The sequence below is a fragment of the Mustela erminea genome, chromosome 14 (assembly GCF_009829155.1).
Source record: "Mustela erminea isolate mMusErm1 chromosome 14, mMusErm1.Pri, whole genome shotgun sequence".
In the NCBI taxonomy this organism is placed as follows: domain Eukaryota; kingdom Metazoa; phylum Chordata; class Mammalia; order Carnivora; family Mustelidae; genus Mustela; species Mustela erminea.
Genome location: NC_045627.1, coordinates 86,810,555 through 87,963,987, shown reverse-complemented (window position 1 = coordinate 87,963,987; position 1,153,433 = coordinate 86,810,555). Strand labels below are relative to the sequence as shown.

Below are 1,153,433 nucleotides of genomic sequence, written 5' to 3'. Positions count from 1 at the left end.
CCACCTACCATTCCTGAAATCTTATACAAGTTGGCCCCTCTTGTTAAGACATGAAAGGGTCTAACTAATATGAAAAGGAGGAAAAGTTATCCAGGAGAGGAAACAAGCCAACAATCGCCATGCATTAGCGCCTAATCACCAATTAGCGCGCGCGCCTTCAGTGCGGCCGCGTGGAGGAGCGGGGAGCAGCCGGAGCCGGGGTTCCCAGGGTGCGCGGGAAGAAGAAAGAAGAGCCAAGGATAAAAGGCAGAGAGGCGGGACCAGAATCCCACCCTGCTCCAAGTTTGCCCAAGGCCCACCCTGTGCTTCCAAACACACTGGCCGGCTTTACAACCAACTTGCACGCTGAACATTTTCAACATCAAAATATTCATAACGAGGCCCCTTCTCAAAGTTCTCCTGGGAGATGTGCCTTTGGTTAAGGAATTCCTAGCCCAGGAAAGCAGTGGGAAATCCTGCAGTAAGTGGGCTTGTTAAGATCAGTTGGCAGCGTCCCAGCAGGCTCCTCGACAGTCGATGAGAATTACTAAACATCCTTGCAAAGAGTGCGGAGTAATTCCACGAGCCCAGAAGAAAAGGCAGAGGAAGTTAATTGGTGCCGTAAAAGTGAAGACGGACCCCTGGACCTCCCGCGGAGCTCTCGCTGACCAGAGGGCTTGGCAGGAATCGCAGGGACACTGAGGGGTGGCAATTAGCAGTTCAGCTCAGCGTGGCCCCCAGAGCCCCCGTGCTACCTTGGTGATCGCAGCAAGGGGGGCCTCCCTGGGGTGGCACATTCCCAGCCCCACTCTGTGGGCATCTGGGAGGCCTTCAGAGGCCAGATCAAATGCATTATTGGAGAGGCCAGGAGGTGCGTGAGTGAGACGGGCCACTTACAGCTGTACTCTACATGCTTTGCGGGTGGAACTAGGCACCCCTGGAAAATCAGGCAGGCTTCCCGGCAGCTACCCCTGCACAGAGCGGGGTATGCTGAGGCAGTGCGGGAAGAAACTCCGGAGAACCAGGGGTGAAGCCCCGGCTATAAGGGAAGGGCAAGCAGTAAGCCTCATTCCTCTCTGCACACCTGTGCCCTGCATCTCGTCCCCTCACTGGAGGTCGGACGTCCCCATGTCCACTCCCTTCATGCTGTGGTTGTCTGGACCCCAGGTCCTGAGGCATGGCTGCGTACCTGTCACACCCAGCCAAGGATGGGGCCTTCCCCGGGGGGCGCACGAGTCCCTTGGAGGCACACAGTTCCCCCCTCTGGTTCAGGCAGCACTTCCTGAAGAATAGTTTGGATTGGGACCGAACGCGCCTTTTGCCACTCACTGTAGCCCCTGGAACTGAAGACAGGCCCGTGCAGTTACCGGCTGCCTTCACGCAGCTGACAGAAGGCAGCCTTTGGCTTGGCCCCACACCAAAAACACCTCTTCTAAGCACAGGTGTGATCCAAGGCTGACAACGCAACGAGACACCAACTGCAAGTGTCCTCAGGGAATCTCCAGTGGGCCCAAAAGAAATCATCTTAATGTCTTAGGGCCACTTATTATACAAGCAGCGCTGGCTTAGAAGCAGCTATCTGATTCACCTCGTGCTCCCTAAGGCAGCCAGAAAGGACGTTCCCTTTCTGTTCCGTGGACTCAGTGATAGAAAAAATCACCCTGAGAAGCACTGACCTGCGTACCTTGCAGGGCACAGTGGCCACTGCCCAACGACAGGGCCCAGGACCTGTCCGTCCTTGACATCTTTCCCAAATATCGGGCCAGAGAGAGTTAAGTGGGCTCTGTCATGCCAATGTGATTTGCCTTTATATCTCCACCAAGGTAACACGTCTCCATGAAGTGCAACCAGGCCGTGGGCTGGAGTAGCCACAGGCTGTCCTTGCCCGCTGACTGCAGAAACCGCTGATAGCTTGCTGCTTCTCCCCACTGATCAGCTGGCCCCCAAGGCCACGGCTTAACAAGCCCCAGCAGAAGTAGAGGGGAGGGGCTTCCCTCTGCCCTCTGCGAAGAACACGAAACTGATAGAGACAGCTTTGGGAAATCAATCACCCCACCCCGTATCCATCATCGCACAGGAATGGGATGGCAAAGGGTCACAGATAGCCCAGGTAAAGGATTATGATCAGACCTCCACCCCCGAGCGCCACCCAGTGGGAAGTACCATCTTTACCCTCACCCTTGAAGCTCTAAGCCCCTAAAATTGTAATCACCAAAGCCTACTGGCAGGCTCTGAGTATTCAGAATTGTATCATAGAGGAAGACAAACTGAAATTGTTTTCTAAAATAAAAATGACCGAGGAAGAGAATTCATGTTGTATCTTCTAGACTTTAGGGTTAACGCTAGAGTTAGTTTGGGTTAAATTTCAGGGCAATCCACAAAAAGCCAGGGTTTTTAAAAATCTTGAATCTCGGATGAATGGATAAATAAAAGATTTTTAGAGGTGAGGGCTATTTTCTTTATTCTAAGGGGAATGGCACGACCACGAAGTGGCGTAAGCAAGAGTCTGACTCCCTGGGTCTGAATTTTACAAAGTCAGGGACGGTAGGAAGCCTAGGTGTGGGCAGAGCGGGGCTCCAGGGACCAGGCTCCCTGCACATCATTCAACCCATGACCCTGAGTGCCCGGAATGTCCCAAGCTTCCAGGCACCAGAAATGTAGAAAGGACACCCATGGGGCCCCCAGTCCCACAAGCCTTCCGGCTATCCCTAGGGGAAACAGAGAACAAGCAGGTAAATAAGGAAAACATGTGCGTTGGCTTGGAGGAGCACCAGGGAAACCAAAGCAGTAGCTGGCGGTGGAGGGGGCGAGGTGTGACAGGGATACCTGGGGGCAGTTGCAGGATAAATCAGGCAACGGTCCACAGTATCTTGGGTCCTTTCCGCATAGTTTGAGACTTCTATCATGTGGGTAACCACAAGCTGGGGACACCATCCAGGGATGGAGGAGGGCACCAGAAGGACAGAGCAGCAGGAGCCCTGGGTCTCACGGGCCCCCCTGCTCAGGACGGAACTTCAGTAAAACAATGACAGGGACATTCAGATTGGCAACACATTCCAGAATGAGTCCCTGAATCTGGAACCCATCTCTCCCTTTGTCCCATCTCACCCAACCCACACACCCAACACCCTGGAAATCGAAGACCCTTAAGGATACCCATGACATGAGGTCATGGTACTTGAGCAGATAGTGAGCTATTTGTTCTAAAAGTGTTCATGAAACACCATAGGTGTTGATCAATTTATAGGGCTGGGGAAAGCAAGTCCACACTCTACTGGGTGTTCTGGGGACACAAACTAAAATATAGTGTGACAGTCGGTGAGAGAGCAGTGTGCCACGCAAAGTCCAAATCTTTGCCCTCAAGGGAGTCCATGGAAGATTTCAAAAAGAGGTGCTATTGAACCTGGGGTTTTGAAGAATGAATAAGGGTTTTTCAGGCTGAAAAGAGATGTAAGAACATTCCAGAGAAGAACAGCAGATGCAAAGTCACAGAGGCAGGACAAACCCAGAAGGGCTAAGAACGGCCAAGTCATTCAACATGGCCAGAACATAGGTGTATGAACGGGAGAGACAAAATAAAGCTTGAGGAGCGTGTTGGAACAAGATTATGAGATCCCTGCAGCCCAAGGTGAGATCCAGGTTGTACCACAAGGGGTCTGTGAGGGCAAGGCTTGGTTTGCACAAGGATCTGTCCACATCAGAATGAAGTGGGAGGGGAGAGGCAGGTTGGGAAGGGTCCACAGGCAGGGAGATCGGTGGGAGCCCGTTGCAATAATCCTGGGCAAGATGAGAGACCGAAAGTGAGGCAGGGAAGGGGCACCTAGATGACTCAGTGGGTTAAGGGCCTGACTTTTGACTCTGGCTCAGGTCGTGATCTCAGGGTCGTGGGACTGAGTCCTGCACTCTGCCCTCAGCGTGGAGTCTGTTTGAGACACTCTCTCTCTCTGTTCCTCCTCTCTCTGTCTCTCTAAGTAAATAAATAAAATCTTAAAAAATAAATAAAAATAAAGTGAGAAAGGGCAGAAGGGTTGAAGTCGACCATGGGGCAGGCATGTGGGCTGGGAGACGGCCACCTCATGTGGAGGATGAGTATTTTTCTATGGCTGTGTAACATCAACTCAAGTTTGCCGCTTAAAATACACACATGCATCATCTAATAGTTCCAAAGCCCAGCTGGGTCCTTTGCTTGGGCCTTTAAAGACTGCCAGGAAGGTGCTGACCAGAGCAGGGTTCTCATCTGGTGGTTTGACTGGGGAAGGATCCACTTTCCTGCTCACACAGTTGTTGGGTGAATCCTGTTCCTTGCAGGTATAAAACTGGGAGCTTTGGGTCTGGGGCGCTGCCTGGGGGTGACCTTCAGTTTCCAGAGCACGTTTAGCTCCTCGCCATGTGAGGCTTCCCAGCAGGAGGACTTGCTACGATCTTAGGTCACAGGATCACCTGCTTTTGCAGTGGGCTAAGGCCAGAAGTGGGTCACAGGCCCCACCCACAAGCTACCTCAAAGTCTGTCCACCAGGGGAAGGACACGCTTCTTACTAGCAGCATGGTCCCTGCTGGGTGGGGAGGAAAGATGAGCACTGACATAAGCACGTTGAATGTAGGCTCTGTGCGTCACCACACAGAAGCAGGGATCTGGATCTTAGGGATGAGCAAAAGAACGGAGAGTGGATGGCCCACAGAAAGCAGATGGGAAGGGGACTGCATCAGACCACGGGGTGCCGGACACGAGGCACAGGTTTGTGGTTACAGCCAGTGTGGACAAGGGCAGCTATCTCCCTGACCCCCAGGTACTTTCCAACCACAAACACAAACTGTCTCCTGCCGGGAACCAGGAGGAAGAGGAGCCAGTATTGATGCTGGCAAAGACCACATACTCCATGATTCCACGATACGAAGCGTCCAGAAAAGGCAAATCTATGTAGACAGAAAGTGGGTGCGTGCCTGTCTGAGGCTGGGGTGGGGGTGGGGAGTGGCTGCAAAGGGACAATAGGGATCTCTTCAGGTCAGTGGAAAAGTCCTAAATTTGGATTATAGTGTGGATTGCACAACTCGGTAAATTTACTAAACATCATTGGCATTTACATTGAAATGGGTGCATTTATGCTATATAAACTGTAAGCTCAATAAGGCTGTTTAAGAAACACAGCGGGTCCCTAACACTGCCTGTGGCAGGGGTCTGGGTAGGTCACACAGAAGCCTGTACACACAGGTGGTGACAGTTTTCACAGCATCACAGGTCCCCATTTCCTCCCAGGAGACTCTAAGACATCAGGACTGGCACCGCCGCATGGGAAGGGCATGGGGCAAGACCCGATGGGCCCCCACTTTCAGGAGATTTGGATGCAGTGTTTCCCCAAATGGGGCTGTACTGCTCACTCACTCAACAAACAGCAATTGAGAATCCGCAGGGACCAACACACCAGGACGCAGGTGGCAAAGCAAAGTCAGTGATGGCCTTGGCCACCCAGTCAGCCTGGAAGGTGCTCTGACTCCTGGTGCTCTGGGGGCTCATGAAACGCCTACGTTAAACCCACGCTGGCCTGGACACCAACCAAAAGATGAGCCCAGTGCGCCCTCGGGTCAAACGCCCAGGAAGCAAAGGCGCACCTACTTCTTTGCCTATGCAGACTCTGCCCACCCTGGGCCAGCGTTCTGTCTCCATGCTGAAGTCACCCAGGACAGCCAGATCACCAGGGCTATGAAACCAGAGGCTCCATCTTCTTCCCAGTCCGTGGAAAAGCTCATAACTGGAGGGAGTCAGCGGAGGAAAACCGGCACTCGTAACAGCTGAGGCTCAGATCGCGCGGAGCGAAGCCCCTTTCTGAGGGCCGTGTGCGTGTTCACCACGTTCATGACTGCCTTGGGCGTTCTTCAGGCATCTGGAAGGGCACCGGCATCCCCATCTCGCAGATGAGAATATCGAGGCTCAGGGTCAAAGCCTCTCCTGACAAGCCACGCTGGCCCACAAAGCAGCCACTACCCCAGGGCCTCCAGGGCCCTGCCCGGCCAAGTGCAAGGCACACACTCGCAGCGCACCCCCGTGCAGAACTCCCCCCACCCCGGCATCCCTGGGTCCTGACCTGCTCCAGTGGTCACCACCATCAGCGCGGAAAGCGTTTAGACTTTCCTACCTGGTGACTACTTTTAACGCGCTCTCCGCCCCTGTTTCTATGATCAGAAACGAGCCCGAGCGCGTTGCAAAGCAAAGCGGAGATGATTCCGCGGCCCCACCAGCGGCCGAGGGCGTGAAGCGCCGCCCAGCCCTGCGCCCCGCTGCAGCGGACCGGGCTGCCGGGGACGGAGGCGGCGGGCGGGATTCCACACTCGCGGGCCTGCGAGCGGCGCGGCCAAGCTCTTGCAAGCCCCTCATTAGTGAGATGAGAAAGCTGCAGCCCCGGGAAACGCCGTGACCTGCCCAAGGTGAGTCAGGGAGGCGTCGGGAGGCCGCCGAGGGCCCGGTGGCCGCGCTCCTCGCGCGCGGCTCTGTCTGATTAACTCGTAGCTGAAGGCGGAGCTGCTTCCCAGACACCTGACAAGAGTCATTTCCAACTAAGGGTTCTATTTAGTCCTTACACATGACCTGTGTATTTTCTCTCCCGGAATTTGATATCTCGGGAAACCTGCCAAGGACTATTCACCAGGGAAACTGAGTATGTAAAACGGGAAAAGGAAATCAGAGCAGGAAGGTACTGGATGCCCCTTGCAGGCCCTGGGAATTTCTCAGCCCCCCCAGGGGACACGGCCCCGTGGTGTCCCCAGGATGGCAGGGCACCCCTGAGAGGCTGCACCCCACAGTGATCCCGGGGTCCCGGCCGGCTCGGGGGGCAGCGTGCCCTGACCCTGCTTCCCACTAGCTTTGCCAGGGACCTCCTGCCCAGCCCCCGAGATGCCATTTCTTGTCCTGCAGACGCCAACCCACCAGCCCAACCTTGGGCTGTTTCTCACGTTAGTTTGTGTGTTTCGGAAGCAAATTTTCTAAACTCATCCATCAGCAAACCTATGTCCAGAGTGATATTAACAGCAATTATCATTGTCAAGGCTCTTTAATTTTTCTCTCAAGGATGGCTTTATCTATACCCCCAAGCGGATCACGAAAGAGGTCACTCCGTGTCTCTGAAAACTACATGACACGTGCAAAGTGACAATAAAATGCAAGATGAGGCATTCGCCCTGAGTCTAAGACCAGAAGCTTCCAGGGGTCCCTTCGCTCATTCCACAGACACCCGCTGGGTGCCTCGTGCGGGCTGGACACCAGAAAGAGGGGCCTAATGGGATCGTGGGAGATCGTCCCCGGAGATACGGGCTCAGGAGGAGGTACTGTGCCACACAGGCTCTACTCCAAGAAACCGCTTGCACACTGCCCATGGAACTCTCCAGATTCAGACCCTGGCAAGGAGAGAGCACCCCCTCTGCCTGCAGCAAAGGGAGGGGGCGGGGGCTCCAAGGGGGTGGCAGCCGGGGACCCAGGGGGAGGACAACGGAGAGTCTGCTGAACCCAGGAGAACGGTAAGGACACAGAAGACAAAGGGAACCCCTGACAGGCAGCAGGGGAGGAAAAGCCAAGAGGGAGGTGCGAAGATACTCCAGCATCTATACCCAGGGCCCTGAAGTCCAGACAAGGAGGGAGAAACACCCTGTGAGCCAGGGCTGGCCACGACCAAACAGGGCCTCCCGGAGGAGTCGGAGGAGAGCCGCCCATGTGTCCCCATCTGCCATCTGCAGGTCAGAGAGGACGGGTGACCTCGGAGGGCCTGCACAGGGTACGAGGGAAAACAGGGCAACGTTTTGTTCAAAATGGCCTCTCCACGTGCTGCCTGCCTGGCTCCTTCATTTCCTCTCCGTCTCTCCGTCTCTGGCTTTCTTAAGTAAATACTCCCGTCAGAAAATAGAACCGTCATGAAGTCATCTCTACCACGGAGTTTATTTAACATGGTCCAACCCGAATTCCAAACCCAAGGAGAGCATTCGCTGCGCCCGAGCACAGATCCAGAGCGTGGGCAGGAGCACAGGCCCCTGGGTCCTCCCCGGCTCCCCCCAGTAATTTACTGCACATACAATCTTCTCCCGGTCTGGAGGGAATCGGTTTCAGGGAGGTCCTCTTAGCAGAGGATTTATCAAACCGGAGTATATGCACGGTATGAACATCAGATCCATTATCTAAGCTGTTGGTTTTAGTCGAAATGTCAAGAAATGATTTAGTGTAAAATCCGTCACAAAAGCATTTATTAAAAAATCTTTTTCTGCTCTTCATCTACAAACATTTACTGCCCTGCATACAAATGTCAGCCGTTTAACCTAATATACTTCTTCATTTATTTACTGTTCCTTCCTGCTGGATAAAAGCCAAAACCGATGTCCCCCGGCGGCCTGCGGCGCGGGCAAGAGAGCGCTCCTCGTGTCCACGCATCCGTTTTTTTGGGGCGCCGTGGGAGAGCACTCGCCTCGCCGAGGACGTGCCTTCTTCGGGGAGCGCAGAACTCTCCACGCAGAGCCGTATTTAGAGATGGAAGCATATCAAAGTATGACCAGCTCTTTCGAGGGGAAGGACGTGAATTAAGTGCGCACTTGACGGCCAAGGGGCTGAAGTACATTGGGTGTGCTTTTGTGCAAATACACAAAAGAAAAAGAAAAAAAATACAAAATACAGAAGATCAGCCCCCTGGTTCATTGCCTGAGTTCGCAGACCCTGGAGGGCCTCCCCTGATCTCATTCTCCCGCGGTCTCCTTCTCCAAATGAAGGGAGTTCCCGCGGCATCCACTCCCTCCCCTGAGGACCTGGAGACCCCGAGTGCTCCAGAGGGCTAGCCGGCTGCCCGGGTCACACAGCTGGCGACAGCAGTGGCCCCAGACCCTTGGATTCACGGTTTTCGACTGAATGCGTGTCATCTGGCCCCACGGTGGAGGAGGGAGAGGGGGATTCCAACGGCAGAGAGCAGCCAAAATAAGCAAACAAATACCGGCCATTGAAACTCAGGGGAAGCTTGGATTTCAGAGCCTCCATTGTGAGCGTCAAAAACCACAGCTCACCTCCAAGTAACCCTCATCTGCTTTCTATCTGCCGCATCCACGCCGGCCACGTCATCCTTACAACGGGTTATCGATGCCTTCGGTCCCGGGCCCGTGTCATTGAAATTCGCACGGCAGACATCCAGCTGCGGAAAACCCTCCGAGGAGAGATGGGTCACTAACAAGGAGACCCAAAGAGCTGTCCAGATGTCTGGGCCATGGGGCTTCAGCTTCAATGCACCCCAAGGGCCAGCTTTTAAACTGATAAGAACAGATACTACACTTGATCTTAGCCAAAAGGCCGAGAAGGGATCAAGGGCCAGCTTTTAAATCCAATGAGAAGCACGCACATCAGGGCTCCCTGCATGGTGGGGTGGGGGGGCGCCTCCAGCTCTGAGCCCGAGTGGCCCGTGCCCCCTGCTCCTCCCCCAGCAGGGACCAGCTCTAGCCAGAGGCTGCCCCCCCTTGGAAATGCTCCCCAGGTAAGGCATGGAGATGGGGGTGCAACGAGGGCCAGGAGGGGACCCCCGAGACCCATCTCTGACCCCAGAGGACTTCCTTGGAACCTCGCTGGATGAGCTGGGGTGGGAGGGGTGAGGCGGGATTGAGGGCGGGCGGAGACGGGGAGGAAAGCCGGCCTCACGGGCCTGATGGGGGAGATGGGAAGGCCAAGCCCCCCCACAGCCCTGTGTCTCCCCTTCACCCCTTTCTCCCAGTGTCTTACTTTCCTCTCTCTTTCCTCCCTCTGACCTACATGATGAAGGCAACGCTGACAGTGATGGCGAACGAGTAACCGTCGTGATCTGAGCCCGGAGAGGTGAGATCACGCGTTCTCCGAGCAGCCTGCGTGCTCTGCGGCATGACCTGACTCTGCCCCTCCAAGGGCTCTCGGAAGCCCCGGGTCTGTTAAGTGTATTCTTCCTTCCCGCAGTTTCCCCAACGCAAGGCTTCTGCAAGCCTGTGGGGTCTGTGCCGCTTGCCGCCGCCAGCAGACTCACAAGCTCCTAGGGGCACGCGATCTGCCGTGTGGGCCGCCGTACCCCAGGGCCCGGGACGGTCGAGAAACGCAGCTGAAGGGATGCATCGAGTCTCATTTCCCTGAAGCAAAACAGAAGCTCTGAGACGCTCTGGATTGCAAGTCAACCAGCAGGAAACGAAGTCAGGCCCGTGCCGTGCTGGGGTCAGGAGCGGTGACCTTCTTTTGCTTCGGCTCCTCTGCAGGGCCAGCACATCCCCAGGTTGTCTTCCCCGGCCTCTCAACTGCTACAGGCCCATGGGAGTCCCTTATTCCCTTGATAGCGGTGCAGGCCATTCCCAGAGGACGCAGCTCTGTCCACGAGCTTATCCCGGAGAGCTCATTCTCGATGGGAAAATGCCCGGGACTCCGCGTCACCTGGCGCTGCCCGTCAGGACAGGTGTGATCTCGGCCAGTGGCCCCCTGCCTCCCTGGGACGCAGGCGCCTGGGACACCCCTGACGCTACCCCACTCATCTGAGTTTCTTGTAGCGTGAAATACATTTGTATCACTTAAAGAGAGCAAGCTCAATTATTTAACTCTACCTAGATTTAGTTCAAATATAAGAGTTCCAGTGTACATCTGAGACTTCTGGGAAATTGATTTTTCTGCTTAAGATCATTTCATAGGGTTTAGCATTTAAACCAAATCGGGCGCAAACTGATCTCTTAGCAGATACGGGGCTTGTTCCCTTTCTCCCTAGACCGGCCCAAACGAGAGTCCTCCTCTCGGCCCTGCACTAGCTGCATGACCTCCCTGATTGTGACAGCCAGGGCGGCCCACCGGAAGTCATCTTAGAAGCAATCGTCTTGTCTTTTCAGTGGGAAAGAGCGCTTAGACCTCTCGTCCACCTCTGCAGAACCCTCCTGGAGCCAAGAGGGTTTCGTTGGTTGTGGGATTTTTGTTTGTTTTTGTTGTTGTTGTTGTTCTGTTTTGTTTTGTTTTTGTTTTTTCCCCCACTGTTCAGCCTTTTCCAAGTGATTTCTTTAATTTCCTCCTGAGAGCAAAGCTCTGACCGATCCGGGATTTTAAACTGAAACCCCTGCCACCATGGGTCATGAACAGTTACAGCGACGGAAAACCATGCTCAGAGCTCACCTTCCCACTTACACCTGAACTTTATGGCTGCGGTAAAGACGCTCTAATATTTAGTGTAGATGGTTTGTTGTCGAGTTCTTCAGAGGAGAAAAGAGCTTGTCTGATCGTCCAAGGACCGTTGGTCTTAAATAACTTTCCAAACGATGACAGCTTATAAAGCAGAAAGGGAAGGTTGGAAACTCAGAGGATCTGCTGACCCACAAAGAGAACCAAGGACAAAGGGCAGGGGTCATAGAAGTGTCTGCAAAATTATCTCCGGGTCATCTTAAATGCAAAATGGAGTCTATGGATGAAGGCGCAGGCTGAAACCTTAAAATTATTCCAATAAAAGAAGGAACGTGGGGCTGAGGGGCTCTTGAAATGGGCTTCAGCGTCAGAATTCCTCCCGGGTGGAGGCCATGGTCACAAGGCGACAGGCTGGGGTGGGCGCAGCCCACCCCTGGCAGCAGATAAGAATGAGCAGGGACAGGCACGGTGTGGAGCACATATGAGCTTAAACCCTCAACACATTCAACACCCAAAGAATAATCTTATTCTCTCCTGTGCTTATTAGTAACCTATGCAAAATGTGAGGGCCGTGACCAGCATATTTGAAAGAAAAGAGCCACAAAGATGCTTCCCTGTGCTCCTCCTGTCTTCTTCGGTAACTCAGACAAAACCTAGCAGTCTAGCCTTGCCTAAAACGGCCTCTGCTGCGTGTTGAAAGCCTTCTCTCACCTGGTGGATAGCAGTAGAGATGGAGGCCAAGAACAAAGCCAGTGGGTCCCCGAAGAGTCGACAGCCATCCCTCATCTGACCCAGGCCATGGGGACCTATGGAGACCTGCTCTGTGTCCAGGGGAACCTTCTGGCTGTACAAACACACTCTTCCTGTGTCACTGGACTAGGTAGCCACAAGTCACACGTGACAGTTGAGCACTTGAGATGAAGGAAGTGCCACTGAGAAACTCAATGTTTAAACTCCATTTTAATTAATTAGCTTGATAATTCATAAATCAATTTATTTTAAATACAAGAGGCTCACGGATACTCAAACGAGCCCGGACAGCTGCTGGGCTCGGCTGGCCAGCCCGAGGCCCAGGGCGGGTCAGAAGATGCACCACGAGTCCCAGGAAGCACACTGCCTCCTTCCGGCACCCTCGCACCTTCCCAGCTTAGGGAACATCTCCTCCGGCCTAAACTCTCCACGTTGCTGCCCAGGACCTGGACCCCCAGCCCCTCCCACAAGCAGACCCGGAGGTAGCCAAACCTGGATGCCTCCCACCAAGGGCCCGGCCGGCTCGGGCCAGCCTGGGGAGACCGCAGGGTGGTGGCCACATACGCGAGGCGGGCAGACAAAGCCAGAGCCAAACCACCTCCCCACCTGGGGACTGGCCTGCCCTCCCTTCCCCGACAGGCCAGCTGTGCTCTCAGAAAAGACACACCCCACAGTGTCCTGGGCCTCCATGGGGACACTGCGGGTGGGGACAGACCAGAGCAGCCACAGAGCCAGCTCCTCGAGGCCTTACACACCTCTCACCCCCGCACGTGCTTACGTACAGGCACACGTGCACGCACACATGCACGCGCACACACGCACGCACATATTCACACTCACACACACAGGCATAGGTGTCCGCGCAGACACGCCCGCATGCAGATGCACACACATACACACACGTACAGATTCACAACGGTGCACACCCCGGCACACATGAACATGCATATGTGTGTGCACAGGCACACTTGCACACATGCACGCACACATGTACACACGCATGTGCCCACACACGTGTCAGCAAACCCCTAGAGCGGGAGCAAAGGGAGCCCAGTACTGATCCCAGCTAAGCCTCAGTTTGTTCATCTGAAAGCTGGGCACAAACAGATTTAGTTGCAGGGGTGCGGGGGTGCCGGGGTCCAGGGTGCCGGGGTGCCGTGAGCATTACACGAGTCACAGGCGGCCTCACCCACTGGGCATGGCACTTTGCTACTGCTGTCGGGCGAGAGGACGGCACGGGCCACTCCTAGCTGAGCCCTCGGGAGCCCCGCCTCGGGTTCTCTCAGCTTCGTCCCTGGGCCTGCTTGCCCGCTGCGTGTTTCCGGCAACGAGACTCTCACATGATCTGCTTCAGGGCAGGTGCAGGAACGAGCAAGATCTACCCTTGGAGAAGGCAGGAGAAGGTGGGAGAAGGTCCAGTCGTGGGGAGCCCAGAGACCTGGATTCATCGTCCCTGAGGGCAGAAACAGTCCCAGTGACCCGGACCCGACCCAGAGTCGGCCACACCCTCTGCTATCTGCCCTGCGCTCGCACCCGGAGAGCAGTGGAGGGCAGGATGCGCCCTTGACCATCCAAAGGAGCAGGAATCAAAGCTGTGTTCTGAAAAGGAAGAAGTGGGGACCAACGCAGCGGGCTGGTGGGTGTAGGTCCCCCAAGACCTGTGTGAGCTGTTAAGTCCCAGCCCCATTATGCACCACCTTCTTCCCTTTCTAGGTAAATGGACTTCGGGAACATTCATTTCCCACCTCCACGCCTCTATTCTTCTGCCACACAGAGAGCTCTACACCCATTCCCAGCATCAGAAGACAGACCGCAGAAGCCATGGCCCCAGCCGCAGGGACCCAGGACATGGCAAGGGCCACCCCAGGGCCCGTCCTCCACCTCGGCTCTGCCAGCTGTATGGCTGGGCACCACTCCAGCCCTGGGAGAACTTCCAGCTCCTACTGTCTTGCCTGGCCTCCCGTTCTGCAGCCAACCAGCAATGCCCTCGCAGGAGAGCATGGTTATCTACCACCTCGTGGAGATGCAGCCCCCGTCACTGCTCAGACAAAGCCAGAGACAAGAGCTAAGGCTGAGCTCCAGTCTGTGTCTCAGACTGGTCCCACCCCAAAGACCATCCACTCTCGGTCCCTCGGTTCCTCCTCACTGGCCAGCGGGGGCTGGGCTCCAGCCTGCACCTGCTCAGTGCTGGGATGGTGGGGGCTGGCGTGGCGGGGACCTGACCCTGGCTTCATGGAGCCTCTCAAAAGGCTACACTGAGAAAGCAGGTCCTTCCTGGAGGCCCCCTTGGGCTGAGATGCCTGGAAACCACCACATTGGCTGGGACATCCTCACCACCCTACACTATGGGGGCCCAAATTCTGAGCCTGAGGGTCAAAGCTTAAATTAAGTGGAATTCCAAAGGACCACAAACCTAGGGCGACTGAGGGTCAGGGACGCAGAGAAAAACATGGTGGTGGAGGTGGATTTGGAAATGCCCGTGGAAATGGCATCACCGCCAACCGGCAGTTGGCTGGATTTCCCTCACCAGAGCCACGACATCCTCCCTGAATTGTATTTGGAAATTTGCTAAAAGTGCAGATTTTGAAAGTTCTCATCCCAAGAGAAAGCATTGTGTAACCATGTGAAGTGACACGGACTTCAAGTGAACTTACTGGGACCGGTACCACACAACATATCAGTACCGGTACCGCTCATATCGCCACGTTGCGCACCTTGAACTCAGAAAACCTTTCTATGCCCACCGCATCTCAATAAAAACAACGGTATATTAATATTTTGAAAGCGGATAAGAATTTATTACCAAAAAACGGAGGGGCACTCTCCACTCTCTCCTTCAAGAGCAGCAAAGGACTCGAAGCAGCTGGGAAGGTCTACCTCAAACTCTGAATGAAGCGGTGAGGCAAGCTACCACCGATGGGCCCAATCCTGGTGTCGTCTGTTTTTGTATGGCCCACAAACTGAGAATGGTTATTACATTTTGTAAATGGCTGAAAAAAATGAAAAGAAGAATAATATTTCATAACACCTGAAAATTACAGAAAATTCAAATTTCAGTGCCCATAACTAAAGTTTTATTGAAACACATCCACACTCATTCATGTCCAGGTTGTCCACAGCTGTTTTCAAGTGAGTAACTGTGACCCAGATAGGAGGGTTTGCAGACCCCGAATACTTATTATCTGGCCCTTTAGAGGAACGGTTTGCTGACCCCTGATCTGGGTTCCTTGAAGGTTTTTTCAAAGTAACATTGAGAACCCAGACAGTACCCTCCACCAATGCAAAACAGAGATACTGTCTGGACGACTGAGAAAGGCACAACGAACACTTCGGGAGAATTCTAGCATCTTGTACCACATACTGTTAAGATAATTGAATAATTCACACATACACACAATAATCTTCCGCAGAAAATAAAAATTGCTTTTATGGCTTCCAAAATATAAATGAACAATTTTCAGATTAGAAATTATTTTAGAAAAAATAAAAATAACACCCAATACTTGCCACTTTACAGAGACTCATCTCCGTGACGGGGAAATCACACTCCTTTCAGACTCTGCTGTCGTCAACGTCTTTGTTGTGGTTGTTGTTTTCATCCTCTGATAAATCCCAAAAGTCACTTACACAAAAGGCCCAGCAAACAGACTGGGAAAACCCAATGGCCAGCAGGGTCTCCCCTGAGCCCTGAACGGCCCCAGCACCTCCACATTGGGGACAACCATGGATTCCCACGAAAGAGGCATCTTGGCAGAAATGAGCATTTTAAAAACAAGATGAGTCTCATCGGAAAGCACAGACTTCAGGAAGTCCAGTCCAGGCTAAGCCTCTGTATTTTGAGCTCTGCAATTTGATTATTAATACAGGAATGTCAAAATAGAATACCCAGGAGTCAAATCAGGCAGAGAGTGAGATCAGGTATAATTTTCTTTTGCAATCTGAACAAAAGACATTTTCTAACCAAGCCAAATAAGGGGTGGGGGTGGGGGGTTATATAGATAGATCTAGAAATGCACACGTAAATGTGCTTCATGCAAAATTTCAAATGGCTTAGTGACAGCTCTGAGAACCTGTCTGGGGATAATTTTATGGAATAGCAGTCAGAATGAAATCAATGAGAAAAGCAAGAAGGATGTATGTTCTGTCATTTTTAGTGGGAAAATGGCTGCTTGATTTTCCTTGGCATGCTCCCTCCTAACCACTCTGAAGACCTCTCAACTGAGAAGGGAAATCCACATCCTGACAGGTTCCCATGTGTTCCTCCCATCAATTACAAATTCATATTTTATACGTCTAAGTGAAGCACTTAGAACACGTGTCATCGATGGGGGTGGAGGGGTGCCAAGGCTGACAGCCCTGACCCCACTCTATCTCCCAGGGTACCTTGGAGCAAGCCCCTGCTTCTACTTCCTTGAGTCTCCGCTTCCTCGTCTGTCCAGTGGGAACGAAGCCCGGCTCTACCTTCTCCATCCACTGTTGCCAAGAGTGGCCACTGTGGCTGAAGACCTAGGATGGCTCAGAGGCGGAGAGATTCTTACACTAGCCCCTGTCACACATGGAAGACCAGAGCATCTCCAAAAGCATCTCGCTGTGTGTTTACACACAATAGCTTACGCTCTTTCTCCTTAATCTAAATGGAGCCTGCATCTGTCACATCAGAACAAGGGGATGGACCACTACACACAAAGGTGGAGTGTACTTTCCAGCCAGCCCCCTGCCCTCCAAGAAAGCGCAAAGGGTCTAGAAACTGTCAGATTCTGTTTTGCTGCTGCCTCGAACCATAAAATGTTCACAAAACAACAAGAAAACTATATTGACCCAATCCCCAAGACAGATCAGAACAGGAGAGAGATTTTGATGGGGAGACAAGAACCAAGAGCTGAACCTTCTTCATGGGGAAGATTTATATCAGCCTAGAGTATCTTAAACATATCAGCTCTAAAAAACGTCAGATGAAAAAAGGGCCGAGGCCTCCGCTTTGTAGGGATCTGGAAGGGCTTGGCCCAGGCCAAGTTCAGCAGAAAGAGCAATGCAGAAGTCTCACTGGCGAGGGCTAGTGTGGGCTTCTAGAGCTAATATCCTATGAATAGAGATGTTTTAAATGTATTAAACATTGCCCCCCCCCTTTTTTTTAGAAATTACTCTGACAGAGACTTCCTTAAACATTATTTGAATAAAGCCTCATTACTCACAGTCCAAAGAAGTTCATTAGGAGGAGATCGCTTTGGAAAGGAATCAAGGAGCTTGCCTTTCTTCTCAGCAGTGAATTACATTAGCTACTTCCTAGTTATTTAAATCTTGAAATAAAAGATGTAAACGCTACAGTGACATCTTAAGATCATTGCGTAGGCAGGTCTTGCATGCACAAAAATGCCCAGCTGGTCTGCAGATAAAACAGATTGATAATTAGTTGCAAAATGTAACATTTCATCAAGAATATTTTGAATAATCCAATTTATCTTTGTCAGATATGCAGCACATATTTTTCCGGGGAGCAGCTTTGTTCTTTAACATAATATTATAATTTCAGGCTGCTAATGAAGGCGCCCGCCGGCCGGCCGGGCCTTGATGTGCGGCGTGGCGGGGAGCGCGCCGCGCCCCGCTGCCGCCACCTGCCCGCCGAGGCGCGGGCTGCGGGGCCGCGGGCCGCGGGCGATCAAAGGCCGGCGGGCGGCGGGGAGGGCGCCCCCGGCGGGCGGAGCGCGGGCCGCGGGCGGGGCTCAGCGACTCCGGCTTCTAATTAACCCGGGGAACCGCGCGCTCCCAGCCCGCCACGGGGGCCCGCGGGGAAAGGGGGCGCGCGGGCAGGCCTGGGGTGTGGCCGCTCTCCCGGGGTGCGGCCTCCGCGGCACAGGCAGAGGGACCGGCCACGGCGCGGGGGGACCCCCGGGCGGCACACTTCAGGGGCCCCGTGGACCCGGGCGCTGGCTGCCAGGGCCCCTGTGCTGGTGGATCCAGCCTTTCTGGGGGCAGGCTAGCACTTTACCTAGTGCCTGTTGGAAACGCCCATTTACACGGATGACTGGGAGCTACTTTGCGTTCCTAGGGAGAGCCCCAGCGCAGGCCCGGAGGGAGCCTCCTCTCAAGGCCAAGCAGGAACTCAGGGCAACTTCATTCCCTCCAGTACCCTGGGCCTGTGTGCCCGGGATCAGCGGCTACCCTCAGGACTGGCGGGGTTGGGGGCCAGGGTGTGGGCGCGAGGAGGGGAAGTGTTGGCAGAGTTTGGAAAACTGGCTTGCTCTTCCTAAAAGAGGCATGACGTTTGTCAAAGCACAGAAACTCCAAACTAAAGAATGTCCTTCTGTGCTGACTGTGCCGAGAGGCCCCCGTGCGCGCAGCAGGCCCGCGGAGCGCTTGTGGAGCAGCCGCGAAGTCCAGGCCTGGCTGAAGCCTCCCCGCTCTGCACCCGCGCCCGCACCCGCCCTGGAGCTATTCAGCAATATTTGGTATCTTCAAAACACAATTGCAATTCTTGCACCAAGATTAAAGTTCTGCATCCCTTAGTTCAGGAATCAGGATTAATGAGAGGTGGATGGCACTCTCCTAATCGTCCATATTGGAAAGGGCCATGCTGTGTCCTCGAATCCTGGGGAACAGTTCTGAGGAGCCCGGAGTGTCCAGGACGCAGACACCGGTGACCACACTACCGGTGAACTTGGGTGCACTCAGAAGAGCCAGATTGCTCCGAAAAATCAACCTGCTCTGAAGACAGAACCACCGGACTGCTCCCGCAGAAGATTGCTGCATAAGGTCGTCTCTTTGTTGGGTCGTTCCTGCTCCTGTAGCCGGAGACTGGGCTCCACATTTTCAATACTTAGTCTCACGGACCACGGCCAGCACTGCAGGCGTCCGCTGACTGAACCTGTCCTGACACACACAGCTCTTAAAATACCATGAGTGCATTTCAGTCTGAAGGGGCGCACCCTTTACAGGGACCAGACCAAGCGGCCTGCTCCCCCTGCTTTTATTTCTGGCGGGGGTGGGGGGGGGCCGCAAGTATCCATCTTGCTCAGACTCGAATGTCAGTCCGACATCATGTCCATTCCAGGCCGCCTTTCCCTGGGTCCCACTCCCGCGACCTTCCTCCGTCCAGCGCCTGCACACAGCGGATGCTCAGGGGACGTTTATTAATGTCTCCTTTCCTCCATCCTACCTGTTTATCAGCTAAATGGGAAGAGGCCTAACCTAGGAATTCTCTGGAATGGCCATGGCCAGGACCACAGAACCCCGAATAAAGTGTGGACTGGGACGGCTCTGTTGATGAATTGACTGAGCCCAACCAGAGGCTGGAAATTACTCAGACTTGAGCTTGACTCAAGGTAGCCGGGGAGACCTTCACCTGTGGTCTGCAGTCACCGCCCCAGCTGTGAGAGAAAGTCAAAGAGAGCCAGTGGCTTTCTGCAAGCCTGGGGGCCCCCAGGTCACAGATCCTGGTTTCCTGAAATGTGTCCCCTTGCTCCTGGAGGTCATGTGGCCGCCACCGCTGCCTTCAAGTGGAAGGGTCTACGGCTCTCCGCCGTGTCCAGATCATACATTGAAGAGTAAATGGGCCAACAGAAGGCCCAGGAGGAACTCGGGTTTTTGCGTGAACAGGACACCGTCCCGCAGCCCCAAACGTCAGCCCAAAGGCAGACAGCTACTGTCAGGGTGAGGCACCTGGGAGAAAGAGGCCGTGTGGCTGTGTAAAACAGATTAGAAACTGGATAAGGGCCCACGTAAACACCACTCTGCCATCGTCCAGAGCCAACAGCCAGAGGTGCTCCTCGGGGCGGCCGTGGACCTGTGTCTCTGCACACTCTCCGCACACAGTGGGCACCTGTGACCAGCCAGTGATGGGGCAGGTGGAAGGCTGGGGGCCGCCTGCCTGCAGCGTAGGCACCAGGAAACGAAGAGCAGAGCTGCGAACCCTGTGGGTCCCGGCTTGAAAACTAGCTCGCGGACCTCGCCCCTCTCCGAATGCTGGCTGTACACAGACATACTCCGGGGCCCATTTTGTTGCTTTTCTTTTTTACCCCGCTGGGTACCCAAATCAACAATCTCTCCTGAAACCCTCTCTTTGGAGCCCTAATGGCTCGCTGTTACTTATTTCCTACTTTTTCCTCAGGTCCTGAGGATAAATCCAGGCGGGGGTTCAGAAGGAAGACCTGATCACCCAGCACGGCACGAGAACCCTCCCAGGGTGGACACAGCTTACCTGAGGGTGGGCCTCCCAGGCCAGTCTTGGCCAAGCCTGGTTCAATCCTGCCCGGCCCCTCTCCTTGACTCGCCCAGAGCTCTTCTGTGCACAGTACCTTTTCCCTCCTCTCTCTGCCTCCAGAGGTCCCGTACATCCTGCCAGCATCCCTCTGGGAAGGCATCCGAGGTCCCGCAACAGGAGAGATCTCCCCACGCTTAACCCTTAGGTGGCATTTTAGGACCATGTTCTCTCTTATCTCTCATTGTGGTTACGTGTGGGATCTTCTCACTTCCCACCAGACTGTGCAGTCCCTGGAGGCAGGATCGGGTCCCCTGCTTACTTAGCACACCCTCGACCTCAGTGAAAAGTTCCTGGATAAAGAAATGAATGCATCCAACAAGTAAAAATCTCCGATGGGGGCCCCACTGAAAGGTACCCATTACATATTAGGTTTGCATTGAGGGATGAGTCTCTGTGCATTAACTAAGAGAGAAGAATGAAAAGCATTTCAATTCATCACAGAAAGAGTAATTCCCATGAGTTTGGATGTAAAGGTGAACTAAGACGAAAACCATTTTTCTTGGATGTCAAGCAAGTTCTCCCACAGATATCCTGGAAAAGCCCAATATAAATGCACCAAATAATAAAAAGCAGTGCAAACATTAGTGAAGGGTTCAGTGTTTTCTCTTCTAGGCACAAATCTGCTCAGAACAACAGGCAGTCCCACAGACCGTTTTGGGGTGAAGCACGGGTCTCCACACCAAGGACCTGCCTTGACACAGGCACACTCGGTCGAGGGACCCCCCCACTCCTATCTGGTGCTCCAAGACTTCCGCCCTTCACCTAGGGTCATGGTCATTTTGCGGCCAGGACCCCGAAGACCCCCCAGGTGCCCTGGCACTCATTCACAGCGCCGTCAGTCACACAGCCAACAGCACAGGCAGGCCCCGTGGGATGGTACACAGTGCTGCCAAGTGTTCAAGGTTGTGGGAAGGTTCCAGAAAGGTTCAGCAGGAAGGGATGCTCCATAAATCACCCCAGGAGACCAGGGCAGATGGTCTACCTGTCCCCCTTGCTCCCAGCACTTCCTCTCTGCTGCCTTCATTCATAGTGTTGCCTTTGTCCGCAGTGTCTTCCTCCCCAGGGCTCCTCCTAGTAAAATCTCACTCACCCTTCAAGGCCTAAACCACGTACCAGTGTTGCTGGAAAGGCTTCCCAAGCGATTCCAGTCACTCGTTCCTCTGCACTCCCACAGACGGTTGAACCCGACGCTCACCTGTGCAAGGCGCGTGTTGATCCGGCTTCTGCCAAAGGCCACTGCACACAGAGCCATCCCCTGAACCAGGTGACTGTGCCGCACGAAGGTGGAGAAACAAGATCACCCTCATCCGCGCCTCACCAGGCCCAGCAGCATCTTGCTGAGAGCCGAGAGGCTGTGGACAAGTGGGAGGGCCTGAGGGATAGAGATCTAAGATACCTGTTTCATAGTCTAGGCTCAGTAAACACTCCTGGAGTAAGAGAAAACACATTAGCCGTCACGATTCCTTTCTTCTTATTCTCCATGACTCGCCATTCGTCCTTGTCTGTATTTGTTCGTGAGTTTTTATTGTATCTTTTTATTTAATTTTATTAGAAGCAACAAAAAACTTTCATAGAATTGGGAGGCTTTTAGGTTTTCTTAATGGAGATATAATTAACATAAAACATTATATTCATTTCCGAGGTGCAGCTTAATGATCGGCATTTGCATATTTCGCAAAATGGTCACGCCCACAAGCGCAACTGACATCCATGATGCCCCAGGGTACAAAGTCTTTCCGTTATTTTTATGTAGTTATCTTTTGAAATGAATAAATATACAGTGAATATTTTGTCTAGGAAAAAACTGCGTAAAAGGTAAAAACGTTTTCGACCTGCATGCCCCTGCTCTCAACTCCCCACAGAAAAAAAAAAAAAAAAAAGATCACACCCAAACACCTAGGTTTAAAGTTACACAAAAGTGAAAAAAATCAGTCTTGTCATCAGGCAGCCGGAGTCCTGGGCAGTCATTCAACTAGACCAGGAGCTGGGGCAGCCGGTCTGTGCTCAGGCAAGTGTGCAAAGACTGAGGAAGAGGGGAGTCCTGACCTCAAGTGTGAACCCCAGGGAAGATGAACACTGTGTGTGGTGCTGCTGGGGGGCCCCGGGGGGGAGGGACAGCTCAGCGTGAAGTCGAGGGGCCCCTAAGCACCGTGTACCTGAGATGACAGAAGAAAGCCCCCCCACCCCCCTGCCCCGCAGTAGCCCGGGACCTGAAATGCACTTCACGGGGTGGCGGGCTGGCCCTGCTGAGCCTGGCCCCATGACTAGCCTTGGGTTCATACCCATCAAGAGTGCCTCCCCAAGGGTCCTTCTGTTGGAGAGAGGCAGGAGAGGTCCCTGAGAGGTGAGACACAGGGTTGGGGACTGAATGTCTCCGTCTTCTTGCCACCCCCTTGGAGGCGCCCCTCCCCCGCTCTATAGCAGCTGATCCTGTATTCCTTCTTATAATTCCTTGTATTTTTAAGAAAATGTATTTATGAGAGAAAGAGAGACAGCATGAGCGAGACAGAGCAAGAGAGAGAGAGCACAAGCAGAGGGAAAGGGAGAAGCAGAAGCAGGCTCCCCACTCAGTAGAGAGCCCCATGCTGGACTCCATCCCAGGACCCCAAGATCATGACCTGAGCCGAAGTCAGGCGCTTAACCAACTGAGCCACCCGGGCACCCCAACTCCTTGTATTTTTACTTTCAACGTGCCTACTAAAACTGGTAACTATTCCTGCAATCGCTTGCCTTATGTGCTCTCTCTGAATCGACTGCGAATCCCAAGAGGACAGGAGTGGTGTCGGTTCAGGTCAGCTCCAGGGCCTTCACACACTGTGCTGCCCAGAGTACGCGCTCAGGAAATATCTAACGGAGGAAGAACCCAGGAAGTGGTGTCTAGCTCTGCTCCCTCTGGAGCGATGGACGGGGAAGCCCCAGAGAAGCCAAGACAGGCTCAGGGTTGGGGCGACACAGCTGTCATTCCCAGAAAGGAGCTGAAACCACACAAGCGCCTTAGTCTCACGGTGTAAATGGTTTCGACCCCTCCTCAAGATGTAATTTTCAAAACCCAAATTGGTATCACCATAGACATGAATGCCATAATCTCTCACATAGATCACTTGACTCTTGGAAGAATTTCTCAAATGTCAAAGAAGGAGTTGATGTGGGCCCTACGTCCCCCTGGAGGGGGTCTGGGTGGGGGGTACTATGTGCAGGGATTATCAACAGGGCAGGTCCTCTGGGCTACAGGGAAATTACCCCAATCGCCCAGAAAAGTGAGTCCACCGCAAATCTCTGCTCACAGACACAATGGGAATATGCATAAAAAATATAGACAGCCCCAAACCCCGAAATTAAAGAACTGTTTCTTTCCAACAATTTGGTCTGCAGCTCCAACTATTATCTGGGGATAAATCAATTTGCAGCAGCTGTAGACAGCCATTTCCGTGTGAGTCCCGAGAAGCTTAACTGGAGAAGCGTGTTAAAAGTTAAAGGACCTTCATCACATTAAGAACATGAATTTTTCTAACCATAAATTTATTTCACTGAATTCCTGAGCTATAAAGTCACCCTGCACTCTTCCTTGTAAATCAGAGGGGGTGTACCCACTTCCTGATGTTTGCCAATTTGCTATTTTTCCTGTAATTAGGAAAAAATGCAATTCACTAGAGTTACAAGCCCAGAGGAGATCACTAGATTGAGCTGAGTTGTTTAATATCTGCCCAGGCTCAGTGCTTTGTAAAGAATGATTCGATTGGGGGGTAAAAGGGCGAAAATAAATTATTATGGAAACACAGGATAAAATCTAACGCCGGACGTGGTGGCGGCTTCCTCCGAGTGCCTTTGACCACACCGCAGAAGCAGCTACCGCCTTCGATTTGTGGCATCTCGTGGTGGAAGGATGCAGAGTTGAGGAGTCAAAGCCAACAGAAAATAAAACTTACCAACACTGGGAAGCTCTGCCAGCCTTCAGGTGCGTGGGAAGAGTCCCGAGCAGGATGCAAGTCAAGGCAGGCACAGCGCCGGGCATCAGACTGGCCCCTCACAGAAAGGCAGTTTCTGAAACCCTCACACCCTGGATTTGCAGGAAACGAGCAGAGTGAACCACGGGCCCCTGGAAGCAGTTTCCTAAATCTCTCAGGGCAACTAGAAAAAGGAAATCACGTTGCTGTTGGTGTTGGTCTTTCAAAGGAAAGTGGTTTTCACACACAGCTTTTCTTTCTTGCCTTTCAGTAAACGTCCCAAGTTCCATTCTGCGGTGGATGTTGGTGCCATTCTTGGAAGATGCGTTTTCCACCAGGGTCAGCTGTCCACATCGGGCATCATTCCAGGCTGTGTGTGCCTGAGCACACTTCTCCTTACTTGGGTCATCGATAGATGCTGTTTCATAGGAAGAACATTTCTGGCTTCTGAAAAACACATGGATGTCCATAATTAAAGTAAATAATAATGAAAAGGAGAGAAACAGTAAGCACTTTGTGGCCAAAAGAACCCTTTCACAAGATCTGGTACCTGACAAGTATTTTGCACATATTTGAAGAATTAACTTTAAATGAATTGGCTCTCGGACTTTTCTTCCAAAGGGGATGTCATTTGATTCCTACAAATGGAAAACACCCCTATTCCGTATCCCTGAAAACAAAAACAAAAAAAACTCAATAATCCTCCTCCTAAATTTTAACCAGGAGAGAGAGAGAAGGGGGAAAAAAAAAAAAAAAAGGCAAATACACACACACACACACACACACACACACACACACAAAGAACCGTTTTGTGGAAATATGAAGTACAGGAAAGGAATCATTCCCTGGGATGAGACTGGGTTTCTTTGCTTTTCTCTCCCCATTCTGTTTCCTGTCACCCAATAATTCTAGAGGTGAACAAAACGGACCCTTGTATCTAATCATCCTAATGACCCTGGCCTTCATATTTAAAACGTCATTCAGAGAGAGTTCTGGGTTGGCAGCTGCTGATGGAGAACAGCAACGAATACCACTATTTCCGTTTGCACACCAGCCCTGCGTGCGGAAGCCACTCGAAACGCATTTCCAGAGGAACACCTTGGGACCCACTACTGGAATGCCACCCCGTTCGATGCCAGGCGCCCCGCACATCAGCTTCTGGGGGGTAGTGAAGAAGAGCAGCTTGCCCCGTTGAAGTTACAAGGGAATTTAGGAAGACAGAATGTAATTACCTGAACTGGAATCCAGCCAAGGTGCTGGGCTGTTAAAAAAAAAAAAAAAAAAAAAAAAAAGAGTCAAGGAAAAAAAATAACCTTAATTCTCTTCGCTGATAACAAAAGCCAAACGCGGGCTTCTTTCTGTGTATGATTTGGCATCGAGGGGTATTTAAATCATCAGCAAACAATAAATAAAAATAAAACTTTGCAATTTCTAGCAGGCCACTCTGACACACACACACACACACACACACAAACACGCACACACAACTGCTTGCGAAGATGCCTTTGTCCGTGGAGGAGGTGGGGGCATGGGCCCACTCCCTGGCACTTTCGGGCTGGTCGCTGTTTCCACCGGAGACGGACACAGGCTGTGCCCACAGGCTGGCCGTGTCACACTCTCCGAAATCAGGACCCGGGGGCGGGGGGAGGTGCGGAGCGGGGGGAGCGGGGGGGCCAGATACGGTTTTCCCTGTTTGCAGAGCTGATTTTCTCCTTTAAATCTGGGCTTAGTTCTGATGAAATGAAGTGAGTAAAATAATAATCTCACACCAGGGATGTGAAATTTTATAAAGACCTTTAGCTGAGAACCCTCTCTCTCCCTCTCTTTCTTTTCTTTTCTTTTATTTCTTTTTTTTTTTTTTTCCAAGAGAGAAAGGCATGGAGGAGAGAGATGGAGAGAGAGATTCGTCTGAGAAGGTCCAGAGGTCGCCTCCAGGCTGGAAACATCCATCAGTCGGGGCCAGAGCCCGCTTCCGACCACGGGGTAGCAGGAAGGGCCACAGGGCCCGAGGATGCACCGCTCAGAGGGGAGCCCCACTCCCAACTCCGGACAAAGCAGAGGCGTCCCCGTCACCGCCTCACCAGACTCGCAAGGCTCCCGCTTCCCTTCCTGCCAGAACGCGGGCGACGGCACACGATCGGCTCCGATCATAATTGCAGGAAGTTGTCAACATGAAAATTCCAGTTACGCTTACGGCTTGTGGTTTTCCCTGGAGGGTTCAACAAAGGAGTTCAGTGTGACACCTCAAACTTTGGGGGGACCGGGGGGGGCACACATTTGTAAGGCAGACCAGAGTTATCCTTATAAAACCCACTGAACAAAGAAGTCCAGTTGACTCGTTCCTTTTTAAACTAGAAAAAGCCGTTTCTTTTATACCCTGAAAACAGCGCACACTGATAAAATTAGAGTGGAAAATTTACCATTTCATCCAGATGTCTACAGTTCCGAAACGTCCAAAGTCTCCATCACTACCGACCTCGTTTTTGAGATTTTTTTTGCTTTCAGCCAAGCTCAGACATCTGCCCGTGTTTTGTGAAGAGCAGAGATCGGGAGTGTGAGGGCAGAGCTTGAACCCAGAGGGCCGGGGAGGGCCGAGGCACAAACACGGACCGTCCCGGGCGTTCCTGAGGCAAGGACCGTGCCAGGCACGCCCGCGAACGCAGGCGTTGGCAAGGTTCCAAGGTGAGCAATGCTCCGAATAACTCAACCCACGCCCTGATCCACACTTTTCCACTTCACAGAATTCTAAGGGTTTCTATCATCCTCCGTCGAATCAGTTTAAAAGTTTAAAGCAAAATTCCCTTACTGATGTGCTTATGTGTCTACAGACCTGTGCCTCTTCAAACAGGCAAAAGCAGGCTTCCCTCTCAGCTTGGGATCCGACCGCTGCCCTGCGCAGGGGTGCTGCGTTTTGGTAAGCTGCGGCGAGCTCTCACCCCCGCTCAGGAAACACGGCCGCGATCGCTCGGGAGGCAGCGGTGGTTTCTCCCACGGGTGACAGCAAGCCATGTGGGGATCTCCACAGACAGAAGGCTCCGATTTTTTTTTCGATCTGTATGAAAAGCTGCTGCTCCCTGAGCCTTTTGCTCCTTCTGTCTTGGATCCTTTAGAAACCTAGACTCACACCCAAAAGCCATATCCATGTGGTTTCCGGTTGGAATATGAAGTACCAAACCCAATACAGCCTCTTATGACACTGCCTTTCTCCCCCCTTGGCTGTCCTCAGTGTTTGGGGGACATCTTCCTTCCTAGAGGTCCCCAAACTTGGATAACCCCAATCTCTCTCCCCAGTTGCATGAAATGAGTAGCAAGTGTATCTCACAGACACCCAACCTACACCCACTCCCAGAAAATCAGGGTGGGAAGTACAGGGCAGAGAGGGATTCTTATTAATAATTCATCCCAAGCAACCCCCTGGAGCAATTTCACTGTGATATGCTATGCAGAATGCTTCAACACACTAATTAATATTTTCAAAGTGTTCCATGGGCCCCTTTTTAAAGCACTTTTGCCATCCATTCAATGTTCTGCATTATAAGTAAAAGATCAATCCTGTCCCCCAATCAATTGATGAGCTGTCTAACCAACGTCAGATATGAGGAGTCAACAGATTTTTTTTTTAATATTATTCCCCAGGTATTGGGCTGGAAACTGGCCAAGTTACAGAAGGGCTCAGGTGGACGAGAGGGTCACTGATGTGCTCTGAGCACGGCATTCTGTCCCTGCCTCACCCCAGCCAGGCTAATACCCAAAAGAGACACCCGAAGGAGAGGGTCACCCGCCTGTCCAAGGTGAGCACGCCAGGCGCGGTGGCAGGAAACTCCCTCTGAAACGGGTCTCAGCAGTAACTCCACCAGGCGTCAGCCGCACTGCTCAGAGGAGCTTCTGACGGAGGAAGCTGAGCGGGAGATCTGAGCCAGCCTGTGTGCTCCTGGGGGGCTGGTCGTTGCCCAGGGGCTCCTGCCCAGCCCTGGACCATGACGGGCAGAGGGCAGAATCACCATCGCCCAGCATGATTTTAGGGCACAATCCTGCGAGTGACCTCACTCGACCAGAAGCAGCCAGGGTCTGTCCAAAGGACCACCCCGAGGCCAGACGTCCATTCTCTCCCACTCTGACCACTGCGCCAGCTCCAGGGCCAGGACCCTGAAGGCAACACCCTCGGAGGGCAGCAGGGGGTCACTCTCTGCACGCCAGACTCAATGATTCTTCCTAAACGTTACCTGGAGACTATTTCTCAATTCAAATCAATTACACCTATTGATTCTGGCAATTAAAAGAATAGAAAAGGAATAATTTTTGCCCTTTACTATCTTGCGTTCAAGAAAGTGATTTACAGAGTCAGAAGGGTCAACTTGGAAATAACCACCCTACGTGGTCAAGAGTCCTTTCTTCCCCAGCGGGCGGGGTGGGGAGGAAGGTTTGCGGGACAGTGTCTGACGCAAGAATGGGGACGGGGCCACTTGGACTCCAGGACACCCGCTGCCCACTGGAAGTTTGGGGCCGTGCTGCTTTCTGTTGAGGTCACAGGCAGTGCTCACCAAAGCATGGTGTCAATGGGGGTGGGTTTTTTTATTACTGTACAATTCTCATAGCACAAAATTAAGTATTCACAGTTCAATAGCATTGATAAGATTTACAACCTCGGGCAACCATCACCTCTCGTCTAGTTTCAAAGCATTTCCATCACCCCAAAACAAAACCCTATAGCCATTAGCCATCAACCCCAGCCCCCGGCCCCCAGCCCCTGCCAACCAGGGATCTGCTCTATGTCTCTGCCGATTTGCCCATTCAAGAACCTTCCATAGAAATGGGATCGTACGATCTCCAGCCTCTTGTTGGCTGGCTTCTCCCACTCAGCATGATCATCTTCGAGGCTCAGCCACATTGTAGCTGAGGTGTTTGCTCTTCAGTTCTGTTTATGGCCAAGTAATATTCTAGCACGTGGGCATGCCACCCTTTACTTATTTAACTGCATCTGCTGACGGACATTGGGCTTGTTGCCACCTTGTGGCTCTTGTGAAAGTCGCTGCTGTAAACATGTGCGTAAAAATATTTGTCCCTGTTTTCAGCTCCCTGGGCCACATACCCACGAGTGGTATTACCCAGAGTAATTCTATGTTTGACTTTTGGGGAGTTAGTAGGAGTCTTGGAAAAGCTCTGCTCAGTGAAGCAGTGCCACTATGGATGGGGGGAGCCGGCAGGGGGCGGCGAGGATAGTAGGGCACGCGTGCTGCTCTGTGCCACGGACAAGCTTGAAAGTATCTCGCAGAAAGAACCGTAATTTGCTCCAGGCTTCTGCCCCAGATAGACATGCCGCCTCCCACTGCCTAACCCCATGAGACTCGGTTTGAGTAAAGGTGGGGAGAAGAGGAGACAGATTCAGGGGACCCCTGTCACTTAGCATATGTGTTTTGGGGCCCTTGGGTGGCTCAGTTGGTTAAGGTTCGACTCTTGATCTCAGCTCAGGTCTTGGTCTCAGGGTCTTGAGTTTAAGCCGAGCGTTGGGCTCCAGGCTGGATGTGGAGCCTATTTAAAAAAAAAAAAAAAAAAGTGAAAAAATGTAACATATCTATAAGGTATTAACAACTTGCAAGACACGGAGCTCCCCTGACATGGAAGAAGCTTTACAATAGGCCTATTCAGCCCTCAGCTTCTTCCCTTCTACACCATTCCAAGAATCCCACCTAGCATCAGACAGACCCTAATCCCCTTTTCTCTGACCTGTAGCCTTTCCACACGTCCATCAGTCCCTGCTCCAAAAATGGTTTTCCCTTCCATGCCCCAGGTTCATATCTTAAGAACTCCTACTCATCCTTCAAGACCCAACTCAGATATCCCCTTGTCCACGAAGCCCTCCCTGGCTCTCCAGGCAGAGTCACCGTCTCCTCTGTGTCCAGAACCTTCACTCCCGTGTGGATCAGAACTCTGAGGCTCAAAGGAGAACAGACACCATAGACTCACAGGGAGGACGTCCCCACCCTGCTCCGTTGGTTCGTTTCTGCTGCTGTGCAATGCATCAGCGCGTAAGCCTCGGACTAACGATACGAGCTTGGAAAGCACTGTTATGAGCATTTAATGAAAAAGAAAATAAGGAATATACAGCCTCTGGCACAGTGCCTGGAGGGTGGGCGCAGCGAATGGGGACCAAGTCCAATGCGTCACGTGTCTCGGGGTATTTTAGTCTATTTGGGGGTTGTGGTCATCTCTCTTAGCCGACCGTGAGCCTCCGGAACAAAGACTCTGCCTTAGCTTTGCCCACCGTGTCACAAGTGCACAGCACGCGGAAGGGGCTCAAATAAATGCATTAGCGGGACGAATTAAGAGTGAACTAACTTTTAAAATCACTTAATGGGACTTTACCCGTCCCAGATACTTCCTCCGTACTGCCATGGCTCAGTTCTTGCAGGCATGACAGAAAAGTGTCACTCTTGACTTCAGTCCCCAAAGCCACACACCAGCCTGTATCACACCTGCATCTCAGAACGAAGCCAAGGAGAAGGCAGGACCAATGCACCCCACCCCCTGCAGTCTCCATCTTCCAAATACCTTCTTATGATTCCCATCTAAGGTCCAACTTCATCCATTAAACCTCTATCACGGGCCCAGACCACTGTTCTTCTCTCTGTACTTCTCACCAATCCCATAGAGTCCCATAGGTGACCTGAGTCACCAGGAAACTCTTGGCAGGCCCTGTCTTCCCAAGAGTGTAACCTCTCAGAGGGCAGATGCCATGTCTCACACGTCCAGCCCTTCCACAGTAGATGAATTAGTATCTCATATATCGTAAACACCCCCAACATCCTCTTAATTGATAAGGAAGAAGAGATGAGGAACCCAAATTACAGAACAGAAGGTTACGGAGCAGAACTTGACCAGGACCTCAAAGAGAGTCTGCTCCTGACTGTGGACTCACAACATCCCAGCAGGGAAGAGGAGGCGTCCCACGCTCTGAGCCCCAACCCATGCCCCATGCTCCTTGCGTAGATAAAGCTCTGGAAATGGTCCACACTAACGAAATCAGTTCAAATGTATTGAACTTGTGCCTCCCAAATAGATTGCATTACGGTACACTCCTCTACTTCCTGGCAAAATGCCCTCTAATATCTTGTAGAAATAATGTTCTGCAAACACAATTAAGGCAATGCTACTTAAATGTTATCTATAATAACATAGAACAAAGTCGGAGAACCATCAGGTAAAATTATGCAGTTTGACAAGAATGCATTTGGGCTGAATATTAATTCTTAGTTGGTCAAGTGAAGTTGGTTATAAAGCCACTAGGAAACTCCAGGGCAACGGTTGCACAACATCCTTGAAGGGTAAAAAGTTTTCATTGGATCAGAAACAGGGGTAAGGGAGTCCAAGCCAGGATCCCAGTCATCAGACCAAAGCTTTTGTGAATTAAACTGAGGAGCTCTGGTCTCATTCAAAGTAAAGCTGTGAACCACAAAACTGGGATCGGGGGGAGACATGAAGATCCACGTCCACATGGTGGGAAAGCAGGTGAATAAAGCCCACCCCGGCCAGCCTCAGAGGCAATGGCTTTCAGAGCCACGAAGGGCCTATGCAGGGTTCCACATGACCTCTTTGTTATTTAGAGGAGGAAACTGAGAGGTAGAGCACAGACGTGTCCAAGGTGTCCCAGGGACCTAGACCAGGGCTGGAGCCTAGACCTCCAGAAGCTCAGCGTTCCTCTATTCCTGTGACCACAGCAGGGCCATGTGCTGGCAATCTCAGAAGACTGGCCAGAGTTCAGGGATGCAGGAGCCCGGGGGTCGGAGCGGGCAGCTCAGCACACAGAGAGAGGCTCCGCAGCACAGCCATGCCGGAGCCTGAGAGGTGGGTTACCAGGAAGGAAGTGCCACCTTCTTCCGGGACTCTGCCTTCTTCCCAGTCTGGTCCTGGGACACCGGATTATGAAAAGCAAAGACAACATCGACATTTCTGTCCAAACCAGTAATACAGACCTTCGCAAAAGCCGATCAGCCACTGATGACAGGAGTCGGTTGCACCTCTCAGAGCAGGTGCCCTTGACCTTCAGCGCAGAGAGGAGCGCTGACCTGGTCGGCCCCGACATCCTCTGCTGCTGCTCCCCTTCCCCCAGCCTTTGGTCTAACATAGCCTCGGAGTCCTCACCCTACATCCACAAAGCCCTCCCGACCCACCACTCCCAGGACCCGCCAGCACGCATTCGGTCCAGGTAAACTTGCCCAGCCCCAGGAAACAATGTGCGGGTGATGTGGCTTGCAGGACCCCATGAAAAGGAGGGTGCCCATAGCTGCAGAGGACGGGGAGGTTATGCTCTTGACATAAGTGTTGGTCGTGGCACGGTTCACACAGCAAGAGCCCCACCAGCCGGTCCACAAAGGTCCTCAGTTTCCACTAATTCACGCTACCTGGGCTACCACACCTTGGGATGGGGACCTGGACGCAAGTGTCTCCTGACAGGAGCGGTGCGATCAGACACCACAGCAGCGAGCGGGGAGCGGTTTGTAGAGTATGAGCAAACATCAGGGTTGGAAGAAAGCAAAGTGTTACCAGTCAGTCTCCTTTACAACCTGCCCAGTGGCACCTCAAAGCAGCCACGAGCAGCCCACCTGCCAGCAAGGCTCCGAGCGGTCAGCCAAGATGCGAGGCGCGTGCAGGGTCCCCGGCTAACCAGTGGCCAAGCCGCGAGGGGTCCTGGAGATGCGGAGCTCAAGCCCAGCTCCTGCTGACACCTGCAGCCTTCCAGGCGCGTGGCTGACGCCTTATGCCGCTCCACTCCCGAGGTCTGACGTTCGCACATAGATGTGTATGCAAGCGCGTGCTCCCGTGCTTCTGTGTGTGTGCACGCACCCGCCCGTGGGCATGTGTACAGATAAGCCGCACCAGAAGTTTCAAGTGGCAGAGCTTATTATGCCCACCCCACGCCTGATTCCGGCACTTCCTCATCTGTTCAAGTTCACATGCATTGTACGACCCACAATTCGGAACGTGATCTGAAACTCATGTTCCTTCTATGGAGGGTTGAGCTGAGATGCGGAGACACCCCCCACCCCCCGCATCACCCACCGCCGCGGCTGGCTGGTGTGAAGCCTCAGGCATCCTGACCTGTCACCCTTGCCTTGGGGACAGCTTTCCACCCCCAGGCCAGCCCCAGCCCCTGTGGCCCCGGACCTGGAGTCTCCTCCCTGCTCCTCCTGGGCATCCACAATCCCTCTGCTTTGGTTCCTGAGTCACACAGTTATCACAAGGGCCCCACGGGACCCCACTGTCTCCCCAGTGCACGGAGCTCTGGCCCAGCATCTTCCCTAATCCTGACCTCAGGAGCCACCGCAGGCACCAAGCCACCCTCTCCCCGCCCTGGGAGGTGCACCGGACTACGTCAAGGTCTGGGAGAGAAGGGCTCTAGTGTGCTGGGGGTCCTCACTGTCACCCCCCAGCGGGGACCCAGGGCTTTCCAGACACCCAGAGGCCACCCTCACAACTCCGAACCAGCGGGTGAGCAAACCCGGGGCCTCCCATCAGACTGCGCCCGAGGACAGGAGGCTGCCCGTTTGCGGCCGCCAGCCTGACGGGGTTCTGCGGGTTCAGGGCCGGCTCTGCCGGTTGCTGCTTCCTGCCTGTTCGGGAAACAAAGCCTGAGATCCCCCAGCAGGGCCTTCGCTGAGGACCACACGGGCCAATTCCCGCGTTTGAGAGGAGCTGCTCCGTGGGTCTCTGGGAGCTCCGACCGCCCAGGGGGACAGCGGGGCCCCACGCTGTGGGCGCCAGGAAACGTCCAGGAGGCTTCCAGCTCTCCTCCCCCTTCCTGCCTCCCCGGGAGCCTCTCCAGAGGCTGCGGCTGGGGAAGGGTGGAATGTCACTTGTGTGCGCCGCGCACCCAACTCCTTGTACAGCTCAAGAGTGCCATCTGGTGGCCACGGGCCCCAACCGCAAGGCGCCGCGCGCTCTGCCGCGGGGCAGGAGCACATCTCCATCCTTCCCTTTCTTCTTTCTTTCTCTGGCCCGGCCGCCTCCCGGCCTCAACAGGACCCGCCACAACCCGAAGGCTCTCTGGCCGGATGCGGGAACCACAGCGACGCCCCTGCTACACCTGCACCCCTCGCACCCCACCTCTGACCCTGCACCCGCAGGAGGGCACCCCCACGGACCCCTCCCGTGGGGCCCAGCTTCCTGTCCAGCCCAGCGGCAGGCACCTGGGGCTTTGAACGCTCCATGGCAGTGAACCGCAAATCAGAAGTTCAGCTTAAGGGAAAGCCAGCCAGGAGCCTGCCCGGAAGAGAAAGGCAGGGAAGAAGGAAGGGGAGGGGGAGGGGGCTGGGAGGGCCAGGGTGAGAACAAAGCCAGGGGAGGGGGCAACATAGTCTTCACTTGGCTTTCAGCTGAGTTCCGCCATAACTTCTGACCCCAGAAATTCTGTTCCATATTCAGAGTGTACAAATTATGGGTACCGAGAATGTGGTCACTTTACAGATTGGCCCCAATAACGAAGCACGCTGAAAAAATGCCCAGGCTCCCCATCTGGCTTACCTTGGGCGCACACCTGTCCTTGGGAGAAACTGAGGTTTCTCCATCTGCAACGTGAGGAACTTGCAGGCTCTTCAAAATCTAGCTCAGTGACCTCCTGACACGGCTTTCCACCTCCTGCACACCACGCCTGAGGCTTAGCCCACCGCCAGGCAGAAATGCCTGCTTTGAATTTCTGCTCTTTCCCTCTTTGAGTTTTAGATGCAAATGCTTTCAGGTAACAAAACAAAAAAACACAAACTGGCAGAAAGGAAGAAACGAAAGGAGAAGAAGTGAGGGTCCACACGGTCACTTCCTGGACAGCCAGACTGGGACTGACACGGCTTGTTTTGAAATAAGCATACTGGGGTGGGGGGCAGAGTAGAGCACCAGGGACTCAAAACCATGGAGCGGGGACTGTCCACACTCGGCTTGCGCTGTCACTTGAATGACAGGGAGCTGCTATCCAGTGCTATCCCGGTGCCTGGAGCCCAGCCACCCAGCCGGTGGGGGGGCGGGGGGGGGGGGCAGTGTGTGTGTAGGTGGAAGACAACATCTTGCTCCATTGTCCTAATGTCAGGGGCAGTCGACACCCACCCAAAGCCCATGGATGTCCCATTGCCAACAGTGGCTCAGACTACCCACGCCTACGGACTCCGAAGGCCTTGCAGAGTCGCCAGACGAAGGCATTTGTTACTACCTTCCCTGCTCTGATGTAAAACAACCCAGAGACAGGAAGAGAAGGGATTTTGTCCAGGGTTCTGCAAAGGAGAGAGCAGAGCTGGAATCCTGCCTCTGACCTTTGCCCTCGCCTTTTAAAGTTGCTGCGGGTAGAAAGGACCAATCAGGAGAAATGAGCCCATTTTGCCATGAAATACAATCCCCCTAACAGGGAGCAGGGAGTCCCACGCCGGGCCCCAGCCTAGGCAGGGATGTGCGAATACAATGTCCTCTGCTCCTTCCCTCATTTAACCTAAATTTCTATTCGGAGAGAAAAGAAAAAAAAAAAAAAAAAGAATCCTGAGGTCTTACAAAACAGTATATGCGAAGTCGCCCTTTTCAGCAGATTGGTTAAATGGGTGTTTTTAATGCAAATTAGTTCAAATTGCTATCAAGAGTAATTATTGTAAAAGACAGGCAGCATTTCCATCATCCTTCCCTCATTTCGTTCTTCCAGAGTCTCTTTTAAATAACTTAGCCATAAAATTTCAATTGACCACCAGAAAAAAGCAGAGCCGTCAGCGGTGGGGAGAGAGGCAGGAGGAGGGCGCCAGGAGGCTGCCGAGGGTCCCCGCCGGCCCCACCGGAGCCTCCCGAGCCCAGCTGCGCGCGCCCCCGCGCCCCGGGACGCGCGAGCCGGCTGCCGGCGGAGGGGGCGTGAGAGGGGGCGGGGCCTCCCAGCGCGGGGGCGGGATGCTGCCTGGGGTGGGGGGCGGGGGGCCAAGCGCCGGACCCTCCGGGCGCCCCCACCTGCCGCCCAGGCGCGCGCCCCAGGTCCTGGCGGCACGGGTCCGCCGTTGGAGCCAATACATTATAATAATATTAGGTAAAACCGGGCGAGCATATGAGGTAGAAAATTGCATCTCATTTGTTCTAAATTTGCCAAAGTCTAAATCTTCCGGGAGATATTTTGACTTTACATATTTGTTAATGGGGTCTGTTTCTTATTGCCCCAAAATGCTTAATATACAAAAGGAATCAGATTCTCCTTCTGGCCTTAATTCATCATAACAAACTGAAATAGAAACTTGATTTCCAGTCTCGCTCTGCCTCGCCTCTCCAATTCATATCCGCGGCATCTCGGTCATTAATAGCTTCTGGAGGAGCCCTTTTATTTACCTATTATGGCGTCATTTGTAACATAAAACTGTTGTGTTCTCTTTTCATTAACAGATTCAGTTGCAAATGCTGGGGAAAAAATTACAAAGAGCCCCTTTTTAAAATGTGCACATTTATTGGGATTATTAAATCACAGCAGCTAATAGTGGTTGTCACCAACTTAATTTAAAAAGCTGATTATTACTCAAGCCCTATGTATTCCGGGCCTGATACTGTATAATTAGCAGTTGTGATTATTTAGTTAATTTGCAGATTAGGAACAAGTGCCTGTTCTGAAAAATGTGGCCACTCGACCTTCAGCTGCCGAAAGGAATGAGCCAGCCCCTCTTACAGAGAACAAAAGTATCCTGTCAAATAAATGCATTTTGATGCAGGTCAACAGGAGAAAGGGGACGCTTTTCAGATCATCCGCCTGGATCCTTCCAGCCAAAAGTCCAGCGTGAAAGCCACTCCAGACGCGTTTAAATTAGCTCCTTCCCTAGTGGAACCAAATCAAATCGAGTAACACACTTGGAGCCTAAACAAGTTAAAAGATGGTCCTTGTGGGTACCAGCCACTACAGCAATCTAACTAGACAAAAAAGATGCTGGTGACCCCAAGCTCAATAAAGCCTGAGCCGCCAGGAGGGTCTGGAGCCGAGAGCCGCGTGGAGGTGGGAACAGACCCCCGACTCGTGGGCATGATTTCCATTTCTGCCTTTGCCATCAGTCGTAGGATGGTAATAAAATTTGTAACTGTTTCCCTTATACTCTGGTGCGATTTACCTCGTCTAATAGACAATGCAAATGCTAAAAGGCACAAATACATCTTCATTATATAAGCTGGTGCCTGAGCCTTTCTCCTCCAGAGACAGTTTTATTCATTTTTATACAATTTGCCTACTGTACGGTACAGATGGTTTCTATTAAGTAAAATATCTGTTTTCTTCCAAATTTTTAGTTTTCGTGATTAAATTACTTTAAAATGATGGTACATCGTATTATCTTCTTTCATGACTTAATTTAGCTCAGATACTCGCAGCATCTACTAGAAGCCCAGTTTCATCGGCTCGGAAAACCGGCCACATACTGTGATTTTCTCGGGGTCGTTCCTGCCTGGCTGGGCGCCTTCGCCTTTATCAATTACCTTCCCCGAGTCTTAACAGTATGGATTATTTTCTAGGGATAAATTTGAATATGAATACAAATGGAAACTTTGGACTGATGTTTAAACAGGATTTCTCTCCTAAACTGTTTCATATTTGAGATGTCTTCTGTTCATAGGCAAGGTTTTTTGTTTTGTTTTGTTTTTTCTGGGTTTTTTTGTTTTTTCTGCTGGGGCCTCTGCTGCAGAGCGCTGGAGGTTGGAAACATTTAGAGCTGCTGCCCCCACGTGGCGGGCCTGGGAGCGCGGCGGGCTCTCCCGCCCTCCTCCCGGTGCACTCTCCGGGCTCCTGGAAGACTGGCTTTGTGCAGTTTTCCCCCAGCCGCAGGGAGGGCGGGCAGTGGTGCTGGGCGGCCCACCTCCCTCGGCTGCGGTAGCCCGCTGAGTCTCCCCCAGATGCCAGAGACTCATTTCTGATGCTCGGCGCCCACCATCCTGTCTCACCTTATTAACGTGACACTAGGCAAAGGCGGCCCCGGGATCCCTCCTCCTCCGTGTCTCGCGTGCATTTTTCATTTCTGCTTCGTGCTCCCCACTCTCCCCACTGGAATACCCGCCACCCAGGACCTGGACCCCTGCCAGCTCCGCGGCCCCCCGACCCTGACCGCAGACCTTCCTCCAGCCAGAGCAGAAACAGGGACAAGGAGACCCTGGGCCCTTTCCCAGGGGTCTTTCCCTTTCCCAGAGGGAAGCAGCATGGGCTCCCAAGAGCGGAGCAGGTGAGAGGCAGGAAGGCAACGAGGCAGAGGAGGGGACACAGGCCTTGGCTCACAGCCCGAGCCTCCAGGACCCACCCATGAAGCACCTGCCGCTCCCCGCAGAAATGTCCCCAGGCAGCCGAGGCTGAGACCTGTGACCCTCCAGAAATGAGGAGCCCGCTGTGGGCCCTTGCTGTGGAGCAACTTGGGAACACTGGGGTGTCTTGCCACCCTCCCGTACTGCAGGCTCCCGGAAAGTGTCTTGGCGAGTCCCCAGACTGCACGGCAGGGAGGCAGGGCTCCAGTCCTTCCAGAGGTGGGGGCAGGGCAATCAGTGGGGAGGCCCCATTCTGCTCTGCTCCGTCTTGTGACCTCAGGAAGGTCAATTAACCTCTCCCGGACTTGATGTCTGGGGGATGTTAGGAAGATCAAATAAAATAATAGGCCTAAAATGCCTTTGAAACAGTTCACAGTGCTTGACAGACATAAGGGATGATTTTTACTCCGGTGGTCGCTTTGGCCACATCACCAGAGCAAAACCAAGACGAGCATGGCCGGCCTCGGCCAAGGAGCAGCGAGCAACAAAAGGCAGTTCCATTGGGAGGTAGATCCCTAGACAGGAGCGCGCAGTTGGCTAAGGTGAGGTGAAATATCAGACGACATGGGCAGCAGCTTCTTTCGAAAGGGGAGGGCCCTCTGGGGGGCCCCCTTCTGTGCCCCGGCAGGCGCAGGCTGTGGGAGGGGCCCCACTTTCAGTCCACGTCAGGCTCAGCTAAGAGGGCATGAATCGAGGAAAGGGGAGGAGACGGGGGAGGGGAGGGGGGGACAAACTATAAATTTCCTTCTGTCCCCCAGGAAACGGGACACAGGAGAAATCACTCACACAGGCTACCCCAGAGTCCGGCCTGCCTGATGTTCACAGTCAGACAAGCCACCTTCCAGAATGACCTTCAGGACCCACCAGGCACCTCCGTGTCAAGGGGGGAGAAGGTCCAGTTAATTCTACTACCAAGACATATCAGGCTCTGATCGGGGCACAGCAGAAGGCTAAGATGACCTTAATTAATTTTCTACCACCTTATGCCTCCCTGAGATGCAGCCAGTACCCAACTCATGCTTCCAAGTTCATCTGAGCCTTTCCCATCAGGTACAGGGAAGTCAAACCCCACTGAGGGTCACCCAGCAATCCACAACATCAGACATGGCTTGGTCCAAATGAAGAGAGACCCAAGAACGGTCAAGTCTGAAGGACAGAGGCTCAGCCTGACCCCCCCGAGAGCCCCTCCCCCATGAGAATCAGAGACTGGAGGAAGAGCCAAGGCAATGGCCCTTCCTCCTTTGGCCCCTTGCCTCCAGAAATGTCCACAGGGAAAATCCTGCCTCCCCACACCACAAGCAGATAGACGCAGCCACCCGCCTCTAGGGAAATCCAAATATTCAAAGGCAGCTTCAGGAACCCTGAAGGGACCACAACCCAGGGAGAGGGGTCAGGAAGGGTGGAGGTCCAAGCCCCCCCCCCGCCCATGTCACTAACGAAAATGATCAGGAAACTTCCAAGAGCTTGGAGAGTTTCCTCTTTGCCTGTGCTTGATGGAGAGATCTTGGCAACACTAGAACATCATATTATTCTGTTCCAAGGAAAGACTTAATGGCTCCAAAATCAATTTCAGAATGTAAGAATGACAGTAGGTAATACAATAAAGTCACTCAAAGATCAGGGGGCAGTTAAACAATATACTGGAGACTGCATTATGCAGCCATAATGTGCTTTAGAGGAGTGAATTCTTCCTTGCTTAAAAAAGGGCATGAGACCAATAAAGGTAAAAGTATGTATCATAGGCTCAGTGGGTGCTGGGCACAGCTCTGCTCCTGGGAAACAAGTTTACTTCCAGTTCGAGTCCTAACATAAGCAGGTCCAGATCTGGCTTTCTGACCAGCCACCTGGCCCAGAGCAACCACTTCAGCTCTTGGTTTGTTCTCAGGCAAAATGCAGGGAATTGTAGAAGCCGTCTTACAGGGTTATGAGAAGATTCGTGAGATCCCTGTGGTGTGGGTGATGTCTGCTGCCCAGAAAATGCTCCAGAAATGATGTCCTTCACCGGCTACAGGCCACGTGCAAAACGTCCCTCAGCTTCTGTTAGTCTTACAAGCTAGGAGGCCGGAGGAGTGGGTCAGGGACGGAAGCAGAACCATCTGCGGCTGAAGGAAAATGGAAACCCACCAAGAAGTTTGTGGTTCATGAGAAATAAGCAAGTCTGATTCTGGGTCGACAGGGATTTGAAGAGGGAGAGGTTTTATCCAAAGAGGTAGTTGAGAAAACTCAAAGAAGGAAGTGCTTTTAAAGATCAAGGTCTCTGAAGGCATGAAGAGGAAACTCATCTAACCCAGAGTCGAATACCCAGCCCGTGAAGACTATGTCTACATCTTACGGAGAATGTAAGTTGAGGGGAAATTGAACGCCAGGGAAAAGAGTGCAGGAGCGCTCAAATATGGGGGCTGGTGCCGTGTGATTCAGAGCTCTCAGGATGGGACGGACCCAGATCCCCACAGAGAGGGGTGCCCAGGGACAGCTCCATCTCGATGCTGAAGTAACAACTGTACGTCCATGACTCTAAGAAAGCACAGGCAATTCAGCGGGAAAAGGATCTCACAGTTCAGAACTGGTGTCAGAAAGACAAAATAATTGATTATGGACCTCTTGTTCACTTTGTAATTTTGCTTCACAGTTTTACGAAGCCAAATGTAGACACAGTGTAAATGCAGATGTAGGGTATCAAAAGGCAAGGTCGGCCTTCCCCCATTGTACACGATATCACAGCTGGTGCCTATGGACCCGGAAATCAATTCCGAGAGTGAGTCTATCTCAAGATACCATCAAACAGAATTACATTCTGATATCCCTTCCACGTCTTATACTCAGAAACTCACAAGATCAAGCAATTAATTTCCCAATTGGATTACTTAGACAATCATATATGAAAGTCTATGGATATTAAAAACTATTAAGATCATTTTAAGGCAGCGTATGCTAATCTTTTCACAGAAAGGACAAAGATATGAAGCCATCTGCCTCATAACCCTTCTGCCCATAAACAAGGAGGAAAATGGAAATTTCCAAATTTGCATGTGAAGAAAAAATATTTTAACTCATGAGGGTTTATGTGGACTCCGTTCCACACTGCTCTCTGGGGAATACTTTTGTCCAGATCATATTTTGAAGCTGCACTCATGGTCTGGCTCATGGGCAAGTCTGTCCTTAGATTCTGCCAAAGTTTTACAAGCTTCACAGATACTGTGCAGAAGTTGGGAACTTTATTAAATAGATCTTATCTGGCATGACTTATCTATTCAATGACAGGAATGGCATTTGGTGGCCATGAGAGGAACATGACAGGAGACTGAAAGCCATGTATTACAGGGTAGGAAAAAAGAAACAACTATCTCAAAAACAGAATTAACTATGACTTAGTGCCAAAGCAACATGGGATCCTGGATTGGATCCTAGAACAGAAAAAGGACACTTGCAGGGGGAAAAAACATGGGAAACCTGGATAACGTCTGTAGGTTGGCCAACAGTCATGTGACAATGTCATCTCTGTAGTGGCAACAAACACGCCCTGGGCCATATGTGATAGGAACATGAGGGGACCTAAGGGAAGGGTAGACAGAATCGTCTGTGCTATCTTGGCAATTTCTCTGTAAATCTAAAATTATTCCACAATAAAAAAGTTTAAAAAATGTGATTCAGGAAAAGAAACCCAGTTGCAGTGCTGGAATTTTCATCAAGAAAAAACTCAGTCATTTGGGGGAAAAAAAACTATGCCACGAACTCTAGTAAATGTATTAAGAGAAAGACATTAAAGAGTAAGGGGAGTCTACCAATTGATATTCTATTCCCAGTGCTCACCCGTCAGGAGATACCAGAGAGTAACATCTTAAAATGCTGAAATAGCGCACTCAGAATAGGACTTCTAAAGAATGGTATCCTCCTAGAAAAAGGAAGACCAGAAAGGCATTGTCCTTGGTGCTCTAACGAGAAGGAAGTCCCCAGTGCCCTGTGACTTCGGCAATCCCCAATGGCGGTGGTATCAGAAGCAGGGCAATGGTTGGCCAACCGTCACAAAACACGGGGTGGCGACTCGGACCCTAGCTTGTCTTTGGCCGGTGCTCTTCAGCATCGTCCCCATTCAAGTATGCTCTGGAGAATTCAGCAAGACATACAATATGGTAAGGCAAGAATAGATCTTCCTCCACAGGCTCAGGATTTCCTCATAATTAAATTAAATACAACGCCAAACATCCCTCCTACTGGGCTGGCAGGAATTCTATCACAGCCATTACCCGGGAGCTTCTGTCCTTCCTTCAGTTCACTTAGGGGTTCTAGGGCTTCTGGGGTGTCCAGAAAATGGGCAGAGGTCTTGCATCCCCAGCCCATCCCTGGCCAATCACGGGCTTCACAGATCATCATTTGATCCCAAGGATTCCCACGGAGGCAGACATGGGACAGGAAACCCAGTGTGGCTGGCAGACCCAGTCCTGGGGACTAATCTTCCTGAGTCCACCATGGAGAGTTCTACCTCTGAGGAACCGGAACCTTTGTTGAACTATAACCTCTCTCCTCTTTCCAGGTATAAATTCTTTAGGAGCTCAGATTTTGGAAAGCAAAAGCCAGAATAAGTAGAGTCTGTAGCCAACTTTTCCTTTGGTCAAAACAGAATCACTTCTAGGGCACATGAGAATAAATGTGACTGTGAGTCATTTAGGGCAACTTCAGAAAAAATATATATATTGATGCAAGTAATAAAAGCATTAATTATCTCATCTCACAAGACCTCCAGAGGAACCCTAATGCTTCTATGGCGACTCAATAGTGTATGAAGACTTAGGTTCCTTTAATACCTTCTCATTTAAGGAGCTGTCCATGTATCACCTCACGGTGCCAAAATGGCGGCCACGGTGTCAAATATCACACCTTATACCACAGTGTCCCAAGTGGGAGGAACTTCTCCTCCTTCTTCTTTATCTTATTAACAAATAAAACTTTCCCAGAAGTCCCTGGAAGGCTTACCGTAGGATGTACTGGCCAGAACTAGATCACATGGTAGTCCAGGTACCAGTCACTAGCAAAGGTGGACAAAACTGCCAGGAATGCTCACACAGATCATATCCGTCTTGTAGAATTGGGACCCCAAAATTCAAGGTTCTGTACTCAAGAAAGAAGTCTAGCTGTTAGGTCCCCAACAGGGGACCTGGAACACCCTGGCTTACTCAGTGGGCAGGGGTTGAAAGGGAAAAACATAAACCAAGCACAAATGAACATCTCCATAGGCTGTCCTTCCATCATGGGTAGGATGCACGGCGCTCAGTGGCCGGAGAAACCAGGACAGTGGTGTCCGGTAGGGCTGTGTGACAGCACAGTGAGCGAAGAGGAGGAAATCCAGACCAACTGCTTGTCCCTGGCGCTCACTCTCCGAGCACACTGTGCTGGGAACGCTGTCAGTGTGCGTGCCGAGCAGCCCCTGAGCCTGTGAGAACGCCAGTGTGAGTCCTCTAATGGGTCCGCCTCACTGGGCTCCAGGCAACTCCTCTCACTCAGAAAACAACGGCAAGGACGGCCCCTGGGGTTCTACGAGGCAGCTGGCTCCCTTCATCTCCTCGAGAGCACCAGAGGCCCTCCTTGGAGTTCAGCTCATTAGAAGCCAGCCCATTGCTCCCTCCCAGAGCCCGCTTCCCTTCCCTGGTCGCTCAGGGGGCTGGTTGCAGGGTCCCCCTGCGGCCAGCCCTCCGCCAGCCTTACAGGTGACGTGAGTCCACTCACCATCCTTATTCACTAGATCTTTCCCGCTCTGTTGGCTTTTTTAAACAATGGTCTATTTTAGCCTCACCTGGGAAATCCTGGATGTGATAGGCTAGTTTTCCTTATAAAATAGAAAACAAATTTCTTTTTTTTTTTTAAGATTTTATTTATTTATTTGACAGAAAGAGAGAGATCACCAGTAGGCAGAGAGGCAGGCAGAAAGAGAGAGAAGCAGTCTCCCCACTGAGCAAAGAGCCCAACGCAGGGCTCAATCCCAGGACCCTGAGATCATGACCTGAGCCGAAGGCAGCGGCTTAATCCACTGAGCCACCCAGGCGCCCCAGAAAACAAATTTCTAAATATATTAATTTTTTAAATGGACATCTCTGTATGGTCGGAAAGCTTACTGTGGGCGCCAGGGGAAGGCCTGCCACACGCGGAGAACGGGCTCCTAAGGCTCAGCTTGAGGGCCTGGGTAGGCGTGAAGGAAGACCCCAGGTCGATTTTCTGCGATCATGGGACCGTGCTGAGCCCAGGAAATAAACCCTTCCACAGCTTCCATCCGCTAAGGAGAGCGGAGGTCAGTGTAGCAAAGAGGTGCCTGGAAAACACACGACAGGGCTCAAGGGGACCCCCGGAGAAGCTGGAGCCCCAGGACACGAGAACGGGGCCGAGGCAGAGAAGACGGGCCTGGAGGAGAACCGTCGGGCCCGCGGGTGGGGGAGCCAGCCCCGCCTCGGGAGAAGCCCGCAGGCGGGAAGGCAGGAGGGGTGCTGCCTCCACGGCCCGGGGAAACTGAGATTTGAGCCCTGGGGGAGGAGAGAATCACCAGAAGAGCTTCAGGTTATGAGATTTAAAAAGGAAAGAATGCTTGAAACCACGTTCCCGAAAAGTACGGCAAACGGGGTGAGGCGAGCAGCCAGTGAAGCACTGAGAAGCCCACGACGGTTGCTGAGGTCTCTCTGGCTGTGACGCTCCTCAACGGGCCACTGAGACCTTTACGAACCCCGTCGTCTCCATCACAGTGAACAGAAAACACCCGCACGATGGACCGTTTCGTGAATCAGACGGTTAAGGGCAAACAGATGCAATCCTGAAGGGGCACCATCATCCTCGGCCGCAGAAGGATATGCGCAGCAGGAGAAAAAGCAGGACAGGAGAGAAAATTCTGTGCCCTTCCCGCACAGGACATCTCTAGAGTTTTTCCAGAAGCGGTAAATTCCTCCCAATCCAACCACAGTTAAGATACACCCACAAAGGCCTGGCTGGATGTCAGGAAATCTATTCCAGAAGGTTCCCGACCTCCCTGCCCTGCCTGGTGTTTCGCTCAAACCAAATCTCAAGGAGGGTCCACTGGGCCACGTCCACACGAGGCCAGCTCTGCCTTTTCTTGTCACTTGAAGGGGCGAGCAAACAGCAGAGTGAAGAAGGTGACCTGGAGGTCACAGCCCCCCGTGGCTAACATTTATTCAGTGCCCCATAGCCCCCTGGTCAGAGGTCAGGATGAGCCCCCACTGCTCTGGGGTGTGGCCAACTTGTCAACCTCTGCCCTGACCTATTTGCCTGAGTGTCCCAAAGTAGGGACAATGATAAATATCAGAGATGCAGAGACCATAGAAAGCAAAAATCTGGAAGAGGCATATTCTTAATGCTGCGTGTTAATGCACATCGTAGGCAGTCCTTTGAGGGGTCAAACTGCTCCAGATTAAAAGTAAGGAAAGATGACGAGAAGTACCATCCGATGATCCAGCCCAGACTGGAGCCACATGGAACAGTCCGGACGAAGACCCGTTCTTCTGCAATCCCGGATCCCCCGGATCCAGCCTCAATCCTAAAACAGAGTTTTGAATAACAGACTCCACAGGGTTGTGGCCTTTCTGAGACCGCACAAGGCAGAGACTGTGGAAGTCGCAGGAGCTCTGTCTTCATCCCCTACAAGCTGGAAGTCATGCTCTTGATTTGGAAACAGTTTTCCTCCAGCAAAGGACTGTCGTCCTGATCTTAGTTGTGAATGAAGGGACAATAGGAACAGGACTGAAAACATGACAAGACTGAAGCCTGTAGAGGAGCCCAAACCGCGCTTCCTAGAAGCTTAACCCCATGTCCAACCCCGGTGACCAGCCAGATCAATGGCACAGGAGCGAGTCATTGATCTCATTTTGATCAGGAGTCGAATCAATCCTGTTTCATTCATAAGACAGTGGCAATCCTATTAATTCTCAACCAGCAAAAATTAAAGTCTCATTTGGTAATTATTTAGGTTAGGAAAACAGCCACCAACTGGGAGGGACAGAACTGTCTGAGGCATGACTCCAAAACCAGGAGATTTTGTGGGTTGGTTTGTTTTTTCGTTAATATTTACTAAAGCTTACACATCTGAATAAGGGTTTTCCCTTTTGAAAGCTGCCACCTTGCCAGGCTTTGCTTTGCTCCAAAGGGGCCCCCTCTGCTCAAAGCCGGCTTCAGACTCTTCCTCTGGGGTCGGCTTAGAATCCATTTACAAGTCCCAAGACATCCGGGTCACACCTCATTTTTTAATCCATATACAATATTATTCAAGTCAGCACCCGGAGTGAGTTGGGCGGCAGTTTGGCTGTTTAACAAAATGACGTGCCTCCCTGGCCCCAAGTTTGTTAGAAGGAAGGGTGATCGTGCCAGCCCTTCGAAAAGGTAACGTAGTTTATGAGCACCCGCAGCCCTTCCCACAGTGCACCTGAAAATACACAAGCGACTTTCTTAAATTCCCACGCACAGCACACACAGCCTTAAAGCTTCAGTTCAAATGCTGGCTCTGGAGTTTTCCAGGTCAAAAGCCTTACACCAGCAGTCAAAGCATATCCCCGACTCCAGAGCCTTCTGATAAAAACGCTTTGAGTTCAGTCCCCTTGGGTTTAAGTGGGAGATTTTTAGCAGGAAACCTCCTGACCTCAAATAATGATCTCAAGTGTCTTAGTTTCTCTGCGGTTCCAATATTCATCCCCTCCATTTGGGGGATGCGAGGTTGTTTGAAATCTTCGCCGCACGCCCGCGCAGGGCCGGGCTTTGTGCTGCCTGTCTCCGGGCGCAGGGCTCCGACACGGCTCAGGAACATGAAAGTGAGGCCTCTAGTGTGGCCCCGAAACAGCCCCGGAACGATCGCTGCCCCCTGACGCCCACTTAATAGGGAAATGCTCCCTTAGTGACGGCTCCCCTGACTTTTATTCCGGAAGGGAGTTCGCTTTGAAAAGGAACCACCAGACCCATCCGCAGCCACCCCACGGCCTCTCTCTCTCACCTTCCGGCCCCCCCAACTCTGACACACACACGCACACACACACACACACACACACACTCACACACACTCACACTCACAGTGGTTATTTATGCTGCTGTTCCCAGCTGCTGAACATTTCCTCCCCAAAATGTAGTGCAATGTAAAAACTTTTCTACTAAACGTGAAGGAAATAGAGTTCTTTAAAAAAAAATAAAAAATAAAAATAAAAAATAAAAAAAGCTAGGTATTGAATGATCTGCTGACTTTGCTAAAATTTAAAAAAAAAAAACTTTGAAAATGGGGCTTTTCAAGGGACAAACTCTTCTTTGGTTTTTAGCAAAAAGAAGGTTTTTTGTCATGACTAGAGAAAACACTGGGGAGGAGGGTCTCATGAGTCAACATCCCACGGTCCCGAAACCTGAAGCGTCAACAGAGCGCATTTGTGGCGACCTGTCCGCTGCTTAGGATGACCGCGCGGACCAACGACGTATTCTGAAACGCTGGAGGGGAGGAAGGGCTCCAACGAAAGGAAGGGGGTCGGGGGCGCCCCGTGCTGCCGAGGGTCCAGCCCGTGCTTCCTTCCTCTGCGGGGCCGCTTACCTCGACTTGTCGCCCTTGGAAGCGAGGCCATGTTTTAACCTCGATTTTCTCCCGGCCCTTATTTCATTGCAAATAAAGGTGCTAATATAGAACTGTGTAATAAAGGTCTCCATAACACCAAGAGAGAAAATTAAAACAATTATGAAAGTAGTTTTTCATAGTGGTCAATGATGTACAGTTCCAATTTAACTGCTGTCCTATTAAGAGGTGGCATTTATAACTTACCCTTTATTTTCATTTTGTTGTATAAAAAAAAAAAACTTTTACAGTTTATATAAGTAGCAAAAACAAACAAACAAACAAAAAAACACACACACAAAGTTCTGCCTTAGACTGGTCTTTCCTTCTGGGCAATCATGAGGGGAGCACGGTAAACCGTGGCTCGGGGACTCCCGCCACGGCCCACGTGCTAGCTCGACACCGTCATTCTCCGGGTCGGAGCTCAGGTCTCACGTGCAAGGGGACATCAGAGTCGCGATTGGACATCTCCAGCACAGCAAGACATGGGCCCCAGTGGAGGCGTCTATGTGCTCGGGCCGCGCATGAGACCAGAAAGGAGGCCTTTTTACCAAGGTGCGGACATTTCCACTGAGGCTGAAGGAAGCGTGGGAGCTGGTGGGAAGAACCAGAGGGTGAAGGACAAGCCACCAGAGAGAGAGAGGCTCCCGGTAAAGAGAGTGTGTGCCGGTGACTGGAAGCCTGGATGGACCTGGGCAGGGCTGGCCTTGACCCAGAGACCTACCTTCTAGGGAGTCCCTGCTCTGAATCTCTCGCCAGGCCACAAGGCTTGGAGCCCTGTCGGCCACCTGGGCCCAAAGGCATTTAAATCCCACCCTCCTCTGAGCTCTGCTCCTTCCTCTGCCGGCAACAAGACTCCGAGAACATTGGCCTCGTGGATCCACTGTGAAAGGCTGAACATTAACAAGAAAGCAGGGCTGTGTCCACAAATCCTTGCCCCGGGGTCCACATAGAGCCCGCACTTGAGTTTTCCAGTGAAGCCCTGACTGCAGGACGTCTGAACAAGGAGGCCGTCTCAGTCCTGATCCAAGGGTATCAGGTAGGGGCCCCTGTATGCCCTCACCTAGATAAAGGGACATTTTAAGAAATATATTCCCTTCTTTCCAATATTCCTCGGGCTCAGCTCCGGCTAGTTCCAGCCGACTGGGAGGCAACCATGAAAACAAAACAAAACAAAACCAGATGTCTGTGTTCGTGGAGCTTAAGTGTAAAGAGCTCATCTCTCAACTCTGTGAAGGTCTGAGTGTGTTTGTCGGTGGGTGAGCCGGCTGGATGTGCACTGTGGCCCCTGGTTTCTGTGAGCCGGGCGGCCTCATCCCCGACGGAGACTGGCGGTGCAGACGCTGCGGCGATCGGTGCTAAAAATATGAGGAATGTTTGTGTCTGCGTTTCCTAACTCAGCGGTTCCATTTCTGTTCTCCACTCCCAAAGAATATCTATCCCCACATGCAGAGTTTTCCACAAGAAGATGTCCAGGATAGTGATGCTTAGATTAGGAAAACATGGAAAACACATTGTATCCAACAAGGAGGAGGGGGCAGAGATGAGTCCGTGATGATCACTTCCCATCCCCAAACCCTTGTGATGAGTGGGATACAGTGTTTACGATATTACATAAATAAAATAGTGGGACATAAGATTGTGGACACAGCGTATGCTCGTAGGTGTTTAAAAGGAACATCATTTGGGAAAAGATTGGAAAACCAAATAAACACCAAAATAGTAATCAGAGTTATTGCTCCATGGAGAGGCTATAAGCAACTTTTTCCTTTTTTCTATTTTCCCCTAGTTTTAAATTTCTCTGACATGAGCACGCACTTTTAAATGGGGAAACACAGCAAACAAGGGGAAGACAGACACAGGCGGGGGAAAGGAGTCGGAGACCAAGGGTGAGCGTGTGAATACGCGACGGGTTGCTCGGGTTGATCCGTGAAGCTGCGACTCAGACCAGGCTCTAGGGGGACATCGGCCCAGGACCTTCCTGAGGAGCCCCCTCTCTTCCAGCTGCTTAAACACCACTAGGTGGGAGCGGCAGGACGGGTCCCGTAGGACCAGCCACGACATTTCCTGACAGAGAAAAGTCTTCTCACCCAAAGAGAGAATCTCTTTAAACATTTCCGTATTTTCAGGACGAAAGAGTAGGACTGTGGTGACCACCAAGGTTTTAAACAGCTTCTTTTTCTTTCTTTCTTTTTTTTTAAAGATTTTATTTATTTATTTGACAGACAGAGATCGCAAGCAGGCAGAGAGGCAGGCAGAGATGGGGGGGGGGAGCAGAGCCCCCCACTGAGCAGAGAGCCCGATGCGGGACTCGATCCCAGGACCCTGAGATCATGACCTGAGCCACTCAGGCGCCCCCTTCTTTCTCTTTCTTAGCCACCAGGCTCAAGGATGATCTCACACACAATCTTCCCCTCATGACTCCCAAGCTGTCTCCCCAGTCCGGGTCAGTCTGCACCTTCCCGACACCCCCTCCCACCGGCTCTGCAGGACCCCTCACTCCCCGCCCTGTCCCCTGGAACCTCGCAGGGCCCTTGGCTAGCACACCCTGTTGTAAGCACTGTTCCAGGGGTGTGTATCCATCAGGCTGTGAGCGTTTGGAGGACACGGACGGAGCAGGGACCTCATCTCATTCATCAAAGACAAGTTGCTGAAGACACGAATGGGTACATGGAAAAAAAAAAATCAATCCATGATTCTCTTTTCTGAGCTACAAATCTTGATTACTAGCTGCCTCTGGTCCTTCTTGACTATTTAAATTCACAAATGGTGAACAAACCAATGAATGAGACCTGTAACTGAATAAAGAAAAGCTTTTCAAGATGATAGCAATGTCCTTCCCCTATTAAACAAATGAAGCATCAAATGAAACGTCCTCTAAGAATTTTTCACCGAGACTCACGAAGAGCAGATCTATAGAAGAGGCCGTTTCCAGTCCTATTATTTCTGCAGATTCCCATCTTGAGAGAGTCCGTGTAAACATAGGTGTGGAAACACAGACCATGTCCTCAGGCACACCCGTCACTGGACCCCCATGCCTGGACGGGGGCGGGGAGAAACCACAGTGCAGGGTTCGTCTTCATTCAAAAAATGCAAAATGTGGCCAGAGTGCGGATAGCAGCCTTCCTGACCGTCTTGGTTTACTCAGTGTCACAGTCACTGGCCTGGTCCACTTTACCGTAATTAAATCCTTAACGTATCCATGAGACAAAAACCATGGCCTCTTCTTAACATTCATCTTTGCTTTGGAAATAGCTTGAGCAGGTCACCAGACCAAATTGTGAAACATCTCAACGTGCAATGAATCACGTCCTTGATAGTGTGGTTACAAGGGGGCTGTCTTGAATAAATTTCTAGTGCATTTAACTAAACTTTGCAAAAACATTTCTTCTTTTCTCAGAATTCAAGGTGTATAAAATTTATCCCTATTTTTCCATCACTTTCCTCAAAGCCATTTATTATCTGGTAGGACACAAAGGGCAGTTATATTTTCTTTCTTTTTTTTTTTTTAAGATCTATTTATTTGATTGATTTGAGAGTGAGAGAGAGAGCAAGAGTCAGGGATGAGGGGCAGAGGGAGAGGGAGAAGCAGGCTCCCCGCTGAGCAGGGAACCCCACTCGGAGCTCCATCCCAGGTCCCTGAGATCTTGACCTGAACTGAGGGCAGACGCTTCACCCCAGAGCACCAAGGCGCCCCAGGGCCTTTTCTAGGAGGGTTTATTTAAATAAACGGCCTTAAGGAATAAAACACCATTTGTATTTCCATGTTTTCTTGGAAATGCCCGTTGTAGGAGCCCACATCCTGCTCTCAGATCCAGCTCAGAGAGCCTTGCCCTGGACACCAAGGGCGTGTGAGCCAGGCGGATCGAAGGGACACTGCAGCAGCACTCCCTTCCTGAACGCGAGCCCCTACAGCACCTCCCACGGTCCCGACCCGGTGCTCACGGGCCTCTGAGATTGGTGGATCTCTTGCTCTGTCCAAGAGACAGGAGAACCAAAGCCTAAGGGCTTCACGTAGCCAGCCCAGGGTCACCTCTGACTCGGAGCCCACCTGTACCCCGCCTGCACACGGGAAGTCCAGGAGCATGGCAAAGCCCCACATTTCAGAGTGCAGACACTTCCCTCACAGGAAAGTGAGGGCCAGAGGTAGCCCTCCGCTGTCAGCAACAAGGAAGTCACTACAACTCCCTTCCTCCAAGAAGTCAGCAATCACCCTTGAGATGCTCCGGATAATCACGCATTCCCTTCTCCTCACTGCCATGCGCCAGCCCCCTAAATGTCACCAGCCTCCCCCTTCATAAGGGAGCCAACTTGCCAAACTTCTGGTACCCGATCGATGCGCACACGCCCCCGTGTTTATTTGTCCCAAGGCAGTCCACGGAGCGCTGCCGTGTCCCTTAACATCTGGGACTCATCTCATCTCTGCTAATGACTCCGTGGTCTGCAGAAAGGCGTGCTGAGTGCGGATGTGCCTGTCACGGGGCTTAATGGGACCCGAGGAGCCGAATCGAAGGTGTGAGCCCCCACCCAGGAGCTGCTGGGGGCCGGAGGAGCCTTCCCAGGTCAAGGGGGAGGTGATGGGGGCCGCACTTCTGGACTCTAAGCCCTGGAGAAAGAGCCAGGCTTGGCTCCCTGGCAGGGGGCAGTGAGGAGGGCCCAATCCACAGACACTGGCTTCAAAAGGCCCCGCCCCAGGGCTGCAGCTGGCCCTCCCAGTGGTGGGGGAGGGGACAGAGGCGGAGATATGGTGCGGCAGCCCAACTCCGAGTGGGCAGCAGGGACAGCCCAGCAAGAAGGAGCTTCCAGTATCCCAGACTCCTTTCCTCCTGAGGGAACTCTCCGTACCCCAGAGCCAAAACACACACTTTTCTCCCCAGTTCCTATCCTCCCTTCCCCCATCCTTGGCAGGACCCGCCATCCCCAAGGCAAGTGATTGCAAAGTCAGCTTTTTCCAGCTCCCCAGGCTCCCACTTTACCCCAGACATAAAATCTTATTATCATCTACAACATTATTTATATCATTTACAAGATTCATTAAAGTATTTATACATACACATTTATTAGTATTCTTTAATATGATCATTCTGTAATGCAGATTAAAATAAATAGTGTCATCGCTCCCAGGCCGTAGAAAGGGGAAAGGGGCACTTGAAAAACACAAACAGGCATTCAGGCTGCTAAAATGGGATTCATTCCTGACGGAGGGCACGCAGCCCACCAGCCCCAAAAGGCCGTGGGCGGATGGCTCAGCAGCTCCCGGGGAACTCAGATCGGCCACTAGACGACGACCCTGAGCGTGAGGCCGGGGAACGCCTGCGTCACCGCCTCCCGGGAAGCTGATTCAAGTGCAGGTTTCTGGCTGCACCACAGGCCTCCTAGACCAGAAACTCCAGGGGTGCATTTAGGGGCCGGGGACAGGACTTTGCAATTTAAGCAAGCCCCCGGGCAAGCCTAAGTACTCGGGTCCGCAAGCCCCTCGCCCTAGACCCTTACCCAGGACTGCCCCCACGTACAGGCCGGGGGCCTCGGGAGTACTCACCGCCAGGGAACCACAGATGGGTCAGGGGGGCTGGATCTCACCATTAATACCCGGGCCTTGCCGGGGATGGTCAGTCAACACGCCCACACCCACCTGCCCACAGCCCCCGAGCCCCTCCCTCCACAGAGTCCTGCCCGACCAGCCACCTCCCGTCCTGAGCTGCCCATCTGCCTTCCCCGGCCCAGTGGGCGCCTTGAAACCCAGAGCAGCCTCCCTGTCCCTGCCCGTGATGCAGGGCTTGCTCCACAAGCAGCTGGACTCGACAGAAAGGACTCATCCTCTCAGAAACCAGCCTTGAGCATGAACCCCGAGAGATATGGGGGAGAGACATGTCTGGTCAAGGCCGCAGTATGAGAGTGGTCCCACCGGGACGAGACCATCAGCCCCGCTACCTGCCCCCGTGCAGAGTTTCCTCATCAGAGATACGGGACCAAAAGCTACTTCTCGGGGTGGTTGTGAGGTTTCACTGAGCACATCTCGGCATCTGCTGTGCTCGGGCCACGGGCCGCGGTGCTTAGACGAGGAGGAGGAAGAGGGCTAATGATGGTCAAACACTTCTCTTCAGACACAGGTATCTTCTTTTAGGGGCCTGCCAGTCGATAGGGTGCTGCCCGGAGCTTGGGAAAGACCATCCTTTGTGGGGTCAGGAACCAAGGTCGGGATCTCTGATCATGAATGAAAGAAAATGAACCCAAATGCACAAGGAAGATACTAAATCGCCTTATTTCACATTTTTTTTTCCTCTAAGGAAGAATGTCCATTTTTAAAGTTGCTTTCACAAAGCTTTGACTTTATCACGGACAATTTTTATCATGTGAAAACTACGATTTCCAAGAAAAAGGCAGCAGGGATGACATGTGGCAGGTAACTTCAGAGGCATTTGGGTGGGAACGAATTCCGACAGGAATCAGGCTTATTGGTTCAAACCTGTCCTGAGCCAAGCTCTGACCGTGCCTGGGCTCCAACGGTTGCCGTGGTGGCTGGTGGGGTCAGGGGTCCTGGGGCACTGGTGGAAGCATGGCCAGTCCACTCTAGGAGGACCCCAGAAAGCTGATCTGGGGACACGAAGCCGATCTGAGACCTTTAGGGTGCCCTCGCCGGGCGGAGCTGAGGAGGAGGCCCGAAGTCCCCAGAGAAGAGTCTGACTGGTGTCTGCAGGTGGGGAGACAGGGGGCTGGAGGGCCAGCGAGGGGACGGCTGGCCAGGCACTCTGCCACTTGTTGGCGTCGGGGCTTCCACAATCTGAGGAAGAGGCCACAGTGGCACAGCCTGGGCTGGGGGCGGCGGAGGAGAAAGTAGAGGGAACCGATGAGAAGCCAGTGAAGAATCCCGGACAGCCGGGCTCATGGCGGCATTTCCTGGGAGAGCCAAGAGCCGGCCGAGCGGGTGTTTCGATGTTGCCCTTGCCGACATCACGGGCATCATTCCAAGCTTCTCTGGGTCTGAGTGTGACCGACAGAATGTTTATGTCACCCCAGAAGTCATATGCTGAATTCCCGAAAGGTCCCCCAATAATGGGTCCGTGATTAAAGGAGCGAGACTGATACAAAGCAAAGATCAAGCAAAGCTTTACTTCGCGCCAAGCAAAGAGAATCAAACCGACCAGCCGGCGTCACCCCTTGCAAAGAGGTGACCTTCTCTGCCTTACTGACTAGCTTTTAAGGGCAAAGGCCCTGTGGTTGGGCCTGGCCACACACAGGTGGCCAATGGGATTGTAACACACAGAGAAAGCTGCACAGTCATGCTAGGTCACACATACATGACCAATTGAATTACAATTTACCCTAATAGATATTTGAACTAGCTTATCAACTTGGCCAGAATTGGCACCCAAAAGGCGGGACCCACACTCCTTGGTAGCTAGGGAGACAGTATGCGCCCCACTGAATGGATGTCTCCACCTGGCCTGCCCCGCCATTGTATTTGGACTTTGCTACCTGGGACTGGTTCCCTGGACTTGCTTTTAAGTAAGTCGCCTGGGTCAGTTTAAGATTTACTGCATAAACAGCAAAATGACTGTTTAATCCAAGATGGAATCACTCTAGCTAAATGGGCCCTCACAGTCCTAAGCCCCCATGTCACGGTATTAAGAGGTGGGTCATTTGGGAGGTGATTAGATCATAAAGTGGAGCCCTTCTGACTAGGATCCTTCCTTCAGGAGAGAGACCCAGGCTGTCTGCTGGCCCTTCTGCCACGTGAACGCAGCAAGAAGACAGTCTGTGACCCAGGAGGCAGGCCTCATCAAACACCAGATCTGCCAGAGGGTTGACCTTGGACTTGAAGCCTCCATCGCTGTGGAAGGTCGATGTCACCCAAGCTGACACAGGGAGAGGGGATGAGCCTTGGACATGCAGAGAGGCCGTGTCCAGCAGCTCTCCCATGGCTGGGTGGTCTGTGGGTCTGTCGGCGCTGCCCCCTGTGGCTGGGAAGGAAGGTCATGAGACCCACGAGGGAGGGACTTTGCCAGGGAGAGTGTGTCCAGTGACAGGAGAGGGACCCAGGACTGACCCCAGGAGTCCCACTCAGAGAGACAGGAGGGAGGCAGGTGGGCCAGGACCTGAGTAGGAGCAGCAGAGGGAGAGGGATGGCAAGAGGGCAGGGGGGAGGTTAAGGAAGAGTGGGGAGCCAGCAGCCAGGGGAGCCACCAGCCAGAGATCTGGGACAGCCTGGACAGCGGGAGCGGAAGCCAAGCCAGAGTGGGCGGACGCAGCCTGGGCGGAGGGGTGCGGCGGACACCCGAGACCGCTGAGCGGAAAGGAAGAGAGGGGCGGCGGGAGGACAGCGGCAGGAGGGAGTGTGTGCGAGTGTGCACACGCGTGTGCGTCTGGGTGCAGGAGCACGTCCAGGAAGGGAACCGCAGGCGTGTGCGGAAGCAACGGTGGGGAACAGCGGGTCCCAGAGGGTCTGAGCTGCGGGGGGAACGAGGGTCTGGGGCCAAGGTGGGGGGCGGCCTGGGGCAGTAACAGAAGCCACCGTCCCCTCGCACACGGGGCCAAGCAGGAAACAAGCTCTTCCGGTGCACAGAAGGGAAGGATTCTCCACGAGACCTTCAAAGCAGCCCGTAAGACATGGGGGAGCCTGAAAGTGAGGCAGGACGTGCTTGTGTTTCTGGCAGAGGCACTTAGCGTCCCCAGCACTGGGCCACCTGAGACGAAGGCTTGACCCTGCCGTCCCACCCCCCCAAGGGGCTCCTGCGCCGTTTTCTCGGAAAAGCAGACACAGCCCATCCCTGGGAGCTGAGGCGTGCTGAAAGCCCACGAAAGAGAAACAGACCGTACTAGGAGGGTTGAAATCCCCTAAGTCCAACCTCATTGTTCCAGAAGGATGACCTCTCCCTGTATCAGGATCTGTGTGACACCTCCAGGTGACAGTGACCAACAGCTGGGGGGGGGGGGGTGAGGCTGTACCTCTCTCTGCAGGTGTGCCAGCCACTTAGGTGGAGACGATCTGGGACGACACTGCCTGCCCCCCGCTCCTCCGGAAGACGGCCACTCTGAAATTCCTGCTCCGAAATACCAAGAAGCCCCAGGACCAGGCGCCGGCAGACGCTTGTGCTCCCTGAACCCTCCTGGAGGACTTGCAGGCATCAGCTGCCCTCAGACTTCCCTGAGGCACCTCTCTGGCCCCGCCCATGGGGATCTGTCTGGGTCTAGACACAGGGGCACCCGTGCCCTTCCCCAGAGCAGGCTCGAGCCCAGAGTTCCCAGGCAGGGGGGCTCTGCTGCCCGGACCCTGATTTTCCAAGCCGCCCTCTCCCCTCTCCGGGACTGACCTCCCCGCACTTCTCTAACCCTTCTGGTCCAAACATCAAAGACTTTCTGTTAAACTGCAAGTAGAATAACGGGGAAGTTGCTGTCACGGAGAGTTTGGAGTAAGTCTCCCAGCACTGGGTACCAAGCAGAGACGGAGGGGCAGGGCCAGGACCAAGAAGAGGCCCAGGAGGGGCTGGAGCCCACGGTGCGGGGGTGGGGGGGGCTGGTGCCCCTCGCTGGGAAGGACCCGGGGCGGCTCTTGCCCAGCAAGAAGAGAAAGGGGTGCGGGGCACCTCCTCTGACTGGACCCAGACAGGCCCGCTGGGGGCACAGGGCGCTCAGGCCGGGTGCTCCTGGCCCACCCCCCACAGCCTCCATCGCCCCCCACCCCGGTGCTGTTTCTTCCTTTCTCCCCCGTGAGCAGCACAAACCAGGCAGTCACTTTCTGAAACCTTCCTCAGCACCTCTTTATGTGGAAACGGTGACTCGCTTTCTCTTTCTTTTCTTTTTTTCTTTCTAAATCCTGAGCTAACCTTTTGGCCTAAGCAGGGAGATTAAATAATTTAGGCCTAACAATTTGGAGGGTTTTCTGGCTTAAAAAGTGGAAAATACATCCGTAAGCCTGATTTTAAACATCATAATCTTCTTACTGCAGGGTATCGACGGCATATAAAATATATAGAGCCAGATAACCAAGCTATTTAGCCCGGGTTAACTTTTTTTTTTCTTTTCTTTCAGATTGCCAAAAAGATTAAATCCTAAAATGTGGGCATACAGAGTTTTTCTATTTGAATTTCAATTATTCATGCAAAAGCTACCAGGAACCCTGCCCATAAAAAGCAGACTTTTCTCGGGCCACGTTTGCATAGCAATTAGACAACCCGAGCATCGCCACTGAAATTTACAGTTTCAGCCTCTCATCCCAACGCGGGCGCGGCACGGGTGTGTACGTGATACTAAGCACCAGCATGTCTGTAGGTCCAAAAATACTCTACACCCAGGATTGTACGACAAAAGTACACACGTAACACACACTAGGGGTGTGACATAGGTGCAGATACACACGGAGACACTCACACTGTTTTAGCCCAGTGGTGAGTTAATTGCCAGGTGCTCGGGTATGACCTGTTCGGAGGCATAATTGTCGTCTTATTCCAGACTCTCTTACCCGTTTTAATGCACACATTTGCAGAGCCACGCAAATAAGCCTATCCATCTTTTATTATCCGTCACCACAAATTCTTAATTCCTAATTCCCTCTTAAACGCCCCTGGTGACTAGGCACTGACAGCAATTTGTTTAAGATAGATATTTACTGCTGGGTCCTGTGGCTAGGCCCGCATGTCAGGAAGCAGAGAGCAAAGAATCATCCTCCTTTAGATTGTTTGTGAAGGAGGGCGGGCGTGATGAATGATGCATACGTGTGCGCGAGGCACCGGCCACAGCCCAGACCAAGGCCGGTGATGAATGGCAGACCCGGGGTCCAGCCGCCTGTCTCTGCGGTGCTCCGGACGACTGGTGTGGGGGCACGGGCCACTGGCCACGTGTGGCCGAGAGGCGCACCCCCCGCCCCGCCGGTCAGCACAGGAAGGATGACTCCAACATTCTCTCTCTAAGCGTAAATGGTCATTATTGATTCCAGCAGGCCATCCAGGGGAGGCAGGGGTCCCCTGGGAGTCACAGCCTAGCCTAGTCAATCGTAGTGGGTTTCTTGAAAAATCTGATTTAACAGTTCCTCGTTGGGAGGCAGGGAAGGGGGTTTTGCCAACGTGCATTTGGCTGCAAAGCTTCTTTGGTGACTCCTGAATTCTCCAGAGTGGACAGAAGAGCCAGGTGCTTTGTCCTCTGGAAGGCAGAGACAACGCGGTTTTCAGATCTCTGATTCCCCTGGGCCACCCCAGGCCCCACTGTGCCCACGACTGTGCCAGCCACCAGCCCGGCCAACTGTCCTCAAGTCAGCTGAAGGCTTCTCACAAAATAAAGATGCTAAACTGAAGCTTCTTCTAGAAACCCAAAGCTGTCATAGTCCAGGGATGCTCTCAGGATTTCCAACCAGATCCTCCTAGATCAGCTTCGTGGAGGATGTATCTTCTGAGGGTTTGTTTTTTGTTGTTGTTGTTGTTTTTTTTTTTAAGTAGAACAGTGCATTTTATGAGCAGAACATGAGGCAGAAATTCCTTGACAAAGACGCATTTAAAAGGGTTACTGTCTATCACCACAATTTTGCTGCTTCTTCATAAAACTGCAGACCACCCTCGACACACACAGAATAAGACGGGAGAAAAGTCGTATAAATACCACGGGATTAGGGAATTTTTGACATGTTAGTAATTTTTAATAAAGCGCCCTGCACCGATAGGAATGAATCCATGATAAATGAGACTGTGGAGAAACCAGAGGCGGATTCCGGAGTTCGCCCGGCCCCTTACAAACGGGCGTCCCTCGCCTCGAAGGCTCTGCCTCACGAGCCGCTTCACTCCTCAACGAAAGGTGGTCGGCTCCCGAAGGCTGTGCTTCCCCCGGCCTCCCCAGGCTCCGAGGCCCCTCCGAGGCCACACATCAGCGGCCCCTCCCGCCCCCTCCTGTCTTCCATTCTTCATTACCCAACAGATGACCTATCTGATAGGCGTCCCCCCCCGCAAGTTCCTGCTGCCAGCCTTCAGTGAGGATAAAGCCGGCGATCCTTTTTATCTTCATTCCGCTGCCGCTCCCATTCTCTGTTTTTTTTCTAAAGATCGTTTGCCAGCATTGCTTGCTCGGCTGTACCCAGTGGAACAGGCAGTGTCTTCTGAACTGACAATTCTGACTTTTTGCTGCTTGTGATTTTTCTAAAGCATGACAACCACTTGCACGGAGACATGGTAAACCTTTTCAGGTAAAGAAGTCAGTAAAAAGAAAGGCCTTTCAAGAAACAGAAGTAGTTACTGCAGGAGCTGAACAAAACAAGTCTCTTATGTATTAATTTAATTTGGCCATAACTTTCGGGTGGCAAGAGAAATTAGAATCATGTCATCCAGGAGTGTGTGTGTGTGTGTGTGCGCGCACACGGTGTGTAGGTGTTTTAAAAAAGAGCATCTCACTTGGACAGATGTCAAGAAAAGTCATCGCATTAGCAACTAAAAGCCCAAAGGTTTTATCTAGTCCATGTTTACACACATGCTATATTGTAATTTTTTTAGTACTCATTGGAAATTGGCCTGATTTCAAAGTCCAACGAGTTCCTGATAAAGTGTATCCTTCTCCAAAATAGGTCAAATGTTCCTTCCAGGAAAGTACCAAGAGAAACTTGATCTGTTGAGTCTGGGATGTAGCGTGGTGCTCATGGAAATTGCACCAGATTTTCAATGGGGACATTCTCTTCAGTAAGTACAGTCTTATTCCAGACAAAGAGCAGAACGCACAGTCATTTCAGAGTAAAAGCAGTACAGCAGCATTTCAGAGTAAAATGAGAATATTCCTGATATTAGGGGACTAGCCCATTACCTATAAGGTCAGCCACAGACTCAATATTTTCCAAAATTTACAACCAAACTGAGAAGTGGACACCAGATGTATGTTTTCTCTTTATCCCAGAAAATAGTTCCAAGCGTTACTTGGACTTATTGCAAACATATTCTGGAAGCCACTGAAAGCACTTACTTTTTTTTTAGATTCCTAATTTCTTAAAAGCACCTGTATTTTCTGCCCATTTTACCTCAGATTCAGATATGAATATTTATCTTATCAAATACAGATAATAATGCCATTTATTGAGCATTTAGGACACGCCAGGTGTTGCGGGGATATCCACACAATACAACGTATTTAGGTGTCAGTAATTTTATCTAAATCTCACAACTACCTCATGAAGTCTGTAGTTATCCACATCTGGAAGAGAAGAAATCGGGGCTCAGAGAGCTTATTAATCTTCCCAAAGTCACACAGCCAGAACATGACAAAGGGTAACCTGGCATCCAGCCACACATCTGCTTCAAGGTCAGGGCTCTTTGCTCCCTGCCTGCTGGCTCCCACAATAGAAAATGCAAATGTTTACCTAGTGAGGCAAAAAGGACACCTCTGCTGGGAAGGCCTCCAGATATTTCCCAACAATAGGTTTGTATCCAATCGTGGGGTGCTGGGCCATGTAATGTTGTGTGTCTCTCTTATCTCCCCTAACTCTCCGAGAGGATGGGAAATACATCTGAGTATTCCTCATACCATAGGATCTAAGTTAAATTGTGTTCAGCTGATTTAGTTCAACCTGTCTGTATGTACCTGACAATTTCCCCCTTAATCTCTAGTCTTCCCCGATGACCTGTGTTCGTTTAAAAAAGAAAAAAAAAAAAAAAGGGCAAAACAAAACAAATCAACACTGAAAGATGTTTGCGGTTTACGGTTAAACAAAAACAGGTTACAAGATACTATATATGGTAGCAAAATCCCATTTTATTCTGTGTACACACACACACACTCACACACGCACACAGTCTAGAACAACGTATGCCAAAACAGTTGTAAGGGTCACAGTAGGATTAGAGTTGGTTTTAATTTGTTATCATTTTTTACATGATCTGTATTTTCCAATTTCTACAATGAACATGGATTTCCTACAGCATTTAAAAGAAAAGTGTGGAGAATTTATATAGTCCGGTGTGTTTCCTAGAACCCAAGGACATTCCCAATGGAAGGGCCTGAGCCACGGGTTTGAATCCTCAGGTGGGAAACGGAGGGTCTGCAGGGACAGACCTCGCGGCCAGCCCCGCCTTCCTTCTGCACACGCCCGTGTGTGCCGAGCGGACACCAGCTGGAAAGGTGCACCGTGCTCTGTTCACGCCACCTGCCCTTCCGGCCAGAGAGACCCTGGAACTGAGGGCAGATGGAAGAACAGGCCCAGGACCCTCCCCTTACCCAAGAAGCATCCCAGAGGGTCCTGATCCTGCCCGGCCTCTCTGGAACCAGGAAATGTTTCCCTCAGTTCCAGGAGCTGGGTCTGGGGTTAGCCCAGGGCCCAGTGTGGGGTCAGGGGGAGCTTTGGGGAAGGTACTGGCTGAGGAGGAGAACAGGGAGCACCAGAGGGCCTCGCTGCACACAGCAGAGAGAGACAGCAGGCCAAGGTGCAGCTAGAGACCACCGAGCCCATTCCTGAGGCTGGACATCCAGGTGAACCCGAGTCAGCATGGAAAGGGGTCAAGTTACTGTCCGGAAGTGCTGCAAGTGATGCTCCGAGGCTGTGATTCCAGAACGTCTTAAACCGTGGGAGCCTGTTTTGCAGTCCGTTTGTATCCTCGAGCAGAGCTAAGTGTGTGTCCAGGGTGTGTGGGCCTGTCCTTCGGCCGCTGGACTCCACTAGCCAAAGCAAACCAACAGCACTTTCAGCCGGGCTGGAAGAACAGCAGGGCGACCGGGAGAGAATCTTTCTGAAGAAGACCTTGGGCTTTATTCTGATTCCCCGGTTCGATGGGCGCTTCCTCCTCGCTTCCATGCGGGAAGTGGACCTGAACTCTCTGTGCTTCCTCATCCCACCTGTCACCTGCCTGGTCAGGGTACGCGACGGGTCAGCGAGCTCTGGGGGTGAGGTTCTCGGGAAAGTCCCCGCCGGTAAGCACTCAGGAAGCATCAGCCATCCAAGTTTTCCATCACTTCATGTTGCCACATTGCGGCATTAACGGGCTTAACCGTAAGTTTTAGAATGATAAACCAGATTTTCCAAAGCATAGACAATGTCCCTCGGATCATAGCAACTCGGCTCTGGAACGATAAGATCAAACGACAAGTTGGTGTTTCCAGCAAATTGATTAGGACGGGCTGAGGCCTCGGTTTGCTGGGCGAGAAGGGGCAGCTCATTCCAGAAAGGCCTGGCGGGGCCAGGGGGGCAGGCCCGCCGCATTGCTCCCTCCCTGGGAGGCTGTCCTCCTCCGGAGCCCTCCTGACGGACTCCCTTGCGTCCAATTCAACCTCAGCTCTATTTGAACGTGGTCAGAAATGTCTTTACCCGAAGTCCATCTTCCAAGCCTCTAAACCGACCTTCACCCCCGTAGGCAGGAAGGCCCGGGTCGCTCTGCGCCAGGAGACCTCTTCCCGGCCTCTGCGCGAACGTGGCAAAGAACCAACAGCTCCATGAACAATGACACAACTTCACAGCCAGTGTGTGAGCTCAGCTGGCCGTCAGGGGCGACAGGCAGGTTTTCTGTCCCTTTCCCAAGACCTCTCCGAGTGGCTGGAGGAATGAAAGTAATCTGAGCCCTGGCCCCCCGACCTCTGCTGAGCCAGGCAGTCCTGCCTTCGTGGCAGGCAGAACAAAGGGTGAAACCAGAGTCTCCCTAGGGCCCAGGTCTGAAACCAGAGGCTCTCCCCAGCCTCATCAATGAGCATGGTGATAGCCAAAAGGAAGACACCAAATCTGTCAGCCTTTGTCTCCAGCTGGGCCCTCCCCGCAGCTCTGGAGGCGGAGCCCCACAGCCCCAGCCACACCCCCTGGCCCCAGGAGCCCTCCCAGGCAGCCCCGTACACATCAACTTGAACAACCCCGAGGCTGCTCCTGCGGCTCCCCTACCAGGAGAAGTCAGGGCGAGGCTGGTCTCCATCACCCCAGATGACGCCTGATGGTCCCCAGGGACTGGACGTGTAGAACGCTGGGTGGGCTGCTGTTAACAATTTTCAGTTTGGTCTCTTCCAACTTCCAGATCAGTTTCAAAATTCTTAGTAAATCTTCTCACCAAACCCTCATATTTTTATTATCTACAAATTATTTTCTCACTTTCACATCTACATTACATCATACCCAAGCCTTCTGATTAAAATACTGTTGTCTAATAAGAAAGAAAAAAAGAAAAACAAAACAAACAAACAAACAAAAAAAAAAAAAAACAAGGTGCCCCGGTGGCTCGGTCGGTGAAGCATGGGACTCTTGATTTCAGCTCATGTCATGATCTCAGGGGTGTAGGATTGAGCCCCATGTTGGGCGCTGCACTTAGTACAACCTCTGCTTCTCCCTCTCCCTGTGTTGCTCCCTGGCTCCTGCGGGGCTCCTGCCCTCTCTCTAAAACAAATAAATAAAATCTTAAAAAGGAAAGGAAAGCAACTTATCAAAATTATCAGGGCGTACGGCCACCTGTCGAGCAGACGTGTCGTGTCCCAAGCCCCGGACCGCGGTCGCACGCACTGCAAGTGGTCACTCTCCTCCCCGCGCCCCTGCAGCCCATCAGCTCTGTGCCCCGTATGTGCCCTGTATGTCCTCTCTCCAGCTTTCCCCCGCACCATCCACCCCCTCCCACTGACATAACTTCCCTACCCTGGGTATTTGTCGTTTCTCTCCAGGATCATTTTTTTGTCAGATCATCTCACTGGCCCCCAGAAAACGCCCCCCCACCCACGGCCCCCTGAGCTAACATGTACCACATGCCTGGGTTACACGTCTCTGCCTGGAGACCTCTGCTGCTTCCCAGACCTAACCGTGTGGGATAACAACAAAGCTCTTCGGCGCGGTACCAAAAGGCGATCTCGGTCTTGTTACAACCCCCTTCCCGCCTCATCTATAGCCTCCCTCCCTGTCTGTTCACCCTCAGCTAGAGCTGCACCGTGTGATGCCATCCCCCTCACTGCCTGCAAAGGCCGGCCTCCCCTGCCCCTGGTGGACGGTTACATCGGTGGTTCCCAGGGAACGATGCCTACAGTATTTCTGCCATTTTATAGCTTCCTCTCCCATGGACTCTGGGCTTGGCCATGTGAGTGGCTTTGGCCAATAGGACATCCGCAAGAGCCACGTGAGCAGGGGCTTGATAAACACTTGGACAATGGGGTCCTCCTGCAGCCCTCTTGGAGCCCTGAGCTGCCATGTGAAGACACCCAGCTAGCTATTCTGTGGTTGAGACCACAGAGAGAGAGCGCACAAAGGGCCACACGGACAGAGGACATTCAAACCTCCAGGAAGAGCAAGGAAGGTCCAGCCAAGCCCACGTCCCACTTGGGACCTGCAGGAGAGATCCAGAGTGAGACCAGCAGGAGAACCATCCAAGGCAAGAGAACATGAGAGAAAATGAAGCAGTTGTTGTAAGTCACTAAGTTATGAAGGGGTGTGCTGTGTAAGAACAGACAGCTAAAATAGAACACTCAAGTCCGCTCAGAATGCAAGGAACATCGAAAGCCTGGCATGTGAATTCTGTGCTTCCTGGTATGATTAAAAAAAAAAAAATTAGACAAAAGAGAGCACAGACCATTTCTTGGATGTGACTGCAGCCTAGATGGACAGTGTGGTTCACACGTCCTCCCCACAAACAGTATTTTTTTTTAAGATTTTATTTATTTATTTGACAGACAGAGATCACAAGTAGGCAGAGAGACAGGCAGAGAGAGGAGGAAGCAGGCTCCCCGCCGAGCAGAGAGCCCGATGCGGGGTTCGATCCCAGGACCCTGAGATCATGCCCTGAGCCAAAGGCAGAGGCTTAACCCACTGAGCCACCCAGGTGCCCCTACACAAATAGTATTTTTAAGCACCTACTATGTATGAGATCTTCCAAAGTTGTTTCCATTCACGCTTCACCTCCAGGGCTGGAGTCAGCTGCTCCTCTCAGCACGAGGGTGCCCAAGCTCTCCCAGAAGGGTCCGAGCTGGAAACTCTCGGGGAAGACGGTGGGAGCTTGGGAACATCACTGTATCGGGGGAAACGATCCCATTGACGGGAGAGCGGCTGCCGGTGGTGGTGACTCGTCTCCTGTAAGCTTCTGGGTCAGAAGAGGAAGGCATTTCTGCTGGATGTTCAGGAACACATGGAAGCTTTTGAGATGTGGAGTCCAGAAAGATGATCCCACCCAAGAGGCCAAGCAGCGACGCAGGCCACCGGCAGGGTGGGGCATGAAGTATGAGCTCACGCTTTCCAGAAATCCTTTCAGTGTCTGCACGACACAGCTAACTGGCTCCCTTATGTCTGCAAAATGGATAGGATCTTTCCCAGGCTGTTCTCTACGTCCAGGGAGGATCTGATTTCCCAAAGCCAGCAAATGTCACTAACCTGACTGAGAAGAAGACTCTCCCACCCCATGAGCACAGCCTCCGAAACCACGTCACCCTTGACGGCATCCACACGCTTAACTACTAAATCAAAGGGTCATACGCGATCAACCGTGAGGGTCCCACATTTCTTACCTTTGGGTGCCATCAGTGAGGAAGACTGACACCAGCAGTGGCATGGCCTTATGATGGTGTTACAACAATCAGGGGTTGATTTCTAGGCACAAATGAGCAGTGGCCTGGGATTCAGGATACATGGGTTCTAGTCCTGGTCTTGCTCTGGCGAGGTGCATGAAATCCGACAAGCCTGGTGATATCAGTAGCCTTGTCAGTAAAACAGGGTCCACAGTTCTCAAAGCGGTTCCACAGAGCACAGAGCTGGAGAATGGGAAGGAAGAGAAGGAAAGGTCTTTCCCAAGGAAGGAAGCTTCCGGGCACCCATCTCACGCCAACCAGCAAGGTCTCTATGGCTTCATTGTACAAACTGCTCCAAGACTTGGGAGAAAAAAAACAAAAACAAAAACAAAAACCTGGCCGTGTCTCGCTATCTTTCCTCTTACTAACCTAGACACAGACTTCATACCTAACACAAAAATTAACTCGAAAGGATTATATACCTAAGTACAAGCCTTCTTGGAAAAGAATTAAAGTATACAGTCCGTTCCAGTAGAAAGCACACAAGCATCTTTCTTTAATTCCTTAAAGAGCTGAGCAGCTACTCTTTGCAAACACAGCACCAAGAACTATGAGAGAGGCAGACTTGGAGGTAGCAAAACATCTGCCCAAAGAAACTGGCAGGGGAGACACAAAGGGTCAGACACAGCATCCAAAAAATGCACAAAAAAGAGCTGCAAAGGGCTATGGAAAGTCAGAGAACCTAGCGCCTTTGGCCGGAGGATCAGGAAGACTGCTCAGAGGAGGCGGTGTGTCAGTGAGAAGGTGTCTTGTCAGATGTCACAGAAAACCAGGTCAACAAGCCTTCGGTGATAGAGATACCTGCTGGAGGCCGAGCACAGCTAGATGCTGAGGGGTAAGGTAGGACCTTGGCTTGACTTGCTCCCGGGCCTCCGACATCCTCTCTCAAGTTCTAGTTTCTGCCCTCCTTATCTTCTGATGGCAAAGTGACTTACCTCCACGTGCAAAAGCCAAAGCAAGCATGCCAATTCATGTTGGAAACTCTTAAATTAAGAATAGACAGGAACTTCCTCAAACTGATAAAGAACATTTTAAAAAAAAAAACCTACAGCAAACATCACCCTTAATGATGCGAGATGGGCTGCTTTCCTCCTTAAATCTGTGAAAAAATCAAGGCTGTACCTCTCACCACTTCTACTCAGTGTTGTCCTAGACTTCTAGCCAGTACAGTCAAGCAAGAAAAAGACATAGAAATTGTCCAGACTGAAAAGGAAGAAGTAAAACTGTCTTCCTTCACAGATAGCCTAATCTGTAGATAGAAAATCCTAAAGAACCCATGGGGAAAACTATAAAACCAATGAACAAATACAGAAATCAATGGGACTTCTTCATACCAACAAAAAAATTCCAAAAGGTAAATTAATAAAGTGACTCTATTCACAAAGGCATCAAAAAGAATACAAAACCGAACCATAAATTTAACCAAAGTAATGGAAGACCTACATGCTAAGAACTATAAAACACTGCTGGAAGAAAGACTGTCTAAATAAATGGAGAGAAAGAAAGAAAGACTACCTAAATAAATGGAGAGAAATGTCACTGCCCTTTGACTGAAAGTCTCGGCGTGGTTATGATTGCCATATTCCCCAAACAGATCTATAGATTTAGTGCAAACCATTCAATGATGACAAACTAAATGCTTTCCCCCAAGATCAGGGAATGAAGCAAGCAGGTCCTCTCTCAGCATTCCCTTCCAACATTGTGTGGGAAGTTTTAACTAATGAAGTTATTTCCATTGGGAAGGAAGAGACACAACTGTCTTTGTTCAAAGATGACACAATTGTCTGTGTAGAAAATCCTAAAGGACTGACCAAAAAAACCCTCCTAGAACTAAGATGTTTACATACATGTAAGGTGGTATGATATATGATTAATATATGAAAGTCAGTTATGTTCCTATATACCAGCAATGAACAATTAGAATTTGAAATTAAAGGGATACCTGGGTGGCTCAGTTGGTGAAATGGCCAACTCTTGATTTTGACCCAGGTCATGATCTCATGATCTTGGGGTCCTGGGATCGAACCCCGACTTGGGCTCCAAGCTCAGGGGGAGTCTGCCTCAGGATTCTCTCTCTCCCTCTGTCCCACCCTCCTCTGATCTCTTTCTGTCTTCAAATTATTTACAAAAAAAAAAAATTAAAAATTAAAAGTACAACACCATTTATGTAAGCAGCAAAACAGAATTAAATACTTAGATATAACAAAAATGTACAAGATCTATATGATGAAAACCACAATATTATAATGAGAGAAATCAAAGAAGATCTAAATACATGGAGAGATATTCTCTGTGCTGGATAAGAAGCATCAGTATTGTGAGGATGTCAGTCTACCCAATTCGACCTATAGTTTCAGTGCAAATCCCTTCAAAACACCCGCAAGTTATTCTGTTGATATGAACAAAGTACTTCCGGAGTTTACATGAGAAAACAGAAGACCCAGAATTAAAGAAGAATAGTCAGAGGACTGATACTACCCAATTCGAGACTTAGTATAAAGCTACAGTAATCAAAACAGTGTGGTATTCAATTATATGGTCAATTAATCTTTGACAAAGAATATCCAATGGGATAAAGGCAGTCTCTTTCACCAATGGTGCTGGGACATCTAGAGAGCAACATGCAAAAGAATGAAACTGGACGACTTATATACATCATACACAAAAATAAATGCAAAATGGATTAAAGACCTAAATGTGAAACTTGAACCCATGAAAATCCTGGAAGAGAACACAGACAGTAACTTCTTTGGCATTAGCCACAGCAACTTTTTTTCTGGATATGTCTCTGAGGTAAAGGAAACAAAAACAAAAATAAGCTACTGAGACTACATTAAAATGAAAAGCTTCTGCAAAGCAGAGAGACCAGCCAATAAAACTGAAAAGCAACCTACAGAATAGAAGAAGATATTTGCAAATGATGATAAAAGGCTAGTATCCAAAATATATAAAAATAACTTACAATACAGAACCCCCAAACAACAAATAACCCAGTTAGGGTGCCTGGGTGGCTCAGTGGGTTAAGCCGCTGCCTTCGGCTCAGGTCATGATCTCGGGGTCCTGGGATCGAGTCCTGCATCGGGCTTTCTGCTAGCAGGGAGCCTGCTTCCCTCTCTCTCTCTCTCTGCCTGCCTCTCCATCTACTTGTGATTTCTGTCAAATAAATAAATAAAATCTTTAAAAAAAAAATAACCCAGTTAAAATGCACAGAAGACATGAACAGACATTTCTCCAAAGACATGCAGATGGCCAACAGACACATGAAAAGATGCTCATCTTCACTTACCATCAGGGAAATGTAAATTGAAACTACAGTGAGATGTCACCTTACACTGGTCAGAAGGGCTAAAATCAAAAACACAAGAAACAAAAGGTGTTGGCGAGGATGAGGAGAGAAAGGACCCTGGTGCACTGTTGGTGGGAATGCAGACTGGGGCAGCCTCTATGGAAGACAGGGTGGAGCCTCCTCAAAAAGTTAAAAATAGAATTACCCTATGATCCAATAATTTCATAACTGGGTATTCCATCACTTGGGTATTTACCTAAAGAATATAAAAACACGAATTCAGAGAGATACATGCACCCCTGTGTTTATAACAGCATCACTTACAATCATGTACAATGGAAGCCACGCAAGTCCCCATCAGTTGATGAATGGATAAAGATGTGAAGTGTATGTACAGAAAGTATGATATACACACAATGCAATATTACTCAGCCATAAAAAGAATGAAATCCTGCCATTTGCGATGACATCAGTGGAGCTAGAGGGTATTTTTCAAGTGAAATAAGTCAGAGAAAGATAAATACTGTATGATTTCACTCATATAGGGAATCTGAGAAACAAACAGGCAAAGGGAAAAATGAGAGAGACAGAGAGAGAGAGAGAATCAAAGCAAGAAGCAGACTCTCAACTACAGAGAGCACACTGATGGTGACCACAGGGAAGGGGGTAGATGGGTGATAGCATTGATGGGGATTAAGGAGTGCACTTGAGATGAGCACTGGGCGATGTATGGAAATGTTGAATTAATATTCTGTACACTGAAACCAAGACAACACTGTATGTTAACTAACATGAATTAAAATAAAAACTTCTAAAAATCAAATTAAAACTACAAAACCAGTGTGGTAGTGGTGAAAGAACAGATAAATAGACCAGTGGAACAGAATACAGAGCCCAGAAAGAGACCCACCCTACAAATATATGCGACTGGTCTTCCTTCCACGCAGAAGCAAAGGAAATTCAACAGAGGAAAGACAGTCTTTTCAAGAAACAGTGCTGGAACTGCTGGGCATCCGCATATAATAAAAATACTAATCTTGACACAGGCCTCATATCTTTTACAAAAATTAATTCAAAAGGGAGCATACACCTAAACGTAAAACACGAATCTGTAAGACTTCTAGAAATAACCTCAGAGAAAATCTAGGTGACCTTGGATCCATAATGACCTTTCAAGACAACAGCAAAGGTGCAGCCTTTATAAGAAAAAAATGGATAAGTTAGTCTTCATTAAAATCAACATTTCTGCAAAAGACACTATTAAGAGAATGAAAAGCTGAGCCATCAACCTGGAGAAAATATTGGCAGAACACATATATATTATAAGGATTTATATCTATAAAATACAAAGAATCTCAAAAGTCAACAATTAAGAAAACAGACAACCCAATTAAAAAAGGAGCAAGAGATCTGACCATAGACCTCACCAAAGAAGACATACAGATGGCAAATAAGTATATTAAAATATGCCCGACATCATATACCACTGAGAATTGTATGTTAAGCCAACAATGAGGTATCACTATAAACCTATTAGATAAAACCCAAAATGCTGACACCACCAAATGCTGGCAAAGATAATGGAGCAACAGGAACTCTCGTTCATGGTTGGTGAGAACACAAAATGGTGCAGCCAATTCGAAAGAAGTTTTGGCAAGTTACTACGAAGCTAAACACAGGTTTACCATACAATCCAACCATCGTGCTCATTGGTATTTACCCAAGTGAAAATCTAAGTCCACACAAAAATCTGTGCAGGAATGTTTATGCCGCTTTATCCATAATTGCCAAAAATTAGAAGCAACCATGATGCCCTTCCATAGGTAAAAGGACAAACGGTGGCCCATCCAGACAGTGAATTTTATTGTGATCAGATGGAAGGAGCTGTGAAGCCATGAAAAGAAGTGATGAAGTCTTACAAACATGACGGTAAGCGGAAGAAGCCCATCTGAGAAGCCTACATACCATATGATCGTATGATTCCAACTACTTGATATTCCGGAAAAGGCAAAATTACAGAGACAGTAAAAAGATGAGTGGCTACCAGGGGCTGGGGGAAGGGAGAGATGCAGGGAGAGCCCCGGGGGGTTTCCAGGGTGTGAAATCATTCTGTACATATTGTACCGGTGGACACATGATGTTACACGTTTGTCAAAACCCACAGAACGCACAACACAAAGGTTAACTCCTAATGCAGTTTCTAGACTTCAATTAATAAAAATGTCTTGATCCTGGCTCATCGACTCTTAACAAATCTATCACAGGAATGCAAGGGGTTAAAGCTGGGAGAAGCCCTGCAGAGCCGGTAGGGCTGCCCGATGGCCACTCTGAGCTTCCGACACCATTGTCCTGTAAACCTAACCCTGGGCAGGCCTATTAATTTTAAAAGTATAGCAAATATTTCTAAAAGTCATTTTTTAAAGATCTAAATACATGAGGAGCGATGCCATGTTCATAGGCTGGGCGACGATATTGTCGGGTCTCAGTTACCAAAACTTGCAGGAAGTGGTGAAATCCCCAAGTGTGGGTCCTCAAGTTCGTTGCTTTGGTTTTCTCAACTCTTCCCCTAAGCACAGGAATCTGAGGAAGGCCCTCTCCTTTTCTTTTTCTTTTCCTTTTTTAAGAAAGCAGCTGATCTGTGCCCATTTGGGGTGAAATCCATACATCAGCTTTCAGAGCATGCGCATATATCCAAAACCCGTGTTCTTATCCTTCGACAGGGAACGGGTCCTTCCTTTTCATCATTCCTTGAAAATAGGGTTATTGGATTAGGAAACATCTGAGAACATGCTGCGAGTCTATTTGTGAACTTATCAAATGTTCTTTCGTGTGCTTTTCCCCGAAGGAGCGTTCCAGCCCCGCCAAGCCGGCTGCCCCGCGGGGACGGCCCGGCCCCCTCTGCGCTCCCGCGCACAGACTCCGCGGGGCAGAAAGGAGGAGACCGCCTTCCCGGATGGTTCCTCCATCTTTCCCTGAATCACCACTGTCACCACGGCACTTCATTGCTGTCTTTAATAGCTCACAAGTGGCTCCTTCTGGAACCGATGGCAGAGCAGCCCATGGATCAGCCAGTGGGATGCTGAGGCCGCGGCGCTGGCACGCGCTGCTGGAAAGCGGTCGGCGCGCTGTGCTTCCGAGACGCGCTAAGTGCCCACTGGCCTGGGATCCGAGATCGGCGCTTGGGCTGCCTTTGATCCCGGCTGTCTGCTGCCAAGTCTCAATTAGACAGCCTGTAATACAGTTGGTTCTGGCACGAGTGCTGAGAAAAATAAATCAAAGGATTGTCTCAAACAGGAGTGAGTCCCTGACCAGGGTATTTGGAGAGGCCACGAGTAACCACTGCCCTTCGCCTAGGGCCGTTAGCACAAGAGCCTGTGGTCACGCCATGCCCTCCGATGATGTCTCCCAAGTGGGTGTGGGCTTTGGATGTGGTGCACTTAGACACTATCTAAAAAATGCAAATTGCCCCCAACAAAAAGGAGGCGCAGGGCTTTCCAAGGGCATCATCTGCACAAGTACTTCCCACTCACGCCTGTTCCAGGGGAGGCAGGGAGGCTTGGCTGCAGGCGCAGTGGGCAGAGCTCTCCCCACAGCGCAGGTTCATGCCAGCTCCTGCTCTCAGTGCTATTCATTCAGAGAATTCGCGGGATTACATTTATTAGGAATGTGATTCATTTTTAATTCCGCGGTCAGACAGAGGCTTGGGGCAGCGCAGGCTGCTTTCCCGCCTGTAGCTCCGACATCCATGCCAGCTTAACCTCCGGGCACCATTTTAAAGCCTTTCATTCAAGTAGTTTGTCACAAAGAGGAAGGGATCTGAGACCCTCCAGGGCAGAGGTGACTGCAAAGATTCCATTGCTTTTGTTTAAAAAACAAAAAACAAACAAATTCGAGCCACTGAAACCTACTTAGCCTGTTTTAAACAGTGCTGGTCTAGCTACATCTTCACTGTTCCGGGGGCTGCGTGATAACCATTTTGCAGGCATTTCTAAGAAACACAAGGAAAACGAGCGACGGGGCACAGGGTCCCGAGGCTGGATGCAGAGGAAACAGGACACGAGAGGTCAGCGCTGGGGACATTTAGGAAGGATCGATTCACGCTCAGGTGATACAATCAATACCATTAATGCGACAGACCAGACTAGCACAAACGCCAGCTAGAATTCGGTAAGATCTCATATTCCTGGCTAATTAGTAAAACCTTTTTTTTTTTTTTTTAAACGATTCAGTGCGGGCCTGTGATTGGCTAGACTTCTCATAAAGTACTAATGAAATTATAAATGGCTATGATTTTTCTGAAAATAAAACAACAATAAACGTTTGGACTGGAATATGCTACAGCTATTAACATCACATTCAACAATAAATGTGATTGACAAAGGGAAATTTTCCCAATATAATGTTGGATTAATCAAACACGTGTACTATCTTACATACGGAAGCATCTCCATCAAGGGTGTGCGAACCGCAGGCTGCAGGCCAAATCCATTCTGGTGTGTGTCTTTGTAAAGCTTTATTGGAACACAACCAGGTACATTTCCTTCAGTAGTGTCTGCTTGCAGCAGCCCCACTGGGCCGTGATCACAGACACCTGCAAAACCTAAAGAACGCACTCCCTGCCCACCAGAAAAATAAGTCTTCAGACCCCTGCTCTACACAAATAAAGGAAACAAGCCTGGAAACTACCCCTGAGTGCTGGTGATGGTTTGAGCATGTGGTGTCCTTGGAACCCGTCTCTCTGAAACTGCGTGGGAGTGGTGTGGGGCACGGAGGGGACCAAACGGGGTCTCAGGAACTTGAAACTCTTGCCACCCGGGCAGGGACAGGCAGACGGAGGGTATCAAGAGGGAGGCAGACACCCTGCAGGATGCCTGGGATAAGGTCACCGCTGGGAACTGGTCCTTGGAGACTGCCGCGAAGGCAGTTGATTTGATCAATGCTGGCACGGGAAGGTGAGGAGAAACGGGAGCCGTGACTACGGGCCTCTGGGTACAGAAAGCTTGTGGAAAATAAAAACTTGAATCACAAGAAAATAGATGTGGCAGGTGGATGTTTGTGTTGAGAGACAGGAATCCAGGCAGCGTTTGAAGGCAGAACAGCAAAAGGTGCAGGTGAAAAGCCCTGGGGGGTTCGTGCTACGCACACCCGCCGGACGGAACCTACGGGAACCACCGAAAGGGGTGAGATCCCTTTCCAAATTAAAAAGCGGTTTTCCACGTAATTCTGCTGTGTTCCCTCATATCCCAGATTTACTTCTGGCAAGATCTTCGGCTCCTTTCATCCCCTTAAAAACAAAACAAAAACAAAAACAAAACCCCTGTTTATCTTAGTAAATTAAACAAATATCACTTATTTTGTTTGCCAAAATGGAGTCCTTCTCAGACGCTAAGGAGGCAACAGCCCCAGACAACTAGCCTGCTCAGAAAAGAAAGCTTTTATGTGAGGGCATGGTGCAAATTTCTTCAGGGTGTGAAAATATACACTTTAATTTCACAAGTTAGTAATTAGTATAGTAGGATAAAGTCATAATCCAAAACAATAATCTTTATTACCAAAGTAGAGATTAAACACAATTAAAATGAACAATATTACCAGCCATAATTGCTAATCAATTAGCTGGGAAGCTCTATTACTGCAATCTTCCTAGTTCCCAATTTGCCCTTCCTGTAGTTTTTCACTTTCTATACGATGGATACCAGTAAAGGATCCTTCTGCAAAGTCCATTTTAATTATAGGTGTGGTATCCCTCCATCTTGTCCTCTGCTGTGAGTGTTTCCACCCACTCACTACGTGCACGGGAACATGTCCCCTAATTGTGAAGGTCAATGCCAGTTCTATCTTGCCTTTACCAGCTGCATTTGGTCAATCCTGCTTATTAGCAAACCCACCGGGTAGCATCCATTTCCCCAGCTGCCCTGGTATTTTCCTGCTCAAAACAATCACAATGTGAAAGAAAACCCATGCCCAATAACATATGCTCGGCCCCACGTTCATAAAAACCAGACCACGTGATGGGATAGGGCTTGAAAATAATGATTGACCTTCGTCACGGAGGAAAAATTCCTGGGAAGGTCAGCCCCGATGTCCAAGTCACCAAGAATCCAAAATTACATGTGCAGTTTGTTTTGAGCATGTCTGAATTATAAAACAATTTCAGCCACACAGAGGAAAAATGTTTTGCAAATCAAATTTCATTGCTTTCCTGATTTTTTTTTTTTCTTAGAGTATGGCTAAATATTTCTCCAGCTGTACCCCATCTTTGCACATAGGAGAGATAGAGCCCTGAGCAGTTAGACGCGGCTTCTGAATCACCCACCTGGCCATGAAGTCAGGCCAGGGCCAGGGCCCCCTTGGGGAGGACAGGTTCCTGCTGTAGGAGGACTCTATGTGGGAGGAGGAGGCACAGATGCAGACGGCTTCGGAGAGTCCCTCCTAATGAATGCCCGTCTGCAGGTCTTTGAAAATCCCCCTGCAGGCTGCACAGAAGCCCACACTGAGCCCGCTGGTCCCCCAACACGTCCTCTGCTCACGCACCTCCAGCTCTGATGGAAAATGCATTCAAGCACGGGGTGCATTTCTCCCCTAGGCCGGCCAGTTGGAGGCTGCTGCAGGGAGTCCCCCATCGCTGGCAGTGGAAGGAAGTTCCTCCCTGCTCCTGAGACCTGCAGAGGTACCAGTTCTGAGGCTCACACCTGGGCCCTGGCCAGGGCATGGATATCACAGGCATTGGCCGCCCCGGGTCAGGCTGGTGATCGCCCTCTCCCTTCCATCTTTGCCGGCTTGCTGCTCACATCTGCAAACAGGGTTTGGACTTCCAAAGGAAGCTGTACCATAGCTTTTCATTGCCTTTGCCAACTCCTACCCCAGAAAAGCACCAGGAGGGCAAGCCCGTTGCCACAGAAGCCCCCAAGCCCCCGCAATCATCATCTCGGCGAATCTGAGGCCAACCAGGGCTTTGAGAAGCCCTGTGACTTGCAAAGGAGAAACTGAGGCTTGGAAAGAGGGTTTCCATGAGTCCACAGGGCAGGTTTGTGGAAAGACAAGGCCCTCGCTTCTTCCCTCCTGACCCTGAGTCCCCCACCATCTCCTTCTCCTTCTGACCCCCTCACCCCCCGCACCTCTACTGAGCGTACTTAGAATCATAGACTATTTCTTCTCGGCTGCCCTAGGGACAGGTCCTGCCCACTCACCTGCGACCTCCTGTCCTGCCCGTTTGGGTCCCACCATCAGCCAGGCCTGGCCTGGGACACTCACCCTGCCCCACCATAGCAGCTAAGCGCCCCCAGGCAAAGCGTGCCAGAAGAGCCCGACCCAGCCCCACGCAGAAAGAAAAGGGAAGAAGTGTGTAAGTCGGCAGAGGGAAAGGCCGGGCAGGCTGAATACAGTCACACAGACCCAATCCGGACTCCCGGTAAGCCCCTTGCTTGCAACTGGTATTTCGGATCTAAATCAAACAGAAAATTCCCTCTCAATATCCCAGCGTCGTCCTTGCTCGGAGGCTGGCGTAACCAACACTATACCAAGTACCGGCTGACCCCCTAGGATACTGCCCAGGAATACAGAGAATCAGACATAAAATCAATGCTGTGCTCTCATCAGCTGTGCGTGCAGATGGCTTTGGGAAAGCCGCTAATTTGAAGCTGTGACCTTTGTTTTTGTCGGGGACATTTGCAGCCGGGTTTAGATGCTCCACGCTGGGTGCTCACCACGCCCCTGAAGGAGAAGGAAGCAGAATGATTCTTCTGAGAGTGACTAAATTCCCGAGGACGCTGCCGGCTGGGGAGGCTGGCGAGACCACGTGGGACCAAACGCAGAAGGACTGAACCACACCTTGGGAATTCCACCCTCCGCTAGGTCTCCTGGGGCTCTCAGTATCTGAGACTGGACTCCCAGTTTTCTGCTGGACTTGAAGAAAGAAGCAAAAGGGAGCAGAGTGGAGCCCCCGGGGAGGAAAGGCATGACCTTGACCTCAGACCGTCCTCGCTCAACCTCGGTGACCTCAAGACAGTGACCTGGCTTTCCCGGGCTCCTGAAGCCCGAGACTCCCGCGCCCCGCAAATGTCCGTCTTGCAGAACCAGGTGCAAGGTACAAGCAAGGAGAGGGGGCGGACGAGGGTTTCAAACTTTGCTCATAGATATTCTTGCAGGGCTGTTTAATACAACTCCCTTTGTTTGTCTCGACAATGGATCTTATCTCGCGGTGAGGGCTGTGTTCAGGTCTATTATCATCCCATAGAAAAGGCTCGCAGGCTTTCTTCCCAGTTGCTCGCCAGCACCGGAGTGGCACAGCGAATTTAATCGAAGAACCAGCTCCGGGGAGAGCCTTCCGAGACTCCCTCCTTTCTCCTAATGCTGTTATCTCCCCTTCCTTGTGTTGGGGAGGCATAAAAAATCACAAAAAAAGTCATTCTGAGTATATTCTTCCTGATAATTATTGTCAGACGTGGAGATAAGCCCGCTACGTGATGTAATGTGTACTTCACATGGCGGGCCCCTGCATGCAAATTTGGCCGCGTTCCCCCTCCAGACAATGGCCGCCCACATCGCTGGGGCCTCCGCGTTTTGCCACAGACAAGAGAGTCCTTTGATTTTTTTGTGTTTTGATAAGGCCCAATCTGGGGGCCTTTATCTTGACTGTTATATTTAAAGATGACATTCTAGCCTTGCCGGCTTGCCTATTGTTTTGACCCTGATTATCACCAAATGTTGTTGTTTTAGTCTAACCCACTAGCTTAATGAAAGGCCTGCTCCCAATTTAAGGAAAATTATTTAAATGCAGAGTACCCTACACATTGTGGTTTCCGAAAGAACTAGGTGGTTAATCAAAAGTTAATTGTATAATTCTCATGCAGATTAGGGCCTCTTGCAAATGAATCCCAGGTTGTGATTATTTAAAAAAGGAGAGTGGGGAGCAATGCACAGGGGCCCCCAGTCGGGTAAACAATCAGCCCCGGTTTAATTTGTGGTAAACAAAGTGATGATACACCAGGGGTCTCCAAAGGAGAAAAAAAGGTGAAAATAAATTAAAGCACAACATACAGATATGATCTTTTTGTTTGAGGCCATCTTTCAAAAACATAAGCTAAATGAATAAAAAGCAACCCATTAATATTTACCGGAAACTGAGAACGAGAAGCATACCAAGCCCTAGCGAGTCCGTAATTACACTGCCATTTTGGGAGGGGCCGGGGCAGCAGATGGCCACTCTCCTTGGCCACGGTGACTCCTATGTGCCTCCTTGCTGCACGCGACACGATGCCTGACACACACACCCCAAGCCCTCCTCGCCGAGGTCTGGAGTCAGAGCACCTGACTACCTGGCTTTGTCTTCCGAGTGCACGTCAGCCCATGCCCGGCCTGGGGGGTGGGGAACTGTGAGTCATCTTCAGTCCATCAGAAATCAGCAGCAGGGACCCAGGCCAGGCTCCCAGGAGAGGCGTGGAGTGTCTGTAAGCAGGTTCAAATCCCACCAGAATGGGGTTTCTGATCAAGAAAAAGAATGGAAGGGAGGTGGTCCCCTTTCCTTTGTCTTCAACAGCCAGCGGCTCCCCGTGCTCGGGGCTGACCTTGCCAGAATGACCACCAGCCTCGTCTCCCCTCTTGCCCAAGAGAACACGGTCCAGGGAGAAGCCAGGGGCTCCCATCCCAGGAGAACCCTCTCGAAGATTCCCATGTCTGGGAAGGGCGAGGCTCCCGTGATCTTCCTTCGTGGGTGCCACCTGCCTGCGGTCTTGAGGGGGTCAGGTGGGAGCACCACACTCGGGGTGCCCCGTCTTTCTCTTCCCACGCTCTCGGACAGCAGGATCTGATGGCAGGACCCCAGGGCAGGCTGGAGGCACCCTCTGCCAAACCAAGTTGCGGAAAGCAGCTGCGCACCTGTACGTCCTGGCAGCTCCCCCCACATGGTGCGCTCATTCACAAGTTTCCTGCTCCCACACTCCAGGCAGAACTTTGAGGGACAGAAATATGCCTGTCTGCGCTCCCTGCCTGGGGACACAACTCTGGCAAACCGGAAGAGAGAGCAGGCCCAGCAAGGAGGCCACCACTCCAGGGGGCTCCGGCGTCAGCCTTGGGAAGCAGCCCCAGCCACCCTCCGCCCGCCGCCCTCTGCCAGTCCTCCCAACAGGCCAGTCACGGCCCCATCGCTTCCACATCCACACCGGGCTGGGGAAGGAGGCGAGGCCTGCCCGGTTACTGAGAAATCTTGAGTGTCAGAAGCAAAACATGAATTTTTCTCAGCGGCAGGCTCTCGTTGGCACTCGTTGTGTTCTTGGCACCTGGATGAGTGTCCTGGGCCCCCTGGAACAGAGACCACACGCCGGGTGGCCACTAGCAGCCACCACGTGGTCTCCCACAGTTCTGGAGGCTACAAACCTGAGATCAAGGCGTGGGCAGGGCCACAGTCTCTCCGAAGGCTCTAGAGGAGGACCCTTCCTCCCCTCTTCTGGGGGCTCCAGACCACGTCCCCCAGTCCCCGCCAAGCCCTGTGTCTCTGTGTCTACCCGGCTACAGAGTTATGAAGACACCAGGCACTGGGTGAGGGAGGGACCCCCCCATCCTCCAGGATGACCTCCTCATAACTAATTAAATCTGCAGTGGCCCTATTTCCAAATAAGTCACATTCTGAGGTCACTGAGGTTTAGGATTTTGACATAGGGTTTAGGGGACCAGAGACACAGTTTAACCCGTAGCCAAGCTGCGGCCTGCACACAGAGGCTTTCATTCCTTGCTTACCAGAGTCCCACACCCTGTACGGTGATGGGCTGTGTCTTCATCTGCAGAGGACAGCCCCCAATAAAGTCCTTCGGGGGGCCAGCCAGAACTCCACCCAGAGAGACAGCCCTGGCCGTGCTGCGGTGCACCGGCTGGATGGGGTTGCGGAGGGGATGAAGACGATGTCTCCAAGAGTCATCTTCTGAGGGGCAGCCCCAACTCCCTCTGTGAAATTACTTCCAGACCAAACCAGGCCACCACACCTGCCGCATGCGGTGGCTGAAGTCCCAGCCTCACTGCGGGGCCGCGACCCCCGGCCCGGCACCTCCCGGCTCCCGGCAGCCTGCGGTGCGCCATCTAGTGACCCTTTCTAGAACCGCAGCTCATCATTCCCGCCTCCGCTGAGTTAACCCGGGTTCAAGGGGGCCAGGGAAGGACGCGGCCACCGCCAGAAGAATGGGAAAACGTAACCCGCGAGCTGACTTTTCCAACGAGCCGCCCTGCTCCTCCCAGGCAATATTCGCTGCTGTTAATTCATGCAGAGCAAATCACTGCATCTTAATAACAAACAGAGAAGACTCCTGGCTCGCAGATGGGATTCTAAGAGGCGAAATCACTGGGCAGTGCCTGAATGTGATTCTTGGGGACTTTCACCTACACTCAATCACGCCGCGGCAGCTACCTCATAAATCTTAATAAATCTTACATTAGAGAGAAACCTTTGAAACGAAATTGTCCAGTAATACACATTTTCCAATCAAAACACACGGGAGTTTTTAAATATTTACCACACATAAATAAAATATGGTATCTATCTGATGCTTTTTATCACCTACACATGCCACATGTCTATTGACGCCGAGTGTCGATATTGATGTATAAATAATAATATCAAACACAGTAATATAAAGCTTCTAGTGAGGTCTAATCATGCTGGCTTCGGATCCTTGAAAAGGAACATTCTCAGGGCCATTCTTGAAGATGCCTTCCTCCTCCCCAGGCCACGAGTTACCTGCCTCCCTGGCCATGAGGGAATGGGTCTGGAGAACTCTCCAGAGCAGGAGCGGGGAGCAATGTGCACCCAGAGGGGCCCATGACCATCGTTGGCCTGGGAGATGGGGAGGCAGAGGCAGTGGGGGTAGAGGGATCCCCAGGTAGGGACAGCAGCCAAGCCCGGGCCACCCATGGGCTCCCTTCCCAAGGGAGCCACATCAAGCCAGCCAGTAGCCATCAGGGTGAGCAGAATGAGGGGAAAGAAGGCGAGACTAATCTAGGTTCCCTAAGGTCACTTGCCACGGGGAGCTGGTGGCTGGTTCCTCACGTCTGCTCACATGGCTCCCACGCCAGTGCTCTGCTTCCAGAGTCATTCCGGAGGGGAAGGCGAGGCTGTGTGTGATCCAGCGGAGCAGGTGGGACGCCCCTGGGGTGTCTGTCTCACGAGGCAGCGGCCTGCTGGGTGGTGGGGTCAGTGAAGGGCACCCCATCAGACCAGAAGGGCGCCCCGCAGGCCACAGGTAACACGGGCTGGGGCTGGTCAGTGGGAGAGAATTCAGCCAGAGCAGGAAACAGTGGGCGGCTTCCCTACTTCCTTAAAACTGAAGCAGGAACCCAGGCACAGGGGGACACATGTTTGATTTTAGGGAATCTCAAGGACAGTTAGTGTGACTCTTTTAGTGTAGAAACTAGCCATGAAAGAGTTTTAAGGAAGTAGGGAAGCCACCCACTGTGGTCCCAGGTTCGCTTGCTCCCCTCCCCCGGGAGGTGGCTGGACCCAGGCTCACACCTAGAGCTCCCGCCCGGCCGCCCCACAGTCGCCCCCAGCGCTGTGCGGTCTCTGGAACGGCCACGTGCGGGGCCCTGCACGGCCTGCGTGGGAAGTGACCTCGGAGGAAGTGATATGATCCTGAAGAGGAAGAGCAGAGACTGAGCCTGCCTTGCCCCCGGCTCCCTGCCCAGCGGCCCGCACACCCGGTCCAGGCCGCGCGGACCCCGGCCTGGCCGCGCACCTGCCCGGCCCGGCCCGGCCGCGGCGCGCCCTCTGGTGGCCAGCTCTGGAGCCGCAGGGCTCCGCCGCCGGGACCAGGCCACATCCATGCATCACCAGGAACAGGGTCAGACGGAATATATTTTTAAATGCCGCTTATAGGTTACCATGGCAACGAAACAACATCGTTCCACTCAAAGTACAATAGAGCTGCACGTTGTTCCATATTAATTTGGGAAGAAAAACAACTTCCTTTCCCCTCTTCCACACGGCGCTTCCCGGTATGCCTCTTTGTAGGGTTTCCAAAGGCCTTCGGTTCCCTCCGCGGGGAGCCCCAGCAGGTTTCTGGGGGAGCGCGGGGACCAGAGCTGCCCGGTTCCAGGGCAGCTTCGGATGTGACAAACTGTCGTGAAGAAACAAACCTGCCTCCTCACGGCTCGTTCCCCCGAATATTTCTGGAACGATTGCTCTGGAGCGAAGTTTCTGAGAGCCGACTGCCCTGCTCCTTCCCGGTCGGTCATCTGCTCGCCTTGGGACCTCAGGCGAAACGCGTCAGCTCTCTCCGCTGCGTCCCTCCTTCTGTCGGTGGGTGACACCCCACAGGATTCTTGGGAGAGTTAAAAGAGGGAATGCAGAAATGACACCTTTGAAAATGAATTTCTACTTTAGAATTTTTAACTCAGAAGAACTTTAGTTTTGTGGCGAAGTCACGCAGGAGAACAGAGCATCCCTCCCACCCGGTTTCGCCTGCTGGGTGAGGTCTGCATCCTCGCCGTGCCTGGGGCCCAAATGAGGACCCAATATCGACACGACGTTATTAACTGAAATGCATACCATATTCAATCCTCCCTGTATCCCCTTGGGTTTTCCCTAATGTCCTTTTCTATCCCAGGATCCCATCCATGACACCCCATTACATCACGTCATCCTATCTCCTTGGGATCCGCTAGACTGTGACAGTATCTCAGACGGACTGTCCTTGTTTTGGTGACAGTTTTGAGAAGGATCAGTCAGGAATTATGTGGAATGTCTCTCAATTTGGCTCTCTCTGATGTTTTTCTAATGATTATATTGCAGCTATGTATTTTGGGGGAAATCGCAAAGGCCAAATATTCTCATCACATGGCAGCAAGGGTGCCTGACTTACAAACGTTAAGGTTGACCTTGACCACCTGGCCCAGGTCATGTTTGATGGTTTCTCCCCTGAAAGGTTACTTTCCGCCCTGCACTTTCCATCCCCTTCCAGCCTGCACTCAGGGAAGGAGTTGCTGTTTGCTGCAAATAGCGGGGCGGGGCGGGGGGTGGTGCACGGGGGGAGGGGGGGGTTCTCCTCCACCTCTTTAACAGCAGACTATCTACATAAACTTCCTAGGATTTTTTCTGCATGAGATTTGTCTCTTCTCCTACACTTGATTATTTATTTGGTCACTTATTTATATCAGCCTAGACTTATGATATTTTATATTTGAGTTATAATCCAATATATTATTTTTTAGTGTAATTATTATAGCTTCGGTCACCGGGAGCTCTTTCAGTTGATTTCCATGTCTCTGTAACATGTCTTAATCACGCTGATTTTGGACACTCCCTCCTTCCTTCACTCCCAGATGCTCCGGGCTCACCCTGCCTGGTTCCCGCCCACCCTGGAATCCGCCCTTGCTCCAAGCCTTGATTCCTCTTGCTGGACAATGACATTAGAAACCAAGTCTGGCTAATGCACAGTGTAGGCACCATAACTAACCAATGCCACAGTGTGCACGTGAAGTTCTTAAGAGAGTGGATCTTACGTGTTCTTGCTACACAACCACACAAAATGTCAGCAATTGCATGAGGGGACGGAGGTGTCAACTAACCTTGTTGTGACAACCTTTTTGCAACACGCACGTGTATGTTGTGGATCACTAGGTTGTACACCTTAAACGTACACGTTATATGTCAGTAGTATCTCAATAAGGCTAGAAAAAAAATAAAATTTGTAAATGAAATAATTTTTTAAAAAGAAATCAAAATCTGGGCACAAGGTATGCTCATTTGTTATTGGGGTGTCATGCTTCCAGAGGCTCTGCTAAAAACCCAGCATAGAGTGGGATGCCTGAGGGGCTCAGTTGGTGAAGTGTCTGGCTTTGATTCAGGTCGTGATCTCAGGGTCCTGGGATCAAGTCCCACATTGGGCTCCCTACTCAGTGGGGAGCCTGGTTCTCCCTCTGCCTCTCTCCCACTGCTTGTGTGCTCTCTCTTTCTCTCTCACTGTCTCAAATAAATAAAAATAAGATGAAATTTAAAAAAACAAAATCTTTAAAAAAGCCTGGCATACAGTAAGTGCTCAATAATTATTGGCTGTTAATATCATTATTACATAGCAGACATTGTGCTAAGAGTCAGGGGTAAACAGGATGGACTCACAGTTTGTGGCAAAGATGCATTTGTGAAAAATTATGTTGCACTCTGAGAAGAGCTCTGACAGGTACCCCAGGTGTCAAGGAGCACAATAAAGTAGCACTAAAAAGAACACCACGGAGACCATGTAATGTCACTGTGTCTGCTGTATTGTTAAGTGTAAAAGCCAAGCCAAACAGCAGCGGGGATTGTATGACCCCACTTTTGCTACGTGAGTGTGTGCACGTGTGTGTGTACACATTACAGCAGACAGCTTATATGTAGTGTATTTTGTGAAATTAACTTGTATTGCGACAATGACACCTGCCATGCCAGTCCCTGTTGAGATCACTGGGTGCTGGCACTACACGTTATTTATATTCTTAACTGTGCTTAGGTACCGCTCCTAAAATAAATTCTCCGCTAGGCATAACGCTTTTAAAAGAATATTTGGGAACTAAGAGAAAAAAATGAGCTGATTCGTGTAAGGATGGGTGGGGGTCCCCTGGGGTCCTTGGGAAATGGCAGAGGGCAGGCGGGGCCGCGGTCGGGCAGCTCTCACTGCTCCTCCAACCAGGCTGCTGCAAACCCCTGCTGCCCAGGGGAGGGGTGGGGCCAGCAGTCTTGGGGGTGACGGACACAGCATGGGGGTCCTGGCACGGCACTCCTGGAGGGACACTGCTGTTCTGTTCACTGCTCTCTGCAGGGCACAGGGGAGGTGCACAATACCCTATAGAGGATTCGAGAACCATGACTGCGCCGGCACTTACAATGTCATGATCAGAGGCATACATTCTGCTTTGTGCCCCAGAGGTACAAGCATCTTTCATTTACCCTCAGCAGAATGGACTTCTCGGGCTCCTGCTGCTTCCCAGAACCCTCCCACCAGTTCCATTCTGGAGTTCTAGGAATTCTCAGGTTTCCTTTAAACTCAGAGCCAATGTCCTGTGACACCAAGGGGCTGTGGCCTGTGCCTGCTCCCTCCCCTTTCACAGCCTTGCCTTGCTCTGGGTGTTGAGCCCAGCCCAACCCCACACCCAGGGAAAGAAGGCGTGTGAGCTCCCCATCCGCACAGACCCCCTGCTGGCCTGCCCTGGGAGACAGTGTGAAGGACCCGGTATACTCATGGAACACTGCTGGGCATTCAAATAAATATCATCTTTCAGAGGAATTTGAAATATTTTTTTCAGATTTTACTTAAATTCTAGTTGGCTAACCTACAGTGCAATATTGGTTTCTAGCGTACAGTTCAGGGCTTCATCACTTACATACATCACAGCAAGTGTCCTCCTCAGTGCCCATCCCCCATCTGGCCCATGCCCCACCCCTCTTCCTCCAGCAACCCCCAATCTGTTCTCTGTCTTTAAGAGTCTCTTTCTCTTTAAGATTCCCTCTCTCCGTTTCTTCCTTTTCCCCCTTCCTATACGTTCATCTGCGTTTGTTTCTTAAATTCCACACACGAGTGAGATCATATGGCATTTGTCTTTCTCTAAATGACTTATTTCTTTTAGCATAATACCCTCTGTCTCCATCCATGTCGGCTGCAAAAGGCAAAATGTCGTTCTTTTTGATGGCTGCGTAGTATTCCACTGCATACATACGTCACGTCTTCTTTATCCTTTCATCAGTCAACGGACATTTGGGCCCTCCCCATAGTTTGGCTATTGTTGCTAATGCTGCTATAAACATTGGGGAGCATGTGCCCCTTTGAATCTGTGTCTTTATATCCTTTGAGTAAATACCCAGTAGCACAATTTCTGGTTTGTAGGGTGGTTCTATTTTTAACTTTTTGAGGAACCTCCATACTGTTTCCTAGAGTGGCTGCACCAGTTTGCATCCCCACCAACAGCATGAAAGGGTTCCCCTTTCTCCACATCCTCAGTGACATCTCTTGTTTCCTGTGTTGTTAATTTCAGCCATTCTGACAGGTGTGAGATGGTATCTCATCATGGTTTGGATTGGTATTTCCCTGAAAATGAGTGATGTTGAGCATCTTTTCAAGTGTCTGTTAGCCATCTGTTTGTCTTCTTTGGAAAAATGCCTATTCCTGTTTTCTGCCCATTTCTTAAATGGGTTACTTGTTTTTTGGGTGTTGACTTTGATAAATTCTTTCTATATTTTGGATACTAATCCTTCACAGCTATGTCATTTGCAAATATCTTCTCCTATTCTGTATCTGCCTTTTAGTTTTGTTGATTGTTCCCTTCACTGGGCAGAACCTTTTTTATCTTGATGAAGTCCCAATATTTCATTTTTGCTTTTGTTTCCCTTGCCTCTGGAGATGTGTCTATTAAGAAACTGCTATGGCCAAGATTGAGGAGGTTGCTGCCTGTGTTCTCCTCTAGGATTTTGATGGATTTGTGTTTCATATTTATATCTTTCTTCCATTTTGAGTTTATTTCTTGTCCAGTATAAGAAAGTGGTCCATTTTCTTTCCTCTGCATGTTACAGTCCAGTTCTCCCAACATCATGTGTTGAAGAGACTGTCTTTTTCCCATTGGATATTCTTTCCTGCTTTGTCAAAGATTAGTTGGCCATATAGTTGTGGGTCCATTTCTGGGTTTTCTATACATTCCGTTAATCTATGTGTCTTTTTTTGTGCCGTACCATACTGTTTTGATGACCACCACTTTGCAATCTAACTTGAATTTTGGAATTATGATGCCCCCAGCTCTGCTTTTTACATTTTCACGATTGCTTTGGCTATTCAAGCTTTTTCTGGATCCAGACATATTTTAGGATTGCTTGTTCTAGCTCTGTAAAAAATGTTGGTGATATTTTGAAAAGAATTGTTTGAATGTGTAGATTGTGTTGGGTAGTATAAACATTTTAACAACGTTTGTTCTTCCAATCCATGAGCATGGAATGTTTTTTCCATTTCTTTGTGTCTTCAATATCGTTCATGGGTGTTCTATAGTTTTCTGAGTACAGATCCTTTACGTCTTTGGTCAACTTTATACCTAGGTATCTTGTTGTTCTTAGTACAATTGCAAATGGGGTTGAATCCTTGATTTCTTTTTCTGCTGCTTCACTATTGGTGTCATTAATATTTTCAGTGCACATATCCTTTGACCCAGCAATTACACAGCTAGAAATTTACCTTATTAAAAAACTTGCATATTGAGCAAAAATATTTAACAAATCAACTAATGCAACACTACTTGTAATTAAAAAACATAGAAAGAACCTAAGTATGCATTATTAGAGACAGAGGTACAAATAATCTACAATGCTATATGGTAATCTATATAAATACTGTATAAAACTACTACTACTATATAAATTATCTATAATACTATGATATACAGACAATTCTCCACTAACAGATGAAATAAAGGATATCATATGTCCTTAAAAGGAAAGGTATTCACAATGAGTTGCAAGTTACAAGGGAAAAGTAAGTTGTAGAATAATATATATGCTCATGTTAGACCTTTTCAAAATTACCTCCTATTTGTACCTTATTCTTTCTTTTTAGTTAATAAAAGTTGTGAGGGTGTGAATTTTCCTCTGCTTTCTACTTTGATAGAAACCAAGATTTTTTTTCTATCTTAACTGAAACATATTTGACATAAACATTGTATAAGTTTAAGATACTGATTTGATACACCTGCATATTATAAAATGTTAGTGTTACTTGACATCCCCATCAAGTCACAGAATTACCATTTCTTTTTTGGAGCTAGAACACTAGGATCTACTGTCTTAGGAACTTTCAAGTCTATAATACAGTATCATTAACTGTAATCACCAAGCTGTACATTTATTAGGTTCCCAAATCTTCCTAATAACTGAAATTTGTACCTTTTAATTCATTTCTTGATTCACCTCACTTCATTTCTTGCCTACTCATTCTATTAGAGATCAGCAAAGTAATGTTCAATTCCCCCACAAATATTGTGCTCTGTTCACTTCTCACTTGCTACTATTCCCACTTAGAATGCCCCAAGCCTGCTTCCCAGATATCATAATCATTCACAATTTTCTGTGGATGCTAAACATTGGATTTCTTCTTTTCCATTTATGGGTTTTTTTTTTTTTTTTCTGTTTGCTTCTTAAGAGAAATACTCACAGGAGGAAGGCTTTTCCTATAAGTTTCTGGAACCACATGCTGCAGCATAGTCCAAATGGTCTCAGAATTTTCCAGGGATGGGGACACAGGTGGCTAGCTAGGGGACTGCCCATCCCTGGTGCACAAGCCCACCCCACCTCGCCCCATCCTGCAGCCATCTGTCTCTCTGGCTGCAGTGCTGTGCGCCCATGTCTAAGAGCAAGGGCAGGTGGCTGACCATAAACCAGCTCAGTTCCCAAGGCCCCACTGACTGGCAGGCTTGGACCACTCTGTTGAACTCCCAGGGGAAGCCTGTGGACTGTCTGTGGGACTTCCAAGCAGGCTGAGATACATGTAGTTTGCCTTCCTCCTCACACCACGGAGAACCTGGTTCGAGTCTCCCCATGCATGGGCACTTCCAGCTCTCTGCCCAGCTCTGTTGCTGTGGACAAAGGTTTTCCATGGACCAAGGAGCCTCCCTTCCCCACCGGCGTGTGCCCAGAGGAACTGATGACTGTAAGGAAGGACCCAACAGCGACAAAGAAGCTTCCAAATCAGAAGCTCTCTGGGCACTACTGGGGAGGGGTTTCTGTGCCCTGAAGTTAGGGGCTGACAACACAAGGTGAAGAGGACTTTCTTAGCTTCTCTGGGAAGCACATGATCCTAAAGACGTCCAGGAACAAACGTAGGTCATCCCTATTGCCTGCTGGACCATGCAGCTGGAGAAATACTCATCTGTCCAAGAGGTAAGGATTTAAAAGTATGATGGTACGTCTTGTTGGTGCAATGGTAGGAAAACAGGCCCCCTTGTCCTTGTCCGTGGCTGATGGGGATGCAGGCTGGTGGAGCCCTGGGGAGGGGGTATAGGAGTAGCAAAGCCTCCATGTGGGCTGTCCTTCCTCTCTAGCAATCCAGCTTCTGAAATGTCCCCTGAAGATTCACCTCCAGCTATATGAAAAGAGCGATGCACAAAGCTGTTGGTGGCAGCCCTGCACTGCAAGATATTGGAAGCAACTTAAGGGCCACACACAAGACAGCAAGTCACACAAAAGAGTGCCAGGTAAGTGTGAAAGGGAGCTGTAAGCGCTGCTCAGGAAATGTCAAGTGGGAAAAGAAAAGTGCAAAAAAAAGTACATATACTTGTGGTAGGGAAAGGAGGGAAATAATGTATCACTGTATTTCCTCATTTGGGCAGACAGAAACACAGGAGGGATAAATCGGAAACTGATGAGATCAGTACCCACAGTGGCTAGAAGGAAAGGACAGAAGGAACACAGACGGGGACAGGGAGGGAGGGAGGCAAAAGGGACACTTCTATCAGGCAGTACTGAGACTGCTCTGCTTTTAGAGCCTTGTTAGTTCAAATACTCAAAAAAGTTTTTAACAAAACCCCCAACTGAAAAATAAACAAAAACAGATAACCTCACATGTTTTTAGGACAAATTACATAAGCATACCAAAGAAGAGGGGGAAAAAGAGAACTAATTCAAGTAACTCTTGAACACTCTACTATGTTCACCCTTTAGTACTTAAGGGTAAAAAACCAACAAACAAAAAAGTCTTTTTTAAAAGATGTAACTTCAGTTAGTCAATTTGTTTTTTCAAATTCTCAAACAATTTTATGTGTATCGCAGGGTTGAGCAAATAGTAAATACACTGTGAAAATATGAGCTAGGCTTTTCACTGTTAGAAGAGGGAATCACAAACGTGGATGTGGGGAAATGCAGAATGAATGCCTTGGTGTTGGATTAACAGTGTAAGTGTCCGTGTGGATGGACGGACGGACGGACGGATGATGAGAGAGGAGCGGAGAGAGACAGACAATAGATCATAGAACAGACAGGAAGACAGACAGATGGCATGTGTGTGTACACACACGCACACACATTTCCTACCTCTGTCTGCTCATGGGAGGGTCTATAACGAGTCCATTGCAATGGGCACGCACAGAGCTCCCATCTTAGTTTCTTTTTTTTTTAAATTTTATTTATTGATTTGACAGAGATCACAAGTAGGCAGAGAGGCAGGCAGGTGGGGGAGGGTGCGGCAGTGGGAAGCAGGCTCCCTGCCGAGCAGAGCCCGATGTGAGGCTCCATCCCAGGACCCTGGGATCATGACCTGAGCCGAAGGCCGAGACTTTAACCCACTGAGCCACCCAGGTGCCCTGCCATCTTAGTTTCTAAATATGATTCCTCAGTAAAAGGAACCAGGGTTTCTTGAAAAAATCACTGGCTTTCAGGCTGGAGCAGAGAAAGGGTGTTGTGTAGAAGCCAAGGGCGTGTTTGAAGAACAGAGTGTTGTGTGTCGAAAGAACACAGGAGCAGCCCCCAGTGGCCAGATCTAGAACAATCTGAGCATCAAACTAAATAATGACAGTGCTGGGGTTACAGCCCATAGAATAAAATAAGAATCCATGAGTCCATGCAGATACAAATTGTGTACAAAAGAGAGAGAAGGAAAAGCTCTTCCCTACAGTGGAATTCTGACAAGAGAAGGAGGGATGGATTTCTAAGAAAAACCATCACGATAACAACTGTTTCAGGCAAGAAGCATCAGCAGATGAGATACTAGTGACAATTTCATATGAAAAAGAGAACTAGGAAGTTTCAAAGAATCTCCCTCGGGGTATTTAATGATGACAGAGGTGAAGATAGCAACTTCAGGGAAACCTGGCAGACACCGCCCTAACCTGGGGGAAGTTCACATCGCCAGCAATGGGACAGACAGACACCGCGTCCCTCTTGAAAGCAGCAGAGAGGCTGCCCCGCCCCACAGCTCTGGAATGCCTGTTAAACATGCATAACCTGCATTTAGCCACAGGGAAACATCGGACTAACCCAGACCGAGGGACATTCTATCAAATAACTGTCCCGTCCGCCTCGGAATTGTCAAGGTCATAGAGCACAAGGAAAACCAAGAAACTGTTGCCGGTAACTGAGTCTAAGAAGACAAGCTGGTTGGGACAAAGGGAGAAACAGAATTTGCTATAAAGGACATTAATATGAAAATCGGTAAGAAAAGAACGCCAACTCTAGATGAGATAATAGTGTTGTATCAGCATTAATTTCCTTATTTTGACCATTGTCCCGTGGTTACCTAAGAGAATGTTCTTGCTTTTATAAAACACATGCTCAAGTGTTCAGGGATAAAGGGACATTGTGGCTGCTGTGTATTTTCACATGGTAAAAACAGCGATATGTCCATACACAGAGGGACAAATTAATAAGGCAAATGTGGTAAAATGTGAACTCTGGTGATTTTGGTAAAGAGAACTTTTTTCTATTATTTTTGCAACTTTCCTATGCATCCAAGATTATTCCCAAAAGAAAGCTTTTTTTTATTGTTATGTTAGTCACTAGACTGTACATCTTTAGTTTCTGATGTCGTGTTCCATGATTCATTGTTTGCGTTAACGCCCAGAGCGCGTTCTAGCACGTGTCCTCCTTAATCCCCGTCACCAGGCTCTCCCATCTCCTTCTTCCCTCCCCTCGGAAACCCTCAGTCGGTTTCCCGGAGTCCATAGTCTCTCATGGTTTATCTCCCCCTCTGAACTCCCCCCTTTGGTTTTTCCCTTCCTTCCCCCAATGTCCTCCATGTTATTCCTTATGCGCCACAGATGAGTGAAAGCATAGGAGAATTGTCTTTCTCTGCTTGACTTATTTCACTCAGCATCATCCCCTCCATTTCCATCCATATCGAAGCAAATGGTGGATATTCATCCTTTCTGATGGCTGAGCAATATTCCATTAGATATATGAACCACAATATCTTTATCCAAAAGCAAGCTTTTTAAAATGCAAGTATCTCTCCAGATGGCAGTAGTAAGTCCCTTGGAACTCTCCTCATAGAGGCACCAGACTAAACCCCTGAAAATCAAGGGGCATAGGGGGGTCAGAAGAGCTTCAGCTCACCAAAGAGGCTCTTGCCTAATCTCCTCAGTAGAATCTTCTAGAACATCCAAAGCATGCCCAGCTTTCTCCTATTCTGTAGTATCCACAGACACCACTCACAATGATGCTGACTGGGTATTAATCTTACAAAGTGAGTGAGCTTCCCAGAGTAGCATCTGAAGAGAAAGCGAGTACAATGTAAGTCGAGCTATCTAAATATTTAAGAGACAATATGATCCCCTATTTTCCTGCCCTTCAACCCCCAGAGCAGTTTCTTACCCTCGGCACTGTTGACATTTGGGGTCAGATGGTTCTGTGTTGTGAAGGTCATTCTGTGCACTGCGGGATATTGAGTGACACCCCCATCCCCCACCCACCAGCTGTCAGTGGTACCCCCTCCCCAGTGAGGACAATCCACATGCCTCCGAGGATTGCCGAACAGCCCTGGGCGGCGGGCAGATCTGCGCTCCCAGAACTACTACTGTAGAGACATCAACTCAGCAATTTGATAATAAAGTCCACGTTCATTTCCCCTTTGAAAATATCTCCTAAGCACACAAACTCCACTCTGACGTCTCACTATGAGTGGCAGCCAGGGCCGCTGCCCGCGAGCACCCTTCCACCCTCAGACCAGGCTCGGCCCTTTCTGGAAGACCGCACCGTGGCTCAGGGAGACGGAGAGCTGAGGCTGCGAAGTGGCCCTCCGCCTGCTGTTGAAACCTGGGCTCTCCTCAACCGCTGAGACCCAGCCATGCCCTCTGCCCGCAAATAACTGAAGAGGGTCATGTTTAGCCATTTGGCACAGGGTAAAGTCAACCTCGAAGGGTACAGAACATCCTTCAACATCCTCTCAAGATCACGTGCCCATGGGGTGACTAGCTTGCCCCACTTTGTATGGGATTTTCCCAGCTTGAGTCCCGAAAGCCCCTTGTCTGGGACAAACCAAAGGACTAGTCCCTCCACATACATGGGACCCAGCGAGTGACACAACCCCCAACAAGGCAGCCGGGGATGAGAGCCAGAGACGGACACAGAGACCGGTGGGTGTTCCTGCAGGGACAAGCAAACATGCCCCTGTTGCTGTCATGTGTTTAAAGGTCCGGGACATTAAGGACAGAGTCAGCCTCACAGAGTGAATCTCTTTTCCGGTCCCTGTCATCCAGAGGGCGAAGGACTGTTACAACTCACGGTTCTGGAACGGCGGGTCTTCAGCCGGGAGAGGATGACGCGGCGGCCTCTGGGGCAGGGCGCTGCATGCCAGTCCCCGGGGCACGGCTGAGGGGCAGCACGCGTGGCCGGGCTCAGAGCAAGGTGCCCGCTGCTGGGGGTTGGTGCAGAGGGAACCCGGGCTAGCTTCCCTTTTGCCTCTGGACACAAGCAGGAGCAGCCCTGGGCTGGTCCCCTGTGGAGCTGAGCCAGTCTGCGTCCTTCCTGCAGCGGCAGCCCCCAGCGCCCTGCCCTTGTCGTCGCGTCCACCCTAGAGATGAACAGGCTGGGTCGTTGGAGTTTCCAAATCCTGCAGGCAGCTCTCTGGCTTCTGTGAGGCCATCTACCCACTCGGGCCAGCTTCACAGGGGACGGCCCGACCACTTCCCAACCCTCCCGGCAGCTTTCGGTCTCGCCAAACCGCAAACACACACAAGCTTGCCAGAAACCACACAGCGACTGACCACTACCTGCGTGCAAGCCGGTCTGTGCGATACACCTAGGGGCGCGGCGGGCCCTGACACACACAGATCACGCCAGGGCCACAGGGGTGAAGCCTACTGCACGGCTTCTGAGAACACCCCCAGATCCACCAAGAAGACAACCAGCACACCGAGGCCGCGCACATGCCGTGTACATGCATGTGAAACAACCAGGGGCGCATTAACCCTGCTCCCGGTGTAGACGCCAGGGACAGAGAATGAGGCAGATCTCATCAGCCAGGTTCCCACGTGGTCACACGCCCGTTCTGAAGTCCTTTCAGAGACAAAAGCAGAAAGCCGGGTAGCGACTGCCATCAGCAGCCCGCCCCCCGCCCATGGCTATGCAGCAGCTGGGCTCCGCTCCGCCAGACACCGTGTTTCCGTGTCAACCTCTGCCCGTGGCCGCCACAGCGTGACTGAAGTCGTGCATGAGGTGGGGACGGATGTCGCTCCAGTGGGTATCACGGCTCAAAAAAGAGAAATCCCTAGACTTTTTCCCCAACAATTTAAAAAACTACCCCTTGCTCATCGTTCCCATAGAAACAAGAGTCAGGCTGGATTTGGCCCAGGGGCCAGGGGTGGCTGAACCCTGGCTTAAAGGAAGGGGTCGCAATCCTGACAGATCTGGGGTGGTGTCAGGCCTGGGCTCTGGTCAAGGAGGAAGCAGCAGAGGTTGACGCCCAGAAGGACAGAAGCGAATCCAGTGATTCCCATCACAACGCAGGCTCCGAAACAAAACCCTTCACGCATCCGGAGGGCACAAAGCAGAAACCACTGGCAGTCCTGTCCCCTTACCGTGGCCCCGGAGCTCCCGTCCAAGCAAAGGACTTGCCCTGGGCTGAGGCCGCTGTGAAGAAGCCACACTCCCCATCTCCGAGTGCCTTCGTCACTACAGCTGCTCTCTGAGCACGGCTCTCGGAACGTTTTTGCCCACAGAAGCTGGCGAGCACTTTCCCGTGCAAGCGCTGACCTGGCTTGCCCAGAGCTCATCTCATGGCCAGCCCCCGCCTACCTGGGGTGAGGGGGTCACAGCTCACAGCGGATGAGGCTCAGGGACGCAACACACACAGCCACAAATAACCATGTATCAACTCTTCATTCATTCATGGGGCAACATTAATTCAACCCCATTTCTGGTGGTTCAGAAGCAGAAAATTGGGCATGGATCCGTGAGCCTACCCCACCTGCAAGAGGAGAAGATGGGAAAATTCTCACTCAGCATGTTCCCGTGCAGCATAAAGGGAGAAAAGGCATCAAAAAGAAAAGTTAATGCAGTCCAAGAAAAGCAAAGATGAGGGTAGGGTTGTAACCAAAGGCGTGGAGGCCGGGACACAATAATCCAGGGAAGGAGAAACAAAGAACCGAAGGAAGGCTACTCGGTCAGGGAGGAAAAAAAATGAACACATCCAAGAAATCATGCTGAGAATTTAACTGCTAGAAAAACACACATATCCTGAGTAGAACCTACATGTATCCTGTCTGACAAACAAAAAGACTGATGTTTGCGTCATATGAGCTTCACGGCCCTACCCTTGGTCCCATCTAGAAAACCAGTCCTGCCTGCAGACCTAGAAGGGGCTGATGGAACCAAGGGCAGATGTGTGACATCAGGACAGTCCAGCCATTGGCTGGCCCCTCTTGTGGCCTGGCTCGGTGGGGGAGGAGGGGCTGCCCTCCTCAGTCTGCCTTGAGAAACACAGACGCTGAAAGGTTATGGGAGGGGGACTTGGGCTGGTCACCATGCTGGGTCACCTACAAGATAAGCAGGATGGAAAGACTATTTGGGGCAGGAGGATGAGGCAGCAACAGGAGAAGAACACAGGGGTGAGGCCATGTGACCTTCAGGAGTGAAGGCAAGGGCGAGTCGCTGGGTTCTGGAAGCTTAGATGCCCGGCTTCCACTGATATGAAGCCAAGTGTCCATTCCTTGTCGCCCTTCTGCTGGCAGACTCCCGTCCTTCCCTGTCCGGGCTCAAGCCTGTTTCCATCTCTTCCATCCCAAAGTCTTAATTAAAACAAATCCTTTAAAAAACTGTCAAAAAAGGAAAACACCTCAGTACCAAAAAACGGACAAAAGACATGAACAAGGAATTCACAAAAGAATACAACCAGCCAATTAACATATGAACAAACATTCATCCTCACTTATAGTCTGTGAAAGGAAATTTGGCAAAGATTTGGAAATTTGTAATAACTGGGAAAATGTCATTCATTCGTGGTAGAAATGCAATTCAGCGACCCTTGCTAAAGAGCAATTTGGCAACAACTAAGAATGAGCACCCTACATGTCCTCCTGCCTTTTGACTCACCAAATCCACTTCTGAGAATTTATCCTAAGGAAATAACAATCACTTCCAAATTGATTGCATTTATGAGCCAAACCTGAGCCCAGAGAATACAAAGATTTTAATATTGAATAAGGATGTTCACTGCAGGAACGCTGATGGGAGCTAACATTCAGACACAATGGAAATGCTTGGCAATAAAGAATTGGTAAAATTAATTATGGGATGGTTAGCTAGAAGGAGAGAACGCCACTATGCAGTCATTAAAATAACAAGGAGAAAAACTAAAGAAACTAGACATTGATGTTACTTTTTAGGCTAAAGATATATATGTATATGTATCTACGTAAACTATGTACATACACATATTTGTATATGTATATATGTAAATTGTGACCCTATTCTTATATAATAAAACTCAGCTATACATATGTACTTGACATATTTCTACATGTCACACGCACGTCGCACATACCATGTACATACATGAACACCTCTGGAGGCGGGTCTATCTTCACAAAAAAGAGTATATGGATGTGTACATAGTGTATATGGTGTTTGCATATATATAAAAACACATACCAAACACTAATATATGTTAATATTAATTTGTGCTTGGCATATATCAAAATATCAAGTGATTGTCACTAAATGGTGGAATTCAACATACACTCTTTTTCTACATTCAGTAGTCGCTAATGAACACGTAGAGGGCACATGGGTGCTCAGTTGGTTGAGAATCTGACTCTTGATTTCGGCGCAGGTCATGATCTCGGGGTCGTGGAACTGAGCTCCTGTGTCAGGCTCCCTGTGAGTCTGCTTGAGATTCTCTCTCTCCCTCTCCTTCTGCAATCCCACCACCCAGCACACATGTCCTCTCTCTCTTTCTCTAGAATAAATCAACAATGTATTTTTAAAAAACACATAGGAATTTTACAATCAGGAACTGTTTTTCTAAGAGGTTGAACAATGTATAATCAAAGAGAGCTCGCAGACAACTGAACACAGGAAAGCCCGCCTTCCTCCCTACGCCCTGCGTCCCCCTCGCCACTGTGCTCACCGGCTCCCGTGTCCCTTGCCAGTGCTACTGCCATATGTTATTGGCTTCGTGCTTGCTTGCCCGTCTTGCCACCCTCCTGTCCCAATCCATCCCCCACCTGCAGCTAGAATAAAAACCATCAATGCTTCCCTGTCTTTCCTACTCCATTTAAAGTCCTTTCATGGTTTCCCTCTGCTAAGGAATACGATGCAATTTCTGTGGCGTGGCCTGAAGGGTCCTCCGTGATCTGAGCCCAGTGCATGTCTGGGACCTCGTCTCACGGTGCTGGTGAAAGGTGCACGCGTCCGTCTCAGCCTTTTCGCCTCCCAGCCCGGCTGCTTACTCAGCGTCTCGTGCCTCTATCTCTCCACCCGTACCGACCTCGTGTCCACCCGTTCGACCGAGCCCGGCACCAGGTAAACACTCCACAGATGTTTGCTGCCATGACTAGCTTGCCAGTACCTTGCACACTGATGCTTATTGGTCAAGGAAAAGAACAACCTAGAGGATTCCCAGGTTTCTGACTTTGCCATTAGCTGGAGAACAGAGCCGTTCACCAAACACAAAATCAGCCGGTGGGGAACAGGCCCCCTGAGCTCTGTCTCCGCTCAGCTGAGGCAGTGGGTGGATGGCACCGGAGTGAGGACAAACCTACAGCTCAGAGGCAGACCTCTGGAGCCCTCATGGGGGTGGCGTGGGCCCCGACCCCCAGACAGCACCCCTGCGCCGTCGCCGGGACGAAGGAACAGCCCCTAGGAGTAGATTTCATCCAGCTCACAGACCCCGAAATGTGGGCGCAGAATAGCCATCCTCATAGCCCCCTTGGAACCCCCATTATCTCTCAAGATTGGAAACAGTTCTCTGACTTTTTTTTTTTTACATGGGACACAAAACCTGTTCTTTATCAAGACATGGCAGGGCGGACATGTGCTTTTTATAAAAGCGATTACAGAGCCCAGATGAAAGAAGGTGAGGAGGTCAAAATGCATTTCAGATTCCCTCTGTTTTTCTCGGAGGGAGAAATGTTTTCTATTACCTTCGTTAAAAGTTCACTACCACCTGATAAAAATCTTGAGAAGGGCCATGTGTGTCGCTAAAGTAGCTCTAACAGAAGATAACGTGAAGGAGAATAAATCTGGGCTGACCACGAGCTCGGGTTACCCAGCCTTCCAGAAAGGGGCTCCTCCGGGGAGCAGAAACAGTGCCCAAGGACAGCATCAGAGTGCGTCTGGAGAACTTTCCACGTGGCAGTTACAGTAATTGTCATCGCACATCCGCTCTTGCATTACCATTTTAAACCTGTAGAGACCCACACCTTGTCCTCTAATTGTAAACCGTCTCAGAGATTTTTTTTCTAAGATTTTATTTATTTATTTCACCGAGAGAAAAAGAGATCACAAGTAGGCAGAGAGACAGGCAGAGAGAGGGGGAAGCAGACTCCCTGCTGAGCAGAGAGCCCGATGCAGGGCTCGATCCCAGGACCCTGAAGCTATAACCTGAGCTGAAGGCAGAGGCTTAACCCACTGAGCCACCCAGGCGCCTCCCCCCACCTCAGAGATTTTCAAACCAGATTTTAAGGAAACTCATTTTTTTTCACCTTTACTATATGAGTCACTCATTAATTCATTCAACAAATGCCCATGAAGGACTGCCTCTGCTCCCACTAGAAGATAAAACAAAAGACACAGTTTCTGCTCCAGAGAAGCAGTCTCCCGTGGAAGGGGCAGGGGGCCAAGGGTGATTTAGAAAAACCTCAAAAAAGAAAATACAGTCATCCAAAACTTGCCTCAGTGTCTGCAAATATTAACATCTTGGTAAAGAGTCTTTCCAATATTTTCTGTACCTTAATACAGAAGGTGAATGGGTGGTCTGCATCGTGTGACACAGTCTATTTTTCTGTGGCATACTGTTGGTTAGCTTGCATCAAATATTCCTCTGCAAGTTCGCCTTCAGTGGTTGTGTGTCTCAAATTCTTCTCCAGGATTCTCATTCTTTGGTCAGGAATTGTGTCTTCTCAGGCTCTGGTGGGGCCAGATCCTCCCACCGGAAGAGGCATGAGGACTCACAGGCTTTTCAGGAAGGACGGGAGTACCCCCGTTCTCGCTCAGTGGAAAGAGCGGAAGAGATGACTTGCTATGTAAAGGGGGGGGGGGCATCTAGAGGGGTGGTAAAGGGTTGGAGCCATCGGGGAGGACTCGGGCCTACAGCCAAGCCCGGGGTCCTGGGGGTTGGAGGGATAGACAATCAAGCCAAAAGAAAGAAAGAAGGAAAGAAAGAAAGGAAGGAAGGAAGGAAGGAAGGAAGGAAGGAAGGAAGGAAGAAAGAAAGAAAGAAAGAAAGAAAGAAAGAAAGAAAGAAAGAAAGAAAGAGAAATTCTAGAAGATGGAGTATTTTTTCTCATCTTCAGCTTCTTTCTCTTTGGAACCCTAAACAGCTCTATACTCCCATATCCCGGCAGCTTTGTTGATTCTGTCCCACAAACTGAAACGCTCACCACCCGATCAGTAGCTGTCAGAATCCTGCTTTTCCCGCCCCTGCAATGACAAGCGATAACTCTGGCCTTTTTCCCCAGACGCCGGATCACCATTTCGAATAACTCACACCACTTCCACTCTGAAGAGACAGATGAATCCAGCCAGAACCACATGAGGAAAAGTTTGCAGAGTGCACTAAAAATAAAGTATTGAGAAAAGTAATGAAGCCTCAGGGAGTAAACACAGACATTTGAAGAATGACAAGCTTGGATATTTCCAGCCAAGATAAATACTCACGCATCATAATTCCAAGTATTAATGCAAGGAACTAATTGCAGAATGTTTCTGAGTCTACAGTCATGGCTCTCAAAAAAACTTCCACCCAATACACGTAAGAGTGATGACCCACTCCCAACAGTAAGGCAACCTGGAAGGAAAAGGAAGAAGTAGCCTTTGGGCAAGTCTGCAGGAAATTCCGACATGGCCCCTACCATCCCCTCTAGGGAATCCCAACTCTGTACCATAGATATAAGGCCCTAGAGGCATGATTAACGCTCCTGTGAGTCAGATCCAAGATTTTCTAACAACTTCAAGGCTACAGAAGCACTTTCCTGCTATATACCCATATGCTGAAAGGAAACTCAGAATGTTTTGCTGCCAAGTGAACTAGAAGGGAAACAACCCAAGCATCCCTCAACAGATGAATGAATAAACAAAACACAGCATGGCAAGCGATGGTGTACTACTTGGTCATCAAAAAGGAAGGGAATTCTGACACATGGCAACACATGGGATGAACCTGGAAAACATGATGCTAAGTGAAATAAGCCAACACGAATGAACAGACTATGATTTTACTCAGATGAAGTACTTAGAGTCGTCAGATTCACAGAGACAGAAGGTAGAACCGTGGGTACCAGTGATGGCAGGGAGAGGGTTAAGAAGTTACTATTTAATGAATAGAGAGCTTCCGTCGAGGAAGATGGGGAAGTTCTGGAGGTGAATGGTGGCGAGGGTTGCACAGCAGTGTGACTATGCTTCGTGTCGCCTAGGCCACTTAAAAATGGTTACAATGGTAATATTTATGTTACATGCGCTTTACCATAATAAAAAATTCACCCCCTACAATAAATGAACCAAAACTCCAGAACTGTTGTTGACTACTGGGGAATCACCGGAAGACAAAGGAATTCAGTGTCTGAAGAAGCCAAGGTGGTCTAAGGCCACACCCCCTGGAGGTGCCCTGTCATGTCTCAAGTAGCAAGTGTGGATGTGGCTCGCGGCGGGGGTGGGGCTCAGGGGGAGCCTTCCTTCATCCCAGGAGGCCCCAAAACAAACCATTCGGGGGAGCGGAAGGTAAGAGCCCCAGGGACTAATGACTGTGCCTGTTCTTCTTAAAATCATTACTGAAATTTTATTTTATATATAATTTGGATTTCTCTTAGAAAAAAATCTTCTAAACATTGAACTCCCTTGGCAGTTCCAATGGATCTGAAGTCTTTTCTTACCGAACGAGGATCACACACAAACCACCTGACAATGAGGAATTTGGATAACGCGGTCAGCAAGTTACACTGGTGGCACTTTACGGAAATCTTTCTGAATAATAGTGTGCATGTGTCTCACGACATAGCAAACACACACTATAGAATATTATTTAATTTTTTCTTCAAGACTCAATGTCACAGTAATGTCATGGAAATAGAAATACATAGTAAAGGAAATCTGATAGACTCTGATCCAGCCCCTCGACCTGCAGGCTCACAATACGGATTTTTTTAATATTTAACTGGCTGGGAGGTGTAGGGACAGCCTAGAATTTTCTTTCTTGAAAATAAATTGACTTCATAGCTCTTACCTGCTTCTCTTGAAATTGAGAGAGTGGCTCAGAAGGAAATGTATAGCATTAAATACTTACATTAGATCATGTAAAAGCCTCAGATCAAATCTTCTACTTTAAGAAACTAGAAAAAAGAAGAGCAAAATAAACCCAAAGTAAGCAAAAGGGAGGAAATTATAATAAAATAAGAATAAAAATAAGTGAAATTATAAGAAGGAAAATAACAGGAAAAAAAATAATGAAAAATAAAAAAGTCAGTCCTTCAAAAAGATCAATAAAAATGATCTATTTCAAGTCCAACTGACAAAAAAAAAAGACTCGAATTGTCCATACCAGGAATGAAATAGGGGGGTATTGCTATAGATAAGCTTTGCAGATAGATATCAAAAGAAAATAAAAGGATACTAAGAACCATTCTACTCACATAAAGTCATCACTTTAGATAAAATGAATCAATTCTCAAAAACCACAAACTACCAACACTCATTCAAGAAGAAATAGAAAAACTTAATAATCCTACATTACATAATTTGAATTTGTAGTTTAAAACCCTCACAGAGGAAACACTCTGATCCCAATGGTTTCACAGGTGATCTCTGCCAACCATTTAAAAGGAAATAACACCAGCTCTACGCAACTCTTTTCAGGAATGGAAGGCAAGAGACTGCTTCTCTCCATCGTTTTTATGAGATCCTTGTAACTAAACTAGACAAACACGATGAGAAAATACAAATACAAACTAATGTCCCTCATGAACATGGATGCAAAAATCCTCCACAAAGGGTTATCAAATCCAATCAGCAGATGTAAAGTAAATACGAGACTGTAACCAAATGCCGTTGGTCCTCTGCAAGGCGACTGTGCCCTGTGGAATACAAGTCCGCTCCGGTATTTGAAGTCGATGAGTTCAGAGTATGTTAAGAGTCGAAAGAAGAAGGGCACCTGGGTGGCTCAGTCAGTTTAGTGTCCAGCTCCTGGTTTAGGTCATGATCTCAGGGCTGTGGGATCCAGCCCCACAACGGGCAGAGGGGAGCCTGCTTGAGATTTTTTCTGTCCCTCTTCTTCTGCCCTTCCGCCCACTCCTGCTCTAGAAAGAAAGAAAGACTGACTTTTAAAAAGAGAATATAAAGAAGAAAAGCCACATGATCATATCTACTGTTGCAAAAAATGACAAAATTCAATGTCCATTCATGATTTAAAAAAAAAAAAAAGAGCCTCGGGCACCTGGGTGGCTCAGTGGGTTAAGCCTCTGCCTTTAGCTCAGGTCATGATCTCAGGGTCCTGGGTTTGAGCCCCACATCAGGCTTTCTGCTTAGTGGGGAGTGGCTCCCCCCCACACACACACGCCTGCCTTTCTGCCTACTTGTGATCTCTCTCTCCCTGTCAAATAAGTAAATTAAAATCTTTTTAAAAATTATAAAAATTTAAAAAAGAACCTCTCAGAGAACTAGAAATAAAAAGGATTTCCCGAACCCAATGGATGGCACATACAGAAATACCTTCTGTAGATAGTGCTTAATGGTGAGAGACGTCGTATTTCCCCTAAGGTCGTGGACGAGGAAGCCGTCCACTCTCCGCCCTGCTCTTCAGCATCTTACTAGAAGTCCTGGTCGAGGCAGTAAGGTAAAATGGTGGAGTCTCCAAGGAAGTAATTAGGCTAAATGAAGTCATAAAGGTAGAATCCTAATCCGATAGGATTCATGTCTTTATAAAAAGAGACACCAGAGAGTTGGGAGGAGTATTTACAAAGCAGATAATATGCAACAAAGGTTTGGATCCAGAATGTGTAAAAAAAGTCTTGAGGAAGACTCAAGAGTAAGGGAACACAACCCAATCTGACGGTGGATGGAAGACTTAAATAGACACTTTACTAAGAGCATATGTGAATAACAAATAAGACATTCAATACCATGAGCTATTAAGCAAATGTAAATTAAAACCCAGTCTACTATCACTACCCACCTCTCTAGATGGCTAAAATGGAAACCCCTCATAATGCCGAGTGCTGGGAAAGGTACAGAGCAACTAGAGCTCTCCTGCTTTGCTGCTGGGAATGCAAAATAATCCACAGGAAAACAGTCTAGAAATTTCTTATGGACTTAAGCATACCCTCAATTCACATCTGGTTCTTTCAAAAGGCAAAGGGAGGGACGGGAAGGGAGAGAGAGAGAGAGAGAAAACAGAAGATTCATGCGCACACAGAAATCTCTGTACAAATGTCCACAGCAGCTCTATTCATAATTACCAAAGTCCTTCTAATGAACGGATGACAAGCCGTGGTACATTCACAACCACATGGTTGGCCATAAAAGGAAAGGAACAAGTTGCTGGTGTTTGCAGCATCTCGGATAAATCTCAAAAGCACTCCAGGCGCTATGCAGAGTGACGGAAGCCAGTGTCAGACATTACGCACTTCTCCATTCCTTCTGCATAAGACGAGAACAGACCAGCGGCTACCAGGGCCCCGGACGAGAACACAGCATGATGGCAAAGGAGCGGCAGGCAGCAGGTTTGGGGGGTGGAGGAGCCGTGGCGAATCCTGACTGTGGCGGTGGTTCCCTGATCCTCTACCGTGTCTAACATTCATCGGATTACGCTGGCAAACGTCAATTTCATTTACTTTCATTTGAAAAACATATTCTTTCAAGAAATGCAAATATAACAAGGATTCCTTGTACAAAATGAACGAGAGACTCAACTATTGAAACTGTTGCTAGCTCGCCGCCTCCTTGTCCGACACCTTCAACCTCTGCAGCATCGGGTTCCGTCCCCTCTGATATTTATCAGAATCCAAACTGTTCTTTCATATTTGCACCCATAACTACCCAATACGACACCGTTTATTAGACTAAGTACCGCATTAATCTCATTAATTCGTTTGATATCTTCCGTCAAAATCTGCATATCCATCAGCTTTCTAAATGAACTCTTTGTAGGTTACCCAGACAAATGATTGCCATTGGCTCGTTGCTGCAGAGACTTGCCACTACGCCCAGGAAGTCTGTCTGGGGCACCTACAGGTACAGATGCGGTTCCCGTAGCTGACTGTTCGCCTCTCTGACTTGTGTTGCTCTGGATGCTGGATGATTTCAAAACCCAGCCTGCTGCGTCACCAAGGTCTTGCTGCGTGGGCGGACGTTAAATCCCAGACCTCCTGGGACGCCTGGGTGGCTCAGTCGGTTAAGCAACTGCCTTCGGCTCAGGTCATGATCCCAGTGTCCTGGGATCGAGTCCCACATCGGGCTCCTTGCTCAGCAGGAAGCCTGCTTCTCCCTCTGCCTCTGCCTGCCATTCTGTCTGCCTGTGCTCGCTCTCTCCCCCTCTCTCTCTCTGATAAATAAATAAAATCTTAAAAAAAAAAAAATCCCAGACCTCCTTCTCAGGACTTCAAAAGTCCCATCTAGGAGATCTGCTTTCTTTTTGAAACCGCTGCTCTTGGATGCATACTGTAAAGGTCTTTCTTACCTCTGTTACTCATAAAGCCGGAACACGTGGACCATGATACTTGGCCTGCCTGTTTACCCAGAGGCTAGATGTTAATTAACTTTTAACCCAGAGCAAGAATCTGGGAGCCTAAAACAGTGTCAAACAGTTGTTAAAACTCCTGCTGAAACTTCCATTAATGGCCACATCTCCTTTCCTTCCTCCTTTAAAACTTCAATACAGATGTAACCCAAGGGGACATTTTTTCTAATTTCACTGTCTGCTGGCAATCCTCTCCACGAACGCGCTGCACAAGTGTGCCTTGTATATTCAAGGGCAATTAAGTTGCTAATAGTCAGCTATTTCCAAAGTCGTCGGCGGGCAGATGATGATATATTATGGAACATCTGATGCCAGAAATGTAAGTGGGGAAAGAAGGCTATTTTTTCTTTAGCTCTGGTTAATAAAAGAAGCCAGCATATCTGCAATGAAGAGCTGAAATTTTGTACTTAGTGCTTCGTGCCGAACTCCCTTGTAGGGAGGCGCTGCCACGCGGACTGGCTTATGACGCACACGGGAGAAGAGAAGAGGCCAACCTGTCTTCTCCCCTTTTAGTCATAGCAAATATTCCGCATCTTTCCTCACAAATTCTTTCCCAAACACTTAAGCAAGATAAGATGCTCTCCCTACCCCAGATAGAAATGTTTGAGCTCATTAAGCCCTTTCTTCCAGAATACTAATTCTGTGCTCGACTGGTACTTTATTACAGATAAGAGAATAATTCAAAATTAAAAGACCTGAAATGGAGCTCTTCTAAAGTCATCCCTTAGACCATTTGAGGGGGAAAATGCTCTTATCAAATGCAATTTCATTGCACTACCATGGACACAAACATTTGTTCCAAGTTCAGAGAGCCCAGCGTAACCTCGTGCCCTGAACAGCATTGAACTTGTATGATAAATAGCCGTGCAGATTCCTAGAGCTGCCTCTAGGATGTGGTTCTGGGATGTGGTTTTCCCAGCCCCCTTTCTCTGTTCTTTGCGGAAAGCTGGCCAAGGGCCGGGCTGGACGGTCAGCACACAGCCCGGCTCTCTGACCAAAGACTAGAGTTGGCCCAGAGCAGGTAGATCCCCTGTGGGATTTCACTTCCCTGCTTGAAATCAACACTGTATAAGTGGAACTTCTCATCCCATTCGCTTTTGATAGTTGATCCTTGGGACAAACGTGCTGTGGGACGTTTGTCCTTGGATGCTTACAGGCATTCCCGAGAGGGCAGTTGAGGGACCAATGTGAGAAGCAAATGTCCCCAAAGACCGGTGAGGATGTGCAGAAGGCAGCCTGCTCCCAGCGACGCCCTCCATCTCCACCACCTTCTCCTACCAGGTTTTCCCCTAAAGCTTCTGACCTCACTTTCCATTTTTCCTGCAGGCACAGTAGAGGGAAAAGGAGTCCACTTTCAGAGAATCTGGCATTTAAACCAGCAGCTGAGATGTGGGACAAAATCCTTTTTTCCAACAAAAGCATTTCCAGAATCTTCCCACTCACAGAGCAGCGACCCCGCCTCCTGCCCAGGGCAGCGGAACAGCAGTGTAGGAGTGAGCCCTGTCTCCCCCAAGGCCAGCCCCGATTATGGGGCAGATCACAGGGGGCCAGTCCTTGGCCTGCAGCAGAAAAGGGGGCTGGGGAGCAGGTTTCTTTTGTCCTCTAATATTATGCAAATAAGCAAATCAAATTAAGTACCTGAGCTTTTTTTTTAATTAAGGGTTTTGATTAGATGCAGATCTGTTGTAGGCAGAAGAAGAAGAAATTTTATTCCAAAACCCCAGATACCCCTGCTTTTCTACAAGTCTTCAATCAAGGCAGATCTGCCAGAATTACAGGGAGCTCATCTTTTGATTTTCAGGTGTGTGGGCGCCCGGGACAAAGGCGGGGGGGCGGGCCCTGAGCCTGGGGAGAGCAGGAGAAAGAGAAGTAGTAGAACTTATTTAAAAGTCAAACTCGGCTGCTTGGCTCCTCTAGAATTTCCATGTTTAATGCCAAAGAAAGCAAGCTGTAGCACATACTTATCCAAGAGGGATTCGCCAGAATTGTAAACCACAACTTGAATATTGGACCGACTTAGACCAGAGATCAGATTTTATAGGATTAGAAAATGTTCGGGCTGGAGGGTCTTGGAGACCACGGCTTTCATCAGGAAACACTTGATGTGTCTTCCACCCAACACTGCCCGGCACATGGTAGGTGTGCAGTAAATATTTGTTGAGTGATTAAGCGAATGAATGAAATGTGGAGAGGTGAAGCTAGGAACACAGACGTTGAGATAATGAGAGGCAGTGAAAATGGGTCATTCCAAGGTAAGACGCCAGGACATAGGAGGAAAAGAATGAAAACATGTGCTTTGGACAGTTTTGGCTAGAACATGGCATTCTGGATTTTGTCCAAACAAGTCATGGGGAGCCACTCCCTGATGGCCAGATACAGCTAACTAAGCTAATGTTACTAAAAATAGCATCTCCAGGAAGCTCCGAATCAGAGCCAAGAAAACAATCCAGAGTCAAGTCACCATTTAGAAGAAGACTCAGCTGACCAGCCACAAAGCCCAGTTAAACTGGTGATCTAAGGAGTCAAGGAATGGATTCACCAGCTTATCTCCCTAACCTTCCTAAAAATCAGTTAAAGACAGATTAAAATAATGAGATACCATTTTTAACTACCAACCTGACAGAGATCAAAGTGACTAATAAAGCCCAGTACTGACTAGGGTATAGGAAAAATGAGATGCTTCTATATTTCTGGTGAAAATACAAAATGGTACAGTCTCTTGAGATAGTAATTTGGCAACTGACCATACAAGCCATTAAAATAGTCACAGCTCCTCCCAAACAGCTGCAAACACATGGTAAACATACTCCACCAGAATGTTTGCTGCAGTACCATTCCTAATAGCAAAAGGTAGAAACAGACTCAATATTCAACAGTAAAAGTATAGATCAATAAATAGAATAGAATGTATCATTTTTAAGGGTGGCGAAATGGCTTAATTTATTCGCATGGAAAGATATCTGGGATGTTTATCAAACAAACAAAGAAACATTCCCAAAGAGCATGATTAGAAAGAATCACCTGTGTAGCCACCCGGACAGTCTATGAACTACACACCAGCTGCTGACAGTCCTTCCTAGGTGATACTCTGATACCACAATCTCACCTTTTGTGTTCTGAGATATTTTCTGATAGTTTTGTAGTCATTTATATCTATCTATATCTATATCTATAGATATAGATATAAATAAATTATAAATGACTATAAAACTAATCTATAGATATAGATATAGATATATGTGTAGTAAGAGTGGCAACTAACTGCCCAGAAAATGAATATACATAGTTTTAAATTACCTGAATAATCTTTTTAATTAACAAAGGAAATATAATCATGATAGCACAGAAATAAAAATAGGAAAAGAAAAAATAAGACAAAAATCTATATTAAAAGAAACATCAAAACATAATACAGAGAGAGGTGAATGTAAGCTACCCATAAGCTGGAAATAAGATCAAATAAAAAAATAAGATCAAAGAAATACTACTTTTAAGCCTCCCCAACCTTGGCCCTGGCCTTACTGTATACTGAAGGATCTTATTAAATGGCAATACTAAAGCTATGTGTCCTGGTGCAAGGAAAGACAGAGCAGAACAGATTGCCATACACAGAATACAGATAAGGATCCAAGAACTAACGGGAAGTTAGAAAAGGAAAAGGAAAAGTTAGATTCCTAGTTATGACTCTAAATGAAAAATAAATCACACAAGTTAAAATTTTAAATGTAAAAAAAAAATCTTTAAGTAGTCAGAAGAAAATGTAAATAAATATTTTTATAATCTTGGAGTGGAAAATGTCTTTTTTTTTAAGATTTTATTTATTTATTTATTTATTTGACAGACAGAGATCATAAGTAGGCAGAGAGGCAGGCAGAGAGAGAGGAAGGGAAGCAGGCTCCCTGCTGAGCAGAGAGCCCGATGCGGGGCTCGATCCCAGGACCCCGGGACCATGACCTGGGCCGAAGGCAGAGGCTGAACCCACTGAGCCACCCAGGTGCCCCGGAAAATGTCTTTTTAAAGCATCACATCACAACAAAAACCACAAAGGGAAGAGCAGATGGATTCTACAAAAATGAAGAAACAAACAAAAACTTTGGTACAGAAAACCACACTTAAAACAAAGATAAGAAGCAAAAATAGAAAGACACATGCTCATAACATGCCTGACAGACCATGGTTTTATCCTCAAAATATAAAAAGTTCCAACAAACCAATAAGAACAGGTACGAGTAGAAAATGGTCCAAATGGCCAGTGAACATACAAAGAAACAGAATACAAGGAACGCAAGCCTGAGTGACCAGATGACATTTTCTAACCTCTCAGGCCAACAGCGGGGCACAGAGTAGACTATTTGATAACAGATTTCAGAAAAACACAGCTGAGTCCCAGCACAGCTTTGTCTCCTTGTGGTGTGCTGCAAATCCCAAAAAATCTCATTATCTTAATCTAGGTCCCTTACTTAACTGCACTAAACAAACCTCAGTTACCTCTATAAAATAGGGTTTGACACAGAATTTTCACCACATGCGAATGTATCAGTTTCCTATGGCCGCTGTAACAAGTTACCACAGACTTAGCAACTTACAATGACACAGATTTATTATCTTACTGTTCTAGAGGTTAGAAGTCCAAAATCAGCCTCACTGGGTTCAAGGCAAGACATAAACAGGGCTGTGTTCCTCCTGGAGGCTCCAGGGGAAACTCTGTTCCCTTCTCCTTTCCAGCTTCCAGACGCACCTGACCTCCCCGGCCCTTCCTCCGTTGTCAAAAACAGCAGCATAGCACCTACCAGTCTCTCTTCGGCTCTGACTTTCTGATTCCTTCTTCCATCTTTTAAGGACCGTTGTGATGACTCTGAGTCCAACCAGATGACCCAGGATAATCTTTCCTTTTCAAAATCATTGACTTAATCACATCTACAAAGTCCCTTTTACTATTTAAGCTAACGCATTCACCATTTTCCAGGATTAGGATGTGGACAGCTCTGGAGGGCATTCTTCTGCCTGCTCAACCCAGGAACTAAATGAATCAAAGCAAAAAAAAAAAAAAAAAAAAAATCAACCTCAGAGCTTGGCAAACAATACTCAAAGCACTCAAAAAACATTAGCTATTATCACGAATTATTAATAATCAAGAAATTGTATGATATCTGGGACCGGTCATGATGGGGAAAGGAGTGTTCAAACACACGTGGTGAAGCAGCAGCAGCGAGGAAACCAGTCAATGAGGACGCAGCTCTTGAGCCGGCTCGGAATCTACGAAGACCCCCGGGGCACTCTTGGACACGGGCCCAACCCAACCTTCATGGATATTTACCGCAGCCCTGTTGATCATAGCAAAAAATATTGACATAAAAACCCCCCAGGATGTCTATGGAACAGCACACTCATCCAGAATTATTTTGCAGATGTCTCATTATCGACATAGACATCGTTTCAGATCATGCTAGCCAGAAGGTAGATTCCAGAAGAATAACATCGCATTGAATTCCGTTTTTGTAAAACATATATATGCGTTGCCCCATGTGTCTGTATGTGCACAGGGGCCTGCCTGGGTAGAGAAAGCCCAGAAGACTTCCCACAAGTATTACCAGCATGGGACAGGATCCCAGACGACTTTGACTCTTGTACACTTCGGAGCATTCTGAAAGATTCTGCACAGTGTCCAGGCATCCCTGGTTTTGCAGGTTTTGCAGAAGGTGTTCCCTTGCTGGGCATCAGCAAGCCTCCTGCTCTACAGAGGGGGGAGCACCAGGCAGCTGACAGCCAAGGGGCCCAGGAGCTTCATGTATATTCAATTTTTCTGCAACTCCCTTTCTACATGTATAGAATACTTGTCCTCTCCACCCTCAGGGGTGGAGGAAACTGGAAGATAATATGAGAATTAAAAGATCTAGACACCTTCTAGACAGTCTTCCTCTAGGACTCAGACCACCACGGACCTCACTCCAGGGACATAAGCATCCCCCTCATCTGGTGCAGGACTTGAGCTTGGAGAACGGTCAGACACTCCAGCTCCTCTCCATGTCCTAGGGTCTTCCCACACTCACACGCGCGTGTGCACACACACACACACACACACCCTGGCTCCCTCCTTGCCTGGCCAGTTCCCACTTCCTCCACCAACATGTGGCTTTGATATCACTTCCTGACCCAACAGACGAATGACAAGCTGCCACAGCTGTCACACATCACATGCCAGCATGTCTGTTGTCCAGTCAGGGACCAGCGAAGGTGCTGAGAGATGACTTGCTTGGGGGAAGCTCCAGGAAATGGTGTAAAACAGGAACAGAGACCTCTGTGTGTTCCTACTCAAGGAGCCAGGGAGCTGGATCTGTATACATCAGATCCTAAAGTCTGGGGTCCAGGTGGGATAGTGCATTAGTCCCTGAACACTTTAGCTCAGGGACTAATTCTCCAGTTCTGCCAGAAGAATGTCCCACAGGCAGGGGAGCAGACAGGGAGACAGATACTCCACTCATAGCTGGAAGTTGGGGCAGAGGTGAGGCGTCAAAACCACAACAGAAAATCCTAGTGACGCAGGCATCTATGCACATCTCTGTTAAATGTCTGTCCCGATAGGCAGCAAACTCCCCAAGAAAGGAAGGGGTTTGTCCAGCCTTACAGCTGTGCCTCCAAGGGCCTGGTGGGGTGTCAGCTACACAATGAGACCTTGGACTAATGATTGTTCAGTGAACGAATCCAAGAGTCAATGAATGAAAGTCTTCACATGAGCTCTAGTCTGAGTGGCACATAGTCCCAATCAGTTAACACGTCAGGATGTAGGGAGAGACTTGAATTATTAGGCAACTTGAATTATCACCTGTGACCATGAAGACCTCTCAATGCTTGCCTTCTTGTGAATGCTGCGGTTTTGTCCAGATAATACACTGTGTGCAATTTCTAGTTTTTAAAATAGATGACACCGACCAAGCAGTGTGTTTGCCAGGGAAAATTCTGAACTATTCCCACACATTAGGCACTGGCAAACCGCAGTCTTTAGGCCAAATCCAGGCCATGGGCTAAGAACGAATTTTACATCTTCCAATCACAGGGAGAAGATAATAAGATACTTCATTACACGTAAAAAGTGTATGAAATTCAAACTTCGGTGTCCATAAATCAAGCTGGGCGGGAAGAGCCGTGCCTGTTTGTGTATGAGCTGTGTATGGCTGCTTGTGAGTCCCCAGGTCGGAGCCGGGTGTTGTGAGAGCAGGTATAACAGCAGGTATGACCCGCAAAGGCTGACGTCAGTCGCTCTCTGATACTTTGCAGAAGTTGCCCCAGGCCGCTGGGGTGCTCGGTCCACACCGGCCGGAGAAACATCCCCCTAACACAGAGCAGAGGCCTTCCAGGGACAGGTCCTCACACAACTCAACCATCCCCCACGAGACCCCAACCAGATCCCCAGCAGAAGCTCCCCCAGTTCCCAGTCCCAGATTCCACCAGTCGACCCCTCACACTGGTCATAGGAATATCAAAGCTGTCAGACTCGTTCTCCTTCTCCCCAAACCACTCCCATGTCTCCAAGTGTTTCACTGACCGAGGGTTTGGCTGACACCCTCCTTTCTCTCCGCTCACGCCCCCTCTTTCTCTGGAGTTCTGTGCCTCCTGTCCTACTGACAGATCCTAACATCGAACACAGCACCAAACACGCATGACCACACACAGAGTTCTTAGGAGAGACATTTCCCATGAATATTGCTTAATCTAATAATTGTCCCTGTTTTAATACCATCAATTTCCCTCCTGATCAGCGCTACCCATCAGGAAGTATCTTCAGGTAATTAACATTTTTACATTTTTAATTATGAAATCTTTCCTGAGCTAGCAGGGTGTCAGAGATTAGAAGCATCAGGCATCCACGGTGCTGAGATCTGAAGGTTCCCTGCAACCAGAAAATCAGCTCGGACATGGGTCAGGACCCCAGGCAGCACCGATGCCCGTCGCTAAAATAGAGGTGGACATCGGCACAGAGGAGCTCAGTGCAGGACTTTGTGCTGGGTGGTCAGCCTTGCTCTAGAAGTTTGATGCCAAAGGCAAATGTGACTTTTGCAAGGGTGCTCCTGCAGTCAGCCCATCACGGACCCTTGCCTCCGTGCAGAGCCAGGACACCGTGCGGGCAGACTTGTTCCCGACCGCCGGGTCAGCGTTCATGTCCAAACCCGCAGCTCGCCTCTGAAATCACACTTCAGACGTTTTCCTCCCTCGGCTCTGCTCTCTGCTTCATCATGGCCCTCTCTATCCCGCATCTTGTCTAACAGTTCTCTTTAATACCTTAACACCTACCAATCAGGAAGTTTGGGCTATTCTCCAATTCATAGACTTCTGTAGACACGTACCCCCATGGAAATGTCACAGAAAGCCAGGAAATCAGGACCCGAATGGAGAGGAGAGCCCCGAAGCCGTCTGCATGTGCAGCTGTGCTCTGCAGACCTGCGAGGACTCAGGACGAACCCTGTGCCCCACAGGCTCATCTCCACCTGAAGGCCTCCTTGGCTTGGACCCCCGAGGTTTTCTCCATGTTCTCTGGCCGGTCATCACCACTCTGTGCGGGAGGGCTGGAGGACGAGGATGCTCTGAGCTCAGATGGGCTTGTCCAAGACCAGGTCTGATGGAGGGAAAGCCAGAGTCTCCCCACACTGTGTACTCTCCCTCCTAAGGGACATAGCCCACCCCACAACAGAAGACCCTCCATCAACCCCCCTGCCACATCTCCTGTCCTCCATCAGCCAAGTCTCTGCCCAGGACATGGCCCCCTGATTTTCTCCCCTACACTCCCACTCTTGCTTTCAGCCCCCCTCCCCTGCCCCGGAACAGTGGCGATGTCCCCTGTCTCTGACCCCACCTGTCAGGGCTCCTGAGGCCACAAGGGGCAGCCAAGAGTGACCAGCACATGACAACGCCTGTTTAGGGGGAATGAAAATGAAGTGAGAAACACAGGCCAGTTGAAGGGGAGAAAAAGAGCTTTTTCTTAAGTTCTCATGAAACGGGGTGCTGCCCACTTATTCCTCGAGTATTCAGATCGGGCTGCTAGTCAGGCGCGGGCGAGTCAGGCCAAGAGGCTGATGTACTGACTTCCTAATCTGAGGAGAAAACATGTAACTTGCCTTTTGCCTGGTCTATATAATCTCCTGTCCCCCAGAGTCACTCAGCTACCCCACGTGCACAGACAACCACAGGTGCTTTTAGGTAGAGTTCACCTCTCTGCAGTTAGGACTGCTCAGCCACTTTCTGGGAGTAGCCGGGGTCGTCTGGGACAGAGAAAGGCAGGAGACTCTGCTCCCAGCAGAAGGGCCAACTGTCTTTCCAAACACACCTTTGCAAGCAAGCAGCAATGCTGCCCACTCAGGTAAGCCACCGGAATTTCAATCACCCACCTTATTAAAGTTTGAAAATCACCCACGACTAATTAAAGCCCCATAACTACCTTCCCTCCTCAAAATGTGCTCAGCCTCACCTTTGAGGCCCTCTGGTTGGAGGTGAAAAGCAAGTCATCGTGGGCCACCTTACTCAGAACACGGGCTGCCCGTGTGTTTTTAACTGTGATTCCATGGGGAGACACCTGGGAGCATGGGTCCCAGGGAAAGCCCGGAGCCCCAGATCGTGGTCACCGTGTTTCGTCCTGGGGAGATCACAAGCCTAACAGCACCAGGTCCAGGTTAGAGCCGTCCCCGGGTCTAGACAGCGAGCCTCCCCACCCCTTGGCACACAGAACCCGCCTTTTCTGAAGACCAGCAGCATGTCCCGGAAGATAGCTGCACGTTCGTCGGAGACCTTGGGATTCCTGTTGTGGGCAGGCTGATGCCTTTGCCCTAGTTCGCAGGGGACGGACGGTATCTGCTTTACAGCAATGCCTACCTACAGGGCTCCCAAAGAACAAGAGCCAAGCCTGAGTCCGTCCGCTTGCTGCTGGCCCTCACGAAGCCTGTGTGTGCAAGGCCTGAACGTCAAGGCGAGAAAAACACGTGCATTTAAAGTAAACAAAGCTATTTGAACAATACCTTCCTTCCTAAGAAGTAACATTTAATCTGGTGTTTTAAAAGATGACACTTGCAAATACGGCTAAGCCGTGTATTCAATTCTGTTCAACTACTGGTGTGAAATTTTAATCAAAAAACTAGAGAGCTCATTCAAAAAAGAAATTAGTGAAAAAACTTTGGTCGTCTCTCATCAGTGAAAACTGATTTAGTTATGCAAATTACTGCTATGAATATTAAACCACTGATGAAAGGTTTTTAATGAAGGGATCTTTTGTTTTGGAAATGCAAGGGTATATGCTTTAATTTCTTGCTAATTTACTGTTCTTTGATAATGTTCACATTTTCCCCAAAGTGGCTTTGCTGATGGGTTTAATACTGTGAATAGAACTACAGACCAACAATACTGGTTTTGACAAGCCTTCCCCTGTGTAACCATACACCGTGATTTGCGGCCCCTTATGCACAATTCTATTAGGGTGAATTTTGTCTACAGGGCTTTCCCTGAAATGAATTCTCATTTTAATGTTAGCCTCCTGCAGTTTTTAATTTTTAATCTGTAATATGAAATTGCAAATTTTACAAACATCATTTGAAAAAGCCACCAGGACAGAACCGAATGCCAAAGTTTACATACTGCCTAATTAGACCGTTATGAGAGGCAGCTTATCAATGTCACGCCAAAGATCATCAAAAAATCCAATTACTAATTTGAAAAACACATATATTTATAGGTTCATTTTGTTTAATTTGCATCCGGTTAGCTCAATAATTGTTTTAAAATTGTATTCAGGCTAATAATTTGGGTTTCGCTCATCACATACCTGGACCGCAAAGGTGGTGCCTTGTTGCCCACCGTGAGAGGCCGTGGCCGCCGTGGCTGCCAAGGCAAGGGACTTTCCGTCACAGAAAGCTCCAGTCCCCGGGTGCTCGAGAGATAAATCTTTTGGAAATGAAAAGCCCTCGCAGCACCTTGCCAAGAAGGCCAACTTCCTGTGGGTCTTGCCCTGGGCATTCTCCAGATAATTAGGAGTAAATGGAGAACGGGAAGGGGTAGGGGCTAGGGCGTCCCGGGGGAGATGGCCAGAGATGTCTCCTCCCGGTGCTCGCCCGAGTCACTCCAGAGAACCAAGAGCAGCTTCCTCAAACTTCTCTTTCACAGGAAATAGCAACACGTGCAGAAGTACAGCGGACAATGCCATGATCCCTGGGCCTCTCCTGCTAGGCTCCCTGCTCAAGTCACCGCTGACCCCGCTTCCTTGGGCCCCGCCGCCTCCCTCCCACCGCCCTTCCCACCCATCTGGGCAGCGCGTCATGCCCACTGTAGACAGCTAGGATATACCTCGAAAAAGTAAAATATTTTATTTTAACCTGTAAAATATCATTATTATACCTAAAGAACACTAACAAGAATTCCTTAACAACAACATTGCACAGCCAGGTCAAGCTCTACTTTCCGATTGTCCCACAAATGTCCTGGACAACTTTTGGGTATATATATATTATATATTTATTTTATATATATATATATATATATGTATATATATATATATATTTCAAGTCAAAATGCAAACAAGTTTCCGTGTTCTAATTGGCTGGTATTTAATTTCTACATTTTGACTCCTCTCTCGATCTCTCTTTTCTTCCTGTCACTATCTGCATCATTCTACCATTTGTGCATCTATTGAAGAAGCCAGGTCACTTGTCCAAACAGTTTCCCTCCGTCTGGATTTTGCTGATCCTGGGGGCACCCTCCCACTCTCGTTAGGCAAACCTGCATCCAAGGTTTGTCTTGGAAATCAGTTGTTGAATCTTCCACACGTACCAACACTCGGGTTGAACTGTTCTGGCCGGACGATTTCACAGGAGCTTGTGCCTCTCCCAAGAGTTACACGAAAGGAGGATTTTTTAATTTACTTGTTTCCTCTTACCAAATGTATATTCAATAAACTGCTAAAAAATAATCCAAAAGAAGAAACACACAAAAATATATCCTTCCATGTGTCTTACTCTAGATACAACATTTGTCTTTCTCGTATGTTTTCATAAAGTAGAATTACACTGCACAGTCTGGCTTTAGAAACTGTTTTCTCCACTTAACCAAAGACCTTATACATGGCCGGTTAGATCACTGAACGGTTAGGAACGATCTTTCCAATTCTTCATTTTATGAGCGCAGTTTCTCAAAAGAATCTGGAGTTTTAGGGAGACTTTCTAAGCCAGATTTAAAAAATGTTGAGGAACTCCCTGTTTTGCTTGTTTCACATCCCAGCTTTTAAATTAATAAAAGCAGTCATTCCTTTTGAGTCTGAATAATGCTTTCTTATAAATTATGAGAAAACAGTGATCTAAGGTTGGCGGTTTTCCCTCACATAACGCTGCCTCAAATGCTGGCAAGGACAAGTTTCCTGGAACCTCATGCCGCAGGGGGTGACCGCACATCCTCCTTGAGGTCGCCGCGAGCCAAGAGACACAGTGAGACACTGCTGAGCGTTAATGCCTGTTCTTACCCACCGCTCTTTCTGGAACCACCAGTCTCCCTCCATGACGCCAGCCGTCCGCACCCCAGCTTCAAGTTTGGGCATCTGTGGGGTCCCAGAGAACATCAGGGGGACGCTGTGGGCAGAAAGCCAGAAGACACTTTGGTTTAAGGGAAGTGGGGAGTAGAAATCACTGTGGCCTCACCTAGGTCAACTTATTTCATGTCAGAGATGCCCTGAGAAGCTGATTGCTCTTTCCACAGAGGAGAAAATGAGGCTCCAGGAAGCTAAGAAACTCTCAACAGACAAACACAGCTCCGTCCTAAACCCATCCTTCCAGCAAGCCTCCAGACCAAGTTCTTGGATATCGAAATCTTCTGCCAGACACGCTGCGGATCCCAAACCTGTCCAAGACGCCATCAGCAGGCCCGCTGGTGGGTAAGGACCAGCCCCTCCAAGTTAGAACAACAGACACCCACACTAAGCGAGGGCCGGTTCGCGTAGGAGTTGAAAACACCTGAGCAGAACTGACAGCTGGCCTGGGAGCCCCTCCAGGAAACCATCCAGTCCACTGAGGCTCTGCCAACCCTGCAGACTCTGTGCCGTCCCATTTTAGGGATAGAAAAATTGAGGTCGAACAGCTGCCAAAGGTAGGGGAGCTGGCATCCACTCAGCCTGAACCCCTTGTTCTCCACCAGCTGCCGCACCCAAGAACACGCTCCGGCACGAGTGCCCGCTCGGATCACCAGCCGGCAGGTGCGAAGCTCTCGGCCTCACACCGCCCACTCCACCTACAAACCCCAGTCACCTCCCAGCCCCCGTGGGGGTTGTTCTCCCTGTGAAGCTGGGGTTACAGGCCAATAGCCTCGTAGTGAGGCCCCAGAGGGTAGCACCTCTCTGTGCTGTTCAACGTCGTACTCCCCCGGGTCCCGGCGTGGCACTGGGGAGTAAAAGGCGGACGAGAAACGCCTGCCTGAGATGCCTGTTCTCAGAAGACGTGACAAGACTGCCAACCTCGCTGACTTAGTGGGCGCTGGGGGACATGTGTCCAGCTTGCTGGGTGAGCAAGGGTATGTATTCGCATCTGTTCTGGCACATTCCAGGTTACATAGAACGCACCAAGAAACATGGAGAAATACTTTGAAAGTTTGAATAAATTATGATTAAGTCCCAGTCCGCTCATTTGGTCCCGACCATCACTCTTCTCTGCTGGCTTGTCTTCCCCCATTCTTCCTTTCTTCTTCTTTCCTCTCTCTTTCTTTCTCTCTTTCTTTCTCTCTTTCTCTCTTCCTTCCTTCCTTTCTTTCTTTCTTTCTTCCTTTTTCTCTCTCTTTCTTTCTTTCCATGAAATTCTGAACCCCAGGGGCCCCACCATCAGTGGAAGGAGGTGTAGGTCGGCAGGCTCCGTCCAGCAGGCAGGTCGGATCCTGGGAGGCCCCTCCAAAGAGGAGGGAGCCGGCATGAGAAGCGGGGGGCCGCCGTTCTCCTGGTTTTCCACTGTTCCTTCCTTTTCTCTGCTTTTCCTTCTACTCATCGCATTCTCCTCCGTGCGTGGAAGGCGGCCAGCAGCCAGCCTGTGATGACCGCCCACCTGATACACAAATTTGCAAGGACAAGTAGAAACTCGAAGGAGCTCAGCCCTGAGGGCTGTGCCCCCACAATGGGGGACTTAGTTTCATGCGTCCCAGGGGGCATTTAGGTTTCTGAGGAGGGACGTGACACTCAAAAGTTCTGTTGGCCAAGGTCTACTCTGGTAGCTGCATTCATGACTCACGACACGGAGGGCAGGCAAGGGGCTGGAAGGGGAAAGAGCCTGTAAGGAGGCACTGGCCTTGCCCGGTCTTTGACCACGAGGCCGGGAGCTGGCAGGGGACAGTGGCAAGGAGGAGGAAGACGCTGGGGACGGACAAATGGCCAGACCTGGCTGCCAGCAGACAGAACAGCTGCATGCCCCTCCCATGGGGACCCTTCCGGATGAAGGTGGCCCCGTAGAGTCACAGAGGGCCTGACCTGGAAGACACGGCACCTCGGAACAGCCGCAGCTGGTCCAAGGAAGCGACTGACCTGAGGTGACATTGATGCATTAGGTCGTGGGTGTGAACTCACAAGCCCAGGGAGTGCAAAGCTACAAAAGGCCCTTGGGAAACATCGGGATTTCTGCCCTTTTGCACACATTCCACCCCCATCCCCAAGACCTCAGAGGTGGGACGGGGTACAAGGGAAAGGCCAAGACAGCAGGGTCTGCTTCCTGTGCCTCATTCATGCCACCCAACTCCAAACAAACCCTGCTTTTATTTGTCGGAGTAGAGGTGTTGATGAAAACATGGGAAAAATGGAAATCCACTTCCAGCCTTAAAGATGGAAGCTGGGATCCAGAGAGAACACGACTGCCTCCCCGCCACCGCAGCTGGTTTGGAATCGTTCTAGAACCCCCCAGTGTGCATGGCCTGTGGTCATTTGGAGATCTGGGGTCCAATGCACTTGCTCGTTTCTTTACTAACGACCGTGTGGGCCTGCCGGGCGCCCCTCGTGGCTCAGAGCTGACAGGACCATGGACTCCTATAACAGCTTTTTTTTTTTTTTAACCCCCAGTTTGCTGGTGTTTTCTCAAAACCCACTCTCAACCTTATTGGCAATCACCAGCATGTCTGCCTCTGCCCTGCAGGGTCCCAGCTGGACCCCACAAGGTCTCCACCCTCAGCAGCCCCAGCGGCTCTTCTCTACCTCCCCCTGCCCCCAGGGCCTCCATAAGGACATAGACTCTGTTACGGACTGAACATATGTTGACGCATATGAAGCAGCCCCCAAGTGTGACTCTACTCGGGGGCCTTTGAAAAGGTGATTGAGGTAGACCGAAGTCCTTGGGGGGCCCCAGTGCCGCAGGATGAACGCTCCTGTAAGAAGAGGAAACGTGCACCCTCAGAGACTCCAGGGGTGCATTGGCGGGGGACAGACCACGAGAGCACACAGCAGCAAGGCAGCCATCCACAAGCCGAGGAGGGCCCTCAGGAGAACCCGACCCTCCTGACACCTCGTCCCTGGATGCCCAGCCTCCGGACTGTGAGAAAACACATTTCTGTGGTTTCAGCTGTCAAAAGCCTTCGTAGATTGTTCTGGCAGCCGGAGCAAACCCACAGATTCCGACTCCTCCCCAGCCGCTGCCTTCCTACCCTCCCCACCAACGCCCTACACTCAACTTCCCACCTGTCCCTGCTCCCCAGCAGCCTCCTCCTCCCCAAAGCCTATCTACTCCCCATGGAACTTTCCAGAACACGGTAAAGGGGCTTCTCACTTTACCACTGAACTACAAAAAGCCTCTGCAGTCCCTGGCTTCTGATTCTTGCCTCCAAGACCAAATGTTAAATTCCTTACGTCCTAGAACCATGGGCTCTATTTCCCCCGCAGCTGGCATAGAGGTCAGACGCGTCAGTAACTGGGAGGGTCTAGTCAGCACGGAGACAACTGACCAGTCGAAACTGGCATAGTTATATCAAGTATATCAACAGTGATAGCAATATATTGTCAAGTATACCAATACAGTACAATACTAGAACAATACTATTACTACCAGCATCACACTAGTAATACTCTTAATGGAATATTACTCTTGCTTGTGAGGGTCTCTCTGCCAAGTGCTTTGTATGTATTAACCCATTCAAGCCTCACAAGGAGTCCCTGAGACACCCACCACTATGACTCCTGCTCACAGACAAGGGGCCTAACGAGTCATCAGTGGTCCGGACAGGACACGAAGGAATGACAAAGAAAGAACCTTTTTCTTCCGGGGTCACAAAGACCCAACATGGAGGCACCCCCAACGTGAGCTGTCCCAAGCCCGCCAACCATCAAGCAGGTGAATTCCCAACTATCTGGAGTAGGGCACAGTGATGGGTTCCCTGATGGTTTACCAACCAGAGACACAGAGGCGTCTCACGGCCACAGCTGCACTGGGAGTCGGCGCCAACAGGAGCGTGACTTGCCTCTAAAGAGAACGTAAGGCTAGAGGTTGAGGTGGCCGCTGGCTGGCCTTAATGATGAAAAATACTATTCTTAGAAAAAATCAGATTAATTAAAACTTACACAATGTAATTAGCACAAATCTTTAAGCTCGGCATACAGCAACATAAATTTGGAAGCATCGTTTTCTGGAAGTGATAGCTGGACGGATCTATGCGGGTTTAGAAGGGGCATTGTAATGAAGCCGTGCCGGGTTCCAAACCCAGTGAGACAGCGCTGGACCATGACACATAATGAATAACAATGGACACAAAACATTCCTGGAGTTCTGAAGTCAACAGGGTCCTGAACCCCACCTGTCGGATTTCTCCACCCTGAAAAAAGAGGAATCTCCCACAAAACCCACCGAACCAAACAACGGGTTATGTTCTTCCCTTTTTTTTTTTTAATATCTTTTTATTTTAAGATTTTATTTATTTGCAAGGGAGAGCGATAGTGCGAGTGCCAGCCGGAACAGGGCGGGAGAGAATGGGAAGCAGACTCCCATCTGAGTGCAGAGCTCTACAAGGGTCCAGACCTCACGACCTTGAGATCGTGACCTGAGCCAAACCAAGAGTCAGAGTCTTAACTGACTGAGCCACCGAGGCCTCCCTGGATTACGTTCTTGTAAGAACATTTCACCACGGCAGCATGTGAATCTCGTGATATTTTATGAAGCGCATATATGTGATGCAATCTGGGGCCGAAGCCATGACATCGCCTCCGTAAGAGATTTGAAAGAAAAACGGGGGACGCCTATATGGCCCAGATTGACAATAAGGTTGAGAGTGGGTTTTGAGAAAACACCAGCAAACCGGGGATTTAAAAAAAAAAAAAAAAGCTGTTGAAGGAGTCCATGGTCAAGTTCCACCAGCAGCAGTGAATTTTGCGGTTCCTGAGATGCCCGTAATCATTGTTTTAAACAGAGGAAGCTCTTGGGTCTCGCATGCACATGTGACTGCCAAGTGTCCCTCTGGTCCCCAAAGGCTGCCCTTGGGAGTGAGGGGTCCCAAGACCGACAGGGAATAACCCCGCTCTCACCATGGCTACGGCCAGGACTCCTCCCTACCACATCCCGGGTCCCACCCAAGGACAGACTTGGAGCATGCAGACAAACACACGCTGACCAAACCCGATCAGTGTTTCCTCCTTCGGAAACCCAGCACCTTCCTCAGGAAGACGAAAGCCGAACATGACTTTGGGAAACAGATTTCCTAACAAACAGCGGAGCTGATTTTGGGTGAACCAGGAGGCTTCGGGACTGAACCAGTCGGGGCCATCAGCTTCCACGGCAGGCCCAGGCCCTCTCCTGACTGCTGACTGAAACTCCCAGAGTGACCCTCCTCTGCCCTTGGCCTTGAGCTGCTGGAAGGGGGCAGGGAGGGGGAGGGGGAGGGGGAGGTAGACAAGGAGCTGAGGAGAGAGAAGAGTGAGCCCTTTCCCGTCCTGTGGGAGCTATCGCCTTGAGAATGTCTGTTAAAGACCTTCGCTGGGAGTCTCAAGTCCCTGTTGAATCTGAAACAGTTCTATTATCCAAGTCTCATTGAGGAAGCTGCATCTCCTCCAATAAATAAAACGAGAACTCAGCTTCATTTGTGTGGTTTTCTGTTTTTTGTTTTTTTTTTCAGTTAGAGGTGTTTTATTGGACTATCAAACACTTATGGGAAGGTGCACAAATCACAAGAACTCAGCTCAGTAAATTCCAACAAACGAAATACGGCCTTGCCCCCAGCACCCAGAATAAGAGAAGGGCTTGTCAAACCCCCAAGGCCCCTCCTGCCCTTTCCCAGCGTCCCCTCCAACCCAGGGTGACCGCAGACCCATAGACTGGCCTCGGGTGGTTTTGAATTTCACAAACAAGGAAGCCCCAGCATGTGTTCTTTCCTATCTGTCTCCTTCTGCTCAGGGTCCCGTTTGCAAGACTCCCGCGTGCTGTCCGGTGTACGTGTCCTTCCTCATCCTCACCGCGAGTGGCATTTCATTGCCCACGGTTGGCAGATTTTAGAAAGTTTCTTTGCTGGCTCTTCCCAGCATCCTGCCTTCATTTGTCTTTGGTCAAAATAATAGTGACTAGTTTTAAACTGGAACAGAAAATGGTCAGCCTGAAGTTAAGAGAAAAATGGATCAAAACTGTGATGCAAAACTTGAACTACACATACACGTCTTAATCAACTAGCCCCTGCTTACATACATTCTTTACATACAGAGCGTGGGAAGAGAGAGGGGCGTGGGCCATGGGGAAGAATCAGTGACATAAAATTAGGGGAAGGGAGCGAGAGGGTTGGGCGCACAGACACTACCTCTGTTTTCATTAAAAAGGGGCCTAATTAAAAACATCCATTCAAAACTCTGGGCTAATCTCTGGGCACAGTCTGGGGGTCAAGGGGAGGCACAAGAAGAAAGCACAGAGCTTAGGTGTCAAGAGTAAGGGTGTTGGGGCACCTGGGTGGCTCAGTGGGTTAAAGCCTCTGCCTTTGGCTCAGGTCGTGATCTCGGGGTCCTGGGATCGAGCCCCACATCGGGCTCTCTGCTCAGCAGGGAGCCTGCTTCTCTTCCTCTCTCTCTGCCTACTTGTGATTTCTGTCTGTCAAATAAATAAATAAAATCTTTAAAAAAAAAAAAAAAAAAAAAAAAGGAAGGGTGCCAAAGTCAAAGAAAGCCATACAATTCCCAACTCAGAAAGAGCCAGGCTGTGTCATCACAGAAGTGAAATTAAGCTCTCGGTGCTCTGGTTTCCTCCTCTGTAAAATGGCCGCCAGGGCCAGACGAGCGAGGGACATGAGGAGGTTGGGGAGGGTGGGGGGTGCAAACTTTAAGAAGGAGCTCACTCTCAGGCTGGCGTAAGTGGAGGGTCAGCAGCCCCCGAGAGGGGCACTTCCTAAAATTTTCACACCAGGTGCCCTCGCCCTAGTCCTGGCCTCTCTAGGGCTAGCGGGCCTGACACAGGTAGGGCCCTCAATAAAATCGTAACTATGTCAGCTCTGTAAGCTCGTGAAAGGACACTGTTACGTCCCACAAATCTGTCTCAGTTCAATCTTTCTGCAAAGTTTACCTGGAGAATATTTCCAGCAGCATAGAAGTAGAGCTTAGCCAAAGTGGGATCCGTTCATGTCCGTACCCCAGGGTTATGTCTTCCTGGTGGCTTCGGGGAAGCCTGATTACTGAGCTCTTCCCCTAGATGCAGACTCCTCTGTCACTCTGAATAGCGCTCAGGAGCGGCCGGCCCGCGCCGCGCTGTCTTAGTAAGCCTCTTGGGTATTCTCCCCTGCACCATGTACGCTTCCTGACGATACGGTCTGTCTTACTCATCTTTTTCACATGCTGCTCAACACTTAATAAATGCTGTAACACAGAATGGCTAATCGGGCAGATAGGTCCAAAGTTTTCAAATTAGTGAGTTTACAATAAAAGGTTCAAGTTTCCAAATAATAAATTATTACGACGACGACGACTACTACTACTAAAGCAGCAGCAAATGAATTAAGGCAGTTAGTTCCACGGTGAAATGTTGATTCCAAGGTTTCAGGTATCAAAGAGAAGACTTTTCTCCCAAGATAGTTTGGAACAGACTAGGGCTTAACGTCACTGAGAGACTTTCAGATGATATTGGTTTGTATCCCCATCATTCCTATTCCAAAAGCCCTGGGTTTAAGGAGGATCCATGACTTCAGCAATGGCGCAGACAGGACCGTCGGGGCCTCTGGGACCCTCCCCGGGCACCCTACCACCTGCCAGGGAGCCCACGGCAGCCGGCGCCTTCACCGAGGCTGTCCTGTTCCATCCCCCTGGGTCTGCCCGTCTGGCACAAAGGCGAGGTGCAAACCCGGAGCTGTCCAGTTTCTAAGGTCGCGTGACCGCAGCTCTAGCTGGTCCCACGCAGGCCTTTGGCCCCAGCCCCAGGGCGCAGGCTCGGCTCCGGCTCCGAGGCTGCCCCCGCCGCACCTCCGGCTCCCGCGCCCGGAGAGCGGGCATTTCCCCACGAAGGAAGCGGTGGCCCGACCTGGTCGCCAGGTGGCGCTGCGGCCCCGCCATCGCGCTCGGGGGCTGCGTGGGGCTCACCGAGGGGGCGGCGGGGACGATGCAGGGCACACGCTGGACTTGGGAGGGGGTGTCACTGGGCTCCCGCAGATGGTGGGGCCGACCTGATGGAGGTGGCCGATGTTTTGCTCCTTTAAAAGAAGCGGGGGAAAAGCTGAATTTTTGTTTGAAATGTTGGCAATTCATGCCCTTTAATTTTTTAAATAGAAATCCTTTCTCTGAGGCGGGAGGGACGTGGCTCGGCACAGGGTCTGGCTGCGCAGGCGTGTGTGACTGCGGGCGCTCGCGGCGGCACTGAGGCTGCCAGGGTGCAGGGAAGCACCGGGACCCACATCCTGCCAGAGCCCAGAGCCCACATTCAGCAGGAGGACCCAGGAATTCCCTGTCCCGGAAGGGGGTGGTCTCCACGGGCCTCTCAAGACTTCACCCCTCCTGCCAAAGAACCGCCTCTGCTCCCCGGACCCTGCCCAGAGGCTTCCTGATGTTCTGCCTGTTGGAAATCCTTGATTTTAAAAACCTTCCCTTGTGGGACAGTGTAAACACACACAGAGGTAGTAATAGGAAGGTAAAGCATCCCCAAGCACCTATCAGCAAGCTTCACCACGGATCTTCATGGCCATCGGGTGTCCTCTATACCCCCAGGACACCCCCAGGCACCTCTGACTCCTACTGGTTTATTTCGGAACAAATCCCAGATATCATATTTCTTCCTCCATAAATATTCCAGCGTGGCTCTCAAATCGATAAGGACTCAGAGCATAACACCGTGGCCGCCATAATACTACTATTATCACAGCAAAAATAGTTCCTTAGTATCTTCCAATATTCGGTCTTCTCTGATTCCTCCCACGGCCTCCTAAGAAGTGTTGTTAACAGTTTATCTTTCTAAATCAGGCCTAAAAGAGAACCAAAAATTGCATTTGATTTTAAAAAATGCTTTTTTTAAATTGGGATAAGCACTTCCACATACTGAAATGTACAGATCTTAAGGCCATGCATGGCTTTACAAGTTCTGAGAGATAAAACCACCTGTGTGATCGACACATGAATCAATACACAAAAGTGTATATATTGGCCATATATATATATATATATATATATATGGGTTCCGGCACCCCCGAAAGTTCCTTGCTTCCCCGACCAGTCGCCCCACCACCCCAGCCCACAGGAAGCCGCTGATCTGACTTCTATCACCGCAGAGATAATGATGTCCCAGAAAGTCCCATCCAGGGATATACAGTATGTCCTCTGTGTCTGTGCAGAGCATGGAAGGTGACAGTGTTGTTGAGACTGGGTGGGAACGGCTCCCACGCCCGCACCTCCTCCTTTTTCATTCCTTTCTAGTATTTCGCACGTGGATACAGCACAGCTCGTACTGTGATACATGCTGCCAGGAAATACCCTGTTGATGAGTGCAGGATTGCTCCCGGGTTCTGGCTATAATGAAAAAGCTGCTTAGACACGTCCTTTTGTGGCAGTCTGCTTTCATTTTTCTTTGGCTGATGGCGAGTTGTGGGATTGCCGGGTTGTGGGAAAGACGTCGGTTTGGCTTTGTAAGAACCCATGCGGGAGCCTTCAGCATGGTTGTGCCTCTTAGTTCCCACGAGCAGCGATGAGCGCTCCACTGGCCCCCCACACACCCCCACCCCGCCCCCAGCATTTGCCATGCCCGGTCTTTTTAATTTTAGCTGTCGGTGGGCGTGTGACGGTGTGTCAGCGCGGTTTTACACCGCATTTGCCTGCTGTGCTGGCAGTGAGCTCCGGCTCTCTCCGTTTCTATTTCTCTGCCAGTGTCTCCTGCGCCCTTATTGTCACCGGATGTGTTCCTTGGATACAGATGCCCACGGTGGCTGCTTCCCGCCCCGCCCCGCAGAGTGCCCTGCATTTGTGCAGTGCGGCCCTTGGCTGAGGGCCCAGGGCAGCCCGGTGCCCCACAGATCCACCTTCCTTGGCCTCCCCAAACCCCAGTTGCTGCTGGCCCGGCACTGTGAGGTCACTACTTTCAGCTGTGGCGCACCTCCCCGCACCCCTGCAGGAACCGGGGCTGGACCCACGGAGCTCACATCATGGGCTTCCTTCTCTCTCAAAGACAGCAGCCCGTGCCGCCTGGAATGAGCAAAGAGCTGCCTTACGCAGTTTGTTCCTTTTTTCAGTTAAGTTGGCAGTGAGAGATCTGAAACCAGTTGACGCCGCCCTGGCTGAAGCCCAGGACCTTCTGACCCATCCTTTCTTTGAGTCTGTAGATCGCCTCTACTCTTCGTCTGCGTCCTTGCCCTACCCTGAAGAAGCCACGTTCATTGCCCCGCAGAGTGTCCTATAGCTGGGTTTTGCTACTGCACCCCCTGGTGCTGCTTCAGGGCTCCCCTGTCCTGCGTGTCTCTGGTACATGGGGTAGCTCCGTCTGGGAACCGAATCCCACTCCAGCATATTTTTCCCAAACCCTCCGTGCAGAGGTCCACGTGGCAGGGGAGCCTCTGTGTCTCTTTGGGATGACCTGCCGTCGATGATCATTGCCCAGATTTAATGTCTTCATCACAGATTTGCACAGTTGTGATCTTCTACTAGAGTTATCTTTTTTTATTCATTTACTGTTTGCATCTCTAAAGAGAGACTTTCCATAATCAGCTGTGTGCACACAAGAAAGGCAGAGAGAAGTGTCATTTCCTCCCTTTCCTTGCCAGAATGGGCATTTCCCTCCAGCCTCTGAAGGAGTCCAACCACGTCCTTTTCTTTCTTTTGGTTACTTGGTCCTTGTGAACTGGAGGAATTTCAATGTATTTTAGGTCTTTCAATCCACTGTGGTTATCTATCTATCTATCTATCTATCTCTCTATCTATCTATCTATCTATCTATCTACTGAAGATCAAAGTTTACCATCTGTGGAGCGAGTGGGACCCGTCCCAGTGACCCCGGGGACCTTTAGATATGATCTCAGTAGTCGTCAAGGAGTATCCCCCCTCTTCCGTGTGATGAAATGTCCCAACATTATCCTGCCCAGTCCCTGCTGCTCATGGGGGAGGCTAGCATTTGTATAAGAACTTGGGTTCCTTTTAGTGGGAAATGGGGTTAAGCAGCCACAGTCTGGGTGGTAAGGACATTCTTAACTATTAGGTAAGTTCAAGGTCTTCTCAGGGACTATATCAGGAAATATTACTTTTCTTTCATATTTGTTTTTATTTTCTTAAAGATTTTATTCTTAACTAATCTCAACACCCAACATGGAGCTCAAACTCAAAAGCCCAAGATCCAGGGTCGCATGCTCTATCAACTGAGCCAGCCGGGTACCCCTTTTTCTTCTAAATTTTAATTTTTTTTATTGTATTATGTTAGTCACCATACAGTACCTCATTAGTTTTTGATGTAGTGTTCCATGATTCATCATTTGCATATTAACACCCAATAATACACCATGAATTCATACTGACATATTGCACTCAAAATTTACTTACCAGGGGCACCCGGGTGACTCAGTGAACATCCGACTCTTGATTTTGGCCCAGGTCATAATCTCAGGGTTGCGAGATGGAACCCCATGCCAAGCTCCACTCTGGCCATAGACCTGGCTTAAGATTCTCTCCCTCTCCCTCTGTCCCTCCCCCCTTCTCTAAAACAAAACAAAACAAAAAAAGTTTAATGTCATAAGGAATCAGGCTCAATTTTTGGATGTTTGGACATCCATGTTCTAACAGCCATGGAGCCTCACACCTGGCTCCTGATTGGCCCCCCATCGCGGGGGAGCTGGTGAGAAAACCCAAGCCCCTCTCCCCTCCTTCAAAGCAGCCAGGCCCTGCCAGCAGCCCGCTCCTGATGATGGTAAAAACCTAGACAGCCCCTCTCGGTGCTCTCTGGAGCCACCTCAGATCTGCCCTGTCCCTACAGAGACCTCGAGTATGTGCATCACTAAGTTTTCACGCCCTCTGAAGGGCGGACATAGCATCTTCAGTCTCTACATACAAACCAAATTGGGGTGAGAGCCCTTCTGCTTTGGTGGGGTAGACACGGAAGACTCCACTCGGGTTTTACATTCATGTCCTTTTATTCTTAGACTGAAAAACCTTCTTCCGAGTGATCTTCACAAAATTACTTCTTAGCTTTATCCTCCTACAAGATGTAAGCTCAGAATAATGGTTCAGTATTACCACCAGTGCAAGTGTTGAAAACCACTTGCTGTTATTATCGGCTCATTTTATTCTTAGGGAATGACTATCAAGGGTTGTACCATTAAATTATTAGTTAAATGACTTTAAATTATTGTTTTCTGTGTGGCTGTGTTGTTGCCTGATAATGCAGTTAGTTTCATTTTAATGTTTACTTTTAGGGTTTTCTGTTTCTTTGACCTAATTGGGTTTATATTTATGTAAATACTAGTGTGATTCAAAAGTCAAATTTATCAAAGCAGACGGGTTCAAAGAAATTAGCTTCTTTTCCTGTCCTCTCTCCTTCATTTTTACATTATATGGTTCATCTCCCAGTTGTTTCCTTTTATGTATTTTTTTTTTAAGATTTTATTTATTTATTTGTCAGAGAGAAGAGAGAGAGCACAAGCAGGGGTAAGCGGCAGGCAGGGGGAGAAGCAGACTCCCCACTGAGCAGGGAGCCCCATGTGGGGCTTGATCCCAGGACCCCAGGATCACAACCCTGGTGGAAGGCAGATGCTTAACCTATTGAGCCTCCCAGGCTCCCCTAATATGGGCAGTCTTGACACTCAGCTAAAGCCTTCTCTGTCACAGTATTTAATTTGAAATAGCATTCTCTTACTCCACATTTAGACTGAAAAGGCAACCAGGGCACTGACTTTACTCTCCATGTATCTCTTCCTCTTCCCCACTTGTGCTATGCCTCCACCGTCAGCAAATCCCCACTACATAATAGTCTCTTCCTTCAAACTATCGTCTGGTCTTAGTTCTGCATTTAAGTCTACATTGAATACTCAACACTGAAACTTATGACATGCGTCTCAGTCTTTTGTTGTTTGAAGAGTATCCCCAGCAGTTTCTCCAAGTCCAGCGAAGACACCAAGGCCATGAGTCCTTCCAGACCCACGGCAAGTCTCTGCACCTGTCCCCTGCGGGGCTGCCTACTCGAGGAACCTGACTTCCCCGTGTGTTTCCACTGCTCTCTAGGGGAGTCATTCTCTCTTTCGTTGTGATGCGTGTACATTCCTCTGCAATTCCTCTCTCTGCTACTTCAGTGAGAGGGCTTCCCCGACAGTACTGGGGTTCACGGTGAGCTTTGGAGTCTCATCTGACAATGGCTGTTTCATTGAATCCCGACTCCCCGCGCCCCACCATGTGTGTCAGCCACACACAGAACTTTCTCAGACAGCTGGAGAGTTTTATTCTTCACACACATTTATCTAAGGAATACAATGCATGGCTTTAAATATTCTTGGGCTAAATGACTGACTCTAAAAATTTCACTAACTTGGCTGAGCAAGGATGTGTAGATTTGTGAAATAAATAAATAAGGAAAACTTTAGAACATGACCAGAAAATTAGGCAAAGGGCACAGAAGACTCTTAGCCCAAAGCCAAAAAGAGGAAAAGTTTAAATAGGTAAGGAAAAGTGTTCAACCTAACTAGTAATTTTAAAATTGAAATTGAATGCCTTCAGCTTATCAAGTTAGCAGAGAAATTAACCAAAAATGTAAATGCAAAGAGCCCATGGTAAGACAGGCGTTCTCAAGCATTGATCTGGGTAGATAAATTGTTACAACCTTTTTGAAAAGCAAGCGGTTAGATAATGTGAAGCAAGTATCATTTGATCTGGCAAATAGGCCTCAGGAGCTAGAAACTAAGAACATAATCTGTTACATCAAAACAAGGTTTCTGATGTTAATCACAGCATTATTTGTAATAAGCAAATGTTAAGGAAAAAAACTAAATGTTGAAACATAGCTGAAATAGGGTCCTTAAGGTGACTGACATTCACCAGGAATGAAAGAGAAAATGTTTAATGATAAATGAAAGCATAAGAAATAAAATGGAATGTGTATACACAAATATGTTTATTAAGCAAAAGAAACATTACACAGACAAAAACGTGATTTTCTTCTGTTCATCTTGGGGTAAATTTTTCTTCCTTCCACAATCGCATATTTTCCAAATACTCTATAATGACAGCATATAGTATTAGCTTCTCAAATTAAAAGAAAAAAAGTTTTTCAAAATTTCTTTCATGGTTTTCGATGCCATGTTCTGTCCCAGTTTTGTTTTGTTTTCTTTTTTCCTAACTCAGAGAGTAGAGATCACAGTTCTGATTCCCCTTTTCACCAGGTTAATCCAGGATGAGTACACACGGTTGACGTGGAAACCCACCTTGGCCGGAGCAGGTGTTCATAGGTCTGGGTACAACCAGGATGCTTCCTCTCCAGGCAGAGTCTTTAACTACCTGTTCTGGGAGGGGCTCGGTCACTCTGCAAAGCTCACCTCCTCTTCTTGACCCAGTGAGTGTCCAGGAGAGAGAAGAGAAGAATCAGCAGCCCTCAGGCTGGAGGGAGCTGAGCATCTTTGAGGAAGGAAGAGCTCAATGGTTAGGGCACTGAAGTGATTGGGATCAAGGAAATCAAGGAGGCAGGAGGTCCAGGGTCTCTTGTGACCTCTTAAGTCCTGGCAGGAGTTTGGAGTCTTTCCCGAAAGCAGTTAACAGCCTCTGAAGGGTGTTAGCCAGCAAGTCATGTGATCTGGGGGTAACGTGCACAGCCGCTCACTCCCTGTCCGTGGTGATGGCTCCAGAGCTGGTGATGGTTCAGATCTGAGGTCCCAGAGATCAGCAGGATTATGGCACCCCCCTTTCAGATTTGCAGAGAATGGGTAAATGCAGACAGAATTTGAAGGTGGGAAGACCTGTGGTCCCATATATGCTTGAATTTAGGTGGACCTGAGCTCCCAGACAAGCCAGGAAGAAAGGCCCAGGGCATCCAGTGCGGGGAACAGCTGGGAACCCTTGGGACCCACAACCTCAAGACCACCGGGCTGCCCTCCCACGGAATACTGGCTAAAGGGCTGGGTGAGAGGCAATTGGGATCTTGCTCAAGGAAGATGGTCCACCTGATTAGGGGCCCCAGGGGAAAGAGTGCTGACTAGGGCTGGCCCCCTGCTCTGTCCCGCACCCCCCACTTTGAGGCCCTCCTCTGCCCCGGAGACTGGAAGGCTGGCCTGAGGAGGGGTGACTAAGAGATCTGGAATGGAAGGGAAGTTGGGAAGCAAGGGGCTCCGGGGATGCCTGGCACCACGACCCCTTCCTGCAGCCTTGGGGGCCACACATGGGCTTGGAGCATCTACCGAGGGTGTTTCCTAGAGTGCCAGGGTGGGACTCAACCCAGACTGACCGCACTTGTCGGGGCAGAGCCTGCCCAGGACGGGAGCCTGGATGTCCCTGCCCCTCGCCTTCCTCCCTTCACCTTCTCTATCGGACGACATGTCAGGGGTTACAGGATGTATTTACTGGAACTCAAATGTGCAAAACAATGTACATGTTTCAAAGTTGATAAATATTTTTTAACATATGTTCCATTTGTTGGAAATACGCTCTTCAATCAGGGGACGGGCACAGAGTTGAAGGGGATTTTTGAACGGCCCCTTCTTGGGTGCCTGGGACAATTACCCAAGCAAATTTCAGGCAAGTGAAAGTGACAAGGGGGATGTGCAGGGCCAGGGAGAGGGGGCACAGGGGCAGGGAACCTCCTAGAGACACTTTCCTGGCCTGAATGGTTTGGACAGAAGTGTGTGAGGGCTCTAAAGACTTGGAAATTGATTCCCTGAGAACTCTTCGGGCCAAAGCCCTTTCCCGCCCGTCTTGGTGACTGTTGCTCTAACAGGGTCCCCATTCTAAATTCTATTTGAGACTCCGATGGTGTTGGAGTGAAGCCTGGGGTCCAGGTGCCAACCCTGCCAATGGAGCATGGGATTCTTCTTGCAGCACCGAGATCTGTGTTTTCAATGAAGTCTTAGGTGGTGGGCCAAGCTTCGAAGCCAGCAGAAAGCTCCCCTGCTAATGTTTGCCATCCAACAGTCTAAAGAGGGCAGTGCGGCCTGCCAAGACCCACCACTTTGCCAACAACCCCCTGAGTCTTCCCGCAACTCCTGCCCTGTCTAGAGAACCAGCTCTGTGTACTGGGGCGTGTTTGTAAGATTATTTGACAGGAAGTCTAGCACCTCCCAGTTCTAATTAGGCTGCCCCAGGAAGGTCACAGAGCCCTCCCTGATAACAAGCAGTAATTAGAGTGACAAAAGTAGCATTTTATGGGGTTGTTCAGAGATGCGCTTTCCGCAGTGGTGGAAAGGGGGGGGATGGAAATTAATCCTCTGAAGAAGGTTAATAGCATCCACGCATTTAAATTACCTACATCAGCCTTGTCACAGACAATTAGGAGTTGGAGGTCCTGTGCGTGCACACTTCACTCCGAGGAGCTTTTCCATATTCCTGAAGGCGCTCTGTCTCTGAGTTTCCACTCAGGAGCAGAAAGGTTCAAACGGCATTCGTCCCTTCATTTCAAAGCAATGATGGAATGTCTTGTATGAACATAAAATCATATTTTTATGAGATACATCTACTTTTCTTAAGATACCGATACGAACAGGAGTATTTTCTGTTTTTGCAAAAATCTATAATACCTCAGAGTAAGACAGCTGGTTTTTTACATCGGCTTCTGCATTCAGGAAACTCCACCCCACTGAAAAAAGGAGCCTAAAAAGGACAAAGAAGCTCTGGTGTTCTTATGAACATGGTTTTGATCCCAAGGACCCCGCCCCCGCCCCCCGCCAGGATCTCAGATTTCCTCAGGGGTCCCCAGTCCACGCTATGAGAAAGGCAGTTGCTGACCAAGGAAAACCAAGCTCTGTGGGTTGTAGGGTGAGCTGGTGGGGGGGGGGGGTAGTAGTGACAAGGAGGATGGGCATCAGCAAAGCATGTTCTGGCTCCATTCAGTTCACACCACCTTTTTCCACAGGACCCTCCCCTTCCCCCCCAACCAGGCAAGTGGCTCTAGAAAGGAATCCTGCGGTTATTTCAGAAGCCATCCGTTTTGTATCACAGGGGCTCTTTTAGTTGGAGATGTTTTGTTTTTTGGTGGTTTTTTTTTTTTTTCTAATAGGAAAATACCGCAAAGCTAAATGCACAGTAACAGTGATTACAGAAATCATGGCTTCTGGAGCCCAGTGCTCTGCAGCCATCCAGAAGAAAGTAAAGAGGAGAGACGTCCCCAGTGGTGATATCCCACAGGATTACTTAAGCAGAGAACACCAAGTATAGAACAATGTGCATATTATGATCTCTTTAGTGTGTTTTCGAAGGGGACTGATAACATGTATAACTGGGAAAAGACACTAGATATTGCTTATAATTGGTTATCTTTGATGAGATATGGGAAGTTCTCATCATTTTTTAAAAGATTTTATTTATTTATTTGACAGACAGAGATCACAAGTAGGCAGAGAGGCAGGCAGAGAGAGAGGAGGAAGCAGGCTCCCCAGGAGCCTGGGATCATGACCTGAGCAGAAGGCAGAGGCTCAACCCACTGAGCCACCCAGGCGCCCCCGTTCTCAGAGTTTTTAAGCCTTCCGGCCGTGAGTGGCATACTGTGTACCACTGTGTTTGTCCGTCCAGAAGAGGAGGCGGGAGGCTTTCCCCGGCAGTAAGACCAAGGTCCGTTTGCGCCTTTTTCACGGCGTCCCTGGTGGGAGCCCCGGGTCTTCCGCAGGTGCACAGGGAGCCCGCCCGCCGCGCTCCTGCCCCGCGGGGCCCGCGCCCTCCCCTCTGGCCCCGCCCCCGCCCCGCCCTCTCGCCTGCCCATTGGTCTGCTGTCGCGCCGCCCCGTCCAATCGCAGCGCTTAGCGCCAAATTCGAATGGTTGTTTTCGTTTGAATCCGGAGGGCGCGGCGGGCGCTTCACGCGCGGAGCTGCTAACGCCGGGCGCCTGCCGGACGCGGCTGGGCCGGGCTCCCTGGTGGCCGGGAGGCGACGGCGCGGGGCGCTGAGGACCGCGGCGGACGTGGCCGCGGGCAGTCCCGGTCCTTGCGGCCCGGGGCGGGCGGCGGACGCGGGCGGGCGAACCTCCGGCTGTTCCTGGTGAGGACTCGGGCTGCGTCCGGCGGAGCGGTGGGCCGGCTGCTGGCGGGGCGGGCGTCGGGTCCTGGGTGAGCCGGCGTCGGGGCGCCTCGGCGGGCGGGGGCGGCCGGGGGCGGGCGGCGTGCGGGGCGCGGGCCGCGGGGACCCCCTGCTCTGCGGGAACCGCGCCTGCGACGCGGCCGGGGCTCTAGCGAGGCGGTCCCGGGAGCCTCGACCCTGATGGTCGGCGTCCTGGCCGCGGGTCTTTGGGGGCCACTGGGTGTTGGGGGGCGCGCTGGGGTGCAACGCGCGGCCTGGCTGGGGTCCCCCAGGGGGCCAAGTAGCGCGTCGGTCCGGGCGGCAGGAGCCTGGCGAATTGCACAGGCTAGCCCACTTGGGCACCTACCAGTGAGCGGCTCTTTGTTTTTAGAGTAGCCCCCCCCCCCACCCATGCCTCGCGTTTTGTTTTTGTTTTACTCAGGGGCATGTTCCTGCAGTGAGTTTGCTTCAGCAAACCTTTTGATGCCTGACCTTCCTATCCGGATTATATAAAGTCTTGTTTAGAAAATGGGTCCTACAGGACGCCTTGTGACCATCAAAAGGAGTGGGGTGGACGGTCCCCACTTCCCACTGAGCCTCAGCACCTGCTTGTTTGGAAGGTGAGCCCTGGGCAGGGGTGGACAATTCAGTTTCAGAGACATTAACATCCCCGCCATAGAGTAACACACCAGAAATGCCGGCCCCGAATTTGCTGGGACTTTCCGACTTATTGTCAATGTAACGTGGCTGTTTATTAGGAAATAGAATTTTGAAAACAACGTTTATATAGTTAAGTATTGTTTTTAACCAAACGTGTTTTAAAATTGACTTGATAAAATCCTTAAATGGAGGAAAACGTAGATTATTCTCAAATCCTGATTCCCTGCAGGCCTTTAGACGACCAGCATGTTCAGCTGAAACCCTCCCAAACCTGGTGTGCCTTGGCTGGGGGGGGACACTACTGAGCAAAGGAGGGAGGAGGCTCTGTATTTGACGCGTTGGTTGTTGGTTTTTTGGAAAAAAGAAAACAAGTCCTGGTAGTGTTTTAAGAACTTTCTTCTTCTTGCTGGCCTGTGTTGGTGGTAAATAATACGGTCCCTATATGACAGGCACACTCCTCCGGGTTTGTGACGAGGGATTTCTTATAAAATGATACGTCACCCTCTCTGTGGAGCCCTGTGAGGTGGGGCCCGACCATCGTCTACCCACACCCCGCCCCGTCCCCACCGTGTTCTGCCTCACCTCAGACCTTCCGAGCTCATGCTCATCGAGGTGCTTTTGGCCACTTTAAACTCTTATGACTGGAGTGTTCTCTCTGTCTCCCTATGTAAGTGACTCCTTTCCAGCTTTCAGATATCCTTCTAAGTGTTCCCCAAAGAGAACCCTTCAGTGAACACAGCTCTGGTCTTTCCTAACACCACGCAGCGTGATCAGTCTTCGGCTGTGACTCCCACTACTAAGCTGGGCAAGCACAGGGTCTGTGTCGTTCATAATTACGCACACTGCCTGGTGGGGGTCTGGCGAGAGAGAGGTGACCAGTGGCACTTTCTGCCTAGCAGATGCGTGGGCTGAATGTGGAAACATGAATGGCCCGTGGTTCTCAGCCTAAGGCTCATTTGCCCTGCAAGGAGACATCTGGCAAGGTCTGGAGACAATTTTCTATGTCACGGTGTGGGAGGTTCAAGCCAGCAGCATCAGTGAACAGAGGTCAGGGGGGCTGCTAAGGACCCTACAATGTACAGGACCACCCCTACTGGAAAGAATGTCATTGGTGCTGAGGTTAACGGCCACTGACCCATAGGGATTCTAGCTGGCAGTTTGCAGCCACCCAAGTTCTCAGTTCTAATGAGATAGTCTCTCTCTCTCTCTCTCTCTCTCTCTCTCGCCGCAGTATTCTGTTATCTAAAAATCAAATTCTCTTTAGTTTAAAGTGGCTGTTCACTTTCCATAGCTTCTTTTCTCTTCGAAGGAAAAAGAATAAACATTTGGTGTCAAATGTCAGTAATTCTGGTGATTCTACAGTAGTGATTAAATATATTTTTATGTGGGATTTTATCATTTAAAACCCATTCAAAAGTGGTCATATGACATAGGTAGAAAGAGATATTCTTCTTTTTTTTTTTTTAATTGCTGTGTTTGAGAAAAGTACTTCTTAAAAAAGGATGCTGGCAGAATACAGAGACCTCTGCACCAATTACTTGTTTTTTCCTATAGTGAAAGACCGTGTGGGATCTCAGGAGTTAGAGTGGTCCCTGGACAAATGAGCAGCATCTCTACGTGATTCTAGGAACTAGAGCAACAAAACCTAAAGCCTAAATTTCCAATCGAGAAATTCTTCAAACAACTTAACTTTAGCTCGTCTCGTGGATTCCCACCCCTGTCCCCCTTTAGAGAAAAAGCATGACTTGTTCCTGCCAGCCAATGGCCCCACTACCAGAAACACCTTAGAACTTAAGTACTGCGACACATCTGTCTGCCTGCAAAGTTCACGGATGGAAATGAGGCAAATACCCACAAAAATAAACACAGAAACCCGAGAACAAAACCTCAAACAAGAACAAAGTTTTGTCCAAAAGTGCCCAGACTGGCAGGGTTAGGAGACCGTGAGACATAAAACAACCGTGTATCCGAACCCCGGTTAGTGCTACTCTGTGGGACAACCGGACAGTTTAGACAGACCTCTGTGGCTGACCCACTTCTCTGTAGGGACAGACAGAGCTAACACTGCTCTCTCCACGGCTACTGACAAACCATGCTGTCCTCTACAACCTATTTGCCACACGACCAAAACCACTAAACCACGTTTTCCCACGAAGGCTAAGAACACCGTGCAGCTAGGCAGGGACAAGAAACTCAGCACTCACACTCACACAAACCAAGTCGGTCAGCCCTCGGGAGTCGACTTCCAGCTCTGCAATTATTTTATACCCTTGTAACTTTTAGACACATTCTAGAAAGAGATAGTCCCAGCTGCAGGGCAGTGTATGGAGAACAGAGCGGAGAGTGTGTGACTCTTCAGACTTGCAATAAAGGGAACCCGGAGACCCAAGGAGACTTCACTAAGGACCCTTTGGATTAGTTGGCATGTGGGTTTGGATATTCCCCCTCTGGTGCTTTCGGCTGATGCTCTTTGTGTGGAAAGTGAAGTTGAATCTAATAATGCGTATTTGTTGTTTGCATGCGTATTTTTAATAGTAGTCTTGTGAATCTGCCCGTTCATACAGTGCTGTTCTAAAGCAATGAAAAGTTCATGAGTCAATGGTATTGACAGTTTGCCGGGCAAAGGGCAGAAATGTATAATTCATTCATCGTTTGAACAACCCCGTGATGTAGGTGCTGATATGATTATCTGTTTGTATGTGAAGAGACAGGTGTGTTAGCATAAAATACAGCACCCGTAGCGATGATGAAGACTTTGAACATACATAACATTCCAACGGAACACACAGAAACCTTTCTTTATGGAAAAAAAGCACAGAGGATCAGAAATCGTTACAGTCCTCCAAACTGATGGGAAGTCCTCCCTTATGTTTATTTATAAACATAGCCATTTCAGTAAAAGCAACCCAGTTTTGTATTCTAATATTTTCCATTATAATTGTTTTCAAGTACCCAAAGTCTTAGAGATTTAAAACAGTCGCTTACACAATACTTGTCAAAATTATTTGCCAAAGGCACAAGTCGTCACATCGCCTGACTGATTACCCCCTTCTGCCGTTTCATTTTTGGATCAAACATATGGTCAGATGCTGTTTTATTTTGAAGCATTCATGGGATTTCTAAAACAAAAAAAGAAAAAAGTTGCGTCAGCCTCAAACTCTCAATTTCTTCCCTCAAAGGGGTATTGAATGTGACATTCGAATCCAGCTCCCTGTGGTGTCAAAGCAGCACTGCAAAATTGAAGTCAGTGGGCAGGAGGTAAGTGGGTGTTTGAAGTCTGTTTTGTTTTGTTTTGTTTCCCTTTTCATGGCACTTTTTACCCAGTCATCAATTACTGAGTTTCCCCTTTCTTCTACTCTGTAGGCGACACTGTTTAATTTCAGTTCCACCTGTCCGACCCAAGTGAACGGGGCTGTCGTTGCGGAGCCCGTACAGCTTAAGCACGGCGATGTGATCACGATTGTCGATCGATCTTTCAGGTGGGTGAAGGTGAACCTAGTCGCTGATGCTTGGCAGATGTCTGTGACTTTCCTGTGCCACAGATGACGTCAGAGCGTGTGGCGTGGCCGCTCTCCACTGGTTCTGTCTGCAGTCACGTGGGCATAGCGGGGATCACACGTGGGGCTCCTGTGACCCCCCTTTCAGGGTCTGAGCACGCGCAGCTGGGCCAAAGACGGGTGACCAAGGCCTTCCTGGGGTTTTATTTTTGGTGCAGGCGGGGTGAAGGCACATGCATTTTTCAGTTTCTGTTTCATTTTCAAGTTAAAAAACGGTCCTGGGGAAAAGACACAAGACAAGCTGTCCGGCTCAGCTTATCATGACATGAGCGCCTGGGTGACTGTCACCTGTTAAGGGCTGAACTGTGCTCCATCAGTATGCTTATGTCGAAGTGTTCACCCCCGGCCAGCCAGGATATGACTGTATCTGAGACAGGGTCTCGAAAGAGGTGGTTGAGTTAAAAAGAGGCCATTAGCGTGGGTCCTAATCAATTTGACTGGTGTCCTTGTAAGAAGACGAGCCGAGGACACAGAAGAAGGGCAGCAGGTGCTCAGAGGGACGGCAGCGAGAAGGCCACAGGGACGGCCCTGGCCAGCCCGGGACAGAGGCCTCAGGGAGAGAACAGTCCCGCCGACACCTTGGTCTCGGACTTCCAGCCTCCAGAACTGTGAGAGAGTACGTTTCTGTGTCGAGGCCACCTGTGTGTGGCATTTTGGACGGCAGTCCTAGCAAACTAACACACCACTCAAGCTGTAGACAGAATATTTCCAGAACCTTCTTCTGGAAAGGTCTTCTAATCACCGCTTCTTTCCCTCACCAAGTAAACCACCCTAGTGGCTTTTCTGATAACAAAGTCTTTGGAGTTGTGCTACGAAAGCCTGTGTCTCTAACCGTCTGGTTTCGTCTGTCTTTATTAAACTCTAAATTTGAAACAATGATGTATGTCCTTGCCGCTGACTTCTGCTCCGTGCTTGGGAGAGCCAAGCGCGGACGTCCTGTTTGTTCTTCTTGCTGTCAGACTATTTCACTGAAATAAATCCTGGGTATATACATAATTTGTTCATTCTGGACAGAAGATTGGGAAATTTCCAGGTTTTGAAGTGAGTCGAGGGCTTGCTTTATGACGAGATGTGGTTAATATTTTACTAATCTCTCCTTCATGTTTGAAAAGAATATGTGTCCTGTGGCTCCCTTACGTTGAAATCACACATTGAGGATTTTTCTTTCTTTCTGTTTTTTTAGTTCTTCTGTTTCTGCGGTCTTTCCGTTGAGAGTGTTGAAACTTAGAATCCTGTCCTAGTGGGTGAAGCTCTGCGGCTTATCTTTCTGAGATACTCTGTACCTTCCCTCCTGCGTTTTTATCAGTAATTGCGCACTATCCTATTTTCTGGCACTTGGCTTTCAACTTGTCATAATCCCTAAGGCTCAGGTTGTCTCTTACAACCAGCTCGGAGGTGCGCTTTTCTTTACAATCGGTTTATCTTCCGGAAAGAGGGATCCTTTTATCATTATAAAGTGTCCTTCATCCCCAGGAGCAATTTTTATCTTGAAGTCTCTCTTGTTGACGTTGGCGAATGCCCCCTCCAGGTGGCCCCGGGCTGCTGGTGGCTCCGCCTGTCCCTCATCCTCCACGCTCATCCCGCCGGTGCCTTTGATTGGGCCTCAGGTCCCTGGGAGGCAGCGCACACTGGGTCCCGTTGCCATCACGCCGCCAGATGGCACGCTCACCTCCTTACTGCCTCCATGCGTCTTGAGCGGATATTTCCCATGTGTTCTGTTGGTCATCTCCTTCCCGGGGCTTCTTGTGAACTTGACTTCCAGGAAACAGACTTCTAGGTAGGAAGCATTTGATGTGGAATGGAAACGAGGACTTCTTCCCCCAAATGAGATACCGTTCAGTTTGAGGTTAACTGAGATAATTAAATACCTCCAACACAAGAATGGGGAAGGGGGCTTAGGAAGAGGGATGTGACCATGAACTCTGAGGCCATGAGAAGTAAGTCCAGACACCTGCCTGTTTCGGATCAAGCCACCTTACAGAGGCCAAGTTCAGAATGCCCACCGTTCTGTGAATTATGTCCGGGGTCTGGTCGAAGGACAGTGGATATTGTTAAATCTGTCTCCATCTTCAAAAATGTGCCAGTCTTTGTTCAGATGCAGACACGGTAGTCAGGAAACAGAAGGTCACAGCGTTCCTATACAGGGTGGCTCTGTGGTGACCTTGCAGTAGGGGTGACATCACCAAGTGCCTCAGGCCTCGGCTTCCCTGGTGACCTTCCAAGCCCTCAGATGACTGTGGGTATAAACCCGTGGGAATCCGATCGGCTCCCCTGTGCAGGTTTTCACAGAGGAGGTGCTCGGATATTGTTGAAATCATACAGCTTGTCCGCGTTGAGAAGTTAATCTGGGTCCTCACCTCTGACAACACTGGTCCAAAAGAAATTTGAGGTGACCTGTCCAAGTCTTTAGTGTGAAATCTTTTCTGACTCCACCTCTATTTCCTCGGATACAGTGAATCTCTTGAATAAAACCTCAAGTTTGTTCCTCGCTCCTTGGACGTGAATGAGATGAGGAGGTTGTCCATCAGTCACAGAGCTGGAGTCTGAATGTGTGTCTGTCCTTGTGTGCATTTCAGGTATGAAAATGAAAGTCATCGGAATGGAAGCGAGTCAACAGAATCCCCGGGACAAAAACGCAAACAGGTGATGGGGGGGTAGAAATGATCCAGTTGGGGGCTCTGGTCCTTCTGCACGGTACTATGAGATCATTTGTAAGCAGACCGATGAGTGACATCTCACAAGGGAGGGTGACTCGCCAGTTATGAGAGGGACAGACACCTGAGATCTTAAACATACTGAAAAAACTTACAACTATGATTTTTTTTTTCCTTCACAATGAGAGGACTGAGTCAGTCCTGCACTTTGGCCTGAAGGCTCCTGGACTATCTCATGATGTGCGCTTGCAAACCTTTGGCGAGGACAGCCCATCACATAGAGTTAAAATCTCGGACCTAGATCAGTGGCTCGTGTTGTCTCCCAGTTACTTGTTCTTCCATCCTTCTGCATCTGAAATGATCACATCGGAGCTGTGAGTCCCAGAGATGCCTCCTGACTTTGATGGAGAGACAACCCTGCCACCCGAGAGCGCCACTGTGCTGCGTCAGTGCCAGAGAATCTGTGTCCATCCAAAGACTGCAGCTCTGTCAGGATGCCGTCCTGGACCCATCTGCTAAGATTTAGGAAGCTTGCTGAAGCTGGCCTAGCTGGTCTTCTGTGACCAGGCTGTAATTCACTGGCTTAAAAAATCCTATCATCCTATGCCTGAAATTAGCAGGAAACCTTCAACCAAAGATCTCCGCCCTGGCTACATGCTGCTTCCTTCCTAGACTAGAAAGGACCCTCATGGTGATCTTGCCCCTCATTGGCTTTGGGGGAAAGCTCGCTTTCGAGATTCTCTAACTACTTTGTTGGTAGGTGTTAAGGAACCAAGCAAAAAGCTGGACTTTGAGTTAGAAGTGGTCTCAAAGGCCTACCAGCTGCTTGTTGTCTGGACGGTGATAAAGTCAGTGTTGAAACTGAATACTGAGAATGTGTTACAGCCGTTTGATGGTGACTTTTATGTCTGGGATATAATGGTACAAAAATGGGCTTATACGCTTATATTTTGTACATATATTTTAATTCATTTTTATTGTTTGGTCCTAAGATCCGTGGCCAACTTCAAGTTGGAAATAAGAAACTGATCCCCCACTTGGCAAGTTAGAGAAGCAATGTTTCAGACACCAAGAAATCTGAAATTGATTAGGGAGAAGTTAAATTATTTGCCTTTGGATATACTTTGTGACTTTTTTCCCCCATCCTAATTCAGATGAGATACTTTCCTCCTCTGAAGCAACATTGAACTTTGTGTACCTTACATCCTTGTTATTCTGTGGTTGTTCCTCGCCCCCTAAAAATCTTCTGACAGATTGTGAAGGCAGCCGTGGGGGCCAGGTAGGAGTGTTGGATCTGATTGCTGGGCTCAGAGGGCACGATGCCTGTGATGTGCTGGATTCACTTTGTCCTAAACATCCAGGCCCGGGTGCACCTGCCGACCTGAGCCCCCAGGCCGAGCGGGGCCCCAGCTCACTGCAGGTCCTGCAGCCTCTTTCTGACAAATCTAAGTATTAGGTCGGAAATTCTGTGCCCTTGGTAGGTTCACAGACGCTGAACATAGGTGATGTTTAATTTTAGCCTCGGTTCTTTCATAGGGTGATGAGAAAGAAGTTTGAGGGAGTTAGCAAAACTCAACTGAGGTTCCATTGAAACAGTTTTGAGCTTCAAGTTTGTTTCTTGTTCTATCATTATATGTTTTTTACAATCCGCTAAGAAATACGTGTATTATGAGCACTTACCCCTCAGAGTCTTTGGCTCCTTTCTCAAAGTCTCTAAAATTCCTACCAGAAGAGTTTGGTAAGAAAGAGCATCCAGAGCCAGAACATTTTCATAAACATGACTGTGGGGATTTGAACAAGCACCTAACTCACTGTTTCTATTTTTCCAATTCACAGGATTCTCTGCATCGGGTCTCAAGGTCTAGCTTCTCTTCTGACCCTGGTTAGTAGTTTTTGATTTTATTCTGGGATCCTGCACGATCAGCTGTCTGTGCAGGGTTAGGGCAAGGAAGAGGTAATGAGAACCCCGGCGTTCTACATCTAGGTTCACACAAGTTAGGAGGTTGGTTTACGTAACACAACAAGCAGGCACCTGAGTTAATTTATCCTCCAGAGATGCATGGGGCACAATACTTATTAGAGCGTCCACGTGTAAACTGAACACGGGTGTCAGTTTCATCGAGTAGATAATAGCTGGTGACCCCTCATATTGACCCCTCGTACTGGTTACAGAAGGCCGATGTGATTTATTTGTCTGCATCGTAATTCGAGGATCAGAATACTTCTTTGATGCATTGGCATTAAGTAGTTTGTGAGCTAGGTGAAAAACTAGATTGTAAGCCTAGATTGAAAAGGTTGTAAAATTTGAATACTGCACAGTGTTAATCACTGAGAAAATCTTGAACTTTCTGTTTCTTATTTCTTAACTCATTGCCAAGATGGGAAAGTTCAAGATTCCAATGCCCATTCCAAACTCTGTGAAGAAAATGTTTCCGGAAGTCCTCTGGTACACGTCAAGAATGGCAAACCAGCCGCCCCGGATGGTCCCAAAGATCACGCTGCTAGAAAATCCCTTAATGCTGTCCGTTCCTCAGAACTTCCTGGAGAAAACTTCAGAAATGCAATGGATCCTACAGCCAGGGATTTTAAGGAAGATTCCAGTGTTGTCTTAGTGAGCTGTCATGGAGAACTGAAGACTTTCCCCTCTACATGGTGTCCTGAGAATAGTGAAAACCAGGAGTCTCCCTTTAGGGAGCTTTACGAGTCAATGAAGGAAGAGTTTGACATGAAATCAGGAAAAGGAAATGTTCCACAGAGTGGGAAAAAGTCGGGGCCGCAGAGTCCTCGTGCATCAGAGAACGAATGTTCCGGTGAGCTACAAGACAGGACACAAGTCCTGGTCTCACGTAAATCCAGACCGAGGTCGGGTCGATTCACCCCAGTGAAGGCAGACCCTGCTTTGGGAGAACAAGGAATTAGCCAGACAGAAGACAGGAGAAAGGATGAGGAGGCCCTCCAGACTCCCAAGGAGACCACGGGTCCCAGCGTCCCTCCTAAGGAGATGACAAGAACCGAGACCCCGGTCCATCCTTCTTCTCACCATTCCTCACGAAAACGCCGGAGTGAAGACCTGCGTGTTCCCAGGGGAAGTGAGCCCGTGAATCCAGCTCAAAGGGACAGCTTCGGGACAGATAACAAGACACTCACTCCTTGGAAGTTCTTAGCCAGAAATCCAACACCCACTAAAGTTGAAAATGCTGATAATTTTGGAGCAACACCAGAAAAACGCTTGTCCAAGAAGAGGGCGCGTGTTCCCTCCAGTGTGGACGTGCTTGCCTCAGAACCAGAAACTCAGACTCACACTGTTTTAGCTCCACTGCCCGTTCAAGTTGAAAGGAAGATTCAGAGCATTTCCGTGCACCAGCCTGAGAGAGGGGGCGCCACCACCGGGCCTTCGAGCTCTGGGTTCCCGGGCCGTAGTTCAGTTGATAGCAGCAGCTCTGGTGACTCCATTAGTAAGTTTACTTACCTGTGCATTCATTTTCCCCCACAGGCTCACACCTTCTTTGTACCTAGATAGGAAGTCACAAGACTTTCCTTCCCTCAGTAGCGATGGCTCCGGTGTAGGGGGAGGGTCCCGGAGGCAGGGCTGTCTACTCTTGCGACAGCCACATGCACCGTCCGCCCTGACAGACGCGTCCTCACGTCTTGGAGCTTCGTAACCAGGGGCTCTGGGCGGAGTGCAGGTTGCCAGGGAGGAACACCACCGGGGGCCTTAAGGGGGTCCAACACCATGTTGGGAGTCTCCTGGTGCACCTATGAGAAAATAGGAAGGAAGATAAACCCAATAAGTGTAATGGCTTTTTTTTTTTCTTTTAAGATTTATTTTATTTTATTTATTTGAGAGAAAGCATGGGAGGGGAGAGGTCAGAGGGAGAAGCAGGATCCCCACCGAGCAGGGAGCCCGATGCGGGACTCGATCCCGGGACTCCGGGATCATGGCCTGAGCCGAAGGCAGAAGCTTAACCCATGGAGCCATGCAGGCGCCCAGGTGTAATGGCTTTTCACAGAAGTTGTAATTCTGAACTGTAAGCTGTTGTATCCTATGAGTTTGCTTCCGTAAGTGAGGTCCAGGAAAGTCAGTCCTTTGGAAATGTTTAAATATGGGGCGTCTCTCCGGTAATCATACTCTTCTCAGGGTCTCTTACGAGCAGTTTTTCTGTTTTGGGTTTTAGGTTTTGTTTTTTATACAACTGGGGACTTCGCCCAGGAGTTTATGCATCAGGTGCTGTTGTAGGTGTTTTCGGACATTCACCCTGTTACTCCTTTGAGCAGGCAGCAGGAGTGCCCCCGGGACGGGGGTTCCTGTGATTTCCTTCTTGCAAATAGGGACACTGATAGCCTCATGTCACATAGCGAGTGGCAGAGCTGTGACCTCTGAAGGAGGCTTGGCATCTCCCCTGGGCACCCTCCCACACTTCCTGGGTCTCTGAGCATGTCCTGAAGTAGTGAGCTTACTGTCAGGCTCCATCTTCAGAGGGTCCCTTGGATGAGGTGCGCGGCTCTCAGAAATGAGACCCGTATGCATCCGTCACGATGTCCCCAGGGGTCTCCAAAGAGGCATCACCCAGACAAGGGATTTCTGTCACGTGCTGGTTCACCAGGATGTGCAGTGGGGTTGGGACTCATGATCTGCCGATTCGAATCACCTGAGAAGTTGTCAAGTTCATGACTTCTCACTAGGTCGGTCTGGGTGAGCCCCGAGTCCATACGTGGCTTTCGAAAAAGACTTGTCAGGTCACTGTAGAAACGTCCATCTCTGTCTTTGCCCAGCTCCAGCGTGGACGCCACCGGTCCGGATCCCTTTATCAATACACAGGATTTCTCACCCTTTTTATAAAGTCTTTGTCCTGTCCAGTTGGGACTTGACATCTTGTTGGTTTGTCCCTGGATCTTTCCTCCGCTCTTGAAGCACTCTAGGCCCTCAGCGTGACCGAAGGACGGCGTGAGGGGGTGTTGGGTGTCCGTGAACCTCACCAGAGGCTTGTCTTTAACAGGAGCCTGAAGCGAGTCTGCGTAAGTGTGCGCCATTCATCCCTCTCTGCATTCCTGTTTCCTTCAGATAAGATTGAGGGAACGCCCCTGAAAAGAAGGCGGGTCTCCTTCGGTGGTCGTCTGAAGCCGGAGTTATTTGATGAGAACTTACCTCCTAATACACCTCTCAAGAGAGGAGAGACCCCGAGGAGGTCTCTCATCAGCCACACTCCAGCTGTCCTGAAGAAAATCATCAAGGTACGTTGGGTGGACAGTCTTCTCACTCATGCCCGTGGCGCATCCTTTCCAGACTCGCCACCACCAGTACAGTTACGATGAAGGCCTTTTTCTTTCTAATCAAAAACTGAAAATAAAAACATCAAAAGTTGAGCTCCTTCCCGGGGCTTCGACGTACGATTCTAAGGAGGTTGAACAGGGGCGAGTCTTCGCCCCTTCTGCTTGCCTTTTGCCAGCAGTTGCCTTCTGCTGGGCCGTCCTGCCAGCCAGGCCTACGGGGTATCACACGGGGGGTTCAGGGAAACTAGCAATTACAGGGGCACCCCGGTGGCTCCATGGGTTGAATGTCTGCCTTCGACTCAGGCCATGAGCTCAAGGTGGTGAGATCGAGCCCCGCGCCCAGCTCCACGCTCAGCTGGGGAGTCTGCTGAAGAGTCTGTCTCTCCCTCTGAGAGAGACACTCCAACACTCTCTCTCTCTCAAAATAAATAAATAGCATCTTCAAAAAAAAACAAAACCACTAAAATTACAAAGAATCTGGAGACATCATGACACATAACCATAAGGCATTTTTGCTTTTCTTTTAGAATTATAAGGTGAAAAGGGAAATCTCAGAGCTCAACCATCTATGATTTTGACCATCAGCTGTGTAGAACTTTGAGTCAGCTACCCTAGGCTGTGTTGTCCTCCTGATTTTAGCCCTCTAGAAAGGTAGGGCCTCACGGCTCATCCCTGTCAGAGGGCCTGGTCTGTCTTTAATTTCTTTCATACCAAAAGGATGGTAAGGTATGCCTGGCTCCTTTTCCATTTAATACTGGCTCCCAGAAATGAGCAGCCTTCCTTCCGTGTAGACCGAAGGGCATTAGACACTTCCAGATGGTGCTTTTCTCCAGTTCAGAGCAGGGCACACTCACTCGTCACTCCCTGGGAGGTTCCTTTTCTCCTTTCTACCCGTAATACTCCAACCAAGACTTATCTGTTGTTTTATTCCCCTTTTATTTTTTCTAAAATGCGGGGGACAGACTCCCATTTCTACCGGCCCCTGATAGACAGTAGATGAAACGCTTTGGTGTTTCAAGATTTAAACAACTACAATTCTTATTTGAGTAGGGTTCTCACGTTCCCTACAGAGATGTTACATCTGTGGTAAGGTTTCTTATGAACATTTAAATCTCCTCAGGAATACCCTCAACCATCAAGAAAAGAAGATTCTTCAGAAATCCATTTGGAAGTTTGCGCACAAGACCAGCGCAAGGGATCTCCAGCTCGGAATCTGACGAGAACTTCTCCAGTGGCAAATGACACCCGCCGTAGGTCGTCCAAGGTGCCCTCCCTCTCCAGGGGCAGCGCATCTCCTCATCCCACAGACACTCCCAAGAGGGGAGGCAGGAAGAGCGGCACCTTGCCTTCGAAGAGAGCTTCCATCGATCGGAGCCAACACGAGATCTTGCAGAGGATCTATTCCAGAAGAAGGAGCGGCGCTTCTGAAGCCAATTTAATCGGTGAGTGCTGGGTTGGCAGAGAAGGTCCTCAGGGTCGTTTCCTCAGGAATACGAGTTTGGAAATGTTTCAACACTTTCTCCTTTGGACAGTGGCAAAATCATGGGCAGACGTCGTAAAACTCGGAGCCAAACAAACACAAGCTAAAGTGGTTAAACATGGCCCCCAGAGGCAGCCCAGCAAAAGGCCCAAGAGAACGACCACTCCAAAGGTAGGGGGCGCCCTTTCCCCTCACGCTCTTAGGCGCGGTTCCTCGGTGTGTGCCTTGACGCTTTGACCTTTTGCTTCTCTTGTTATCTTTTTTTCCAGAAGCCTGTTAGCAACGTTCACAGTCAGTTCAGCACAGGCCATGCCAACTCTCCTTGTACCATAATAATAGGGAAAGCTCACATCGAGAAGGTACACGTGCCCGCTCGGCCCTACAGAATGCTCAACAACCTTGTGTTCAACAAGAAAATAGACTTTAATGAAGATCTTTCAGGTAAATGCCCCCTCGGTGGGAGGATACGGATAGGGGTGCGACAGTTGCATTTACTGTGAATGGGTGTGGGGAGGATAAACATTCTAGTTGACCTCCGGGGTGGTGATGGGCACAAGAGAAGGCTGGATTTGGAGAACAAGAAGGGGTCTCCAGTAATAAAGAGGCTCATGAGTCCTGCGGGGAGCAGGTGGGCATGGGAAACACACACCGTTGCCTTGGCTTGCAGCACGGGTGTGGAGAACCGGAAGCTGCTTTGTGCTGAAGAGAGCAGGCTTGCCCTTAAAATTGCCCCTTCTTTGCATCTCTACTAATCGATCGCCCCAAAGTTAGAGCCACTGGTTTGGACCACGTTTCTCTGCTTCATACTTTCCTTCCCTTGCATGAAGCTTAACTGTGTCTTGAAACAAAGTCCTGCGAAGAGGTTTCCCTTAAGCAGCAGAAGTGCGATGGGACCTCCCTGTGGTTGTCCTAGGCTAGAACTAAGGCAAGAGCCCAGGGGTTGGGATTTCATGCCACACGGTTTGACCACTGGTTTCTGCCTTGCACATTTTTGGAGGGAGGTGACGCTTGACGCCACCGCCCATTACAGGGTTCTCGTTTATCTTTCCGGGCATATTTTAAGATGGAATCAGTGTACTCCTCTGTAGAACCCAAATAAGGACGCTGTGATTGCGGTCATAGTTGGATCAATGCATTTAGCTTTAAAAAAACAAAACACAATAATGCAGAACAGTTGCCAGTTTTGATACCATGCTCCATGAGAAAGAGTTGCGCGTATATGCCCCTATATGCAGACATATGCACACACGTGTTTCCTTATAAATTACGTACGAGTGTAACTAACATCTGTGTCATGGAGCCTTGAAGACCAATTCTAAAAATATTTTTAAGATCTAATTAATAGAAGTTTGTATACTCAGTACCCAGGACGGCGGATTTCCCAACCTTCCTTCCATCCACCGTCCTAGAAAGCAAACAACTTCTACCCCTTGATGTGAATGACTTTCGTGACAAAACACCAATCTGTGCACAAGCCTGGCTCTGGGGTATTTTACGGAAGGCCAGAACTGGGGCAGAGGGCTGAGATTTTTAAGTGAACTGTCTGATCTGGGGGCCCTCAGAACAGGCTCCCCAAACACAATTTGCAAACATACCAGACAGAGCATTTCGACCCATCGATGGCAGAGTGAGAAAAGAGGAAATTCGAGTGAGTGTTTCAGAAAGATAAATCTTCCATCCGAAGAACTGTATGGTTCTTTTCTTCTGTTATGTCAATGCTACGTTTTGGTGTTAAAATGAAAACATAGTGATTTTCTCACTTGACAGTACTATTCGTGGACAGCCCAATGGATGTCATTTTTTTTAAATTGGGGATGTTTTATTTGTATGTAAAACCCAGGTCTACATAAGTTGGGATTTTTTAAGGCAGCATGAGAACGCTAGGTTTCCAGATGTTGGGACAGGAGGCTCGGGGAGCCGGGCTCTGTCTCCAGCCGGTGCTTGGGATCAGGGCAGCGGTCGAAGACTGAGCTGTCGATTGCCTTCGTTAGATTTTCTCACCAAGAGGAAGACAAAGAAGAGATACGATTCCAACATCTCATCGCTCTTCCTCAACAAAATGAGTTCATTATTAATGCATGACCCCGTCTCCCGAGAGAATTCTGGGGAGGGATTCCCTGTTTGCACTCTGCCACTTCCTCTGGTGGGTGTGAGGGCCGGCGTGGCTGATGGCACGGGGAACGATACGCTAATCGCTTTTCCAATATTCTCACATCACAGGGTTAACTGAAATGTTCAAGACTCCAGCCAAAAAGAAGCCACAAACAATGAGCCCATGCCCCAAGGCTTTTTCAAATTCAGAGGACTTCATCGGAAAGGAGTTTGAAGTACCCAATTCGGGAGAAAAACCTCCGCTGTGCACTTCAGTAAATTTTGGTTGGTTTACTGCTTTTTTTTTTTTTTCTTGCATTTTGATGTTTTCAGTAGGAATTAAAGTTTTTTTTTGGGGGGGGGAGGGTTTCAACAGATGCCGTATTACTTTTCTACAATAGATACTTCCGAAAAAATACCATTTGTAGCTTCTCAGTTCTGTTATGTTCGGGGAAATTCCTATTAGCAATTGAACTAATGTTGGTATTTAGTGAGTGGCATAGAAAGGAATAATTTTAATAATAATTTTTTAATAATTGTAATTGGTAATTGTATTAATAATTTTAATACAGTAATATAACAATTATAAACGACCTATGTACACTTCTGCCTTTTTTTTTTAATATTTTTACTTATTTATTTATGTGACAGAGGGAGAGACAGCAAGAGAGGGAACACAAGCCAGGGGAATGGGAGAGGAAGAAGCAGGCTCCCTGCCGAGCAGGGAGCCCGATGCGGGGCTGCATCCCAGGACCCTGGGATCATAACCTGAACTGAAGGCAGACGCTTGACTGAGCCCCCCAGGCACCCTAGCTTCTGCCTTCTTTTAATTTAAAGAGGTTGAGCAGCACAGAAGTAGAATGATGTCTCATCACAGTTACGTCAATTTCTCAAACTCAAAATAAGTGTAAATAACGAAAGAGAAGGAGAATGTGCTCACTGTGGTTATCGCTGCTGCTGTTCTTGGTGGCCCGTGTGGAGCTGTGAGCCCCTGCTGGGAGAAATGAGCCCATCTGGCGCTCTTGCCTGAGTACGGGGTATACTGGGCACCCACCGCCTGTGGGAGAGGGAACAGAAGCGGGTTTTCCTGTGCCGTGTGGACCCCAAGCCCACGAACGGAAGCCATGTTATGGAATCAGGTGACACAGCTGTTTGCTTCTCATGTTTGAGGAAAAGAATGACCGTGCTCCGGTGCCCAAGATGCGGTGCAGTGCCCTACGGGAGACCTTTCTTAAGGATTTTTTTCCTTATGTCTGATCCCTGTAGAATTATCACCTCAGTACGACCCCACTGTTGGTCACCAGATAACATTGTTATGATAAACATAAAATACCAGATCGGCACAACGTGGGGAAGAGAATCCATTTCTCATGTGTGTTTTTGTTTCCTGTAGGAGAAAATGTATTGCACATGACTCAGAGTAAACCTCAAGAGCCATCCGATCACAGTCCTGCCAGCCCTCCCCTCAGAAGACCGGCTATTCGAGTAAATGCAAACATCGAGAAGACTCCAGGGTCGGAGGCAGAGCCTCTGAAGGCGGCGTCAAGCGCAAACAGGTTTCGAAGGTCCACGGAGCTTAGAAACACACAGATGCCAGGTCCAAGTCACAGCGACGAAGAAGCAAACACAGACACTGCTGAGAACACGTCAGGGCGACGTCTGAGGAAAACTCCACAGCGAGGACAGAAACCAGAGGGAGCGACTGAGGAACGAGAGAGCTGTTTTGACACATGTGAGAAAGCTATCAAATCAGAAGGTAGTTCTGAAAAGATGGTGGCTGTGAGGAGATCAAGAAGATATTCAGAGCAAAGATGGGATCCAATAGCCAACCTGACCACCCTCAAGAGACAGCAGGACACAGAACCCAAGGAAGACCTGGGGGGCATCCAAAATCTCCCCCAAACCCCTACTCACGCCCAGGAACCAATGGACGTGGGAAACAAAACCACAGAAAAGTGTCAGAAATCTTCAAAACCAGAACTAGTTGGCATGCCAGCCAGGATGAACGTAGAGCTGAAGACCCCTCCCCAGAAAGTGGACCTAGAGGAAGAGCCCTCAGCTCTCAGGAAGTCCATGCAAAGGCCAGGGGAAAACATCCCTGTGCCTGGAGAACCAGAAGATGGTGATGAAGACATCAAATTGTTTAATAGAACTCCGAAGCAGAAAGTGCACTCTACAGAAAATGTCACTGGAAGCAAGAGGCGGTCAAGAACACCCAAAAGAAATGCCCCGTCCTTAGAAGACCTGGTTGGCCTCAGAGAGCTCTTCCAAACGCCAAACCACACAGAAAGACCAAGGACTGACAGCAAAACCACCAAAGTCCCCTGCAAATCTCCACTAGCAGATCCAGTCAACATGCCAACAAGTAGAAAGAGGCAGTTCGAGACCCCTCCCCAGAAAGCAGACCTAGAGAAGGAGCCCTCAGCTCTCAGGAAGCCTACCCGAGCGCCAGGGGAAAGCATTCCTTCACATGGAGAACCAGGAGGTAGTGATGAAGACATCAAATTGCTAAACAGAACCCCAAAGCAGGAAGTGCACTCTGCAGAAAATGTCACTGGAAGCAAGAGGCGGTCAAGAACACCCAAAAGAAATGCCCCGTCCTTAGAAGACCTGGTTGGCCTCAGAGAGCTCTTCCAAACGCCAAACCACACAGAAAGACCAAGGACTGACAGCAAAACCACCAAAGTCCCATGCAAATCTCCACTAGCAGATCCAGTCAACACGCCAACAAGTAGAAAGAGGCAGCTCGAGACCCCTCTCCAGAAAGTGGACCTAGAGGAAGAGTCCTCAGCTCTCAGGAAACCCACCCGAACACCAAGGAAAGCCATACCCTCACACAGAGAACCAGGAAGTGGTGATGAAGACATCCGCTTGTTCAAGGAAACTCTGAAGCAGAAAATGACCCCTGCAGAAAATGTCACTGGAAGCAAGAGGCGGTCAAGAACGCCCAAGAAAATGGTCCAGTCCTTAGAAGAACTGGAGGGCCTCAAAGAGCTCTTCCAAACCCCAGAGCACACCCAGGACCCAGTGACTGATGACAGAACCACCACACTCCCCTGCAAATCTCCACTAGCAGATCGAGTCAACACACCAACAAGTAGAAGAAGGCAGCTCAAGACCCCTCCCCAGAAAGTGGACATAGAGGAAAAGCCCTCAGCTCTCAGGAAGTCCACCCAAATGTCAGGAGAAAGTGTGCCCTTATACAAAGAACCAGGAGATGGTGATGAAGACATCAGATTGTTTAACAGAAGTCCGAAACAGAAAGTGCACTCCTCAGAAAATGTCACTGGAAGCAAGAGGCGGTCAAGAACACTCAAGAAAATGGTCCTGTCCTTAGAAGACCTGGCTGGCCTCAGAGAGCTCTTCCAAACACCAAACCACACAGATAAACCAATGACTAACGACAAAACCACCAAAGTCGCCTGCAAATCTCCACTAGCAGATCCAGTCAACACACCAACAAGTAAAAGGAGGCAGCTCAAGACTCCTCCCCTGAAAGGAGACCTAGAGAAAGATCTCAGGAAGCCCACCCAAACACCTGGGGAAAGTACACACTCACACGGAGAACCAGGAAGTGGTGATGAAGACATCAAATTGTTCAAGGAAACCCCAAAGCAGAAGATGACCCCTGCAGAAAATGTCACTGGAAGCAAGAGGCGGTCAAGAACATCCAAGAGAAATGCCCTGTCCTTAGAAGACCTGGCTGGCCTCAGGGAGCTCTTCCAAACACCAAACCACACAGATAAACCAATGGCTGATGGCAAAACCACCACAGTCTCCGGCAAATCTCCACTAGCAGAACCAGTCAGCACACCAACAAGTAGGAGGCGTCAGTTCGAGACCCCTCTCCAGAAAGTGGACCTAGAGGAAGAGCCCTCAGCTCTCAGGAAGCCCACCCGAGCGCCAGGGGAAAACATTCCTTCACACGGAGAACCAGGAGGTGATGATAAAGACATCAAATTGCTAAACAGAACCCCAAAGCAGGAAGTGCACTCTGCAGAAAATGTCACTGGAAGCAAGAGGCGGTCAAGAACACCCAAGAGAAATGCCCCGTCCTTAGAAGACCTGGCTGGCCTCAGGGAGCTCTTCCAAACTCCAGAGCACACCCAGGACCCCGTGACTGACAACAAAACCACCGAAGTCCCCTGCAAATCTCCATTAGCCGATCCAGTCCACAAGCCAACAAGTAGGAGGCAGCTCAAGACCCCTCCCCAGAAAGTGGACCTAGAGGAAGAGCCCTCAGCTCTCAGGAAGTCCATGCAAAGGCGAGGGGAAAACATCCCTGTGCCTGGAGAACCAGAAGATGGTGATGAAGACACCATATTGTTTAACAGAACCCCGAAGCAGGAAGTGCGCTCTGCAGAAAATGTCACTAGAAGCAAGAGGCGGTCAAGAACACCCAAAAGAAATGCCCCGTCCTTAGAAGACCTGGTTGGCCTCAGAGAGCTCTTCCAAACGCCAAACCACACAGAAAGACCAAGGACTGACAGCAAAACCACCAAAGTCCCCTGCAAATCTCCACTAGCAGATCCAGTCAACACGCCAACATGTAGAAAGAGGCAGTTCGAGACCCTTCCCCAGAAAGCAGACCTAGAGAAGGAGCCCTCAGCTCTCAGGAAGCCTACCCGAGCGCCAGGGGAAAGCATTCCTTCACATGGAGAACCAGGAGGTAGTGATGAAGACATCAAATTGCTAAACAGAACCCCAAAGCAGGAAGTGCACTCTGCAGAAAATGTCACTGGAAGCAAGAGGCGGTCAAGAACACCCAAGAGAAATGCCCCGTCCTTAGAAGACCTGGCTGGCCTCAGAGAGCTCTTCCAAACTCCAAACCACACAGAAAAACTAATGGCTGATGACAAAACCACCACAGTCCCCGGCAAATCTCCACTAGCAGATCCAGTCAGCACACCAATGAGCAAAAGGAGGCGGCTCAGGTCCCCTCCCCAGAAAGTGGATCTAGAGGAAGAGCCCTCAGCTCTCAGGAAGTCCACCCGAACCCTAGGGGAAAGTGCGCCCTCACACAGAGAGCCAGGAGGTGGTGGTGAAGACATCAGGTTGTCTAAGGAAACTCCAAGGAAGAAGCCAGACCACGTAGAAAACGTGAGCAGAAGCAAGAAGGGGATAAGAACGGGTAAGGAAAAGGCCCAGTTCCTAGAAGACCTGGTCGGTTTTAAAGAGCTCTTCCAAAGCCCAGAGCATACCCGGGAACCAGCAGCTCTTGTCAAAAGCACAGTAACGCTGGGCAGATCTCCGCTGGCAGAGACAGTCAACACAGCACCCCAGAGGAAGACGCATCGGAAGATGCCTCAGGGGACGGCGGACTCCGAGAGAAAGCACGCACCTCTCGGGGAGCCCATCCAAATGCCAGCGGAAGCCACACGCACACACAGAGAGCCGGGAGGTGCTGAAGCAGGCATCCGCTTCTTCAAGGAAACCCCAAAGCAGAAGATGGACCCTGCCGAAAATGTCACTGGAAGCAAGAGGCGGTCAAGAACCCCCAAGAGAAATGCCCCGTCCTTAGAAGACCTGGCTGGCCTCAGGGAGCTCTTCCAAAGCCCAGAGCGCCCCCAGCACCCAGTGACGGACGACAAAACCGCAGTCCCCGGCAAATCGCCACTAGCAGACCCAGTCCACAAGCCGATGAGTAGAAGGAGGCGACTCAAGACCTCTCCCCAGAAAGTGGACCTAAAGCAAGAGCCGTCAGCTCCCAGGAAGTCCACCCGAACGCGGGGGGCAAAGGCACAGTCGGGCAGAGAAGCGGGAGGCCCTGAGGAAGACCTCGAACTGTTGGGTAAGCCTGTGGAGCAGGAAGGGCCTTCTGCGGAGAATGGAGCTGGCAGCAAGAGGGGGTCAAGAACATCCAAGAGAAATGCCCCGTCCTTAGCCCTGGCCGGCCTCCGGGAGCACTCCCAAACCCCAGAGCACGCCCAGGACCCAGTGACTGACGACAAAACCACCCCAGTCCCCGGCAAATCGCCACTAGCAGATGCAGTCCACAAGCCAACAAGTAGAAGGAGGCAAGTCAAGACCCTTCCCCAGCAGGCGGACGTGGGGCGAGGGCCATCAGCTCTGCGGACGTCCACCCGACGGCGCGGGCCAAGTGTGGTCTCCAGCCAAGAACCCGCCGGTAGCGACAGAGACCTCAGGTGCGTGAATGACGCCGCAAAGCAGACCCTGAGCCCTGCAGAGAACGGAATGCTCCGGAAAAGTCGGCGAAGAGCACCTAAGGAAAAGGCCACGCCCCTGGAAGACCTGGCCGGTTCCCCGGAGCCGGAGCCGTCCCCCGGGCCCGATCCCAGCGAGGATGCCGGAGAGGACGAGGGTGGCGTCAGGGCGGCTCCCATGCACCCTCCGGGCCAGAGGCAAGCTGTGAGCGTCCCGCAGAGGAGCCTAAGGACCCGTCGGGCAACAGCCCAGGAAGACCGGGGGCTCCGCAGAGAGCCGGTCAGGTCTGGGAGGGAAGGCGGCGCTTCCCCACCCTCCAAGAGGGAAGGAGGAACCGAGGAAGGTTCCACGGGAGCAAAGAGGCTGCGCTCCGCGACCCCTGCCCAGGACGCGGAGGAGGAGAAGCCGCCCCAGAAGAGGAGGAGGGCAGCTCCCCAGGAGGGCTGTGACCCACCGGAGCCCCTGACAGTGAAGAAGAGGCTGAGGGTCGCAGCAGAGCCGATGTGTCTCCCTGGAGACCCACCCAGGAGCAGCAGGGAGGCTACGCCGCAGGCAAGAGAAGCGGCCAGTTCACCCCCGAGCCATCAGGTGATGCTGGGGCCCCTGTCATCCTGGGCGGGTGCTCTTGGGGCGAATGTCTGGTGTCATCTGTCCCCGGCTTGAGGGTGCGGATGAGTGTCTTTTCCCAAAGGGTCTGCATTCCACACTGAGTATCTGCAGACTGAGGCAAAGGATCCTTTGGAGACATACAGAGAGAATAGACGACTTGGGGAGAAAAACTGGTCAAAATTGTCACAGCGAATTTTGACAAGTTTCTCGGAACCTGGCTGAGTTCCGCTCCTCACAGGTGGGAAAGATGCCAGGAGAAGGTGGCAGCTCAGTCCCGTGTTGTCGCTCCAGACCCCACAGGCAGGAGCCCTGGGTCGGGGTGGTATCTGCCCATTCTTTACTCGGGTAGATGATCTGTGTGGGGATTTGCGCCCTGAGAACAGCCTACCTGTCGGGTTGGTGAGGCTGGTGAGGGGGACACTCCCGCACAGAGCAAAGCTCGTAAATTCGGTTCCAGAAATTGCGATTCCCCCGTCCTGCTCCAGCAACGGTTAGTGAAGGACGGGGAAATCGTTTACAGCTCGAAAAGGGGGCACTTTTCTAGAATGCGCTGTCAGTGCTTGTTTTGATCCAATTTGACATATACGACACTATCACCATATCTATGGTGATAGAAACGGAGGCCGACTTCCTTACTCCGTTTACCAGTGGAGAGGATTTCTCGCTGGGACGAAGTGCCTCCTGGCATCTTCTAAGACAACCGTTAACGTTGCAGGCAGATTCTTAGCTCACTTTGAGTGTCTCTCGCCATGCTGAATTGTGAGAATTGCGTTACTCATGAGTGACACGTTGCGGATGTCTTGACATTTTTAGGGAAGGTCCCTGCGCTCTAGACGTCCAAATAAGACCGAGGCAGAAGAGCAAAGACCCGAGCCTGTTGTAACAGCGACAGAAAAGCCGAAAACCAAAAGAAGTGACAAGAAGCCCTTGAAGACGTCCCAAGAGACAGCGTTACAAAGCCCGGAAGACGGGGCCAAGCAAGCGGCATCTGGGGGCAAAGCCCGGGAAAGCAGAATGTGTCTGAGGTCTGCGAGACCCACTAGGATGCCCTCGCCGGACGTCGCCGAGGAGAAGCAAAGGGAGAAAAGAGTGGGTGTCCAGGAGAAGAAGCAGGAGGAAGAAGTACGGCAACCTTCAGACCCCATGCGTTTGAGATCTAGAAAAATCACAGTCCCTCCCGGAGGAAAGGCTTTGGAGAGTGAACCCCAGCAGAGGGTAACTCGGAATGCCAAGAGATGCGCTGAAAATATAAAAAAGGCAAGTAATTTCCTGTTTCCCTTTTTTTTTTTTTTTAATGAGCAACGAGTATCGCAATCTAATTTTTGCCCCATGTGCAAAAGCAAGGAAATAGAACACATTGTCGGCTCCTAGTTATACCACTGTAGGAAGCGTAAGTCTAAACCGTGTATTTTGTCGGAGCTGTATTCAGCTGTCTCTGTCTCGGGAATTCGACTACAGGTAGAAACTTGACCTTGTGAAGTCACCATCCAGGAAGAGCAAGGAATGTAGGTAGACAGTACTTTCTGGCTGTGTACAACATACTAAGAAAATTCTAGATATCAGTCTTCAGTCTCCCCGGTAGTTCAGCGAAACTTCCTAAAGCAGAAAGGTGGTCCTGTCCGGCTTCCCCAGGAGTTCCTGTGGAAAAAGCTAGAAGAAGCCCAGTGTCTTCACGGCAATTGCTACGCCAGGCCTGCTCATGTCCTGTCACCTTGAGCAGCACGTAAGCCGTCTGCCACTGGAATAAATCCAGTGCGCTGGATTAAATCCAGTCTGCCCTGGAATAAATCCACAGCAAGATTAAGTCCAGTTGGTGTTCTTCTGGGGAATACTCAATTTCTTAGCTTAAAAGAAGGGGGGTTGGCAGCTCCCTAGTGCTATACTTTTCTCAGCATGCATTTTGAGTCTAGAGGCCAGTGCTGTGGGCCACGGCTCTGTTCCAACATCTGGTTTAGTGTCGGCTGTGAAAGCAGGAGGATCTGTTTCCTGCGCGCCGGCATGGGGGTGATGGCCCTGTCCGGGGTGTCTTTGGGCCTTCCTGCCCCCTTTTAAGCTGTGAGGGAGCAGGGACAGGGCAGGTGTTCAAGATCACTTGGTGCGGTCACTGTTGGGGTCTGCCTCTGGCGGGCTGTTGGGTTGGGGGAGGGGCAGAAGCAGAAGCAGACGCCCTCCTGGTTCTGAGAAAGCAGATGGTCTCCTGCGTTACCGGACTGTCCAGAGGGATGAGCCTCCTCGGGGCTCTTGGAACAGGCCCAGCAGGTGGCCATACCCACTGAGTATGGACAGATTGTCCACTTCACACACAGATTCTTTTAGAAGAACCAAAACGTCCTGTCCTGTTTATACATTTGAATTCACTTTTTTGAGTGGTATTTTTTTTTTTTAAAGATTTATTTATTTATTTGACAGAGAGAGATCACAAGTAGTCAGAGAGGCAGGCAGAGAGAGAGAGGAGGAAGCAGGCTCCCTGCTGAGCCGAGAGCCCGATGCGGGACTCGATCCCAGGACCCTGAGATCATGACCTGAGCCGAAGGCAGCGGCTTAACCCACTGAGCCACCCAGGCGCCCGAGTGGTATTTTTTAATTAGTGAAAAAAAGCATATATTTATGTAGAAGTTTTCTTTCTTTTTTTATTATGTATTAACTTAAAAGTAAGTTACAAAGCTTCCTATTTAAATTTTAAAAAACAAAGAGTAACATTTTAAAAAACCAAAGCACTTTTCACATGACACATCTCAAAACTCATTTCCAACCTTAAAATTAATTTCTTCAAACTAAAAGCCTGCATCACACCTATTAAGGATTTGGGTTTTTGCAGAGTTGGTTATGAGAAATTGTTCTTTTCAATTACTTAAGAGCTCTATTTTCTTCCCAAACAGGATGATGACAATGTGTGTATCAAGAAATTAAGAACCAGAAGTCGTCGGGACAATGAAGATATTTAGCTGAGAAGTTGAAAAGGGAAAAAATAATAAGTGCAGTCTAGTGATATATTCTAGTATGATATTTGGGTAAATTTGAAAGGGAATTTTGTAAATAATGCTATTCAGGTGTTTAAGGAAAGAAAGCGTCGAATTTTCTGTCTCTGAGTGGTCTATTCATAAAGGCCACATGGAGGTCACGAAGAAGACTGCTGGTCTCATAAAGTGACAAAAATATCAAACTTGGCTTGGGGACGGGTGGGGGGCAGGGGTTGGGATCCAGAATATGCAGTGAAATGAAGCCGTGACATTTGTCACCCCCGTCCGTCCTTGACGGCCTCACACGCCAGTACTTGCCGCGCTGCTCTGTAAATGCTTTCTGGTGGCCCATGTCCTGCGTCAGAATGTGAAAACAGGGGCTTCTGTCCCTAGTCCCCAGCCCTGGGCAGGCACTCAGGAAACGCAAATGAACAGGCCGATGAACAAACTCCTCGGCTGTTTTTTCACCGGGGCGGGGAGGGGGTTTACACACTGGGTCCACTCATAAGGGCTGTTGGTCCCCCTGTATGGGACAGTCCCATTCTCAGGGTTCCCACCGTGGAAGGGAACATGCGTGGGGCCTGGAGGAGGCTGGTGGCCCCAGCTGCGGGGTGTAGGGGTCACTGGTGTCTTACCTTTTCCGCTTCAAGCATCTCTCCCTGACCTGGGACTGCTCACATCTGAGAAGGCACCCGGCGCTGAGTCCCGGGGCCGTGGGCCAGGGTGTCCCCCAGCTCCGAATGGCTGTAGCTCTCCTAGTTTCTTGCATTTTCCTCTTATGTTTTCTGAGCTCTCCCGAATCTGCGCCCACTAGCGCTTTCTCTGACTGCCCCTGCTGGCCGCCTTCTTCCCAGCATGTCCCCTTGTTCAGGAAATAACCAAAACCATCTTCCAAAAGAAAGACCGTGACTCCCGCGCCGTCCACGCGAGCCATGGCCCCTTCGGTCTCAGACCCAGACAGCCGCGTGCCGGGCGTCACACCTCCATGTTCCACTGTCCTGTGCCTCTCGTGTTCCCTCAATGAGAAGACAGCACACCGTCCCTCCGGTGCCCTGTCCGACCAGGTCGAAGTGGGGTTGGAAGACCAGGCAGGGGAGCTGTCCCCTCTGTCCCTATCTGTCCACTCTGACACCATTGTGTCTGCGTGGAGCCAGGTGCTCGTAATAAATGTCTGCTGAATGAATGCCTCAGTCTAGGTGCTTCTCTGGGTCCGCAGATGTTGCCCTTGCCCTCCCGGCTGCCATGATCACGTTCTGAAGAGCGTTGTTTGGGGTCACGCGGGGGGGGGGGGGCTGGGGGGGAGGGCGCTTCCGCAGGGGCAGGTGGTGGCTGAGCCAGGCTGGAGGGTGGGGGATCTTGGGCAGCAGCAGAAGGGGCAGGGGAGTTGAGGAAGCGCAGCCCTGAGGAGAGGCTCTTTATTTGAAGGTGAGAGTCACGAGTGTGTCCTTGTGGCAGCAAAATACAAGAAAACGTAAAATAATGGGATTTTTCTATGATTAAGCTGTTCTGCCAGTACTCCAGATTCCGTAGTAATTATGAACCTTGCATAGAGAAAAATTTCAATTAGCCACATGCCTGGGGAATGGGACGTACTGGTTAATTAAAAAACCCTTTAGGGTTCAGTTCTAACCAAAACCTCACTGCGGTGCACCGGCTCCTCCTCGCCTCTGTGACGGTGCCGTGTTTCGAGAGCACAGGGCGGCTCTCGTCTGGGAGGCCTGTAGACGCTGGCTTAGGAAAGCTCCTTGGAGCCAGTGCTTGACAACACCCGTCCGAGGACACACGTTTCACTTGGCCTTTTGGGGGACGGCATCAGACAGCTGGTAACCAACCAGGCCAACTTCCTGCCTGAGAACAGGGTGGGAGACCTACTTGCCGGGTGGTTGGTGACGTCTCCAGGCCCGAGATTCCAAGTGAACAACATCCCATCTGATAGAAAGTTCTCGGGGAACAGAAACTATTCTTACTTAAAAATTAAAAAAATATATTTATTTATTTATTTGACAGACAGAGATCACAAGTAGGCAGCGAAGCAAGCAGAGAGAGAGAAGGGGAAGCAGGCTCCCTGCGGAGCAGAGAGCCTGATGCCGGGCCCGATCCCAAGACCCAGAGATCACAACCTGAGCCAAAGGCAGAAGCTTTAACCCATTGAGCCACCAGGTGCCCCTATTCTTACTTTTTTTTTTGTAGGTATACTTTTTTTTAATTAATTTTATTTTTTTATAAACATATAATGTATTTTTATCCCCAGCAGTACAGGTCTGTGAGTCACCAGGTTTACACGCTTCACAGCACTCACCATAGCACACACCCTCCCCAATGTCCATCACCCCACCAACCCTCTCCCGACCCCCCTCCCCCAGCAACCCTCAGTTTGTTTTGTGTGATTAAGAGTCACTTATGGTTTATCTCCCTCCCAATCCCATCTTGTCTCATTTACTCTTCTCCTATCCCACAGGCCCCCCATGTTGTGCTCTGACTGTGCCAGCTGCCGACTTCCTTTAGGCCAGACGCCCCCCATACACACACGTACACACCTAGTAACACACGTACACACTCATACGAGCACATAACTCCCACACAGTCCTACACGCCTACTCCTATTCACGCTACATTCCTAGTGACACACACTCCCATCCACATACTCGTACAAACACTCCTACATACAAACCACACAAGCACACGCGTGTGCGCGCTGCACTTGTCTCTGTCTAGGACTCTCCCCACCCTTCCACCCCCCCCCCCCCATTTCACAGAAGGTTCCCTCCAGTCCTGAGCTCAGCCCTGGTGAGACTTCTCGAGGAACTGGGCCACCCGTTCCCGGGCTGGCTTGGCTGCCCATGCCTTGCCCGGAGGCCGCCTGTGGTGTGCGGCTCTGGGAACGGGAGCCGCCGCCTCTGCCGGACGAAGCTCCGTCCTTCCGTGAGGGGCGCGCCAAGTACTCCCCAGCCGCGTGTTCCACTGGCCCGGCCACACGACGTGCCCAGCCAGGTGTGTGTGACATGAAATTTTAAAACCCACAGACTTGGGCTTTTTATTAAAGGAAGGGTGAGGGGAAATGGAGGCACAAACACGAGCCAAGAGCAGGGGGCAGCACACCGGGGCAGTCAGAGGGTCTGCTTTGCCAGCGTGTCCACGTCTCCACGAGTCTGCCGTGGTGGGACCGTGACTTTTTCTCCTGGCCAGTGAGCCCTCCCATTAGCCTGGGGGGAGCGGCCCTGACCGCGGGCCCCTGGTCACATGGGATCAGTCTGGGCAGAAGGGGTGGGTCCAGGGACGAGGGTTTGAGCCACGGCCGTCAGACTCAGTCTCTTCTGGCCTCTGAGCCCGATCCAGAGCCTGAGAGAGAATGTGGGGCTCCCTAGGGGTGGGAGCAGCGGGGAGCGCATGGGTCCCGGGGAAGAGTGGTCTGCCGGGAGGTCGAGGAAGGGGGCAGGCATCTGTGTGTGTCTGGAACGATCCCTACCAGGAGGGGCTGAGGAAAAACAGAAGGGAGGGCCTCCCTCGATCCCAATACAAGTCAGGACGGGGAGCTGGGACTCCGTTGCCCGGCACTCACGGACCGGGTCATGGCCTCCGGGTTGTCACAGAGGGACATCACAGATGTCAACTCCATGAAGCAAAGGCTGCCTCTTTACTGAAAACGAGTCAAGATACGTGGCTGGGATCCTGCCATTTGCTGGGCCTTCTAGGCGCTTCCCCTAGATGAGCTGCTGGAATCATCTTCCCTGACACCGTATTCCAGCCACAGTTCCAGAACCCCCGCCCCCGAGTCCAGGGCTGTGTAGACGGCCCAGGCTCCCGAGGGCTGGTCACAGTCCTCCCTGTCTTGGCGCCTCCGGCCTTGGGCCATGAACATCCGGTATCTGTAAATCGGGAGTTCCTGACTGTTGGTCTTTACAAAGGAATGGAATGCCCGTGACTTGTTCGCACAAAGCCCTCCTCGTGTCTCCATGATGATTTCATGGGAATGACAGTTCTATCTGGTATGCTTACTGGGCCCCACAGAGGGTCCTGCTGTTGGGCAGAATCGGGCCGTGCTCACCGACCCAGTCTGTCAGCTGGTGAGTCCCAGAGCTTCCTGGGCGAGGGGTTTAAGCAGCCGTCAACGATAGTCTTCTACAATGTATTGAAGGGAAATATTTCTGATTTGAATAAAAAAGCGTTGATGTCTATGTGATAAAAAGAATCACAATAAATCGATGAGAAAAAGTCAAGTGACTTTTTGGAAATGGATTAAAAAATGTGCAAAACGGATAAAATATGAATTGGTGATTCACAGATAAACTACAAGTAATGAAAGTGTGAAAAGATGCTCCACCCACTGGAAGTTAGGGAAATGCAAGTGGAAATGAAGTATGACTTTTCTGCCTTGCAGTTTTGCAAAAACTAGGAGGTTTGCTCATACCCAGGGGTAGTGATGCAAAGGGAAACAGGCACCAGCTGCGCCACAGGTGGCAAAGGAGTTGGGACATCTTCTGGCAATTTGGCAGTTACTATTTATATTTAAGGTGATACATATTAAAATGCATATAACCCAGAAATTTCACCCCTAGGAAGTTCTCCACGAGAAGTACTTTGTACCCTAGAGCAAATGCACGTCTGTGCAAGTGTTTCCATCACGCCACTGCAGCATACAAGCCAATGTCCTTCATGGAGGGATGACCATCAGAGTTTGTGAGGTTTGGAGAATTCCAAGTAGCCCTTTAAAGGGGGCTGAGGAAGCTGCATATGTGTGGACGTGGCCAGATGTTAAGGCAGAACACTGAGCAAAAAGGCGATTCACACAACTGCCCAGAGGGGACAGGTTTTGTCACTTCTAAGATGCAAAGTTTTCACATAGGAGTTCTCTAAGTTTTGGATGTATCTCATCCTTGAGTCCTTCAGTGCTCCGAAATGCCACGTAGCCTGGTAGAAGGCACGTCCCTAATCTACACCATTCAGTCCCAGCCAGGTGTTAAGCTCCTTCAGCCCCTGGCTAACTGGCTCCCTAACCTGCCAGTCTGTTCGAGGTCATTAGCATGTGAACTCATGTTTGAATGTTTCCATTTGCTGGGATGGGAAGGAGGGGAGCCCCAGCAGCCTAACTTTTCTTCCTTTTCTGAGGCTGTGGGCTCGGTCAGACTGGTTGAGTCACCTGGTCCCTTGCTGTGTGGTTGATGACCATTCCTGCCCCCACCGTCCCTCTCCCAAACCTCTCCTGTCTGCACCTACACTTTTTTCTGGTCCCTTTATCCCAGGTCCTGCTGTACGTAGAGCTGAGAAGGGACAGGCAGACAGACCCAGGCAGGAACACCCAGTAATTAAATGGCCCATAGGAGCAAATGGTATCTCACAGCAGGTGATTTTGGGGGCAGGAGGAAGGGGAGAGGGAAAGAAAAGGTTATAAAATCGTCCATTTTAACAAATATAACAAGTCTTATAACATTTATGAAATAAATACAACAAATATTAAGAAGCATAAGGGAGCACCTGGGTGGCTCAGTCAGTGAACCCTGCTCAGGTCATGGTCCCCGGGTCTTGGGATCGAGCCCCGCATTGGGCTCCCTGCTCAGCAGGGAGCTTGCTTCTCCCTCTCCCTCTGCTGCTTCCCCTGCTTGTGCTCTCTCTCTCTCTCTCTGTGTCAAATAAAATCTTTAAAAAACTAAGAAGCATATGCTTAAATTCCACAGTAGTCCCAGAATATCTGAAAGAGGATGTTGGTGTGTGGGTCCGGGAGGAAGGTGGAGGTGGAGGGGTGCAGAGACAGACGTGGGGATGACCAGAGACATACGGATGTGCAAAGGGAGGTCGGGCAAGGTTTCAGATTTTAGGAGGAAAAGCAGCAGCGTAGGAAGGACGTTCAGATTCCCCCTGGCCGTGGACTTCCAGCATTCTGTCCTCTTCCCCGGGGACTCGGAGAACCCACTGCTCAGAGCACAGATCCCTGTTTGGACTCCAAGAGGAGCACAGGCTCCCAGAAGGGCGAGTTTTCACTCCGTGCTGCACACACAGATCACGCCTTCTGAAGAGCGGCTGGAAACTTGGGCCAACCCCCTGGCCACCATGCCCAGTGTCCGGGCTGTCCTCATGCCAGAGCTGAGCTAGATTTTAAAAGTCCTAAATTAATTGTCTACATAAATCAGTGTCTACCTCCTAATGAATGTCTTGTCCGAAAGGAAGTAAGGCACCGTTTGAATGCAATGAAGAGATTTCATAGACGAAAGAGACACAGGCTGGAAGTCAAAGTAAAGATTTATCCTTGCATCAGAATGTTTTAGATCTTGCAATTTGCATATACAAAGAATTCAGCAACATTCACTGGCATTATAATCAGAGCAAGATCAAATTATAGATGTAATAAAAGAAAATATGATCGTTGAAATGGGAATACATACATACATTATAAAGATTGCACATAAATTAAACACAACTGAGTTAAACAAAAGTATCAGTAATCATACATTTTAAAAATAACATGGGCATGTCTCGGAATGCTGAAACAGACATGTCAGGCTCATTTTAAAAAGTTTTTAAAAACACATAAAAATACCTTTTAAAACACTGGTATGCATTCTTCATTCGTCTAGCACATGGAGAGAAACAGTAAAGTGAGTCACACAGTGACCGTACAGCTTGTCGATCAGAACGGTAGGCTCCTAATCGCTATTTGGCATATGAATGCAACCGCATGCAACATACAAAAACATGAAGGGAAGGACCCGGTGGCGGTGGCGCTGTGGGGCTGGGGCCGTTTGTTATGTACAATGGACCGACTTTGACCGAGGGGGAGGCAGAGGTCAGTTTCCTGGCTGACGCAGAGAGCATGGCCAGTCCTCAAGTGCCCAAAGAGACTGGGGGGCCTTGGACTGGGGGCAGGAGCTGGGCAGAGGCCATGAGGCTGCAATTCCCAAGCCCCCAGAAAGGCAAGTCCCTCCAAGGGACCGCAGCTTCTGCTTCGTCTCCAGAACTGGAAGGGCCACAGTGGGTGCCAGGATGCCAGCAGTGGGTGAGGGAAAGAGAAGAACACACACGGGGCACTGTCCCGAGGGCACCCTGGGTAAGGCTGACCTTAACCTTCATCCAAGAGATGGCAGGCAGGCCTCTGAAAGGCCTGTCAGATTCTAATGAGGGTTCCTAAATTAGACCCAAATCCATTCCCTCGGCTGACTTTAAACCCTCACATGCGATATTAGTCACCTTCGTCACAACTGGCCCACTCCGTTTCTAGGGTTTGGTGCCAAATGAAAGCTTGGTTCCCTTTCTTCTCCATCAGTCAAAGAAAGGCTTTGGACTCGGGATTTTAACAATGAAAACACATGGGACCAGCTGGTGTGTCTCGTGAAGTTCCCTCCGTTTCCCTCCTTGACCCCAGTGCATCCTAGCTGTACCAGGAAGGAGAGAGGGGGTTGCATTCAGCAGTGCGTGCGTGGCCCAGGCATGTGGCTGGCGGCGGTGGTGGCCGTGGTCGCCACGTTGGGCTCATGGCCTTCCAGCGGGTCCCTCCTCTTGCCCAGGGGCAGGGCTCAGAGGAGCAGCGGAGGCTTGATTACGACAAGGCTGCTGTTAGCAGGTAACCAGCCCTGGAGCTGCGGGGTGCACACCAGGGAGGGACACAGGATGAACAGTGCAATGGGAGGGGGCAATCACTTCTCAGCGGAAATGTCACATAAGGCCTTTATATTTCTTTTAAAAAGCAAAAAAAAAAAAAAAAAAAACCAAAAAACAAAGAAAAAGAAAAAGAAAAAAAAAGTACCCCAAATGTACATGTTAAATGCTTTTAGTAAGTTAGAGCAGCTGTCATTCATAAATAAATATATATATAATACATATACATTATATATATTATATATATTGTGCTCATCTGCTCCCGAGTGGCATAGAAAGATCACTGGCATTGAGTTAAACTTTTCTACATTCATTTCCCTCCCCCTTTTTTTTGCCCCACAAGCCGATCTTGTCCGGCAGTGAGATCATTACTACCCAGTGTCAAAGGGCTCAGTAGTATTTCCATCCAAAAATAAGTTAGCTTTTAGATTTAAGGATTTCTCTCTCTTTTTCTTTTATTTAAATATTGGGGAGTGGGACTTCTAAAAAAAAAAAAAACCCTGTATAAATCTAGATTATAAGATTTATTTTCTTACAAACAATCTTAGCTTTTACAAGATTTTTTTTTTCTAATACCAAAATGTTCCTCAGAAAGTTGAAAGCGTAATTGCTTGTGGTTTTCTCCCCAAGCGTGTGCTCCTTGCGGCTGTGCAAGTCGCCCGTCCAGCTTTATCTGAACGTGAGGACTGGGAAGTGGCTGGTGCTGGGCCTCTGGGAGAGCTCAGACCAGCTGAGGGGCGGGGACAGAGTGGGAGGCGAGGCTGAGAAAGGCAGTCGGTGGGACGCTCAGGGGGTCGTCTGAGTCAGACGCCCAGACAGACCGATGGCAAGTGGCTACGTGGGAGCACAGCCTGAGAGCTGGTTTCGCTGGACCCAGAGCCGTGGGGGAACCTTTCCACCCATGCTTACATCTCCCCTCTTCAGGCCAAGACGGCAGGGACCCGGCCTTGAGTAAACGCATGTCTACGTGTCACCCCGCAGCCACCAGCGACGCTAACGTGTTCTATACCTGAGATCAGGCTGTAGTCTTTGATCTTTAAAATGTGAAAACCAAGCACACGCGTTCCAACAGAGGATTTCACCCTGTTTACAGTGTATCTATCCTCATGAACATTCCACCTTCCCCGCAAATGCCACTGCCCAGGACTGTAAAAACAATGTCAGGAAAGAGAATTTTCCTGGTTCTTGAGTCTCGACTGCTTTCTTAACAGCACAGGCTTTGTGTTTTCTCTCCTGCGGAAGCACACGTTGCATATTCAGATTTTTAACATTTAGAAGTGCTGCACGTGTGAAATTCAACAATGGGCTGCATCTGATGCAAAATTAACATATTTACTGGTATTAGCAGAAATATATTTTATGGGATATTACTTGACCTTAATACATGGTTCCAGTTTTTACAGCAAGTGGCCTTCAAAGCATAACAAAATATACACAGAGAAATTAGGACGGGCATTAATGTCAACTATGAAATAAATTAACATGATTTTTATAAAATATACTGACCATTAAATTAAAAAATATTTTAAGGCAGGAATTTTCATTTGAAATTAGCATAATCAGAAAATATATCAATAAAATCTTGTACCACTTTGTAGCAGAATTCATACTGTTCCTGAAAAAAAAAAAACAAGAATACATTAAAATGATACATTTTTTTAAAAGTCCATTAATTTAATTGGGTGAAACATTTATAAAGAAGACATAAAAGAGTGTGACCGGTTACAAAATTTACTTTTTGGGCACTTCAAAATGAAGCTGGATTTTTGTTGTTGTTGTTATTTTTAAGATTTTATTTATTTAGAGAGTGAGCGGGGTGGGGGAAGGGCAGAAGGAGAGAGAGTCCCAAGCAGGACCCTGCTGAGCACAGAGCCAGGACCCTGAGATCATGACCTGAGCCGAAACCACGAGCTGGACACTTAACCGACTGAACCATCCAGGCAGCCCTAAAGTTATTGTTTTATATGGAACATGTCGATGTTTAGCTTCAACTTGTCGTATTTTAGGGCAGTCTGAGTAAAAGGTCTTCAGTTTTCATATTTAAACTGGAAAACAGGTATTTTTGAAATGACAATGAGAGAAGTCGGGATACTGAACTTCACTGCATCACAAAGAAGCAATCTATGAAAGTTAAAAAGGATGAAAATCTAGGCTACTTTTTAGCCTAAGCTTACTCTAAAGAGGGGACACTGTTTTACATAAATTTTGCTAGATTTCAGGAGAATGTTGCCTCTCTCCGTCTAAGGCCTCATGAGAACACGGCCGTGCACCTCTTGTCGTCTCCCGGCTCTTGGAGGGGTGAGGCAGGGAGCCAGGGCGTGCGCGGATGGAGGGGAGGATGGGGGTGGTGACGCAGGACCTGTGGCGGCCGCCAGGACCGGGCACTCCATGGGAAGCCCGGGAACAGGAGCCCAGGGCAGCTGCCGGAGAGTCTGGAGCTCCGCGTGCATGACAGTCAGCCGGCAGAGCGAAGAGGACCCCAGAGGTTTGAGGAGCAACAGGCAGCTAACCTGCCTCTCAGGCAACAGGGCTGGTTCCTTCCGGACCAGGTACTTGCTGGCCTCGGCAATTGGTCCTCGAGGGAGGGGCCCGGGAAGCAGGAGAGAGGGAGTGTGGCTCCCCAGCCCCGCCCATCTTCTCTCCCAAACTTGGAAGTTACTTCAGCCTCACATCAAAGCTGCCTCCCGTCCTGGAGGAAGTGGAAACACCATTAACCCCTTTCTGTTTTAGCAGCAAACACAAGAGCTCCCTGTGACCCATCCACACTGAGTCCAAGCCACTGGTGCCCAGTGATCAATGGTGTGTATTTTGGCAATTTGTTGAGATGACACAGGCCACATCTCAGGTCACAGACATTTCCCATCAAAGCATAAAGCTCCCAGGAAAAAAATAAAAACAAAAACACTTTTTGCCTTGGAATGCGTGCTGCCCTAAAGCCTGTCTCAAGAGTCTTGCCGAGTGGCCAGCAATTGGCTGACTTTCCAAGTCAGGTTACAAACACTCTGTTAAACTGTGTCACCAGACCAGAGGGTACAGACCCAAGCCCAACGACAGCCATGGGCAGCTTCCCAGGGAGGGGTGCGGGGAGAGGTAGCAGTGGAAAGCACAGAGCTGAGTCAGGGTGTTCAGAAGGACGGGCGCCTGGAGATAGGAAACGTGAGCCAGACCCAAAGATTCTGTGGGAGCTGAGGTCCCTTCGAAACCGAGGGAGAGTTTGCATGCTGAGCCACAATAGAGATGTTCTTTGCTACGGTCGCCAGGGGCCTGCCCCGGTCAGGCCCTAATGGGCCCCCACGCACACACACCAAGCAAACGTGCACGTCAACTGGAGGCAGGTGCCATCCCCCGCTTCCCACAGATAAAGAACTAAAGTCCAGAAAGTGGAAGGAGCTTGTTCGAGGCCGCAGAGGCACGAGGGGGCCAGCCCTGCGTTTGCGATGACAGCCTGAAGTCCGAGCATCGAAGGGAGACCCTGGCTTAGCTTTCCTGTTTTCTGGGGGCCATGCAGGACGAAAGCTACCACCTCTGCCTGGGGAAGCCCGCAGTGGACTTAAAAGCAGTCAGGAAAGAAGATGAAAGACTGTGGCTCAGAATTTACAACAGAATGTTTTTGGAGGATGTTCCCATTCATTATTATTTTGATCTGGAAAGCCCTCCATGGAAGGGTCTGCCTCGGGTTTTTCCACGCCCAAAGTCGTTCATGTTTGTGATGCTGCCAGGCGGTATTAGCTAGCAGCAGGCTGACATGGCTTTTAGAAGGACCCCTCTAGCATCTTCCAGAGCTCTACTCTAGCAAGGAGGACTGTCTGCCCTGGGATCAGGGCTCTAAGGAGAGCGGAGGGGCCCCCAGCACCATCTCCTTCCTGCTCTCAGTCATGGCCTGGCCTCAAGAGGGGCACGTGAGGCAGGGGTGTGGGGACCCGGCAGGCACCCCGTTTCCTTCAGTCATAGTGGTTCAAACCTGTCTGTGCTTTGGGACCACCAGGGAGAGCCTTAACTATCCTGATGCCTGCCTGGGTCTGAGCCCCAGAAAGCGTGAGGGCAGCCTGGCCGTGGGGGAGTGTGAACTCTCTCCAGGCCTCCCTGGGATGCCCTCAGGGTGAGAACCATGCTCTGCCCAGCCTGGGGGTGGGAGGGCAACCCCGCTCGCTCGGTGATTCTAGCAGCTTCCCCCGCAATGGGAAGGTTCTGGAAGCCTCTCCTGCCACATTCTAAGCCTACTGGAGTCGGAATCCTGTTAGCCATGCCGAGTAAGTGCACAGGGAGTATAAAAACAGGAAGAAGAAAAAAATGACGGGTTCTAACAGTTTCTGAAATTGTGCTTATTGGGGTAGAACCATCACCAAGCTTGGCGAGGAGGCACGTCTTCTGCAAACCAGGAAGTGTGTGGATTTGTCACAGGACGCAAGACATCGGCGCCAGAAAACGGTGGAGGAGCCGCGGAGACCCAGCGAGCTGTCGTCATCGGTGCATGGGTCCAACGGGTCTCAGAGTCTAAGCCATGAGTTCACCCCTCCTCCTACGTCCTGCCCCGGGGACAGTCCCCAGCAGACGAGGAAGGAAGGGGGTCCGTCAGGCTTCCCTGCGCAGAGGACCGTGAGCTCTCTCCCGTGGGAACTCACCCTCCTCCCTCCCCACACACTCGAGCTCCTTCAATGGAACAGACGTCAAATCCAATGTAAGACAACTCTCGACCCTTCCAGAAACATCCCCACGGCTCCGTCTCTTACCAGGGTTTGCACCATATGCGGTCTCTGAAGTCGCAAACTCTTCACAGCTTGGAACACGTCTAAAAGGCCCTCGGCTTTTACTCGTTCCAGAATGTTGCTGAGCGCTATGAAGGTGCCTGTTCGCCCGGCTCCAGCACTGGGGAGGGAAAGCGCTTAATGCAGACAAGCACACTCACGCTTGGGGATGGCAAAGGGACAGCCCACAGCCCATCCGTACACATCCACGCAGAGTCCATCATCACTGAAAGCGATCAAAGTCTGTGTTTCTAAGGTTCATCTACACGGAGCAAGAGTAGGAAACATGAAATTCCTAAAACTTGCCCTGTTGCAGCAGAAAGGTGTCCCTCGAGCTGGACTGAGACCGATTACAAGCTTTCAAGCCAGGGCGACAACGTCCCTCCTCCCTCGTGGAGACCGGTGGTTCTCAGGGTGCGGTCCCCAGGACCAGCAGCGTCAGCACCACTTGTCAGAATTGCAGACTGAAAGACCCCTGCCCTGGAGAGTCCCCTACCTTAAGAGATAAATAGGGTGGCTTTAGATGTCCTGACAGCAGCCCAGGGTGGCACATGTGCAATTATCAAGACAGAATGTTGTGTGTACATCCCAGACTATCACAGGACTAATAAAGGAGATGAATACCCAGATTAAGGCCCTACAAGATCCTTCTCTCTCTCTCAGTGAATGGTTAAGTTCCTGGTTTGAAGGAGGACTATGGCCGAATCTCCTTTTCGGGCTTCTCATTCTTATCGCCTTATTAACCTTAAATATGTTGCTTTGTTCCATGTTTCTCTACTTGGTGCCGAGACTCCATTGCTGCAATGACTTCACCACGACAGACGATCCTTGTCGCGCGCGAGGACGCCTCTTCACTGTCAGCGCTGGATTCAGCTGCCTCCACCTTTCGTAACTCCCTTATACATTCCTACCCTGATCAATATTGACCCCAGTAGGTAGGGACAGCTCTACGCCCCTATTCAGCACGAAGAAGTTACAGAAGATGAGACCTTCCACCTTCAACCACCTTAAAGATTTAAAGGCTCAAAAATTGCTCAGGGGGAATGATGAGGGAGCAGGAGGATGGCTGAGGACAAAGCAAAAGCTGGCGCCTTGCACCCCCCCCCTTTCATCCGCTCCCCTCCATATGTGTAGCATTCCACAGGCACTCCTGACTGCCATAAAACGATAAATAGTTAACTTGGTTTGCAAATGTCCTTGAGATTTATGGCAGGAGTGTGACATTCCACCAGGAGACTCCCAATTGTCTTTACTTGATAAGTAACCAGGCCTTCAATATCCTGGTTGTGCTTTTTTTCGCATGCGTGGGCTAACCGGCCAGTTCTGCTTCTGTAAGATTGCTTTGTCTGCTTTCGCGCGGGTCCCCTGACCCAATCCACTGACGCCAAGTATGCCTGTTCAAAGGATCAATCAATCAGCGCCGTCCCCCCCAAAACTTGTGTGTACCTGTCTATATAAACCCCGCTTTCCCCTCGGTCGGTGTGCTCGGTTAGCTGGAGCTGCCGACCACCCGCCGGTACCTGCGCCCCAATAAACCTCTTGCTGTTTGCATCCAGTGGCAGTGTTGGATTCTTGGGTAAGGGGATCTGCGGGTCTTTCACAGACCAGCCTGGGTCAGGACTAGGGAGAGGTCCTCTCTGGCTAGACTCCCCTGTGCTAACGGCCGCCTTCAGAAAGGTGCTGCTTCACAAAGGGTGAGGCCAGACAGAGGACGGCCCCTGCCAGGAAGGGTTAGACAAGGAACGCTTCCCAGCAGTGGAAATCTGGGTCTCCGTTCAAGATGATCGTCTTCTTACTGTGCTGGATGAGCCTACAGGAGCAGAGCCCGGGCACCCCCTGGAGAGCCAAGAGAGCAGGCCTAAAGTGGGCAGGTCCTGCTGACTTCCTCCAGAGTCCTCCAGGCCCCCAGTCCCGCACGTGGGCTGACTCTGAGGCTCCCGACCTGTTTCGATGACCTGTCCCCGCCTCTGCCCTGTGCGACCTTGTTCACCTTTGCCTCCCTGGTGCCCTCCATGTGCTAAACTGTCTGGGTCCCTGGAGGCAGAATGCAAAGGAACGGATTTCTAGTTTATTCCAAAGGATGCCTACAAAGCCCCCCAAGAACCAAAAACCGCGTTCTGTGCTCCCCGTGCTGGCCAGGCCAGAAGTGCACCCAGGCTGGTCCCAGGTGAAGAGTTCGGAACCCTCCAAGTTCAGCCCAGGCTCTGGGGCCCCCAAGGAGCAAGGGGGCAAGGGCGGGCGGGACAACCAGCGGAAGCCGCAAGCGGAAGAAGATTTAGAAGAACAGCTTTAGAAGCAAATCAGCACCCCCGAGAATGAAAATGCCCCAAACTCCTGCTGGGGAGAACTCTGGAGTTGCGGCCAAGGCCTCCTGCTGGCATGGGGGAGGGGCTGGCCTGACCAGGACCTGGAGCCGGCACGTCTTTGGATTTGGATTTCGCCAGATTCGCCTTCCACGCTCGCCACATGTCCCTCCTCGGGCCTCCCTGGCATCTGGCTTGGGAGCTCCAGAAAAATCTGCCCTCCATGAGGATGTGCTGTAGCCCTGCCTTGGTTCCCAGAGCTCTGGGGGGAGGACAGGGTGGGGTGGGCACATCAGCCAGAGCCAGCACATCTTTCAAAGTGAACACAAGCAGCTGAATTTTGGGAATGGGTCAGTTTGAGCTATGTTTGGCTGGTCTGGGGAGGACTTCAGAAGCTCATGGAAACGTGTGTTTGAGTCATTTCCCAGCTCCTCCTCCCACGAGGTCTCCTGTGTGTAGCTAAGATGACATTTAGGCACCTAAAGCTCTCTGTGTAGGGAAAGTCTCTCGGGACCAATGCCATGTGGCTGGGAGCCGAAGGCTGGGTGTGGGGTCTGCATCCCACCACTCACCAGGAGGGGGCGCCCCGGCCCCGGCGGCTCACCTGCAGTGCACGGTGATGGGGTGGTTGCCCGTCTGCTGCTGCTGCTTCTGCACAGCCGCGATGAGGTCGATCATGCCTTTGCCCTCGGCCGGAATCCCGATCTCGGGCCAGCCGTGGAAGTGGAACTGGCGGACCATGCGGGTCTGCTCCTCCTGGTGGGCCAGGGGCTGTGGGCAGGGGAGGGCGTTTCTGCTCATGCAGCCCTGACCATCCAGGAACAGACCTACCCTCCCAGGGAGCAGGGCCCAGGCTTGGGGTCCTCCTGGGTCCTCCGACGGCTGGCACAGTCCCCCTCCGGCCAGGCTGTTTGTACGCCGAGTGCACCCCAGAGCAGAAGGCCGCAGAATGGGGAGCAGGACATGCAGAGGATGTCCCCAAAGCCCCCGCTAGGGCCCGCCGGATACCAGACGGATCCTGGCAGCTTCCCTTGAGAAAACAGGATTGTCTCTTTCCTAAGAAGCCAGGACCCCTCCTGTACCAGAGGCTCTGGAAAAGCCTGGAGAGGCCTCTGTGGCTTCATCCACACCCTCTCGTCGCCCTGTCCCCGCCGCTGCCATTTCTCCTGAGCGGGTGTTTGTGGCTGTGGAACGCCTCTTAGAGTTGGTCACTCTGCTCCCCCATCCTCTCTCGTGCTCCAGCAAGGACGCACACGACCACGGAGGTCCAAATGTTAGAGGCGATCTGCCCCTTGATGACACGGCTCCCTATTCACACGCTGACCACTGATCCGAATGCACCAGTTAGAAAAGCCTAGAGGAGCGGGATGTGCTGGGACCGTGGTAAGGACCGGGGTAAGGAGCCCCCGATGGCCGCTTCGGGGCCGTCTGTCTACGAGACCCCACAGCACCGGCGACAATACCTGATTGAAGGTGACCAGGAAGTCCCGTATGCTGATGGCTTCCGAAAGCGTATCACTTTTTATTTCGATTGTTATTTCGCCATGAGTCACAGAGCCCTCTGTCGGCCAATACTGGTAGCATTTATCCTTGGGGGATAAAATGAAATTTTAAGTCTCACACGAAATAATGCCCTGTTAGCGGTTTAATATTATGCTGCAGGATGGCTCTCAGACCGTTTAGCGCATCTCATCTGACGCAGTAAATCAATAACAAACACGGCTAACACCTGTTGACCAAGGGAATCCAGAAACAGGTGTGTATTCAGAACTTGGATACAGGAAGAGATTATCCAATCAACGGAGCTGAGAAAACCCGTTTTCCATATAGGAAAAGGGGTGTGTCCTTGACCCACACTCTACCAGGACTGATAGGAACAGTCCAGCCCTCTTGGAGTTGGGCAGTGCACAACATGCCCTACCATATCTGGTAGCTTTGAACCTTCATGAAAGTAAACCCAGACAGGTTAAAACTTAAAAGTCAAAAACAAAACTGTGAGAGCCCTAGATGAAAATGTCTTTTCTTTTGGGGGTACAGAAGGACTTACTAAAAAACAAGACTTCAAAAGAGTAAACAACCCACAACTCGAAGATTATGACATCAGATTAGAACACAATGAGGGCACCTGGGTGGGTCAGTGGGTTAAAGCCTCTGCCTTCAGCTCAGGTCATGATCCCAGCGTCCTGGAATCCAGCCCTGCATTGGGCTCTCTGATCAGTAGCGAGTTTGTTTCCCCCACCCCCGCCTGCTTCTCTGCCTACTTGTGATTTCTGTCTGTCAAATAAATAAATATATTTTTTTTAAAAAAAAGGAGCACAACAAACTTCCCTTCATCAACCAACATGGCCAAGAGAGTGAAAAGACACGCCATCAATGGTGACAAGATATTTGTAGTTCACACAACTGACAAAGGATTAGAATCAAGAATATGTAAAGAATTCTTACAAGTCAACACAAGAACAAACAACTCACTAGCAAAACGGGGGAAAGGCCTGGCCAGGCATCTTGCAGGGAGGGAACATGCCGTCTGTAAATGTTTGAAGTACGCTTGACCTCAGAGCAATCAGAGGGATGCCAGCCAGGGCCTAGGAGGGGTGACACATACGCACGCCTAGTCGGTCAGCAAACACGAGGAGCCCTAACAACACTAGGGAAGTCAATGAAGGATCTCTCTCCTCCAGTGACAGTGTCCACTGTAGGAACTATCCTGTCAATTCAAACTGTCACTCTCCAATGTAGCATTCTGTCCCTGGAACAGGCTATTCCTTGTGCGGCATGAGAACTGTAGGAAAATGTACTAGTAGCACCATTTGTAAAAAAAAAAAAAAACAAAAAACAAAAAAACACCACAATTGACCCAAATGCCCGTGACAGGAGAAGGGACAGATAAATGGATGCAGGGTGCACTTTGTGCGGTGAGACACAAGGACATACTGAGGAATGAGCCACGGCCACAGGCATCAACGCAGGAGTACATCAGAAGCATCCTTCTGAGTGTGGAAAGCAAGTCCCGGAAGAATACGCACTGTAATGACCCCCTTATAGAAATTTCGATAGCAAGCAAAACTGAACAGTAGCTTTAAGACATACACATATAGGATTTCTGAAAAGCCAAGACCACACCCACAAGGATGGCTTTAAAAAGATCAGTAGTGGGGCTCCTGGGTGGCTCAGTTCATTAAGCGGTTGACTTCGGCTCAGATCATGATCTCAGGGTCCTAGGATCAAGTCCTGCATCAGGCTTCCAGCTCAGGGAGCTCCCCTGCTTCTCCCTCTCCCTCTGGCACTCCCCCTGTTCTCTCTCTATCTCAAATAAATTTTTAAAAATCTTTAAAATAATAAAAAGACCAGCAGTAATAAGTATTGGTGGAGAAACTGGAAACCCTGTATACTCTGGTGGGAGTATGAAATGGGGCAGCTGCTGTGGACATTCTTCCAAACGTCCAGCCAGATGAGTTCGAGAGACAGAGTTACAATATGGCCCAGCAATTCCACCCCAAGGTGTCTACCCAAGAGAAGTGAAAACAAATCCATGTAAGAACTCCAACATGGACGTTTCCAACACGATTCACAATAGCCCCCGAGTGGAAACAACCCACACGTCCATCAACGGACAAATGGGAAATAGTGTGGTATGCCCAAACAAGGCGGCCCATACAACGGAAGGCGAGTTGTCAAGAGAAAAAGAACCTATTTTGGATACAACATGGTTAAAACTAGAAAACATACTAAATACAAGAATTCAATCACAAAAGACAGGTCGTATGATCTCATTTACAGGAAATGTCCAGAACAGGCGAATCACAGAGACGGAAAGTGGAGGAGAGGTTGCGGAGGAGGAAGGAACGGGCCCTGGCTGTGCACGGTAGGGCGTTTGTTCTGAGACCGACCCAGCCCCATTTGATTTAAAAGAAGGAAAAGGGCTCATGGAAATGATCTGGAATTAAATAATGATGATGTTTCACAACTCTGTAAATATGCTAAAAATTGCTGACTTGTACCCTTTAGAAATATGGATGGAATTGTATGTGTATTATAACTCAATGCACTGTTTTTAAAAGAAGCAAAGAAATAAAAACACGGGTTCAGGGTAGTGGTTCTGTCTTGAAAGAGCCCCCAGATAGGTGACCATCACTGATCAGTTTGTTTTTTCGTTTGGAGAGTGGGTTCATGAGCACTTACTGTGTTGCTAACTGAACTCAGTAAACAGGGCCCGGATGGAGCTCTGAGGACAGGGAATCACTGACTCATCCCGTTCAACCAGGACACCGTCCGTAAGGTGCCCATGTCAATGTCTATGTCCTTACGGCTTGAAGAAAACGAGTAAATGTTGTTTTGTTCAACAGGTTTTGATCAAATTTGTATTTGCGGAGAAACAAAATGACAGACTTGCGAGGCTGGCTAAGTAAAACGTTGGGTAAGACCAAAAGCCAGTGTAGGTGGCCATGGCTAAGCAAACGGGATCTTTTTTCCATGTCCTGCCTGTCTCCCGCCTGGGCCGTGGCCTGGCCTCCGCAGCGGATCACCGGTGGGCCCATCGTAGCGGACCGCCAGCGGGCTGGGCTGCTGGAGGTGCACACTGCCCCCCCCAAAGGCCCGGGCCGGCCATGAACGCTGCTGACCTGCTCTCTCTCCTGGACCTCCGTCAGCATCACGACCGTGTGGCACTTCCACTCCCACACCATCCTCCAGAAGTCCTCCACGGTGTGCGCCAGCGGCCCCTGGGTGGCGATGAAGTAGTCCTTTTGTCGGTAGCCCTTGGAACAGGGACAGAGATTAGAGGCTGCCCTCCTCTCATGCCGGTTCCTGTGCAGATGCAGGCGTTGGCTTAGGAGAGCCCAGGGGCCGAGGATGGAGAGCATCCTCTGGCTTCCCCAGCTGCGCCGAGCCCCCGCAGGCACGCATGCACACGTGCACCGTGCGACGGGTCAGGGCGCCCGCTCTCTCCCCTGCAGCACCCGGGGTCCCCTCTGAGCAGGTATGGCGAGCCACACACACACGCACACAGACCCCGGTCCCCTGCGACAGCACCCGTGGCTCTGCTCTCCCATCTTTCTGTGTTTCGGCTCAGTTCGCCTCGTGGGGGTGGACTGGGTGTGGACTTCGAGGAAATGAATTCAAACCCAGTTCCTCCACGCAGCCCAAGCGACCTCCGGCACAGTTTTCTCATCCACAAAGGGGAGCTCTGACGCAGACTCGGCCTCTGTGTCCGTCCCCACCCGCTCCTCGGCGAACGCCACCGTGCATGGAGACAGCTGGTGACCATGCCTTGAACACACAAGCACGTTGTCCCCGTGGAACGGGTCGCACACAGTGCAGGACAGAGAGCCACACAGTGCTGGTGGGTGACCCGAGAGTATTAGGGATAGAATGGAAAAATCGCTGTGTCTTAAAAACACAACGGAAACTAGCAAATTACTTAGCAGGGTGCCTACACTCTCTATTCCCAAAACTCATTATCCCTTCTTTTCTTTTCTTTCTTTTTTTTTTTTTTTCATGCAAGTCATTCTGCTAACAAAATCTTTTGGATTTCAGGATTCCTTCCTGATTGTCGAAAGCAGTTAATCAGGAGTCTCTGTGATCACAGACGAAGGAAACATGCATCTTCCCAAAGCACGTCCGGGGCGCCCTATACTTACATCTATAAAGGAGGCGTTGATGTAGTCTGTGTATTCCTGACCCCTTTTCATGGAGAGGATCACCCGGTTGAAGTCATCTACGAAACAGGATGTGCCTTCAGTGAGCACACACGCCAGCCCTGCCTTGCGAACTTCAGTGTGCTGCTACCAGCTTCCAAAATACAAAACTTATGAATAAAATTGCTATATCAAGACAAGTCCCTGGAAGGTTTACCTTATAAAATAGCTTAATTAAATTGGCCCAGAAAATTATGTTTTGGTAGGAAAGAAAGCTCTGAAAATATTGCAGTTAACATTTTCATCTGTCATGAATTGAAGTAATTCATACCACAATAGGAGCATTAAGAATATTGCATTTCAGGGACGCCTGGGTGGCTCAGTGGGTTAAAGCCTCTGCCTTCGGCTCAGGTCATGATCCCAGGCTCCTGGGATGGAGCCCCGCATCGGGCTCTCTGCTCGGCGGGGAGCCTGCTTCCTCCTCTCTCTCTGCCTGCCTCTCTGCCTAACTGTGATCCCTGTCTGTCAAATAAATAAATAAAATCTTTCAAAAAATTGCATTTCAGGAGGGAAAGGACTATGGACAGGCAGGCAGCCCGGAGTGGCGGCCACAGCCACCAACAAGCCGGGGTCTGAGGCTGCGGCAGGCTTCATCCAGCTCCAGTCCCCTTTTGATGCTCGGTGACCCCGAGGGCATGTCCAGGGCCTGGGGTCCGCCTGCCACGAGGCGCTCCCTCTCCTCAAAGCAGACCCTCTCTCTTCCTTTCCTGCAGTTCCTCTGATCCCTGTGAAGTTCTCTGCTTCCCCCCTCAACAAACGTAGGCATCTTTCCTCCCGCTTACCCGGAACCTCAGTAGGCTAGGGTCCTGACAGCACGCCTGCCCGTTTCCCGCCTCCCCTAGGCTTGGAGCAGGACCCCTTCCCCCATGTACAGGCTTAGGGGGTGACTGGCTGACATAGGAATCGGGTGGCCCCAGAGTCATGGTCAGAGCAAATCTCTCCACTTCTAGGACCTGCTGCCTCTCCCATCATCTGCGTCCCCTCTCACGAGCCGCCCATCTGACGCCGAGGACTGTCTGGGTCACCTGTCCTTGCTTCTCTTCCCAGCTCTCGCCATCACCCCCAGGAGCCCTTAGCCACAGGCCCAGACGGTGTCTCGCCCTGGGCCCTGGCTCGCAGAAGTGGGTGGTCAAAGACTTCCACAGGGTGCCGACCCCAATCCCGCCTGCCCTGAGGGCCGGAATCCCCCAGGGCTGCCTTACATGGGATGATCTGGATGACCCTGGCCTTTTTCATGTTCGCAGGCAGGTTGCCCGTCCTCATGTTCTCCTTCATGATCCGGACATTGGTCAGTTTCTGCAGCCAAGAATCCCGCAGTCACGACACGGACACCCGCGAGCGAACCCCTCAGCCCCGCACCAGCACCTCTCTCGAGGTCATCTGTTCATCTTTCTCCACCCCCAGCTGTTTCCGTGGGCACGACACCCTCCCCCATGCAGGTTGCTCTCCTGTCTCAAAGCCCCTGATTGTTCTCCGCCCTACGTTACAGCCGGGGCAGCCACCCTGCTTTTTCTGGGGTCCAACAGGAGGGCAGTGATTGAGAGCGGTTCCTCCGACCCGTCAGGCGTCTTCCCCCTGGGGTCGTTCCCACGTACCCGGAACTCCTCCTCCAGCCCGATCTTGTCGAAGTGGGCGGCGGTGCTGTGCAACGTCTGCAGGTGCTTTTCCAGGGAGGACACGTCCAGCTCGGTGTCCCCGTAGAGGTAGTACTCCAGTAAGGCTTGGTAAATGAACGTGTACTGCATCTGCAGGGACACCCGAGCACCCAGGACCCTCGCGTGCGCCCTGCTGCCCTGGGGGCTTCCCCTTCTGCACGCGTTGCCTGGGGAAGGAGGTCTGGGGACAGTCAGGCTGACAGCCATTTATAATGACCATTTATGGCGTCGAGGAAGGGGATTAGGTCAGCTGGCGCTGTTGACCGTAATGTCCTCAGCAGGCTCTATTATTATACATGCGCCACATCTGGGACAGTCGTGTGGTTTGGGGGTGGCCCAGGGCTCCGGGTTCGCTCTGTACCGCTCACACCAGGACGGATGCGGGGCCGGGGAAAGGCGCTACTTACGTCTGTTTGCACCATCTGAGGGCGCTGGTTGCGAATTCTGGACACGAATTCAAAGACATCGACCTTCTGCTCACTGTGCATCATGTCCATCATGGCATCGATCACGATGAAGGTGCCCGTCCGGCCCACGCCAGCGCTTTCAGGAAAAGGGGAGATACCCCACCGTGAGGCACAGAGCACCCCACCCCACCCACAGCAAAGGACGGGACCACAGAGCTGACCTACCTGTGCGCCAGGACAGGAGGACTGCCCCGCCCACCCCTGGGGGACTCCCACCGCAGCCCGCCACACCCCCTTTCCTCCATCCATAAAGAGCAAATCTTGGGCGCAGCCACCAGAGGGCACCATAGTCTCAGTGAAATTATCCCAAATCCTCCTCTAAGAACTACAGAAACTGTTAAAAGGAGCGTCGGAATGATCTGTTGTAGCTGCTGCCCGTGACGTTGTGCGAATCGTCTTCTTCCGTTGCCAAATGCTATCTCGTTGTCACGTGTGTAAGGGGATATTTTTGAAATGTCACACTTGAAATGGCTTTCCCAGGTTCTTTACAAAAAGAGGGTTCCCAGGCTAGGTCGACGGGCTCTTGAGCCATGGTCAGCCAGAAGGGGAGGCACCAGCTCGTGCTTTCTGGCACGAGAAGGAGGGTCTCTGCAGAGCCGTCTCCTGGCTAGGAAGCGGCCCGACTAGATTCTTGGGTTTGAGTTTCCTGCCCTCCCAACGCACGCCCCACAGCGCCTCCAGGACCTCGGGTCGGCCCTCCCCCACCTGCTGTCCTGGGTGGGTCTTCCCCAGACGGTGGGGCCATGCATGTTTGTTCCCCAGCTCCCAGGACAGAGCGGGCACTCAGTGGTGCTCAGCCAACACTCGCTGAACGAGTAAACCCTCGTGAGGCGGCCTGGTGTGTGCAGCGTCTGTCGTGAGAGCGGGCCTGCCCCCTCCGGCCCCTGCAGCGTTAACCTCTGTCGTAAAAGGAAAGTCACCTCTCTAACAAAGACTCACAACTTCAAGAGAGACGTCCCCCCCCCCTTTCCCCTTTGGGAGGGTCAGGGGGAGATACTGCTCTTCCTAGTTAGTCTCCGAATCTGGCCGAGAACAGCAGCGAAGACCCTCTTCCGGGCCAGACTCCCTCATCTCGGGAGGGAAAGCAGGTCAAACACAGGCGCCCTTTGGGGAGTCTTAGCTCTTACAGGTGCAGAGCCCCGTGAGACACCGTACCCAATACGTATGTGACGGAGGCCACAAAATCACCTAGTGCAAGGCAGTCAGGGTCCCCGGGCCGCTTGCAGGACCCCTCGCCTGGCCCAGGGTGCAGGCAGGAGAGGCCACCTCTCCACTGGGACAGGGGCCGCACTGGCACCCCAGGAAAAGGCTGAGGCCAGGTGGTACTTCGGCCAGCCTCCACGGGGATGCGGTTCCTAAGAGGACTCCGGCAGAGAATGTCGTTTTGGACGAGTGTGTCCGCGGGGATGGAAACCAGGAAGAGGCAGAGCCCCGGGCCCGACACCGCTTAGAACTGAGGAGCTCCGGTGTGAGGACGAAGTTGGAGGCGGGGCGTGAAGTCACCTCCACCCTGAGTCTCTGGGAAGGGGAGGGCGGTCCAGCCAGCACGAGCCCTCTCCCCCACCCTGCCAGCTTCTGGCGGGCCGTACCCTTTGGCAGGAATCCCTGTCATCACATGACTGCAGTCAGACAGGCGTCCAGAACCGCCCATCTGCCCACACCATCCGGGGTGGCTCACAGGGGCCTGGGCTTGGGAGGGGAAGGACCCACCAGGGAGGAGAGGGACCTGGAGAAACCAGAGACGGAGGGTGCCCCTCCTCCCACTTCCCAGATACTAAAACCCCGGTGGCCAAACAGAACATTAAAGAAGGCCAGAGCACCCAGGAGGCGCGGGATCTGGGCGGAAGTAAAACATTGCCACAGGGAGACAACCGCATGTTCGACAGCAAAGGCAGAGACTTGAGGCCATGCACAGGGACCCGGCATGAAAATAAGATAAATGGCAAGTGCAGGTGTCCTGGGGCCCTGATGTGGGAAGGAAGAAGGCAGAAGAAGGAGACTGGTCATTCCCTAAGTTCTCCCATGCACCACAGACCTGGACACATCGGGGACACAGCAGGACTGAGCCTGCTCCCTGCAGCCGGCCCTGACCCCAACCCGGAGGCCTTTTCTTTATCCTCCCCCCACGCCCACCATCTGGAGCGGAGCGGCCAGCCACCACCAGAAGCCTGAGCCAGGGAGAGGCAGCAGTGGGAATGGTCTTGTAGGGCCCCTCCTGCCAGGACTTCTCCGGCTCGGATTCTGGATCCTGAAGACAGGCTACCGAAGTCCCCACGGTCTCTGCCGCAGCAGGGCCCGGATCTCCGATGGGGTCTTGGAAGTCCCTGGGCAGGGACTCAGGCCCTTCGGTCCAGGCCTGCCACCTCCTGGAGGAGGGAGGGCCCTGCTCACCAGGCTGTCACCCTGATTACACCTCTTTTGGCCATTACAGACAAGGCCGTGGGGAGGATCTTGGCACTGCCAAAGGACAAAGGGGACAAAGGACAGAAGGCACCTGCACACGTGATTCAGATGCTCTGACTCCATCACACAAGTGTTTGGAAGAAGCCACATGGAGACTCTGGCTTCCGTGAAGTCTGGGCAAGAACAGGAGTGGCCGACAAGGACCCCAGGCTGGGGCCAAGCAGGACTGGCCCGCAGATCCCCACCCCGTACAGCTCCTGGGCAGGGCTAGCAGGGCCGGCCCCCGCGATCCTAGACACCACCTTGCTAAATGCACGGTTGCCCCAGGGTCCCTCATCTACCAAGGGGCAGGTCCAGGACTCCCTCCCCAGCCAGGATGACCAGGCTTTCCCCTTTGATCTCCAAACTGTCTGCAGGCTCTAACCAAGCACCAACTGGGAGGATGGGGCATCTGGCGAGGGAGCACTCTTCGTCTTTCTGCTTTTGCCTCCAAAGCCAGCATGGGCATAGGCCAGTCTACCAACTCCAAGTCCAAGGCCTTTTCTTGGACATGACCTTCTGCACCAGAAGCCAAACTGGGCATGGAGATGTAAGACACAGAGGGGATAACTTGTGCCCTGCTGCTATGGCTCCACGAGTTCCAGAAGAAATGAAAGCTCAGTATGAAAACCACCAGGGACACCAAGGTATGCAAAGACAGAGGACAACTTGCTCAGGAAAATGGGCTCACTTTCAGAAGCTGCTTTTCCACAACCCAAGCAATAATCACAGTGTTGACAGCTTATGCCGATCTTAGCTTTGTGCAAAGTTCACCCCCGGGGCAAGTCCAGGGCCCTCCAGGATGGTCCCTCCCACTGCAGAGGAGGAGAAGCAGCTGGCAGGAGAAGGGGCAGCCCAGACCACAGAGCCAGGTCTTCAGGACTTCCGGCCCTGGACAGCTGCTCGGGGCTGCTATTTGCTGGGCCTGGATTGTGGCCCCCAGCCCCCTCTTGTCTCAAGACAGGGGTCTCCCCATAGAAGTGTGGTTTCCAGCTCTATCTTCAGAGGTGACTTGAGGGTCTCTGGGGGCAGGGGAGGGGAGGCCTAGTGAACCTGCCCAGAGCCCCACTAGCTCCCTCTACCTGGCCTCTTGGCTTTTGTCTGTGCTGGGTATTGGGGTTCCCCCTCAGATGCCGCTAAGCAAAGGGTTCTGCTCTCACGGAGTGGGCCACACGACTCCCCAACTCTCACCCCAAGGGGGTCTCTGAGGTGTCACTTCTGTCCCCAGTGAGTAGACACTGCTTCATTCCACCCGGCCTGCCCTCCTGCCCACGCCGGCAGCGGCCCACGGGGCATGACCCACGACGGCCCCACGCGGACATACCTGCAGTGGACCACGATGGGCCCGGCATGGGCGGGGTTGAGGGCCTTCACTTTCTTCAGGAACTTCAGCATCCCGATGGGGGTGAAAGGCACTCCGAAGTCGGGCCAGCTCGTGAAGTGCAGCTGGGAGACGAGCCGTGGGGCTTTGCAGCCATCGGGGAGCTGCTGCGGCGGATGGGGAGGTGTGAGTGGGGGCAAGCGCCCCTCCCCCAACACCACTCTCGAAGGATGCTCCCTCCCGCCCCTACCCCGCCCCACCGCCTAGACCCTGGGCGGCAAGGAGGACATGGGTGGCGCGCTACCTGCGGCAGGACTGGCAGAGTGGGACCTGCAGCCTGTCCAGGCCCACGGCAGGCTGGCCCTGGGCAGCCAGACACATCCAGAAGCTGGCCCTCGGCTCCCAGCCCCCACTGCGAGCAGGGCGGCCACGTCCCCGCCGGCCTGGCAGCCCCACTTCCTTCCCGCAGCAGCGCGCCCTTTCACTCCTCACGGTGCCTTAATTTGGAGGGAGATGATGATGTGGCCGACCAGCCCACCCACAGCCTGTGAGCGCGGCTCTCTGCCCCAGACCGCGGAGGGCTAGCTGGTGTCCACACAGGTGCACGTGCGCGTGGGAGTGTGACCGTGAGGCACACAAGCAGGGACAGTAAACACGATAAAGCGCGCCCTCTTCCCTTCTTTGCTGCGGCTTCTAGAAACCTCATCGTGCGGCTCACGATGCCACCCCCTTCCTCTGACTCCTGACACCGTGGCCTTCTGTTTTCCCTTTTAGAGATATATCTGTCTGAGATCTCTGCTCACTGTTTTGGACACAGATGGAAGAATGCCTTGCATTCTTTTAGGCAGGGATGGGGCAGGGATGAGCAGGAAATAAGTATGACAAACACTGAGGACGTTACAGAAATACTTTGGAGACTGTTAAAAAAAAATCCCACCTTACCACTTCGGCGTGTGAAATGACATCATGCTACTAGGCGCGAACCGCCAGTCCTGGGGCCCCTCCCCCAGGTGACAACCTCCTCCACTCAAGATGGCGAGGGGGGCCCGGGGCTGCCTGCAGACCCCTGAGAACCTGTCTCCTCCTGCGTAGACCCACATCCTCAGTCCGCTAAGCCCGACCCTGTCCCCTCCCTGCACGTGGCCCTCCCCAGCCCCGACTCAGCGAGAGCTCCTACAGCACTGGCCGAGGGTGGGGCAAGTCTTCCTCTTAAAAAAGTAGACGCATATTTGCTCCTGACACTGCTCTCCGCAGGACGGCCTTTCCAGAAAGCCAGTAACTGAAAGTGCTTACGGACTGTATGCAGAACTTCCGGACGGTGTAATCTACCAGAACCACGCAGTCCTCCACGCACACGCGGATGTTCCCGTAGGTCCAGCATCCCTGGTCCGGCCAGTACTGCGAGCACTTCTCCTACACGGGATGGTTGCACAGAGATAACCAGGTCTGGGGGCGCCCCCGGCCCCGCCATCGGCACACACCAGCTTCCCTCAGGCGGTTCCCGGAGCTGGGAAAGGGCTAAGAATGCGAGGCCGTGCAGCTGCTGGGGGGCAGTCCCGAGTCTGCTCTGGCTGAAGCAGGGGCCCACAGAGGACAGGTGCCCTGCACACAGAGGCCTGTCTCGGTACCAGCCCTCTCTCTGGGCTTCCGGTGGCTACACGTGGGAGACTGTGAACCTGCAGCCTGAGGCAGAAGAGGCCGCTGTGAGCACAGGACACAGGAGAGCGTGAGGACGCCGTCCTAAAAGGACAATATCCCCTACCTCCACCAGGACATCTCTGAAGCATCCCAAGGAGAATCGGAAGCTCAAAGGTGCTGGTTTGGGCCATTCCTGGCCCCCTGGGGGACCCTCCAGGACCCCCTGAGATGCTTCCCTTGAAAGGCCCTCACTTGGGCCTGAGGGTTGAGTCTAGGGCCACCCACAGGACTGTGCGTGTGGAAGCTTCTCTGCCCTCGGCCTCGGCCTCCGGGTCCTGCTGCAGCCACAGTCCCCTCCCTCTGGTCAGATCATGAGATGCTGGAGCAACTGTATTTCACAACCTTTCGCCAGAATGTTGAAGCCAGGGAGAGGACAAAGAAGTGTAACCAAGTAAGAAAAGGGAACTCTATTGAGAAATGATCTCATCTGAAATGGTGAAAATCAAGATACAGAAACCGGCCAGCTCTGAGTCACAGAAATGGAAAAATCCAGTAGGAGGCTTCGGAGACAGATCAGAGAGAAAATGTCCAGTGACATGGCCACAGGATGCCTGCTGCGGGGAACGGAGGCGTGCTCTGAGACCCGCCGCTCCTGTGCTGGTCTCACTGGGTCTCCTGTTTGTAAACAAGCCCTCCCCCTCACCACCCCCATCCCCGCACTGCTCAAGTGGCAGCGGAGGGCTGCTGGCTCCAGGGAACCGCGGGGCTCCCAGGGCAGGGTCCTTCTCTTTGGGGGCCGGGTCCTGGCCAGGCATCTGCCCAGAGCGTGGGAAGGGTTCAGCACGCCTGCTTCAAACCCCCTGACTCCTGTCCCTCTTTCCATTCACGGGGCAGGATTCACTCTGGGGCAAGGGGGTGGCCTCTCCAGCCCAGTCCCAACCCCCTTGGAAACAAAACAAAAACCCCATCCTACCCGACAGGAAATGGTAACTGGAGGCTTTTTCCTGTGCCACTTGGCACGTACGAAACAAATTAGTGAAGGTGTCACTGGGAGGGGCTCTTCCCTGCCTGTCCTGCTGTGGACCAGTGTCCACCTTGAGCCCCAGCTGAGCTCCCCGGGCCCGGCCCACGACTTCTGTCTCAAAGGACACAGCCCGAGCCTAGCTGCCTGGGTCCCAGGCCTGTGAGTGACGGCAGGGCTGGGGTGGGGACCAGCAGGGACCAGCAGAACAGAGGTCTCCCAGCACGCTGGCCTTTCCTCTCCACCTGCTTGCCACCACTTTGCTCTGGCCCGCACACTGGAACATGCTAGAACAGTCTCCCCATGCCTAGCGAGTCTCCTTCTAGCCTCCAATTCTTCTCATCTGGAGAGCAAGCTCACTTTCTAGAACTCAGGCCCTGCTTTCTGCTGAGAAGCCTGCCATGGGCCCCCGCCTCGGCCTCCCCTCGGAGGCCCGAGCCCGGTTCCCTGACGCATTTCTCCTCCCGGCATGGCTGCGGGCCCAGCAGATCCCTCCTGGCCTCGGGGTCCCATCACCCTGCCGGGGGCCGCCTCTCCTGGGCTTCGTCTGGTCAAGTTCCCTCCAGCCTCGGAGATACGGTGCCACTCCGGGCCCTGCCTTGACCCATACCCAAGGAAGGGAGGTGCTACTCCCTGTGGGGGTCTCCCTCCTTCCTGCCCCCGAAGCCACAATCACGCCGTGCTCTGCCCTATTCCTGGGGGGACGAGGGGAAGGGCTGGACGGCACAAAGAAGGCCTGGCGCGCCCCCCGCCCTCACCCTCGGAGCCCTCTGTCCGCCGGGCTTGCTCCGCCCTCCCTGCCCACCACGGGCCCTGGGCCCCCTGCTATTTCTACGTCGCCTCCTGACACAGTTTACCTTGATCTGCTTTCTGTTTGGCGTCTGCTCTGCCCAGGGGGACAGAGATCGTGGGGGCCAGGGTCTGTGAGCTGGTTCACAGCACGCACCCCCCAACCCCGCGCGCATTGTCTGTCCAGGAGAGCGGACGCGAAGGAACATCTGTCACGTTTAGGAAGTGAATCCATTTATCCTTCTTCTTTCTAGAGGTTTCAAGTTCTTATAAAGTACAAACACCCGTTTTGCTTTAGAAAAGCTCACACAGGCGTGAGAGTGACGTGCCTTTGACGCCCCTCGTTTTCCAAATTCCTTTCTCTCGTCTGGGTAAGAAGCAGGAAATCCATCTTTAATTCTAGTCTGAGGCCCACCGTGTTACCAGCCTGAAAACTCTGAGGCTCTCATTTCTGAGGTCTGTGGCTCCCACCAGGGCGTGAGAGCAGTCGGCTGACCAGGGACCCTTGGCTGAGGAAAGGATGAGCAGCGTGACATTTCTGTGTCATGGTCTAGGGCAGGGAGATGCGGGGAACACAGCACATTTATTTCAAGATAAAATTGCTGTGAACCACTGGTGGGTTTTTTGCTTTTTGTTTTTTTCTCTTCTTCTTCTGCGGTGAAAAGGGAGAGGAATAGGAAAAGGATGTGGTGAGCTCGCCCCCCAGCGAAGCCCCAGGAGCTACAGGAGCGTCCTCTGTGAGTCAGAAGGCCAAGCTCACCTCTTTCCTTTCCTTCAGGTTCGTCAACATGACGATGGTGGCAGACTTCTGCTCCCAGATCATTCTCCAGAAGTCGTTAACTGTCTCCTGTTTGGGGCCTGTAGATAGGGGATGATCCCAAAGTCAGGCCTGGAGCGGGTCCCTGGGGGTCCCCGCCCCCGTCACCCTGGCTGTGGGGCCCCAGGGAGGCCACCGCTGCCCGGCTGCTCTGAGGCACGAAAACCCTGCTCAGGCGACCCGGAGATCAGCCGCTTCCCCGCCGGGTCCCGCCGCAGCACCACACCCGCTACCCTGCTGGGGCTGGGGAGTCCTGGGGGGCTGCGCATCTGCACCTGGGGCGTGACCCCGATCACAAGCAGTAAAGGGTGTTCAGATGAGGCTCGGGTCAGCCTGCGTGTCACAGCAGCCTGTGCCCACTGGGGCTCGTCAAGCCTGCGGAGACCAGAGCCCACTCCAGAACGGTACAGGTGTCCGTGAGTCACACACACACACATACACACACACACACTGCAGACTGGCGGACCCGCCCTCCGTGTGACCCCCTGCCCGCGTGTCCCAGAGCCCCGCAGCAGGCCGTACTCAGGGCCGTCCAGGGAGACGCCGCCGGAACAAAAGATAAAGCATCCCCAGAGGGAAGTCCTCTGCCCTTTGCCCTACTTCCTGCCTGAATACGGACACAGAGCCCAGAGACGCAGCAGCCATTTTGTGACCCGGAGGAAGACAGTGACACGTCACGGAGGGCGGAGCAGGAAGACACAGGCAGCTGCTTGTAGCTGCCGCCTCAGCCCCGGGCTGCCTCCCCTGCTTACAAGGACAAAGAGAGAGAGACAGAGAGAGAGGGAGAGAGGGAGAGAGAGGAGCCTCTATCTGTGTCAGCTAACGTCTGTCAGGTTTTCCAACATTGTTGTCCTCTGGGTGTACGTGCATGTGCCCTGCCCTGTTTCTTGGGGAATGTGCATCTTTGGTAAGTTCTCAAGTGACGCTGATGGACGCTGACTTCTGGGACCTGCTCTCTGAACGACTCTTGCTGAAGACACCTGCGTTGGCCTGCCCCGGCTCCTGGGGCGATGGATAGTAGCCCAGATCAGAAACACACACATGTACACACACACACACACATGAAGGGGCCTGTGTGCAAGGCTGAGGGCCTGCTGCCGGGGCTGAAGCATCCTCGTGGGTATAATCTGAAAAGCTACTCATGCCCCCCACCCCCGCCCCCAAAATCAACCACCACGTGGGAGCCACACAGAGCTCAGCCAGCTGAAAGAGATCCAAGTCTGTCTGAATTAACAAGCAGCCCTCTGAGACGGTCACCGCTGGGCTTCTGCGTGCCCTGGCTTTGACTCAGGCAGATGTGGAAAAGAGGTGTGTCTGTCTGTCTACACCTACACACTGTGTGGACGAGCACCCAACATGCCTGTTACACCCACACTTAGAAATGACCTCGCCCGTCACGCTCCTTATTGGTCGGCCCTGACCACAGAGGGGGACAAAGCGCCCAGAGGCCCCAACGTGTCTGCGTTCTCGAAGCTCTGTACACAGAATGAGCTTTACGGACTTCGCACACAGATACACAGAATGACCTCAGGACGCTCTCAAAGACGCAGACTCTAGCCCAGCATTTCTGCCCAGCTCCCAGGACACTCGGGGTCAGCAGAGCACTGCCTTGCGTCGCGAGGCTCCGCGAGATTAGAGACGCCCCCGCATGCCTTGCACGCAGGGACAGGTGGGACAGACGGCATTCAGGCCACAGAGACGCAGCACGGCACACGGACAAGAAGCCGAAACGGAGCCCCCGCATTCCGGCCGTCAGAGGAGGACCCGGGCGCCGTCCTCGGCATTTTACCCGAATCATCTTCTGCAAGTCACAGTGAGCAGCTTACCTTGAGCGGCGATGAATTTATTCTTCTCTTTATAACCCTAGAACAATAAAATCGGGTCGGTAGGTTTTCGTAATTGCCTCTGCTGAAGGATTTCATTGTTGTTTGGAAGGTAACATAGTAATCACGAAAATCTTGGAAAACACAGAAATAGGAAGAAAACTCACTAGCAACTTCAGAAATTGTGCTACTTTTGATCGTCCCTCTGTCGAGTTTCCATTAATACTTGCCCAGACACACACACACACACACACGCACACACACACACACGCACACACACACACATGCACACACACTTAAATATTCTTAACTGGTCAATAGATACAAATTCTCCTCCACTGTGTTTTCATGATAATTTTATAATTACTAGTAAATGATTTTTTAACTTTTAGTTAAAGGGGGTTCTTAATCCAGTGGATATCGTTTGACCATAAACCTGCCTTACTGGTCCCTCCTAACCTGTTTTATCAGTAACATAAAGAACTCTGTAACAAATGTCCCATGTGCTTCTAGGCTTCTTAAAAATGAATCCCCAGAGATGCTAATTCAAAAGGCCTGGTAGCAACCACGCCACCCGTGCTATGGCCAAATGGCCCACGAAAGTTGTGATAATTTAATTCCTGGCCCCCAGAGATAAGTCATGATTCACACTGAGCCCCCAAATGGTCCAGATGTGTGCGTCATGCTGGGCAGGGGGACAGGAAAATGGCAGACTTACATCTATGTAGGAAGCATTAATGTAATCTGAACACGGGGTTCCATCCACCTGGCTCAAAATCACCCTGGAATGATCATCTGTTTAAAAAAGAAACAACAAAACATGACACGAGGAAAAGGAACAACAAAACATAGCACGTACATATCTTCCATCTATGGCATTAAACGCTGCAAAGGACGCGACCGGGTTTCCCACGGTGATCACAGGGACCGAGGGGGTGTCAGGAGACCCCGCGTGGCATGACAGTGGGAACGCATCTGTTTCACTGAATCCTGGGCCTCAGCATGGAGGACAGTGCCAGACCCTAGCCAGCTGCTCAGTAAAACCCGCAGGATGACAGCGGAGGTAAAGATTCAAGTGGGAGCCCCTGGATCTTCCCTAGACCCGGAGCAGCAGCACGTGCTGGGACCCTACAGTGAGATCCCAATAGGCTTCTCTGAAACCCCAGCTGGGCACCGGTTGGTGTACTCAGGATAACCCTGGATGGAAGGACAGGGCCCCCTCTCCCAGGCTTTCCAGGGAAAGGACAAGCAGACGCCACACTCCAACCATCAGCCTTCAGATCTCTAGGGATGGAAAGTGGGCAGAACGCACACACACCTGGGCTGAGCACAGGGGGCCACCTGCCGGGAAGATTCTGGCTTGCTGGACAAGCAGTGCCCAGAGTAGGAGGGCCGACCACGGAGAGGTCTGTGTGGGGTGTGTTTTCTCTGTGTGTGAGGGTGTGATATGTGGGTGTGTGGTGTAAGTGTGTTTTCTCTGTTTCTTTCTGAGTGTGTGTTTGTGGGGGGGCGGGTGTGCACACACCCCTCAGGGAGGTTTCAGCCAGGGTCCCCTTGTGATTTCGGTGGACCCTTGTCACTTCTACCTTCATAGGCCATGCCCTCCATTAAAAAAAAAAAAGATGAAACATTTTATTTTATGACTGCGTTATGAGTTAATATGAAGCTTAATGTAACCCAGACTGGATTACATACATACTATTTTCTGATTTTAAAGGAAATTAGATAGTTTCATGGGACCTTAAAAGTGGTTGCAGGCCCGGGCCTGGGTCTCCTTGCTGGCATATTCCTATTCCTCTGAGAGGAACGAGAGTGGGGTTGCCCAGACTCAGCCCAGGGCCCGGGTCAAGGGTCACAGGTGCTTCTGGGGTTAGTCACGCTGTGCCGGGCACAGAGATTGGTAGAGGATGTGGGCTTCACAGGCATTTACTGCATGGATTCTGGAGAAATTCTGTATCCTCATCCTGCTTTATCTTCCCTAGTCCCCACAGGACTGACACTAACTGAGAAGGCTGTGTTTGTGGTGTGGCTCTGGGGCAAGAACCCCAAATCCTAGCTGTGGTTTCCCGCGAGCCTGGAAGGCAGGCCGGCTTCAGACAACCACTGTCTGGACATCGCACTGCTGGGCCAGATCCATCCTGTCCTAGCATGACGGGCCAATGAGGCGCCCAGGGAAAGTCATGACCTATATGGGGTATCAAACTCCAAAGGCCCAGCTCAGGCAGACATTTCTGAGACCCTCCCACTCCCAGGGGCCGACAGCCCTGACGCAGAAATAGCTCTTCCTGAACATGCGTAAAGCTGGCTGAAAATCATCTGGTACAGTTTACGCTTTGAGAGCAACTATAGAAAGCAGAGGGCAAAAAATAGCCTCCTGGTTCGATTTAGAATCTCACAGTTTCTAAGAGCTTCCTGTCTTTTTATTCTGAAAGTCACACTTCACTTTCAAAACATTATTTCTTGAAATGATCATCTGTTGCTGTTTTGCCGGAGAAGAGGATGCTGTCTCCTGACGAGCCACCGAGGCTTTCCACAGCCCGGCCTCGCGGACCCGAGACACCCTGAACCACCTCCAGCGAACCAGCCCATTCCTGTCCTGGGCCCCCAGCTGGCCCTGGGGGTATCTCTGGCCAAATCCTCAGTTTAAGGAGACGCCCCCTCCCTCAGCCTGTGCCTTGCTGATGCCGGATCCCCCCACTGGTGATCTTCAGGGCACATGCCAAGTGTCTCCCTGAAAGCATCCCAGAGACCCAGTGTCCCATCCACGCGAAACACCTTACATCCGGGCAGAACGTCCTGGCCCCTGATGACTGCCAGCACCCCGCCTCCTTGGCACGGGGCGCCTGGGCAGGAGAGGGCGGGGGCTGGACCTCTCCCAGCGTGGAGGACCCAGGATCTGCCCCGTCCCATGTTTATACTAGCAGGGAAGGCCCACTTCCCTCCACAGCATGAGCTGGACAACACGGCTTGGAGCCAACGTGCAGGAGGTGGGCTCTGCTGCTGGGGGAGGCAGTCCCCCACCCTGGGCCATCACCTCTGCGCAGTGGGGCGGGTGCAGCTAATTCCCACACCTGGCCATTACTCCCACCCCCACTGAGGTCTCACCAAAAATACTGTTAATTTTCAGTGTAAATGTCACCTTTTAAAAACTAGAGGTGTGGGACACCTCAGTGGCTCAGTCAGTTAAGCATCTGCCTTCGGCTCAGGTCATGATCCCAGGGTCCTGGGGTTGAGTCCCCCATAGGGCTCCATGCTCAGCAGGGAGCCTGCTTCTCCCTCTGCCTGCTGCTCCCCCTGCTTGTGCTCTCTCTCAATCTCCCCCTTTCTCTGACAAATAAGTAAATAAAAAAGCAAAAGATAATATAAAGTAAAAACTATGGGGGTTTAGTAAGCAAGAGACAACTGGGGGACAGGAACCCGGGGAAGCGCTTGGTTCGGACAAAGTCCGCAACCTACACATTCAGCAGCTCAACGAATAAAGTAAACGAATTAAGGAAGCTAATTAGTTAAGCCAATAATAGATAATAATATTACTTTCCAAATATCCCAGTTTTTATTGGACACAAAATATCCCACAGAACCCAAGCCTCCCCCCACAACTCTCCCCTCACTGGAGCTGGTCAAGCCTAGTGGCTGGCCTCCTTCCTTTCCGACACCCCACGCCCGATCCTCCCAAACCGTCCCCCTGCATGTCCAGAGTCCAGTGTGGGCCCAAGTCCCCTCCCCCGCCCAGCAGCAGGGCCACACAGCTTCCTGACCCATCTCTTGCTGCTCCCTTGGCGGCTTATACAAATGCAATTTAGCCCAAAGGCTATTTGGTTATTTTTCATTTTATCTGGATCACAGCCTCACAGGGGCCTTCGCAAACAACACATGTAAATCCTCTGTGAGGTTCAGAAGAATTATTTCTATCGAGCACTGAGAGCTCAGAGGCCACACAAACTGGGCAGACCATGGCTTCTCTGGCCAGAAAAGACACGGACTTCACTCTGATCCTGAGCATGCAACCAAGAGTCCACGGCCTGAAGCCCACTGCACAGGCTGGCTTCCTCGCTCCCACGGAGGCTCTGTCGGAGAAGGGAGGCTCTCTGGGCATGCCTGGGGGGCCTGGGGTTCAGGATTTCAACGCTTCCTGGCTACCGTTTTGTCAGCCCAATGGGCAAAGCGCACAGTGGGGGTCCAGCTGCACGGAGAGTATGGAAACCCTCCTCGACCAGCTTGTATAAGGGCAACTGGGAACTTTCAGGTGTGTCCTGGCACCAAGGGAGGCTGTGAGAGCTGCCCCCAGGGCGTGGCCCAGCCAGCCACTTCCCTGGACAGACTGGTCAGCCGCCCTGGCCCCAAAAGCCTCCCCTGGCTTCCTGCAGTGGTTGGGGTTTCTCAGCCTTCCTACAACGTTGCCAACCCCCCAGGCATTTCTTTCTTTTTTTTTTTTTTAAGATTTTATTTATTTATTTGACAGACAGAGATCACAAGCAGGCAGAGGGGCAGGCAGAGAGAGAGGGGAGGAAGCAGGCTCCCTGCGGAGCAGAGAGCCCGATGCGGGGCTCGATCCCAGGACCCTGGGATCATGACCTGAGCTGAAGGCAGAGGCTTTAACCCACTGAGCCACCCAGGCGCCCCCCCCCCCCAGGCATTTCTTATTGTTTTGTTTCTGTCCCTCGTCCAGGGGACCTGCTGCTGGTACCAGGAGCACAGAGTCTGAGACAAGGAGAGGGCCAGGGCCACCAGCACAAGACGGGCTCAGGACTGGATCCCGTCGGAGGTCCTGCCAGGCCATGCAGGTGGCACTCCCTTTGGCCACTGGGCAGCGCGGGTCTCAACACCAAGCACAGGCTTGGTGGCCAGACCCACCACGACAGAGGTGGCTCAGGCCACCCATGGGAGATGGGCATCTATACTCCCAGTGCAAACACCGGTTTGTAGCAGTGCAGGTGCGGGCCCCCATCTCCGAGCACTCGACCACCATGCTGCCCTGACAGGCACAGTCCCAGGAGCCACGAGGGAAGGTCGAACATACTCCCGATGGGACCCATCGTGCAAGAAAGGTAAAATCTTACTGGGAAGGATGTTGGGGTATCTGTTTTTTTCTCTGTTTTCTTCCTTATTGGCCTGTTCGAAAGTTCCTTGTATGTGTCCAGACGGCAACGACTAGAAAAGAAAACACAGTTAGCATGAAAAGGGATGCATCCAGACACCGCGTGCGCGTCAGCCACTCTAAGGAACGTGGGCAGGAGGAAGACTCCATCTGGACAGCCCCCTGCCCCCGCCCCCAGTCTGCGGCCCTCTCTGCCTGTGGGCTGTGCTGGGCGCTGGGCAGAGCCGTGATGAAAGGCACTCTGGCTAGCAGGCCAAGGGAGCTGTGGGCATAGTGATGACCCCACGGTTGGACCCAAAGACACATGAAGTCAGGGACTTGCCCGGGCATTGTCAGTCCCTGGAGTGGTGTGTCCGGGCCCAAAGCAGGCCCACTACAAATACGGCCAATCACAGGACAGCCTGGGGTAGAGAGCAAGGGTGTCTGTGCAGAGGGGCTGGGAAGGTACACTCTGCCTCTGGGGCTGGGCTGAGGGACAAGCACAGTGATGCACCAGGAACTCAGCCTTGGGGCCCCTGCTTGCAACGCCGTGTGCTCAGGGTCCAGCAGTGAGTGCTCAGAGGGGGCCCCGTGGCGACTGCCGACCCCAGCCCCACCCGGGACCAGCACGAAGATCCCCAGGGGTCCTGTGTGCACCCTTGGCTTCCTAATCCCCCGGCCTCAGGTGAGGACATGAAGGGGCCACCCGGACCCTGTAACCGATGTGCTGCTCAGTGGACGCGAACCCGGGCTCCCTGACTTCCATTCCTCCACCACTTGGGGCCCCTCCCATCCGGCCAGCTCGGGCCATGCTCCTGCATGTGGGGGCTGCTGGGTCATCCTCTGCACTCAGATGAGCCGCAGAGCACAGAGGGAAAGAGCCTTTTGAACCCCCACACCATGCCTTTCAACATCAACCTAAACACTGACCGGACCGGGAACCCCAGGAATTCAAGCACTAAGTGAGTCTTTGCAGCATCTTCGGTGTGCTAGGCCCCGCAGGAAGAGCTGCATCAGGGGCCCCGGCCGTCACAAGCGATCCTGAGATGACCTCTATTTTACAGATGAGGAAACCGCCCCCCACGGCTGCTGCAGATGTGGCCGGAATGCCCTGGCTTGCAAGGGGCAGACATGGGGTCAGGGCCTGCCGTCTGGCCTGGCGCGGCCACGAGGCCACGAGGCAGGTGCTTCCTTCTTCAAGTATAAAGTCCCAGGGGCGTGGGGGCAGGGCTCAGAGTGCAGCCCAGACTCTAGGCCTGCTCAGCCCATGAGTCAGGAGGGAAGAACTTGCCACGCACAAGTGCCTAGCGCGTCCCTCTCCCGGATTACAGGGCTTTTCCACCCCTGACGCAGCCCCTGCCAGCCAGTGTCGTCTTTTCCCCATTTTGGGGTCACCACACTGGCTGGCCATGGTCAGAGAACCTGCCAGGGCCGGTGTGGAGGCCAGCCTGGGTGGGGGCAGGTGGTGGGGGGTGCTTGGGACCAGCACCTTCTCTGCTGGAGTTTCTGATTCTTATCAAAGCTGTCTTGACACTGACTTCCTGGACCCGCCCTGGACAGGCAATTGGTGATAACATTCTACGACTCCTCATTGTCTACACCTGAAACCTGTTTTTGACCTCAGCCCTGAAAATAAAAACAAGGTGTATTACTAAGATGTCACGTGTTCGTCAAAACCCGCCCGATGGATGACGCAGGAACCCCAGCTCTGGACTTGAGAGCATGACAACCCGTCAGCAGGAGTCACCGTTTGGAACGCGCGGAGTGCACGGAGGCAAGAACAGCCGGGGAACCCGTGTGCAGGGAGGGGCGGGCACGTGGGAACCCTTACCCTCTGCACGAGTTTTCTGTAAGCCTAAAACTGCTCTACAAATCAAAGTCTATACAAATAATAAATTAAAAAGACAAAGAAAAAGAGGGCCCGGGATGCCTCCCTCTTCCTTGGAAGGTAAATGGCTACAGCGTGGTGGGTAGAGAGGCCGGAGGGGTCTTGGTGGCGAGCGTGGACCCAGCCCTGCCACCCCTCCCCACCACAGGGACCTGAGACCCGGAATACGGAGCTGGGGTGGAACACTGGCTTCGTGGGCGGTGCAGAGGGGCACCTGGCGTGAGAGGCCCAGCGCTCTGCGTCGGGAACACGTCTCCGTAGCCCAGCACACAGAGTAACAGCCGCGAGGGGCTGGCCCATCCCTTTCTCCTGCTGTCCGTGTGCCCATGGACCCTCGACTCCGAGCTGCTCATATGGCACAGGGGAAGCGGGACAGCACCCGGGGGAGGGCTCCGCCGTAACTGGGTCACCCCTGTGGTGCCGGGCGTGAGCCCCGCGCGTGGTAATTGGTCACCAAATACCATGACTGATCGTCCAGTTACATACAGTGGCCGAAGGAGGTTTGTTTGTTTGCTCCCTCGAGGTGAGATTTCATGTCCATGAACACACGGGAGGAGCCCCAGGTCCCGCCCCTTCCCCTTCCTCCATGCTTGGCATTTGGGCAGGTGGGGAGAAGGGCAGAGAGGTGCGCAGTGGGAGCTGTTCCAGCAAGCTCTGGGGGACATGCCTGGCTTGCATGCCCTGTCGGGCCCTCTCCTAGCGGCCCCGCCCCTGTGCCTTTCCACAACGCTAATGACAGGCTGCATCCGGCCTTGGCTTGGGCTAGCCTGATGGTCTGAGACTGAGAAGATTCTGTCCGGGGAAGTGGGCTGTTCTGGGTCTGAATGGCGCTCCCTTGATGGGGTTTAATTGGGAGCCTGGAACAGATTTCCGGGGGAGAGTTCTTGCGCGTGGAGGGGTAGAGACTGAGGTTGGGGGTTCCCAGGAGGGGTCTCAGAAGCATGGCAGCCGCAGCCCCCTCTTGTGCAGACACGCAGCTAAGCAAGGCCCACAACTGCTTCTCTCACGTGTCAGGATACTCCAGGGGATGTCCTGTGGCAGCAGCATCCTTATTTTATAGGTGAGTAAACTGAGGCAGGCAGAGGTTAAGTAATGGCCCAAAGCCCTCTGGGCTGGTAAGAGACGAGCTGGGCCAGGAATCCGGGCAGGCCAGAGCCCGCGTCCCCTCGTCCCCTCCCCGACGGCTCCACCGAGCTGACCCCTGTGCCAAACGCTTTCAGGCCACTGAAGCCCTGGGTCGGCGAATAAGCACATCCCAACTCGTCTGCTTGGACGACTCTGAGACTCGTCTGTCCCTTGCACAGTGTCTGGGACTGGAACTCAGGACAGCGGGCGCCAAGGAGTGAGATGAGATGCCGTCGTCCAGCTCAAGCGTGGAGCCAGGCCTGGGCTGGTCCTGGCAGGCTTTGGGGCCCTGACAAGGGGCAAGCCACATAAACGTGGCTGAGGGCCCGGCCGGCTCCCACTCGTGAGAGGAGCAAACGGGTCCAGAGAGTACCGGCAGCTCGCCCCGGGTCCCCCAGCGCCAGGCCCAGGCCCTCCTCCCCTCTGCTTATCTGCCCGCCCCGCCCTGCACAGAGGCCTCCAGGGGGCCACAGGGAAGCCACTCAGCGGGAGGGGTGGGGCAGGGCGAGAAGGATAAAGCACCCAATTTAAAGTGGTGCCCCCAAAACTGCCCCAAAAATCAAGCAAAATAATATTCCAATGCCTTTGAATATTTAATTTCTTTCTAAAGACAAAATCAAAGCCAAAAAGAAAAAAATTGTTGAGGACCCATTCATGAAACCTTTCTATACAGTCAGGATGGGTAACTGCAGAGACAGGCCGCGTCGGAGAAACCCGACGGCATGGCCTCGTCTTTATTCGCAATTGCACTATTTCGCTCAGCTTGGATCGTTCACTCTGATTTTGATATATTTGCTTGTTGCCTTAAATATTATTTCTCCTGAAGAATGGAGGTTTCTTTGTACCTGGGGTAACAGCCTCACCTGCCTGACCCTATTTCTGGCCCTGCTCCATCGGAGTGGCCCTCACTCCTCCCTGAGACAGCAGCAAAGCCCGCTGCTTCTGACCACGGCTTCCTGCTGGCCCGGCCACCCGCCCCCCCCACCACATGCAGAAACCCCAGCGCGAGGGCAACTGGGACCAGGCAGGAGGGGCAAAGTCTGCTGCAAACCTGGGGAGGTTGGACGTGGGGAGTTCACTTCGCTCATGTGGCTGACAGATTGCAAAACAATATGGCTTAGAGCTGTCTTTCAATATGACCTAATTTCTCAAAAAAAAGTGTGTGGGGGGATACATTTAGAAACAATTAAAAGGAAGCAGGATAAAGGCGGACAAGGCATGGGTTAGAAAACAAGCCAAGTGCAGGTGAAATGCTCTGTCACCTCCCATGCCCTCACCGGACGTTTCCTTATGAAACGTCCCCTGGGCTGAAGCAGTCTCATCTTTGGGTAAAGCGACTGCACAATGCTTTGCTCTTTACAAAGCCTGCTGTCGGAGCCTCACAGGGAGCCGTGAGGTCCCTAAGACAGGCCCCTCTGCTGCCAAGGCGCACCCCCGTGGTGGAGGCCAGCGGAGCAGGTGCAGCGGACCCATGGCCCACAGCCGGTCCGCTTGGCCCCTCCTCCTGCAACCTCCACGCTCGGCACATGGCTGTGCACGAAACCAGGAAAATGCAAAAAACGAAACTCAAAACACAGTCAGGGATTAACTCTGAGCAGCTAAACCCAAGGAGACTTCCCAGTGTCTGTTTTACCCACCCCCCAGCCCCCGTCTCTCCAACACATTCAGGAGTCCCAGGACATTGACTGTAACACAAGCAACACAAAGGAGCATGGTGAACGCACGTCCGTAGTCTTGTTGAGTCAGGAGACTCGGTTTGCTACCATGGGGACTGCCCCGGCGGGCATCACTGAGGTCACAGAGAAGGTCACAGTAGCCGAATGAAGGCAAGGATTTGGAGCAGACCTCAAACTGAAGGGCTCTCACAGGCAGAGTTCATGCACCACCCCCCCAGGGAGCCCCACAACTGCTTAATTCATGCTCTGAGCGGGGGTCAGAAGGGGCATATTTCCTTTGCCAGCGAGATGCGTAAGCTCTTCGAAGCCCGTGAAAGGTGGGGTGGGGCTCCCCGCTTTCAACACGGAACTGTCCCACCGCCGCCTGCTCAGGCCCTGGTTCTCCATGTTCACAAGATTCCCAAGTCTCCGTCATGCTGGATTTTAGGATACGGCAGCCAGAGTGTTAGCGCTGAAAGGAGCCTTTGGGAACATCTCCCTCAAGAGTCCCATCTTAGGAAGGAGCAACAAGGGTGGGAAGGCGTCCTGCAGCAGAAATCAGGTCTCCAGAAACCCGCTTCGGGAACAGGGTCATGACTGACGCAAGAGTTCCCGTCTTCAGGCAACGGATCCTGAAATATGGTACCACCTGCCTGCAGGCAACGGATCCTGAAATATGGTACCACCTGCCCGCGTATTCGACCCCAGGACAAGAAGACAGAGGACCCCCCCACCCCACTCACATTGAACTCCTCCCGAAAGCGTTTGCAGTCATCTGCGGAGCGGACTCGGATCTCCTCCTCCAGGTGCGCCACGGGGATGGGAAAGTACTTCTTGGGCCCGGAGGGGGACCTGCTGAGAAGCATCACTCTTTGTTGCTCTGTGGGACCAAAAGAAACATGGGGGCCACTGAGCCACATTTCGGGACAGCTGGCTCCGTAACCAGATGGACTGACAGCATTCCTGGAAGAAAGACAAAGCTGTGTGTGTGAGGGGTGGGCAGCTTACTGCTCTTAGATCAGGTACCCCGGGCTGCCGGGGAGGGGGTCTGAGCACCTGAGTGAGTGTGGAGATCTGTCGCCTGTGATACACCCACGCCATTTACAAATAGAGGTGTTCCTCGGGGTGGGGGGTGGGGGGTGGGGACCAGCTCCCACCCACCACAGATGCCTTATTTCAGACCCCTCGCCTCAGCTCCTTCTGCAAAGGATTTGGGCAGTTTGCCCGTCAGCTCAATTTTTCAGGATTGAAATAAGGAGGAAGACTATGTTAATAAACTAGCAAGAATCCTTTTGGTTTGAGTTGGGAAGAGACCGGGAATCGGTTAGGATGTGAGTCTCCCTCAGCCTTATCTTCTTCGTGACACACACGGCCCTGGATGCGGACAGCCCGTGAGCTGCAGGAGAAACAAGGCAAACACTGCGCTTGCTCGGCAGCGAGCGCGCAGGGAGGCCCCGGGAAGGGCTGGCTGCAGGGCAGTTCCTGGCCAAATTCCTTCCATCAACTCCGAGCGAGACAAACGGAGAAATCCCTGGCATGTGCGTCCCTCCCCGGAAAATGCGCCGATATTCTCGACAGGGTTAACGTGGAACCTTTGCCGTCATGCGGCAGAGGGCCTGTCCCCACCTGCAGCGCCGTTCCGCGGCCCAGCCAAGAGCTCCTCCCCGGGCTCGTTCCTCGGAGAGAAGATGTGTCAGAAGGAGTCTGGCGGGGGCCTCCGGGGCTCACCAGCCACACCTTCCTCCCTCCCATTCAGGCTGCTCAATGGTGCTGGGCAGGGAATCTGGGCAGGAAGGGGGCCTCGGAGGCCACGTTAGCACCTAACAAGGTACGCCCGGCCCCAAGCCTGAGAAACTGCCCTGGAGCCCCCCCGAGTCCGTCCCTGCTGCCTGTCCTGCCAGCGCGTCTCAAGTCTGATAGCGTGTTTGTTCCCTCCTGGCGTGGAACGAGCCGGCAGCAGGCGACCAGAGGAAGCAACAGCCACTGGTGTGAACCAATACTTTTGAAAGCTTTTGCCTCACACAACTTTCCCGGCCATCTGGCTGGGGGGGTGGGGGGAGGGCAAAGAAACAATGTGCCTTGTCAGTTGCATTGACGCTTTCTGAACTGGACTCAGAGCGGAGGGAGAAAGGTCTGGAAGGCCCTCCACCGACAGCAACCATGCCCGCTGCACATACACACATATCGGCTCCCTTTTTGCATCGGGATCCGAACCAGTGCAAATTTCAGGGAAACCCGTCAGAGTGCTTTAGAGTAAGAACCAGGCCATCTCGTTCTAGAAGGGCTGTGAGGGCTTACTGAAAAACGTTACATGTCAAAACCCCGTAAAAAACGACAGGATGTGAACGTTTCCAACAAAGCCACAAACTGAAAGCAAGTGTCTGTTTCCCACCAGAGAGAAATGGAGGAAAGTCTTGAAATGGTAAAATTCTACCATCGTAAAGGCTAGCGTCAAACCAGGGAGAGCGAGATGGGAGTCTCGAAGCTGAGGGAGTTTAACATGTAAAAGAAAAGGCAGACCACGGCCCCCGGTGAGGTCAGAAAGAGCGCAACGCCCACTGCACCCCCCGCCCCCGGCCCCTGGTACCTTGTTCCTCCAGAATCCCGTTGGGCATCTTCTTGTCATTGGCGCTGACCACGGCTTTCCTCTGCTTCCTGAACCTTGGAGACACAGAGCAGTTAGCTCCGGGCCCGGGGGCATTTCCCAGACCACAGGGACCTTGCGTGGCGATACCCACCAGGTGAGCCGGGAGAAGCTCTTCCTGCTGCTCATGGCTGGGCCGAGCCACCCTGGCCTCCGGTCCCCAGCCCCGCGGGTCCCCAGCCCCTCCCGTCACCAGCCCCGCCACCCTCTGTCTGGGCCCACACCCGCCCTGCAGCCTCAAGCAGCTCATTTCCTCTTCAGAGCTGGTCGGGGCAAGTCCGCCCGCGCCCCGGGGACACTCCTACCTGAAGAAGTAGGCGGCGAGGAGCAGGAGGAGGACGAGCAGCATCAGAGGTAGCAGAAGCCAGGCCAGCAGCGGCTGCGGCGCGCCTGGGGCGGGAGGGCCTGCGGGCAGAGCCGGGCCCCATCGCAATGGGAGACCCCAGGCAAGGACTCAGATAACAGGGAAAGTGGGGTTTGGGCAACACTAGGCTGCACCTTACAGTTTGCAAATTTGTTGCCCTCCGTCCCATTCAAACTTCTTCCCTGAGAACAGAACCTTCTTCAGCTCTTCTTGGACCCCAGCACCACACTTGAGAGTCTGCAAAGCCCGCCATGGGCCCCATCCGCCGTGCTCCCCATCGAAGAGATGAGTGGTTTTGATCCACGCAAGGGAGCTTGACCTGAGGGCCTGGTGGCTTCTTCCCAGACTCCCAGACTCCCAGAGGGGCAGTGAAGCCACAGTGGGGAGCCCCGGACCCTCAAGTAACCTGTGACCCCGCGTTCCTGAGGCACCTGCCTCTCCCCATCGTGGGAAAGTAGAGGAGGTTTTGGGATGAGCTGCCCGCTGTTCTGTTCTGAGGACAGCGTGCGGAGCTCCCAGGACCTCAGGCAGGAGCTCAGGGCACGGGGTGTAGCCTGTAGCCTGGCCCTTGGGTCAGGCTGTGGCCAGGCCACAATCAGGTCTTCTAGAGCTTCGAGCTCCCAGTCCTACTGGTCCTGGCTGAATTTTCTCATTCAGAAGGTCGCATGTCCTTGGATCAAGAGCAGCTGCCGTGTGGCTCCCTGGGACCGGCCCAGTGAAACCCAATTCCGAGGGGCTCTGGTGGCCTTGCTCCCACCCCTCCCCCTGAAGTTCTGCCTGAGCCCCTGCCACCCCAGACTGCCGTGCTGCCCTCTCTTCATCAAAATGGACCTGCTCCCAAGGAGCATATCAAATGCCTCCTCCTCCAGGAAGCCTACTTGATTTCCCTCCTGTGGATCCTAGAGACTCTCTATAAGCACAGACCCCACTCTGCTGGAGTGAACTGGCCGTGTGGGGTGACTGCCTTCCCTCAGATTCAGTGGATGCCCCTCAAAGGCAACAGCTCAGCTTCCTTGGCTCTGAGTTCCCAGAAGCACCAAGCACAGCCTTGAGCCCAGTGGGAGCATCGCAGGCCTGCAGCCTCCTTCCCCCACATCCCAGTGCTGGTGTGTTCTAAAGGGCCTACTGTGCATCTCATGCCCCACGTGTTAAGCAACCTCCCCCCAGGCAGGGCCTCATGCTGACTCCCGTCCCTGTAAGCGGCTAACGCAGGTATTTCTAATAAATGACAGCACGGCAATGACTCGAGTGACCAGCTGATGCAGAGGTGCCCTGGGGGCAGCGGGTCTGTGAGGACAAGGACTCTGGGGGCAGCGGGCTGTGAGGACAAGGAGGCCAACCGAAGACACCCTCCCTCCAGGCTGAGCCAACGCCTCTCCCCTCTGACTAGCAACCTCATGAGCCAAGCGAGAGGGCAAAGCCAGCGTGACCCAGGCTGAGCCGCTAAGAGCCCCGGGTCCTCTCCTCTTCCCCGCCCCCTCCACGGCAGAGCTGCCCGGGGAGCAGATCCGGCCTGAGGCTCCCACACTTCCGCATCCAGTGAGTCCCCTCCCTGCTCTGCCGGGGCGCTGGCGCCTACTCAAGTACAGTCTGATGGGGGAGATGCCTGACACCAAGGGGCAGAGCTGGGCCCAGCCCCACACCGCAGACAGGGCTCTATCCCTGCCCTGCCAAATGCAACCTCAGAGTGTGGGCGGGTGCCTTCTCCTCCCCCAACTTCTGCATTTGCCCAGAGGTCAGGCTGCCCCAGCTCAGCTCCAATCTTGGCAGTGACTGCCTGGCTAGCTCGCCCGTCTGAGGACTAGGGGGACCTGGCCTGACTTGGGGGTCTGGAGGGCACCTGGACCACAGACAGACCATCCCTAGGGTCAGGAGCCTCCAGGGTCTGGCCTCCAGGCTCAGGCTGCCTCCAGTAAAGGCCAAGGTTACAGAGGTGGATGTCTCCACAGCACACCCTTGAGGACCCAGGGAGAACGACCCACAGATCCGGCGTTGTGCTGTGTGCAAGGCAGAATCTGCAGATCACAAGGACCAATGTCAGCAGCTGCCTCTTTCTGGAAGGCAGAGATCGGCAGGAACACTCAAGAGCTGGCGGGCCAGACGGGGGGGCCTGACGGCGGGCCTGACGGGGGGCCTGACGGGGGGCCTGACGGGGGGCCTGGAGAACTGAGAGTGCCCCCCCCCACTATCCAGTTCCTCCAGCTTGCCAAAAGAAGAAATTCATATTTTCATGTAAAAAATGATCTGATTTTTAAATATAGATAAGTAATGCAACTTAAATGCAATTTTTGAAAAATACTACGGTCTAGAAAAAAAGCCTCTACAGGCCGTGTCCCCTCTGCCAAGTGAAATGTGCAAAACAACAACAACAACAAAAAAACAGATGACATTGGCTATCGGCCAGCTCTGTGACTCGCCTTCCTCGTTGGGCCGTCTGCCCTGGGAAGCTTCTGTGCCAGCAAACACACACCTGCTTGGACGTCCACTTTCTGAAAAACCTGAAATTTCAACGGACATTTAGGTTGTTTCCAACTCTTTGGCTCTTACAACTTTCCATCTCGTATCTTTATCTTGGTGTATCTTGAAAGTGCTTCTGTAGAAGGTTCCGGAAGGGGACCCTATACCTCTGTGTGCGCACACAGTGCATTGTAGTAGAAACGGCTCGAAAGACCCCTGCAGCATTTCCAGCTTCCGTGCTTGCCTCGACTGGGTGATGGAGTAATTTCTTCCAGCTATGAGCAATCCTCTTAATTTTTGTCAGTCTGATAAGTAAAATAATCTGCATTTCCCTACCTTCTATAGAGTTAAACATCATCTCATGATCAATAAAGCATCATCAATTCGATATTTGCATTTGGCTTGGTCACAACCTCCACCGTTTTCCTGTGTTATCTATTTCTTATGAATTTTTTAGGAACCCTTCCTGTAGCGAGGACAGCAACATTTCATTACACTGTAAATCTTTACCCTCAACTCCTGTGTAAAGGATTGTCTCCTGATGATTATTTAAAACATTCTGTTCAAGGAACAAATGAGATGATTTCTGGTTAATTGATACACCGGGGCTGTATGCTGGGATTAACCCAAATAATCCTTCTTTTGGGGAACAAAGTTGCAAAGGACACCTTCACACAGTCAGGCTCCCCCCACCCCCCCCGCCCTGGGATTCTAGGTCAGGGGAGCCTGTCCACGTGGTAACACCGAGACCTTGAAGTGGGGCCACTGCCGATTTCCCTCCTGGTTGTGTGACCAGCAGCCACCGCCCCGCCCAGAAGGCCCCCAGCAGAAGCAGCACAGAGCCGAGTGTCACATCCGTTCTGATGGGCATGAGATCTCACCACAGTCCCCCTCCCTGAAAGGAGCCCCCAACGCCCACAGCCATCTCATGAGCCAATCATTTCACTTTCAAGTGAACTGAGGAGGCGGAGGGGTGAGGCTGAGTCACCCCGCCTGACAGATGTCCTCTCTGGAGCGCCCACACAGCCCCACGTCGCTTCTCTGCTTTGGGCCAACGACGTTCTGCCTGGTAGATCTGTTGCTGTTGTTGTAAGCGCTGCTGCAGGTGGTGTCCGGCCTCGGGCCAGCAGCAGCCGGCTCCTCTCTGTGGGCTGCAGGGACACACTGTCCTCGGGGCGGGTCTGGATGGTCCAGGCTGGGGGACAGTGCCAGCACCCCCCGCCCCGGCTCCCGGAGACCAGCTGGCTGTGATGTGGGATGACAAATGCAGTTCCATGTGCTGGGAGCATCTGTCTTTCCTTCATGTGGCTCTAGATTTCTCTGGCTTTCCAAGCAAGGCCCATGCTATGCTTGCCACCCCCTGCTGGGGGCAGGCATCAGAGACTGAGCCCCACTGCTCCCTCCTCTTGGGGCCTAAGGGTGCATTTGTAGGACATGTGTGGGGTTAGAAAATCATGCAAAGCTCCTGAGCTGGATGGGTGTTGAACCCTTGACAACAGCCCAAAAGGAAGCACTTAGAGTCACCCCGCCCAGGCTTTCTCTTCCAGAGGGATGTTGATCATTTTTGTTTTCCCAAGGCCTTGCGATAAGCATTTTTTTGGTGTGTGTCAACTTAGCTGGACCACGAGCTGCCAGATACTTGGTCAAACATTGTCCTGGGTGTTTCTAGGGGGGTGCTGCTTTTCAGATGACAGTCAGCATTTAAATTGGTGTCTCAGGAAAAAAAAAAAAAAAAGATCGCAGCCCCTCCCCCCATTGTAGGTGGGCCTCATCCAATCAGTTGAAGGCCCACATAGAATAAAAGTGCCAGGCGTTCTGTGAGTAACAGGGAATTCTTTCTGCCTGATTGCCTTCCAACTGGGACATCACTCTCTCTGGTTCTGTAGCCACTTGCCAGCCTTCAGACTCAAATTAGGACACTGGCTCTGTGTATTTTGGACTTGACAACATCCACAATTGTGTGACCCAATTCCTTATAATAAATATAACTACAGATACAGACACAGGTGCAGATATAAATGAAAATATAAATATTTATCTGTGGATTCTGTGTCTCTGGAGAACACTAACCAATTCACCAAGTAATATCGTATCAGAGAAGTCCTTGAGTTTTATGTCTGGGAGTCTCAGGAATGGAGAGGGAAGGGGGCACGGAGAAGGCATATGGGGACTGGAAAGAGGCTCCGAGGCACCCTCGGGGGAATAGGTCTTACTGGTTACAGATTCCTACTACCCTGGCCACGGGCCGGAGCTGGCAGCCAGATGGGCCTCCGTCTACCAGGGAGGTGTGGCCCAGGGACCCCGTGTCCAGTCCGTGGGGACCCTGAAAACACCAGTTGGACCTCTGTGTTGGGCAAACATCCAAGGAGGAGAGATCAAGGGACACTGAAGAGCCAATGTCTGGGCCGTGAGAGATTGGCCGGGGGACAGACAGGCCTCCTCTGACAGGGTGTCCTGCCAAGCACAGCAGCGGCCCCGTGGACGAGCTCCTGAACCCCGGCCTGTTGTCTCCTTAATCTGCACTGCGGAGTAGCAGGCACTATTACCACCTCCGTCTCACAGACGGGGACACTGAGGCACAAAGAGGTTGAGGGTCTTACTCCGGATCACTTGGCCAATGAGCGGCCGGCAGAGCTAGAACTGAACTCGGGCCACGTGTCTCGAGAGCCTTCGCTCTCGCTGCCACTCCTCCTCCCGCCGCCGCCTCCTCTAACCCTTGCACGGCACGTATCTCATTTCCTTGATGTAAAATTGACATACTACACACTCACCCGTTTTAAGCCTACGATTCAGTGATTTTCAGCTAATTCACAGAATTTTTCTCAGCATTCCCGAACACTCCCATCCACCTCTCGGCCACCTGGGGTCACTTGGCGTTTGACCCCCAAGCCCAGCCCAGCACTCCTGTCCCTTCTCTGGGATCAGCTTCTCTATTCTGGGCATCTCCCTTCAATGCAGCCACACAACACGGGGTCTCGTGTCTGGCTTCGTCCACTGAGCGCGTTTCTGGGGTTCATCCATGTCTGTTCACTCTTTCCTACCCCTAACTTTCAAAATATGGAAAAGGCAGGAGAACAGAGCCATGAACCCCCGCGTGTCCGCCACCCACCTTTCTGATCAGGACGGGATGGCTCTGTCGGCCCAGCCCCCCCACCCCGCTCCTGCTCCCCATCTGCTCTTTCTCGAATCACTCCTGGACCTCGCAAGGACGTCAACATGCCTCTCTAAAATGTAAGGGCTCTTCTTCCAAAAGTATAATCTAACCACTATACCAGTACCTTGCCCAAGAATATTAATGTTAACTTCTCAACTGCAGCAACGGTCATGTCAGTGGGTCAGTATCCCCTGCGGACTCATCACTGTTCCTTCAGGCTTGTTTCAATCAGATCCCCAGGAGTGGGGGGCGGGAAACGTCACTTCTGCTCTCCCGCCTCCCACTGAAGCTGACACCAACCATCAGCACAGGGTCGTGTTCGCGGCCCCCGGACCGCAATTTGTTCTGCTCCAATTCCGCACAACTGGCCTGTCTGGCCAGCTGGTGTGGACAGGAGTGACGCGAGAGATGCTCTGCTCGCTGAGGAAGTCAGCCGCACCCTGCGTCTCCTCCCTCAGCCGTGTCATCCCAGTCCGAGAGCCTACCTGGAGGGGCAGGGGAGGGTCAGGGAGGGGCATGCGGCCGGGGTCTCACCTGAGGTCGTCGAGGTCCAGTTGCTGACCGCCGCGGTGGTCTCGTTGCCCTTGAGAGCCCTGGCGAGCGGCAAGCTAACACCGGCCAGCAGGAGCGGACAGAAGGGCTCCATGGCGAATCTGTAAGAAGCAGGGACAGCCTCAGAGGGGCCCCCCACCCGTCTTGGGTGGCCGGGCCCCCCGCTGAGAAGGGCCACTCATGGAGGACAAGGCTGACTGGGGACAGAATGCCGGTGGGCGTGCTCTGGAGCACTGGGTTGGGAGGCGGGTCTGGGGACACTCCTGGCGCGGTTTACTGGTGCACTAGGGAAGTGATCTCACCTTGGGATGAGAAGAGTTAGTAACTCTAAGAGTTGTTCCCACATTAGAAAAGCACTTGCTGTTCAGGTTAATTTCCTTTCTTTTTATTTTTTTAAAGATTTTATCTATCCGTTTGTTTATATCCAGACCGAGAGATAGAGAGGCAGCGGGAGCAGCAGAGGGAGAGGGAGAAGCAGGCTCCCCGCTGAGCAGGGAGCCCGATGCAGGACTCGATCCTAGGACCCTGGGATTATCATCTGAGCTGAAGGCAGACACTTAACAACTGAGCCACCCAGGTGCCCCAATTCCCTTTCCTGTGTGTTTGTCTGGTTTTGCAAGGAGAAGGGAGGTGAACCAGGATGCGGAGGTGTCCAGGGAGGGTAAAGTCTGAAAATACCAGATCAGTGATTCTGAAAGGCCGCTTCACAGAGCCTCAGCGAGGCCCTTTACCCACAGCTTCTGGATTGCCACATGAAATGATCTGTTCAATATTTCGGGTACATTCTATGGTGTCTGCTGTGACATGAGTGTAGCATTTCTATTTTGCATCATGACAGCCAAGAGAAGAGCACCCCCTTGGGAAGAACTGCAGGGTCGGGAGTCAGGTTCACTGGCAGGTGGTCATAGGGGTGGGGGTGCTGGGAAGCGAGGAGGCCGGACCCCTGCACAGAGCCCACCTCTGCTGTCCCCCTAGTCACAAACACAACGTGTGCCCCCGGCCCTTATTCTGAGTGCAGGCCTTTCCCACACTCTGGAGCCTGATGGAGCCTCCAAAGGCCAGCCCGTCCCCCCGGGCCTGAGATGTGACCAGTGAGAATGGGAATGGGCCGGCCCGCCTGGTCAGTGTTCCTTCCAGCCCTGTACTTCCTACTGCTCTCCTGAACTTCACGCGGCCTCCGGGAACACGGCCTTGCCTCCCGTCTGAGCCCCCAGGTGAGGCAGAGGAAAGACCCCTCGTCCCCCAGGAGGGGCCACCATCAGTTCCTTTCTGACGGAGTCACGTGGGCCCACTGGGGACGGAGGTCAGTCTTTATTGGGTGGGTGGCTAATGCGATGAGGTTCAACACAGGAAGATGTTCTTTTACCCAGACCTGTAAGGCCCACCTCAGATCCCCACTTGGTGCCCCATTTTCCCAAAATAGCCTTGGATCCTGAGGAAATGTGGCATCGACCTCCTGGTGGTGGAGAGGGGGACTGGCCCCCAGAGAAGGGGCCTGGCCATCGGAGCCGAGGGAGACCTGGCGGTGGTGATGGTGATGCGATGGGCTGTGGGGTGGGCTCCCTCCCGCGGTGGGCTGAGGGGTGGGCTCCCTCCCGCGGTGGGCTGTGGGGTGGGGTCCCTCCCGCGGTGGGCTGAGGGGTGGGCTCCCTCCCACGGTGGGCTGAGGGGTGGGCTCCCTCCCGCGGTGGGCTGAGGGGTGGGCTCCCTCCCTCCCGCACTCCCCACTCCACTCTGTGGTCAGCCTGGGTGCCCATCTGCTCACCCAGGACTTTCCTGCAAAAAGCCTCGCTGACCCAGACAAATGGACCGAGGCCCAGAAACACCGTCCCTTGTAATCAGAGGAGACGTCTGAATGAGCGCAAACAATCGTCATCATGTTTCAGCTGAAATGGAACCATTTTGAGCTGCAGTTATCCCGGGACAGTGACGGCCACAATCAATCTTTTTACCTCCTTCTTCTTGTTCCTTTACCAAATACATTTTAGACTTTTAAAGTGAGCCACACACACACACACACACACACACACATGCGCGCACACACACGCGCGCGCACACACACACACACACACGCACATTGCTTGTGACTGGGGAGCACCTACCACCACCAGGCCCTTCTTCTAGGCACTGTCCTCACAGTAACCCTCCAGGACTGAGAAACTGACCCCACACTGGGTCAGAGGAGATGGAGGAGTCATGATTCGAACCCAGGACGGCCAGAGACAAAAGCCCTCTAGCCCTGACGGGCAGCTGTGCAAGGGCCGCATTGAACAGAGTCTGCTCTTGAACACCGCTTTTACGTAACTGAATAAGCTGCAGAGTAATTGACTAGGAAGTACCCACTGGTTTAATCCAACTCGGAGACGCAGACTTCCTAGTGGAAGCGTATTTTCTTGTTACATGCATTCATTCAAAACCTTCCTCTCCAAATGTCCCACTACCTAAGAGAAGGCTGACATTTGTGAGCCAGACAAAGCCCCATCAGACCCCCCCCCCGCCCCCCGCCGTTGGCCGCATCTCCTGGGTCCGCAGGTGATTTGGCCACTACGGCCAGCAGAGGGCACTAAACCGTGCTGAATTCAAGCCCCAGGAGTCCCCTAATTGCGGCATTGTATTTCCAGACGGATGACAACTTTCCTGTCCCTGGCTCTTCACCCTCAAAGGGTTTGTGCAAGCTAGCAATAAGCACAGACACGAGTCCGCGCAAAAGGAATCCTGGAAACAGTAGTTAAATCCATAGTGAATTTTAAGGATTTGTATTGAATCTACCATACGTGAAGTATTCTGGGCATTTACATGCTGGGTCTCAGAACTGAGATTATCACAGTAGTTTGCAACAAAGCAGCTTTACTTTGACTCCTATGGAAAGCCAGCCAGCTATCGGCTTGATTAGAATCGCCTTTATACTCCGTCTGGCGCCTTTCTAACACTCGTTCTTGGGCAAGCCCACAGCAGCTTTGGGGAGCTGGAAGGGTGCGCGGCAAAGCAGCCACCCAGCAGCCGCACTGCTCTGGAGACGAGTGTCCACGGTGCCGAGCTAGAAGGGGACGAGGCGATGATTCAGTTCGCCCAGGACTGAGTCCAGAAGGCCTTTTAGTGTCATGTTCGAGAGTTTAATTTGGTGGCATGGTCTCCCTTTCCATCAACAACCTGTCTTATGAGAACCGTTTCAGTGTATGACAAAACGACGCTGACTCCTGGGCCCAACTCCAGATGCAAAGCATCCAAACGTAGGGCAAGCGACGGGTTTTGTATGGACCACGGCTGACAACCTCGGCTGTGAGCTGCCCCTGGAGTTTCCAGAGGTGGTGCTGGGAGCCGGTCAGGAGCCACCAGAGACCCAGCATTGGGCTTTGCTGCCCCAGAACGGCTGGGGGCATGGGCATCCCCTGGGACCTTGCTAGGGAGGCAGCCTCTCAGGAACCACCGGACCCCCCACATTTTCACCAGACCCCTGCGTGCTTCCCATGAACATACAATCTGACACACGCCGGCCTCTGCAGCAGAGAAAGGTCTGGACTAAGCCAGGACAATGGGAATGAGAAGAGGGAGGAATCTGAAAGGGCTTCAAAGGCAGAATCTGTAGGAATGGCGATCACCTGGACGTGGTGATGAGTAAGGGCATCAGAGGTACTGGGATTTCCATCTTGGGGAATCCCGGGGGATCACTCATGAGCTGACATCAGGGGAATGGGGTCCCCGGTCTAGGAACAGAGATGATCTGGGCTCGGTATAAAACAATAATAGAAGCTCCCATTTACTGAGCTCCTATAAAGTGTGACAAGCCGTCTGAGGCTCGGCGGTAAGTTACCTCCCCAGTCCTCATGGCCATCCTATGACGAACGTCCTGCTGTCCTCAGAGATGGCCTGTTGCATCTCGGGGTTCTGGTGCATTCTAGTGGAAAGTGCCAACAGGAATCACACCAGGGCCTAGGGCTCGGCTGGAGCTGGTGCTGAAGGCTCAGGGTGTGGATGAGTTCACTCTGGGGGTGTGTGGAGGGGCAGACATGAGCTGCTGGTGCAACACCAAAGGAGAAGGAGGCCAGTACACTTGGGGACCGGGGAAGAGGACCCAGGCTGAGAGTCTGCAAAATGACAGCCAGGAGACAGGAGGACAGGAGGCTGGGGCAGGCAGAGACCCCAAGGCAAGGCAGGGACTCTCCTCACCCCTGCCCACTCCCCCTAGCCCTTGCTCACATGCTTCTGCCCAGTGAGGCGCCCTTTCATCCCGGGATACACCGATTTGTTTGAACCCATCTCCCACTGAGACCTTGAGCCTCCCAAGGACAGGGGCCATCTCCCGCCACACCCAAGCTGGCCTTCCCAGCTGATTGGGAGCTGCCGGGTTTTGAGGGTGTGGAGCAGACCCTGAGCCGGTGTCTTTGGGGAGGGGCCACCCGGCTGACCCCTCCTGTCCCAGGGATGAAAAGGCGCGCTGGGTTTCCTGGAGCAGATTGTGCCAGACTGTCCCCTGCAACTCAAACCCACCAGGTGTGGTTGAAACGCCGGGTCCTTCCGATCTCACTCACAAAAGAGACTCAGCTCCTCCGCAGAGGAACAGACAAAAGAGCCCCCGGGACGGGCCACGTGCAATCTCTCATCCAAAACAGGACTCTTGAGTGTGAACAAGAGGCTGAAATAGTTCAAGTCATGTGCTTCCCCACAAGACTTCATTATTGGTCAGCAGTTGGTTTTACTAAAATGGGAACCCACTAAGTAGCTTTATTCGAAAACTATTTTTAAAAAATTATAAAAGAAAAAACAACCTTCCTAGAAAATAAACTACCAGGGCACATTAAAGCAGTATTTTTTTCAATAAGACAACCCCTTTTTAAATTGGCTATATGAAAATAAAATGAGGACATGAACAGAATACCTATTCCCAGTCCATATTCATCTGCTTCGATCAGTATCTTAGCCTTCTCTATTCTTAATATGTTTCACTTCTAATATATTTTACAATATCCTTCCTATTTAAACATTTTCACAAAATCGTCTCAGAGTTTTCCAAATGAGTATCTCGTGAGCTCTCGCTTCATTTGCTTTATCCCTTTTTGGCTTTTACAGGAAAAGATGATAATGTTTTCCTTTCACAACCTATGTTTTCAGTAGTCGTCGTTCTACCGAAGTTTAAATCGTTGAGAGTTTTTTTGTTTCTTCCTTTTTTTTTTTTTTTTTTTTTGGTGGTTGTATTTTTTGCTGCTCTGTTGAATACTTTTATTCAACTAATTAAGAAGAAAATGCAACCAACACGTCAGGCCTTGTTTACAGAAAAGTTCACCATCTCTGTAGAACACTTGGGTTGGTTGACAGAGCAAGTTTTTGGAAGGCCCCAACACTCCATAATCTGACGAGCAGAGAAGAGAACATATACGCTCCCAAGTTGAAGTATTTTTAAAAAACTCAACATCAGCTTCATTATGTAAATGTGTGGTTCCGTTACTCAGTATGCGGAACTGTTGGTAAAATCTGACATCCATGGCTTCTATTTTAACTGACGGAATATTTAGTTGGTGTGTGGGCACAATTAAAAATGATCTGTGTGTCCCCATCCGCTCTAGGTGTGATGCGTTCACCACAAACACTGAGCTCCGCGAACATGTCTGCATTTACGTTATGCCAGAAAACAGACAGCCACAGCGTCGGGGCGGAATTCTTCCATTGCGTTTCCGGGGACATCAGCAATCATGCCAAGGGCTCACCTTTCACAGAAGGAACCTCCCAGTTACGGCTGGATTCCGTGAAATGGATGAAAAACAGCAGAACCAGTCTTGGAATCATCTCATTTTCCGTTGGAAACATCACGGCTTGAAAAGGACACAGACCTACAGCATCATTGGGCCGTGTGTGAAATTCACCTGCTCTCGGGAGCATGAGCCGCTGTGAACCTCACCTTCTGTAAATGCGCAAGGAGAGCTCGACTGGACGCTGAGCAGGGACCACTACAGACAGTCATTTGATCTAAATGAACAGTCACACTTCGCAGAGCTCCTGGAGAGCTCGATCCCAGAACCCTGAGATCATGACCTGAGCCGAAATCCAGAGCTGGCTGAGCCACCCAGGCGTCTCCGCATGCGTTCTCGCTTTCTTTTCTAACCACGGCGCATCTTTGAAACGGAAGTGTTGGCCCCACCGTGCTCAGGAAGGGTGGCGAAACAGTGCAGAGCACAGGGTTCCTCTTTCAGAAGTAATTGCCCCTAAACAGAGGCAATCTTTGCCCGTGGCTCTCTTGCCCTAGTACGAGACCTTGGGGAAGCTGGGGAGCCCCGGGGACGGGCCACCAGGCCCTTCCTGGACTCGTTCACTGCAACTTTTCACAACTCAAATTCTCATTTTTAATTACAGTGAGATGAAAACCATGGAAGAAATCTGAAAATGGATAGGATGCAGGGACAAGAAGCAAGAAACCCGGGCGGGTCACAGAGAGAGAGGGAATGACGACCCCCGGAGGGAGCCGGGAAGGCGCGCGGACAGAACACAGTGGGGTGTCGGGAGTGGAGCGTGAGCTCTCTGGGCCTGCCGCTGTTCGAGGCCAACGTCAGCAGCACGAGCTTCTGGTCTTCCTTCTCTCACCAAAATACACCTCAGGGGTCACTCTAGCTGACCTCCTCCAAAGGACAGCTGAGCCAGGTAGAGAGCACAGTCACGCTCACATCTGACCAATGGCTCGCCACCCCTCCCTCATCTGACTCACACCCACGGGTCCTCCATGTTCCCCAAAGGCCTGTTCACCCAACACTCAGAAGAGATGCATTTTATCAGAGGACCACCAGACGGATCCCTCAGGCAAGTCCATACGGAGACAGAAGCCCTTGCCCAAAGACCCTGAGCAGGAAAACAAGACAAAACCCCATCCGTGCACCCTTGGGACCCAGCAATAGTCGGGTAAAAGGTAATGATAAATGTTGGAACCGCACAGCCCCTTCCCCACCTGTCCCCAGGAACAGGCACCCAGCACAGAGGGTCACCGCCTCCACTGACCCTCCCCTTGGCAGTATGGATGATGGCAGAGACGTTGGCCAACTCCGGGGGTGGGCAGCCCCCCTCCCTGGGTGAGCCCTGGGCCATGACTCTGCCACCCACCTTGGGTGATGCGGGGGGACTAGACTTTCGTGGCTGGGTATACTGTAGATTTTTGATTTTGAAGAAACAAGTGGAACTGTAGACTTCAAGTATCTGCGGATTTATTTGCTCATTCATTCATCGGGCGATATTTAGGAGACCTGACTGTTTGCCAAGAGACACGTGAACAAGACAGGTACCACCCTTGTTCCCCCAGAGCTTGCTTTCTGCCCGGAGAGATGCAAGAATCGATCACCGTACACCCGACCCACCACCTGCTCGAGCTGGAGGCAGGACAAGCCAGTCCAGAGGGACCGCAAGGCTGCCTAGGGTGAAGAGGCCTCTTCTCAAGGCCGCGGCCGACCGGTCCAGGGGAGAGGAAGAGGGAGAGGGAGGAGCAGCTTGAGCTGGGGGGGGCTCTGGGGGGGACCCGGCGGCTCCAGGAAGCCCCAGAGCCTGCACCTGGGTCCAGAGACATCTAGTGTCTCCTGGCAGGACTGATGGTGGCAGAGTTTAAGGATGGGGGCCGGGAGAGAAGCTTCCCAGCAGGACTGCTCTGAAGCAGAAGCTAATGACACTGGGCAGAATTTTCCAGGCCCTAGGGCTTCTGGGGGCAGGAGCAGCTCTCAGGCCCATCCATCTGGCACCGCGGAGACGCCTGATGAACATTCTTGAAGGAAATAGGTCATCAGGGGCTTTCACTGCAGATTTCTCTCCATCTCATCAGCCCATGTCAGGTTTCCAAGAGCCCGAGCCTCTGAGGCTGGTGGCCCGGCTGGGCTCAGTGTCTCTCTGTCTCCGTCTCCGGCTGGGCTCAGTGTCTCTCTGTCTCCGTCTCAGGCTGGGCTCAGTGTCTCTCTGTCTCCGTCTCCGGCTGGGCTCAGTGTCTCTCTGTCTCCGTCTACGGCTGGGCTCGGTGTCTCTCTGTCTCCGTCTCCGGCTGGGCTCGGTGTCTCTCTGTCTCCGTCTCTGTCACCCTTGCTTCCCTCCTCCTCTCCCTCCTCTCCTTAAGCCAACGAGAGCCTTTGCCAGAACACGTCCCCTCTCTGACCTTGCTTTCCGATGAGCAAAACAGGAGGACCCAGGGACAGTCAACCCGAGTCACCAGACCGAGCTGTTACAACCAATCGGCCCCACAGGCGTCGCTGTGCCTCCGGGGAGCTCTGAACTCAGCACGCAGACGGCGGCCTCTCACTCCCTTCTGGGAGCAGCCAGAGCTGTGGGTGAGCCCGTGGTCTCCACCACAGAGCCCACGCTGCGGCCCCGCGGAGAATGTCTGCACCCACGTCTGCTCTGTCCCCTTCTGGGGAGGTTGGGTCTTCAGACGGTGGGTGTTGGGAGAGAGAAGAGCCCTCTCCCCTCGAGGAAGGACAGTTTCAGAAATAATGGACACAGACCTTGGGGCTGGGCAGAGGCCCCGGGGCCACCTAGGAATGCAGGAGGCTGGAGGCCAGCAGCCCAGAAACCTCCAGCCCCAGCCTGGTAGGGACCTCCGAGGCACCCAAGCTCAGAATGCCAGCTCAGCCCCAACTGGACACACGCTGTCTCTTCCCCGTCCTCTGTTGAGAAGGCTCGTGACTCTCCTGGAGCATGTGTGTGATTCAACACATTTTTCGGTATTCAGAAATAGACTAGAGCTTCTGTTGGGATCTGGCATTATCCAGAAAGGAGACGCACAGGCCTTACGTAGCACAACCCCCAGAAAAGTGGCCCCGGAGGCTCTGGGCATCTCCCCTGGGGGGCCCCGTCCTTGTCCATCTCATCTGCAGGGACAGTGGTCAGGGACAGTGACCTTGGGCGCTCAGCACTCATGCTGGGCGGGACAGAGGTGCCGCCCGTTTCCAGATGCCCCGTGAGCCCGGCGGCGTCTTGACTTTGGCGTGGGTGCCCACGCTGGGCTTGGCTCACAGCAGGTGCTCAGTCTGTGCTGGCGGACAGTGATGTCCCGTGGGCCGTGGCCCCACCGTGTACTAGGAAAACGTAGTGTTTGGGGAACCACCCGGCTCTGCCCCAGAGTAAGTCTCCAAGAGCCAGTGCTAAAGTGGGTCCCAAGTGTCCTCGGGGCTGCTCCCTCCGGCTCAGACACCAAGTCACTTGGCGGCTCCAGCCCCAGTGTCCCGTGACCCTTTGAATCGGCCGTCACACAGCCACCTGGCCCGGCTCAGCGTGAGCCCAAGGGTCACGGATGGAAAAGGCCAGGGTCTTCTTTCTGCCTCGAGAATTTACCATCAACAGGGCTGTAGAGTAAGTAATCACAGGATGGCGGGGCTTTTAGATCAGAAGGGAAAAAGGAGCAGAAGCCACTGTGATGAGGGCAGGAGGGAACCCTGCGGGGCGCTGGCGAGACCCAAGGAGAAATGGAGCAGGAGGGCATTCGGGGAGCGCAGGCAGGTGATCCACACGTGGGCAGGCTGTCCGGGCCTCCCGGGAAGGGCTTCTTCCTGGAGCAGATCCCCACTCCTGGCCTGGGTTTGCTGCTCTGTGAAGGTGCCAGAAGCCGACAGCCAGGAACCCTGCCTTTCTGGCCCTGGTGTTCCAGCAGGCCACTTCGCCATGGTGGGAGACAGGGTCCCAGGAGCAGAACGGGCACCCCGTCCCACTGGGCACTGGGGGTGGGCTTTGTCCAGCTGGACAGTGGCCGGCAGCCCACAGAACCCCTTCCACATGTGGCAGCAGATGCAGAGCTGAGCCCACTGTGCACCCTGCACCGCCCCCCCCACCCGATCTTTCCTGGGAATGTGGGTCACAGTGACCTTCCGAGGCAGCCGGAGAAAGAAGACAGCGGACTGCTCCCAGTCTGGGCAAGCAGTGTTCAAATCCCCAGGCACGGCTGCCTGTGTGCCTCCCACAAGAGCGGTCACTTTATGTCATGGAAACAGGAGGCAGGCACGGGGACACGAGATCCATTATCTACCTGCAGATGGGGACAGCTCCTCACTCCACGCCTGAGCCTGAAACGGTGGCCAAGAATGCTCACCACTCCTTTCTGGAAGGTTCTGAGGATAATGGACATGACTGCTCGGTGAAGTTCGGCATTCCTTGAGTCCAAGGATTCACATGGTCGCTGCCTCTGGTCTCCAGAGCAGAAGGAGCAGAAGCAGAAGCTCCCAGGTTCCCCGCTGAACCCCAAGCCACTCCAAGGCTGCTGACTGTTCTGACACGTCCCTGCAAGCCAGGCCTCGCGGCCTCCGTGTTTCTGCCCAAACACAGCCCCTTAGCAGCCAGGTCTGCCTAACCGGCAGGGGTGGTGTCTGGTCCCCACTGGGGTCTCCTTCTGTTCCAGCCTTTCCAGGCTTTTTCAGTGAAAGGTGAGCCGAACGAGAGACCAGCGATGGTCCCTCTTAGGTGGTCCGCTGCTTTATAGACCCTGCAAGGCGCTCTGTGCACCAAGAAATCCTGTGAGTGCAGACACGGGAAGGGCACCATACCTTCCCCAATGTCCCCACTGCCCACTTCATGGGGCGACCACAGTCAAGCCAGGCGCTACCCATACCTTCTGGGTTAGGCAGCAAAGCAAAAGCCAGAAGACCGAGCCAAATCCTTTGGCTTACTGACACATCTCAAGAGTGGGAAGTCAGTTGACTTCAACGGGGCGATGACAAACGGGACCCCAATGTTCCCAGAAGACGGACAAGCCCTTCTTTGCACCCACAGGTCAGATATCTCCTCAACATCTTTGCGGGTTCAGGTGTGCACGGGGTGAATTCTGGGCCCCGCGGATCCCTCCACCCAGCCGGTAGCCGAGAACAGACCATGCTTGGGAGATGGTCCCGGCAGGCCCTCGTGGGTGGACAAGCCCCATCAGTCCGCTGACTCCAGAAACAGACTGGGAAGGACAGCGCCAGTTTTCTCAAATCGCAGCTAAAACCACAAATCAAACACGTCCTGCCCCCAAGTGCCGAGCTAAGCCCCCCACCCCCCTCCTATCCCGTTGGCTCCCGGCAAGTCTTCGAGGGACCAGGGACCTCCGTGAGACTCGGGGGCCTTACCTACGGACCCCATACCTGTTTCCCATAAAAGCAAGACACCATCACTCACAGGGTAAGACTCTCATTTTGTTATACGCTGGGGAAGAACAGAACCTCAAAGAACAAAGACGTGTTTTCACAGTAAAGGAGGGACAAATCTAGAATTTGCCCGAGCTTCGGGTGTGAACACACTTACATGAACGGAAGGTCCAGATAATAATAGTAAAAGCCCTCAAGCCGGCCGATGTGCAGCCCCGGCGTGTTCCAGATGCATCCGTCGTGATCCTGCCTTTCCAGAGAAGGTTTTGCTTGTTGGAAAAGATACTAAGGGCGTGCTTTTTATCCGAATTGGGGAAGGCTGGAACTTAATTGCTTTTGAACAAAGGTAATTGCAAACCTCTAAATGTGGAACCACTGAAACATCATTAAGAGGAGACGGGCAGAGAAGTCCACCTATCAAGAGAGAACATGAAAGAGAAAAACAAAAAACCTGCACGCAGAAGTGACAAGGGGAGGAGGAGTTGCTGGCTCGTGTCCCTGCCCTGGTCTGGCTGATGGTCGCCCGGCAGAGGTCTACACCCCTGTGCCCTCCGGAGGCCCTTGTGTGGCTCCTCCCCTGAGAGGCAGCTACTCAGAGAGGCAGGGGCCACCTTGGCCTTGACAGACGAGGACAGGGAAGCCAGGGACAGTGGGGGACCTGCCCACCATGCCCAGACTCCCAGGACAGAGAGCACTGGCTCTTTTTGTAGACTGAAGCGCATCCCGGGTTCTGCAGGGGTGAGGCCACACAGCTCCCCACTAGTCACACACACAGAGTCTGGTTGGGGACCCCTGCGACACACAGAACCCTCAGGGTTCAGGAGCCTGAACTGTGAGCACATAGAATTGTACGGCTGTACCCGAAGTACTGGGCTAGGGGTGACCAGTGGAAAGGAGTCAGGGACATATTTTGCTTCCTTCCCCAAACACCCTCGTCCCCTAGACCCCCAGAGACACAGGTCAGGTGTGTCCAGAGATGGCTGAGGTCCCTGGGGAATACACAGCACGCCCTGGGCAAGGGGGCTGCCCAGGAGGCCAGGCGAGCTGGGGAGGCATGGGGCCCCCAGATTCCCTGCAGCGGGTCCTGGGGGAACGGTCATCCAGGTCCCTGGGGACGGCGCTGCTCTCGGCCCACAGCGCCCGAGGAGCCCTGGGAGGCAGGCGTTCGTAGGAGAAGGTGGCTGGGAAGGTGGCTGGGAGGTGCCATGAGGCCCCTGGGGCGGCTGCCAGTCCAGCCCAGGGAAAGGGTCTCAGCCCGAGCACGGCAGCAGCAGCCGAGATGCTGGGAGCTTAGTGGTGTGTCTTTGCCCCAAGAATATCTCCACTTCCTCACGCACGCTGTGTCCCCCACTGGACCGCAGCGAGTCAGCCCCAGGCCCTGCGACCACCGGGTACTGGGCACGACACACCAACTCAGGGACCATTCTGAGAACGCCCGGCCAGAGTTCCCTCCTCAGTTAGGAAACCAGGCACAGGGAATGAACCGACTTCCCAGAAAACTGCATTTTTATTTCTTGTTTTGCATTTTCTCTTACTACGCAAGCACCAAGGGGCAGTGCTTCTTAAAAGAGAGATGAAGAGATGGAAATTATTTTCACAAGTTGGTGCTGATCGCTTTATACTGAAATCACTGGGCGCGACGCAGCCGTGAGATAAACTAAGCACAGACAGTCCACGAGGAGGTCTCGATGCGCCTTCCAAGCAGAGTGCTGGATTCAGTCGTTTCCAAACAAGCCGCCCTCCCTGGCTGCCCTTGCCTGGCCGCAACCTTACCATGAGCCCCGCACAGGAGAGCTCCTTCTCCTCGGGTCACCGGGGGCTCGGGCCTCCAGCCTAGGTGGAATGCCCGCGCCCAAGAGAGCAGTTGGCCAAGGAGACCAAGAAGAGGAGATTCAAGAGGGCTCTTTGGGTTCTTGATTTTGCTTTTCCTCCATGGGGGCAGGATGAAAAGATGGTTCTGGAAGTGGAACTACTAGGCCGCCTTCTCCACGTTCGTGAAGGACCTCCTGGGGCCTTGCCTGCTTCTCGGCGCATCCCAGAGACAGGGCGCATCCCCGAGACAAGCCACAGAGAACCAGAGCTCCCGGAGGAGCCACAGGTGGTTCCACGTGAGTAGGCCACTCTGGGAGAGGGATGGCCCTCTTGGGGGAGGCAAGGGGACCTCACTGCCGACACTGGGCCAGGTTAGACGGTCCGCAGTAAAGGATGGGCTCATATTTTTAGGCCCTTAGTTCTCAACTCATTAGGAGAAAAAAAGAAAGAAAGAAAGAAAGAAAGAAAGAAAGAAAGAAAGAAAGAAAGAAAGAAAGAAAGAAAGAAAGAAAGAAGGAAAGAAAGAAAAAGTCTCTTCAGCAAAGCTCATTACTTTTCCTGGGAATTGGGGGAAATAAAACCAGCTCATGAAATAGCATCTGAAAATGCACTTTGCCAGGTAAATGACAAAGAGCTATTTCTAGAAGACAACAGGACCGCCTGTTTTTAGGTGCAAAAGGGTTTAAGGGCTCCCTACATCTGGTTTCAGATTACCAAGATCAAAGGCCTCGCAAGCAGAAGCAGCTCCTGGGGAGTGTGGATGTTTTCACAGCAGAATGGGAGTTCTCACACACCTCAGGCTGGGTTTGAGGACTGCTTGAGCTGGAATTAAAAGTCTCCGGAGAGATCTTGTTTAGCAAGCTCAGTAGCACTGGACGTCGTGATTGGACATGGATCTTTATCCACTCAATTTTCTGGTTTTTTTTTTTCCCTGAACAAATGGGCAACTTGTTCTTCAAGACAGGACAGAGAGCACGTGACTCATGGTTGCAACGTTCTCTCTTGTCCCTGTGGTGTGTCACTCAAGTCTTGTGTCCCGAAGCTTCGGGGACTCTGAGCTTCGGGGAGCAGTATGCAGAACCCGCGGGGTCTGCAGGGAAGCAGGGGCTTGGGGGAGGGGAGGGGGGCAGCGGGGAGGAAGGTCTGTATTCACTCCCAGGTCCGCCCGACTCCTCAGCTGACCCCTGTAATTTAGTCTCCATTCCAGAACAAGAATGGCGTGTTAAATGAGCAGCTACTTCTAGAAGAGAGAGCATAAAAGGTAGGAGATCTGGGGCACCTGGGTGGCTCAGTGGGTTAGGCTTCTGCCTTCGGCTTAGGTCGTGATCTCAGGGTCTTGTGATCGAGCCCTTCATTGGACTTGGGTCTTGTGATCGAGCCCCGCATTGGACTTTCTGCTCAGCGGTGAGCCTGCTTCCCCCTCCCCGTCTGCCTGACTCTCTGCCTACTTGTGATCTCTCTCTCTGTGTCAAATAAATAAATAAAATATTAAAAAAAAATGTAGGAGAACTGACTCTAAGTTCCACCTTTGCCCCGGTTCGACTGGTCTCCTGGAAACCCAAGTTACTAGATTAGAAAACAGAAAAACAGAGGAAGCGGACGGCTGAAGGTATGAGGTCTCAGTTTACTCTTCCACAGAGCAGGCCAGTAAGTATCTTTTGTAATGCCATTTCCAGCTGGCCAGGGGCAGAACCTCCCTCCTTTATGGGAGGCTCAGAATCTGCAGAAGGTGTTTCCCTGAGCCAAGGAGGAGCTCCATCAAAGGAAGGGACAGAGAAGGCCAAGCAAAGCTTCCTCGCTGGGAGTCCGCTGACCCTCCCCTCTGATGCTGACAGAGTAACACCATGGCAACTCGTCTTCAAAGAATCTAGAAAATCCTCTATGTTAAGGAGGAAAAGGTCCTTTATCGTTCATTTCTGTGCTTTATTACATCACACACTGCTAAAGACCCATGGGCACATTTCTGGATTACATGCTGAAACTGATTTCATCAAAGAATTAAAAAAAAAAACAAAACCCATACATATGCAAGAAAAATGTAAAGCCCCAGCATATCACCAGCTCTTCTGTACTCCTGGCCCCCATGGGCTTCCTGCCGGTCCCTCCTGAGCAGGGCCCTGGACCATCCTGAGGACAGGAGAGCCCTCTGCCTAGGCTACCAGCAAGGGCTCTTTTTTTTTTTTTTTTTTAAGATTTTATTTATTTATTGACAGACAGAGATCACAGGTAGGCAGAGAGGCAGGCAGAGAGAGTGGGGGTAGCAGGCTCCCCGCTGAGCAGAGACAACCCCCCCCCACCCGCCAGTGCAGAGCTGGATCCCAGGACCCTGAGATCATGACCTGAGCCGGAGGCAGAGGCTTAACCCACTGAGCCCCCAGATGCCCCACCAGCAAAGACTCTTAAGAATGCTGGCATGTGAGTAAGTCTGTTAAGGGACCATTTCAATTTCAATCTCCTATGGACCACACGCTAATTTGCATATTTCCAATTATGCGACTTGCCCTCTCGAAGATGAGTACAAAGAGAAGAGCTTATTCGGTGGGAATGAAGTCCTCCACTGCAGTAAAGACAAGAGAACCACAGATGCAAGGAAGCTTCTCAAGGGCACACTTTCACGGATTCCAATGCCACACTTGCCTTTAGTTCATCATCAAGGAGCCCACTGACCACTCACCCGCCGTGAACGAAGAGGAAACTTCCCAAGTTTCCCCTGATGGGAACAGATCAGACAAGAATGCTCTACAGCTAGAAACTTTACGGAGACATTTTTTTCCATTGAAGAAAACCATCGCTCTTATTTTGAAACAAACCAATGAAGGAACCCTGGAAACCTGTACCTGGCAACTCTTCATTCCTGAAAACATTCCCATAAAGCCGCTGCCGACGAAGGCTTCGCCGTCTCTTCTGAGACATTGTGGACCACATCAACGTGTTACTGTGGTTCCTGAACATCACAAACAAGCAGTGATTCATTTCTCTACACCTGTACAGGCCTGTAGACTGTCGTTTCCTATACGATATAACATCACTGAATTCCGTATTCACTAAAAATTACCACCTCAGCAGTGACAAGACAGCTGTGTTCCGGAGAGTCTGCTTTTACCCACACCAAATTATTAGAGAGTAGATGATAATTCAGAGGAGGAGGGGGAAGGCTCAGAGGACAGGAAGTTGACCTGAACAGGTAAAGTAAACAACAATTAACAGAAACCAAGGACGCCTCCCCTGATACATTATCAGTTCTTGTCACTTTTTCGATCAGAAATGGCCTTGGCCCTGGCAGAGGTGCTCCCGATTTTTCTGCAGCAAATCTGAACGGCGACCTCTCCTCCCGGGAAAGGGCTCAGAGGATTCCTCATTCTCTTCATGTTATATTTTAATTTTAACAGAGTTACTCAGAGGCAACAGCCTGCCAAAGCACTGTGCCTGGAGGGGGGCCCTGGGGCGATGGTGGCTTCTTTCCATCCAGCTGTCATCTCCTGACCCTTGCTCACGTGGCTGTACCAGGCAGATGCCAGCCTCGCCCACGCTGCTTCCCCGCTAGCCCACGTCCAGGGCCCGGCACCTGCCACTGCTCAGGGAAGCCCTGCTTTCTCCATGACAGTCCCCCGACCTGGAGGTCTGGGCTGGGACCCACAGCTGGAGATCTCTGCTCCATGAATCTTCTGTCTCCTCTTCCTTCTGAACTTGAATGTGGGCTCCCAGTGAGCTGAGATCAGCTCATGGCCTTGTACATCTTGGAGGGGTCCTGCGGGCGGGGGGCAGAGTCTGTAGCAGCACCTGGTAAGACTGCAGAGACGTATCAGAACAAGACTTGGTGGAAGGCCACACCTGTGCCTGGGAAGGCAGGAGAGCGGCAGGAGAGCCTGGGGAGGAACAGGAGAGGTCCCGCGTACCTTCTTCAGGCAGGCCATCCACTGTCAAACTGTTAGACACCTCCTTTTCTGGACCTGCATTTTACTGAAACCCCAAAGAATGCACAGTAAAAAGGTGGTCCCAGGCACAGAGGTCTAGAGCAGTCAGGGCCACCCCACATTCTCACTCGGGCCTTGTGCAGGGAGCAGGTGTGCTGGGTGCCCCCGGGGAGGGCAGGCCCTGCGGCCGGAGGGAGCTAGGCTGTAAGCATGGTGGGTTGAGACCTCCAGGGCTTCAGAATACGATCCGGACACCTTCAAGGTGGTAATCAGGTAAATATTATCAGATTTCCATTTGACGTTCATCTGGGCTGTGTCAGTAAATCGATTTTTGCCATCCTTCACAGGATCCATAAATGAACCGACACTTTCACCCCTGCCTCCAGGGCTGATGCCGAGGTGGGACGATAAACCAACGTCCTCCACCAACGTTGTGAGATCGTCTCGCTGCAACCCTGGGTTAATTTGTCTCAGCAAATATGTCAATTGCTGGGGCACAACGTTCTGTCAGAGATCAATACCTAAATGCATATTCTAGAATCGTTCCTGAAAACCGCAGCTGACGATACTGAAGTCAAGTCCTGGAGAGGAACGCGCAGTCGCCGTTAAAGCCGAATAAAGACGCTGAACCTCCACCTAAAAGTGACCTCATGGGAATGGAGCACTAAAAGACCCAGGAGGACGCTGGGAACTCCAATATTCTTCTTTTCTCTTTTTTTTCTCCCCCAACAGCATTTTTAAAGGAGCCCGTGGAGCCCTGTCCTCTCCCTTGTGTCAGGCACCTATCTCGGGCTGCGGCGAGGCTCTTGGGCACGACGCAGCAAGAAGAGAGCTCCGAGTGCCTGGGTCCTGACAGGAGAGGGCGAAGGAGCACGGAATGAAAGCACGAACTCGGCTTGGCAGGGCACCACACCCTCGGGAAGGCTGACAGCAGTAGCCTGGCCCTTTTCACCAGTCCTCTGACTGTGCTACAATTCTGGAAACAGCCTACGCACCTGAGCACCCACTCCCCAGGGGGGAGGATGGAGGGGCCTGAGGACAGGGACGTCCTGGGACCGCACGTAGCTACAGGACAAGGTGCCAGCCAACCGCAGCGCTTCCACTTCTGTCAACTCCCGCCCGCCTCGGTTCGGTGCTTCTCTTTCCATCACGCAGGGTGTGCTCACACACCGCAGAGGCTCAGGGATGTCCGGAACCCCACGCCTTGCCCAATGAGGTCACAGCCTCCTCAGTGGCCAGCACAGGACGTGGGGAACGGACGGACGAACGGACGGACGCCCTCTGCCACTAGAGAGGCGAGGTCAGCCGGCGGGCGCAAGGCTCTCGCTGCGTTCACTAAAACTCCACGTGAAGAAAGACGGCACGCTTGCAGGGCTGAAAGTCGGCTAACGCACTCCTAGCGAAACCCAGGGTCCCCACTAAACTCCATCACTCCCCGGGGAGCCCATACTGAAACCTTCAGGACGGAGAACAGCCGCAACTGTGATCTTCCTCCGTCCTGACCACGTGCAGCTGGAAACGGAGCGCCCCGGCTGGGCAGACCCGGGGAGAGCTGGTGCGTCCCAGCGCAGCCAGCCCACGAGACTACTGGCCATTTTGTTATTACAAAGCCAAATAGATTGCTTTGGGCTATTTTATTTGGATACACACACACACATTTTTTAATAGAAATGGAGAAGAGGATATATCCAGATTTATCTTTTGATGTATCCTCTAAAACCTGAATACTGGGACACCTGGGTGGCTCATTCAGTTCAGCCACTGCCTTCGGCTCAGGTCATGCTCCCAGGGTCTGGGATCAAGTCCCGCATCGGGCTCCTTGCTCAGCGGGGAGCCTGCTTCCCTCTCCGCCTCTGCCTGCTTGGGCACTCTCTCTCTCTCTCTCTCTGACAAATAAATAAATAAAATCTTAAAACCCAAATACTGAGCCGAGGTGACACTAGTCAGGTTGGTTTTTTTTGTTGTTTGTTTGTTTGTTTTATGCTAAAAGGCCCTTAAGTAAATTTCTGGTTATGATCAGCCAAACAGCAGAAATTTAGTGAAAAAACTGCTTCTATTTGTGGTCTGCTTACATATCTGAAACTGGGATCAAGAGATCCATCAGCAAAACCCAATCCGTGTGGGTTACATTCATCAGTCAGAAATGGATTTACATTCCTGCCAGGCGCAGCAGTCACACGCTTCACGGTGTCTGAAGTTACGTCCCGACAGGGCTCAAGTCCTGACCCCTCAGTGAGAAGGTCCGCCAGCAGCCAGCAGTTACTCCTGCCTTGAGCACAATCTCTCTGTCTCTCAGCCACACAACTGCACCACCCTCAGCTCTTAGCAAAGCCTTTGGGGAACCCCAGGGAAGGATCCGGATCCCCCGGGGAGGACGCTCGCCTTCGGACTTAACAAAGGTTCCCCCAGGGCGCATCACAAAGGGTTGGAGACGCAGACTGTCCCTCTCTGACCTTCCATCCTCCCGGCACAGGTACAGGGCCTAGGGTCCTCCCAGGAGGCACACTGTGTGCTCTGCACCCCCGACAGGACCCCAGCCTGGCACCCCTTCCAATCCCCACTTCAACTCACCAATCTGGCTTTGGTCTGAGACCCCCGGGGGCACCTCGGGGACAACCCCAGAGCACATGGTGGATACTCAGGAATGTTTGGGGGACAAATTACTAGATGAATGAATGAACGAGTGCCCTGGGCTTCAGCAGGACACACAATCAAAGAGCCACAGAATGGCAAACCCAAGCCCAGGTTAATACTCTTGGTGTCACATCTGCCTCCTGGAGGCAAATCCCATACCTGGGCATTATGGTATCTTGGAGAAACAAGAAAAACCTGGACCGGGTCTGGCCCTGACCACTCCCTCCCCAGAGCTTCAGGCCCAGGAAGCCCAGGACAACATCTCTTTAACGGCACGGGCGTAGAGGCCGTCTAAACTCCAGTAAGTAGCAGAGCTGGGACTCGGCTACTGGCCAGATCTGGTCAGATCTCCCAGATTCCGAAGGCCCTGTTTGAACCACTGCACAGTCCTGCCTGGGAGGTGGAGCCCAGGGACTGGGGAGATCCCTAGAGGCTGAACTGAAATGCCTTATCTCGGCACCTGTGAGAACCCTGGTTTTTAAGGTGGTGTCTTCCCAGTGCAGCGCACACATCACAGCATCGTTCTCTAGAAACTCACTAAAAATGCTGTGTGTCTGTGCGTCTGTGTGAGACAGAGACAGAGGGAAAGGGACAAGGGGGGAATCCAGGGGGCCTGGAGGTCGGGACAGCCTGCGGGTCGCACTCCCCCAAGGCCAAGAGGCCTCCACTTCCCGGCTGTCTTGTTTTCTGATTTTAGTCATCTCCAGGGGGGAGCACATGCCAGGAGGGCTGGTCAGGGGGCACTGAGCAGGGGCAGCTGGAGACTTAACCCCGGGGTGTTGAGGGTCCCAATCACAGAGGAACAGGAGGCTGTGGGGAGACTCCTCTCCTCCCGTCTGCCTTCAAGGAGCTCACCTACTTGGCCTCCAGTCCTACTCCACTTCTGGGAACAGCAGAGACGCGCGCATCGTGGAGACCACCCGAGTGCGGATGCTGGCTGGGTCCCTGAGACCTGCTCTGATTGGACCTCGAGATGGAAAGTCCAAGAGTAAGAATGGCATGAGCTGGGAGACCCCGGTGACTCCAGTGTGGCTTGGAGCTGGGAACCGCTGTGCACACCGCTGTGTCCTCCTATGTGATGCCTGGAAGCCCCCGGGAGCAGCGTCAGGTGGGCGGGATCGGAGCCTGCCCTCCAGCTGGGGAGGCCGGCAGCGCCGGATCTGGGTTCACAGATGGGGCAGGATGGATCCCAGACGTCACTCACACGTTCCCTACCCCAAAGCTCCGGTTACCTCTGGAATACACGCCTGTCATTTGCTCTCGGGAATCTCTGGACCCTCTCAACCTGGCCGGGGGAGCGTGGAAGGCAGACGCCAGGGGTCTCAAACGGCCGCGTGGCGGGCATGAGGAGCCCACGAAGTTTTGTGCCGAATCTGCATGTGGGACTCTGTGGCCCTGCCTGCTGTAGGGACCTTTAAGTGTCCCAGGGGAAGCGAAGAGCAGACCTCATTGCGCCTCGGACCCCAGAGTGCCCCCCCGGACAGCTCCTGCAGCTTTTAGAGTGATTTCCAACAAGGCTGAATTTTACCCCGTCTTCCTCTTCCGCAGCTTCTGCTGCCTGGAGGGTCGAGCCCAGACTCCTCGTTGGCCAGCTGGGGTGGCGGCCCCCACCCCCACCCTGTGCTTGGTGCCCCCTGCCCCCAGCAAACGCATACCAGGCTTCTCACCTTCTGTATTCCGCTGTGCCCAGCTCTCAGTGTTTGCAACGCCCCTCCCGCGGGCCCTGTCGGGCAAAGCCCCCTCCAGCCTTCGTCTCTGGGGCCCCAGCCACACTCTCCAGGAGCCTGTGTCCCCAGGTGATCTGGGCGCTTGGTACCCAGGCCACTTCCTCACTTGTCTGTCCCCCCAGCATCTGAGCTCCCTCGGCTCAGGCGTTTGGTGGGCAAACAGGAGGCGCTCAACCCGTACACACAAATGTGTCTACCTTCCATTCTTCAGGTGTACGCCATGCTCTGCCCACATCTCCTAACCACTTCCGGAGTAAAGAAGGAAAAGGAAGGACCTCAGGAAATGCCTGGATGTCCCAGTCCCACTGAGACCCCAGCTGGCACAGGCACCTTCTAGCAACAGGTCTACCCAACGGAAGCTTCCAGCTGGCCCTGGACCAGTGGAGCACATTCCTCTGGAAGACCAAGCCACAGCCGTGAATGCAAACTAGTGCCACTGCAGGGACCACTGGCTGGGCCACGACTTGGTGGGATGGAGGCCTGACTGCACACCTGCTCCGAGCCACACCACACAGACACCCGTTCCGGAGGAATGTGGTTCTCCGCCTGCAAGCAGAGGGTCCCAGGGGCTCTCAGTGTGAAAGTTCATTGCAGCCCAGAGGTGGCACATCAGAGCCTGCAGACCCAAGGCGACCCACAGACAGCCTGCGTTCAGCCCGGGATGTGTTTCAGAAACTTTTCCTTTTTTGAAAGGTCTGATCCCATACAGTCCGCGCACACACTTGAAGCCGATGGTTGGGGCTTCTGACAAATGTCTGCCCCTCGTAACCCAGGCTATAATGTCAGCCTACTCTCCCCCGACCCTGAGAGGCTGACACTGTTCTGATCCCCATCGGCAGAGATGATTAGCTCTGTCTGCTCTTGAACGTCGTATCAATGGATCTGTACGGCGTGCGCTCTTCTGTGTCTGGCTTCTTTGATTCAGCAGGTGTTGGAGGTTCACGCTCGTGCCTGTGTCTGTTCCTTTCTACTGGGAAGAATCGTCCACGTGTGCCTGCCACAGTGGGCTTACCCGGTCTCCCCTGGACACCTGTTTGGGTCATTCCCCGTGTTTTGCTGTTATGAACCAAGCTGCTCGGAGCTTGATTATAAGTCTTTTTGTGGATGCACAGTTCTCATTTATTTGGGGCTTAATGTCTGTAAGTGGAACTGCCAAGTTCAAGGATCGGGTGCACGCTTATCGTTTAAACACTTTCTAAATTAGTTTGACATATTTAAAAAGAGGGGGACATCCGTATAAAGGCTGGAGAACTGGTTTTCCCAGGTCCAGTCTGCACCAGTGTGTGGCCGCAGGGCCCTCGGTATGAGCCTGGATGTGCAGAGCTGCATGTCCCCACTCGGCCCCAGTCCCGACTGGGTCACCCCCACCCCCCGCTCCTGCATCACACAGCCTGTGGCTGCCACCCCACACAGGGGCACCCAGCCCCGGTCCTCGGATTCCAAGTGGTTCCCCATCACCGCCTCCCTCACTCAGGACTCCAACGGAGGGTGCTGACGGGGGCTGGGGGAAGGGTAGGGGGAAGCCAGGGGGACCCCTGAGTGTCCTCTGGTCTCAAAGCAAGACGTTTTCCTAATTCCAAGTGAAATCTCCCTTCTCAGGTCACCACTGTCCATAGTTGTGGGAAGACTTTAATTTGGTTCACTTTTCCTTAACAGGCCGTGTGTACATGGTTTTGATCTTCTTTTATTAAAAGTAAATCCACCGTCATCACTCCAGTCTCTGTGTCCACATCTAATTAGGGCAGAAGCTTGGCCCAGCCCAGCAGGGTGTGTCGCCGTCCCTCAAGAAGAACCCACTTCGAAGACCAGCCCCCATCTTCGGAGGAATGTTAACTGGGCCAAACAATGAGCATGGATTCTTTACAACCACATCTCTGGGAGATGTGCGGGAGAAAATTCTGCCCACAAATTGCAACTAAGAAACAAACTCTCTATGTTTTATACCTCAACGAAACTGCTTCAGCATCTCCTTAAACACCCCAGCAACGAAATGGACACACAGTCCCATTTGTGTCTGGAGGGGACCTGAGGACCAGGGTCACGTTTCCTGGCTCCACGTGAGGGGCACAATTCCCGACAACCTCAGGCTGAACGCCCACGGGATAATGTTGCAAACGTGCACCCCAGGGCCTTCCGAGTGCCCTGTAGGTGACGCGGTGGGCAATTTCCCAGCCCCTTATCCTATGCTGTGCCAATCTGGAGACGAGAAATTAAGATCCTTCCCTAGAGCTGAGATGACCACAACCATCGAGTAAAATCGATTTGGCCCAAGTCACGCAGCTAGAGGATGAATGAAACAGTTCCCGGGGTGGGGCCCAGTGAATGAAGCCACCGTAACTGGATTCATTCGTTCAGTGATTTGCCCCCGCCTGCTGGACGACGGCCAAGGAGACAAACGTAACCCAGCTCTCGGCAACCGCGCTGCACACACCGCCTCGGAAGGCTGCGGGGCTCTTCACGGGACGGCCTTTCCCAACAGGTCGCTTCCCAGAGTGTTGACGTCCATCCAAATCCTTCTACCACCAGCCGCCAGGGCACTCGGAAATAGCACTAGATCATTCCAACCCCTTTCCCATCGGAGCCCCTACCTGCTGTGTATCTTGACCCCACAAACCCAGACCTGCAGAGCACTCCTCATTCCCTCTGCTGACAGCTCTGGGGGAGAATGTTCTCTTTGCCACGTCTGAGCCGGCTCATTGATCAGTTCCCATCTGGTAAGGCTAAACACTCAAGTGATCTAGTTCCAGGGGTTACATTTTTCTTTATTGATGCTCTGTCAGTAAACTACAATCAACAGCATATAATTACGGAAAATTATAACAGTAACACAGCAGTAAGCCAAAAAAGCTACCCTTGGGGAATATTAATAAATAGATACTCTTCTCTTTAATAGAAAATTCATGCCTATTTCATAAAATGCTCTGCTCTCACACTGGGAAGCATTATGACACTCATGCATTTTTAAAGAAACTCAGATTTTAGTACGACCAGGAGCCAGTAATAGAGATTTGTTTGTTTATTCATTCAACAAATATTTACTGAGTATCTATTGGACACAGAGCATGGAAGGAGGCCTTGTTTAATCAACAAGATTAGACAGAGATGCTGCCTTCAAAGGATTTCGATTCTGACCAGGGAGACCAGTTATCCCTGCACAAGGACATCAGTGGGGTCAAGTTGGGGGTGTGGAGACTGGCTGCACCCAAACCACTCGAAGGCTGCCTCCACCCTTGTGTCCTATACAGACACACAAGGTGCTAGAGATGCCTCAGGGACTAAAACCCCATTCTTGCCTTTGGGAAGCTTCCAGCGGCAGGAAATGATATCGCTCCCATGCACTAAGTGTGCACAGTGACCACCAAACTGAGCAGAAATCCAGACGGTCAGTGGCATGGCTTCGGGAGGAAGGTCAGGCTCTCTTGCTGCTCCTGCCCTCGTGAAAAGCTTTACTGGTTTTCAGCAAAGCCTGGAGAAGCTATCCATGGATATTTTGAGTGTCTGGGCTCCTGGGGTGGCTAGGTCTGCTCTCACAGACAGGGCGAGGAGAAGCTGGGCTTATGGGTCAGGGACCTGCTGGGCTGTTCAGTGACCGTGACCTCAGAGCTATCCTTGAGGTATCTCACTGGCCCACAACAGCCCTTGCAACTCACTGGGAGACCCAATAAGGCAGTCAGCCCAGTGCAGAGCCCCAACCCAGGAGACGGTAGGGGGAACCCTTGGTTCATACTCGGGCTCCTCTGTCTGTCACCTGGGCCAAGTTGCTCTCTTCTCTGAGACTCTCCTCCTCTGTGGCCTGGGGGCCCTGTGCCTCCCTGTCAGGGTTCGTGGGGACACATATGGGGTCTCAGAGCTGGTGGGAGGGGCAACAGCAGCCACATCCTTGTGCTCAGGAAAGGAGCACAAGGGGCCCGGAAAGTAGGCGGCACCCACAGCCGCTGAGCTTCTCCTCTTGCAGGCAGCAGCTGAGGCGCCCCCAGGGATAGCTGCTGTGCCCCCAAGAGCCACACAGCCTCCTGGGGCAGATGGACTCCTAATTACAAGCACGGCGTGAGAAAGAGGAAGCCTAGTGACAGGGGTTCCGAGAAGGGGGTTTCACGTGATGAAAGTTTCACAATTCACATTTTGTTTTATGGGCTCAACTTGCTCCCGAATTTGAAAGCATCCGTCAGGGATGCAGGCAAGGCGGGGCGGGCAGGCGGGGCGAGACAGACCCAGGCTCCGCGCATGCGCCGTCGCTGGACACGGGTGCCATGGCAGAGACGACCAGCAGGTGGCGCCGGCGGGAAGCCAGAGAAAGGTCCACGGGCCCCTGCAGGGTGCTCCCGACCCCACCTCCTGCAAGGTCAGGCTCTCACGCACCCAGCGTCCTTCCTGCATCACTCCTGGAACCAGGTTTCTGGTCCCTGCACGCCCCCAAGTAACGGCATCCCAGATGCCCGGGCAAACATTTGTTCTTCAGCAATTTCTCTTTCCATTTGTGATGCTGATTAACTAGCATCTTATAATTCTCCTGGCTGGGCGCTCTCACGCCGTTTCCCAGCCTGGAACTTATTTTATAATCCGTGGATCCGTTCTCTCTACCGCAGTCAAGAAGCTCAACACTGGGAGCGACTGTCCTTGCCCCAAGCGAGAGGAAAGCTGACGAATCAGATGGCACGTCACCTCCGGGGAGCCGACGGGGTGCCCACTGCAGCGACCCTGCGGTGCACACGAAATTATTTGCACTGGCAACCGGGACTCGAAGTATATACAGACAAAGTGCTGCACAGGACAGAAGTGGCCATGAACACAGATGACGTCGGGACACGCTTGTCTCTTGCCTGCCCTCCGCTTAATGGACCAGTTATCAGTTATGTAACAACCCGCTGATGTCATCCACTAGGGGCATTTGGGGAGCCTCAGGGGCAAAAAGGCTGGAGAGAGAAAAGCAGGAACGCAGGAGGGAGTCCGTGTGTGACGAGGGGAACCCAGGAGCCAGACTGGGGGGAACGGCATGGCCCTTCCCTAAGGGCGTGTGCCCCAGGGAAGGAAGCAGTTATCTTGTTCCTTGGTCATAGGAATAAGTGTCAGTCCCCCAGGCCAGGTCTCTCTTGCCTCCAGGGCATGTGGCCAGACCCTGCTCTGGGAGCCCCCTACCCCCTGGCTTTGCCATCTGCTGTGTGCAGGAGCTCAGGCAAGTCACTTCCGCAGTAGAATGCAGAGGGATCTCCAGTTCAAGGATCCAAGGAAGTCATGAGTAAGACCACGTGTGCAGAGGATACAGACCCACTGCATGATCGAGGCGGGGAGGGGTGGGCCTGGTTCTGGCCAGCAGAGGGCCGCCCTGAGGGTGGGAGCAGTCCCCGACCTCCGGGGAGAAGGCTTCAGGACCAGGTGGGAGCTGCCCCGAGAGCCTGCGGAATGAAGGACGGAGGAATACACAGAAAGCCCCCACTGCTCTGGAGGGTCCTTGAACGGAGTGGCCATGTGCCCGCTTGTCCCGGACAGTCTGGCTTCCTGCCCGCAGCTGGCATAATTACCAGCAGTGTCCCCTTTCTCTCCGAAGGTGTTCAGGCTTGGATGCTCCACTGTATGTGCGTGGATGTGAGATCACCATGCCCAACAGAGAGAGACATTTTGTGTCTCGGTATGAAACCTCACCAGACAAAAATGTGCTGAACAAATCCCCCTTGATAGAATCAATCTATTTAAGCATTATGAATTGGAGAATCCCAAGTCTGAAACCCCAAATTACCGTATTCTTCGTAGCATCTTTTAAAAGTCACTGCAGCTCTCCCGGCAGCACGGAGCCTTCACACGTTCAGGGGGACCTGGGCTCGGGGCCACGGGCCGTGTGACCTTGGGTCAGGGCTTTCCCTCTCTGAGTCTATAAAATGAGCACAACCGTGACTTCATGGAGCCTCGGGGGAAAGTCTGCAAGATAAGGAGAAAGCCCTGCACACCCTTTCTGGAATGTGAATAAACACTTTACAATATGCTCAGCTCAAAGGCAGCCAAACCAGAAGCCACAGAATCACTCTTCTTTCTCTTAGAATAGACTCTGGGGTTCCGAGTCCGGGAAGGAGACCTAAGGCAGTTTTCAGTCCCAGAGACATAAGTCTTCAGCAGAACCAGGCAGTTCCGGAGCAGCAAGAAGTCTCGGGGCCATACTTCCGGCTGCACTAATGGGGCCGTGGCCGGGGACGTGTCTCCTGCTGGACTCCCGAGACCCTGCTGGGATACTGCGCCTCCTGGACACGAGGAGAAGGGCTGCTCTGATGGCCTGGCCAGGAAGACACCCCAGAGGAGGTGCCGACAGTGGCTTCCTAAGCCATCCTGGATGGAGAGGCTTATCCTGGTAAGACCTGCAGAGGACACATGAAGCGTCCCAGTGCCAGCCAGACCAAGCCCTCCCCTCCTGTCTCTCTGTAAGCACTGGGCCTGGCGCTCGTGTAAGACCTGGTGACTGGGGTGCTGGCTGGCCACACGGCCACAGAAGGAGGAGAGAAACGTGGCAGGATGAGAATGTGGCTTGGCTGCCTTGTGCCTTTGGAAGCATCATACCTAACTCAGTTGGGAAAGGGCCAGAACCTTCCAGCCTCTGCTCCCGAGTCTCCCCTGCTCCATCTCCTTCTTGCACCCCTGGCCAGCGGCCGTGGTCAGGACAGAAAGGCCAGAGAAGATGTGAGCTCAGCCTGCAAGAGCTGAGACACACCAGACAGCTGGGCCTTGCCACGCCGGGAGCATGGAAGGGTGCTCACTTCCCACTAGCCCAGGTCGGCTGCTGCCTCCATTCTAGAGCCCCGCAGCCTACAGGGAGAAAGGATGCCGATCGGCTAGATTGAGAGACAACAGGACTGGGTTTTAAGGCCTTATTCCTGGTCCCTGAAAGTTGCTAAGACTCTCTAGGATTTCTCCCTCCTGAATGGAGGCTATTTCGGGCAGAGGGAGCCCTGCTTCCTCCCCTGGCGGTGCACAGGCCAGGGAACTCCGCAGGCAGCCCTGACACAGAGCTCGCCTCATTTCCCAAGAGGGGGAAGGATGCCTTCTTCCCCGGGAAGCGGGGGAGCCTGCTCCCACCCCCTAGGGCTAGCCCACCTCTGGGAACGGCAGGAAGATGGCAAGCCAGCACTGGGACTCTGCAAGTTCACCTACGGAGGAACTGGGTACCCGGGACAGAACATGCACCCTTATTCCAGAGATGACCGTTTCTAGGAGCGAGACAGATGAGGGCGAGTGACGGTCCTGGCCACAACAGTGACATTCCCAGGGTGCGGCTCTGGTGTGGACGCTGCTCCAAGCACGTCACACACGCGCGCCCCTGACCCTCACAGCAGCTCTCAGAAACATATAAGGCTCTCCTCATACCTTTCCGTGAAGGGCTCTGAGGATCAGTGAAGTTAAGAAACCTGCCTCAGGCTTTCCAGCTGTCAACTGACAAAGCCAGAACTCAAACTCAGGCAGTCTGAACACAACCAGGTTTCAGAAAACCAGGTCTCCACCGTCACAGTGAGCTCATCAGAGCCAGGAATTATTCTGAAAGGCTGTAAGATTTTAGCAGGACAAGCAGGGGGGGCATGGGCCTCTGTCTAAACTGAGAAACATTTCCTCCCAGGACAAATAGAACACATTCTGTAAATTCCGGAAACTCACTGAAAATATTTACTTTCACTTCTGCCCCACCCCCCAAAATGTATGAATTGTTTTGGCACTAACCGATGTTAGCGTTTTACGGGTTTGAGATTCCAAATATCTCCACTCAGAACTTCATTTTAATTCTGCAATACCTGGGAAACGCCCTTGCCTCCTAAAACGGGTAGTTAATAAATATTTGTTCAGTGAATGAATGAAATGGCCAAAAGGTTTACAAAAAAAAAAAAAGCCCAAGCTGAGCCTTGTTTCTTCCCAACCAATGTCTCCATAAACACCAGCTGCATCTTCTCAAATATTTATCAATATAGGATCACAGAATTTTATGTCCTTTGAGAATTCCTTGTTCTGTTACCAGGAGAAAAAAAAAAGGCAAGGAAAGAGACCTCAAGAAAATGTATGTCAGAATCTGCTAGAAAGTCAGGTAAAAGGGAAATAGGAAATAGGAAAATAGGAAACAGGCCATGCGAAATGGAGTTTATTCGATTGTGTTTAGAAAAGTTCAGGTCAAATAAAGGTTGACCTCTTTAAGAACAGTCAGACTGGACATCAGCCGTATCAGACCCGTTCCAGCAAAGAACGTCCTTTTTATTTGAAATCCAAGGACAACAGGGAGGGACGACGGGCAGAGCCCCCCCAGGAAATGCTTTTTTTGGTGGAAGATTCTTTCTTGGCACCTGACACCATCTCTGGGGTTCAGAAAGGCCCCTTTCGAGTGTCCTGGAGTAGGCTTTCTTCATTCTTTTATCCGCCCAAGTGTTTCTTGACCTCCCCTTTGGTGCAGCCCAGAGCCGGCAAAGTCAGGCAGTCAGAAGTGGGGGAATCGCAGCCCTGCGTCAAGGAGCCTCCCCGAGCCCCGCGGGGGAGTTTTCAATGAAGATGCTACCCGGGACTAACACGGCACAAACCCTGCTCCTCTCTTATCTGCATCTGGAAACTATGTAAACATAATTTAACAAGCTTGAAAGACTGTAAACCTCTTAATTTCCATCTGACTCAGACAGGAGGAAAGAGACGTAGATTAAGCGGTGATTTTCCTGTCGAAGTTATCGAAGCGCCTAAGAAGCACCTCGGGGTTGATTGTTGTGTTCTGATTTAACCTTGCCGGTGGAAGTCCACTTTCCCCTCGGTCTGTGAAACTGCACCCAGGGGTGTTGGTGGTGTGGGCCCCAGCTGAGGCCAGGACTCCAGAGAGAAGGTGGACGCACTAGGCTCGGTCTCAGGAAACCCAGTGGTGCCATCACCACCCCCAAGACCTTCAGCGGAAGAGGAGAAACCACCAACCAGCAATGGGTGTCATATGCGTTCAATTGCGTCCTCCTGCTCCCCAAATTCATGTCTACCTGGAACCTCAAAATATGACCTATTTGGAAATAAGGTCTCTGCAGATGTAATTAGTTCAATAAAAATGAGGTCATGACGGGTTAGGATAGGTCCTAAAATGAATGCCTAGTGGCCTTGGAAGAAAGGAGAGCACACAGACATGCCCCCAAGAGAAGGTCATGTGAAGACAAGGCAGAGATGGGGCAATTCGGCCACGAGCTGAGGAACCCAGGGCTGGCCAGGAGCTGTCGAAGCTGGAAGAAGCTCGGAAGGAGGCCTTCACGGAGCCTTGGAAGGCGACGCGGCCCTGCTGACACCCAGTGTCACACCTCCAGCCTCTAGAACTATGAAGGAACATATTTCTGTTGTTTTAAGCCTTGAAGTTTGCGTTAATGTCTTACAACAGCCCCACAAAACTAAGAACAGTTTCTAAAAATGCATCCGGTTTCCTGTCTGCCCGTGTCTCTCCCTTCACTGGCTGTAGGATCCTTCCGGATCCTTCCAGATCCTTCCGGACTCTCCTCCTTCCTCTTGTCCCATACCCATCAGTCCCCACGTCCCACCATGTTCTTCTCTCAGGCAAACCTCACACCGTCCTGTGCTCTGAAGGACGAGACCTCTTCCTCTACCCGACAGCAGTGAGGCGTCAGGGGGGAACACGGAAGTACAGAGCCTGGTACGAGTCCCGGAACACGGCAAGGACGAGTCGGAAGCGGCGGGCCTGCCCTGCACCGTCTGTCCGCTCTGGGCCCCATCCCCAGACTGCTGGACCTTACGCGCCCTCACCTGCCGCCTGCTCGGGGCTCCCCTGGGGCCTGCAGCCGCGGCCGAGTTCTCTGACCACCTTCACAAGCTTGCCACAGTCACAGCATTCACTCATTTCTCTCTTCCTTCCTTTTCCTTTTTTTTTGTTTTAAGTTTTATTTTCTTAAGTAATAAAGCCTATGAGGGGCTCGAACTCACAACCCCAAGATCAAGAGTTGCATGTTCCTCTGACTGAGCCAGCCAAGCGCCCCTTACTCATTTTTTTCCAAACAACAACAACAACAACAACAAATACGTGTATTTAAAAAAGAACTCTTTTCATTAGTGTAAGTGGGAAAAGCATTGTTACTAGCCATATCCAGAGAGGACCTTAACTAATCAGTTCAGGGATGAGGAGGAAGGCGGGCGGTGAAACAGAGGCTCTTGAGTCAAAGGCTGCTGTCCTTTTGTTAAAGCGGTGGACTAGCAGGTTTCAGAGATGTTCAAGACACACTGAACCCAAAGCGAGCCTCTCTTTGAGTCCGACGAAGGCAGGAGGAGACTAAAGGAGAGAAAGACTTTCTTCCTTTGTGATTCAAAGTTTTTCACAGGTTCGCTTAGTTTCCAAAGAAAACCATCAAGGACTTTGTGTATCAAAGGATACTATCAAGAAAGGGGAAAGACAACCTATAGAACAGGAAAAATATTTGCAAATGATATATATGAGGTAAAGATCTGGCTTCCAGGATGCATAAAGACACCCACAGCTCAACAGCAGCAAGACAATAACTAAGTCAAAACAACGAACGGAGACCTCAAGTGGATGCGTGTCCAGAGAAAACCAAAGAATGGCCAGCAAGCCCAAGAAAGGACACTCAGTGCACACTGATCAGTACGGAAATGCACAGCAAACCCTCAATCACACCCACCACGTCACACCCACTAGGGTGACTATAATTTTTAAAAAAGGAAGAAAGAAAGAAGAAACAAGTGTTGGTGAGGATATGAACGAACTTGAACCCTCATTCGTGGCTGACGGGAATGCAGAATGGCGCAACCACGGGGTCAACTTTGACAACCCCTTAGAAAGGTAAACAGAATCTCAGTGGCACCCATTAACCCCAGCCCTGGGTGTATCCCTGAAAGAACTCACAACAGGTGCTCAAACAAAACTTGTAGCCAAAAATTCCTAGCAGCACTATCCACGATAGACAAAAGGCAGAAAACAGCATTCATCAGTGGATGAATGGATAAACCAAGCGTGTGGTCTGTCATACGATGGGATATTATTCAGCCATGAAAAGGAAGAAAGTATGGACACATGCCAGGGCATGGATAATCCTCAAAATATATTGTTAAGGGAGAGAAGTCAAACAGAAAGGTCACAGATCATATGGTTTCATTTATATAAAATAGCCACAAGAGGTAAATCAATAGAGACCGAACGCAGATTCGTGGTTGCCGGGGACTAGGGGGAGGAGGAGCAAGTACAAAAGGCACAAGTGGGGACGCCTGGGTGGCTCAGTTGGTTAAGCAGCTGCCTTCGGCTCAGGTCATGATCCCAGTGTCCTGGGATCGAGTCCCACATCGGGCTCCTTGCTCCGCAGGGAGCCTGCTTCTCCCTCTGACTCTGCCTTCCACTCTGTCTGCCTGTGCTCGCTCTCACTCGCTCTCTGTCTGACAAATAAATAAATAAAAAATCTTTAAAAAAAAAAAAAAAGGCACAAGTGGTTCCTTCCAGGGCGAAGACGACATCTTGGAACTAGGTAGAGTTGGCAGTTACACAGCAACGTGTTGGAACTAGGTAGAGTTGGTAGTTACACAGCAACGTGTTGGAACTAGGTAGAGTTGGTAGTTACACAGCAACGTGTTGGAACTAGGTAGAGTTGGCAGTTACACAGCAACGTGTTGGAACTAGGTAGAGTTGGTAGTTACACAGTAATGTGTTGGAACTAGGTAGAGATGGTAGTTACACAGCGTTATGGGTGTACTAATCCTGAATCGTTCTCTCTAAGATGGCCAATATTCTGTTGCATGAATCTTATCTCAGTAAGGACAGATCACCCGAGGACCCCCGCATCCTGTGGTTTGGGATAAAAGGCACCATCTCCACTTCGGCTTCTAAGATGCTAATGGACAAGAACACCTGCAGAAGTGGGAGTAAGAAGCATCCGTTGAGTGCTGTGTACTCAGTGCATCATTCACTGATTTCCATCATTCACCCCTTTAATCCCCGACTGCAAGAATAAGAGAGTGGGACGATCCGTGTCCTCCCTTTCCAGGCGAGGAAACAGCAGAAGCAGCCAGTGACGTGGGGCAGTCTCGCAGTTCCTCAGGGGGGAGGGGGGCGGACACTCTGGGGTGGGCTGCGTGGGGCCTTGGAACCGCTGCTGAAGATGCGGGGGGTCCCGGCGGGTGCACGGAGCCCCTGCAGGCTTCCGAGCTGCAAACTTTCCCTCTTCCGTATTAATCATTTCTCTTGATTAAATACTAGTCCTACATTCTGCGGGTCCCATTGTGCAAAATTACATGGAGAGCCTGCATTGCAAATTACACTCATCAGTAGAAGTTACACAGCAACATTTATACTAATTAAATTAGGTCGCATTTCTTTAGCTCTAATTTTAAAACACTGGCAGAATGCCAGGTGCCTTATGTCCGTTCACAAGCTGCCACACACGGATGGGGTAAAATGTCCTTTTAAGTTTCTAGATATTCAAGATTATTTTACACTTAAAAACTGCTTATTGACCTTATTATGCCACTTTCTTCTCTCCCCAGCAGCCCCCCCCCTTTTTTTTTGCGCCGTAATCAGGAGGGATATAACAAGGTAGAGTTTTAAAACACAAATCTTACAGCATGCTTTGGAATCAACAGGGCTTGTATTCTTTAATGCATTAGAAAACATTTTTGGTGAAAGTTTGTTTTCCCAGAGCATGGCTGGTTTTTAAAATTTGTTTCCCAAAGAAATACAAATCAGTGCCCTCCAGTATCATCGGGACGACAGGAGGGCAGATAGGACAAGCACGGTAGTCAGAGCGATGCTGCCTGGGGTCTGCTCCCAGGCAGGCGGTGGGTCAAGCACATCAGAACAGCCTCATCTTGGCCCCCTGGTCACTGCTTTAAATGAAGCCTCAGCGAGGAAGTGATAAGCCAGGATTTGAACCCAGCGTCTGGAGAAGCCCATATCTATGTGGGTACATGTGCGTGGCGTATGTAAAGGGACAGAACACGTCATACATAAGACACAGGACCCCCAGATCTTGCAAGAATGAGTTGATGTTGCCTGTCCTTTAGTTCATTCCCATGTTTTCAGAATGCCCGGTGCCCGGTGCTGGGAAGACGACCATGAGCAAAAGCAAGCGTCGTCCTTCGGCACTCCCGGCTCTGATACTACCACGTTTTCCCGCCGGCCCCATCACTGCCTCCTTCCCCGCCAGACCCTTTTCTATCGCGGGAGGCCCTGGAGTCAGGCAGTGAGGTCCACTCTCAACTTCCTCCCTCAGAGCATTCTCTTCCCTATGCTTTTCCCTTTGGAGCTCTCCTGCAGGGGCCACCCATATACAAACTTCCTGACCGCCGTCACCACACCAGCTCACCTGGGGTAAAATACTCCACACAGAAAGCTCGGGCTTCACCCACTGTGGGCCCTTCTCCAGCACACCAGCACCCACGCCACCCAAGGGGAAAGCAAGCAAACGCAAAACCGAACGCTTCTTAAGAATTCCCTTCCCCCATCCACGCCGCGCTGGGCCCCTTTTTTCTACATGCTGATCCCTGCCCAGCACACACGCAGGCACGGGCACCCAATCAGATTTCTCTTTAGCAAAGAACAGTTGGGGCGGCTCATAGTTGCCGGGAAGGTGACCGAAGCCCGCTCCCACCGTAGACAAAGCCCAGGCAGTCTTCCCTCTAGACTTTTCCAACAGAAGATAGTCTAAGCTTCCCTCTAATGCAAACAAGATAAAGCCAATGTTATATTTACAGTGAACTTGGTTCCCATTTGTCCTGCTCTGTGTGGAGGCCCAGATGGGCAGGGAGCCCCTTCTACCTGGGCTGCGAGGGCAGCTGGCAGAGAAATGTCCGTCACTGGGCACAGTCCCCTCCTGGGGCGTGCTGTGGTTCCGCACGGCTGAGCGCTCGGGGGCAGGGAGCCAGGTCAGTGCTGGTGGCTTTCTGAGGGTAATATGGGGATGACTGGTGTCCTTTGAGAGGAGAACAGAACTTTTAGGGACACCAAGGAAAGACGGGCGTTCCGGAATAAACCGGCTGAAACAAAGCAGCACACAGAATGCCACGTGTCAAGCCCCAGCAGGAAAGCTCTTCCCGTCGTAGGTCTCCAGAATAATTCCTCGGTGAGTCGTATCTGGGTTTATCCAGGGAGGAGACAACTGGCAAGTAATTTTTGATAAATCACTCGAAATTGATAAACCGTGTTTATCACGCACGGTCTCTGTGAGAGCGCGTACCTTCGCTGTGGCGCAGCCTTCGACCGCAGCCTGCTTAAAAGTCAGAGAGGAAAGGAATGTGGGCAGAGAAAACTCTTGCTCCAGCTTTCTGGGGTAATGTTCTGAATTACTGGTTAGTCTGCTTTCAGGTCAAATATTTCCTAAAATGCCTTAATTTTCACGTTAGTTGGAAGACGCACATCCAGAACTTGCAGCCTGTTCTCCCTGCTTCCGGTACCTCTGGTTTCTCGATTTCAAGGGAAGGAGAAAGCGCTTGCACGTTCAACAGCCGTGTTTGAAGCAGGAAGGCACACGGCTGGCATGAATCACTTGGACAAAACTGCAGAGCGACCGTCTCCGCAGAGCTGCATCTTACGAACCGGCGAGACGGTTTTACGCTCCCACACAGCCGGGGCCGCGAACACAGCTGCCGCGACATTCCTGAACTACTAAACTTTAAAAGCTTAAAGGGGACGCCTGAGTGGCTCAGTAGGTTAAAGCTTGGGTCATGATCCCAGGGTCCCAGGATCAAGCCCCGCATCGGACTTTCTGCTCCACAAGGAGCCTGCTTCCTCCTCTCTCTCTGCCTGCCTCTCTGCCTACTTGTGATCTCTGTCTGTCAAATAAATAAATAAAATCTTAAAAAAAAAAAAAAAAGCTGTTGGAAGGGGATGCTTGGGTGGCTCAGTCAGTTAAGCCTCTGCCTTCGGATCAGGTCGTGATCTCAGGGTCCTGGGAACAAGTTCCACATCAGGCTCCTTGCCCGGCGGGGAGCCTACTTCTCTCTCTGCCTCTGCCTGCTGTGCTGCCTGCTTGTGATCTCTCTCTATCTCTCTGACAAATAAATAAATAAATAAATAAAGTCGTAAAAAAAAAGAAAAAAGCTGTTGGAGAATAACGCACAGCCCCAGCGAGAGATGGAGGAACCTTCCAGAAATCCCCTTTCCCGTCCGTATTCCGCATCCATGGGTACTCACAGAGCAGCCAGTCTCTGAGCAGCCCCTAAGGGTTCACCGTGTTCAAACCCACGTCCACCGCTGTGACGTCTCCCTGGCTGACAAGGTGAGCATCTCCACACGGGCTGCGGAGGCCAGAGGGGACGCACTCTTCACCCCGTAGTCCCTTTGGAATCCTCCTTCGGAGGCTGGCGGCTGCTGGCACGCAGGCGAAGTTGTCAGAAACCAGAGCCCAACATCCAGCAGGGGAGAGGGACAGGAGAGCTCGCTCATCTCTCGTTGAAATAAACACTTAAAAATAAATTTATAATTGCGGCGGCATAGTGACTTTTTTTTGGTTTGTTTTTTCCAGCTTACAGTAAATCAGTAAGAAAAGCGACATACAACCCGGGCTGGCTTCCAGGAGTGTGGAGCCGTGGAGGGCAGCAGTGCGGGCCAGGGAAGCAGAGCCCGCAGGGGTGCGCTGAGCTCGCAGGGCGGAGGCCGGGGGAGCATCCACGGCCCGCAGGCCCCCGGGAGGAGCGGACCGCGCAGCCCCAGTCCCCAGCCCCCACGCTGCACGTTTCCTTCTCCCAAGTTACTGCTGATGCTACACTTTCAAACGGGCTCCTCCAAGGCAGAACGAGAACTCAAAGCTCTTTCGGATGCACTTCACAACTCAACCGGCGTGCACACACGGAAGCGAGACGCCCGTGGGCACACGTGCTACGAGTGCTTTTCTCCCAAAGAGGGTGGGAAGGTAACGTTCCTTCATCCTGGAGTTCTCGCTCGGCCCGAAGAGCAAGTCTATTTCAGGCAATGGTGCAGCTTTGCAGAGTCAACTTCTCATACCAAAAATATCTCTGCTTTCCTCCACGGCACTTCCTAAAATAAAAAGGGAAACGTACCCACAACACGACTCTCTCGTGTGTTAGCCGAAAAACCGAAACGCCTGCCGCTGGCCTGTTCTGACCGAGTTCTCCTTCCCCTGTGACACTGTGGAAGTTGCTTGATTTCACGGTCTGCAGGTTGAGCCACATCCCTGGGAAAGCGGCGGCTTCCTAAAGAGAGTGCCCTTCCCGGTGGGGTGTGTGTGTGTGTGTGTGTGTGTGTGTCGTGTCAGCATCACACGGGCACAGACAGGTGTAACGCTTAGTCTAATCTTGCAGACGGATGCTCACACGGGTGCATCGAAGCAGCCCACGACGTGGGACAGGGGTCTGCTGCAATGTCTGACTTTATTTTATTCATACAACGACAATTCCTCTGCCCATCCCCAGGCACAGATGTTCACTCGGTCCCAGGAATTTGATTTCCAGCACTGTTTACTGAGTATTGCTGTGGGCAAGGACTGTGCTAGGGAGTTATATACTCTGCTCCAATTAATGCCCAATTGTGTCTGCCTCCAATAAGGAAAAAATCGGCAACAGTCCTGGAGATGTGTTCTGTGTGGCAGGGACGGTGACCAGGCCTTGAGCAGCTACCGGGACAGTGTTGGGCCCAGAATCATCGGCTTCTCAGATCTCTGCCTCGCTGTCCTTGGTGACTTCGAGGATCACGTTAGTTGTCGGTAAATCCATTGATTTTCTGAAAACGCCGCTTCTCATTCATTTTCTGTTGATAAGGAATTTCTGCGACAATCACTGCAAACCATCTCTCCTGCAGACAGTCAGTGCAACGCGCCTGCAACACGATTGAGATCTCTCCTATTCCCGAAGGGGGCCATTATTTCCACCCGTTGCCATGGAGATGCTGCAGCATCGCGGCTCTGCGCTCAACTGCTTCCCACCGCAGTCATACCACACACTTAAATCAAATCATTTGTTTCACACGGCACAGGTTTTTCTGGAAAACAAACACCTGGCTACGTAAAACTTAGCGGAGCACCTCGCTTCATCTCGCGGTGGGATGAATGGGGACAGCCAAACAGTGTCCTTGCACACCACCCAGCCTCGACCGGGGCAGCGAGATGAAAAAGAAGCAGCAGAAACCCCTCACGCTACCTTGATGATCAGTCCCTTTGATTAACTGCTGGAGGAATTCCTTACTGTTTCCAATGACCCCAGAAGAGCTTCTAAGAAATCAAAAGTAATATAACTCGGAATCACCAAAAATAAATGTTTCCTGGTTGGGAGGTCACGTTTACTGGACCTCTGCCATGTTCATTTTTGAAGCAAGGGTTGAGTTCAGCGATGCGTGCAGCTCCCACATGGGTTTTCCTTGTAACTAGCACACACACGTATATGCACACAAACATATAACCCTGTGTTGGAGTGAATTCCCGAGGTTTCTAACTGTGAGGTCTGGTTTCCACAAAACAAGGGAGGTTCTATTGACATGCTGAACTCCCCCTGAACTCGCGGGTGCTGGTGCCCTGAGGCTCTAACCTGGAGCTCAGGCTGGGAGAAGGGATTGATCCCTTGACAGCCCCACAGCAGAGTAGGGACGGGAGGCACGGCCCTGAAGGTGGCAGGTGGACACCTCCCTTTGGAGCCTGTGGATTTCAGGGCTTTACCCTCTGCGACACTGGGCCAGCAGTTGGCCGTCCTCAGCTTTTACAACAAATGGTCTTAAGAGTTGGCTTGGATATTAATCAAAAGGGAGAAATAATTTGGATTGGACTTCAGAGGCTGCTGTTTGGAAAAGCCAGTAATTAACTAAAGCCAAACTTCAAGGAAAATGTCAAATCTAAATTTGGCCCCAAATCACAAGGTTAACCCGAATTTGAGTCAGGTTATTTGGGCGTTTAGGTATCTTCTCCCCATGACATTCCCCCTCCCCACCAATGCCCTTGATTTGTTTGGTTGGTTTTTGCTTTGCTTTACCTTTTCTCTTATTTTCTTTCTTTCTCTCTCTCTCTCTCTCTCTTTTTTTTTTTTTTTTTTTTTGGCCATGACTCTATTAAGATTGGCCAGGCTTGAAGCTGAGAAGGTTTGTTGTTTTAGGAACAGAAAGAAAACTCTCCCCACATAGGAAAGAATGTCATGGGGCCTTAAGCCTAGGCTACAACAATGAATAGACGCGCTTCTCGCAACACCCACTCCGTGAAGAAAGAGGGTCGTTCCTTTTACAGTAACCCCTGCCCCTCCCCAGCCAGGACACCGCAGACGGTTTGTGTGAGTTCAGAGCCTGGGGGGCTGTGGGCCGAGCTGTCCCAGCGGCTCTCCGCATCCTCCTTCCCAAGGGAAGCAGAGACGTCGTGAGCTGAGCCGCTCACGCGCAGTGAGGCATGGAGTGGAAGCTGGGATCTCGGGGGGAGGGGGCGGGGGGACTGGACGGACGGGAATGCACGGGCCGGGGTTCCACACTGTGGGGCCACACCTAAAAAAACAGGGATGGCCTCAGGAGGAAAGCTTCTAAAGGAAATTCCTTTTTTTTTTTTAAGATTATACTTATTTATTTTGAGATAGAGAGAGAGCACAAGCAAGGGAGCAGCAGGCAGAGGGAGAAGCAGGCTCCCTGCTGAGCCAGAAGCCCAACGTGGGGCTCGATCTCTGGACCCCAGGATCATAACCTGAGCAGATGTTTAACCCACTGAGCCACCCAGGAACCCCATGAAGGAGATTGTGAAGCTGGAGCTCGTACAGTTAGAATCCTGAGCAATCTGCTATGCTTTGCTCCTCAGTCAGTGTGGTGCAGGAGGAAGGGTCGCCACCGAGCCCTCTGCCCTCACTTGGTGCGCACCGGTGTGCAGCCCTCAGCCCGCTGGCCTGTCCAGATCCGCTCTGCCCCGGTGCCTTTCTGCGGCAGAAGCCCTGATTCAAACAGGGCAATTTTCCCTTTATATACTACCAATATCAAATGGGCTTTGGTCCGTTTACCTGCCTTTGGGGACACGAAGGTAAAATGACACGTTGCTGAGCAACGGAAGCTTCTGGAATGTCATGTCCTTCTTGGACAGGCTCTCTCCCTTCGAAATAATTAGACATCATTCATGGTTCCACGTCTGCACCGGGAATAACACACAAGAATTTACATCATCTTGAAATGAGAAGCTGGTTGCACTGATTCCTGGCAACAAGAAGTCCATGACATGAATCTTCCCAGAGAAACGAGACCTTTTTAATGCCAGGGCTGTCAGCTAAGGCAGGTGCAGGGGGAGAAGACCGCTCGCTGAACTCTCCAAGAAAGCCCCCGACTTCATGCTAACACACATTTGAGAAATAGAGGTCAAGGCCATTTAGTTCAAGGTGGTCTGGGTTTTTTTTTCTTCCAGTGTGAGTGTGTGTGTAGCACAAACACAAACATGGGGAGAAATGCTCCATGGGGCTCGTAGGAAGGACGAGTCTCCTGACATGACAGTTCTTTCCAGCAATCAGCAGCCTCGAGATAGCCCCAAGCAATGCCTCCTTTAGTCGTCCTATTACAACATCCAGAAGGACCGGCCAAACCCTACAGCATCCCAGGAGAACCAGGCTTTCACGTAGGTGTTTGTGACAATCTACTGCACGACGTTATTTATGGAGCCCCAGAAACCCTTGGGGCTGCCCAGCTCCAAACCCACCTGCAGGATCCAGACCGTCCACGGGGCCCTGGCTGGGTAACTGGGTGCCGCTGTTCCAATCCACCGGCCCCAAGAACTCAGGGGTTCGGGCACCCACTGAAGCCCTTCCCATGGAGGCCAGAAAAGGCACTTGACTGTTTTGCTGTCAGGCAGTCCGCTAAGGACAAGCTGGTGTTTGAACGCCGTCCCCCGGCTGCCACAGCCACGTCATGGCAACCCCTGCTCTGTGCTCTATGCTGGGGGTGGGGGCCACCTGCTCCAGAAAGTGGCATAAGTATTATTAATGCTTATTACGCGCTCCCTTCCGTGCCTACTTTCCAGCAGGGGCCCGAGTGCATCAGTGCCCCCTTCCGAGGAGTAGGAGGTGCTTGATGACAACGTCAAGAGGGTGGCAGGAAGCTGTGAAGTGGGACTGGGAGTCAGAGAGGAGGGTTGGCCCCCGGTGGGCAGGACACACCTTCCCAGAATCGAAGGACGGATCAGAGAATTGAAGCGCTAGTTGGGAACAGAAGCCCCTTATTACAAAATCCATGCGTGAACGTTCCAGTGCTCTGACCATCATTTCTGTGGCTGGCCTGCTTCAGGGGTGTGACACCAGAGCCGTCCCCAAGAGCCCGCTACTCAGAAGGGCGCGGAGCATGGGGTTTCACACCTACTTTGCACTAACTTTCTCTCTGAGCTTCTACTTAGTGCAGTCTGATGGGACAATGGTGCCCCAGCCAAGGGCTTGGAGCCTTTGTCACACCTGGCCCAGCCTCTGCCACCCCTCCAGGACAGGCTCCTGACTGTCTGCTTCCTAGCCCCGAAGTAGCCACCAAGGGGCAGGGGCACAGTCTCAGGCTTCAGGGAGGGTCCATACGGCCTAAAGTATGTCTGTGCCCCACTGAGCATGACATTAAATAGAAGATTAAAAAAAAAAAAAGAAGAAGAAAGAAAGAAACAACAGCGTGACAAGTCCAGAGAGAGACCACGGAAGAAAGGAAAAAGCTTTTTGTCCTGCTTTTTGAACAAGCAAACGAGCACCTTATGCGGCTGGCCGCGTGCACGCTAAGTGCCCCCCAGGCGCTGTGCAGGGTGCAAAGCTGGCATTTTCTTTCCCGCTGACTGCCTGCTGCCCCCCACGTCCTCTGCCCGACCACTCGCTCATCCTCTCCTTCACCAGCATCCGTGGAGTCAGGGGTTTGCTGGGTGCTGGGCAACGCCTGGGGAGCCACGTTAGGACGCCGCGGTCCCCGAGCTGCTGGGCCCCACCCACAGGTCACCGGCGGCACGCAGCCAAATCCACTGCTCTCTCTCCCTTTGCAAAGGATCCAACCAGGCACTAGTGACATCAGACCTCGTCTGCAAATTACAGAGTTGAAAACAGGAGCCGGAGGAACTGTGCGTTTTCCACGGGCGAGCTGGGGGCGTCGTCACGCAGTTCTCTTGACTTGACTTTTCGTTTCGCAAGATGAGGATTTAATTCTCTTTTAATCATATCCTCCGAGAGAACCCTTTCCCGTGGGTTTAGGAAACTTCCCACTGGGATTGCTGAGCCTCCACTGACACCAGTTCTCTGTCTTTCCCGGAACTGGGATCAGAAACGTCAAGGAACAGTTTCCTCCAGCGTCCGCTGAGACCCCTGCCGGGCCTGCGACACGCTGTGACTGGGGCCAGTTCCAAACTGGTTCAGGTTTCCCAGGGACACTGACTTACACAACCGAGAAATTTCCATAAAATGCACGATAGACCAGTCGAAATAAAAGTTACTTTTTTTCTTTTTACCTTTCAAATGAATTTCAGAAAGGGGTCAACACATTCTAGTGACAAATGAAGACTCTCCGTGTCCCAGATATGACAGATGTCCAGACAAGCTCCTCGGGCTTCCGACCAGGCATTTGGGATTCTGGTTGAATACGTAGCTTTCTGACATGATGCCCGGATTTCTAGAAGACGTCCTTGGATAACTGGCTGGTGCTTGGATTCTTGAAGTGGTATTTGTAGTTCGGATGCAGTATTAAGGTTTCTGGTGAGGCCCTTGAATATCGGAGCGGTATTTGGACTTCTGACTTCGCACACGAAACCCATGCTGGGGCCCTGGGGGCTGGGTGTGGGGCACTCGCTTGTCCAGACGGCCGCATGCGTCATCCACCTGCAGGCACAGGGCTGAGCTGCTGAGGCCAGGAGCGACCCTGAGGGAGGAGCTCCACAGCCCTGGCCGCCAAGACGACCCCCGGCGCTATTTTCCATTAAGGTTATGGAGCAAAAGGGTACGTGAGCCCAGCTGGGTGGACAGAGCCACTTGGAGTAAACAGGCGGACAGGGAGGAAGCTTGACTGAGTGGAAACTGATTATGTTCCTGGGCTCTCTGGGAGGGAGACCGACCACGTGGCTTTCCAAGTGGAATGGATTTGTAGCAACATGAAAAAAAAATGTTCAAAACAGCTGCACAGCGTTTAAAAACATTTTTATAGAAAGGAGGGTTTGGAGATGTTTTGTGAGGTCTGACGTCCTCTAACCGAGAACCCCTTCCGGCATCGGATGACCTCATCACTTTATTCCATCAGAGCCCCGGGGGGAGGCGAAATGCCTTCCCTGCGGCACAGCGCCGTGTCCCCTTGTCTCAGACATGCTGAGTACCACCTTACCTAGATTACAGCAAAGTAATTTTTAAAAGAAATAGGTCTTCATTCTCAGCAGGAGGAAAACACACAGCCATGGGCTGTGAATCACTCATTAAAAATTAAATAAATCCACCCACAACAGGAAACAGCACAACAGAATGTCGGTGTTGACTTCAGGTTGGAAGGAAGCCAGAAACAGGACTTGGAAACAGTGATGGCTCTGAGTGGGATCTCGTGCACACTGCTACATGCAGCACCCTGACTCCGTCTCTGCGACCGGCACTTTCCAGCCTGCCTTCTGCGGATGACTCGCAGGAGAAGGAAGCAACCTGGCATCGGGGGTTTCCATGGTTTCCTCCAAGATCCAGCAATCCACCCTCCCGGTGAGTCCCTTCTCCAGGTGGAGCAGAGCATCAACAGCCCCAGAACCACTTGCCAGAATGCATCTCAGAACAGTGGGGAGAAGGTGCCTTTATGTTACCACTTACTGCTTCTGCAGAGGTTTTAAAATCGAAGCCCAGGAATGCCCAGTTTTTACTTCCTGCCTGTCAGCAACACCACAGAAAGAAGACTGCTTTTCAAAAATGTTTTCCCCATTCATAAAACCCTCCTTTCTAGGTTCCTTGTTCCTCTGGCGGCAGGAGGAGTGGAGCGATCCTTTGCTGCTTTCTTTTCTGGTGAAGATTATAAAACATTTACACCATGAGGTGCAGACTTCCTCCCAGCAGGAAAGGCGATGGATGTATCTGGCGCAGGCTTGGCTGATTCACAGCAGTGGCGACGTTAGGGCGATTTCCGTATTAACTCAGAATCCAGACAGACATCCCCCAAGAACATCAACTTTATGTCTACAAGGGGCCTTTAAAAAATTCTCACCCAGCCCTTTATTTTTGAGACAAAGAAGGTATGACTCAGGGCACAAAGGGACGCATCAAAGTCATTCAGCTTTCTGGAACTATACTCCGTGTGCATCTAATCTTTTCCTAGCCTCCCGTGCAAAATGCACAATTACACTTGCTACCGAAAGGACTCAAGCACAGGTCCTACAGGCGATATTTCCTGGAGTCAGAACTAGGACTTACCACTTCATTTTTCAAGACTTTGCACAATTATGAGCCCACAGGGGACACCCGGTAAATGCTGGCAGAGGGAATGGACCAACCCCGCGCTGTGCCGAAAGGAAGCCTGGCCAGTGTGTGAAGAGAGATTAGAAAACTCGATTTGGTCAGCAGATAACGTGCGGAAACATTTGGAACTCTGGCCAAGATCAACTCAACTGATCATAAAGTTGTTCCAAAATATAATTATCTACCAGCAACCTGTTTGCAGAATCCACGGGCTACGTCCTTATTTATAACTGTTCTCTAATACTTGCATAACCGCAAAATGATAGTATTCATAATGGAAAACGTTTTCTTTTCGGCAGGTCGGCTTCCTCGTTGTGGGTCGTGCTAGTGAGAGGGGCCTGGCTTTTAGCTTTGAGGGGGACCCGTGCACAGCTGAGGCTCCCCTGGAGGCTGATGAGCCCCGTGCCACGGTGTTCCCACCTCCCTTCTCCCAGCCCGCCTGGGTCTCTGTCTTCTCAGCTTCAAAGTGGAGTTGAGGACGAACACCCAGCTGCCCCCGGGAATCTCGGAGGTCTGAGCGAAACAGTGCCCTTGGGCACGACTTGTAAACTGCTCTACACGCATGTGTGCGGGATTATAAACGCAATTTATGTTTTCAGCATAAGGCATTTAAGTTATCCGGCAAAACAGGAAATAGATCAAGTCCTGTTTTTGTGAATAATAATTTCCACCAACATGACGTTTTTGAGAAAATCCCTTTCTCAGCAGCAACGTGGTACCATGGAGGTTTTAAGCACATTTTTATAGACAGCACTCAAACACAAAATCTGTGTCATTTCAGATAGCACACCAATCTTGCTAGTGTTATTTGAAATCAGTTAAACACCATCAACATATTTTTTCCAAGTTGTTAGAATCCAGTCAGCCCCCTCCCTAAAATAACTCAAATCCAATTTGTTTGGCTTGTCACTTATGCTCATTTCCATTCTAAACAAGAAGAAAAGCTACTCAGAAACATAGTTTTGTTCAGCAACTCCATAGAGATCATCTATCTTCCAACATTTTAAATATTTTATGCCAAACTCTATCATACTAAGCTGTTCAAAAAAGTCACCTCGGGGGACCCTGAGTGGCTCAGTCAGTTAAGTTTCTGCCTTCAGCTCAGATCATGATCCCAGGGTCCTAGGATTGAGCCCCATGCCGGGCTCCCTGCTCAGCAGGGAGTCTGCTTCTCCCCCTCCTCCCTACTTGTGCTCTCTCTAGCTGTCTCTTTCTCTCTCAAATAAATAAATAAAATCTTAAAAAAAGGTCACGTCAAATGGGCAATCTTTTTTTTTTTTAAGATTTTTCTTTATTTATTTGACAGACAGAGATCACAAGTAGGCAGAGAGGCAGGCAGAGAGAGAGAGGGAAGGAGTCTCCCCACTGAGCAGAGAGCCCAATGTGGGGTTTGATCCCAGGACCCTGGGATCAGGACCTGAGCCAAAGGCAAAGTCTTAACCCACTGAGCCACCCAGGTGCCCCATGAATGGGCAATCTTTGAACAGGAGGATTTCTCCTCCTGTGGCTCACTGTCCTGATTCACATGGGGACATCCCCCCATCAACAGGACTGTAGGCGGTGGGGTGGGGGGTGGTTCCCGCATCAAATGGGGCTGGGTCTATGTTTCTTCCAGTGGGTAGCAGCCCTCATTCCTGACTCCAGTGCCCTGGGGGTCTGAGAAATCTCTCTGTAAGTCATACACCTAAAGGGATTTCTACATTTCTCGTCTTCCTCCCTCTCCTCCAACCCTGTCTGAACGATGCCACTGGTCAGGCAGGGGGCACGGACACTGTCTGTTCCTGCAACAGAAACCACATACAGAACGTCGGTCCCCACCATGAACCTGAACCACACAGCTCCTAGACCAGTTCACGGTCCTGCAGACCAGGTATTGCCAGATTCTTACCGCGTCCCTTTTAACTGAAATGCCGCTTCCCAAATCCAGCTGATAAGGAAAGTGAAGAGGGTGGGTTTGATTATAAAAATAGGAAATGTCCAACTTTCAATGGGTGGGATCGTGGTGTGTCATCCAGTCAACAATAACTGTTTTTCCTAAAAGATGGACCTCACCTTGGATTCCTGGCAATCAGACAACCCTGCGGCCCCGAGGCGGCTTCTGTCCACCGTCCCCGGCCACCGCCTGGCCAGGCTGCCGTGCATTAAACAGTTTCCTGAAGCCTAAATCCCAGATTTCCTGCCGAGGGCTGGACAGAGTTCACTGAGGCGCTGGCCAAATGCTCATTTAATGACTGCTTCCTTGAACTGAATTTTTAAGTGCCTTAGAAATTATATTACAAACAACCACGACCTAAATACAAAGTGAGGAGTTTCCCCTTCGAGCTTCCCTTACCTCTTCTCCTGCTGGGACGACCCCGGGAAGCCATCGTGGCCCGAGAGAACCCATGTTTTCCTGTAGCTGGAAAAGGATTTCTCGAAGAATTCCAGCTCCGAGCTGGGTCTGCAGTTCCGGGGCGAGCCGGGAGCTTATATAGAAAAGCTGTGTTCCTATTTCCTCTAAGTGGAAACTGTGACCGCTTAATATCCATGGCTTTGCTATATGACAAACGATTACCTAGTAGACTCTTGGAGGAGGTCCTTCTTGGAAGAATGTGGAAACTTTCCTGGGGGGAAAATGGAAGTGGAAATAAAGGAGGGATTAATCCGTTTGTCACCAGCAGGTCCAGAGGCGTTCTTCCAACTTACGATCACCTTCCAAAGTCAGTTACAGGAGAAGAACTCCTTCGCTGTCGGGAGAAACACATTTTGCTCGAATGGGAAACCCAGAGGATCCACCGATGCTAATTAAAACCCAAGAACAGGGCAAAAGCAAGAAAGAGGGATCAAATATTTGAGAATGTTTTCAAGTCTTCCGTGCTTTGCACATCATTCGTGAAGCTTCTCGTTTTCTTTCTGCAGACTTGGAAACCAGCACAAGAATGCTCTATTTCACCTGCAGAAATTCAGCCCTAGCTAAGGCGGCCAGAAAGCACATTCCGAGCGCTTTGCTCTTTGCCTTGTCAAACATTTAAAAACCCTTTAGATTGTTCTCTTTTCGTGCCATGGTGGCCACTGGAATCAACAGCCAGGAAGAGAAATGACTTCGAAGAGAAAAATCACACATGTTGAAACTGACAAAGGAGGAAAGACGGATCATTAAGGAGGAGACAGCTAGTGACGGAATGTTCTAAGCTAATTTTAAAATTAAATTCACTGTTAACATCAGCACTTTAATTTCGTTGCCTTTTATTCCTTTGGTATTTCCATGAGCCAAAGTGAAATAGTCAAGTTACAGTATCATTTAATTTTACTTACTGGTGGATACCCTTTGGTATAACAATATAAGACCTCAAAGAGCCTGGAAAAGATATTTAAACCTTAATTGCGTGTCTTGCATGAATTCTTAATTCTGACATCCCATCGCTTTATTTAAATGCTACGCAACTGAGACCCGCAGAGTTGCAAGCGTCCACTAGTTGAGGGAACTTTGGTCATGTTTGATGGTTGATAGAAATCATGGTGTCCCCTCCCAAGTCCATATTTACATATTACAAAAAAGGAGAAACGAGAAACAACAGAAAACCATGAGAATGGTGGTTGTTCGTGCCAAAAAGGTCCCACTTAATCCAGTGAAAGAGCAAAAAGTTGACTCTCTCTTTGTTTAAGTTCAGATATTAACATAGAATGGCTTTTTTCTTAATGTTTTACTTATTTATTTATCTGAGAGAGAGCACACATGCGCACGAGTGGGGGGAGGGGCGGGGGCGACAGGAAAAGAGACTCCCCAGCGGACTCCATGCTGAGCGAGAAGCCCAACATAGGGCTCGGTCTCATGTCTCATGAGATCATGCCCTGAGCCAAGAGTCAGACACCCAACTACCACCCAGGTGTCCCCGGGGTGCCTTTTTTTAAAATGAAGAATCACTGGGGCGCCTGGGTGGCTCAGTGGGTTAAGCCGCTGCCTTCAGCTCAGGTCATGATCTCAGGGTCCTGGGATCGAGCCCCGCATCGGGTTCTCTGCTCAGCAGGGAGCCTGCTTCCTCCTCTCTCTGTGCCTGCCTCTCTGCCTGCTTGTCAACTCTCTCTGTCAAATATATAAAAAAAAAAAAAAAAAATGAAGAATCAGAGATTGTTGCTAGAGGAGAGAACACCTTTGGATCCCCATTTCAGTAATGGCACATACATTGCTATACAGTTGAACGACCTCTTTAAACGAAAACAACTGCCTTAATTATGTGACAGTGTTAGTTACAATGATCTTATTAACCGCTGACTCGGCGCGAGCTCACTGACACATCACAGTGAACCTAAGAAGGGACTGCAGGCTGAGGGCGGCGGGGCTTCCCCACGTCCCCGTGTTCAGCCAGCAGGCATCTCCTGGGCTCCTGCCCCACGGCAAGCCCACCACCTGCGGACGGCAGCTTGGGACAGTGGCTAGGTTCAGGTTCTCCCCTGCCCTGCCCAAAGGGAGCTATTTATTTCATTCCAATGGACTCAAAAGCTGGTTTCTAACCCCACAAATTAGAAATAAATTCCTTTCTATTAGTTGAAATCTTGAAGCTCTTGGAACAAAGCTCAAATGTTTAGCAATGAAATTGCCACGGGCCCTGAGATCACCGTGGTGGTCAACCCCTTCCTCCCAGCAGCAGGTTCCAAACAAAAGCATCAAATAAGGTAGCCACCACAAGGGGGGTCATGCTTGGGACAGCCTTTGCTCACATGGAAGAGAAAATTCCTGAAATAGAAGCACTTTCTACCTAAGAACTCACAGCTTCCCAAAGCAATCTTTACCGTCCTATTGAAACGGAGGCGAAGGATGGCCCTCGGTTGAGCGACAGGCCAGGCTACGGGCCCACATACCAAGAGGACAGGAAACCTTCCAACAGGCAAAGGGCAGGACTGGGTGTGGGGGCCAGTGCTGAGCGGAGAGCCAAGCAAGGCAAGAGGCAGATGCTTTTAACAGGTCATAATCGAGATCTTCTATCTGGGAGAAGAGGCGACTGTGGGGCAAGACCTTCCAGTGTTTCATCCCAGCAGGAAAGGGAACCACTGCTCTTGAAAAGCAGCGTGTGTGGTATCTCTCCAAGCCAGTGAGGATGAGGCAACACCTCTCGCTTGGGATTCCGAGGCAATAAGGGATCGCAGACTTCTTGTGCTTAAGTCTCATCCGGTAATATTATCCCAGTAACATTCCTCCTCTTGGAGCCCGTTGTGGACATACGCCCAAGGAGATCACGCCATCCAAGATCGCCAACATCCAACAATGACGTGATAGAGAATGGGGACAGCACAATCAGCTCAGTAGGTGACCCACGGAGCCTTTCCCGTTCTCTCTCTGTTGATAAATCGCTGACTGTGTGTGCATTCCTTGGAGATAGGGCGCAACAGTCCATACACCCCAAATGCATCTGCTCACACCAGGGAGACTACAAGCATTCATGCCCACAGGGAACAGCGTCACGACAGCAACTGAGGGGGCCAGCCAAAGCCAGACAGCAACCCACTGACCTTAAAATAATTCAGGAGAGAGTCAAAGCATGCCAAACAAGGGGATGCATGTAGGAAACCCAACTTCCTGGCTGCGTACGAGCTGGTACACTCACGGGGGGAACACACACCACGCACCCAGGCGCCGCTCGCCCACATGCTGGAACCCCTTCCAAAGCTCTGTGGTTTTCCTCCTGCGACCTCTTTGGGGCACTTCATACCAGGAAGCTGATGGAGTAAGACACAAAGAGGCGGCGGTGTTTGTTTTTCTGAGAGCTGGGAGTCAAGGCCGTGGAATCGTGCCCGATCTCAAAAGGCATAAAAGTATGTGACGATGACACGGTTGTTTTTGTTTCTGTTTTAACCCAAAGTGCAATCCAGAAAAGCTCCTTTTCAGCAGGTTTTACCCACAGCAGATCAATTTAAGAGGCAATTACCATCGACGCGATTATGCGCCTCTGTGTTTCCCAGCAGGCATCCCATGGGTGCAGCGAGAAAAAGCAAGGCCCTTTCGAGGGTACGGACACATCCGTGACGGGAGAGCGCGCGGAAACTGCGTTCTCACCGGCCCCGTTCGGGAGCCTGAACCACTGAGCCAGATTTTAGACACGCGGCACGCACGCACAAAACGATGCAGCAAATCTGGCGTGATACAGTCCGGTTCAAGCAAGTTCAGGCATACAATCCTACCACAATACGTGGACCATACTGGTCTTCTCTCTCTAGAAATAATGTTTCTCTAACAATTAAATCCCACACACTTATTTGTTGTTGTTGTTAGTTAACAACACATCAGTTAAAAAATAAATTTGAAAAGGTTCTGTACTCACCAAGGGAAAGCGAAGGTTATCGTCTGCAAAAGAAAAGGCGGGGGAGGGGAGGAAAAAAGGAAGGGTTAGTTTTCTGGGTACCGGGAGCCAGCCGCTCACTCCAGCCCCGTTCGCTATAGCACTAGTTGAATGTTCTCAGTTTCGCTCCATCTTGGGATCTTCTTGAGGTCTTTGTATGTGATAACTTTTTTGCTGTGGACATCAGCTTTCAAAAGCGTCCTGTCCCCAAACTCCCCTGTGAATTCTGGTGTCAGTGATGGGGCAGCGTGGTGTCTAGCCCCAGGCCTAGATGCCCCTCCCCCAAGCCAGCACCCTGGGTCCCTCTTCCTAGACACCGCCTCTTAAAACCCTCGCAGGTTGGCCCCTCCTCCCGGTTTCCAGCTGCATCATTTTCCAGCCCGCTCATTCCCCAACACTTCAGCTTTTATGTCCTTTTTGTGTTTAACATCTCATTATGATAAAATTTGCACACCCTGACGTCCACCTGTGTGCGATTCAGGGCTTTGTAGCATAACCACAGACTCTACAACCATCGCCGTCACCTAAATTTAGAGCATGTTCATCATCTTAACAGAAAGGCCATGCCCATGATTTCATTAGCTCCCCAGCCCATCTGCTCCCCACCCCGTCCTCCGGCAGCCACGAGTCTACTTTCTGTCCACGGATCAGCTTATTCTGGACATTTCACTCATGTGAGATCTATAATACATGGCCATTTGTAACCTGCTTGCTTTTACTTGGGATTTTTGAGGTTTAGCCACATTATCACACAGACTGGTTCTTCATTCCCTTCTGTGGATGAATACTAGTCCATTTTCCACACGCCACGCACCATGTCCTGTCTATCCATGCCTCGGCGGGTAGACACGAACCTCTGGTTCATGCACAAGTGGCCAGTAGGGCAGCGTCACGCTGGAGACCGTGCTCCGTTGTCACTGTGCACCTGTACTGCTACACGTTTCGGGCACCCTACCCTTAAATAGCTAACGCACTCCACTGTGTTTTCCACTGAAATAGAATACTTCTCATCTTAGCGACGGCCAGGCTGGATATTTGAAAACCAAAGACAATCCTCCGTAGCACATAGTTACAGCAGGTTGTGGCACTCATTAAAAAGCTGACCCGTGAAGTCGGTTAGGGGCCAAAAGAGCAGAAGAAATGGTTCTTGTAATACCAGGGAATTTTAAATCTACTTGGGCAAATCTACAGCTAATGTCATCTCTGGTGGCAGCGTCCCTGCTAATTCTGGGAACGAGGCAAGGATGCCCACTCTCACCACTCACATTTAACGTCGTACTGGACGCCGGGTCAATGTAATAAGGCAAGAAAGAGATAGCAAAGACCCAGAGATTGGAAAGAAAGTAAGACTTCTTCGTTCTCAGAAAATTCCAGAGAATGCACAAAAAATCAACTAGGGATCAGTCTATTGGGTAACGAATGAAGTCACAGAGTTCCCAGAGTACGGCAGAGCCTCGAGTAGCGAAGAAGGTGGGGGAGGCACTGACGGCGGGGTAAGAGGTCAGGTCGTCGGCGGTAAGAGGTCAGGTCGTCGGCGGTAAGAGGTCAGGTCATCGGCGGTAAGAGGTAAGGTCATCGGTGGTAAGGGGAACTGCTTCTCGTATGGATAACTTATACACGAGCCCACTCCTTCCAATCCCCTCAAAGAACCTGGGAAAGTGCGGGGAAGAGTTCCTTGGAAGTGTGTTTGCTGGGGCCGCACACGGGGAGACGGCAGCAGCAGAAGATACCCCTAATACATCAGGATTGGGAGAAATGCTCAAAACTATCTTCCAAAGTAAAGTTGAGTCATTTTAGTGCACAATGGAGACCAGTGAGGTGCAGAAGGCTATCACAGGCAGAAGCAAAACTGCAGGGCTGAGTCAAACCGAACTAAAAACTAAACAGGGAAAAACCAGTGGGCCGCAGAAGCAGGTGGGCACTCCGTCAACAAACGGAGTGGGGTCAACAAATGAATACGCAGAATTCACTAGGTAACCAAACGCAAGCAGTAATTTTGAATTCAACTTTGAACTGCTGTTGTTTTCTTTTTTTAAACTAAACAAGAACGCCAGGAACCGTGGCCGTGCAGAGAGATCGCGGACTGTATGGGTCAGGGCGCCCACGTGTTAGCATGAAACCACAACTATCAGTTTCTCAAAGTACAGAATTAGAACAAAAACCGAGCAACCAGAATACACTCAGAAGTCAGCCCTCATCTCAGGAGCCCTTCCTGTAGCCTCAGGCCCCGAGGCAGACTGCTGCTTCAATACTGAGCACGTCTGAAAAGATGAAATAAGCACATTTAAAATTGGGGGTGGGGGAGGTCCGTTCCCGTGGACAGATCTGCTCGTGTCCGGAGGGACCGTCCCCCAGCACAGCGACATTCCACAACCGGAAAGCTTCCTGGTCTTGCCAGGAACGGCATCATCTTCCAAAAGAGGGAAGGGGAGAGAAGCTATTGGGTTCGGGATCCTATCCAGCGCCGCTTACGATGTCTCTCCCGCAGACTACAGCCAGTCCTGTGAAATAGGCAAGACGTGTCCCATTTTAAAGAAGTGAACACCGAGGCCTGGGCAGCCCCTTGACTTTGGCCAGTGGCACACAGAACAAGGAGGCAGGGCAGCAGGGATGCTAACCCAAGGCTGCGGAGACCACTGTGGGCTGGGCTGCACAGGCAAATCCGGTTGGCCTTGTGGCTTACTTTTGTTTGCTTGTTTTTCTTCCTGGGTCTCCATCCCCGAAGTGAAGCTGTAATTCCTTCAAGGCAGGGACAGTCAGCCTTTTCTTTACATTCCCAGTGTGTACCAGTGGCTGCCCCAGGAGGACCCATGAAAGGCGTGCGTTGAGGGCGACACTGACAAAGCAAGTCCCTAAAAGCTCTTCTCACCCCAGAGAAAGCTCCACTGTGGTCCTGGAAAGGCTCCGGCTGGCCACACACCTCCTGGGAGGGCCGGAGGGGGAAGGGGGTCTGTGGGGGGGCCTGGCTCCCGGAAGCCCGAGCCAGCCTGACCACAGAAGCCTGGAGCTCTGTCCCTGGGGCATCCAGATGCAGCTGCTGTTTCCGAGGGGCAGAGGTGGCGTGGGGGGAGGACGCCTGCCAAGCTAGACCCTGGGAACGAGGTGGTGTGAGGACATGGAACAGGGGAACTCCACTGAGGAGGCAGGGAGCCGGGCAGGCGAGGTCAGGCGGGCGGGCACTCCAGCAGGAAGTGGCTCCGGGCGGCAGGGCTTGGTCCTGATGCCTCACAAGATATGGAAAGACCACACCACGTTACTGTGCATCCAGACCTCCCAAAGAAGAAAATAAAACTGCAGCATTTAGAATCAATCGATCAGAACTGCTTCATGTAGGGAAGAAATTAAAATTATTCTGACGTGTCAAGCTCTGAGACGGACCGAACCAGGCAATCTTTCCAAACTCAGACAAAAGTAAACTGTTTTCTACACACACCCTTGGCCAGGAGTGCACCAAACATTCAGATGGGCGGAAGGTGCGCTGCCAAGGGGGAATCTGCAAGCCATTCTTTTAAACAGGCAGCAGCATTTAAGAAACTGAGAGATGCACATTTTTCGTTTAATTTAAAAACGACCCCATGTATATTTCCACATGTATAGTGTATCTAAAATGCGAACTTTGTTGATAGGTTAAAATTTTATAAAGCGAGGGCGCACAGAGGAAAATCAAAATCATACAATCAGACTCCAGGAATCGGGGCTTGCCGCGGTCTTATCTGGATGGGCAGGCCCCAGAGAGGAGCTCCTCCGTCTGGGCTGCCTTCCCTCTGATCCCGGTGTTTCTGGGGACACTGAGGTGGGCCCCATCTACTGTCAGAGCCGTTCCCCCTCAGGCACAGGGACTCTGGAGCGCGTTGAGGGGTGCAGTTAATTTAGATGGGCTGCCCAAAGGGCAGAAAACCACTACAAAGGAGAGAATACGAGACAGCATCATGCACGCCGCCCGCGGTGGGAAAGCAAGAGGCCCCAGCCACGGAGCACCGGCCGCCCCGGCATCAGTCGAGGAGCAAGTTCACTCTGCCTCCACGCGGTAACTCACTCGGTGGGCGGGGGACCCTGCACAAAGCTTCTGAATCCTCTCGGCTTCAGATTCTCACGGATATCATATGCTGCCAAGTCTCACAGTTTCCTTGTTTACCTTCTAGGCATCCGCAAAGCTGTTAATTTCTGCATTTCCTAACGTATGAGAGGCTGAAAGGGGCTGCTGATCTCACTGGGGGAGGGAAACCTCCCCAAAGGACTAGTCTGGGAGAACCATATTCGGGCCACCCCACAGCAAGCCACCTTGAAAAGGCAGGGGCGGGGGTCCTGGAAGACCACACGTTGCTAAGGCTGGAGGACAGATCCGCCTTCTTGACCCATTTTGTCAACCTACGACCATCAAGCTGGGCTTCTAAATATCTGGCAAATTTTTAAAGCATTATCCATGGACAGCTGCTCAGCAAGACCCACGCACACCCCTTCCTGCTTCTTGAGAGTATTTCTGAAGCACAAACTCCAGCCTCCGAACATAATGGCACATGATGGCACCTCCCTAATTACCCCACAGTCGGGGGCAGCCTCTTTGGATTAGGAAATTCTCCATTAGCAAGCCAAGAACTCTATTACTACTTTGCACGTTCAAACGGCTGCTGGCTTCCATACGTCCGCGTCCATCTCTGCCATGATCATCGACATGGAATTTGGGAACAGACGACTCTGATTCTCTGTGTTCCCTTCGGAGGCACAGGGTACTCTCCCAACCCCAGACCGGAGGGTGGCCTCTCCTGTGCAGGCCTCCCAAGGCCCAGATGCTCAGGTTTAGAACAGACCCATGCCCCTCCCACTGCCCAGAGCCAGTGTAGACCTGGCTGTGAAAGGTACAAGGGGAGACCTTGTCCTTCTGCCCCCTCCTCACCTGCACGCCTCCTCACCTGCCCCCCTCCTCACCTGCACGCCTCCTCACCTGCCCCCCTCCTCACCTGCCCCCCTCCTCACCTGCCCCCTCCTCACCTGCCCCCTCCTCACCTGCCCCCCTCCTCACCTGCCCCCTCCTCACCTCCCCCCTCCTCACCTGCCCCCTCCTCACCTGCCCCCTCCTCACCTCCCCCCTCCTCACCTGCCCGCCTCCTCACCTCCCCCCTCCTCACCTGCCCGCCTCCTCACCTCCCCCCTCCTCACCTGCCCGCCTCCTCACCTCCCCCCTCCTCACCTGCCCCCTCCTCACCTGCCCCCTCCTCACCTGCCCCCTCTTCACCTCCCCCCTCCTCACCTGCCCCCTCCTCACCTGCCCCCTCCTCACCTGCCCCCCTCCTCACCTGCCCCCTCCTCACCTGCCCCCTCCTCACCTGCCCCCTCCTCACCTGCCCCCTCCTCACCTGCCCCCTCCTCACCTGCCCGCCTCCTCACCTGCCCCCTCCTCACCTGCCCCCTCCTCACCTGCCGCCTCCTCACCTGCCCCCTCCTCACCTGCCCCCTCCTCACCTGCCCCCTCCTCACCTGCCCCCTCCTCACCTACCCCCCTCCTCACCTGCCCCCTCCTCACCTGCCCCCTCCTCACCTGCCCCCCTCCTCACCTGCCGCCTCCTCACCTGCCCCCTCCTCACCTGCCCCCTCCTCACCTGCCCCCTCCTCACCTGCCCCCCTCCTCACCTGCCCCCTCCTCACCTGCCCCCTCCTCACCTGCCCCCCTCCTCACCTGCCGCCTCCTCACCTGCCCCCTCCTCACCTGCCCCCTCCTCACCTGCCCCCCTCCTCACCTGCCCCCTCCTCACCTGCCCCCCTCCTCACCTGCCGCCTCCTCACCTGCCCCCTCCTCACCTGCCCCCTCCTCACCTGCCCCCCTCCTCACCTGCCGCCTCCTCACCTGCCCCCTCCTCACCTGCCCCCTCCTCACCTGCCGCCTCCTCACCTGCCCCCTCCTCACCTGCCCCCTCCTCACCTGCCCCCCTCCTCACCTGCCGCCTCCTCACCTGCCCCCTCCTCACCTGCCCCCTCCTCACCTGCCGCCTCCTCACCTGCCCCCTCCTCACCTGCCCCCTCCTCACCTGCCCCCTCCTCACCTGCATGCCTCCTCACCTGCACGCCTCTTGGCGCTCAGCGTAAACACTTCTCAGATAGTGACTGTCAGCCAGTCATGTTTTTGCCTCATGAGTAGCTACTTTGGGGGTGTTCTTGTGCTCAAGGGCAGGGGCAGTACGAAAACATCCTTGGAGAATCAACGCCGTAAGGACAGGAATTCCCTGCCAGATACCCCATTCAGTGCACACGGGGACTGCTGAATCCTCTCAATACTCCCAAAGAGAGTCTGGTTTCGACCTGCTTTGCAGATAGGAAGACTGATGTCCAGAGAGGTTAAGTAACTTTGCCACTGGGCGTCCCTCCACCGGGCATTGCACTGGGACTCCAGAGCAGGGGCACCGGCTTCTTTGCCTCCCGGAGCTCCAAGAGAGTGCAACTGCCTCCACTAAGTACTTATAGGCAAAAGGGCCTTCTGCTTGGATTGTGGATTTGATCTGGGGTTTGTGAGTGTCCCAGGTCAACCCACAGCTGTGTGGCCCTGCCGGGGCTCCGAGCAGGGCCCGACGCCCACAGCACACTCAGCGAAACGTGGCCCTGAAAGCAGGAGGAAGAGGCTCACCCTTGAACTCTCCGTCCGCCTCGCTGGCTAGACCTGGGCGGTAGGTTGGCTGTCTTCTTGCATGAGCCTCTTTCTCTCTAACTGTGCAGAGCTGAGCTCAGAGCCCTGGGGCTAGGCGGGGGGGCTGCATTCTGAGCCCTGGAGCAGAAGTGGGGAGCTACAACTCCCCAGAGGCACCTGTTCCCACATGCCCTCCCCTTCCTCGGCCAGCGAGAGGAATCTGAAGAACCAAAGTGGGCCTGGGCCCCCCGAGACACAGCCTCTGCGCCCTCCATTCCCTCTGGATGCTCGATCCCACCGGCGTGTAGAATCCAGTCCCGATGTCAGGAATCAGCTTCCCTCTTGGGACACCACCCAGAGCTCCCGACTGCCCAGATGTGGGAGGTGAGGATTTCACGTCTTCCCACAAAAACTTGTATAAAGCAGCTATTGTTGGAAATGTACTGAGCTATCAAACCCACAGAATCCTTTCTGTATAAATGATGGTTCTCTCTATTCTGCAGTCATGTACAAACGAAAATTTCTCATAGGTCCGGAAAACCCAGAAACCTTCAGCTTGCCAGCAGGTGCTGGTTCTTCAATAGTGCCCCCTACTTGGAGGTCTGCCACTTCATAACGGGGTCATCCGCGAGCCCGGCCCTCCCTCGCCTCTGATTGTAGTCACACACCCGTGACCAAGCCTGACTCGACTTCGCCACGCTCTTCTCACGAAACAGGGTCCCACCCTGAACCTTGGCCCCAGAGACCCCCTGCTTCCTGGATGGTGGTTCCTGTCCCCCCACGCTATCCCATCCGACTGTAGTAAGCCAAGTCGTGCTCAGCCACGTTCCAGACAAACCTGACCAATCCCCTTCCCACCCTTTTGGACCCCAGAGTCCTGGCCTCTGCGCCCAGGGAGACCAGGAACCTCGTGATGGGTCAAGACTTGCTGCCCAGGAACCTCGTGATGGGTCAAACAAGTCTTGACCCAGGAACATCAAGCATCAGTCTCTTTCTCCAGTTTGCAGAAAAATGAAATTGGCGGATTAATTCAATCACATTCCTGTTTATCCACTACCGCTTGCTTGCTGGCAAGTAGTGGAACTAAAGGAGTGAAAATCAATTCACCCTTAATGGGCAAATGGGGACCAGCCGTCCCCGGTTGTTTCTCAGCCTGTTTTTGCGGACTCACGCGCTTAGAGATACGACTTACTAATACACACGCAAGGCCATGCCTTTCCTGGCAATAGTGGAGAGACTCACGTGTTTAGAAGAATGACTGGCTCAGGGGAGGCATCCACATCCGTTTGCTTGAAGACCAGTCTCGTCGTCCGGGGGATGCCCTAAGTCGAGCTCCCCTAAGGTGAACGCCAGGGGCCAGGTGAAACACGCTGCCAGGAGAGTATGAAGGTGTCCCAGGGGCCACCGCTGAACACACTGAAATGTCTCCACCAGTTGGGTGAGGCAGGGAGGAAGATGACACTGAGAACCAGCTCAGAGACAGAGCAAGAACTCATCTGCACGCCTTGTGCTTCTTCCCTCGACTTTGTCAGAGCCTTGATCACATTTTACCTGACACTGTTTCTCCTACCTCAGGGGTCAACAAGGGAGCATTCCTTGAGAGCAACGCCTGTCTCCCTCCTCCCACTGCACTCAGGCTATGAAACGTACTCAGGATGGGCTCGCTGGGTATGGGATGCCAAAGGTAGCCAAACACTGAATCTGATTCAAAAGATGGTTTTCTTGGCCTAAGGTTAAGTGAACTTCAAAGAAAATGATCCATCTCTAATACCCGGATAGTCAACGGATGTTTGTGTGTCAATTTGGAAGGCTGCTACCTTTCACCAAGTGGCCCTGGGCCTGTGACCAGCCCACGAACCTGTGTGGGAAGGTCTGGTTCATGGTCCTGATACTCGGCCTTGGACAGCGGCACACTGCGGACGCCCAGGGCCAAGCTCCGTGCCCCAAGACCGCGTAATGGATGAGTCTTGCCATTAAATAATGATTTAGAGGATCATTATTCCCTGGGCCCAGAATGAAAGACAACTTATAGCGTGTTCCTTAATTTAAAAATTATCTATTGTTGCTGTTAATTAAAAGGCCAGCTACTACCAACCCTACACAAATGACATAGGACTGAGTAAAATGTGCCGCTTCCCCAGGACTAACAAATGCTGTGTCATTATCCTGTGAGAATAACTATTGTTGACCAGCGAAGGAAATGGCACTTCTTTTGATCAGATAGGCATGAATAAGAGGAGAGGAATGTGTCGGTAAACAACCCTCTGGAGGCTTCACAGAGCTCTGCAGTTCCCAGGGCTGACCCCGGGGTGGTGAAGAGGCAGCAAGCCAGTCACGCAGGGTTCACGGACACCCTCCGTCTCAGGAGTCCCCTCCCCACTTCTAAGATCAAGCTCTGCTTTCAGCAGCGCCGCCAAAAGCCACAGCGTGCCTCCTCTCAATGGTGACCAGGGTAGGACATTTCTAGAGGCGCTTCACCCACAAGGAACAGTTTCTACCATCCTCCGACACACCATGGTCTTCCTATTGGTTGTTTTCCTGGCAGTGCTCCCTGACCCAGAAAGCTTTCTTTCTCACCCAAAACATTCAGGAGCTTCTCATGTCCAACCCCATCATGGATCCCTGGTCCGAGTCCTCCCGACTACCCTGAGTTTGTCCCTTTTGGTGGTCCTGAAGCACAAAGCTGTTCTCTGCTGCTCCCTCCAGCTGCCTGTGAAGCTTTCCCAACCACAGCTTCACACCAATATAATATAGGAGGACAGCGGATTAAGACAAGTGGGCCGCTCTCACTGCCCTGTGCTGTGGCCAGGCACAATCCACCATATTTTACCGATGACAAAGCAAGGTCAGAGGCTCACCCCAAAGATATATATAATCTGTAACTAGTTTGGTGCTTTCTTTTTTTCTCTTTTCTTTTTTTTAAGTTAAATTTTATTTTATTTTTTCAGTGTTCTAAGATTCACTGTTTATGCACCACACCCAGTGCTCCATGCAATATGTGCCCCTCTTAATACCCACCACCAGGCTCACCCAACCCCCAACTTCCCTCCCCTCCAAAACCCTCAGTTTGTTTCTCAGAGTCCACAGTCTCTCACGGTTCGTCTCCCCCGCCAACACCCGATTTCCCCAACTCCCTTCTCTGCTCCATCCCCCATGTCCTCCGTGTTAGTCCTTTTGCTCCACAAGTAAATCTGGTGCTTTCTGATGAGAAATCCTGTCCTCTCTAACTGGAACTTCTTACATAAACCGTCCTGTCATGCACCTATTAACAACTCAGGAAATACTCGTCGAGTGAGTGAAGAAATAGATGAGGCCAGTGGCGGCCCGTTCCTGAGTAGCTACTATGGATTCACGTCGTGCCGAATGTGGATCGAGAGATCAAAGAAGCAAAAAATAATACACGGATGAGAACTTGAGATCTTCAACCTAAAGGAATTCCAAAAGATAGGCTTGCGATCAGATTGTTGAAATGCAGAGGGGCTCTCCTACAGTCATCCTGGGGGCTTTGGACGGCGGAAACAGTGGCATCTAACCCACGTTTGGCCAAAGTCAGGGCATCTTTCTCAAGAGTAAGATTCCTAAGCAAACAACGAAACAAAGGCAGGGCAGCCAGCGAGTACATAGGACTTCACAGAAATGGCAAATCACTTGAATCCTGGCTTTGAACTTGGAACAAGTCACTTCACCTTTTTGAGCCTTAGCCTTCTCCCCTGGGAAACAAGAATAATAATAATCCTGACTGTGCTGGGTTAACGAATTCGGTCATCCACGCAAGCGACCCGGCGCTGAGCTCCGTAATCACAGGATTCCCAGTAAATCACAGGTATGGATTTGGAATGTGAGGTGGGCTAGGCCTGGGATGCTGCAAAGGCATTTGGATCTGGGTGGAAGCTGCGAGGGAAAAGCAGAAGGTTACAAGCCTACAACGCTCCGTACAAGGAAGGCCACTGTGGTGACTGTAGAGGGGAGAAGGCCCAGGAGTGACACAGCATGCACAATGGACCCACGAGCACTATGGAGGCCATTCTGTGGTCCAGATGGGGGATGGGGAGGTGTTGCTGAAGGCTGTGTCAGGAGGGAGGGAGCTGGGGGTAGGTGGCTATTGAAAGATCAAGGGGGTCAAGCCCTGCAGCCGCATGGAATGGAGGGGGAGGAGGAAATCAAGGGAGACCTTGGGCTTGACTTGAGGGCCCAGGTAAAAGGTGGGCCATTCCTCGAGATGGGGTCCCAGTCTCAGAGTTCCCTGGAAGTCACTGGCATGGGCGCCTCTCACCGACACCAGAGGATTTCTCTGAGAGACTCAAAAAAATACATCAGCATCATAAGACAAGGGAGAAAACCACTCTGAAAATAGCACAGATCTTTTCCAGGAACCTGTTGTCCAGGCCAGAAGTCTGTTAGCTCTTCCTAAGAGAGACTTTGAAAACTAGTAAACCAAGTAAGTGAAAGATCTGCCAGTTATTCTGCCAAAAAAAGAAAAAAAAAAAAAGGAAGAAAGAAAGAAAGAAAACACTCAAATATTTTAATTTAATAACTTCCCCCAACCCAACTGTCTGATCTGACCCATTAAAACTAGGTCATCACTAAGAATCCAGGGAAGGTGCCTGTGCCCAGAGAAGAGGCTAGCTTTCAAACAATACTGGGTGGCAGAGGATACCTTGTAGCATCTTAAAGGGAGAAACTAAGTATCTCTATTTAACATCAGGTTAGTAAGGAAGGGTGAGCTTTCGGAGAATTCATCCATCACTGAGCTATGAACAAAGCTGTCTCCAGGCCTGGTATACTCTGCTGAGGACAGGCACCTATTTTTCCCCCCGTCACACTGAAAAAGTTCTGTGAACTTGTAATGAATCCCTCCTCCACATGAAGGAACACTGCGGCATTCACTTGAAAACAAAAACAGCATTATGACACAAATATGCGGCACCCCATTCTGGAACAATAAACCGCCACAGAAGTGTAATGTTGGACCAGCATTCTGCTTTGTCTACCTAGAAAGGTCAGCCCTCCTCTTCCACTGCAAGGCACTGCACCCATCCTTCTCCTTCTCAGGAAGAAGTATATATATTTTTTCCCTACAGCTCAAGCATCGTCTTAAAATATACGGGTTTGAGTTGCTTCAACAATCTGTGTAGTGTAGGGCATCTGGGTAAATGTGGAGATGAGAAAGCCTGGGGGTAGAGCCAGATTAGGGAGTCTACACCCGCAGCAGGGACCCCACGCGCCCCCACCTACCGCGTGCATGGCTAGTGGTCTCTCCTGTAGCCTACATCTGAGGGAAGAAGACCCAGACTGTGTGCTCCCTAGGCCAGAGCCCTGCACCCTGCCACAATGGAAGGGTGGGTGACCTTCGAGCTGGGTGACCTTGGGCAGAACCCACATCTTCTCCACACCAGTGGCCTCCATACATGAGGTCACAGTCAGTTTCAGATGATGATTCAAGGACACGGCGCTGTATGACGGAGCCTGTAGTCCATGGAAGTGAGAGAGTGAGGTCCAGAGAAGGGGCAGTTGTGTTGGGACAGCAAGTCCAGTGCCTGCCCCCTGGGGCAGAGAGGTGGGGCCACAGGCGCAAGGGTCAGAATGGCACTGATGATCTCTCAGGCACAACATGGGACACTTGACATGCAGGAATCCCCCAACTAATCCTCATAAGGACCTCAAAGCAAGTTGTAGGAGGTCACGTGGTCAGTTAAGAGGCAGAGTCTGCAACACAATCCCGCTGGAGGCATGCCGTCCACCCCTGGGCACTAATGCCCCCGCGTTAGGGAAGCCCCATGATCTTGCCACCTGGTCCTGAAGCCACTTCCCAGGAGACAAGCTGCACGAAGAGCAGCAGGCCCCGGAGCCACCGTGGAGGAAGTCATCGTGACCCAGTGACCAGAGGAAGGACACTTGTAGCAAAGCTTCCCTCCTGGTCAAGAAGCACCACGTCGTTAAAAGGCCAACAGATTTCCTGTCGCGTCCTGGCTGAGGACACAGAGCTACTATTTTCCACCCAGCCCTAAACTCAGATCTAGCGTTCACGAACAAATGCAAAGAAAGTTTAAAAAAAGAAAAGAAAGAGAAAAGTTTGTCTCATTGAAAGCAGGACTTGGTTTCTGCCAAGGTCAAAGCTCTGGGAGTTGAATGTGGGAAAACTGGTTGGAGCTCAATGTCTGAACTTGGCAGGAGCCTCAGTGAGCACGGATGGAAGCCCCTGTGGTCTGGCCGTCCCCGCGGGGGTCCCGGCCTTCTTGAGTCAGCCACATCTCTGGCCCGTGGAGAGCGGGAAGTCCCACACAGGGCAGAGCCACCACACTGCTAACAAGTGTCCCTCTGCTTAAACTAAACTGGAAAGGACAGGCTCTCGAGAGCTCCCCCAAGAACCACCTTGCACTCATCCCAGGACTCGATGGGAAACTCCTTACCTCGGTGCTCATTCTACCAGAGGACTGAAACGCACCATAACCATGACAACAGCAAGGCCAGGGCTCCCGCGCGCGGGCTCTCCTGACCCACGGCCACGACATGCGTCACACTCCAGGCAGGCACCACGTCTCCAAACCTACGCCGCAGAGCAGAGATCTGGGAATCACCCTCCCCACCTTACAGGGGAGGAAACAGAAGCTCCAAGAACATAGATGACATCTATGAATTTCATGTCGGACTTTATCTGCAACCCAAGCCTGTTATCGACAGACCCGTACTCCAACTGTTCCCTGATCCCTCGTCGTGGCTGGACTGTCTGTGCCCAACAGCGCCCTCCGTGCCACACGCTTGGGTGGGCTGTGAACATCTGCACACATGCCAGCAATGTGGCGAGGGCCACACGAGCACGGTACACATACGTGGGGAATGAAACTCACAACTCACGTCGGACTGGTACTCATGTGACAGTCCAGTTCTGCATGTCATGGTGGCCGGCCCTCGGCACGTACCAAAGGACACAGAGATCCTTGCTGCTGTGTGTTAGACAGCCAGCTCTCCGTGGTTCTGTCACAGATACAGGACAGGATAATGATTCTGGTTGCTTTTGCTACAGCAATTAATTTTAATGCCACAGAAGCCTAACTATCCCACCACCAGCCCCAGATAAATGTCACCTGGAGGGATGGTTTATTTTTAAAATGACTAAGTCTTTGAAATATTCATAATTAAAGTGAAACCACCTTTCTCCAAGAAATGAGTCCTGTGACGTGAATAGGAATGTCACCCATCTAAAATCTTCAACAAGGAAGGGAGACTACCAAGTTATCTCGTTCATGAAGGCAGCTATCAGGAGAACTTCAGCCTCCACTGGCAAAAACAGCGCACTGGAGGATTAATGAAAGAATAGTGAGCGTAACCAAGCTTCTGAGCTGAGAATAAAGAAAGAGTTGGTGGAAGGCTGGTAGGTATCATTCCACATGGCTGTTATAGGTCATCGGGTGACCAGCAGATTTTGATCTATTTATGGAATATCTACTACTTTGATGCATTTAATTAGGTGCTTTGGGCAACACAACAAAGTAAAACAGGTGACTTATCAATGGTGTCTGAGGGGAAGTTGCCCAGCTCCTGCCCACCGCAGGAATGAGACCCAAGAGATCAGCTCCCTTAAAGGATGAAATCTGGCTCTGGGTGGTTAGCGACCAAGGGCAGGGCTTGCTCTGATTCCAAGGAATTCTGCAAATGCAGACTTCTTCTACGCAAAGCTCTGGTTAGCTGACAGGGCCCCTCATGGCCCTTCCATTGTAAAGGCCGGCTCTGAGATCTAGGATGTTCCTGGTGCCACGTTGCAGCTCAGTTCCTTAAGGCCCTTGGAGGACAGGGGCCCAAGATCCCGGGTGTGAAGTGGACTCCTGCCTCCCACGGCTCCCTGGGCTCAGCCTCTCCCAGTCCAGAGTCTGTGTGTGGTGGATTCCCAGCCACGGAGGGCTGGGGAAACACCTTGGTTTCACGCTCTTCTCTGTCTCTGAGTGTGTGTGTGTGTGTGTGTGTGTGTGTGTGTGTGTGTGTGTGTGTGTTTTAAGTTCCTCTGTGAAAAAAGCCAATAACTCAATTGAAATGTTTTGAACATTCAGGCTGAAGTTGTTGCAAAGTAATCCACATTCTGGAGTCTCTGGGCAGGTGAAGAGAAGAGGTATCTGCGCCTCCCTAACCCTGGCAGCCCCACCAGGGTCCTGGCTCTGGATCCCACGGGCCCTCGGAGCGCACACACACACACGAACGAAGCAGCCCGTCTTCGCAAAGCACTCGCGACACATGTCACAGATTCCTCAGTTTTCGACTAGCGAGTTTGCACTCTGATCCTCCAGACACGTAATTCTAGAGCAGAAAAGCCCCCCGGTCTGTTTCTGTCTTTAAGAGACACTGATGCCAAGAGGGAACACAACGCTGCAAAGTACGTCTCTCCTCCGTCCTGGCAGAGACATGCAAACGTGCCAGAGGCGGCGAGTGCGAGTGCGAGGAGTCCCTCCCATCACCGTTTAGCGTCACGTTATTATTAGAAGAAGTCCAGTGAAAGAGACAGTAAAAGAAAGGCAGAAACAGAACTCACTGAATCCTAACAGCAACACATGAGCTCTATATACTTTATTTACAGCCTCAGACCAGTATTTTTTTTCATTGAAGAATTAATGCATGCTATGGAGATAAAAAGCTGATTTCTCCATCTTCTGGTAGAAAACAATGGTGGCAAACCCTATTAACTGAATTACTCAGGCTTTCAAAATAAAGTTGTCTTCGAATCTAGCACCAGGAAAGTGTTTATATTTCCTGAAAAACTGGGAACATTCTTTTCATCAGACTAGAACAATACAAGCCACTGTGTTTTCATTTTTGCCTCGTCAGCCAGGAAGCTTAGGGCCGAATTTAAAGCCCAACTGCAATCACATCTTATCTCCAGGGAAAGGCGCTGGCAGGGGCCGAATGCTTACTTGTGCAAGGTGCTGGCAAAAAACAGTTTTAATTGAATGCTTGCAACTGCCCAGTCCTTACTATGGCAAGTGCATAGAGTAGAACACTGGCATTGACAAGCGAAAAGGTCAGAGCCCAGCCACTCAGCTGGCACGTGGTAATGCTGGCATCAGACCCAAACCCCCTACCTTACAGAACCCGTCCTGACATAGCAGCCTCCCCTCCCCACATTTCCCAAGCCCTTCTTGGGGATAAAAAGCACAGATTACCAAGACAGAACAATGACTGGAAATGGTGGAAGGAAGCTTGCAGCCTCGGGCACTGGCTGAGGGATCCCAGGACGTTAGAGGCAGGACTCGTGGATGGGCAAGCATGTGAGCAGACCCCGGGGCTGGAAGGTGACTGTTGAGACAGCTGCGCCTTCCCACCACAACCTCTCTGGCGACTGCCAGGTACGATGACTCTGGAACGCTACCTCCCCTCCAACCTGACCCCAGCTTCCCCTCATTGTCCTGACTTGTTTGCTGGAGCCCAGAGTGCAGAGGGCTTCAGCAGCCAGAAAACTTCCCAACACAGAAGCCACTCTGTTGAACTCAGTTACATGGTTGATTTACGTAGTGGCGACGCCATCCCAAGCGCCCACAGCACGCGAGCTGGTCATCGTCAGGGGAGAATAGCCTTTGAGGACTGGCTACTAAGACAAGTCTGTGACCCATATAGGGACACCCAGGCTCACATAAGAGCAGACTGGGATGCACTCAAAGTCAAAGCACAAAGATTAATGGAAAAATCATAGCTCCTTGGATATCGTCGGTATTCAAGAAACCTTAAAAAAAAAACAGACTTTACACACTGTGAGTCCATTTACTTGAAGTTCAAAAGCAGAGAAATTAAATGTATGGTGTTAGAAGTGGGGAGAGCAGTCACCCCGGGAAGGACTGGGAGAGGCACTAGGATCAGCACCAGCACCAGCACCAGCTGGCATGGGGGCCTGGCTGGTCAGGCTGCCTTCATCCGGGCGCTGGTGACACAGCTGCCCCACTTTGGGAAAATCCATGTTCTGTGCATTTAGAACATATACGTACTTTCTGGAAGTATGTGTTAACTTGCTCTACTATTTTGGATCGTCACTGGAATTATTTTTTTATCCCGTATAAAGAGACAAACAAATGAACGAATTTATCTTTAAAAAGTCAGTTTACAAATACAGTCAACTGAGAAATGTGTGTTCCTCACACAATAGGAGCGACGTGTGACCTTCAGCATCGACAGGCTTAAGGGATGGAAGGGAACAGAACCACTGGCCCCACTTTGCCCTTGGAATGTTTGTGTCTTTACCACCAAAAACCTGATTTCTAACAGAATGACCTTGGTTTAAAAATAATTTTCTGATTTTTATCATTTCCATTTGCACTTCAATCTTTTTAAAGTGTTGGGCATAAGGAGGATCCTGAGCCTTCCGCTGTGGAAGGATCGCCTCCCGTGGCCGCGATCTGGGTGCTGTGGTCAGAGTGTGAGGATTCGGGGTCTGGCCTGCGTGGGTCCTCCCGAAGCTAGACGGGGAGCCTCGGCTGGTTACCTCCCCTTTCTGAGCCATAGGCTTTCCGTTTACAAAAGGAGAGAAGTCCACCTTGACCCCGGGGGACTGGGCGGGGTGACCAATTGGACATGCTTTGCCCGGGACGTTCTGGTTTCACCCTGGAAACCCCGCATGCCAGTAAACCTCTCGATTCCTGGCAAAGCAAGTGCCCGGTACCCCCCGGACGACGCAGGATGTGCAAGGTAATGTCCATCACGCACCTGTTGTGGTCTCTGCCGCAGGTCACGTGTTTGGTACATACCGGCTTCTCAGCATTACCATGACCACAGCCTTCTCTAGAACGTTGGCGTGTGGGTGTCCTTGCCTGTGACATCTGTCATTACACCCATGCAAGCTCCTGCTGTCCCAAGTTCCCTTCAGTTTCCTGACCCACTTCAAAACAGAAGTGATTAGTAACCTTCGAGCAAGTCTTTCCAGGACATGAGTGTCCCAGGGCTCCACACACCTGTTGAGGGGAGCATAGAGCAGTCAGAGGCCGCAAACCCTACCAGCCCAAGACGTGGTGTATCTGGGCTCCTGAGAGTCCACTGCCCGTGATAAACAAGGATGAAATGTCCCTCCACTTCCCGGCATTGCTGGAGGGGGAGTGAAGAACCAGCACTTACTCTAGTCCCCTGCTCAGAGAGTGTGGAAGTTGGCACTGCGCCCAGCCAGGGAGGCCTGCAGACCCCCCTGGGGAGGGATGACCACAGAGAAGCATCTGGAATCCCAGGGTCCTCGGCATGAAGGTCAGGAGGAGAGCAGAGCAGGCAAAGGGGCCGGTGTGAGACAACAGTGTGGTTGTATGGCCGGCCCACTGTCATCAAGTTCGGTGTCTGGGGTCCTGGATGGGAGGAAAAAGCAAGAGACCACCTCCCCCCTAAGCCAGCCAGGGCCTGAAGAGTGGGTTTCTGGCTCAGCCCCTCACTGCACCTGAGGAGGGATCCCCAAACGTAGCTCAAATTAAGCCAGTTCTATTTCTCATGTCGGGGCACCATTACATTCAGATTTATGCTTTAACGTAAGCTGTAAGAGGAATGCAAAATAACATCATTTCTATATTTATGTTCTAATATAAATTACAAAAGGTATACAAAAGGGAATCACGAGTTCTTCCTGCTTTAAGGGAAGGCAAGCACTTCCGATTGGGACCTGGCCTTTGCCTTCTGCAAACACCCGACGAGGACTGGAGGGAAGAACACAGTGTGTAACAGAAAAAAACCCAAATCCTGGCAGACTGGATGTACTCAATTCACGCTTTTTTCACATTTCCATAGGGATGTAAATCAATTTAAGTACTTAAAATAGCCAGAGAAAAGGGGAAAAAACTGGAGCTCTATTAGTTACCATGGGAATTATTAATTGAAGCCCATCTTTTGTCTTCTAAAGATCCTTGCCGCTCCTGTGACGTTTGGAAAGATAACATTCAGGGGGCCGGCAACCATTTCCTGCCACTGGATGAGCATAAAAATATCACATGGAAGTTCCAATTAAAGAAAGTTCTGAAGAAGTGAAACCCACCCACTGTAGTAGTGACATATTTATTAAGGAAATCCATCGGAGGCTAAATTTTACAAGTGGAAGTTCAGAGCTTCAGAGGGTTCTGAGAAATTGGGAAAAGAGACCGTGAGAGCCCAGATGTGTTCACGGCACTTCAGTGTGAGAAGACGGGACAGGCTGGGCGTGTCGCTCATCGAGAGCACAGTTTCAGAGCATGAGCCGGAGAACCCTCCAAGCTTCCAGCAACACGCCGGCGTGCTGGAGACGGCGCGCAAGCCGGTGACCCCAAGACTGAACAACCGACCGTGAGTGCTTAGTGAAAATGAAACGCTTCACGGCATTTCCTAGCACAGAGATGGTTTCTAAAAATCACGACTCGCACAGAGTTTGCATTCCCCACAGCGATACTCGGGGCTAGCAAACTGCACCTTCACCAGAAGGATTAGTTGCCGCCTAATGCAACCCGCCCCCTCCACCCCCAGAATCTGAAAGAATTGCCAAAGCACTCACACTTATTAATAAGGAAGTAAATCTTTCCCTGAAAATTGAGAATTGTCCACAGTTAGCCAAAGGCTGAAAAAATGGAATTAAGGACTTCATTAATTCTTAGAGACAGCTGGAAGCATCATCTACCAAAATATATTTCTAGAAGTTTAAATTTAATAAAAGAAAAGGATCCCCTGCAGCCAGAGCGGGTAATAGGCTGCCGTTACACAGGTTCAACTTCAAAGAATTAATTTCACAAGGAGGGGTCTTGGCAAGAAAGAGACCAATGACACCAGGAGGAAGATTTTAAGACCTAGGGACCAGGACCTTGCTTTAACGAAGGAACACAGAACGCTTTCACCAAGGGATGTCAAGTAAGAGAGATTCAAGCAGGAGGCCTGGCTTCTTTTAGAGGCAGAAGTCGTCCTTCTGTCTGAGGCCCAGAAGGGCAAGGCAGCTCTGGAGATGGGTCCCAGGGCTGGAGACGGCTGCCTCAGCCCGGAGCACACCCTGCTTCCTTCCTGGCTCTCCCAGGAAGCGAGCGTGTGCTGTGCTCGGCACGAGGGCTGGTGGCCGTACACAGCTGAAGACCATCTCTGCCCCCGGGACTTCACACCTGCCCACGTGCACATGTGCAGGCACACACCTGCTGCTCCCGTGCAAGGCAGGAGGAGACTCACCCGCACCCACTCTACACCGTTCCGGGACGGAAATCCTTCCCTAGCCCACTCTGCATCTGTCAAGTTGGTTTTGCCATACAAGCAGTGCGAAGACTCCTGCTTTGGCATCATGGACAAAGTGTACTAACGTACAAAACAGTTTCCAACCGCTGGCTCTGTGTGGGGCTCTGAAGATGCCCTGATGGGCCAGCTCAGAAGCTCCTCTGTCTCTTGGGCAGTTTCTAGTGGAGTGGGGGAGACAGAGGTTCATCGCACGTTCACATGAACAAACGTGGTTCTTTGACAGAAAGCAACCTGAGCTGGACTTGCAGTCAGGGAGGGCTTTCTGTAGGAAGCAGCCTTGGCAGGGAGCTGAAGACTGGGAGTTGATTAGAGGCAAGGACGATGGGGGAATGTTCCAGACATTTTGGCTGGCCAGTGTGTGTGTGTGTGCAGTATGGAGACTAGGCCTAGATGAGGTAGACTCATCTACCCTGCACCGACCTTCAACAGAAACGAACTGCTGCTTTTTCACAAGTGCACCTCATCTTGCCTTTGTGATTAGTGCCTGTGATCCCAGAGAGAGGCCCGGCAGTGGCCTGGCCCATATTTATGGAGGGGACGGATGGGGGGAGGGGAGGGAGCTTCAGGACTCTCTAGAGGAAAGCTGTGTTGGCCATGAAGATGATAGCTCCAGCCATCCTAACTAACCAGAAAAAGGAAACACTGGCCAAGAGCACTTTTACTGCCTGGACCTATGAAGGGGTTCACTAGAGACTCTCCGGTAGGCTTGACCCCAGAGTCAGAGTGCAGGAAAAAATTCAGTCCTTTGATAAGCAGCATCATTAATCTGCAGTGGATAGAGATGTGAGCAGTCGGAGGACTTCCTGTGGTCAGGGCTTTGTTTTTCCTTCTCTTACAAAACATGCAGAGTTCTGAGCCTGGGCGCAGCTCCGTACCTTGTGGGGCATTGGAGAAGGTGGGGGTCCTAGAGATGGAGCCTGCTTGGTCTTCCCCAGGGAAGCTGTGCCTTGCATATGGCTCGTGTCCTACAAATACTGAAAGATGTTAGGACCGCAGCCCATTATGCGCGCACAGCTCCCTTTCCGACAGCCAGCTGACAGGGGGCACGCGGCCGGGCGGGGCAAACGGGAAGGGCTGGTGCAGAGTGCAGCGGGAGGCCCACAGGCTCCCCAGTCCCCAGCAGACCGTGCGCCCCAGGGAATGCTCCTGCAGTCCATCCCTCCAGAGGAAGGTGGTCTCTGTCTCCCAGAGGGCGAGTCTGTGCCTGTGTGCCCGGCACAGCAGGATGGCTGTGGGCAGTGCAGGCTCCCCTGACCCTGATCTTTCCTTTCCAGGAAAGGCCATGGGAGACAGGCATGGGGGCCGCAGTCCAGGGGTGCCGGCCTCTGGGCAGCTGCAGGGAGCTGTAGCAGGGGCTGCCTCCCCTGAGAGGGGCTGGCCCCACAGGCCTGGATGGCCAGACTGGCCAGAACCCCTGCAGCCCAGCAAAGAGGAGGGGCTGAATGCTTACTGTGTTTTCCTGAGGTTCCCAGAACATAGAAAATACAAAGATAGTAAATGCTTGGGTCAATGAAATTAAAACAACCCAGTATTTCCTGCGGAAAAATGGAGAATCTCCCACCCCCAAGAATGAGTGTCTCCCGAGTGGTTGTGCACTAGGTAGCCCTCAAGGTGCGCGCCACGCCTTCTTTCCCTACTCATTCATTCATTCACTCCCACGCATTCATTCATCCCGCAGCAACCTGCGGTGTGGAGCACAGTGCGGGCGAGGCCGTCTGGGTCCTGCTCGGCGTCACTTACCACCACGTGGGGAGCAGGGCTCAGAGCTACAGGAACACACAGAGAGATTCATGACGACCAAGGGCAGTGAAGCCCGGAGGGGACACACAGTTGTGGGGAGGGAGAGTCACAGGGCCTGGTGGAAGGATGCCAGTCCAGGGGCGGCGCTCCCTCCCCCGCGCCTGGGGCGCTCGAAGGCAAGGGGACCACAGAGCAGACCAAGGAGCACCCTGCCTCGGTTAGGACGTGTCCACACGGTGTGCGCTAGCCTCTGGTCATTGTCAGGTCCCAGGCCATTCTGTGACCTCCTGGCAGAGCCCCACACTCCCTCCCTGCCATGCTGCCCCGCCGCCCCCCTGCACGTTGGCCTTTACCAGGCGGTCCCTCCCTTCAGTACAGCCCCCTCCACACAGAAAGGCCTTTAAGGAAGTGTTCCCAAGCCCCCAGGCCGGGTGCGGCGCACACAGCCCTTCCACAAGCCCAGCACTGTCCTCCTCAAACCTCCCGCCTGCCCGGCTCCAAAAAGGGGAGGCTGTCACCGATAATGCCATGGGAGAGCTACGCTACAGCTGCGGTGCTCTGCTGAATGTCGCATCGTTCTCCTTTGTGTGAGCTGAAAAAAGCACTTATACGCCCCGGAGAAGGCCACACACACACCGGACATGAGCACGCTGAGCAGAGACCCCCTCCCGACCCACAGCTCTGCCTGGAGAAGTCAATCTGTTGGCACAGTCTGAATGCACATGCACGGCGAGGAGCAGGGGTGACAGGAGGGGAAAGAAAAAGTCTCACAGCTGGGGGCCACTGGAGCCCAATGCTCACACACTCAAGTAAGATGTAGGGACAGCAAAGTCACACACTCACAAGGTAGAGGTCCAGGGATACAAAAGCTGAAGTTGTGAAAAGGTGTGCATGCGTGTGTGTGTATCCCTAGAAGCTCAGGGTCAGAGACCACCGAGTAAAGTCAGAGCTGAGACCAGACCCCAAGGAGACAGGACTGCTGGGCCTGGATGAAACAGAGCAGAAAGAATCCCATGAGGCCCGAGTAGGGAAGGCAAAGAAGTTACACAAGGGCCCAAGGGCAGCAGAAGCTGATAAAGGATCTTTCAAATGAGCAGATAAGAAATCATGACTCTTAGCAAATAGTGGAGGCTTTCCTCATAGTCCATTTTCTTGAACTGTTCCTCGCCCTGGAATTCAACCCAGCATGGCTTAGGAGGTGTTTGCTCCAAGGGCGTGATAGTGTAGACACTGGGGACCGCAGAGGGGAAGGCCTGCACTCCCATGGGCATCCCCGTCCACCTTCAATGTCCACTTCAGATGCCACCCTCCGACCCTGGAGGGGCAGGCACCCAAATCCCCAGGTGCCAGCACATACCATCAGAGGACCCAATGTCATTAAGACAACAATTCTTCCCAACTTGGTCTATAAATCCAACGCAATCATAATAAAAATCCCAGCAAGTTATTTTGTGGCTATTGGCAAATTCATGCTACATTTACATAAACAGGCAAAGACCCAGAGTAGCCAATGCGATGCTAGAGGAGAACAAGGTTGAGATTGCCACCACCCAGCTTCAAGTCGTCCTATGAAGCTACGGTCATCAAGATGGTGTGGGGTGAGCACAAAAGCTAACAATCAGGGCAAAGGAACAGAACAGAGTCCAAAAATAGACCCACGTAAATACAGTCAACCGATCTTTGACAAAGAACAAGGCCAGTGCCATGAAGAAAAGAAACTCTTTTCAACAGATGGTGCTTGAGCAACCGGACATCCATTTGCAAACAGAAAAACAAAACAACAACAACAACAAAACAACAAAAAAAACTTTCTGCAGACTCAGATCTCATGCACATCCTAGTAATTAACTCAAAACTGATCACAGAACTAAATGTTAACACTGAAAACCAGAAACCCCCTGAAAGATCACACAGGAGAAAACGGAGATGCCCTTGGGTGTGGTGATGCCTTTTTTAGACACCATCAAAGGCACAATCCACAAAACAAAGAATGGATAAGCTGAACTTTGTTAAAAGTAAAGTATTTCTACTGCCCAATGCAAAATTAAGAGAATGAGAAGACAAGTCACAGACTGGGAGAAAAACATTTGCAAAAGGTGTATCTGATAAAAGATATCTGCTATCGGTAATACACAAAGAACTCGCAAAACTCAATGACAGGAGAATAAACAACCTGATTGAAAAATCGGGAAGGAGCCAGGCAGCTATCTCACTGAGGGAGGACAGATGGACGCCGGATGGGCCCAGGAGAGCAAGGTCCACACAAACGCCACCAGGAAACGGAAACCCAAACAGGAGACACCACTGTGCACGTGCTACAACAGCCCAAATCCAGAACACGGACAACACCGAGTGCTGACAAGGATACGGATCAACAGACACTCTCGGGCATTGCTGGGAATGCAAAATGCTACAACCACTTTGCAAGACACTTCAATGTTCTCTGAAAACAACAAAACAAAACAAACCTTCATCGTACAATCCAGCAATCACACTCCTTGGTATTGAGCACAAGGACCTGAAAACTTACATGGACACAAAAACCTACCTATGAATGTTTAGTCATAATTGCCAAAACCTAGGAGAAACTGACAGGCCGCTTGGTGGGTGAACAGATAAGTAAACTGCGGAACATCCAGGTAACGAAATACTGCTCAGCACTAAAAACAGGTGAGGTGCCAAGCCAAGAACAGACACGGGGGACCCTGAAGTGCCCACTGCTCAGTGAAGGGGCCAGTCTGAAGAGTCCACATGTAGTATGGGTCCAGCCGTCTGAGCTTCTGGAAAAGGCAGTACTATGAAAAGAGTCAAAAAGAAGAGCAGTTGCCGGAGGTCAGCAGAGAAGGAGGGGTGAGTCATCTCATGATTCAGGAAAACGAGAGCTACATGCCCTGGGCCTTTGTCAGAAACCCATAGAAACCCACCATCGAGCACGAACCCTAAAGCACAGCACGGACTTTGAGAGTCCAAGTCCGGGTTAAGGTCACGGATGCTGACCGGTGCACCGCTCTGATTCCGGGCGCTGACTGACGGGCTGCGTGGGCGCAGGGGCAGGGGCTATAGGAGAAATCTCTTTACTTTCCACTCCATTTTGCTGTGGAAGTGAAACCTCCCTTAGAAAGAACATCTATTAAAGAAGTCGGGGTGCACGTCCTCACGCTCCCTGCCGGCCTCCTGCTGCCACACTCGTCCTTCCCACCTCTCTCCGCCACACTCGAAAGGCGCGCGCGCCCCACGCCTCCGCAGGACGAAGCCCAGAGCCGTGCGCGGGGCCGGATCGGGCCGTCCTCGCACGCTCGCCCCCAGCACAGCCCCTTGCACACCCACAGCCCATTCCCCTGAGCCCCAGGGACACTGAATTTGAGCGAGCCGCTGTCAACCATGTTTCTGCCAAGCCCAGGTCTGGGGCAACGCCGCTTTGATTTGCACACTCGGTGCTCAGCGCAGGAGCGCCCCGTGCGCCGCTGCAAACGTGCCCACCCGCCGCGCATCGACGCACCCCGCGCTCTCCAGCACATAACTGCGTGTTCTGAATAATCTGCGTGACAACTCGCGACGCATCGTCGCACACCTTTCCCCGTGCACAGGATCGACGGCTAAGCGCTCCCAGACGTAGGCTGCGGGGACGACCACGGGCTCGCGCCTCCTGTTCGCCTCCTTCTTGATGCCTCGCGGGAACCCGACCTGTCGCCTTCTGGGTCTGAAGTTGGCCTCCACGGGCTGCCGCTGCTCCTTGACTTGTCAGTGGCGCCCAAAGTTTTCCTAACTCTCCCCGTGGATGGGCCTTCGCATTTCTCACTTGATTTTTTTTTTTTCTTTTGCCACAATAAACATCCCTGTGCATATGTCTTTACTTATTGTCCCTGGAATAAGGGCAGAGTCTGACTTGTCATCTCTTTCTTCCCAGCGGTTAAGCAGCATCAGACACCGAGGAAGTGACCGGTGTCGGCAGAGCGGTATACACACGAACGGACCTTGTCCTGTGTGTTTTAATGCATGTTTTGTCTTTTTGCTTTGGCCCTGGTGCGGTCTCCAATTAAATTATTTTATTTAAAAACTAAATTAAGTGGGGCACCTGGGTGGCTCAGTGGGTTAAGCCTCTGCCTTTGGCTCAGGTCATGATCCCAGGGTCTGGGGATTGAGCCCCGCATCGGGCTCTCTGCTCAGCGGGGAGCCTGCTTCCTCCTCTCTCTCTGCCTGCTTGTGGTCTCTGTCCATCAAATAAATAAATAAAATCTTAAGAAAAAAACTGAATTAAGTGAATACACATATTTATTTCAGTCACTTGAGGACTTCAATGCATTTTTTGTATTTATTCTTTAACATAAATTTGGAATGGTTTAGAGGGAAAATTATCATTTCCTTTATACCACTATAGTTTGTCCCAGGGATGCTTTTCCCAACAGAGAGCACCCACAACGTGACGTCTTGGGAACAGTATATCAAGAAAGTGGAAATTTCTTTGAGGCAACATATGGAAAGTGCAAGAACCAAAGTTTATTGTTGTGGGTTTGTTCCAAACGGTCCGGGCTCTGGAATCTTCCTGACTGGAGTCCGACAGCAGAAGCCCACCACGAGCACACACACCTCCTTCATTCTGAGGGTGAGTCGGTGACCCCAGAAGTTGTCTGTGTCTTAGAAGTGCAAAGGAAGCAAACATACTTGTAGAACAATGGCAAAGAAGGGTCCCCGTTTCTTCCCATCGCCACGCTGAACTATCAGCTTGAGTCCCCTTCACACGCCAGTTGTTGAACAACCACCCACCTTCCTGACCCTAAAGGGCCAAGCCAGCAGGAGGAAGCCATCTTCCTGTGCCCCCCGCCCAGCCTCTGTCCGACCTCAGCTCCACAGACATTTCTCGAACTGACCCACAGCATCTGAAGTTGGTCCTCTGACCACCTCCCTGGGTCCGCTGCGTTCCTCCGGGGTCCATCTCAGGCCACCCCCATCGCAAGGGGATGACTCACCCCGCCCCCCACGAGACCTCTCTCAGAAACATGTGGACGTTCCCCAGTGGACACTCCACGGAGTCACACTACATAACAGCAAATGTCCCGCAGAGGTGATCGACCAGGTGGGACCAGGGGAGCACCCACCACGGCAGGGCCAGCCAGGGCTACGGGTGAGACAGAGAGAGATTTTCTGTGTTCATTTATCTCACAGCAAGCAGGTGCGGACAGGGTTGACCAATCTCGGGGACGAAAACACACCACTGACAGGAAAACAAAATGGCTCCTATCCCCCACCCCCTATGGAGCTTTGAGAGAAAGAAAGCCCCGCTCAGCCCAAGGCTCTCCCTCTCGGTGGCCTCTGACTCTCCTGGGGACACATGACCTACTTCCCCGAGGACATGTTGTAATAGTGAGTCTTTGGTTTATTGCCAAACCCTGTTCCTGTCGGGGGAAGGCGACACAGAGTCCATCCACATCAGCTTCCTTCGCAACAAGGGTGACATTCAGTGTCTGTGACGTTTGTCAGGAGAGCGAAGCTTCCTCAACAAGATAGAGAGAAACACCGGTGCCCGCGGGCGACGAGCAGGAAGTCTGGCTGGCACTTGGCCTCAGGCTTGAGACACAGCCCAGACACGGACCATTTCCCCACTGCCAGCTTGCTCTGGAATCTTCTCCACGTTGACCTGCCAGTTCCTCAAGCCCCTCGCCCCCCGTCAAGCCCTGTGCACGTGTCACGGGAGGGACACAGCAAGAGGGGAAGGCTTTTCGAGACTGCCCAATCCCGGTTCCACGTTCACCAATCAGTCCAGCCACCCGAACACCAGCCACGCGCAGCCCTGTGCTGAGCTCCGGGGATGCAGGGGAGGGGTGGGGGTGCCGGGGGGCCTGCCCGCAGCGCCAGCAGAGGAAACGGCTTGCAGACACACCAGTGCCACCGGGCGCCACAGGCACTGTGACTGCCAGGACAATCCCTCCCTCTTCCCAAACCTGACCCTCCCTGTCCCCCACCCCTGACGGAAGGTGCTGCCGTCCTCCAGCTGCCTCATCCCGGGGTCATCCTGGGCCCCCCCGTACCCTGAATACCTAAGTCACTGCTTCCTGAGAATGGTGTCTTTTTAAAATTTGTGGAATTCGCTCACTTTTCTTTATCCTGTTGTCAATCACCTGATTTCAAGGCGCTCTTATCTTTCCGCGGCCCCGAAGGTCCATCGCGGCTCTCACTTGTAGCCCCGCAGCCTGCACCACCCTGTTACCCACATGAAATCAGAGGGAGCTGTCATCCCCACGGCTCCGCGTGTCACTCTCCGGCTTAAACTCTTTAAGTGGCTTTCCACGTCATACCAGCTCCTCATAAGGCCTTCACGGTCTCATCTTTGTCTACTTTAGTAACTTCATCGCCCTAGGCGTCCACGCCCACCAACCCACCCATCCACCAACCCATCCACCCACCAACCCATCCACCCACCAGCCCACCCACCCCCTTACCCACCAGCCCCTCTCCCCATCCACCCACTCATCCACCATCCACAGTCCTTACGGCACACCTCCCAGCCCCGCTCCTCCAGCCTGACCACCACACTGTCACTATGTCACCACCACCACACTGTCACTATGTCATCACAGCTGTGGTCTTACTCTTCATTCCCAGCCCTGCTTTATCCCTCAGTCTGTTCCTGGATCTTCATCCTGCCCCTACACAGGCACCCACCCTGGAACTTGGCCCTTCCAGCAGCCGGGCTCCTGTCGGCTGCTGCCTCCAACCTACCCCCAGGGCTGACCTGTTTCCCTGAAGGGAACACCTTCTTCGCTCAGGGGTTCCATAGTGTGGAGACTCCCAATTTGTTGGAACAAGCCCATGACTTCTTATTAGATTCCCCTGCCCAGTACCAATGGAAGCCACTTCCTCCTCCTTCTTCAAAGTCTACAGCCAGGTCAGACCAGACGCCCTCTCCGTATGCCTCAACCAACACCACACGCCCCAGTGGGGAGGCTCAGCTCTGGGCATGGCCATGCCCAGCCCACGTGTTGAAGCTGGGGCTGGCGAGTGTGAAGCCTTCTGCGGCAGGCGGGAGGCCACGGGCTGCTCCCAACCATCCTTCCATGGGCCAAGAAAATTCAGGAATCAAGGAGCTTCAGAAGAATCCCCAAGGCCTTACATGCTAGGAAAGGACTAGCAAAGTCTTTTTCCTTAGACTCAGAGGCCACAGAGGGGCAGAGACAGGCCAGGGAAAAAATGTTAAATCATCCTGATGTAGTCGAGATGTAGATCCTGATGTAGAGTTCGAGAGATGAATGTGGACCGCCGGAGTACTCAGAAAAATACACACTGACAGTACTTGATATAGACACCATGAATATATGTGAACTACACGCCCAGGGACGGTTTCCTTAAATAACCCCTCAAGTTTAAAGTACCCCATTATTTTCATTAGGACAGACTATGCCGATGCCTGGCAGGGTTAATGACAGACAAAATTATGAAAAATTTGTTAGGGTTTCTGTTAGACCCAAGAGATAAAGTGGTAAGTCACTCAGGTATCCTGGCCCGTGTGATAAAAATTACTTCCTAGTTTCAAGCAGTCTTGGCCTGTAAGCACAGAGGCAGTCCTCGGGTCCCTGCTCTTGTAGGATTTTTTTTTTAATTGTGGTAAAATCTGTATAACATAAAATTTACCATTTTCGTGCTTTTCCGAGGGTACCATTCAATGACCTCAAGTACACTCACAGGGTGACTACCGCCACCATCATCTGCACGTTTCCAATCCCCCAAACTGAGATCCTGCGGCAAGTTGAAATCAAACAGCAACCACCACACCGGCTCCCGGGCAACCTCTACCTGCTGCCTGTCTCTGTGAATCTGCCTGCTTCTAGGTACCTCGTGTAAGCAGAATCCCACAATATTTGTGTCTCCGAGACAGGCTTACTTGACTCAGCGTAACGACCTCAAGGTTCGTCCACACTGAGTATCTGGCAGCTTCTCCTTCTTTTTTAAGACTGAATAATGTTCCATTGTTTGGATGGACCACATTTTGCTTATCCCTTCATCCGCTCATGGGCCCTTCCTATGATGTAGTTTTCAGATCTGAACTGAGTTTGATCAAGCTGGCCTGTCAAACGCATAGGCTTGTTAGCTGATGCACTTTTCTAAATCAAGTGCACTTGTACAATGTAAAGAAAAATTTTCATTTCCTAAAATCTCATTTTAGATAGGTAGGCACACAGTACCCTAACCCCTGACTTCTTCGTTTCCTCAGGATTCTTTCATTGCTAATGATTTTTATAGCCTCGGACTGCTAGCAGATGGAGCAGGGTTCCTTGGTCCTTTTCGCTTAAAATATCTCCCTGGGATTCAAGGCTCCCTTTCCATTCCCACCCATCCTCATTACTTCTGACATGGTGATCTCAAGCTTTCTGGCACGTCAAGCAGCATATCTCCACGCTCTTGATTGGGCCGCAGGAAAATTGGCCTGCGTTTGGGGCGATGCTGACCTATTTTTTTCTCTGTGAGATATTATAAAAAGACACTCAGCTTTGGAAAGAAGCACTGACATTTTGCCCGTTTTCTTTGCATTCTTCCCCACTGGTGACACAATCTGGGGTGCACTGATGAGATCCTCATGTACCCACACTTTTGCCATGGCTCTGCCCATGGCCCGGAGGGAAGATGAGCTGTCTCACTGCCTTATCTCTTCCCTGCTCTGCAAATCACCTGGCCATAGGTGAGGGCTCCAGGGCTGGTGTCCGTGAACCAAGGAGCCTGGACATAAAGACAGAGCCCTCAGGTGTGCCGAAGGGGACTTGGCTCACGTAGTTCTGGGGAGGTGGACGAAATGGAAATAGGTATCTTCTGGAAGTAAAGAAATGAACCAAGAACGCATCAGCTGGAGTGGAGATTTAACTGCCCAGAGACCAATGCAGCAGGAAACATACCCTCTTTAGCTCATCTGGTGTCAGAAAAATTTTATTTAGTTGCCCACGTTTTTAAATTGTAGCATTTCCCAAACACATCTAGGTGCACAACATCACGTGAACCACCAGATGGAATCCCGGGGGCTGCGGTCTGTGCACCTGGCCGGGGGCGGGGAGAACCTGAGCAGCAGCGCCCCCTGTGGCCACGGCAGGTGCTGCTCCTCCCAGCTCAGGCCTGCCTGGCTCTCCTGGGCCACAGACCACACCTGCTTGCCAGGCAACTATTTGTGACCCCGCCGGAGCTACTGTGCCAGTGCCGGGAACTGGATGGCCACTCCATTAATATGTGTTGTTCCCACAATCGCTGAATGGTGGCTGCCTAAGAATCCTGGGATGGAGACAGAGGAGGCTGAGTTCCGGTTGGAAGGAAAGTTGAATCTGAAGTTATGTTTAACCTTCGGAACCACTCAAATCCAGAGCACCGTCCACAGCCTAGTGCAAGCCCTGCCTTTTCAGTGGCACTGACCCTGACCTCTCAAACAGTGTGGGGCCTCTTTCCATCAACCCTGCTCTTCTTTTTGATTCTACCCTGACTTTGCCAGCTCAGGGCCTCCTCCTGGCTCCACGTTCTGTTCTGCACAGGATCAGGGGGGAAGCCCTTCATGAGTTCATGTCCAAGCATAACACTGCGGCCCTTCTGAGTGCCAGGGGCTGCCAGGCCCAGGAGTACAGGGCAGAGGGCACAGTCTCCAGGGGGCACAGAGAAGCACACTGGGGGGTCATACGATGCAGAACAGGAACGATGACAGAGAGCAGATCTGTACACTTCTTCATTGTCTTCCAGCACTAGACGAGTCCTTCTGGCACCAGTTCCTGGTACCATGCCTGGCTCACAGCAGGAGCTACAGCAAGACTCGGTGAAGGAGGGACTGTCCTGGGGGTACGGGCAGCAGGAGAAGCCCTGTTCCATGGGTGAGGGAAGAAGTCCCTGAGGGCTTCTTGGAGGAAGGAACAAGGTGCTATGTGAGCCAAGGCTTGGATAAGGGCTGCACGGCATGGGGCCTTCTCAGGCTGCATGGACAGCACAGTGAGCCAGTTCAGTTCATTAGGAGGGGTGTGAACCAGAGCACGGCTGGGGGACAGCGGGACGGGAGGTGTGAGGCTGGCTAGGATCTGGAACAGCCTCTTCTCTAGGCTGAGCGAATGGATGAAGACACCAAGGAGCTTCTAGGGCACTGAATCAAGGAGGCATCCAAGTCAGGGCAGGGTCGATAGAAAGATGTCCTGGGGATGGGGGTATAGAATAGACCGGAACCCCAGATGCACTGGACTGTCAGCCACTCCACATGGCCCACCTCCAACAGCTTCTCCTTGGGGGCCCATCTCTTCCCTCCACTCATCTGGGCCCTGGCCCCAGCCCTGGCATATGCAATACGTCTCCTTGGGTTGCTCTTCCCCTTCCTGTGTATCTGAAGGGCCCCTCCATCTGTCCTGGGATCCCAGGGAGGACCGGGCCATATTTCCTCTCTCCCCGTATCCCCCTGCCACCACCCCACATGGACCTACAGTGGTCTGCACCCAGCTGACCTTTCCAAAATGTGTGCTACAACTGCTCCTGATAACAAAGAATCCTATGTTTGGGCCTCTGGCTTGCTTTTCTTTCTGGAATCACTAGACCTAAAATGTGAGAATCCTGTTTAGAGACTGCAAAACGCACTCATCTTCCAAAGATAAAACTTAACATGCGTTGGATGTTTGCTCTAGGAAAGTATGAAGTTGAAAAATAAAGAACAGTGAAGGAATCCAGAAAGGGTCGTCCCAGGAACTCTGTAACTGACGGAGGGATTGCGAGCGCGAGGGAAAGGTTCTCAAGTCACACGTCACTGAAAAAGCTACAATGTGAACCACAAACAAATGATTTCACTAGCTGAAACATCTGGAAAAGCATTTCACTGGAATGTTGGGCTATTTAAAGATCATGAATGATGGGGATTAGTTCATAGCCTGTGTTCAGAAAGGCATTCATGAACTTGGGTCCGCAGAGAGGGAGGCAATTCTCAGCATCAGGCAGCTAGTGCGCACCCGGCTCCTCCAGCTCTGCAGAAGATCTGAAACACAGTGTCTTAATTCACCCCAGTGGGGAGCACCCTGGGATCTTTAGGTTCGGACAGGGCCAGGGAGGAGAGATCTGGGGGCCTGAGGATGGAGATCACTGCCTTCTGGCTCTGTTCCTGTTCTTCCAATTCCAAGTAGTTACAGTAGTAACTGTACTAACTCACACACTTTCCTCCAGTAGCAAAAAAAGAATATAAAGAGGTAACATCATGTGACTCTATCTTAAAACTTAAAAAAATAAAAAAGTTAAAAAGAAGTACTATTGATCCAAAAATCCCACTTTGGGGTATATGGCCAAAGGAAATGAAATTGCTATCTAGAAGAGACAGCTGTACCCCCAACGTCATTGCTGTTCACCGCAGCTTTATTCATGATAGCTAAGATGCGGGAAAAACCCAAGCGTCTGTTGATGGATGAACAGATAGACACAATGTGAGACAGACAGACAGACAAATGACATTATATATTATACACATACGTGTCTCTGTTATATGTACATTATATATAATACACTACATACATGTAATATATTACACATATCTTATATACCCATATGCATTATATGTGCATAATGCAGTACACATATATACATTATATATAACGGAATATTATTTAGTCTTTCAAAGGAAGGAAACCCTACTACTTCTGAACGGGCCGGGAGGACACTGTGCTGAGTGAAATAAGCCTGACGCAGAAAGACAAATACTGCATGATCTGACTTACATGTGGAGTTTCTAAAAAGTCAACCTCACAGAAGCAAAGGGTAGAGTGGTGGCTGCTGGGGGCTCGAGTGGAGGGAGCAGAAGGTGCTGTTCAGAGGGGACAGACCTCCAGCCACAAGACAAACGGGTTCTGGGGGCGACTGCACAGCACGGCCACTACAGTCGGTACTACTGAACCATGTTCTCGAAAGCTGCTAAGGGAGCAGATGTAAGTATTCTCACCACACGCCCATCCAGGTAAGGATGGGAGGCGATGGCCCTGCTTATCAGCTTGACTGTGATCATTTCATTATATGTGTATCAAACCCTCAAGTTGTACTCCTCAAACAGATACAATAAAAAGTAACATTCATTCTAGAAATATCATGGGCTGAAGAAAATACAAAATTACACTTTACAAAATGTCTATTTAAGCAACAAATGACGAAGCGGGACCCCCTCAGAGCCGAAGCTGTGCAGCTCACCCGCACAGGCCTCTAATGAAGGGGCTGCTGTGCTGGCTCGTGCACAGCAATGATCTCATACGGTCAATTTCCTTAACACTAAAGAAACTGAGTTCCCAACAGGAGAGTGATTTTGCACACGAGTGATGGCGGACATGGGGAGAGGGCTGGTCTCCTGACTTGAAGCCAGCATCCAACAAGGATGCTTTTTGGACACCCAGGGGAATGAAAGCTTAAATATATATATATATATATATGGTCATATTACATACTTGAATATGATTCATACACCTTTATTAATACATCCAGGGAAGAATCATAGGGTTAACTCACAAGCACACGCACACTTCTAAGTAGTTTATTCAAAACAAAAACAAAAACAAAAACAAACAAAAACAAAACAAAACATAACGTAACATAACATAAAGCACAAGTCGGGAGTTCTTCCCTTTCTCCCTCCTGAGAGATTGATTCTACCCGGATGAAAAACAGCCCCAGGACCTCTGCTTCCCCGTCTGCAAAATGCCATTCCTGGTTTGGGCAATTGCTTTCAGTTCACAGAGTCCAGGATTCTAATGATCAATCACACTCCTGGTTTCACTGGGCAAGTGTAGAGTTGCAAATCACCCGATTTTCAACGATTCCACGATGAGTGAGCAGTACGGGTGCTGCAGAGGAATTTTAATCAAATGATTCACAAGGAGGTGTCTTTTATTTCTTCCTGAGGTGGGGGAAAATGCAGATTTTTAAAAAGACATCGTCATGTGAAATACAGCTTAAGTCAAGTATTTCAAACCTTAATTCCCATTAGTAAAAATGTTGGAGCCCGGTCACTGGAATCAATACCTTCACGTGATTCTGCATTTTGTTTGTTTTTCAAGTATTTTCAGGAATAAAAACATCAGCATTCTGCTTGCTGGAGAATGCAATTGTCTCTGGAGGGAAGGGCACGGGCATGCAGGCGTTTGGAGTCCAGATCTCCTCCTATGTCTATTGGTTCTTAGAGAACTAAGCCTGCCTGCACTGCACCAAGAATCATTATTACATCTTTTAAAAGGACAGCAACAACAAACACGTGGTCATCTTTAAACTGAACTGGGGGCTCCTGGGTGGCACGGTCAGTTAAGAATCCATCTCTTGACTTCAGCACAGGTCCTGATCTCAGGGTCGATGAGACCAACCCCTGCATCAGGCTCAGCGCTCAGCATGGTGTCTGCTTGGAGTTCTCTCTTTCCCTCTACCCCTCCCCCACCATGCTCGCGTTCTCTCTCTCTCTCAAATAAATAAATAAATCTTTAAACAGAATTGGAATTAAAAACACTTAGCTAATTAGCCGTGAGAATACCAGCAGGGGGAACAGTGCAAATATTCCATGAGCTGGGGAACTGCAACACCCATTGGGCTGGGTTTCAGAATCAGTGCTTCCATAAGGTGACGGCTCCAGGAAAGCCCAGACGTAGATACATATATATAAACTAGCCACCATTAATTAAATACCATAGCACTGAATAAACAGTTCAAATAATGTCAAGTTTCAAGTAATGTCAAGTTACAAAACAGTCTTGATACAAACTTGACCATGGGATTGCCTCTGCTGGGCCACGATCAGTGAGGTTGGTACACTTATGTTTATTTTTTTTAAATTGTAATTGTAGTTGGCACCCAATGGGACATCAGGTTCAGGGGTATAAGACAGTGATTCAACTTCTCTCTATGTGTCGCTATGCTCTCAAGCGTAGCTGACACTTGGACAGTACCACGGACTCTCTTCCCTGGCTGTGCTTTTTAACCCCATGGCTCCTTCATTCCGTAACTGAAAGCCTGTAGCTCCCATTTTTGCTTTTAAGTATAAGGTAGACATCAGCCCCCTGGGAGGTTTTATAAATAGAGAGTAATTTTCAAATTTAAGTAAAAACTGGAAGGCGTATTGTGTTCAGCAGAGTGCGTGGGGCTAGGCTGTGGGGGCGGGGGCTGCAGAGAAAGGGTTGTTCGCCCCGCGAGTAAACTTCTGGTCATGTGAGGGGAATGGGTCCTAGAAGCGACAATGCTGGGACTCAGAGGTCATGTGCATGTCACGGAGGAAGATGAGGAAGGGCAGAGGGAAGAAGGCCACAACATTAAGCAGCAAAATCTCTATGTATTTGCCTCACGGTCTCAGAAAGGAATCACACGGTTTTGAGGCTTAGTCTAAATGACTGACACCGGGAGATTTTTCCAGAGGTTCCTACCTTGGTGAGGACCCTAGGGAAGGGGCTATGACTGCCTGGGTTCTTAGCAGACCCTCTCTTGGGCACTGGTGGGAGACTGTAGCCCTCAGTATCTCCAGCATGACCCTGTGGGGTGCGGGGAGCAGCTCCAAGCCCAGAGTGTTTTGCAAAATTGTCAGAGAAGGTGCCCTTGGGTGGAGATGGCCTTGACCAAAGAAGGGAGCCCCCACCTTGGGCCAAACTAGGCCACACGGATGAAGGAGAAGGCCCAGACGCGGCTCCGTGCTGAAGGGCGCGCAGACCTGCCAGTTGCGTCTGGACACGGTGAGCATCGGTCATCAGGAGGACGAGGAGGGCAGAGCTGCCCCGGCCCGGGGGTGTGAGCCTCAGAAGTGAGCAGGCCTGAGGTGATCTCACACCCAAAGCCTGAGAAGCCCCGGGGTGAATCTTCATCACAAAATCTCTGCCTCACTCATGGCCAAACAGCAACACCTCTGCGGCCAGGGCCACCTTTGAACCACGCGGGCAGGAAAGCTCAGCCTCCTGGGCAGAGAAGGAGGAGGGGAGCCCCTACCGCCGGCAGCAGCCGGAAGGGCAGCTGGTGGGCCAGGAGATGACACTGCCAGTCCTACGTCCCCGCTGCCAGCCTCTCCATGGAAACTGGAGGAGAGAAGGACAGACACAGATGGCGCCCCTGCTAACAGGAGGGTTCGCAAGCACTGCCACGGCCCGTGGAGGCAGTGATAGTGAGGGGGGCAGAACCAGTGGGACCCGGGGTCAGCAGGAAATCCCGGGGTGGGGCACAGACAGCCCCATGCTCAGCACGGCCAGTGACACAGTGGTTCTATTCCTAAAGAAGGAGGCCTCCCAGGGGGTGCTGCCCCCATGCCTTGGACACACCTGGCTGCCTCCTGGAGCTTTGTCTTACGGACGGGCCACCACCCCCAGCCGTGGCAGCCACTGTGTCACCATGCTGCCAAATCTCGCTGGACCGTGGGGTGGTGACCAGCTTCTCCTCCTTCCCCATGCAAAAGGACAGGGCACACTGCCCATGTCCCATGTAAGCTGGGCAGAGTCAGGGTAAGCTGGGGAAGTGACCAAGTCCAGCATCTGTCACATCCTAAAAACATGCTTCTGCTTGGGGAGGAATGCAGCATCCCAGGAAACTCGAACCACCACCGAGTCTGCCATGATTAGGTTTTCCCGTTGGACGACATGGCCAAGTTACGCGGACAGAGAGCATCTTACCCCTTGTGGGTGGATTTGACAGACATGTCCCAAAGGGCCAATGTGTGTGACCTTGTCTCCAAAGCAAATTAATATTCCAACACCTTGAAGGACAGGACCATCATGTTAACACAGCAGTGTTCACACTTGGGCTGGCGATGGGGAAGCGATATGACGGGTCCTGTGAGCTACGTCCCCATCTGCAGACTGGGCGGGCGCCTGGCGGCTCCAGGAAGCTGCTAATAGCGCCAGAAAAAGGGGAAGGCGAGCCTTTTTTTTTTTTTTTGCTTTCAATTACAAGATTATCCCCTGCAAAGAACCTTTATTGCAAAAAACTCATTTCTCTAGAGTGGTTCCCAAATTTCTCAGAACAAGTGTGAGAAAACTAAGTGGCAATCACTAGTCTCCCCCTCACCCCTCCATGCGCATGTGCGCGTGCACACTGGGTTGTCCAAACAGCAAGTACCGAGCTGCCCCCAAGGTAAAGATTATGTTCTTTTTTTTAAAAAAATTATTTATTTATCTGACAGAGAGATGGTGAGAGGGGGAACACAAGCAGGGGGAGTGGGAGAGGGAGAAGCAGTCTTCTCACCGAGCAAGGAGCCTGACACGGGGCTCTATTCCAGGACCCCGGAATCATGACCAAGCTGAAGGCAGGTGCCTAACACCTGAGCCACCCAGGCGCTCTACAGATTACATTCGTAGACATCACTTCATTAAATCCTAGGCAAGATTACCATCCCCATAGCAGGAACAGTGACACCTGAAACCACAGAACTTGCCCCAAATGGCCCAGCTTGGAGGAGTGGGGAGCAGGGAGAGAAGACAGAGCCTGAGCTCTAAGCCTGAGCCCCTGTACTCCACACGTGGGGCAGACCCATTTTCCCAGGTGGCAGAGGGTGTCCTGGGCAGCCCTGTGGAGAAAAACAATGATGTGTGTTTAAAATTACTTTCTCTGATAAACGCCAGGGAACCTCAGACATAGTCTTGATGTTATAATCAAATCACCTCTTAATATTAATTTGTGCTGATGCTTGCAAAGAAATCCCTAGGAAACCTAAATTATGCCGTACATTTGAGCAGTTTCTTCTCTTGTGCATCAGATTCCTCTCTGAGTTTAATTTGGCTCATGGTGTAAACAATTCCTCATTTTCATCCAGAATGTGAAGCATGTTGCCATGTTTTCAGGAAGGAGAAAAATCATCTTAATTTATGTAAAGAGAATTCCTAAAGATATGTATAATGGAGTCCATGAGGCGTAAACACCAAATGTGTAAATATCACAGAATTATCTCAGCACATATTGTCTCAGAAATGGAAACAAATCCCTCGGCTGCAAACAGTCACTCAGGAGAACCTTGAGTTTTGTGATTTTGCTATTAATGTGCAGGGGTGGGGCGCTGGGATGCAGAATTCTGAGAGCATCCCCGAAGATCCCCAGCCCTCGGCTTTCTTCATCCAACACTAACGTCGGTGCAGCTGGGAAAGGACCGTGCAGATGGAATTAGGGTTCCCGATCAGCTGACCTTAACCCAGGAGAGCATCCTGGATTATGGAGTGGACCCTGTGTGGTCCCACGAGCCCTCAAGGGCACCAGTGAGAGAGACGTGGCAGCGGTGAGCGCACGGATACCAAAGCAGGAAGGGGACTCCCCGACGTGCTGGCCCGACGCTGGAGGACGGGGACCAGGAGCCACAGAGATGGGATTCCTAGACCGGAGGGTCACCCAGACAACAGTCTGCATGAGAACGCGGACCCCACCAACTGACCTTGGAAATGATTCATCCCCGAGCCTCCCGTAAGAAGCAGGGCCCTGCCAGCAGCCCCAAATTCATCCTGTGAGCCTCTGAGCAGTGAGCCAGCAAGATGCAGACAGACGCTGGGCTGGACTCTGACCTCCGGAACCAGCCACTGGTATCACTGCGAGCTACTGCCCTTGTGCAAAGTTGTCACAGCAGCAACAGGAACCTCAGACGGCTGAGTGGGAGAGTGGCCAGGAGCCCACGCCTGTGCAAAGGAGCCAGATGCCTTCTCCAGCCTCCTGTCTCTGCAGGCTACAGAAAAACCATAGAAGTGACACCAAAACGGAAAGCGCCTACTGAGTTCAGAGGACTTGCAATGGACTCCCGGGGCGCCTCCTTCCTTAGAACTGTCCCGGGCTTTGTGCCCACGGAGAGCTTCACTGGCACGAGAGACCGCACACAGGCGGAAGGTGAGAAGCGTTTTGCTATCTCTTACTCCCCAAATCGTAAGCACTTAACATGCGTTTGCATAGGCTGAGTGTGCCAGATATAAAATTCAGATTGTCAATTGATCACGAGTGCTCCTCCTAAAGCAATAATTAACACATGGCAGAGTTCCCCACCGCGGCATATTTTTACGTCTATGCCAAACATGAATTCTCAACATACACACTACATTTAATTTTCTCATTCAATTTCTTTTTTTCTTTCTGATGGGGGAAGAAGAGACTCCTCCATCAGGCCTTTCGTTAAATTAAAATAAAATAATAGAACACAACATTTCTGGACCTTATGCTCCTTCACAGAAGAAGCACAAAACAAAACAAATGTGTTGTTGTTAAATAAGCTTATTGTTCCTACACGTATTAGCCATGGAGGACGATATTGAAATTGAGTCACAGATTCAGTAATGACGAAGTCACACTTCGGCTGTCCACTTAAGAGTCCACAAGAGACTTTTAAAAAATATCTCAAGCAGATACAAAGCATTTTGCTGGGACCTGAGGTCTGCTGAGGAGCTGTGACAGAAACACAGGGATGAGGCAGCAAATTGTCCGTGACCGGGGTTGCAGAGACAAGCACAGACTCACGCTCGGGTCCTCCATGAAGAGCTCCTAATCCAAACGCTGGAATAAAACCATTTTCCTGGAATATATTGGTTCACATTTTTCCTGCAAATTAAGATTCTTTCCATTGGAGAAAAGAATCCAAGAGGGCCAAAGAACTTCATAAATAAAAACAGAAGAAATGCGTCCCGGCTCACTGAAGAGGAGGGGGCGTAAGGAAACCCGCCCCCACGTGAGGATGATGTTTTGAAATCCCACTTCATGTACACAGAGCAGAGAGACGATGGGGAAAGAAGGTAGTCTATTCCAGGCAGGCTGCTACCCTGGAGATGGCGCGCGACAGACTCGGAACAAGAACATGGGCCAAGTCAAAAATGTAAAGAATGAAGATATTTTAAGGGTAGTGTGTCTTTCAAGGGCTCTTAACCTTTTTGGGGACATGGATCCCTTGGGCCGGCTAGTGAAGCTCCTTCTCAGAATACTCCTTGTAATGACCTAAAATAAAATACAGAGGAGTAACAACACAATTTTCAAAATGGGCAAAAGATTTGAACAGACACGACCAAAGACAGGCACTGAAGGAATAAGCACGGGAAAGGATGTTCAACACGGGCAGTCGTTAGGGGTATGCAAATGATATGCAAATTACAGCTGCCTCGAGACCCCCCTCACTACTCACCCGTACCAAAGGCAGAAACTAAAAAAGAGAAAAACAAAAACAAAAACAAACCAAAAAAAAAAAAAGGAAAAACTGACAATATCAAATGCTGGCAAGGGTGCAAAGCAATGGGAACATTCCCGCCTCTGCTGGTGGGAAAGCAAAGAGTACACCAGCTACAGAAAACAGTTCGGAAGTTTCCTACTAAACTAAACACGCATGACACTCAATCCAGCAAACCCATCCTACTGACTTACCCAAATGAACTGAAAACCTAGGTTCACACAGAAACTTTCATGCACACTTCTAGACATTTTTACTCATACGTGCCCCAAACGGGAACCTACCCACATGACCTCCAGCTGGCGGGGAAGATGAATGGCGCGGCGGTCCTTCCGTACAACAGAACCCTACTCAGGAAAAGAAATGGATGAACTATCCATACTCATCACGGCACGAACGTTCTGAGATCCATACACCGTGGGAAGGAAGCCAGACTCAATAGGCTTTGTACAGTGTGAGTGCAAGAACATGACATTCTTGACAAGGCAAAATTAGAGGGAGAGAGAACAGACCAGTGGTCACCACGGGTTAGGGCTGGGCTTGGGTCCAAGGGATATAAGATGGCAAAGAATCTAATTATATGGAAAGGAAGGGGTAAATTTTTTCACCATCTAAATTTACAGTCCTGCTGAATTTGATTCACAAACTCTCAAGAGACCCCAGGTTTAGAATTCCAGAGCCCAGACCAACAAATGGGGACTCGAGACCTGAGGCCAAAACGGCTGGTGTTGCCTGTACCTTCAGGGGTTCCCCACTTCAGGCCACAGCTCTCACCCCAGCTGACCATGCCCGGCAGAAAGCCTTAGGGCAGGCTTGTCCCAGGAAACAGTTAGAAAAGGTCATGCTACATTAGCAGGTTCTTGGGGGCAGTGGCCATATGACCTTTGCCTCCCTAGCGCCTGGCCTAGAGACTTGATAAATCCCCGTATTTGTTAGAGAAATAAAATACCAATCTTCACTGACTTCTAAAAACACATAATTTTACTTATTTGCCATACAACCCATACTTCCAAGAAATTTGCTTTAAAAACTTTATTGCATGAATACTAAGGATTTATATAATAATTTAAATGTATAAAGGGATTTATGGCTTTATTATTATACAGCATACATTGTGGAAGAAATTAACCTGAAAATTTATAGTTGACAGAACCTAATTACACCAGCCACCGCGGATGCAAAGGACCTCCTGATTTCATTCTACAAAGAGTATTAAACTCCATCCCCCAAATAGAATGGCTTAGTGTTGTAACCTGAAATGTATACCAATCCAAGGTTTAATTTTGCTTTCAAGATTAAGCAGTACATGTGTAATTTAAAACTGATTTGAAACAGCAAACAATGTCATCAGGCTTACAATTAATGAGGTTTTGACAACTGCAAACAAATTGAACGCATAAATCTACTCACAACAATCGCTGTATTTAATAAACATGCCACTTTGCAAGGCTATTCAGCTCATTTTCGTTTCCCAGGGTGAAAGCTGATTTGTGCTGACCTTGACCTCTCCCACAGCGCTCAGTGTTTTGTTCAGCTATGAAAGTCGGGCTGAAAGCAGGATGATATGGAACTAAATGCTACAATTGTTCTCTGATGGGACATGATGAGTGCGGCCCTTATCTACCAAACACTGTGCTTTCCAAAATGTTATTTCGAAGGGAGACGCGCATTCCCAGCACACACCTCCAAGTCTGTATCCAGGACAGGATGTTTACTATTTTTCCCTTTTCATCAGGCAGTCAGTGCAGATGGACTCGGGATCAGACAAGCATGCTAATCTAACCCAGCGCAGCAAATCTGTCACACGCCCAGAAGAAATGGTTCTCAGTGCACTGCGAAAGACCATTAAAAACATGAAAAAAGGAAACGGATCGGCACAGGGAAAACCTCCGCCAGAAGGACGGATGGAATCGATTGGAAGCAATGATAATGTGTGCATTTCCAAACAGCTCAAGAGCTGCCCTATCTGCACCAAGTTTTTGACTATTTCCTTCCTGCTCACAAAGTCCAAGCTCTAAGGAAGTACCCAGCGTCCTGTCGATAGTAACAGACGCAATTTGCCGAAATAGGAGCAGGCCGGGAAGACGGCGCTGGCAAGACACCCAGACCCACAAAACAAGAGCCAACACGCGGTTTCTTCATTCGGTTAAGGGAAGTTTAAACTTTGTACAGGTGCTTTTGTAACAGGTTGAAAATAAGTGAAAGCCAGCAAATCTCCCAAATAAATCTTCACTGAAGTTCTGTTTTACTCATAAATCTGAAGGTTACCACTAATGCAATAATATGAATCTTGAGGAAAAAAAGCAATTCTGGATTACCGTATGTAGGAAATCAATATTCTCTCTAATAGTTTCCGTGGAGTGCATCAATTTTCTTAGCTAAAAAATGATGGTGCTTTCTGTATTTTATGGCTAAATACCATCTAAAATATGGGAAAAGCCACCTAAAGGGAAAAAAGCCATAATGCTTCGAATAATAATGGTAATACAATAATAATACATAGTACATTGCTTCTCGGCCTTTCCGCCAAGATCCAGTGTAATAATACAGAGTACATTAGAATGCACCAGGTACATAGGAATTACCTTCTCCTTTAATAATAAAATTAAGTCAGGAAAGTGATTCACTTTATGCCCCACCACGGAATCAGAATCATCTGTGTTCTGATACAAATGACTAAAACACCTCACTCAAAAACGTTACTTGTATTTTCTTTAACTATAGATGTTAGGCCGAGACATGACCATTTCAGAAGCGTGGTCTGGAAGGACAGAAGGAGGCGCACACATGTTGCTCGACTCCCAGGCAGCATCCCCTCCAAGTTGTTTCTCCTCGGGGAGACCCAGCATCCAGGTCTGGCCACATGCCCCGCTTAGCAAGCAGACGACCCCAGGCTGGAGTCCCAGCCCTGCTGCCTTCGAGTTCTGTGGCCTCAAACAACTCATTTCACTCATCCAAGTCTCAGTTTACGAACTTTAAAATGGGCTGATACCTCACACTCATGTAACCCTTTGACTGAAGACAACTCAGTCCCACTGAGTGAACCCACAATCTCCTCCTGCACCCTCTCATAGGGGGACATCTCACCACAATGAGTATGATTCTAGCAGCTAAAGGTCCGTGTACTTTAGTAAGACAACCCCTGAAAATAGAAGCCAGCACTTCATTTCTATCAACCACTAACCCCTGTAGGTTCTAAGGCTGGAGAAAAAAGGAGTCGAATTAGTCTCATGTGTGAGAACCTACCAGAGGGGAGGCCAGTCCACTCCACCTGCCTGTTACTGGGCAAAAAGCGAAAAGAACTCTGAATGCACCTGACCCACGGAGGCACCTGAATGGCGGCCATTATCAGACGCTCTCTCTCATGTCTTTATTACATTCTGAGAGCAGCTGCCCCACTGGTCTCCCTGCCTGCTTCTAGTTCCTCATCTGCTGGTTCTCTGTGCTCCCAGGGCCATCAGGACCGTTCTGGACTTGCAGAACCTGTCACCTGCTTGGATCGGAGCGTCTAGTTCCAGCCTGGTTTGCCACGCCCACCCCATCCAGGCTCCTGCCCCGCTGTCACCTGGGGGTCCCTCTCTGTTTTCCAGGAAGCAGCTCGAGGAAATGGAAAAATGGAAAATGGAAAAAATATTTCTGTTGTAATGTGAAAGCCTCTTACAGAAGAAAAAAAAAATGGGCAAGGTGACGTTTCCAAATGTGACTTCCCAGGTATAACAATGCCTTCACCTTTACCCATGCAAATGCTCCGAGGTCTTACTTCTTAAATTGGCTCTTTAAACAGCCTTGCCGGTAAGATAAAATAAATAGAAGCTCTTCGAAAATTGTGATAGCCTGTACTTCCTTCCAGATAAGAATCAATTATAGTGGAGAAGGGAAAAAACAAAAACAAAAAAACCCTCCGTGTGTGTGTGTGTGTGTGTGTGTGTGTGTGTGTGTGTGTGTGTTTCACACAGCATGCGAGATCGCAAGCAGTTATCTGGAAACCTGAAACACTTCCTCAATGCAAGCAGAAGAGGAAGGTTAAGTGTTGGCTACTCTGCCTTGAGAAAACCCAACATAGAGAGTCTTGATCTTCAAAAATAAAAGGGTTAAGAAGTGATTATTTGCTCTCTAAAAGGATTAACTGCTTTACAAAAGGATTATCTGCAGACTTCTAAAAGGTATTAAGCTTAGCCAGTGTCTATAAGCCACAAATCAAATCAATGTAACTTTTCAAGAATATATTAATGTCGTAATACGCGAACGGTATTGAGATGAAAAATAACCCTTGAGCTCAGTACAAAGCAGGCAGAGTGAATGTCCGCCGTTTGGGGGCCGCCCTCGCTGTCGACACTCTCTTCCTACTTCCTGGAGTCCCTTACACCTGCCGGGGCAGGGTCCCACCTGCCGGCCCCACCCTCCACGTACCTGGAGCCAGACTGTGGCAGGGACGTGCGAGGGGGTCCGACCATCAGTCCTACCCAAGGCTTCGGCTCTTCAGGGTGAGTCACAGATCCAAGGATGTTTCAGAAGCGTTCACGGAAGCCACAGCCCCGAGAGTCTGCCGCCGGCCATGCCCAGCAGCATCAGTGCCACAGACCACAGGCCACATCCTTACCGAAAGCTTCTGGTGGCCGCGCCTTAATTGTGGTCCAGAGCCTCCCCGGCTCCTGTCCCTTTCCTGCGCCGTGTTCTCCAGACTTCCGCTTGATGCTGAACTGCCCCGTCACCTTCTGTCCAGTTCCTACTCTCATCAAGTTAACCGGAGTCAGATTCAGTGCTGTCCAGCTAAAAGCCACAACTCACAGACCCTTACAGAGGGCTCCTTACCACCACGTGCTCTCTGGGAAGGGCCACTCATTCTTCCCTGCGTGAACACGACCTACCTGCGTGACTAGTAGAACACTGCAGGAAAGACACCAGGACTCCTGACATGAGGTCCTAAAAGATGTCCTGGCTTCTGCCTGGCTTCCCCTGGGATGTCTCTCTCTGGGGGAAGCCGGTGGCCGGGTCACGAGGAGGCTCAGACAGTTCTATGGGTGGATCCACGGGAAGCAGGGGCAGAAACGGAGTCCTCTGCCCACAGCCAACCTCAGCTTGCCGGTCACGGAAGTGGGCCCTCAGGTGTGAAAGGCTTTGACGGGTGGGTTGGGGCAAGACGACCAGCTCCATTCTAGAGGCCGGAAAACCTCATTAGCCTCGTTCAGAGGAACAGCCTCCTCCACGCCTGGGAATGTGCATTTCCCCAAATCCCAGGGACCCCTCCGAAGCCTCTGTGGAACACGGAGACGGTGCTGTCAGGTGGGGTTTTCTGGCTGTTGATTCTTCACAACAGCTCCTCTGTAGCAAGCTCGGCTACGGTTGCAACAATGACCCCTAACTTCTCGATTTAAAAGGTATCTATTAACCAAGAGTTTTTTTAGGAACAATGAAAGCACCAAGTTAAGAGGATTGTGCCTTGTCTTCCATGGTCTGTTACCCAGTGGGACCCTATGAACACTCGCCCAGGCTGCCCTGGTTAAGCCCGCAGTTCTCGTGGCTCGGGTTATTAAGCGCCGTGAGTACGGCCAGGGGAAGTGGGCAGAGGGAAACATAAGGACTGCGGGCCGATGGCGAAGTCCGGCTGACCTGTCCCCCGGCTATGTGACCTTGTGTCTTAAAACTATGTGGCCCACCTTCCCTTGGCCTTTCTGACAAGAGAAGCCCTGTCTGTGCCCCCAGAATTCACCCCCTTTGAAGGCACCAACCCTTTCTCAATAAAAACCCTTCATAGTTCGTTCTCACATTTGTTCCGACACCCAGGTTCCCAGAGACTTTTCTGCCTGGTGCACGGTGCTTAATGTGATTTTCAGGCATCTCGATGAAGTGTTTAAACTTCCCCCCAAAATGCGCTGAAGCCCTCCCGCGGGGAACTCACCCCCTGCGGCCAGACAAGGCAGTGTTCCCACAGAGTTCCGGGGACCTGCTCTGCAACCTCAAGGCCCTCGGCGTCCACCCACCAGAAATCAGGCGGGGGGAAGGAGCGCCTGGACGTAGGCAGAACTGCCGGAGGGTCAGTCCCCTCCCCCCCAGATCCATCCGGCTCCTGCCAGAGATCAGGGGAGACGAACCACGTGAGACCGTGAACTCCGGGGAAACACACTGAGGGTTTCAGAGGGGAGGGGCGTGGGGGGATGCATGAGCCCGGTGATGGGTATTACGGACGGCACAGATCGCTTGGAGCACTGGGTATTATACGCAAACCCTCAATAATCGATAAAATAAAGAAAATGGATCAATAAAAAAAAAATTTTAAAAAGGAGATACCCAGGAGTAAAATGCATGTGGCTTGGACACGATCTGGAAGAAAGACTGTTACTCCCCTAGAGTCGGTGGGGTCCTGGGAGAACTTTTCTCAAACAGAAACTCTCTACAGAGCCCTTCAAAAGGATTCAAAATGATTTTCAATCAGAAACAAAAGGGCAAATCATCCCATTGTGCTATTCCTCACAGACCTGCAGCACTGGCCCCGGGCACGAGGGAGGGGGACGCGGACTCCCCGTCCCCTGGACTCGTCACGCGATGAGGCAACTGGGTTATCTCCTTGAGACTGGGCAACAGCAGGGAGAAAACACTGGCTATTTCTCGGACTAGCTTTCCTATTACTCATTTCCAAAGAATGGCACGCCGGCGGCTCTGATGGGTGAGCGACCCGCTCTCGAAAGCTGCCAGAGGCCCAAGGTGGCCGAGCCACTGGCAGAGCCACGGCCGGAGCTACGGGAGCCACTGCCACGGCCGGAGCCACTGCAATCACCCCATCAATTCTAGTGTCCCGTGTGCAGGAGCGGGAGCCCGGCAGGCTCTGGGGTTCTGGAAGAAGACGCCCTAGATGTGAGGCTGTGAATGGGGAAAACCAGACGGCGGGGGGATGGGAAGGAGGAAGGGGAGCCAGGGAGAAGCCAGGCCCCGACCACGGCCCCAAGCCACCCGGTCTCTGTGATGCTGCCGCCCCCTTCCACGCTGGCCTCGGTCTTCCTTGTACGCTAAGGTCAGGAGCAGAGTCACAGGAGCGCGCTGACCGCAAGACCGCCGATGGCGGGCTTTAAGAGAAAGGCTGGTCAGAGGGCCCCGCACTCAGGTTTCAGCTGTGGGGCTGGCTCCGAGGGCGGCCACTCGGTCGTGAACACCTCAGTGGCAAGAGGGCCCCCAGGGAGCACACACTGGTCAGGGTCTGCACAGCAGGGGACAGGGACGGGGTCCCAGCACCAAAGCCATTCTTGGTTCCCTCCCCCATGACCCAAGGGCCTCAGGGCCGCCACGATGAGTGCCCCGGGCCCACTCGCCACACACCATGTCCACGACCAGCCTTCCGGGGAAATCCCAGGGGCAGATGCTTGGACAGACACGAAGGCCAGGCCCCAGGGGAAGGAGGCTGAGCAGGTCTTGGGGATTTTGTTTCCCACACCCGGCAGGTCTCCCACTGGATCTGCTGAGCGACGGAACGCATGGATGGCGTCACGTCAGTGACCACACTGGCCGCCCCTGAGGCCAGGAGCCTGCCGGGAGCAAGCGGCGCAGAACCCCCGCCTCAGCTCTCTGCTTCTTTGGTTCAGGCCTCGTCTGCCGCAAGCTGTCCTCCTTCTAAAAGCCACCTTTCGGGGTCGCCTGGGGGGGCTCAGTCAGTTTAGCATCTGCCTTTGGCTCAGGTCATGATCCTGGGGTCCTAGGATGGAGCTCTGACGCCCTGCTCACTGGGGAAGGGGGGGGTCTGCTTCTCCCCCTTGCCCCACCCCCACAACTTGCACATGCACGCGCGCTCTCTCTCTCTCTAATCAATCAATCAATAAAATCTTTATATTAAAATGAAAGCAACCCTTTGAACGGGCCCTGGTGAAGTCACTAACATCACATGGCATGTAATCCGTCGCAGCTTTCTGCCGGGACAGAAGGGGCCAGAGGAAGGTTATGGGAGAGCAGAGAGCATCAGGAGACTCGCCAGGACGGAAGCCTCTTTCGATTGAGACCCTCAGCTGGTCCCTTCCTGGTGGCCCCACTTGGGTCCCGAGAATGGTTGGCACCATCCAGCCTGTCGGTCAGTCCTGCGAGGCGTCCATGCCTCCCTCCTGCCCACCGCCGTGGCGGAAAGTCCTGACCTCATTCCTGGGCCCCTGTGAAAGCCCCACTGTTCTCCCTGGTGTTGGGATTCCCAAGGGGTGCTTTGGAAGAACGCAACTCCCCAACCTCACTGCACACACACACTGGGACCTCCCAGCAGAGGAGAGCCCCAGAGAGCCTGTCGTGGCCCCGCTCTTCCCTCCCAGCCCATCCCCATCCATCCTGCGTGACAGCCCCTCCCTCCTCAGAGCGCTCCATGGCTTCCCCCAGCCCCAGGATGGGGCCTGGGCCCTCCTCAGGAGGAGACCTTTCCCAGGCAGGCTGGGTGTCCCCCCATCCCTGTGCTCCCTGAGCAAAGCTGGGGTCCACCTCCCTGCAGGCCCCAGTGGCCCCCACACCCTTCCTCTACCTTGGGGACCACTGGGTGCCTCGGTGGATTTAGTCCCCACCCTGCCCCACCCCCTCTGGGTCTGCATTTCCTCTTTTCCAAAGCAAGCCTAGTGCTCCTCTGGCCTTGCATGGTGCAGTGTGCGCAGCAAGTTCACGTACGAAAAGACTCAGCATAGGACCGTCCAGAGCAAGTGCTAAAATAGCAGCTACTAGTATCGTCACATCTGCTGCTTTATTTACGGCCATGACCACTCCCCACCCTTCTCACTGAATATCAGACCTGGAAAAGGGGGGTGCTGCCGGCTCCACTCTGGGCTTTGTGTCTCCAGACTTGGTGGTTCTCAGGTCTGAATTTTTAAAACGATGTTAGGTCCCAGCAAAGGGGTGAGGGACGCTCATGCTGTCTGCCCAGTGCCGTAACTGCACAGACAGAAGCAGGGTGGGGGTGGGGGACCCCGGCTGCCGGCCATGTGGCATTCACACCGTCTGCTCCCGAGACCTGCACCCCAGCCTCGGCCCCAGCTGGGTCTCAGGCTGCGCCACCTGCCAGATGCCAAGCCACGAAGGAAAGCATCACCTCTTCAAAATGTTTATAGATCCCTGCTGCGCATGCAACAACGGATTCCATTACAAAGGAGAATCACCAGAACCGACGTCATCGATTCCCATGGCCACTGGCTATCCACTCAGGACGTGCCTTTCCATGCCACAAATAATAAATCACTGGCTGAACCAAAGCATGCCAGACACACACAGGCAACGGCCTCCTAAGATACCCCTTGGAAGCACTTTGCCAGGCAGAAACCACAGAGATGGATGCACAGCAGTGAACCAGTGAGCCTTTGGGTCCTGCTCCAGGTTAGACGCCCTTCCACCCAGACAGACAGCTAAGATGGGCTTTCATCTCCTGGAAGCAGAAGCAGGGCCTCCACGTCCTGAGAACCGACCCCCACCCCACCCCCCCGCGCCCACCACACACAGTGTGTCGGACACAGGAGGGACGATGAAGGGCCGGTCCACCAAGGCAGTGAGAACGGGAAAGGAGGCGCGTCGGCGTCGGGACCGTGGCACCTGCACCAGAGAATGTGACCCTGGACAGGTCTCAGGCTCCTCGTCACAGCTGGTGGCACACATAGACTCTACACAGGGATGTCCAATTGTCCACCAAACCTCAGAGATGCCATGTAAGGTGAAAAGGGAGAACCGGCTTTGGGTTTGGAGGAACTGAAAGGCTGGTACAGAAGAGATATTTTCGGTTACTTACGAGCAAGGATATTCGGCAGTGACTAGAAATGAGTTTGGACCTGCAGAGGCCAATGTGGCCCACCCGTGGAGCTGACTCTCACCGCACTTCCTGGCCCTTCCGACGACAACCGCCATAATTAAATGACTTCTTCCATGTTACCGTGTTGGGAACACCGTCCAGTACCCACGAATGTACACGGTAACCAAAGTTTTAGTAAGAAAAACTACAACGGTTAACACAGTGAAGCCTGGACATCATCCCTGCCAGTGTGAAGAGTCCCTAGTAGAGTCAACTGCCTGTATTCGAGAAGTGTATCTGCCTCCCCTAAGGCACCTCAAACTCAGCCCCAAATCTGAGGCCACCATCTCTTAAATCTGGGTCTGGTCCAGATGTATGCAGTCTTCCTTAGCTGAAACCTGGTGGGCTTTGGTCAGGCAAGACTTTCTCAACACCATAAAAACCAAACCAAACCAAAGCAAACCAGAAAGCCTGTGTACACACATGCCTTCTCCTACAGAATGAATCTGCAGTCTTCCTCAGAGTCTCCATGGCGGCCATGGTGTCCAACAGGTTAGAACTACTAGTGCATCAAGCAGACCCACCTTCCTCAACGGCCGAAGAGGGTTTGGAAAGTCACAGACTTTCCCAGTGCTCTTCTCTCATCCCCTCCGTCCCCAGGCTCCAGATGTGCCCCCAGACACCTACTGCTCCCCAGACAGTACATGTCACTCCTCACTTCTGGACAAGTGCCTAGGAGCCCTTCTGTCTTGAATGTTCTAGCCCTGTTGGCAGCCAAGAAAATATCCTTGGAAACCAAGCCTGTTCTACCTGGTGAACCCCCTCTGGATCCCCTCCGCATGCCCACCTCTGCAAGCAGCATTGCATTTAACACACCATGGAGGTGATGAGTTCTTACAAGCCTCCTGTGTCCGTGGGAACAACCATAGGGTAGGCATCGTGATTTGGTTTTACAACTTCACTACTAAACACAAAGCACGTACACTGTAGGTACTCATCACACGTTTAACCTCTCTAACTGTCCCTTCTAAGTGACCTTACAGGCTCTTGTAAATACTACACACATTCGGTGAAAACCAAGAAATATCCTTTGAAAGAATATTGTTGGCTCGCCCAGAGCGGGCCTTGCTTGGCACGAAGCAGTACAAAATCATTAAATGTCTGGCTCTTGCATTCTTATGTGACATTGGGCCAACATCAGGCCTTTGCTCAACGGAATCTAAATGGGCAGACAGATAACATCTCCAATGGAAGGCTGAACTTTAGCTGATGTTCGCAACATTAGCAAAAAGTAATTTATTGAATTACTTATGGGCTTTGTAACTGCTGCCACCAGCTTAGGGAGATGGACCGCTGAGTCAGCCTCACTCCGAAATTAAGGACAGGGTTGGGTTCCTGTTTCAAAGGATTTTTACGTCGAGTGCTTAAACATTCAGCTGTTTATGAAACCAAAGCTATTCCCAGAGCCAGAAAAACCACATCCTGGGGAAAAAAAAAAAAAAATAGCATTAATTATAAGGAATACTTTTACTAGTAACAAGGCAGGGTTGAGGATGACTTGAATTAATGTGGCAGCAAAGGCCAGTTTCTGTTTGATTAGCAAATGTCGTGGGGCAGACAAGATTGCACGGGGCGGGGGCGGGGGGTGGTGGTGGAATCTTTACCTGTTCAAGAAACTGGAAAACTCTGATCTCTTCGGAAGAACATTTGCATGGTTTCTAGTCATTAAAGCAGGTGCCCTAAGGCAACATTTTGTTAGCCCAGATAGAGTTCCTGAAAATCCCTGAATGTAATAAAGAGACCCAAATTTTCTGGCTTTTGTCCATTCATACCAATTTTGTCCTGTTACTATGGGCAAGCTTCGGCTTCAGAGACTCCGTGTTTGGCTCCGATTATTAGCTCTGTGGGCTGATGCACCAAGCATGGCACCCCTTCGCCCTCTGAAACTGCCCCGGCCTGTTAACTCTTGACCACACAAGTCTAGGCTCGCCAGCTCCCAGTCTGGGTTGAACGGGATTTTGGAGGTAGCTGCAGATGACAAATATCAAAAGAAGAAACCTCGGTATCTGAGAGCCTCTCTGTGTCTCTCCTGCTGAATCTGTCTTTCTCTCTTCCTCTGTGTCTCCCTGTGTGTCTCTCTTTGTCTCTGTTGCTGTCTCTCTCTCCTCTCTTACTTTCTCTTCTGTATTTACAACAGTGGAGAAGCGCGCTCTAGAAGGGAAAGCTCTGGGAAGAAATACGGACATCTGTGGGAACGGTTCTGCTGAATACGGAGCTCTCAGCTTAATTCACTAGCACCTGTTTCTGGAATCTAGAAAATGAGCAGAGTATTCTGTAGGAAGCATCTACAAGGATCTACTTCATCTCCAGGAGAAAACATGGGATCGCCCAAGACCCCTCTGATCCTACCCCCAAAAGAGCCTTTCACTGCCTTCTCCTCCTCTGTCTCCTTCAGCCCTGAGCCCTGAGCCCCGGAACGGGAAGTGAGTGAGCACCAGACCTCCAACATGAGCCCACTCCGGAGTCACAGCCTTTCCCATGGCGGGACTTCCACCTATGCCATATTTTACACAACAGAATAAAAGCTTTATCCCATGACAAGAATCCAGACAAGCAGACGGGGAGGGGGTGGTGAGGTGGGGGTTGGCCTCAGGGCCATGACATCAAATCAGGCAAGTGGGTGTCCACCTTTGAGGCTGGCCTTTAGAACTGGAGAAGAAAGGAAGACCAGAGTGCCCGCAGTTTAACGAGGAACCTGCCAGAACAGGAGCTCCCACTTCCCCGGGCTCTGCGCCAGGGGCTACGCCCCCACCTTCCACGGGCACTCGAGTGTGTTGGCAAAGGAGTCCGGGCCAAGACTGCCGAAAGCCAGGGAACAGGCCCATGGAAGTCCTACTACAGAGAAACAGCCTGAAAAATCCAAAGTCTTTTTGGAGTGAGAAACAAAATAAAAAGGCTTCGTACAAAGGTCACTTTGAATAATACATTGTAATCAAGCGGCCACGTGATCGGACATTCTAAAATCTTGAGTGAGGAGAAAAATGGAACTAATTTGCTCCCTGGTACAAAAATCTGTGACTAATGTTCAGCTGGAAATGTCCAAATAGATCTACGGACATTAATAACCAAAAATTATGTCTGCGTTTATAGAACGGGGATTAAGTGACTCGCCCTGAGGACAAAGCAAGCCCGGCAAAGGAGGACTAGGAGCCCCAATGCTGCCCATCCCTGACCGCAGCCCGGCCGTCCTCGGGATACGGCCGCCGGCCACGGGCTCACCCGCGAGCCGTAGGCTGGGCTCCCTACACATGACCTCGGTCCAGCGACACGAAAACCCTGTCTGGGAAGTGTCACTGCCCCCATTAGAGAGATCAGAAATCTCGCTGAGAAAGGGTCAGCCACTTGTCCAAAGCCTCCGTGCCACAAGTCTCAGTTGGACCCCAGCCCCCATCCTGATGCTCTGTGCTCCGAGCCTGGGATTGAGAACCTGGTACTGAAAAGCAAAATCCCATTGGCTACATGTGTTACCGGTGCTCAGACAAAGTAAAATCCTCAGGGGGACAGCCCTCTGCAAGCATCCTCCAGTGCCCTCGGCACGGCTCCTGGTCTGTCTCTTCCATCCGCCACCGTCCACACGTCACATCCAAGGGCTGGATGCCGGGGCGTCCCAGGCATCACACAGCCACCCCCCCGCCCCCGCCCTGGAAAGGACCACACAGCCTTGGGAGCACGTCTGAACACTGAGCTCCCACTCCAGCATGAGCCACCTGCTGGATCGAACTCTGACCTACTGGTCAGAAGCCCAATCTGGGGTCTAGCCGACAAGTTTTCCTATCAAGTCTTCATTCTCCACCCAAGAACCATTGCCATCAAAACACCTGTCCAAAGAAACACATCAGGCTTTTAGCACATAATCAAGGATCTCCCCCCGCCCTGCCCCCCGCAAACTTTTCCTCACCTCCTGATGGAGTTCATATTTGTTTCCGGGCAAAAGAAGACTTTTTTTCATCCTTTTGATTATCTCATACAATATATACTCATGGGCCATATGAATCAGAAAGTCTTGATTTGTTTTTTTATTTTTTAATTTTTTTTAAAGATTTTATTTATTTATTTGACAGACAGAGATCACAAGTAGGCAGAGAGGCAGGCAGAGAGAGAGAGGAGGAAGCAGGCTCCCCACGGAGCAGAGAGCCCGATGTGGGGCTCGATCCCAGGACCCTGGGATCATGACCTGAGCCAGAGGCAGAGGCTTTAACCCACTGAGCCACCCAGGCGCCCCAGAAAGTCTTGATTTGTATTGGAAAGATCTTTTAAAATAGGCATCCTTTTAAAAATATTTATTTGCTTCCCATTTCATGGGGAAAAATAGAAAAGTTGTTTGCCTGAAACACAGTGTTAACTTTTTTCTATTTCATAAGCGTCATCAGCCCTTTTGAAGTATTTGTGGAGTTGAAAGTTGAAAGAAAGGCATAATACCCACATTTCTGGCTTTGAGCCGGGTGCTGTTCAAGTTCAAAGAGGCTGTGAACCACATCAAAACTCCCCGAGTAAAACACCTGGATGGGGCGGACCTTGACAAATGACATTTGGGGAACAGCAGCCAGACCAAGAGGAGAAAAGGAAGTTGGCTTGGTAATCCCCAAACTAGGGATCTCCCAGCCTCCATCTGGCAGAAACCCCCATCACCCTGCACCTGCGTCTGCTCGAGGATTAGTAACATTCAGCGAAACCCCTATTAGCTCAGAGGAAGCTGGTCCAAAACCCTCACCTGCTAGAATATCATCCAGCACTCTGCTCTGGGGAAAAATACAGGTGACAAACGAATGTGAAGCTCCCCCTCCAGAATAAAGTTTGGGTTGCTGTAGGGTCAGTCAGTATTCGAAACGTAAGCATGCACAATGTTCCCACGAGCCACACGTTCCTTTCGGTAGCTCCGGGACCCAGAGTGGAGAGCACTGTGGTGAAGGGATGAGCTGGGCTCGGGAGGAGGCCCCAGCCACGGACTGAGCCCCTCCGCGTCAGCACAGACGCGTACAGCAGCCACGACGAGGGTGAGGTTGGTCAGTGCGCGGGAGCCGCGGGAGCCTCGGGAGCCTCGAGGGGCTCGGAGGCGGCCGAGGGCCGCACTTCCCACCACCAGGTGTTCCACAGCCGGGGAATGTGTCGGGGGTGGTCCTCAGCTCCTGTGGCTGAACGCTCCCTTCTAGAAGTTGTTCTTCGGAGCCTGGGTCTACACCCGGGCGCTAGCCCACCCTGCTGCTGGCCTCTGGTTTAGCTCCCTTTTGTGTTGTCTTTTCCACAGACTGGTTTCATTTAGTCCACGAGCACAGGGTCATAATGTGCATAAAAAAGTGCATTCTGGCCCCAAAAACCATTCTAACACCGAAGAGTCGATGGTACGTGTTAAAGGACAGACTTGGTCTTGAAGCGCAGGTAAGTGGTGGCATTATGAGATTAAAACCCTTCATCGCACGAAATTTACATAATTATTCAAATTATCATGTAAAAAATAAAGTTAGCTAGCACGTCACACCTTATTGATTTGACCTAAAGCTTTGGACGACAAGCAAAACCTATCTATTAATATGAGTTCTGACTTGGTTAATTTATTCGTTCAAATCAGTTCCTAATGCATGCAGTGCACAACTTTAGGGTTTTAGCCTGACACGATTTCCCGAGGGCCAGTCATCTGCCTTATACTTTATACGGATCACCTGTCACTCTCAGAATAGCCACGTGCAGTACAGATTCTCACTCCCATTCTACAGAGAACACTGCGGCAGCAAATTCGGAGAGCTTAGGGAAGGTCACACCGGAGCCAGGATTCATGTCAACACACACCTCAACTTCAAATCCAAACTCTCAAAGACACACCTTCTACCCTAAGAGCATTGACCAGCTGGTGGAAGAGAGAAACTATTTGAAGAAGTCAGGCGGACACAAAATTGAGTCTGATATGTGCTCTAGGACGGGTAGAGTTAAGTTTCTATGGAACTCAAGGGAAGAGAGATTTTCTTAGGTGGAGGGGTCTGGAAGGCTTTGAGGAGCCTGAGGCATTTGAAGTGGGCTGTGAGGTGTGAATAGGAGTTTCTAAGATGGAAAAAAAGGGGAAGGAGATTCAGAGCAGCCTACGTCTGAGGATCTGGAAAGCAGGGGGTGGAGGGGGAGTGCCTTCGGGAGCAGTGAGCTATTGGTTCACTAGGACAGAGCCCACCAAGAGAACTGGAGATGCTCTTGAAACGGACAGCTTTTTTCTTACCGGTAATCAAATATTAAGAAGGCCCGTCTTTATCCTAATGGATACATTTGTTCCTATTTTGATCGCAGAAGCTCTGCAAGTGTAGCTCTAGTAAAGGAATGGGGGGAGGCTTCCATGGCGTTCCCTCCCTGCTTCCAAACCTGCCTCCAAGAGGTCATTTGGAGTCTGCCTGGTCCAGCTCAGTCATTTCGGCATGTGCTCAGTATCACCAGAAGAGCTGGCCACAAAGTCCTAGATGGACCTCTCTCATCTCTCCATGACCCAGTCCGATCCGCACCAGCAGAAGTGTGCGTCTGCCTACCGACCACGCGGACATCCAGTAAAATTCATCCACTTCAGAGATGAACTCCTAGAATGTTCCACTTGGCTGTTTGTTCATCTGCCCAATGACCGTTACGAAGAGCCTACTGGTGGATGCTCGGCTGGGTACTGAGGGTACAATATTGTCCTCGGGGAAACTCCAATCCAGCCCGTCTTTCCAAAGCACTGGGGAGGCTGGTGTGGTCAGATGGATAACGTGAGGAAACAGTGGGAGCGTGTTGGGCTGGTGGGGGTTGGGGTTTGACTTTGGGAGCTGTTGAGTTGGGGCAGGGGATATTCCAGAAGAAGGGTCAAGGGCGCAGCTGGGTCTGGGAATTACCGAGGAGCGGTCTAGACTGGAAACTCACCTCTGACCTGCAAGGAGGGAGTTTTGATAAAAGGAGGTACCTTGGACAAGGATGACAGTCGTAGAGACAGAGCCAAGAGGATCAGTGGGGCGTAGTGTGAAGGAACCATAGGTTTTGACCAATGGAAACTCACTCCGGCTTCATTAATAACCACCCAGCAACTGCTGTGGGTTTCCAGGCCATCCGCCTTCCCTGTGCCCCTCATGCACCTTCGGCGCCCCCGTCCCCTCCCACAGCTGCTGCAGCCCTGATCAGGGGTTATTGATTTGCACACACGTGTGAGAAGTGGCCTCTGTGCACAGCATGGGAACGAGGCTACAGTGCCCCATGCTCACTCTGGACCTCCCAGGGGTCCCAGAAGGGTCACGGTGACAGTCATTCCCTCATCCCCATCTCCCAACTGATTTGGTGCAGGAGGTTGATGTGATGGGCTTTGGTATGTTTTCAAATCAAAATCATGGATTCACGCAGTGACCTGGCCTTCTCCAGGCACCACTGCAGCCCCCTGCTCATGTCCGCATACTGGGAGTCTAGGTCTTTTTGTTTTTGTTTTTTCCCTCGAAGGGGGCACTGATCCACAGGTATCAGTATCAAAAGACCTCTGTCCCTGAGGTCACCGTCAGAGGCAGAGCCATGTCTGGGAAGGACCAGGTGTCCTCTGACAGCGTGGTCCCATCTCTCGTGCCTGTTCCTATGTCAGCAGCAGCCTTTTCCTCCCTAAAGGCCCAGAGCCTGGGCTCAGAAAGCACACACCCCAGAGCTATTTGTACACAAATCTCTGTCCCATATCAGGCTGATGACCATGGCCGTCAGGAACCAGCCTTAGCCATCGTGTGCCCCCCATCACGTCATGCCCGTGGCATCCCCTCCTTTGGCTTAGTGCATGGGTTTGGGAGACACCCCACACACATCTCCCTCTGTTCACCATTGAAACGGGAAGGAGTCTTTACTTCACAGACACAGAATTCCACCCATTGTGGGGACACAAAGACCTCCAGGCACTCCGGGTCAAGGGGCACCTGGGATCAAGAGCTGACCGAACACAGACCCGCTGATTTCTAAAACACGCCACCAGCCTTGGTGGGTCACCATTCAACTCGCTCTAAACACAAGCACAGAGCCTCGTTCTTTGCTTGAGTTTCCCGCATTGAAACTCAGATGGAGAGTGGTCCTGACTCCAGACAGATCAGTACAATTCTGCAATCGGAACGTGAACCTTTCTAGAAAGGTTTGCCCGCCAGGAAGGAATTTAGATTAGGTCCAGGAGGGTCTGGCAGGGTTTGGCTCTGCCTCTCTACCGATGGGTCTTCCAGCCTTCCCCATTTGGTCCCCAGGAGCCGGCAGGCGTGGCACCGGGCTGACCTCTGGTCCAGGAGCTCTGACAGGTCAACCACACGACTGACACTGCAGATCCTGGCGCTCCTGTCTGGGCCAGGCGGCGCGCTCGCCACCGGGGGCTCCTCCCGGCAGCATGTCGGAGACCCCTCCCGGACTCCACGCTCCCCTCCCTGCCGAGGCAAGGGCGCGGGACCCTCGGGGCAGCATCGGAACTGCGACCCCCGCCTCTCCCTGACTGGCGCAACTCCGAGTCACTTTCTCAGAAGGCTCCTGTCTCCACCTCTGCACCGTGTCGCCCTCCAGCACACCCTGCGGGACCCCCTCGCGCTCTCGCCCGCTTCCACCTACGTCCCTGTCACCAACCCCTAGCCCGTCGCCTCCCGCAGACACGCTCTCTGTGTGCCGTTTCCCGAGGGGGAGCGCGGGAGCTGCCGAGGCGGCGGCCAAGTCCGGCGGCGGGTCCCGGGCGCCGAGGCCAGGGTCGCGCGGTCCCCAGCCTCCGGCACCCGGCGCGCCGCGGGGTCGCCAGGGACCCGGCTCCGGGAGCCCGCACCCGGCGCGGCCCCTCCCTCCCGCCGCGGCGGCCGAGGCGGCGTCCCCGGCCTGTTCCGGCCGCCCGGGGCGCACGGCCACCCGAGGGGCGCACGGCCCCCGCCCGCACCCCGCGCGCGCTCACCTCGGGGGGGCCGGTCCGGTCGCGCCGATCGCGCCGCCGCGGCGGCTCCGCATCTCCCGGGCGCCCGCCCGCCGCCCTCCGGGGCGCCCCTCGGTCCCCGCCGGCGCGAAGGACGGTGGTTGGGACGCGCGGAGGCCGCGGGGTCCGGGCGCCGCTGGCGCCGCCTCCTGCCGCCCGCAGCCGAGCAGGAAATTTGTCCGGCCGGGTCCCGCCGCCGCCTCCGCTCCGGCTCGGGCTCGGGCTCGGGCTCCGCGGCGGGGGCGGGGGCCGGCGCAGCGAGGAGCGGGGGCGACGCCTGGTGTCCGGCGCGGGGAGCGCAGCCCGGCGCCCGCCCCACCGGGAAGCCCCCCGCCGGCCTGCACGTCCGTTCGCCCAGGCCGGTGCCCCTTCCGGGGAGGCCCTGGCCGGGCCCCCACTGCCCGGACGCGGCCGCGAGCCGAGGGTGGCAGGTGCGACGCGCACTCCTACAGGCGGGAGAGGCCCTTCCTACTCCCGCCTTGGCCCCGGGCACCAGGAAGTGGCCTGGCTGGGGACGAGCCTCGGCTCCTGCAGTCGGTACAGGGGAGCGGGGAGCGTGGGGCGCCCTGCACCCCTTCTGGCTCCAAGATGTATAGAGAGCCCTGAACCCTCCTGAGCCGGTGTCCTCCTCTGTAAAGAGGGGATGGGTTGACCCCGCGGGTGTTGAAGGGCTCAGTTGCCCTGAAGGCTGCAAAGGCTAACCGCATCCACACATGGCAGGGAGAGCGAGTCCTAGGAAGGGTCTGAACCTGCTGTTCTCCCAGGACCGCTTTCCAGTGACCTCCTGGAAGCTGTGTGGGCAGGTGTCAGGGTAAAGAAGGTTCTGTCAGAAGAGCAGATACGATGCATGTTCACCCCTTTGGTTCTGACCCTGTGTGCTGCGCCTGCCCTCTGGGCTGGTCCTAGACCTGGCCTCCCCCAGGGATCCGGTTTCCCAGCTGTGGGGACCTCATTCATCTGAGTTTGTGAATGCAGATGAGAAGGTAAAGTCAAGGTAGCCCGCCTGGCATCAAGCAGCTCCTAGGGCCATAAGGTCTGCTCCAGGCAGAGCTATAGACCCCAAAAGACTGGGGAGTGACGGGCATCTACTGGCTGAGACTGTCCACAGTCCGCCTGTCCAGAGTGCAACTTCCCTTCCACAGGCGGTAAAGACCCGTGAAACCAGTGGCGATCTTGAACTCATCTTTCCTTCCCTGCGCTGCCCACACTACTCTGGGGGACCCCATCTCACTTCCGGGCTTCATACACCAGCCATATGCAGGGAACTCAAGTAAAGCACAGCTCCCTCGCAAGTTCTGTCCCTTCTCCCATCTCAGACCCGCTTGCTCTTACCCAGCCTCTCCCCGAGCATCCCTGTCTCTCCCTCTGCCCCCACCTCTGATTCACCCCAAGCCCACCCCCTGCTCAGCTCTGAAATACCTCTTGACTCTTCTATTCTCTCCACTGTCTTCATCTCTCCAGTGACCACAATGGTCCCCCACTCAGACTCATCCCCAGACACTCCGTTCTTTACCTGCCATCCAGGGGGACCAAGTCATGCCAGTCCCCTGCCTAAGAGCCTCCATTCAGCATAAAACCAGACTCTCAGGAAGCTCTGCCTTGTAACAACTCAGCTGCTCTGAGCCCTCACCCCTGTGTGCTGTGCCCCATCCCTCAGCGTGACTTCTGCGCAGGAGCCCAGCGCTTCCCCACCTGGACTCTGCCCCCTTTTCACCTGGCTTGCACCTTCTGACTGACAGACCCTGCAAGACCACCCCCAGTCCCGTCCTCTGCTACTCTCGCTGATGGGTATTCATTTGCTCCTGGCAGTCATTCTGGCCCGCCAGCCCCACAAGGGCTTTGAGCTCCAAGATTGTCCAACCATGCTGGACTACATCGCTTCTCCATCTCCCGCTCCTAGCACAACCCGGCTAGCCAGGAGGTGTCCATGAAAGCATGTGGGCTGACAGATCAGGGCCGGGGAGGGGGCACACCCAGCACGAGGCAGCCTTGTCTTGAGAACCCAGCAGGGCAGGGAGCTCCCCAGCTCCCACCTCACCAGGTGCCTGCAGGGAACATCCCAGGTTGTGAGGAGCCAGGTAGGCCGGGGACCTCACCCAGCTCTCAACTGGCCTGCTGCGGGGGCCTAGGGAGCCAGGCTTGTGCCCACGAAGGCCAGGCTTCCAGAGCTCGGGCGAGCACAGTGTTGCTTGTTAACGCTGCGGGACTGCGGGGACAATCTGTAATGCAAGGAGAGAGAAACAAGTTGCCTTTGTGAGACATCTGCTACTGGAAAGTCAACAGCCCTGGTAACATGAGGAGGGCCAGACTGCTCCTCTCTCCTGGTAACATCCTCTCTGTTGGATTCTTCCCGAAATTAAGCAAAATCCCTTAACTTCTTCTGAAGTCTACATTCATCACTGTCACACAAAAGCATGTTGTCAGAGGCATGGATGCCAGGGAAGGGCTGATCCCTACACGGAAGCCCTCGGTCCGTCTTAACCCTCTCCGTTCTGCTTCCCTTCCTTCCGCCCCGATTGACCCCTGAGTCAGTTCCCCTCCTCTCATCCTAGGCTTCAAGGACCTCTCACCCCGGAGCCATCCTCCTCTTCTAGGGCCGCGGGACACGACCCTTGCTAAACGACCCCCTCTGCATTCCTGGTAGCTCCCCGCTGGGACAAGCGCCCGCCGGCCCTCCCTGCCCTCCTGTCCACACAGCCCGCAGCTCCCTTCCTCGAACAGGCAGGAGGCCGGGGCGTTCCTGAGACCGCTGCTCTGAACCCGAGTGCAATGCAACTTGTCTTCTGTTTCATGTCTATACCATGTCTTCTATTTCAGGACTGAGGCTTTGGGCTCAAGGTCGGGTAACCCAGATTGTGCTCTTGGCACATTAAGGGCCAGGTAGATGTCAGTGAAAATTAAAAACACTCAGGCCAGAAATGCTCTCCCGGAAGACAAACAAGAAAGGCAGAATTGGTATGTTGAAATCACATCAGAGCTTGCCTGTAAATATCATACAGAGACATTAGCATAAACTCACATGACTTTAGGTGATAAAATCAGAAGGTTTTTATGATTGATGGGCTACAGCGCCGGGCAAGCGAGGAAAACTGACTTTAGGACCTATGCACAAAATGAGAAAATGCAGGATGGCTATTCTGATCTCTAGAATGTTCCAGAATGAACAACTCCAATGGGTACAAATCCTCCTATTGTCACATTACCCAAATATCCTTTCCAAGGTATGCCCAAGTAATAAGAGTTATTAAGCAGTGAAATCAAGAGATCGGGACTTGTACGAGGGGATTTCTCTGCTATCCCCCAAAACGGGGATAGTTTTCCCCTCCTTCAGGTGCTCAGAGAATTTTAACTATTTTTCCCTTGGATTACTTTTCACGATGAATAATATACATGTATTATACAGATCCTATGTGTACAGTTTAATGAATAAAGACAAATACATTAAAAAGTGAAATACGCGTATCCCACACAGACAGTGAACATTTCCAACACTCTAGAATGTAGCCCCCCATTCCTCCCCAGAAAATCCCCCACCCACACCAAACCAGCCCCTGCTCTGACGTTTATTACCTTAGGTAACTTCAGCTGATCTAGATCTTCATATAAATGGAATCATAAATTTTTATCCTTTTTTTTTTTACAGGAATATTTTACTTTTAATTTCTTTCGTGTAGCCAAATTGGGGGGGCATTCATGCTTTATTAACTATACCAGTAGTTCAGGTATTGTATCTGGTTTCTCTAGTTCCTTTTAAGACGTTCTCCTTATTGTTTTTTAGAAATGCAATTTAAGGGGCGCCTGGGCGTACAGTCGGTTAAGCGTCCAACTCTTGGTTTCCACTTAGGTCGTGCTCTTGGGGTCTTGAGAGCACGCCCCACATTGGGCTCCAGGCTCAGCGGGGTGTCTGCTTGAAGATTCTCTCTCTCTCTCTCTCTCTCTCTCTCCTTCCACCCCTCCCCTCTAAGATAAATAAATAAACATTTATTTAAAAAGAAATGTGATTAAAATGTGTCCTCCTGTGGTTTTCTTTGTATCTCTCATACTTGGGGGACTGTGCTTCTTTGTTCTTAAGTGTATGTTTTTTGTCAGATTTGGACATTTTTCAGCCATTATTTTTTAAAAATGTTTTCCACCTCCTCCCATTTCTGAGGCTCCAATAAGAGGTACATGATACCTCCGGATACGGTCCGCAGGTCATCAAGGTTTTAAAACATTTAAGGCCTTCCTCCTCTCTGGGTTTCAGTCGGGATAGTTTCTACTGCTGCATCTTTAGTTGTCCTGATCTTTCCTTTCACACTGTTCTATCCTCTGTTTGGTCCATTCAGTGAACTTTTCATTTCAGATACTGTATTTTTTAGGTCAGAGAATTTGTATTTGGTTAGTGTTAAGGTGATTTTTATTTCTCTGTCAAGATTCTCCATGTTCATTCATCTTTTCCTTTAAATCCTTGAATAAACTTCTTCTTTTTAAGATTTTATTTATCTAGTTGACACAAAGAGAGAACAAGCAGGGGAAACAGCAGGCAGAGGGAGACAGAGAAGCAGGACCCTGGGATCATGATCTGAGCCTTAAGGCAGAAGCTTAACTGACTGAGCCAGGCAAGTGCCCCAAGAATGTACTTCTAATAACACTTCCAAGCTCTTTGCTAATTTTCGCATCTGTGTCATCTGTGCATCTTGACTATTTTCCTGTTCCTGTACACCTCCAATTTTTTAATTGTCTTCTGGATGCAACATTCTTGAGAGGCTAGATTGATTTTGGCTTCTATAGGGATATGCCAATAGAAACCCCTCTCCAGAGCTAGGGTGGCCCCAGTCCTAGGGCACGGCCTTTTTGAGGTCTGAGCTGAATGTATGAGGCACTGGCAAGGTCTTTCCACTCTCTGATTGGAACTCCTAGAATCCCCCAACCTCTCAGCCCACCGTAAACCCTTGATGGGGCTTGTGCAGTACACTGGACCTTCTGTTTCTGCACAGCTTCATTCTGCTTCTGTACCTGCCTCCCACAGGCCAGTCTTCCTGGCTGCAAACTTGGATTTCTGTCTTCGGCCCAGAAACACAGCTGCTCCCTGGATGAGTTTACCTCTCCGTGCCCTGTTCAGAGACCATCTCTGGCAGTGCGAAGGGGTTAATGTGCTCATCTGCCTGTTCTGTTCCTCTCAAGGATCACAGCAGTCCATCAACCCAAAAACCCTTTACCGGATACTTTTTCTCCTGTTTTATACTAGTTAATGGCATGAGGATACATTTGGTACCTATCACGTTATCATGGTTGTAACTGTATTTGCTACCTTTATTTTTTTTTTAAGATTTTATTTATTTATTTGAGAGAGGGAGAGAGAGAGAGCACGAGCAGGGGAAGGGATAGAGCAGGGAGCCCGACGCGGGGCTCCATCCCAGGACTCCGGGATCAGACCTGAGCCGAAGGCAGACGCTTAACCCACTGAGCCACCCAGGCACCCCATGCCACCTTTATTTCAAGCACTTACGACATTGGTCTGTGGTTGTTGACATGGATCACTTCCCCAGAGGTTGAGTCCCCCTCAGTTTTGCATCTTTAACACTTGGCAAGCACCAAAGTGGCACCAAATGAAAGATTTTAAATCATGTAAATTTTAAATAATTTAAATGTACTATTATGGACATTAAACACGTATGTAACTATTCTAGTTCTGTGTTACGTGCTGTTCAGATTTGCAATCAGTATATACAGTGAAGTTATGTGTTATGTCATGTAAATGGAAGTTAATGTTATGCTTAAAAAATAGGGAATACGTAGACACAGCTCAAAATACAGAATTTTTTAAAAGTGAAAATGAATAAACGCAAGTCTTCCTACTTCCTTGCTCCCCAGACAACCAGTTCGCCTCTCTGAGACAAGGTCAGCAGCCACTTTCTTCTCTGTCCTTCCAGAAAAATCCTAGGCACTTACAAACCTATATACATATGAATTTTCTGCCACCTCATTTCTGCTCCATCGATATTGTTCATACTCATGCCCATTTTAATCACCGATGTCAATACGCAGATGCACCAACATTTATTCGAATACGTTTCTGTTATAAGTCACGTAGGGGATTCGCAAGTTTTCTAACGTGAAGATTCTATGAGGAATCTTCTCGCCCCTGTGTCATTCCCCGCATAGGAGAGTATGTGTGAATAGAGAATACAGGTTGTGGTTTTTTAAAGAGATGATTAATACATCGTATGTGTGCATGTGCATTTATGTGTGTGTGTGTGTGTGTGCGCACACATGTGTGATTCTTCTGGAAACAAGTTTTCACATATGTAAGTATGAGGGCAGGTTAGGGTTCCATTCCCAGTAACAAATACCATTAATTGCTTTACTTCCTACGTCATTTGGAACCTTTGATTCAGTCCCTTAAGTAAACTGATGTCTAAAAATCGTGCTTGATACCATTGGAAGGCCAAAAAATAACACAATCCCACACAGAAGTTCTGTGATACGCTTCAAATAATTTCGTACTTTCATACTGCATGGCGTACCCTTCCATTCCTCACAGAAATGTTTATATTCTGGCAAAAGTGTATTTCTTCCCTCAACCTCTGAAAATCCGAGAGACCTGCAACAAGATTTTTAACAAAAGGAAATGATTTCATTGCTTCATTTTCACCGTGAAATCCGCAGAACATTACCACTTAGGAAATGGTTTATTATCCCTCTAGCTTTTGCCTTGTGTGTATTTTCACTTTGCTCTGGGAATTGAGGGAAAAGTTGGGGATCAGACATACTGCGGCACTGAGGTCCTAGGGAGACACTCTTGGCAAATAGGATATGGTAGCAATTTCTTATCAGTGGTTGAAGCAAGATAAAAAATCTTAAATATTTGATTCCTTGAAGCATTGCAATGGTAAGAAAGGCTTTTATGTATAAAAAATGATTGGCTCTTCAGTGGAACATTCAGATCATATCAAGACAGTCTTTCTACGGAAATATCCCGAAAGTACGTGTGAACTGCACACATTCTGTAAGAGAAGCAACATGGACATGAATTAATTAAAAAGTAAAATGAATCCTATCACATGTTCTAGAACTTTGTGTGCCACGATGGTGCATATTTGTGATTAAAACAACAACAACACACATTCCATGACCCCATGACGAACAGAGAAAGGAATCCGCAGCTTCAAATTGGAGTAAAAAGGAAAAAAGGTAACAGCTTGTCCTGGTGCCTTGTGGCCACCCAGAGGGCATTTTCTTCTTCGAATCATCCGGACTAGCATTTCCCAAAGTAAAATCCCGTATGGGGAGGACGTGAGAAATTTTATTTCATATGCAAGCTGCGTATTTGTTTTCAGCTACTAGAAAACGGTTACTGGCAATACCACTTGAGATTTTGCTAGGACTAAGCTCGTGTATCACAGTCGATGTGTCACAGTCAGGTGTCACCGCTGATTAATTTAGACACAATTCATGTAGATAGAAACGTTAAGGATATAGAGATGCTAGTGTGAAAGATCGCAAGTTGCGGCGGAAATGACCAGCCCAGAGCCACCTGCCAGCCGGTGCTCCGACCGCCATCCTGGGTTTGGGTCTGGCGCTGCCCCACCCGTGAGGGCTTCGTGCTGCAGACTGTGTTCCATGTGCACTGGCCTCCTCTGCCTGTCCCCTCACCCGGGCTTGGTCTGCCTTTAAGTTACCTCCCTACCCCTTTCTGGAAGGAATGCCAGGCCTCCTTGTTCCCTAAAAAAGGTGAGACCATGTACACATCACACCCGGGGTGGCGGTGGGGTTCCCAAAAGTCTTTGGTAAAGGTGCTGGATTTGAAGCAAGGTCCCAGTTTCTGCCTCCTCAAACTCTAAATGAGTCAAATGCAATTCCACTAACAAGACCTCCTCCCCGGAACTCCAGACCTGCAGGTGTCTGACAACATTCAAGCTAATAAAATGCCAACAGATTTCCAGGGTAGAGGTATGAGGGGATGCTGCTCCTTGTTCTGGGGTTTTTTGTTTGTTTGCTTGCTTTGCTTTGTTTTGTTTTGCAATAACTTGAAGCTGACAGAAGTGTTGGACAAGGATGAGAGCCGGGGAACTCAGGAGCTCAAGAAACACAAGCCGCCGGTGGAAACGGAGCCCGATGAGGTGACCGTGACTGGGGCCTTGTGGCAGGTGCCGCCTGGAGCCGCCATTGCCCCAGATTAACATGAGCTGAAGCCACCTGTCTTGGGTCCGAGCTCTAGACCTTCTTTCCTTCCTGGATGCGTTTGGAGAAAAACAAGATAGAAAAACATCCAGCCCAAAACTGAAGCTTGGAGAGGATACGACCAAGTAGGCCAGATAAGGCGAGCAGGAGTCAGGAAGAAGCACTCAAAATCCAAGAGAACGAACCAATGATTAGACAGGACTGCCCACTTTCAGTATAAACAATGGGGGGAAAATGAGACTATATAGCAAGAGAAAAGGCAGAGTAAACCCACTTCGGGCCAGAAAACACCCAATCCCATGAACAGTAGCAGTTCCCAGTGCGTACACTGTGCTATGTAAGCACTTATAATAAGAAGAATTTAATAAAATAAGGGACTCGTAGATAATAAAGCAACTGAGATGAGATGACAAGGAAATTTCAGAGCAAAGAAAACGACTTAGAACCCCAAACCACCCAATTTCAGATTTACGTATTTCCTATTTTCACATAAACTAGAAAAAGGCTTGGCTAAAAGACAAGTTCTCATTATGGAGGGAAGTTCAGGGCATTCAGAGAAAAAGACAGGCACCTGAGCAATCAGAGAGAGAGGGGAGTCAAAGACCACCTAACTCAAGAATATCCAGGAGCCTATGGTAAGATTTCAGCAGCGGCAGCTCAAGGCTCAGAGAAAGAGCACAGAAAAGTATCTTTACAATGAACTGCGGGACTAGAGTGAAAAGAGAACCCACGAATAAAAAGAAAAAGAAAAAGAATTATACAGAAGGATCTATACAAAACTTACCCAGGTTACCAGCTGCCTAGATCTCACAAATGAAGACTTCCGGAGCTATGCTGTTGGGACAAGGAAGTCCCAGGCAGAAGCAAGAAAGAAGGCTGACCTCCGGCTCTCCCACAACTGCTGTTCAACGTCAGAAGACAACAAACATGTACAGAAGTCTTAGGTGAAGACAATGTGGCGGCCATGTCGTCATTCAAAAATAAAGCCTTCTTTGACCATGATGAAGTAACGCGGATCAGAACGGCCCTCCGGACTTAAGAAATCACTAGAACAGGGGGCCTGGGTGGCTCCTTGGGTTAAGCATCTCCTTCAGCTGAGGTTGTAATCCCAGGGTCTTGGGATCGAATCCCGTGTAAGGCTCCCTGTTCAGTGGGGGGTCTGCAGCTCCCTCTCCCTCTACCCCCCCCCCCCCCCGGTCTCTCTCTTCCTCAAATAAATACATAAAGTCTTTAAATAAAATAAGATAGAGTGAAATAAAAAGAAATCAATAGAACAGAAAATGATACACAAAGGAAAGGTCTCTAGACACAAGACGTCAGGCAGAATAGGCTGTGATTCTTCAGAGAAAATCAAATGAGAGGAGACTGGCCACTGCCCCAGGTGTTTTCCAAGGAAAGAGGGGAAACCAGAAAGAGACCAAAGAGAGGGAAGTGAGAGAGTGGGCAGGCGAAAGTGGCTAGAACTGGTAGTACAGTCCTCGTGGAGAGAGGGGTCCCTTGGATCTTTGGTGGAGTGCTGATCCGCACCTGTGAGAGGAAGCTACCGGGACCAGCAAAAGACCCACTGAAAAACAGGTGACAAGCCTTCCTGAAGCTTATGCAGAGCTGGGAAGAAAGGCCTCGTTACAGAGAATCCAGAAAGAGACCCACGCGAGTGCGGTCATCTGATTTTCAACAAAAATGTCAAGGCAATTCACTAGGAAACAAGCTTCTCATGACATCAGCCTTGAAGAGTTGCATATCCACATGTCCAAGGAGGAGCTTTTGATCTTGTTCTATAGTATATACAAAAATAACTTAAAATATGCAGTAATCATAAATGTAAGAGCTAAAATGATGAAACTTCTAGAAGAAGACATAGCAGAAAAGAATCTTTGCAATCCTGGGTTAGAAAAATATTTTCTAAGTATCCCATTTGAATCACAATTCATAAAATAGAAAAATTGGTAAATATAACTTCACCAAAATTAAAAATTTTTTCTCTTCCAAAAAAAGTGTTAAAGAAATGGGAAGATAAGCCGGAGACTGGGGTGGAAGCACTTACAAAGCATGGATCTAATAACGGACTGACATGCAGAAAACACAAAGCAAAGAACTCCTAGAACTCGATAAGAAGACAAACCAAGTTAAGAGAATGGGCACTAGATGTAGACGGGTCTCTCACCGAAGGAAGCGTGCAGGTGGCAAATAAGCACATAGAAAGATGCTCAGTTACTCATATTAACAAAATCCAAATCAAAACCATAGTGAGACACTACTAAGCACTCATTAGAACGCCCAGTTATAAGGGACCAATAACAGCAGTTGTTGGAGGGGATATGGAGCAACTAGGACCCCCTGCTCAAGGCTCGTGGGAATGCACGTTAGCACCACCCCTTTGGAAAACGTTCCATCAGCTTCTTCTAAAGCTAAATGTATTTGTCATAGGCCCCAGCAATTCCGTTCCTTTTATTTATCCAAGAGAAAGGAAAGAAAATGACCGCCCAAAGACTTGTAACACATTTTCATAATAGCATTATTCGTTGATAACTTGACTCCATCTAAATGTCCACCAATGGCTGAATGGATTAACAAATTTGTGAATATTCAGATGACACTCAAAGCAAGGCAGACACCAAAGATTGCATACTGTAGTATATCATTTCTATGAAATTCTAGAAAAGGCAAAACTTTAGTGACCCAGGAAAGTGGATCATAGTATTGCTGCATAGGTAAAATGTATAGGTAATGCAAGATTTCCTAAAAGAAAGACCAAAATTTAAAACCTTAATAGCTAGCCTTTTCTAGCACCACAGACAAGAGAGCTTTCTCTAACGTTGCTGGTAGGATTATGAACTGGAGACCACTCAAAAAGCCTATTTGCATTTGGTATGAAAAAATCCAGAAATGGCTATCTGAACCAGCAGTTCTTCTCCAGAAACTTATCCCGAGGCTATACTTAACAATCTGTAATCTAACAAGTTTATATGGGCAAAAGAAAAAAAAAAAACAGTAATACTCCAAATGTCCAAAACAGGACATTGTTAAATGAACGAGGGTAAATCCATAAAGTGGGCTAGCATCAAGTGACATGAAATGTTACAAGCCTTTATAAAAGTGGCTTCTAAATGGGCCTGCACAGACAATATCAATAAAATATAAGAGTAAACATCATGAGAACTATAACCTCTTATCAAAATTACAGAAAAGTAAAATATAAAATTATAGAAAAGTAAAAATAAATAACAAAAAATAGAAACAATCCTATCATTCAATTATTTTACAAACTTATGCTTCAATAAGGAAGAAAAAAAATACTACAAATCAGTTTACAAAAGATTCTGCATAAAATCTGTGGGACTTGGCCAACATCCTATTTTGAAAAGAAAATTCAGTTTTAAATACTTTCATTATTAATCCAACAGCAAAAAAAAATTAAGGAAATTAAACATTTACCTCAGAAAATTTAGAAAGAGAAAGCAAATTAAATGTAAGGACAGAAATTCAATACTGACAAGAATGACTTTTAATGTTTAAAAAAAATAAACCCAGAAGAATGGGATATGTGTAGAAAGGAGCAGAGAAAATGGAAAATCGCTAGTCGGGGGATACCCGGAGTCCTCATGTCACCCTCCCCTCGGGACCTGTGAAGTAACCTTGTACCCTTAAAGTACATCGCTTTTATGTTTGTAAGCAAGCTTGAGCTGGTTTGAATGTGTAGACAGACTTCTGGCTTTGGAGTTGAGATACCGAATCCAGGAATCACAAGTGTAAGACTAAAGTATTTGACTGACTACATAGACCTTTTTAACGGTAGGCAGCAAAGCATCCTTAGAGATATAAAAAAACCCAAAAAACAAAAAACACACAAAACTCCCACCAATATGTGGAATACAAACCACAAAATGAGGCTGACATGGAGATGACACAGGTCACTGTCCTGGCTGTATAATCATACAGGAACAAGCATCTCTAGATTTGCACAAACACAGAGCCCACAGTGGGCTCCCTGCTCAGCGGCAAGCCCGCTTCTCCCTCTGCCTGCCGCTGCCCCTGCCTGTGCTTGCTCTCTCCCTCTCTCTCTCTCTCTGACAAATAACTAAATAAAATCTTAAAAAAAAAAGAAAGAAAAAGAAAAGAAAATGGACTCCAAGGAAAGACCTCCTGAAACTACTGAAATAACTACTTAAAAATGTAGTCAGAATAAATACTTGCTTGGGAAAAAAAAAAAAAAAATCAGTTTTCCCAATAATATGCAATGTTGTAATAAAAGAGTAAAGCATGCCCATTCAACTGCATGAAGGTGGGCGGTCAAATTGGTACGAATTTTTCTAAAGAGCAGATGAGCAAGACTTAGCAACCGCATCAGTGAAGGTTCACATGCATTGACCCACTCCCAGAAATCCGAGGCAGGAAATACCCAGAGATATGGACAAGGGTTATGTAGAAGGATATTTGTATGTGTTTTTTTAAATTGTGAATTAAAAAATCGAAACAGCACACATGTCCATGACATTGGAACATTGGTCTGTATGTCTCCAATAATTCATTTAATAAGTACTCGCTGGGTTTCTGCTCTTGGACAGACCCTGGGGTCTACCGTTCAGCAAAACAAACATGGCGCACCTCCTGAAGCCCATAGTCCAGTCCCTCTGAGGGGGACGTCCGATGGTGGGCTCATTGCACCCCACATAAGGTAGATGTTATTCAAGGAAACCACAGGACACAAATGTGCATACACGCTATTACTTTATAATCAAAGAATGAAATCTCAAAAAAGAGTGCAAAAGAGTTGTGAACATCTATTTACTATCTTGAGAAGTGACGTGCTTGCCGAATGGAGGACTGTCTCTGAGAGACAGAAAGAACCACTTATAAACCATTAGCCACTCAACAGGGAGGAAGGAGAGGCAGCATGAAGACCTAAAGCAAGAATGCTCAGAACCATGTCCATCAGAGCCCTAAGGACAAATAAAGATGTACCTCCCAAGTTATCATTTAAAATGTGCAAATATTGGCTCGGGTTGTGGTCTCGGGGTCCTGGGATTGAGCCCCACGTTGGGCTCTCTGCTCGGCTGGGAGCCTGCTTCCTCCTCTCTCCCTGCCTGCCTCTCTGCCTACTTGTGGTCTCTCTCTGTCAAATGAATAAATAAAATCTTTAAAAAAATAAAATCAAATCAAATGTGCGAATATAATCTGGTTTGGAGGAGGGAATTGGAAAGGTGCACCTCTCCATAAGGTCTAAAAGTAAGGTCAAGTTTACTCATTTCATTTCACAGCGTTTTCAGCAAAGTCTTGATCTTCTGAGCATTCCTTTCTGAACTGTTGTTAGGGTCGCGTCTTTAACAGGTAAAGCTAGTCTAGGTGGTTGACTGCTAGAATCCACTAGAATCTGCTAGAATCGACAACATCTGCAATGGTCAGAGGACAGGACCTCCTTCATGTTTTAGGGATTCTAGTCCTGACATGGAAGGCTGAGTGTGCTTCGCAGGCACGTGACATAGAGTTATAAATTAATTGTGTGATTGAGGAAGTCCCTAGGAATACCGCGCCTGCCCCTTGTTTCTGCTGGTTGGCTGTCACCACAGCAACCCCTAGCTCCAGACCAAAGTTCAGCCACTGTAAATCTTTATGACCGTATTCATAGTCCAACGTTCCTTGGGGCATTTTGTCCCCTGAAGAGCAAGTTTTTATATTTTATAAGAAGCGTTCACTCCGTTCGACTCCCTTTCTAAATACTGGACTCCAAATGATAAGGTCCAAACATAATACAAAAAGATTGTTGCTTTCTTTGTTTACCAGAGGACCACTCCTTTCCTGAGAAGATGCCTACAGCGAAGAAGACCCTGACGTTCTTATCGAGCTTTCTCACATGCTTTGGGGCGTTCATCGTAGTCTGCGCCATGCTTGGGACCCAAGAATGGGTCAGCAGCAGAATCGCCGTCAGCGACTCGTCTTCGAACGGTAGTCTCGTTATTGCCTATGGACTCTTCCGTGGGAACAGTCGTCAGGAATTCAGTCATGGACTTGAGGAGTCAAAGAAGGACTTTGGAGGTAAATGAGAACTTAATGTGCGGGGGTACAGCGAGAGTGCGTGAACGGGGTAAGACTCAGGTCAACCTCTGTCTGGGCCAGATAGCAGCTCCTCCAATCAATGACGTCCGCCTAAGCTCTGAGATGGCATACAGATATGAACATATACTTTAATTGATTTAATTAATATGAATATATATTTTAATTTTTGAAAATTCACCCACATTATTCTTTTAGCTTCCTCGGTTCTGGTTGTGTGTGTTAGCACCGCAGTCTAGATAATTCTGGCAGACGCTCTGTTGAAGCAGCATTCCCAAGTTTACTGACAAGAAAATAATTAGCAGGAATATGGTATCCAACATAGGAGGATAGTAGGAACAGTATTTTTAGGTGTACTGACTGCAGTTTTTTATTTATTTTTTTAAGATTTTATTTATTTATGTGAAAGAGAGAGAGAGAGAGAGAGACAGCACGAGCCAGGTGAGGGGCAGAGGGAGAACCAGATGTCCCCGCCAAACAGGAAGCCTGACGCAGGGCTTGATCCCAGTACTCTGGGACCGTGACCTGAGCCGAAGACAGACGCTTAACTGACCAAGCCCCCCCAGGTGCCCCTAAAAGCAACATTTGTCTATTATTTAGCCCCTGGGATAGACTCTGCACGGAGCAGCATTGCCTACGGAGAGACAGGAATTATCAGCCGTGACTCAGCCATTTCCTGCTGTCTTGTAATTGTGCATCATTTCCTACCGCATATAAGATGTCGTATTCAGTTTGAGTTTGAGCCTTAAACCCTGAGCAACATAGGTGTATGTCCAACTTATGAAAATTGTCTCCTAGACATCAGCAAAAGCAGCAGCTCCTCCAGCCGCGAGTAACGCGCAGTCACGGTACACGCCTCCTCCAGGCCATGCCGCGGCTCCCGGGGAATTCGAGGCGGACTCCCCCTGCAGCAACCCGAAACGGAGACTTTCAAACACGGAGTCGCACATTCAGTATGTGAAGAGCATTTGCAAAACCAGAATGTGTACTAGTTCCTGAGCCTCCAGACACACTGAAAAAAATTTAACTATGAGATAACAGCCGGTGAAGTTTCTGATTTTCATGCTGTCTGGTTGGAACCAGTTGGTTCCCATCTGAGCTACGTGGCTTCAGGGACAGCCCTGGTGACCTGTATCAGCAAAGCTCAGGGAGGCCGGGGAAGGTCTGAGCCTGGCTCTCAAGCCCTGGGTGTGGGGGGGGATGGCGTGGAGATCGCAGGGAAAGGCGTAGCCTAGAGCAACCCTGGGGGCGCAGGGCCAAGTGGGCCCCACGGTGCCATACGGCAGCAGGAATGAGGCACACTATTTGCATTTGCTTTGCCTGGCTCCCTACTTTTATTCTTCGTCACCGCAGAGCCACAGTCAGCTCTCTGAAGTCACTGCCCAGCGTCCAGAAGATAAGCTGCGCCCCCAATCAGACAGGGTGCACCCCAACTTGCTTTGGCTGATGTCTGCTCAGGGCTCCGCAGAGCCGAGGGGATGTTCACTGCTGAGGGTTTTAGCAGTCACTGGATGAGGGACATTTGTTAACTGTTCTCTAGGATAGGGGAAAGTCAGAACTAGAGCTGGGTGTACCCTGGGTTCAGCAGCTGCAGACCCGTGGATGTTCTCCCTGGAGAGCAGAACCAGAGGCTGAGGTCCAACTGCTGCCCTGCTGGTTTCTCGGGACCGCATGGGGCTCACCTCCGATCAGAAACTGATTGTTGGCAGCAAAATAAAATCTGTATAAATGCAAGTTCCTTCCCCAACAATGATGCATTCAGGTTTCCATTTAAGACATTAACATACCAGCTTCTTGCCCAGGATGAGGTCACAATGAAAACCTCTAAAGAGGCGTGAATATCACAAAGTTCTCCTCTATTTCTGAATAAGACTTAGGACATTGCGCAGATTTTGGCTATAGATTTTGAGATGACAGCACAGTACCAAGTGACCGAGGCTGATTTCAACACGCCAAGAGAATCCAGCCGCCAGTAGGTCCACCGGTAGGGAAGATAATCCATCAGACCTGGCAAGGAAACTCTCCCATATGTGACCAAGCTATGTGGCCAGCTCAGCCTGACCAGGAGATCTACTAGCTTCATCTGGTGGCCTCTCGGTTTGTCTAATATCCAGATAAAAAGTTACAGCCCGTTTGTCCACCAGGAAACACTTTGCTTTTGCTACTCCGAAAGTTCTGGATATAGAATTTCGGTCCAAAACATTTCCCCGGAGCAGCTGCTCCATGAGGCAGGGGCTGGGACACTGCGAGGAGGAACTGCCCGTGGCTCCTGGGCTTGGTGAATTCATCATAGCTTCCTTTAAAATAATAATAATAATAATAATTTTTTATTACATTATGTAAATCACCATAATCTAGAGAAAGGCCCCCCTCAGTTAAGTCAGACAGTGGAGGTCGCTATGACAGCAGGGAGGGGCTTCGCCCAGTCGGCCTGCCCCCCCCCAGTCTCTTTTCTCCGCCTACCCTGCTTGCTCTCAGGGGACTCAAAATTGCACTATTGGCCCAAGGTAAAAAATAATAATAACACTAATTAGAATAGTAAATCTGTTGCAAAAATCAACTAGTTGCAAGGAGACAAAGAGGCTTATTTCTTCCTTAGTATTCCTGCTCACCACCCCTACCCCCCCACATGCGTTATACTTTTCCGAGGATGAGCACCTTAGTATCTGTCCCCAGAGACATGACCACGCTGGGTGATGGTGTTTAATGGGCGGAAAATGCGCTCCCCCTCCTCTGTGACAGAACCCAGATAAATTTCCCAGAGGCGGGGCATGCCACCTGGCACTTCTTGGAAGACCTCAAACGCTCAGCTTCTCGGGGGCGTACTGGGGTCCACGGGTGGAGGGTTCCACCAGGTCAGGCTCCCTGATGACCAGATGCTTGAGAAGGGGAAGGTGGTTCCTACCCACCGGCAAAGCCACCGGCTCTCCCTCTAGGTTTGAGGACTGTTGGAAAACCAGAGCTAGGAAGACCCTGCGGCAAGCGGCTCCTGAAGGGTTAACTCTCCAGGCACAGAAAGCCCAATGTCCAGATGACCCATTTCCGTACGCTAAGCACCGCACCCAGCACATCTTCTGCCTCCCAGCTGTGGGAGACATGGCCTCTTTCCTGAGGTTGCTAGAAGCCAGGCAATTAGTTCCAATTGTGAGGTGGTTTTCCTGATTCCAACGCTTGGCCCTGAAAAGGAAGGGGGAAAGAACGGAATGTATTTGCTAATTTTGTAGGCAGAGAGCAGCTGTCAGATGCTAGGGCGGCTTTATTCTGTTTCATTCTTGCTAACTTGCCCTGAATTTCCAGCTTTCATTGTCTGAGTTCTGAGCTGGGAGGGGGCTGTCATACTGTGTGGCAGGAGATTCAGATGCTGAAAAAGAATGTTAAAAGACAGCTGTTAAAATTAAGATAAACTGTTGCATTAATACAAAGAAAAGTATGAGTCAGTAGGCTCCAAATGGGCGCCCTTTTGAAAAATCGTGTCTGTTAGGTCTTAACCAACAGTCAAAAACAAAGCCTAACCTAATCTTCACTTTCTGGTCTACTCTGAAAAAGTGGAATGTTCACCTTTTGCAAACAAACATCCATTTACAGCTTTTAATAAGTGTACAGAGCAGAAATATTCTCCAGGGCATGCCAGAGATGACATTCTCCCCACACCAAAATGTCTATTTTCTAGTTAAGTATCCAAATTATTTCTTATTGGCTAAACTCAGAGTTTATTTGGTCCCCAGCAAATTTCTGGGTAGAGCTTCAGCTTTCCCCCTGGGTGGCCTGGAAGGAACAGGATGGGTGGCATGGGAAGCGGTCCTTCCTCACGGTGAGGGCTGGAAACCGTCAGACAGGTGCGTCCTGCTTCCGGCTTTTCCTTGCTCCTCTGGGGTCATGATCCGCTCGTGTCAAGACGGACGTGTGCTCCGTTAGAGAACTGCCTCGCCCTGGCATCCGCACGGTCAGCCGAAGAGCAAGAGTCTTAGCCTGAGCTCAGGGCCTTCCGAACCGCCCAGCCCACGCGGTTCCCAGAGGGCAGGTGGCCCACCGGACCCCAGCCTTCCTTGCCCAGGCCATAGGTAGTGGCAGGCATGGACACAGTTTTAGTTGAACTCTCAGACTTCTTCCTTGGGATGCAGCCCACAAGGCTGTGCTGAGGACTTGGCCCAGCCAGCCTGTGGGTCATTAGCAGACGTTGTGAACAGTCCAGTCACCGCTGGGTCCCTGTGAGCTGAACTTTGCTCCCAGGAGTGCCTCTCGCGGAGGAGCAAAGTGTTCTCGGGCCAAGGGCGGTGACGTCATTGGGTCCACGTTGCTGGGCTGGTCACTCCCCTCTTCTGGCCTCTGTGTTCTCCCAGGCGGTTCCCAGGGAGGCGTGGCCACGCCTGCAGGGGGCGGCTGGGGGTCTCCTGCTCTCTCCTCTTCCCACCAGTTCCCTTCCTGTGGCCTCCCGCTGTCCCCTCTCCGACGGCAGGAAATCTGCCCCCCTTCTAGAGTACTGCTGATTAAAAATAAAAATCAGAATGAAGGATCTAGATGCTCAGGCCTGGAGAGGGGAGCAAGCCGGTGCAGGTGGTATCTGCTCCGAGCGGAGGAGCTGTGCCGCTCTGGCCCGCGTGTTTTGGGGCTGGGAGTCAGAGTCAAGTGTGTACAGAGCCAGGGACAGGTGGGCAGGAGCTTTGGAATCGTGCCTCGCAAAGCGCATTCTGGAGATGCCAGCTGGCTGCTCATCGCGCTGGGGTTCAGGCCTCCCTTCAGTGACAAGAGAGGCTGCGGCAGAGCGGCGCGAGGGGGCACCGAACTCCTCCCGACGGAGCGGCAGGACGCCGGGCAGATGGGAGACGTGCACGTTTGGGTCCGGCACAGTGAAGAGCTTGCATTTATTTATTTATTCATTTATTTATTTGTGTGGGCAGGGCTGTTTTATATTTTATTTATTTATTTATTTGTTTGTTTGTTTGTTTCCTGTTTAAGTTTTAGTTATCTAGCATACAGGGAAATGCTGGTTTTTGGAGTCGAGCTCAGTGACTCATGACTTCCATAGGACACCAGCGAAGAGCTTTTAAATGACAAAGGCAACACGGCATGAAACGGACCACCCTCGCGAAGAGAGGGCCCCTGGCTGCCAGGACACGCGTCAGGCACAAGCTTGGCAGGTCCTCCCCTGGTGTACACCACGTCCCGGGGTCCCTTCCAGTTCCCAGGGACCCCGTTTTTTGGAGCACTCGGGTTCAGAGTGAGAGAGAGATAAGGAGCCCCAAGCCCTGGAACAAGCCATCTTCCCTGGCCTTTCTGGTTTCTGTTCTTTAAAGCGGCTCTGCGGGGGCGCTGGGAGGGGCTCCTCACTCTCTCCCAGAGACCTGGGAAACAGGAATGGAAAGAAGGGGCTTTTACTTTCTCTTACCGTCCTCCCCGGCCCGTCGCGGTTCTTAGGTCTCACAGTTCCCCGTGACTTTGTTGGCCTTACTGTGAAGTCTGAAGTCTTTACCCCTGATTACTTTTGCTGTATATCGTTGCGGTAAACGGTTTACTTAATGTGGTGGCAATCGCCTACTGCCCTAAAACACGGCGGCCTTTGGGGATGTTTTGTAAGTGCGTGGCTGGGGTTACAGGTAAGTGTGGGGACAGCATGCCTCTGCCGTGTGGTCCTCTTGTGTCGTAAACACAGGAGCGAGCAGAGGAAGCTGATGCGTAGGGATGGTGGCGGGTTGTGGTTAGAAACAGGACGACGGCAAACGCTAGAACTCACGGCTACCAGCCCAGGGCATCTGTGTTCTGTCTGGAACGAGTGCGTATCCATGCCTGGGGCTCCTTTGCACTTAAGAAATAGGCACATTTTATAAAATGCTGTTTGAGCTCAGAGGAATTGAGCTTGGGAAGAATTCTGATCGTTTACCCACGGGTCGCCTTCTGCATTTGAGCCACATGGGCACTAGGTCCTCTGATTCCAGGGAAGTGACAAAGGAAGTGTGGCCAACACCCCAGGGGCACACACAGCGGTCATCTGCCTGTCCCCAAGGCTGTCTTTGTCCCCCTTCCTTCCTGGCCTTCTGTGTAATGGGTTCACCTCCGAAATCTCCGGGTGCACCAGATCCTCTCGATCGCAGGTTTTCAGTAAGTGTCCCGGAGTGGAAGCACAGCAGTGCTCCGAGCAAAGGAACACCACCCATGGGGAAGAGTAGTGATGTCCGCTGGCAGACCTCTGAGGCCGAATGCACAGAGGAGGGGTGCCCAGCCCTGCCACAGCTTATCAGGAAGGGTACCCTCTTTTCTCGGGGAAATTAAAATTGGGGTAGAGAGTCAGTTACCCGAAGTCCTGTGGTTACACACATTCAAGGAGGAATGAGTACCTCAAGTTCCCACCCCTTCCTGTTCCCCCGCACACCTGCGAGGTGCCTCCTGCAATTCCTACCCCCAGTGTCCAGGCAGAGAGAGTGCAGGGGACTCCAGGGTGGCATGGTATTGCCCTCGGGTCTAGCACTCGTGTCTGCTCTTTGTGCTGCATGCTTACCACACACTGCTTTAGTTCTAGAGAAACTGAACAGTTCTTCCCAAAGAACGCTGCATTTGGTGGTTATCCTGGTCCTGGTCCTCAGCCTGTGCACGCTGCTGCTCAGCTCCGGGCTCACCTTCTACAACAGCATCAGCAACCCCTATCAGACGTTCTTGGGGCCTGTGGGCGTGTACACCGGGAGTGGACTTGGTGGTGAGTATCCCCTGGGGACACCACTGCTGACAGGCATGGCCTCTAGGTCTCTGTCCCTCTGCTGCTCGGTCCCACATGGGAACGCACACGATCCCGGGGGAGCCATGGAGATTACGCAGACCTCGTACTTGCCAAGTTGTGTGCCAGGGCCCGGGATTTATGTCTGCAAACCAACAGCATTTATGAAGCATCTTGGAGATAGAATGGTTTTAACTGCCCTGTGGAGAGGCGGGCAGTGACATGCAGGCTGGGTGTTAGCATAATTACAACCTCTCTTGCTGTTGAGTGTGGAACTGTAAGAAGTTAAACGCAATGTCCCTAACTCCACGAGACATTCGCTGTTGGCAACTCCTGCTGTGTTCTTAACGCCAGATCAGGGTGCACATAGCATGTGGAAGTACACGCATACACACGCACATGTGCGCGCACACACGCACACATATACACAGGCACACATGCACCCACACACACATGCCGGCATTCATACACACACACATATGCACATGCACACACACATATGCGCCCACATACACATACACACACATGCACACACACACATGCACACACACACACACACACATACACGCACACATAATTACTCTCCTCACCTCCAAATAACAGTGAGTGTGGGTTAAAATCCAAACATGACACATCTCTGTGACTGTCCCTCAGAGGGCCACAAAGAAGGTCATTTAGAGAAACTGGGGCAACACCCTTCTTGTGGGTGACCTGTGAGCTCCGGGTGACTCTGTAGGGTGTGGCTAGCTTACTCTATTCATGCACTGATCAAGGTTGGGGTGGGGGTGCAGCGCAGGTGGGAAGCAGACCCCAGCTTCGGCCACAGTATGTGTGGCTCTCCCTGGGACGTCGCGAGGCTCAGCAGCGACCGTGAGTGCCCAGACGTGTGGCCGAGTGGGGGGACCTCTGCCCTCACCAGGCAGCCAGAGGTCTTCTGCTCTCTCCTGCTCTCCACCATGAGAACCTGAGCTTGAGAAAGGACATGAAGAAACCTGTCCCACCTATGGAATGCCTCTGGAGGTGGCTTCCTGTCTGGGCCAGGGAGAGCATTTTAACGGAGGCCAGGAACTTTCAAGCACAGGAAAGGTGGTCTGGACATTGAGGTGTCAGGAAGCCTCCAGAACTCTGGGCGGCTTGTCCTTCTGTGAGAGGCCGTCCTTGCACAAGCCCAGGGCAGGTGGTGGGAAGAGATCCCCAGTCTCTGTGCGGCCTTGCAGAAACATCTGGCTCCCGGGGGAGGGGCACCCAGCAGGTAGCACTTGGCCTTCTGCAGAAGATTCAAGAGCCAGCCCCAGGTGGCAGGGATCAAGGAAAGTCTGTGCCACTCACTCCTCAAAGGGGGATACTTTTAGGGGTGCAATTCATCACCAATCATGCAGGCGAGCGGTGGGACCTGGGACTGCAGGTCTGGCCACATGGCACGGGGCTCCTAGGCCTGAGGAGGTGGTGTCAGGCTGGAGTAGCCGCATCCATACATGACTTGCACTTTCCTTTCTTCCTGTGGTTTTATGACCTGGTGGAAAAAACAAACAACCTGCCCCTGCCCCCAGTGCACTGGGGACCCGTGGTGGGCCAGTCACAGCAGTGCTGTGGGATGCTCTGACCACCCAGACGCACCGAGGTCAGGATGACGGACTTGGTTACGAACTCAGACATCCTCCCCCGAAGGCCAGGTCCTCTCCCCAAACTATTTCTAGGATCATAGCTCACCTCAGTCAAACCAAAGGCAAGACTCCTCGGCACTCTGCCAGGGTTAAAAATGGATTACTTTAATTTTTGCTCATATAATTAAGCAGCTAAAGAAAGCAGCAGCTTCAGGTACGGCTGGATCTTGGCCCACGCAATCAGCACTCTGATTCCCTTTGGTGCTTGTCTCTTGATTTTCCCAGTGGTCTCTCTGGGGTTAAGCAGAGGTGACAGTGTCCTGAGGCTTCGGGAGCTCCCCCTGCTGCCAAAGAGCCCCCTTTATCCCTCTGTAAATCCCCCGTCCCAGAGCGCCAGGGAAGCCACAGGGAGACGCAGCCGCTTCCCACAGGGGCTGAGGTCAAGTGTCAGCGGCGGCCCCTCCGACTCAGATCAAAGTCAAGCCCGTCCCACTGCAGAGAAAAGTGTGTAACCCTGTGTTCACCCTGCCCCTTTGTGACTAAGCTTTTTATGAGAAATTTCACAAGAGCATAATGAAGGATGATTAAGGAGGAAGAGATGCATAAAGCATCAGAGGAAGCGGCTCTTGTACGTCCAAATTATCGAGAAGTAAAACCATCATCCTGAACACGAAAATCTGTCATCAAGGACAGTTGGAGGGTTCTCCTCACACAAAAGCCCTCACGTCAGGGCCTTTGGAGGATTGGGAAAAGTCTCCGGGTGCGGGCGATGGCCGCACGCTGACCCCAGCATACCTCTCCAGTTGTGGGTAAATATTCTCAGAGATGGGCAACCGTCCCCTCCATCAGTCTTGGAACATTCCATTAGCTCAGAGAACACCCCGTGCCCTCTGACCACCGCCGCCTCTCCACTGCTAGCCCAGCCCCATTCCAACGAACCTCGAATCTGCCCTTTGCCTTGGTAAGGCTGATCCCCTTTGGAAGGGGAGGGATATGGTCCAGAGAAGCCCCGAGGGCCGTGGGGCTGGATCCGCGGAACCCGGCTCTCTCTGACTCCAGAACTGTGTTCTCCAGCTGGGCCAAGGTGACTGTCCAAAGTCACTACCAAGACACACTCTCCAGGGGAGGACATTAGGAAGAATAAACAAAAGGAAGAGAAGACAATTAGACAATTAACAAGTTCGCTTCTCACACAAGTTTAGCAAAGAGACCCTTCCTGGTTAGACGCCACACTCCACTGTGAGCAGAATGAATGTCCAGGCTCTGAATCAGTGTCTGAGGCTCTCCAGGGTGGTCTCCTCCTCTGTAGTCAGTGCTCAGGACCCTCAGAGAGGCTCCCCAGGGGCCAGATCCTGTCTCAGGGTCCCAGGGGCTCTGAGTTCACAGCCCACCCCACCCCGGATGTCTTGCATGGACTGTCTCTTCTGCTTGCAGTGCTCTGTCCTTCGAGTCCTTGTCACCCACCCAGTCCTCTCTAGAAAGCTTGATTCTCCTGGCTTCTCATTCTCAAGTTCATTTCACACATCCCCTGCCATAAGGACTTGAGCCATATGTCTGTTCTTGGCCGGACGCTGCTCTCAGTCTTTAGCGGTTCGTGCCTAGAATCTAGCTCCGGTCTTACACTTGCTTTGTATTCCAATACCTAGACAACCGTAACCCCCGTGTAGAGATTCCATGCGTGCCCACAGAGCACAGTTTCCTTTAGAATGTGCCCACAGGTTTCTTTAAGAAAGAAAGTGACATTAAAAAAGATATCACCATATAATTTACGAGACTGAATCTTCTTTCCAGCTTTCTTCGTTTTCGTGGCCATGATACTGTTCGTGGGGAACACACAATCCAACCATCTCTCGGAAGACCTGGCCCGGGCGCTGTACCCATTGTATCCGGCGGCCGCCTACGGAGGAACGACCCACAGCTACGGGTACTCGTTCTGGCTCACGCTGCCTGTCATTCTTCTAAGTATTGACTCCGTGGTCATCGTTGTTTTCTACCAGAAAGCCAGATACCAGCGAAAGCAGGAGCAGAGAAAGCCCATGGAATGTGCTCCGAGAGATGGAATTTTATTCTGAATTTGACGTTTTGTTGTTTAGTTGTTAGGTCTATTCTATTGTACGTCAGCTCTGGGGCGGTGACTGGCTCGCTTGTCTGGACAATCAGCAAGGTTAAGTGCGGCCCTGGTTGACTGCCACTTTGTGATCGTTTTGTATCTCATGACGTCCCATAAATGATGTCACCCTGCAAAGGGGTCTTCCCACTGGGGCGGGGAAGATGAAGGGGGAATCTCTCCAGTCCACGCAGCATTCAGCGCGGTAGAATGACCCCAAGGCTATGGAACCCCCCGACCTGGTCCCACTCTCTAAGACAATAAAGGTTTGTGGCTTATACCTTGCCTTTAAGTAGCTCAGAGCACGTGAGCCCCTAGCACCTCTTTCTCCTCAGGAGGGACCAGGTACTTTTATTCCGCTGTATGAATGAAGACTCCAGGTACAGAGAGACTCTGAACTCATCTACCCAGGACAAGGTGTTGGAGGCAAAAGGTGGGCGAAAGTCTGGAACAAATACCCTGGTCCTTTGGACCCCTGGTTCCTGACATAATCCAAACCCAGTGGTGGGTATAAGTGCTGACATAGGACCTTCAAACCTATTTTTGAGGTTCCAAGGAGCAGATTTTGGTATGGAAGAGAGGAGGAAGTGAGAAGATTTAAGATAAAAATTATAAGCCTATAGCCTTCACACTAGGGAGGCTAAATGTATTTTTAGTTTAAAAGCTTTATGGTGAGATAGTCAAAAGGGAAATGTAACGTTGCAATGAGTTCTAGGAATAAGCCTTTGCTGTGGACATGGTAGGGTTGGCCGGAGTCGATCAGCCATCAGCAAATGCCAGTCCTGCCAGAGGTCTAGAGCACCGGGTTCGCAGTGAAGGCTGGGCAGATGGAGAACACAGCATCACAGATGCTGGGCTGCCCTCTAAGAACGGGTGGGTCAGACTGGTTTGCAGACTCAAAAGAACTCAGTGGGCCACCAGGAAAATTTTGAAGACCTCTGGAATGGATTAGACCTACTTGGCCGGGAGGATATACTTCCAGATAGTCCCTTTGAGGATCTTTTGTGATTGACTCTCCCACAAGTCAGCCCGGTTGAACATTGACAGGATTCTGAAATCATGACCCGTCATGTCTTGATTGAACCAAAGTCAAACGGAGCAGAAATTTAGTGTAATTTATACTCTTAGTGTAACTTACAAAGCAGCTGCTCTTTGGACGGAAAGATCTTTATGAAGCTATTTGGGATTCACAACTTCTTATCTACTATTTTTTAACAATCTTTCTTAGAATTAATATTCTTCATTCAAGAAACGCCCACCGAATGCATCTGATGTGATTAGCCATGTGCTAATGCGGCCGGGCTTACTGTGGAGAAGTCAAGACAGGCATTCCAGGGGCGCCTGGGTGGCTCAGTGGGTTAAAGCCTCTGCCTTCGGCTCAGGTCATGATCCCAGGGTCCTAGGATCGAGCCCCACATCGGGCTGTCTGCTCCGCGGAGAGCCTGCTTCCTCTTCTCTCTCTCTCTGCCTGCCTCTCGGCCTACTTGTGATCTCTGTCTGTCAAATAAATAAATAAGATCTTTAAAAAAAAAAAAAAAAAAGACAGGCATTCCAAGAGCAGCTGTTAAATTCCACATCAAACAGGGACTTAGTCACCAGACTGTGCTCATCCTCTGAAAGGTCAGTCCTCTCTAACCGCCCACCCCAAAGTCAAGGTCACTCTAACAAATTAACTTGTTGTGAAACTTGGAACCTATTAAAATTATGATTCTCAACAGTGAAAATAGTTCTAAATCCTTTGAGGCTAAAAACATTTATGTTCTTTGAAGTTTGCATTTTGGATCAGATTTTGATAGTGTGGGAAAGTAGTAGAAGAAGAAACGGGTATGGGTGACAATCCGTGCAAATGATCACTGAGTAGGCCGGGGCTCACACCCCGGGTTAGTGCAAAGGACACTACAAGATACAGAAAACACGTTTACTCGTCTCAGAGTAAAGACACCGGCCACCTCTTCTTTTTTGCCTGCTTTTAACTCAGTTCCATGAGCATTGTTCACGTCAGGCTGAGCGGCCCTCGGTTTCTTTAGGGCACAAACTGCCTCCAACCTTATACCACAGGTGACCTTTAAGGAACCACTCAGAACAGCTACAGGGAAGTACGTGTCACAGTTCTGGGGATGACGAGCCTAGCTGTCTCTTACTGTGTCTGAAGGTAGAAGGTCATGAAACTGTGTGCGCTCCTTAGAAATTCTGTTAAGGAAGAACAGAGTTGGCAGACTACTCAGACGCGCAGGCGTGACTTCATAGAAGTACATTACATTTGCTGCAGCGGAACCACGTAAAACACCATTTTCAAAGTCCCAACTGTTCTGTGGAATTAGAGTGTTCTAGCAGTCATGATATGACCCACTAATCAACCCGTGTGGCCCTATTACGATGAGCTGGATGACAAGGTTCATCCACATTAGCAAAATAAATAAACCTTATAGAATATTGTGCTCTAAGATTTTGCAAGAACACAGGGTCTATGATGATGATTCTGGAGAAAGTCATTCTCTACACTCATGTCCATGTGGTTAATGCCCCACCCCCGTGAGCTGATGTTGGCAAAGCCCGACGGGAAACAGGGATACCCTCCAGGTAAGCTCTGCTGCCACTATGGTCATTTGATTTGGTCACCTCAAAATACCCTGTGGATGAAGCAAGGCAGGAAGCGTTGTCTCCTCGGATGTGACATTTTTCGGGGTCTCCATGGCGATTCAACAGCCGGCCCCACACGGCTGTACAGTCGTGGTACTCCTGTGAGTGACCCAGGGCCAACGAGGTAGACCAATCAGCGGCCTTCTGCCCCCGGGGGCTGCTCGTGCTCTTGGAAGTCCTGCAAGCCCGCAGATGCTGCAAAGGGCAGGCAGGCACCAAGCAACACTCCGGAGCAGGTCTTCCTGCCTGTGCCTTGTCCGCCGGGGACCATGGTGCTCCTTCAGTGAAACCCGCCACCGAGTGCAGACTGGGAGCCGGGTTCTTAGCTGCCTGGTCCAACGTCTTTCTGAAAACAGCCTGAATAAGGACGTGGGCACGTCGCGTGTGGGGACGGACGGTTCAGAGGCAGGAGCCTTTCTGATTTCTGAAACTGCAGCCCGGAGAGACCTTGGTCCCTGAACCCCACACTTTGCCTTCCTGACCCTGGCACCCAGCACCCCTCACCCTGCCGGGGGAGCAGCGGGCAGATAAACCCTTCGGCCGGGGGTGTGGAAGGCGGATCCCTCCATCACAGCCCTGTTCCCCGTCCTCCAGGGCCAGCCCCGTCGCGGCCCCTTCTGAACTTCTGTTTGTTTTCTCATGACTAAAAAATAAAACACAAGTAATAGAAATGACCTTCGGAGTAGGACGGAGAGGGAATGCTGGAGGCCGGCTGCCGGCGGTGGGGAAGGTACTTAACCTCCGAGAGCGTCATCCTAATCATCCGTGAGAGGGGCTGACAAAAGCAGGACTGGCTCTCAGGTTGAGGCAAGGGATCTGACAAGGTATGCAAAGGGCTCCCGGGGCCCGAGACCTCGCGGCCGTCCTCCTCCGTCGCGGACCCTTCAGTACGTAAGTGCCACCATCACGTCTGGAGGGGAGCTCACGCTGCCTCCCTGAGCTACTGCAGGCCCCACGACTCTCTTACTCTGTCAGTGAGGAAGCAACAAACAACGCAGACCCAGGGAAGTTAAGAAACTTGACCAAGCGTCCGAGGCCGGCAGGTGGCAAAGCAGAGGTCAAAGCAGGCCCCGGACACCTCTTCTTTTTGGCCTGTATTTAACTCAGTTGCATGAGCTTTGTTCGCATCAGGCTGGTGGCCCAGGCGTGCAGGGTGGTGGGTGTTGGGGGGGTGCCCACAGGGACAACAGTGGGAAAGCAGTGTGGTTCCCACAGAAACGGGCCTCCTGGGTGTGCCCAGCACGTTTCTTTGCATGTGTGAGTCCCACGGTGGGTCTGATTGGCTCAGAACCCAAAGGAGTGGCTGGCTGGCTCCAGCACAGGGCGCGAACCTTCGGCAGGGCTGGGCGCTAACCCCAGCTGGGGAGGGTGGGCTGTGGGGGGACAGGACACGCCCAGAGAAGCCAGCACATCCTGCAGCCAAGGGACTTTGTGCTCCTAAAAATAGAAAGAGGTTCAATTTACTCATGATGACCAGGGTCATGGACTCCTACAGCTGTGCTCAAGGAGGAACTGAGACGTAGGAAGCCTGACACATGGCATGCCCGGAGCGGGAAGCCCCAAGAACGCCCACATTCTGTGTCTGTTCCCCATGCTCTTCCCGCGGCCTGTTCTCACCCAGCCCAGTGACTGAAAATGAATCATGCCAGCAGAATGTCCGACAGCCTCCTACTAGGGCCACAAGGCACCCATGTTTGCGCCGGCCTTCGGGTCCGCTTTCCAAAAGCTTTCATTGTTTCGTCAGAAAGAAAAATTCAGGTAGAAGTGCATTTCCTTTTATGACTCAGAGTTTTAAAGACGCTGCTTGAAAAAGAAGGCTCCTCCTACCGCCCACCTCGCTCCTCACCAAGAGGGCTCGACTTTAAAGTTTAACCTTGACCCTCTGTGAAATGCTCTGCTGGTCGGGTTATGCGGCAGCACGCTACTTCAACAAAGTGTTCAACCGGCAAGTCACTCTTGCAGAAGGGGGCGGGGGGTGCAGACTCTCTAGTTCCACACAGCAAGGTGGGGCTCAGGGAAGACTGGGTCAGGGGCTCTGGGGTCTGCAGGAGCAGCAGCCGCAGCAACATGACCGTCAGCGTGACTATCTCCCAGCGTGCCCTCCCCCAAAGGCTCTCCACAAGGCTCCACTGGATCCTCACAACAGACGCATGGGTTGGTTTATAATTAATCCCATTTTTTAGGCAACTGGGAGAGGCCGGGCAGAAACTGCATCCTGGAGCCTCAGCCCAGGTCTCCCGAGAGGCGCACGTGGCTGGGACCAGTCATCTTACAGGGGCGCCGCGCCTGCGCAGGGAAAGGCTGCAAGAAGTCTCAAGTGCACCTCCCACCATTAGAGCTTGGCCTCCACTGGGCGTCCCCCAGACGTGTGGCATTTAGGGTGACCGAGTCTGCTGGATTCTCCAAGTGTTTAATTGGGTAATCATTCACCTTTTGACAAAAAATTTAACCATTTTCACTACACACTGCGTGTAACCTTGATGTAGTTACGGTAAGACTCACCTCTTGCTGATGGCTCCATCACCATTGTGAGCAAGGATTAAGGATTCTGTTGAAGGCGGGCAGGATAGTACAGAACATGCTTCTGTGTTAACAGATGGAGGTTTTAGTGAAGACGCAGCGCACAGATATTTACTGAAGGTTTTGTTGACGTAAGACACGGAGCAGGAGCTCAGGACCCTGCAAGGCATGATGGGTTTGGAGCTTCAGTGCCGCTGGACAGACGGACAAGTGTGCCATCACAAGGTGGCTTTCGAAGCAGAAGCTCTGAGTGCTGTGGGAGCATCCCGATGGAGACCAGAAGGCTTCCCTGAGAAAGTCATGGCCTTCGCTCCTCTCCACACTCTGTGACCTTGAGCAAGGACAGCAACAGACTTTGGAAGGGATCTAACCCAAGCTGCCAGTGCCATGGAGGAGTCGGGGGAGCCGGAACATGGTGAGCTAAGGCACCACTTCGTCTCTGCTTCCTCACTGGAAAAATAAAAATAACATGGGTAGAAAAAGATTTAGGAACCTCTAATTTATTTTCCTTTTTATTTCATGGAGTTGATTTTTTAAAGACACACTTATAAAAACACCAAATGTGGTCGGGTCAAGTTTTCAAATATGGAGGACACCTAGAACAGGTGTGCCCCAGAGGATGTTCCTGTAAAATTTTAGTTTCACGAATGCTCCATTCCGCAAGGGACATAATGAGCCTACGCGGTGGGGATCTCACTGTCCTTCCCAGTGTGCTTGTCCTTTTCAGCTTTTGCCTAACAAAAACAATGAATAAATGAATGAACAACAATTGACAGGATGTGAGAAGCTCATTTTACGCTCCAGAGGAGGGGATCTTTGAACAACAAAAACAACAACAAAAAAAAAGAGAGTTTGTTTTCCAGACTCTTCCTTCATTTTTCACTTTTGCTTAGACACCAAGAGCTAGTGGTACATGTGCTGTTGAGAAACTCCAGGGTCATCCCTCTGGGAGCTCCCTGGCTTTTTACTGAGCATCCCAACCCACGGACATCTCACGGCCAGCTCGAAATGCAGCTTCTTGGCAAGCCCTTCATAGCTCCTCTCTGACCAAGTCAATTAATGCCACACCAACTTAGAAACAGCCAAGTCCAGTGTCACCCAATGTCAAGTATCCAGCTTAATGCCTCCACGAAAATGTGTCCCTCATGGACATGTCCAATCAAATACAAACTTGCACAGAGTTTTGGCAGCAAGTTAGGTGAAGCATCGTCTCTGGAGAGGGTTGTATAGGTTGGTGGCATTGAAGACCCTGAAAAGCTTTTGTTTGCTTGGGTTGATTCTGCCAATATTTACATTAGAAATTAAAATTATTATAAGTATTCACAAAAATATTTATTTATTTAAAAATCAATAAACAGGGATGCCTGGGTGGTTCAGCTGGTTAAGCATCTGCCTTCAGATCGGGTCATGATCCTGGCGTCCCGGGATCACGCTCAGTGCCGGGTTCCCTGCTCAGCAGGAAGGCGGCTTCTCCCTCTCCCTCCCTGCACTTATACTCTCTCCCTCGCACTCTTTCTCTCAACTAAATAAAATCTTTAGGAGGAGAAAAATAGAATCAATAAACACATTATATGCTAATGTATTTTAATGAAAAATGTGAAAAATTTTAAAACAAAAAGCATGAATTTCATCAGTATTTGGCTTAATAAGAAGAAGACAGCTAGATTCTAATGTCTGCTCTTTCTTCCATCTGTCATGACGAGTTATTTTGAACCCGAGCACACATAGAGATATAGTCGGAGAAGGGAGGAGTATTTTAATGGTCTTTTTAGAAAACCACAGATATCCTTTTTGGATACTACACCAAAACTCGATAAAAGGTCATTGCTTCAAAGTCAGTTGTGATGTAAAATCTGAAACCACATGAGCAAAATTTTCCTTCTCTGTTACATGCAAACATTGGTCTCTTGTGCTATGAAAGAACCACTCAGCCATGCATGACTTTTTAACACCAAATAGTGATCACTTAAAAAATACCATTCACTGAATTACGTGGATCTTCCAAAAGTTGATAAATTCATTATAAACATGGAAAAATCACTTTTATAAATGCTGCCGCCAATTTCATCAGAAAAATCTGTAAGTATTGGGGAGTTAGTGAGTTCAGCTTGGCAGATATTCCGAGTTTTCCAAAATTCCCATCCTTACTTGAAAGCTCAAATTTTATCATTGGCAACAAATACTGTCAGTTGTTTTCCTTGAAGTGACAGACTCCCTTTATTCATTTTGGAGAAAATGTTGCCAAGTACGCAATGCTGAATAACCACAGTTTGTTAGTCATTCATCCAAACAAAAATGGAGTTCCATGGAAAAGGCAGCAGAGCTCGCAATTCAACAAATCACACATAACGCACACAGAGATTCCAGTGCAGTTGGATGCACACACCTTGATTTGGGCTGAGGTGTAAGCAATTTGACCCACCACTGCTTTTCTACCATCAGCTCGAGTATCAACCCAGTTTAAAAAAGAAATGGCAAATAACGTCTTAATATTATCTCAAAAAATGGTTCTGACCTCATAGACCCCACGCAGGAATCTCAGGAACCACCAGGAGTCTGGGACCACTCTTCGAGAACTGCCTCTGTAGATATTCCCCATCAAAACTTTGCCATTCGATAACAAGTGAGTTGACTAAAATTATTAGATACATGTCACACACCTGATTTTGGTCTTCCATTGATTAGGTTTCAGTGTGAGACTGATCTGAGAGTTGAAAGTGTTCTGGATCTTTAAGACAATCTTCTATCTAGTTTGTTGCTATTCACATCCCAGTGGGTAAGTAAGTGTCTTTGAGCCTTTGGGCAAATGCCCCTTCCCTAAAAGGTGGTCCATGGAGACCAGTCAAGAATCCAAGTTAGTCTGATGACCTGGAGATTAGATCTCCAAAAGCGTTGAAGAGTTGCCCATTGATTTAGAGAAAAACAGCTCATTACTTCAACACAGAAACGTGAAGTCAACATCTCCAATTGGTCTGGGTGCGTCCAGTCTGTGGGGCCTGGCCGCCATCGGGTGGGTTCACTCCATGACATTGTCAGTCCCTGTGTGTTTACCAGCCCAAGGCTGTGCTCTGTAAAGTAGAATTAACTTTCTTTTTGAGGGCTTTGGGATGTTTTTACAAAAATTCATATTGTTGCAAAGTATTTACAGTCAACACTCCTTTGTCTTAAAGAACCTGCCTGGAATTAATGGGAAGCGTCCGGAGTGATGGGGTGATGTAGAAATCAGCCGTGCCTCACATGTGGAACCTGATTTTAGGCTTTAAAATCACAAGCCAGTTTCTGTTGGAGCGGATGATTCCTCTGGGAGGTTCACCCAAAGACCTTCTAGCCTGAGATTTTCATTGGAACTTGAGGGAAATCTTCTTTCAGGATGTTGTCTGAAGCCTCTGGCTTCTGTAAGCTTCGTTTTAGGTCAAGGTAATCCATAATCTCCTTTATTTCTATCTTTAAATGCAGGAAATGAAGAAAACAAAGAAAGGATCGTTTTAGGGACTCCTCAAAAGGCAGAAAATATTTTTAATGAATCTGGGTTGGGTTCGGAGTCTTTTGGCCCCTTGAACTTGGACATCTCAGCCTCCAGCTGTGCGAAGCCAGTGTCCACTCTTCCAGCCCCTGAGTCTGCCGCACTTGGTGGCAGCAACCTTAGTTGACCACGGGGGCTGTGGTCACCGCTCACCGAAGGAGCCACGGGGAGCTTGAGCAGAAGGCAGGCTCAGAGGTAACTATATTCCATCAACACCGATAGGTAAGTAGCAGCAGGTGCAGGAAAGCACTGAACTTGCCTGTGACCCTTGACTGGGGTGGAGGGTAGAGGCAAGGAGCTAAGCCCAGGTGCGTATCCTCCAAGTGAGGACAGATTGTAGCGAAGAAGGAAAAAGAACAGTCCGTGCAGGTAGACGGTCAGCAGCATATGCTAGCTCTGGAGCCTGGCACGTACTCCCCTGAGTCACTTAGAAGACACCTGGCTGCTATTATCTGTCCCCATGACTCAGCCCAGGTTCAGGCAGGGCAGCTGGTGCCCAGGTCAGGAGAAGAGAGATAAAGCCTTTCAAAGACCATTGTTCGAGCTGTGAGCATGTGAGGAGGGCAGAGCACAGGGCTTGTACCTGCCTGAGCCCAACGTGGGAAGAAAGGAAATCCAGCAAGAGCTTCCAAAGGAGACTGGAATCTTGATCATGACCAGCTAGACATGAGGAGAGAGAGCCACAATTTTTGTAGGACCAAGATACCAAGGGTGGTGGCAGGGGAAGCATTTTCCGTTCATCGTGACTACTGCAAGTCACCTTAGCAATGTGCTGAGCAGAGGTGCGCAGAAAGCCCGTCAGTCCATGTGCTGCTTATCCCTGGGAACTTCTGCTCTGAGGAACAGTCCTGCTTCCTTGCCTAAGACTTACTGTCCAAGTACTGTCACCTGTACTTTAGGACGACCACAATCGGCCTAACTTCACCCAGATGTCTGATGCTCTGATGCCCTTCCACCGGAGTCAGTAGGAGACCGGGCTGGAGGAGCAGCTATAGCTTGGCTGTCCCTGGTGGTGACACTGGCGTCTGGCTCTCCACGGGAGGGGCCCACAGTGCCCACGCGTCCCTCCTGTGTGGGGACTCGGGGGAAGGTAGCAGTGTGGGCCAACGCTCTCCTCGTAGGACCTGCCTGGCCAGCACTCACCGCACCTCCCCGAGATAACATATCAGCTCCAGGTGACTGGGAAAGTGTCCAGGGACGGCCGTCACTCTGCCTCCCACACGTGGACAGACGGAACCCCAGGGCCCACAGAAGTCCCACTCCCAGGCAGCTGGAACAGCAGGCCTTGCGCTGTTCTCGGGGGGGGTCTGCAGCCCGTGTCCTCTGTCCCCGCTGAGGCACCTCAGGTGGGAGGTGATGGCCGTTGTCCAGCTGAAGGCAGACAGTGGGGCCAAGAGTGTTCTTTGGAACAAATAAATACACATAATGAAGAGAAACAAGAGGTTTTTTTCTAAGTGTTTTTGCCAGCTTTGGCACTCACACACAGGGAGCAGGAGAGTCGGGTGCGGACCATCTGGAATTTGGGGCTCTGCAGCCCTGAGGGTGAGCCTGGTTCTGTCCTCGAGAGCCTGTGTCCCAGCCACATCCCTGGGAGGTCCCCAAGGGATGCCCCAGGGTCCCCTCGTGCTGGCCCTATCTCTTCATCTGGGAAGAGGGGCTACGAGCAGGCCCTCCTCAGACCGTTGTACGTTGTACAAGGCTCCATGGGGCGGTCCCTGGGGAGGCCTGGCCCATGGCCAGCCCCTGACGCGGCAGGCCTATTGTTAGCAGCGTACACAGTCCTGAGAAAGCACTGCGGCTCCCACGTGAATCAGCCCCAGCCCTCCCCGCCGCTGACTCACTTCCAGAAGGGTCTCCGTCGGGAGGAAGGAGGGAGGAGAGGGCTGGACGCAGGGCCAGGTGGGGCAGGGCTCTGAGGGCCGTTGGGGGCCCAAGGAGGGGCCGACGGAGGAAGGTGGAAAACCATAGCGCTGAGTCCTGATGGCCGAAGACCGACCTCCAGAGGGCCCTCCCTCCCTCCACGCCTGTGGTTTGGGGCAGGCCGTGGGGCCGGCGGGGCTGGGGGTGGGAAGCAGGGCAGAGACGCAGCCACAGGTGCTCCTGGGCCCTGCAGGGCCCTCACTGAGCTTCCTCCCCGCGTGAGGAGGAACCAGGGCAATGTGGGGAACCGGCTCACACCCCAGCTTCTCCACGGGCAGTGCATCATTCCGCTTTTCGGGGCAAGGCAAGGCAGAAGCCCTCTGTGAAGCAGAGCGTAAGCAAGCCAGTTTCAGACACACAGACACACAGACACACAGACGATACAGACAATACATGTGCCCAGTGCCCCTGCTCCCACCACTTCGAATTCAAGATGTTAGAAGACTTTACCTGACATCACTCGTCCCCAGGAAGACGCAAACCAAAACCACCGTGAAATACCACTTCATACCCCCTCGTCGGGCTGGAATCCAAGGGCCAGACAGCAGGCGGAGCTGGAGAGGATGCGGAAGGGTCGGAATCTGTAGGCGCTGCCAGTGGGAACGCCAAACGGGGCAGCCACTTCGAGAAACAGTCCGGCAGCTGCTCAGACAATGCAAGAGAGTCACACACTAGCCAGCAAGCCCGGCTGGACGGCCACCCCCGAGAACTGAAAGCCCACGTCCACGTGGAGACTCGTATGTGCATGTCCGTGCAGCATCCTTTGTCGAAGCCAGACAGAGGAAACGTCTAACTGTCCGTCGGGTGACGAACATATAAACAATGTCACCAGCCACACAATGGAATGTGCCCAGGGCCATAGAACGGAAGGGATTTCTGAAGCTGCATACGACGAGGATGGGTGATAAAAACACGCTGCTCGGAGAAACAAGCCAGACACCAAAGCCCGCAGATGCTGTAATTCCACTCCTGTGAGATGTCCAGAATCGGGAAATCGGGAACAGCAGAAAGGGCTTGCTTAGAGCCGAGAAGGGGAGTGGGAGAACCGGGCAGCGACTGCTGAAGGGGCAGGGCTCTTGCTGAGGACGTGGGACTGTCCTAAAATCGACCGTGGTGATGGTTGCGCCTCTCTGGGAACAGACGAAAAACCACCGAACTGGGGTGCCCAGGGGGGCTCAGTCAGTTCAGCGTCTGCCTTCAGCTCAGGTCATGATCCCAGGGTCCTTGGATGGAGTCCCGCATCGGGCTCCCTGCTCACTGGGGAGTCTGCTTCTCTCTCCACCCCACCTGTGCTCTCTCTCTCTCGCTCTCAAATAAATAAATAAAATCGGATGCATAAATAAATTCATTAATTAAAATCACTGAATTGAGCGCATTCATGGGTTGAACGGTATGTAAATTTTATCTCCAACAAAGCTACTTAAAAGTCTACAATATTCTCCTCCAACGTTTTCACATAAAAGAAACAAAATATTGCTAAACACGTAGAAATCTGCTTTCTGTCCCTCCCGGCCTGCACTGCCCTCATCCTGAGGCAACCGCGAGCATGGATTCCCTTCCGCTCTTCTTGGGCTCACTGGGCAGGTGCCCCATGCCCCTTGCTTCCCTTTCTTAACCACCGCGAGAGCTCTGTGAGACTGGGCCACCTCTACCTCCACTGGACGGATGAGCAAACTGGTGTGAAAGAGGTCGCACCTGAGCTACCCAAGGTCAAAGAGCCAGGGTGGCCAGGGCCGATGTTATCGGTGCATCTCCGTGTTACAAACCCAACTTCCATTCCCTAGTTTCCCAGCAAGCTTCTTTGGCCAAATCTCACAAATGATCCCCATCAATCTGTGCCCCTGAAAAAAATGCTGCAAATAACATTAGCTGTGAATGCGTTGTGTGCAAAAATCCCAAAGCATCTCTGGTATTTTCCAGGAAACATTTTTATAGTCCCAGGTGATTTTATAAGTCCTTGTCTAAAAGGTGAAAAATCGCTATTCCGAACAGCTCGAGCAGACGGTCTAGACTTCTTAAGCAGAACTCCACTAATTCTCACGTCCCAGACCTGCAAATGTCACAAATCTCCCTATGAGTCTTGAAAATGTCACTGCTTTTGTCGGCAAAGGATGAAAAACAGCGTGGAGCAGAGATGCCTTGCATCCCAGACACCCCGTCATGGTGGAAACGGACCTTCTTGGAGCCATGAAATAGTTACCCAAAAAGGGAGAAGTCGACACGGAAACTTTCTGGAAGGCCGACACCCCAGACGCCCCACTTCCACCACTTGCTTTAAGAAACCAGCCCTGAGCCCCTGGGACGAGCAGTGGAGCCCACCAGCGTATCTGGGTCCCCCATATCTGCTAAGTGTCATAGGAGACACTTAGAGGTCTGGCTCTTGCCTCCCGTGTGATGTTACAGATTAACTGATGTCGAGTTGTTTCCTATTGAAAGCCGGCCCGTAATAGTGAACCGTGGCAGGGCTTTTTAGACACCCTTTACCCCCGGGAATAGAGACGCACAAATTCATGGGTGCATCTCAGGCCATGAGGTTTGGTGGATGAGCTACTGGCCAGAGAACCCAGCTTTGCTCGGGGCAATCTAGGTGAGAACCTCGTTGTTACGGGTTGAACTGTGTCCCCCAGTACGATATGAAGCCCTAGCCCCGGCACCTGTGAGTGTGGCCTTCTTTGGAAATAGGATCATTACAGATGTGAACAGTTAATAGGAGGTCGGACTGGAGGAGGGTGGGCCCTTAGTCCAATACGACTCGAGTCCTTAGAAGAGAGAAATCTGGACCACAACTCCATGAAGGCACAGATGCTGGGACAAGAGAGAACGTGGAACCAAGGCAGGACCTGGAGTGACAAGACGACAGCCGAGGGACATCTGGGGCCACAGAAAGTTGAGGGTATCCCTCTCTTTGTGGAGCAGGGGGTCCTGGACCTGAGTCTTGCCCGCCCTTGCTGTTCTAGGCTTCCCTCTGCTCCTGAGCCTGGGACCACTCCCTGTCTGCACGAACCTGGCCTGGATTCACCCCAGGGCCCCTTGGAGAGCCCCCAAGATGGGCTCCTGGGTTTCTTCCTCCACTGTCCTCTGCGGTCTCTCTCCGAGATGCTCTGTCACGGACAGGACACAGAATCGAGTCCCGTCAACCTCCTAACTAATCATAGGGTCTGAGTCGAAGGTCCAAGAGAGTCCCCCAGGGCTGTGACACTGGTCAGCTATGTCTAGGACCCAAGAAGCTCATGGAAGGTGCCTGTGCCCTGGCCCCAAGGAGCCCCCGGCCTCAGCCAGCTCCAATCCCTGCAGAACCATCCCGATGTTTCCTGGTCCCCTGCCGCCTTCTCTCTCCAGAAATCTGGTGCCGGCGCTTGCCCAGACCTCTGAGACGAGGGCAGGGTGAGGAGTCAGGCAGCTGGGGGAGCCTCGGGCCTCCGGCCCCTTGATGATGAAGGCCCTGCCCTTGACGAGCCTCCATCTGGCAGGAAGCTTCCCTGCCCTGAACCCGGGGCCTTGCTCTCCTTGGCTGGGCCGGTGCAGCAGGTGCCGAGAGCTCCCTGAGAGCTCCAGGCGCAACTCTCGTGTCCAGGCCCAGGGACAAGCAGCTGCCAGAGATCCAAGGGACCCTGGGGTATGACTGAAGGTACCTGGCCCCATGGGGCTCTGTCCTCTGGCCCTGGAGCCCAGTGCCCCTCACAGGACCCATCCTGTGGACATAGAGGAGGAAGCAGATCCCCTGGCGAGCCAGAGAGACAAGTAGGAGACCCAGAGCCGCGCAGCGGGGCTCACTAGGAAAGCCGAGATGGCTTTTCGTGCTGCGTTTCTGAGATAACTGGCTCTGCCCTGGGGAGGCTCCCCGTGGCCGCGGCGGCTGGTGGGACGGCTGTGGGGTGCGTCGGGCGGGCGTTCAGCCGTGACTCGAACGAATCCATGCAGGATGAATGAGTGAGTGTTTGGGCGGCTGGAGGGAACCGCAGGTGTCAGAGCTGACCACAGGTCTTCTCCCTGCAGCCCACCACCCCTCCCCCTCCCCCCACCCCCCTACACTCCCCCACCCCACACACAGCAAGGGGACCCAGCAAGGAGCCACGCAGGGTGGGTGGGTCAGGGCACCTGGCTTTGCTCTCACTGGGTCAGGGTCTCCCGTCCTAGCCTGGGCCGCTCTCTGCCACCCCCTGCCCTCCCCAACCCCAGCTTGCTTTCCTGTGACCTGAAGGGGCTGCCCTAGGCCAGGGCTCAGCAAACGGCGACGTTCTGTGCCCAAATCCAGCCGGACTACCTGCTTTTGTAAGCAAAGCCTCCCTGGAACCCAGGCATGCCCGTGCTTTACGCAGGGTCTCTAGCGGCTGTGGGGCACCCCGCAGGCGGAATAGCTTGTCCGAGGGCCTGCGGCCCAAAGCCGGTTAATCATTTCCCGGGTCCCTGCCCCGCGGAGCGCATCTCTACGGGAGCAACACCGCCTCCTGGCGGGCGGCCTGGAAACTGCAGCCTGGTGAGTCCGGGAAACAGTCCTTGCAGCCTCTTCCTTAAACACGGCTGCGAACCGGTACGTTGTGCACCTGCAGCTCAGGGAACATTGCGGACCAGCCTTACGCCAGTAATAAAAAAATTAAAGACGAAATCTTGCCAAAAAAATAAAAAGAAACACGCAGTCTTGCCGTGTGCTACAATAGGGATGGAACTGGAGGGCACAGGCTAAGCGAAGCCCGACAAACTCCGCGCGATTTCTCTCACGCGTGGAGCTGAAGGAACAAAACCGAGCAAGGGGGAAAGAGCGGCGACAGGGCCAGGCTCCGCTCTACAGGACACACTGCGGGGGGGCGGGGAAGGGGGAGCCCGGGCATGGGGGTGGAGTGCCCTTGTCGCCGCGAGCACGAGCACATATGGAATCGTTGACTCACTAGCTCGCGCCCCTGCGACGAACATGCCCCCCCCATGTGAACTGGCCCCACGGGTAACAGAAATACTAATAGAAACTCAAAAAATGACTTTTTTAGGTCTTGCGGTTCCACTTCATGGAGAGCGAAGTCTTCATATTCATCCTTGAGATCTGGGGCCCAAGCAGGTGGCAGTCTCGGTGGACGTCACCGGAGGCAGTGAAGAGGGTTTCTCCGGGGCAGGACGCCTCAGACCGCGGGCACAGGCGCCCCGTCGGCGTCCGCGCGGCCGTTTCCAGGCGCCACCACGAGAGGGCAGCACGAGCCCGCGCCTGCGGCTGGAGCCCCCGCCGCGCCCCGCCGACCACGCGGCGCCCAGGGCGGGCGGCGAGAACCCCGGGGCCGGGGCCTGAGCGCTCGGCGGGAGTCAGGGGCCTCGGAGCCGGGGTCCGAACCGTGCAGAGATGTTCCAGGCTGTGATAAATACAGGGGAGGCGCAGGCCCGCGCCCGCGCTTGGATGCCCTGCACCCGCGCCCCCGCCCCAGGGAGACGCCCCTGTCCTGCAGCCGCTCCCTCGCCGCCCGGTTCGCTCCGGCCGCGCTGGCGCACGTCTGCGCACTCCTGGTTCCAGGCATCAAAGAAATCTGCGCATTCAGCTAAACTGACCCTTTCTCCAACTTCTTTGACATTCGGGTTCTTTGTGGGAGCCTGTGTGTGTAACAATTATTTAGGCCACGAAGCAGGCCTTGGTAAATGCTGGCTTAGTCCTTTTTTCTTTTTTCTTTTTAAGTGGGATTTTGTTCATTTTCAAGCCATCTTTGCCAGTAAGGAGATTGGTTTCCCCATGCCGAGTCCTGCCTCTCCCCCACAGGACTGAGCAGACTTGGGGTGAAGGGGCGTGTGCCCAGGGTGGGGGGCTCAGGGATTCTAAGTGCACTGGGACTGTACCTGTCACACCCGTGGGCGAGTTTGCTTCTGCTGATCCCTGGGTCTCCCTTGGACCCCGTGTCTGGGCAGACTGTGGGTTACTGGGAGTTATTTAAGGAGAGTTATTTAAGAAATGCAGAAGCCCCAGATCTTGGCTCTTCCTCTCCATCTGAGTAGGTGAATCTCGCTGCTGGACCACTGGCTTCTGGACTGGAGGCTGGGGGGCCCCGTGGTGGGGTCCTCCTCTCCATCCCCCCCAGCCTGAGAACACAGTCCCCTGCTACAGGACGGGATCCTGGGGCGGACGTAGCCGGGAGGAAACGCAAGCCCTGAGCAGCGACATTAACCTTGCTCCTCCATGATGCGGAAGGTCACTCAGGCAGTGAGGGTCCCCATCATCGTCAGCGAGTGTCACCACACTGATTCTGGCTGAAATCCTTTTCAGCTCCATGCCCGTTACATCCTTGTAGATTCCGAGTGTGGGAAACGCCCGTCCACGCAACCTTACCCACGGACCCGTGACAACCTAAGCTACGTACTTCTCCCACTTTGTGCTGCTCTAGGCCCTGAGATCAGGCCACCTCCTTCATGCAGCCCTCCAGAGTGCCCTCTGCTGCTCACCCCCAGCATTTTCTTTACATTTCTTGGGCGCGGGCCTCCTGCCCATCCTACCCCAGGACAGGCTGGGGGTCCCGGCACCGGATCCCACTTGCACAGACTAAGTGGGTTCAATCAAGGATGCGTCAGTGACATTATTTGTTTCCCCTGGAACTGGGTGATGACTAAGCAGGGACATACTCCTCACAGCCGCCTGAAGGCACCCGGAGCCTCGGTATTTAGCAAGAGGCGGTATTCAGACCCACTTCAAGCAAGTGGATCTCATGTCGGGTGAAGAGTGAGCGTCACGGCACTGGGCTCTCGTTTCCAGGCCCCCACCCCTTCCCACCTGGTCGACCTCCCCTTGGGTGGGTCCCACGTTAGGCAGGGGCACAGCTCCTCTTGGCTCTCGGCCCCGCAACCTCTGGCAGCTCTTCCCCCTCGGCCTGGCGTGTCTCCTGCACTTTCCTATTTAGGGACCCACGCAGCCGGCTCCAGCCGGCCCGTCCCTGTGGCTTCCTCTGTGGCCTCTCCTGCTGGCCACAGACCCGTCCCTCCTTCCTGCGCTTCTCGGACATCCCCGCCAAAGCAGACGCTGGTCCCCTCTCCTTCCTCTGGGAAACCTCCCGCTCGAAGTGGGAGTCATGAAAGCTCTTCTTCGGAAGGTCCAGTCGGAGAAGTCCGGGGAAGGGAGCCGCCCTTCACACTCCCCGGCCGACCCCAGCCTGTCGGACCTGCTTCCTCTCAGCTGAAGCCATCAGCTCCGTGTCCCCAAGCCAGCTTTCCATGTCCTGCGGCCTCCGTTTCCAGGGCAAGTGTCTCGGGCCCTCCCCTCTCCCACCCACCCCCTCGTGGGGCACCTGCTGCCCTCCTGCCTTCCCCGCGCCCTGCCCACTGCCTCCTCCCCCCACAGCCTCCTCCCCCTGCCTCCCGCAGCCTCCATCCCTTCTTTTTCTGGTTGTCGACTCCAGCCACCCGGGAGTCCCCAACACTTCACACTGTCCAGCAGCATTTCCTGGCCTGCCTGCCCCTCCTCCATCTCCCTGAGCTCGGGACTAGATGCAGCCGCTGGGGCGCCCCTGGGGGCTCTCTGGGGGCCGCTTCCTCACGGCGGGCCTGCCCACCCGCAGCCACCCAGTGCTCTGGACTTTGGGGACCGACCGCCCTCAGCCCCACCAGCCAGCCCAGCCCAGGCCAGCCGTGTCCCCCTGCCTGGCCACGTCCCATGAAGCCCTGTGGACAGAGAGGGACAGGCGGGGCCCCGAATCAGCAGGCAGGGCTCACAGACCGCACTGACGGAGTGGCAGTGCTCGCACTCAGCTTTGAGCGCTCGCTGTGTCCGTCTCGGAGAAGGACAGTTATGACGCCTGGGTGGCTCAGTGGGGTAAGCCTCTGCCTTCGGCTCAGGTCATGATCTCAGGGTCCTGGGATCGAGCCCCGCATCGGGCTCTCTGCTCAGCAGGGAGCCTGCTCCCTCTCTCTCTCTACCTGCCTCTCTGCCTACTTGTGATCTCTGTCTGTCAAACAAATAAATAACATCTTTTAAAAAACAAAAACAAAAAAAAACCCTTTCTTACTGCCTTGAAGAGCGGCGGTCGTGCCTGGACCCTGGCCTCCTGAGCAGCACGTTCCCCAGCAACAAAGCCCCAGAGCCCCTGCGCACTGACACCCCTGCGGGGGGCTGCCTCTGCCTCCCCTCGTGGTTCTCACCCTCCCCACCCCCCTGCAGAGCTCCCAGCCACCCCGAGCGTTGCTTCGAGAAACAAGCTCTCTGGCAGTGGAAATTGAGATGTAAACGTTAATTATTTTATTAGACTTAAAAGAAGAAGTACAACCACTGGCCGACTTTTCTGATTTATTTTCAGAGCGAGTTTTCACGCGGTAGTGACTGTCGCCGGCTGGGATCTGTGTCCCGGCCCCGCCTGCGGGCTGACCCGGGAAGGCCCCACAGCTCCTTGTTTGATAACTAATGCCCTGTTTCTAAAAGCAAGTAATCACGAAGAGTCTCATGAAGCTGGGGGAAACACTGCCGAGGGCCCTGCCTGCCTCGGAGGAGGTGAGGGCTGCGGTGGCTGCCGAATGGGACCTTCGGGCTAGCGGGAGGCGGGCTGAACCCTTCCGACAGTGGAGACCTGTTTGCGTTTTGAGCAAACTTCCGTCCTACCCTGGGAGGGCCGTCGCACAGCCCCTTCGACCCTCTTCCCCTTTGATGGGATTACTGGGTTGCTGGGGCTCCGGTTCACCTAATGGGCTCTGACCGATGGCCTTTGGCGGGGCCAGTCCGGAAACATCCCACCGCCTGGGGGAGAAGCATTTCTTTCTTTTTCTTCTTCTTGAAAAATGATTTCTCACAGTCCACTTACATTCTTTCTCAATAGGGATTTCCCATAAATTTGCTGCTCTTGGACAGTGTCCGTATCAGTCGCTAAGTAAGATTATCTTTCTCTCACAGAGAACTCTAGGACGAAGGTAGATCTTTGTGGTTGCCCTTCCTGTCGGGTGTTCCGTGTCGGCCTCTGATTTACTTGAAGTAACACGGTGCGTTAATTCTATAAACCATGTCCACTAAAGAGCGAGCCCTGCCGTCACATCGCAGACCCTTCCTGGACGCTGGGCGTGGACGTGGCGTGGGCTTCACCCGTGTCTCCCGGTATCCGGAGGACAGTGACCTACTGGAATCCACATGCTGTGACTGTCCGCGGTCTCCGAGCTGGCCCTGGGAGAGAACTAAGGACCGTCCCCCACAGAGGCTGTGGCTCCTGCTCCCATGGGCCACGGCCTCCCCCAGGTCGGGTCTCTGGGCACGCGCCTCCTCCCCCAGACCTGTTCTCCTCCTCGCTCAGAGAACCTGCCCCACTTGCCCTGTGTCCCCAACGCTCTATTCCGAGTCCCTGGCTCTTCATTTTTGGATTTGTCCGACTCCCTGTCTCTACCTTCCGTCCTAAAGTTCCGTGAGGGCAGACCTGGCTGAAGGCCCCCTCTGCGGCCCGGCTTCACAGCTGATGCTCTGTGATGGGGGGTGGGGGGAGCGGGTTTGGGGTCCGGTTCAGGTTGGCCCTGCAGCCCCTAATGCTCCAGTGAACCGTCCGGCGTCTCAGCCCTGCCCTGCCGGCTGGGACGGGGGGTCTAGTGAGTTGCTCCCGAGATGACTGGGGTCCCTGCTGTCTGCTGGGGGGTGACAGATGCCCCGGCAGGGGTGAGTCTCATCTCAGGGGGACAGCTCTCCATGGATTCCCAGGACACCTGGCTCACCTCGGGGCACCCATGTCACACAGCGATGTCATCAGTGTTGGCCCCCCGCCCTCCGTGAGCACAAGATTGGGGTCTCTTTCATCTCTGTGTCCCTGGTGCCCAGTAGAGCACGGGGCAGGCAGGAGGCCCCGTCCGTCAGCTGCTGTTGAATCAGCACATGTTTGGGGGTTCCTGCGGCCGCCGTGTCTGTGCGCCGTGGGGGAGCAGCGGGGAGAGGGGCTGGGCCTCCTTTCTGACACAGCCAGGGACTCCCCGCAGAGCTGTGTCTTCTCCCCTCCAGGGGAGCCTGTGGATCGGCCCGCGTGGCCGCTGTTGCTCCGGCCCTCTGGTGGCTCCCAGGGGGCACACAGCCCTGGGCCACCCTGCCGCAGGGACATGCCTCCCAGTTTCCCATACAGGCGGGACCTGAGTAAAAATCATTAGGGAGGGAAACAGGAGAAGCATCACTTGCTGAGCAAAATATCATTCAATAACTGCTGCATGAAAATTGTCCATGCCCCTGACACTGGGGTCTGAGAAGAGTATGTGGGATTTCAAGAAGATATGGGGGCACAGACCACCCCCCCAAGTTCCACTGTGAGGAGGTGATCTACAAAGGAACTCAGATTTTAGGATAAAGGAACAAAACTACAGAATTGTGTTTTTCAAAGCCAGAGCTCCTGGCAGCCCATCTTTATTACATACATGGCTTGATTTGCATTTATATTTATATGTATATATAGTTTACATTATATATAAGCATTTGGGTAATATATATAATAAAGATGTGCTAGGGCACCTGGGTGGCTCAGTGGGTTAAGCCTCTGCCTCCGGCTCAGGTCATGATCTCAGGGTCCTGGGATCGAGCCCCACATCGGGTTCTCTCTTCAGCAGGGAGCCTGCTTCCCCCTCTCTTTCTGCCTACTTGTGATCTCTCTCTCTGTCATATAAGTAAATAAAATCTTTAAAAAAAAAAGATGTGCTATAATAAACCATTCTTCGTATGTAAACATATGAGAAAATAAGATAGCACACACATATATACAAACCCTATACCACGGTCACAGCTACGCTCTTAAATGCATGATTTGTTTAAAATGTTTAATTTAAGAACATGGTTATCCTTTAAGCTGCAGTGATATTAATCTTGGTGATGGGCTCCCTTACCCCCAAACCAAGGACCAGCAGAACTGTGGCTTAGTGTGTAAGCCCCCACTTAGATTAACTTAGTGTTGGAAGGTGTCTGCTACACCTCAGGGCACAGAAGGCAAACGTGCAGCACACTGGGGGACAAGGAGGGTGGCATGGGATGGAGGGGCATATCAGAGAAGGCTTCCTGGAGGAGGTGATGTGAAGGCTGGTCGAGCCAGTCAGGCAGTTAAGGGAGGGAAGGACACTCAGGTAGAAGGAGCCGCGGAGGCAGAGCCCTGAGGAAAGGGGGGATTCTGGGGGTGCATGTGGTGGGGACTGGTGGTGGCTGGACTCAGAGGACAGAGGCAGTGAGGAGGGGGCGGATCCGGCCTGGGAGGGGTGGCTGTGAGAGTGGCTCATTCCGATGGGCCATCTGGGTGTCTGCGCAGACACTGGGGCCATCAATCAGTGGGGATGGTGGGGCAGAGTGAACACAGCAAGCCGCCAGGAGACCATGAGGCCGTGGCAGCCGTGGTCTCTGGACAGCGGGGGACGGCTGAGCCACAGACTGATGTAGAGGGGGAGGGGAGACTGTAAGTCAGCAAGATAGGAAGATGGAACTGACAGGCTCTGGAGTGGGTTGGAGGGCAGAGGCAGGACATCGTGGTTTCTGAGGGCGAGGGAAAGGGGGTGCGGGGGGCCCTTCACTTAGAAGGGGTTTCCTAAGCAGAAGCAGGTATAGGCCAGTGGGGAAGAGCTCACTTTAGGACAGCAGCATTTAGGGGCATTTGGGACACGGAGGGACTCTATCCAGGAGCCAACTGATTACGGCAGCCAGGAGCCCGGAGGAGGGTCTGGCTGAGGCTTGGGGAGTCATGCATCTGGGGACAGGCACCAGAGGAAGAGAAGGGAGGGACCAGATAGGCCGGAAAAGCACGGAGCATGAAAGGGGGTCAAGCTGAGGGCTGAGCCCAGAAATCACCAGACTTCCTTCCCTATGCCTGGTTCTGGGGTGAAGCTACGAGGAAGCAGCCCCAGGGCACTGCAGCCCTGAGTGGGGCAGAGAGAGTGGGAGGCACCCTGCAGCCCCCACCCCGGGAACTTCCCGGTGCTGCCCCCCCCCACCCACCTGACTGCCCGGGAAAGATAAAGCCTGAAAATCTCCCTGGATCAGTTTCAATACCTGGCTAACGAGTGCCCAGTGGTTGAATGACAGGCCGTGATAGAGATCTCTCCTTGTTTACCTGTCAACAGAAACCCACAGGGACTGAGTACCCACTAATCTCTTCCTCTGCTGCACCTTCATTTAAGCAAAAGATAACAGGGATCAGAAGGCCCCAAGAGAGGTGAAAGGCACACAGGGCTTTGTCCTTTCCTGGAGGAGGCTTGGGTGCCTAGAAACCAACCCCCAGCGGGGACTTGATTCCAGGCTCTGACCTGTGCCTCAGAGCCCCAGCCAGGGTTAGTGCTGAGCCTTGGTCGTGGACAAACGAACACAAGCACAGGCTGTCCTCTTTCCCAGAGGAGGACAAAGACCTGCTTTAGTCCCGAGCAATCGTAAGACTGTGTGTGCCTGAGATCCCGTCTCCTGGTCTATACACCAACGGGACTGGAGGTGAACCGCTGGAGAAGGTGCAGAAGGAGAAAGCCAACAGCCTCTTACGTTGGCAGAGTGCCTTGTAGCATGTGCTCGGGTGGGGGCTCTCTCTCGTAGGTCTCCAGGCTCCGGGTGGCCTGCCCAGGTAGCCCTCTCTCACCTCCACCAGGTGGGACACCCTCTCTTTCTTCATCAGGGAACAGAGAAGACACGGGGAGACTTTGCTGTGCCTCAGGGACGTCTCTGCTGGGCTCCCCACGACATGGCCACACCCCATTCACGTCCATCCCCTGAAGGGGGTCACCCCACTGAGCTGACTGGGGACCACCGCACACAGGGAAGTCTGTCCTGCTTTGGGATGTCTTTCCACAAGTGAGACTACCGGACACCAGGCCAAGTGCACTCAGCCAAGGCTTCCCATGGATGAGCCAGGTCCCCCGTGACTGGTTACAAACCCTGCTAGCGCCTGGTTGGATAGCTCCTTGCCAGGGCCCCTGGGGACTTTGAGAAGCCCTTGTTGGGGACAGTAGTTGCTGGACACAGGGCACCCCCTGCCATTTTGTATGTGTGTCTGTGGATCCGTGGGTGTGATCACCCATGCCATCTGGGCTTGGAGGTGGAAACTCTGCTTATGACTGGCTTTACCCCGAGGTTGCACAGTATGGGAGATTTAGCACACTTGCTCTTCCGGGGCACTGGATTTCTGAAGGTCACCCAGGGACGATGGCCCATCTGCTTATAGACTTCCAGCCATCATTGGCATCCTGGACCTGGGAAGACATTTCACGCGTTCAAAGGAGATGCCCATCACCTCTCCAGAGTTTCAGACGGAGGATTCTCACCCCTGACTCTACCGCAGAGACCCAAAGAGGGCAGGTCATACCCCCCATCCACCTGCTGACAGACCAGCCAGCCCATCAGCACCACCAACCCTGCCTTCCTGAGGACATCTCCCAGCTGAGCCCTGGATATCTGGTCCGTGCAATGGAGCTACCACCCTGGCTCCTGCGAGAGGGTATTTCATGACCCTCAAGGGTGATTTTGCACCCAAATGCAGACTCTTTTTTCATTCTCATGGGACGAACCACCTTGATGATGAGATGATATTTACAATCAGGCCCCAACCCCCAAAGCACTGATGTTAGCTGCAGTGAAATCAGCAGATGGAAACAGGTGTCTACAGAATGCCAGGGAACGATGGGTCCCCTACCTGGAAAAGAGTAGTTGACGGACTGAGACTTGACCCATGGAGAAGGAAGGCATAGTTCTAAAATCACTGTGCTATTTGCCCAGAGATGCTGCCGGCTCCCCAGGGAGCCTTCCTATGGACAGAACAAGTAGAACAGGGTTTGCGGCGGGAAGAAGGAGCCATGCTGGGAAAGTCCAGGACTGTGACTGGTCCTTGAGTCTGGTGTTGGATTTGCGGACTGCCAGGCCTGGAACCTTGGGCATGTCAATTCTGTGGCTCCCATATGTTTTCCGTGGATATAATTAAGGGCCAGTTCCAGCAATGCCGTTTTCTCATCTGGTTGACACCAACAAATTAAAATAATGATGATTGACAATCAGACAGCACTTCCTAGGTCCCAGCCCCACCCTCAGTGTTTTACGTGTGGCGTCACCTACAATGAATGTGACGCATGTGCTCTAGCGATCTCCATACCACATGGGTACACTGAGGCCCGCAGAGGTTGAGTGGCACCTGCAAGCTCCCGTGGCTCCCTACGGAGCAGCGGAGTGGAGAAGCCCCCAGGCTTTCTACAGGGATCTCTCTGTAGGAGCCACAATGACAGGCACGGGCAGGATGGCAATGGGGTGAATCCGAAGGGGACCCGAGCCAGCTTTGGATGTACGTCTTGCGTGTCCATCTCCACCCCTGCTCACGGCTCACTCGGGTGCCCACAGTCCACGTGCAGCCACCGCCCAGGCTCCTGCAGCCCTTGGTCCCTCCCCAGTGACCTCCCATTTGCCTCGAAAGCTGTTGATCTAAACTGGCTTCATCACCCCAGGGTCTTTGTCCAAACTGGGCCTTTGGCAAAACACAATGAAATAAGCTCATTCCTTTTTCTCGCCTGTCTTCAGAGGGGAGTGGCCTGAAGCTGGCCGCGGGGTCGGTAGAACTTTAGAGCCAGGTGTAGCCAGGTGTGCGGTCTGTGGCTGTTCACAGGGAACGCAACTCGCATGACACCTTCCAAGAAAAATTTTCACTTGTGATCAATGCCCTGAGCCGAGCGTATTCCCCAAATGTCCAGGAGCTGCCCTTGAGAGAGCATCACTCCTCCCCAGATGGGCTTCTGGGGTCTGGGCTCGGGAGCATTCCAGCTGCTGGCCCAGAGTCAGACCACCCTCCCTGTGGAGAGTCCTTGTTGGGGGCTGATCTGCTCTCAAAGGCATGAGTCCCAATCCTGGGTGTATGATCTGAACACACATCCTTTTCAACGGTTCTCAGGTGCTCCTGGGGGACCGCTTTCCCCTCTGCTGCTGGGGCCGTACTGACCGAAGGAGGTTACCAGGGTTCCAGCATTCTTTCCTGCCTTTGTGTTCTGGAGCAACTCGCCTGCTTTCCCCTGTTCACTCTGCGGAGGTGAGGAAGCCTCGTGCTGTAGACCTGGGCGCCGGCTTCCTGACTGTTGAGATGCTGACTTGGCAACAGGTGAGGTGTCCGCCTAGGAAAACCATCCGTGACCCATTCGCCCACAGGTGCCATTCTCGACTCGTCGAAGGCTTATGGAACTAGGCTCCAGCTGAGCCCTCCAGGGAATGAAGTTTTATTTCTATAATAAGTCTTAGAAAGCAAACCCAGCTTCAGCTCTGTGAACACCTCCCCAAACCCTGACAGACGTCAGCAGTTAGCAGACAAATGGCTTCGGGACGAAGAGCCAGGGAGTCCCTCCAATGTCCTTATCGACCTGTGCTGCTTGATTTACCTGGCCGCTCGGTGAAAGGCCACATCGTGGCAGCTCACGTCAGCCCGACAGGAGAACCTGCCCACCCTCCCTCGTCAGTCTTCATTTGTGTTTCACAGTGGGGAGAACCACTCAGCCTGGGTCTTCAGCTTGTCCTGCCCCTCCCCTCCCGTAAGTGGTTTTTAGAAGCCCCCTCCTCCCCAAACAAAACAAAACAAAACTTTTGATGGTGACTGCTCACATAATTTCCCGGCGTGCACTCTCCTGCGGGCACAGTGAAATGAAAATAGTCCCTCTAGTTCGACTAATTTCATGCCACTCCTTGTTTTAATCTTCAGGAAATACACCACCGTTCCGACTACAAACAGAGGCGAGGGGCGTTTCTAGAACATTTTAATCTCTATTTAAGAATATCATAGTTAAGCTATCCTAAGAGAAAGGTCTACAAAGCCAACATTTACAACTCCATGCTCTCCTGAGTAAAGATCGTTTTGCCGAGACGGGATGTTAATAAGACCATTGAGCAGAACCCAGTGACAGCTTTTTCTTTTTTTTTTCCCCAGACCAAGGCCCGGTTGTTAGCGCTGTGAAATTGATACGAACACTTTGGGGCTGAGAACCTGTGGAATGGGTTTTAAAAATGTTATAAAACAAGAGCAGAAGCTACCCAGAGTAGCTGCTGCTGCCCAGACTGCGGTGCTGTGAGGTGAGCTGGGGGGGGGGTTGGCACCCGCGTCGGCGGAAGGCAGCGAGCTGACCCACACTGCCCGCTGTGTAACAGGGCGGACGGGTTTTACACGGTGTCAACTTTTGACAACCCCGGGGGTCCCTTGAGTCCTCTGTTTTCCTCAACACACACCCAGACAACTGCCTCACGGGACGCTCAGCTCCGGGGACTGGAGTGCACTTTTCCCATCGAACGAAGCCGTCCTGTCCACCGTCTGCGTCTGTCCTGCTCTTCCCGCCCCGATGGCTGCTGTGTCGCTCGCCAGCACAGAGGGCACGAAAACGCCCTCCTCAGACGCCCCCCGTGTGGGGCCTGTGCTCCAGGAAAAAAGGTCCAGCAAAGGAGACATTTCTTTCCTTAAAAGGGAGACCACAGGCAGGCGTCCGAGGACCTACGGGCTGCATAATTCCAGCAAGACAACTTCCTCAGCCTTTCTCCACTGCTGTCTTGAGGAGTTGACAAGCTTGTTAGCAACGGAAAAGTAGACAAATGAGACCGTTTCCGGCTCCTTCGTGGTGCATCTCCTTCATCAGAAACCCATCACCACCAGCCTGCCTCAGGTCCACCGTGCCTCTGTCGCCTGCCGTAACCCACCCCGCCAGCCTGCAGAAATGAGGAGGAATGGACCGTCTCTTCCAGGTTTCTCCCAATTAAATGCACGTTCATGATTTGTAAACTGTGTCGCACTTCCGGGAAGGAAATCGTCGCCGCTGCATCTCGGCCTTTCCCTAGGCTCCCAGACGATGTGCGGAGGGGAGGTCCGCCAGCTAAGGAGGCAGAATATTTCCCTTTGCACAGAACTGCTTGGTGTCCTTCTCTGGCACTAACAGCTAGGGGAGCCCTGCGAGAGTCCCCAGGAGCGTGGAGTGCAATGGCGGTGAAAAATTAGCCTAATTACTGAAAAGACACATTTTTGTCATCTGTCAGGTGACACTTCAAATGGATTTACTTTATTATCTGTCTCTTAAAGTTCGGTGCTTTAAAACGGAGACGAGGTGTTGAACACCGGAGTGAAAAAGGGCTCCAGGATCCTGTCTCCAGTCTGCGTGAGGGCTGACGCCACGACGTCTTTACACACGTGTCCCTCCTGCCTGTTTCTGGTCTCCTAGGGTAGTGGCAGCTTTGAGCATTCTGAAGGTGCCTCTGCTGTCACTCTCTGCACAGCCAGTGGGACGTGCGTGCATGCATGCGTGTGCGTGTGTGTGTGTGTGTGTGTGTGTCTGCAGAATCTTTACTGGCGGAGGAGCTGAGACCTGGAGGGCGACTTCATCAAAAGCAGCAGCTTTCGTGAGCATCTGCATCGCCTGACCCCAACGGCAGGCGGACGGTGGACAGAGCCTTGGAGCCGTCCAGCCAGCAAAGCCGACGGGAAATCCTGAGGTCGTTTGCAGCAGAAGTCTGTGGGTGTGTTCATTGTTTTAGAGCAGGATTTCTTTTTTTTTTAAGATTTTGTTTATTTATTTGACAGACAGAGATCACAAGTAGGCAAAGCAGCAGGCAGAGAGAGGGGGAAGCAGGCTCCCCGCTGAGCAGAGATCCCAATGTGGGGCTCGATCCCAGGACCCTGAGATCATGACCTGAGCCAAAGGCAGAGGCTTTAACCCATTGAGCCACCCAGGCGCCCTGTAGAGCAGAATTTCTAAGCCTGAGCACAGCTGACGTTTTGGGTCTGAGGATTCTTAGCAGGCGCGACTGTCCTGTGTCACAGGGTGTTTGCGTGCATCCCTGAGCGGATACTCACTCGATGCCAGAAGCGTTCCCTTGCCACCTAAGTCATGGTGACCAAAGACGTGTCTAGTTATTGCCACATGTCCCTGAAGGACAAACTCACCCCGAGTGCAGTCCACCGTGTGGAGACCTGTATGTGTGCGTGTGCGCATGTGCGCGTGGGCTACCCGTGTCGGGAGTTACACAGCCGCACGCATACCCCAGACACTCCTCCGTGGGGTCGGTTCCAAGCCACGTGGTACTTGTCCAAGGGACAGTGGTTCTCAGGACAGTTTCTCCTTTCCTGTTTACCTGACAAAACAGGTGGACAGCTGGTGTCTTGAGAAAGATTAATCAGATCCATCTTGAGGAAGCTCCATTCACTTTGCCTTCAGGGTTCTGCCTTCTGCCCTTTCAGTCCCTCTCCTGGACCCCCACCTGGTCCAGGAACCTCTGGGACAATGGTGACAGGAGTGCTGACTTCGGAAGATACATGAGCTCAAGGGGCTCCGTGGGCCATTCCCAGGACTCCGCACCTGGGTCCCCCGCCTCGGCCCTAACCCACCTGGCCAGTTTCCCGTAGCCCCTGACACCGCTTTCCTGATTGATGAGGGAGAGTTTGCCTCAGGGCACAGCTCCCGCCTTCACATCCTGCATTCCTCGGGACGAGGCCAGCTGGCCTTCTCTGCAGACCCCACGCGGAAGGCTTCAGGCCACCATTTTTCAGGCTCCTGGCCCCAAGAGCCACGTGCACTCTGACTCCTGAGGGCTGTTACCACGAGTTATAAAGCTTTGAAATGTCAGCCCTGGACAGGGAAACTGAGCCCAGGATTCAGTCAGGACTGGACCGCGCCGGGAGCGCAGGCAGCCTCGCCGTGGTAGGTGGCCTGTTCCGTCTCCCTGTGACCTCCACAAAGCCCGAGACCGGCGCTGTCTACAGGTGAAAAAAGGCACATGGAGGGTTCCCCTTGGCCTTCCCTCCCTGCCGCATCTTCTTTGAGGATCAGACCCCAGAACAGAGCGGAGTGAGCCGTCTGTCCGGGCCTTGAAGATGGAACTTCACATCGTGCAGACGGGGGCGGGGTGTGAGGGAAGGCGTGAGAGGGCCCAGAGGCATCTCCACAGGCTTTTCTCATTGGTCCATGCAGAGCTGAGCGGCAAGTCATAGACTTCTTGTCTACCAGGCATTGTGCCAGGCACCAGGATGCGGGGCCGCAGGGATCAGGAGCTTGGGGTGCGTGGGTAGACCATCAGCTCCGCGGCTGCCCCACGCTGGGCCCCTTGTGGAGGTGGGAAGACAGAGAGCACCGGCCCCTCTCTCAGGAGCCCTCCCACAGGGAGACCAGGCCTCCCACACACAGCCTGGAAGGTAACTCAGAGCCATAACCCCTGGCGAGGTCAGCCCCCTGGCCCTGCCTGGACGAGCTCGGCGGGGGCTCTGGGCCTGGTGGGTAGAGACCCAGGTCTCTCTGTGGTCCCCGGGGGAGGGCCCTGCGGGGCAGCTCTGGCCTTGCTGAGGAATGCAAGTGGCTGTTTAAAGAAAGAATTACTAGTCTAAGTACCCGCGGGAGTATGCATGGGTACAGGTGCTGTAAACCTATAAATCATGAAGATTTTCTCCTTATCCCAGCTCCCCGGCGGCGGCTGATGTCTGGGTCTCATCTAAGGCAGTGCCTTGGTCAGGGGACAGAGGACAGTAGGAATGGGACATCTTACGCAGCTCACATGGAAAGTCTTTTGCCTCTGGAGGCCTTGGCCAGCCCAAAGCTTGGGCAGCGGTGTTGCCCAACTGAGCAAAAAAAGGCACAGCAGACCAAATTAAATTTGCATTTCAGATAAATAATAGATAAGACATATTTAGACTAAAAATCCTTTGTTTTTATAAAACATTCAAATTTAACCAGGCAGCCTGCGTTTCATGTGCACCCTCACCGGGAGCCAGGCCTCAGCTCAGAGGGAAGCCCCTAATTTCACCCTGGGGGGATAGTTGAGGGCCCCGGGCTACAGCCTGGGAGACGGGTGTTCAACTCAGCCTCAATGTAACCTGCTGCCAGGAGCTAGAATGGGCCACTTCACCTCTTGGTTTCTGCTTTTGGACAAGGAAAACTTGCTTGAGCCATCTCCAAAATTATCTGCCCACAATTTAATTTCCCTTTGCTTTTTGATGAACCATCCATTTTATTAAAGCCTATACAACTCGATATAAAGCAAGACCTTCAGTGAAGCTGCCAAGTGTTTGGATCCAACATCATTTTTCCCCCAAACTGTGTTCTTTAGGACAACAGCAAGTTAAACAAAATGAAATATATTTTCTTCCCAAAAACTGCATTAAGAATTTGCCAAGAGGAAACTGAAACTGTTCTATAACACTTTTTCCAAGGAAAACTGCTTGTCGACAGTAAGTATGCTTGCAAACCTCACATGCATATCCCACCCAGAGTAGACATGTAGTGAATTGCTGTTATTAACGGTGGTATTTGTAAGATATCACTGTTCTCTGGAATACAGTTTGGTGACCCTGGCCTGCCGTACTGCCTCTAAGAAAGGTCATTTCTTTCTTTCTTACCTGAATCAGCCAGTGTTTTGACCAAGGTGGAGCTGGTCAATATGTTTACTATGTTTAATAGATGAGATTTTGGTCTGTAAAATGGAAACCTTGGTCGTTGTCATTTAGGGAAGGGAGCCTCCAGGCTTCTTGCAGCCCCAAATAAGAAGAAAGAACCAATGGACACAGAGCGGGATTTCCCAGGAGCCAGATTCATCCAAACCAACACTTTCTTGAGCTCACTTTGTTGAGCTCAGTAATTGTCAAGCTTAAAACCCAAGGCATTTGTTGGGACCCCTGGGTGATTCAGTGGGTTAAGCCTCAGCGCCGGTCATGGTCTCAGGTCATGGTCTCAGGGTCCTGGAATCTGCTCAGCAAGGAGCCTGCTCCCCCCGCCCCACCCCTGCCCCTCTCTGCCTGCCTCTCTGCCTGCTTGCGATCTGTCAAATGAATAGATAAAATCTTAAAAAAAAAAAAAAAAAGGATTTGTGAGGACAACAACAACAAAAACCTAAGACATTTGTGTATGTTTCTAAGATTATCTCAATTATGCTAATATCAACATTTATATTCATTTATAGCTTAACTATACATTACAAAACCAAAAAGACCCTATTCCCTCTCTAATGGGTTCAAACAAGCAAATGAATCACAAAGGGGCCTTTTATACAGGGAGTTGCCCTGGAGAAAGCACTAGGCATGCCTCGTCCCTCATTCCACAGGTCGAAACCAAACCTGACTTCTCACCCCTCCCCGTGGTCCTCGCCCCCAGCCTGGGCCTCACCCCTCTCCCACATTTCCCTTCTCTTGCCTCTTCTCCGTGCAGCAGCCACAGGGAGACAGACCTCTCACGTGCAAGCGGATCCTGCCTGTCCTCTTTCCTCACGACACCGGACACTCTCACACTTCTTAGGAGAAGTTTCTTTACTAATGCCCTTGGGCCCCATCACAGAGTCGGGCCCATCACTTGTCCCTGACAGCTTGTGCTGTAGCCTTCCTTGCTCTCTGCGCCCTCGTTGCGGTGCTCTTTGAATCCTTGTACCCTCCCTCGGCCCTCCACCCCAGGGCCTTAGCAGATGCTGTGTAATGACCAAGAAGCTCTTCTCTTCCTCCTTCCTTGTGTGTATCAGTTTCCTTGGACAGCGTAACACAGTATCAGTGACTGAGCAGCTTAAACCACAGAAATCTATCTCTCCATCGTTCGGAAGGTTAGAAGTCTGAGAGTAAGTTGTCAGTAGGACTGGCTTTTTCCGAAGCCTCTCTCAGTTTGTAGATGGCTGCCTTCTCCCTGTGTCTTCCTACGGTCACCCCTCTGTATGTGTCCGTGTCCTGAACTCCTCTTCTTTAAAGACACCGTCCATGATGGGCTCAAGTCCATCCTCATGACCTAATTTTAACTTAATTACCTCACTAAAGATGTGAGATCGAAATACAGTCACATTTCTCAGGAAGTGAGGGTTAGGACTTGAAGATACGGATTTGGATTTGTAAACTGCACTGAGCCTCAGACTTCAGTGCACCCCAAGGAGGGCAGATGCCCACATGGAGGCACCCAGAGCACCGAGCTTCTGTCCTTCAAGGCACTTCGCAGGTGCGATATTTGTGGAGTGGGATTATGTGACCGGGGGCTCTCCCCTTAGACTGTATCTCCTCATGGGAAGACATCACATGAGTTTCCCTGTTTGATCAATCTTTTGGTGACAGTTGCCTGCACACGGTAGGCAGCTAATAAACTGTTGAATGATTTCCTGAATTTCTTCCCAGCAGGAAGGGCAGACCGGACCTGACTCCTGATCCCCCCACCCGGGGACACAGGCTGCTCCCTGGCTTTATCCTGCAAAAGAAAATTAGTGTGCCCATTTTGTTTGTCATGACCCAAGACCTGGAGCAGATCAAGACCCATTCAGTGCATGTGGGCTCTGACAGAGCTGGGATGTTCGTCCACACATTTATTTAACTATGGTTTACTGGGGGCCCATTTTGCTCCCAAGGATTTTCCCGATAGATCAGTGACTGTCAAACTTGAAGGAAGCCGAAACAACAAAGCTTCCTCACTTAAAAATGAAAAAAGAAAACAAACAAAAAACAAAAAGAAAAAAAAAAGAAAGAGTATTTGTCATGGGTTGAACTGTATCCCCTGAGGAAAAGATGTTGAAGTCCCTGCTCCGGACCTCAAAATGTTACCGTATTTGGAAATGGTTATTACAGGTGTGATTAGTGGAGATGACATCCTGCTGGAGTAGGGTAGACCCCCTACCCCAATATGACCAGTGTCCTTCTAGGATGGCCACGAGAAGACAGGACACACACAGGGAGGATGCTGTGTGATCGTGCAGGCAGAATCTGGCATTCACCCTGGCAAGCCCCAGAATGCCGGCCTTTGCCAGTGCCAGAAGCTAGGAAGAAGCAAGGAAGGCTTCCCCTACAGACCACAGAGGGAGCCCAGCCCTGCCTGCACCTTGATTTCAGACTTTTAGCAGCCAGAGCTGTGAGGCCACCCATTTCTGTTATTTTAAGCCATCCAGTTTGTTGTCCTTTTTCATAGGCCTTAGGAAATGAATATGGTCTTTAATGAGAATGCATTTATTTATTTATTCTTAAAGATTTTATTTTTGTTTCTTAGAGAGGAAGAGAAAGCATGAGTGTAGAGGGGTCGAGAGGGAGGGTGAGAGGCAGGAGGGAGGAGTTCTAAGCAACCCCACGCCGAAAGTTAGCCCAACGCGGGGCTCCATCCCATAACCCTGCAACCACGACCTGAGATCAAGAGTCGGACACTCAGCCGACTGAGCCAACCAGGCCCCTTGACATTTATTTATTACAAAGTCAAATAATTAGAAAAAAAATTGATATTTTGGTAAACACCAACGGGTTAAAATTTGGTGTTAATAAAGGAGTATGCACTTTGTAAACATCCCAGTATTTAAAGTGTCAAAATGTACTTTCAAGATATTTGACTACAGTTGCATAGTATCTAGCAGGCACTTAATTTATGCAAGTTATATGGACCGTAACTACATGGGTTCAGTCAAAAAACATTTTAGGAGAGAAAGATAGTGTGAGTAATGCCTCTTGCCAAGGCTCTTCCCATATGTGTTCTCCAGAGTGTGGGCAGTGAGACAGCCCAGGGACCTGCAGGCCTCTCACTGGGGGAGAGCTGTAGGATTCTGGTCTCTGAACCTGCGGATGCATTGTTGTTTGATGTGGCACAATGAACATAAGGCACTGCTCAGGCATCCATCCAGCCCTCTGTCCCCCTTCTAGGGGAAGATGAAAATGCCAAATTACTTCAGAAATATGGTATATTAGTATCCAGTGTGGCAACTCCTCAAGGGATGTTGAGAGGAATGTTTTAGGCTAACCTTGTCCAGAATTTTCTTTTAACTTGGTACATATCAATTATTGACCTCATATTTAGCAACTTAAATCTCAATAAAGATTTATTACTTCACACTGTGTCTGAGGGGCAGGAATTTGCCCATTGTTTGCTGGATGGCTCCAGCCTGGGGTCTCTACTGAGGCTGCAGTCAAGATTTGTAGAGACTGACAGAGATCTCTTGGATTGACAGGGGCCTGTAGTCACCTTTCTAGGTTTGGAGGAGCTTCTTCCAAGATGGCGCCCTCACATGGCTATTGGCACAAAACCTCAGGTCCTCACCTCCTGAAATTCTCCATAGGGCTGCTTGAGTGTCCTTACAATATGGCAGTTGTCTTTCCCGGTGTGAGTGATACAACAGAGAGTACAAAGAAAGTCCATTGGACCCACAACTATATGGTCAACTAACCCCCAACAAGAATATCCAATGGAAAGGGGCACCTTGGTGGCTCAGTGGGTTAAAGCCTCTGCCTTCAGCTCAGGTCATGATCCCAGGGTCCTGGGATCGAGCCCCACATCAGGCTTTCTGCTCAGCAGGGAGCCAGCTTCCTCCTCTCTCTGCCTGCTTCTCTGCCTACTTGTGATCTTTGTCTGACAAATAAATAAATAAAAATCTTTAAGAAAAAAAAAAGAATACCAGTGGAAAAAAGACAGTCTCTTCAAAAAATGATACTGGGAAAACTGGACAGCAACATGCAGAAGAATGAACCTGGACCACTTTCTTACACCATTCACAAAAATAAATTTGAAATGGATGAAGACCTGAATTTGAGACAGGAAACCATCCAAAATCCTGTGGAAAACACAGGCAGCAACCTCTGTAACCCTGGCCACAGCAACATCTTACTAGACACATCTTCAGAGGCAAGGGAAACAAAAGCAAAATGAACAACAGGAGCTTCATCAAGATAAAAAACATCTGCACAGCAAAGGAAATGATCAACAAAACTAAAAGGCAGCCTGTGGAATAAGAGAAGATATTTGCAAATAACATACATGATAAAGGGTTAGTATCCAAAATCTATAAAGAACTTAACAAAGTCAACACCCAAAAACCAAATAACCCATTTAAGCAATGGGCAGAAGACACGAATAGACATTTTTCCAAAGAAGGCAAACAGATGGCTAACAGACACATGAAAAGATGGTCAATATCATTCATCATCAAGGAAATTCAAATCAAAACCAAGATGAGATACCACCTCACATCTGTCAGAATGGTTAAAATTAACAACACAAGAAACAGCTGATATTGGTGAAGATGTAGAGAAAGGGGAACTATTGGTGGGAATGCAAACTAGTGTAGCCACTCTGGGAAACTGTATGGAGGTTCCTCAGAAAGTTAAAAATAGAGCTACCCTGTGGTCTAGCCATTGTACTACTAGGTATTTATCCAGAGGATACAAAAATAGATTCAGAAGGGTTTGTGCACCCTGATATTTACAGCAGCATTATCAACTCTAGCCAAATATGGAAGGAGCCTAAATGTCCATGTACTGATGAATGGATAAAGAAGATGTGGAATAGATAGATAGATATGCATACAATGGAATATTACTCAGCCATTAAAAGGAATGAAACCTTGCCATTTGCAGTGAGGTAGATGGAGCTAGAGAGTATTACGTTAAGTGAAATAAATCAGAGAAAGACAAACATCATTATGATTTCACTCATATGTAGAATGTAAAAAACAAAATGGATGAACATGTGGGAAGGGAAAAAGGGAAGAGAGAGAGGGAAGAAAACCATAAAAGACTCTTAACAATAGAGAACAAACGGAGGGTTTGATGGAGGAAGATGGGTGGGGAGTGGACTGGAGGGGGCTGGGTCCTCAGGAGGCATCTATGATGAGCACTGGGTGTTGTATGTAAGTGATGAATCACTGAATTCTACTTCTGAAACCAATATGGCACTGTATATTAGCTAACTAGAATTTAAATAAAAATCTGAAACAAAAACAACAACAAAAAAGAAAGTTCTTCATGACTTTCATAACCTAATCACATCCACTGGTCCATTCATTAGAAGCCAGTCACTGGGTCCAGCCCACACTCAAGAAAAGTGTTAGTCTCCAATTCTTGAAGAGGGAAATATTACCAACCCTGTGGGCATAGTTTAAAACCATCACAGGGATAAAAAGATTCTTAAGCTAAAGAAATAAAGCTCAAACTAATGGGGTTTTGGTCTTCACCCAGAGGGAGGATGCAATGGCTTTCAGGTGGGCTTCCCAGCCTCTTTGGGAGACAAGGTGCTTTGGGGGTCCTGGAGGGGTGTCTCTGGAAACCCTGGAGTCCTCCACATCTTGGCTTGGGTGCCTGGGCTGTAAGCTGACCCCCGCTGAGGACACTCAACAGCAGCCACAGGGCTCAAGGCAGTGGTACTGACGGGAAGGACCAGGCTGTAAACACCTGGGATCTCCTCCCTTCAGGCTCTGAAGAGCACGTGACAGGGTAAGGGGTCCCCAGATTCCTCGATGTATGTGGGAAACGAAATTTTGAGGGCAGCTAGTGCTTGAGAGAGAGAGAAAGGGAACAGGAAATTACCGAGCCCAGGCCTGCGGATGAAGTCACAGAGAGACCAAGGGAGGACGGTGGAGATGAAGCTGGGGATCAGGGTCCTCAGACACTCCTGAGGAGAGCCCAGTCGGAAGCGATGTGCTCAGGGTGTTGGAAGAGGGAAGGTGGGAGAAGGTGTCTCAAAGGGCCTGAAGAAGATGGTATGAAGTTCTGATCCTGCATTCTTTTTATTTTTTTAAGATTGTATTAGTTTATTTGATAAATGAGAGAGTGAACACAAGTGGGAGTGGGAGAGGGAGAAGCAGGCTTCCCACTGGGCAGGGAGCCCGATGCAGGGCTCGATCCCGGGACCCCGGGGTCATGACCGGAGCTGAAGGCAGATGCCCAATGATGGAGCCACCCAGGTGGCCCCTGATCCTGCATTCTTTCCTAAGCCTCAGCAATTCTGTGTCCACGGGGCCTAAGTTGGTCTGCAAAGCCCCCCACAGCGGAAGTTCTGGGGGCCCTTCCAGGTGCCACTGCGGGGATTATTATATTACCGTTTTACAGACAAGGAAACAAAGGCACCAAAAGCCATGTAACTCAACTCAAAGATCAATTTCTCAATCTGACCACCTTCGATTAGGAGTGGCGTCCCAGTCAGGGCGCGCCTGGGCAGCTCAGTCGGTTAAGTGTCCAACTCTTGGTTTGGGTTCAGGCCATGATCTCAGGGTTGTGAGATCAAGCCCTGCATCGGGCTGCACACTCAGGGCAGAGTCGGCTTCAGAGTCTCTCTCCGTCTCCCTTTCCTCCCACTGGTGCTCTATCTCTCTCTCTTTCTCTCTCTAAAATAAATAAATAAACTTAAAAAAAGTTCCTGTCTCCTGCCTTGTGACAGGCTCTCCTATGCCCAGGCAGAGGGAAATACCTAGACAGGGCTGTGTGACCTCTGTGCTATGAGACGGGCCTTGTGGTTCGGAGCCGCACTGCTGCCCCAGCCACATGGCTCTGGGGGGAGACGGACAGGATTAAGGAAATGGATGAACGAACAAATGAATGAATGAATGACGCACTGAGCCAGGCTTAGATGTTGCATTCCTGCACAGCAGACAATGAGCCCTGGGGACACACCTCCACATCCCTCCCCCCAGGGGAAGACAGCCCTGGCCTCCGCCATCTGGATGTGCCGGCTGGGCCGCCATCAAAGCAGAGATGGATGTTGCTTTGGAGAACTGGGGGTCTTGGGTGAGAGAAGCTCTCAGACCGAGAAGAAACAGGTTAATTCCTATCAAACCCTTCCTGTCGAGTGGGGCAGTGTGGACATTCCAGCCTGAGACAGCCGGAGGGATCAGCGTTGTCCTCTACCTCTCCGCTCGCCTCTCCTCCTGCCCCATCCCCAGCTCTGCCGGGCCTCACACAGCAGGCACCCCCACGTCGGCTGCCTGGACACACGGCCACAGCTTTGCCAAAACCACGCTGGCTACGGGGTGCCATTCGCAGGTCATGAATCGCATGTCACGCATCTGTCCACGATGGAACATTTCGATAAAACACACATCTTGGTATTGCTCATGAGACAGCAAAATTGCTTCATGTGATTGCTTCATTCCTTAATGATGTACGTGGTAAAGCTAACATATTTTGCGTTATTTTTTTCTATAATAATCATTTATCGTAGAAGACCCCATCATAAATTGTTGAGTATGTGTGTGTAAAATTCACGATTCACTTGTGAATTTAAGTAATGCTTACATTTTTACTGCCAATTCCAATTGCTTCTGCCTCAGCAGGGCAAGCGTCCTTGAAATTGAACTTAAGCCACAACCGGGAATGACAGCAGCTCCAGGAGTGTTGTCTGTTTTGGCTTCACTGTCAATAGAACACAAATGATGGAAAAGTCTTGAAGTAAAATACAATCTGTGCTTTTCCCGAAAAGAAGATATTTCCATACAAGTGTAATACACTTGTGGATTACATATATATTAAAGTCATTTTGCCGCTCATCCAAATATTGCTAACCCCTCAACAGAGTACCCAGAGATGGATAACTAAATTCAGTTATGACCCGTAGTTTGTTGGTTTTCAGACATAAACAACCATAACTCTCCATGTATTTCTCTATTTCATCTTCATGAAGATAAATTTATCATAACAGGAGGATAGAACACGTTTTATTTAACAACTTGTTAGCTTGACATATCCCTTTAAAGGCGAGCAGGCCTTCACCTGTGTGCTTGCCCTGGGCCCTAGGGCTCTCACTTCCACTATGAGCCTCTCCTCTGGCCCTGCTGATTCCATTACCCTCTCCACCCCTATAGGCTCTGGAAAGTTCTGGCTCCCCACTCCTGCTCGTTGCTGGATCCTCAGCCTCCTTGGTGGTCCCTTCAGCCCACCGACACCTCCGAACCCCTTCCTTCCTTCCTTAAATCTGTTTGCAGGCTCTACCTGCTTCTTTCCAGAACCTTGAGGGATACTCCTGATGTGTTCACTCCCTCCTCAGGTGTTGTTTTGGTCTTTCCAACACGCTTCATTTTCTTCGTAACGGACTCCCTCTTGACAGCAAAGGATCCACACTGTTACGCTTGTTTCTTGCCCTGGACTGGGAGGTCTCTAAGGTTAGAGGCTTCAATTTGTTCTTTGCTAGAGCTCCAAGGCTAAACACAGTGCTAGGCACACAGTAGGTGCTCAGGGAATATTTGTTAAGATTGAATGACCTTCAGTGGAAGTAACATCTACAAGATCAGGGTGACTCTACAAGACTCCAAACACTGGCCCAGGGCATGCTTCTGTACAGTAGTCAGTGAAGGGTCAGAGATGAGGGCATATTTCCAAAGGACCTAGACTCCCACCAGTCGCCATTGACAAGGCTGAGATGACATCCAAGATGGCGTCCAAGGTGCCACTCAATGCCCAGCTCATGGTGGGCATTCAATCTCCGTGAGCTCCCTGGGCATCCCTTAGTTAGGAAACAGGTGGGACTTCTGAAGACCCCTTCCCGCCCGAATTACTCTCTGTTAGATCCACTACTTTAAGATGAGGGGCAGAACGTCAAAATTGGCAAGGTTATAAATAGGCTAAGAGGAAGATTATAACCTTAAATGCTGAGAAATACTTAGTGGACCACGAGAGCTCAATGTGACAATTAAAATGAGAATTGCCTGATGTTGGACTCACCCAGATCCTGAGGCTTGTTTCCTTTTTTTTTTTTTTTCCCTCCTTCTCATAATGAGCTGCCAAGGGCTGTGATATACAATCACACAGCAATTATTGGGAAGCCGCAGCCCCGTAAGCACAGTGTTCATTAGCTGAAGGGATTCTGCAAAAAAACGGATTAGGTTGTGTGAGGGTCGGGCTGGGCGCGTGAGGAACCCCCTGATCTCTGTCATTCAAAGGAGAGCGAGGCTGGCAGCCCCAACGGGGGAAATCGCTACTTGGCCAAGTCGGGTGACAGGGACACACTTCACGGCTGTCAGGGCCGGCATGGAGAATGAATGAGTGTTGTCAAAAGGTGTCAGGAGGTAATTAGTAGTCCCTCGGCTGTCTGTAAACAAACATTTTTGATGCATGCCAGGAAGAGAGGAAGTTATTTTGGTGATCAATTTTGCACTCTCAGGAAGTGGAATGTAATTACGGGGTCTGATCTACAGTCTTCAACGTGCCAGCCCAGAGTGCGGGCGGAACGGGCTCCCTCCCGAGCTGGCAGCTCTCCGCGGGTGGGGGCTTGCTGCTGCCTCTCCCTCCATCTCCCACGGCCAGTCGCCCCCTCCCTTTGTACTGTTTTAAGGACCATTTTATTTTTGTTTCTGAAGTTTGAAAAGTGGCTGCCAAGATGCATATCTGAGTTGATAAACCTTTATTGAGCACCTACTATAGCCCATCGTCCACAGCCACGCAGGGGCTGCAAAGACAGAGCAGGATGGAGGCTCGGCGGCCAACCTCTTGGAGCTTCCAGGGGAGTGAGGAAGGTGGCTTAGACTCAGCAAGAGACGCAAAGGTTAATGGCAACAAAACAAAAACGGTTTACATTGATTTAGTGGCAGGCACTAGATCAGCAAATAACAAATACAAAATCAAAGTAATGATGAGATCTCATTAGTACCCACAGAACTCTACAAAGTAGATACTGTGATTGTCAGCACTTGAGAAAAGGAGAAACTGGGTCTGGGCAGTAGGCCACTTGCTCCCTGTTCCTCTCTCCCTGTTCAGTCTGTTTCCTAGGCCCTGAGTCCACATGGCCTTCTAAACCTGACACAAAGCGAAAGCATGTGTGGGTGCAAACCATTCACAGGAGGGGAGAACACCAGTGTGGCCAGGGTGTGACCCGTGGGCTCCAGTTATGGGATGGGGGCCCGCCCTTCTGGTTGCCTGTGTCTGTTCTGCTCACCTCAGGGACCGGAGTCTGTCAGAGGAAAGATACACCCAAGCCACACGGGGATCTGAGAAATTGTTTCAGCAATAAGGCTTCAACCTTCCCAGCTTATGCTCACCTAAAGTTTGGGGGGCATTTAACCTTCTGGCTAGTGCCTCTTTCCTCCCCTCGTCTTAGCAGTCCAATATGTCCCAGTGGCATCCAGCTTCCAGATCGGAGGTATTCTGTTTGCAAAAGCTTCCACAATCCTACGCCCGTCCACATTCAAACGGCCCACAGCAACAGCTCTCCTATTTCCTGTGTCCACTTTGCCTGTCGGACTGGGGCTCTAATGCAAGCCCACCGTGATATGCATGGAACTGCAAACAGAGGGGACAGCTCTCTAGACGCAGAGGACCCAGAAGACTTGCAAGGTCTGTGTGGGAACAAAGGGTTGCAAGGGAACCCAAAGGATTTTCTTTTCCGAAGATACTTGTGGGCACCTTCCTGGGGCTATTGTCTTTGCACCAGAAGGTGGAACTGAACCCAAGACTCGGCGGGCCCCTGGCTGATGGACACCTGAGAAGTCCTGCCGTCTCAGTGATCAAGGAAGTGAGGTGTGTCTGAGAGCCTAGGGTCTGGAATGCTCCTAGCGTTTATGTGAACTGACCACTTATCATGCGGGAACATGTGGGAAGGGCTCTTTATGAAGATTGAATTTCTCAAAGGAAAGCAGCTGCTTCGCACCCCCTGTCCCAGGAGGTTTGGTGACAAGAAACTTCAAAAAGTTAGCGTTATTTCCAGCACATAAAGGCTGTGTTTCCTGACCGTATGCCAGCCGCCCTCCCCCCCACCAAATTCAGTAATAAAATGGTTTGCCCCAAAACCTTATTTGAAAAAAAAAAAAAAGTCTTTTAAATGGTCAGTAGGGAATGGTTAGGATTCGCTTACAGAAACTCTGCTTCCTGGGGGTGACTGAAAGCTGGTTTCGCCTCTGGGAGTCATGCCGGGGCGCCAGAAAAGCAGACACACAGGCCAGGGGCCAGAGGTCAACCAGACAGGCTTGTCAGCCTGGCGTTTCACATGGAAAGGGCTCTGGGCTGGAGTCAAGGGCCCCCCTTCCTCCCCCCTTCCTCCTTCCCCTGTCCCTGCCTTCTCTTCTTCCTCTCCGCTTCTCTTCTTTTCCCTCTTTCCCTCCTTCCTTCCTGCCTAATAATGGTCAGGCTCAAGAATCTTCCAGCAGAGGTCACACTTGCCTTTGTGATGATGGAAGGTTTTTTGTTTTTTTAAATCTGAGCGAACAGAACTGATTGTTCTGGGCTTTACATTTCAGCAATGTTTGCAGAGATGCCACAATGGCAAGCAGCCATGGAGAGGTGCGGGAGACACCCTCTGAGCCACCAAGCTGCCCGTCAGCTGAGCATCACATATCATGACAGAGAAAATGGAAGCCAAACTGCCACTGTCCTCGTGCCTGGCACGGGTCTCTCACACTGCCATTTGTATCTGTGACTCGTGATGGCGGCCCCTGAATATTAGCCCTTCCCTTATCATGGACCATGAGGATCATGGGGGTTTCCTTATCAAAACCTCACCTGTCCACAGACCGCAGGGGTTTTGTTAACCCCCCAGGATAATTGCTGCCTGGTTGTGGCAGAATTCTGCAGAAGGGTCTAGACTCAGCAGCCGCGACCCAGGCGCTTCCAGTGGGTGGGGTCGTGCAAGCACTGTGCGTATGGTGAGAGGGGCTTCAGGGAGGAAGGACAAGGCCCCGGCAGGGCTTGGGGAGGTGGGTAGGAATCGGACTGGCGGAGGGGGAGAGGAAAGATATTATCACTCAGGAAGAATCTAAGCAGTTTGTTGGAGAAATCAAGTAGGATTTCTTCTCTGGGAAATAGTCCACTGGCTTCCAACACTAAATACAGCCTAGAGAGCTAAGATTCACTGAGTGCCTCCTAAATCCACCTCTCTGAGCTAAGTGTTTTCCCCCACATGTCTCATGTTGGTTCTATAGTTAGGGAAAACAAGGTTAAAATAGTCGGCCCAAGACTGTGTGGCTTCTAAGAAGTAGAGCCTACCTCAGACCCAGATGTCCGACTGACCAGACTGAACTTGTAGCTGTTGCCCTATGGAATCTCCCTCATGACACAACCAGGCTCACAACCCAGTCTCTAACTTCACTGTAGCTGGTAGGCATGGCCCGTGTCTTATGTGCATAAGACAGGGCAACGTGAGTTCATGGTCAGCTCCATTAACACCTAGTTCCTTTCATGTCTCACGCAATGCACACACACAACTACCAACATTAACCATTTAAAATGAGCTAGAGATGAGCTTTCTAGAGTTAGGTCCTTGTGCACTTGGCTGGCAAAGATGTGACGTCACATGTCTACAAACTGAAGGTCCCGGGGCCTGGGGCACCAATAACCGCTCTGCTCTGTGCTCCTTCCCCATTTCTTCGTTCCACAAAAGGTCCAGCAGCTCCCGATGGGATTTTCCATCCCATCGCACCAAGGAGACATGGGATGATAAAGAAGGAATGGCCCATTTTGAGTTTATCGTTGTGTACGTTGTGTACGGTCAAGTTTCATTCTTCTACATATAGCTATTCAGTTTTTCCAGCACCATTTATTGAAGAGACTGTCTTTTTTCCACTGTATATTTTTTTCCTGTTTTGTTGAAGATTATTTGACCATAGAGTTGAAGGTCTATATCTGGGCTCTCTACTCTGTTCCACTGGTCTATGTGTCTGTTTTTATGCTAGTATCACGCTGTCTTGGTGATCACAGCTTTGTAGTAAAGCTTGAAATCAGGTAATGTGATGCCCCCAGTTTTGTTTTTGTTTTTCAACATTTCCTTAGTGATTCAGGGCCTCTTCTGATTCCATACAAATTATAGGATTATTTGCTCCAGCTCTTTGAAAAATACTGGTGGAATTTTGATCGGAATGGCATTAAAAGTATAGATTACTCTAGGCAGTAGAGACATTTTAACAATGTTTATTCTTCCAATCCAAGAGCATGGAATGGTCTTCCATCTTTTTGTGTCTTCTTCAATCTCTTTCATGAGTGTTCTGTAGTTCCTCGAGTACAGATCCTTTACCTCTTTGGTTAGGTTTATTATGGTATAAATCATAAATCATTATGGTATAAATAATTATGGTATAATGGCATAAATATAATGCTATAAATGGTATAAATCATGAGTGTTCTGTAGTTCCTCGAGTACAGATCCTTGTACAGTACAGAACAGGTAGTACAGAACCTACCTCTTTGGTTAGGTTTATTATGGTATAAATCATAAATCATTATGGTATAAACCATTATGGTATAAATCATAAATCAATCACCAGGTGTCTTATGTTTCTTGGTGCTATAGTAAATGGAATTGATTCTCTAATTTCCCTTTCTGTATTTTCATTGTTAGTGTATAAGAAAGCCACTGATATCTATACATTGACTTTGTATCCTGCCACGTTACTGAATTGCTGTATGAGTTCTAGTAGTTTGGGGGAGGAGTCTTTTGGGTTTTCCATATAAAGAATCATGTTATCTGCAAAGAGAGAGAGTTTGACTTCTTCATTGCCAACTTGGATACATATTATTTCTCTTTGTTGTCTGATCGCTGTTGCTAAGACTTCTAATACTATGTTGAACAAGAGTGGTGAGAGTGGATAAAAGACCTCAACATGAGACAGGAATCCATCAGAATCCTAGAGGAGAACATAAGCAGTAATCTCTTCGATATCAGCCACAGCAACTTCTTTCAGGATATGTCTCCAAAGGCAAAGGAAACAAAAGTGAAAATGAACTTTTGGGACTTCATCAAGATCAAAAGCTTCTTCACAGCAAAGGAAACAGCAAAACTAAGAGGGAACCCACGGAATGGGAGAAGATATTTGCAAATGACAGTACAGACAAAAGGTTGATATCCAGGATCTATAAAGAACTCCTCAAACTCAACACACACAAAACAGACAATCATATCAAAAAACGGGCAGAAGATATGAACAGACACTTCTCCAATGAAGACATACAAATGGCTATCAGACACATGAAAAAATGTTCATCATCACTAGCCATCAGGGAGATTCAAATTAAAACCACATTGAGATACCACCTTACACCAGTGAGAATGGCCAAAATTAGCAAGACAGGAAACAACATGTGTTGGAGAGGATGTGGAGAAAGGGGAACCCTCTTACACTGTTGGTGGGAATGCAAGTTGGTGCAGCCACTTTGGAGAACAGGGTATTTACCCCAAAGATACAGATGTAGTGAAAAGAAGGGCCATCTGTACCCCAATGTTTATAGCAGCAATGGCTACGGTCACCAAACTGTGGAAAGAACCAAGATGCCCTTCAACAGATGAATGGATAAGGAAGATGTGGTCCATATACACTGTGGAGTATTATGCCTCCATCAGAAAGGATGAATACCCAACTTTTGTAGCAACATGGACGGGACTGGAAGAGATTATGCTGAGTGAAATAAGTCAAGCAGAGAGAGTCAATTATCATATGGTTTCACTTATTTGTGGAGCATAACAAATAACTTGGAGGACCAGGGGAGATGGAGAGGAGAAGGGAGTTGAGGGAAATTGGAAGGGGAGGTGAACCATGAAAGACTATGGACTCTGAAAAACAATCTGAGGGTTTTGAAGGGGCGGGGGTGGGAGGTTGGGGGAACCAGGTGGTGGGTATTATAGAGGGCACAGATTGTATGGAGCACTGGGTGTGGTACAAAAACAATAAATACTGTTATGCTGAAAAGAAATAAAAAATTCTAAAAAAAAAAAAAAAAAGGAAAGAATGGTCCTTAGCTATCAGTTGACAGGATGGGAGGAGAGTGTAGTGACGACACAGAAAATTCTACGAGCTGCCTAAGTTGTGAAGCCCAGGGCCCGGTTTCCACCCGGACCCCACAGAGATTTCTGAGGCAACTCACAGTGTCTCCCCTGTCACCACAGCACATAGAATCAGGCTCACAGCAGATCTGAGAGAGGGCTCATCCCAGAGAGCTGCTGTGACAGAAGCACGCACGTCACCGGAAGTGAGGATACAGATGTGGTGCCTTGAGAGGCCCTTGCAATGTGCCTACAAGTCAAGAGGCCCAGACAGAGTACACAGCACCGAGCCCTCTGCCGCTGGGGTGAGGCTTAGCCTGGGTCCTCCAAAAAAAAAACAGATTTTCCCTCAGAACCTGCTGTCACCTTCACACCACCCCACATAAAGGGACTCTGAGTGAAACACGCAGGGTTCTCAGTGAGAGCTGCCTGGAGCCTTATTAGTAAATACAGATCCTTCTGTCCTCACCCCTGAATCCTTAAATAAGAACTTCTGGAAGTATTTCTATTTTTACCTAGGGAATCTCCATTTAAATATAAAAATCAAGATTCTGGTGCCCATAATGGGCAAAAGAGGAAAAAATAAATAAATAAAAATAAAACGAAATTCTCCTGCTGTGAGTCTGTCCTAATGGGGCCCGTGTGTGTCTGAGAAACCAGACAGACCCTGTGGACATGATTGAATGGATATGTCTAATCTGTGGGTTTTATGCCTTGTGCACATTTTATGGAACAAATCTCTGTCTGGTCTCGGAAAAGAGCAAAGATGAGGAAGGTGGTTGAAAAGAGGATGTGAACATTTTTTCATGTGTCTGTTGGCCATTTGGATGTCTTCTTTGGAGAGGTGTCTGTTCATGTCTTCTGCCCACTTTTTGACTGGATTATTTGTTTTTTGGGTGTTGAGTTTGAGGAGTTCTTTATAGATCTTGGATACTAACCCTTTGTCTGTAGTGTCATTTCCAAATATCTTCTCCCATTCTGTGGGTTGCCTCTTAGTTTTGCTGACTGTTTCCTTTGCTGTGCAGAAGTTTTTACCTTGATGAGGTCCCAAAACTTCATTTTTGCTTTTGTTTCCCTTGACTTTAGAGATGGGTCTTGAAAGAATTTGCTGTGACTGATGTCAAAGAGGCTACTGCCTATGTTCTCCTCTAAGATTTTGATGATTCCTGTCTCACATTGAGGTACATTGAGGTTTTTTATCCCTTCTGAGTTGATCTTTGTGTATGGTGTAAAAGAATGGTCCAGTTTCATTCTTCTGCATGTGGCTGTCCAATTTTCCCAGCACCATTTGTTGAAGAGAATGTCTTTTTTTTCATTGGACATTCTTTCTTGCTTTGTTGAAGATTAGTTGACCATAGAGTTGAGGATCAATTTCTGGGATCTCTATTCTGTTCCACTGATGTTGGTGGGAATGCAAACTGGTACAGACACTCTGGAAAACAGTATGGAATTTCCTCAAGACATTAAAAACAGGGCTACCCTATGACCCAGCACTTCTAGTTATTTACCCTAAAGATATAGATATAGTGAAAAGAAGGGTCACGTGCACCCCAACGTTCATAGCAACATTGTCTACAATAGCCAAACTGTGGAAGGAGCCGAGATGTCCTTCAACAGAGAGATGGATAAAAAAGATGTGGTCCATACATACAATGGAATATTACTCAGCCATCGGAAAGGATAAATAACCACCATTTGCATCAACATGGATGGAACTGGAGGGGATGATGCTGAGTGAAATAAGTCAAGCAGAGGAAGACAATTCTCAAGTGGTTTCACTCCTATGTGGCACATAAGGAATAACACAGAGGACCAGAGAGGAGGGGAGGGAAAACTGAATGGGAGACAAACCATGAGAGACTCTGGATTCTGGAAAACAAACTGAGAGTTACAGAAGGGAGGGGATGGGAGGGTGAGGGAGCCGGGCGTCGGGGATTAAGAAGAGCACGTACCGTGATGAGCACTGGCTCTTACACACAACTAACCAAACACTGGACACTACATCAGAAACTAATGATGTGCTATATGTTGGTTAACCAAACATAGTAAAAAAAAAAAAGGAAAAAAGAATTTTAAAAAAGTATTCAGTGATTCATAAAGTAAGATAAAGGATTTTTTGCATATGTGAAAAAAAAAAAAAGAAAGGCGGGTGTGAGTAGACGTGTTTGGAAAATTATTATCTTGGCCAGTCATGATCAGCGGGAAGTAGAACTCAAGCAAAAATGTCAACTCTACAAAGTTCCCGCCTGTGACGGACATTTAGCTAACGTTTGCTGAATAAATGAATAAGTGAATGAATGAGTAAATGAATGAACAAAAATTAGACTTTAATCCTACATTTAAGGATCTAGTAGCTAATACCTACCCTCCATTATAGACCCTATGTAAACAGACCCTATACATACGGGTTGGCTAGTAAATACGGCAATCCTGAGCAAAGTCTGAAATACAGAATAGAAGGAGAGACGGGTTGGTACCCTGAACACGGAGCTCCCATGCAGCCCCTTTGTGCAGAGCGTGTCCAGTGAACCAAACCTCAGACTCAAAGTGCCCAGATCCTTTGGAATCCTTCATTTAAATCGCTGTGAAGTGGGTGTGGCAGTTCTTCTGGAACAGTCGAGAACCCCTCTTCACCAGGAGCGGCTTGAGGAGGCTAAGTCTTCCGTGTTAATCTCCGTGGGATGCCAGGCCACTTTCCAGGGACGTCATCTGTGCTGGAGTCCCTGACCAAATGTGTGAACACTCCCTAAAACCTCATGGCGTCCCCCAACCTCTCTCCCTAAATCCTGGGGACCTCACTGCGTTCCCAGCCGGTCATCTCTCCCGGAATTGTTTCATTTTATTGTGATGAACACATCCAAGACCTTTTTGTTAAATGAGAGTTTGTTGACTTCCTGAGCTTCCGTTCATGGTTTTTCAGAGTAAAGTTTAGGGAACGTTGAGACTCAGTTCTTTTGCACAGAAACCCTGCTCCTGCTAGATCACACTTGCTCTCAGGGCTCAGATCTCATGGCCCCTGCGTCCTGCTACGACATTTGAGAGCTGAGGGTCTGGGGCATGGGAAGCGAGACAGGAGAAGGCTGGGGTTTAAACTTAGATTTTATGTCACGCTGCTGTCGGGAGGTCACGGCTACACCTTCCTGAGCTTTTCGGTCCCCACAGCCGGGTGCATATGATGCAGAAAGTGTTAAAGGATTTCTGCTGTGTGCTTACAGAGTCATTACACGGATCTTGGGAGAACCAAGAAATTGACTTTTATCTTCTTTCTATCCTTCTTCCATCAGTGAAAACCCGGGATGACGGTGTAGGCAGGTAGAACTAGCCCCAGGAAGAGCAGAGACACAGGACAAAGATCTGGGTGTGCTCGTTCTGAATTAGCTTTATCCACCGATGCTTCCAGAAAAAGACCAGGGCAGAAAAGGGCTCCTTTCCCAGTCATTTGTAAGAGTCCAGTCACACACTAACTTACTCTATACCTTCTTCCTCCTTCGTATGGACTATTTCAGACTTCTCCAGATTGCATGGGGAGTAACGGCCACACCACACTGTTTGCTCCACAATTGAACCCTTGAAGGTTTTGCTCAGTAACTGATGCCATTGAGGTAAAAAACTATTTTTTTTCCTCATCATTTGCTCCTGAGATAATACAGTCTTTTCAGAGCAGAGGGGCATTTCTTCACTTCACAGAAAATCTGCTTCTCCTTCTCCCTCTGGCTCTCGCACAGCTCTTGCTCTCTCTCTAAAGAGAGAGCAAGAGAGAGAGGGAGAGGGAAAGAGAAGCACCCTTCCCTCATGCAGTGAGCTCGTACACTGACAGTAGTAACTGGAACAGTGGCCATAACCTAGGATACTTGTCCAGTCATCTTAATGCCATACCCATCTTAGATACTAGCACAGATGGCACAAGGAAGTCCAAGATAAAACAAGACCCTCATCCTCTGTGGGGCTGGCAGTCAGTGCAGTGGGCAGGGGGCTCGGTTCTCAGAATCAATAACTATAGGGCAGCCTGGGAACTATTATAACTGTGACAAGACACAGACTCCTCTAGGGATACAGAGGAGAGGGGACCAGCCCTGTTAGGCTCGGGGAAGGCTTTTCAGAGGTGATGAAACTGAAGCTGGTCGTGAGGGATGGGCGGGCACTCATCAGCGGAGAAGGCTGTCCAGGCAGCAGGAACATCAAACAGGAAGGCATAGGGTTGTGCAAGAGCAGGGCTGGCATCAGAACCACAAGTCATCGCACAAGGTCACAGTGTCAAGTCCGGATGGGAAGGTGCTTTGGACAAAGCCACAAGCTGACAGCGCCCGCCCGTGGGAATGACTTGCATGCCCTGAGGAGCCTTGGGGAGCTGGGGTTGACACCCACACCCATCCCCCTCCTCCAGAGTGAAGGTTGTCTCGCTCAGGCTGCCTGTGGCTCAGTGCAGGGACCTGGAAGTCTGCGCTGCATGCGTACAGATGGCCGGACATATCCCGTCTTTCCTAGGATCCTGGTCTTGGTTCCCCACATCAGAGAACCAGACTCGCAGCTGCTCTGGAATCAGGTCCGTTTGTCCAAAGAAGAGCGCTGCATACCAGCTCTTTAGGGCATCAAGCAGCCTGCTGGGCTCCTGGCTAATTGCTGTGGTATTGATCATCACAATAGAGGGATGGGCTCCATCTGAGGATCAGACCGGGCTCTGCAGCTGGGGAAGTGTGCTCAGCTCCTGCCCAGGTCGGCACATCATTGTCCGCTGTGTCACTGGCAGACGGAGCTAATTGGGAGCTGGCAGCCGGGTCAGCTTTGCTGGCCCCGAGAAACTACCGGGTCCCTGCAGTAATTTCACATGAGCGCGAAAGGGCAGTGTGGGGTGGTTTTCATCTTCTCTGCAAAACAACAGAGCTCTTTGAATTTGTCTTGGGCAAGAGCAGAGGGTGTGCAAAGAAGCTGCCATAAATGTGACAGACAGACCTCCCTGTGGAGTCCTTCCTGTGCTCCTGGCTGCTGCCTGGACGGGGACGGTTAGGTATAGAAACACATTCTCTCCTTCCTTCTACTCCTGCCTCCCTTTGTGATTGCACCATCCCCCGAGGCAAGGCACTAAGTTAGACACAGCAGGGAAGCACCCCAGCACCCCTGGGCTCATCTCTTTCTAGAGAAACCAAAGGTACCTTTACAGTCCCTTAGCACAAGCCTAACTACAAGTAACTAAGCTAGTTGGGGCGGGGGGCGGGGGGGGGGGGGACGCGGGGAGGCTTGTTTACACTATTTGGAGAGCACAGGTCTCATGGTTATACTTTTTAAAAAATGAATCTTTGTAAAAGCTTAGAGTGTTGGGGCATCTGGGTGGCACAGTCCATTAGGTGTCTGACTCTTGGTTTCAGCTCAGGTCATGATCTCAGGGTTGTGAGATCGAGGACCAAGTGGGGCACGACGCTCTCTGCGGGGTGTGCTTAAGCTTCTCTCCCTACCTCACCCTCTGCGCTGTCCTCCTCTTCTAAAATAAACAAACAAACAAATAAATAAATAAATAAATCGATCTTAAAAAAAAAAACAACCCGAGAGTTTATTAAAAAGCACACGGAGGATTAACAAGTCCACAAACACTGGCTCAAAAAGACAGAGCTGCTTAGCAGGGAGCGTGTGTGAAAGGGGCAGGTGACATTTTTAACCTGTGCGTGGAGAATTGCCAATGCGGGTAGTGGTACCGATGTCCCAAATCAGCCAACCATCTCTAGACCATTTGCTGAGGGCAGAACATGGCATCATGGCTTAGGATTAAAATGAAAAGAAAGGAAGTATCCCTACTCAGTACCAGTAGGAGAATAAGCCTTTCTACAGCAGCATGTTCAAGTCCAAACAATTAATACTAAGCGAATAATGGAGGGCAGCGTGGGTCATGCCGTGGGCAGTGTCTAGAAGGGAGTTCTGACCGGGACTGGCCGCTGGAGACCCAGGATTCTCTGGTTACTGGGAGACAAGTAGACCCTGCAGGTAAGAAAGACTCAGAGTCTGCGGGGGAAGGTTCCAGGGTCCTGCTAAGGAGTTTGCTGAGGGCAAGCGGAATCTGGCCAAGCAGGGGCCACGTGGCCAGTGATGAGAAGAGCTCATCCCAGAGGGACGGCAAGAAGTCCACAGCCTCACATCGAACCCGGGCTCTGACAAGGCTGTCCATTCCTGCATGTTCTTCCTATTGGCTGGAATTTAGAATAACGGATTCCCAGCTCTGTCTCTCTCAAACAACCATAAGACAGCAACAGTGACGACCTCATCTCATTAACTGTGGTCCCCTTGCTGCCCCCTGCCTCAGTCTACTACTGCGTTTGGTCCCCTAGGTATCTGGGAAGGAAGCCATCGGAGTTTCTACAATGAAAATCTCTTTCTGACTCTTTGACTAACCCAGTGTTTCGAGCTCAACCTCTGGAAAATGAGGTCCTACGTACACCCACCTGCGGTGACCTTGGGAAGCACCCTCTTGTTTCTCTTGTTTTTGTCCTACAGTATTGACAGTCAACAGTGAGGAGAGTTGTCCCAGCTGTTTAGAATGTCAGTGAAGGCAGGTGTCTCGGTGTTATTTTGCCAGTGTAAAAACAGTATTTACTATAAATCATTCGGTTTGCTTCATATCTTCTAAACCCATTTGAAAAGGAAATCGGGATCTCTGCCGGATTGCAAGAATTATGTCCCCGAGAAGCGACTGTGTGGGCCCAGCTCTTCTTTGTCCCAAGAGCTCCTGGCATACAGTTGGAAGAAAAGTAAGTCTATAGAGATCCCGACTCCAATGTCATTACAGGGAATCCCAGGGGCTGCGTAGCCCCACACTCTAGTTTCCAGACAAACACTCCAACGAAGAAGGGAAAGCATGTGGACCTGCCTCTTCATCATATTAGAGTTCCCACCGAGGGAGGGAGCGGGACGGATTTCAGAAGAGCTGTTTTGTTTCTGCCCTGGCAACGAGACAATGCATTGGTGTTTACCAGACTGCAGGCTGTGTCAGAAACTCAAGTGGTGTTACCATGGCAACCAGAGGCGCAGGCATCTCTCTGCAACACCACCTTGGCTTTGCCTGAACCATTTCCCAAAGTGTCTGGGGAGTCCTTTCCCAGCGGACATTTCAACCTGACACTGAACTTACAGAGCACCTGCTGGAGAACTCATGCAGAGTATGCACGAGATTCAAGAATGCTCAGACTGGGGAATTTTGCCCAAATGAACCTCCCCAACTCCCCCCACCCCCCCCCACACACAAACACCCACACATGTGCACACACACACAAAATAATGGTCAGTCAACGGAAAGTTGACTGGAAGTCTAACTTAGCAGCTGGCAAGAAAAAAAAAAAAGGTCAGGGAGTTCTCCACTGAGAAGCCATGAGTTTGGCCCAGGAAAACAAGGAGTCATTTGTCATACATCCTACGATGAAGTAAATTTTTTAAAAGATTTTATTTATTTGAGAGAGAGAGAATGAGAGAGAGAGAGAGAGAGAGCATGCACAAGGCATGATAGGGGCAGAGGGAGAGGAAGAAGCTGAGCAGAGAGCCTGACCCGGGGCTTGCTTCCCAAGACCCCGAGATCATGACCTGAGCCAAAGACAGACATTTAACCAAATGAGCCAACCAGGTGCCCCTAGATGAAGTCAATCTTAAGAAAAATCCAAGACCAAGCACAAGTCCTGAAGCCTCTGCCACAGCATGCCAAAACCCCTGAGGAAAAACAGGAGCAGCTAGAAGACAAAAGAAGAGTTTCTAGGCAAATAGTGCACCGATGATGGGTTAATTCTTCATGGGCGTGCTCGTCTTTAAGAAGACATGGCGTAAAGAAACAACAAATGTTGGAGAGGTTGTGGAGCAGGAGGAACCCTCTCAAAACTGTCGGTGGGAATGCAAGGTGATACAATCGCTTTTGGAGGTTCCTCCAAAAGTTAAAAATAGAGCTACCCTATGACCCTGCAATTGTACTAGTGGGTATCTACCACAAAGATACAGATGTCGTGAAAAGAAGGGCCACATGTACCCCAATGTTCATATCAGCAATGGCCACAATCGCCAAACCATGGAAAAGGCCCAGATGTCCGTCAACAGATGAATGGGTAAAGAAGATGTGGTCCATATACACAATGGAATATGACGCCGCCATCAGAAAGGATGAACACCCAACTTTTGCATCAACATGGATGGAAGTGGAGATGACGCTGAGTGAAATAAGTCAAGAGAAGACAATTATCATACGGTTTCACTTATTTGTGGAACATAAGGAACAGCACGGAGGACATTAGGAAAAGGAAAGGAAAAATGGGGGGGGTGATCAGAGGGGGAGTGAACCATGAGAGACTATGGACTCTGGGAAACAAACTGAGGGTTTCAGAGGGGAGGGGGCGGGGGGTGGATTGACCCGGTGATGGGTATTAAGGGGGCCATGGATTGCAAGGAGCACTGGGTATTATACGCAGACAATGAGTCATGGAACACTGCATCAAAATCTAATGATGTACTTACTGTACGGTGATTAACATTTAAAAAAAAAAAAGGAAGACATGGCCTAGGCTACATACAGCGTGTGTGAAGTATTAATTCTGTGACTTGGTAGAGGTTACATGACTTCTCTGAGCCTTGGGTATTTTACTGGAAAACTGTGGTTTATAATTTTAACCCCTGCAGACGTCTGGGAGGATTGAGTGCCGTGGCATGTGTGATCACTGTGTTCCTGGCCCTGACACAGGCCAAGTGCTCAGTGACCTCCCCAGCTTTCTCGTGCACCGCTTACCGGGCATTGCTGAATGATGTGGACACTCTGCTGCACGTGCTTCAGAGCGTACCTCAAGGAGGTGGGAACCCAGTGGGGAAGGGCGGTGAAGAGGTATTCATCTAGCGGGGATGTGGTGTGACCAGCGTGAGAGCAGAGCATAGACAAGAAGAGACAAGAGACAGAGAATAGACACGCTGGACACGCCTGCCGGAAGAGCTGGGTGAGGCTCCAGAGAAGGTGGCCCCCACACGATGTCCTGCAAAGCGTATAGGGGTTTACCAGAAGGAGGCACAACTGGAAGGACATCCCTGGCCAGAACGGCGCCAGAGCAGAGGGTGGGGCTTCCCGGTGCACCAGGGGTGCTGCAGGTGGCTGGACAGGTTCCCGCCCCGGGCAGTCACCCAAAGCCTCCTGGACAGTTCCTTGGTCACTGTGTGGGTTGCGGGTAGGGAGGGGTGGAGGGTGGTCAGGGACCACAGACTGTCCTGAGACTATGAGTGTGGTTTGTCCAAAAAAAATCAACGTACACCAACCACTTGCTTCTTTTTAAAATAATAGTTTGGGTAAGATAGAATCCACATACCATACAATACACTCATTTAAAGCATGCAGTTCAATGGCTTGTCGAAGCCTCACAGAGTTGTCCAAGCATCACCATTGTCAAGTTTAGGACATCTAGTCTCCTCAAAAGGAAACTCCTGTTCTCATTGGCAGTGACTTCCCGTGACCTTCCAACCCCCAGCCGTAGGCGGCCACTAACCTACTTTCCTTCTTCATGAATCTTCCTCGTCTAGATAGTTCACGTACATGGAATCGTACCATAGGTGGTCTATTGTGCTGGGCTTTTGTCACTCCCACCATGTAACTGCTGGAGCTCGTATCACTATGTTATTCCTGTGTATGGCTGGGTTAGATTCTATCGTATGGACATAACACATTTATGCATCCATTAGTCATCTGGTGAATACTGGGTTATTTGGACCTTTTGGTTATTCTGAATAACACTGTTGTGGGTATTCATATACACGTTTTTATGTGAACACATGTTTTCGTGTCTCCTGGTTGTGGAACTAGGATAGAGTTTCTGGGTCATAGAGTAACTCTGTTTCACCATTTCAGGATCTGTCATGCTGTTTCCCAAACTGGATGTTCCATGTTACATCCCCACTCCCAGCATGCAGGTTCTGTTTTTTACCCCACCCTTCCCCATCCTTACAAGGATTCTTTTTATATTTTAGCTCGCCGGGGGGATGGGGGGGCTAAATGGCATCTCCTTGTGGTTCTGATTTACTTTTTCCTGATAGCTAACGACTCCAAGCATCTTTTCATGTGTTTACTGGACATTTGTACATCTTCCACGAAGACATGTTTATTCAGATCCTTTGCCCATTTTTCACTGGGCTGTCCTTTTAGCGTTGAGCCTCAAGTGTTCTTTATATAATCCAGACACAAGTTCCTTATCAGATATATGGTTTGCAAAACTCTTCTCCCGTTCTGCGGGTTCCTTTCATCCTTTAATGGTGTCCTTTGAAGCAAAAAAGTCTTTTGTTTTGATGATGTCTAATTTATCTATTTGTTCTTTTGTTGCTTGCTTGTGTTTTTGAAATCTAATTATAAATGGCTTTGAAATTTCAGATAATTCAGCCCTCTGCATACTTCTGATGTACATGGATAACTGACCATATTGTCTGGGAGAGAAAAAAGTGCTCAGAGAATGTTAGCTATAGTAATGGACATGATAGGGCCGCCTGGGTGGCTCAGTGGGTAAATAAGCCTCTGCCTTTGGCTCAGGTCATGGTCTCAGGGTCCTGGGATTGAGCCCCACATTGGGCTGTCTGCTCAGCAGGGAGCCTGCTTCCTCCTCTCTCTCTGCCTGCTGCTCTGCCTACTTGTGATCTCTGTCTGTCAAATAAATAAATAAAATATTTTAAAAGTAATGGTCATGATAATAATATAATAATGGAGCCAACAATATTCATTAATGACAATTATAATTACTATACAGTATTAAACAAATTACTCAAGTTTCAGGACTGTGGTTTTTCTATCTAGAAACAAATAAGTAAAGAGAAAGGACCTTCCAGTTTGAGTGTGAGTTATGTGTTAGGCACTGTCCCAGGTACTTAAAAGATAGATGAGAATCAATGAGGCTCAGAGACATTAAGCAACCTGCTCAAGGTCACACAGCAAATTGTGGAACTGGAATAAATTTGAATCCAAAGGGATTGGCTTCAATATCTGTGCTTTTCCTGCCATCAGTGTGATGCATCATCATACAGCAAAAAATGTCTTAAGGACAATTTCATTGTAATATAAATTACTATACCAACAACACAGAGGATCAAGTGGTTGGGTTAAAAACTGAGAACAAAACAATCAAACATAGAGCCTGAAAATGGGAAGTTATGGAGTTTTCTTCTTGGTCTTTGCAAGCTGAGACTTGACGGGATGCTATTTGATTAATGATATGAGATTCACTTATACATTTAAATCCCAGAAACAGGCAGTCTAGAGGGGCAGCCAGCCAAGGTGGTAGGAAGGATGCAGGGAGGTTCAGATGCGAATCGCACGACACCAGGGGTGGAAATACCCCCACAGTGTCCGAGTCTTCTGGTACCCCATTTTGCAAAAGACCTGGCTGGGGGGCAGACAAGGGGGACTCTCCTGCACCCCTCTGTCTCTGACATCAACTTGGCAATCTCTCCACAAGGAATTTATTCTGAGAAGCCATTGCAGTAGTCCCCAGAATAAAAAAAAAATACAGTATTTTGAAGCACTGATTGAAATTGCATATTGGCAGGAATCGAGCGCTGGAGGACCGTGAGTTTGATTGATTATGAGAGATAGTCTCTTTTTGAGATGACGCAATCACCATTTATTTTGCTGCTGATGCCTCTCTGTCAGCGGGGTTGGAAAGTGTGAAGTACTTGCACAGCTTGAACAGTAAGAACATTCATATGAAGTGATTGATTCCCTCTCCGTCTTGGGGCACTTTCTGTTCTGAGTGATAAGGAAATATTGAAGGCCCCACAGCCTCCTCAAAAGGCTCTTTGTCAGGGCGACACAGGCAATCCCTCCATGGCCTTGAGTTCCAGCCTTGCTGCTCTGTCACTGTCCAGGGTGCCTGCCTGTCCTCCCCTGCCAAGCCAGAGGGGGAGAAAGAGTGTAGACTCCTGGGACTACCAGACAGATAACGCCACCAGGGGCTGGCGTTCCTGTACTAGAGGGTGGAGGTCTCTTGGGCTGGGCTGGGGCAACCTTCCCAGGTGAACCCCATGGAGGGATGCACCAAGTTCCCTAAGCCTCCTGCACCATCTCCCAGCTTCACTGAGGCGTGAGCCAACAGCAGAGTTTTGCTTTTCACGTTTCGTTTCTTGTTGAGTTCATAAACTTCCCTGTGCTTCTGGGGAAGCTGCCAACTTCTCTAGCGGAACAACCTGCCTCAGCGATTTTGAGTGTGATTTTAGCCTTTGGACAGAATCCCCAAGAAGAAAAAGTTCCCAGGGCTGCCTTTTCCTTCTGAGGAACAGCAGCAGTTTCTCTGCAAAATCCACTTCAGGTAAAACAAAACGAAACAAAGCAAAACAAAACAAAAATAACCACAGAAGCCTGAAAGACCAATGAATGCCTGTCCCAAGTCCCCAGCTTTCCAGAAGCCACATCCAGGGCATTTACTGAAGGGCACTGGGTGGTTTCCTGATGTGCTCAAACAGCCTTGGGCCTAGAGGTCCAACATGGGGTGGGTGGAAGGCACGGCCTCCTGCCCACTTGCAGGCAAGGATGTCCTAGCCCAAGCCCTCCTTCCACCGGGCAAAGGGAACAGCAGGAGTGTGTCATCCTTGGGCACTTTCCAGTGGGAAGGCTCTGCACTGCCCGCTGGATGACGTGGGTCCCCCAGTCCCTGTTGGGGGCCCACTATCATCCCACTCCTTCCATTTCTTCATAGCACTATGTTTAAAGCAGACATATCTGGTGCCATAATTCAAGACACTTCTTAATCATTGATTATTTTATCAAACAGTTGACATCTTTCAGAGATGAAGGAAACTCATGAATAATACTGTCTAGTTCTCTCAGTTTTAGTTTAAGACCCAGAGAAGTCGACTTTGGGTCTGGCTATACAGCTAGTGGGTGGCAGCTATCTCCTGAGCCCCACGCAGGGCCTGCTAAACCAAGACAGACTGTCTCCATGTTAGATTTTAGTGACTGGTGGAAGTGTGGTTGGGGAGTGGAAAGACACATGGTTTGGACAGAGTGGAGTGCTATCAAAGAGGTCGAAAATTCAGTGCCAGAAGAGAGAAGGTGCTTTAATCATGAGTCTTCTAGAAACTTCTTCACTCCCAGACCTAGAGGTAGAGCATCTACAGCTTCAGTTATGATTAAAGGAAAATATAAGCAAGGGAGACTTAGCTTACGTTGAAGAGATGCATGGCTAAGCTGACCTAGGTGTGTTTCCCCCTTCCTCATGACCTTGAGTCACACAATCACCAAAATCATCAAAGACCCTTCCTGGGTAGGATTTGTGAATCTTAAATCATAAAATGAGTGTGTGGCTTTCAGGTCTGAGGAATTGCCACTGCTTTGGCCGTTTTTAGGGGCACACGAGTCATAGTCTGTGTCTAGTTCTCCTCCCGCTCTGACATTTTCTAGAGCAAGGATGTAGATGAGGAGCGTCCCTCACCTTATGTCACCTTTTCGCACTGTGGATTCGGTATGGAAGTTTAAGAAAGAGCAGATATCCACAGCAAAGTATGGAAATGTTCTCGGGAGGAAGGATGTCCAATATCTTTGACTTATAGAGAACATTGGCTGTGACAGCAAGAGACTTTACCTCTTTGTCCTGCAGGTGCCCTAAAACAGGCTCAGCCAGGGGAGAAAGCCAATAAATGCCATCAAAAAATGAAAGCTCCAAGTCCTTCAAAGACAAAAGTACTCCTCATTCTTGGCATAAGTGCCTATGGGCGTCAAGTTTCAGTTGAAAAGTATCAGTAAATAGCATTTTCTTTGTAGGTAAATACTGGCTCAGAAGGTTGGCAACAACAGCTGGCTTGCTCTGGCTGTATGCAAATTGCTAATGGAAGAGCAAGCCCAGGGCTCTGCGTGGTCAAACAGGGCTAGCATCCCTAGGCAGAGCTAGGCCAGAGGGGGCGCTCGCGCTGTGTGTGTGTGTGTGTGTGTGTGTGTGTGTGTGTGTGTGTGTTTAGTTGGGAAGGGGAAGTAGAGTTCAAGTTATTGTTTCCCTGGAAGATGAGGAGAGCCTTCCTCCCCTGCCCCTTCTATGCCTCTCCTTTCTTCCTCCCCACAGCCCTTCATCAAGCACTGCGCAGTATCTCTCCGGGCCCGGCATAAAATGAGAATTGCACCATCTTCTCTTTGCCAGTACAAGTGGGATCCAACCCTGAGTGGTATAACAGCAGGATTTGCATGTCACTGCTTGTCACCAACGCTCTAGACACCAAGCAGAGTGCTTCATGGGTTAGATACTCACCAAACATTTGAGGAAGGACGTGAAATGTTGAGCCCGTCATTTGCTTGAAGATACAATGGAGGGCAGAATAGGCACTTTTGTTGTGACCCCGCATCACAGAGGAAGTAAGGCAGAGTTTGGGTGTAAACGGACAATGTCTTCATCACTTGTCTCCCCTCTCTGCTTCCCAGGCAGAAAAAAGAGGAGGAAGACAAGGAACAAAAGCAAAAAGATAGCACACAATCTGAATGGATGCCTTTTACCTCAATTTTAAGATTTTCTAGATCTTTACCAAACTACTTCTGATCATATTTCATTGCTGGGAACTTAGTTATAGGGCTACCACGTTTCCATGGGATGATGGGAAATTTAGGTTTCTTTTTTCTCTTTTTAACCAGGTATATTGCCAGTACCCTCTCACAGAATTATATCGAGACCTTGTAGATAAAGAAAGAAGAGAGACTATTTATTATGAAGGCAATTAACTATCTCCTTTTCAAAATAAAACATTTAATTGATGAACATTGGAGAATGAAGCTCTATCACCACTATACTCAAAGTATATAACCCACTGAAATAGAACTTTGGGGATTTTCGTTTTAATTCAAATATACATGCAAACAAGGTTTCCAACCAGTTGAATAGTATTGCTGGCATTTTTAAAAGGAGATCTTGACTTTAAAAACAAGTTAGAATTTTAGAAGTTCTTCAAATGCATGATGCACGTGCTTTATGTCTAAGATTTATTACATTCCATGTGACCTCTTGTTAGAAAATTATTAAAGAAAAGAAATCTGTAGCAGAATACTGTCGGTTAAAATAGTCCCTAAAGCTTTAAATCCAAAACTTCAGCCCAAAGGTGGAGTGTTGTGGCAATGAGTATATGTAACTATTGGAAGAGAAGTTCTCTTCCTGTTTGTGTCTTGGCTGCATCATTTTTATTTTAAAATTTGTGCTTACTGGGATTTGTATGTATCATATAAAAGCCCTGACATAAATTCTCCATTTAACCATCAGCTATTATTTAGACTTGGAAATTACAAAATAGCATAAAAGACTATAATATGATGTTTTAAACAACTCTTATTTGCTTTTCTTTCAGCTATCCTGAGTAATTGGTTTTCTTGTGCAGTAAACTCATTCTGATGACACGCTGTGTTTAAAACTCAACTAGCATGCACTGTAGGCCTGTTCTGGGATGGACGCATGCTGGGTTCTGGGAATGTGAAGGTGACCAAAGGAATACCCTGCTTTGGAAGAGCCGGTTGTGATGTAGGCAGTAATGCAATGGACAGGAAGGCTCTGATAGTGGGTAGTGTGGCAGTGCGCAGAAAGTCTCCATAGGATTCCAGGAGCATCCAGAAAGATGCTAGTAACTCCGCCTTCTTCCCAGGAAGATTGTCCCCAGTGATCCTTCATAGCCTGCCTTGCTATGCTTAATCATCATGTGTGGGTTCTTTCCTGGCTCTTTGGCCAAAGCTAATCACACCAGAAATTGGTGCATGAGCAGGAGGAAACCATCCATGGAGGTTTCCTACAGTGCTCAAAGCTTCCCTCTGAGAAGTCGCATGAGAGGGAGGAGGGTAGATGGTGGTTAACATAGAGGTAGGTAGAGGAGTAAGGTGGTCTGAAGTTAGAAGTCTTATTCATCTGGCTGTGACCCTTATGAATGTATGCATGGCCTAACTGGCAAATAACCTTGAAAATGCCTATAGCCTTGGGCAAGTCAATCTCTAACTCTCAGTATCTTCATCTGTACCACGGGTGAGGGTAATGCTTTTCTCAGAGAGTTGTTGCAAGGACTCAGTAATGTCATAGCATTACAGTGTGTATCACAGCTTCTGGCTTGTAGAAAGGGCCAAGTAAAGGATAACTTGCCTTGAACAGGGATGCTCATGGGATAGGAGAAGATGGGCCATATGAGCTCCTGTGATGTCCAGTGATGCCAAGTGACTCACTGGTTGGGATATGTGCTGAGCCTGATGTACATTTTTGTCCTGGATATGAAAGAATTTGGAAGGGATGAATAGCTGAAAAGGACGTAGAATATTTTCCACCTTGTCCGTGTTCCTATAATATATTGCAACAAAATTCTATTTAGTGTTATTTTTGAATCAGGAAAGGAATGCACAGATTAGTTTTAAACAACTAAAATCATGTCAAATGCGAAGAATATGTAACACAATAAAAAATTTATGATTGAAAAGAATTACTTAGAAGTCTTTTACAACAATAAAGGTACATTGTATAATAAGGCTATAACTGCCATAATTCTTTATATACCACATAATATTATTAGCATCACTGTGCATAAAATATATAATAATAAGAGCACCACTATGCATAAAATGTAAACTCCAAGAAATAAAAGAAAAAAGTGGACAGAAACATAATAACAGTGGGAGTTTACTCTAATTTCTAACAGCCTAACACAGACCTAGAAGACAAAAAACAATAGGTGATATGGACAACATTAAAAACATAATGGATACCATTACCTAATACATATATCAAACTTTACTCCATTCTACCCATGAATACATCTGTTTTGTCCAGTGCTTATGGTGCCCCATAAACAAGTATTGACTATATCTTAAGCTACAAATAACATCTCAATAAACTCCTTCCAAAATGTAAAATGGATTTAGACTCTCTGAGATAATGAAATGTACCTGTAATCTTTTAACAGGAAGCTTTAAAACTCTAGGAAGCAATAATAAATAATAATAAAATAACTAAAACTTCAGGAAAATTTCTCAGTTTCCATTACTGGCAGAGAAATAAAGTGGTCATGTGAATCTCTGCAGATAACAACATAAAAAATGGGTGAAATAAAATAACCAACTATTTAAAGATGCTGGAAAGCATCCAAAAGCAAACTGAAGCTAGAGAAGTTTAATTTCAAAAGACTGCAAATAGAAGAGATAAAAATTGTAGCTCACTGGAACAAGGGTGCTCCTCCACCCCAAGGCTATGGCTGCAAGAAATGGTGGTTAGACAAAATATGATCTTACTTCCAGGGATCAGAGTTCAGAGCTGGCTGGGAAAGCAGCTGAAAATTGAAAGTGGAAATTATGGCAATATGAGAACTCCGATAGTGTAGACCCAAACCCTGGCTCACAGTTGAACACACAGATGTAGGGCAAAGGTCCTTGAAGGAAAATAAGGGGACAAAGGAAAATAGATTTTTGAGAGATTTGCTATTCAAAACAGTTCAGTGAGTTTGGTGCCTTTTTTTTTTTTTTTTTTTTTTTTTTTTTTTTAAACAGCGTGCCTTCTCCAACCATGAGAATATTGAATGGCAGAAAACTGGAGCTCAAAGAGCTTAAGGTGTCAGACTATAGAACTCAAATCCAGGAGCGTCGCTGAAAATTAGAGAATTTCTAAAAGCAAAGAAAACACAGAGAGGTTGGCCCTCCCAGGTTCTTGGCTGACCACATTTCAGAGGCACGGGGGAGAACTATAGGGAACCAACCTGTGAAAGGAGCAGAGAGCACCGTAAGAACAGATACCAGAAGTCTCCCGATAGTAGGAGATAAGATTTGCAGCTTGAATCCAGACAAAAGGCCAATAATCCTCAGAAGAATATGACAGAATTCAGAACCATTACCACACATCATTTACATGGTCCAGTTTTTAAGCAAAAATTACTAGATGTGCAAAGAAACAGGAAAGTGTGACCCATACTCTGGAAGAAAAACAGTCAATACAAATAAACGGCAAGCAGAATCATTTGTTAGATTTAGCAGAAAAGACTTCAAAGCAGCTATTACAAGTATGCTCAAAGAATTAAAAGAAAAATGTTCAAATCCGGGGGGAAAATATGTTACCAATGAATGGATCTAGAATCTCGATACAAAAACGAAAATAACAGAAAATATAGGAGGGGCACCTCTGTAGTTCAGTCGGTTAAGTGTCCAGTCTTCAGCTGGTTAAGTGTCCAGTCTTCAGCCCAGGTCTTGATCCCATGTCCTGGCACTGCACTCCAAGATGGTCTTCAGAGCAGGGAGCCTGCTTCTCTCTCTCCTCCTTCCTTTCTTCCCTGTTCATGCTCTTTCTCTCTCTCCCTTGCTCTCTCTGTGTGTCTCTCTCTCTCAAATAAATAAATAAAATCTTTTAAAAAAGAGAAAAAATTTGATCTAAAAAGTTTGATAATGAAATAAAACTTTCCACCTGACTGCATTATCCCTTTGGAGATAGCAGAAGAGTTAGTAAACTGGACAATAAATCAATAAAAATGATGTAATCTGACCAGAAGAGAAAATAATAAGTAGAGATATTGACAGAACTGTAGAGACCTGTGGGAAATATGTAGGGGCCTAACATATGTATAATTGGAATCACAGGAAAGGAGAGAGAGAAAGGGGGCAGGAAAAAGAAAATCTTTTTGGAGAAAGAATGGTCTGATTTTGGAGTAAAATAATATTTTACAAATTCAAGGGTCTAATAGACCCCAGGAAGGATAAACCCAAAGAAATTGCTCTTAACCATGGCATGGACAAATTGCTAAAAGACAAAGATAGAGGGACAATCTTGAAAGCATCCAGGAATTAAGAAACACATCATGTGCAGAAGGACAATGGCTGACTTCTCATTCAAAGTCATGGAAACTAAAGATCAGAATAGCCTATTCAAAGAATTAATAATAATAATAAAACACTGTCAATTAAGAATTTGATATCCATTGAAGTTATCCTTCAAAAAAGAAGACAAGATTAAAAAATTTTCAGTTAAACTAGAATAGCAAATCCATCAAATATAGACATGTTAACAACAACAACAACAAATGCCAAAGAATGATTTTCAGGGTGAAGGAAAAGAGCACAGACAACTTGGATTTACTAGAGGAATAGAAAGTAACAGAAATGTTAAATATACGGGCATATAGAAATATTATTCATGTGCTTTTTTTCTTAACTTTCTTAACAGATATGTGATTTCTTAAAGTAAGCGTGATAATACTGTATTGAGGGGTTTTTCACGTGTTTAGATGGACTCTGTAACAGTCTCACTGAGAATGTATGTGGGGATGTACAAAAATATACAGTTTTCAGTTTCCTATATTTTACCTGAACTAAATCAATAGTAATTGTAAATAGCTTGATATAAGTTTAAGATGTATGTGGTAATCCTCAGAGCAACCAATAAAACATAATGCAAAGAGATAGTTATAAAGCCACAAAAGGAATAAAAACAGACTATTAAAATATCTGATTAACACACATCCACACACGTACTCATACACATCCACACCCGCCGGGGACGGGGAACAAAGAAGAGATGGAAAATAAAGAGAGGAGACTAAAGAATAGATCAGAAAATGGAGATCTTAAAATATTATCAGTAATTAAGTTCAAATGGATTAAACACTCCTCAAAATGCAGGTTAACAATTCAAGAACCAACTGTATAACATACGTATTACAAGATATATACTGTGAGAAAAACCATGAGAGACTCTTAACCCTAGGAAACAAACGGAGGGCTGCTGGAGGGCTGGCAGCAGCGAGCGGATAGGGTAATTGTGTGGTGGACATTAAGAAGGGCATGTGCTGTGATGAGCACTGAGTGTTAAAAGCAACTGATCAATTATTGAACACTACATCTGAAACTAGTGATGTCCTACATGTTGGCTCACTGAATTTAAATAACTTTTTTTTTTAAAGATTTATTTATTTATTTATTTGACAGAGGGAAAGAGACATCACAAGCAGGCAGAGAAGCAGGCAGCGGCGGGGGGGGAAACTCAGGCCCCCTGCCGAGCAGAGAGTCCGATGCGGGGCTCAACCCCAGGACCCTGAGATCAAGACCTGAGCCAAAGGCAGAGGCTTCACCCACTTGAGCCACCCAGGTACACCTTGAATGACTTTTTATAAAAGGTATATGCTTTGAGTACATTCAGTACAGACTAAGAGTTAAACGCTAAATAGAGATGTTCTATGAAAACTTTCAGCAGAAGTGTCTACATTAATATCACACAAAATAGATTTGAAGACAAATAGTACTCTGAAGGAGGATATTTTGTACATCAAGACAATATAAGCTTATTATTTTGGGTCTTGCAAAAACTTTCCTTTGTGACATTAAATTTTTTCCACACTGATTCTGGATTTTGAGTTTTTCCCACTTAACCTGTACCTAACTGTGTAGACAAAAATAACTCATTTATTTTGTCTCGTACATATAAGGTTTCATTTTTTACATGTACATCTCTTATTCATTTTCACAAACATTTAAACACATCCAGTACTCGTAAGATATTTTTGCCTCAGAATGTACCAAAGGTCTTAGATCTGTGTAACTGAATCAAACTGATACTTGACAGTTAAGAATGACTATATATTCAGTTGATTCTCTTGTGCATTTAATTAATCAATAATCAGCATGAAATTTTGAGGGCATAAAAGGAAAATTCTGCAAATACGTTCTCTTTTCACCATCAAAAGGGTGGGAAATTTCACAAGCATGAAATACCTCGGGCCCCTCACAGCTTTCTGCTTGGGTTACTTTCAAGTCAGCGGGAAGCCGCAGGGGCATGGTTTGGACATGGATCACTTCTGGAAAAGACAGAGCTGTGACTCTGGTTCCCAGCATGACCACGGTCATCGTATCCCTCCTTGTTATTAGGAGCTCTTAGAGGGTCTCTGGTAACTCTCTCGCCAGGTGATGAGTGGCTCTGTGCTAAGCGCAGCCCGAAAGCATGAAGACGGGTCAGGCTATAGGCTGGTAATGAGCCGGGCAGACACACCAGTAGGGGGTGAGGAAGCTCTAAGGGCTTCCCATGCCTGCCTTTGCGCTGCTCTAATTTATTGATGGCATTAGCCAGATCCTGGTTAAGTTTCTCATTTTCTCGAGTTCGTATTTTTGTCTTTTCAGAGAACAATTTTTCCAGGATTAGAATACTGGCATATATGTGACACATACCTCTTTGATCTGTCTTTGGCCTTTCTCGGCTCGCAAGTCAAGATTGACGGCTGTGTTGTGTCTTTTGATAACTAGGAGGAATTCGATATTTGCTGTTATTGTCGAGCACTATGTATAGGTAGTACATATAAGCCTGTTTGTAATGCACATGCAAATACTAATACATGTGTAATCGTACATATGAGCCACAGCTCCTGGGCTTTGCAAGCGCTGGGGCATGGGAGGAGCTTGAGGTGTGGCTGGTGCGGGGCTAAGAGAAAGCATATCCTCCCACCTTACTACAGGGCTTTAGCAGACCAGCACACAGACGTCTACTCTAGTGATTAAACTGGAAGCTGACGGTGGTTCGTCTTCGGGAAGTGGACCTCCCAAGCGGTGAGAAGGGCCCAGGAGTTGTCCTCCGGCTTAGATCAAAGACCTTGTGTGGTCTCATCACTGCTAAAGGGTCAGGTAGGGACCAGCCAGGGAGACCGTCAGCCTCGACTTCCCCATATGAAAAGTTGTGATAAAAATAATCTGTCTCACCTAGAGGTTGGTGGGGCTCCGATGGGTCATTGATGAGCCAGAGGCAACCGGGTTAGTGCTCGTGGGAAGACTCAAGCCAGACTATTTGGGGTCCGAGCCCAGCTCTACACTTAGGGCTTGTGTTATTTTGGGCAAGTTATTTAACCCTCTTTGTGCCTCAGTATCGTCATCTGTAAAGAATCAATAACCCTTGCTGCATAAGGTGTGAGGATTCCACGAATTAGTAAAAAAAGCAAAGACGGATAGATAGACAGACAGACAGGTAGATAGATACAGAGAACAAGGTACGGCACCTAGTATGTTAGTTACAACAATTACAAATGGAGGAATTTTCAGACATGGTTGGGAATCAGAGGATGATGTCCCTACACTGTGTCTCTGCCAGGTGCCATGCACTTTCCAGGCCCTTTGTGGACAGTTTCCCATTCAGTCCCCACAGAAAGCCTGCCAGGTAGCAGGTCCTTTACCATGGGGGAGCGAGAAGCCAGGAAGCTCATGAACTGAACAATTGCCCAAAGTCATCCTGACGGCAAACATAGAGCCAATATTAGAAGTGTCCACACTACCATGATTGTGTCCAAAAGCAAGGAAGCACCTGCTTCCACACAGTCCCCTCCTCACCACGTCAGTCCCTCTCATTACCATAAGCAACCACTCCTTTGCTAGTTAGCCCTCCGGTCAAGTCCCAGCTCTGTTGAGTTTGTGGCCCCTGCCTACTCTTCTAGCCTCTTCATGCTGCCCCAAGCTTGGTGCTGTGTCAAACAGGCCTTCGACTTCCCTGAAACAGGCCAACTTCTTTCTTGCCTCCAAGCCTGTGTTTGCCCCTGCTGCCTGAACTACTCTTATATTTTTGCTCCACTTTCAGCTATTTGTTTGTTTGTTTGTTTATTTGTTTGAAGTAGGCCCCACACCCAGTGTGGATCCCAACACAGGGCTTGAACTCACGACCCCAAGATCAAGACCTGAGCTGGGATCACGAGTCGGACATGTAGCGGACTGAGCCACCCAGGTCCCCCCCCCCCCCCCCGCTTTTTATTTAAACAAAATGATGAGTCACAATGAAACACAGTCAAAAGGCCTGGAAAACCACCTCAAGGACCCAAATTGATTCTGTGTGTTGGGGGCTGTGCTGAAAAGTATCCCTCCTTCTGCAAGAGAAAACAAGAAAAGGAGACAGAATTGCCATCACTCAGCGGGCTGAACTCGGAAAGTGTTTATCTGACTAATCTGGTTGGAGCAATAGACATGAGGGTAACCGTGGCTGTTCTGTGTTCATTATCATTAATTAGAGACCCTCTTCTGTGTTTCTTGACATTCAGCGCATGGCAGAAATGGGTCCCTGAAATGTCAAATTATTTTACTGCAGAATCTGTTTTAATTTCTCAGGAATAGAACCTTCCAAGCAAAGGCTTATGTTAACTCTAAAGTTGAAAACTCTGAACTAGAAAACAGCGGATTCTGGATGAGCAGACAGTGTCCTTAGCCAAGATGAGCACACTTTTTCTAAAAAGAGCCGGGTCGTCAATATTTGAGGCTTTTTCAGCCAGAGTCTCTGCCCCACATTCTTCTTCATTTTTGTTCGCTTGCTTGTTTGTTTGCTAGGATTTGTGTCCAACCGTCTAGAAACTTGAAGGTCACTCTTAGCTCAGGGCTATACAGAAGAAGGCCACAGCCCCGGTTGGGCTCCTGTGGTATCCCCAGGTTACACTCTGATGGAAAATGCAAGCATGTCCCCACCTTCAAAGAGCAGTGAGGACTGTGTTGAGTCATCTGCAAGAGAAAGTCAGGGCTGTGAAGATAAAGAACAGGTTAAACCCAGGAGGGCTTCCTGGAGGATGTGAATGCTTATGGAGTGAGTGGTGTGGTGAGGATGACCACAGCAGGTACACTAGCAAGAGAGTTCAGGCAGAAAAAGCTGTGTGTGCAAAGGGGGTGAGGCAGGAGAGAAATGGACAGAGCAGGCCCAGCACAGCTGCATGGCTGGACCCTATACGCTGAGGCGTGTGTGTGTGTGTGGCCTGACGAAAGATAGACACCTGTAGGAGATGTCAGCAAACTGGGTTTAAAAGGAAGAAGAAGCTGCTGAAAGGGTCCAGCCAGGTGCCAGGAGTCATGAGCCTGGGACTGCACACGTGGGTGGCTGGAGGGAGGCAGGGGAAGGCCACAGGGGACAGAGGGTGAGCCTTGCACTTTCTACTGACCTTGAAGTTCACCAGCCCCTCTTAGGCAAATTGGAGACCAGTCAGGATGTCTGGGAGGTGGTGCCGTCCCAAGCCCTCTCCTTGTAAGAGGACTGTTTGGGGAAGGGGGACCTTCCAAAGAGGAATCAGGCACCCTCTCTTCCCTATCAACTTACAGATGGAAAGCAAGTTTCTGTTAATACAAAGGGAGTGTCCAGGGCCTCCTCTGGGGTCCAGGTGCTCTTAGCAGGAACACTACACAGTGAGACACTCTCTCTACCAATGCTCCTTTGTCCTGCACCATACCTGGGTCTTGAGAATGAGAAGATGAATCGGCCAACTTTGTCTCCAGGGGGTTGACAATCCCGTTCGGGAGACCCGTAGGCAATGTTGTCAACCCACAAGAAAAAATAAAATAAGGTTAAGAGCTGGGATGAGGCAGAAAGCCCTTGGGAAGAAGAGAAAGATGGGTTGATGGGAAAGCATCTTCCCAAAGGCCTTGGTGCTTGAAGCCAGAAAGGCTTTATTGCTTATTCTAGTGGAACTTGAGTTCTGGGCAGTTTCTGTTTTCTGGTGCCCCCAGGGTATTTCCAGAGGTGAATGAGGTGACCTGTTTTGGGAACCCAAACTTGGCCGCAGCGTGCATCATGCGTTGGTAAGAAAAGTGGCTGCTGGGGCAGCGAATCCACCAAACGTGAGTTGGTATCTTAGTCGCCTTGATTCATTCCGTTACCTGGCCATCTGCTTGCACCTGAAACGCGAGGTGGCTGAGTGACCGAGTCTTCCCTTTCTTGCTCTGCTCCATGCCACACAGCCTCTGTCCTGAGTGCTGCGGTCATTAGCCAGGCCCGGGCTTCAGAGACGAGGGTAGTTCAGTGATAATGACTCACATTCATTACTGAGAGATAGTAATGATTCAAGGGAAAATAATGACAAATTTCGCTTTCCCTCGAACAAGGAACTTTGTGCCAAAGTGGTGTTTGATGGTGCTTGAAAGAAAGCCGGAGGTCATTAAAAATCTTCTCCCAGTTTTGTATTCTCAGGATAGAACTTTTAAAGGATCGGTTAGATTTATAATGAATGAAATGCACAGCTTCTGGATCTTACATGAAATGTGCGGGAATGGGCTTGATTCAGCTGAACCTTCCTCTGATGATGCTTTTCGGAAATGTGTCCTCTCCAAAACTATAGGGTTGTCAGTAGGATGCTGACCGAACGGGATACAGGAGAAGGACAGAGTCAATTGCTTCACAGTCTGTACTCCCTAGAGGGCCATTGGCACCCTTTCTGGGAGAACAAAGACCCCGGAGAGAGGTAAATTTTATGGAAGACTATATGACTGGATAAACTAGGGCCTCCTTGTCACTTCACCCAATAGTCCCTACAGGTGGTGGGCCCGGGCTCTTATAGGAAACACTGTTTTCAGTCCCATTGTTAGAATGAAATAGCCCTATTTGTAAACTCCAGTGAGGTTGAAAACAGTGCGGCCTTGACCCATAGAGCCTTCAGCTGGGAAGGGAAAAGAAATCAAACCTTCTGACTCCAACTTTCTGGGGCCTCGTCTGGTGGAGGGAAATTGGGCTGGGAGAAGAGAGGAGCCCCCTCCCACCCGAGCTGGACCCCGTCATACCCTGTCCCCAGCACACGGCAGCCCCATCGGACCGCTCCTCTGGGTACGTGTCATCACTGTTTAGACAGGCAAGGAGATGCGGAAGGCTGATTTTCAGCCAGTGCAGCAGAAGAACGCTATCCTAAGTATTTCATATAAATTCAGCTTAAAAGAGGTTTTTGTAGTTACGGGCTCTTTATTTCCACTGTTTATCAGACTATCTATAAGTAAGAGCTGAGGCCATTCTTCAGAGAGATGACATTGGAAGAGGGAGTTTCTGAAAGTATTTTCATTTTTACTACTTTTTATCCCTTCCAATTTCAAGAGAACAATAGAGCTTGATCATATAGGTAATCCAATCAGGTCTTTCACTTTAAACCTGTACAAGCTTGAAGTTCAACATTATGATGATTTTCAGAAAATATCTGGAACCAGTAGGATGCATTTAGGAAAGAGATTTTGCCTAGGAAATATCCCTTCAGAAGCTGTGTTGCCTGTCAGCTCTGAATTACTTCTTCTAATATTCAGTGCTTTAAGGGGGCTTCAATCTGGGTCATGGTGAAGCCACCCAAGGCCCAAGTGGGGAGATGTAATAAAAAAACAAACAAAAAACCACAATGGAACTGTATTTACCCAGCATCTGCCTGTTGACTCATTATTTATGCAAAACCATGGGCAGAATAAACACACCTGTGAATATTGTCTAGACCCAGTTGAAATTGAAGTAAAATTTTTAAAAAAATGAGTGACATTGGAATGAAAATATTAATTCTCCAGAGAGGTTGTCATGTTGCCAGTAACAGGCTTCTTTGGTGAAGAAAGAATTCTAGCTCTGGGCCCAGAATGAAAAGATCCAAGCCATTTGACAGGGACAGAGAACATACAGTGATGAGTCAGAAACATCTCAGCCTAAGAATAAAAAGTGGGCAGGGGATGGCAGGTAAGGTAAATACAAAATAAACCCTTCTAGCATCTTCTGGATGCCAGGGACAAAGCCGCATGCTGGCTGGCAGAGAAACACAAGTTCTAGGATTTTTTTTTTCCAAGAAGGAGAAGACCAAGTGGGGAAACAAATCTGTTCACAATGAAGTCTCAGTATAGTGAGACAGGTACATGAGAGACAAAGGGAGTCCCTAGGAAGTGAGTGCGTCCCACTAATGGCAGAAGGGGGCCCAGACAAGGTGACCTGTGATGAGTCCCTAGGAAGTGAGTGCGTCCCACTGATGGCAGAAGGGGGCCCAGACAAGGCGACCTGTGATGAGTCCCTAGGAAGTGAGTGCGTCCCACTGATGGCAGAAGGGGTCCCAGACAAGGCGACCTGTGATGAGTCACTAGGAAGTGAGTGCGTCCCACTGGTGGCAGAAGGGGTCCCAGACAAGGCGACCTGTGATGAGTCACTAGGAAGTGAGTGCGTCCCACTGATGGCAGAAGGGAGCCCAGACAAGGCGACCTGTGATGTGAACATACTGCCATCTAAGACTTTGGGGGATATTCATTACCTTTTGTGCATGTCACATATCACAGAGATGCTCTTCAGCTAGACTCACATGCTTCAAGCTTCTGGCTGTCTTCCCAGAGACCACAGTGTAGACATTAGAGAGCTTTCCATTAGATAAAAATTTTCATGGAAGGGGTGTTTTGTTTTGTTTTGTTTTTTGGAAGCCACAGAAAGTGTCTGTGTGAAAATGCAGAAAAACAGAACCACTGATTGAAATCTGAACTGAGTGACTCCTTCACCAGGGATCTAGAATAAGTAGGATTCTTGTCATCTTGGTTAAAAAGACCAGGCACAGCATATTTCCAGAGACTGCAACCAGAGCTTAGACCCCAGAGTGTGGTCTCCTTGGGGTCACAGCAAAGACATGAGACCCAAGATTCACATAGAATAAAATTCTAGGGGCACCTGGGTGGATCAGTGGGTTAAGCCTCTGCCTTCAGCTCAGGTCATGATCTCAGGGTCATGGGATCGAGTCCCGCTTCGGGCTCTCTGCTTGGCAGCCTGCTTCCCTCTCTCTCTCTCTGCCTGCCTCTCCAACTACTTGTGATTTCTCTCTGTCAAATAAATAAATAAAATCTTAAAAAAAAAAAAAAGAAAGAAAAGAAAACTATGACTAACGCCACGTCCTATTTCAGTCCCCTGCTACACTCCTCTGTTCACCTAATGGAACTTCAGTGATAGAGGTCATACCTTCATCCCCGCACTCCCTACATCTGTTTGCTGTTCCCATACTGCCAGGACCTTGCTCACCTAGTTTCTGCTGCCGGAGGTGCTTCCCACTCAGCTCACGTGGAGACGCTATTCAACCGTCCAGCGCCCTCATAATGAAGCCTCCTCATAATGAAGCTTTCTTGGGCCATGCATAGCCATGGAGTTGGATATACCCCATCTCCCAAGTCAGGACCCTCCTTGATTTACTGACTCCCTTTCCCAACTCACCTACAAGCTGCCTTCATAGCATTTATGCTGAGCACCCAGTCATTGTTTGCTGAGAGAAGAAGTACACAGACCTGTTCACAATTTTGATAAGCTTTATTCAAGCTCCTCCAGCACAATAACATCAATTCAGTCAGAAAGTCATTAATCTGCCTGCCCCCCCACACACAACTACTTAAAAAATAACGTGACTCCAGCTTAATTAACCAGAAGCTGCTGTCTATTGTTTTATGAGGCGTGTCTGACTCAATCTGAAAACACATTAATGGAGAGTTTGTTTATCCCACTATTTTCTTCCTCAACGAATACTCAGGGCTCCTTCAAGTTGAATCTTAAACATTTAAGTCAAATAATTTACTCAAGAAATGAAAACAAACAAAATGAGCCAAGCAAACATTGAAAGATGCATGGGATTGTTTACTTCTCCTAAACTACATTAGGGGTTAACACAACATTTGACTATTTACCTAGTGTGTGTCCAATGAAGCTATGATGGGAATGACAAGTGAGCGGGGACAGACCTGGAAATCTGCCAGGACACCTCCAGGCCTGCATGAAGAAAAAGTCCGTGAGAAGGGCAGATTCTTCCATTCTATAATAGCAGCATCTGTGCAATAAAAATCTTAAATCAAACATTCCAATTTTCATAGAGGTGCTTGGTGCTGAAACTACTATTCACTCCTTATTGTGCATTGCAAGCTTGTAAGACAGTAAGAGGTAGATGTGGGATAAATGCTCTCAAAAAAAAAAAAAAAAGCCACATCCTTTCCAGGGGAAGAGAGAAAATATATTTGAAAATATGAATAACTACTCCTTAGGGTGGGTAAGCTACCTTTTCCACGGTACCTTAGCGTAACAAAACAGCGGACTGAGTTGAGAAACTGGGCATCTAGGCATAGCACTGCATGAACCACAACTCCCACTTTGAACAAACCATTTGACTGTTTTCAGTTTTCGTTTATGTTATCACGGCTGGCAGCACACTGAACTCCGTGGGTGAATGCTGGGAGACAGAAAACGGCCTCTGGAGGGACAACGGTGAGAAAGATTCTGAAGATGAGTCCAGACGGAGAAGATAAGAGCCCCACAATTACCGATGTCTGCTGTAGAAGGAAGGAAAGGAGCAACAGGTGCAATGTATTAGCCATCCCCGGGAGAATGACCTCAAGGGTCTTTCAGGCTCTAAAATGCTTGCATTTGTAACACTATTTAAACCAGTGTCACTTTAAGGCTTTCATTGGAAAAAATTTGTTGAAGATCCTTGACATAGGGTTTTAGGTTTTAGGTGGGGCCTCAATGTTTTTGCCCCCACTGCTTGATGCCAGGATTCAGATCTGAGTAAGGAACCTGTTTCTGCCTTCATCTGGAATCCTGTTGATAGTCCTCAGAACTTTTAGGAACACTTACTCATCTCCTTTTGTTATTGCCCCTATAGTCTCCAGCACCTTCCCTTTTAAGACCATTTCCTCCTTAACTTCTTCACTCCCTCTTTACTTTTACCTCTCAACAGGTTGACTTCCCCTTTTGCTTCTCAGAGAAAATAGAGACTCCCATGGAAACTGCGCCCTCTCCCCCACCCCCCAGCCCCTTCCCTGGGGCCTCAAAGGAGAACATGGCCTTTGTCCCCTCTGGTTCAACCCTTCCCCACTTCTAAGCAGCCTCCTGCTTCCTCTCTCTGCTCTCCCCTCTCTGGCCTCTATTTTTCCCTTTGCTCTGCCTAGTGACCCTTTATCTTCTGCATCTGAACAGGCTCCCTCTAAACACCAAGCAAAATTAAAACCAATCTGACCTCCTGCTCCTGTCTCCTCTTTGGGATCAGTATTTGAAGTAGCTGTCCACACCCTCTGACCTCTCACTGCTGCCTCGCCTTCCAGTCCTCCCAAAGTGTCTGGTACCTGTCTCAGGGCTGAAACTCTTGTCTCTAAAATGATTTCTGCTTGGAACACCCTGGACTTGAGGTGGGTGGAGGTCATCTACATGCAGATGTCCATGAGGCAGATGGATATACATGCTTGGAGTTCAGGAATGATGTCAAGTGTGAAGAAGCCGACTCAGGCACCACGTGACCTGTCAGGAGTCAGTGATGCCATAATCATCGGCCAGGGAGGTCTCAGGGAGCAGCTGGCATGAAGGCCTGTAGGACCAGTCCTCCCAGTGCAATCACAACTTCTGGGTAATGCGGTAGAAGGGACTGGAGCACCCAAATTTCCCAGGACCGCTTAGTGAGCACTTCCTTTTCCTTTTCTTCTTGATCTGCCTTGCTAAAATTTGGCCAATTTATTTACTTTTGTGAAGAACCCACCTGTGGGGCACCTGGGTGGCTCAGTCAGTTAAGCATTTGCCTTCAGCTCAGGTCATGATCCTGGGGTCCTGGGATCAAGCCCAGCGCTAGCCGCCCTGCTCAGCGGGGAGCCTGCTTCTCCCTCTGCCGGCCACTCTCCCTGCTTATGCTCTCTCTTTGGGTCAAATAAATAAATAAATAAAATATTTATTAAATAAATACATAAAATAACCTAAGAATAAAGAACCCACACTTGGGTTTGCTGATTGTCTCTATTGTTTTGTTATCCTTTTCATTAATCCATGCTTACCTTTTGAGTTTCTTCCTTCTTGCTTGTTTCTTTAACATACTTCCTCTTTGCCAGTTACTTTCTTTTATTGGACATGTAACCCAATCATTTTTTTAAAAGATTTTATTTATTTATTCGACAGGGAAAGAGTGAGAGTGCACAAGCAGGGGGAGTGGCAGAGGGAGAGGGAGAAGCTGGCTCCCCACTGAGCAGGAGCTCTGGATCCCAGGACCCCAGGATCAGGAGCTGAGCTGAAGGCAAATACTTAACTGACTGAGTAACCCATAACTTAATTATTTTTATAGCCCTTGTTTTTCTAAATAAATTCATCAAAAATATATAATGCTAAATATTTACCTTAGCAACCATCTCTCAAGCATTTTTATAATTGTTCATTTCAATTTCCTTTTTAACTCATGAACATTTTTAAGAATTTTAAGAATTTATTTTAATATCCAGACATTTTCTTAATGATCTTTTATTGTTGGTTTCTAATTTAATTGCCTCCTGGCCAGAGAACATGGTCTATGTCACGAAGTTCTTCCATCATTGTTCAAATTCCCCCTGAGATCTAGCTTGTGGTTAATTTACAAAATAACACTTGCGTAAAATGCATACCATCATTTTTAGCATATGGTTCTAATTATCTCTGTTATATCAGGTTGAGTAATTTCAATGTTCTAGTCCACAATGTTGCTAACCTGTGTGTGTATGTGTCTGCTTGAGCTAGGTAGAAGTGGATTCAGATCACTTACTCTGAATTTGTCAAATGTGTCTTTTTCTGTCAGTTTTTCTTTACTAAATTATGAGAAAATATTGTATGTTGCTTATATTCCTTGTATATTCCTGATGTGAATTTATTACTATGTAGACTTGTTCTTTACCCATATCAATATGTTTTTACCTAAATTCTATTTTGTATTAATATTACTATTCCAGTTTTTCTTGGTTAGAATGGGACGGCTGTGTCTCTCTTTCTTCACTTTTAATTTTCCTTGAGGTTTATTCTAGATCTATTTCTAATCAGCATCAGTAAAAATAAACTCAGTCCTCTGTCCTTATTAGAGAGGTTTAGCCATTTGCATTTCTTATAATTGATCACGTATTTGGGCTTATTTCTACATTTTATTTTGTGTTCACACTTGATTCTTACTAGTCTCCTTTCCTATTATCTAATAAATTAGGTGTCAACAACTCTCTTCTGGAGAGGATATATTTTTGATACTTCTATAAGAGGAGAGAAAACCAATTTCTACAAATTTTTTATGACATTCAAATTATAAAACATAATTATAATAGAACAAAATTAAAGATGTATGCTAATAGTCTTAAGTGAGTTTATTTTTTTTCTGGACATTTCCTGGGCACATTTTTCAGCAGCTGCACCAGATACAGTTTAATTATTTTATCATGAATTAATGGCTTTCCTTACCTATCTGACAAATGAGATACTCAGAAACTTACCATGACAGCAGCCTCGTGTTCATCTTATTTTTGTGAAGAAATTTTGCTGTGCCAATATGCCTGTTGGCAATTGTCTGATTCTTCTGAGCATCGCTGTCCTGAATAAGGAAGTGCTTAGTCTGATAATTCTGATGCAGCGTTGTGTGTCCTTAGCACGGGTATGTTGTTACTGTGTAAGACACACAATGCCTCGCCATAAAACTCAATACCAAATAATCCACACTACCGTGTCTTCAAATTACAACACTTTTTTGTATTACAACACAAATTACAACACTCTTTTTTTCTTTTGATATAATGGGTATGCCACTGGTGATGGGAAAAAAAAAGTCTAGGAATGTCAACGTATGTGATTCTCAAGAGGCAGCACGGGGGCTGTCACCAGGATTGACAGTGTGAGGCTGTGTTGGTGGTGATCACGTCCAATGCAGCTGGGGTCTGCGATGAGTGTCAGTGCAGCGCCAACACTGCGTGGGCAGCACGTAAACAAAGGGGCATGTTGTGTTCAGTACATCTGTATTTATGGGCACTGAAATTGTAATTTCATGTAATTTTCACATGTCATGAAATAGCCTTCCTTTGTGTTTTTCTTTAACCAATGGGGAAAAAATGCTCTTAGCCTCTGGGCCACACAAAAACAGGTGGTAGGTCATATATGATAAATAATTTGGAATTTCTTACTGTAATTCATTTGTCCTTTCCATCCTATCTGGAAGCTATAGATCATATCTCTATTCATTTAGTGATTTCCCTTAATTTTAAAAATCACATCTAATAAATTATATTTTATAATACAGAGGAGTAAGTCCTACTTAGTTATTTAAAAGCGCATGCCTACTGAGTTGTGTTTCTTACAAGAAATTCAAAAGTTGGTCATGTTTCTGTATTTTAAAATCATTTTTACTGAATTTTATATATATACACATATTTATTCATTTATTTATTTATAATAAAGTCCATAGTTGGTCATGTTTCTGTCCTGTGCCTGATCTCTCATTGGAATGGGACACAATGGATTCAGTTCTCAAGAGGAGCTTGAGAACCAAAGACACTGAGTTTCTCTGCCCCATCTGTCTGTTATAGGAAAGGCTGTGTAGGTTATGGGAAGGTAGACTAGGAGGGTCATACACGTGTGGCTTTCAACTTTGGTCTCTGGCCCACTTTAGACAAATCACTGTACCTCTCCAACCCTAAGTTCTCTCATTTGTAAAGCGTAGTTAACAATAACTCCCCTGTGTATGAGCTTTTAGTAGACATGGTGTCCGTGAAGCCCCTGCTCACGAAGGCCCATTCGCACGTCACCACCATGACCTTCACTGGTGCCCCAGCCGGTGCACCTCAGCTGGGTTCATTTCAACTGCAGGACTCTGCACTTCTACATTCAAAAGCCCATCTCTGTGCACTCTTATGGAGCGTTCACTTAGTCTCTAAGTGTGGTATCATTTATAATGGTCAGCTCTAGACTTAATGTGCCATTTCACAATGGCCACCGCACTGTGTCTGCTTTGGTGAAAGCCTGGTCCAGCAGGTGGGGAGCTAGACAATCTGTCTCAGCAGAGGCTCATCTTTCTACACTTGCTTATGCTGACAGTCCTTTCGACTAAGGATGCCCCATTAAGCCATCAAGGGAGCTTTGAGGTTGCTGTATGAATGAGCCCATGCGAAATCTGAGCCAAAGAGTGGGGTCCCTCCTGAGAGGTCAGAAGAATGTGGTAACATCCATCTTGTAGTTGCTTGAAAATGGATGGCCTTTTCCTGTTATAAATCTCATTTTAATTTTGTGCCTGAGATAAATGCATCAATATGGTTATGTGTACCAACAGACTCATACACTCACACTCTGGAAATAAATATTCCTGACAATGATGAATAAGAAACCTTGTTAATAAAAAAGTGTTATTGATGTGGATTCTTATATTTTGTAGGTCTCTTATACATCTTTCATTCATTATAGATACCAACCAGGGTGCAGCAGAAAAAATGAAAGGAGTAGTAATTGACTCCCCCAAATGTTGGGGGGCAATAAATCTCTGAAGAATTGCACAAAGGTGTTAAAAAGTCCAAACTTCTTGCTCATAAAATATGCTGTGGGGATGTAGCATACACCATCGTGACTGTAGTTGATAATACTGTCCTGTGTATTAGAAACTTGCTGAGAGAATAGATCCTAAAGGTCTCATCACAAGAGAAAAATGTTAATCACGTGAGTTGATGGATGGAACCAGACTTACTGTGTTGATCATTTCTCAAGATACACAAATATTGAATTATCACATTGTACACCTGAAACTAATATAATTGTATGTCAGTTATATCTCAAGAAAAGAATTGAATAACAAATGATCATTTAAAGTTTTTCTTTCCTTCCTTTTTGTACAATTTCTTTCTTATGCTGTTCTGTTGAATGTGACCAAATGTTTGGAATAATCCCCAATTAAAATATATGATGGGATTTATTATTTTTAGCAGGAATTTAAAAATTTTAAAAAAAATCAGAGGAAGGGATGTAAATGGAGCAATGAAGCAGTCGTGTCCCACTCAGGATTCCAAAAACAGCATAGAGAATCCAGCACCATACTTTTCAAGAATCCTGAAACAGAAACCTTTCATTAAAGTATTAATTCTACTCACTCCTGAAGTCCATCTCCCCCTACACTGACCTGCCCTCAGGCTTCACGGAGTAAAGTGGACCCAGCAAAGCAAAGTCCAGTCAAAGGAGCAGGTGGTTTGGTTCAGGTGCAGAAGTTAATGTATGCCTTAGGCAGAGCCAAACCGCTGGTGCGTGCCTGTGTGGGGGCCAGTCACAGTGATGGATTGTTGCAATGGATTGGTGGGGGGGGGCAGGCAGACTCCTGAACACTTGCAGAAGTAGACAGTGAAAATTATCTATTGCACACACATGCTTTACCTTGCCCTGTCTTTCAGTCTTGTTAAACCCAGACCCTGGGGAAAGAACCCAGAAATATGACACAATTCCTATACCCAAATTCTTCCTGCCACCTTAAGGGCTAAGCCTAATTCTGGACAAGGGGACTTTGCTCTAGGGAGAGCAGAGGAGGAAGGGAAGAGTGGCCTGGAAAATGCCCGGGCATCACTGGCATTTATGGAATCAACCTTCTGGTAAAGGACTAGGTGGTGAACCTCTCATCAAGGTGTGGCCCCTGAGTGTCGGCTTCATTGTCTGGAACAACATTGGGGTGTTCTGATGGCTTTTGTGATCCAAGTGTGGAGCTCACATGGGCTCACCAGACCTTACTGGTGTCTGAATTCCCCTACCCACTGTCCCCCTGCTCCACGCCTCCAGTGTAAGTCATTCTGCATAAGGACAGTTATCCCCAGGGTTCTGTGCCAGTCATTTGTGTATCTGGAGGGTTCAGAAAAAGACCTGACCTTACGTATGGCAGAATCTGGCCCATCATAGGGGACAGTGATGGTGGGGATGGGGGTTGTACTGCTGAGACGGAGTGCATGGAAAGCTTAAGGTACAACTACACCCACTCACATACTCATTTGCTCATTCTTCCTTCATTTATTCATTTAACTGCTACCACCTGGGTGTCTACTCTAGGGATATTACTGTAGATTAAAGCAGGAAGGATGCCCCCCCCCTCCCATGGACTACAGCCAGGAGCAAGGACTGGTGGAGACGCAGACCATCCAGCAGCTGCAAAAACAGAGCAGAGGGACACCTAACTTTGACTTTGGATGCCAGGGAAAGACTCTTGAAAAGTGAGATCATTCTGGAACCTGAAGGATGGAGTGGGAAGCAGAGAAGTCAGGGCAGCAGGCAGTTTCCTGATGACAGTGCTTGGTGTTATCTGTAGCCTCTGGAAATGAATCACTTACCGGGTTAATTTCCATATCAGTAAAATGGGGATAATAGTACTTGCCTCACTGGGTAGTTGTGGGGCTTCATGAGATACGTCCGCAAACAGTTAACAGAGTCCTCATCACCTTAATGATCAGCCAGTGTCTGATGGACGGATGTTTGATTCTTGGGGGTAGGAATCTACCCATCAGTTCAATTTTCTCTATGTTAAAGCAGGAATACAATTCTGAATTTTTTAATGAAAATCAAATGTGATATACTTTCCATTCACCCTCTGTGAGCTGAGTGAAACTAAAACTATTTCAAGTTCTTTGTGTTCAGCCACCGACGATCAAAGAAATAAGTCAATTTATTGCAGGTGTCAGGCAATTTGTCTTGAATAATGTTGTTTATCAAATTTTATATTAGATTAAAAGAGGAAGAGTTCCCAAAATTTCAACTAATGGATGCCAAGACACACAAAAGGAGTTCATACCCAGGAGCCCCGAGGAAGGACCAGCTCTGGTCAGAGCTACTGCTGCCTCCTGTTACTATCAGACTCTAGATCTTCTAGAAAGAGGACAGGGTTCACATTAAGGTTCCTGAATGATTGATGCTTTGGAGAAGAGAGCAGACTGGACTGAGTCCAGTCTGGGGCAGGGCTCAACTCCTGGCCTTAATCACAATGAAGTTATAAAACAGAGAAATCAATCAAACATATCCTGAGTTAGCAGAGTGTGGAAAACACAGTGAGGTGTATTTAAAGACAAAATGCCCTCATTGTTGTTCGCAGATGGAACAGCTTACTGACTTGATCACAAAGTCATCATTCTGGAGCCAAATAACCAAGATGCAGGCTGGAACCCTTCTCTCTTCTCCGTCTCGCCCACGGGAAGGGGGTCCTGGGAAAGCAGCTTTGGGCCCAGGCAATTCGCTGCAGGGATGGAACACAAAGCCCAGTGCATATCTGACACCTGAAACAGTTTATTCAAAACCCTGCATTTCATTAGATGTGTGCGACTGGACCCCAACTGCAGCCTGTGATATTCACACGTGCTTCTCTCCATCTGAAGTCAAATCCTGAATGCGAATGTGATGTTCGCACAGTATTAGTTGGAAATACTATGCCTTTGCACAGGTGCTGTCAGGCATGGCTTTTCTCTTGAGGATCCTAGCCATGGCGTGGCACTATGATGTGTGTGTGTGTGTGTGTGTGTGTGTGTGTGCGCGCGCGCGCGTGCGGTTCTTTGGGTATGAAAATGCACTTCTGAGTGTGGGCCATAGGAAGATCGCATGTCCATCCAGAATCCTTTCTAGCTCTGATTATATCAGCTTCTGGAGAACACAGCCCACTGGCTCAGCTTTTCTATCAGCACAATGGCAATGAACTTCAGTTTCCCGCTTCACTGAAGAGTTATAATAATTACTGTAATGTTATTTCCTCCAACGAAAAACGCTGCTTGGATTGCAGTGGATGCACTTAGGAAATTAAAGACTGAAAGTTAAACATTTATATCCCAGGGCAACATGACTAAAATATAAAACTTCTGTCCATCATAAATAAACGTACTCAATGTTTAATCAATATGTGAACCTTAAACCCATATCTTGAAATCCAGTGCTCACCTTTTAGAATACTAGTTACTCCACTTTGAAAAAATACTTTTAACATATTTTAGGGTTTTCATCATGGATTATTCTTTGCCTGGGGATTCCTCTTCACCCATGACTAACATGTTTCTGGAGGAGATTAACAATTTATTTTATTATTATGTTCTTGGGTTTTCAATGACCTGAAAATTCCCACTACTGTTCAGCAATGGAAAGAATTCTAATAACCTGCTATCCTGGCAATTTCAGTTGTCTTTCCCTTCTGAAATTGAAGACACATTGTTTCTATATTTGCAACTACTTAGCACCAAAATGTTTACTCAGAGGAAGAGCAGAATATTCCAATGGCATACCATCCTTTCCTATCACATCACACAGAAACACTTCTTTCATCAAGGCTTACAGTTTTGGAATTTTCCATAGGCTTCCTTAAAGACTGAAGGGGCGGAGAGGCGGAGAAGATGGGGCCTGAGAGCTGTGATAGGACTCCAAGTCCCCAGGAAAGGGGGTTCTCCTGGCCTCCTGGCAGCAGTTCCCCATCTGAGGAAGAGGCGTTGGCCCTTCAGTGGCTCATGGACAGCTTGCTTTAGAACCATGGTCAAGTTCATTGACTCCTGACCAAAGAAAGGATTTAATTATAAACTGACTACAAGCATTTTTGTTTGGTTTATTTATTGTGATTTCAGTACACACTTTCCTTTTTCTGAGAAAACATCTCTTTGGGGATTAAATAAGTGGCTCCCAAGCTGACAGGCCAGGGCCCAGAAAGGGCATTTGGGTTGCCCCTCCTCACCCCCCACCCCTGCTGTGAAAAGACATCCAGATGCCTGGACTGTCACCAAGGAGAGGAGAGATGGATTCGGATTTCCGAATACCCCACAGGACTAGAATTATTTGTAATGATGCATTTTTCATGAAGCTTCCATCGATTTGGTTCTGACCTATTAATCGTATAAAGCTTGAATACAGATGAACAATTTCAAACACAAAAAACTGATTTCGAGTCAAAAACACCAAAAACTGGAAAATGTTTTTGAAAAGTTTTTTTTTTCTCATTTTTAACAGAAAACTATTGTTGGAAGGAAAAGGCCAGCTCTGCACCAATGTCTAACAGTCACGCCACTAGGTAAGATACACAGTGCTTGCCTACGGATTTGTCAGCCGACTTTCTGGAAGTTCCATTGATTGTCAAATTACACATTGTATTTTCCCAAAGCTGTCAAAGTTTTTTTCTTTTTAATTCCCTCTAAGTTTCCGGCAGACTCAGAGTCTCTGTGGGGAGGCGGAGACTACGGCCGGGACTCTTCTCGTGTATAAAATAACACACACATTCCAATTCCATATACTGCTGTTTCTTTTCATCATTATAGTTTATTAAAATAGGCTCAAGATAAAATTCTTTTACTTATAGGGTAAGGATTTTCTTTCTCTTTTCTGGCCTTCTTTAATCATATTACATTTGGGGAGTGTTTCTCCAAAAAAGATTTGCCCTTGGCTGTCAGTCAGCCTGGGCCTGGGCAGCACGGTAAGCGCCAACAGAACCAGCCGCTGCTTACGGGCGGCAGCCAGATGTCCTGAGATGCTGAGAAGTGAGCAGGATTGCGGCTGCTGCCAGGAAGGCTCAGTGACATAAGCCCCAGGATCCAAACTGGTTTGTCCTATTCTTGGACAACTCTTGGTTGTCCTAGTCATGTCCCCAGTCTCTGACTTCTTCTCTCCCCGCCCCCACCACACACACACACACACACACACACACACACACACACCCCACTGTTCATCAGGACCACTGGGGGTCAGCTCTGAGGACAGACGCAGGGGCAGCCTCCTTCCCAGCACAGCAGCAATGCTGGTATTCTGAATTAGGCACGGAAAACTGCAGTGAGTGGAGGCAGGGATGCTTGCTCATTGATCACTGCTCCACTCCAGGAGTTAACCCCTTTGGCCCTGCGCTGCTCCAGGGAAGGCACCTCTCCGGAGTCCTTGGGTGCAGGGAAAGAGGGTGAGCCCGCCAAGCACCCCGAAATGACTGGTACCCCTAAGCCACCAGAGACTTGGAGAAGGCCTAAGTTTTGTGCCAGGGCCAAACTTCCTCCTCCTAGTGGCTGTGGGTGCCAAAGAGAACCTTCTGGGTAAATACAAACTAGGAGAGTGCACTTCACTGAGGCAGGAGGCTGCGGTTCCCCTCTGCCTGCAGGGGCAGCCCGGGCCCAACTGGGGGATAAGGAGCGAGAGCACACTGGGTATGAGTGTGAGTGGGGTGGGAAGCAAACCAGAGCCCATCCTGTGCCTCTGGGGTGCCAGGCAGTGCTCCTGTGGTCCCGGGTCCAGGCACCCGGTCCTAGGGCAGAGTCAGAAAGAGCCAGGCACCAGTAGGGAAAGGAGCTGCTATCCCCTGGCCTCTGACAGCCCTACGCAGCAGGTGCGGCCACAAGGGAGCTCTCCTTCACCATCCCAGTGCCGGGAGTCCCAGATCCCCCTCAAAGCTACACCTCCCATGAGGGTGAAGAGAAGCTACCTGCCCCCACACACACACACCCCGGCTTGGGCTTCCCTAGAGCACTAAGGAAAGACCCCAAGCCTCCAGGTGAACCAGGCTGGGCTGGAAGAGGAAATGGACCCCTGATAGCACCCAGGCGGCGCTCCCGCAACACCTAGAAGTCTCTTTACAGTGGCCCAGGCTCCTCTCCAAAAAGCAGGAGATGGGTGCCAGCCTGTTGCCCCTTGAAGGTGGATCCGGCCAGAGCACGGGTGGAGGCTCAGAGGAAGTAGAAGCCTTGGCACAGGGAGCGGCCACAGTGTCCATCTGAATGGTCGAGGCATGACGCGCCGGCCACTGGGAGGCTAAGATGCGCTCAGCTCAGCTGTCTGCGCTCCTTCTGCGACACCCACTCTGCAGCGGCGGAAATCCGGGCTTGAGCTCAGCACCGCGGCGCAGCACTTGGGACAATCCCCGCCTCCCCCTTAGACTTCGGTCCCCTCCCGACTGTAGACCAAGTGGCCCACGCGGAAGCCGGCGGCCGCTGTCTGATGGCCGGTGCTGAAGCCGGGCGCGGGGCCTGGGGCTTGCGACCCGTGGGCGGCGACGGTCGTCGGTCTCCCGAAAGGAAAGTCTCCCGCCAGGCCCGCGGGGAAGGTACCGAGGCCGCCAGCCAGGGCCCCCATGGCCGAGGCGAAACTGGAGAAGCAGGCGGCAGCGTCGGGCCCGGGCGGGGACGGCGGGGCCTGCAGGTCCGGGGAGGCCGCGCCGAGGGGCTCCAGCTCCGGTGCCGCGGCTCCTCCCGGGCTCCCGGCTCCCGAGGGAGCCGCGGCGCTCGGCTCTCCTCTGCGCCTCCTCTTCCGTCGGAAGTTCCCGTTGTGGAACATCTTCTCGCAGTTTGGGTCCAGGGTCCAGTAATTGCCTTTACCTGAGCAGGAAGAGAGGACTCAGTTCAGAAAATGTGAGGTCTGGCCGACCGTGGTGGGAACGTGACGAACCCAGGTCAACTCCAGGATTTCCCCACCAGCCTCACGAGTCCTCACCCCCACCCTGAACCTTGAGGTTTGTGCAGGGAAGGGCCTCCACAGGCCGGCTGGGAAGAATGTGGACATCCCAGAAAGGCCGGGGAAGGGCAACAACCAAGAATACCGAGCCCCTCTAAGTCCAAGGCCAGGGAGAAAGCGTATGGGGTGCACGGCCCCCTGGACTGTGGCAGTCCCTCTGCCGATGGAGCGGCGCGGACCAGCCTTGGGCTCTGTGTTGTCTCCGCGCTTCACGAAGCGGCATCTCACTGGCTTTACCAATTCCTTGGCGAGGCACTGTCCTCCCTGTTTTACAGCAAGACACTGAAGCCCAGAGACGGACCCCCAAAGTCGCCCAGTTGACCAACTCCCCTGGTTCTTCCTCCGCAGGAGCGCACAGAGAGTTCGAGACTCACAGAGTCGCAGACTTGAAGTCAGGGTCTGCGGGTCCCGGGGTCTTCTCTGGCCCTGGCTGCTGCCAAGCACGACTCTCCTCCCCCTCCTCCCGCCTCAGTACCCCTAGCTGTGCAGTGTCTGAGGGACTGGGTTGTCCCAGGCCGCCCCAGTCCTAGAGTGCCAGCAGCGGGGCTGAGGGAAGAAGCGGAGTCCTGGACGGGGCATCCGCGCGCGCCCTTTTCACCTGGGTCATCCTCCTCGCGGGGCACCTTCTTGAAGCAGTCATTGAGCGACAGGTTGTGGCGGATGGAGTTCTGCCAGCCCGCTTTGCTGCGCTTGTAGAAGGGGAAGTTGCCGGCCACGTACTGGTAGATCTGGCTGAGCGTCAGCTTCCGCAGCGGCGCGCTCTGGATGGCCATGGCGATGAGCGCCGAGTACGAGTAAGGCGGCCGCACCAGCCGCAGCAGCTCCTGCTGGCCCGAGAGGCTCAGCCACGCCAGGTCGGCGCCCGCCAGGCTGCCCGGGGCGCCGAGGAGGGGGCCGGGGGCCGCGTAGCCAGAGGCCGCGTAGGGCTGCGCGGACCCAGGGCAGGGCGCATAGGGCGCGGGGCTGAGAGCCGGCGCGTTCAGCCACAGGCGCTGGCCGGCTCCCGCGGCGCCCAGATCCCCGCGCCCGTAGCCCACCGGGTGCGCGGCTGCCCGGGCCTGGCTGTGCGGGGCCCGGCAGACACCCGAGCCGTCGCAGTACGAGGCCATGTTCAGTCGTTCCCGGGCCTGGCCGGGAGGCTGGGCGCCGAAGCTCATGGGAGCCCCATCAAGCGTGGCCGCCAGCAGCTCCCGGGTGCCGCCCGCCGGGCCCCGCCCTCCGCCCTTTAAATGCCGTCGGGGCCCTCGCCCGGGTGAGTGTGGGTTACCAGCCCCCTCCCCCGACAGCGTCGTTAGAGTGTTGTCTGGGTCCCCGCCCCGAGGTCAGCTTTCCGCCCCGCCCCGGTCCGGACTAGATCCAGACACGCAGCCCTGGTGACTCCCCTACTCTGTGCCTCCTGTGCCAGAGACCAGAATCCCCGGGAATCTCACCTATCCCGGCCTCATCTGGCCTCTAGGGGCCCGAAGTCCTGGCTGTCATGGACCCTCGCGCAGGTACCAGGTCTCCCGCAGGCCCCAGTCGAAGGCACAGCACCCAAGTTCGCCCATGGGGGACCCTGCCCTTGCGGAATCTCTCATCACCCCGGGGCCGCTGTGTGGTTGGGGCCACTGGGAGGGGAGCAGAGGGCCGCTGCGCTGGGCAAGGAGTCTCCATGAAGCTCACGGATGTCGATGGGCTGGGGCCACGAGGAGAGGCAGCTCGGTGAAAGATGCGAGTGCCCGCCAGGCCTGACTGGGCCAAGACAGTGGCACTGGAGTCATACGGAGTCCCCCGCGCAATTAATGCGCTAAGGTGGACCAGACCCCTGAGAAAGCCGAGATGCTGGAAGCTCAGGACACCCCAGCTGTCCAGGGAAGCCTCTTTTTTCCCCAAACCCTGTCTGGCATATTCGTGCAGTGGCCTCCTACACGGAGTGCAGGGATTAGCAAAACCCTCCACTGCCTTTACTGGAACTCCCAAAACACTGGGCTTCTGTATGCCCCTGATTCCCTGCTCTGGAGCCATTCTCCTGGCTCCCCCAATCTCTCGGATCTCCAGGGCTGCATCTCCCCCTACCTCCAGGTCCCCCTGTCTCCAGGCTTCCTGCCTCCCTAATCCCCACCAGCTCTACGGGGGCTTCCCCCATCCAGCGCCCCGACCCCACGCGCCTGGCTCCCCAAGGCTGGGTGCCTGGGAAGAACGTCAGCCCCCAGGACTCAGGGTTCTTGCCACCTGCCAGCGCGCACAAGGAGAAGTGAAAATTCTCTGGTGATCAAGTTTCCGAGATAGTAGAAGGGGCCCATCACTCTGAAATGCAGCGCCAGCTCAAACAGAGCCAGTCTCACTGAAATTGGTTTCGCCCTGGGTCTGTGGATCCTCAAAGCAAATACATTTAAATGCATTTAACAAACCAAAGTTTCAGTCCCACCGCCAGCCTCCTTCTCCACTTAAGGAGGAGGGCGGTGGATCTGGGCTAAGGATGGGGTGGAGGGAAAGGTTTGGACTTTGGAATTAAGGGTCCCAGCTTGTGTCAGCCATTTACTGTCGGGATGGGCTTAAGGCCTCTCAAATCCTAATTTCAAATTTTCTGTACAACAACTGATTTGTGGAACAATTTAACAAAGAGCAGAAGACAGAGTCCCTCCATTGCAACACAGGGTTCTCCTTAGAAGTAACTGCCCTTACCCCTGGGGATAAAAAATATATGTTTATAATAAATAGCAATGTGAAATCTGGACATTAGCAAAAAAAAAAAAAAAAGTTCTCACACAAGGAAACAAATTTGTAACTATGTATGGTGATGGATGTTAACTAGATTTTTTTATGGTAATCATTCTGCAAAATATACAAATATAAAATTATTATATTTTACACCTAAAAAAAAAAAGTAACTGCCTTTAAGAAGTAGGGGGTGATCTCAAGGTGACTCAGGGTGTTCCAGACTTCTAGAGGGTAGAAGCCAGCCCCTCAGCTGTTCTGTACCCACCTGTCCTCTCCCGCTCCCCCCAGAGATTTCTGATTGTTGTCGGAGGAGTACAGGTAGTGAGGATCTCAGGTACCTGCCAGAAGCTCCCCAGGCTCATTGCTGCAGGGACAGCTGGGGGCGGAGGGATGGGTGTTCTCAGTGTGGAAAACACTACCTGCTTCCTCTTGCTCGCATCACAAACAGCAGCCAGACCCATCTGCCCACTGGCGATTCTCAGTGCTTCCTCACAATTTTAAATATGTGCATTCTCTGTGGGTGTGAAAAGCTTTTTGGTAACAGCATCTTTATTTATTTTTTTTAAGATTTTATTTATTTATTTGACACAGAGAGAGAGATCACGAGTAGGGGGAGAGGCAGGCAGAGAGAGAGGGGGAAGCAGACTCCCCGCTGAGTAGAGAGCCCGATGTGGGGCTTGATCTCAGTACCCTGAGATCATGACCTGAGCCAAAGGCAGAGGATTAACCCACTGAGCCACCCAGGCGCCCCAGTAACAGCATCTTTTTTTTTTTAAGATTTTATTTATTTATTTGACAGACAGAGATCACAAGTAGGCAGCGAGGCAGGCAGAGAGAAAGAGAGAGAGGAGAAAGCAGGCTCCCCGCTGAGCAGAGAGCCTGATGTGGGGCTCGATCCCAGGACCCTGGGATCGTGACCTGAGCTGAAGACAGAGGCTTTAACCCACTGAGCCACCCAGAAGCCCCCGGTAACAGCATCTTTAAAGAGAAAACGTCTTCCCATCTGCGAATATGGTTGCAAGCATGACTCAGATGTGTTCCTGATGAAGCAAACTGTCTTGGCTCATGTCCGCGCCTCTTCCCCTCCGCAACAATGCTTAGTTTGGTGAGAGTCTAAGCAGGTTTCCACATGGATTTTGAAAAGACTGCCAGTTAGGAGGCAGCTTTCCAGAAACCAGGCTTTGCGAGGCTAGGACAGTGCAGAAGCCACCCAACTTGGTCTTGACCTGAACCATAGGAGTCATGGAGAAAAAGCATCAGACTCAGCAGCACAGCCATGTGGGTGGGGCACGGGGGTGGTTTCCAGCGCAGCCTGCATCCAGAGGACCTATAGCCCTTCTTCCCTTTGTTCTAGCAGTGGGTGTGGATGGGTAGTTTCTGCAGAGTCCAGAAGCTTCTGCTCCTCCCTAGGGAGGGGTGCGGGGAGGGGGGTAGATTGCCCAAGGCACTGAGTGTAGGAGACACTTGTCTTGGTGGAGTAACACTGTGATGAAGGAGGAAGCATTAAGGTTATCCCCGTGAACTGCGTGACTGTGATAATAAAATCAGAGACAGTGAATTTTAAAGAACATCTTGGCTCATCTCTTACAATGAAAAGGAATAAAAAAAAAAAAAGATGATCATTCTTTCCAAATCCCCTTTAATTTTAATAGCCTTTCTTTCTGTTAATATTGTAATTCTTTAACACTTGTGAGTTTCAGGACTTCTAAGAAAATCAGATGAAGCTTCATGTAATTTCTTTCAATTTTGCTTTTATAAAAAGCATTACGGTTTGCGCAGGAAGGCCCATATTTTAATCATTTTTCCTGGCTTTCTGAGCCCAGTGTCCATCCTCCATCTCTACTGTAATAGTTTCCCATCTTTCAACAGATTGGACCCATAAAATGAGTCTCTAGTAGATGGAGTACAGTCATTTGCGGGAAGAAATGCTTTAACATTTGAGTCAGAGTTGGATGGAACTCTGATGAGAATTTTTCGAAAAGGGGAAAAAAAACCCCAAAAAACTCATGGGGATGAAATAACATGGAAAAAGACTCCATCTTCAGAGTACCCGGCTCCCCTTGCGCCCTCAGCCCTTCCCAGGTTTCCCAACAGAGCTGCACCCCTTCCTCAAACCCTTGCCCCTTCCCCTTTAGTCTCAAAAATGACCCCACTGCCTGCTGTGAGGATGGGTCTCCCCAACCTTTTCCACCAAACGTCTGCGCTTCCCCACAGCTGCACCCGCACCTTGTTTTCCTTCCTTCTGGTCATCATGGGAGAGGCGTCCCTCCTTGTCGCACTGGTCTCTGGGTGAGGGAGGTAGGACTGGGACCAGGTGGGGCACAAGGGCCACCCGATGTGCACCATTTAAGGAGGCAGCCCCTGGCAGGGCCCCGAGTGAGAGGTGCAGTGCTCCCAGTTCTTGTGCCCACACTTCTCCCAAGGGCCTCCCTCTGTGACCCTCCCCATCCCCCGCCACCCTGCCGCTTCCAGGTCTCGGAGTCCCCCCCGGGGTCCCTCTCCAGATGCTGCTCCCTCTGTTTGCTGCCCTCCTGCCTCTGCCGGCACTTGCTCTGTCTTCCCCTTGGAAAACACAGTTAGCCCAAAGCCCAAGCCCTGCTCTGGGATGTCTCCGGTGTCTTCTGTCTCCAAGGACATCACTGGATGGTGATGACTCTCTCGCCTCCTCGCCTGACTCTCAACAGCCCTTGATGCCTTCCAGATCCACACCCCTTCCTTTCCCTATTTTTCAGCTCTGTTTTCTGATTTATCTCCCCTTTCCTGGGTTCTTCTCAAGCTCTAGGTTGGCCTGCCCCCCCTCCAGGGCTCTGTTTTAGGACCCCTTTCTCCATGCCCTGTGGGTTTAAGTACCAGCCAGTAACTCATGGTTTCTTAGACTCAGCGTGATTGACGCTGGGCTGGATAAGTCTTCGTCGCCCTGTGTCTTGTAGGATGATTAGCGGTGTCCCTGATGTCTGGCTCCTAGATGCTGGCCGTACCCCTCTGGTGTGACAACTAAATGCCTCCTAAGCATTGCCAACGGTTCCCTGTCAGGCCAAACCACTTCCAGTGGAGAACTCCTGAATTCCCGAAAGAGTCTGTCACTTTTGTCAGCCATTTGGTTGTCCTCTTCTCTAACTCAACATGCCCCAACTGAATTCGTCATCCTTCACACAAGAACAATGACAGCAGCCTCTAGCAGCGGAGAGTGGCCCCAGGCTGACAGCCGTCAAGGAAGCAGGAACTCCAGTCCTTTAACCATCAGGAACTGAGTCCTGTCAGTGACAGCAGCTACCTTAGAAGAGGGCAGGGCGCCAGAGACAGTAGCCAACACTTTGATTTCACTCTCAACAGAATACCCAGCTATGCTTTCCAGACACCTGGCCTACAGAATCATGAGCCAGTGAAGGGGCATTGCTTTAAGCTGCTAAGGGGTGGTAATTTGTCACACAGCAACAGCCAACTTAAAACTAAGGCCAACAGGGCCACGTCATTCCAGTTCAGTGACCCCCACTCTTTGCAGTGAGAAGGAGGTTCCCACGTCTCACTGAGTCTGGCCCTGCCCCTGTGCCCTTACTTCTCGTTATCTCTTGTGTGGGACTCTAAGAAAGGCACATCCACTGATTTTCAAGGCTGATTGGCAGGACCCACCCAGGGTGAAAATGTCTACCTAACTTTTTTTAAACATTTGAAATTGGAGAGAACTCAAGCTTTTGGTCCTTGAATGGATCACTTACAGCATCCACAACAACTGTCCTTGACTTTTGCAGTTCTCACGTTGAAAAGAAGGTCCCATGTTCTAGAATGACATATGGATTTCCAGTTTCTCACTCTAGAAAAGGTCAGGCCAGGGGCCACTGTGGCCAAGAGCTCTGGCGGCACTAAACCCAACCTTGGCCTCACGCCACAGACCTTAGGTCAGTGATTCCATCTCTGACTTTCATGTTTTCCCCACCTGTGAGGTGCTTTGACATATTGGGTTTCTTGATTAATACGAGAACTGAAATTTGCTTCAAACCTTTTTTACTGAGAAAAGAGACTAGAACATCATTAGGGTTGCGCAGATGCCAAAACTTTTCTTGGAGAACGTAGAGGGTGAGAGATTATCTACAGATACATCTGAATCCAGATGTGGGCTTTAGTCCCAAACACACCTGTTAGCCTCCTCAAAGCCTCGGTTTCTCCATCTGCAAAATAGAACCAATCATGCCCATCTCATAGTTATGACAAAGACTCCCTGAGTTGATACATGTAGAATATGCATGAGTGAGTGATTGCTATCGAACCTCTGTTGGCATTCTCTCTTTCAATTAATCAATCATCCACTGGTCTAGAGAGTGAATCTTACATGTAGCATTCGTGTCCCGCTATAAGTTAAATACACTCACATAATGTTCTTTCTATTCCTGACAGATAACTGAGGAAAGGCTTTATTTACTAGATTTTTTCTCCTCCTTTTTTCTTTTACTAAGGAAAAACCTGACCATACTTAAATATAATATTTAAATAGATGACATCTCACTGATTTTTCAACTCTTAAATTTTGTATATTTTAACTTTCATTCTCACCCAGATCAAATGTTGAGTTCTAGTCTGTAAGTTCCGGCTGCATGTGCTTCATCTCTGTGCACGTGGGTATTTTGTCATTGAAGCCTTTAAATATAAATTGTAAACCTTTTGATTCTCTGCTCTTAAATGTGTCAGCATCCATCTTTTTAAAAAAAGACATCATCTTAGACACCATCTCATAATCACAACGAACAAACTGGCAGTAATTCTATAATGTTATCTAATATACACTTCATATCAGAATTTCTCCAATTTTTCCTAAATAACTTTTTAGCCTTTTTCTTTCCAAATCAGAATCCAATGTATCTATGAGAGCTTTCCTGTATTGGTCATGTCCCTTTAGTTTATTTTATTCTAGAACATTCCCTACCTTCTGCTCCCTGCCCCAGAGTTTTTATTTAAGGCACTGACTTGTGGGAGGTCCCACAATCTGGATTTGTCTGCTTGTCTCCTCTGGTAATGGTAACCTTGTTAACGTATCCCCTGCACTTCTTTTATGCTGGAAGTTAGGTTTCAAGATTGATATGGATTCTGGTTAAGTTGTTTCACCCCATCGTACTGGCAGGCACACAACACCAGGTTGGTTCCCTCTCACTAAGTGTGGTCACTGGGTTAAGGGAGTGAGAGCTCAATCTCCCCATTGTAAAGGCAATTAGGAATTAATCCATGGTATGATGCTTGAATACAATTAAAAAAAAAACCCACACAGCAATTGTGCTAATAGGTATCTATCCAAAAGATACAAGCATAGTGACTCAAAGGGGCACTTGTACGCTGATAGTCATAGCAATGTCCACTATAGCCCAAATATAGAAAGAGTCCAGATGGCTGTTGACTGATGAATGGATAAAGAAGATGTGGTGTATATATACACGGAATATTACTCGGCCATCAAAAAGAATGAAATCTTGTCATTTGCAGTGATGTGGATGGAACTGGGGGTATTATGCTAAATGAAATAAGTCAGAGAAAGACAAATACCTTTTGATTTCACTCGTATGTGACATTTTAAAAACAAAACAGAGGAACACGGGAAGGGAAGGAAAAATAAAATAAAAACAGAGAGGGAGACAAACCGTAAGAAACTCTTAATTATGGGAAATAAACTGAAGGTTGCTGGAGGGGAGGTGGATGGGAGGGGGTAATTGGGTGAGGAGTATTAAGAAGGGCATGTGACATAATGAGCACTGGCTCTTATATGCGACTGATGAACCACTAAATTCTACCCCTGAAACGAATAATGCAGTATGTGTTAACTAAATTGAGTTTAAGTAAAAAATTAAAAACAAAAATTCAGTCCCCCAAGGAAAAGGATCCCTAGGTAGGAATATCCACTGATCTTATTTTCTGTTGGTGGTGTCTGCCTGAATCAGTCTACTGAGGGTTACAACCCGGGAATTTCCTAATTCCATCACTCCGTTAACATTCATTAATAGCTTCCATCTTTCTGTAAAATAGACCTGTCATCAATTGAACTGTAATTCCTATTAAAAAGACAACTCCCCCCATGATTCTTTCCCCTTACTGATCCATTTTAAGAGTAAGGTGTTGGTAAAACAGTCATCCTAATTGGAAACAATAAGTTTAATAAGAGAAGGTTTTTTTGAGTATCACTATGGAGTCAGGAATTTTTCATGTACTTAATGTTTTAATAAATTCTCATTATTTTTGTGATTTCTTATCTTGCACATCACCTGGCACAAAACATGTCTATTTGTGTCGTTAGGGAGGTAGATAATGGTGCTTTTTTTTCCTGTATTAGGATTTTTTATCCTAATAACTTTTTAAAAAATAATGAGTGCGCCTTGTCTTCATTGTCACCCATAAACAGACCACAAACTCCAGGAAGCTGAGTTAAGAGACTGAAGTCACCCTCTTTGTGACCAGGTGACGGCTTTGGGTGTCCATCATCCCTCTTGGGAGTGTCTCCGTCCCTAATTATGTGACTGTAATGCCATCTAGTGGGAAGTTAGAATCTATTTCCTCAAGTAGACCCGTTTGATGAGAAAAATCCCACATGTGTGTCACATACCAGGTAGCTTGAGTTCCATTACTTCCAAGGAACTTAAGCTTAAGCAGTGAAACAGATAAGAGGAAAATAATATTCATAGTTTTTTGAGGATATGATCTTTCTTCAAGAAAGATACTGTGCAAAGTGGACACGTTGTTCTTATCATAAAGTTTTCTTTGATATGTAAATTTTTTAGAAATCAACTCATTTGACCCTTTTTGACTAGTTTCAGAGGTAGAATTGAATGGTTCATCAGTTGCCTATAGCACCCAGTGCTCAGTCCATCGTGTCCCTCCTCAGCCCCCTCACGGTCCCTCCCTGCCCGTCACCCAGTTACCCCAACCCTCCGCCTCCCCTCCTGCAGCCCTCAGTTTGTCTCCTAGAGTCCAGCCTTTCTCAGGGTTTGCCTCCTTTTCAATTTTCATCTTATGTTTCCTTCCTTGTATTTTTAAAATTTGAATTAAAAATTATAATGCCAATTTTCATGATAATTCCATTGATTTTTTTTCAACAAAATGCTATTAAATACACAGGACTTTGTAATAGGTGTAGAAATTTTATTTCAGAGAAAGATCTGCTGAAGTTAAACACCGTGAATATCCCCTTGATTTAGAAAGAAAAAAAGAAGAAGAAGAGTGTATTTGAAATGAATTTAAAGTTTCACTGATTATTCGAGAAAGTGCACTCAGTTCCTAGTTGGAGGCAGGAAGTGTTTGGGGGCCAGTAGACCCGAATGTCCACCTATGACAGGTGACCTCAGCTGGGCAGAGCCTCCACCCAAGCTTTGCATGTGAATGATCAAGTCTGTAAAAGCGAGATCTGCTTTTTACAGCTCTTAACTCGCCAACTGTATGAGCATCTAAATCCTATTTTTATTAGGAAATGTGTAAGGTAATATGCATGTAATAGACTAGGATAGAGGTTAGGATGCTCTTGACCCCTTGCTTGCTGCTGTCCAGATGCGATTCTGGCTACATCCTATAATGACAAAACGTCCAAAATCGTTTTATTTTTCAATTTCTTATCATTTGTTTTCCTCACGTTTAAGTGATGTCCCCTGATTCCTGACCACTTTGGTTCAGTCTTGAATTGCGCCAGCGCAGGCAGACAGAAGGGGTCGGGCTCCTGGCCCCTCCTCACCAGGGAGGCAGGTAGAGATGATGCGGAGCGCGCAGGGGATGGGCAGGTGTCTCCAGCCGTCCGGTCTGCGTACGTGCCACAGAGAGAAGGTTGCTGCCGCTCCAGAAGTAGAAGAGGTGGTTTTCCAGATCTTACTGCGGCCCAGACTGCCTCTAACTGTTCTGTCCTGACACAGAGCACGGGCCAGGAATGCTCGAGCCAGGAGCCAGACGGCCACGGGAGCCCACACCTTGCCTAAGTGGCAAGGAAATTAGCACTTAGGAGCATGGACCCTGGAGGTAGGCAGTCCTGGCTTACAATCCACTTCTTTGCTCTGTCCCTTTGCCTAAGTTAGCAAACCTCTCGGAGTCTCATTATCCCAGTGGATAACCTATGTAGTAATACCATCTGCTTCTCTGGGTCATGGAGGGTAAGTGAAGTAATGCATGCAAAACACCTGTTTCTTGCTCAATACATCATTATTAAAGAGTAACAGTTATAAATATCAAGATAATTGTATATTAATATATTAATAATGTAGCAATCACATTTTATGTTTTATCTTATATGTTGTTACATGTTATAGAACACAATTATATTAATATTTTATATAACATAAAATATATATTACTTAGATATTTAATAACATATTAAATTACATTAAAATATTGAATTAAAAGTTCAGTATATCGTTTAATGCTAACCTGTTAAATTTTATGTATTGGTTTACTTACTTACTTAATTGGTTTTCTGGGAAAGCTGGCTGCAGGAAATGATGTTCCCATTTCTACATGATGATTGCCTCTAAATTGGTTCTTAGCTTTTGCCAACTCCACATGTCAGTTAGATGAGTCTGACTTCTTCCTCTTGCTGCATTTTCCAGGGATTTTTCAGGGGTTACCCCCTTGGAGTTTGCTTGTTTATAGTATTTTTAAAAATTTTTTGGATTGTGGACAGCACTGAATACGGGCATATCTATCAAAACGGTCTGGTCCTTTGACCCACAAAGCCTACAGATTCCAGAATGCCTATGAGGAGAAAACTTGTCTTAAAAGATACTGCTTGGTTTTTTCTACTATTCTCAAGTAAACTGTGTTTTCGAACTACATAACTGAATGGAGAACAGAAGCCTATCAGAACCTAAGTGTGTCTTAGGTCTGTTTATAATGTATCTATGAATTAAAATAAAGATGACTGCATATTAAAAAAAAACTTTTGGATTCCTGCGATTTTGTCAATTTTGTATGTTTGGGGGATGCTTGCTGGAGCAGATCAGGACCCTCAGGTCACAACCTCTGATCTCTGTGGACTTCACCTGAAGGTTCCCTTTGTGCCCACATTGGCTCAAGCATTGTCTGTGATGGTCTGAAATTGATGGAAAGGGCTGCGTTCAAAGGAAATGAACTCTTTGCCATGCCAGGCACTGTCTTCTTCCCAGCCGATGGCTAAGCATTTGCTCAGTTTCCGTCAGATTCTCCCAGGGCCTGATGGAAAAGAAGTAATTTTCTTAGCATTTGATGATTATCCCCTGTGTCTTCAGTTACCTTTGGAAAGCTACCCACAGAACAGCAGCTCTGCAGACATGGAGGCAAATACCCAACATCTGTTTAGTTTGGTTACACATCTGTAGAGAATTGCATTAAGGAAAAATGAAACCCATCTAATTACAAGATGATAATTAGCTGTGGGTCTCTGCAGGCCCAGTGGAGCAGGGCACCAGTTCAAGGTTGGCCCATGCACCTTGAGGCATCACTGGGTTGGTGGCCTCCGTGCACCTCCACAGTTTGCAAAGGATGGGTCGAGGAGCCGGACTTCTTTGCCCGCCCAGGCTAGCCGCTTCTGTCTACTTCAGAGGCATTTCTGAGGGAAGACCCCGGGCCAGGGAAGCAGACGGATCACCAGCCCTGCGCCCTGGACATGCTCCTCAAACTTCCCCAAACCTTAGATTGCTCTATCCATAAAACATGCCTCATCTCAGAGAGGTTTTATGAGGGATTTAAAAAAAATGTTGTAGAAGTATTTGCAATGTACTATGCAAGATTACGGTGGGTTTTTTTTTGTTTTGTTTTGTTTTGTTTTCTCTGCAGAAAACACTCTGTTGAGAACCAAATAGATACACTTTTTAAGAAGAGGTTATGTTCAATGAAGACTTCACAAGCCAGAAATATCTTCTTACCACTTATTTTTGAAAGAATTATTTTTAAAATGAATTCTAACCCTTTGGTCTAGTTCTCCTTACCTATCAGTGTGGTTATAATGATTGGGGTTGGATTTAAAAATAACACGTATTGAACACAGTGCAGGGTGTCGAGATATCGTCTGCTGCAGCTCCTCATGCTTCTGTCTTTGCAGACGTCTCTGTGCCCTTTGGTTCCGCTAGGACAGATGCCTTCGGAAGCAGCGCTCCCAGCGGACACAGGCTCCCCGTGGACTTCTGGCAACGTAAGGTTGTATCTGGCAGGTGCACATAGGAGCCGCTCTGTTCCAAGCAGTGCCTCCAGCGGAGACGCAGCCATAGGTCAAGGGTGGGAACGGGAAACTATGGGAAGCCGCCAGCTTTGGCAGGTGAGCTGATTTCATTCCACAGAGGTGACCGCCCACAGACGGTGGCTCCTGGAGTCCTGCTCAGGAGGGCAGAGATGGTGGACTGCAGGTTGAAGCAGTGGCTCACCATTGGCTCCAGCAGGAAGTGGCAGCTTTCTGTGTCACTTTCACAATACCTTTATCCCATAGTTTCATCACCAGATTCCCTGCGTGAAATCTTCCCTGCTTGTAATACCCAAAGTAACGTCTGTTTTCTTAATTGGGCACTGATACGCCGCAGGTGAATTTGGAGCTATTTATTGGATTATTGGGATCCTTCTAATGGTATGATTTAGAATCTGTGCTATCAGCAAAAAAATTATTACTTGTCATATCTACATGTGCTTTGGGTCACGCAAAACACCCTTACAGAAGTGATGTCCTTTGAAATTTTCCAGGGATCCACGAGGTAGGAAAAGTAGATCACCGTTATGCGGGTGAGAGCACGGAAATCAGGCAGAGGTGGTTCAGGAAAGTATGACCGTAAATCTCCTGACTGAAGCTTGACTCATCTGTCAGAGGCAGATGTGCAAACGCCCAGCATGGGTACAGAAATTGCTCCTGGAGAAAGCTCTCCTGGAAGGAGAAAATGACTTCCCCAGGCTCAACTTTACCACTCTACTCCACCTTTGATTGCACAATACCCTTCTGGATCATTTCTTCTTCCTCAAGGCGTGTCCACGATTATCCTTTCAACACGGTGTCACCCGCATGAACATGTGTGGGGCAAAGTTTTGCCAGTTCCTCTGATTTTTTTTTTCCCTTGGCCACACTTCATAGTTTCCTAAATTCCCAGAAGAACGTGTGTTAATGCCTCGTCAACCAGGATTTAATCAACACCTAAACTGTATGCCAGGATCTGTGTTAATTTGTGCAGGCATGACGCTGTCTAGAGGGATGAACACCAGTAAGGAAGGACGGAGGCGAGCATCTAAGTGCAGAGCAGGACACAGAAGGAGAGAATATTGCAAAGAGGCCATATTGGTTCCCTGTGGAGACATGCCTTTGGCAGGGTTGGGAAGGCAAGAAAGTGTGTGCTAGGAAGGAGGCATGGAAGGAGCAAAGGCTCAAAGACAGAGCAAGCTGGAACAAAACTTTAGAGCAGGTAAGGACAGCTAAGCTTTTTAAAATGATATGTGTATGCAGTATTTCCTCCTCTAAGCCAGGAAAATTTTTTTAATTTTTTTAAATTTACTTTTATTTCTTCAGTATTCCAAGATTCATTGTTTATGCACCACACCCAGTGCTCCACGCAATACGTGCCCTCCTGAATACCCACCACCAGGCTCATACGTCCCCCCTCCCCTCCCTTCCAAAACCCTCAGTTTGTTTTTCAGCGTCCACAGTGTCTCATGGCTCATCTCCCCCTCCAATTTGCCCCAATTCACTTTTCCTTTCCTTCTCCTAATGTCCTCCTTGTTATTCCTTTGCTCCACAAGTAAGTGAAGCCATATGATAATTGACTTTCTCTGCTTGACTTATTTCACTCAGCAGAATGTCCTCCAGTCCCGTCCATGTTGCTACAAATGTTTGGTATTCATCCTTTCTGATGGCTCAGTAATATTCCATTGTACAAATGGACCACAGCTTCATTATCCGTCTGTCTGTTGAAGGGCATCTTGGCTCTTTCCACAGTTTGACAATTGTGGCCACTGCTGCTATGAACATTGGGGTACAGATGGCCCTTCTTTTCACTACATCTGTATCTTCTGGGTAAATACCCAGTAGTGCAGTTGCAGGGTCATGGGGTAGCTCTATTTTTAATTTCTTAAGGAATCTCTACACTGTTTTCCAAGGTGGCCAGGAATTTTAGAATGTACCCGAATTTAACAGAGGGTACACATGCCTCCGAATGGATCAAATATATCAAGACTTCTTCTCTAGTTCAATTGTGTGTGTGTATGTGCGAATGTTATTGATTATTTCTACAGAAAGTAAGCCAAGTGTACAAATTGACAAATTTTCATAGTGAATTAGGTTACGGCCCATTAGAGAACTCCAGGTGGCCTCTGTCCTCCTATCCATGGGAGGACTTCTGTGCTGATTTCTATGGTGGTTTCTAACATGGATGACTTGTGCCTGGTTTTGAACTTTACACGAGTAAAATCATTACTATGTGCTGTTTTTGGTCTAGATCTTTCATTCAACATTTCTTTTGGTGAAATTCAGCTATATTGTTGCAAGCACTTATAGTGCCTTTTTTTTTTTCTGTAATACATTCTGTTGTGTGACCATTTTATCCATCCCTCCTATAGGCGGATATTTGTACTGTCTCTAGTATTGTGGTTATTAGATATAGTGCTGCTATGAATATCCCACACACATCTTTTGTTCAAGATACATATGACTTTCTGGGAGTAGAAATACCCACTCATAGTGTATGTATACGTTTAGATTTATTACACACAGATAATTCTCTAAAGAGGTTACACCATTCTCCACGCCACACCTGCATCATTGTTCTGCTCTGGTCCTCACTAACCTTTTAGGTGTCCAACTTATTCATCTTATGGACTCAGTACACTTTGAGTGGGTGGTAAGTGTAAGGTTTTGGTCTTCTGGATTTGTAATAGATAGGTCCATAAACAAAGTATCTTGCCCTGAGCCCGAATAGGATTAGCAGTGGGCTTTGTTTTGTGAGATGCCACTGAATTTTCAAATCGCTGACATGTTCTTCACTGAGAGCTCATATTTCCGAAACCAGAGCTTCTTTTTATAGCCTAACACAGCTCTATACTCTGACACAGACCCCAAATCCAAGTTCTAGGGGGGAAAATGTTTCAACAGAAATGAGAGAACAAGAACTTGAGCAAAAGCGAAATGTAAGACTTGAAAGTCTAGCCGTCAATGTCTTCCAGACATGACTCACTGCGGATGCCATTTTGACATGAAGAAAAGAAAGGTTTGAGCACATTTTGGAGACTTCAAATTGCACAGGGATAATGCAACATGGTGGTTAAAAACCAGACTGAGTTTGGAATTCATTAGTCTTGAATCTTCTTCCACTATGGTTTGTAAGTAATCAAGTTATTAACCCTGCTAAGCATTAACTTTTTCAGGCATTAAATTTGGGTTAAGTTGACTGTGACTACCTCATAGCTCTTTAAACACCAAACATGTTAACTCATATAAAAGCATTTAACTCAGTAAATGGGCACTCAATAAGCTTTCAGTGTTTGTTAGCTTAAGGACATTTTCCTTTTGTTGGATAATTAAGATATTTTGATATCTATGTTTTAAATTCTGATACTGTACTTAAATATGTCACTTTTTATCCTGTATTTTGTTTTTGCTATTAAAGCAATGGTCATGATGCTAAATGGGTGAAAGCAAAACAGAGAGACCTCTTTTCCCGCCCCCCTTCTCTACCCCACAGAGGTGACCACTTTTGGTGCGCATTCTGAAGTTTCCTCCGTAATTCGAAAGTACATGCTAGTGCTCGTTTTCTTTTTTTAATTAATATTTTAATCAAAGTAGTTCAAAGAACTTATAGCAAGAACTTATTTACTTTCCTATCTCCCTACCTATTCTGCTCCATAGAAGTAATAATTTTTAAACCCTATTGGCTGGTTTTTAAATTTTTACAAGCACATTTAAATAATACGCCGATATTGTTATGGCCCGACGCATCAATTTTTAGCTTTACCTATTGGTTTCATTTGAAAAGAGATGAGATTTTGGTTCACTTATACCTAATCCTCCCACACAGTCTCTGAGTTTAGCATCTTAACTTTTATTTAAATTCATTCTCAGTATTGTATCTATTTTACTTCTGTAACTATCATTCACTGCTGACCAAGCAGAATGGTGTGATTACATTTTCCTTTACATAAAATGTTATTTTTCCAGGAGTTAAGGATTGCCTCAGTTTTTAAAATTTGCACTGTTTTCCTTGAACTTCCAAGTCTTTCCTTACCTTTAATATGTTCTACAAGGCATATAAGTACAATTCTTTACAAAGTCTAACTTGTCTGACGATAAATTACCTAGTTTTGTATATATGTCTGAGAAATCATCTTTCTGAAGTTGGTTTTTTTTTCATTAAAAAAAAAAAGTTTTATTGAGGTATAATCAACATGCAAGAAGCTGCCCAGAAAATCAATCATTCGTATTTTTGACATACGAATGTCTATACGTTTTGACTTACACGTACACTTGTGAATCCATCACTGCCATCAAGATAATGAACGTAACACTTACCCCTTCTCCGGAATGAAGTTCTTCTTTTAATTAATTTCTCTAGACCAGACTTCCTGCTCTCTGTTTTCCTGTGGACTTTCCTTTGCAATTATCCAGGGAATTTCTTTTCCCTCTTTTTTTCCTTCTTGGGCCTCCTGCTTTCTGGGTCTCATATATTTCTTTTTCTTGGACGACATACTTCTTTTAAGGTAGAGCACTTCTTATTGCTGCACAAGAAAGGGTGATTGGGAAGTGCATGTTTTTGAGAATTTTATACATTGAAATTTCTACCTTCACTTTAGTTAGCGGTCTATCGGGGTATAGATACATAGGTTGGAAAATTTTTTTACACAGAATTTTGAATAATTTTTCCATTATACCCCAGCTTCAAAAGCTGCTGAGAAGTACAAAGTTATTTAAATTCTTGATTCCTGGGTTATGGTCTATTTTTTCCTCCTCAGAAGTGTTTCAGGTCTTCCCCTGCATATCCTAGAGTGATCCATTATTTTCTTATCTTCTCTGTCCTATGAATCCTCTGTTCTTATTCTACTTTCTGAGATAAATCCTTGGCTTTATGTTCCAATTGTTCTATATTTGCTTTGTTTTAGTTTTCATGGATATTTTCAACAATTTTTTAACCAGAATACTTCCTTATTTTTTGCCTGTTCCTTGTTACAGCTTCTTTTTGTTTCATGGTTGCAAAATTCTCTCTTACATCTTTTAGGATATTAGCTATAATTATTTTGAAATTATCTGTTGTCTCTCTTTCCTTTGAGCTCATTTACACTTTTTTATGTTTTAAAAATTTAGAGCTTTATCTTCATGTTGGATCCTATCATTAAAGGTCCAGTGATTCTTGGCTGACAATTCATATTGAGAAGTGAGGCAATAAAACCGTTTGTAGCTCGTGTGTGTGCGCACGGATGCACACACGTGCAAAACCAAGGCAACTTTGGAGTTGACTGCTGAATGCCAAATCAGAAAATAGCACGGAGGCAAATTTCTTAGAGAGATGCCCCTGCACTCTGCCTGGATACAGAGCCTGTTTGTGGTATTGTGGGCCTGGGAGATGGAAGGACTCCTGCCTCACTGTTCATCTTGTAGAATTTCACTCAATCTCCCTGTTTGGGTAAGACATTTTACTTCCATCTCCCTCTGTGCTTGATGCTCTGGAGTCTGAGACCCTCTGGTTTAGTTGCTTGAAAAATCAAATGTTCTTTCTTTTATGGGCATAGGGTCTCAGAAAAACTGGATAGGACCAGGAGGTGCAATTACTCTTTTATGTGGATTTTCAAGCCATTCCTCTATCTTTAGTCCTCTGCGTCAATCCTGCCTTCCTCAGTAATTGGTACTTTCAGTTCTCAGGATGTACTGACTGGCTCCTGATAACATGATGAGTCTGATATTTTGTAAGGATCAGCGAAGTTCGCTAATTAGCATGAAACCAAAAGTCCTTAATGCCTTTGGGGACTCCATTCTCAGCAGTTACTCTACCCCATCCTTGACTTAATCACCTGCCCCTCCATCCCTGTCTATCTAAGCTTTAAACCTTGTGAGAAGTTACAGTATTGACCAAGCAACTGCTGAAACCAGATCTTCTGGCCTGTTCCTGTAAAATCGTGGCTCTAACATTAGATCAAGACCCACCTGAGTTAGGACCCAAAGATCATTTTACAACACAATGATTTTGTGTGGGAACTGACAGGTGTATAGACCTGAGTGTCTGTAACCTTCTGTGGGGGGTGGTATAGCTCCCAGACACTTGGGGTCACCAAGGAGGAAGTGGGTGGAAAAAGAATCCCTCTTGTGCTTTAAAGAAAGAGTCTCTGTCTAATTCTGTGGCAGGATACAGCAGTGTGTAGGTACCAGAACACGTCCTTATTTCAAATAAGCAGCTGACACAGACTTCCCAGCACTTAATAGCCCAGTTGGACACTTTTGTGGAGTTATGACAGCATTTGTCCCTCTCGGGGAGCCCTATCCCCCAACCCCCAGCACAGGCGAGCCAGCCTCAAGTAACTTAATCTGTAAGACACCTTAATTGACGATACAGAAGACAGGAGAACGGAAGGCTTGAACACAGACACCGTTAAATCACTCACACTAAGAATCTCTTTGTTGGTGAGCTGACGTCCCAGATGGCAGGACTCTTCAACAATTAATCACACAAGGGGGAAAAATCATTAGGACCTTATTAAGGCAAAGCAAGATGGATACAAAAATTCTTTCAAGAAGTTACCTGGGGTCCAGAATCTGCCTTGAAAGAATCATGGTTTTATTTTCCAAGTCCCTTCCTATAAAAGCAGAAGTACTCAAGTTACTAAACACGAAAGACAGCCCCAGCCTGGAACGAACAACCCAAACCACCTTTGAACTTCGGCAGTATTAACTTCCTACCCCGGGCATGACTAATTCTGCCAGTAGCTTCAGCAGCCGGAACCTCCCCAACAGACCTCCATCCTCTGAAGAAGGCAGCGGCAACAATGGTTTAGTTGACACCAGCGTCTTTTCTCAGACAAAGGTCACGGGCTTAGTCTTTGCCGAAGCAAGGTGAGTGTACCTTATTTGGCTCTTTATAAAACAGGGGCTTCCTGGAAAAAGCGAACAGCCGTATCATATGTCCTATCCAGTGACTGATTGAAGAGCTGTCAAAAACCAGACTGAATCCTTCTGGTTCTGATTTTATCTGAGGCATGATTGAAAAGCGCATATGTTGCCAGATGGAGGGTAGCAGCCCTGAAGTTCTGGGTAGTATCCCATCCCTTGAGAGTGGGACAGATCCTACCTGTCCCCCACTGCCTTGTGGATGTGTGAAACCAAGGTAATTTTTTTTAAACCAACAAGCTCTTTATTTATTTATGGACTGTTGTTTCTGCACACTGTGTTTCAAAGAAGGGTCCATAAATATTGTAAAATTCTTTTAAATAATGAGTTACATTTTTAAGCAGAAAGAAAAGATATAAAAAATTGTCTCATAGTAATTTTCCTGGTGACTAAATGTATGGGGAATTACAGTGAATGATGTAATCAGAATGCATTTTGTGGATTTAAAGACGTGTTAAAATATGTTTGCTCATGGACTAGTCACATTGGATAAAATGATTTTTAAAGACACCTATGATAATTCTCAGTGTAAGAGGTTGTTGCTATTTCTTCTTGGATAAGTCATCAGAGAGCAATTTAAATCGAGTTGGTAGAAATTTACTCTTTCCCAAAACTGTGGTTTTAATAATGTCTTGTATGTGTTTCTAAAGTGGAATGGCTTTTCATTCTTGATTGATTTACATGCTGTTAGTGGCTCCTTTGGAAAAGAAATAAAACGTCTCAAACTGTGGGCGCTCTTTATCCTCCTCTATGGAAGGTTCAGAGAAAAACAGCAAGTAGAGACATCTATATTAATGTGTACATTCAAAATGAACAGACAAGTCTAATTTTAGGCCTATCAACCTTGATAGGTCCTTTTAATCATTTGGATTTGAACAGATATGCAAATACGGGAATCAGAAGTAAAGAACTCACAATTTAGAAGTCACATCAGTGCTAAAATTGCTTGAGAGGTACATAGATTTGTAATTCGTTCATTACACTCTGATTCCAGAAATCTGCGGTTCTATTAAGAACGGAAGCCAGAAATCATCTATAATGTGCAAATCCATATGAATGGCATGCTTATCGGTAATTGTCACATCTGAGAAGCCACAGATGTCCCCTACGCAGCTTCCTAGACTCGCCTGTGAATAGAGTGGCCCCCACTTTTAGGCACAGGGAAAACGAGGGCTGATCAATGAGTGAAGCCCCATAGCATCCTTCTACAAAAGTATTTGGTACACGAGGTGGGTCTTTTAGAAAACGTAGTAACAGGGATCTTAAAGTTTGAACTTCTATCTATCGTTTTTCTCATTTCCAGGTCAGAATCAGTCGGATGGTTTATACCAGTTCGGGAATAATCGAGTTCAACGATGATGCCAACAGAGGCGGGGGAAGACCAATATGCACATTCTCCAGGAAGCCAAAGAAGCTCCGGTTCACCAGGCGTGTGGAACATTAAGGTCAGGACAACAAAGCGTGGAGCCAGGTGAGCCCTACTTTATTTTCTGGTTGAAGCAGGACACTGTGTGGCTGTCTAGAGTCCAGATGCATTTTCTTGCATCACGGCCCCTCTCGGAGCTCCTCATGCCCAGGATAGGGCGTCCTACAACTCATCTGTCTTCCTGGCCCGTGAGCCACTGTGCGATCAATTTCTCTGCGAAGGCGGCTTGTGAAATTTTTCAGAGGTAAGTCTCACTCTGTGAAACATCACGTGGTGAGGCGTTGTGATCAATGTTCAGTCCAAGACAGGAATTAAAATATACAACCAAGGCCCGTCGTGGCGGGAGAGACGCTTCTGGAATGTTGGTGCAAGGCAGACACAAAGCAGGTCCAGCAGGGCTGCTAATGGTCCTGGCCATCCTCGTCCTGTGGCTTCTATGAAATGACTTCAGGCTTCATTTGACACATCCTGCCCCTCACTCTCCCACCCCACTGCACCCCACGGCCCTGCTGCTGTGAACACTCCCCATTAGTGCAGACTTCTAGCTGGGCTCGAATTCTCCGGCAATCGGGCTTGAGCTCACCGGGCAGGAAGGCTCAACCACCCACACAGGAGCAGAGCAGACGGCTGCCCAGGAGCATGTTCTGTGTTGGCCCCAAGTTCCAGGACAAAGAGGTGCTTCCTCCCCCCACCCCGCAGGACCTTTAAAAATAGGAGAGCTGTAGGAGGCGCTGGCGGGCGCTTGGAACACACCTTCAGATTCCGGGGGGTCTCCCCAGTTCGTCCTCTGCCTAGTCACAGAGAACCGTGGGCAGTCCTCGAGTGTTTCAGTACTCGCCCCGGCCCGCCGCAGGGGCACGCGTATCTGTTTGGGGTCCGTTTTTCCTCGTGTTTTATAAATAATGCTGCGATATGGGGCAAGATGGAAACAGGAGAGCAGCAAAGCACTCTTTGAAGGGAATACAGAGGCAAAGAGGTCTTGCTTTAAAAGCCAGAACCTGAAAGTACCCAGGGGACAGATCAACGCTGTCTACTTTAGAGTTTCTCCGGCGTCCCCTGCATGGTTTCCCAGGAAGCCCTGGGTGCGGGCTCTTGCTGCCCCTCCAAGTGGCCACGGTTGGGGCGTTCCTGTGGCATGGACCGGCTTTCTCTGCCCCCGGTTTACAGCATTCGCCCGTGGAAGCTAGAATGGGGTCATTTCTGGCAAGTCCTCTCATTCACGGCCGCCAGACACTTGCTTTCTCTCTTCCTTGTCCTCACTTTCCTGTCCCCTCCCGGGGCGCGCGCACACGGAGCTGTGCTTTCCACGGCGGGCGTCTGGCGCTAGTATTCGTTTCTGCGTACAACCCAACGGTCTGATCTGATATGCCCTCAACAGGTGCCTCTCACCGTTTGGAAGGGTGGGCCGGCTGCCCTGTTCCCAGTGGACACCCTTCAGACTGTTGAATGCTTTCTGTGATGTGCAGGTGAATACGTGTATGGACGGTGGCCTAAACCATTATTTATGGGACTCTTGTAGTCTACCATTTTAGGAAATAATGAAAAGTATTCTCTCTATATATTAGTATTTCAAATTTGATGGGTCAATAATTTGCATTCCATTTTGGAGGTAAGCTTTTTTTTAAAAGATAAGGAGATCTATGTGCAAATAGTAGCTACCACCATCACTTGTCTTCTGAGCCCCTACCTTGTACTTCAGTAATATTGGCATGTTGGTAAGTTAGGGTTCAGTTGTATTTTTAAAAAGCTAAGTAACATACTTCTTAGTGAAAAAAATCAAAAGAAATTATGAAGTGCCATTTTTAAAAGCAGCAGTAAGATAAAACTAAAAATATGTGCACATCTATTTATAAAGACACATACATGTGTATAAAACATGCATATGCATAGACATACATTTGCATATACATAAATATATTTGTGCACATATAGCTTTTATTTTTTTATTTTTTTAAAGATTTATTTATTTATTTGACAGACAGAGATCACAAGTAGGCAGAGAGGCAGGCAGAGAGAGGGGGAAGCAAGTTCCTTGCTGAGCAGAGAGCCCAATGTGGGGCTCGATCCCAGGACCCTGAGATCATGACCTGAGCTGAAGGCAGAGGCTTTAACCCACTGAGCCATCCAGGCACCCCTGAGCACATATAGTTTTTAAAAAAATATTTCTATTACTTGACATTTCGGTTTTCTGATTTCATAGGGTTTCAGTCATCAGTCGCCTTTGCAAGGGTGGATTGGTTTCTTACTATACTCCTATGGGTTTATTACGTTTTATTTACTGCTACTGAAACCCAGACTTATTTTTCTCTTGGGGCTGAGTTTGAATATAAACCGAAAATATTAACTATCGACAGGAAAAATGGTGCTCAACCCCCTCAGATTTCGTATATACTTTTATTTATTTCGTTTGATCTTGAATTCCTTTTAACTCTCGTGTTTTCACTCATCCTATCAAGAAGTAGATTTCACTTAAAAATAAAATTTCTCTGAATGTTTCTAGCTAATTTAGCTGTGTCATTCCCAGCCTCCGGGTTATGCTGTCTAGTGGGAATGCTTCTGCATCTGACTAAATGTCAGCAAACAAACTAACATCTTACGCTGGAATGAAATACAGCCTCCTAAAACGTGTTCAAAGCTCAATATTACCTTTAAGTCTGTAATCTCTTAAAAATGCTTTTACTCTATGTTTCTAATTTCTAGCACATTTTCATTTGATTTATAAGTTTTAGAGCCTTTGTCATATTCATTTACTTAGCGAATGAATTTATTATGGCTACATTGAATTGTTTTCAATTGAACTTTGATAATGATCATTTATTATGACTGAAATATACTCAGATCTGTACTTTTATAATATTAGAATTATTTTTGTTACACTTAAAAAATAGGCTTGAGAAACTTAATCAATGTTATTTATAAGGGAAGGCAATTGGCTGAAGACTCCAAAATAGTGCTCTTCTCTCCAAAAGGGTCATCATCATCTTTCCCTGGCAGAAAGTTCTGAGAGGAGTATCGTAGCCCACGGGAGTGGGGTGTGGGGTAGGGGGGAGAGGATGGGGACGCGCGTTGCCCCGCGAGCATGGTCAGCAGAAAGCAGTCACATGATGCAACCAGACAACCTTAGTGGCCATAATTAAACTGAGGAAGTGAGAATAATGTTCAGAGAGGTGCACTATTAAAGTATAATACACTTAAAGTAATTACTCCTCAAGAGTAGCCTTAATAGAGGTTAACGTGTTAAGTGAGGTCCCGATAAGGAACATACTTTGATGATGAAAAGGAGAAGAATGCACAAGGGAGCAGTAGACTAACAGAAGGATTGCACTCAAAAGGTAACTCATTATCCGAAAGTCCCCGCTCATAATGGCTCTGCTTTCCCACATTTCAGATATCCGGGGTCAGCTACAGTTTGGAACCAGATGACCCTCCTTCTGAAATATCAGCAGAAGGTCAGTAGAAGCCTCACCCTGTCCCACAGTGCCAGCGTCATTCACCCCCTTCATCTCATCATTAGACATTTTATCATCTCATATCATCACAAGAAAAAGGTAAGTAGAGTATAATAAGATATTCTGGAAGATAGACAGACCACACTCACATAACTTATTATATGTATTGTTATAATTTTTTTGTAAACATCTTACTTCCCTTGAATAATAAGTTAAATTATATCATAGGTATGTATGCGTAGGAAAGAACTTAGCATATATAGGGCTTGGTACCATACAGTTTCAAACAACCACTGGGGATCTTGGAACACCTCCCCAGTGGATAAGGGAGGACTACGGTATAATATAGGTAAACACTTCAAATTAATGGGGAAAAGGAAGAATATTTACTAAAAAGTATAACTAAATGGTAGACTGGAATTTAGAAAGAAAACAAAATAAGGAGTTAAGAGAGAAGGGGAGAGGGATTTCTGTTTACTTCTTACATCGTGATCACCTCTAAACAGATTGAAGAGTAAGCTAAATAAAATAAAGCCATAAAAGACAAAAAAAACTTACACATGAATTTATTTATAATCTCTCAATGCAGAAATCCTTTTAAAATGGCACAGAACTCAAAAACCATAAAAGAAAATTGAGAGATTTTCTTACTTATAAAATTAAAATTTCAGTATAGATAAAATATCTTAAGCAAAGTCAAAAGACAGGTGACAAACTAGGAAGAAACATTTGTGACCCATATAGTAAATCATAAGCTAATTTCCTTAATTTACAAAAGGTCATAAAACCAATGAAAGAAAGAAAGAAAACGCAACAGAAAATCAAGCAAAGGGAATAAACATGGAGTTCATGGCAAAGAAAGTCTACCGACTAATTAACTTAAGAATATCTTGTGCATAACTAAAGAAATGTAAGTAAAATTACTATACAACATTTTAAAATCTCTGTGTTAAAAATTTTATAGTATCCAGTGCTAGTCTAAGTGTAAAACCTAAAACCCCGGTTACTTATGGTCAGAACATAGAATATAAAATATAAAATATAAAAACATCAACACTCTTCAAAGAAAACAAAGAGCTCTGTTTGACTATTTTGAAATTTAAAATTTAACATTTTTTAAAATTTAAAAATATGAACCAGAATTTCTGCTTGGGGTAAGAAATTCTGGTAGGATAGCTGGTTTTCGACCCAATCCACATAAAATAATTATAAAATATTTTTAAGTAACTATTTGAGTATATTAGAAAGTGTTCAAAAGAAGTCAGAAAATGGAGGGGGTTGAATGTTAAAGTGAAAGAAATGCATTGAATGAGATTTACTTTCAGGCAGCCTTTTGCTTGAGGGCACTCATCTTCTTCACCATGTGAGGTAGCTAGACATGAAACAAAACCCCACAGATTCACTGCCTGAATGTTCAAAACGTAGAGTTTAGGCTTACAAGCGTAGCTGAAAATGTAAGAGAGGATCTCCAGAAATAGAGAGGGGTGCAGAGGGAAGAGACGCAAAATCTGAACATAATATCTACTCAAATGCTTGACTGATTCCTGAACTACATATATTTGGGGGAAGACACCAAGAGACCTGACAGCAACAAATGAAAGATTGGAAGAAATGAGTGGGAATTTTAGCTTCTGCCCACCCCAGGACAGGGTCCAGAGTTTAATCTATCCAAGTTTATTGCATGCAGGGAAAACCATCAACGATCTTCAAAGAAACATAACAAAATCCAAGGTTTCCACATTGTTCAACATAAATTAAAGAATTACTGTAGAGAGGAAGGAACAGGAAAATGTTAGAATCAAGAGGAAAGAAAGGCAATAGAAATTGATCCTCTTATGTGACTTAAGTGTTGAAATTAGTTTGTAGGAATCTAAAAGCAGTTACTATAGATATGTTCAAGGACTCAAAGGAAAATGAAACATTGTGACTATACGGATAGGGAATCTTGGGAGAGAGATGGCAACTTAAAAAAGGACAAAGTTGTAATTTTGGAACTGAAAATAATACTACCCAAAATATAAAATTCACAGAAAAGACTTCACAGCAAATTAGAGACAGCAGAAAAAGAATCACTAAACCTGAAGATAAATGAAGAGAAATTATCAAAGCTGAAGAATAAAAAGAAAAAAAAAGATTAGAAAAACAATTAACCTGGGGGGCACAGTTGTTTGAACATTTGACTCTTGGTTTCAGCTCAAGTTGTGATGTCAGAGTGATGAGACTGAGCCCCAAGTCAGGCTCCACACTCAGCATGGAGTCTGCTTGAGATTCTCTCTCCCTCTCCTTCTGTCCCTCCCATTCATCCTCTCTCTCTCTAAAATACATAAATAAATCTTGAAAAAGAAAAAGAGAGAAATTTTAAAAATTAACAGACCCTCAGTGACCTTTGGGACAATATCAAATAATCTAATCAACCTGTAACTGAAGTTCCAAAGAAGAGAGAAAATAAGGCAAAAAGTATTTGAAGAAATAAGGGCTAGTATTTCTTAAATTGGTAAAATCTTAAGCCTATAGATCCAAGAAGATCAACAAATGCCCAGAAGGATACATACAAAGAAAAAATTGTCTAAGTACATCATAGTTAAATTGAAGAAAACCAATATAAAGGGAAAATATTAAAAGCAAAGAAAAAAAATGTTTTTGCAAGAGAACAATAATATAAAAACCAGCTAACTTTTCATCAGTATCAATAGAGGCAAAGAGATAATCGGATATTTTTTAAGTATCAAAAATTATCAGTCCAGAATTCTGTGAAAATATTCTTCAAAAGGAAAACAAAATAAAGATGTATTTAGATACATGAAAATTGGGAGAATTTTTCACCATCCAAACAGCAATATAAGAAATATTAAAAGAAATTCTTCAGGTTGAAGGAAATGTGAAAAGGAATGAAGAGCACCGGAAATGATGAATATGGGGGTAAATTTTTTTTTAAGATCATTTATTTGAGAGAGAGAGAAAGGTAACAAGAGGGAGCACAAGCAGGCAGGAGAGGGAGAACCAGGCTCTCTGCTGAGCATGGAGTGCCATGTGGGACTTGATGCCAAGACCCCAAGGTGACGACATGAGCACAACCTTCTGAGCTGTCCAGGTGCCCCTCTTCTTAATGTCTTTAAAACACATGATGGATTAAAATATTAATTGCAACACTGTGTTGTGTGGTTTCTAGTAGAGTTGGTTGATATATATATATATATATATATATATATATAAATTTATGATGACAATAGCACAAGGGATGAGAGATCCTGGGCAGGCTGTCTCTGAATACACATCATTACAAACAATAGGGCTTAAAGGAAAGAAGAAGTCCCCTTCTCATGCCAGGCCATCAAAGCTTGGTAAACAGAGTTTGGGAAGAAACCTAGCCTTCATTGGGCTCCTTATTCAGACAAAATTGTCCCCTGTACAAACTGCCCAACCGTACACAGAGATCCTGGAGGAACTTATAGAAGCCTAGAAGATGGAAATGACTCTGATCAAGAATTTTTTTTTAATTTTGGGGAGTTTATTTTTTTATTATTTATTTTTAATTTTCTTTTTTAGCTCTGATTTTTACCTGCCCCCTCAGTCACTTGGTAGTTATGGGATTTGAAGCAAAATACTTAAAAGCTCCTTCTTAACTAAAAGAAGAGAAAGTCTAAATATGACTTGTGTGGAGTTAGGATCACTGGGTTTCCTGTTGCTTTTCTCTTCTGGCGAAAATGCCTGTAAGCATTTACCCCTTCATGTCTTTTTTTTTTATTGAGATATTATTCATGTATAATTCACCCATTTTAAGTGTACAATTCAGTGGTTTTTAGTAAATGCAGGATTGCAGAACCATTGTCATCATCAATTCAAGAACATCCTCATCACCCCCAAAAGAAACCCTGTACCCTTTAGCAATCACTTCATAAGCTCTCAGCCCGACCCCTAGCCCTGAATAACCACTAGTTTACTCTAGATCTCTATTTGCTTATTCTGGATGATGACTAATATAAAGAAAATCATAAAATGTGTTGCCTTTTCTGACTGGCTTCTTACACTTAACATACCATTTTCAAGGTTGGTCCCTGTTGTGACATGAATCAGTACTTCATCCCTTTTTATTGCCAGTTAATAGTCCATTGAATGGATATACCACATTTATTTATCCATCCATAAGTTGATGGGCATTTGGTTCCTTTCCACATTTTGCATCACTTAAATAATGTGGCTATACATATTCATGTACAAGGACTTTGTGTGGACATGTTTTATTTCTCTTGTTTAACTATCGGGGGATCTCCAGACTGTTCTTCAAAGAGGCTGCACCATTTTACACTCCCAGTCCAGTGTACACGGGTTCCAATTTCTCCACATCCTTGCCAACACTTGTCTTATCTGTTTGTTTTATTCTAGCCATCCTAGGGGGCAAGTGGTTTTGATTTGTATCTCCCAAATAACTAATGATGTTGACCATAGTCTTATGTGCTGATTGGTCATCTGTCTTCTTTGGAGAAATATCTATTCTGATCCTTTGGCTGTTTTTAAAAAGGATTCTCTTTTTGTTGAGTTGTGAGAGTTCTTTATATACTCTACATACTTAAAGACCTCTTGCAGGCAGGGGTATTTACTAAATAATATAATAAGGAAAAGTAACATTTTTTGAATTCTATCATCTATCAATCAATCATTTATTCAGTCTATATACCTATGTGAAAATGTAGGTATGAATGCACATGCATATATCTCAACAAAACAATGAACGATATTTAAAAATTGGAACTTAGGGATTACATTTTGTCAAATGATCACTTGGGATATTGCCAGCAATTGAGTTCTTGGTTCCCAGCCAGAAACACCTTTTTTTGTCTTTTGTGTGATCTAGGGCTAGGACTCTGCAGGTATGTCTAGCCTGCTAGTCCCTGTTGGGAACTTCTCCCATGTGGTACTAGAGGGAGGCAGCAAACCTACGGGATACAGAAGAGACTGTTCCCTGTGACCATCTGCATTGTTTTGTTCTAGGAAGAGTTGATTTCTGTCTTCAGTTTTCCCAAAATCTAGACAATCAGCCTCATCACGCTTCAATCAGGGACACCTGCCCTACCAAAAAAGCAGTGACTTCCTCTCAAAGGTCCCAGCTCCAAAAGGACCCTCCTCCAAACTTCTAAGCTTTGACAATTCCAACAGCTTCCATTTGTTTCCCAAGCCCTAGATTTCAGTATTTATTTTCTTCCCTTTTCATTTCTATAATACTTAACAATCCTTGTGTTAAATTCTCTTGCTAATATAGCTGGGATGTTTCCTGCCTCCTGACCAGACCCTAGCTGATAGGTAGGCCATCTGAATAGTGGGCTGAATTTTCTGTTTTCATTTCAGTCCTCAGTCTGTTTCTCCTGTTTTTGTGGACACCAAGGAGACAAGGTGTCTTCCTACTCCTCTTGATTTAGTGAACAAGCAAGGAAGGAGTGAATCAATGTGAACTAGGGAGTTAGGAACAGAACAGCCACCCCTGAACGACTCTGTGGATGGTCCCTGACTTTCAAGGGTTTGGAAGTCAGAAACCTCCCAGTCCAGAAGTGGTGTGAAGGGACTCTTTGGGACCTGATTAGAATGAGATGTGTGGCCCTCTGCAACAGTGGGCCATCTTGATGCATGGACGTTGGACTAAAAATCAAAAATAGAAACAGATGATCTGATTCTGTTGCACATTCCCACCTCCTGGATTCCTCTCCCATCTGACCCCCCACCTTTACTTGCCATGAGCCCCCTTTGAATTAGCTTTCAGACTGCCACTGGCGGTCTTCTAAACTGCAGTTCTGATCATGTTATTCTCCTCCTTGGGACTTGTAAGTTGCTTCTGTTGACACTTAAGACAAAACCACAAAGCATGCTGTATCCTCAAGGCTCTGCTGGTTGGCTCCTACCCACCACTGTGACTGTGATTTTGTCTCCAGCTCTTCTTGCTCCCTTCCCAAGCCCCAAATATATTGGCAACCTCCAGCTCCTTAAAGAAAGTCAGCAGTCTTTCCACCTGTGAAGGCCATCTGCCCAGGATGTTCCTGCTCCAAGATTTACCAACTCAGTCCTACTCTTTCTTCAGTTCTGTTTAAAAGTCACTCCTTAGGGAGCCTGGGTGGCTCAGTCAGTTAAGCAGAGGACTCTTGATTTCAGCTCAGGTCGTGATCTCAGGGTCCTGGGATTGAACCCGTCGTCGGTTCTGCACTCTGCAGGGAGTCTGCTTGAGGACTGAGTCTCTGCTTCAATCTCTCCCTCTCCCTCTGCCTCTCCCCACTCAAATAAATACACAAATCTCTTTAAGATTTGTGTATTTATTTATTTGACAGAGATCACAAGTAGGCAGAGAGGCAGGCAGAGAGTGAGAGAGGAAGAGAAGCAGGCTCCCCCCTGAGCAGAGAGCCCGATGTGGGACTCAATCCCAGGGCTCTGGGATCATGACCTGAGCCAAGAGCAGACGCTTTTGGTGCCTCCCTGAGCCCCCCAGGCGCCCCTACACAAATCTTCTTAAAAAATCACTCCTCAGAGCAGTCTTCGCTGATCGTCTTCAGAAAACAGTCCCCCTGCTATCCTCATAGCACCTGTCCGTCTCCTGGATAATCTTTATTACAATTTATAACCAGGTATTTATCTGGGTGATCATCATTCGTGTAGTTTCAGTCTCCCAAAGGAAGTCTATCCCACCCATCCTGCGGTGGGAGGCATGGTAGATATTGAATGAGTGAATGAACAAATGAATGTACGCATGAACGGATGAATGCACGAGGTAGATTTAGACCCCTTGGAAAAATCTAGAAGCGGCCCATCTGCCCAGCACTGCCAGGTTTTAAGAACTGATCAAGTCTCAATGGTTTGAGTGTGGACAGAAATGGGTCTATAGGCTTCACTCTCCCTGTGGCTCTGAACATTCAGCCCCATTGTCAGTCTGGTGGCTTCTGGTGCTTGATTTCTCCAAGCAAGGTGATGAATTCATGCCATGGCCTTGATGTATCCTTTCTGAGAAAACTAGCAATCAGTTTGTTTCCTGATTACCTTTATCCCCCATGAATAATTATCAATGCTATTATTAGATCTAAAATGCGACTAATAAACAACTCTCTTGAAAAACCTCTTATGTTACATAGAAAGATCCTCAAGGCCCTGTTGACATTAGGTTGGCAAGCCTAGGAGCACTTCATAGATCTTCTTTCAGGATTGGAGAAGGAACTGGGTCTTTAAAAGGGGTTTCTAAGACGTTGGTCCTACAAGGTTTGTTAGTGATAAATTCTGATATCTGAAATAGGGTGCATTGGAAACATGCTAGACAAGGGGCCCAACACTTTGCAGGTGATTCCTCATTTAATCTGTATAATAACCTAACAGGCTGTCAGTGACACCATCATTGCCTCTTTGTAGGTGAGGACATAAGCTGAGTGGAGCTAGACAGTTTGCTGCAGGGTGTGCGGAAAATAAATGGTTGAGCTGGCCAGGTAAAGCATAATCCAGACCACCCTCTCAAAAGCAATCATAGTTGTTGGCCTTGAGATAAAGTTCCATTCCCTGACAATATGGAAACCCATAAAAAATCCAGACATGATCTTAAGGCTCAATAAGGCGATATCCATGACCTCCCTTCGATCACATTTCAAAATGTGGGCTGTTGAAGAAGAGTCCGGACCACACCTGCATCTCCTGCAGTAAAGACCCCCACATGTTCTCATGAGATGTGCACACAAGACCCTCACTTTTGGCTCAATAGGGGAAATAATCATTTTCATCAGCATTACTCCTTACAAAGTGTTTAAATGACATAACATTAAAAACGCAATTCTTTTCTTAGATTTTTGTGTTTTATAATCTATTGCTACAGGAGACCATGAAACCTTAATCAAATTAGGTCACTGCTTACAAAGGGGGGAAATGTGAAAATCAAGTAGACTTCTGTATTTAGAGAGGCAGGAATTTTGGTGATGGTACAATTAATGAAATGCTCTGGAAACTAATTTCAGCATCAGGGAAGGCAGATTAATTCTTTTCAGCATTGTGAGGACATTAGGGAGTCAAGGAGCCTCAGAGCTTAAAGCGACATTAGAGATAATGTTGCCCAATATGCTCATTTTACTGATGAAGAACCAAGCGGGGTGATTCACACTCGCACACCTGATTGTCTCTTTGACACATAGCTCTTCTGCAGATGGCCAATTCTAATTTTTATCAAGTAACAATGGAATAAAAATGGCCGAACAGGAGAAAATTGTCTTGGATAAAATTTCACTTAGCTCATAGCCTGTGTTCAATACAGCTTTCCCTTAAAGTGAAAGGACCCTGGGTTAGTGCTTTTATTATGACTAAAGCATCTGGCAAGATTTTTATACTGTTTTTGGAAGCATTTTTTTCAGAAGCAACCATGTACCCCTTATCCCGACCATCCAGCAATGCGTTGAAGGCAGATATATATCAGAGAAGCCAAAGCAAGCGGATCTGAAAAGGCACAAGAGAAATAAATCATTTTTTGCCCAAATGCTACTGATAACTTCAGTAGATAAAATTTATACAACAGCATTTTTATTTGCAAGGGAGCCACAGTCATTTATATGTTTTTCCAAGAAAAAAAAAATCTTCAGAAAAAAGCTGATTGAATATATTACATACGTTGAAGTTAATATTTAGAAACTTGATATTTTCTGTATTTAAAAATAATCGCCTCCCCTACCATCGTTTAGAATGACTCATGGGCACAGATAAACACATTAAGTGGTGGGGTGTGGGGGTTTTTGTTTGTTTGTTTTACTGTATATCATGCTGACCAGCACTCTAAATGCCAAACTAGGTACACAGAAGTTCCAAAGCTGACTTCCACTCCTCTCATTAGAGTTTTTAGTGCTGAAAAACAAATGTTCTCATTTGATGTCACGTTTAATTTGAAGCATTTTTCGGCTTCATTTTCAATTCCTTGTCAGAGCTATGCATTACAGAGTCATTTAAAACAGACCTGAGCTGGGCAGTGACCAAATAAATTCATTCCAAGGAAAGAAGATCTATTGTGCTGTGTATTTTGGAATTATACCTTTTAGCTCATATTTTACCACACGCTGCCTAACTAGTAACAAGCCTCAAGATGTATTGTACTCTTGGGCATTTTTTGAAGGGAAAAAAGTCAAGGACATTACTTGCCAGAAAAATGTTTTTACATGAGGCAGAATACATTGGTGCGGTTCCATGGAACCTTCCATTTCATTAACAGCCTCCCCTAAAAGCACTTGGCAAGAGTGGTGCCCCTACCTTCTTGCTGCCTCTCTCAGCGCCCGGGATGAATGCCAGGGCTGTGGGTCGTATGTAATAGCTCCGGGGACACAAGCTACCTTCATGAAGAACTGAAATGCTGGATATAGGAACTCGTACAGAAGGGCTTTCAGGCTCCATTTCTCCCATATCAAGCTGCCTCAAACCTGCATACAGCAAATGAATTCTAGGAGAGAAAAAACTCAATTTTCAGGCCCGTTGAATCTCTGGCCTCTTTGTGAGACCCAATGGTCCTGCCAGAGAGCTTCTTGACAGGCTGGGGGAGTTTGGGTGCATATGGGGGCCTCTTGTACAGTGGATGGTCATTAGGTTCAGGAAGGGTTCCTGGTCGTCTTCATGAGCAGTGTTCTGTCACTGAGAACTTGGGGAGCTTTCAAAATGATTAAGACATCTCAACAAATGCCAAACAGAGAGAGGAAGAGAAACCCAAATTTAATACATTTGAATTTTAGCAGGCTGATGGATAAGAACAAGTGGAACTGGGCGGTGGTTTAGGCCATAGAGTGTTGGGTCAGGAGGAGCTCTGGAAAGTACCGAGGGCTTCTACCCTATTTCATGAGAGAGCAAATGGGTTCCTGCGTAGGGAAATGATGAAGGTTACATAGCAAGCTTGCCTTTTTTATTATATACTAACTTTGTTCAACACTGAGTATAAGGGCTTGGACCTTTTCCGAGTGGTAGGGACACGATGTATGTCATCCAGTCCTGGAGGCACAAGGATAGGAGTCTCACTCTTGAATGCCTGACAGAGCCTGGTACAGAAAACGAAGGAATGAGTTGGGCCGATAGAGGTATACCTCGGAGATACTGTGGGTTAAGTCCCAGAATACCATGATGCCACAATAAAGCAAGCTGAATGACTGTTGGTTTCCCGGTGAATGTAAAAGTTATATTTACAATCGACTATAGTCTACCCTGTGGCATAGGGTTATGTCTAAAAAAATATATACATCCCTGAATTTGAAAATACCTTATTATTTAAAAATGCCAACTACTGGGGCACCTAGGTGGCTCAGTGGGTTAAGCGTCTGACTCTGGATTTTAGCTCAGATCATGAGCTCAGGGTCCCGAGATCCAGCCCAGGTTCGGCCTCCACGCTCGACGGGGAGTCGGCTTGGGATTCTCTCGCCCTTCCTCGCCGTCGGCCTCTCCCTACCACTCCCATGCTCTCGCTCACTCTCTTTCTCAAATAAATTTATAAATCTTTGAAAAATGCTAACCATCATCTGAGCTTTCAATCATAATCACGGACCAATCACAGGTCACTATAACAACTAAAATAATCATGAAAAAGGTTCAAAATGAAAAAATTTTGAAAATTGCTGAAATGCGACATGCACGTGAGGGGAGCAAATGCTGGGGAAGATGGCGCTGACAGACTTGCCCAGCGCGGGGATGCCACACGCCTTCGACTGATAAAGAATGCAGGACTCGCGAAGCGCTGCGAGGCCAGGCGACTCTTGATCTCATGTCACCAAGGAGCAGAGAGGGTGGTGAGGGTTTGAGCAAAAGGAGGTGCTCACACTTTCTCCGAGAAGGGCAGCTGCCCCCAGGCCCAGGCCGTCAGGGCCCCGTCGGAGAGCGGGACCAGCGTGTGCGCACTTCCTCCTGCACAAAAGAAGCCAGAAGACCAGAGGCGTGTGTCAGAGTCTAAATTTTAAAGATGTCAGTAACTAATTTGATTTTGGAATTTGGTGAAAGTCGACCGAAAGGCATCCGCAGGCTAAGTTCCGCTCATGAGCTATAGCTTAAGACTCTGGTGGAGAGGCTGATCGGAACTTCAGTTCCAGAAGCAGCGGGCCTGTGGACCGAGGAACTTCTCAGGCACAGAGATCTTCATCTTCTTGGTTTACCAGCGGCTGCGAGTCAAGGGTCGAGACATGAGTCACAGCTTCTTGGCACCAAGAAGAGCTTTGCTCTGCTGTTCTTGAAGCCAAGGGAGTCTGAGCTGTGGCCTCTAAGGAAACGTCCCTACCACGCGGGCATCGCTTAGCCCAGAGGGTCTCCATTCACCCATGCTGGGTGATCTGGGCAGACCTCCATCCCCAGGGCTGGATGCAGAGTTGGGGTCTAGTGGGGACCAGCGCTCCGGGCTAGTGCTCTGCTGGTTGCCTCCTCGCTTCCAGTGTCCCTGGGGATCCTTATGCTTTCACATTAAAATGCTTCTGTATTCTATTGAGGAAAAACATAGTGGGTTAGCCTGCTTCCAAGGAGAAAGGGAACATTCTGTCTGTTTTCTTTGACTCCCAAATAAGAAGATGCCACAGGGTTTTTAAATTATCAACGATACTTTCACGTTGTACAGATTCGCAATTATTTTTCCCACCCTCCAGACAAAAATAAACAAAACAATAAATGCCAAATTAGTCACATTCAGTTATCGAGGCGCGAACTCCACTGTTTATCATTTTTGTCCGCTTCTCCTGTGCTTTTCCCTTTCTCTCCCCTACATGTGTTTTTCCTTGTAAGCCGCTTCATTTTCCAGTCATTCTGCCTTGCGTGACTTGACATGATGTTCAACAGCCCTTGCCATTGGGAACTTTCCTTGGTTTCGAACCCGAGAGCGCTCTTCAATGGTGCCATAAGCTCTTGCTCACTTCTGCAGAGGGGCAGAAGCTGTGTTGAGAGCCCCGGGATTTAGTTCCTCCTGTGCTGCCAGCCAACCGCATGCCTCTAGGAAATTCCTCAGCCTCTCTGGGACCCGTCTGCTCTGCATAAGAGGTGGGTAGGAATGTGTCTGGTGGTGAGCTGATCCCAGCCAGGAGGCAGTAAATACAACTGCGAGAGCGAACCGTACGAGGCCCTCGGATTGGTGCCTGGAACAGATATTTTCTCATGAAAAGCCGCTGGAAAAGCAAGTCAGGAGACACACGTGGTGAGAGCCAAGAAGCACAATTTAATCTATGAGATGCAGAATATGATATTAAATGTTTTATAAATATGCCTTTTCAACTCAATTGCAGCCTGACCGCTCTGGTTAATTTTCCAGTTCACGTCATCATCCGTTCGACTTCCGTGGGGAGCCGGCCGCACGTTCCATTTCTCGTGTTACTTTCACCAGAAGAGTTTACGTCGTCCTTAAAGGAAACTTCAAATGGATAAAAATTTCCCCAATTCAAGTAACATACCACAACTCCAAAGCAATTATCTTATTTCTCTCTTTACTAAGAAGATTTATCCATGTATAAAACTCAATGTAGAGAGGTGAAATCATGATAAAAATTTTATGTTTGATTTATTGAGTCACCACTCCCCAAACAAAATACCTTTTATTCTTTTTCTACAGTTTTATGAATTTTCATGTCTGCAAAATATCTCCTCAGTTATTTCCTTAGAGTTAATACACCGTTAACTCCTGAGACCTTCCCCCGCGGGTGTGCCCATGCCTGGCTACAAACTCTGAGAGAGTGAAACCAAGTCCGATTTATCGTTTGCAACTCGGGGCTCAGTGCAGAAGACAAAAAACACTGGGGGTGGTTTAAGCAGAGGGAGATTTAGTACAGGGAAGCAGGTGTTTTCACACCTGACACAAAGGCTCACAGAGGAGGAATTAGAGAATGTCACAGGAACTCCTGTTTTCAAGACACTGAGCTCGGACGGTGACTGCCGCCCCCACGTCTTAAGCTCCATGTCTCCACGGCCTGACATAACTAGGGGAACAGCCCCAGAGCAGAATCAAGCATGGCTTCGGCCCCCTTCTGTTTTCCATGTCTCACGTGAGTGCATCGCGCATTGAACTGCTGGGTCCTCGTCGGCATCCCCGTCCCTGGCTGCCGGGCAGTCTGGGAGAGGAAAGCTCTTCCCCCCGCGGGGTCTGCAGTGAAGAGAGGCAGGCTGGGAAGAAGTGGCCCCAGCTTCCCCTCAGACCCTGTTGCACCCCAGCCGTCACGTTCCCAGTACCAAGACTCGTGCCTGGCACGGGCAAGGGCTCTTACTTGGTTCTGAATGGATGTATTAGTAGCTAGACCTCCTCTTGGAAGGTGTGTGTGGCTTTCCTAGGAGACAGGTGTGAAACAATCTACAATAAGAATAAAAAGCCAAACGAAATAATCTCTCAAGGCTGTACAGCAGAAGTAGCAATTCTCCAACCAGAAAGGCTGAGAAGGACTTTATTAATCATTTATTATTAATCAATTATTATTAATCATACGGAATATGAAAAGATACTTAGAAGTGACCTCAGACAGACGTATTTATTGGTGGGGCTGCTTTCCTCTCCCCAAAGTGGCATAAAAGCAAAATGCAAACAGCAGACCAGACAGTTGCTGATATGTTTTGTTCTCTCTTGCCCCCACGGATGTCTTCTGGGAAACCACTGTGCATTCCAGTTCCTTCTGGGGGGATTCAGTCCCAGCGATGTGAACTACGAGGTGACTTAGGATGACCAAAGCATTGCCTAGGCTTTGCTGTTGTGACACGCATGGGACACAGGACTATTAGGTGATCTTGGGCCAGGAAACTTCCCTTCTGTTCCTTTGTTATGGGGGGGGGGCTGCCAAGGTGAAGGAGGGTGCTGGATTTAGGGAAAGCTGAGAGAAATGTCTTAACCTCTCAGCTTACAGAATCTTTGGGGATGGACACCTCTCTAACATTGACCTCCGGTGGGACATTGCTGGGGAGACACCAATGTAAGGGACCAATTCTAGCAGTCTTCCAGTGAAAGGCTGTGATGGGTTACTCGAGTCTGTCATCAGTGGAGGAAGCAATATTGGTTAGGGACTCAGCACACCCAGCGGAACTGAGCAGCTGGAGCAACATAAGAAAATGTCTCGTGGCAAGAAATCTCAATTTATCTGCGGAGGTACTTGGTTCAATAGGGTTTTATTTTTTTTTAATTGGGCTAAAAAGAGCACTGTGTAAAATTCACCACTTTACCAATTTTTAAGTGTACTTACAGCAGTGTTAACCATGTGTGCATTGGTAAGCCACAAATCTCTAGAATTTCATCTTGTAAAACAAACTCCACACCCATTGAAGACCAACTCCTTACTTCTCCCTCAACCCAGCACCTGGGAACCGTATTTCAGTTTCCGCTTCCGGGAGTTTGACCTCTTCTAACATGAGTAGCTAAATTGCTTTCCAAAAAGACTGTACCAGTTTATAATGCCACAGACTAGCATTGCACGGTAGATCTCTTCCTCTTTGGTTTTTACAATCTATTTGTGTTCCAGGCTTTGAACCATCCTTGATTTCCTGGGATAAATCTTGCTTCATCAAGAAGAATTATTCTTTGAATGCATGCTTTAATGTCCTTAATCAGAACTACACAGTGGCTCACTTCCTTTGTCATTATTTTTGCCATGATCGCCTTTAGCATCCGCAACCATCAACACTCTATTGTGTTAGCAGAAGAGCGGGGGTTCTCCGAGTCTTCTGGGTCGTGTTGCAGGGGAGGGTCCGAATCCATGGATCCTTGTGTATCCGTTCCCTGATTTTCTCAATCTCTGCTTTATTCAAAGACTGGATGTGACCTGGAGCAGGACCAGCCATGGGAAAAATTGGAGTGAGATCGGTTGACAGCTGAGAAGAGAGGGCCAGGAGGTTGAGGCTGCTGGGGTTCGAGGGGACGTAAGGAAGCTGGGGTTCGAGGGGACGTAAGGAAGCTGGGGTTCGAGGGGAGGTAAGGAAGCTGGAAGGGAAGCAGTAGTTTCTACCAACAATACCAGAGCACCATCTCACAGTCTGTAGAATTAGAGTGTCTCTGTCAGATAAACCAAAGCATCAAAGAGTAGCTCCATGTTTATCCTGAGTAAACTCACATAGAGCCTTCTCTGTGGTCACTAAAGCAAAGCACCCTCCGAGAGGTCAGCCATTCTTGCCTCTTTTCCTTAGAACCCTTAACAACTTGATCCTCTGGGCTCACATGCAGGAAGGGGTCTGTTTTGTGTGTGCTTGGAAGTAGAGATGGAGGCCTGGAGAGAAACCACACAGACCAGCTCCACCCACAGAAGCACTCAGAACTGTTAGACCCTATGCTTCCTTCTTTACTACTGAACCTTATGTGCAATGCTTCCTTCATGGCCATTATACGCCTAATTCAGGGCCAAATGGAGATGAATGTCTCTACCCTCATAGATGTCACCTAAAGAACTCACCTTCACCACCAGAGCAATTATGTCCATGGAGGACAATTTGTAGGATGGACTTTTCACTGACCTGATGTGATGCTTCTACTATTCTTCCACTAACTGCACTGAGGATGAAATGTTATGTTTTAATTAGTTCTTATATATACGTGAATCCAATTAGCAACATTTCCACATGAGCACGATGCGTGGATTTCTGCTAATGAGGTACACATGAGCACACAGAGCCAGTCAAGATGATCGATGGCCCCACCCATGTGGCAAATAAAACATTTGATGAGCAATCTTCTGTTTTTAATAACATGAAACATTCTAAGGGAAGAGAAACAGGGAGGAGGGTAAATCTATTTTTATAGAGCAGGAGAAGCAGTGAAGTACCCTGTGAGAATGCCAAGTGTGTGTTCAATAAGATGATCATTATAGGTGATTTCAATTATTCCAGAGTAATTGGAAAATCTCTAAGGTATACTGCACCACAGCTGTCCTAAGACAGACATGCAGAACAGAGCTTGGCCATGGTGTGATTCAGAAACTCCCCGGAGCAAAATTCCACATTCCTCACCACCAACCAAGATGGTGCCTACAAATTAGAATTAGCCAAGACACCAAGGTCGAAGAGGGCTGCAGATTTGTTACCAAGATGACAGGAGGTTTAATTTAAAACTGGTATTGCTCTCTGCTCCTAGGAAAGTGCCTTGCTGGCTGATTTTAGACTTGGTGGAAGCCTTCCAATCGCCTTCCAGGTTATCCAGCCTCTTCCTGGAGCCTGGCTTGCATAAGTGGGGCCATCTTGAGTAATACATCACCGGTGTGTCCTGTGTAGGTTATTACACTAATATATCATTAAAGCAACAATTTGCTTTCGTGATGGATGGCATAATAGACCCTGGGAGGCACAATTCACTCAATGATGAACTGCCCTCTTTCTGATATATACTCACAAAACTGTTCACTGGGTCCTTTATGAAGGCGAAAGGACAGACTTCAGAGTGGGTTTTGTTTCAAGAAGGGCGACCGATGCTCTTACAGTGGAGTGGTCCTTGTAGATCTACCCAGAAGACGATTTGTACTTTAATTGTCAGGTGGATAAAAGGACACTAGCCCATAAATCTAGCATAATCTAGCATGTCGCTAGATGCTAAAAAGCCAAGGTCTTGGGGAAGTTGAAGTTTTAAAGGGAGGAACCTCTTTAGGACATGTGTGTCTCAACCATTGGGGCAGCAAGGGATTATCTTTCATTGTCAATGAGTGCATTGCTCTTGGTATCCTATAGGTTGTTCTGAGAGCTATAGCTGCCCTGTTTTCTAATAGATTAGGTCCATTCTTGGGTAAGTAGGATATCCTTAATAGTGAGACTCTCCCAATCCTAAGTAGAAGTTGATTTCTGCCTTTCGATCTGAGGATTACAGGCAGATCCAGCTGAGTGCAGGAAGAGGGGCCCCATAGCCTACATGAACATCATTCGCATCTGGTAAATCTTTGCTATTCATTAACAAATGAACTAGTGGGATTTAACATACCAGCTAATGAGATTTCCTAAAATCTATGCATGATTTTTTTTTAAGCTAGTAGTGTAAGACCAACCCCAGGGGGCATCTTTTTAACTGCCTTTGAATATTGCTCTAGTTTAAAAGTATTTCAGGGAATAGCCATAATGAAATGTATTAATATGTTGACCTGTACATTTCGAATCATCACTAAAATGATTAAGAACGATGGTGGCCTCGTATTATTAGAGTGTTTTAGATTCTGAAAAATATTCCCATTACTGTCCAGGCCTTCAGGAGCTCCTCACATCGACGTGTCACATAGGTGGGCAAGTGTTAGGATTCCCCCTTTACAAAAAAAGGAACAGATATGTAAGGGGTTAAAGACTTTGTCCTTAAGGTCAGAGCCAAGGTTGGACACATACCTGTGAGGCAGCACGTCCTACCTACCTCTGCATGGTCTGTGTCTTCACCCCATGAATCACTTCCATGTCCCTGCAACCCAGAACATTCCTTCGAAGGACCGTTCCTGGGAAGCCAGGAGCAGCACTGTCAGTCATTTGTAGAGGTATTTGGCTGGAGCTACTTGAGTTATTTCAGCTGAAACTGACATTTCTGAAGTGAAGTAAACCGGTAACCTCAATGGACCTAGAGAACCTCCACGTTGCCAAATGCACCATCAGAGCAAAACACCTGTCGATCTAAAATCCATGTTGAATCCAACTGGAAAAATACTCTTTTTCACTTAGAAATATCCTTGATATTCCTGGAGCCTGGGTGACTCTGTTGGTTAAGCGTCTGCCTTTGGCTCAGGTCCTGATGCCAGGGTCTTGGTATCGCGCCCCGAGTCGGGCTCCCGGCTCATTCTCCCCCTCCCTCCGCGGCTTCCTCCCCCTGCTTGTGTTCTCTCTCACTCTCTCTCTCTGTGTCAAATAAACAAAATCTTTCTTAAAAAATTGTTTTTAAAGAAATGTTCTTGAAACGCGACAGGCTAACACAGTCTCATTCTCAGCCCCTTATGGAGAAATAAGGCCCAACTCTCAGCCTGCGGTCCTGCTTCTGTTTAATGAAGGGTGTGTTCCAGGTGGACTGTCCTCCCCTTGCTCTGTGTCTCTGCCTGGGGCTGTGGGCCCTTGCTGGGCATTGCCGCCCAGGTAAGCTCTTCCTGCTGGCCCACCGCGCCAGCATCTCAGCACATCTGGGAATCTACCCACCGGAGGTGAGACAGTCCCCCCAACAACATGACAGTCTAATGTCACCCCAGCTACCCCCTGAGTCCCATGTTGACCAGAGTGAGCTGACTGGCAGGCCCAACATCTGCTTGTGCCTCCTTGTCTCCTGTCTCGGGCACACTGGCTCTTTGGAATGGGAGGTTTAAAGTCAAGGCCCACAAAGGCAGCCCTACAGCCTGGAACATGTGACTTTCTCAGGAATGACGGTGGACACCAAAGTTTGGTGCAGGTGGTCATTTAACTGATGGTCCAACTCCAGTCCCTTAACATGCGATATCAAAGGATCACATGTCCGTAGCCCAAAGGTACAGAATGTTCATGAACTGGAGGGGGAAAGGCCCCTGCCTCTCCACCTCCTCCAGCCCAGTCCCATTTCCCAGGGATGAGCTCTTGTACTAGTTTCTGTTCTGGTTCTTTCCAGAGTTACCCTCATCACCTTAGATAACACGCGTATACCTCTGCTTCCTGATACATCGACTTCAAATATTTTGTCTCTTAGATTTCTGTAAGTTCTTTGGTTATTCTATAATGGTTATACCAGAGATCATACATCAGTTATTCATTTGTTACAATCCGCCCACGTTTGGCGCTTTTAACACTTTGTGGACAGTGCAGTAGCCCTGGGGCTTTCGGGCTCGCTCCTTCTTACCCCACCCCTTGTGTTTGTCGTCATCTGCTCTCCTTCTACGTGTGCTCTAAATGCCATGTCACGTCAAAAGCTGCTTTACGCAGGCAATATTAATTTAATTTACCCCGTGCTTACCTTTCCAAAGCTCCCCTTACATTCCCCGGTTCTTTGGCTCCAACAGCGTCATTTTCCCTCAGCCTGGAGAATTGTCTAGTGTTACCGGTAGTGTAGTTCTGTGGGCGATGGTTTTTATTGGCCCAAAAATGTCTTTATTTTGCCCTCATTTCCCCTTTAATTCATTAAACTTCTTCTTTTGTCTTTTAAAAAATTAATTGTTACTTATATACACTTATGTGCGTACATCTTAACTGTATAGCTTGGCGTATTTTTTAATATGTGAGCCTGATCCAAAATAAAATATAGAATATTTATAGTACCCCAAATTGTTTCCTCAAGGGTCCTCCAGGTTGCTAGTTCACCAAAGGACACCAAGACAAGTTTTGTTTGGTTTTGAACCTCCTGGAAAGGAATCCCATGTCCTTTTATGTCTGACTTTTTCCTCTCATAATTATCAACGTGGATTCTCTCCCCGTTGTTGCCTGGACCTATAGGTCCTTCTTTCTCATTACTATGTGGAATTCTATTGTGTGGATATTTATTTATTTATCCATTTACTCTTGATGAACATTTAGCCAATTTCCAGTTTTTAGCTATGATGAATGCTGTGGCTGTACACGTTTCTTTAAGTCTTCTTCCCATTTTTTTAATTGGGATTTTTTTGTTTGCTTGTTTGTTTGTAAGAGCTCTTTGTATATTCAGAATGAAAATTCAGTGTCAGAGATCTGAACTGAAAATATTGTCTCCCAAGGTATGCGTTCTGCTCTTCTAATAGCACCCTTTGATGAATAATATTTCTTAATTCTCATGTTAGTGCTTTTGCATTCTGTTTAAGAAATCTTTACCATATTCCTCTATGTGTTCTTCTAGAAGCTTAATTGCTTTACCTCTCGTATTAAGTTTATGATACATCTTGCATTAATTTTACATATGGCTCATGCCTTTCTACATGGCTATCCAACTGGCATTTTTTCCCGCTGAACTACAGTGTGCCTTTCCATAACAGATGTATGTGGATTTGGATATGGACACAAATCTCTTTCTGGACTCTGTTGTCTCCCATCATATGGGACAGAACTTTGTCTGCCTTGCACTGTACTGTACTCGTAATGTTTATTAGGTTTTGTATCTATGCTATACTTAAAAAAAAGTTTGAGTAAAGTTAATATTTTCTCTTCTATAAATGCTTGGAATTGTTCACCAGTAAAGCCATTTAGACCTGAAGTTTTCTTTTCAGAAAGTTTTTTTTTTTTTTTTTTAATTTCCAGCATAACAGTATTCATTATTTTTGCACCACACCCCGTGCTCCATGCAATCCGTGCCCTCTATAATACCCACCACCTGGTACCCCAACCTCCCACCCCCCGTCCCTTCAAAACCCTCAGATTGTTTTTCAGAGTCCATAGTCTCTCATGGTTCACCTCCCCTTCCAATTTCCCCCAACTCCCTTCTCCACTCTAAGTCCCCATGTCCTCCATGCTATTTGTTATGCTTCACAAATAAGTGAAACCATATGATAATTGACTCTCTCTGCTTGCAGAAAGTTTTTAAATTAGGAATCCAATGTACTTGTTATATGTAAGATTGTTTAGTTTTCTGTGTTTTCTTTTGTGAGTTTTGGTAAATGTTATTTCATGAAATCCATACACATCATCAAAGTTTTCAAACTTATTGGTATAAATTTTTATATTTTAAACATCCATAGCATCCTTTATGACATCTTTTTTTTTTTTTTGCTTCTGATACTGAAGACTTGTTTTCTTTCTTTTTTCCTCAGATGAAACTCACTTGAGATTTGCAAACTTGTTAAAAGAAACAGCTTTTGACTTTGTTGATGTTCTCTGTTGTGCATTTGATTTCTATTTTATTAATTTTCATGCTGATTTTTATTATTTTTTCTCTCTATTTTCTTTGGGCTTAATTTACTGCATTTATAGCTTCTTGAGAAGACAGTTTATGTTATTTACCATTGTCCTCTTTCTTTTCTGTCGTGTACCTTTGTAGCTAAAACTTTTTCTCTGAACAGTTTTAACTATATTCTACACATTTTGATATATTATATTTTCATTGCAATTTAGTTCAAAATACTTTCCAGTTTCCATTGGAACTTCTCTTTGCTTTGTTTTGAACTCTTTGGAGATTTTTGTAGTTATCTTTCAGTTACAAATTTGGTAATACCAGCTTAGTAGAGCTCTAGATCTTCCAGATTCCCGCCAAGCTTTTGTATTCTTAGTCATTTTTATTTCCAGCTACTCTAGTGGATGTCAATAATATCTTATTGAGGCTTTTATTTTAATTTCTCCACTGACTATGAATGTTGAGCATCTTTTTATGTGCTTACTGACCATTTGTATATCTTCCGTGAGACGTGTCTATTTAAATGTTTTGCCCATATTTTAATTGAGTTGTTTTTTAATTATTAAATTGTAAGAGTCATTTTTATATTATATAATATATATATTATACAGTCACTTTACCAGATGTGTGTTTTGCAAATATTTTCTTATTCTGTGACTCGTCTTTTCATTTTCCTAATATCATATTTTGAACAATGGAATCTTTTCATTTTTTTTTTATTTTGAGACAGAAAGAATGAGAGGGGGTGAGGCAGAGGGAGAAGCAAATTCCCCACTGAGCAGGGAGCCAGATGTGGGGCCCGATCCCAGGACCCTGGGGTCATGACCTGAACAGAAGACAGACACTTAACTGACTGAGCCACCCAGGCGCTCCTCTTTTCATTTTCACGACACCCAATTTACCTAAATTTTTTTTAATGATTGTTGCATTTTGATGTATTTACTCCCTGGTCACAAATTTTATAGCTGTAGCTGCTATGTTTAGACCTGTGATGCAATTTAAGTTAATATTATGAATGTGTGAAGAAAGAATGGAGGTTCATATTTTTGCATGTGGATATACCCAATTGTTTCAGTGCTGTTTAAAAAAAAATTATCCTTTTCACATTGAATTTCTTGGGAACTTGTATCAAAAATCAATTGTATATATACCCATGGGTCTATTTATGACCCTACATTCTTCCGTGCTGGTCTCATCCCATAGTGATTTCAGTTTGTTTTGATTACTGTAGCTTTATAGTAAATCTTAGGATAAGATTCTCCAATTTTGTCCTTTTACAAAATTATCTTAGCTATTCTAGGTCCCCTACATTTTGATATAAATTCTAAAATCAGTTGTTCATGTGGCATTACATTTCATAGATTGTTGAATTCAAATTATGAATATTTTATTTAGCATTTACCAATCTCCAAAAATGAGTTATATTGATCTGATTTTTTTCTAAAATCAGGGTTTAGTATTAAAAAGTTATGCTGGCTGCATAATAAAGGAATTAAGATGTGATCTATCCTCCTTATTTCTGATAGAATTTGTGTAATACTAGCATAATATTTTTATTAAATGTTTAATGTAATTCATCAGTGAATTCATCTCAGCTTAACATTCAACAAGACCAAAGCTTGAAAAGATCCTTCTACCTGGAAATTAAGAGGCCATCTATAAAACAATTATTGAGTGGAAATGCAATACAATCAGAAAGTTCAGAATGTGAAAAATAATGAAAACACTGTGTATCAGTTTATATGGAACACATCTGAAGTGGTGATAAGTGAGGGATAGGCGACGCTAAGTAGGGAGAGACAGGTAGGGGGTTATGTAACCAGGCTCTCGGGAACCCCAGATGTGGAGAAATATTATAGACGAGATATTAACCAGAGAGAAGGGAACATAACAAATCCACCCTGTTTGTTCTAAATACAGGTGAGATATTTTCCTAATATTTACAAATCCACTTTGTCTTAAACGTTATAGACAAAATATTAACAAGTTCCGTAGTCACTTTTCTATAAAAGACCAACCATAAAAATCCCTCAGTCACAACTCCGTCGGGACCCATCTCACTCTAGTTCCCTGATTTTTCTTAAGTATTTCTTCTCCAATTGTTGTTTTCTGTAGTATCATTTGCCTCCCACATAGCACTGACATGATTCGAAATCAGCTTATTCTATTTTCTCCTTCACCCTTCCCTTTGTCCTCACTTTTAGTTACATTATTTTTATTTCATCCAAACATATAACATGTGGATATTATCTTCCCACCTTTGTTTTGGTCTTACATCTAAGGTTGAATATTCCCAGTTAGTGCTCCCGCTGCTTCTCCCCTGTCTTCTCGTGGTAGGAGAAAACCCATTCTCTAGTACATTCCTCAGGAAAGACCAATGGGTACAGAATTCCCCCCATTCTTGCCTGTTTGAAATTGGGGTTTTCTTTTCTGGGCTTTTCTTCAGCATTTGAAGGACATACTCAAATTCCTGGTTCATAATTTCTTTCCTCATATTTCTTAAAAATGCTGCTCAATTTTGCTTGGCTTTACACACTTTCTGGAAGTCCTGTGCTACTTGAATTCTTTTGCCCTCATAAATAATTTGATCTTTCTGTTTGAAGACTCTTTGAATGTTTTTCTTTACCTTTAAAAAATCTAAGCATTTCCCTTAGCTATGGATCAGAGTCCACCATTCCGGGTGAGTTCTCACAGGTGCCCAGGGAGCTCTTTCATTATGTAGACTCGGGTTTTTTCTCCTTTCAGAGAGTTGAACTGAATTATAGTTTTAAATATTAGTTCTGGTTCCTTATCTGCTGTCTAACTTTAGGGGCACCAATTATACATATAGAAGATCTTTTTTGCCTAGCTTCCATTTGAACCACTTTTCCTCCTAACATTTCTCCTCCTCCTCTTCCTCTTTTATTCTCATTTTCTCCCTCTGTTATACTTTAGTTTTCCTCTATGCTTGTCATCACATTTTTATTCAACTATTTTCTCTCTTGGGCACCACAGAATGGAGCTGTCATTTCTGACTGATTTATCTGTGTCTTGAATTTTTTTTTCTAAGTTTACTCCATTCTTGTTTTACATCCTTTTTAATTAAATTTTTAAAAAATTCTGTTTCATGGTGGTTTTCCATATTCCCCAAATGCTTATTTAATGAAATTTAATTCAGTTTAGGGCCTTTTCTTACATTTTTTTCTCTGTTTTATTGTTGTTTGGGATAGAGAGGAATATTATTACCAGCTGAAATCCTGTGATTTTTAAAATTTTTTTGTTTTCTTCTTGTGAGAGTTTTCAGAGGAAGGTTTCCTATGTTTCAGTCCTTTTCGCACACAGAAGTTTGGAAGGATTACAAGAGCAGGTTTCTTTTCTTTCTTTCTTTCTTTTTTTAATATGTTCTACGGCGTCTTCAATGGCTGGCTTCTTTTTGGAAGGAGGGTGTGCACACTTGGATTTTATTTTTATTTTATTCTGTCATGCAGAACCCCAAATTTCCTCCCTTGTTCCCTGTCTTCCATTATCACCCAGTCTCCAGATTCTCTTTCTTGTCATCTTTTTCCTTCAGAAACATTACTTTTCAAACTGGCCATACAAATCTAGGCAGTGTTCTTATCTACAAGGATTCTTTTCCAGGATATTCACACTTACTGTGAACTTGCTACTTCTGAGGATAATTTATCTCAGCCCCTTTGTTCTTTCCTGTGCAGCTTTTTTTTTTTTTCTTTCCCCAGAACCTTTGCCTATTCTCTGGCAAAGGTTTGTAGTAAACGTTGGAAAAATCAGTCTGCTAGATCTTGATGTTTCTTTTTCTCACTAATTAGAAGTATTCAGTGTTCTGCATTTTTGTTTTTGTTTATTTGCTTTTTGTTTTTTTGTGTGGGGGGGGGAGTTTCCAGACAGCATGGGATTTATGTGATTTAATTTGGTTTTCTTGAGGACTGGTAAAGTTTGTGGTAAATGTGTGGAGGTCTCATATTTAAGTATGGCTTAAATATGGCTGTCTTGGTACCTGGGTACCAGGAAATCCCCTCAATGCTGTTTTAATTCATATTTGTCCCCTTTTCATCTTTGTCTCTTCATGCATGCTCATTAAATAAGGGAAAATTATATTTATAGAATAAGTAGAAAAACATTTCTTCAAAATTTGATTTGTTGTTTTTGTTAAGACTAAATTAACATGTAGTATATGTTCAATTGTTAATAAAATTGAAATAGCCATCAATATTGTGTATGCTTCTATTGAAAAACTCAAAATCACACATTTAGTTAAAATTTATTTCCTGACCTTTGAAAAACTGGACAATGTATGAATCCTGTCTGAAATAGCTGAACCACATCTCAACATGGGATTCTTAAATATAGTATTCATCATGCTTTCTAGAGATAGGGAGCAGCAAGGGAACCAAAGAGGATTAAAGAGGTTTAAACTATACAATCTGCAGGATTAACCTTGTTGAGATTTCTTTAGTGTTACATGTTCATAAATAATTTCATAACAGTGATTAGAAGTTTGTTTATACAAAATAATTATATTGCATAATGAGTCTTCCTGTTAGGCAGATAATAAAAACAATGGGGATGTGTTTTGGAGAAAATGCTGAAGTTTATTAAAGATATAAATTATGGATTCAACAATTGCAAAATAATAATAATAATAATTTGAACCATATTGTTTATGTACTCAAGTAATTATTCTCCTATTTTCTTCTAATATCCTGTTGTTATTAGAAATTTTACACCCTATTAATCTTCCTTGACTTTTTCCCAGAGTGTAATATTACTATTAAACACACACATATTTTTACATCCACACAGACATTCACACACAAACACACACCTTATGAGAATAATTATGAGCATGGGTCGTAATGGTAGTAAAATGAAACACAGTAGAGACAACAAGCATATCTTCCTAACAGTGTCTTAACCTATGTTCTAGCTTTATCATTAAAACACTGTGAATAAGGAAAATTTAACGTGGAAGGAAGTCCTTGTCCATGTAAAATATATGACTAGAAGTCGGAGTGATAGTTTTTTTGTGTGAGACTTTGAGGCTGGCATGAATTCATGGTAAAGAGATTTTGGTTCTTACCACTGCTCTGCAACTCAGAAGGGTCACTGAGGAGACCACATTGAGAAAAGGATGACCCTAAGCAGAGTTCTGATTCTGGGGACTCTTGCCCTGACCACCATGATGAGCCCTGGTGGCAGTGAAGACATTGTGGCTGACCATGTTGGTTCCTATAACATAGACGTCTACCAGTCCTATGGTCCCTCTGGCCAGTCCACTCAAGAATTTGATGGAGATGAGGAATTCTATGTGGACTTGGAGAAGAAGGAAACTGTCTGGCAGCTGCCTGTGTTTAGTACATTTGCAAGTTTTGACCCACAAGGTGCACTGAGAAACTTGGCAATAGCAAAACAAAACTTGAACATCCTGACTAAACGCTCCAACTATACCACTGCTACCAATGAGGTTCCTGAGGTGACAGTGTTTCCCAAGTCTCCTGTGAGTCTGGGTCAGCCCAACACCCTCATCTGTCTTGTGGACAACATCTTTCCTCCTGTGATCAATGTCACGTGGTTGAAGAACAGGCACTCAGTTACAGAAGGTGTTTCTGAAACCAGATTCCTCGCCAGGAAGGATCATTCCTTCCTAAAGTTCAGTTACCTCACCTTCCTCTCTTCTGCTGATGATATTTATGATTGCAAGGTGGAGCACTGGGGCCTGGATGAACCACTTCTGAAACACTGGGAACCTGAAATTCCAGCCCCTATGTCAGAGCTGACAGAAACCGTGGTCTGTGCCCTGGGGTTGTCTGTGGGCCTTGTGGGCATTGTGGTGGGCACCGTCTTCATTATCCAAGGCCTGCGTTCAAGCGGTGCTTCCAGACATCAAGGACCCTTGTGAGCCGCACCCTAGAAAGGAAGGAGCACCGCATGCTCACTGACCAGAGCAGGAGAGTGAACTTGATAGGTGACCTAGCACTATTGCCTGGCTGAGTTCGTCATATTCCTTCTCTGTCCAACGTTGCCCCTCTCACCTCTTCTCTAGGATTTAAGGTCCAGCTACATCCTCTGAGAGCTCACATATTCTTTGGAATTCTGTGCCTTGAGTGTCTGATTTTTTTTTTCTTTTCTCAGTTTTTACTTACTGTGAGATCTCTGGGATATTCCACCCAGTTACCTGATTCTTTGTAACCCTGATCCAGAACTCCCATGGAAATACTAAATTTCCCTTTATGAAGTCTTCTAATAAAATTTTCCTTTCTTTCATCTCAGAAAAAAAAAAAGAGAGATTTTGAACAACATCTGGCAACAGAAATGTTTATGTCACAACCATTGAGAAATCTTGATTAAATGGATCTTTCTTATGGACCTTCGTAATTCCTTCTGACAGGTCTGATTCAAATTACTTTAATGTCACCCACGGAAGAAGGTTAAGCTTATTGACAAAAAGTCACTATCGGTGTGTGACATTTATTCTCTAACCATGAATAATCAAGTGTTGACTACAGATCAGTTCACCTTCCATTAAATCACACTTTCTTCTGAAATATTGAGACTATGTGTGACAAAGGTAGATAGAAAGAGAATGTTTAATTGCAAAAACTTTCTGTGATGCTTTAATGTCATAAAGATGCATTTATGTGCAGTCTAAACGAGCCACCTACAACCTGTTAATTACACAACACAAGTATTATCATCTCCCCTTCAATATATGGGGAACCTAAGCTAGCATGACTTGCTAAAATCAGCTGGCCGGCAAAGATAACTAGGACTAGAACAGAAGTCTTCTGTCTCTCCTCATTCAGTGTCCTCTCAACCACAGATGGTCTTCAACTTGCCATGGTTTGACTTAGGGGTTTTCCACGTTATAATGGTATGAAAATGATGCACATCAGTAGAAACTACAGTTCAAATTTTGAATCTGGATCTTTTCCCAGACTAGCGCAATGCAGACAGTCCTCCCTACAGTGCTGGCCTGAGCAGCTATGGCCTTCAGTCTGCCAGTGATCACGAGGGTCAGCAACCTTTGAAAAGTGTTGTTTTCACTTTCCATACACCATCCAATAATTATTATTCAACACTTTAATATACATAGGCTTTGTGACATGATTTTTCCCAACTGTAGGCTAGTGCACATCTTCTGAGTACCTTCAAAGTAGGCGAGGCTGAGCTATGACGTTTGGCAGGTGAGGTGTATTCCATGCATTTTCAACTTAAGGTGGGTTTATTGGTTTGTGACCTTATCGTATAATGAGGAAGATCTGTATACTCTTCCACTTAATTGCTTGCAAATTGATTCAACATTCTCTATTAGATTGTATTTAGGAAGCTAGGATTAAAGCTTTACTCTCAACCGAGGCATCTTTATTGACTTAGACTTTAAATTGTTTCTACTTCATAGAAACTTTTGGGAAATGGATGAAGATAAGAAAAAAAGAATGAAGGAATGGAATCAATTATTGATCACGCAGTTATGGATGAGACATTTAATACACAAACCCAGCATGGCTGTCTGGTTCTTCCCCCGCCTTTTCTGATGAAGCTGTTTCCATGCTTCATCAATAGAGCAGAAGTCCTTGTTACACTGGGTCTCTAAAACCATGCATGCCTAATCATTTTTCAGTCCACAGAGGGATGGCAATTTCCTAGGAAGCCTTCGATGTCTGAAGTCATTGGGTGCATTTCTTTCCAAACTGTTTTTTGAGCCAAATTCCACCTCTGCTCATAAGTCTTAATCAGATCAATATGAACCCAATGCTCACACTTTCTGACACATTCATCTAAATCATTTTTTCCTTTTTTCTAGTATGGAAAATCCATCCTAAGACAGGGGTAAAGTATATCTTTCCACGTCAAAATAGTGCACACAGCAAGTTATATTATTTTTTTTGTCATGTGTAATAGACACTTATTATTTTCACCCAGGGAAGAGTCAGATTTGATTCCCGTAAAGGAAGGGTCAGTAATAAGAACTTTATGAGTTTCAAATCCCTAGTCAGACTTCTTTAAGTAAGGTCAATGCTTAAAGATCTGGTCCCTGAGGGCTGAAACCCAGCATGTGGGAGCACATGTGCGTGCACACACCCACCCAGTACATGACTTAATGAGGACGAAAAGATTCTCATACCATTAGACAAATTCGGTGTTACTCAGCATTTTTGTACTTACTTACACAATTATTTGGGCTGTAAAGTCACCATTTCAAAGAAATTATTCAGAGAGGTAAAGTTATAGGATGCTCTTTTTTTTTTTTTTTAACTGTACTGGGAACTGTGAAGTGGAAGTTAAGACCCAATTTTTGATTCATAGCTTACCCACAGGAATATATTTCAGACAGATATGTGACACATGGTGTAACCTCTGATTTATTAGAATCTGCTTTATGCATTTTTCAGAGATAGTAATTTGGTATCTGAAAGTCCCAGGCCAAATACTCTAGGTCACATTATTGCTTGCTGTGTGATAATGACAGCCACAATTAATATTTTTAAAAATTGGTCTCTTTGGGACGTTTTTAAATAATATTTTGATCTAAGTTTATAAATATAAAAATTCTGTTTTTTCTACTAGTCTGGCAATGAGAATAAATCAGGTGCAGAAACATTTCCTTGATGCTTGCTGCATGCTTATCTTGCAAAAGATATATATGCTTCTTGATAAACATCAAGTTTACTTTTCTGGAATGGTAGAGCTTTCCATCTGTTCTTAGATCATAAAATAGCTTTGTCAACATTCTAAGTAGTTACCCAGGCTAAAATCGAATCACCAAAATTCCAGAATTTTCTAATCAGAGAAATTCATTTCCTGGGGGTTGGACATAGACGTTATGATATATGTAAGAAGTGAAAACTGGTTAGAAAACAGTAAGTGGATGGCAGTAGACCTTTGTGCTCCAACAGTTTGGAAGATCTGGACACTTCCTGAGGCCCTTTGCTACCTTTTCTGATTTTAATTTTAATCATTTTAATTTTCATAATCCTTTATCTTAATTCACTTTCTTGAATGTAAGGTCTAGCCATGCTTTTTTTTCCTTCAGCCTCTCTTATAGACGGTTATACATTTGGTTGGAATACTTCCTACCTCAACATCTTCCACTTGCTATCACTAGACTTAGATCATGCTCCTGAAGTTAGGGACTTCAAACCTTGGTTTTTCCAAGGTCAGTTTTAGTTTTCATCTTTCCTGAATTCGGAGACCTGGCTTCCAGTGTAAGGACATCTCTCAAGCTGTGCAAACCTACCTTCAGGTGTCCTGAGGAAGCCTTACATCTCCCCCTCCTGCTCCTGGCCTCCTACCCTGGGGACTCGGTGTTGTCCCAGCAGTCCAAGGGTCACAGGCTGGGAGCTGTGGCCCTAGCTTCTGAGGTGTTTGGCTCATTTGTTCTGAAATAGGAAATTTGAAAACTAGCCAACCTCCTAAAATACTTTTAATTCAACATCTTTAGGCTTTCATCATATGTGTGCCAGATGCAAATAGGTGAAATTTCCAGAATTTTGTTTTACACTGAGAATCAAAGTAGTCTATCATTCTATGTAACGCGTTTGATGGACTGTGAGGCTACAGGGATTCGATACCCACCATCATCTATTTACAAAATACACAACCTAACCTTTAACAGTCAGAAATTTTACATTTTCTTTTTTTTTTCCTATTTGAACTTGCATTTCTGTGACCCTTCTGATACAGAATTTTCTCTAGGCCTTTACATTCATTCTATGATTGAAAGTCTGTTATTGATCAATTTAGTGCTTCTTAGAGAAAAACAAAAATGTATATATACTTATATCTAAATTTTTAAAATGTTTTTTATGGTCCTAAAACTGTGTTTAAAAATTTATCTTATCTGAAGCTACTATTAAAAGTACTATTAATATGAATTGATCAACACAGCATAACAGTATGTCATCTCGTAAGTCAGAGTTAAACACATATAAAAGGTTATGGGAAACAAGTCTTTTGGTAAGATGGGTAGGAATTTTTACAGTTGGTTTAAATATACATAAATGAACATGGTTGAGGATGAGGTTTTAGAAGTGAGGCAGAGCTCAACATCTATTTAAAAATGGATGTGAATACTGAGCGAGCTTGTTGACTTAAGTAAACAGGTAAGGAGGGTCATGACAGAAATGTATTGGAATGTTTCTGAGTTATATGCCAAACATCTTCGTGACCTGAAGTTTAAAAAAATCTCTTAGCTGCCAACTCTGTTAGTTTCTCCTTCAGCTTTGTTAAAAAGCAAAGGTGTCAGAAACACCCGAATTGAACAAGGACTTTGTACCTACTCCTTAGCCTTGTTCCTGATCCCACAGCGACCCAGATATTTTCCATTGCCCCTTTGTGTAGAGCTGGCTTTCAGCACCAGAGCAATACACCATGGTAAGTGGCATGCCTTTTTTTTTCTGTGAAAGAGAGAAGGTGGTTCCACACGGCCAGTTTTAGGAAAACGTAAGTATGACATCGCTGTTGGCTGCTCAGTCCAAAGTCCCTGTCAGAAGATGGAGGAGACAAAGCAATATGGCGGGTGTCAGGAGAAACCAGGGTGTCAGCAGAAGTCCTGGGTTTGGGGTGAGGAGAGGCTAGTGACACAAACCTGTGGTCCAAACTTTGTGCTCTCACCCTACAAATACGGGGAGTTAATACTCATGGGGGACAGAATGCTCCCACATTTGACCCCAGCTGGGTGGTTGTGGAACACTTTCCTAGGGCTCCCCAGGAGAATGGAACACTGTCACTCACTGCAGTGGCCAACGCAGTGAGTCACCCTTATTCCCTGGCCCCCCTCAGTCCTTTACTCTTGCTTCTTGGGATTGCTTTCCAAGTAAGCCGCCTGCATGAAAGCCTTTGTCTCAGGCTCTGTTTCTGGGAAATTCTAGGCCAAGTTAGCACTCTGCTGAAAAGAGGGAACATTTGAATTTGACCATGAATCGCCCAACTTTATAGCCTGTATGTTTCACCACAGCAAGAGTAAAGGTGAGAATACCTGGCAGACCCCCATGAGGACCCACATCAAGGAGATGGATGGAGGGTCCCAGAGGCAAGAGATAAGAGTGATACATACTCACTAACTGTCCCTCCACTCGACATCTTAGTACACAGATGGTCTAGGTAGGAGACTTGTCATTTTTTAAAGCACCTTAGTGTTGTCTTTTTAAGAATAGTATCTGTTCCCATCTTGACTTTCAGTTCCCTGTGATAAATTTTCATTCTACTCCCTTCGATCAGAATCTCTCCTTAGAAGAAAAAGAGGAGCTACCTGGGACCTAGATCCCCATCACACCACCAGCACTAAAAGGCTGACCGGTTTTCTTCGTGCTCATCTTTTTGCTCTGTCATTCTAAAAGCTCTTAGTTGACCTTAACGTTGAGTAGGACCCAGGCTTTCCTTCAATTCTTTGCCATTCCTTCTATCTTAGCCCAAGTGTCACCTTCTCATTGAAACAACTCTGACCACCCCATTTAAAATTACAACCCACACCCTCCCTCTGTTCCCAGTTCTTCTTCAAAAAATATATTTATAGCACTTAGCACCTTCTAACACACTAAAACTTGTTTATGATGTCTGTGGTTTATTTCAGTTTCCACAGGACAAGGGACTTTCACTCTTGGTTCATTAGTGTCTGTCCAGCAACTAGAACAGGGCCTGACATGTGGTAAGTGCTCAATAAACATTGATTGAATAAGTTGTAAACAGCAGCATATTCGTTGGTAAATGAAAGAAGGTTTAACTTTCAGCGTGCGCGTTGGAATATTCTCTGGACTGAAGCTCAGTCAAAGCACTCACTCCAATCAAGGAAAAGGCCCTGATTGAATTAATAACTTACCTTGAGAATAAAAACTTGGAGAGGTGCACAGGTAATATTATTTTATAACTGCTCACTATCAGGAAGTGTGGGCTGTTGGCCCCCTTCCCAGTCCAAAATTAAAGGTGCCAAAAAAGAAAGAGGAAACTATATGGTTTCAGAAAAGGAAAATAAAGCCCATGAGGCCTTCTGGGGACTCAGATGGAGGTGGGACCTGGTTTGGGAGAAAATACTGGGGAAGCTGAGCGGAAGCAGATGGTGGGCTGGGCTGGGGGAGGAACCATGCTGTCCATTGCCTCGCATGCCTTTGCTGTGTCACACTCCCCTTCACAGACAAATATATGATATATATAAAAGATATATATATAATTATATGTAGTATATGATTATATATTATATAGCATATATAAAAGATGTCCCAGAAAAAAAGTCAAGGAGAAAATACATGCAAAAAAAATGAGTAAAAATTTCCTAGAAATAAACAAATAGTCATCTCAGATCACAAAGGCTCATCGAAAGCAAACTGTAAATAAGGAAAAACCGCACACACATGTAATTTAAGACCATCTGAGACAAACATAAAATTCCAAAGGCTTTTAAGTAGGAAGCGCTGATCTCCCACAAGATACTTTGACTCTGGATTCCCCAACGGTAGTCCTGGAAGCAGGAACATATTTCCTATTCAGCTAAATTATAATTTCTGTGTGAGGGCATAACAAATATATTCTGAGGCACATAAGGGTCAGAAAGCTTATCTGTCCAAGATTTTCTTTGATCTTTTTTGAAGGAGGTACTCCAGAAAGAAGACAAGTAAATCTAGAAGCATGCCATGGTAGATAAGGGTGAATAAATAACCAGCTAAAAGAAAAAGAAATAACTAGATAAAAACGACTGGGGTTTTAAAATCGAGAGAAAACTAGGAAGGAAGGAAGGAAGGACGGACGGACGGACGGACGGAAGGAAACCCTTCATAAACAAAAATCTGGAAGACATTAAATTTCAAAAATGCTTTCATTGAGTTGATTTCAGATATTAGAGATGATGAACTTCATTGAAATTTCTGATTTCTTTAAAAGCATCTACAGAAGGCAATTTCTCTGCGCTCTCCACCTAAGTTTAATGTTTTAGCCTGAACACTCAGGCAGAGCTCTTGGGCGTCAGTCAAGGACATGGAAACTCGCTGGTACCCGGTGAACGCTCACGTCTTGGTTCCCGCTGAGGTGCTGGGAAGAGGAGTGTTAAACGGATTAGAGCAGGGGAAGGGTCTATCAAAATCTGAATGTGTGTTCACGGTGATAAGTCGGGGCACGGCTGGCTGTGGGCAGGCTGGTCTGACAGTGCAGCTTCCTCAACTCATTTCATTTCCGCCACGTAGCACCACCTGGGAACTTGTGCATGGATTTGGTTCAAACGCCTCTGCGGAAAAGGGGCTCCTATGGGTGCTCGGTGGAGATGGTTTATGGGAGTAATTAACAGGCCCTTTGTCAAAGCTAATGAAGTCTCTTCAGTCATAGAAAATGTGACAGGCACATCGGTCTAGAACTTGACAGGCTAGCACACCAGGCTCTCAGCAATCTGGGGCTTAGTCTGGACTGGCCGGGTGGACTGGGGGCAAGCTGTTTGCCAGTCCAGGTCTAAGCTTACACACCTGCTTAATGAGGGCATTGAATGGTAGAACTCTCTGATCCCTTCTAGCCCAGATCTTCTGGGGCTCCTCAAATTGTGGATGAGATTTTGGGTTAGACTGCATTGAATAGTAACAAAAGGAGCATATTGAATTTGGCTGAGGTGACAGAAATAAGATTTCCCACCCCTGAGGTGCCCTATGAACTCAACTAATAATAGCTATCGGTCATCAAACACCTGCTAAGGACTCTGTCTTGCCGTTCATAGTTCCATTTAATGTCAGCCACAGCTTTGCAGAGCACATGGGCTGCCTTCCCACTTCTCGAAGGGGAATTCTAAGGTTTTGAATAGGACTACAGGTGCCGAGAGTCAGAAAAGGATGTCAGCCCAAGGCAATGAAAAAGGCCTTGCTTTTCCTCTTCCAAGTAGCTTGTCTTTTCCCCTACCTGGCAGAGGCTACCTACTGCTGTGTAGAAAATCACCTTATTATTATCTTTCTGTATAGCTTATTATCTTTCTGTATAATTCAAGAGTAGGTCAGTGGATTGTTTTGGCTTGGGGTCCCTCATGTGGTTCAGCTGGATGTTGGCCAGGTCTGCAGTCACCAAAAGGCTTGACTGGGCTGGGGGATCTGTGTCCAAGAAGGTACATCCCCATGGCCAGCAAGATGGCGCTGGACTGGTAGATCTCAGCCCCTCTGTACATGGACCCCTCCAAGGGCTGCTGAGGGCTTTCGCTGCATGACCTTCCACTCCCCTCAAAATAAAAAGAAATATAAAAAGAAAATAAAAAGAAAAATAAAAGAGCAGGCAGATGGTGGGCTGTTTTAATGACTTACCTTTGGAAAAGACATAGTACCACTCCCCACCATATTCTACTCCTTAGATGGGAGGTACTAGGTCTGGTCCACATTCAAGGGAAGAGAAATCAGACTCCAGCATTTGAAGGGAGGAGTAGCAAAGCCTCTGTACCTTTTAGAAATTATTCAATATGTTTTTCTAATATTTTTTAAACTGTGGTTTAAAAGACTATACAATTTGCCACTTTAGTCATTTTTAAGTGTGAACCTCAGTGTTAAATATAGTCATATTATCAGGCAACAGATCTCCAGAACTGTTTCAACTTGCAAAACCGAAACTCTATACTGTGTACACATTTTGAAAGCAGCATGGGTGAACCAGGCTAACGAAAACTAAAAGGCAGAAGGCAGCCTTCTGGTTCATTCACCTAGATAACTCCAGGGCCACCACAGCGCACGGTCATGGGAAGAGCTCGGAAAACATTTGCTAAATGATTAATGAGAACCAGACAGAAGGGGTGAGACGCAGCAGCTGTGTCCTGTGTGAAATGCACATTGTGCCCCCTGCTTCTCTGCCCCAGGGTCCCGCAAGGTGCCTGCATCTTATTTTGTAGACATTTGCAGCATTAAAATAGAGGACTAGGACCGGGAGGGATTCCTGACCACTTGAATGGTTTGGTCTTGAATTTTTTTCAAAAAACAGTTATGGGGGCACCTGGATGGCTGTCCATTAAGCATCTGCCTTTCACCCAGATCAGGCTCCCAGGGGCCTGGGATGGAGCCTCCAACCAGACTCCTTGCTCAGCAGGGAGCCTGCATCTCCCTCCCCCTGCTTGTGCCTGTGCTCGCTCTCTTTCCCTCTCAGACAAATAAATAAAATCTTAAAAGAACAGTTGTAAACAATATTTTAAAATGTCTGGAAAAAAAGGGCAAATCTTGCTTCAAACATAAGTTCAAATTGTAAGATGTTACAGTTTCCGAGTTGACATCTAGGGCTTTAGGGCACATGATAATGTTTGTTTGTTTGTTTTCTTTTCTTCTTTTTTTTTTGCCACATTCTATATATCTACCTCTAAACAAAATTTAGATTCAAAGCTGCAGTTTTAGACAATAGCTATATTTTTCAGATAATCAAAACAGGAACCAGAGATCAGTGAATATAACTGGCATAAAATGGATATCCTCTCATAAGTGAATTTCACAGAAATATTTTGTATATATTCTGTCTTTGTGATTCAGATTTATTTCTGTGTCTTATTCGATCACATTTTGAGGGTAATCTTTCTATCTACTATAAGGCAGATTTATATCTGAAGAAGTGGGACATTTTTTCACAAGGTCCACTTACTAGATTGTAATTTCTCTCTATCTATAGAAAGAAAAATTTTAAAGGAATTTTCTTTAAAGATTTTATTCATATATTTGGCAGAAAGAGGGAGAGAGGGAACAGAACCCGGGGGAGCGGCAGGTGGAAGGAAAGGGAGAAGCAGGATCTCCGTGGACCAGGGAGCCTGATGCAGGATCGGTCCCAGCACCCTGAGATCATGACCTGAGCCGCAGGCAGGCGCTTAACAAACTAAGCCACCCAGGTACCTCCCCAAAGAAATTTTTTAGTTGTTTTCAAGTACTTACCAAAACCTCTTTCTCTCTCTCTCTCTCACTGACTTATCTATTTGTATATTGAAAATATTTTCAGTTTATAGGTATAACTTCATAATCTGGGTATCTTTTTTAAATTTGCAGCTGACTGTTGGGTGTAACCAAAGGAACAAGACTTATACAAAGCGAAGGTCAAGCAAAGCTTTATTTTATGCCAAGCATCGGAGAATCAAACTGACCATCAAACCCACCAGCCGGGGCCACCTGTTACAGAGAAGGCGACCCCTCCCTGCCTCACAGACTAACTTTTATAGGGCAAAGGCCCTGTGGTTGGGCCTGGCCACACACAGGTGGCCAGTGGGATTGTAACACACAGAGAAAGCTGCACAGTCATGCTAGGTTACACACGGGGGCGGGGGGGGGGGCTAATTGAATTACAATTTACCCTATAGTAGATATTTGAACAAGCCTATCCCCTTGGTCAGAACTGGCGCCCAAAAGGCGGGACCCGCACTCCTTGGTAGCTAGGGAGACAGTATGCGCCCCACTGATTGGATGTCTCCACCTGGCCTGCCCCGCCCTTGTATTTGGGCTTTGTTACCTGGGACTAGTTTCCTGGACTTGCTTTTAAGTAAGTTCCCTGGGGTTGGGGGTGGGGGGGCAGGGTCAGTTTAAGTTTTATTGCATAAACAACAAAACCACTGTTTAACTGGATGGAATCGCTCTGGCTAAATAGGCCCTCACACTGACCATAAATTAAATTTTACTTAAATCATGTCAAACCTGCCTATTTCATATACTTGTAATTGGTAAGTCTTATCAGTGAGAATCACTGTCTTTAACAAAAATAAGTGGACCAAACATTCTTTATAAGCACATTTGAATAAACTCTCAGCATCAGCTCCACAATATTCATAAGTAGTCACATGCACGAACATTCACATCATGAAAAATAAAGCACAGCCTCCAGATCTTAAAGTTCCTGATGAGTTGAGCATTTCAGAGCATCTCACAACAGCGGTGCCCAGTATGTTAACAATTCCAGGGAAAATGACAGGTTCTGGATTTAGGAATACCAGAAGACTGCTGAGGCCTGCTTCTGCCCTGGAATAAGTGGTATCGTAATTATTTCTCATGCACAAAGTCCCCAACCTCGTATTTCAAAACACGTTCTAAAGAGCATTCAACAAGAAAAGCAAATAAACTAGGGGATTACTAAAAACTCTGTAAGTGGTACTAAAATAGAGTCCCGTAAGCATTCAACACAGCAAGCCGGTGGTTGTATAATAAATAGAAAATCCTGAGCAAGAAGTGGGGTGTTTTTTGACAGGGCGAGCATGGTGATGCCCCAAAGAAAAGTAACATAAAAGAGAAGGTTCTAAAAATGTGAAGCACCAGCAGTTCCCCAGGGCTATACTTCCTCCTGACATTGTCCTTAAGTTTTTAAAAAATTAGAGAAAATTGTGGGTTCGGGTTTGCTTTAGGTCAGCTTTCTTTTTTCTCTTTCCCATTCTCTATTTCTTTCCTGAAAAAAAAAAAAAATATATATATATATATATATAATATAGTAATATAAATCTCTATCTTTATTACAAGTATAATCACTTTGAATTGAAAGTTGAAAATAGAGAAAACCATCCAAGGTCCTAGGATTCTAACAAAATAATCTAATCCCACTTTGATATATTTTTATCACTTCTCTTTGTTGCCTAGACTGAAACACACACACACACACACACACACACGCACGCACACATGCAGACTCACACACATAGAGTTAACTATAAATTTTCAAGGCTGCGTGTTTATCCACTCTTCCCACATTGTCCAACATAAGTTATTTTTAATTCTCTTAAATTCTAAGTAATGCTATGTTATACATCCTTATGAATACATCCCCCCATGTTTAAAATTGCTACCTTCAAAGAGCAGAATTACTGGATTAAAGATTTAATACCCATTACCAAACTGCTTCCAAAGGAGTTGCACCATTTCACACTGTCACCTACAAAGTGTGAGTCTTCCTGTGTCACCTCGCCCTTGCCAGCCGAGTGATATTAAGATTTCCCCTTATTCTAATGAATTGAAATGGAGCCCATTCATCTAGCCAACTTTTTAATTACCTACTGGGGAGAGTGATGCCAGAGACGCAGTCCCTGTCCTGGAGGGACTTCTTATCTAGTGGCAAGATGGCTGCAGGGGAATTCAGATGCAAGGCTCCCTTCACGCCAAGGGCAGTCTTCCTGAGCCTTCCGGGCGAGGCACGATGTTCTGCCTTGTTGTCTCCCTCAAGGCTGCCTTTCTGCTGAAAGGTCGATCAGCTTGTAGGATTTTTCCACTGTCCCAGATCTCTGGGGGAGAAAGGGAGAAGGAGCACCAGGCCCTGCGGTTAAGCGTGGACATGGATTTTCTTGGTCTTGTTCTTTGGCAAAGTTCTGACCAGTGCAGCTTCCTAGGGATGCTGCATCCTTAGGGGAGACCAGACAAAGAGCATGCCCGGCCCTCTCCAAAGTACGCATTCACTTTTTGAGAATAATATTTGATGAAGTGCCTGCTTCTTTTTCCAGGTGCCATTTTTCTACAAAGTGTTTCTTTCCTGCTTCTCCAGAATTCTTCTGGATCAAAGGTGAAGGGCAGTGTTGCATAAGCATTAAGATCGTGGCCTTGGGTTTCTCATCTGCAATGTGGATGTAGCGATCCTGTCCACCTGACAGGTGTGTGATGAGGGATCCAGGTCAGACACATATGACTTGTAGCCTAGCATTGTCCCTTCCTTCCGCCCACTCCCCTCAGAGGATTTTGATTTATTTGAGCTCAGCGATGTTGAAGATGGCAGTCTTGGAGAAGCACGGCAGCAGTGGGTCTCTCCTGCAGTACTGGCAGAGACCAGGTCCCCGAGCGTGGACAGCTAACTAGCAGTTCTATAAGCTGGTGCTTTCCACTGAGAAACCTCACATCATGTGCAGGAGCACACAACCCTAGGAACCGGCAGCAGATCAAACAAAGAAACCAGAAGGCTTGGTGAAGAATTTGATCAAAGAGAAGCAGAAGTAAAGAACCATGTCCTCAATTAAGAAAAATCTAATTATATGCAGGTTGACAATAGCCACCATGTTCTAGACAAAATTAATTAGAAAATTATCACATTTTTGAAGAAGATAATCAAAGGAAACATCCTAGAAGCACCTTGGATAGATAAGGCATGTTGCTCCTAGGGACAGAAAACTCAGTTGGTCTGAGACTTCCCTGAAAAACCACAGACCAGAAAACAAAGGATCACTGTCCATAGGGGGCAAGTATTGTTAAGGTCAAATTTTATACCCAGTCAGCTGCACATTTTGATCATGTGCAGAAATAATACAGGGATGTCCTCACCTGGGCAGGGTCTGAGACACGGTCTTTAAAAACCTCATGTTGACATACACACTCCTTCTAATGAAGAGATATGTCCTCATTAAATGTTCCATGTTGGGTATGTCATTAGAAAACAGACAGCAAGAGGTAAGCCAATGAGACAGCCACATGTGATACCTGAGACCATGGTTCTAAAAAGACCACAAATATAAATGAATATTCTGAAACCAGAGAGTTATACTGTACACTAATGCATACACTAATAATAATAATTATGGCCTCAAACCAAGAATATGCGTAGTTCTCCCTTTTACCTGGGGCAAGGAGAAATGAAAAGAAATCAATTAATTCTTGACTTTGTACCTAGAGAAATGCAGGTTTAAATATTTTGGGGAATGCATAAAGGTACATGTTATTTAGTTTATGACAACAACAACAAATGGAGAAAATTTAACCAAATATAGTTGGCCCAGGCTCAAAAATAAAATGAAGTAAAAAAGCATAAAATGAAACCATGTATAAAACGGGGTGAGAGAAGCCAAGTGGAAGTGCTCAGTTGTGGCAAGAGGCAGAACTCTTTAATTCATGATTACTGAACAATGTTCTGTTGATTGGCTCTTTCAGAAACTGGTATTCTCTGCTAAAATGCAGACTCCTAGGCCCCACATGGTCTGTGCTGAAGTAGGGTCTGCAGCAGAGAGAATAAGATTTTGTAGTTGAGTGAATTCCTCATGAATTTCCAAGAGTTGGGCTTGGATTTAAGAAAATCCAGAAGCACACTGGCCAAAGACACATCTGAGGTAACAATACAGTGGAACGTTAGAAATGAACAGATGAGTAAAGAATTAGGAAAGTATAATCATAGAAAGGAACAGCCACATCAATCTCAAACATAGCAGAATTTTCTCTATTAAAGTATAATCAACATATGATGTTCTATTGATTTCAGGTGTAGACCATACTGACTCAACATTTCCATATATTACTCAGTGCTCACCACTCATAATGTAGTCACCATAAAACATTATTACATTATTGACTCTACTCCCTCCCTATGCTACAAACACAGTAGAGTTAAGGCCAAAATGATTAAGTAAGAAAAAAGGAATTTGATATTGATAAAAGGTGTCATTCCCAAAGAATAAAATAATTAATGAACTATGTTGAATTAACCATATATGCACATAAAACAAGATATTAAGGAATTATGAGGGCCCTTAGATTTTCCCTTTTTCTCCTCCTTTCCAGCATTCTTTCTATCCTTAAACTAATAAGCAATCACAAAAATTAGGAGCATATAATATATAATAAAAACAAACAAATCATCAATTCAGTAATACCCATAAAGCAAAAATTATTATTACTTTTAAAATTTTATTTACTTATTTTAGAGAGAGAGAACGTGTGGGTGTGAATGGGGGTGGGGGCACATCAGGAGAGGGAGAGAGAATCTCAAGCAGACTCCTCTCTGAGCAAGAAGCCCCAAGCAGGGCTCCGTCCCACGACCCTGAGATCATGACCTAGAGTGAAACCAGGAATCAGATGCTTAACATATTGAGCCACCCAGGGGCCCCAAAGCAAAAATTATTGTCCGCAGCATCTAACCATGTTATAATTAAAATAGAAAACACTAGAAGATGATTTTAGCTAGCATCTCTACATTTTTTCATTGTAATTTTTTTTAGTCTAGTTGACACAGTGTCACCTTAGTTTCAGGTATACAACCTAGTGATGCAACATTTCTACACATTAGTCTATGCTCACCACAAGTGTCGCTACCTTCTGTCACTGTACAGTACTATTACAATATCATTGACTATATTCTCTGTGCTGTACCTTTTATTCCTGTGCACTATTCACTCCAAAACTGGAAAGTTGGATCTCCCACCACCCCCTTCACCAATTTTTCCATCTCCCCTTCCCTTGCCCTTCTGACAAGCACCAGTTTGTTCTCTGTATTTCTGGGTCTGATTCTTTAACTAGTATCTGTTAAATTTCTATAATATAGCCAGGTAGTAGGTTATCTCTATCATACTTCTCATTTCCATCCTGTCTCTAAGTTTACCAGGAAACAAATATTATATTTACTTAATAGATTAAGAAATTGTCAATCAGAAATCTTACACAATGTGTCCAAGATCCCTAAGAATAAGAGTGAGAACTTAAAGCTGGGTTGGCCTGAGTTCTTTCTCTCATCACTACAGCTCATCCATCCATTAATTCAACACATATTTCTTGAGCAACTACAGTGCCAGCCATACCTCTCCATGCTGGAGTCTAGGTAAACAAAACTCATGAGAACTTGCCTCATGGCTTTTACAAGACAGTAAGGAAGACAAACAAAATATATAATTAAAATTTGTGATACAGGCTAAGAGCAAAAGTAACTAGAGGAATGCATTTTTAGACCCAGTGAGCAAGGAAGACCTCTCTGTTGAGGTGACTTCAAAAGGAAAACCGGAAGGACAAGAAGTCAGCCGTGCAGACAGCTGGGCAAAGAGCATTCTTACATGGGGCACAGAGTATGGAAGTGCTCTGGCATTGAGAGGGAGTTTGTTGTTGCAGCTGAAAGACCAGCGCTGAGTTGTGAGCAAGAGAGGGAGGGATGGCCACTGAGCTTTGAGAGTGGACAGGATCTCAGTCTGCAGAGATCTGCTGCTCTGTTGAGGTGTTGGATTTCATTTCAATAAATTTGGGAGACTTTGGGGGATCTTAAGCAGGGGTATAACATCCAGTTGTGGTCCTAGCTGCCAACTGGAGAATTGTTAGGAGGAGAGGTGGGGATAATAATTAGAAATTTATTAAGGTAGTCCAGGTGGGAGGGAATGGTTCTGTGGATGGGATAATAGGAGTAGAAACGGAGGAAAAAAATCAATGCAGCCAAGATATATGTCGGGGGTGGAATTCAAAAGAATTGATGTTCCATTGAATGTGAAGAGGGGTGAAGAAGGTGCCAAAAGGCTCTCAGTTTTCCTGCCTGAGCAATCAGATGAATGGTGGTAACATATTTTGAAATAAGAATGTACTATTGTTTTCTAGATATATGTATATGTGTCTGTCCCAGTCCAAAGAAACTTGGGCTTTTAAAAATAGTACAGATACCCAGTAGTGCAACTGCTGGGTCATAGGGTAGCTTCATTTTTATCTTTTTCAGGAAACTCCACTCTGTTTTCCAAAGTAGCTGTACCACCTTGCTTTCCCACCAACACTGTAGAAGGGTTCCCCTTTCTCCACAACCTCTCCAACATTCACTGTTTCTTGTCTTGTCAGTTTTTGCCATTCTAACTGATGTAAAGTGGTATCTCAATGTGGCTTTGATTTGAATTTCCCTGACGGCTAGTGATGATGAACATTTTTTTTATGTGTCTCTTGGTCATTTGTATCTCTTCTATAGCAAAGTGTCTCTTCATGTCTTCTGCCCATTTTTTGACATGAATTATTGATTTTTGGGTGTTGAGTTTGAGAAGTTCTTTATAGATCTTGGATACCAGCCCTTTATCTGTAGTGTCATTTCCCAATACATTCTTCCATTCCATGGACTATCTCCTTGTTTTGTTGACTGTTTCCTTTGCTATGCAGAAGATTTTTATCTTAAAGTCCTAGAAGTTAATTTTTGCTTTTGTTTCCTTTATCTTTGGAGATGCATTTTGAAAGAAGTTGCTGTGCCTGATGTTGAAGATGTTACTGCCTATGTTGTCCTCTAAGATTTTGATGGATTTCTGGCTCACATTGAGGTCTTTCATCCTTTCGGAGTTTATCTTTGTGTATGGTATAAGAGAAGAGTTTCATTCTTCTGTATATAGCAGTCCAATTTCCAAGCACCATTTATTAAAAAGACTGTCCTTTTTTCCATTGGATATTTTTTTCCTGCTTTGTCAAAGATTAGTTGACTGTAGAGTTTATGGTCCATATCTCAGCCCTCTATTCTGTTCTATTGATCCATGTGTTTATGTGCCAGTACCATGCTGTCTTGGTGGTCACAGCTTTGTAATATAGCTTGAAATCAGGCAACATGACCCCAGAGATATAGATGTAGTGAAAAGAAGCACATGTACCCCAATGTTCCTAGCAGCAATGTTCACAATAACCAAAGTATAGAAGGAGCCAAGATGCCCTTCAACAGATGAATGGATAAAGAAGATATGGTCCATATATACAGTGGAATATTACTCAGCCATCAGAAAGGATGAATACCAAACATTTTATCAACATGGATGGAACTGGAGGAGATTATGCTAAGTGAAATAAGTCAAACAGAGAAGACAATAAACATGTTTTCACTTATTTTCAGAACATAGGGAATAGCATGGAGGTCATTAGGAGAAGAAGGGGGAAATGAAGAGGGAGAAATCAGAGGGAGATGAACCATGAGAGAATATGGACTCCAGGAATCAAACTGAGTGTTTTGGTGGGGAGGGAGTGGGGGGCTGGGTGAGCCTGGTGATGGGTATTGAGGAGGGCACGGATTGCATGGAGCATTGGGTGTTATACACAATGCATCATGGAACACTGCATCAAAAACCTAATGATGCATGGTATGGTGACAAACATAACATAATTAAAATTGCTAAACAGTGATGGCAAATAATATGCTATATGTATTTTACCACAATAAAAACTTTAATACAATAAAATATAGCACAGAGCAATAAGAAGAAATAAGTTAATAAGCCACAAAAATGTGTGAATGAATCTTAAGCACATTTTGCTTAGTGACGGAAGTTAGTCTGAGAAGGCTACACACTATATCATACCAATTATATGACATTCCGGAAAAGGCAAAACTGGGACATAGTACTGAGATCAGGAACTGCTAGGAGTTTAGGGGATAGAGGGGGAAGGTCGGGTGGATGAAGCACCACAGGGTGGTGAAGTGATTCTGCGTGACACTGTAAAGCGTTTGTCATGTTATTATATATTTGTCAAAACCCGTAGGACTTTATGGAATATGAATGCCAAATTTTCATTTAAAAAATAAACCACTTAGGATATCAGAGCATCCCAGGATGGAATGTAGAATGTGATAAATGAATCTAATTATACACAAATATATGAAACAATCTCACTGAAAGGGACCAAAGTTGGAAATGTTACTGTAAGAGGACAAGACAAAAGAAATTGTACGCAAGTCTTGCATGCTGGTTGCTTAGGTTGCTACCCAGGAAAGTACATGTTAACAATGCTGACTGCAGACAGTGGGAGCAGGTTTCTCGCTGTGGCTTTCGAGTCCAGTGATCTTTTCTTCTCTAGTCTAACTCCTGACAATCTCTTCCGGTGCATTTCTCATTTCAGGTAATGTTTTCTATCTCTGACGTTTGATCTGGGTCTTTTGATATTTTCCACCCTCCGTGTTGTGTTCATGTTTCCTCCACCTTCTGGAACCAAGAGGGAATGTTTACAACAGCTGTTTTAACATCAATGTTTACCAATTCTATCATCTTTGTCATTTTGCATCTGTTACTGCTCACCGATTTTTGTTCTGGTTATGACTGCATTTTCTTGCTTCTTTGCATGCATGGTGATTTTTAGCTGGATGCCCATCCCGCTAAATTTTATGTTGTTAGGTGCTGATTTTTGTTTTATTTCTATATGCATATTTTGGCTTTGTTTTGGGATACAGTTAAGTGACATGAAATCAATCTGATACTTTTGAGACTTGCTTTAAAAAGAAGCATGTCATAATGATAAAGGGTTAACTCATCAAGACGACATAATGGGAGCAATATACCATGTTCATGGGCCAAAAGATTCAATATTAATATGTGAGTTTCCTTCAAACTTATCTCTAATGCAAGGCAGTACTAATTTTTTTTAAAGAAATGGACAAGCGAATTCCAAAATTAACCAAAAAAAATTATAAAGCAAAACCAAATTGAGGAACATACTACACTTGATATCAAAATTTGCTCTAAAGTTATAGTAAATAAGACAGTGTGGCATTAGCAAAAGATAGACATTTAGATCAGTGGAACAGAAGAGAGAGTTCAGAAAATAAACACATAAAAATTTGCCAAGGCAATTCAACAAGGGAAAAGATAATCCTTTTGATGTATAATACCAGAACAATTAGATTGCCATAAGCAAAGAGAGAAAGTTCTTTTATATCATATAATAAAAAGTAACAAAAATAGATATAATTGTACCTTAAGTAATAAAGCTTCTGGAATAAAATATTTTAAAGAATTCTCAGTGATCTTTGCTTAGGGAACATTTCTTCACTAGGACACAAAAACCACCAACTTTTAAAAGATGTGTGATTTAGATTTTACTGGAATTTAAAATGTTTGGTCTTGAAAAGACACTTAAGAAAATGAAAACAGAAGTTTTAGGTTGGGAGAAACTATTTGCAAAACATGAATCAGAATATATAAAGAATTTTTTTAAAAGATTCTATTTATTTATTTGACTGACAAAGATCACAAGTAGGCAGAGAAGCAGGCAGAGAGAGAGGGAGAAGCAGGCTCCCCACTGAGCAGAGAGCCCCATACGGGGCTTGATCCCAGGACCCTGAGATCATGACCTGAGCCAAAGGCAGAGGCTTAACCACTGAACCACCCAGGCGCCCCATGTATAAAGAATCCTTATGATACAGTGATTAGAAAATAAACAATCCAAATAAAAAAGAAAAGAATTGGACACTTTACCAAAGAAGATATTTGAAAGGCATATTAGTACACAAAAGGATGCTCAATCACATTAGTATTAGGGAACTGCAAACTTAAACTATGATGAAATATGACTATATACCTACAAGAATAGATAAAATGTAAAAAGCCTGAAATTACAGTGTTTGTGAGGATGTGGAGAAATGTAGCTCTTGCATATTGCTGGTAGAAATGCAAAATGGTACAAACACTTCTGGAAGGGGCTGGACAATTCTTTATATGGTGAACATGTACAAAGTGTATGATCCTGCCATTCTTCCACTCTTACTTATTTACCTAAAAGAAATTAAAACATATGTCCACACAAATATATATACTTGGGTATTTATAACAGCTTTATGCATAAGAGCCAAGAACTATAGAAAACCCAAATGTCCATCAACTGTTTAATAAAACTGACCTAAAAACAAGAACCAAAGCATGTCTATACAAAATGTCTAAAAAAAAAAAAAAGAAAACACTAAAGAGGAAATATTAGAGGTGATTTGAGTTTCTTGCCTAAACACCAAACTTCATGGATTTACACCAAAGTCGTTATTTTAAGAAACATAAAATTAACTTATTTTCAAGTAAATTTATTTTATCAGGCTAATGTACAGTAGGTGACTTCATTAATTAGAAGACATTTTAATTAGCCCATCAAGTTGGTATGTAAATGAATTCATGAAAACACGGTTCTCTTGAGTGGTTTAAATGATGCCTCTAATCTTATTTATATTCTTAGTTTGCCTTGCAAGCTCTTCATTACAGAGGTAAAATTCAAGTGATCACACATTGAGAATGGAAACATCTGAGTTAATGAGGTTTTCTTAGATCTCACTTTTAGATTATGTTCTTCGTGGCTTCTTAAAAGAGGAATTTGTTGCAAAGTTGCCCCTGGAGCCTGGCAGATCCACTGGGCCCCAATCTTAGTTCTGGAATCACATGCCTTTTTTCTGTTTCAAGTAAAACCATTTTTTAAATTTAAAAACAATTAATTAACATTAGTGTATTCTTAGTTTCGGGGTAGAGTTCAGTGACTCATTAGTTATATACAACACCCCGTGTCGGTACACCGCACACCTTCCTTCACGCCCATCTGCCAGTTACCCCACCGCCCACCTCCCCAACAATTGCATTTATTTCCTAGAGTTCGTCTCCCTCTCTGATTTCATCTTACTTTATTCTTCCTTCCCTTTCCCTACGTTCATCTGCTTTGTTTCTTAAATTCCAATATGAGTGAAATCATAGGACATTTGCCTTTATAGGACTGGCTCATTTCACTCAGCATGATACCCTTTAATTCCACCCACATCATTGCAAATGGCAAGATTTCATTCATTTTGATGGCCAAGTCATAGTCCACTGCATATACCTACACCACATCTTCTTTATCCGCTCATCAGTCAGTGGTCGTCTGGACTCTTCCCACAGTTTGGCTATGGTGGACATGGCTGTTATAAACATTGGGGTGTATGTGCCCCTTCGAATCACTGTTTGTGCCCTTTGGATAAATACCCAGTAGTGCAGTTGCTGCATCATAGGGTAGCTTGACTTTTAACTTTCTGAGGACGCTCCAGACTGTTTCCCAGAGTGGCCACTCCAGTTCACATTCTCACCAACAGTGTGAGAAGACTGACGTTTCTCATGTTCCTTTGCCAGGTGTATGATCAAGGCTTCACCTGCAGAAAACATCGATTTGCTTGTTTTCTTCTTAGAGCTAAAAATTGTATGGTATAAAGAATAAAACATAAAACCACATTTGGGTAATTTTTCACCACTAAAGTAGGCTAAGTCATTTGCCCACGGTTAGAGCACTAGTCAGTGGAGCAGCCAGATTTGAAACCACTATGATTGGCCTCCTGTACTGAGAGGCCCCATCACTGGTCTCCTCTGTCCTGCAACTCTGTCACCATCCCGTGCTCTCTGGCCCACTGAGAACAGAAAAGGGAAGGCAGAGATGAAACTTCCTCTGTTTTCAGGGGAAGAAGAATGTCATTTGTGGTTAGACATGGACGTTGCCCAGAATTCCCTGGATCACCTTTTCACTCTGCCTCCTGGGATGCTCACACCAGGGCTGGGGAGGACAGACATTTGCTGACACCCTGCTCTGTGTCAAGTGTCTGTATACTTCTAGAGCTAGGAGGCAGCTACAGGACCCGCTGGGTCTAGACCCACTCTCCCCCCACCCGCCAGCAGCTGGTCTCCCAACACACACCCACACCTTCCTCTGCCCTTTGATGCCTCCCACCAGACCACCAGCTCAACCCTTTCAACGGTGGGCACAAGTGAGTGACCCCGACTCCACTAGCCATCCTGTGGACTTAGGGGCAGAAGGCAGCTGTGAACTCTGAGCCTCGGAAGACAGGTGTAAGTCCTGGACATTCTCATCCCCTTGGGGTCCCCAGGGGTCTCACTGCACATTTGATGGCTGGGTCTGCATACTTCCTCCCTGTTCGCCTGCTGATTTCCTTCTGTGCTGCAAGCTGGGCAACCCACGGCCCTCCAGGCCCTTCTTTTTCATCCCTGGCAGACTGAAAGATGACCTCCCAAAGATATCCACATCGTATCCCCACAATCTGTGACTGTCCCTTAAAAGGCAAAAGATGTGATTAAATGAAGCATGGAGAGATGAGGAATTGATCCTGGGTTATCTGCAGTGAGCTCTAAACGCCGCCGTATGTATCCCTGTGAGGCAGAGGGAGTTTCCACACACTAGGAAGTGGGGAAGAGCAGTGAGATCACAGAAGCAGAATTTGGAATGTTGCAGCCACCATCTGAGAAGGACGAGAAACTGGAAGAGGCAAGGAATGGATTCCCTCCTAGAGCTTTAGGAGGGAGCAGTCTTGCTAACATCTTGATTCTGGACTTCTGGCTTCCAGAACCATGAGGTAACAAGTTTCTGTTATTTTCAGTCACTGACATCATAGTTCTTGCGACTGCTGCCCCACAACCCAAATTCAAGGCCCGAGGAGTTTTGGTTATGACGATCCCTCTGACTGGACAGGGAGCATCTCTGCTTCTCAGACTAGTGCGGGGCCTGACGGTTCTGGGCTCCTTAGACATGCGCCATCACCATAATCAAAGGCTCAAGACCTCCAGGCTGCTCTTCTGGGAATAAGTCTTCCCCGTCTCAGTCCTGGCTGAAGGGCCCCGCACCTGCACTGCAGACAGCCCAGCTCCCTATCGGGCGCAGAGGCGAGCAGGAGTGTTGTGGGTGGCTTCCCCTTTGCAGCAATCTTAATTCACACCTTAGGTCCAAAACGCAATGTGAGCCCTAGGCGTGCCATACCCCCAGCTCTCCTTTGAGGTTAGTTTCTCTCCCAAAGGCAGTGAGCACCTGCACTGTGTGTAAGAAATATCCTAGAAGCTGCGAAAAACCTTGAGTACGGCAAAGTCCCTGATTTCGAGGAACTCCCACCCTAGAAGAGGGCACAGACTAGGTAGCAAATAATTAAACAACAGAAGCCCAGTTCAATCACACTGAAGCTGCAAATTATTTGGGTCATGTCCTTGGAAAATCCAAGGGCGAAACGCTCTTTAGGCGTTAGGAAAACGAAGTCATGGAGCCTCGCCTTTTCCTTTTTGATGCAGCCTGGCCTGCTTGGCTCCTTTCCAGCTGTCCCCAGGGCTCTGGAGTGACCTACTTCTGGCCAAGCCTACCTGCCCCTGCAGCCTTTGCCCACACAGAAGAGAACGGGCCTCTCCAGCAGGGCTCTGACCGGCCTGCTCTGGTCATGTGCCCATCTCCCGACCAGTCACCGTGGCTCAGAGGGCTCTGGGTGCCAGTTTGGGTCAGATGCTCAGTCCTGGGACCAAGGAGGGGGGCCCAGCCTGTCGCCAGGCAAAGGGGTTGAACTGACTTCAAAGAACCCCGGGGGCGGGGGGCGGTAGGGTGTGACGCCCCACGGAGGGGACGCTGAGCGGAGCCACCTGTCTACCACGTGGTTCTTCCTTGCACTACCCTGCGTCGTTGTCCTGGTATTCGAGCGCTGGGGTCGTCCCATGGGCCTCTTCCAGTGGGGGACAACGCAGGAGGGAACGAAGGACAAAAGGCCTGGCCGCATGGGCCACTCAGGGCGGTTCACCGTCCTTTTGGGGAGGGTCACGCGTCTAGGCATGCGGAGAGGGCGCCATCGCGGGCTCGGAGCTCATTCCACGCGGACTCTCGTGTGTGTCCCGGTCCGGGGAGGGATGGCGGCTCCCGTGGCTTCCCACACCCCGCCCCAGGCCCTGATCCTCGGCCCCGTTGGAGGACGAATGCTAAGGACCGGGGCAACAGCAAGGTGCTGGGTCTTTCAGGTCGCCTATGCGGTTGCTCAAGGCCCTTCCGACCTGGCCCTAGTTGAGGGGGACCAGACGGTGGACGTGTTTCAGGAACAGAAGCGCGGCCGCCCAGCCACGCAGCACGGGTCATGTCGGCCGGCTGGCTCCGCGGGGCCTGGGCCGCTCCCGCAGCTCGTCCGCGAAGTCGCCGCGGTCCGCGCGCCCTGACCTGAAATCCCCAGGCGACAGCTGCACGGTGCACAGCTGGCGGCGCCCGTGCTGCGGAGCCGGAGCATCCTTGACGCGCGCACCAGCAGCCTCTGCCAGGGCTCCGGAGAGCAGATTGGACCCCGCGAAGGGGGGCAGACTCCAAAGCTATAATTTGAGCCAGGATCTCGTTACACTTACATGCAGCTGTTGCATTCAGAAATACAATGTATTTCCCCCCTTCTAAATAGGCTCTGTTCATCTCAACTTGCTTCATTTACTGCCTTTTTCTGCAAAACTTTGGCAGTGGGGTATAATAATGTCACTGTTGAACTCTCTGCGGTTAACAAGCTCCTTTTTGCGGCAGTCTTTTGAGGCTCCACGCACTTTTGAAGAAAGCCATGTTTCCCCTTTCTGTGGTTTTGTCAATCACAATTTCCTTTCTAAGAGCATTTCATCTTTCCTTGCGTGGTGTAAGATCCCCGGTGTAAACAGGATAGAACGACCTGCTGCGTAGTCGCTGGATGACTCTGTAACGGGGCCAGCTCTGTTCATTAGCATGGTGTTGAGAAGAAGCGAAAGCACTTCCAAGCTTAAGTGCTGCCATCTGAGAGAGGGAGACCACTCTAGTTTTGCTCTGGGTTTTCTTGTGTTGGTTACTGTGAATTAATTCAAATAATTATCTCTTGTACGAAAAAAGGAACATTTCTAGTGTCTGACCTCTGAAGTGGTTGCAATGTGTTGTTTTTCTTCAGCAAATAGATCCATCCTATTCCGTGAGTGCTTATCCAGCACCTACCCTGTACAAGTCTCCATGTCCCACTGTTGGGGGATTCAAAGATGACTTGTTCCCCCCACTGCTTGCAAGGAGCTTGCTGCCCAGTGAGAAAGGCAGGAAGACAGCTACCCCAAAGCAAAGCCGAGCACTCGGAGGGTTATCGACTACAGACAGCTGCTGCTGCCCCACAGACTGGGGCATTAGGGGACGTGCCATGGGGAGGGATGGTGTTATCTGGGCCTCAAAGAGGGAGCAGGATTTAGAGGGGCAGAGAAGGGAATGCTGGTTCAGCAGCATCAAGTTGCTGGTGTTTTCGAACAAAGGTAAGTGGTCAGCTGCACACAGGGAATAATGGTAGGACAGGGATGTGATTATTCAAACTGGGTTGGGAGAACCTGACACAGCTGTTCAGGAGACCAGACATTTTCCAAAAGACAGTGGGATGCTGCCATGCTCATTTCGGCTTCATTATCCCTTTTGGAAGAATTGATCCACTATGTCCTTTACTGGAGGTCCTCATTTTTAGGAGATGGTGTTGATAAATTTTGGAGTGAAGTCTGATGATGTCTGAAATTTACTCCCAAGTAGTCCAACAAAAACTGTTACACGCCGAGAGAGAGACACACACACAACGAGACAAGGCATCAACAAATGTCAAATCCAGGGAAAAACCCAGGGGAAGGGTATGTGGGTGTTCATTTTACTGTTTTCGCTTTTCTAGAAGTTTGCTAGTTCTAGAGACTAGTTGGTAATACCTGCCCAGCTCTGCAGCTATCCTGGGTCTTGGGATTTAGCTCTCCTAGCAAACACTCTGCTCTAACTAATGATTCCCACTCTATTACCTACGAGCCAAGGGGCCCCAGCAAGACACTGAAGCCACCTGCCCACGGGTTTCAGCATCTGTGTAACAAATGCAATGGGAGGTCTGCTGGCCCATGTGGTGCTGGGGAAGATTAAGGAGAGAGCCAGCATCTGAGGCATTTGATGTGGGGCCTGACCCATGTAATGGCTCAGAAAATGACTTGATTATCATAACCACTATGATACTATGTTAAGCTTTCTGCTTAAACCTTGCCGAGTCCTATTTCTGCCCAGTGCACGTGATCATTCCTACAGGCTCAGGGGGCTTGCTGACAGCTCTGCAGATGCCCTGTTCTCCCAGAGGGCTGAATGGTCACACAGCATCCTGCAGTAGAAAATAACAGCATTATCAACAATAGCCAAACTATCGGGAGAGTTCAGTTGTCCAACGACAGATGAATGGATAAAGACATTGTGGTTGGTATATGTACACCATGGGGTCTCACTCCGCCATCAAAAAGAGTGAAATCTTGCCTTTTGCAACAACATGGATGGAACTAGAGAGTATTATGCTAGGTGAAATAAGTCGGAGCAAGACAAATACCATATGATCTGGCTTATACGTGGGATTTAAGAAAACAGATGAACATACGGGAAAAGGAAAAAGAAAAAAAGGAGAGATGGAAAGAAGCCATGGGAGACTCTTAATGATGGAGAACAAACTGAGGGTTGCCGGAGAGAGGTGGACGGGGGAGGGCCTGGATGGGTGACGGGCGTTAAGGAGGCACTTGTTACGATGAGCACCGGGTATTGTATGTGAGTGAGAAATCACTGGATTCTACTCCAGAAACCAAAACTGCACTGTATGTCAACTACCTAAAATGTAAATTGGAAAAAAAAAAAAAAAAACACTCTGTGGGCCCCAATTTGTATATTGTAAGGACCTCTCAAATTATACTGGGAGCAGAGTTTGAATATTCAGATTAAATGTCACTATCTTCAACGGGATAATCATTTGATTAAAAAATTTTTTTAATTCAAGGAAGAGATGGAACAGTACTGTTCTCTCAGCTGTACCAACAACACCACTGTCCTTCTCAGGTTTTATGCTCTACACAAATGAAACATTTTGGTGTGACAATAAATTTTCACCAACGGGACATAAGTGATTTGAAGACAGCGAGAAAAGCTTAAACATCACTTTTCCCTGGAGTATTCTGTTCTTCTCTCTGCACTTGTCCCAGTAAAAATAGCTTTACACAGAAAACAAGAGGCCTCCTGCACTTTACAGAGCACATTCAAGAGCGCTCGCTCAACTAATTACGAGCAAACTTAAAAATTTGGCAAATATGAATAATTGAACTTGAATGTTGGTGACTGTGAATGCCCATACACATGTACATATGCCTGAAGGACTGAGCAAAACAAAACGAGAGTGACTTAGTGCCTACGTTAGCATTTGCATGGCTGCATTGCCCCATGAGAACGGAGCTCATGCTCTGCAGGTACTACGTGATGGCAGTAGCCAACCAACATGCTTCGATGCAGCTGCACATGGGGTCTGGACCTCCACAGGCTCTAACTCATTTTCTCTAGGTCAAATAGATTTTAGTCTTAGGACAGTTTTAGATTTATAGAAAAACTGGGAAGACGGGACAGGCAGTTACCATATACCTCATATCCGTGTCCCTGATGAGTAACATCTCACAGAATTCTGGTCCATTTGTTATGGTTAACCAGCCAATATTGATATATTACTATTAACTTATTTCCCTACCTTATTCAGATTTCCTTTGGTTTCACCTAACGTCTTTTTTCCATTCCAGGCTCCCACAGGGTGTTTAATTGTCTTGTCTCCTCGGGCTTGTCTTGAGTGCAGCAGCTCCCTCAGATGTCCCTTGTTTTTGATGACCTTGACAGTTTTGAGAACTCCATGTCTTGTTATGGCTTCACTTTTCAGACTTCCTATAAGCAGTAGCCTCCAACATCGCTAAACATTGTTAAAAGTGCTTTAATAGCCTTTGCAAAGGACATGTAATATCATGTCAGAGCAACTGCGATAGTTACACTTTGAAAATGTGCTTGTGGTTAATAATAGATTAGAACGTTTTATGCAAACTGCTTCATGGTAATTAGATATTTGAGATGTTTTGTAGAACCCCAATTTTTATTTTATTTAAAATTACAATTTACTCCAATTATAAACATAATCCAGTTATATAGGATCGGTTGGGTAGCTATTATACATTGTGGGCATAATTACAACTATCCTGTATGTATGCCCCCCTCATTCTGTAAAAATATAACAATTGCCAGAAAGCCGTAGTTGGAGGGAAATTCTTTGAGGCAAGAGCTGATCTGTCTCTTTGCTTCCAAGTCACAAAACCCCAAACCCCAATGCCTATGTCAAAGGCTTTTTGCCCTAAACCCAGATCTTAGGTCTTTGGCAATCAATCCACAGGTCTGATTCTTCCAATTATTTAAAAATATATTCTGAGCTTCCTGGACCAAGCACTTGGCACGGGTAGGACAAATACCTGTCTATGCCCTCACAAGTCAGTCTGGCCAAGGAAGTGGACTTGCAGCAGATAAATCACTCAGGACTTGGCCCCCCATATGTTGGGGGAGTCTCCAATCTTTCTTTTTCCTTCTCTGGTATTTCTGATGCTAACCTGTCACTCACGGGTTGGTCTGTCTGTGTACATGCTGCATTGCTCAGATCTCTGCCCATGGCTCTCCTCAGCCTACCTGGTCATGGATCAGCCCCATTCATGTCCATCTTGCTGCTCAGTTTTGCAAGCAGTTTTCCCACCTGCCCACCTTGTTGACCAAGCCCCACTGCCTGGCCTGCGATGAGCCACCAGACTGCATTAGTGGCAGATTAGACACTGCAGAAGAAAGAGTGGGGGAAGACATGGTGATCAAAACTATCCAAAATAAAACAGAGCAAAGAAGTCTGCAAAATTCAATAATCAGTGAGCTACTGGAAATTTTCAAGTGCCCTATTATATATGTGTAATTGGAGTCTGCAAAGAAGAATAGAAAGAGGGGGAGACAGAAAAAAACATTTGAAGAAATAATGGCCAATCTTTAAAAAATTTCCAACAAAGTAGATTGCAGAGCAAAGAACATTATTAGAAATAAAGTTATTTCATAATGATATAGGGATTACTTCATCAGTATATAACAGTCTTAAACATTTATGTACCTAATAAGAGAGTTTCAAAACATATGAAGCAAAAACTGACAGAACTAGGAAGAGAAGTAGAAAAAAATCAAACTTGTCAGAGATTTCAACTTTCCTTTCCAATCACTACAAGAACAAAGAGAGAGAAAATCAGTAAGGAAATCTAAAATTAATTTTGATATTAATATAGCCAATTCAGCTTTCTTTTAATCAGTATAAATAAATATACCTCTTACTACCCTAAGCCTTTTAACCTATTCCTGTCTTTATATTTAAAGTAGAGATGCAGCAGAGTTGAAGAAAGTATATTATCATAGAGACTGTTATCAACCAAATTGACATAACCAAAAATTTTAGAATACTGCACCCAACATTAACAGAACACACATCCTTTACAAGGACACACAGAAAGTTTACCAAAATTAAGCAAATTCTGAGATATTAAAAAAAAAAGTCAATACATGTTAAGGGATTCAGTTTATGCAAACTATATTATTTTACTACAGTGGTATTAAATATATTCTAAATATTTGGAAACTAAATAACATTTCCTCAAATAACCAATGGATTCAAGAAGAAATTTAAAAATTAGAAAGTATTTTAAAATAGTATTTTAAAAATAAAAACATAGTATTTTGAAACTATCTGGAAATACAACATGCAAAGATTTGTGGAATGCAGCCAATGCCACAATTTGAGGGAAACTTGTAGTCCTGAATGTCTACATTAGAAGAGAGCAGAAGAAAATAAATAATGCAGATCAGAGTGGAAGCCAATGAAATATAAAATAGGAAATCGAAAGAGGAAATCAATGAACCCAAAAGCTGGGTATTCACGAAAATTAATAAAATTGATAAATACCTAGCCAGGTTGATCAGGAAAAAAAAAGAGCTGACAAAAATTACCAACAGAAGGCTTGAAATAAATGGCACCACAACATATTTTACAGGTATTAAGAAAAAAAGGGAAACAGTATAAACAACTTTATGCCAGTACATTTAACAACTGAGATGAAATGGATAAATTTCTTGAAAGGTATAAAAATTATCAAAGCCCACTAAGAAAGAAGTCATATTTGTAGTTATTTGTAGTTAAAAATCTGCCAGAGAAATACCATATGTTTCACTTACATATGGAATCTAAAAAACCAAAACAAATAAACAAACATATTTAAAAAGGAGAAATAGACACCATAAATACGGAGTATAAACTGGTTGCCAGAGGGAAAATGGGTGGAGGTTGGAAAAAGTGGGTGAAGGAGGTGGGGGATACAGGCTTTCAGTTATGGAGTAAGTCATGGGAGTTATGGTATAGTGTCAATGGAGTCGCAGTAGTGTCGTATAGCGATGGTGATAATTGTGGAGAGCATAGTACAACTTAGAGAGTGGTGAATCACTCTGCTGTACGCCCAAAACTAATGCAACATTATGTGTCGACTATGCTTCAATTAAACATTTTTTAAAAAATAAAGGAAAAAGAAAAACCCTGGGCTGAAATGACATCAGTGATGATCAACAAATCGTTTCAGGAAAATATAATACGAATTTTATAAAATTGTTCCAGAAAATTATGTAGGAAATACTAATCCCTAATTTGTTCTATGAGTTTAGCTTTTCCATGCAGCCAAAACTATACCAAGAAAAGAAAATGATACACTAATACCTCTAATGAACACATATGCAAAAAAAATAAAGTATTATGAGAAGGTGGAGTTTTTAATCCCAGAAATGCAGTATTGAGTTAACAATGGAAAATCAACTAATGTAATTCAATACATTATCATACTATTAAAAAAAAAACCACCATATGATTGTCTCAGTAGATGCAGAAACAGTATGTGACAAAATCTAACACGTATTCCTTTTTAAAGAAATTCTCAATAGTCTAGGAAAAGAAGGAACTTCCTCAATCTGATAAACGATACTTACTAGTGGAAGAAAGAACTCACCACTTTTATTCAACATTGTTCTGGAAGTTCTAGTCAGTGCAAGAATAAATGGAAGTGATCTAAATTGGAAACAAAGATGTAAAAATTATCCTTAATTATGAACAACATAATCATCTATGTACATAAGGCTATAGAATACTGTAATTGACAAGTGAGTTTTGTAAGATTACAGGATACAATTAGTATACAAAATGCACATTGTATAAAATGTATATGAAATAATTAATATATGGGGTACAGATTAATCTTAAAAATTGATTGTAATGTTAATAAGAAACCATGATAAGTAGACATTTTAAAATAGTATTTTAAAAACAAAAACATAGTATTTTGAAACCATCTGGAAATACAACATGCTAAGATTTGTGAAATGCAACATTTTTCCCTTGTTCTAGTCTTCTTTGCAGACTCTAATTACACATATATAATAGGGCACTTGAAAATTTCCATGATAGGTAACCAACAACAGCATCAAGGGCATGAAATACCGAGGAATAAATCTGACACAGGAGTTCAAGACCCTCACACTGAAAACCGTAAAAGCAGAGGACATTAGAGACCCACATAGCAGAGAGATGCACCTCACCCATGGGTGGAGAACTCAGTATTATCAAGTTGTAACTCCTCCAAACCAATCTGTAGATTCAACACAATCCCAGCTAAAATTCCAGCAGGCATTTTTTGGGGGGTAGAAATTGAAAAGTTTATTCTAAAACTATATGGAAATTGCAAAAGCCCTAGCATAGACAAAACAACAACTGGATGATTAGCATTCACAGCTGCTTTATTTGTAACATCCCCAAACCTGAACTCAGCGTTTGGAAGATGAATGGGGAGACAGACAACAGCTTAACCACACAGTGGAATACTACTGAGCAATATAGAAGGATGGTCTACGGGTACATACAGCAAAGTGGATGAATCTCAAAGGAATTATGCTGAGTGAGAGAAGCCACATACCAAAGAGTGAATACTCTATGATGCCATTCGTGTAAAATTCTAGAAAATGAAAACATTTTGTCGTGACAGGAAATAGATCAGAGTTGTCTGAAGACAGGAGGGAGGCACTAAGGACAAAGAGCGCGGAAGGGATTACAGGAAAACCCAAGGAAACTTTTGGGGGTCAGGACATGTTCTACTTTGATTGTGTTGATGGTCTCATGAGTGTTGTGTAGGAAGATCAAGCCGTATCAGGTTGTAAATTTAAGTAGGTGCAATTGACGGTATATAAGTTATACTCCACCAAAGACATAAAAAATGCCACCTGCGTTTATGCTGTGCCCAGTAGTGCCTATGCTTTAAAAATTACATCACCTCTAGGTACAAATCATGTAAAGAGATGCTTTTGCAATGTTTATCCTGGTGCTTATTAATAAATGGGCAATTAAGTAAGTTCTGGTCCATATTTGCCTTGAAATATTATGCAGCTTTTTTAAAAGATTGAGCTGAATCTCCAGCAGCTGGTAGCTAATGTACCAAGTGTGTTGCTAAGTGAGAAAACCAAGATGTACATATGTGCATGCAAATTTGATCTCCTTTTGTGAAATAATGACCAAGCTCATGTCACATGACTCTGTGTGTTGGAGGGGGAGGGGTATTGTTAATATCGGTTTCAAGTTCCAGAAAGAGGGAAAAGCAGAGATAAACAAAAATAAAGTCTACAATTTTTAAAAGAGGCTCAACTTAGTTTGGATACTAACGCACATAAATTTTAAAATATGAAGTAATCGGAAAAATTTGCATGACAATACTTGAAGATATTAGGGCACGATGCGCAGGGATTTTTAGCTGTGGAAATGGTCTCAGATTTTTTTCAGTATTCCTTATAGCTTAGAGACACATACTGACATGTACATTTCTGAAATGGTGCAATCCTGGAATAGAATTCAAGGATTTGGAAAGGGGTTGGGAGAGACAAAGCAGGCTTGGGAACACATTGATAATTACTGAAGCTGGGTGATGGGGTTAGGGAGCTTCTCGAATACTATATTGGTTCCTTTGTTTCACAATAAAATGATCAAAAACTACCATTTCTGGTCTGACACATAAGGAGGCTGGAAGTTGTTTCATCTATTCTCACCACAAGAAGGAAGCTGAACACAGTCTTCCTGAATCCGTCAGAGATCCAAGGTCACGGGGCAAACTGCTGCCCCCGAAACTGGAGAGAAGGACAGGCGGACGCTGAGAATCACAGCTTCCTGGCACCGACGCTCAGGAGCGGACACACGGCTGGAACCAAGCAGAGTAAGAAAACCGACATTGTGATGGTCAGATCACAGGCCACGGAGGCTCCAGGGACACAGACTTCAAGATTAAAAATTCCTGGGGGACCCAATTGTAGGGGAGTCCTGCATTTGTAGGACTTTTACCTCTAGGAACCCTACCATGTTCTCAGGGTGTACATCAGAGAAAAAAACAAACAAACAAACAAAAACAAAAAACCCACTGCTGGCTGGGGTAAGGGAAAAGCAATCATCCTGAAAATGAACTTTGAGAGCATTCTACTGCCCTCAAGCAGAGCCTGAAGACCTTGGGGTTCACCCCAGCTTCACTGGCCTAGGGGAAGGGAAATACCCAACTCGGACCCCTTATAGTCTTCCTGCTCCCGCAGAAGAGGGGAGAGCAGAACGAAACTGAGCAGCACTTGTGGGGACAGGGACTCGCAAAAGACCGAGACCCAAGCACGGACTGCGGGACTTCCTGTCCCCATACCTCACCACCGCATCCCTGGGCTCCTCCCAAGCACGGGGCCTTCCAGCGGGAAGAACCGCGCATCTCAGCCCTCACTGGAGAAGACATCTCTAGAGAATCCCGAAGACCAAGGGGGACAAGAACGGACACCAAAGGAAAGAAGCCGGTGACACCTGCCACAAAGGCCGGCTGCGAGGCCCAACACCTGACAAGATCCACGGGAGCCTCACGCCAGAGGGCACCTGCCTCGCCTCCTCGCCCCCAGGACAGTCTGTCTGCCTTTCAACAAAAAGACTGAAAGCGACCTAAACCGCACAGAAGCGAGAGGAGGCACACTAAAAGCGTACACGGGCACGGACGCAGAGCCCCATGCGTCTCCCGGTTTCGGCAGCTCCCACCCTGTGCCAGCCTCCTTCCTGTCCTGACGCCCGCCCTCCTCTGCTGCTGCAAACGCAGCATCTCTCCTTCCCTCCCCTGGCCCCGTAGGTCCGGAAATCCGAGCACGACTGCTCCCCTGGACACCCTCCCCGAAATCTGGCTGTACTCGCCAGCCGCAAAGGCTCGGCGCACACGACTCCTTCTTGGGGGTGGGGGGGATCCCCTCTTATCCACCTCAGCCCGCCCGACCCAGCCCGGAAGGGTCCGCTTCAGCCGAGACCCTCGCGTCCTTTCCCGCCTCTCCCATCCGCATGCCACGCTCCAAGTGTGCTTCAGGCGAGGGTGCCCGAGGGAGGGCCACACTCTCACCTGAGGTGACCTTGGACACACCACTTACTTGCCCTAAGTCGCACTCACTTCAACATGAAAAAAAAAAAATCTCTCCCAGTTATCATTACCTCAGGATTGCTGGGTCAGGTCCTCTGTGAAGAACGTACCAACCCGTATGCAGATGTATTCACAGCGAGTGTGCTCGTGGAGAAATCTTGAATCTTTAATTCCTTTTCCATGCGTTTGTCTTTGTCCTCAAGCTCTTTCCAGGGAGAGCCCCGCCATTGCTTTCTTTGTGGGCACCGAGCAATTTGTCCTGTAACGTGGGCTTCACCAGGGCCCAGTGAATGCCTCCCAGGACCAAGCACGGGTACCACTTCTGCAGCTGGGGACCATGGGCGTGCAATCCTGTCCCTGTCTGAGCAGCGACGTTTGTCATCACGTACTGCGGGTGGAAGTCTCTGCAAACAAAATCCATCGCGGTCACTGACGTACCATCTCGTTTCCTCCAGTGTTTCGTGTTGCTTTCCAAGCAAAGCAGCATGAAGGGGCTTTTCTATTTTTTAAATCCACGTATGAAGTGAAAATCTTATCTGTAATTGCACCACATTTTGCTGATTTATCCGGTTCTTCCAGGCCGGTTGCTGGTGGTGCGCATGGGGCGAATCCTGAGAGTATGAACAGAGAAGCCCAAGCTTCTCAACGCATCAGAATTTCAAAAGGTGCTGCTATCCATGGATGCCTAATAGAATTTCCTAAATTTACTGTATTTGAGCAAAGTAAGCAGCACGTTTCATATTCGCCTGCTTCAAAGTGTGAGAAAGAACTCTGATTTTTCTTTTTAATCTTTACCTTTGTAACCTGAGTGCCATCGGCCTTGTCAGCCCGAATTTTACTTCCAGCCCTTCAGCTTGCCGGCACTGAATGGCCCTTTAAGACAAACTTTAAAAGGGATGGATCAGCTGTGGCGTATTTTGCTAACAAACCGCTACTCAGCAGTAAAAAGGAATGCGCTTTTGATATGGGGAGCAGCATGGGTGCATCTCGAAACTGCTGTGTGGCAGAAAAGAAGCCACCAGCAATGATGTCTATGATTCCACTTATGTGAATTTTTAAAAAGGGCAAGACTAATCTATAGGAGTAAAGTTCCGACTAGCGGCTGGCTAGGAGGTGATGGTTCCTCACCGTGAAGGGCACAAGAGAACTTTCTGGAGTGATGGATTGGGAATTAGTGGTGGTCACGATGGGGCGTATACACATCTGAAATGTTAACCAGCTACGCGCTTAAAATTTAAGAATTTGTCTGTATGCAAACTATAACTTAACCAAGTGCTACTAAGCAAGCACTGTGGGGCAACCTCTGCTTCTGGAAAGATGAGGCAGACATATATTCTCTCCTGCTCTCACTACGTACAACTGGACGTCCCATGTACGAAGCAAACATAAGGAAATTCTAAAACACGGGACAAAGAAAGCAGACGAGTCAAGGACCGTGGGACCCTGGAACAACAGAGTGGGCCCTTCCTTGGGCGTAGGCCTCAGGGTGTCCTAGGCCTGGAGCCGAAGAAATGGACAACTTGGACCTCGCGTTTGTCGCTGGCAGGGACGCAAAGTGCTACGATTGTTCTGATTGTTCTAGAAAACAGCTTGGCAGCTTCTTAAAAAAAGAAAAATAAATATTTAAACGCTACACAGCCCAGCGAGGTGCTCCGGTGCGTTAATCTCAGAGAAATGAGGATGATTGTTCACACAGATCCACATGTTTATGACAGCTCCATTCACAGTAACCAAAATGGAAGCCCGTCCACACGTTCTTCAACAGGTGACTTGTTGAATAACCCGTGGCCCATGCCCGGACCCACAGACCCACGTGGCCCCTGGACGAGTACTCAGCAGTTCTAAGTGCCTAACTATTGGCATATGCAGCAATCTGGTTAACATCCAGAGAATTATGCTGTGGGGGGTGAAAAGCCCATCCAAAACGCTTATGTACTGTATGATTTCCTTTATAGAACAGTCTTGAGATGACAAAATTCTAGAAATGGAGACAAGGTAAGTGGTTGCCAGGGGTTAGGGAGGCCATGGCTATAAAAAGAAGGTGAGTGAGGAGAAGGGTCCTTGCCAATATGGACGCATTCTTTATCTGGCTCCGTCAATGTCGATGTCCTGGTTGTGACATTGGATCTCATGATACTGTTTTAAAAGATTCCACCACTGGAGGAAACTGTGTAAAAGATCTAGAGTATCTTTCTGTGTTATTTCTCAAAACCACGTGCAGGGGCGCCTGGGTGGCTCAGTGGGTTAAAGCCTCTACCTTCGGCTCAAGGTCATCATCTCAGGATCCAGGGATGGAGCCCCGCATCGGGCTCTCTGCTCAGCAGGGAGCCTGCTTCCTCCTCTCTGTCTCTGCCTGTCTCTCTGCATACTTGTGATATGTCTGTCAAATAAATAAATAAAAATCTTTAAAAAAAAACCACACATGTGAATCCATAGTTATCTCAAGATAAAGATTTTAGTTAAATGCTCAAAACTCAAGGCAGAGCAGGGTTTGATTGGGAAAGGGCCCGAGGGCGCTCCATGGGGTGGTGGCCCCGGGGAAATGCATCATTGGTAAGGATCTGTGCTAGACAGGTTTATGCATGTTCAAGACACAGCAAATGGTCACTTAGGATCTCTGTGTGTCATTGTATATCAATTTCACATTAAAAAAAGAATTACGTGGAAGTGCCTAACCTACCGTCCCTGCAGGCTGCAGATGGGCGGGAAAGCCAGCATCCTTTCCAGTCCTCTGGGGAAGCCTATGGAAGGGCAGGGGCTCCGCTGGTCTTGGCTGCAATGTAGCCGCTGCATTCTCAGTCCTCAGTGCTAACTCCTTCTCTCACATCTTCGTCTGGCTGGCTCCCTCCCCACACCGCAGTGCTTGGCTCCAACCTCTCCCCTTCCACTCAGCTCTGCATCACTGACTTCTAGTCAATCAACTGAAAGTTGGATGCTAGGCTTCCTTAGCCTTAAAAGTCTCTGAACCACGTCTGACCCTTCCCACCCCCAACCTCCACTGGTGGCTTCTCTTCTGGCTCCTGGGAGCTGCCAAGGCAGCACTGGGAGGACCTCCCTCCCTCCCCTCCCCGGCCACCTCAGGCCCGCCTAGAACGTAGAACCAGGAGGTGCAAGCGCCCGGGGAGGACCACCCTAATGAGCTCTTTCCGGAACGGAGCCTCAGGCCTCCAGCCGCTGGTGGTAGGAGGAGGATGCAGCTCGCAAGGGCGTAGGTTATCTTTGAAACAAAACAAAGAAACAAGAGCATAATCTCCTCCAGTTCTATCCAAGCAGACAAAGTCAATTATCATATGGTTTCAATCATTTGTAGAGCATAAAGATGAGCATGGAGGACATTAGGAGAAGGAAGGGGAAAATGAAGGGGGGGAATCACAGGGGGAAACAACCACGAGAGACTATGGATTCCGAGAAACAAACTGAGGGTTTTAGAGGGGAGAGGGTGGGGGGAGATGGGTGAGCCCGGTGATGGGTATTATGGAGGGCAGGGATTGCATGGAGCACTGGGTGTTATGTGCAAATGATGACTCATAGAACACTGCATCAAAAACTAATGATCTACTGTATGGTGACAAACGTAACAATAATAAAAAAAAATAAAATAAAAAATAAATATAAATTTAAAAAAACACAAAATTCACCTTCTGCAAAATTGTGTGCTGTGGTAGGTGTTATGATGGTCCCCAGAGATGACCGCACCTCAATCCCCCAGAACCTAAGGAATATGTTAGGTTACTCAGCGTGACCATGAGGGATTAAGGCTGCAGTTGGAATTAAGGTTCCTATTCAGCTGACCTGGAGATGGAGAAATTTCCCTGAATTATCCAGGAAGGCCCATTGTAATCAGAAGGCTTCTTACATGTGGCAGAAGGAGACAGAAATCGGTAGTAAGGGGCGGTGGGGTAGTAAGAAAGCGGGAGTTGGGACAGACACCGGGGCCGGCTTTGAAGATGGAAGAAGCAGCCCCAAGCCATGGAACATGGATGTCTCTAGAAGCCAGAAAAGCAAGGGAATGGGTTCTCGGCTAGAACTTCCAGAAGGAACACAGCCGGGCAGACCCCTTCCTGTTGGCCTAGTGAGATGCTGTCACAGATCGATCCTACAGGAGACAGGCGGGAAGATGCGTGGCTGCCTACAGCGGCTGCGCAGGAGGTGTACAGGGTTGACTACTGTTTGCGCGAGGCCTGAGCGGGAGGCAGCACAGAGAAGAAAGGATGTCCAAGCTTTGCAGCAGAGTGGTTTGCTTTAACATCCTTGTCGTAACTTTTAACAGTCATCTCTATCTGTGAAGCAGATCAGCCTCAACACGGTTTTAATGACCTTTTTCTTAAGAGACTTACTATAGTCCAGCAAGGTCTGTTTTTCTCTGACCAGCCATTTCTCTCCGAGAGAGGGAGAGAAAGAATGAGGGACAGAGGGAAAAAAACACTGAAACTTTATAGCTCCTGTATTTCGGCTGTATTGGGTTAAATGAAACATTCAGTTCAAATTACCCTCATGTCCTCCGTTTTTACCTTTTTAAATGTGACCATTAGAAAACTGAAAAGTATAAATGTGCCTCCCCTTTAGGTTTCCATTGGACATCATTGCTTTACAGAAACGATTGCTAAGTTGTTTTTGTATGAAAGGTACTCAGAGTATGCAGCCAGATATGCAGGAGAATATATTGTCTTCTGTAGATTTTGTAATGTTTGCAGATTTTCAGCTTCTTAAAATTTGTAATTTGTTGCGATATATGTCATTTTAAATAAACGTTTACTTGCATACCTACTTATGTATTTATGAGACTACATTCTTCTCGAAGAAGTACCCCAGATTGTATACATTTCTTGTCCTATCAAACCTGGATCTGCCCCGGAAACCAGGCACCATTCTTCACAGAAGGCATGGGGAGCCTTCGGGAGCCCAGGGCTCAGTTCTGGGAAGTGAAAAGGTCTTTCAAGGTATTGTTTTCAATTTGCTCTGCGGAGGTTCAAAGTAAGTGGAGGGTGGGGGCGCTGAGAGGGGCGGAGGGATGCTGGGGAGGGGCAGCCTGGGAAGGAGGGGGTGGGGGGGGAGCTGGGGAGGGGCAGCCTGGGAGGGAGGGGGGGCTGGGGAGGGGCAGCCTGGGAAGGAGCGGGTGGGGGGGAGCTGGGGAGGGGCAGCCTGGGAAGGAGGGGGAGGGGCGCGCTGCGTTCCTGAGGCCAACAGAGAGCCACACCTGCGCTTCCTTCGCTGGTCACCCCTGCAGCCTCCAGTCCTTCCTCGTCGTCAGCGGTGATGTTAAAGAATAGGAAAGTATGGGTTAAGAAAATTCAGTTTATGCAAACGGAGCGAGAACAGAGCACCTCTGTAAAGAAAGGAAAATGTTATCATAGAAAGGGCTGAGCAAATCTGTGGGCAGTAGTCGTGAGGAGGGCAGTCAGACACACCTCATTTGTGAATCTAAGTTTATTCTGCAGGACGCAATTGGAAATTTTCCAGTAACTGAATTTAAGGACCATGCAGAGCTAGAATCAAGAGAGCCAGGAGACACCAAATCAGAGCTTTTCTCAGACTTGAAGCTGAAACATCCCAGGTTTGGGGCTGTGCTTTGGCCCACAGCAGAGTAGGAAGTGAGATACTACAAAAACTGACAGGAAAAGTGAGCTCAGGCATTCCTCGCCTGTTAATTCATCCAGCGGCAGAGTGTAGAATACACTACTGTGTGTCCTAAGTGTAAGGAGCACAGCGGGTCGTGTGTGTACATAATACGCTGTGTAGTAAGCATATTAGTTATATGTACGTAGCACAGTGTGTGGCATGTATAGCTGACACAGCGTGTAGTGTGTATGTGGCACCGTGTGTTGTGTGTGCATATAGCACAATACATAGTATGTATCTATAGTACAGCGTGTAGTAAGTGTATATACAGCACAGGGTATAGTAAGTGAATATACAGGACCGTGTGCAGTTAGTGTATATAGCATAGAGTGTAGTAAGTGTATACAGCGCAGGGTGTAGTATGTGTATATAGTACAGCATGTAGTAAGTGTATATACAGCACAGTGCGTGGTATGCATACACAGCACAGCATGTAGGAAGTATATAGCATAAAGCACTGTATGTATATATATATATAGTACTGCATGTAGTAAGTGTGTACGTAGCACCGTGTATAGTGTGTGCACATTGCACACTGCGTAGTATATGCATATAACATGGTGCATGCTCTGCGTGTACAGCACAGTGTGGGCTAAGTGTAGAAGACATAGTCCGCAGTAATGTATACACCACAGCGTACAGTATTCTTTCCAAAGCCTGGAGGAACGGAAGGAGAAGGGATGGGCAGCTTTATGACAGATCAGTGATGTCTCCAGTTTGTGGAGAAAGGGCTCGGAACACTCGGTCACCGGCGTTGATATAGGGCTCAGTCCACAGGAGCGTCCAGTTAGTGACTCGTCATCGGCACCCAGCTGCAGTCACCGCCCTTGACCCCTGGTAATGACCTCTCAGTCACTGAACACTACCTGGCTCCAAACGCGAGTGTGCTTTAAAAATGGTTAATGACTGGGGCGCCTGGGTGGCTCAGTGGGTTAAAGCCTCCACCTTTGGCTCAGGTCATGATCTCAGGGTCCTGGGATCGAGCCCCGCATTGGGCTCTCTGCTCAGTGGGGAGCCTGCTTCCTCCTCTCTCTCTCTGTCTGCTGCTTTGCCTACTTGTGATCTGTCTGTCAAATAAATAAATAAAATCTTTTAAAAAGATGGTTAATGACGAGCGACAAACAGCAGCACAGATGAAGTTATCCGGAGGTCGTGTATAAACAGGGCTTTATTGCCTTTGAGGTGACGAGAGGGTGACGAATGAACACCGCACTCACGAGTCACCGTGGACGAGAACGTGACGAATGAACACTGCACTCACGAGTCACCGTGGACGAGAGCCGACGTTCGAGGCAGTTTCCTACCTGTAGGGAATTCACCCACAGTCTGCAGTGACACACAGCGGTGGTGGGTAGTTTTACTGACCAGCGGTCCTGAGGGCATTCGAGTGGGCACGCCAGACCGTTATATCTGGTATAATAGAAGGAAGATTCAGGACCCAGAGGGGCTCATTACAGGGTAGACAAAGAGAAGTAAGTTCACTCTACTTGACGTGAGTCAGGAGATTGATAAGCAATATGCATTTGGGGATTAGGCTGAATGATAGATTTTATCTTTCTAAAAGTCATGTTTTTAGAGAACATCTGCATTGGAAATGTCCTTGGTGGCAGTGTTTCATATCTCCAGTAAAGAAATGGCACACCTGGGCTTGGGTGATCAGGCTGGGCGGGATGAGGGTCTGAGGCATGGAGGGAGCAGGATGGAATCAAGGTGCGGACCCGAGAAAACTGCAGAAGCCCCTCCACCTTGGGTGCCTCTGGGCTGTCACATCCCCTCCAATCTGCCCTCATGGGTCCCATTCTCAAGAATAGGGGGTCTTTTGAAACCCCAAGGGCTTGTAATTATTTGAGTTTTTTGGTAAGCATATTACTTTTAAAATGTATTTTACATGTTGAACATTTCACTTTTGATCGTATTATTGACTTTACCCAAATTAATTGTGATACAATTGAATGTTATTTATAACACATCTGAGTTTTTTCCATTTAGCACGAAGTGAACACTCTTTAGTTTACTTTCAATTAATTTTATAAGAAAAGAGTGATGTGGTAAAGATAAATTTTGAAATTGCATATAGTGTCATGTTTGGGTTTGGGACCGAAAGTCCCCATTGAAACATGGGCTGATTGTTAACTCCGTGTGATGAATGGGCTGTTCTGACCTTCCCACCTGGACATGGAGTGGAGAAATTGGGAGCCCCTCCCCCCCATCTGCGGCAGTGGAAATTCTGGCCACCCAGCCCTGGCCTTCAACCCTACCAAATCCTTTATTTATTTATTTATAAGATTTTATTTATTTATTTCAGAGAGAGAGAGAGCACAAGCCAGGGGAGAGGCAGAGGGAGAAAAAGAAGCACATTCCCCACTGAGCAGGGAGCCCTATATGGGGCTTGATCCCAGCACCTGGAGACCATGACCTGAGCTGAAGGCTGATGTTTAATCATCTGAGCCACCCAAGTGCCCCCACCAAATCCTTTATATAGATCCTTTATGTCAATCCTGCAGTATTGATATTCTGGCCTGATTACTTCTTTATTGTGTGGAGCTAACCGTGCATTACAGAATGTTCTAGAGTCTCTCTGGTCTCCACCCACAAGAGGCCAATAACACTTCCCACACCTAGGTTGTTGCCGCCGGAAATGTCTCCAGGCATTGCCAACACTCCATGGGGGCCAAATGTCCCTGGTTGAAGACCACTGTTTTATCTCATCACCACATGTGCTCTCCAGTTGTCCCCCAAATTGTGACCCACTGACACCCCTAATGTGGGAGAGAACTCATTTCCAGAAGTTATCTAAGCACAAACATGTGAAAATTTTAAAAATCATTCATTTGAAAGTTTCCCCAAAATATTTTCAAATCTAATGAACAGGTGTTTACTTAACTTTTACCTTTTGCAAAGCAGTCACTGACCTAGTCTAGTTTTCTCTTCCAACAGAGTTTTCAAGCTCTCCCCATGTGCCTTAATCAAACAAACAATTTCTGAGGCCACAGACAGCCTTTGAGAAGAGTATCTCGTTTTGTCTCCAAATACCTCAAGTCTTACTTTGTAAAATCATTCTTTCTACGAGGAGGGAAGGAATCAGAGCTACCAAGACAGTCTAACTCCACTTTGTATTCAAACCGACATTATAAACATAGGATTTTGCAAAGTTTGGAGAGATTTTGCCGCACAAATTTCCAGTGAAGTTGCATGGCTATAAATCTCAGAGAAGTGTGACATATACAGGAATCGCTCACACATCCTTCCTTTGTGCCCTGTGAGTATCACCCCAGACAGTGAGTAAAGGGCATGTGGCTAACGATGCAGTAAGCATTCTCAAACAGAGTTGTCACACACAGATAGGACACTAGAGGCATCATCTAACTAATAAGACCAAGAAAGAAAATGTCATTTGCTTTAAAATAACCTACAAATTCAGCTGGCCTTCCTTTATGAAATCATAAGTATTAAAATAAAAGCCTTTGTTAACAATTTTTTCTGAAAACAAGTGAGGAATTTTGGAAGTTATAACTTCCGGGATGCCTAAGTAGTTCAGTCCATTAAGCGTCTGACTCTTGGTTTTTGGCTCAGGTCATGATCTCACGGGTTGTGGGATCAAGCCCCGCATCAGGCTCCACGCTCAATAGGGAGTCTGCTCAAAGATGCTCTCCCTCGGCCCCTCCCCGACTCTCTCTCTTGCTCTCTCCCTCTCTCCCTCCCTCTCTAAAATAAATACATAATTCTTTAAAATTTTTAAAAAATAGGAAAGCACATGTTCATCATTAAATCTGCAGAATCAGGAACGGACCAGTTCATGGAAACACTTAGTGCATGAATACCTTCAAACTTGAGCTTTCCCCATAAGCAAATAGTTCTGGAAATGTCTTCTTTTAAGTGGTTGCTTAGCTGGATCTTCTTTTCTGACCATGTTTTCCAAGCCTGCTTCAGAGCGAGGTTTTCCTTGGGCTATTTAGAACCAACTGAGCCATGCCTTGAAGACTAATTTAGTTTCTCACCGCTTCTGCCTATCCGTCCATCCACCCACCGCCCACCCACCGCCCACCTACCCACTTTATCCCTCCACTCATTGATCTATCTAGTTACTCATGAGGGATTAGTTGAGTGGCTTCCCTATGCCTTTGTGTGATTTCTCTATGCCAGGCACTATCTATTTCCCTAGAGATTCAGGGATGGGAGAGTTCTGGTCCTATGCTCACAGACCTTGCAGACTTAGTGAAGGACTGGGTGTGCCTACACGGACTTCTTAAGACCACTCGTGCTGTCTCTTCTAGTAGAACTAGATAAATGCATCCAGTGAGTGTGGTTTCTGTGGAACCGGGTAATTTAGGATCTCCTCTGATGTTACATTTGGAAGGGGTTATCTACACTTAACCATAATTAGACCCCCACCATCCTCTTAGCTGAAGTTAGCAGCAGTGGTAATAATAGGAAGTGATTTCTTCTAGACTCAACCCCTAAACCTCATTGGCTGCTGTGCCACTTGCCATGTCCTCTTGGCCCACTGAATGTGGTTCAAGAATCTGTCATTTCAGGATTGCCACTTACTTTCTCTGAGTTCCAGTGGCTTACTCAAGAGGAATCAAATTTGGCAAAGGGAAGAAAGTATTAGTATTTGTTTTCAAAATCCAATTTAACTTTCTAGTCTAGAAGTAGCTCAAACCAAACAATGCAACCAATTAAAAGAAGATCTTTATTCTCAAAAAGCTCATCAGAGTTTATAGGACTTGAAAACCTAAATCAATGTGAAGACAATTTATCTCGGGAAATTTAGTGATTTAACTAGTTCCCAAAGCATTTTCTGACTTTCTAGCAGTTAGCATCTCCTTAAACAGTCGGTGAAGTTGCCCAGGTAACCACATCCTTACCAGGACTTGATTATTATTATTATTACAATGATTATTACTATTTTGTAACTTGGCGAATTAGATTGGAAAAGAAATACATGCTCATTAATGTTTTATATGCATTTTTTATTATAAGAAGTCTTTTCTTTTCCCATTGGTTTATTGTCTATTTATATTTCTTTACCAATTAGTTGCCTCTTAGAGTTCTTTTCCTATTTTTATTTTGGGCTCTTTGATATTTCTTGTAATGTGGAGTTTGGTTGTTGTGGTTGTTGTTGTTACACACTTTTGAGAGTTTCCCCCACTGAATTCCTACCCTCCTGACTCTGGCCCCCGTACCTCTTTCACCCACACTCTTCCCCACCCCAGGGAAGACAGCCCCGTCTTTCCAATGGCTCAGTGAAAGTAACCCAGTGTTTTGTCATCTGTAATGTTACCAGTACCCTTTCTACGTTTATCTTAATGAAAACTCATACTTATTATAAATAAATTTAAAAAGACACGCACTGCAGACCATCCTCCACCCGCTCGAGAGGATACCCCAGCCATCACCCCCCTTCTCTCTCCTAATCATCAGATCTCTGAGCCGTTCCAGGAACACAGACACCAAAACCCCAGACTTTCTCCCAGAAAACAAAGGAACAGGAACACCTGGGTGGCTCAGTCTGTTAATCGTCTAACTCTTCGTTTCAGTTTAGGTCATAATCTCAGGGTCCTGAGATGGAGCCCCAGGTTGAGCTCCCCGCTTGGCGTGGACCCTGCTTGGGATTCTCCCTTCCTCTGCCCCTCCCCGCACCCTCCGCCCCATGCACTCTCTCTCTTTCTCTCAATAAATAAACAAATACATAAAAATTGTAAGAATTTAAAAAAGAAAACAAACAAAAGAACCCAAGCAGCAACAAGAACAATAATAATAATAAACCTTTCTCTTCTGTAACACCATCTGATGCATTCCCTGGGCTTTGGGGAATGCTGCCAGTTTTAGGATGCCGAGATTCCTGGAGGATAAGAAGCACAAGCCATAGGCCATCTTGAGACCAACCTCAGTAAGAGAGGCTAAGGCACAAGAATGTTTTTGTTTTTATATTTTTCATAGTTTCAGCAACAGGAATTTTAAGTCTCCTTCACACGAAAAGATGGCACTAAAAAGGCATGGCTGTTTTGCAGTCTGTGTCTGCCCAGAGACACCCAAACTCCTCTCAGGGGCCCCCTGGGCCAGGAATCAAGGGGACTGGGAGTTGAGTCTCAGTGGCTGGGAAATGCACTGACCACCCCCACAAGGCTCTCAGGGAGCATCTCAGAGCATCCAGGATATCAGCGTGTGACCAATTCCTCATGTAAAAAATCAATTAAAGGGGCTTCTAAAGGTATAATTAATCGTAAGTTCTTGGTTAATCATTATTCATGTCATGGGATGATTTCAGTTGCCTCAAAACAGATGGGCAGAGCACAAACTTCTGTTTTAAGACTCAGTTTTCTACAGTGAGTTGAGCTTTCTGAACTCTGCTGATTGGCGTGAACCCATCACCCTTTGCTGCATACAAATCTGGACAGAGAACTTCTTGGCGCATTGACAGTCGTTAAAAAGGTACCCGACAGATGGCCCGATTGGTTCACGTTAGAAATAGATGGTGTTTGGAAAGGTTCTCACTGTGCGTCAGTGACTTATCAATCTGAACTCCAGGAGGGGAGGAGGAGGCTTCTAGATGCTGAATGTGCTTTGCCTGCTCTGCAGGGAGCATAGGAAGGAGGAGCCCAGCAGTCAGCTTGTCCCACCTGCTGGAGCTTAACACATGCCTGACACACCGTAGATGCTGCATACCTGTTTAAAACCGGGCTTCTCCCCAGCCGGTGATTGCTTCGTTAAGGTGGCGAGTCTTAGTCTTGTACTTGCACTTGAGTGCATGACGCAGCTCACAGGGAAGTGGGATCAAGCTCGTGCCCAGAGAATCCTAAACTGCCCTTGGCTCCAGATCCTTCCACCGCTGACCTCCGTGCTGTCTACTGCACGACGCGCTGCTCCTTGATTCCAGCTCCCTCACTGCGTGTTCTATAGTGGCGTTGGTCATTCTGAAGTTCACGGACGTCTTTCACCCACTATTTCTTAGGAGCGTGTCCCTGCTTGTTCCTCTTCCCATGGGCTTAGTGTGTTTCCTACTGGCAAAGGGAAATGTGTGGCTCAGGGACCATCTTGAACTGGAAGCTGAGGTGTGGGGAGCAGTGAGATCCCTGGTGAGCTGAAGATGAGCTGCTGTTGAATTCAATACATGCCCTTGGCCCTGTGGATCCTGTTGGCCTCCCTGTAAACATTGTTTACAAAACAAAACAAAAAACAACCACCAGCAAAAAAAGTCACTTAAGTAAGGGTCAGCCACAGAGAGTTTCCCTGATGACATAAATGTACTAAAAAACGATGGATTTTATGAGCTCCTGTCATTCCTCATTTGGCATTTTAAGATGTAATAATTTTTTTTTTACAAATTTCTTCCCTTTTATAGGTTTTTTTTTTTCTTTTACTGTCGCTGGAGGTTTGTTCTGGGGAGTAAAGACATGTCCTTGGTGCAAAATCTTGAATTGAAAGCCATTTTTCAAGTGAATGTGTCCCTTCCTGAACCAGTGTTTGATTACAGAAAATAAAATCGGCCCACACAAGCCACTTTCACTGCCTGCCATTGTTGTGTTGGTTCAAGCGTTTTGTTTATCAAAATGCAACTTTGCCTGGTTCAAGCTGCAGTGAATTTTCTGACAACAAGGACTGCAACCTGGCTTTTGCTGCAGTGGTGCCATTCTTCATTTGCTCGCTTAAAACATGATAATTTAAAAATTATATTTTCAATCGGGAACTTGAAACATTTTGTTTTCAAAATGGGAAGTTAGAAGCCTCAGCTTGAAATGAGTGAACACATGCCAGATAATGGAGACATTCAGAGCCCTCTGGCCTCACTGAAGATTGAGACAAATATCCCTTTGTCTCTGGCGATTCCGACCTTGAACTTGACATGGCAGAAGCTGCTCCCAGCCCAGCCAGCCATCAGAAGTCAGTGGCACCGGCTGACATAGAAGGCATTGTACTTTTAGAAAGTTATTCCAGAGATGAATTTTATGATTGTGGCAAACAAGCATGCTTACCTCTAATTGTCTCCTGTTTGGGAGAACAGAATTAATTACTTGAGGTCAGGATCATGACAGGGTATTTGAGAACAAACCCGCGAGCTTTGAGGAAAATCTAAGGTCATTTTGCATCTAGAAAGAGCCTGACCAGAAACAATGAATGCAAAGTACAAGTACCTAAAACTTACAAAAAAAAGTTGCTTGGCTCTTCCACCAAGCTTGGTCTCAGAAATCCCTTGAATGTGGCATTCACATACCAGGAGAAAAGTCGGTGAAGCCCTACAAGATTAGTCTGATGAATTCTAGTCTGGAACCAATATAAGCAATTTTGTTGGAAAACCTGCCCTTTTCAAATGGCATGACAAGAATGCATTTTATTCCCATTAAAAGTCACCCTTTGCTCAAATAAATGGTTAAGAGACTGAGCTTCCCTCAATTTGCTACCTTGCTATTGATTGGTCGCCGGATACCTACCTGGATTTCCTATGCTTGTGATGGCGATACCTGTTAACAAGAGCCAGGTCCCACAAAGCAGCTGATGGTTGGATCTCGTACAGAAATTTTCAACGTGTGAATATCTTTTTAGTAATTGCTGGATAGACTAAGGAAAAAAACTGTACCTTTGGATGCACCAATGGGGCTAAAACGAAGGCTGATGTTATAGTTTGGGTTCCCGAAGCCCCCACCGAGGTGCAGATATCTGGGAAAGGGGTTCATTAAGAAGGAGTCCCAGAAAATCTGACAAAGGAGGAGGAGGAGGGGAGGTGGGACCAGGAAGGCAAGGAGTCAAGTGAAGCTGGGCAGCAGGCGGAGTTTCCGGAAGTGCACCTTTGCCCCCCTCCCCGCCCCAGGGGGAGCAGGGGACCGAGTAGGTCACATCTCTTCGTGGAAAGACAGCTGAGCTCTAATGTGCAAGGATGCAGATCCCCATGCCCAGTTCTTCCCTTCCTGTGCATGGGCCATTTCCAGCTCCAGCCGCCGGAGACAGCCGTCCAACAAAGTGATGTAGGCGCTGCCAGTGAAGAGTGGGAACAAGCGAGCAGGAAAACAGTAGACGATCAAGCTGTGCCCATTGCTGGTGCACACCTGTAGTGCATCAAGCACACGTCCCTTCAGAGAGCCTGTCCTTTCTTTTTTGCATGTTTATGGCAGGCTCCAAGTTGCCCAGCCAGTATCTACAGCCCCGTGCTCCCCACTGATGGAACTCCTTGAGGTCCAGCACATGGTGTCTGACTCAATGCACACATTTCTAGACTCCTTGCAGCAGCAAGTGGCTGATGTGATGCTCCTTCGATGCTTCCCCTTGTTTTCTTCCTTCTGCTCGATGCCAGGCTGCAGGGACCATCTTGGGACCAGAGATGGCAAGTGTGATGAGGAGGACGCCGTGAGTGCAGTGGAGCGCAAGCATGGAGATGGCAATGGCCTGCACCTCGGGGACACCTGAGCCAGCCCTAGGTGGCCACCTCCTAACTTCCTATGCTGAGGCTGAACGGTAGCCCAAGCTAAGTCTTCCTGGTCAGGGGGTTATTTGCAGCCGAAACTGTTCCTAGTGAACGAAGCATTAAATGCAGGGGTAAAGATACACCAATTGAAGCAGACAGTGGTTTATTGTTTGTTTCTAGTCAGATTTTAATAAAAATAGGAAGTGCCTCTGAATGTTTGTCCTCCTGCCCCAGGGACACAGCTGAGTCAGAGGGAAGCAGGCCCTGGTCAGGGTTCCCAACTCAAGGTCAAACAGGTGTTTTCCTTCCACAGAGGAAGAGCAATAGACATCACGTGCATACGGGGAATTAATTCATTGTTCATCCAAACGATAAAGAGTGGCTCACAGATCTGGTATATTTCAGCAGATGTTTAACATTCTTAATCAACAATTGCAAGGCAAAATGGAATCTGTTTATTGCACATGACAAGATTGTTGAAATGAAGAGAAGCTCGGGGACGGATGAAGACAATTGATCATGAAGATGATTAATCATTGGGAGCTGACGGCTCATTTACATGTGAGGAGATTTACTGCATTTGCAGCAAAATAAAGTACATCATTAACCCTCTTTCCTCACTGAGAAATAGTCGTGGTGACCATGCAAAGGACTGACCAGGGTGCATTCTGTGTGTTCAGTCCCCAGAGCTCCCCGACGTCGACGTCGTGATGGCAGCGGGCACGATTGCCAGCTTTCTCCATCAAGTTCTGAGCTCCAGAAGGGAGGAGACATCTCTGTTCTTTGTCTTATCCCTTTCCTTGGCCACACTATGGACTTGCAAATATCACGGATGCGTGATCCCAGAGAGGGCCAGCGGCTCCTTCAGTCTGCCACCTGCACAAAGAGTTAGCCTCCCAGTCGGCGTTCGCGTAGAGTCCCACGGAGAGATCTCGGGGACAGTTCCCGGACAGTCCCACCAACGAGAGCCAGCACTGCCTATGACGACTTCCTGCGTGGCGTTGAGAGCATCTTTCATCAGAATTAGTCTCCCAGTGGTGGTGGAAAATGATCAACACTGACAGCATTCGTATTCACGCATTAGGTCAGCCTGGGTCCTTGAAATATCGCCCTAATGAGTCAGGAGATAAAAGATACTGGATACAGAACCTGATAGGCAGGGACAGCTTTTTGCAATTCAGTCCAGTTTGGGGAAATTGGCAGACACGCTACACCAACATGTCATCTTCTGCTAAAGAACGAAGCTGGAAGGAAATCTTTTGTTCCTTCACGGTATATTTGAACTATTATTTTTCATGTTAAATAAACACTGAATCAGAGAATAGAATTAACTTGTGATTGAATGGAAACACGAAATTTCTAAGGGTGGAGAACAACTGGGAAGGACAAAAAAATCAAAAGGAGTTTATGTTTTTTCCCATCTAATAACCCCTATGGTAGAGAGAATGAACTAGTATCCCCAAGGGTGTATGGTAAAGTGCAAAGAGGTCTTACAGGCATAAAGTTGTCCTTCAAGTCTAATAGTTCTGAAAAACTTGCATTTTCAAAAAAAAAAATCACATTTTCTATTTATTAACATTCTTTTAGTCTATGAAAAGGAAAATATTAACATAAATATTCTGAAGAAACAGGAGTTAGATAAAGTCTCATTAAAATTTGTTATATGGCATTAAATTCTAGTACTGAGGAGTGGCAATTAAATGCCCTATTTATCCAAAAATCTCCTCAAACAAATGAACCCCTAGAAGAATGGACCCTTGGCTCTTCATCTTAAATCCGTAGACTTCATCAGTTAAAATTCCAAGTGCTTGGTCATTTCCCATGTGTGTACCACGGAGTCTAACATTTCTGAGTAGAATCTACTCTTCACATAATCTTTACTCTTGTGTACTTTTGTTTATAAAGCAGAGAAGCTCAGTGCAGAAATAATACTCTTCAAAAGACTGTGCTGAGTAACTGGACATCTACCTCCTGAGCAGTAAACACTGATTCATACCTCATACTATAAACAAAAAATTAACTATGTGAGTAGTTCTAAACATAAAAATCTAAAATTTTAAAACTCTTAGAAGAGGGGTGCCTGGGTGGCTCAGTGGGTTAGGCATCTGCCTTTGGCTTGGGTCATGATCCCAGGGTTCTGGGATGGAGCCCCATGTCGGACTCCCTGCTCAGTAGGGAGTCGGCTTCTCCCTGCTTATGTTTGCTCTCTCTCTCTCTCTCAAATAAATAAATAAAATCTTTTTAAAATAAACCAAAAAATAAAAACCGTCAGAAGAAATATCAGCAGAGAATCTTTGTGACTTGATCATACTTTATTTCATTATCTCACGTCATCACAAGGGGAGGGCTGAGTAGGAGAATGAGGGATTTGGGGAAAGAGATACCACAGTCACATCACTTTCATTACAGTATAGTTGGTCATTCTGTTAGTTATTGTTGCTTCATTTATAAATTAAATTGTATGAAGTGTGCATGTATAAGAAAACATCATATGTTTCAGGTTTGGTACTATCTGCAGGAAATGCATCCCCTGAGGATGAGAGGGGCTACAGTACTAAAAAATATAATAATAATAAGAAGAAGAAGGCAAGACACACACTGGGAAGACATGTTTGCAAAACACATACTGGATGAAGTACCTGTACCCAGACTATCTAAAGAACACTCAACATTCAATATTAAGAAAACAACCCCATGGACAAAAGTTTTGAAGAGACACTCAGGCACTTAACCAAAGAAGATGGATGATAGTAAGAATTTGAAAAGAGGGCCAGCACCATCAATGATTAAGAAAATGACAATTAAAATTATAGGATCTATATCATACCTGTTAAGACAGCCTTAAAAAAAGGACAAAACCAAACACTGAATAGAGTACATAGCAACTGAAACTCTCATACAACTCAGGGGAACAGACAACAGTGCAAACGCTTGGAAAAGCAGTTTGGTAGCTTTTAATAAAGTCAAACACACGCTTACTATTCAACCCAGCAATCCCACTTCTGTATATCTACCTAAAAGAAATTTAGTGCACAAAAACCTATACCCAACTCTTTATAGCAGCTTAATTCATCATTGTCCCAAACTGGAAACAGCTCAAACATCCATCAGCTGGTAAATGGATGAAAAAAACTGCTCATCCACATGATGGAAAGCTGCTCGGTGACCTGCAGGAGCACACCGCTGACCCTCGCAAGGGGAAGCATCACTCCCAGGAGCATAGTGTTAATTGAAAAAAGTCAAACTCAACAGGCAATGTACCATGTGAGTCCATCTATATGACATTCTTGAAAAGGCAAATCCTTGGGAACAGAAATTAGATCAGTGGTTTCCAGGGAGAAGTGGACGGAGGTCATGATGGAAATCCTCTGTATCTTGAAACTACCACCAAAGTAGCTTCCTTACTATAGAAGTTTGCCACAATCTATAGAACTATACACCTAGAAAGAGTGAATTTTACTCAATGTCAATTCTGCCACAGAAAGTCTGTGGGGTGAGGGAAGAATGAGACATGATAAACAAGTGTGATGTGTGATCTCAACAGGAAGCTGATCCAAAGTATAAACAAACAAGCCCACCACATTTTCAAGACCCATGACATTATTGGAAGAGTTGGGGGAAAAAAATCAGTGAACAGCATATTGGTTAATGTTATTGTATAAGTGATAAATTTCTCGGACATGTCAAAGGCAGCATGACTGTGTAAGAGAAAGTCCTCTCTATGGAGACACAGGCTGAAGTGTTTACGAGTGAGTGAAATATCGTGACTTCTGCAAGTCACTTTCCAAAGCTTCAGACTATTCAGAGGAAAGCTTCTGTGGGGGGAGGGGAGGTGGTGAGAGGGGGAAAATGAACAAAATGTTCACAACCAGTGAATCTAAGAGAAATGGCAGTTTTATCATTCTATTTTTCTGTAGATTTGCAATTTTTCAAACAAAAAGTTGGCCCAGAAAGCATTAATTCCTTTTTTATACAATGGTGAACTTTGAAGAAGTTTATTCAAATAAAATAATCGAAACTATACACAAAGTTGTAAGGAAAATATACTCCACACTCTAAAGTTCATAAAACTGAAACGTTACAAAGTGCGGAGATGTCCAACACCGCAAGACCCGACTCAGACCGACACTCAATACATTTTTATTTTCAAAAATGATCATTGGTATCAAAGGTCAATGAGTAAATAAATTACAGGATAATGTAATGCAGTGCTATGCAAACATTAAATGTGTTTTCTAAATATATAATGAAATGGAAAATGCTTATGCTGTGTTAAATTAAAAAATCAAGTTACAAAACCTATATATATGAAGCTATTTTCTAAAAACATATTTAAAAAAAAAAACATGGAGAGAAAACCCTGGAAGGAAATAAACTAAAAAGTTAAAGGAGGTTGTCTTTGGCAATGGGATTTATTTTTGTTTATATTTTGTCCTTTTTTCCAATTTTCTACACTGAGCATATTCTTTTTTTTCCCCTCTGGAACATCTGAGGGAACATCAAACTCAGGTTTGAGTTTAACATTGCAGTGCATTGGAAAGGAAACAAAGTGTATCCAGGAAAATCTCTCAAAACAAGTATCCATAGGTTATTTGACAATAGCGGTGAGACAATAGTAACACTGAATGAGTTCAGAACATGCTTGATGGACTGACTAATTCACAAGCATTCACCTAATCATGGCAAACTCTCTGGATTTAAAGTGAGTTGTTCACTAAGAAATCATTTTTAAATATGCCTTAATAACATTATAGTAATTTCTAATTGTGCATTACTCTTACAACATCAAAATAGAATGAAATAAAACCTTGCATCAGATGAAGTAGGAAAAATCCAGTTGTTCTGTCTTCCAGAGTTTTCATGTCAACTCCCTTGACCCCCACCCCATCAAGTTCTACTCTCAGCTGACGAAGGGGCATCCAAGAAGAGCCCCTTTCCAATTTACTTCCACCACTAGATTCATCTTTGCCAGTTGAGTAACGTTCAAATAGTGATGAGAACGTTCTTCTTAAAATCGTATGGTTTGGGGCACCTGGGTGGCTCAGTCATTAAGTGTTTGCCTTCGGCTCAGGTCATGATCTCAGGGTCCTGGGATTGAGCCCCACATTGGGCTCCTTGCTCAGTGGGAAGCCTGCTTCTCCCTCTCCCACTTCCCCTGCTTGTGTTCTCTCTCCCACTGTCTCTCTCTGTCAAATAAATAAACAAAATCTTAAAAAAAGAAAAAAGAAAAAAGAAATCATATGGCTTGAGGGAGTGAGCACAAAACAGGAGAAAAACTGTGAAAAGGCCAGGTGGGAAAATGTGTGAGAATGTAGAGCTGTTTGTCAAAATCTTCCAGCCAGAGGCGGCCCTGGCACCAGGATCCTGTCCCTCCTGATCAAGTCTGAGTCATCAGGTAGACGACCGTAGGCCTTGGATTTCTGGAAAAAGTCCCATTTGTGCAGCTGAGGTTAGCACACCTCCTGGAGGGGGAGCTTGGCAGAAGGACCTAAGGCAGTGTGAGGCGAGTAAGCCTGGTAAGATGCTGCTTCTGATTTCCTCAACCTCTGAGGTTGTGTGAAGAGGGTAATGAAATGGAGGCCGAGAGCACCCATTCGGGGGAAATTGATCTTTGAGGAATTAGTGGGGGATGTATGCTTTGGGGCTTCCTCTTAGTGAAGGATTTGATTCCTGGACTGGAAAAAGAGCCCCAGCAGCCCAGACTCAGTCCCAGCAGAGTCAGGACCGTCAAGTGCATCCTTCTGCATATGGGACAGTGTGCGAGGAGAGCCTGAGTCTTGTGGCAGAAAGGACCCGGGATACATGTGGAAGACCTGGGACATTTAATAACTGAGCACCAGTTCTTGCTAAAATCAGTACCATGAATTCCTTTGGGCCTTGAAATCATTAAAGCATCAGGTTGATCAGGTATTAAAAGATAAGGTAGACTGTAGTTCAGCAAGAATTTTTCAAACATAAAGATTTTTTTTTTAATTTTCTCCTAAAACTCCCAAGCCCCATTTTCTGAATAAAAATGTTCAAATAAACATTTTTGAATAAAAATTATTTTTCTCTGCCTTATTTCTGGGGACCACTATGAGGGCCACTATTAGTGCCCTAAAAGTATTTGCCTTGCACCTTTTTTTACATTAACTCTACCATGGAATGCACGTGCCATCAGGCATATATAATATCCTGAAATGGGCACTTGTCCCTCTATTACATAAGAGTGTTGCATAAATACTTTCATGCCTGTGAACTCAATTGAGTTAAGTATTAAGTATAAAGAGTTCTACAAAACCACGCAGTTAATAAATGATGTTGCAGCTTAATGCCGGTGCTTAGGAACCTTTGAGAGCTTTTATCTTCATATTTTAAATTCTTAATGATTCCTCCCCCTTTCTTACTAAAACCTGTTGGAGAAATGAATCTTTTTGTCCTGGAAATCCTTAACATTTTCCTCATTAGCTGGAAGGAAAGGGACCCCAGTGAATGCCAGCTCCTCTCTCTCTCTCTCTCTCTCTGGCTTCTATCTGACTTTTCAATTGAAAAAACTGGAATTAAATGTCAGTGTGAAAATTCAGTTGATATGATCATGTTGTAAAGGTGGGGCATCGACATGTTCTCCCCTACTTAGCTCTTACTATAGTAAGCACACACGCACATGTGCGCGCACACACACACAATTGTAGTTGTGGGAAACCTCAGAACTTAAAAAAAAGCTGAAGTCCCCTAGATAGCATTCCGTCCAACAACTTCATTCTACATGTCAGAAAACTGAAGTGCAAAGAGGGCAAGTAAACCATTCAAGGTTACCATCAGTTTTGGGTAGCCTTGAGGTCACTGCCCAGGCTTCTTGTCCTCTGTCCCGCCATGTGGTAAGCAGGAAGCAGGAACTCGTGAGTTTGAATATCAGCCTGCTGCTTGCCCACTGTGTAAACTTTCACAGATCACTTTCCTTCTTTTTCAAGCCCATTTCCTGTCCTCAAAGCAGGGCTGGTATCACCCACCCCACCAGTGGGGAGGTATTAGAAGGGGTGATGTACTTTCAAGCTCTTACAGTGCCCCACTGGAAGCAGATCCTAGAAATATTAGAGTTATTTCTCAGCTCTTGTCTTTTGGGTCCCATGATGGTGATGCCACCCTGAGTGTGGAGGCCATGCAGCCAACACTGCCAGGCATCCAGTGTGTCTTCCTTGGGCACATTTCCTGCCCCACACTTAGTAAAAAGGGATTTTGTAATGCAACGAGTTTGTGTAACACTACACATGTTGCAGCTCCAGTTATTCCGCAGATCCTGAAATGATTGGACTTCATCCACCACCATCTTGGTGAATGAGGGCAGATAGGAAAACCCAGAGGTTGTTGTAACAGTTAAAATCAAACCAAACCCAAGAAACAGAGCAAAAACCACTTCCATGGCTGACATTCTCCAACATGGGCACCTCAGATCACCCCCACCCCATTCTATAGTCACTGTGGCTGAGGAGTTCCTACCTGCTCTTCACACACTCCCTCTGTTCCCAGCCCCCGTGGGTGAATCCTATCACCCTCCAGTGATCCTGGCCAAAATGGGAGCACTACATCAGAGGGGGCTCCCAACGTGATGTTTTTCACTCCCTTTCCCGGAGCACTTCCTGACCTTGAAAATCTAACTCTACCCTCTATGAAGAAGAGCCTGAAATGGGCCTGGCACATGGAACATGTTCATTACGTGCTCTATGATCTGTATCAAAGGCTCCCAGCTCTCCTTGGTAGAGGATGTTTTCAAACAAAGTAACGGGCACAGCCCCTGATCCTGGTGCCACATTTGACTTCAACAAATGCATGTAAGTACTGAAGGGATCCCTCCAATTTTATAAAATTCGATCAGGTCTTGAGTTCTGTTTCATGCTTACCAGATGTAGCTGTTCTGGATTTTTCTCTTCTCTTCCTGTTTTGTGTCCTAACATTTGAAGAAATTGTAGGTCACTAAAAGATGTCCTACTGTCCAAATAAGTTCTTCAGAGCATATCATGCACAAATGCAGAGATAAAGCTGGACTACTGTTCTGGAGAATGAAGGACCACCCACCAAGCTTTGAGGTGTTTTGAGGCTACTGGAGGACATTAGCTGTGATGGTCAGGACCCTAACCCAGGTTCTCCCTGCTTCTATGGAAGTGAGGACAACTGTCCCGTGAACTAGATGAAATGCATTGTGTGATCCACCCTCCAGAAATCACGAGATGCGACAATCCTGTCTGCAAACTGTCAGTGCCCTATAGAATGATTCCCACTGTTGCTGGGGGAACAGGCCTTTTCAGAGCAGTTTACCCTGGAATTGATTGAAGAATGACAGGCATTATGAGATGCCATTAATTTTTATGAAAAGAAGAAAAATTACCTTTACTAGAAATTGTGATCCTGCTTTAAATGAAGGGAACATGACTTGCTTATTTCACTCAATAAAAAGAGTAGACAAAACCATTTATTAACCAGATGGTGGCAGTGTTTTCATTAAGAAAAGATGAAGTGTTATTATGCACACTTCTGATCCATTTTATCAAACGATTAAGAGGACAGATTTTTGGGTCCTTCTTACTAAAATGCTTAAAATTCCAACCAAACAATGGGAAGCAGGGTCTCGAGGGGTTCCTGATAATTATTGGTAGTTTCTACCACTAGGAAATTACATAGATTATACGAGGCAAAATTAAAATGTTTGGCACTTTTTCTGTTGCTACCCCTTTGTTAAGGTTTATAGAAATGGACTACAGTACTGCTTGGCTGGGGTAACCAGATTGACTGGTTTACCAGTTGACTTGAGTTACATGGCTAAGATGCATTTTTGACAACTTTAAACATTTCTCTTTTTCATGTTCTATCAAAGAGGAGGAGAGAGTTGTGTTCTGCTTTCTTCTCTAAAATTACCCAATGAATCCTTTGCTCCTCCACTCCCTGCAGACAGCACCACTGAGTCATACGTCACAGACAAGCAAGAGCACCCGAGTTTTATTTCTGTAACACAACCAGGTGACAAACAAGCCAGCATCCTTGCCAACATTTAAATTCCATTATGCCAAAAAGGATTGCCAATCAGGTCTGGGAATAACGTTGTCCTCCTACGGAAAGGCACCAAAAATATCCGCAACCTTGACCTCTCCATCTGGGAATATGATGTTTCTCCTCCAAGGGACTAAATCCTCCCACCCGTACGTGCTGCCGGCACCATCTGCACCGTCTCCATCTGGGAATCAGATCCTAAACCCACACAGATGCACTCAAAGCCAGTGCCTATACCCAGCAGACTCCCTGACCCCTGGGCCCGGTAGGAAATATTGAGCAGCAGAGAACAATTTGTCAATCTCTATTGTGCTTCCTCATCTAGGATCCTTGCTCCTGTGCTTTCTTACTCTCCCTGGGACCAGAACTGAGTTATTTTGTGTTGAGAGTTTTATTTCCAAAGGTGTATTTTTCTAATTGGCATTGTATTTAGGATGATCTTTGCTAATGGGTATTATAAAGCTCCTGTGCCCTCCCATGTAGCCATAAAATGCAAAGGTCTCCATACTGATGGAGGATTGGGGTCACCTGCCGAGTTGCAGAGCAGATTATAGGAAGATGAACTTGGCAGCCTTGGATGTACAGTTTTCAGTCAGTGAAAAAGATTGTGTGTGAGTGAAATGCACTTTGCTGATTTAAATAAAAAGGAGTGCAGAGCCCACTCCAATAATAAAGATGCCATGGCCAAGAGCAAATGGGCCTTGAACAACTTTCTCTCGGGTGGTTACTCCAATCTTCGCACTGTTCAATCTGGCATAAGCTTGCAAAGATGACTAAATAAGTCTAATGTTTATAACAAAGGCTGTCACAAAGAGCTTTGGGGTAAGACCATCTGAAGATCTGAGAACCCAGTATCTTGCAGGATTCACAAAATGGTCACCAGAGAGGAGAAACTTTCCAAATGTCCTTGAAGGCAACCTTGGTTTTCCTCATTGAGAATGATATTCGCTGTGGGCTTTTCGTAGATGGCTTTTATGCTATTGAGGTATGTTCCTTCTATCTCTACACTGTGGAGAGTTTTAATCAGGAAAGGATGCTGTATTTTGTCAAATGCTTTTTCTGCACCAATTGAGAGGATCATATGGTTCTTGTCCTTCCTTTTATTAATGTGATGTATCACATTGATTGACTTGCAAATGTTGAGTCACCCTTGCAGCCCCAGAATAAATCCCACTTGGTTGTGGTTAATAATCCTTTTAATATACTGTTGGATCCTATTGGCTAGTATCTTGGTGAGAATTTTGGCATCCATGTTCATCGAAGATATCAGTCTGTAATTCTTCTTTTTGATGCGGTCTTTGAGCTTTTCCTCTAAGGTCAGGAACATGACAAGGATGCCCACTCTCACCACTGTTGTTCAACATAGTACTAGAAGTCCTAGCCTCAGCAATCAGATAACAAAAAGAAATGAAAGGCATTCAAATTGGCAAAGAAGAAGTCAAATTCTCACTCTTCACATATGACATGATACTTTACATGGAAAACCCAAAAGACTCCACCCCAAAATTGCTAGAACTCATACAGCAATTCAGCAACATGGCAGGATACAAAATTAATTCACAGAAATCAATTGTATCTCTATACACTAACAATGAAACAGAAGAAAGAGAAATTAAGGAATCAATCCCATCTACAATTGTACCCAAAACTGTAAGATACCTAGGAATAAACCTAACCAAATAGGTAAAGGATCTGTACTCTAAAAACTACAGAACACTTATGAAAGAAACTGAGGAAGACACAAAGAAATGGAAAAACAGTCCGTGCTTATGGATTGGAAGAATAAATATTGTTAAAATATATATGCTACCTAGAGCAATCTATACACTCAAAGCAATCTCTATCAAAATACCTTTGACATTTTTCACAGAGCTGGAACAAATAATCCCAAAATTTTTATGGAACCAGAAAAGACCCCAAAGAGCCAGAAAAAGAAAGCCAAAGCTGGTGGCATCACAATGCCGGACTTCAAGCTCTATTACAAAGCTGTAATCATCAAGACAGTATGGAACTGGCACACAAAAAAGACACATAGATTAATGGTACAGAATAGAGAGTGCAGAAATGGACCCTCAACTCTGTGGTCAACTAATCTTTGACAAAGCAGAAAAAAATATCCAATGGAAAAAAGACAGTCTCTTCAATAAATGGTGCTGGGGAAATTGGACAGCCACATGTAGAAGAATGAAACTGGACCGTTTTCTTACACCATACAAAAAGATAAACTAAAATGGATGAAAGACTCAAATGTGAGACAGGAATCCATCAAACTCCTAGAGGAAAACAGAAGCAACAACCTCTTCGACCACAGCTGCAGCAACTTCTTGATAGACATGTCTCCAAAGACATGTGAAACAAAAGCAAAAATGAACTATTGGGACTTCATCAAGATGAAAATCTACTGCACAGCAAAGGAAACAGTCAACAAAACTAAAAGGCAACCTAGGAAATGGGAGAATAAATTTGCAAATCACATATCAGATAAAGGGCTAGTATCCATGATCTCTAAAAAACTTCTCAAACTCAACACCCACCCCTCAAAAAAATCCAGTCAAGAAATGGGCAGAAGACACAAACAGACATGTCTCCAAAAAGACATACAAATGGCCAATAAACACATGAAAAAATGCTTCATATCACTTGGCATCAGGGAAATACAAATTAAAACCACAATGAGATACCACCTCATGCCAGTCAGAATGGCTAAAATTAACAAGACAGGAAACAACAAATGTTGAGAAGGATGTGGACAAAGGGGAGCCCTCTTACACTGTTGGTGAGAATGCAAGCTGGTGCAGCCACTCTGGAAAAATATGGAGGTTCCTTAAGAAGTTAAAATAGAGCTGCCCTATGACCAGCAACTGCGCTACTTGATATTTACCCCAAAGATACAAATGCAGTGATCCAAAGGGGCACCTGCACCCCAATGTTCATAGCAGAAAAGTACACAATAGCCAGGCTGTGGAAGGAGCTGAGATGTCCATCGACAGATGAATGGATAAAGAAGATGTGAGATTATATATATATATATATATATATATATATATATATGCCATCAGAAAAGGTGAATACTTACCATTTAAATCGACACAAATGGAACTGGCGGGTATTATGCTGAGTGAAGTAAGTCAACCAGAGAAAGACAATTATCATATGGTTTCACTCATATGTGGAATATAAGAAACAGCACAGAGGCGGTAAAAAGAAACAGCACAGAGAATCATAGGGGAAGGGAGGGAAAACTGAATGGGAGGTCATTAGAGAGGGAGAAAAACCATGAGATACTTTTAATTATAGGAAACAAGCTAAGGGTTGCTGGAGGGGAGGCGGGTGGGGTGTGGCAAGTGGGTGGTGAGCATTAAGAAGGGCATGTGATGTGATGAGCACTGGGTGTTAAATGCAACTGAAAAATTATTGAACACTACATCTGAAACTAATGATCTACTCTATGTTGGCTAATTGAATTACATGACCAAAAAGGAAAAAAAAAAAGAAACTGACCTTGGCCAATGATCCAAGATGCTCATGTCCTCATGCATGCTCGTGCCTGAAGGACATTTAGCATCTTACCTAGAAATGGTGGTAATTGAGTCTTAGCTTCCAACCATTGATGGGAGGTCTGGAAGCCTGAAGAGCAGATTAGCTGTTTTCAAATGCTTTAAGGGTCATCAGATCCAAAAAAGGAGCTGATGTCAAACGGTGATTGATTCTACCTCAGTGCAAGGAAGAGCTGTCTAATAATTCACTCTGCTCCCCAGAAATCACACTGGTGAGAACACTCCTACATGTGGAGTTCAAATGATTCAGAGTCCTAGATTCAACTCAGCTTACCTACTTACCAGTTGGATGACCAGTTGGGGGTTTTTTAACTCCTCTGGTCCTGCTCATCCTTCTTCTTCTTCTTCGTCTTTGTCTTCGTCTTCTTTTTGTAAGGAATTATTTATTTATTTGACAGAGAAAGGGAGCACAAGCAAGGGGGAGCAGGAAAGGGAGAATGGCCCGATGCAGGCTCAATCTCAGGACCTTGAGATCTTGGCCCGAAGCCAAAGGCGGACACTTAACTAACTAAGCCTCCCAGGTGCCCCTGCTCATCCTACTTCTTAGAGTTGTTCTTCTGGCCACATAAAAGAATGCGTATGTTGGGTCCCCAGTGGAACTATAGATGATACTGCTTGAAGGGGTCATCTTTTTTCAGATGAAGTAGAGCCAGTGGCTACCAAGATTGATGATGAAGCAATTCTTAGGGTAATAAAAGTTGCGTTTGTTGAACACCTGGTACACCAGATCTGCACTGCTTGTTTACAGGACCTCAGATAATCCTTTAGGAACCTTTGAAAGAACACTGTAATCCTTATCTCATAGGTAAGGAAATTGCAGCTTGAAGATGTGATGTAAATTGCCCAAATGAATGACAGAGCTGAAATTTGAAACCAAGTCCAAAGGGCCTTTTCACTGCCCTTCCACTTAGCGGCCCCTAGTCTCTCAAATGCCCCTTTTAGTCAAGCAAGAGGGTTAATACCCAGTGATTCTGACAGCATGTCTTGCAATGCAAAACGGGAGGCTGGTACAAAGTGTGCCTTGTTACAAATCTCCTCCCACTGAGGTCAAATGTCATCCAGGAGGTCAGCATCGGTTTCAAGGTTGTTTGCCTTTTGTTATTCTACAGAAGTGCCCTGCTCCTCTGTTCCACACAGCAGCCAAACCTGCAAGTGCATAAAGCGAGAGAAGATCAAAGGGTTATCTTCACAAATCTGTTCTAAATAGCTGTAAAGTTCTCCTTCAATCTGGACTGTAAATTCAACAAACATAGCTGTGATCTCCCGAGCGTACCATGGAAGTGTGAACAGCTGGGCAAAGGCAACATTGGTGTTAATTGACTCACCTCAGACATGTCTATCTTAGCCCAGCCTATATTGGGAGAATTTTCCTGTGATAGTCATTTGGTTTGTTAATGAATGATTATAGTCAGTTCAAGAGTGCGCTAAAACCTACAACTAATGTTGTGAAGAAAGGAGGGCAAATGAGCCAACACAAGGTAGACCAATTTTTGCATTCTGAAAACTCTGCCACCTGAGGTCCAGAGCCCTGCATACCACAAGTTCATATATGAACCAACGTGTCGTCTCTCCAGAGAAAAGAATCCACAAGGCTCTTTTCCTTTGTTCCTTGCCCTTTTCTTCATTCTTTTTCCTTCCCGCCCTCCCTTCCTTCCTTCCTTCTTTCTCTTCTTCCTCCTCTTCCTTCCTCCCTCCCTCTCTCTCTTCCTTTCTTTTTTTCTTTCCATTAGTGTTTAGTTTTGCCAAACTCAAACAGGTGTATACATAAGAGTCAACTAGTCAACACATGTCCTTATAAAAGCAGTAACCCCCCGTGTCACTGCCATTTCCCCCTTTCCAGAGGCAACCCCTTTCAACACCTTCCGCTTATTATTTTGATGTTCATCTCCACATCTCTAAATACAATCTTGTATTCTTCATTTCTCAGTTTTAGGTATTATAAAGTTAAGTCACAATTTTGGTGAGATCAATCTTTGTTGTTTTCATCTTAGGACTTTGTAGCACCGTTCCCAGGTAAGTCGTGTAGTTACCCACGTTTGCATTTGCTTTCTTGCACAATTTTTGTTTTCCCGGAGTTCACATTTCATCTCCCTAATGTGCCTGATTTTCTACACACTTTTCATTAATCCCACCAAGAAAGCTTCATTAGTGATATAATCTCTCAAGACTTTCAGACACATCGGGATTGTTGTCATTTTAAACTTCCAGATGAAGCCTCTCCCAGAGACTTCTGACTTATTCAATCTGGAGGAGCTGCCCTTTATGCCTACACACAGCTGTCTCCCGGCTCTCCCTTCCCTGTCCCTATCAGGGCTCCCTTCATTTATCTTCTTTCTTTATCACCGTCTTTTATCCTGTGTTCCACTTCCTTGGTCTATACTCTCTTCCAGTGAGAAGTACATCTTACTCTAGTGTCCTGAGACTGAACATATAAGAATTACATTTCTGAGACCTACTTCTCTCAAAATACCTTTCTTTTCCTCTCATAATTTTTTGCTATATTAGTTAGGTATAGAATTGTCTGTAGGAAACCATTTTCTTTAGAATTATAAAAAATCGTACTTCTTTGGCTTTTAGCAATTGGCTAGTGTCCTTGAGTAGCCTGAAGCCTTTCTGATTCTGGATCCTTCACAGTGACCTTTTGTTCTCTCTCTTGTTCATCGAATCATAGGATCTTTTTTGTCCTGAATGTTCCAAAATGTCATAATGTGTGCTTTGGCGAGGTTTCTTTATAACTCTTGTACTCCATGCTTGATGTGTTTTTTTTTTTTTTCAAGCCTTAAAATTGAGTCCTTCTATTATGGGAAATTTTCTTGAATTATTTCATTTATCATTTCTTTTTCTTTGTTCTTTCTTTTGGGGACTATCAGTATTTAATATTGACTCTACTGGAGTGCTCCTCTAATTCCTTTCTCTTATGTTACATTTCCTCCCCATTTGGTTCCCCATTCTCAAATTCTTTCTCAACTTCTTTTCAAACCTTTCCATTGACTTGTGATCTCCACAGCTGTGGTATTGTTCCTGATAATTTTTTCTTCTACTGTTGTTCCTTGAATGTTCCTTTCTATACCATCCTGTTCTTGTTTTGTGGTTTCATTATACCTCCTTATCTATGTAATAATACCACTGGCAGTTTGGTTGTTGTTTTGGTTTGCTTTGGTTTTTGATATTGTTGTTTTCTATACTTGCATAGTTTTACTTCCTTTTTTTCAATCTAGAAACCCTCTTCTTAAAAATTTATTTATTTTTTTCAGCGTAACAGTATTCATTGTTTTTGCACCACACCCAGTGCTCCATGCAATCTGTGCCTTCTCTAATACCCACCACCTGGTTCCCCCAACCTCCCACCCCCCACCCCTTCAAAACCCTCCAATTGTTTTTCAGAGTCCATAGTCTCTCATGGTTCACCTCCCCTTCCAACTTCCCTCAATTCCCTTCTCCTCTCCATCTCCGCTTGTCCTCCATGCTATTTGTTATGCTCCACAAATAAGTGAAACCATATGAGTATTGACTCTCTGCTTGACTTATTTCACTCAGCATAATCTCTTCCAATCCTGTCCATGTTGCTACAAAAGTTGGGTATTCATCCTTTCTGATGGAAGCATAATACTCCCTAGTGTATATGGACCACATCTTCTTCATCCCTTCGTCCGTTGAAGGGCATCTTGGTTCTTTCCACAGTTTGGCGACCATGGCTATTGCTGCTATAAACATTGGAGTACATATGGTCCTTCTTTTCACTACATCTGTATCTTTGGGGTAAATACCCAGTAGTGCAATTGCAGGGTCATAGGGAAGCTCTATTTTTAATTTCTTGAGCAATCTCCACACTGTAGAAACCCTCTTTTTTATCATTGTCAGAGAATAAATTTCCAGTCTTGGACCATGCAGGATGCAGATGAGAAGCAGCCACCTAAAATGAAAGAGAAAATCTTGATCTGGAGATCTGATTGTTTCTTCAACAGACTTCTGGAAATCCTCTTATTTTAGTCACCTTACTTTAACCTACTTTCAGAGATATCCAGTGCTACCAATTATTAGGCCTTTCGAGATTTATGTAGTGTAAGTCAGCTTAATTCTAAATTTTTCCCACTGCCATACTAAAATTAATTTTTCTGGGGTCTACTAGGTTATTTTTCCTTTTCTGTATTCTTTCTATCTTCCCAAATCTGGTTGTTATTGTTTTCTTTCTCATTCTCCTTAGTCTTATGGGTTTATGCCTATTTTTAAAACCCCTTTGTTGTGATTTCAGTGCAGATGCTGGAGAATATAAACATAGACATATGTGTTCCATCTTCCATGTTTAACTGGAATGTCAATGAACATTTCTCTGCTAAAGATTTTGAAAATCAATGTCACCAGAAATCCCTTTCTTATGTCTACCTCAAATATCACATACTAATGTCTAACTCATTTTCCCTTGTCTGATTTTCCATGAAGATAAAAGACAGCTAATCAATGTCTTCCTTGCTTACACTGTCAAGTACTCTATTAAGCAACTATCAAACATAAATGGAAGTGACTCTTCCTTTTCATTAAGAATCATCTTAGTTTCTGGGGCACCTGGGTGGCTTAGTTGGTTGAACATCTGACTTTTGATTTCAGCTCAGGTGATGGTCTTAGGGTTGTGAGATGGAGCCCTATGTCAGGGTCCATGCTGGACACAGAGCCTGCTTAGGATTCTCTCTCTCCCTCCAACTCTCCCCTGCACCCCCACCAAAAAAAAAAAAAAAAGAAAAGAGTCATCTTAATTTTTAATTTGCACTTAAGTGCACTTTATGATTCATTGTGATTCCTCGGCTCTTTTTTTTTTTTAGCTCTCTTTATTCTAGCTAGTCATTTCTTAAAATAAAGCAAAGTATAGGTAAGTAAATAATTTATTCATTAAGTTAACAAGTGGAGTGATTGTGATTTTTCCAGTCACTGTGATTAGTGCAAGGATTGCAACAGGAAATAAGAAAAATGTATCTTGTCCCAAGGGTGTCACATCCCATTGCATAAACCCTGGTGGTCATTTTCTAAACTGATAATTGAAATCTGACATCCTAATGTTCTCCTGACTGGCTATTTCTCAAATGTGTTCATGGTAACTTTGAATTCTTTTCTGAGGTTTTCTTCTTCAGTGTAACAATCCCAGTAATATCTCAAAAAAATCAAACACACAGACACAAAACTAAATAATCATTTTAGATGACATTTTGCCCGGGAGATGGGATTAGATTTCAGTTCCCTTCGACTCATAATGGGAACATCGCTGGTCTTCTGGGCAAGATGGTTATCTGTTATATGTGACACAGAAATGCCACTTAACTAATCTTATCTTTTTTCCCAGATCCTAATGGGGGCATCATGGAAAAGTAACGACTCCATTTCCTTCTATTCTTTTATGATACACAATTTTTTAACTTGAACATTTTACATTTCAGTATATTTAGATTTGCCTATCATTAAACACTATGCTAAAACATTTACGTATTTATAAGAACCATGTTTGGGACATGGTTATTAATAAGGACATAAAATAAACTTCAAGAATATCGTGTATGAAACAAATCAACTGCAACTGCTGCATTTTGGTATCAGGCTGGAACCCTGGCATAAAACTTGCACCTCACCAGATAAAAGAGAACCATACCAAAACTTAGAAATAAATGTGCACCTCTGCAGGCTTTGTGGACATAATTAGTTTTAAAAAGTTACCTGGGCATTTCCCCCCACAGAAGTGGCTCCCCATGCCAAATGGGCTCATTGTTGTACATGGCCAGGAATCCATGTACATATACATATGTACATGGCCATATTCTCTGAGGCAAGCAACACTGAGTGCTTCCTCTTCTGTCTGAAGCACTCTGAGTTCTCCAGAAAAACAGAACCAATAAGATATATGTATGGAAATTTATTATAGGAATTGGCTTACACAGTTGTAGAAGCTGAAAAGTTCCACAATCTGCCATATGCGAACTGGGGACCCAGGAAAGCCAGTGGTATAATGCAGTCCGATTCAAAAAGCCTGAGAACCAGGAGCTCTGATGTCTGAAGCCAGGAAACATGGACATCCTAGTTCAAGAAGAGAGAGAATTCACCTTTCCATCACTTTTTTTTTTTTTCCTATTTGGACCCTCAGCAGTTGGATGATCCCTGCCCATATTGATGAGGAGAGACTGCTCCACTGGGGCTACTGATTCAAATGCTAATTTCTTCCAAAAATACCCATACAGACACACCCAGAAATAATGTTTTACCAGCTATCCGTGCATGGCTGAACTTGTAGAGATAACATAACATTAACTGTCACACATTCTTTTTCCAGGGAAGGGTAGAATGTCTGTGTCCAAGGAAGAGCTATGAAAGCCAGCTGATCTAAGGGGATGGTGGAGGTGGCATTGTCACATCTTACCACTCAGCTCACCTGTCCTATTCCAAAAAGCTGAGGGGAGGTGCTTATACATCAAGAATGACCAATCCTGATGACCAAGTTTAGTCTACATAGTATCAAAGCAACTGGTTGATTTAATTTTTTTTTCCTACTGATTTGTCCTGACATTTTTGATGTTTTATAGACCTGATGGAAGACTCAGAGAAATGCTGTCTTGGAATGAAAGGCCAATAGACAGTCTACCTTCTGGTGCACTCCCATGGGATTGTCTTCCCCGAATGGCTCCCTTCTAAGAAGGGCGCTCCACATCATTGCTTCATGGTTGTTACTCATCAATGAGGTTCATACATACATACATGCGGTTCACACCTGAAGTTCAACATGATATCACATACCACAGTCATACAAAGGGGGTTTAACTCTTGGTTGTAGTCAGTGGGTCCAGGAGGGGACCTCTCAGGCTGAAGCTGTTAGATGAGCTCAAGGTAACCCCACGTCTAATTCTGTGAGGAAAGCATTTCCACAGAGTGAGAGAAGATTGAAGCCAACATGGAGAATGAGGACAGCTGCCCAGACAGGCACCCTCACTTTGGCTCCAGCCACATTCCTTACTCCGTATCCTGACACACTCCTTTATTCCTGAAGCTCATTTGGGTTGGGTTCTTGTTCAAAAAGGGCTCTCAACCAACCCTCCCACTGCAGCCCACCAAATGCCATTTTGTGTTCCTCAGAAGCAGGTGTTACTGATTTCCTGTGGTTCTTCCTGCCTCCAGTACATGAAGCCAAAACTCTGGAGAGGCCCGTGCGCCTCTTCCGTTGGAGTTGCTCTTTCTAAACACTCACTTAACGCAGTGTTTCAACGTAGAGTGAAAAATGGGAGAAGAAAAGGAAAAAGAGAGTCTGCTGGGATGAAAGTTGCTTTGAAATGCACAGAACACATCTCTCTGAGCCAGCCACAGTGAAGAAATTCAACTGCCATGAGGGGTCACTCCACGCTCAGAGGGGAAGCCTCTTCCTCTGTTTGCAAGAAAATTTCTATTTGAAGCAAGGAGCCAACTGAGGCTGATTTGTCACATTTCTTTCTCCACTGGTTTACTTGCTTACTTACTTGGCTACTGTAGTATTTCAGGAAGCCTCCTACTTAGTGGCAGCTGCTTGGAGACAGGGAATGCCTCTTCTTCTCCTGCCCTCCCTCCTTCTTTGACTTCTATGTAGTGGAAGAGGTGCACAACAGACCCTTGTATATTAATAGATTATCAAGTGCCTTCCTTCACCAAGGATCTGATTACCTTGCAATAAGCCAAATGTTTTTCCTGGTGCCCAGTAATATGAAAAATTTCTTATATGATTATGTCTATATTCCAAGACACCAGAATTATTCTGTTTCTGTGTGTTTTGTAGTAGTGGCTTTTCCTGTGCCCCAAACCAATTAAGTTACAGCCAAAAAATAACAAAAACAAAAAACCCAAACCCACAAAAATACCTAACACACAGCTCAGAGGGCTGGGCCTATAGTTTCACAAGGGCTAGAATTTTGGATTTGATACTGACAAAGAAACGCTGTAAGTGTCAGCAGGATTGGAATTAATAATAGTACAATATAAGCTTAGTTTTCTTTGTGTAAATATTTTCTCAAACTTGAGTGCCATCCTAAAATTAAATGTGGAAAGCAAAACTTATGCACATAACTTAAGCAAAGAAAATTTAGCTGAAAGTAAATAGACATCCCACACAGCCACTCTACCCTAAGAATTCAAAACCCTTATGGTTTTTTACAATATGCAGGCTAAATGTTATAATTACTTTTCTTTCCAGAAACTGGATACCTTACGATGGAGGAGAGGAGGGAGGAGGAGCAAAATTAACTTTTCAAACCTGTTTTTCTTCATTCTTGGTGTATTCTATTCCATCTGTCCCAGATTCTTCACCAAGCAGGAGATTTTCTTTTCTTTCATTACATCAAATTATATCCTGGAGACTCAAGAGCTTTTAGCAACATTTTTTCAGCATAGTAAACATAGCCAGATGAAGGGGTGTTCTAACAGTAAATGATTCTCCAAGCCATAGATTTAAAATATATATATTATTTATTATATTATTATTTATAATTATGTTATAATTATTACTATATTCTATAATTATAATTAATGTATTGATATAATTATATATTATTTATTCTTTTAAAATCATATTTATATACCTATAGCTTTATAAAAACAAATACGGTTTATATATAGATATGTATATAGTTATTACAAGGTAACATTAATCAGCAAGATCGTGGCAAATGAAGTCTTATGACTTAGACCTAGAAGGAGCTCCAAGTAAAACGTGCCCCTTACCGTGCAGGGGCCTACTGTGGATCCTGGAGTTTCCTCTTGGGCTGTGCTTATGTGGGAAGCAGAGGGAAGGAAAAGCATAGTAGTGACTACAGACAGCAAGGGACGGCGGTTGCAAGACACTTAGCATCACAGCTGTGCAACAGACCCACATGACTCTCTAATTTGTTGGTGCAGTGTTTGTAGAGTGACTGAGCCATTTGGCTTGAATGACATAAAACACAATGTGTGTGTAAGAAATTGCATGTCTTGTCGTAGTTTATCCTGACCCTTGGGTGTGATGCTTGAAGTGTGCTATGCAGAACACATCTCTCATGGGCAGACAGGCAAGGTCGTGGACCCTGGTATCAGGGGGATAAACTGCAGTATATCACAAGAAGATGGATAGCTAGGTCCCCTGAAAGACAGACCTAACTGAGTTTTGATGTCAATGATGACAACAGTGGTGGCGCAGATGGCAGTGGTGCCATGTTGAGTATGATGCTGGGACTAAAGGCATTTTCTGAGTACTTGCTGAACATCAGGTATGGTACTGGGCATTTATAGGTATTACCTCATTTAATCTTCATAAAACCCTATAAAATTGTTACTGTTACCAAGGATGTTTTGCAGATTAGGGAACTAAATCATAGAGAAATAAGTAATGTGGCAAGCTACCAGTTAGTCAATGCCAAGGCAGGATTGCCAACTGGGGTCTTGAAGCAGAGCCCATGACCCTGACAGGGAGTGGATGGAGTACATTCTAATCCCACCCAATGGTGCCCATTGATCTGAGGCCAGGAGCCCCGGGAGAGCTGCCTGTCCACACTCGACTTGCAACGATATGGCTGTTTCTATCCCGTAACTGAGGTACGGTGTACTTTAACCATCATCTTGCAAATGTCTGTCCCTCCTACCAGGTACTACGTTCTGCTCCTGAAATGGTCACCTTCGAGACATTACAAATGAAATAATGATTTAACTTTCGAAAGTTCTTCTAAAATATTGGATGTACCTTTAAAATTAGTTTTACAAGTTACTAATGGAAGTATAACATCGGTTGGAATGCTGGCCCATTGCAAAGTCCTTCTGTGAACTGGACACTTCCAGGGCATCTGACCAACCCACTCCATGTGCTCAGCAGTAAGCTCATGGATCCTGCCCTCAAAATCTAACATGCTAATATCCTCTGTAAATCGGAAAACAAGACAGTGCTAATCATGAGAACCCCAGAGTTAGAATACTCAAAAAGTACAGATTGGTAATGAGCTGTTTATCCCGGGCTTATTCCTATGGGTCTCAGTTTCATCAACCGTAAAATGGAAATTCCGGTATCTTTCCTACTATGTCAATTCAGATATTGATGTGAACTCTCTCTGTGGAAAAAAAGGGAAAAAAAAGAGAAAAAAAGAAAAACTCATCCAAAAGGAAGTCATTGGATTTTATGGTTCCAACCACGTGAAACCAAAGAAATTTTAAAATCTCTACCTCCTCTTCCCACTCCTCCTTCATGTCACCCTTTCTCATCTCATTGGCAGGAATTTATAACAGAAGATGCCCCTGCCTTCACTGTTCCTCACCGTTCCCAATTTGCACCCGGCAGACAGTTAGTGCACACGCGAGATGGGGCGTCATTCAGAGCTTTCTCATATCCACTGTGGCCCTGGGAGTGTCTTAGCCGTCACTCTGAAGCTGAGGGAAGGGAGTCTCCTACCTAAGAAGAAGATAACTTTATATTAATTTTGCTTGTTGAAAGCTTTCTGTAATACTTCTAGTGAAACGGCACCCTGAGGCAGGTTCCTCGGGCAAATGAAATGCTGTGACCAAGTTATTAGAGAACATCAAAGTTTTTTAGTAGAAACCAAGACCTGAGAGGAAGGGCTGACATCTGACGTCAGCAGAAACGAAGAACAATGGCCTTCCTTCAGTGACGTCCAAGCCACAGAGTGTACACCGTGGGACAGAAGTGCTTGTTGGCAAGCTGCAGAAAACTCAGCTCAAAGCTGTTTAAATAAAAGGCGATTTTATTGGTTCACATCGAGGGAAGGGTTAGGGTGGATATGTCTTCAGGCTTGACAGACTCCAGGGCCCCAGCCCTTGCCTTCAGAGCCAGGCCTCTCCCCACATCCCCATATCACTTAGCGTCATGTCATCATGGAAAGATGGCTGCCAACAGCACAGCTCTAAGGCCATGGAGGAAAGAAAACTGTCCCTCCGGGCAGGTTCAACAAAGTGTAATGCTTCATCTGCTGATTCCTGTGGTCATTCCTGAAGGGGAGCTAAGTGGCCTGACTGGTCACCCCACTGGGACCACAGGGTCCAACGTAAGTGAGTGTGAGGCCCCAAAACACAACCTTCCATTACCGATATCAGAAGGGGAAATGGATACTCAGGTGGCAACCAACCAGTGTCCACACACGCTTAAGGACCTCATGGCCACGTCACTGCATGACACGTCCTTGACTTTGGAAGTGAAGTCCAAATGCTGCTCTTTGTGGTTAAAAATCAGGCATTCTCCTGTCCCTATGGAAAAGTCCATTTTACCAGCTCTGTCACTACCCATATTCCCAGCATTCTCAAATGTCAACTCTTGAAAACCGAAGAAGTTACCAATAGAGAGAAGTTAATTTTTTTCTTTTTTCTCTGCAGAGATGTATGCTCCCTCCACAGGACAGCATTTATGTTATCATGACCCTGGTCTGAAGAGTTTGGGTGGGGATTCACATTAAGCCAGGGCCTGGAGCTGTGCTGAGTTAACTGTTTAAACTGCATGTGGAGGTCAAGGGGGCATCCTGGAACAACCTTTCTGAGCACAAAGAAAAGATCTACCCCAAAGATGTTTTCCAACTTTTGAGCTCTGAGAAACAAAATTCTAGTTCTTTTCCTATTTCCAGTAATCAATGATCCATTGCACTCTGCTACCCAATCAAGAAAATGTTGCAGGGAGAATGCCTGGCATTTGCGTCTGGTTTTTATAACTTCTTTTTAGCAGACAAGGAGCTAAGATTGAAGCCTCACTGCTTCCATCTTGGACAAATAGTGGCCCGTGTTGAAAATCTGGGTTAGGTCTCCAAAAACCAGTGCAGTGCAGAGTACAGAGAAAATAGAGCCAAGACGCTCAGAGCCAGAAAGAACACAATTTAAACTATGTCACAGATGAGGAAACTGATGTGGTGCAATTGCCTGGTCAAGGATCTGCAGCTAATTTGATGAATAAACAAAGTTAAAAAGGCAATCCACGACCTATCTGGGAGGACACCGTGAGCACTCACACGTAAAGCACTCAGTCAATGGAAACAGGGCTTGGAGTCAAGCACAGCTGGCTGAACCCTTGGCTCCTCTGTGTTCTCGCTGGTGACCTTGGGGAATTCAGTGAATCACTCTATGCCTCACTGAGATAATACTACTGATGCCCTCGTTCTGTTGTGAGCAGTAAGAGATAACTTAGGCTACATGACTAACAACATATTTGCCATCATAAGCCCTCAAAATGCATGATTATTCTGAAATTTTATTTTTTTAAAAAAGAAAAAAGGAAAAGAGAGTGGAAATAAATATCTCAAAGCAGCCATTTTTGGAAATCAAAGAAACCAGGGAATTTTCTTCACATTCTTAGAGGGTAGGAAGGACAAAAGATAAAAAAGTAGAGAAAGATAGCAGAATGAGATTATAATAGATCGGGTCGGCCTAAATAAAAATAGAGAAAGAAACAGTATTATTGCAGAAATTGAAAATGTTTTAGGAGCTTCCATGATCAGAATCAATCCTTCAGAAACCTGCTTAACATTCGGGACAGAATGCGGCTTAGCATTCGGGACAGAATCCACCTCCGCCGCTGCTCCCAGTGCCGTGGGGTGTGCATCTGCATGCAGCCCACCAGGATGAGACCCTCCCGCTCCTCCCCCCACTTCCAGGCTCAGAGGAAGCCTCACATGATGGGACAGGGAATGCAGTCTCCTTGGCAGGTTTCCAGGGCAAAACAGACGAGGAGGACGGAGGAGTGAGCACCCTGCTGGACAAACTTCAGTGAAAAGGAGCAAGCAGACAAATTTGACCGAAGCCTTGGTAGACCCATGACTTGCACCTCCACCTCCTCTCCAATGACCTGTTCCAAGACCCAATGGCTCCTGTCACCGCAGATACCAGCTGTGTTTTCTGATGCATTAGGAGCAGCTCGTGGTGCACAACTTTGTGTTTGCTTTTCCTCCTTCTTTCCCTCACCTCTGTTTGGCTTTCATCCTTATTGTCCTGAGGTTGCTCTCCAAACAAGGGGTTGCCATGAAGTTTTGCCCATTTTCTGTGTCCTGGGGGATTCAGACTAAAACAGTGATCAAAATGTGATTGGCATTGGAGACGATGTGGGTACTGGGTTCTACAAGCTGGAGAATAAACAAGTGGAATTGAACAATATAAAAATGTAAGAAAAGAGAACTTTCAAAGAAACACCATAACCCAGAAAGTTAATAGAGATATAAATATGGAGATTTATCCTGGTAACACTTCTGAACTTTGAAGAAACTGGAAGACTTATAAATGTTCAATAAGAAATAGGTAATTTACCAGCAAAAAAATTAAAGACTGGCTAGGACTTACCAACAACATAGGACTCCAGGAGAAAATGGAGCTATCAAATGTTTACAAAATCTTGACAGAAAAAAAAAAAATGCTAACCTCAAAACACTATACCCAGAACACTGTTCCTTGTACAAGAAGTCAGCAGAAGGACATTCTTGATATGCAAAGAGGATTGAAATGCCTTTATGAAAATACACCTGAGTATATAATCTGACTCAGCAAGAGACAAGGTCCTGGATCAAAGATTTAAATAAAACCTTAAAACCTTTTATTGTCTTGGAATGAGAACATTTTCTTTCCTGTGACCTAATAGCCAGAAACTGTGAAGGAGAAAAATCAAAGATATTTGGAAGCTAAAAAAATAAAATAAAATAAAACAAAAATGTAATTATGAAATATGACAAAAATGCTTAATATCCTATTACATAAGGAAGTTTTAACATCAGTAAGAAAAGAAATCCAACTGAAAATGGAACAAGTACCTGATAAGGCAATTCATAAAAGAATTCCACAAAGCATGTGTGTAGAGATGCAGACAGACACATAAATGTTTATCCTTACCAGTAATGGAAAAATAAGCAGTGCAATTTTAAATAGCATATCATTGCTCTTTACCTATCATGCCAGCAAAATTAAAGAAGACAATGTCCAGTGTTGCTGCAATGATATAAGTGTTCTGGAGGGCAATTTATCCATATATGTGTAAATTTCAAATGTGTATATCTCTTGAATGGCTTTCCCGCTTCTAGCAATTTGTCATTATAAAGCAATTGGCCAATTGTGTAGAAGCATAAATTGTAGCATTTTTCCCCATTAGGACAATATTGAATGATCTAAATGTCCATTAATAAGAAATGAGATGGTTTATCTAATTGTGATATATACACACAATTGAATACTATAGAGACATTAAACGCAATGGTATATTTTATCATTCACAGACATGGAAAACCGTTCGTGCATACTCTGGAATTGGAAAAACAGATTTCGGACCTGGAATTGCATGATTACATTTATGTAAAACTGTGTGTGCACATTTTCATCCACATCACTTAAGCATCTGAAAACGCTGAGGGGTTATGAGATTAGGATTATATTTTTAGCTTCTTTGTCCTTTTTTCTTACAATTTCTGAATGCCCAATTTTTTAGTTTATAGTAAGATAAATTAAAATGTCTTTACTCAAAAGAAACACTTAAAGGGTACCTGGGCGGCTCAGTGGATTAAGGATCCAAGTCTTAGTTTCGGCTCAGGTTATGATCTCAGGGTCCTGAGATGGAGCCCTGCATCAGGCTCCAGGCTCAGCGTGAAGTCTACTTGTCCTTCTCCCTCTGCTCTTCCCTGCCCTCCTAACAAATAAGTCAGAAATCTTTTAAAAAAAAAAAAAAAGTTCATGCCAATAGATTTTTACTTTTAATCAATAGTGTGGAATTCCTGTGAAGTTTCCGCCTTGGTTGCATCAGTGTTGTAGAAATGAATAAAGCACCCAAATTAGAACAAGCAGGCTACTGGTTCAGAGCTTGCTATAGAAAGGGAGTCAGCCACCACCATTTGCATTTGACAGAGACTCACAAGGAGGCAGAGGAGGAGGAAAGCTTTAGTGTGGGGAAAGGGATGGCTTCGGTGTGCTGGAGGCTGGGGAAGCTGGAGGCACCTAACCAGAAATGGGGCATCCTATGTAATTGGTTTGGGAGTATATTTGCCTTTCTCTGCTGGCTTTGAGTTGGAAGTTGGGAGAGGGAGAATAGAGAAACTGGAGGTTGTTGATCAAGTCCTGAGTATTTTGGAGCAACTGCTACAAGGTTGGCTTTCTAGACTGGTTGCTGCTGAGGTTGCCTTGTTATATATGGTCTGGCCATTGTTGTCTGTGTATTCGTTCTCTCAGTGTACTTCCATAAATATACATTATTTCGCCACACTATTTCTAAAGAATATAGGAAATTTTCCCTGTACTCAGTCATACAAACATCTGTATTAGCTTAGCAGTATATTTGGAATGACAGCCGACCTATTATTCCATCACTGACAAACAATAGCTGCTTCCAATTCTTTGTAAAGTGAGTTTTGCACCCACTTTTTAAGAAAGATTTATTTATTTGCAGGACAGAGGCAGAGGGAGAGAGTCTTAAACAGACTCTGTGCACTGAGTGCAGAGCCAGATGCAAGGCTTGATCTCACAAGCCTGAGATCATAACCTGAGCTGAAACCACGAGTTGGACGCTCGACCGACTGAGCCACCCAAGTGCTCCCACACTCAATTTTCTAAGCACTGTTAAACTGGAATGTTCATCCTTCTGCTGCAGCTGGCTACTATTTATGGACCATTCACCAGATTGAGCACTGTGTTAGGTCATCACATGTACTGTTTCACTTATCTTTTACTACCACTCTACTGGGATACCACTATGAGTTCCATTTTACAGATAAGGAAACTGAGGTTTGGGGGAGTCCAGGATCCTGGCCACAGTCACAGCTTCTTAAGTGGCATGCTTTGGGGCTCACATGTGTCTAAATCCAAAGCCTGTTCTTATACATCTCAAGCATCATGAGACACTTGGAACTGACTGGCCACACGCCTGGGTCATCAAAGCCCCGAGGAATTCAGAAAGAGGATGCAGGGCACCAATATTGAGTTGCAGCTCTTGTTCCTTAAAGGCTATAAAAAAAAAAAAACCTAAACTCATAATTCTTTTATGTACCTGGAGAATTTCCATCATGGTGGCAGGAAGCAGGATTCTAACTAACGTCACCATTTGGCAGTGACTATAATTCAGTTTGATAATTACTAACCTGCTTGCTCAAGGATCCGAGAAGTCCCATCACGGATAGGAGGGCAAGAGTGACAAACCTCCTTTAAGCTGTCCTCTCCAGTAAAACCTTTAACACTTTTGCTGTTGTAGATGGAGAAACATGGTCTCTCCGTCATTTGCAGCTAGGTTCCTGTACGATGTTCTGTCCTTGTTTACCAAGTGCATAGGCAGCACCTTTGTAATTTAAAAATTTTCTACTTGAACTGGATCCAGTCATTTTCTAATAGTTTCTTGGTTCTCTCCTTTGGGAAAACATTTCTCCATGGCAAACATGTCTTGGAAATTTCAGATATATCTTCATTTTCATTCACCAAGTCTTTCTTCCGTTTATTTACTTACTCAACGTAATATCCCTCCCATAGTCCTGATGCGGCCAGGTTTTCTTGACCCAGCTGTGCCATTCAAAATGCCTGAAATCCCCCAGGAAATGGCATCTTTCTTAAGTCTAACTGGTCAGATTCTGAAGTGGGCAGGTGCTCCATCTCAGGAGGAAGGCCACCCAGGTTTGTATCTTGGCTCTATTGCTCACAAATCATGTGACCTTGGACAGGTTACTTAGCCTCTCTGCACCTAAAGCCTTATCTGGAAAATGGGATTAAGAAGAGCACCTACATCAGAGGTATTTTACTGTATTTTTAAATTTGTTATAGGAATCAAATGAGATCATACATGCAAACTCTTTAGCCAATGCCCGGCATATAGTAGGACACCAATAGTGTAATCTTCACTATGTGTTTAAGCCTTAAAATGAATCCAAGTTATCCAAATTATTCCAAGATTGTTTCATAGGACATGAATGTGCAGGTCAATCACACGGGGGAGAGAAGAAGCTCGGCTGAGGTGCACAAACTTGAGGATGTAGTACCTCACAGACATTTCCTTCCAGAGGTTGCCCACATTGAGTGAGTCACATTTGATATGGTTCCTTCTCCTTCTTAGGGCTCTAATCTAGAGATAGATGCTTATCTCCCATAGCCAGGGTAGTCACCCATAACTTCTATGGTAGACATACTCTGAAGTAGCCCCATGATTCCCACTTCCTGGTGTTCACACTCCTGTGTCAACCCAACCCCATGAGTGTAGACAGGACATATGGCTTACTTCAGGCCAATAGAATACAACAAAGATGATGGGATGTCAATTTCATCATTATATTACACAAAACTCCAATGCGAATTTTCTGGAAGATTCTCCCCATGGCCAGCTTTGATGAAGCTAGAAGCCATGGTAGGGAAGCCACCTGGCAAAGAATTGTTAGCAGTCTCTATGAACCGAGGGTCTTCTCCCTCCAACAACCAGCAAGAATTTGAGGTACTCGGGTCTTCAGCCACAAAGACCAGAATTCTGCCAACAATTGTATAAACATGGAAGTAGATCCTTCCCTATTTGAGCCTTGAGACTTGGCCACAGCCCCAGGTGACCCATGAATTGCACTCTTGTAAGACCCTGAATTAGGGGACTCGGTTAAGTTATATCTGCACTCCTGTCTCTAGAACATAACAAATGTGTGTTGTTTTCAATCACTACATTTCTGATAATTTGTTATGTAGCAATAGAAAACAAATACACTGTATTACTCAGTGTTCTTCAGAGAAACAGAACCAATAGGGTATACATGGAGAAGGAGGGAAAGAAGAGAGAGACAGAGAGTGATTATGAGAGATTATTATAAGCAACTGGCTCATGCAATTATGAAGGCTGCAAAGTCAGGATTCAGGAAAGCCAATAATACAGTCCCAGCCTGAGTCTGAACACCTGAGAAGCAGGAGAGCCCATGGTGCAAGTTCTAGTCTGATTTGAGTCTGAGAGCAGAAGACTCAGATGTCCTAGCTCAAAGACAGTGAGGCAGACAGAGAGAGAGAGAATTCTTTTCTTACTCAGCTTTATATTCTAATCAGGATTTCAACAGATTAGATGAAGTCCATCTACTGTGGGGAGAGCAACCTGCTTTACTTAGTGCGAGGATTCAAATGCTAATCTCATCCAGAAACACGCTCACAGACACTCCCAGAAGTAATGTTTAGCCAAGTGTCTAGGCACCCCACCGCCCAGTGAAGTTGGCTCATAAAATTAACAATTACATATACCTTCTCTGATTTCTCTTTTCCTTTTCTCCCATTCAGTGTCTGACATTACTCTCTGGGCAATGCAAACCTGGCACTTAGCAGGTATTTGACCTTGATCCTCCATGAGAAAGATCACAGTCAGTCTAAGCATCAGTTTCCTTGTCTGTATATGGGGATAACATCCCAGTGTCTTCCCACAGGGCTATGGAGGGTGTAAATGGGACAGTATAGGGAAATTTTTTGGCACAAAGCCCCAAACCTGGTTAGTGGGAGTTGATTTATCACTGCAGTGGAGTCTATGTGTAACCACATATTGAGTCCCACTTAGTAAAGATCTTGTTCGATGTGATTTTTTGCGAGTTTGTTTGAACTAGAGCTTTCACAGTTGATGGGCAGAGGTCTGCCAGGAAGGTAAAAAGCCAAAAGGTCCAGGCTCAATGTCAACAGCACACCATGGAAGGCAGCGCTCAGGAACAGAAGGCTCGGCAGCTGGGCAGTGCCTGCCGGACCTGGTGTGGGTCTCTGTCATCCCACGCAGAGGCATCCTGCACCTGCACGGCTGCGTCCACCACGGTTTGTGCTCCAGGAGAGAGAGCCTGCCAGCTGTCTCACTTTTTGTAGGGCAAGCAGGAGAATGGATTTGTTAGCCAGGGAGAAACAGACTGAACTGGAGTGTCAGCTGCTCAGGAAAGCTTCACACCCTGGAAGGGGGGTGGGTCACTGAAAGCGGTCCCAGCATCATAGAAAAGAGGCGGCATGGGCCACACAGTTAATCGCAGGCAGCTCAGAAGAGCTGTCAGGCCACCCAGAAAACAATCTTTCCTCCACAGAGAGGAACTAAAGCAATAATTTTCCATTGACAGTGAAACCCACCTCTACCTTAACACAGGAGTCCACATGAATATTAGCAGAGAGAAATGAGTCCAGAGGGGAGGGGCAGAGAGCAGCCACCTGGATATTTGTTTTTTGCTGTTATTGTCTGACAGGCAAAAAATAGTTGAGAGTATTGAGTGTAGAAATGGGACTTTAAGTCAAAATGCTATATTCTGGGTCTTACTATATGTGGGAAATGAAATCTAATTGTTTTCAGATTTTCCTTCCCTAAAATATTGCTCCTTCCTGGGAATGCTCAAAAATGAATGAGTGTTCGGAGTGGAAATTTTGTAACAAACATCCTTGTTTGGTTTTTAATGCTTCTGCACTAGAAATAAATTGCCAGGAGAAAGAAAATGAGGTGAGGGTCCCAAAATTCATGTGTGTGAGTTGAAATCTCTATTCTTGTATTTCTTTGCTTGGGTTTTCTACCCACAGATTTACACACCCATGCGTCACTCCCTCAAAATTTGGGATGCTTCTATGGAATTCTCGGTCAGTGTTTCTAAGAACAATATGCTCCTCGCTCTTAAATAGGGACTCCCGTGGAATTTCTCCTTCAAGCCAAGTTTTGGTCGACGGAATGAGAATCAGATCTCTCACCAAGATTCTTTCAGCACCTTGGAGAGTGACAACCCTCCCGTCCCAGGGTCCTTACCCAGCCACAGGCTCCAGTTCACAGTGTGATTATTTCCCAGGGTAGAGTTGTGGAACAGTCAGGAAAGGAAGGGAATCTGAGTTCCTGGGTGTCAATCACAGAAGGAATTACTGCTGCTGTTACTGAGACTTACTAGGCATGCATTTTATTTCTCATGCTTACGAATTAATGATGGCTAAAGGATATATTTGATAATGTCATTTCTCTGCTCAAAACTCTTGAGTGGCTTCCCACGCCATTTGGAGGAATGCAAGAATTCAGATTAGACTCTGTATAAATCCCCTACCCGTCTGGTGCCATCCTTTCCACCCTCTCCCTGATCACTCCACTGTAGAAATTTTGGAATTCTTACTACTCATTTTCAGCAACACCTTCCCTGACAACACTATCTAAAACTATACCAAGATTCTTACCCCTTCACCTTCCTTTCCCCATTCCTGCTCTTTCTCCTTATCATTTATCATGATCTAACAAAACTATCATCTTTTCTCCAACTCCCCTCCCACTTGATTTAATAAAAAATCAATAAGAGCAGGAATTTGGTTTGTTTCCTTAATGATTGCCTTCCTATTGCCTACAGCACTCTCCTTGGAATATACAAGGTGCTCAGTAAATATTGGTCAAGTGACTAAATCAACAAATGATTAAGTAAATAGACAATCCTATAAGGGCAAGGATACTAGCCCTATTTCATAGGTGCTGAAACTTGGGCTCAGAAAGATTCTAGAAGCTCAGGCAAGGTCATGCAACTGAGTAAATGCTGTTCTGGAATCCAAACAGGTCCATGTGGCCTAGGGGTCTGTGGCACCATGCTTGCCCAGTCCTGCTTTGTATGCACCTTCTCCATATCAGCCTCTTCCCCTCAGGTGCCCATGGACATCTTGAGTTCTTTTCCTTCCCCTTCAAAAAAAATCTCTCCAGATAAGAAATGAAACTTAAACGAGTTAAGGTACTGTTGACAGAAACTAACTCACACCGTTCCTTTTCCCTGGAGATGTGTGCATTCTGAGGGCTTCCAAAGCCTTGCCAGAGGCAGTTGGCTCCAAAGGTGAAATTCAGCCCTCCATCAACAGCCCTTGGGGACAAGGGAAGGGCAGCCAGTCATTAACATCTGGTGACCAGCTCATCTCCACCTCCTGTCATTTAAGGTCATTCTCAAGTAAACTGGGGAGCAGGTGGGCTCAGGGCCCTGCTAAGTGTCGGGTGTCCTGGTGTCAGGGATTGAATGGTTGATGGGATCCGATGATTGAACTGGTGTGGAGGATTGAATACAGCCCCCTGGGTCCTTCATTTCTACACTGGCTTAGGGTTCACTTTCCCCAGCTTGACATGGTTAGCTTTTGGTCACCTCTCCAATGACAACTATCCAAACATGACTTGTAAGTACTTTTCACCTTAAACACTTTATTCCTAAAATTTTAGCAAGGGGTACAATTTCTCATCAGAAAGTAAATTTCCCTACTGCCAGCTTTTCCTCTGATACAGTTTTTAGAATGCTACTACTTTTCCATGGGCCTTTTCCCCCCTTAGGTTAGAATGATATTTTAGATCCAGAAGGAGGAAAAGAATTTTTCCAATTACGTTTTTAGTGTTTTATTACTCCAACCAATCCATATAAATGCAAATAGAAAATCAGGAAGACTCTTTTGCAACAATTATCTCTTCCCTACACAAGATGCACAATCGACATCGCACTTACCATGAGCATATCAATGCAGTAACTATTTTTCAACTATGCAGGAGTAAATAACACCTATTGGGCTAGCTAATTAGCCTCCCTGCCAATAACGCTAGGCAGATTTAAAAAAAAAAAAAAAAAGACACTAGATTCCTTGACAGTCTGCTATCAGACTTTCCAGCTTAATGGGGTCCTTTGCATCTCATCCATTAGGCCTCATGGTGCCGTAGAGCCAGTGAGCAGACAGGACACAACTAACAGATAAATTCCTTTGCCACATTTCCAGATGCTCCTAAAGAAGTTTGGTCATCGAGGCTAGGGAGAGTGGAGCTATGGCTGGCCTCCTGGTTAGACTTCTAAAGATGTCCCCATAGGAACAAAGGCCTGGACCACAGGGAGAGAAAGAGAAAGGACATGAGGGTCCCTAGTCCATTTTAAAGTGCGTGAGGACTTTTTCACCCCATCTGCGTCTATACACATAGAGCATAGTAGAAAACAATGATTTTCTCGGTCAGAATGCCCTTACTGTGTTGCAGAATCAGACATGCACATACACATTTATTGCAGTTAGGCCTTTGGAGAAATATCCCATCAACCAGGGTTGCATTATCTTTTAAAAGGAGTAATGTCAGGGGACAAGTGGGTGGCTCAGTTGGTGAAGCATCCTACTCTTGATCTCAGCACTGATCTTGATCTTGGGGTCACGGGTTCAAGCCCCATGTTGGGCTCCATGCTGGGCTCCATGCTGGGCGTGGAGCTTACTTTAAAAAAAAGAAGAAAAGTAATGCCAGGGGTTTCTGTGGAAGGAAAGTCCAGGTCTTTTGTGGAGAGGAAAGGAGTGGGGCATTAATCAGCACAATTTGGGCAAACCGGCTTCCAAAGCTCTCCCCCACACCACAGGGCAACCAGCAGTCCCTTTGTTGTCATTATTGTTACTGGCGGTGTTTCTGTGTTTTAAGATAAAAGGAATCAACAAACTTCCAAGACAAAACAAAAATCCATGTGCAAGTATATTTGTTGGAAAGAACAAGAGTTTACTCCCAGAGGGCACAGGTGATGTTTGTTTCTCTATCAATCAACTGGTGGAGGAAAATACAGTGGTGGCATGAATCTTAACTTTGGCTAATCTCACAAGACTCTCTTAGAAACTGAAATAGCACATCCCAAAAGAATTGGCCCTGCTGAGTCATTTCAGAGCACTGTACTTAAAAGAAAGAGAAATCAGTACTGTGAGAGTACGTATTACAGGCAAGAAAGAAATCATACCATTGTCATTACAGTAAAAAATGTTCATACTTTCTGGCCAATTTAAGATCAAAGCAAATGTGTCCATCCTTAGCCAGGGAAGTTGCTAACTACTAACATAAATAGTTTATTCTCTTGCAGGGGAAGTTTGAGGCAGGTTTACATTTTTTAAAAAAACTCAATTTACTCTGTACCAGCTCAGAGTGAAATGATATTTAAGCATTGAGAGCACACCAATACTTAATGATAAAGATATAACTGACTTTTAGCACATTAGTCACACTCTACAAAGTTTGAGATCAATTCCCAGAGTCCTTTGCACACTTATTCATGATTTTGCTCTTCGAAAGGAAGTTTTTTTCATCCCTGTGCCAACTCCATTGCGAAAGGACCTTTTCATAAACGTCTTCTCAAAAATGGGCTTTAGAAAATCTAGTGCCTCTCTCCTGTCCATCCTGGTTGGGCAGCTGTTCAACAGGATGAGAAAGTAATCAGATTTTCCAGACACCTGGCAATTCAGTTGGGGGAGGAGGGAGAAAAAACAGGTTTAAGGTGAAAAGTTATTTCAGTTGTAACAATTTTTAAAATCTTAAGGGCTATAAATACAATGTCTCCAAACTTTGTGAGGGAGAAATTACTCTAGAACACAACATATACTTTATCTAAACATAAAGTGTTATTCAGAGCTATCTACTCTCTTGTCTAATTTTTATACCACTTATGTAATTGTCATCCTTTGGGATTTGCATCATACACCATACATAGTTCTCTTGTTGCTTTTACTTTATAAAGAATCTTTCAAGTGGCACTAATTAGTCCTGAGAGGTCTTAAAAAATTCACTAAGAAAAACAACCATGATAACCAAATTTTAGGTTCCATTTGGAAACACTTTCCCTCTGAGATCTGTCTTCAGCCATTTACCCAGTTTCTCCATAAGGCTGTCTTGCTACTTGAAAAATATCATCTTCATCTTTTGACTTTGATTCAGTTCTTTATCAGTGATGTGAAGGTCTGGATGGTATAGGGGGTACTTAGTCTTGAAAGAAGCGCATGTCTGGAATCAGAGCTCAAAATGACCATCAAGTATATTTTCCATATGAAGAAACCAAGTAGAGAGCAAAGGGCCTTGTCCCAAGAAACTGGGCTGGCTGTTCCAAGAAGTGGGCCCAACCCAGAGATGAAGTAAGAATTTTCAACACTTGTCCTATGTCCCCTCCTTTGTGGTTTCAGAGGAAGTACATGCTGATGAGTTACAACTGCAAGTTCCGGTGATAAAAGAACAAAGATTTATCAATGATCTTCTTTGTGGTAAATCCTTTATGGGCATCATCTCATTTTATCTCCCCAGAAAGTTCTCTGTATGAAGTGGTATTATCATTTCCTCAGTTTTAAGAGAGGAAATTAAATGGCTCCTAGGTGGGGCACCTGGGTGGCTCAGTTGGTCATACTTCCAGGGTCCTGGGATCGAGCACTCCCTCCCACTGCCCCCGCCCAGGCTCCCTGCTCAGCGGGGAGTCTGCTTGTCCTTTGTCCTCTGCCCCTCCTCCTGCCTGTGCTCTGTCTCTTGCTTTCTCTCTCTCTCTCTCTCTCTTTCAAATGAATAAATAAAATATTTTTTTTAAAAATGGCTTGTAGGTGAAGCACGGGTTTGAGTGGAATCACATGACTCCAAGCCCATTTCTCAACCACATGAAAGCAATAAAAGAAAAGGGGGCTGAATGGTTTCATTATAAGGAAAGAAACATACTCCAGAGTAAAAATTACACATTTTCCTTTCCTGGTGCAGGGACACAAGTGTGGCTTCAGGTTACTTTGGAAGTCGAAATAGGGACAGAGTGAAAAAAAAAATGTTCTCTGAGATGCTTAACCCCATGTCTGGGTAGGTTACTGAAGGTTCCAGCAGTCAGAGTGCCCAGGCAAATCACTCTTACTGGCCTCTGGAAAAAAAAAGGATGGGCAACTTTTTTTTTTTTTTCTTTTTTTGGACCTGGAAACAGTCAAACAGAGTTTCAGAAATATTGGTCATGGGAAACCAATAAAAAAACTCTTATTTGAACGCCCACTATGTGTTTTTCCCTGTGTTAATGGAGGAAATCTAAGCATGATATAATGCCATCTATTTTAAATCCCCAACAAGGAGGACCCTATGAGTCATTCAGGAAGGGAAGCATTCCAGTTCTTTCCAGAAATACTCATGATACCACCTTTGTATTGCAAAAGAAATGCATCATTTCTGGTTATAAGATGCTGAAAACATCCCTAAAAAGATTCTGATGTATTTTGCTGATCATTGAAGGGAGTCCTTGCCAGAGCTGAGTTGTTAACAGAATAATATGGTATACGTGCCTCCTTGATGTACTTTATGAAGTACAACAAATATTACAAGAACCAATAGATCTTTTGTTTGTAATTACTCACCTTGAACAGTCAAATTGATACCATTGCTACATGAAGTAATTGTAATGAGAATGAAATTGTCACATGCTAAAATAGAAGTATGGAAAATGCATGGAAAAAGGAAGCATTTCATTTATGGACAAGCAGATTTGTAAGTACATTTGAAAGTACATTCTTAATTTTTAAAAAAAAAGCTGCTCACAAATGCCTCTTCTTCAACAGAAATGTCATGAACAAACCTTCGGGAAAAGAATAGAAAGCAATTACGAAGACACTTGAGAAAATATACCAATTTATGGGTTGTGACTCATCGACTTGATCAATATGGTTTGTGTCTTATAGAATCAATGACTTAATTAGTGTTGAATGCTCATAGGACTAAATCAGGAAAAAAAGAAACTAACTTAAGTAAACAAAAGTAGAAAGATGACAGATGCAAAGATTAGTAAGAAGACCAATTATATAAACAGCTAGATCATTATGTTTGGACATATATCTGTTATTTAGGATATATGTAACATCTCATTATCCTAAAAGTAGTTCCATGAATTACATTGTTTCAGTAATTACAGTATGCCAGGTTAAGTTTCAGTGAATACTGACAGTATTATTATCATATTATCAGTGACAAAAAAAATTTTTAATTTTAAACAAAGTATTGACATTAAAACAACTGAAATATCATGTAGAAATAGTATTAAAAATTCCAGAGAAAGACACTCATTTTCTGACTCTTTTGAACAGTTGAGTGATTAATGTTAGACAATCAATATTTTTGAATAAACATATGAATTAGTATTGTATGTGGTATTTCATTTCATATGAAATGTCAATTTCATATGACATTTTATCTATAGTCTGTATCTGAAAAAGTTACCATTTTTATAAAATTGGTAAACTCACTATTTAAAAAAAACTGATCCATTGTATTTGTAATATAGCTCCAATGGCTAAATGTTCACTTTGATCATGAGTGGACACATGGAATAAATAATTTTTCATGGACAAAACTACATTTTACATTGAAATGAATGCTTTTTTATGTAGAAGCCAACTTCCAAATAATTTGAAACAAATTTTAATAAGTCTGGCATTATTTTTGTCACATAAATGCTTCTTTTTACTAATTTCATGACTCTACTTATTTTTTTTTCATTGCAAGCTCTAATAATAAGAGAAATTACTCTTCTGTCACATATTCCTTGCAATTACTTTGAACTTAAACACTTATAAGCCATTGAGTCAAACATGAAAAACGGAGGCAGAACTCTTACCTTAGAAGGTGTAACAGGATAACACCAAAACATATGCATTGTAGAAATCAATAGAAGTAGAGTAAAGCTGAATTTTAATGAGCTATATGGTAGGGAGAGAAAAACCCCGAAGATCAGTATCATTTAGGCAAGTATAAGTAAAAAAGCATATATGAACTCAACAGTTTTCTTTGTGGAAAAAAGGCAGTCTTACCTAATCATTTTGGATTTTCCAAAATTTCTGCAGGCCAGTGGTTTTATTGCCAAATTCCTCACACTTACTGTCAGATCCTCTGTGGGTGACCCTTTTATACCAGAAAAGTTCAGGAGTAAAAATGTCATCACGTCTCATCATATGTGACTAATTGGTTCTTTTTTTGTTCTCGTTAAGTTGGAAAAGGACAATAACGCACAGGCATTGTCAGTGAACTACCAAGGATCGACTTCATTTAAAGTTTGCCATTTAAAATGTCCTTCAAAAGCATTGTCTTTTAAACTGTGTCACTGTGACACACATAGCTAGAGGTCTCAAAAGAAACCACAAGTTTGTTTTGCTTAGAGTTTAAAACTAGAGAGGGACGACTTTATTTCTTTGAAGGTCCCAGCATCATGTTCCAGAGACTAACACAAAATACTTACAAGAATAAAGAATATCTACCCTCACAATGCTCAGAGATTATTTAAGTTTTCCACAATGAATTTCCCTTCTTTAGGACTTCTGAGGTGAAAGAAGGGAAAAAAGTATCATGTCCCTTTGTCACTGGTCACTCAGATAAAGGAAGGGTACGGCTTCTACCCCTTTCTATGTGCAGACCCAGAGTTCCAGCCCCAGCGTTCTGAAAAATCTCCCTGCCATGACCTCCTTTTTTCTCTCCAGGGCATAGAGTTTCTCTAGGAAGCCTTTGCTGTCCTTGCAAACCAATGGGCATCCACATTAATAAATTGATTCAGGAGCACTAAGTGTGAACAGATGTTGCTGAAGCTTACAATGGAGAAAAACATCAAGGGAGGTGCCTTCTGCTTGGATAACTAGTGTTTCTGAGATGGAGCCAGCATTTTTTGAATACAAAGCAACCAAGGGAAATCCTTGCTTCCTCAAGATCAGCACCTTTTGGAGGACAAAGCTGCCCTGTGTCTGGGACATTTATTACCTATTTGTCAGTGCTCCATCCCTTTCTTTAGGGAACTGCTGCTCGGTATGATTCTCATGTAGTTGTCAATCAGATAGTCACCCTTTGTCTACCACGAGGAAAAGCAGGTGACCCAGATTCTCAAGAGAATAAAGATCACAGGGATTAATGCTGAGTTGGGACCCAGGGTATGTGATCCAACATATATATCAAAGTCTTTTGTGGGATATCACATGGAGGTTGGGAGATATAAAGTTTTAAGAACACCAAAAACTGAACAGACATATTTCCTTTTGGTGTCTCTTTAAACCCAGCTAAAATAAACACATAAGAACAAAAAGAATGGGAGAGAAGATGACAGCAAGTGTTGTTTTGACTGATGAGCAATTGACCAAGGAGATCCTGAGAAAGTTTCTTATTAGAATAGTTTAGTAATACACCATCAACAGTCTTAAGTCTTCGTGGGATCAGTTACTTTTGGATGCGGTGAAGGTGGCGCTAAAAAGAAGAGGACCAGCTGGAAGTTTAAGACATGACTCAAATCAATCCCATATCCCCTCTCCACTTCCCATGTCCAAACAACTTCTGCTCCAGCGGAGGACTATAGGTCCACGCTATGGAAACACTTAAGCAGAATATCCCCGACTCAGGCAACCAGGTCTAGTGCTATTAAAAGGTTACATTTCTGAAAACAAAGGTTGAACAAGTGTTATACTCAGTGCCGAGACCGATGGGTCTCCTCCTTGGCACAGCTCCCACACACTGCTAGACGGGTCTTTATCCTCAAGACAAGTGATTGGAACACCTTCTCTGAGGAATCTACCCAGCCCAAGGTGATAAACCTAGAGATACAGACATTTTTGCATAAAAGCAGACCAGGCAAGTGAAACCCACTAAAGTTCAGGGCTGATAGTACCCACTAAAACACACACAAAATTTATGGATATTTTTAATTGTTTTGTATTCCTAATGTAAACAAACAACTCATAGATGCAACTGAAGGGAGTGCAGTATATTTATAAAGGCAGAATTGGTTAAAGTGAAGAAAATGGGAGGGAAGTCCATAGCAGCAGTGTTTCATCCTGAAAGACAGAAACCAACCAACAGGAAGTGAAAGTAACTTGAAAGAGAGAGGAGAGAATGCAAGAGAAGAAAACTTAAAAAAAAAAAAACTAATATTCTCCCAGAGAGAAGAGAAGATATTGTGTCTATAAAATAAGAAAAGAAAGCTACGTAAGGCAAATCATTTAGGGACAAATAGGAGTTCATGAAAATTAAAACTATAAAAAAAACTCAGTGGTTCACAGACCTGTACCCCTTGGGATAAAAATATATGTTTATAAAAAATAAAAAAATAAAAAAAATAAAGACAAAAAAAAAAGTTAAAAAAAAAAAAACTCAGTGGAAGTATTGAAAGATAGGGTTGCATAAATCTCCCAGACATTACAGAATAAAGGTTAAGGAGAAAATTTAAGATAATTAAAGAATAGTATCCATCCAGTAGTTCCAACATATAAATAGTAGGGATTCTAGAAAAGAAAATGAAAAAAAAATGAGAGGAGAGGGAATCATCAATAAAGAAATTCAAGAACGTTTTCTGTAACAGAAGATACTGACTTAGAGGAAGGAAGGGACTATCAAGTGACTTGTGCTACAGATAAATTTGACCGATACTAAGCCACATAATCATATGATTTGAGCAAATTGCATCCTGCAAACTTCTAAATTATCTACAAAGATTCGGACACCAGAAATATTTCGGAATTCTCAAAAATAACATTGAGAGCTTGGAGGAGAATAGAGCAATGTCTTCAAAATTCTGAAGTGAAATGATACCCAATCTAGAATTTATTCCCAACAAAACTGTCCCTTCAGTGAAAGGCTATAATAAACATTTTCAGATATATAAGATCTCCAAATTTTATTTCCCCCACATCCTTTGTCAGGAAGCATTTCAGAATATGCTCCACCAAAAATAAGCAGATGTACCTATAAAGAAGAGAATGTGAGAGATACATGTAACAGGACATCAACACAGAAAACAAAGCAAGAAAATTCACAGAATGACAGTAAGAAGAGATCCCCAGTGAGATCTGCACACCAGGCTTGAAGGGCAAAAGTCCGGATTGGTGTGTTCTAAATGATTCTGGGAGAGATTTCTATAAGAAAATGAAAGCCATCAAATATCTGCATATCTTGAGAGGAGAATTAAACAACCAGAGAATTTGGGGTTGACTTAATGACAAATCTACATAAAAGTAAAGAAAAAGAAAAAGAAAAGCAAAAGTACAGAAAAAGCCATTTGCTCCAATTAAACAAAGTTGTGTAAGAAACAAAAGTCATCACAGCTAACTACTTGACTCAGCAAAGAGTATCATTTGCATACTTATAGTAATGTAATTATTGAACAATGATCTAACCAAGGGGTAATTTCACTAAATTGGGAGCTAGATGTTGGAAAGGGTGTATTTCTGTAGTATGGTGAATTGTCTAATTTGTACAGACAAAATTCATACTATACTACTGGAAAATAAAAAATCAAAAAAGATCATGTTATTGAGAGATAAATAGAAAGACAATCAGCCAAAAAGTTTGAAAGTGATGACTCTGAGATCAGGAATGGAACGGGAGGCAGAAAGTGTTGTTTTCACAGAAGTGCCCCCTTAGAGCTAGTTGATCCTTTAAATCAGGTGCATGTGATAAAACTGGGACAAAGGTAAGTTTAAAAAATTATGTGGTTATGGGCCAGATATATCTGGAGATGCCAGAGAACATATTTACTGGGATGTATAAAAAGCTTGGCTGATAAGGAGACCTATGCCAGAAGTCAGAGGAAACAAAGAGGGAGAAAGGAAAAATAGCAGCGAGGGACAGACATTGAGAGAGACAGAAGTAGAGAGAGGAAAAAGCAGAGATAGAGACTGAGTGGTATTGTTAAACTTCCGGATCCATGCTTGAAACTAATTTCTCTCCTCTGACACCCCATTCATATAAGCCAAATCCCCCTTTTCCACAGACTAGTTATTTCACAAAAAAGTTTAACCACCACACCTGAGGATGTGTTTGTTTACCAAGCACTGACTGTGCGCTGAAGAGTGCACCACTCTTCCCCTGGGTCCGTTCAGGAAGTCTCCATCACTATTCTAAGAAAGCACTGTTACTAGTTCGAGCCTCAGTTGAAGAGACTGAGTCTCGTGGTGGTTAAACATAACCCTGTTTGTGAAGGGAACAGTCCAGTTTTCATCCCAGTCCTGTGTGACTTTAGAGACCACGCTTCAAACAGTATGCCACAGTCCCCTCTCATGGACCTAGAACATAGATCATCTACTCAGATCTGTAGGAGACAGCATTTACAACGTTCAGAAACCCCTCCCTTATCAACCAACACACACACACACACACACACACACACACACACACACACACACACACATATGCATGCACATGCCCTTGAAGTTTAATCTTCTGTGTCTTTGAAGCAAGATGTTAATGGGACTTTCTTGATACTACTTCCCCATCCCACCACTTGACAATTCTTAATGCTTTCATGCCCATCCCCAACCCCAGCTCATGACCTGGTTCTTCCTCTAGACATGGCAGCCGTTAGCTGGTTGTCTCTTGTTACCCTACTTTTCCAGAGCAGAGAAACCCTCCATAATTTTAAGGTCCACATTCCCCTTTGCATCTTCAGAGATCCTTGAAGACCACCATCTGAGATTTTGCACTCACCTCAATGGCATCATTTGGACGCTTAAACATATACTGCCTTAAATGACTTTAAAATGTTTCTCTTCTTTTCCAGTGTTTGCTTGGTCTCCTGGGAACTCCTTATTGGGAGCTTCACATTTCTAAAGATATTGCTGAGTGTATTGCTGGTTGAAATAATTCTTTTTTTGTTGTTGAAATAATTTTTTCTTTGTTGAAATAATTCCATATCACTTGGAATTAGTTCAGTATAGGAGATCCAGAGACATTATCAAATCTGAAAATCCTGGAGTCCCTCAAGGTCTAGTTCTCAGGTAGAACAGACTCCCCAGGGAGTTTAATATCAACATGCTCTCCAGAAGTCCAGCTCAAAAGATCACCCGGCAATACTGCCTGGCACCATGATTGGGGGAGGGAACTCTCTTCCCACACAGGCAGCTGGCCAAAGAGCAGTCACCTCTCATACATGGTAACCAAAATTATAGAGCAGGGAGCTTTTAAATCTGTGTTCAACTGGGGCCTATATCCCCAGGAAAGACTTCTGCCTTCAAAAGTGACTTGCACAACAGGAACCATCCCAGCAAACAGTGTTTCACTGGAGAACTGTTCCATCCACCGTCTCCTCATTGGATATCTGTATTCTGGTCACCTGCTCTGCCCTAGGACCAGGAGACACAGAGTGAAGAAGACAGCTCCAGCTCTTGTCTTTGTCGAACTGTCAGCTAAAGCTCCATCAGCAGGATTCTCATTTGCATTTCAAGCTTATTAAAAATAAGACCTAGGCGGCAAGCAGGTGGACAAAACCTAGGACGGGACACGACTGAGGCTCAGATCATGTAAACAGCTCTGACTTCTTTGTTTTTTAAAAAAAGATTGTATTTATTTATTTGAGAGAGAGAGAGAGAGCATGAGCGGAGGTGGGAGGAGGAGGGGGAGAGAGAATCTCAAGCAGACTCCACGCCAAACATGGAGCCGGATGTGGGGCTCGATCTCACTACCCTGAGACCATGACACTTAGCCGACTGAGCCACCCAGGCATCCTAGAACGGCTCTGACTTCTGAGGCAGGGCCAAAGCTCTACCTTCTCAGTTTCCTTTCCAAACTATTGGTCAAGGCCTGACGTCCTGTGAACCAGAAGCAGAGCCTTTTGCGCTTACTTAGAGTTTAGGAACAAAATGTTAGAATCCACAGCATTATCACCAATGTCTGTAAATGTCTAGTGCAAAACTGTTATTTCAACTGGGTTCTGATTATAGAGAGCAGGTAGAATGCCAAGTACAGGCAACCTGAGTGTGTTCGGTGGCTTCTGGGCACAGAATGGAGTGAGAAATGGGATTGGAGTCAGATTTCTGCCTGGCATTGGCTCACCAGAGTTTTTGCCTGGAACTGGACAGTCTTGGTGACCAGGCCTGTAGTCAGATGTCTATGACAAATACTTTTGGTGCAGTTAGAACATTTGAAGACCTATTGTCAATCCCTAAAGGGCGGGTTAGCACTCGACTCGGCCTTGGAATTTAATGGACTTCCCAGTGAAAGTTTACCTCTCATTTGTCACAAGGTAACTGTCTTAGAGACTCCCATGCCCTTCTCACAAATGTCTTCTTGACATCAGCGTAAAAGCCAGAGAGAGAAGGAACAAATTCTTTTTGACTTTTGCTTCTCCTTGGTCACCCCTAACGTTGGGTGACACTTTCTGAATCATGCTTCAGAAGTTCAAGCACATCAAGTCAGATAGAACTTGGACTGAAAAGATCAAAGAAGGCCTCTTTTTTTACAATTTTCAGAGCTTCCTGTTACAACACAGGGAAACTTCCCACAAACATGAACTTTTTTTTTTTTTAATTTTTAATTTTTTATAAACATATGTTTTTATCCCCAGGGGTACAGGTCTGTGAATCACCAGGTTTACACACTTCACAGCACTCACCAAAGCACATACCCTCCCCAGTGTCCATAATCCCACCCCCTTCTCCCAAACCCCCTCCCCCCAGCATGAACTTTTTTGCTGTTGGGTTTAGCTCCTTGCTAAGCCTGCGATGTGGAACTGTGTTCAAATGATGTTAAGGAGACACATCACCAGCTGGAAACAACTATTAGCTCAGTAATGTAAGATTTTGGTGTCTTCAAAAAAATTCTACAGTTGATTCCATTGCTTGTGCATTATGACACACATTAAGGCCTCCATCTTTCAGAGTATATGAAAAAATCAGTTTAAGTTTACTGCTTCTTAATTCATAGAATAGTTATACCCTCTGAAAGCATAATTATACTCTGAAAGTAGAATGTGGCTGAGTGAATTTTCTGGTATTATATTAGAGTAGGAGAAATAAAGGCTTGTGCAGGGCTTTACTTATTGAAATAAATCATTGCTCTCATTCATGGTTCCTCCTAAAATGCTTCTATAGTTTTTATATGTGAATTTAGAGAGGGCCTAGTGCCTAAAATTTTGTTTTCATTTATTTGACAGACAGAGATCACAAGTAGGCAGAAAGGCAGGCAGAGAGAGTGGGGGAAGCAGGCTCCCTGCTGAGTGGAGAGCCCAATGCTAGGCTTGATCCCAAGACCCTGAGATCATGACCTGACCCAAAGGCAGAGGCTTAACCCACTGAGCCACCCAGGTGCCCCTAGAGTGGGCCTAGTTCTTAAGATCCAGGTTCTATGGAAATAAAAGTCAAAGAAAATCCAGAAGGTGATGGTGGACTGTAAAAAAAACACAAGCAACTCGCCTTGACTGTTCAGAGCCTGGTTTTGCAGCACTGGCAATATTGGCATTTGGGGCTGACGATCCTTGGTTGTTGGAAGCTGCCCTGGACCTTGCAGGATGGTTAGCAGGACCCCTGGCCTCTACTCAGTAGATAACAGTAATACCGCCACCCTACCTGTGACCATCAAAAATGTCTGTGGGTAGGACCAAATGTCCTGGGGTAGGGAAACAAAATCACTCCCTGTTGAGAACCACTGTTAAGAAATAAAGAAGGTCTAAGCTCTTTCTTTGTTCTGCTAGTGGCAGACATTTGGGGCAGGAATACGCTTTACAATAAAGGTATCACAGATAATTGGCGGCATATTTTTCGTTCTTGGTGATGCATAAAATAGCAGTGTATCTTCTAATTGACAGGGTCTTCAACTTAATGAGATAGAGTTATTTTTAGAAACTGTCAAAAACAGTATTTGAGGTAAATGACATATTTTACATGTTGATTTAGATAATTAGTAATAAAATATGCTACTCGTTTTTTTCCCACTAACATATGTTCTTAATCCCAAACTTCTGCACATGGTTCTATTTTTCTTTTTTTTTTTTTTTTTTTTTTTAAGATTTTATTTATTCATTTGACAGACAGAGATCACAAGTAGGCAGAGAAGCAGGCAGAGAGAGAGGAAGGGAAGCAGGCTCCCTGCTGAGCAGAGAGCCCGATGCGGGGCTCGATCCCAGGACCCTGAGATCATGACCTGAGCCGAAGGCAGCGGCTTAACCCACTGAGCCACCCAGGCGCCCATGGTTCTATTTTTCTTACACTTTGTTTTCATTTTAATGATTCTGTGAATTTTTTAAGGAGGCAGCTGTTATATTAGACATAGTTTCCCCATATCATGAATGGCATTTTATTTAGCAAGCCCATTAATCACTGATGTGCTCTTTACAGGATACTACATAGGTACCCAATGAGTAGCAGTTGGAAATAGCCTTTCTAAGGAACGACCAAGAGAGAGGGAAAACCTGTTATAAAGCACTGAGCTCTGCCAGAGACTAGGCAGCCTCCTGAAAGCATTTTCGGGAATGTTCTTTGCAGCCAGTCAATGTTTCATTGATAGATTCATCAAAGAATCCGTAGAGTGCACTATATGCCGGGGACCGTGTGAGGCTCTGGGGTGCAGTAATTAGAAAAAGTCACAGAGGAGTCAGCGAAGAGAGAAATGGGAACTCCAAAGTCGGGATGGGGTGGTAAAAGCATGCAGAGCTCTGTCTTGATGGCGAGGAAGGGACAGAAAGGCAGGTGTCCCGGTAGGACAGGGAAGGAGCCACAGTCACTGGAGGACCCACCAGTGACTCAGTCCAGGTGCTGCAGAAACCCATTTCTGAACATAGAGCAGGATCCCTGCTGCATAGGGCATGCCCTGGACTTGATCCATAGATGCCAGTAGAGGCCTTGAAGCAGGAGTGATGGCCCAATCCTATCTGTGCTTGAGAAGAATGGCCTGGCTGCCAGAAGCAAGCAGAAAAGGAGGGTCTGCCCCCTTCCGTGGGCTGTGATTGGAGTCCAGAAGAGAAGACGGGCCCAGGGGGGTGGCAGTGGAGGTGGAGCTGACCTGGCTCCTAGCTGGACGAGCGGAGTGGGGAGCTATCACCAGCTTTCTCACCAGCTCAAATCGCCACACAGAAATACAGCACCTCCAGAATGCCACTCCCCCCGAGCCCGGCTGCTGCCTCCCACCTTCCCGCTCCAGAGAACCTCCCCAACCATGTGAGGTTTCCAGTCTGTGTTCTTGCCACATCCTCACTTGGGGTCCTCCTCCCCACCAATCAGCTCAGAGTCCACCATCCATCGTCAGAATCACACCCCTAAAAGTGCTGCTCTCTCCCTCCAACAAACACGACTGGCAAAACTTCAAACTTGGGCAAACCTATCTGTGATCTTCCTTCAGATTAAAGGAAAACTTGACAATCATGTCTCCTGGTCTTGTGCAAAAATTCGTGACCACAAATCCCTAGTGATTTCCGCTCTCCCCAGTAAGCATACAGTCCCTCATAAGTAGGCCCACCCTCTCGGGAGATGAAAGGGGGGTTTCATACCCTCTCATCTAACCCTCCTATGGTCCCACTGTACGCCAGCCCCCACTCCCCACCAACCCTGACACGCAAATCTGAGCTCATAGCTTTGCCTCTTACATTGTAGAGAAAGCTGAAGCCATGAGTCACATGCTTTGTCATCTTCTCACCGCGAAACGTATCAACCCAGTCATATCTGTTCCCCGTACAGCCTCTGCCAGGTTGTTGTGGATGAGAGTTCCTGCCCCCATGAGGGGTCAAGTCCCCCAGGTCCCCCAAGGACTTTGTGACCATGGTTATCTCCCCACCCCTTGTGTTCTGTCTCTCTCTCTCTCTCTCTTAGTCTCTCAGAGATTCCTACCATCAGCTCACAGACATGTCATTAGAATTTTATAATAAAACATCTGGATGTTTATTTTTAAATAGCCCACAGGCTGATACTTCCACCACGACCTTCTCTGTGAAGATCACCAAAGATCTTTTCAAACATGTGGTCACCTCTCTGCCCCTGTGTCCCCTGTTCTCTGTCAGCAGCACTGGACGCAGATTACTAGCCCCTTCCCCTCCTGAAGCCCTTTCTCCTCTCACCAGCCATGACATCCCACTCCCCTGGTTTTCTCCTCCCTCGCTGATAATTCCTTTGCCACCACTTTCCAGCTCTCCCTCCTCCCATCAGACTGTGACTGTTCCGAGTGCCCAGGCTCCATCCTGCACCCCCTTCTCATCTCTCCCTCAACACCCTTGTAGAGTCCGGACGTTTGCCCCCAGTCCCCAGTTTGTGTCTCCTTCTCTGACACTCCCTCGGGTGCCATACGGACGAAGCCAACGCTGGACGCAGCCTGCGATGAGCCCGCAGCCTGCCCTCACCAGTCACTATTTACTCCCACAATCTTTGCCATACAATTGCCAGAGTGACCAGTGACAACCTCGGCACGGCACTGTCTTCCACTGCACAGAGAATGAGTCCACACTATTGTCCCTCGCCTAAAAGCCCTACTCAGCAGGTGCTGGCCTCCCGGGGAGCGGGAGATGAAAGGTGTCGACTTCGGGTATCACAATGACTTGCAAGTGTTATCTGCATTTAGTGCTCAAAACCCGGACTCAGTCCTCCACAGTGAGGATCCGACCTGGCCGAAGTGTCAGCGTGTCTTACCCCGAGAAATGATGCACACCATCTGAACTCAGCCCACCTCCCAGATTCGTTCACCCTCTCCTCCCAACCGTACCGGCCTGCTCTCTCCCCCTTGAACCTGGAACACCTCTGTCTACCTGGGATGTAATCCCCTCTGAGTCCACGCGCTTGGCTCCACCTGCATTAGACTTGGTCTAATGTCCCTTCTGCAGCAAGACTTCCCTGAGCCCCCACCAAAGCTCCAGGGAAGCCTCCACTTTGTTCCTTTTGTTTGCCTTTGGTACCCTGTCCCAATCCCCCCAGCAACAGGATGTATACTGCCGTGTTTTCTGCTCCACCATCCCCTTATTGAAGGACTCAATAATTATTTGTGGAATGGCTGAGCAAGTGAATGAATGAGGAAATAAAGAAAATGAGCCACTAAGCTGCAAAAGGACTATGGCAAGAGGGAAGCCCAGTTGGCTCAATTGGTAAAGCATCTGACTCTTGATCCCAAGGTCTTGAGTTCAAATCCCACATTGGGTGTAGAACCACTTAAAAAAAAAAAAAGTGAGGATTATTTTCCTTGTAAAATAACCTGTTTTATTCTGGGAAAAGGATGTGTTTATTCAACAAAGACTTTATAACCTCCTCCCCGGGCCATGTCTTGTTCTCATCAATCACAGGGTGGGCTGTGGGGGAAATGAACTATATGTGCACCAAGGGTGTCTTCTTCCTGCTTTTCCTGCCTGATGTCCCACCAGTCCCCCCAACCCCCACACTCCCTCCCAGACTGGGGTGGGTGGGGTTGCGGGCAAACGCAAGATTGATGGCACTGCCTGTCAGCGGGGAAAGCCTGGGAGATAGCAGTGTACACTAAGGTGTGGCAGACCCCGTCCCCTCATCACCTGTGCAGGAGAAAGGACAGACACTGGGAGCTGCACCAACGATGCGGAGAGTGCCTGGCTTCCTCACTTGGAAATTAGCAATGGCTGCCTAAAAGTCTTGAGAAATGTCCGAGGGTCCCCATAAAGATGGTCCTGGCATGGCTGACCGGACGTCACACAGCAGGGTGTCATGGCCAAGTGGAGCCAGGAGAGGCTGATTGATTGAGTGCAGCTCTGGGTTTGACGAAGAGGAAGACAGAACCAATTGGAAGAGCAGAAATGAGGAGGCAGAGGAGGAAGGGCAGGAGAAAGGTCAGAGGAGGAAACCGGCGTCGCCTTGCTCAGTGGCGGTGGCAACTGCAGAGAAGCCAACTGGAGAGAAAACTCTGGAAGCTGAGAAGATACTGCCACCACAACAAATGGCCATCTCTTCCTTCCAACTCTCTCCCTTTCCCACCCCCTCCCAGAGGAGACCAGGCTAAGGTGATCTCCAGGAAAGAGAACAAGGTGCCCCATGGGCCTTCACACTGCCACCCTCTGCACCGGCTGCTTTAGTAGAGGGGACCCAGAGACACTGTATGGGCTCTGCTGTGGTCATCTTGGGTCCCTCTCATGATGCTCCAACCAAGGTGTGACACCCGCACAATGGTGCCCGGAGGAGATTAGAGTCTTCACAGAGATGACCACCAGCCTGGGACCCAGCCCTGCCTCTTCTTCCCACTCCCCTCCCTCACCTGGCAGAGGTCACTTCCCAGACAGTCTCACCAAGTTTCATCAAGAGGAAAGCAAATTCGAAGAAAAAGAACAGCCTTTGCCCAGCTGCTGAGGTCCCACGTGCTCCCATCGTGGGGCTGGAGCAGGGACTCACACCCCCCAGAGAACCCTGGCAGGGCTCCCCAATAAGGTCTTAAAGGGGAAAAATCCTCAGACCCTCCAGGCTCTGAGGGGAGAACTTGCTGGATTTGCCTAGAACAGGCTTTTCCCTATAGGCAGCCCTCCAGGACCCAGACATTCCCATAAACCTTATCTCTTGGATGAAGCCGCTGAATATGCTCTTAATCTTGACCCTCCCCGCAGCTGCTCCCCCAGAAGGTTCAGACCTCTCATCCATGGATTCTGCTCTCTAGCTTTTATGAGCACCATAGTTATTGTCCAACTATGTACCCATTTAAACTTTACAGTCTTTTATTAGGGTTGTATTCATTGGCAAATAAATACGAGGCCCTTGAAAGTTTATCCACTGGAAGCTTCCACGCTGGCCTACAAAACGATCCCCGTCTCCCAGCTCAACGGATTCCGCACCATCATCTCTAAAAGAGGGAGCCTTTTGAGCCACAGATGCCTAAAAAGGGTGAAGATAAATTTCCACCTAACCAAAATGCTTGTTGTTTCTGGCATTCTTTTTTTTATCATTTAAAAAAATCATTTTATTTAGAAATCGGAAGCTATCAATGAATATTAAGTATGCTTTGATTTTCTGCAAAAAGGAATGCTAACCTGGTTATAAATATGAAACCCACACTACACACAGTGTGAGTGCGGGGCGGGGGGGCTTCCCGCCACGTGCCCCTGCTGCTGTGGTGTCGCTCCCTCGCCTGTTCAGGCTAATTATTTAACTACGGTTGCCTGTGAGCATTTCAGTCTTCCAACTCATATTCTTGCCGTACAGTTAGTCATAGACAGTACAATTCCCTCCTGAACTAATGAAAGGTTCTGAGCCCACTGAAAGCATCTCACCTACTCTATGTGTCATTTCTCCTTCTCTTGTCAGAAGTTTAGTGGAGAAACATTTGTAATCGGGGTCAGATGCTGGCCAGAAGGAAAAATGTAACACCTGAGTAGTGGGGGGGTGTGGGAGGAAGGAAGGGAGACGAGGAAGGTTCAGGTAAGGATCTACTTCATCAGAAAAATCTTATCAAGCCGGACAGCCAAGCAGGAGCACATGACCTCCCAACGCAAGGCCAGGAGAAGCGCCTCAGCTCCCAGGGCACCGGGAAAAGGCTTACGTGGCTGGCATGGGGGTAGTAGGGGTGCCTGCTCATCTTCATCCCCTGCCCCCTCCTTCTGCGGGCTGAGGAGCTGTCCCTGTGATCTGCACATTCACTTTTCCAGGACCATTCCATCCTTAGGACAACTTGGTAGATACAGATGGGGCAGGCGAGCCACAGAGTGGCAGGTGAGCGATAACCCCAGCCTCCGATTTTCTCTGCCTGGTGGTTTCTGTCCTTTCAGGGCCACACCCAGATCTGTAAGGTAGGAGGAGGGTCTGGAAATGTGTGAAACTTGCCATTTCAACATACCCTGCTCCATAAGGATCTCCTTCTGTTTAAAGGGCCACCTTCAGGTGGGCTGCTGGGCTGAGGACTCCGTGTCTGGGATTTCTCCCGCTGCCTCCTGCCCCGTCACGGAAGCATCTGGGTAAGGTGGGAACCACCTGGTGGCAGCTGGGAGGGAGGGTCCCGCAGGCAACTGAGACTACAAGGGCTGACTGCTCTCCGGGTCCTCCCCGGGAGCAGCAGAAACTTCTAGATCTCTCCGTCTCCACCCGACGACCTGGAGGAATTATCTCAGGCTCTCTTGCTGGCTTGGAAAACAGAGCGGCACTTCCTGTGCTCCCAGCGTCATCCCCAACAAAGTCCTTCCAGAAACTAAGCAGAGAGGTCGGACTTCTCTGCCTGTTTTTCACTCTATCTCCCAGAGCTCTTGTGACTGACCTGCCCCCACCCAGTTCGCACTGGGGAGAGGGCGAGGGGAGAGCTGACATCTTCCTCTCGCCTGCTTCCTTTCCTGGAGGAACAGAAAATGGTTTCTTTTACCTCTACTTTCTGAATTGCAAGCAACGCCCCCAAACATGACCATGTTCCTTCTCCAGTGGGCACGGGGTTCCCCTGCCCAGCAGAAGAGCACAAAGGAAGTGGATCTGACAGCTGGCGCAGGGCATCCTTTGGTTTCCTTTATTTAACTTTCATAAGATAAATACCAGTTGCTCTAGGTTGAAAAGACGAGGGAAAGCCCTCTAACGGGGGAGCCTGCGGCCCTTCCTGTGCACGGGAGGAATCAATGAGCGGGGCAAGGGGCCCTGAAAGGGGGTCACATCGCCAAGGTCCTTTAGAGCTTGCGTCCGTGGCCAGCGAGTAGTTTATGTGCAAAGAACACATGAGGAAGTATTAAGGCTCTTTGCTGTTGGCAAGGATAGATTTTGGACTTCATCTTGATTGAGTTGGCCTCAAGATGGGAAGAGTAAAAGAAAGCCCCTGTGGTCAGAGGATTTGATGTAGAATTGCTGGGCCTTGAAGGACTTAAAGTCATCAGACCCAAAGTCGTTTTAGTATTTGCCTAATGCATCCTCTCGTAAATGTCTGGGTGGATCGTCCAGAACCGGCAGGGTGAGAAAGGGCGGACTACATTCTGGGGATTTCTAAGTGGGACCCTGAGTGCCAGAGGCGAGCCCGGTGGATCCTGCTGCGGTCCCTGGCCCCCAGGGACAGCCCCCGCTGAGCAACGGGAGCTAGGGGGACCTTCCTGCTGTCGACTTCAACCCCAGATTTGAATAGCACAAAAAAATCTGGTCTTGTAAGCATTATGAGGACTTATGAATTCTACTTCTTTGGGCATTATTTTACTTATTTTCAACCAGAGCCTATTAAAGATGTGCCCAGTTCCGCCTAGAGCATGACCGTGTCTCCACGGCAGACCACTCATTTCCCTTACATTCATACGTGATGCTCTGAAGGAGGGTGGGGGGTCTGCAGGCAGAAAATAGGACAATCGTGCCGTGTTTTGAATGTGACATACGAGGCCTCTTCTCGGCAGCCGCCGGAGAAGCGGAAGGACTGTCTCTGCCAACACGGATCACCACTCACCAGCCGCTCGCCGGGATTCTAAAGGAAGCAGCTACTTGAGAAAGATGTCAGCGTTACGAAAAAGACACCTGTCAAAGATGAAACCTCATTTCACTTTAGAATAAAGAGCTCCTTTGGATTCTCAGCTGAGCGTATGATAAACACGTAATTTCTCCTCGCAGCCGCAAGAACGAATTCCCAGTGATACTGTGAAAACGCGAAGTTGCAAGAACCGGAGGAACATATTTCTTAACTTCCAGCTCGAACGGCTACTACCACACCTTTCTCTGGGTACCTACTGTGTGTCATGTCTGTGCCAGGCAGGAAGCAAACATCATTGTCATCACAGCCCGGGAGGCAGGTGTGGTCCCTGTGCCGCAAGGGAGCGCCTGAGGTCCTGCCCCGTAGGGGCTCTATGGTTGTGAGACACTGATGGGGGCTCAGGGTAATTCCGAGCCCGAGGGAGATGCATGGAATTCAAGGAGGAGCTGAACGAGGGTGCCTGGGGCAGGGACGAGGCAGACCCAGCATCCAGCTCGCAGGAACTCGTGGTCTGCTACGGGAAGTGGGAAACTGCTTGATGACGTTGCCCTGGGGCAAGACCCCCACAAGAGGAGGTTGGAATAACCCGGCTGGGTCAGAAAACCTCCCTCTACTGGGCTCAGGGTACGGGAGAATTTGTGCACCAGAACCATCTGGAAAGCAAGCAGGGCCCTTCTCCAGAAGTGGAGCCCTGGAATGTCTGGTCCCCAGAGACACAGAGACAGACTCAGGGGAGGCTGGGCAGCCCCCGGATATAGGGCCCTGAGAACAGACTGGATGGATCCCAGGCCTCCCACATCCTAGCTCTGTGACCTTACACAAGTGGCCTAACCTCTCTGCACCTCTGATTTCTCCCCCGCAGCATGGAGCTAACAATAAATCCCAGTCACTGCCTCATAGACTCGGGGTGAGATGTGTCCATGTACGTGAGCTTAGAACAGGGCCTGGTACTGCCATGGAGTTTGTTCCTGCTCTTATGACCTTGCCCAAGATCCAGGACCCAGCACATGGCTGCAGAGCCCAGAGCAAGATGAAATTTTGGGGATCTTTTTTCAAAGAGCAGTAGGTGTTGCCAGGCAGCAGCAGAACAGCAGGGCAGCCAGCACGGGCCCTCCTGAGCCCCGGGCCCCGCGGGACTGAGCAGATGCACTGCGTGGACCACACGGGGGCCCACCATGGCACTCCGAGGCTGCTGCACCGTCACCCCGGCTCACCTCTCCAGTCACTCTATCTTCTCATGCTTAAGATCTGTCTCTGGGAAATAGCTGGGTTTTCTTAGGAGCTCAGGAATTAGCAACCGTCAGAGAGGCAGAGCAGGAAGATGACATCTTCCCTCTCTTTGGCAGGAGGTGAACTGGCCAATCGGAACAACGGAGAACAGACGGCAGTGAGGGTCTCGGAACTGGAACCAGCCGCCTCGCATCTCGGAGGTCTGCGGCTCTGGGGAGAAAGCTATGGTGGCAGAGTCAGACCTCGATGATGGAAAGAAGGCAGGTGCGAAGAAGAAAGGCCAGAAGGAGCTCAGCACCATGCCATCTCCAGGTGGCATGGTTAAGAAGTGACTGGCCGGGGAGAGCTGCCGGTGATGCTGTAAATGCCAGCCGGGGTCCGGGAGCCCGGGAGCCGAGGCCCTGCATCCTATCACCGTCCACAGAGCCTCCTCCCAGAGAAAGCAGCTGCCCGTGTTGAGGAGCCTTGTCTAAATCTGAGCCCCTGGCCCGTGTGCTCTCTTATTGGAGGCTGTTAGACACTTGCGGGGAGGGGGAGGTGTTTCACATCTCAGCCTCCTTTGACTCTGCTTTGCCAGCATCTTCCTCTTGACCCTGGATAGCCACATTTTGTCTGCCTTACTGATTTGGGACAACACGTTGGAAGGCAGGGGAGAACCCACGCATGTCTTTCTCTCTCCCACAGCCCGAATCCACCGTTTTCCAAGAAAGAAAAATCAAAGCAGCTCCCTTCTGATGCTCGGTTCTGGTTCTCATCGGCTAAGCTCCCTGGTGGCCACAGCACCCTCTTTTCCCTGCTGTCTTCCCTGATCCCCACCTGATATGTGGGGGCTTTGCAAACCAGGAGTCAGTTCTCAGCTCAGCAGCTCTCCTGTCCTACTTCGCTGATTCTGCACCCAAAGCTTCCAACGAGCTTTTGAAAGCCAGCACCGCATGAGCAAAGGGTGACGTGCCAGGACCTGACACTGCAGACATCAGCCAGAGCTGTCCCTGCACAAGGGTACAAACCTGGCTGTGCTACCGCATATGGGCAACACCGAGACATCACTTAAGAGAATCCGTCTGAAGCAGGATCCCATTGCGCCTTTCTGGGGCCCAAGGCACTTTTGCCTTCATGAACCCCTTCATCTAAAAAGAAATATAATGATTAAAGAAATATTAAAAGTTACATTTTATGGCTGTATTTGTATATAGACAAATAGAATCCAGACTGGCTTACATCCTTCTGATTTTTAAAAGAAATTAAAACATTTTGGGGGGGCCCTGAAGTTATTGTGGGCTGCCCAGCCACTGGCCTTGCTGGGCCTCTTGGATGAAGTGTCCGGTCGTAGTTGGTTCCCGAGGGAGAGGTTGGTCAGCGCTCACACCCTTGCTGGTCTTTCTCTTTTCCCTGGCGCTGTTTCCCCACAGCCGACTGGTCTCTGTGGGAGTCTCGGTGGGAGCCATCCCAACCCACACTTGCTGCCGCTGACCGAGATGTCCCAAGTGCATGACCCACATTGCTTGCCCGCATGCGGGTCTATCTTCCCATCCATCTGAGAACCCCGTGAGACCAACAGCCACTGCTTATCCAGTGACCCGTCCCAATACCTACCTGGCCCGGTAATAAAGGACATAAAACAAACACTGAATGCTTGTCAGTTTCATCCATTCATTCGTTCACAAATAACCCATCATGATCATTGACGTCTGCAGGCATGTTTGTAACCCCAAAGCAACTACTTGAAAAAAAAAAACAAAAAAACCCTAAACCTTACTTCCAAATTCGGGAGGATAAGAAAAATGATTCCTTCGCACTTCCGTGCTGTTCTCACCCATTTTGCCTTGGATGGTGATGACTTTCAAAAAGAGGAAAAGTCATTCAGAACCGGGCCTGTGAATTCAGTAGGGGACCAAAACAAGCACTACTATTAGGGTAAAAAAGAAGTGAAGCATGGCTGGGAAGCCACAGAATGATTTTCTGGAGTTTCAATACTGTGGCTCTGAACACCAAATCAAACAATTGTTTGAGCAATCACAGAAGCCCTGGAAGACATGAGCAGACTCACAAAACAATGATTTTGAGAAGGGATGGCATGTTCTTGAACGCTTCCATTTGGGGTTATATTAAAAACCACACTCTCATCCCATTGTAATCATGCCTCGTTACAGCTCTGAAATGTGGCACGTGCAGGGGATGGGCTAGCTCTTCAAAAGCAGGACGTGCTTCTCAGAGTTAACTGAATCAACCAAATTGCAGTTTATGCAAACACAGCGGCAATCACCAATAAGGACCTGAGACCTCTCTGACTTCTTATTTCTGTAGTAAAGTGGGAATCTGATCACTCGCACACACACAAACACACACGCACTTCACAAGGCTTCGGTATCACAAGCTCCGATGCCTGGCGGGCAGGAGGTCTTCCCGGGGACACGGCAGTCCGGCTGTTGTTGATCCCGCAATGACTGTGTCTTTACTCCAGGTCAGCAAATGGCTGTAACTGAGACTTTCCGCTCTTTCCTCCGCGATAGCTATTTGACATGCTCAAGTCTTATTTCCACGTTGGAGTGCTAATTCATGACTTCACAGAACTGCCGTATTACTTTCTTCTGTGCGTGACCCCATTTTCCAAGGACCAACCTGAGGTGCGAGGTGCATACAGTCGGGCTACCTGAAAACCACCCTGGGCTCCCGTCTCCGGAAAGCCTGGCTGCCTGGGAATACCGTGGCTCCTACCAACTCCCTCTCCCCCAAACGTTGGCAACTTGCAACAGGAAGCAGCACCCCCAAAAGATGCAAGGAACCTTCTCGGGCATTTCACTTGGCTTCTTTCTGGCGGGGCCGATTCTCCTGCTGTCATTTCATCTGCCCTGGGTGAACAGTGAGAAAATACTGAGAGCGCTTGTCTTCTCAGGGGGACCCTGTGCTTGATGGGGGAAACCATTGATGGGGGAAACCATTGATGGGGGAAACCATTGATGGGGGAAACCATTGATGGGGGAAACCATTGATGGGGGAAACCATTGATGGGGGAAACCAGCTGCCCACCGCCCCTCCAGCCAGCCTCCTCTGTTCTACCCAGAGGACATATGAGCCTTGGTGCTCTGCTGCTCGCTTGGTGGGATGGCATCACTCACTCCTCGATTCTGGTTTATGCGCTCAGTCTCCTTCCTCTCCCTGAGGAACGTTCTGCACCGCCAACCAGTGTTTTAGGTGTTTGTGTTGCGCTGCAGAGTAGGAAAGCAGTGAGACAGGGACAGGGAGAGGTAGTGGAGAAGCATGTGCGGGGAGAGATGCCAGGGCCTGGGGCGGGTGAGGCAAGTGGCTGAACGAAGGAGGCACTGGAGAAATGTCTCCACATGCCGTCCATCACCATTCACAGGAGTGGAAAGTACAAGCAAGGAATCTGGGTGAACTCGAAATTGCTTTCTGAGCTGATGCTTGATCCTCTGCAATCAGGCTCTGGGGATTATGGCTTCAAGAGTGCACCCTATTTCCATGCTCAGGTGTCTTTGTCTCCTTGGGTCTTAATCTCAAGCCTTGCTGAACCCAAGTTCTGCCAAATGTCTGCACCTGTCTTAGCCTCATTGTCTTCCTTTGACACAGCTGCCCTGCACATGCCCATGACCTTCCATCTGGATCCTGAGATCTGCTGCTACACTTGCCCTTTCTTGATGTAGGTGATCTTCCAGGGTGATCTCCCAAAGTCATGGAGTAAGCCACTCACGTCCATGTTTTAAGACTACTTTCTCCTCACTGGCTTGAGGGTCATGTGAAAAATCCTTCCCATGGCCAATAGGTTCCTTCACCCTGGGCTCACCCACTTTCCAGCCTCATCCTATGACCCTCCTGCACACCCCCATCCCCTTCCCAGCCACCCCTTTCTCCGGGTGTCCTGCTGCCATCCTTTCCTGTCCTGAGAGGGGCAGTAAAGTTGTCCTTTACTGAAAATCACAGCTTTGTCTTGGTTGAAAATTTGTTGTCCAGATTTGTTGTCCAAATGGCCCTCTATTTCTCCGTCACCTCTGCTGACTCCATGCCTTCGTGTCCTCAAGATGTTTGCTCCTCTGGCTCGTCCTGGCCTTTCTTGGTCCCAGCTGTAGCTTCCCACCAGGGGACCATGTGCCTTCCCAAAGCTGGACCTGGGACCCACACACTGATGGCCTCAGAAGTGTACCCAAAGCCCACACCCCCTTCGGAGTCACAGGCTTATGTTTCAAACTATGTGTTTGACATATTTACAAGAATATCTCTGGGACACCTTAATTTACTGTGTTCAAAACTGAACTTTGGCTTTCTTCCCGCTCTGTGGTCTCTCTCTCATTGTAAACAAACCACTCAGTTGTTCAGGCTTAAAATCTGAAAGTTATTCTCTTCCGTCCCAACTCAATTCACCAACAAGTCCTGGTCATTGAACGCCAGGATAGAGCTGATGCTTGTCTCTGACCAAGACTCTACTGGATCCCTGTAATGTGCTCTGACCTAGAATGTCTGTAGCACTCACCATCGTCCTGTCTCTGCCTCGGTGTCCTCCTCGCAAACCCTCCATCCTTTCCACCCCTGAGCCTTTACACATACACTTCTCTCCCCCCAGAAACACCTTTACTTCTCTCTCTATAAGCCTGGCTTCTCCCATCCTCTAGAGAAGCATAAGTATGATTTCTTTGAACGTGCTTTCCCTGAATTCCCCCTTTGAAGGGCTCTCAGACACCCCCTCCATTCCTTTATAGATCTTACAGCAGTTTCTAATTTTTTTTTCATTGACCTGAGTTTCACCTGACTGCCCCCATGTAACTCACAAGTCCACAGTGACAGAAATTATATCCTCTTTATATGCCTGGGTATCCTCAGAACAAACAAAATAGCATTCAACAAACATCTATTAAACAAATGCATTTGGGTACCACTCACGTCTATAAAATGATGGGTGTGTTCATCAGCTTGGGCTAGGCTGCGGTAACAAATAGACCTAAATATGGGCCTCGGATCAAACACAACAGAGTTTGCTAATGCTGTCCCCCATGGGGGGTTCCTGGTCAGTGGGTGGCTCTTCTCCATGGGGTGGTGAAGGGGTCAAGTCTCTTTCCATCCCAGAACTCCAAAGTCCTCTAGAGCCTCATCATTGTATTCAGCGGGCAAAAGAGGAAACGTGACCAGAGGAGCCATTCGCCACTTGGAAGTCGGGGTCCTGAACTGGATTCATCGTGCACTCCTAGAGTGCAGTCAGGAGGCTGCAGGTGGGCTGGGAGAGGAAGTGGGTTTGCATGAAGAACAGCCATCTCTGCCCCAGGGTGAGTTGTAGGTTTTTACTTCAAGAGATGATGTCTAGGCTCGAAGAAACCAAGGCGAATGTTGGGTACAACTCAGAACCACCCGGAATGGCTTGGGACAGTGCTTCTTTAAAGTTGGCCTTTTGACTATTGTCCCGAAATTCCTCTCTCTGGTTGTATCTTTAAAAAAAAAGAAAAAAAACCTGTGGTTGAAACAGTTAATGAGTAGCATTAGTTTTAAAGTTCTTCTCTGCCCCTAGAAACTTCAGCTCTGCTTGCTTTCTGCTTCCCCTTATTTTTATACTCCTACAACCGTTCCCAATTGGAATTTTAAATACAGGTAATTGAAACTATATCTTGTAGCTGGGAAATACGTGGAAGGCTGTCCATCTGTTGGCCAAGAAGGTAGGTACTATTTACCTCTCCATTGAATCTGCCTTCTATAATTTGGGTTGCAGATGACACCATCTGTTCCCAAAGTCCAGGTATCTACAGCAGCTGACCAAGACGGTAATAACCTTCCCCGGGCTGGGTTCCAGCCACCCCACCCTCTGCTCAGCCGCCAGCCTCTCCGTCCCATCTGCAAGAAAGGTGGAGGAGAGACGGCTGTGATCCCGGGTCAGCTCTGCCAGGACAGCCCCTAGCACCCGCCGCGAAGAGGACAGATCCTGCCCCTGACCAAATCTACAAGTCCAAGAGGGAGGAGGCTGAGCGATCGCCCTGAACCTGGTGAGCTTCAAGATACTTCTGTTGCCCAGGAAACAGCTCCCTTTGTGTCCTGGGATCCGCAAAGACATATTCTATACATTTTCCTCTCAATGATATTCTCAGCTTGCCGACGTGCAGCATATTGAGCAAACCCTGACATTTGATAAAACTTGGATGGCAATCCACTAAATCTGATTAACCCTTTTTAGAGTTAACTGTCATTTCCTGACACCCACAGCAGTGCTAAAAAGCTTTAGGCACGAGCGCAACTCATTTCAAGAGCTGATACAACATCTTGGTTATGGACCCGCCTCTCTCACTCTCCGGCTTGAATTGGGTGGGGGTGGGGTGGCGGGAAGAGGGTTTTAAGCCATCTGGTGTATCCTTAGTAGACCAGAAAGAACCTATGAAATAAGACAGCTGGTTAGTAGTCACTCCAAAGAAAGGTTGGGGGGAATTAAACTCCATCGATTCATTTAGCTGAGTCATCTGTGAATGATGGTTAAATATGGAAGGATCATTAAGAAGAGAATTTCCTCATTGAAATTTGTATGATAGTCGATTCATTCTTAACCACAACATGGTTAAGAAGTTGGGATCATTATTTCAGCTAAATCCAGAATCACAATTGCCATTTTATCAGCATCCGGGTTCCACATACTCAACTCAAAAGTATGTAATAAAAAACTCTATTAGTATGTACATAAATTTTCAGTGGTTGTTTCCCCAAATTACTAACTGCTAGTGCCTCTGCCTAATTTAGAGATGTTATCCTAGAAAATTAACCTGTTCACAACTACTTCAACGCCAGACAGAGAACAGCTATTTGCGCATGTCTTAAACCCCGAGAGGAGAGGCTTCTCACTTGTGGAGGGCAGAATAAAAGGAACCCAAGTAGGATGGGGAGGAATCAGCAAGAGGACACAAGCAACAGTGATCAAGGTGGGTTCACTTATGTGCCTGGGGCGCTCTGCAGGGAAGGGAAAGAGACAGCAGACAAGGCTGCTCTCCTAGGGGCTTAATAACATAGAGCGAGAAATCCGGGCTCCATTTAAGTGAGTATTTCGATATTCTGAGAGCGATGAAGCACTTGTCTACAAAAGCCCCACTATATGCCAAGCACTACTGCACGGTGCTAGGGACTCAAAGAAGTCTGTATCCTAATTTCTGTCCTCAAATGTTTCTACTACAGTTGGAGGGAGGCATACACAAAGAAAATGGGTGGTTCGAGTTGCATAGACACGCTAGCAGGATGGCATAGGAATGGGACATGGACAATGCCACTGCTCCCTTCCCTACTGTCCCCAGCAGGCGTCACTAATTGATCATAGTACTCCTTGTGTCTGAACTGAGATGGAGCCTCAGCTTTTCCCGGCATGGACCTCTAGACAACCATTGATCGGTTCCAGGGGCCATATATAAGGACACCCGTGTGTCCTCCCTGGTACCGATGGCCTGTGCTGGGAGGAGTGCCTCCCTGGACGGGTTCATATCTGCCGACACTGCGGATGCCAGTCTGCCCACCTTGTCAGAGATGAGCCAGAAATTACAGACAACGGTCGACGTCCTTAGGAATGAAATATTTGAGTATGGAAGAGTTACCATGACTCTTCTGGATAAGCTCAGATTCTCTGGCATTAAGCTGGGGAGGTCTCAGGTGTGTTTCCCTTTTGGGGAGAGATGAGGTCACCTGTTCTAAGCCATTTAGTGGGGGCTAAAATGTGGGGGTCCTACCTGAGTCCCCATAAATAATTCCCAAGATGGGCAGAAAGTATAGTCTTGCCTGGAAGGGCCATTTTCATTGCCATGTCAAGCATCCCAGTCTTACCACTTGGCTGAGATAAAGCATGTTTGGGACAGAAACTAAATCTGCAAGGTAAGACGGACATGGGGGTGCCTGACCCTGAAAAACAGATGACATAGCAGGAATAACTTACTGTTACTCTTATGATACGGAGACCAGAGCCCAAGAATTGCTGGGTAATGGGTCCTTGAGATGGACAGATGGTTGTCTTCAGAGCAGAGTTTTGAAGAAAGGAAATAATTTATTCATTCATTTGTTCAACAAATATCTCCTGTGTGTCTGCCACAGACAGACCACAATCGCAGGAAAATAGATTGGGGTTCACTCGTGGGGTTTATGGCGCACTCAAAAGAGATGGCATTCTTCATCCTACCCCACAAACGCTGACAGACTGGGTAATATCTTGACACATTACTGTACTGGTTTCTTATTTCTGCTGCAACAAATCATCACAAAAGTAGTGGTTTAAGACAAATCATATTTATTAGCTTCAAGTTCTGGAGGCCACAGGTCCAAAATGAGTCTTAGTGGGCTAAAATTAAGGCGTCAGCAGAATGGGAAAGAAGGGAATGCTGTCATTTGCCACAATATGGGCGGACCTTGACTGCATTATGCTAAGTGCTGTAAGTCAGAGAAAGACTGGTATCACTTCTATGGAGAATCTAAAAAAGCCAAACTCAGAAAGACACAGTAGAACAGTACCAAGGCGGGGGTGTGGGGGGAGGAGGGTTGTTTAAGGTACAAATTTGTGAGGCCCCTGGGTGGTTCAGTCCGTAAGCATCTGCCTTCCTCTCAGGTCTTGATCCCTGGGTCCTGGGACTCAAGCCCTGTGTTGGGCTCCCTGCTCAGCAGGAAGTCTGCTTCTCCCTTTCCTACGCCCTGTGCTTACGTTCCCTCTTTTGCTATGTATCTCTCTGTCAAATAAATAAATAAGTAATAAATTCTTTTTTTAAAAAAAAAGGATACATACTTATCACCAGTAGATAAGTAAGTGCTGGACAGCAAGTCCACAGCACAGTGATGAGAGTCAACACTGCTCTATTCTAAACCTGGGAGCTCTGAATTGCCATCTCCATGAAAAAGAAATGATATTTATGGGATGTGATAGAGGTGTTAGCAAACACTATAGTGGTAATTATATTGCAGTAAATAAATAGATCAAAACAACACATCATGTATCTTAAGCTTACACAATGTTTTACGTCAGTTGTATCTCAATAAACACAAATACATAAGGAATAAATTAAAGCACACTTCATTGCCTTTCAAAGGGTTGTGCTCCTTCTGGAGACTAGAGAGGATCTATTTCCCTGCCTTGTCCTCTTCCAAAGCCACCTGAATTCCTTAGATCCTGGCCCTTTCTTCCACTGGCAAGGTTCATTACTCCCCAACTACTGTTTCTTTTGTCACATCTTTTCCTGAGTCTGACCCTCCTGTCTCTCCTTTACAAGGACCCTGTGATTACATTGGGCCCACCCAGATAGACCAAGATAATATTCCCATCTCAAGATACCTAGCTTAATCACATCTGCCCTGTCCCTTTTGCCATCCAGGGTGACATCCCTGTCTCAGAGAGAAGGTTGTGCTCATCTTTGGTGGCCATTATTCAGCCTAATATAATAGTCATCTGTTTTTCCTCTGAATTCCTTTTACTCCTTCCCTCCCCTCCAACATTCTAGCAGCAAGAAGGGCTTTCTCCAGGAACCCCCTTCCCCCACTCAGAGCAGCCATGAGATGATGACCTCTAAAGCTATGGTGTTCATTGCAAGGGCCAGGTTCCTGGGAGAGAAAAGCTGATTTGAATTCTAAAAACCTCCATTTGGAAAATCAAAGCTGAAGTCTGAAGGATGAGGGCAAAAATTAATCCGTATAAAATAGATTAGAAAGAAGACTCACTGGTTTCTGTCCAGAAGGTGGAGAAAGCTTTGCCCACCTGATCACGAGAGAGACCAGAGGCAACTGGTGTGAATTTAGGAACCATGGGTCCCTAAGTGGTCTGCAGCCCCGACTTCCCACTAAGATCAAAACTCCAGAAGGGGGAGCGGTGTGACCATTGGATCTCCAGGGCACTGGGGGCGGCCCTCAGGCTCCTGCAGGCTCAGGGCAGCCGGCTGTGCCCGTGGGCTCACCCAGCTTTCCTGGCCTCCCTGGCTCTGCCGGTCTGCGCACCCTTCAGTGGGGTAGGAAGGCATCTGAGACAGCCTTGTTTTCTTCCAGATGGGAGCAGAAGGCCCTGAAAAGGAACCAGTGGGTCCCAAGTTTAGGGACAAGAGGAGGGTGAGCCTTTAAGAGCAGCCACTGATACCAAGGACTGGACAAGAGCAAAGATGAAGGCAGCCCAGGACCCAGGTGCCACCTCTGGTTCCAAGTGACACAAGAGCTCCTTCCTCCATGCCCATGGCATCTGGGTTGCAAGCCGAGAGAGTGGGGCATGGAGAAGGAAGGAGACAATCCTGAGTTGCTTAGGCATCAGCCCCATTTTGACCATATCTCAAGCAAGAGGCAACCAGTTACCTTCACTGGGGCTAAGGGAAAGTGAGGGAGGCAGGTGGCTGGGTTACAGAAAACACCTAAACCACAGGTGGGAAAACCACAATTCTTATAAATTGCACTGAGTGTTCAGGAGAGATCCTGGTCTACACAGGTCCACAGAGGGTCCCCCGAGAGGAGGGATGTGGGATCCGAGACTGGAGTCTTCCATGTGGTTTGTAATCACAGTTCTTTACATAGCTCTGAAGGGAACAGCTGGCCAGGACCACGTTGGGGAGCCCGGGAAGAGGGGGATGGACCCAGAGTTGGGGATTCAGGTTTAATTTCCCTCAGTCCTGGTGATGGGAAGCCCCACCTAGACCTCAACAATCAACCATCTATTCCCTGCTTCTGACATCACTGCACCAGCCTTGGGGCGAAGGGCTGGTTCCGAAAGTTTCCAGATAAACCCTGTACATCTTCCTCAGCATCAATCTGCCTCCAAGATGGGCTAGACAACAACTAAGTATTTAATTAGAAAATAATCTCAGTGTTTTCTTAAGAATAAAATCAAGCATATAACAAGTTTGAACAAAAGCAAGAAATGGAAAAGTGAAATGTCCAAATGAATAGCCACCATCTAACGCAAGAACTGTCTATAGTTACTTGTCCAGAAAGGAGTTTGTTGAACCATAAAAAATTATGTCTTGGGGCACCTGGGTGGCTCAGTCAGTTAAGCACCTGACTCTTGATTTTGGCTCAGGTCATGATCTCAGGCGTGGAGTCCCATATCCAGCCTGGCGTCCAGCTTCCTGCTCAGTGGGGAGCTTGCTTCTTTCTCTTCTTCTCCCTCTGCCCCTCCCCCCCCAAAACTCACTCTCTCTCTCAAATAAATAAATAAAATATTTAAAAATAAATAAAATATTTAAAAATAAATAAATAAAAAGTATGTCACACACTTCCTGACATTTTATTAAATAATTCAACTTGTATCTCTTAAAAATATGAATTATCACAGATGAGAGTATGACTGATAATTTCCTGACCTTGTCCAATGTTCAGTTTATGTTCACATTTGATCTATGGTCTCCAAATACCTTTTATAGCCAGTCTGTTTTCTAACTTAATCCCATCAAGTTGCATGTACTGCATGTAGCTGTTATGTCTCCAAATTAAAAGTCTTGTTTCCAATGACGTTGACTCTTTGAAAAAACAAGCCCAATTGTCTTGAAGAATGCCCCATGTTCCGGATTTATTTGTTTTCTTGAATTGTGGCTTAATTTGTTCCTTATCTATGGTTTACCAAGCTTTCATAATTCACATTTTTAAAATGTGCATATTTTTAAAAATCTACAGAATTAATATAGGATTGTGATAAGAAGGATAAGAAGTTACACGGAGCCAGAGAATCGTGTTAAGCGCATTACATGCATTGCCTTATGGAATCCTCGAGGCAACCTACAACGAAGACATCCTGACACTCTCATTATATCCATTTTGCAAATGAGGACACTAGCTTTTGAAGAGGTTAGTCATTTTCTCAAGGCTGCAGATAGGTGGTTGCACCCGAATTTTTACTCTTTCTATCTCCAAAGTCCAAGGAGCTCTCAAGCCAGTGTGCCCCACCAGACCCCAGGCTTTTGCAGGATGAGGTCATGTTTCGTCCTCTCTAGACTCCCCGCTTATGGAACGGTACTTTTGCCCCAGCACAGACCCAGAAACGTGAATACTGGGTGGAGCAAGCCCTCTGTCATAGTCTGTAACGATGACTGGCACATGCGACACATATTTCTTGAATGAATGAATGAATGAATGACCGACCATCTTTGGAGCATTAACTCAGCCTTTGTGCTTTATGAAAACACCAGATTTAGGACCAGTTTTAACACCTGGTCATTGCAGATTGTCCTTCAGGAGGTCTTGTCTATCCTATGAGCTGCAGCATGGAGCTGGTTCTAATCTTGTGATCCTTTTGCAAACATCACAAGACTCTCAAACAGTGTATCACAAAGAAGAGAGTAGCTTTGATGCTTAAACCCGTCACAGATTCCCACTTACTAAAACATTTTCTCAGTAAGATTTGCCCCCCACGGTCCCTTACAATCTTGGCACTTTAGAAGCTGACTAGGAAGAATGAGGACAAGTCGACCCTCCTGCAGCTGGAGCATTTGGAAAAGGGGTGTTGACAAGAAAATAAGTCTCCCCTAAGTCCCAGAGGACAGAGGCAGAGGGCACCCACGCAGCAATCATGAACCTCTCTCTGCCTTCCTGATTGGATGATAGGAAGCGGGTGCTTTGGAATTCAGCAAGATGGAGACTCGAAGCTCACGGTGACTTACAGCAATGAGTCGATGCTGCTCATAATTAGAGATGCACATAGACATCAAACAGTGTGTATTTTCAGGACATAGTAAAACATTTCATGTACTTTTTTTTCCTCCTGAGGATACCAGAAAGGAAAGAAATGCACAGATACTCTTAAGGTTCCTGGATCACTATTTCTCCACCAGGATGCTATAAGGAGAAGTTGATGTCTGATTTATCGGTGCTTCCCAGTAAAGACTCACAAGTTGTCTGCTTGGTGTGGGCGTTCAGGTGCTTGATAAAGGTTCTTGGGAGAAATCAAGGTATAAAGACTGATTTAGCAAGGACTCACGTAGACCACTCGATTTCATCTACCTTGTTTGGTTTTTCAAAGGAGAAATCTAGATCCATGCTCATTTTTTTTATCCTGAAGGCAATCTCTCCATGGGTAACAAAGCAAGCCCTGTTAACATTCAGAAAATTATTTAGAGTTGTGGAACTTATTAAAAAAAAAAAAAAAAAAGCTCTCCTTTCTGGTCTTCTCTCCTAGACATTCTGATTCAGCAAATCTGGAACTTTGCTCAGAAATCTCCACTTTCATTTTATTTTTCTAAAAGATGATTTATTATTTATTTATTTACTTATTTGAGAGCGAGCGAGCGAGCAGGGGGGAGAGGCAGACGGAGAGGGAGAAACACACGCCCTGTTGAGCCGGGAGCCCAACTTGTGACTCAATCCTAGGACCCTGAGATTATGGCCCGAGCCAAAAGCAGATGCTTAACCAGCTGAGCCACCCAGGTGCCCCATAGAAATCTCCACCTTTAAATATCTTTTGGGATGGTTCTGAGCAAGCCCATTCTGGGAACCACAAATTTGTGACTATTCAAAGCCAGCAGCAAAGCCTACTTTGAAGGAGGAGTAAATCATTGCAAGATAATAGATCATCTCAGAGGGGGAGTCAAGCAGTTCAAGGCTTTTGGTCTTGGCTGCACAGTCCAGTCCCTTGGGAGAGCTTTTTAAAAACATGATGCTTTGCCTTCTTTCCAGACCACTTAAGTCAGAATCCCTGCGGTGGGACTTAGGCATCATTATTTTTTGAGGGCTTCCCTGGAAGATTCTAGAGCAGCCCAGGTTGAGGATGACTGAGTTAAATAAAACCCTGTTCAAATTCATGTCAGTTGGTCCTACTTGCTTGTCAGTTACCTTAATAAGAGTCTATACTTTGCTAAGTACACAGTCACACTCTGAATTTTGCAGGGCTGATTTTACGAACTCCATCTTTCAGGTGAAGAGAGTGATGCTCAGAAAGGTGGTGCACGAGTTAGCAGAGCTGCACGCTATGGGATCAGCTGGCGGGCTTACAGCCCCAAGTCCGTGGTCTTTCCATTGCACCACGTGGTCTGCACCGTGTTTAAAACTTTACCGCTGAGTTTGACCTCTTTCGGGTTAGAGGTTATTTGATGATGGTCTTTTAAAGACGATGTGAGTCTCTCAGCTTGACTTTGAGTGGCAGATAATTGTCCAGGGACAGGGGGGAGAACACACCCTCCTAGAAGACAGCCAGCCAAGGATGGACTGATTCTCTGTGATGCTCAAAATTTACATCTTATTAAACTATGATATAAAAAGAAAAAAAAACTTCAAAGACAAGCAGTTAAGGGAATCAAAAGTTTTCAAGGAAAAGACTAAATGACTCAGGGAAAGAGAGAACGAAAACAAGATAATATATATATTTAGGATCAGGCTTTCTAATTTACTGCAATCTGTAGTACTCTGAATCTGACTACATTGGGTATAATTATTTCTGTCTAAATAATTTTGCAGACTTGCAGCATAATAACTCAGGATCACAAATAAGAATCAACTGTGCTGTGCTCACCACACAGCAATAATTATGTTCTTGAGTTGGTACAGCTCCTTACAGCTTGGTGCAAAGTAATTATGTTTTTTCTTGGTGCAAAGCATATTAACCTGTGGAAATTACAAACCATGAAGTCTAAGAAAGGTCTGTGTTTCTAGTGGGAAAATACCAAATTTGGCCTACTAAATATTCCAGTCTAAGTGAATTAGCTGGTGCTGTGAAGCCTCCCTCAAGGAAAGTACTGGTCAGTTCGTCAGCTTCCCACATGGCTAGAGAGCACTGTCATTGGAGAAAATATGAAAACAGCTGTTCCCATGCCCAACAAATATAGAAATGTGAATTTATTGTGGAAATAGCACCAGAGTACTTGAGACCTATCTTGGGTGATACAATGGTCCAGTCATTCATTTGCATGGCTGTATATTCTAGTCTATGAATGTAGAATAATTAATCAGTTGGTGGCTACCTCTGGGGAGTGGTGAACACTGCTATGGGTTTGTGCCATGTGTTTGAAGGGGAATACCCAGTGGGCTTCTACTGTGTTTGTGATACTTTACTTCTTAACCTGGATGGTGACTATATGATGATATGTGTTATATCATTCTCCATGTTTTTGTTCATCTGAAATAATTTATAATTACTGTGATGGCTAATTTTATGTGTCAATTTGACGGGGCTAAGGGATGTCCAGATAGCTAGTAAAACACTATTTCTGGGGTGTTTGTAGAAGATATTAGCATTTTAATTGGTGAACTGAGTAAAGCAGATGGCTCCCCCCAATGTGGGTGGACCCCGTCCAATCTGTTGAGGCCCCAAATAGAACAAATAGGCGGAGGAAGGGTGAGTGTGCGCTCTCTCTGCTTGAGCTGAGATATCCATCTTCTCCTGCCCTTGATGCTTCTGGTTCTCGGGCTTTCAGGCTGACACTGAGACAACAGCAACCTCCTGTTCTCAGGCCTTTGGACCCAGATGGAATTTCAGCACCGGCTTTCTTGGGTCCCTGGCTTGCAGATGGCAGATGGTGGGACTTCTCAGCTTCCATAACCATGTGAGCCAATTCCTACAATAAATCTTTTCATAGACATGTGTGTGCCTATGTGTGTATGAATCTCCTAATGGTTCTGTTTCTCTGAAGAACCTTAATACTATTTCTTTTATAAAAAGAACAAACACAATTCAGGGAAGATGGCAGGAGGTATATTTTTTGGATTTTCCAGAATCTGTATGGAGATAAAGATAGAACAACTACATTGCAGGTCAAAATTCAAAGACAAAATACATAAAACTAGACAGTAAGATATTCCTGCAAACCCCAAAGTGTAAGCAAGAAAAGAAGAATCTCCTAAAGCCACCAGACTTTTGGTGCTAGTGTAAAAGAAAGCAGAAGAACAAGAAGCCCTCAAAATAGTTAACATATTTATTGAGAAGCAACACATGTCCATCCAAGAACAGCAGCTAGAAGATGGAGGGATTTTGACTGTTCTAGTAATGAGTGAGACCCAGACTGAAGTGAAGAAGATTTGAAGGGTCTGACAATGTCCAGGCCCCATGAACTCTTAAAACTGACCCTTGGTGCTTCCACCTAGGACAGGGCTCCAAGTTAAGAAGATCCTATTAGAATTGTCATCAAAACTGAGGAGGAAAGGAGTCCCAGAACATTAGAAATAGAAAGTAAGATAAAGTGTAGGTGGAGGGGGCACCTGCTTAGTCTTTAAGTGGCTGCCTTTGGCTCAGGTCATGATCTCAGGGTCCTGGGATCGAGCCCCACATCAGGGTCCCTGCTCAACAGGAAGCCTGCTTCTCCCTCTCCCACTCCCCCTGCTTGTGTCCCCCCTCTATGTATCTCTCTCTGTCAAATAAATAAATAAAATCTTTTTTTAAAAAAAGTGTAGGTGGAGGAAACAGAGCCAGAAAAGTATTAGAAGACGAGCAACCCTATTTTGAACATCATATCTAAACAGCAGAAGGAGTTCTGTGAAGCTCAAAAGGCTATATTTGAACCAATCTTCTTTCTAAAAGTTCAGGAAAACTAATGTCATTTGTGTACATAAAACTACAAATGAGGCACCTGGGTTGCTCAGTGGATTAAGCCTCTGCCTTCGGCTCAGGTCATGATCTCAGGGTCTTGGGATCAAGCCCTGCATTGGGCTCTCTGCTTGGCAGGGAGCCTGCTTCCCCCCTCTCTCTGCCTGCTGCTCTGCCTGCTTGTAATCTCTCTCTCTTTGTCAAATAAATAAATAAAATCTTTAAACACACACACACACACACACACACACACAGACACACACACAAAAGACAATCATGATCAAACCCCATATAAAGTTACAATAAGGAAAAATAGATTATGGAGCAGAATAACATCCCAACCAACAATGAAAACACTCCCAAAATTTGTATTAAGAGCGAAGGAAAACTATTTCAAAAGTAAATAAAAGATATTTTAAAAAACAACACAAGACACAAAAGAACAATATAAATCAGAATTAGATAAACTCAGAATGAGGTTAACAGGACTTGAAAACAATGAAAAATAAGAATTTAAAAATATCTTGGAGAGGAGGATTAAATTGGAAAGAATGCAAGCATAAATGAGCATAAGTAATGTCTTAATAAAAAAAAGTAAGTGCAAATAAACAAGATATGAAAAAAAGAGATTTTTAAAAGATGCAAGAGAGCACAAAAAGTATTGAAGATGGGCAAAGAAGGTCCAACATGCAGATCATGGCAATATCTGAAGGAAAATGCTACATGAAGAATGAAGAATAAATAAGACAAACTTGAATGCAAGGAAGGTTTCCTGAAATAAAGAAAAAGATATGAAACTACATATTGAAGCAAGATAACATTAACATAGAACAACCAGTAAAAAAGACACATTCTAGCAAATTACTGTATTTATTAAAATAAAAAGTGTGAAAAAAATTTAAAAAAATTAAAAGTGTGAAAAAATACACTTTGGCAAAAAGAAAATGGCTTTATATGGAAAATAAAATTAAGCTATTATCAGAAATTTTCCAGCACTGTTTTTGTGGCAGAAAATGAAGCATATTTAAGATATTTAAGGAAATATTAATTTGAGCCAGGATTTCATAACCAGCAAAGCTTATTTTCAAGAATCTAAAGCATGGACAAATGGTTATCAAGATAAAAGAACTCAGATAATAATGTTCACATGAGATCTTCCTAAGAAGTCTAGTAGAAAACAAACTTTATACTGTCAAAATGATCAGAGAACCATGAGCATGAGAACTGGCAGTGAGCATTACACATATAGTTACTTGTAGAAATAAGAATAAATAAGCTAAAAGGGAATGTAATTGATATATGACCTGAAGAAATGGCTAGAGTAAAAGCATAATGAAAGAATTAAGATGTTTGCAATAATCATAGTTGGTGGTGGTAGCATTAGAACTGTCATCAAGAGATGCTAGTGTGTCTACATGGGCTGAACAAATCAATAATTATGGAGTAGTCTATTTTTATTATCCCTTGCATTCTGCGGAACCAAGATTTTTAGTGCAAAAAAAAAGAGAGAGAGAGAGAGAGAGAGATTCAGATACAATATATCTGAGGCCAAATGAAACCTCCATAGCCTTGAAGATAATTTGGAAATGTAAGTATGAATTTATGTGTTGTTGTTTCTTTATTTTGGGGGAGAAATACATAGATCTCCTAACTCTGTCCTTTCTGACATCCAACAGCAATGATCATTCCAAGAACACAGATTGCGGTCTTGAAATTTTTCTCAGTGAAAGAAACCATGGTTAGAGAAATGACTGGAATATGTATAAGATGAATCCAGGACATGTTGTAATACCAGATAGCAAGGAAGCCCCTAAGACTACTTTCTACTACTGACCACATATGAGACAATTAGAGTGAACTTCAATAAGAATAAGAATGGTAGTGTTTACAAACATGTTTAAATCCAGGAACCAATGACAGGGACTAATTCATTGTCTTGGATAGGAAAAACAGGTAAAAGAATCAAGCATTTCCTCTCCTTTTCCTGTAAGAATTATGCCACTGAATGATCAAATAGCAGGTGAAAGAAATATATCCTTATTAAATTATTCCAGAGAATACATGCAATGAAATGGTAGAGTCAGGACAACCTCCAGGGAATGAATGGATCAATGGATTGAGAATCGTGGTTGCTCATAAACCAGACCCTCCTAATGAAAGAATAAAACCTGTGGTCTTGCAAAGACATCCAACCTGAGTCTGAACCATCGCTGGGATCTGGGTGCCAAATTCCAGGAGATACAGAAGTTGACAATGTTAAACCACATTGTCAACAGGCACCCAGCAAAGCCCAACCTATGGGAAACTATAGGACAAAGGGTCACATAAATTAGAAGAAAAAAAAAAGATGTTGATTACCTAAAACTTTAAAAATAGATATTGTTTTGAAATATGGGCAAGATTAAACTGTAATAGCAAAACAACACTTGAGTGATAAAAACACAGAAACCTCCAAGGATGTGGCTGTTCCAGAAGTAAGAGGGTCTATGATCAGACTGGGGCATGTGGAAGGATTTCTAAGGTGGATGGCCAAGTTCTATTTCCTGACTGAGGCAATGGTTGAAGACTATTTGCATTAAAATAATACACTAAGCTATTCAATCAATCAATAAATGCTAAGAAGAAAGAAAGTTTGCCAGGTTCCTGATTAAAACCCTCAGGATTGAAATCACACCCCCGGCCCTCATTAGCTATTTTGCTTGGGCAAGTCACTTAGCCTTGCTGAGACTTACTTTTTCTCATCATCAAAATGGAGTTGAACTTGCAGTGTAGCAATTAAAAAAAAAACTGCTCCTACCTCCATATTTTTGTCAAGATGGAATAAAATATGATAACATAAGTAAATTTCACTCAGCCTCGCTGACTAGCACTAAGATCTTGGGAAATGATCTTGAAATATGAATATGGATCTTGAACATCTAGAGGCAGCTTTACTTTGGAAATAGTTCTGGATTTGCCAGTCATCCCCTTCATAACCCGGAGGAGAAAAATCCCTTGTAAGATGGGAATCATAATACCTGAGCCCAGGTGACTCTGACGCCTGAGAGAAAGGGTGGGCATGGACACCTGGTGAATGGTCATTTCCACCACAGAAAGCCAGCTGCTTGTCATCGAGGCATGTCCTCAAGGCGTGTGCTGCCTAATGGCAGGTGGGAGGAGCAGCTCCATCCCAGGGCCCTTTAGTCTACGCAACATTTAAAAAGTCATGCTTTTGTTTAATAGGAACCTTCCTGAGTGATTGCTATGATTCAGGTAACAGTTCTAGGCCATTTCCATGGATCATTGCATAAGCAACAGCACAGTTACCCTTCTTATAAACACAGAGAGGTTGGGTCACAAGCTGGAGATGGGGGAGGGGGTGGAAGCAGGACTCACAACCCAGGCTGGCTGGCCACACAACTCAGCGTTCCCTACTCCAAGGCCTCACTGAAGAGTGTAGATGAAAGAGAAAAGCATCAAAATCATCATCCTGCTTGCCCTCCCACCCCCTAGAACCAGCATGGCCCCCAGCCCCAAACACAGCTATCTCAGGCATACCTTGTCAGGAAACCCCCAGTGACAGAGTCTCCCTTGGGCCCCACAGCTCCCCACCATGGTACCACTGGAGTGCTTTGGGACCACGGCATCTTGTTGACTCTTCCGGCCTTCTGCTCCCTTTTGAATCTTCATGTGGGTCGTCATCAACTCTTGTGGGCACCTTCCCCCATGGTGTTTCAACATCATGGGCTGCAATGTAAACCCAGATGGACTATTCACGACATTTTTATTGGAAAATGGCCACTCACATCTACTATTTCTCTTTAAAAGTAGAAGGAAATAGCCCGAGGGTAAAGGTTTAGATTTGGGGGTTAATGAACTGGAGGTTAACATCCTGTCTCCATTGGCCCTCCTGGTGGCTCATTTGGTTAAGCATCCAGCTCTTGATTTCTGCTCAGGTCATGATCTCAGGATCATGGGATTGAGAACCCCCATAAGATTCCATGCCTGTGCTTGGAGTCTGCTCTAGATTATATCTCTCCTTCTCTCTTTGCCCCTACTTCTGCTTGAATGCACTCTCTCTCTCTCTCTCTCTCTAATGAAATAAATAGGATGTGAAGGTGATCTGGCTGTGACACCTGTCATCCCATTGACCACCAGGGTTGTTTCGGCTGATCTAGCTGGATGGGCAGGTGTCCCCTACCTTGCTCATGTCTCCATGTACATCCATCTAGAAGCTGCGGGCCTAGTGGAAGAGGACAATCTTCCCTGATAGAGGAGGACCGTTCTTCAGTCAAGGGCATAGGAGCAGCTGTTCTCCTTGCTAAAACTTCCAAACAAGCTCCCAAATGAAATAAATAAGATCTTTAAAATCCCATCTGCATCCAGTGCTAGCTAGATGGCCTTGGGCATGTCCCCTAGCCTCTCTCCTTGTGCCTCAATTCCCCCACTAGCAACAAGGGAATAGCATGGACTACTTACAAAGTCTCTGGGAGGATGAAAATAAGGTGTTTAACACAGCCACAGGCTCATAGTCAGTGCTTAGTAATAAAAGGTACATACTAAGTTACCATTTTGTTATTGGAATGAGGTCCAGGTTGGGAAATATGACCTGCCTTGCCTTTCAAACCCCTGTCCAAAATGTTATAAAGAGAGGTGTGTTCTTTAGCATGTAAGCTTCATATTTTATTTTATTTTATATTTAAAATTCATATGATTTTTATTTATTTATTTTTCATACAATTTCTTAAAATCACCTTTATCCTGGTTTTATTGGAAAAGTTTCCAGTGTTCACACTAGCTGGATACTAGCTTTTGGCCTTATATTGTAGACTGTGGACACTGAAAAGCAATCTGAGGGTTTTGGAGGGGCGGGGGGTGGGAGGTTGGGTGAGGCTGGTGGTGGTATTATGGAGGACACTTATCGCATGGAGCACTGGGTGGGTGCATAAACAATAAATTCTGGAACACTGAAATGAAATTTAAAAAACAAATAAAAATTAAAAAAAAAGAAAGACCTGCTATCAACTCAGTTCATTAAGATTTTTTGATCTTGACAAGACTTAATGTGAATTTTCTTAACATATATATTTTATCACCCATCACAGTCATTTGATCATTCTTCTTTGATCAATGAGTATTGTGAATTATATTAACAGATGTCCTGATGTCAAACTATCCATGCATTCCTTGGGGGAACACATTTGGTAGTAGTATATTTAGGCTTTTATAATATGTTGCTGTGATCTATTGCTATTATTTGGTTTTAAATTTACTGCATCAGTATTCATACCTGCGATTGCCATGAGTCTTTGTGGTAATGCTATATGTGTCAAGTTCTATCGTCTATGTTATTCTGGTTTCAATAAATAATTAAGATTATGTGTACTTGGAAGTTTTGACAGAATTTGTCTCTGAAACTTATTGACAATCTTGTTTCTTTTATGGAAATCTGTCTTCTTTGATGTGTTGTGTCTTTGTATGTGTTCCTTATTGCAGCATTGTGCTGAAATGAGCACCAATGTAGCATCTTAAAACAACATCCATCCACTATCTCACAGTTCTGTCCACCAAAAGTCCACACAGGCTCTACCTGGTCTTTTGTTAGGGCTGCACAAAGCTGCGATTAAGGTGTCACCCGGCCTTGGCTCTTAACTGGAAACTCTAGGGAAGAAACTTCTTCCAAGAATATTCAGGTTGTCAGAAGAATTCAGCCCCTTGTGGTTGTAGGACTGTTGTCCACATTTCCTCACTGGCTGTCAGTGGACGTCAGCTGCATTCCTTATCATGTGGCCCTTCCATCTCCAAACCAGCAACAGTATGCTGTGTCCTTCTCACGCTTCAGATCTTTGTGACTTTCTCTCCCACCACCAGCTGGAGGAAGTTTTCGGTTTTAAGGGTTCAGGTGACCAGATAAAGTCCACCCACATGATCTCCTAGTGTAGGGTTAGCTATGGTGTATAACAAGCATGGCAGTGAGACTTCAACATAGTCACAGATTCCAAGTATTAGAATAGAATATCTTTGGGAGGCCATTCTAGATATTCTACCACAATCTCCTAGAGATTAATTATCAAGTTTGGTAATTAATGTTTTCCCATAACAAGTCATCCATTATTCCATCGAGGCATTTAATTATATTTTCTGCCCTAATTTTTTTCCATTTCTTTTTTGATTTTTTTTATTTATGTCTTGTGTCCTTTTCTATTACTTATGTTAGCTATAATCTCTCCCACTGCAAAGAACCATCTCTTGAAGTAATTTATTAGTTCTATACTCTTCTATTTATAATACATTAATTTCTACATTTATCTTTATTAACATTTTAATTTCCTTTTGTCTTACTGTTTGTTTTTACACTTCACTAGTTATATAATAATTTATTTTCAGCCTTTCCTGTTCATAACATGTGTATTTAAAGCTATAAATTTGTTCATCCTTTAACTACTTATAAGTTTTGGTATATAATTCTTTACCTGCTATAATGTCCCAGGTCATTTTGGTTATAATTGCCTCTTACACTTGGGTTTAAGAGAGTTTTTAAATACTGAAGTGAGAAATGTTTCTCTATTAATACTTAGTTTTACTTAATTTGCATCAGCATTTGCATTATGTATAATTTCTACTTTCTTGGAAATTTCTTTTGTTACATTGCTTTTTAATTCTTTCAGAAGTTACCTATAACTTTAATATGTCTAAACCTTGACTTCCTTATCACATTTGCTTGATTTATCATCTTTCCAAGAGTCTATTGAACAATGAAGAACCCACACGATTTACACCTCTCCCACCTCCTCTACACCCTCGACCTTCTGATGCTTGGATTGTTCTACATTTCAAGATTTACAATATTTACTTTGTTTTCTACACATAATTACCACATTGACATAGATTCAATGCTCACCACAATTTTTTCATTTTGCTGGATTTTGTCATGTCACATTTTAAATAAAGGCTCAAATATTCCCTATGTCCTTGTGAACTTGATTTTTATTCCCTTTTGTCTGACACTCACACAATTTATCATTAAATTTCTGGGCATCTGTCTCAAGTTTTCATTCTGTATCATTCTTCTGTATCTGTTCTCCTTCTTCTGCTCCTGTTTCATTCTGTACCTGTTCTTTCCAGGTTCGTATGCAGCAATCCCATCATCACAGGGAAGTTTTCTTCTGTTGTATCTTTGGATGTGTTTTCAGTTCCATTTCATTTTTTCCCTTCTCAAAGGACGCCATTTTTATAGTGTACGTCTCCTCTCATCAACTCTATCTTCCATTGGTGATATGTTCTATACGACTTTTGTTTTTCTTTAGATTTTTTATTTATTTATTTGACAGATCACAAGTAGGCAGAGAGGCAGGCAGAGAGAGGAAGGGAAGCAGGCCCTCTGCTGAGCAGAGAGCCCGATGCGGGGCTCGATCCCAGGACCCTGGGACCATGACCTGAGCTGAAAGCAGAGGCTTTAACCCACTGAGCCACCCAGGTGCCCCTGTTCTATATGACTTTTAAACTCTGTTCTTTTCCATTTTATTGCCTCAATTTTCTCCTTCAAGCCAATCTCAATTTTCTCTATATTCATTCTAATTTGGCATGGATTTCTGCAATTGATTTTTCTTCTCCATTTCTTTCCCAAGCTTTTCCAGGTCAGTCTTCATCTTCTTTTGTTTTATCATCTGCTTTTGAGTTTTTGTAGCTCATTTAGGTGTGTTTGTTTCAGAGTGATTGTACCATCTTTTGTTTGTTATCGTAGAGAAGTGTTTGCCCACAAATATCTGCCATCCCATGGTGTAATTCTTCAGTTGTGTATTTCGGGCCTACATTTGCTTTAATATGTTCTTTGTATCATTTTATTTTGCACTTTTACTTCTGAGATCCACGCCTATTCCTTTTTGATTGCTATTCATCTCTAAGTGAGTCCATTCAAGGCCAGCCACGTGCTCAAATACAGCGTGGAGTGTGGGCCAGGAGAGTGAATAGGACAAACTGAAGAACACTGTCCTCTCCACTGGGTAATCTGCCCTCAAGACCCATGTTTCCCCAGATGAGCAGGAGATTTGCCTGGCTCACAGAGAAGCCAGGGTAGAGCAGGTCCTTCTGGTGGTGACTTAATGGTTATGTCTTTTCTGCCAACGAAATCAACAGCTGCAGAGCTGATCAGCACCAACTGTCTTTCTTAATACCTTATACTTAACACAATCAATTTTCTTGCAGAGATGCTGTGTCTGCATGAGTCCTGCTTCAGTACTTCCTCCCCTGGAACTGTATAATGTCACAACATTCTCAGGGATGCTCCGCCAGAACCCATGATTCCACAGTTTGGCCACTTGGTTCTGCAGAACCTGATTCACGGTGCAACATCTGCAGCACCTCTGCACTTTCTTGGCACCTACACAGCATTCTCCTGCGGCTCAACTAGCAGGCACACAAGTGTGTGCTTCCAGAAGCAACGCTTGCATCCTGGCAAAAAGAAAGCCTTCTCACTGGAAATCCACTCATTTTACAAAGAATGAAGGCAACACTTCCAAAAACATTGTTTCAAAGCCTAGAATTAACAGGTGAGGCTCTGAGTACTGAAACACAAAATGACATCTGGACGTTTGCCGGTGTTTGTCATTGATGATAAACTGAGTAGGAGTATTAGCACTTTATGTTCTTCCTGAGGGTTTCCACTTCTATTATTTCCTGTGAGCCAAGGAAATTGGACCATACTATCTAATAAAAATTCTGCTGCCCGCATAGCTTCCCGTGCAGTTACATGGAAACAGGAGAGTCCTGATAAGACAACTCGGCTGTGATGACAATATGTCTGATTTCAACTTTCCCTGTGTTAATTGGGGAACTTTCCTGACACATGGCATAATGAAGGTGGATGTGATGGATGCAGTCAATGATTACATGTCAGAGGCATTATCAGGAATGCTTAATGTCTAGATCTATTTCCAACTAATGACCAAGATGGTCTTAGGAAATTAGTGAGAGCTAGACACGGGGTCAGGCTACTGCACAGTGATGAAATTGATGTAGTGTGGAAATAAAAAAAAATCTATTGGCAAAAATTAAAAAGTGTGACTCCAGCAGACAGGAAGGATGCTGGCGGAACGCATGGGAGTCAGAAGAGTTCAGCTCCTGTGAACCACTTTCATCGACAGAAATAGAACAAACAGAGAAGCAAGGGCTTCTCAGAAAGGCTGTGATTTGTTTACCCAAATAGCAATACAAACACAGTCATGAAAACAAGGGCTCATTATAGAGAGGATTTTGCAAGAAATCAAACAAGTATGGAACAACATTAAGAAATGGTCGCATTCACTCTGAAATGGGCTTCAGTTCTGGAATTTGATTGAGGAAGATTGGAGCATTGGCCCCTCTCTTCCACTCTGTCATGGGATTATATGCAGACACAGTCAGAGCCATTTCAGTCAGTCCCCTCTGGCTATTAGAAAAATATTCTTCCCCTGTGCGTTAGCCATGTGAGTTGGACTGATGGAGCCGATGGACTGTTGGTTGGTTTGACATGAGTAGAAGCCACGACTGTGCAGCACAGTTGGCCCTGGTTCCTTGTACTCCTGCCACTTCCATGCAATGTCATGCCCCAGGTAGCTGCTGGTTCAAGGACAAACCCTCTAAGAAGACCTGAACCTGACCCATAGCCGGGAGCCATGGCCAGTCAACCCACCAGTGAGAGAGCTGACCAGCCAGGCCTCGAGTAGATTCACCCCACTGCTCATTTCAAAGCTTGTTTTTTCAATTGAAACTGAGTAAAACTTAAATCTCTGACACACAATCTAATGTGGTTTGCCTTTCCCAGTGGCTTTACGTTTTGTAAAAATTCAAAATTCCAATTTTATAAAAAGATATAGAACTTTGAATGAGTTATATCTATATTCATATCACTTTTCTTAAATTGTGATAAAATACACATCGCATAAAATTTACCATTTTAATCACTTCTCGGTGTGCACCTCGGGGGCAGGAAGTGTAGTCTCACTGTTGTGCATCGATCACTAACCGTCTCTAGAACTCTTCATGTGGCAGAACTGGAAGTCTGCGTCCATGAAACCACGCCCCCTCCTCCCCTCCCCCAGCTCCTGACAGCCACCACTGCTTGCTGTCTCTGTGAATCGACCAGTAGAAACATCTCATATACGTAGAATCACACAGTATCTGATTTTGTGATGGGCTTATTTTCCTTTGTATCATGTCCTTGAGGTCCACCCAGGCTGCAGCCGGCATCAGAACTTCCCTTCCTTTCCAAGGCTGAGTAAGTGTCCAATGTCGGGATCCGCCATCTTGTGTTTATCCATTTGTCTGGATGGACACTTGGGCTCCATCCGCCTCTTGGCTCTTGTGAATGACGCTGCGAACGTGGTCATGCACGAACCCACATATCTCTTCACAACCCTTCCTTCGATTCCTGTGCGTATATACCAAGAAGTGGAGAGCGGCGATCATATGGTAATTCTCCTTGAATATTTTGAGGAACAACCATACTGTTTTCTGTACTTCAAAGACTCTTAGAACAGTTGACTATTGGAGGCAGAAATGCCCATGTGGAGCCAGGGCAGGCCCCGCTCATTTTAAATGAGGAAACTGAGTCTTCAGAGGGTGGGACACGTGCACACGCTGACCCAGCCGGCAGGCAGCCTTGTTAATACCAGGTTTGCTAGAAATCTGGAACATTCAGCTCAGCAGATGCTCCTCTCGTTCCCCAGAGGGAGCTGCCTTCCTCAGTGCCGCGGCCACCCTGTTCCCTGTGAGCTGGCCTCTCCTTGTTTTGATGTCTGTCTTTTTGGATGTGACAAGGGCCACCACGCATTTATCATCTCCTTTGACTCTGCAGTGATTTACGTAATTCCTAAGTGCTTGCTTGACACTCACTGGAGAGTCACACAAAATGTCACCTCTGAATCCCAGTCCGCCATCCCCAGCCCTGAGTCCACCAGCATTCGGACCCCGCTGCAGGCCGCCACAGGGCTCTCCGTAGCCCCTCATGCGCCTGACCTCCCGAGCCACAGACAGGACATACCGGAGCCTTCCCTCTTCCCAACCTCCCTGCCTAGCCTGTCCTCTGACTCCGTCCCTGCTCTCTGGTCATTGTTCCCCCTTCCTGGAGGCCTTCTGTTACTTTGTGTCCTTGTCCATCAGCTTTGCCTGTTTCTCTACAACCACTGACGGTCCCGTGCCCATCCCCCCAGTTTCAACCGTGAGCTCCATTCCTCCCTCTGACACCCACAGGCCCTGCCCGTGACATGTCTTCTGAGCTCCAGGACCACCCTTCTGTGGCCTCACCCGGATTCCCACAGGGAGAGTCTTCCGTCCTTCACCCTCACTATCTTCTGTCCTCTCCCTCCCCCATCCTGAGCTCCGTATTTCGGCAATGGCCTTGCCATCTTCCTCATCAGATCGCCTGTCTCCGTAACACCTGCGAGTGCACTAGGACAGTCGGTCGGTGGCTCCCAAGGCCGCGCCTTCCTTCCCCTGCAGCTGCCCTGCATTTGCTCAGGCATCTGCTGTCTGTCTTCCTGCGTCTGACTCCTCCTGCACACGCCCACCCGGTGAAAACTCCGGAACACCGTGTAGACTATGCCAACCCTCTGCTCAAATAAACCAGCCGGTATTTGAGTCTGATGACCCAGGCAGACCCCTGAGGAAGGCCCCACACTCTCCCTCACCAGGTCTGCCCTCACCCAGCTGCTGGCAGGAAGGTGACGACTGGGAGCCCTGGGTTCAGCTGTCACTTAGAGCGCCCCTGAAGGAAGCGCACACACACCCCTGAATCCTTTCCCTGTCATAAAAAAGGTGCCGGTGTTTTCTGGTTTAAAAAAGAGATCTTAGAACGCCTTCCATCTCGGCTCAGACACCTGCCCTGCTTCCCTCCCCTGCACGGTCCCGCGGAGAGCGCCTCTTGCCCACCCCAGCTCCCTAACAAGATGCTTCTGTCCTGCTTTTGACCCGAAATTTCACCCGAGGAGGGAGGAGACGGCAAATGTCCCCACCCCGGAATTCCCTCTTTCCTTGCTGCGGACACGGCTGCCGACCCCTGCAGCCCAGACACCGGCCGGCACGGGGTTCTTCGCTGTGCTGTCTGTCCCCTTGACCGCTGTACCCGCTGTTCAGGCCCCACGGGGTGCTCCGGCGGGGCCACGGGAAGAGGCTGCTGCAGCCGCCTCACAGCTTAGCCGAGAGCCAGACGGTGTCCTCTCTGGAAATGTCGCCTCGGTGCTCAGCGAGTGTGAAAAGGTGAAGTGCGGGCTCAGCCGCAGCACCGAGGGTCCCACCAGCCCAAGCTCACAGAGGACAGAAGGAGGGTCTCCTCAAAACCACCGCGACCCTGCTGTGCGCCCGGGAACCCCAAGTCGCTCGCCGAGATTCTGCAGCCCACAGGCGCCACAGGTCTGGGCAGCCAACGAGCCTCTCCAAGCAGACAAGACTAATCTTCGAGAGGGGAAGCCCGTTGGGGAGCGAAGGACACATTCCAGAGGCTGCGGGTGATCACAAGGCACCGTCTGTGCCCGTGCCGAGCCCAGCTCTGGATCCCCGGACCCCCGGGCCACAGCAGAACAGTCAGACCCCGACAGCTGGGACTCGGCAGCAGAGAGGGGAGCCCCCTCCGGCCACGGCCCCCGTGTGTGCTTCTGGGACACATGCAGGCCCGGCCCCTGACTTGCCTGAGCCACGAAAAAACAAGTGAACTCCTGGGTCTGCTGCAGAGAGCAGGCAGGGGTGCAGGACGTCCGCCTGCCGGGAAGGACGCAGGCAGCTCGGGTCGCCCGGCTCATGTCCCGGGGCTCCAGAGTGGGCTCGGAGCACAGCCATGACCGTGCATCCGGAAGCAGCTATTGACAGAGGTGACCCGGCCAGACCGTTCCTCGTGGCAGGCTCCCGCGGTAGGAGAGGAGCCCGCAAGGCACAAACGGGGACAGCAGAGTCGAGGAAGGGTCGGTTCACTCCACGGGGCACATGTTACCCACTCACCGGGGAGCCAAACGGAGCTTGGCCCGAACAGGAATCGGGGCCATCAGGCTGCCAGGGCCACGGCGAGCGCAAGCCGCCCCAGGGACACAGGCTGGGCAGGGCAGAGCGGCCCGGCGGGGGCCCAAGTAGTCAAGGTTGAGCCAGAGCAGGAGAGCGAGCCTCCGGATAATGTGGGGGTCTGCTCTAAACCCGAGAGCGACGTGCAGCGACGAAACGGTGGGGACAGAAGCAGCGGCAGGTCCTGACGGATCAAAGGCCCTAGGTGGACAGTTGCCGCCGGACAAACACAAAACGAGGAGGGACGCTTGCCACTGGGACCCTAAAGAGGGCACCCCCCACAGAGGATCTTTAGGGCAGTGAAGGTACCCCCAGGGACCCTGTAAGGGCGGATACGTGACGAATGCATCTGTCGAAACCCACAGGGCGCACCACACACAGAAGGACCTAGAGCCAACGACGGCTGTGAGTCGCTGAGAATAGGCCGCGCGGTTCGCCCGCCGTGAGCAACGCTCCACACCCGAGCAAGGTGGCGGTTACAGGGACAACGTCGGGGAGGGGAGGAAATTCTCTATACTGTTGGCTTAAATTTAAAGTAAACCCCAAACTGCTCCAAGGAATAAAGTCTAGGGGTGCCAGCCTGGCTCAGTTCCTTGTGTCTGCCTGCAGCTCAGTTCTCATGATCTTAGGGTCCTGGGATCGGGGTTCCCCGCTCAGCGGGGAATCTGCTTCTTCCTCTGCCCCTCCCCGCCATGTTCTCTTTCTCTCTCTCTCAAATAAATAAATAAAATCTTTTTTCTTTAAAAGGAAAGAAAGTCTATTAATTAAGGAAGAGGACCTAATTGATCTCCCGCATACAGCTGTTAAATGTGACAGGCGATGAAGACATAGAAGCCATGTCCCCACCCAGTGACCCCGGGTCACCCCACAGTTCTAGGGGAGCCTCACTCACCACATCGTACTAGGAAACCTGCCCCATGTTTGACACGCGCTTACCTCGGCTTCCTCCTTTGTGGCTTCTGCAAAGATTTCGCGTTTGCATGTCCCTGCATGCAAACAGGCCTTGGTGAAGTCCTCCATTCACCTGGCGTTCATATTGTTGTGGGTTAGACGACACACAAACAAGGGGGTCTTTCTCAAAATAGTGGCGCCAGCTTTTCCATCTGCTGGAGCTCTTCCCCCAAATCACGCGCAATTCCTCCCACCAAGTGTCTTGGGAAAACAGCACCTTACCGTGGAACTTTTCGTTTGGAATCATGAACAAGACTAAATAGCAATTTAGCAACATTCTAGAACTTTCATGATGTTAGATCTGTAGTCAGCTCAGAAACACATGCAGAGAAGACCTGGCATGCTCCGAATTTGCTGCAAACCACTGAGGAGAATGAAAAGCCTGTCTTCCGTCACTGACGACTTCTTTTCAGTGGCTGTCTCCAAGAAGCAGTTTTATTTCTGGTAACCCACGGGTGTGGTTAAATTCACGGCTTTGGTTTTGTGCGTCTGAGCTTAGACTGCTCTGCGGTTTTCCTTTGTCCTTCATCTTGGACCCGCTGGGGGTCGTGGTGCTGATGAGACACGGCTCTGGCAGAGGGAACATGGTCGGAGCCTGACAGTAAGATGCTCCACTTCCCTCAGAGCCCTGGGGAGGAGACAAGGCTCTTCAGTGATGTGCTAAGATACACTTGGAGCTGCCCAGGACCCCTCCGCCCCCCGCCCCCCGCCGGGAAATCAGAGAACCACAGCCTCTGCGCACAGGTTCAGGGTTGGAAGGGACAGAAGTAGGACATTAGCATCCGCACACACGCGCCCACCACCAACAGAAGGCGTCAGCGGTCACGCTGGGTCTTGGACCCTCCGGTTGGCTTCCTCTTGAGTGGGATGGGTTAGGGCTCTGGGTGGAGGGCTGTCAAAACAGCTCTAACTTCCCAGTGCTGGATCAGCACAAAAGAAATCAGAGCCTAAGCAAAAGCTGAGACTTGCAATGAGTATGGTTATGACGGATATAATGGTAGAGATGGTTCCCGAGGGAACAGTGGTGAGAACAGGGCGTGTGTGCGCGTGCAGAGAAGCGCACAAATACGTGACCTCTGTATGGCCGGACGTGGCCCTGGGGTCCTGGTGACAGTCGTTAAACGGCATCTGTGTATATGTATCTACATCCATTGACTCCTGCGAATGGCAAGGATGTTGATTCAAATACATGAGAACCATGAGAAGCTCCTGAGGGGCTCGGGGGGCGACAGGAGGCGGCGCCGGAGTCAGCGATGAGGCCGGCAAAGCTGGGGGAATGCAAAGAAGCGACTCGTCTCTTGAAAACTTGCTAAAGAAAACGGCTGCTCCCGAAGGCCACGGCGCGGGCACAGGGACCAGGCCCTCTGGAAAAGAGGTGGAGAGGACAGAAGACCCTGGAGGCCAGAGGCCAGCTTTTCCCGGAATAGTGTCAAAAGGAGATGCATATGTGGATAAAGATGAGAAGCAAAAAGCATACATATCTAGCAAAAGAGAAGAGCAAGAAAGTACACGTAGCCCATCAAAAGGGCAAGCGTGAGGCCCCCAAACATTAAAGTGAGCAAAAGATGGTCCATACATGAGCTAACTTGCACTCATTTAACACATAAGAACAATCCTTACAAAATACTTAGCAAGTGCCAGATGCTAAAGTCCTGAGAGCTTTTCATGCGATCCTTGTGATGGGAGCTGTGACTGTCACCCCATTGTACAAATTGGGAAACGGAGGCATAAAGGGAGTCAATAAATCGTTCGAACTGGACAGGGGGTGACCGTGGGCGCTGCGATTCCAGCCCCGGGTCTCTGCCCACCCCTGCATCCTCACGCTCGGCCACCACAGGGTGAATCATAGCCCTATGCCAGGAGCTCAGCGCAACGTCATTCTTACCATAATTATTACGCCCTTTTTTATTATTTTGTTCGAGCAATTATAGAAATAGTTATGCCGTACGGAGATAAAGAAGAGTGCCCACCACCAATATGCCCTGTCCTGGTCTGGGGGACCTGTGACTATGTGAGGTTAATGACATGGGGTACGCAGGCTGCAGGGGAATTAAGACTGCTCATCAGCTGACCTTAAAATAGGGAAATTAGGGGCGCCTGGGTGGCTCAGTTGGGTAAGTGACAGCCTTCAGCTCAGGTCATGATCCTGGAGTCCCAGGATCAAGTTGCCCGTCGTGAAACCTGCTCAGCCGGGGGTCCGCTTCTCCCTTTGACTCTCCCCCATCTCATGCTCGTTCTCTCTCTCTCTCTCAAATAAATAAATAAAGTCTTTTTAAAAATCGAGAAATCAGCTTGGATTATTTGGGAGTACTGGATGTGATCACAACAGTCCTTAAAAGGGGAGACAGCGTCAGAAAAACCTTCACTCCTCCCGTAGCTCCCCGTCACTGTCCCACACCTACCACACTCCACCCTTCTGACCTCAGACGGGGGCGGGGAGTCTCCCCTCACCAAGCAATTCTCTGCAACAACACCTGAGGGGCTGCAGTTCAACTCAATTCTGACGCAGCTGGAGTTAGCCCAGGCCGCACAGGCGAAGGGCTCGGTCCCCCAGGGTGGCCCCACTGAAGACACCAACGGGAGGCCCATGTCCTCTGCTTACCCACAGCTGCTGGCAGATGTGGCGACGGATCAGACGTCCTCATGACCCGCCCTCAAGTTCAATTAATTTGCTAAATTGGCTCCCAGAACTCGAAGGAATGGTTTACTAATTGCCGGTTTATTATAAAACGGATATGACCCAGGAGCAGCCGGATGGAGGAATTGCAGAGACTGTGGGAACTCTCTGCATGGCGGGGGGGGGGGGGGGGGGGGGGGGCACTGGGCGGGGGGAGGGTGTGGAGCGCCCATGCCCCCTCTGGGCCTCTCCCAGGGCCTCCGTGTGTGCATCAGTCCAGAAACTCTCTGCATCCTGCGCTCCAGTGAGTTTTGTTTTGTTTGTTTTTACTGGAGGCTTCCTCACCTAAGCATGAGCGGTCAGTGACTCACTCTCTGCTTCTTCCCTTCCCGGAGGATGGGGGTAGGGCTGAAGGCTCTGAGCTTCTCATCAAGATGCGGTCTTTCTGGTGTCCAGCCCCCAACCTGAGGCTATCCACCAAGAGTCACTGGGATAGAGCAAAAGACACTCCCGTCATCCAGAAAATTCCAAGGGACTTAGGAGCTCTGTGTCAGGAACCCGGTCAAAGACCAAATACTAGAACAAAAAATGCTCCTCGTGCTCTTAGCACTAGGAAATTATGAAAATGCCCAGCATCTCTGCCAGAAATGGGGGAGGGGAAGCACAGAGACCAATACATGTATTTTCTATTCTTTCATAGAAGCAGCAGAGGAGATCAGAGAAATTCTTTGAGAAAAACTTGGCCTGTGTTTCTGGCTTTGAAGACGGAGGAAAGGGCCCAAGGAGCGCAGGAAACATCCATGAGCCGGAGCCACTCAGGATGCAGATTGTCCCCTGGATCCTCCAGAAGGAGGCACCCCTGCTGACTCCTTGATTTTGGCCTGGTGGGGCTTCGAGCCTACAGGTCCGTCAGATAATAAATGTGTTTTATTGAATTTTTTGTTTTTATGCCTCTAGGTTGGTGGCACCTTGTTACTGCCTCGGTCAAAAACGAGTAGACGAGACGTGACATTGACCCAACACACATTCACGAGCACTCGGCATGCGGCCGGCGCGTGCGGACGTTCTTACCCCAGCCCTACAGCAACCCGAGGAGGGGGCACCTTTCCTCACCCTATCTTCAAGGTGCAGAAATTGAGTCACAAGCAGGTTATCGTTGAAAGTAAAGAGGTGTCAGGACCAGAATCTGAAGGTGGCTTTAGAGAGCCTACCAGTTTCCCACCAGGGGTTTGCAGTTAGAGAGAAGGAAGAAGCTGGGAATGCCTACAGCCATCTCGGAGGCTCCGACATTTCCTGGCAGTGAGACTCGTGGACAAGAGGAAGAGAGTGTGCGGACAAGCCCAGCACCCCAGCAGGTGAGCCCTGGACCCGGGCTCCTGGTTCCCAAGGCCCTTCTCTTACCTGGCATCTTGTCTTGCTGCCTGATATTTGCAGAGGCCCACAGGCTCACAGCACATCGTCCGTCCTCCAAATCAGTCTTCGACCTGCATCTCTTAGCTCAGCAGGATTTCACTAGGTCACGTCCAATGGCGTGCTGGTGTGGAATCAGGATACCGGGGTTCCAGCTCTTGGTCTGCACATGTGACCATAGTCAGCGTGCACACCCCTTCCTGGGCCTCAGCTGTTACTCCAGGTCCGGGACTGGTCTGTGCAGCCCGCGGAGCTGCATGAAGTCCTAGGCCTGCATCTTTCCAGAAAGCTTTGCCTCTGTCGTTGCAGTGATACTCAATGATGAAATAATATTCTCTTCTTCTAGTGAAGTCACAACAGTGATTCCACGTGAGAGAGAGTTTAAAATTGAATTATTTTGCCCCAATTCTTTTCCTGCAAAAATTTTGAAACTAGTGAAATCATAAGCATGCAATTAAAACATGGAACCGAATTCCCATTGGAATCCACCCAGAGGCTCCTTCTCTGTGAATGTGGCTCTACCCAAGAGAATGACTTGTTATCCGAAACTAGTAGGGGAAATCATGCACCTGCAGGGGAGAGAGCAGCCATCTTAAAAATAAGTCATCCGCTTTCTCGTTTCTGTAGACGCCGCAGTCATTGGATAATGATGAAGAAGCGTAGTTCCGAGGGGGTAGGACGGTGGGGTACTGCAGTGGGAAGGGGGACAGAAGCAGGGGGTGGGCGAGGAAGGAAGAACTGCAGCAGCCCTCACGACCCTCACGAGATGTCCAGGAATCTGCTGTGGGAACAGTGGGGAAGGAAATGCCACCTCCAGCCCCTATTTGATCTAACGAATAGAACATGCCTGGAATTTAGATTATTATCAATAGCACTTACTTCAACAGACATTAATTGTGAGTCTACTGTGTGCCAGAACATAGATACAGAGATGTCCATGCCCTCGAAGAGCTCCCTTCTCAGTGGAGAGATAAAATAAACTGTGTACAGACAAGAGCAGAACATTAGGAATCCCATCACTGCCATTTCTTTTATTAAGAGGTCAAATGGGAAAACTATATGGTCATCTATGGGATGCCAAGAAGACATTTAATAAAATTGCACATCTGCTTCTAATAAAAATTCTAAGTAGTTGGAGAGCAGACATAAATTTTTTTTAATTAAGAGTATCTACTAGAAACATGGACCAGGATATCATACTAATAATAAATCATTGGACATTCCCATTAAAGTCAGAGCAGTAGATGGTTGTAATGGCCATACATTTGCCCCACCCCTCTGTGCACACTCCTTTGTGGTGTTGCTTTGCCTCTTGTCCCATAAGTGGTGGAGTCTCTGGCCCAACCTCTTGATATGGGCTGGCCTTATGATCTGTTTTGACAAAGGAACATGCTGGAAGTGACTTGAAGTGAGCCAGACCTAGGACCTTGGAGACCTTGTAGTTCCTGCTCATGCCCCCTGGGGGTGCTGCTCTGAGAATACCATGTGAGGAAACCCAGTCTCACCTACAGGAGCTTGTGAGGCTATATGGAGCGGAGTTGAGCTGTCTCAGCCGACGGCTAGCACAACCATTCGATATGTGAATGGACCATCTTAGGCCACTCTGTCTCGGTAGAGCTACAAATGACCACAGCCCCATCAAGGATCCTGGGTGAGACTAGCAAGGGGTAGTCCAGTTAAGCCAGACCAACTGACTGACCCACAGCACAGCAAACAAATAAAAACAGGAACTAGTCTAAGCCACCGGGTATTGGGATAATTTGCTCTGTGTATTACTTTGCTAGAGCTGCCATTAAAAAAAAAAAAAAAAAAAGAGGACCCATACTTTGGCTTAAACATAAACAACTGAAGTATATTGTCTCACAGTTCTGGAAACCAGAAGTCTGAAGTCAAAGTGTCAATAGGGTTGTTCCCACTGAGGACTGGGAGGGAAGGGTCTATCTCGGGCTTTTCTGCTTGGCTTATGGTGGCCGTCTTCATGTTCACATCCCTTTCTCCATGTATGTCTACTTCTAAATTTCCCCTTTTCATAAGGACATTAGTCATATTAGATTAGTGTTCACTCTAATGACCTCATTTTAATTCAATGATCTCTGTAAAGACCCTATTTCCAGTAAAGGCCACATTCTGAAGGACTGGGAGTTAGGAAATCAACATATGAATGGGGGGACACACTGTTCAACCTGTAACATTACACAACAATAAATGACTTCTATAATTGGGGGCAAGAACAGTGCTATCATTCAGCTTTTGTGCTGAAGGCTCTAACCATGTCTAAGTCAAGACAAAGAAGCAAAATCTTTAAATATTGGAAAGTAAAAGACAAGATTATTCTCTGAAATAAAAATTTCAAACACAAGAATATTGTCACTGGAACATTATCTCATTTTCTACATAGAAAATCAAAGAGCATTAACTGAAACACCATCAAAACCAAAAAGGGCACTCCTTTAGATTCCTGCATATACATTAATATATTTTCCAAAACAGCTTTCCTTGATATCAGTAATAACCAATTTGAATATATAATTTTAAAGACTGCATATGCAGGAAGACTCACATATGCTTTATTAACAATAGCCTCTAAATAGAAACAACTCAATTGTCCATCAACTATTGAATGTCTAAAGAGTGGCGCTGTGATACAATGGCGAACATGTGTGGCAAACATTTATATATAAAAATATATTCATTAAGAACATAAAACTCATAAACCTATACTTAATACAGAAGCATTCATTTTATTGTTTTAAAATTATTTAAATACAATTATTATTACATTATAATTATTACAAAATTATAATTATATTTTATGTTATTTATTATAATTATAATACACTATAATTAATACAAAATTTAATTTAAATTTAAATTACTTAAATAAAATCACTTAAAAATCCTAATTTTATTCAAGGGACAAACCTAAAATAAAAGAGGACATTAAAATGTCAAAAGAAAATTTAGGAGAATATTCTTATAACCTTATGGTAAAAAATAATTTAAGTTTCATGACAGTTAAGCAAAGGCGTAATTAAAAGATTAAAAGTTTATGTTCTATAAAACATTTCAAGCAATTTTTATATCCAAAGGTGTCATCAAAGAGAGTTTAAAACTAAGCAACAAACCTGGAAAGATTGCAACATAGTTGGGTGGTGACCTGGTTTATCAGTGAATGTGATGTGATCAGTGGTCTATGAGATTACTGTCTTCCCTTCCTCAGATAAGACTGCGGAATGAGGAGAAAGATGTATATGCTATCAGTTCTCAAACCTTTTAGTCTCAGAAGCTCTTTACACTCTAAAAATCTATTGAGGAACAAATAGCTTTTGTAAAAAATGAGTTATATCTACCCGTATTTACTATATTAGAAACCAAAACTAAGAATGCTTCTAAGTGTTGATAATACATTTTAAAAGAAGAATAATAAAGCCATTATCTGTTAACATAAACAAATTACTTTATAAAAACTAGCCGTGTTTTTCAAAACAAGAGGGTAATGAGAAGAGTACATTTCCCGGGATCTCTTTACTGTCTGACTTCCCAGAAGACAGCGGGATTGCTTCTACAGGAGCTGTGTGGTCATATGTTGGTTGACCTCCCAGAGACTTGCAACCCAAGGGAAGAACAATAGTGAACAGTGTTTTCACATAATGGTGGGTATTCTTGCACATGACACTAAAACTCAAAAGAGTTATAGGTGCTTAAAGTTAGTAACCATGAAGAAGCAGAAACCCATCAATGCACCAATGACCTTTTTCTACCCCCACTAAATTAAACACTTTGGTTCATTTGTTACTTTCAATGGGTTTTTTAAAACCCACGTGTGATTTTGTATCATCAAGCATTGATCATCTGGGAAAATGTTGGTTCACTGGGTTATGCAGATCTTCCAAACGCTGGAACATTTAAACAATATTAAAAAATTATATTTGTCAAAAATCACCACCAGTCTCGTCAGTGAAGTCCTTAAGCCCCGGGAAGCTGTCAAGCCCATGGTGGCTGCTGTGAGTGTTCCAAAATTCCGATATTCACTTGAAAGTTAGAATTTTATCACTGGTAAAAAAAAGAAAAAAAAAAAAAACACTGTCAGTCGCTTTCGTCAAAATGACAGGCTCACTTTGTTCATTTTTGAGAAAATGTCTAGCAAATACCCCAGTCTGAATTGCCGCAGCATGTCTGTCCGTCATCCTTTGAAGTCAAAGAACACGGCTCATCCGGCTCAAAACAGAAAGCATCGCAGACGTGCTGTTCTTCCAGTCGGAGCAGATACCAGGGGAGGGAGCCGAAGTGATGGTGCTCATTCCCCAGAATGTGAAAGAGACACACGTCGGGTCGAGCTGTAATCAAATTAATAGTTTTTGTTGTTTCATCAAGGGCATTCTTTGGTGAATCCAGCTTTTTTTCTGTTAGTTGGGCGTGCACAGAATGATGGCGAGCGAGGCCCCCTGCTGCCCTTTGCTTGCATTCCCGCCGAGGCTCGAGCTGCTTACCCACCACTACCTCCAGCACCATTCGGCCATGCCAGCGCGGTGAAAGAGAGAAAGGAAATCTTTGCATAATTCTGAAAACAGTTCTGACCTCATGGATCTCCAGTAGGAGTGTCAGGGACGCTAGAGGTCTATACTCTAAGAGCCTGTGCTGGGCTACTCCACGGAAATAAGCAGAAGTTTCTTCCAAGATGGACGGTCAGGAATGTCAATCTCAACATCTTTGAGACAGTGGAAAATTGAAATCATCTGCATGTTCCTAAGGAGGACACCGTTTACATGTTGGTGCACCTGTGGAATCAAACAGAACAGAGGTCGGGCGTCGGGGGAACCAGACAAGAGACAGAGATCTGCCCCCTGGAGGGTTGCTGGGAAGTGGGTTCTGGAACATCTGTAAGAACATGGAGGAAGCAAGACTAAGCAGATGCTCTTGCAAAAGAGGTATCCGTTCATCTTCCCTTCCAGAGGCACCGAAGGGCCTGGGCAGCCAGGTCTTCCCGCCCTGTCATCTCGGGGCTCAGTCTCCAGAGTGGGCAGGACCAGGACAGCGGAGTCCCTCATGCCAAGCCAGTGCTTAGTCAGGCCCTGCAGGGCTGGGAGCCAAGGGCCCGCAGCTCTCCAGGCAGCTGGGGAATGAGCGTCCTGTTTCTGAAGGAGGTTTTGGGCCACCGCAGCCCGGCAGGAACTGGAGGCTCTCACAAGAGACGAGGCCTTCCTGTAAGGTCTAACATGAAAAGCTGGTTTTGATGGAAGGAAAAGTTCTAACCTAAACCCATTTTTTGGTGCTAAAAAATAAAAAGAGAGTTTTGGGGCACCCAGGTGGCTCAGTTGGTTAAGCGTCTGCCTTCAGCTCAGGTCATGATCCCGGAGTCCCTGGCTGGAGCCCCACATGGGTTTCCTGCTCAGTGGGGAGTCTGCTTCTCCCTCTGTCTCTTACCCTGCTCTTGTGCGCTCTCTCTCTCTCTCTCTCTCTGAAATAAGTTTAAAAAAATTTTTTTTAATAAAAATAAATCAAAGGAGAGTTTATATAGAAAGCCCTAGAAACTATTTCCAGTAATTACCTGTGATGCTGGCATTTAAGGGGAATTTCTTCTTTAGAAACTCCTGGAACATTCTAATGTTTAAATGAATATACACTATTTTTAGAACCACACGAAACAAGAAAACCTAACGAGAGGAGCTCTCCATCGGCCACAGTCTCTTGAACCAGATGGAACACTGCATGTGAACCGCCCAGCCAAGACTTCATACAGACGAAAACCTCACCCCGGGGGGCTGAGGGACTCATCCAGGTCCTGCAGAAGGGTTCTGAGTCCCCCAGGTCTGGAACCCTGTCCTCCTGATTCCCTCACCCTGAAAGCGATATAAACCAAGAGCTGAAGCTCGCCCCCGGAGGAAGCCTGGAAACAAGAGGAGGCGGCCTGGGGAGGACACGTGGTTCAGCGATGGGGATGTGGACAGAGATGTGGACAGGACCTTCTCAGCAGGGGAAGAGCCCAGGCAGAGGCTCAGAGGCCAGCAGCGGGAGGAGGGGTTCCAGGGAATGAGGCGCAGATCCAATGGGCAGTAGCAATGAGGAAGGAGCAGGTGGGCTAAGGCTGGCGTGGTGGCCCGGGCAAGCCCGTGCTGCCTCAAAGGCTTGTGCTGTGCAGCAGGACAAGCAGGGGAGCCGCCAGGAGCTTGAGGGAGCGATCCTTTCCTTCTGGGATGGAAGCTGCACTCCAGGAAAATGAATCCGGCAGCTCAGTTTATCCAAGGAGACAGACAAGAAGCACAAATACGGAGACAGGAAATAAGTGAAAATATTCATTAATGGGTTTCAAGAACAAAAATAGAGTCCTTAAAAATGAAGGGTCCTAGAACCTCTTAGTGAGACGGATGTGCCCCACGCAGCTGGGGACGCTCAACCCTGGGTGCCATCATGGCGGTGGTGTTCCGGACCCTCCACAGAAAGTATCTGGTCATGAACTGATTCCCTCATTCACTGCACCCTATTTCCCGAGGATTGACTAGGTACCAGGCTGGTGTTTGGTTGTGTACAAGATCTGATTAAACCTCACACTTGAAGCACATCTGTGCTGCCCACAGAGGCAATCTGAGAATCGGGCAGCATGGGACAATGCTGAAAAGTGCTGTCATGAATTTTTTTTTAAAGATTTTATTTATTTATTTGACAGAGAGAGATCACAAGCAGGCAGAGAGGCAGGCGGAGAGAGAGAGGAAGAAGCAGACTCCCTGCCAAGCAGAGAGCCCGATGCGGGACTCGATCCCAGGACCCCAAGATCATGACCTGAGCCGAAGGCAGCGGCTTAACCCACTGAGCCACCCAGGCGCCCCTGTCATGAATTTTGAGAAGCCTCCGGAATTGTGTGATGGCCATCCTGGGAACACAAAGAAGTCACCTTCATGAAATTATTTTGCCAAGAGATTCGTGCCAGAAAGTTTAGGACCTAAATCTTATGTATGCTTCAGCAGTGGGAGTGACAGAGCTGTGTGGAGGCCACAGGCTCGGGTGATGTCCCTGGCGTGGCTCAGCACCCAGGACAGCCGGGGGGGTGGGGAGGACAGGCCAGAAGACCCGAACACAAGGACACAAATGCTGGGCACGGGGCATTGCCGGCTGCTCCAAGGAGGTGACACGGGGCAGACTTCGAGTCAGTCCTCGGCTGGTGGCACCAACCATAAGCTCTCTGCCCAATGACGCATCTTATCCCTTTCTAGAAAACCCACTCAAGTCCATCGCTATGCACAGACCCCTACCCTGGGCTGGGCCAGGCACAGGGGACTCAAAGAGAACAGTCCCCATTCTCAAGGAGCTCAGACCAACATATCCAGAAGCCCCACATCGAACAAGCCCCAGCCCAAGCCCGGAGCTGACAGGTGTATGACAGGGGCTAAGACAGAGAAGGACGATGAGTCCGATGGTGACCGTGGGCCTCCAGAGACCCCGGGCATTCCAGCTGAGCCCTTGGTCGGGAAGGGTGATTGCAAGTGAAGGGAGGTGTTGAGGGAGGCTTTCTGAAATATGAGATGATTTTCCCTTTTCTCGAGCATAAAATTGTTTTAACACCGCTCCCTAAGAATGTGTGACCTTGCATTTCGATAGCCCCTCTGCCTCTCTGTGCGGTGAGCAGTGCATCTTGAATGTCTGCGCCGGTGGAAGAGTTTTCCGAAAACACTGTTTTCATCATGTCACTCCTAGTTCAAAATCCTGCAGTGTCTCTGCATTTACATTTTTTTCAAATCCATGGAACAGAGAGACATTCTCAGTAAAATGTGGGGGAGTCCTGCTTTCGGAGGAGCTCCCCTAAGAGCGTTCTGGGAATTACAGAGAAGGACGCCGTTAGAACCCGGAGGCGCCCCGGGAGAGCTCCGGCAAGGAGCTCGTCCACTGGAGGAGGCAGGGCCACCTCCCGGGTTGGGTGCGGTCTAGGCCAAGGCGTCCCCAGAATCCGGAGGGGCCGATGATCAGAGAAAGAGAGAGAGTTAGTTTCATTTAAGGGGTCTTTGTCAAAGAGGGGGCCCGGAGGTGCAGAGACGGTGAAGGAGAGTCTGGCCGCCGTGGGGACGGAGACCAACAGCAACAGGAGAAGGTCTCCCATCAGAGAAGACTTTGCACTTCCTAAGAGCCGGGGGAAGAAGACGAGGAAGAGTCCCGTGGGGTCCCATGGACCTGAGCTCGGGAAAGGGGGGCTCTCTTGGGGGACAACGGCGTGCTGAGCAGGGAAACCGGCTTCCCCGGCAATCACAAACACCTCGTTCCTCCTCATTCCTTGTCCCACCCCAGGTGCCATCTTGGAGGCAGCAGCAAATTACCATCACGTGTGGATCTCCATGCTGGGGACACGGTGGGGCAAGTGCAGACACGGTCCCTGTCTTCACAGGTTGTATCGCCTCGAGTGAGGCTCAGCAAACAGCCACCCACCCACCTCCCGTCCTTGTAAACAGTGTTCTTGGCACATGGCCCTGTGTCTTTATTTCTGTGTGGTCTGTGGCTGCTGCAGGTGGCAGGTGGCAGAACTTGTGACAGGAACCACATGGCCCACGGAGCCTGGGGTGATGACACTCAGGGGATGTTTGCCAATCCAGCCCCTGTCTGAGCAACTGTCTGGTACAATATGGCCTACAGGTGCCCCAGGGCCTCTCGGGGAGTCCGTCCGTGTTCTAGGAAGTAGGTGACACGGAGCGCCTAGCACGGTTCTCGTCGTGGAGTCAGAGTCCGGTAAACCGCAGCTACTGATGATGGCGATGAGGAGGAAGGCAGGTGTGCAGGAAGCTGAAGGAGCACTGGGATGGCCGCTGTGGGCGACCTCAGGGAAGGCTTCCTGGAAGAAGGGGTGTGGAAGATGTTATCTGACGAGTCAGCTGCTATTACCAGGCGAGGTGCGCCCCGGGCAGTCACAGGTATCCCCGGTATGTGTGAAACCAACGCAGCACGGCTGGAGAGGTGCGTGTGAGACACGATGCTGGGAGGGTCGGCCGGACCTGGGAGACGTGTGACTTGTGGGGTTGTGGGGTCGTCCTGAGACCCCTAGGAACTCAACAAGGGTTTCCTGGAGGAGGCGCCATAAGCAGGCTAGTGTTTAAGAAATAATTGCTCTGGTTGCAGCGTAAAGAATGCGTCAAAAAGAGGAGTGCGGGGAGTGGGGACCAGACAGCAGGCCCTGGGGGTCCCCAGCGGGGAGAGGGGTGGTGCGGCCACGGCCAGCGGCAGCGGGGGCGGAGCTCCGAGGGGTGCGGGCTCCAGAGGCGCTTGGATGGAGCGGACGCGGGCGTGAGGGAGAGGGACACGTCAAGGACGAGCCCCGGGGTCCTGGCCCGGCTTCCGGGGGGTGTTTTGCCCTCGGGGCTTCCGGGCAGGAGGCAAGGCAGGCAAGGAAAAGTAGAGTCCACGGGGAGAGCCCGTTGGCCGCCAGGGAGCAGGGGACACAGGCACCAGGAACCGAGGGGACGGCCGCAGAGGCGCCCGGAGGAGGAGCGGGCAGGCTTTAAGGGGCAAGAAGCCACGGGGCAGGTGCAGGACATGCGGGCGGGAGGCCAGCCCCCCTTCAACGCCAGAAGGTAAAGAGGAGCATCAGTCACTGAGTCAGAGAGATTGGCTGCGTGGAAGGAGGGGGACACAGGGTCAATCCCTTGCCCCCGGGAAGGGGACTGGCGAGAACGCCCCCACCTCAACCTCCGGAAACCCGAACCCGCGCCAGCCAGGATCCCGGGGGAGGCCGGAGACGCAGCCCCGGCCGCGGAGCACAGCGCGGGACGCTCACGTCCGACGGGGCGAGCAGGTGGCGCCGGCCTGGGCGGCAGGACGCGGGCACCGGGAGCTCGGGAGCACGTCTGAGCCACAGACACACGAGCGAGGAGCCACGAGCCTGGACCTGGGACGGGCAGGGGAAGACCCCACAAAGGACCCCAAGAGGGGCCGTCAGGGCGGTGGGGAGACAGGAGACCAAGGAGAAGATGCTTCTGAGAGGGAAAAGTACTGTGCCCCGCGGTGGTAAGAGAAGAAACCAGCAGAGACTCGCCACAGCCGCCAGCACGGCAGAGCACCCCTGGGGACCTCAGCCCCGGGAATTTCCCTGGCCGGGGAGGGAAAAACGCACCGGCGCGCAGTGGCAGGGAGAGGTAAGGGAGAACAGGTGTCAGGGCGGTTTGGTCTCGAAGGGGGAAGAGGCAGAACCGCATGGCAGTGGGAGGGGCTTTCTGGTGCGGGAGCCTGGGGCTCCCAGGGCCGGTGCAGAGTCAGGAACAGGCTCCCGCATTCGCTGGGGAGCCGGGCAAGTCAGGGAAGCCCTAACAGACCCCCATTTCCCTGGCCCAGCGAACTCTGTGGGTTTCCGTCCAAATAAAGCCCTGGAACCTCACATAAAGGATATTTGAACGTTTTTTGGTCCGGCTCCTTTTTTCTGTGCTGAGGGGAGCGAGGGGAACAAGGGGCTTCCCTGCTTGCGCCACGGAGGAAGTGGAAGCGAAGAGGGAGCTGGTGTGCACAGCCTCGCAGAGAGCGGGAGGACATGGGCTATGAAACACAGGAGGCTTCCCAGGGATGCCAGTCGCTTGTGCATAATAGGACCTCAGGAAAATTCTTTGGCCCCTTCAGGTTCTGACCTGACTTCATTCACTAACTGAAGATCGCCATATCCCTCCATAATGTCACGGTGACCGTTCCATGGGATGGTGAAGGTCAAACGCCAGGAGACGGGCACATAGTCGGTGCACAATACCCTATTGCTTCTCCCCACTCCCGGATGTTTCTCTTACCTCTCCCATCAACAAAGAAGACTTGAAACCTGCAAGGTCAAAGGGGACGACCTGAGTATCGTGGTAGGGGAAAAAGGTAGAGAAGAGTTCACCTTCCTTCTAACGCCACAGGGCACCCAAGTGTCCCCGAGGAGGGGTGTCCTAACCCGCAGCCAGCCGGTGGGTGGAAATCTTTAATGATGTAGAGGAACTAAAGAAAAGTGCTTTACCAGATAGTGTTTCAGCTGGTATTTGAAATAAAAACAGAATAAACCTTTTTGACAGGTCATTCAACCCTTATTTAATGTTGGTTTTAATTAGTTCAGGCTCTAGCTCCCTAAATTTTCAGAGGAAAAAATTAAACCATGCCAGCTAAAAAAAACATTTAGCTACTAGCAAGCAATTGAAGAGGGTAGGGGAGAGGACATTCTATTTTTTTTTTTTTCCAGCATCTCTTAACTGTTGTTTTTCCACAGGAATTATGTAATTGTCAACAGATTTGTTACAAATTTATGAACCATTTTAACCTCTTTCAGTTGCATGGGGAACACGTCCTGGTGTAAGAATTTGAAGACATTGTTCAAAGCAGATTCTCACGTAGCTGCCCCCCCCCCGCCCCCGCCGGCCTCCCTGCGGGGACTCCACGGAACTTCGAAAGAACCATCATTCGTACCTGTAAGTGGGAGCATAGTATGTAGGACGTTTGTAAGTCATCTTCCTAATACATTAAGTAGAATGAAGCACCATGAGATTAGTCATACCTATTGACCCATGAAAGTGAAAGAAATGATGTGACCACATTAGGGAAAAAAAGGAGAGTAAATAAAGTTCTCTTGATGGATACATTTTTTTAAACACTTTACAGTCTCTCATTGGTCAAAACACCCCCCAATTATTATTGGTTCATCTCCTGTGCTTAACCACAATTCACCTCTGCATTCAGTAGAGGGCATCGCTACAACCATTATGAACTACTAGAAGACAGAATACGTGTCCAATAAGCCGATGACACTGTCCCCTTCGGACAGTGATCCCCGTGAGAGGGCTCGAAAACAGAAGACGAGGATTATATACCCCACAATGGCTTTAGTACACAATAAGGTAAGTTGAAACATTTCCTTTCCCTCATAAATGTCATCATCTCTCATAGGAGCATCGAGGATGGGAAATAGAATGTGATCACTTAGCCAAAGCGTTGCCCTTTTTCTTCTGCAGGACGAAAGCTCTCAGGTCAAGCTCCTAAGCAATGGCCAGCTACTTTCCGAGTATAGCGCCCCTAATTAGGCTTTCGGTCCCTGGCAGAGTTGATCCCATGAGCATTCAGGGAGTCAACAAGGTATCAGCAGCCTTTCAGCACCTTGGTCGTGGGCCGTTTTGCAAATTAAAGCTGTCTCCAGGGCCATCTGGGTGGCTCGGTGGGTTAAGTGTCCGATCCTTGATTTCGGCGTCTGTCCACCTCTCAGGACTGTGCAGATCGAGCCCCATGTCGAGCTCCGTACTTAGCGGGAGTCTGCTTGAAATTTTCTCTCTCCGTCTCCCTCTGCCTCCCTTCTCTAAATTAATTAATTAACTGATTAATTAAGTAAATCTTTAAAAAATAATCTCAGAAGGAAACTCTGAATTTTAAAAATCCTAAATGATGAGGAGTGTAAAGAAGGCAGATTACAACCTCAGCTGTTCCTAATAAAAGTAAAATATAACATAAAAAGAATCACCCTCATGTAACATTTGGGAATACGGTAAATATTCTTTCTTAGAAAATGTCTTGCCTATGCCATATGGTACCCGCATATAACACGTGGAATGACAATTAGTGCCAGTAGGTAAGCATTGGGTAAATAGTTGCAAACGGAATGCTCTGAGGATTTTAAATCTCCTGTGTACCCTAGACCTTCTCAGGGAGAGCCGCTCACCCGCACTGCCACCTGTAGGGCCGGGTACTTTGCACGGGCCACGGGTGTCTTCTTAACCTCCAACTGTCAGACCGGATTGAGAATAATGAAGCTTGACAAGACTGAAGTTGGAAAAAGGTTCATAACAACGCATCTGGGACAAGGGCTGAATTTTAACACAAAAGATAATACTGTGCATTGATTGAAAAGGTAGCTGATCTGTGTTCTTCTAGAAAACACGACACTGCGCAGAGAAAATGCGTACCCAACTGACACTAGAGTAGCTGGCTTTGGAAATTATATGATTCAATAAATGCTTGCTGCTGTATGTATGAGAATAATACATTGTTCAAAAGATGCTTACCCCTCTGTGCTGAGCACAGTGTTGATGCCGGGGAGGGCAGAGAGACCCGCCTGCATGGTGACAGTGACGGGGTCGGCAGGGGATCCGGGAGAGCCGTCTCGGGCCACCGCACCAGGAAAAGCTTTGTAGAGGAGATTACTTATGGTTCTGTCTCTGGAAAAACTGAGACTACGATTAAATATATAAATTATATATATAATATACACTGTGTATATATATATAATATATATACATATGTGTATATATACATACATAGATGTATACACTATTAACCTTGTTACTGGTTTTATATACTTAAGTTTATATACATGTATGTATATCTAAATATATAAAATATGCAAATATAGAAAACTTGATACTCGCTAGATAATATACACTATTTCAAAATATCCATGGGGCAGCTCCGTGAAAAATGCTGATGGTATTTTGATCGGGATGGCATTGGATATGTAGACTGCTTTGGGTAGCATAGACATTGAACCTCATGGAATTTAAGAAGCAAAACAGATGAACATAGCAGAAAGGAAGGAAAAATAAAATAAGATGAAAATTGAGAGGGACGCCAACCCCAAGAGATGCTGAACTCCAGGAAACAAACAAACTGCGGGCTGCTGGATGGGAGAGGGGTGACGGGATGTGGTGAGCACTGGGTGGTGCACACAACGAATGAATCACTGACCTCTACCTATGAAACAAATAAAAAAAAATCTGTGGGCCATGTACAAAAATGAAAATATTCTAAGAAGTAAAGAATGCTTAGGTCACCTTCTCAGACCACAGTGTAATAAATTACAAATGTGTAATAAAAAAAATCAACCATTTAAAAGCAAAATCTATCAGTCCTTTAGCTAATACTTGAGACAACAGGATATCAGAATTGCAATTACTGGATGTTTATGTAATAATGACAATGGGAACTCTAAAGGTAAAAACCTTAGTCATATGCTCATTAGCTTACTATTATTAAGTCACAAAACTTTAAATACACTTAGCATTCAACTAAAGAACTGAACGGGGGGGCCTGAGGAAAACATAGTGGAGAAATGGAATAAGATAAAAGCCAAAGAACAGAGCTGGAATATATTTAAAAAAAAAAAAAAGACATTGATGGGTTTAAGCAATGTTTCTCTAAAAAACAGTAAAACAGGCAAACCTCTAAAAAAAAAATCTAGCCAGGGGAAATGATTGACAACAGAAGCACATCATTCTGAATGAGAAAGGGATATACAGGTGAGTCTAATAGATTTTAAGGTAAAATATAACTCTAAGATAAGACATTTTAAAACTTAAATGAAATCGTTGATGTTTTAGGAAAACACAAATAAACACAAACCGTTTTTAAAGGAAGTTGAAATAATTTTTAAATCTATCAAGGAACCACTAAAAAGTCAAAAATCCAAATAAGCCGAAGGGGACATCTAAAGTCTATCAACGATCTACTTACAAAATTTAAAAAACAGAGCAATAAAGCCTCTTGCAACAAATGGATTTTTGAGGGACTTCTATTGAATTCCCAAGAAACAGATAATTTTGATGTGCTTTTCACCATCCAGAGGGCTGGAAAGTGTTCCAATTTAATTTTCCAGCATAACAGAGCTACATTAGTTACCCACTACTGCTTCATCAATTAGCCCAAGACTTAGGGGCTTTATACAACAAACACTTCTTATCTCACAGTTTCTGCGCGTCAGGAATTCAAAAGCAACTTGGGTGGGTGGTTCTGGGGCATGGTCCCTCTGAGGCTGCAGCCAAGACGTTGGGGGGGCTCCAGCCTCTGAAGCCTTCCCAGGCGCCCGCAGCCCCCCGCACCCCCCCATTCAAGATGGTCTTCGCTTTTCTGCCTCTTTGTTGGTGGCCTCAGCTCACCACGTAGGGCTCTCCAGAGAGCTTCTTGAGTGTGTTCACGACAGGGCCGATGGCTTCCAGAAAGACTGATGTCACAGAATAAGGAGGCCGTCGCAGTGACTTGTCTGATGTAGGCTCAGAAGCCACAACCTGTCCATCCCGCCTCACCGCAGTCCTTCAACAGGAGTCCCTGCCCACGTTCGGGGGGAGGGGAACGAAGTCTTACAGCTCGAAGGAAGGTGCATCAAAGGGTTCATGGACGTACTGTAAAACCAACATAGTCTGTCTTCCAGCCCCAAGTTACTTACATTCCTCCTACGTGCAAATACCCTCGCCCCATCCCTAAATGCTTCCCCGAAGCCCATTTCCCTAGGGCGTTAGCTCTCAGGCCGGACTGTTGTGCTCTGAGTCGGGTTCAGACCAATAAGTCTCCTCCCATGCAGCTCCTTAGGACAGCTCCTCAAGGACCCTTCCTGTTCTTGGAGACTTGTGAACTTGGGACCTGGACAGAGAAGAGCTATCCGGCCCTCACACGCCCAACATCTAGAAAGGGGATGGCAACACTGCTATGGACACTTGTTCAAAAGGGGGACAGGGAAGGCACAGAGAAGTCAGCACACCCATTCTGAAATCCAGCCAGGAAAATGCTGGGAGTTTTTTAAATTAGGACTCAGTCCTACTACTGTCTGGGCTCTTGGCTCTATCCTCTGGGCTCTTGGCTCTGCTTTCTGACTCATCCTTTCTTTTTCTATAAAAGGCAACCATGTTTGCAGTCACAAAATTTTCTCAGCTTGCTTTGTGCCCGTGGAACTTCGGGGGTCCCACTGCCTCTTTGCCTTTTGTAGTGTCTCCATCCCTTCCAGTCCAAGTTGGTGTTATTCTTGCCAATATCCCCCCTTCCTTTTTTTTCCCTTGAAGTTTGTAGTTCTCTTACAAATCTTATTGGAGATTTAGTCCATTAAACAAAAGCTGTCGTCATAAATACCTTGGAGATAAACCTGGCTCTCCTTGAGCTTCTGCTAAGGGAAAACTCCCTTAAGATTCTTGTTTATTAAGATTCTGTTTCTTAATTGACTAAATAATTCTCTGAGCCACCACATTCCACCCTTCCGAGGTCGACCCAAGGACACTCGGCAATACCCTCGACTTCATCTTGAGGCCATGCTTTCCTGCGAGTGCTCTGAATTTGACCTTTACTTGGCAACCATTTCTTAATTCCAGCATCATCTGCCATCTGGAGAGACTAAGAAGTTTTGAAAACATGAAATCCTAGCTCCTTTCACGTTTATGATCTTTCTTTAGGTTATTTTCCCTCGCTCCTACTTGAGTATGAACAGCAGGAAGAAACCGGACCACGTCTGTCACCACTTGGCACCACTGGCTGCCTCCTCCAGTTCAGTATTCTGCTTCCGACGTGAGCGCAGGTGGCAGCGCCCCTGCACAGCACTCTCTGGGGCGCTCACAGTTCTATGATCTCCTACTGCCCCCTAACAGGGATCCCTGCTCCTCTGGCGTCCATGACATTGGCCTCACTTTCCGCGAGGCGCTCCCCCATCGGCGGCCACCACGCTTCCACAAGCAGCCCCACCAAGGCTTTCGAAGCTCTCGCTAAACTCTCCTCAGAACCTTTCAGCTTCTGCCCGCTGTCCAGTTCCGAAGCCACGCTGACCTTCTCAGCTTTCATTATGACAGTCCTCTACCCTTGGGACCAAATTCTGTATGAGCAATGTTTCAGTCAGAGAAGGGGCCACTAGAACGTACATAAAGCAAATTGACTCTACTGGTTGGAAGCCTGGTCCAACAGTCCCAGTAAGACCCTGCTTCCCCGGCTGCTGGTGGAGCCTGAGGTCCTCCGTGGGGGTGGTTGGGAAGAGCAAATGGGTATAAAGTGGAGAACAGCAAAGATGAACTTGAGTCCATGACAGACTAGTGCCCTCGTCAGGCTTCCTGCCTCGTCTCTTCCTTTGGGGGAAGCTGGGACCCTGCATCACAAACGTAACCCACCACACAGCTGACCCGGGAGTCACAGGAGCTGAGGAGGGTTCCAGGGACGGTAGAGAAGCTGTGGGTCCGGCCGCTGCGCCGTGCCAAGGAGGTGAGTCAGCAGATACGTAACCATGTGTGTGAGCCATGGAAGCCCCTGCCTGAGCTTCCAAGTGAGCGCGCGTGCACACACACACACACACACACACGGGTGCTGTGTCATTTCTACCTTCCAAATCTTATACAAAAATATCTTGTGGCTTATCTTAGCTCAAAGCATACAAGGAAAAGACTTTTGGGAAGCCTAGTTCAACCTAGCCAAGTTGTACTCTAAAGCCACCAAGCCCTAACACCAAAGAAGTGTGAAACCAACAGGACACAGTTCTCCAGCACAAGACGGTAAACAAACCTCACTTATAAAGACAAAATTAAAAATTCCTGCTACAATATTGCCACACGGAATCTGCAAGGGCATTAAATGAATATTGATGCTACTCCATGACCGAGGAAGGTGTACGCAGGAGCGAAACGGTGATTCAATATTAGAAAACTAATGAACATCTTTTTCCCCAACAAATTGACTCCATTATCTCAAAATTGATTTTAAAAAATAAATGAGTGAGAATACATTCGGAAGGCTAAGTTAGCAGTAAGAGCCAAGAAAAGAGGTTAAGAGAATTGCAGTGAGAGGACTCCCACTGTAAGATCTCTAAAAAGATGGGTCTTTTTTTCTTCATTCAGCAGCCATCAGGCATGCCTTGGGCAATTCTGAAACTGAGCTACAACATCATTCTGGAACCGAGGTGGAGAGAGTAGCGTGACGTTTGATGCTTTCTGGAACCCAAGGTAGAGACTTGGAAGCCATCAAGCTCTGGCGCTATGGAACGGGCTGTCCATCGTGTTTAATTCCAACCGTGTCTACCACGAGCAATGGTTCCCGCAGACGCAGCTGCTCCCCCTCTCGCCCCTCCCCGGCCCCTCCCCTCCTCCTCGCCCTGCTTCCCCCTCCCCCTTCTCCATCCCAGCATCTCCTCCGTCCTTCCCAGGGCCCTTCCGGCCGGCAGGCTCCCTCACCCCTCTACCAGTGAGTGACGTGTGTGTGCGTCTTCATTTCTTATCTTCTAGAAATGAGTCTATGTTCTTTTGCAGAATTCCGTTCTTGGTTGATTTTACAATGAACGAATCACCGTATCAGCAGAGCCAGGGAGCTGCGCGCAGCCGCGCCGCGGGCGTGAGGGGTCCCCACGGCCCTCCACTCACCGGTCCTGCCACGACCAGACTGGCTTTGCTTGATCCAGACTCACGGCGCGTGCGGACGTCCAGGAACGCATCGGCAGCCCGAATCTGCTTCTCTTTAAGACCAGTTGATGAGCACAGAAGGATGCCGGGAATTATCAACCACTGTATTTTACCCTAAAATAAACACGACACTGTAGATCACTTATTCCTGAATTTAAAAAGGGGGAGGAACCCCCCTGGTTCCCTAAGTGCCCGCTATCCTCAAAGGGAGCCCTGGGCTCGGGGAGGGGGTTAGAAAGAAGCACCACTCGGCATCTCGTGGGCCCCAGACCGGGGAATGGGGGTCCTTGGGCAAGGCGCCCCCTGGGTCGTTTGTCGATGGGGAACGAGCAGGACAGTTTTGAGTCCCGGTTGTATTAACGCAGAGCAGAGAGGAGCAGGAGGTTCTTCCCCGGCGGCCGTTCATGTGGTCCTTTGACTCGAGCCTGCCTTTCTTCTCTGCTCACGATCTCTGTTTCGGGGGAAGCAGTCCTCCTCTCCGGAAGGAGGGTGAAGGGTGAAGGATGCTGCTCCAGCTGTGGGTCCGTTCAGCCACCTGTGCACCATTCGGACCAGGTACCCATTCCGGGCGGGCCGCCAGGCGCCGGGAAGCTATAAAGACAGACCAGTCCCTGGCCTGCCCTGAGAAGTGCAGCCCACCCTGGGAAGCCAAACCCAGGCCACTTTGTGCCCCCCGTGCCCTCATCACAGAGCGACACTCACTCTGGGAGCAACCAAACCTGTTTTCACTGACAAGAGCTACCCAGGGCTTAGGCCCCTACCAGCATCCCTGGAGATTAGGTCTAATAATGCCATCCGAGGACACACTTGCAGACTTCCTAAGTTCCCTGCTTTCGTGTTGGACAGACGGTGCCTGAATGACCAGGCAAGTCTCGGGGGCGGTGAGGGAAGGCTGGTTTGGGATCGGAGACCATGGGAGGTCGGGAAGACTTTGCCGCTTGTGGAGCTGGGCTGGTGCCTCCGTGCCAGGATCTCCAGTCTGCGGGGGGGCGTTCTCTGGGCTGAGTCCTCCCGGGGCGGGGCTTTCCATGCAGGTTTCCAAACCACCGCCGAGGAGCTTTCTGACTCGGGGCCCGGCCTCCTGAAGGCCTGCTCTATGCCCAGACTACGATGGATCTGCCCGGGGCCCCGCAGGAGACCGAAGGGAAACAGGGGTCAGTGCACACAAGCCCAAACAACGGGGATGTGATGGCTCCCGACTGGCCGTGGCCAGGATGGCTGTCATCGGGACAGTCAGGGACACACTCCGCCAGCGGCTCTGTCCTGCCTGCTCTGGGCCTCCGGCTCCCTCTCATCTGCTCAGGCCTGAAGCAAGATCCCCGCCAGCCAGCATGTTCTGGGATGGGCAGAGACAGAACCAGAGCTGGACCTTAACTCCGTTTGTTACATGAAAAGTCTCGAGACCGTGAAGGCCAGAGTATTTCCCTGGACACATGGATTGGAAAATGAATTTCTGCAAGACCCAAAACAGAAGACCGGACTCTTGGACCAGTCTGTCCCTCCCGCTTGGTAAGACTCACATAAACTGTTACAGCAGGGCAGGGCTCCATACAGAAATATTTCAGGTTCTAGAATTCATTACTAAGGAGCTTAACAGTTTATTATAGGAAGTTCAGCAAGATAGGCTTGCTGGAGGTTTCCAAAGTCGATATGCTCAGGAGAGAGGTCTATATTAAAGATTATGTGTTTTAGAAGGTTTTTTTTTTTTTTTTTTTTTCCTGTTATTACTCCTGACTCAGGTTTCTGCTGGCTTCTTTTTTTTTGTTTTTCTAGAAACCTAGTGCAGTGGCTTAACTCATTCAGCGGTTACTAGCTGTGCGCTTACTGTATAAAGGGCTGGGAACGAAGAGCTACAGGGAGCCCAAGAAAGCTGAAGGAATCGAAAGCCAGAGGAAGCTCAGGCAGACGTTAAACAAGAGTGCAGCAGGGGCGAGACGTGCATCCAGGTGTAGGGTAGGCCGGGGACCAGGCTCCGTCTGAATCGAATTTGAAAGGAAATCAGGGGTGTGGAGTGACGGGCACAGGGTAGGAAGGCATGCTGGGTAGGGAGGGACGGCATGAACCGGGGTGGGAGGAGGCTGTGTAGACATGCAGGGGTGGGGGGACACGGATGAGCCCAAGCCCTGAGCCGGGATCCCCATCTTCCATCCGGAACACAACAGCCGTGCCACTTGGGGCCCTGCTGTGTGCTCTGGGGTTATCCAGCTCTGTGACCACCTGCCGGTTTCAGAAGGGAGGCTGACTCAGTCCCTGGGAAACCGAAGGCCTGGCAGCTAGCTGGCCCCGCAGACAGGTGCAGGAGCTCCAAAGCCGCTTCCGGTTGCCAGCTGGCTCGCCGCTCCGTGCTGGTCGCGGGCCGCACCTGCCCCTCATCTGGCTTGGCTGGCCTCCATTCTCTGTACTTTCCCCTGTCTTGGTGGGTCGGGGCCCCAACCAGTGACTGTCCTCTGCATTTACTCCCTCATTCAGTGGGTGCACCGCCTCTGTTTTAATCCAGGGTCCCCCCCCCCCCCCGCCCCCCAGAAGCCGAGCCTGAGAGAGCGAGTTTGTTCCGGGAAGCGGTCTGTGCGCACGTGGGAGTGAAGGCGCCGACCCTCACCTGCCCAGCCTCGGCCGCAAGCGAGCGGAAGCCGGCGGGTCACCCCTGCCGCGTCGGGCACCGGGAGCGGGCTGCTCTCCTCCCGTCGGAACGGCGGACGATACAAGGCCTCCTTCTGTGACGCCGCTGGAGGGGCCCAGCCCTGGAAGCAGCAGGGAGCACGGCTGAACTCCCCCCCACTGGGTCCTACTTGGGTTTAGAACATCGGTATCACCTCCTGAAAACAACGTCGGGGGGGGATACATTGGGGTGTAGGCAGAGCGCAGGGTCCAGCGTGAAGATGGTGAGATCTGGATCAGAATGCCGGGCCTGCACCTCGCTTTCTCTCCCGTGACATGGATACAATCTTGTCTGATAATGTAGACAAAGTGTCTAATGTGCCAAGAAACGTACAGTAGGCGCTCCACAGACGGCCTTTCTACCCTAATAACTATCTGTGATCAGGGATTCCTAAAGCATCCTGGGCACATGCAGGAACACACACACACACACACACACAGACACACACACAATCACACACACTCCCAAATGCCGCAGGTCCCAGTACAGGAGCTGACGCAGCGTTTCCCAGGAGCGAAGCCGGGAGAGCCGTGATCTACTGGGTCTTCAGCTATTACCCAAAGCCCCTGCGTCTCCCCGTCGTCTTCATTTACAAAGGAAGTGGAGTGAAGACGGTGGAACATTCCAGAAACATTCTGTCTTCTCTGTGCAGGGGGCACAAGCCCCCCACCGGCCACACCCCTGGGCGGAGGCGTAACGGGAGCTACTGGGGCAGGTGTCGCTCTGGAGTCCAGGGACACTAACTCGAGGCAAACTTCTGGTCTCTTGATGCATCGTGGGGGACGTGTGTGCCCCGAGCTGAACACTACCAGCACGCTGGCACATAAATGGGAACCGTAGCCACATCCCAGTGAAAAATAGGATTAAATGAGAGGGAAGACCCCGGTGGTTTCCCACTCTTTAATGAGCGTGCAGATGCCAACGATGCTATGCTGGAGTCACCAAGATGATTTGGGGAAAATCATGGATATGAGACTCAGTGCCTTCAGGACGAGGGGTCTGGGCTGCCCCAGACCCAGAGACACCTTGTCTACCAGCCTGTGCAAGTGTGGGCTGGCAGCGTCCCCGTGAGAGCCTTGCCTCATCTCAGACGACAGAAGACCTGCAGCCGAGCCCCTCTTCCTGCGAAGGCAGGTGCGCTCCCTGCCTCCCGGCGTCCGAGAACGTACCCCTGGCCGCACAGCTGCGTGGTGACCAGTCACTTTCAATCATGTGGCCCCGTCACTTAACGCTCTTTGTCAGGCAGAGATCAGAGCAGTGGAGGCAAGGCAATTCTAAGAGGAGAATTGTTTCTTTAGTGCGACTGTTTCTTTAGTGCGACTGTTTCTTTAGTGTGCGTGTTGGGGGGCACCGCTGAGTTGGGTTGGGTTGAGGAGAGAGAGTGACAGGGCTGGGGATAGAGTATTCTCAAACTGTGTTGTGGGGGCTTTCAAAAAACTTACCTGTTGCTCCCCCTTCCCTTAAATTCAGTGGTTTTCTGCAAGTCTGCTGGTTTCGGTTCTGTTTTTCTATCCAAATCTTATCTCTTTGAATCCACTTTCCCCAAAGACTGGCTCACCAAGGCCCTTGGCCACAGATGAAGACCAGTCCAGGATGTGCCCCCTTCCGCCCACAACGGGAAGCCACGTGGGCAAGACCTACACCCGCACTCAAGTCTTCTCGGTGTCAACAGGGTTATCCAAGAGAGGTGATGTGAGATGACTGCTTTCCAAATTATCAGCAGGTAATAGCTTGGAGTAATTACTATGTACACAGTTTGCTAAGGTACCGTAGCATGAACAATCCTGCGATGCCGGTTCCTGATGGCACCGTTGCGGGAAAAGCCCCCGCAGCCCCGCGGGCCATTTTGTCACACTCTGTGCAGAGAAAACTATAGCGGCCCAAGAAAGCAGCACGACTGGCTCCCGAGTCTGGGGACTGAGTTGTGCTCAACATCTGTTTGGGAAGGTTTGGAGCCTTACGAAGAATGTAAGATGTGCCTCCTGCACTGTCCATTTCTAATCCAAAGTGAGTTTTTTTAAAAATGTTCCCAGACAGCGAGCCCGCCGTGTGAGGTTGGTCACCGCCTGACCGTCCTGTGCTCCTGCCCAGTGCTCCGCACCTGCCAGGCTCGCAGAAAGTGTCCCAACAAGTGAAGAATCTCAAAACTAGGTTTTGAGTCCTGGGAGCTCTAAGGGTCCTTACTGAGCCCCAATTCTAGGATTCACTTTCTACTTTTGCAAAGTTTGAGTCTGTGCCACTTGTGGGGCCCCCAGTTCCTTTTCACCTGACAGTAGTGCTCCCCAGGCGCGGGGACAGGACCACAAGCAGGCGTCGTAGAGGCGGTCCTCCCCGGCACTGCACGTTCGAAGGTTCCAGGCTGCCTTGCAGTGGAAGCGGGCTCTGGATGTCCCGTTCCAGCTCTGCTGGCCCGTCTCTAACCCTGAGCTGCTGGGCGCAGGCCTGGGATGGTCCCCAGACCACTCCAGGTCCTCCATCGTTCCAGGCGAGCTGTCTCTTGTCCCAGAAAGGAGGCGAGAACGGCCCACGCCTCCCGTCTCCACGGTTTCTCCTGGGACATCCTCCCCTGAGGTGGTGTTATCCAAAGGGTGTTCAGAGGAGGAAAAGCTGCAGCCACCAGCCTCTTCTACCCACGGAGCCTTCTCTGGGGCTCGTGAAACACAGGAGGCAGCAGCCTCTTCAGGAGAATGTGGTTTTCCTTTGTACAGGAGAATACTCATTTCCCTACCGATTCTGCAAAGCTGAGGGAAGGTTCCGATGCTGCTTTTCCATTATAATTGCTTCACTTTCCAAAATCCACTTTTCATGTGAAAGAGCTTTTGGAGGCAGTGAAAGCCCATGGAGGTCGTCTGTGCTCCCTGCGGAGAAACCCCAAATATGCAGGAGCTTAAAAATAACCGTGCCTTCTGCAGGTAGCTCCTTTTTCGATAGTCAGTGCCCTCCACTCCAAAGCAAGTGTTCCTAATGCTAAATTAACTGTTAACAAGGATTTTTAAATAGGTATAATTTATGCTAATTCAGAAATATTCCTTTCCCAAACTGCTTATTTTTACCCCCAATTACTGCGCTTCTGCATTAGGAGCCGAGGACTCGGGCTTTCAGAGCGGCTTCTAGACGCCTGGCCATTTCCACGTGGTGGTTTCCGCACAGCCTGCCGCCGTGTCCTGCGGATATGCCCCGTCACGATCTCGGTGGGACAAGGGACGCCACCAGCCCTGGCCGACGTTAAGTGTCATCTCTCAAGGTCAGGGCAGCTCGGGAGAAAGCTGTCTGCTCCTGCCTGATCTGGCTTCTCGGGGAGGGAGTGGCTCAGGTTTGCTTGTGGACACCCCTCCTCGGAGCCTCTCTCTCTCCCTGTTCACCCCCAGTGAAAGCATCACGGACTGTGCGGCTGCCCACCGCCACGGTGAGGTGTGGCCATCTGCTTCACCTAATGGAGTACATTTCGGGATGTACCCCGAAAGCCACACCGCAGCCACACCTTCCAGCTGCCTTCAGTCCTTCGCAGGGAAGGTGCCCCCCTTGGCCCTCACCCTGGGGAAAGCAGGTCACGGGTCCCTCCTGCTGCATTTGGGTCCAGGACTCGCCAGCCCCTCCCCCAGCTCTGGCCCCAGCACAGATGCCTGCCTTAGGGCTCAACTGCTGCGGAAGGAAGGGGCGGGGAACGAAGAGAAAGGGGCGGAGCGTTACTTTTGGAGCCACGGGATTTATGGAAGATCCGAAGGACTCCGCCCCGACATAGTCTGTGACGAGGAGCGCGTCTACTTGGTAAGACGAGATGACAGGAGGGTACCAGGACGCAAGACGGTCCTGCTGCTTCTTGTGGCTTGCGACGCTGCCTGAAGCCAACAAGGGCAAGCGGGGCCACGGCCCCAAGACCCTTTCCTGGAAGAGCAGCCGAGGGCTGTTCGGACACCACCGACCAGGAGAGGTCTGACGAGGGGCCCCTTCACAGGCCGGTCCCCCGGGGATATGGGATCCATGTGTCCTGGAGCACTCACAGTCCCTGCCACGCCCAGGCCACCGCAGTCCAGGATGTGCTCTGGAGTGGCTGGCAAGTCCACGTAAACACACCGCAGCCCTGCTCACACCGCCCACATCAGCTTCCGTCAGCCCTGCTCCGCCCCGCTCCCCGCGCCCCGCCCCACTCCCCGTGCTCCCCGTGCTCCCCGTGCTCCCCGTGCTCCCTGTGCCATCGCGCTCCCCGTGTTCTTCATGCTCCATCACCAGGCGCCACTGCGCCTGACAAAGAACAGGGCCTGTCGCTGTGAACACCATCTAAATGGATACAAAGTGGCACGCCCAGTTAAGAGAAGTAAGAGAAGGGAAACCAGTAAAGGAAATCCAGCACTTTCCAATACTGAAAATAAACATGAGTAGCAACAGCTAGAGGGGCGGCCACAGGTGGGTAGAACTACAGGACACCGGGAGATGCAGAAACGCCGGCCCGGGGCCGGGGAGAGGGATGGGGCTCCTGCCGGGCCGGAGAGGCAGCGAGGCCGCCGCAGGACTACAGGATGCGCCGGGGAGACGTCAGACGCTGCGAAGGTAGTGCAGAGACCGTGCGGCGGAAGCAGGGCTGCTGCAGGGGCCGTTTCCAGCACCAGCTCCGAAGCCGACCTGCAAAGGGTTGGGCAGCGCTGGCCCCCGGGAGCCCAGGAGAGGCTGGGACTCACTGGGACAGGCTGGGATTCGGAGGGAGAACGCAGAACCCCACTGCATGGCCTAGAGGACGGGCACCCGGCACTGCTGCTGGGCCACCGGGAAGGTCATGCCACAGCCTCACAGTGGCTTCACAGAGAAGGTACGTTCTGTGCAGAGTTCCAACAGGGAGAAACTTGGCTTTCCAAAGTCACCTCCTACAGATAAAATGGCCCTAGAAGATGAAAGACAGTGGGGTGGGGTGGAGAGGGGACCCAGAGAGACAGACACAGAGAAAGAGAGTTAGAGAAAGGGCCCTCAGGCAGCCGCAGTGCCAGACCCGTGGAGGAAGCCATTGGGACACTCCAGCCCCAGGACACAAAGGACAATGTGGGCAGTCGCTGTTGTTATCGTCGGACTGGTGAACTGCAGAGGCCGAGTGTTTCTCTGCGATCTCTACTCTGGGCATCTGTCTGGGTATTTCCCCTCTATAGCTACCGCTGTCAGTGAGAACACCACTGTTCTAGAGGACGTTTGCTGTGCTCCACCTCTTGTCTCTTGTGCGACCCTTTCTGCTCTGAATAGGTCCCAATACTCTTGTATCATGGCTCCTCATGGAAACTGAGCCAACAGGAGATACGGATACACAGAGACTGAGAGATTCAGTTAAAGGAATTGGTTCGTGTGATTCTGGACTGGCAAATCCAGCATTCCTAGCCCAGTCTGGAAACTCAGGCCAGGTTTCCACACTGCAGTCTGGAGGCTGAATTTCTTCTCCAGGAAACCTCAGTTCTTGCCCTTAAGGATTTCAACTGATTGGGCGAGGCCCACCCACATTACTGAGAGTGATTCCCTTTACTTCAAAGTCAACTATAGATGTGAACCACATTCACCAAGTATCTCCAACACAACAGCTAGATTAGCATCTGACTCACATATGCTATAGCTCGGTCAAGTTGACATGTAATAGTAATGGTCACAAGTCTTTTGCTGGGGGCTGAAATGAACCCACCAGCATTAGCAAAAAGAGCTTTGCTGTGCATCACACAGCACACAGTCCCTGCTCCCCTCTCGGGCCCAGGCTGCTGGGTTTAGGCCATCGCCGGATATGGATGGAGTACGGGTTTCTCTGTACTGGTGGAAGACAAAAGCCTCATTTGGCTTTATTCGGGTGCAAAGGGTTATTGACCCATCAGGTTCCCTGTTGGGTTTTTTGGAGGCATCACCAACTAAACATTAGATGTTTAATTCAGAGGGGGCAGATTAAAAAAAAAAATAACAAAATGTAAAGTCCTAAAAAAGACCTTAAAAAGTACGCAAAATGCTAAAAAGTAATCAGAGATAGAAGGAAAACATGAGACCTAAAATCCATGACGTCAGCCAAAACTTCGGGGACGTGGACCAGAGCGCCCGACCGCGCAGAAGAATCGGAGTGAAAAAACCTGTGAGACGTGAAACAATCAGATCTTTGGCAGAAAGAATGCTCTTAACATTGATTAAAAACGAATTTCTTTAAATACTAGCGAGCACTCTTCAAGCACCAAGGGTGGCTTTTAAAAAGGAAAAAGACTTGTATACTTGTAAAATACAGCTCATGCGCTATCTTCTTTTAATAAAGATTTGAGAAAAATATGTATTAAACTGGGTAGTTAAAAATAAAATAAAGTTAAGTAAGGTGAAATCAAGATGGATTTGTAATAGACTAGAGAGCATTTTGGAAGGCAGGCGAGTAAAACCAAAATGTAGCTCGATGCGTGAGAGCTAAATTTGGCTTTGAGCTTCCTGGCACCCAAAGCGAAAATAGAACCTAAGATCCCCAACATTCCTGTGTTAGAGCATGCATTCTCAATGAGGCCATATTCCTCTAAGGGGGTGGAAATCAGTGCTTAAGGGACCAAAAAACTTGGTTGGCTCATGTAAAAAGCAGAGATACACATAAAGCACATAAGTACACACATAGCACATCTGTATGGTCAAAATTTCTTAATGGGGAAATGATTAGGAAGAAAATGTCTAAAAATGCTCCTTGGAAGTTAATGAGGAAAGAAAGGTTGAAAAGCATCATCCAGGAAGACTTTCAGGAGGAGGCCGCATGGGGAGACAACTGGAACCAGAGACCATTCTCAAAGAAAAATAACCATTTTTTTTGGTAGGGCCAGGAACTACTTTTACAATTTGGGGCAACAGCTTCTGCAGTGTGCGATGCTGGCTACTGCACAAGGACCCACCGCCGGGGCCGGACTCTCTCCTCCTCTCGTCTCCCAGGTCAGGACGCCTAATGCACTTCTTTTAGGATCTCCGATGGTGTGTGGTTTCCAGTACACTCAAGGGAGGAGGAATATTTATCTCAGTTGAAGAGTAAGAATTCACAAAGGAAAAAATTCTATATTCACTTGAGTCTCACACTTCCTCGGGGTGGATGGGGTATTTACAGCAAAGACGAATAAACTGGGTTGGGCGAGGGAGAGATCGAGTAGGAGAGAAGAATCCCGAGTCTCCTGGGTTCTGCGGCAGGTTCCCTGGAGGTCTGGTTAACGGGGCCGTGGAGCGCATTCTTGTGGTGGCAACAGGGACACATCTGGAAGGCACAGGCAAGTGAGCTTTACATGGAAAAGAGCAGCCCGTCGCCGTCTTTGTTTCTCACCACTGAAGATCCAGAGAGCTCTGCAGGCTGATGCCGAATGGCGCATCGCATCAAACAGAACCCGCGCTCAGGTCAGCCGCTGAGAGGCTCTCAGGGGCAGAAATGAGGCGCAGCCGGAGCCGCGTCGGGCTCAGGGGGGAGCGTCAGCAAGCTGGGCTCCGCTCCGCTCCCTCTGTAGGGACACACAGACACAGGAGGGACAGACTGGGGTGCTGTTGATCAGGGTGGGGCCACAAGTGAGAGATAGCAGAGGCAGTTAAGAAACATGCACACATCTGTAAAGGTGAGCTCTTTAAATCACAAATCTAATGTAAATTAAATTAAATTTAAATCACAAAGCTCTTTAAGAAAGAAAAACACAACAATGGCATTTGGAGATACACTGTATCACACCAAGGGATAAAAACATAGTGTTCAGACACTGCGTCTTTTTAACTGGCTTTTTATTTTTTGTTGTCAATGAATAACTTCTGAGCCTACTAGGAGAGTAGCATGATTCTAGTGGATAAAAAAATATAGATGACAGAATAAAAATATTAGGTCATACAAAGTTAGTTGTTTTGCTTTTTTTAAATCATCGTCCACCAACACTGTCAGGACTTCAGCGCTTAGGGGGAAAAAAATCAACAAAACTTAATTTGTGTTTTTTTACACTTCCAGCAGTTAAAAATTAAGAACACATACGGAGAATCATGTGTGGAAGCCTATCACAATAGCCGGAACTAAGAACCACCATATATACAAACTTCTGTACAGACTGAGGACAGGAAGAACTCATCAATTAAAGCCATCTGTGTGCTATGGACCTTTTCTTTTTAAAAAGAAAGAAAATGGACTTCCTATACTTGTATTCCCTCTTCCTCTTGATCCGGTATTTCTTCTGGTGTTTCCACTCCATAAATTAGTAACTGTTCAGTAGCTGAGAAATAATCCTATTTTAAATTATACCAAAGGAAATCAGGAAACTGTCGCCCTCCTCCGAAGGGCTGACCTTAAACGCCCCATACAGGTTGAAGATACACTTGACCACAAAATCCCACCCGCAGGACCACGGCTGAGTCAACACCCTCCGGGGACCAGCCTGGGGGCGGCCCTGGGAGAAATGAGCACTCACTCACTACATGGTCTCACAGGGGACCGCCTCGCCCCTCGTACTGCGCCAAACCCGGGTCAACCGTGTTCCCTGCTCGTGTCACGTGGCACAGACAGAGGGCTTCCGGGCAAGACTCGGGCTCTCTCCAGACACACACGGTCAGAAGCCGCCAGTTTCGATAAGCGCAACAGGACGGTCCGGACCTACATCCACGCCGCTCCCCGATGCAGAAGGCCGCTCACGCCACAGCGGGAAAGAGGCTCCTCTGCAGGACAAGCGACCCCACCACGTGTCCGACACCACGGGCCCCATGAGGTAAAGAGCAGACACGGGAGAAGACGCGGAGGGAGAGGAGGGAGCGCCCGAGGCCTTCACTGCACGATGCCCGAGTCCACCGACGTCTGCTTGCGCGTCGTCTTTGGCGGGGGCGGCGGCGGGGTTTTGCTGGGCAGCGGAGGGGGCAGGTGCTGGAAGACAGACAGAAGGCAGGGGCGGCGTTAGTGAGGCGCTCTGGGTGGGACCCAGCGGCGGAGTCAGGGCGGCCACGGAAAGTTACTCCGCACCCTCGGGGGGCTGAGGGGACGGCCCTCTCCGTGGGCCCTGCGGCTGGACAGCTGGTGGGGACAGGCCTTCCTGGCATCTCCAATCAGCTGCTTTTTGCAAAGCGCATCAGCCGTCTGTCTGCATGGACCTGAGAAGGGACACCGCTGCTCTTTGCCTGGCGGCTTTTATTCCAGGGTCTTTCAGTCCCCGGGGCCCCTGGAAACGGACTGGTTTCAGAACTGGGCAGTTTAAATGGTGAAGAGCCAGGGGATCCCAGGGTCAGAGCTGACCCAGCCAAGTGCCCTTTGATGAGGATCCATGGGCCTTGGCTCGTGTCCCCCGACGATGTTCCTCAACTGTACAGGGAAAAGCGGTCTCGGGACAGGCTCTCCGGGGGTGGGTGAGAAGCCCTCCCTTTGCTCTTGGAACTGGAAAAGCTTCCCGAGAGAGTGTCAGCTGGGCACCTGTGGCCACTAGCCAAGAGACCCCTTTAAAGGCAGTTTTCCATCCAGTCTCTTCCCAAACTGCAAACTGGGGGGAAGAGCAGCGTAGGGGGTGGCTGAACTATTCAAGGGGGAAACACACCCTCCACAGAGTGCACACAGCTGGGGCTCCCTGGAACTATTTACCAAAAAAAGGTAGCTCAGTCAGTTAGGGATCTGACTCTTGATTTCAGCTCAGATCATGAACTCAGGGTGGTGAGATCGAGCCCCGCGTCAGGCTCTGTGCTCCGTGGGGAGTCTGCCTGGGATTCTCCCTCTCCCTCTGCACCCCCCCAACTCTCTGTCTCTCTGGAAAAGAAAAAAGAAAAGGCAGTGGCTGTGCTTGGTCCACGGGCCACCGTTTGCCCTTGGAGTCCTGCAAAGGATTCGACAGTTGCCAAGGTGATGGGGAGACCTCCTGCTTCATGGACCTGTCCGGGCGTCAGTGACTGAGGGCAGCCGGCCGCACCCTCCCAACAGTCAGACTCCTGCCCCGTGGGAGATGCTCTGTAAATACACGTGGGCCGAACACGTAAGCGAATGAGTCAACGTGGGGAGAAAATGAAGCCTCGAATGAGCGGACGGAAGAAAATATGACAGATGGGACACAGGCAGAGTTATCGGAGATCGCAGAACACCATCACCTAAGCGAGGGGGGTCTCGTGGCAGCGTCTCTCGGCGGAGGCTCATGTGTAATGCAACGTGAGGGACGAAGTCTCAAGGACAGAACGGCGACACCGCAGTTTCTCTGCTAGTGACCGAATTTCCTCCCAATTCCCAGACAGGGCACTACTGAGATGACCCCATGCCTAACACACAGAAGAGAGTAAATAGAGACATGCACAGCTGAGGCACGGACATTGAGACGTGATAAAAAATGAAGTAGCAAACAGACTCTTGAGTTTTCTCAAGGTCGGTCAGAACGGTTAAAAACAGAAGCAAACACCTATTTCGAGATGTGATGAAATGGTCGCTTCTGTACGCGTGCCAGCCACCACGGGGGGTCGGAGTGAGTCGGGTGAACCCAGCCAGACGCGGGCACAATGCTGGAGATGCCCCTGTGCCAGGCAGGAGGACAGCGGATTTATTGCAATGAAGCAAAGTGACAGGTCAGATTATTGCTTGTAAGAGTCACTGGGAAAGAAATGACAGCTTCAAGTGGCGACAACCAGAGACAGGGTTGGCCACAAGCCCGAGGCCGATCAATGACAGCGACAGGAGGTATCAATCATCCTCCGAAGGCAGATGAGCGATCGTCCCCTACAACAGCCCGCAAGGCCTGCTCAGAGGGGGACGCCCTGGAGACACCACCGCCCCCCAGCGGATTAAGACCCACGAATCCACAGGCGTGTCACTGGAACTCACTCTCGTGCTGCAGGGGAATCAAGACACACACAGCAACGAGACTTGGGTAATTAATCTAATTGAAATCACAACCATTTCTAAGGGGAGCCAAGGCTCGCACATATTCCTTCCTGACCCAGCAGCACGTGGCATCAGTCCCTTCGAATGATGGAGAGAAGGCACTGGAGATGAGAACACGTTGCCCCTGCACTGATCTGTAACAAAATAGATCGGGTCATATTTCCAAGTTCAGAATTTTCAGTTCAGTGGTGTAGAGAGACCCAGGAGACAGTCCTGCTTTTCCAATTAAATAAAGGTATGAAAACAAAGGTGTGATCGGTTAACTAAGCTGTTAGGAAAACAACACCCCAAACAATCAATGTTCTCACTCGACTCCCTGGGCCTCTCTCCTTCTAACTTAGAGTTAAAAGTCAGCGGGAAAGGTCAGACTCCTGTTTTCTGTGGTTGATGGAACCATCGCAGCCTCCTGCAGAGCCATCAGGGAGGAACGTGGCCCCATCTCCAGGGCCAGTTCCCCATCATGGCATCTCTGGGGACAGAGGGCTGATCTGAAAGGTCTCAGAAGGTCAGCATCCCTTCAGCATCCAAGAAGAAGCCCCCTGCTGGTGTGTGTCTTTATATAAGAGGAAGAATGAAATACATGTACCGTAAGAAAACCCCCGCTCTCTCCTGCCCCACTCACAGGAGCAGATAATAAACTTGCAGAACACCCCATGAAAAGTACCCATAGGAAGAAAGAAAGAAAGAGTCCATAGGATTTATATTGGTTTTTAGGGGGGAAAGCGCGCACGCTGACCTCGGCCTATGGCCTCCTAAGAACAAAAACCCTTGAGAACCAGGAGAGGAACGGGCTGGATCTCTAAGGAGTGTTTCCAGAGCGGGTTGGGTGCCACAGAGCCAAGATCCCGTAGACAGAGATCTTCTCACTTTGACCTCTTTTGTCAAAATCAAACGTGGGCCGGCCCAACGCAAGCACGCTAACATCGGGAAGGAGGGATTCCTATTGGGTGGAGGAGGGAACGGTTTTAAAAACCCACATTTCGGGCTCCCGGCTGACTTACCCTCTGGTGAGGAGGAGGGGGTGGGGGTGTGGGTGAGCCGATCAAATCCTGGTTTTCCACCAAGTTCCCATAATCTGCCATGCTGCCTTTGAGAGGAAGGGGCGGTGGGACCTCGGCCGTGTCCATCCCGGTCATGCTGCTCACGCCGTTCAACTCCAAACCTGGAAAACCGGACAGATTTAGAATCAAACTGGGCCACTAGGCCCGAGTGCCCACACGGCTGCTTCACCTTCTCTCCAGGAGAGGCAGGGGAGGCTGATGGAGAAGGTGAGCTGGGAGGGGTAGAGCAGGGGAAGGGTTGGATCCTTTCCTAAAGGAATGTTCTAGAATGAGAATACTAAGCGCCGTGAAGACATGTAAAACCCGAGTTTAAAGGAGGCATCAATCCATTGTAAACACAGCCATGTCAAGCCAGGGCCCCTCCTGACCCCTCCTCAAGCCTCTGTGCCGTGGTGGCATCTAAACAGCAGGGGGTCACAAGGACTGTCTACACTGGCGGTTTCAGAGCCCGAACCAGTGTCCTGTGGCTGTTACTGGGAGGGCTGCAGGAAGGGAAAGCTAGCGACGCAGCAGCTGGCCAGTCATCCAGCCTTCAAGTCTCTCCCGACACGGAAACCCACAACGGTCTGGAAGACCGTTATAGCGGTCACGGGCACAGCGGCTATTACTTTTCCAGAAGCCGAGGGGGAAGTACAATTGATTTTTAAAGCCAACTGAAAAAACAGCCGGTTTCAAATGGAAGTAAAATCATTAAGATAGGATACTCTCAACCTTTGTGGAGACTTGGAAAAACAAATGTGTTTTTCTTTTATATTAGAGGTAAATGGACATTTTTACTGATGGGTCTCTTGAAGGTTTTCCCACCCACCCACTGGATGAAAAATCCTTCTTTAGGGGAAAGAATTTCCGGGGGAGCTGTGGGTTTCTGAGGGAGGCTCACCAGTGAAGCCAAGGCAGCGAGCCAGAACACATCCGATGGGACCGCCCTCACCACTTCTCGCTTGCGTATTTGTGAAACTTCACAGAACACACAGTTTGCCATTTTAGCCGTAATTCATTATATAAATTGGAGGCATTGATTACATTCAGTGTTGGGCAACCATTACCCATTTCTAAACTTTCTTATCACCCCGAATGCACACTGTCCCCAGAGAGCAACAACCCCCCAAGCCTGATACCTCTAATCTACCATCTCTACGAATTTGCCTGATTTAGATATTTCACATAAGTGGAATCCTAGCAAACTTGTCCTTTTGCTTCTGGTGTATTTCACTGAACGTAACGTGTTTGAGGCTCGCTCATGATGGAGGTCTGTTCCTTTTTATGCCTGAGTACTACTCCACCGTGTGGCTAACTGTCTTTGGATGCATGTCTCGTTTATTCATCCATTGGGTGAGGAACACTCGGGATGTTTCCACCTTCTGTTTCTGTGAAGAACGCAGCTGTGAACGTTCATATACAATGAGTCCTTGTTTTTAATTCTTTGGGGTATAGACTCGGAGTGGCTTTGCTGGGGCCTGTGGTGATCCTAGGTCTAATGTCAAGACACCGCCAACTGTTTCCCAGCTGCAGTGCAGCTTGTTTTTTAATTATTAAAGGAGATAATAAAATATTTTCAGAAGCAGCTTCTGGGGCAATAGTGTAAGGATATGAGGATAGAACACACAGAGCCTATCTGCTTCCCAGCGGCCGGGAAGCTGTCCCTCAGTTGGGCTTGTCCGCAGCCGCAGTGCCGGCCCCCACCTGACGGTCCCCAGAACGGCCACCGCTCCCTTCAGCAAGAAGAAAACCAGGTGCAAAGGACAACAGTCCCTGCCTTCCAGACCCTCTGCACAGGGCAGAGGAAGGAAGGCGGGTTCTCCCGAGGAGGAAGGTGGCCCGCACTCCCGCACACCTTCCCCTTGCCAAGACCTCTCCTCTCTGGCAGGCCTGGATTTAGCGGTGAAAAGCTGATTACCACTGGTAGTAGGTTGAACTGTGTCCCTCCAAAATTCATGTCCACCCAGAACCCCAGAATGTGACCTGATTTGAATATAGGCTCTTTGCAGATGAAATGAATTAAGGATCCCAAGAGGAAATCATCTTTGACTTATGGTGGGTCCTAAAGCCAAGGTCTGGTGTCCTTGTATGAAGAGCAGAGCACCAGGGACAGCAGGCCACACGAAGGGAGGCAGAGACTGGAAGCTGAGGAACGCTGAGGACTGTCAGAAGCTACCAACAGCAAGAAAGGCATGAAACAGGGTCTTTCTTTGAGCCTCTGGAAGCAACCCTATTATCTTGATTTCTGATTTCTGGCCCCCACAAGGGTGAGGGAATAAATCTCTGTCACTTTAACCAACAAGTATAGGGTAATAAGTCACGGCAACCCTAGAAATTGGGAGAAACTAGAAAAATTAGTTATGTGCTTAGCTCTTCAGAATAGCCTGGAAATGCTTTTCACTTTACGTTCTGCCTCAACGCAGGAATGCCCAAGACCCTCCTGCGGCTCGTACCCCATGATACAAAGAGGGAGGCCGTCCATGCGCCTCTCGGGCCCACAGGGAGGTTCTGAGAGCTCACTTCTCCGCCCCGGGAACTTGGGAAGACTGGTCTGCCGAAGCCCGAGGGGACTCCCTGGACCCAGGTGCCTGTGGAAACTCTATCTGTATGAAGGGGAGGAGGCGAGCCTAACTGGAAGCCTCTGGGCAAGGAGGGGGTCCCAGAGCAAAGTCGCGAATTCCAACGTGGAGAATGTTCCACTCACTCGACTGCAAACTGAAGCTGAGCTTGGCCCTTGGCGTGACCGGAGGGGGCACCGGCTGTGGGGACGGTGACGACGGGGAGACTGAGAAACGCCGTTCGCTTCCAGTGACGCTGGTCACCTGGCTCTTCGGTCTCTGGGGCCGCAGGGGGCTTATCTACGGTGGAGGAAGGAGCACAGTCAGGGTCTGCCATGGCTTGCTTTCCCCCCGCGACTCACGGGTTGAAGTCCTCACCCTCAGCAGCTGTGACTGTGACCTTACCTGGAAACAGGGCCTCTGCAGATGCGGCCATTAGGGTGGGCCCCTAACCCAACAGGACTAGTGTCCTTATGAAAAGGGGGAATTTGGACACAGACACATGCACTCAGGGAGAACGGCAGGTGAGTGTGAGGGCCGCGATCACGGCGAGGCCTCCATGAGCCAAGGTACACCGGATATTGCTGGGCCTGGGCGGGGCAGGGCGGCCTGGACAGGACGAATGTGCACGAGGACTGGTGACAGTCCTATCCCCCGAGGCACATTCTGATGACTCAGTACATCAAAGGATGCTTTCTTGGTGTGAAGCAAACTGCCCCGGAGCCCCCCGCCCCCTCCTCGGTGTCCCGCCGCAGGCTCTGAGTCTGAGCAGAAGGTCACGAGACTGGTGATGAGGCCAATCAAGCAGGAAACTTAGCCCAGCCCCCCGGAGTGACAGAGGTATAGCTTCGAGGGCCAGTGTGGGGCAGAAAGCCAAGGCCACCCTGGCAGGCCCAGGGAGCACTAGTGGGTGCTGGCTTTGCCCCTGGGAATAGGGCTGCAGCTTCCACTCCAGCAAACCTGCCTCCGATCTGCCCACCTGCTCTGTCCTGCGGCCCCTGGCTGGTCCCAGGCACGAGGAGGCTGGCCTAGGAAACTCCAGGTCCTACCCTCAGTGCTACAGACCTCGCTGACCCCTGTCCTCCAGAGGACAAGTCCCTCTGGAGAGAGATAGGTAGCTGGGCTGGACCAAGCACAGTGAGTCTGCCCCCAGCCAGAGGTCGGGCTTCCTGTCCCCGGGGCCACCATGGCTGTGGTTATTCTGAGTCATGAGAGGCTGACGGGGAACCAGGTTCAGTGCTCTGACCCTCGCCCGTTTCTATGCACTTGCCGAGGGCACGGTAGGCCTACTTTGGCTGAACTCACTCCATTTCTGCTAGTGTCCCTGCAAGCCAACAGGGCCAAAGCAGGGAGGGACAGACCCTGTGTGGAATGGCCAAGTGCCTGGCCTGACCTTTGACCCCTTTTCACACAATTTAACTATGACCAGCTCTCCCATGAGGCTCAACTTCCCTCAGGCCCTTGGTCTTAGCAGCTTAAAAGGCAGCTTAAATGAAGACACATGAAAGGGCATGTGGTGTGTCCAGACCCCGGTAAATATCCTGAGCTTCTGTTAACTCCCCCACCCAGTTCTGATGTTCTAGACTTGAGATCTCTATCCTGAGCTCAAGAGATGGCGACCTCGGCTAGTGTCAGCAAGGTCACCGGCACCCCAGCTTTCCAGACTAGTGGACAGAGAACACTGGGTGGTTCACCAGGAACCATCTGGCTCTCCGTCCGGCTGCTGGAGGCCCAGTGCCTGGGCATGAACACTGGCCTCTGGCCAGTCCCCTCCCCGTGCTCTGATGCCCTCGGCCACACTCACACAGCAGTCAGAGCTGTGTCTAAAGGCCTCAGAAGGGCATTTGCCTTCTTGAAGGCCATGTTGTGGCACCCGAATCGGCCTTCTGCCCTCAGACAGCCAAGCAGCATGTGCCTGCCGGTCTGACTGGCATGCAGTCTAGAGAGCCTAGACCCAGCGGAGCCCCTTTGGGATGGGGATGATTGCTAAGGCAGAACGTTCCAGAGAAGCTCAGCTCCTCTCTGAGCCTCTGGGGCCCCACAGCATTGTGTGATACAAGGGGAGGGTCGAGGGAGACCTCAGATTTGCAAAGTGACTGGTTGACAGAAAATTCAGTGAAATCCAACTGACAGCCTCATTGGCTAAATGTGGAGCAGAGGTAGGTCCCAGAAGCCACCGCGGAGTGGGGACAAATTACTGTCTCGGGGGCGCCTGGGTGGCTCGGTGGGTTAAAGCCTCTGCCTTCAGCTCAGATCTCAGGGTCCTGGGATCGAGCCCCGCATCGGGCTCTCTGCTCAGCAGGGAGCCTGCTTCCTCCTCTCTCTGCCTACCTCTCTGCCTGCTTGTGATCTCTCTCTGTCAAATAAATAAATAAAATCTTAAAAAAAAAAATTACCGTCTCAGAAAGAATCACGGCCTCAGACTGCTGCACGGCAACATCGGTGGGTTTAAATTCCTTATCGAACATCTCCTGATGTTTGCTGTTCCTTTTCTCCTTCTTCTTGTCCTTCTTCTCCTTCTCTGGGTCGTCCTTGTCCAGCTTGTCCTGGGACCTACAGTGCATTTTCTTTGGCAGGAGAGGCTCCAGAGCAAACCTAGAAGAAACGGTTCCTTCAACCACTCAGGACTTCGGAGGAGGAGAACAGTAGCTTCTCACCTGCGGAGGAATGTGAGCGCGTTCCCGCGCACGCGAAGCGCTGACTGGGAACGTGGCTACAGGAAAGGAATGATTTATAAAGAGAGGCCAAGGGGGAATTAAGATACATATTAACCAGCTGTAACAGAGAGACTGTGCAACCCGACAAGATCGAACTGGAAAGAAACAGAGACAAAGTGGAAAGAAGCAGAACATGTACAGGAGGACCGGGGAGATGTGAAGTCTGAGGAGCAGACAGGGCACGATGACATCAAGAGATGATCGCAGATGTCTGATGGGAGGAAGGCATTTGGGGTATGTTTCAAAAGGGGCGCCCTCGCTTACAGAGATTCATACTAAAATATCCCAACTGCAGTAAGAATAGGCAGATGCTAATGCAAAGAAATTTCTGGTATCTCGATTCTGACCAAGTTCCCACAGCCGGCTCAAGATTACAGGTACGTCAATTTGAAAGCCCTTTGGATGACTCGGGGAGAAGCTAGCAGATTCCTGCTCGCAGGTACATGAGAGGCCCTCAGTTTTTCAGCTGAGCACCAAGCTAGAAGACCTGGGGTTTGGCTCTGCCACCTACTGGGGAGTCTCGCCATGCCCTAAGCCCTGTGGGCTGGACATCCCCAGTCTCAAGACAAAGAAAAGACACCACTGCCCTTGGGCCTACTAATGCCAACTGGCTGGTCTAAAACCATGTTAATGGTTCTACTGAGTAGGCGGGCCTTGGACTAGCTTCTAGGGCATGTGTCAAAGCTGACCACGCACACACTTCCACATGCAACTGTGGTTTGCTATTTTAACACAAGACTGGGGCAGCCAGGGATGAGGGGAGGTCCATCCTATTTCTGTCCTAGTAAGCCACCAGGAGAGAGAAGAAATGACAGTCTGAGGTTGAAGTTACAGCCTCTGCTGCAGGAAGGAGTTAGGAGAGAGGGTCAACATGGATAATGGTATGAAAATATCTCAGAAACTTCATATATTTCCAGTTAAACAATAAACAAGGCACAGGAAGGAGGAGCAGAACATATAGGATATAGTCAATAAAAACAGAATAATCCTCAAGATTTTATTCTAGGTTTCGTATAACTTGAGACAATTAACATGGTGGGGGATAAGATCAGTGGACATCTTTCATCTCCGGGGGAATAGCTGTAAACATCCTGATGGGTGCGCAAAGAGCCAAGAGAAAGGCAGGTTACGTTTAAAATTTTTCACATTATGAGAAGCACCTGTGGACAGGATGAACCTTTATTCTGCATGTAACCTGTGCCATTTGGGACCGAAGTCTCATTTTCTCCACATTAATTACACAGCTAAGGGTGGTAACCCTAGAACGAACAAAAATCTGGAGTCTAATAAAGATGCCTTCCAGTTCAAGGTTAAACAACGCCTCCTGGGAGAAGGAGGCGCGCATTCAGTTCACACGTGTGATGCACCACACCTCTATCTACAAGCGCTAGATCCATTTCCACCGTCGCCCCTACGTTCCTGGAAATGTAAAAACCTTTTCATAACTAGCTTGGGGGTTTTCTTGGGGAAAAGTTGAATTAAATTTCTTTAGCAATCTTGCTCTAAGTGACAAGCACACATGATTTAAATACTTCTAAATTGAGAATTTCCATATGGATTTGGCTTTGTAAGTAGCAGACACTGATAAAAATTACTATTCAGAAAAAAAAAGTGGGTTTAGTTTTCAATCCTCCACTGGGCACACCGGTCATCGGCAAAAAAGGGCACATAGATTTGAGCTGTTCCTTGGGGCGCTCTGGAAGTGTGTGTCTGTGTGTGGCCAAGGCCGGGAGCCTGCAGGTTTGGTGAGGCAATGGACAGAAAACCAAATGGGGCTGTACACACACACCACTGTGCAAACTCACCAGTAAAATAATAAGCAGTTGTTCTCTGGGGTTTAAACGGCAGGACACATTTTTCCTTTTTATTTAATAAAAACAAACTTAACATGTTTGTTACTCAAAACCACAAAAAAATTATTGATGTTTTTTAACACTCAAAGTTAATACAAGAGACACAGTGGGAGCTCAACCAAAATTAACTAGTCTATTAGCTTCTTGTTTCGCTCTGAGGTCACTTTGTGCTGTTGGGTGCTCAGCAGCAAAACCGGGGTCTCCAGAGAAGTCTTGGAGATGGAAGGCAGCCTTGCCAGCCCTCAAGGCTGACAGTGTGAGACAGTTCTGCGCTGCTCTGATACCAGGGAAATGAGCAGGAGAGGAAAAGTACAGGTACACAGCCAGCAAGGAATGTAGACACTCCTTCTAGAACTTCCAGAACAGAACTAAATCAACACTCACTGCAGTGTTTTAAAATCTGATGGAAACCTTACCCAAAGAATATTTTCTCAAAAACTCACAAGACCCTGAAAGTCATCGTGGGCACGAGTTGCCAAGTCTTGGAGGGTTTTAGTTTCAAAGATGGTTTCGATTTTAAGAAAAATCCTCCGCTGTGATCAGACAAACCCACAGTCCCAGTGGCTGCTCACAGGACCCTCTATGCCCCCTCCCTGCTGCTGGGAGGACTCACCCATCAGAGCCCGGTCTGGAAGGGGTGCTGTCCGACGACAGGGAAGACACGGAGGCCACCGACAGAGGCCGGGATGAAGAAGGCATCGTGAAGGACCGGACCATGGACCGGGGACGGCTGCCTCTTCTGCCATCCAGACTTGAGGGCTGACAGTGAGAGAGAGAGTGAGTGAGAGAGAGAGAGAGAGGGAGGCTTGTTTGATGCTCTTTGCCAAAAGACTTCTGGCCCCTGTGGTCAGACCCTTGGGACCAAGTGGTCTTAGCAACCGAGCTTCTAGACCAAAACCGTCCACACCTGATGAGCAGTGCATACTCTCGTCCTGAGTGAAAGATGAAAATGACGATTATTTCAGGGTTTTCTGAAATCTTACCTGATATTGTGAAAAATATAGTAACCTCCCTATTTTTCTAAAATTTTAAGTGCACCTTTTTTTTAACCAACACTACAATCCATCAACCCGTCTGAGAGCTATCGTAGAATGTACTGACCAGAAAATGTACAGAGTCGCATCTGGAGGAAAGAAATCTGTGGAGTAGCATCTATATTAAAGAGACTGTTAGGACCCTTAGATGAACCCTGCGCCTCTCTGCACGTTGACAAACCACACAGATCACCGAGTCACGCGTCTGACTCTAGTACAAAGTAAGATACTCCTGCCGCTTATTTAAAGGCAGATTTGCTCCCCTGCCAGTACAGCGGGGCCGAGGAAGCCACGGCTGGACCCACTCAAGCTCCTCCTCCCAGCCAGGCCGTGAACTAGAGATGCATTCTGGAGAAAAATGGCCTCTGGATGGAATTTTCCATCCTCTCTTTGAAGTAGGATTTCTATCACCCAAACACGACTCACTGCGCTATAGCTCATGTCACTATTTAATTACCTGGAAAACGCTAGCGTCCCTGTGCCCCAAGGCCAGCTGCTGCAGAGGCTCCTTCCTTTGACCTGAGGAGGGAGGGCCCTTCCTCTCTGTGCAGCTTTGACCTCCCCACCGCCCTGCCCCACAGCTCCGAAGCCAGTTCCTCGGGCCGTCACTGGTAGAAGACGGGCTAAGGACCGCAGCTGGTGATACACTGAACACAACTTCCGCATCTGAAAAGTGGGCCCATTTCTTCAAGAGGTGTTTCGCATGTGAACTACAACTTGATCTGTTCGCTCTCTTGTTAGGAGTAGAAGGGTCACCACCACAAAAGAACAGTTTAAAGCAGGAGCTGGTAAACTCGTTCTGTGAATGGCCAGACGGGTTTTAGGCTCTCCGTCCCCCGACCCCGCTCATCCATCAGAGCAGCCAGAGACGACACAGAGACGAGTGAGCAGGGCTGCGTTCTGATAAACCTGAGCTACAAAAAGGGCAGCGGGCCCCGGTTTGCCAAGCCCCAGTTCAGAGCCACGTGTCGCTGGAGTCTGCCTGCACAGAGGGTAGGTCTTGGTTTTGGCACCAGGGATGGCGCCATCGCACCCCTTCAAGGCAACGTCCATTGTCACTAACTGGCCTTGTGAGGAAACCAGAAAGGAAATGAAGTATAACTTAGTCCAAATCAGGGACACGTTTCTTGTACAAAATCTAGCAACTCAAGGTCCACGGGAGGCTCTTCTCAGGCTGAGACACATGACGAGTCATGGAGAAGGCCTGGTTCTCGGACCCGTGGCTCCCCGCCACCACCCCTGCACCCCAGGACGGTCCGTGTCCCACCCCTCCCAACACAGTCAGGCCAGAGGCCTGCCTGCTGCTCTAGGCCCGCCTGACCACCGCATCCCCCGGGGCCCCGCCTGGCCACCGCTCTTTTCTGCATCTCGGTGCGATTTGACCCTCTTCATGGTTTGACTGAGACCCGCGGGCAGCCTCTGCCTCTCGAAGCCCACACTGTCCCCTACGATTTCCTCCACAGCAGCAGCATCTGAGGGCGGCTCACGGGGAGGGGGCGGAATCCGAGCAGCCGCCTGCCAACCCTGGGGGGCCGCCTTCCCGCCCCTCCCCTGCAACAGCCTTGGGTTTCATTTCCACGGAGCCCCCCTGGACTGGAGGCAGGGGTGGGGGGTGGCGGCAGGCGGGGAGCAGAAGGGCAGAAAGCCAGCGGGGTCAAGCTCAGGTGATTTCTGCGGCTGGGAGGATGCTGCCTCCACAGCCCATGGTCTATCCGCCACAGGGAGACTCGCATTCAAGGAAATGCAGCTGAGCGTACAGAGAAGAAACGTGACTGTCCGCCATCCTGGTGCCGTGAGCCCCGCTCCTGGCCTGATGGTTTCTGTCTTTCTGGTGAAATGCCGCTCCCAGCTATGTTAGGTGCGCAGGGCAGAGGAGAGAGCCAGCCATGGACCAGGAGGGGGCGACGGCCAGGAAGAACCACCTCAGTCCAGGAAGAGCCTTGAACATCCTCCCTCTGACCACAAAGGGCTGGTGATGTCTCTGGAGAAGCAAACTGCAATTCTGGCGGATCTATCCGTAGAACAAGGGGGGGGGGTGGCAGGAGCAGGGGTCTGGTCAAAAGGGACAGAAGCCGCTGTTGGGTCCCACAGGGCGCCCACTGGGCCATTTGTCTCACAATTCCGTCTTGACTGAGTAGAGCCTCTAAAAATTGAAGAACTGGGACTTTTTCCCCCTTCTGAAGCAATCGGAGTTTCTCCCAGCCCTGACAGGTGTAGCCCCAGCGTCATGACATGAGTCATCTGGTGGCCCCGTATCCTGGCACCAGGTCTGGCAGGGGTGGGGGTGGGGCAGTGACAACTAGGCTAGAATTTTAGCTCTGGGACCGACGATGTGACCTGGCACCACGCGTGGAAGGAACGAACCACTCTGCGCCCCGGCTTTCTCCAGAGCACGCAGGGATGAATCATCCCACCTCGAGAGGACGGTGTGAGGACGAGATGGGAGGAGGCAGCTGGAACCCCGGGGCCTTGGCACTCTCCTCGGGTAGCTTGTCCCTGCTGTTGTCATTATCACGGCCTGAAGCAAACACTCATTTTGCTTTTTACAAGAAGCGAGCCCCACCCTGCCCAAAAGGCTCTGAGGTGTTTTCTGTCCTTTTCTTCCAACTGTGCCCAAATGCCCCCCCCCTTGACCCCCACACCTGCCTACTGCCCAGAGATCAGGGGCGGGTGGGCAGGGCTGAATTTCGTTGAGGCGACCAGTGTTTTACGGGGTAGGGTGAGAAGCAGGCACGTTGCTTTTCTGGAAGACACAGGCGCTGGTGCTGAATGCAGGAGGTGCTCATGGCCCTTTCCTCAGGGACCTCGGGGTCTGCACTCTTCACTCCCTATGCATCTGGAGAAGCTGGGCTGTGCGCGAGCTTTTGTCCAGGGAGCCGTGGCCCCCTAGAGCCCCAGCACAGGCAGGGTGAAGGCCAGCGGGGAGGGAGCCGGGGTCTGGTGAAGCCGGCTATGGATTAAGAAGTCAGAGGGTGTCCAAGTCTTCTGTTTCTATCTATGGCTTTGGCTGGATCAGAAAAATTGACAAAATGGTTTATGTCTTTTCTATGGGGTTTTTATTTTTAAATCCATTTTTTTTTTTTAAAAACAGGATGGTACTATATTGCTTTTCCAAATATTCTGAGATGCTTGCAAGTTTTCAGAGTAGATAAGACAGGAAAGGCTCATACCAGACTGCTTTTTATTTGCCGCATTTCTCAGAACCTGACAAGGGCATCTGTCTGTCTCTGTCTGCTCGAGGGAAGCGGGCTCCCAGGACGGAGGACCCAGGAAGGCAGCTCCAACCAACAAAGCATCCAACGGGAGGAAATACACCCTTAATTCTACTCCTCAATCCCAGTAAGCCTGACCAGCCCCTAGCTGGGCAGGGGTGGGGGGCTGCGCTGGCTGCCCCCACAGAGAGGCGGGCAGTTTGGGGGATATGACCAAGTCCCACGATGTGGAGGACACTGCTCACCTCCGGCCAAAGATGGCTGCATAGGAACAGGGGAAACCTGTCCATGGGGAGGGGGACACCCTCAACACCCCCGTCTCCCCTGGGCCCAGCAGCAAGCCCGCACAGACGTGACGCATCCCGGCAGAGAACGGAACAGGAAGGACATGTGGTGAGCCAGACAGGTGTCTGTCACTTTGAAATATAAATTACATGAGCGGTAAAAGGGAAGACTTTCACTTAGGAGGCAAACTCTGAGATCTCACAAGTGTTTGTTTCTTAGAAGACTTAAGAGCTGTGTTAGACTTGGGAAGAGGTGCAGGATGAGGAGCTACGAAATTCTGGCCCCTCGACTCCGACCGCGATGAGTCACAAGCCCTGACGCCATAAAGCCCTCCTTAAGGGTTCTGGCTGGCATGAGGGCATTCCAGTCCGAAGCCTGTTCAGCTCCTGCTGGGCTGGCTGCCCTGGGTCCCCATGCACTAAGTTTTCAGACCAGAGCCCGGAGGTTGCACTCTCTTGGCTTTGTCAGGTTCACACTCTGCTGGGGACACACGGGCGTGGGTGGGTAGGCTGCGCCAGCATGGAGTGGGCTCAGAGCCCAATAGCCCCGCTCTGGGGGCTTCTCAGCCTCTTACCAGCCTCCGACCACATGAGCAAGAAAAAGGAAACCTCTGCCGTGTCACTTGAGTGGTGGCTAGAAGCAAAGACTTGGGAGTCAGACCAGCAGGCTTCAAACTCCATCAGTGGCCGCAGTGGCCACTGTTACTGTGTGACCGCATGTCCCCCTTCTCCCCATCTGTCAAATGACAATGACCGCGGTGCCTCATTCATAGTGTTAAGTGGATGAAGCCAGTTCGTACTTGTGAAGCACATGGAAAGGTCCCTGGCACACGGTGAGTCTGAACGAGTGTCTGCTGAGTGAGCCACGTGTGTGGGGAAAAGAAGTGAGTTCAACAGGAAGAGCAACAGAGAGCTGCTGGCAGACGGATGGAATTGCGCCGAAAAAGAACCCCAAATGGTGCCCTACATCGGACACCTGGTCCTTTCGGAAGGAGAGAAGAGTGCCTTGCGATGTGAGCAGCGGAGCGCCTCCGACAGCACGCCTTCCGTCGGCAGCAAGGTGGAGACCACATGCGCCCTCACCCCTTCATGCCAAGGGCTGGGCTTCTAGATCGGAGCCTTGCTGCCTCTTTGTGTCACACTGTTGCTTCCCTCTGAAAATCACGGAAAGCAGGCCTTGCATCATCTGCTGTGCCGGACATCTCCAGAGTCCAGGGATGGCCAAAGTTCGGACCCACCAAGGCCCCCAGAGACCACTGTGTGGCGTTCTGGTTTCCGGTGCTCGGCCTCGCCCCCAGGTGGCTTTGACGCGTGGCTCGCAACAGCATCTCAAGCCTGCCACAGGCTCTCACTGCCGGCCAGTCTGCATCACTGCCTATCACAAGCCACTCTAATCATGAGCTTGAACCCAGCCGCAAACTTGAAACTTCTACAAACTCCTAGCAAAAGCCCAGTTCTGCCCTTCATCCATAGCAAAGCTTCCTGCCCCACACTGCCATTCCAGGCTCTTGGAGGCTGGGCACCTTTCCAGCTTCTCCTGTGAATTCTCTTCCATCCAAGGCACGGCTATGTCTGCACGGCCTCGGGCCTGCCATTCGATTTCCAGTCTCCAGGCCTTTCTCCTCACCTCCTCCCCTGACTGTGTCCAGCTTACCTTTCTTGGCTCAGACCCATAACCACGCCTTTAAGACCTAAAGTCTTTGATGACAATTTCAGTAATCCCAGCAACTCTCTCCAACGACTTTGACTTTGGACTGGACAAAGGCCCCAGCTCTGCCTCAGGACATGAGTACTGTTGCATGTGTGTTCCCTACCCCTCTGTGTGTGGGGTATGGCTGTAAGAGTGGCCTCCACGACCAGCCAAAGTTGAGGCCCATGGGCCTCTGGGCAGTTTTGCTGTGGCCCCACCGCACTGAGGACAGACTGTGTCCGAGGCAGGCGAGCAGGGCGCTTGGTGATCAGGCACACTCATGAAGGCTTACTCACCCTGACATTTCCAGTTATTGAAAGGAGGTTGCTGGCTTACTGGCAGACAGACTTCTGAGGGGGCCGAGGTCCTTCAAATCCTACTTCCCCAGCAAGCATCACGTATACCTCTTACTCACCCTGCCTGTGAGCCCGACACAGTTGGACAATGTGACGCAAAGACGCCCACCTGCCCTTCTGCAGGGCTCCCCACTTACCATGGTGCGGACGCCATATTGCTTTTCCACTTTCTCCTTCAGCTGTTTGAAACAGGCTTCCATTCTCTCATGAAATGGCCTCAGTGCTTCAGTGACTTTGTCTCCATGAATCCTGATCCCTTCAGCCAAAAACGGAATCTGAAAAACGTAGCAGTCAACACTCCTTATTTCCTGGTTAATGGCTTAGAGAGAGGCGTGCACACCAGGCAGAAAGTGGCGCTGTGTGCAAAATGCAACTGTTTTGTTTCCAAATCAAACCGTGAATCAAAGTCATCAGCAGGCACATTACCCCCAAAGACCAAAATGCTCAAATTAAAATCCTTTGTGTTTTAAATTGGACACGTTCAGTGCAGTGCTGGGCACACGATGGCCACTCGGTGACTATGCCTGACTCCCATTGGCCGACCAACCCCAGAATAAACTCATCTGTGCCTTCCACGTGAATCTGGAAAGAACTGCAGTTTGAATCTGTTTAGCTGTAACTTGGTCTATTAGCAAAGGGTCATGGCACAGCACAAAGATTTTTTTAGTTCAGAATATCGCCTTTTTAGGCAATTGAGAACCCTATTCTAAAACTTAAAAAAAATCTAATTATATGTGATCTATAGTCCTGAAGGATCTTCTTATTTGGAAAGGAAAACCAAATCTATTCTTCCTTAAAACTAAAAATAATCGCTTCCCTGCCAACACTGCTGTCACAAATATCCGTGCCAACACTTCACTCCCAAGCGCAGAGATGTAGCTGACCTTTAAAAGCGTCGCAGGGAGACATTTTCATTCCCCAGCCCCAGAGGCCCTCTAGAATCACTGCTGTTGGGGGGTGGGGAGGGCTCTCAGGAGGGCTTCTCTCCCCAGGCTCTGCTTTCCCCCAATGGGTGGACCAGGAGTTAGACATTTCCTCAATGCAATCAAGCTAAGAGGCTTCCTCTTAATAATTTATAATTAAATCAAAATCCTGATTAAAAACAGATTTCCCTAATATGACAGAACACCTACCTAAATAAGCAGATTTATTAGGAAGCAGGATAATAAGTACACAATTGAATTTCATGTGAACAAATTTGAGAACTCTTATCAAGATGAATCAATGCATAAAAATGTATTTGGTTGCCATGTGGAGCAGGCGCTATTTATTGCCTGTTGTGGTCTCCGGGGAAAGACAGAAGAAGTCAGGGCCCCCATGTCACAGCCCGCCCGGCAGCCCACCCAGCCTGCCCTGGGGCTGCACGGGCTCAAAGCTTGTTTCGCTGACAGTTGGGCCTCCCCACCAGGGTTCGGGCCAGGCGTCCCCTTCTGGCCGGTGACTGCCAAGAGGACGATGGGCGTACAGGTGAGCTTTCACGATGGAGAAGACATTCTGACATTCCACGTGAATTACTCCTACAGATGGCAGCTTCCCCGGAACTCGCCGCAGCGTGGTCAGGTTCCACACTAGAAAACGCTCACAGTAATCCTTGTGCTTCCCGAGTTCCGCCTCGGGGCATGGCCCAGGCAGGCCGGAGACAACCTTTGGTGGGATGGCCGACGCGCTGGATCTCTCTGGGTGCGGAGTCGAGGGCGGGCGTGCCGTCTCAGGTGAAAGCCCAGCCGCTTGAGTTCCCACAAGCATTGTTGTGTAGAATCAACCATTTTCAAATACGTAAAATGCAGTCTAAATGTCTCTGCATTTTGTTGTTGTTGTTTTCTTGTTGGTTTGACTAAAAGCCTTAATGGGCCAGACGCGCTGACCTACCAGAAGCTACCGGCTGGACTAAAGTGAAGACCCTTTGGTTTCGGTCCCTGGGGCTGTGTGAGCGGCAGCTTGGCAGGCAACATCTAGAGGGAACGAGCACTGACCACTTCCGCAGGTCCCTGACGCTGTCAGATACAACCTTCTTCTTCTGGCCTCTGTTCTGTGTCCGACTGGGGCTAAGCCCCGGCTCTGCGTAAAAACATGCTCTGCGCAAACACTCTAACATACTGGGTGCTTAACATACAAACATGGGGCATGGAATGAGGCCTGAAGCGATCTCCAGGGACCCTGTAATTCGGTGGGTTCCAAGCTGGATGAGCATCAGCATCTCCTGGGCTGGTTCCCGAACCCCACCTCTGGAGTCCTGGTTTGCTCTGGAGTAGATCCCAGGAATCTCCATTTCTTAAAAGTCTCCCAGAGCCCAGAGTGGGGAGAGGAGAGAAGACATCCCCAAAGTAACACCTTGGGTTGTTCAAAATGAGCACACAGCCTGCTCTCCTGAGACGCCCTTCTGAACAGCAGTGCTGCATGTGAAGTTTGCCCGTGTGTCCCCTGCACTCACTCACAGCCCACCAGCGCACAGCACATCAGGGAGCAGAGCTCAGTGCTCCAAGAGCACCACCCCTGCAGGGCAACAGCTGAGCCCCTTATCAGTTGGGGATGTGGCGTGAGTCCGGTCTTTTGTCTTTGTCGTCTCAAAAGAGACGTAGGTGCACAACACAGCGGTGGTGTATGGTCTGTATGGACTCATCTTCGGGCCTTGGCAGGGATGCTCAGTAAAACAGCTGCATCTGGGGAAGGGCAGAGCTGTGCCTTTGAGGAAGGGGCTGGAGCCCACTCTGACCTGGCATCGGCTGTAAACATAGAGGAAGGCCCGACACGCCTGCAGCCACTGGCTCCCAGCTGGGCGAAGCGGGTCAGCATCATCCTGGTTTGGGGATGTCAAGAGCAGAGCCAAGAGCTGCCTGGGATTTAACAACCTGCCTTCACAACCAGTTTCAGCACCAAGATGTGCTTATTGCTTATCAGTGATGGAAACTCTGCCAGTGAGTCTTTGGGATTCCCCAGAGAAAGACTCACTCTGCCTTGATGGAGCTTCCAGAAAAAAACCAAACCAAACAAACTCACAAACGAAAACATTAAGACAGCATCCTGATAACCCCAAACTTCTTATTTTTAATGACTGCATGACTCAATCAGTGATACTAAAATATGGGTTTCCAAACATTTGCAAATGAAAGCGAAATCACAGGTAATGTTTTGAATATGCATTTTCCATCACCCTTTGATTTAATGAAGTTGCTAGAAAATGGATTCTTTTTTTCGGCTTTCCTGTGAGCTGCTTTAAAATTCATCCTTTAATATAGTTATTAGGGGTGATGACATAGTGCTGACATAAAGTTCTCTCTGGGGAACAAATTATTTTCCTCTGTAGGACTTGAAACTCTTAAAATCCAATTTGCTGTAAAAGCTTACAAGAAAAAAAAAAATCAATACAACTTTTGCAGACCAAACTAGTTTTTGTGTGGCAATGATGTTATAGCCTTCAATGCAGTTTGAATTTTGTACCTTTTGGTTTCTACATCTAAAATGGAATCACTCAGACTTTTAAACTCTCTTTTTGGAAACAGAGGGAGACCGTCCACATGAGGCTTATATTCCACGCAGAGAACCGTCCTTGGCCTGTCAGGTCGCCGGAGCCAGCCCCTCTGGGTTCATTATCACAGGGTAATTCTACTGCAAACAAATGTCTAGTGATTTGTGGCCAAGTCACACCCATGAGGACGGCCATTGTGAAAAACAAAACAAAAAGAAACTAGAAAGTGACAAGTGTTGACAAGGGGGTGAGAGGAACGTGGCTCCTCGAAAGATTGACAAGTAGAATCATGGTTTGATCCAGAAATGCCACTTCTGGGAACACACCCCAAAGAACAGAAAGCAGGAAAATGAACAGACTCGTGTGTGGCCATGTTCACGGCCAAACAGCAGAAGGAGCCCGAGTGTCCACAGGCGGATGAACGGAAGAACCGAATGTGGCCCGTCCACGCAAGGGAGTGTTATTCAGCCCCACAAGGACGGAGATTCTGACTCAGGCTACAACACGGATGAACCCCGAAGACTGTACTCAGTGAAACAAGCCAGTCCCCAGAGCCGTATGACTTTACCGTATGAGTCCGCAAACGTGAAGCACCTGGAACCATCAAGTTCATGGAGACAGACAGAGGAAGAGTGGTTTGCAGGGGCGGAGAATGGAGAATCAGTGCAGAGGTTTTTGGCGAGGTGGGAAAGTTCGGGAGACGGAGAGAAGGGATGGTCGCACAACAGTGTGAATGTGCTTAATGTCGCCCGACTGTACTGCAAACTGGTCAAGGTGTTACCTTGTATGTTCTGTTTATGACCGTGACGTCGTCCTAACAGCAGGCCCCTCTAAGGTGAGACTCCGCGACCTCAGGGGCACGGGCACAGAAGCACCATTATATGCAGAATTACAGCTGGAAAACACGATGTGGACGCCCCCAGCCCCGGCTACCACCAGGGAGAATGTGAGCGGCGAGCGCTCCACAGTGGCCCGCTGTCACCTCCCACACGGGCAGCACCGGCCCGAGTGCCCTTCCCGGGACAGGCAGGAGCCAAGCTCTCGGACACATCACAGCTCTCAGCTTCCCTCTGAAGTTCTGTCCATACCAGACAGAGTCTTCCAGTAGAGACAGACCAGGCTCACTGGTAAGTGAGGACGCTCTGTGTGTTCAACCTCATGACGTAGCCTAGGAGCCTAGTTAATATATCTGGGGGTGGGTTATCTGGGGACACATGTGGCTCCGCGCCCTGTGGCGCATGTCCCAGGCCTCTGTGCTGGCTGGCGTGTGTGCTGAGGCGGCCCAGGAGGACGTGGGTCTGGCCTCCCCGCTCCAGCCCTGCAGGGCGGCCACCCCACACTTACCTGCCATGCGATGAGGTCCTTGAGCTTCTCGATCTTCTCATGGGCCTCTGGGTGCTCCTGCAGGTACCGCTCTGTAAAGAAGGCCTGGTGGGGACAGGAAGGGCCACTCGGTACACCGCTTCCCAGTCCCAACTCTGCACCCTGGCTGTGCACCAGAGCCGGGGAAAGAGCCAGGCCCACCCTGTGTGTGTCAAACAGATGCACCGCCGGGGACGGACCCTCCCCCTGCACTCCGGGCTAAACGTCAGCTTGGGCCCAACACCACAGATGTTGAGACGTTGAACGGGCAGCCAGGAGGGGCATTTCGGGTGGCATCTCTGTCCTCGGAACCCAAGCTGACCTGGATGCTCAGCCGGCTGGGAGGCAGCTCCCCAGCGCCCTGACTCCCGCCCTGCCCCCCACCCCGGGCTGGTCCTCCACCTCCGGCTGCTTACAACCAAGAGCCGTCTCTAGGTCCAGGGCAATGACTCCTCGCGGCCTGCTCTCTGCCTCAGTTCTTACTCTGTCTGGACAAGGGCTCAGCAAACTTTTCTGAGAAGGGCCTCAATGCCGCCCCTTTGCATCAGGAAAACAGTCACAGACACTAAGTAGTGAATGGCCGCGGCCAAGTCCGAACTTGATGTCAAACACAGAGAGCAGACCGTAGTGCCGACCGCTGGTCTAGACCACACCCCACGTCCTTCAACTTCTGCCCATTCCCACTGAGAGGCTTTCCAGGGAGCCCAGCCGGCCTTCTGCCGTTGTACCCGCCATGCCTACCTATCCCACACATTCTAAGCCTTTCGTCTCTCACTAAAACCATGTCTCTTGGCCTTTCGTGATCCTAGGACTCTTGAGGGCCCCCCGAGGGCAGCCCCGCAGAGCTCCGTCAGCCCAGCCTGCAACACCCAGGGGAGTCATGCCCGGGGTCAGGCCTTGACCTTCCGCAGCCAGCAGGGGTCACCTCTAGGGGGTCCCCAGGCTTGGCTCAGTCACGGCTGAGATTGGCCAGAGAGACCAGCACAGCTTCTGGGCTGGGAGGTATATTTCTGGAGACATCTGTCCCGGGACAGGGCTGGACCTCAGGCATGTCACATGCCTTCTCATAATTCGCGAAGCCTCCCATGACGGCAGGGTCCACGATGCCATTTAGGAGCATGGAGAGGGGGTTGATGGGGAGGCTGGGGTCATCAAGGTGCTGCTGCACCATGCTGTTCATCTTGTCATTGGTCAGCTGCATGGTCTCGATGGCGTTCTCCAGGGGGCTGATCTCCACCTGCGGGGAAGGAAGAAGATGGGACCCCAGGCCAGCTGCTGCGTCTACCCTGCCAGGGTCTCCTGCTGTGTCTCTGGCCCGTGAGGTCCTGCCAGAGGACGAGCACTCCCAAGGGGGGCCAGGCTTCCTATTCCTCCATCGCACCTTTCTTCCCGGGGTGGGGGCGGTTTCGGGGTTGTCTGTTATCACCCAACAAGAGCAGCTGGGTATCTCTGCATCACTGTGCATTACCAGTAGGCGTGGGCCTCGCACGCAAATTCCGAAGCGGGCTGGCTCTGAGGGGGTGTGTGTGTGTGTGTGTGCACGAGTGTGTGTGTGTATGTGTGTGTTGTGTGCCTGTACACACATGCACATGTGTAAGTATGTGCGCATACACATGTGGTCTGCTTCTTTTTTTTTTTTTAAGATTTTATTTATTTGACAGAGAGAGAGATCACAAGTAGGCAGAGAGGCAGGCAGAGAGAGAGAGAGAGAGGAGGAAGCAGGCTCCCTGCTAAGCAGAGAGCCCGATGTGGGACTTGATCCCAGGACCCTGAGATCATGACCTGAGCCGAAGGCAGCAGCTTAACCCACTGAGCCACCCAGGCGCCCCTGGTCTGCTTCTTTTAAAATGGGTAAGATTTTGGGCACCTGGGAGGCTCAGTCGGTGAGCCATCTGCCTTCGGTTCGGGTGAGGATCCCAGGGTGCTGGGATCGAGTCCCGCATCAGGCTCCCTTGCTCGGTGGGGAGTCTGCTTCTCCCTCCCCCTCTGCCATTCCCCTCACCTCCACCCTGCTTGTGTTTGCTAGCTCCGTCAAACAAATAAAATCTTACAAAAAGAAGGGTAAGATTTTAAGGAATTCTGAGCCATCTGTCACTGTCCCTGAGGCAGAAGGCCTTGGCACTTTGTAATCCTCTGGTACCTGTTTGGTCAGGGAAGGGGGTTGGGCCCTGCCCTGATCTCCAGAGTAGACCATGTACTCTCTTAGGAAGGAAGAGCTCCGCTGCCCCAGGGGGAGCACGTCACCACTTCCAATGGTACTTCACAGGCCTCATCAGAACACCGGCCACCGGTCAGCGGGACACTTCGTGCAGGAGGCAGGGGACCACTGTCCATCCTGCAACTGCCCTCCTTTGTCTGGGGGCCCAACAGCCCCCTGCAAGGCCCAGCAGAGCATGTCTCTCTGGCTCAGCCCTAAGGTGCCACGAAAACATGGCTGGGTTTAAAACAACAGCAGCCCCTGCCCCCCAGGCCTCCTCTAAGAGATGCTCAGCTGGCCACAAAGCCACATCCAGGGGTCACCTCAGCACAGGAGCATTTTGGTCCTCCTGAAGGAGGTAGGAGGCATCCCTACCCGTGCCTGGGAGCCCAGGGTATCTGTAGCAAGGGACAAAGAGAGCACGGGGAACAGGGACCTGAGAACAGACAGCTCTGCTCACGGCAGGTCCCACATTGCAGAGCGACACTTGGAAGTCACGGAGGAGGAAAACGCCCACTGCACTTGTCCCGTGCAGCCTGGGAGCTGAGGGACAGGCCATCCCGTACAGAAAGGTGGCTTCTGGTCGGCCCCGCGTCCTCACTGCGGGTAGTCCAAGCAGGACTGCGGCTCCCAGGTGGGCCCACGTGGGCCCTGGCGGGCTCAGAGCCTGGAACGCAGCATCCCAGGCACACGCCTTCGCCAGTCGCACACCCCAGGGCAGGACTCCGTTCTGACTGACCGCTGACTCCCTGACCCTGACCCCGTTTGCCTCAAGCAAGAATAGTTTCCTCTATTCATTCAGCGGGAGGGCTGCCACCACCCCTGGACATCCCCAGCGGACTGTCCCGGGGGGCATGCACAAGGCAAGGGCGGTGGGATGGGTATCAAGAGCAGCTCTTCGTTATGTGCTCTGGGATTACTTGGCTTCCGGCCTCTTAGTTTGTTAAAAATGGCAAACCGCGCCGGTGGCAGAACCACATCTTTACAGAAGTCAGGACTCACCCTCTCCACCTTGAGCTCTTAAGCTCCTTCCTCTCGAAATCTGGCTGGCTCACAAAATCCCGGATTACTGAGGGCTTTGGGAAGAGGCTCATTAGGAAGCTTAGTGCCTATTTACGCCAAGTGTCTCCTACTCCGCCCTCTCACGTGCTACATCACCAGCTCTAAACGGTGCCAGCAAGAACTTGCCACTGCCCCATACCTTCTGAGCCCTCCAGGCATCTGGGCTGCCTGCGTGCTGGGGGGGGCACAGAGTGGGCACTCCCTGAGCACAAAATCCAAGTGCCCAGGGCAGGGACAGGTAGAGAGACCCAGGGCTTCAGAGAAGCAGGAGGGGGCACCTGGGATGGGGGGGGGGGGTGTGGCCCTGAGCTCAGACGGGCGTGGATGAGAGAAAAAGAGAGGAGACGGAAACGCGGCCGGGAAGAGAGGGTCCGGCCAGGCTGAGCTGAGCAGGGAGTTTTGAGGAGACTCACTATAAACTCCAGGGGGGGCCACCGGCCCTCTGGATAAGATCCTCCTGGCTGAACACAAAAGGCATTGAGATACGTGAATTAAAATACATATTTCAATCAGATCTCTTTATCCCACTCTCTGATACTTCTGTGTATTCGGTAAGAATCTGCCGCCCAACTCTGGTTCGCGGAGATGGAACTGTCCCAGGGCTCACCACTGAGGCAAAGCAAAGTTTAGCTAATGAGATGCGAGTCATTATTTCTTTAAAAAAGTGCCAGTGAGGGGTATATTCTCAAGCTATTTTTACTTGAAATAAGCAATTGCTATTAATCAAGTCGTTTGTCATGTAAATGGCAATAAAACCATCAGGAAGAAAGATCTTAAAAAGTGTATGTAAATTGGAACTTGTCTTAAACTTTTCATTTAGTTAACAGAAAGAGCTGTCAAAACAGCACAGCAATGACTAGATTTAAATATTTTGTAAGAAGAAAGAAAATCTTAATGCTGGTTTTCTCGTCAGCTAGCAACTGGTCGTGATTACACAGCATTTCTACAACAATGTTTGTGGACCTGCACAGTCGATGGCCCGGGGAACGTGCAGGGTGACGACGGGCTCAGCCTCATCTGGCCTGGGGTCTCCATGTGCCCACTGCACCCTGTAACAGAGGGCAACGCACAATCCCTCCTGGGAGAGGGCGTATCCTTACCATGAAGACAGATTTGACCTCAAACCACCTTAAAATTCCAGGTAACTTGTACGCCGTGGTGTATATGGTTCTCTCGAGCCACATGTTCTGCAAAGGAAACACACACGGTACTGGTCAGAAGGACGTCAGCAGGTGGACAGTGTCGGCCCTCGTGGAGACTGACCACTCTTTGCAAGGCGCATCCTCCCAGGGGACGGGTCTCCCTGCAAGGAATCGCACGTGGCCCTTTCGCGTGCCTTTTCGCCTGTGAGTCGGACAGTCACACGAGGCACAGCAATGTCCCCTGCTTTGGCTGGCCGGTGGCACCGGCCTCCCTGGCATTTGGCAAGAAACCCCAGCTGGAGAGCCAGGGAGGACTCTGTACACCAGAACAAGGGACGTTCCCTCTGAGCAAAGGGATTTTTGAAGAGGCTCCCATGTTGGCCTGACTTCGGGTTTAACAGAAACCCACAGGAAGGGTGCTAAGGAAAACCGGGTTTCATGTAAGTGACCGCTCACGCCAGATACAGACCAGTCAGTATGCTTTAGTGTGTTTCCTGCACAACTGATCTCTATTCACATCACAAAATAAAGATGTGGACAGATCACCCACCCCCTGGAGACGGTAACTTAAACCTTTCAGTATCTGTTGTTCAAGACTTCTCACTAAGCACTAGAAAGGCACGTAGATGTATATTTTCCATAAGATACCATTTTATAATCCAGAGTCTTCATAGAACAGTACATTATGTGTGGCAGGAAACTGGTGAAAGCCAACGAGCGTCACCCCTCTGTGCCTCTTCCAGGCTGCAGAAACCCGCACCTGGGAGCCCATGGTCTGCTTCCGGCCACCCTCTCCCTGTCCCGGGTCATAACTGGGCCATGCAGGTGTGTTGGGAGGGGTCCAGCCACAGTGGGCTGACATCAGCCAGTCCAGGGGGCTGCACTGGATCTTAGAGAAGCATCGTTCCCCCCACCTGTGAGGCTCTAGAGGGGAGAAGGAAGGGGACCTAGGAGAAGGCTCCCTTGGGCGCTTGCCCGAGGCAACAGCAGTGTGACATTTCAGAGCACCTGCAGGGTCTCCCCAGAGGCTGACACAGCCCGGCTAGGGCCCTGGGCTCCACCAAGGGCTTTCTGGACAACTGGCATGGGCAAACCCAGAGCTCTCTGTCTCCCACCTCCTCGGCCGCTCTTGGGGCCCAGGGTTTCATCCCCTGCTGCGCAGCCACGGAGAACGCTTAGCCTGGCAGGGGGCCTGCCCAGCGTCCCGCCCGCAGAGCCAGGCCTCCCGCAACGGGGCCGAGCCCCACTTCTCACTGCTGCAAAAAGCCCCACGCTTATCTGGAAGCTTTAGGCTTTGTCAGGCGTGTGAAGGACTAAATCCCGTGGCTTCAGAAAGCCTCATCCAAGTGCGAGGGCCTAACGGGGCCATTAGGGGATTTCAGGGCCATTTGGAGGAAGCACGAGGCTTAGTGAAGCCCCAAATGTCAGGGGTCTCGGTTATTCTTGGCTCTCCCCCAATCGGCTGCACCCCCGTCAGCAATTTGCCTGACCTCCGTGCGTCTCTTTCTCTACGGTATGACCGTATACGGTGCAGCCGCTGGAGGCGAGACATGTGGGGGAAATTCAGGAACTGCCTGTAAGTCCCACAGTCCAGAGATGTACATAAACGGTCATGTTGTGGCCACAAGGGCCCCACCAGAGATCGCTCAGAAAGCCGCCCCCTTGGGGCTGATGTCTTGTCCCCTCCCTCACTATTAGAGACAACAGCGCAGTGACCAGTTACTGAGTGCAGGATCCTGGGACGCTGGCATCAACCAAGAAATTGGGTCTTCGTTTTGAGATCAGCAGTGTGGGAAGCGGGAATGACTGGGGTTCTCGGAATACGAGCTCGTCGTAGACACCAGGCCACGGCTCGGGCAGGAAGGGCCTGTGACTGGAGATTCTCAGGCCTCACCCTGAGGATGGGAAGACTGCAGGAAATGGAGGGCTTTAGGGGGAGGTTGGATAGAAGCATCGCGGCTGGAAGTGCCCCAAACTTCACTCTGGGTCAGGTCACCTTTGACCTTCTGCGCCCCTAGACACCTCTGAATGACAGGCAAGGGGACGCAGTCCCCAGCAGAGCTGCTGGCCCTCCTTGGAAGTCCCTGCAGCGAATGGGTCATGGAAATAAGGGCCCACCTAGCGACTCCCGAGGATGTTTGCAGGCCAGAAGGAGGGGGAAATGTTGACGTGTTAAAGAACTCCGCTTTATTGCAAAGAATATTCTTTGCAAATGGAAACCATTAAACCAAGTGTATGCGTATTTTTTTAAAAGCTGCAAAAATTTCTGTTACTATTTCTATGACTAATGCAGGGGACAAGGTATGATGACCTTTTTGGTTGGTTGTCACAGCTGAGGAGGTACTACGTTATCTAATGGGCAGAGGGACAGGGAAACCGCTCGATGTCCTCCGAGGCACAGGGTGGCTCCGTCACAGAGAATGACCGGGCCCACGACTCTGTGGCACCCCGGAGCCCCTGGGCCTCAAGACTCAGGAAAACTCAGGTGCTGAGTAGGAGTGTCTGTCCGGGTCTCTGCTCCGCTCACCTCCAACTGCTTGCCATCAGCAGAAGCCAGAGTGCTCAGGCCCCTTTGCCTATTCGTATTAGAGACACCAGCAGGGTGCTCGGGGGTCCAGGGCCCAGAGGGAGACAACTGAGAGAAGCCGAGGAGGGAAGCGAGGAAGCAGGAGCATAAGCAGCGGACTCCCAGCACTCGCCCCTCTGCTAGCAACGTACGTGAGGCCTCGACATCGTCCGTGAGACTGTCATCCTCTCGCTACAGTTGAAGGGCTTAGGATTTGGAATTCGGATTTCTGCACACAAGGCACAAAGGCATCTAATACTGCCCTGTGGTGGCCTCTGAGGCCATTTTCCACAGGCAGGGGCGGTGGTGGTGGAGGGAGCCCTTTGGGGGTTTTTTGGTTGTTTTCTTTACCGCGAATTCATTGTCTGGGTTTTTCTCTCCCTTGCGTATCGGCCGAGAATATTCAAACCGCTGGACTTCATTCACCCTGTAAAAACTGTAGAGACAGATAAAGCGTTAGACATTTAATAACCCCCAAAGCAGCCGATATGCTTTTAAGACGTGGGGTCTGGCCTCCTTATAGGTCCCTGCATCCCTGAGAGCGTCCCCAACCCTGACCCCGAGCGGTCGCTGTGGCTTTCTCTCCCCGCCAGCCTCGGAAGAGAGATGTTGGCAGGTGGAAAAATTACCTTGAGTTTTTGCCTCTTCCCTGTCCCTGCAAACCCTCAGGGGAGAGGAGATGCTGAGTAAGAGGGAGGCGGGCACACACGGAGAACAGGTGAAGCGAAGCAGAGCGGAAACAGGCCTGTGTCCCCCACTCCTGTGTTTCCTCCTTCAAAATCCCATTTACTCTATTAGTTTAACTGAGTGATTCAACGATTAAGTTATTAAAATAATTTAATAATTTTTATTAATTTTTTAAAAAATTATGTTTCTAATTTTTTTTACTGTAAAGAATCCAGCTTTACTTATAATACTTTTCCTAAGAATTATTTTTCATTCTATAACACTTCCCATGGATTAGATGAGCTACTAATTGATATATTTTATTTATTTATTTATTTATTTTTAAATTTCTTTTCAGTGTACCAGAATTCATTGTTTATGCATCACACCCAGTGCTCCATGCAATCCGTGCACTCCATAATACCCACCACCAGGCTCCCCAAAACCCCCACCCCCCTCCCCTCCAAAACCCTTAGATTGTTTTTCAGAGTCCACAGTCTCTCATGGTTCACCTCCCCCTCCAGTTTCCCCCAACTCCCTTCTCCTCTGCATCTCTCCATGTCCTCTGTGTTATTTCTTATGCTCCACAAACATGTTTCTTATTTTTAAAAAGACCTTATATGCCTTCGTTTCAGCTCTACCAAAGGTAGAGTCTGCAACCAAAAGGACAGCACGCACGACAAGTGTGTCCTTTCTTTCCCTGGGGAAGGACTGGGTGGCACACGTGTACCAGAGGCAGACATCCCTCGTCAGCACTGAGACGTCGGCCACCTCCCCACGTCCCAGCCAACAGCCGAGCATCAGCTACGATTCGCTACTGGCTTTAATGCCTCTCTCCGAAATCCACCGCTGCAAAACTTGTGGCAGCCATCATTCATCCAAAAACAGATAAACATCAGTAAACAGAGTCCTGGCTGACCTGCCGCCACGGCTGAGATACAAGGTTAAAGAAAGGAGAGGGAATGTGCCGGAAGAACACAGCCCCCCACACTTCAGGATACGAACTGAGCAGATTCTGAGCATTATCAGGCCACCAAAGAGGTTAATTTCTTAACCAGAACATGGATCCCATAGAAAGAAAAGTCGGAACATCAACGGAACATCTCAAGCAGGGGGTCTCTACAGCACTGCTAGGTCAGGGGCAACTCACCAGAGAGGCATAAACCCTCAAATTCGGACAGCCGGCGAGTGGGTCTAACCATCAGCCCCATCATCCCACATCACATAATTGTGGGGTTGCAGGGATCTGGGGCTTCTCCACCCAGAAAAGCAAATGCCCCAATCCCTTGTCCTGCCTTACAGCGCGCAAACACTCTGGCCCTCCCCAGGCATGTGGACTCGGAAGTGCTGGGTTGGGACTGGGCTGGAGCCCCACTAAGCTCTGCGGGGACCACCGCCCCCACCCCAGCCCCCTGGCAGGGCATAAGGAGACCAGAGGTTCCCTTCCGTCCTCCCGAGTTTTCCTCGTCTCCCCACGTCAGGAAAGGAAGAGTCTTGTACCCACCGGCAGCACACACTAACCTCTTCCCTCACTGTTCGGATGCTAGAAACACTTTGCTTCCCTTGCTCTTCTAAGTCAACAGAAAGAGCATCTGGAAAGCGAATCAAAGGCTACAATCCACCGTCTGGAGGGTGAAATTCTTAGCGCCCCGCCCTTCCCCGGCCTCCCGGCGGGTGGCAGACACGGGGTGCTTACCTTACAATCTGCTCCGACACAGGCCTGTGAAATTTCGGGGGCAGATCGAGTTTGGGCTTTACGGTGAAGCACTGGATATCTGAGGGCAAAGGGGGTTAAGGACCAGCGGGCGGGGTGCGCGTCGGCCGCGACGGGGCCCCCAGGCCCACCCAGCCACCCAGGCGCACGGCGCGGTGGCCGCGTCCCATTCCGCAGGCTTGTCGGAAAGGATACACTGGCCAGGAGAGTTCTTAATGTCGTCGCCTGGTGGAGACGTTGTCTTCATTTTCTCGGCGTTGGGGAACTGGGTTAACAGCCGAGCTTCGAAATCTTCCCGGCGTTCGTACTCCTTCCCTCGGTAAATGAAAACTTTCCCCTGGAAACAATGACATTCATTAAATACCAGCGGGGGAAAGGCCAGGACCCACGCACGCGCCAACGCACTGATCTTCAAAATATGCTTTCTTTTTCCTTTTTTTAAGTCGCTGATTGAAGAACAGCTTGTAAGTGCACTAGCCTTGTGAATCAGCACCGCGCGACCGTGCACAGCAGTCGCCGGTGTCGAAGCAGCACCGAACGCCACACGCCCGACGGCCGCGGCTGCGCTTCCGTGCGACAGCGGCGCTCGGCTAGAACCACGGGGGACCGAGGGGGCCATCGGGGCCCGCCTTCGGGGAGGCGTGAGGCGGGCGGAAAGGGTCAAGGCACGAGGGCAAGTGGGTCTTTGCGGGTAGGCCCCGATGCGCTAGCCTTCGTCTCCCGAGAGGAAGTGAGACTCCGTGAGTCCGAGGTGGGCCTCACCGCTCGGAGCCCGAGCACGACCTTCTGAGGCGTCTCAGAGGACGCAGCCAAGGGCAGAGCCGAACCAGGGAATGGGGTTGAGACCAGAGGAGAGAGGGGTGAGGACCGGCGGCCTCTCTGGTGGTGAGAAACCGGAGGGCGATGGCAGCACTTCCCTCACCGCACGGCCGCCTCGTGTGAAGAATTACCCACTGATGAGTGGGGGGCAGAGTGTCAGAGTTCTCCTTCGAACAGCTGGCTTTTGTCCATCTCCCATGACACTCTGTCACCTCCATAAATTCTGAGCTGGAGAGCCCAAGTGGGGGTGCTTTTTGAGGGCGAGGTGTCCCTGGGGTGGGTGTTAGGCAGGCGAGCGTTCTTCCTCACACAGGCTGCCCTGTCGAGGCCATTTCTGTCTGGGTGTGACACGGTCCCTCAGGAAATGTAGCTCTAGGGAATTTTCTGCTTCTAGGATGTAGCAGGTCTCTGTACCTTCAGAGAGTCAACGGTGTGTCCTGAGTTGTCAACTGAGTCACGGAAAGGTGGCGATGGGTAGTGTGACGCCCCCCGAGCCTATACCTCCTGTCTCCCAACACCCTGCCCGGCCCACCTGTCTGATCCTGAAGGAAAACTGTAACAAGGAAAAGATGCCACAGGACCCGAGAAATGGAAGGCTGGGGCTGATGCTTTTCCTCACAGGATCTGTTACTTCAACCAGGGGACCCTGAGCCGGAGACCCTAGGCTGGCTGGCTGCGAGTCAGGTGCGGCCTTATCCTCTGTCATGACCCCGGCCGGACGCCCGAGAGGAGAGACAGCCAGCAGACAGGAGAGCATTCTGCTGCGTGTTCCTTCCCTCGTCTCCTGGAGACTACGTGCAAAGTCAAATTAAAGTTCGTCTAATTAATGAACTTTTAAAAGATAAAGAGAGATCCTACGGCACTCAGTTTATTTCCTTCCTTGGCCCTGACTTATCTGAGTCCTTATAAATCACTAAAGAAGGAACAGTTTAAGAATTGAATATTTTTTTTCACTTTGTGTTCAGGTATGTCTTAAAGTACCCATTATGGAAGAAAAATGTTCTCTTTCCCGAAAAAATAATGTCAAGCAGAAACCAAAGTAATATGTAGTCTTAATTAGAAATACAAACACAGTGTGGGCATCTTTTAAGGCCATATAAAGCCAAACATTTCAGAAATCCAGAAAGATTTAATGTATAACAGGCTACTGCAAGCTTGCATGCATCTATTACTCCCTGCACTGGAAGAAAGACACAATAATAAAATGTATATAAAGGCTTTAACAGAAAAACACTAGTGAGTTACAGATGAAAACAGCACTAACATTTTCTAGAAATGTCAATTGTTGTGCATTCTGAAGCAGTCCCTTCAAACATGAAAATAAGGGAGAAACGTACATACAGTCAGATATTTATTGCTTGTAAGAGCCATAAATATTAACATGAAGGCAAAAAAAAAAAAAAAAAAAAACACCAAAAAACGAAACCAAAGAAACAACCTAATGAGACCAACTCTCAAAGAAAAACAAAGCAAAAGGGACAGCCAATTCTCAGAGGCATTAAACAGCCAAACATTTCACCTGCTTTTTTGTAACTGCTAATGTCATTGTCAGACTGACCCCTGACAGGTGATCTGTGAAGCATCGTAAATATATTGCTATAGTCCCATGCAATTATTCAGGTGCGGCAGGGAACTGGGTAATCAGTTCAATATTAATCAAGCCTGTTAAACTCTTCATTCGCACTTCGCATTTTGTCCTTTGGACGGGGGAGGTGACCCAGTGCGGTCCCTGGAGCACACATCGTGTGTGCCCTCCCCGCACACACCAGGCGTCTCTTTGCTCAGGGACTGCAAAGTGCCCACCCCACCCCCAGCAAGTCAGGAAGCCAGGGCAGAGCTAGTCAGTGGCCTTAAGCCACAGTGCTATCCCTGGAGGGCCACATACGTGCTGGAACACCTCAGCACGGCACAGGTCAGCTGTGGTTTAGGGTTGGTCCCTCTGTTTCTTACAGACACAAATGGGAATGCACCCACAGATTCATACACATTAATTAAAGGCTTTAACAACATCGACTCCAAGCTCCTACTATAGCTGGGTTTTTTATATAAAATAGAATTGATTTCAAAAATCTTCCCTGATTTGGGGAACATTTATAACTTAATTTATAATGAAATGTCCTTTAGTTATTCTTTGGTAAGAAGACTGCTCCAGAATCTGGGCTTCTGACCGACCGCTGTCTTAGGTGTGTCCTGGCTCAAGGAGAGAGGGCTGACCAGCAGCGACAGGGCGGGACCCATGCCCCAGTCACGCAGGACCCCGAGAGAGTGCACAAACCAAAAGGTCACTTTTCGGAGCAGACCAGGCCTGCAAGGCTCACTGGTGGTTGTCTGATAAACAACATCAGGCCCTCAGCAAGGAAGTCCTTCCTGCTTGTGGCACCAAGGAGGATCTTACCCTATCGGGGACTTCCATGTGATCAGAACTACTAGAGCCAAAGGGACACACTCTGGGATGAGAAAAACCTCCTGACCAGATCTAACTGCCCCAGACAGCCGTGTTCCAGGCAAGAGACCGCTTTCCCGGAAACCAAAGGTATCACGCATGGTCTCCCAGCATGAGAGAAAACCATGTGTCTTAAAAAAAATATCGTAAGGAGTGATATGAAATCATGACCCACTGGTCAATGGCACCACGAGAAACTTCAAACAATTCTATTAGTAGGTCAAGAAGTATTTATTTACACAATTTCTCCTCCGGCCTCGTGAGTGCCAGGGAAGGGGCATCTGGCGGACAGTCACAGTGTGTCTTCAATCGTGTGTCAAATGACACACACCTGTCCAAGGGAGGGAGCCTGACCCAGAGTCCCCAGGAATGCGGCCATGGAAATCCACTTGCAATTGCTCATATAATTAAAAATATACATGGCAATATCATTCATAGTAGCCAAAACAACCCAAGCATTCACCAAAGGACAGACAGACAGTAAAATATGGTAACACTGTGCGGTGAAATATTACTCAGCCATAAAAAGGAGGGGAAAGCAACACGTGCTCCAACACGGATAACCTGAAAACACCGTGCCGAGGGAGATGGACCAGACACAAAAGGACGAGCACTATATGATTTCACTTTATGAGCTACTGATAACAGGCCAATTCCTAGAGACATAAAGGAGCAGGGTGTAGCCAGGGGTTGGAAAATGGGGTAATGCAGACTTACTGTTTAACTGGCTATGGAATTTCCCTTTGGAGAGATGAAAAAGTTTGCAGACGGATGACCGCACAGCAGTGTACGGAACCATCACTTAAAACAGGTAAGATGGTAAATTTTATGTTATCTGTACTTTATCACAATTAAGAAAAAAACACACGTAAATCCCCAGTTATGTTTAGGAAAAACCAGATGGAAGGTTTATATGCAGTCAAAGAAAATATTATCAGACCTTCTTTCACACCCTAAGCTAAGCACAGAGCTGTTAAGAGCACGGATTCAGACTCTGACCCACAAATGCAAAGTCCAAATCATTTCTCAGAATGGGAAGGGGCTCTTGAGCCAGGGAGCAACCCTGGCTCAGATTCAACAGAACCAAAATTTACCCGAAGGAATGTGGGGAATCCTTGTCCATAGTAGCCGACGGCGAAATAGTCTGGTTTAGGTCTTATCACTTTCACAATGTTTTCATAAAACTGAGCCTGTTTTTTCTGAAAGGAAGAAAGAAAACGCAGGTTTTAATAGCATTCAGTTTCTTCTAGAATCTTCCGGTGGGCTCTTCAAGCTTTGGCAATTCCAGTTGGGTGGGAGGGTGAGGATGTGGGAGGCTCAGCCCAGGACACAGGCATCTGGTCACCTTGCCATGTGGCCTTGACAGAATCTGTCACTCACCCCCAGTGTTTAGCAGAGAATCTGACCAGAAGAGCCGAATTCAGTAACCAGTAGGATTTATCCATGTTTCTGATAACCAAAGAGGTGCCACAGAAATGTTCTTTTCTTATAATTAAATAGCTAGTCTTCAGGATAAAAAAAACTGGTATCAATTAAATACTGGGATACATTAAAGAAGAATTTAAAAGGGCAGAATTCTGGTCTAAATTAATGGCAGGAGAAAGGTCTAGGCTCCTCTCCCACCCCCACCCGCCTCAGGGACGGGGTCAGTTTTAACCCAGCAGCGACTCTCAGCATCTTTCGGGCCGTCAAGAGCACTGCACGCATGGAGCCGGCAGTTGCTGACATAGAAAAGCTCAGAAAAATCGTGGAGTCTGGCTTCCAAAGCACTTCTGGGAATATAAGTGAGTACTTGTGGGCCAGAATCAGCCAGCAAATACATCAAGACCGTCCTCCTAGACAAAACGGAGGACCGTGGCCACAGCTGCAGAAGACCTGGAGAGAATCTCTGAATTAGAATGGAAAGGGAAATCCCAAAAAAAACAAGCACAGATCACCCGTGTTCGTTTAACTACAAAGAAAAGTGGACTTACCAGCAACTCACTGAGCTGTTCGTAATCAAACATCTCGTTTTCATACTGTTCGGCAAGTTCCTTACCAAGAGCAATGGCCTCCTCCCACATCTGTGAGGAAAAAGAAAGAAAAAGGAGAAAGAGAAACCCAACACGGAATCATGCAGTCAAAGAATGAAAGACTAAAATACAACTGTTCGTCATTTAACAATCTGGAAACACGCTTGCTGAATCTGAAAACACCATAGGAATAATGTTACAAAAATACAAGCATTTTCTAGAGCCTACAGTCCTTTGGCTCATAACCAGACGTCAGTTGACTAAACGGGGCCACTACTGGCTGGTCAGTCATGCTGGCCTCTGCCCAGGGTCAGAGCAGTCTGCCCACCAGCTCTGGCCCACTCTGTCCTCTCTCCGGCTGCCAGGCACGCCTGCTGAAGCCCGCTGGTCGGAGCAACAGGGGAGCCAGCGGAAGGAGCCACTGTACAGGAGAGGCTACAAGGAGCCTCGTTTTGCTCCTTTCCCCAGTTGTCCCATTAAACAAACGCTGGACTGTCAGAAAGAAGAGGATGTATTTCAGCTCTAAATGGAAGCTCACAAGGAGTTGCTTTGTGTAACTCTGAAAGAGGGAACTTTCTGGGGTATTAGTTTGAAAGAGGATTTCCAATCAGGTAACTGACTTATTAAAAAGCTGATAAATTTTGACATACAGAATACTTTGCTGATGCATACAGTAAGACCTGAATTTCCCTTATTTTTCTTGGGAAAATTAAGTGGTTTACTCAAGAAGAATAGGTCACATATGGAGGAACCATCTCCTCCAGGAAGGCTTTCTGGGTGCCAACTCTCATGCCCTCTTGATGACCCAGCATCCCCTGACTTCCAACCTTCTGGTTATGTAGAGAAACTGAAGTGCTTCTCTGTCATTCCTTCTCAGAGACCGCAAACCCCTTGAGGAACTGAGCGTTAGTGGAAACCACTGGACCACAGCCGAGGGTCTGCTCAAGAATGTTTATCAAAAGAACTGAAGCTTGCTGACTTCGAACCAGGAAAGCATGGCACCATTCCCCACATGTCCCCCACATGTCCGCAGCCAGGAACCATCCGTTTCCCTACTGCCACTATTCCCACAAGATGGCAGTGCTCAAGTCAGGACAAGTGACTCCGAACTTGCTCTCTGTCCAGCAAGTCCCCTGCCTTGTCAGGTGGGACTTCATTATACCCATTTTGCAGATAAGGAGGTTGGGGATCAGACAGATCAGTAAGTTGCCCAAGGGCACAGAGAGGTATACCTGGCCCAGCCGGATCTTCTTCCAAAGTTCTTGCTTTTGATGGCTGTCATAGTTTGGGCTGCTATATATAATAAAGCACTGTAGATGGGGCGGCTTAAACAGCAGACATTTATTTCTCACAGTTCTGGAAGCTGGAACGTCCAAGATCAAGGTGCAGGCAGATTCGGTACTTGGTGTGGGCTCTCGTCTTGACAGGTGGGCCAGCACCTTCTCACCGTGTGCTCCAAGGGCCTTGAGCGAGCTCTCTTCTTCTTCATAGAAGAGCAGGAATCCCATCATGGCGCCAACCCGACTCATGACCCAATATGAACATAATCACGTCCCAAAGTTCCATCTCCGAATACTATTAGGTGGTAGATCAACAGATGAATTTGGTGGTTCGGGGTGGGGAGGGAGGAACACAAACATTCAGCCCGTAACGACGATGATGTCAGAGCATTTCCAGCTTCTCCCACCGCCTCCTACTGGGATGGGTTTGAGAGGATACTAGGCTAACCATGAACCCCAGGCTCCTGCGAGAAACAAGCTGCTGGGCCCCTTCCTGGCACATCCTTGTTGCTAAGGACTCCTCTGCTGGTTGGTCTTTGCTTCTTAGGAGAATGACCATTGTGGGCCTTACCTATTAATAAACAGCCCAATAGATTTAAAATACTCTTTAGAGCCACTACTTAAATAAACCATCTGCTATTTTTTAGGAGGAAAAAAGCTATTCTGGAATAAGAGTTACACTTTAATACTCTGCAAGACAAAATAAAAATAAGCCCAGAGTAGAGAAAGATTTCTGAGATGGGACCAGTGCCCAGGGAAGAGAAAGTGGCCAAGATGCCCTTCCTGGGTCCACGCACCTGTTCCCCTCCCTAAAGTCATCAAGTCTCCATCCCGCTGGAGCGTTCAGAGCTGCCCTGCATTCTCTGTTTTAATCTGCGGCCTCAGATCCTCCTGGGTCCTCTGCCGGAGCCCAAACTCACATTTCTAGGAAGGAGAAGCCTCTCGCACTTTGTATTTCTTTAAAGCTCCAGTGACCAATTCTTCCCTTAGAGTCTTTCCATTTCAAAGAAAACATTACCTTTACTTGTGATTCTCTGTCAAGAGAATTTTGTTTAAGTTTTGTGCAAGCAAACACATACTCTATTAGCTGCCTAGAATGTTTGGGCATCTAATTTATTACCGAGTAAAAGCTTAATCTGTTTTTATCCTAAAAGACAGATGAGATGCTTTAGATACATATCAAAAGTAATTGTTTTTAAAGAAATGTTACGTCTTGAATAAATATCTTATCCGACTCACCCTGAGGTGACACGATTGTGTTTTCTATCAGATTCTCTATAAATACACCTTCTCCCAACTCCCTCCCCCGCCCAGGGCCTTAAAGGATTCTGCATTAGGGAGATTTTTGTCTACTTTTAATTGGATAGGGCTCGAAGGAGCGGGGGCAATTCCTATTTCCGATATGAACACCCTAAAAGATGCTTCAGTGCCAGGGAGAAGACAGATTCCATGCGATCAAGACCGAGATGACCTCCAGGAAAGAATTGCTCTGACCTGTGGGTTTGAACGGCCTGCCTCAGCTTCTGGGCTAGGCAACGAGGTTTACCATAGCCCTGAATGAAATAGCACCAGATCCTCACACGGGCCTGTTTTCTGATTAAAATCCTTAACCCACTTTACCACGTCTTGACATCGCGGGTTACTCCACCAGCTCTTGCCGTCAGAGGGTCTTGGCTCCTTCAGGCTTGAGAGGACCATCTTGTCCCCACCATTCTGAACCTCCCAGTTTCTGGAAGTCCCATTTCTTCACGTTTCATGAATATAATTTTTTTTTAAAAAGATTTACTTGAGAGAGAGAGCGCGCACAAGTGGGAGAGGCAGGGAGAAAGAGAGAGAATCTCAAGCAGACACCAGGCTCCTTGCGGGGCTTGATCTCATGACGCTGAGATCATGACCTGTGCCAAAACCAAGAGGTGGATGTTCAACCGACTGAGCCACCCTGGCACCCGAAACTCTTTTTTTTTCTTCTTCTGATGAAACTCTTCCCTTAATTCCCAGAGAGCAGTGGCTGTAGAGAACAGAACAGCTACAGATTTCCTATGGCGAACGACTCAGTTGATGGTGAGCCACTCGGGCAGAACAACACTGACCTCCCTGGACACTGACCTCTCCCTGAGCCATGGCAGACGAGAGAGAAGACGCCAGCCGGGACAACCGTCCTTTCTGATAATTCGGGCTGGCGCTGACTCGCTGGACCGCACGGACAACGCTAGTTTAATTCACTTACTAGTCTAAGTGACTCACTGGTGAAGATGCTTTTTGTTTTGTTTTGTTTTCAGATTTTATTTGTTTATTTATTTATTTGAGAAAGAGAAACAGCACATGAGCAGAGGCAGAGGGAGAGAGAAGCAGACTCCTTGACAAGCATGGAGCCGACGTGGGCCTTGATTCTGGGACCGTGGGCGTGGGATCATGACCTGGGCCAAAGGCAGATGCTTAACCAAATGAGCCCCCTAGGAGTCCTCAGTGAAGACGTGTTATGGGATGCCAGGTTTCAGCCGTTCCTCTGCAAGTCAGCTGTTTCTCCAGGCAATTGTTGGGGGAAGACTCATATTCAGCAACCTCTGAATTTCCCATCCCATGTAGGTCTCTCATGTCTGAATGGATGAAGGTGCTATGGCCTGGAAGAATCCAGAACTCCAGCTGAGGTCCCGCAGCACAGAGGGAAGCGAGGCAGCCCAGAAACAGATTTAGGTCTTGTCCAGTAAGCAGGTCCAGGAGCCTGTGCGTCAGTCTCTTTCCAGTCCCTCTAGCAGGAGGGGAGGGAGTCCCCAGAGAAAATGTGTCATGAGAAGGGTCAGGTGACTCCAAGGGCTGTGGCTCAGCTGAAAAAACAGAGACCCTGCAGGCCTCACCCTCTCTCTAGGCCTCTTGCTTTCCTGAGCCAAGCCCTATCCTGGGTCCTGGTGTTTTTACCTGGCGTCGGCTGATCAAATCAAGGGAGCCACATTTTTCCAAAGACATTTCTCAGGGACAGGGTCAGGCTCGCCCTTCCCAGCCCAGCAGGTGCACTGTCTCTGTGGTCTGCAGCTCAGAGCTGCCCGATCGGGCAGTCATAATATTGTCCTCCTCTTGAGGGGGCAGAGACAGAGTCAGCACCTGAGAAAGTTGGTCAGACGGGGCAGGAAGCCAGGGGGACCTGGGACTTGGGCTGGGCTCAGGGAGCCTCGATGACAAGGTTCTCAAACCACATCAACAATAAACCCTGCCCCTCTGAGCAGTCAGGTACTCAAGGAATCATTGCCCATCTAAGTCACGGTCATGAACCTGGCCTGTTTCTCCCCGAAGGGAAGACCTGTCAGAACAGGAAACCATCTGCTCAGCTTTTAACGCCCTGAAAGGAAAAGCGAGGAAGGAAAGATATCTTTATAACATAGAGGCTTTGCGGTTTTTCTTCTGGCCAGGACATCTGCAGTCCTGCAAGAGAAAAGCCTACGTCAGGCAGCAAAGAAGGGACGCTGCTTCGTTCCGCGGGGAGTTACTGGGCATCTATGATGGCAGCGGGCTCCAGAGAACAGGGAGAGGGACAGAAGTGAGGACAGAGAGCTCTTTGAGGAACAGTGCGGGAGGAGGAGACGGACAGTGGCTGGAGAGAGGAGTCAGAAAGAGAGAGAACTTCTTAAGTTGGGAGAAACAAGGGCACGGATGTAGGCAAATATGTATTATTAGCCTACAGAGAGCAAAACATGGAAGACAGGCTGGCCTGACGTCCAGGGACAGGCGAGGGGCTCTGGGGCACAGGGTAGGGGCGTGGAGAGCCCATCCCTCCAACAGGATGGAAGCAGAGCATACAGGGACAGAGACCAGTGGGGGAGGGCACACCAGGGATGTGTGGACGGGGGCGGGGCATCACAGAGCCGGGGAACTGCTTGCTGGAGAGTCAACTACTCGGAAAAGAGAGTGAACATGTGCCAGGAACGGAGCCTTGTCCCTCGGAATGGCTTTAACTGCCTCGTGGGAAGTCAAACCTCACTGGGCTTAGCTGGAGCGCCCCTTCCGACTGCGTAGCCACGTGAGGATACCGACCCTCGCTCTGCCTCAGGCTGCTGGGCTGTGCCGGGCACCCTGGCTCCTCCAGCATTTGCTCTTCTGACATCGGCCCATTTAAGAGGCACTCCGTGATCAGCTGACTTCAAGTCTCTGGAGACGTCACCTCCCTTTTGTGAACCCTGCTGCCGGCCACTTTGCCTGGGGCCCCCACATCCCAGGCCTGCACAGCTGCTCTGGCCTCCCCACAGGTCTCCACCCCCCAGCCCCCAGCAACACCGCCCTCCTCCGCTGGGCAAAAGGAAAAGGAAGTCACCGCTGCCTCTTTTCATGTGATCTCAAGGGCTCCTTGTGCCTGATGCAGTAAATCCAATCCTCAGGAGACGTACGAGGCCAAGGGCTAAGTGGCTCTCAAGTCTCCTACATCCATGTGTCTTGGGACCCCTCACCCCCGCAGCCTGTAGACACATTCCTTGGCATCCCCAGAAAAACAAGATGGCCCGGGAGCCCTCCGTGAGCTAGCACGACTCCCACTCCTTACCATTTCTGCTTCTCCCAGCCATCGCCAGGCAAACTTTATCTCCTTCCTCAGGAGCCAATCTGTGTGTCACCTCCTCCAGGAAGGCTTTCCTTTCTCCCTAAAAGAAGCAGTCACTCCCACACCTGTTAGACTGGTACACCCAGAACCCACCAGCATGACGGACCAGAGGAAGGTTTTACGTATCTGCTTGCACACAAGCCCGGGGGTGGACTAGCCCCCCTGGAGGCAGGCCTCCGTCATTCCAGCCCTGGCCATGGAACACCTGTTAGGGACCCTGCAGACCGTGGGGAGTAGTGTGGTTACAGACTCTAAGCACTGATTTTGCTCATGCTTTGATAAAAAGACAAATTTATTCCTTTTTTATAGGAGCAAATAAGTATCAACGTGATCTCTGGGAACACATTAGCAGGTCAGATTCTCCCTAACTGAACAGATGCTGGCAAATACCCAGACGCCCAAACACCTGGGGATGCTGAGAGTAACCCAGGAAGACGGTGACTCTGCCTGTGCCTGAATTCCCGCAATCGCCGCCGCGCTTTAAAAGGGAAACTCATCGGATGGGAAAACTTCACCCCAAAGACTTAGAGAAGAAATGGAATCATTTCACCAAATGCAGACACTGGCTCCTCAAATCCCTATTTTTAGTTCACAGGAAGACGCGCGATGCCTCATTTTTGACTTGGGCACAAGGCAAAGTGCGAACTTTGTCGAGGCGAGGTTATTTTAAGGGAAAAGGAAACGGAGCTGCGGCTGGAAGCCGAGTCGGAGCCTCGCCCCGCACGCCGGCCAGCAGTCCTGCTCCCTCTCCAGGCGCCGCTGGGCTGCTTCCCAGTTTCCGAGGTGGCTTAACGCGGCTTACTGCGCACTCCCGCACTCCGACGCCGCTCTCCTGATAGCGCGGCTGCTATTTTTGCCTCATCCTCCATAGAGAAGCCTGGTAATTTTCAGCGAAGCACTTGGATTAAGGGCTTTATTGAAAATTACTAGGCCTCAACCAAACACAATAAGGCAGACAATGCAGAGCGTGTTCGGGAAAGAACACCCGTCTGCCAGGATGAAACCCGACAGCAGGCTTTCAGGGGGACGCTCAAACGGGTGGTAAGAACAGAATGGAGAAGGAGCAAGGAGTGGTTATTAGCCCAGGAAGGAAGAACTGTAAGAGAATGAAAGGGGCAACAGATGGAAATGACGTTTTTTGGAGACAGAGAAAAAGATGAAAAGCCCAAGAGCTTGGCTGAAAGACATTCAAAACTTTTTAAAACAACAGAAAGGCAAAAATAGAAGAATGACTTCGTGTGGAAGAAACACGGAAAGATAACAGGACGTAATTCAAAAGCCGGAGTGTCCGGTATTAAGCAGCAGAAAATCCATTCAGCATTAGTGTTCAGAGCACAAAGGCAGAGAAAGTTTTAATATACTCCAAGCCTGGTCCCTTGTCCTCCGCCGTCCCTGCAGCCCCTGGGACGCCTTCCACGGGCACCCACTCCTTCACTGCCCGCCAAGGTGTCTGAGGGACGTCCCTGCCTTGGATTCTGTCCCTGTGTCCCTTGGGAAGATGAATAAATTTAACAGTGCAAATGAGCACTGGAATGCGTCAAGGTTCCGTCCATTAAGGACATAATGAAGACTTTCTTAATTACACAGGGATCCGGCCACATGGTGACAGCCTGCATCGGTGAAGCTTTAACTGAGTCATACTTTTGCCAGACTGAGGCCCTACTGAGTTTCCATTTTAGAATTTCGTGATCCCCAGCCTTTAAATCCAATGATGCCATGAGGTCCCCTTACCCGGATATATGTTTTTAAATCAGAGCTGTAATGTTTTCTCCTTAAGATGAAATAAATGTGAGATCACACCAAATTCTTGTGATTTAAATGATCCTGCATCCCGCGATCGCGCAGATCACGCCGCGCAGATCGTGGCGTTGGGGGTAGAACCTGGGTCAGCAATGAAATCAGAGGGCGTGGCCCACCCCGGACGCCCTCCCGGTCCTGCTCACTCACTGAGGAGCCTCCGCAGCCATCCTGACCGAGAACTGTCGTTTCTAGAAGATGCACAGAATCCAGGAAGGAAAAACGGGTCAGGTTTTGCAAGATTATCTTTGTCTGATCTGCAGGCTCTGCAGTGAACGTGGTGCTGGAGAACCAGCAAGCATCAGGCTTGGGAAAGGGGGCTGGGGAAGCGTTCCCAGCCTCCCCAGAGCTCACACACTGCAGAAGTGAGCTCAGGGCTCTGCCCCCTTAGATCTCTCAGGGACTCAGAGTCTGGGCCAGGAAGCAAGACCACACAGAGGAGACAAAGGTGCCCAACGGAAGGCACTTTGTGGTAGGTCTGAGTGACGGTGCCCTTCTGAGTCTTTGCTCAAGTGCCGGCCGGAAGGGGCTCCACTCAGTAAAGGACGAGCCGCTGATGGTGGTGGAGCTGCGCCTGTGTCAGGGTGGGGGTGGGGGAGGGGGAGGGGAACTCCCTGCACTTCCCATTCAATTCTGTTGTGAACCTGAAACTGCTCTCAAAAGTAAAGCTTACTAAAAACGTTTTTCGCCCGAGTGTCCAGTTTCTATGAAGCCCCGGTCTCCCTGAGAGGGACACAGAAGCTCAAGGAGCTTCAGCCAAAGCAGGGCCTGGTGACTGAGGTGGTCCCTGGACCTGCTCCCTTGTCATTACCAGGAGCCGCTTAGAAATCTGCAGCCTCGGGCCCTATCCAAGACCTACTGAATCCCAGTCTGCATTTTACCAAGATCCCCGGGTACTCAGGGGGCTGAAAAGAGCGAGATATTCAAAGCACGGAGACAGGAGACATAGAAATAGTTCTAAGGCCAGGGCAAAGGGTGCCTAGGAGACATCTTCATGGATGGTGGGGGCAGGGAGGGTCCAACATGGAGAGAGCGTGGGAACACAACAGCAGGTGACAAGGGACCTTCCACACCCAGGGAAGACCATGGCAAGTCCAGGCAGTTGGGAATCAAAGAGCATCAGGCCTTTTCTCGACAAAGGCCAGATGTTGTGGGTAGAGAGAGGCTTGAAGGAGGAGGTGGGGGACCCCAGGGGCATGGGAATCTTTGAAGTGCTTCAAGCCATGCTAGATACTGTGGCCACACACTTTACTGTATGTTTCATGAAGTGTGGTGGCCCCCGGGGAAGAGTGGCAGGGAGAGGGGGGCAGGCCCCTGGGACTAGACGCCGGGAGGAGAGAGCTCATGCAAAGAGGACTGTGGATGAGCTGGCTCTAGAAGGACCTTCTCTGTCCAAAGACTGGAAGTGCTCAGCGGGGCCTCAGGTAGGATCCTGGCCCAGCCAGTGCAGGTATCAGAGCGCGTCGTTCCCAAAGGCACTTAAATACGTAAATCACAATGAGAGAATGTGACTCCTCCTTCAGAGCTTGGAAACTGAGAATGAGATTATAACTGATTTTGGTCAAAGCAGGAAAGAGAACAACATACCTGAGGGGCATAATGCTCCATTTTAAAAATAAAATAAAATAAGCACCAAAAAGCTGCCTCTTGCTCCAACAAAGCTTTGTTGGTTTTTCTTGGTTTCTCATGGTTTATCTTCATTCACAGCTCTGTTTCTGCCTCTTTCCTTTCCTAACATTTGCCCCGTGTTTTCCCTTCCAAGAATCCTCTGCCATAAAGGAGTCCCTGACTCACGCATCCCCTCAAATGTCCTGATGTGAATAACTCCCACACTCCTGACAGGTTTTTTTCCCCCCAAATTGTAGAAAAGACATTGGGTCACAAGAAAAAAAAATCTAATTTTGATGCTAGTTATCATGCTTTCCCTTTCCGTTCTGACATAAGTTCTATTATTTCTTGGCTTTGGTCCCCATGTTCTAGTTCTCTTAGATACTGTCTAGTTTTTCAAATATCCACTCAGCACGAGTGCCAACAGGCAGAGAAGCAGTCCCAGCTGCCTGAGACGGCCCCGGAGGGTGAAGGACAAACCCTCCCTTCACACCAGCACGTGGACGGATGTGCCAGCAGGACCAGGGTCTAGACATTCAGAGTCTTTGGCTCAGATCAGCACCGTCCGATAGAAACATGATGCACAGGAAGTATGTCATGTCAATTACTAGTAGCCACATTTTAAAAAGTGGAATTCATTTTAGTAAAATTTACCTACAACATTACCATTCTGGCACGTAATCAGAACACAGAAATTAGTGAGATACTTGATGCTGGCATGAGTCGCTCTAGTGGCCGCAAGAACGTACATGGACTGGATATCTGCCCTTCACTTATCCCCTCAGAGTTCTGGAGGCTGCATGCCCAAGACCAAGCCCCCGGCTGGATGGTTTCTTGGGAGGCCTCTGTCCTTGGCGTGTACAGGCACCTCTTCTCACTCTGCCCTCACAGGGTCCTTACTGTGTGTCTGTGTCCTAATCTCTTCTTAGAAGTGCATGGGTCTGATTGGATCAGGGCCCATCCCAGTGACCTCACTTTGCTTTGTCAACTCTTTCATAGACAGAGGTCCTCGAGATTAGGACTTGACCATGTGAATTGCTGGCACAAACAACTCCGCTCTGAACGATGTTCTCTATTTTACACTCAGTCTTAAAAATCCCGCATGTATTAGATGCTGACAGCCCGTCTTGGTTTGGACTGGCCACACTTCAGATGCCAATGACTATGTTCAGGTGCCAATGACCACATGCCCCTTGTGACTCTAGGATCAGAATACTCAGGTTACAGTCCCACAGCACTGCCTAAACACCAGCTTCCGCAGGGCACCTGCTCAGGGGTCCCCCGCATTAACTGAGGCCCTTCTCAAGTTCCCATTGCCGAGAACACTTGCCATCCATCACCCAAGAGCCACTGTGAGATAGGCTTCCCCCAAGGTGACTGCAATCTGGAAACAGAGACGTGTACATCGAGGCTCTCCCAAAATCAGCTTTGGTGATCTGCAGCAATGAGCACAGCCACTTGTCTTACTCCACTGTGTTCCGAAAAGGCACAGAGGACGTTCTTTTTCTCAAGTCCTGCACAGACCTGCACCTGGCAGGGACACCCATGTCCACATGAAAGTGATCTGGCACAAAATGCCCAAATCAGATCCCCTCTGTGACCTCCTACCTCCCTCCCTCCCCGGCTGGGCAGTTTCCAGGGTCCTAGGCACAGGGAACAGGAGCCCACTTTCTCCTGCTGTGCATGCCATGCCCAGCCCTGCCCTGATGGAAGAAGGAAATTCAACTATGGAGAAATGGCGATCAAAGCCCAACACCAGGTTCTGTGAGATCTCTCCATTTTCACATGTCCGGTTGTGGGGAGCTGTACTAGCTGGGGGACTTGTGTGTATATCACCTTTTCTAAAACATACACCTACTGGGGTAATCTCCATGGGCCCTGAGAGGCCTCCGTTAGAAGCCCGACTCACATGTCTACTTCTACATCCTCAGAGGGGGAGGTGCTTCACGTCTGCCCCTCCTTCTGGGAACTTCCACCCCCGGGGCCCACTGTGGTCGCATGACTTGCTTTAGCCAATGGCATGAGCAGAAACACATGGGTCATTTCTGGACAAGGGTGTGCCAGGCCCGGACTTGCAACTCACTGTCCCTTCATGGCTGTGCTTCTTTGTAGTGGAACCTGTGCCCTTCTGGGCTCTGGGACAGCAGGACACACACGTGGTGAGTGAAAAACACCGCTGGGTGGCCCAGAGCCACTGAGACTTCGGGTGGCTGAAACTCTAGCATATTCCTACCCACCGGGACTGATGGAGGCGATGAGTAATTGCTTCCTTCTGTTCTCTTCTTCCCAGGAAATGTCATGCTTGTTGACGTCAGACTGAGTTTTTGTGCCTTGAAGCTCATCACTCGGGTACTTCAGATCTCATCTGATGAACTTTCTCCCTCACCTGTGCTCACTCTCCAAGTGAGCTTCCGACAAATGAGGGGGCTTTGGTTCTCTGACACTCTGGTGGAAAAGTAACAAATCCTCAGAAAGTGCTTTTCAATCTGTTTTGCCAAGACAAGTCTAGAAGCTACTGTGGAGACAACCCTCGTACACTGTGATTAACAAGCACTGTCTTCTGGACTCCAGGAAAGCCAACTGGTCACTTTCCCATAACCATCTCCGTGTCTCCTTCGAAAACAGGACCACACGAGAGCGCTCCCTCTGCCTGCTTCTCTGTCTGCCTCTAATCTTTTGTCCCTTGAGCTTTTTCAAAACCAGGATGTCTCAACCTTGGTAATACTGACATTTTGGGCTGGAGAATTCTTTGTCGTACGACTGTCTGTACGTCCCAGGATGCTCAGCAGTTCCCTGACCTTCATCCACCAGGGCGAGGGCTGTCTTCTCTCCCAGTCACGCCAACCTCAAATGTCTCCGGGAGGGTCCCGGTTGAGAACCACTCTACTCTAAACTGAGCATATTCTTTTCTTTCCCCTTTCCATACGAGCCTGCCTTTGCTAAAAATGAAAAGGACTCTGTTCTTTGATTTATTATTTACTGAAGGCCACTGACCTGCGATAAATGAGCATTTCCCACTGTCAGGAGTCACTCTTAACTGCTGAGTATCCATGCACTCTTTCACTGGTTTCTCCAACAAAAGCCCACCGGGTTACATGCCAATCATTTTGAGAATTAGACACACGGTGGGAAGAAAATGTGCGGCTATGTTCTTGGCACGGACGGCCTATTGATAGAGCTGCTGACAACCTACACGCACAGACTTACCGCTGCAAACTGTAGAGTGCTGTGGAGGAGGAGAGACACCGTGGGGTCAGAGGAGGGATGACATTCAAGCTGAGATGAGAAGAAAACAGCCAAGAGCAGGAGAAGCAGAAGCCACCGGGCCGAGGGAGGCCGGGCTGGTGTGTGTGAGCGCCCCCTACATTTGGGTGACGTGGCCGGAATACAGGGTGTGAGGGAGGGAATAGGGGTGACAGGAGGAAGTCTCAGGGCCGACGCTGTCAGAGGAGGCATTGAAACTGTGAGAGCCCAGAATGGTCATGAGCAAAGGCACACATTCCTTCAGCCCCGGTGACATTCGGCTCCCCCAGGTCCCTCTCCTGCTCTGCCCACTCCAAGGCAAGGCCAGGAGACGGCAAGCCAGGAAGAAATGGCTGAATCAGCCTCATTTCTTCTAGGACTTTGCTGAGAAACAGGGTTCCCCCAGCTGAACTAATAAAATTTTAGTAATCAGCCTTAATTACAAAAGCATCTCGTTGCCACAAAGAAATATATTCCGTTCCACTACAGGACCAGGCGTAATCCAACAGAACATTTCCAAGTGGCCTCTGGGCGATCTCCATGCTATTCTGAATAGTTTGATTTTTTGTCTATTTGAAGGACAGTAGGGAATGAATACAACACACATTATCTTTTCATCAGGGTTTGGTCTATATCGACAGCCACGAAAAGAGGTGGCCATCATCCTTTTGTGCTCTAAGTGCTGTTGTGGGTAGAATTGTATGTGTCCTGCCTCCCCCCGCTCCCTCCCTCCAAACATAGGTTGAAGTCTTAATCCCTGGTTTCTGTGAATGTGATCTTATTTGGAAATAGAGCTCTTGGATGTCATCAGTGAAGAGGAGGTCACACTGGACTGGGCAGTAAATCCAAAGACCAGTGGGCCTGGAAGAGGGTAATCTGGACACGGCGACACATACAGGGTGGGTGCCATGTGCTGTCGGAGGCGGAGCTTGGGACGCTGAGGGTGGCCAGCAGCCCCAGGAACTAAGAGGAAGGCACGGAACAGATTCTCCCTTACATCATCCTCACACAGAGAGCACGGCCCTGCCAACACATTTGCGTCAGACTGAGAGCCTCCAGGATGGTGACAGAACCCACTGCTGTCATTTAAGGCCACTCAGTTGGTAGTGCTTTCCTACAGGAGCCCTAGGAGACGCACATGGTACCTCCATGGAGTCTCTGGTTACCTTCCCCCGAGTGAGGAAAGAAAAGCAGGTAACCAAGAGGAGTTCAGAATCCTAAGGAAGTCCCAGAATGAGCTCCAAAGTCCCTTTGGTGGCAGATTTTCAAAACTTCCAAAGTTCAGGTACCTTTTTCTCTCCCCCAAATAGTTACGGCTTATGTGAATCACAAACTACGCTAATGAGATCTGTTACTAGCTGGAAAAAATGATGGCATGTTTCCTTTTCACAGAAGTCCAAGAAATAAATAATTTGTGGGAGCCACTTAATCTAGAATCCACCAAAACGGAGCACTATGGGTCTTACCACAGGATTCAGTTTTCAGCGCTCACAGAAAAACGCAAACTGTGAAAGGAATCCATTCGTTCTACGTGCCCAGAAGCTTTTCCAAATCAAGGTTCCAGACACAGTGCTCTCCGGCAGGACAAGCAAAACACTTGTGCTTTTTAGTCCTTACTTGCAGAGCCCCTGCAAAGGGAAGAACTGCAGGGTTTTGGGCTAGGATTTCTACTTAGAAGTCCCAGCAGGTGGACCATGCATAAAACCTTCCAATACACAGTCTGTGACAATTGTCCGATTCCACAAACATCCTATGTTACAAGACATGTGCTGTAGGAAGGTACACATAAAAGGAAAGCAGAGGAAAAAAAAAAAGTCTTTTTTTTTTTTTTTTTTTTACCTTGCCTTTGTCGAAGTAGTGGATGATTTCCTGGTAGAGCTGTTCCTTCAGCTGGCCCTGTGTCGTCGCCTGGTACCCGTCCCGCTGGGTGAGGTGGGCCGCACACACGTCCTCCGACCACTGAGGTCAAAGCAAAGCACAAGACAGGTCAGGCGAGGGTGTGTCCAGTGCCACCCCTGGCCCACTGTTGGTCAGAATGCACCACGGCGAGGCCCCCATGCCCTGCACGTACGCAGGCCATGGTCCCAGGGACACTCGGGGCTGCTGGGACCTGGAAATGAGTGCAGAACCTCCGTGCAGAAGCCCACGAGGAAGGAAAGACAAGAGGGAGGCAAAGCTGGGCCTCGATTCATACAGAAGAGAAACCCAGCAGTTTCTGGAAATCACAGAACCGTCCTCTTGCTGATAGCGCCTTGTAACTCCTGAGGTGAATCACGAGCTGGGCGATTTAGGGCTGTCTCAGGTGAGGCATCCCGGGGGGCTGCCCTCCATCTGGAGATGCTCAACATTTTAGTCAACAGCAGAGAAGACACTCGGATCTCACATAGCAGTCGTACCTTTAGGCTTCGCCTTAAAAATCAGACTCGCGTATCCTGACTACAACCAGTTGCTACAAATCATTAATTATGGGATTCTCGCGGCCTAGCTGGAGTCCTACCTTCGTGGGGGATAAACGTAAAATTTTAGGTGAGTCTACTGTGTAACTACAATAAAATAAATAAGGTTCTGATGTCGAATAACTTCCTTGCATTTTAAAATCACTTAAAAAATACTGAGCAGGGAAGTAAAAATCCCTCCCCCCTCCCACTTAAACACTCACATGATTTCACCTGATTACTAGGGCTCAAGGCTAACGGGTTTACGGCTCTTGTTTTTGACAAAATAACCAGAAAAGATTATATCTGAGAATGTTTTGTTAATGAACAAGAATATATCTGTCACGTTGAAGAACACTTTTCATAGCAATACAAATAATGCCTTTTTTCCCCTTCCTCTTTTTTTTTTCTTTTTTCAAATAATGCCTTTCGTAAGTTGATTAACCAGCATGAGTTCACGCTGACTGCAATTATCAAAACGTATTTAGGGAACACTGTGAAACGTCATGGTGTAAAAGATATGGAGAGAAATTACAGAGCATTCGCCACTTAACTGGAAAATCCAGAGTCCCAGTAGAAAAGATAATGCATCCGGGCCTGTGGTTTGGGATGTGAAATGCCCTCGTGTGATCTATGACAAACCCATCTGTGCTCAACAGACGTTTATGTACTATGAGAGAGGAGGCTGAGTGAGCATTTTGTCAACCCCATTTCAATCCTGGTAAAAAGAAATACCTTTGTCTTTGCAAAAATGCCTTATTATTGAAATTTGGGGTCCTCAGAAATGAAAACCATTAGAATTCCTAGTGGTACGGCTGGTGTCAGGTATGCCAAGGGAAATCTTTATCGTCCTAATCGCATTCCTTGTGAGAGCTTTATGTGTTGTGAAGCCAAAGGGGGGTCTATTGATGCCTACTGATGAACACCCCGGATGGAGCCTTCTCCTCTTTTCTTTGTCATGGACCCTTTTGTTTTCAAGCAAAGGTAAATGCCCACACTCCAGTGTCTCCATAGCAGCCTGTGTAGATTTGTAGGATCAAGAGATGCTGGAGATTTGGGGGTTGGTCCAAAGGCTAGAAGATTCTTGGGAGTTTCACTCCCAATACAGTATCCTCCTGACGGCTTCTCATCATTCACAGACATTGCTTAATGCCCGTTTTAAAGTAATCTTTCCTGGTTTTCTTTCGTTCCGTTTTTGGTGCTCAAAGGCTGTCCTGATTTTGAAAACAGGATTCCTTGAATGAGCGGTCTTTCTGTTGGGTCACTCAACTAAATTCTAATTCTCCTAATTGTTCTTGTCTATCTACTTTATAATTTTTCAATTTTTTTTCCAAGGATGTGATAGGAAGGATGATCTAATGATCACCTGAAGTTTTAAAATGTAAAACTCGAGGTTGTATAGCATTTCCTTCATCCATTCACTCGTCCATCCATCTTCCCACCTTCCCACCTACCTAGACATTTGGATAAATCTATTTACCCACCCACTCATCTGTCCATCGACGTGTCCATCCACCCATCTACCCATCCATCCACCTTCCCCCCCACACTTCCATGCCTCCTTCCTTCCATCCATCTACCCACCCATACTTCCATCCGTCCACCCATCCACCTACCCACCCACATTCTCATTCTTAGCCAACCAATCAACCATCCAACCAGTCATCTATCTATCCACCCACCCACCCACCCACCCACCCACACTTCCATTCTTCAATCCAACCAACTAATCAACCATCCATGCACCATCCATCCATGCATCATCCACCCAACCCATTATTTACTGAGGGTCTACTCTATGATTAGCTGGGCGAGAAGGATATTAGGGAAGAGCATGAATATATTATTGAAAACCAACCAACCAACGAATGAACCAATGTCAAAAGATATGTGCATAACAAAAGAATCACTGGAACTGAAAGTTGTCATGCCAGACCTGTGCTCAGGAGCAACACTCCAGGAGAATCAGGCGGGAGGTCTCATGTGAACTGATGGACCAATACAGTATCTCAGTGTGAACTCTTCTCTAAGGTAATCAGGGATACATTTCATCTTATCTCTTAACTGTCCACCTCAGAAATTCCTTCTTACTGACAGCACCCTCTTCTACTACTGTGTCCTGCTGGCATGAAGAAGGACCTACAGAATCTCTAACTCAATAACAGCAAACACCCCAATGATGGGTGTTTATGATGCTTAGTGATAATTCGTTCTAACATCTTGTTAAATCTGCATTCAGGGGCGCCTGGGTGGCTCAGTGGGTTAAGCCGCTGCCTTCGGCTCAGGTCATGATCCCAGGGTCCTGGGATCAAGCCCCGCATCGGGCTCTCTGCTCAGCCGCGAGCCTGCTTCCTCCTCTCTCTCTGCCTGCTTGTGATCTCTCTCTGTCGAATAAATAAATAAAATCTTTAAAAAAAAAAAAAAATCTGCATTCAGTAGGGCCAAGTCTGTCATCAAAGTGCCTTTGAAATATCTTTGTTTATGTCACTGCATTTAGTCAAAATCCGTAAGAACTTAAATTATAGGTTTATTAAAATTTATCCTGGAAAAATAAAATTTTAAATCATCTCAGAATTTATAATAACAGAATCATGAAAGTATGTAGCAATTTCTGTTACCTTCAGAAGTTTTGCGTGGAGAAGCAAGGTGTAGGCTGCCTCCGTGTAGTTGTCACACTCTCTGTGTAGGTCACACAGCTTATACAGGTATCTGAGATGACAAAACAGAGTGATCGTCTAGGATGTCAACAAATCATTTGTGTTGAAGATTGCAAGAGTTAAACTCTACCTTCAACAGTAAACTGTATCTACATTTTCTCTTCACAGAGTTCACAATTCCCAATGCCTTGAACACTTTTGGTGCAGAAAGCACTAAGGAAAACCAGTAAGAGTAATATACAATAGTATTTTGTAAAAAAATTTTAAGTGCTCCTTTTTCAGGTTGAAAATGAAGACAGCCCAAGAATGCAGAATTGTACTTCAAGGGTCTCTCTTTCCTTTTCATCTTACATGTGAAATGAGATCACGAAGTCTGATTGTAATTTCTTACGTTTCTATTGACTACAAATGCACCCCCTCCCGAAATCCATAAAAACACAAATCGATAAAAATAAAGAGCTCCAATGATCACACTGAATGTGATCAAAGAATTTCTCTGCCATGAAGTTATAAAATTGCTTTTTAATATAGAGTAAACTACATTTTAGAAGTTTATTAAGTTTATTGGGTATATTTTGATAAAGGAGAAACTAAAAACATTGTTAGAAATCAAGTTAGAAGAGCATGCTTGATATAGTAAACACATCATTAAACATTAAGCCACATGAACATAATCTTATTCTCTTCTAAGTTATCATCTTGCTAAATATTGACACTGGCCCCTCGAAATGACCAAGAGAGGGGATCCATCACAGCCAACCCCCTCTAGAGAAAAAGGCAAACGAAGGAGGGAAATCCAGCAGAAAATATAAAACATCAGAATATAGCATCCGTTAAAAGAATAGACTGAAAAAATATACTATTGTCTATTTATGATATAATTAAAACTGATTTCTCATTTGATCATATGGTTTACTGTAAAACATGAAAATTGTGCTCTTATCTCTTTTTAAAAGGGCCACATGAGTCAGTCAAGAGATACCAAAACCCTGTGAAATAGTATTTAGCTAAATATGACCCCCGAAATGTCAGCACTGGCATCTGCACAGGAGTCAGGATACACCAAATTCAACCTCCAGGATTCATGACTCCTACAAGATAAACCCCTGTGGTCATACAACAGTTGTTAGCACACACTTGACAAACAGCAATTATCATAAACCTGCAGAGGGTACGGACAAGCGGGATGCCGACATACCTTATGTACATTTCTTCTCTTTCAATTTCTTTGTAGAAATTCTGAAAAATCAAACCACAACACTGTTTTAAGAAACCTGTTCTACAAAAGGTGTTACATAAGCACTAAACACTCAAGGTTCTTCCACTGGTGTCAAGCACAGCCAAAGGGACCAGGCTCTTTGGTTTAGAACCATAAATTCACATAAAGTACAAAGATGTCTTACATCCGTCTTCAATTTTTGGGGGGTGGGGGGTGATGCTAATGATTCCACTTCCTACACTGAAAGGACTGAAACCTAGTCTTTAGCTAAATAAAGGTATTACCCCAAAGATATGATGTCTTAGACATTAGAAAGTCATTAGAAAATGAAAAATACATGAAAGATCCCATATCTGGGAGTAAATATCACTAACAAGACTTAAACCATGCTGGGCCCAGACTTGGCTAGAGCCACGAGAGGGCAATGTGGTATTCTAGACCCGAGGTGGCCAATACAGTAGCCATGCTACCTGTATGCAATGTAAAGTAAATTTAATTAAAATTAAATAAAGTTAGGGCTGGCTGGGTGGCTCAGTTGGTTAAGCATCTGACTCTTGGGCTCAGGTCATGATCTCAGGGTCAGGGGATCAAGCCCCGAGTCAGGCTCCTTCCTTGGCAGGGCATCTACATCTACCTGAGATTCTCTGATTTTCTCTCTCCCTGTGCCCCTCCCCACTGCTCTCTTTCTTTCTCTCTTAAATAAATAAATAAATCTTTAAAAAAAAAATTAAATTAAGTTAAACATTTGCTTCCCCTGGGAAGCCCTCTGGCCCTGGACTCTTGTTTATTGGGAGATTTTTTATTACTCCTTCAATTTCTTTGCTGGTTATGGGTCTGTTCAGATTTTCTATTTCTTTTCGTTTCAGTCATGGTAGTTTATATATTTCTAGGAAGTTATCTGTTTCTTCCAGGTTGTCTAATTTGTTGGCATACGACTGCTCATAGTATTCTCTTGTCATTGTTTGCATTTCTGCAGTGTTGGTTGGGATCTCTCCTCTTTCTTTCATGACTTATTTACTCTGCCCTTTCTCTTTTCTTTTTGATAAGTCTGGCTAGGGCTTTATTAATCTGTTAATTCTTTCAAAGAAGCAGCTCCCAGTTTCGTTGATCTGTTCTACTGGATTTTTTAAATTTCTACATCATTGATTTCTGCTTTAATCTTTATTATTTCCCTTCTTCTGCTGGACTTAGGCTTTGTTTGCTGTTCTTTTTCCAGCTCCTTTAGCTATAAGGTTAGGCTGTGTATTTGAGACTTTTCTTCCTTCCTGAGGAAGGCCTGTATTGCTATATACTTCCCTCTTAGGGCTGCCTTTGCCGCATCCCAAAGGTTTTGGACTGTCGTGTTTTCATTTTAAGGTGCTCCCATGCTCCCTCTGTTATGTTTGCCATACCCTGAGGACTCAGTAACCCTGTGGGGCTACTGTTACTGTACCAAACGGTACAGAGAGAGAACATTTCCATCATCACAGAAATTTCTACTGGACACTGCTGTTCCAGACAGACCAACCTTGCAAGCCACAGTAAAGAAACCAGTTGGCCTTGGAAGCACATTCTGTATTTCAATGCTTATTGATGAAAAATATTAATTAGCAGGTTATAAGCAATGGGCTATTTCCACATACTGTAAAATATCTTCTGGGTGACCAAGAAAATTGCTTTCTACCTTTTATTCTTGGGGCACCTGGGTGGCTCAGTCAGTTAAGTGTATGCCTTCAGCTCAGGTCATGATCTCAGGGTCCTGGAATCGAGCCCCACATTGGGTTCCCTGCTCAGCAGGAAGTTTGCTTCTCCTATCCTCTCAGCCCCTCCTGCTGGTTGTGCTCTCTCTCTCTCTCAAATAAATAAATTAAATATATTTTTAAAAAAGAAAAAAAAATTCTATCTCTTAATGTAAACATCTCCATAAACACTTTAAAATTTTTTTAAAGATTTAAATCTTTTTTAAGATTTGGGGCCCCAAAAAGGTGCAGAACACTCACCTAACCAGGCCCAAGGGAGGGCAGGCACCATCACAGCCACTGTCAGTGTGAAATTTAGCACCTGAATACAATGTGAGGACTCTAGGATTAGGCCCCAAGATCATAGTCCATATCACCATTATAAAGGACTCCAATTATCCCTTAAGATGGAATAAGTTGTTTAATTTCATGAGCAAAAAAAGAGACCCTGCTTCTGAAATTGATCTCTCTAAAAAGAAGTGATAAATATAGAAAGTAAGAGGGGGCACCTTTAGAAAAATGCTCCAAGATTTTCCTATTTTGCTGCATCTGAGATTTCAATGTCCTCTGGTTCATATGCTATGGCTCAATAATGAGGATATTTTCAGCCGACAACTCAGAGGGACGTAACAAAGAGAATCCGCATCAAAGGGAGAGGATGAGCCCTTCACTTCCAGCTCTAACTCACCAGTATTTACAAGCTACGATTTTATACTATCCTATTTTGCACTGGTATTTTTAATCTTTCCCCAAGCTTTTGATCATTCTCCTTTACAATTTCACAATGGGCATATCAGGTGACCTTTATTCCTCTCTCACGGATATGGAAATGTCTTCTATTTCCTGCCTGTGCTTAGTTCTGTTCCCTTCCTAGGACTTCAAAACCTCTCTACAACTGAAGGACGCTCATCTCAAACCCCAGTTTCTATATAAAACTGTGGGTTTCTTACATAAAAGGTCACATTGCTCCGGCGCTCCACTTCTGGGCCCTGCAGCAGCACCCCCTCCCCCCTCCCCTCTCCCCATCATTCCCGCTTCTCAGGTCCCCTCTGCACTGGTGCTGGGTCTGGGCCAGGTTCCAGCTCTGTGGATCATTGTGGATCTCTGCAACCCTTTCAGGACTAGACCTCCAGTGCTAATGCACCATGACACACCCATCTTCCAGAACTTACACATTTGCTTTATACTCCAGTTCTGTGTTCCTTCATGATGACAACAAATGCTGAGATTTTTAGAATTCTCGTGAGAGCCAGCTTTATTACCTTTCTAAAGGGGCCACGAAAAAAGTAACTTATATCTAAAAAATAACAAGGAGTCTATCATGTCTGAGAGAGGGCTGTCTTGATGACTGTGTAGAATAGTGGTGACACACAACGGAATTACCAACTAGTCATGAAAGACTGCACAACTCTAAGGGGACAACAAAACTCTACTTCATTACAAATGCACATTCTGTCCAGGGGCAACCGTGATCTAGTGTAATACAGATGTGCTTCAGGTATGGGTACGTGTAGCGGACTCCGGTCCCTGCACAGAGTGACTGCTCATCAATTATTTAAAAAAATTTTTTTTTTAAATGCAAGGAACAGTAACACATTAATGAACCCACACAAGTTAGAATGTTCCATTGATTCCATTAAAAAAAAAAAAGCACTGGTTCTAAAGGAAATTTGGCAATGGGCTTAAAGAGCATCAATAAATCCTATGTTCTTGATTCTATTTATTATTTTTTTATTCTATTTTTTGACTTTAGGATTTCCAGGTTAGTAATAAACAGAGTGCATTTTATATATCACTAATGTATGCTTAGACATCTATTTTCATCTAGAGATGGATATACATATTCATAATTTGTTTCATAAGGAAAGTACCAAGAGAAAAGGTGAAAATGGACAAGGAGATAAAAATATATTTATGTTTTTACTTATGTGACTAAACATGAGCTGGGTAGTGACTATTAAGAGACAGAACAGGGACGCCTGGGTGGCTCAGTTGGTTAAGCAGCTGCCTTCAGCCCAGGTCATGATCCCAGCGTCCTGGGATCTAGTCCCACATCGGGCTCCTTGCTTGGCAGGGAGCCTGCTTCTCCCTCTGCCTCTACCTGCCACTCTGTCTGCCTGTGCTCACTCTCGCTCCTCTCTCTCTGACAAATAAATAAATAAATAAATAAATAAAAATTAAAAAAAAATCTAAAAAAAAAAAAAAAAGAGACAGAACATTGGTCTGTAAAAACCCGGGAAGGCCTTGTGATAGGTTGGGACCCATCTTATGATCCCTAGGAAAAGGCTAAGAATAGAACACCTGACTCTTCCTTGAATGATTCAGTGTGTTACAAATTCAGAGAGGTTAATGATGTCAGGTGTGCTTCTTGGTTAGAGCCTGGCTAGTGCTGACTGCAGCAACAGGTAGGTACTGCGTGAGGCTCCGTATGGCAGAGGAACACAGGTTAACATCAGAAACTGTGACTGCAGGTGGCATTTCGAGAGCTGATTTTCTGCCCCTGGGTTCTGACGATAAAAGGCCACATTCCAAGTACATCTCCACTAGGTTTCACATCCTGGTGAGCATTAGAGATCTTGCTTAAAATTAAAAAAAAAAAAATAGTATTCTCAATCATCAAAGTTGGAAAGTGAAGAAACGTACTAATAATTCTTCCCTCTAGACACAAATCAGCTTCTTAGATCCCCTTAAAAATCCTAGTGAGGGGGTGCCTGGGTGGCTCAGTGGGTTAAGCCTCTGCCTTCCGCTCAGGTCATGATCTCAGGGTCCTGGGATCGAACCCGGCATCGGGCTCTCTGCTCGGCAGGGAGCCTGCTTCCTCCTCTCTCTCTGCCTGCCTCTCTGCTTACATGTGATCTGTCTGTCAAATAAATAAACAAAATCTTTAAAAAAAAAAAATTAAAAAAAAAATCCTAGTGAGCACTAGAAAAGTATGTCCATAGTAGGAAATTATTTTTAAAAGGTTTCCATTTCTCTCAAACAGGAAAATATTGATTTCTATTTCATGTTAATCATTTTGTCATTATAAAAGCAAATTTCTCTGAACAGCTGTTAGAATGCAGGAAGACAATGAAGCAAGGGTCAGGGCATTCCTGAGCAAAAGACTGGGGCCCTCACCCAACTAGCCTCCAGGTGACTATAAAAGCAAACTTAGCAGTAGGCCAGATCTCAGGGACAGAAGCCAGAAGCACATAATACTCACAGTTGCCTAAGACCCTTATGACATCCACGTACTTATTTAGATCTTTCAAGCTCACTGATTCCTTCCTTGGCTCTGGCCAGTCTACCAATGAGACCAAAGAAAGGGGCACCTGGGTGGCTCAGTCATTAAGCATTCTGCCTTCAGCTCAGGTCATGATCCGAGGTCCTGGGATCGAGCCCTCTGTCGGACTCCCTTCTCGGTGGGAGGCCTGTTTCTCCCTCTCCCACTCCCCCTGTTTGTATTCCCTCTCTCGCTGTCTTGCCTCTCTATCAACAAACAAACAAACAAACAAACAAATAAATAAATAAATAAATAAGGTCTTTAAAAAACAAAAAGAGACCAAAGACATTCTTTATTCCATTACAGTGTTCTGGATTTCTAGCATTTCTTTTTGGTTCTTTCTTAGAGTTTCCATCTTTTTGCTTGTATTACTTCAACATTTTTGCATAAGGTCCACTTTTTCCATTAGAGCTCTTCACATACTAATCATAGTTCTTTTAAATTCCCAGGCTTAAAATTCCAAAACTTGGGCCATATCCGAGCCTAGCTCTGATGATTGCTCTCTCTTTTCAAACTGTGTTTTCTGCCTTTAGTATGCCTTGTAATTTCAGGTTGCCAGCAGACACAATGCACTAGGTAAGAGGCATCTAAGCTAGTCCTGGCCCTAGGGATGGTTTCTGTTCCACTGAGCTGTCATTCACTGGATTCTCTTGCCTCTCCAGTCTGGGGGGCAGCAGTTTTCCCTGCAGATCTGAAAGACAGAACTAAGAAGATTTGTTGATTTTTGGTTTTTCAGCTTTTTTCTTATGGTGAAGAGTCCAAGCTCCTTTTAAACCGGAAACCAGAAGTCCTCCATATTTGGATGTTTAGGGAAAAGAAAACTTGCTACAGATGGTATTTATCATTAGTGAGAACTGGCTGCCTATCCACAGAAGGCAGGGGCTGAGGTGGCCCATGAGCCTTCAGTTTCCAGTTTCTCACGCAAAGTACAAATTCAGTATTGACAATAAACTGGATGGAAGGTGGAAATATGTTTTTAAACCTATCACATCTCTGGTGGTTTTCTAAAGAATGAAGGATGGGTCATATTCCTCTTGGCACAAAAGTCCACTTCCACGAGCTCAAAGTGCCTACAAGTCCATTCCAGTGGAGGTGGACAGTATGAAGTGAGGGCAGAACATCCACATGTCATCTAACGACCAGATGGTGATATACAAGCTCCTGAGAAGTGAAGTAGGCAGCCCGAAGCAGGAATATGCTTTCTCACATTCTTGCCTTGGGACAGGCAGGGGCGATAAAAACAAACCCTCTGAGGGCCAAGAGTCTGCTTTTCTGGCTCCTTCTGGGAGTGACAGAGGAGGATGAGGCAGAGAGGGGCAGAGAGCTTTGGAGGGAGATATAGGAGTCACGTGGTTCCTGACAGTGACGAGGCTGGCCAACCACTCCCTGCAGCTGAGCTTGTCATCAAGCTTCCTGAAAGTGCACTGCCCCGAGCTCTGCACCACCGCTAAGCCAGGAAGGGGGTGTCTGTAGGGCCTGGCCATGTCACAGTGATAGCAGGTGTGCAAGAGGGCTGTGGATGGCAGCGGCCACATTGACCCAAGCCCCTGCTCTCCAAGAGGCCATGAGCTAGTTCCTCGAGGCTGCTGTAGCAAATCATCATAATCCTGGTGGCTTAAAATGACATATATTCTCTCACAGTTCTGGAGGCCAGAGTTGGAAATCCAGGCATCACCAGGGCCATACTCCCTCTAAAGGCTCCAGGCAAGAATCCCACCCAGCCACTCCTCACTTTTGGGGACTCCAAGAGCCCCTTGGCTGGTAATTATATCACTGCAGTCTCTACCTGTACCTTCATGTGGTCTTCTGTGCATCTCCTTTTGTCTCTTATAAGGATGCTTGTTATTGGATTTAGGGTCCCAACTGGATAGTAATTCAGGACAATCTCATCTTGTGACCCTTAACTAAATCACATCTGTAAGGAGGCTTTTGGCCCAAGTACGGTCACAGGTTCTGAGGATTGGGAGCTGGACCCATCTCTTGGGGGCCACCTCTCAACCCACAACAGGGCATGTTTGCAATCTCCTAATGACGAAGCCCTAGACACCTGTCATCAACGAGGGTGCTACCTGGCAACAAAACAGTTTGGCTGATCATTCTCAGCCCCAGGAAGAACCACCTGGAAACCCCCAGGGGTGATGATTCTGCAGACTTGTTTACAGTGGAGCAGCAGGACTCATCTTCATTTGCCCTTCCCCACAGCAGACGAGGAAATGAGCGAAGGAGGCTGAGTTCCCCCCACAAAAGGCTCCAAGGCCAGCTGCCATGAGGCCTTTGAACTTTCTGGTCCAGTTTCTGGCTCCCTGTGAAGACTGGAAATTTAATTAACTCGCATTTCACTCACCAGCACGTTGACAGTGCAGCTCATGCGATTTTCTTTGTTCTCATCATGCATGATGGTTCTGTAATCCAGAAGTCTTTCCATCAGGCGCACAACGAGTTTGACGAAAGTTTCTCCTGTTTTGGCGAGGTATTTGTGCTTCCTGCAGTGCTCCAAGAGGCTGAAAAATAATTATGCACACCTTGTTAATCACGCTCAGAAAAGGAAAGTTGACTGAGGTGCAATTTAAAATATTTTCCATTATTAACACATTTTAATTATTTCTGGGCTACAAAGTTCATTGTAGTCTAATTACAGTCTCTCTGTCTCTGTTCTGACATAAATCCTACTGTTAATCAACACTTACATTTTATCAAATAACACTTTGTACTGTTCATCTCCTCGGCCTCCTTCTACTTCATGATCCAGCTTGGTGATGATCTCATTTTCAAACTATAATTAAACACAGGAAGTGTAAATAATTAGCATGGTGGATATTTCCTTTTAAAACTGAGCATCAGTAGTACGTGAATCGGTGAGAGATCGTCATCAGACAGTTAGTTACCCTAAGCCTTTGAAGCCTGACTTCATTGAAGAGTTGTCATCCTGGAGCCCTGGAGATGTCTGACGATCCCCTGTCACGGGAGGACCCTTTCATGTCCTCCCCTGGTTAACTGAGTTAATAAACATGTATATTCTGATAGCAGAAGCAAGAACTAAAGAAAGACAGACGAGGGAACCACAGGAAAAACAACCAAGGAGCAGTAGGAAACAGCGTCTCAAACTTCATCTCTGCGAACAAGTAACATTGAAAATAGCTCAGTGGTTCCTGGAAAGGAACAGATGGCATTTCACTTGCCAGCAGAGAGTTCCCTGCAATCGCAAAACATCCAAGAGGCCACTTCACTGCCATTCCTTGATGGATCTAAGGAAACAGCTCACTTTGGTTGAAAAAAAAAGTCACAAAACACAGGAGGGACAAAGTCTCTAAAAGACCAGCAGACGTCTCAAGAGGGTCCATCTGCAGGCCTTCTCCTTGAACACCCCAAAGCTTCCCATTAGAATTCCAGAGCACAGCCGTGGGCAAGGATCCCCAGAACTGTCTCTTGGACCCAAACTCTGTCTCGTGGAGTTTTTAAGAAAACTCTAAATTCTGGAGAGGTACAAATCTCCAGGCTGTTTTCACAGGGGTCATGAACCTTGGGCTGACCAGGCCGGAAGTAACTACCTCACTAATGACAGATCTGAGCCCATCCTTGCTGCTCAGTCCCCTACCCTTGGCAGAGTTCAGGGCCCACTCCTATGGGATTCTCCACAGTTGATCTCCATGTTCAGGGGCCCCGATATTACCCACTGACTTGGGTCAGGGAGGAAGGAAGCCTAGGAGAAAGTTCCCACAGAGTGGGAAAATCCACACCAAACTGAAAGAAGGCAAGTGTAGGAGGAATTGAGGGAAACAGCTAAATTCAGGATTCAGAAAGCAAGAACACTCTGTATGTAGGCAGGGGTCTCTAGAAGCACCTTAGTTTTATTTTTTAAAGATTTTAGGTGGGTATTGTGGAGGGCACGTATTACACAGAGCTGGGTGTGGTGCATAAACAATGAATTCTGGAACACTGAAAAGAAATTTTAAAAAATGAATAAAAATTTTTACAAAATGATTTTAGGTGTTTACTTAAGAGACAGCATGCACGAGCAGGGGGGAAGTGGGGAAGGGCCAAGGAAAAGGAAGCAGCAGACTCGCTGCCAAGCAGGGAGCCCAACATGGGGTTCAGTCCCAGGACCCTAGGATCATGACCTGAGCTGAAGGGAGACACTTAACCCACTGAGCCACCTATGTGCCCCTAGGATCCCCTTAAAATACATGCTCAGGCAATGCCTTCCCAGGGAAGAATCTCCAAGTCTCCCACGGATACTAGGATCCTGTAGTTATTTAAGCTGTGCGACAGAAAGAACTTCCGTCTCTCTGGGTCTCTTCTAGAACAGTCTGTGGTGGTGTTTAACGGCATGAAGGTGCGATGTGCACAAGGACCTTTGGGGGATCCGTAATGCATTGGAGCTGGGGAGGGCTTCACAGGTCAGCAGGGGCACAGTGCCGCAGGTTGCTAAGACACAGCCAGATGCCTCCCAAGCCAAGGGCTGGACACACTCATATGACAATGGCTGGCAACAGGGGCTGCAGGCATCTGGTCCGCGCTGGGCACTCGGGGTGCTGTTGCCACTCTGGGGGGCAGCTGACTGTGGCCCCTGTGAGGCAGAAGGCAAGGGGTCTGGGGAGACTCACATAGGCACAGGGCTGCCTGACCTTGATCGGGACTTGCTGCCTGCAGCCACAATTTTATCACAGTGCAGATGAAGTGGAGGCTTAAATGGGACTCAAGAGGTGTATTGATTCCTGCTTGACATCAAGGACTCGGCCGCATCACGGAACCCAGACCTCGGTGCATATCCTGCGGTTCCCTCCTTGATCTTCCCTGCTGTCTCCTCCCCAAGTAAACACCCTCTGTTTGATTCTGTTTGGCCTGAAAGGTTCAGGGATTTTAGGAACATAGATAAAAAGGCAGCTCTAGTGAAGAAGAAAAAAGCTTGTTTTATTGTTTTTACCTGAAGCCTCATGATAACGACTCTCCTGTAAAATAACCACCTTTTGATACTAACCCACTAGTACTCTGTTCTATTCAGTCAAGAGTTCTGCAAAAGGTGGGCCTTTTGGGAATCAACTATGAGGCAGATCAGCTGCCATTAGCCCAAACACTGATGCTTCAGGCCAGTCCCATTTCCCGGAGGGGACCATGATGGGACACCACAGAGATTTTGGAGAATGCTGGTTCTTCAAGACAAATAATTGAGGTACAAAATAAGGCTCAACTTCATTAAAACACACGACTGCATGCCGCACATGTTTAATGAGCATACAATGAGGAAGGCACAGAGAATGCAGGAAAACGGGCTTTATCCTAACGTGGACCAACACATGCAGGCATTTCCACTCTCCATCCCTAGTTAAACGGGTGTATTGGAACTTGGAGTCTACTTTATGGAAATGGCATGTCTCCTCTGCTTGCGTGTAAACGTAGCTGTCACAAACAAGGGCAATAAGGAACACCAGCTCTTTAAGTGTGCTGCTTATCAGATTTGACTGATGAATTTAATGTTTCCTAAAATGAGCGGATGAATGATAAGTAAATCAGGAGAACACAGCTGATTCTAATTTTACTAACCTCTAAACCAAGTAATTTGCACAAACACCTGGCAACCCTATTCTGTTTATCAGCAAGGATTCAATACCCCAGGATCTGCAGCCAGCCTCTCATTCCAGGGTCTGCATTGTTTTTTACAGAATATACCGGAATCAATTTGTGAGTGTGCTGCGAACCGTGATCATCATCAGAACTCAACGATCCTGTCCAAATAAACGAGAGAAAGCCCATTTGCTGATTGAGCAGAGCTGGTTGTATTAAAAAGTTTGTTGATTATAGGACTCAAATGCACACTGTCTAACGTGCAGCAGGGTTCTCGACGGTTAGGTTAAAATTAGCAAGGGTTTACTGCGTTGCTTAAAAGGTGGCAGAGGCTCACTCACGTGATAAGCAAAATCATTACAGTTCTTCTCTTTCAGAAATCACCAGTAGCGCTACAAGAATGTCCACAGGTGTCCAACTTAAAATACCAACCAGAGCATCCCTAAGCATCTGATACCATTGGCCTTCCAAGAATATGGAACGGAGTCCACGTGTAAGTGGAGGGCTTTCTGGAAGGCTGCTGTGAAGCCAAATGTGGCAGAGCAGGGGGCTACGCTCACAGGGGTATTGACAGTGTTGTTAATTCAATTAACTTTGAAAGTGATGACTGCTTTCGATGCTCAACACTACAGTTATCCACAGGTTATTGGCTCCGATTTGAGGGATCATAGGGTGAAAGAGCTCAGTAGTGGATAATCCAAAAGCCAAGTCTATTTGATTGAGAATGCTTCATTTTTCTTGGGAGCCAGACTGACCATTCCCGGCCTAATGCGCTTATAAATGTTTAGAACCAGGCCTGCATTTTCCAAGCATCCAGGAACACATTTATAAAAGAGATCAGAGCTTATGTCAGAGCAAGGAAGGGAGCTGGATGGACCCCGATGGAAGGGTTTGCACAGATGGTTCACCACATCGATAAAGTGCTCGGAGGTTATCAAGAATGGGGTGAAATCTAAAATCTAGGCACAGGGTCTTCTACATGCATTTGCAGAAGTGCTTCTTGACTTTCATACAAATAAGCTTTAGTGAAAGTGCTCTTCATCCAACTCTGCTCTGCCTTCTGTTGTTGTTCAAGAAAATGTGCTCACAGGTGCCGCAGGGGAGGGTTATGATTCGTGAGCACGCCCTGGTCTCAGAGAGCTCCAACGAATCAGATTCTCAATTTCTGACCTTCCAGAAGGAACCGGGCCAATCCATTAGGACTGCAGAGCCATGTCTCTTCTCATTAGTGTGAGCAGGAGGGGCGGGCAGGAGAACATCACTGAATCGTACCAGTGGGGAAAGCAGGGCCGAGGGACAAAGGAGCCAGCATGCTGGGCAGGGAGCAGCCTGGCACGCCCACACTCTCAGGGCTCTGTGCTCATGTGACATCTTAGAAGCCACTGAGTCCCCCCAGCCTGTCACAGCCTTTAATCCCTGTGCTCAGACACACGAATATTTTTATGTATATTGCATTCCTCTTGCTTAACCGCTCTGTAAACTTAATTACACAGTTAATCTCCCAGACGCCATATCTCACATTCTAAAATCCCCACATCCTTCCAAATCCAACAAGAAGGCTATTCACTGACCTTGAAGCTTCTGCCTAGAGCCCAAGAGCCCCAAGGCTGGGGAACTGTCCACTGCCTGGTTGGCTGGGAATGGCTCAGACAGGTACAGCTGCTCCCCATGTCCACACCCTACACACACACTGACAAGTGACTTTTGGGCGGTATTCAATGACCCTGGACCCCAGGAACATGCTCTTAGAGTGCGTCCTGTTTGATTTGGCTAAAAGACATACAGAAGTGTGGGCATCTCTCTGCTGGAGGGCTTGTAAGAACAGAATTCAAGGTAATCAGAACTCTTAAATTCAAGGGCTTTCATTTCCATGATCTCTCAAAGACTCTTAGGTCTGGGATTCAATGAAATAAAAGCCTAGTTCTTGTGCTGTACGTTCCCTTTCAGGGTCCAAAACAATAAAATCAAGTAGTATTTTGAAATCGAAAGCAAAAATAAGCCAACAAACAAAATCCCAAAGAATTAAAGAATAAGCAGGATAAAATCACCACCAAAATCACATCCACAGGCTAGTGCAAACTATCCTGCTCGCCCACCAAGTGGCAGAAGCTGCCAACATCCTCTTAGGTCACTCAAGAGTTCCCAGCATGGGCCGTAGAAAGAGATTATTGAAACAGCACCTCAAAAACATCGAAGATGCCAAGATTACTCATGTTCTAATAGTGTTACAACGAAACAGGAATTTCCGGAAGTTGTGGAACATTTTACTGACCGTCACAAAGATGACAGAAAATAGCTCCATGATTGAAAACATGATTTTGCTGTAGGGACTTTTCCATTCCATTTTTATTAATGGTATACAGCCCGGACGGTCACTGGCCACATTTCCCAGCTGTTAATTCTGTTTTTCCCAAAGACATAACAAATGGAATTCTTTAAAAAGGTGCCAGGAGGGAACTTAAAAGTATGTTTTGTTTTGTTTTTTATGAAGCAAAATCCAGTGAGGCTGAGACTTGGAGCATTACTGGTCTTGAAGGGGGATGTTGGTGACCCAGGGGAGAGGTCAGTTTCAGGCCCGTGAAGGTTGGTCTCGCAGTAATGTGGTCCAGCGGGTGCACACGGACGATGCAAGGGACCCAAAGATGCCGGTGCCTCCAGACCCTGACACATTAGCAGAGCAGATCCTGAAGTCGTCCCATGTCGGAGCTTTTCTTTGAAAAAAGTCAAATCCAGGACTGGGGTCAGCCAGGGGGCGGGTGGGCATGGGGGACAGGGAACCCTCTGTCGGGATGACTTGAGAAGGGGGCAAGTGGCAAGGAGAGAGAACAGAAAATGCATCCTCCAGGGCTAATGGGCAGAGGAGGAGCAGGAGAGGGGGACCACGGAGGAGAACGGACGTGGCATCCACAGCATAAAAGATTCTTAGGAAGGGCGAGAAGAGCCAGAACTGCTGTGAGCTGGCCTTCGCAGGGCTTCTTCAGCACCTGTGAAGGTCTGCCCAGCACAAACAGTATCAAGGGGACAAAAGGCACTGCCCGAGGCCCTGGAAAGCATGTCCCAGACCAGCAGGAGGACAAAGCACCTGAAAGGTAACTCCATGCGTCCCCACCCCACAGCCAGGTGAACCCATCCAGTGGCTGCACCCGGGAGAGGCAGGGACAACGACAGGGACACGTCTCTTCTGGATGAAGAGTCATGCTCTTTCTTGGAGAAGGAGAGGAAAGAAGTAGACTTTTGGGGAAATGTATGTGTAAGAACATTCTCATGCAAGTCCTCCACTGCAGCAGAAGAGCACAGGAGCTGCAGCTCTGGGGAACTGGAGAAAAGCATCTGGAACGCAGGCTTTGGCCAGATGCAGTCTTATCTTGAGTAAAACGGCAGGTCCTTCTGTGTCCAGAGGGTTCACTGTTGACTCCAGCGGGAAGAGCACACTACCCCCGCAGACAGAATGCACACCTCACCGAGGACAGCCCATTAACAGACCCACTCAGAAAGACACAGCACACTTAAAAAAAATAAATAAATAAGCAACAAAACAGGTTCAAAACACGTATGTTCTGTAAAAACGAAAAACCCTAATGCCTTCCCACACTTCATTAGGTTTGCGCATCTGCTCTAAAAGTGAAGCCAATTTAAGCCCTTGTTGATGTGACTAATAAGGTTAGGTAATTGGATTGGTGGCGGATTAGTGACACAGCCGCCAGCCAGCCCCAACCGGGAAGCTCCTGGGATGGAGGCGGGGCTGCCTGTGCTCCGCTGTTCTGTGCGCGCGCCCCCTCGTGGCAAGAGCCCGACACCCCCAGCGAGGCCAGAGGGCACACCTAGTGCCTCAGGAAGAGGAGGCGCCCCGAGGAGATGAGGGCTGACCTGAGACTGGGAAAGAGTTCGACAAGATAGAAGAAGTCAAGAGACAGATGCTGGGGTCCGGAAGAGGCCTGGCCGAGGGCCCAAGAGAAGCTGCTGCCGTGCTGGAGATGAGACACAGGAAGGACGCACGAGTCACCGCAACCCACCCGGAGGCCAGAAGACCAAACAAAGACAAGACGACTGAAACCTGCACCCTCAAACCAAATGAGGAGGAGCCTGACAAAAATGGGGATGACAGGAGAGCAGGTCTAGGAAGGATGATACTGTGTGTGACACCGGGCCCGGGAGGCCGAGAGAGATCAAGAGAAAAAATAAATGGAGGCATCACAAGAGAAAAGGAGACTGGTCTTTCCCCAGTTCCTAAGATGGGGTTAATAGAGCAGAGAGATTTTATTGATTTTTTTTTTTCCTCTCACAAGTTTGTTTTTCTGCTTTTAAAAACCTTTGGCCTTGGGGCGCCTGGGTGGCTCAGTGGGTTAAATGTCTGCCTTCGGCTCAGGTCATGATCCCAGGTCCTGGGATCGAGCCCAGCATCAGGCTCTCTGCTCAGCGGGGAGCCCGCTTCTCCCTCTGCCTCTTCCTCTCTCTCTCTCTCTCTCTCTTTCTCTCTCTCTATTGCTCATGAATAAAAAAAATAAATAAAATGTTAAAAAACAAAACAAAACAAAATGTTGGCATGTCCTACCCTTTGTCTTTGAATGTACGAGTAGATGACAACACAGATGAATGAACAGTCGATGATCACTGACCAAAAAATCCAAGTAGCGGACCACCCTCAGCCTGGTGGCAGGATCTGGGGACCTGTGTCTTCAGGTTGATGCTTTTGTTCACATATATCCTAGCGGGACATGTTTTAGGGACGTGAAACTGTTTGTGGAATAGAATTAAATGTGCAGAACTACTTCTTGGTATCACACAGACAGTTCGGCTTTCTGGAATGAGGTCTCCTGATACGAGACCGTTTTTGAACCCACCACTGGGGGCAGCGTTGAGAACAGAGGGAGAAACAGCAGGACTCTCCTTCATCAACTTCCTGCCCTTTAGGGAGGAGCCAGAGACCCTGCGAGTTGGAGAAATGAACCCCTGCCACAGGCGACTGTGTGAGATGTTTTAAAGCTGCAGCAATAAGAACCACAAGAATGGAAGGGAGAAGAGGAACAACTCAGAAGCCAAATTCTCCTTCACGCCTGGTCCTTGTTCCAACTGCTCCTGACCTTAGTTTGGCCCCAAAGTTGGCTTTGAAGAATTACAAATGATGCAGCGTTTTAAAGGCCTTTGATCTTAGTTTTCTGGGCTCAGAACACTTACCATATGAACACAGTTTTCTCCTTTATCTGATTCTTTTTTTAAAAAGATTTATTTATTTATTTGAGAGAGTGAGAGCACAAGAGAGTGTGGGCATGCGAGCACAGGTGGGGGTTAGGGGAAGGGGGCAGAGGGACAGGGACGGGGAGAGACTCCTTGACAGACTCCTCACTCAGTGTGGAGCCCAGCGCAGGGCTCAGTTTCACAACCCTGACAGCACGACCTGAGCGGAAATCCAGAGTTGGATGCTTAACAGACTGAGCCATCTGGGCGCTCCTACCTGATTCTTTAATAGCATTTTTTCATAAGGTCCTTCTTTGGGGCTTAATCCATATAAAATTCAAAAAGTCAGATGTATTTTCAGACTAGGAAAAGGCGTTTTAAACTCCAAATCCTACTTCTGGTAGGTTGGCAATGAGCTGGACCATGACTTAGTGCCAGCGGCAGTGGAGATGGGTCAAATCTTACGGCAACAACGCCCACAAAAAAACTGGCAATGTCAAAACTTACAAAAATATTTTGAATTGGCAATTCCATTTCTGAGAATGCATACGAGGAAAACTTTCCAAAGAAAGTCAAGCTATATACATGCACGTGTTCACTGCACATTTACTCACAGTCGTTAGACGTGCAAGCCACCGAAATGCTCAGCGAGAGGGATGGGTACGAGAAGATTACCCATTTCATTTTATGAAATGTTATGCCATCATAAAAATCATGGTTACCACGATGTAATCAAGAAAGATGTCTGTGATAGATTGCCAAACAAAGAGAACCCCCAAAATTTGGACAATGTTTACAACATTACATTACATGTGTACCAAGACTGATTGCAAACCAGAGGAATAAAAATAGCTGTTCTTTTAAAACAATCTCTTTAATTTTTATAGATAAATAAGTGCAAGGAAGCCCTCTTCCCTTACGCAAATAAAGAGAGAACCAAAGAAAGGGGGTAAGAAGCAAAGGGAGGGAGGGAAGGAGGTGGCGGGTGGGCGGGGGGTCTCACGGGTCTGCTTTATTCCCTTTTACACAACATCCCTTTGGAGTTGGTTCCATTCTGTACCAACGTTACGGCCTGAATCAAAGACCAAGGACGTCTGGTCATCTGCTGGAGAACCAGGTGGTCCGGGGAGTCACAGTCTCCCGACCTCGGTGGGGGCAAACCCAACTGTTTCTCACAGCGCAGAGGTTCTTTTAGGCTTTGATCTGTTTCTGGCTCTAGAAAATACCAAAATTATTCTTCCTGACTACCACCTTCATGCCACAATAACGAGGACCGACCAGTGGAAATCTATAAACAATGCACAATCGAAGAACCAAACAGCATCAAGGGGAGAAGGAACATCTACTCTTTAAATAAGAGATCCGGGTGGCTCAGTGGGTTAAGCCTCTGCCTTCGGCTCGGGTCATGATCTCAGGGTCCTGGGATCGAGCCCCGCATCGGGCTCTCTGCTCAGCAGGGAGTCTGCCTCCCTCTCTCTCTCTGCCTGCCTCTCTGCCTACTTGTGATCTCTGTCAAATAAATAAAATTTTTTTAAAAAAATAAATAAAAATAAATAAATAACTAAATAAATAAGAGATCCCACAACAATCATGCTATTCTAGGGCAGTTTTGGTTTCCTTCCAATATAGGAGTTTTTTCCTTAATATTTCTCAAAAATCCATGTGAAATGGATACTCACGTACTTGAATTATTATAATATTTAAGCAAAGGTTGCTTTCCGTAGGGAGGACCCACTACCACTTGGCTCTTCTCGTGCATGTGAGTGTGTTACCCGACAGCGAATATGTAAACACATACTTCTCTTCATGGAATCCAGGGAAGATTTATTTAATCTTCCAACATAAATATTCAGATTTTGTCTTCCCTATTGATACCATATGTTCTGAGCACGGCACACGGACTTTCTTCGAGGAGCTCTTATCAGTTCTGCTGCACAGGTAAAGACCAAGACCCAGGTGAGAGGAAAAGCAAAGACGTTTTTGACTTGAAAATCACACACGTTGGCAAGAAGCAGCCAGTCTGACAGAGGGCGGTAACATCTGGTTAAACATCTGGAGGGTACGTACCAAGGGGGAAGAGACTTTTATCCAGGGTTGAATGTGTAGTAAATCTAGTTAAAATAAGTAAAAGCTAATAATAATTGGAAATATTTCTCCCTAAAGAAGAGGACAAAGGATGATAGGCTTCTTCAAAAAGGGAAGGCCTAGGGTTTTTCTCTTTTAAACTGTAGGGAGGGGCGCCTGGGTGGATCAGTGGGTTGATGCCTCTGCCTTCAGCTCAGGTCATGATCTCAGGGTCCTGAGATCGAGCCCCGCGTCGGGCTCTCTGCTCAGCAGGGAGCCTGCTTCCCCCCCCACCTCTCTGCCTGCCTCTCTGCTTCCTTGTGATTTGTCTGTCAAATAAATAAATAAAATCTTTAAACTGTAGGGAATTGGGTTTTCATGTTCAACATCTTTATCTCCAGAGCCACTTAAAACGCCCTTTTCAAGGTTTTCAGCCTTGTGTGACTTCTCCCCAAGTCTCTTACCGCACACCTACATGTATGCCCTTACCATCTGGAAGCTTCGCGTCGAATGGAATTCACACTGCATCATATCGAAGAAGATAGGGATGGTGGCTTTGCGCAGTTCTGTCTCAGGAATTAGCGTCATTTCTAATATCGGGCCGACCATTTCTGGAATGAACTTTATCTTGTGTTGACCTTAAATACAGAAAGGCATTATTCAGAATTTTTTCTTTTTAAAGGATTTTAAATGAGCTTTGATGGACCAAACTGAACACAGATCAGTTTGACTTTGAAAGCTGAGATATTAGAACATGCAACCATTTCTCATCCGGAAGAATTTTCAATGTGTTCAGCTTTTAGCATATGAAGTGGACTGCAGGGGCTCCTTGGTGGCTCAGTCAGTTAAGTATCTGACTCTTGATTTCAGCTCAGGTCGTGATCTCAGGGTCCTGGGACTGAGTCCCACATCAGGCTCTGTCCTCAGCATGGAGTCTGCTTGTCCTTCTTCCCCAGCTCCTCCCCTGCTCACTTTCTCTCTTTCTCTCTCTCAAATAAACAAATAAAATCTTAAAATAGAAAAAACAAGTGGACTGTATTTGAAATGTTGTAAAGGAAGCTATTAAAATATCCATCCAGTGTAAAATCTGTAGTCATGACTTACGTGTTACATAAGATAAATGCTATTTCACAATCAGACAACTTTATCACAAAAATCAAGGACATCAGCGGGGCTCTACAGCAGGGCTGGGAGACAGCATACCTGGGATCTCAGTGGTGCCATTTTGTTATGAACAGTCACAACTTATCCAGAGTTAATCTATCTTACTCATCTTTCTGCACAATCAGAAAAGAGAATGGATCCTCTAAAGAATTTAGTTTAGTTTTTTTTTAGTTACTCAGCTAATAAGGATTCCTGTAAAGGAAGCCATAAAATAAATCTGGCTATAATAAATAGCCACACTTAACAAAGTTCATAACCCTCCTAATAAACTTAAATTAATCGATTTCTAAAATTTACATTAAGTGGACACATATATAAAATGTAACCTCCAATAAGGAATCTGAATAAAATGAAAATCTTATTTTCCACTTTTACTAAATATGCGGTATTTGGACGAAGGCTATAAAAACGGGATTCTCATCACTTCCTCAAATGCTTAATGTCTCTGACAGGCATGTAACTGTGGCAAAGCATTCTCTTAAAAATGCTATTATACTCAGTCTCTCAGGTGACACTTGTCTTGTGTTATGCCGAAAAGATGTCAGAGCCCGTGTTTCAGAAAACAGATGATAGTGACACCAAGTCGTTCATCAATACAATTTGAGTGTCACGGAGAACTCGGTGTGTCGCGGACAGCTTTTACTGTTCCAAGCTGGCAGCGACATTTAGAAATGGCAGGAGCAAGTGGTCGTAGATGCAAGGATTGGAAAAATAGGTTATAAGAATGACAGTTTTCTAATTTTCCATTATTGACTTTCCTGCCCTTTAGTACGGGAACCCGCCAGGGGCCAGTGCTGAGCTCTACCTATAGTGATAACCCCGGGGATTTAACCTCGCGAACAAATGGTCCTCACGGTGAGCAAGGCTTGGGTGTTCTCCAGGAATCATCTTTTCTTTCTTGTTTTTCCTTTTTCTCTCTCTCTCTCTCTCTCTTTTTTTTTTTTTTTTTGCATTTGCATTATGGATTTCCCCTGGAGCATATCTTGCTCAAATTTAATGATGAACTCAGGTTTGAAATCAATGAGGATCAAGGTGACTCTTGCAGTGTAGACTTCAAGAAAAAGAGGATTCACTTTTTTTTCCCCCTTTGAGCCAAAGGAAGAACAAGGTAATTATCAGATCACTGTAAGAACGCTTTACCTCGGGTCACCTTGCCAATCCCCTAGTTACAACTCCCAGATTCTTTAAAACCCACCAAGCGTCTCTCTTCTAGTTACAAAACATGGCGCCGACCCATTCCGTCTGGACACCGGGCCATGCTCTCTCTGGCGGGGGAAGGTCTCACGCAGCAGCCTCTCCCTGGGTGAGAGATGATCTCAGCAAACACGGGGGTCCAAAAATCCGGGACATTAAACCCAGTCTTACCCCAGGAAAATCTCCAGGTACACACAGGTAGACTGAGCAAAAATGTCCACTATCCAGGCAAACTGAGGACCATCGATGCAGGCTTTAAGGAAAGCACCTAATTTGTCCAGTCCCCAGCATCAACCATGAAGGGAACCCCCAGTTGAAAACTATTCCAGACAAACCCAGCCCATCGGGATCTTGCCGCAGGCACGCTGGCTCTGGGGGCACCGGCCCCGCCGGCTGGCCCACCGTGTGTAATAAACAAATCGGAAGTGGAGGCGGCGTGGGCCGAGGGGAAAGCAGGTGCTCCGGCGCTGCTTCCCAGAGCAGCTTTGATAAATAACTGAAAAGCTCGGGAAGGAGGCACATCCCTCCTGCCCCCTCCTTTCTCTGGGAGAGAGTGTACTTTTGATTTCTCCTTTCAGACTCAACATGTGACAGGTTTGGGAGGGGAGAAACACCCGCTCTGTCCCACGGGGCAACGCCGTGTTTGCAGTCCTTGCTCTGAAGCTCTGCTCGGAGGGGAGATCCGAGATGTTCATCTCAATGTACCACACATATGACCGCAAGGACTCAGGGTAGAAAGTCTCGTGGAGCATTCGGCTTGTTAAAATCAAAAACAAATGGAGACCAGCGTCAAACATTCTCCGAGCGGACAAAACCAGTTCAGTCCTACAAGCAAAACTTCATTTAGCTGATTTTGCAAGGCTAACTTGACCTGAGGTGTTTCGTGCTTCTGCCTCTGGAAATCATAGGCATACACATACACAAACACAAACAAAAAGAAAACATTTTCCAATGACTGACATGAGATAACCACGAACCAATTCCCCCTCATTTAAGAGAATTCTAAAATTATAACTGATCACTAATATTATAACCAATAAACAGTCCATGCTTTCTCACGACAAAAGCTGCTTCCTAACATATACCTCTGAGCCTCCCCCCACGTACTGGTCTGAGGGCTCTCGGCCTGCTAATTGTCTCCTTGGTGTGTGCACAATAAACCTTTACTGATACTACTTCGGTGACTCCCTCATTTTGCTTCTGGGATTGGTGACCTTTTGAAAGGCTCAAGGCCCCATCGTGCGATAGGTGACTAATTTTAAGATGATAAATATACCTGACTTCCATTTTTATTTTGTTGGCAGAGCTGGCTAGATCGAGCTGCCAATATGTTCCCAAACCTGAGCCCATTAGAAAAAAAAGGCTGTGTAGAAAATAGGTTGTGTACATTCTGGGGAACTGAGACGTGCTGTCATAAACTTCTAGAGCGGGGGCCTTGGCAGTGACACTTGGGGCAGGCTCCAACACCTGAGTTCGCAGTAGGAAAGAGCCAGGCAGCCTGACGTGACCCCATGGAACCATTCTTAGCTCTTTTGATGGGCTGCTCGGGGCAGATCCTTTGGGCAACTGATACTTCTTATTATGTTTTTAATTTTCCCAAAATAATGCAATTATTTTACAAGCAAGGAAAGCAATCATGTTGGTTGATGGTTATTTCTTGCTGTTACCAGATTCCTACCCTTCACTGACCAAGGCCATGATACATTTGACCTTTTGGCAGCCTCTCAGGCCAGAGTCAAGGTTCCTGGCTGAAAAGCGGCAGAACGCAGATCTTGCGCTTTCATCCCCGTATTCAAATCAGCCACTGCCAGGAGGCAACGGGACATCTGCTCTCCTAACTGCATCCTTTACCTTGCAAATCAGAAGATCTCCTGCTTGACTCAGCCTGTTTGGAGCATAATGACAGATAATGTCAAGGGAACCAACTGCTCCAAAACAGCTTTAAAGACCCGATTTCCACCTAAGGGGGCGTCCTCAGAAGGTCGAACCTTTCTCAGAGCCTGAAAGTGGTGTCACAAAGCAGCTCACACTACCCCGGGCCCTTTATACCTTCCTTCACGACAACCCTGGAGATGGGGCCAGTTGCAAATGGTGGCCAGTCTCAGGGACCTGAGAGATGACTAGGAACAAAATTTTTATAAGAAGAAAGAAAAGTCAGAAAGGCAGCTGCATCCATCAGTCAGGCCAGTCATGGCTTGAGCTGAGTTCTGGAGCCTTCCATTGCCAGGCAGTGACCCTTCGGTGACCCTCACAAAAGGGAAGGTCCTGGGGAGCACTAAAGGGCCAGGGTGGGTGGAGTTGGGGAAAAAATTATTTATCAAGCAAGAAAAAAGCAGTTTATTTATCTTTTTCCTTTCTTTTTCTTTTCTTTTCTTTCTTTTTTTTAAGATTTTTTAATTTATTTTTGTTTGAGAGAAAAAGAGAGAGAGACCGCATGCGCATGAGCAGGGGGTGGGGCAGAGAGGGAAAGCAGACTCCCCACTGAGCAGGGAGCTGGATGCGGGACTCAATCCGAGGACCCTGGGATCATGACCTGAGCTGAAGGCAGACGCTTTACCTTTCTGGGTGGATGTCTCTAGTTATCCTAAATGATGCACCAGGTATCAAGCCATTTCCTTAAGTACTGTCATTGGAAATCATACCTAAAATTCTCTTTTGGGGGGAAACACACAACTTACAGTGTGTACTTGGGAAAAGAAACTGAACAATTCACAAGAGGGTGATGCCCCTCTCTTGGGAAGGGTGAGTGTGTTGAGAGACGGCCCGGAGGCTCACATGCAGGGGCGGGGAGGCAGGTAAGCCTACAGCACCTGCTAGGTGGTTGCTGGCAGCTAGGAGGGCCCTGGATTCCCCCTCGGCCAGCAGACAGCGATTCCCTCCATGCCACTCTCTAAACGTCCCTTGTTCTGTGCTCTCTACTGGGGCTGCGTCTGGTCCCTTGCTTACATTGAGTTCCGCAGGGCAAATGACAAATGCATCTGTCAGAACATGATCAATTAAAATGAATCATGGATGGCCCCCCTCCCTGTTCTAGAAGCCTTGGCATTTCATTATTGAGATCATCATACATATCTAAGGAATTATGGAGCGTCAGGATTGGAAGGCTCTTGAAAACTTCGGTCCAACCTCTCTATCTTACAGCCTAGAAAACAGATGGAAGCCCAGAAAGACTGGGTCATGGGGGAGGCCACACGGCCAGGTAGAGGCAAGGCAGGAAGAAATCTCTGGTAGGATTCAAGTCTTCACTTGGAGCCAGGGCTCCTCCTCTCTTCCCGGGGAAGCGGGGTGGGGTGAAGGGGGGGCAGTTGGCAGGAAGATCCAGGACAGGACAAGGCCTGGGAAGGCACAGTTTGGGAGATGCAGGAAGCCCTTGGACAGCCTGGAGCTGTAACTCAGCTTCTGGGCATTGAAGCTGCTGCAGGAAAGTCCCTTCCAATGACCCATCAAAGAGCTTCCTTAAGGGGTGCTCAAGTGCCTGAGCCCCGAACAGCATGCCGGCTGCAGGTTCCGAGCAGATGGAGCCATTCCGACGGGCTCATCATCAGCTCCTGAGAGCTTTTGTGCTGGAATCTGATCCCTGAGAACCCAGCTGCTGCCTCACTCTAAACCAGACTTCTTAATTTCTATGTTATTAGCATTATCCATAGAATATCTTATAGCTTTTTCCCCAAGGCCTTTTGCATTTATTTTTCGTGTAACACCCATTTGAAAAAGACTCCATCCTTCATACAGACAGGTGGACAAAGGGTATTTGGAAATTCTAACTTTTCCTATAGAAGTGATAGGGCCTGCCTTTACACATGTTTGCTGACATCCGGGCACTCAAGAAGGATGAGCCAGCAACCCCCTGTGAGGAAATCTGGCTCAGGCTGAAAACAAGGGGCCATGAACTTGCTGACTGCAAAGCTGGACTACAGGCGAGGTCCCCAAACCCTGACCCCGTGTGCTCGGAGGGACCTCAGGAGAGCGATGGAGTCCAGGTCCCCACCTTCAGGAAAAAACCATCATGTTCCATGTTTATCATCCTGCTGCATTCTTCCCAAGGAACAGAGATATGTCAGGGGATCTTTCTGGCTAAGGTCTCTAGCCTCGGCACAGACAGCGGGAGTCTATTCAAGAACAGAGCAACGTGGGATGCAACTGAGCTGCTCCAGTCTTGGGGGAACAAATTTAACCCGGGTGCTATGGGGAAACTAGAGGGAGAGGCGCACAGACACCTGCCTCCTTGGAGAGGAGAACAGAGTCACTGGGGAGAGCAGGGAGGGGTGGCCTCTGCAGCCGTTTTGGGCTTCATGGGCCAAAGTAAACAAAACGAACATTTCATATGGGAAATGCCACAGAAGTGACAGGACCCTCCGCAGGACCCTCCGTGAGGCTGAAGAAAGGCACCTGGATGCCTCGGCACCAAGCCAGCTGACAGTGGAGAACAGGTGCTGGGAAGAGTTTCATCTCCCAGCAACTGGAAATAGAACTACCATATGATCCAAACTAGAAAACTCCTAGAGTTTTCATCTAGGAGAGAGGCGGGTCCATTGAGGACCCATTCAAGATGGTGACAGGACGCCCAATTACCAGTTCTTTATTCCTTACCTAACTGAATTACATGGCATAGTGACTAACATTTTAACAGCGAATCCCATGTTACTTTCATTAATAAAATTTTACTGGGGCTCCTCCGTGGGTCAGTTGGTTAAGCGTCTGCCTTTAGCTCAGGTCATGATCCTGGGGTCCTGGGATCAAGCCCCGCATCAGGCTCCCTGCTTGGCGGGGAGTATCTTTCTCCCTCTCTGACACCCCCACCCCGTTCATGCTCTCACTCACTCTTTCCCTCTCAAATGAGTAAATTTTAAAAATCTTTGAAAACTGTTTTATTATATTCTTTTTTCTTTTTATTGTTTACCCTCAGAAGAACACTTAAGATGAGATCTACCCTCTTAACAAATTTTTAAGTGCAGGACACAGTATTGTTAACTCTGGGTGTTATGTTGTATAGCAGATCTCTAGAACTGTTTCATCTTGCATAACTGACAGTTGGTACCTTTGACCAAACCTCTCCGTTCCCTCCGGCTCCCCTCAGCCCTGCCTCTGGCCACCATCATTCTACTCACGGCTTCTGAGAGGATAACTCTTCAGAAACTCATATAAGTGGACTCTTTTTGCATTTGGCAAGATTTCGTTTTTACTAAAAAAATAAAGCTGAATAAAATTCCATTGAAGATGCACATGCCACATTTTCTTTATCCATTCAGCCGTCGCTGGGCACTTAGGTTATTTCCATTTCTCGGCTATTGTGAATAATGCTGCCATGAACACGAGTGTGCAAATACCTCATCAAGATCCTGATTTCAATCCATTTGGATGCACCCCCAGAAGGGAGACGGCTGGACCATATGGTAGTTCTATTTTTAACTTTTGAGAAACCTCCATGCTGTTTGCCACACTCCCACCAATCCTGTGCAAGTGTTCAAACTTCTGTAAATCCTGGCTGACACTTGTTATCTTCGGCTTTTTTCATAATAGCCATCCTAACAGGTGTGAGGGGACATCTCACTGGGGTTTTGATTTGCATTTCCTTGATGGTCAGTGATGCTGTGTACCTTTTCATACCTACTGGTCATTTGCATTTTTCCCTTGGAGAAATGTCAGTTCAAGTCCTTGGTCCGTTTTTAAATTGGTGGGGGGTTTTTTTTGCTATTAAGTTGTAAGTTTTCCCAATACATTTTGGAAACTAACCCTTTAGCAGATCTATGGTTTGCAACTGTTCTCTCTCATTCCACAGAGTGTCTTTCATTTTGCTGATTGCTGCCTTTACTGTGCAGGAGCTTTTGAGTTTGACGTAGTCCTGCTTGTCTATTTTTGCTTTTGCTGTCATTTCCGAGAAATCATCGCCAAGACCAGTATCAAGAAGCTTTTCTCCTACGGTTTCTTTTAGAGTTTTAAGGTTTGGAGTCTGTGTTTAAGTTTTTAGTCCACTATGAGTTGGTTTTGGGGTATGATGTTAGCCAACGGTCCAGCTTCTTCCCTTTGCATGTGGACACCCAGTTTTCCCAACACCATTTATCAAAGTGGTGACCCTTTCCCCACTGTGTATTCTCAGGTCTCTTGTCTAAGGTCAGGGGACTGCATACGTGCAGGTTTAGGTCTGGGCTCTCTTTCCTGTCCTGTTGGTCTCTGTGTCTGCCTAGAATACTAGAGTATTCTGACTCCTGCAGCTTCATCACATATTCTGAAGTCAGGAGGTATGCTGCCTCCACTTTTGTTCTTTGTCAGGACTGCTTTGGTGACTTAGGGTCTTTTGTGGTTCCATATGAGTTTAGGAATCTTATTTTTTAATGTCTGTGAAAAACGCCACTGGAATTTTGATGGAGATAGCATTGAGCCTACAGACTGCTTGGGGTAATATGGACATTTTAACACTATCAAGTCTTACAATCTACAAAGATGAGGTGTCTTTATATTTATTTGTTTCTTCCTTCATTTCTGTCATTGACCTTTTTGTACCTTTCACTGTTTAGGTCTTTCACCTCCTTGTTTTAAGTTTATTTTTAGTATTTTGCTCATTTTGACACTACTGGAAATGGGATTATTTTCTTAATTTCCTTTCCAGATAGTTGTTAGTACATAGAAATGCAACTGGTTTTCCTATGCTGCAAGTTTTCTTAATCTGTTAGTTCTAATAGCATTTTTGATGGAGTCTTTAGAGTTTTCTATATAAACGATTATGCCTTCTATAAACAGATAATTTCACTTCTTCCTTTGTGATCTCGATGGATTTTATTGCTTTTTCTTGCCTAATAGCTTTGGCTGGGACTTCCCGTACTATGCTGAATAGGAACAAGAGAGTGGGCCCCCTTGTGTTCCAGATCTAACAGGAAAAGCTTTCAGTTCTTCACTCCTGAGTATCTTCGGTGTGGGGTTGTCCTATGTGGCCTTTGTCATGTTAAGGTACATTACTTCCACACCCAGTTTGTTGAGTTTCTAACATGAAAGGGTATTAAATTTCATCAAATGCTTTTTCTCTGTCTATTGAAATAATCATAAGACTTTTATACTCCAATCTGTAAAGGCAGTGTATCACTTTTGTTAGCGTGTGTATGCAGAACCATCCTCGTATCCCAAGGAAAAATCCCACTTGATCATGGGGTATGATCCCATTGATGTGCTGCAGATTTAGTTTGCTAGTATTTTCTGGTGGATTTTTACATCTATGTTCATGACAGACAGTGGCCTATAGTTTCCTTTTCTTGTACTGTCTTTATCTGGCTTCATTATCAGGGTAAAGCTTGCTTCATAAAATGCGCTGGGAAGTGTTCCCTTCTCTTCGATGTTCTGAAAGAGTCTGAGAAGGACTGGCATTAGTTCTTCAAATGTTGGGTAGAATTCATCACTGAAGCTATCCAGTCCTAGGCTTTTCTTTGTTGGTAAGTTTTCAATTGCTGATTACATGTCATCTGTCTGTTCAGATTGTCTGTCTCTTCATAATCCAGTCTTGGTAGGCTGCATGTTTCTAGGAATTTGTCCATTTCCTCAAGGTTGACTGATGAATAATCATTCATAGTAGCCTCTTTTGACCCTTTTTATTCTATAGTATTGATTGTAATGGTTCTGTTTCCATTTCTGATTTTATTTACTTACGTCTCCTCTGTTCTTAGTTAATCTAGCTAAAGGTTGGTCAATTTTGTTTATCTTTTCAAAAAACGAACTCTAGTTGTGTTGAATTTTCTATTGATTTTTTTCATTCTCGATTTCATTTATTTCTGCTCTAAACTTTATTATTTTCTTCCCTTTGCTGACTTTAGGCTTTGTACTTTTTATAGTTCCTGGAGGTGTAAGGTTAGGTTGTTTATATTTACTGATCAAGGCAACATTATAGACCAAATGGACCTAACAGACACCTAGAACATTCCACTCAGAAGCAAAAGAATCACAGTTTTCTCAAGGGCACACGGAGTGTCCCTCAGATATGTCACATCTTAGGTCATAAAACATTTCTTAACAAATTTAAGGAGACTGAAGTCATACCAACAACCATGGAATGAAATCAGAAATCAAAAACAAAAGGAAAACTAGAAAATTCACAAACAGAGGAAATTAAAAAGCCTGTTCTTGAATAACCAATGGGTCAAAGACATCAAATGGGAAATCAGAAAATACCTTGAGACAAATGAAAATGAAAACAAAATCTACGAAAATGCCCGAGATGCAGCAAAAGCAGTAGTAAGAGGGAAGTTTGTAGTGACACACACCTACATTAATTTCTCATCTGAGCACACGGAGCCCCTAGTGTGTTCTCAGTGTGCGAGCATGTCCTACTGTCACCACCGGGTGGCAGTGTACCTACACACCGCGTCGGGTTTGGAGCAGGCCAAAAAAACCCCTTTGAGGGTAAAATGTGATCAACTGAATTCAGTAAGCAGTGGGTCTTGTGCGGTGGGATGAGCCACCCGGTCACCTGCTCTGATGCCTGGACGCGGGGTGAATGTTAGTGAGGCCCGGAAGCAAGAAATTTCAAGGCAGAGCCGTGTTCACCTGACACAGGGGCACTCTTACTGATTTTTCCATTTGCCCCACGGTTCAGAGTTTCTTCCTATGTCTTACTTACCGAAAACAACTACTGCAAAGGTAGCAATCGCTCTCTGAGATAGAGACGCAATCCAGACTTTCAAGACTCCCCGGCACTGACAGCCAGGGCCGATGTCATTGCCCACCACAGTTTCAGGAGAGTCACCGCGGTTCCCCAGAAATCCCAGCTACTCACCGAGATTGTACCACATGTCTCTGATTTCGAAGCCGATCTGCCTCCTCATATCTCCATACCTGGGAACCGAGGACAAGGGAAATGCTGAGTCACTCTTTTGAGCATTTGGAAATCAGACTTAGATTATTTTTAAGTGAAACGAAAGTCTCCCAGCATGGAGACAAACAAAGAGAGGATCAAAGCTTCTCTTGCCACCAAAGGGAAATGAAGGAGGAAGAATCCAGCCAAGGGAGTCTCACCTACCCATCCCAGCCCCCCAACCGCTGATTATGTAACTCCCCCCCCCCACCCTGCAGGGAACTTGGGCGAAGTCAGGGAGGGTAAGGAAGGCATTTTCCTTCTTCAGTCTCTAATGGCAAGAGGACGACCTGGGTCCCTGGCCTGAGGGGAAGCTTGTTTTCAGAGCCTGCTCTCAGCATCCGAACCCTGCAGACACCAAAAGACATCCTCCAGCCCCGCTCACAAAACCAGCTCTCACAGGTTACAATTAAGCCCCAGAGTGGACAATCAGAGCAGGGAAGGCCTCTTTCAAATACCTCCCACCCTTCCTTAGCACTTTCCGTGTAAGGAAGCGCTCTGCACCAAAAGATGTCAACAAACATTCCTGTTTTTGTATATCAGGGAAAAGAAATGTTAATTTTCCTCCCACCGGGTCAGCAGAGGAGGTGTGCCTTTCATGAGTAAACAGAATTTGATGCTTCAGAAGATAAACGTTTATTAGTTTGTGAGCAATTTCACTTTTTCCTTTATTGCCTAAGGAAGGAACTGATTATATTAAAAATAATAATTTGCGCAATTATCGTACAGGATTACAGTTTAGCAGCTGCTAGGTCATCAAGCTGCTCTGTTCGTCCTCACGTCAGCTCACATGGAAAGGGAAGCGGCTGTTCACAGATGACCTGGTTGGGGCTCTCGAGGCAAAACGCCTCCCGGTCAACCCACAGCCATCCAGGGCTGCCACCGTAGAGGAGTCTCCAGGGCCCTACGCACCCAGCTGTCACTTTCGGCAGGAGAGGTGTGCGGACCTCCTGCTCTCCACCCGAGAGGAGTGCCGACGTGGGTGAGAGACGGAGGGCCTGGGGAATGCAGCCAGCGCCAGCGCCACAGGGAGGAGACGCCTGTCCACTGTCAGCAAAGCTACTGGACCCAGCCAAGGGGGGACAGGAGAGCAGGCTCCACTGTCTAACTGGCACCCCACATGGCCCACGGTCCATACGATCGAAGCCCCCTTCAGTTGTACACCCTTCCTGGCCTTGGGGGTCCAGTTTCCCGACTCCCATCTGGCTCATGCATAAATGACAGAGGCCCCCAGCGGCCGCTACAGCCCGGGGCCGGGAGAGGATACAGCCCAGAGGCTCCTGGCAACCACCAGGGAGACACAGGGCGCAGCACAGAGCCACGCTCACACCCAGTGCTGGTGCTCGCCGTGCAGGTGGGCGAGTCGCGCCTCGGCGGAGTGGGCATGTGCTGAGCCAGGGGAGCTCCAGGTCACAGGCCCGACCCCCAGGGCCTGCCAGCACATGTTCAGATCCCAGCCTACGGAGCCGGAGCAGAGCCGGCCTGAGCACCGCCCCTCCCCCCGCCCCCGACCAATGGAGGTGGTGGGAGCTGGTCACAGCAGCTGGCCTGCCACAGACTGACTCAAGCTTTAAATACTCTTCCAACGGCTGAGTGATTCCTTCTGGTTCTGGAATAATCTCTCACAAAAAAGAAGGATGGCTAAAATGCTAGGTGGTGTGGGTCCTTGCGGAGTGACCCAATGTCTGGTGTCCTGCAGTGATGTGTCGTTTCCCCGGAGCTGGGGTGGACACCTGGAGACCAGGAGGCCCACGTGGAGAGGGAAGCCTCACCACTCCTGCCTCTCCCTGGACACCCTCTCTCCTTGTGGGGTTGGCAGAGGATGACATGCTCGTGGATGTCCGATGCACATTTCCCAGTGACACTAATCTGTCCTGGATGTGGAAAATGACACGTCCTCCCAGGATTGGAGGACGGGGGATGGGCGGTCAACAAAGACCTGAGAGCACAGCCCTCGCTAGGTCCAGGCCTGCTGTGGCAAGGGGCTAAAATGCTGTTTTCATACTCAAATAAGACAAAGGTACTCAGAGCCAGAACAAAGGTAACAAGGGGAACAAGGCGCTGGAAGGTGAGGGGCAGGGCTGACTCTCTGGCAGAGAGACTGATCTTTTCTTTAGTTTTTATAAGAAGGCAGCTTTGATGAATCTATACGCATCTCAGCATAATCCCCCAATCCAGTTACGGCTGCCACCAGACCTCAGGAGGGACTCCCGAACCGTTCATACCTTCCTCCTGGGGAGGAGAGAGCAGCCGTGATGCGGAGTGCGGGGACCCGGGCTCCTTACACAGCCACGGGCTCCCAGGGCTGGTGGCAGCCTTACGGAGCACAGCCAAGTTCAACTCTGACAACTGACATTTGAGGAGGGAACGGAAGCGGTCCCAGAGGGAGAAGCCCAAGGACCTGGCCGAGTCACAGGCAAGGAGAGAAGAAAGAGAACCCGATCTTCAGAACCCAAGGTCCGTGCTCAGCCCCGTGGCACACATCTCGAAGCCTGGCAAGTCCGGACCTCCATGACGCCACGGCACAGCGCTGTGTCACTCTCTCAAAGGGCCCTGGTCTCATCTGACTCAGGTAACAAGACTACCAGGTGAGCAGAGAGAAGCTGCCGAGGCCCTCTTTCCACTGAGGAAGCAGATTCCCAGAGCTGAACCACTGCGCCTGACCCCACAAGGATACAGTAGCAGAAGCAGAGTCACCTGGCGCATCCCATCACGCCCCACCCACCACACACACAAGTCAGAGCGCACCTGAAGGCTGCCAAGGGGGCCGCTGAGGAGGCAAGCTTCCCACAGCCAAAGCTGTAGTCCACATCCAGCCCCGGAACTCTGGGCTAAAATAGCATATGAATCTGGTCTCTGGGGCCTTATCTCAGCTCCTGGTTTTATGAATCTTCATCCCAAAAAGCAGAAAACCCATGTCCACCACAGATAGCTCAGGCCTGGGGATAAGCCTTGACCTGCGCCTAAATCTAAGCACTCTGGGCCAGTGACCTGGGCGCTCTGACCCTCAGTCTCCTCATCTGTAGTACTGGAATAATGATGTATGATGTTCCATCTCCCCGAGTTTCTGAGAATGAGAGACATGACGTCCTTGTATGTCCTAGAGAGCACTCAAGCCAGGCTAGCTGCTTCCTTTAAAAGCCCAGACGAGACCTCATCACAGGAACCCCCTCGTGGTTACAATGGTCATTTACATTGATTCATTCAGGGAACATAACTCACTGATGCACTGATTACTGAATACTCACTGGAGGCCAGGCTCAGAGCTATTATGGGAAAAGTAATATAACATGGAGAACAAAGTCCACAGACCTTCGGGCTCTAGAAGCATGGTAGCAGACATTAAACAAATAATCGCACTAGAACAACACACACATATGTACATACAGTAGTCCTTCGAAGTCTGTGATCATGGCCCTTTAGGAAAAATAGGAGTGAGAGTGTAACAGTGGGCCCAGACTGCCGTGGCAGTTCCCTGGGACAACTGACCCTCAGATATGAAGAAGGAAAGACAGAATCCAGGCATTCTGGGCAGATGGACCAGCAGGTGCAAAGGCCCTGTGGCAGGGACAGGGTAGGTAAGTATATGGACCAAAGGACGATGTATGGCTAGAAGACAGAGAGCCTGCTCCTTCCCTTTAAGAGACCAAGGGTGATACAGTGTGACCAAAGGCCACAGAGGCAGCTTTTTAAAGATTCATTTTCCAACTATTTTTTAAATAAGAAGTAGGTTTTACTTCACTAAGTAGCGCACATATAAATATCTGTGTAGGACTCTTTTATGAAATAACACTTAACCGTACTATCTTCAGTAAATTTGGATGCTTTCTTACATTTTATTTCATTGAAAAAAAAAATCTGTTGGGCATGACTGTTGTGGGTTGAACTATGTCCTCCACAATATCATGTTCAAGTCTGAAACCCTGGGACCTCTGAAGGGGACCTCATCTGGAAATAGGAACTTTGCAGGTGTTACCAGGTTAAGGTGACATCATACTGGACTGCAGATGTCAGAGGGGAGTTAAGTCCAAGGACTGGCGTCCTCATAAGGGGAGGGATATTTGGAGACATGGGAAGAAGGCCACGAGAAGACGGAGGTCGAGTGTGGAGCCAAGGAGTGCCAAGGCCTGGGGACAACCACCAGCAGTGAGAGGCACAGAGCACGTTCTCTCTCTGAGCCTCCAGAAGGAACCACGTCTGCCCACACCTTGATCTGGACTCCTGGCCCCCTGACCTGGGAGACAATAAACTTCCGTAGGTCTTAGCTGTCCAGGCTCTGTTAACTTTGAGGGCAGATGACTGTAGGGAACAAATACAAACACCCATTAAGCTGCCATCACGGCCCAAGGAAGGGTCGAGACGCAGAGCTGAAGCGCGCCATCTGGCGGAGGGAGGACGGACTGAGAAGCCCGAAGACCAAGGCGCGCGGGGCTCCCCCACTGCAAGGTCTCTCGGAGGGCCAGGAGCCTGACGAGGGAACAGAGACACCAGGGAGGAGGAGGAAAAGCTCCGGGGTCTGCAGAGAAGGGAGAGAGGGAGATCGCGTGGGGAGTAGGTGAGGCCGAAGAAGGCGGACAGACACAGAGGTTGCTGGAGGGACATGGTGAGGCGAGACGTGCTGGGTTCAATGGCAAGTCCCTGGGGGGAGGTGAGAGGAGCTGGGACCCCATCTGTGACCCAGGGAATCAAGTTTACTACACACAGGGCTTGGATGTGCCACGGTGCCCTGCGCCGTCCAAGGTTTACCATGTGGACAGAGCACATGGGACACCTCCCTTGGCCAGGGACTCGGCACGGGTCACTGTTCATTAAATCTGTCTCCCTGGGCCCCCTGCTAATTCTGGTTTAGAGTGGAGTTATTTTGAATAATTGGATTCTCTTAACCAATGAGCATAAACACAAACTCTACTTTCTAAACCGTTCCTTATTATAATCTGGGGTCCCCAATCCCAGCTTCAGATCAGCCCACACTGCAAGGTGGGGCTTTTTGCAGCTTTGTTTGGGTTTCCCTAAAAGCAAGGTCTTTAGTTTGACCTAACACACGACCATCTCAGAACCCCGTGCTCAGGAAGATGGAGATCTTTGTGTATATGGAATTTCAACCTGGCCGCAAAACCTGTCCTCTCAGGGGGTGTGACTCCTGCACGAAAAAACACATAGAAATAAGTAAATAAAGATGAGATACAGCGTGGAGACCAACCGAGGAGATGGTCTTCATGGAGGGCGCTCTCCGCACACAAGTTCAAATGCATGGACCTGGGGTTGGCCTTCAAACTTGACTCTTGGGCTGAAAATTTTAAGTGAGCCTTTTATGCTTAGATATGTCAGATGCCCGGTGCCTGAACCCCTTTCTCTTCCAGAATGAAGTCTGGTCCTGAACACTCAAGGCTGTTTGTAGTCACGGGTCACATTGTCCCACACGAGGACACCCATGTCCTGCATACTAACGTGGTCAAGCTGGCTGCTGATGAACAGCCAACTTTTTTCTATCTGAATCATATTCCCTAAGTCCCCGTAATGTCAGAGGCTGGGGGTGGGGGTGGGGGATGGGGTGAGGAGGAATAATGGTCAGTTTTCTCATGCCTGTGACACCTCTATCCTTTGCTGGGAGTCACTAGCACCAAGGGTGTCTGAAGGCTGAGTCAGTTACATTTTCTTATTATAGACTTTGATTCCTGGTGGTTATTTATTTTGTGGTTCATTGGAAAATCTCATACTCAGTTTGGGTTTGATATAATCAGTTCTCTGCATGGTCTGGCCCATTATTTTATGCTACTCCTATACACATTGGGGAATGTCTCTGGAATGAATATCCTAATTATCTCCCCAACTAGGTCATCAGGAGGGCAGAGAGCTTCACGTGAGGGAAGGAGCAGGTAGATCTTCTGACCCTGGGATTTCCTGTAGTCTGGGGCCCCATGCCGTCAGCCAGGCAGACAGGAGCAGGCAGTAGCTTGGCGGAGAGGAAGAGAAGGCAAGCTTGAGTGTGAAGGGTGTGAGGGCAGCGGAGCTCCTCACTGAAGCGCTCACTCAGAGATGCGTTTAGTTGACTTCAGGAACCCTAGAACAGCAGACTGGCCCAAAGGGAGGCAGCCAGAGGCTCCTGAAGGGGGGTGGCATTCTTCCGCCTTCAGAGCTCATGGGTTTCCCCTCTAGAAAGAGAGAGCCAGGTGAATTACCGGGTGTGCCCTGTGTCAGCACCGGGCCCTTTGCTGAGACCCGTGAGGTCGATTCCCAGATCGCTGGGCCTCCCACTCTGCCCCAAGCCAGCAGGGTCTAGCCACTCACTCACACTTCAACGATCCAGCGCATCGCTCTGCTCGTGAAGCAGGCCATGGCCTTGGGGGCTTGACGTCCCCTTTGAGGATTGGCTGTCCGTGGCTCAGCCAGCCAACCTGTTAACCTCCCTGTTCCTACCCCACCCAGTCTGGAAGCCTCTCCCACCAGAGGCCTTGGGGCACTCCCCGTCCACTCCCAAATGTCCATGTGCAGGCTGTCAAGGCACCCACTGGGCCCTGACACTCCACATGATCACCAACTGCCCGAGACTGTGAACTTCTCGCCTTGGCGTCCCAAGCACCAGGACCCTGAGCACGGACGGGACAGGCACACGATCCGAGACTGTGAACCTCTCACCTTGGCGTCCCGAGCACCAGGACCCCGAGCACGGACGGGACAGGCACACGATCCCTTTTCACTAGAACCACTGGAAGCAAATTAAAACCTTTCTAGGCACTGGGGAAATTGAACCATGTGGGTAGGATGACTTCAAATATGTCTTATGTAGCTTTTGGTATTTAGAACTAAAACGGCACATTGATTATAAAGTGTTTAAGGTAGAGACAGAGGCATGATGAGTACAAGAAGCACGGGTGAACTGGCCACATGTCTGAGGCACACGGCCTCCCAGCCCACAGGCGCTTGTCTCCGACAGAGAACACTTCTGCCTGGTGGCCCATCACGGCCACACACCGAGCCTAGGTCCCTGGGAGAGGGCCCCTCAGGGCGCATAAGGGGCTGAGGCCGTCCTGCCAGAGTCTTGCAAAGACAATTTCTAAAACGCTTGGGTTCCCCACTCCCACTTGGGGAAATCCATGAGAAAATTTCAAAGGGAAAATCCGCAGTCTCTCCTTGCCACGGTTATGAGGAAGAGAAGACTCAAAGCTCCATTTGGAAGCCCTGCATCTCTGGAAGGGAGACAACAGCTGGCCGTGTTTCATTTTCCTTGGCTTTGAACCCTTTGAAGGCACAGGGCTATGTGGGAAGCAAGTGTTTTCTTTGGCGGTTGAGGACCCTGTGTGGACAATGCATGTATGACGTGGCTTTAGCTTAGGCTGTTAACATCCGCAGGCCAAAAGGAGGCCCAGCACAGAGACACCCGGCCTTGGCCTGGAGAAAGCTCGGAATCAATGGTTTTACTCTAAAAACCTCACAGGAGATGCAGCTCTTTTAAGACAGATTTCTGGTTTAAATTCTCTTGTCCTACAGGCATCTTGACGGGTTGGCCACGCTGTGCGCTTGGCAGAGAATGGGTTGTGCTGCCGGCTGGAGCTGGGTCTGGATTCCAACCTCACCGCACAGCGACCCCCGCACACACGAAATCCACCTGCCACGTCCTAGCTGTCCTTCCACGGGACTGGATAACAAGGCATCCCAGGTGCCCGGGGCTGACTGTGAGTAAGCTGTGCGGTGCTCAGAGCGTGCGAGTTATCTCTGCCTCTACTATGGAAATTTCCACCATGAGCACATCGAAACAAGGGCAGAGACAACCACCAGGTACCGTCCCTAACTTCACATGAGCCCTGAGAAGATGTAAATTTGGCAAAGTGGAAGCTTCCCGATGGAGCCAGTCCCCAGAAGGTGCCACCTGGCGTCTCTCTATAGAGCCAGGGCTGGCAGTCAGACCCCACATAGTCTGCGTGTAGGCAGAGCCCGCCTTCCCAGCAGTGACCGGCGGGTGAACATCTTGGTTCAGAACTGCCTGGGTTAGAATGATTAGGCGTGTAGCACCGGCCATGTGACTTGTTCAAACATGTTTCACCTTCCTTTCTGGAAAGTTAAAGATGAAAAGGGAATCCAATGAACAACTTCGTTCTGGTTTTAATGATGATATATGAAAACTGCACTCGGAGCGCTTAGAAAGTCACTGGTGTACAAGTTCGATAAATATTTGCTGACATAATTCTCACTTTGAAGGGATTGACGTGCTATTGGTGAGGCCAGCAAGTGAGAGAAGTGCTCAAAGAGCATGAGGGGCGCTGAGCCGTGCTTTTGCCATCTTGAGACTCCCTCTGGAGTCCGCAATGTCAGGGAGGGACAAAGTCTTAGAAAAGTCAATGTAAAGCAGAGGAATTATGAAACGACACACAGGATCCGGTGACACGGAGACATGGGAGGAGCAAGAGAACTCCGTCAAGTATTTATGGAAGGGGTGCTCAGAGAGAGAAGTTCGGGAAACTGAGGCAGAGAGGTGGCAAGACCCTCCAGGGCACCCAAGGACAGAAAGCATGGCAGGATTCTGTTCTTTGTCCTGAGCCAGGAGCCAGGCAGGACTCAGAACTGAAGGACCAAGGCAGCGACGCAGGGCTCCAGAGAGGTTAGGATCACCCGAGAACTAGTCTAGCCCTTTGGATCTCCCACCTTGAGCAGGACCTGGGTAACCTCTCTCAAAGGAGGAGACCCTGGGCAGCTCTCACTCTAACGCCGTTCTTCAACAATCCCAAATGTGCCAACCGCTTGCACGAGATGCTTCCTTTCTCGAAGGATCATTGCACAGCAGACGATAAAGAAAAGCACATGTGGAAAGACATCAGGACGGTGCAGAGCAGAAGTGATTATCTCCTGAAACTCCCATTCTGGGTGGTGCTAGCGGTGGTGAGTGACCATGACTAGAACTCACCAGAATGAACCCTGCAGTTTTAGATCTTGATCTGTGGGCTAGAAAAGGCAGCACCAGAGTCAGGATTTGGAACCGACCTTTCAGGACACGAGGATTACGTCTCCAGGTGCACACCCAGCTGGTTTAGACATGACCCAGAAATGATGCTAACAGACTGGCAGGCTCCTGCCCGCGATTTCGGGGCCGGACGCAGACTTACTTGTTAAGGATTTTGGCTCTCTTCGCGCTTGAGAAATTCTCCAGTTGCAGGGACTCCTGAGTGAGGAAAGCGACAGCCAGGTGGAAGTAATTGTTCCAAAGCTGAAAACCAGAAAACGGGAGATGCTGAGCGCCGGACGGCTTACTAGCGGGTCTCAGAACGCTCGGAGGCGCTCCTTGTCTTCCTGCACACTCTTCTGAAATGTTTAGAGATCCACACCCACTCTAGGCAGGCGGTGAGCCAGCCGGCCACGGTGTGGTTCACGGCCGTGTGTGGGCACCGAGGTCCCAGTGCGCGGGCTCAAATCCTAGCTCTGCCACCTCCTCGGGCAACGAATCTAATCTCCTGGGGCCTTGGTTTCCTGAGAGGTAAAAGGGGAGTCTCACAGGGTCCGTCTCCTGGGGTTGCCAGAGGGTCACAGGTGTGAACAGGGGAGAGGCTTCGGCGGGGGGCATGGGGGGCTGCGGAGCAAGCAGTAAGGACAAGATAATGTTGGTTCCTGTTACCGGGGCATCATGGAGCCCCTTCCTTACTAGTATATAGATTTCTATAATTTACGACTTTTTCGGGTACCAAAAATGTCCATATACACTAGATAACTAAGAAAGTGAGTTGGAAAAACTTTGAACATTTTATATTTCAAAGACTTACAGGTGATACATGGCTTAACAGATGATTTACTATGAAATGATTTTTTTTTAAAGATTTTATTTATTTATTTGACAGAGATCACAAGTAGGAAATCACCAAATAGGCAGAGAGGCAGGCAGAGAGAAAGGAAGGGAAGTATGCTCCCTGCCAAGCAGAGAGCCCGACGCCGGGCTCGATCCCAGGACCCTGGGATCATGACTGAGCCGAAGGCAGAGGCTTTAACCCACTGAGCCAACCAGGAGCCCCTGAAATAATTTTGTTATAAAGCTCTGACCTGTGGAAGCTCGGTCTACTTGAACACAGTAACCTAGATTTACTGTCTTAACAGTGTCATTATGGGGGCGCCTGGGTGGCTCAGTCAGTTGACTCTTGATTAGGGCTCAGGTCATGATCTCAGGGAACTGAGATCGAGCCCTGCGTCGGGCTCCCTGCTCACGGGGAGTCTGCTTGAGATTTTCCCCTTAGCCCTCTGCCCCTCCCCGCTAAAATTAATTAATAGCATCATCATGTGTGGATTCTTAAAGTCATGGAACTAATAGCCCTGGTTGGATCAGTGCTTAAGATCAGGTCAAGAACATCATGACACAGGAAGAATTCTCGGATCACAAACAGCGATTATTTGGACATACTCCGGGCCTTTACACGTAATTCCTATACCCACCGAGCTTGTTCCAGACGACAGTCTGGGGCGGGGTGGGGGGGCTTCCACCTGCTCCCAGGAGGGAAAGAGCCTGGACAGAGCTCCCATCACACGTCCAAGCTCGAAAGGCTTCCACAATCTTTAGAAGAAACCTGGGGGTGTGGGTTTTATCGTTTACCAAGTAGGAAAAATATTTATTATATCAAATGAGACAGTCGCAAAAGGCTATGTAAAAATAAACAGTAGCGACTCTATTTTTGGTCACCTGTGAAGTAAGTGGGATTTTAGAGCCTAGTTGTAAGAATGTGTGGTCTTCCATTTACCTAACACTTTTCATGAACGGGGCACTTTCTTCAGTAGCACAGCAGCTCGTTTGATTGCTGCAGAATTATCCAAGTAAGTGCGGGGCCCCTGCTTCCTGGATGCGGTGCAGAGACTCGCACAAAGCCATGGGTTAAACGTGACGGACAGTCTCGAGTGGGGTGTCCCGGGATGGAGCCCATGTGGGGCTTCCTGCTCAGCAGGGAGTCTGCTTCTTTCTCTCTCTCCCTCTCCCCTTCCCCTGCTCGTGCTCACTGTCTTGTGAAATTTCTCTCTTAAAAAATTAAAAATCTTTAAAAAAAAAAAAAGGTCGTAAAAAAATCACATAAAAATACAAGCCAAAAAACAGCATGTCCTGCGTGATTTGAGGTATGCCAAGCTGTGACTGGGGTGTCCGACCTTGAACAGGGTCTGAGCACTGGACGGTAGTAATAATGTGAGCTTGGTGTGGGTCCTTTTACAGTAGTTATGCAGGAGAAAGTTCCTGTTTGTAGGAAATACACATTATAACACTGGGGGGTATTGGATGAGGATCCTTTGTGCTGTATTGCCAGGAACGGGAGGCAGGCTGGGCTGGAGCACGGGGACACCGAAGGGGAAGCAGCTGGCAGCCCTCGGGGTTGATGAGTTCAGGGAGAAGGAGGCGTCAGTGGACAGAACTGTGCGGTGAACACAACTGTGTAAGAACATAGCAGCGTGCCCGTCGGAGCCCGTCGGAGCCCCAGCTCCCCGGAGCTCACACTGAAGGCCGCTGCCGCCGTACGACACCCAAGCCCTCCACCTGAGGGTGGGCAGGGGCGGCTGCTGCTGGCTGGAATGGCAGGCCCGATGTACTTCACGCTCCCCAACGGCCAAGGTGCTATGCTGGCCCATAGAACACAGGGCCACCAAGGTGTGTACGCGTGAGGGAAGCAGCCTCGGGTCCTTCCTCAGGAAACCGTGCACAAGAGCAGCGACAACAGACACGCTGGGGAAAAGGAGCCCAGACTCACAGCAGCCACTGTTCCGAAGCACGACAATCTACCCAGCGAGGACGGCGTGAGGCTCATAGGGGTAAAATGGAAAACCCTAATGAAGGACACAAAAAGACGACCTAAATACTCCTGTATGGGATGGGAAAAGAGGAATACTGCGAAGTACTCCCCTCATCCTGTATCAGTTCCCCTTCATTTATTTGTAAACTCAATGGCTTCCCAATAAGTAAATGCAGCGTTTTGAAAAAGTAAGGATAACAAGCTGCTCTTGCATTTCGTATGGAAAAACGAAATACAAAAGGGGTGCCTGGGTGGCTCAGTTGGTTAAGGGTCTGTCTTCAGCTCAGGTCATGATCTCAGGGTCCTGGGATCGAGCCCCACGTTGGGCTCCGGGGAGCCTGGTGCTCTCTCTGCCTCTGCCAGCCACGCCCCCTGCTTGTGCACTCTCTCTGTCAAATAAACAAATAAAATCTTAAAAAAAAAAAAAAAGGAAAGGAAATACAAAAGAGAAACCAAGATGGTTTTGCAATGGCAAACTAATGGGAAAGTCCTGGCTCTACTAGCAGGGTATGTAAAACCAGAAGGTAATAACGCAGGGAACTGAATGGATGCACAGGCACGCACACACACACACACACACACACACACACACACACGCAATTGTGTTTTTTAGGTGGTGTTTTAAATCACCGTTTTTACAGTGGCGTTTTAAATCTATTCATGAAATGATATGGGAAAAAGTGAAGTTTAAACTCTTAGCTCTAACACTAACAAAAAAATTCCAGGTAAATTAATCATCAGGAAGTTTTTTTAAAAAGGCAGAATTATAAAGTATAGTTAGCACATACTAACTATGTAAAAAAATAGTTACCTTTATAATGCTGAGGCAAAGAAGGATTTGCCAAGCAAAACATAAAACCAAAGCGGCATTAAAAGAAATGACAGATTCGACTGCAGAAAAATTAAAATTTTCTATATGATAAGCCTAAACCCATGACTAGGCTGTATTACAAATTTCAACTTAGAAAAAAGAAGGACAAATAGCCCAATAGAAAAATGAGTATAGGGAAAGATCAGTCGGTTCACAGTAGAAATCACACAGACAGTAAGTATTCCCAGCCTAAGTAGCAATCAGAGAAATTCCAACAAAAATAAGAAACAACAATTTTAAAGAAATTGGTCCTGGATATGGTTTTAGAGAGTGGCTGCTCTCAAAGAAGGTTGATGGGATTGTAAATTGCTACAGAGAATAATGTATCAGTGTCCATTCACGTACACCTTCTTACCACCCCGCCTGGCAGCTACCCTTCCAGGAGCCCGTTCACAGCACTGCAGCACAGAGAGGCACTGCCTGCAGCAGGGACAAGCCGGCACGGGGTGGAGGTCCTCCGTGCAGGAGGGCCTGCGCAGACACTCGTACATATACATCGCTGAGTGTGACAGAACAGGGCAAAGTACAGAATATAATCCGATTAGCGTTAAAAGCCAAAAGAAAGCACGCACAGGTCTGGATGAATGCTTAACTAGGTATCAGGAAGCGCCCACAGTTAGTTAAAAGTCACTCCGCAGAGGGGAAAAGGGTAAGGCGGGGTCTTTCATATTTCACCTGATGTGCTGGTTTTCAGTGCCTGAATATTTTACAATGAGCATAGACCTGTATTTTAGGATGTGGGAAAATAAGCATTAAGCAGAGAAAATGATACAATCCTTGATATTGTAAAAAATAAAAATAGTAACACTTTAGATCTACAGTTCTTGATACATTAATATACACTTATATTCCACAGTGTAGATAGAACAGACATTTACCATTTAAAAATTATTAAGGAAATACAGGCATGGGTTCCATCTCAATGAAGAGTCCTGCCCAGGGAAACTAGTACCATTTACATCTGGATTTTTTTTTTTTTAATTAACAAACTTTAGTAGACTGTGTAATTAAAAAAAAAAAAATCATTATTAGCAGATAGATCATTATTATACACCCAGAGTGCAATGAAACTGAAAGTCACAAACTCCAGATGTGTGGTAAATCATGCCAGGCAACATCAATCCTTATCATTCACACACACACACACACACACACACACACACACACACACACACACAGCCTCCCTCTCCCTCCCCCGCCTCTCCCCGCAAGCACAGAAGAAACAGGGCCCAAACCCATAGATGGGCTGACGCAACCCAGAGCCACGTGGGGGAGGGTCTGGGGGAGGGTCTGTTCAAGGAAAGGCCACTGCAGGTAGCACCCAGAGAGAACCCAGTTCTCAAAGCCAGCAGACCTCAGGGATGCAAACCCGCTTGGCCCCGTCTGCAGAGCCCCCCCTCCCGACGTGTGGACAGTATGGGTCTGAGTCAGCCTCTCTGCTACAACACACGTGGGTGGCCTGTCTGCTCACTCCCTACGTGTCACTCTGATTCCTACTTTTGCTCTGAAACCGCTCCATCTCCCTCCTTGCTAATAGAGCAAATACTCCAAAGGCATAATTTTCAGTCCTCGGGTTCCAATAGTACATCTTGTAATTCCATTTCCATACCTTGCATGGGAAACCAATTAAGTTCGGGGATTAGAAATCCAAGATATTGGCTCTGACCAGCAATTTGTTTTAGCATATTTCCCAACAAAGGGCACGTCTACCTCTTCTCTTACCTGTAGCTCAAAGTTGGCTTGATCCAGAAATTTTTTGTTCAGCATATCTGCATACTGATTAATCGCTCGCAGGAAGACTCTGAAAAGATCAAGAGAAAATTACATAATTACACACTTAGGCTCGGCACCTCTGTCAGCTTGGCATTTCAATGAGACACAGCCCGCGTCTGTCTGGAAAGTGAGCGCTCGAAGTCCTGTGAAAAGCTGTGAGGTTGTGCCAATAAAAAGCCCAGAGAATTATACGCATATGTGCTCCAAATTGATCAAGGAAATCAGCACATGCAGAATAAAAGAAACAGACCAAAATGCTAGCATCTGAAAGTAACATATGAAAAGTATCACTAAAAAAAAAAAAAAACCCAATTTTTTTTAAAAGAAAGGAAAAGGTGATAATTAAAGCCTCCTGTCAAGTCACCATGTCTTCATGGAACATTATTAAACTGGTCTTTGCTTTGCAGGCTTTTTACAGGTAAGCATTTGAAAGTGCTGTGATACACCATCTATCAGGTGTGGCGCGGTCTGGTGACTACCTGGAGGTACAGCTTACTTTGGTGTTATTCATCCTCTGATCCGCATGTTGATTTTGGTAACTAACGTCTTGTTAAAAAAAATAAAAAAGCTATGGTAGATGCATAAGCAATATGACAAGAAGGTTAGCAGGAATTTCAATGCATTGATCCACTGATAACGGACAATTTTAAGCACCCAGAGCAAACTATTACATCCTTTAATACCTGGACTTTTGCTTGTCTGTGTTGACAGGTTACAGATGACCCCGGAGATCTAAGCCTTCCCCCAGCTTGTGCGACCTGCAGATTACTTTTATTGTCCCTGAGTGCTCACAATAATATAGCTCTGTCCAGATACTTCTTTTTAAAGGACCCTTCTCCCTCTGCACAAAGGCAGGATGCATGGAGAATTAGCATTAGGTCACAGATAATAAACTTAATTACACTTCCTCTGTTTAGGCAGCAGGAAGCAGCCAGAGAGTGTAAGAAAAATCTAGGTTACTTCCCAGGAACCAGCGCTCTCCGAAAGCACGTTTTCTTTAGCTATGCATGCCTGGAGAAGCTTCCCGTGCCAGACTGTCCCTGAGTCCGTTGAAGGCCAGGCACCTGGGAGGAGGAAGAAAGGGGCTTTCTGCCTGGGGCTTTAAGGAGGTCTCTATCCCCCACCTCCTGCCCAGCACTTCAGAGTCTCACATACTCAGACAACTCCAAGAAAGGAGGTTTGCAGACAGCATCTCATTAACGGACTGATCGGTTGGATCCAGGGCCCAAACAGGTGTGACAAAAGGGCCGGGACAGAGTCTGCCATCGCAGCTGCTGAAGAAAACTGTGGTCAGACTTACCAGAATTCTTCCCTGGGGACATTAAATAGAACCGAAAAGGAGGCATCTGTGTTTTAAGTGACTCTGAGTGGAGGGGTGTGGGGATCCTGGCCTTGTCCATTAGTCAGGGGCACAGAAGGGACAGCAGCATCTCACAGCCAGAGGGTTGCCAGAAAATATGACTACAGGCGGCCTAGTTAAATTGAAAAGCAGCTCTTACAGCTGAAATTTGGGATTTATTGGGAAAAACTGAACACAGGGCACTAAGGGTGTCTTGACGAATTAATAGAGGACCAGGATAAAAATCACTCAAGTTAGGATGGGTCTTGTATCTAGAGTACACCCGGCAAGCCTCATCAGCCCTCCAGGCCTGGGCTGGGGTCTCCTGGGCCAGGGTTAGCCCTCAGAAGCACAAGATGCAAGCCTGAAGAGAAAATGGTCTGCCTTGTCCATCTGACCCCCAGCAATTATGCTCTGAGAGCATCTGGGGACCTGCACTGGCATTAACCCCAGCAGCCAGTGTCGGTGGAGTGGGACCAGTCCCTATGGTTAGAGAGGGGCTCTCACGCAGCACAAAACACTGGGCTCCTGACCACCTTGTAATTTTTCCTTCAGTTTTAGAACTCAGCTGTTGACTAGGGTCCCCGGGGTCCTTCCGAGCTTGAAGGAAGACCCTCCCGCCAGCCTTCTGGGACAATAAAGGTAAGTTCACTAGAACATGCGTAATTATTACATGGCAATGATTCTGCCTCAAGACAGCACCCAAACAATTGCAATGTGCTCCTTCTAATTAAGCTCTGGAACAATTTCAGTCAGTTAAATAAAGGTATTTCTCAAAATGACTTTTAAAAAAAATATGCCGTGCTGAAATAATACAAAGGCCAAATAAAAGCTTTGTAATGAACCGACAGCTGAGAAAGTACAGGGCTGAGAGATTCTGTAACTTAGATTCACTCTAAGTTTTTTAAAGGGCAAGGACAAGAAGCAACTAACACAGAATGAGAGTTGTAGCAGGACAACTAAAGGGAAGACCAAATGAAAACAGTCATTAGCGCCATCAACAAGGGCGAGCTGCTCAGGCTCTGCCTCGAGGCCCACGCACCTTCTACAGAACCAGCCGGGACCCATAAATTATATACACCCCGGAGCCCACACATGATGGGATTAAAAGCTGAGCCATGCCAAGGCCCTCTGAGGATGAACCATTGACCCAACTAGGGAAAAAGAAACATGAACAGGAGTTAACTTTTACATAAGAACATCTATTATCTGCTGCAATTCATAGGTTATTTCTAATAAATGTCAAACTAGAGAGAAGAAATAAGAAAATCACATGAGAAGCTTATGCATAAAAATCTGCTGTCAGTCACACAGAGGAATACGGAGAGGACTGCGAGCTGAGCTGAGCGACTGGACAGCGGGACACCTTCCCAGTCTGCAAGAGGAGCTCAGGTTCCACATGGCTCAAGATCAAATCCTTTAGTCAAGAGGCAATGCGAGGGGGCAATGTGAATGGGCTGGCTCTGCGGTCCTGGTGACTGCTAGAGCAGGACTCAGGGACAGGGAGGCCCTCCAAACGGTTCCCAAATAGTCCTGTCTGCTTATTCATTCCTGTGCCTGTGATGCTAAGTCAGGATCCAGCATGGTTTCATAAGCCCCCGAGGTGTCTGTCATAGGAAAGGATGGATGGATGCCTAGATGCATGGATGGACAGACGGACAGAAAGATGATGGATGGATGGACGGACGGACGAATGGATGGATGGACAGATGAATGAAGGATGGACAGACAGATTGATGGATAGATGGATGTGTAGTTCAGAAGACCAGACTCTAACCCAAATCAGAGGGCACAGAGAGGCTAGAATAGTCAGTAGCCCCTGATATCCATGAGTAGATTGTCCACGGCGGGGTTCTGCTGTTTTGAGTTTCTCATTAACCAAATTTCTCATCAGACATTTGGCATTTATCAGTGGGCACTGCTCCCTCCTCCTCCTCTCCACCTCCCAAGCCAGTCCCCCCATGTTCCCCTCCATCTCCAGAGCTAGTCCCACACTTTCCTTTCCACCTCCCAGAGCAGGTCCTGATTCTGTTCTCCACTTCTCAAGCTAGTCCTACATTTCATCTTCCTCTCCACCTCCAGAGCTGGGCCTCTCTTTCTTCTCTCCCCACCTAGAGCTGGTCCTCCCTTCTCCTCTCCACCACTGGAACTTGTTCCTGATGACAGGAACCTTGTCATTTATATATCAGGATCCCCTAGAGCATTTTAAAGGACCCCTTCAGCACCATGAATATTCTGAAGTGTTCTGATCTAAGAAACCTTTGGTCTCTACCCACACTAACAGATCTCTCAGAGCCTGTGGTGTTTCCAGGACTGGCACCAGCCGAATACAACAAAACAAAAACAAATAAACACACCCCGAGCCCGCCCTAGTGCAGAGAGAGAATCCACCCTCCCCACTCAATATTACTGTACACAAGCACAGGACACAAGGAGGAGAGGTCATGCATAATGTTCTTCATGTCCGAGCTTCCAAGAACACGACAGTGAGATGCTGCAGGGGGTAGAGACTGTGGGCAATGGAAGGTGGGAAACGGTACAGACTGGCATTGCTTCTACTCTGCCAGAAAAGTGAGGTACTCGGGGGAAAAAGATTCATAAGTCCGTGTGCCAAACAAGTTGCCAAACAAGTTATGTCTATTCCCAGCCGGGAGGATTAAGTAATTTCTGAAAACAACGCTAATGGTGTGAGAATGAAATGCTTCCATGGATGCTGTCCCATGTGGTCAAATGATTAAGAGAAAGTGTGAGCCTGTACTTAATAGAGTTATTTTCAATCATTTTTAATCTTTGAATGGCTTTATTTATAACCTAAAATCTTGGAAGATGAAACCAAACCTACAAATAAATAATGTAGAGTGAAACACAGGCAAATTATGTCATCTCGAAAAGACTTAAAGAGCCATAAGGTCTAGATGCACTTTTCTCTAAGACACTCAAATTACTCAAAGCAAATTACTGCAAATTTTATTTTTAATGGCCGCAAGGAAAGGACTTGATCTCCCGCTTCTTGGTAACTGATTCCCGTCTCCCCAAAGTCAGAGTCATCCCCTCTACCGATCTTGTTACAATGTTCCCATTTTCAATCATTTAGGGGTCAGTGTGAGATGGAGTTTGTTCCCAAACCTCATACAACTAGAACAAACAGGAAGTTTTCCTGACTTCCTTCTCTTGTATGTGGACACTTGAACACAGTGAGCTCCCACTAGAAACAAAATGCCTACTGGAATTCCTAACAGGGTCAGATATGAGCTGGATTCTTGTCCACACACCCACACACACAACCAATTACAGTCTGGATTCACTTCTTTCTATCCATTATCTATCATCTATCTGTTATCTCTTGCTCACTCTCTCTTTTTCCCTCCCTATCAATCAATCTACCCATCTCTTCACATCCGTGTAAACACTGAGCTATGAGACCTTCAGAAAAGTCTTTCTAGCATCTCTCATCTACCTGTCAATCATCTATCTATCTACTGATCTATCTTCTTCCTGTCCATGTAAACATTTTGCTCCAGGACCCTCAGAAAGTGACTCACGTCCTTGAGATTCTCCTATTTTCAACCGGCAAAGGAAGTACTAACTCAGATACCTCTGAACTGTGAACTTTGAATGTAAGGGTTTTGTTGGTTTGTTTTTTTTTTTTAACGTAGAGATTAAAGGTAACACAGAGCTATCACCACATAGTCTAAAGTCATTTTAATACCATGACCTCCACCAACACTTTACAGAATGTTAAGTGGCATTTGGCAGACTGGAGAAGACATGCCATGGAGCTCTACACTTCGATACCCATCTTGGGAGACCAGCTGGGTGTGTGGAGCTCAGTGGCAGGAGGCACCTGCGGGGATCCAAGCCCCTCAAACATGAGCATTTCACCAGAAAAGTCCTGCAGGCCTTGCCTCTGGGGCCACATCCTGCTCTGTCCTTGCACCGAAAGGGCCTCGGAAGCCGTGTGGGCTCCAATGGGGGCCCTGCCCGATAAGCTGCCTATTGGAAAGCAGTGTGTGCCGAGCAATAAAAGTATCAGAGTCCTAAATAATTATGTGTTAATTGAGTGGAGAGGGCTTAGCAAGTGGAACATAATCAGGAACCAATTTAACTATTACAAGTTCCTGGCACAATTACAGTCGCTAAAATGACTTTATCATGATGGAGCCTCGGGCTTTTCTAGCATCACTGTTACCCGGTGTTTGCTGCCAATAAAACTGGAAGATGAGGTGCCTCGTTACGACACCGGGAAAAACAGCAAGAAAGAAAGCCAGTGAACTTCCAGTGGAACCCAAAACCCTGTTCTCAGGCAGTGAACCTGCGGGGTATTTCATTCCTTTCCTAAACTCACTTTAAGTTCCGTAATTACATCGTACAGTTCACCATGAGGGCATTTAAACACCTCTGGCATTAAGACAAGAGATGCTCTGGGGGGGAAAAAAGAAAGCATCTTTTAACAAAATGTTTTCCCGAAACAAATGAAAGAAAGGAAAAAAATTTAAAGTGATTAAATATGCCTTTAAATGATTTCCACAGAATTCAGGAATGCTGGGAAGGAGGGAGGACTTGGGGGCACGTGATAAGCAGATGCAGAGAACATCACTTCAGCCGGCCGGCACAGAGAAGGACCTGGTCATCGCCACTGACCGGCCCGTGAGCACAGCCACACACCGCAGAGGCTTCGGTCTAGGCCGGGACCAAACGGGATCAGCCGCTTCCTCCATCGGGAGCCCGGACGGGCAGTGACGACCACACGTGCACGAAGAAGTGACGTCCTAGCAAGACCCTGGGATCGCACGTGAGCCGCGGAACACGGAAGGCGGCCTGGCTGGGACCTCGGCTCACATGTGTGATCTGGGAGATGGTGGGAAGACCAATGTCAAGAGAGCCTCCAGGGAAGAGGCTGGAAGGATCGGCGGGGGTCGGGCTGCGGGAGGCTGGGAAGGCTGGGGTGCAGCCCACGGCAGTGACTTCAAGCAGGGAAAGAGCAGTCAAGTCCAAAGAGGCAGGCGCCATGGTCTCCCCAACACACTGGAGGTGTTTCCTTTTGTCGAGATGGCCTGATTTGTTTTTCCTTTCAGGCTTTAGCATCCGTCAAACTCTGAACTAAAGTCCAAAGTGCTGTGAACCATCACGCTGGCCAGCCCTGGTGGAAGCAGGCTCAGCTCGCGGGGTGCAGGGGCTCCCAGGGACTGGCCGCTCAGGGCTGAGGCCACATCACCCCTGCTGTGTGGGTTCCCAGGGCAGACATCCGTGGCACGGGGTCCCCGTCCCACCACTCTGGGGACATACTCTGTGTCCAGGTCCCACCAAAACAGGACTATGGCTAAGGAGCTACTACCACAGTGGGCTGCAGGTGAAAAGCCCTGATGGTGGGGGAGACCCACCCAGCTCGGCCATGCCCAGCCACCCCTCACCTCTGCGGCTTTGCTGGTGAGCACTCACCAAGTGCCTTGTATATTCCCAGTGACTTCTGTCACTTCGTAAAAACTGTGTCAGTTAATGCACCCAAGTCCGGCGGGGTATGAATTACCTCATATTTTACCCAAAAGGCTCCAAGAGGCAAAAGCACATGGCCCCAGAAGGGCACGGCAGGCTCAGCCAAGCCCAGGACCGGCGCCCACACTGCACAGCCTTCCTCAGGAAGCCCAGCCGGCGTGGTCAGCAGAATACAAATAAATCCCAGAAATTATTTTGCTTTTACAATATATTCCAGAAAATTCCAGGCACATACAACAGTAGACCCCATAAAGAACTCACGTCCCCCTCCCTGGGCTTCAGTGATTATCACCTTCTGAGCGTTTCGTCTTTCTCCCATCCAAACCCTTTCACGTTATTGTTATTATTAGTGTTCCTTAAGGGCCTAAAACGTTAGAGAGTGGCTGTAGGTTCACAGCAAAATGGAGCATAGAGGTCAGAGGTTCCCGGATGTCCCCTGCCTCCCCTGGTCAGCGTCCTGCACTGCACTGGGGCTACACAGCCTTCTCTGGACGAATGCACATGGTCACAGTTACGCCCCAAGTCCGTGGTCGGTGGGAGGGCACACTCCTGTGAACAACCTGCGGGTTTGGAGACACATGTGACAATGGAAACACAGGATCACGGTGCCCTGCTGAGGGCTACACCGCCCGGGACACCCTCGGAGCCGCGCTCTCCTACCCTTCCTCCCACTGAGCCTCTGACCACCGCGCGTCCTTCTGCTGTGTCCACCGCTCTGCCTTTTCCAGGATATTCTATAGTTGGCGTGATACAGTACGTAGCCTTTTCAGATTGCTTATGTGATCATCATAGTATTTCCTAAGTCCCCTCTTGCCAGGTTTCAGACCTCCGATGCTTAAGGCGCTTTACAGTAAGGGTGTGCAACACTCTCTCTCATGAGGCTCCCTTCTTACACAACGTGGCCGCTGAGAGGGCCGGCCTTCCGAAGGGTTTCGGGGCCATTCCCAGCATCAGGGCACACGGTGCCCCATGCTGCTACCTAGAGCTCAGACACATCCCTGCCACTAATGAGCTGCGTGGTTTTGAGCAGGTCACTCTGCCCCCAGAGCCTCAGTCTTCACCTATGTAAAATGGGCTGTTGACAGCAACGACACGAGGCTTTCACAGAGTCCTGTGTCCGCAGCCCAGCAGGTGTCCCGTGATTGGCACCAAAGCCCTCGTAACTGGTACAGTATGGCTCTCTCTACATCGAGACCAGCTGGATGCACATCCCACTTGAGCTATTTCTCACCGAGCTCACTGGCTAGAATTCTGTTTCTTACACTGCCTACAATCCCCACCCTGTCCCAGGCTTCAAAGCAGCAACTAAGCCCCAGAGCCTGTTTTTGCAAATAAGGTTCTTTTAATAAAAGAAAATTTTTAAAAACCCTGGTAAAATGCGTATGACATAAATTTACCATCTTAACCATTTGTAAGTGGACACTTCATTGCCATCGAGCCCATTCACACTGCCGTGGAACCATCACCTCCAGAACCTTCCTCCTCCCCAACAGAAGCTCTGAACCCATGAAGCAACAACTCCCCACGCTCCCCTCCCTCAGCCCTGGCAACCGCCGTTCTACTTCCTTTGTCCAGAGTCAGAATGATCTAGGCACCTCAAACAGGACTTGTCCTGTTGTCACCGGCTTATTTCAGTGAGCACAGGGTCTTCTGGGTGCATCCGTGCTGCCGCGCTGTCCGAATGTCCTTTCTTTAAAGACTGAAGAACATTCCATGGTACGAATGGCCCACATTTCATTTCTCTGCTCAACCGCAGACGGACACTTGGGTGGCGTCCCTCTCTTGGCTACCGTGAATCATGCTGTGGAGAGCACGGGTGCACAGGTGTGTTCACGTCCCGGCTTTCCATTCTCTGGGGTGTATTCCCACGAGTGGACTTGCCAGACCATGTGGGAATTCTATTATCGACGTTCTGAGGAGCCGTGACAAGGTCTTCCCCAGCAGCTGCACGACCTGCTGTTTCACCTACAACCCCCAAGGATGCCGATGTTTCCACATCCTCAGCCACGCTTGTCAGCTTTTGCTTCTGGTCATGGTAGCCACCCTCCTAAGTGTTTGGTGCTATAAATAAAGTATTATTAGAACACGGCCACACCCACTCATTTAGGGATTTTCTGTGGCTATTTCCTACAGGAGCAGTGTTGAGCAGCCGTGCCTGCCACGTTACCTGGCTCTTGAGGGAACATTCTGCCATCCCTTGGAAGCTGTGATTCTATTCTGATCATCCTTTACAGGGTTTTGGAGAATTTTTTGCTGGTAAACGGTTGGGAATGGGGCTCACACCTGGTTCTCGGTCATCAGAAAAGACGACGTGTTGATCAAAAAGGCCCCAGACAACCCCCTTGAATGTTTACTTGGGAGGAGGTTCCTTCAAGCTCCGAAGCAGAGTTTGGGATACAAGGGATTTAGAATCCAAAGCAGGCAGGGCCTTGCCACTTACATCTCTAGGGCACCAAGCATGTCTCAACCAGCAGTCTTAGCTCAGGGGCAAGTTTTAAAAATTCAGAAAGCCATCCTTTCCCTCTGCTCTCTCACTTCCTCCTCCTTCTTACCATCCTCTTCCTCCCAAACCTCCTGGCTTCGCTTTGTCCACATCACAAGATAAAGTGTTGATGGATTTAGGAGCGCCATGGGCACAGGAAATATTTCCCAAGACCATGGGAACCACGGGTGGATCTGCCGCACGGGCGAGAGGCAGGCAAGAGCACAGAGCAAGCAGAGCACGGGTTCACCACTGCTCCGTCCTTTGGACCAAGGCCCACGCAGTCTACGTAAGGCTGTGCGGAAGAGCACCTGTCACCGCAGTATTTACTGAGTTCCAGATATGGGATTGGGAAGGGGAGGGCAGGCGTGGGGCATTGAAGTTTCTGTTTGGTGATGAAACATTCTGGAAATAAGCCCTGGTGATGGTTGCACAACATTGTGAATGTAATTAATGCCAATGAACTATACCTGTATACACGGTTAAAATGGTGAATTTTAAGTCACATGTATTTTACCACAGAAAAGAAAGAAAACATGAGAAGGAAAGGAACGAGACATTTCCAGAAACTGCAGCAGTGGGGACCATGATTTCTCCGTCTATAACTCTACCATCAGTGTGATTCGGCTCCACAATTTTCCCACACACATAAACACACACACACCCCCACACACGCACGCACGCACGTGTTTTTAGAAACAAGAAACTCTGGCCTCTGCTTCTCAAAGAATAAGATTGTTCAGATCTGTTCTGGGAGCAGATGGGCCGTTAATAAATAAGCATAAACATAAGTAAACAGAAATAATAATGGCAATAACCATCCACCCAAAGTCCTTTATGGCCCCGTATGTCACTTCTCACTTGACTCCACACACGACAGTGGTCACAGACATGGTGTGTCCCAGATCTACTGTGAGCCCACTGATGGCCCATCTGTGCTGAATCTTTACTCCCTGTAGCACCAAGCAATGTATCTTGTATAAAATAAAATACAGTATAACTGAATCCATCTAGCGAGCCCAGGGAAAAATTAAGTGGTCGGAGGCCTTGAGCCAACTCTAGGGTTCAAGGCAGAAATTCTAAAGAGAATCTAGGATAATTACAAAGGGGAAAGCTTTCCAGTTATTTCATGCTTGGAATATCCCAGCCATGCCGAGGAATTTATTCTGGTTCGTTTTCGAGACTTGCTAAAGGGCACTGCCATCATTTAGCAAATGAATGTAATTTGCTTTAGGCTCGTGTATTATAGGCTAAAAATTGGGTCACCATTTTTTGCCCTGTCGGGGGCCTAGGTGCTCACGAATGTTCTGAAAGTGACTACCTGGCAGTGGGTGAGGTTTTACACGTTTCCCCATCTTTGCTGGTGTTTGGCTACTTTCTACTTCTACTCACTCCTGGTTTAGTTTCCTTCTCAAGAGGCCAGGTAGGCCTCTCCCTGTGGTGTATCCCCATGGAGAAAAGCACGAGGTGGGCAGTGGAGAGAAGCAGGAGTCTTGAGATCTGTGCCCAAGTCATGTTTCTCACATACAGTCTGTGCAACCTTGGGCAAGTAAACAAAGGACTCTGAACTCGCTTTTCCTGGTGGGTAGGAGAGACTAGAGGGAGTCCGTGTTTGTCAAGGGCCCGGGCTGTACTAGCTGTTTAGTGACTGATCGGCAGCTAAGCTACTCTGGGGAATATGAGAATGATACTAGGGATGAAGGCCTCGACTTCTCCTCTTACTGGTTTCAGAAGAGGCGTCCGAAGGAAGGTACAGGAAAAATTAGGAGACCAATGTTCATGAATGTTCAGCTGTTGACAAGATGTTAGAAAAAGAGAAAATGTTACAACTGAGAGATTCTAGTTCTTTGATTCTATCGTGGGTCAGAATTCTCAGCACTCAGCTGTTGAGTGTATGGTGGTTTCCTCAACCATCTTTGTCGACGGAGAGCAGCTCCGAGACTTCGATGGAAGGGGTTAACTTCCCCAGATGGACGGAGACGGGTGACCTGGTGAAGTCTGTGCTCAGATGCTGAGACCGTTTTCTAAACGGTACCAGAGACAGGTGTCACCGCTGCACTGTAGCTCACCCCTGGCTCCCAGCGCAATAGGAGCCTCCTATGGGGAAGGCCACCATCTTAGAAGGTTTTCCTCTGTGCGTAACAAATGACCACAAACCTGGTGGCTTAACACAATGCCCGATAATTATCTCACTGTTCTGTGGGTCAGAATTCCCTGGAGGGTCAGCAGGGTTTTCTGCTAAAGCCACAGAGGGCCCAGGTGAAGGTGTGGACCAGGCTGCGTTCTGATCCACGGCTCCTGTCTCCCCAGCTCATCCAGGTTGCAGGCAGAAGCCATCCTTGTGGTCTGAGGTCCCTGTGCGTGCGAGCTCCTTGTCTCCTCGCGGACTCTCAGCTGGGACCCACTGTCTGCTCTGAGGGGCTGCCTGCGTTCCTTCTCCCACGGTCCCTCCATCTTCAAATCAGCAAGGGCATGTGGTGTGCTTCTCCGGCTTCAAATCCCTTGCTTCCTGCTTTTACTGCAAGCCAGAGAAACTCTTTCTTTTCAAAGAGCTCTCAGGATTACACAAGGCCCTCCTGGATAACTCCTATCTAAGGCTAATTATTACTGTTCATGATACCTGCAGGACCCTTGGTCCATAACAAAACCACAGGACGGACAAGGCGTGCTATTCATGGCTCCACCCACACCGACATCCTCCAAGGAGGAGGGCCCTGGAGACCCTCACTGATCCCTTAGGGCCACAAACCTCAGAATCAGACTGGTTTTCCTGGGCCCTACTCCCACTTTCTTGCAGCCTGAGACTAAGCCCAGAAGGACAGGCTGCCGTCACGTAATTCTTGCCTTCGGCGGCCCCTGTGCTGTTCTGAGTATTCGTGACAAGGTGAAAGACTTATAGGGAAGGGAGGGTAGAAGACAGAGCTAGAAACACAACCTGAACCAGCGCTTGTGAGAATGGAGCGCAGTTTCAGGAGGCCACTTGTCTGCAATCCACGGAGTGACACTTTCTATTAACAGCTATAACCTTATTCGAAGCTCGTGATGTCATCTGATGCCAAGCTCATCTGTTCACCGGATTCAGTGTAGCAACTCAGATTGCGAAGGGCTCAAGAACCGAATAATGATTTTCTTCCCCATACAGTCCCTAATATGCACCTAAATAGTCCCTCACATTTACATAATTCCTCTGATCCACATGAAAGAGACGAGGCTGTCTCTTTACTGAGCGGAGTGTGGTCCTGCACACTAAATAATGAAACCACATCTTCCATACCTGTGCTATAACCCCCAACAGGGACATATAAAATTGAACAGTATCCTACCCAACGTTCAACAGCACTCTATCTCGGAGATGGGCAAATTATAGCCTCGGGGCCAAGTCTGGCCTGCTGCCTGTTTCTGCAAATAAAGTTTTATTAGTACACAGCCACACGCATTTGTTTATATGCTGCAACACAGAAGGCACAGCCCACCAAGACGAGAATGTGGTCCATTACTCAGTCAAATAATATTCAAGGAGAACAGGTATTACTACCTAGTCCTACCTCTAACAACAGTTTCTCTAATTAACCCTTCCCTACTTTTTAAATATAAATCAATTCCTTTCACTACTAAGGCCATTTGATCTTGTTTATTCTTTCCTGGATAGAAAAGTCAGCATCTCCAAGACCTTGGCCGAAGTTATTTCCCCACAACAGAAGCCCCAGAGTGACAACTGGGCCTCGTTCGGTGTTGGGGGCAGCTGAGCATGCACAGACAGCAGGGGCAAGGGAATGGAGAGCCTGAGAAGAAATCTAGGCTCTACCACTGACCAGCTCTGGAGACCTTGAGCGGGTTTCTGCATTTCCCGCTTCTGTGAAATGGGTATTAAGAGTACATTTACTGGTTTGGTGGTAAAGATTCAGTGAGATGAAATGTGTGCAGCATCTAGAACAGCTCCTGCAAATGGTGAGCACCAAGGGTTAGGAGGCCTGCGAATCACTCTCAAGTACTTCAACAGCGAGCACAAGCTTTAGGGATACAGTGTAGTCATCAGCTGGCCTAGCCCTCCATAGGAAAACCACTTTCCACAGGAGTGCTTTGGCTCTCCTTACTTGATCAAAAGCAGAAACACGAGAATAATCATCATAATTTTTGTGAAATTTGGGCCTTTTTTTTTTTTTTGAAAGATTTTATTGACTTGACACAGAGAGAGAAAGACCACAAGTAGGCAGAGAGAGGAGGAAGCAGGCTCCCCGCTGAGCAGAGTCCGATGCGGGGCTCGATCCCAGGACCCTGAGATCATGATCTGAGCTGAAGGCAGAGGCTTTAACCCACTGAGCCACCCCGGTGCCCCAAATTTGGGCCTTCTTAATGAGTATAATGGGTAACAGAAATGGGCTCTCCCACTTGAAACCAGTGCCATGTAAGGTATGTGGACAAACTGAAATATGTTAGGGCCTCTCCCCTACGGTTCTAAGAAGCCTGGACTCAAGGGACAGGGCCTAAAGCTGGAGCCTGTGTTCTAGTTCCTGTCACTGGTTTGAGGACCTTGTGGCCGGATGATGACTACAAGCTTCAGTGAATTTTGCTTCCAGAATACTTGCTCAGCACCGAAAATTACAGGGAACTGGGGCTTCATGATTGTACCAGCTGGTGAAGAACTGTCTTTTAACTGTCTGTGTGGCTGCCTTTGGCCTGAGACTTGCCTTCATTTTAAGCTGGTAGCAAAGAGAACAGGTAACTTTCCCATTTTTAATGAGGAACGACTAAGAATATCGAAAGAAAAAGAAAAAGTAAAAACCCAAAACAGCACTAAGACTCGCCTTGGGTCAGTTCCTAACAGTGTGGCTTGGCCCCTTGCAGAGGTATGTCTTGGGGCTGGAATGGACTTGAGCTGCCACATCTGTAAAATGGGCTATGCACGGGACAAGAGGCGCACACATCGCCTCAGCTGGGGGCCAGACAGGTGCATCTTCTCAAGCTGCCCCTTAGGAAACCAACCTTCCGGGCACTTCTGAATTCTAATATTGGCGTGCTGCTTAGTGAATGCCCAATTAAGGGCTATATAAGATGACAGGCAGATGACAGGGCCGCCTCCCGTTTCCCAGGAGATGCGGCTGGTGCTAGCTTGTCAACTGAATCTGAGATGGGTTATTTCTGCTCAGCCCGTCCCGTTGTCATTTCAGAGTCATGGGCTGAAGGCATCAGAAGGTGAATTCCCTTCCCACAAGGGTCTACTCTCAGCCTCTACATTACACTTCTCGATGGCCTTGAGGGCCTTTCTTTTCGGCTGTTTCCAGATCAACACAGGACAACACAGGATGAAGCTGTGGACCCCTCCCGCCTCCTCAAGAACCAAGAAGCAGCTTCATGCGAGCAGCTCCCTTCACCTCTGCTACAACACCTAGCCTTGGAGGGACTGCTCGGAAGTCAGACGTGCAGTGGCTGACTTCACAATTGACCTTGACACCACCCAGCAGCAAGGGAAACAGTGGACATGGGCTGAGGGCTGAAGTGCACGGGAGGGGAAGAGCAGGCTCCTGCTCACCCGGCACAAGGACGGGAGTGGACGCATCCAGCAACGCTGGCAGGGGCCTGGCAGGTGAGGGGCACCCCCGCGCCCCCGTTTGCTCTCTGCGTCGGACAGGTGGCATTTGAAGGGTGCAGGAGGCTGGCTCTGGCTGCCCAGCGGGAAGGCACAGAGCAGCCGGCAAAACCCAAGTTGCTGCCAGTCCTTGTCCCCAGGCAAGGCACGCCGGCCACAAGGTGTGAGGGTGGCGGCAGGTGTCCAGATCCAGGGACCCTCACCCAGAAGCCCCCTGAAATCTGACTGAGCTGCCTGGGGTCACCACAGGAGCACCTTCCAGAGATCACAAAGTGGGTGAGGGAAGATACGTCAGGAAAACCAGTGCACGCAGCTGCCTTCGCGTGTGCATATTGGGCTGAAAGGAACTACGGGCACATCGCTCCAGCCCCAAGCACCCGTGGACGGGACACCCCCACCGCAGGGGACCTTGTGGGGAGGCCAGGGAAGCGGGTGAGGGGCAAGAGCGCTCATGGCAGCGGACACCTCGGGCATCGTCACACTCATTTGGCAGAGTGGCTGCAGACCAAGGCCATGCCTCTAGTCTTCCCAGGACGCAGGAGTGGCCCATCACATGAAGCAGCAGCACACGGCCTAGCCCTGGGTGCAGCCGCTGCTGTCCAGGTGAGCTGTACGTGGGGTGTGCTGCCCAGCTCCAGAAGGCTATCAGGAAAGCCTGCGTGGACACCATGTCACCCCCACCCCCCATACCGTTTACGCCCACAGGCTTGGAGCAAAGGGACTTACGAAAGCGGGATCTTCTACCTATGGAAGTGCCTGCTGTTCACCCTGTAAGTTAAGTGTTCCATTGGATTAGTCTTTGGGGTTCCTGGGGCTGTGACATGGGGTGACCCGGTGACATGTGGAGCACCCAGAATATGAGACGTGGGCTGTGAGCGCACCAGGGAAGCCCTCATCAAGGGCTGGAGCATGGGCTCTAACAGACCCTTCCCTGGGGCCATGGGCAGGACACTGCCAATGGGAACAGAGGGCCCCAGGGGGCCAGAGAGCTCCACAGAGAAGAGCAGAGCCTTTTCCAGAACTGGGGGGACAGCAGAATAAACACCGAGTGGTCCCACCTGCCCAAGGTGTTAAGAACATTAGAACTGCAACGAGCCTAATGACTTTTTACACTGAGGTAAAGAAAATCTTTATGAACTGCCACTTACAACAAAGTTCACCAAAGTCAAGTTACAACAAGGGGACTCTGCCGCCCTCCAGCTTTGTGCTGATTTTCTTCTCGGGGTCACAGACAGCCAGCACCTGAAATCCCAGATCCCTGCCTGACCCAGCTTGGAAAGAGGGAAGGCCAAGGCCAGGGAGAGCCAAGCCAACGGGGGATCGACAGAAGGAGACCAGAAAGAGTCCCGGCACTTCATTTAATATATAATAAAATATTCCCGAGTGTACACATTACTATCACTCAGCGGCTTCAAACAACCCAAATGCATGATCTTACAGCTCTGGTGGCTGGACGTCCAGACGGGTCTCCCTGGGCTAAAGCTCAAGGGCGAGAAGAGAGGCGTGCGTTCTGGAGGCTCCAGAGAAGGCTCCAGAGGCTTCCATCGTTGTGCCTTTCCTGGCTTCTCACATCCATCTGCATCTGTAATAAACAGCCCCTCGCCAAGTAGCACGACGCAGTCCCAGGATCCAGGGGTGAGGATCCGGACACCTCCAGGGAACTTATATTCTGCCTCCCGCACTGATAATCCAAGGACCTGGCAACCACAACACCTGCATTGATCCAGTGTATCAATACGGCGTATCGCTCCTGCTGCCGCCACCTGCATTACTTCCCAAGGCTGCTATTTTTCACTCTCCCTTCCATGGTAACGGTCCTATCTCCCAGAAGCCAGAATCCACATGGAAGCCACTTTCTGGGCCCTTCATCCCACCTCCTACATAATAGGTCCCCGGTTAATATCAGAATTATTGATTATTGATTTTTTAAAAGATTAATCATTGTTGACAGCATGTGAATAACTGTGTCTGTTATTGACACGGCGTGTTACACGCTAAACGGTTCAGACCAGGGACCAGCAACCTTGTTCAGTTGAGAGCAAACAGTAAATAAGTTAGGCTTTGTGGGCCATATGGTCTCGACTGCAATTATCTGAATCTGCTGTTTTAGCAAAAAGAACCAAAGGCAAAAATCAAATGAGCAGGGAAATGGCTAGGTGCCAATAAAACTTTATTTATGGACACTGAAATCTGACCTCCATATAATTTGTGTGTCATGAAATAGCATTCTTCCTTTGACTTTTTGTTTTCAACCATTTGAAAATGTAACAACTAAGCTTGAGAGTCGCAAACAACCACCACCACCGGTGGCAGGACCACTCTGGCCCAGAGATGATGCTTTGCCAACCCACGGCTTAGAAAATTATGTTTGGGCCCACTGCCCACTGTCCCGCTCTCGCCCACTCATTCTTTATCAGGACTGAGCGCCCACACTGTGCCGGGCCGGAGCGGGTCCAGAAGGGGTGATGGGCTGGATGTGGGGTCGGGGAGCACGATGACACGGGGCACCAAGACGAAGGTGGGCGCCATGTCCGCGGTGTTTAGGGAGGTGCGCACTGCCCTCAGAGGGCCCCTGCAGGAGTTAGACCCTGGCTTCAGGCTTTGGTCCCCCAAATGTCAGCAAGGCCTGAGATCAGAGAAAAGGTCAAAGGGAGGATGTATATTTGGAACAGGATATGAGCCCACATATAAACCAATGCTGGAGGACAGATGAGCGTCCAAGGAAGAGAGATGTGAGAATAAGCAGAAAAGAAAGAAAGGAAGGAAGGAAGGAAGGAAGGAAAGAAAGGCCAAGCATAGAGACTTGGGGAACCCCAGCAGTTGTTCTGGGCAGAAGAGGAAGAACTTGTGAGGGAGGCGCATGCGTGAGGCATGTGAGGAGGCGAGAGTGGACCGAAGAGGCTGGGAGGGCACGGAGAGGAGGGAGGGCGGGCTGAGGAGGGCACGGAGAGGAGGGCGGGCGGGCTGAGGAGGGCACGGAGAGGAGGGAGGGCGGGCTGAGGAGGGCACGGAGAGGAGGGAGGGCGGGCTGAGGAGGGCACGGAGAGGAGGGAGGGCGGGCTGAGGAGGGCACGGAGAGGAGGGAGGGCGGGCTGAGGAGGGCACGGAGAGGAGGGAGGGCGGGCTGAGGAGGGCACGGAGAGGAGGGAGGGCGGGCTGAGGAGGGGCGCGAGGGGAGGGGGAGCAGGGGAGACGGTGACAAGGGGAAGGGCTGGGGGGGAGGGGACAGAGGGAGAGGAAAAGGGGGGAGAGGTTCCTACTGGCGGGGCCTGGGGCTGACTCACTTGCACCCAGCAGGGGCAGCTCCACGAACAGTCCCAGAACAACTGAATGCCCAAAGGCACTGGGGAGGCCAGAGTCTGAACCTGGCCCTGACATCTTCGTTCTCCTCCCTTTGGCTGAGCGGCCCGTGTACGTCCTGATGCCGGACTCCTCAGCCCTGCTGCTCACACCCTCCACCTTGAGCTCCGTCCTCATTTGACCTCTGGGTCAGGCCCCGAGCCCCACTCGCGGCTCTGACCTCGTTTCCCGTCCTTCATCGGGCTCCGTGGTGTCCGGTTTGATGCTATCAAACCCCATGGGATCGCAGCCACGTGGCCGCGCAGGAGGGAGCCGTGAGCATCTCGCACACTTACACAACTGTGCTCTGGCTGCACCAGCCCCTGTGTGTCCACAGCCCCAGCCTTCCCGGCCAGCCTTCTGGAAAGGCCCGAAATAGATTAAAAAAAAAAAAAAAAAAAAACCCACGAACTCCACATCTGCCTCTGCTCTTCCTGCCAGATTCCCTCTCTCTCTCTCTCTCTCTCTCTCCCCCTCTCTCTCTGTTTAAATGACCCCTTTATTTCTTCCCTGCACTTCTCCTAACCCTGTGTCTCTGTGCTAAAGAGGGGAGGAGGTCCGTCAAAGTGCGGGTCCGCAGGGGCAGGAACCCTCTGGCTCAGCAGACGGCTACCGGGAGGCAGAAGCAGACGGGAGCTGACGAGGAACTGGGCGCACGGGCAAGGCGCCGAAGGATGCTGGCTGTCGGCTCGTCTACTCTTGAACAAAAGGCCCGACTCCACCGCCTGTAAAACAGGAATGACGGTGGCTCCACCTCGTGGGTTTGACTTCAGATTAAATGAGACCCGAGACAAGGGGACAGGCTGGTACCCTCACTTCCCCTTCGCTGAGGAGCCCCCAGAGCTGGGAGGTGAGGAACAACACCAAGGGCGGAGAGGAACCGAGCAAGCCGTGGTGCCAAGATGAAAGTCTGTCTGCTCCCAAGTCCACGTTCCTTAGACATGATTAATAAAGCTGTGCAGACCCAAGGCCATGCTCTGCTCTGCTCTGCTCCGGAGAGCCTGGTGCTGGTGATCTGAAGGCCGCCTGCCACCCGACCAGGATTACAGGGACCCAAGCATTGCTTGGGCTGAAGGGGACGGGAGGGAGGATCCCTTCGTTCTGCCGAGCCGTGTCACATTCAGCAACACGACAGTTTCATTTTCCACGCTACTCCACTTTTTACCACCGAAATGCGGCCTGGCGACGGTACGCATTGACTCTGCTATTAGCGGAAGCAACTGGGTGATCATGGGCTAATGATCGTCTACCTTCTTAACGCTAAGTGACTTATTCCCCATAAACACACACACAAAGTGCTCCGGGAAGCTCCCGCCAGCCGAACACACACAAGTTGAGCTTCTTAATTGAAAATATAATCTGTATTGCGGAGATTAAAATATATTGGATTCATTTTGGCTCTATTCTTCCCTATTGTCCCACATACATTTCCTTTATGCTACACAATCAAATTAGTTCCCCTACTACGGAAATTATTTCCACACAATAAATCAATTTTATGGTGAAGCTATGACTGAATGTCCTATTTAAAGGAAAAGCAAATCAGGGATGGAAACAATTTTCTTACTGATGTGATCAGTGTTCGCGCCACATGCTTTTGGCCATCTCTGTCAGTTTTATTCCTTTTCGTTTCTTAGTTCCCCTTCCCTCCCCTCCGTCGTCCTTGGGGAAGCTTCAGTTCTGTGGGTGGAGAGGAGGCAGGTGGGAGCAAGCACGAGAGGGGAACCCCTGGCAAGGCCGCACAGCACCCCAGTCCCTGGTGGAGGAGGGTCCGTTCCCTTCCTCCCGGGAAGCAATCCCGACCTCCCTGCGGGAGCCCCACAGCCACCAAGCGCTCCCCAGCCCCGGCCGTGTCTGCTTCCCTGTCATGGACATTGCGCGGTCTCGTCGGCCGCTTGCTAGGGGATCGTCTGAGCCCTTGCCCAAGCAGGAGGCCACCTCCACGAAGGGAACATTCAGCATTAGATGCCCATGTCTACAAAGGGCCAGGCACAAACGTAGGTATGTAGTCACACCTTCTCAACTGTGACGATGCCACCATCTTGAGTCCAAAGCTCGGTAAGTTTCATCCCAGCTGGAAGGTGTAGGGAGGGAAGGTGTTTATGGAAGGCGGCCTTGGGGCTTGCTCTGTGACCTCAACTCGTAGGCTGAACACAGTGCTAGGCCCCACTGACCTTTATTCAGTGCTTCCCATTTGCAGGGACTTCGCAAATGCTGTTCCCTCTCCCTGCAGGGCTTTTGCTTCCTGCCTTGAAACTCCTGGCCAGCAGCTTCCGGGCTTCCGTTTCGAGACTTCACAGGCCCACTCGTCCCTCATGACGCGCCGCACAGATGCATGTGCCTCCCGGTGGAGTGCGAGGGTCCCGTCTGCCAGTCTAGGTTTTCTCCTTCGGCAGTCTGAGCAATGTCCCACATCTCCCCTGGGATTCTTGGCTCCCTGACAGCAGACTCTGCATCTGCTTTCGCTCACATTTACCCCCCAGCAGCTAGCACACCGCATGGCCCTTAGCAGGCATGCAGTGAACCCTCGAACGGAACAAGAATAAACATGCATTGCCATGAAAATGATCCCTAAGCTCGTTCACTTGATCCGAAAGTCGTTGCACGGAGCACATCACTTTCCAGTTGTGTCCTTATATACATTTCTACGTTAAGGTGGGAAAAGGGAAGGCGAGTAACCGCTGAGCAGGGTCTGTGGCCCAGTCATGCGGCACACAAGACACGCTGTTGGCTTCAGTCTACTGGCTCCAAGTCCACTTGAGCACAGCCGAGGCCAAGCGGAGGGGGGCTGGAATAGCAGCATGTTCCCCTCAAAGTGACCGCTGAGTCCATCCCAGCAAGGTGGACACTTTGGGGTGTCGACGGAAGAACTCTCAGGGTCCTCTGGTAACACACAAAGCAGGAAAGGTGTCCCCAGTTGCATGTGAGCCCTGAATAGGCAGGCATGTTCCAAAGTTTGCAAGGCTCAGTGCAAGATTTCCAAGGCCCGCCAAATTCATTCCCTCCACTGACCGAACCCCGTGAGATGGCTCCAGGAAGCCGCAGCACGAGGAGACGCTAGAGAATGACCTTCCTGGGAGGACCAATGAGGGGATCCGATCTAGAACCCACAGCGCCTGCTCCGGCCACATGTGCTCTCAGGATGGCTCCGTCAATTCCTTAATCATTCGTCACGGCAGGTGATCAGAGGAGCTGTGCCCTGTGTGTGCAGCAGAACACCTGGGTCCGGGGTTGGATGTTTGAGAACATCTCCGTGAACACGGCAAGCAACTCAAGAGTGGGAAGTCTGCATGACTTCAACAAAGCAAAAGATGCCACGTTATATGAAATTTTCGAGGAAAAAAAAACCAACACCGTTTTAATGCTTCTTTTTTTGTAAAAGGCTGCAGTGGACGAAGCCTTTCTCTCCTGGCCAAAACGCGGACACACAGAGAGCTCAGAAAAAGAGCAGGGTTGTTTTTAACTTGGGATTCTTGACTAAGAACTCGGCGCGTGTTACTGCACCCGTACCCACAGGCTTATACAAAAATACACATTTAATGAGGTCACAGAGTTAAGACTGAAATGGCTGAAACACATAGTGTGGGCCCAGAAAAACTGTCAGCAAAGTCTCAAAATAGCTTTACTAAGGTCTGTCAAATGTTGGGAAATCATCCAGGAAAAGATACAAGAATGTACACAGAAGCATCGGCTCAGTTTAGCTAATGACAGCAGTGAACAAGATGGAAGTGCAACGCTTCCTTATTTAAGGGGAATTTCTATGCTCCATGCTGATGTGTTTCTCATGGCCTAGCTGGGGGTGGGCAGGGGTCTTTGCTCTTGGCCAGGGGGCCGTGGAGCTGGAGGGTAGCTATTTCCAAGTCCTTCCGCACGTGAGCCGCACAGGTGCACGGGAGCAGGGCTGGAGCAGGGGTGAGCTGCGGGCCGAGAGCAGCTCCCCACTTCTGCTTTGGCTTCTCTGGAGGATGATGCTATGTCCCAGGCTCACCCTCAGTTATCTTGTTACCATTGTCCTTTGAAGCTAAAAGTCATCCTTCTCGGCTCAAATCACCCATAGTCCAAAAAAAAAAGGCCTGAGGTGTCACAAAAATAATAACACAGACATAGTACTTCCAAATATGAAAAAGAGATAAGAAAGAAAGCAAAGCTTTTTGGTTTTAATGCTCTATTCAAAATGAACCAAAGAACAAAACCAAACAGAACACAATGGTTTTTCCTTTCTCTCAACATGATGCGGAGTTCCAAAACCAAGAATCCCATAGTGCCTCCCACCTTCTAACCAGTATCATGGGGTCCTACCGTGGCATCAGCAGAGTCTGTCATTTGCCTTTCCCCCGAATTCTTAGTAAGAAGGTTCATTCTAATGATCTCGTTCTAACTTTAATTATCATTATAAAGGCCTTATGTCCAAATACTGTCACATTCTGGAGGTACTGGGGATGAGGATTTCAACCAAGGAATTCGGGAGGAGAGTACATAATTCATCCCATAACAGGTTCATTCCCGAGGACCCTTCCACATCTATTTTTAGAGACTATGGACAGGTTTCCCCTGCTATACCTATGTGTATGTGTATGTGTATGTGTATGTGTATGTGTATGTTATTTTTCCTTGCCAACATTCCACACCAACTTACTCCCTTCCTCTCATGGAGGGGAGGGCAGCTCTCTGCTGTGCCATCCGGATAACCCCAAGGGGTGTATGGGAAAAGGAGCTGGCCCAGGACCAGCCGGGGGGACCAGGGGACTTGTGTCTTGGCTGGCACCGCTCACATCCTATGTTGTCACTGTTTCACAACCACAACTGTCTACACTGTTTACCTATGTTCATCTGCCCATCTGAACAGCAAGTGTTTTGAAGGTAGAGCCCAACTAGGCCATCTCTGAATCCCCAGCACACAAAGCAGAGACACAACACATGTTTTGTAAACACCACACAGCCCTACAGTGTGTGTGCTCGTAAATGCCGGTGCTGAGCCCGTTGGCCAGTCCTAGGAGGGGGAGCCGGGCTGGGGCTCACACATAAAGGAACTTCCACATGAGACAGACAGACAGACAAGATTCCTGCCCCCACAGCCATTTCTAAAAGGAACCTGGGGAGACTGTGAATACCAGCCTCTCTCATATGCTTCTGTGGCCCAGGTGGGCCCCTCTCAGTTTGAGAGCAAGGGCATTTAGTCACATCGTGATTCCTAGTTTTCAACAGAAACCTAACAGAGACCACAACACGTGTGGCTTTGCCTATATACACACGGATTCAAAATTCCTTACAGAGATGGCAGCTTTGGAGCCAGAGAACATTCAAAATAAGTCACAACTGAATGAAACCCATTTAGAACGGAAGTTGCTAAAGTAATTTTGGACTTTCCCCAAGACCAATGTGATGCTCATCTCCCAAATTACCAGGTAATGGGCACCTGGGGGGCTCAGTCAGTTGAGCGACTGCCTTCGGCTCAGGTCATGATACTGGAGTCCTGGGATCTGGTCCTGCATCGGGCTCCCTGCCCAGCAAGGGCTCTGCTTCTCCCTCGGACCCTTCTCCACCTCGCTGTCCTCTGTATTCTCTCCCTCAAATGAATAATCAAAATCTGGAAGGAAGGAAGGAAGTTAGAAAGAAAGAGAGAAAGAAAGAGAGAAAGAAAGAAAGAAGGAAAGAAGGAAAGAAAGAAAGAAGGAAAGAAAGAAAGAAAGAAAGAAAGAAAGAAAGAAAGAAAGAAATTAATTAGCAGGTAGGGACACCTGGGAAGCTCAGTCAGTTGAACATCTGCCTTCAGCTCAGTCATGAACTCAGGGTCCTGAGACTGAGTCCCGCATTGGGCTCTCTGCTCGGCAGCGGGCCTGCTTCTCCTCCTGCCTGCCACCCCCCTTGCTTGTGCTCTCTCTCTCTCTGACAGATAAATAAATAAAATAAAATTTGAAAAAAAGAATGAAATTAGCAAGTAAAGCTTACCCACAGCTCGCCCAGAACCCACCCCAAGGAAGCATTGTTCATTTCCAAGTGGCTGTTGGCTTTAGCCCTTTGTTATTCTTTTTTTTCCTTTCTTTACCTCAACATGAGAAAAATGGTGAATCAAAGCAAACACGCACACGTCCCCACAATCTCACCAGCTCTACACTCTCCCACTCCAAAGGAAAGAATTTCCGTGGCCTGCCCTGTCTTGTTTTTAGGTTCCGCTAAATAGCGGAACAGTACATCAGTACAATAGCCCAGGTCCCTGAAGGAGTCTCGGGTCACAAGCAGACTCATCAGCCACAGAATACAACAGGTGCATGCAAGATGCTCCCAAGTCAAGAAAAATGTTTCCAGTTTCAGTATCTGTGGGCATGAAAAGTCATTCCTTAAAGGGTGCAAGGCTCCAAAAACTACCACATAAAATCTGTTGCACACAGAAAGTCTTCACCAAACAAATCAACTGCATACATCACAGGGGGCCGCTATAAAAAATCTCACTCATACACACACACACACACACACACACCCCTGGACTGAGTGCAAGCACGTGCAAAGTCAGAACTGCACAGTGGGAGCCTGTGGGAGCTGAGTCCCTGGAGTGGCCAGGCAGGCCATTCTGGTCTAGATTGGGTCCATCTGCCCGCAGGTGAATGGTCTCAAGAAGGAGCACTGGCCGGCATCTCCAGAGGGAAGCTAGAGCGCAGCGGGGTCCAGAGAGCTGGGTGCGGAGGGGGAAGGCAGGCGAGAGACGGAGCAGTGGAGGCTGGACAGGACGGAGAGGGGAGCGCATCGAGACCTCTGGAGGGGTATGACTAGGTCCTAAGCAAACTCACAACAACATCAGACAAGGAGAAATGAGCTCATTGACTCAAGGAGGAGATACTCCATTTGACAACGTCTCTGGAAACGTATCAGGGATTTCGGAAACATCATTGGTCACTATCTCAACTCCAAAAAAAAAATCAGACGTGAGCAGTCAATAGATGACTGCCCTGTTCGGCCGTTTGGGGTGTGGTGGCCTTCTGGGGCTAGCACTGCCAGCATGCTCCACGGGGAGAAGGACCGGGACCCGCGGGGCAGCTCCATCCCCACCCAGCCCTGCGTCTGTCCCTTGGACACACTCGTTAGCACCCCAGAGAGTCCTGATCTGTAAAAAGAACACAGCCTGAGGCGTTGCATGAGGATTATAATGGGAACCAATATATTTAAATAAAAAACAAAACAAAACACGCCTCATGCCCATAAGGATGTCTACTATAAAAATGGGGGACAGGGAATAAAACAAGTATTGGTGAGCACTTGTAGAAAAATTGCAATCTCTGTGCACCATTGGTGGGGATGTAAATGTCACAGGTGCTACGAAAAACACAGGGGCTGTTCCTCAAAAACTTAAAAATAGAATGACCATTCTACTGTTCAGCACTCTCCCTTCTGGGGATACACCTTCTGGGGAAGGTGTATCTTATATACCTTATAAAGCGTATCTGGGGATAAACTTCTGGGGATATACCTCTCAAAATTAAACAGCAGGCTCACAAACGGTATTGGCACACTCCTGTTCACAGCAGCATTACTCACGACAGACAAAATACGCAAGCAACCCAAGGGTCCATCCACGGCGGCATGGTTAGACAAAACAGCGTCTATCCGCACAATGGACTATGATTCAGTCTCCAAGAGGAAGGAAACGCCGATCCCTGCTCCAATATGCTTAAACCTGGGGACAGTACAACACTCCGCCAAATGAACTGGCCACAAAAGGACAGATGCTGCAGGATTCCACTTACATGAGATTCCAAGAGTAGCTGAATTCATAGAAAAAGAACGTAGGATGGTGGATACGAGGGGCTCGGGAGAGAAGAAAATGGGGAATTAGTGTTTAATGGAGAAAAAGTTTCAGTTTTATAAGATAAAAAAAGCTTTGGCACAACAATGCTAATATTCTTCACACGAGTGAACTGTACACTTAAAAATGTTTCAGATGGGGCATTTTATGTCCTAGGTACTGCGTCACAATTAAAAATTTATTTTTTTTTTAATTAAAAAACACATAGTTGGGGGCACCTGGGCGGCTCAGTCAGTTAAGCGTCTGACTCTTGATTTTGGCTCAGGTCGTGATCTTGGGGTCGTGCAATCCAACCCTGGGTCGCCCCACACCGGGCATGGAGCCTGCTTGGGATTCACTCTCCCCCTCCCTCTGCCCCTCGTTGCTTCCTCTCTCTCTTAAACAGCAAAAACAAAAAACACGGAGTCAACGTGCTTAGGATACAGGAAAGGCTCAGCACCTTCCTTTGTTCTTCTCAGCCATGGATTTTGGTGCAGAACCAAAAGGCCGGTGATGGCCGACCTCCACTGGCTCTCTCTCTAGGCGAGTGAACAGCAGGTGAACTGCATCTTTTCTGCACTGTGAAATTAGGAAAGCGTTGTCTGCTGCAGGTACCAGAAGCACCAGGCAAGATTAAACAAGATTGCGCACTCATCACAAACTGCAAAACGGCAAGACCCGTCCAGAGATCCAGAGAAAACCAAGACCATCTCGTCTAGAAGGACTAAAATGAGGCCCGGGGACCCCAAGGACAGGAGCAAGGCTGACTCAGGCCTGAGGGAGATTGGAAGGCGATACTTTAAATCCCTCAAGTAAATTCTGGGCTGCTCTGTGATAGGCAGGGAACCCTGTTTCCCTTCACTGGGGAGGACACAGGACGGGAACGGACCTCATTGGAGGGGCGCAGGAAGCCTGTCTCCGGGAGGAAGGGCAAACCCGCTGGACAGTGTGCCGACCGCAGGAGGAGGGTGCTCCCTGCTCCCCACATGTGCACAGGGAGGGTGCCCTGAACAGGATGACAGCCAGCTGGCTTGCCATCAGCACAAGAAGGTTAGGAGCGCACCGTTCCCACTGTGGCCTCAAGAAGCGCTGCCTTCAAAGCACCTGGGAACCTGCTGGAAAGGCAGAGTGCAAGGCCCCTTCCTAGACCTTCTTGATTTGAATCTCATTTTAGTAAGATCTCCAGGGGAGTGCTGTGCACAAGAAATTCTGGGAAGAGCGGGGGAGAGGGCTTCCCGGTCCACTCTTATGCCCATTCCGCTGTATCTGTGACCACAAGAAATAAAACGTACTCTAGGAGCACTATGTCCAAGCTTGACTCGAACAGCGTGTTGTTCTGAATCACGCTCGTTTCAGATTAATTTTCTGCCATTGGCTCTGCTTGTCCCTTTATTTCTCTTCGTCCGATTGCCATCTAATAAGACAGAACAGGAGATAAATCAGCCTCCTAGTTTGGGGCATTAAGAGATTGTAGTGATGTGTTCTAGCAGCCCACTGGAGTTTATTTTCTTCTATTTCATGACAACTGAGGCATTAAATAGTCTTAAATCATCACGCTGTCCCTTGCCTGCTCTGTGACCACTCCTGCGGCTTTAGAAATCCAATATGAGAAACCATTCTTTACAGCAGCGCCCATAGCTGCAAGCAAAGCAATTTAGAGAACACTTTTATGAGAACAGTTTCTACATACTCTGCTTCTGTTACAAATTACTCCCTCGCTTTGACAACACTTACAAAATATGCAGTTTAAGTAATACAAATAGGTTATCAAATTTCCGGGATGTAAACAGTCGGAAAAGTTGCTCGCTACCAAACCAACCCGGAATCAGGAGGCAACGAGCTCAACTATTTACTTGCCATCCAGTTGTTCAGCTAATTTAGCACTCGGTCACCGAGGACGGCGTCATGCCCATTTTCTTCGTTTCCCAGGGCACCTGCTTAACGCAGCGAGGGCTGCTCCAATCTTCTGGACGTTAGCCAGAAGGTTAGTTAGTGGGGGCGTGTGGGATGCAAGGTGCAATGGGCTCCCATGCATAGAACATCCCAAAACCTAGTCCTCGATTTTAATTATCACCAGGAATGTAATAAGAAACACAAAACATGGAATTCCTTTGATCTAGAACTTAAGGTGTGAAAGGAGTTTTTCTACGTTGTGAGCTATCTTGGTGATTAAAAAGTGCTGGGCGCCTGGGTGGCTCAGTGGGTTAAGCCGCTGCCTTCGGCTCAGGTCATGATCTCAGGGTCCTGGGATCGAGCCCCGCATCGGGCTCTCTGCTCAGCAGGGAGCCTGCTTCCCTCTCTCTCTCTCTGCCTGCCTCTCCATCTACTTGTGATTTCTCTCTGTCAAATAAATAAATAAAATCTTAAAAAAAAAAAAAAGTGCTAACACGGAGAATTAAGGAAGTTCTCCATGAGACTGGTCCCAACAAACCTAAGAAATGCTCAGAGAACCAGAGAAACATGGTTGCAGCTGTGTCCTTATTAAGATGATGCAGATAATTCCAAACTGAGATCAAAGAGAGAGTGGGCTCAGTACCCCAGGTCACCTCCACCGAGCCCAAAGAAGCAAGAGGCAGGATCCTACGGCACAGAGGCGGCTGGCTAGCTGCCAGGCACACAGGCGGGTCCCAGTGTGGGACCGAAATACTCTCGAGGATTAACAAAAGTAAACGTAAGCTCACAGTGCTGTCAGGCCAGGACAGAGTCAAGTGCGGTTTTAATTTCCACAAACCACAAAGCCAATAGGACTGGATCAAGAAACACGATCTGAGCCTCCTCCTGTGGGACAGCTAGAAACACAGCCATCTCATCTACCACGTCGACGGGACAACTCCAGCCACATCCCCCACGGATTTCTTCCTGCTTCAAAAGGCAGTCCTAAATGGAACCAGCCCAGCAGGAGGGTGTCCCATCACCACACAGGGGCCATTACCGAGACAACCAGAGGGCTACCTGCCCGGCCCCGGCCCCTTACCACAGAGCCTCACCTGGGCTGTGACAACTCTGGGGAGAACAGGTGGCAGAAGAGGAAAGAGCTCCTGGGAAGAGCAGCTCCCAAGCAAAGACAAAGCTGGCAGGAGACAAAGAGACAGAGAGGTCTGGACAGCAGGATGTCCCAGGGACGGTGGCATTTGTATCACCAGGTGCTCAATACTCAAGGGTGGGGAAGGCATGCATCACCGAAACCGGTGACATCCGAGATGGGCCAGCAACTCGATAGTGGAAGTGATCCGAACAGTACCAGGCTCAGAGCAAAGCCTTGCCCAGGAGAAGACGCCCCCCACACCCGCGCCCCTGCCAGGAGCCTCAGAGGTGTCTGGCTTCCGCTTCTGTCCCAGGCCAGGGCTGGGGAAGGGCCACCCGATGCCCACCACCCACCGAGGCTCTGGGAAGGGCGCGGCAGCCTGTGACAGCAAAGCACATCTGTCTCCCAACGAGACAACTGGTAGCCAGGACACTGTGCGCTGAACACCAGAATATCCTTTGGGGACTTGGTTTCTAGTTTTAGAGACGAAATGAAGATCTAAGTCCTCTCAGAGAGAGGAAGGTGGGAGGCGAGAGTGGACAGTCCCGCTGAGGAAGAACAGACCCTGAAAAGGTACAATGGAGAACAGCAACACTGCCACTGGTACCAAGGACCTCGCGGCCCAATGTGTGCGTCCAAGGAAGGAGCTTCATCTGTCTTTCATCAAATGATGGAACAGTCAACACGAGGCTGAAATGTTCCAATAAAGTAAGGCAGGGCCAGAGGCACCTTCAAACCGATGCGCATGGTACCAGTGGGCCCTCAGCCTCCTCACCCACTTTCAAAGCAATATACCGAACTTACCAAATTACCACTACAAAAAACAAATGAAAACATTTTCTTATAAATGGATCCTACTTTTAATCCTAAAACAGTTCCAAATTATTGTCAGCATATTACATCTTTTCAATTATGGCTAATTTAACTGTTATACTTTGCATATAATACATGTAAATATTTTTCTTAATTCTTATCCAGAGAGAGATTACGGCAAAACTCCTTTTAAGAAATCAAGACATTCAGATTCTGAAACTTCAATTTTAATGCCCCCCACTGCTTCACTTTTGGTTTAATTTCATAATAACTAAAAATCCAGTACATAGAGATAAATTTAAAAGCCCCCCAAACAGTTATCCGCACTTCCCATAATATAGTCAGTATAAACAAAACACATTTCCCTGATAAATTCCTAAGACCATAAAATGTCAAAGTCAGAGAAAGTAGGCCCTATACTGAATGTGGGAAAAATCTCTACAAGAAGGAAAAAAGTTCTCATTCCCATCAACACAAAATGTTTTCCAACACTCCAAAGAGCCCCTACGATACAACATTTCGCTTCTATAGGCAGTTATAAAGCAGGGTTCTATTATAATAATAATAATTATTATTATTATTATTAATTATTCATTGTGAAGTACAGCTGACATACCACGTTAGCTTAATTTCGGGTGTACAATACACTGGTTCGACACTCCCATACATTACTCAGTGCCCCCCCCATCCCCGCCGCAAGCGTAGTCACTGTCTGTCCTCAGACAACATTATTACAATATCACAGACAATATTCCCTCTGCTGTGCTTTTCCTCCCCGTGAGTTATTTATTTTATAATAAATCATCGATTTCGCCCACCCTGCATCCTCCTCCCCTCTGGCAACCACCAGTTTGTTCTCTGTATTTCAGAGACCGTTTGTTTGTTTCTCATACGCTTGTTCACTTGTTCGTGAACCAGGTTGTAGATGAACATCTTCAGATGATTTGCTGCTCCCGAATGTGCGGACCAGAGATGCTGCCGCAGAACCAAACACCGAGAGTCTGCTGAGATGAGTGAGTGGACATGGAGACATGTCCCTAAGAAGTTCCCGTGTTTCTCACAAGCACTTTTGAGGTTTTTCAAGTTCATACACCAACTCGAAATCAAACAGATGGCTAAAATACACTTGAGCTAAACACAAAAATCATTCAACCTCCAATTACCTTGATTTCCATACACAGACCAGGATTGAAGCCATCTGGTCAGCCGGGACCTGTGCAGGTCACGCGCCTGCTCTAGGATGCCCGCGAACAGATGAAATGAACATGGTCTGGGAAAACCCACCTCTGAAACTGACTAGCAAACTTGCACCTTCATACAGAGGCGCCACAGCGAACCCACATCTCAATTCTGGTCATAAACGCCCTCCCTCCAGATTCTTTCTGATAGCAAACAGACTGTCAATCTCATGGAAGACTGTGTTCCTGAGGACCACTGCTGAGGCTTACACAGGGTCACCGCTACTCCCTGTTTGTCCCCAGGAGCTCCTTGACTTGTCTCCCTGAGGGCACATCTCATTCTCTGCACTGTGTGACCGGATGGCCATCCTGCCTCCTAAACTGTATGTCTCAAGGGCCCTGGTCATATAGATAGATTGTGGGTGCTCCCCTCAGGACCTCACACAAGGAAACGCATGTATTGGACACTTAAGTCCAGTAGAAATCCTCCAGAATTATTTTCAGGGAAACAAGTTCCCGAGTTCACGGATGCTTTGTGGAGCCTCGGTAAAATATGCTGATCAGTCTCCACGGCACCCTAACCACTGAAGCCAGAGCCTCCTTTCTAGACATCCGGGCTCTTCTGTCTGCACGCACCCACCGAGGCTCACAGTCCCAAGGTGAGACGGGCAATTAAATACAATAGGAAGCGATGCAGTAAGAGAGCCCAAAAGAAGAACCAATGTGGAAAACAAAACTGAATCTTTTAGAAAGATTATCAAGGTAAACAGCTTTACAAATTTGGCGAATTTAGGTGGAGGTGGGGAGGAGACAAGTGGAAAAACGAGAAAATGTGAAAATCTACTAAGTCCATGTGAAAGGAATCTTACATGAAAGTTAATCAGCGAAACGACATTAAAAGCAGGCATTAGCCCTACATAGCAAAATTAGCCGAAAAAAAAAAAGAGAAAAGTGAAAACGTTTTTTTTCTAAGATGTATTTAATCATTTATTTGAGATAGAACACAGGAGAGATGGAGCAGGGAACCCCTATGCAGGGCCTGATCCCAAAGATCCTGAGGTCAGGGCCTGAGCTGAAGTCAAATGCTTAAGAGACTGAGCTGTTCAGGTGCCCACAAAATCCTCCACTTTCTCAATGAATCACCTAACTTCTTGTTTAACCACACTGCAGAAGACCCCCTCCTAGTCTGGAAGGCTTAAAATTTAACTGAAGGTCACGAGTGGGCATAAGAGACTTCAGGAAAAGGCACGATGCTTTTCTCTCTGGTATAAATGCAAAAATACAGTAGAATGTTCCTCATCACAAAAGAGGAGATTTATTTTCTGAAGTCCCACTGAGATGGTCTCAGGTCACCAGCCTATGAGAAACAAGTTGCTGGGGCAGAAAACCTCATAGAACAGCACGGCTGGGATTCATTCACGAACGTGGAAAAACTTTCCCTCTGCCTAGTCTCTAGTCTCTATTCCTAATTCTCTAGGGCCCCTTGGGCCCATCTGGGCCTCTGCATCCAGAGAGGCTGGGAGACACATGTGATCCTCTCCGCTTTGCAAATGCTGTTCCTTTACCCTATGCCCTTCCCATTCTCAAATACTCCCAGCCTGAACAAACTGTTAAAAAATCTTATAAGGACAATCCCCAAAATAGCCTCCTTGTTGAACTCCTGGCAGCGGCAGCCTGGGCCGGAGTGAACACTTCTAATGAGGAAGGCACACTGCACTTTTCAATGCCTTGAGATTGTCTGACACTCTCTTTCTCATCCTCCATTAAAAATTGTTTAAGCCCCAGCCAAACCCAGAAAACGTCAGTAACCGTTTGTTGAGTAGTAAGACTTTAAATCAAGTGCCAACAGACACACTCTCTCATTGACCAAACTTTAGGCATGCTCTCCCGGGCCCCCTTCTCAACAAGGCCTTGACTTTCACCCCCAACCTTACTTATTGAGACTAGAGATCTGATGCTCCTCCCCAAGGAGGATGTAGGAGCACCTGGCTCCTTCAGCAGGATTCGTGTTAAGGTGCAACATGCCCAACTCCTAGTAATTTTCCATCCACTGACCCCCACACCAGCTCCCTGACCACACCTCCCCGGCTGTTCATGTCCTATTCAGAGCTGAGCCGGATCCCCCTGACGCCCATCACAACAGCCCTGAATAAAGTCAGTCATACTCACCCTCTTAACAAGGGTCGGGATAATTTTTTTTTTTAACAATGTAGAGTGTTTTTGTTTATTCCAAACTTAAACACGGGATTTAATCACGCTACATTTTGGTTAAAAAAAGAAATTACAATGGTGTTCAAAGTAGCTAGAAATTTAAAGAACAATGCAGCTTTTCTAGTGACCTCGAACCCGCCTTTTCGCCCGCACACAAAGCTGGCACCAGAGGGACAGTATCATATTAAATCTCCCATCCTCAAATTAACTTGAACTCTGGAGAGCAGGCACAGCCTTCCTGCGGGGGCAGGCAGAGCTAACAGAGAATGACAGGACAGGCCCACAGTTCCCTCAGAGAGGGGCTCCGGCCTTCTGGGAACCGCCTCCTGGTGCCCGCGCTTCAGCTCAGTGCCAGGCGTCTCTTCAGTGACCCCTGCGCCGGGCCTCCACCCAGCTGCCGTCCCTCCTCCCTCGCAGGCCGGTGCAGAGAGGGCAAGTGCCCTGGGGCCCCGGTGAGCCAAGCAGAGGTCAAGGCTCATCTGAAATGCTCCAGGGCAGCCAGAGAGAAGGAAACACAGACAGTGGACAACAGCTGGGCAAGAACGGGGTCTGGGTCAGCATTCGAGGCTCCGCCCTGCGGCAAAGGGACATGGATTCTGAAGCCTGGCACTGGAAACAGCCCACTGGGCCACCAGAAGGAAAGAGGCCCAAGAGACCATCACCAAACAGAAACACAGAGGTCAGGTGGCGGTGGGCTCCTGGTGTTCCTTCAAGTCCAAGGATCCTCGAGTCACTGACTCGGTATAAAACCCTGCTCGGGACACATTCAGCTTTTTTTTTTGTTTTTTGGCCAATACTGAAACCTGACATGCATATTCATGGATGACCTCAGAGCCTTAAGAAATCATCATCCAGCACTGATGAAAATTATTATTCCAGACCACAAAAGTGTGGCTGTTTTGCAAACAGCCGTCTTTCTCTTAGCCCTGCAAAAGAAAAAGCTGTTAATACTCATTAAAGTTAGTTTTACAAACTCTTATTTGTTAAATCAACCAAACATTTGGGTCATTTTGCTAGAATCAATACATGTGGCTAGAAGCTCAAACAAAGAAAGCAAAATTTACTTTTCAAAGCTTTTGTTGAATCACGCCAGTGTGTGAAACCACCTAGGAGAAACTCAGTCATTAACCCTCTGATCTAGAACAAAGCCTGCACACAGCAGAGCAGTCACCGAGGCCCTGGGCATGCCCGCAAGTGGACTTCAGCTTCTCACCATAAAGGGAGAAAGAATCAAGCCCCACCCTCCCCTCCTTGATCTTGGCTTATTTTACAGAGACTCCCCGGCTCAGATGGGTATTGTCGAGGCTAAGACAGAAACGTCGGCTCCTCTTCCCAGGGGAGGTATGATTCCGACATCTCTCCGACAGTTTGAGGATTTGAGCGAGGTTGGGAGATAAGGGAAAACTGGATCTGCTGGCAGACTGCCATCAGTGGGTGCGCCCAGCCTGGCTTCGTGGGCAGGGGCCGAAAGCGGCTGTCAGAGCCTTCCACGCCACCAGGAGGAAGGAATGAACACATTTAATCACAAACACAAAGTAAAGGAAGTCGGGTGGTGCCCAGGGAGGACAGGCAGGCCAGCCTGGAGAAGAAAAGGGAGAAATTCCAGAGCAGTCATGACAAGTGTGCAGACCGAAGGCCCCCCAAAATGAGCATTCACAAAAAACTCAAAGCAGATAGATAAGGAATCGCAGGGCCTGTGAAGGAAAAAGGAAAACACACGGGAATATCATCCCTGGCCCCAGCGAGATGGGTAAAATTCACAGCACGAAGGCAGGGGGCATCCCTTCTCTGTTCTGTGGCCGAATGACCAGCCTCCCCACCATCCCCCAGCATGTGGTCCCCGATGCTCTACACATCTCCCTAGGTCCTGATCGCCTTGTCTGGGGCCCTCCATTCTAGAACATACTAATCTTTACTACTTGGGCTCAGTGGCTCATTTCCTATTTGGTTTTCTCCAGGTAGTTCGGGAAAGAGAATTATCTGGAAAGCACAGGCCAGTGGGGCCAGGTGCGGAAAGGAGCAGGAGGAGTGAGAGGCCTTCTGGCGTCATCTCTCAACGGGTTTGCCCCCTGTGACCTCTATCCTGCCATTCCCAAAGCTGAGGTGGAGCAGGTCTCCCCCGCTGGTGGCTGCCACCGAAGGAGGGTACCAGCTCCCTCCCGGGGCTGCTGGCAGCCTGTGGGGTGTTCCTGGAGGAAAGCAGAGCTTACTGTGCCTCTGGAGGCCGCCAACCACCCTTCCTTTCCATGGTTCTCACAGTCTTCTCTGGGCACATGATTAATATGGGGGAACCAGAGTCAGCTCCCAAAGACCAGGATGCGCCAAGAAAGGACACAGAGTTGGGGTGCCTGGGTGGCTCAGTGGGTTAAGCCTCTGCCTTCAGCTCAGGTCATGATGTCAGGGCTCTGGGACCGAGCCCCATGTCTGGCCCTCCACTCAGCAGGGAGCCTGCTTCCTCTTCTCTTTCTGCCTGCCTCTCTGCCTACTTGTGATCTCTCTCTCTGTCAAATAAATAAATAAAATCTTCAAAAAATTTAAAAAAAAAAAAAAGGACATAGAGTCTGGGATACAGCACACCACAAAGACACTTTTCTTTTCTTTTCTTTTCTTTTTTTTTAAGATTTTATTTATTTATTTGACAGAGATCACAAGTAGGCAGAGAGACAGGCAAAGAGAGAGGGAAGCAGGCTCCCCGCTCAGCAGACAGCCCGATGCAGGGCTCGATCCCAGGACCCTGGGATCATGACCTGAGCTGAAGGCAGAGGCTTTAACCCACTGAGCCACCCAGGCGCCCCTACACTTTTCTTTTCTTAAAACCCTATCTCCAGGGGCACCTGGGTGGCTCAGTGGGTTAAAGCCTCTGCCTTCAGCTCAGGTCATGATCCCAGGGTCATGGGATTGAGCCCCACAAAGGACTCTGCTCAGCAAGGAGCCTACTTCCTCCTCTCTCTCTCTGCCTGCCTGTCCACCTACTTGTGATCTCTGTCTGTCAAATAAATAAATAAAATCTTAAAACAAAAAAACAAAAAAACAAAAACCCTATCTCCAGAAAGGCAGAGGAAAAGAGCCAGGAGGTAAGGCCTGAGGTGAGGATGGGGAGTGAGAGCTGAGCCAAACTGACCAAGTCCTCCCTTCCAGAGGGGCCAGAAAGGTTCAGTTAGGCGAGACCAGGACTCAACCAGACGTGCCAACAGTGACGTTCCCAGGTCCCAGGACTGCAGCAGCAAAGGACCACACACGGGTGACAAAATTCGAGGAACTTTCCCCTCACACGGGCAAGAATCGAGGTGTCCGCTGCAACAGGCTCCCTCTGTAGCCTGTGTGCGAGACTCTGTTCCTTGCCTTTCCCTTAGTTTCTCTCTGGTATAGCTGACATTCCTTGTGGATACGTCACTCGGACCTCTGTCCTCGCTGTCATGTTGAGTCACAATGTATGTCTGTGTCTGGCCCTGCTTTCTCTTCTTATAAGGACACCAATCATTGGATTTGGGTTCACCCTACTTCGCCATGACCTCATCTTGATGTGACTACGTCTGCAAAGACTCTAGTTCCATATAATCTCATTTCCACGGGCATCCGGGTTTAGGAACTCTACCTGTCTTCTGAGGGACATACTTCACCACAAAACAGGCACCCCGGCCGGCGGTTTCACACGTCCTCTGAACACCTCCGAATCACGTGAGGCAGGCAGATTTTCTCTTTTCTCACCAGCGGGGCCTTCGCGTCCCTTCCACAGTCAAAATGCAGGAAAGGTCGTACAAATGTGCCCAGTGGATTTTCAAAAGTGATGCTCTTCTGACTGTAGCCTTGGGCCTCGTGATATAAACCCAGATAAGTTTGCTAGGTGTTTCTCTTGAAATCAACCAATAGCCGTTCTTATGCGCCTTATTAGGTGTAACAAGCAGCAGCTCGGAGCAGACCGTCAGCCTCCACACTCTGCGGAAGCAGACAGCAATCTCAGCTGTGAGACAATTTACGGCCCAGTTGGGGAAGAGAGAATGCTGAGGGGAAATGCTTTCTGGTTGACAATGGTCAAAGCAATTGCACAGTTCACTCAAGGAGAACTGAAGGATACTCCAGTAAATTTGAAAAGAAAGGAAAACTCCCTATTAACTCAACCATGAGAGGTAATTTAATGAAAAGATTTCATTTCAGTTAATGAATGATTTATTGAAAATGCAAACAAACTCACCCTCTGCTACAATTATCACTCGAATTTAAAAACAGAGGATCACCATCTAATTAGTCACAGTTCTAAATTAACCCTAAACAAAGGAATTCATCTGTGAAACATTTGATTGGCTTACCTGTGATTGTTGACACTAATCGCCATATAGATATTATTTGTGTGGTATTAGGTTTTAGGGTCATAGAACATGGTACCACAAAGTACGCACGAGCAAACACGGATTATAGTGCTCATACCTAGGATCCAATCTGATCTTAATCACAAGTTTTCAAATTCACATTGATTCACACTTAATGGATTATTTTCGCTACAGATGGATTATTACACGTGGTAGGAATAATATTGTTTTTACAATAGGAGGTTTGGTGGGGTTAATTAAGTAGTGTCAGCTTCCCCTCCAGAAAATATCAACAAAACCTTAAAAGGAGCCCTGTCCTGCCCAGGCAGTGGAGAAGAAGGTACCTGATGGGCTATGAGTGGTGAACTTCAGCACGATGCCCGTGGCCATCAGCGCTTTCCTAGAGAACAAACTCCCTCACTTCCTTCCTCACGAAGCTGTCATTGTAAGGGCCTCCCAAGCCAAAGGCATGAGAGAGTCTGGTTTACGTTTCCCACATTCCAAGATTCTCAAATGTAACTGCAGAGTTACTAAAATTTGAAACTGCTGATCAGGGAGGGACATAGAGTCAGAGGCACGCTGCCTTTCTGAGGAATATCATTCTGCTGCCTAATTGCAAAACCTGGAGGAGAACAAGCCCATCAAATGCTTCCTTCCCTGGGGTACGCTGCACAATGCCAGGAGGGTCCTCCTTCCGTGCTCCATGCCCATCCTTGCTGTCCCATTCCGTGAAGATGGCCCCCATGACCGTGTCCTAAGTCTCCTAACCCTCTGACCGCCGCACGAGGTCTCATTGTTCTCGTGACCCTTCACCTCTCTACTGCCCATGGGGACAAGGTCCTCTGGACACCACTTGCTTTGAGCCTCAGACCTGTGATTCTGTGTCCTCCTGGCCAGCGCATCCTACCAGAGGCTTCGCAAACCAAGCAAACCCCACATCAAACCTGCAATGGCCTTCTGCCCTTCGAGCCCACTTAGCTCTGGTCGTAGCTCCAGCCTTGCGTTCCGTCAGCCCTTCCTTGCCTTCCACATCTGGGCAGCTGCTGACACAACAGACTCCCAGCCCTTGTGTACACTCCCCAGCCACTGGTGTCCTGCGAGCTGCGACGGGCTGCTGCGTCCTCTCCACTGGTCGCCGTGTCCCCATGGCCACCCTCACCTGATGTCACAGCAAGTGTGCCGGAGGCCCTGCCCCAGTCCTTCTCCGGGTGAAAAACAGGGACGACTCCACCTCAAGCCACTGACAGGACACAGCTCGTTCCCACACCACAAGGCAGACACATTTCTCCAGGGCACTTTTCCGGAAGGCTCTCTCTCCCTCATCGTGCCCCCAAGAGTCAAGCCTTGAGGGCCGGCTCCTCTGCACATATCAATCCCGACCCAGAGCGGAGTGTCTCATCTTCTCCGTGTATGAGCGCCACACAAAGGCCACCTCGGCTGCCCTCACTCTTCCTGCCCTCAGCACTCTGTCCTGCAGTGGGCTGTGCACAGGCCTGGGTCTTCCGAGGGACCTGGGTTTTTAGGTGCTCAGCACTGAGGCAGAGGAGCCGAGACTCATCGGTACAGCAACCACTTTGTCGAATCAGAGTGGAGGGTGAGTGTACACAGGGCGAGGACAACCTCAGCTCCTGCAAACGGACCTCAGCGGCAACAACACAGAGAACAGCAGGTTTCTCATCCACCTGCTGTGACAGCCGGGCAAAGAGACAAAAGCACACTCAACTGCTGGATCATTTATTTTGTGAATCAGAGCACACTTGACCTGTGTCAGGGCCGCAGGGCACCAACGTGCCCAGAACAGGCCTGTGTGCTCAGGTGCTAGGAGGAGCATGGGAACCTAACGGGAACCCACAGGTGTGGCTGCCTGGCTCAGGGAAGGTTCTCGCTGCGGGCCCCACATCTCCCTCTTCTTCGGCTTTCCCTTGTAAGTAACCCTTGCAAGCAAGAAACCTGCAAACTTTCAGCGGTTTGCAAAGGTCCGTGTGAAAAGTGATCGGCTAGTCTGTTCCTCTAATGGAACCGGGGCTGCACGGCCATCATGAGCCAGGGATAAGGAGGAAATCCACTTCTCTGAAGCAGAGTCAGAATTCTCAAGTGGGAAGGGCCCTCAGACGTGTACAGCTGTACATCTGCTCATTTCAGAGATGAGGAAGAACACTAGAGAGCTCGGGAAGGTTGCTCAGAGACGCACCTCCATGGGCCAAAGAGCAGAGCGGCAGGATCTGCCGGGTTTGGAGACTCCAAAGGGGCCGCGCGCAAGAGGCAGAGACACAGGTCACAGGCTGGGTGAGCTCGGAGCGCGGCCGGAGGCCAGGGAAACGGGAGTGCCTTTCTCTGGGGGCGCACTGAGGAGGAGGCCCTGGTCTCTTGGCTCCTCCAGGCAGAGACTGGGAGGCCGCTATTTCCATTCCTGTTCTCCAAAGTGCTACGGAAAGCGCTCAGGGAACAAAAACTCCAAGAGGGAACCCCAGCAGATTGCTTAGCCGGGGACCTGGCAAGGGCAGCGCAATTCCGCCGCAGGCAAAGACACTTGAGCATCACAACAGGCCAGAAGATCAGCAAAAACATCCAGCCAAGACCAAGCTCACTGACCAAGAAGAGCAAAATTCAAGAGGAGGGGAAAGCAAAGCATGGAATTCATGGCTTTCTCCCCACAATTCCCTAGTCATGCAAAGTTAAATATTTCTAATTTTATTTTTTTCTTATTCTAATTTATTAAACTTTTCCTCTTTCCTCGTTTAACGTTTTTAAACTAGTTTATCATAACAATGCCTTTCTTAAAGAAAAACATTTTTAAACCTTCGACATTATAGTCATACTTTATCCTTCATTGTATCTAACCTTATTTTTTGCATACATACAGGGTTTTTTCTTCTAAAAACTTTTTGGAATATAGTTTTTTTAATAGATCAAAATATATCATAAATCTAGCACACGGCTTTCTTCTAGTCTCCAGCCTGAGCAAATTCTCTCCATTGATAATATGTCAGATCTAGAGTTCAGAATAACGATTCTCAAGGTGCTAGCTAGCCTCAAAAAAGGCATGGAAGATATTAGGGAAACCCTATCTGGAGAAATAAAAGCCCTTTCTGGAGAAATAAAAGAACTAAAATCTAACCAAACTAAAATAAAAAAACTATTAATGAGGAGCAATAAAAAATGGAGGCTCTTACTGCCAGGATAAATGAGGCAGAAGAGAGAATTAGTGATATAGAAGACCAAATGATGGAGAATACAGAAGCTGAGCAAAAGAAGGACAAACAACCACTGGAACATGAAGGGAGAATTCGAGAGGTAAGTGATACCATAAGACAAACAATATTAGAATACTTGGGATTCCAGAAGGGGAAGAAAGAGAGAGGGGGGCAGAAGGTATATTAGAGCGAATTATAGTAGAGAATTTCCCTAACATGGCAAAGGGAACAAGCATGAAAATCCAGGAGGCACAGAGAACCCCCATCAAAATCAATAAAAACAGGTCCACACCCTATCATCTAATAATAAAACTTGTAAGTCCTAGTGACAAAGAGAAAACCCTGAAAGCAGCTGAGGACAAGAAGTCTGTAACATACAATGGTAAAAATATTAGATTGGCAGCAGACGTATTCACAGAGACCTGGCAGGCCAGAAAAAACAGGCATGATATATTCAGAGCACTAAATGAGAAATACATGCAGCCAAGAATACTATATCCAGCTAAGCTACCATTGAAAATAAAAGGAGAGATAAAAAGCTTCCAGGACAAACAAAATGTAAAAGAATTTGTAAACACCAAACCAGCCCTACAGGAAATACAGAAAGGGGACTTCTAAGCAAAGAGAGAACCTAAAAGTAGTAGACCAGAAAGGAACAGAGACAATACAATGGCACTAAATTATTCTCTTTCAATAGTTACCCTGAATGTAAATGGGCTAAATGCCCCAATCGAAAGACACAGGGTATCTGAATGGATAAAAAAACAAAACCCATCAATATGCTGTCTACAAGAAACTCATTTTGGACCAAAAGACAACTACAGATTTGAGGGGGTGGAAAACAACTTGCCAAGCTAATGGACATGAAAAGAAAGCTAGGGTGGCAATCCTTATATCAAATCAATTAGATTTTAAGCCAAAAAATATAATAAGAGATGAGGAAGGACACTATATCATACTCAAAGGGTCTGTCCAACAAGAAGATCTAACCATTTTAAATATCTATGTCCCTAACATGGGAGCAGCCAACTATATAAACCAATTAATAACAAAATCAAAGAAACATACTGACAATAATACAATAATAATAGGGGACTTGAACAACCCCTCACTGAAGTGGACAGCTCATCCAAGCAAAAGATCAACAGGGAAATAAAGGCCTTAAATGACACACTGGACCAGATGGACATCACAGATATATTCAGAATATTCATTCAGAACATTCCATCCCAAAGCAACAGAAGATATATTCAGAACATTCATTCAGAACATTCCATCCCAAAGCAACAGAATACACATTCTTCTCTAGTGCACGTGGATCTATTCTCCAGAATAGATCACATCCTGGGCCACAAGTCAGGTCTCAACCGGTACCAAAATATTGGGATCATTCCCTGCATATTTTCAGACCACACTGCTCTGAAGCTAGAACTCAATCACAAGAGGAAAGTTGGAAAGAACCCAAATACATGGAGACTAAAGAGCATCCTACTAAAGAATGAATGGGTCAACCAGGAAATTAAAGAAGAGTTTAAAAAATTTATGGAAACAAATGATAATGAAAACACAATGGTTCAAACTCTGTGGGACACAGGAAAGGCAGTCCTGAGAGGAAACTATATAGCAACACAAGCCTTTCTCAAGAAACAATAAAGGTCTCAAATACACAACCTAACCCTACACCTAAAGGAGCTGGAGAAAGAACAGCAAAGAAAGCCTAAACCCAATAGGAGAAGAGAAATAATAAAGATCAGAGAAGAAATCAATGAAATAGAAACCAAAAAAAAAAAAAAAAAAAGTAGAACAAATCAATGAAACTAGGAGCTGGTTCTTTGAAAGAATTAATAAGATTGATAAACCCCTGGCCAGACATATCAAAAAGAAAAGAGAAAGGACCCAAATAAATAAAATCATGAATGAAAGAGGAGAGATCATAACCAACACCAAAGAAATACAAACAACTATAAGAACATATTATGAGCAACTATATGCCAGCAAATTTGACAATCTGGAAGAAATTGATGCATTCCTAGAGACTTATAAACTATCAAAACTGAACCAGAAAGAAACAGAAAACATGAAAAGACCCATATCCAGTAAGGAGATTGAAGCAGTCATCAAAAATCTCCCAACAAACAAGAGCCCGGGGCCGGACAGCTTCCCAGGGGAATTCTATCAAACATTTAAAGAAGAATTAATACCTATTCTCCTGAAACTGTTCCAAAAAATCGAAATGAAAGGAAAACTTCCAAACTCATTTTATGAGGCCAGCATCACCTTGATCCCCAAACCAGACAAGGATCCCATCAAAAAAGGGAATTACAGATGAATATCCTTGATGAACACAGATGCAAAAATTCTCACCATAATACTAGCTAATAAGATCCAACAGTACATTAAAAGGATTATTCACCACGACCAAGGGGGATTTGTTCCAGAGCTGCAAGGTTGGTTAAAATCTGCAAATCAATCTATGTGATATAACACATTAATAAAGGAAAGAATAAGAACCATATGATACTCTCAATAGATGCTGAAAAAGCATTTGACAAAGTACAGCATCCATTCTTGATCAAAACTCTTCAAAGTGTAGGGACAGAAGGTACATACCTCAATATCATCAAAGCCATCTATGAAAAACCCACAGTGAATATCATTCTCAAGGAGAAAAACTGAGAGCTTTTCCACTAAGGTCAGGAACATGGCAGGGATGTCCATTATCACCACTGCTATTCAACATAGTACTAGAACACCTAGCCTTAGGAATCAAACAACAAATTAAAGGCATCCAAACAGCAAAGAAGAAGTCAAACTATCACTCATTGCAGATGATATGATACTTCATGTGAAAAACCCAAAAGACTCCACTCAAAAATTGCTAGAACTTGTACAGGAATTCAATAAAGTCTCAGGATATAAAATCAATTCACAGAAATCAGCTGCACTTCTATACACTAACAACAAGACAGAAGAAAGAGAAACTAAGGTGTCAATCCCATTTACAATTGCACCTGAAACCATAAGATACCTAGGAATAAACCTGAACCAAGAGGTAAAGAATCTGTACTCAGAAAACAATAAAGAACTCATGAAAGAAATTGAGGAAGACACAAAGAAATGGAAAAACGTTCCATGCTCATGGACTGGAAGAATAAATATTGTGAAAATGTCTATGCTATCTAAAGCAATCTACAAGTTTAATGCAATCCCTATCAAAATACCATCTTTTTTTTCCCCCCAAAGAAATGGAACAAATAATCCTAAAACTTATATGGAACCAGAAAAGACCCCGAATAGCCAGAGGAATGTTGAAAAAGAAAGCCAAAGTTGGTGGCATCAGAACTCCAGACTTCAAGCTCTATTACAAAGCTGTCATCATCAAGACAGTATGGTAATGGCACAAAGACAGACACAGAGATCAATGAAACAGAACAGAGAGCCCGGAAACAGACCCTCAACTCTACAGTCACCTGATCTTTGACAAAGCAGGAAAGAATGTCCAACGGAAAAAAGAGAGTCTCTTCAACAAATGGCATTGGGAAAATTGGACTACCACATGCAGAAGAATGGAACTAGACAATTCCCTTACACCACACACAAAAATAGACTGAAAATGGATGAAAGACCTCAATGTGAAGGAATCCATCAAAATCCTTGTGGAAAACACAGGCAGCAACCTCTTTGACCTCAGCAGCAGCAACCTCTTCCTAGGAATATCGCCAAAGGCAAGGGAAGCAAGGGCAAAAATGAACTATTGGGACTTCATCAAGATCAAAAGCTTTGCACAGCAAAGGAAACAGTCAACAAAACCAAAAGATAACTGACAGAATGGGAGAAGATATTTGCAAATGACATATCAGATAAAGGGCTAGTATCCAAAATATATAAAGAGCTTATCAAACCCAACACCCAAACAAATAATCCAGTCAAGAAATGGGCAGAGGACATGAACAGACATGTCTGCAAAGAAGACATCCAGATGGCCAACAGACACATGAAAAACTGTTCCACATCACTCGGCATCAGGGAAATACAAATCAAAACCACAATGAGATACCACCTCACACCAGAATGGCTAAAATTAGCAAGTCAGGAATTGACAGATGCTGGGGAAGATGCGGAGAAAGGGGAACCCTCCTACACTGTTGGTGGGAATGCAAGCTGGTGCAGCCACTCTGGAGAACAGCATGGAGGTTCCTCAAAATGTTGAAAACAGAGCTACCCTAATGACCCAGCAATCGCACTACTGGATATTTACCCTAAAGTTACAAATGTAATGATCCGAAAAGGTACGTGCACCTAAATGTTTATAGCAGAAATGTCCACAAGAGCCAAACTATGGAAAGAACCTAGATGTCCATCAACAGATGAACGGATAAAGAAGATGTGGTGTACACACACACACACACACACACACACACACACACACACACACACAAAATGGAATAGTATGCAGCCATCAAAAGAAATGAAATCTTGCCATTTGCAATGACATGGATGGAACTAGAGGGTATTATGCTGAGCTAAATAAGTCAACCAAAGAAAGAAAATTATCATATGATCTCCCTGATATGAGGAATTTGAGAGGCAAAGTGGGGGGTTTGGGGGGAAAAAATGAAACAAGATAGAATTGGGAGGGAGACAAACCATAAGAGACTCTTAATCTTACAAAACAAATTGAGGGTTGCCAGGGGGAGGGGGATAGGGAGATGCTGGTAGGGTTATGGACATTGGGGAGGGTATGTGCTGTGGTGAGTGCTGTGAATTGTATAAGCCTGATGATTCACAGACCTATACCCCTGAGGTTAATAATACATTATATGTTTAAAAAAAAAATGGAAGAAAGTAAAAGAAATTTGCCCAGAACCATAGGGCATGCTGTAAGGAAGCCAGAACCTGTCCCTTCTAATCAGGACCCCTGTATTTAACTTAAAAGACCAATTATCAATATCCAATGGAGAAGGGGTAAGTATTGTTCACAAACCTGTTTTAGGTTTCTTATATTGTCAAGACCTTAGTTACACCTATAACTGTTTTTAGGAACAAAAAGAATATATTATAACCATCTGATTTTGGAATTAGGAACCCTGAGCCTCCATTAGCACACACCTGTGGGCTGCGTTTGTTAAAAAGGCTCCTCTCCCCAGCCCAGCCCCAAATTCCCCCTATCATAGTTCTGTCATCCTTATTCAATAACAGGACAATTCACATAGGCTACAAACCTTGGGAGGTGAAAGACCTGTACTCTGAAAACTGTAAAACACTGATGAACGAAACTGAAGGTGACATGAACAAGTAGAAAGGTATTCCATGCTCATGGATAGGAAGAACCAGTATTGTTCAAATAACCGAAAGCAATGTACAGGTTTAATGCAGACCTTATCAAAGTACCGACATTTGACAGAGAACTAGAACAAACAATCCTAAAATTTGCATGGAACCAAAGAAGACCCAGAATAGCCAAAACAGTCTTGAAAAAGAAAAACAAAGCTGGAGGCCTCACAATTCCGGGTTTCAAGTTATACTATAAAGTTGCAGTAATCAAATTAGTACGGTATTGGCACAAAAACAGACCCACAGATCAAGGGAACAAAAGAGACAACCCAGAAATAAACCCACATTTATACGGTCAATTCATTTTCAACAAAGTAGGCAAGGATATGCAATGGGAAGTGGTCTCTGCACCAAAAGGTGTTGGGAAAACTGGACAGCTATATGCGAAAGGAGACTGGACTGTTGGCTTACACCACACAAAAAGATATATTCAAAATGGATTAAGGACCCATATGTGAGACTTAAAACTATAAAAATCCTAGATGACAGCACAGGCAGCAATTTCTCCAACATTGGCTATAGCAACTTTTTTCCCAAGTATTTCTCCTGAGGCAGGGGAAACAAAAGCAAAAATAAATTCTTGAGACTTCATCAAAACAAAAAGCTTCTTCAAAGCAGAAGAAACAACAAAACTAAAAGACAACCTATGGAATGGGAGAAGAAACTTACAAATAATGTATCTGATAAAGGATTAATATCCAAAATATGTAAAGAACTTATACTACTCAACACCCAAAAACAAATAATCCAATTAAAAATGGGCAGAAGACATGAACAGACGTTTCTCCAAAGAAGACATACCGATGGCCAAGAGACACATGAAAAGATGCTCAACATCACCGATCCCCTGGGAAACACAAATCAAAACAATGAGATATCACTTCACACCTGTCAAAATGGTTAAAATCAGGACACAAGAAACAAGAGGTGTTGGCAAAGATGTAGAGACAAAGGCACCCTCGTGCACTGCTGGTGGGAATGGAAACTGATGCGTCCACTGTAGCCTCCCTGAGAACTGAGGCGGCTCAGTGCTTGAATGCTTGAGGTAGACCAGGTGACCACAAAGTTCTAGGGGCAAGTCAGAGGTAAAGGGTCTGGCAGAGGAGGGGATCTGGGGATAGGGGCTCCTAGATCTTCTCACTGGGTTATTTTAGTAAACAAAGAACCCTCCTATTTCTGCTGGTTTCCTTTACTTCATGTAGTCATTCCACAAGTATATCCTGGGTGCCACCTCCGTGCTAGGTCTTATGCAGTATTTAAGGGCAATCTGGTCACAGAATCTGTGCCAGGTTCAGAGGGGCTGAGCACCTGTCTCATTAGGCAGGCAAATAACCTTCCCCTCTCCCACCTTCCAGCCCTGGACTCAACCCTCCCAGCACTGTCAGCAGGTTGAAGAAGACAACCTGCCCATCATGAGGGTGGAGAGGGTGAGAAGTGCACCTTGGTGAAGGACCTATGTCCACATCAGCAACCAAGCCACTGCTCCCCTCACTGACACTGGCCCACACACTGGGTCTGGGCTGGGTGCACCGAAGGAGGAAGGAAGCGACACATGAAACTCGGCCCTGGCCCTTCAGTGTCCAGACACAGGACCCACCCCATAGGTCTGGGAGAGCCACAGCCACCAGCGGGCCAGCAGCATCCTCTCTTCAGAGGGAGGCATTCTTTCCCTCTCGCCTATACTCATGTCTCCTTGCAACGGCCCCTCCCACCAAGTCTACGCTTCCCTAGAGTCTCCTGACCCAGGCAGCCGTCAGCCCTTCTCGTGGTGCTGTGGGGAAGGTCTCCGGGCATCCCACAGGGGTCTCTCTGGCACTCTCCTGCTGCACACCCCCTCTCGTGGTCCTGCCGAGTTCAGCGGGTTTGGCAGGGCACTGCCGGGGACCTTGTTTGGTTTCTCCCCAGAGGCTTTCACAGTACAAACTGCAGGCTGGGACTTCCCACCCGGTAGTCGGTGTCCCCGACGACGAGGCAGCACAGGAGCAGCCAAGACAGGCTCTGAGGTCTGTCCGCCAGCGTCAGCGCTCGGCTGGTCGGCTGTCACCTCGCATCAGCGGCAGGTTTTCCTTGGGGAGGGCAAAACCTAATGCCCACTGCTGTGGGTAAGCAAGGTGAAGCACAAGGTTCCCTCTCAAATCGAGGTGGCCAACAGTACTCCCGACGGGCAGGAAATGGAAGCACATGCACCTTTAATCCAGTGACGGGTGCGAGCGCACAGGAAGCTGACCCGACAGAGCCTCCAAAAACAAGTAAGTCCCTAATGTCACCCCCTGGATCATCCATTACCAACTTCCTTTTTTGGCCAACGTTGTCCCACTGTTAACTTGAAGGCCTGTGACACACACTGGTCGCCCTTCTTTCTTGTGAAGACACTAAGAGACCAAAAACACAGTTTCACACTTCCAGGTCCCATGAAGCAACGCGGAAGGGCTCTGCGGCAGAGGCAGCCAGTGACCCACCTGCAGCAGTGAGGGTCTCCCCTCAACACCCTGGAAAAGTCCCCTGAGTCCCCGAGGTCACAGAGCCAGGGAGGACTCACAGCTGCCTTCCTAGGGGCTGGCATTAGGGGTACACAGAGCCCACAGGGTCTGGAAATATCCCATCTCGGGTGACACAGGTTCCCCAGCAAACATTTTACAGAGGCTTTAAAAAGAAAGAGAGAGAGAAACGGACCTGGAATTGTCATATTGAAAATGCACATAGTGAAAACTGTCCAAAATCAGAGTCGTCTATAAGAAATGCTGCCAGAGGCCAACGGTGACAGCTCAGGCAAATCGATGAAATGTATCTGGAGGCACTTGGGACACAAAGACTTTCCAAGAATCCGCGGGAGCTCATGTCCTTGTGAAGCCACAGATCCTTGCTCCGGAGAGGTACCCAGGGGCAGAGCCTAACAGCTCAGGTCCATGAGGACACTGAGGGGACAGCGGGAGCCCGCAGAGAGTCCAGGCCCACCAACTTCCTCACACAGACACTCCTGCTGCCAGTGACCCCTTATTTCATTATTTATGGCCTGCATTTCACTCCACTTGTCTTGTGATTGGAAGTACCGTCTGTCCCTGGGTTCTACTGAGCCAGGCTTTTCCTAAACAATATACACCCAGCACAACAGCAGAGCAGGGAGGCTGAGCCCTGCCTCTTGAAAAAGGAGAAGAACAGATACCAGGCAACTGTGGCTCGGCTGCCGAGCCCTGTCTGACCTAGACTAAGCCCGCACCCCTCGGTTCTCCTAGGAATCAACTGCGAGTCCTTCTGGCTTACAACGATCCCCCCATCTCCAGCACCTGGCTGATTCCTGGGCTGCGAAGGAGGCATCTGACCCTCCCAGGGGATTCGGAGTTCCACTCGGGATTTCTAGAACTGAAACAACGGTCACGTATGACCTCTGAGCACAGGAGCTGTGGGGGCAGGGCTGAGCACGGCAAGTGGCCATACCACCTGCCCGCCATGAGGACGACAGGACAAGGCAAGAAGGAACGCGGCTGACACGCACTCGGGGAGAGAAGGACAACATCCAAGCTGCTGGCTCTGATTAGCCCCAGATGCCCATCTACATGCCGCCTACCTCTGCCTCAGCAATCCTTCCAGTAAATCCATGTCATACCTAAGCTACTCTGAGCCTGCGTCCTGATCCTTGTAACCTAGAGTCTTGAATAGCACCAAACATTCCAAGGAGAAGACACCTGTTAGCTTCGCAATCTCTTCCCTAAACCAGCAGCCACCAGGTCCTGGGTATGTGCCCATGGTTGAAGCAGAAGGAGAGACAAAGTCTCAGTTGGGCCCTCCATCCCCAAGGATCAGCAACCTTAGAATCCTGACTTCCAGGTTCTTACAAAACCAAGCACGCAATTGCCATATGACTCAGCTACCCTTCAGGCACTGACCCCGTTTCACAAATGGCCATAGCAGCTTTATCATTATAGCCCCAAGGCTGGCCATGACCCAGATATGCCTTGCAGGTTACAAGTGCGTTACAGCCATGACATGCAAGAGTGCTTAGCAATCAAAGGAAAATATAACAATACATCCAACAATCCGGATGGCTCTCAAGGGAATCAGGCCGAGTGAGAGTGTCCACTCTTGGAGGGTATGCACTGTATGACCCCATCTACAGAACACCGTCAGGTGGAAACCGTAGGGAGGAGGAAGAGACTGGAGTCTGCCGGGCGGAGGGCACCTGTACGTGAGGCGGAACTGCAGAGAACTAAATACACACTCACACACACACAAACCGAGGAGCTCCGGCAAAACTGTCAAAATCTCAACAAAGCCCATGAATTGCATCAACATCCAGTTTCTTGGTTGTGACACAGCCTCATCCTGTAAGATGTTACCAAGGGGAGAAATCGGGCGAAGGTAAGTGCATCTCTTTGCAGTATTTCTTAATGCTGCAGGGAAATCTGTAATTATCTGAGAGTAACAAGCTAAAGAAATGCAGTCAAAACTCTTTCTACTCCGGAGTACTCTGACCCTCATCGTGTATATCACAGGAAGGGGGTTTGATCATATTCTCTAAATAAACACACTATGAAAACCACAGGAAATGACCAAAAAAAGTAAGTCCTATCTGAAGTAACGTCATTCAGATCCAATTAATTCTATATATTTTTCACATGTGATCTCTGGCATTAATTTATAAAATCCAGGCATGCAAGAAATCAAGATGCAACCGCAGACCAAGACCCCTTTCCCCATAAAAAAAGGCAATAGAAACAGACCCACCAACAGTATTTAAGTGATTAAAAGAATGGATGAACCATTTTGTTTTTCATCAGCTAAAATAACAAAATGGAAATTCCGTAACAGAAATTTGGGACATAATACATAGGTTTCCCAGCATAACACAAGGCAGAAATGAAAGTAATCTAAACATATCTTGTTAGTATATTTGATACAAATAATTATAAAACATAGTAAAGGGGTAACCAATAAAAAAAGATCAAAATAAAGTGAAATTATCCTAAGTAGTATCAAAGTTATCAAATTGATGACTTTAGCCACATAGGGTAATCACTTCAAGTATGTGCAAAACGAAATAATTCAACTGTTTATTTCTTGTGGGACATATCTCCTCCAAGAAACTAATCACAATGTTAGCAATAATATGGACATTTCTATTCTGAAACTATTTTACAAACTTATATGTGTGTGTGATAAATAAATGTTATATGCTATTATTTTATATGATATACTATGTGTTGTAAATTGTATATTATTCACACATACACATATAAATACACAAAGATATGGACAAAGGAAAAAGTAATTACGCTAGCATAATTAGGAACAAAGATTTTCAGTGGAAGAAAAAGAAATGTACAAATAAACACTCAAAAAGAAAAGCAGGAATTTCATAATCCTAAAATGGAGTAGGAAATATCAGTCGGAATTCATGGTGTTGCTTTTTCTATTGGAAATGCATTTCCCAGTCCTGCCAACTGAAAGGCTTGGAAGCAATGACAAACGAGTCACACTGAGTACCCTTGTGGCCCATCTTCTGATCTCTAAACACCACGTCCCAGGAAAAGCACCTACAGTCTGCTGGCTGATTCCAGATATGAGGCAAGTAACGTACCATATCAGCCGGGGAAATTCTATCCTATCAGAGAGCCAAGCCAGCACCTAGGAGGATAAACACAAGCTCAGCCATGGTTTGGGATGTTACAGTTGAGTGACGGGCTGTAACGGGGCGTCCCTATACTATTCTCATTTTGCATACATGCAAATATAAAGTTCCATAATATAAAGTTCAAAATGAACAAGCAAACACACTGGGATGAAAACCCCACTGGAGGAAGAGACACGTCCCCTTCCAAGCAGCGACAAGACTCAACAGAAACAACAAAAGCCAAAGGACCGCAGAATTATCTTCAAGTCACTGAAAAAAAGGAACAGGCAGTCGAACATTTTTTACCTAGAATAATCTTCAGAAATAAAGTCAAACTGAAGACATGTTTAGACAAATAATTAAGGAATGCAAAATCAGCAGATTAAAGTGTTCTTTGAGCAAGGGGGAAAAAGTTCCAGAGGGGAAGTAAGGGGTTATGTGAAGGGACCATTTAATTACCACGGCAAGGGAGTCAGGTGGAGCTCTACACTAGAAGCTATCTGAAGGGAAGGCAGGAAAAGGAGAACGAGAGAAAGGTGAGTGGACAGCTGAGTCCAGGGAGGCGCGCTGATGTCTGAGTGGACTGGGAAGCCCACCAGAAAAGGCACATGCCAGGACACCACACAGGGACCATCAGAGGACACCTGCCCTGGCACATGACAGAGAGAGGGAGGGCCGCCTCGAGGCTCCCTGGAGCCCCAGCCCATCAAATCAGCTCAGGGAGTCATCTGCTCAGACAGCTCCACTGAGGCCAGAGGAAGGACTTTCAGGTAACCTCTGGCTACAAAGCCACGATTTCCCCAGGCTAGAAAGCACTGTGGTAGGGTTGTAGAAGCATGTGGAAGAGCATCTTCAGAGGTCCACACCCTCCAGCCTGTCCCAGCAGCAGTTTATGAAGACCAAGATCCCAAGGACAGCTTGACCTTGTAGTCTAACTGTACCCTCACCAAGTGAGCATGCCTGCCTCACTCCCAGAGCCCAACCCCCTGCAGATGGGACAGATGGCATCTGGGGTCCTCGCCATGGAGTCCCTGCCTCACCTCCACACTGACAGGGCGCAGGGTGGGGAACCCCCACCACCAAAGCCAGTAAAGAGGAAACAAATTAATAAACCAGAAAGTTCTATGTAAAATGGTCAGCAAGGTCATTAGTGAGTGACGAGCCATTTTACTTTTTATCTTCCAAGACTTCCCATGATAAACATGGATCTCTCTGACAAAATAAAATACACAAAGCAGGAAATTCAGCGTCATAAAATGTGCCTGTTTCACACTCAGCTCGAATACAAATCCAATCAGAACTTGAAAATAGTTACTTTTGAGAGGCGATTAGACAATATCATTTTATTTTACTTTACCTGTTTTTAGACAATGTGACTTTAAATCTCATTTGGTAGAACAATAGTTAAGAATAATAAAGAAGAAACAGAGAAAGAAGGGTAAGAGAGCTTCTAAAGATGCCGGATATTAAAAAATGCCTTTACAGTAATAATCAAAATAATGTGGTCCTAAGCCAAGAATAGAAGATGGTATCGCTGAAGCAACAGATCGCCCAAAAATGACCAATAATGTTACCTAAAAAATTTAATAGAGGGCACCTGAGTGGCTCAGTGGGTTAAGCCATTGCCTTTGGCTCAGGTCATGATCCAGAGTCCTGGGATCAAGTCCCGTGTTGGGCTTCCCCTGCTCTGCAAGAAGCCTGCTTCTCCCTCTCCCTTGGCCTGCTGCTCCCCCTGCTTGTGCTCTCTCTCTCTGTCAAATAAATAAATAAAATCTTAAAAAAAAATTAATTGAAAGATCATTTTTAAACTATAGAAGATTATTTAATAAATGGTGTGGTAATCACTATTTGCAACTTCAAAATCAATTCATATACATTTAGCACAGAGCCAAATTCGAGATTAAACTAAAAATGTAAATATAAAATAATAAACCCTAGAATTGAATATCCAAATTTGCGGACAGAGGGTGCCAAAGTAGAGAAATGATAAAGAGACAGATGGAAAGATGTGAAGTTAGTATCTGTATGTACAGTCACATAAGCATATTATGCCTTAACATATATATATACACATATATTATACACACACACACACACATAACCAAATGAGATGGCAAACAACAACAAAGAATGAAGCATTCATGAAAAATTAAATGGGTTCATATGAGCACGGTCTAAAAAGCTAATAAAATTCTTACGTAAAACACACTGAAACCCGATACATAAATATGCAAAAGACGAACAGTTTATAGAACAGAAATTACAGTTAGAAAGAAAATGGATAGAAACTATTATCCTGCAAAAAAGGGAAAAATACACTTCTAAACAAAATGAGGCAACTATTTACCTGTTAAATTAACAAAACTTTCATTTTGAAGGTAACACTGAATTCTGGCAAGGGCACAATAAAATGGTAAAAATCCTCTTGGAAAGCAACTTGACAAAATGCATCAGGCCCCAGTAATCCCATTTCTGGGAATGCATCCTAGGAAATAATCCAAAATACAGAAACCATATGCATGGAGACACTCACCACAATGTTCTCTGTAACAAATACAACTTGAGAGCAGCCTGAAAGTACACAACATGAGAGAATATGCTGGCAAATCACTGGCCTGATTTGCATGCAGCCAGTAAGAAAGTTGCTGACGACGGGTCTGTGGCGAGATGGGAAATCCTTGTGATAGACTGGTGCGTAACAAAATGCAGGGCACAGATGATATTTATACTACGACTGCAAGAGAGTAAAATAAACATGCATACAGATCCGCAGGAATCCAAACCGGGAGGAGCTGTGGTGGTCACGGGAGTCTCACTCCTTTCCAGGTGGGTAGAGGATGGCTTTTTCCCTTCCGTAATCGAACGAATACAATGATGGGAAAGGAGCACTCTTCCAAGCTCCTTGCCCTAGGAGATTGCCCTGGGAGACAGCATGCCTTCTGGAGCCTTCTGTGAAGTCCATGCTGAGAAATCAGGTCAAGGCTGCACAGCAGGGCTAGGTGCACACTAAGGGCTTTGTCCCCATCTTGCCAGCTTGCTTGGCTACGAAGCTGACTTCCCTCCCTCGCCTGCCCTGGTACTCGCAGCGATTACCGCCTGTGACCCAGGAGCCAGCGGTTCCCTGCAGGAGTGTGGCCTTGAGAGCACAGCTGGCGGAGGCAAACTGCTGAGTCACTACTCCATGCAGCCACGCTCCAGGGACACAGCTCTACAAGTGGCCTTCAAGGTCCACTTCTGCAGAGGACAGAGGACAGCAGAGGACACCGCGGGCCACTGCAGACCCAGTGACACTCGGTCCCCCCAGACCCCCCACAACGCCCTGCTCACCTACTATCCTTGGAGCTCATGGGCCACATCGTCTCTGTTAGGAGAACTCCACTCATGTCTTTAATCTCATGTGGCAGGAGGAAAGAAAACAGAGAAGTCACAGACAACCCACAGGCTGCGTGGGTTTGCCTCTTTCACAGGGACACAGTATCCCTCTGCAGAGACCGCCTTTCCTTGCTGTTTCTTTTATAAAAGTCGGCTACGAAGAAATGACCACTGTATGTCACCAAAAGAGAGTCTGCTCTCAGGACTCAGCGTAAGTCCAGAACCACCTGAGTAAAGACAGCACAGAGCCAGTCACAGATGAGCCGCTGCTGAAGGAGCCGGCGAAACTGGCCGAGAGCAGAGAGGAGAGGGAAACCGTGGCGGGACAGTGTGGTACGGAAATCAAACGGTCGAGGGCCACCGCCTTGTGGGCTTACACTGGCTTCTTTAAATTCATCTCGGCAACAGAATCCTGACCGCTGTCCACTCCGGGCAGACCCCATCAGGTGGCTGAAGGCTCAAGGATTCTAGGCCCAACTCAGTTAGAGGCCGGTTGCTCACGGATCTCCTGCACAGCACAAGGGGGCTGGTTCTGCTCTTGCAGCCACTCTCTGGGATGGAACCGCCTGCCAGAAGGCCCCGCTTGTCCCTCAGCTGCACAGACACCACCAGCTCCGTGGAGGGACCAGGGAGCGCTGGGCAAGTCACATCAGTCTGCACCTTTGGCTTCTCTCCCATAAAGAGGACACAACGAAGTAGGAAGAGGAAAGAGGCCCTGAGAGTTTCCATGTTTAACACAAAGGCCCAGAAACTTTGAGCCTTCTGGAAGATTCTGTGACCCTGTACGCTTAAAGCCCTGAAGAATGGGACATCACTGAAAGATGAAACAACAGCTATATTTTCAGGCATATGTGATGTAGCTGATTCAAGGAATCAGAATCATGGCTAATAAAGGCCATCCCAGGACCACGATCATGAACTACCAACCTTTTCCCAAAGCTGTGCAAAAGGGTAGCAGCCATTCAACCTCATTCTCCCAACAGGATCTCGGAGTCAGGTAGGTTTTGAAAAATAATCTGTACACTTAAAATGGGCCAACTGCCCTAAGCATAGACTAAAGCTCCATAACCCCGATGAAAGAAAACAGTCCATCAAAGAGAATCAGCTCAGATTCATTTGCTATAATGATGGTGCAGTGAGCACTGACCGACGACTTTCCCCTTCAGAAGTGGGGATACCTGCCTCTTCCCCCTAGGTTTTCCTCCCAGAAACGTGCAATCTGCCCCCATAAAAAAGAAAGAAAGAAGATTAAAAACCACCAAATCATTAATTATCCTTTTTATGTACATAAAATTTCACATACTGTAACCAACTCTGAAGATAATACTGTCTTTTTGCTGGATAAAAGTCTTACAATAGCCAAAGCCATTGAGTCTTTCCTAATTTGGGGGTGCTTTTTGGAGGGGGGATTGCTTTTTGTTTTTTGTGGAGGTTTTTTTTGCCAATGTGATGATGTGGTAAGATGTAACAGGTACGGGAAAGTCTACAGCTGATTAAAATTTAGTTGATTAGAAAGTGACTCAGCAAGCCAGAGGAGACAGCTCTTTCCCTGAGTGCAACACCCACTGAGGATCCAGTTGTCTATGATTTGTACAGAAGGACAAAATTCAGTCAGTGCCCCCATAAATCTTGTAGAGAACTTCCTACAGCACAAAACCTACATATCTCCCTACGCACATTTTGTGGTGGGAAGGAGAAAAGAAAGAGGAAAGGACATTGTGTGGAAACCGACTGTGCTTTCCAGGAGAACGCCAAGTACCTAGCTGGTGTCAAGCCCTATTCTAAGATTCACATATCAGGACAAACAAGAAAAACTGTGCCCCTTTCGGCAGGCAAAATAATAGCTCCCACCCCGCAAGGTCTGCCACACTCTGCAGAAGCTGGGAACGCGGGTTACGTGACATGCGATGGGATCGGAAGGTTGCAGGTGGGATTAAGGAGCTGTTCCTCTGACCCTGAGATGGTCGATCCACGCGGGCCCAGTAATCACAACAGTCTTCCCAAGTGGGAGAGGGAGGCAGGGGGTCAACGTCAGACTGCCACAGCGTGAGCAGATCAACTGGCCATGGCTATCTTTGAAGAGGCAAGGGGACCATGCACCACGAAAGGCGAGCAGGCCCCCAAAACTGGAAAAGGCAAGAAAACAGACTCTCCCTAGGAGCTTCCAGAAAAGACTACAGCCCTGCTGACAACTGATTTTAGCACAGGAGACCATTTTGGACTCCTGAGCCCCAGAACTGCGAGATCATGGCAGTGCTGTGAGCCACTCTGCTTGCAGTCATTTGCTGCAGCAGCCACGGGCCACCAGTACACAGGCCCTCCCACGTGAGAAACCTCTCAGTGGCTCCTGTGGAAACGTTCATCCTGAGATGGCCATTCAGGAACCCTGTGATCTGGCCTGAGAGCCTCTCTCCATGGCCCTGGCCTGCTAAATCCCATGGCCCTCTCTGCTCAGCCATCCTGGGTGACCAGGTGATCCCCTAACAAAGGCCCTGGCATAGCCCTCTGTCTGTGCACACTCTGTGCCCTCAAGGTACACGGATCCCACCCACCCCCCCCCCCCGCCCCCACACACTTTCTGCCGAGCAAATCCTACTTTCCCTTTAAAATAGGCACCCAGCTCTTTGTGATGAGAATGTGTGAGGGCTGGACGAGGCTGGGGTGACTCTGCTAGACTCTGACTGCCACAGGCTCTCTGGACCCCTCTCAGCGATGCCAGCGGAGCTGAGTCACAAGGCAAGGAGGAACCGGGACCCGAACGTGTGCCTCCCAGGGGCCCCACGAGCAAGATGAGCACTGGCTATACCGATTCCCAAGGACCAGCACGATTCCTGGCAAATGACGAAAGAAGACTCCTAATCCTTTCTGGAATGATGTGTCCTCGTATGTTCCTCCAGGAGGGGTGAGAACCATCCTATTACAAATTCTTCCAGCGAAGGTGGGCTTTATGTCAAAGCCTGGGTGCCTACGCACGCTAAACCATGTATCATTTTCTCAACAAGCCACAAAACTACTCGAGACGGTTACAATTTGCTGTACCATGGCTCAATGAGCTGATCCCTCTCTCTTGCTAACTTTCTACCAATTATGACTTTGGCAAAGCATTTTAGGAATGCCGCAGCTTTATGAATTTGCTTCTTGAAGGACATTAAACAAATCCGCTTTTCAATTTAAAAATAAAACTGGATCAGTGTGGCAAAACCCTTGGGCCCCCCTTCCCAGCCACACTGGAAACAGAGAGACAAAGTCTCCAGCACAAACCAAACAAGGAAGCCAGGGCAGTTATTGAAAACAAATACTCACTAAATGGAAATATATTAAATAAGGCTGCACTGTAAATTCCAGCAGAGTAACTTCCTAAACTAAACAGTGTCGGTGATTCGCTAACTCAAGGAATAAAAGGAGAGTGACCCTGATCTGATCTTTGTCTCCTCTGCACCACTTTGCAACTGGAAAAGTTGCAAATAGTCTGGATTTTGCCCATCTAGGAGCAAAGAAACCAGGAAGGCAACCTTGATTAGACACGAACAGGGTCACCTCTCAGCAGATGTTGGAGAAGCACGGCGTTCTGGATTCCGGCTCTAGGCCCCCAGCTTCCCTGGGCATCATGTGTTTTCGCAGTTCCCGATCTACACCCTGAATGCCCCTGTGTCCGAGCGCTTGGGAGAATAGTGAACAAATTGCCAGACTCGTCCCCAGCAGTTGTCAAGGCTGAGTGGGTCCCCTGCATTTTGGCCTTCCATTTCCCAAGTGTCCAAAAGCCGTCTCACTGGCGGGTGAGGATGTGCTCGGTGAAATATGTGGTGTTTTTGTCCGTGTTCTCAAAATAAAGAGAGATATTCACTATTAGGGCATTTTATTCAAATAATGAAGGTTTCTCCCTTTTTAAAAAATAAAACACAATACATGAAATTCATTTTGAAACTACCAAAATTTCTAAACCAATGAATATGTTCTCCAAGCAGGACATCTGACCCAACTGTGAGGTCACTTTTCTACAATTCGGTGACAGGCAGTACTCCGTGGGGAAAGCCCCTGCTGTGATAAATGACGAATGGTGAGGCAAACAGACCCTCCCTCAGCCCCACCCCTCCGCCATGCTTCCCAAGCTCTGCACAGGCCCGTGGAAAGATCCTCTCCTAGGCCGGCTCAGGCTCTCCTGAACTCTGCCCTCCACGGACCCTGTCTTTCCAGCTTCTGTGTTCATCTCCACATTGATCTCCAGCGAGAACCCTGCTAAGTCGGTTTAGCCAGCATCACCCATCCTCGACATGGGATGGGGCGCCTCCCCCCCCATCCCCCACCTGAGGTCTGACCACGCTGGCCGCCCTCACTGGGAATCCCCTTAGGTCAGTTTGGCTAGGATCTCCCCTTACCCACGATGTTTTTTCAGTGGTCTTCCATCCACGGACCCCCACGCTCTGTGGCTCTAAACCCCACTTGCCCAGGCTGCGTTCAGAGTGGAGCCCCGTCTCTCTCCTCCTCTGTAAAACCTGCTGGACCGATCTTTGACGAGTCTCACAAAGAATTTCTTTTCTTTAGGGTCCCAAACATGTGCTTACTAGCTGACAGAGGACATTCGTGGAGTAGGTTCTCCGTCTAAACAACAGCGGGAAGGCTTGTCCAACAATCCTGGACAATCGCATGCATTTACAACCTGGTTTACCCCCAATAAGAGAAAAGAAGGTACAAGAGAGATGAAAAGTCACGAGACTAAAAAATTAAGACACAAGCTTTGGGGCCAGGCAAACCTGGGTCTGAATTTGGTCTTCTCTGACTGTTCAGCCCAGCGACCTCGTGTGAACCCCTAAATCAGTATCAAACTCCCTTGCAAAACAAGGACCATATGACCGGCCTTCTGCAACTGAGAGGATTAAACACAATGATGTACATACGGCGTGTAGCTCAGACGAAGGCTTGATAAAGATTAGAGATAATGATTTTCGTCATCCTTGATAATAATTCCTGTGAAATACACCTGGAATTCTAAGAAACAATCTGGGCCTTTCCAAGCTGTCTCAAACATCATGAAAGCTACTTTATTGTGAATTAAGTACATGCGTACAGATTTATACCCTTCTGCAGGAGACACTACATGGGAAAATTATTAATTAAATATGACCTAGGAACAACAGATTCATCAATTCATCAAATACTGCCTGGGAACCCAGATGTTCCCTCCAGCAGGTGGCGGGCCCCATGCTGGGGTTTCTAGCGGCTCATCCCTCAAGAGTCCATCTCGGAACTCATTTCTTAGTGAGGGACTTATTTCTGCCCCCATCATCTTAGAAACAGCAAACATTCTGTTTGTCTTACAGAAGGAAACTTCCTCTTTTGGTAAAAAAATGCCAAGAGCATTTCATGAGTTTGCTGAGTGATTCCCTTTCGACAAGGAAGAGCACACGCCCTCTGCTCTCTCCACGCCCCCCCACCCAGCCCCTCCCCTGCCAGCTCACAGCCTGGGCGGTGCTTTCTCCATGCGACCCCAGTCACCCTGTCGTCAGGCACCGCCCGCTCCCACCGATGACCACGTGATCAGCTCGTGTTTCCACGAATGCTGAGGTTCAATACTCAGGGCCGGGGAAGAACACAAACCTTTAAAGTTAAATCAACCTTCCTTTGTAACTTTCCGAACTCAGTTTGCTCGATCTCTGTCACCCTCATGTAATTCTCCCCAGGACGGGATGAGGGCTATTCAGGAGGAAAATGAGAACAAAACCCTCCGGTCCCCTGACTTCTGGTTCTGCTTCCTTTAGTACGCTTCTCTCAGCTCTTCATAAAACTGGGTCTCGCTTCCCGAGGATCCAACCCGTCACATCAGAGCTCAGTGAACGGCTGGCGAGTGAGAGCGAACACCACCGGCCGTGTCGCCGGCAGGACTTCAACTAATGCCAGTTTATGTATGTTGTGTCTCTGCATGGAGCGGTCCAGCACGGTCTAGAGAGCAAGCCTCTGTTTTCACGTCCATGGACTGCAGAGACACCCATAAACAAAAATGCCCGACACACAGCACTCACCAAGGAGGATCTAACTTCTTTAACAGAGTTGTTGGGCTTTTTTAAAAAATCTGTACAACAACCATACCACGGGTTCCATTCGGGAGCTCCCCAGGGATGGCACCACGTACGGTCGGCAGCTAAGAGGAAAGCACACGCACGTTCTCCACCTGCTTGGATATGCTCTTCACCTGGTTTCTGCCCATTAAACCCATCAGAATAACCTCCTGGTTTATGTTATATAAAATGATAAAATAGGGCTATGAAAGGAAAGTTGACTTTTATGTGAAAATGAAGTTGAAGCTTTGAAAAGAGTAAAAAGATGACTCATTATAAAAATCGCTGTCCCATCAGGTGGGCACGAGACACCTGGTGGAGCCCGGGCAAGCCGAAAACGGCTCGGCTGCGGTCCAAGCAGGCTCCCATTCCGCAGTCTGAAGGCAGGAGAACCTCTCACCAGGGGAGCTCTCTGCAGGAAGATGACGCGAGAGGCTCATGAGGAGACCCTCCTTCCTTGACCAGAGTAAAGCCCCATGAGGAGCCCAGCCGGTCACAGAAATGTGGGCTGACCGCTGCTAAGTTGAGTGCAGGGCTCTAAGCGTATTGTTTTCAATGACTCACTACCCGACCCCATTTCTCCATCAACCACCAACTATGCTATGATGGAATTGGATAAGCTGCAGGACTGAAACTAGAACTGGGGTCGAGTTCAGAGGCCATCAGATCACTGGTGCTCATGAGTTGTGCCATCTTTTCTACCACGGAAACCGACTGGGATCCCAGGGTGCTGGCTCCCACCCGACATCATGGCAGCTGTGACAGGATTCCCTCCGTCATGGCTGCCCAGCTGGCATCAGGCTTCAGCTGGGCCAAGAGAGGGGACGCCTCTGTAGAAACATCCTTGGTAAAACACATCTAGGCCATCAGCCTTTCAAACTTGGCACACGTCGACCGGCTGCCCATGGGCACCAGGGACCTTGGTCTCCTGTTGGGGAGGAACCAGGAAGGTGAAGGCAGAGCCAGGAAATGGCCCAGAACACTTACTGTGTGATTTCTACAGTCCCTTCAAGCCTTTTGCCACGGAGATGCAGGGACAGTAGGCGCCTCGTGGAGACCAAAGAGTAATTGGGGTCACAGAGGAAGAATTTGATTCTCAAAATGTTTGCAGCATCCAAGACTTCCCCTGCACAGAGCTGTATACTCTATAACAAACAAAGGACTGAAAGATAGCACGGCTGGGACCTGCAATGTCAGGCCAGAGTAGGTCCTGCTTTTGTTGTCCTTACGGAGTGGAGGTGAGGAAGACGGGGGCCTGGGACGCAAGCAGAGGAACGAAGCAGCAGCAGAGGGAAGCGGTCACGGAAGGCTCCTGACTGAGCACCGCAGAACTCACTGCCAAGGGAACGGAAGGCAGTGGGCGGGTCAAGGCACCTGCAAACACTGTTTTAAGGCTGCCCCATTCCCAGAGATTGAAGTCCTCAGCTGAGCCCTAAAGAAGAGACACACAGTCTGACAGTCCACACTCCAGACGCCAGGAGGCCCCTGAGAATGGGACCGCTACAGAATGGCGGTGGCCCAGCGCCGCCTCCCAGGGGCTCCGGTCCCTAGCGGCCCGGCCAGCATCCAACCCCAGCCTCGCCGGTAGCCACGCAGCCACGGTGCAGGTGTGTGGGGAGAAGCTGGAGGAGGGCTATTTTGGGAGACTGGACGATTTGGATGGCTAATAGGGTTCGCTGAAGCTTAAAAGACAAGATCCATCTAGAAATGTTCACAGAAGGATGATTTCATAGGAGTTATTTAAAGCAGTGTATCCTTTTAGACGCGTCTGCTTATGAGGCCTCTCCTGGGCTTAAGTAAGAGGGCGGCACGAGCTACAGGGACCTCACTCATGCTCAGAGCCCAGGAGTGTGCCCCAGCAGGACCAGGATGCGGATGGCGGATTTGCGCGGTCACGATGCAGGGCATTTAACTTTCGTTCCCTAAACACCGTCTTGTTCATGCTTTAGGGAGAAAACAGGAAGCAACTACACAGAGTTTTTCTCATCATCCATCCCCCACATCTAAGCCCATGCTGACATCTCTACCCACAGAGCCCTGTCTCCTGTCCCAGCGGATCAGCTGTCCTTGTTCCCATCAACGGCCAGCCCTGCCCTTCCAGACCTTCCACTCTGGACCTCATGGCTCCCACTAGCCTCCTCGGTGACCCTGACTGTCTCTCTCCCAACACGCCCCAAATCCACAGCCACAAGAGGAACGTCACATCCCCTCCAGGCACCACGTCTCTGAGCCAGGCATGTCAAAACCCCGGATGGGATGCCCGCTTCTTCACACCCCACTCTCAGTGTGACCCCTGCAGGCTGCTGAGCTCCTTGCCAGGCCAAGGGTGCTGCTCTGGCCCACACTGCCAGGGACCCGGGGGGCAGAAACCAGGGGCAGCTTCCCTGTAACACCATTTCCCATCTCTGACATTTCTCCTGATGCCAGCAATTGCTTTGCTGACTTATCTGCAACTGGTAGGCCCCTAAAAATGAGGGTGACCCTGGACTTCACCTGGTCCGCTTCTCTTCTCCAGTCTCTGTCCCTCTCCAGCTGGCCTCACAGTCACCATCTAAATGCCAGTGGCACCCCACACCAGACCTTCTAACATTACTTTTCTTCTCAACTTTGGGCTGACATTTCCACTTGCTCCCTAACCTCTCCCACCCGCCGCCTCCCAGGCACCTCATAACTCACAGGGCCATGCATTTTCCATGGGGGCAGCATCTCCCCCAAGGGGGTAGAAACTGGTTCTCGGAGCAGAAGAAGCAGGAGGAGCAGAACACTGTAGGCATTATATTGGCCTGCGCCCCTCCAAAGCATACCCTCCCCTACTAAAGCTTATTTCTTAGCATTTAATGTCCCTTAATTAAATGTAAATCTAATCTAATCCTTCTCCTTAGGACAGTGATAATGAAAAACAGGCTGAGAACCACGGAGCTGCCGGGACAGAGCAAGTGAGGCCCACCCGCAATCCCGAGTCTCTCACTGGAATGCCACCAATCCGTGGCTCCAGCCAAAAACCTGGGACTTTTCCCCGATTCTTCCTTTTTCTTCCCTCCCTGCATATAACCTGTAATAGTCCGCTTGACCCGCCTCCGAAATAGGCCCCAAATCTTCCATTTCTTTCTTTCCCCAAAGACCACCTGAGCCCTGGCCAAACCTCTCCTGCTCCATTATTCCATGGCTCCCACCCGGCTCTCCAGTTCAGTTTCCGCCTGTGCTCTGTGCTCTCAACGGCAGACCGAATAGTTATGTGGAAACACAGGTCAGTGATGTCACTTCTCTGTTTTAAAGTGGCCATCACTGGGGCGCCTGGGGGAGGCGGTCAGTTAAATGTCAGACTCTTGATTTCCGCTCAGGCCATGATCTCGGGGTCCTGGGTTGGAGCCCCGTGCCAGGCTCCACGCCCAGCAGGGAATCTGCTGGAGACCCTCTCTTCCTCTCCCTCTCCCCAAAAGCCCACCCACCTCTCCCTCAAATAAATAAAAATAAAGTGTTCACCAACTTTCCACCTCAAAATAAACCCCTGCTATGACAGTAAACTGGCCTTCCTTCTGCTCCTTTGACCCAAGAGCTTTGTGGTGCCTGCTCTCCCTGGAACATTCTGCCATCTACTTATCATTCAGAGCCCAGCTTGGCTGCCATTCCCCTGGGAGCCCTTCACCGAGGGCCAGATCTCAGGCATCCTCCCACCCCCCCCCACCCCCAGTCTGTCATAGCCGTGGACTCCAATCCTCAAGCAATCCTCACCACCTGAGACTTGCCAACTTGCTGCTTTTCTTTTTTCTTTAATTTGAAATAAATGTCAATCTAGAATAGCTGTAGCTTTATAGAAACGGTGTGCAGAGTTCTGGGATACGCTCCTCACTCGGTTTTCCTGGTTGCCGCGGTACGTTTGTCTCCATCAAGAAGCAACACTGGGGGCGCCTGGGTGGCTCAGTGGATTGAAGCCTCTGCCTTCAGCTCAGGTCATAATCCCAGAGTCCTGGGATCAAGCCTCACATCGGACTCTCTGCTCAGCGGGGAGCCTGCTTCCACCTCTCTCCTCTGCCTGCCTCTCTGCCTACTTGTGATCTCTCTCTGTCAAATAAATAAATAAAATATTAAAAAAAAAAAAGAAGAAGCAACACTGCCTCATTGCCTTTTTTTTTTTTTAAAGATTTATTTATTTATTTGCGAGAGAGAGCGAGCATGCATGCATGGGGGTGAGGGGCAGAGGGAGGGGGAGAGAGAGAGAGAGAATCTCAAGCAGACCCACTGCTGAGCAGAGAGCCCAACTCAGGGCTCGATCTCACGACCCTGAGATCATGACCTGAGCTGAAATCAAGGGTTGCATGCTTAACCAACTGAGCCACCCAGGCTCCCCTGCCTTACTAAGCTATTAATCAAAACCTCACCCCTTACTCAGATTTCACAGGTTTCCTTCTAATGTCCTTCTCCCGTCCCAGGATCTCACCTAGGACACTATGTCATTTGTAATCTTCATGTCTTCTCAGGCCCCTTTGGCTGTGACAGTTTCTTAGACTTTTCTCCATCTTTGATGACCTTGATAGTTTTGAGAAGCTGGTCAGGTACCCTGCAGAAGGTCCCTCAATCTGGGTTTGTCTTAAGTTTTTCTCGTGGTTAGACTCAGGCGTACTAATTCTCTTGTCAGTTTCTTCCTGGTCCGTCCTTCCCAAATACCCTGAACTCTGAAATGCCCGGAGCTATTGGAGGCTGGGTCTGCTCTGCCGTGTTCCTTCTATGTTCCCAGAGCCAGAACCATACCTTTCCCCCAATAAACTATCAATCAATAGGCACTGATCCAGGAGCAAGAATATATGCACCTATCACAATCCATGCGGCATGAAAGCGAAGTGAAATTGTCTCTCGTTACAGAGCACCACACAAAACCGTACATCCATCTGTGGCTGAGGACGTCATACTGCGTTAAAGATGTTCGAACGTAGTTAAGACAAAAGCTTCATCTCTTGTTTATTTGTAACATCTTTCTGTCTTCTCTTACAGCGAGGACCAGTGTGCTTTCGGAGAAGTCTTTCTTCTTACAGACATCAAATTCTTTGCTTTGTCCCTTATGATACAGTGTGTCTGTTGCAGGCCAGTTTTCGGGTTTATAACATCTGAAATGCTCATTGCAAAACATTATTTTCTCCACTTCAGGAATAAGGAAGCTGAAACTCCAGAATTAATGGGAGTCACCTGAGACTCAACGTGCCTTCTATGCGACCTAGACCACAAGCCTGGGGCTGATCCCTCCACGTTCCGAGTCTGCTCACTACTTCTGGGCTTCCCCAGCCCCAGCAGCCCTGCCGCGGAGGAGGTGCACTGTTGTCTGAAACATGATATGTATCAAGCATCGCGGATGGAGGAAAGGTGCACAAAACCCAAGGGAAAAACACCAGGTGAGAGTCCGGGGAAGGTATGAAAACAAGGAAGTCTGGTATGGAGAGGTCCCAGCAACTGGAGAGCACGAGCAACAGGAGGACAACAGGGAGGACCGGAGGAAGAGCGGTGAGCCGTGGCTGGGCGGAGAGAACACAGCGGAGGAGGCGGCCATCCAACGGCCGATGTTCATGGAAAGAAAACAAAGGTCACCCCAAGCCATTTATGGAAAGTATAATTTCAAGAAGTAGCTTGCCAATTATAAGGGCCGAGGATTGGCAAACTGGAAAGTTTCATGCTATTTTCATCCCTTATTTGTTCTGTCTGCAGAGGATTTCCAGAGACACCTTTAGGTCCCCCTTTACCCCCTACACCCATTCGATACCGTGTGTGTGTGTGTGTGTGTGTGTGTCTGTGTGTGTGTGTGCGTGTGTGTCTGTGTGTGTGTGTGTGTGTGTGTAGCTCTGTGTTAGGGAGAAGACCTGTGTGTGTGTGTGTGTGTAGCTCTGTGTTAGGGAGAAGACCTGTGTGTGTGTGTGTGTGTGCGTGCGTGTGTGTGTGTGTGTGTGTGTGTGTAGCTCTGTGTTAGGGAGAAGACCTGTGTGTGTGTGTGTGTGTGTGTGTATGTGTCTGCGCGTGTGTGTGTGTGTGTGTCTGCGCGTGTGTGTGTGTGTTTTTGTGTGTGTGCGCGCGCGTGTGTGTGTGTGTCTGTGTGTAGCTCTGTGTTAGGGAGAAGACCTCTGTGTGTGTGTGTGTCTGTGTGTGTGTGTGTGTGTGCGTGCACGTGTGTGTCTGTGTGTGTGTCTGTGTGTGTGTCTGTGTGTGTGTGTGTGTAGCTCTGTGTTAGGGAGAAGACCTGTGTGTGTGTGTGTGCGCGCGCGCGTGTGTGTGTGTCTGTCTGTCTGTCTCTGTGTTAGGGAGACCTGTCCTTGAATAGCTCCACGCAAAGCAGAAACTGCTTTCCAGGAAGATGAATCGAGAAATCCAAAGGGAATTACTTGAAAGAAACGACGACCCAAGAAAAGTGAAAATCAGCAATGAGGCAGCGCAGGATCTGTCTGTGTGAGAGAGATGTCAGGAATTCAACACCCTCACGATAGGACCTCAAGATGTTCTCTTGCTACCTAGGGGGCTCGATGCCCACATCACCACAAGCTTCCTACGGCACCCTAACACAATCAAAAATCGAATAACTAAATGTAGCAAATATTTTCTTTTTATGAGCAGCAGAAATATCAAGACAATTAACAGAGAGAAAAGGAAGCCAATCCCCGCCACGGCCGGGCTACAGGACCGTGTAACACCTGCTTTTTCCACCTCCCCTTTGTCACAACAATACAATGTGACCAAGGGTACAGAGTTCTGTCCCAAACCTTCTGGCCTCAGACACGCCCTCACTCTGGGAGTCTGGGACCCTGATTTGCCCCCCCCCAAATACAAGGAGTTTCCCTTAAGTCTAAACTCAAGACTTGTGACTGGTCTCAAAGCAACCACTGCAAAATCTGCCTTGAACTCCACCATCGGGGGGTCCTACCCAGTCATCCTACATAGCTGGTCTCCCAAGTAGCTGAAGGAACCAGACCTTTCTTCCTCTTTGTCACACCCAGAACCCCGAAATGCTCCAGCCCTGTGGCCTCACTGGCCCAGTCTTGGGCACACTTGCCACTGTGTGTTCAGAGGGCGTGTTCCACAGCAGACACTAGCACACCAACGTGAAGATTGCAGCTCCCCAACTACAGGAGCACTGCACAGCCACAGGGGACCCTATCCCGCGCCCTCCAGAAAAGGGTTTTGGCTCTGACTCCCCGCAGCTCTGTAAATGCAACAGGAGCAGCTAGGAGGGGCATTCTCTGGGCAAAGCTGCCCGGGCTGCACAGGGAGACAGGTGCTGCCCATGAGGACCCCACAGCCTGAAGCACAGGAAGCCAGCTCTCCCCTGGGGACCCCTATCAGCAGGAGTCTGGCTTCCTTGGAACAGCACTGTCTAGGGAGGAGAGAACTCAGGTTCAAGGTCACCAACACTGCAGGCAAGAGGAGGCTGGGGCAATTAGAGAACGTATTCACCCTGGGAAATGTGCCACAAGGATTGCAGAGAGCTGTCTCCTGGAATCTCAGAGGGGACACATGGACACGGCTGGATCCTGTGCCCACCACCAGGACCAGACTCAAGGCCAAAGCGAAGGCCGATACCCTCTCTGGTCAGTGGCACTGACTGTGCACAGCACTTAAAATACAAAGTGGTTCCAGTCCCCACAGGCATGGTGGGGTCGGGCTCTGCCAGGGCAGGACACACTGAACCACAGAAGTTTACCACTTGCGGTTCCCACGTTGGGCTGATCTCCGTCCACTCACTGGGATCACCAGCTCTGCAGAGCTGGAGGCAGACCGCTCCGCATGCAGCCCCTCCTGCAAGGGCAGCTCAACTGACAATGGGAAGGAAGAGCCCAGGGCCTCAGGAGACACTTGCTGTCCAGGTTCCCAAAGCTGGACCTCGGCACTCCCCGCATGAGGAAATAATACAGTAGTGAAAATCCTGGGCATGGGGAGGTCACTCCCTCCAGCACGTGGGGAATGGTAGTCTTTGCTAGACACTTGGCATCCACCAGCATGAATCTGCATCTTCCCGAATGTTCTTCACGCAAAGGCGCCCCGGGAACTCTTTCCCGAGGGCACCCAACTCACAGGGTGTGCTGAAAACAACACACACCCCGCGCTAAGGCAGGCACGCTTCCCCATCTACAAAGTGAGCTCCTTGTATGGTTGGTCCTGACTGACCAGGTGACCACAGGGAAGAACACATGAAGAAGGTCTGTACCACTTCTTCACATCTGCTGTGGAGCACGTCTTCTGTCATGTAAAACAAAACCAAACAACTCCTGCTTGGCCTCCGAGGATGACATTAAGCAATTTCCTGAGCGATTTGTGTCTGGGATTTGGCTCAGGTCATGATCTCGGGGTCCTGGGATCGAGCCCCACATTGGGCTCCCTGCTCAGTGGGGAGCCTGCTTCTCCTTGTGCCACTGTGCCCCCCACTTGTGCTCTCTCTCTCTTTCTTGCAAAAGTAAATAAATAAAATCTTTAAAAAAAAAAAAAGAAATTAGTATCAGGGAAAAGTGGGAGAAAGTCTGACCCTTTCTGATCAGGCCGCATAAATGATGGAATCACACCATCCCTCACTGGGCTCACCTAGCGAGGCCTGGGGGCAGAGCAGGTGCCTCACAGTGTGCTGAGTTCCCATGGGGTTCCCTCCGGTCCACTTTTCAGTGATGCCCATCTTACTACGTAGTTACTTTTAGGCGTCATGTTGTATGTATGGTTTCCTTAAACTGGAAAACCACCCCAAATACATATATATAGGCAAAATATAAATAACAAGTGGGAACTCCCTTTCTCTTGCATTTTTCTCAGTATTAGAAACTCACTTCATAAGGCACCACACATTTGGAGACCTCAGGGTCCAACAGAGAACACCCAACTGTCTGGACAAACACCACTCGGAAAAGCCGGGCCCCCCATAAGTGACATACAGACTGTGTTTACCTCCAGGGTGTCATAAAATGAAAACACACCATTCTTTTTAAATCAAGCTTAAGTCTTAGGTTTAATATCAAAAATAAAGAAATCTGTCCAATATTCAGCTTGACTCCGATTTCCCATGTCCCAACCATCTGCAGGTAAATGGCTAATTGAAAATACTGTCCCCACAGTAAGTTGTAGAGTCAGACGGGAACTGACTTTAGTTTAGTTGAGCAATAACACTCTGTCTGAAGAATCAAATCGGATTTCTGACCACTTAATCCCTCGAGGCTGGGAGGAGTAGCACAGGGACCACTTCCACATGGCAGGGACCAGAGCTGGGTGGGGAGGACCCTCCCAGGCTGCCACCGGTCCGATGCCTCCGCTACCATAGCACTGCAGGTACTGGAAGTATAAGCAAACCGAACTGGGGACTATTTATAATTCAGCCTCGGTCAAAGGAGCACAGCGTAACAAAACACTCACCCATCTCTCCAAAACACATCGCATCCCAGTCCATTACAGGGGAGGAACTCACTCTGACCATTTAGGGTTTTCTAGTTCTTGCAGGAAACCTCAGTGATTTTCCCCTGAACGCAATGCATCAGGAGAGAAGACAGGCTGTCAAGAATAATCACAGAAAAGGAGAGACAGAGGGGTTTCCTCTAACCGACTCTCCCCAACCTCTGCATCCCAAGCAGCCCCGTGGTCCTGCTGCAAGGAAAGCGTATCAGACAGAATGGGGGGAATTGTTGCTGCTATGAAAAACAGACTGCATGCTAAGAAAAGTGTCAAGTGCTACAAAGCTGCCCAGACTGCCAGACAGCTAACGCACTCCTTCCCCTGCTGGGCACGGTTAATATTTATATTCTCAAATAGTCACCCTTAGCACTGCCTTTCCCTTCCCCGGGTCCTCTGTATCCGTGACATGGAGTTGCGGGGCACTGGGTCTTGAGCGCAGAGAAAGAATCGGAGCATCTCTGATGTGGCAACGTGGGAAAAGGCTTTCAGTCCAGGCTTTTGTTTTTGAACCATTAGAATCCAGTGAACTGAAAAGACCAAGCTGTCAGCGTTCATTTTCTTCCTAAATCAACCAAACTGTAGAATAACACGAAATATTTCACTTTACAATATAATTTGTATCTTCAATTTACTTGCAGCTCTGGGTATTTGACAGGTACAGTGTTAAGTAAAAGCCCTCCTGCGAAGTCTCAGTGGAAAGGGCAACAGGAAACAGCAGACAGCACCCTCCCGGTGGATACCAGATGCTGGCAAGTCAGGACAAATGCGCATCCACCCACCCCCCACCCCCCACCCCACCCCGCGCCTGTGGTCAGTGTCAGACGACCTTCAATTAAGGCAATTCATTAAGAGATCGTCAAGATAGTAAGAAGCATTCTTTTGTTCACTGGATACCTCTACCCGTAATTATTTCTTTGTGGACCCGAATATAAAACAGGTAACTGCATTTTATTCCAGGGAAAGCAAGGCTACAAAACTATGTCATGTACTTTATCGGTTGACTTCGTAATTAAAAAACAAAAAAAAAACAGAACACATTTCCCACTGACATTCTTTCAGTCGGGTAGTTACTGTCTGTTGAGCACCTGCTCTGTGCCAGGCAGGGTCACTGGGCACAGACCAGCCACCAGAATGACAAGAAGGGATTTTCCCCCACACGGCATCAAAGGCCATGAATTCCATGAAGACAGAGAAGGGACATGGAAAACCCTCTTCTATGAGCAGACACGTATAGAAGATGCCACAATCCTGCTGACGTCACTCATCATCAGGGAAACACACATCAGGTGACAGTGAAGTATCCCCTTCCACCGGTTAGGATGGTTATTATCAAAAACAGAGGAGAGCAACGTTGGTGAGTTTGTGGAGAAAAGGACACTTGAGTACTATGGCTGGAGCAGCCATTGTGGAAGAGAGTACAGAGCCTCCTCCAAAAAATTAAAAATAGCATCAGCATCCAATGCAGCCAGTCTCCTTCCAAGTGTATTTCCACAGGAAACAAAAGCACTATCTTGAAATGCTATCTGCACCCCCACATCTGTTGCCGGGTTATTGACAAAGACGAAGGCACAGAAACAACCTAAGCACTCGTCCATCAGTGGGTAAATAAAGAGTATGCGGCGCAGACAGAGAGAACGGAATACAAGTCAGCCGGAAGGAAGAACGAGATCTCGCCATTTGTGTCAACACGGAGGGTCCTTGAGGACGCTAAGCTGAGTGGGACAAGTCAGACAGACAAAGACAAATAGTTAAGTGATCTCACAGATCTATGAGCTCTTATTTATTTATCTAGAATTTATACATGAATATATTTTATATATCATATATTATTAATTAATATAATTATGTATGATATGTAATGTTTTCTAAAACGCACACACAAACTCGCCCAGAAGAGATACTGGCTAATATTCCGTGCACGTGTCCTCCGTACCAGGTCCGAGTAGGCGCAGCCTGGGATCTGCATTCGGGTCAGTGTGACTCTAATCTCCACCCCCTCCGCACTCCCACCCCCAGGTGAGCCCAGGCCACGCCCACAGGTCTTCACTGTGAAGCTGGGGCACTTCTCTGGGCATCTCAGAGAAAACTACCTCCGGTTCACAGGCGCATCCTTGGCAGGTGAAAGGTCAGTCCTGGCCTCTTCAGGCAATGGCCTCTAGTGTTTACTGTAAGGGACACTGTCGTTGCTGGGGTCAAGCAACAGGGAGGGGGTGCTGAGAAACGTGGAAATAAAGAGAAGAAGATCACTGAAACAAATCACGGATGTTTCCATTAATTACTTCCTGTCACTGAAATTCTGTTTCCTTCCATCCATAAAATAGGGTTATCACGGGCATTTCTGAGTCGAATGATTCTTTGAAGGGGGCCGTCCTATACAGGGAAGGACGTGTAGCGGCATGTCTGGGGTCCATGCACGAGATGCCAGCAGCCTGCCTTCCCCCAGCTGTGACAACAAAAACGTGCCTGGACGTGGCCATGTTCCATGGCGGGGGCTGGGGGAGAATAACAAAATCCCCCTGGTTGAGACCCACGAGAAAGGTACCAAGACCACACCAGCAACCCAGCAGGCATTCAACTCGCCTTGGCCGTCTCCTCCTCCTCCCATCCTAGCCTAAAAATAAAAGCACCCCAGCCCAGGGTCTTACAGGGCACACGATTTCTTCCAAGTCCCAGGAGCACTGGAGGTAAACATTTAGGACGGAAGAATCTGGAGAATGACCTTAATAAAGTGTATTTCTTCCTTTTTGATTTGCGCATGGAGGGAAGTTTCATGCATCAAACAGAGAGCTCACTTGGCTTCATTTCTCATAAACTGAAGTACGTCCTCCAGGATTAAGAGCCCGCAGACGGCCTCATCAACACCAGCCACGAGCTCACAGCAAGGTGTGCGTCCGCTCTGAGAATTCTTAAACAGACTTTGCCCTTTCAAAACTTTCCTCTGAAGCAAGTTTCCCTAAGTAAGAGTCCTGGCTGAGAGCTCTTCATCACTGCCGTTCCCCTGAGAGTAGCATGAGTTCTCATGTCTGAATTAAATAAAGAGGCGATCTGAATAAAACCCAACTGGATGAAAGATCCAAGTTCCGTGCAATAAATTGGTTACACAGACTGGGGAAGATCTGAAATTATTTGTTTTAATTTCAGGCCCAGTTTAATTATTAAGCACAGAGCAAAAGCATGCATGTCACAGAAAAAATATACGGAAAACATTAAAATAATTTATGAAAAGACCACAAAAAACAAAGGGAACTCCCAACGGTACCACGTACCATGCAGATGGGGTCCTTTTCCCGCTGGGGGACCCGGGGTGCCATTACTAGATGTGATTTGGTATCTGTCTTGAAATCCCAGTGCTTAAAGTGGCCAACCCAGTCCCAGAGAAACGCCTCGTGTGTTTCTCCAGGAGACTTGCCTCTAGCTCAGCTCTAGCCTGGTTTGGTCCAACCCGCAGGCGTGTGCCTCTGTCTGCAGACTGATGTCTGAGCAGCAAAACATCTCAGGTTAGGCCAATTTCTTTGGAGAGCAAAAAGGTTCAAAGACGGATATTATTAAGTGTGTGAGCCGGGTAAAACGTGGGCATGCTGAGCTCTGGGGAAATTTTCATTCCAGAATGCTTTCATTATACTGACTTTGAATTCCTAGTTCTTTCCTGAGAAACAATATTTATTTTTTTTTTTCCTGTGGTCCTCAGTAAGTCGTGTTGTGACAATGTTTATGTCAACAGCCACTGTACACAGTTTCAAAGGGAAAAATGATTCTTAGGTGTGCTTAAAATCTTCAGGCCACTGGATATGCAAAACCTCAGTAGGAAGCCAGTAAGTTGAAAAAATAAATTAAATTAAAAGTAACAACATCAACTAAGACCCCAGGCTTCAAGGGAAAGATTTGAAATAATCCAAGAGTCTCTGGAGCCCAAAACGCTTTCTGTCCGTGCTCTCAACCTACACAAAGATTTTAGCCACGTGCCCTTCCATGGGTGAGGTGTTTCCTGAGGAGGAGGTCCAACAGGAAAACACGGTCCTCCCAAATGCTACCATTATCGGCTGCCTGATGGCAGAGCCCCTGCAGCAGCTTCCCAGCGAGTGGGGACCCCCCACCTCTCTTTCTTTCATCCCTGGGCAAATGGCACATTTTCTCTGCTCTGAGCCCAAGGTATGTGCTAGCAAGGACAAAAATTCTTCCACAACACTGGAACCAAATGGCGATGTCCCTGCAAACAGCCTTCCTGGCAAATTTGCTTTCTGACCATTATCATGATTTACCCTTAAGAAGCCTGGCATCTTAAAGGTAGAATACCTTTCTAAGGCTTAAGGCCCTTTCTTGTCCTGACTACATGCCAAATTAATCTTGGCAGAAACATCCAGGAGCTTGCCATCTTGGACTCCGACACATCTGATGGATACTGCTGCTGAGTGGGGGAAATGTGCTCTATTTAAAAGGAGAGAAATGGCTCCTTTATAAAACTATGCATGGGAGATTTACTGCACACGAGGAGCCACAGGTGATTAGGATTATGTGAATACGCACTGTGCACGTTAGGTTGGTGGAAACACAATGTGCTGTGTTAATGGACTGAGGCAAACACATTCTGGTCATAAGATGCCTGACTCACGGGGGAGAGAAGGAGGAACAGAAGGGGGCACATCCAAATGCACTAACACTATAGCCAAAAGAAAGGGGATCAAAAAGGCAGATGGAACAAACATCAGCCTGCACTGTCCTGGGACAGTCTGCACGTGGCCATGATCAAAAACCATGACCTAGACCCATGGACTCAATGGCAACGATGATCTCACAAATTTCAAATAGAGACACAATTTCAAGGTTTCTAAGGACAAAAGTAAGATTAACTTGATTCTAGATAAAATAAAACCAGACCATCGTGTCTGACTGATGGTCTTCAATGTTTAAGTGGTCAACAATGAGACAAGACTGTATTTGGCAAGTTAGCAAAATGCACTGAATTTGATAAGGCAGTGTTCCAGGTAGGTCCAATTATGATCGGACTCTGTCATGGCCAATATATGCCATGTGGCAATATTCTAAGCATTTTAAAATTGAAATGATGATCTCTCCCATCTTCCACGGGCAGAATTCTGAGTTCTCGTCTGCTTCCTTAACTGTGATGTCCTCTTGCTACACGTGTCACTGAAGGATCTACACCACCCATTGTCAGTCTCTGCTGACAAACTACAAGGAACTTTTTTTTATCATCCAGTGAGAATTCTGAAACCTGTTCTATTTTCCTTTTTGCTTTGTCTTCCAGGCAGCTTTGAGTCTCTTGGCTTCTAGAGAGTTTCGGGTTTTCTCTATGGTTTTCCATGTTCTATTTTATATTCAGGATCTATGAATCATTACTTGTAAAACAGACCAAGCCCTATATGAAAGTGTGTAGGATATAAACCACAAATCATAAATGGGCCCCAGCTTAACGTGTACAGAAGCAGAAAGTACCAGACCCCAAATGTGTGCTAATACAGAGGGACACTCGAAAATTATTGATAATCACAATTGCAAGCTTTGAGTGATCTGAGGAAGTAAAACTGGTGGTTTCATTTTTTTTTTTTTTTTAATCCTGAGAGAGGGACACAAGCAACAAAGCCTACTGAGAATCCAATTCAGGGTAGCTAAATTTTTAAAAAAATTCTGTTGCAAGACAAAATGGTTGACAAATGCAAGAAGGGTTTTGGTCCATGTCACACACACAGCATGAGTTAGGAAGTCTAATGTTAAAAATCTGAAAATTAAACTCTGTATTGCTCTTTTCTTCCCCCAATGTATACTGTAGAAGTGCCTTTCTCAGGTGAAATTATGGCAGTTAACAAGAAAAGCTTTCTTCAAGGTGAAAAAGGAATTCAGTCAAACTAGCGAGTAGACTCATTGCCTCCCTGATCACTCCTACGCCTCACAATTCTAGTCTGGGATTTTTAGTGTACAGACACACTACTGGGATGAATTCAAGTCCTAAGAATAAAAGAAAGACACAGAAACTCCACCAAGTGGCCACACTTCTACCAAGAACCAGAGAGAACTCCAGGAGACCCACAGCACGAGTCTTCAGTATTAGACTCCGTGCACACACCGTGAAGCATAAAACTGGGAAAGTCGGCTACTAGGAGTTCAAGGATGGATATTAGCACTTAAAGGCTAACACAGAAGGTCTCTGCTTCTAGTACAGCATCAGATCTTGCAAGGAGACTTAGCCTTGGCTTCCCTCGGGAAAGATTATGAAGCACTTCTGGGAGATAACACGCAAGCACACTTCTACGAGACGTGAACTGTGCTAATCTTAAATGTCATCTTACCATCTGGCACTGCTGTATCCAAGGGCAGAGCTATGATGTCAGGCCATCATCACTCGGTTGCGACCCTGAACATAGCAACCAAGTAACCCCTGTCCTTGGGACAGTCACTGGATCCTCTAACTTTGGTTCCTGATTTACGAGTGATTGCTCCAGAACTGATGGGCGCCATCTTTAATGACACTGGGCGAGCCCCCGGTATTGAGGGATGATGGAACACTTGCAGACACAAAGCTGAACAAGCAGCAAACACGGAAGAGACCACGGAGGCGGAGTCTGTCAATTTCTAAGCTGCGGATGGTAAAACTGCATGTCCAGCTGTGCCATTAAACTTAAATACAGGCTTGTGGAAGCTTCTGGGAATTACTGCTTATCCTGCGGAAGCAAGGAGGTCTCTGACCCATGCCGGGAAGAGGAAGAGCATGGCAGTCTGGTGACATGGAAGGTATCAAGCTATGAAGTTATAGATTAAAAAAAAAAAAAAAAACAAATAGGTAATAGCACAGAGACAATGCCATATGGCATCTATATAATTTCTAGGAAATTACTTCATTACAACAGTCATGAGCTTCTGTTCTTCTAGAAGTTTACAGCAGGACTCCCTCCATTGCGGCGATCAGTGATATCCTCTTCAACAAGCACCCTTTCACGGCGAAGAAAGCCGAGCACAGAACATTTTGACTTCTGTGCTTCACAGTCACTCAGGTAAGCAGGAGTCTCCCAGGGAAGGTGCACTCGAAGGACACCGGGGTTAAAAACGACACTCTCTCTGAGGCACGGGAGACATATCCAAGGTAGCAAGGTGGTTTAGAGGGGGGGCTCTGGATGTAAAGTCTGGCCCTATCCCTTCCCAGCGGTGTGTCTTCTGGCAAGTTACCAAACCTTCAGGCTCCAACCTCCCCATCTATAGGATGGGCATAAAACCCCAGCTGTCTCAGAGTGCTACTGCGGCCATGTGGGCATGATTCCTGGGCTATCCCTACGGCAGCGCCTGGCACAAGGAAAGCCTGTTAAATGCTCATGTGCAGCCCTCGGATGCAAACATAGGACACATCGCAAGGAATGACCGCCTCCCATGAAAAACGAAATAAGCAATTCATTCGGAAGCGGACATGTAAGCAAGAACATTCAAGAGAACTGAAGCGTCACACACCCAGGTGTCTTCCCAAACCCAACCGATTCAGCTTCTAAAAACCAGTACTGTTCACTCAACAGAGCGGGCCACAGTGGGATTCCCGAACGAAGCCTACACTCACTGCTGCACAAACACTGACCTACATGCATCCTTTGTGGCTCACTCCTCTGCGATACATGTTGGCTTGGGAACCCGTTACTATAGCACGTGTTGACTGTGACAGGAACCTGCATGGCTCAGAGCCTCGCACAGCCAGAATCTCTGCAAACCCAAGACCTTTCGCTTGGTACCAGCACTCGCCCAGGCACACAGACACAGGGACACACGTACACGCACACACGCACAAACACTGCTCAGCCTTAGAAAGTTCTACCAGAGGAAGCACTCTCAGCTGGATGGCTCAGCCCTAGAGTGCTAGGATTTTAGATGAGACAGTTCTGTACCACATTTTATGTGTGACATAAACCACAGGGAGTTTAAATTCACAGTGTGTCCCTCATCAAGATGTCTCTTGGTGCTGCAGCCTCTGGGCACCCCAAACAAGAGGAGAGCATGCATGCCCGGCTCCAGACTTGAATTCCATTATCACCTACACCAGACTTCATCCTCAAAGTGGCCGTCACAGCCTTTGCAATGAGGACACAGCAGACATGGCTTCTCCTTCGTAGAGGTTCCCTGCCCCCAGACAAGAACGCTCCTCCCTGCAACGAGATGCAAAGGCTTGGCTCCCAGATGCCACCGCACACCGGGTGTCTCTGTCATGCAGCTGGGCCCCGCAGACGTGCGCCAGTGAGCTGGGACACAGGGACAGGGCTGGCTTGATGTGCAGGGAACACGTGATTCTGGAGACCACAGGTTAAGCCATCTTCTCACCGCAGAAACAACAGAGCACGTCAGGAGCAGCTGGACAGAATATCCAGGGAAGGAGGCTCTGAGCACAGAGCTCTACACTTTGAACTAGAGGCCACGTGGCTTTCAGCCACACTGCAGTTCTGGGGTGATGGGAAGACGCTCAGACACGTCAGGGTGGCAGCAGGAGGCCAAGGATGGACTAGAAGGGAGAGGGAATGAGGCGATCATCGTGGTAAAAATGAAAACAGACTCTCGCTCATCATCAAATAGCACCACTCAATAGAGTGTGGCGTACCATCCAGACAGTTTACCCCGTGGGACCCTGGGATTGGAGGCGCCAAGTCAAACTTAGAGGTGTGAATCGCATCTGACCTTTGAGGGAGCAGCGCCCCCTCAAGCCCCACCCCAGGGTGCAGAACGGATGGGCTGGTCACCAGGCTGCAGCGGCCACTCTGTCTGAGAGATGCAGGTGCCATTCTCGTGCGCGGTCACCAGGAAGAGAAGAGAGACCACACTCTGCACCAGGGCCTGCCTTCAGTTCTGGTCAGCACGAAGACCAGGTCAACGGTCTCTTGAGTGATGCCATTGTTTGTCGCATCGGGAAAAAATGTGAATCCAGACCACAATGAAACACACGGTACATCTCTCCCCAGGGCTAAAATGAGAAACAGTGACCCTGGCAAATGTTGGCGGGGATGCAGAAAAGCAGGCTCATTATCACCCTGCTAGCGAGACCGTAACATGGTACAGCCGCAGTCAGGCAGTTTTTATAAACCTAAACGAGGAGCGGGCACAGAACCCTGCAGACCTACCCCAGGGGGTGTATGCCAAGGAAATGAACTTATGCTCACATAAAACTCCATATGCCAATGTTCGTGGAGGCTTTATTCGTCATAGCCCCAAACTGGAAAGAGCCCAGCTGTCCTTCGGCAGGTGAATGGTTAAACCATCCATACCACGGAACGCTGCCCCGCAATCCAAAGCAACAAACGACCCTACGCCCCGCAACCTGAATGCATCTCCAGGCGATGAAGGAGAATGAAAAAAGCCAATCCTGGGATGTTACATTTGGTATATTTCCATTTACACATCACAGTTGAGATGCCAAAATTTTAGGAGTGGAAGAAAAATTAGTGGGTACCCGGGTTTCGAGAGGGTAGAGCTGGAGGGGCGAGGAGGAGGTGTGCGACACGGACAGCGAGAAGGACCCACGCGTCGGCGGATTCAAGAAAAGGCGCCATGGCCAAGCACAAGCACAGCAGGAAGATCTGTGGGACCCCATGAAATCTCTCATCGCTGAGCCCCTCGCTGCAGCAAGGAGTTCTAGTTTTGCAAAATGTTATCACTAAGGGAACCTGGGTAAAGTATACACAGATCTCTCTGTATTTCTTTTTATAACCGCAATGCCTACGAATCTACAATTATCTCCATGAAAAATGCAGTAAGGAAGGAGGGGAAGAAAGGAGGTCAATGGTCATTTCTTCCAGGAATCACATGTGACTGAGAACCAAGGACTGTTACTGGTGCTTAGAGAAATTATAGAACACAAGCACTGGAAAGTTAACCAACAGCCTTCACAGGGAAATGATAAACAAGGCATGAGATTAATATTTAATAAGTACAAAGAAAATGCTCACTTTTTAAAGCTGAAATAGGAGAAATGCAAACACCTTTCAAAAACCTAGACAGAGGAGAATCACTTGGGCTAATAAACACGTGGTTAAAGTGAGATGGCAAACTGTACCCTGGCCAGAGGCTGCTGCAGACCAAGGCTAAGGGGGCTAGGGCTCTGCTCTGTGTTTCCCCAGAAGGAAATCACCCACTCTCCAGGTCTGCTTCTCCAAACAACTGTTTGCATCACAGAACGGGGAGGATGTGTTCCTCACAGGAGAGCCCCCGTGGTATCCAGGCAACACCACTGCTCCCAGCAGACGTGAATCAGACACCTTGGAAGAGGTGGGAGCTTTCCCCTCCATACTCACTTATTCTGCATCATGTTCATTATCACCCAGTCAAAAGGGTAGACGTTCTTCCCAATGAGGTTCTTAAACATGATGAATGTTTCCATCAGGAAATCCTGAAATAAAAAAAAAAAAAAAAAAATAGAACATTGCAACAGCCCACCAAGAGAAAGGAGAAAACCAATCCCCTCTTGAATAATTACAGTATAAATGACCTCATTTTTTTTAGCGGAATGAAAACATTCTAAAAAGTAATGAAGATGTATTTCACAGGAGCTTTTTGCTTTCTGTTTGCCGGGGTACCTCCTGCCTGTGATAACTTTCGCAGGGATATTTTCAGAAACGGGACCTGGGCGGCTCTCTGTCATAGTCATAAAGAGGAGCTCTCCAGGTTACAAATACTGCATTCTTTCTGCTTATAGGAAACGTGCATTTTGCAAACATCACATGCAGGATTTACTCAAAACATATTTTTCATTATGAACAGGGCCCAGCAGGTTTAATATGGGGTAGTTATACCATTCCTATTTCTTATGTAATTTACAAGCCAAAGGCTCAGGTGGGAACTCCTGACCATCTGCAGCAGCTCGGTTCATCATAACCATCGGAGCACGTGGTCATGTGGCCACTTTCAGATGGCAGCTGCAACCCCACAGCCTACTCAGTGACGCTGATGCCAACCTTGGGCACGATCCTCTCTACCATACGGGTCATTCCCTGCCGTGCTGTGCTGCTCCTGGCGTCCCAAAGGGGTATCCGTGTCAGAGGGGCTCCAGCCTGGGCCTGTCAGAATCTGGAGAATTTCTTGAACCTGCAGGCCAGCCCTTGTTCTGAGCTGACCAGCACAGAACTAGCACATATCCTGAAAAGCACACCTCTCCAGGAGTCTGCAAGCTCCCTCCAGTGCAGCGTGGACGGTGGGCAAAGCCACAGAGAATTCACTTAGAAAAATGAGGCCATGGTCAGAGATTACCAAATGAGTGGCTATTTCTCATTTATTTAATCTATGGAATCATAATTAGGTGCACTGGCTGTGAAGCCCACGGTGGTGTACAGAATTTAAGCAGCCAAGAAAGCAACTCTCAGCAAAGTCGTAAACAAGTGCTTCTCGCAAAAAGGCACCAGCTAAATTTGATAGCATCGGTGAGCTGCTGGGCCAAGTCAAATCCTTTCTTTGCAACCGAACTAGCTATGCTGGATTCTGGCAAGTGATGCTTACTGTGTGCACCCTACCATGAATAAAATAGTGAGCAACCGTGATCCCCTTTTGACAGTAGAGGCCCCCAGTCAAGGAGAAGATGAGCACCTGGGCCTCTTCGAGAGAGAGAAAAGTCACCCCCGTCCTCCAGACTCTGCTTGCACGAGCTCTGACCACAAAGCCCTGAGTTCACGCCGGGCAGGGTGCTCCAGGGGCCCTGGACACAACAAATGGGGCGTCTCTCCCAAGGCTAATAACAGCAATTTATATTTCCCCACTTAAGTTTCCCCACTTTGTCAAGAGTTTCACATTTTAATGACCAGGTTGCATATTTGGCCGGCTGAGTGCCATCATTTAGCCACATCTCTATTTGCATAAAATTGCTTTCTTGCTGATCACTCCTCAAAGCCTAATAATTGAGATACAGGGTCTGGGTTTTATTATTCTGGAAGAGAAGCACATTTTCCCCAACTCCCTTATTTTTTTTTCCTAGGAAACACAGTCCCATACTTCATTAGTATGGCTCAGCTGTTAAATTTTGGTACTTTGCTGATCAGGCAAAATGCTGCATATTGTGGAGGATGAGGTTTTGCAAGGCGTCCTTGTCCGTCTGCAGAATTTACTAGCCATGGCGATGGTCCTCTCCATGGCCGATGAGGCTTAGCAGACGATTACACTGCTATCTCCAAGTCAACAAGGGGACACAGAGGACTAATATAAGATCTTTGGTGAAAATTTCCTCTTTCAGTGCCAATCCATTCCCGCTGCCTTTTTCAGTTTGATTATTCACAGGATGCCCCATATAATAAGTGGGCAGCTCTAACAACAGCCGTCAGTCCACAGCCACAATCTTCTTGTCACGAATCTATCTGCTTCTGACCATTCCCATCCGCACCCACTGAACAAATGGTCATCCTCTCTCACCCAGACTGTTGAGGGGAATCCTGGCCTCCCTACCCAAATCCACTCTTGTCCCTCATGATCTCTCCCCTTGACCCAGAGTGGCCTTTTCAAATTACAGATCTGGCCACGGCACCAACACTTCCCAACCTTCCATTTCACCCACATGCCCGGAGGCTTCCCAATGTTCTTAAAGACAAAGCATCTTGATACTCGAAGGAAATCCTGCGATGCCAAAGGAGAACGTGTTTCAGACAAGGACCCTCAGTAGAGGATCATCAGATGAAGAACGGTCAGGAGACTGGTCACTGGCCAACGCTGTGGGGATGCCGAAGCATAAGCTAAAGATCACGTGACAGTTGTGAAGGGCTAGGTGTCTTCACAATGGGGAGGTCAGGCTGGTGCCCGCTTTCAACCAAGTGATCAAACTCACGGTCAGGTCACGGAGAGTTCGGCATCCCCACCCTCCCAGTGGGCACAACGGGGAGCACGTCCCCCCAGCTCTGAAGCTCTCCTGCCGAAAGGATGAATCTGAACTTCAGGCCAAGCTTCCAGTTTGCAGGACGTATGGAGGGACCATACCACGGGACATACGGTGCCACGGAGGGACCGTATTTCAGCATACCATATGTATGCCGAAAACCATACAAAGCAGCATGAAGAAAGACAAGACAGGGTGAGGGAACTGTTCTAGAAAAAAGAGATGAAGGAGGCACAAGCAAATGCAATGAGGGAATCTGGACGGGATCCTGGATTGAGGAAACCCCTCATGAAAGACAAGAAAGACCGGGAAGAAGGGAGAAAATCTGAGTATGCATGCTTCTGTGTGTGACGTTCTGGAACGGCAGTGAGGCTGTTGGGGGAGGTCCTCATTCGTGAGAGAGGCTCGCGGACCCACTAAGGCAGAGGCACCATCCTCACACACTTACGGGAACCAAAGTGCTCGTGCCTGGTGCATTTGGGTGGCAAGAATCATAGCGCTCATGGTGCTATTCTTTCAGGCTCTCTGCACAGTTGAAGTTTTGCATGACCAACAGTGGAGAGAGTACAGCTAGAATTGGGGGAATGCTCCTGAGATCCGGGGACCACAGCAACGTCGCCCTTCAGTCTGGATCCCGGGCTATAGATCTGGAAGACGTTAGCACTGAGGAAAGCAGGTAGAATTTTACTTTGTACAGCCACATGTGATGCCACAATTATCTCAAAAAGGTTACTCAAAAAAAACAAAGGCCTGGAAAAATAATTTTAAAACAAAGAGGAACAAATAAATGGTGTAGGAAGTTGAAAACAAGCGAAGAACACAGCGTTTCTCAGCATGGTGTGCAGGGTCCTGTGTGGTCGGACGGCCCTGTGGAGACTCACCTCAGCCCTGGTCCTCTCACTGCCCCTTCTCCCCACCCCCACGCCCCGCCCCACACAGCCTCCTGAGCAAGACAGCGCCCCTCCCGCTCCCCGACCTGCAGGGCTCGGCCTTCTACTCCTCAGTGCTCCATGATTATCCTTCGCAAAGCCTTCCTGCCCAGCGGACTCTGTCCGGTCCGGCTACTTCAGGAGGTCACTGTGCTGCAGCACGGCCAGCGGGGGTGGGGCGGGAGGACGCCCCGATTAGAGGGGATGTTCCCGCAGACTACAGGGCCCCGAGAGCAAGCCTGTCTGCTTTGCCTGCTTCCTCCACTGTGCGACCATCGGGTTGACGCTCAACAGGTCACTGGGGGAATTCACTGAGAAAGGCTTCTGCGCTCCCCAGACTCACCATCTAGTGAAGAGTTCCTCCACTATAGCTTCGTTTTACAAGGAAAGGGTCCCAAGAAATAAACATTCCGCACCAGGCTCCCCGGCCACTGAGGACGCTCAGGTCGCCGTGTGGTCGCCCTCCATGTGGAGCTCAAGGCTCAGCCATGAGCGGAGGGTTTCGCAGACACACGGACAGCTGCCTGCCAACATCCTTGATTTCCTAAGCCACCCGAGCATCCTCACTCACCGCGGCCCCGGTGGGAGATGTCAGGACCACCTCAGGACAGGCTGATGGCTGAGTGGGACACACAGGGTAAGGAACAATGAGCAAAGAGTATGTGTCTGCCTGGCGAGACGGGAACAGCTGTCAGGTCATGGTCCTGAGAACGGGTGGGACTGACACGGAATGTCATGGTCCTGAGAACGGGTGGGACTGACACGGAATGTCATGGTCCTGAGAACGGGTGGGACTGACACGGAATAAAGGCACAGGGCATTCCAGAGACAGAAACCTGCTGGCTCACCGGCCTACTCCCTGGGCGTCCCTAGGTAAGAACCCAGAAGTGGAGAGGCCACGGGACAGGTGGGGCTGCTTGGGGACACACAGTCACTGTGAGTCCATGGCGGAAGCCAGAAGGCCATGGCCCTCGAGTTTTGCATTCACACGACATTTATTTATTTTATTTTATTTTATTTATTTATTTATTTATTTATTTGGCACAGAAAGAGAGAGAGAGGGAGCACAAGCAGAGGGAGTGGGAGAGGGAGAAGCAGACTTCCCACTGAGCAGGGAGCCTGACGCAGGGCTCAATCCCAGGACCCGGAGTTCATCACCTGAGCTGAAGGCAGATGTTTAACAACTGAGCCACCCAGGCACCCCTTCACTCGACATTTAACCAGCAAGCATTACTTCTACCTGCACTGTCCTCAGTTAGGACACTGTTCATTCGGTCACTCAACAGACATTTCTGAAGGGCCACCCAGTGGGAATCTGGGACATGTGGCAAGGCAGCCGTCTTCCCTGGAAGGTCCAGGGTGCTCCTCATCACCTCTGATCTTACAACGGACCCAGAGCAAGTTCTCTACTTGTGTTCCTGATGGTGCAGCTGGACAGGTAAGAGCCAGCCGCCCATCCTTCCGCCCAACATCTCCACTGCACAGGAACAGAAGAGTCCCGTGAGGCACACCACACTGGAAATCAGTCTGTCCCAAGAATATGGACCCGTACATGTCCATTGCTTTTCTTTTCTGGATCATTCTGCCTCACGCCGTGCTCCCTCCACTCCCTGGCCTGGGGTCCCAGGGCCATTTGAGAGACCGTAAAAGTAACAGCGCTGACCCCATGACTTTGGCATTGACAGTAACTGCAGTTGTATATGGGGATCACTCATCCAACCAAACAAGGGCTCAATCTGAAAACCTGAAGCAGCACCAGTTAAGAGAACGTGGTCCCAAGAAAATGGTCTAGGCTGTTTTCAGATCGCGGTACTAACTAAATTTCAATTACTGAACACAAAATGATCTCTCCTTTTTGTGGGCAGTTGTCGGAGTTGAAAAACGAATACTTTCTATGTACAGTTAACAGATAGGAACACACTTCACAAAGGTTCTGACAGATCAACAACAATAAACATGTCTACAGTCCTTGCAATAGGAATTCATGATATCCAAACCACAAATGCCATTTTATACTGGAAATCAAATCGTCTGCACATAATTGATTTTCTGAACTGCTGTGTCTAAAGGAAAAAAAAAAAAAATCCCTCGGGAAATCAGGACCACAACATGTAGTAAATATCGGGTCGTCTTCTCTGAGCAAGGAGAGAGGGCACCACTCGGAATTCAGCAAATTATAGTCATTTTTAAAAACCACTCTGTAGAATCACGTTTCTCGAGGCACTAGAGCTTCCCTACCAACGACACCTCTTAATGGTTCAGATGAAATATTTTCCACGGTTTGCATGTGTGGATTTGGATCATAGGACTGTTCTGATAAAGGACAAATGATTAATCGCAGCCCTAAGTATCCAGGACGGGTAATGCTTCTCATTGTGAAAACTGTATTCTTCAGCCTGGAATGCCATCTAGGAAGCTGTTCATGTAGACTTGGCTGCAACTCCCTTCCACTGACCCAAACGGGGATGAAGGGTACCGTTCAGATTCAGTGATGGCACGGAACGTCCCCTATCACATGATTTCACTACACCATGACAGCCGAGGAGGGACAGGACCAAAGGTAATTCAGATCACATACCTGAGCAACCCGTCCTTTAAGCTAAAGAACTAAACACCAAGAGACACAAACCCATGTATATTCTTGCTCCTTCACTTTCATTTAAGGAAAATTGCTATGATTTTAAGGTGCAGACCCATTTTTGTCTCCTTAGAAATTTAAAAACATGCATGCAACACACTCAGAGTGCAACAATTAATAAGGCTGTTTTTCATTAGAAATAAACCTTTGGAAAATAATCATCGCATGCATTCTTCTTCTCTTCCCTTAGTAAAGTAGATATAATGATGTAAAGTGTCACCAACCTTGTTCTAGAAACACTAGTGGCATTTGCTAGATCCACTAGGAATCTAGAGGTCTCAGAAATGAAATCTGTGTTACCAGAGTTTAGGTCACCATCTAGCCGAGAATTCTGCCAACGAGTGTGGTGGCAGCTTCACGGAAGACATCTACCGTCCAGCCACGGGATTTCAGGTCGTTAGGGAGGTGCTTCTGAAGCAAGAACTTCCCCTCTATTATGCTTGTCCTAATTAAGCCGTATCATAGTTGCATTGAGGAAGACTGAAGAATTATTTGGAGAAATGCTGATGAGCTCCCATGATTAGAGCTAATTAATACAAGAGTATGATTTACAGCTGAAAAGACTCTCTGCCTTCTGCTATTGAGAAGCCAATCAATACGTGAACAGGAGTTACTAGAACACTCTCCATGGGTAGGGTCTCCACATCTCCAGTGACCCTAGAGCATAAGGAAGCCCTTTCTGGGCTGACATGCTGAGTGACTCCCAAATTCAGTGTTAAGAATAAGCCTGTGTGTTGGGACCCTCGTCTTCTTAGAAACACAGCTTCCTTTTTGCCAGGTGGCTTCTCAAACCAACTGGAGCCAAGTCCCCACACAAATTTATACTTAAATCAGTCCCCATACGCAAAGTCATACTTAAAATGGAAACACCGACAACAGTGTCTTGCCTATAACACTGGCCCCCAAACATACTCCTATGAAAAGGGCCAAATTCACACTCACCACAACGTCAGTCCTCATTTTTCCAAAAGTCTTGATCAAATGGGCATAATGGTAATCTTCCATTTGCCGTAAAATCGCTGTCATACAAGCCACGAAGTTTCCCTGTAAGGAATGAGAAGAATCAGTTAGACGGGGAGAGAACACCACTCCTAGGAAATAGTGGTATCCACTAAGATTCTGTCGTGGAAAGGGTCAGGGGCGTGGGCAGGGGGTCCCCGAGCTCCAGCCCCTGGCTGGATGGCTGGCATTACGAGGACCAGGCCCTCCGACTTCACCATCTTGGGCTTTGCTACACCTCCTTCTCTCGAACTGCATTAAATGCTTCCTGAGGCTGGAAAAACAAGCTCTAAATATGTTTTGCATTAAATATGCAAAAATTAGAGACAAGATTGAAAGCACCGCCGCTCCTGTTTGGTGCTCCACGGAAAGTCGCTGCTCTTGTTACTGGGCGGACCGCGTGTGCAGCCCTTCCTCTTGGGCCGTGGCAAAGAGAGGACTTTTATTTCTCAAACTCTGCCGGTGTCCCCCTTGGCCAATTTGGAGGCAATCACCACCGATTCCACAATGACTTATGGTCCAATTCTCGTCCACAAGAAGAATGTGAAGAGGCAGGCAGGCTCATCAGAATGCAAAGTGGGCGAGAGAAGGGTTTCTCTTGCAGAAAAGGAAGAGGAAGAGGGAACACAGAAACCAACCAACAGAATAAAGACCTCGAGAAAACAGCAAGACCAAAGCAGCTAATGAAGAGGCAGCCGGTATGTGTGCAATCGTGGGTATACACGGGTGTGTGCACACAGGCAGGTGTGTGTGTGCATGTGTGAGTACGCACATGTGCATCTGTGTGCACTGAAGGGGACTGAGATTGTAGGTGGGTGGAGGGCCAAGTAGTCCTGTTGCCACTGTCCACCATCTACCCCTTCTGGGGGTCACGGCACAGGACATCTTAAAAGCCATCCTTGCTCTTCCATATGTCCCCCTGAATTAATGACATTTAAGACACACGGGACATATATTTTCTCCCACTAAACCAATACAAGTATGGTCCAGTTGTAGGATGAGACACACGTTCAGGCCTATCCCCAGTTTTGCCCTCTTTAATGAGATCCCAGACCGCATTCCTTTAGGAGCCCCACTCCTACAAGCAGCACACCCGATACCCCCAGGTCTACTACATGTACCTAAACACACACTTGACAGTGAACGGGACAGTCCACTCTTTGCCCCAATCCCCTGTATTCCTCTAACACACATGTATGCTTCCAAATGAGTCCCCAAATTGTACATGACGCAAATTGCACAAATACAAGTATGAACTAGGGGACATTCTGTTTGCCCAGAAATGTAAAATTACTTGTGAATGATGAGAATTGCCTAGATTCAGATTCCGAGATAGAGTTCAAAAGAAGAGATAAGGGGCGCCTGGGTGGCTCAGTGGGGTGAGGCCGCTGCCTTCGGCTCAGGTCATGGTCCCGGGCCCTGGGATTGAGCCCCGCATCGGGCTCTCTGCTTGGCAATGAGCCTGCTTCCCCACCCGCCCTACCTGCCTCTCTGCCTACTTGTGATCTCTGTGAAATAAATAAGTAAAATCTTCAAAAACAACAACAAGAAAAAACAAAAGAAAAGATGAAGAATGCTTCTCTTCTGCTGGAGGAAGGATTTGTAAAATGGCACAATGTCTTTGAAGATGAACTTTTGAAATATGTAAATATTTGGCATTCCCATGGGCTCAAGAGAACCTGCCTTTGTCTCTCTACTCTTAACAAGATGCTAGCTAGCTCTTGGATAAGGGCCTTCATGATATTATGGGTCAATCAACCACCATGTGTCAAGGGCTGTGCTGAGGCCTCATTCAAACCCACCACTGATTCTCTTCTTGACCCATTTTACAGGCAGTAAGACTGAGGCTGAGCGCTACACACACCCCGGCCATGAGTTAGCGGCAAAGGTGGGCACGGCCCTAGTGCTGCCGTTGGCAAGGTGGGAGCCTAGCAGCAGAGCTCAAGTCTTTCCTCTTGTCCGATATACATTTTAATGCTTTTTCTAAGAAATATGAGGCCGCTGCTAATGGCCAACGTGAGATGGAGACTCACGTTTTGCAGGCATCAGAGAAAGCTGTAGGAGGGTGAGAAGAGGGCGTCACCGGGCACCCCCAGTTTCCTCCCGATGCAGCCTTCTATGGCTGGGCTCCTCCTCCAGAGACCAGAGCTTTTCCGGAGCAAGAAGGGTCCTGAACCGGCCGAGATGCACCTGGCAGGGGCTCAAGTTATCTCACTGCAGGTCAGAACAGTTGAAAAATGGGGGCTTCCACATTAGAATCACTAAAATCCCAAAGCCAGCTTTGGGTAATTCAATGCAGAATACCCCAGTACTTAATGTCAATATCAAGTCGGAAGAAGGAAAAGCGAGGCCCCAGAGCAGGTTTGAGAACGCCAAGAGCAGGAGCGCGGAGCAGCACCAGGGAGCAAAAGCGGCGCATCGGGGGCCCGGGCAGGTCCTCGAGCCGGTAGTACAGAGATACTCGATCGAGAAAGCAGACTGCCCCAGAATACTGCGAACTTCCTGCAAGGCCAAGGCTGGGCTAGCTGGCACAATGCATAAAATGAGTAAGTCAGGAGAACGCAGCACTCTCAAGGCCAGCCAACGGCCTCTTTGCCAACGGCCTCTTTATAGTGATGAGGACCAATCAGGAGGCCGCCTAGGGAGGGAGACAGAGGCAGGGCGATACCATGAGTTAGAGGTCAAAAGGCCAGGAAGCACAAAGGTGCTATTTTACTTCACCTACAGAAGTATTCCAGAACATGTGTACTATTCAGACTTTCTTCCTTAGAGGAAGCAAATCTTGCTATTTTGTACTCTGTACTAGGCTGAAGCTTTGGACCCCAGCAGGAACAGGGTAACATGCCTGTTGAAATTCATAGCAATGCTCCCCCTTACCTTTGGAATGGAGGCCCACACACGGGGTGCCCATATTTCCAGAGGGAAGGGATGTGGGGGCCATGAGGCTTTACGCTCTCATGAACCTAGCAGAACTCTTCTGTAGAGCGGACATGGGTGGGGAAGGAGGGTTTGGTTCTGGGGATGGACCCAGGGAGCGGTTACCGAAGCTGTATTTGAACCCAGTCCATGCCCAAGAAGCAGCAATGAAGGAGAACTGTGAAAAAACTTTCATGCTGCAGGCTCAAAAGAAAACTACTCTCCTATGCTTTTTAATTGATTTATTTGAAATGCATTTAGAAGTCTTAGGAAGCTTTTGCTTTTGAACAATGGGGGGTTGGCAGGTAGGCTGGTGAGGACTGTACAGAACTCGTCCTGAAATCTGAGCCTGGGGACCAGGGTCCCGCCCCAGCGGCGGAGTAAACACAAGGAAATAAATAAGGATCAGACATATTCCTTACAGTTCAAAGCAATGCAAAGCAGGAGCAGAGAAGTCAGGATTCAGTTGCAGAAAATTTAAAAATCAGGGCACAGAATGCTAATAAAAAAAAAAAAAATGTGAACTTCATTAGTAATCACAGATGAAAATGATTTATCATTATTTGCCTGCCAAAAGAGCAAAGGAGTATTTAAGTGAGGATCCTGTTAGCAAGGGGGCAGGGCACAAGCACTCTTACACACTGCTGGTGGGAGCATAAATTGCTATAACCTTTTTAAAAAGCGATTTGGCAACAGCTTTGAAAAGTCTTAGAAAAAAAATACTCATTTCCTTGGTAATTCTACTGCTAACAATCCACCTAAGGAAGTTAATTCAAAATATGAAATTTTATGCCTAAAGATGTCCGTCGCATTGCTGAAAATATGTGCATCATGTTGAAAAACAAGCAACTGTGTTTAACAATATGATGTTTTGTAGGACGGCGGGATAAACCATAGGTGCCCAGTTCATTCGGAATCTCAGGTGGACAACAGAAAAATAGGTATGTCCCAAATACCGTGCTGGAAAATACTGCATGGAATACCTTACACAAACCCAGCCCTGTATCATTTAGCGGAAGCTCAGGTTGAACCGGGTCCCCTGTATTGCTATTGGCTAAATCAGGCAACCCTCCCCTAGAGCGTGATCGTGGAACGTGGTGCAACCATGAAAACATTAAACGTTAACATGCAAATCTGAAATATTTTAATAAAACGAGAAAATGCTCGAGGAGCAAGCACGGAGATCATTACATAAGCCGTATTTCAGCGGCATAAAGGATACAGCACAAGAAAGAAAAAAGATAAAGGAACAACAAGGAAGAGAACGAAGGGAAAGAAATAGGCACCAGGGGTTGGAGGGCAAAACTGAATTTTTTTGTTAAACTGGAAATATGTTAGTATTTTAGAAGATGGTCCTGAGAGAAAAAGATGTCATCTGGTAGCAGGAACCAACTGTCCCTGTTCCCGAGTTCCGTGTTTCCGGCTCCCCTAGCCTCAAAAATCTCAGCTGCGGGTCACCTTGTCCATGTGTCGGTGCTCCGGTGTCAAAGCTGCTTGGGCTCCCAGGGTACCAGGCAGACAGACAGGCAGGAGCGGGAACAGGAAAACTACCAACAGGCAGAAGCAAACCCTTCCCTTGGAGGAGGGGACATTTTGCAAATCAATCTATGACGTCACCGCGGGTTACAGAAGCAAAAGATTTTTGAAAAGGACACATTTGGGAGAACGGGAATCAAGGGCGAGACCTACCCTGGAAACAGTATCTTTGTCTGCTTTGCCTCGTGTAAGGGCTAAGGGTGAGTGCGTGAATGGGAAGGAGAAACCCCAAGGATTCGAACGCCTGGCCCGGAGCAGTCCTGGGAGTGTACGCCTCCTCTCTGTACTAAAACGCAGGGTAGCCACGCGGCGTGAAGGTGCCATAGGAAACTGCCCTTGGTGGTTCCGTCGACGAGACAAAAATGGTACTCGCGACCCTGGAGCTCACACTTGGCACACAGCCCGCCTCTTCTCTCTGGGCACATGGTACAGGCAGAAATTTTAACTCTCTTCAAAGTGCTCCAAATGGCAAGCAGCCCCAAGTGCAGGGGGAGGGGGGAATCCAAGTCTGAAGGACTAGAGAATCCCACTGAAGTCTGGGATAATGCTTCTTGACTTCTAGGGATGGCTTATTAAAAGATTTTGAACACATTTTCACCGAGGTAAGCGCTCTAAAGAGAAACTCTCATTTAGATGTTGAAGTTTCAGGTGTGGTGATGGAAACAGACCTCATGATCATCACTAGAGACGAAAGAAAAAGGAACCCTCGACAGGTGGGAACAGCGCTCAGCGGCACCAGGCAAGGATCGTGGTCCAGGTGCGAAGATGGAAGCCTTGGCAAAATGACTTTCATTTTGGGGGGCATTCAAACTAAAGAACCAATACTGTAAAGCTACATTATGAGCACGGAAAGTAGAGAAAGGGAAGGAACTGAGAGCAGGGTCTGCCATTCCAAAGCCAGGCAAGACTTGGATGGATGAGTTCTTGTTACAGCGAAGGGGAAGCTCTAGGGCTCCTGAAGGCTTTCTGTATTCAGAAAGGGAAAGCCACAAGGGAAATGTGTAAGGGTGCTATTTGCTAGGAGGAAATTTAAAATAGAATAGGGAGTCCAAAATGTTAATAACAAAACATTTTGAGGAATACCTCAAAATGTTCTCTGACCCAAAGATTCCTCCAAAGTCTCTGTAGAGAAGATGTTTGTGAGAATATACCTCAGGGCTTCTGCATGAAGAATTAAAAATAATCCAAACACACCTCACCTCTGTTTCCTCACATTAAGCAGACAACAGAGAAAACCGTTTACTTCACAAACCCACAAGGATGAAGAGACTGAGGAAAGACACAGCTAAAGACAAGAGAATTCTGGAAGCTGACAAGGGAAGCATGAATGGTTATCAAGCACCCCAGATGCAGGAAGGGGATAATCCTCTAACAGGAAACTGCCGATTCCAGGCACAGAACCCTAGGAAGACTCAGAAAGCGAAGGCTACATTATGAGGCGGAAATCAATGTGCCAATGTGCGCACTCCCAGCACGTCCGCTGAGGGGATGCTCCCACTCACCCCCAGGCACATGTTGATTCCTCGCAAGGTGGGGGGTGCCTGACAAAGCCAGAGAGAAATGGCGGCAGGAGCCACCTGGCTGAAAGTACTAGTTACAGGCAACCAAACACTGTATGTCCGCCACTCTCATTCCAACCAGCTCCCAGCAAAGCAGCAAGGACAGAAGAACCCCTTCCACCGGTCTCAGACCCACATCAAACTGGAACAAGGGACGAGAAGAATCCTCTTTGGAGAAACTGAACAGCCCAAGGGAGCATATGCACTGTCTGCCCACAGAGGTTCAGCCCACCCAGGCTCACTGCCCCTCCAACCTCCATGCACATGTGGGAAACAGAAAGTCTGATCGAGACCACGTGGCCTCATGAGTGAAGTTAATCAAGCATGAGTAAGAGAAACCCAAACAAACGAGCAAAAACAGACCCAGAGGAAAGAAAAAAACTGGGGATATATAAGAGAATTCAAAGATCTATACTGATTACTATAAATAGATTAGATAGATTATATCCATAAAACAAGAACATAATGTTATAAAAAATAGGAACAAAGACCAAGAACAGATTCTGGAATATTCAAACTACAATAGCAGAAATAAACAGTTTAACCAAACATGGGGAGGTAAAACAAAATCCTCCAGAGAGTGAAACAAAACGACGCACACACATACAGACTAAGAACATCAGAGAATCCATTCAAGAGATTCAGTATTTGGGGCGCACAGGTAGCTTGATCGCTTGGGTGTCCAACTCTTGATTTGGGCTCTGCTCCCGCGATCTTGGGGTCATGGGGCCGAGGCCTGCCTGGGGCTCCGACCTCAGCACCCCGAGTCTGATGTCCCTCTCCCTGTTCCTCCCCCCACTTTCGTTCATTCTTTCTCTTTCTCTCCAATAAGTAACATCTAAAAACAACAACAAACGCTCGGTATCTGATAGGCAAGGAATCCAGAAAGAAAAAACACAGAAAACGGAGAGACAAAAGCTGTTTTCATAAAATGATAGGATATCCACATAAAAACTATTTGAATAAACGAGTTCAGCCGATTGCAGGATACAGGATCAAAATCTAAAAAACAACGGCCTTTCTATACACTAGCAATGAACAACCCAAGAATGAAATTCAGAAAATAACTCTATTTATAAGAACATCAAAAAAAAAATACTTAATGGAAGTACCCCCCATGTTCATGGATTGAAAGACTTAATATTGCTATGATAGCGGCATCCCCCAAATTAGCGTAGAGATTCCGTGCACTCCCTATCCAAATCCCAGCCAGCAGCGCTGTAGGAACTGACCAGCCAATCACGGACAACCACAGACTGCATGATTCCATTGCTAGAAAACATCCAGAATAGGTAAACCTATAAAGGCAGAAAGGAATTAGTGGATGGGCAAGAGTTCAAGGTTGGGGGTAAATGGGAAATGACTGCTCATGGGTTCTTATTTCTTTTGGGGATGATGACAATATTCTAAAGTTGATTATGGTAATAAACAACTCTGTGATTACACTAAACACTTAAACTGTTCACCTGAAATAGATGAATTTTAGAGTATGTGAACTATATCTCAATAAAGCTGTCAAAAACTTAAAGACAGAAAATAATTCAATGAGATAATTATTCTCAAATGGCACGCACTGAGCATCAAGGATGACCAAGACTCTTCCTTATGAGAGTTCACAATACTAGGGATAAAACAATGATTCTAAAACATTAAAGAGAAAAGGAAAGGGAAGAATTGCCCTGATCAACCACGGAAATGTACTACTCAGATGTAAAATAATAGAAAATACTTCGAAAAATATTTCCAAATTCTATGATCCTTGTGAAGTTGTTCTTTCTCCTTAGATTTTTTGAAATACACAGATGACAGCTCTTCCCTGTTGCTTTAAATTTTCTCACTTATGTGTTTCCATGTCATATGAAACATCTTAACCCTTTCAGGACTACAGAGAAGAAATTAACATTGAAAATGCAGAGGTGGAACATGCTGCAAAATGAAAGGAAAAGCAGGCCATGAAAAATACATCAGAAGGCACAAGTCACTGCTGTACTTGTATAAAGGTATTTCATACGTTGTTAATTAAATATTTGATGAAACATAAGATATAACTGAAAGACCTAATCAGGTTCTATTGTTAAAATGAAGGTCCTCAGAAAAATGAGTATTCATTCACAACATCTGAACTTAGTGCACTTTCCCAGAAAGACAATCCATGGTAAAACAGAGGACTGTGCTACGTTTCTTTTCTCATTTCAAGAGCAATTCAGTCTCATGAAGTCTTTATCCAATGTATGGGCATCTTTTTATTAATTTAGTTTCCCAAACATTGCAATTTCTTATTTTATGAAGGACCATAAAGTGAGGAATGTTGGTAAAAAGAAACTACACGAAATTAAAAATGGAATGGTTGAGAGACTACATTAATGTCATCCATTAGCTTTCTTCAACTCCTAGTAACAAAATTACACCTGTATCTTAAATTTAAATTGAGTGCCTGGTTGAGTTCACAGAGTACTGGTATTTCATATTATCACAGACACTGTAAGGAAAGAAATCTAATTTTAAAAAACAAAATCAATTTCAATTTTACAATGGCAGTAATTGTAGGAAGATGTTTATAGGCCAAACATTCCAAAAGGAACTATCTGGATCTTAAGTTACCCGTAACAATTATCTGCTACTTATTCAATGCAATAAATTAAACACATATTCACATTTGTTACAGAGGACAAAAATAAATTACAATAAAATTCTACATATACAATTATACTTTAGGATTCAACGAGGAATATATACTTTGTATACAACTTCTTAATATAACCCATTTGTTGCTAACACAAGTCAGGGAGTAAAGCAGAAAATTTTGTATTTATTTTCATAAACTCGGCAATCAGATAATATTAAAGTCTTACAGAGCTTAGGATTTTCCAAATCTTCTCCCATGAAATACAGCATCTTTAAACACACTGTAGTAGAAATAAGGATAATTCAGACATAATAAAATTTTACCACTGAAGGATCAATATGCCTACATATTTCCTTTAATTGACTTCTGTCCATAAATGAGACTATCGTCATCCTACTTACAGATTACAGTTGAAACTTCCTGGAATAAGATGAAATTCCTCTTCATGAATCACAAAGGATATTATCCTCAATATTATTTATATTGGTTGGATGTGTGGATTTCCTCTTTAGGAAACTATGTGCCATACCAAGTGTTATAAAAATTAAGTTCATGAATCATGAGAGAAGATATATTTTGAAATATGAGATTATTATATAATAGAAAAATCTCAGTTATAACATTATTTCTAATATCTATTACGCATAAATACACACACACACACACATATATATATATATACACATAATGAGCAGATATGTGCTCAAACACTACATCCGAACACAGCACTCACAGTTTGTCTGCTTATGACTCTATGCCCCCAAAGGTATATATGGAAACTAAATGCCCCTGATACTTATTTTAAAAGTCTCCTGCTGTGGGGAAGTGTGACTCAAGTCGGGTATATCCAAGAGGAATTCTGCAGAGCAATGTACCTGTCTAGCAGATGTATAAAGGAAAACACACCCCACCGGGGCTACATCCTGACCTGTCTTCACCTCACCACAGTCCTGAGGAAATCAAAGTTTCCTGAGATTCTCAGGAAATGGGGTCACTTGGAATGCACCAGAAGAAACTGAGGGAATAAGGCCAAAATGATGAGAAGATTCCGAATGGAGCAGAGTATTAGCAAGTGCAACACTCAATGACCATTAAAGCGTGAGTGTGTATTGGCAGATGGGGTTCCTGGGGGAAGGTCAGAGGGGACTAAAAAGAGCCCCGCCCAGACCAGCACACATGGGGCCAGAGACAAAACCTTCTTCCACACCAGGGTAACCAAGTCTTAGAGGACACAGAAGGATGATTGACAAGGCTCCCTTGGCCACAGGTGGGGCAACCGGGACACTGCGTTTCAAAAAGAAGAGTAGGAGAGAAGGGTTATAAACACTAAATTTTGAAAACATGAATCTAAACTGATAAACTGATAAATGAGTAAGGGGAGTGGACGATGAGAAGGAGGGGCAAAGCTCTTCCATAGAGAAGAAGAAAAAACACAGATGGATAAAAGATTTCAGACAGAAGAATAGAAGAATTCGAAGATTGCCACTTTCTACCCCAAAAGGACTGGTTGATTCCAGCCAAGGTGTGCTTTGGGCACTGAAACCCACAGGTTGAGGTCACAGAAAAGGAAGACAGCTGCTCACTTTGAAAGTACTGTATCCTGCCCACAGGTTCTTCTGTGTCTCCTAGTATGTTGGCACATGAAGGACACATGATCACCCGGGTAGCGTTTTGTGCCAAAAACATTTGCTCATGAGGAAATGCAGGACAGATCCAGAAATGGGACACCTGGCAAGACAACTGACCTAAGCCTTCAAAAGAATCAATGAGGAAATTTCAATTGGGTCACGTATTACATTTTAATAAGGGATCATGGTTAATTTTAATAGATGTCATAATCTTAGATTATGTAGCAGAATCATCCTTAGGAGATACATGAAACAAGGGTGACCAGTCATGACGTCTGTGTCAAACTCTTGGTCTAGTAAATAACAAGTTTACAAGACACACATACACAACTCCACCAAGGAAGAGGGGCAGAGATAATGCATTTGGGCAAAATGTCCATAAAGGGTGGATCTAGTTGACGAGACTACTGGTTTTTATTATCATTTTTCCCCCAATTTCTTTATCTAAGAAAAACTTTCAAAATAAAAAACTGAGGTAATACAGAGTCTACCCACAGTCTAGTAGAGAAGACACACATGACAATTAATTAAGACACAATGTCACAAATACGAGAAAAGGGAGTTATTACAGACTGACAAGGGAATTCTAAGGAGGAAGTGTTTCTTTTCCAATCCCAGGAACTATTACTCAATATAATAACAGGAACACAAGCAATGATTTAGCTATTTTAAGATATGCTTGGGGAGGGGAGACCGGAGAAGTGAAGAGCTTCAAGTAACCCAAATTCAGGAATATTCACTCGGGAAAATGTTTGAGGAGCTGAAGTATAACCAAATAGGGGTGTACGGTTTTTGCATATAAAGAGCCACCACATGCGTTCTTCGTGAATGCCAGGATGGCTGCACACGTGTGTTCTCGCCCTACAGCAAAAGCACAAAGGGAAGAGCAGAAACATCCTGTTTCCCCACCACATAGGGATCTTCGTACCACTCAGACTCCTTCTGACGTTTCACAGTCTCATTCTCTTTATGGTAAGAGTCACACAGCTGTGTCACAGAAGAGTAGTTCAGCAGTCAAATTTCCAGAGGCATTTTAGAATCACCACCAGACCGAGACCAAGAATACCATGCAAAGCAGAACAGACTTTTTCATGTCTCCGAGCCTCAGTTTACTCATCTGCACAATGGCAACAATGATTTAAAATCCAGGCTTCCTGAAAGGTTTAACTCGATCACATACGAAAGGATATTAGCATAGTCGTTGGCTACGTAATGAGTGACGGCTCTCATGGTGGCAGAGACAGTGATGACGAAGAATAAAATACAAAAAAACACACAGAAGATTATTTTAAAGCCACTAAGTTTATATAAGAAAACTCACAACATATTCAAGACAGAACCAAAGAGGGCCTTAGAAAAAAGGGAAGAGATATATCCGTGATCTGGAAGAATCAGCCAAGTGGAGACGCCACCAACGATCTACTGTTACAAAACACCAGCAGGTGTTTACCGTAGGAATCGACGATCTAATTCCAAACTTTACACAGAAAAACCAGGGACAGGAAACTGCCAGAGGTAGACTGAACCAAGTAGAACACTACCAGATTTTAAGATTTATTATAGAACTACCGGCATCAAAGGAGCAGGTGCGCTGGTGAAACAGACCATCCATAAAATGAACTGACCACGCGCCGGGCTCACGGATTTGCAAAATAAGTGCCCAAAGAACTCCATGAGAAAGTAGAGCATTTTCAACAAGTGGTACTTCCAAAAGGTACAATGGGACAGGAAGGGAGAGAAGGAAGGCTGATGCGTACCCTACACCACACACAAAAATCCACTCAGAATAGATCATAGTCGGAAATGCTAAAGTTACGACAACAAAACTACAGGAAAACACAGGAGAAAACCTTCATGAGCTTGGGTTAGGCGAGTTTTTCTCAGGATGCAAAAAGCTTAAAACAAAAGGGAAAAAAAGGATAAATTGGACTTCTTCAAATTAAAAACACTGGTTTTATGAATGACTTTGCAAAGAGAATAAAAAGGCAAGCAGTGGAACTGGATAGTTGCAAACTGCATATCCGACAGAAGGCTCATACCCAGTGGGTATAAAAACTCTGAAAACTCAATAATAAAAACAACCCATCAAAAACTTGGCAAAAAAGAAAACATTTATAAAGATACTTCACCAAAAAAAGAGAAACAAATGGCAAAGACACACAAGAAAACACAATCAGTGCCACTAGTCAATAGGGTAATGCAAATTAAAGCCACAAGGAAATGCCAGGACACAACTATTAGAATGGCTAAAGTCTAAGGGAAAAAAAAAAAAAAAAAAAAGGCAGAAAGATGCAGGGCAAGTGAAATTCTCCTGAATTGCTGGTCTGAAGGCAAAATGATACAGCTATTCTAGAAAACGCTGCAGCAGTTTCCTACACGGTTAATCATATACTTACTTGATGAGAAGATAAATCCATCCTGCTTCTAAGTATTTACCTGAGAGAAATGAAAATACAGGTCCCTACAAAGACCTCTACACAAATTTTATAGACAGTTCTATTCCTAACTCCCCTCAGGGAGACACCCAACCCACCCCGTCAGTAGATGGGTGAACAAATTGTGCTACGTACATAGGATAGAACAGCGCTGAGCACGACAGTGACAGAGGGGGAGAAGGGCTCCAGATGGGCACTAGGGACTGCTGGAGGTGAACGGGAATCCTCCAACCCGTGCAATGGGTCCTGAAGATGCCAAATGTAGATACTGTGAAAATGCAGAACTGAAAAGTAGGGATGTTACTGTATGACCCTGAAAACGCACATAAAGAAGAAAATTTGAGCGTCATAAAATTCCCTGTACAGGAAATGTAACTAATCCTGATATTATAAAGGATTCTTTCTTGCTCTTACACATAGGGAAACAGGCTAGGTTTAATAAAAGCAGGACCACACTTTAATTATTGTCACTTCCAAATGGCTTTGTTATGCCATGGTGCGAGCCCAATCATTACCCGCGTCTTTCCTATTGTTCCGGAGTAGCCGTGCCAATTTATTCTTGCCCATGAACATTACAGCCACGTGACTCGATCTGAAACGGGTCCCAGTGGGATTTAACTTGAGATTCCACAGAATTTTTTAATTAATCGAGGAGGCTCAGGATATCAGCCTTCTCATTTCCACAAATACAATGTGTATCCATTTGTTCGAGTCTATTTTTAGGCCATTCAAGCATATTTTGTGGTTTCGTCACAAGGATCGTAAACAGCCCTTGTCACTGCTGTTCCTACTGGGAGGGGCGCCTTCTTTAAAACCTTTTGAATTTTCTATCTTTATTTGTATATTTGGGAAATGACTGAATTTAACGTGTATAGTTTGTGATTGAACTTAACAGAATTTAGTTACTACCCCCAATAGTTTTGGTTATTAGGGGGGTGGGGGAAGGATGGGCTCTAAAGAAATAAAATCTGTCAATAACTGTGTACTACTGTCAGTGCTGCGCTTCTGTTTCTTATTCCTGTGTCTAGATTCATGACGCAGTGCATCACCACCAAGGCAACGTCAGGTTGTACTAATGATTCCTGACGTGTTTGTTTTCTTAGAGATTTTAGCCGGCATGCTGAAAGGGTCTGATTTTTTATTTCCACATTTCTGCTGGGGGAGGGGTAACGGGCCATAACACGGGAGAAGCTGGAGGTGCGCGATGAGTTGATCTGACACACTTTACACTCCTGCAGTACGATTATGACTGTACCATGAGGAGCACCTCTACCAGGCCACAAAGTCACCACTTCTTGTATGCAGTGGGACCGTTTAAGATCTCGTCTCTTGAATATTAGCTGAGGACAGAACTTGTGTATCGTGTTAAGGAAGTATTCCTAACTTAGAGATCACTACAAGACGGAGGAGGCTAAACAAATGTGGTTACGGGCATTACTGCGAGAGGCTTATCACTGAGGAGCAAACGGATCAGTAACAAAACTGAGCACAGGAAAGGGAGGGAAAATAAAACAAAGTGATAAGAGAGGGACACAAACCGTAAGAGATTCTTATCACAGGAAACGAACTGAGGGTTGCTGGACAGGAGTGGGGTAGGAGGATGGGGGAACGGGTGATGGGCATTAAGGAGGGCCCGCGATGCAATGCGCACTGGGTGTTACGTAAGACTGATGAACCACCGACTTCTACCTCTGAAACTCACAATATACTACAGCTTAATTCATTGAATTTCAATTAAAAAATAAATTAAAACAATGTTAAAAAATTAAGCATCCAAAAAAGCACATAGGTATGCTTGTAACTTCTTACTAATGGGTAAAAATAGGACTGCCTAGGAAACATAAATATGTAAGACAAGCTATAATAAAACAAAACTTAGAACAGTAACACTTTTAACAAATCTCATTTCCTAGGAGGGGAACGGAGCCACATTATTAATTCATTCATTTAACAGGCACTCCCAGAGGCCTGCTGTATGTGCAGCATACTCTGGAGCTCGCCCAAAGCTCACACTCTGCTGGACAGAGTTCGCTGACAGGGAGCCTAGCAGCAGCGCAACAGAAACGTCAGCTTCACTGGTCAGAGTGGGGGTGAACGAGCATGTTAACAACGGAGACCCTGGAGCCTGGAGTAAGGTGACGTCACACACTGGACAAGCACACACTGCAGACATCTTCATAGCACATTTTGTAAAAACAAAATAAAAAACCCTTCTTGGAGGGCACCTGGACGGCTCAGTGGGTTAAGCCTCTGCTCAGGTCATGATCTGAGGGTCCTGGGATTGAGCCCCGCATCAGGCTCTTTGCTCCCCAGGGAGCCTCTTCACCATCTCTCTGCCTGCCTCTCTGCCTACTTATTAAACAGTGATCTCTCTCTGTTAAATAAATAAAATCTCTAAACAACAAAAAACAAAAAAAGTCTTAAAAAGAAAAAGAACCCTCTTGGATGTCTGCTCGGTGAAAACAGTCAAGGAAATATCAATTAAAATATGTAGCAATTACCCAGAGTTAAGTAAATGTTTTTCATATTTCCTATTTATTTCTACATAGACATAATGAGAATACTAGAAGTCACTGCACTAATCTGATTAAAATTTAGAGTCGCATTTTATAATTACTAAATTACTTAGCTTTGATCATAGCAGTGACCATCATGATTTTAAATTAGAGAGTACAAAACATTGGTTTACCGAGATTAATCTCCTTAAACAAAATTCATATATTTTTAAGATTGATGGTTTTTTTTAAAGATTTCATTTATTTATTTATTTATTTATTTATTTATTTATTTATTTAACAGAGAGCGAGAAATCACAAGTAGGCAGAGAGAGAGGGGGAAGGAGGCTCCCCGCTGAGCCAAGAGCCTGATGTGGGACTCGATCCCAGGATCCTGAGATCATGACCTGAGCCGAAGGCAGAGGTTTAACCCACTGAGCCACCCAGGTGCCCCCAGATTAATGTTTTACCTTACAACAATCATGGGACATCACAGTTACTCGCCAAGCACATAAAATTAAAAAAGAAACCATCACAAATCAAACTGGTTTCCCATTACTGGAACCCAAAACTTGAACCACAAGTCACATAGAGAAGATGCAAATTGGAAGTCACTTTCCAACAGATGCTCCATCAAGATTTCTTTATTTCTTTATTAATCTTGCATAGGCAAGATCTTAACAGCATGTAGTGGAAGGTAAACCCACAAAGTGGTACTATAGTGACTAATTTTAATTATTTTCCAGAATCATTACTGGTTTGCAAAATTCAGTATGTTTTTCACAAGCTAATTATCTGGCTACACAGTTAAAAGTTTGCGAAATGGAATGCTCCGAGTTCCTGTCTAAACAAAAAGCAGCCGGGATAATGAAGTCACTTGTTTTGAATTTAAGTCAACTGTTGAAGCGTCAGGAAGAGGTAAAAGCAGGAATCTAGGTGGATCAATTAAAAAGAAGCACAGCCAACAGGAGGCATTCGTTGGAGAGAATCACAAACCTCAAGCAGAAGTACATGCAAATTCTGGTAAGGCAATCACCATTATTTGGGATAAAACCGTTACCAGACTTAAAAAGCAAAACGGCACTATTACTGCGGAGGAAGGTTCAGGCCTCCCAGACCACCCCTGAGTTGCTCCAACCCTCAACAACTCCAGCTCTATTGCAGGCGGAAGTGTGGCCCCCCCAAATTCGTATGTCGAAGTCCCAATCCTCACCACCCTCGGAACACGACTATTTGGAAAGAGGGCCTTAAAGGAGGTAATGAAGGCTACATGAGGTCACGGAGGTGGACGGGGAATCCAGTATGTCATTATGAGAAGAGAAGATGCAGGCAGAGCCACGCAGAGGGGGGAGATGTGTAAGGAAGCCAGAGGGCAAGGATGCAGTCCTTAGAAGAGGCACCCCCACCCAAAGCCTCGATCCAAGATTTCTGGATTTCCCCCAGAAAGGTGGGAAAATGAGTTTCTGTAGGGTAGGCCACTCTCTGGATGGTATTGGATAGGGCAGCACTAGCAACCTCCCTCATTACTCAAGCCACACTTCCCTGGGGTCCTAGAACCTTTACCAGCTCCCTCCCCCTGCAGACACTGCCTGCCCCTGCCCTTGGCAAAAGGCTCCTCAGCTAGAAGACCACCTGACTCCCTCCGTCCCCGTCCTCCTGCTCAGCTTCAAGGCCTCCTTTCCGAAGAGCTAAGCCTACAGCATCCCACTGCAAGCGTCAGCCTCACTGTGCACACCGTCGCACCGGACTCCCATATCCTGCCCATCTCAGGAACATTGTAAGATGCACACCGGCTTATCGTCATTGTCTAGCAACTCTCCTCCTTAGAACGTAAACTCTGCAAGGACAGGGATCGTTGTCTGGCCGCCAACAGACCTCTCTCGTTTCTAGAAAAGAACAACGAATCCATGTATGCATTCGGTTGTCATTTTCTTAAAAATTAATGTCTAAAGTCTGAGAAAACAACAAGGCCTAATACAAACACTAGAAGGGAAAACTGTACCGTCTGGCAAAAGTTATGACTTGAAATAAGGAGGGACCGACTCTAGCAGTGGACAGAAGAATGGACTTTTCATGACGTTACCCACTGTTTTCTAATCCTTTTAAAGATCCCTAAACTGGGCACTTGGGTGGCTTAGTAGGTTAAGTGTCTGCCTTCGGCTCGTGTCATGATCCCAGGGTCCTGGGATCGAGTCCCATGTAGTGAGGCTCCCTGCTCAGCGGGGAGTCTGCTTCTCCCTCTGCCTTCTGCTCCCCCTGCTTGTGCTCTCCCTCTCTGTCAAATAAATGAAGTCTTAAAAAAAAATTCCTAAACTGATAGCTAACAGGTACCAATCGAAAGAAATTCATGTACAAAAGCAATTCTTACAATAACCTCAAAATGCAAAAACTGAGACAAGGGTGCTTCTAGAATTGCACTGAATGCATGTTTTCCACACATCTCCATGCTAGCATTTGCCAAGAGGGCACCTGAATGCTAGAATCTACCTTCATAGATTCCCAGGTATTCCCAGGTGTTCTTCCTCTCAAGTGTGCACTCCTGCCATTTTATCGTTTTCAAAGCAAATTAAAGCCTGCTCAGGAAAAAGGAATCACCGGATGAGTCTTAAAGAAAACTGCTCGCTCACTGAATGGAAATTGCATTAATAATGACAATCCGATATGCTGGTGAATTTGTGCAATTTTGTATGTACGGCAAAAGCACAGGGCTCTGTAGTAAGACAAAAGTATGGTCTGCGAGTCTATTTACTACACACTAACGAGGTTCTGCTCCAGCATCCAAGTGAAGCCTGTGGCTTCTCTCCCAGGCAAAGCTTCCCCTCGGGGCTCAGCCACATCGGATCATGATAAGCCTCCATCAAAACACACGGCAAAGACTAAGACCAGAAGGCAGGCGCTGGTGCCCACCCAGCCATCACAGTGCAGCCCTGTAACCCAGGAAAAGTGAGGAAGCAGAAAGCCTCATTTTGCTGAAGGGCTTCTCTTGCCTTTCAGAGAACCTCAAGCCCAGTGCCCTGTGCTGGTTGCTGCCCGGCAGTTGAGAAACAAAGGGAGTCTTTCCCTGGCCCCCACGGGACTCGGACAGAGTGAACGGGACCCAGACACAACTTTCTGGAGGGTTTCCTCGGCACGCTGCATCTGGATGGATCAGGACACAGGGAGGTCATGCAAATGACTCAATTCCCCTCACTCTACCACCTGAGAGCATCATCTTCTCCTAAGGAAAGTAGGCAAGGGCAAATGTGGCTTGTTTCAAAATATCAAAATTATCTCCATATTGCTAACACTTTTGTGATTTTGCCAGATGGACAATCTACTTGATTACTAACATCAGTTATGAGTCAGGCCGTAAAATTTCAAGCTAAGGGTTATGAAGGTAATGGGGAAGAAACAGCCAGAGCTCAGAAAAATTTAATATGGCCGGCTTTAGAAAAGGCTCAAAAAGTCCTTCCTATTCACATCGCCACGGGTGGGATTGCTGAGAATCCACTCTCAGACCAGCCTGAGAGTCGCTCTGAGATGTGGCTTCCACAGCTGACTGGGTCTGAGCCACAATGAAAACCCGCGTCCATGCCCCAATATTAGGGGCCCAAGTCGAAGGCAGTGTTGTTCTGACTCCCGCCAGCCTTGGTGTGACCACGAGGTCCTTCCCACCTGGAGCGGAGAGGCCCCGGGGCAGAGCGGAACAGCACTGTGGCTTCAGCTCTTTCTCCGCACTACCTTCCGCTTACAACTAGCATGATCTTAGCTTTTTGCAAACAGAGGGCAACATTTCGGGTCCAGGAAGAACAGGGTCCTTTGCACAGAATCTGTGCAAAGTGTTCAGACCGTCCTCTGCATCCAGACATTTTGGTCAAGGGCCGCTAGCAGGTGGCTCAGAATGAAGACAGCAGAGGACCTGAGAGGCCAGCTCACACCCATTTCGTGTCCCTCTCCTGCAAGTCGGACGGGTGCTCAGGACACACAGAGGACACAGAGCACAGGCATTAGGAGCACTGCTTACAAAATGTGTTGCCCAGAAATGGTGCCAACTATGCCCAGAGCTCCGGGAGCCACCGCCGCCGGAGGCTCCCAAGTCCAGCCTCGCCTCCCCCTGCCCCAGGGCTCTCACTGACGGCCGGCTCTCTCCATCTGTCTCACGCTGCCCTGTCCCTGACGCAGGGTGTGCAGACCAGAAGCTCTGGAGCAGAAGGACCAAGGACGAGAAGAGGCCGAGCCAAAGCTGGCGAACGAAGACGACCGGTGGGAGATCAGTCCGGGCGCGTCCTTCGGGGCCTGCTGCCGAGCCCCAGCGTGGGTCGACAGCGCCGAGGACGGCCACCTGGGGAGCTTGCTGGAACCGGGTCCTCGGGACGGTCTGCCCACTGCTGCCAGCAAACCCGCGTGTCGTCCCTTGCTGCAGGCCAGGACCTGTGCTGGGGCTTGGATCATGAGTGACAATAAACCAATGAAGCATCTGCCCATGTCCAGAGAGAAACGACCAGTGGAGGAGCCACGTCTGCAGGGCGACATGAGTGCTGCAGGGGAACGGAACAGGGGCCACCTAGCCGGGAGGAGGCACGGATAAGGGCGGACAAATTCAGTCTGGGAAGAGGTGCTGCGCAACTGCAGTGGGGAAGGCCGCAGGATCCCGAGATCTGGGAGCCCAACAGGACTCCTTATGGTAGGTGGTCAGAGAGGCAGAAAGAGGGGGCGAAGAAAAGCCCATGGACACCAGGAACGCGATGCAGTGCGCTATGCAGAGCTAGAAGGCCAATGCGCCGGGCTGGCAGCATTTACCAGTCCTGTTCTTATATGCAAGGCTTCATTAGAAGCCAGGAAATAATGGGGGGAGGAGCACTGCTTCTTTTTATTTGCCTTTCAAGCCTCCTATGTCTACAGAGTAGTGTCCAGTGGACAGCTCACAAACACAACCAACACGATAGGGAAAGAAAGTTGCCTATTATGGAAACTTTGAAACACCAACAACTTGGATGTTCACTGGGAAATGAGCATATTCCATTAACTATTTTGTATGTGGCTTGGTGTTTACACGCTCTTCCACACAAATGCCATTCCCCTTCTGACAAAGACAGAGTGAAAAGGGGGTTCTGGACGATGTAGCCAATAGTTAGAACTCATAAGGCCGATGCCATGAAAAGGCACAAGTGATTAAGCCCTGCCTTTGGTGGTTGCAGTGTGGAAGGGCACGAGGCAGAGAAGACTGTCAACAAGAGAAGGCTTAGGGGCACTCTGTGGTCATTTCTCTTGATTCTAAAAGGAAAAAACAATGATCAGAGACAATGTCAAGATGAGAAGGCAGAGGGCACACGAGCTGCTCCCTGTGTCCCCTGGGGATGCACCTGTAGGTGCCCTTCCTCGCCTGCAGCTTGGATGCAGCAAGGCAGAGAGCTCTGTGCTGGACTGAGTACAACTTCCTCCTTGCCTGTCATTGCCAATAAAACATTCAATTATAAAAAAAAAAATGTCACTTTAGTACTTAGAAAATTCAATTACAAGGGACCTGCTAACAAATCACAATTCATGTTCTCCTTCCCAGTAATTATTTTTTATGTTTTGACGTATAATAACATATGGGTTCCAAATCTCTCTAATTCAGATTTTCTGGCAAAGAGAGAATGATTATTAGTGAGAAATGTGAATTTCAGCATATATTTTGTAAACATAATTTTACGTGTGTAGTAACCTACTCAACATTCGATTGCCAAAGTAGACGGTGATTTTTCTGATACCTACTTCCAGTCCAATGGTTATGTACAGCTTTTTCCTTCTTTCTCCTATTAACATATTTGGATTCATTAAAACATATATAAACTATCTACTACTTTGAGTTTAAAAGAATGTTTATTATATATACTCCTCCCTGCCCTTCTTGAGACTCCTGCTTCAAATCTTCATTTTTATTTGAAATTATTTATTTCAAATAATATAAGGCAAGGTAAAAAATACACATATATGTCTTTAAATATATATAATATATATAATAAAGTACATAATATAATAAATATATAATAAAATAAATAATATATACTAGATTTATAATTATATATAATAAAATATATATGTAATATATATAATATATATCCCCTCTTTCTGCTTCTCTGACCACCTACCATACATTAGTATTGCTTAATTGTCTTTCTCCTCCTGAAAAGCATGATCCAAAGTTATCTTTGTATGTAATAAAACAGGGTATCTTTTCTTAATAAATAATTGATGGCTTGTAGAAACAAAACAAAACAAAACAAAAATGAACAAAAACTTGATTTTTCCAGGGACAGAAAGTAATTACATGAATTTTAAGAAGGAGCATGTAAGCCCAAAGCCCAAACCATGGTTATATACACATACCCCAAAAAACATCAGTATCTTACTGTTGTTATGAGTCTCCAACTCCTTTTGATAAGCAAAGTAGCGGAAAACAACCCACAGCAAGGGCCCTCTCCACGGTCACACTAACTCATTCCCCCTTCTACAGCTGCTCCACACTGTCTCACTGGCCCCTGCACCACTGGGGGGACCACGAAGCAGAGCTCCCCGACCTTCACCTCCAGGAAGGTGTCCGGGGCTCCCTGCAACAAGGAGAGGGGAGCAAACGAGGATGGACCGATGCTTTAGAGACACAGACATCACTCCCAAAGGAGCGAAGCACTCATTAGAGCTCGATTGAGACACTCATCTTCCATCGGTTCCTCGGTGGAGAATATTATTAGTATTCTACTCAAGAAGTAGGAATTGAAGGTATATTAGCAAAATAAAATAGGTAGGCTCAAAAAATGGTGAGTTAAGTAACATTTTATTAAACTAAAGGGCATTTCAAAACAATAAGTGCACAAAATTTTATAGTTCACTTGTTTCTGTACACATTTCTAAGCTATTTTTATTCAAAATCTCCTCAAAAGGTACTGATTTGTGTTGTTTATAAAATAAAAACAATGAAACATCGTCTTGAACTCAGAGTGGATGGGAGGGTTGACTGCTGAGTTGGGACATGGATCCGACAGTGACAGGAGACGCCAACGCCAGGCAAGGGATACCACTGAACGCTCTGTAGGATCTTGGCAACTCATCCATAAATCTAACTATTCCAAATTATAAAGCTATTAAAAAAACAAACAAACAAACAAACAAAACAGGAGAAATGCTATATCCCCAAAAGGGGGGATCTGTCTTTCTAGAAAAACTGTAAAATTCATCTAGTGAGGACAACTGTTTGTGATATAAAGATTTTTTTTGTACTTATGTAAAGCTGTCTAATCAAAGAGCCTGAACAAAAAGAACCCTACATGAGTCAGCTACTGCCGCCCAGTGAGGTCCATCCTGCTCGTAATGTGACACGCTCTGATTTGAGCTTTTTTTAATACTTGGACACAACAAAGGAACTGAGGCTTCAAGAGAGGCGTCTGAATCTCACCAAGCTCGGATTTGTGGGTGTGCTACATGCTTCTTGCTAGAGCTGATCATAAAAGAAGGTAACCTACGTTGATGGATGGGGTGTCTCGAAGACGGGGTATATTTTTCAGAGGTAGGGGGACGCTAATGACAAAAAGGTGATTTAGTAAGCCAATTATGCAATTACTTCCCAGCTGGCTATTTGTAAGCACAAATCCTGATTAAAAATGAATGCTGGCAATCTCAGCATGTGGAGAGTTGGAGGTCTGGACCCTCCGTGTGGCTCCAGGAAGCTCAGATATAGCAAACACCCCTCTCCATGCCTAGGTCCAAGACTACAGAGACACCACCACCAGACGATGCTATTGGAACCGCATCCTGACGGAATGTCACGGAACTAAAGAGCCTCAGCCAGATGCTCACGTGTTAAGACCGCGCACCCAACAAGCCCATCTACACCCGGCATGGCACTTCACTCTTCTCCGAGAGAGGACGATGCCTCTGCTGCGCTTCAGAACGGAAAATGCTGAATGAATGCCCAAGATGCAGAATGTCCTCCCAAATGTTTAACTTCCATGCTTTTTCATTAAAATAGCACTAAGCGCTATATATTAAATTAAGGAAATGACTGAAGGAGACCCAGTAACGGAAAGATAAGCCATAATGCTTCACGGTCCACACTCTAGAACACCATTTTGAGACACATTCTGACTCGAGGCACTGCCCAAGGTGCCACTTCCTAAGACGGACTGGCGAATGTGCCAGGAAGCCCTCTGGAAGCGACCACGTGCCACAGAGGCCACGTTCACTCAATCCTTCCATGTCACACTGGCTCCTCAAAGAAGGGGGCATGTGAGCTCAAGGGTGGACAGCCTTGCTGGGCATCTCCATTTTCAACCATGTACCTGGTAGGAGCACTGAAGCAGCGAGTCCAAGAATGGGAACAGTCCTGCAGAGAAGCTAAGAGGGCGCTGGCTGGTCATGCAAGGCACAAGGGAGAACCTCTACGCGGCTCTGATCTGACAACCACATGGCAGCTCAAAGCAGGGAGGAACCAAACACAATACAAATGTGCCTTTCATGGGAACTTACCTATGCGTTATCAGTATGTTTGCCTGAACCTCACCACTAAGGGCTGCCATTACCAAATGCCACACGGTGGGAGCTTAGAGAGCAGAAATTTACTTTCTCAGTTCAAAAGGCTGGATCCAAGATCAAGGGCTCAGCAGAGCTCTTCTCTCCTGAGGCTTCCATCCTGGGCTGGCCAGGGTCACCCCTGCGGCCTCTTCACACAGTCCCTGGAGCCCCTGCTCCCCTTCTTCTGTGTCCTCCAGACACCAGTCAGATTAGATTAGAACCCAAATGAATGGCTTAACTTAATTACCTCTTTTAAAGACCTGCTCTCCAAATCAGGTTGCCTCCTGAGGAGCTGAGGTTTGACACTTCACATGTGCATTTCGGGGAAGACACAGACAGGCCTTTTTCCTGCGTGTGGGTCCAGGGCATGAAACACCGGCTCATCTCTGTCTCTTAAATCCTAACCCCGATACATTTTCTACAGTTTTCAGTTCCATTACAAAACTTGATGACATATGAAAAACAAGCTGAATATAAAATTTTCCTTGGTTCTTATAATTTTCCCCAACCTCTGACAGTGGTCTCACTGCACCCAATTCAACAACTGTTCAGCAACTGACTTTTCTTGGCCTTTCCGTAGCTTGTGAAAAAGAAAATATCTTCCGATGACAGGTAACAAAGCTAAATAATTTTAACAGGGAAGGCGCTATCACAACAGGTTTGGAGACAAACACCAGTGACGCTTGACAAACACGCACTTCAAAGCACGGAGCTCAGCTCACCTTACAGCGCCTGCCACAGGCTACTGCCCTGAGTCCCCGGGCAGCACCAAGGCACAGCGCGCACTCACCGCACCAAGGACAGGGCATGTAAGAGAGGATGTTTGGGGACTGGGTTTACGAATATCCAAAAGAAAATAGCTCAAAACAGACATAAAGACAAAGGGGGGGGGGAGCAAATTCCTAAAAGGTGGAGGATGGAGTTCCACATCCCCGTCTCCCTTGTGCTTCTCGGAATCCCCACCCCCACAGGCCCCTGCGGCTGGGCTAGGGGCTCCTCTGCTCAGCTGTCCCCACCCCCAGACTCCTCCCTCCGCTGCTAAAGCTGCCAAAGAAAATGCAGGACACCCTGCTGGATGTTAACTTCAGATAAAGAGCAAATTACTTTTAATGTATATTTCATGCAATATGCGAGACATATTTATACTTTAAAAATTCGTTGCTTATCTGAAATTCAAATTTAACAGCATGTCCTGTATTTTCATTTGCTGAATGTGGCAGCCGCACCTGTGACTTGCTGTTGCCCAGTCGAGTCAAGGCTGCTCTGATGCACACATCCCTGAGCCTCTCGGTTCTCGGACTGTGTCCCCTCTACCTCCTCCTGTCTGTTCAGTCTGGGTGTTCCCCAAGGCCCCTTTCTGAGCTTCTGCTCATTCTCTCCGGGCAAACTGTAAACTTTTGTACATTAAAGTATCATGTCTATGGAGAAAGACAACTGCTCATTACCCAGGAAGATGTAAGAAAGGCCATTCGAGGACCCAAGAGAGGGAAGATCTTTAACCGGATGAAATCTTTGAACTGTTTTCCTGCAATTTATCCGTACTACTCTTGGTATTTATTCTGTGCCCAAGGCTGAGTGAGAGGCTAAGGATCCTGAAACACGAGGGCACAGTCTCAGTATGTGGGAATCCCAATCCATAAGGGAGAAGACAGCGTGACCACTGCACGGTGCTGCATGAGGGCAGGTCAGAATGGAAAGGGCCAGCCTACACCTGCCAATGGGTGGGGGCTGGGGCGTGGTGAGCATCACAGAGCATGTGGGCTGGGGACAGAGGTGCCACGACCTGTAGGGCTGGGCTTCGCGCACTGCGCTCGTCACTGAATGGGATTTCACGTCCAGAAATGCTGTCAAAATCAGCTTCATTATCCAGAGTGGTCAAATCCACAGAGACAGAGGGAAGAATGGTGCCAGGAGGGGAGAAGGGAGACCTATTAATTAATGGGTAGTAAGAGTTTCAGTTTGGGAGGATAAAATGAAGTCTGCAGATGGACAGAGTGAAGGTTGCACAAACATGTGCATGTACTCAATGCCATTGAGCAGGGCACTTAAAAAAGGTTAAGGGGTGGGGCGCCTGGGTTGCTCAGTCAGTTAAGTGAGTGTCCGACTCTGCATTTCAGCTCAGGTCACGAACTCAGGGTCCGAGATCAAGCCTCACGCCACACTCTGCGACGATGGGCAATGGACGCTATTTAAGATTCTCTGAATCCCTCTCCTTCTGCCCTTACCCACTCACCACCACCATGCTCTTGCTCAAAACAAACAAACGAACAACAACAAAAAACAAAACAAAACAAAAAAAGGGGTGGTGGTAAAATTTTGTTATGTGTATTTGACCACAATTAATATTTTCTTAATTTTTAAAAAATCAGCCTTGGGGCGCCTGGGTGGCTCAGTGGGTTATTCCTCTGCCTCTGGCTCAGGTCATGATCTCAGGGTCCTGGGATCGACCCCCGCATCAGGGTATCTGCTCAGCAGGAGCCTGCTTCCCTTCCTCTCTCTCTCTGCCTGCTTGTGATCTCTCTCTCCGCCAAATAAATAAATTAAATCTTTAAGAAAAAAAAAAAATCAACCTTGACATGATCTAGCACTCCACTGACATGACCTCGCACCCCTATAAGGACCAAATGGCCCAGGAGGGGAACAACTAACATGACGGAGGTAGAAGAAGTCAGCAAAAAGCTAAGTAAGTGGCTGTGAAACAGCAGTCAGCTTCACCAAAATCTTTGCTTCCTTAGGGCTGGTCTGAACAGAAAATGCATCTTCATGTTCAAGCTTGTTAGGGCCTGCGGAGTGTTCCCGCAAGTCTAGTACAACCACAGTGAATGAATGGTTTCTACTTTCCCCCTTGATCTGTTTTCACCTAAAATAAAAACTCCAGAACAAATCCATAGGCCCAATTGTGAATTTGCAGAATTAAGCAAACACCAACCATCCTGTAAGTTGGACCATAATAACACAGTTGTCGTTCACTTGGAAAATAACAGCAGGACATCAGAAGGGAAGTTTTAATATGGCACAGACTACGCTTACCAGCGGTGCAGACGACAGAAACGTGTGAACTTTGGCAAAACACAGCTTTACCTCAGTGCAAACTGCAGGAGGTCATGCCACGAGAGCGCCGCTGGCTGGAGAATGGAGAGAAGCATGAGAAGCACAAGTCTGGGCAGGAGACTGAACCACAGAGGGCCCCGATACCGTCTGTCCTAGTCACACGCCGGCAAGCTATGCCAGGCACCTATTTTTCTCGTTTAAAGAAGATTCTTGTACCTTCTACCTCCAGCCAAAACACAAAAATAAAAACAAAAATAGACTCATAAATACTGAGAACTAACTGGTGGGGGTGTGTGTGTGTAGGGGGGTGTGAAACAGCTGAAGGGGATTCAGAGATAGAAACTTGCAGTTATAAAATAAATAAGTCATGAGGATGAAAAGCAGAGCATAGGGAATAGAGTCAATAATATCATAATAACATCGGATGGTGACAGATGGTGGCTAGACTTCTTGTGGCAAGTACTGCGCAACGTACAGAAATGTCCCGTCACTGTGAATGCCCCTGAAATTAATGTAACACCATACGTCAACGGGACTTCGATTAAACTAAAGCAGGACAAATAAAGAGAGTCCTCCAGCTCAAAATGTTATGACTCGATGAGTCCACTGTGAACCGATGTTATACGCCGGGCTCTACCATTAGCGATGCCTGAAGAACAGAAGCAGATTGTCCTTGGACACGACGAGATTGTCAGTCCTGCGGTCTTATGCACGCAACGGCATGTGACGTCAAATGATGCCTCTTAAATTTCTCAAAAGGAAAACCCCAAGTATCTTGATGGAGATTCTCTCAGATTAATGAAAGTATTTCTATTCCACGGCTTTTAACTCTCATAAAAATCTTCCCCATAGGGCATTTTCTTCTCAGATCAAGGCCACCAGAGTGCAAGAGAACTTCACTCTTCAATATGCAAAAGCCTATCTGAGCTGCCCAGACTGCCTGTGTGTCGACATTCCATGTCCGAAGCATGACCTTGCCATTATTTCCTCGAAGATCTCCAAACAGACAAGAAACTATTAGGTGAACTTAAAACGTATTAAGTAGAAATATTTTTAAATTTAATTTTTTCAGTGCTCCAAGAGTCATTGTTTATGCACCACAACCAGTGCTCCGTGCATATTTTAAAAATACGTCTTTGCTTTTTCTTTTTCTTTTTCTTTTTTTTTTTTTTTTTTGAGAAGACGACAAGAACTCTGCCGGAGCTCAGAATTCCCCTAGAAGGACAATACACCCCAGACGGTATATACACACAGTAGGCGTCTCATCATTTTGGCTTCTGGAAAATCAGCATATTATCACTTTATGAGAATTATAATCCACACATGGTGTAACTAATGAAATAAAACCCAGCAGGAAACGGCCTAGACCGCTTACACTATGCAGTTTCACAGAAGTAATGTGCAGAATCCAATTAAAAAACCAGTTTTCATCTCTTAAAGCTGGAAATCAAGGACAAAGTTGAGGCCCCGCAAAAGAAGAAGGTGTTAGTAGGGATCCCATTAGCAGACGCTCATTCTAGGAACATGTCCCTGAGATGCAGGTCTGTGGAAGTTTTCTCGCTTTAACTGCCCGCGCCCCTTCCCTCACTTGGTTATACACGACGTCCACAAGGGCAGGAACAGGGTTACAGTGCAGGACTAAAGGCTCAGAACTGAGAATGTGGGCACTTGGTAGCACCTTATAAATATGGTGGACGAGTGGATGAACAGATCTCACCTCTAACCATCCCCGCCTCTACAGTACCTGGCCAGCGGACAGACGGAGCGAAGAGCAGAAACAAGGGTCAGTGTCCAACCTTCCTTGGACCTCACCAGACCAGAGCTATAGGACCAACCACGCCAGAACACCAAACCCTTCCCCTTGCACAGACTCAATGATGGAAAGGCTACAACGCCGCCAGCTAGGGGGAGCCCACTGCCCTGGGAGAAGACGGTTTTCCCTCCCAATGACTACAAGGCTTTCCTCCCTTGGAGAGCAGTTCAAATCCCCACCCCACCCCACCCCCATTCCTGGGAGAGCTCTTCCAGCTGACAACAGCAGGCTTCTGGCCTCTGTCTGACTGCAGCTATGAAAACATTGCTCTGAAGGCCAGAACTCTTGCAAAGGCAGGGAAGAATTAATTTATGAAATTAACGAACCAGAATCCCACTACCAGTAAAACCCTGCTTTCGTGTAAGGCCCAATCTGGGTGCCCACGGTGGTATTTGGGACTTCGACGGCTGGCAGAATGGAATGTGGATGGTTGCCACAAGGACAGGCGATGGAGTCAAACATGTGTGTAGAAACGCCAGCCCCTGCCCGTTTACAGAGATCCGTAAGCAGCTTACAGCCAGCGCAACACACGGTTCATGACCATGATCAACAATAATATTTGATCTACAAATAAGCACTTAAATGCTTTCGATTTACAGATCCCATCTCATTGTTAGCTTTTAAGCTTTGCAGTCTCGACTTGTTTTCCTGTTTCGCTCGTCCGATCTCTCACGCTGACATCTTTAAGTATTCCTTCCAACTGCTTTAGACTCAGCAAACTGCTTGTGGGAGCAGGTCCTAGGGAAACAAACCTAAACGGAGAAATGTTTGAGGTAGAAAGAAGGTCAAGGCAGCATTCCTTATCCCTGGTAATAACTGAAATCTTTCAGAGTTATAAAATAGTGAAGAAAAATAAGGAACTGTCTTTTAGGCTGATAAAATTTACAAAGCGATGTTTGGAAGGCAAAGCAATCACAGGGAACCAAGAGCCAGCGGTAGGATGTTCCGTGTGAACACAGCGAGGGCCTCCAGCAGAGGCGGGGAAGAAGGATGCAGAGCGCGGCAGTCTGCGTGGAAGGCCGAGGTTCATGCAGTGAGAGAGGGATAAGAAATGAGAGAAACTGAAAGAGAAAACACTAACAGAGTGACCAGGATGGTGGCAGGCAGACCGCGCAATGCCATAAAAAAGACAGGGAGCCAAAGTGCTCAGAGAGGTAGAAGAACTAAGGACTGAGGGTCGTCAATGAGGGACTGCGGTGTATTTAACACACACAGGCACACATATTGGTAGCATAATTCCAGTAACTGCATAGATCACGTAACATAAGCACATTATTTAATCTCTTTGAGTTATCAACGTGTTCATGTATATAAATCTAGGGTGACTGTACTACCCACTAGTGTTGTCTTAAAAATGTCTGATACCTAATAAATTGTCAAACGTGTGCATCGGCAACAAGGAAAAGGTAACCCAGTGTCCACGAGAGACTCCGAGAAGGACCACTGTGCTCAGGGCAGCAGATGCGGTTGTAAGGATTCTGTCAGCGTCCCCAAGGCAGAATCGTTCCCCACGCGAGAGGGGAGAAGGCTGCAGGTGTGGCTAGAAATGGAGGCAGCAGCTGGACGTTCTCTAGGAGCCACTGAGGGCTGATGGGCCGGGAACGAACAGGCCAGTCTGACCTGGGCTAAAGGAAGCACGCTGGCAGCGTGAGGGCAGGAGAGTTCGCAGCTCGAGCAAGACGGGAGAGGACGCGAGAGACGTGGGGATCGGGACGCGGCAAGTGCCGAAAAAGTCAGGGAATAAAAGCAAGGATCAAGCGTGACTGGCTTTGAATGGGAGAGGACACTCTTGTCTCCGATTCAGGAGAGACCTGTGGACGGGACTGCAGTGACAGGCATGCCATTCTCAAATGACAAGAGCAGGGAAAGGAGCCCGCGGCCACTCCCGTCTGACGGCTCGGACGCAGTGTGTGGCGGAAGGACGACCTCGGGGCGGGGGCTCGAGGCGGACGGCCATGCCATCTGCGAGGCAGCTGGTGGCAGACACAGCCAGCCGCCAGAACAGCAAACAGAAATGACCGAAGTCCTGTATCACAAACCTCTGTACCCTGCAGTGCCATGAGCAAAGCAGAGCTCACGGACTGACGGGCGTGGGCCAACCTCCCAAACGCAAGGGTCGTGGGCCCAGTTCCCAAGGCAGGATCGTGAGGCTGTGCTCTTTTTTGTTTTTTTGTTTTTTTAAATTTATTTATTTATATGACAGGCAGAGATCACAAGTAGGCAGAGAGGCAGGCAGAGAGAGAGGAGGAAGCAGGCTCCCCGTGGAGCAGAGAGCCCGATGTGGGGCTCGATCCCAGAACCCTGGGATCATGACCTAAGCCAAAGGCCAAGGCTTTAAAGCACCCAGGCACCCCGGAGGCTGTGCTCTTAACTGAAGAGAAAGCATGCCAGTTCCAAGAGGACGTCTCCACCGCAGGGGACATACACCTGCTCCAGGAGGGAGCACAAAGTCACAGCCTCACCCAAGCCCTATGCTACATTAGCAAGTTGACTTTTTTTTCCTTAATGTTTCAAAGCTTCACTAATTTTGAAAAGTAAGGAGAAAAGACGAGCCTTCTGCCCCCAGAGGAGCGTACCGGGCGACACGTCCCCGTTCCCCAGCTGCGAAGCGCTGCGGCAGACAGGGGGGAGGCATGTGATTAGGAAGGCATCGAGAAATTCTCAACGATCAACAGCAGCCATTTGCTCAGGCATAAGCATGAATTTCAGCCTCTTCATTCTCCAAAAGGCGGAACAGGGAGGCTGTCCAGCCCAGACACTGCCACACATGGTCATAAAGACTAACTCTAGGGTAGTGGCTCCTGGGACACACTGACTTAGAAAGAACAACAGATTCCCACTAAGTTGCAGGTGATTTTCCCTTTCAAAGCTGTCAATGCTTCTGAAGACAACTGACCTCTCTCGTGTTCGTCTCTGCACAGCGAGTATCTGTGCCATTGCAATGCCTTGTTTCTTTCCTTCTGGACCAGGCAGGCATTCCATGTGAAGTCTGACAGAAAAACTCACAGAAGGTACTTCCAAACTTGAGGACTTCAGAGACCACATAATGAATGAAACCTTCCCGGACAGGTTCCGATAAGTGACTCACCAGTGACTCTACAGGGGAGCTTATGTTCCTAGTTTTCCCTCATGCAGCCCAAGGACCTGGCAGATGACACACCTTCTAGAAAACTGTTCATTCGTGACTCTCACAACCAGTCCCTTCCCTGACTCCCAGGTACCAAGGATTCTGTGATGTCAATTCCTGTGAGTGAACCTTTCTGGGACAGTTCAGATACACTGACTGAGAAGCGATAGCCCTAAGAGCTTCCACATCAGATGGAAAGGGGCAATCGCCAATTCAACGCAGAAACACAGCCAACCATGCAGAGCCACAATGGGACAGACAGTGGTTCCTTCAGGCCAAAGGGACAGGGCAATACAGGCCAATACATGGGCTCTCACTGCCCATGGCATGTAGATGTTTCTAGGGATTTGTATGTTTGTTTGTTTGAATCTGCAACAGAAATAACCGAAAGAGTTGGCTTTGACAAGTTCGAAAATGTCTGTAAGTTATCTCCTGTGTGGGTAGGGGTTTTCTGCCTTTTCTTCTTTAGCTCTGCATAATTTATCCCAAAATCAACCTTGTGGAAGCATATTTTGAGACCCTGAATGTGCCTGAGTTACAAAAAGTGCCCATCAGCCGAAGAGCATTACCAAAGCCATCCTGTCTATTTCAGGGTCTAAAAAAACAAGGCAGAGTCATCTGTCCACAATCCATCATTGCTCATCCCTGCGAGCAGGAACTCAACACCAACAGGGCACAGATGTGCACGGAGGCTTCTGCGCTACACGGTCTGCGTCAGGGGCCCTGAGCTTCTGCAGGGGCCGGGAGCTAGAGACAGCAGGAGGGGGCTCAGGTTCAGGCCATTAATATGTCCTCGTGACACAGAACGGCACAGGCACACACTTAATAAATATAATTCTGGATTGGAAAAAGAGAATGAGGAGTGGCAGAATCCCAGAGGCAGAGAGTAAATGCCACCGTTACGGCACAGATTAGATCTGGGAGCCCAAGAAACACCGGGACTCCTTGCCTATGTATGCATTTGCCTTAAAGAGAAACTGAGCCCCTTTCCACTCTGGGGTCTGTAACCTAGAGGAACGCTGGCACAGCAATGCCAGGACACGGCCAGAGGGATGGTTTTCACAACACGGTTCCAAGGACACACACGGACACCACCCACACGTCCGTGCGGTAGGAAGGATAACCCGGCCGTGATGTCATCCTCTGCCTGGAACTGTAATCTGTAAAGAAAAGGAAGGAACCACAGCCGAACCCGCCGACGTGGACAGATCACAAAACCATAATGTCATTGGAAAATGTGTGTTCTGTGATTCCACGTCGATGGAAGGCTAATATAGGCAAAACAGAAGAAAATACTGTTAAGGACTATGTAAATCTGTGAGGAGACGATGCAGAAGAACAAGGAGGCGAGTAACCCAGAAGCCTGACGAAAGACAACACCAGAAAAAGAGGAGGCATTTGGTTGAGGGACAAGAACATCTTAGGATCTTGAGCTTGAGGCGATACACAGCCCATTTTATTACGTTTTAACCTGTACACACTCGTACGGCAGTGCTGAATCACGACGTAGTACACTGGAATGAATATAACACCGTACGTTAACTAACAGAATCAAATAAACAAACCGTACACACTTGTATTTATTCTCTCGTGTGCACAACAAATACCGATTTAGAAGGAAGGAAGGATGCTGTTGAGCACTGGCAGTGAGGCGGGAAAAGGCAGAGTGCTCTGCAGTAGGAGAGCTCCAGGATCTACATGCAGTGTGCAAAAACGGAGCGTCGTTCCCCAAAGTGTATCCCCTGGAACATGCCCTGGCATGCTTCACCAAAATACGTAAAGAAAGAGCTCCTGGGGAGGCAGAGTCAGGAAAACGTTGCAACGCTGAGCTCTAGCTCAGCCTTTACAAATTCACAACATACGTTCAGCTATGAAAGTTTCTGCAAATGCTGCTGTCAGGAAACATTTTTATTTGGTTCAGCTTGGTATTACACAATCTTAATGACCAGTCCATTAAGTGGAACTGATCACGATCGCTCAGAAAATGTTTGACAACACCCCCACATAAGATTCCAAATCATATACGTTCTACCCTAGCCTAGAGTAGACAAGAGTACCTTATGAAGCATACATCGGATCGTTCCTAGGAATGTTCTAGATCTATCACCTTTTGAAGCACTAGAAAATATCATGTGATTGCTTTGAATAAAAAGAAAAATTATCTGTTGTTTTCTTTATCTAGGATCCTACTGCTGCTGGGGATGCTACCCCAAAACAACTGATCTTGTAAGCAGTATGTTAAAATCACTAATTCCACCAGGAAGAACAAACATGAATGTATTTGCAGCAAAGGTAATTAGTACTAATACATTTGTTCTGAAAAATTAGGGAAGGAATGATAGCCTTCAGTTCATTACAGATGAGAAATGTTTAAAGAATATCCTGGTGGAATAAACAGAACACTCAGGCCCCTATCTACAGACTGCAGGAACGTGCATGTTCATTGTCAAATGTAAAAAAGCAACGTGACAAATCTTAACACACTCTTACCACTAGATCCAGCAATTGTGGTCCTTGGTATTTACCCAAAGTAGATGAAAACTTATACCCAAACAGAAGCCTGTACATAGATGTTTACAAGAGTTTTGCTCATTGTGGCCAAAACTTAGAAGCAACCAAGACGTCCTTCAGTAGAAGGATGTATAAACAGTTACACCCAGACAATGGAGTGTTACTCAGCACGAAATAGAAATGAGCTATCACACCAAATGAAGTAGAAACCCTAAATTCATATTACTAAGTGAAAGAAGACAATCTGAAAAGGTCACGTACATGCCATTTTGGAAAAGGCAAAACTCTGGAGACCATGAAAAGATGAGTAGTCGCCAGGGACTGTTGGGGACAGATGAGCAGGGGAGGACACAAAGGACTTTTAGGGCGATGACACTATTCGGTATGATTTTAGGGCGATGACACTATTCGGTATGATTTTAGGGCGATGACACTATTCGGTATGATTTTAGGGCGATGACACTATTCGGTATGATTTTAGGGCGATGACACTATTTGGTATGATTTTAGGGCGATGACACTATTCGGTTTGATTTTACAAGGTGGATATGCGTGACTATACATTCGTTCAAACCCACAGAATTTCCAACACCAAGAGCGGACCCTCAACTGTGACCTTCGGGTGATGACGCCGCGTCAGTGTGGGCTCATCAGCGTTAACGGATGGGCCGCTCTGGAGGGGGATGCTGACTGTCGGGGAGGCTGGGAATGTGTGGGGACGGGACATCCATGGAAATCTCTGTGCTTCCCCCAGTTTTGCTGTGAGCCTAAAACTGTTCTAAAAAATTCCTCAAAAAATGCAGAGTAATGTGAATATGTTGATTCCACTTTATAAACACAAAACAAAGAAAACACCACTCTCACACTCTCGGTAATAATCTGAGATTATATATATGTAAATAAAAATGTTGTCTAAGTACTCATGAACAAGAAGACAGGTGTGGAAAGATAATACGCCAGGCTGTCTGGATGGGATAGGGGGAGTGGGCAGAGAATCTGATTTCATGCATCCTTTCATTGTGTGGTTATCACACATTAAAAAATGCACATACTACAGCTAAAAGTAAATATATATATTTGAGAGAGAGAGAGATTTCTAAGTGAAAACACTTCTCCAAAGTTAAATTTAAGAAGTAGACATCAGGGGTACCTGGGTGGCTCAGTGGGTTAAGCCTCTGCCTTCAGCTTGGGTCATGATCTCGGGGTCCTGGGATGGAGCCCCACATCGGACTCTCTGCTCAGCCGGAAGCCTGCTTCCCCCTCTCCCTCTGCCTGCCTCTCTGCCTACTTGTGATTTCTCTCTGTTAAATAAATAAATGAAATCTTCTTAGAAGAAGGAGGAGGAGGAGGAGAAGAAGACATCATTGGGATACCCGGTGGCTCAGTCGGTTAAGGGGCTGCCTTTGGCTCAGGTCATGATCCCACCGTGCTTGGGATCGAGTCCCACATTGGGCTCCTTGCTCAGCAGGGAACCTGCTTCTTTCTCTGCCTCTGCCTGCCACTCTGCCTGCCTGTACTCTCGCTCACTCGCTCTCTCTCTCTCTGACAAATAAATAAATAAAATCTTTATAAAGCAGTAGACATCATCATTTTGTTTCAGAAATTCCACATATGAATAAAATCATATGGTATTTCTCTTCCTCTAACTGAGTTATTTCACTTAGCCTAATACATAAGAGACTATTAACTCTGGGGAACAAGCTGGGGCTGCCGGAGGGGAGGCGGTCGGAGGATGGAGGAGCCGGGTGATGGCATTCAGGAGCCTTTGACACAGGCAACACTGGGTGTTATTTGCAACTGATGAATCACTACATTCTACCCCCGAAACTGATACTATACCATATGTGAAGTGACTTGAATTTAAATAAAATCTTGAAAGGAAAAAAGAAAAACAAAGAAGCAGAACATCCTCATGGAACAGAGATGGCAGGGACTCAGCCTGGAAGTGAACGTGATCCTCTCCGTCGTTCTGGGGACAGCACAGGGGGAGGGAACGAAGAAGAGCTGGCAGGACAGCTAACCGATGAGGTCGTCCGTCCTTAGCAGGGGCGCTGCCATTGCTGTCAGGCACCTTACAGACTCGATAAACTCCTCCTTCGGCAAGAAAAAAAAGCCTGCACAAATTCATACAGGACACGAGAGCTTCTGAGTGACTGTGCTTCAGGGAAGCCCCACAGGGAAAGGCTTAACTCAGCCAGGTGATCGGAAAGCACAAAGGGGTGACCGGTCTAGGACGTGAGGGTTCTTGGAAGCAAGGGGCCTGGTCCTCCTTAGTCAGCACGGGCCTGAATCGAAAGTTTATAACAGTCAAGTCTTTCTACCTTTTAACAGAATTCCATCTGGATTTCTAACACATGCTTTCATAGCCCTTCAAGCACACAAATGTAGAAAATAACTAGGAATTAAAGTCTCACTTTTCTTGAAAAGTAACCAGGGTCATCACATAGCAGCCCTGCATATGTCTGCCTGTAAAGAAACTGTTCGTGTGAGTTCAAAGACCAAACTGAGTGCGGCGGCGCCGGGTGGCTCAAGCATTAAGTGTCTGCCTTCAGCTCACGTCCTGATCCCAGGGTCCTGGGACCGAGCCCCATCGGTGTCCCTGCTCCGTGGGTGGCCTGCTTCTCCTCCTGCTCCCCTGCTGTGTTCCTGCTCTCACTATCTCTCTGTCAAATAAATAAATAAAATCAAGAAAGGAAGGAAGGAAGGAAACAAAGAAAGAAACAAAGAAGGGGCGGGGGGAGAAGGACCCGAGTGAGGAAAGGGTGAGTCTCCCGGCCACTGTGTGCGTCTCAGAGCACATCCCAGGGAGGACTCAGGGCCCCATGCAGGGGTGGCTGATAAGTAGAGATCCCCCAAAGCCCTGTGACACCACTTTCCTGGGCCACCAGCTACCTGCATTACTTTTGAATATGATTTTTTATTTTTTTATTTATTTTTTTTTTAAAGATTTTATTTTATTTATTTATTTGACAGAGAGAGATTACAAGTAGGCAGAGAGGCAGGCAGAGAGAGAGAGAGACAGAGAGAGAAGCAGGCTGCCTGCCGAGCAGGAGCCCGATGCGGGACTTGATCCCAGGACCCTGAGATCATGACCTGAGCTGACAGAAATCATGGTGTTGGAACTTCTCTTATTTGACCCAGATGTAATTCCCACTAGGAAACAACATCTACTAGGAAAAAAAAAAAAATCCATGTATTAAAAATTCAATAATAAAAGTTGTAAAATGTCAGAAACAAATAAGATAATAATAAAAGTATCCTCTAAGGAGGACCAGACGCTGGTCAGAGCGTATCTCGAGACCCCGAATTCACAAGGAAGGGGAGGCAGTCCCTCTGCCCGCCTCTGTAAAGACAGCACATGGGAGACTCAGATGATGGTTTCGTAAGGTCAGCGAATGAGGCTTCGAAGCCCCCTGCCAGGAGCGTGTCTCCTCTTAAAGCAACCGATACCACCTGCCTGTAACCCTAGACTATTTACCCACTGAGTAAATGAAGAGAAATGCCCCACCCAACCGAGGAGACACACAAACCCCTTCCGTCCAGCAAGGCGCACTTGGCCTTCCCCTGCTGCCCTTCCTGCAAAGGGTGTGCAGGGCTCAGCAGCCTAGCCCTGAGGAGAGACGCTGAGAGGGGCCGACTGGCACGCATTTAAGTCATAAAGCCCTCCTCACATTCAGAAATCAGCCACAAGAGTCATCAGAGCTTTTAGTCCACTCTTTAAAAAAATAAAAATAGTAATGCCTAGGACAATGAGGCAGAGGGAGAGAATTTGCATTAGCATTTCAACTTCATGTACTCAGGAATCCTTGGGGAAGAAAACAAAGAGAGAGACCAGCAGAGGTCATCCTGCTTCCAAGCTCAACCAGCTCAGCTCCTGCGGGGACGGGCAGAGCCAAGAGCTCACTGGGCCCCACAGATTCCAGATTTCGGGGCCTGCGCCATTAGCTTCTCGAGGTGCCCGGTGACAGACAGCAGAAAGAGGAGGAGGGAAAAGCAGCAGCCCAACTTGGCTCCTGGTAGGTTTGCTCGTCTGGATTCCCGAGCTCAACCGGAGAGTTATTTGGTGGTAATCACAGAAAGCCCCTCCTGACTGTATTATCATCCAGTTACACAGGGTCTCAGGCGCGGTCCCTTTACAGCAGCGCTAAGGCCTCCCGTCTCACCTCCCTGGAGCTCCACGGCAACCGTGGGAGCCATTTGCAGAGCCGAGCAGGGGCTGTTCTTCCCGGGACGAGCACTGGGGCCCCGTTCCTGCCCTGACGGGGCCCACAGCACGTGCTGATGGCAGCAGAGCCGAGTCTTTATGCTAGCTTCTACAGGTAATGGGACGGTAACCACCAAATTTAAGACTTCATAAAAAATTTCATTCTCGCTGTGAGGGAACCAAGAAATAGAGATAGAAATCTTCTCTCTTTTTTTTTCCCCCTGATTGAAAACATAACAGTAAGACTGGCATAGCAGGATGATGTGTCCAAGGGGCGCCAGGGAGGGACTGGGGACGGCCACCGGCCCATGCAGCGGCCAAGCTTGCAGTTCCCAAGCCAAGTCCTCTTGTCCTTGGAAAACAGCAGAGCAGATGTGGAAACTACTAGGGTGAACTCCAATCAAAATGACATGTCTTAGGTGAAGTCAGGTGCTCAGGGGCTGTGCTGCCTGGGAGTACACGGGGACCCAAGGCGGCGGACACGCCCACTCCTGAGGCTTGCTATGACCCTGGGGTCTCGGCAAAGTTCCCTCAGGAAATTTTAGGTGTAAGACTTAATCACCCAGTTGGGGGACATATTTGTTTGGACGACTCATCTGACGGAGCACTCACTGGCAGGAATCACTTTCTTGCATTCACACTTCTTCCAGTTTCCAGATCCATCATTTAAAAATGCAAGGCAGCTCTGACCAAGGGAAGAAGGGAGGCTGGGTTTGGTGAGCCCGCGAAGCCCTCCAGCAACACTGGGGCACTGCAGGACGTGCCTGGTCATGCTGTCAGTTCTGACAAGGGGATGACACGTGCCTTCGACCTCGCGTCCAGAAGCCACCAGGGAAACGAAGGCCATGCAGAGGCCACCCGATCCCCAGTTCCAATCTCCTCAAAGCTTCAACCTTCCCTTGCTCTTTTCTCCAACCTACAGAAAATCCTAAGTGAGATCTTCCCATGCAAAGTGACCTCTGATTTTTTTCTTTTATAAAATCCAAACCAAGCCCTAAAACACATGCATCCACACACACATACACACCTATTTGTCCCCAAATCCAAAGACAACTTCACCCTTCTCCTACCTTCTGTGAGTTCAACATCCTGACGCGTTGGTTCTCAAAGCCACTATGCATTGTCGGCTGGCGCAGAGTATAAAACCAAAGATTGCCTCTGGATATTCAAGGGAATTTCAGTGCTTCCGAGAGTTATGCAGTGAGAAGATAAATTTTCAAATACTTCCTTCAGTTAAACACACTTGAGAGAAAAGAAGGTAGGCCAGGCTTCTCGTTGCTAGGTAAGCACGTGGCGCCACCAAAGAGAAACTGTACTAAAGACCAGGAGGCAGATTCTAGCACCGCGCACAAGGAACTGATTTTAATCAACACAGGAGCCCCACAGTCCCCATGACAGGCTACACAAAAACACTGTACATGAAAGTCAGAAGTTTGATCTTATGTCTCTGGAGAATTTGCAAAGCCCTAACAGATACAGAATTGACAAAAATGAAGGTCGGGGGGAACATACAACAAAGTTTATGGAATTAAATGATCACCATGTCACATCTTTGGCAAGTTGAGAGACATATAGGCCATGGGATCATTGCTCCCTAATGATACTCAAATCTGAAGAATTAAATACAACATTAATAAATGATATCTGACTGATTATTGATCCTTCCTTTGGTGAGAAAATTCACATTAAGCTAGTAAGCATTCTTCAAATGGGTACCAAAGAACAATTATAGAAACTTAACTATTTATCTCAATTGCTTGGAAGTTCTCAAAACAAAAACAAAACAAAACAAAAAAAAATACATCAGTCAGCATAAAAGCTCTAGTTTGAAAAGCCTACAGCAAAGATATTTCATTTGGTCTCATGAAGCGCTTAAATAAATCAGCCAGAGATGAAAATCCAATATTAACTGTCCGGCATTGTCTCGTCTTGACTTACACAATGTTCTCTCAGGGGGAGTATGGGAAGGAAAAAAGCCCCCAGCATACATGGCTTCCCATTGAAGAGACAACTGCATTCAAGTTCCAGTAACTAGAGTCATGTCATACCCAGAAAAGCAAAATTCTTCTAGCACACAATGACAAAGATGTTGCCATCCCCAGTTTTAGTTTTTTTCTGTTTTTCCAAAAAGGTGCATCTCAAATACACACGAATAGTTCCATCACCATACTCTTCACCAAAAGTAATCCTTCATAGAATATACTGATCTAATTCTGCTCAGATCTCAAATAAGGCAGGTTTCTAAGACTCCAGCATATACAAGAAGCAAAAGGGAAAAAACAGTTTCCTGTGATGAATCAAATGCTTTATAAATTCATCCTTAAAAACTGGGGTCTAGGGGCGCCTGGGTGGCTCAGTGGGTTAGAGCCTCTGCCTTCGGCTCAGGTCATGGTCCCAGGGTCCTGGGATCAAGCCCCGCGTCGGGCTCTCTGCTCCTCGGGGAGCCTGCTTCCTCCTCTCTCTGCCTGCCTCTCTGCCTACCTGTGATCTCTGTCTGTCAAATAAATAAATAGAATCTTTAAAAAAAAAAAAAAAAAAAAAAAAAAACTGGGGTCTATGCATGGAATCAAAATTCTTACAAAGGGACTTATGGTATAAATCAGGGAAAAGCAAACTACAGAATGGGGCAAATCTGGACCACTCCCTGGTTTTACAAATAAAGTTTTATTGGAACTCACCCGTATTCACAGTTTACATATTTTCTATGGCTACTTCCTGCTTCAATAGCAGAGATGAGTTTTCACAAGAGATCGTATGACCCACAAAGCTGAAAACACTTATTATGTAACTCTTCAAGAAAAAGTTGATAACCACTGCTATAAACTATTCTTCCCATCAACAATTAGGCAGTAAAGTCAGTTGTCTATGAAGGCAATCCCAAAATAAGATACTCATCCACGTTCTCAACGTGTCTAAGAACAAATGCTAATCTGTTGTCCTGGGAAAAGGGAGACAGTAATTCCAGGCCTCCCAAAAGGGACACTGGCTCATGCAGGTGTAAGTTAAAAACGAACTAGGCCAAAATATGGTTTTTGCCTCAGTGGAAGTTGAATTGTTATCTGATACTTCTAGAGACTACTTTTAATTCTCCACAACTTGTAGTGATTTCTAAGGAAGATTCCTGGCTTACTTCATCACATTTGTTGACCTCCCTGTGCTTCTTTCTTCATCTGACAAATGGTGCTGATAACAGTACTTAGGTTTACAGAGATTTTAGGATGATTAAGGTGCTGATTCATGTAAAGTTCTAAAATCATGAGCAGCAGAGAAGAACCAATTGGCATAAACTCAAGTTAGCTCAATGAAGACTGGAGAATGAGGGTAGTAGTGTTTTTCTATTTCCACATGAAGGTCCCGAGTATAATAACAGTTATGGAGGAAAGAGTGTACCTAAAACCAGCCTGCACTTCATGGAGAATAAGACCTGAGATGCCAAGGCTTGCCTTTTACCCAGAAAAAATTAGCATACATTCTGAAGAAAGTATTTAATAAGCAAGGAGTCTGCAGTTGAACCTTGAACAATGTGGGGATGGGGGGCAGTGATGTCCATGCAGAGGGAAGTCTGCGTGGAACTTCTGACCTCCAGAAAACTCACCTACCAAGGACCTGCCATTGACTGGAAGCCTGACCAAAACCAAGAAACAACCAATTAACACATATTTTATATGTTGTATATATTAACTGATGTATTCTTACAGTAAAATAAATTAGAGGAAAGAAAGTGTTAAAAGAAATCAGAAGAGAAAATTAGAGTATGGTATTTATATAAAAGACATTCACATCTAAGTGGACCCATGCAGCTCAAACCCGTGTTGTCCAAGGGTCTGCTATAGTTTGATTAGGGAAAGCAGAGCATTGGCAATCACAAAAACAAAGAGACAGCGTCAAACTGGACGAGATCTGTAGAAGAACTAAGAAGAGCACGTCAGTAAGTTCCAATTTACTGCAACTTCGACAAGAGGTATCGGCAAGGAATCTTCCACGATTCCTTCAGACAGCTATACAACCAGCCCTCCAGTTTACATAGCACATGAACGGATCATGTGTTAGAGCTTCCTAACACTGCTGGGGGGGCTGAACACAAGAGAAAAATGTCTAAAGCTCCAAGCATGGAGCCTGGCCCTGTGGCAGACATGTTGGCTTCTTTGTTGTTTGAGCTCTGGTTCTTACTGAGGGGACTTAGACTTAGAAGGGGACTTTAGGGAAATTAGCCCACGTCCTGCTTTGCCCTAGTCATGCCCAGACCATCCTCCTCATGGAACACGTGCAGGAACCCAGCACAAGCAATGTCGGAAACTGCCCAGCATACACGAGCCTTGCTACATGCGTACATGCAAGAAAACACCAAAGATCACACTTGCTGAAAGAGATGCAATGCTACACAGTCGCGAAGCAAATAATTTTCAGAAGACAGAAACCCTGTAAGCGCATAACAGGCAGTGGGTCTTTGAAAGGAGCATTATACAAAATGAGCGCTTGTAAAAGGGCAACCTCACAGTGCACCTGTGGCCAAGCCCTTCTCTCATACGAGGGGTTTGTTTAAAGTGAGCCGCACCCATGAATGAATAACTTCAAAAATACTGGATCTTTCTGTATACAACTGTAGAGATTATGCACGCTTGTCAAGAAATAAAGAACAGGCAAGTCTACAGGAGATCCTTGCGTTTTACATGGTATAGAAATATTATTTCTGCTTTAACAGGGGTTGTTTAAATTTCACGGCGAAGACCAGCCACGTTTCAACGCTTGTCATACGCCTCACACCTTAAGCTGATTTCACTTCGGTAACGTTTTAAAATGTCCTTTCAGTACTAACAAGGTATGTACTCCCATCAAGAAAGCAAGAAGTCAAAAAAGAACTCTGTATGAGCCTAAAGTACGAGAGGAAATCATTTCTTTGGCAAGCCACATGCTCTAAGGCGTGGGCACTGGGCTCAGACCACAACCACAACCAGGAGGGGGTACCCTATTTTCTTATGAGAAGCTGTCCAGAATTTCAGATGGAATCCCTTCCCTTTGCCCACAGCGGTGGAGCCTGCCCATGGAATCCCCGGGGCTGAGTCCCAGAGCCTGAACCAGAGAGCCAGAGCCCTTATTCCTTGTCCTTACAGGAGTTGGAAGCAGAGAAAGCTCCAGAAGTGAAAATGTTCATTAACACCCAGGGACCAAAAAGGAAAGAGCCAGTAACTTATGAACCCACAGGTGAAGCTGTTGGCTCTTTACTATTTTCATGGTGTGAATGAATCACAAGTCTTATTTTAAGGGACTCGGAAGTATCATCAGCAAATTCATATGACAATATTTACTCTGCTGGGAAGTGGGGGGGGGGGAGGCACCATTAAAATGAATTTCTTCACTTACATACTTGGATTCAGGGAGCAAAATAAATCATCAATAAATTTTGCCTTCTACTGGAACTTGAGGGCACAAAGCTCACAGCCCAAGACATCCTAATAAAAGGGTAATTTTACATTTGCTTATGCTGCTCAAATGGAGCAGAGCAACCCACATTGGAACAGGCAGAGAGATCTCACGCACAAGACGGGCCGAGGGGAGACACATCCCATGGAAGGACGGAGTGCTGAACTGTGGCCAAAAGTGGCCTCTTTGGTCCTCACCTATCCCGGCTTCTGGAACCCTCACTTATGGCTTAACTGTCTTACCCCAGGTGAACTTTCCAATATTCACCAAATTCAGGTTCAGGCTCAGGCTGAGAATACACATAAAGTGAATGAAGATTTCCTTTAAATTTAATACTAACTGATTTTTCTGCTGATGCTGTTTCATCTCACTGGTGACAACCTCCAAATTCACATCTCAAACTTATTCTTTAAAGAAACACACTAATTTTCAAGTTTCTTCTTTTAATCCACCAAAACAACCAAACAATGCGCACAAGTGGGAAAAAGTTTTCTGTGACTTGCCTCCTTCACTTGAAAGCAACACGTGCTCTGGGACGTCGAGATGCTTCCACCTTCTGACTCCGGGAGGCCTGGGGACCGCTCGGAGTTCTCCTTCCGGGGCAGGGAGAGAAGCTGTCTTGGAGCGGTGTTCGCTGGGACACCAGGTCGGGGAGAACCGTGACATCTTCACCTCTGACCACAGAACACTGACCAATGCGCACTAGGTTGGTGTTTAAGAAAGACTGCTGAGCAACATTTAAAACCAAAACGTCTTCCTTTTCTTGAAATCCCAGAGACAGTTATGACTGGGCAAGAACTGTGTTAAAATGTGTTTTTGATGCGTGCTTTAACATTGGTTAAAGGAACACTAGGGTTCAGGAATGGCAACCTAGAAGTGAGTATGTAAGGCACCACGCGCATTTAGAGCCCCCAAAAGTTCCAGAATGTGCCAAACCACAAATTAGGCAAATAGGAAACAGGAGATCTGCAACTCTACAGTGCAATGGAATTAAAGTAGCGACCTATTTAATCCTCCGAGGACCCAATGATACAAGGAAAAGAACTATTTTTTTAAAAAAACATATGGAACTGAAAATCCATACACGACCTTAGAAGTCATCAAACGTAACTGGAGATTTTTAAACAATTCTGTACTCTTCTCATTTGGAATGTGGCATTTAGAAGCAAAATGCCTGCTTTCCAATAGATGGTAGCTTGCTACCATGTCGTCCGTGATCCACAGCCCTGAGCAGTACATCTGAAGTCAGGTGCTGAGACCACCAATGGGTTGGGCAAAGTCCACAAAGACCACAGTAAGACTATGTCACCATCACTGGTGCCCAAAGAACCTGAAATGGTCTTTGTGGTAAATATGGAACAGACACATACAGCGATGGACAGCTGTTGTCATTCAATGAAGAAAATGCGTCACGATCTCGAGATTCTACTGAACGAGCATACAGTGCTATCCAAACGTGCCACGGTGATGGCACACCGCTGCTCCAAGGACAGCTTTGACTTCGAAGTGTGACTGATACAGGGATAAGAGGAGGTAGAGCTAGTAAAGGTAAAAGATGACCGGCTCAAAGACACTCTTTAGTCAGCCTGGGTGTGTTATCTGCTTGAGGAGACAGTGGGCTTGGCAGTTAACATTTCGAGCCAGTATCTCACCCATGAGAGAGCCACACTAATACCACAAGAGCCCAGAAGGGAGGGCTCCAGTGTGGACACGCCATGACATCTGAGGAGCAGGCGGTCCTTTTGAGTAACACTAAATGGTAACGTGTGCTCTTGAACGCTACTCAAGTTCGCATCACAACAATGAGCCTGAGCAGGCAGCTGCACTGTGGCACCCAGCAGAACTGAACTGGAATCTAGGCCTCCTCACTTCCGAACTGCGTGACCTTGGAGAAATTACCTAACGTCTCTGGTCTTCATCTATGAAAACAATTTAACACTATCCAGTTCAGGGTGTTCCGGTGAGGAGAAAAGGAGATGCCGAGCAGAGTCGGGGCACCTCCCGTTCTGTAGGCAGAAAACCAAAGTGGCCCGTCACCGTCAGACAGGTTCTGTGGCAGGACAGGAGTGGAACAGGAGAGTTTTGTTTTCTATTCCCTCCCCCTCTCTCCATCCCGCCTTCAGGTCTAGGAAAGCTTGGGTGTCAATGGAGGGCATTCAGAAACACCCAGGGTACACAGCCCACAGGGGGCGCGGTGCAAAACCTCAGGCCTCCCCTCGGAGCTCTCCTCCACCAGCAGAGGCCTTGCAAGCACGGGGCAGAGGGCCGTGGAAGGGCTGTCCACGGTTGACACCAGCAGAGTAGATTAGCAGAGCAGACACTGAAATCTGAAAGCAATTTTTATCCCTTCTTGACCTAATTCTGGTCCAAGGTATGGTTCTCTGGCCTGGCACACAACCTGCTGTGCAGCGGGCTCAGAGAGACACCGGTGTTACCAGAAGGGACTCAGAAAAGCCCCTTAGTCTTCTCCTCCTGCGGGGGAGGTCCGCTCCCCAACAGGTCAGACTTGGACAATGGAAAAGCCCCCACTCACAAGACGAAGGTCAGCAAAACAGTCTCCCTGCTTCTCTCTCAACGTAGCCACCTGAAGGCAGGGAAGGGCAGTTACTGACTTAGTGGGGGGCCAAAGCCTTTGAAAGCCTTTGGGTTCCATCAGAGCCCTACTCAAAAGGGGCTGAAGGGTAGAAAGGGGCCAGCCAGAAGCACAGGGTCCCTCTTCAACTGTCTCCTCATGTTGCTGTCCCTGTGGTAGGATGTGGTAAAGGAAACCTAGAGCCACCTTTGTTCTCTTGAAAAAGAAAACCATTCCACTGCCCACAGATACATTAGATTCACAGTGATGCATAATAGAAAACGAGGGATTTCAACTAATCTGTGCAATGTTCAGTTTTTCCAAACCAAATTGTATTCCAGGCCAATAAACCATCTCTGGTCGCTTATCAGGAAGGAAAAGAAATTCGGGGTGGGGAGCATCCCAGGAGCACAGGCCAGCATTTCAGAAACATAGCTCTGCTTCCCACCAGGAGGAAACACAGCTTTGTTGCCAGGACAATGGCAGAGCCACAGGCATGGGGCTACACACAGAGGGAGACTCTTTTGCTCAGAAAGTCAGTCCAGAAAGGGGAGCATCAATGCTTGAGCAGAACAGGACAAAGGAAATGATTCAGAAGGCCTCCTCTCAGGTCTTCCAGGCAAAAGATGAGGTCTGGCTGGAGCCCCTTTGCAGGATGTCTTGTTCTTGAAAGAGAAAAGAGAAGCATTTGGGTGTTACTGATGTCTCCCCTCCAGGTTCAGGCCAGCCGAGTTCCCTCTCCTTTGCAGCGGTGGCGTACAGCTGATCTGCGACCACCGCTTCGGGGCTGGAGGACAGAACCTGCCATCACAGACACCGGCTCACCTGACAGTCACTCAGGACAATAAAGCACAAGGTCGGAACATCCTTTCCAGAGGGAACCCCACCACGGCTGTGTGCAACAGTCGAGCAGATGCTCGCGGCAGCCTCTCAAAGAAGGAGGTCCCAGTACTTAGCTAGACAAGAAGTCTTATTGACATCAGCAGGGCCTGTGCAGGCGACCTGTTTTCTCTTACCTTGGGATGTGGAGAGAAAGCAGCTTTGACGATTCTATGAATTAGCAATATAGCAAGCCAACTTCACTGGCCATAAGCCGGTCCCATCAAAGGGAAGATTACTAGGGGGCACGTGTGTCGATGCTGCAAAGACAGCGCGTCTGCCCAGAGAGAAAGGAGGCGTACTTCAAAGACGAGAGCGTCTCAGTGAATTGATCCGTATGAATACGGTGTGTGACCACCTAGTTCAAGATACAGATAATCCACACCACAAGAGGCAGTGTGGCCCGGGCCAAAGACAACCCCCACCTGACATTGGACTTTTCTGCATTCTTGCAACGTCACTGAAATGAAATCCTACGACTACCACGTGTACTCCGGTGCCTGGCTGCTTCTGCATAACGTTTGTGAAGTTATTCGCATTGACCTGGTCCTTTCCCCTGCTGGGTGGGACCCTGCTGCAGGAGTAAACCCAGAAAAACGGTATCCCTTCTACAACTGATAAATCCTGGAGTTATTTCCAGTTTGGAACTCAGGTGGTCATGTTATGAACATCCTTGTCTGTCTCTGACTGGTACATTCTCGTCTTTTTAAAGGTGGAAACTGGGACATCATAACTTAACTCAACAAGAGGGCGGGCATCCAGCAAATCTCTGTGAGACACCTGCACGCAGCCAAGAAGAAGGCAAGAGAGGAGAGCCTTGGCTATTTTCTTAGTCATCTCTCTTGTACTTTCTCATCTCTTTAATTCTTAGGGCCTTCTGCTTTCAGGAAATCCCACTTTAAAAGTAGCTATTTCTCCTTTTGGAAGTCCATCTTTTTCAGCAAAAATCTGAATCAAAACCAATTTTACCTAATTGACTCCTACAATGAATCAACTCTCTACCAACTGTAACTCTTTTTCTGCGGAAACTGAACATAATGATTCATCCTAGCCCCTAAAAACATGCATGTGTCTCATCTGTAAAAGACACTAATTATAATGCAGGGGGGAGTGTGCAGGCAGGAAGACGGCATTCATGAGTCCCCGGTCTCCTAGGCCAGCCCCTCGCAGTGTCTGCTTTCAAGGTGAGAACAGGATGGACACAAGGACTCATCAGCCTCACGCATGTGGAACCTCCCTCCACAGGCAGTTACAGTGAAACATGTTTTAACAGTATTTACACTTGTGATGTGAAAACCTGCAAGGTAAACATGGTAGACAAAAGATGACTTACTTCAAAACAGAGGGAGGATACCAGTGACGTGGATAACTGAAAAACAACCAGGAGTCTAGGAGACAACCAAACACATAGAGATAGTCTTGACCATACTAAGAAGTTCATTAAGTTCTTGTCTTCCTGTAAATGGGTTTTCTAACCTGCCACTTAGAGTTTTTCTTCCTACAATTACACATCATGGGGATCTCAATAACACTGTCCCTGAAGCCATTTTCCTGGCAGCTCACACGGCCCCCTGGGGCTCTGCTCTGTCCTGCAGTGCATGCTTTTATGTTTATCTGTTTTTACTCAGGGCCCCTAGAAATGTGGCTGTCCATTACCACCGGCAGAATTTCAGTATTTCCTGGCAGTTTTATTTACAGTGACATGTTTAAGGGATGGAAGGCAGATTTCGATTTTATGGATTAGCAATAAAGCAAGATTTACAGAAAGCTGGAGAAATACTGGGCCTGCAGTGGCAATGGCACATCCCCAGGGGAATTATCTTGGAGCGATCCATGACAGTGATCCCTTCCACGTGGCATCGAATGTCCCCAAGTCCGACACATTCCCAACATCAGGTCCCTTCCAGGCAGAACAGGGAGTTGTAGGTCTTCAGGCTACGCACGCATCTGATGCTACATGTCTCCAGCCAGCTCTCACCAGCACCGTGGGCCAGCCAGAGAAGAAAACAGGCTAAAAATTACACTCCAGAATCTGGAGTAAGAAAAGGAGTGAGTAGACAGAGTTTGGAGACCCAAGTTCAGGACTCCCTTCCTGGACATATCTGGATGCCAGAGGACTGCAGACTTGTATCCATAAGGAGGCTAAGAGGTAACAGGGGAAGGAGGCGGTTTCAGGATGCTGTTCTTTTGGAACATTTGGACACGATGCCCCAAGTACCACATTAAGACAAATAAAGCATTACATATAAAGAAATTTATAAAGAACAGACACTGTATTACGCACCCTGCTAGACTCAGTTGAGCCCAGTGAACAAGGAACTAGAAATGGCTGGGTCCTGGGCACGGGGCTGGTGCCGCCGCAGGGACTGGGGGCGGTGGGCGTGGAGATGGGTGCAGGTGTGTGCACCTGCCGCTCTGCCTGAAGATGTGGTAATGGTACTTTTCCTCTTGTCCTCCCATTTCATCCCCCAAAGCCACTGCCCTTGGATCCACCATTCCTCTGCCCTTTCTTGGGAATTATTCACACTACCTAGTGCGGTCACTTCCAAGAATGTTCAAGAAGAGTGAACTTCAAGCTACAATCCTGAGAAAACTTGGGGAGCTGGGAGACCTGTGGCCAGCTGGCTGCTTGGTCCCAGGCCCAGGCATCAGGGTCTGCCAGCAATCAGGGAGGCCAGTGGCCCAGTCGCTTTGAGCTCAGAAGACACACTACCCATTGGTGGACTGGGTGGATTTGCCGAGTGGGTGGGGAAGAGCTCCTTGGGCATCCTAGATCTGCTCCTCCCCAAGTGAGCTCAACTCTGCTCTGTGACAAAAAGGACACATACCCTGTGGCGGCTGCAGGAGGGTGGTATGTGTAACAGGGAGGGAGGGGGCGTCTTGATGAGGAGCAGTGGCTGCGCCAGCTCTGGAGTGTTCCTAATGGCCTTGGGCCACAGACCCAGGAGGCGGTGGAGGGCACTCCCACCTCTATCCTCACTACACACAGCTGGTGGGCCTGTCAGTCTCCACTTAGAAATGCTGACCCTGGGCTGGACTCCGCAGGAAAACACGACCCTGACCCTGGCCTCCCCTAGGCAGCAATCCGCAGGTGAGGGGACAGACGTCTGTGGCCCCCCGAGCTCCAGGATTTCAAAGCTACGCCGGCCTGGGCCCACTGGCAAGCAGGCAGCCATCACTCAGCGACCCCGGAGACCCCTCCCTAGAGAAAAACGCCAGGTCCCCCGCCCTCCAGCTGCTCCAGAGGCGGCTGGAGGGCAGACTCAACAAGTTCCCGGGCCGCGCAGCGCCGCCTGCAGCCCAGAAACCCTGAGGACGCGCCGCGGTGGAGCCCCGCGCGCAGGCGGCAGCCGCCGGCGGCTCCTTCCACCTCCTCCTCCAGCTCCGGCTCGGACGTCGGCGGGCGGGGGCTCCCCGCTCCCTCCCGCTCCACTCCCTCCAGATCGCCCACCCCGCGCACGCGGCCCGCGGGGCCCCGCGCCGCCCCCGCCCCCGCCCCGCGGGGCCCGGGGCTCCGCCCGCCTCGGTGCCAGCCGGGCGCACAGGCGGCGGGCGCGCGGCTCCGGCGCCCTCTCCTCCGGCCGCCCGGCTCCGCGGAGTAGCGGGGACCCGGGGGCGGCTGCAAGGACTTCCCTCCCGCTCCCTCCCCCACTCCGCCCCCGCCTCCCGGCCCCGGCTCCGAGATCTCGCCGAAGACAATTGCAGTAAATGAGGACATCGGAGGAGCACGGAGCCGGGTGGCTGTGGCTGGCTCCGCCGCGCCGCCAGCGAGCGAACGCGCGGGCGTCCCCGGAGCCGGCCGAGCCGCTGCCTCCCCGTGCGCGTCGCTGAGCCGGGCCGGACGCGAGCTGCGGCGCGGGGGCCGGCCGGGCCGGGCGGGCCGGGCCGGCGGCGGTGGAGGGGGCGGGCGGCGGGCGCGCAGCCGGCCAAGTCCCCGGAGCCGAGCCTTCCTCCGCGCGAGCCCGGCGAGCCTCGCCGCGGATGCCCTGCCCAGAGTGCTCCGTGCCGCGCCAGGCTTGCCCAGGTCCGCGGCGAGACATGCCCGAGCCAGGCGCTGCACCGACCTCGACTTATCTGTAAGCAGCCGAAGGTAAGCGTAGCCCCGCGTGCCCTCCTCCCGCGCCCAGGCGCCGGCTGCACTTGGCCGCAGGCAGAGCACCGCTCGGACGGGCGCCGACCCCGGCCGGGCGCTCCCGCTCGCCCCCAAAGAGGCTTCGTCCGGGACTCGGCGGCTCCCAGGGCCAGGACGCGCCGGTGCAGCCAGGAGCGGACCGGGCGGCGGGCGAGGTTATGCAACTGCATCTGGCGCGGCCGGGTCGCCGAGGGGCGTCTGGCAACTTTGGCGACGGCCTGGGAGCGGTGGGGCTGCATGTCTACGCTGTCGGTTCTAGACAAACGCCACAGCCTCGTGAGCGCCCGAGAGCCCTAGCCAGGCAGAACTGGGGGATCGCGGGCGGCCGCGTCTCTGGAACGTTTCGAGGTGTTTAAGTATTTTCCAAACTAGAGCGAACTGGCAAGCGCGGCTGATTAACTTCGGGGGGGATATGTCCGAGCAGAGGGGCCCTGACGCCTGCCGCGAAGGAGAGGCGCGAGCAGGAGCGAAGGCAGATGCCCACGTGAAATACCCATTTCCTCCCGTGGCGCCGGGGCTCGCTTGGGTCGGCACTTTCCCGGGGCTGCGGGCCGGGGTCGGCGTCCGCGGGGCTTCGGGGCGCGTGGCGTCCCGTTCCCGTGTCAGCCCGGGACAGGCGTGGGAAACCAACCAGCGCTGCAGAGGGAGCAAGCGAGCTTGCTGGAGGGCGAGGGCAGGAGGGAGGAGGATGCCCCGGGCCGGCCCGGGGCCGGGGCGGTGCCTGGAGCCCAAAGTCAAGAGCAAGAGTCTGCGTCTTGCTGGTTCATGCTCAGGGTTCCAGCATCGCTGGGATAAAGAACCTGTCCCTGTGACCTCAGCATTACTCCCCAGAAACAAGCCACAGGGAGATGGAGCTAGTGATAAGGGGATGCCAGGAGTGGGGGAGGAGAGGCGCCTCTGGAGTCAACGGGGGAGAGAATCAGTGCATTTGGCTCATCTACAGAGCAGGACCTCCACGCTGACCCCTTTCCCTCTGCAGGTCTGTGCCTGGGGGCTGCAAGGCCGGTTGGGCCCCAGAGCCAGAGGCGGCAATGAGGCAGTTTCATTTGACCTTGTCTGCTTAGGCGCTTACGTTCTGCAGAAGCATGCCGAGGTGCACTGGCCAGCGTGGGAACTTCGGGGTGGCCCTGCCTTGGCTCAGAAGCCACGCTGTCATTCCCCAGGACTACAGCTCAGACTGGCAGAGGGTCGGGGTCCGTGCACTTGGATGTCTTCCCTTGGACGGACTTGCTAGGGGTTACCTTTCCATTTGCCAGTGGGGGCCTGTCAAGGTTACAGCGATGGAGACTTGATTGAAAAATACCACCCGAATCACCTGACCTGGGCCATTCCCAGCCAGCTGTACACATATGAAAACGCTTCTTCCGTGATTAAGGTTATGCTAGAGATGAAGCAGAAAGTAGCCACCATTTCACTTTGCGGAGGTGGAAAGCGCGGTCTGTACTATTCACTGTGCTATTTATTGCATTCATATCCTGTTGAATGTTACTTTCCAAAGAAAAGTTCATATTTATCTTTGCCATTTTTTTTACAAGAAGGATTAGCAAATGGGCACAAGCAGCTCAAAGGGAAAATGGAAGCCCTGCCATCTGCATGCCTCACCAGATATTAATAATTTACTACCCATGTTTACTACTTACATTAGATGGCACTGCTCCTCGTGATGGTTTTATTAGAGGCGCATTTGGATAAAAAATGTCTAGCACAGCTATCACTAATTGCATGATTTTGCATAAATTAGGTTAGCACAGAGAGTTTGTGCTTTTCTTCACTAAATTCATCGTTTCCTTAAAGAGAGAAGGATGCTGTTTGATTTCTTTAGCTAAAGGAAAGACCTCTACTTTAAGACAGGATGCCCTTGAAACTCAAATTATATGCCTTTCAACTTACTACAGTTGTCAGGACTTCATCTTTTTTTCTTGTGATGGAGACCTGGAGCTTTTACTTATATCAGGCCCATTACCCTATTGAGAAGCACAACTGCTGGTTAAGAAACCGGCTAATAAGGGAAAAGCTGGAAAGCTCCATGTTTGCACAAAGAGCTGTCAAGAAGCCCAATGGAAAGTTGGATATTATCTCCCCCCCCCCCCCGTTTACTTGGGGGCTTCTCTGTTCCACCACAATTATTTTCCCCATGGCAGCATAGAGAATTTTTGTCATGTTTCTCCCTCTATAGAGAAAAAAAGAAAAAAAAATTTTAAATAAGCACATAAGTGAAAGGCTTGTGCACGAAAGGCACCAGTCGAGCAGGAAGACTCCTACACACTGAAATAAGCAGTCAGAAAATACAAATGATTCTCAGAACTAACACAGCTGATCACAGCCGAGCAGCTGGACAGATGTGCTCACTTAGCTAGACATTTGTATTCTCCTGGCTGTCCTAACCCGTGGCTGTCTCACTTAGAGCAACAGCTACGAACTCTCTTGTATGAGGAGCAGATTAGTTACTGTTGGGGACAGGCTGCTTCTCGGGGACTAATGATAAAGAAATCACAGCTACACCACAGAGCGAGTCTGCGGACCAGCATCCAGGTAGGAAGGCAGAGGCAGGGTCGGTGGGATGTTTTATTCTGAGTCTCTGGACCAGCCCATCAGAGAATCGGGCAGGTGGCGTCCAGGGGGCTGCTTAACCAGTCAGGGCCTCGCCAGAAACAGCACTCCCACAGCCATCTGGGGAAAGTAAGGTTATTAGGGCCTCCCCAGACAAAACCAGCAGCTGTATTTTAAACAATTCCTTCATAAACGTGAAGAACCCTTCCCCACCGTAATTCCACCGAGACCTTCGTTTCCAGCCCAAAATTAGCTGACATAATTTATGAGGCAGATCCTTTTCAGTCTCCTCACATATTTGATTTTAATATTTCATAACATTATGGAGTGACTTCAATATTTTAAAGGAAAATTTAATATGATTGATATTACATGACAACACTTTTATTACCATGAAATTCGCATACAAACATTTGGATAAGTCTTTCTCCAATATGTGAGCTAACCTAGAATGTGAAGGTAGCAAAACGTCATAATTTTTAAGCCACTTATGTTAGAAGTTAATATATCTTCTATATGAAGGGCAGGCTAGAGGACTGGTACCAAGTTGTGGGGCCCTTGCCAGGATTCCTACAATCAAGTTGTGGAGAGAGCATCTCATGACAAACAGTAAGCCACAGGAAGCATAGGTCCAAACCTCAGGACCTCGTACAATAATGTATCCACCTCAGATCCAGAAGCGCTCAGGTGTCTTCAAGCAACCAAGAACCCTGCCTCTCCAAGCACGAGAAACCATAACTTCAGAGACAGCTCCTGGTTGCAAATACAATTCCTGATAGAAATCCGTAGTAGCTTCCTCTACCTTAAGTCATCAGTGTGGGTGTGAGTCGGACGCACTTCAGCCATCGTTCAGAACACAATGGATGAGTCAAGGGGTTTGGGAGGTATACAAACATATTATCAAGAGATGAACCACTGGTCTAAATAAAAACAAAACGCATTAACCTGAAGGCTCCATGTCTCTCTGCTAAGTGTATACTTCCCTCTCTCATTGGGACACTGAAAAAAATTAACTTGAATACCGAAAAGCAGGTATTAGGGAAAGAAGGAACCATGTTTCCCAAGTATAAACCGTTTTTGCCAATACCGTATTTCAGAGGGATTTGGAAAGAACTATCTCCCAGGCATTACTCATCAATGTTGCTTTTATAGAGCATGTATCAGATTATCCAAAGTACATATATCCCCAGGACTCTCTCTACCATGTCATCTTGCTGTTAGGGAAGTTTGAGCACGGAAAGATCAGAGAGGGATCACGTGGGCACAGCGTATGTTCCCCTGAGTTACGCTAATAGAGCCATAACAGGGGCAAGGAAATTTTTTAGAAATCATCACACCATGGCAAAATGCTAATCAAAGTTTATGTTGCAGTTACTATGGAAAATTCCAATTCAATCCTTAATAATCTAGCCTTGGGCATAAGATGAAATGCAGTAAACCACAGCCTACAAGAGACATGAGCAGGGGGCTGTGGGCTACCACAAATGAAAGTGGCTCTCTCCTCAGAAGTCCGGAGGGAAAGACGAGGGAGGGGAGGCTCGTGGTCTGGGGCCTCCTGCCAGCTGCCCTGCTGAGGAATCACCATGGAGATATATCACAGTCACCTTCAACCTTCATGGAACTGACCAGTCTTTGTTCATGTTTCTAGGTCATTCCAGTGGTGATGTGGGTCCCTCCACCCTGGTTTTCCCAGGAAGTATCCTCATGTGACAATTTCTCATTTCTCTGTCCTTTGTGGTTAGACTAAAGTCCTCAAATCATCCGTAATTCACTTTCATAGTAAGTGACTTTCATGTCCTGGGAAATGTAGTGGAACTATAAAATCTGGGTTCTGAACGTGGGCAAACACGGGAAAGACAGACTGACATGAAGATGATTTTGTCGACAAAGGACTGCTGGTTCATGGAAATGTACTGAACACAAGCAGCAGTGGCCAAGGCAGCGTGTGAGTGTCTGAAACCAAGTGACAAGTCCTCAAGAAGCTCCAGGCCAGGAGGACGAGGTGGGAAGTAGAATCAGGAGAGAACAGACAGTACTCTTGGAGGTTCCCAAGAGAAAGCAATGCCCTGCCCAGGATGAAGGCTAAGACCGGACTCCTGAGCCCAGCACAGGCAAATCCTAGAGCTAACACCGGGCGCTGAGTGCAAGAGATTGGTATGGGGAGAATGAGAAGTGACACTGGGAAAAGGTGGAGGAACAGGGATCAGAGAGTGAAGAATCAGTCTGAGGAAGAACCAGCAGGACAAGAGGGGCCTCTGTTCACTGACTGTGGGCGACCACTGAGTACTTGGAACAATAACATACATGTCCAGAAGACTTGCTAGCTCAAGACGAACCAGAGACCTGGAACTGGAGACCAGTTGAGAGGGTTTAACAGGTGACAATTAATTGGTATCATGGGTGACTGGTGGCACTAGAGATGGGAGCAGCTGTGAGAGAAACATCCCACGTGGCCAATCTTTGTAACATGGCAATATGAAGAAGGGATTAAAGATGGCGGCGACATGGTGGTGGGTGATCCAGATGGAAAGAGAGAAGTCAGGGAACCAAGCAGGTTTTGGGGAAAAAATAGGCTTACCATTAGAAAGTTGAGTTTGAGTTTCCAACAAGAAATACTATTTTAAAAAATACTATAATAGTAAAATTATTAAAAATTTTTCATCATCTTTTACTTCTTAGAACATGAGGAATACTTTCAAAGAAGAGAACAATGAATCAAAGGATTCAATACGGAAAGACATTCTTACAGAACTAAGAGTAGTAGTGTCTAATAACAGATGCTTAATAAATATTTAACAAAGCTATCAGATAGTCAACAATTTTGTTAGAAATTTGGGGACTCCATATTGGACAATAATTTTTTTCTTCCACTCCAACTTGTAACTTTCTTGTAGTCGTAATTAAGAGGAAACACCTAAGAAGGTGGTTAAAAGAAGCCTGCTTCTAGAAATGGACAATCCTTACGTGTGGCCACATGGTGGTGATTAAAGAAAAAGGTATCAAAGATTTGGGTTTTTCTACCACCAAACTCAGCCTTAGAGTTTTCCATGGTAAAAATTCACTTGGGTAGAAGTTGAGTCTCTACGGAAAGAATGTGTTTAAGTTCAATGGCCTAGTATTTGAGTAAAAGAAACAAATGAGAAATGAGAGAGTCTAACTTGCCTCAATCAGACAGATCCAATGCTCTTATACCCCAAATGCTGACATTTTGGGTTGGAAGGAATTTTCAGTAGAGCTTTTACCAAAATACTGGAGGGCCCAATGGGTCAAGCCCAGATGGCCAGACGACGTCAGTCTGCCTCTCAGCATTGACCTCCCAACTCAGTCTGACATCATGACATCAACTTCATTGATGTCCGGGGCAGGTTCCTCGATTTATCACTTCTGTTTATCAGAACGGCACTGGTGCATAAAGACTTGCTCTTTGTCTTTTTTCCTTGTGGGAATCACATGGCACCAACGACCAGTGTCCTGTTAATTGTGCTGATGAGACTCTCACGGCTCAGAGCAGCATGAACAAGAATCACTCCCCAGAACAGGGCATGCCACATGCAACGGTAGAGAATTTGAAATTTAAAAAATGCTGAAAAGGACAAGTTCCTCAAATTTCCAACCATATTTTCCACCTGACTTCTCTGGTCATTGAAGAGCCCAAGAGTAACTGCATTTTTTCCTCCCTCCCTCACTGGGTGTGTTTGCTTTAATGGTAGGCGTCAGCGCCATGGCTTCACAGAACTGGTTTCCAGCCTGAAGGTGCTTGGTTCTGGTGATTTATGTTTGTCTCCATAAATGACGTTCACTCTGCTTCAAGTGTATCACCCTTTTCTTTATCGTGTCTGTGAGATTTGCTAATGTTCCAAAGATACCCATGGAGAGGCTGAATGGTGGAATTCACCACGTGTTGGGGATGCTGGACCGCTGAAAAGACCACCGGGTCTTACGGGGCAGGAGGGTGGCGCGCAGGGCAGGCACGCGGCCCCACGGCGCAGGGTCAGCAGCTGATTAGTGCGGGATGGACTGTCATCCAGGGCTCCACACCTAACGATCATTATCTTCTACATCAAGGCACCAGTTCTAAGTCTAGACTTGAAGACCCAGTGAGAATGACCAAGGGCGTGCCCAGCTTTAAGTAAAAGCCTAGGACGACTGTGTTCTCTTCATTGGCCATTCAAGGTTGAAACTACCAGCTGGTTTTCAAGCATGTTTCTGTCTGGGAACAAATGGTATCTAGTGACATGCACACACAGGATGTGCTGTAAGCGTGCCTGTCCCTGTCGGCATCCCCTCCCTCTGCAGCAGCAGCACCACCAGGACCATACACAGAGGGTTTCAAGGCAGCCACCTACTGTGCCCTGGTCACAGAGGGGAGCGGGAGAGCAGCGTCCAAGCGAAGCTGCCTGCAGGTGCACTCCCCGCTCAGCCAGGTGCTGTCTGTGTGTCAGTGTGTCTGTGTGGTCCTGGGCACAGATTCACCTGTCGGTGGCTCGAATTCCACTCCTTTATCAAAAATGGCACCGTCTCCTCGACAGGGTATTTGGAAAATCCGATGCGAAAACACACATAGAGTGGGAGGTGGCACCGAAGCTAAGCCGAGCACCACAGAAGGATCGGCTCTTTACCTTCCTTCCCCCAGACTGTATAATGAGGTCTGGACACTGGGCTAAGTCCAGGGACGGCCAGAACCAAAAATCAGACAGTCGGTGTCTACACCGCCGTTCCCAAGGATCATGAGCCTGCACAGCCGGGAACTGCTATGTTCAGAGAAGCCTACAGAGTGTGACAGTGCCCAACTGGTCATCTTGAGTGTCCACCCACCCCCACTCACCATCTGATAAAATCCCACATGGAAAACCCAAAAGTAAATCATCCTCTGAAAAGAACGGCAATGTACTAGTAACTGATCTCAAACCGCCGGTGGATGGTTCGGAAGAGCCGCCAGCAGGAAAGGAGAGAACTGTAGGTATTTCGCGTCCCAAAGCAGAGACATGCAAAGAACGAAGGTGAGAAGATGCCGCACTGTTCCTGCTCTTCCTGCGGTTAACCTGCCAGGGGACAATTTATTTGGACTCTGCCGTCCAATAATTGGTCCACATGGCAAAAAACAAAAAGAAACAAAACACCTGTATTTTGTACCCTGACAATGGTCACTAACTGTCCCTCTGTAGAATGAGAATCCATCCCCACTGCTGCCCCAGTGGCAGCGTGGCACACTGTGGGCCACGGCCCGGCCAGTGGGGGCGATCAGCCCAACACCTGGCTAAGCTGCAGGTTCGCTGCAGACCACATGGAAGGGGCAGCGCTCCTCGCTCCCCTGGGGCTTCACTGGTTCTTCCCTTCATTTGGTAAAGGCTTGTGGGAACCTTCACGTCCCACATGTTGCTCTGTGCTCTAGCCGCACAGCAGGAAAGAGAAGAGAATAACGGGAGCCTAGTGGTTCTTCACAGATGAATTAATACACTGACCTCTGCCATCCTGTTTGCAGGTCTCCATCCCCAGAAATTCTGACTGACCTGGATGAATTAATACACTGACCTCTGCCATCCTGTTTGCAGGTCTCCATCCCCAGAAATTCTGACTGACCTGGATGAATTAATACATTGACCTCTGCCATCCTGTTTGCAGGTCTCCATCCCCAGAAATTCTGACTGACCTGGACTGGGGTGGGGACTCATCTATGTTTTCTGGAAAGCCAGGCTCAGGAGTACAGTCCTTCAGGAAGATCCTATCTCCTTGTTCCTGTGAGAACACAGTCTCCCTCCAGAGCCTCTTCTACATAACTGGAAATGCTTTGAAAAAACAAAACAAAACAAAGAAACCAAAACTTGTAAACGGTTCCACTTCTTTAACACCTGTGCCCCCGCCTACAGCTTCAAGGAGGCCAAAGCCTAGAGGGGTCACTTCAGGTTTTGGAAAACTTAGGTTTTCCTTTTGAAAAGTACTCTGAGGGTGCTGATGTGCGCAGAGACTTGCTTCCTGATCAGCAGTCCTGCTCACTTGCCACGCTGCTAACTTCTCTTATGAACCTACACAGTCCATTCCATCGGCCTTTCACTCCCTTTCCCACATCCCTTGTGAAGGAAGAGGCCATCTGATCCAAAGAGGTACTGGAGAGATGAAAAAGTAGAAGGAGAATACAGAAAGATAAACTGAAGATGGGGTTATTCATGAAATAACTTGCCCTTACCGAGTTGGGGGGTTCCTAGAGCAGGAGGCCATGTGATGTGCTGCCTCAGAGGCCTAGGCCAGCCTGAGGAGCTGTCCGGCTCTGATCTGGCTGGGACAAGAAGGGGCAGCTCCAAGAGCCCTTAGAGAATCCAAAAGCTGACAGCAGAGGCTCTCAGTAGACAGCAAGCAGACGTGATGCGGTGTATTGCAACTCACTTGCCCGAGGACGACGCTTCCTCCCCCATGTCTGTCTGTCTCCGCAGTTATCACCTGCCCGTTCCCCTGCTGCCCTCTAGCTCTTCCTACTTCTCCGTTCCCCTTCCCCTTCCTCTTGATGTTCATCGCGAACAAGACATAATGGAGAATTCTACATATTGATCTTATTTATTGAGTATAATTTTAGATCGCAGGTACTCAATTCAAAGTAAGGAGAAATGAAAGTTCCTGATTTTGTTCAAAAGCGCTGAGCCTAACACCCCCTCGGAAGTAGCTGGACTCCCTGGGGTGCTCAGGACCCTCCATGCACCCCCTCCCACGCACTTCTCCCCCCCCCACAACCCTGCCCATCAATGGCTCCTTCTCTACAGCCCACACCAGAGTGCAATGAGAAGGCGAGATGAGCGAAGACTGCAGACTTTAAACTGTTTTGTCATCCCAAGCACTTAAGTTTTTCAGTTAAGTTCTTCATGAGTTTTGCCCCCCCTCATCCCACTCTGGAGCACAGAGCTAGATAACATAAGACCTGAAAGACTGTACTCCCCAGCAAGTCCTGTTTGCTAGAACACAGAGGTAATCCAAAGGCCCCGCAGCACCACATGATTAAACATACAGATGGCCTTGAGCAACGTGGGCCTGAACTGTGCAAGTCCATTTATAGGCAAGTGGGTTTTTTCAGTGCAGTACTGTAAATGTATTTTTTCTTCCTTATAATTTTCTGGATACCATTTTCTTTTCTCCAGACTGCATTATTGTAAGAATATAGTATATAATATATATAACATACAAAATGTGTTCATCGACATTATCAGTAAGGCTTCTGGTCAACAGAAGGCAATGAATAGTTAAGTTCTGAGGCAGTTAAAAGTTAAAAAGTTTAAAAAAAAGTTACAAGTCAAAAAACACATTTTTGACTATGCAGGGTTTAGCGTCCTTAAGCCTCATGGTGTTCATGGGTCAACGGTATACAGCATTTCTGAACCATACATTCAATTCTGTGAATGTCTGGGTCATCTCTATCTCTTCCATGAGCATAGAAGAAAAGTTTAAGGTAATCCCATATAACACTCAATCTCAAATAGTTAAGCAAAGATTCACAAGATCAGAATCTCTGCACATGGTTTTACTTATTAACCTCAGAAAACCATAGCCTTCTCCCTTCCATTCATCTAATTCCCACCCCGATTTCACAAAACAGCCACATTCCCCCTGAGCCGAAGATCCAGCTTACACAGAAAGAATCCTTGGAAGCCACCAGTACATCTCAAGCCTTCTATGAAACAATGGGTAAGGCCCCGCCTGTGAGGACACCGTGATGTAGACCATTATATTCTTTCATCAATTAGCAAGTTTCAAAGCTGACCCAGTTCAGGAGAAAGGAGGCGCATCAAGGGACCTCAACTACAATCACTTACATTTGTGTATGGAGAGAACTGACGCACATCAAAGAAGCCTTGACTCATGCATTAGGCCTGCTCTTCCAAGTCCCCCAGGGAGGCACCGTGCGCTGTGCCTTTCAGAGATGCATGTCTTTCCCCAGCACCTGATATGGTCCCGGGTCACCCCAGACACGCACGTGCTCTTCTTCATGTCAGTGAAGGCAGCAGGAGGACTGAAGCAGGCCGAGAAGATAGGAGTAGAACTGGACGATCACAGAGACCACCCAGGGAGAGGAGGCTAGGGCCACAGTCCTAGAACATGGACCATGGGAATTGGAGACCCAAAGCAGGGACAGGCCATGGCATGTTCTAGAGACAGAGCAGGAACTGAAACCTGGATGAGCAGGACCTGGAGGATGGGGGAATATAAGAATGCCAAGGTCAGGGTAGGAGCAGTGGGAACAGAAAGGAAGAAGCCAAGAGGTAAATCAATAACGAGGAAAAACAAAAATCAGTAAGACCTTCAGAAGACTGGCTTTGATGAGTTAAACTAGAGAATGAATCAGACAGAGCACTGCCAGCACCCACTAGGAAGCCCTCACAATAGAAAGCGAGGGACTCTCCACCATCCTAAATTGGGGCATGGGTCTTTGGACCCCACTGCAAGCCAAGTTCAGTCCTGCATGTAACACTGGGTGCCCTTGCTCCATGCATGGCCAACGGGAGCATAGAAGCTATGTTTCTGGGTTAAGTATAGTCCACCTCAGGGTCGTAGGTCATGGCCCTAGGCCTCTTGTTAGGATTCTGTACCTAGGCTCCTGGGGCCATAATTTTTCTACGTTTTGCTGTCTACTTATAAATAGAAGCTGATTATAAGAAATGTTCATTTCTCCCCATCTTTCTTGGCTTAGCTACCTCTGTAGTAAACTCAAGACCTTGTAAGCCCTATAGTTTGGCTAGACCAAGGAAACACGGGAGATGCAATATAGTGAAAAATACAAGGGGCGGGGGGTCTGTTCTGATTGTAATGGATGGGCGCTCACATAGTCTTGCCAGAAAGACAGAACTACATCTTCAACTCGAAGTCACTGCAACTGCAGCGACTGGTTGATTCCACGCAGAAATCCTGCCCTGGGTACCCTGAGATTCGACTTCAAGAAACATCAGGGAAAACACATACTTTTCTGACATAGTTATTTTTTTGGAAAAATCAACATTCTAAATTTAGCTCAAGGATATAGCATGAGTGAAAACATGCTGTTTAGTAAAAAACATATGGATTTGTTACAATCAGTAAAACAAAACAATCCCAAAGTTCATTTTGCAATGTGCATGTTTTCACTCAAGATTCCCATAAATTCTAAGAAAGGGGGGCCACCTCTTCCACATCATACCAACTCCAGTTTCCTAGCATTGGGCTCCAAACTACCAGCCGGTTGTTGCTTAATTACCTAGAGCCATCCAGGCAATAGAGCAGGGGGGACATCCGGCTACAGTAATCTCTACCCATCTATGAGCTACATTCAAACGAGAGCTCTTACATTGAACATCTTTTCGAGCTGTCCTGCCTCCTGGGGAGAAGAGAGGAGCAGGGAAATTAGTTCCTTTTACTAATCTTACATAGGATTTTTGATGGGTTGTTGGAACCCGTTTTTCTGGACTCTCCATGGACATTGTTAGTTAGCAGAGCTAACTGCCGCAAATAAAAGTCGCTTCCTACACTGATGTAACATCTCACTCGGAGGAGGCATTTTTCCCAGTTGGTTCTTGCCGACATCATAAAATTCTGCTAATTCACTTTTACTCATTTAGGCTCCATGTGGACAAAGGATTAGCAAAGGTTACTATCAGTATAAGCCGAAGACTGAGGAACTAAGTCAATCGCGCAAAAATGAAGGAGGAGGTCTGGTTTGTGGAAGAGGCCATTTTCTGGTTTCTCTAACCCTCCGCGCCATACCCCAAGCATCCATGTACAGCATGGATGGTTGACGGCCCCTCGTTAGATGGTTCCCCACTCATCGGAGACAGGCCAGTGTGAGTGTGGGACAACAGTGATTTACGAGGTGTGGCTGGAGTCCTCGGCGACAGGTTTTCTCTCGGTGACAGTGTGTTTTCTGAAATCGTGGGCATGAACGGGGGACCTCCCGCCTAGAGTGGTTTTCCTTCGGCCTCAAGCCTGCATAGAAACTCTGCGAGTTCCCCTTTTCCCTCCTTCTGACTGGATGCCCAACCGGTCTTAATGACAGAGGCCTGTGTGCGATCTTCCACAAGGGACCGGGCTGCGACCCGGCCGTTTCCTCACACACAGCCTCCTTCCTCCGAGACCCCTCTCGCAGGGACGTGTGTTTTCACTTCATGACCCCATTCCAGCCCTCCTGAATCAGTGACCTTTGAAGAAGTGAGCAAACGTCTGGAAAAATATCATTTCAGTGTATTAAAGGAAATTAAACGGGATAATGAATCTAACTAAAGCACCGTCCAAAATCTATAGCAGTTAGCTGTGCCCCGAGGAAGGGAGGCCTTCCACTTTGGAAGAATCAATCAGTGCCTGTAAAATAGGACTAGAGTTAACTATTTCAGAGCACACCTGAGTTCAGGGAACGGCCGAAACACCGTCTTCCCTTCCTTTCCCTCCAGAAGTTGAGTGTTAAAAGAAGGGGAGGTTCTCGGTCCCCCTCCCCCCGTCCTGACCAGCCGAATGCTCAGGCATTCCCTCAGCATATGGAATAAAATGCTGACCCAATTAATCTTGAATTCCAGCCAGCATCTGTGACTCCAAGGTGTCTCAACAGCGGGAAAGCCACTAGAAAAACCAGTAGTATCACACAGTCCCCTTCCAGACTCATCGGATTGCTTGGCCAGCTCTTTTGCTCTCTGCCCAGAAGGATGGGACACCAGGGCGTCTTGGCGAGACCAGTGCACTCACCAGCCCTCACGGTCAAGTCGGCTGCCCCGTGCCCGGCATCATCACCTCACCGGGGCCAAACCAGAAACCTCGCAATTTAGGAACAGAGCTCATCCAGTGGAGAGTCTCCTGTCAGCTCTGGGGATCCCAGTTTAGTTCAGAAACTAAACGCGGAGGATACGCCAAATCCATTTTCCATCTAATTAAAACAGAGAGCAGACCTCCTCCCAGCCACAAGTTCGCTCATGTACTGACATATCTTCAGCGGAACACCCCTTCTCCTAGGCAGTCCGTGCACACATATGTACACACATGTACACGCAGACACCATCTACTTACATACCACACACGCAAACACCGTCAATGCTCCGAAATTCATTTTCTTTCTTTATTCAAAACATCCTCAAAACAATAAAAGATGACCTTTGGGAGATGGCATGTACCCAAATCTAATCATTTCTGGGTTTTTCTTCTTTTGATCCTAGTGTTTATACTTTTGAGCGGCCTGATCCTGTCATCCTGCTTCAGGAGTGGCCTGACATTGCCCTGCTTTTTTTTTTTTTAATTGGCAAACAGTAATACCGCAGCTCCCCCAACCAAAACTGGAAAACAGAAGGGAAGACGGATCTCCCAGAACGCACGATCTTAATACCACAATGATGACCGTGTTGGTTCATTTTCCAGAACGCTCGATCTTAATACCACAATGATGAGCGTGTTGGTTCATTTTCTTCCAGTACAATTTGGGAGAACACTTTCTTTCACTTAACATGAGTTCATAAGTGTTTTTTCTACGATCCTAAATAATCTTTATAATTATCACTTTAATGGCCACACTGAGTGGATGTACGCCATTATTTACTTAACCGTTTACCTCTTGTTAGGCTTTTAGTAGCTGCCGCTTTTCACTCCTTTAAGCTGGAAAGAACATTTTTATATAAGCTGTTAATTTAAAGCAGCATGCAGAGAGGACTCTCCATCACTAATCTAAAAATACAGGGTTTATATACTTACAACTCACATTTGATTATGCACTTTAATTGGAGGGTAATTAAGACATTTGCATTCCGAACAGCTCCTCGACACCAGCTCTCCCTGAGCCAGACGGGCTCCACCGTGACTCGCCAGAGTCACCTCAAGATGGCACAGTCCGATGAATTCCAAAACACAATTCTCATATGAAAAATAAACTTTATGAACTCCTGCTGCTTCAGAGCCAAGAGATTAACTCCAAGAACCAGAGCCCATGGTCCTCGGAGGTGACAGGGCCAAGGCAAGCCGTCACTGAAAATGCCACTGTGGCTTCCTGAGGGGTCCAGCACTCCCGACAGACCTCACCACTTCTGTGCCCAAGGCCAGGTGTGTTCCTGGGACCAACCTGGAGGGGCTGTGCACAACCTGGACCCAGAAACCTCGAGAGAAACAGGCCAAGGAAATTGCTCAGATGATTCCCAAACATCGGATGTTTTGAGAAATTCAATGCAGGGCACTGCGTCCGGGCTACAGGTTTCCTTGGGCAGGGCAGGGGGTTGGTGCCTGGGTTTAGAGGGATGCAGGCAGGGGTCCTCCTCCAGCTGCTTGACTCCCAACAAATTACAAAAAAAAAAAAAAAAAAAAAGACCTGCAGCCTCCATTCCTCGATCTGCAGCTTGAGGGTGGTAAGAGCGTCTCCTCGTGAGGCTATTCTGGGGGTCAAGGAGGAAATCCAAGTGCAGCGCCAAGGATGCTGGCATTTGGGGAGGAAAAGAAGTACGGACGACTGCACGCCGGCATCACGCTGTGGCGTACGCACACTCATTTGCTGAATGAATGTGTAAAGGGATGAGGGAGGACTAGCCCCTCCCCACCCCAATAAACAGTAAATGAACACGCTGGACAGGTATAGCCCCATAACATGACAGTAGTTCTTAATGTCCAGGAAAACGCCACTCTGAAGCTTTAGAAAATGCCACCCAGCCATCAAAGGAGCACCGATCTCCATCTGAAGTCCAAGTAAACCAACTACAAGGACCATGTGACAACCTTCTTACCCGTGGGATGAGGACAATTCCATTTCTATTGCTTGCAAAACAAATACATCAGCAAACCACCCTGAGAAAAAAAATCCTCTAAGTATCACCATCATTTTTACTAATAAGAAAATGATTTTTATATACTTAGCAACTCCATGTAAAATAGAGAAGAGCTTAGAATTGCTTTATTATTATTATTTTGCCACTGGCAATTAATTTTTTGATTTGTTTTATTAGTTTGATGGTTGGGTCCAAGATTCAGAATATCTTTCCAAACCAGCAGACTGATGTAAGAAAATTATTTCAGTGCAGTTCCTGGCAAATCGCAATGATGAATAGCATGGTAGGACAAACTTATTCAGACACACATTTTTCAGGAATGGCAGGGAAAAGGCTGAAAAATTACTAGTAAATTGCTTTTTGTAAAAATGCTCTCCCTTTCAAATTTTCCCTGGTAGGAAGGTCTTCTGCAGAATGATGGCACAATATAGTCTGGCACAGCTGGACAACAAAGGCAGTTCAAGAATGACTTTGAGAGAGGAGGGTTAGGATTTAATTCTCTCATTATACCCCCACGGCCCCCAGACCCACCCCACACCAGGTCGTTTTGTGTGCATCATTTTAACCTGTTGGGATAAATGTCTGTAAATGATACGTACTCTCCGTTCTTACCGGCGTGCTGGATCCCACCCACTCTCCAGAGTCTCGCCCTCCCAGCACGGAGCCAGGAGATGCTATGGCTCTGGTCTGTTCGTTTCCTTCTCCAGTCTCTCCAAAGCTGCCCAGTATTTCTGCTTCCAACTTACAAAGGCCTGCAGCTATCCTCAGCACCCAGTAAAGCTCTAAAAGTCAAAGAAGACTTATTCTCTGTCTTCCCCAGACGACCTACAAGAGCGACCACTCGGGGAATTCTTCTGTCCGAGGCCACACAGAGGCAACAGTGGCATGAGGACGTGGCTTCCTCCGGGCTCAGCACAGAGCTGGGGTGGCTCTGGAGGCACCCTTCAAAGCAGCCACCTTCCAGACCAGCCATGCATGTCCCCAGGTGCCCGGACAGTGCCATCTGTTCCCAGGCGTTTGCGCGGCTCTCCCAGGCCTTCCCTTTCAAGGACACACTCCAGCCACCCAAGATGAAAGGTCTAGTTTGGTGGTTCTTCCCCGGAGATGGCTGTGCCCCCTCACCCCCCACGGCCACCTGGCAATGTCTAGAGACTTTTCTAGCTGGCACACTGGGAGGACGCTCCTTAGGTCTAATGGGTAGAAACTGGGATGCTGCTAAACATTTCTACATGCACAGGAGGGTAAGCGGTCAACCGGCCTAAAATGCCAGAATGGCCAGGCTCTCTGACCGAAACCAAACTCCACAGAGCTGATTTCTGTGGCCCTCCAGCAGAGTTGCCAGTTCATTGTCCGGGCATAAGTGATGAAATAATTCCATCTTCTCTAAGTCTTTTGTTCAAGAGCTCAGGTGGGGACCTGTAAAGTGCCAGCGCCATGCTGGCCCGTGATGAGAGACCAGGCTCATGGGGTCCCCAGACTGCACAGAGAGGAAGTTCTAGAACGCACTCCCACATGGGGGCTTGGGGCTTCTCCCCACTTTTTTCCTTCATCGGACCACCATGACCAATGGCCTGCAGTTCTAACGCAGTAAGAACTAAGGCCATGGGGACGTGTCCTGCCTGTCTGTTAGACAACGGACACTGAGACAGCAGGAACTCCGGGGTCAGGGACAGCAGGATGCAGCTCCTGCCTGTACGTCCTACTTGCTGTAGGACGTTAATAAGTAACATCACCTCTCTGAACCCCACTTCGCTCCTTCAGATGGGCGGTATGGCCCTGAAGGTGGTAGGCACAGCCCTCACATAGCAGTGAAGCTCCCGATGGCCTACACGCTCACTGCCTTCTGGAGCGGCCACCACCAGCCACCCAGTTCCTTGTGGCATTTCTGGAGAAGCGCTCCTGGGGGTTTCTGTGCTGGCCCACAGCTCCTCCCCGGACAACCCGAAGGGACTGGGCAGTGCAGCCTGGGCCTGTTCTTTTCCACTAGCTTATGTCTGTGACCTTGCCTCTGGACATGGTGCTCCAACGCCAGGTTCCTGCAAACCCCAGTCTGTCCCATCGGACTACTTTCTTCTCAAATGCTAACTCACAAGCAACATAACTCTATTTTCTTCCTTTAAGTTCAGCCCGCAAGAAAATTCTTCCACGTGCAATGAGCAGCTGTGAATCTGCCTGATAAAGTAAAGGCATTTACCCCACTGGTATTCCCCAGAGGGATCATCGGCCACCTGCACCTTTTTAGATGCATTTAATAATTCAGCCCAAGATGAATTTGCATGATTAACATAAAGCCTTGTGATTTTATTTTCTTTCAGGATTTAAATACTCAAACCACCACCATTGTTTTCACAGAGGTTGTGATCAAAACACAAAACTTGATCTAGAATGAGTAATTTCTTTTTTCTTTTTTTTAAGTATTTTCAAATACCACTCTCCATAGAACGCAAAGAAAAGAGTTATAGATGCAGGGAAACCCATGTTCTTTCTAGGGCTAGTGTTAACCCAATAGAAGTAAGCCACATCACAAGATTAATCCCTTCAGGTCATCCCATGGAGCAGGAGGCCCCGCTGTCCCATGACATCCATAACGGCTAAGACAGATACATTTATGTCAGTCCTTCATGAAAGGCTCTCCACATTTATCTGATCAGGACCTAGAGTCTCCAATAAGAAAACAGCAATTCTCTTGGATTCCAATAATAGATTAATCACGTCACCCAAAAACTAGTAAGAACCCAAACCGAGTAAGATGCATTTGGAAAACCATCTGCCTCTGAAGTGGGGAAGTGTATGTGAAATGATAATCTGCAAAGCGGAAGAGGCAGCGTCGCTGGGCTTCTTGATGAAGATAGTGGAACAGGTTTGTCTAACGGGGAAACATGCATCACTATCAAAAGAAACGAATGTATCCCACATGGAAAAGCAAGTAGGCTTTAATATCAGAGAAGCATTTCAAGCTATGCCTGCCAGCAATTCTCCGCCTGTCTGATTTTCCTTAACATAAAGGCCAACCTCACCTGTTTAAAAATAATTAGGAAGCAGGCAGTAATAGTGTTTGCTCAGTCTGTGCTGCCCGTGTGTTCATGTGTGTGTTTCTATTGCACTGACGCCTGTGTTGGTGTTTCTGCACGCAGGAATCATGGTCAGTAAGGAAAGCGGCAAATGCGTACTCACGACATCGGAGAGTGACGTGGAGCCTGCCGCCTGCCTGGCCCTGGAGATGAAGTACGCGCTGGACCCCAATCGGCAGATCAAGAAACGGAATAAAGCCCTCCAGGTGCGGTTTAAGGACATCTGCGAGGCACAGAACGAGCAGAGGGACCCGCAGCTCTCGGCGGGGCAGCCGGGCGAGAAGCGCGAGGCCAAGCCCGTGTCCTACAGGGCAGCCTACCGCAAATACATGACTGTGCCTGCCCGGAGGTCCATCCCCAATGTCACCAAGAGCACAGGCGTGCAGACCTCGCCGGACCTAAAGAAGTGTTACCAGACCTTCCCGCTGGACCGCAAAAAAGGGAACCTCAAAAGCATTCCTGCTGCAGATGCTTTTAAGAATCAAAACAATGGGTTTCCGTCGGACACGAAGGAGAAGCCCGAGGAAGGCCTGGGGGAGGAGGCCCGGCCGTGGGGTGCCGGCCGGGTACACAAGACGGCAGCCTTGGTTTTCCACTCCGACGAACACGTGAACGCCCTGGACCAGCCTGCCGGGGTCAACTGTGCAGAGCTGTGCAGAAACCCTGATGTGCACAGCTGCCGAGATGAGCCACTCCAGAACTCCGCCCGGCCTCCCTCCCAGGAGCCCGATTACCAGCTGCACGGGAGAGCAAAGCACGACAGGGCAACACCAGACCCCGAGGCAGCTGCTCTGCCGGCCCACGGGACCGTGTTTAAAACCGAGGTGGCCACCGTTTACGCACCTGCCCCCAGCGCAAAGGCCCCCGAGGCTGCCTTGTCAAACTCTGCCGCCACGAGCGAACAGCCCCTCTGCCCGGCAGCTGACCAGGAGCGGAGGAGAGCCCCGCGTCTCAACGGGCTCCAGGGCCCCCAGGGCCCCGCGGCGGCCTGCTCACCCCCGATGCAGTGCCTCTCCCCCGAATGTAGCAAGCAGCCCCCGCAGACTCGAGCCCCGCCGGGGGAGGAGAAACAGCCTTGCCCCTCGGCCGCCGCGGTGGGCGAGGAATGCCGACAGATCGTGCCCCGCACGGAAGTTGTCGATCTGAAAGCACAGCTGCAAGTGATGGAGGACCTGATCAGCTCCAGCCAGGAAACCATCAAAGTGCTCCTGGGGGTCATTCAGGAGCTGGAGAAAGGAGAGGCCCATCGGGAAGGGTATGTATGCCCATGTTTCTCATGAAGCTCTGTGGGCTCACCACCCCCAGGGTCCCTCTGTAGCCTGTAATGCCCCAGATCCCTCTCGAGACTGGTGCCAGCATTTCTGGGAGCAGGTGACAGTCTGAGGGCAGGCCAAGTTCAAAGGGGTCCCGGGTTGCTTTATGAGGGCTGGGCGTCACTGCATGCTCACCATAAAGACTCACGTGATGCTTAGTATTCATCTGTCTGTCCTGAAATTCAAACCCTATACCTCTGTTTTGAATGCATGAATTGACAGCTCTTAACTCTGTATGTCTTAGGACGAAAAGTTCATGCTAGGGAGGCAGTGCAACAGGTGCGCCAGCCCAAAATATCCAAGAAACTACTCGCCTCTTAGGAGTCGTATTAGGGAAGAAAAAAGAAAGAATTGAAATGACATTGTGCAAAGCACATGCTGACTTGGTTTTATTAAATCATTAGAATAACATTGATATTCAGGACTATACAAGGCTTCACACAATAGAGGATATGTTTCTGGGTCCCGCTATGGAGCTCCTAGAAGCAATGCCTGCCCTCAGGCAAGGCCTCTCCGTGTGTGATTAGGAGACATGCCTTTCCTCCTGAGTGTCTTGTGTGCAGCTGGGCTACAGAAGGAATCATACCCAGTAGGCAGCCAGAACCATCCAGCCTTGATAACAGAGCGCTAAACTTTGTTTCCCATCTTTTGAACTTGAAATTGTGCAGTGGCAAATTTAAAAGCAAATGACCTAACGGAGGGATGCTAGCCTTGAGCCCCTCAGCTAGGAAGGCTCATGGGGGCCTGGCAGTGTGCTTCGCTGAAACCAAAGTGCCAGCACTGTTCTAGTTCCAAGCTTCTCAAAACCGTGCCCACAGCTGACTGGCCCTCGTCTCGACTGCCAGGTTTTCTGCTTCCCATTTCTCCTTGACACTGTCTGGATTCCCTGCCACCCCTGATCCAGAGGTGGGATCTGAGGGAGGGCCTTGCTGCCTCGTGGGGTTAGTTCCCCATCCTGGGGGCCCTACCCCTTGTTAAGTGAGCTAGCAGCCAGTGTGAACGGAAGCCAAGAAATGCATCATCAGGGCAGCAAATCACCAGGAACCAGCAGTTTTCTCAAGAGGATTTCTGTGGTTCAGTTATGCAGTGTTTGTGTATTGCAAACAAGGGAGAGGAGACAGTTTCCACTGCCCAAGGCAGCAGGTGAGGCTTACTTGGGCCGTGGCTCCAGAGGCAAGGTGCCTGGTGCAGGCTCTGGACCTGGTTTCTGTTTCTCCAGCACAGTGTAGGTGGCCCATCTACAAGGGAGATGATCCCTAATGCCTCCAGCCCCCCGGACAGAGCACAGTTTCCACTCGATGGTATTCAGCTGCTGGCCAATGAGGGGTAACCTAACATTACAGAATGTTTTCAAAAGGCCTCTTTCAGTCTTGGGTGTACATTTCCATTTTCATCCATTTCAGTCATTTATTAGACTTGAATATGTACACATCCCAAAGCAACATACTCAGGTGGGTGTACACAGGATTGGCAGATCAGGAGACCACACCACACAGAATTCAAAGGCCAAATAGGGACCTGACTGCTGACTTCAGTACAGCTCGTAGTGACTGAAATCAGACAGCAACATAGAAAGATATCAACATTACTTGCTGGGGAAAAAAGTGACCAAATGGGATAAAGCCAAATGCATATGCTAGAGGACTGTGTGTGCTCACCGGGCAGGTGCCAAACGAAAACCCTGCTGAGGCGGCTGAACACCCGCGAACACCCAGGAAAGGAGAACCACAGTGAGCTGTAGGCTCCTTAGGTTATTCGAACGAGTGTAGAGATCTGTTTTCAATGGGAGCTTCTAGGTTCTCTGCAGCCGTGCCAGGGGACACACTGCTTCTGCACTTTCTGAGACACCTTTAGGTGGGAATTCTGACTCTGAGGACACGGGACAAGGGCTACACCCCTCTGTGCCCCATTGCTTCACCTCTTAAGTTGGAGATCATCACTCAGCCTGCAGATGGAGGGGGATGATGATGTGGGGTGACCTTCCAATGCAGTGCCAGGTGCATCTGAATGGGTTACGATCTGTGGTGGCATGAGTATTAATTAGTCGGGTTGGTCAAAGACGCTGGGGTTTGGGGAACACTTAGCAGCCCACATCTGAGTCCAGTGTGATGAATGTACCCTCCACACTCCCAGCACACAGGCTGCCATCAGTATTCTTCCTACAACCCCGGAGCTGCTCGGTCCAGTGCAGTACCCACCAGCCACAAAGGGCTACTGAAATTCAGATTCAGATGAATTACAATTGTAATTTCAGTTCTTCAGCCATACAGGGGGTATAGCTCAGTGGTAGAGCATTTGACTGCAGTTCTTCAGCCATACAGACAACATCTCAGGTGCCTGAGAGCCATATGTAATGACTGGTTACTGCACAGAACACAGAGCACTGCCATCCTCACAAGAAGGCCTTCAGCCTGGTCTTCCCAAAACGGGGCACAGTGCCTGGCTCCTAACTGTGTGAGGACTGAGCAGCACAGATCAAGGCATGAGATGACTTTAAAATCAATCCCTAGCTCAGCTGCTGCCTGTGCAGTACAAGCTCACGGCAGAAAGGTCCATATTCCACAGCCGTTCCAGAACCTTCCTTCCCACCTGTCTCTGAGCCCTCTGGACTCAGATCACAGTGAGTCAAGCGGTTTCAAACCCCAAGGCCACCCTGAAGGTCGCCCCTCTTGCCAGTGCCTAAGGCCATTAATTTTGCCAAAACTCTTATTTCCACCACTCTTGTCTATGTCAGAATGTGAGGGGACAGCAGCCTCGCAGCTGCACCTTCTCCTGGGTGCCTGACGCCATCACAGAGCAGAGGGTGAAAGACAGGTGTGCCGGTACCTCTTTATCACGGGGGGATGGGGATGAATAGCATTTGCTGATTTCCATGGTGTAAATATTGCTACCGTGGCCACCTTCATCCAGCTCACAAAACCCTGAACTTTACCATTTTGCTCCTCCGAGCACCAGACCGTGCCCCTGACGGGCATGACCCAGGAGGGTCACTCTAGAGGAAGGCTTACTTCATGTACCTTATCTGAGCCAGGGAATAAGCTGTTCTCTTTGCATCTCACAGTAAAAGAACAGGAAAGCCCACTCTACTTTTACAGATTATTATACAGTCATTATGTAACATGACAAAGAATTTCATGACCAAGTTAAAAAGATCAGCAGAGCTTTCCTTGGAAAATATTCTAGAGTTTAAAAAGCCATCAACAGTAGAGAATGTGCAGGCGCTGGATAAAATTTCTGGCCTCACCTTCCACCCTCCATTAAGCACAGAGATCCTGCTCTGTCAAGAATTCACCTGCGCTTGGGGTGGGGGTGGGGGTTTCCCGGGGGGGACAGGCATCTCATGTGCACTGTGGAGCCCACGACTTCGAATCCCAGTGACAGATGCTGCCTCTACACCCACATCGCACAGTGAGGCCACGGGCTTGCTACGGTGTAGGAGAGGAGGACAGAGCCAGGGAAGGCAACACTCCTGGACCGTGGCGAGGCTCCATGGGCCAACTTACGTTTCTTGAACTACACTGAAGGTATAAACTTTTCTGTGGGACTTCCCTTCACTAGTGAGTTTGTACAAACTGCATATCGCGTCTGTCAGACGAGCCTGCTAAAGTTGTTCCTCTGTGCACGGGAATTCCTGGGTCACCAACCCGAACCCCGTGCAGGAGCTTCCCGGTTATTTTTCATGCGATTCATTCATCTCACTTGCTTATATCGATTTCCAAAAAGCCTCGGCAGAGTGTTCTCAGCGTAAGGAAGTTACTGGATCTCAGAGAGCCCCAATTTCATCTTGTACCAGACAAGGCTACCAAAAGCTTAAAGACAATGTCTGCAAAACTACTAGCAGAAAGCAGCACACAGCGGGCACCGAGGAAAGGCCATGTCCTAGTATGAGCATTTCAGAGGACGCATTCCGTAAAGGAGGTAGCTGTGCAAAAAGTATTCAAAATCACGCCTTTCAGTCCCTTGTAAAAACATTCAGGCAGTTAACAAACGTCGCTCACTTTATGCAGGGAGGGCAGCATTTGGTCACTGCTGGTATGAACACCTGCTTACTTCAGAGCTCTCAGCATTATGCTTGTCTCTTTCCGGGAAGTTCAGGGTCACACAGGCTGCCTCACTAGGCCACTAATGCAGTCGCTGATGGCTGGGAACCAGGCGAACAGGGAACTGCATTAAAAAACCCCATTGCTTGTGTAACAGCCGTAATTCCCCAGAGCAGCCAGGGGTGGCCGGGCAGGAGACCCTCTGACGCACTGGCTGCAGGTTCTAAGTGTGCACTTGCCAGCGACTGCAACGGGCGCTGCACGAGGAGATGGTTATTTACTTCCAGGACTGCACTCCAACACTCTGAGTGTCTTCGTGCGTTTGGGGGTCAAGTGACAGCCTAATGAGAATCGGCAATGCAGAGAAGACCCAAAAACTACATGAGCAGCTTTAGGTGAGCTATTGTGCGTGACGGCAGGATCTGCTGTTGCCCGGAGTCAAGTAGCCTCTTTGGCCAGTCACATCTCTCCCCGTGTCAGAGGGGTGTTACCTGCCGGCGTGGCTGCTGGGAGAGGCAGGGAGAGAGGAGGACCCGGGCCATTCTGGGCTGTCAAATGTGATGGATGGGCAGAGATGAAACCTGGAAGCCAGAGGCTTTGCAGCTGTACTGACTGAGAGCAAATGTGAGACCATCAGTTAAAAGCAGAGCGAAGCCTCAACAGCCCAAGGACCCCAGCAGCTTGCAGGCAGGGCTATGAACCCGGTGATCCGGTCTCCCGCTCCTCTCTGCTACGGCCCCCGGGGTCCCGTCCAGCTGGTTCAACCTCCCCAAGAAAGAGTATTTCTCCGCGATGTGAGGTCCAGGGCACATGGGACTAGCAAAGAAAAATAAGCCAAGGGAATCCCCCCTCGATCAGGGCCCCTTTGAGGACAGTGCTCACAGTGACTTTGAAGACAAAAGAGGTAGGAATAAAGAGCTGAGGGCAGCAACAAGTCCATGCAAACCCAGCAAGGAGTCCTGTGTTGTTGGCCCAGCTTTGCTTTCCTTTTAATCACTAAAGCAAGGGGGCTGGGCACACAGCGGGTGAAGGTATGTGCAGACACTCACATCTAGGGGGGGAAAAAATCAGGCTTTTGGGATCTATGGTTATTTGAAGACTTCAGCGTCACCTTTCGACCTGGCAGATGTTGGCACACTTTATCTATAAAAGGCCAGATAGTAAATATTTTTGGATTTGAAGGCCACACCGTCTCTCTTCCAACAATTCAGCTCTGCCGCTGTATCACGAAAGGAGCCATGGACAGTATGTGCACAGAAGAGAATGGCTCTCCTCTGTTCCCACGAAACTGCGCACAGAAAAGCCAAGGAGCCAGATCTGGGCCACAGGCAGGGTATGCTGACTTGTGCCACACGGTCTTGTGAATGGGACCACATTTGCTCAACGGAAACCCGGGTCAGAGGATGGGTGCGGGACCATCCTGGGTGCGGGACCGCCAGACAGAGGGACCATTCATGTGCCTGTTCAGAAGGCCTCTAACAAGAGTCTCCTGTGTGTTGAGCCCTGTGCCAGGCAAGGAGGGGCTACAAGTGACATGAGCTCAGGTCCCCCTCTGAAGCGTCCCCAGGTCACTGACGATCAGTTTGGCCAAGCCTCCACCTGACTGTTCATCTTCAGCCCACACAAACTTTGGCCTCCTGCCTGCAAACTCCACGTGTATTACCCACAGCTATGTAATTTGTACATATAATACATATATGATGGCGACAGCAGGTCTTGAAAACATGAGAAAGGTCTCACTTTCCCACCAGCACAAAGAAGAGGTCGTCACAGCACAGAATTGTGTGCCATGACTTGCTCTCACCCAGATACCGATGCGCCATGGACAGAAATGATACCCGTGCTTCATCTTCTATGACCCTATATTGACAGATCACTCGGAATCGGACACCATTCAGAAGGGCCCATCAGGGAAACAGAAATCTCTCCGAAGTTTCCTTCACCACCTATGCCCTCACAGCACAAACACTGCAACGCAATTACAGAGGAAGCGCAAGGGGACAGTTGAAGTCCCAGAGCAGAAAGACCCCCATGGAAACCCATGCCCTGCTGCGTCGGCAGCCAGGCCACGAACACGGGAATCACCAAGGTCTCCGTGGGAGCTTCTGATGGAATTTCCCAGAGCCCGCCTGCTAGAGCAGAGGGAGAAGCTGGGCACAGTAAGGCAGGCCCGTCTCAGTGTGCCAGAGCACGCTCTGGAGGGATGCTGGGCTTGTTGTGGCCAGAACCCACCCACTGACTGAGATGGAAGTTTTCCACCTGCTTAGCTGGCACGGCCCCGTTTTGAAGAGGGGAGGTGGGTTGCGTTAGCGGTTCTGCACACAGCACTTTGGGTCTCTTCTGGGATGAAGGCCGCGTGCGGCCTTGCCCGGCGTCTGGCACGATGCAGCACAGAAACGCAGGAGACTGTGAGCAGCAAAGGGAAAGCAGCACCCAGCACGGAGATCAGGAGCGAAAAGGTCTCGTTCCTGCCAAGGCCCTCCCGGCCCTCCCTGCGCTCCCTGTCTGAACAGGATGAAAATGTCAGCACTTCATTTCCTAATCTTCTTGATAAATCAGTTTCGGTGTCTCTGCACATTTGTCGTCACTCAAACGTTCCAGCCGGCCGGCCGAGGTCTGCCTCCTGCTCACGTCGTTGTGCCGTTTTCCAGGAGTGAGATCCAGGAGCGCAGCCGAGCGCAGCGACCGGGCCCTGCAGTCAGCCGGTCCTGAGCTGGCAACTTTGCTCGGCCCCGCTCTCCCCTAGCTGTGCTTAGGCAAGGTGATTAACCGCTCCGAACTTCAGCTTCCGACTCGGTAAGGGAGCACTGAGCATACCGGCCTCATGGGTTTCTCAAACACAGAGGACAAGGCTCTCAGCGGAGGGCTGTCTTTGGTCTCAGCAACCCTCCTTCCAGGTTACTTTGTGACTGAGAAGGAGCCTTCCAGGTTCTCCGTGTGGGGAGGTGAAGAAGGGGCAGGCCTAAACCTTTCAAGTGAGACATCCTCCTGCTTTCTGATAAAGGCCGGTTTCGTTCCGAAAGCTACAAGGCAGGGGGATTACAAAGGGAGACATTAGCTCCATGTTCGTTTTCAGAGACGCGCACAGGCCAGGCAGATCCGGCATCGTGGGCAAGGCGGACTGCGGAGTCAGGAAACATGTTCCCCGGCTCCTCCTGGCCGGGCCTCTCCCAGCTCCCTGTTCCCCTAAGAAAGAGGGACAGTCCAGGGGACACAGGGGACCTCGGAGCTCCCTTCTGCTCTAAGAACAATTCCTCCAGAGAGGCCTCCCAACAGGGTGACTTCAGCCACTGCCTTATATAAAAGTTGACAGAGAGAGACACAGAATCAAGCAACAGAGCCCTGTCTGCGGGCGGCCTTCAGTAAGTGCGTCCAGGGATCCCGCCGCCGTGTCTTCTGTCTACTGACTCTGTACTTCTCATCTCTTCACCTGCAACACCGGCTTGAACTGGCTTCTGTCCTTCTCGGCGGCCATCCTTTGAACAGATTTCAGAAATACCTTTCCATTTTCTTTTTCTGCTGCAACCAATGGCTTTTATGTACTTAGGATCAAATATTCAAGTTTAAACCCTTAAGTGTAAGTTTTGTTTTGTGATTCTGCAATGGAGGCACAGATCACGTACCATCCAGCATTCTCTTCCCTTAACGCGCAGGACCACAGTGAGTCTTTTGTACAGCTTATATTTACAGAACTTTATAAACACTTTTTTTTTAAGTTCTTCAAAAATAATAAGCTTTTCCACGCTTAATGTGAAAAATGGAGCAAATACATTTGTAAGAATATAAAACACATTCCAAATTCTTGCTCTGGGCTTCATGTGGGTATCACACCTACTTGAAAATGTAATTTAAATAATCTTCCTGTGCAGAATGACAAAACAGATTTCAAATATCTCCCTGGCCTTTTAAGTTGGTAGGTGAATGAATGCCTCACCACAGACTTCCTAGGCAATCCAGACCCGCATTTGCAGATAAAATGAGCAGTTCAAGGCATGACATGAACATTTATGGATTTGTATCCCAGAATTCGGGTTTATTTTTTATTTAAGAGATGAAATACAAGTTCTCGTTTTCAAATATTTTTTTAAATCCAATACAAATTCTCCTAGGCCCTGCAAAAACGGCTTGAGCTCTGTTGCCCACTGGATCTGTGGAAGAGTTCAGGGAAGTGGGCACTACACCCACGATATCCATCTATTTTGAGCACCTCCAATAGGCAAACATTCTGCACGGTTTCACAGAATGCTCAAAATAACACTGAAGGTAGGAATTCTCTGCACCAGAAAAGTAAAGCCTAGCTCTGCATGGTGACATCCCCAAGGTCAGAAGGCTCTGAGAAATGGCAAAGGCAGACTTCCCAGCTCGATCTCTATTGGGCCCGAGTGCCCACCATCTCACCCTCGAAGAATGACAAACCTGCTGTATCCACACAGAATTAAAAAGCAAGCATGTTCATTGCTACTGCACATCTGGATTTTTCCTTTAACTTGAAGGGACTAAGGGGTTCTTGTGTCCAGAGCTGGTGAGATCTTTGCAAACTTATTTTCTGAAGAAAGCAGAAAGCACCTTTTAAAGGGATCCCAGTACTAAGGCATGTTTTCAAGGATTCATAATCAGTAAGAGGAATGTTCTCTGTGAGGTAATTTAGGAAAAAAAAAATCAGAACCATTGATCTTGAAGTTCAGGGACCTGAGTGGCAAGCACAAAATCTATCCATAGGCAACATCCCTGGAGAGGACTCTTCAAGGCCTTCAGGTACCATCTGTCACATCAGTGGCTCAGTGAGTGACTGCTGGGTGCCGGGTGCCCCACTGGCTCTGCTTTCCTCAAATACATGGCTAAATTCACATGAACCACAAGTTGGAGGAAAAAGTTTTCAATGCAACAAAAACAAGCATGCATGTATTCTAAAGGTCACATCTGAAAGGACATTTATGAGAGTCGAGGTCCTGGGCACCAAAAATGGAGTCCGTTTTTTCTCTCGACATCTCATTGGTTAGGGCACTAAACTATCTGCCCAGATCAAAGCCTCATAATTGGACCTCAAGATTCTTATAAATGATGACACCAAAAGTTAAAGATTTTATCTTCAACTGCAAGAGCTCTGAAGCGATTGTTTAAAAAACAAAGCAGCACAAGGTCAGACTTTCAAGACAATGCAGATGCTTCACAAACAGTAAGTTCTGATTCAAAATTAACTGTTCTAAAAAAAAAAAATAAAAAACAGATCAAAAGAAACCGTACATCAAACATGAAGGGCTCCATGGATATTTATGATCAGAAGTACCAGCAAATGCACACGAATGCTTTCAGATTAAAACCTCTGGAAGTCAGACTCTATGGAAGAGAACTAGCATGGCAGAGCACGGCAAGCCAGAACGAGTTCTGCTTTAGGACAACATACCCAGATCCCTATTCTCATTCTAGCTCGGTAGCCACTGCCACCATAATTCATTTTCATCAATATTCAATAAATTATCGCTTAAGCTTTATCTGTCTTCCAGGAAAACAAGTTAATCAACTCAGCCTCAGCTCAGCCCTAAAAAGTTGTTTTCCTTATTAAAAGCTACTCCTGGTGCCCTTTGGGGTGAGGGACTTGTTTGTCATCATGGTTACTGTTTTGCAACTTAGGAATGTAAGAAGGCTTTGCCCTGTCTGTAACATAACCAGGCAGTCCACGCACAAAATAATAATTACTATCTTCCCCAGTTTCTACCTATGATGATTTTATATCATGGAAATATGATGATAAGACTCTAAAGAGAGAAGGCCTGCCCTAATAATAGTGTTTATCTCTGTGTCTGTCTCTGTCCAAGTCTGCGTGTATTTCTGACAGTAATAATAATGGATATGCAATAATAATAATAGTAATATATTCCTAGTTCTTTGTCACGCAGGGCTCTGTGTAAAGGGAAGTGAGCAGGAAGATGAAGCCGAGCCTTAGGGAGAGGAGGGAGGCCCTGCGGGAGGAGTGGCAGAGCGCCAAGGGAGAAGCAAGGGACACCAGCTGGCCCCCAGGGTCTCCTGCGTGCTTAAAGCGTCACGCCGGCTGCCATGAGCCTCCACTGGCCACCACTCTGTTTCTCTTTAGAAGGAGAAAAAGCATTGCAAGCTTCCCTAAAAGCCACAGCCTCCTGAGAATTATAGGGTCACCACACTGGGGGAGCTGCTTGGCCAGTAAACTTGAATTTGTCAACACCATGTAAAGAAAGCACCTGCATTCATTATTAATCAGGTGTTTGTTTCGCACGGAAATTCCGTCACTAGGCCTGCTTCTGAGATAAAGAAGAGACACTTCCCGGGGATGAGGAGGGGCTGGCGGAGCAGCGGGCTGAGCCATTTATTTTAATATCTGGGTGTGGGAAGCAGAAGCTGACTGACCTTTTCCACTTGTTGGGAAATTTAAGATGGGATAATGTTAATACTTTGAGACAGATGTTCTCACCTGATCCAGCTGGAAACGTCACAAAGCTGACCGTCCTATTTTCATTTTGGAAGCACAGGGTATGAGGTCAGTTAACCCAGCAGGAGCTCATCCAGATTCTTCATTCATTCATTCCCTTATTGCCTCATTTTCTCACTCATTATCCAACGTGAGCCCTGAACGTTCATCAGGGACAGACAGACAAAAATATCTGCCCCCGTGGTGCTGACATTATGGGGGGGGGCGGGGACTGAAAGCAAAATAATGACTAAAATGTATGGCACGTTCCATCTGATAAATCCTGTGGAAAGGCTGAAAGCAGAGAGGCACAGTACTCACTTTCCAAGAGTCACGCAAGAAACAGGTTATTTACGATGGACACCTCAAGCCCTCTGCTCCACGGAATGTGCTTGTGAACTCAGAGCCAGGACTGGGCAGATAAATCTGGGGTCACCAAGATACTCTCGGTCACGTGGGATAGAAACACCTCATCACACCATCAAAATCCACTGAAAAACGGCTGCAAAAGAGCCACCAGCACAGTGCTGGGAACCTGCCAGCAGCCTATGAGGGAACAGAGCATCTGGGCCAGAACAAGGACGTGCGTTTGAATGAGCGCAGAAACTGTCCCCAGAAATAGATCTACATCTCTCCTAGGTCAGCAAAGAAGCAGCTCCTTCCTATTGGAAACATATGTCCTCTAGATGCTCGGTGTCTTGCGGGCAAGGACTGTTTTAGTCACCCAAGCAACTTCTCCCTGGAACAGGCCCAGCGCCAGGCTGACGCCGAGGAAGAGCTCCATGAGCTGTGACCATGCAACCAGGCTGCAGGCCGGCTTGCTGTCCGGGCGCATCTGTGGCCAAACCCGTTAAGGTCTCACAACCGGAAGATGAAGCAGAAATAAGCAGGATTCGGTCACTAGGATGTGTTTACTAAGATGACACGGGGCTCACATGGGGAGCTGCTCCTTCAAGGATCAACGTCTCCACTCCCAGCTCTGGGGAACAGGCTGTGAACAACGTTGAGAACTTTGGAATCTGAGAAACAAGGCAGAGGCTCACAGGAGAAGAAAAATAAAAAAAAACAAGACGTAATCGACAGGAAGACAAACCACAAGAGACTCTTAACCATAGGAAAGAAACTGGGGGCTGCTGGAGGGGCAGGGCTAGGAGATGGGGTGATGGGCACTCAGGAGGGCACAGGATGGAATGAGCACTGGGTGTGATACATGAGACTCATCAATCACTGACCTCCACCTCTGAAACAAATAATAATACATTATATGTTAATTGAATTTGAAAAAATAAAGAGATCAACTTATACATATTTATTAACTTAAAAGTGTTTATACTTACTAGCTGTAATTTTGATTAAGGGAGAAAACATTTCATCAGTTGAAAGTACAGAAAGGCAATATTTATATATAAATAAATACCCCTATTTAAACAGTAAAAGATGTTTCAAAGTAGCAAGAAGGGAGGGAGGGAGGGAGGGAGGGAGGGAAGAAAAGACCGACGGAGGAGAGGAGCGAAGGCCGGGGGAGGAAGGAAGAAATGAAGGTGGAGACAAATGGGAAGAAAGAATCGCCCATCTATGTGCTGTGCTATAAGAACATCATTTCTTAGTAATCTGTCTGACCACAGCACACTTTCCAACAAGCCAAAATGGTGTTGGGGTTCCCAGGCTCCAGGGACTTCTTAGCTATCCTGCCACTCCACTAGAGAGTGCTACATAATCTAACCATCAGCTTCATAATAGGAGATCGCTTCTCCCTTCTAACGTGAAACTCCAAAAATAGATCTCCTTTAGGGGAGTCAGCCGGGACGACTCTATTTTTTACACAAGGGACGCTTGGAACATACACATTCGTATTCTGGAGGATCACATGAGTGTGTGTGGGAAAGAAGAGTTTGATGTAATTCAATGTCAACGAGACCTCTTTTCTCCAAAAAGAAGCCCTAGATGAACAGAGGAAACCAGCAGTGTAATGGGATTGGCCTTATTGCCAGAACTAGTATCTACAAGCAAAAGAGCAGAAGAAGAGAGAAATCACGGTAATATAATAACTAATGACTGCTGGTTAAAATTCTCAAAATACAAATAATTTGGTGATTATGCCATATTCAAGATACTGAACAGAAGGCATGGATACGGGTCTTCCTGAGTTTTATTTAAACCAGGTTAAGAGCCGCTAAATTTCACCAGATCTGAGATCAATCCAACCCTCATAGATCTGCTGAATCCAAGTTACCTTCCCAATTAATTTTGTTACTTGTCTTCCACTCATCATGGCACGTAGCCACAGTTTTTATGGCCACCCCTCCTGTGACTGGCATGCAGGTCGTTGACGGGGGAAACAGAGGACACTATGCTGCGTACCAAGACAACATCGACTGGCAGATATTGTGGCAGAGGAATGGAACTTGGAGCTGCCTGAAGGCACCTGGGGCACAGTTGACTGTGCCACTCCTACGAAACCCAGGAAGGCTTCCAACCAGTCAGCCCTCTCAGACACCCGGAAGGCAAGGGAAAACGGGTTCCACAAAGACCTGGGGCAATTGATTTTGCATTCTTTAAAACACCACTCACTTTCTAAAAGACACAAAATGCTTAGCCAGCGGGGCGTCCCAGGCCACTGATGAGCAGAGGACTGCTCAGCCTAACATAGCAAGATGGCCACTGGCTAACAGACAGCTCCTCTCAGCTTCTGGGGAAGAGGGAACAGGTCATACCATTGCTCGTTGAAGCCAGCACTGCCTTTTTTTCATCAACGGACGACCTTGGGAGTTGGGTTTGGAAAATCAACTTCAAGTTCTTTTAACACTAAATTAAATTGGATGTTCCCCAAATTCTGGCATTTAGTAGCTTAGATGCAAAACAGAGATACAGTTCAGTTTGCATGGACATACAGGGAAAGTCTAAATTCACTTTTATTATGGAACAGCTAATATGCGAAGTAACTGTACTTTCAGAATATAATCTGGCAAATTCCTAGGGAGAACTCAGCCTTAGGAGTAAGCCAAAACCACTGCTAGGGGTGGTCTTAAAACATAGTAGGGGGTCACTGAAAACAGCTGCCTTTGACTACTTTTTGAAGTTTAGTTTCTCCCGACAATAGCTGTGGTATCACTTTATGCCTCTAATTAAAGTCACTTTGAGACTATTAAATGAAAAAGCCCTTTAAGATGCTGACATAAGTGATGGCTCAGTTATCATGAAGGGGACAGCTGGAGCGCAAACCTGGGCTAAAATGTGGTAGAAAAAACACTTCTTGGCATCCAGTGAGAAAGCCAAAAGAACAAGAAGGATCAAAACAAGAATAAATTAAGCAAGTGCATAAAATCATCACTGATGGTAGAGAGCATGCCATTTTCTCTTCTACAGCAACCACCATCTCTAGCTAAGGCCCTAATACAGACCTCGGAGCTAAGTCCACGTGACCAGTCAGATACTCTAGGTGATGCACGTGTCTTGAAGACCGCAATTAAAGGACCATGCCCTGGGCTTAGCATCACCTAAGACACCATCTGTTTGCACGACAGAAATTCTGAACTTACTGAAAATCACCTGCCATTGAAAAGACCAGCAGTGCAGACCAGGGTCTCATGCACGGTGTGCCAATGCGGGACTCCAGGGGACAGGCCCACAGCACACTGCGCGCCAATGCACTTGCAACATTAGTTCAGAGAATGCTTTTCTGAAGTCACAAACCACCTATAGTCACCCAGGAATGAAAGAAGGAAATTTTCAACTGGGAAATTAAGATCTTACGGAGAAAACTGGGTTGTGGGATATGGCAGGAGGAACAGCATGGAGAGAGTCAATCCAATAATCCGGTGCTATTAGTTTTGGCTAAATACTATAGGATTAATTTCTACTTGCCAACCATTCTTCTCCGAGATGGAGAAGGACTTTGCTGGACTTTGCTTCCGATAACAGGCACAGTGAAAGGTTTTGTTTTGTGTTCCTTTCCTGACCTTTTAACCAAACAATTAATTTTGGGGACAGGGGGTGTTGGGAGGGGGTCGGAGTTGTTTGTCCTGCCTCTCAGGCCTTATCTTCAAGGTCTCAGAGACACTGAGCAGCTTGGGTATGTGGCCAGGAAGAAAGGTTTCAGTGACCTTTCTGTGACATTTCTCAGCACCTTTTCCTACCACCTGGGGCCTTGCTATCTTAGATCGCCCTGGGACACATTCTCAAGAAAGCAGATGCTGTCTGTCAGCGACACCCCTGCTCTTCAGCCATTGCCCCCCAGGGCAGGGCTCAGGCTGACACCGCAGCCATCCTTCCTTCCGCATCCCCACATCTTTGTTATAAAAGCTCTGCCATGTGCCTTAACTTCTTTGTTGCTGTTGTTGTTGATTCTACTTTCCATTACCTCTTGTTGTTGCTCTGCTACAGGAATGACCAAAGACTTGCAAACCCCAGATTCAGCACCATTCTTCTCCTTTTTATATAAGCAAACGAAAGTATACATTTGAAAAGGATAACTAAAAATGGGAGCAGATTACTGCAGAAGCCTGGGGTACTGGAGAAACTGGTGAACTGCACCCAGAGGTAACCTGGAGAATTCTAGGCCACTCCAGAAAGGAGGTCCCAGTGTTGTGTTTGGATGGGGGTGCCCCAACTAGAGTTCCACACTGTCTTCTATAAAGGATGCTCATCTTGCTTTCTGTAGAATAGAGCAAGGTCTTATAAAGAAATCCACAAAACAGAGGTGGAAATGGCTCCACACCTGGACTCTACCAGAACCACGTAAATTTCACTTGTCCTCATCCCTCTGTCTGGACAAGTCCAGAGCAACACTTCCCTCCTCCATTGTTTTCACAACGTCCATGCTCTTTACATCCCTATTCATCTCATAACTCGTGTCTAGTCTCCTTTAGCTTTCAGTGAAGCCCTCCATGATCATAAATGTCAAAAGGGCATCAAGCAAGGAGAGGTTGCAGATTCTGGAGTCCATTCCTCAGTTAGAACTGTGTTCTGGAGCGATGGGAGCAAGAGAATCAAGGGAACAGAAGAGAAAAGGTCTGAAGCGAATGCAATAGGTTGGTGCTGTTCTTGGTGCTGAATATTATGTTCTTTCCTAGTCTCAGACATTGCTAAGACCAGAGAATACTGGCCAATGGCAACTAACTGCAGTGGACAATAGTGAGTGCTACAAAGATCAGTGTATTTAAAAAAAAAAAAAAAGTAGTTACAATGAGCATGCCTATCATAGGGTACAAAGGGGCTCCTACTGGGAAAAAAGTGGGACCAGAGCTTTTCACAATGTATACTTTTCACTTGCTTTTTGTACTTGGTAGGAATTTTTTTATCAGATTTGTCTATTACTGAACTTCAATACGAGAACCCAAAGAGTGGACTGTATTAGCTGGTCACATTACTGTTAACCAAATACTCTGTGTACTGGGCACTCTGACAGAGAATTATAACCCATATAAGGTATAACTCCTCAAAACAAAAAGAAAGAGAGCCTTACAAAGATAGCAAGTAACTTGCAAGACGGAAAACTTAAAATTTTTGATCAAGACATTCTTCTTCTGCAGCTTTTACATCAATAATCTTAGCTCTCTCTTCTCCAAACGTAGAGTCACTGAAGATCTCTAGCCCTGCTGTCACTAGAGAAGCATCTGGTCCAGCAGTTCAAAGAGTCTGGACTGCTCCTCTCCATGGCAGTGGGAATTATAATCATTCCAAGTATTGGTTTTATGACTTGCTTCCAAGTGAGAAGGAAAAATTAGGGAAATTCCATAACAGCACTTTGTGTTCCCTGTCCTATAGAAAGAATTTATCGGTTTCATCTATATTTAGAGAACACATTCATTCAGATGCTGTAACACAATTATTAATGTGACCATAAAATTATCAGTGAAGCCAAACCCTACAGCTTGAAAGCTCCAAGGACAATTAGATGGATTATCAAAGCAGTAAGCACAGTGGATTACACGGCTTAAGCCCTCTACTGAAAACACCCTCATGCTTAATAAAATTTTTGCAGGCATACCTTGATTGACGTTAGCTGCTGGAGGCGGCCCATGACTTAACCACATGACACAAGGGCAACACTTTCAATTTTATTCACAAATGAATTTGCCACTGACCTCTCCTTCTATAAACTGCCTTCATGGACTCCAAACACTTGAATTCTTTAAACAAAAGAAAGGTCCTTTAAAAAAAAAAAATCTCAGGAACATAAGGGTTATTTTCTAAGAAAAGTTCATGGCAATGAGATCCTGAAAATACCTCGCAGACACAGGGGAAATAGGACTGAATGCCTGTTTCTCTTTTAAATTAGCTAACAACCAGTGCGCACAGATATGTCTCCATACAAAGCAGGCGCGATGACTCATTTGCTTCTTATCAATAGACATCAGCCAAACCATCCTGTATCTCAGGACTGAGTAAATTGGGTTGTGTTGTAAATAAAAAGCAAGAGAATGGAAATTGGATGAAAGTGATGTTGAGGCATGGGACAGAGAAAGTCAAAAAGTGTTTTCCACGTCTCTGTTTCATCCAAGTATACGACAAAGTCTAGAGTGGCTTTCCCATTAAATTTAAAATAATGTCCAAGGTTTTTCCCATTTTACATGATCTAATCTCATCTCCTCCCCAGTTCCTATATGCAACGTCTGTTCTAGCCACACTGGCCTTTTTCTCTGTCAGGCGAACGTACCAGTATCATTCCCACTGCAGGATGTTCACGGGTGACGGTCCCCTTGCTTGCACCACTCAACCCTGGGTCTTCAGATGACTCCTTCTTTATTATCATCAAGGTCCCACCTCAGAATCCATGCCCTCAGTGTGCTAGCAAGCTAAAGCCACCTCTTCACAGCCATTAACACATGTTACCATGTGTTAATCATCCATACATCCATCCATGCATTCACCCACTGCCTGCCTGCCTTGGCCACTCTACTGCAAGCCTTGTGAGGACAAGGACTTTGTCTTTTTCAAAAATGTCTCCTTGGTAGCCAACTAATCTAACACCAAATAAGCACTTAATAACTATTTGCTTACTGACTGTAACAGTGTTTTTAAAAAACGTGTGTGTGCTTAAGAAGGGGATAAGAGTAGAGTCCTTTCAGAAAATGCTTTAAGAAAGCATAACCGAAAAATGCCAAGGTCCTGGAAGAGAGTCCTCAAGTGCATTTCTGATACCGGAAGCCCTTGTCCTGGCATTGCTGGATTCACTGACTATCCCAAGCTGCCAATTACTCGGAGTGCAGAACACCCTTCCCAAGGTAGAAGGAAGGCATCACGGAGAATCGATCAGCAGCCTGGGGTCTAAGAATAATGAGATCCTGGACGTGAAATGTTACTCTATTTTCCTTTTTAAAACGAGGATACCATAATTAATTTGAGGGCCCAAGGCTCTAATGTGAGACACTTGGGAACTGTACAATACTGGGCAATTAAGGGGCGCTGGTGTTGATGAGGCTTGATCAGAATTTTTCCTGGGGTCTAAGACAGGAAGGTTCTACAAGCTTGGAATTCGTATTTTCCTCACAACCCAGAAAGACTGCCCCTCAGATGAGGGCTAAGAAATGTCCCTGATTCTGCCTGCTTTCTTTTAAAAGCCTCACCTCTGCCATGTGCCTAGCTCCTATAAACAGCCACCCTGGCTGGTGGTTAGCATATGCTCGTGCAACACAAAAGCAGAACAGTACCTCAACTGCACCCCAATCTAAGAGTGTGACAACACGTTCCACATCACCTGTGTCACTGCTAGAACACGGGCTCAAGTGTTGCACAATATTGTATGGAATGACCTCAGTGAGACATAACCTTAGGGCAAGCGCTAGCAGAATATGGTGAATGGAGAAAGTTCCTTTATATACACATCAGGCATGGAAGAATGGAGAAGGCTGACATCATGACACGGGGGAACCCTGGAATGGGTCTGACTGATCTGGAGCCAGGTGGGAAGGTTCATGAGGAATATACGGGTGGGGTCTGTCAAAAGGAAAAGCCTAAGTAAGAAAGTGGCCATGTCCGGGGAGGAGGAGGGAGAGCTTGTGATGCACACGGGCTCTCGACTGCTCCTCTCTACAGACTAAGCCAAGGGGAGAGTAAAACACCAAACACACACAGCCAAGAAGCCCCACAAAAAGTGAGGCTGGATAAAGGTCAGCACCCACGCAGCCACACCACCATTTCAGGCCTTGCCCAATGCACTGCAGTCACAGGCAATGATCAGCAGCACTTTGGGGCAGAATACGGCCACTTGATTAATAAGTAAAATACACAGAATTCAAAGGGCAAGTCCCCAGTTTACCAAAGCTCACTGAGACAACATGACATTGAGTGGGAAATCTTTTAGTCAAATGTTTATGTAACACAAAATACAGTGAGGAAAGCAAAAGTTATTTTCAATTCAAAATCCACGATACACACAAGAGCAGTTTACATAGCAAAAGTGATAAAAATATTGACTATCGATGTTGACGGAAAACCTTCTGTGCATACTCTTACCACGTTGAGTGATTCTATGAACGTAAATTTACCCCCTAAGTATATATAAGCCAATTTAGATGGAAGCTTTTCTTCTGTCACAAATTTAACAGGCTGTGGTTATCATGTTTGCTCCCTGGGTACCAAGGAATATTCGGAAAAACTACACCTGGCTGTTAAAAATATCAGAGAAGAAAGGTCAGCTGAAGTTATTACAAGAAATGGCAGGAAAGCACTGCTAATGCCAATTCCTTGAGGTGACCGGGCCAAGAAATAGTCAAGGCCTGGTCAAGAAAATCCTGCTTATCAACCTTTGAGTCAACCTTCCACAGTACGCTCCCAAAAAATACTCTAATTTTTTTTTTTTTTTAAGAGGACTAGAGTTACCAATCTGGCCACACACACCCCCAAAAAACACAAAACTGTGTGGCCTCATTGGGCAGACAGATCTCACAGATGATCCAGGCAGACAAGGGCAGTGGAAGGCAAGACAGCAGAACTGGATACTCTACCACAAGACTGAGTAAACTGCTTTCTCTCTGAAGCCAGAGAATAAATGGAATCTGGAAACCAAGAAGCAGAATGGAAGATGCCACATAGATACTTAGGAAAAACTGTTCACAATTTTTTTACTCTCAAAATCCTTATGGATGTTGTAATTTAAATCTCATTAATTTACAGTTTCCAAATATTGTTATTCTTTCTTCTTTCTTTCCCAACCATTTAAAATGGAAACTCCATTCTTAGCTTGCTGGGCAAAATCAGACCGAGGATTGCAGACTTGTACTCCAGCAGGCCAAGAGGCTGTGGGGCAAAGTGAAGCCATGCAGTCCGCATATCGGGCACTGGTTTTCCCTCCATGTTTCTTTCAAATGCTGTAAACATAAAGCTGCATTGAAACACCCCCAATTCTCTTTTAGCAAAATCAGATTATCTCCTTCACCCAGTAGCTTATGTTCACATTCTGGATTTATTTTAGCTATCATCTTAGCTACAGACGTTGCAGTGGTTTTGTATGATAAATGCAGACAGGAGCCAAATGGGAAACACACAGGAATCAGTTTCCATTACCATGACAAGCAATGGCATTGGGAAAGCTCTGTAACAGCCAGTGACCACCAGCCACCACTTGTAATGCTCTCCTGTTCTTATCTTGTAGGCTTTCATATCGGACGGGGCAAGACACAGCTAATTGTGACACATGCAGGAACAGTGCATGTATTATCTATAGGTATGTGAACCTCCTCCTCCCACTTTTCTATTATGAGTGACAAATGATGTTTACCCACGAATTTAAGAATCATCGGGGGCCATGCTGGGATGATTATATCAGACACAAAGTAAAGGGCCTTACTTGACCATAACTCTCAGCTCCTTCTAAATACTCAACCCCAGGTGTACGATCCCAGGATGAGGGAGAGCTTGAACTCACTTATCCTGCAAATACATCTTGGTGGTTTCAAAACTTGGTGTAAGTTTGATGGTTGCTCCCTCAGAATCACCCACCGCGAGCACTGTACTGTGTGTTCGCACAAGACCAGAAAGTGGACCCCTGCAGATGGTATAAATCAAAGACTGTAAATCACACTGGATGTGCCAGGCATACTGTGGAAGAACCCAGGCTGCTTGCACCAATATGCCACTTATTTCCTTAGGAACTCACAAAGATCGTGGCTCTGGCATCCCTTGGGACATAATCCCTTCTAGAATCCGTACCGCTGTTCATCACGTTTTTTTAATTTAAAGTTTGTTTAGGATATTCACAGCAACAAGAATAGAGCAGAAACTTTCAACGGGGAAAATCTATGTTAGGCTTCTCAGGGAAATTTAGAATTTTCGGATGTCGTCACAACCTTCTGGGAGGTTATTCTCGGTTTTCTTTTCGGAAATCTAATTTTTGCAAACAAGATGCGAGAGTAGTAAGAGATGTTACGATATAGTTCAGTGTTGAAACTCAAGCCTACAGGACAATTTTAGTGGACTTACCAAATTATCCAAAACAATTCTCACTGCACAGTTATGTATCCTGTCCCCTCCTCCGCTCCACACCCCCACCGCAAATACACCCTCTACAAAGTTCTTCAAAGTCACCATCCTTTCATCAAAAAGGAGGAGACAGGGAGATCGTGTAAATGTCTTCCATGTAGCAAAAAGCTTGAATCCACACCCTCCTGGGCCCATCACATATCTCCAGCCAAGGCAGAACATCCCACATGGGACTCAGACTCTTTATTTTTTTTTTTTTTTTTTTCTAAATTTTTTTTATTTTTTTTTTTTTTAAAGATTTTATTTATTTATTTGAGAGAGAGACAGTGAGAGAGAACATGAGCGAGAAGGTCAGAGAGAGAAGCAGACTCCCCGTGGAGCTGGGAGACCTATGTGGGACTCGATCCCGGGACGCCGGGATCATGACCTGAGCCGAAGGCAGTCGTCCAACCAACTGAGCCACCCAGGCGTCCCAAGGGACTCAGACTCTTTAAAAGCAGAGTTGAGTCACATGGTAACCTTCTCTGGGGCCAGGCAGGAGAACCCAAAGGCAGACACAAGCACCGGGTGTCGGAGAACCCAAAGGCAGACACAAGCACCGGGTGTCAGCTTAGCACTTCCTTACTCCAGACGTTCACAAAGGGCAATTTGGCCTGAAAGGGGACATCTGGCAAGGTCCGAAGGGAGACGTTTTCAGCTGCCACAATGAGAGAGGTGCCCAGGCATTGAGTAGGTACAGGCCAGGGATGCCACTAAAATCCTATAAAGCAGAGGCCAGCCCCGCAACAAGAATCATTGAATTCTTCGAGGCTGACAAAGGCGGCCCCGCTAGAACCATCGCCAGGTTAAGGTCTCTAAAAGCATGCCACGCTGCCTGATTGTCCTCCCACTTTTAACAAAGAAGAGGTGGAAAGCAAGCCCCCCGGCAAATTTTGTTTGTCAGGAACTCCCACAAATGGCAAATTACCTCCTCAGAGACCATGCCTTTGCAGGGAGGTTTGGTTCGAGGGAATATTTTCACTACAGTCACACTGTGGAAGAGAATTTAGAATCAGCAGTGAAGGGATGTAACTCGGCCATTTTCCCTTCGCTAATGTTAGTCATTAGGAAAAGAAGCGAGGAGTGTCGAGCGCCCGGCATCTAGCCTCACTGTCTGGCCTCTGCTAGGTTGGGAGCTAGGGTTCACCCAGTCTCTGGGTACAGCAGAGCAGGAGTGAGCAAGCTTTCCAGAGGAGGTTCAGAGTGAGCCTGACGAGCGCAAACCCTTTAACAGTTTGTGGGTGATGGAAAAAAGAATTTATTAGGGCACTCTCCAGTGTAACTGAAGTAATTTAAGTAAATTTAGCTCTAAATCCAGAAGTAACTTACATTAAAAGTGATATTAAAAGTGATTTAACAAGCCCGTGAAGGACAGAAATTTGTCTTCTTCAGGAATTAGCTTGGAGTGGTTGCTATTTAGAATTGGCTCAACCAGCATTCTGCACGAATCCCCGTACACCAGCTACTGGCCCACTTTCTGAAAGAACCGTGAGTGTCTCAGCATCACAGGAAACTGCCAAAATTAACCAAGACTCACCAGTGAGAGGGACTGGGCAACTGGGATCACTATGGTTACCTCCTACAAAACGGGGGAAACACCCTTCCACTCACAGAGACCTTTATCATCAGGGATGTGACCCCAGGGATGGCTAGGCCCTGGGGTGCTTCTTCAGGGGCACATGACAGGACCCTCCAGAGCCAGGCACACACCCTCCCTCAACCCTCCCTCTAAAAGAGCCAAGCATCCCTGGAGAGGTGGTGCTAGAAAAACTGGAATGTTAGCTCACTTTTTGGGGAAAGTATCTTAAAATCTCTCCCTTCAGAGTGAGAGCAACACCAATTCCCCAGCCCCTGAACTTGTGCTGCAAACAGACATTATTTTAGGAGGTCTCAGGAGCAACAATTCAGCTGGACCCCCACAGTGTCCGGACCACCAGCTGCTAGTATGGAGCTCAGTGCCCCTACCTAGGTGAACACACACAGCTCACCAGGCTCCCAATCTTTCCAATCTTGCTATCATTTTACATTAGAAATCATGGCAATTTAACTGTTGCTAACCTACACAAGGTTACAGGTCACAAGGTTACAGGTCACAAAAGAAAAATGTGACACTGTGTGCCCTGGTTACTGAGGCTGGACCAGAGATCTCCGAGCTCCAGCTCCGTGGATGCTAAGACAAGTAAAGCTCACTGCTAGTCAGCTAACCCAAACCCAGTCAAAAGGGAACTCATGCACTTAACCTGTTAACTGAATCTGAATCGTATAAGTTGAGATCTTCCATGTGGCTGATTTAAAGGTATGCTAGGCTTTTGAGGGGGGCAGCCCAGATGCCTTCTGTGAACGTGGGCCCCATGCTCGAGCTCCTAGTGATTACCCATGAACCACCATGTGAGGGATCTGAGTTCACAGCACTTCTAGATCCTGATCTGCCCCTAGCTTTTCCACACTTGCTATCTGGTCACTCCTTACTCTGTCCAAAGCAGGTAACTCACAGAAGGAATTCTCTCTTGCCCAAGTGCTATTACACTGATTTATGCAACATTCGAACGAATCACATCATTCAGATGCGGGGTACAAATGGCATGAATTTGTACATTCGCAACACAACATCCTCTCGGTGAGCACACAGCTGCAGAGGACAACCAGAGGGCTGTGGGTCATTCACCAGGAGTGACAGCTTGTGTGGGCATCAGTAACGTCCCGGGGGGATGCACATGGTGACTAACCCCGGACAGCCGTTAAGGGGGCTCCCCTCACACTGTCTGAATACCAAAGACTAATAGAACAGGACAAAAGGTAATTGGTCTGGTTCCTGGGAGCCTCGCATCTCTCTGGGTCTTTCATGATGGTTGGCCGTTGTGGACACACCTAACTTCCCCATGGTAGGATTCCCTTTTGTCAAAAGAGAAAGGCCAGCCCGGGGGAATTCGGCCAGGTGACTTCTCGGTTTCAGGTCAGCCCTAGGATTTGATCCTCAAAGGCCAAATACTTCATGAAGAATAGAGGTTTCTTTGGTAGAAAAGCACTCAGAACTCAGTCCTTTTGCAGGACAAATCACCTGTTTTGGGGCCTGCAGCAAGGCACGTGGGCAGCCCCGGCATCTCAGAAGTGAGCCAAAGAAAGTGTCCAGATTTCAGAGGCTTTATGACTTAGGTCCGTGTCTTCTCACCAAAGAAACGTGCAAGCAAGTCCTCCTTCAGTTCCCGCATACAACTCTACAGAGGGAGGGTCCTATCACCAAGGGCGAGTTAGCTCAAGATCATGGTCCTTGGTTCCAAACATGGCTCTGGCCCCCAAGCCCTCAGACACCAGAGCCTGCGTCCTGGACTTCGGGACGATCCCGAGGAGTCCCCATACCACCATCTCAGCCGCTGTCCTTGTCTTCCCCGTGGGATGCCTCAAGTACCTCGGGACTGAACAGGTTAAAGGAGTTTCAAAGAATAAAGAAATTTTAAATCCCAAAACACTGTGCATATCCCAGAAACTGGGAGCACGTAAGAGGCCATCAGAGCTGCCGCACCAACATGCTGCAGTTCGTCATACTTGTTCGCTGGCGGAGAGAGCCCTGGAGCTCAATGAATTTGACCTTGCCTGTCTTGCAGGTATACAGTGATTTTCACTCGAAACCCAGTTACCCTCTCTGAGCAGCATAAGAATCCACCATGTTTCCAGTAATGCTTGGCCCAGGGAGATGTAAAGGGTGCCATGTTCAAGGCCTGGTTTCCTGTGGTTTGACCAACACAGTCCTGTAATAAATGTGTACCTTGGCCAGGGGCGGCGGTACCGATTTCTCGTTAAAAAAATGAGTCTGTCATGGAAATATACAGCACTTGGAAGAAACATTAAAAGGACAAAAGGTCTTGAAGCAATTTCGGGGAACAAGGCTGCCAGCACCAGAAGCCAGAGGTTGGCAACATCCGCCTACCCAAGCCAGGCACCCCAGAGGTTCGGCCGCACCCCCACTCTGGCTCTTTGGCAGAGTGTCCCCGTGAGGCAGCACGGAGGGATCAGAGAGGGCCCTTCCAGCTCTCAAAGCTCGTTGACTGGGTGATTTACAAGTAATTCGGTGCAGTAGTTGAGTCTGAGCTTCCACAGAAAGTAGACAAAGTGGGAAAAGCAAGGACAGGCACAAGGCATTCCTCAACCAAGGACCGTCATTCCTGCATCGGCAAATCGATTTATACAACCGTTCCTGGGCAACAAACTGATTGCCTGCTCCCTCGTCCACTGAAACCTCAAACCTCAAAAGTAGTATTTCCCATAACCGGGAATTTGGAGGTGCTTGACGGGATTCCATTTTTTCCCCAAGACGACATCCCTCGGATTGTGATGTGGACCAACTGGGAAATTCTAATGAAGACCATCTCAGCATGAAAAAAGATGGAGAGAGATCCAACTTTCAGTTTTCTGTAGTACAACTTCCCTGGCTAATCCTCCGTATTTCCTGCCACAATACTCTGTAATTATTTCAGACAGTGTTTTATGGATAAATTACTAATGGAATGTTTGCTCATAAGCAGCTAAGATCCTTTGAGCCCAGCCCGTCTGGGTTAATTCTCTTGTCAGACGAATCTGATGAGTCATGGTTCTGATGACTCACCTTTGTTCAGATTGTGGTTCAGAAAGGAACAATGAAATATACGATTTCCCTCCTTTACTGAAGTGGTTAATTTGTAAAATAACACCACCGAGAAATGGCTTGAATTCAGATTCGTGCATTTTTATGAAAATAGCATGTGCCAACCTTGGTTCAAAGGCCTGTGGGAATGAAAGCAAGGTCTGAAAGGCAATAATGATGCCGATTCAGATTCACTAAATAGAATCTTCACCAGAATTTTAAATTCTCCTGTAAGTGTTCGAATGCCCACTGTGAGAAGACCTGAGGCTGCTGTTCCCCCAGGACAATACTGCCCACACCTGCTCCTTTTCGATACATCAAGGCCACCACACACCTGGCCTCCAGGACACTAATTACATGGTGGACCAGTAACGGGGCATTTTCTGGATGGACAGAAATGCGGAGGGCCTGCTTTGTTTTCAAAACCACTGAGGGAGGGACCCTGCAGAAGACCATGTGGTCTGTGTCCTATTTTTGTCATTTGATGGGATCCACTGATGGTCAAGCACGGGCAGGATTTCCCACACCCACTCTGGACGAAACACCCGAGTCCCCTTCCATGTGGCGCTTATATGCATTTCGACAGCACGCACTTCCAGCGGGACTCCTAGGAAATGACAGGCTTTGCCCCAGGCACCGGGAGATGGGAAGGAGTCTGTATGGGGCTGAAGAGAACCCTGCATACACCCCCTACACGAAGACTGTACAAGAACAGAGCTCTGACGCAAGGTGTGCCACAGACACAAGGACAAAAGACAGAGAAGGAGAAGCTGAAGGAAGCAGGGATGCTTGACCTGTGACGGGGCCGACTCCCAGGAGGCAGGACCGTTTTGGAAGGACAGCATGCTGGGGAGGGTTCAGATGTGTGCTCTAGAGCCCAGTCCCCACGCTAGACAGTCGGAAACCAGATAGGAACTAGGCAGAGAAACAGCCAGAGCTTGCCCAAGAGTAGATGGAGAGGCCTCCCTGCACGTGTACACTCATCTCTATAGCAGCTGGAAACTTTCTAGTACTTGCGATCTCTGAGTGTTCATCCAGTAGGAGGTTCCTTAATTCTGCACCTTCGTTTCCCCAATGACTGGAGGAGTTCAGGGAAGATGAGTCAGTGAACCTTATATGAGACGGAAGGAGGAATTCCCAGAATAAACAGGTGGCATCTTCTCAGACCGGCCTTGGCAATTCATATCATCACCAAGAAAAGCACAAAATATAAGGACACAAAGATGCCAGATAAAATCGTGCATGGAAACTGTAGCTAGCGATTCCAGGGTACGGCGCTAGCCGCAGAGAGCTGTTGCGGGTGACGCGGAATCAGCACAGCCACCAGGACCGAAAGCCTCCTGACTAATGAAGTCTTATTGTTAAGAGAGGTAATTGCATTTGTATGCAGAAATGGTGCCAAGTCTAGCCTGTCCAGAGCCCACTTGGAGCAGGATCTCTGCAGCCTTTGTCATTTAGTGATTATCTCTTAGTGGAAGTGCTCTTTCCAGTCCTGCTCTAATTACCGCCACTTGTGCATATTAAGTTCTTTAACAACATGAACTGATGTGGAGGAAATTAGCCTTTTGTCTAATACCTAGTGCTCCGTTCTCAGTATTTACCATGAACGACGGGCTGTGAGGAAGATGACAGCAAGGAGTCGAGGGACGACACCTTACATGGTGGCTCTGGCATAAGGAAGCATTGTTTTAATAAAGTAAATTAAAAGCCAGAACAAAAGATTAAACAGACCTCACACTTCTCCTTGAAAATTCCCAAAGCCAACAACCAAAGTTTTTTTTTTATTCCATTAGAACTTTATAAACATATCATTTCTTTTTCCCTAATATATAAGGATTTAGGCTTCTGTAACAGTAACACCTCAGTTCTAACATAGAACTCTGGGTGCTGGAAAACTGAAACATATTGTTTGTAAAGCAATTAGTTAAAATACGTTTAGCAGAGAAAGGTTTATTACACTGATGACCCTCCTCTTCACAACCCTCGCTTTTGGTTACGCCCAGGGTAGTATTTAAGAACGCATTCGTCGATGTCCAAAACCATTGAGAGGAGGCTGCACTGTCACTATCATGAGAAAATGAATGTGACTTGTTATTACATGAACACAGATTTTGGGTTTTTAGGGGCTAGATGCAAAACTTGGTCCCTACCACAATGCCCTGAGTTAGAGCACTTGAAATTCCACAGGAAATGTGGTGACTAGAGAAGATGGTGGTTGCTAGGACCACCCGAAGGACTCTCCTGTCTGCCATTTTGGAAAAAGTTCCTTTTTTTTAAGATTTCATTGATTTGAGAGAGAGAGCGAGTGAGAGAGCGCAGAAGCACCCAAGCAGGGGGAGGGGCAGAGGCTGAGGGAGAAGCAAACTCCCCACAGAGCAGGGAGCCTAATATGAGACTCGATCCTAGGATCCTGCGATCATGATTTGAGCTGAAGACAGACTCTTAATTGACTGAACCACCCAGACGACTTGAACAAACTCCTCTTTTACACATAGCATCCCTGGGGGAAGAGTCTGGAGCTTGGGGTTTGGATAGTCACTGGTGACACCAGAAGATAAGTACGAGAAGTTAATGGTTTTCTGGTCTGTACGATGAGACTCTCACTGCTTTCCTTTAGTGGCACTGACATTCCTCAGCTCAGACTGGAATAGAAGGAGAGCTCCTTGGAGCATCTAGAACTTGAGACCTGGGTTGGTGGCTCAGGGGATCAGCTGCTTTGCATACCATCCCCAGCACTGTGACCCCAGGAAGCCACTGCCTCACTAGGCAGACAAGTGCCCATCCTCAAAAGGGTAAGAACAAATGAAGTGATGGCCAAGGTGTTGGCCAACTCTCAGTAACCTTACATGTTCTACCCCGGTACCTGGCAGGCTCACTACAACCAATTTTGGAGAGTTGTGTGTTTTCTCCTTTTAACTGTTGTTACAATGTACTTCCTACCAAAAATTTAAAACAACAACACCAAAAAAAAAAGAAAGAAAGAAAGAAAGAAACCTCATCCTCTTCAGTGAGGCCAAGGACAGCAGCATCAGGGCAGGCTACATGTAGTTAAGTACGGTGTCCCTGTGATTACAGTGTATGATCTCTGTGGCTTGCTAGGAGTATGCCATAAGATATGCTTAATAGACATGTGACAGTCTTGTCAGTGATCTGGTCCCTTTCCTACTTGGTAAATTATTATGGGTGGAAGTTATAAATAGAGTTGAAGTCTTTCCACTTTGACTTCTCTGTGGCAACATTTATGGGAAGCTAACATGTGGTTCCTTGATCTTGGTGCATGTGGCCAGCCCATAAACTCAGGCACTTGGATGAGGCCTGGGTGCCAGCCCAGTGTTTGTACTGTAGAGGAACTCAAGGATCAGATGTAGATCGAGGATGGAGTTCAGCCAAGCATCAAAGGAAGAGGACTGTTCTCCAATATGGCCAGGATGAACAACCGCTCAGAAAGTCAGTAACAGTAGCTTTGGCTACCAGAGTGTAACGATAGCTAGGATATAGGCTGATGTTTTGGTTTTTATAACTGTAATCATAATTTCCTTGGAACAGAATACCAGGCAAGGGGGACAGATCTTATAGTTTGGGTATAATATTATTGAATACTCATCCATATCTGGAATTTTACATCTTATAGATATTCTATGAACTTGAATTATGCACCTACTATGTTTAATAGTGGTGAGAGAAGGATCCAAAGTTATGATGAATCCATTTTATGTTCAAAGTGTTAAAAGCTGATAATACAAATTTTAGTATTTGAAACCACTGGGATGGGAGCCACGGATAATACAAGGATATTAACACATAGGCATATTTTACAACATACCTTCATTTTGATGACAAATTTTAAATATAGGATAAAAAATAGACCAGCAGCATTCTGCAGAGATTAGAAGTGAGGGGATTTGGGTTCAGTTCATCCATTTATTTCAATTCAGTAATAAAGCACGTTCTGAGCCTGACATTGTACTAAATGCACCTTGAACATAAGATGAATTAAATAGGGTCCGTCCCTCAATGAGTTCACAGTCATGAGAAAAACAGCTACAATCCAGTATGGGACAGACTTGCTCTAGTAAAGATGCGGAGACAAGCATGCCCAAGGGGCAACCTGTTCTGGGGGATTTCTGGATAGGACGAAGAGTGGGCAGATGTGATTATTCTGGAAAGTCCACAGAAAGAAGAGGCGACATGTAGCTAGGCTGAAGGATAGCAGGACTTTACCAAGGAGTCTTGGGATTTCTGAAGGTGACCCCGGAAGGTAATTGGGAAATGGGTTAGGGAGGGAAGAGGGGGGAGGGAAGAGAAGGAAAGGCAGAGAGGGCTGGAGAGAGGGAGAGCATGAAGGGGGAGAAGAGAGGGCATAAACGGAGGGGAGACAGAGGAGGGAGAGAGGGAGAAGGCAAGTCCACTGTTGGTTGTTTCCGTGGTCAACGGGAAAACTTCTCCAAGTTTCAACAAGGGTAGTGGAAGGGGCCCAAGAGGAAGGATGCTGGAGCCTCCTGAGGGCAGATCCACTGACCCAGATGGTGGGATAAAGCACAAAGGACTAGAGAAGCTTGAGGCCAAGGTGCGCGGTGTGGCCTCCCGGATGAATGCTAGCCGTACACTGTCTGGAAGGACAGAGCAGCAGGCTGAAGGAAAGATCTGATTTAGGACAAGCTGGATGTATGGTGCCCCTCAGATATTCAAGTGGAGACGCATTTGGGAGAGTATGATGGCTATTTTGGGTCCTGGTTCTTTAACTACCTGGAGTCAGGGCCAGCGACATGTACATAAACCAAGGCCCAAGAGGAAGAGACTTGCCTAAATTCATCCAGCTTGCAAGGGAGACAGCAAGCCTGAAACTCAGAGCCTAACCTCAAGCTCCCTCTGGACAGTGCTGGAGTTGTCCATGGTGCTGACATGCACTGGGCCAGATTCGCGCCCTAGACAAAAAGCACTGCACTTTGGGGAACACAGTGTGTCCCATCCAGATCTATACAGCAAGCACCATCACATGCCCCAACGCGCTGCACTTCCCTGCACTCGAGGTTGTGCCACAGAACCCCCACGTGGGGTGAGAGCGCATCTCCACCACTGTTTCATGACCCAGCAAGCTCAGGTCCCCATAGGTGAGATGATTTATCCATAGTGGCAGAGCGTGAGTCAGTCAGAGCCACAGACAGCACCAGGGGAACTCAGTGATCTAATTCAGGGAGATTTAAAAACAGATGCTACTGCTCTTCAGTCTATGGAGCCTGCCGACATTGCCGAGGCCAGAGAAATCCAAGATTTCCAGTTTTCCTCCACTCCAGAAAACACAAGCGCTTGGGAGCCAAACTCACTTGCCTTTAACTCCTAACGGCTACACACAGAGGACTGAAGAAAGGGATGTTTTAACTACATTCCCCTTAAATTAACTTGAGGAGTTGGCGACAGTGTGCTAAAGAAACTGTGGCGAGGTCCAAGTATTTATAGGAGCTGCAGACGAGCAGAGCTCTGACTGAAGCTACGAGCACGCTCCTCTGCAAAAGCACAGGGAGCGGGGGAAGAGGTGTTACTACAAAGCTGAGCAGAGTCTCCGGGAAGGGAACAAAGCTTGCGTTGCCAGCTGATGGAGCAGCCTGAGATTTAGGACAGATACTTATTTCTTTGGAAATGTACAGAATAATAATTTTGCAAGAAAAGTGCCCATACTTAAAACTCCCACTGTTAAGAGGAAAAAGACTAACCAAAGAAATGGAATCTACAGCTTTAATCATTCATCGCAGTTGAGTCACACGGAGTATGGAAAATGGCTTTGCAGTAGCACCGCGGCCCGCCTTCGGTCACGTGACGGTCTCAATGCACAGCTTTGGTCACATGGTTCAGTTGTCTGACAGAGAAGGGGAGGCAAGCAGGGGAAGGAGAGATGTGGAATGTAACAGGAGCTCCTGGGGACTTAGGTCTCGTCCACAGTCCCAGTACTTCTGGGCACCGAGTCTCACCTGGCACAAGCTGCAGCCTGTGTTCTGTTCAGAGAGTACCAAGCACGGGTAAGCCCGGCCTGGCTCCAGCCCCTTCACATTCATGCTTCAGAACTCAAGCATCAGGACTTTTTTCCCGATTGCTTTCCTTCTGACAAACAGCATTCAGCATGATGGGAGTCTCCCCAGGACAGTGCCTCACGAACACCAGACCCTGCCTGCACCCCCAGCAGTCTCCCACGTTGTGTGGCTGCGGGGCACACAGGCCCCGGAGGACCCAGGGAGCTGTTTAAAGCCCCACCAGAGTCTGAAAGGACCATGAGGACTAAGCCCAGACTTGGAATACAAACATTCGCATCTGCTCGTTCCATCAGGGGTAAGTCTCTGAGCTGGGACCGCTCTGGGAAAGCAGGCCCAAACCGCATGGTAGAGGCGGGTCACCTTTGACAGAATGGAAGACGCCACCGGGTCCTCCTACTCGACCCAGGCCTTCCTCCAGCACACAGGAAGGATAAAATGCTACTCCCAAGTTCCCACGAGCAGAGCACGGGAACAGCTGGCCACTTGTGAGCCCCCTACTGACCCCATCCATCCTTACTGTAGACTCTCCCAGAAAAAGGGAAGTCGAAGTGCAGGGAACAAGCTCCAAAAAGATCCCTGTGTGTTTTGCAATGTTTCACCATCTTCTTCGATTAAGTTCTGAAAGAGTGGAGCCGGGCCAGATTCCACCTGCAGTGGGCCCACCAACTTCTTTCAAAAGAAGCCCCGTTTGACTGGGTCAAGGAGTGGGCTCTCGGGGTGGGAGGAAAGGGGGGCACGAGCCACAGCGCTGATGCGAACCGACCAACCAGGGCAACTCGGACTAAAGCCAAAGGGAATCTGTCCTTTATGGCTCTGTGCTCGTCTGTTTAATTCAGTGACTAGTACACAGACAACCGTCAGGATCCAGGTCTCGCTGTAGGTGCTGGCAATGGGGACGGGACAGCCTCCCCAGTGCTGGCACCTGCATCTGGGGGATGGAGGCAAGATAATACAGAAACAAGTAAGCAGTTATCGGTGGTGAGGGCAGAGAAGGAGAAAAGAAAATGGTGGAGGGTGATCTGTCAGAAGATGGTAGAGGATGAGGAGGTCATGTGTACCTGGGGGACAAAGGAGTGGCCAGCCATGCCAGGAGCAAGGACAGGTGTTTCGGGCAGGGAGAAAGTAAAAGCCATAAAGACCGCAGCAATGGTGGCCACTCCCACACCATACCATCTGCCAGTCAGCACACAGGGCCCCGTCCCCACACCTGGTATCACTCAGGTGTCCGTGCTCGAGCCCAGAGTGAGAGCAGTGGCTCTTGCCCAGGCAGCCTCCCACAGGCACAATCTGGGTGTCTCACAGGGACAGGGGTCTGTGCACAGAGTCTTAGTGCCCTGTGTCCACTTAGGGTTTCTGTCCAGGACCTCTGTTCTAGCCAGGACAGCAGGTGCTGCTTTCTTCTGGCCATCTCCTAAGACTCAATGGACCTTTGCTCTGTGTCAGCCAGAGCTGGCCAGACGACTGACCTTCAGACGCTGCCCTCTCCAGCGAATTGTCTGCTTCAGATCAACCCAGTGACTTGGTGTGTTCCTTCCACAATGACAGAAGGCCCCCAGAGGACAAAAGTGTACACAGCGATACGCATCATGTGTCTGCTAGCCAGGGCACACCGTTCCGCAGGCAGATGCCCCAATCCTCATGAGTGACAGAAGGGGAGGGAGGGGCATGGCTCAAGGTCACTGCCAGCCCCACCAGGGGCATTTCCCAGAGGGCATCAGTGGCCACACACGTTCCCTCTGTAACGAAGCCTGCTCCCGCTCCTGAGGGCAGCGTCTCAGTACTGGGGGGAGGGCAAACAGGGATCAGCTCGACAGACAGAGTCGAGTCATTCTGTTAACAAGAACTCAGATTCGATTACTCTGTGATTACATGGTTCCGCGGTGTGATAAATTGGTTAATAACAGGGTTCCCAATGTAGCGGCTTAATGGGAATTCAGTAATTACAGGTACCCGGAATCATACTGTTAGCCTAGTAAAGGCGAGCACCCGGCTGCCAATCTAATAACTCAAAACCTATCTGGAACTGTTGACACGGTTATGATCTGGAGAGCGCGCTTCCAGTATTAACATGCACCTGCTAAAATGACCCCTTTGTACCTAACATACCAGGTTGGATACCACAGGATCTCCCACACTCAACTGCACAGTCCTCTTTTTCCTTGTGAAAGGCCCAAGCTGAAGACTTCTCCCATGGGTATCTTTGTCACTGCTCGCTCTGGTTCGCATGATAAAATGAGGCATCATCAGATAATAAGGATTACATAAGATCTGAATTGCAGCTTAAGAGTTTAGGACATGTTTACACTGACTTTTCTTTGCGGGGCAGGGGGAGGTTGGAAATCCTCACCATAATTGAGGGAGACTGTCAGGCGGGCACTTGGGGAAGCCCACATGGCCCCTGCAGCAACAAGAGGAAAAGGCAGGATGCTGGTCCTTGTTCCTCCTATGGCAGCGCATCACTGCGCTCACGGTTCACAAGGGCAGCTGCATGCCCGCCCTGCCTGGGAACCATGCCTCCAGCATCACGTGCTCTAGATTAGCAAGGCATGAGCGCACGAGGTTTCATTCTGCCTCCTATAAACTGCAGCGTAACTCAAAAGGGCCATCTGAAATGAAGGGGAAAAAAAAAAAATTCTTGTTTTGGGAGCAGGGGTTAACTAGCCATAAACTTCTCTGACAATATTTTTAATTTTTCCAGTACTATTATAGTAGTCTTCGACGGTAAGAAAAATGGAACAGTGGATTTAAAACATAAAATGGTCCATTAGATGGGTCTTGAACTTGTTTTTAAAAGTCTGGATAATACAGCTTTGCTGTTTTGTCTTTCCAAAATGTCAAAATTTGGCTAGGATTAATGGTTCTCTAAATCAATAGGATTTCATGTTTATAAATGGTTTACGGCTCTACTGGATATAAAATGTTATGAGCTCATGTATTATCATCATTGCTGAGCCTTTACTGAAATCTACTGACATTTAGTTGGCCTCCAGACCAGATGTGGAAGGAGCCCAGGGCGGAATTCTCCAGAGGCCTGGCGCGATGCGATGCCCACGTTCAAAGAGTCAGGGTACATGGGCAGTGAGAAGGGAGGCAAGGCTCATCACCACTGGGGCCATCACAGAAGAGTGTCACTGGACCAGGGCGTCCGATCCCCAAGCCCCAGGGGAACCCTAGAAGTTAGTCCGTTAGAGGATCAACAATGGGCTTCCCAAAGCCATGAGGGGAAGGAAGGGCCCCAGGCAGGCCACAGTATTCTGTGGAGAAATTTCCTAAGAAAATAATTTCTTGAATCCTGCCCTTGTAACAGAAACATCGTCACTACTGCCAAAGGTACCTCATGGCTACACATCCGCACACTTCGGCTTAAGCAATGTAATCGCAATTTTGGGTTATTTTCACTGCCAGAAAAACTTCCCTTGATCACCACTCAGTGACACTCAATGGCACTGACCCCATAAACACTCCATTTCCCCCGAGGCTGGATATCGTGGTGCCTATCACGTTGGCAGGCAATGAGATTTCGTAAGGAGAACGGAAGCCAAGGTCATGTCATGCCACCAACTGAGGTGAGATCCACGGATTTCTCTGATCTTGTGAACAGGTGCACGAGCCCAGGGCTCTCACACCGCTGCTCTGTGTGAGCGGGGAAGGCCCCCCAACACTCACACTTCCGATTCCCTGTTCATTCCTTGAAGCACGTGTGTGGTCTACGGACAAGCCAGAAAAGGTTATTTGGATGACACCTTTCTCATTACAACACACACAGGCCATACTCTGACACCATTCATAAAACTGAGTGCATTCATCAAACTTCAAAGGCTCATCACAAAAGCAAGGAAGTGATTTTCGAAGAAAATGAACCTATTTGAGACAGCTCCCAGTGACACAGAGCTAAAATAGATCAGAACTGACTGCTCACTACAGAGCCATGAAATTACATAATAAACATTAACATAATGCAAACTGGCCATCACCCTGGTTACGACGTCATCACATTTTGTTGTCACTAAGGGGGATCTTTACATATGAAAGCTCAAGCACTAAGTTCTCTCCTCTCTCTTCTTCCCAGTGTGGAGCTGGACTTTAAGCAGCAAGAAGACAAGCTCCAGCCGGTTCTGAAGAAACTCCATCCTTTTGAGGAGACTCAGGTCGCACCTTCGCCTTACTCTCAGGAGCCCTACTCCGCGACTCCCAAGCAAAAATCCAAACCCGAATCTAAAAAGCACGGAAGATGGAAACTCTGGTTTCTTTAAAACTCATGGCGTGTGGAGTCTAAAGGCCGTCTTTAAAACCCAATGGAGTATGGTAAATCCTTTTCCAAAACAAACAGATCGAGTGAGCTGCGGCGGCCTCTCGGGCGCCTCCCACTTCCCACCCTGCTTACCGAAAAGGCCTTTGTCCCGACAGGTAGTGACCAGAGAAGCAAGGTAGTAGACGTCACACCTTGCGGGCTGTTCTCTGCCGTTCACGGATGTGGGATGTAAACTCTGAAATGAAGCTTATGTAGTCAAAGAGGGTAAGAAAAACGCTATGCCCCCACCCCCCCACCCCAGATCGGCAAGTGTTACATTATCAGCCTGCGAGACGGTGGGCTGTCACTCTGTACACAGCTAAAACTCATCATTATTTTCCAGCCTTTCCTTATTCTTTTTCTTTTTTCTTTTCTTTTCTTTTCTTTTTTTTTAATGAGAAGACAAAGCAAGCCTTATGTTTGCAAAAGACTTCATTTTTATGTTTAGTTTTACAAATAAGCAGGGGGCAAGTGCCATTTTCAGCACATCAAATTCTGGAGAAAGCACAATTTTTTTAAGTGGTCGGAGACCAGTAAATAATCTCTAAAATGTGACTATATGTATATTTGCCTTCACGTGCTGTAGCGCTAAGCCAAGTGACCCCATCTCAGTGCCACACTGACACCTCAGACTTAGCATTCTCTTCATCTCCAGACCTGCGACATGTTTACTGCTCATTTCCAAATGGCCAGCAGCCAGGAGTCCCCCAAAGTCTAGGACATGCCTTTACTCACTGAAGTTGACAGGGTCAGAGCTATTGGACACTAAGCTTTCTTAGATCTCATTTTTAATCTTTTGGTACCCAAAGGCCAAATGATAAATTCTGGCAAGAATTTGAAAATACACACAGCGATACACAATAGATAACGTCGTCACCAATAAATCATAGGTGTTCTCTGCCGCCGGGAAGTGTTTCTGTGGGTAAGTCTTTGAGACCTTGTTCATCACCAGAAACGCAGCCAGACTGTTTCTATACAATCCGTTCTGCTCTGTCACCACCGTGGAAGACCGGACCATCTCAAAGAGAAGCCGCGTGTTGAGTTTAGCTGCCGCCAGCAAACTTAATGTCACCTGCATCCAACCTATTAGTCAGTTGTACTCAATGACATACCTAGGGGAAAGCTGTGAATCAAATGTTTTTAGGTATTTTTTAAATAAACAGTGACACTTAGAGTTCTCTTTTGATTACACATTGCAATATAAATCTTAGTTCCTTTATTTTTCCACTCATTCTTTGCACCTTAGCAATTATCTTTTTATAGAAATCAAAAGCCCCTTGTCTACGAATGACTTGGTCTGTCCATTTTCTGCTCTTCATGATAGGAAGTAGGGAATCTTATTTTGCCTTTTTTTTGTACAAGTAAAACTTTGAATAGTTTGTGAACATACCAGAAAACCTAGTCTTCAAGTTTCTGTCCAAAAGTTTCACATCTAACCTCATGCTGACATGGACACGTCATTGATTAGATGCCAAAAGGATGTCTACCTGCATTTTTCCCATTGGAGCTATTTCTTGCCATGCGTCTTCCTCCTCGCTCAATATCAAATCTATTTTAGTTCTAAGTGTTTCGATTCTACAAGGACCTAGTGATCAGCCATCAGACCCAGAATTGATAAAATGAAGAGTGCATTCTGTAAGCATTCTTTGGGGGTTACTCACACTATCCTGCAGATGTATCCTTTAATTAAAAAGAAAAACACCCATCTTTTGTGGAAACACTATGTGAGCATAGAAATCCTTGAATCATCAGTAAAGAGAATTGAGAAATGGTTTTGAGCAAGGAAAAGGAGACATCGACCCCATACCATGAAGGAAGTGCGATTGTTTCATGTAGACAAAAATTTAAAAAAAAAATGTGTTTCATGTATTTTATACTGTTTTTAACTAAAAGTTATAAAAATGTTTGCAAGTTATATCCCCTTGTGTTTTAAGAATCCCGACGATCTTGGTGAATTGAAATAAGGGTGTTAGCAGCTTTCTAATTAGTGCTATAAATCTGTCTCAACAAGAGGGCATCCTAGTAAACAGAATGACATCACTGTTTAAAAGCAGTCTAGATCAAAGAAAAAAAAATTCAAAGTCAAAAAGGAAACTGAAGATAAACTAATTCCTATTTAAAACTAAAACTATCTTCAGAATAGAAAAAAAATTTTTCAAAATCATTTCATAGTTTAATTGCAATGTGTCATGATAAGACGCCTATTCTTCTCTTAGAAAGATTTAAGTAAAAACTTTGATACAAAACCAAGGTAAAAAGTACAGTGTTCCCTCATATGTACATGTATACATGGCATTACGTATAGAAGTTAAATTATTAAACTTGTCACTAAGTTCTTTATTAATTTTTAAATAAAAAATCAAAGGTCATGTTTTGTGTGGCTCTTAAACTTATTTCATTGTCTTGATAATTTGGGAAAATAGAAGTAATCTAAGAAAGTAATAATAAAGAAAGGATACTGGGGGTAAAAAGAACTCCGTGCACTGTTCAGGAGAGCAGATGATGGTCAGGCGGCTGCCGGCTCCCCTGGCCCGGCTGGAGAGGACAGGGCTGAAACGCAGCTCAGACTGTGCTTCCCAGACCCCGGGCCCCAGCAGGAGCATCAGCCACCAGGAGGACTGGGCACAGAGCCCCACACCGGCTCACAGCAGGATATGGCTAACTCGTCTCATTTATAAAGAACCTCAGAGAGACAAGTGAACGCATCAGTATTTCCAAGCCAAATCCTCTAACGGCTCCATGGAGACGGTGTCTCTCTAAATCAGCCACCAAACAGGTCCCCAGCCCCAGGGGATCGGTCGCCTCATTTTTGTCTGGGGGAGAAGGGAGGGTGAGTGAAAGATCCACACCCCAGCTGGGCTGAGCACCCCATCCCTCCAGCAGAGATCAACCCAATACTCATGCCCTATCCCAAGGGAGAGATCCGCCTGGAAGCCTGGGAGACACCCTTTCTGGCTGTCTGCACTAACAGAGTCCGCCTGCCAGGATGCTGGGACCACTGAGGCTGAGACAGAGGCTCTGCGGCCTCACACGCTCACCAGGGAAAAGAAGAGATGGGTGTAACCCGTGTGCAGGGTAGAGAGGAAGACCCAGGGTGCCAGCCTGGGGCATCTGGGGAAAAAAGACTCCAGGTCCCATTCCCTCCTCTGAGCCACCTACAGGTGTTGGCTCTACAAACTAGATAGGCAAAGGGCTTTCTGCCTCGTGGGTACTTTCCGAGTGACTGGTCTGTGACCACCTCCAAGGAGGGGGTCCCAGGGTCTCTGCATCTGCTCCTTGGATCTCAGGCCCACCCCCAATCACAGTGGAGTGTACATAGGGAGGAAATCAAGGCGTGGGCAAACCTTTCTAATTCGCAAAGGGTACAGGAAGTGGGCAGGGCTGCCGAGATGTCCGTTGCTGGGGAGACGGCGGTCACAGTCTATCCGCCAGCACTAGCTGCTTCAGACAGTACCCACGAGCCTGGCCGATGAAGCAGGGACTATGGTCGCCCGGCAGAACTGAGGTACGCAATCCTGGGTTACAACTCAGAAAAGAAATCAGAGTGCCGGCTTTGTGCCTCTGGAGAAGAGAGAACCAGGTCAGAAGCGTATCCATCCGTGCCGCCTTTACAAAGCCCACCACCACCCGACTGACCCTTCCAGAGCATTTTTATCAGCAAGTAAAATTTGACTTAATTACTAAGTAAGGTCATTCTGTCAGCACAGTGTCACCCAAAGATCACAGCATCTGCTTTCCCTACTGAAATACGTCCTTTTATCTAGAAAAACTCTCTCCCTGACACATCTGGCATGAGATACATGTGCGACCAATTTATTCACTGCAGGAGCTACAGGACTCCGAGAGCGCGTTCCATGTTGTGAATCGGCGTCAACGAGTCGTGCTGTCGCATGCAGCATATGTTTTGGCCGATTGAGAAGGGCATGTGAGGGCAGCATATCGCCTTCTAAGTAGCTCGATAATTCACTGAAGAAACCTTTGGGGTTTACTATGAATATGCAAGAACTGCCCAGACTATTTTCCTCAGGCAGTGACATGAGTTTTCTCCCTCTGCGGTGAATCCACAGTCAGGGACCAACCTTGAGAAAACACCAGAAATGTGAAAAAAGCAGAAAGAATTGCGGTACTGATACCAAGTAAAATGAATATATACAGAGCCATAGGAGCTCGCATGCACGTGCATGTCAGGCTATGCTTTTCTAAAAGCCACGAGTCTTCAAGGTAGATTTATTGGCAAACATACCGTTTAAAGACACATCTTATGACGCTCATATAGAAGAGGGAGACATTTCGAACTTTTATAACATATTACTTTCTTTTGCAAATGAAAATTAAGAACAGAATTTTTTAAAAAGCACAGTCATATCTCAACTCCTTTAGAGCAAACATCACAAAAATGAACGTTCATGCATGGGGACAAAATACATCTTGGTGAAAATACAGAGTCAGGAGTCTTGGTAAAAGGGCTCTCTTCACTGGGAGGCCAGTTCTAGAACACTCTTTTCCAAGTAAAGAAACATGTCAGCTCCTTAAAAGTTACCGAGGCCCAAAGAAAGCATCATCAATAGCGTCTCCCCCACCAGCGATGCAGACCTCACAATAAACCACACCCCGGCCCATCTGTGTCGCCCTCAGTTGGCGCTCGGGGCGGAGACAGAACGAATTCCATCACAGGAGTGTAGCGAACAGGTGTGCCAGTCACAAGACCAAGGAGACAACGCAGGCACCATTTCCCCCTTTCCTAAGGCCTCCTGGTGCATCTTGCAAGGAAATCAGTCCTTAGAAAAGGCCCACAGCTTCATTTTAGTGAATTAGCAATTGCCAGTCTTCTGGTGGGTATCCAGGCCATAGAAAAATCTTTAAAAGTCTTTCTCACTCGATTACACTTTTAAAGGACCATTAGCAGCATGTAAATCAGATCGCTGGGAAGCAGCAGCAGCACCCTAATACCACAGGAGGAGGCACAGCCCGCGGATGGCTCTGTTGGTCTTCCCTCAGCCCAGCTGTGTACAAGTGCTGCATCCCGGCAAAGACAGATGCGAGCGGGGAAGGGGCAGGAGGGCTACAGCTCACCCCGCAAAAGACAGGTCAGGCCGCCTGTCCACAAACAAGAACGCCTAATCCGGCCCGGCTCAGAACCATAGACCATGATGAGGAACACCTCCAAGACCCTGAGGGCCTCAGAAACTTCAAAAAGGGAATAAAAAAATAAAATCTGAAATTGGACGATACAAAACTAAGCATGTTACTCAATGATTCCACTGTTTGAGACCCCAGTGGAATAAAGATAAAATGGCATCTCCATTCTGTGGCAAGGTCATTACAAGGTTACCAGGTCAGGGCCTGTTTCAGGGATCTATAAGATCTACACTTCTGTACTTTGCCAGATGCAATTTTATTTGTTAAAAAAGTATGATACTTAGGAGTATGGCACATTTTTATCCTATGCATGAGATGCATTCCAATAGCTCACTCTCACACAGAATGCTGAAAGGTATAAAATGAACTAAAACAAACAATACACAATCAACTGTACAGTGTTTAGGAAACACCACAGACACAGATGAAAGAAAAGGCTCAGGGCACCTGAGGAGCTCAGTCGGTTAAGCGTCTGCCTTTGGCTCAGGTCATGATCTCAGGGTCCTGGGATTGAGCCCCCATTGGATCCCTGCTCAGTGGAGAGTCTGAATGTCCCTCTGCTCCTCCCCTGCCCCTGCTCTCTCTCTCTCAAATAAGTAATTTTAAAAAAATTTAAAAAGACTCACACTATATATCACAGATTCTCCCGTGATGGACAAGTCCCTCATTTCTCAATTCCATACATAAATAGGTGGGAAAACCAACAGCCCACAACAGCACTCCCAACTGACAACATTCTGATGGAAACAGAGGCCACATTCCGGGTATCATTGTTGACAGCATCGTGGAATAAATCATTACATGAAGCAGAACTATTCAACACTTTTTTAATCACTTTAATTTTTAAATCCACTTGCAGTGATGACTTGGAATCCTCAAGCTGACTCATCGTTACAGCATTTCCATTCCATTTATGCAACAATGAGTAGCGAACACATAGGGACAGAAATCCCATGTTAAACTGGAGTATTACAGCGTACCCACAACAGGTCTGGAAACCACTCTCTGCTCTTTTCTACTCTAGAAGGTCCATTGATTGAGTTTTTGGTCCATTCTGTCATGGATATTTCTCTCTCCACATCTTCGTCTAATCTAAACTCATAGAACAGTGACATTGAGAAGCTGACGCATCAATCTGCATCTGAGCAGATCGGGAAAGCAAGGTCAGGCACACAGAGTTAAGACAGCGTTTCCGTCTTCCCACTCTGTGGACATCACAAGGGCTCATGGTTCGTTGAGGACTTGAAGATTCTTCTGAAGAACTTATTTTCAAAGGTAATCATCCCTCGTGAAAACATCTTGATGCCGCTGTCGCTCAGTGAATAATGATCGCTTTTTCAGAATTTATTTTTTCTTTTGAGATTCTTTCCATGACGTCCTCATTTTACAAAAGAAATCTCTGGACTCCTTATACAGATGTTGAAGATGTTGGAATTGGGAGGAGTGAGCTTAGGGCCTACTTCCCCTTCCTGCTTCTAGAAATGTCTGTTGGAGAAAGTCAGGACGGTGGCGGATGGGCCTGGACATGGGTGGTTGGCCCTGCACCCCTGTTCCCAGACGGGGCCTTGAACCCCTGCCAACTGGTCCACAGGAACAGGTCCCCAGCTGGGGTGAGACTGAGTGTGGGTTCTCACTGTCATCCCTCCTTCTTCAAACATGCATGGGCTCTTCGTCAGGAACTCCTTAGGGGTCTTCTGAGCCCTTAGATAAAGGGGCACCGAACCCTCCCTTGAACCTCCAGGAGATCCTAGTGTCCTAGTGTTTGGCCCATGGAAATGACTTAAAGGTGCTAAATGGAAAGACGCGCACTTGTTTCACTGGACAGCTGCCTCCTTACCTAGGATGAAGACCCGGGAGCGATTCACAGTCCCACTTGACGCCTCCCGGATGCCACTGAGATGAGTGCCCCAAGTATCAATCTTGCAGAAAAGACTAGGAGAACCAGTGCCAGCACCAAGCCAGAGTGCCAAATCACAATTCCCATGCCAGCTATGACATCTAGACCCATTTCTTAGGTCTCTGTAGGACACTTTCTGCAGTCCCATAAGCACAGTCAAGTTGAGAGTTAAAAGAGAACGCTCCCACTCCTCACATGGCAGCCAGCACAGACGCTGCGTGTCGGTAACGTGCTGCTGCTATGATCACCGCGAGGGCCATCATGGCCGAGATGAGAACTTTCCCAAGGCAACCAAGACCACACGGTCTGAGAGAAGACATCACACTCCACGTGCTCTGTTCAACCTTTGCTAGATCCATTGATTCAAATCACCTTGCGACCTGTCCACATTCTAGGCGCCGCCCGAACGTGTCGTCCTTGAGTCCAGAAAACCGTGAGCTCCTCTCGTCATTCTCATCCCAGCCTAACTGCCGGCCGGCAGAGGACGGCCCGAGTGAACACCCTGCGAGGGTCAGGGCCCACGCCCCGGAACTATCTCCGCAGCTCACTGGCCCGAAAATTGGCCACCACCCCCATCTGCCCATCACTTACTCCCTGCCCCCCACAGTGCCATGTCACCCCCACCTCTGTACTCCAACTCATTCCGACAGTTCCGCCAGATGAACTTGGCTCAACTTCAAACCACACATCACCCATCCCACCACAGGGCCCCTCAGAGGTCCACAACGTGAGAGTGTTCCAAGGACACCCATGGCACAACCCCAGGAAGGCGTGAAGACCCGCCCTTGGGGGTGACCCTGCAGTGACCTCACATCTTACTCCACGGGGCTCCATCACCAACCACCTATTCAAAGGTGTTACAATTGCAGAAAAAAACCACGATAAGGTAGACAAATCTACTACTGCAGAATAGTGGAAAAGTCCACTGCAAATAAAGCCAACTTACAGGGAAATATTTGATTTCCTTATTTATAAATGTGATCGTCCAAACCTAAATGAGACATACCTTAAAAAGGAAAATCTGAACACAACACATGTTGAAATTCTGAAGCATAAAGTAGGTTATTTCACTGGATGGAAACATACTAAGGCAGCAGTTGTCCCACTTCTGTGCTACCCATCTGTGATTTCACCAAAACCACATCCTTTACTCCTGCCAGCCACAGAAACCAAACAGTCCAATGCTACCTGTGTTCCTGCCTTGCTGCCTGAACAGTCCTATATGTCCCCTTACTCAACCCCCTCCCAGGATGAGCAGAGAGAACTATGGTCACACAAGGAAGACCAATGTATCTGGTCCGGTGTCCACTGAAAACTCTGTAACTGGATGTGTTGCTCTCGGATTTGAAAAAAAAAAATTTCTTTTTGAAATGCCATCAACCAAATTTAGTGAAATGGTAACGGGTACTAGAAATGAGGGGAAATAAAAGGACCTATGTGTGCATCTTTTCCCTAAGAAACCAAACTTAAAAGTAATGGTTGGGAAGGAGAATGGTAAATTGGGGGGGGGGGGGGGGACCATAATACAAAGCTTGAAAAACTGGCTAAATGATTAGTAAAACTTTCTGTTGAAGTGAAGCATCTACAATATCTGAGAGCAGACAATAAAATAGCTGGTTTGGAGCACCTCAATTACTTTTTAAGGTCCTTCATAAAAGGTCCTTAATAAAATTTTATTAATGGCTCCTTAAATGTACATACATAGAAAGAAACAGCCAGAAGAATAAATACTTAAACAAAATACATATCCTTCGCTAGAAGTAAATTACGAGTCAACTAGAATCAGAAATTTCTGTCTCCAAAATGTTAGGTTACTGACCCTTCAACTCTGACACTTGGTTCCAGAACCATGGAAAATCAACCTATTTTATAGATCAGACTATAAATAAATGTATGTCAGCTGCTTGCTACAATGCAGTAAAATAAAGGCAGCCGGAAGAGGAGGTGGATGACAGTGACATGCCTGAGAAAGACGGCCTTGGCCATCACTGCACACCCAAGCACACTTCACTGAGCACTTACGATGAGCTCGGAATCCCGCCCCATGGAAATGACGGTTCGGTTCACTGTCCGGAGAAGCTTCTCCATGATTATCTGGACATGCCTCTGAGTTGGCCCCTAGAGGAAGACACACCAGTAAAAACCAACACCCAAGACAATCATTAGCATGCAAGCCCTGGCGATTGTCACTGAATCCATTTATCCTGGAAAAAGTAAATCAATTATAACCCTTAACAAGATGAAGAATGGCCCTTGTCAAAGGCAAAAGCCTTCACAAAGAAAACACAAGGCATCTTATTAATTATAGACCATTAATGGTAATTTGTTATATAATCATAGTAATTTAATTTAAGCAAACCTTAAAAATAAAACCAATCTGTGTAAATAATATAATGCTTATGATCCCTAATTAGCCCACCAATTAGTTTTTTAGAGACACCTGTCCATCTGTAAATGGGAAGCAAGACTGAATAACCTGGGGAACGACCGCTGGGAACACAGCACCTGTATTCTAGCACACTATCTAAGACTCAGATGCCCCCAACTTTTTTCCATCAGTAAGAATTTGCCCTGTATTTTGTATGGGACAGGATTCTTGATTATTCTTCTTGAACTTGGAACTTGTTTACATATGTCCTCCAGGTGCTCACACACAAGGCCAGGAGAGGTTCAACCTCCACGATGAGGATGGGCCACACAGCTCCTGTACTCCCAACCTTCTCCCCTTCGAGAAAAGGGCAGGCCCTGGAATGGGGCCACCGGAGGCTGGCTGTTGGACGAAGGTGTCTACAACCTTGCAAAGCAGCTCCCTGGAGGAGCTGGCGGGGCCACCGTTGCTATGAAGTGATGTAATCTCACCTCTTCCTTCAACAGCACTAGCCAGGCTCTGGAGCATGAGCCCATGCAGGAAGGAAGTGGGCAGGACAGGTGCATGTGTGTGTTGACCAGGAAGGTATACAGAGGTCATGTGGGGGAGAGCAAAGATTAAGCCCTGCTGACCTTAAAAACCTGGCCCATCTGTCTCCTGCTGGAGGCACAGATGGATGGACAAGGACCTGTATGCCTTTCCAGACACACCCAGAGACTCAGTGAGTTCCTAAGTGTGTGCATGGGTGCACAGATGTGTACGCTGGAGGGGTTGGGGGGTATGTTGGGGACGGGAAGCCAGAGAGTCCGGTTTTCCACATGCACCTGCACCAACTTCTGATTAAGAAAAAAGCTCAGGGAACTAAGCATATAATTTACAAATTCAAAAGGAAACACCATTTAAAAAGAAAAAAAGTGCTATCTAAAAAAGCACAGGAGGAAATTACTTGTTAGGAGAGGAATGTGGGAACAGAGGCAGAGAGCCATTCTCAAAACTCTCAGAAGCATCAGTGACTTAAAAAACAAAAACAAAAAATAAAACAAAACAAAAAGAAACCCAAATCTCAGTGCCTGCATTATTCTAAACTAAGAAATGGCAAAAAGAATATAGATAACTAGCCTCCATTTGTTTATTTCTAATTTTTAATATCAAAGCCATTTTCTGACCTTAAAGATCAAAACACGTCTTGGGGAGGCATTCACCCAAGAAGTCACGGGAAAAACTTGAAAGATTTTTAACTTGGAAGAATACACATTTTCACGTTAGTATCACACTTTATAAATAAATACACACGATTAAAGGATAGCACTCAACGGAGAGAAAGGCTAACCCTTAAAAGTAAGGTCATTCCTTCTGAAATAAATTCAAAGCACCTTTGTGCAGCAAGGCAGAGGCTCACGTTGATGCTAAGGGACCCCTCCCGCCGGGCCCCCAGAGGGAGGGGCAAACCTAGCCATTACTCACCACGTCCTTCCTGTACAGAACCTCCAGGATGGTGCTGAGCAGCTGGCAACAGGCCTCCAGGTCTTCCTGTCTCTCCAGATGGTACTTGAGCTGATCCGTCATCATGGGAAGCAGGATCTCTCTGCAGTCTGCAGGGGACACCGGGCTGCCAGTCAGCAGGAGACCCACCAAGACACAACTCTATTTGCTAGAAGCTTGTTTTTCTAGGATGTTACATTGTTTCCAAGCATGTTACATTTACTTTCTTCCAAATGTGAAACTGACATCTGGAGGGGGTCAGATGGATGGATGGGAGGAAATCACTTATCTTGCTCTGTAAATACTTTACACACAAGCCCGTGTGCACACATCTATGTGTGGGACCTTGTAATTATACAAGAATAATCCACAAACATATATAAACACATTGACACATGCATCCCCTAGAGTTCAGAGAGATAAACACAAAAGCACCTGTTGGGAGTTCTGACTAGTTTTCTGTGCTGAGCTATAAATTCACTGATTTACAACTTTAAAAGAAATACTAGTTGCAACAAACATTATTTGAATGGCAGCTACTCTTGTTTTTTTTCCCAAGAGGACCAAAGCATGGTTTCCTTCTGCTCCCATATGCCTCGTAAATGCAGGTTTGAGCTCAGCCGGGTCATAACCAACTAAATTCTGCGCCTGATCTTTGCTCACTCAGGGACAGCTTTCTGCTAGGCTCCCACCTACAGACAGTTTGCAGAGGGCAGAGGACTCAGATTCTGAAGAGGCTGGCGGTTAAAGTTCTCCCTTCTGAACAAAGACCTCTTGAGCAGCTCACGTTAGCTGTCTGAGTCTGACATGGACACACGCACGAGCTAGTCACAGGCTTGGAATACAATGTACTCCTACAAGATTAAGTGCGAAGGACCGGGCCTAGTTAGTTGCTTAGGACAAGGGATTGGCTCTTAGGACATGAGAGATACAGATGAGGAGCCACAGGCTCTCTCTGGCTTCCAGACTCCTGTGCTAAGGTGCAGGCTCGCGAAAGGAGCTCTGGGGGGCAAGCACTGAGTGTGCAGATGAGGGTCAGGGAGGCCTCCTTCAGAGGGGCAATACCCTCACCTGCTGGCAAGAGGAATAATAACTTCTCACATGGGGCAGGCAACCGAAGAATGGGGAAACTGTACCCAAAGTCAGGGTGGCAGGTGCACAGAACACATTCTAGAGGAAGGGAGAAGAGGGACGGGATAAAAGGCCCGACAGGCAGCTGGAAACCAGCATGAACACGAAGGCAGAGGTGAAGCGAAGCTGAGAAATGGAACATGCTGGCGGGGAAGACATATGAGCAGATTTAAGGGCTAGAGACCCTCTGGGACAGAGCATGAGAAGGACAGTGGGGACAGAGGAGGCAGAGAAACCTGGTAGCTCCTGGGATCATCCAGGCAAGAAAAAGCAGAGCCCTGACCTCCTGGGGGAGGGGGGGTAAGTCTGAAAGAGGCTTTGAACAAGACCACTGAAGGCAGGCTGGACAGTGCTTGGTGAGGGAAGGTGGCAGATAAAGGAGTGTCCAACCCAGTGCCCAGCACCCTGGTCATACGCGTGTCATCCAAGAAGCCATGTGATGCCACCCAAGGGGAGGAAAGTGGGAAAACAAATCTATTGTAAAAAGAGAAGGGTTCAGTTTGTATAAGTTGAGTTTGAGTTGCCTGTTGGACACCCTGGTTGCCTCTACGAGGCAAATGAAGACAGGGTTCTAGATGTTATCTCTGGCTTAGAAATGAAGAATCATCAGCTTTTAGGCAGTAATGAAATCCTAGAAGACTATCAAAGGGAATAGGAAGAATGAGCAGGAAGCCCGGACCAGCCTCAGGAAGGAAGTACTAGAAGGAGGCGCAGGACACGAAGGAGGAAAGGGCAGGGACGCGGAGGAGCCAGAGACAAGTGACATCCCCAGAGAAGGAGAGTGGTCAACGTGGCCAAATACAGCAGCAAGAACAGGCGCATGTTCCAGAATAGGATGAGGCGGTTAGAGGCCCATGGGCCCCCTGAGGCAGCTTCCAGCAGTGGCTGAGCGGGGATGAAAAATGGGAATAAGGGGGGGCACCTGGGGGGCTCAGTCGTTTAGCATCTGCCTTCAGCTTCGGTCATGATCTCAGGGTCCTGGGACTGAGCACCGCATCAGTCTCCCTCCTCAGCGGGGAGCCTGTTTGTCCCTCTCCCTCTCCCCCTGCTGTGTTCCCTCTCTCGCTGTGTCTCTCTCTGTCAAATAAATAAAATTTTTATTTTAAAAAAATGACAATAAGAGATAAAGACACAGCTCCCAGGAGAACAGCTGTGTAATGAAGGGACACTGGGATGTAAGGACCAAGGAACATCCAGGTTCTCATTTGTTTTTTAGATAGAAGCAGAGCAAAAAATGTTCAGAAAATGAAAGAAAAATAAGGAAACAAACACAAGGAGATTAAAGACAAAATGTAATTACTAATGGTCTCTTCCAGTTGGGAAATCCCATTTAAATCCAGTATCATCCTCCCCCCACCATGAGCAAGTATCTTCTCGCCACGCAAGCTCTGCTGGTGAAACCAGCCCAGCCACTGCTGTTCCCTTTAAAATGCAGAGCACGAGACAGAAGATGGCAGAGCTCTGAAACATTAGATATACTTAGCTTGTTTTTAGGATTTTACATTTTAGGGCTTACGTTAATGACACATAAAAACATGTCTTGCACTATTGTTTCCTGAGGTTTTTTAGTAAGAAAAAACAAAGCCTGCAATGCTGAAATGGTTCTTGCAAGTACGTGAGACCCACTTAGCGAGACTTCCACAAGCACTACACGGTAATGTAGGCCCAAGGGTGCAGGTGCGAGCCACGAGAAGGAAGACAGAGCACACACCCTTCTGTTCCACCCACTTCAGGGAACCGCATGTGGGAAGCTCAGGCTAAGGTTTTTCCAAATCCCATACTAAGTCCCCTGAAAAGGACGAATAGCAGCTCCATTTTTCCAGAGAGTTCCGTCCAATGATTATATGATTTCACTTGTTGACAATTAGAGTAGTCAATACTTCATGCACAAGGGACTGCCACGCTCTGCATCTTCTGGACAGAGGCCCAGTTCACCCTGCTGGCTGTAACGTCGGGAAACACCGGAGGCCAGGGAACGGGACACGGAGCATGTGGAGAGACGCTATCCTCTGTGTTCACCAACGTCAGGGGCCCTCACAAGATTCCCTTATGTTCTCAGCCAACCCTCCCTGTGATGCCAATGGGGAAGTCAGACTCCCAGAGAGAGCATCTCCCCAAATACCACAGCCCTGTAAACTCACGAGGGAAGTGCTCCAAAGAGCCAAGGCCTACAGTCAGTGCAGGAGCAGGTGTCAGAGAGCGGCCGGAGACTAAGCCAGTCCAAGGGAAATGGCGCAAGAAAATGACCGATGGCAGTGAAGCCAGCCTGAAAATGCATCGGTTCCAAATGCTGACCCACCGAACACACGAATCACATAAGCACCCCACGCCCTGTCTTTCTTACAGAATCTCAACACTCATAAACAAGATCTACCCTCAGTAGCTCTTGACACGCTGACCTGAACCACAAGACCGCATCCAGTGTAACGACTACGCACCAACCTCCTTGAACCCAACAGGCTGGGAAGGTTTTCTGGCAAACCCGTCTGGGTCCAGCCCTGCTTGCATCCATCCTCATGGCCCTTGGTAAGACATCTCTAAGATGATGGTCTTCGTTCTCTTTTGCCAAAACACATCGCCTAGCTTTACCACCTCCACCAGGGGGCCAAGCTCCTTGGTCGCCCCTGTCCGCTGGTTCATCCCTACCACTGCCCCCATCTTGAAGGCAAGTCAGATTTCCAAGACATCTCAGAGGGAGAAGTTGGAGCCACAAAGCCCTGGACCCTCACAACATGATACAGGAGAATGAATGACTGTCAGCTAGGTCTAACAAGCACAGGAGGAACCCAACAGAGGTGGAAGGCCAGTCCAGGTCGGAAGGAGGACGGTGTCCGTGAGCAGTATCAGAAAACCAGAGGAGGCAGTTCTGGACTCAGAGACGGCAGCAATGTCCCTGTAGGCACCGAGACCGAGATGCCCTGGCCGAAATCCATCTCCTACCAACCATTTATCTGTCACGCTGGACCGGCAGTTGTTGACGTCCCCGTTCTCAGAGGTAATTGAGTGTGTTAGTGTCATTTGTCAGAATTACTCCAGGGTGAAGAAGTGACGGCTGCCCCATTCATCCTCGGCAGGAGATGCTGTCAGCCCTCTTCCGCTACACGGTGGGAACGCCCACCTTCTCCCCGAGCCAGGGGTCTGCTAGGGAGCTGCACCTGTTCGTTATCCAATTTTCTTGATGAGAAATGACAAAACTTTTTATAAACTTTGCTGCCATTTTGTCACAGGGAAAGACATTTCATTCTCTTAGTCCCCTGAGAACATAAAAACCATGATCCCAAGGGACCCAACCACAAGCTGGATGCTTCCAGTAACCATGGGAGAATGTAGCTCATCTGTCTTTTTTTTAAAAAAAAAAAAAAAAAAAAAGATTTTATTTATTTATTTGACAGAAGAAATCACAAGTAGGCAGAGAGGCAGGCAGAGAGAGAGAGGGAAGCAGGCTCCCCGCTGAGCAGAGAGCCCGATGCGGGGCTCAATCCCAGGACCCTGAGATCATGACCCGAGTCGAAGGCAGAGGCTTAACCCACTGAACCACCCAGGTGCCCCTCATCTGTCCTTTGTCACCCTCCTCACCCACAGCTGGTGGCGGGAAAGTGGGAAAAGGGGAGCAGCACCCTTCACTGGAAGGATGAGAGAAGCCAGAGTCGGCAGGACTTCATGAAAGCAGCCTGACACCCCGGTGTCAGGGATCACCATCTCCCAGCTCCAGAGACGGGCAGCCAAGGTGTGCAGGCTTTCCTCAAAGACCACACTGAACTCATCAGGCATCTCATGCAGGTCTCTGAGGACAGAGGGTCACAGGGTAGCAGCACAGAAATATGTGCCAGGCCCACAGGAAGAAAGGCAATGCCCCAGAGACCTGGAGAAGCCAAGGGGACCAAAGTTGGAGACTGGCCAATCAGCACATCTTGTTGGTGACCCGTGATCCGCAGGACCCAGCATGGCCCACGGACAGACTGGGGCAGAAGGGCCCCAGGCACCCGATGTGGGGACCACCGTAAATGACCACCGGTTCTACCATCCTTGCTGGGATGCAGTCTTAGTGAGAGCAGAGGGCTTCCTCTCACCCAAGAAAACTGGACCCCACACGTACACTAAGACCTGACTGTGCCTGTGTGTGCTGCCTGTTAGCAGGACAGCTGTTACCCATGTCCCTCGTTCTGGGTCTGTAAACACCAGCGTTCAGGTCCTGACTGGCGGGAAGGAAGGACCTGCGGTCAGAGCCACCGTGCCCAGTGCCCCGTCCTCGAAAGATTTCAGAGGGAAGACGGCACCATAACAAGATCTCTCCCCCATTTCCAGTGACCCGGTTTCACAGGATGGTGTCCAAGGCAGCCAGGACGGGAGTGTGCAAGTACGGACACACGTGTGAGAGCTGATGTGGGCGATCTGCCATTCCAGGTGATCTCATCAGATCAAGTGAGAGGTGTGCGGCAAAAAGCCGGTCTGCCTCCCCATGCCATCCCAGCTTCTCAGCCAACCCCAACAGGGCCCAAGGGACAGAGGATCCCCAAGCTCAACTATCCAAGGCGTCTCTTACTCCACATGTCAGTGACTTCCAGCTTCTTCCAGAAGTGGCGGGCACAAGGTCTAAGTGACTCACAAGTCTCAAATTGTACCATCAGGTCAAGACAAAAAATGCAGAGCACAAAGGAAAGTACACCACACACACTCAACACAAACACACATACATACATCTACCACACACACTGTCACACAGCACACCACACTCACACCACACACACTGCATACACTCCTACCACGAACACCACACATTCCTACCACACACCACACCACACACACTTCCTTCTACCACAAACACACATATAAACCACAGTCATATAACACATTTACACAACACACATACACCACATTCACTCACACCACACCACACATTCACACCACTTACTACACACACACCACGCATACTCACACACTACATGCACACACAGCAAACACATGTTCATGCGTGCAATGAAAAATTTTAAAGCCTCAGATGCAGTCTCTCACAGCCAAGAAAGAAGAATCTCCTGTCATATTCTGAACGTCCCAACTCGGTGTCCTAAATACCCTTCCTCATGAACACAGTGACATTTCTCTACCATGACTGATGCCAACAGCCCAATTAGGTTCAAGACAGATGGCCTGGGAAACTGACAATCCCCCTCAAAAGCAAACAAACAAACCTTTGAATTTTAACAGAGAACACATTTTAATCAACTGCCCACACATAACCATTGGAAAATAGCTACACTAAATATTTGACTGGAAGTCTAGGAACCTGGGTCACTCTTCAATTTTGGGAAAGGCTTTACTCTCATTAACATTCAGTTTACTCACACACATTAGGAAAAGATAAAACGCACCCTGCTTACTCTTTGCTTTGGATCTTGGGCAAGTTTCCTCTACTCTCAAAGCCTTAATTTTTTAATCTGCAAAATGGGGCTGCGTACGTATCTCTGAGGTTCACTGTGACAATCAGATGGTATATTGTGTGCATTTGGCAAATAGGGGTGTTCGATAAATGAGAGCTGCCCATAACAGGAACAAAACAGTATCATGGCGTAAAGTCAGCCTTTTCAACAAAAAGTACATAAAGGCGAATGCCTCAGAGCTACACTACCTAACAGAGTGCCTAACAGTGCACACTTGAAATACAGCTGGTGCCAAGGAATGAAATTCAAATTTAGTTAATTTTTAAATAATTAAAATATAAATGTAAAAAATGATACATTGCTCACCGGACACATTAGTATGGAGACTGGAACAACTTCAGGACGGGAATTTACTTTTCAGTAGTAAATTCTATGAAATGTTCAAAACACAGATTAAGTATCTGTGATGAAAAGTAAGCATCCACACTGAGACGTGCAATTGGTGTCAAAAACACACTGGCTTTCAGAGACGCAGTGTGGAAAAAAATGAATGGAAACCAGGTCATTAGTAATACTTAGATCAAAGTCATGTTGAGATGATATTTTAGATAAATCATTAAAATTAATTTCAGCGATTGCTTTGTTTTTTGTTTTGTTTTTTTTACTATAGCCTCTAGAAAGTCATAAATTGCATATGTGGCTCACACTGTATTTGTGTTGGACAGCCTGGTCTCCGAGGATGCTAGGAAGCAGATGTTCAAGACCTCCTGTGTGATTTCTCATTTTAATGAACTCGTGTTCATTACTGGAAGGAGAATGAAGGCCACCGCAGATCTCTCCTATCAGATCTCTCTTCACATGGATGTGACCACAGGGCTTGGAAGCGCCCGACAGTCTGAGTTAGGTAGAGATAGAAACCCCAGGGAAGGCAGAACTAGCTGACACAGTTCTCCTGATTTCCCCGCCAGACAAGGGAAATGCAGGAAGCCCGGTGGACCCAGACTCCACACAAATCGGTTGTGGGGATCAGAGGTCCCAGCCACCCTTCCAGAACCCCCCTCCCAGTGTGATCCGCTATGATTACAGACAGCAATAATTCAACATCTGTTCATCCTCAGCTGTGCAGGCTGAAGCCATGATGATTAATGCTCTGGTAATGGGCACAAAGTAAAAAATATTAATCTTTATAAAAGGTATTCAACAGGCATCATCAGCTTATAAATGTCCAAGTAGAATATCCGTCTATAACCCCATTACGGCTCTACATTAAAGCAAGATGCAAATACGAGAATGAATTTGTCCATTTAAAACATTCATTTTATGAACACTGAGTAATGCGCTGCTTAATTTTTAGTTTGGTCACATTAAACAAATGATCCATAAAGTGCATTTAATAACCTTGAGCCTGTTACATTGAACTGAGACCCAGATTAACACTTTTAATGAGAATTAAACAGTAGGAACTATATAAATTGGGGATGCTTGTTACTCATTTGTTATAGACACTCATCTTATTTTTCAACTACCTAAGAACTCTGTACTCACGATTCAGTTTATTCTAATCATTTTCTTCCTCAAGTCCTCAAACAACAGAAATGCAAGAAATGGAGTCAGCAATGGAAGCGATCACAGGAGACATCTACTTATGTCCAGATTGACAGATGGGGGTGCCAGGAGCCAGAGAGAAGGGACATCCAGGGATTGTGCCACTAAGCAGCTGACCCAGAATTAGGTGCCTGATTCTGAAGCCATAGCTCCTTAGATTAAATGACACATGCATGTAACCACATGTGGTTCTGGCTTCTTTAAAAGTCAGATGCAGATTACATTTTTCCAAGGATCATCTTAATGTAACAAGTCATAATCATTGGTAGTACCAAGAGAATCAATACAAACTGAGGAACCCTAGGTAAATCATTTTTCATTTTTGGATTCCCTCTTTCATTTTTCCTCTTTGTCTGTGAAATGAAGTAAATACAACTGTCCTGCACCATGTTTCTACTCCTACCATCCGGTTAACACCTTCATAAATAGTTTGGTCAGAAGCTCCTCAGTGCCACTCAGCTAAGTGCTGAAATTATCAGAAATAAGATAACCTGCATGTCAGTTTTGAGGTACCCAAAGTCATGGAATTTTAATTGAGAGGATGACATTAAAATTAGAAGAATCCACTGGGTGCCTGGGTGGCACAGTTGACTGAGCATCTGACTCTTGGCATCCGCTCCAATCATGATCTCAGGCTCGTGAGATCGAGCTCTATGTCAGCTCCATGCTCATGGAGTCTGCTTGAGATTCTCTTCTACCTCTCCCTCTGCTGCTCATGTACTCTCTCTGTGTCTGTCTGTCTCTCTCACTCAAATAAATAAAATCTTTAAAACACAAGACGTTAAATGAATCTTGGAAATCGGAAGGAGAATATGGTAGCATAGAGACTATATAGCAATGGGAAAAAAAGCTGATCAAAGGTATCTTCTGGATGAAGCCACTGAACCCAGCACAATACATGTCGTCTTTTTGGAAGAAAGAATGGAGAAGGAGATATTTCTTAACTGCTCGGTTAATAATAGGAATTAGACATTCGTTGGTATTATAGTAATAAATAATTTTTCAGAAGAAAGAAATGAACAAACAACCAATGGAGAAAAATCAGTAGAGTCCCATTTACAAGCAGATGAAAAGACTAGATGAAAAAATTAGAAACAGTCAGATAAGTCCTGGGGAATATTATGTGGGACATGCCAGTTGGGCCAGGAAACTAGTCGCTAGATGGATGGAAGTGCATTAAAGAGGTGGTTTAGTAAGTTCAGAAGGAATTCTACAGGTATGCCAGTCCTTGGGCAGAATCTCACCAAGTGCAGGATGAGAAAATAAAGATACAATGTACAGGGCTGAGGTGTGGTATGCATTCTTTTAACCAGGAAAGGGAGGGAAGACAGGAACCTAAGTCTTGGCCACTGTACTCCAGCACACACAGCGTTTTGTTACTACACATGTTTGTTCAGCCCCCTTGATATAACTGCCATCTGTCACTCAATATATTACTACAAACTCTACAGCTCATTCTAGTCTTGCTTGTTTAAAAATGTACAGGGCCATACTGAAATCTGAGGAGTGCTGCTTCAAGGCCAGTATCTCTGTCAAACTTCTACCTTATTCACTCTATGGAAAAGACTAGAGATGCTTAGCGTCATCGCCACATCTGTTGCAACTAAGTGGAGTTTCTGAGCTGAAAACTAAAGTGGAGTTTCTTGAATCTGATCAAGATTTTCATAAATGTTTTCTCATGGTGATAGATTCTTTGTAATTACACAGGCTTCCAAGACTGAGTCGACCAGCTAAGATAAAAACAAAAAACCCCAGAAACAACAACAACAATAAAAACAACAAGCCTACAAACTCCCGTTTGCCCTGACAATGAAATGTATACAGTAAAAACAGTGTCAAAACCCTATAGTCCAGTCCACTCTATCTTCAGAGATAGTCTGTGCACTCAGAAAAGGATTTATTCAACAGAAAAAGAATGGGGTCTTCGAGGAGAACCTGGGAGAAAGCAGACTGACCTGGGGCTCCTCCAACGGTCCCAGGCAAGATACTGTAGATAACACATCATGTAGGTACAGAGCTAGTCTCATATAGCTTGGAAGGAATCATGAACTGGGGCGACACACAGACTTGCTGTCCTGATGCCCCGTGTGAGCATGAACAGATACAGGACGAGAGAGGTAAGCTCTTCTAAGGCTGCTCTTCTTGCACCCAACATCAAGCAACAGGAATAGGAGGTCACCCAGAGGTGGGTACAGAACAAGAGGTTAACAGACTATAATAAAGGTGGACCAAACACATGCTGAGGAACTACCAATTTGATCACAGATAAGAGTCCCCCCGCCACACACACACACACACAAAGAAAAAAAGTATGAAAACTCCCTAAGCACAACACTGCATTTTGGCTTATTTATTTTTGCATAGTTTGTTTACATTTATTTATGTGTTTGTTTATCCACATATTTCTATTTTACCTTGTTCCATATGGCACTGGAAGTGAATTCAGTATTCGGAATGTATTACTCATACAGTAAATGTGAAACAGTTTAAGAACAGAGTGGGTGACGGGTTTCTAAGAAGACAACTTCTTAATCAGCACCAGAGTGGTGGACAGCTCCCTGCTTGGGATTTTGCTTACAAATTAGTAGGACCTGTTGCCTAACTCCTGGGCCCTTATCTGTAAATTAAGAGAATTACTCTTTTCCAATTATACAGTTTTAAGCTGATGGCTCTGAAGCCTCTCAAAGGAATCAACTTGCTAACCAACGGTCCTGAGCACATGCTAGGTGCTCAACAAATTATAATGGAATGGAAATAGATATAATTAAGAAACCGAAATTGAGTTCACCCTCCTAGACTCAATAAGCCCTTTCTAAAAGGCTGCACTGTTTTGACAGATAGTCTTTTCAAACACTCATATAATGAATGATATAGAGTGATATATACAATGAGGTATGAAAAAGGCACAGTACCTTACAGATAAAGATTAAAATTGTCTCAGAAACAGAAGAGGAAAAAATGATTTCACATTCCACCATTATATCAAGAACCGATCTTTGGGGTTCAAAGTAAGTTACACTCCTTAGAAGTCATCAGCACGACTACCTAATTAAAGTATCCCGGAATGCTAGACGGATGATACATTATGTGACTATGTCACACGAAGGCCCCAAACCTCAATTTTTCTTTCTGTACAATATCCCTCAAGTTAACAAAATTACTATACAGTAACTCTGGGTTTAAGATCCCTTCAAAAAAGAGAAAAAGCTCTCCATTTTCCACAGCGGAGAAGCTCAAGAGATTTTTATTTTGATCTGTTTATGAATCGAAGCATTAAGAAGGTATATTGCATTATAAATCTGTATTAAATATATAGCTATTCTTTCCGCAATTTAAAGCAAAAGAAGTTGACTGAGTGATTTTAAGAAAATAAATTATATTTATATATTTTATATATTATATTTATAAATAAATATATTTGATGTAAATATATTTATAATATCATATATTAATCACAACAAAAGTAGTCTGGAAATCTGACTTCAATATTTCCTAATAACTAGTCTCATTGGTATCTAAGGCTTTGCCCTCAGATTTCAAAGGGCTGCTGTAACTAATGTTTCTACCATTAAAAAGGAGAGTTTCACTCTGCTTGATAACTGGAAGAATCATTCACCTTGAAAATAAGAATGAGGAAAATAATTCAAGCTCTCTAGGCCTATATCTTGAAGAAGCTCTCTATTGTTCAAAAATGGAACACAAATGAAGTTTTATGAGGTTGACGAACACTGTCTAAAAGGAGCTTTTTTGCTATATTGAAAGAAAGAGTCATGGGAATGGCCAGGAAATGAGGGAATGGCACACATCCCATTCCTACTCACTGCTAGATTACAACCGTCAGGGGGGGAAAAAAAACGCAAAAATGAAAAACAGACAAAGGGGTGCCGATGAATGTGAGCTTAGAACAACGTAATCCACCAAGAGTATTAAACTACTGTCAAGACTATAAAGAGATTATCTTGCCACCAAGTCATCAAATCTTCACTCTTCAAATCTTATACTACCTTCCAAAACCAAAAAAATTTAAGACACAATGGTAAGAACATAGTAAGCTCTAAAGAAAATCTGACAGTTGGTTTGGTCATTTTCAATATGGGAATATGGAAAGGTCAGTTCCTGAAAGACAAAGAAATGATACAGTGTTAACTGGAATGAACTTTCCCAAAGGTCTCCGGTTCAGACCCATGGTGAAAAGAGCCCATGTGGGTGAAAATGTGTGTTCCAGAGGCTCGCTCATCTTAACTCAACGGGATCTTCCAAGTATGTCCAATGCTCTTGACTAATGTGAAAGTTAATGCTATTTCAGGCTGATTCCTTTTTACCCCAATTGCTGTTAACACTAACGTAAAACATTTTTTGTGGGCATAAATCCTAAACCTTGGTGTCCCAGTGTTTATTTTAATTTAATTACATTGAAACTTTTCATTTCTATAATAGGATTTAAGCTTTAATTTTCACAGCTTTTGTCAGATATGTGGGCAACAATATAATCACAGGGGAACAAAGCTACAAATGCACAAATTATGAAGCTCTGACCTTTCTGTCTCTTTGTATCTTGCTTTGAAAATCTGCTCACTCCACACCACAGATGATATGCAAGAGGCATCTTTTTGTGAAGCACATAATCTATTTAACCAGCTTTCAAGTAGTCAAGTCACATCCAGAGACAACGCTGGGAAGCCATTACCACCCATTCATTGGCTCTCGTGCACAGCTTGCTAAGGAGCCAGATGCCCTTGGCCTCCATGCGGGCGCAGAAGCAGGAACATCCAAGGGGGAGTCGAAACACCAGCCCAGGGACCAGCCCCTCTGCACACCCTCCCTTTCCTGAAACAAATCATTCACTCTTTGAATACCACCATACTCGCAAAAAAACATCCCAATGACAATCTAGGGTGACTGGGATTTGTTTCAAAATAGCTGGAGGAAGAGCACAGAGATTAAAAACAAGACCAACCAGGACTCGATACCTTCGGAAGCTCAGTGAGGAGTCCGCACGCGTGGTATTACACTCTTCTTCCCATTTTTCTCTGATTAAAACTTTTGATCATTCTAACAAAATCTACCTTGAATCCAGAGGTAGAACTGAACTGTCCTCCTCCTCCAGCTCACACTTCCACAAACTGAGGAAGAACTAAATCAGAGGCAAAAAGATGACCTTGATCTTACAGAACCGCTCACAGATGACCCTCCACAGCTCAGATCCCTCACTGAGTCTCCGTTTTCCATCTCTCCTTCCTCCTCCATGATCAATCCAGTCAGCGCCAAACATAAGAGTGACAGCCAGGCTCCCTGCGCAAACACAGAAACTCTCCTCGCTCAATCCACCGAACCGCGTCTGTACGCAGCCGGATCTGGCTTCCTTCTCTGTGCTGCATCCTGACAGAAGAAGTGCTGGGCGTGGACATCCATGACTAATTTTGTTCATGCAGACATTGTGGCCATGTCTGACGCCAGGCACTGTCCTAAAAGCAGCGATCAAGCAGTAACAACGTGAACAAGGCGGCCAGGCTCGGGGATCTCTCATTCGAGGGAGAGACCACAGATCATCAGCAAGCCAAAAGGAGAAAGGACACCACGATTTCACCTGGTGGGGAGTGGCAGGAGCAGGCCTAGGGCAGAGCGGCTGGGGCTGTTCTGAACCGGATAAGCAGAGCACCTCTCAGAGGACGTTTCCTGGAATGCTTTTCTTTATTTGATCCAGGTCTACTGACTTTCAGCTCTTATTTCCAAAATGTAGGATGTAGGCAACAAGAACAGGGCAGGTGAGGAAGCTGAAGCCAGGAGGGTAACTTGTCGAAGGTCACTGAGTGAGTGGGGGCTAGAGGCAGGATTTGAACCCAGGCAGAGTAATGGTAAAGCCCAGCACTCAGCCCCACTGTGTACGCCCCACCCTCATCACAGAGAGGCTTTCGGAAATGCAGAGTTCCTCATTAACGAGGAAGTAAAATCATTTGTAGGAGAAATGATGCAAACAAGTCATTCCTTTTTTTTTTTTTTTTTTTAAACAAATCAAAGTTAAAGGAGAGGGCCACGTGCTCAGAGTCAAAGATGACGGCGCTGACAGTCAACAGCACGCTGCAGGCAGTGAAGTTTCCAGCGGCTGGCACACTGGCTTTATGGGCAAACTATGTAGCGAACACCACTGTGGCCACTGGGTCCACCCCAGCTGCAGAAAAACCTTCTCATCCGTGGGAGAGATCTCTCTATTCTCCCCCGCACAGAAGTCAGGACATGTCCACTGCCACTCTTGCAGCAACTGTAAGGCAGGGTACGTCCCAGGCATTGCCGAGAGCCCTGACGCCACTCGCAGCCAACAGTGGGGGGGACAGCTCTGTGAAGAGCTCCCACTCCCCTTCCACCGGGTGGTGGCTGCAGAAGCAGGAGTCGCAAGGCCCTAATCCAGAAGGAGCACGGCAGCTGGGACACCTGTGCATGGACAGTGACGGTGACAGCAGCTCTGGTGTCCACACCCACTAGGGCCAAACACCCCTCTCTGCCAAAACACACATCTCCTGCCCCAGCCTCGCGAGCTCTGCTTTGTTTCTGTGTCCTTCAGAGGTTGGGGAAGCAGTTGGGAAAACAAGGCTGAAACCCCAGGGCACCTCAAGCCTGAGCCCCCTGGGACCCATGCCGGGGAAAAGAAGGCCTCTCTGCCGAGAAGCCATTCCAGTGTCCGTATTCACGGCCAGCCATGCTGCACGCAGGTCAACCTATCACCCACACTGAAGGGAGGTCCTTCAAACGAGGGACTGTATTTGATACTGCCGGGAGGAGGAAGGCAATGTTTGAGAGCGAAGCAATTAAGTGAGTCCCTTCCACGAGGGAGGCAACCCACATGCTGGTGAGCAAAGACAGGGCCTGGAGCCCTCACTAAGGAACCTGGAGGAGCCACACTGCCATGTACCTGGACCACGTCCCCAAGAAAATGTTTACTTCAGGCTAGCAGCGTCGGTGGCTTATGCAGCTAACTCTGGTTCTATCAGGTTCTAGAACTCTGGACACGTGAGGCCGTAGGCTGGCTGGCTCCACTGGGATCAGGAAGAGTACACAGACCAGGACCATTGTTACAAATCAGCAAGAAATGGAACAAAGCAGGAAAATCAGGGCCCTCATATCTCATCAGAAAATACTGTGGCTTCAACGATGTATACCAAACGTGGCAGGGAATATTTCGCAACAGTAATGACATCTGCGTGTGAACAAACCAGTGGGAAGACTTCCACAGATTGGTCTTTCCTGACAAGGAGGGAAGACGGCTGCAGGCTGCCTTGAAGGAGCAGAGAGCCTGCAGGTGAGAAAAATCGGGGCTGTCTTCGTGACCCCTTCCGAGAGAGATTCCCAACACTCAAAACCTGGGCGCGGTGGGGGGGGGGGGCCCTCTTCCACACTGGACATTGGACAATGTACTCTGAAACACTTCCAGACCGCCCATGAGCATCTGGAAGTGAGTCTAGACCGCCAGTGCTGGCTTAAGACAAGGCTACTCACTGGGTAGCTGGGGGGCTGCTTCCAAGACACTGAGGCTTCTGGTGAACGGTGGCTCTTGGGCCACACGATCAGTCTCGATTCGCATTATACCACATGACCTCCTTTTCCATATTGGGTGCAGCTTGCAATGAAAACTAAGTCCCTAACTTTGTACTTAAAAAGATTCTAAGTTAATAATTAACAGCATGCTGCAAAAACTTCCCAAACAGGACTTGAGGCAGTCTTTGATAAAAGACTTCCAGAACGAGAATGAAAACAGAAACAGGGCACAGTAAAGAAGAAGAAAAACACAATCACCAAAGACCCAGGCTGACAAAATTACCAAAAATAAATAGGAAGAGCCCCTTCCAGCTTTCTACTAGCAAAGGAAATGAAGTTAAGTTTCAATACAGGAAAAGATACCCTTGAAATACACTTTCTTAATTAACATATGATATATTATTAGCCCCAGGGGAACAGGTCTGTGAATCATCAGGCTTACACACTTCACAGTACCCACCACAACACATACCCTCACCAATGTCCATAACCCAGCCACCCTATCTCTACCCCCCCACCCTCGAGAAACCCTCAGCTGGTTGAAATGTATTCTCTGAAGAAGTCCTATTTTAAATATTTTAACTGAACCATTTATGTTTTAAGTCCTTACTCAAAGACAGCTAAATGATTGTGGCACAAAGTTCGGCAACAGTAATTATGCAATACAGGGAAGAAGGTCTCCCCTACAGCAACAGTCAGTAAAAGTCAAGTGCAAATAATCCACTGACGGTTGTCATTAATTGATTAACTGTTCAGTCAGTGAAGTGGTTTAAGTCAGAGGTGGTAGTCGCCATGTGTGTCTCTGGGGTTGGATGGTTAGGAGAAGGGACATCAATAACCTACCTAACAAAATCCAAACAGAAAACTTCCAGGGGACTTTACTTGTTTTGGTATAAAATATCATCAATATGGAAAGAAACAATGAAGAAGAAGTCCTCACCCATCACCACATAAACATGCCCTCTTGCATCCCATGTTTTTTCACCAAACTTTAGAAGATACCGGGAGAACTTGTGAATAATTCAAGACCCAGCCCTCCAACGAGACCCTGAAGTATGGACAATCCAGATTGTTAGGTAAGGGAGATTCATGTGCTTTGAATCCCAACCAAGGGCAATGGAGCGGACTTCCATTTAGGCAACTGAACAATGGGCTTGTGGCCCAGAGAGAGGGGTTTGGAAGGGATGCGGAAACCCAGTTATTTCTTGGTCTGCTGACTTCTCTCAAAAAGAAACACACCCACTCAAATGAAGTCTTAACATTTTCTCTTAACAGAAGCCTTAGCTGTACGTGTTAGACTCCAGGGTAGTGATAAAGTTCAATCAAGAAATCAGGCTAAAACCAGCAGGAGAGCACAGGGTCCAGAAGCCCAGACGGTACAAAGGACTAATGTGGACATAAACTGAGTTCTCGGTGCAGCCAGGAGCTCAGCAGGAAATCCCCAGCCAGGCTGCTCTGCCCTTGAAACACCACACACGGAGACAAAAAAAAAAACGAATCCAACAGCCAAATTTCTGGACACAAATAGAAGAGCAGAAACCCGTGCTTCTCAGTCAGAATGTCACTCAACGGTCCCCACATCTGCCTCCGCTAAATGAGAAAGGTTGTGGAATTATGCAAAGGTTTTAAGCTTTCAATAAAACTGCTTGACAAGTGTAAAATATTAATTCAATCTGTCCAAATAGAAAGAAAATGATTAATAAAAAGGGTAGGGAGATAATGTGAGGAAATAGAAGGTGTTCCTTAGGATAAATGAGTTGAGGAATCATTAAAATTCTTATTACTTTGAGCAGGGCTTGAGGAAACCCTGTCAAAGAATGCAAAGTTCAGGAAGAGGCAGAACCATTATTTCTAAATTTAAAGAAAACTTGACATTTTTCTTTGCAATCATCTGAATGGAAGCAGGTGATTGCCTCCCCAGGATAGACAATCATACATCTTAAAGGCTACAATGTACGCTGATTATCATAGGGCTTTGGTGTACACCTAAATTACCAACTACAAGGTTTTCCCCTTCATCTTTCAATGATCTATTACTCCACCATATGTCAATTACCATTCTCTTGTAGGGGCTAAATCTTCCTGTCTTGTAATGGAGCTGTTTGAATTGGCTACAACCTCCACTCCTGTTGGCATGAAGGAGAGAATTCAGAAGGGACAGGCCTATAGACAATGAATAACGTGACATCCTTGCGATACTCGGGGCTCCACTCACCGTGCTGTGTGAAGAGGTCACTGTGAATGATTTCAATCAAGCAATACAGCTTCTGAATGGTCAGCAAACCCATGGGAACATTTAGGATGAAATCAGTGAACATTTTGCTGTAATGAAAAACACAAGTGAAAAGAGTTTAGGGATATACAGCAAAATGATCTACTGTGTTCAAGACCAGATCAAAATGTAAGGTCATTAAATGGTGATTAAGTTCTACCAGAACACTGGAGATGGCCCATTATCCAAAATGGGCCAAAATCTCATCCAACAAAATGATACTTTAAATGTTATTTTTCACTTCACACCCACTCAGACGGCTATAATCCAAACAAAAGACCACCCTAGGATATAAAGGAACTGAAACCCTCCTACCATGCTGGTGGGAATGTAAATTGGTGCAGCCACTTTGGGAAACTGCTGGGTATTTCCTGAAAATGTTAAACCCAGTTACCATGTGATCCAGCATTTACACTCCCAGGTATATATACCCAAGAAAAACAAAAATACATCTCCAACACACAGTCTGGTAGATGAATCCCAGGAACATTAGTCTTCATATTCTGTGGGGGGAAGACCCAGATATCTGTCGCCTGAGCAGCCGATAAACAAGATATACCATTTCCATAAAATTCATCCGTATCAAGGAATGAAGTTCTGAAGCATGCTAACAACACGGGTGAACCTTGAAAACATAAGGCCAAGGAAGAGGAGCCAGACACAAAAGGCTACATATTATATAATTTCATTCATATAACATGCCTGGAAAAGGCAGAGCTATACATACCAAAAAAGCCAGGGAGGGGACAGAAAATGACTATTCAGAGCACCAGCATCTTACGGGGATCAAAATGCCCACAATTAAACCATGATGACGGGCACACAGCTCATTTAATTACACACTCTACACTTGGGGAACTTTATATATGTGAATTATTCTCACTTGAGTGTTTTTTTTCAACTTTACTTTTACAAACAGTCAATAAAACTATAAAGGAGTCTCAGAAGAAGGGTTCTTGTTGGCAACAAAGAAAAGCCTTTCACCGGTCCTATCATCAAGGCTCTATAAAAGAGTAATTCCAAGTACCCACGACGTTTGGGAAGACAGACACCAACATGCTTTGGCAAAAGGCTGCTTTGACCTTTAGAGGGCAACTGGATCATATTTATGACAAATCATTTGGGGCACCTGGGTGGCTCAGGCAGTTAAGGGTCTGCCTTTGGGTTAGGTCATGATCTTAGGGTCCTAGGATGGAGCCCCACCTCTGGCTCCCTGCTCAGTGGGAAGCCTGCTTCTCCCTCTCCCTCTGCTCCTGCTCTCTCTCTCTCCAATCAATAAATAAAATATTTTTTTAAATCTTTTAAGAAAATACAAAAGAAAAAAAAAAGGCAGAGAACATAAGACCTTGTAATCCCACATCACTGTTCAAGCTAATGATATAAATAAGGGCAAGATACTACAATAAAGCTACAAAAGAATTTATCCTAGCACACTGCATAAGAAAAACCGAACCAAGCCTAACAGCCCTATCGCATGGAGGCCTGTCCGCTGTAATCCAAAAGCCGTGTTGGCCTAGAAGCAGGACCACTGAGCAGCTCAGTTCTCAGGGACGAAGTGAGCTAATAACCAATGTTACACCGTTGTTGCAAAGATTAACTGAACAATACATGGAAAGTGCTTCGTATGGAGCCTCTTTTATATGGAGAAAGCACGTGATCAATGTGAGTGCCTAGTAAATAAATGATGGGGCCAGCATCGGATCGAACACCATGGAAGTTACTAAAAAGACTACTTCACAATGTAGGAAAATAAGAGGTCTTGTGTGCAGAAGCTGATTATAAAATAAAGAATATGACCGTGTTGAATTTTTTAGGGGAATACGTCTGCACACATGCATGAGTATACGTGTGTACAAACCAGATCCTTCTAGTTGTTTTTAGTCAGTGGAATTAAGTTTGATTTATTCTCCTCTGTTTCATCAAAATATCAATCAACTTTCTAAAAAGGAAAAAATACGTACATGATTTACAAGGACATTTAAAAAAAAAAAAAAAAAGTAGATAAGGTGGCTCGGTGGGTTAAGCAATCAACTCTTGGTTTTGGCTCAGGTCATGATCTCCTGGGTCGTGAGAGTGAGTGTCAGGCTCTGCGCTCAGTGGGGAGTCTGGGAGATCCTCTCCCTCTATCCCTCCCCGCACTAGCCACATGCACACACTCTTTCTAACAAATAAAGTAATCTTTAAAAAACAACAAAAAAAAGTTACTGAAGACAAGGAGTTGAAACAGCATACAGGCATGCCTAAAGGGACAAGGAGCCAAGGGCTGACTACACTGGCCCTAGAGAAAAGGGTCTTCCTTGACTCTCCAAGCACAGGCACCAGAACCCACTGGGAACACTGACGCTGCCCCACTAACCAATTAGTCTAATCCCTGGGACCCTTAAGGACAGGCCCAGAGTATGGCCCATCCAACCACAGCTTCCCCAACTTGCTATGTTCTCCAAACCTGAAGCTCTCAAACAAGAACATTCACCAAAAGCTCCTGGAAGGTTCATTAAAACCAACCGGCTGGGCCCCATCCCCCATTCCTAACTCAGAAGATCTGAGAAAGGGCCTCAGATTCAGCATTTTCTAACAAGACCTCAGGGGCTACTGATGGCTTCTACGGGCAGCCACAATGCAGGGGCGGGCCCACTCCGAAGACCCAGGGCAGACTTGCTCCCGATGGGCCCATTCACATCTCCTATTCTCATGTAGGGCATGCGAAGCCGTCCCCCGCATTGTTAGTGCCTACGAACAGAAAATAATGTGTCCGTGCAGGACACTAAATCCTCAGGCCCATCAGAAACCTGGTGATTCATGGAGAAGAGGACCACCGCCCCCTCCCCCCAAATGCTCCTCCTTCCCCTCCCGGGCATGAGCAACCTATAGTGGACATAAAGAATAGGAGGGATGAGCATTTCTTATTCAGCTTAACCACTCAGGGGACACATGGACCTTTACTAATATTTAGATGGGCTTTCTGGCTGCTAAAAATGGTGCCATCCCCTGCAGGTAGTTTATGGTGTTAAATGCTAAATCAAAGTCAAAATCAAAAGCAGACAAGGGCTATGCTTTACATGTCTGGGGTTAAACAGGCTGCACCTCCCCGTGGTGCTCAACCATCTTGTGAAATACAAGCCCCTACAGATTACACAAGTAGGACTGGGCTCTCCAACCAGGCGGCAAAAACAGGTGCAAAAGGAAGGATTTGGTCCCCAGCCTCGGTCCTTGGTCTGAAAGCCCAACAACCAGCTTCCTTGGCATTTGTTGTGGTTTTGTTAATATTATCTTAGGTGACAACTCCTGACTGTTCTGCCTTAGGCTTGCAGTCCATCAGCCGGGAGCACAGAAGAACAGCCATGCATGCTGGGGGACAAGGGAGGGGAGTGAATAGTCAGTCTCCAGTGTCAGATATTTTAGGTGTTAAAAACAAAACAAAAACCCAACCACCACATAGTGAAACTCAATCCTGAAAGAAAACAAAATGCCAAATTTGTAAGATCTACCCATTGGGCTATAAGCAACCCTCTAAAGAAAATACTGTGTTGATAGATGATGTCTTTTCCATATAAAGTCATAATTAGGGAAGTGTCAGAGATACCACAACCAGCATGAGTTTGTTCTAGAACAATCCAGGGCACTGATGTCTGCCAACATGAGACTGAGCCCGAGCCTCTTGTGACCTCTCTGCACGGGAAGGAGGCAGACCACGGGATGTGGGAAGCCCGCCCCCCGAGTGCTTTCTTACCTGAGCTCTTTGGGATCGAACACCAATTTCACATCGTTGACAATAGTCGGCAAGTACTTCAACGCCGCCCCCTGCAAACCAAGAGCAAAGAATGCTGAGCCTCGTGCACTCAGGCAAGTGTTAATACAAATCTGTAATTCCTAGGAAGTACCGCAGACATAGCTAGAAGAGAAGGATCACTTTTTAGATGAGACAATGGAATCACCAAACACAACAAAAACAGAGCAAAGAAAGAACCTCTGGGCCACAAACAATGGTGATTTGTTACTGGTCACCTTGACACATAATGATTTAACAGCCCAACAGTTGGTGCCTGTTGACAGAATGCCTACATTGCACTAAGTTCCCGTGTGATTTTCTCCTTAATCCTAATGAAGCAATGGCAGAGGAAGATCTGTGTCCCTCGAAAGAATTCCCTACTGTCCAAGTCACTGCAGTTCCCCCATATTCAATATCTAAAACGATTGTCTTTGTTCCACTCCAACACTGGTTTCTGTACACCCATGCATCCCTTCACTAGGAGTCTGTTTTTTCTTTAGTAACTTTCTCTCTTCTATTCCTATTTTGTATCTTCCAGAAAACCCACCATCTCAAAAAACAAGAGTGATGGTAAGCACGACAGCTCCTACTACACGCTGTGTGCTGCGCTAGGGACCCTTGTGCATTCTCTCCTTCATTCCACCAGACCTCTGGTGGGGAGCCGGCTGCTGGACAGCAGGGGAACGGCCGATGGAGATGGTAAGTCCCCCTGGTCACACTGCGAGCACTGAACAGGGAGAGCACCAAAACTCAGTTCAGTGGGCAGCCGGAGTCCCACCCCTCAGCCACGCCCTGATGGGAAAAGTTCGTGTTTTCAGTGTTCTGACGATGCTGGGCCCCCCTTGATCTGTGACTCTACACAACTTCTTGTACCAGGCTGGGCTCCACCTCCCAGAATAACGTGGGGGAAATAACGCTCATACCAAGAACATCCAGAGGTTGCATTAAAGTTCAAAATCAAGCTGAAAACATAACATTTTGAATGCTGGAAAATACTATACTTACTGCATATATAATTGTTAGCATTATTTTCTGAATGCAAAAAGGTAGTGTTTAATAAAAAAAAATATATCAAAATGGAGTCATTTTTGCTTAACTCCATGTCAGCAAACCAAGGCTTCATACCTAAAGAAACTCCAGTTGCAGTCTCTCTCCGGAATATAAGATCAGACTACTCAATCTGGAGCGGCGCCTGGGTGGCCCAGTCGGTTAAGCATCTGCCTTCATCTTAGGTCATGATCCCAAGGTCCTGGGATCCAGCTCTGTGTCCGGCTCAAAAGGGAACCTGCTTCTCCCTCTCCCTCTGCCCCTCCCCATGCTTGTGTGCACTCTCTCTCTCTCTCTCTCTGTGTCAAATAAATAAATAATATCTCTTAAAAAAAAAAAAAACAAAAAACCATTCGATCTGGAACTCCCTGGTCAGCACTACTGAGGTAATTCACCTGACAGCCCCTTCCATCCCTCCAAGACAGAAGAGGTGGCCTGTTCTTTCCTTGTCCCTGCCTCCTTCTGCCTATAAAAGTCTCATTTTACCCAGCTCTTCAGAGCTCCTTTCTGCTTGCTGGACGGGATGCTGTCCTATTCACTTTGAATCATCTATAATCACTGAATCTTTCGAATTGAATCATTCTGAATCACTGAATAAGGACAATTGGATCTTCAAATTTACTCAGTTGAATTTTGGTTTTTGACAGGAAAAGCCCACTTTAATATACAGAACATATATCATTGGTCAACTGATTTGCAACAAAGGAAATGAAATGGGTTCCATACCTCACACCCTATACAAAAATTAAGTTAAGCGGATCATAAATCTTAAACATAAAACTTAAAACTACACAACTTCTAGAAGACATTTGTAATGGACTAAGCAACGATTTCTTAGGACACCAAAAGCACAATTTGTAAAAGAAAAAAAAATCCATAAATGATAGTTCATCAAAATAAAAACTGCTCTTTAAAACACACTGGTAAGATAATAAAAAATGAGTCTCCCACCCAGAGAAAGTAATTGCAAATCACGTATCTGATCGAGATTTGTATCCAGCATATCCAATGAACACTTAAAACACAATAATGAGAAAATAGTCTACCCCCTGCAATAGGCCAAAGCTTTGAAAAGACACTTTGCCAAAGAAGATATATGGATGGCAAATAAGCATTTGAAGAGTTGCCCAGCAGCTTTAGTCACCAGGGAAATGCAAATTAAAACCACAGTGAAGTATCACTAACACCTATTAGAATTGCAAAAAAAAAAAAAAAAAAAAAAAAAAAAAAAGACCTGACAGTATCAAGTGGGGCTGCTGGGGTGAATGCAAAACAAGGTCAGCAACCATAGAAAAGCACAAGACAGCTTCTCAGGAAGTCAGATGCACACTCCCCACACAGCCCAGCGACTGCACCCCAGAGTCCTGACCAGCTGAAACGCAAAGCTAAGGCTCCCAGAAAACCCTGCATGCAAGTGTTTTCGTAGCTTTATCTGTAATCACGCGAAACTAGAAACTGCTCGAAAGTCCCTCAAGAGGTAATTCCATACAATGTAACATACTCAGTATTAGAGATGATTCCATACAATGTAGCATACTCAGAATTAGAGGTGATTCCATACTATGCAGCATACTCCGTATTAAAAAAAAGAAAAACCCAGGTTCCTGTTACACCCCACAGGGATGAATCTCAGATGCCCTGTGAGACAGAAAACAGGACAAACTCAAAAGTCTCCACACCATGTAGGTCCATCTTTCAAACACTCTAGAAAAGGCACAGCAGTAGGGTGGCGCGGCGGGAGGGCTTGTGTGCATTGGGGGAAAGAGGAATCGACCGTAGGACTCTGTCCAAACCGGACCTTCAAGGTCAAAATGAATAAAGCTCTATCACCTGGGAAGCCAGGCACGGAAAAGGCCCAAGAGAATGTTCTTGAATCTCAACACTGATGCCTGAAAAAAGAGCTAAGTGGTCAATTCCAGTCACCTCAAAAGAGTCCAAGTTTCCTAATTTGTACCTTGGGAATACTCTGTCTACACCTGAGACTCTTCTGGATCCTCTACTCCATGGACACAACACATCCTCAGGAAAGCATGAGAAAGTTCTGCTATCCCCTTTCACAGATGACAAAGTAGAGGCACACAGGGAAGGCGTGTATCCAGATTCATAGTACTGGGATCTGGAGTGAGGCTGAGAACGTCCACGGGGAACACGAAGCCAGCACAAGACCTCACCACCTCCTCTGTGCTTCATGGTCTTGATGAGACGGGGCAGGAAAGCAGGGCTCTGCACTGCACAATCACCAAGGCTTCTTTTCTACGTCTTGACCCTGTCCTTCAATGCCAGCCAGATCAAGGGATTCCAACTTCGTCCTCTGAGATTCACCTTTGGAACACACCGAGTTATCGCAGGTTACCTCCATTTCACAAGGGTGATGCAGATGCGGACAAACAAGACAGGCATTATGGGCTGCCCTGGGGCGCCCAGGTACTGCATTAACCAGGCACACTGAGCACCAGGCCAGGGTCAGGGCTCCCTAGGGCTTCTGCCCAACCAGAGGTCAGAGCAATGTCCACTAAAAGGGGCATGTGCCCACTGCGACTCCAAAATGCTGTCTAACACAGAAGTCTGCCTAACAGACCGAGACCCTAGGGCCGGTACCTCTTACAGTTCTGGGGTTTCAGAGAGAACAGAGATAACCACGCACCTGCCATTGAGCCCAGGTTAAATAACCAAGGATGGAAAGAGGGCACAAAGAGAACAGGACCAGCAAGCTCGAACCTCGTGGACCTGGTGTCCCTCCCTGTTCACGGTCCCCCTTCTTCATGATTCTCCTCAAGCCTGAGAGCCCACCCCCTCCCAGCCCATCTTACCTCCTACTTCCCAGAAAAACAAAATCCACCAGGAGAGAGCAGAGACTCCAGAAGTGCCCACACCTCTGTGCGCCGCCCAGGCTGAGAGGGAGCACCCACCTCAAAAAGGGACGGAATCCTGTGCCTGGGCTCAGCGCAGACCCTCCGCGCCCTCTGTCACACACACACACCGCCCCCCCACCCCGGCCCAGTCCCTCCAGGTTACTCGGTCCTCACACCACCTGGCTCCTTCCCTCGGCAGATGAGCCCGGTCTCTCGAAGCAACGCCTGGGGGGCCCCAGGGACCTCGTCCCACCTGCAAGAGCAGCTGGACTGTGGGCTGGCAGGGTGCCCGCTGTCCAGAACGCTCCCCGCTCTGCCCTCTGTAGCCCCTCTTCAGTTCCACCGTCTCCATTCCTGCCAAGGCCACCAGCCTCTTCCTAGGCGACCCCTCCCCCACCTGCCTGGCCTTCCTCCCCACTCACTCCTCCCCAGCTTTCCACGCTGGGGCCTGTCGCCACTGCCCCTTAAAGCTGGGTGTCCCTGGGGTCCCATGCCAGACTTCTCTCCTTCCTCCACACACTCCTCAGGGACCCCACCTTCCTTCTGCGCGTTACACCCACACACAATGGTCGCTGCGCCTCTGCGTACAGCTGTCCCACTTGCCACAGGCCAGCCGCTCCCTTACCTTCCCGGGACACCTCCGCTCAGGGCGCCACACGGCTGAGTCCCCAGGTCACAGCCCCCTCGGATGCCCCCTCTGCTTCACAGCCACTCCGGACCAATCACAAAGCACGGCAGAGCCTCCCCACTACCTGCCCAGGGTTCTAGCCCCTTCTCCACTCCTATAGTCTGTACAACCTAGAGACTAGTCCTCTGTCCCTGTCCGGCACTCCCGCCGCAGCCTAGCGACTGACCCCTCCGCCTTCACATGGAGCCCCTCAAGCTCACGCCTCAGGCTGAAGCCAGAGTAGCTTTCCTGAGACCAGATGCACAGCTCGTCTAGATACTTGGATGGCACCACCCAACTCTACGGGCACCAGCCCAACGAGTGAGCACCCTTGGAGGCTCGGGCCCCTCTTCCCTGGTGTCTCTGCTCAGCAACCTGCCAGTACAGGACCCTCTCCAACCCAAGGAGGAGCCTCTTCCCACCAGCAGACCAGTGTATGAGTGCTCCCTCTTCCTGGACCCCTGCTTCCCTGCCCATCACTCCCTCTGCTGCCCCAAAACACTCAAAGTTAACCCCTGATTACTCCTCAGTCCTTTTCTTCAAGATACACGGATTCCGGGCTGGGCATCTAAAGTGACTCCTGCTCTGGGCTGGAAGAGAGGGTTGGTGTCTGTGTCCCCCAGCCCAGAGCCCCTGAGGTATGGCACAGCTATTCCTTCTCTCTGGGCTCCCTCAAGCCGTGCCGAGGCTCTTAGACACAGCGGAAACCCCACGACAGCCAGACCGACAGAGCTCTATATAAAATCACCTCTTCATTCCCAAGAAACACTGCACCTGTTTGCTGCAGGCCCTCAGAACTCCCCCTCCTCAGCCAAGAGAAACAACTCTATCCTCTCCAGTCTGATGAGCCGGACAGAAGAGGCACAGACGCTGATGTCCACGCCACCCCGAGCTCAGACCTTCCTGACTGAAAAACTAGCTCTGCCCGTTCCTAATATTGGTTATGTGTCAAGAACTTCAAGTGTTTTGGTTTCCGCTCATGCTTGCAGCAAAAGGCTTCATTTTCTCTCTGGACTCAGGGGCTGCTTCACTCAATTCAGGTCTCCTGCAAGGAGCAGCTGGTGCAGGAGCTTCCCCAGACGTGCAGCACAGGCCAGACAGAGCAGGGGCTTCCGCAGGGACAGGAGACGGTGCTGGCTGCAATCTCATGGGCAGAAAGACCCCTCGCGGACAGGAAGTCCCGGATGCCGGCAAGATAACCCACGCCGGCATGACGCGCGGGGGAAAGTGCCGTACCTGGGACACGGGCGCACGTCCCAGAGCCACGCTGTGGGCACACGAAGCTCTGGCCCGTCCTGGCAGTGGTTCTCATTGGTAAAACCTGCTGGTTACCCACACCGGCGTCCAGAGACTGCCAGCAGGATGGAAGGCTGCTGTGTGTGTGCCGCTCGGCATGTCCTCCCGAACATGGGTGTTCGACCCACAGCAGCCACTGCTGCCACCCGTCATGTGGCAGGAGAGCCCAGGATGTGTGCAAACGCTGGCACAGAAACCCTCTTGAACAGGCACAACTCTCAAACGGGATTCCACCACGTACGGTGGGAATTTTATAAAGTCCTATGCAAAGAGGTAAATAGCAAGGAGCAGAGTGATTTGCTTATCACTGAATTCAGGGTAACAGGAATGGGAGGCATTTGAGGTTTTCTTTTCTTTTCTTTTTTCTTTTCTAGTTCTATTTTTATTATCTTTTTAAAATTTGGTTCATTATTGAAACAAAATCTTGCTCGGAGTATGTGGGGCCAGCCCGCCAGCAGCCCCTGCCCACAGCACCTTGGCGAGGCTCCATATACCAGGATGGCAATCACTAACCAGCTCCCTGGGCTGTGGCCTGGGGGCCGGGAGTGGGAAGGGCACAAGGCCTGCAGGACGCATCAGGAGTCAGAGCTGAAGGGCACCTGGGTGGCTCCTCAGCTCTAACTAAGGAGCGCTGAGCTTCTGACTCTTGGTTTCGGCTCAGGTTATGATCTCAGGGTCGTGAGATCGAGCCCCGTGCCGGGCTCCGTGCTCAGTGCTGTGTCCGCCCGAGCTTCTCTCCTCCTCTACCTCTGCCCCACTCCGCACTCACACATGCGCTCTCTCTAAATAAACTGCCACATAGCCTGTGAGGGCACCTCCTTTCTGACACGGCCTAGCCAGAAAGAGAACAGCACAACATAGGGATTCAGATGACTTCACTGTGTTTAGCTTTGTTTATTCATCTCCTCTTTTCTAAAACATAACTGTCCTTATCGAATCAATGTTTGCTTTCTCAGAAAGTTATTTCTTCAGGTTTGACTTTAAAACTAAGCAAATTAGTGAAATGGCTCTTTAAATCCTAGCTTGCTTTTCTCTTTGAACTTGGCAAAGCTTTCATCTGCCCACCTGAGGACGGACCAGTCCATTTCTATGCACTCGGGCCTCCAGGCAACGGACACATGTGCACTGACATGCTGGGGTCACACGCCTGAGTCCCCTGCACACCCCAGCACATGAAGCTTTAGGGAAAACTGAAATCACCCCCAAATACAACAGGGCTCCTGACCACTGAATACTGACTGAAAGCCAGTGAGTGGTGAAGACACCAGAAACAAAATTAGAAAGAACCACCGCCGATGGTAAAGCTGTTTCTATTTCTACTAAAAGACAGGCGAGTTGCCAAGGGCCCCTCCTAAAAGTGAGTCCATTGCCTAATATCCCAGCAATCAAGAACCCAGGATATCCAGCCACAGCAGCTCCAGGTGGGGTAAGGTCAGACCTGAATCAAACAGACCAGAGGCATCTTAAAACCACAGTTTTAGGAGGAAAAAAATAATAATAATAAACACATAGAAAGGATTATGAAGTGGCAGGAAATGCTAAAAGTTTTCTAACCACTGAAATAGTTCAGGTTGAGGAAATTAAATAAATTGTATACTCTCCTCTGAGCAAATGTAATCATCATGCAGCTCTTGAGAATGCCAGCTTAATCCAAGCCATAAAACAACACAGAAAGTGCACCTTCTACCCAGTATCGGTTTAATGTTGTAAGTGTCTCTCTGGCTAAAACTGTTACTACTGATGATGATTAATAGACACTATTTTAGGGTAAAGTTCAGGCTACATTATTCAGTATAATTATTTTAATTAAATCCATTAGCATATCTTTATATAAGATTACAAGAGCTATCGGTGATACAAAATAAGTTTTCCTTGAATAATGTATGAAGCAATTATTAATTTACATATTTCTCAAGAAAACGCATATTAAAATGATTCCATTTGGATGTTTTGAGCTCAAATATATATGGCCCACGTATTCTCCCTCTAGACTTCAGAGCTGCATCTTTGGAAGATTTGGGGCATGGCCAAACCGCCTCTGAAGAGCCAGGGCATTCTGATACAGGAAAGCGGGGCCAGACCAGTTCGGCCAATGGGAGCCCCTACACCTGAGCTTGTGCCTTTTGGGGGAAACGGAAGAAACAGGCAAGATGGCTGGACAGAAACACAGAGCACTCTGGAGAGAGTCACCCTCCTATAGGAATTGCTAGAATCCAGAACAACAAAGATGATGACAGTGGTTGCTTCCGTTCCTTACACCCTATTATTAAAAAAGACTACCTACATCTAATGTATCCTAAATCTAAAAATAACTCTTCTGTTTTATAAATCGAGCTTCCCTTAAGCAGACACTGGTCTTTAAAATAGCATTCCCCACCATACTACTAACGCTGGTTCATTTAACTCCACCTGACAACTTAGCGGTTGAAAGAAATCATTCCTAGGAGTAGTTTCATGTTTAATTATCATGAAATCCAACCCTCCCCCCCAAAAAAGAAAGAAAGAAGCACATGTTTACTAAGATTCTTCAATAAATCCAAGATAAGCTCTTACACTTAAAAATCCATTTATTGCCAACAATATATGGGAAGGTCCATGTTACGGCCAACAGTTCTATAGATGCACTAATGATTAATGCAAATCAAAACCACAATGAGCTACCATCCTATATCTGTTAAGACAGCTGGCAGGAAAGAAGGGAGGAAGGGGTGTCGGCAAAGACATGAAGAAACCGGAGCCCTTGTCCACTGTTGATGGGAATCGAAACAGGTACAGCCACTAAGCAAAACAGTATGGAGGATCCTCACAAATTAGAAGCAGAATTATCATATGATCCCGCAATCCCATGTCTGGGAATATAAGCACAAAAGCAACAGAAGCAGGATCGTGAAGAGAGAGAGGCAAACCCATGTTCACAGTTGCACTGTTCACAACAGCCAAGTGAAAAAACCACCCCATGTGCATCGACCGGTGGACGAAGAAAGAAAAAGGCAGTGGGTACACACAGCGAGCGGAATTCAGCCCTAAGAAAGATATTCTGACATATCCCGTAGCACAGATGATCCTTGAGGACGGAATGCTCAGTGAAATAAGCCAGTCACAAAACGATACATTCTGCATGATTCCACTTATCCAAGATATCTGAGGTTGTTACATTCACAGAGACAGAAAGCAGAACAGTGGCTGCCAGGGGCTGGGGGCTTTGGGAAATGGGATGCTGTCGTCTAATGAGGACAGAGTTGAAGTTGTGCAAGAGAAAAAGTTCCAGAATGTTCCACAGCAGTATGAACACAGTTAACACTATTGAACTGTAAAAACTGTTTAAGGAACGTTCTATTATGCAGCTTCTACCACAGTTAAAGACACACAGGTAAAAGAAACAGCAATCCATCATGCCTTCCTTGGAGAGTACCAGCATCAGGTAGAGGGTCTCACCTGGGTGGGAGGGCTTTACTGTAGCAGAGCTGTACCACTGTCTCCTGCACATTAAACGTCAGAAATAACCTCTGTGCACACAACACCCACACACTGTCACTGCCACAAGCAAACAAAGCCTGGATGTTTCCAAACGGGCCCTGGACAAGAACCTTCCCAGCCATGCAGCTGTGTCACAAACAGGCCCCCAGCAGTCCGCAGAAGCCCTCGGTCTCTGCGTCAGCCTGGCCTGACCTGGGCCACAGGGTCTACTCAGGCCACAAGAAGCCACACTAACGAACAATGACGAGTATCTCTGTGCCCCGGTATGAAAACGCGGTTGGGGGAGCCCCGGCTCTGCTATGGGCTACCTCCTCTCTCAATGGTAAGGCACACAGTTCCAACAAGCGCCTAGGGCCTACACCTGTTTCATCCCTCGTTCCCCACTGCTGGGCACACAGGACACTAGCGGGCATTTGGTCAAGAAAGGTCAAGAAAGGAATGACTTATAAAACAATAAAGAAGCAGGTTGGAGCCGCCGTGACTCGAGGAGTGAGGACAGAGCACAGGTGCCGCAGATGCGGGGCAAAGCAGCCCAACCCGGCAGCAGAAAGTGCAAGGCAAGAGAATGAGAAAGGGACAGATTAAGGAACCACGACACACGCGAGGATAAACCCTCTTCTTTGGAGACACGATGCTCTCCTTAACCTCTGAAGATCCATTTGCCAGGAATTAAGTCATGCTAAAAAGGGTTATTAACTGTAATCTAGGCAAGAACAAATCTGAATTAAATGCCTGAACTTTTATTTTGTCACATTTTACCAGCACAGCCGTGTAGCCGAGGAGGCTCGGGGAGACGGGGAGAAGGGGAGCGAGCGATCCTCTGAACGGGCCTCCACAGCAACTAATTGGCGAAAACTGGCGACCGGTCTGGACAGCTTCCAAGAGCAAAGCATAACTTACAAATAATGGTGATTTTCTAAAAGTCACCTGAAATTCAGAAGTGAACATACAGAAAAATGGTCCATCAGAAGCATCGTAAGGGCCTGAACTGCAGTGAACTGCTTTTGAAAACAGCAACCAGAGAACGCAACACCTCACGCTTGTGTCTTCCTCGTGGTCTGAACAACCTCACAAAACAGAGCCTGTGAGCACCGGGTGGGAGAAATGCCCCTGCAGGGCAGGGATCGCGAAGATGCAGGAGGAGGGGGGGGCAGCACAGGCAGGCCAACCCCAGCCACTTCCCCCTGCCCCCCTCGCTCAGCCCACATCAACCCGGAGCCAAAGCCCTGGAGATGAAGATCAAGGTGGGAGACACCCAACAGGCAGAGGCAGCCGAGCAGGGTGAATAAGGGTCCCCTCAGACAGAAGCAGTGAAAGCAAAGGGCTGAGTCTCCAAGGAGGCCAAGGACCAGCTGTCCCACTCTGACCCCAAGCCCAAGCCACGTGCCCAGAAGCTGCCCAGCATCCCATACACAAACCCACCCATGGCGGCCAGAACTGTGTTTTCCTCCAAAATGTATTCGCGTCCTAACCCCAGGTGCCCGTGAATACAAACTTAACTGGAAAGAAGGTCTTTGCAGATGAAATTCAGAAGAGGTCATAACGGACGACAGCAGGCTTTGAATCCAGTGCCGGTGGCGTTATAATAAAGAAGGGGGGGCGGGGGGACGGGGCACAGAGGCACACACGTGTGAGGCAGAGGCAGGGTGCAAGCCGGAACAAACACCGATTTTGCTGTATCAGGAATGCTGTATTTGACATAAAATACTCCTGGAAAAGTCACATATCTGTAATGGTTTCTAAAAATCTCAAGATGGATTTGCCATCCCAGGACTCTGACCCTAAGTGTTCTTCTCTTCCTGCTCCACAGCCCGCCCTCCTGCTCAGGAACACCACAGCATGAGCGCGGATCCCTCGAACCTTGACATATCTGAAAATATAATGCCCAGCCCCTCAACTGCCCTACAGAGAAAGGGCACAGAAACTTGAAGGTGCAACTCAGGAGTCCGTGCTAAGAAAGCAACAAAAAGAATGTTTATTCCTCAATCAATTAAAGGGAATAGTTACCGGACCCCGTGGTTCCACTCCTAGGTCTGTCCCCAAACAACGGAAAGCAGGTGTTCAGAGAAAAACTCGTACACAAACATTCACAGCGGCACTAGTGAAAGCCTCAGAAAAGGGACACAACTTGATGTCCATCAACTGAGGAACGGACACAGAAACTGTCCATATGGAATAGGGTGCCCAAATAACGGAACAGGAGTTCCCATAAAACAGAAGGAAATACCGAGACACACTGCAACACAGATGAGCCCTGAGAACACGCCGGGAAGTCAGTGAGGCCACGTACTCTATGCCGTCATGTACATGACAAGACGGGCAAAGTCACGGAAACAGAAAACAGGTGACTGACACCAGGGGCCATGGGAGGGAGTCCTAGGCAGTGAAAATAATGGGAACAGGGCCTCCTTTCGGGATGACAAAAATATTTTCGAACCAGTGGGGGTGACAGTTGCATAATACTGTGAATGTACCAAATGGCCACTTTAAAATGGCGGAGACGGTGAATTCTATGGATGTAGATGCCACCACAAAAGTTTAATTAACTTCAAAAATAATGACCTGCCCTCAACTACAAAGGGCACTTTTCATTAAAATAATCATAGGACCGCTCTTAGCAACTCAGAATCACTGTCATTCGTGCTGTAACATGTGTGACTGCCCCACATGATGGTTTCTAGCGGTGACAGACCAACACCTTGGAAACAGCATGGTGCCTCCAGCTATTTCTAAAATGAGGCATGAAATTAGTCATCATAATAATGATCCCAATGTCATTGGTTCACTGGGACAGCTACGCCTTGCCTCAAGCAAGCCACTCTCAGTGCCAATGTTTTAATTAAGCAAGATGTAATACCAACTACCACAGCAGAAATCCAAGGAAACCAGAAAAAAAAGAGTTATCCCAGTGTCTCCAATACCCATCATTGTCCCAAATGTCACCCCTAAACACTCTTTCATATGGTTCTCTAGCTCTATCTCTCATTTGTGCTTCAGCAAACAGTTACTATACAGGTCAGAGGATTTAAAATATGAACATCCAAATTCATAACTTTTGGAAAAATGTACTCAGAGAATGGGTAATTTTTAAAAATGTTGCCAAAATAAAGAAAAGCCTTTGGTTAAGGTGATTAAAAATACTTCTGTGGGTCAGATCTTCTTCTTCAAAGGAAAAGCTGGTCAGGAAAACTAATTATCAGGGAATCCAGACACCAGCATCCGGCAAAATCTATCACACCCACCCCCCCAGCATGCCCCCTGACCCCACAGATCCTACGCCTGCAAAGGCAGAAGCTGGCCTGGGGTTGAGACCCTGGGGCAGCTGCTCCTGAGTGGGGTTTCCTATCCTTTTGTCCTAGATGCCAGGGTCTGAAACCTCCATTATCCTGTGGTCCCCCAAAGAAGGATGCAGGAAGGCACGGGGGAGGCGGACAGAGCAAAAGAATGGAAGGAACCCAGGGAACAGGTTCGGGGGAGAAACCCACAGAGACTGGCACAGATGACCTAAGACAACAAAGAAAATGGCAGCAGGGATGAGTCTCCAGGGAGACCAAGGATCAGGGACTCCATCAAGGTCTGGCCACTTGGGGAAGGCCCCCTTCACTGGGTGGCAGCCAAATCAGGTGGTGAGAAAGGTTAGCGCCTTCGGGAAGTACAGGCAGCTTACTGGGTTTTGTTATAGAGGCAGGAGTCTGCTGGGGAAACCCCAAAGCCCACAGACCAGGCAGCTTCTAGAAGCCCGAGGTCAAGGTGGCGGTGAGTTGCTTCCTTCTGAGTCTTCTTCTCTCGGCTTGTAGATGGCTCCTTCTCACTGGGTCCACAGATGGCCTCTCCTCTGTCCTCACCTCTTCTTACCAAGACACCAGTCAGACTGGATCAGTGTCCTCTCTAATGACCTCACGCAGACTTAATTACCTCTCTAAAAGCCTTACCTCCAAAATAAATAAATAAATAAATAAAAATAAAAGCCTTACCTCCAAATACAATCACATTCTGGGGGACTCGGGGGAGGGCAACCTATGAACCTGGGAGATGAACTTCAACCCCTAACACAGCCGTTCCCACTTCTCCCTCTTTCAAGCAAGCGCATTTATTCATAAAGAAGATGTTTGTCTTCTACTTGATAGCATTCTCATTGTTACAAATTACGGCAAGGTCGATAACTGAAAAGGGGTCCTTTGAAAGGCAAGAAAAAGTAGGGAAAGTTCAAAATATGCTAACAAAACCTCTTTCCAAAGTTCCTTCTCCAAACATCCCCACGCTCAGCCACGGAGAACATGGGCTCCCGTCAGGACAGCACACAGACACCTTACTGACCTGCCTGCTGGCAGGGACTCGTCCCCACGATGCCGAGCATCAGCACTGGGGGACTGAAACGCACGGTTCTGAGATGTTAGACTCCGCATCCTGAGGGCAGAGACCTCGCTCATGCTCAGGACTGTACCCGACACACCATGCCCAGCACCTGACAGGCAGGAAAGGTCCACAAACATTTGTAGAACGAATCGTAAACGGCAATCGCATCGGGTGTTTCGTGTGGGTCTCGGTGGCTGCTGCAGAAGGACAGAATGAAACCCAGAGCCTGCCAAGAGCGAGTTATAATTCAGGAGAGCTACAGGTGTCCATGTACAAGCAGCAAGTCAAGGTACTTGGGTGTGGGACCAAATGGAATGGCTCTTGTTCTGCGGCGACGCACAGGGCAGGCCCGTCACAGATAAGGAGATCCATGACCAGGGAAGATGGCCTCTGTGCGCACCCACGCTCAGCGCACTGTGCTCCCCTCATCGGCTTCCCTCCGCCCTCCACACCAGCTCACAGAGCTCAGGAGCGGAGACTGGCTTCCTTCGACGCCCACCCCCTCTTACACCCACAGGCCACCTCCACACACGGGGGGACACGGCTTCCAGGCAGAGGTTCTTCCTTCCCGTTCCACAGTCCTCTGCCGTCCACACCTCCACTCCTCCTGGGCACAGAGGGGTGCTCTGCCTCCCGTGTGGCCCTCGAAGCCTCAAAGTGCCCCCCGTGGGGACAGCTGCCACAAGCCTACAGAGGAGTTGAGCCGGCCGCTGAGGGACTCCAGGGATCGCAACCCCAACAGGCCCAAGTCCGGCTTCCTTCCCTGACACATGGGACCGTCCATGGCCACAAACAAGGGTTTTCTTTTTCTTTTTAATAAAAGTTCTGAGGAGCAGTGCGTGGCCCACGCGGCAGACGGTGGATTCTCAGCCCCCTTCAGGCCTGAGTGCCCGGAGAGCGCGCCGCAGGCAAACGTGACGAGAGTCACCGAAGAGGCAACATAAATTCATTTAAATTGACTTCTCCCAAAACCTGGCTTCATTTATGTAGTTCCAGTAACTCGAAAAGGAATAAAATGTACCTTTCAAGTCTCCTTTCCTCAATACAGCTCAAATAAATGGTGCGCTATTTGGAAAGTGCCATCCTCATGGCACGTTCAGATGCAAGAACAGAAATGATAGATTAATTTCAATGAAAACAAGGATGAAGACAGAAAACCAGGGCAAATAAAAACACAACGTTGCGGTTCTACTGCGCACATAAATGGTCGCCAACTTAATAGTTTTTAATAATTTCTGACGAGTCTGTTTAAGACAGACATGAGAGTGAAGACCCTGTTTGCAATCGGGGGGGAAAGTGGTCTTTTGCTCCAGAGCACAGCGCTGCTCCCACAGTGGACTGAAGGATAGAGCAAATGTCAGAGGAAATGACAGCAAACAGCACCATAATAAGCGAAAAGGACAAAAGCCCCAACTTCCAATTTATAAATGGTTTGTTATTTGAAGACTCTGCAATGCGCCTGAACATATGACAAAGAAAAATCTGAGGCACTTCATGGCAAAAGTGGTTATCAAGTGAAATAAAACTTGGAATAAATTTTATAATTACACTTGTAATTGCCACCATCCAACTAGAAAGCCACCTAGTTTCCACTCTGCATTTGTAAAGGACAATTCAGAGTCAATCTAAGAAAACTCTGAAATTACGAAAGCCAACAGCAAGAAAATAATTCTACTTGTTGGGAAATACATGCTGTGATCATTCAAGAATATTCAGTAATTTAGCTCAGGATCTGGGCAAGTCTAGAATTTGACAAACACAACACTGTATTAAAAAACAAAGCTATGGAGAAAGAGCTCAGATGAAACACTATTACACTGATGTTAACTAACTGAAATTCAAGTAAAAACAAACAAATGGTGCTGGGAAAACTGGACAGCTATATGTAGAAGAATGAAACTCGACCATTCTCTTACACCGTACACAAAGATAAACTCAAAATGGATAAAAGACCTCAACATGAGACATGAATCCATCAGAATCCTAGAGGGGAACATAGGCAGTAATCTCTTCAATATCAGCCACAGCAACTTCTTTCAAGATATGTCTCCAAAGGCAAAGGAAACAAAAGCGAAAATGAACTTTTGGGACTTCATCAAAATCAAAAGCTTCTGCACAGCAAAAAGACAGTCAACTTTCAAAACAAAGAGGCAACCCATGGAATGGGAGAAGATATATGCAAATGACAGTATAGACAAAAGATTGATATCCAGGATCTATAAAGAACTCCTCAAACTCAACACACACAAAACAGACAATCATATAAAAAAAATGGGCAGAAGATATGAACAGACACGTCTCCAATGAAGACATACAAATGGCTATCAGACACATGAAAAAATGTTCATCATCACTAGCCCTCAGGGAGATTCAAATTAAAACCATGTTGAGATACCACCTTACACCAGTTAGAATAGCCAAAATTAGCAAGACAGGAAACAACATGTGTTGGAGGGGATGTGGAGAAAGGGGGTGAACCCTCTTCCACTGTTGGTGGGAATGCAAGTTGGTGCAGCCTCTTTGGAAAACAGTGTGCAGATTCCTCAAGAAATTAAAAACAGAACTTCCCTATGACCCTGCAATTGCACTACGGGGTACTTACCCCAAAGATACAGATGCCGTGAAAAGAGTCATGAGTCCTAATTACCTGTGTGCAACATGGGGTGCCCGATCACAGTTTCCCCACAGTTTTATCACAGGACTGTGATAAAATAAGAAAAATGGAGGAAAAGAAATAATTTTATAACAGCCAGAGGTTTCAAAATTTTAGACCCGTTCCCGATCATGAGATTGACCTCCTCTCCCTCTAAGAAGGTCAGGAGGTTCTTAAATAAAACCATAGTGCTGACAAATGGCAGTTTCTATCATTATTTATCACCAAAAGATGGATGACATCATTCTCCCCATGACAAGAACATAACCTCAGCTTACAGAACCCCCTCGCACGCTCTGACCGCTAACAGGTCTCCATGCCTAAGAGTGTCTGGCAAGTACACATGGGCTAAAATGTATCTCATGAATACAACTGGCCTGTGATCATCTGCTGAAGGTTATGTAAGTGGATCCAGGAAGCCCACAGTACAGATGGCGAAGGTGTAGGAACGGTTCTTAACCTCCCTTTCTTCCCCCTCCCTTCCCAGACTCTAGGCCCAAGGCTTCTCTCCATGCTGCAGAGGCCAGGGATTGAGGGTGTAAGAATTAGGTCAGGGCTAAAATCCAGAGACTGGAATAAAGGATGATGAACAAACCAGGAATCAAAAGGCAGTGGATTCTAGTCTGGCATCCCAGCTTGGGCTAAGGAGGTCTCTGCCTCTCTCGGGCTGCCCTGGGTTCACTCATCTCCAGGACTACTGAGGTAGGACGCCCCGGATCAACCCTCTTTCTCAGAAGCAATCCCCTATCGAGCACTGCCCTACCCTCTGCCGGCCTTTGTAAGATGCTGTATCCCCATGCTGAGGGTACCAGGGAGGACCAGGACCATCCCTGGGAGGACCAGGACCATCCCTGGGGCACATGTACTTGGCGAGGAATCTACCGCAGTGTTTAAGCTCTACCCTCAAATATGGAAATCCTTGTGGAAACTCACTGAACGACAGAGCAACGTAATGCTTTGCTGAGACAGTATCCTGTTTTCTGTCCTCACCGGCATGACCTAGGAAACGGTGGTATCGCCACCCACCCTTCCATGTCAGGAAGGCAGCCCTGAAACACTGCACCCGTGGGGGCCTCAGCAACACTTCTGCTTCCTTTTGGGCTCCCAGAAGTTGGTGCTGGATGCCGAGAGGACAGCCTCAACCCCATTACTGCTCGGAGGCCCATCTAGGGAGAGGGTCTTCTACACCATGATTCAACTTAATGTCATGCTATGCTAGTGAAAGAATCACTGTCAACCAGATATCTATGCTTAACAAAAATAAAACAGGAGAGAATTCTAATGAGGCAACCAGATGCCTCTGGAACCCAAGTGTGATGGAGAATGTACACATACTTGGGTTACAACAGCTTCGTGTATCTTCCAATCGCAATGTGCAACAATCAATTGCCAACAAAGAACTAATTAACTGCAAGTCATGAAACGTCCACAGTATGGCCAGGAGATGATTAGAGGAAGGATTTAAGGATAAAGAAAGTTAAAAAAAGTAGCATCCTTTAGTCACCCAATGATGAGACGACATTAAGTAATAAGGTTTAGAAAGATTCAGTTTCAGAATACTAATATTTTAGGGGCAACACAATAAAAGAGAAAAGTATAAATATCGGCTAAATCTAAAATCTCATCATTCCTCCGATGTCAAGAACCAATAGGCCAATACTGTGATCAGAAGACATCTATCAATTTTGACCCTGAGATTAACAAAGCGCAACAAAATGGTTTCCGAGAATATATTTTCTCTCCTGTATCACGACATAGTTAAGGGACAAAAAAATTACTCCGTTCTAAAGCTTTGAAAAGCTTCTTAAAGATGTTAAGTAACTTTTAGTGGGTTTTTCTTTTTCTTCTATGTATCACAGGTATTTGTTTGGAAGATTAAGAAATCACCTTAGGAAAAACAGAAAACAGAACTCACTAATCATCTTCCATTTAGCCTTTTATATGAGTAAATAGGGAAATCATTTATAATCACATCCATTATAAAGAATTCAAATTATTCCACTCTGTTTTATTATCTATCAACAGGAAGCAGCCTTCCTCACCAGGACGTTCAGTTAGTGAGTTTCCTGTATGATTAACTCCTATTTTAATAGCCAAAGCGTCTCTCCAATCCGTGCAGTGAAGTCAAGAGTGCAACCCCACGGCAGCACAGGGAGGTGAGAAGGCGCACAGCCGGCCATGCAGGGACGAAGGCCCACAGAGGACTGGCGCTGCCCAGGCAGCTGGGAGGCGGCCCAGACAGGCAAGCACCAGGTGCTTTACCTCTCCGTGAATGCCGGTGGCAGGTACATTTTCAGAGTACTTTTCTCATCTCTCATTCACGTATTATTTGTTCCTCAGGTGCTGGCGCCCATGGCACGCTAGGCCAAGCACTCAATAGCCAAGACACTAGATTTGCTGGTGAAGCCAACACACCTGCTCACCGCGGTTCAGTAACATTAGAGGCCTGAGCAGAGGATTCTGCAGACAGAAGCAAGAGGCACAGGACACCAGGGCAAGCTGGAACAAGCAGCTCGCACACTGAGTTTCAGAGCAGCCTGGCAGGTCCCCCGGAGAGAGGACGAACACACGTTCCAGGCAGAGGCATTTGCGAGCAAAGACAGGAAGACAGGAAAGCACAACAGGCAGGAAATGAGCAGAACTTTCCGGGGTAATGTGTGGAAATAAGAGGGAGCAAAGCGACAGGTGTTTGGGGCCAATCAGCCGGGGACACGCATGGGGCCAAGGGGACAGAAGCCCAGGGCAAGTTCCGGTTCCTTGTCACTTCTCCCACTTAAGCCTCTATTTGTCCCCTCCCCTGCAAGCAGACCCAGGCAGACACCAACCCCCACCCCCAGCCCCAGAAGGGCCAGGATGACTTATTGTGTCCACACCTGGAGAAGGAGAAAAGGAATGTGAGAAAGACAGGCTCTTGTGCCTGGGTGAGAACTGGCACTTGGTGGGAAAGCTCCTCCTCTAGTTCCTACAATTACCCTCCACTGGCCTGAGGCACCAGCAGCCCCTCCCGGTCATGGAGAGGAGAGTGACTAAACAGCAAAACCCCGTGGCTTAGAGGAAGTTCGCAGTAGAAGCCAAAGGGAAGAGAGATGGGGGCCCTCGTCACCCTCGCTGGAGTCAGCTGCGTTCGTGTGAAGACGCGCCCTGTGGATGAGCATCAGGGGCTGGCCGAAGGCTCGTGGGGGTCAGGAGATGCTCAGACTCTGGGCTGTGGTGTGAGGAGAGACAATGCACTCACAGGCTGCACTGGTAAACCTCAATAAACTTGATCTTAAAACAACCCACAGGGACCCTGATTCTGCTTGTCCACAGCAGAGCAGAGCTGAAGAGACTGTGGAAAATTCAGAACCAAGACCCAGGCATTCCTCCCCAGGTTTGGGCTGTGGCTGCTGCGGTGGCTGTCGAGGGCCGGTGGCGACCACAGTCGGCTCCATGTCACAGCACAGAGACCTACGGGAAAAGAGATGCGGGGAGAAGACCGGAGTGAAGTCAGGCAGAGACGGAAACCATGCTGACCCCTTGGGTTTGGTCTGATGCATGGAGAGCACCCAGGGGCAAGCCCCTCAGACCTGGGGACCACGAAGCATCAAGCAGGATGAAAGTCATTATCTACTCAAGGTAGAAGTCTCAAATGAACAAAAACGCCCGACCCTTAGGGTCCGCACAAGTGCAAACCAGTGAGCAAGAACTGTCACACGCATGGATCGAAAAACCACCCAGAGGTGAGTATCCACTAAGAGTTACATAGCTGGGAAACCATGATATCTCCTAATCAAAGGAAATATAAATGGATGGGTTGGGTTTTAATTCTCTGAAAATAGTATTTATTTGCCAAAACATAACACCATGGGTTCAGGAACATTTCAAAAAGAGATGACATATTTAATTCATAGAGATAGCAAAACCTCATTTAACTACCTTGGGGGGTGTCACAAAGGGTTGAGAGTGAGCTCACAGCAGACTCGGAGGAGGTTATGAAACAATTAGGAGCTAATGAATAGATACTGGAAAGGAGAGGCAAAATTGCAGGCTGGCTAACTCTATCCTTGCTCATGACAAGTAAAAAACCAAAGGTGTCATTTAAAAAATATTAAATTATGGGGTAGGAAACTCCAGATTCCAACACAGAATAAATAAAACCGATTTTTAATAGCCTGGCATTAACGACAGGCTGGGAGAGACACTGTCCACTGTGATGCACAATTGTACGTACACACTTAGGGTTCCTTCCAGGAAGAAGGTACATGCTCAGCTCTGAGACCCAGCAGCCAGAGATGCCCACAAAAACTCAGAGGACTAAGAGAGCAACCCCAGCATCTCCAGAAGGCACGGCATCCACCAGGTCCAATGGAAAGAGGCTGCAGAGAAGAGAACCTCAGGGTAGCTGGAGTTAAAGTAAGCATAACTATAATACAAAAGCAATCACCAATCAAACCCTGGAGTGGGCGTGGGGGAGATTAGTAGAACATTTATAAGTGAGAGCGATAAATTTTCAAAAGATGAAATGCTGTCACTTTCTAGTTTTCAAAGGAAATTAGCAACCCAGCTTAGCATGGTTATTGACAAGAACTTGGAATTTCTGGGCTGGGAGCGGGAGAGGAGGGGACTGGGAATTCATCACCTCTAAACTCCTTGGAAGCGACCTAGTGCAAACAAGACTTGGGAATGCCTCCAAAGAGGTTATCCTCTCCTGAAGCATAAGCCGTGCCAGCAATGACTTAACCCAACCTACGCTGCGTATCTGCCTGGCAAAGCCTCATTTTCCTAACCAGAGAGGTGACTGGCAGCCCAGCCACTATAATAATTATCCCAAATTATAAATAAGTGGGGGTGTAAATGAGACTATGCTCTACTGAACTTAACACAGTGTCAAAGAAAAAAAAAATGAACTAGAGAAAAGATGTGCAATATCACACAGCTGGCATGCTAATTTTGGGAGCTACAATTAGTTTAAAACACAAAGACACATCCCTCTTAGAGGACGGACTACTGCATTACACACACAACAGATTTCTTTTAAAATCCGTCTCTGTGCACACTTTGAAAAAATTACTTTTAGAAAGAATTGCAAGCAAATGATGGCATTTTGTCCTTTTCAGTCTATGCAAGGTTTGCTTTGCTGTTCACTGTTTTCAAGAGTTTACCATTTCATTTCGGAAGAGCCGATCACAGAGCGTCAACACAGAGATAGTCTAACCCTTTCCTTTCTTTTATAGGCGGGAACAAGCAGACTCAGTTGAAGTAGAAGAGTTTCTGTCTGGACGAACTGGGATTCAGAGACTCAGATTCCAGAGAGAAGAACAGAAGAGGAGCCCCGGAGAAGCCAAAGCCCAGGCACCGGGGGCAGGCACATTTTACACCTTGATGGAGAGATGTACACATGACGTACGCATCTGACAATACGGAGGATACCGTGCGCATCACATTTGGGCATTTTGATGTCTATGAGTTATCCCTCGGTCTAAAATTCAGCTTTTTGATAAAGGGATCATAAAAAAAATGTTTAAAGTAAGTATATTAAATACTTCAAATAAAGGAGGAAGGTTGTCAGCTCCGGATAAAGGCACCAACGTGCTGCTTACAACATGTTGTCCTCGAACAAAGGAGCGAGGACATTTGAAAACAAAGGAAAGAGATGCTCCATGAGAACAAACAGGAGCACACAGACATGGGTGACCGTAGTTAGTCAGAAGTCCCCAAGCTCTTCATGCCCCGATAATCCTGCTTGCACACATTTTCTAGCTGAGGCTGTGAGGAAGGGACTTGTCCAGGGTCTCCCATACCCTGGACCAGTGCTCCTTGCACCCTGCGGAGGAGGCTTGGCGAAGAGGCAGGAGTGCATGCAGGAGGAGAGTGGAAAGCCCACAGGGCAGGCTCAGGAGCGACTAGAATCACACAAGTGAAGGGAAGCCAAAGCAGGGGACGGAGCCCGTCTTCACATCAGTGACTCCGGACACATCATATCCTCCGGAGAAGAGGATGGACCCCCTTGGAAAGTGATCGCTCTTTTCTACAAATAACTTTCACAAACGCAGCACACCCCTTCTAACACCTCACCAGCTGATCGGGGCCTCCTGTGTGGAAATAGGTGCTGGGCCCACACACCGCCCCCCCCAGAACATCAGGAGTCCCTGGCAGGGCCCTCACTGGCCAGGCACCCTGGGAAGGCTCCTAGTGACAGCCACAAAGCTCCAAAAGGGGACTTGCCTGATTCCAGGAAAACTTTTTTCAATTAAAAACATATTTTACTTAAAAATGTAAATGAAAATAGTTATCCCATGATAAAAATAAAAGAACTAATAAAGAACATCATGAGATAAAATTTTTAAGAACTCATGTAATTTTCATATTGAGGGATCCCTGGGGGAAAAGTCCGTTTCGCTCACCCCCACCCCACCCCAATCCCAACTTGGATTTCTTTCCTGGGAGATCCTGTCCTTTTCTAAAAATGTAATTTTAGATTCAGAAAATAAACCCATATGTCAGTTTTTAGTGAGTCAGTCCAGGATCTCAGATATTACATCTGACGATCAGAACACACTGTGCTCCCCTTCTCAGCTCTGAGGACACAGGGTAGGACCAAGAAAGCCCCCACCCCATGCTTCCTGCTGCTGATGCAAATCTCCACGACAGCCCTTGGGTTCCGGTCTTCCAAAAACCAGTCAACTCCTGCGACCCCCACTCTCTCCTTTTCTTTCTCCCTGTCTCGCCCATCTCCCCCTCCTTCTGCCCCCTCCCTGGATCTCACCTCACCTCCACTCCCTCTCACCCCTCAGAGCTCAGAGCCAGTCCTCTCTGCTTCCAACAACACTGCTCTAAGGATTTCAGGCCACCTGCCACTTTCTACAGGTCCTTGTCTTACCTGCAATCTCTCATTCAGATGCCCCAAGATGTCATGTGCACAACCTCATCTGTTACCTGTTTTGGGAACCAAACACCTGCTCTCTCCTCTTGCAGACAGAAGGCGACACCTTTCTCTATACATTCCTGATGGCCTCGGGCCAGTATGACGCACGGCTGGTACCAAACAAGCACATAAAACACTAAGAAGTCACAGAATCCAATCCACATTATCTTGTATACAATGTGAAAAGTACAAATATATAAAAATGCAAAACCTGACAATAACAACCACAAAGATTTCACCATCTACAGCAGACCCGGACAGTGGGGCCCCTGTGGGACTCAGCCGATAAAGCATCAGCCTTCAGTTCAGATCACGATCCCAGGGTCCCAGGACTGAACCCTACATCAGGCTCCCTGCTCAGCGGGCAGCTGCTTCTCCCTCTGCCCCTCCCCACAGCTCATGCTCTCTCCTGTCTCTCTCTCAGATAAATAAAATCTTTAAAAATAAATAATGCAAAGCAGAGCTGGGCAAGCACTTAAGGTTCCTTTCTTGGTAAGAACTTAATGAACATCAGCCAAACTAACTGCACAAATGTCTAAGTGACCACTTTCTTTTTCAAGAAGAGAGTCCTTCTGGCCACTCCCACAGAACCCTCAGGTCCCTACCCACTGTGAACACACCGGCTTCAGGCCCCTGCCTACCTCCAGAAGGCCAGGAGGAAAGTGCCAGAGGCAATGGAGAAGTTCCACACACCAAGAGAAACAAGCAGGAGAAATCCCCACTTGGAAATGCCACCAGAAAGAACAAACAAAGGAGCAGGCGCTGGAAGAAGGTGAGACAGGAGGCTAGTGGGCAGAGGGCAAAGGGGAACCAGGGGCCAGCCCAGAGACGAGCCCCGGTGTTACATGGACCAGACCCAAGAAGCAGGTGCGCGCCCAGGGCAGAAAGAGGACGAGGAAGAGTGGGAAGGCGTCTGGGGGACTGGAGCAGTAAAGAGAACCTGGGAGACTTCACAGTGGCGTCTGCGGCCCCTGCAGACCTCGCCCGCCCCAGACCTGCAGAGTTCCATCAGAAGGGACTCTGCCTGTGGTCCTGAAGTCCAAGGTTTCTGCTGAGGTGGACACCAGGACCCCTGCTTTCTGGTTCCGTGCTTTGCCTTCCTGCATCTTTGCTGCTCATTCTGGTTGAGCTTTCTGGTGTCACTGGGTGTCGGGTAGCTCTCAATGTACCATCATTTCATTGGATACTGAGGGGACCCAACACCAAGCTTCTGTGTGTCAATAAGGAGGTATTACCTATGCACATGGAATGGAATTCATACATAAGCTGTGGGGACACACAGTGCAGAACAACACTTGCCATGTATCTATCATTGGCTTGTTAAAACATTATCTATAATCCATCTAGGACTAGAAAGAATTCAGAAATGATCACGACCAAACAGCTGACAGTGAATGATCTGAGTGGTAGATTCATGTGTTATTTTACTGAACTTCATTCTTTTTTGTTCCCTGTCTTTGAGAAGCCATCAAAATAAAGAAATGAAAATTTCATTTAAAAATAGTCCTCCTACAGTTTTTGTTGGCTCAAGATGCTGTGATAGAAGAGGTTTTGATAATGAACCACTAAGAACACTCAACACCCACATTAGCTTGCTACCACGCACGGCTGCCCACTGCTCTGAGGGTAGCTCTGGCTGCAGCCCTAAGGTGGGACACTAAGTCCCTGACACTCACATACTAGACACCCCCATAGGGTAAATGTAATCGTATCACCTGGCACGAACCTACATGCTGCTGAGCCAGCAGTTTGTGGCCATGCCCGCTATGAGGATTTGATAAAATGTGGCGGCAGAACGGAGAAGTGGCCAACTGGTCGACCTTGTAAAGCAACAAGGTCACTTCCAGGGATAACAGATCCACAAAGCTACTCCTCTGCAGAATGCACTGATGGGAACGTGTGAGCAGAGAAGGGACCTACCACGGAACAATCACAAGAAGACTGGCGTGACAAACAGCAGTAGTGATAGTATTTTCTTCCATCTTCATATAAAATGAATCATTTAAAAGGCAAACAATGAAAAGACTTGGCAAACACCTCATTTCTCAGACACAGCAACTCTTGAGTGGTGACCACACAAAATGTGTAATGTCACAATGATACGAAATGTTACGAAAATATCATTTCCAAAATTTAATTACGCATTTGTTATGTTTCACCTAATCAAACGATGAGGACTGCTGTTCTTCCTTAATCATTAAACTAGAGAGAAGAAAATTTATGCTGAAAAAAAAAATAGTGTCTCTAGGAATCAGTCACCATATCTAAAGGTTACACAGGCAAGAATAAAACCTGCTTTGTTTTAATAACATGCACCTTTTATGGCTTTTTCCCCTTTACCTCTTCCCTAATTCAATGTACCATATTGAATGCATAGGATTTCCCAAGGGAAAAATAATTCTACTTGAATTATAAAAGTGTCACATTCACAGTTCATAGAGAATAATACTGCTCAGCTTCTCATCAAAATTATACTGCCTAGCACAGGATTCTAAATAAAGCCGGTGTAATGTACAAACTTATTATCTGACTCAGGATGTCACGGGAAAAGCAGTGGGTTGAGGGATGGAAAACCCTCCCTCCCAGGACCCACCCAGCTCCTGCGTAAGTTACTCAAACAGCTCTGGATGTCACTGTCTCACTCCCCAGCTCACCAATCCCCCAGTGTTAACTACTTGAAGGCTTTTGAAATTTAGCTTCACATAAAGTCCATGACTCCATCAATACACATATAAAAAAAATTCATTCCACCATAAACTTCTGCACAACAGTTAGAAGGAAATTTCTAATTATTCACTATAATGCAGCTGCTCATTTTCTAAGCACACCTAAGACGTAGTCCTTTTTCACACTTGCTTGTGCGACAGCTCTAGCCAACATGTTTCTCAGTAAATTTCTTCCTGGGCATATTTAAGGTCTGGTCTCTTCTTGGGCCTCAGCTTGGGCTACTTGGCATGCCAGCCGGAACACCAATCCTACATGAAGGCATTAAATACTTTTCCATCAGCCAGTGGACAGGGCCAGAGAAGAGCTGTGGGGCCCATCTCACAAAGTCACAAATTTGCACTGGCGTCAGCTCCATGTACAAACGGCTCGCGCCCTCCTCCACCCCCCGGCCCTTCGAGCTCCCTCCCCATGATCTCTGCATCACGAAGTGCTATTTCTCTTTTCAACTTCCTTGAGTCTATTCCTACCAGAAATGGGTACTCCTTTACATCCAGGAGGTTGATGAGCGTTTGTTCTGAAGGTCGTTATGGACCTAAAGAGACAGATGGATCTCCATGTCCTCTCGGTTTATAAACAGTAAAAAAATACAAGCCCCTGATTACTGGTGGCCATTCTCTCCACGAACAGATAACTGAGCCAAGAGAGGAGATTTCTACCCCCTGGTCACAGTCGTGCCTGTCTAACACCTTGGATGCCCCAGTTCCAAGAATCAATTATTCTACTTCCTTCTGGACCTAATTTGAGTGGGGTGTCAGCAATCGGATTACTGCAGCTTTCCAGTAAGACCTGAAATCAAGTAGTCCAGAGTTCTGCCACTGTTCTAATTCCACATCGGGCTGATTATTCTAGGTCCTCTGACTCTCCACACAAACTTCAGAATCAACGTGTCAATACCCACAAAGGTATTTGCTGAGATCCTGACTCAGATGACAACACGTGTACAGGTCAGGTGGGGAAGAACGGGTGTCCTAACAATGTTGAGTTCTTTCATCCATACACTGGAGTATCTCCCAATTTATCTCTTGCTTGAGATTTATGAAATTTGCAATCAAAAGAAGCCTCATTCCACAGAAACTCAAAATATAAAAATCAATCCCCAAGACCGACAGCAAATGCACTTTGTACACACCACTGCACCAGGGAGTTGCACACGAGCACTTACAGATGCCCCATCTTCAGTTCCCTTGTGAAGGTCTTGTTTTAGATGGGTCGGGCGGTTTTTTAAAACCATTTTAAATGTCATCCTTCTTAGAAATAAATCTCTGGGAAGGGGCTTCACGGGGCAGCTGTACCAGCTGGATCCCAGAGAAGAGCCAGTGAACATGGGGCACAAGTGTTTCTATCAACAACTCAGCTTCTAAAATGCAGACTTTTTACATGATTATGCTTTCTGCCCATCCCTCGGGAAAGCTTTTCCGTTATTATTTCTAATGGACACCACGGTGACACTAGGAGGATCAGAGAGAGGGCGTGCATCCAAAGGCTTTGACAAGGAAAAAAACCACACAAATACAAGGGATGAGGATTATTTCACGCTCCACAATCCGGCTGGACAAAAGCAGCAGATAAATTCCCTCCAAACCATATGGGAGCCTGGGCTTGGTACCCCCTCGCACTGTGTTACATAACCAAGCATCCAGCAGCGACAGGCTCTGCATCTGCACAAACACCAATAGCCCATCGGCCTGCAGCACCACTGAGCAGACACTGGCGATGGGTGGAAATGGGAAGATGCTCAGCAAGAAAGGAAATGAGAGCCTGGTCCTAAAAGACCACAGTACACTCAGAAATGGCATGTGGACGTCCATGAAGCTATCCAGAAGGTGCCCGGGAAGTAAATAAAGACGGGTCAGCACCCAACAGCTGCATGGAGCCAGGTTTCCTCTGACAGTGAGAAGAGTAGCTCACACAGCAATTCCCGGAAAGAAGTTTCCAGCAGTCTTGGAAGAAGCCCATGCTCAAAGTCCATACGTTCTACAACCCTCCCCTGCTCCGAGAGACATCTCCAGCACGCCTGCTTAAGCCAAAGACTTCGTAGGTGATTATGACACCTCTCTTGGTCTCCCTCCTACATCAGATCAACCACCATGGCCGGCAAATCATACCACAGGTCCCCATCTCCTCGAAACTCGTGACCAGTACCGCAGCCCAACGGATCTTGTCCAAGGACAATGCTGCCCTCCCAAGCCCAGGAGGCACTGGCAGGACGCCCAGGGACACTGCTGGTTCTCCATGCTCCCATGTGCAGATGGCAGGGATGCTGTGAACCATCCTGTACTGCACAAGACAGCCCCAGGACCAAGAATTGTTGGCCCCAAAGGTCAACAGTGCTGAGGTGGAGAGCTCTGCTCTGGCCCCAGGACCACGGTCCCTCACCTGGATTCCATTAACAGCCTCTCACCCCACGGCTTCCTCCCTCGGATGCTCTAATCCATCCTGCAGACGGCAGCCAGATCTGATCTGACCGAACCATCCCCGGGACCTGCTAAGTGGCTTCCAGGGATCCTCCCCAGGCCCACAGCACTCTGCCACGTCTGCCCAGAGCTAACTCTCTCCTCTCTCCTCACAGTCCTGGCCTTCTCACTGTCACCCTATCCAGCCACAACCACCGATCATCTTGGGATTCTGTGACAGCAACAAATACCTTCTTGTCTGCTGCCTCTACCTGGGGCCTCCCCACTTCACACTTTAACCAGCTCCTCCTTGGAACCTTCCCTGAACCCCCAAATTATTTCCAATCCCCACCTCCTGATATACCTTGTCATCCTCTCCCTTACTTGTCCTTAAGAGGACTTGTTATAATCTAAAGTGAGAAGCTTATGCCTACGATTTGCATCATGTATTGCCATCTGCAACTCTATGCTTATGGGTATGGCTACTTGGTTAATTTCTGGCTCATTCTTAAATGCAATCACCATGAGAACAAAAGCCCTGTCTCTGCTATTTGTGCCCAGTGCCCAGCACAGAGAATGAACATATTATTAAGTGCATTTTAAAAATGTACGACCAGGGTGCCTGGGTGGCTCAGTTGCTTATGCAGCTGCCTTCAGCTCAGGGTCCTGAGATCAAGTCCTGCATCAGGCTCCCTGCTTAGCAGGGAGCCTGCTTCTCCCTCTCCCTCTCCGCTTGCTAGTACACGGTCTCTCTCTCTGACAAATAAATTAGAATTTCTTTAAAATGTTTTTAAATGTAAAATAATGAAACACACACATACACACATATGACCAAGGGATTAAGTGCGAGCCCTCAAGCAGTCAGAGGCCTGCTCACACCCACAGGGACACTGAAGAAACTGGCACTGTGAGGGAGGAAGGCGGCCTGCATGACCTCATGCCCAGGAATGGAAGGTCGGGGAACCAGAGGCAGAAAGCACAGATGTGGAAGGTATGGTGAGGGAGTGACCTCCAGAAGGCCAAGGTCAGGGGCAGAGAGAAGGAATTCACTGGAGCCACAAATTTAAAGGAGCGCTTTTTCCCCAGTGAGCATCATGTCGAAGGCCAAGACAGAGGGGATGGCGAAGAAATCCCTGGAATTCTACAATCCCAAATTAAAGGCTTGTCCTCTGATACAGGTAGGGACAGTGGGATGACCAGCATGAAGGAAGCCTGCCACAGAATTTTTTAAAAAGATAAATGCCAACAACTACTTGTCAACAGAATGATTCATCGCAGGGTTAAAATGCTAAAATCAAACCCCTGGTATCCAACAATGTAAAAATTAATACAAAGAAAAATCACTTGATTAACTAACTGAATGCACATCAATTCAGGTGCCTGTCCTGAATGGGCACTGAGCCACGACAATCGTAATTATGACTGCTCGTGAATACGGTAAGATGCCTGTGATATAATGGCAAAGAAGCAGGAAACCAAATGGCATGTGTGTTGGAACCATCAAAATCTACATTCCCAAGCACCACAACTGGTGGAAAACCAATACAGATGGTTTGATGGCTCAAGGACAGTGGCAGAAAGAAACCACTTTCATTTCTGCTACTGTTCGACCAAGGGGGGTGAAGAGGGGCTCAAGGAGGCACGTGTATCCATACAGATGTCCTGCCCGTGGGTGGTGTCCCAAGCATCCCGGGGGAGCACCCGAGAAGTGTGTGCACTAGGGCCAGAAGAGATTCCAGAAATCCAAAGCTAGGCAAATGTTCCCCAACTATCAGTCTGGCAGAAGCCAGAAGCGTGGTGTCTGATGTGTTCAAATCCCTCGGCCAGACAGTGGAACTCTCTGCAGAGTCTGGAAGCCACAGACCAGAAAGCAGTAAGAGGAAACTGGAAGCATTTTGAGCTGATGGTTTACTAAGAGACAGTCATAAAATACTTCGTTCACCTTTCCGGGGTTTTGTTTTTACTGCTGCTTCTTTTTTGACTTGAGTCATGACTTGACCTCCAAGCATCTCTTCACCTGTTTATAGGGAGAACTTGTACCATCAGAATAATCCAGAACATCAGACAGATGAGGGCTGGAAGCCCAGGTCAAGCCAGCCCTGAAGGGAAACCTGCCCAGGCTCGGACTCCCGTGCCTCCCCTCCTGCTGGTGCTCACACAGCAGCCAGAATGTTCTGTATGCTAGGTCAGCCCTGGCCACTTCCAATTCTAGGTGTCACCCAGGGACCAACACAAGCAGAATTAACATGAAAACTCTTGGGTCCCCTTCTCCAGAACTACTGAGTAAGAATCTCCATTTTGACAAGACCTCACACTGAGGTCTGGGCCCCGGGCCCCGTGCGCTGCCCCTCCAGCTCTTCCTGAACCGCTGGTCGGGGTGCCGCTGGCATCCCTGTAGAGTCTACACTGACTTCCGCTGTAGGATGAACTATGTCCCAGAAAAAGATCTGTTCAAACCCTAACCCCTAGTACCTGTGAGAGTGACCTCATTTAGAAAGAGTCTCTGCAGACAGATTCAAGTTAACACAAGGTCATACGAGAACAGGGTAGGCCTCAAATTCAATAGGACCACTGTCCGTAGAAGAAGAAAGACACAAAAACTCAGACACACAGGGGAACCCGGTGTGAAGAGAGAGACAGAGACAGGAGTGAGGTGTCCACAGGCCAAGGACTCTTGGCCTCCACAAGAAGCCCGGAGAAAGGCATGCAACAGACCCCAGAGCACGGTTACGTCTGTATGCTTATATGCCCCCCGAACTCCTATGTCAAACCTGCACACCCCAGCGCGACGGCGACAGGAGCTGGGACCTGTGGGGAGTGGCTAGGGTCAGAGGCAGTCACGACGGTGGGGCCTGTGAGAGGGTAAGTGCCCTAATAAGGATCAAAAGAACCTGCTTCCTGCCTCTGCTCTCCTCCATGTGAGGGAAAAGCAGTCTATGATATTCTGTGGTAATGGCTCAAACAGATGAAGACAAGCACCCAGAAGGAACAGGAGAGAATACATTTGTCTTAGGAGGCCCCATCGGAAATCCTTTGGTCCAGCTGTCCCAAGAGATGGACTCTTCCCCCAGGCTTGGCTTGGCCTGTCCCCACAGCTGCTGAGTCCTGGCCCTCCCTCTCCTCCTGTGTCAGTACGAGAACTCTCGGGGAGGCCTGGCCTGGCTTCTCCGGAGCTGCAGACCCTCAGCGGCTGGACGTTCTAATCCAACAGGACTTCCCCTAGAGCAGACAGCATAACCGGGAAGGTCACCATCCAAACCACCACCGCCCCCCCCGGCCCGGTCCTTGTGGGTGACGAGAGACAGACAAGCAACGTCCTGCCTCACATCTCTGCTGCTCTTGGGTTATGACCACAGTCCACAGCCATTCCCAACCTCAGGACAAGAACGAAGAAACATTTCATTGTTTGCTGTTAGTATACCTTCCTGGCTCAGATGCTACCGATCTCTTTAAGGTACCTCTTCTGGTCCCTTCCTCTCCCTGCCTGGTTCCTTCAGGGCCCAGAATCACCTGGGTGGAAGGGGCTGGACGGCAGAGCTCCCATCTTCACACCTGGCATGGCCACTGAGCCGGTGCCGACAGAAGAGGTGGCTTCTGTGGAAAGAATGGCTCTGCAACCCCATGACCCGGCACCCGAGAGGCTGGGTCCCACGAGGCGGGCAGTGAAGTGCAAGCACAGGGAGAACCCGGGCTCCAGGGGAAACCAAGGCCAGGTGGTGGCACAGGATACAACAGTGCAGAGAGGGGCACACGGAGCCATAATTCGGGGGCACGTCAGAGCACTCGGAACTCTGGCTGCCTCCCAGGAAACCAGACGGAAACAGCCAGGGCTGTGCCACCAGAGAGCCAGCCAGGGAGGCTTCCTAAAGCTCTGTTTATCAAGACGAAAACCAGAAACGATCCAAGTTCCCAAACACAGAAAAGTGGTTCAAGCAGTGAGGACATAACCAGGAGGTCACATGCAACCTTAAGAAACATGTTCTTGAAAAATACTACAGGATACAGGGAAATACATATGGAAATACACACATACACACACACACACACACGTACATATATGTCAATATGCATGCATGTACATATCCTATACAGCACATATCCCCACAGACATCTGATGACATGAAGGAGAAAAAGCCTGCCATTATAAAGACAAACACGCTAACAGGGTAACTAATTCATGGGAGATGAATGGTAAATGAGTCTTCTTTTTCTTATCAATGTTTGGCATTTTCCACTTTTCTAACAAGATCACAATTACATTTAAAAATGAGGGCAAGGGCACAAGAAACGCTGCTTTGTTTAGGAGAAGCGGTAATTTCCACCCTCACGAAATCTCACAATCTCGCACACAGCACTAGAAGCAGAAACCGGGAGGGCTCAGAAGGCAGGGGCGGAGTGGGGAGAAGCCAGTTCTGTAAGTGAACCCTGGGAGGTCCGGAGGTCCCCGTGAGCCTCACGTCCTCATCTGCAGGAAGAACCGATGATTTTGGATCCTCATTTGCCATCATCCCTAATACACCAACACAGCTTTTCCTGAGGTCACAAAATTCTTAATTCTCAAATTTGTGACAGGCAGTGTGGACCCCTAGTGCTAGCTTAGAAATGACAGAAAGCAACAAAATCTTCTGATAAAGAACAAGCTGTATGGCAAGTGAGTGCTGTTCATTTCAAGTCAGGATACAGTTTTTAAGGGAATGAAACAGTGCTTCTCAGAGGACAAAACTCACCCAAAATGGCATTTACCAACAATCATGGTACAACTTACTCCCAACACAGAGCCTTCCAGCGAAGCCCAGACAGACCAGCACCACGAATGGTAAGAAGCAAGCCCACACCCGGGGCAGCCCCGGGAAGGAAGACAAGGCCTCCCGCATCTGTGCGCCGACCTCAGCTTGGGGGGCTCGAGTTCAATCACTCTTCACCCCTGGCCAATCCATTCTCCGCAAGGGAAAGTCACCAAGCCACAGTGACCCGAGTCTTTATAAGTCAATGGGAGGCACAGAATATGAACCATATTCTCATACTAAACTGAAGGAGAAACAGTAGAAAAAACCTGAAGAATGATAAAGAGCAAGGCTTTTAAATGTCGGGTGAGATACGCTAGACGTTCAGGAAAAAAATTTAGTGCCTGTCGACCCGCAATTTTTTTGTTTTTGTTTCTGTGAAATATGTTAGTTCCGAACAGACTGAAGGACATTAGAATAGAAAATGCTGGAGGGTATCATACGGAATAAAGGTAAGAACCTTTCCATGAAACATCTTTCAGCTTTATACACACACACACACACACACACACACACACACCAAGAATCTATTTCTTAATGTGGATCTTGGTCAAAGCTTCCCTCTACACAAAGTTCTAGAATTCTCCCTAGACATACCAGCCTAGACCATGCCTAGGAGGCAGGGTGGTCTTTTCTAGGATCCTTCCATACAGTTAATATTCCAATATTTTGGAATTGAGTAAATCTGCAATGTGTGTATTAACTCTGATCGTAAAACCCTAACCACCCCAAATCTAGCCCAGCAATCCACAACTGGTTAAGAAAGAGAAAAACCCACAGCCAACACAGTGGGACCATGACCAAGATCTGTCTGGTCCTCCTAGAAGCCTCCGTGACCAGCCCCATCAGACTCCCTTTACTCCCTTCAAATGTACCCAATTGCGAGGTATTTGGTCAAAGTTGTTTTTGTTTGCTTGTTCATTCGTTTGTTTGGTTTTTTGGGGGGGGGGGGCGGGGGTAGAGAGGGAAAGGAAGGAGAATTTAAAGCAGGCTCCACACCCAGCGTGGAGCCTGACACAGGGCTTGATCTCAGGACCCTGAGATCATGACCTGTGTGGAAATCAAGAGTTGAACTCTCAACTAACTAAGCCACCCAGGCACCCCTGGTCAAAGTATTTTTAATTGCTTTATGCATGAACATACCACATGCCTACTTGATGGAAAGGTCCACCAGAAATGATATTTATGCCTTGACAGCCCCAAAGCATCAGACACAGTGCTGCTGTCCACCAGTGTGGACGACAGGTATGAGCCGTTTCTAAATACAGTCAGATGGCTGGTACTTAACACTGCTCTCCAGGGGAGTTGAAGAGAAAAGAATGTGGCTCTAGAATTTAAGCTAGGCTTAAATCATCACTCCATTCCCATGCTAGTCATATGGCCTTGGGCAAGCTAGTTCCCATCTCTGGTTGTCCGCATGTGAAAGCAAGGAGACTACCTAAGAGTTTTATCGTAAGGATCAAATAAACTGATACACATAAAGCACTTAGGACAGAAAGTGATCAATGTGTATCAGCTGTTGCTATTCTAGCACGTGGAGCTCATGATTCTATCAACCCCTGGAATTAATTCAGGGAGGCTTCCCTACATCCAGATGTTTTGTGTTCTCTAAGGAAGACACTCTACTTACTTCAGTCTCTAAGGAATTAAAGGCTAGGAGGGTTGGTTGGGCTGGCTATGAATGTTTCTGAAATGCAGAAACTGCGATCTGATCCATCTCTCCAGGCAGCTGGAAAACATCACAGCTTTCGGAGAAGAAGGAGACCACCAGCAGATGGGAGTTTTAGGAAAACACTGAAATACAGTCAGGAAATAAGAAAGGACAGGTACAGCACTGAGGGCAGAGAGAGTAGAGTTAAGAAACTCTCTGCACAATTTTATCAAGAAGAACTGGGGCCATGAGCAAACACATACGTGTGTATCACAGCCGGAGAACAAACGGAAGAGAAGTCAGTGGAAGGAATGGCCACATCTGGCTTTGGAGAGGCCACATCTGAGTGCCACTGCATCAAACGTGGGAGAGAGATGGACCACGATCACACAGTGGAGAGCAGAGGACAGGACCAGGGGGCACTGACCACGGTACAAGGACCCCCTCGTGGGATGGGAAGGAGAGAGAGAAGTGTGACAGCAGAGAAGGATCCCACAAGCACCTGCTGAGTGTTGAGAAAGTCTGGGCGTGACTGCAGACAAACTGAAAGGGCAATGTGATACGCAGACAGAAGATTCTAGACTGAGAGGATGGGTAAGAGACTAATCAAAACCCCAGAGGCAGGAGTGGGCAGGAGAGACTCCACACCGTGGAAGGCTACGTTCAGTGTTCTGATGGGGACTGAGAAAGGAAAGGTGACGTCAGACAGATCGTAAAGGATCTTCTCGGCAAAGCAAACAGACTAGCATCATTTGCTAAAGGTGGTGGCAGGGGGGTGGTGATAAGCTCAGGCTTGAGAAGTTGCCAGAAATAGCTGGTAAGGTAAATTCACGAAGGAATCTAAAGATAAAAAAAGAAAGATAAATTTAAATATAAAAAAAATATCTTTTTGAGTAAAATGGTACAGTTGCTGTGGAAAATATGGTAATTCATCAAAAAATTAAACATGGTATTACCATATGACCCAGCATTTCCACATCTGATATATACCCTACATATCAGTAACAAGTGAAAGCAAACACTTGAACAATTATCTGCAAACTCAGGTTCACAGCATTACTCACAATGGCCAAAAGGTGTAAACAGTCCTGAGGTTGGGGGCATTCACTAAGGGACAGTAAAGCAGCACAAAGATCAGAAACAGGTGGATTCCCCAGAGAAGGATCCAGAAGTGCTCCAGGCAGAGAAGGGAGAGAGAGAACACTGCACGCAGCCCTGCAGTTTCCTCGCCCACGTCACAAAAACATACCCCCTTTGTGTGTGTGCTCCCATACACTCAGCGACCCAGAACAACGTCTGGTACTGAGTCAAACGGAAGGCAGCCCCGATGACAATGACATTGATGCCATGTTTGTCCTGCAGTTAATTATTCCCCCCAACTCCTCTGGCCTCTTTCTCCCTGAAGGCATAACATGCCTGGGCTGACCCTCGGTGGCCAGGGCGATGGAAGGAGCGGCTGCAGCTCTGGGAAGGTGACTGCAGGAGGCCGGCTCTGGGGACAGAGCAGGCACACCCCCACTCCCCGTCCCGTCAGCTCACCCCACATCGTGCCAGGAAGACACGACAGCGTGCGGACTTCCTAGTCACAGATGAGGGCACACAGAGCCTCTCAAATATCAAAACGGCCACAAAAAATCAAAAAGGGCCACCCTTTGGGGAACAACACGTAACCCTATGAAATGCCACGGTCCTTTTTCTATCTTCTATCTAGAAGATGATTCCTAACTGTTATTTCCATTTCCGCAGAGCAAAGCCTGGAGGATGAGAGCAACGCAAAAACCAGGGACCTGGGATAGGAGTCTTTAAATCTGACCCGGACAGAGAGCACCTGTTGTGTAAAAACAAGGTACAAAATTAGCCGCAGGGGAGGCAACGTTTGAACCAACACTCTGCCACCAGCCGGTCTTGCAGACATCAAGTCTTCAACATGCATGAACATCCCTGATTTCACTCCCATCTTACGAGAAAACACCCACTGAAGGAAGGTCTTGCAAGACTCCACTCACTGAATCATCCGACACACAGGGAGGTGGGCAGACAAGAGTCAAGCCCAGCCAAATTTAATAACATAAGAGTATATTTAGAAATCTAAAAATTACGTCTGGGCTCAAACTTCCTGTAATTTTTATCTATTTTTAGGCCCGCCGCGCCTGTTTTTCTGAAATGACACAGGATGTAGTAGTAAGTGTCCTGAACACGTTGCTAATTTTAACCCTAAGACAATAAGGAAGCTTGAGGCGTAGCAAGTTGCCAAAATGGTTAGCCTAAAACTTCAACATACGCACCACGTCCCTTTGCCTGTAGATCACCAGTTTTTGTACAAGAAGTTCCCATCGAGATCAAGCAAGTCCAGGGAAGAATCAGCAGCTCCGTGGACAGCTGCACCACCTTGAGATGGAAGGCCCCGTGCACTCCACCCAGGGCTGGTTGTGACCCTGGCCCGGGTCACAGCAACTGTGGGACACACCTGACACACACACGTCTTTGCTCCAAATGGAATGGTAATCACTTTCCAAAGCATTTTCAAGACGACGGCCGGACCGACGTTTCCTGAATTACGCATTACAAGAGCATTAAGGGAAGAGAGCAACAGCAACAGCAGCCGCAGTGAGCAGTCGCGTGAAAGCCGCCAAGTGAATCACTCCGAAGATGCCTGTCCTCTGAGGGCACCAGCCCGGGCGGCGGCCCGCACACCACACCTCTGTCCACAGTCAGTCAGCCCCATGGAAACGGCCAGAACGGGGGAAGCCGGAGAGCGGGCTGGCCGCCTTGTGCTCCCGCCTCCCAGCACCTCCACACCACAGGCCGACGACCTCTCGTGAGGTCCTTCCCCGGGGCCACAGGGTGAGAACAGTCACTTGAGGTGGTAAACACGGGGACGGTGGGGATCCTGGATCCCTCGCTCTTCTGGGCAAGCGCGCGGGACCAAGATGGAGCGGCGATCCAGCACCGTAGCCTGAGGTCCGACTGATGCCCGAGGCGCCCACAGCCTCAGCATCCCCACCTCTTCCCAGCCCCCGAGACACCCCGACAAGTGACACGCGAACATTTTTCTTATCAACATCCTCACATTTGTATCAATTCAGAACACGTACTTGCTGCGGAGCAAAGAGAGGGCGGGGGCCTGAAGACACCGCCAGGGGAGGGGAAACAGCATCTCAGGACACAGGGGGGCAGGATGCTCTCGCCGCCAAAGCCACCCCTGGGCCGCCCCGCGAGCTCAGGCTCTGCGGGAGGAAGAGCCCCTGCTTCTCACACGCCCAGCGGGGAGCCCGGCAGCTCCCAGCGGGCATGAGGATGGCCACTCCCGCCGCACCCCAGGGCCTACCTTCACCCTGACGGTCTGGTCCGACACGCTGCTCATCATGTCGCTGATGGATCTGAACAGCTGCAGCAGGGACTCCATGAAGTCAGCCTCCCCTTTGTCTTCATAGAGTCTGCAAAGGAGCACAGGACGCTCGATGGGGCCTGGTGGACAGGGCCTCATGCCTGTTTGCCCCCGCATCACAGCCTTGCAAGCTGCTGCTGGGGCGGCAACTGAGAACACGAGAGAAAATCCGCCACATCCATGGAACACAGGAGGCAGCTCAGAAACGGGGTTCATCTGGGCCACATGGCTAGGGGGCTGGGGCCTCAGGCAGAAGAAGCTGGTTTTTAACTGTACCATTTATGTGCTTTTCTCACTGAAACATAATACATTTTCTAAATCTGCAAATCAGAAATGTATAGAAAGGGAGGGAAGGAGAGAAAGAGGAAGGAAGACCAGAGGAAGGAGAAGCAGAGAAATTCAGCTTTAATTTTAGCCCACGGAGATTACACCGTCAATATTTTGGTGTATTTTCTGCCAGTGTTTTTTTAAACCCACAATGTCACGTAATTAACATAAATTTAATTTCCTGAATTTAACACCATCTTGTAACCATTTGAAAATGATATTATAATAGTAAATTCAAAATTACTTTATTTCAGAGTAATGACACTATACAATTCATTCATCACAGAATTGCTGGTAAAGGGAAAATTGTCACGAGGTGGAGCATATTCAATAAATGGGTAATAAGGAAGTTGTACATTGGTTACACACAGACAAATATATGTTGCTAATTATAAATAAGTTTCACATATAAATTATTTATTAGCAGTTACTTCAAGTTGCTGTGTTACTAAAAAGCAACGCATTTGCATTTTAAAATGCTGCAACGCAGATGGTTTCTTAATATAGACTAGCTTTCTGCCTAATTAAAGTATACCATACCTGAAAACTTGTGTACAATACAAAATTTTGTAAACTAAGTGATAATTAATTACCCTAGAGGTCATCTTATATTTAAATGAGTTCCACTGTAAAGCAACAAATTCGATCGAAAATGGGAAACTGTAACCTAGTGTATCCATTTTATAAAGGATTTTATTCGATAGGAGTTTGTTTAAAAGGTGCATAGCCTACAATCATGAACTCCTGCTTGCAGGGAACATGAAGCAACAGAACCATGTTTTACAGACCGGTCCAAACACTTGGGGAGGCTTCAAGCACACAGTCACTCTCGTCCTCAGGACATCTGCCAATCTTAGAGCCGCGTGGGGGTAGGAGACTAAACATCTCTGTAGAGTGGGCTTTCTATCAGTCTCCAAAGATAATGAGTGGTAATGAATTAGAAAATGCCAGGGAGATGGGTCCCACATGACAGAGCAGATTCTCCACTGAAAACTCTGGGGAACCAGGAACCAACCAAATGTAGACCAAAGCCTGCGAAGGCTACACACAGCCTTGTTAAAGTAAAAGGCCAGTCCCATGTCCTGCCTAGAAGGGGAAAGGATGATCATCTCTGAAAGAAGAGACCATCATCTGGAGCTACATTTAAGTAAAAATTAACTAAAAATAGAACAGACCACGTGACCAAACAAGAAAGAAAAAAAGACAACAGGAACAGAACGACAGACAGGTGATCAAGATACTGTAGCTAGCTAGCAAAAATGTCAACATAAATTACTATATTTTAAAGCAGGAAAAAAATGGAGAAAATAAAAAGATGGAAATATGAAAAAATTGATAGAGAAAAAAAAAGATGAGAAGTTTAGTAGAGAAATAAATCTACAAAAAAATCAAATGAAAATTTTAGAACTAGAAACTATAATATCTAAAATTAAGAATTCATTATGTGGGTTAAATTGAGATCAGACCAAGTAAAAGGTAGAATTAGTGAAGTGGAAGATGATCAACATGAAAATAAGCACAGAGGGAGAAAACAGACAAAAGAGTGTTAGAGATATGTAGGGTATAATGAAGGGCCTAATACATATATGACTGAAGTTCCAGAAGAAAATGAGAGACACAGGTGACAAATATGACACCAGAATAGATAATGACAATAAATTTGCCAAAATGAATAGAGAAAAATCAATCCAAAGTTCAAGATGCTCTGAAAATCCAATGTAGGATAAAAAAAAGTAAAAGCATTCCTATAAAATCCATAGTAAAACTGCTCGTAACCACAGAAACAACGTATTGTAAGCACAGCTAGAGGAAAAACAAACAAACAAAACACACCGTCACCTTCAAAGACATAACAAGAAGTCTGAAAGCTGGTTTCTCACCGGAAAAGATGGAAGGAAGAGAAAAGAGCACAGTATCTGAAAGAACTAACCGCCAAACTATGATTCGATATTAAATAAAAATTTTCTTTAAAAACAAGGAGGAGGGGCACCTGGGTGGCTCAGTGGGTTAAGCCACTGCCTTCGGCTCAGGGTCATGATCTCAGGGTCCTGGGATCGAGCCCCACATTGGGCTCTCTGCTCATCAGGGAGCCTGCTTCCCTCTCTCTCTCTGCCTGCCTCTCTGCCTGCTTGTCATCTCTCTCTGTAAAATAAATAAATAAAATCTTTTTAAAAAAAAAACAAACCCCAAGGAGGAAATAAATGATTTTCATACAAACCCTATAGCAGTCTTTTATTAAAAGAAATTCTACAAGGAGTTTTTTTTGGGGGAGGGGGGGTCGGAGGGGGGAGTGCAGAAGGAAACTAACCTCATAGATAAACATGAAATTGAAAGAAAACTCAAAATATGATAATAAATACAAAATTTATTGAATTAATACTTACTATACAAAATAGTAATACTTGTGTCTTATGAGGCATAAAATATAGGTATCTTGAAATGCAAAACAATAATAATTTTAAAAAGGAGATTTCATGTGGAAATAGAGTGCTCTGTTCCAGCCATGTCTAGTGTTATCAGGGGAGTGGCAAGAGTAATGATTTTAATTATTCTGTAAGAATTCCAACACACATGTTGTCACATGTAGGAAAATCATTAAAAGAACAGTAGAAGAACAGATCACTAACAGATCAAAAGAGGAGAAAACAAGATCATAAAAAGCCCATCAGGCTTTCTACAAAAGAACGCAAAGAGGAGGAAAAGGAGATCGTAATACAGACGGATAAAAGAGAAAATGAACAGAGAATAAGTCTAAACCCATCACATCCAAACAGACTATATCCTAAGTTAAAAGGGCTTTTAGACTGGATGAAATAAAGATACAGCTAAGTGTTATGCGTAAGAGAAACAGCTTAAATATAAAGACACAGAAAGGTTAAAAGCAAAAAAGAGAAGAGATATTGCATGCAAACATTAACCAAAAGATAAAGGGCAAGTTTTCAGATTGATGAAAGGGTACAGGCATCCCTCAGAGACACTGTAAGTTCCGTTTCCAGATAACTGCAATAAAATGAGTATGGCAATAAAGAGAGTCAAATTAATTTTCTGGTTTCCCAGTGCATATGAAAAATATGTTTACATTATAGTGCAGTCTATTAAATGTGTAACAGCATTTTGTCTTTTAAAAAAAGTACATACTTTAATTTAAAAAAATACTTTATTGCTAAAAAGTGTAAATAATCATCTGGGGTTTCACCCATTGATAATCACTGATCACAGAGCACCAAAACAAATATAGTAACAAGGGAAAAGTTGGAAATATTGCAAGAATTACCTGAGCATGACACAGAGATATGAAGCGCAAAAATGCTTTTGGAAAAATGGCACCAAAAGGCTTGCTTGATGCAGGGGTGCCGCAACTGTTGGATTATAAAAACCACAGTATATGCAAAGAGCAATAAAGTGAGTTTGCCTATAAATCCACAAGCAAGAGATCCAATTCTAAATCCGTATGCCCCCAGTAACAGTTTCAAAATCTGTAAGGTATAAGTAGTGAGTACATGCTATCTAAATTTCTACCAAGAATCCCCCAAAGATTAAAACTGAGCACTTTCTCTGTTGACAATCAACATATTTAAAACACAGAAATGACTAGTATTTTACAGCATTCCCACTGACGCATCTTTCTGTAATGAAAGGGAGGCCTCTAGAGTCTCACCTCTTGGTTTTATCCAATAAACCCAACAGCCACTTGTTTGACCCACCTTCAGGTAGAAGGGCTGAGGAAAGAGCTCCGAGAGCTGTCAGTAGTAACTAGATGAGTAAGAGCTAGTTACCGTTCCTTGCTCCATTTACACATTAAAAGGATTCATTATCAGGGAATGTCAAGACTGTTGTCTATTAGCTACATTCTATTTCTGTGACCCAGGAAATGATAGCAGAATGACAGATCTGCAACAAGTTATTCATGATCAATAACTAATTATGCACACCGGATGACAGGCAAAGCTTCCACAAAGCACCGGGAAGACAGAAGAAGAACACAGCAATAACTAGCTTTAGTAATTTGCTTCAGAAGGTCCGAAGCAGGATGTGTCTGTTTTTTGGCTTTCCACTTAATGTGATCCACCCACACAGAAAACACAGACAAACAAAAACCAGTGGAGAAGAGCCCCTGGCTGTCAGGAATCTTTCTGTGGGTTCTGAACCAAATGTCTTTGGGCCAGAGTTTTAAAATTGCTGTTCTCACTTCAAAACAAAATGAGCCTTCTGAACAAAACAAGAAGTATGGATTTGCATAGTGAGAAAGATAGTGGGATAAGCGTCCCTACCTTCATCTCCAACGCTTCACCTCTTTGTTCGTTGGGAGAATAATGACTGTCAATTACCCGGGAACTTTACAAAGTACTACATTACCTGAAAACACAGCAGACCATTTTGAGAGAAGAAAAATAAAGAACCTCTAACATTTATTCCAACTGCAAAGAGGAAAACACTCTTGTCAACTCCAGCTATGAGCGCCATGGTCTTCCTCCGAAGCTAATACATGTGGCACAGGTAAGAAAACGGGACCCTCATCTGCTTCCTCCCCAGCTCTGCGAGCACCACACGAGAGGTGCTGCCGGGAACTTCTCATGGAGCAAACACACGGGACACCTGGGTAGGACACAGGACTGCTTTCTCTTTCAGAAGCCGATACGAAAGAGGAATACTATTTCATCTAGAATTCATGCCTTTGATGATCACAGAAGAAAAGCTGCTGAAATCTGGGGCCATGGCGAGTGGGGGTAAGCAGAATGAGATCCTACTCAAGTTTTCAGCCCTGTGGTCCGTGATTTGAAGGCCGTGGTTTTTTTCCTTCCCACAGAATCCGAGTTCTCAGTTTTGGAGTACAGATTTAAATGCAGGAAATAGTATCTTATCTACATAATGTGGCTGCAACTGTGTTCTAAGTTTTGAAGAGAACATATGTTCCTCTCTGCCCTCAGGAACCAAAGAAGACAGCCAAGATACACATTTAGGAAGCAATTAGGAAAAAACTAAGGCCAATAAACTATTAAAGTCGGGGATAGAGTCAGGGCTCCGAAGCTCATTAAGTCCTTACGTGGGAGAAGCAAGGGCCATGGGAGGAAGGGCAGGAGGGAAGGACCTGGTCATCGAAATCTCCGTGTTCACTACAGTATTCGGATGAGGTCAGGAAAGCCCGGACAAGGGCCTTGGAAGCCTTGGGACGTCTCACTGCCTTTTGGCAACTGCTACTACTCGCCTCATGACCTCTCTCCCCTTCTGTCCTGGACAGTGTCAGCTCATGACAAACAAGTCATCCCAGCAAAGAGACCCCCGTCGTGATCAGGCCACGGCTCCCGCAGAGGCCACTCCAGATCAAAGGCAGGCAGCAGGATGAAGATCTGTCCCAACATGCGACCCGGCGCCAAAACAAAGGCATTCTTCAGGACATCAAACATCAAACACCTCCCTGGGTCACCGGCGAGGATCTGCTGAGCTTCTGTGCAGCACAGAAGACTGAACCACATTTTTGGGTCACACAGGGCTCCAGTGGCTTAAAGCCAAGGAGATACTAGTGACAGGAGTCTCAGAGACCGACCCCAAACTAACAGCGAGAAAAGCTCTCAGGGGCCTAATTAAGTAGGACTTCAGAACCCAGAGTAAGCTAGGGGCGTTTTGAGCTGTCAGGCAAGAGAAATTCAGGTTAAAAGCATAAGGAAGAGAATGTTAATCACCTATCCAATATATATTCCTCCCGGTCGCCTTTACTATAAGAACTCTGATTTTGTTGAAAGCATCAGTAAGTCCATCTTAAAGTCCTTACCAATCTCCCTTGCATCTAGGGTGGTCATGTGACACAGTTTGGAGATGACACTTTGTAGGGATTGAAAAAGTTCTTTAAAAGGAGAGGAAGGGGCGCCTGGGTGGCTCAGTGGTTAAAGCCTCTGCCTTCGGCTCAGGTCATGGTCCCAGGGTCCTGGGATCGAGCCCCGCATCGGGCTCTCTGCTCAGCGGGGAGCCTGCTTCCTCCTCTCTCTCTACCTGCCTCTCTGCCTGCCTGTGATCTCTGTCTGTCAAATAAATAAATAAAAATCTTTAAAAAAAAAAAAAAGGAGAGGAACTGGAAGGCTGTTTACACCATACCTTCCCCTCTCTGCTGCTTGGAATGCAGTCCTGATGAAAGGCAGGGCAGGAACCAGCGTGGGGCCGGAAGACACAGAGACAGACCCTAAGGATGTGGGAGAAGAAGGCCAACTCCGGAGCCAAGCACATGGGGACACCAGGGCCCAAGTGCATCAACCCTGGAATCTTTCTCTGGGCTCCACGTTATATATATGGTGAGAAGAAGTGAAGCTCATCACATTAAGCCGTGTTAAGTCGGGCTTTCCTGTAACAGCAGCCAATCACATTCCTAACCTCTGTAAGATTGATCAAATTCAACAATTTATGGACCATGGTTCTAAGATATCACATCATTTGTACTTAGAGATTGAAAGAGATTAAGAGAAAGAAATAACTTCGCCACTGGTCCACTTGGATGACCCCAGTCTTTTCTAGCCACATTATTTCATATAAGATTAAAGAATTTACCACAAGAACAGCAACATAGATTATCAATGCACATTTCTTTTGAATCCTAATCCCCAAATGAGAAGGGAAGTCAGCAGTGTGCTCAAGAAGAAAATGAGCATCATCAAACTCCTGACTCAATGTCATATTGACTATACATTGTACAAGATTAAGATTCTTTCAAACAAAACATGACAAAATCCATACATATTACCCAACTACACTGCTCTTTCAAGTTCATGCGCTTACCTTAGTGTACATTTTGGTTTAGAGCAATTAATGATTTAAAATTAGTGGGGAAATCCACAAAAGCAAGATAGAGGGTACCAAGAAGTTCATTTTCATAGAATTAACTTTATTAGAAAAAAAAATAAAATCCAGGAAAACAAAACCTACATTACTGTGTCATCTTTCACAACTAGCAGTGGGAAAATCATTAATGGCTTTGACCCTAAAGAAAAGAGAAAGCTGAGGGGCACCTGGGTGGCTCAGCCTTAGCCAGCATCTGCCTTTGGCACAGGTCATGACCCCAGGGTCCTGGGATCAAGCCCCGCATCAGGCTCCCTGCTCAGTGGGGAGTCTGCTCCTCCCTACCACTCATCCTAGTGCATTCTCTCTCTCTCTCTCTCTCTCTCTTTCTGTGTGAAATAAGTAAATAAAATCTTAAAGAAAAAAAATAAAAAGAGACTACAACGAGATTCACGCCTACCCCCATAGTCAGCAAAATGAAGTAGCACGGCTTCCACGCCGTCCTCAGGAATGACAGCACGATGACCTCAAACTGGCGTCTGCATACAATCAAATGGCAGTGCAGAGACTGCTGTCTACATCGTATCAACTCCACGGAGAACACAAGCACAATGATCCTTAACCAGCAACACAAGGGCTGTAACCGCTGATCACCACTGTCATCAGTGTGGGTCCTACCCTGTGTAGGACTTCTCCAGATCTACACACAGTCAATAACTTGCTCCTCTGGGGTTTTTCTGCACCAGTGTATGCACAAGATTGGATTCTGAATACCCTCCCTTTCTCCTGGGCCCTTCTAAAGAAGGCCACCTAGGCCAACAAAGATAGAGTGCAGACGAAGAGCGAGGGATTGATTTGGGTCTACACTGGTTCAAAGACTAGTTTCCACTCACAAATTTCAAGAGCACTGTGCTTTTAAAAGGCGATGTGTGTCCTCTAAGTGACAGGGATGTCATTTTGTGAAACTTCACCTCTGTGTGTAGAACTCACGACAAGAACATCAGCCTTGAATAATCACGTGAACCAACACCACTCACAGCAGGTCACCCAAAGCAGTTGACCTCCCAAAGAAACACGCAGAGAGAGTCACCGCAACACTCAACACTCAGTCTATCCTGCTTCCACATCTCGCCGGGCATACAGTTACATACCGTGGGCCACCTGGAGTTCTGCTTTTCGCACAGATATCTGGAAAAATATTAATGTTCTCCAGAAAATAACAAAGTCATCAGCACCCCAATCCACTTTAAAGTTCAAAAACAATGCATAAATTCATCCAGAGAAGATGAGAAAGAAGTCACTGAGCTGAACAGCTAAGTGTCCATTCCCCTGTCAACTCCACACGTGACCCCATCGCTCCAGAAACAAAATAGCATTCTGGTTGCAGGAAAGAAAGAGAGGAAGTCCCACAGCCTTCCCAAGGGAGGCAATTTAACTTGGTTTTGGCCTTTCGTTGTTGTTGCTTGTTTTGATTTTTTGCTCTTTGGAGGCTTTTGTTCCGCAGGAAGATAAACTGAAAAGAACGTCAGAATCCTTGTGCACACCCTGCAAGACCTCTGACCAACGTGGAATACTTTCCAGGGTCAGTGCACTACTCACACGCACGAACTCCAGACGTGGGAACAGAACTCGCGGCTCCAGCTTGTGCCTGCCTTTCACAGACGGGCGGCAGTCACCCGAAGAGAGGGAAGCCCAGCGCGGGACGGCCCTGTCCTACGGCCCTGTCACACTAGACAGCAAATCCAGGGAGGAAAAAGGAGAGAAAGGGAGGGAAGGAGGGAGAAAGACAGACAAGGGAAAGGAAGGAAGGAAGAGATCTCCCAAAACCCCTAGGAGGGCTGAACGGACGACACTTACTGATTGAACAGGACCCTAGAGCGCACGATGAACTTGAAGATGTACTCCAAAGCCTTCATGGCTCTGTACAGCTGGTCGCTTACTCCTGGCTTCTCGGCATTGTCCACGTAGTTCCTTAACACTTTTGTCAGCTTCCTGATCACAGCGGAATCACAAATTAATTAGTAAGTTCAGAAGATTATAGTATCTCAATTCTTTTTTTTTTAAGATTTTATTTTTTTATTTGACAGACAGAGAGATCACAAGTAGGCAGAGAGGCAGGCAGAGAGAGAGGAGGAAGCAGGCTTCCCTGCTGAGCAGAGAGCCCGATGCGGGGCTTGATCCCAGGACCCTGAGATCATGACCCGAGCCAAAGGCGGAGGCTTAACCCACTGAGCCACCCAGGTGCCCCCAGTATCTCAGTTCTTAACTGGGACAGAAATACACAAGTGGGCTATTGTTATTTTGGTTCACCCTTGTCAGTAGACTTGTACTTATAAAATGTATTCAAAATAGATGAAAAGTGAGCCATAAAAAACACTCAGGAGTGAGATGTGAACATTGAAAAACTGCTTTTCTAAGTTTTGGATGTTTTTCTAAGCATTTAGATGTATTATATAATTTAACTGTCACAATAACATAATAAGACAAGTACTATTTTGGAGTATAATAATAATAATTGGGCATACAAACAGGTATATTATCCCTAATTTACAAGTCAAGAAGCCCAGGGTTGAGGAGATGAACTACCTTTCCCAACAGTAAATAAACCTGATGACATTTTCTTCATCGCCATATATATTTTTGCAATGCTTTTTCCAACATCGAGCATGCATTTTTTTCCCAATGATAGAGGCAGCAGTGACGATAATCAATTTTTAATTCTGCCCAGACGTCTACATTTTCTACTATTACTGGCCCATAAACTAATAATTGTTGTTCACTGTTCATGAGGCTGACCCCCAAGCTGTGCTTCTACATCATAAAAAAACAGCTAAATTAACTTCCGTGGAGTTTCGGGGCCTAATGTATCGGTCTGCACTCTAATTCTCCAAAAATTAGCCATATATGTGCAGCCTATAGGATAACCACCAACAAGATTAGCCCATTAACCAAACTGCTCTGACCCCCAACTGTTCATGTCATCAACAAGAACTCACTGCGGCTTTTTAAATATTCATTATACTCATAAAAACAACCTGCTAGGGCACGGCCAGCACCTCCAGCTAGGCTGTGAGCCCGTCCGTAACAGAGTGTGAGTGGAGACTGTTACAAGATGCCCATAGGAGCTGCTGTAACGTGCATGGAGGAGAACCTCTGAACAGTCCTGAACATAACCCCTGTCTGGATAAATCACAACAAAGAGCTTTCCGGGTGACCAAGTGCATGAGAATTCATTTGTAACACTCATCAGGTTGCAGAACCCCAGCAAAGAAGCCTGACTCTGAGAGGAGCAGCCCCCTGCAAGGTGTGGGGAAGAAGCAGGGCCAGAGAGGTCCTCTCCACAGATTCCCTCGGGTCCCATACCGGGACAGGGAGCTCAAAACACATGTCTTCTGGTGGTTCTCAAGGCACAGGAGAACACCTAAACTCCTGCCGTAAAACCTGCTTCACCTGATTTAACTTATTTTCTCAAGCTTCTTGACCAGACACCTTTTCTTATTAAAGCCATGGATGGTCCAAGAAACATATACTACATAAAACACATCTTTGGAATTTTCCCAACAGATTAATCAAAAACAAATAAATAGATAGATGATAGATACATAGACAGATGGATAGACAGACAGACGGATGGACAGACAGAAGGGACAGAGGGAGGGATGGGTACGGATCTGGGAAGAGAATGACGAAGATCCGGAAAATAAATAAGGAAGTCCAACGACCCATACCCCTGTGAGCCAGACCATCTGCAATGGCAGAAAGATGAAGCCCCTGGTGCTGGCTGTGAGGGGCAGACCGAATGGGGCATCAGGTAGGAGGAGGCAAGACCTGCACCACCTCCAGGAAAAGTAGTTCTGTGGACAAAAAGGAGCCTGCCCCTGCTGGTTTTCTGGAAGAACAGTCCCCAAAGCAGATGCCTGCCTCTCTTCAGACCAGCGCCTGCTGGGGCTCCAGCACCCTGACCACCCGTGCAGGGAGGTCCCCGGAGTGCTGGCAGGTAAGAGCTACAGGCCAGGTTCCTTTCAGTTCTTAGAATCCTTTCTGGAGAAAGTCAGATCTCAACATCACGCAAGGAAAGACATAAGTAACTATCTCGGAGAGAGTCCAACCTACATCTGTGCCTGCCGAGGCTTCTAGAGGGGCAGCGGCAGGGAGACCCTCTGTGATGATCCTTACTACCAGGGCGTCCCCCCACCCAGCAACGACCACGAGCACTCCATTAATGCAGAGACAACCTTCCATGATTCGGTTAGAGCCGTGTGAATCAGAGTTATCTCCTTGGTATTTTGAAGCTTAAAAACTCAGATTCACACTGCCAAGGAGCCACTTGGAGCTGCTACTTTATCAAAACATGATAAGGATATTTTGCAAAATGAATCTCCTTTCCTGCAGATCACAGGGGCTGAATGGGAGGGTACCGAGTCTCGGCTCAGTGCCATCCTGTCTTAAAGACAGAGCGGGACTCTGTTTCTTCCATTCAGTAACTTGCCGGAGACTCCCTGATATTCACTTCGCCACCTATGACAAAGGCACAGAGAAAGCGGTGCCAACAGAAGGTCTGGAAGGCGGCATGGCAGGCTTAGTCACTGTGCGGACTCTCTGAAACTCTAATACGGAAGCTAATCCGAGAAGAGCCGTGTGGCCACATTTCAATAAAGACACAGATAGTGAACGTGACTCAGAGACAGATCATGGCCCAGGAGGAGCCGCTTACAGGTCACTTCAGGAGTCCCTGCTTGGTCACCACAGCAAGATGGCGCCACCTGGTCCGCCCTCCCCAAGGTCTGAAAGGAACTGGCCAAAGTATGGTCACACTGGACATCTCCACAAAGAGAACAAATTGCTTGAAACAAACATTTATTAGAAAGCACAAAGGACCAGTGGCAGCTTGTTCTGTGTGCATGCGGACGTGGCAGCTCTCTGCCCACTCAGCCACTCAAGGCACACATGAAAAAAGCCCAGGACGGGATGACCGATGTCCCACAGACAGCTAGCATCAGACCTCTGACCTAGAGTTCATGGCTGACCGATGTCCCACAGACAGCTAGCATCAGACCTCTGACCTAGAGTTCATGGCTGCGTACATGCAAGGAAACAGATTCTGACTTAAATACGGTCAAGGCACACGCAAGTTTTGACTCAAGCCACTGGCACTAAAGAGAACCACTTCTAGTGATTCTCAGGGGAGAAATATTCTGAAAGAAATTATTTACTTCCGGGCGCCTGGGTGGCTCAGTGGGTTAAGCCGCTGCCTTCGGCTCAGGTCATGATCTCAGGGTCCTGGGATCGAGTCCCGCATCGGGTTCTCTGCTCCGCAGGGAGCCTGCTTCCTCCTCTCTCTCTCTCTGCCTGCCTCTCTGCCTACTTGTGATCTCTCTGTGTCAAATGAATAAATAAAATCTTTAAAAAAAAAAAAAGAAAAAGAAATTATTTACTTCCTTTTTTCATTGCAACATACACACAATTCAAAGTTGGAATAAATGCCAATAAATCCCACCATGAGAGAGGCAGAGGAATTCATCCTAATCATTCTAGTAATAATGAAACATAACAATGGCTTCAGCTTTCTAAGTGCCAAGGATTACTCCAAATACGTAATGTGTAATAACTCATTAAAAGTCTCAAAAAAACCGTAAGATTGTGCCCATTTTACTGAGGTGAAGGCTGAGGGCCAGAGAGGTTCAGAAATTTAAACTTGTAAGCTACAGAGTTACAGGTGAAGCGGAGTTCCCGGACAGTGCTGGTCTACACCAGGTGAGCCGCCTCATAGGCCTGGACGTACCGCATTTGCTCTGGCTGCAGAGAGATGCCCAGGTATGGGGTTGTGGGGGCAGGTTCAGAGCAGCTGGGTGGGCAGTCAGAATATACGTTAGTTACAGCTGAAGCATCTAGAATAAAAAGGAAGGCCCTCTTTAAAGAGCAAAAAAATAGGGGGCGCCTAGGTGGCTCAATCAGTAAGCATCTGCCTTTGGCTCAGGTCATGATCCCAGGGTCCTGGGACGGAGCCCTGCATCGGGATTCCTGCTCGGCAGGAAGCCTGTTTCTCCCTCTCTCTCTTCCCCTGTTTGTGTTCCCTCTCTCACTGTGTCTCTCTCTGTCAAATAAATAAAATCTTTAAAAATAAAAAAACAAAAAAGTTTTAAAAAGAGGGGCGCCTGGGTGGCTCAGTGAGTTGGGCCTCTGCCTTCAGCTCGGGTCATGATCTCACGGTCCTGGGATCGAGCCCCGCATCGGGCTCTCTGCTCAGCGGGGAGCCTGCTTTCCCCCTTCTCTCTCTGCCTGCTTGTGATCTCTCTCTTTTTCAAATAAATAAATAAAATCTTTAAAAAAGAATTTTTTTTAAAGAACAAAAAGATACACAAAGAGGTAAAAAGCTGAATTTTATTCACACTAAACCACCAATAATCTCAAAGCAGGAACACATCTATTTATTCATTTGCCAAAAGCTGGTTGGGAGGCTGCCGTGAGGCACAGACCAGTCTCATCGAGCATAAACTGAAAATTTCAAAGACAAATGGAAGGTAGAGAGGAGAGCAAGAATCTATTCCAAATGGTAGGATTTCTCACGTATCTTCTTTCAACAAGATCTCTAGGCCTGTTACGAGGGGAACAACGATAAAAATTATCCCAGTAAATTCAGAGTTGGGGGCAGGGGCACATACCCAACCACGACAAAAGTACATGAAAAAGGCACTTAGTAACAAACTCACCAAACAAAGCATTGGTTTTGAAACAACAAAAAGGAACTTACGTGTAGGCCAGCGTTGCGCTGAAGTGTTTCTTGATGTAGGTTTCCAGAACAGGATTAAAATGCTGAAATTTTCTGTCAGCAATTAGTCCAATGATAAATACCTGTTGGTCAAAGCAACACATGCATTAGTAAAATAAGGCAGGCCGCATCTGAATCAGCGGCACTGCTGCACGTCCGTGAACTAAAACGTTTTTGGACAGTCCCTCTTTCTACCTCAGAAACGACCTTAGCTGAGCTACACTTTCCTGCTGAAAGCAACCGCCTCACAACCCAACTGCTTTGACTGGATTTACAACAGAAAACACTTCCAAGGTGACCGGGAGGGATGCCCTCCCCCAGCCTCACAGGCTGGAGCATGAAAAGCTCCTCCCCACCTGAGCAGATGAAACGCAGAAGCCTCTTACCAGAGCATCAAACACAAGCGTGTCAAACGTCTCACTCTCAGAGTTCTCCATCATGATGTTGAAGAGGGCGTCCAAGGTGTCCTGGAGGAACTAGAAACACACAGAATGTCAGCAGACAGAGTCAACTCACCTCACTTGCCCCCAACCTAGAGTAATTACCCTCTTCGGCCATACTCCAAACACCCACCTTTCCCAAATGTCACCAATGAAGCCACACACTTCAGGGGCTCTTCCCAGCCATGCGATGCACAAGACAAAAACGGAGATGAATGAACTCAGAACAAAGGCATGGCACCCTGCGCCAAGCAGAGGAGGATGGGTAACAGGGAAACGCCCTGTGGTCCCCTCCCTATAAGACTTTCCCAACCCTTTTCCAGGTCTTCACCAGTCCGGGGACAAAGGGCTCAACAGCAGCTCTCGGAGGACCGGCTCTGCCTCATCCCAAGCTCTTTCGAGTGTAGGACCTGAGCCAAGGAGTAGGCAGAAGCCGCACAGAGACAAACATCCAGCTGAGTATAATGAAGGACCTTCCACAGACCCAGATGCCCACAGACGGAAGAGGCAAGGGACTCTGAAACTGGGGCACCCGACAGAACACTAGGAAGCATGTTTTATTCAAGAGGAATTTACTAATTCCTTTTATAGCCCTACTATAATTCACCAAACAAACATTAGGGCCCAAAACGACAAACCATCATGAATTAATTAAAGAACGAGATAAAAATCAGGAGACACCAAAGTTATATCACACTAGAAACTGGCTTCCAATCCTATCTCCATCTTCTCCTGGAAGAAGTGTAAGACAGACCACGAAAGACTATCTTGGAGGTAATCAGTTCCCCATTAGTGGGGGAGTTCAAGAATAGGCGGAAGGCCACATGACGGAATCCTGGACATAAAAGAGTATAAAGTATAGATATGTCACCATGAGTCATCAGGGACACGCATACCCAATCCACGGTGAGATGTGACTTCACACCCACTGAAAAAGCATTCATCAGGACTTGAGCAGTACAGTCAGTGTACTACACTGATGCAGTGTCATGTACTCCACAGATGTGGAGGAACTGGAGCCCTTGCACATCACTGGTGGAAATGTAAAATAGTACAACAGTTTCGAACACAGGGTGACAGATCCTCAAAGGGTTAAATGTACGTTTGCCGCACAAGCAATCATTCGTAGGCATGTATCCAAATGAACAGAAAACAGACATCACACAAAAACCTGTACACAAATATTCACGGCAGCTTGACTCATAAATGTCAAAATGTGGCAAACACCCAAATGCCCACCAGCTGATAAATGGGAGAACGAATCCATACATCGGAATATTTGTTACGCGGCCACAGAAAGGGATGACGTTCTAACATGTGGCATGTTACGCTCTGAAATATACTAACTGAAAGAAGCCAGTCGCAAAAGGCTACAGATTGTATAATTCTCAATTTATATAAAATAATAAAATGTCATCTGAGGAGCCAAATCCATAGAGACAGAAAGCAGATACAATGGCAGGGACAGGACGGAGTCAGTGCCCACGGGTTACAGGGTTGCTTTCTCTTGTGATGGAAATGTTCTGGAACCAGACAGTGGAGATGGTGGCACCAACTCCTGAGCATACCGCCACCACGGAAATTAAGTGCACTTCGTTGTGTGTGAATTCTATCTCCATGAAGCTGTTATGCAAAACAAAAGAACAGGCTAGAGGGTCCCACAGCAGTGGCGTCAAAGGAATGGCTGAATGGGATGTCCAGTCCAGGTTCTTCCCGGAAGGCTCAGCCCATGCACACAACACAGAACCACAGGGGCCCTCAGGTCCTCACAGTGGGTCTCCAATGGTTAGAGCACTCAGACTGGGGAACCAAACCACCGGGACCTGCTCCCAAAACCAGCGCTTGCCCCACGGTTCCACCTCGGGCTATGAAACTTTGTGTAACTCCAAACCCAGTGCCGAGATCTCCCTCAGGAAGAGGAACGTACTCCCAAACCCAGTTAGAGATCTCAGACCCACCAGAGCATAAAAACCTCATTATGTTCTTTTTCCTTTTCAGTTTTAATTTAAACCATCTCTAGGGCTTGACCTCACGACCCCAAGATCGAGAGCCACATGCTTTTCTGACCAGCCAGCCAGATACCCCAAACCCTCATTCACCTCTGCTACCCACACACCACCTATTTTATACCAGAAAGTGCCACATACAAGCACCAGGAGAATAAAATTCACCCCGACATTCTGGTCTGGATATCAGCCTTCCTCCAGCCCACAGTTACTGGGGCCCACACCACCTCATGACTTTTGTATTATCTCCTAGCATCTTCAGTTTGTAAAACCTTTGCAAAGGTCAAACCTTTACACCATCTGCTAACTGCCCTGTGTTACCACCATTGGGCTCGCCAGGTGCCAAGCTTTGGCTCGTCTTGGTTCACACACAGAGTCCCTGCAGTCGACTACCCCGCCAGCCAGACAAAGGTCATAATCAGTAGCCCAGAAACATGGCCATAGTGAGAAGGAGCCACCTGCACTAGGTTGTGCAGCCACAGACGCACAAAGATGCCAGGATCCCCAAGGAGGGCCCGCACCCAGACGCACGAACACACTCCTTTTGACACCTGCCCTCTCTCGACGGCTAGCCACTGGAGGCCCAAAATAATCACCATTTTCATTTTCCACCAAGATGGGCACATGTATCTTTTACTAAATAAGCCAATACTACTCTTAACGCATCAAGTCATCTCTCTCCTACCAGTTATAAATGGATGTAAGGGTTGGAGGGGGCCTTGGAGGAGCATAAGAAGTTCAGTCTGTGATGTCCCCAGAGGAAAAGGAACCCCATGAGTGCTGGGAAGCCCTCCAGCCCTGCCTCCCATTAACATCCGTGTGGCCTTAGACAGATCCTCTCACCTCTCTGGGCCAACAGGATACAAAAGATGCCCCAGCAATGGACAGACAGGTTATCCAGACCTGCTGGTACCAGTGCACACGGGACGGAGGGGGATGGTGAAAACCATCTCCAGGGCTGAACAACAGGGTTTGATAATAGATCAGGTAAGGGGAGTGCAGGACAACAGTAAGACAAGATGGTTCTAGATCTTCTCCTTACGTGTAACAATAGGCCAACAGAAATACAGCTAATTCCTGATGTGATACAGGGATTTAAAAATGAGAAAGGACAAAATCTCATTAACCGTGTATCTTCTAAAGTTACATTAACTTATTCACCCAGTTTCCCTCTGAATCAGGGAAGTTATTACAGAACCCAGGAAGTTTAAAATGCAATTAACATTGTCCAAGCCAGAGGTAGCAGACAAGAACCTAAAAAGATGATTAAAATTAGAAGATTAGCAAGGAGATGTTTGAATGGTTATACAATGAATCTCAGAAAGTGGTGCAACCAAATTAATTTATACTGAAGTTAACCACATTGCTGCTTAATTAAGGCCATTTTAAGTAATTAATCTTTACAGAGATAAGGCAGTCTCCTGCAGTCGCTCTCGAGGAGGGCGAAGGACCGAGCCAGGGACGGAAAGACCTGGCTACAGACACCTCCTTAACAGAACACCGCAAGTGTGGACCCGCTTATCGTCTGCAGGCCAAATGGGGCCTCCTGAAACTGGAAATGGGTTTCCTAATAGAAAAGGAAAAGTCTGGACGTCTAGGTGGTATGATTGGAGGAGTGTGTGACTCCTGGTTTCAGCTCAGGTCGTGATCTCAGGATCAGGGGATCGAGACACATGTCAGGCTCCGCGCTCAGTTCAGACTCTGCTTGAGATGTTTTTTGTCCCTCTCTTTCTGCCCATCCCACTCATGCTCTCTCGCTCGCTCTCTCTCCCTCTAACATAAATAAATAAATCTTTAAAAAACAAGGAGACGTCATCAGAGCCAATGAGAGGCAAGAACAGCCTAGTATCAGAAGCAGCGGTTCCCTAAAGAAGAATTACATAACTGGGTCTCTCCAAGGGATCTCGGGTCACTCCAGTCTGATCTGACACTCTTCCAGAGCCTGCTCTGTGTAAGGCTAAGAAATGAGTCCAAGATCACAAGGGGGACAAAAACGGTCAAGAGAGGACTCCCAGGGCTGTGATCCTCATGCCACACCACCCATCTCTCCAGGTCAACCACAGAAGTTCTAGGTGACTCATGAGCCAGGACTAATAATAATGAGGATGGTAATAATGCTGATAAGATGATAATAATAGGGCTGAATGCTAGGGCCCCCATGTGCCAGATCCAGACTACAGGTTTCATGAACCTCCAAACAACCCTATGAGAAGGCATTACCATGGTCTCCTTTACATAGCAAGAGGAAAGAAGCCTGGAACAGATTATTTCACCTTTGTCCGTCCCACAGGGAGGACCCACTAGAAGAAGGGCCAGAACCCAAGACTAGGTTGACCCCAGAGCCCATCACCGGGAAGCCAGATGGCCCTCCCAATCGGAATCCAAGCCGGAGCCTGTCCACTTCTAGGTCCATGTTCACGTCCGATCAAGGGATTATAGCCAGGAGCCCATGCCACCGTGGAGGCAGCGCCTAGGTCTGCTCCCACGGGGAAGAGAAATGGAGCAAGGGCCCCCACCCCATGTGTTACCTTCACCACCTCGCCGCCGTCCACCTTCATCAGCTGTCTCAAGTTCTGCTGCAGCAGGCTGGTGTTGGAACGCCACTTCAAGAGCCCCAGCAGGTCCACTGAAAGCACAGAACCAAGATCAGTTCCTCAGCAGCTTTGTCTCCCTTCATCAGGGAGCAGGCGAGGGTTTTGACAGAATGTTGAAAAAGAAAAATCCACCCTATCTGGAAACATTTGTCTGCTCCATACTTCACTTCTTTCTAGAACATACCTGACACCTAGTATGGCTGAATTCATTATTTCCAACGACATTTCCTGTGAAATGATTTCCACACTGAAGCTTAACAATGTATTTGGGGGGCACCTCGATACTCAGGCGGTTGGGTGGCCAACTGTTTGATTTTGGCTCCCGTCATGATCTCAAGGTCCTGGGATCAAGCCCCACAGCAGGCTCCATGCTCAGTGGGGAGTCTACTTGAGATTTTCTCTCTCTCTTTCCCTCCCCCCGCCCCTCCCCACACTTATAAGTCTCCTATCTCTCTCTCTCAAATAAATAGATAAATCATTTTTTTAAGATTTTATTTATTTATTTGACAGAGACACAGTGAGAGAACGAACACAAGCAGGGGGAGAGGGAGAGGGAGAAGCAGGCTTCCCGCCGAGCAGACAGCCCGATGCGGGGCTCGATCCCAGAATCCCAGGATCATGACCCGAGCCAAAGGCAGACGCCCAATGACTGAGCCACCCAGGCGCCCCAGATAAATCGTTTTTAAAACGCATTCAGGAGCTTAAAGAAAAAGGGCTCGCCTCTCCAATCTGCAAGGAGGTAGACTCAGCCCAGCAGAGGGTCTGGAGGAAGGCTGTTCACCCACAAAGCACGGCCCTGAAATCTTCCACCAAATGGCTTTTTCCCGCTTGAGAACAAGGCTTTTTTTCTTTTTTTTTTTAATTAAATAACATAAAGTAAGAAATGTACCTTCAGGTACAGAAACAGCAAGGTCATAGGGAGCCTGAACCACAGGGCAACTGCTGCCCTCAGTCTGGCCTGGCCTGGCCTGGCCTTCCAAGGCTGCTCGTTTCTTAGGGCTGAATGTGTGTTCTGTTTGTTTTCTAACAGAAAAACCATAGGCTGAATGGATGGATTTTTACAGGCTAAATGCGGAAGACAATGTCCAGAAATGACTTTGTTTAAGGCAGCAAGATGTTCTTGAAGGCATGAAGACAGAACACACAGCATCACTAGGAAAGAACATGGGCCTACACAATCTTCCCTGGAAGTTATACTCATATGCCATTATGTGAAAAAAACACAATTAGCAAAGTGTATCCAATTTACCATTTATGCTCATTGGGCACAAACTTCAGCTGCACAAAGTACCTCCATTAAAAAAAAAAACAACCACAACCTAATTAATACTGGAAAGAAAAATACCATTTTGGCAATAGGTAGCATTTCAGGGAACATGACACACCTAGTAAGGACAGAACCACGCAAAAGGCATTATTCATGTGATGAGCACCCAAACATTTGTTCTCATTTCTTTGTCCTTACTCCAAAGTGCATCTGGCAAGGGGACCCGTGGAAACAGAGAGAACAGGAGTTGAACCACTGTGTAAGAGACTCAAACACCCGCTGGGCCACTCCACCATCAGGGGACCCCAGACAAGGAACCCCACCTCAGCTTACCTATCTGTACAATGAGTACGGTGTTGCCAGAGTCAGGGCTGGTACCAGAACTAAAAGGTGTGGCCTGATGAAAGTGCTAGGCAAGATGGACAGCAAGAAGACGGACACAGCAGCCGTCCATCAACAAGATGATCAGGAAGTGAAAAATTTTAACCATTCATGGTGAAAGTTAAGATGTTTTCATTTCTAAATGAAAATTGACCTGTTTTGATCCTTCCTAAAGGAAAGTAGTGACAAAGGCCACATCCTGCCTAGACCTGCTCTTGGCCCCAAGGTTAAGGCAGATTTCCAGCCCATAAGAGTTGTTTATTTATCTGGTTTTTAATGGCAACTAGCTAATAATCTGGATTCCATTCATGCAGTTAGTGGCACTTTAGGTATGAGGGAGGCTGAGCCTGACCTCTGTATGGCAAACCTGAGAAAATGAAAAGCTGGCAAATGAACAGTGGGAGAGGGCCTCTGAGGAGGGGCAGTGTGTTTTAAGAAAACAGAACTCGATCAACCCTCCAGCTACCTGGTCAGACCAGCGCTCCCCGACCCAGGCCTCATTCCAGGGAGCCACCGTGGTTTGGCCCATGGCCATTCTGTGTTTTGTGACTTCTCACTAATTACATAGGAAGCTCATTGAAGAGAGAAATCACATCCTATACTTCTCCTTTTATACCCCAAAGCATCCAGTAATGCTGAGAACAGAGATGTTTAATACAAACCTCAATGAATAATTCAGCCACCACTTTTCCCTAAGTAACGGAACTTTGCAGGAACAAATCACGGACGCAGAAAAATGACTCCCAGAATGAGAATCTGAGACTCGCTGCTCAGATGCCAAGCGGGGCAGCTCCATCTTGCAACACCACCTGCCACACCACCATCCCAAAAAGGAGAATCACTGGCAGGTGTGCAACGAGAGCCGAAAGAGGTCCCCTTGACTCTGCGTGCAGCGTCACCCTGGAATTTCCTTGTTGCCCAGCAACGGCCGCTGCGGAGAACAGGGCCCCCGCTCCCTCAGTTCCAGGGAGGGAATTACCCTGTGACTGATGACACCCAGGGAGCTGGGAGGTATGAGGAGGAGTTGGCCTCACACCCCTGGGAGATTTCTGCTTCTTAATACCTTGGGAGATTTCTGGTTCCCAGTCCCCTTCTCCAGCAATACGCAGGTTAAGAAGGATTCTGTGTGGGCCTCCCAACCTAACTGCTCTTTGGAACACTGTTCTGGTGGGGAAAACATGTTCAAGTTCCAAATAACAACTTCCAAACGTACTTCTGGAGCGGTGACCCAAGCCTAAGATGAGTGACTTCCTATGTAGTGAAAACGGCATAACCCGGCAGCTCTCGTTCGTCTGGCATGTGATGAAAAGCCGCGTGCCGCACATGTGGGGTAGTGACTCACCAGTGAGGCGGCCATTGCCCTGAGTTTAATGAGGCCCTAGACAGTGCAGCAGTCAGGCTAGGGAGGGAATTCGCAGGACCATATCCAGAGAGGAACATTTGACCAGTGGGGCACCCTTTCCATAATGCAGTCCCAAACCAGCACCTGCTTTGCTGACCACGTGCTCCTGGGCACAAAAGCTGCACACTCCCAGTGCATTCTGCACCCCTCCCCACACTTGCACAGAGCTTGATGCCCAGGTAAGGGTTTGCATTTGCTTACGGAGATCACTGCACACCACCAGCTGGGAGAATTCATAACACTTTGGGCAAACTGTGATGATGAAAGTAACATTAGAGAGACACATCCAAATGGCCTTCCTGCATTTGAGTGACATGCTCCCCCACACGGCTGACTCATAAGACAAGTGGTGAGGAGGCACAGTCTGTAAAGCCAGCAGAACAGCAGGGAGACAGTAGGCATGGAAAGCAGGAATACCCAGCCCGCTCTCCACTCCAGTGCCATGGCTTTCTGATGATGGGGTCCCTTTGTTCCACGTTTATCCGGTTAGAGTCCAAACAATGAATGTGCCTCTGACAAATCCGAGACTACTGCCAAGATTTACGGACAATCCCCAGGGACACAATTCAAGATACCAACCAACATTTATAATCAAAATCCATATTGGGTGTTGAAGAGGAAAAAATTGGATTTTCCAGCTGAGTTTCGAGAGAGGATGCAATCCCTCTGCATGGCCGTGATCCGGCCACACATGGGGGACGGAATCTGTAAATGGAGGAGGTGTGCAGAGGGAGCCCTGCTGCAGCCAGACAGCGCCCGGGGACCAAGGCGTGCCCCAGGCCACCAAGCCGGCCTTTCGAAGTAAAGCTAACTGGTGATTCTCTGGGCGAGTAACTGGGAGATGGAAAGGCACACACGCAGAGCGGGTAGCTCAGATCCTCTGGCGTGTGTAACCCCCACGCCCTCACGAAGCCCTCTGAGGCAGATGTCACACCCGCATGTGTGCGTAGACGAGGTGAGTGAGGTTCAGTTTCCAGGCCCCGTTCAAGTTCGCTTCCAGGGTGAGCACACGGCAAGCGCTCCACACCCGGTCTTTGATCGGACTCCAAAACCCGTGGGTTCTCCCTTACATCATGCTACCTTCCTGTGGCCAAAAATCTTTAGTGAAAGCAAACCCAAAAGGTTATCTGTCTGTAAGGTTAACTCCCAGACCAAAATTATAGCACATTTTCAGGTGCAGCGGGTGCCACGCCCCCTTCTGGTCCATGGACACTGGTGCCGGCCAATACCAGCACATGGAGGACGCTGGGAGCGGAGAGTGGGCTGGGAGCCCGAAAAGGATGGGGTTGAGGGAGGAAAAGTGCAGGGTGAACACGGGGCCGTCCGCAGACTCACCGTTCTGGGTAAGTTTGGTGGAGCACACGAGAGTTGAGATCTGGAAGGAGTCTTTGCTGATCGTGCAGTTCCCAAGACTCTGCATGCTCCTGCCGGTGGCCGAGTGCGCCTTTTCCTCGAGCTCCGCTTTCGTGGACGGCAGGCTCAGGTACGTGGCGGCGTCCTCCAGCTTCTTCGCCTCCGCCTGGGGGTTTAATCACGGGCACGTCAGAAGCAAGTCACAGTCGACGACCCCGGCTTCTTTTCTATCCGTCCTTCATCCTTTTATCCACGTTTGCTCTTATCACGTCCGAAACTGTTCATTTTAACGGCTGCCCTTATGGGTGCAGGTTCATTCATTTTAACATTTATTGCACATCCTGTTCTCTCATTAGGGACAGCAAAAGGGCTAGTCATTGGAGATATGCATGCAGGTAAGTGAAACCAGAGAGCAGCTTTCTCACACACACAGGAAACGTCAGCTCAGCCCAGGAGTCCCGGAGGGGAGGACGGAGTCGGAGAGGGCTCCACCCCAGCAGTACAGCACCAAGCAAGCAGCATACCTTGTAGACGATGAGATCGTGCTCCCCGTCCCTCAGCGTGGTCCCGTCGTATCTCATCAGCTTTACAAAGGCCAGTGCGAATATTTTCTCAGATCTATCCTTGGCTGCAAGAGAAATCCACCATCGCTGTCCACCGCCGTCATGGCGATGTCACATAAAAACTACAGGGGCCACCCTTCACAAAGACATGACAAAACTGCACTGAATTAAAGGAAACAGAAATGGAAAAATGGGAGTGTGTTCACTAGGAGGAAGACTCCTCCTAATGGGACCAGTGGTGCTCCAATTAACCTGTAAATTCCAAGTAACTCCAATCAGAACCTCAAGGAAGAGATTCCTCATGGAACATGCAAGCGGATTCCCACGGTCACGAGCAGTGGAAGAAGCTCAAGAGCACAAAGGACGGGGAGGCAGGAGGTCTGCGAACCAGGAAACCAGCAGCGTCTGGGAAATGACAACCAAGACCACAGCAAGGCTTAATACCGGGACGCCCAGAGGCAACAGGAGCCACGGCGTCCGGAAACACAGTGCAAAAGGCAGTGCAGTAGGGACTGGCCATTCCCTGAGAAAACTGGCTATCAGTATGGAAAAACAGAACAGACTCCTACCCCATGACATCCACTACGATAAATTCAGGCGGAGGGAATGCATGAATGTGAAATTTGGTTCTTTGGCAAGAACGCTCCCCCAGATACCTGTGTGTGGGTGAGACTCATTCCTTCCCTTCATTCAAGTTCTGGCTGACAGATGCCCTGCTCCGAGGTAACCAGACCATCTCACGCAGTAAATCATAACCCGGGCACACTCTCTCCCCTCCCCGGATGTGTTCTTCTTCTCAACTGCTATGGACTGAATTGTGTCCCTCCCCAGTCTGGCCTAGAACCCTAAGCAGCCCCCACGTGCAGCCTATAGGAAAGAGCTCAAGGTCAGTGAGGCCTTAAAGGGGGAGCACCAACCCCACAGAATCAGTGCCCTTCGAGAAAAGAGAGCGAGACAGCAGAGCTCTCCTCCTCTGTGGGTTCACAAGCTGGACGAGCAACAGGGCCTGCCGTCTATGAGAAACTCGGTAAGCATCCGTTCTAGCTGGGGAGACACCAACAAACCGGTCCTTTAGCTTGGTGACAGTGACACAGGAGAGGGGCACGGTGGAGCAGGGATGAATGTCTAGATGGTCGGACGAGGTCTCTGAGGAGATGGACAACATGTGAGCTGGTGCATAAACCTTCCCAAAGAGACGCGGCCAAAGGCAGAGTCCCTGAGTGGCCCTGCGCTTGGCCCTTGGGGACAGAGAGCCAGGCGGCTGGTGAGCAGCGGGGGGCGAGTGGGCCAGGGCCAGAGCAGGAGGCAGATAAGGCGGAATCTGAAGAAGCAGATCCTGAACAGGTTCTGCAAGATGGCCACGGAGTGTGGCACGGAAACATTGGGTTCCAGGGCTATCATCATGAAAATTATACACCCTACGTTCTCTTTCAGAGATGACAAGAGCGGGCGCCTGGCAGGCTCCTTCAGCTGAGCCTCTGCCTTCCGCTCAGGTCATGATCCCAGGGTCCTGGGTTCGAGCCCCATGTAGGCTCCACTCTCAGTACAGAGTCTGCTCCTCCCTCTCTCTCTGCCCCTCCCCGAACTCTCTCTCTCTCAAATAATAAAATCTTAAAAGAGAGACAGACAGACAGAGGTCAACAAAGGAGCACGCCCACCCACCCTGAGCCAGGGGATCAAAATATCTACCCCGAGTCACCAGCACTGCCGAAGATGACGTGTCTTGCTCATCTCTGCAGTCCTGGTGCCCATGAGTACCGGCACGCAGCAGGTGCTCAAGAAATTCTGGCTAATTAGAAAGAGAAAGGAATGACTGACCTACCGAAACAAAGGCAGGAATGAAGACAAAAAAATTTTTACTCTAGGAATAAAAATAGCAGTAACAACTTTGTAAAAGGACACAGAAAACGTGAACTACCGTAATGTTCAGGTAAGAAGGAAGAGATCTCTGTGCGAGCAGCCATGGTTCAGGACACACATGAGCACCCCCGTCAGCACACGGGTTCCCCTGATCTTACTAGTAAGTAGGACAAAGTAACACTGTGCACCTTTCATTCATGTCCTATACCCTGACCTTGAGGCCACAGGCAGGACTGACTACATGCTCACTGGCACCACCGGGAGGAGACAACAATTTTGCAGGACACCAGGGGCACAGGAGGCAGGGCCGCCCCACCCAGCCAGGCCCCCTGAGAGCCCAGGAAACTCAGCTCCTGGCCGGCCGGACCCAGTGCTGCACACCAGCTCGAGTTCGGGAGAAACAGGAGCGGACGCACCTGAAGTGCTCACAGGCTGCTGGAGTGTTTGTCACATCAGCACCGGACTTCCCGCCCCCCCGGAACGGATCCCAGCCTGAGAAGCCCCATCACTGGTTCCCTGTGCTCACCGTGTCTCCCTTTAGGGGAAAAAAAAAATAAAAGCAGCTCACTGCAGGGGGTCGGGGGCCACACTGGCCCGTTTCTGACCCTGCGGGTGTGCGCTCAGGCAGGCTGAGGAGGCCCTGGGGGCTGTCAGCGCTCCCGCGGTGGCCGGCTCAGGACAGAGTCAGCCTCACACTCCCGGTGTTCCACACGGTTCCAAAACCCCACAAGCCACAGCCAGGGAGCCTCATTAATTATGCAAATGTGTGGTGGCGTGTCGGGGGACAGCACCTTGTCTGTAACAAGTACTTAAAACTGACTAGAAAAACAAGGATTTTGAACATTAAAATGCTACAAAGGATATCCCTCTGCCCTAATGTAATTTATTAACCAGAGAACAAGCTCATCGTAAAGGGCGAGTGTGCCTTTTAAGACAAGTTTCTGTGGATTCTAGAACTCTTTCCTTGCCCGCCAGTGCTCCCACCTTCTTCCCTGTGGCCTGCTCCCACTCCCGGCCGCTCTACCCGGCCCCCTGCTCCCTGCTTTGGGCAAGGAATGACCTCCCCTGAGCGGCCCCCATGACGGACCCCGCTCCGTTGACCCCGCGCCCCTGTCTACTGCTCCGTGATCCTCCCAGGCTGACCTCACAACTCATCTCAAACTAAAGTGTGCAAAGAGGATCTTCTCTGTGAGGTGTAGACAGCAGGTGCTAAACTAAGACCAGAGGACGTTAAGTGGCCTCGCCATGCCCCCGAGGTGTGGGAGTGGACACTCATGCACACAGACCGGGTTTGAACCCGAGCTCCCCCACTGACAAACTGGGTGACTTTGGGGACTGAGCTGGGTCTGTGAGCCACAAGTTCCTCCACCGAAGTGCAGAGCAATGACCACAGTGAGGGCCCACGGCGCTGTCATGGGTGAGAACAGATCCAAACAGTACAGTAAGAGCACACGAATGTTAGCTCACATGTTTGAGTCACTGCTACTACCCGACGGTTCTGGGCACCGAGGAGGGCCATGCACAACCAGCAGACCCCGGGCCGCCACCTGGCAGGCTGGCTCCGGCCGTCAGACAAGTCCACCGTGGCTGGGGACCGCTTCCCACGCTGCCCAGCCCTCGCCACCCTGCTTTTCCCCGTCTCCCTGAACCCCAGCCCCTCATGAGCTAGGGCCCTGCTCTGCTGAAACCCTGGGAAGGGACAGGAGATGGGATGATGCTCCAGATCCACCTGCCCCGTCCCCCCAACAGCCCGTCTTCAGGCTGATATGCGTGCTCTGCACACAACAGCCCTGCAGACCACAGGAACATGCTTCCCCAGAGCTTCTCAACAACAGCGGGGTCCTGGCTCCTTGCTGGCCGCACAGCGAGGCCCACCTTCCCCCCGCTTCACACCACTGCGCACACACTCACTCTCCTGCACCCCCTACCTGTGCGGGTCCCGTACCCCGGAAAGGGCCCAGGTCAAGCAGGCCCCCTTCCAGAAACAGCATGAAGGATGGACATATTACCACAAAGAAGTGGCTTCTGAGGACCCACCCCCTCCTCTATGCCAAACATCGTGCCATGGGTTCCGTAGCCTCCGTCCCACTTCGTCAAGACCCCCAGGCACTTATCCTCCAGATGAAGCATCTCCAGAGAGCCAGGGCAGAGGACCACCCCCTTCCTCAAGTGGTCCCCACCCAAGTGATAAACACAGCCCCCAGACCACCCTTCCCCTCAAAGCAACAGCAACACAATGCAGCCCATCTTGCTGGGCATTACTGTCCCAAATCTTAGCTCACTGCCCTGGGGGTACAGACCACAAAGGGCAAGGAGGGATACAGCTGTCTGTCGTGCTGTCTTACTGTCTAGTACAGGGCTTTGTCCTTAGCAGACAAGAATGAACATGAAAGGGGAACTCCAGTCGTTGATAAAGAACTCTTCTGGAAGGGCAGGGATCCGAACCCCAGTTCTTCCCCTCTTCTCAGCATCAGTCACAACTACACCAACATCTCCCACCAGAGAAGTACAGTCTGAAGCCAGACGTGGGGGCTACCCGCAAACACAAAACAGATATCGAGGCTTTCCATTCTGACGCAAACAGCATTAGGAGCTGATTTCTGAAATCTACTTGTATCTCAGTGACTTTCTGGATGAATGGAACAGCCTTAGAAAGTCACGTGGAAGAGAAGAAACAGAAAGGAAGAACAGGAGGTAGCAGCAGGAAAAAGTCAAGAAGAAAATGAAGATCTCCTGTAAGCGTCGCAATGAAAAAGAATCAGTAACACCTTCCGGACACAGGTCAACATGGAAATGAGCTAAAGGATTAAAACTGCATCTATTAGGATCACCTAGTTCTGGATCCAGAACAAGTGACAAGTGTAGCCGACGGAGTTTTGCCCAGTTTCCCCTTGCAAACAACACGGGCGAAAATCAAAGGATTACTCACAGTCCTGGGATGACCTGTGGCGGAAGGTGAACCGAAGGTGACTGCGGTTGACGTCCTCAATGGGAATGGCCACCTGTGCAATGGAAAAAGCAGCTTTCAGCACCTGTACCGTATCTTCTCACATTAACGGTTTTGTTCAAGTGGAGATACCGTGCGACTGCGCACTTCCTCCCTGAAGGGACGAAAGTACGGCCTGCCTAATCCCTGATGGGACTTTCCCAAAGGCAAAACGCTTTTGGAAAATTTAAACAAGACAATGTTGTAAGGGATGCCAAACCGATTCTGCAAGACAACAGAAAATTTCATAGATGTTCATGTCCTCACTGTTAAAGTCGATCTTTTACAAGTTGCCGTATTCCCAGGAGCCCTTATTGGAGGTGTCCACAGTCCTTCCACAGCTGCAGGGACCTGCCCTAGGGCAGCAGGAAGAAAGCCTTCCTGTTGTGACGAGCAGTCAAAGCAGACAGACCCCATGCATGCTGCCTTTTACCGATGACTGTCCCCAATTCTCCCAGCTACCATCTGTCTTCTAAGGCCAACCCCAGGCTGGGTTTCCCAACGTTCAAGCCCTTGGCACGGGGCTGTGGTGTGCTACGGCGGGTTGCCGTGCTGACGTCAGCGAGCTGCGTCAGGAGAGCCGTGTCACCTCGTGGACGGGGACCCATCTCCCCAGAGACGTCCTCCATACATTGTCACCTCTATTTTTTCCCATTTGGTGTAAAGACAGCGTGCCACACACATAACAGACCCGGGAAGAGAGAGATAACAGCGATCTTTAAAGGACTTTGTCATTTGTCTCCATGAAAGTCCTATTTTTATGTCCAAAAGGAGATGGGAGTAAATGTATTCCAAGAAATGCCGGCATGGTTCCTTAGCAACCTTGAACGACTTTGTGGGGAGAGCTCCTCTGCCGGCTCAGGGTGCCCGCTGGCGAGCAGCCCCGGGCGGGGTGGGAGCCGGGGACTTCCTTGGGATACAAATGAGCATTTCATAATCAACCCCGTGGGATAAAATGACCATGTAAATGATACCTTAACGGTCTCAAACCAACGTGGCTGTTTTACTTGGTAGTAAATCACAGACTTGTACTCTGAAATCGCTTCATCACCAGCACCCGGGAAAATCACATGCTTTAAAAGAAGGCATAAAGAGTTCACATCAGACCTCATAGAGCTTGACACTGCATCCATCTCCCCACCTCCCGCCCCCATTAGATGAGCTAAGCAGAGCGCTACAGGAATGCCAATAAACCCCATCACAAATGGAATATGCTCCCAGCAATGGAAGGACAGATCCATCTGGAGCCACCGCGGCCAGCATACAGTCTCGCTTGCAGACATTCCCGCCTCTTGATGGCTATCAGTACAGGAATGCTACTGTCCTCCGTCCTTCCGACCCTCACCCCTAACAGCCTTCACATTCGGATCTGCAGGAAGCTGCCGGCTTCACTCAGCAGGTCCAGGATGAAGAGCGAGAGGCGAGAAAGAGATGGCAACGCTCCTTCCCATTCTACCAGCCGTAAACTGACCACTCGGCTCCAGCAGAAGCTATACCGATAAAGCCCAAGTGGCAAGGGCAACACCACCCGGCAGTGACCCTGGACATGGGCCACCCACACAGAAAGGACGCCACCCTCACCTCCTGGCACAGCTGAGCCTCAGGTGCACACACACGGGGCATTGCTCTCAGACACATGAGCCCAGAGGAGCCCAGTCCACTCCCCAGGGTCCAGAGGGGTAGCTGGCAGGGACACCTGCTCTGGCGTGGCCTCCAGTCGTCAGAGGAGGTCACCATCCCTGAGCATCGCCCAGCACACCGAGTCCTGCAGGCCACCATGGTAACCACCACCACCCAGGAGAGCACGAGGTCAGAGGCCGAGATTCAAAACCCAGTTCCAACTCCCACTTAACTCTCTGACCCTGGACAAGACTTCCCCGGGCCTCAGTTTCCCTATCTCTCAGATGGTGATAATAACTGTGTCTGAACTTCTACTGTGACCACTAGACCTCTGAGGCTTGGGTCTATGTTGGCAAGTGAGGCCCTGTGATAGGACCGGGAAAGAGGGGGTCTCTCAAGGTAGGGGTCTCTCAAAGCAGGGGTCTCTCAAGGTAGGCGGCAGCCAGGACCCCGAGAAACGGGATCAAGCAGCCTTAGCTATGTCTTTTCCTATTCGGCAGCAGAGCCAAGAAAACACTTGGAAAATAAAGTTTCAACACCACAGATAAAGCTTTGCAACAATAAATACCTCCAGCCGTTTTCCGTCTTCATCGTAAACAGACACTGTGACCTCCACATTCTTTGCTGTGGTTTTGCTTCCTTTATCAAAATCTCCTTGAACTAATGTTACGTAGATATCATTTCGAACATCACCTGGGGGAGAAATTATACCTTTAAAACCAATCCATTATTCATAATATAACGGGGAATTCTGCAACACTGTTGAAATTGCTACCAATCCTAGCAGAGAATTATAAATACTGTATATATAATTACAAAATATTTTCTACAAAACAGTCTCAGCATTTAAACACATGACAAAAGCAGTTTTCAGCATCGTCATCGTAAGATCACAAGGAGGAAGAGAAACTTCAAGGCCCTGAATTATCAGCACGGTCCTTCACCTCAGTGGACAGCTCATGCCCACCGCAATGCGAATGCCGCCGATGGGTTTGCAGTGACCATCCCCTCTCCGGTGTCCATGGCCCAACGTGACCCCCATCACCATCGCATGGTGGACCACGGGCTGTGTTCTTGGTATATGGGTCACCCGAGATCATCACACCATCAGTGGCACACGTCAGATGACAACGAGTAATACTGGCTTCCTCTACATTATTCCAAGGACTTGAACAAGAAGCTGATCGAGAATCAGAGCCACAAGCCAAGGTTCTGAGTTGATGTCTGGGATCAGGGACTAGGAGCGGGTCAAGAGAGAAGTTTCTCTCCTTCTGGTGGGCCGCTGTCAGGATCAGAACAGACCTGTGTGTTTTAAAGTGAGATTGGCCATAAACTGTGAAAACAAAAACAAAACCCATACACAACAAACAAACTCAACATGCTTCTTCCTACTGAGAGCCTATGAGGCCCCTGGTAATGGTCCGACTGGGAAAACTTAGCAAGCTTCATTAGCCGCATGATTTAGAGCAAGCACCACTACCCAGTGCTTCTCCCTCTGCTGTGTGTCTGGTCACGTCCCACGTGGACCCACCTGCCCTCCCACAGGAGACGTGAGGAACCGGCCCATCAAAAGAAGCAAATGGCCCACTATGGCCAAGAACAAGTCCCCTTGCATTCTTGTTTTCTTCCTTTCTTTTTTTCTGCTCTATGCTGGCTTTTAATGTCTCCAGCTATTAAATTAAGCCTTCATTTAAAAGTCATTATTATAATAATCCCAGTGGGTTGTTTCCACAGCCACAGACGCTGCTGGGAGAGGGAGTGCGGCTGTAGTCAATAATACTGACTATGCGAGAAGCTAAGAGTGATGGAGCCCAGGCTAGGCGCAGAAGGCAAAGCTGCCAGGCCAACACCTGCCACCAAGCCCTGAGTGGCTGCGGACAAGTCACCGGACCCCCCACACCACCCGCCGCTGAGCAGTAGATAAGGCCGGGTACATCTGCAGGACCCCTCGGCCTGCACATTCTACCAAAGCACAAAACCTGTCATCAAAAAGGGCTACAAGAGCTTCTTAAAGGCCTCATCAGCCAGACGGCCATGACACGCTGGGGCAGCGAGGTGGTGAACCCCATGGTCTCACTCTCCTACTGGCCTAGACATCCAGACGCAGGGCCGGCCCAGAAGTGAGACCCTTTTTATGGCAGATGAGCCCCACAGATGCACACTCACAAGAGTGCCCTCAGTGGAGGCCTGCAGGGCCCCAAGGTTCTCACTCTGGGGAGGAAGGAATCGCAGGCAGGCGTGGGTGGACTCACACCCCCTCTGCCTCATGCAGGCCTCCCGCCACCTTCTGGGCTCAGGGGAAAACTCTGTTCCCCACCAGGATCCTTCAGAAAACCTGCAGATTTCCAGTGGCTCACAGAAAGGCAGAAAAGCTGGCAGAAAAACACAGGTGACACAGCAGGCTCTCCCACTGTGTGAAGGAGATGCACATCTCTGTAAAACACATCTCCATGGGGCGCTTGGGTGGCTCAGTCATTGAGCATCTGCCTTCGGCTCAGGTCATGATCCCAGAGTCCTGGGATCGAGCCCCGCACTGGGCTCCCTGCTCAGTGGGGAACTGGCTTCTCTCTCTCCCACTCCCTCTGCTTGTGTTCCCTTTCTCACTGTGTCTCTATCAAATAAATAAAATTTTATAAAGAAAGAAAGAAAGAAAAACATCTCCATAAGACAGGACAAGATGGGAACAATGCACAGGTCCTACCAAGCTAAAGGCCAGGGACCTGAGTGAAAACACCCCTGGGTCTCAATCTCTCTCTCTTTCCCAAGGGTACCATGCGGTACTCACAGCCTGTCGACGATTCCCTGGCCATAGAGAACATGGTGGCTCCCTCTAGCTAAAGTCCCACACTACAGGAACCCCAACTCCCAACTCAGTACACAGAACCCACTGAACAACAGGCAGCTACAAGGCTTCTGCAGGAATCTATGAGGAGATTATTTTAGAGGTCTAGAGTTACCTTTTAGGTTGGTCAGTTAAAAAGGGAAATATGACCAGTACAAGCTAGAAGTTTCCTGGGCCACTCTTTGAACATGAGGCCGTCCCAGACCACCCAAGACGAATGCCCAATGTCATCCTAATCTATAAATTTCATTTCAATTCCACATGCAAGCAATGCATCCACTAAGAGCTCCAAATTAATTTGCTGTGCACAGACTTCACTCCTGCCCGCTGAAGGTACCCCTCGGTTTCACAGCGAGCTGGAGCTCATGCTTTCCTCCTGTATGGGGAAGCTACTACACACCAGCCTCTGTATGGGGAAGCTGCTACACACCAGCCTCTGTATGGGGAAGCTGCTACACACCAGCCTAACCAATCTGAGATGTCCTTTACATCAGCTCACCAGCCAGAGAACGCAATGACCCACAACAGCCCCGAGACATCGAGGAAGCAGAAGGAACACACCCCCACCTACCCTACACTACACAAACCAGTAGCTCTGACAGGGCACGCAGTGAGCGGACAGCTCTTCCTGCAACGTGCAGCAGGGCCCTTAAAGGGACACCACGGGGAATCTTTGAATGTGCGGTGGTGTGGCCCCATTTCTACTGCTCATTAGTTGTGTAACTTTAGGCTATGGCTTAATTTCAATTGCAATTAGTTCAACACCAACGTGTAGACTTCCATGAGCATTATCAGCAAACCAATAAGTATCCCACAGATATAAAGGATAAATATTCACGGGCTTGCCCAGGATCTCGTGAGGATCAAATCAGATTATTAATATGAATGTTATTTGGAAACTGAAAAGTATTATGTAAATATGAGATTAATCTTTACACAGAATTCCATTATTGGTTTAAGAAGCTTAACATCCATTACCGAGTCTGAGCGGTACTAATAAGTAACAGGAACTGAGCAGGTTTCAGGTGTCAACGTTCACTTGCTGACCCTCCTTTCCTGTTTTGATCAGGTGTCTACCCAGACACGCGTCTGGTGTCCTTGTCTCCCTCTTACAACCCCTGCCGCTGGGAGGCGCGGACGTCTAGGTGGCTGATGTGCACACCCCACTGCCCAGCCCATCGCTGTCCAGGGGCCACGGGGCAGGGTCCTGAGCAGACCAGGCTGCAGGACGCCCAGGCTCCCTGCTGGGCAACACTGGGTCCAAAGCACACTATCTCCTTTAGGACACTGGGGTCTGGAAAGAACACGGAAGCCAGCAGAGCCCTTACCCAGACGACAAAGTCAATACGCACAGGAGACAACGCAGCAGAGGCTACTATGGAGAAAGGGAGCCCGGCTGTGTCCATCGCTCAGGGACATAAGCCAGTGATTCTGCTTAGGGCTCAGCCATTTGAGCTGGACTTGTGTTTTCTGTGACTTTACCCACTACAGCATCCCAACTCCACCCCGCCCTACGGGTAGGAATTATCAATACTCTCTTCAGAGCAGCAGAGCACAGCTGAGCAAGGCTGGGGAGGAGCCCTGGCACAGCTCCAAACAGAGGCCAGACTCCAGGTCCTGCATTTTCACCTCTGGGCTGAAGGTGAAGTTTGAGGCTAGGGACCACAGCGGTGAAGAGACATTTAACCCACAACCGACCCTGAGGGTCTGGAACCTAGTAGGGTCCATTTACCTAAACTGTGCCCCTTAACTTTGAACACGTTCTAGATGATTCCAAAGAAGTTACAGGACATTCACTAGGAACCTACGTTACCATCACCAAACTGCTGCCTTCATCCTACAGTGAACCAACCACCACGACTGATCCACTGAGCACAACCTAAAGTGAAGCCCACAGGGCCCTTGAAAGGGCCCCATGCTCCACTGTCCTTCGTTACATTTGAGATTCCCCGACCCAGCTCCCGTAGCCTGGCAGCCAGGGTTGTTGGAATGTCTCACTCCCATTCTTCCTTTTCACCAGATGATATGGGGCAAAGATAACCTGAAAGGCTTCTAGATTAAGGTTAACAGAGGCTTCGCTTACGGGAATGATGATGTTTATTCCAGCTGGTGGTGGAAACCCACCTCAGGTTCTCAGGGCTGGGTTTCTGAAAACATCCATTCCCTCGCTTATCCTTATACAATGCCACCAAAAGTCACTCCCACCAGCAGGTTAAGACAACCAAGAGAAGCCACCCCCCGCAGCCCAAGCCCAGGTGGTCGGCTCTCAGACTGGCCTCAGCTCCTGCCTGCAGGGATGAACTACGACCATGCTGGGGTTCACACATCACCTCCCACCAGCTCAACTCTCCGCTTGCCAGAGCTCCCCCAGGACACCATCCCCATACTGCACCTTGCAGCCAGCTGTACAAGCTCCCCGAACGCCATCCACATCCACACCACACCCAGAGCGCAAAAGGAATCAGTTCTTACCAGGCATGATTATCTCCGGAAACCCCGTCTTCCGAGCCACCGCTGTGGTCCTGTCCACTAAGTGAGGAAACTCTTTTCTAATCTGATGGATATCTCCAGGAAGTAATTTCAGTGTTACCCACAAACCTAGAAAAACAATGGACACATGAGTCATGTTTTATCTTCACAAGAGCAGCAGCAATGTACAGCACCTGCCCTGAACCAATGACTCTTCTCATAGGCACTGAAGATAAATCAGGAAGAAGCATTTTTCTAGGAGTGATTAAGAAAACTCTCCTTTTCCATTGTCCCCAGAAGGATGACAGCACCAAGTGAAGTTCAGGAGGTAAATGCACAGCTTCCCTAACCCAGGGAGTTTCACAGACTCTCCAGAAGGTGGGCAGCACGGTGCTGGGCTGCGAGCCACCAGCAAGTCAGCTCCCGCACAGCCAAGGAAGCCTGGTCCCTCTGTGGCATGACATCACAGTGAAGGAGAACTAATGCTCTGCCCCCCACTTGGCTCTTCCCTCCAAGGAGGGCAATTGAAGACTCCAGAACCCCAAGCTAGATGGGAGGGCTGCTGCGCAGAGAACACGGTGAACTTGCTGCCAGCTGTGAGCTGAGGCTATCTGCCAACCTCTCCCTCTACCATGCGAAGCAAGAGTTGCATTTTGTGGAAAATACTGCTGTGCAGCCAGCACACAGGAAGTAAAAAGAGGGAATACAGCAGGCACTTTCTAACAAAATCAAAGGCGGGAGACAAATCAGGTGCATGGCTCTCTCAGCCATTCAAAAGACAGAGCCTCGCTTCCAGGTGGGAAGGGAGGTTGTCGCTGTCAGCTGACACATCCGGGTCTCCATCCCTGGGACCTTGGAGGCCTGGCCTGCTAGCTCTCTGGTCACTCGGCCCTGCAGGACCCTAAGTGCCCATAAGAATACAAAGGCATTTGCTCTCATTAACACTACTAGTGTGTGTGTGTTTATCTGTCTGTCCAGCCCATTCCTCCCCTAGGATGCATGTTTCCAGGGAGCACACTGCCTTCAGTAGAAGGCCAACGGGAGAACTGTACACTCTGTCCACCAATGTGCATTCCAAGTAGACTTGGGAGACACCTGATGATCCCACACGGGAGATCACCTGAGGCTGCTGCTGTCCAGAGTCATTCTGCTTGATGAAACCCCAAACCTCACACCCTTTTTCTCGAGCTTCCTGTCTCTTATCAGCCGGCCCAAAAAATCCATCCTCTGCTAAGACCTACATCACTTATGGTGAAAACCCACAGTCATGATGACATTTTTTTCTCTGCCAGGTGGTGAAGCCTTCTCCTCCTGCCATCTAGACAATCCCTCTGATCTACTCAGAAGTGTCGGTAAGCACCTACTGTGTGCCCGACACACACTGGGCACAGCAGACACAGAGCAAACATTCACTGTATCCTCACCAGGGACTCAGCTTCTGTCCCACGAGTAGAATACCCACGGGCTCAGTGAAATATGCAATGGCCAAGAGCTTTGTAAGGAAAAGTCCAGGGCACCTGGAGAGTATATCCCCAAGATGGGGATCCTGAGGGTCACCGAGGCTCTCCCGAAGGGAAATTACAAGAGATCAGGAGATGAGTTGACCCTAAGCAAGGAGCATGCAGACCTGTGCCTACCCGGGTGCTGGATGACCTGAGCCGCAGGGGGAGACGCATGAGAGGAGGCTCGGAAGGCAGCAAGGTCCCAACCCTGCAGGGCCCAATCAGCCATGGTGGGAACTGCTCCATCTGAAGGAGTGGGGAGGCTGGAAAGACAAGCAAGTACCAAGACCCCACTTGACAGTACTCTGGGGATCGTGGGGGTTCGTGAGCAGGTGGGAGGGGGGATAGTTCAGAGCCAAGTGAGGATCCCAGCAGAGAAGCCACTGCAGGAACCCAGGCAACACCATGGGGTGGGGGTGGAGAGGCCTGTGTGGAGATCAAACCAGAACTTGACAAAGGAGGGGTGGCCACAGGGGAGGGCCATGGGCACAACCAATAGCAGGTGCCAGGAATACCCATCCCTGAGCCAAAAAACCCTACACCCCGTCCACGTCCTGAAGGCCTCAGGTGATCTCCCGTGTGGGATCATCAGGTGTCTCCCAGGTCTACTTGGAATGCACGTTGGTGGACAGAGTGTACGGTTCTCCCGTTGGCCTTCTACTGAAGGCAGTGTGCTGAGCTGAGTGGTGGTGAATGGTCCCTGCTCCCTGGAAACATGCATCCTAGGGGAGGAAGGTGAGAGCACAAGCAAGGATAGAAAGAAGAGGGCCCCGAACTCCACACTGAATTCCCAACATTAAAGCTCACACAGGACATCAGAGGCCAGAGAAAATGGAAAGCCCAGAGGGGTGGCACAGTGCGGCCACAGGCACAAAATGCAGCCCAGAGAACAGGGCACCAGGGCAGTGTCCTGGCACAGAGCAGCCGGGTGTTACCGCAGACCTCAGCGAGTGCACCCTGCTAAGGCCGGGGGTTGGGGGGGGGGGGGGGCAATGCTGATGGGAGAAGGACAAAGGAGAAACAGAAAATAAAGGTCAGAGGGAGGAGGCATAAGCCTCTCTGTTGAGAAACTGGGAGAGAAAAGAGGCAAAAACAAAAGCACATGTGTTATCTAAGGCGGACTGTTTCATGCGTGGTATTTTCCTTTCCTTTCATAGTTTTTCCTTTGTTTCTCTTCAGAATCTAAAACTCCAAATCATAAGAGGGAGGGTTTGAAGGAAGAGGAAAGAAGCATAACCAATAAAGAGACGTCCCTAAGACGATGTCAGGGTGCGACACCAAAACAGGGGCCCGTGTCTCATGGCTCAGAATGTGCACTGCAGGGGCACCTGGAGGGCTCAGTCAGTTGAGCATTTGCCTTAGGATCAGGTCATGATCTCAGGGGTCCTGGGACTGAGCCCCACACCAGGCTCCCTGCTCAGTGGGAAGGCTGCCTTCTCCCTCTCCTGCCTACTCATGCTCTCTCTCACACTATTTCTGTAAGTCTGTCTCTGAAATAAATCTGTAAAAAAAAAAAAAACGTGCCCTGCCACAAGGCCCCGGCAAAGAAAGCCAAGTGGGAGCTAAGCCCAACCCACACACTTGCTCCCCAAGCTGTGTACCCAGGCACTGCCTGCATCTCCCTACTCACCCAGATGACGGGCACTCTTTTTCTAATTCCCAAAAAAGCACCACAGGCTGGTGACGCTCTGGACCTACAGGAGCGGTCCCTTGAAGGGCCAGGCACTGAACCCATGGCTGTGTCCTCTGGCAGAGCAGAGCCATGTGAAAGGGACACCCGTGGAAATGCAAGGGGAAATTATCAGAGGAGGTGACACAGTCACATGGGATCCCTTCTGGGGACACCAGGGTGCTGCGGACAGGCTCTCAAATCTCACACAAGTCCCCAAAAACCTGCCAAAGCAATGAATGTCCCCAGAATGAATGGGACTCGAAGACATTTCACAAGGCCCTGTAGGACAGGGTACAGTGATCACCTACAGAGGTCAGAGACAGAGAAATGTTTAATAACACCTCGCAAAACTCCCGCTGCCTTTCCAACACCTTTTCTTTCTCACAAATACCAGCTTGCTCAACCATCTTACTTCATAAACGAAGTAACTTAATGACACAATTCAATTTGTTATAACACGATTTAAACACGGAGATTAAGTTCTCCTGATTACATTGGGTTTAAAACACTTTCCTCAAAGGAGAAAATGAGGCCAATTTCCAAAGAAAAAGTGCACTCTAGGTTGACTTTTGTTTAACCAGAGTAGCTACAAACCAAAGAGATAAGCATACATTCTCTGGCAAACAATAGGAACGGAGGTCCAGGTCCGGGTGTGTCTGCAGTCTCGCTGTCCACGTTAAACACCCAGCACCTCTGGGGTCAGGGTTCAGGATAATTTGGGCTAAACATAAAAAATGTCAATTGTGACAAATAAACATGCGGACGTCAACCTAAAATGGGCAAAGCCTAGAGAGGAGCTCAGAACAGATGAGCATGGGAAGCTCCCGGTTCTTTGTGCAGACTGCCCACCTCCCATTCCTTGTGCTGCCCGGGACTCCACTGTAGCCCGACCAGCAGGCAGACATCACCAGGGGCAGCGCGGGTCACCACTGATGAAAACACGGAGCTCCAGGGGGCAAACCTACACGCCTCACAGCTCGCTCTCTCTCTTGGGTCTCCCTGCTACACACAAAAGCAGGCTTGCCAGTGAGCCCCAAGAGACACATTCACTTTAGCTTCAAGGACAATCTAAAAACCAGCCAGCAACATTGCCCGGGGGCACCTCAGTTCAGGAAGGCACCTGGGGTCCCCTTGAAAAAACAATGTTCTTGTCTCTCAGTTCTCACTGTGACCTGGAAACACCCCTCCTCCTGGACTTCAAGAAACTGAGCCCTCCGTTCTCAGCTCTGGGGACACATGTTTGCACCCCGACACCCATGAGCCTGGTTGTGGGTCCTCCTGCTGGCCTGACACCAACCTCCACTTCTCCTGTGTAACTCTGGGACAGTGTTTCTCAGAATCTGATGGCTCTGCAAGAGAAATTCAATCCAGTGGAAGCCTGGGGTCTGGGGGCAGGTGCTCCCAGGCTGAGGCTGGCTCCAATCAAAACAGCTTTAATTGGCTCTCCCTATGGTTTTCAATTAAAGTGCAAATCAGAGAGCTGGTAACTGATGAGAAGGTGGGTCCTGGTCAGCTTAAACCACTCTGTCAACAGAGGCCACAGTTCATTAATGCTTTAGTTGGGGTTTTTGTTTTCTTGTTGTTTATCAGGGAGGGGGCTGGCTGGTTCACAAACCAGAGAAAGCCAAAGGCTTCTCCCTCCTCCAGAACGCTCTTCAAACTCAATTCATACTCTCCTTTATAACAATGGGAGATGAGGCAAGAGAATCATTTCTTAAAAAGCTAGTGACATAAGATAACTCGACATGAAAGAGGTCTAGCCACTTAAGTAAGCTCCACTGAGTTTCTGATAAGTCTGCATCTAACCGAGGACCAAAGAATGGGTTCTCCCACTGCTGCTGAGAGCAGCCTTAGGTAGGAGAAGTTCTGAAGGTGACTTGCCCTAGAGCCGGAGGCGAGGCCTCCATAAACAGCTGTTTTCTGGCAGCGGTCCTGGCCAACCCGAGTGCCAACTGTCACCAGCCCCGGGTGATTGATTCATTGCCTCTGCCAACAGAAGGTCAGCTGCTGGGAAACCTGTCAGCGTGGGATTAAAAACGATGAGTGCAAGACGGTAGAGTCAGGAGGAAAAATCCCTTCCATTACAAAACTGAAGAGAGATTCATCTCCAAAACAAAGCCACAGCTTTGGGGGGGAGGAAGGAGAGGCCCAGGAAACCATGTGCTGGGACCAAGCATGTGACAAGGGCATGGAAGAGAGAACCAAGGGTGCACGCAGAGCTGGGCTGTGTCCAGTGCCTCCAAATTTCTCTGAGCAGCAAAGATGGAGTAACAACCGGTGGACAGTGACTGTATTCTCTAGTAAATCCTTTATGTGCTTTCAGAAATGGCTGGGAGAAGAGGGGAGAGCTGGAGAAGACTCAGGAAGGCAAATTACTTGCTTCCAGGTCTCATCAACTCTGGACTCTTTGCAAACATGTCATTGTGTCCCACTCAGCCTTCCCCCACTCATCCAAGGGTTGGCTCTCAGCTATGCTCACAAGCGGGACCAGCAATAAAACCTCCATACATTGTACATCCATTGTCCATGTAGATCATGACCCAACACTGCCCATTTCCCCATCACCACCAGCAGCATCACCACCACCACCATCACCCTCATTCTCATCATTAACGTCATCATCATCATCACCATCCTCATCACCAACATCATCACCACCACGAGCACCATGACCAAAATCATCACTATCACCATCACCAACAATATCACGACCATCCTCAACACCAACATCATCAGAACCACAAGCACCATGATCAACATCATCACTAACATCACCATCACCACCACCATCATCACAATCCTCATCAACAACGTCATCAGAACCACGAGCACCATCACCACCATCACCACCATCTTCATCACCATCCTCATCACCAGTGTCATCAGAACCACGAGCACCATCACCACCATCATCGCTATCATCACGATCACCACCATCTTCATCACCATCCTTATCATCAACATCATCAGAACCATGAGCACCATTGCCAACATCATCACTATCATCACCATCACCACTACCATCATCACCAATCACGTCACCAACATCATCACCACCAGGAGCACCATCACCACCATCAGCAGCAGCATCCTCATCATCATCACCACCATCATGATCATCAAACTAAAATGCAAACCATACAGCATTATCCCAAGTTCATGTAATAAGTGAACATTTGTAGCAATAAAACAACAGAATACATACCCTGGCCCTTGTGGTTGACTTCTTTGGCAGCAATGACTTTGTTTATAACAGTCTGAAGGAAGTCATTCTCCCCTGCCACCCTGGGTGAAAAACGGGATGACATGTTCAGCGGCTTGTGTCGAATGGCGTCGTCCAACGCGAGCCTGGAGGGCACGGGACGACCAAGACCACAGGAGACAAAGGGGCACAGAGACCCAGAGGTCACGGTAACAAGGGAACACAAGAGATCATCGTCACCGAATGCGAGAGAGTCATCATGAATCAACGCACGACAAAGGACAGGATAGGTGACAAGAGAGACAGGGAAGAGCATTGATCAGGAAAATGCTGAACCACACAAGAGAAGTAAAGCAAACGAGGTCGACCCTATCCCCAGACATAAACATGCACCAAGCCTCCAGATAATAAAAAAGGGCACTTATCTGAAAATAATGTGGTTGGACAACATTTAATTGCAAAGAATGTTTAGATCTGTTTCTTCAATTTCAGTAATTCCTGACCATGGCATAGGTCAAGGGGCAGGTGGTGCAAAGGGAAAAGCAAAATCAAGACCAAAAAAAAAAAAAAGATCCCTACAACTTAATTGCTTGGGGAACTTGGGTGACGACCAACCACTCTGCTCCATTGACCTGTGTTACCCAATGTGGCCTCCGATAATTAAGTGTGAGAAGAATGGCACAGTCTTTGGAGAACACAAGTACCCTCTCTGAAATGTCAAACTGTGACCCAATTATGAATGTAAACCATCAACATTTGGCGGTCCCATGGACCATGAGTTGTTCATAGAAGCTACACTAAAACCAACAGGTAAGTACAAACAGGCACCACGTGCAAAGAGAAATACCACGTAGCACAGCAAACACAGCATGCAATGAGAGCAAGAAAATGGACATCAAGTGCCTAACGCTTAAAATCATTTCCAGAACCAAGGCCAAGTGTTATTTATCATGTGAGCCCACATTACTCAAGAGAGCTGAGGACTGCTTTCATTTACTTCACCAAGTTAAAAAAGACAGAAAGAAAAAGATATGCACTGTGTTTCCTTCCCTAAAACTTATCCTGTGATATAATAAATCAGTTTTAATGGAGCAAAAAACGGTTTCATTAGCATGGCATTTCCCAAAGAACTGGTTTCATTGCTTATTTTGCTATTAAAATCATGCTGCTCTTTTGTTTCAAGCACTGGAAATATTAATCTGTGTATTAGTCTTCTTTTAATGGAGCAAGGAGTCACAAATTACAGTAAGAGTTGAACGTGTAACAGTGTTTTTTAAGATGGGTGTTTGCTGTAAGACAGAAAAAGATGGCGGCAATATGCTAGCTCAGATGGCTCCTAACATGTCCCACTGAAATTTAAACTAGGGAATCTAAAACTAATAACTCTCCGAACTTTTCAAACAATAACCCACAGTTCCTTTTTTTTCTTTGACTCTTCCCAGAAGATACTAGCAGGCAACAGGTAATTTCAACTCAGTGGTACATCAGGGCATCAGGAAACTCTGAGGTCTAATAGATAAAACAGCATTCAAATCAGCACTGGGCTACATTATTTCTCATGGGCGAAAGAAGCAACTTGATATTATCATTTTTTAAGGGTATATTTTATTTATTACCTCAATATCTGCCCATGTTCGAAGATGATGTTTCCCTTGTTTACTGAGGAAACTTCCAGATCGTGCAAAACTGGTAACTATCCTTGTAACTATCTTCACTGGGTGGGATTACAAGGACGTACTATCCAACAGGATGTTCTGCAATGATGGGAATGCTCCAGATCCGCAATGATAAATACGGTAGCCACCAGCTACCTGTGGTACTGAACACTTTAAATGGGACTAGTGTAAATGAAGAACTAAGTATTTACTTTTATTCAATCTTCACTAATTTAAATAGCCACATGTAGCTCATGATTACCATACTGGACAGAAGGTTACCATATTGGGCAGAAGAGCAACTCTAACAGAATAAAGCCACAAAACACCTGTGTCTCCAGTTCTGTGTAGCGAGACACCCATTTCATGCTCGCTAATGCAGCGTTTTCAGTTAGTCTCATGTTAGGAAGATCACAAAAATTTCCACTGAGCAGACTGTGGAATTTCCTAGACTAGACTAGAATTTCCTTCTGACTAGACCACCTGCCAGCGAAGAAAACCACTCTAATCCCATCTTAAACACGTGGTTCTCCAGCCTGGGGCCGAGCGCGGGGATCCCCCATGCAAGAATGGGTGGTACAAAGAGGAGCCTCGCTCACAGCTCCAGCCCGCCTTACCCCCGGGAGACTCGCTCAGCCACACGCTGGGGATCACCAGCCTCCAGGCCTCCTTGGCCAACACCTGAACACAAGGTACAGGTCCTAAAATAAAATTTTTTCCAAGCATGGAACCACTTAAGTAAAAGCAGAAATGGGAAGAGGCAGAAGGCGGAGCACTCTAAACAGGTCATGCCAACACGCCTTATGGTCACCTCTTCTAAGACTTCCCTCCCCCAGGAGGAAACTGTCTCTTCTGATTATCTTAAACCACTCTAAACCCCTTCCTCTCCATGGCGTCTGAGATGGAGAAGTGCCCAGTGAAATGGCTGCGGACTGTTACATAGGTACTCTCTCACCTTACTCTCCAAGGAAATAACCGATTCTTTTGACCATTTCCATGGGATCTACCTTCCAATCAGAGAATCAATTTAACAAATCTCCTCTAAATGTTTTCCAAGCTTCCCGCACCTCTCCACACGCTCAGCTTCCGAACTAGATAAACCCTAAGAGTGGCGAGCACAGACCCAGTCCACTCGAAGCAACTAGAGACAGAAAATCAGCAGCATGATTATTTGCTTCCAGCATTCTTTCTCGCCTTACAAAACAATTCATAATTATTTTGTTCAGTTTTCTATTTTAAAAGGAGCCACCTCCCGTGATGAATTTGAATGTACTGTATTTTGAGTACGTGAATAGCTACTAGAAAACATCCATGATCCAGAGAAACACGCATGCTCACAGAAGGGTATTTCTGCGTGTCCCATGTAATATAAGGTGACTCCCCTGAAACACACAGAAAACGTCTCCATGCAAGACCATTAAGCAACTGTAACACAAGATTCCTGGGGCTACAAAATGCCATGTACGACAGCAGTGATTCCACAAATTCTTCATTATTAGAAAAGAAGCAATCTCTATTGGTGCTGAATTTATAAACTTAGTTTCCAAGAGAATTACTACAAACACATGTGCTCCATGTTCTATCCCGTCGATGCTCTGACGGCTCCATACTTACGGCTGAAAGGGAATGAAGTGCTGCTTGTCTTCGTCGTCGACTTTCCCATTTATGATATCTGTTACATCCATCACTGGGGACAAGAAAAGAACACTGTTTTGTGTAAGTGCTATAATCAGAGAAAACAAACAAAAAGGAACAGCAGATTGTCTTCTGACCAACAACAGCATAAACCGTGCAGCGGCAATGTTGTTTTTTTTTTAAATAGCTGAGTTTACAGCACTTCCATGTTCAAAAGAAAAATGAAGTTATATGAAAATGCTGGCCCAATGGGGTTCAAACAGCAGAGTTCCACTTAGCATACTCCTTTGCCTGGGGGCGCTTGGGTGGCTCAGTCCGTTAAGCGTCTGACGTTGGCTCAGGCCATGATCCCTGGGTCCTGGGATCAAGCCCATGTCACACTCCCTGCTCAACTGGGAGCCTGTTTCTCCCTCTTCTTCTGCCTGTCTCTCCTCCACTCGTGCACTCTCTCTCTCTCTGATAAATAAAATCTTTTCTTTATTTTAAAATAATTTTAAAAATAAATCCATTCATTCATTCATTCATTCCTTTGCTTAGGATACAACAGACACTTTAGAGATGCACTGCCCAGCAGTACGTCCTGTGATGAGATGTTCTAGAACCACAGGCATCTGAAATGTGGTGGTAGGACGGAATTTTTCCTTTGATTTCATTCTTCTACATAACAACCGCCTATGGCCAGGGCCGACCACACTGCCTGGCCCAGCTCTGGCGCATCTGAAAGTTCTCTCATTGCCCCAAGTGACATCATGATAGTAAAGTCACTGCCATCCACCAACCCACTGCACGCCCCCATCTGTGGACACTCTTCCAAGAGGCACCAGACAAGCGATTCGTCACCATCACCTCCCGCACAACTCAGGAAATTCAGGCTTAAGGACACAATCGGATGACCTTGCCCCAAGTCAGAGAGCCAGAAAATCTCTGCTGGTCAAGCTCTGACCGACACAGCCAGAGACCCCAAGAAGAACAGTCCTGGACAGTCACCCTCTCTCTACTTGATCACCACCCCTGACCCCAGAGAGGTGGGCAGCAGGCCTGCTTCTCTCTTCATGGTGCCTTCCTTGGTGTCCACAGCCATTAACTTCAAATGCGGACAATTTCCATTTCTACCACCCGACCCCCAGAAATGGGGAGGGCTCTACAGGACCAGAAGAGGGGCAATGCCTGCTCCTAGCTGGTCCAGTGGAGCCCAGGGAGCCCCTGGGTATGCTCCCAGGCAGAACGCAGCCCCAAGTCCTCTGCTATACCAGTGTTCCTCCGAGAGCAAAGAGCCTATGCGTGTGCTGAGAGATGCAGGTTGCAGAAGCACATACGAACTGGAACATCCGGTTGCGGCTGCTCTGCAGTGTGTGGCCTGGACCGCAGTCTCCACCTCCCAGAAGACACTCCCTGCTTGAAGCCTTCTTAGAGGCAAGCCATCGGCTCTAGATGCACCTATTGTTGGATGCTCCCGTGACCAAGACCACACTTCTAGCACCAGCCTGGAACTCTGGGCCATGACACGAGGCGTCTGAGCCTCGGACGCCACCTGCTGCCGTAAGCCACGGTGGCCCGCCTGCCTATGTGTCTGCACACCTCTCCCCTCCATCGCAGAGCTGATCCTGCCAGCTGAGTGTGTCCCCTGGTCAAACACGCCCAGTGTCTGCCTTGGGAACACATCAGGAACCCAGCCGAGTCTCGCAGGAAAGCAGCGAGGAAGCAAGGACGGTGACTGGCATCCAGGCAGGGGAAGGCAGCCTTCATCCCCATGTCCTGGAAGGGACCGCCCTCCCAGCAGCTCCCAGGACCCCCTCCCAAGCCCAGAGGTGAATGCCGTGACAATATGGACAGATATCGAGGGGTGTCTCCCTCACGGCCACTGGCAGCATGCTGGCCCGCGCCACGCAAGTTCTTGCTCTGGCTGGGAGTCCGGCACAAGCCCAGCGACACGGAATTCTGAATGACATATGTCTTAACGATGCTTTTTGCGTTCTTGTACGTTTTATATCCCTGCCGTTGCAGCATATTAAGAGAGAAATGTGACATGATATTTTCATAGAAGGCTTCCAGAGAACCGTGGGCTTAAAGGTCCACGACACGTTCATCTGGGCTCTGTCGACATAAACACCCATAAGTTATTCTGGATAAAACCTCAGTAAGTTCCTATATGGGAATGGGAATTGCACCAAAACGTGCAGAAGCTGATTACCAAAAAGGTGACCACCCTTCTGAGGTGGGGAGCGAACAGCCAGTGGGAGAACACCCTGAGTAGGTCACAGGTGCTCCCGACTTCAGGACGGCCCCACCGGCATGCTCCGCGCCGCACGCGACACAAGGAGGAAGGAGTGTGATGGCAGCGGCCTGCTGTCCGCTGTCTACTTCAAGATAACTGTGTCCTCCTCACGGCAGGGCCCACAGTGGCTCACAGGTGATGCTGGTTAAAGTAGCAATTCTAATTTAACTGGCAGGCTGTGGGGGCTGGGCAAGAATACATTTTTCAATAGTTCTCCAAACCGTTCTCAGGTACAGTTAGCGTCAAGAATCACTGCATTCAAGTATCTATCTTTCACACCAAAAACATGTAGCTGTCTTCACCCTCCCCCAGCAAGCTGGGGATACCTCACTTTCCTCCAGCAGAATGGGGACACCTTCACCATCCCCCAGCAGACCGGGGACACTCTCACCTTCCCCCAAGCAGACTGGGGGGGACACTCTCACCTTCCCCCAAGCAGACTCGGGGGGACACTCTCACCTTCCCCCAGCAGACCGGGGACACTCTCACCTTCCCCCAAGCAGACTGGGGGGGACACTCTCACCATCCCCCAGCAGACCAGGGGGACACTCTCACCTTCCCCCAAGCAGACTGGGGGGGACACTCTCACCTTCCCCCAAGCAGACGCGGGGGGACACTCTCACCTTCCCCCAAGCAGACTCGGGGGGACACTCTCACCTTCCCCCAGCAGACCGGGGACACCTTCACCTTCCCCCGGCAGACCGGGGACACTCTCACCATCCCCCCAGCAGACTGTGGGGGACACTCTCACCATCCCCCAGCAGATGGGACTCATCTCTCCCTTTCCCTGAGCTGTTAGCGAAATAACAGAACACAAGCACGGAGGCCAGACGACACCTATTTCAAGATAACCGTGTCCTCCTCGCGGTCTGCTCTCCTTCTACCTCTTCATCACTTGGACTCTGCAGTGCAAATTCCCTCCTAAATCAACCGATCCCCAAGTCCAGAAACTCTGAAAGCATCCAGTGGCTGGCTTTCCTCCAGGCTGAGAATGTGGGTTAGGGTCTCCCGCAGGAGATGGGATCTGCTTGAAAACCAAATATATGATTTACATCTGAAACTTGCAGACTGAAGCCTCCTGAGCTGCACGTCCACAGAAACCACAAAGAAAAGAAGACTTTTTTCTTCTAACAGAAGAGTTGATAAATCAGAGCCGCCTGCTGTCCAGCATTCAGCTGCAGCAGCCGACTCACAGTGAAAGTGAAGATCCTGAAACTCTCGGGAAAAGGAGAGGGGGGCATTACCGGCCACTCCGAAAGGCCGCCGCAAGCCTGAGGTCAGTTTCCTGGTGTTGTTGTCCCTCAGCTCCATGCGACCCACTCGAACGATTTGACAAACAAAACTGATTTTGTCCCTTTTCAGGTCTTTGCTTCCGAGGTCCTAGAAATATTAATTTCCATAAATTATTTTAGAGAACCATTACTCAGTGCAGGTTCAATTGAAACAGACAGTAAAAAGATGGACTGAGATGCTCTTCTCGGACCACTTTTTAGCATCTTAATAAGTTATTCACATAACAGAAAGGAACTGAGTAACAACAGTCCATTAATGTTAAGCAAACTTCAGATACAAGTTTAAGAGAGTGCTGGGGTAGATCTCTGCCACGGGGATTCACAGGGAAGCTAGAGACCCAGAACGGCTCCGGGAAGGCATTTTGTCATTACTGAATTCCCATGGATTGCAGGCAGCCCAAGGACCCATGCTCCAGCAGGGAGGAAGACAGAGGGAGTCGTTAAAAATAATCATTAGGACGGTGCATGATTCAGATGAACTGCTTTGGGTGTACTTACAGTAAAGACAGCTCGCAAATTATGTAATCTGTCTATATCTTTAGGCAATCCTGAACTGGACCAGCGAACCAGGTAGTTTTCACTTGAAAACAAAAGAAATAAAAGCGAATTCATTTTCCAAATACAACATGGCACTAAACAGACACCCACACTGATTTATGATTACCATCACGGAGGTCCACGATGCAGGAGACTGCATGAGCTCAGAAATGTCAGCCATGCCACACAGAGCGGCTCTTCCATTAACATGTAAGTCATCTCCCACACAAGGTAGCAGTTGCGAAGGGTCAGTACAAAACCCTTGAGGGGTTGTCATTTGGGATGTCTAGGGTTACAACTGCAGTGGAACTATTTGCAAATGTCATTTCAAAGTTCATTATTTTAAGAGCATTACTGGTTTATTTAGACCGATTATAATCCAAAATTCAGCATTCATTCATTTACAGCATAAAAAAACACTGCACGACTAGTTCATAGCCTGTAACAAACAACTATGCTAAATACCTAAATTGAATCCTAATAAGAAATGAAGTCCATATCAGAAATGAGGATGAAATTCATCCATTTATTCTGTTTTCTGTCACATACTAACTCTTCAATTTTTGAATAATACAGGGGTGCCTGGGTGACTTGTTGGTTAAGCACCCGACTCTTGATTTTGGCTTAGGTCAAGATCTCAAGGTCATGAGATCGAGCCCTCTATCAGGCTACGCCCTAGGAGTGGAGTCTGCCTAAGATCCATTCTCTCTCTCTCTCTCTCTCTCTCTCTCTCCCCTTCCCCACCCTCACACGCGTGTGCACGCTTTCTCTCTTTAAAAAAATGTGAATAATATAAATGAAGAAGTTTCCGTTTTAAATGCATACACATACACACGTCACACATAATCTAAACCGTCATTTTTCCATATGGACAAAGTGAAAGTTATACTGAGAGACAAAAGCTAGAACTAGGAAAAGAGACCATATTACAAGTGACAGGAACAGCAGAGACAAGATTTATAATATTTACATTTATACTATTTTGTTCAACAAATTGTTCACCATATATTAAGTGAGAGCACTGTAGCAGGCACTGGTCAAGATGCTACTTTCCAGCCAATCGTGTTGCAGAAATAACAACAGACCAAAGGTCCAAAAATACAACTTACAAAAAACTAAAAGCTTAAAAGATTAAGACAAGAATGATACTCCTTTGGGGGAGAGGGGGCGGTCTGGAAACATAAAACCCTATAAGGACAATGCAGGAAGCAACCAGTTCAATATTCAGTTGCTGAAACATCACAAGACCAAACTACGTTCAAATACCCACATGCGGGCAGGGAAGAAGAGAGGGGACGCTGGCCCAGAGCCCAAGCCCTGCCATTACGCAGTCCCAAAACAGCACTGATTCAGCTGCTGGGGGAAGCGCGGCCAGCCGACGACCCCCCGTGCTATCTTTGAGAGCAACAAGGAGGGCGGTTCCAGTGCCGTTCTCCTAACACGAACCCACTAACCAGAGAGGAAAGCCTGCGGCAGGGACGCGTCACTGACCTGATGAATTTGGACTCCACAGGGTCATAAAGAGACATGAGCACCTCGGCATCTTCCCCGATTTTACAAACCACATTTTTGAGGTTGACAAACAAGGCCAGAGAAGGGGTGGCAGCAAACTTCGCTTGTCTGTTAATATCTACGTTCTGCTTTTGGGACTGAGTAGAAATAAAACAGAAAGTGGAAATTAGCAATAGCCTCGCTTTCTTTATTCTCCCTCCCTTTCTTTCCCATCAACCCTCGCTTTATTTTCGACAGAAGAAGAAACTATGTGCAACCGGTTGGCCTAACCCAGCCAAGCCACAAGTCACTTCCTTGCCCCACTTCAAGTTCTCAACACACGCACACACCCAAAGGAGGAGTAATTACACCCTCTGCAAAGGTCAAAATCCCATCAGAGTTTGTCCTGAGTCCTGTCCTCAGGTACCCGAGGGTCTCCTCAATCGATCCCAATGGCGTTTGCAAGCATACTTGCTTAATTTTCGTTTCTGCATTCGGCTAAATCCTCCTAGGACATTTCTGTCTTATTCACTGTTATGTCCTCAGGAGGAGGCACACAGCAGGTGCTCAATGAAGACTCGCTGAATGAATGGCTGACTCAATCAGCTGATTTCTGAATAGCTGCTAGAGAGAAGATCCCGTGACAGACCAGAGAGGATGAAGACCAGTGAGACATGTGCTCCCTGACCTCATCGAGCTTAGAGTATGTCACTCCGTGTGCTCCTATCAAAAAGGAAATGCAGAATCAAGTCCTGTTTCCCACAGTATGAGAACACGAAGTCAATGTCATTAAGACCCTGCCTCCTGAGACAGAGCAAGTGCTTTACAACCCTCCCCCCACCAAAGGATGAAACTCTTTCCGGTCATCAGCAGCATGTTTTGACCTGGGTTCCTTTCCATTCGTCACTGCATGAAGTGTGCGGTTCGGTTGTGCTTCTGGGGGATTTTCTAGTGCAAATTCTGGGCTTCACTGGCATTTTATTACTGTTGAAAGCAGTTACGGAGGAAAGGTACTCCAGACGTAAACGGGCACATTCTGGAGAACAGAACTTACCTTTTCTTCCTGCAATCTTTCCTCCACTTGTTTAGAAGCTATTTCGTGAGCTCTAAAGAGACTAATCGTGCTAGTTAGTTCTGGATCCAAAATGTTCCCGTCTTCATCTCTCACCACCAAGTCCAGGTCGAGAATTCTACAACAAGAAGCATCCAGAACTTCATGGACACAAACCAAGGGCGTTGAAGTGTGGGTTACTAAGTACTACGTGCACAGCGTGGACAGTTTGAAGCATACACCTGCTGTGTATATTCGGGGGAGGGGTGGGATATATAGCATGTACAGACGGAGTGTCTATATGTATGTAGTCATTCCTCATATATATGTATATATGCAATGATATACAAACCCACATGCCCAAATACTTAAAACTGGTCGTTGTGACTGTCCCATCATCTCTAAGCTAGGGAGAAGAGGGAGGAAGAGCCGGAGCAGAGGTATATTCTATTCTGGTCAGTTTTATCACACAGCTTTCCTTGTACATACAGCCAGTTCTAATCCCCAAATAATCCCACCAGAAGATCTTCGGTAAAGACATTCTATTATGTTTCAATACCAAACATGTGGAAGTTACCCACAATAACATTAAGCAACTTTCTGGCCAGATGGCTAGACATAGTAGCCAACTTAAAACACGAGCAGCATCTGTCTAATAAGTCTGTCCATCTATATCTGGAAATGTCTTTTGGGCAACATTCTGTTCCCCAAATCCAAGAAAACTGTTAGGTGATTTTTAGCACAGTTTTCATTTAAAGAATAAACAAAGACCATTATGTAAAGAAACAAACCAGGAGCTGTGCTATGTGATGTGTTATGGTTTTCTTTTTAATAAGATATGAGGCTCTTAACCACAGATGCCTTATAGTTTGCCTTTGGGATTTTCTTCCTGTGATTAACAAGTCTATAGAAGCAGGAACTTTTCCGGCTTTTTTTTAAGCATACAGCAATGTAAAGAGTCTGCTGAAGGAAAGATAAATTTCAATTAAGTAACACCTTTAACAGTTACAGTTTTAGGAGGGAAGTTGACTTGGTAATAATGACTCCAACGAGAAAAATTCATCTCTGACCTCTCTTCTCTGAAAGTCACACACCTTAACACTGGATAGGAGTCTGGTACCATGTCAGGCAGGATCATTCTGCTACATATGCTGGGCCACTGCACCATTTGGAAGGCCATCACAAAGACCTTGTTTTTCCCTGTAAATATCTACTGAGTAAATCCACTGATGGTGAAGCAGAACCAACTGGGCCTGTCAGCAACAAGAGGGTAAACAGGCTTTTAAACAAAGAGTCAGAGGCTTTTTGCTCTGCATGAAAACAGCCTCAGTAGTTGCAGTGATTGTGGGGTGCCTCAAGAGGAAGAGAAAAACATTTTTAAAAAAGAAAAAAATAAATTTGGGCTCTCATCAGTTGTCTCTGCAACATGTTCCACTAACGAGGAAAAGCCCCTCTCCCAAATATTACAGCTCATCCAAACCATAAACCTGCCCCTAGGAGGAGTCAGCGCTGGTATGGGTAGGGCCAATGCTAATGAGACAGGGAGAGAATCCTTCCCTGCATGGGCGGAGCCAGTGCTGGTGTAGGCAGGATCAATGCTAGTATGGGTGGAGTCAATGCTAATGAGGTAGGGAGAGAATCCTTTCCTGTATGGGCGGAGCCAGTGCTGGCCTAGGCCTATCTACAAAGCACCTGGCTTTAGGAGGAGGGGCCACAGAGAAACAGGCTCCCTAAGGAGCAGAGAGGAGCCCAGGCTATGTACCGGCCTGCTGCATACCTCTTTTTTCTTTTTCTTTTTTAAAGATTTTATTTATTGATTTGACAGACAGAGAGGCAGGCAGAGAGAGAAGCAGGCTCCCTGCTGGGCGGAGAGCCCAATGCGGGGCTCGATCCCACGGTCCTGGGATCATGACCTGAGGTGAAGGCAGCGGCTTTAACCCACTGAGCCACCCAGGCGCCCCCTGCTGCATACATCTTGCCATGTGCTCCTCCTCTCACTCCTGCCATGACAGGTGGTCAGATCATTTCACAGAAGCAGTAACCTAAGCTCAGGGAACCATCTAGAAGAACCCAGAGCCTGGATTGTGAGCCAGAACACTCTCATGGCCGCGTCTAGGCTCCTTCCAGAATGCCACATGGAAAATGGTACAGGAAGTGGCCTGTCAGGGGTCTTCTTCATGCCAATCATTCTGTGTATTTTGCAGCAACGGGTGCTCACATGGCTCTGATTTACGGTAAACTTCTACTATCACAGTAGAACTTAGCAGAGCAAGAGGTCAAAAACAGTCCTAATAAGGACTGTATTTCCGATCAAAGTAGTAAATTATGTTTTGAAACACTTCCTTTCTTAACTAGATTATTCCATGACATGATGTACTTTGGTTCTTCCCACAGCCAAATTAAGCAGGTGGTTTCTGAACATAAGTTTAAAATACAATATTCCAACAGAAAACAGAATCAAAGCTCCAAAAGTTTGTTGTTGTTCTTTGTCGTTTTCTTATTTAAGCAGGTCCTCATGAAATGGTTTTCCCTGCAACAATATCTAATATCCTACACACAGCTTTAGTGGGGCAAGGGGGTAGGGGGGAAACACCTTCTCCTGTTGGTCTTTTAATCCAAATACTACATCTAAGTAATAATGTTTTTTTAGAAACTTTTCACACTTGAAAGGATGAAGTACTAGAAAACAACATTATGTTATAATTCTGATTTTACAGAGAGGTTCTTTAGTTTACCCAGGGCAACTTTCAGCTAAACAGCTGGGGGCAAACTTCTCCCAGTCTCTGAGCACACAGTCCTAATATGTAAAATGAGAGGTTCTGACTCTCCCAGAAGTTCCCCAATCTGCAATCCAGCATGGTCCAACCCTATTTTTAAAAACTGCGATTTCCAGCCAGCATTCCACATCTTAGAAATCAAAATCTTCAGGAGTAGGTCCCACAATTTTATATTTTGAAAGCTCGGAGGAGTGATTCTGACAGAGACCAGCATCTAGGAATCCTATGACCAGATCATTTTTAAACGCCTCTTGCAGCTCTGACATTATAGGAATAACTAGAGTTATCCCGTGGGAAAGGGCAGGACCTCACTCAGATCACAGATGAGGCAGTTCGATCCTGCTCAGCATCAGGAAGGCTTGCGAACACTGGCACGCCCAGTGAGCGCTGTAGAGAAGGGAGTGCACCACTGCTGAAGGCATTCAAGCAGAGCTGAGTGGAGGCCCACTGTAGACAGGAACTTTTGCAAAAAACATCCTTACACAAAGCACAATTGGTTGTTGTTTATCTGAGATTCAGATTTCGCTGGCCGTATCTGGGTTTGCCAAACCTGGAGCCCCTGGCCCGGTGTTAAGTTTCAAGGTGACCTCTGACGTCCCTTCCAACTCTTAGAACTTAGGGTTCCACAAAGCAACCCAGTGCTTGTTATTGCACAAAGTATCCCTAGGTCTGAACTCCAAGTCCAGAACTGTGAGCAGGAAACAAAAGAAGTCCCTTGTCAGGGAAAATCAGAGCAGCGCCACCTATGGAAGAGTGAAAACACCAGGCCGCCCCAGCCCCAGCTTCTTGCAGATCACTACAGGTTCCGACAATGTCTCTGAAAACTCCTTTCAAAAATGAAAACTCGCCCTTATTGTGATGTCAGAAATTTTTTTTATGATAAAATAGGATTTCAGCCTCCTCAAGGCTTACGGTAATGTTATTAGATTGGATAATTTAAGCATGAAATCATCTTTCAAATAAACAAACCTGTTTCCATAATCAATTTTGGCAGTGACCTTCTTCTTCAGTTCTTTGAGCTCATCCTGCGGCAGAGTTCCAGAAAGAATCTGCGACCGCCACTCAATGAGGTCGTAGATCATGTGCCGCACACTTCGGAACATCTCCCTGTTGTCTTGCTGCAGGGGGACAAAAGCTGTGCGTGAAGCTCTTGGTAGAAACAAGCACTGCGGATGGTTTTCCAAATGCACGTGCAGCACAGACCTTACGTGATGGGATTCAATCAATGTCAAAAGCACGAAACAGGAACACATGATATGGAGTCTGCTTCCCATCAGGCACTCACAGATCAAAAGGATAAGAAGTCATACATAATCCTCAATATTCAAGCCAACGTTCTGAGTATGCACCCCTGAATCGAGAAGTTAACCAGAGCAAGATCTCGACATGGAGCTGCAAACTGAGCCCATGAACTAGTCTAGAAGTCCATGGCCCGAAGATTGGCTACCCGGGAACTCCTACATATTCAGTGTGAGCCTGAAGATCTTGCCATGGAGTCTTCAATATTTGAAGACTGTGCCCTGTGCCATGCTCAGCACACCAAGCAAGTGACCACCTGGGCCTGACATCAGGCAAGTTAGAGGAACAGCATCACATGGAACCACACGCACCAGGGTTCGCTCAGCGCACACATAGCGGTCCTGCAAGGAGTAAAACCTTCATCTACAAGCTCCTGGGGCGTTTACATCAAAAGGAAAGTGATAAAAATTCACATTTTTATCACTTTCTACATATTTTGAAGGCGTTGATGGTACCAAAAGAAAAAAAAAAAAAGAAGGCAACAGTTTTGCAACAGCCAAGAGAGCAGAATTCATCGAGGAAATTGGGGACTGCCCAACCTCCTAAAAGAAGCCAGTGGTTCCTTCCACAAAAAGAAATCTAGGAAAGACTTAATTTGATAAAATTCTAAACAGGGTCCCTATAAATATTAAAATGTGGCCACTGCTACTTTTTAAAATAACTTCTGCTCTACATCTCTGAACCTCTCATCCCACTATTTCTAGCAGGTGAACTTCTTTTAGCGATTTCTATGATCCCCACCCCAGTAGATGATCCTGCACCCCACAAACTCCTCTTCCCAGCATTGTCCTAGTGTTCATTTCTTAAATAATAACTAAATGGCCAAAAATAATGGTTTATTCCACACTAGGCTTATCTCCTAATAATTCATTTTTCCTAAAGCCTTGTCAAATATCTAAACTCCATAATATTCTGCTAACTTGTCTACAAGCACAGAGCACAGCAAAAAAACAATTCGTAGACAAGTACTATAAGGAATTTCTTCTAGCTTTGTACAAATCCAACAATGTAAGTCCACAAGAGGGAAACCCTCATTTCTAAAAAGGAAACCAAGGTAATGGCCGGGCATGCCTATCCCGGGTGGGAAGGCTAGAGCCATGCCCACTAACGGATCACTCAGCATCAGCCCTGTTTGTTTTGCTGCCATATTTTTGTTTAAAAATTGCTAAGTTGAACATGAAAGACCGACTACAAAATTGCTCAGATTTACACAAAACATTCATGGCTAACTTTACGCTTTTCGGTTTTTGAGAACATTTGATGACCAATTACTGCAACTGCTTATTACTGTGCATTTACAAGAAACCACTGTATAATCAAAAACAACAAGCCTGCCCAGAGAGCAGCTGTGGGACTTTTGCAAGTTTTCTGTGTTCCCAAGAAATCGATGCACTGACTTCTCTCCAGAGCCCTTGCTTTGTGCTGACAACATTAGCATATGAGAAATCAACACTCTGAATAGAAATACAGGCTTAACAAAAGGTAATCTTCTGCAAATATGAATTTATGTGCAAAGAAATGCCCCGAGGGAACAGGAAATGGAAGATGTCAGAGTCTCAACCTCCCTGCGTTAATAAGGCTTCTCCCATGATTGGGAGAACCGGACAGTCGTACGTGAAGCCAGAATGCACACAACTTCCCCACCTCTGTAACAGGCACGCTTAGGTCTGGAAGACTATGTAGTCTTACTCAAACGATAAGACACAGGCAATGGCCAAAAAATAAATAAATAAATAAACAGCAATTGTTCTCTACTGCATCCATAAATAAGCACCCATTACAGCTTAAAAGCAGATTTTAGTTTTCATGATCAAAATATAAACCCTGCAGCCTGCCTACTCCTGTCTTCCAAAGGGCTCGAGGAGCGAGTTTCCCGTTCTGCACCAGCAGGCGGAAATCCTCGGCTCTTTCCTGTACCGGTGCTTTGTCACAGTGAGCGTGCCCGCAGCCCAACGCAAAGCAGGTCCGAGAGGACAAACAGCCCCCCAGGGTGGCCAGAATAATGGGCTCTCTTCGCCCTGAACATGACTCAGTCCCAGAAGTTCTGCTTTTGAGGTTCCCAGGGAAAGGAAAAAAAATCCCACCGGTACAGCAAGGTCCAAAAAGACCATTCTCTGTTTTTAAGCTTAGATTCAACATCCCGTGTTCTCACCACGTAGAGCTGCCTCCAAATGGTGGACCACTCGCGGAGTGTCGTGGTGACTTCCTGTATGAGCGGGAGCTCGCCCGGGATGACCGTTTCATGCTGCCTAAGGGAAAAGAGGAGAGCACAGCCACATCCACGGCTTCATTAGAGTCTGCAAGTTGTACTTGTAAATCCCAAATCTAGCCCACAGAATTAAATATTTAAGCAAACTGAGAGAAAATATACAAACAAGACTGTGTCCACACATATGAACACACACACCTCTAAGAACAACAGGGCACATCTGTATACAGCCCAAGTGTGTTCACACATTACCTACGTGTAAAGGCGTCCACCTCGCACATCAAGGTGAGGCGGGGGCGGCAAATAATATCCCATTAGAAGTCTTCAGAGCACCAGGGTCTGAGAGCACATTCCTAATACGTGCACCCATCTACCTTACAGACACCATCAATTATAGCCAGTCTGTGCCGCGTTAAGATGCAGGCTCGGGTTAAGACGATTTTTACATTTCCATCATGCATCAAACTCATTGTCTGATAATACATGAAGCAGTCACCCTGGTGAGACACAAAGGAGGCCTCGGCTCTGTCCGATGTCCGGAGGTGCTCCATCTGATCCCAGCACTCGGTGACCCTCCATCTGATCCCAGCACTCGGTGACCCTCCATCTGATCCCAGCACTCGGTGACCCTCCATCTGATCCCAGCACTCGGTGACCCTCCATCTGATCCCAGCACTCGGTGACCCTCCATCTGATCCCAGCACTCGGTGACCCTCTCCCTTTCCCTGCACCCCGAAACGGCAACCCTGGACTGATTATTAACTTGCTATCGCTTTGTGCCTTTTTTTTTAAATCCTGTCAGCCATTGTCTTCCCATTGTCACAGGCCCTGGAAGGGAGGGCTCAGAATGCTTGGGACTGAGGGAGAGATGGAAGGGAGGCCCAGGAAACCGGGCGTCCAGAACAGACCATACGTCCACCACATGCCCCCCCGCTCCTGCTCTGGCTACAGCCCATCTTGGTGAGCGGGACCCTCACTTGGGCTCACATTGGGGTTTAGGCCTGGATGACCAGCCGATGGGAGACTCCCACAGGCAGAGATAGTGGAGTCCCGGAGAAAAGGCCAGGCTCTGTGGACGGGTGCGGCAGCCTGCGCCTCTGGAGCGGCAGTGACGAGACGTCCGAGGTGTACGGGGCCACACCCCACAAAACTACTTTCAGGAATTCCCCTCTGATGGGACGTCTTCGGTGTCTATCCCAGAAACTGGCTGTTAGCACAGCCCTGCCAAGTCTGTCTCTGCTGTTCCCAGGAAGGATGCTGATGAAAATGTGGTTCATCCCACTCTGCGATGCCATCCTTAGAAAGCCTCGGGGGGCAGATTTCTCTTCTCTCGCAGGATGAGCAGGTGTGGCAATAACTGGGAAACTTCTGTCCTCCAGATCCCGAACTTCGTGCTGAGTCCACTGGGCTCTTGCACTCACTCTCCAAAACTTGGAACTCCATCAGACGACCCTGTTTCCCTCACACAGAGGAGGCCCCACTGCTCACACTGTGTCCTGGTCTCGGTTCCGGATCCTTCTCACTTTCTCCCTCTCTGTAGGTCTGATCTGTCCCTGGAAGGAATATGCCAACTGGCTCTTATGTATCAGACCTGGCTTCACTATATTACCATCTCGTAAGCACCTCATTACCTGCAAGGGGTCAGCAGCGTACAAAGCCAACAGCGGCTGCCTCATAGCGTTGTTTGTAAGACTAGAGAAAGAACATCACGCGGGGCGTGGAAGGATGGGCAGGACAGCGCAGACGCTCGGCCAACGCGGGTGGCTCCTTAGTCACTTGGCTCTAAATGATCAAGCTGGGCATTAAGGGACAGTCAGGGCTGGAGGCCCCGATCTAAAAATCACCCACAGAGAGGAAACACAACAACATGGGCCATGTCAAACAGAGGGGCAACACAGGGCTGGGAGAAGGACAAGGAGGGTCCCCTGGGAGTAGTGGGCAGCGGGGAAATAGGCTAGGAGGCAAGAGAAACAGGGTACGAAAGCATCAGAATAAACAAGGGGCTTCGGTGAAGGCGCTAGCCACCAGTGTCCCACACTGCAGGAAAGCACCAGAAGAGCAGCCCTGAGAAGATACTGGAAGCTCCGACAGGAGGAGACATTGGTCAGCCATGGGAGCATGGGAGAGAGGACAAATGGGAACAGCCTTGGTTATGGGAGAAAAGGTAGAGAATCAGTGGCAGCCAGCACGCGGGAAGGACGTGAGAGTCAAGGGGACACAGAAAGAAAAAAACCCGGCAAGAGAGATGGAGTAATGACCTTGGAGAGCAAGCAGGCAGGCTGGGGGTTTGGATGACAGAGCACCCTGCCCTGGAAAGGAGGAAAGACCATGGGGAGGAGAGGCAGAGGTCCACAGATCTCCGGCGGAAAGGAGGAGCGCTGAGACCACCTGTCAAGTCTGAAGGCAGGAGGGTCTTTACAAGGAGGGAGGCAGAAAGCGGCTGAGCGTGGGTGGGAGTAGCAGGACCAGAGGAGAGGCAGGACCAGAGTAGCAGCGGGAGGAGAAAACACAGGGAGCCCCACAGCATAGGCAGAGAAACTGTTTCTTAACTGCTTCTGTCCCCGGTGCACCGTTCAGTCACTCAACCTAGGGCATCTCCCACGAGCCCCAGGAACGGGAGGCAGTGTGTCTGTCTATGTGGGTGTGACTCTACTCACTGAGAATCAAAATAATCTCTCATTCACATTACTAGTATGCTTCGTATTACATTCTCTATGTGTTCTTTTGTATACTCACAGTGCTCTCTTATAAAAATTAATCACAGACAGATGTAAAATACGTCCAATGCATACTTTGTTCCATTATTTCTACAACAAGAGTCAAAACTTTGCTTTTTTTTCTTTCCCTTTAAAACTCTGCACACAAACCATTTTATCGCTATAAAAAAATACCGTATTACGGGTCATCCCCATCTATGCCTGTAAGTTATTTTCTTCATTTTAATCACCCATCACGCAACTACAGACCCGGAGCAAGTCCTTTTCATATGTTAAAAGTACAGTGCTTGGAAAGGCAATTTTGTAATCAACCGAAGAGATGTCATTATGCAGTAATCATATGATTAGTAATTTTATAATTTACATATTTAACTGAGGGTGAAGATGTAGAAGAGACAAAAAAGGAAAACATTTTAATGCTCCTTCTTCCAAGTTCACACCTGGCTATTCATTTGCCATTCCTGTCTAATGGGTTCTCGTTCTATAAAAGTCCTTTTAATGATCTTATACATCAGTTTTATGACCTCTAAGAAACATACATCACAATTACACAAAATGTAAATTCACACACGTCCCAATTTACCAACTGTTGCTTCACCCTAAACTCCACTGGTGTCATAGCGTTCAAAATTTTCCAGAAAAATGGACTCAGAGCTGGGGGGCTAGAGCTTCTACCCAGTGGGACTGCTCACAGAGAAGCACAGAGCACTGGGCCAATGCTACCCAAAACCAGCTTCAGGTCTGAGAAGCACGACTGCAGGTCCAGTGCAGACTTGAGACTTTTCAAAGGTCCAAAAACATGTTGTACACACATCTCTATCCCAAGCCTCCTTTCTCGATTCAGAACTCCTGTCCCATCACAGTCACTCACACACACATCCAATCCCCTAACAGGCCCTGCCATGTGGACCAGCAGCAAAGTCAAATACAATCACCATGTTTCTTCATTTCAACATTAAAACCAGACTCACCCTTTTCCTTCAACTATGGCTTCTTTAAGATGAATATATGAAGCAGGAAATATACCCTTTGGGGGGGAAAAAAACAGTAATTTCATTACCAACTTGAATACCAACCGAAAATCAAAACCACCCCGACAAGGTGAGGGTATGGCTGGATCGCTCTTAATTCTGCAAGGCGTAGGGTAAGTCTCACAGACAACACAGTGGTGCCAACAGGAAGTATTAGCTCAACCTGCTAGCGTTTCACGGAGACTACAGATGTCTCAGAAGAAAACAGAAGCGATCCATGTGCCCGGAAAAAAGTGCACAGGACTGGCCTGTGTCTTCCCCACTGGATGCACCTCAGGCAGCTCCAAAGCCAAAGGATGCCTAAAAATAATCTGATGATGGTCTCTGACAGTTCCTTCTTTCCGGAAAAGCTAAAATGGCCATGGAAAGTTGATTTCCACCACTTATCATCACGTATGCATGGAGGACTATTTGCCTGACCCACAGATTCATATCAACCTCCCAAAAGAGGGGCCATGTGAGAAAATACAGGAAATGGGCAAATTTCGCCCAATCCACACAACTATCAGACACCGGTTTCACAGCTCTCGGCATCCCCCAGGGCAGCACGCGTGGGGGCTGGGGGCTTAGCAGCACAGTGTGCGAGGGAGAGTTTCTCAAGTGCAAGTTCAGTGTCGGGTGCGGACGGCAAAGTGCTAGAGGCTTTAATCAAGACTTGCTGTCCTGCTTCCTAAGCAAACAAAGAGCCCCCTCTCTGGAGTGAGGCAGAAACGAGGACCTGAAAGTGGGTAGTGGGGCAAGAGGCGCTGGGATCCGGGGCTGCCCAGCACAGCCGGAGGGCTTCCCGTGTGAGATTAGTGCGTGCAGTGGAAATCTACTCTGCGGCACTGGTGGTTTCCAGGCACCTGTTGTGTGAAAGGAGCTTCTGACCGCGTTTCCCTGGCATCTGGCCGCAAAGGATTTACACAGGAGGACCAGAAACCACAGCTACTAATCTGTCTGGAAGGAGCATGGACACCCCAGATTCACGCTCCTCCTGCATACACGGAAAGCTGAATTTCCCATAAAGAATTATCCCAGAGACAGGAGGGAGCGGTCAGGCAGAAGACAAACGGCTGAGCAAGGAAGCGGACTCAGGGGCCCCGAGGCTGGGAGCTCCACAGGGTCCCAGGTGTTCCGGACATGCCCAAATCCCAGGATGCCTCCAGGAGCACAGGTAATGTCAAGGTGTGCGCACAGGTGGAGAGGGAAGAGGATAAACAAGGCAGCCTCACCCGTGTCCACAAGCAAAGACAGCCCTCCCTCTCAGTCAACCTGCTCGCAGGCACCATGAAGCCACAGAAGGAGGAGTGGAAGGCAGAGAGGCGACACACGCAGAGGTATGAAATGAGCAACCACTCCAGCCGGGGTCATTCACACTAGCCCAGACAAACGCCATCTGTGTGAATACCTACACAAAGGATGGGTCCTGGGAGTTTGCGTGACTGGGGGCCAAGTGCCTTCTCTGCACTGCATGCAGGGGCCAACTAAGAAACCATAGTATCTTTAAAGGCTTTGCAAATGCCTGGTCTTCCAATGAGGATTTCAGAAGAAAAAAATGTGGCTCGAGCTGGGCCCTTCACAAATGACAGCTACAAAGGACAAACAGCTCCCACCTGTCCAGCAGGGCCCGGCTGTAGGGTTTCTGGGGGAAGCTGGGCAGGCAGGACCTGTGCTTCAGCCGCCGGACCTCGGAGGCCTTAAGTTACAGGCTCAGGACCACATGAGGAGTCCAGCCCAGTAAGGAGATCATGAGAGGCAGAGTTAAGAAACAGAAATAAAACGAACCCTCTGTCAAGCTATCGTCGATATTAAAGTGTGTGAGTTAACGTGGACAGAGCCTAATCACAGCTCAGAATGGACATTATTTCAAAATCACAGAATAAAACCGGAGAGCTGTAATTAGGTTTTGCGAAGCTAAGAACAGAAAAGCCACAACAGAACCGTGTCAGGGAGTGTCCGCCACAAGGATTGAGGCATAATTGCAGGTCCTGGCTTCAGAAGTTCAAAGAACCTCGCATGCAAAAGGCCCTGGAAAGCAGAGCCTTTCTTTTGCAAGCAAGTCAGGCAGTTTAAAATAGTTCTGCGCAAAGGGAAAACAAGCACGCAGGAACTTTGCAAATCTGTGGTCATCGAGGATAACTTAAGACTGAAAATCCTAAGTGGTATTTTTTTTCTGAAGTCATTATCCCCAGGGTCCTTCTCTCCCACCTCCCGACCTTAAATAGGATGTGACGTTCTACCAGGAAAAGAGGACTGTGCCTTTCGTGATGACAGGTCAGGACTGAGCCACAGCCCAGCAGTCCCACCACGGATGCAGAGCTGGTGTTTCTGTGCCCACATACTGTTCAAAAGAAAACAATTCAGGGTAGCCCACGTGTCAGCCCACACATTTGTTAAGTTCAGAGAAAGAGATATATACAGAAAACTCGAAGACACAAATGGGATAGGATTGATTTCCTCTCTCGGTGTGATGAATGAATGGAAATGCAGAGGTTTAGAAAAAAGGACTTACCTTCTTGGACTTTTTTCTTAAGGTATAACCTCTGTACCACCCTAAACAAATACAAAGTTGCAACAGTTAGAAGGAGCAGACACCCCAGGACCCTCATGATACCTTCCTGTTTTGGAGAATTCATCAGTTTGTCACCAGAATTCAATAATCCTAACACTGTGAAAATACACTAGAAGGTTCCAGAGAGTTGCATCTCAAATCGTCCTGGCTAGTGACCTTCCTGAACACCCCACCAGCCCATTCATCTCCGTCTGCTGCTGGCGGACTTAAAGCCGCCACCTTGAAGTTAGGCCACACCGTCCCAGGAAGAAACATCCTTTTGACCACTCACCCCAGAGAGGGCTACTTGGGTATCCATTTCCCTATCTGTCCCTCTAACTGACTTGAATCGGGGTCACTGCCAAATGCACATACCAGCATCCCCAGATCATCAGGAACTGCTCCAAGACAGAGGACCCATTGAGCGCTAACTTCCTCCCTCCTCAATCCGGAGACGCCATGCCCCAGAGCAGCCATAATCTCACAAAGTGTGTCTGTGGCAAAGCCTCAGCCCCCCACAGGAAGCGCCAGACCCAGGAACACGGGCCGACCTCGCCCTGGGGGTGCGACTAGACTCAAGTTCCCAGTTGCCTCCATGAGGGGAGGAAGCTGAAGACGGGCCCGCTACAACGGCTGGCATGAAGGAACTGCTATATGGAACAGGCCAAAGGATGGCAGAGCAGCTCTGACCACACCCCTGGCACCTCCCCTCGAGCCCACAAGCTGAGGGCAGAAACATCCTTGCAGGCGCCCTGGGGGTGCACAGCCGGTCACCAGCGTCCCAACATCCCCACGACAGCCAACGACCACTGTGGAGCTGTCCTCACCCCCAACGTTTTCAAGTCACTCTGGCCACCTTGCTCAGGGAAAGTGGATCCAAAGCTCAAATTCTAACTCTGCCCACAAGAGAAAAGACGTGGTCAGAGAATTACAGAAGCGCGCAGAGTGCAGGTTGGGTAAATTCCTGGAGAATAACCAAATATTAGACTCTCACATGGTATCAGAAAGTCAAAGCTCGGAAGCAAGCGATGTCTGAGTGAGCTCCAAATAGTGCCCCAAGGACAGCACCTTCTTAAACAGCAATCATGTTATCAACCAGAGGCGAGAACGGTCACAGACCAGAAAGGGATGGGGTGGAAATGAGCAAAGTCCTCAAGGGATTACTAACAGATGCTCCTCAAGCATTCAGAACAGGAGATGGACATTCCCAGGATCCCTGCAAAGGATTTGCTAAGACTGAGTGGTGACCGCAGGGCTCTCTTGACAAAGGGGCCCGGCAGATGGACCGGGGGCACTGCAGACTCGAGTGTCTGGAGCTCAGTTGCACGTGTGGAGGATTATCTCCGTAGAGCTGCACTGTCTGCTTCACTGGCTCCATGCACCCGGCCCAGAATCCGTGCCCATCCAGGGCAGCGTTCCCAGGCAGTTAAAGGGAGAAAGAGGGGAGGTCTAGGCAGTCACCGGCTTACATCTAGAGCCAAATAAAGGCCGTATTTATTCAGTTCTAAGGACGGTCTTCCATGCTGTCATTACAACCTTCCCACGTCTTCATTATTAACATGCCCCTTCGTTCCTGAAACTGACAAGGGATCAGTGTCCTAGAACATAAAAGGAAATACTGCCCGATGACAAGCCAGGACGATTTGAGATGCAACCACGTGAAAAAGAGCCATACTTACCAACAGTGTATAGAAGGAGCCCAAGGACTTACCCACATATGAAGAGATTGCTCAAACTTAAAGATAATCAGATACAATTTAACTGAACAAACTTCAGTGGTTAAAAACTGTAATGCCCCAGGATATAGGCAGCCCCAGGTGCTGGGGAGGACAGGAGCCTGCAGCAACTGAATGGGAGCAGCCATCCCTGCTTATCCCAAGTATCCGTCCCCCCAGCCTGCAACCAGCATCTGCCCCCACAGTATCTGTCCCCGCATCCTGGGAACGCATCCCTGGGAAAGACGTGTGCACATCTTCCTGTGCACAGGGGACGGCTGCAGGATCCCATGGCCGTGTGATGTGAGGGTTAGGGTTAGCACATGGAGGAGAGCGGAGTGCCCGGAACTGGGAGGGCTGTCAGTAAAACACGGGGAGTGTGCACACAGCAGTGGGAACCGTGAACTAAACATACACTAAAAATAAACAGAAGTGCCTCTTAGAGGACAGCACTGAATAAAACAGTAAGAAACAGAACGAGAGCAAGAGCTACACCCACGTTCATATACATGAAAACTACATGCACGCCAAACACTACCAGAACACAGGCAAACACAAAAATCCACTTCAGACACAGTAAAAGGGTTTTCAATGGGAAGAGGGAGAAGAAAGGGGTGAGCCATGGGGATAAAAGATAGGGAGTCTTGTCTTTTTTTTTTTTTTAATGTTATAATAATAGATGGAGTTTCTTTTTTAACTGCCTTCCTAGGAAAAATGAAAACCTACTGCTTCCCTCCCCAAGATCATCTGCATACGTTACTTCTTCCAGCTCATACACTCATGCCGGAGACTGCACTAGACAGAGCAAAATACAGAAAGAGGTAAGACTTCATTTCTGCCCTCCATGAGCTCACAAATGGGAAGACCCCCTAAGACAAGCAGGGGCCCAGCCATGTTACAGGACAGACTTTAGCATGAAGGAGAGAGGAATCCCTGCACAGGTTTCTTGCAGGGGAGGGAGGGGCTGTAAGGGAATGCAGGCCTGGATGCTCTTAGGGGAAGGAGCAAGACAGGGTGAGGCTAGGGGCAGGAGGGTCCATGGTCTGTAGCAGCAACGGGCTGATTAACTCCTCCCAGGCAGGGCTCATGAGTAGTCTCCATGGAGTCAACCAACCTAAGAGACAGGCAGGTATGAGCAAGACACAGCCCTGAAACTCAGCGAGCACACAGTCCAGCACAGGAAAAAAGCAACCAGCCAAGTCAGCGAGTCCCATACAGTGTCCACAGCAGAAAAACAGGGAGGAACACACATACACACTTAAGTCCTGGGACAGTGCCACGAGGGAACAGGATCAGGCAGAGCAAAGGAGGTGCGGGGCAGGCAGGAAGGAGTGCCTGCCCAGACAGGTGTGCTTAGCTTTAGTCTTCCAGGAGGGCTCACTGTTAGCCAGATGGAGGAGGGAGGGGTCACGACGGAGGAGGCAGAGCAGCAGGTGTCCTCACTGTGCCCTGTGAAACCATCAGCAGCAAGGCCAAGACACGCATGAGGAAGAAGCTGGAGTTTCCTTCAGGATGGACAGGTGAAGACCACATCACCAGGGTCCTGGGATCAGCCCAGTTTACAAGGAGCTGCCTGAAGATGGACAGGACATTCCCTTCTGTCAGGAGGACAGTGGCCTATGCTCTGAATGGCAAGAGAGCCAAATTCCAGAAGCGACCAGTCATGTCCTGATGGACAGCATCCACACACACAACGGGCCTTCTGGAGAAAGAACCAGCAGGTGCTCTCTGTGGAACACGCTGCAGGCACCGCAGGTGCACTCAGTCCCGCGGCTGGAGGCTCCGGGAGCAGCATGTCCAGCACTCTCAGAAGACAGTACCCACAGCCACATCAGTTTTCCGCAGGCCAAGACCAGGTGGCCGGTCACCTGCGACAAGGTACGAAGGATGCTCGCTGAGTGGAGGCTGGGCTGGGGAGCTCCCAGGTCTAAGAAATGAGAACCTCACCACTGTGACTGCCTTTTCCCATCTGTCACAGGTTCACCTCAAACTAGACAGGGAAGTCCTCACTCTACCTGTGAATGTGACCTTATTTGGAAATAAGGTCGTCTCCACAGACAATCAGGTTAAAATGAGTTAGTTACAGTGGGCCAGAAAGCAAAATGACTGGTGTCCTTGTATAAAGGGGAAGCAACCAGAGACACACACAGGAAGGCTGCCACACGAAGACAAAGGCAGAAACCAGAGTGCCCCATCTACAACCCAAACACCACCAATGACTATTGGCAAACACCAGAAGGAACGGCTTCTCCCCCATAACCCAGCTGACACCTTGATCTCATATCACAGCTCCCAGAAGTGGGAGACAACACACCCCTGCCAGTTAAGCCACCCAGCGCCGTCCTTTGTTATAAACCATGGTCCTTAGTTGCAAAGGCCCCAGGAAACCTCACCCTGTCTCACGTGACCTTCAGTTGACATATGCTGACAGTACAAGAGGGAAGTAAGGTATATTTTGGAAGAAAATACATTATTACCCTCTAAAAACTGGAATACATTCAGTTCCAGTGTAGTGGTTTAATCAAAAGAATGATTCCCTAATCTTTGCACCCTGCCTGCTCCATGACGTCCAGTGTCCAGCGCCCAGAGGGCAGCATGGAAAGGAGCAGGCAGCAGGCCCTGCACGTCCTCAGCCCCTCGACAATCGCCCTATAAACATGGGATCTTGGCTCGCCTCTCCTGTGGCTGAGTCTGGACACTGCTTAAAACTGGGGATATGCCCTCAATGACCTCTCCAAGCTCCTTCTACCCCCACAGCGACCTGTACCCTGCTTTTCCTGTGTCCTCTGCTCCAGGCCTTCACAAGCCTGAGAGAGAGAGAAATTAACCATAACTTAAAGGTAAATTGTTTCTTTGAACTTTACTATAAAGAGCCATCATCTAGAATTTATATTCTCTGCAGAAAGCCAAGTAATATCCTGAAAAGGATCACAAAGAAAAAGAAAATTAAATTTGACAACAGAAATACATTTTCTTAGAGGAATTGTAGGAGGGGAGAGGAGGAAAGAAAAAAAATGCCAAACACGAGTATGATCTGTGAAACTAAAATAGAACAAAAGGAAAGAGCAGAAAAACAATTATTCCATTCTTATTTCATGAATAAAGACACCAAGTTTCCCAAAGTCAAAACTGCTTCCCCAAAAGCATTTCTCTGATCAGATTCTGATTAAAACCAAAATGATAGTTGTCAAGGAAAAGGAATTTGTTTTGTGTTAAAGGGTCTTTATAAAGACTGGAATATTTTAATCAGAATCTTGAAGACTGACTAGCCCTGAAACAAAATGCTCACTGAAGAAGACTTAACCATCATGCTGGCTACCCAATTTGTTTTTAAGTCAAACGTACAGACAGCAAGGATTGCTGGTGATAAGATCCCACTGTTTAAAGAGAACGCTCTTCTTGGGAAGCAGAGAACAAGAGGTGGCAGTCCCCACATACCCAGGCTGACCGGAAATTGCTATCTATTCAGGAATGACGTCATCACCCAGTGTTTATTAACCAGGATTTCCACTTCAACAGAGCAGGGGCAAACATAAAGAAGATGTAAGAGCTTTTTTCCCTTCAGATCAGTAAAGTGTCTGAGATGAGAGGTTTGATCCTTAACCTCTGCTTAATTTCTCCGTGTCTCCTCTCAAACACTGGCAGAATATACTGAGAGCAGATAAGGCAATCCAACTGTCAGCTACAAAAATTGAAAACAAGCAGAAGGCACCCATCACAACTACTCATTCACTTAAGGACAGGGTCTGTTCTCACAGAGCTACAGCTGCTTCCAGGCATACGCCACTAATGCTGATTTTTTTTTTTCCCAGTGGGAAGATTTTAGGGTTAAAGAGGCAAAGGGACCGGAATTCTAAGTCCTCGTACACCACAAGGGAAATACGGGACAGAGCCATGGGTGTCTGATAGGTTCCTGCTTGCCCGTGGTTCTGGGAGGGGCCCTGGGGCAAGCTGCAGCCCACCCAGTGCCCAGAGGCTCACATCCACTTCACTCTTATGCAAATTACACAGCCTGAGCCTGAGGGCCAGTTCGCAGATCTCTGTGGGTTCACTGTGGGCCCGCTGCAGTCTCCTCTCCAACCCCCAGCTCCTACGGGAAGGATTGAGCTAAACCCACTCTGAAAGCAATTCTTCTATTGAAACGATCCATTTTAATCAGTTCTTTTCATTCATCTGCTATATGGGAGTCACCCCTTCAAGCAGGAAGTAAAGCCACCAACGCTAATTACACAATTCTACAAAGTTTCCAAATCCGAGGAGTCTCAGAAAGCAAGCCCATCACGGCTTCCCTTCTGTGCCGCAATAACCACAGAATAAAAGGAAGGGGGGGTCGCTCCAGTGATACCCAAAACACTAAATATAAAAACCAATTGTGTGGGGCATCTGGGTGGCTCAGTGGGTTAAGAGGCTGCTTTTACCTCAGGTCATGACCTTGAGGTCCTGGGATCGAGTCCCATGTTGGGCTCCCTGCTCAGGGAGGAGTCTACTTCTCCCTCTCCTTCTGCCCTCCCCGCCTTGTGCTCTCTGTCTCTCTCTCTCTAATTAATAACTAAAATCTTTAAAAAGAAACCCGACTGTATGAAAATCCAAGGACACTGAGAAACTACTATTATGATAGTATTTTCTGGATTTCTAATCTATTGGATAATGTCTGTTTCACTGGCCCACATCCTACAGCTGGGTCAAATAAAAAGTTTTAGTTCCTTTCCTAACAAATCTAAGTGAAAACATAGGAAGTCTCACCACTCACATCAAACACATCAAAACGATGACTTGAACATGGAAATATCTTAAATGTACTTTTTTTTTTTTTCATAGTTTTTCAAGCGGTCAGTTATTCACAGTCAAGATTCACATACATTTGCAACAAAGGAACCAATGTGTTCTGTTGCTTTTAATGAAAATAGCGATTTCTACAGAAAACTGTAGAGGCGAGAAACTGGAATTTTTAGTTCTAATTTCATGTTAATCAACTATTATTTAAATAATGAGAAGCCTCCCGGCTGCCCTCACTGGAAAAGGCATCCACCGCCCGCAGGAAGACAGATCAGATGGACATATTCTGAAACACTGAGAAGGTGACCTAACTGCCCAAAACAGTAAGGGAAAGACACCAGCAGTATACGCACCTTCATATGTTTCCAAGATGTGCACAGTGTCTCCTATTTGTAAAGAAAGTTCATCCGCTCCCCTGGCATCGTAGTTATAAAATGCTGTGAAGGAGAGAAAAAGAGGTAAGGAGACATGAGTAGAGGTAAAGTGACTTTGCTGGCTTGTTTCTACCTGTTTTTAACGGTGGACTAGAGGCAGTGTCTGCCTGGATCAGCCCCTCTGATATCCACAAAGGTAGCCTTCTCTTTCAAGAGACAAATACAAAGCGTCGTCGACTAGAAGAAACTCGGAACACCATACGAAGGTGACTTCATCTTTTTAGTGTAGTCCTGAAGAGCACTAGTGACCAACGCTGTGTGGGGTTGGCACAAAAGTAAACACGCAGACCAAGAACATAAACCGGAAATAAACCCACGCTTACATGGTCAGCACAGATGCCGTGACGTCCCGCGTTTTAACCATCTTAAGTGTCCAATGTGGGGGCAGCGACATTCAGAATGTTGGGAAACCATCACTGTGATCACCTTCCACACTATTTTCAACCTCTAAACAGCAACTCGGTACCCACAGACCAGTTACCCCCATTCCCTCCCTGCAGCCCCTGGAGACTTTGAGTCCACCTTCCGTCCCTATAGACGGGACTGCTCTACTTGCCTCACAGAAGCACACCAAACAATACTACACTTTTCCTGCCTGGTTTCTTCAACATGATGCTTTAAGGTGCTGCCCCATGTATCAGAACTTTATTCCTTTTTACGGCTGAATAATGTTTATAATAGGAAGAAAACTGATACTGTTCACAGTTTAATTATCACTTCATATATTGCCTTTTATTTCCATTAATAGATTTTTTAAATTAAATAATTACTTTCTATGAATCAATTATATATGGGCTGAATATTTTTTTTAATTTGAAAAGATATACATACCCCTATGTTTACTGCAGCATTATTTATAATAGGCAAGTTATGGGACCAGCCCAAGTGTCCATCAACAGATGAGTAGACAAAAATCTGATATATATACACTATGGACCACCACCCAACCGTAAAAAAGAATGAGATACTGGTGGGCTGAATGTCTTTGGAAACCAATCTAATTTTTAAAATTATCATATAACCAAAAAAAATAAAATAAATTAAAAAATAAAATCAAAATAATCATATAATTAAAGCTGATATTAAGCCAAAAAGCTACATTATAGTCAAATGGCAAAAATATGTCCAACATTAAGAAATTCTTAAAACTAGCATACTCAACATATCTCTGAAATCCCTAATGTGTGTTCTGACATAAAACAGTTCCTACTCCTTTCAGATAAGCACCTAAAACACTCATACCATTAAATGCGAAGCACACTCTTGTTCACGCGTGATGAGATGAAAGTAACAGTCACAGTGGGAAAAGGGCATTAGAATGTGTTTAATATGCAAAAAACACTGCTGGCACCTGGGTGGCTCAGTCGGTTAAGCGGATGCCTTCAGCTCAGGGTCCTGGGTTCAAACCCCACACTGGGCTCCCTGCTCAGCGGGGAGCCTGCTTCTCCCTCTCCCTCTGCCTGTCACACCCCCTGCTTATACTCTCTCTCTCTGTCAAATAAGTCAATAAAATCTTTTTTAAAAATGGATTAAGAATCTATATGTGAGACTTGAAACCATAAAACTCCTAGACAGGAGCATAGGCAGCCATTTCTCTAACATCAAACTTGTTTCTAGATATGTCTCCTCAGGGATGAGAAATAGAAGCAAAAATGAACTACTGGGACTGTAGCAAAAACAGACACAGACCAAAAAAAAAAAAAAAAAGAAACACCTTTTGGGGCACCTGGGTGGCTCAGTGGGTTAAGCCTCTGCCTTTGGCTCAGGTCATGCTCTCGAGCCCCACATCAGGCTCTCTGCTCAGCAGGGAGCCTGCTTCTCCCTTTCCCCCTGCCTGCCTCTCTGCCTACTTGTGATCTCTCTCTCTCTCCCTCTCTCTGTCAAATAAATAAATAAACCTTAAAAAAAAAAAAAAACACCTTTTGTACAAGGAAAGAAATCATCAATGAAACAAAAAGACAAATACTGAACAGGAGAAAATATTTGCAAATGATATCCTCTGGAAAGAGGATCGTATCCGAAACATACAACACACTTCTACAACTCAACACCAAAAAAAAATCCAATTAGGGACGCCTGGGTGGCTCAGTTGGTTGAGCAGCTGCCTTCAGCTCAGGTCATGATCCCAGCGTCATGGGATCGAGTCCCACATCGGGCTCCTTGCCCCGCAGGGAACCTGCTTCTCCCTCTGCCTCTGCCTGCCACTCTCTCTGCCTGTGCTTACTCTTGCTTGCTCTCTCTCTGACAAAGAAATAAATAACATCTTTAAAAAAAAAAAAAAAAAAATCCAATTAAAAAGTGGGCAGACGACTTGAATAGATATTTTTTTCCAAAGAGGACACACAGATGGCCAACAGACAGATGAAAAGATGCTGAACATCACTCATCATCAGGGAAATGCAAAACAGAACCACAATAAAACATCCCCTTCCACCAGTCGGAATGGCTAGAATCAAAAAGACAAGACGTAACACGTGCCGGCGAGGATGTAGAGACAAGGGAACCTTGTACACTCTTGGTGGCAATGTAAATTGCATCCACTGTGGAAAACAGTATGGAGGGTCCTCGAAAACTTTAAAGTATAAACATCATAAGATTCAGCAATTCCACTACTGGGTAGAAAATGAAAATACTAATTCAAAAGAATATATGCACTCCTGTGTTCACTGCAGCTACAAGAGCCATGATACGGAAGCAGCGCAAGTGTCCGTCAGCAGATGAATGGCTAGAGGCGGGCTCTACGGACACCATGGAGAGGAAGATCTTGCCATGGGCAACAACACGGATGGACCTAGAGGGCACCATTATGCTAAGTGAAATAAGTCAGACAAAGACAAATACCCTAAGATTCCACTTCTATGTGGAATCTAAAAAAACAAATGAACAAAGAAACGAACTAAAAAACTGACAAAAACAGAACAAAGCGGTGGTTGCCAGAGAGGAGCTGAATGTGGGACGGTTGAAACAGGTGTAATTAGGAGGTACAAACTTCCAATCACTACAAAAGAAATGAAGAGAAGAGAAAAGAAGACAGAAATACAGTGCTACAGTGATAATCCTCCTTCCCAAAGGATCCTACTTGAAAACATAGCAGACTAAATGTAAAACTCATGGTCCATTTCTCATCCATCCATCCCGAACGCTCTGCCAGACCAGGCTAGTCACAAAGGGTCCTTCACTGTGTCCTTCTCTAAAATTCTCCTGGATCGTAGCGTGTGCAAACTCCTCGAGCAAGTATGGTGGGTCCTCCACCACCCGACCACCTCACCTCGCCTTCTCCAACCACACACAGTATGGGCTCCAGGAAGGCCCCAGTCCCTGCTTCTCCCTGAACAGCAGAAGCCAGCCTATCCCATACCTGTGTGGACCAACCAACCCTCCCCTCCATCCACAGGGTCTTCCCAACAGCTGCACCTCTTCAAAAAGCCAACCCCTCCTCCAACCCATCTCCAAACATCCCCACCACAGCATACCGCCTGCTGTCCACTCCATACCTGAGCTACCGTGGCTGGGAAGGTGCTGTAGGCCCAGGCAGCCTCCCTGGTTTTCATGTCCATGGTCCCTGCGGCCAAACAAAATACGCAGGGTCCCACCTCTAGCCCTGAGGATCCAAGGGACCTCCAGCAAATGACGTGTCTTTTCCACATTCAGCTTTCCCCACAAAATAAGGCTCTTGATATTTACACCTTGTAGGACCACGTGTGCATTCTGTGTCTCGAAGACAATCACACCACTGACGGATCTGGGGATTTGAACACTGGGTGTCCTACACTGAACATTTAGTAAATGATAAAGCCTCTTACTGTGGTTGGGAGTATTTTGGTTTCACTGCAATAAAGATGTCCATCCCTACCAGAATCCTTTCTTAAAAACCAAAGCGAGCAAACAAACACATGTTCACAAAAATCCTAAAACATCAAAAACCATCTACAAGCAGAAAATTCCATTTTCATAGTTATTTTTCCTCTATTTCCACCAAAATTCATAAAATTTCAATGTCCTCAAACTGACATAAATGGTTATTAGTAGTTATTAAGTTTATTTAGCATTTTATGGTAGTGTTTAACAAGAAATAACTGCATTAGGCAAAGGAAGCCCGGAGCATATGCCAGCCTTGCCTGGTTCAGCATAACCATATTCCTAAGCCTTTAGGAGCCATAAATGCGTTTCTCACAGTTCTTAACAGCATCCTGCCAGCATGCCTATTCTGTTAGAGACATGCAAAAAATAAACACATCAAAAATAATAAAATAAAATGAACACTCCACTATAAACACATTCAGGCCCATACGAATCTGTAAGGCACACATGCAAAAATCTTTAAGTACCGGCCCCCTCCCACGGAAGGAGGCAGACAAAAGCAGTTGTGGGAAACGGAACTTCAAATTTAGCTATGAATAAGCCCTAAAGACCCCTGACTTTACAGATGAAGGGGGAAAGAGCCTCTGAGGGTTCAGGCCTGTGGTCCCAAGACTAGGCAGAGGGAGCACCACCACAGTGGCTGTCTAGCCCCTGGCCCTCTGTTGATAATATCACAGCCTAAACAATCCCCTATTTAAAGGCAAACTGTAAGATTCAATTGTATAAGATTATTGGCCAAAGGAATGGGAGGGAAGGGGAAGTGTGAAAGAATGACTGCCCCCCCAAAAGACCGTCCCCATCCAAGCCCTGAGAGGCCCGAACCCTGGGAGGTGTTACCTTACCTGGCAAAGGGGGCCCCTGCAGGGGTGTCACAGGTAAGGACCTCAAATGGGGATGCTAATTCCGCATTGCCCAGGTGGGACCAGTACAATCAGAAGGGTCCACAGGAGGGGAGCAGGAGGGCCCCAGTCAGATGTGACGCAGCCTGGCTGCAATGACTCAAGGAAGGAGTCACAGGTGGAAAACAGGTGGTCCCCAGGCAACCAGAAAAGGCGAGAAAGTGGAATCCCCCACTCACATCCCCCACCAGGCCCCCCAGAAGGAACATAGCCCACACCTTGATTTTGGGAATTTGGACCTCCAGAGCTATAATATAAATGCATGTTGTTTTAAGCTTCTGACTCTGTGGTGATGCATTACAACAGCCACGGGAAACAGGGCGGGGCGGGGTATGCAGAAGACAACGCAAAAGCAGTGTTTTGTGGTTAATTTATTCACTGCTGAAGGCAGCTGGAGCAGAGGTCCCAACGAACATATCAGAACCTGACCAGTCCTCGGCTGAGGTTCCCCAATTCTTGGGTGATAGAGAAATGAACACAATGCAATGAATTTTCCTTAAACCCAGAAGTATTCAAGGTAAGAGACTATTCCAGATTCTGGTTATTTGACCTTTAAAGCCGCCCCTCTTTGGAGAGTGGGAGCAGGACGAGAAAGAGCAGAAACGTCTTCTTTATTAAGAGGATGATGACAGATGACCTCTGGGTTTTAAAATGTCTTCGCTTGACAGAAGCACAGAGATGGCAGCCTCTTTGCGACTTGCCCATTTGTCTTCTTTATTTTTCTGATCTGCTAGGATCTGGGAATAAGTCCACAGAGGATATGGTCATCCCGTGTCCACTGACATCTCTGGATTCACCTCCATCTGGCTGGTGGACTGTATGCTTCCTACATTCCTCCTCCTCAAACCCATTTGCCTTTTTTAACAGCCTGGCTACAGCGGCGTCCCTGCGTGTACACGCACATTCAGCTGAGTTTCTCGGTCCTGGACTGTAGAGCCCCGTGTAGCAGACCGCCATGCTGCTTGTGGGAAATAAGCCCGTGAAATGAGAAAGATGCAGAGATGAACTCAGCACGGGCATTCTTTCCCAGAATGCTGGGTTTTGTTTCTTTTTTTTTTTTTCTCTTTCTGGAAGAGTCGGTAGCACCCCAGGGTGCGTAAGCACATGGACCTTTTTTCTCCCCAAAATAAAAACAAACACGCTGGTCTGTGCCTCACTTAGCTTCTATGCATCAGCAATGTGAAATGGCAACATCACCACCTCTGCTCAATCTCCTAATCACCCTAAAAATGGCTGCCTGGGGATGTAAAGAAAGAAACGTGGCTTGAAAATGAAAGAAGAGGGCTTCCACTGTTACTCATACCATCCACAATACTAACAGCGATGACGCGGTAGATGAAGCTGCTACTGACGAGGACAGTACAATTCTGGGACACCGTGGATGGTGATCACCATCATCATGGCGATGGTGACAACAGCAGTGAGGACAGTGCTGGTGGTGATACTGGTGATGACAGTGACGATGGTGGTGATGGTGGTGATGGTGAGGACAGTGGCAGTGGTGATGACGGTGACTGTGGTGGTGGTGATGCGGATGGGGGTAGGATGGTGATCATGGCGATGGTGGTGATAGTGGCAGTGGTGATGACAGAACGGTAGTAATGACGGTGAGGGCGGGAAGACTAGTAACGACAGTGAAAATGATGGTAGTGAGGTGGTGGTGCTGGTGCTGGTGCTGATGGTGATGGGGCGGTGGTAACGGTGATGGTGGGGATACTGGTGATCATCATCATGACGGGGCTGATAGTGATGGGAGCAGTGATGGTGGTGCTGGTGATGGCGATGAGGATGATCGTGCTGATGATGCCAGTGACAGTGGTGATGGCGGTGATGACAGTAATGTTGGTGGTAGTGATGGTGATGCCGGTGATGACAGTGGCGATGACGGTGGTGGCCACGGCAGCAATGCTAATGATGCTGGCTGACATTTACGGATTACATTCTGGGCCAGGCAGCAGGCAAAGAACTTCATATATTCACACTAATTTAAACCTCACAACAGTCCTGTGAGGTGGGTACAGAATTTTTTCCATCTCCTTCAACAGAGTTTATAGCAGCCTAGAGTCTGCCATGTCTGAGCAGCAACCCGGAGGGTGGTACAGGGTCACGGCCAGCCTGAAGGAAGGGTCTCAATGCCAACACCTTGCACAGAACCTTCCTCAATCCTTGGCCAGTGTCAACCACAGCCCTCCCTGGGCCTCAGATGGCTCTCCCGGTAGCTCCTCTGAAAATCGTAACATCCAGCCTGGAGTTCCCTGACAGGCAAACAGCCGGCACACTTCTGAAGTCCCCCAATATCTAAAGCATCCCGCGGACAGTTTCTCCTTCCCTTTTTTTTTAAGATTTTATTTATTTATTTGACAGACAGAGATCACAAGTAGGCAGAGAGGCAGACAGAGAGAGAGAGAGAGAGAGGAGAAAGCAGGCTCCCTGCTAAGCCGAAAGCTCAATGTGGGGCTCAATCCCAGGACCCTGGGATCATGACCTGAGCCAAAGGCAGAGGCTTTAATCCACTGAGCCACCCAGGAGCCACGGATTTCTCATTCCTTACAAAGAACTCAAGTTCGGGTTACTCCGGGAATGTAAGGTTGGTGTAACTCCCAAAAACCAATCAAGGTAACTCACCACGTTAACACAGTAGATGGGGAAGTCATAGGATCATCCCAGATGGCACAGAAAGAACATTTGAGGAAATATAATTCCTGCTCAGGGAAAAACAAAAAAAACCACCTGACTACTCTGACGTGAGGAAAAAAGCCACTACCACCATCTATCAGCCGATTTAACAGACGAAAACACAGAACCCAATGCAGGAGTTCCGACCTGCTCAAGGTGACCCAGGGGGCCGATGACAGCCCTGAGACCCCAGAGGGTCCCTTCCAGACTGTCTCCCTCACCCCACGCTGCCTCGCCCAAGCCTTTCCCACCTCTCTCTGCAATGAACAACAACATCTCAGCTGACCTCCTCGTAGAAGCTCTCTTTTTTTCCATCCCCAATTACCCTCCAGAAATCTTGCTCCCAAACACCGGCCCATCTCCCTCGCTGTGTGAATAATGCGTCAAGTCTCCAGCAGAGCACCCACAGCCCTGAGGGATGGGACCTGAACCCATCTTTCCCATCTGGTCTCCCCCCACACGCCTCCAGCTGCCCCACACACACCACGGGCCTTCCAAGAGCTGCTCTGCCTGTGGAAATGCCTAACTCCCTCCACCTCGGAAGGCCCCTCGCCTACAAGGCCATTTCTCTTTTCACATCCTTTTCCAGAGCCTTCCTGAACTCTGACTTTCTCCACTGACCAAAAAAAGGTACATGCATACCTAAATTCATTGCGTGCTCCACAACTTTTTCCTATAAACTATCTGACATCCCGTGGCCTTGCCAAAGTGCTTATCTAAGAATCTATCTCTCCCTCCAGACCAGATTTCCTTGAGGAAGTAAACATTTATTAATCATTGGATTTCCCATAGTAGTTAATATCATGCCTCACAGGCAACTCAATAAAAATTCACAGAATTAAACCAGATCAGCGAGTACTCCTTCCTGTGTGGTCTGCCACAGAGTGAGAGCAAAAAGGATAGCATATGTTCCCCTTCTTCAAAATGACCCTGCCCCCCCGCAGAAAGATCTAGGAGCTGACACATATTCAATCAGTAAGAAAGAGAGACAGCATTAGCTTTCCTGTCTCTGCTTTGGATCTTTTCCATCTAATGAGATAACTCACCGTCAGCGCTCAGATTCAAAGTCTCCTTAAAACATCGAAGGTATGGGCTTGACCACACATTACTTCTAAAATCAGCTCAGTTCTTTCTATCCCACACAGTGCCCCTTGAAATATGACTTCCGGATTTCAAGTAGCAATTTAAAAGTTAATTAATTCTTTTAAAAAGTCAATTTGTGAAAATTAATTGCTCTGTTTTTTATCTCATTCCCTTTGTCTTGCCTTCAGTTGGAGAAAAATGTTCAATAGCATGCATCTTCTCAGGGCTAGGGGAAATGCAAACCATAACCTTAAGGGGACCTGGGCAAGGGCCCTGTCTGTGCCTGGTACAGGGCTTCATTCTAAGGGGCTATCCATCTGCTGTCTAGTCCATGCCAGAAACATACGCTTGGTATTTCCCAAGACACTAGAGGGCTCCTGCTCTGGGCTAGAGCTGAGCTGGTCCTGGGGTTTGAGAGATGTGCTGGGCTCAGTGCAGCCTCTGGAAGCAGTTACCCTACAGCCTGGTCCTCCAAGAGCAACCCTTTCACACACTGGACCCAATCAGAAAAACCAGTGCAGAAAGAACCAGAACATGTGAGATAGAGACAGAGACAGAGATATCCTTTGAACTTCACTCTGGACAGAAACCAGCCCTGCACCCCCAATCTGTACTGGAGCTGAGGGCTGGGTTTCCTAAATTCTGTCTTCAAAAAGAGACTGGCAGCCATGCCATGAATAGCTTCTCTGGCCAGTAAGCCAGTCCTTCCCCCTCACCGTTTTGCGGGCTTACCACTCAGGCAAGGTGAGAGTGTCCCAGAGCCCTGAGCCATACTGAATCAGAGCACTGCTTTGCCAGTAGTCTCATTTCTCCCAAGCAGCTGAAGGTCCCTGGCACACAACAGGACCTTTGAAATGGATGGGTCGATAGATGCATGGACAGAAGGGAGGCGGGGAGAAGGCATGGAGGAAGGAAAGATGAAAACAGATGAACGACCTAACCACAAAAACTACAACTATAAAACTCTTAGGAGAAAACATAGGCGAGAAACTTCATAGCCTTGGACTTCACAATGATTTCTTGGATATGACGCCAAAATCAAAGGCAATAAAACACAAAACAGATGTTGGACTGGATCACAACTTTAAATGTTGGGGCACCAAAGGAAACACCAACAGAGTGAAAAGGCAGGACCACAGAATGGGAGAAAATGTGTGCAAATCATGTATCTGATAAGGAATTGATCATCAAAATACTGAAGGAGTTCCCATAATTCAACAACCACAATGAAAATCAAACAACAGAATTTTAAAAATGGGCGAAGGACCTGAACAGACCTTTCTCCAAAGATAATACAACAATGACCAAGAAGCACACGGAAAGATGCTCCACGACACAGCCCTTCACACTCGCCGGATGACCGGTATTAGAAAACAAGAAAACAACGGGTGTTGGCAAAGCTGCAGAGAAACTGGAAACCTTGTACACTGCTGGTGGGGCTGTGAATGGGTACAGCCATTGTCAAGAGTCTAGCTGTTCCCTGAAAACTTAAACTCAGAAGTACCCTATGGCCCAGCAATTACACTTTTTCAGGACCCGAAAGCAGAAACTCAAAGAGAGAATGTGTACGGCCATGTCCACGGCAGCACTATTCACAACACCTACGATGTGGAACCAACCCAAGTGTCCACCCAGGGATGAATGGATAAGCAATTTGTGGTCTGTCCATATAATCGAGTATCATTCCATCTTAAAAAGGATGGAAGATCTGACACCTGCTGTCATGGGGATGAAACCTGAGGACATGATACTAAGGACGTGATGAAATAAGCCGGATGTAATAGGACAGATGTGGCATCATTCCACCAACATGAGGTTCCTACGGTTGTCAAATTAACAGAAAGGAGAATGGTGGGTTTCCAAGGGTTGGGGGGAGAAGGGGGATGGGACATTCGTGTTGAATGGATAGGGCTTAAGTTGGGGAAGACGGGAAAGTTCTAGGGATGGATGGAGGTGGTGGAAGTTGCACAATAATGTGAATGTACTTAATCCCCCAGAACTGCAGACCAAAAAATGGTTAAACTGGTACATCCATGTTGTGCATATTTTACCATGATAATTTTAAAGGATGTAAGGAAAAAAAGGAAAGGCTGCTAGAGAGAATGAGGAAGTTTCCTAGAGGATTTCGCATCTCCCATTCCCGGGAGCTCTGAAATACTCAGCAGCTCCACCTACAAGCTCCCTGGGGTGGGGCCTCTTCCCTCCCTTATCTCGGTCCACACAGGAGGTTCACACCAGAAGGGGAAGCAAGAAGAAATTAGAGGTGATGGGCTCAAGATCAAAGAACACCTCCAGGTACGTATGACAGAGAGAAAGGGAGGAGACAAAACACCCACATTTCTAAAAAGGAGACCACTTTCAAAGTTTCTTTCTTTTGGGTTCCTATCTTGCTTTCTTAGGAACAGAGATGGTTTCGCAGCCAATCAAATCCCCCATGGCAGGATTCCCTGCAATGTCTGAATATCAGAATCAAGGAACTCATCTAAATAATTACAAGAAGGAACAGGGGCACGGCACGATAAAGGACCAGTTGTTTGCTATTCAGGATTTCTTCTTGCCTTCTGGATGGAGACAGGTGGGAGGGATGGTGAAGATAAGAGTGTGAGAAGAAACATACAAAAGAGCCTTTGCTCAAATTCTAATGCAACTGACAGACACAATTCAAAGATATTTTAATATCTTTCTCCAGAATGAAATGTCACTGCGCGCCTCGCCCACAGCGAGCCAGGGACCGACCGCCTGGCTTCCATCCGGCCCCAAAGGTCACAGAGCCCACAGCACGTGGCTTTCTGAAGAAAGACACTGGCTTGTGAAGGGGTGTTGGTGTTCCTGCTTCTCTCTGACAGGAAAAATCAGAGTCCACTTCTCAACATTTTGTCTTTCATAAACGCGGTGCCAGGAGAGGAAGCCAACGACTTCATGACTGACAGTCTTTCTGGATCTGCCCACAAATAAGAAAAGGCTTAGATGACCTGAAAATTATTTATTTTTGTGTTTCACTTTGCCCAGCAGCAAAGAAGGGTAGAGACAAGATAGGGGGAAAGTTTTCATCTCTTGAATCATCCATCTTTTAGGCAGAAAGGTTACTGCTGCTTAGGAAATACATACTAGAGAAATAGTTCGGCTGTTATCCCCCAGCCGTGGGGACTTGACAGGACCCCATGGGCCTGGGCAGACCCCACCACGCGCCACCCCAGAAGGCCCCCTGCAAAAGGGCACAAGATGGACCCAATGGACTCCACAGCCGGGACTGGTCCCAGGAAGAGTCTCAATGGAGACCACGCACAGCCAGGACCCCTCCAGCGTCTGACTGGATGCAGGGCTTAGTTCCTGTGCTACCAAACCTGCCAGACTTGCACTTCTCCCCACACCAGTCCAGCAAATTCCACCCAAAGGGCACCCTGAAAATCCACCCAAGGACATCAGGGCTTGAGGCGGAGTCCCCACCACAGCAGATGCAATGGGGGAAAAAAAAAAAAAGGAGCAGAAGAAATGGGCTAAGACCTATTTCTCTGTGATACTAAACGATAAGGGTGCTTTGTTAAGTTCCTGAATTCCTCTTCCTGGGCTTTAGCAGAAAGGTCTCAGGTGATTTCTTCCATAGAATGATGCCACTTCTTGTGTTTTCACAACATTCAGTCTAATATTACTAGCGACAAATAAAGAAAGGGAAGGACATAGGGAACATTCCACAATGCTAACTCTTTTTACTTAAAAAAATATATGTGCATATGTGCATAAATATATATTTCATGTGTATTTATAAACATATATAAGAATATATGTTTATATGTTACTTCATATTATATATGAAAATCACAAAGCTAGCAATTGTCCTGGGAGAAGCCTTTGTCATTATGCAAATGTAAGCAGAGGTGTTCCCAAGGAACTGAACCACAGGCACCCATATGCCCCCCAACTCCCACATCAGGTCTTTATCTAAAGGCTGACTTCTGTCTGAAACGCCCTTTTTCCCCTGCTCACAGGGCTAGGCCCTGCAGCTCACCCATACCTCGGGAAGAAGTTTTCCTGTCACTTCCATCCTCGCAGGGGTTAAGGGAGCAGGCACTGAGCTCCACAGCTCCGCCTTCCCACCCTGACAAAGCGCCAGCAGAGACCTGCCCATTCGCTACTCATGCTGGATGCACCCACCACATCACAGGTGCCCAACACCACTCAAAGAGAGCCGTGAAGCTTCCCATTCTGCAAACAGTCCTTCTAGAACACCGGAGGCCAGCTCCTCCCTTCAGCTCGCTGCTCCCAAGCCTCCTCTCACACCCACCCTGCCTCTTTTCCACCTTGCCTCCAAGCTTAACAGTGCTGGGCACCCAGCACGGCACAAATGTGGACTGAGTCACTTAACAAATCAACACAGGGACTTGAACCTGAAATCCCCAGGAAAACGCTGCAGTTGTATTTTCACTGACGTCATATCAGGAACTGAAGACCAGATCAGGGTCTCAGTTAGCGAACCAACTTCCTATCCCTGCATTTCAACGGCCAAACCAGGGAGGCATGTCCTGGAGGTCCAACCGTGTGCCCAGAAATAAAGCACAGTTTCACTTGGACAAATGGTGTGGAAGGTCCCATCCAGACAGCTACACACGCTCAGCCTCGCCGGTGAACCCCACGACCATGACGGGCTCCAAGGGGCAGCAGAGACTAAGCAGGTCACCCTGGGCTCTGAGCGGGGTTCTGCCTGAGAGAGATGCTGCCCGGCACCCCCTGGAGGTTCTCCCTTTCCCTGACCACTCCCTGGTGACCCTCCGCAAAGAGAGATCTCAGCGGGGAGCTGAGCTGTACCCACTCAAGAATGAGAACACACTAAAATCAGGATGAAGTCACTGGTGTCACGTAGGATGTACTGCAGTGCACGGACACTGGCCCCCAAATTTCTGGAGAACAACCAACTACCTGCTCTTCCTAACAGGGCCCTCAGCCTCAAACAGCGTCATCTCCAAACTCCCCATCTCCCTGTCTTGTAAGTCAAGACAGCCTGATCACCCGCGATGGGCTTCTGCAGAGACACGGAAAAATGCACTGTGCCAAATGTCAAAAGACAAAGCCCCACCTGTGGTCCCCACAAGCGCTCCTTCCAACCTACCCTTTGGAAGCCACAGAGGTTTAAAGCTTCAGGTAAAGGAAACAATAACCCTGTGTGCTGCATGAACACAGAGGCATCCAGTATCTCTGGGTACAGAAAAAAACGAATGCAGTGACCACTTAGCAAAGGAGAATGCGCTCACCTGCCTGCCCTCGGAGCCCCGTTCCAACGAGCAGGGTAAAATGCACCATCTTAGGTCATCACTTCAATGAGTGTAAGGTCGTTCTACACCCCTCATCAACCCAACATAAGAGTTCCAGAAAGTACTCCTGCACCCCTCTCCAGGCAATTTCCCTCCCACAACACCAGTTACTGATTTGTCTCACCATAACTCAATCCTGTCCACTCTTGGATCTCATGGAATCCAAACGTACCAACGCTTGGCTGTAAGAGCCATTCTATCACATGTATGTCGTTATCCCGCCTTCTCTGGCTCAGCATTTCCAGAGGGACGCACAGGGCCCCCTCGCAGGTCTGTTCTTTCTGGGGGGGTACAGCCTTCCGCTGTTTCAACACATCCCAACACACCATCTGACCCGAGGACAGACGTTTGCATGATTTATTTCCCGTTTATAGAGCTGCTCATTAGAGGCTGCACCGAACCTTCTCCCATGAAGGTTTCCACCAGGGGGAATTTCTGCCTTGCTCTGAGAAGCAGCACGTAGCAGAAGCACCTAGCAACCACGGAGCAGGCCAAAGGCCCAGCGGGCGCTGGCAGGCTCGGGGTGCGGGCACCCCTCCACGCCGGATCTCCCAGGGAAGCCGTGCTCCCAGGGAAGCCGTGCTCCGCACCAGGGAAACATTTGGTTCCTCTGCAGCTTGTTGCAATTCCTCCTCCTGAGTGTTACATGACTTAGCTTTGATAAAATACAAAATTGAAGATTAAAAAACAATCAGTCGCTCTTGGAGAAAAAACAATAAAGCCGAGCACACATGGGGTGTTCGCGAAGAAACCTCAGCAGGCACTGCTGGAGGGGAGCCTCCGGCAGCCCCAGGTTTCCAGACATGTGCTCCAGGGACAAGCCATCAACCCCCGGCCGGTGGAGGGGTCTTTCAGAGGACAAGGCCCTCTGCCTCCGCTGTGCTCCGACCTGACCCTCCCACACCGCGGACCCTCCCACAGCCAGTCTGCACACAGCCCCCTTTCACAGGTGAGAGCAGGGAGACACATGTGTGATGTACCTGAGAAGGGGCCCCGGTAAAACCTCCCGACCCAGGACCCCGGCCCCAGGGCACGCCACCCCCACTGCCCAGTTGCATAGGCCATCTCCAATCCAAGGCCTGCTGGCCCTTCGATGCAACAGGTCACACTCTCTGGCCCTCTACAGACCAGTCAGCCATCCCCTCTGGGCAGGGCACTCACACTCCAGCATGGAAACACAGGCCCAATGCCAAACCCCAGCTCAAGCCCTTGGGCAAGTAACACACATTCTATGAGGCTCCGTTTCTCCCTCTGTGGAAGGGGCTGCTGGCAGACAAAGGAGCAGCCCTCGGTGCACCTGACACCACGCATGGGAAAGCCACCCAGCCAAGGCCAGCCCTGAGCACGTGCACAGTAAATGTCAGCTCTGTGTTGGAAAGGGTTCAAGCACAGAGTGAGAATCTGCTTTCCGCAGGCTGCCATGCACATGGAGAGTGAAAGCAGTGCTCTTTCGCCATCTTCCAGGAGGCATCTTCGCCACCCCCTCCTCCCTGCTCCCTGCCCTCCTCTTCTGAGGCCCGCTCCTCTCACTGCCTGAGCTGGCCCGGGACAGGGTCCAGTCATTTCTGCAAGAGCAAACAGAGGGAAGATGCTTACGGCCGCCAGGGCCTCAGCACAAGCTGCGATTGCAGGGAACCAAGCTCAGAATCAGCATGTGCTTCTCCTCCTGGAGCAGTCCCCGCCTTCCAGAAATTCCCATAAAGGACTGCCCTCCGGAAGGAAGGGGAAAGCTGCTCCGATGTGTTTGTACCCTGCGGAGGCTGACTGCTAAGGAGCCACGCCTGGGCCAGGCCGCCAGACACAGCCCTCTTGTTCCAGGAGAAGAGAAGCAACACCGGACAGCCGCGGCTTGGCCCGGACGCGCCACTGGGGAGAAAGGGACACTTCCACACTTGCAGGGGGGAAGCGGGGAAATGGGAAGGGAGCCCGTCCCACCATGGCCTTTAAAGATGGAGCCGCCATCCTGACATGGCCAGAACTGGGCCACCCGCCTGTCACGTCTGTTTCACGAGGCGCGTGGACACGTGTGAACCCGAGGCCTCCTCCGGCGTCCCGTGAGCCGCGCAGGTTCCCAGAGGAGGCAAGACCAGTCTTTCCTCAGTTAAACACTTGATGAACCTGCCCTCCGCGGGCAGTGCCCAAAGAGGGGAAGACCGCGTGGTAAGAGGTAAGAGGGGTGTTTGCAGCTGGGCTGCCCGTCGCAGAGCAGGCCACAGGCTCTGCCCACCAACACGGAGCATGGATACCCAGGCCTGAGCACAGATCTAAGATGAGGCGTCGAAAGTCCACCAGAGGCTTGCAGCCTCACGCTGCCTGCCTGTGTGCTCCTCCAACGCCACTCTGCCTAGACCCAGGCCAGCCAAGAAGGGCCTTCAGGCTTGACAGGACAAGCCCTGCTCACCGCCCCCACGCCCGTGCCCTGCTGATGGGAATGTGAAGGGTACGGCTGCTGCAGAAAGCAGCGTGGCGGTCCCATAAAACACATATAATTACTACACAGCCGGGCAATTCTTCTTCTGGGCCGATACCCAGAAGAACTGACAGCAGGAACTCGACCGGTATCTGGAGTCATGTTCATTGCAGCAGGACTCACAGCAGCAAGAAGGGGAAGCAAGCCAAGCTCCCGTGGGCAGATGAAGGCATCAACAAATGACGAGCCATCCGTGTGATGGAATAGTATTCAGCCTTGAAAAGGAAGAAAATTTCCACTCAGGCTGCCACGTGGCTCAACCTTGAGGATCTTGTGTTAAGTGAGATAAGTCAACCACAAAAAGCAAATACCCGACAACCCCTCTCAGATGAGGTACTGGAAGAGTCAACCTCAGACAGAATGGGGGGGTGCCGGGGGCAGGCGGAGGGCGCCGGGAGAGTTCAGGTTTCCTCGGGACAGTGTCAGTTTTGCAAGATGAAGGATGGTGGTGATGGCTGCAAAGCCATGTGAATGTCCTTAATGCCATGAAATGGTACACCAAAAAATGACTAAAATGGCCAACTTTATGTTATGTACATTTTGCCATAATAAAAAAAGGAAATAAAGAAGGAAAAAGCAGTTAAGTGCAGGGTCCTATGTGACCACACAGGTCTCAGGCCCGTGACTCCAGCTCTGGCTTCCAGAAGCCTCTCTTTCTAGGCCGCCGCTACCCCATCTTGCAAGGGCAGTGTTTCTCCAGCAGAGCTACTGTGAGCCTGACGAGCTATGTTATATTTTAATAGTCATCTCAATGGACTATAAAAATACAGCATCACATAACAAAATTGCTTTTGCACCGTGGAAGAAATACTTAGCAAGAGATGAGAAATACTTAGCAAGAGGCTATAAAAACCTATTTGCTTGCTTATAGAGTTGCTGCTAAACAAGACAAAAGCAGAAGAGGATAAAGGGAAGGCAGAAGAGACTCTATCCCAGAAAATTCATCCAACAGTGTATTCGCCATGATACCCCATAGACAGGAGCCACTCGGTATTTCTTCTAATGCACTAAGCAAACAATTGAATATTTTTCAACTATTTCTTTGTTCCATTTTTACCTTTTAGAAGCCTGACACTGGAAAACACTGATTTCCCTACCATCCCCCGTTGTCCCATCTGAGTCGCACACAGCACGCTCGAGATAATGCTGCAGCTGACCACGGAGAAGCCACAAGAGCCTCTGACCCCAACACATGTAGAAACTATTTCCTCCACCAAACCAGTTTACTAGGAAAAATCCCAACCACAAATGAGGGATATTCTTTTCACACTGTTCCCTTGAACTCCTTGCCACAAAGGCACTGAGTGAGAAAGACCGGGGGCCTCACCGTCACCACCATCACCGACACGACCAATGATAACACACCACCACCGTGATCGGCATCAGCACTACCAGCACTGCTACCAACACCAGCAACACCACCATCACCATCACCACCATCCCCAAGGCCATGGTAATAATCACAGCTAGCTTTCCTTCTGCACTTCCTAAGACCAGACACCCCACTAAAGAACTCACGCACTGCCTCATTTTGCCCTATACCAGCCCCATGACGGGGGTCGTAAGGGCTTCCATTTCTGCATAGAAAGCTCTGAGCCAGGAACAGGGGAAGGAGGCTGAGCTGCGGGAGCAGCCTGGGGCATCATGTGACCTCTGAGATGGCAGGGGAAGCCCTCCCTGAATGCTCCAGGCCTCCCAAACAAAGAGGCTATGCTGCTGCTTCTCACAAACAAGGGCTTCAGAGTGCCTCCACCAGACCAGCTCCTCTGCGCTTCGAAGGGGCTGTGACAATGGTGAACACTGTCAAAGGCCTCCTATCCCTTACTCGAGAAAGCCCTTGAGACATCATGAAATAACAATAACATTCATCCCATGAAGGGAAGCCCAGGCTAGAGGAGAAACTGCCTCTCCAGGTCACCTCAGGCCGAGCTCACCAGAGCCTCTATGACCATCAGTCAATCCAGCCCAGCCACAGAGCAGCCTGGACCACCGAAGATCTCAGGTACGCCCCGAGAGCAGGTGGAGACGAACAAGACAAGATTCCTCCACCCAAGACAACTCACAGTCTCAACCAACCTCCCGCAGTCCGAAAAGCAGAGAGAGGTCTGATACAGAGACGCTGCCACTGGACTCCCAACTGGAAGCCAGGTCCCCAAAGGACGGAGAGCTGCGATGCCCTCCACGTGGGATGGCCACAGCCAGGTACGTCTCGAGGACAATCCAATGCAATCATCACAAAACCCTGCCGGGGAAGTAGGACAAGACCCATCATATAGGTCAAGAAATGAGACTTCGAGATTGAGGCTGCCTCAGAGTCCCAGGCCTTTGGAAGACAGGGAAGTTCAGGCTTGGGAGCCAGGCGTCCTAAGCGAACTGCTACAAAACACCCAGCCCGAATTCAAAAGGAGCCCTGGCCCTCCCCCCCTTACCCCCACCAGCAGCTGGACAGGCTCTTCCTCCCTGGCTCTTCTCCCCCTGGCACTCCCTAAATAGCTCCCATAAAACCAGGCGGAAAGATGTCAAAACAAAAGTCACACAAAATATCATCTACTATCACACAAGGACTATCACAAGCAAACCTTGTCACCAAGTCCTTTTTAGGTGAAATATTCTCCACTAATACTTTCCCACCGCAGATCTTTTCTGCATCCGTCAAACTCCTACAGTTTCCTGTCGGACACAAATTTATTGTTCCTGCACGAAAAGGACATTCAATACCCCATGCTCCCAGAGCACGATCGCACAGAGAAATCCATCCATGTCCCAGCTCTGCCCTGCTCCTCTGAAGTACAGCAGGAGCTGTACCAGTGCCCTGGGAGAGAAGGGGCGTGCAAGGGTGGGTCCCATCATGGGATCACATCCCACGCTCAGGACCTGCTTCTGCATTTGGTAGGTTCTAACTTCACAAAAACACTTAGTGCTGAAGGGGCAAGTAGGAGCTAAAACCCTGCACCCCCACCCCCGCTTGCCAAGCAGCATGCCCACCCCAAGGGGGAGCCTTTCTATAATTTACAAAGGTATTGCATGGCTTAGGGGCATCTTAAAGCTCTATATGAGCTAGGATACTTCTATATGAGCAGAGAAGTAAGGGTTTCTTAAGTTTATGGCCCCATGGCCCAGCACACTGTGTACTTGTTACCTACATCTTCAAGGACTGGCCAGGAAACAAGACACGGAGAAAGACCCACTCAGGTGGAACCCCTGAGTTAGGAAAGCCCTCTGTCCCCATCAGGACCTGCACTGCCGTCCGGTAAGGGTGGACAGGACCCAAATGGGTGCCCAGGGTCCCAGGGGCAAAGGCAAAAGGGTGGTTATAAAGGAAGAAAGATCCAAAATAGGCATGTACAGGGAGGAAGGCCTGGGTAAGAAGTTAATCTGAGCCCAGCTCGCCGGCCTGCTGGCAAACACACCAGGCTGGCCAGCCCTCCCTCCTGCACCAGCACCACCGTGGGCGGCTGGGAGGGCAGGTGAGCTGACACGAGCCAGACCAGCATACATCCCCTGCCTTAAGAGGGCAGACAGGTGCAAGGGTCCCTTGTGAGGGACAGGATAGAAAATCACACCCAAAGGACCAGCGTTGCTCAGACACACCTGCAGGGATGGGAAGTTTGGGGTTAACTGTAGCTCAATAGCTGAATATACAAATCATGGGTTTTTTAAGAGGCTAAGATGCAGGGGAAACATGGCCTGAGGGCCCCACAGTCTTCCTGCACCAGAGTGGCGGGAGGGCCTCCCCCACTGCTCCATCCGTGACCCCGCTGCAGAAAGGAAAGGTTCTAGAATACAGATCTCACTGTAGCCTTGAAGAGTTAATAATGTGCAAACCGAAACCATTCCACTGCACTTCAAGTAAGTAAAATGCATCATGTATGAATAATATCTCAATAAGGCCATTTAAAAACCACAGAGTGTGTGCGCAGTGGCCTTGTCCAGCAGTGGGTCCACGTCGCTCAGTGAGACTTTCCCAGCGGCTGTGAGATGTCCCGTAACTGGCCACGGAACCCTGTGAGCACGGCCGCACCGACACTGGGCCACCTCCATCAGCAGACCACCAGAGCTTCCAAGAAAACACAAACCACGAGTGGCAGAGCCCCAGGCTGCACCCAGGAGGGCTGCACAAACACAGGCCTCTCAGGACTAGAGAGGAAGATGAGGGACCCGGTGCACAGCCCAGCAAGGCGGGTTTAAAGAGTGTTTCACTCACACCCACATCTTCCCGGAGAACCCACGTAAATACCGTAATCCAAATTCGACCCGTACGGTGCTATTTAAGAATACAGCCAGGGGCGCCAGGGTGGGTCTGTCGGAGGAGAGTCCGAGTCCTGGATGCTTTCAGCTCAGGTCATGATCTCAGGGTTGTGAGGTCGAGCCCCACGTCAGGCTCCCAGTGGAGAGTACAGTCTGCTTGAGAGTCTCTCTCCCTCTGCCCCTCCCCCACCGCTGTGCTCACACATTCTCTCTCTCTAGAATAAATAAAGTTTTAAATCCTACCCAAAAAATTACAGCCCTGCCCCCCAAAAAAACCTTGCTTTCAAAATTGAACATTTCTTTTCATTTTTGATTATCCCTTTGACCCATCCTGGGAAGAACGTCCTTGGGGTGGCCCAGATCTCTACATGAAGGGAAGAAGGACTCCACAGCACCTGAGCTTCTACCTCGTCTCCTCACACCCTTGCCTCGCCTTCCCCCAAGCACGCCTCCCTCAGGCACGCCGGGGGATGCTAGGGATGACCCGGAGCATAACCCACAGCCAGTGACTCACTGATTCCAGAACACAGAGGCCAGGCTCCGTTCCTGGGGGGCATCAAATCCCCGACGCTCTTCCAACCGCAGAGCCCCCGGTGCGGTCAGGCTGAGGCTTCTCCCCCATCCTGTCCCTCGTCACTCCCTCCAGCTTTCCCCTAAGAGCCCTCTCGGTCAACTACTTAACAAGGATCGGGTCTCAGACTCGGCTTCTTCAGCTACCAGTTTCGAAGTGGGAATACTCCCAACGAAGAGGCCAGCGCAACAAACTTCTCCAGACAAAATCTAACTTGTTCAGAGGCCCAAGGCAAGAGCAAGTTAGAGAGAAGTGGGAGGGGGAGGGGAAAGGGGGAGAGGGAGGAGAGAGAGCTCGATTTTATAAAATAAACCCGGAGAGGTCGTTTGTCTGAGGTCCCAGAACTTAGAAGCAGCCCTTGTCAGGAAAGCAAAGCCTCAACCATCACTCCCCCAGCACCTCTCCAAATTCGCCATCCCATCGCCACAAGCCCAGCCACACACTGTACCGGGGACAGTAACACACAACAATAAATTGTAAATGTGTATCAAGGACAGTTGGTGCAAAGCATCCGAGGCATTTTGTTTTGCTCACTCCATAGATCAGGAGTCCGCAACCACCGCCTACAGACCCATCTGGCCTGATGCCTGTTTTTTACAAATAAAGTTTTATTTATGTACAGCGTAGCACGACAGCCGAGTCTTTGCCCCAAAGTCCTCAAACCGTGACTTTGGGAATATGCTCCAGGACTCCTAGAACAAGCACAGCTATGGGCCCTGGGAAACACCCGACACTGCATCCCCGGGGGCCGCGGAGTCCCGGGAGCGTCGCCGTCGCTCCCCCCTCCACCCCCGGGGTCCTGCCCGCGGCTCGTGACAGACGCGGCGCTCCTGAGCAAGGCTGGCCTTCACGTATGCTCAGGAAGGGTGACCCACTCCCACTTCCCGAATGTTAAACCCACTCGGTGTAAGACAGTTTATAAAAGAGACTGCATCCCATGAAGACTCAATTCCATTTTCTTTTTCCACAGGGGCATCTCTCAGCCACAGCATCCGTGTGACTTAGGTCAGCATTCGCCTGCTCCTTGTCGAGAAAGGGACCCCAAGGGGGAACCAATACTTCCTGTCTAATCATCATGGTGTGGGGAGGGCATGTGCTAGGCACCCGTGACAGCCAGATGGGATGAGGTCACCAGGACATCTCAAGGCTGAGAACCCCAAACTCAAAGACTGGATGGACAGACTTCCAAAATGGCTACTACGATCCGCATCTCCCGGGGCTCACGCCCTGGGTGTTCCCCTCCCTTTGAGAGTGGGCTCTACCTACTGATGCATTTCCAGCCAACAGAACCCAGCAGGTAATGGGACGTCACTTCCATGACGAGGTTCCATGAAGGACCCTGGCTGGTCTGTGTGTCTGCGTCGCTCTCAGAGCTTACTCATTTTGATAAAACCAATTGCGGAGCTAAGCGCCCTAAGAAGGGACCCACGTGGCAGGAAACTGCAGGTAAGAGCCACTGAGGGATCCTGCCAACAACCGTCCTGTGACCGTGGAAGCGGACCCTGTCCGGGCTGAACCCCGACATGAGCTCACTGGAACGCAGCCTCCCAAGACACGGCGAGCTGGAAGACCCAGCAAGCCATATGCACATTCCCGACACGCAGGAACTGTGATATGACAAACACTCTTTTAAGACACCAAGCTGGGTGTCATTTGTTACACGGCAGCTGATAACTAATACAGACAAACTGGCAAAGCTAGGATTTGTCCTCTGCTTTTGGCAGTCCAGCAGGTGCCCAGCTCGAGTTCCAAAGCAGCCCTGAGCACACGCCTCCCTCTACCTACTTGCTCAGGGCTCTCTCCCTCCCACAGCTGGACCTCTGACCCCAACCCGCCCACTCGGGCTCCAACCCCTCGCCACCAAGACACCCCCAGGATCACAGACATCCCTGGCAACAGACACTCAAGGTGCGGAGGCACACACATCATACTCGGCCCTTCCAAACAAGGCTCACTGCTCATCGTTTAAAGCAGCAAGTCCTTCCGGAACGTCTGCCTCGAGCAAGTCCCCGTGTCCTGGTGGAGTCCACGCTTCCTCAGGACGACCCACCCACGACAGCAGCAGCACAATCCATGCCGTCCGCATGCCCCTCTCGCCGCTCCCCCCACAACAGTCACAACACGGCACCGCGGACCCGCCTCGTGCTTCTCCTATGCAGCAACTTCTCCAGCACCTCTTGCTCCTGCCGTCACCCAGGCCACCACCATCTCGTAGCCGAGTAAACACCGGAGCTGCCTGACCTCCCGCCCCGTCTCCTTCCTCCTTCTTGACCTTCAAACCAGCCATGGGATCTTTCCAGAACAGAATCAGATGAGGTTACTCTTCAGCTTGAAACTCTTTAATAACTACTCACTGACCTGAAAATAAACGCAGGAACCACCTGAGCTCTCCTGCCCACCCTGCGGTTTGCTCCGCCCACCCATCCTCAGAACGATCCAGACTGAACTTCAATGTCACAGGCATCTCGTGCCTCTGGGCCTTCAGATCTATCTACATGACTCCCACCTGCCTTTTTTCATCTCATTAACTCATACCTATTCTTCAAATCACCTACGCAGATGTCACTTCCTCCAGGAAGCCTTCCGCGACAGTCCCTTCTCCCTCCTACCCTCCACCACTCCGTGGCGTGTTTGTCTAGTTACTGGCCGTCCCTCCACATCCACCTCAGTCCAAACTGATCCCACGGCCTAGCCCAGTGGCTGGCATACTGGAGGCATTATTTCCTGAATGCAAGCCTGTAGTAGCCAAAATCCACTCATTGATTGCAAGCTTAAATAACATTTGGTAGATACTTTCATATGCTAACTCATTTAACCATCACCTCAGCCCTGTGCCAAGACCACTATTAGCATCTCAGTTCTGCAGAGAAAGAAACAGAGGCACGCACACGCTGACCCTCCTGAGGTCACCCAGCTAGAAGTGGCAGGGCTGGGATTCGAACCTAGGCAGTCTGGCTCCAAGAGCGTGTGCTCCTTGACCACAAAATATTAGCCTTTCAAAGAAAGTAAGGCAGTAAGGTTCAAAGAAGGTCTTAAACTTTTGTTTGTTCATTTTAATGGCCATTTCTAGATGAAAAAGGAAGGGAAATCAATATTTTTTAGGATAGTAATTAAAATCACAAGTGCTCGTGAAAAGCAAAAGAGCCTATACTGAGGTTGTGAAACATGTACTCAATTTAAGTATTTTCTGGAAAGAAATGCCTTGTAAATAAGTACCCAGCCAGAGGAACCATCAGCTATCCCCTCCTTCCCATTTCAAGCTTCCCAAAAGGACAAAGCGTAGTTATCTCTTAATGAATTTGTGTAACACTGAGTGTATTTACAGTAAAAACAAGCAGGATGGTATTTCTCTGCTTCGTCATAGGTCCCAGGTTCCCAGAGATGGCTGATCCCTGGAGGCCAGCTCATTCCATTAAGGCAACGTCCTGCAAATCAGAAATAAGGAGCAGATTCATCTATGACCCTTTGATGCTACTGTCCGAAGATCTTTCAAGACACTTCTACCGTAATATCAGGCAATCAGCTCCCCCAACGAACCCAGTGCACAGTTTCAACTGGAAATAAAAAGTGATCTCACACCACTGAAAAACTACGGAGAAGAGACAGGCTGAGGCCACCTCTTCCTGTGCCCATTACTTACTTAGCCTGCAGGAGAACTGGGACAGTGAGCCAACATCACAGACCCAGAACCTCCTGGCCCTCAGCTCCTCCCCATGTGAGCTTACCATCCACATCCTAGAATACCCAAACAAAGCAGCTTCAAAGACATGCAGGCAAGAAAGAAAAGGTATTGGTGAGGTTGGGGAGAAAAAGGAACCCTTGTGAACCACTGGAAAGAATGTAAAATGTGCAGCTACTACAGAAAAGCATACAGAGGTTCCCCAAAAAACTTAAAATAAAACAACCATATTTCCACTTAAGGGCATTTATCCAAAAAAAATGAAAACACTAACTCAAAAAGATACATGCACCCTATGTCCATGGAAGCATTATTTAGAAGAGCTAAGATACGGAAGCAGCCCAAGTATCCATCGACCAATGAATGGATAAATTAAATGTGTAAATTATATATATTATAAATATAATATGCATATATATCATCATATACACATAAACATACAGAATGGAATATTAGTCATTTAAAAAGAATGAGATCAGGGTGTCTGGGTAGCTCAGTGGGTTAAGCCTCTGCCTTTGCTCAGGTCATGATCTCAGGGTCCTGGGATGGAGCCCCACATTGGACTCTCTGCTCAGCAGGGAGCCTGCTTCCCCGCCACTCTCTCTCTGCCTGCCTCTCTGCCTACCTGTGATCTCTGTCTGTCAAATAAACAAGTAAAATCTTTAAAAAAAAGAGAATAAGATCTTGCCATTTGCAACAACATGAGATAGACCTAGAGGGTATTACATTAAGTGAAATAAGTCAGACAGAGAAAGCCAAATACCATGTGAGCTCACTTACATGTAGCATCTAAAAACAAAACAAGGGCACCTGGGTGCTCAGTCCATTGAGCCTCTGCCTTCGCCTCACGTGCTAGGCATCCCGAGGCCCCAGGATCAAGCCCAGCATCTCCCTCTCCCTCTGTCCTCTCCTCACCCTGCTCGAGCCTTCTCTCTAATAAATAATTAAATATTTTAAAAAACAACAATAAAAACAAATGAACAAACAAAACAGAAACAGATTCACAGATACACAGAACAATACGGTGGTTGCCAGAGGGGAAAGGAGCCAGGAGATGGGCAAAACGGAAGGGGATTAAAAGATATAAAATTCCAGTTCCGAAATAAATAAATCACAGAAATACAACGTACAGCATAGGGAATGTAGTTAATATAGTTAATAATAGCTAACAACTTTATAAGGTGACAGATGATTTATGGGGTGATCACTTCCTAACATATACAAATGCTGAATCGCTACACTGTACACCTGAAACTGATGCAACAGTGTATGTCAACGATAGGTCAATTAAAAAAAACAAACAAAGATGTACAGAGAACCACAGGCAACAACATCTTCAGTATCTTCACAAGGGATCTTGAACTCGTGACATCCCACCTGCAAAGGCTGGGCGAGAAAGGAGAAAGTTTCCAGGAGAGGAATTAAACATTACTCAGGGAAAACCCACGAATTCTGTTTAACTATGACTTCACCAGATTTTTGTTGTTGGCTGATTGATGTGCTTTGTGTTTATGTTTTAAAGGATCCCTAGAGTCAAAACTGGCATCATGAAGTAGAAAAGTTCATCAGGACTTGGGTTTGTGCAATATATCCGCAAGATGTAATCTCCTTCATCTGTTTCTTCGGGGAGGACTTCTTTATACAATACAGCATCTCCTTTCCTAACCAGAGAACACACACCATCCAACTTTCTCTTCCTCTTTGTCCACTGTATCTGGGTTCTAGTGTCTCCAAACAGTATGTGCGTGGTTAAACTGCTACCACGCCCTCTCATCAGATCTCAGAGCAGATAATCAGTCAAGCAACACAGGGACTATCCTTCCAGACAATGACCCCACAGATTCCTCTGGACCAGCCAGTCCCTGAAATATTACGATGGAAAAATGTAAATGTACAACTGATAATTACTTTGGTTGTTTATCCATCTGTTTGCTTTCTCGTATATATGGTTTCACGATTACATTTAATCACCCTCAAAAGGATTATCTTGGTGAGTTCACAGAGCAACATAATAGAGTCACCATAATTCAATAGACACTTTTGATTTCCCTGATAAGATAAAGAGTCAGCAATTACTGTTTGTTATCACAACTCCAGTTCTTGTCAATAACATTCAAATTTTACTTGATACCCTAATTAAACAAACCCTGGCCAACAACAAAAGTTGGCACTCTGAATTATTTGGAGTGACGAGTCTGTTTACTCAAATAGGTACTTGGAAAAATTATATCGAGTATGAAATGCCCCAGATTCCCTCTGTTATCTAATTTGGAAAATCACCCTGGTCTGAAAGAATGAGCAGAATGGTTGCATGGACCTCCTCCTCCTAGGACGGGTTTATTCCAAATCATTCTCAAGCAACTTCCAACAAATTAACCAAAATGAAAAAGCAAAGCAAGTCGCCGAGTCCTTAGATGCTCCCTGGTCTGGCCCCGCTCACACAAACCATGCTTAATTCACGACGTCCATTTCTTGGTGGTGACAGAAACTACAGAAATGTAGGCTCCTGTTGCCTCTAATTCAGACAAGGAGACTTTTCAAAGCTTAGAGGACATTTGTGAGGAAACATAAATCGCTCCTTCTTTCTTCTCTCTCTCTTGGCCTCCTCTGTCTTCACCTGCAAGATACGGCCACTCCAGCCCTGAGCCTGTGCTAGCGCCAGCCAGGAGCTCCCTGACCCTAACCCCAACCCTAGCCTCTGGGCAAGACCCCCATGGGACATGGGGTCCAAATAAGGCCATCCCCCGTTCCCCAGGAGCAACCAGGAGAGGGATCCAAATACAGAAAAGCCTAATACTCTAAATTTTGGGTTTATCTGATACCAAACATTCAGAAGAATGACAGCAGCTACACCAAAGCCAGCCAGGTCCCTGAGCTAGGCTATCATAGAACATTAATCTGGTAGCTTAAGGGCAAATTCTTAATCAAGCCACAACCAATGAGAAAAAATTATAAGATAAATACATTTAAAATACACCAAATAGGGGTGCCTGGGTGGTTCAGGGGGTTAAGCCTCTGCCTTCAGCTCAGGTCATGATCTCAGGATCCTAGGATGGAGCCCTGCATCAGGCTCTCTGCTCGGTAGGGAGCCTGCTTCCCCCTCTCTCTGCTGCCTCTGCCTACTTGCGATCTCTGTCTGTCAAATAAATAAATAAAATCTTTAAAAAAATAATAATAATAAATTACACCACATAAAAATACTGATATCCTTTATCAGCATAGGAGACAGAGCTAAAGTAGTCAGATATTTGTAAAAATAGAAAAATTTATCCAAAAATTCATAAGGAATCTCAAGGGACCCAGAATAGCCAAAACAATCTGGAAAAAGAACAAAGATACAGGACTCACATTTCCTGATTTCAAAACTTACTACAAAGCTACAATAATCAAAACAGTGTGTTTGAGGTGCCTGGCTGGCTTACTTGGTAAAGCTTACAACTCTTGATCACAGGATCATGAGTTTGATCCCCACAATGGGCACAGAGATTACTAAACTAATAATAATAATGAGTTAATGATTTAAAAAAAACACTGTGATTGGTAACCCCATAAAAACACATACACAGACCAAGGCAACAGAACAGAGAGCCCAGCAATAAACCCTCGTCTATGGCCAAGTAATGTTCCTTAAAGGAGCCAAGCCATTCAATGGGTAAAAGACGGTCTTTTCGACAAATGCTGCTGAAACAAAGGGATACACACACACGAAACAATGAAGCTGGATCCTTACCTAACACCGTACACAAAAACTAACTCTAAATGAATCAAAGTTCCACTAACTGCGGTAAAACACACCTAATGAAAAGTAAGCAAGCTGGTATGCCAAGGAAAGTTTGAGGAATCCACTCGACCTGGCAGATTTACTCATTTTTCTTTGATTTTACACTAATGTTTTATTAATCTTTTTAAGTGGGAATCTTGCCCTTGCAGGAGAGAGTTTGAACGCGATCCTAATCTCTGGTAACCACATGTACCAAAGGTCTGCAAAATACATCCCCCAGTGACACCTGGCCCACCACCAGTGTTTACACTGCTGTAACTCCAAAATAGTTTTTTTACATATTTTTCACGATTTTTACTTATCTATTTTAGAGAGAAAGAGGGAGATGGAGAGAGGGAGAAGCAGACTCCCCACTGAGCAAGGAGCCCGACATGAGGCTCAATCCAGGACCCTGGGACCATGACCTGAGCCAAAGGCAGACACTTAACCAACCAGGGCCACCTGGGGAGCCCAGTTTTTCCATTTTAAATAGTTGGGAAATATCAAAATAAGACTATTTCATGACATGCAAAAATTACACAGAATTCAAATTTCGGTGTCCAGAAACAGTTTCGATGAAACACAGCACGGTCATACACAGACGCCTCATCTGCGGCTGCTCTGGGGCTAAAACAGGAGAAATGAGAGGCAGCATCAAGCCAAAAATACATACTTTCTGGCCTTTAGCAAAAAAAGTTCGTTAACTCTTTTCTCTAACAGCCCCAACTGCAAATGCTCTGCAACACTGCTCCCACAAATTATCAAAAGGTTTCCAGAACTTTAAACATTTCAACTTCATTCGTTCAACAAATATGGACCAAGCACCGGCCCCGTGCCAAGGACAGCAGCAGACACCAGGGATATAAAGAAGGGTTGGCTGACGCAGCCCCTGACCTCACGGAATTTCTGGTGCCACAGCAGAAATGGCGCAGTAACCAGATGGTCACAACACAGCCCACCACCTTGGACGCGAATGCACGGGGTGTTGTGGACAGCACATGGGAGGGGCAGCTCAACCAGACAGCAGGCAAGGTCCCCAACCCTTGAAAGAGGATCAAAGAGAAATCAGGCAGAGAGAGGAATGGAAAGGGCAGAAGGAAGGGGGAAGTGCTGGTGAGGTAAGGAGGTTGAGAGAACGGGGACACCTTCGCTTAGTGACAGCTGCAAAGACACAGCTCAGCCTGGAGGCAGAGCGGTGACGAGGCACACCAGGGAAGCCACAGAAGCCAGGGCAAGCTCAGGAAAGCTCTGTTGACCCTTTAAAGCATCTCCCAGCAGGTCCTTCATCTATAGGCAGCCAAAATTCCTCTGGAGACCACCCCGGTCCCCATCCACCATGGAGCGATTACGAGCTCCAGCTTCCTGCCCCCTCCAGTGGGCTGCACGCGCCCCCCACACACTGAGCACTGTCTGGCTAAACCACGGGATCACGGATCAGAAACCAACGAAATGGATCAGTATCACAACTGCTCTTCAACCTTCATGATGTTCTCAGTAGAAAATTCTAGATCAAAATCAGGGCTTCTGTAGCTATGAGGTTACAGTCCACATTCCAAAGGAAAAGTTGCATACTCCTCATAATCCTTCTTGTCACCCTAATGCCTGTAAGGGCTCCAGCAAGTAAAGACAAAAATTAAAAACAAACACCCAGGGGCGCCTGGGTGGCTCAATGGGTTAGGCCTCTGCCTTCGGCTCAGGTCATGATCTCAGCGTCCTGGGATCAAGCCCTGCGTCGGGCTCTCTGCTCAGTGAAAAGCCAGCTTCTCTCTCTCTCTCTCTCTCTCTCTCTCGGCCTACTTGTGATCTCTGTCGAGTAAATTAAAAAAATCTTAAAAAAAAAAAATCCATAAATTCCAAATAAACCATGGCTAGCCATGGTATCGAGCCACCTACAAGTCAACCCACAGCAGGTCGAGAAATAGATAAAGCTGACACCCATCTTTTAAGCAGAAATCAAAGCCCAAAAACCTGCAAAGTGGATTTAGAGAGGCTGCCCAGGCTTGCTCCAGTTCACTGCAACAGATCAGGTAATAGCAATTTTTTTAAGATAAAATTAAAACTCATCTTCAAGTATTTGCAGAATTTATCAGGTTTGGGTCCTAAGCACAAGAGTTCGATTAGGAGAAAGTGAATCAAGTGCACGGCTTCTCTTCGGAGGTGGAGGTGGGCAACGAGCCACTGTGGTATGGCAGGCTTCAGATTCAACGTGCCCATGATGCTCAAGGTCACCACTGGGAATCTGCACCTGTCACATGAAGGCACTACGCTGACCCCCAACGTGGATGTCCAAAGTGCCAGTGACAAGGCAAGTAGCAGGCTGTCTGTGCTGAAAAGCTAAACTGCACTAAGATGAAAACACAATGTAAACACGATTTACAAAATAAATAATGCCCTAGTGTTAAGAGTAAATAAAATAACTTCAAACTCCCATAGCTGAAGATTGCTGGAGAACTCCTGTCCTAGATACTCGAGCTGCTCCGCAGGGAACGTCTGGCACAAAACACAGTCATCTCAGAGGGAAGCATGACGAATAAGCACATCATCGTTCAGAGTTGGATAAAGTCACTATATGTCTCTGCATCTCAGCCTCCTGTGCCCTCACACCCACGCAGAGCATCCCAATGGGAAGGGGTGCCTCCTCCACCCCTCTGAGGCTCAACCCAGGCCAGCGCGAGGACATGGAAGCCCTAACAACAGCCATGTGTAAAACTCACCAGGCTCAACGATCTTCACAGATCACTGCATCTAGAGCAATCCGTGAGACACCGAACTGAAGAGGCAGGAAGCAACCCTGCTCCACGGGACCTTGAGATCCTCTTCCTTGTCCCTCGGACAAGGCAAAAGAGAAATCCTTCCTAGAGGACATGGTCACTTCTGAGGCTCAGCCCTGCTGGTGGGAAGAGCTCTCCCGACAGGGAAGGCCTCAGCCATGAGATGCTGCTGCTGCTGCTGCTGCTGCTGCTGGGCTCTACCATGTCACGGCACCAGCGAGGACCATCTTCATCAGCTAGACTGGTTCCCCCAAAATAAAGTCATGCTTCCACCCCTGCGAGAACCACCAATCTCGACACCATGCCCACCCAGCATCCATCCCAACTGGGGGACGTGGCTCCCAGCAGACAAGCACCTGGCATACAGAGCAGCCTCCCGGGGGTCCAGGCTGCCACCCATCAGCGCTATGTTGCCGAGCTCCTAGACCATGGCCATTCCACTACTGTCTGCCCGAAGGCAAAGCCCTCACTGTCCGCCTCCACCAGCCACAAATAGGCCTACAGGCTCCCTCAGTATCCACCCCAGTCAACCCACAGAGAACAGATTACCGGACAGGATGTTAGAGCTGGAGAACAAATGGAGAAAGGAAGGGCCACTCGTGGTGATGCTACGCAGTGACCTCACTCCTAGGCACCCACTGTCATAGAAAGCTCCCCAAGACCAGCAGTAATTGAGCTGCATCCCGGGAGAAAGAAACTTAGAGATCTGACTCCATCCCCACCCCACCCCTGGACTTCTGAAGTCACATCCACTCCACACATCAAGGTGTGCACACATTCATGGTGGGTTCATAGTACCCCAGGGGACAGTGCACCCCCTATCCACCAGAAGAGCTTCCCAGTACTCAGCAGGGGTCTGGCTCCTTCAACCTGCATCCCTGGGCCACAGACCAGGCCTGTCTGCTGCTTTCGGATAGACTTCGACGCCAGGAAAGGGCCATGAAGCCTCAGATCTCTCCCCAAACCTTCCAGCTGCAGGTCGCCCATCTGCTTCTCCAGGACAGACTGCGATGCAGCGAATTTTGCTTTTCTTGCAATCTTGTCCCCCTGGTGGTTGAGTTCACAAAGGCGGAATCTCCAGTCTCCCTGGGAGGCCAGTTTTGAAGGCCCCACTCTGTCATCTTGCAGTTTGTCAGGCAACTTGGGCCCTAACTGTAAGACCCCACATTTGGCCCGGCAGGTGTCCATCCAATGTCTTCAGGCCTGTGGCCCTAGACGGTCCTGTCACTCAGCTCAGACCTCCCTGGACCTGGTAGAACCCAAAAGGCAGGATCTCCAGAGAATCACTATGTATCCATCAATACTCTAAAAATGGGGCACCTGGGTGGCTCAGTGGGTTAAAGCCTCTGCCTTCGGCTCAGGTCATGAACTCAGGGTCCTGGGATCAAGCCCCGCATTGGGCTCTCTGCTCAGCGGGGAGCCTGCTTCCTCCTCTCTCTCTCTCTCTCTCTGCCTGCCTCTCTGTCTACTTGTGATCTCTGTCTATCAAATAAATAAGTAAAATCTTAAAAAAAAAAAAATACTCTAATAATGGTCATTCCAGCCCCTAAGACTGTGCCCACACTTTTCCTCTATCTTGTTAACCAAGAACTTAATGCCATTTTAAGACCTGACCATCCTTGCTACCTTTCTAATAACTTTCTGAAAAGGCGCACGGAGTCTGAGCCGCCTTCAACAACAGGAATGCCAGTTACTGTGTCACAGGCACAGCACTGAGCACTTTCCATTCAGTCTCTCACTGAGTCCCCCACTGGCAAGGGAAGGCAGGGTCCGGGTCCACCGTGAGCTGATAGATGAAAACACTTTGGTTTCTGGAGATGAGAGGCGTGTCTTACTCCACGGCCTGAATGCGTGAACTCTGTGCTGTAACCACCTCCCACTTTAGACTGGCTTCCCCCAAAAACACAGAAAAAGAGGGCCAGAGAGAACCACAGAGAAGCCAACCATGCCATTCAACAGATGAGGAACCGGAAGCAGGAGTGACCCATCCCAGGCCAAGTTCCATGCTAGCTCTCCATGGTGGAGCCCCTAAGAGGCTTCCCATGAGGACGCAGTGCCCTCCTTCACCCCACTCCCCCAGGGTCATCTGGGAATACACTGTCTAGATCTTATTTCTGAGGCGCTCCAATCCCTCTGGGGGTCACTGGGCCTTTCAGAGATTTTATTATCAGTTCTTGCCTGTCTCATCTTTGAAGCTATTGACAACCCTTCCCAAAATCCCTAGTTGGCTTCTTTAGCTGGTATGACTTCTGGGATGAAGGGTAATATCTCTCTGGGCCCAGTCCTGCCCACTTTCACTTCACTAGAACCCAAGTAGCTGTTGCCTTCACTGGTGCCCCTAACATCTAGGAGCTACAACTGTCAGCCCAGCAAGTCAAGAGTTAGGGAAGCTCCACTCAGCAAAGGCTTCAGCAGGTATCAGATAAAGGAACTCACCTGGCACTGCTCTTTGCTGCCTGGACCTGTTCCCTAGTGTAGATTAGGAAAGTGCTGTCACTCGGGACCACATTCACCCCAAGAAATCAGGGCTCACCCAGGTTTGCAGCCTTCCACACATTCTACAGCCCTTGGTCGGATCAGTTTGTTTTGAGATGTTCGTTATTAGAAGCTGTTGTAGGTGAAATTTTATACCCCAAAAGTTACATTCAACTATCTAACCCCTGGTACCTGTGAATGTGACCTTATTTGTAAAAAGGGTCTTTGCAGGGGGCACCTGGGTGCCTCGGTTGGGCAACCACCTTCGGCTAGGGTCGTGAACCCGGGGTCCTGGGATCGAGTCCTGCATCAGGCTTCCCCTGCTCTGAGGGGCGCCTGCTTCTCCTTCTCCCTCTGCCTGTCACTCCCCCTCTGCTTGCCCGCTCTAAGAAATAAATAAAATCTTCAAAAAGGGGGGGGGGGTCTTTGCAGATGTCATCAAGTTAAGATTAGGGTGGTCCCTAATCTTATGACTGGTATCATTGTTAAGTGGGAAGTCTGGACACAGAGACCCAGAGGCACAGAAAGCACAGCAAGCAAAACCACCAGAGACTGGAATGTTGCTGCCAGGAGCCAAGGAAGGCCGAGGAATCTCAGAAGCCACCAGAAGCTAGAGAGGCAAAGAACAGATACTCCCTCTGAAGGAGGAACCAATCCCCAGCACCCTGATTTCAGACTTCCAGCTCCAGAACTGAGAAAATACACTTCACTTGTTTGAGGCCACCTGGTTAGTGACTATGGCAGGAAGCTAAGACTAGAGCCACCACCAGTCAATCACGCTCACCATGAGGCAGGCAATGTCCATGTACATGACACCCATTAGCTCACAACATCCCTACCATGACCCTACAAGGCAGGCTCCTAATCACGCTGCTTGGAGGTGAGGACACCCAAGACTTGTAACTCACCCAGGATTTCTTACTAGAGACTGGTAAGGGCAGGGCACAGACCCCAGTCCTCCTCCATCTCATCCTCCCTCTTGCGACCCGAGTGCTGGCATCCCGGGCTGTGTGGCACGTGCCTCGTGGGAGGGTGGCTAACATCAGCAGACACTTCACTCTAAGCACCGGTATGGAACTCAGACCCACAGTTCCCCTCATCCCTCTCCCACATCATTTTTTCCCTGCAACTACTGAAAGCCAGGACCACGCCACATCCCAGATGTCAGAGCCGCGGACTCCCAGGGCACCAGGCAGAGCAGGGCTTCTGGATTACCTGCACGTCTGGGGCTCCAGGGAGACCAGAGACCTCGTTCAGTGGCAGGTGTGTGGTCACTGGCCCAAGAGAACCCCGAACTCCAAAACTGACCTCCAGAGTCTGCTACTCTGTGATGTCAGCAGCGTGTCCCAGCAAGAAGATCCACCTTTATCGCCCAGCACACGTCCACTGTTCTGTCCAAGAACCGTGCAACAAAGTGAAACATGGAATCACCATATGGCCCCACAATTTCACTTCTAGGCCTGTCCCCAAACGAACCGAAAACAGGTGTTTGAACAAATACTTGTCCATGAATGCCCAAAGCAGCACTATTCACAATACCCAAAATGTGGAAACAGCCCAAGCATCCATCAACAGCCGAGCGGATAAATAAACTGCGTATGTGTCCAGACAATGGAATATTATTCAGCCATAAAGAGGAGCGGAGAACTGACACAGGCTACATCGTGGAAGGACCTCGAAAGCGTAATGCTAAGTGAAAGGAACCAGACGACAAAGGTCGCACACCGTCTGACTCCGTCTACATGACCGATCGGAAGGGAGATCCACGGAGAGCACAGGCTGGGTCCGCCAGGGCCGCCTCGGAGGGAGTGGGGACCGAGTGCTCGGTGGGCAGGGCGTTTACTTCGCAGGGACGTCAGAGCTCTGCAGCCACACGGAGGGGATGGCTGCACAAGGCTGTGAACGTACCAAACGCCACTGAACTACCCACCTATCATGGCGGATTGCACATCACGTGAATGTCCCCTCAAGGCTGCAGTTTAGAAGTCCTTCAACTGGTTCGTAAACTTACAACTGTACCAGCAAATGCCCCCCTGCCCCACCTGCCCCCCAAGCCTGCAACCGTCACCCGGAGAGGTACGTTTCCCCACCAGACTCTTGAAAGCAAGGCCAATAAGGAACAACACACCCTGGGTGTCGACTTGTAATCCGTGGCAACACAGGGGGCAGCTACGAGTACTACCCACGGTTTACGGATGAGCAAACCATGGCATGGAGGGCGAGGCTAATTCTAAACACGTCACAACCTGCGGGGGTACTGCCAGGCCTCACCCCCTGCTCAGCGCAACCACAAACCATCCCTAACCCCTCAGGGATCCAGGCCAGGGACTATCCAGCCCGTAACAGGACCTGACAAGGAGTTGCAGAATCAATTCTGACACAAATAAACTTGCATGGATTTTCACCTGCACCTAATAGATCTATACGTGGCTGTAAACCCCGGCTCCTTCCGCCTGCCCAGACAACGGCAGCTTTCACGGTTAGCACTGTTTCTTCCCTGCGGTCCCCCTGGACAGAGATGCCATTCTCAAACAAGACCTATGAAAATGCCTCAAGAGATTAAATGCCCTCGGCCAAGGTTCTGAAAGTGACCTGATTAAATACTTAACCGTAATTCCAGTCTAGACTCAATCCATCAGCCCTTCTGGCTCCGGGCAACACTGCCTGTGCGGCGATTGTGCAAAATAACGCTTATAAATGGAAGCAAGAAAGCCCATTTCTCCTTCATTTCTGCTAAATTGGAAGTTGGAGACTTAATAATGCCGGCCAAGTTTACAAGTCAGGCTATGGGCTCTGCTGAGGCCCCCAGGGGACAGGGCCCAGCCGTCATGCCAGGACACAGCTCTCCAGAATTAATCAGGGTGGAGAGCCAGGTGAAGCCTGCCACAGAGCGGCGTGCACCAGAGAAATGGGTCTGCTGCTCCCTCACTCTTTCTCCACCCCTGACCCCCCACCAAAACCCGGAGGGCTCTGAATCCTTCGCCTCACTCAGGTTTTATATTCTGAATCCAGGGAATCTGTGCTCAGTTCATGTTTATTCTTTTAGGTTCTCCAACAAGCCAATCATCTGAGCTCCAAACCTCAGGCACACAGCTCCCTCCACTGAGAGCGCTGCACCTCCCCCTCCTCCCCAGGGTATTTTCTGGAGGCCCTGCAGGGGTCTACAAGGGATCTTTGCTCTGAGCAGTTCCCAGACCAGACCATCTGGCCCCCGAGCAGGTAGCCCTCACCTGCAAGTCGGAGCACTCTCTCCGGGCCGGTCCCAAGCTGCTTTCCCACCAGACTGTTGGCAACTCAAGGGCGCACACCAAAGTCTGCCCTGTTCTTCATGGGGTCCCCAACACCAAGGAGGGTGTCAGCCATGGAGGCCTCTGTGACTCGGTATCCGCTGCAGGGAGGAGTGGAAGGAGTAACCCCCCGGCAGAGATCCTCTGGGAGGGCAAGAAGCCGTCTACTCATACCCAAACCCCAAGTCAACTGCACCGGAACTATCCCCATGGTACACTTCAGGGCCTGACTCCTCGGGGGATGGCAGTTAATTACGCATCTCCTATTCACCTCAAGCTCTGGTCCATGAACTCCACACCAAATCCAAACTGAAAGAAAGAACCAGACCCAAGAAAGACCAGCATCAGCTAACAGAATCACGTACCTGGCGCACGGTTACCGACCTCAGTCTCCAGACAGTTCTCAAAAACGGTAGCACAAAAGTCACCGGCCATGACCTCTCTGCAGGACAGGAGACCACGCCTCATGCATGCAGACAGAGCATGGGCGCAGGGTCTCAAGGGGGCCCCGACAAGCTCACCGTCTTCTCTCTCCACTGGCCCTCTGCACCTGCTCCCCAAGCGCATCTCTGCCCTAATTCTCTGTCTTCGGGCTGCCGTCACCAGTGACTGCAAACGTGGGGACTTAGGGCAATGAAAACTGATTTCCTCACAGTGCTGAAGGCCAGAAATCCAAAACCAGGGTATGGGCAAGGCCACGCTCCCCCGAAGCCTCTAGGAGAGGAGCCCTTCCCCCCTCCTCCAGCTCCCAGCAGCCACAGGTGCCCCTGGGCCTCGCGGCAGCCTCACTTCCACCTGCTGCCTCGGCCCTCGCAGGGCCTCCTGCTCCTGTGTCTCCTCCCTTCTCGGAAGGACAATAGTCACATCGACTTAAAGGCCTACTCTGATCCCGTAGGACCTCATCGTATCTAACTGTATCTGCAGTAGCCCTAACTTTCCAATAAGGTCACATTCTGAAGCACAGGAGTGCCGACCTATCTTTGGCGGGAGGGCGGAGGCAGGAACCCAGCACATCTCCGTTTTCCATCAGGAAGTATTTATTAAGTGATCCGGTCAAGTCATTGCTTGTCATCATAACTGTGCTTTCCTTGACGTTCCGATGTAAATGTATGCAAGTACTCACGTGAAGATGCTGTGTTTCACTGCTTAGTTTTTTTTTCTTTTGCCTCCTTTTCCTGGATATCTAAATTCGGATTAAAGCTTATGAGTAATTTTGAACTTTGAGAACAAACATCAAGTAATTGATGTGAAATCCAATGAGTCTACTTAAGGGCGCTCTAACCTTTTTGGAATTTTTTTAACGGAAGATGGAAGTAACTACACTTGGGTCGTTCGGTCACCAGGGACCGATTTTCAGGCTGACGCCAGTGTTAGCGTGCCAAGTACCAAGTGGTGACGAGGTGCCGGGCACCACACTGAACACTACAGGCGCCGTGCTGTTAGCTCTCCATCAAACGCCACAGGCACCACACCGGCACGGGCTGCCACGCTGCAGGCACCACAGCAGCACCGGCCGGACACAAGCGGTCACCACACCGGCACCGGCTGCCACGTTGCAGGCACCACACCGGCACCGGCCGGACACAAGCGGTCACCACACCGGCACCTGACACACCGCGGTCTCCACACCACAACCAGCCAGGCTAATTCCTCAGCTGCGCCTCCCATGCCCCCACACATCAGGGGTCACTGATGACTTTTTCACCTTTGACTTAAAGTCGCCACAGAGGCCGCACGGACGCCGAGGCCGGCCTCCCCGCCGCACGGTGCACACCGCGGCGGCTTCCGGCGGCGCGTCAGCCGCAGCCCCCGGCTGTCCCCGTCGAGCTGCAGACAGACGACGGCTCGTCCCCACCCAGCAGCGGCGCCGGGAGCGAAGGTTCGTTCCTGGGCAAGCGTCACCTCTACTTGCCGTTCTGTGTATCCCCTCCCTCATCTTCTCAGAAGGCAGAAACCAGAAGCTTCCATGATCTAGATGTGTCCCCAGAAAGGCTAACGACACGACTGCACCGGTCTCGGCGGGCGGCCACACTTCAGGACAATCCGCAAAGCGGCCGCACACGCCTGCGGTAAGCGGCCGACCCGGGCGGGCTTCGGAAACAGAAGGGCTCAGGCGACGCTGCTCAGCCACGACTACTACAGCTCTGTCCTCGGGAAACACTTTCACAGTCCTTCGTGCAGGGACCGGATTCTCCACCCGAAGGCTCCTTCCACGTTACTCCACTGGCTCGCGCCTGCCTCCGCGTCCCGGAGATGGAGGACGGGGAGGTGCAGGCAGAGGTTTCGGAGCCCTCGACCACATCTGGTCCCCACCGGCAACTGCTGCTCAGAGGAAGTGCAAAACGGAGATGTCATTTTCTGTTCAACCGGAAGCAACACGGTTGAAGAGGCAGGAACCCGAAGGAATGGATTTCTGTTAAATCATCTTTTTTTTTTTTTAGATTTTTATTTATTTGTTAGAGAGAGAAATACAGAGCGCAAGCACAGGCAGACAGAGTGGCAGGCTAGAGGCAGAGGGAGAAGCAGGCTCCCCGCCGAGCAAGGAGCCCAATGTGGGACTCGATCCCAGAACGCTGGGATCATGACCTGAGCCGAAGGCAGCCGCTTAACCCACTGAGCCACCCAGGCGTCCCCCTTTTTTTTTTTTTTAAACCTTCCGCTCAACTTTCACTGCCCCTCCCCCACCCTGAGCATCTGAAGGGCCCCGGTGTTCACTAAAGCTCTGGACCGGGTGCCAGAGAGGGTCCCCTCTCTGCTCCCACCACCCCCAGCTCCACAGTCCGAAGAAGCAGGCGACTAAGTGCCCTTTAAGCCTGAAAAGCCTATGGACGTCCCATTTCTCTATCCACACTCACACAGGAATACAGATGCACTTGGAAGGGCGGACAGTTCTGAACGGTGCAGTATTTAGAGCGTGCCTATGAGCTTCTGACGTCTTCCTACCTTTCGTACAGCTTGCCTCCTTTTCTAATTAGTACATAATTCTATGACAAAACAGCCATTATTCTAAAGTGAAAGGATCATGAAGACTAAGCCAGGGGCTGGCAAACCAGATCAGGCCACAGCCTGGCTTGGTACTGCCCATCCACCAAGAATGCTTTCCACCATTTTTTTTTTTAATGAGGCAAAACTCATGCAATTTAAAATTAAATGAACCACTTTAGACCGTATGATTTGGTTAAAGCAATTACTTAAAGAAATTTCGGTGCCTCAATCTCCTCTGTAAAATAGAGATCAAACGTAGCACTCCCTTTGCAGGAAAGTTGTAGAAGTCAAGTAAATGACAGTATAAATAAATAAAGTGTGCAGTTCTGTAGCGTTTAGTACATTCACAACCTTGTGCAACCCCCAATGCTACGCTGTTCTAGGTCCAAAATACTTTCTTCTCCGGCCAAAGAAACCCCACCCCCATTATAGTAGTCACTGCCATTCCCTCTTCCCCCAGCCCCCCGCAGCCCGTAACCTGCTTTCTGGTCTATGGATTTGCCTGTTCTGGACATTTCCTATACTGAGAGAATCCTGAGATTTATGTCCTTTAGTGACCGTCTTCTCTCACTCTGCCCAGTTTTCTAGGTTCATGCATGTTGGAATGTGTATCCGTGTTTCACTCATTTTTATGGCTCAAGAATCGGCCGTGGGACGGCTGCGCCGTATTTCATTACCGCACTCATCTGCCGATGGACACGTGGACAGTTCCCATGTCCCGAGAATTACAGAAACCACCACTCTGGACATTTACGTACAAGTATTTGCTGGAACGTCTGTTTGCAGTTCTTCAGGGAACAGCCACAGGAGTGGAATCTCTGAGCGATACAGTAGTTGTGTGCTTAAAACTTTTTGAGGAATTGCCAAACTATCTTCTGATTTTTACACTTCCGAGTGGTTCATTGTTTGTTTGTCCTTAAGCAGGCTCCATGCCCAATGTGGAGCCCAACCACCAGCTTGAACTTACGATCCTGAGATGAAGACCTGAGCTGAGATCAAGAGTCAAACGCTTAACCAACCGAGTGATCCAACCGCCCCGAGGGGTTTCATGTTTTTAATGATTATATACATACCCACGCAGCCCCCTCTGTTCTGCCTCCTGGCCAGCAAAACCTAAGGTATTTATCATCTGGACCTTGACAGAAAAAAGGCTACAGATCTCTGTTCTCAGGAAAAATGTCTGGCTGTTCCTTTCAGCTGCTCACGGCTCTGCAGGTACAAAGCACTTCAGTGTGTACGATCTACTTTGACTTCACTGCATCTCATCACCGTGGTGCAGGGGACAAGAGACCAGGGCAAGAGCTTCGCTTTACGGATGATCACAGGCCCCGAAAGCTTCTCAGAGCCTCCCTCGGGTTCCGCAGCCACCGGGACCCGGAGCTGGGACTCGCCCTGCCATCTTCCTTCAGAAACGGGTTTTCCTTCTCCACGCATCCACTCTCCACTCCTGCTCATCCAGTCCCTGCACTTGACCCCAACAGCTAGACTGAGAAGGCGTGTTATTGGAGCAACACATGCAGAAGGACTTGAGAAGCAGTCTGAGGACGGGAAACTTGGGGGCATGGGGGAGGCAAGTTCTAGGAACAGCCAAGTCACAAAGGTGCTGGCAATGCCCGAAGGTGCGGTTGAGCTGCCCGGTCACCAAGTTTGTATGCAGCACGGCACCGGGCGTCTCCTTTCCTTCAGGACAGAGCCTCTTCTTAGGCAGCCACCCTGAGTCCCCGGCGGGGAGCTGTAAGTCCATTTAACCCAATCACACAATGGATTCCTGAACAATTCTGTCACACATCCCAGAAGGAGCCACACACCCAGAGATGTGACTCTCCAACAGGAGATATGCAGCTTTCAAGTTAGTTCCCAGTGCTTGGCTGAGATCAAATCCCTCTGTCCCTCTGCTTTCATCCAACAGGTGTGTTAGGGACCATGTCAAGTGCAGGGAACAAAGAAGGGAACACAACTCAGCCCTTGTCCTCAAGGGCCCTCTGTCCAGCAGCAGCCAAGGGTAAGGTGGGAAGGAAGTATGTGAAAAAACTGCAGAGAGCAGCAAGGAGGCAGGCCCGCATTCAGCCTGGGGTGGGGGGTTGAGAGAGGTTTATAAGTTGAGCTGAGCCTGGAGGTGGAAGGCAAATAAAGACTGTCTGCAGGCAGAGAGAAGAACATATGCAAAGGCCCAGTGGCACTGCCAGAACAGCAGCACTGACTGTATCAGAGTTTGGGTAAAGAAATAGCCCCGGACATCACTGAGGTCAGCTGGACTGAGTGCCATCCATCCCTTTATGCTGCGGGATCCCCGGTATCAGCTCCCATCCTCACCTCTCCCTCCCCTTGGCCTCTCCAGGCTGATCCTCAAAGCAACACTCCCCAAGAACCAGCTGAAGAAACGGCAGCCTGGCCACAGTGCCTGGAGGACCAAGACGCATTCCTGCCTTTGAAAAATAGGCAGTAGAACACACATGACGTTAGAAGGACTTGAAAATAAATCTTGTGAAGTTAATAGAAGCACAGCAATTTGGAAGAAAAATAATCACATTTCCCTCCTGCTAAATCATTATTTGCCCCTGGAAAAGTCAATTATGTTAAAGAAAATAAGCTATTATTTTCGGGGGGGGGGGGAAGGAGCCTTGATAAGTGCCTTTATTCCAGCAAATACAACTCTAATGGCAAATGCCTTACTCCTGTATTTCTGGAGGTCTCAGGGCAGCTGGAAAGGTGTTGCTAAATTAGAATGTGGGGAGGGTCCAGAATTCCCCTGGCAAACTGCACATCTGTCCTAGAACCTGACCTCAAAACTGCCATTTGTGTTTCTCAGAAAGGAGAAGAAACAACAGCTGGCTCCTGACCACCTTCCCACAGCCAGCAAGCCTGGCCGGAGGCCGCCGGCTCCTCCCCTTCCTCCCCGCTTCCTCTCCTCCGGCCTGCCCAGCACACACCCCTCAGGCAGCGGTCCTGCAGGGTCCCAGCCTGCCTTCCCATGTATCAGGAGAGCTCTGCTTCCAGCCACACTATCAGGATGCCACAGCAGACAGCCAGGGGGTGTTGCCTCAGAGTCCAGCTTCACCCCTGCAGGCTTCACCCCTGCACTTCATATCAGCAGTTCGGGCAGGGGAGCCATCTTGCCCACAGGGGACATGTGGCAAGAGCTACAACTATGTAGGCTGTCACACTGAGGAAAGGGGAGCGCTACTAAGATCTAGTGAGAGACCAGGGATGCTGCTGAGACCCCAACAAGGCACAGGAAAGCCCCCCACAACCAAAAATTACCCAACCCAGAATGTCAAGAGTACACAGGTCCCGAAACCCAAGTTTACAGGAATTAGCTCGTTTAATCGTCAAGCAATTCTGCAAGGCAGCAACTGCTGTTATCCACGGTCGATGAGTGAGCCGACTGGGGCGCCAGGCGGTGCACAGTCCCCCGTGCACACGTCCCAACCTGGACACCAGCCCTGGCTTTGACGGGGCAGCCTCCACAGGCACTGATGCGCCTGAGAATTCAGAGGAAGGAGGCGCTGAGCCTCGAACAGGTTTACCTCACTTCCCGGGTTTACCACCAGCACCACTGGGTGGAGATGGGCCTCTCAGCCAGATCCAGGACCAGCTGCTCCAGGCCCCTGGCGGCGCCCCTCTGCCGAGAGCTCAACCTCCCAGCCACACAGCTACACCAGCCACACGTCGGCATCAGGAGAGTGTGGCTAAGGAGATCAGGAAGAGAAAACCACAGAGCTGTGGAGCTCTGGGGGAAGGCAGACTTCTCCCCAACCCTGACTCCCCCCCGCCCCCCACTCTCTCTACCACCCCCCATCTCTCCTTCTGCCCTGGGGACTCAAGGCCATTCATGCTGGGCCCTCAGCCTTCACACACACACTTGTCCCCACTGCCCGGGCTGGGAACAGAGGCAATCTTCCAGAAGGGGTCAGGAGGCAGAGAGAATAAGGCCTGCAATGCTGGGGTGCCAGGCACAGGTCCTAAGAGCTAAGACAGGAATGGGCCGATTACAGACTGGGACCCAGGACCAGCCCGGCACCTGACTGGACAGGACCGTAGCAGGGAATGAGGCCAGAGGGCGATGAAGGACATTTTTTTTAAAAGGTTTCCAAGCAGGCAGCAGCCCCCACAGTCTGAAAACCGATCTGAGAACCTGAGAGCCCAGGATCGACAAGCACTGAATGTGCTGGTTTTGCCACGAAAAACACCAAACCCATCCTTGTCCCTGCAATCTCCCAAAGCTTAAAAAAAAAACAACCTAGTTTTTGGTAATTCACTGAGCGGCAAAACCTAACCGGGCCCGGGAAGCAGGCGGGTCACAGGCCACTGCCCTCGCATCGCAGGAGACCGAACGGCGCCCCCGCAGCCTCACCAAGGTGTCCGACTGCGGGGACGTCCCCAGACCTGCGCGGCTCTGCGGCACACACGTGAGCCTTCTGCACAGGTACCCTCTTCCTCTCCACGCCGAGACCAACCTGAATTCGGAAACACCACTAGCCCCAAGGATTCCACATAAGGCACTGCTGACCCATACCATGATCTACATCCCTAGAGGGCGACTCTGGATCCCCCACATCTAAGAACAATGGGGGCAATGGGAGCAAGCAAACCAGAGGGAAGGGGGGAAGGCACAGTCTTATTTGACCAATAATTCCTCTGTGGCTTGTATCACTGCGCTGCTCCTCAAGGAAGCGGGGACGCCCTCACCTTCACCACTACCCATCACGCACACCGGTTCAACCGCTTGGCTTAGGGCTTCGGCTCTGTGGCTCACACTGTTAATCAGGGACTAGACAACTGGTCGGGTAATAAAACAAAAGTTACAAAACCTTAGGAAAAGTAATGTTCACTCTGCCTCACTGCCCCTTTCCAATGAGAAAGAAAGTTTCACCAGAAACCATGTATTTTCTCCAGAACAGGCTGACAACAATACTACAAAGCAGTACTTTCTCCTTCTGAAAGAGGAAATACTAGAAAGTAGTACTTCTCCTTCCGCAAGCTCTACCACATGCATTCTCTTGCTAGCTCCTCTCCGCACTGGTGGCAAAGAGGTAGATGGAGGCCACTATTGCCCCATCTCCAAGGGCCTGAGGCTGGGGAGGGTAGATAAGGCAGAAGCGTGGCGCCCGGGCCTGGATTCCAGGCATTTTGACTCCCAGTCCAAGTGCTCTTGACCCAATACCACAATAGCCCCCCAACCTAGCTTTAACTTACGATAGCTGTGACTGATTTACCTTCTTAGCCTTTTTTCAGCACATGCTTAGTCATAAAGTGTTATTTCAGAACAGTGAGATTCCATTCTAATACACAAACACCAACACTCAGAAACAAAGCCACGGTTCTAAAGAGCAGGCTTTAGTTCACCACCTCCTGAGGCCAAAAGGATTCCAAAGCCGCAGGAATGGATCTGGGGGTGCTGTGTATGCCTCAGGATGGTGAGACTAGGAACCGCAGGACAAACGTGAAGGTGACTCATTTAGAAGGCAGTCTCGCCTAGGCTCACAGGTCCGCCCCAACCCCCTAGAGTACTCACAGGGCCAGGTCTACAGTGAAGGACATCCTGGAATCTACAGGACAGAAGGAGCAGAAAACAGGCCAAGGAAAAAGGCAGCACCTGTTCTGACTCGCAGATCTTTGTCAGGGTCTGGACATCTGTTCTGCCGAGCGACTCTCACGACAAGATGGCGTGACAACTTACAATCTCTGTGTTCGATGCCAATAACACTGAAGGGCCTAACTCCTCCTGATTAATAGAAAGCAGGTGTCGACGACAGGGACCTATTAGAGACAGCCCCAGCACACCACCTCTTCTCGCAGAGCGCACAGCTAGACTCTACTTCCAAGCCCCTGGTGCTCTTAGCTTGGGCCAGACACTGAGCTCTGGGATGGGCACACATCCAGCCCCGGCCGGGGAGAAAAGCTCCTGTGAAAGGTCCTCCGTGTCTTGCTTTCCCCATCCACAAGCTCAAAGGCAAGGAGCCCAAGAGCCTAGTGGAAGGCATGGCCACAGGAAGGAGCCTGAGTCCCCACATGACTAGAGGCAGTGGAGCCCCCGTGCCCCCTCCCCACCAGCCACTTGGACATAAACAAATAACAAACTTTCGGGGCACCTGGGTGGTTCAGTCAGTTAAGCGGCTGCCTTCGGCTTGGGTCATGATTCCAGGGTCCTGGGATCAAGCCCCATGTTGGGCTCCCTGCTCAGCAGGGATCCTGCGTCTCGCTCTCCCTCTGCTGATCCCCTGTTCTCACTCGCAAATAAATAAAATCTTTAAACCAAACAAACAACAAACTTTCATTGTACGAAGCCTAGGAAATCTTGAGGCTCTTTGTCACAGCAGCCACCCAACCCTGATTCAGAAATCACAAGAGTTAATTTACATACAAAAGTGGACCTAACAAATCTAAGTCTGTTAAACAAAATCACTCAAGATGGCCCACAAAATATGTACCGTGCTCCGAACAAAACGCGGCAGCAAACTGCACCCGTGAAGAGCAACTCCAGCCGGACAAGGAGTCCAAGTGACATTTTTGGGAAGAGATTAATCCACAGGAGCTTTACTGGGCTCCCTTCCCCTGGTCCCTTCAGGAGCTCTGGGGATCGACCTGACAGGACCACAAAGCCAACGCTGAAATTCTAGGGAAGCCATCAAACCTCACTCCCCGTCTTGGACCCTCCCTTACAACAAGTAGGGGCTGCAGAGACAACGGGGCCCACGTGGCTTCAGTCACACAGTCAGAGGGGCCGAGGGGAGCATGAAAGACACAGCTACCGAGCACAGACCGGGGCCAGGTTTGTGCTGGCTTATCTCTCTCTTTATCCCTGGAAATGCCCGAAGAGGATGGTATCATCATCCATTTACAAAGGAGAAATGGCTTACAGTAAATAACTCATCCAAGGTCACCCAGCTGGCAAGAGAGGAAGGAGAGATCCAAAGCTGCACCTCCAAGCCCCCCATCTGCGTGCCATCTTTTGGCACGTACCCCTCACAGAGAGAACACCTTTTTCTCCTCAAAGCACCCAAACGAAAAGTTAACGAGCTGACAGACATCTGTCTAGGGTGAAACCACCTGGTTTTTAGAAGCAGAGTGCCTGGGTTTAGAGAGTTCAGCATCTCCGGAGCATGTGGGGCCGTGGACGGCTGCCGGGTGGCCTGCTACCAAGGTGCTTCTGAGCCATCATCAGGAAGCATGGGGCCGTTTATATGTCACAGGCCAGCACCTGCCCTCTCCGCATTAGCTCCCAAAACTAAAACACTCCCCTGAGTGCCCAGGGCCTCTGCAGACTGCAGGAGGGTTGGAAGAGCCAGCTTCACGGCCTACAGAGTAGAGAGAAGCTCCCAGAGCTGTGCACTTGGCCCAACAGTGACTGTGCAATGTTGGTACCAAAGGCGGTCCTTGCCATCACTGGACAACTGGCCTTCTGGAACCACCGGGAGCCTGGCCACCCTACCCACACACCAATACTACAAGTGGAAGGAACTGGAAACACAGCCAAGCTAGGGGTCTCCGTCTCCTAATGCCACAGGCACGTGAGTACAGCTAAGCCAAGTGTGCCGGCAAAGAGCTGTGCCCACCATGTGAATGGTCACACTTATAACATGTTCAACTTCCTGTTCGGGTCTCAAACCTGACTGTGTCAACCCGTCACTAACTTGAATATAAGCAATCTCCAGGGCTGAACACAGACACTAACGTGATTCCTTAAATTAGATTCTGAGAGCCTTGTCGGGGGGGGGGGGGGGGGGGGGGGGGGGGGCGGACACTGCAAGCTCCCACCTCTCACTCTCCCAGGCATGCCCAAGAACTGGGAACCCACGACCTTGCAAAAAAATAATCATTCAGATGGTAGCCACCAAAAGCACACAAAAATTGAGGGAATCCTACTTGTGATAATCATGTTATGGCTTATGCCCCTCAAAATTCAAACACTGAAGTTCTGGCCCCCACCATAATTCAGAATGTGTATGGAGACAGGGTTTTGAAAGAGAGGATGAAGGAAATGACATCATGACGGTGGCCCAAATCCAGTAACAGGAGGTGAGGACAAAAACACCACAGAGGAAGACCTTGTAAGGAGGTGAGAAGGCAGCCAACCACCCAGCAAGCAGGTGGCCTCAGAAGGAACCAACCCGGGACACCTGGGTGGCTCAGTCGGTTAAGCGGTTGCCTTCAGCTCAGGTCATGATCCCAGCGTCCTGGGATCGAGTCCCACATCGGGCTCCTTGCTCAAGAGGGAGCCTGCTTCTCCCTCTGCCTTTGCCTGCCTCTCTGTCTGCCTGTGCTCACTCTCTCTGACAAATAAATAAATAAAATCCTTAAAAAAAAAAAAAAAAGAAGAAGGAACCAGCCCTGCCAACACCTTGATCTTGGACTTCCAGCCTCCAGAACTGAGAAAATAAATTCCTGCAGTTAAGCCCCTCCGAGTGGACTTGTTAAGGCAGCAAACTAATGCACATACTTCACATGTTGACTTGAGGGAGGGTCCCAAAGCACTCCCCACTTGATTAATGAAAGCTAACTCAGGCACTGCTGATTATATACGGCAGCTAAGCTGCTACTGACATAACAATGTTTCCAAAGCGCCTTCACCATCCTTTAGCTGCCGTGAACCTCCCATCAGCAGATCTTGTACACAAGGCCAAGCATCATCCTCCATTTTGAACCTGTGGAACCAGCCTGGAGAGGCTCAAAGACTTGCCCCAGATCACATCAATGAAGAGTGGCCACACCAGGACTAAAACTCAGATTCTGACCCCTCCCTGGATCCCCTCCTTGGGGCTCACCTCTCAGAAGACTGTACCAAGAAACTGGGGAGGAGTCTGAACCTGGAGCCCCGCCGTCAGCCAGTGGTAGAGGGCACGGCTTGCCTCCACACTGTTGGACAGCGCTACCGGCCTTCCACGCCGCGATCTCCTCTTCCAGCTGTTCTCAAGAGCCGAACACATTCAACACCTGCACAGCTCAGTGGCCTCAGTGCAGCCCCTGCTGCACCCATCAGCCGCCTTCCCGCGCACTGCGGCTCACACAGCTGCCCAGAGGCTCGTGTCTCAAATGACGCCAAGATATCCTTCAAGGAGGGGCTGCAAAGAGGGAAATGCAAACCCAAACCGAAACGACCTACCACCACACTCCACGAGACTGGCTAAAATAGGCAAGAGGGACAAGAAAGGCTGGCAAGGGGAACCCAGATCACACATCTGTGGCTGGTGGGAATGCAAAATGGTGCAGTTACTCTGGAGCAGTTTGGCAGTTTCTTAAAAATCCAAACACACAACTACATACAACTCAGCAACGGCCCCCCTGGGCGTGTATCCCAGACAACGGAGACTTGTGTTCACGCACAAACCTGTGCATAAATGTTCATAGTAGCTTTACTCACAAGCCAAAACCCAGACATCCTTTGTCAGGTGAATGGTTGATCCCTCTGGGTACCTCCAGGCCACAGACCACCACCCAGCAAAGAAAAGGAACCACCCCCCATACACACAAGGACCTGATAAATCTCCAGAGAACTACACGACCTGATAAAAATCAATCCAAAGAGGTCTCGTACTATATGATTCCATTCATGGAACATTCTTGCAATGATGAAACTATAGAAACAGAGATTACTAGTTGCCAGGGATTATGCGGGAAGGAGGAAGGAGGTGGGTGTGGCTACAAAAGGACAAGAGGAGGAGCCTCGGGGGTGATGGCACTGCTCTGTGCCTGGACGGCGTCCATGCCAGCAGCCCGGCTCTGGCGGTACTGCCGTCTGGCGGGATGTCGCCTTGGGGGAGACCGGCAATGGCTATGTGGAGTCTCTCTGAATTAGCTGTTACAAACATATGTGTTTAGGACTATCTGAAAATACAAAGTTAAAGAAAAAATAAAAACGAGGAGGAAGGAAGAATGGGAGGAAGATCGGGAACGAGCGGGAACCATTCACAACCCCTAAGACAATCACGATAAGATGCAATATTCTAGGAAAACATTGGCACAACAATAAATTTAAAATTTTTATAATGTTTTCAAAGTCAAATAAGGTTTGTAGAAATATAATATGCCCTAATTTGGTTTTTCTGCAACTCCAGTGAATGAAAATGTCCGCATTTCTATTTACTTACAATCAAATCTAATTTTTCTTCTCCAAAGTAGCAGCTTGCTTGCTACTCTAGATAACAAAAGAGATCTTTCTGCAACTCCCACACTCCCAAATTTATTTGGATATTACACTACTCCTAGCAGTTATCATCACTCAGAACTAATCTAAATACACACAAGTCATGCTCCCCTATACCAAGCAAATGAGACTTTCTCCCAACAGAGGGGCAAAACACACCATTAAGAAATCACCTTTTGGAGAAAAGTATTCTTGCAGCAACTGTGCCTGTCAAGTGCAAACACAAAATCACTTGTCACCACACTTCTGAACCGCACTTTATTAAATAAATATTAATAAAAGCAATGCTCCATCGAGTGCCGGGCTGATCTCAAGCACAACGACCCCTGCTCTGCCAACATTATCTCAATGCATCGTCCTTGGTCTTCGTGGTAGCCAGGCTTAGCTCTGCCTTCCAGATGGGGAAACCGAGGCTCGGGAAGCTGAGTAATTTCCCTACAGCCCACATAAGGAGTAAGAGCCGGGAGTTAAAGGTGCCCACAACACCAACACCTGCATCCCGCATCCCGTTTGAGCTCTCCACAGAGAACGCCAGAATAAAGCACCCAACTCGGGTCCGCTGGTGTTCACCCTCCCCCCCAACAAAGCTGAAGGCCAGCGAGAGCACCTTACTCTCCCGAATGGCTCTCTGCACCACCTGTTCCGTTTCTCTGGCCGCCTTAACAAATGGCCGCATCCTGAGCAGCTTCAAACGGTCCACAGGGATAATCTCACAGTTCCCCAGGTCAGACACTCAGCGGCTCTGGGTCTCAAAGTCCAGCTGCTGGCCAGCTGGGCTCTCGTGGGGAGCCCAGGAAGGGCTCTGTTTCCAGGCTCATTGGGAGTCCTGGCAGAACCCAGTTGTGCCTATAGGACTAAGGTTCCTGTTCCCTAGCTGGGTGCAGCTGCCCTGAGCTCGCTGGGCTTTCTCTGGTCCTTGTAAGGGGACTCCTACAACTCAGGGCCAGCAACTGTGCCTGGGACGCTGCCCAGGCTCAGAACCTCTGACTCTACTCTTCTGTTAGCAGCCAGAGAAAGTTCTCTGCTTTGAGGGCCCGTAGTAGATCATCTCTCCTAAGTCCCATTACATTAACCACATCTTGAAAGCCCTTTCTACCATGTCACATAACGTATTTACAGGTTCTGGGGATTAGGGCATGGACATTTTGGGAAGGAGGCCACTACTCCACCTCTCACACCAATGAGAGAGGGGAGCACACCATCCTCAGGTGTGACTCCAGAACACACTGCATCTTTTCACCTCATCTTAGGAACAGGATCCATAATCATTTTATCGGCACTGAGACCCCAGCCTCTGGCCAGCTGCGGGATGAGGGAGAAGTTTACCCCGTCCGAGCCCTCCCTGTGACAGGTAGCTCAAAACTCATCCCTGGGTTAAATAACCAAATCCATAAACACTGAGTCACCCCATTCAACCCCAGGGGGAGACATTAACAGGCTGGTAAATTTCGGGGGGGGCAACCCCAACCCCAACCCCACTGGAATAAACGGGGCGGAGATGAGGGATGAGCACTTCCTGCCTCGCTGAGGAAGCAACAACAGATCAGCTGTTTACTCCTTTCCCCCCCCACGTACAAAATAAATAAATAAGTGAAGTGTCTCATTTACAAACAATGCTTCTAACAGATTCCAAGTACTTTGAAACAATGAGCTGTGATTCATGTTTCCAAATGAGATGGAGTTTTATCATTTTCTTTCCCCTCGTGATTCATTCATCCCGCCAAGTCAGTAGTCGGAGTGGAAGCAAGGCCCACCCACGACCCGCCACAGCCCTCCAGGGAAACACAGCCCTGTTGTTAGGCTCCCCCAAAAAACGCTGTGGTTGGTCAGGGGCATGGCCAGTAATTTTCCCTTGGGCGGAAACAGCCCATTAGCCAATGGGCAAAAATCCCTGCCCCCCAGCACTTCTGTCTTCCATTCGGGAGACCCTCCAGTGCCAACTCCTAGAACAGTGGAGAGCTTGGGCTGACCCGGATGTGAGCATGCTCGCCTTCCCTTCTGCCCAGAATCAATGGGCTGCCACTGACGCCGTTCGAGCTGTGCTGTCCCCTCCCTGCCACCCCATTCTGTAGCCTCGGCGCCACCCGAGTGAAAGCAAGCAGAGCAGAAACTCTCTCCTCCACCTGACGGCCATTCACACTGTTCTAGAACTGCCTGGCAAAACCATCGGGCACATGGTCCTTTGGAAACTTCCTAACAGACTCTTCTTAAAACCACAGCATTAGCCAAAGGTGTGATGCTGGAAGTCACCACAGCGAGTGGTGTGTGTGTGACGTAATAGGGAGGGACACAGCCATGTTCTTGCCCCCTGTCACCTCCCCAGCAAGGAGACCCCCTCACTGTGTCATGAATGCTCCCTCTGGTCTTCTCTAGAGAGCAAGTCAACAAGTGCCACACTTAGTGTCTTCACTGACACCATCAGGTCACGGGTCATGCTGGGAGCCAACAAGAGGCGTCAATGTATCTTAAAACTCCCTGCTCCAAAGAGAGCCCCCTCCCGGCCTCCTGGCTCTCAGGGGGATGGTGTAAACTCCAGAGCCAGGCTTCCAGTCCCAGATGTAGCACATACTAGTGGTATGAACGATGTATTTTCTCTCCACCTCTGTCAATGGGAGTGACAGGACTCCCATCCCACAGGACTGGGAGGGGGAGGCAAGCCCTCAGCCAGCGCTAGAGCTGCGCCCTCCCTCCTCTCCCCAGGGCGGGCTGTGCTTCTGCTCCTCCGCTGGCTTCAGGCCTCTCCCTCCGGCCTCTGCGGAGTGCTCCAGGCCCCCCTTCATCTGCCCCTATTGTGTTCCAGTCCTGAGCTCACTCCTCACACACACACCCCAGCAGGCTCTCCACAGCCCCGACCCTTACTGTCACACTGAATCAGTGCCAACACTGAACGTGCACCCCACACCTCCCCCACGTGCTGCAGAAGCATGGCGACTTTTCTATCGGGATGGCCGGGATGAGACCATAAGGAGGCACCTAGGGTGCTGCTTACACACTGGGGTCCCGCACCCTGTCACTGACCTCCACGCCCATGTCTGGGCCTCCCTTCCTCATCTCAGAAATGGGGCGGGAAGAGAGCTCAGTCAGAGCAGTCCTGGAGCAAGAAGCGCCCCACACATGGGCATGTGGAACAAAAGGGGTGTGGGCCCAGAGGACCTACGACTGTCCTAGGACTGACTCTTCCCCAAGCAGCTCCACTGTCACACCACAGACATCTAGAAGAGAGAAGCCACTGGAATCACAAAAAAGGAAGAACCCTGAGGGCTAGGGCGCCCCCCCAAGGCTTGCCCAAGTTCAGAGGGCCAGTTCTGGAGGTGACCTGCGGTGGGACACAGGCATGGCACCGCTAAAGCTCAGGGACCCTGGGGGAGGGGGGGCGGCTGCCGCGGTGGGAGCAGAAGTCCCAGGAGGAGGAGCCCTGAGAGGGCACAACCTGGCGGCAGAGGGGAGGCCAAGGTCACAAAGTCCTTACAAGTCAGGCAAAGTCTAGCCTGGGTGACGGAGGTGATAAAGAAGCAGGAGCAAAGTCAGACGGAAAACGGGGACGGTCCAGGATCCGGGATCCCGGAGAGCAGCCACGGCCCCGACACCGGTGGACAAGAAAGGCCGGACCCCAGACCCTGACAGGCGGGCTGCAAATCCCCGCTGAGGAGGAGAGCAGGGCAGGGCGCAGCGCGGGCTGGGGTCCGTCGGTTCGGCCATCAGGAAAGCCTCGCTCTCTGGAATGCGTACTCGCTGGGTCCGAAATGTAAACTTGCAACCCGACTCCCCCCGCTCCCCTCAGGAAACGACAAAGAGCGGCGGAGCCAAAACAGTCCCGCCCTCCGCAGCCCGCTCCCGGAGCCCGGGGACGCGGGAGCCCGAGGACGCCGCAGCGCTCCACCCGCCGCTCCGCTCCCGGGGTCCCGCGCGGTCCAGGCCCGGGCCACCAAGGCGCGGGCAGGGCGCCCAGCCCGCCCAGGTCGCGCGCGCCACTTCCCACCGGGAGAGAGCACAACTCTTCGCTCGGGTCCCCGCAACGTGCAACTGCCCGCCCGGGAAGCTCCAGCGCCTGCACGCAACTGCACGCAACTGCACGCGAAAGCAGAAAGCCGCGGCCCAACAGTGACCGCGGGCCGGCCGGGCCAGACCCCCCACAACCCCACGCAGACTTCGGCCGCGAGCAGGATGGGGTCTGGGCTCGGGCGGCCCGGGAGGCTGGAGGACTCCGCCACCGGGTGCCCGGCCGGGAGCTGGGGGCGAGGAGTGGGGGGGAACCCCCTCGGGAAGTGACACGGCCCGCCCCCGCCCCCGCGTGTCCCCGGCCCCGCTCGCGCGCGCTCCGGAGGGGGCGCCGGGTACTCGGGCCGGGGCCGGGCCGGCGGCAACAGGCTCCGGCGCCCCCGCCCGCCGCGCCCCGCCCGGCCCGGCCCCGCCGCCCCTCCGGAGCGCGCGCCGCGGGGAGGTCGTGCCGGCCCGGCGCCGCGTGGGGCGCGCGGAGCTCACCCACGCCGTATTTCTCCTCTCTCTTGGTGGGCACCCAGCGCGTCATGGCGCCGCCGCGAGAGCCGCCGCCGCCGCCCGGGCAGGAAACTCCGCGCCTAGGCCGCCATTTTCCATTCCTGGCGAGCCGCGACAGGATGGGGAGGAAAAAGTTTGCGGCGGAGGCGGTGTCATGTGGGACGGGGCGGGCGGAGCGTCGCGGGCCGGATGGGAAAGGCCGGGAGCGCCGGCGAGAGGCGGGCCGGCCCCGGGCCTGTGAGCGCGGCCCCTGCGTCGGGCACCGCGCGCCGCAGCCTGGGACTCCCGCGCCGCCGCCGCCCGCGGGACGACCCCCCGCCCCTCCCCCTGCGCGGGGTCCCCGCCCCGCCCCCGGTGTCCCACGACGAGAGTGGGGCGCCCTGGGCGGAGTGGGGCGAGGGGGACTCTGAGATTTATGAAGCTTGGGGTTTGCCCAGCACGGGGCTCCGGCCGCGGACTCGGGGTCCGCCTCGATGCGGGGAGTCCCGGAGCGGAGCAGACCCGGAGGTTCCCTGCCTGCCCGAGCACGTGGTCCCTCCCCCAAGGAGACGGACTTTAACTGAGCACCTACCCACCGCCTGGCGAGCCAGCCAGACTGGGGCCGCGAGGTGCCGGGTAGAGTACCCACAGGTGGACTGGGGTTCGCTCCCCGTGCTTGGGCGGGGACGCCCGGGGCGGGGGCGAAGGGGTGGTGAAGTGCCGATCACGGAGTGCTTCCCGGGGAGGTGACCTCTCTCTTGAGCGTTGAGTGAGGGCGGTTCCCCCGGGGGAAGCCGGGAGGGAGAGGCAAGAAAAGCCCCGCCGACGCCCAGAGACTTCATCCTCCTTGGGCTCCCAGAAACTTCTGCTAGTTCAGTAGGACTCAGTGTGAGGGAGGGGAAGAGAGGAAGTGGGGAGAGGAGCCAGCTGGGGAAGGAAGGCTCAGGCCAGACGGGGAGAAGATGCGCAGGGACTCTTTGGAACGTGGTCTTCGCCCTCTAGGTGAGTTCTCAGACCCGCAGGGTTTCCACACCAGCAAACCCGGGCACTTAGAATTCTCCAAGGAAAAACTGAACACACACACATAGATGTATTCTTACCATCATGAGGTTAAAACCAAGAAAAGGAGGAAGGAGAAATCTCAGAATGCTCAGTAAGTGGAGTTAATTCAGAATAATATTAAGTGGCGGTCCTCTGTCATGCCCCCCAGAAGTGACAAGGGCAGTAGGCCTGGGAACCTTCAAGGACTGAAGGAAAGCAGGTTAAAAAAAAAAAAAGATGAAAGGCTCCATTGGCTTGGAAGGGCACTGGGTGGCAGAGCTGGGAAGGGAGCTAGTAGGGCCTGGGGAACTCCAGGTGGGCTCCCATTCTGTATAGAGAATGCCCTTGCCTGCCATTGGGGCCACTCTGAGCCAGAGAAGTCTCAGCATCCCACCTAGAATGCAGATTAAATACACTTCAGAATGCTCTAGGAGCCTTTCAGCCTATGTGGGTTGGAGAACCTGCTAAGAGCAAGAGGGTAAGGTGTGTGTGTGACTCCAGAGTTCATGGGTATCAACCACAGCTTCCTAGAAAGTTATAGGCCTTATTCTACCAATAAGGATCTTCGGTCCCGCAGAGGACCTAGGCTCCAATCCCATGTGGCCTCATGCACGCACTTAAACCCTTCTATGGAAATTAGAAACCGGAGGGGCTCAGACCCTGAACCCATGGCCTGGTGACTCTGACCACTTGAAAGAGAAGCTACTGTGAAGGGGCTATGCAGGAGCAGGAGGGTGTCCTAAGACAGATGACATGGTGGCCTGGCTCCTCCAGGTCAGGAAGGGCTTCCCTGAGAAAGCAATGTGAGCCCGATCTTTAATGACAAGCAGAAACCAGCTAGGCGAACTGCTGAGGGAGCAGCACGTACAAAGGCCCAGGGGTGGAACATAACACATACCCCTGAAGGAACTGAAAGACTAAAGCATAGGGGAAAATGAGAAAGGGACACAAAATGAGCCCGCAGAAGAAGGGTCTGGCCAGGAATTCTGATTCTGCAAAGAAAATCTGGCAAACAAATTTTGGTGATATTTATGCTCAATTTCAATTCTGCGTATGTGGCTACACATTGGGGAAGATGGGTGTTGTAGTGAAAGACCAGGGGCTGTGAAAAGACTCAGTAAAAGACTCAGGAGGCCTGGGCTAGCCCCTGCCACAGTGTGGCCCTTCTTCTTCCATTTCTGGTCATTATAATGTTCTGAGCCTTAGGGTTCTGGTCTTCCTACATATAAAGGAGGGGTCATGGTCCCAAGCTCATGAGGCTCTCCTGAAGATCGCAGGAGAATGTGTAACTCTGCTTGACTTCCTCCTATAATGCTGCCCCCAGATTCTTCATTTGATAGAAGAAGGTTCACATTTTCTAGAACAGCGGCCACTTGCAGTCTGATAAAGGTGACCCACTGAATATATAGATAAATACATATTTATGCATTTTTATAAGACTGTCACATAAATGATTTTCTAAATCAGAACTTTAAAACTCCAGATGGACTCTGGACCATGTGTTTGAGACAGAGGCTTTGGTCCCATTCTTGCAAAGTGTGCCCGAGCTTGGCCAAGATACTGTACATGTGGCCACAGTTCATGCAGCTCTGAGGTTTGTCAGCGTTCCGTGGCTGATTCCAGCAGTGGTCTCATCTTGTGGTTCTAAATCAAGTCCATGGCCCTGGCTCCTTGCCCTGTGGTTACATGAGCTTGGGACTGACTACATCTCCAGTTCCAGGAGCCCCGTTGGCATTTTTAACTCCTGAGTCTACATGCCTGGGCCACGGATCTCCGCCACACCCACCAGGCCTGGTGTAGGACTTAGGTCTCTGCTGTGCTTATAGGTGTGATCACCCAGGAAGTTCACACCATGGAGTTCCTAGATGTCCCCTCCTAAGCATCTCGTCCTAGTGACCTCCTCAACATGTGGGAGAAGCAAGATGGAGCCATGAAATGTCATCATCTACATAATAGTTTTGAATTTCGAAAAGTAAATTAAAATGATTTTTAATTTGAAAATAGTTTTCCATATTTACAATACAAATCCAGGAGGTATTTTCTTGCCTGGTGGAGATGCCAGAAGGCACAGTGATTAAGGGGAGATATTTATTTGCAGCAGGCAATACAGATGAAAACGGAACCTAGATATGGAGGGTTGATTCTTCAACAAGGGGCTTGACCACAGGCTGCTTGTCACTTGAAAGGGGAGGCCATGGTCTTGCATTGGAGGCCGCTAGTTGCTGCCCCTTTGAGCCAGTGGCAGATATCCACAGCATTTTAGATGACCAGGCATGAGGTCACCACAATGCACAAGGTGACATAGCACAGAAAAGGTGTATCCAAGACTTTACATCTAAACTTCAGTTTACAGAGACGATCAAACAACAAGTTAAATGATGTGACAAGAAATACAGACCTAGACAGAAGGTGGGACCTTCTATAGGACGCTGGTCTGGTGTCATCAACAAGAAAGTATTACAGGGGAAAAAACGTAGGTAGATAAGAAAGAACCATTCTAGATTTTGAAAGACTTAAGAAATATGACATTCAAGGCACCTAGATGGCTCAGTTGGTGAAGCCTCTGCCTTCAGCTCAGTTCATGATCCCTTTGTCCTGGGATCGGATCCCGCATAGGGCTCCCTGCTCAGCAGGGGGTCTGCTTCTCCTTAGGCCTCTGTCTGTCCCTCCCCCTTGCGCAAGCTCTCTCTCTCTCTCTCTCTCTCTCTCTCTCTCTCCAAAATAATAAATAACATCTTTAAAAAATATATACTGCAAAAAAGATGAAATTGTTCAATCTAGATGATAGGTCGATGAGTGTTTCACCTCTACTTTTTTATATGTTCGAAATTTTTTAGAAAATAAAGTCAGTGGGGAAAAGGAAGGGCTTGAGATTTAAAACCCGACTGGAGAAATAGTAGCCTGGACTGGCCTCATTGGGACAGCTCAGCCTCCGCCTAGCCTCCCAGAGGTGCTGCTCAGTATTCTCTGTGAAGATTATGGAGACAGATCCTGGGTGTTAAACTTCAACCAGCTCCGCAGAGCAAATATGTTTAGTAGAGGATGCTGGCTGCTGCTCCAGTGTGCCTTGTGGGCAAATGTAACTATGAGTATAAATGCACACCAAGCAGTCCTTCCCACACTGAGTACACAAAGAAATGAGCTCTAGAGCTGGGGGCCAGGACACCTGCCAGAGACGTAGTGTCCTGACATCCAAGGAGCCCTAGATCTGGGTGGCAAGACAGCCGAGGCCTTGCCCTTGGAGGCTGGATGCTCTCACGGTAACCCCAACCGTGAACCTCAGAGGAACAAATGGTTTTCAGGCGCCATATGTTAGGCAGTGCCAGACTGTGATCCCTGATAGAAGGGAAATGAATGGAGAGTGTCGTCGCACAGTTGCCCGGCTGGCTTTCTAGAGGTGGTTTTGGGATGGAAGCCCAGGTAGGGGACTCACCCAAGCCTTGAGTCTCCCTCATTGAAAACAGAAACTGGAATTCAGAGAAACCACGACTGCTAGGACTTGAGGGTCAGAGTACCCAGGAGGATGGGGCTGTCCACACAGAGAAAGAGAGAATCCCAAAGATCTGCAAAAAGGGCTGCCTTGGGTCTCTGAATACTACACATGTGTGGATTAAAGCTTCATGAAGCTGTCTGTGAAAAGAAGACCAGAAAGTAGCAGGCCCCAGATAATTCCCAGAGCTCACAGAGTAGTGAGTGCTCCCTCCAGGCAATGTGCAAAGAGCTCATAATATAGAGTGGGACAAGTATGGTCCTCCAAAGGATCACACCCTTGTAGTGGGGCTCGGTCAGCCCTAAACTAAAGGCTGCTCTAGGCCATGATGAAGCTGAAAAACAAGCTCAAGAGAATGAAACTGAGCCCAAGTAACTTAATATCGCCAGCACAAAGTCCAATGCTGTCTAAAAGAATACAAAAAAACCCAGCACCCAACAATGTAAAGGGGCATGATATCTGGCATCCTACCAAAGGTGACCAGGCATGCAAACATGCAGGAAAATATGACCCATAAGCAGGGGAAAATATCCATCTGTAGAAACAGATGCAGATACAAAAACCTTAAGGCAGTATTATCAGTATGTTCCATGTACCCAAAAATGTAAGGGAAAACACAAAAAATACTGAGAAAAAAAACCCCGAGACCATAAAGTCAAAGTAAATGCCCAGAAATGGGAGCTATTACAGTCATGGTGGGGTTGGTGGTGGATATCGCTAAGGTACCGTATTCTATCTGGGATTCTCTAAGTGTCTTCCTTTAAACTCATTCAGATGAGATCCTTCCTGTCTCGGTTCTGCACGTGCTCACTGCTGTGGGCATGGGACATGGGCATCTTGGCCATGTAAAGAGTGGTCAGGAGTTACAGTGGGCATTTGTTGAGTTTGTCTGCCCCCCTCTTCCTATGGACAGCACCATCCTGGTTGTCCTTTGAAGACCCACTGTTATGCACTGAACTGTGCCCCCCAAAGTTCATATGTTGATTCCCTAACCCCCAGTACCTCAGAAGACGACTATATTTGGATATAGGGCCTTTAAAAAGGTGACTGAGTCTTCAACAAGTGACGCCAGGAAAAACTGAACCACCAAATGCTAAAGAATGAAACTGGATCATTTTCTTATACCATACACAAAAATAAACTCAAAATAGATTAAAGACCTAAATGTGAGACCTGAAACCATGAAACTCCTAGAAGAAAATGTAAGCAGTAATTTCTCTGACATCGTCTTTAGCAACGTTTTTCTAGATATGTCTCCCGAGGCAAGGAAAACAAAAGTGAAATTAAACTATTGGGACTACACTGAAATAAAAAGCCTTTGCACAGCAAAGGAAAACATCAACAAAACAAAAAGGCAAGCTATGGAGTGGGAGAAGATATTTGCAAATGATCTATCGAATAAGGGGTTAATATCCAAAATATATAAAGAACTTGTACAATTCAACCACAAAAAAAAACAAAAAATAATTCCATTACTGATGGGCAGAGGACCAGAATAGACTTTTTTTTTTTTTTTTTTTTTGCAGAAAAGACATACAGATGAACAGCAAACACATGAAAAGAAGCTCCACATCATTCACACTAGGAAAATGCAAATCAAAACCACAACAAGATGCCACCTCCCACCTGTGGGAAGGGCTAAAATCAAAAAGACAAGAAATAACAAGTGGCAGCAAGAACCCTCGTGCACAGTCGGTGGGAATGCAGACTGGTGCGGCCGCTGTGGAAGACACGTGGAAGTTCCTCAGAAAGTTAAAAATAGAATTACCTGGGTGCCTGGGTGGGTGGCTCAGTGGGTTAAGGCTCTGCATTCAACTCAGGTCATGATCTCAGGGTCCTGGGATTGAGCCTCACATCGGGCTCTCTGCTCGGCGGGGAGCCTGCTTCCCCCCACCCTCTCTCTCTGCCTGCCTCTCTGCCTACCTGTGAGCTCTCTCTCTATCTCTCTCTCTGACAAATAAATAAATAAAATCTTTACCAAAAAAAAAAAAAAAAAAAGAATGAAATCTTGTCATTTGCAACAACAAGGATGGGTCTAGAGAGTGTAATGCTAATGAAAATAAGTCAGGGAAGACAAGTACCATATGATTTCACTCATACATGGAATTTAAGAAACAAAAGAGGGTCGCCTAGCCGGTGCAGTCAGTAGAGCATGGGACTCTTGATCTCGGATTTGTACATTTGAGCCCCGCATGGAGTGTAGAGATTACTTGAAAATAAAAATCTTAAAAAAGAAAAAAATAAAGAGAGAGAGAGCCAAACAAAAGACAAACTCTTAAGTGCGGAGAACAAACTGGTGATTGCCAGAAGGCAAGTAGGCAGAGGGATGAGTAAAATACATGAAGGGGATCAAGGGCGCAAGTGATCGAGATGAGAACTGAGAAATATATAGAACCGTTGAATCATTATACTGTACCCCTACAACGAGTAGAATGCTGTGCGCTAACCATGCCTCCATCATTCGATCAACCGATGACTGAGTTAAATGAGGCCATTAGGGATGGCCCCATCCCAGCCTGACTGGTGTCTTTACGGGAGGAGGAGACCTGAACACACAGATGGACATCAGGGACGCATGTGCACAGGGGAAGGCCGTGAAAATGGCCATGAAGAGAGGCCTCAGGGAGAGCCCAACCTGCTGACAGCCTGACCTCAGATTTGGAGCTTCTAGAAATGTGAGAATAAATGTCTCCTCCCTGGCTTGTGGCAGTCCCCTGCATGGCAGCTGCCAAGGCTTCCCACTGAACTGCTGGTCACACAGAGTCACTGGGAAAGCCAAGGACAGGATGTGAGCCACAGCCCTGAAGGCCAGACCTGCTCCAGGGCCTTGATCTTGCCTCCTGATGTTCCAATGGCAGAGGCAGCATCTTCCCGTCTGAGAGCGTCACAGCTTGATCCCTTGACCCAGACATACCTCCTCAGATGCCATGGGAAGTCTAGGTGAGTGCCAACCTACAGAAGTACAGAAGGCTCACTGCGGGGGCCCCAGGGATGTCAGTCCGGGCACACAGGCGCGTGCGCACGCGCGCACACACACACACACACACACAAACACACACACACACACACACACACACACACACACACACACTCTCCTGCCTCCAGAGACTTAGCAAGAGAAGGAAGGAAAGAAGGAAGAGAAGGAAGAAAGGGAAATGTGTATTCCCTGGAAGAATCAGAGAGAGTGGACAAAGACGTGACGATCTGGGAAGAAGGAGATAGAAAGGTAACATGTCATTCTGGGCAGAAGGGAGCAACATGAGAAGTAAACGCAGGCAGGGAAGCTGCACCGTGCCTGGGACTGGAGGGTGGGGGTTGGGTGAACAGCACGGGTGGGATACAGGGTTGGCAGGGAAGGGCTGCACCTGCCGAGCCAAGGGGCCAGCACAATCCAAAAGTGTGCCCTAGGACGCTCACTCTGGTGGCAGAGGAGCACATGGATGGGGAGAGGAGGAACTGGGTCTAGAGAACTAGTTAAAAGGAAAGGGGGGTGGTGATGAGTTTGGGAAATCTTTTAGAGTTTTGACATTCACAAATTAAACACATTCACAAATTAAACAACCAATTTACTAAGAATGTTCCCACCAATGCGCCAAGAGCATTTATTCCTCATGATAACCCATGCGTTATGTGCTGTGGTTATTCCCATTTTATAGAAGAAGAAACTGAGGCTCCTAAAGGTTCTCGAGAACTTGCTCAGGGTTCACAGCTAGAAAGCAGTAGACTCAAGACTAAACCCAATCATTCCGACGTCAGGCCCCAGACGTCTAGCCAGCCACGTGACCCGCTGTGGCAGCCAAGCTGCCTTTTCTTTCCTCAAGTGCAGAGACAGCTGCAGCCAGGCCCTCAGACTTCTAGTCCTCAGGGACTGGTGCTCCTGCTAGGTCCTAGCAGCCCGAAGGTGCACAATGAAGCCAATGGATGCCCACGGCCTGAGCCACATAAGGGCCACCTGGACCGCTAGGCCAAGTGGACACCACTGTCCTCTTGGAAGTAGTTAGACAGTTGTATGCGTCTTTAGAGTGAAAGTCAAACTGCCTGAAGAGGCAGGGCCCGGTGTCCCAGTGCCACGACTGGATGGAGGCCCAGGCCCTGTGGGGACAGCCTGCTGGCTCTTTTTGGTCCCACTTGGCCTGGGCCCGGGACAA

The 1,153,433-nt window shown here is 48.5% G+C and overlaps 8 protein-coding genes, 4 long non-coding RNA genes and 1 pseudogene across 33 annotated transcripts; 4 read left to right on the top strand and 9 right to left on the bottom strand.

Moving 5' to 3' along the window:
- Positions 1 to 9,204: 9,204 nt before the first annotated feature.
- Positions 9,205 to 9,298, bottom strand: LOC116573824 (annotated as a pseudogene).
- Positions 9,299 to 132,000: 122,702 nt separating this feature from the next.
- On the bottom strand, positions 132,001 to 135,755 carry LOC116573503. Of its 2 annotated transcripts, none has more exons than XR_004278851.1 (4): positions 135,592 to 135,755; positions 134,628 to 134,700; positions 134,356 to 134,525; positions 132,001 to 132,122 (listed from the first exon to the last, which is right to left on the bottom strand). It is a non-coding gene; the product is annotated as an uncharacterized LOC116573503 (long non-coding RNA). The 2 variants fall into 2 exon arrangements; XR_004278850.1 differs by having other exon boundaries at positions 134,360 to 134,525.
- Positions 135,756 to 135,896: 141 nt separating this feature from the next.
- MKI67 (marker of proliferation Ki-67) lies at positions 135,897 to 162,728 on the top strand. Of its 5 annotated transcripts, none has more exons than XM_032312472.1 (16): positions 135,897 to 136,080; positions 136,541 to 136,718; positions 139,938 to 140,016; positions 140,122 to 140,237; positions 142,892 to 142,958; positions 144,806 to 144,851; positions 145,348 to 146,424; positions 148,032 to 148,201; positions 149,361 to 149,682; positions 149,773 to 149,891; positions 149,990 to 150,161; positions 151,941 to 152,096; positions 153,205 to 153,857; positions 156,042 to 158,564; positions 159,399 to 159,842; positions 161,465 to 162,728. In XM_032312472.1, exons 2-16 carry the CDS (start codon positions 136,627 to 136,629, stop codon positions 161,528 to 161,530), a joined length of 6,102 nt encoding a protein of 2,033 aa, XP_032168363.1. In that variant the 5' UTR covers positions 135,897 to 136,080; positions 136,541 to 136,626; the 3' UTR covers positions 161,531 to 162,728. The 5 variants fall into 5 exon arrangements, with proteins under 5 accessions (XP_032168363.1, XP_032168361.1, XP_032168360.1 ...); XM_032312470.1 differs by having other exon boundaries at positions 153,205 to 155,524; positions 155,891 to 158,564; XM_032312469.1 differs by having other exon boundaries at positions 153,205 to 155,890; positions 156,254 to 158,564.
- Positions 162,729 to 169,742: 7,014 nt separating this feature from the next.
- Positions 169,743 to 323,128, bottom strand: PTPRE (protein tyrosine phosphatase receptor type E). 12 transcript variants are annotated; one of them, XM_032312981.1, is made up of 20 exons: positions 322,872 to 323,126; positions 212,748 to 212,866; positions 206,544 to 206,643; positions 206,182 to 206,255; positions 204,338 to 204,474; positions 198,910 to 199,000; positions 194,568 to 194,644; positions 193,853 to 193,889; positions 191,970 to 192,067; positions 189,055 to 189,174; positions 187,765 to 187,928; positions 183,939 to 184,074; positions 183,472 to 183,621; positions 183,079 to 183,172; positions 181,820 to 181,896; positions 180,803 to 180,937; positions 177,644 to 177,769; positions 176,785 to 176,951; positions 173,863 to 173,998; positions 169,743 to 170,747 (listed from the first exon to the last, which is right to left on the bottom strand). In XM_032312981.1, exons 1-20 carry the CDS (start codon positions 322,922 to 322,924, stop codon positions 170,673 to 170,675), a joined length of 2,166 nt encoding a protein of 721 aa, XP_032168872.1. In that variant the 5' UTR covers positions 322,925 to 323,126; the 3' UTR covers positions 169,743 to 170,672. The 12 variants fall into 12 exon arrangements, 11 of the variants coding, with proteins under 11 accessions (XP_032168872.1, XP_032168876.1, XP_032168879.1 ...); XR_004278617.1 differs by having other exon boundaries at positions 170,660 to 170,747; positions 173,476 to 173,998; positions 322,872 to 323,127; XM_032312984.1 differs by lacking the exon at positions 169,743 to 170,747 and adding an exon at positions 171,916 to 173,658 and having other exon boundaries at positions 322,872 to 323,127.
- On the bottom strand, positions 269,965 to 310,366 carry LOC116573148. The gene is made up of 3 exons (XR_004278618.1): positions 308,608 to 310,366; positions 271,140 to 271,589; positions 269,965 to 271,104 (listed from the first exon to the last, which is right to left on the bottom strand). It is a non-coding gene; the product is annotated as an uncharacterized LOC116573148 (long non-coding RNA).
- A 13,513-nt stretch (positions 323,129 to 336,641) lies between the features above and the next one.
- On the top strand, positions 336,642 to 348,839 carry CLRN3 (clarin 3). The gene is made up of 3 exons (XM_032313460.1): positions 336,642 to 337,085; positions 343,612 to 343,791; positions 347,205 to 348,839. The coding sequence occupies exons 1-3, from the start codon at positions 336,857 to 336,859 to the stop codon at positions 347,483 to 347,485; spliced, it is 690 nt and encodes a 229-aa protein (XP_032169351.1). The 5' UTR covers positions 336,642 to 336,856; the 3' UTR covers positions 347,486 to 348,839.
- A 226-nt stretch (positions 348,840 to 349,065) lies between these two features.
- On the bottom strand, positions 349,066 to 359,253 carry LOC116573374. Of its 3 annotated transcripts, none has more exons than XR_004278750.1 (5): positions 358,574 to 359,253; positions 353,052 to 353,130; positions 352,663 to 352,839; positions 349,518 to 351,597; positions 349,066 to 349,446 (listed from the first exon to the last, which is right to left on the bottom strand). It is a non-coding gene; the product is annotated as an uncharacterized LOC116573374 (long non-coding RNA). The 3 variants fall into 3 exon arrangements; XR_004278751.1 differs by lacking the exon at positions 358,574 to 359,253 and adding an exon at positions 358,045 to 358,517; XR_004278749.1 differs by lacking the exon at positions 353,052 to 353,130 and having other exon boundaries at positions 358,574 to 359,252.
- Positions 359,254 to 433,337: 74,084 nt separating this feature from the next.
- FOXI2 (forkhead box I2) lies at positions 433,338 to 435,443 on the bottom strand. The gene is made up of 2 exons (XM_032313733.1): positions 434,870 to 435,443; positions 433,338 to 434,135 (listed from the first exon to the last, which is right to left on the bottom strand). Exons 1-2 carry the CDS (start codon positions 435,426 to 435,428, stop codon positions 433,693 to 433,695), a joined length of 1,002 nt encoding a protein of 333 aa, XP_032169624.1. The 5' UTR covers positions 435,429 to 435,443; the 3' UTR covers positions 433,338 to 433,692.
- Positions 435,444 to 484,630: 49,187 nt separating this feature from the next.
- LOC116573265 (SLA class II histocompatibility antigen, DQ haplotype D alpha chain-like) lies at positions 484,631 to 485,827 on the top strand. The gene has a single exon (XM_032313295.1). It carries the CDS (start codon positions 484,690 to 484,692, stop codon positions 485,455 to 485,457), a length of 768 nt encoding a protein of 255 aa, XP_032169186.1. The 5' UTR covers positions 484,631 to 484,689; the 3' UTR covers positions 485,458 to 485,827.
- Positions 485,828 to 570,543: 84,716 nt separating this feature from the next.
- NPS (neuropeptide S) lies at positions 570,544 to 574,208 on the bottom strand. Its single transcript, XM_032312208.1, has 3 exons — positions 574,081 to 574,208; positions 573,888 to 573,969; positions 570,544 to 570,723 (listed from the first exon to the last, which is right to left on the bottom strand). The coding sequence occupies exons 1-3, from the start codon at positions 574,206 to 574,208 to the stop codon at positions 570,544 to 570,546; spliced, it is 390 nt and encodes a 129-aa protein (XP_032168099.1).
- A 79,256-nt stretch (positions 574,209 to 653,464) lies between these two features.
- Positions 653,465 to 1,144,991, bottom strand: DOCK1 (dedicator of cytokinesis 1). Of its 2 annotated transcripts, none has more exons than XM_032314015.1 (52): positions 1,144,761 to 1,144,991; positions 1,089,983 to 1,090,066; positions 1,083,100 to 1,083,140; positions 1,080,546 to 1,080,601; positions 1,076,801 to 1,076,897; positions 1,074,319 to 1,074,467; positions 1,070,576 to 1,070,711; positions 1,069,522 to 1,069,679; positions 1,067,992 to 1,068,073; positions 1,067,446 to 1,067,581; positions 1,063,906 to 1,063,978; positions 1,060,640 to 1,060,782; positions 1,054,264 to 1,054,389; positions 1,049,518 to 1,049,642; positions 1,048,304 to 1,048,402; positions 1,047,273 to 1,047,345; positions 1,042,445 to 1,042,548; positions 1,041,903 to 1,042,086; positions 1,037,452 to 1,037,549; positions 1,032,864 to 1,032,953; positions 1,032,460 to 1,032,560; positions 1,027,566 to 1,027,700; positions 1,018,557 to 1,018,665; positions 980,383 to 980,453; positions 976,596 to 976,702; positions 958,719 to 958,846; positions 956,909 to 957,004; positions 840,811 to 840,912; positions 833,744 to 833,838; positions 752,911 to 752,989; positions 747,672 to 747,772; positions 738,496 to 738,554; positions 727,869 to 728,017; positions 717,266 to 717,351; positions 716,923 to 717,079; positions 709,578 to 709,618; positions 708,341 to 708,431; positions 705,127 to 705,246; positions 690,736 to 690,825; positions 689,857 to 689,961; positions 685,696 to 685,837; positions 685,483 to 685,561; positions 683,472 to 683,556; positions 680,513 to 680,599; positions 677,214 to 677,390; positions 676,136 to 676,219; positions 671,463 to 671,600; positions 665,363 to 665,508; positions 662,576 to 662,774; positions 660,326 to 660,479; positions 657,583 to 657,743; positions 653,465 to 654,598 (listed from the first exon to the last, which is right to left on the bottom strand). In XM_032314015.1, the coding sequence occupies exons 1-52, from the start codon at positions 1,144,804 to 1,144,806 to the stop codon at positions 654,503 to 654,505; spliced, it is 5,670 nt and encodes a 1,889-aa protein (XP_032169906.1). In that variant the 5' UTR covers positions 1,144,807 to 1,144,991; the 3' UTR covers positions 653,465 to 654,502. The 2 variants fall into 2 exon arrangements, with proteins under 2 accessions (XP_032169906.1, XP_032169907.1); XM_032314016.1 differs by having other exon boundaries at positions 1,060,640 to 1,060,719; positions 1,144,761 to 1,144,990.
- On the top strand, positions 892,099 to 950,219 carry INSYN2A (inhibitory synaptic factor 2A). Of its 3 annotated transcripts, XM_032314017.1 has the most exons (4): positions 892,099 to 892,259; positions 910,723 to 911,914; positions 932,050 to 932,121; positions 947,629 to 950,219. In XM_032314017.1, the coding sequence occupies exons 2-4, from the start codon at positions 910,728 to 910,730 to the stop codon at positions 947,810 to 947,812; spliced, it is 1,443 nt and encodes a 480-aa protein (XP_032169908.1). In that variant the 5' UTR covers positions 892,099 to 892,259; positions 910,723 to 910,727; the 3' UTR covers positions 947,813 to 950,219. The 3 variants fall into 3 exon arrangements, with proteins under 3 accessions (XP_032169908.1, XP_032169911.1, XP_032169909.1); XM_032314020.1 differs by lacking the exon at positions 932,050 to 932,121; XM_032314018.1 differs by lacking the exon at positions 892,099 to 892,259 and having other exon boundaries at positions 910,638 to 911,914.
- On the bottom strand, positions 892,254 to 901,269 carry LOC116573728. Its single transcript, XR_004278958.1, has 3 exons — positions 900,502 to 901,269; positions 900,384 to 900,431; positions 892,254 to 900,313 (listed from the first exon to the last, which is right to left on the bottom strand). It is a non-coding gene; the product is annotated as an uncharacterized LOC116573728 (long non-coding RNA).
- Positions 1,144,992 to 1,153,433: the final 8,442 nt, after the last annotated feature.

What these genes read in the sequence shown, in the direction of transcription:
- PTPRE (XM_032312979.1), bottom strand. Translation starts at nt 322,924, where the DNA reads ATGCGGAGCCGCCGCGGCGGCGCGATCGGCGCGACCGGACCGGCCCCC. An exon ending in ATACCCCAACATCCTTCCCA is followed by an intron (nt 194,645 to 198,909) that starts GTAAGATTTTAC and finishes TTTTTTAAACAG; the next exon opens with ATGATCATTCCAGGGTGATT. An exon ending in CCCATCACCGTGCACTGCAG is followed by an intron (nt 175,912 to 176,784) that starts GTGAGCCGCCGG and finishes TTCTGCCTCCAG; the next exon opens with GGACCCAGACAGTTTAGCAC.
- CLRN3 (XM_032313460.1), top strand. Translation starts at nt 336,857, where the DNA reads ATGCCTACAGCGAAGAAGACCCTGACGTTCTTATCGAGCTTTCTCACA. An exon ending in GTCAAAGAAGGACTTTGGAG is followed by an intron (nt 337,086 to 343,611) that starts GTAAATGAGAAC and finishes ACACTGCTTTAG; the next exon opens with TTCTAGAGAAACTGAACAGT. An exon ending in CACCGGGAGTGGACTTGGTG is followed by an intron (nt 343,792 to 347,204) that starts GTGAGTATCCCC and finishes TCTTCTTTCCAG; the next exon opens with CTTTCTTCGTTTTCGTGGCC.
- INSYN2A (XM_032314017.1), top strand. Translation starts at nt 910,728, where the DNA reads ATGGTCAGTAAGGAAAGCGGCAAATGCGTACTCACGACATCGGAGAGT. An exon ending in GGAGAGGCCCATCGGGAAGG is followed by an intron (nt 911,915 to 932,049) that starts GTATGTATGCCC and finishes CTTATCTTGTAG; the next exon opens with GCTTTCATATCGGACGGGGC. An exon ending in AGTGCATGTATTATCTATAG is followed by an intron (nt 932,122 to 947,628) that starts GTATGTGAACCT and finishes TCTTCTTCCCAG; the next exon opens with TGTGGAGCTGGACTTTAAGC.
- MKI67 (XM_032312468.1), top strand. Translation starts at nt 136,627, where the DNA reads ATGGGTCCTACAGGACGCCTTGTGACCATCAAAAGGAGTGGGGTGGAC. An exon ending in TTGAAGTCAGTGGGCAGGAG is followed by an intron (nt 140,017 to 140,121) that starts GTAAGTGGGTGT and finishes TCTACTCTGTAG; the next exon opens with GCGACACTGTTTAATTTCAG. An exon ending in TCCTGAAGAAAATCATCAAG is followed by an intron (nt 148,202 to 149,360) that starts GTACGTTGGGTG and finishes AAATCTCCTCAG; the next exon opens with GAATACCCTCAACCATCAAG.
- DOCK1 (XM_032314015.1), bottom strand. Translation starts at nt 1,144,806, where the DNA reads ATGACGCGCTGGGTGCCCACCAAGAGAGAGGAGAAATACGGCGTGG. An exon ending in TAAGAAAAAAGTCCAAGAAG is followed by an intron (nt 1,080,602 to 1,083,099) that starts GTAAGTCCTTTT and finishes TCCCCCCCAAAG; the next exon opens with GGTATATTTCCTGCTTCATA. An exon ending in CCACAGGTCATCCCAGGACT is followed by an intron (nt 1,042,549 to 1,047,272) that starts GTGAGTAATCCT and finishes TTTCTCTTGCAG; the next exon opens with CCAAGGATAGATCTGAGAAA.
- FOXI2 (XM_032313733.1), bottom strand. Translation starts at nt 435,428, where the DNA reads ATGAGCTTCGGCGCCCAGCCTCCCGGCCAGGCCCGGGAACGACTGAAC. An exon ending in CCGCGAGGAGGATGACCCAG is followed by an intron (nt 434,136 to 434,869) that starts GTGAAAAGGGCG and finishes CTTCCTGCTCAG; the next exon opens with GTAAAGGCAATTACTGGACC.
- LOC116573265 (XM_032313295.1), top strand. Translation starts at nt 484,690, where the DNA reads ATGACCCTAAGCAGAGTTCTGATTCTGGGGACTCTTGCCCTGACCACC.
- NPS (XM_032312208.1), bottom strand. Translation starts at nt 574,208, where the DNA reads ATGACATTTTTACTCCTGAACTTTTCTGGTATAAAAGGGTCACCCACA. An exon ending in GGAAAATCCAAAATGATTAG is followed by an intron (nt 573,970 to 574,080) that starts GTAAGACTGCCT and finishes CCTACCATATAG; the next exon opens with CTCATTAAAATTCAGCTTTA. An exon ending in ATCCTGTTACACCTTCTAAG is followed by an intron (nt 570,724 to 573,887) that starts GTAAGAGTTCTG and finishes CTGAATTGCCAG; the next exon opens with GTGTCTGGAAAATCTGATTA.